At 37.3% G+C, this 1,153,433-nt stretch overlaps 1 protein-coding gene, 3 long non-coding RNA genes and 3 pseudogenes across 10 annotated transcripts; 3 read left to right on the forward strand and 4 right to left on the reverse strand.

Moving 5' to 3' along the window:
• Positions 1-291,515: 291,515 nt before the first annotated feature.
• LOC309607167 lies at positions 291,516-308,995 on the forward strand. The gene is made up of 2 exons (XR_014232296.1): positions 291,516-294,254; positions 294,315-308,995. It is a non-coding gene; the product is annotated as an uncharacterized lncRNA (long non-coding RNA).
• Positions 308,996-423,513: 114,518 nt separating this feature from the next.
• Positions 423,514-617,855, reverse strand: LOC309607165. Its single transcript, XR_014232294.1, has 2 exons — positions 607,573-617,855; positions 423,514-425,909 (listed from the first exon to the last, which is right to left on the reverse strand). It is a non-coding gene; the product is annotated as an uncharacterized lncRNA (long non-coding RNA).
• On the forward strand, positions 491,704-509,288 carry LOC309606980 (ubiquitin-conjugating enzyme E2 Q1 pseudogene; annotated as a pseudogene). The gene has a single exon. The product of its transcript is annotated as a ubiquitin-conjugating enzyme E2 Q1 pseudogene (transcript).
• A 75-nt stretch (positions 617,856-617,930) lies between the features above and the next one.
• Positions 617,931-948,403, forward strand: CNTN3 (contactin 3). 4 transcript variants are annotated; one of them, XM_082345351.1, is made up of 23 exons: positions 617,931-618,156; positions 703,084-703,218; positions 729,440-729,566; positions 742,931-743,106; positions 791,713-791,808; positions 845,173-845,376; positions 846,839-846,941; positions 847,469-847,653; positions 851,582-851,718; positions 852,858-852,987; positions 855,496-855,646; positions 882,398-882,525; positions 884,360-884,535; positions 905,899-906,016; positions 906,873-907,031; positions 907,131-907,280; positions 909,199-909,269; positions 910,212-910,446; positions 913,178-913,293; positions 925,189-925,372; positions 939,490-939,602; positions 940,229-940,397; positions 942,139-948,403. In XM_082345351.1, the coding sequence occupies exons 2-23, from the start codon at positions 703,164-703,166 to the stop codon at positions 942,237-942,239; spliced, it is 3,084 nt and encodes a 1,027-aa protein (XP_082201477.1). In that variant the 5' UTR covers positions 617,931-618,156; positions 703,084-703,163; the 3' UTR covers positions 942,240-948,403. The 4 variants fall into 4 exon arrangements, with proteins under 4 accessions (XP_082201477.1, XP_082201479.1, XP_082201478.1 ...); XM_082345352.1 differs by lacking the exons at positions 617,931-618,156; positions 703,084-703,218 and having other exon boundaries at positions 729,482-729,566; positions 732,279-743,106; XM_082345353.1 differs by lacking the exons at positions 617,931-618,156; positions 925,189-925,372; positions 939,490-939,602; positions 940,229-940,397; positions 942,139-948,403 and adding an exon at positions 923,559-925,144 and having other exon boundaries at positions 697,695-703,218.
• Positions 635,375-640,546, reverse strand: LOC309607166. The gene is made up of 2 exons (XR_014232295.1): positions 640,088-640,546; positions 635,375-639,778 (listed from the first exon to the last, which is right to left on the reverse strand). It is a non-coding gene; the product is annotated as an uncharacterized lncRNA (long non-coding RNA).
• On the reverse strand, positions 743,021-754,980 carry LOC309607156 (prefoldin subunit 4 pseudogene; annotated as a pseudogene). The gene has a single exon. The product of its transcript is annotated as a prefoldin subunit 4 pseudogene (transcript).
• Positions 948,360-950,909, reverse strand: LOC309607345 (AN1-type zinc finger protein 6 pseudogene; annotated as a pseudogene). The gene is made up of 2 exons: positions 950,890-950,909; positions 948,360-949,080 (listed from the first exon to the last, which is right to left on the reverse strand). The product of its transcript is annotated as an AN1-type zinc finger protein 6 pseudogene (transcript).
• Positions 950,910-1,153,433: the final 202,524 nt, after the last annotated feature.

Below are 1,153,433 nucleotides of genomic sequence, written 5' to 3' on the forward strand. Positions count from 1 at the left end.
AGTAAGCTCCACATTCACATCTTTGAAAGTTTGCAACTTGAAGGTTTGTATGTAGGGGACTTACTGTATTATAATTGTTCTACTCCTTTTCACCACACTGACCAATATGCCCATCAACTATATCATCTTTTCTTCTTTAATGAGTTTATTTGGGTATATGCCTTTCTGTCTGATATTCTATAGTTCGTTATAACTGAATCAAATATGCTATTGTTAAGCATCCCCTTGTAGGCTGCTATAAGCGTAAATCCAGAAAGAGTCCATGCTTGAAGGAAACCCCAAGCCCTGCAGGGGCCAAGCAGGTGCCTGCAATCTCAGAGGAAGACCATCCTTCAGCAGGATATCTTGCCTCCAATGGCATGAATCAAATGGGAACCCCAGAATTCTTCTTCCTTCTGGCAAGGGTCCCCTTTATCCCTCTTTTCCCTCAATGCTAGCAGCCTCTTCACCCCTCTGCCTTGGGACCACTGGGGCTAATCACTATGCCTTTTGCCCGGGTTGGGTTGACCATCACAAGATGTCCATGTTTCCCACATTGTTGCTCATCATCCAGGCTCCAGACTCTATCCCTATTGCCTTTTGTGACCTTTATTCCTACCTCCCCGTCTCCTAAAACCCTTTCATCGAGCGCCGTGAAACTCTAGGTCAATCATCAGCAAACATATTCTCAGCTTCATCCGCAAACATCCGCTTCTTCTTGCTCATAGAAATCTGCTCTCCTCTGATGGCACCATTTTCCCTGTAGCACTTTCAAGGGGTGACTCTTTTCCCTCCTCCAATTCTCTTGTCATAGCACCTGGAGGCAGGATAGATGTCCTACTGCTCTGCACTGACACTTCCAGACCATTCTTTCTTGAATCTTAAACATTCAGCTTTGCATCTTATCTCATACAATATTCCTCTTTATGTTCCATCCATCCTCTTTCTTTAGAAAAATTTTCTTCTATTACACTCACTTTCTTCAACACTACTGATATCATAATTCTTGATCATTTCTGTAGCCACACAGATGATTTTCCAATGCTCTCCTCCTAAATTCTTGGCCTCTGCTCCAGTGATTTTGTCCTACACCCTATCCCAGGGCCTCTATATCATTGGCATATTCTTGACCATGTTATTTACCATTAATGGCATCACATTCCATTCTACTTTTCAGTTCCCGTCTTGTAGAACCTAGGCTCCAATAATACTCAACCGCTCCTAAATATCTAATGAATTGATCCCACCAAGTTTTCATTGTTCTTCACTGCCTCCCCACTAAATCTTCTCTTCCCTCTACATTCTGCTTAAATTTCATGGTCAGTTACTATTTTCTCTTATGATTTAACCTACTACAATCATTTCCTTGCAACTGCATCACCCCTCTCTACTCTCTTGGCAAAACCACACTGCTGGTTAAATTCACATCTTTGGGTACTTAATACCTCCACCAGCACTGATGAAATTGGCTGGAGAAGACACAAAATATTCTGATTGATATCATTTTTAATTCACCAAAACCCTCAAGGTGGTTCCAAATCATTCCCATAAACATACTGATATGTTGCCATTTATCCCATGTTAAAGAAAATTCTCTCCCTTGATCCCACTTTCCCCTGAAACTATCACCCAATTTCTTTTCTTCCCTTGAAAGATTAGCTATATTCTATGTGACCACTTATTCTACATCCATCTCTCTTGCCACTACTCCAGTCAGTTTTCAGCCCCACCATTCCACCATAACTGACTTTCTGAATGCTGACAATGACCACGCTGTTACTAAATCCCAGATCACAGCTCAGTCCACATAATGTGAAACTCTCAGCAACATGTGCCACTGTTGATTTCTCTCTCTTTGAAAAGTTTCTTTATTTTGTTTCCAAGACATCTGGTTTATCTTATTTGACTCCTACCTTTCTAATCACTTAATCTCCAGTCTCTTAGGCTGGTTCCTTTTCATTTCTGTAACCTCTATATGTTGTAGGAGCCTAGGGCTCAGTCCTAGGACCTCTTCTGCTTTTGCTATCTACAGTCACTCCTAGGTGATCTCAGCCAGTAACATCACTTTAAATACCTATCTCTATGCTGACGTCTCCTAAATTTCTATCTCCATTACAACCTCTTGTCTGAAATCTACATTTGTATGTCCAACTGCCTATTTGATGAATGTTACATGAATGCCTAAGAGGTAAGTCCAATTTGACTGTAACTAAGCTTATAATTGCTTCTTCACAAACTCCCTTTCCCCTTGTCAAAACTTCTGCAGGGTCCTTCTTCTTGGTTAATGTCTATTCTTTTAGTTCAAGCCCAAACTTTGATATATTCCTTAACTCTTCTTTATCTCTTACACTCCATATTCAGTCTATCAGGAAATTTTATCACTTCTAACTTCAAAACATTGAGAATTCATCCCGTTCTCACGGCTCCTACAGCCACCATCCTGACCAAACCACGAGACCTAGATTCTTGCAATAATCTAATTGGTCTTCCTGCTTCCACCTTTGCCACATCTATTTGACACACTAGCTAGAGTGATCTCCTTAAAAAGTAAGTTAGATCCTGTCAATCCTCTGCTTAAGGCTTACCAGAGTTCTCATTGAGACCAGATTTAAAGTTCTAACTAGGACTTTCAAGGTCCTACTTTTTCTAACCCTTGTTACCTTTCTAATGTCATTATCTCATCCCTTCTCCCAACTGTCCTCTCCTCCAGCCATGCAGCGCTCTGATGCTAGACCCAGCTTAGGACCCTGGTACTTGTTCTCCCCTCTACTTGGAATGAGCTTCCCCAACCATTTGTCTGGTTCACATCCTCACTTCCTTCACAACTTGCTCAAAATTCCCCATCTCAGTAGGGCATTTCCTGACGACCTTTACTAAAACTTCCTCCAACATGTCTTGGTTAAAGTTCTTCTTTTGCATTTATCACTATCACACACGGTGCACCTTGTATTTATGTAGTTTACTGTCTCTCTCCTCCACTGGAATATAAGCTCTGTGTTGTTTTTTTCTGTTTATCATTGCCTCCCCAGTACTTCGATCAGTGTCTGACATATAGTAGGAGATTAAAAAGTATTTGTTGAACAAATAAATCCCCTTGGAATTTTATGTGGCAAGCACCAACGGAAGTAACTTAAATTTTTTGCAGCTGTCTCTTTATTGGGTGAAGTCTGGACAAAAAAGTACAAAAAACTTAGGATAGTTACCTGGACTTGAGATAAGTCTATTTTGTGCTCACCTCAATATCTCCTGGCTTCTTCTTCTATTCCTTTCCCCCTTCTTTTCTAGAGAACAAGGTGACAGGTAGAAAGTAGGTGCCATGTTCAGCTTTGCTGTGGGGAGGGGAAGTTGCATGCGCAAATGAATTTGCTTCAAACCCAACCCAGTATGTATTATAAGAGCCTGTGGAAATTATTATGGTCCAGCTACTCAGACCTGAAATCATCATCTGCCTCCTGCAGCCCTTATCCCTGTATCGATCCCACTACTGTCGACCAAAGAGATCTACTCTGACATTTCACTCCCTTACTCAGGGTCCCCTGGATATGACCCTCATCCCAGTAAAGACAGATACTCAAAAGCATGGGTTCTTATATTTGTGTAAGCTTTTCCATAGTCAACAAATTACCCAGGAACTTTATTTGTTCAAAGAATCATCCATAAGTTTGTAATGAAGTTCTTTATTAATCTCAATCTTATGAATTTTCCAAATGAAAAATTCGTTAGAACTTGCACTAGTTCAGGTCCTTATCCATTTTTTTTCCGGCTCAGTTCCTAGCATTTCCATTATGCCTTGCTAAGGAGACCACAGGGCTCCCAAATTGCTGCTGAGTGCATAGTGTTTGTATAATAAATATGATTTGAGTGCTTCGAATGTGCACTGAATTATGGAATCTCAGGTTGTAAAAAACATTAAATCATCTAGCTCTGACACTCGTCCACTGATTCTTTCTCTGATGTTCCCTTTTGAACACCTCCTGAGATGGAGCACACACTGCCTCTTGAAGAAATGCAAATATAGGCCTGTTACACAACTCTTCTGTTGAGTTGTGATCAAGTTAATTTGTATATCGGGACCCACAAAATGGAGGCCACCCCAGCGGCCCAGCCCACATCACAAATCTAAACCTGCACTTATGGGAAGCAACCTGTCAAGGAAACCTAACATACAACAATCACAATCCTCCAACTCAACTTTAGCTAGCTTACCTTACCCTAGAAAACAGAACCTGCTAGCCTTATAAGGAAATCCCTTACAATCCCTCACCAATCACCCTGTTTCCATGTTGCTTCTTCTAATGTTCTATAAATTCGCTCTTGACCTAAATCCCTCAGGGATAGTGCTCCACTGCTTGTGAGGCACCGTACTCCCCAGTCCATGGATTGTTTTCCTTTGAATGAAGTACATCATCCTCATTATTAAGTTGTTTTAGTTTTGCCATTTGCAGCCATAACTTCTGTCGCCTCATTTATAATATTGATCCTAGTTTGGTTGCAGGGCAGAGTGGTGCAAGAGAAAAAGATTTGGATTCAGAATGAGATGGCCTGAGTTCAAGTCTGATTGAACTGCTTGATAGCTTAGTTGTTTTTGGACTCTACACTCATCTGTTGAATTTCACTTTCTGAGTCCGTTGAATGAATCAAGGTAGGCTGAGGGCTTTAACAACAGACTTCAAAGTGTGCAATGGCTCAAGCTCATTAGGAGCTGAGTTCTTACTACATCACAGTACAGGGAGGGTTAACAAGTTAATGGGGCAGCCCTTTTCCACATGCTCAGTCAGGCACACAGAATGATGGAGGCTCCACTATAATTAGCATTGCTTTCCAAGGTTGTGTTGCAATTCTTCTTTATTCCAGCTAACCAGAAGAGGAAAAGCACATGGAAACAGGCGCACAGGATATTGTGTGTGTCAGGGGTGGGGGACACACACACATGTGTGTGTTTAAATACAGCACATGTAGAAATGGCTCCCAATTCTTTCATTAACGTTCTTTTGACTAGAACCCATTCATAGGGCCACATCTAACTTCAACGGGGGCTAGGAAACATTGTCCCTGGTTGGTGGCCACTTCTGAGGGATAGCACTATGAAAAGAAAAACAAACTTTTTTAGTCTCTGCCACAGCTGCCAAATGAGACAGTAATACCTCACAGGATTGAGAAGATGTGCACATGTCAGTGTTTTGTGAAATACTAGTTATTATTTTCATATTTTGCATGCAAACTGAATGAGTTCCTTTTATCGTCTGCGTAGCTGTCTTAAAATGCTTAGAGTCAACCACCATATGTCTTTGAGGATCCTTTTCTCCTGGTTAAGTAGTTCCCCATTCATTTTACTATTCCCTATAGTCATCATTTCAAGGCCTTTAACAGCCATGGTTTCTTCCTTTGCACATGCTTCAAGTGTGGCATACACACCTGGGTGTAAGGCTTCAGGTTGAGCATGCGCAGCATAGAGGAGACAGGGGCTGTTCCTTCTCTTGTTCGAGGCTCTGTGTCTCTTCTAATGCAGTTAGTGATGGAGATATCTTTGCAGGAAGCCTCATCACAGGGTTGATTTCTACTGACCTCGCATTGAATAAAACCCTTAAGTATTGCACTGTTACGTTGCCTTGCATTTCAAAGATGTTGTACTGCCTTTGGTTTGGAAAAATATCTGATTTTCATGTCAATACAAAAAACACTAAATGATCGAGAGAATCTGGGGCGTATCCAATGGGCAAAGCTTTGACAAATTTGTGTAGCCATACAGCACAGTGTCTTTGCCAACCATTGTTTTTATTGAGCCAACTCTTTTTAAACAGTTTTTGTCACTGTTTGAATTTTTCTTCTTAAATTTTTATTTATTTATTTATGTATTTATGTATTTATTTAGGCCGTGCAGCGTGGCACACGGGATCTTAGTTCCCTGACCTAGGATCGAACCCATGTCCCCTGCAGTGGAAGCATGGAGTCTTAACCACTGGGACACCAGGGAAATCCCTCTGTTTGAATTTTTTAATTATACAAATGTTACATTAGTACAATAGCATTTTACAATAATCAAAAAATATAGGTAAATACCGTTCTTGACTCTCCATTCAAATAGAATTCTGCTCCTATTTATCTATGTACATACAGATTATAAAGTTTTGTTTTTTTTAAAGATTTCAGACACATATAATACTGTGCATATATCAGTGCAATGCATTTTCATTTACCAATGTGTTTTTAAAAAAAAAAATATATATATATATATATATCAGTGCATATAAATCTACCTACTCCTTTTCATTAGGAATACTTGTTACATGGATATGAATAGTCCATTTAATGAGTATTCTGTTAAGAGACATTTTGGTCTGATTTGTTCCATTATTATAAACAATACTGCAGTGAACCTCCTGAATTTATCTCTTTGTACATCTCTGTGATTTTCCTCTCATTTTACTGTGTCATCGCTGGGCCACGAAAATGGCACATTTCTAATTTTAAGAGGTATAGAAACACTTTTTTTGAAAAACTAATACCAATTTCCACCCCTCCCCCGCAACAATATTGGAAGATATCTGATTCCCTACAACTTTGCCAAAGTTTGATGTCTCTTTTTAATGACCAAGATAGGCTTTCAGGTAGCCTCATCATGCCGTTCATTTTTACTACCAGTCTTTTAATGTTTTCCAATTCTGGGGAAAAAGTCATAATTTTAATTTACATTTCTTTGGTGAGCAGTGACTTAAGATCTTTTCAAATGTATATTGGCCATTGGTTTGTTCTTTTCTGTGTATAACAGGATGCTAGTTCCATGTCTATGCTTAGACTTTTGAGTTTATCCTTTTACTAAACTTTGATCATTGAGGGAGGATCTGGTCTCTGTCTTGTTGTTGGTGTCTCTGCAGAGCCTAATGCAGTGTTATCCACATAGCAGATGTTCAAGGTCTTACTTTCCCCCTTCCTCTCACTCCCCATGTCTAATTTACCAGCAAATTCTGTGGGGTCCGCTCTTGAAATACATTCCAATCTGTTGTGTGCTTATTATTTCTCTGCCTTCACAAAGAATTTAATTTCCACACAAACAAGGGCTCTCTCCCTTGTGTTCATGCACTTATTCTCACTAATTAGTAAGCATTCTTATGCTCTTAGTGATATGTCTTCTGTTCTATGGCTGGTTTCACTACTTACCTTATCCCAAGTTAGGAGAGAAGAAGATTTTGGATCTAAATTTTGAAGACAATACGAGCAAAGAAATTAATGGATTCTCTTTCATTTAGCTTCAATAAAAATACTCCTCAACATTTATCTGAGCTATAACACCCTCACAGGATCACATTCCCACATGTGGCACTATGGAAAGCAAAATCATGGCTCCCTCCAAAGATGTCCACGTCCTAAACCCTGGAATCTGTGAATATGGTACTTTACATGGCATAAGGGACTTTGCAGATATGATGAAGTTAAGGATCTGGAGTTGGGGAGACTGGCCTAGATTATGCACGTGAATCCAATGTAATTATAGGATTCTTATAAGAGGCACTCTGGAGGGTCAGAGTCAAAGAAGGAGATGTGATGACGGGAGGTGAGAGTGGAGTGATTTCAGGAAGAGGCCATAAACCAAGGAGTGTAGGCAGCTTCGAGAAGTTGGAAAAGCAATGAAACAGATTCTCCTGTGGCTTCCAGAAGACACACAGCCCTGCAAACTCATTTTAGACTTCTGACTGCCACAGCAGTTAAGATAATACATTTGTGTTGTCTTAAGCCAATACATCTGTGATAATTCATTACAGCAGAAATAATAGAAAAAAATATAGGCACATACCCATTTATAAAGCATTCACAACCCAGTGTGCTGTATAGACAAGAGAGGCTGAGGGTTTTATAAAATCTCCAATTTATTTGTCAATAGTCTCACTCCTTTGTCTTCAACTGATTCCCACCAATCTTACAGCAATAAGGCTGAGAACTGCTATTTCAGAGGGCCTAATAGCTATGCCAATTAGTCAGGTAACATTATATGTACTAGTCAGGATTCTCCAGAGAAACAGAACCAACAGCATGTGTATATATACAGAGAGAGAGATTTATTTTAAAGAACTGGTTTATGATTGCGGAGGTACAAAACTATAATCTGCAGGGTAGGCCAGTAGGTTGGAGACCCAGGGGAAAGTTGCAGTTCAAATCCACATGTAGTCTACTGTCAGAATTCCTTCTTTTTTGAGAAGGTCAGTCATTGTTCTACTCAGGTCTTCAACTTATTGGATGAGACCCACCCACATTAAGGAGAGCAGTCTGCTTTATTCAAAGTCCACCCATTTAAATGTTAATCTCCTCCAAAAACAAAAAACAAAACAAACCAACCTTCACAGAAACTGCCAGAATAATGTACAACTGAATAACTCATATTCATATTACACTGATTTTCCCCTCACTTACTAAAGTTGAATCCCAGTCACCGGTAAAGTCCTTTTCCCTCATGTCTTAGTTAAGCTTCTCTTGGTGGGAAACAATAGAAATTAGTTCTTTCTAATGGAATTTGTTGGAATAATTCTATCATTGTATTAGGAATAAAAAGAATCACTGAACAAACCAGCTTCAGTAAGAGCAAGAACTGAGACATATTCAGAGAAATTCAGCAAAAAAGACTCTGGGCTCTCTCTAAAACCCTGATAATTATGTGAGGAAGCTTCCATGACTTTGAAACTCTGTCTCTTTACTCAACATTTTTAATTAGATTAAATTTAATTTTAATGTAAAGCAAATCTTATTGTCTGCCTGAATCATGTCAAACCCAGATAACAGACCACAAGAAGAAGACGTTCAGACGTTCAGAAAGCAAAGACGTAGCCACAGATAGCCCAAAACTTGGGTGTCAGGGCTATTCTACATAAGCAGAACTCACCAGGAGATAGGTAGCCGTCTCTGAGAGGGAACTCTATTACACCAGATAGGTTTGGTGGCTGCCAAGGTCTTGCACAGATGCTCAGCAATATTTCAGTAATGACCTTGGAATGTCTGCAATGCCAGGTACTGCCACGTCAATGATGAATTGAAGTATCTGAATTGTCAAAGATAAATGATGTTCTCTTATGGTATGTGAGAAGAATGCCTCTTTCCACTTTAAAAGTTTTACTGGGTATAAATGGTCTCCAAGAGCTGCTGCTTCTCCACATATCTTACAGGCTCTGTTAGCTTTTCTTTAGAACTTCCCTACCCTCTTTCCATGTGACTCATAGAAGAGGCCAAAGAGATGGAATCAGAAGAGAAATCTAATGACAGTTCTTGCAGTGGTTTCATAATCATTCACTTTCTCAAGAGATCAAAATTTTTGTTTTGTTTTCTGTTTTTGTTTTTGGTTTTGTTTTTACTGCCTACCTTATCATCTCTTATTATGACTTCTGTTCAAGCAGGCGCCAGGTCTCTTATGCAAACAGACTCCTGGGAGAATTGCTTCACCATTCAGCAGTCATTCTCAGACATGTCTGAACCCTGGTAATAGACGGTTTCCATATCCCTCGCCCCTCCCAATAATACTTCACCTTTGCATCATGCTGCCCATTTTACAAAGTATTCCACATATGTTATCTCATTTGATTCTCAAGGTGACTCTCAGAGGGAGGCAGGCAGGATAGTTTTACCTCTATTTGATAGACTCAAAAAATGTGTCTTATTCAAGTTCAGCTAGCCAGTAAGTGGGTTAGATTGGGTTCTTTTAACTTCAAATCCAGGGCTCATTCTATTCCATCGTACTGTCTCCTTTAAAGGGAAGCATGGATTAATTTATTTCCACATGAGAAGCTATCAGAACAGTGAGCAATCAGATGACATACAATGAGGATTTGCTATTTACTATGCAGAGAAGCAGGGCACTTTGCCATGTGAACAGCAGGATTTCAATTGTTGCTCATTCTAATACCATGGTGAATACATATATACATATAATACATAAAATAATATTAAATAATGTATTGCTCCCTGTATATATAAATGCAGCATAGTATTTTAGCTGCTTATAATAAAGTGTCAAGGCATCCTTAAAACCTGCCCAGGAACCGAAATGAAAACACAGGGCCTATATTTTGCACAAAAATCAAAAGTCGAGAACTCTCAAATGGATACCAATGAAGCCTAATAAGTAAGGCAACCAAATTACATGCCTAGATATTCTCACAAGCAGTGCCAGCAAACTAAATGAAATCAATAATATTGTCTATTTTAATTACGAAAAATGATCTGAGATAACAGGAAGCTTCTGAAATTATCCCAAAGTCTATAAACTGTAGTTGTTCTTGTGCCTCTCTCCCACCTATCATTTCATTCATTTCATCTTTCATTTCGAAGCATTCACAGAGAAGGCATGACATTTTAAAATCTCTTTTCCAGCTACAATTCATGTTGGAATTCTTTATTATATTTTATTAATAGTCCAGAATCCCACAGTTGTTGAATTGGTGAGGGCAAAGGTATCAGGCAATCTGCAGGATATTTGAGTCTCATTACCAACTCAACTTTGGGAAGACTGTGAGCCACGGAGATGGGCAGCACCTGGCATATAGGAGTCATTTACTACGTGAGATTTAAAAAGAACATACAAGATCATATATTTTTTCGCATCCATACACACAGACTTGTGCAAGCTTGTCTTATTCCAGCATCATATTAAAACTATCTCTGTAGTTAAGTCTAGTTTAAACTGTAACAATTCTGAGAATGCCTTGTATCTTAAAACCGTTCTCTCAGAATTAGATTTCTTGGACATTTCCTACATAGTTTTTTTCAATCCTAGCCAGGATTGAGAACTTTGTTAATTCAGACATCTTTATTTTTTACTTCATCTTTGTGTTTTGTGTTCTACAAAGAATACTCACATCTCTCCACGCACGTTTGGAAAGCATTCAACTTAATCACAGTACTACCAATAACAATGACAGTGACAATAATAGCACTTATTTTAGACAGTGTTTTCTCCGTGCTAAAAATTGTGCTCAACTACTTACACACATCATTCCATTTCATCTTTATGTCACCCTACGAGTTAGATTCAGTTTTGCCTCCGCACTTCAGATATGAACACTCATGCTTAGAAAAGTTACCTAATTGGCCAAAATTTGAACTCAGATGATAAGACTGGATTCTGCAGGTTTGTATTGAACATGCCACACTTCATAAACTCACATCATTAGCGCGGTTATACGACTCATTTAACACAGAATACAAAATCCACCATCAAGATCCCCCACTATTCACCCCCTTGAAGGGGTCAACAATTACTCCAGGTGGGAGTGGTATTTTCTATTTGTAGCACCATCAGTAATTTTAGGGAGCTAAGACAATGCAAACTCAGCCCATTTACTAGAAAATTAAGATGTAAACCCAAGCTTTACAGGGACTGAGTTGGCTTCAGATAGGAAGAAAGGACAGCATGCATGTAGGAAAACATCGTTTCAAGCCTGACCCAAGACATCTGTGTGGCTCTGAGCAAATCTATACCCCTTCCCAGAGTCTCAGAGTCCCATTCAATAAATAAAAATAGCTTATCAATCACCTAAAGCCCCTTCCAGCTATATAAGTCTCTGCTTCTGTTTGGTCAATGCTGCTGGTTGACCTTTCCTGGGAATCTTTGATAGAGATGGTGTAAGTTTTATGCTTCTCCATGTTCTGTATTTTAACTTATATACTGATACTCTGGAGCAGTAATTCTCATTGGGGGAAGGGCACTATTTTGTGCCCCAGAGAACATCTGGCAAGATCTGGAGACATTTTCGATTGTCCTGACTTGGGTGATGCTACTGGCATCTAGTGGGTAGAGTCCAGGGATGCAGCTACACATACATGCTACATTGCACAGGACTGGTCCACACAGCAAAGAATTATTCAGCCCCAAACGTCAACAGTGCTGCTTTTGGGAAACCCTGCCCTAGACTGGAATTTAATATCACTGTGCATTACAAAATACTAAACTCAAATCACTGCATTTCATCAATGATAAGTCTAATGTCTTTTTCCAGTTCTGTTTTCTGTTTGTAGGATGGTGCCAATAATGCTCTATAATTTGATATCCCTGCTGCCATTGCTAATATATATCTCTTGGTCATATAATTATCATTAAGAATAGAAGTGCAGAAGATGAACAAGTCTATTGCTGCCAATTTTATTTTTCCTCCTAATAGTAAAGAGATAGTTAAAACTCCCTTTGCACCTGCTACTTTTCTAAACCTGAATGTACTTTCTTTTGAAATGTGAATTCAGGGTCAAAAACCACTGAAGCTTAAACATTTCTTGCTCAGAGAATTTAACACTGCAAGATATCACAATGGTGCTGATCTTAATGATACCCTATTTTATCTGCACAAAAATGAGAATCACAAGTATAAAATATCATTAAAACAAAGTAACACGCTTTTCAATGTGTCTCTCCATTTAAAATTGGCAGCTAAAGACTCACTGCGGTTACAAGGATGAACTCAATTCTTCCAACATGAAACAAATTTCAAACAAGGTTTGCTGCGTCTTTGCCTTTCATGGAATTCACAAAGACTAAAATGGAGGTTACACATCACTGTTAGTAAAAATGAGCGCTTGGAAGAGACAGAGCAAATGTGTGAAATGTGAACCATGATGTTTATAGAGACAGAACATATTGAAAAGAGGTAATATTCCACCAGTTGGGCAAAAGAATCTAGCTCTCTGCTTTAAAATTTGAATCAGAATCTACAATACAAACATGTTTCAGAGATTTCTGGGAAAACTTAAATTCTAAATCTCAATTATTCCAACCTCCCTCCATTCTACAGAACTGTTCATCAGCCAGTCCCTTTGTTTTTGTTATGAATGACTATTAGTCAGGCTATTTAAAGCAACTGATGCATTCAATTGTCAGTTATAAATGTCTGTGGAGAGTACCACAACTGAACCACGATTTGATTTAAATCTTTTTCCTTCTTAACCAAAATGGCAGGATTTGAAAGAGTACAAAAAGTACATCTGTTATCAGAACAAAGGCTGGAGAAACAATTAAGAGACAGATTAGAAGGCAAAAACACCTGCAAATAGAAGTTAAAGACCTTTAAGTAAAGAGAGAATGAGACAAATGCCCTCCTGCTCATTTACTCCGTTAGGACAAAGGAAACCGGGAGTTAAATAGGAAAGCAGGAAGAGCCCGAATTGAGTTTTCAAGTTGTGATATTGATTTCATCATAGCCGTCTTTTGTAAAATAAACATTTTTATAATTGGCTACATTTTTTATCTTGCAGTGAAGCTACAGTTAGTCTTAGTTGTAAATGCAATTAAATGAAATTAAGGCATTTTCTTCAACCATCCTTTCATTCATTAATATACCCAACAAATGCTGACTGCGTGCTATATGAGAGGCACTGTCTTAAGAGCGGAGCCTGACAGTTAGTAGAGCATGGATGTATTAGTTATATGTTGCTGCCTAATAAGTGACTCTCAAATTTAGCAGCATAAAGCAAAATAAATATTCATTATCTCATGATGGCTGTGTATGTCAGAAATTCAGGAGTAGCCTGTATGGTTCTGGCTCAGGGTCTCTATGACTTTGCAATCAAACTAGCATCCAGGGTTGTAGCATCTGAAACTTAGAGAGTGGCTGGAGAATCAACCTTCAAGGTGATTCACTCCCATGGTGCTTGTTGTTGGCAAGAATCCACAGTTCCTCCACACGTGGGCTTCTCCACAGGCTGCTTGAGTGAAAAGGTGCCTGGCTTTGCCCAGGGTGAACAGTTCCAAAGAGAGCTAGACCACAATCAAAATCTATTTTATGACCTAGCCTTGGAAGTCACACATTGCAATTTCCATACTATCCCATTGGTAACCGGGTCAAACTTACTCCGTTTGGGAGAAGATTACACAAGGGTATGAAGAGCAGCATGAGAGGATTACTGGGCCAGTTTACAGGCTGGCTACAAATGGCTAAGAGCTCATTTCTGCTTACAATGAGTAGATTTTCAGGATGAGCAGCAAAGTTCCTTCTCTTATGGAGCTTACATTCTGGAGAAGACAGATAATAAACTCATATAAGTAATAAATTATCACATTCAGATATTTGCTGTTATCAAGAGAAAGCAGGATAGAGACTAACTGGGTGATGAGAACGGGATATTTTTGATAGGATTGTTAAGTAAGTTCTCTCTCAAGTTGCTTTTAAATGGAGATGTAATTGACAAAAAGGATTCAAGCATTTGAAGCTCTCTGAAGAAGTATGGCAGGGACAGAGAAAGCTTATGCTAAGGATTTAAATGGACACAAGCCTGCCTTGTTTGAGGAATAGAAAGAAAGTCAGTACTCTTGGAGGTTAGCGTACAAGAGAAGTACGGGATGAGACAAAGCCACATAGATAGACCCAAACTAACTCATTTATGCCTCATAAGTCAGGGTAAGGAATTTCCATTTCATTCTAGGTGTGACAGGAAAAAAAAAAACAAAACACACAATTGGAAATCCTTCCTTTTTCAGGAAAAAAAGTATTCATCAAGATCAATGGATACATAGTTGCTTTGATGGGTATACGTTTGGGTGAGTGCATGTTGGTAAGACTGCCAGAAGGGAGAGTGAAGGCTTTCCTTTGGCACCATGGACAGAGGCCATAAGTAATATTCGCTCTATGTCCCAAGAACAACGATCCAACTCCAAGTCTTGCCTTATGATGTTACCTTTAAGAAAAAGGCAAAAGGAGCTGGATGGTAACCATCTTTCTCCCTTCCTGACTCCCTCAACCAGGCAGAGTTAAAGATATGCTGCCCAAAGGCATATCTATGAAGTCATCATACTATTTTAGTTTATTACTCATCATGGTGTCTCTCTTCTCTCCTCACTCTCCACTCTCATTTAAAGACAAGATGATATACACGTCATCTGTATATTTCATGCAACAAACACAGTCTCAGCACATAATATATGCTCAGGATATGTTTGTTGCATGAACAAGCAAATTACTGATTAAATGAATGTATATGAAAACAGAGCCGCTTTTGAAAAGAAGAATGAAGTGTCATCATAAAAGTGACACCAATTATTGGAAGTATGAGAAACAATTAAATTTGCGATGCCTATACTAGGGACAAGTTACAATTTGCATCTAAGAATATTCTTAGAAATGAGATACATGGGTATAAAAACTGACTCCGATGATAAGTAGCCAAGAGGTAGTCTGGCCTTGATGCTGTAGGCTCTCTAGATCTTAAAATCTTTTGTAAAAGGAATTATTATATAAGATACAAATATTTCTACTAATATGTTGCTTCTGGAAAGAGCTTTTGCTGCCCTCTCATGCAGTGTTATGGTTGGATGCTACATTTGCATTTTGCCAATGGAGTTTATAATTAACTACTCACTTTTATATTTCCAACCTATTTCTCACTTAGTTCGTTTTCCTTCCGTGGTTTTGCCTCCTCCCTCAAATGACGATTTCCTCGCTGACACTTTGCTCTGTCTGCTTTAAAATTTGAATTTAAAAAATAGACATCATAAGAATTCTTTACAAAGCATGTTCACCTCTTTAGAGAAAAAGTGTCATGGAAACATAACAAATGCATAAAATAAATGACCATGATGCAGTTGCACATCAGATATATTAGTATCATTTATTTTAGATTTTAACCATCTAAGTGATAAAGGTCACTGAAGGGTGTATGTGAAGACAATTAAGGTCATTGGGATTTCCTGGGGATTATTAGCTTTCCTTAAAATGGCACCAGACCTAATATTGAGCTAGGACTGCAGAGTGGCAAGAGCTATTTTTAATTATTAAAAATAATTTCACATGTGGTTTAACAGTCATAATTGGAATTTTGAGTTATGCTTTCCTTGGTAACAACCCATTTCCTTTGTTTGGATAAACCACAGGCATAGAGAGATGAAATATGATGTCCTTTAATATGTGGTACTTCAAGAAATTATGTTTCACTGGAAGGCATTTGGCATTTCCACAGCTGAAATGCAATATCGGTAAAATACAATAGAGACGAGGCCTTGCCATTAATACATCTCCCTCTCCCGTTTCTGGGGCTTCAGTAAACAAAGGTTATTGGCAAAACAGTGTCTGCCTGCTCTTCCTAGAAGCACTCACAAAGAGCTCGGGAGTGACTGGCAATATGCAGCTGTCATCCTGAGTGGCTCAGGGGGCTGTGGGGAGGACGGTGCTCCTGAACTATCGGCAGAAGCAGGTGTGTGGTAGCTAGTAGCTATTTTGGGGGAAAGAAGGAGGCATATCAGCTAGAAGCACGATATCCCTCTGGAAGAACAACCACCGCCATTACCACTGAAGCAAATAGAATTGTTCCTGCCATTGCATCTCTCTGGGATGAGCGTCTACTTTTATGGGCCTGGTAAGAGATTACTCAGCCGTCTAGGCCCATTTCAAACATTTCCTCCTCTTGGGAAGCTGTGGCTGATTTACAATGGGATTAACTTCTCTTTCCTCTAGGTCCTTGGGGCCACTTACTTCCTAAGCCGTGATGTTGCTAATCGTCATTCACTTCCTCATGCATTAAATAGATACTGAGCACCTACTATGAATCAGGGACTGAAGCTAAGCATTTCTAGGTTTATCCTCACATCAGCTCTTGGCCATAGGTACTAGCATTTCTCCCATTAAATAGATGAGAAAACTCAGGCTTAAGAGGGCAAAGTAATTCACTCAAATCACATTGCTAATAGGTAGTTAAGCTGAAATTTAGGGTCAAAATTTGTTTGATCCCCAAACCTAAACTCTTAACTAGTAGACTACATCATCTTAACATGGAATTATCTTATATAATTTTAAATTACATTGTATTTGATATATATATGTAAAATACATGTATTTATATATGTGTGCATATGTACTAATATGACAGGATCTATCATATGATGTAATATAATAATATAACAATACAGTAGAATTCAGTATATGGTATGCTGAAGCTGACTCCTACTGCTTATGATTACCAGTCTGCCCAACTCCACATTCAGTGACATCATGTTGGTAATTTATTATGGTAGGAGTATTTGTTTACACCATGGCAATTGCAAATGATACACATCTGAGCTATTTTTCCTGAAGAGCTGGTTAAACATTTAACACCACTACTGGTTATATTATATAATTTTATAGTTAGTGGAATAACCAGCCATGTCTGATATTTAATTGTGAGCTCCTCAAGTGAAGGGGTTTATTTTAATGACATTTTTTTCAGAGCTTGTCTATATATAGCATAGTGCCTAGCACAGAGTGGGTGCTCAGTAAAATTATTTTTGCATGAAGGAGCGAATATTTTACAGCATCTTTCACAGCTTTTACAATATTTACTTCCATTAGCCTAACAGTCTCAGTGTTTGTAATATCACTACAGTGGGTTGCCAAGGGATAAAATGTATAAAGTCTGAAGTGCAATTCTTTGCTTCTCAGCTGAATTGCTTCACAGGGTTAGCACACTGCATATCAAGTACACCTAACACTTATTTCTACCTAGGAGGCTTGGAAGGATGCTGGCTGCTCAGGGGACAAAACTGAAGTCTATAGCAGCTCCAAACAAAGTGATTACACATACACACCTAAAATACAAATATTTGAGTTATTTATGTATGTTTGCCTTTGTGTTTTCTTTTGTTTTCTTTTTGTCCCCTTTGCTTGCTCCGTTTTAACCTGTCTTTGAAGTGATCCATACATTAAAAGCCTAGGTTCTTGTTACAAAAGAGAATCCTTTCCAAAATTATAAAAACACAACCTCAGTCAGTACTCATAAATGTTGATGATGACGATAATTTAGTCCAGAAATTTAATTTTTCATCAGAAAATATGCCAGAAACCATTCTTATCCCAGATTAACATAGGCTTTGGCATCTGAAAGACTGTTTATGCATCCCAGCTCTGCACTGACCAACTATGTAATCCTGGGCCTCAGTTTTCTCTTCTGTAAAATAGATAAAATATACCTACCTTAAAGGGCTAAATCCAGATAATGTATTGAAAGTACTTTGCACAATGCTTAGTCTCTAACGAGCATTCAGTAAATGGACAATTTTTTCAGCATCTAGCATAATGCCCTTAAATTAATATATCTTGAATGAATGATTAAATGAGAAAACAAACAGCTCTTGAAGATTTAAATATGCATTCACTTATTTCCAGAGCTGTCCATTAGAACTTTCTGTGATGGTGTGAATATTATATATCTGCACTGTTGAATATGGTAGCCACAAGCCACGTGTGGCTATTAAGCACTTAAAATTTCAAGTCAACTAGTCTAGTGTGACTGAGCACTTAAATTTTTAATTTTATATAAATTTAATTCATTTAAATTCAAATGCGCACAGGTGCTTATGACTACCATATTAAATTGCAGTTAAAGGATCAACAATAGAAAACTGGATTATATTTTGGACTCAGAATAAAATTTTCAGAAAGTGTTACTCATTGTTTGAAGGACAACATAAATACATTTCTCCTTTTTTTGTCCATAGTTCCATAGTCCTCCTTTTTGTTGCTTCTTTATTCTGTTCTCACCCACAAAACTGGAATTGCTTGTGGAGTTTTCTACTTTTGAGAGACAGCTTTGTGTACTGTGATTATATCTACCCTTTAAAGATCCTACCTGCCTGCCTGGATATATTTAAACTCCAGGGGTTTATGACAGGCATTGGGGTCACTAATCAGGGCAAGATGCGAGGTGAAAAGAATTAGAAGGTCACAAGTGGCCAGGTTTATAATCTTCAAGCCTTTCTCACCATTCAGATGTAGCTGCAATTAAGGGTGGAAGCAATTTTGTTGTGTCTGCTGCTGATAAAAGTGACCTGAAAGCCCCACCAGCTTCATCTGTTCTTAAGTATTCTATTCGGGAGGAATACATAAATTTATTTTAGATAGTGCCCTGAGTGCCCATGAGGGGAAAAGATGCTGCATACATTTGTAAAATGCTGTGATAAAGAGGTGCTCTAAGCATTGATATTTGCAAACATTTAAACCACTAAATCATAAAGCATAATGACCCTCAGAAATCATCTAACTCAAACTATTTATTTTACAGTTGACAAGGCTGAGAAGTGACCAGCTAAGGGACAGAAAGATAGCAGCAGAGCTAAGTTTAAAACCCAGGCTTGCTGATTCTCAGTGCTCTTTGTATTACACTCCATAGGCTGTTACAAATAGAAAAGAAAAAAGAAAGATCTATTTTGAAAGACTGTTGGAATGTTAAAGCACTTGTAGGCTAGGAAAAGGGTTATGTGTAAATATATTGTAATGTGATACCTTGGAAAGGAGTGTCATTTATGTATTTTCCCTAATTTTGTGCCTCCCCCCACCTCTTCCCCATAGGCACACATTGACTACAATTCTCTCAGAGGACATAATACCCTCTTGGAGTAAATTAGGCAGGTTGGAAAATTGCATTAACTCTTTCCACTCCCCAGGGAGCACATTTGGTAAATCGCTGCTTCAGTGCACTAATTTTCCTCCTGGTGTGTGGGTAATGCACTGGGGGAAAGGGAGCTTATCCCCGGTGCCTGTGAGGTCAGGGACCACATTATTGCAACTTTATTGCCAATGAGATGAGCTGAAGCCTCCCACATGTAAATCAAAGAGTTAACAATGGGGCCGGGTGGCTGCTCTGGCTTTGTCATTTCAGGGTCATAACTGGACAGGCTGCGATCTGTCATCTTTCAGACACTTGGGTTTAGCAGCCACTGTATTTTGCAAGCCATCAGCTGTGCTTATGCAAAGCCCGTAACAGGGTATTATACAGCCTGAAATCACTCAATCTTCAGGACTCATTCTACTCCGACCATCTAATCTTCTGCAGGATTGAGAAGGCAAGGTGAGATCGGAAATCTACGCAGTCATCATTTTGCCCAGTTTTTCCAATTTCCTACTTTGAGTCAGACACACTGTGGACTCTGAACCCAGCATTTGCTTCCAGAAGGGAAATTCAAATAGCTTCATTTCCCTCCTTACCACAGAAGAATTGCTTCAAGATTAAAAGTGAATATACCTCTCTCTCCCACCCACTCTACATTTCTATACACACTCATACTTGACCTTTTATCAAGAAAAACAAACACAACCAAAACCATAATTCTACTAGAAATAATGAGAATAGCAAGCGCCCACCTCGATTCCTAGTGCACAGTTTTTTAGAAAATACAATAAGAATTTACAATCCTGTGAGTGGAGTTGTATGCATGGAAAACCAAACTCAGGAAAGTGACTCAACCAGTATCCACCTTCTGGAATTGTCTCCATTTTTCCAGTAGCTGCAGGCTAACGTAGAGGGATTCAATGAGGCCCAGGCTTCTGAGCATTCAAGTTCATTAGGCATGCATCTCATTTTGGCAGGAAGCCACCCTCTTTAAGCAAAACCCAGTCACAGATAAACGGAGGGCAATCATCTCCCAAGTAATAAACGCAGGGCTGCAGAGAGTGGGCTGCCAGTCTTGTGGGACGGGGAACAACACAGGCAGAGGGAGCAACTGTGCTTTGTGTCCTTATGATCCCAGAGTGCACAGTGCAGCTGAAGCAGGAAGATGCCCCAGACCAGCTCTCAGAGGCCAGATCAAAACCGCCCATTCAAAGAGTAGTAATGTGACATGTTTGACCTGAGTGGTACCTTTGTCCCTGGGAACTTAGACATCTTACAAACCCTTTCTATTAAATCCCTGTAGTGTCCCTGGCAAAGGAAATGAAACCAAAAGTGCGCACAAATTGGGACACTGAGGCACAGAGAGGCCTGGGGATTACGGTGAAGGTGACCTCAGTGAGGCCGACAAGCAGACTGAAGTAGAGGATTGAGGGACCCATCACAAATTTTTTAGACAAGGTCACTGAGAGCTCAAACGATGCAGTTGGCACACTCCAGCATAACAAACTGAAATGTGCCAGGAAATAGCATAAAGGAACAAAGCAGGAGGGTGTATAATCAAAGGGAACAATGAAGACTATTATCAAGAACACCTAGAAAACCAGTTATTTTTCGGAACACTCAATTTATATATACTGGCAATTCAATAGTTTTAAAATAAAAGCCAAACAAAACATGTTGATAGGTCCAATCTAGCGCATAGGCCAACCTTCTATGCCCTTTAGCCTAGGAAATTAAATACATCAGGTCAAATTTCAAAGCTCTCCTTTCTTCTGCCTGAATAGCCAGACTCGGCTTCCTTCTGTCATGTTAAGCATGACAGCATTGAAGCTCAGTCTGAACACACAACTTGTAAACTTGGTTAAGATGCTGGGATAGCAGCATGATCCAGGCCACAGAGGCCAGGACTGGAAACAGAGATGCCTTGGTGAGGATGTCCTTCTTTGTAAGAAAAACAAAGGACCTGCTATCTCCTTAGAAAGTCAATAACAAAGATCTGCTCATATCTTTCTAATTATGAGTCTAATCGTCTAATATTTTGAGGCCCTGTCTTGCCAACCAACTCTCTCCATCAACTCTACCTCTCTCTCTACCCCATGACCCACGCTTTCTCCATGCCTTAACTCCCTGCATATCCTCCTGTCAAACAGCTGTCTGGGTATTCACATCTTTGCTTATATCCTAGAGAGGCTAATCTTTGGGATTTTTACAACACTTGGGGGTGAAAGAAGGGTAAGCCGACTGATGAAATCCCTTCTGCATTAATGGGCGATAAAGTAAAATCCAATCTCCAGTGGCCATCATACAGAAACCCTCTGGTCCTACTTTTATGTGGGTCATGTATCTTAATAGGTTTTCAAGCAATTTAGAAGACAAGACCAAGCAGCTGGTAAGGGCCAATTTACAAGGCCTCAGCTCCCCGGCAACACACACGTTCCCTGTAACAAAAGCCCACTTAGCATAAACAAGCCTTTTCCAAATATGAACACACACACACACTCTCACTCACTCACACATCTTAGAAATTCCATTTTACCTAAACGTTCACTTGCTTTATTTCATAGAAGCATCCTTTTCTTATGTATTCGATGGCCTGCAACATTTGTTCAGTATTCATTTTTCTTCTTAGCTTTCTCAAAATGGCCACTCTGAGCCCTGTAAATGTTAGTTGCTTTCTGTGTGTCTGTTGTAAAGGGGAGAAATAAAACTGTGGATCCTCTGAATGAGCTAGCAACCCACGGACCACTTTCTTTCTATTAGTGGTTCCATGGCAACACTTTCACCAGTTTGGAGGGAAGAAAGCGATAAGTGATCCTATATGTGATAATAATTTAGCTTAGTAATTTTACATTATGCAAATCTAAAGCAAGCTGTGCTTTGAGGTGTGCCAGTGGGGTACAGTAAGGCTGCATGAATCAAAACAGGGTAATCCACAGGGGGAAAAAATGAGTTTTGCTCTTCAAGGTGCCTTCTGCTCTGGAATACATTCAGGAAAATTAATCAGACCCTAACATTGCCATGTTACTCTCTCTCATTACAAACCAGAGTAAACAATTACTGCATTAAGCACTCTCTGAGAGGTTTCAAAAGGCCACTGGTGCTTACTGCTGATTTTCATAAATGATCTTCAAGGAGCTCCCCTGGGGATGGGAGATCAGGGGAGGTCTAGAGTGAGGTTAGTGAGGAATGCATCTCATTACCATGGTGATGAGATGCAACATGCAGCCTGGCTATAAAACCAGTTGCCATGATGAGGGGCTGTAGATTTCTGGTTTTCTGGGGAAGTGTCAGATCTTAATTGATGGCAGGCTCCTGGGGCATGCTTACTTCTTTTCAGAGTCCTGATCATAAGAGGATGAGCTTTGGAAGCAGAATCCTGGTTCCAACACTTAGGAAACCTGTGACTTTTCAAAACTTAGTTGAAAGAGGACAGTATCATCTATGCTTCACAGAGTTGACGTGGGGATCTACAGAGAGTAAAGCACTCTGATTTAGGTCCGAACCTGCCCTGGACTTAGCACTCAAGGAAGGGTTCCTATTTTGTTTATTTATTTCGCCAAGGTCTACCTTCCCCACTAACTGGACACATTTGGTGAAAAGAGGAACAGTGCTTCTACCTTGAATACAGCAATATGTATCTTGCAAACTGTCACGTATGTAATGTGTACACAGCTCAGCTAATATTCTGTCAGTGAATAATCAAGTGAATAGAGGATGGTTATTTTCTTTGAAAAAGGGAGGCCCTTTGTCTGCTTTACTTACAGAGACCAAGGCAGAAACCTGTGACCAGGATGGTTCAACTCAAGAAATTCCAGTATTCCCCTTGATTCTACCAAGGGGAAGATGTACAGACGAGACAAATTATAAGAATGCCAATGTGTTGAGACATTCTTGAGACAAGCAAATGAGTCTGGAGAAAGCAAATGCAGTGAACTGTTAGAGAGGAGGGAATTCTTGGAGAAGCCACAGCTCTGCCCCCTGTGCCCTCTTCCCTTTCTTCAGGGCATGATTGATAACATTCCATTCCTCTCCTGGGGCTTCGAGCTGCAATGACAAGACAACTCTAGAACTCGGAGGCACTTGTAGAAAGAAGCTATAAAATCAATGATTTTGTTTATTACTTCTGTGGCCACAAGGCAGAGCTTGCACTCAGACAAGTGGATCAGCACAGAGAGGTGAAAGAATATGATATGAATATGCAGTGAGTCCAGAGAACACACCCTGCCGTGTTGCTGAGTATCCTTGTCTCACCCACACAGAGTCCTATTTACAGTTGGATTTGCACTGTTGGTGGGAATGTAAATTGATACAGCCACTATGGAGAACAGTATGGAGGTTCCTTAAAAAACTAAAAATAGAACTACCATATGACCCAGCAATCCCACTACTGGGCATATACCCAGAGAAAACCATAATTCAAAAAGAGTCATGTACCACAATGTTCATTGCAGCACTATTTGCAATAGCCAGGTCATGGAAGCAACCTAAATGCCCATAGGCAGACGAATGGATAAAGAAGATGTGGTACATATATACAATGGAATATTACTCAGCCATAAAAAGGAACAAAACTGGGTCATTTGTAGAGACGTGGATGGACCTAGAGACTGTCCTACAGAGTGAAGTAAGTCAGAAAGAGAAAAACAAATATCGTATATTAACGCATATATGTGGAATCTAGAAAAATGGTGCAGATGAACCAGTTTGCAAGGCAGAAATAGAGATATAGATGTAGAGAACAAACGTATGGGCACCAAGGGGGGAAAGCAGGAGGGGGGGTGATGAATTGGGAGATTGGGATTGACATATATACACTAATTTGTATAAAATAGATAACTAATAAGAACCTGCTATATAAAAAAAATAAATAAAATTCAAATTAAAAAAAGCTAACTGACATTATTCTGTAAATGTGAATGAGGGTGTCAGGTGGAATGTCCCCAAGTTGGAACCTTAATGTGGCATCGTACGTGTTGAGGTCCCATGCTGACTATTGTAACTCATTATCAAACAGCACATTTTGGCCTGAGAGAGCAAGAGCTCCTTTAAATCAAAGTGGTTTCCTAACCATAGTGTGTAACTAAGGCTGCCTAGGACAGCTCATGGACAAATAATGCTCTTCTACTTCCCCATGGAACATAACGGAGATCAATGAAATGCTCAAGCCAAATATTGCTTTCAGAACAGAGAAGGGGTTATCAGTAGGTTTATTCTTCCTGACCAAACTTTGTAATAACCTCTGTATTTATTCAATTGCGTGGTTTGTGAATCAGTGGTATTTACTGAGTATCTGCTATGTGTACCCTACTTGGTCTCACAGGAAAAAGCCCCCTATCAACAAATGAAATCCAATGCCTTAGCTTGTCATTCAATGAAATCAATTATCTCACCCCTACTTACCATTTTGGTTTCAACTTCACACATTACCACCCCCAGAACCCAATCCTCCAATCACTGGAACTACAACTGAACCCTGGTGGCCTGTTTCAGGATTGGGGCTTCTTAGAAATACCTTTGCTCCCTCCTTACTTGACTCTTGAAAAAACTGTAAATGATTAAACATTATGTTCAAGTATTACTTCTTCCAAAAGCTTTCCTGACTTTCCTCACCCTCTCCTTTGTAACCTGTGTGTGCACACATGGGCATGTGTGTGCATGTACATCATTGTGTGTGTAAACATACTTCTCTAAAATGCACTGTGATAGGCAGAATAAGGGCTCCTCCCCAGCAAAGACATCCACATCCTAATCCCTGGAACCCGTGAATGTGTTATTTTACATGGCAAAAGGATCTTTGTAGATGAGATTAAGTTCCACATGTTGAGATGAGGAAACTATCCTGGAATATTTACTCTAATCACAAGGGTCCTTAAAATGGAAGAGGGAGGAGGCAGGAGTGTCCGTTAGAGAAGGTGGGATGATGGAAGCAGAAGATGCTGTGATGTCGTTGCTGGCTTTGAAGATGGAGGGGTCTAAAGACAAGGAGTGGAGGTTGCATCTGGAAGTTGGAAAAGGGAAGAAAATAGGTTTCCCCCTAGAGCTTCCAGAAGGAATGCAACCCTGATAAAACCTCGAGTTTAATGCACTGAGACGCATTTCAGACTTCTAACCTCCACAATGGCAAGATAATAAATCTGTGTTGCTTTAAGCTACTAAGTGTGTGGTAATTTGTTATATCAGCAATAGGAAACTAATACACACCCATAACATTTTAGCGATTTTGTGTTCCCATGTCTTTCTCCCTCCACAGGACTGTACGCTTTTTCAACTAGTTAAAAATAGCTACCCTGTATTAAAGGTGTTCATCTCAGGTGCTGAGCTAAGTACATGTATTATGTCATCTGATACTCAAAATAACCACACAACATTAGAATACAAAGCTGTAGGTATTGGTGTTCAGTGCCTGGTATTGGTCCCAGATTGCCTGGGTTCTCAGCTTCACTATGTACCAGCTCTATGACGTTGGGAAAGTTATTTTTCTCTGCTTCATTTTCCTCATCTGCGAAATGTGGATTAAAATGATGTCTATCTTTTAGGGCAGCGGTGAGAATTAGTTGACGAATTCATATAAGGAGCTCAAAACTGATGTCTGGCATATAATAAGCATTAGGCAAATACTTAACCATAAAAATTATCATCCCCATTTTAAAGGTAATAAAACTGAAGCCCAGAGAACTTAATGCACTTGACATACAGAGCAGAGATAGTAATGAAATAAAACCCAATTACTCAACTTCAACATGTAAGAGTAAAACATGTTTCTTGACTGAATATACCCACAATTCATAAATCTCCCTACGTAATGGGAGAAACTGCACTTATAACAACACAAAAGAAAGAATGAATCATTGAGAGTATTTCTAAATGTTGCAGGAGATGTAAAATAGGAGTTATGCTGTGATGGAAATGAGAGAGACAATCATTTGCATAATTTGGTAGGTAGGTAGGAAGTGGCCGTATCACAGAATATAGTATATGACAGTGCCAGGAGGGTTTTATGCTGAGAGGATGATTGGCTTGGTGAGATTAGTACTTATTGAAATAATTGTTCACCCTGGAAACATGCTGAAGAGTCAAAAATCAGAACCACGTATAACAGCATTTTCACAGACTTCATAGAAGGGCATGCATTTCTTTGTTAAGCGTCTCTCTATGACATAGGTTCTTAAACCTGAGAGCATCAGATTGCTGGGTCCCACCTCCAAGCACTTCAAATTCAGTAGTGCTGGGGTCAGGCTACAAAATTTGTATTTCTAACAATTAGTAGGTGGTGCTAATGCTGCTGGCTGGGAGACCACACTTAGAGACCCACTGATCTATAACAATTATTTCCCCATTGCCTTAGTCCAAGATTACTTCCAAAAGACTCACAAAGGGAATTTAATTGTCTCAATCTAACGATTCAGGGAATTGAAAGGGAAGTCCCGTCTGAGTACCTGTAACAGCTTGAAGCCCATTAAAAGTACAAGACTCCAAGAAAGCAAATCGGCTTTATTCGAGAAAGCTTTTAAAGGACTTGCAACACCAAGGAAATGATTCTAAGGCAAGGCTATATCAAATACTCAGTTTTCAATATACAGAACCACTTCATTCTATGTTGAGAGTATCTCCTGACTTAACTGGATCTCTTAGGCCCTACTCCCGATACCACCCCCATTAATTTGTCCACACTCCAGGATAGGATTTTAGAGACGTAAGTGAGAAATATTTAACAGGCTTTTGGTTGGCTTTCCGTATTAGTACTTTGGCCAAGAAACATCCTCAAGTGACACAGCACTGAGCCTAGGCATAGAAGGCTAATCAACCAAAGAAGACTCATTCTTAATAGAGATTCAAAATCATACTTTTCTATCAAGTTGGTTGGGATCTCTCTTAGGGATATTACCCCCCAGTACAAGAGGAAGAGGAAGGAAAGAGAGCTGAATATTTTGACATTTTTTCTTTTATTTTCTTTTAATATTTCTCATCTAGCTAAGAAATAACTTTGGGCTCACACTGGAAGTGAATAAATCAAGGGTTTAAATTAAGATGATGAAATACTAAAACACTACACTAGTTAAGAAGAAAAAGCAAGAAAAGCTATCTCTGATCTAAACTGAGGGGAGCCACTGGGCAAGATGAGTGGAAAAGAATGAGTGTATGGTCATGCAAAAATTATCTCAATCATCTTTAAAATTAATCACTCATCAAAATGCAAAAGAAATACCATGTTTGAGGATGTGGGTCGTAAAGAGATATAAGTACAACCACAGGAATAAAACTGACCTTCAAAACCTCTTAATTATGAATAACCATACCGGCAATGCTCAATGTTTGGTAAAAAAATATTATTTTAAAAGTTAATAACAAAAAATTTTAATCAGTACTTCAATAGGAAAGTTATAAATATTTGATTTGCTGGAAAAACTACCCCCTACAGTTGCTTCCACCCAGCAAATTCTCAAGAGGAAGATGTGAATGCAGTTGTGATTCAGTGCCAACACTGAGAACAATATAAACAAGAGTGAACTCGTATATTCAGTTTAATTGTCGGCCTCTTAGCTCAAAGATGAGTTGTTGCCCACCTGTAGAGAGAAACTAATGGGCAAAGACACATTTTCTCTCTCACCTTGCGTGTGTGGAGATTTATTTCCCACTCAGTAAAATTAAAATGATGAACCTAAAGGGAAAAACCAGACTGAACACCATGATGTTCTTGTTAACTGGGATATATGTATGCCAGATCTCCCAATTTGTTGATTCTTCTCTGTATTCTTCAGAGCATCTTGTACGTACGGGCCCTGCCATTGTTAACTTTGTGACTATGGACAAGTTATCTTTATCTTATTAGGTAAAAATCTTAAACATATGCCAGCCATGCATCTCAGTGCTTTAAAATATTAACTTACCTTTTCTTTTTAATAATGCAATGATGTAGGTATTATTATTATTATTCCTAATCTATAGATGCGAAAACTGAGGCACAAACAGACTAATGAACTTGCCCAAGGTTACAACATTGGCAAGTAGGTAATCCAGAATCCTTTACCTACAGAAACATCTATAGAAGCTATAGACATTTCTGTGTCTCAGTGTAGAAAATAAGATAACCTACCTTATGCAGGGATAAAGATTCAACATGTTAATTTCGTCAAGCCTTAGACCAGAACATTGCTTCTGGTCATTGACAAAAATGTGTTAGCTAAAAGTAGTGGTACTAAATAAGCACTTAATAAATGTTTTTTGAGTGAGAAATTTCACTTTGCAATATTGAATGAAATCATTACAAGCATAACAAAAATTAATTAAATACCATTTAGTAGACCATGACTTTTAGCAAAGAGAAATTCCATTTATTGATAGTCACCTGAGTAATGACCTCTAATAAATTTCCTATATGGATGGTATTGAGGACTATGTATGCGTAAAACATTGTCAGTAGAAAAGGTTTTAACGTATTTTTTCTACTCAATATGGAGTCCAGACTGTTGAGAGCCAAGGTTGAAAACAATATCCGAGATTGTCAAATGGACTCTGGAATGAGCTCTGAGAGGGATAGAAGGTTGCAGGTAGAAGCAAAAGCAATTAGTTACCCATCATGTGGTTATTGATCTTCCTGTCCTTTTTGTTATCAGGACCTCAAAGTCTAGATAAAAGCTGTGACTTCAAGACATCACAATTTGGAGTAAATATGAATAACCTTTAGTACATAGGGGCTGTATTTTTCTGTGAGATACAGACAGTAACTAGCTCTGACCCCTGCAAAGGGGAAGTAATTGTCAAATTCAGATGACACCTTTCAAAGATGGGTAATTTAAAAAATAAATTAGAAGAATGAAATGCCACTTGGAATAATTGAACCGAATTTAAAATAACAATAAATATTCCCCTTCTGCCACTCAATTTTAAAAGGCCTTTTAACCTCCATTTTCTATTGAGGTTTGAAAACAGAAAGATCTTTTAATCAAAGGGCTCATATCAGATTTCCAGATTCTATACCTTGCACGTTTGGAGATAAGTATTTGAACACAATCAGATACTTAGTGGAATTCTTGATGAGGAAAATAAAATGACTCTAAAAAATAAAAACGCCCAGAAGTCTGATTTTGCATCCTCTTGTGACTCCTCCTTTCCTAAACTGAATATGTTTTTAAAGATTTGTATGAATTAGGAACATCTATGAGTTTTGTTCAGGAAGCCATTCTATGATCATGTATATCAGGGGCAGGCCAACTACAGCTCACTCCTGTTTTTTCGGTAAATAAAACTTTATTTGAACAGAGCCACAGTCATTCACTTATGAACTGCCTGTGGCTGAAGACAGTGTGGCCCACAAGGACTAAAACATTTACTATCTAGTCTTTTGCAGAAAAAGTATGCCAACTCCTGATATACATTATTAGGAACTATTAAAAAAAAAGAAGTTCGGGGGCTATTTGATAGCCATTGGCATATCTTGTAAGGTTGCATTCCCTTTAAACAGAGCTATCATTAGTTTCACTGAGAAAAACTTTTTTTTATGAGAACTAATCAATGCATTAAAAAATGATTTTAGCTTTTCAGTAATGGCACCACCATCCACTAAAATTCTTGGGACAAAAAGTGAGGATTTATCCTTAATTTGTTTCTTCTTACTCTTGACATTCACTTTATCAGCAAATCCTGTCATGGACTGCCTTCAACACGTCTCCCTAATCCATGTGCTTCCTCTAATTCCACTGCTGCAATCATAGTCATTTCTCACCGGGACTTCAGCAATAGCAACTTAACACATTTATTTTTTGACCCTACTCCAAGTCATTAGTCATCTAACAGCTGATGGGATCTTTTTAAAACTCAAGTCTGATTATGTGTCAAGTCTTCTGCTTAAAAGCCTGCCCTGTCTTTCCGTTTCACTTAGAGTAAAATCCAAACTGTCTGCACCATCTGGGCTTACATGGTCTGGCTCCTTTCTGCCTGCGCATCACTGCCTGCTTGCTTACTGGGCTCCAGCCATATGTACCTTCTTACTTTTCCTCAAACAGGTCAACATGGCCTTGCCTCAGGGCCTTTGCACTTGTTCCCTCTGCCCAAAATAATCTGCTCCTGGATCACTGCATGGTCTACTTCTCATTGCTCAGGTCTCATTCCAAACATAATCTCAACAAAAAGATTTTCTTGAATCCTCTGTTTTACATGCCCTGCTTTATCCTTACAATCCCTTACAAGTATTTACATTACCTGGTTATTTTCCTTAAGGATTTATCATTTTCAGAAAACATCTAACTTAGTTATTTCTCATTTCTCTTGTCTTTATTGTTACATTTAAAGTCTATGAGAGCAGAGAGTATGGCTGTTGAGTTCACTGCTGCACTCCTAGTGTCGTCTCTTGTACATAGTATGTGCTCAGTTTATATTTGTTGAATAAATACTATGGGGGTTAAGATTATGATTTAATGGAATAGAAAGATACATGACATTTTTACTTACTCAAAATCTAAAAATTATATGTATAATGTAAAGGTCAATGAGAAACGTGTTTAATAACGTCCATAGGAGATCAGGGAATGAAAAACACATAGGTTAGCATGGGTGGAAAAGATCTTTTGGAAGAGAAATAAGATTCCAGTTGAAGGAGGGAGCGGGCGAACATCGAGACAAGTACCAGTACTTGTGAAAACAAGGTAAAAATAGAAGAACTCCTGGAGACTAACCAGATATGAAATTTGCAGAAATAACAGAAACTTTATTGACCATAAAATAAAAATTAATGAGGTAGCTGAAAGCATATCGCACAAGACTATTTTGAACCAAATTACTTAGGTACTGCAAACTCTATACCAGAATCAAACGAGGAGATGAGGAAATTTTCTATCTCCGAAATAGAGATAGGCTAGCATAGGCTTTTGCAGACAGTCCCCTAGCGCTTCTGCAAGTGGAAAGATGTGGAGATTGGATAGCTTCCTTGGTTTCCCTTTCTCTTCTCTCTCTCTTCCTTTTCCCAGTCATCCCATGTTTGCACGAGCAGTTTTCAACGTGCTCTTACTTTTGCAAGGGACAGAATGCCTGATATCTGGTCCCTTTCTCTTTAATTTAGGTGTTTATCCTCTAAACTACAGTGGCTAAATGTTCCAAGCTACAATAATGTTTTTTTCTCAGAGCTTCTAAAGCAATTCCCTTGTTTTCCACATGAGGTAACCACTTCCCTTTCTTCTGATGTCCAACCTTGTTGTTCTTCATTGTGTATTTACCAACATCCCCTGTATGTATACAGCTCTTGCTGTTCTTGTGCCTGAAAACTCTTATCTCTTCTTTCCTCTGTCCATCCTACAATCCTATCTACCCATATCCAAACTTACCATCACTTTAGAAGCTCCAATGCTACTTTCTTCTTGAAATTGTTTCTAATTTTTACAGCCTATTTTCCTTAAACATAGCTTATAGATGCCAAATGCTTGTTGTGGATCAGAAACCGTGCATAAGAGTAATGTCTGCAAATATGTTACTGCATTTGATCCTGGGTAACTAATTAAGCATCATTATCCCCATTTTACAGATGTGAACATTGGAGCTGAGAGAGGTTAAATAACTAACTCAAGGTCAAAAGTTCTGTCACAGTTCTGACTTTAATTCAGGTCTGTGCTCGTAGTGACTGAACTCTAAGCCAAGTGAGCATTGTTTACTTTCTTCCCTAAACTCAGGTCCAGTTATTCAGTCTTCATGCACCCAGTACTGCATAACAATGATATCCCATCTGATTGTCCAGTCCTCTGTTCTGATTGGGCTATGCCAATGCTGAATTCATCATTAAATTTTGAATATACTCGTGCTTGTACTTTTTGTATGATGTATCTTATTCATCTTTATAATTTTTCCAATGCTTATAACAGTCCCCTGATCTGCCTATTATTTTTCTAAGGAAAAAAAAAGGAATAATTAAATAAATAATATATATTTAAATTTTTAATAATTCAGCATTTAACTCTCCAAGGTTGACTATAGGGTTCTTGAGAGATGTTCATTCATTCATTCACTGATTCTTTATTTACCAAACATTCTTCACATAGGGAGCTCTTAGTATTTGCCTGGAAGCATGCAAGGTACTAGGAAATAGGGAATAAAATAGATCTTGTCCTTGGCAGCCAGAGCTTACAACCTGTGTTCACACTCTTTGTTCCTCTTTGTATATGATGCTAGGCACCAACATACAGTGATTGATGGAGAGTAATAAGTTCATAGCATCTTACTGCAAGTTTGGACACAATAGAAGAAAGCACAACACACGAATATAGGGAATAATTACAAATGCAATAAAAATCTTTTTAAAAAAACTTATTAGACTAGCGGTCAGCTAACAGAAGAAGTTTGTTAGACCACGGAATAAAAAATTGAATTATACACGCCTTACACATTTTATTCTTAGTTTGAAACATAAAAAATGCAGTACCAATCTTTTGATGTAAGGCCAAGGTCTTTTCTTTATGCATGGATCATCTGATCAGGGTTTCCTATCATTTCTCCTGCATAAACAACCCTCATAATGGATTGTCTGTAATTTCCATTTTCAATGTTTATAACAAGGAATGAGAACTTAAAGATATTTGTGATATATATATATATATATTTTTCTGAATCATTTACAGTTGTTTTTTCACATTAGATTTAACATTTTTTTAGCAACTTTACATTACTGGGTTTTTCCAAAACATTCAAATTAGTTTCCATAGAGACACCACTCTTTATTTTCACATAGACATTTCCTCCGTTTATATTATATTTAATTAAATTATGTAATTATAACAACAAGTAAGTGACTTAAACAGGTTTGGGAACAAATGGCAGAACAGATTCTTGGTAAACATTCAATTCAACTGGTGGGAACAAAAGTGCATGAGTCACTACAGTTTCTTACTAGATAAATTCAGTGTGTTACGAGTAGGGTGACCAACTACCTGGGATTTCCCCAGTACTGATGGTTTCCTGGGCTTCAGGACTTTCAGGGTTAAAACCAAGACAGTTTTAGGCCAACCACACTGGTTGCTCACCCCAGCAACGGGTGTCGGTGACTATGCTTTATAGATGAGAAGTAGATCACTGGTAAATCTGGCAAATTAATCAGGTGGAGTTTGATTAACAGTTTGTGCATAGACTCGTATATAATCTCAGGATCCCTTATCCAGCCATGTTCTTGTTTTATCCCAACATGTCTACTTGACAAGAGGTAGTTTATACACACCACTGGAATCACTCTAGTTTTCCCTGAGCTTTGGAGGCTAGGCCAAAATAACCCATACTCCCACAAAGTAGAGAAGATTGTAACTCATGCAATTCCAAAATCGAATGAGTTTCTGCCCTGCTCCATGACCCACATCTCTAAAGGATGATTGCCAGTGGAGACAACTCTCTCCTCCTGAGAATGTGCCACCCACCCCTGTAAGGGTGTCATCTGGCCAATGGCCTCCGTAAGAAAATCACACGATCTGACATCTATTCATTTCCCAAAGTAGTTTTAAATACAAGAAGAAGGGAATTTCGGTAGTTTAGGCCACGTTGAGCTGCAGCAGACACAATCTAGTTTGCATAACATGTTTCTTCATCAAGGAATCAAAGTGTTGTGAGGTCAAGTTTTGCCCATTCTCACCTTGTCATACATGGCTTCTGATTATCTGAACACAGGTGGTAGACTGTAATGGCTCTACACCTAATATTTGTGTGGTTCTCCCTTTCAATAGCAAGGCTGTGAATGTAAACTTTAGGAGAATATGAATATTGTTAGAGAGAAGTCTGTAACTCTCAAAAGTGAACTAAATATTCAGTGTTTACCCCCATGGTGGAACACCCTTCATACATATTTTCTAATGAACACAGGGAGATAAATATTCTAGCTAGGCCAAAAACTAGGGAAAAGGGGAACATGCAGAATCTCTCAGCACATGCTCCTTTGAGTTATTTGAAAGAGGGAAAATTGCATTTATTATTCAGCTACTGAAAGCTGCTGACAAGTTTAAGACAATCCTACCAAGGGCTGTCTTGGGAATTAGAGAAATCAGATTTGGGAATGCCCTGCCCAGGACTGCTAACATCTTAATAATCATAATTCTACAAATCAAGCCTCAGTTTAAAGTTGTGAAAAATGGCATTTGTAGGATAATCCAAATAAATCAATTTCATACCTTTCTTTTTCCCTGGAAGTTCCTCAGCTGGAGAGAATTACATCAGACTTCATGTTCCCAAAGCCTGCTTCCCAGGTGTTGTACTGTAAGATAGAAGGGGGCAATATTTTTTGGTGTGTCTTATGATACAAAGTCCTTTTTTAATGGCTCTGTGTATGGCAAGTTTAGAGTCAGACAACGTCCTCTCATGTCTAATGTATTTGTTGTTATTCTCAGCACTCATATTATCAATAAACATCATATATAAGTCCAAGTGAGGAATGACTACATTGGCATATTTCTGGAAGGCTGAAGGGCTCTGTCACAAGATCTGGTTGGTTGGTCATCTTTGCAGACATGAGCTGTGGGAAGAGAGCCGTAGGCAATGCAATTTTACAGGGAACATATGGGCAGAAATTTACAAGATCCTTGGGGAGGGACTTCTGTTACCCAGATGGTTGCCAAAATTCCTGATCCCTGCACTCTGGAAATGAGACTGGGAGAGTTAATCAGATTAGTATGAATGATGATGTGAGAACTTCAATGTGTGCCACCTCTTTGGTTCATAGACCTCTAATGAATGCCTTCATTATGGTCTACCTCTTTCGGAAGCTCGTGAAGTCATGGAAATGTCATCCTAGAGCCACTAGGTAGTTCACTCATCTGTGAGTGGATCAAGAACATGCACAGATCTTAATGAGCAAGGTCCAATAGAATAATAATTAAAACAATCTCTTCCTTCAAGTGCCTTGAACGATAAATTTGTTTTAAAGCTTAAGCTCCTAGTTGCTATCAAATAGTTACGGGCAAGTATAATTTTTTTGTCTATAAGTAAAAGTCTACAAAATCAGAACTAGTTTCACAATTTGGTAAAAAAATTGTGAAAGGAATTGGTGAAAGAAAAAGATAATCTGAGTAATTAGAATTTATTAGAAAATTTCCAGTAATCACCTTGTCTGTACTATTTACCACTATGACCTGAGGATTTAGCATAATACTTGCTACATAGTAACAATTAATAATTTTTAAAGAAAAATTAAATTTTCCTGGACCTCAATTCATTATTTTTGGTAGAGGTCATAAAATTAGTATTTTTTTACTAACTTGTACATATTTTTCCTTTGCATTAACCAGACCAGGAACAGGAAATTACTGAAAGGTATGTTGAACTGAGAACCAGGAATCTTGGGTTACAGTCTCTGTTCTCCTACTTTGCTGTATGATCGCAAGCAACTAACTGCAGTAGAGAGATCTTGGTTTGGCATTAAATAGATGCTATAAGACAACTTAATTCTTCCCTGCCATTTGCCATTCTGAAGCTTAGTAGCCTCATCTGTAAAATGGTAGTGCATAATACTTATGTCAAAGAATTGATGTCAGAATTAAATAATGGGAGGAGTTTTTTTCATTGAATTAGCATAGTTCTTGGCATGCAGTGGTATGAGGTAACTTGTACAGAAGACTCATTATATGCCAGGCACAGTTCTAAATATATTACAGGCATTAACTCATTTAATTCTCTTAACAACCCTATGACCTTGGTAATACTATTATCTCCATTTTATAGATGGATGGAATGAGGACCAGAAAGGTTAAGTAACTTTCCCAGAGTTACACAGCTAATAAGTCACAATGAGAGGATCTGAACCCAAGCAGTTAATGTCATAGTCTGCTCTTCTTCACTTCTCTATTCACCAATAATAGATGCACACTAAAAATATGGGTTTCTTTCAACTGTAATATTGTATCTGTGATATCTTGTCCCTACAAGAGTTTTAAAAAATATTTGTGTTCTCTTGGTGTCTGGAATATGGAGAAAGTTCCAGAAAGAAACAAGGTCCCATCCAATCAGCCTGGGTATTGGTATTTGAGTTTGATAGTCTCCAGCAAAAACTTCTTTCAGAGCTCTCTTCCTTCAGCTCTGAAGGAATCAGGTAGAGAATGTGTGTGTAGCAGGTCGGAGTCTTATCTGCCATGGCTGATCCAGTCCCTGAGAGACTGGACACAAACCTGCAGTGATTTTCAGCTCTGGCTTTCCTCTCTTGTCCTGGGATTCTTAGGACCATGCTGGAAGCTAAGCCCTACCCCACAGCTAAATTCAAGACTTTTCCTGAAACTGGGGCTAGATGCCAACTGAGTAGCTGCTTTAGCAATAGAGACACCTGTCTCCTAGAAAATTAAATGAGATCACCAACTCATTTGCATAAACTAGCAGATGGGGAAGAGTTGCATTTGTTATCAATTTTGGCTGGATTTCAACCAATTATATGGACTTAAAATGTTTGGTCTTTCATTGCCAAACTTGTGAGCTATCCACTCCCCTAATGTGTTTTTCATAACCATGTTTTTTTAAGATTCAAAATAGTAATGGCATCCGCTTTACATTTTTTACCTAGCTGGCTAATACATTAGTTGAGACACTCATACTTCTAACCCTTTCTCATAAACCTTTCTAATAGTAATTCCACCACTGATTTCCAAACATTGAGACTGTGACTCCCCTTTTACCACTTTTTTTTTTTTTTTTTTAATTTATTTTTGGCTGTGTTGGGTCTTCATTTCTGTGTGAGGGCTTTCTCTAGTTGCGGCAAGCGGGGGCCACTCTTCATCGTGGTGCGCGGGTACCACTTATTTTTTTAAACAAATCTTAGCTTAAGACATAATATATTCATATAGTATATTTTACATTAATGCTATGTTAATTTAATATTGTTAATACTTAATAATAATAATTTAATATTGTTACTATTAAACAATGGTGTTCACCAGTTGAAACCTAGTGACAAGCACAATACCTAGAACATAATAGGTATTCAATAGAGATTTGCTGAATGACTGAGTGAATGAATAAAAGAATGAATACTTGAACCACCAGCATCTGAATATCAGCTTTCATGGCTTTGATAGGAGGCAATGGGATTTTCAGCAACCTCAACAGGGTCTGTATAGGGAATAGAATTGGTTATCCACCCCAAATCAATATTTACAAAGTGTACACCAATGTGAGCTCCTCCAGGGTGGGCAGGGGTAGTGTCTCTTTCATCTTTCCAACACAGGTTGTTAAGTAGGGCCACATACACGGCAGAATCTCAATAAATGCTTTTAAATGACCACAAAAGAAGTGTAAGATTTAACTCTTCCCCTCCTGGGAAGGCATAATCTATATTTCAGTGGCAGAAGGGCTATCTCCAACATCCTGTGGGTTGCTTCCTGCTACTCCTACGCTCAAAATGAATATCAATCTAATACTTACTGAAATTATTTTGACATTTTTAATAATCCAAGACTGCTGCTAGCTCAATTCCTTTTCAAAATGGAAAGATACTCAGGGTATGATTCTCCTTATAACTTTATTCTAAGATAGGGATTTGGAAAAAAGAATCACAACTCCTCGTCATGTGTTACTATGCAGGAGATAAAGCAATTCATCTTTTGTCATTAAGTTGTGACATCTGCCTGCATGCGGCCTGAGATCCAATGAGTTTGGCTTTCTCTAATTCCCTGGGTCATTAGCTACGTAATCATAATTATTTTCAGCTGTGCAGATTGGTGTTATTTTTTTGTTTTCATCCATTCTTCTCCTCCCTTTCTTCATCACATTTCCACATTGACGGAAACCATGAGAGTGCCATCTGGTACAACCTGTGCATGGGGCCAGTCAAATGAAAGGCAGCCACTGAAGGATGCCCATATTTCATCAGATGCATTTGTATGCTGCCTTTGCTCTCATACCATTTCCTGTCCCTCCAGATTTCAAGGGCTCCCCAGAGATGACTGAATACAGACCTCCTGCCCCCAATTCCAGTGGCATCTGAAGAGCTGTCTCTATTGAGGGTGATACAATTGACACCAACTTATGAATAACTATATTTGCAGAGAATTAACATTTCCTGCATGTCTACCAACTGACGTAGGCAATTATAGAGGCAGCTGCCAAATGAGTGTTAACATAACTGGAAAAGCTTCCCTGTGTATGAGTCAGACTATGCAGGCAGTGTGTAGCATCCTCAATAGACTGCATAGACTTTTATTTCCAAGAGCAATTCTTTTATGTGCAGACAATGCCCCATCTTGAAGCAATTGCCTGGAATCCTCCTCAGTAGAAATTACGTTGCAACTTGTGGGAAGCAAATGTATTAGAAAGATTGTGCCTCTGCTTTTTTAAGCCCATGCATAAACCTGTAGGCAAACTATTTGATCTCTATAAATACCAGTGAAATTGGTACATTAATTCTTTTCGGTATTCTCAGCAGCTTTATTTAGTGTCACGAGGAGGAGCTGGTATTGAAAGGGAAGCCAGGAGACCTGGGTCCTAGTTTAAACTTTGTGTTATACAACCTGAGTATTTGACATCTGTATTTTGAGTTAGTCTCTCTGGGGCTCAGTTTCATTTTCTATAAAATGTTCCTCAAAATGTAACCCATAGATCCTTGCCTCAACATCACCTGGGTTGCTAAGTTAGAAGGTATATTCCTGAGTGACTTCTGCTTCCAGGAATATGGAGTAGAAATACTTTTCCCTATCCCTCCCACTAAACATAACTAAAAACCATGGACAATATACATAAAGCAAACATAAGAAAGGTGGAGAGAAGAATGCAGATTGATGAGGGATTTCAAGACCCAAGAAGTCCAATGAAAAAAAAAAAAAGACCCAAGGAGTGACATGGCAGTGAGTTTCTTGGGTTTTCTCACACACCCCACCTGGAGCTGAAGAAGCTGGCAAACTGGGAATGCCAATGAATGTAGACCAAAAAAAAAAAGGCCCAATCAAAGCTTATTTGTGCTAGCCAAAGTTTGAGGAAAGAAGAAGCCTAGCAAGATAAAAAACTTTGTACAATCACCACTGTACTCCAGCCAAACATCATAAAAAGAACTGTGGCCCCATCCCTAATAGCAAAGGCCTCACAAGGCTGTAATGAGGAACGGCAACCCTCCTGTTGGGTAGTGTCAAAAAAGGCCAACTCCAGAGCTGGGACTTTCATCCGCAAAGGCAAATAATAGGGCTCCAGCCTCCACAGTGTCAGTGTAGACTACATGGGAAACCAGATCTTTCACCCCAACCCAGCAGTAATGAGGAGCTCTACTTCTATGGTATCAACAGAACCAGAGTGGGACGCTTGGACCTCTACTTCTACTCGGCAGTAAGGAAATAACATCCTCTTCTTCCCAGACATGCCAGAGGGATGTCACAGCAAGTCCACTAAAGCACAAGGTTTAAATAAGATCCAGAGACTTATACTATGAAAATGTGCAGGTTTCTATAAAAAAAAAAAAAAAAAATCATTCATCATGCGAAAAACCAGGAAGATCTCAAACAAAATGAAAAAAAAAATAAAGAAAACCAACAGATGCCAATATCAAGATGAACTGTTAGAATTATCAAAGATTTTTAAAGCTGCCATGATAAAAATGCTTCGGTGAGCAATCATAAACGCGCATGAAACAAATGAAAATTAGAAAGCCTCAGCAAAGAAATGAAAGTTATAAAGAAGAACCCTATCGAAATTTTAGAATTGAAGAAAACAATAACTGAAATAAAATGCTCAGTGGATTGGCTCAGTTGCAGAAAAGGAGGGGATAGAGGATAAAATCAGTGAACTGAAAGATGGAAAAACAGAAATTAACCAGTTTGAACAACAGGGAAAAAAAGACAATAAAAATGAACAGCCTCCTAGACCTGTTGGACTATAACTAAACATTGAACATTTATTCCATCCAAGTACCAGAAAGAGATGAAAAGGAAAGCAAAATTGAAAAAAGCACTCACAGAAATAATGGCGGAAGACTTTCCAAATCTGGCAAAAGACATAATCCTACAGATTCAAAAAGCTAATCGGATGCTGAACAGGATGAGCCAATAGAAATCCAGGCCAAGATATAATATAAACTTCTGAAAACTGAAGACAAAGAAAAAAAAATTTTGAATGTGGCCAGGGGGAAAATGGCACAATTACTTACAGAACAAAACAACTGGAATGACAGTTTCTTATCAGAGGTTATGGATGCCAGAAAAAATGACAAAATATTTTTCTGGTCCTTAAAGAAAAGAAATGTCAACCCAAATTCCTTTAACTGGTGAAAATATCCTTTAGGAAGGAAGGGGAAATCAGGACATACTTACATGAAGGAAAACTAAGAAAATGTGCCACCATCAGACCTACCCTAAAAGAATGGCTAAAGGGAGAGGGGAGCTTCAAGATGGCGGAAGTGTAAGACGTGGAGATCACCTTACTCCCCACAAATACATCAGAAATACATCTACATGTGGAACAACTCCTACAGAACACCTACTGGACGCTGGCAGAAGACCTCAGACCTCCCAAAAGGCAAGAAACTCCCCAGGTACCTTGGTACGGCAAAAGAAAAAAAGAAAAAACAGAAACAAAAGAATAGGGATGGGACCTGCACCAGTGGGAGGGAGCTGTGAAGGAGGAAAGGTGTCCACACACTAGGAAGCCCCTTCGCGGGCAGAGACTGCAGGTGGCGGAGGGGGGAAGCTTCGGAGCCACGGAGGAGAGCGCAGCCACAGGGGTGCGGAGGGCAAAGCGGAGAGATTCCCGCACAGAGGACCGGTGCCGACCAGCACTCACCAGCCCAAGAGGCTTGTCTGCTCACCCGCTGGGGTGGGCGGGGGCTGGGAGCTGAGGCTCGGGCTTCAGAGGTCGGATCCCAGGGAGAGGACTGGGGTTGGCGGCGTGAACACAGCTCGAAGGGGGCTAGTGCACCACAGCTAGCCGGGAGGGAGTCCGGGAAAAAGTCTGGAGCTGCCGAAGAGGCAAGAGACTTTTTCTTGCCTCTTTGTTTCGGTGTGCGCGAGGAGAGGGGATTCAGAGCATGGCTTAAATGAACTCCAGAGATAGGCGGGAGCCGCGGCTATCAGCGCGGACACCAGAGATGGGCATGAGACGCTAAGGCTGCTGCTGCCGCCACCAAGAAGCCTGTGTGCGCGCACAGGTCACTATCCACACTGCCCCTCCCGGGAGGCTGTGCAGCCCACCACTGCCAGGGTCCCGTGATCCAGCGACAACTTGTCCGGGAGAACACACGGTGCACCTCAGGCTGGTGCAACGTCATGTCGGCCTCTGCCGCCGCAGGCTCACCCAGCATCCGTACCCCCCCCCCCCCATCCTGAGTGAGCCAGAGCCCCCGAAGCAGATGCTCCTTTAACCCCGTTCTGTCTGAGCAAAGAACAGACGCCCTCAGGCAACCTACATGCAGAGGCGGGTCCAAATCCAAAGCTGAACCCCAGGAACTGTGCGACCAAAGAAGGAAGGGAAATTTCTCCCAGCAGCCTCAGGAGCAGCGGATTAAATCTCCACAATCAACTTGATGTACCTGCATCTGTGGAATACCTGGATAGACAACGAATCATCCCAAATTGAGGACATGGACTTTGGGAGCAACGATATATTTTTTTTTTCGCGTTTTCTCTTTTTGTGAGTGTGTATGTGTATGCTTCTGTGTGTGATTTTTGTCTGTATAGCTTTGCTTTTACCATTTGTCCTAGTGTTCGGCCTGTCCGTCTTTTCTTTTGTTAGTATACTTTTTAGCGCTTGTTATCATTGGTGAATTTGTTTTTTGGTTTGGTTGCTCTCATCTTTCTTTCTTTCTTTTTTTTATTACTTTTTAAATTTTTTTTAATAATTATTTTTTATTTTAATAACTTTATTTTATTTTATTTCATTTTATTTTCTTTCTTTCTTTCTTTCTTTCTTTCTTTTTTCCTCCCTTTTATTCTGACCCGTATGGATGACAGGGTTTTGGTGCTCCGGCCGGGCGTTGGGCCTGTGCCTCTAAGGTGGGAGAGCCAAGTTCAGGATATGGGTCCACCAGAGACAGCCCAGCTTCCCGTAATATCAACTGGCGAAAATCTCCCAAAGATCTCCACCTCAATGCCAAGACCCAGCTCCACGCAATAACCAGCAAGCTACAGGGCTGGACACCCTATGCCAAGCAACTAGCAAGACAGGAACACAACCCCATCCATTAGCAGAGAGGCTACCTAAAATCGTAATAAGGTCACAGACACCCCAAAACACACCACCAGACACGGACCTGCCCACCAGAAAGACAAGATCCAGCCTCATCCACCAGAACACAGGCACTAGTCCCCTCCACCAGGAAGCCTACACAACCCACTGAACCAACCTTAGCCACTGGGGGCAGACACCAAAAACAACGGGAACTACGAACCTGCAGCCTGCGAAAAGGAGACCCCAAACACAGTAAGATAAGCAAAATGAGAAGACAGAAAAACACACAGCAGATGAAGGAGCAGGGTCAAAACCCACCAGACCTAACAAATGAAGAGTAAATAGGCAGTGTACCTGAAAAAGAATTCAGAATAGTGATAGTAAAGATGATGCAAAATCTTGGAAATAGAAAGGAGAAAATACAAGAAACGTTTAACAACGACCTAGAAGAACTAAAGAGCAAACAAACAGTGATGAACAACACAATAAATGAAATTAAAAATTCTCTAGAAGGCATCAATAGCAGAACAACTGAGGCAGAAGAACGGGTAAGTGACCTGGAAGATAAAGTAGTGGAAATAACTACTGCAGAGCAGAATAAAGAAAAAAGAATGAAAAGAATTGAGGACAGTCTCAGAGACCTCTGGGACAACATTAAACGCACCAACATTCGAATTATAGGGGTCCCAAAAGAAGAATAGAAAAAGAAAGGGACTGAGAAAATATCTGAGGAGATTATAGTTGAAAACATCCCTAATATGGGAAAGGAAATAGTTAATCAAGTCCAGAAAGCACAGAGAGTCCCATACAGGATAAATCCAAGGAGAAACACACCAAGACACATATTAATCTAACTATCAAAAATTAAATACAAAGAAAAAATACTAAAAGCAGCAAGAGAAAGACAACAAATAACATACAAAGGAATCCCCATAAGGTTAACAGCTGATCTTTCAGCAGAAACTCTGCAAGCCAGAGGGAGTGGAGGGACGTATTTAAAGTGATGAAAGGGAAAAACCTACAACCAAGATTATTCTACCCAGGAAGGATCTCATTCAGATTTGATGGAGAAATTAAAACCTTTACAGACAAGCAAAAGCTAAGAGAATTCAGCACCACCAAACCAGCTTTACAACAAATGCTAAAGGAACTTCTCTAGGCAGGAAACACAAGAGAAGGAAACGACCTACAATAACAAACCCAAAACAATTAAGAAAATGGTAACAGGAACATACATACCGATAATTACCTCAAATGTAAATGGATTAAATGCTCCAACCAAAAGACATAGACTGGCTGAATGGATACAAAAACAAGACCCGTATATATGCTGTCTACTAGAGACCCACTTCAGACCTAGGAACACATACAGACTGAAAGTGAGGGGATGGAAAAAGATATTCCATGCAAACGGAAATCAAAAGAAAGCTGGAGTAGCAATTCTTACACTTCTTACACTTTAAAATAAAGACTATTACAAGAGACAAAGAAGGACACTTCATAATGATCAAGGGATCAATCCAAGAAGGAGATATAACAATTGTAAATATTTATGCACCCAACATAGGAGCACTTCAATACATAAGGCAAGTACTAACAGCCATAAAAGGGGAAATAGACAGTAACACAATCATAGTAGGGGACTTTAAAACCCTACTTTCACCAATGGACAGATCATCCAAAATGAAAATAAATAAGGAAACACAAGCTTTAAATGATACATTAAACAAGATGGACTTAATTCATATTTATAGGACATTCCATACAAAAACAACAGAATACACATTCTTCTCAAGTGCTCATGGAACATTCTCCAGGATAGATCATATCTTGGGTCACAAATCAAGTCTCAGTAACTTTAAGAAAACTGAAATCATATCAAGTATATTTTCTGACCACAACGCTATGAGACTAGATATCAGTTACAGGGAAAAATATGTAAAAAAATACAAACGCATGGAGGCTAAACAATACACTACTAAATAACCAAGAGATCACTGAAGAAATCAATGAGGAAATCAAAAAATACCTAGACACAAATGACAATGAAAATACGATGACCCAAAACCTATGGGATGCAGCAGAAGCAGTTCTAAGAGGGAAGTTTATACCAATACAATCTTACCTTAAGAAACAAGAAATATCTCAAATAAACAACCTAACCTTACACCTAAAGCAATTAGAGAGAGAAGAACAAGAAAACCCCAAAGTTAGCAGAAGGAAAGACATCATAAAGTTCAGATCAGAAATAAATGACAAAGAAATGAAGGAAACAATAGCAAAGACCAATAAAACTAAAAGCTGGTTCTTTAAGAAGATAAACAAAATTGATAAACCATTAGCCAGGCTCATCAAGGAAAAAAGGGAGAAGACTCAAATCAATAGAATTAAAAATGAAAAAGGAGAAGTAACAACTGACATTGCAGAAATACAAACGATTATGAGAGATTACTACAAGCAACTATATGCCAATAAAATGGACAACCTGAAAGAAACGGACAAATTCTTAGAAAAGCACAACCTTCCGAGACTGAACCAGGAAGAAACAGAAAATATGAACAGACCAATCACAAGTAATGAAATTGAAACTGTGATTAAAAATCTTCTAACAAACAAAAGCCCAGGACCAGATGGCTTCACAGGTGAATTTTATCAAACATTTAGAGAAGACCTAACACCTATCCTTCTCAAACTCTTCCAAAATATAGCAGAGGGAGGAACACTCCCAAACTCATTCTACGAGGCCACCATCACCCTGATACCAAAACCAGACAAAGATGTCACAAAAAAAGAAAACTACAAGCCAATATCTCTGATGAACATAGATGCAAAAATCCTCAACAAAATACTAGCAAACAGAATCCAACAGCACATTAAAAGGATCATACACCATGATCAAGTGGGATTTATCCCAGGAATGCAAGGATTCTTCAATATACGCAAATCAATCAATGTGATACACCATATTAACAAACTGAAGGAGAAAAACCATTTGAACATCTCAATAGATGCAGAAAAAGCTTTCGACAAAATTCAACAACGCTTTATGATAAAAACCCTGCAGAAAGTAGGCATAGAGGGAACTTTCCTCAACATAATAAAGGCCATATATGACAAACCCACAGCCAACATCGTTCTCAATGGTGAAAAACTGAAACCATTTCCTCTAAGATCAGGAACAAGACAAGGTTGCCCACACACACCACTATTATTCAACTTAGTTTTGGAAGTGTTAGCCACAGCAATCAGAGAAGGAAAAGAAATAAAAGGAATCCAAATCGGAAAAGAAGAAGTAAAGCTGTCACTGTTTGCAGATGACATGATACTATACATAGAGAATCCTAAAGATGCTACCAGAAAACTACTAGAGCTAATCAATGAATTTGGTAAAGTAGCAGGATACAAAATTAATGCACAGACATCTCTTGCATTCCTATACACTAATGATGAAAAATCTGAAAGAGAAATTAAGGAAGCACTCCCATTTACCACTGCAACAAAAAGAATAAAACACCTAGGAATAAACCTACCTAGGGAGACAAAAGACCTGTATGACAAAAAAATATAAGACACTGATGAAAGAAATTAAAGATGATACCAACAGATGGAGAGATATACCACGTTCTTAGACTGGAAGATTCAACATTGTGAAAATGACTCTACTACCCAAAGCAATCTACAGATTCAATGCAATCCCTATCAAACTACCACTGGCATTTTTCACAGAACTAGAACAAAAAATTTCACAATGTGTATGGAAACACAAAAGACCCCGAAGAGCCAAAGCAACCTTGAGAAAGAAAAACGGACCTGGAGGCTCCCTGACTTCAGACCATACTACAAAGCTACAGCAGTCAAGACAATATGGTACTGGCACAAAAACAGAAACATAGATCAATGGAACAAGATAGAAAGCCCAGAGATAAATCCACGCACCTATGGTCACCTTATCTTTGATAGAGGAGGCAAGAATATACAATGGAGAAAAGACAGCCTCTTCAATAAGTGGTGCTGGGAAAACTGGACAGCTACATGTAAAAGAATGAAATTAGAACACTCCCTAACACCAAACACAAAAATAAACTAAAAATGGATTAGAGACCTAAATGTAAGGCTGAACCCTATAAAACGCTTAGAGGAAAACATAGGAAGAACACTCTTTGACAAAAATCACAGCAAGATCTGTTTTGATCCACCTCCTAGACTAATGGAAGTAAACACAAAAATAAACAAATGGGACCTAATGAAACTTAAAAGCTTTTGCACAGCAAAGGAAACCATAAACAAGACAAAAAGACAACCCTCAGAATGGGAGAAAATAGTTGCAAATGAAGCAACTGACAAAGGATTAATCTCCAAAATTTGCAAGCAGCTCATGCAGCTCAATATCAAAAAAACAAACAACCCAATCCAAAAATGGGCAGAAGACCTAAACAGACACTTCTCCAAAGAAGATATACAGATTGCCAACAAACATATGAGAGAATGCTCTACATCACTAATTATTAGAGAAATTCAAATCAAAACTACAATGAGGTATCACCTCACACCAGTTAGAATGGGCATCATCAGAAAATCTACAAACAACAAATGCTGGAGAGGGTGTGGAGAAAAGGGAACCCTCTTGCACTGTTGGTGGGAATGTAAATTGATACAGCCACTATGGAGAACAATATGGAGGTTCCTTAAAACACTAAAAATAGAATTACCATATGATCCAGCAATCCCACTACTGGGCACATACCCAGAGAAAACCATAATTCAAAAAGACACCTGCACCCCAATGTTCATTGCAGCACTATTTACAATAGCCAGGTCATGGAAGCAACCTAAATGCCCATCGAAAGACGGATGGATAAAGAAGATGTGGTACATATATACAATGGAATATTACTCAGCCATAAAAAGGAATGAAATTGGGTCATTTGTTGAGACGTGGATGGATCTAGAGAGTGTCATACAGAGTGAAGTAAGTCAGAAAGAGAAAAACAAATATTGTATATTAACGCATGTACGTGGAACCTAGAAAAATGGTAGAGATAAACCAGTTTGCAGGGCAGAAGTTGAGACAGAGATGTAGAGAACAAACGTATGGACACCAAGAGGGAAAGTGGCGGGTGGGTGGGGATAGTGGTGTGATGCATTGGGTGACTGGGATTGACATGTATACACTGATGTGTATAAAATTGATGACTAATAAGAACCTACTGTATAAAAAAGTAAATAAAATAAAATTCAAAAATTAAAACAAACAAAAAACACTAAAAAAAAAAAAAAGAAAAAAGAACTACCATACGACCCAGCAATCCCACTACTGGGCATATACCCTGAGAAAACCATAATTCAAAAAGAGTCATGTACCACAATATTCATTGCAGCTCTATTTACAATAGCCAGGACATGGAAGCAACCTAAGTGTCCATCAACAGATGAATGGATAAAGAAGATGTGGCACATATATACAATGAAATATTACTCAGCCATAAAAAGAAACGAAATTGAGTTGTTCTGTAGTGAGGTGGATGGAGTTAGAATCTGTCATACAGAGTGAAGTAAGTCAGAAAGAGAGAAACAAATACCATATACTAACACATGTATATGGAATCTAAAAAAAAAAAAAAAAAAAGGTCATGAAGAACCTAGTGGCAAGACGGGAATAAAGACGCAGAACTACTAGAGAATGGACTTGAGGACATGGGGAGAAGGAAGGGTAAGCTGGGACAAAGTGAGAGAGTGGCATGGACATATATACACTACCAAACGTAAAATAGATAGCTGGTGGGAAGCAGCCGCATAGCACAGGGAGATCAGCTCGGTGCTTTGTGACCACCTAGAGGGGTGGGATAGGGAGGGTGGGAGAGACAAGAGGGAAGAGATATGGGAACATATGTATATGTATAGCTGATTCACTTTGTTATAAAGCAGAAACTAACACACCATTGTAAAGCAAGTATACTCCAATAAAGATGTTAAAAAAAGAAAAAAAAAAGAATGACTAAAGGGAGTTCTCTAAAAAGAAAGGAAATAAAGAAAGAATGAAACTTGTACATCAGGAAGGAAGGAAAAACATGGTCTGTAAAAATATGGATAAATACATTAGAGTTTTGTTCTCCTCTTGGGTTTTCTAAAGTACGTTTGATGGCTGAAAGAAAAATTATGCCTCTGCTGATACGGTTCTAAATATATGTAGAGGAAACATTTAGACAAGTATATCATAAATGGGGGAGAGAACATTGACATAAAGAGATCTATAAGAGGTGGGCTTTGTATCAGGAAAGCAATAGTTTTTTCTGACCACCCCCATGCCCCCAGCAGATTTCTCATGGTATCTCACTGGTAAGAATTCTACCACCCTGGCCATAGAGGCAAAGGAATCTGAAAAGTAAGTGCTTTTAGCTGGGCACATGGATTTTATTAGAAAAGAAAAAGGGAAGAATAACTATTTCATGGGCCACGAGCAGTGTCTGATACTAACTCTGAGAGTCAACGAAAGAATTATACACGATGCTATTTTTAAAATGCTTAACACAGGGCTTAGACCATATTAACTGTTTTAATAAATGTTTCTTTCCCTTTTTCATGGAAACACCCAAAAATAGCACAATATAATATTTCAGATATCTAGAGTTGTTATATAGTAGTAGATCTAGTTTTTCATTGCCAGGAATCATTTCTGATCTTTTCACAAAGACATCAACACTTTGATGTACTTTCTATCTTACTGGCTGAGTATGTGAAATAAAAGTTGACAGTTCAACAGTAAACAGTGGGTAATGATGTAGAACCATGGGTTCAGTAAGTTTAGAAAACATACAGCAAATGGCCAATATCAATCAATATATATATATATACTGGACCTAGGAAAACGCAGTGGTAATGCAGCAGTGAATAACCCTTGATTTTTCAATTAGAAGAAAAATAAAGAGGCTTCCCTCCAATAAAGTAAAACATACCCACCTGTACCCCTCCCCTAGGTATACACTGTGGTTTCCTGTATCTACACTCCTCTCCCAAACCATACCGAAATATCTTACTTCAGGGAATGAAGGAAAATCATAACTGTTCCAAGCCTAATTCTGGAGCATGGAACCTAGGGCATTCTGTAGGTTTCTGTGTCTGTTCCCTGTCCTTCCCACATCACTTCCTAAAGGAATTCTTTCTTATTAAAACTGTGGCCAAGCCTACATTCCAGGTGTTCTGAATTACTGCAGGAATACACCCCTGAAACTGTAGGGCCTCTACACTACATGGGTATTGGTTTGGAATATGCAAAACATTATTTATTTTTATGTTTTGGGTGAGCTATCAAGTTAAAATTCAACGAATCCTATAATATCAGACATTGCTGGATGTTCACCCAGTACACACTCCTTAATTATTTTTCTCTTGACATAACTACAGCATTGTTCAGTCAGCCACATACTCAGTTTGGAGGCTGGTTAGTTTCAAGGTAATTCTCTGTCCCTCACCAGTTACTGGTTCAGAAACAGGTGTAGGACTCAACTTAGGCCAATGAGGCTTCAGAAGGTTTCTGTGAAAATCCTCTTGCTGCTAAGAAAGATAATCTCCCTTTGTCTTCTTGACATTGCCTTTCTGGGGACGGGCTCCCTGAAACTGCTTCAATCATCTTTTAACCAGTCAGGAGAACTAACCAACACAGGAAGATGGGGGAAAAAAAAAAAGTCTTTGATGGCAATGTTGAGTCATTCACTCCTCCAAACCTAACGTCTGTCTTACCTTCAACTTCCAATTATATGAAAACATAACTTTTCTTATTTTTTATTCCTCTTTGAATTATCATTGTAATCAGAAGATTCTTAATTGATACACCTAGAAAAACCAAAATGGTAAAAATTAAGTATTCAGGGAAAAAATAATTTTGGGTAACTGGAAATCAACCAGAAAATCAAACTAACTAAATAATTTAATTTTCACCCTGGTTCTAAAAATTAGTTCCAAATTGTATTAGCTTCCTCATACTGGGAGGCACAGTGGAGTTAATACGGTTTACTCTCAATTTATGGACTTTATATATATATATTTTTTTTTTGCCCAGATATTGCAGGGCCTTAGAGTATCTTTTATAAATGTGGAAATAGGCGATCCTGGTGACACTTGAGCCACCAGGGACTATATAGTGTATTGTGGCTTTACTAATACCTGGGTGAACCTTTTCCTTTTAAATTATTTCCTTATATCTTTGATTTTTATCATTATATGCTTCCTGTTCCTTAAAGCTTAACATCCAAGGATTTCAGCTTAGTGAGAATTGTGTTGGCTGCATCTAGTTAACTCATACATTCTCAGCGGCAAAGGAGCATAGCAAATGCTAAAAGCAAAAGCACCTATATATTTTTGCTAAGGAAGCTATTGATTAAAGGCCATTCATCTCATCACATACACAGAAACCAAGAGAAAGAGAGAGAGAAAAAAATGAAAAAATGTTTGGTATATGTACATCTGGCAGATCAAAGAGAAGCGTGGATTATTTAGCATGGCACAAGTGGAAATTAAGGTAAATTTTGACTAGAAATGAAGAAAATGCTTCCTGGCGGTAAAATAATTGGATTATAAAATCACATCCCAAGAGAGATAGAAGGCACTTTATCTTGGATCATTTGCAAAGGTGTAAACACACAGTGAAAATATTTTGAAAAGTCCCCATTATGGAAATAATTTCTTTCGTGGAGAATTGTTTTAATGTGGCTCAGTGATTCTGTCCTTTCTTTCTCTTTGAAATAAACTGGTGAAAACAGCAAAAGAAAAACAGTCTTAGTAAAGATATTAAGCAATAAGTATGTGCTGTGTAATTGTAGTGAACGTGCACATTTTCAAAAATTTAAAATCATTAACAGTGATCCATGGGATGAGAAATTTCTAGGGGCTGGAAAGAAGAACAAAAGTCATTCAGCCCCTCACTGGACAGATAGTAGCTATCATTTACTTAGCACCTACTCTACACCAGACACTATACATTCTTTTTTAATCAGTGCCACCCATTCCCGTAAAGCAGGCCTTATTACCTTCCTCCAAAGAAGAGAAAATTGGACTCAGAGAGTTGAAATATCCACCCGCAATCACACAGCTGTTGAGTCAGGATGTTAATCCAGTCGGTCTGGCTTACAGTTGGGAAGAAGCACAAAGCTTTCTTTCCACTAAAGCACATTTCTCAGGAGGCAAAGATCCTGAGGCCCAGAGGGGGAAGCATCTGGGGCCAAGCCTTGCAGCTGGTTGATGACAGGCAGTCACCCTCCTCAAGTCTCCACCCTCCTCCTTATTCCAGGGCTCTTCATTTGCACATTACCTGAATGAACCACCTTGGTTAACAACTAGGTTCTAAGGGCTGGGTAATTAGGGGCAGGCCAAACCTGTGTCTGCTTCTCTGGTTAGTGACAATTAAATTGCTTTTCAAAAAATGTGCCTCCTTGTGAGTACCTTCTCTATATGTCTTATTTTCCTCCTTCCTGTAATGTCCTTTTATGATGGTTAAAGCCTTAGAAATATAAAACCTTAGAAATTGTTGGTAAGGTTCCGCTCTTCCCAGCTACACATTTGGAAAAGGACAACATGTTACTTCTCCTGATAAAGTGTGATCCATTTGATTTCCTTAATCTGGCTTCTTATATTCCTCTACCCACCTCATATACGTAGCCCCCCCATAATCCCTTTTCCTACCTTCAAATTCCTCATATTCCTACCATTGGCATGCACTCTGCTTTCTCCCATGTTGAGTATTCCTGTCTCTGCCCAGAGCTCTGTTGGCAAAGTCTTTTATGTCAAAACTAGTCTGACTTCTCTTTTGAGAAGCCGGACTTCCTTCCTGTGATCCATGAAAGGTCAGTCCTCATACTTGCCCGGTGGGGAGGCTAGCGATATTCTTGCTTACAAATGTAAAACAGCCACTGGCTAAATACTGGGTTTAAGTGACCTGGTTTACAACTTTGACTTCCAGCCATCCAGTCATAAGCCAAGTGGTCTGTGACAGGCACTAAGCAGAGTGTTTAAGAAACAATAGCAATCCAAGAATAATGCCACTCATAAAATCTGCGCAAAGCTAAAGGGGACTCTTTCTTGAGTTTCCTTCCTTTCCAACTTTTGCCCTTTCCTTTCCCTTTCCTTTTGCTCTTTCCCGTCCCTTTAAAGACCACATTCAATGATAGGGTTGTCCCTTTCAATTGCAAATGAAACCCTGGCTCTCTAAACACAAGTTCCTTCTTGGCAGGCTTTGCAAAAGGACATTTAAAAGCCGGATTCAAAGTGGCAGAGGGTTTCAAATTCTGGAGACATCACAAAATGATGCCTTATTGGTAACAACTGGTAAAACCTGAGGCCGAAGAAGCCAGACCGCCCCCTTCCGGACGGTCCTGTGGAAAATGCTCTCTGAGCTTCTCTTTCAAAATGAAAATAACATGTATTTACAAAGGTGGTGAAAATGGCTGCCTCTCTGAACCTTGTAATATCCTCTTGGTTTTAATGGGCACCCAACTTGAGGCTCTCTGGATGAAAAGAACAGAGAAGGGGAACTGGAAGAAAACCTGTCTTAAAAAGATATGCAAGTTTTAAAAGCACAACAGCCTTTGACACATTTTGCCCATGAGCAATGAAACAGGTTACCCCTGGGGCTAAGTGGCAAAAGTACATGAAGAACACACCCACACACACACACAATACATAGCAAAGTACAACAAATACCCAGGGCAGGAATACTACACAGAAGGCTTCGTTCTAAAGGGGTTGTTTTGAGAAGGAATGTTCTTCTCTGTCATGAACTGGAATTCACTGCACAAGCACAATGCTCCCTTCAAAGATTCTGGCACATAAACAGATAGCAGGAGCCGTCCAAAAATCCTTGATAAACATACACAGCCTTTCGCACAGTGGCTGGGAGCAAAGTGTTTTGCAGTATGAATGAATTTTTTTGACCTCAGAACAAATGCTTCCTTGCCCAGTGGTTAACTGCAGAAACTAGAGTCCATTATAGTCTCTGATGTCTGACGGTATTTAGGTGGACAATATATGGTGGTTTGACAACGGCCACCGTTCAATATTGATTTTTTGTCCCTTTTAAGTTACTATTAATAACAGAATGACAAATCAAAACCAATACAACATTACAACCTATAGAAAGTAATTCTTTGGAAGAGCTAGGCTAAACCTAATTTTTTGGGGAAAAAAAGAAAAAAGAGAGAGCCCAAATATAAACATAAAATACATGTGCCTTATTCAAGAAAAGCAGGGCTCCATGCAGAAAGGCTATTCTCTTTTTTTTTTTTTTAATTAATTAATTTATTTATTTATGGCTGTGTTGGGTCTGTTTCTGTGCGAGGGCTTTCTCTAGTTGCGGCAAGTGGGGACCACTCTTCATCCCGGTGCGCGGGCCTCTCATTATCGCGGCCTCTCTTGTTGCGGAGCACAGGCTCCAGACGCGCAGGCTCAGTAATTGTGGCTCACGGGCCTAGTTGCTCCGTGGCATGTGGGATCTTCCCAGACCAGGGCTCGAACCCGTGTCCCCTGCATTGGCAGGCGTTTTCTCAACCACTGCGCCACCAGGGAAGCCCAAGGCTATTCTCTTGATACAGCCACTTGAATCATTAATGTTGAAGATGTGTACATTTTTCAAAGCCACATTTCTGAGTGAAATTCAATATTGACAGTGCATCCAGAACCGTGGTGTCTTTGACAGGCACCAGTATTATAAGGGGGCTAGAGGAAATTCAGTGGCAGGTAATATAGAAGAAGTCTGTACCTATAAATCACCTTAGTACTCTGAAGATTGCTATGATCGTCCTCACTTCATCTCTGTTGAAATCCATTCTCTATAGTTCATCCTCTATCAAGTTGAAGGCTGATTTACTAGGGATTCTGGCCATTCAAAAGATGGTGAGGGTCGTGTAGGAAGAAAACTAGAATTTCATGAATATTAAAACACTCCTGATACTTCCTCTTTCATTCAGCTTTGAACAAAGCTGAGATAAGGTTTTTTTGCTTGTTTTCTTGTTTACTGGTTTGAAGAATTTCTGTAGAAATCCAGCCAACTGATATTTCTCCATTTACTTAAAAAGATATTTATTGAGTACAAAAACATATACCAGGCACATAGCATAGTAGAGGCTGGTAATATTAATATCAGGGTGGATAAACTTTCAGTTATAAAATAAGCAATGAGGATGTACAGTATAGCACCTATAGTTAATACTACTGTATTCTATATTTGAAAGTTACTAAGAGAGTAAATCTTAAAAGTTCTTATCACAAGAAAAAAAATTTGTAACTGTGTATGGTGACTGACATTAACTAGACTTAATGTGGTGATCATTTCACGATATGTACAAATATTGAATCATGTTGTACACCTGAAGTTAATGTTATATGTCAATTATACCTCGATAAAAAGAAAAAGACAGCTATAGGACCTGTCCTCATGGAGCTTGCATTCTAGTGGGAGAGACAAAAACAAGCATAAATACATGAATGAATGAGTGAATTCAAACTGTAATCACTGTTAGGAAGTCATTGATCCAATTAGGGGCTGAGTTATAGAATGGAGAGGGGGAAAGGTGACATACGCTATGGGCAAGGAAGGGTTTTTTAAGAAGGCAATCCTTTAATGGCCATCAAAGAAAGAACATAGAGGTAGTCATGCAAAGTGTTGGAGAGAATAATATACCAGACAGAGAAGAGATGTGGAAAGGTCCTGAAACAAGAAAAGAGTTCATAACAAAATACAAAAATGCAAGAAAAAAACCCCAAAAAACCCACAACCAACCAAACCAAAACCCACACAAATATGGCCAGACCATAGCTGGCTAGAGATAAATAGCTTGAGAGGATAGAGACAAAAGTAGAGACCAGATTAGTCTAGGCTGTAGGCTGTGATTCAATAGGATGGACATCTGGATGAGTATCAGCCTTGGAGTTTCAGAATGACATATGTGGGGGGCGGGAGGGGGGGAGGGTTCCAATGACTCAGTAGGGCACACTGACGGGAGTAAGGGGATGAGTGACGCTCTTATGGCTACATGGTCAAAATACTGGCATCTAGTCACATATATTAAGACAGTACTGAGTGGATTTGGTGACTTAAAAGCTACTGATCTTTTTATTGTACCTGTTCCTTTATAGAAAAATTTCAAAACAGCAAAGAGTAGAATGTTAGACTTGGGAGTGACCCAGACATCATCTGTTCCCTTAGGTTACAAGGGAAAAATTGAGGCTGAGTGATGTCAAACGACGGAGGCAGGACTGAAAATTAAATCAACCATGCCCCTCCCCACCCCAGTAAAGTATTTTAGGGTGTGTGGCGAAGATATGTGGCTAAAATGGAATGTATGGAGGTGAACAGAGCAGAGGAAGTGGGAGGCTAAGGTTCAGGGTATTAGAAGAATCATTAATGGAAAGCTGATGGACAAATCTTCATGTAGCTTTGGTTACAAGAGAGTGAAAGGAAACAACCTACATTTCCATCAATAGGAGGTAATTCAAGAAAAGTAGGTAAATTCTTATGATGGGATATTATGTGGCCATTCAATGTGTTATTTGTGAAGAGGTTTTGCTGATGATTGACACTGCTTATGATAAAAATGAGAAAAGCAGGATATAAAAATATAGATATAAATTATGAAACATGTCACCCATACCATGAAAAAAAGACTAGACATACATTTGTAAAATATAATATTTTACTATTCTACCTGTTTTGATACTCAATTATTATGTTCCAGTTGTTGTGTTAAGCCCGTGTATTATCTCACTAATCCCCATCAAAAACTAAGAAGAAGGCATTATGACTGCACACATGAGTAAACTGAGGCTTAAGGAGGTTTAATGAGTCACTTGAGGTCACAAGGCTAGAAAGATGCTGAGCCAGCTGAAAAATTATGTACTACTATATTTTAAATCATTTTTAAGATGAGAAATCATATATTACTATCTTTTAACTTATCTTTTTCTTTTCTGTGTTTTCCAATTTTACACTGTGGAAATAAACTTCATTGTAATTTAAAAAATAAATTGGATATCAAGTCAACTAAAAAGATATAATTGCAACTTGTGCTTCATTGGTGATCTGATTTTTCCCTCCCCTCTCTGGTTTTCAAATACTTCTTGATAGCTAGCTTTCTAGTCTGTTTTCAGTTCATTAAGAGCTCATTTAGCACTTACTATGTTGCTAGTATTATTGATTCTATTTACCCTCAGAACCACTGGGCATGAGCTACTGAAAACACAAGTTCCCTTTCAGTACAATTACCCTTGTGCTAAGGAAATGACTTCCTCTGCTTTCACTTGCTCCTATTTGTTAAAGCTGGGTTGCCAGAGGATTTGCACAATTGGAATTCACTTTCTCCTTACTTGCCCTCAGCGAATTCCTTATATTTGCAAGAAAATATTTCATAATTTCATTGCACTCTTACCCCATAATATTCTCATCTCTGCCCAGGAAATGAGAAGTATTTTGAGACCCAGAAGCTGCCAACCTGAGTTGTGTTAGAAACATTAAATGCCTCTTCTTTCTGCTCTTACCAACCTCTAGCTTTTCTCTAACTATTGATTGGGGAAGCAACAGTTTGCAAAGTTTTTTAATCATTTTTTTCTGTGCGATGGCTTTACCAATGTCTTCATAACAGTTTTCTACAAATATTTTACTTCAATAAAATGTCTTAAAGAATGTGACAATTTTTCTGAATTTATGGCCCTACTTTGGCTTTGATTATTTTGTTTGTTGTTGTTGTTTGTGGTGTTCTAACCTAAAAAGAAGAAACTAAAAACGACTGCTTTAATTTTATGTACTCTAAAAATCTCGTCAAACATAAAAGTTTATTAACCTAGAATATAAAAATTCTTAAGTGGAAGACTTTTTAAAGAAATTTTCTAAAGACATATGTTAAGTATTTCAAAATCATGGAATCATGTAAATAATAATAACCATAACAAAACTAACAATGCCTGAGGCATTACTACATGCCAGATAATGTGTTAATTTTTTTATTAAAAAAATTTTTTTCAAACATCTTTATTGGAGTATAATTGCTTTACAATGGTGTGTTAGTTGCTGCTGTATAACAAAGTGAATCAGCTATACATATACATATATCCCCATATCCCCTCCCTCTTGCGTCTCCCTCCCACCCTCCCTATCCCACCCCTCTAGGTGGTCATAAAGCACCGAGCTGATCTCCCTGTGCTATGTGGCTGCTTCCCACGAGCTATCTGTTTTACATTTGGCAGCGTATATATGTCCATGCCACTCTCTCACTGTGTTAATTTTTTTTAATGAAAATATTATTTATTTCATTTAACCCTCCAAACAAGTTTTGAGTTAGGTGTTATTACTGACTGTTATACCGATGAGCACCCTATAAGCGGCTATGTAACTTGTGTCGGGACACACAACCAGTAAATAGCAAAACCAGGATTTAAGCCCAGATCATTCTCACTTGAAGGCATATCTTTCAATAACCATAATATCCTGCATGGTTAAATTATATCTGACAAATGAAGTGGTATTTATGTTCATTCATTTTTAAATAAAACCACAGCTTGGAAAGCCAGGAAAGTTTTATTAACATCCATGTCATTCAGTTCAGTTTATGTTGAGTGTCCGTGTATTAAAGGAAAGCTGCTTCCGAATTATTGATCAAAGCCTATAAAACTAACAATGGAAGAGAAGAAACAGCAGATCTAATTTATTGACCACAGGTCCCTAGATGCAAATTGACATTATCAAATCAATCGCCTAATTTTAATAAACCTTGTCTCCACATCCCTAATCAATAGTATAAATTTAGATTAGCTGTCACATATTTTTACAAGAACAATCTGCAACATGTAAACCTTCGTCAGCATTATATGTGGTCACATGGGAAACATGACTATATTGTAATAAATGACAAATTGAAATGTTTTAAATTAACCATCACTTGAAAACATGCAATTTAAAGATTTCCATGCAGAACTTTAAGTATTAATAAAAAATGACTACTCTTAATTCAGAGACCACCATTTGCCTTGCTCCATCAGCACTTCACACACTTATTCCAATTAATCATCACCACAGTCATATGAGATAGGTATTATCTCCAATTCAAGGCTGAAGAAACTGAGCCACATACGGGCTACTCACTTGTTCAAAAACCCACAGATGTTAAAGGGTGCACAGCCATTTAAATTAAGGTATGGGGACTGTAAGTGCTTCTGTTCTTTCAACTAAATAAGATTGCCTACCTCTGCAAGCACTTGGCCTCTGTTTCATAAGGCTTCCAAATCTTATCATTCATATGCTGAGCTATCAAAAGGCAAGGTGGCCTTATTTAGAGTAAAGTGAAAGCTACAACTTAAGGTCTGTTTTTTCTATTTAAATTGCTTTGATATTTTTACTAAGGCTTTACACTAGCCTTCGTGTATTTGCTGTTTATGCAATCACTATAAAGTCCTAATGGATGTGCGCTTACCAGAAATCCAATTATAAATTTTCTGGCAAACATTTAGATAGCAATAACTCATGGGCCTTTAAAAACTTCCTCCCTGATTAAGGAGTAGTTAAGTTCGTCTCTGCACTGGGTAAGAGCAATGTTGTTAGAATCTACCTGAAAATAGGTCATGGAAAGAAATATGAATGCTTCATCAATCCTCTGTCCCCTTCTGCATAGGGTGTGATGTCGGGAATTTTTGTTTTGGCCATCAGTAGTTACTAGTCTGATCAGAGACAAGTTGGTTAAATTTGCTGAACTTCAGTTTCTCCATTTCAATAAAAGATAATGATAATAATGCAATTAATATATCACTTCTTTATATATTTTATTAATAATGAACGAGGTTATGTTAGTGAAAAGAGGTTTGTAAACACAAATGTAAATTAATGCTCCTAGGGATTATCACAAAATTCACCTGATCCAATCTCTCAATTTTACAAACACAGAGGCCCAGATAATTAAAAGAATTATGCAAGGACACAAAGTGACACTTCTAAACAACATGCTAGTTCTCTCATGCCAACTTTTATGGGACATTGCTCCCAAAGCAGCATATTTACAGGAGGCCTTATTGCACAACTCTAGAGGGCACCATTCATATTGTGAAATACAAACGAGGCATGCCCTGAAGCACAGCTTGAAACTCAAAATAAATGGGGCCCTCAGAGTTGTGTTGCCAAATGACATTGTTTAATAGCTTCATCTCAACTGGCTTTTTCTTTCCTCTTTCACATTCTTATCAATAAGCTCATTGTCTGAGTATTTAGAAATTTCTGTTCATTTTAGTGATTACCCTTGCAACATCTTATTATTTTAAACTGAATAAAGGGGTCTGTGCTACATACCCTTTCCTCAAAACACATTGCCTTTGCATAGCTCTGCATTGTGGGGGGAAGCAAGGGGCTTCAAAACCATAATGAAATCTACTGTTCTTCATATTAGCCTTGGCAAAAATAATGGATTTTTGACCGTATATTGTCCTTAATTTTTCCCTGCTATTTGATATTGTCTATTTATGTTCTTTGGCTTTCAGAAATATTATACGACCTTGTATCATCTTGTCTTGCATTTCCTTGACATCCTGAAAAGCCGTTTGTTCTCCAACAGCTTTTCTTTACTCTTCCAACCCATCAGTGTTGGTATCTCCCAAAGTTCAGTTCTAGGCTCTCAGTTCTTTCCCATCTTAACCAATGAATATCTTCCACTGCCAAGGTGAAGTCCTTGGGAATCAGAAAGACCTATGTTTTGAATCCCAGCTCTGTTATTGATTATATATATCTTCTCTGAACAGACCTTGGACTCTCTGAGCTCTGTTCTGTCATTATCAGACAAGACTGATTATACTACCTCATAGAACTGATCTGAGGAATAAATATTATCATGTGTAAAAGCACTATATGTCCTCACAAATTATAGTCCTATTGCAATAATTTCTATGTCATTGCCTTTTCACTGGAGTGCAAGTTCTTCGGGGCCTGGAGATTACTCCAGTCTTGATCACTATTGTATCCTCAGTGTCTAGAGTCTGCTGTCGCTATGTAGAAAGTGTAAAGTAAATGTAGCCTGAATGCAAGCTGGCATCCACCTGGTACAGTTTCTGGATAGTATTCTAATCAAACTTACCATGCTGGGAGCCACAAGCAGTGCAAGCTACAGCATATCCATTAATTTCCATTTCTTAGAGAAGAAAAACTGTTAATTCAAAATTCAAATCAACACTTTATAAAATTCTCTTCCTCCTAATCTGTCATCTTCTCATGGCTCCCATTTCTTTCTCAACAATGTACCTTAAACTTCTCTGTAAACACTCATTCTTTTTCACTGCCCCACCTCTCCTGCCTCTTTTTTCTCTCATTACTCATATTGTGCAAAAGTAGAGGAACTAGCAGCGAGCAGAAGAAGAGGAGCTCCAGAAGGCCAAGGACAGGATTCTTTTTAGCTGGCAAGGGGAGTAGGGGAAGAATGGATGTGCATGCATTAATGGATTTTGCCTCTATGTCACCTATGTTTTGAATGAATAAATGAATGAACGCCATTGGCCTGGTCCCACCACCTCTTGCAGTCCTCTTTGCCTGTTAGTCTTCCTCATTCCCTATATCCAGCAAGTCCTGGACCATGTTCATTTTGAAATGCATTCTTTGAACTTTCCTTAATTGTAAATAACTGATTTATGATATTCACTCACATTCTGCAAGTGCTAATGAAGAGAGGGTGCTACTGCAGCAGATAAAGAGAAATGAGCTGGTGCAACCCTAGGGGACGGATATTAGATGAGAAAATGTTCATGTTTATTCTCCAGATAGAGACAATGAACACGTTACAAAGCAATAGAAAGTGAGATCAGAATGAGGGACATCTCTGCCCCAAACTGAGTTTTGTGTGTACTCCCTAATTATTTCATGAAGTGCTACTCTTTGCCTTTTGATTTATAAGCTCCTTGAGAACAGAGCTTTTATTAATTCCTTTGTTCCTTTTGCAACCATCAAGGTATACGAGCAAAGAACTAAGCATATTGCAGGTTCTCAATAAATTGAAAAAGTGCCTTCAATTCATAAAATGTCACATTCTTCAGACCTGTGCAAAACAGAATAATCCTCCTTAAAAAGTTGAAGGAGGTAACTAGATATAATATGTGCTGAGAGGATTGCTCTTAAAATATTGCATTGTCTTGCTTAATTAAATTGCTCTATTATTTTAGTCCACCTACATCTGAAAAGCATGCTGCTAAGAAGTCTCACGATGACACCTGTAACATTAAAGAGTGTTAGTTTTTGGTGAAGAGTAGAATTTAGAGAATTTGACTAAAGAGCCACTAGCAAATCTAACGGAAAGATGGTAGACCTGAAGTCAACCTTAGCTTCAACAATTATGAGCTGTGTGATTTGAAGCAAATCTTTTAATATTTATTTTTCAATATCTACATCTGACTTCATTTTGTAGGATATTAGAAATGAATATAAAATATTAAGGCAGTACCTGGCATGGAGTACTTGCTAAAAATTTGGTAGTGTATCCTCCATAATAATATATCATTATCCAAGTCAAGTTGCCTGTCACTGCCATTCAATCTCCTTTAAAATATGTTCTTAATATTTTGACTATTCACTTTGCACTCTGTCTATTCCTTGTCAGTTTTACCATTTACACCCTTCTAATTCATGCTGATGCTTTTCAAGTCTTGGCTTAGTCACCATTTGGATGCAATCTTTAGGTTACCTAATTGGGGCTCATAAATCAACTCCTCCTGGATTTCAATTTCTCAGCTTGGTTTTGGGTTACCCATTAAGGCTCATTCGGGGTCTTGGCACAAAGTCAGTCGAAGGCAACATGCCTGAGGTGGGGCAGCTCCCAAGACATGGTGTTTCACCAGGTGTAGGAAGAAGGCTCAGCTCCCCTGGCTATCTTGCAAAACTGTGTTTGCTTCAGGCTGTGAGCAGACTGCCCTCCCCCGCCCCTTCACTTCATAACAGTGAGAACAAAGAAGACTGCTCCTGTGAGAGATAAACTATTCAGCAGTGTTTGAGATGATTAAAAACAAGAAAAAGATTCCTTGTGGGTTTTGACAGGGCTTTTTCCTCCCCCCGCCCCCCCATGGAAGGCAGAGAGCTTCAGTCAACATTCTGCTACTAGGCAAGGGGTTTACAGCAATTCTGAACCAAGTCTAACCGAGCAAAACAAAGAATATTTTTCATGTCTTGAATAACCTGAGGTGTGTTTTGGGGGTTGGGTAATCTCTTTCCCCGAAATGGAATGTAAAAGTGGTGTTCGCCTTAACAAGTTCACAGAATGACTTCAGGGAAATCTCATGTTTAATTTGTGTACTGATTTGTGTACATGTAAATATGTGGTTTTGAAAGTGGTTCTTTGCTGCTGATGAGCCATCGAACAAGTTGCATTTTTAAGCTTGCTTTTGGAGTATTGTTTACTTGAAATGAGTGTTTCAAAAAGAGTATTTGGGAAGAGTGTAACCTTTTGAAATGTGGCCTTTGAGACAATTTTGGAAAGGTCCATGAAACCTGTTTGCACATTTTGGGGATATTCATTTCAGTCAAAAAGTGCTTACTGAGCATATACAATATCATCCGAAATGAATTATAAGGACATAAGGACATTATCAATAAGACTTTATGCTTATCTTGGGCTAATACCTTTTCCATTCTCTTTTGAGTGCAAAGGAGTAAAAGAGTTATATTTGTTTTCTAGGCTGATGTAACAAATTACCACAAACTTGATGGCTCAAAACAACACAAATGTATTCTCTCACAATTCTGGAGGCCAGAAGTCCGAATTCAAGGTGTTGACAGGGCTAAACTCCCTCCAGAGGCTCTTGGGGAGAATCTATTGCAAGCTATCTCCTAGCTTCTGGGAGCTGCCATCAATCCACCCTCGACATTCCTTGGCTCGTAGTTGCATTTCTCCAGTTTCTGACTCCTTATTTACATGGCCTTCTTTTCTGAGTATATCTTCTTTCTGGTGTGTCTATCTCCAACTCCCTCTTCCTTTCTTTTATAAGTATGTGTGATTGCATTTAAGTTCCACTCAGATAATCCAGGATAAGCTCCTCTTCTCGATATTTCTAACTTAATCACGTAAATTACCCTATGAGGTAACATTCACTGTTTTGCCACAGAAGGTGATAACCTTAGGTTCTGTGGATTAGGATGTGGGCATGTCATGTCACATCTTTTGGGGGGGTCATTTTTCAGCCTAGCAGAGTTATTATCTCTCTGGCCTCTGAAGATTAGTGTCCATCCACGGGCAAAATATCCTCTCCCCATTCCAACATTCCCAAAAGTCTCCATCCACAAGCAAAATATCCTCTCCCCATCCCAACATTCCCAAAAGTCTCCATCCACACGCAAAATATCCTCTCCCCATCCCAACATTCCCAAAAGTCTCAACTCATTACAACACCAGCTGAAGTCCAAAATGTCATCTAAACGTCTAAACATATCACCCCCAAAGTTCCAAATCTCATCATTTAAATCATCTGAATCAGGTATGAATGCAACTCTGGGTATGATTCATCCTGGGGCAAAATTCCTTTCCCTCTGTGGACCTGTGAAACCTAGGAAAAAAGTGATCTGCCTCCAAAATACAATGGTGGGACAGGAATAGGATAACAATCATAGATGTTCCCATTCTAGAAGGGAGAAAATGAAAGGAATAAAGGGATCATTGATCCCAAGAAAGTACAAAATCCAGCAGGCAAATTTCTTTGGGTTTCAAGGCCTGATAATAATTCTCTGTTGCTTGAAGCTATATACCCTCTGGGCCTGCAGCTCTTCATTCTGCACCCAATCTGCTCCCAAAACTCTGTCCTTAGAATCATTACTCCTTTTTCTTGATGGGTCGTAGCTGTTTGCTCCTGTAAAATCCCAGTCTAATAGTCTTCCTTCATTTTGCCTCATCTCTATCCGTTTCTTTCCAGTCAGGCTGTGTTTCTGCTTCTGCCAATATAATATTTTCAAAAACCCTGTGTGTCTTCCATGTATGTCATGGACTGTCAAACCATTAGGCAAGAATGTCTTCCACAGATCTTTCTTGGATAACACTATCTCTATTCCCAGCTTCTACTGAGATGGTTGAGTGCATCCATGAATCACACACCTATAATGGCTTTATCAAATTGTTGTTCAATCACATCCTTGGGTTTCTTTCAAAAACATGATTTCCTAACAGTGACTCTCCCAATGTCAGCCTTTTTTTTTTTTTTTCAATTTGGATAGGCTATGAATTTCTGACATTATTAAATTCTGGTTCATTTCTACTTAACAGTTCCTTTCTCAACTTATTTCTTTCCTTTTGGATTTTTACGATCAGCGGCAAGAAGAAATCAGGCTGCACCTTCAACATTTTGCTCAGAAATCTCCTCAGCTAACTATCCAAGCTTGTTGCTTGGAAGTCCTGCTTTTGACACCACTATTGGACACAATTCAGCCAAATTTTCTGTCACTATATAACAAGGTTACCCTTTCCTTCATTTTCCAATAACAAGTTCTTCATTTCCTTCTGAACCCACACCAGCAGTGCCTTTAGCATTCATGTTTCTGACAACATTCTATTTATGACAATATATATGTAGTCTCTAAAACTATAGAAGATTTCTCTACCATACTCCTCACTTCCTCCTGAGCTCTCACAGGAATCTCCTTTAGTGTCCACAGTTCTGCCAACAGTTTGTTCAAGGAAATCTAGGCATTTGCAATCAAGCTTCTCCAAATTCTTCTAGCCTCTATCCATTGTCCAATTTCAAAGTCATTTCCTCATTTTTAGGAATTTATTACAGCAGGTATATAAAAAAATCTGTTTTAGTTTCTTATTGCCACTATAACAAATTACCACACATTTGGTGGCGTAAAACAATCGAAATGTATTCTCTCTGAAATCCAAAATCAGTTTCACTGAGCTGAAATCAAGGTGTCAGCAGGGCTGAGCTCCTTCTGGTGGCTTTAGGGGATAATCTGTTTCTTGCCTCTTCAGCTCTGGTGGCTGCAGGGATTCCTTGGCTTGTGGACAAATCACTCCAATCTCTGTCTCCATCTTCAAATCACCTTCTTTTCTTCTTTTTTTTTTTTTTTTCCTATGTGTCTATGTCCAAACTCCCTCTGCCTCTCTCTTATAAGGATACATGTGATTACATTTAGACTTACCTGGATAATCTAGGGTAAATGCCTCCTTTTAAGATCCTTAATCATATCGTTTGCCCTATAAAATAATATTTACTCCTTTGCCATACAAGGTAATATTCAAAAGTTCTAGGGATTAGGGCATGGACATATCTTTTTTGGGGGGAGCACATTTGGCATATACAACAGTTAACAATCTAATGATATCTTACTATGTGTCAGACACTGTGATAAACATTTTAAACTGTTATTTCATGTAGTCCTTAAAAATATGCTTTAAGGAATGTATTATTATCTCCATTTTAAAGATGAATAAATTAAAATCAGAGACAGTAAAATATTTCCAAAGTCTCACAGCGGATTTGTGCCACTGAAGGTGCAAAGACCTATTCATACTGCGCTACCACCTCTATGTGGCTACTGTGCTTCAGGAGTTTACATGTTAATGAAAATTTTTTTTTAAAAGATACATATACATAAAATAGTTCCAGATTTCATCATAATCCAAGCCTGCTCCCCTTTACTGTGAATCCAATACACTTTAAGAATAACCAGTAAATGGAATGACTCAACTGCAGGTGGACATATTATGGGGGTCGCAGTGATTCTTGGATTACAAATGTCCATTCATTCTCATTCTCTGCCCCACGTGAAACATTCATTGTTGCCTGATGGCTGTATTAAATTCAAGCAATGAGGAGGGTGCATACTGTGTGACTCAAAGCACTGCTTTGCTACATGTTTCCAATCTGGTGAAAGATTTAGAGCTAGGAATCTAGACAGATGAAGAAACGAGTGTGGTCAACTGTCAGCGTCCACGTCCATTAAACAAAAACAACTTGGTCTCAGTCTCTCTCTGAGGGACCATGGGGAGAGACAAAGGGAAGATGAGGCAGTCCTGTCCTAAAAGAAAACAGTGGAAGCTCACGTTCATTAAATGTACATGCTAGAAAAATCATGGTGCTGGAAAAGACACACTGGAAAGTAGAAGGTCAAGTATCAGCAATGACCTGAGATGGAAGAAGCTACTTTGAAAAGTCAACAGAGACAGAACCTTGCATAGAAGCATGGAGCTAGGCAGACAGAAAAGAAGAAACAGATGTGGGTGATGGCAATGCTGACAATGCTGTGCATGTTTGTGTGATCAGAGCAGAACCCAAGGACTGGATTGGACAGGAAGGTGATTAGGAGATTTTCCCCAAAACTCTGAGTCATTTTTTACTTTATAACACTGATCAATTTCAGTATTAGTAAGACAAACATAATCTATGTTTATGTAAATATTACATAAATCACACAAACACATTAGTGAACACACAGACAATAATGATCACAAGTAATAACACCTTGCATAAATAACCACTGTTAATATTTTATTCTGAGTCCCTCCTATTGTACACATTTATCCATATCTGTATACTTTTTTTCTATTTTGAGATTTTGATGCACAATCTGCCCTGGTGACTGATTTCTTCACTTAGAAACCTGATGTAAAGATTTTTCAGGTAATTAAATATTCCTCCAAAACATGATTTTAAGAGCTGTACATCGATCACACTGGTGTATTGTTATTCATTTAATAATTCCCTAATTCTGAGTATTTAACTCATATCTTATTTTACCCTTTTATAACTACTGATCTGACCAACATATTTGTACCTATAACTTTTATGCATATCAGTAGGATTCATCACTTTCAAATGAGAAGCAAGGGAGTCCCAGCAGTGATTCAACGTTAATATTCTCTCTCCTTTTTCCTCCCTCTTATGTATCTATCTGTGTGTGTTGTACACACTCCCCTAAACATATGTATATATCTACTATGTAGACATATACACATATACAAATATACATATTTGTTTTATAGGATTATTTTATATAGAGAATATTATATTAATATGATACAAAGGGTTATTACATATAGCATTTTGTAAGATTATTACATATATAATAACCTATATATTATATATTATATACAATGGCTTATATTATATATAGGGTTTTATATTGGTTTTGAAGGATTATTATATGTATAATACCTCATATATACATATGAAATAACCCTACAAAACAGATAACAATATACCAGCAAGGCTAGAGAGGTAGTTAAAATACATACATGGCAAATCCAGGATTCGATCTCAGTCCTCTCTAGCATCAAGATTTAAATTCTTTCCTCTAAGACCATACCGCTACTGCTGCTACTACTAATTTACCTTAATTGAGCACTAACTATATGCTAGATAAAGTACTAAGTATTTTATATGACTCGTACAACTCTTACAACGACAACTCTGTGAGGTAAGCAACTGTTATAACTATTTTAGAGTTGAAGAAACAGAAATAGAGAGAATTGAGTAATTAGTGCCAGGTCACATAGCTAGTTACCATATTTGTCAAGAAGTCCCAATGTGTGGAAACATGATATTGAAAGATGACTTTTATTTGAAGGTTTTGAGTTAGAACTCCCTGACATTTCTCATAGTCTCACTGGCAAATATGGCACTGCAGTGTATTGGGTAACAATATAAGCTCTACAACAGATGGCTCCAATTCAAATCTCAGCTCTGGCACATACTAGCTGTGTGATCTTTGACAAGTTATTTAACATATCTCTGCAAATGTTCTCATCTGTAAAGTTGAAATAATAATAGGTTACAAAAATTATATAAGTAATTGGACAGGTACATGTAAAAGTATGAAATTAGAACACTCCCTAACACCATACACAAAAATAAACTCAAAATGGATTAAAGACCTAAGTGTAAGGCCAGACACTATCAAACTCTTAGAGGAAAACATAGGCAGAACACCCTATGACATACATCACAGCAAGATCCTTTTTGACCCAGCTCCTAGAGAAATGGAAATAAAAACACAAATAAACAAATGGGACCTAATGAAACTTAAAAGCTTTTGCACAGCAAAGGAAACCATAAACAAGACCAAAAGACAACCCTCAGAATGGGAGAAAATATTTGCAAATGAAGCAACTGACAAAGGATTAATCTCCAAGATTTACAAGCAGCTCATGCAGCTCAATAACAAAAAAACAAACAATCCAATCCAAAAATGGGCAGAAGACCTAAATAGACATTTCTCCAAAGAAGATATACAGATGGCCAACAGACACATGAAAGAATGCTCAACATCCTTAATCATGAGAGAAATGCAAATCAAAACTACAATGAGGTATCATCTCACACCGGTCAGAATGGCCATCATCAAAAAATCTAGAAACAATAAATGCTGGAGAGGGTGTGGAGAAAAGGGAACACTCTTGCACTGTTGGTGGGAATGTAAATTGATACAGCCACTATGGAGAACAGTATGGAGATTCCTTAAAACACTAAAAATAGAACTACCATACGACCCAGCAATCCCACTACTGGGCATATACCCTGAGAATACCATAGTTCAAAAAGAGTCATGTACCAAAATGTTCATTGCAGCTCTATTTACAATAGCCAGGACATGGAAGCAACCTAAGTGTCCATCATCTGATGAATGGGTAAAGAAGATGTGGCACATATATACAATGGAATATTACTCAGCCATAAAAAGAAATGAAATGGAGGTATTTGTAATGAGGTGGATGGAGTTAGAGTCTGTCATACAGAGTGAAGTAAGTCAGAAAGAGAAAAACAAATACAGTATGCTAACACATATATATGGAATCTAAGGAAAAAAAAAAAAAAAGGTCATGAAGAACCTAGTGGCAAGATGGGAATAAAGACACAGACCTACTAGAGAATGGACTTGAGGATATGGGAAGGGGGAGGGGTGAGATGTGACAGGGTGAGAGAGTGTCATGGACATATATACACTACCAAATGTAAAATAGATAGCTAGTGGGAAGCAGCCGCATAGCACAGGGAGATCAGCTCGGTGCTTTGTGACCACCTAGAGGGGTGGGATAGGGAGGGTGGGAGGGAGGGAGATGCAGGAAGGAAGAGATATGGGAACGTATGTGTATGTATGGCTGATTCACTTTGTTATGAAGCAAAAACTAACACACCATTGTAAAGCAATTATACTCCAATAAAAAAAAAATTATATAAGTAAATAACAACACTTAAATGTTCTCTTATAATAAGGCTTCAGTAACTGTTAACTAATATCCATAGAGATAATAAAAATAATGACAAAAATATCAAATAAAAAATAACAGATAAATGGAGGCATTTTTCTCTTGGATTGAGCTGTAAGAAAGGAGGAGATTTTTGTTGGAAAATTCCAGTTAGGCCTTCTTCCATTAACATTTAGAAAACAGTGAAAATACTATAGAAACATAATAACTATCTAACATTTGACTCTTTTATACTTCATAAAATAATTAACTTATTTTAGTCTTCTACTCTGGCTGAAATCAAGTGAGCTCTCAGCTCTGTGCTGGGTGGGCCTTAAAACAGAAGCTCAGGGCATGCAAAAGAACTGGAATCACTTTTCCAGCTTTTAGGAAAACAACACTAATGAGATGTAAAAGAGGCCACAGGCATGGCCCAGAGAAGGTCTGAAATGTGAACAGGGGCTAGTGAGTTGAGGGGAGCACACTTCTCACTCCTCCAAATCAACACATACAAGTCTGCAAGCTAAATGACCTTGGCTCACCCTAAATACAATAAGACATCTGTACCACATCTGGTAAGACAGGACCTGGGGGATACAGAATGAAATAATTTTATAATTAAAAGGGCCATTGGCCCAAATACTATGGTAATGGAGGCCCTAAAAGCAGAAGTGAATGACTCACACAAAGTGATTCCAATCCAGGTATTCAGACTCAAAGTTCAGTGCTCTTTCACTTACCTCATTTATGTATGTATGTGTGTGCAAGAATATATGCGTGTGTCTATGCATGAACATGCATATATATTCACGTATATGTATATATACATGAAAATGTATGTGGATGTTTATGCAGAAATATGTATATATATGCATGGATATCTGTATATATACATCCATATACATATTTCATTCCATATATTCTATCAAATACTGTCAGGCTCTGTTGCATAATTTAGGTCATGAATTATTGATAATACCCATAGAGAAAGTTTAGGTTAATTTACATCAAGATGCTTCTTGAACACATTTAGCAATTTTTCACAGCTACACATAGAGCTGCATAGATATAGATTTAGTTTTTGTATTCTATGGATTTCCTTTTACGGATGTGGTGTCAAACCGCAGGGACATTTTCAAAAAAGGATATGACTAGAGCAAAATCAAATGACATTGCAACTGAAGTCCGCATTTTTGGTGAGAGCTTTCCTCTGCTTCTTTGTCACCGTGCATAAGACAAGCTGTACTGTGCTGTTTCAGACAAAGGAGCTGGCAAGAGAAAGGCTATGAGACTTCGCTCTTTCCTGTCTATCTAGTCACAACTAGTGTGCAAAACCATGTTTACTTTTGTAGCGATAGGCAGCCATAACTCACTTCTTTAATGAAAAATATGCTATGGTCTACCTTTCCCTGAAGCAAAAAGCCATTATAACTACCCCGTGTTTTGTTTTCCTTAGTAAAACTCACTCATTTCATCTACTATCGGGATAGCATTTCATTTATCTTAACTCGTTCTTTTCCTCTAGATAGTAAACCAAGCTCAGTGGTGATAAAGATGATGAGGGTCCCCCTGCTCAAATGCCATAATCTCCTAAAGCTTCCCTTGTGAGGAAGTGAGATCTGCAGTTCTGGTACATTGACTGGATTTGATTTCTTTGTGTTGAAATAACTCTGTATTTCCCCGTCACACCAGGATGCAGAAAAGTGAGGAATAATTGGCATGTTCTCTCGTTTTGATCTTTATTAGTATGTGATGTTGGGAATCTACTTACTGGCAATTTCAGCCTCATTACTAGGGTGTGTGTTGTGGCAATAAAGTAAGCAGCTCAGCTTGAAGATCCAGGCAATCTCACGCCATTATGTTAAATCTGGTATGCAGTTGTGAGGTTGTAAGTATTATTGTCAGGCAGGCAAGTCCTTGTTCCACAGCAATGGTATAGTGCTTAGCACATCACTGGCACTTAGGGCGATGGATGAGAGAATGAAAAAATTTTACCATTCCCCTGTATCACTGGAACCATTATTTCCTTAATATTTTTGTCCAGCATGACTCACCTCTTTCAATTAATGTGTTACAAAAGAAAATTTGATAACACAGGTATCTTTTGAGAGTCATTATTCATAATATGTATGTACATAAATATGGCACTATGAATATTTAGACTCACTGGCTTTTTCTTTCCATATAAAAATGACAGCACATAGACTAAATTTTGGGAAATGCTGAAGTTTGAATATCCTCAATTAATAGTCATAATAATAATATAAAGCAACTATCATTTAACTTGATCCTCATAATAACCTTATGAGGAGAACACCTTAGGAGAACATCATTGTTTTTCTCACATTAGAGACAAGGAAATTGATACTAAGCAAAATCGAGATTAATGATATGATAAAACTTATAATAAAAATAAACCAGAAGTTATCTGTCCAGCTGTTCTTTTATGCTGAGATTTATCAATAATGTCTTACTTGATTCACACAACAATCCTATAAGATGAGAATTGCTATCTTCATTAACAGATGAGGGAACTGAAGTTGCCCAGCCACACAGCTACTAAGTGGAAAAGTCAGGATTTGAGCTCCATTATCTTGCCTCCTAGTTGTGCAGCACATACATCTATGTAGCACAATTTGCTACATAATCACACCATATACGTCAAAAGCATACCTTATTAAAGGAAGAGCTAGGAGGGCTTTAGAAATATTCTAGTTCTGCTGGCTTGCATTTTACAAGTGAGGAAACTGAACCTGAAGTTGCAATGCTCATCAGTAGGACTGTGATTTCAAATCAGTCCAAAGAACCGAGCTGTATTTTTCAAAAATTCTGTTCATTGGTGAAGGCGGCAGAGAATCATTCTGCGTTAGTGAAATAACCAGGAACTTTTGTACTCATAACCACACCTTCAGAGCTGTGTGTATATAGCATGAGAGAGCTTGTATAAACAGAAGAAAATCACTCAACCAATAGCAGTAGAAGGTTAGCAGTTGACCTTTGCCTTCTTTCACGAAGCACAGAAGAGCAAGGAACAGTTCAAGCTTGGGAGAAGAGGATCCACAAAGTGCTATTTGTTTTCTTCCATTTGATTTCTATATTAAGCTAAGCACTTCCTTGAAACTGATGCCCAGAGCTGTCATTTAGCTACTTGCCATTATCACATCCAAATCCCTCAGGCCCACTTCAAATGCAGGGGATACACCTGCGGGTTGTGAATGGGTTTCCTCAACCATGCTGCCCAATTGACTCACATTTAAAAATACTTTGATCGACCCATCCCTTTGTCACATGAGCTAGAAGCACTAGAGGATGTTGGAATAAAAAATCTGCTGCCACAGCCAAATACGTTGACTTTACCAAAAAGAGATATCTCCTGTCTCTATAGAAGAAGGATTACTTGCAGTGGGAAGATTGATGTTCCTCTGTCAGAAAGCTACCTTGGAACAGGTGCTCCCAATTAATTTCCATGAGCCACATTCACCCTGTGGTTAGATAATTAAAAAAATAACCTGGGTGAAACTTCTCATGTCCGTATAGCTAGCACATTTGATGTAATGAAATGCATTTAGGAATATTCCACTAAAAATGATTAATCTTTATTCTGGAATACATTTTAATGAATAATATTACTGATATTCTAGATATTAAAATTAAATCAGAGCTATCCTATAAAACAAAAAGAACATAAGGTTATTCTGGAAAATGTACAAAATATAGAAAAGAATAAAGACAAATTTCAATACACAGAGACATGAGTATGATTCATTTCCATTCTGTTTTTGCATATATATTGACGTAAATGTAGTCAAACATTATATGGGAGACTTATTAATCGATAGCACATTCATTAAAAAAAGTAATTAACCAAGTAATATACATAGTCATTGTAAACTAATTGGAAAACCACAATTAAGTAAAATACAAGCCTCACTTTTTTTTTTAGAGTAGCACAATATTTTATCTGATATGTTTTATTTGTTTGTTTGCTTAACAATTCAAAGAATCATATTACTGTGGTAATTGTTTTTTTGTGGTTGTTAGGGAGCCCATGTGCCTTGGGGAGGATTTTAAATATCATGAAACTGAGTTCCTTCCAGTTTTCTTTCTCATTAGGAGGACTGGAGAGACCAGCCCCTTAGAAAAGATTGGACAGAGATATAAAAGAGACAATTATGTGGTCTATTACCAATTCTGATGGACCTTATGGTATTTAAATGAACAAAGCTCTCTTTGTCATTTCATTAACATGATTCCTTTTCAAAGAATGAGCAGTTCTCATCTACTTCCTCCATTTTGGGAAAACAACCCAACTTTTCTCAAGCTCATTTGAAAGGGAAGAGTAATTGATTGAGAATGTGTATGGCCTCTGAATGTACCTAACTCTGTGGCTTCTCTCAACCTACACTAGTGCAAGAAGTGGTATGTTATATTCCAGTGGAATAAATAAAGGTTTAAAAGTACAGAACATAATAATGCTTATTTGATTTATAATTCCATGGCATTTGTTAGTGTGTTGTTTTCATTCCTTCTCTTTTTCCCTCTTAGGAAAATGAGATGCATAACATCTGGCCAGAACATACTGTTCTGAAAGGGTTCAAACTTAATATGCTGGATTTCTTCATTTGAAGTTTATCCCATTACAAGGATTTTAGTATTTGCATATCATTTTTCCTTGTTCCCTTTAAAAAAGTAATTTTATACATTAGGTAGTCTACTGATTAAAGTGTATGCATCCAAATTTCCCATATTTAAAAAGCCATGATGAGCGTAAATGAAAATAATGATCCCTGTGAACAACGGGCTTTTCTAATATTTCACTCTGGCCTATTTTAAGAACTACTGAGGCATAGAAATATTATTGTACATATACTATTGTATATATTGTATATTATTATATATACATAAATAGATCCTTTTATTACTTATCGTGGTGTTCAATATGAAAAGCTGGGGAAGATTTCTGATTCAACTGATATCTGAAGAGACACCACCTTATGATCTCTTTCTTTAAATTTCTGTGCTGCTTATACAAGATACTGCTTTATGTAAAACACGGAACCACATACCTTGAGCCTGTTCTTTCTGTTTGACTCTTCCAAAAGTGAAAGGAAAAAGGTAAGGTGAATCAAGCATTAAGTAAAGCAAGGATACAAATCTCTGTACAATTAAGTTCTTGAGTAGGGATGGGAGCAACATTTAGATGTGCTATTGCAGACACATCTGCAGATTTCTTTGGGATTACCCAAGGTTCTGAGCTATTTCACCTTGGAGCTTTTGCCCAAGATGGTATCTCTTCCTGTAATGCTTGTTTACTAACTTTAACCCCTGGCACTCTCACCTAAACTAAACCCTATTTGTTTTTTGGGTAGAAGTAGATAGAGATTTTGTGGGACCTGAAGCTTATATAGATTGGAGGGGCTTATTTTAAGAAAAAAAAATATATATAAAATTATAAATACAGGGACTTCCCTGGTGGCACAGTGGTTAATAATCCGTCTGCCAATGAAGGGGACACAGGTTCAATCACTGGTCCGGAAAGATCTCACATGCCGTGGAGCAACTAAGCCTGCGCACCACAGCTACTGAGCCTGCTCACCACAACTACTGAAGCCCACACGCCTAGAGCCCGTGCTCCGCAACAAGAGAAGCCACCGCAATGAGAAGCCCACTCCCCGCAACTAGAGAAAGCCCGCACGCAGCAACAAAGACCCAACACAGCCAAAAATAAATAAATAAATTTATAAAAAAATTATAAATACAAAAGGTATACTGGAAGTGACTATTGATTGAGAATAAGAAAATTCAGGAATTACTGCAGACTCGAGATTCAGGCCACTCTCCTCCAGGATCTCTTTAGACAAGTTACTAGAAATGCTTAAGCAGAAATGATACCTGATTGTCTCTTGGATTTTCCTCCCCAGCTGGTACACGCCCAGACCTCCTTGGGACCTTCCCAAGGGAGGGGCCAAAAGCTGGTGTTTCCTTAGCATCATGGCAAATCTACCTTTAAGTCACACTCAGACAGTCCTTTCCTGTAAGTCCTCCCTAAAAGCCTGCTTTCAGCTTCCCTATCCTGGGCTTCCACAGCATCCTGTATCCACCTTCATCATAGCATTTACCACCTTGTACTGTAAATGCTTCATTACAGTAGGAATCTTTAGGACAGGATATCTGAATCCCTCCCCATTTTATCCCCTGTTTCTAGCACAGTTCCTGGAACATACTATGCAGTGAGTTAATCTTTTACAATAACAGCAAATAACTGTGTACTGCTTCCTACGTGCCAGGCCCTGTTCTAAGCATTTTACATATATTCACTATGACATAGCTACGATTATTATCAACATGAAACAGACGAGGAAACTAAGAAGTAGAGTTTAAATAACTTGTCCGAAGCCAAACAACTAGTTAAAGTTGGAGCTAAGGTTCAAACGCACACCGTGTGCTAATGAAGTCCACTTTCTTAACACTAAGAGTACTGCCTCTCAAAAGGCATAAGTATACGGAGGATACTTTCTTCACTCCTATTCTGAGTGGCATTTGAACTCTACGCCTCAAGGCATTGTTTGTACAATGACCAGCTCCTGATCATTTAAGAAATGATAATCCAATTCGTGGATTTTTGAAGACTTTTCACCCCCCTACAGCTTCCTGCCTGCAGGGAGCATTTACATGATTGTTAGAACCTCCCCAGAGATGAAGGCCAGAACAGGGAGGTTATTACTGCCATTATCCTGCACACTCTCCAGGTATCTATGCTACTGGGGACTGGGAAAGCTAAGGTTGCAGTAGCTTGTCAGTATGTGTGGATTCCAAATAGGACACAGCTCCTAATTATCTATACCTACCCCATTCACCCCTTAAGGGTTGATCATCCAGACCAATCCTCTCGTTGGAAAGATGCGTTAAGTACACAAGTGGAAGCTCAGAATATGCACCTTAAGTAGAGTTGAAAGATTTTTAGTAGGAGAGTGATAGGATAAAAACTATATTTGAAGACGGTTAGGAGAGGGATTGCAGAAGAGGAAGAAATGGAAGACAAGGAGATCAGTCACAGGCCAGCTGGGATTCCATTGCAGCCAGCGTCCTATGTGGACACTTACACTGCAAACATTTTCAACCATTTTCAGCATTTTACCTGAAATAATTATTTGCTAAAACTGATTTTATTTTAATTTTTCAACTCCAACGAATCTCTTAACAATTTATTTTGAAAACCGTATGAAAAACTGTACTTTAGTTTTGAAGATAAAATGTGCATATGCAATTGGGTTCCTCAAAATAGTAATTTATACTTATATTTCCTAGCCAGCAAACAAAGTTTACTAAAATTTCCCTATACCAAGGTTTACTTCTACTATGCAGAATTTTCTTTTTGTGAGAGTAAGAGATATCAGGCCCCAGGGAAATTTTTCTTGCGATTACAGGCATCGAAAGAGGGATGACTTTTCTATCCAAGAGACAGCTTTTGTGATTTTGTAATCCAGACTGTATATGCTTTATGCAACATTAATCTGCCTCGTTTTGCTCAGATGAGAGGTTTTATATGTCATTCCCAGGAAAAACTGGTGACCATAACTGCATAATGAGGTTGAGTTCTTAGCAGCTTATTAGGATTGGGTTTCTGAAATTTTTTTAAAGCATTCGTGGAGCCTGGCAGAAATGAGCAGAATTATTCTGCAGTAAACTCTCATCTATTTAGAAGGCACTCACTGGGAGTTTACAATCATGTGGCAATACCTGCAGTGACCTTTAACAGGGCACTGCCTACTCAATGGAGTTATATGAAACCAACTGAGGAAAGCAAACTCTGTTAAAGCATCTGTTATCAATTTAGAGGCACCATTTTAAATGCTAATAAATTAAAATACTTACTAGCTACCGTTTAAGCAGGTCTTCTACAAAGTGTTATCAGTATTACTAGTTTAGTCTGAGTTAATTTATGCCTTAAAATACCACTTTGTTTTAATTCTTGTAAATCCAATCACCACCATGCCTTTGTTTGATGCAATTTATTCCATATTGACTTAATAGAATAGATTTTGTCCATCTAAAAAAATAGAATGTTCTTTGGCAAATATCCACTGACATCATCAGAAATCATGCATTGGATACTTTTCAAGTATGACACTATTTTAGAGATTTTAAGAATGGGTTTTTATATATAGTATAGGTTTTTAGTGCTCAAGCCAGGTGTCTTTTGGAAATTTGGAAATTAACAGTTTCCTTGTCCTTTTGTCCATTTTTCCAAGTAGGAAGTGCTTTCTACTGAATGTGGGATACCCTTTGTGTAGCATGACCTAGAACTTAATAGATGCTCATTACCTTTCTTGAAAAATGGAGTGGTTGAATAAATGAGTGGTTCAGGCTTTTATATGTAGTGCCCTAAATTTGAAGCTGGTAACAGACAACACAGAATCATTTAGTCAAGAAGGTCCTGGCATGGGATTCCAGCCAAGCAGAAATGAGCTAGCAGATAACAAAGGTCTAGGCAAACAGAGGTGTAGAAGATTCCAGGAGGAGAGTAGGCAGGCACCAGAGTACTACACAGGCAGAGAGGGCCCAGAGGGCCAACAAGAAAGGCACCATCAACAAAAGGTCTAACTATGGGCCCATAAATGTCAGCTACACGCAGGAATCAGTGGAAGGTAAGTAGGACAGTATCTCCATGTCTGAGAAACTCTGCATTCCTTCATTCAGCTTTTCATTCAGTGGTTAATCTTAACTATTTATTGTGTGCTACTCTTCACCAGATTGTGTTAAGATCTGCCTAGAACTCATAGTTTTCAGCACTGGATAGTTATTCAACAGCTGTTGATTAAATAGAATTGGTTGAAGATAAATGGCATAAAGTGAATAAGACTGAAGTAGGTCTGGAAAAAGTACCCAGGCAAGGTGCTCATGTACGTAAAAATCAGCCATGGTTTACTCCACACAGTTCTCTGCATCTTATTAGTGACACTGAATGTGTCTGTCCTTACCCAGACATATCTGCAATCAGGAACGATATCCAACTGTATTGTTACATCTTTTAGTATAATTTCCCATTGTCCCTTCTGTTCCTAAAGTAGAAGAGTGAGTTTGAGTTAGGGAAGATTGCATGGCTCTTAAAGAAATGGACTCAATGTGACACAAGGTCATGGTCCCATGTGGACTCAGTAATGATTACAGTAGAACTAGCTATGACTGGAAGAACACAAAAACACACATTTGCTAATTTACTATCACTCTTCTTTTCATCAGCTAATCTGTGTAAACATGTAGATGAAATCATAAGAGCAGGCTACCTCAAGAGCAGTGAAGTAAAAGGAGACTTTTTTCTTTTATTAAAAATATTTTGTTTTTTATTTTTGCATTTGACCACTTCACTGAGCAGCTGAGTCTTATAGTGAGATAATTAACTGGAAGCCATACATCTTCTAGTTTTTTTGGTTATACCTAAGGGGCTATAGCTAAATTATGTATAGGGCAGAAAATTGTCATTGTGTATCTTCAGAGTCTAAAACTATGTTTTGCATACTGGAAATTGATCAAACATCAGTCGACTTGAACCGAGTTTGGAAAATTCATATAGATCTGAAAGGTGTCCTTTAAACCATGTAGGTAGTAGACATCACCCTATCAGATTAGCTATAGGCACAAATGGGGTAAGAAGAATATGGGATCAAGAATGAACTAATCTAAAGTGGAAGAAACGTGAACTGATAAATCAAGAATCGGGATCAGAATAGAGAGAGTAGCCATGGATCAAGAAGAACCAATCAAGTTCATAACGGAAGTGTCCTGTTGATCTATTGTTTTTCATGTTATTCACATTTCTGACTTTTGGTTTTGATATTGTCAGCTAAGAAACACTCTGACTGCATTTCCTTCAAAGAGGTAGCTCATATTCCTATTGAATATGAATTAAAAGATGACCTAAACTTCTGTGCTCCTTTGGAGTATTTATTTGAAAATCTTGTCCATTTCTAGAAACTTCTGATAGTTAAGCAATATCTCACTCAAATCCTGTCTCTCAGTAGCTTCAGTGTTCTTGTTTTGAAGCAGAAAATTCACTATTTTGGACAATGTGGAATTGAAGTGTCCTGGTTCTTTGCAGAAAATCAACTGCATCAACATCTTTCAAATATAACCTGTCTGAATACTACCAGTTTTTGGAAAGTTTTCTTTGTAAAATTTCAATGACAACGAGTTTATGGCAAACCTACTACATAACTTACTGGTATGTGGGATACAGTAAAAAAGGAAGCTAAACCTACTCCTGTTAAAAAAAAAAAAAAAGAGAAACAGAGAGAGCGAAACACAAAACAGTATATAATCTGGCTCCTTATTCTACAGGATTGATCAAAATATTGTAGGTATTCATACGATGTCATAAATAGTTTCAAAGGCCAGGAGTTTAACCTGATATGCGGTTGTTCCAGGATTTGATCTTGGGCCTCTCTGACTGCAAAGTCATTGCTCTTTTTACAATATTCTAAAACTAGCGAAAGTTAGTTTGGAAAGCTAGCTTAACCAGGAAAAAAAGAAAATTCTTTCTAAGAAAAAGGACTTGCAAGGTCTACTCTGGCATTTTTGCCAAAGAATACTGAGTGTATATTACAGGGAGGCATAAACTGAGCCTTAAAAAAATTAGGTGAAAATGTTTCCTTTCAGGAATCTGCTGAGGTTAATTAAATATCGTATTAGTGAAATGATCAATTCAAAGCCTAGCTTACACCTTTCTTTTCTCAAGAAACTCCAAGTCCTTCATGATATTACCTAAGAGCAAAACCTGTAAAATACCAAAGGAAGTAAGACTGTGAAGCAATAGAACAATTACATTGTCTTCACATACTGATGAATCACCTGTGCTCTTACTCTCACGTGCTCTTAAATTTGAGTACAAATTTCACACAGCAGAAATGAAAATTAAGGGGAGTGTTGGTGGGGCTTAAAAAGGGTTCTTACACAATACAGTAAAAAGAAGTCTTATGGTGGGAAGAGAGGAAAGGCCAAATCAGTAGTAGTTCCAGCCACTAGATTTAAAAGCATTTCCTATTGAACTCAAAGATGGGTGCAAACAGCATGCTGCCTTTTCTTGGCACAGAGAAAGGTGCCTAACTATGAACCGGCTTCTAATGACAATGTCTAGTTCCTTATCTTTCTGTGCACATGTACACATACACACACACATATACACACAAACACACAAAAACACAGTTTGAAGTCTCCCTGCCTACCCACCAAAATGTCACAAATACACACACACATCAAGAACGTACACATGTACACAAATACAAATACCATCACAGACATGTGGCACACATATCACACATGAACTGACCATAATGCACACCTACCTTCACACACATGAATGTAAGGAATGTGGTGCATACCACCCAATTCATGACCATGCATGTGCACATGCAACACACATACTTCATACAGCCACACATCCACACACTCACATGTGCAACATACACATGCACACATGCAGATAACATGAAACACAACGCTAACACAGAGATGCACACACATGCCTTAGGCAAGAGGCCACACCCACATCACAAATGCACACACGGATACACTCACACACAGGTGCACAAACAATAAGAAAGAAGACTCAGAAGACTCTAGAGAAATTAAATATATCTCTATTAAAAAGTTTGGCAATTTTTAAGTCATAAAGAGAGAAATGGGAAAAAAAGGGAAATCAATACAAGAAGGATAGAATAAACAAGTTTTCAAGCCTCTGAGGCTTCCCTTTGCAGAATGGAGATTACCATTTTAATTAAAAAGAACACAGTATCAATGCCATAGCAAGTCATGGTAGGTGTGTTTAACTCCAAAATTCCAGGCGGCACTGCTTAATCGTCTAGATACACAATTCAGTTCCCAGCTGAGCTGAGCAATTTGATCAAGGTCACTGGGAACAGTAAGCAGTACGAGCTTGACTTACGTTTGAGCATGAACCACAAGTCCACTCCCTTAAGTTCACTTCAATATTTCATTTCATAAACAGGAAGGGGAAATGGATTTAACATAGAGATTTCTCCATTTAAAATTCTATTTAATTCCTCATCATAGATGAGAAGTTTGACAGTGATGAGGTGCTCATAATTTATGCATGAATCTGTTGCATTTTAAGTGTGTCCAGGTGCACACGGAAAATGGAGATATGTGCTTTTATGTGGTGTCTCTGCATGAACGATGTCCAGCTAGCACCCAACACACTCTGAGGATGCAAACAATGCTATTTTAAATATGATTAATAAACGTAAATGAGAAAGAAAACATTTTTCAACACTCCATCTTATAACACATTTTAACAATTATTTTTGTGTGTGAAGAAAAACAACGATTCTGTTGGCGTGCAGACATAAAGCATGATTCCTTACCACCCTCTTGTGGTGATTTTAAAGAACAATTTTCTCATCACTGAATATCCTCTACCTCCTCCTCACCTCCTACCACCGTTTCTAATAATGGGCCTCTAGAGGCTTTTAGGGTGAACCACAGAAAACTGCTTATATTTGACAATTTTTGTTCTACAAACATGGTAATGTTATGCGTTATGGTTGTAACGAAACCCCTCCTGATTGCCAACATGTTTTCTGAACCCCAGGACAATTCATACACCGCATTCTTGGATTTGTTTTAAATTATCATTCCATTAGAACTCCATGTCTAGGGTGACCAGAATTGTATCATACTCTTTCTAACCACATTTTTATCAGTATTTACCAACATGACATTCTGGTCCATTAGAGCTGGTTCCAGTCCTGTGCTGCACACATGACCTCTTCTTTGTTCCTCCTTTCATGAGGGTCCCTTCCTGGCTCATCCAATATCTATGCAGTTCTTTATTGCCCAACTCAATATAACTTTCTTGGATGTATCCGACTTCCATCAATCTGTGTCTTCTATTTTGATGGCCAAAATTTGAACCTAATAAATTAATTGCTCTATACTGCCTTAATCTCTAATGGTGTCCCACTCTTGAACCACTGCCCCCTGCCCCTGGCAGCTATGTACTGAAGGAAGAATATCTGTCTGTCACCTCTCTAACTATCTATCTATCTATCTATGGTAGGCAGAATAATGGTCCCCCAAAAAATGTCCATGGCCTAATCCCCAGAACAGTGAATATGTTTGTTTATATGGCAAATGAAAGTTAAGGGTGCTAATCAGCTGACCTTAAAATAGAGATTATCCTCGATTATCAGATTGCTTCAGTGTAATTACAGGGGTCCTTAAAAGTATAGAAGGAGGCAGAAGAGGGAGAACAGAGAGATGGCAGCATGAGAAGTATTCAGCCCAGCCTTGCTGGTTTTGAAGGAGGAAGGAGACTAAGAGCCAAGCCATGTGCATAGCCTCTAGAAGCTGGAGAAAACAACAAAAGGGATTGTCCCTTAAAGCCTTCAGAAGGAATGTAGTCTTAAGGATACCTTGATTTTAACCAGAAAGACCCATTTCGGACTCTGACCTTCAGAACTGTAAGATAAAAAATTTGTATTGTATAAGCCCCTAAATTTACAGTAATTTGTTACAGTAGCACTGAGAAACTGATTGTGTATCTACAGCTCTATATTGGCTCCACTGGAGGTGATCATACTGGTAGTGGGAGGCAATGGAGACACACAAAAAGGTGAAAGTTACCATTTTTCAAGGGTTGCTCTGATATTTGAAATTAGACAGACCTGGCTTCTACTGACTCTACTACTCATTCAATTCTTGAAATGTTGTTCAATTCTGAGCCTCGCTAAGACTCACGTTGCTCCCTCACAAGGAGAGTAAGGAGGATTTATAAGGTTTCATCCTCATAGGCTTGTTTGAATATTAAATATATAAAGTTTTAAGTTCTAAGCCTTTTGTGTCTCATTTAGTAAAATGTCTCTCTCTTTATCCAAATATACCTGTTTTGTATCACATGGACCCTGCTGCTCTTGAAGAATTTATAATGGAGGACGGAATTGTCGAGGCTCAGAATAGATAACCAATGGAGTACCTCTAGCTAGATTATCAGCTCAAAGAAGATATCACTGTTACACAAAAACCATTGATGCTGGGCTCATGTGAATTATGCATAAGTTAATAGAAACCGCACTGCAGCCTTCAGGTTCAATCGCAACTGTGTCCCTGTTAACTTCAGCAAGCATCAATGGGGCACAGATTTCATTCAAGGCTGTGATTGCTTGAGGAAGTCATTTTATCTCCAAGAACTTCAGTAGAATTGGAAAGACTGGAGACCGCCTTCAGTAGCTGACATCTTCTCACCCAGGGTACTCTCGGCATACGTTAGAATACTTTTACATTTTCTAGTCATAAAAAAATTCTGATTTTAGAGAAGCGTTAGGCTTCTGGTTTCTGCTCCCACATGTAGAGAGCTCAGACATCAACTTGGCTTATGACAAGAGAAAGCTGAACAAGCTGAAAATTGATGACTTTTCTTGGATTCACCAGGTGCATTCAGAGAGCAATACCTGAGATCTGTTTACCTGGAGCAGAAGCCGCTGGAGCCCTCTACTGGTGGGAACACTTAGATTTTAATTTTGACAAATTGCTGGATGCTGAGTATGAACTAGTGTGAGAGTGAGGAACCCTTGGGGACTGTACTAGTGGGGGCCTCACACTATAGGGCACTATATTTAGAAACACTACCTGGTTCTTATGGAAGATCTGGAAAGGACCCCTCATGACTCTGGCAGGAGGAAGGGAAGAATAACCAACTAGAAAGATCCCAGAGCCTTCTCCATAATAAAGGCTGTCTGTCCAGAGGAAAAGATTTTGCTAAAAGTTTATCTCAGTATTCCTCCTACTCATGCTCTCTTTCGCTTTCCTATCTCACCTAAGGGGGAAAACATAGTCAATAGGGATTACGACTTCAAGGAAATAGATTGGGAATGCCACAGTCAGGGAAGGGAGTACAGAGCAGTGGGGGAAAAATCTGTACCAAGAACGCCACAGTCCTAGGAAACAGGCCCATTAGAACACTGAGATTTAATTGAAGGATTACATAATGCTTTCCTTTCCCTACACTTTCACTCCATGTCAAGCTCCAATATGATAACAGTGCTGCAAGAAAGAGCTGCAAGAGCCTCTCTCTGAACAGAAGTTCTTAGGGAAGCCAGAGTCAAGAGGGGAGACAAAACCAAGGTCGTTAGAGGAATTTGAAGCTTCTGACATATACAGCTACAGCAAATATTAAATACAGCCTCGCTCCTAGTGAGATTACCATAAATCCTCACATTAAAGGCCTATTTACCTCAGTTCCTACTACCCAATACAACATGTTTGGCTTTCTACAAAACACTGTAAGGCATGACAAAAGAGAGTAAGAAAACAAAATCTAAAGAGACAAAATAATCACCAGAAAAGACTCAGATATGACCCAGATATTAGAATTATCCAATAGGGAATTTAAAACAAATATGATTTATAAGTTAAGGGCTCTAATGGAAATAACATATAAGAACAGATGGGTAATGTAAGCAGGGCAATGGAAACTCTAAGAAACAAAAGGAAATTTTAGAAATCAAAAGAACTGTAACAGAATGAAGAATGCCTTTGATGGGCTCATCAGAAGACTGGACATAGTTGAGGAAAGAATCAGTGATCCTGAAGATACAACAATAGAAACTTCCTAAAATAAAATGCCAAGAAAAATAAAAAGAATTTTAAAAAATCAGACCATTCAAGAACTGTGGGGCAATTACAAGTTTTAACACACATGATATCAAAATACCAAAAGGAAAAGTGAGAAACAGAGCAGTAGAAATATTTGAAGCAAGAAAAAACTAAACAAAATTTACAATTCTATATATACCACCAAGCAAAGCATCTACCAAAATTTTTCCAAAATTGACAGGTGACAATATGGGTACTGGAATTGTTGGAGAAAAGCCCGTAATTCCATGAGTGATGAGGCATTTTCGCTGCAGCAGAAGGTAACAGAAAAGGAGGCTAGGAAGATAATATTGGGATGGCAAGTTGTGGTGAGAGCATGGAAGATCATGAATACTAGCCTATGTTGTTTGTACCTCAATCCAAAATCTGTGATAAACTTTTCTTTAGAAAGAAATAGTAATAACATGTTCAGAGTAAGGCAAGACTGGAAAGCCTTAAGACCATTAGTTGTTACTGAAAAAATCCAGGAAACGGGTAATAAGAACAGTGTATTTGACAAGGGCTTAATTTCCAAAATATACAAACAGCTCATACAACTCAATAACAACAACAACAAAAAACAACACAATAAAATAATGGGCAGAAGACCTAAAGAGACATTTCTCCAAAGAAGACATACAGATGGCCAACAGGCACATGAAAAGATGCTCAACATTGCTCATTATTAGAGAAATGCAAATCAAAACTGCAACGAGGTACCAGCTCACACAGGTCAGAATGACCATCATCAAAAAGTCTACAAATAACAAATGCTGGAGAGGGTGTGGAGAAAAGGGAACCCTCCTTGACTGTTGGTGGAAATGTAAATTGGTGCAGTCACCACGGGCAACAGTATGTAGGTTTCTCAAAAAACTAAAAATAGGGACTTCCCTGGTGGTCCAGTGGTAAAGAATCCACCTTCCAATGTAGGGGACACGGGTTCCATCCCTGGTTGGGGAACTAAGATCCCACATGCCGGAGGGCAACTAAGCCCATGCACCACGACTACTGAGCCCGCGAGCCATAAGCTACAGAGCCCATGAGCTCTGGAGACCATGTGCCACAACTAGAGAGAAGCCTGCGCATCACAACCTGAGAGGAGCCCCCGTACCGCAACGAAGAGCCCACGCGTCGCAACAAAAGATCCTGCATGCCTCAACGAAGATCCCACGTGCTGCAACTAAGACCTGACACAGCCAAATAAAAAAAAAAGAAAATAATTAAATAAAATAAAAAAATATTAAAAAACTAAAAATAGAGCTGCCATATGATCCAGCAATCCCACTCCTGTGCATATATCCAGACAAATTTGAAAAGATACATGCACCCCTACATTAAGAGCAGCACTATTTACAAGAGCCAAGATAGGGAAACGACCAAAGTGTTCATTGACTGATGAATGGATAAAGAAGATGTGGTATATATATATATATATATATATATATATATATATATATACACACACACAATGGAATGCTATTCAGCAATAAAAAAGATTTAAATAATGCCATTTGCAGCAACATGGATGGACTAGAGATTATCATACTAAGCAAAGTAAGTCAGAAAGAGAAAGACAAATACCGCATGATATCACGTATATGTGGAATCTAAAATATGACACAAATGAACTTATTTACAAAACAGAAACAGACTCACAGATATAGAGAACAGACTTGTTGTTGCCAAGGGCGGGGTGGGCGGAGGAGGGTTAGATTGGGAGTTTGGGACTAGCAGATGTAAACTATTATATATAGAATGGATAAACAGCAAGGTCCTATTGTATAGCACAGGGAACTAAATTTAATATCCTGTAATAAACCATAATGGAAAAGAATATGAGATATATATATATACATGTATATACATGAATCACTTTGCTGTACATCAGAAACTAACACAACATTGTAAATCAATTACACTTCAATAAAGAAAATAAAAAATAAATTAAAAGAAAGAACAGTGTCTATGGTAAGAGGTAAACGCTTTTACCAGAGATGGTTTATGGAGTGAGTCCTGCAACCAAGAAACAAAAGTGATAAAAGTAATAGATTAGTAAAATGTAATCAAGTAATAAATTCAAGCAGGGAAATCTTACTGACTAGCACCAATATTAAACTACTTTCTAGCAAAAAAGTTGGCATTTCAAATTTAGAGTTTACAGAGTTGCAAGTAGCAACAAAGAAGTTATTTAAAACTTCCTCCAGAAGGCTCCAACAATTTATAAATGCATAAGGAAATACATTCTTAACTACTCATATGACCTTGGAGATCATGGAGTATGCTGTTGAAAAGGATAGTTCTGGAAAATGCTGATTTGGGTGTTTTTAAAATTTCTGTCGGACTACCATTAAGGCCTCATATCCCACAAATACAGATGCCGTGGGCAACTGATTTCAGCCTTGCTGACTTCAATACTCTAATGACCACTTTTCTTTATGGATGAATTAGTTGAGTAGCTGTGTGATTTATCCTGATTGATTATCATCATGGCACAACATTTGCAGATGGAATAGTCAATGAAATGCATTTTTAGCAAGAGCTATTCTGGCTTCCTTCAATATATTATACATGTAATGTCAAGGTCTTACAGTTATATCTTGCATATTTTAAGGCAGTTTTCTTGAGTATAGTTATCTATGGAGCTTACCTGAGTAAAAATGCTTATATTATAGTTGCATCACTTGGATGATGTGTGTAAAAGCAAGATGATCTGTGGCCAAATGCTCTTTCCCTGCTTATACTATACAGAGTTGTTAACAGTCTGGCCAAAGAGGTGACAAACTGGTGACCACATGGGCCAGATCTAACCCCCAGATGTGTTTTGCATGGACCATGAAATGCTTATGAATTTTAAAATAAATACAAATATTATTTTTAAAAAGAACAGATCTGGGACTTCCCTGGTGTTTCAGTGGTTAAGACCCTGTGCTCCTAATACAGGGGGCCCAGGTCTGACCGCTGGTCAGGGAACTAGATCCCACATGCCGCAACGAAGTTCCCACATGCTGCAACTAGACCCGGCGCAGCCAAATAAACAAATAAATATTAAAAAAAAAAAAAAAAAGAACAGATCTTACTTGAAAGCTCTTTTTTTTTTTTTCTTTAAAGATTAGGAAGTTGGGCAACACTGGTCCTACAATTCTGTATACCAACAATGGCTCCCCCAGTCTCCATTGTTCCCCAAATGCATGCAGTAACATTTAATTCCTCTGTCTCCCTTGCTTAAATCACTTGCCAGTTCCTCTATTAGGTCTTGGATTAGTCAGCTAGGGTTGCGGTAACAAAAGATCACAGACTGGGTGGCTTAAACAAAAGAAATGTACTGTCTCAGAGCACTGGAGGCTGGAAGTCCAAGATCAAGGTGTTGGCAGGTTTGGTTTCTTCTGAGGCCTCTCTCCTTGCCTTGCAAATGCCACCTTCTGACTGTGTTCTCACATGACGATTCTGCTGCAAACACACCTCTTCCTCTTATAAGCAACCAGTCCTATTGGATTAGGGTCCCATCACTATGACCTCATTTAACCTTAATAACCTTCTTAAAGACCCTGTCTCCAAATACAGTCAAATTCTTCCCCTGCATTTGCTAAGTGTTGGTCTTGGGCAAGTTAATTATTATCTCAGAACCCTGGTTTCCTGATCCGTAGAATGAACATCTAATAACACTAAATGTCTCTTAGTCCAGTTCTTGGTAATCATTCATGTACTGAGGAATCACCTGGGCCTTTGTTAAACTATAGATTGATTCAGCTGATCTAGGATGAGGCCAGAGATTCTGCATTTCTCACAAGTTCCAGGTGATGCTGATGCTGTTGTTCTGCGGACCACACTTTGAGTAGCAAGGTCTGAGAAGACTAAATGAGTTAATAGGTACAATGCATTTAGGATACTGCCTGCCACATCACAAAAATCCAAAATCCTTGACTCCAACTGTCATCGTTATTCCAATGGAGCTGGTTGTAGATCAGTAGAATATGTCTCTGTAGGAATATTTAATGTATCCCAATTGTGGTTTTTCCTTTGGCTCCTTGCACTCTGCTTTAAATTCATGCAGTTTTGTTATATTTTATATGCTTAGAAACTACTCTAAATCCCTTTTGCAAAAAGGAAGATTATACAAATTAAACACATTGATTAATGGAGAAAGAGAGAATATATTTTTATAATGAATTTAAAATAATGTGACCACAAAAACTAAACCAGAAGGCCAGTTGTAATCTCCCACACTCTCTGATCAGTACTTCCAGCAGACCGCACCCCAATGCACCTGGGAGATGATGTCACCCCCAAACAGCCTTATAATGCCTACTCTTTCATTATTTCCCAGTTTGCACATCATAGCCCACCTTTTCCAAACTTCTTTCAGGTCCTTAAAATGTATTACTTTTGCACATGTCCGGGCCTTTGTATTAGCTGTTTCCTCTGGTACTCTCTTTGTCCTCCCCTCCCTTCAGATCTTAGCTCATATGCCACCTTCTCCAGAAAGTTATCTGATCTCCCTCCCTTTTAGATTTGTGTTTATTGCCCCTACAAGTCCTCTCATAGCATCTTTTGACTACCTTTATCTCTCTGCATACAATAATGTATTTTAATTGCTTATTTACATATACCAATCTGTCTCCCCCACAAATCTGCAAGTTCCAGGAAGGCAAGAGCCCTATGCTTATGTACTATTTTAGCCTCAGTACTTAGACCTGTGCTTGACATATGGTTGGCATAACAATGAAGACCCAATTCATGTGTGCTCTATTAATGAATGAATGTATGGATGAGTGAGTGTGTAGGTAGGTGGAGGGATAGATGTCTTGGATGTATGGATAAAAAAGCAGATGCCCCCATTTTTAAGGATTTTTGACACAGCATTTATCAGCAACAACTTGACAATTTTATTTAGCCTGGAATACTGAGACACAACGATCATCTCAAAATCTACATACTCACTGGTAGCACCAGTCAACCCATCCTCTTTGCCCTCCTGAGAAGAATGTTTATGAATAATGAAATTACTAAATGGGTTTTAGCATGTGGCAAACATCTGTCTGTGATACCCGCCATGAAGGGGTTACAGGCTGAAGCTCATTTAACTTCAAGTCTCAGATTTCAACTTCACCAGAGTCAGCAATCTAACACATGTAGAGCTGTACACAAAAAGAAACACGCAAATACTGAGGAGTGGATCTCAATGAACTCACCATCATTAGAGGGAAAACACATGCAAATTGTACTAGTGACTGATCATACCTTGGTCTTATCATCTTCACAATTCAAAGGAGAGACAGCTCATGATTATTATTAAGATAAAAATAATGAACTTAGTTTCAGCTTGTAAAACATGATTTCATAAGTCATTGCTCAATTTAAAATAAAATGGATTCTTCCTTTTTGGATTGGACAAACTGAACTCTTATCAGAAATGATGTTACATTTTCAGAGAAGAGTGATAGTACCAAGCTTAATCAACCCTCTGAAACTATGGTATGCATTCACAGAAATATCTTAAAAATGTATCCTGAGGCTTTTATCTTGGTTGGAAGTATAGCACACTCGATTATGTAGGACAGAAACCATTCAGCATGTGTCTTGAAGCCTATTAAGTTCCTCAGGACTTGTGATAATGAAGATAAACAGTCTAACCTTTCCTAGACTTGGGACCCTGGTTACCACAATGTCTCATTAGGAAGAAACACGCTAGGAAATACATGGATAAATGTATTATAAAGCACCATGCCTCTAAGTGGTGCCCCAGGCCCTCTACTTTTACACTCTAATTTTGTTTTCTCCCCACATTCTGGCTACTTTCTATAGTCAGAGAACAGTGCTTTTGTGAAAGATCTTTGCTACCAAATTCTCAGCTTAGGTTTTAAGAAATAAAATCACGCACAGGTTGACAGAGTAGCTTGCAATACATTTTATAAACTGGAATTCTTTAGGGACAAATGTTGGGATGCTTCCTAGCATTTACAACAGTTTCTACAATTCGATTTTCAATTACTGAAGAGTGCGTTTTTTGAAAGAAAGAAAGAGAGAAGGGAGAGTGAGAAGAAAGATAAACTGTTTAGCAAATTCTATGACAAAAAAAGCAAAAGTAACAACTTATATTGATAATTTGAACCTGATAATAACAATATCCTAGTGCCGTGTGTTAATAAGATACAGCCATTGCACTAGTAATGATTTGCCTCTGCTTCTTTTGAATAAATCTCAGGTGGAAATAAGCCACGGGAAAACCTTGCCTCTGATCTCCACTTTTCGAGAGACATATGGTCCATGGAGGAGCAGTTCCTGCTTCTGTTGATAGGAGAAGTAGGGGGAAGAATATAAAGCACAGCTATGAATGGAAAAAAATCACCCTTGCCATTTGGAAGAGCCACTGATACTCACGAACTGTACCAAGAACTTTGCTGGAGACTCAGAAAAGTTGAGTTACAGTCAGACGTTCTCAAGGTGGATCTAAGCTTTCACTCATCCCAAGAGAGAAAAGTAAGACCATCCTGCCTTCAAAATAAAAGTAGGTGGAAACTTAGCAGAGATAGATGGTGATGCCCAGTGGATTCAGTAAATAAGGCACTTTTCTAAGTAAAAGGCCTAGGTTTGAGTTTTTAATTTGATCAAGCCATATGAATGGGTATCTGAGGATTAGAATCAATAATTTTATCATGATTCTAAATGCTCTGATTCAATCACGGATCTTAGCAGATCTTTTCACTGTATTATCTTGTATCATCTAAAATAGCTCAAGAAGTAGAGATTGGGAGGACCAGACAACCATTAATGCAATCTAACTGGGATATATTTAAAATTGAGAATGGATAGTTCCTAAGAAAGCTAAATAACGTAAAGAGTGCCATTAAGGCAAAAATGAAACAAGTTATTTTACATACTAAAATAAAACAGGAGAAGCCCTGGTGGTGCAGTGGTTAAGAATCTGCCTGCCGGTGCAGGGGACATGGGTTTGAGCCCTGCTCTGGGAAGATCCAACATGCCGCAGAGCAACTAAGCTTGTGCGCCACAACTACTGAGCCTGCGCTCTAGAGCCCATGAGCCGCAACTACTGAGCCCGCGTGCCTAGAGCCCCCCCAAAAAAATAATAATAATTAAAAAAACCCAGAATGCCGTCTTAGCCTTTTATACCAAGCCACATTATGACTTTCTTGGGACCCAGGTACTTTTGCCTTCATGGGCTCCTTCCTCCAAAAAACATTAAAAAATAAGTTTTATGACTGCATTGTCATAAAATTGAAAGTGTTAGTATTATGTATTATTTTCTTTGACCCCCAAAGTTAATTTTTTCTTCTCATTAAAAAAATGAAAACTTTTTTCTTGGGACCCTGAAAGTATTAGGGGCCCTGGGTACAAGGGAGGTACTTCACGAACATGATGGAGAAGTTGGTCCTGCTTCTGTATACTTGTATCTAGAGATCATGCATCTCCTTTCAATCCACAATCACAGAAGTCTCATGTTTAGGAGTCACATTTTAGGAAGAACACGCCACACTTTGAGCATTAAGCGTTAAGTATAACCTCAAATATTTTTCTCCTCCAAACCCATTTTATGAAGTTTGTTTCATTAGCAAATATGTCTGCTACTCAAGGCAAGTTTGCTGGCTCCCTTTGAACAAGCTGGCCTTCACTGAGTGTCCTCCTAAGGAGGCTCGAATTCTGAAAGATCCAAATTTTCTAAACTCTTACTCTCTTCTGTACAAACATAATTCATCTCTACATCACAGGCCTCACTGATGCAGTTGATATGATAAATAATTGCAACCAGCAGAATGTAAGCTCCACAGGGGCAGAAATGGTTTTGTTTGTTTTGTTTTGCTTGTTCTGATGTGTTCACTGATGTATCTCAAATCCTTAGAACAGTGCTTGCAAACAGTAAATGCTCCATATTTGAATAAATGAAGTACAATGGACTGTACTTCTTTAAAATCTCTTCAGGTTGCTCACTCTCCATACCCGTGAGTTTATCACACCTGCCTCCTCTCCGGCCCCTCTAGTCTTCCTCCTACACGGCTCCCAGAGGGTTCTGCCCAAAGCTCAGTTATGATGATGTCATGATGTTATTTGAAGTCTTTTGATGGTTCCCTATATTCTATAGAAAGAAAAAAATCGAAGGTATTTAAGTGTAAGGTATTAAAGGCTCTCCATGGTCCAATACCAGATAATATCTAGCTTTGCTCCCAAATAGCCTGCATATTTCTTTGACAGAACTGAGAAACTGCTATGCTTCCTGGTCTCCAAGTCTGTCCACATGTTGTTCTTTTGCATGGGTCACTTACTTTATTTATTTATTTATTTATTTATGGATGGCTGTGTTGGGTCTTCGTTTCTGTGCGAGGGCTTTCTCCAATTGCGGCAAGCGGGGGCCACTCTTCATCGCGATGCGCGGGCCTCTCACTATCGCGGCCTCTCTTGTTGCGGAGCACAGGCTCCAGATGCGCAGGCTCAGTAATTGTGGCTCACGGGCCTAGTTGCTCCGCGGCATGTGGGATCTTCCCAGACCAGGGCTCGAACCCGTGTCCCCTGCATTGGCAGGCAGACTCTCAACCACTGCGCCACCAGGGAAGCCCCTGCATGGGTCACTTTTTATCTAGGCTTTATCAATCTCACCTCCCTTCACCCCACATCTTTCATGACTCATTCCTATCTATGTACCATGACTGACCTTCTCTTTCCTTTAGGAGTCCTAGGCATTTTCCTGCATCACTTACAACTTCCCTCTAAAATGGTACTCATCTGGCTTTACTGTGACTGTGTGTTTACACATCTGTTTCTCCCCCTAGATTGTACATTCCTTCAGAGAACAGGGCCATTGTGCAACATTCTAACCCTAGAAACTGGTATAACCTCTGGAACTTGGAAGGCATTCAATAAACAGAAGTAGAGGAATGAATGAATGAATGAGACTTTCTTACATTTAGGGGAAAATTGAGGTATTTCAGGATTCAGATTAAGGTTATGTCTGCCACTTCATTTGTTCATTTATTAACAATATTTCAAAATAATAGAAAATATTTCCTATTCCTAATAGGAACTAATAAGAACAATGCACATTAAAACCATAGCATTGATATATCATTTTTACAAGTCTATCTACATTCATTATTGGGAAGGATGTGGAGAAATGGATATTCTCATACACTACTCTTTTATTTTAATATTTATTTATTTTATTTTATTATTTTATTTTCTTTATTTTTTTTGTCTGTGTCGGGTCTTAGTTGCAGCACGAGGGCTCTCTTGTTGAGGGGTGTGAGCTCAGTAGTTGTGGTGCACAGGCATAGTTGCCCCTCGGCATGTGGGATCTTAGTTCCCCGACCAGGGATCGAACCTGCGTCCCCTGCATTGGAAGGCAGATACTTTACCACTGGACCACCAGGGAAGTCCCCTCATACACTACTCTTGAGAGTTAAAATTTACATGTCCTATTTGGAAAGATATGTGGCAAGTAAGTAAATGGAAATTCACACATCCTTTAAGGCATTCATTTTACCATTTTACTTCTCTCTCTCTCTCTCTATATATATATATGAATCATGATCATATATATATGAATCTCTCTCTCTCTATATATATATATACATACACACACATATGAATCACTTAAGTGACATACTTAAGTGTGTTCACTACAGCCTTTGGTGTAATAGTAAAAATTAGAAACAGCGTGAATGTATATCAAGAGGAAAATGACTAAATAAAAATTGGGTATAATCACACAACAGAATGATATATATAACAGTTAACATCTTGAAGTAGATAGATCTTAAAAAACATAACGATGATTGGAAAAAAGCAAATCGCAAGATGATAATTATCCCATGCTACCATTTGTGTAAATAGAAACCTCACAAACCAATACAATATATATGGTTTATACAAATGCATTTATGTTTGAAAATACAGAAATTGGGATGGAATGATATTAAATGACCCCTTGATAGAGGATGCCTCTGGGAAGGAGTATAAGTGATGAGATTTGGGGAGTAGTCAAAGAGACCTTCATTTTCTTTACGGCATTTTAACACCTTTACTTAAAACATAAATTGAAGTATAGCATTGGTGATGGAAATGTACGCACTGCTTGTTCAGATTATATATTTACCTATGTCTTTTATATCTCCCCTCTAAAAGATAGGATAAACAAACCATGGGTACCAAAAAATGCTCTCAGAGTTTTGGAGATGCAGCCAGGGAATGAAAAGAGAAAGGCCACAGGATCGCACAAAGGACAGCACCAAACCCTACCTGTGGGAGTAAAAGGACGTCAAGTCAGAGACGTCTATACATAGGAGTTATGCATGCCCCTCACGTTACCTACAGGGAAAGTCATGACAGTCTTGAGGTATTTAGAGAGGCTTATGAGTACTGTAAAATGAACGGCTTGGGAAAATAAAAGGAAAGAAATTACTATGGAAAGAAAGGAATAAAATTGGCTAAATGATGTTTGCTGTTGCTGAGACTAGAGAGTGGAGAGGCAAACAAGCTGCCTCCCTGGTCTGGTTATTACAGATAACAGCTGTCTGAATGTAAGAGTCAGTGCACTGAATATGCAAGCCATCAATCAGTAGTCTTAAACTATAAAACAACAAAAAAAGCATCCACAGCACATAGCCCACAGGACAGTTACTATGCTACCCTTACTGACAAGTTTCTGAAAAGGAGATCAAAAGAAACTGTACTCCCATTTTTTTATAGAAAATGAAAGTGACAAGAATGAGAAGCATGCAGCGTGTAGTTTAGATAAAGGAAAAGAAGTTTTTCCAACCAGTACATATTCTGCTGACAGAGAGAAAGAAGCAAAGGAGAAAAGAAGTTAGGTTGTGAATTGTGAAGAACACATTAATTAGAACAGACTCTGAATCACTGTTGTGCTTGTATCAGAGTACAGTATTAACGAGATACGAGAAGGATCCAGAGTGCTGAATGCCTCAGTGATTTTAAACTGGGACCTTGGAACTCTGTTAATTTATATACTGGCTATTATAAAATTCAGAAAACTGTCAGTTGCTATCATAACACTATTGTTTTTACACTGACAGTCAATGACAAGCTTACCCTTCAAGAACAATAAACATGCAGAGAAGTAGAAGGCATTTTATGAAAGCCACCCAGCTGGGTTCACTTCCCGCCTGCCTTTTGCCCCCCGCCCTAACAGCTTGAGTAAGCTGCCCAGCTAGTCTGGTTCTCAGGCCCTTACCCGGAAATACAGAAACCAAAACAAATACTCCATTAAATCTCTCTCTGTACTCATATTTTAGAATTTTACTGAACCTATCTGTATATGCTGTGGAAATTAGAAGAAAGAGAAGTGTTTTGTGAAAGAAAAAGCACTCTTACAGTCAATGGTGGAAGATTCATGCTATTGCATTTTATAAATTATGTAAGTAATATATGCTCTTTAGATATGCAGAGGGACTCGTGGACATTGGAAAAATACTGGATTATAGATTGAATATGGAAGTTTGCTGTTTGGCATCTTACTTTCCTTTCTTTCATATATCAGAAGAAAAACTACAAATAGCTCCCCTTAGTATCTGAAATGATCTGAAGATTAAACTCTCCTGGCCCTCAGAGAAATAGAAACTAATTTTGGAGTTACTGAAAAATTTGATTCGCAGTTTAAAAGGTTATCAAAGTTCATTTTGAAAGAACAAAAAAAGAATTTTTATTTTCCTGAGAAGAAAATAGAAAAATCGTATAAATCGGATTTGAAGAGATGTTATAACGAAAATGGTAATACTGTTGGGGAGTGGTGAGAACACAAAAGGAAAGAAGAGACTAAAGGAGAAGAAAGTAAGAAGTAGAATCTCCTTGTTATTGAAATAGAATCAAATAGTAGTAGTGTATGTGTATGGCTGATTCATTTCATTTTGCTGTGCAGTGGCGGATAACACAACATTGTAAAGCAACCATACTCCAATAAAAATTAATTATAAAATAAATTTTTAAAAAACGGAAAAGAAGTATAAAGTTAAAAATAAAATAGTAGTGGGAGGATCCAGAAGAGAACTTAGATGAAGGATACCCCAGGGTCCTGGAACCCACTCCAGTCATGCTACTTAAGGCTGTGAGATCTCAAAATACAGTGAATTAAATCACACAGCCTTTCTCATATCACTACAGGGTTGAGTTTTCCAGGCTGGTAAGGTTGATCTATTGCATCTTTTTGCTCTGTCATCCCCTAGAGGGCTGTTCTTATCTCTATGGTAAAACCTGGGTCATGGCCACATCCATCTCTCAGCCCTCAGGAAGTTGATAACTGAGAAAGACAGAGGCAAACAACTTATCTTTATTTAGAAGATGACTTTGAAGTAAGTTGCTTCATATCTTCTGTTCACATTCCATTGGTCCAAATTTGGTCACATGGCCATATCCAACTGCAAGGAAGGCTGGGAAATGTACTTTCAGTGGGCAGCCATGTACCCACATAAAGCTGGGATTTTTTTTTTTTTTTTAACTAAAAAACAGAAGGATAAAATGGATACTGTCTAGTAAGGAGTTTGCTAAAGAAGGAAGTGGGTCCACTGTCCTAAAAGAGCTGAGTGTGAAATCTGACAAAGGGACCTGAAAGAAATGTTTTGGGTATGCAACAGTCCTGTGAGAGCTGAGTCACTGCATAACCACCGCCTCTGCTCACTGAGTGTCCACCTCCTGATATGGGCTGGGACCTGGGACTCTTTGCTGCAGTGCTGCAGTGCTTGCACCTGGACACACCTCTCCTCGAGCAACAAAATACAAAGAAACTAGATGGGACTAAAAATAACTGCATAGACAAAGAAGGACACTATATAATGATCAAGGGATCGATCCAAGAGGAAGGTATAACAATTGTAAATATTTATGCACCCAACATAGGAGCACCTCAATACATAAGGCAAATACTAACAGCCATAAAAGGGGAAATCGACAGCAACGCAATCATAGTAGGGGACTTTAACACCCCACTTTCACCAATGGACAGATCATCCAAAATGAAAATAAATAAGGAAACACAAGCTTTAAATGATACATTAAACAAGATGGACTTAATTGATATTTATAGGACATTCCACCCAAAAACAACAGAATACACATTTTTCTCAAGTGCTCATGGAACATTCTCCAGGATAGATCGTATCTTGGGTCACAAATCAAGCCTTGGTAAATTTAAGAAAATTGAAATCGTGTCAAGTATCTTTTCCGACCACAACGCTATGAGACTAGATATCAATTACAGGAAAAGATCTGTAAAAAATACAAACACATGGAGGCTACACAATACACTACTTAATAACGAAGTGATCACTGAAGAAATCAAAGGGGAAATCAAAAAATACCTAGAAACAAATGACAATGGAGATACGACGACCCAAAACCTATGGGACGCAGCAAAAGCAGTGCTAAGAGGGAAGTTTATAGCAATACAAGCCTACCTCAAGAAACAGGAAACATCTCGAATAAACAACCTAACCTTGCACCTAAAGCAATTAGAGAAAGAAGAACAAAAAAACCCCAAAGCCAGCAGAAGGAAAGAAATCATAAAGATTAGGTCAGAAATAAATGAAAAAGAAATGAAGGAAACAATAGCAAAAATCAATGAAACTAAAAGCTGGTTCTTTGAGAAGATAAACAAAATTGATAAACCATTAGCCCGACTCATCAAGAGAAAAAGGGAGAAGACTCAAATCAATAGAATTAGAAATGAAAAAGGAGAAGTAACCACTGACACTGCAGAAATACAAAAGATCATGAGAGATTACTACAAGCAACTCTATGCCAATAAAATGGACAACCTGGAAGAAATGGACAGATTCTTAGAAATGCACAAACTGCCGAGACTGAACCAGGAAGAAATAGAAAATATGAACAGACCAATCACAAGCACTGAAATTGAAACTGTGATTAAAAACCTTCCAACAAACAAAAGCCCAGGACCAGATGGCTTCACAGGCGAATTCTATCAAACATTTAGAGAAGAGCTAACACCTATCCTTCTCAAACTCTTCCAAAATATTGCAGAGGGAGGAACACTCCCAAACTCATTCTACGAGGCCACCATCACCCTGATACCAAAACCAGACAAAGATGTCACAAAGAAAGAAAACTACAGGCCAATATCACTGATGAACATAGATGCAAAAATCCTCAACAAAATACTAGCAAACAGAATCCAACAGCACATTAAAAGGATCATACACCATGATCAAGTGGGGTTTATCCCAGGAATGCAAGGATTCTTCAATATACGCAAATCAATCAATGTGATACACCATATTAACAAATTGAAGGAGAAAAACCATATGATCATCTCAATAGATGCAGAGAAAGCTTTCGACAAAATTCAACACCCATTTATGATAAAAGCCCTGCAGAAAGTAGGCATAGAGGGAACTTACCTCAACATAATAAAGGCCATATATGACAAACCCACAGCCAACATTGTCCTCAATGGTGAAAAACTGAAACCATTTCCACTAAGATCAGGAACAAGACAAGGCTGCCCACTCTCACCACTATTATTCAACATAGTTTTGGAAGTGTTAGCCACAGCAATCAGAGAAGACAAAGAAATAAAAGGAATCCAAATCGGAAAAGAAGAAGTAAAGCTGTCACTATTTGCAGATGACATGATACTATACATAGAGAATCCTAAAGAGGCTACCAGAAAACTCCTAGAGCTAATCAATGAATTTGGTAAAGTAGCAGGATACAAAATTAATACACAGAAATCTCTTGCATTTCTATACACTAATGATGAAAAATCTGAAAGTGAAATTAAGAAAACACTCCCGTTTACCATTGCAACAAAAAGAATAAAATACCTAGGAATAAACCTACCTAAGGAGACAAAAGACCTGTATGCAGAAAATTATAAGACACTGATGAAAGAAATTAAAGATGATACAAATAGATGGAGAGATATACCATGTTCCTGGATTGGAAGAATCAACATTGTGAAAATGACTCTACTACCCAAAGCAATCTACAGATTCAATGCAATCCCTATCAAACTACCAATGGCATTTTTCACAGAACTAGAACAAAAAATTTCACAATTTGTATGGAAATACAAAAGACCCCGAATAGCCAAAGCAATCTTGAGAATGAAAAATGGAGCTGGGGGAATCAGGCTCCCTGACTTCAGACTATATTACAAAGCTTCAGTAATCAAGACAGTTTGGTACTGGCACAAAAACGGAAATATAGATCAATGGAACAGGATAGAAAGCCCAGAGATAAACCCACACACATATGGTCACCTTATCTTTGATAAAGGAGGCAAGCATATACAGTGGAGAAAAGACAGCCTCTTCAATAAGTGGTGCTGGGAAAATTGGACAGGTACATGTAAAAGTATGAAATTAGAACACTCCCTGACACCATGCACAAAAATAAACTCAAAATGGATTAAAGACCTAAGTGTAAGGCCAGACACTGTCAAACTCTTAGAGGAAAACATAGGCAGAACACTCTATGACATACATCACAGCAAGATTCTTTTTGACCCAGCTCCCAGAGAAATGGAAATAAGAACACAAATAAACAAATGGGACCTAATGAAACTTAAAAGCTTTTGCACAGCAAAGGAAACCATAAACAACACCAAAAGACAACCCTCAGAATGGGAGAAAATATTTGCAAATGAAGCAACTGACAAAGGATTAATCTCCAAGATTTACAAGCAGCTCATGCAGCTCAATAACAAAAAAACGAACAACCCAATCCAAAAATGGGCAGAAGACCTAAATAGACATTTCTCCAAAGAAGATATACAGATGGCCAACAGACACATGAAAGAATGCTCAACATCATTAATCATGAGAGAAATGCAAATCAAAACTACAATGAGATATCATCTCACACTGGTCAGAATGGCCATCATCAAAAAATCTAGAAACAATAAATGCTGGAGAGGGTGTGGAGGAAAGGGAACTCTCTTGCACTGTTGGTGGGAATGTAAATTGATACAGCCACTATGGAGAACAGTATGGAGGTTCCTTAAAAAACTACAAATAGAACTACCATACGACCCAGCAATCCCACTACTGGGCATATACCCTGAGAAAACCATAGGTCAAAAAGAGTCATGTACCAAAACGTTCATTGCAGCTCTATTTACAATAGCCAGGACATGGAAGCAACCTAAATGTCCATCGACAGATGAATGGATAAAGAAGATGTGGCACATATATACAATGGAATATTACTCAGCCATAAAAAGAAATGAAATGGAGGTATTTGTAATGAGGTGGATGGAGTTAGAGTCTGTCATACAGAGTGAAGTAAGTCAGAAAGAGAAAAACAAATACAGTATGCTAACACATATATACGGAATCTAAGGAAAAAAAAAAAAGGCCATGAAGAACCTAGTGGCAAGACGGGAATAAAGACACAGACCTACTAGAGAATGGACTTGAGGATATGGGGAGGGGGTGGGGTGAGATGTGACAGGGTAAGAGAGTGTCATGGACATATATACACTACCAAATGTAAAATAGATAACTAGTGGGAAGCAGCCGCATAGCACAGGGAGATCAGCTCCGTGCTTTGTGACCACCTAGAGGGGTGGGATGGGGAGGGTGGGAGGGAGGGAGATGCAAGAGGGAAGAGAAATGGGAACATATTGTATATGTATAACTGATTCACTTTGTTATAAAGCAGAAGCTAACACACCATTGTAAGGCAATTATGCTTCAATAAAGATGTTTAAAAAAAAAAAATAACTGCATGCATATGCAGTTAGGGCAAATTCTGGACAAAAGATACAAAGACCAAAAAAATCCAACTGCTACTTTTGAAGAGCCCAGAGCAAAAGCAGGGGGTAGGGAGCAAAAGCAGGTACTGTGCATGCCCCCAACACACAACACCAGCTAAGGGGTGGGCAAACCACCTAAGCCACCCCTCCAGCTGGACCCCTGGACTCACTGTTACCCTCACCCCATATAAGGAACAAGGTTATCCCCGACTCAGGGAGCAAGCAAGCAAGGAAGCCTGTTGTTTGTTCTTGCTCCCCTCTGCTGCAGCAGAGGCCCCGATAAAGCCTTGCCTGAATTTCTTGTCTGGCCTCTGATCAATTTCTATTGATTAAGGAGGCCAAAACCCCTGGTCAGTAACACTCCTACCTCTTGTTTTGGGGCATAAGCCGAATTTACCCAAGGTGTCTTGTGCAGACTATTGTATCCGCAGCTAGAGCCTCCCTCACTGACTGGTAAGAGGAATGCCTAACTGGCCACAGACTTTGCTTGGGCTCTGATTAACTCTCCTCATGTCCAAATTACTAGAAAATCCAGGAGAAAGGTATAGGGCTCTGGGAATTCGTGTAGTGGTCTACTTGGGAAGTCACGCTAAAATCAATAAGCTAAAGACCCAACCATAAGTTGGAACAAAAATCAATAACGCCCTTGATACCAATATTTATATAGACATGAATGAATATTAAAAAAGAAATCTATGCATATAATTTAAATATAATTTAAATGCAGAGTCTATATAGGGCAGATCAAAAACTATCATAAATAGAGCATAGCAATATTTTCAAACTTCACCATTAAATGAGGAATTCTATTAGTAGATGCTACTGTGATAGACATTATAGGAAAGAAAATTAGTTTTCTTAAGTGTTTTACTTATTAATCTCCTGCAAAATTTGTACAGTTCTAAATGTAGATTTTTCTCACTGCAGTATTAAAGTTACTGTTGATGTACGTGTTGAATCAGAAAGGTGTTTCTTTAGGTCAACATTCCTATTATATTACTGGGAACAAGAAATAATTTCCTCTGACAGTATACATCTGAAATAATTGTGGTGAGGAAAATCTATTGATAGCTGTAGATAGACCCAAAGCATATTTCTAAGTAAAAAGACTGCTAAAAGGAAAGTTATACACTCTATTTTCATTAATTGTTTTAGTATGGCAGTAATCCACCAGGAAGAATACGTGTTACCACTCCCAAGATTGTTTTAATTTTTATAAAAGGCCACATACAATGTGTTTTATGAACATTATATTTTTGATCCAGGGCAGAAGAAGTGGGTTTTCAATGTCTGTTTTGCTATGTGATTTTCTTTTTGGCTGCCTAGAAGCTTTAAATATCCTGCTTTTGCTTGCTAATTCCCCAACGTAGAAATCTGACCCTTCCCAAGGTAGAAGCCAGAAGCTAATGTTCTCAATCTGTTCTGAAGCTAGGATGGAGGCCTATGACCTATGCTCTACCAATTAGATACACACATGTCAATCTTTGATTATAAAATTTTACATCGAAGGAGCAGATATCATGCCTGATCCATTTCTGCCATGATAGTGCACATCCTTCTTGCTTCTGGAGATCCCACTAGCAGAAATTCTAGTCTTATGAGCCAAAAGCCAGGTATCTGAGGTCAAGGGTAGCTGAAGCAGTTGTGAGGTACAGTTTGGATGTTCTTCCTGGATAAGTAGCCTGGTTTTCTGTGCCTGATACAGAGGGTTAGTTACATAGTATCCTTCTGTTTAGACTAGTAGAATACCTCTCTAATTAGAAAAACATGGGATACCAGACCTATCTACTTACATATACATTTGGACCTGGATCTGCAAATTATAACAGGGTGAAAACATGTTTATACTCAGATATAACTTTTAAAAAAACCATTAAATGTGTGTGTGTGTGTGTGTGTGTGTGTGCGTGTGCATGTATCATTAAATGCGTGGACTGCTTTCATTGTCTACAATAGAATTATATCACAGTGGGAGCCCTGAAATTCCTAGTAAAGGGAAAATAGGTCTGACTCTTTCCACCAGTACCAAGTGATACTGAGCACATCTTTCCACTTATCTGGGTCTCAATTAACCTACCTATAAAGTGGATATAGACATAACATACCTGTCTTGGACTTCCCTGGTGGCACAGTGGTTAAGAATCCGCCTGCCAATGCAGGGGACACGGGTTCAAGCCCTGGTCTGGGAAGATCCCACATGCCGCGGAGCAACTAAGCCCATGTGCCACAGCTACTGAGCCTGCACTCTAGAGCCTGCAAGCCACAACTACTGAGCCCTCGTGCCACAGCTACTGAAACCCGCATGCCCTAGAGCCTGTGCTCTGCAACAAGAGAAGCCACCGCAAGGAGAAGCCCGCGCACTGCAACAAAGAGTAGCCTCCTCTCAACGCAACTAGAGAAAGCCCGTGCTCAGCAACGAAGACCCAACGCAGCCAAAATTTAATTTAATTAATTAATTAATTAATTTAAAAAAGGAAATAACATACCTGTCTGATTTATGCTATCGCCAGTTAGTTAGCTGTGTTATCTGACAGTTGGCTCTTGGCTTCATACTTGCCCTTCTGTGCCCTCTTCCCTTTTGCAGGGAGTCTAAAAACCTCAAAACTACATTTCCTAGATTTCCTTGACAGCTAGCTTTTATTTAGATGATGCCAATAGGAGGAAGTGACAGGAAATTGGAAGGTGGAAGAAAGGAAGATGTAGTCTCAGTAGTAGCAGCAGACAATTCTGGGCCCCTGGATTCATACTCAGGCAATGAGTTTCCATAGCAGCAGCAGCCACAGGCCCAGCAGCAACCTTGGCCACACAGTGACCATGGCAAAGGCAGCTCCAGGAACCTATGAACCTCAGCGCTTCAGAAGCACTGGCAGGAAAGTAGGCTCCTGACTCTCAAAATGGTGGGACAACAGTCATTCCAAAACCACAGTGGCAGCAATAGGTGATCCAGCAGCCCCAGGGACACAGTAATCTTGGGCTCTTGATTACATTCATCCCTAAGGGCAACAGCAGCTTCCCACAGTTGCTAACCTATAAGTAACCTCATCTTCCGTTTTGCTCCTCAAGCCCTCCCAGCACTTTTGTAAAGGTTTCTTTATATCAAATCCCCTCTGTTTGTAATACTTGTCATGGTTCTTGTTTACCTGGCTGTACACTAGTTAAAATCAGTCAAAAGGAGCATTTTACATTTTGAAATTTCTTTTATTACTAAGACCTATCATTCTAAAATTAGAGACAACCAGTGCGCACTTGGAGTTTCTTACTAAATGTGCCGTGAGGTCAACAGACTTTCACTTTTGATTATAAGGGAATATGTTCCATCAGATCAACACTCCCACCAAGATGAAATAGAAAAGCTGTGTAAAAGAAAACAGAAAAAATACGATTGAAACCACTGAGAACATTTTGATGCAGTCAGGAAATAAGGAGCCAATGTCCTGGAATGAAATAAACTAACTAATTGAGGTAAGCCTCAGTTTTGCCCCTGCATCCAGGGAATCTGCCAATTCTTAAATGGCACAAAGAGAAAGATTTTCCAGTCAGTAAAAGTCTCCTGGTAGAGTTTTCAGCCATCTCATGAGAATGGGGAGAAAACTAGGAGGGGTCAAGTCCTACAGAGAAGGAAGGTGCACAGAAGGGACCCCAACATGTTTTGCCAGTGTCCCCTGAGATATTTTCTAATTCCTAAGTGGAGCATGGCAAGAAGCTAGAAGCTGAGGAGAGAATGGCTGAAAAATGATCTCAGTGTGATGAGGAGAAAAAAATTGGAGTTCAGGACAACCAAGCAGGGAATATTTTAGTAAACATCTCAAGTGTTCAGCTGTAACCCCTGTAGAGCTGACAAAGATTGCAGGTCATCAAGTCACCTCAGACCCTGATTGAATTTGAGGTAATCTGCTCTTACTCTGGCTGCCTGCCATAGTTTTAAAATTTTTTCACTCACCAGGTCTGGCATTAAATAAAATGATTAACTGAACCAAGAAAAAAGACCAAGAAAAAACAAAAAATTATACAATATCAACTAAATTATACACTATCCAGATATTAGAATTACAAGTTAGGGATTTTAAAGTAATTGATTATTATGCTGAAAACAACAAAATGACAAGACACAGACTTTCACCAAGATATTCCAGACTGAAGTACAGAGTTAAAAAAAAAAAAAAAAAAGGAAAAATACAGAAAGGAGCATAAAAACACATAAAAGGTGACATACATAAGTATAATTGGCATTGAAAATATCCAATCTAAGGGAAAAGAGATAATGAAACAAACTACAATGACCAAGACTTTTTCAAATCTAAAGACATCGAGAAGCACTACAAACCACAATAGAATATATAAAAGAAATCCACACCCATGCTCATCCTAATGGATGAAAAGACAAGAGACAAAAAAATCTTAAATGAAGCCAGAGGCGTTAAAAAAAAAAAAAAAAAAAAGGACAGTATTTTCAGAGTGGCAACAATAAGGCTGCTAATTTTTCAACAGAAAAAAAGAAGAAGAAATGGAGAAAGTTGGAAACCAGAAGACAAAGAATGACACCATTGAAGTGCTAAAAGTAACTACGAACCTAGAATTCTATATGCAGAGAAAATACAGAAATAAGGTAAAACAGACATTTTGAGACAAAATCTGGGATATTTTGTCCCCACTGGATTCCCACTAAAAGAAATTTAAAATTTCTTTAGGCAGCAAAGAAATGATCTCAGACTGAAACACAGAAAGTCAGGAAGCTAAGAAGAGAAATGGAAAGTGTAAATATACAGTTAAATACAAAATAGTATCACTTTTCCAAAATGATAACAACAATATCTTGAGCATTTAAAATATATGCTGAATTAAAATTAAGGACCACAAACACAGAAAAGGCAGGTCATGTGTTCTTTGGTCCTATTATTGACTGGGAAGTGGTAAAAGCACTCATTTATAGTAGACTCTAATAACTCAAATGTGCATATTACAATATCTAGGACAACCCACAGAAAGAATAATAAAGAAGTGTATAATTAACAAGCTAATAGTAGGGAGAGTGGATGAATAAATCACTTGCCTAGTCTAAAAGAAGGCAGTTAAAAAGTAAAAGGACAGTAAGTAAGTGAGAGGAAAAGAAATGGAAACTTGACACCCAGATATGTCAGTAATTAACTATATTAAACAAAATAAATACTCCTAATAGATGGTAAACATTGCCTGTTTGGATAATAAAGAAAACAAGTTATATGCTACCTAAATATAAGAACACAGATACATTGAAACTGAGAAGACGTAAAAAGGTAAATTATGCAAACATTAATCAAAAGAAAACTGATGCAGCAATACTGTTATCTGACAAGGTAGACTTAAAGTCAAAAAAATCGATGGAAAAAAAAATAGCCGCATCTCCTGTGATAAAAGCGTCAACACCAGGAGACATAACTGTTGTCTGATGTCTATTTGCTTCAAATTGTCTGGTATTTCCTCTCCTACCTCTTATTTGATTTGGAGTTAACTGTGATGGATCAGAAATGAAATTATTTTTAAATGCCATTATTCTTTCAGAATAGAATCAAAGATTTCTATGTCAATCTTGAAAACACTGTCTCTACTGGGTACTTACTATGCTTTTAAAAAATTGTTTCTTAGATGAATTTTTTTTCCTGGAAAAAAATTAAAAATTAATAACTTCTTTGGAGCATTTTGTGAGCCCTAAACTATTTAGAAAAGAATAAAATGGGAAGCAAGTTTAGAGATATAATTTTACAAAAACAGTAATTTCTTGTTCTGACTCAAAGTGGGATATTTGTTCATTATAGAACAAATGAAAATATAGAAAGTAAAAAGTCAAATATCAAATATCAAAAGTCACCTATAAGACTATCCTAAGTAGAACCCATAAACATATTTGTTTGTTTTCTTCAAGATTGTTTGAGAAAGAGGAAGTGGGAATCATACTGAATATACAATTGTTTTATTCTATTTTTCACTGTATGGAGAGGGAACATATCCACATTTACTAAGTCACTTTTCAATGTATAAATTTTAATGACTACAGTATTTCCTATTTCACCCTTCAAATTTGTGTCTCATTTTTCCTACATGGATTTCTTTCTCTGAGGCTAATCTGTGTATAGGAGATACAACAGCTCCCTTGACCTCTGGTTTCAGTGGGTAGGACAACAAAGAACAAAGCCTGGGGTCAGGGAATTTTATTCCACTTGTCTCTCCTTGCTGGGTCAACTCTGATTGGCTGCTCCCCTCAGAGACCTTCTCTCCTTCCAGATTCTGATTTATTGCTTACTCACCATTCCAGTGTTGGATTCCTTATGGTTTACTTGCCCACGCTTTTATTAGACCCTCCTCAAATAGCTTTGATTTGTGATAACTATCCGTTTTCTTCAGGGTCCCTGGCTGAAACAATATGACATTATTGGAATATATCTTTATTTATTTCACTGTTTTCCTAATGCTTTACATTTAGGATTTTCTTGATTATTTTGAATCTAAACACTGTGGTAATGAAGATGCTGATGCCTACAGCTCTGGTGGACATCTTTGGTTCTTTTAAAATTATAATCTATTTTCTAATTGATGATATGTAGAGCTTCTTGCCACCAACATCCTCCAACACTGCTAAAATCTATTATTTCTGATAGTTTAACTGTAGATTCTCTTACATTTTTATGAAGATAATCATATCAGCTGTAATTTACATTTTCTTTCTTTCTTTCCAATCTATCTGCTTCTCATTTCTGTTTCATATTTTATTGCACTGTCGAAGACATATAATAAAATGTTGATTGCAAGCAGTATTAATGGGCATAAATTTCTTCCTGATTTCAAAGGAAATGCCTACATTTTATCACTAAATATAAGCTATTGCTTTAGGATAAATTTCTAAATGTTGAATTATTCAAACAGTAGAACTGTTTTAAAGCTTTCTGGTATATATTATGAAATTTCTCCCCAGAAAAATTGCAGTGTTTTACATTACTGCCAATATTTTCTGAAAATGCCTTTTTTCCATACAATCATGCCGACATTGGGTGTGAATTAGATTTGTTTTTGTAGCCAGATTTTTTAAAGTTATGATTCATTATCATTGTCATGATAAATGTTTAAACATTACAGAAAAATAAAATCTCCCTTCCTACTTCCTGATATTTCCATTCTCATCTGTTAGAGATAACCACTACCAGACTAATTTAATAATCTATAATTATTTGTTTAAAAATAATGTGTGTATTTTATGGTAGCTGTTTTAAGAGATTAAATTAGTAAATTATTATTTAGAGGGAAAGTAGAAATTATAGCTCCTAACTTCTTGATGGTTTTATAAAAAGGCTGTATTTGATTCATGCTAAAATGTATTTCTACAATGCTAAAAGGGTAGAAATTGAAAAAAAATATTTAAGTGCACACTTGAATGTTACTCTCTCATTTTTCAAATGAAAAATGTGAGTTTCATCGACATGGGAGACTTATAATTCTCCATTAGACAATAAGTCATACAAATGAGAACATAGACCCAATCTCAGTAAAGACAAGTAAGCTTTCTTTGTTCCATAGTCATACCTAAACCCAAATGTACTACAGGAGGAAAAAAAAAAAAAGGATTACGTTTCTGTTGATAGTCAAAAATATTATACTTGCAGGTAGCTGACAATGTATTTCATTTACTTTAAAACAAACTTCACTATTTTCTAAACCCATGAAGCCAGATTTTCTATTTTAAAGTATTTCGGAAGCATTTTAATCATTGAGATCCATTCTTTCTTTCATGTATAAGCCCTTAAAATTACTTTAGAAATGAGCTCCAAGCTTGGGTCATTTTTCTCTAACATAAATGCTAGAAACTAAAAAAAATAAAATAAAAACAAACCATTCCACTCTACCTGCTACATCTAGTTTTCCAAAGTGAGATGTTTGTTCCCTAGCTACATAAATGTAAGTCGTAAAAAATACTAAATGTTGACAGCTTTACTCCACCTGAAATTTACACTAGGTAGTCACTGGTCTATGGAAGGTACAATGTCTATGAGAGAACTCATCAAAAATATAGATATAAAACATACACCTGCCTTTTGTCTCAGAAGGCTGCATGACTTTCATCTCATCCCATAAATAATGGAGGCATCAGCATATTTATCTGCACACAATAACAAATCCCATCCTCTTGGTAATTGTAAAAACACTGAAGCTTGTTATTGACCTTGTGTAAAATATAGGGACGGGATAAAAACATGAAGAAACTTTTTGTCTGTCTATATCCACTTCTAAAGCCCCATCACACACTTTGAAAATCATTAAACCAAAAGTCAGTGATGTGAAAAAACGGAGGAAAAATATATTATCGAATAAAGCAAAACAGACAAGTTAAATCAAAAGATGCATTCATCCACACCATGTCCCTCAACATTCTTATTTTCTTTGCTTAAGTTATTTTTGAGATATTTGCATTAAGGGAAGGCTAAAAACTTCAGATCTCAAAGCTATGACTTACAATGTTACTTCTCACATTCTTTTACTTTGCTAGCTCATTCTGCAAATGAATAGTTTCTATGGATGTACTTTCAAAGTATAAAACTTCTCCTATATTGTTAGAGGACACATATTCTGATTCAGTTACATTGAGAATGATCAACAAATACTTACTGATCACCATTTGCAAGTAATTATTGTATCCTCATCCCTATCTCTGCCAGTTTCCCTGGGCAGGGCTCTAGAACTACGACACTGTCGACTGCCCTGGGGAGTATAATATGCATACATTATGGACAGATGACGTGAAAATAAGTCATTAAATTAAGTCCTCCAATGAGCAATGCACAATAATTACCATAATAGTCTGGAGAAGGGAGAGAGAAATACAAATTATAGCAGGGAAAAGAGGCCCTTTAAAGAGAGGTCAAATTTGAGTTAGTTCTTCAAGATTGGAGTTGGATGGATGGGGAAGACAACAAAGACTATTCCACCCGGAACAGACAAGTGGAAGGAACACAGTATAAGTGTGGAAATGTACATGAACTTAATATGCGCTCCAAGGACAAGATGATGGATTTACTTGGGGGAGAAAAGAGGTGAAATAAATCTGAATTTGGATAAGGATTATAGTGGTCAACTATTACAGGTCTTCAAAAATAGGGTAAATAGTTTGAATTTGATCTGAAAGGTGAGGGTGCACAAATATTCAGAATGTGAGCCTCAACTTGCCCTTCCATACTACACATCAATTTTTTAAGGAATTTGTTTAGAGCAGTTTGAGGTTCATAGCAAAACTGATGGATTAGTACAGAGATTTCCCATATACACCCTCTACTCACATGAGCAGAGCCTCCTCCATTATCAACATCACCCACCAGAGTGGTACATTTGTTATAACTGAGGAACTTACACTGCCGCATCATTTCACCCAAAGTCCATCATAACCTTTGAGTTTGCTCTCAGTGTCATACATCATACGTGACAATTTGATCAAAGTGCTCCATCTCCCTGAGGCCAGGAAGAAACTTAGACTCTTTAATTCTTGGTACTAATAAATTATCAAAATTTTCTCGTAAGGTCAAACGCCTTTTGCCATCCTGGGTACTGGCAGCGATTTGAATCATAAAGCCAACAGGTGAAAATGATTGTGAAGGATGGGCTGGGATGTAGGAGGTAGAGTCACTCAAAATATTGCTAAAATTATCCAGACAATGGATCCTGAAAATATTTAAAGGTGAAGGATTTAATGGAAGGTGTGCTGGAGGATGAGAAGAGAAAATAGTGCAAAAGAGCTGAAAAGGGTAACAGCGTAAGGCAGAGACAGAAGGGTTCACTTAAAACAGGTGGAAGAAAAATTCTTTCCTTTAGCTAAAATAAATAATTCCATTAAATATTTACTAGAAATCTTAACATTTACGATCACAGGGCTAGAACATTTATAAACCTTATCTGAACGAATTCTTTTAAAATCAGTATTAATTTTCTTTTCCAATGAAAGATGAGGAAAGACTCAGAGAAATTTAAAAAACTTGTTCCAGGTCCCATACTCTTTCAGCTCTATCATGCATCTTCTTTCAGATGAGATGAAGTATAACAGAAACAAGGGGGAAAAACTCCCTTGCTTAAGTTGAATTTATATTTAAAATATTGATTAGGAGTTACTACCTAGTAAACTAGTACTAAACCTAGTAGTTTAGTACTATGAAGAATTTAGCATGAAACAAATATTTTCACTACTCTCATTTTGAACATTAAAATTGCTTTTGAACTCTAAGTATTAAAACATCTATTAATCTTGAAAGCATTAAACCTGATACAGTTAAACTTGACTTTCAAGATTAAGGAAGGTTTGACAAAAAATAATTTCACCTTATGTGTAGTAGTAGGACATTATCAAAGGGAATGAAATACATTGTATGTGGAGTCCTCTAAACTGTGTTTATAGTGATACTTATTTGGATCATTCAGAAAATAGAAATACTGAGAATTTTTTCATTGGGTATTCTTGTTTTTCTTCGTGTTGTTTCAGAAGATTGAGCCAATAGTGCATATTTTATCAAACAATTGTCAGTTCTCCACCTCACAGTGTCTGGAACTATGCCCAGTAAATATTTGTTGGCTGAATGACAGACTGACTGGCAGTCTGTTGGGGCAGAGATAATATTTATTGTTCTAGAAGACATAATTAGCTAAATAGCTTAGAACAATGTCATTCTTTTGTTCGGGATTCTGCAGGCTCACCATTTCACTGAGTAATTTCCCACATTTTTTCCATGAAAGAACTTCAAGATCTACCCCCACGCCTACCCACACCCTCTTCTCTGACTTCATCTCTACCTTCTCTCTCTCTCAGTCTCTCCAGTCCAGTCACACTGGCCTTCTTGCCATCCTTGAAAGCCCAGACATGTGTACTATTTATGGTGGAGTTTGCTGTACCATTTTCTCTGCCTGGAATGTTCTTCCCATATTCTTTCCTCCTTCATGTCTGCTCAAATCTCATCTTCTCAAAGAGACCTATAAGGAGCACGCTATTTAATTCTGTTACCAGCTGCCACCTCTACCCCTTAGCATTTCCATTACTTTTCTCTGTTTTCCTCTTAGTTTTCCTATAGCACTTATCACATTTTAACAGTATATGTAGTTCATTTAAATATTAAATTTGTTTATTATTTTTCTATTATATCTATGGGCTCAATGAAAGCAGCAATCTAAGTCTTTCTATTCACTGATGTATCCTGAGCATCTAAAAGAAGCCATATGTTCAAAAATATTTTTCAAATGAATGAATGAATGAATAAATAATGGTAAATAATAATGGTAATGCTTTCCAAGAGCATCTACCTTCTAAAAGAATTAAGTGTTAAAGTGCCCACTAAGCATGATAGCAATTTTCTTTTTCACTTAAGGAAAAAGTGAGGAAACTGAGATTTAGGTTGAATAATATGCCCACATTTTCACAGCTAGTAACTAGATGTCTAACTCCAAGTCTGTAAACCCTCTCTACAGATTGCTGAGGCTAGAACATACTAAAAAACATGTTAACTGTTTGCTCTTAGCGAAGACATATCAACGTTCAAAGGTAAGGTTGTAGAACATGGAAGTTATTTGCTACAGAAGGAAAGTCCTCTGGGGAATGATGTTGTAATATGATCAAATTTATAAATTTTTATTCAAGATTGAATGATGCACTATAATAATACTTCTAGGAGAAGAAAGGAAATTTTTCTTAAACTGTGTGACTATGTACTCCATCTTTCTTTTGCTGCTAATTATGATTGGATTCATAAACTAAAAAATCATTCAAAACACATAAGTAAGCGTATTCAATTCTTTCACACTCAGACTGCACAACGATTTCATGTAATATCTTTATTATAATAAGGTAAATTATCATATTAAAATATTTCAATGATTTTATATTTTAAAGTTTCATTTTTGAGACATATATAGCTTTTCTGTCATACTTCTAATTTATTATAACCCTCTTTCTGCCTCTCTCAAATTGGGTGTCAAAGGTCAGTTAAGAAGGTTTTAAACATCTCAACAACATCCATTAAGCTCCAGTAGCTTAAAAATCTCATAATTATTCAATCATCTGATAGCAATAAAATATTTTAAAATGCAATCTTATTTTCAACACAATCTTAAAATGAGGTTGTAGCAAAAAAGAAAAATCTCCAACTTATAAAAATCTCTAAACTACAAAAGTTTCTATTAAAAAGCAACAAGAAAAAAGTACATTTTAATGTGGTGCAACAGCAGCATATGACAAAATAGAAAATGGTTCTCCTGTGAAAGGCAATCTTCCCTTTGTCAGAGCTCTGACAAGCCAAAGATGACTTACTTATTGATCTTTCTCCTTGTAAAATAAAAGAATTGTCTCAAGGAAGAAAAAAGAAGGTAAAGAGTTAAACTTCATTATATAAAACCAGTGAAGGCAAAGATAATTTACCAAAAAATTAAGTTATATGATGTGCATTGAAGAAAAACACTGTTTCCAGTTTTGATAAGTGGAGACATTTATTATTGCATTTTGGAATGCTGCTTCTTTACTTCTACAGGGAGACTGCACCATCTTGAAAATACTATTTTGGAGTGACTGCTACCAAAAACTGTTTTCTCTTCTCCCTCCCTCTCCCTTTCTTTCTTCCTTCCTTCCTTCTTTCCTTTCTTTCTCTTTCTTTCTTTCCCTTTCTTTCTTTCTTTTTTTCTTTCCTTCTTCCTTCCTTCCTTCCTTCCTTCCTTCCTTCCTTCCTTCCTTCTTTCCTTCCTTCCTTCCTTTCTTTCTTTTTCTTTCTTTCTTTCTCTTCATTTTAAAAATTGTGATAAAATATACATAAAATAAAATTGATCATTTTGACCACTTTTAAGTGTACCGTTCTGTTGCATTAAGTACATTCACATTGTTGTGTAACAATCACTTTTTAAACATTTATAAATAAAACATCGTATTATCATCCCACCTGCTTATCATATCTTTTTCACCTGAGCCACACACTAGGAAACAGATTAGGAACAGGGAGAAAGTTTTCAGGGAATTCTATAACCACATGATTTCAATTTCCCAACTGAAGTAAGTGATATAAGAACATTGATGGGCCTTGAAATTAACACACCATTGCTTGCCTTTACTTTTTTTTTTTTTTTTACCTTTTTTGGTAAATTCGTGTGAATTCCACCGCCCTATTCCAAAGCATGTTCCTTGGATTATCAGTTCTGAGGATGTTTGTAAGTGTTACCCAGAAAAGGAATATAGGATCAGATAAATTTGAACCCACTAGGTTAAACAGGTTTCCTTTCTGCAGGAGTTTCTTAGAACGTCTCATTTGCTGGTGTGCATTGTAACTCTAAGTCAGAGAGGTGACCTACAGGTTTTATAAAGATATTTAACCAATGAACTCTGATATTACTTGAGAGTATTTTAGGACTGTTTTGCAATGGAGTACATTTTGAAAAACATGAGAATTTAGTTCTACAAATCTGTCCTTCTGATTTTTACAGTATCATTTGGTACTAAAAAATAAATAAATAAAAATAGAAAACATTTATTTTGATGTTTCTTCATCCTGAAACCTGCCATTACTTTTCACATCCACCCTCTGTCCTGAACTGCCCACCTGGTTCCCTCAAAACTCTATTATATCTTTCTGCCATTTGCTCACCCAATAGTTTTACTCTTGAAATTGTATTTCCCTTCAAAAGAGGCTATGACAGGAAATACACAAAAAAAGTGAGAGGAAGAAAAGAAATTCATTACCTAAGTCTTAAAAAAACAGAAAACCCAAAGCATACTGAAGGAAAGACTTACAAGAGAGGTGGCTCAGGAGCTCTGTGTTGTGGCCAGGCAACAGGAAAGTTCTAATGAGGCCATCTCAGCAAGCCCTCTGTAGACTTTCCTCCCTGGGGTCAGCACTGGACACGCATTAGCAGGGAGGGATCGATCACTCTTCTATTCTGTTCATTGCTGTGTTCATGTGGTCCCCCGCACCCACCCCAACCCACCACTACTTTAAAGGAAAAGTTGCCTTTCCAGACCCTAGGAGGAGGAGATCAGAGTGTTCAGTCCACGCTCTAACTAAAGAGGAGGATGAGGCCCAGACCCCACCCAGTGCCAACTGATAAGAACATCAGCTACCACAAAAAACAATATTGAGCTGCTTAAGATCACTGGCTTTTCTCTTAAATTTTGGTCTTCTGCAAAGTCAACACAGAACCACCAACACATGATAAGAATAACAAGATTTTGTGCATTTTTACCAATCTTTATTTACAGCATTCTCTGTGGTAGAGAGTAAGCCATTTAAACCCATTGGCATTGGGTAGGCTTCAGATTTACAAAGAAAATTCAAAGATATTTTGACGTGGGCACTGGGATCAGCAATCTCTTTAGCTAGAACTTCCAAAGCACGGTGCCTGCAAATGCCAAACTAGGCTTTCAGCAGTCTTGGACAATGGGGAAATTTCCTTCCTTAGACCATTATGGTGGTGGATGGTCAATAACTTAATTGTCTAAGACCACTGCAAGGCTCTGTGAAAGGCAGCACACTCGTAAGGGGTTGTTTGCCAAAAATGGGAACTCCCTGAGTTTAATTTTTTCCTCAGGTCTTCCAACCTCCCTGACTACAGGTAAAGAATGATCATTCGTTCCTACAGGGCTTTTGGATCTCTACCCATCCCAGTTTGGGGATCTCTTTCTGTCTGTCTCTCTCTCTGTCAATCTCTCCATCTCTCTCTCTCCGTCAACCTCTCCATCTCTCTCTCTCCCTCAACCTTTCTCTTTCTGCCTCTCTCTCCTTGACTTAGTCCCTCTTTCCTATCCACTAACCACCCTCCCAGCATAATTTCAACAAGAAGCATTCCAGTTTAGAGGGTAGAAGAAAAGGCATCTCTGTCCATATAGCCATCTATAAAGTCTGAAAAGTATTGTGATTAAGTCTATTGGGCGCCTCCTCCATTTCTGAGCCAATCACTATGGCTATGCAAGGGGGAGAGAGTGGTTAATGGCCCCCATCAAACTACTCCCAGCGGAAGTAGAGGCACCATAAAAGAACGATATTACCAAAGGGGAGGTGGAGTGCTGGGCTGGGGGGTGGTGGGTGGAAAGCAAAGAAAGGCTTTATCAGTGCTCTGAATCCCAGCTGGAGACAAGTCTGAGAAAAGGTAGAAATTTCTCCTAGCACAGTAAAATCACAACGAATACAGGAGAACGAACAAGGGAGCATTCCACCCACTGTTGGGAAAATAGAGACTAGATACAATTCTTACTCCCAGCCAAAAGTATCCAACAGAGAAATTAACCTGAGTTGACCAAGTCTGTTTTTCATCCAAGCTAAAATGTGTGGTGCATGTACACCCCCCGACACAGTTATCTTCAACTTACCCATTAGAGTCTCGGGATAAATGGTTTCTCCAGCATTTTATGGGTGCAGGATTCTTTATCTTAACAGTTTTGTTTTATCTCTTAGGGAATACTGTCACTCTCTTACTCTATTCTACAGCTAGTAAAAAAATAGACAAAAGGACAAATTTATTAGTCTTTGCTTCTCCTGGCAGATCTTCCCAGTGCCAGAAAAGATATTCCTGGCCTCCAAATCTCTAGAATACTAACTCCATACCATTCATAAGGTACTTAGCATATTTTGTATTGAATTCTAGCTAATTATTACATTTTTACATATCCTATGTACAAAATTTTTGAAGAACATCTGCTAACAAGACACAGCAGTAATAGCTAATTTTGAGCAACCACTATGAGTCAAATCATCTGCTAATTCTGGGTGTGTAAACATATATTTATATATTTGTGTACCTGTGTATGTACGTATGTATATGTGTGTGTACTGCTTGAAATATACCTAAGAGACAGATATGTCCCATTTTTAGATGAAAAAATTGTGGGTCCAAAGGTAGATTAACTTGTCCATGATCAACTACTGATAAGAGGCAGAGCTGAGATTTGAACCCCTATATGTGTTGCCCCAAAGCTTCTAGAATAGTTTGGAGGGGACACGATTAGAGAGAGACCAGTTAATGGCTATGGCTGTAATCCAGGTGACAGAAGATAATGGCTTGGACTATGGTGATGCAGGGAACATGGAGAAAACCAAAGTGGATTTAAGGATATTATAAGTTAGCATCGACAGATCTTGATGTGAAAGTTGAGCTCTGCTCCATTCACCAGTGTTCCAACCTTTTGGAAGTGCTTAGAAAACACACCTTGGGTGAGAGGGTGAGAGCTGGGGAAGATGATGCTGTAAGACTGCTCTGAGTATTTAAACCTCTTCTGCTGAGGACCCCCTCCCAAATCAGATAAGCCGGGAAAAGAAACTAGTAGGTCAGTGTCTTGGGCAGTCACTCTCTTAAGAGCACAAGGAAACTTAGGAGAGGGAGAAAACTCTGGTAGTGCCATTCCTTCAGGGCTTAAATTGAAAGGCAGGGTATTGGGGAAGGAATCTCTGAGATTAAGCAATTAGTCACTTTGGGGTAATTAACCTGAGACAGAATAGAAATTTCCCATCTCCACTAACTGTAACCCCAAGAAGACTTACGAGTCACTGGCCTGGCCCACCATGAATTTGGTACTCCCTCTCATATTTACCTGTTACTTTTCCATCCAGGTTGCCTATGAATATGTAGATAGTCTCAGTAAACTTCTAACCTTTCAAATGATGAATGCAAATTTAAACACAGATTTTACTTATTGGAAGGCATTAATCATTTTAAACTGTATTAATGAATAATTAAGGTTGGGGAAATCTTGCTAAATTTTCAAAATCAAATTTAACTTCTATATGACAATGATAGTCACCCATTAAAGTGGTAGTAATTATCTGTTAGTCTAGTGACATTCAGTACCACAGAAAGGTTGTATGTTAACTGGCTTCTATTCTGGGGACCATTTCCAGATTAGAATTGGAAAAACAAAATAAAAGAATTTGAGTCATATATATACAGACTGGATTCAAGATTTACAGCAGCAATGTAAAATGAAATGTAGTTTCTTCCATAAATATTTTCCTCTTCCTTCCCTCTCGACCATACTTTTCTCCCTACCTTCTTCTCTCAGTCCTTCCTTTCTGTTTCTTCCTTTTTCTTTCTCTGTCTCTCTGACCTTCTATTCTTCCATCCTCTTTTTTTTTTTTCTTTTTAACATTTCCTTATGTTCTTTCCAAAATAATCCAGCAGAGGGCGAATGTTGTTTAAATTTTATAAACCTGGATGAAAGTGAGTTTAAGTAAACCCTGCCTTCCTCCTTCTTTGTGTAACAAATACAGGATTTTCACACTTTCCTGGGTCCTTAAATGTCCCCTCTTCTCTTGCAGTTCTCTGTAGTTAACAAACTCACGTAAACACACCAAGAAATGATGACCTCTTTTTTTTTTCATTAACAACCTCTTTATTGTTTGTAAATAAAAATATGCTCCATGAGACATATTTTAAAAACGAGTTAAAGATGAAGTAATCCCCGTGTCTAATTTTGTGTCACCATAAAACTCCTTCCTCTAAGTGTGTAAGTAAGCATCAAATAGTAAAGTTGGAAAATAGGAGTCATAAATTAATAGGAAACAAGGAGAGACAAAGTAGCACTAAAAAAGTAGTTGCATTAAAGCTTATAAAAGTTATGGCTCAATTTTAATCAGCATAATGTGGTTGCTTTGTATTTATGTCTGTGAGCAGTAGTTTTACCCTATGCAGAGAATGCTTCTGGGAGATACACTGTGGAATTACATGTGAAGTTGCCAGAAGCTTTGGTTCAACAAAATTCTCTTTCACTAATCCTCACATTAGAGAAGATATAGCATACCTTTATGTTTCTTATTTTAAAAAAGAATTTAAAATGTTAACTAATTTTAATAGAAATCACCTTTAAGATTCAGTATTTAGTCTGATAATATCTTGGAAGACTTTCTTCAATCCAACAATGCTTGTTCCTAGAGTTTTAGGAGTACTTTTTTCTGTTATTTGTCGGGTGGCTGGTTGTTTTGTCAGTTAATTTTAATTTAATGAGTGGTACACAAATACAATGTCTTAAATTTTTAACTAAAGAGAAGTAGGGAATGTAAGGTGAAAGTCATTCATTCATTGATTCATTCATTCAAACAACCACTACTGAGGTCCTACCTACTTGCCAAGGACAGCACCTGGTGATGGCCATCCTGCTAAGAAATGGAGACATGGACCCTCCCCTCATGGAGCTTTCAGTTTGGATGTTTTTCACTCTCCTTCCCGATTATCAATTTGATATAAATCCTTTCATACCATTTGATATCCATTGTTTTGCATATATATTTTGTTCAGCTTTACTGAGGTAACATCAACAAATAAAATTGTGACATATTTAAAGTGTACATTGTGATGATTTATATGTATATTCCCTTTTGACCGTGTGTGTGTTTTCACATAAATGGGATTCAATTATTTATGTTGTCCTCTCCCTTGTGTTTTCCCTGTTATCACTCTATCAATAAACTTTAGTATATAGAGCCTGACTGAATAATTATTAACCACTTCTTTGTATTATAAATTATGGATATGACACAACTTATTTTACTGTCCCCATATGGATAACCTGTAAGTATTCTCATATTTTTACTATTGAGAAGAATGTGGTAAAGAACATTCTCCCTCCCAGTATGTCTTCTACCTTCCAGCTCACTCCGTGTAGAGGACCCCAACATCAACACTTCCGTAGACCCCATGGGGACTTATAATCCTTCCATTTGGTGACCTGAAATCCACTCCTTCCCCCATAGTCACCTATTAAAATCACTCTTCTGCGTAAATCCTCACCCGTACCTCTTTACTCATTCGCCAACCCTTGGTAACTCCAAATCTCTCCCTACCCTCTGCCTGTGTCTGTGTAGCTGAACATATTTGGAGAAGAATCACAACCAGCTGATCAGTCTCACTTGAAATCCACGAAGTCACACCTCAGGTCTTTCAGGCTCCATGGCTGTGACACTGTATTTCCTAGTCATTCCCTTCTCCAGGTCTCCTAGATGACTATTTCACACTTCCTTCTCTCTTTGCAAATCCCCAACATCCCTCTCCCTAACTGAGATATTGAAGCAGTCAGAAAAACACTAGAAAACCTCCAGCCTCTGTATCAACCCACCTCAGAAGGTCTATACCCATATATTCTTTCTTACCTGCAGTTTCTACTGTTCTCTCTTCTTCCACCAAAATCCAGCCCCTCTTTTGGTTCTCTGGATTCTAAAATGTACTTTTCTCTATTTCTCAAACACTCCGCACTTGTTCCTGCCTCACAGCCTTGGTGTCAGATATTACCTTACGAAGAAATCTCTTTTTTTGCAGATTACCATATTGTTCCCTGCTCACCTCGTTCACAGGCATAACCTCACTACCCACTTCATATTTTGCTGTCCCCACAAAAGCAAACCTGATGTCCATTAGCTTGCATGACATTTGCCATTAACACTATCCTCCTACAAACTAGCATTTCATTCTATTTTTTTAATTATACATATTGTACATCACCCCACCCTAGAAAGTAAGCTCAGTGATGACAAGAGTTATTTGTTTTGTTTTGTCTTTTATTCTCTTATCTATATTGCCAGTTTCTAACACAGATCATGGACACTCTAGATGCTCTATAATATTGGCTGAATGAATAAATTAATATTTATAGGTATTCGTGTTTAAAAATTTGTCTAAAAGGGATCTCTACCAGTGGAATTGCTGGATCTGCTGGCATTGCCACATAAAATCTGATAGTTTCTATGAAATTCTCCTCTAAAATGGTTAGGCCAATTTACAGTCCTATAAATAGTATGAAACTATGTGTTTTTCCACAATTTAATAAACAGTTTACATAACTAAATTTGAATAATTTTTGCCAATCTAATAACCCAAACAAATCTTAATTCGTTTTGAGTTGCATTTCCTATATTACGTGCTGGGTTGAGCATATTTTCCTATCTTTGCTGGTGACTTGTATTTCTTAATGAGTAGCCTGATTTTCTAGGCAGTCTTTAAGAATTCCAGATTTACCCTTCTGTCTGTTTTATATGCTATAAATGTAACGAGTATTTAAATAAACAGGACTCTAAGAGTTAATTCTGAAGCAACCATTTTCACTCCTGCTTTCTCTTTACATTTATTTAAATGAAACTTGTTCTTCCCCAGCTGCTGGGTGAAAAATTGGGTAACTTCATTTCTAATCACTTTTAGGTAATACAAATAGCATAGGCTTAGAGAGTAAAGTATACAAATAGTATGCAAATAGTACAGATTTAGAAAATACAAACAGTATATACATAATATGGAAATAGTACAGATTTAGAAAGTGCACTTTTTCATCTGATAATCAAAACTCCAAAATTGGTTTAAAATTGGAGCCTATCTGCTCTCAGTTTGAGCTCTAGAGGGAAGCCTCCAGCTAGGAAAGGGGATGTGGCTGGATTTTTCATTCTTTCTTATATTCTCCCAGCCTTACTAACTTTAGCTTCTGGCCCTTGTGGGTTGGGATATTGGAGAGAGGAGGAAGGGAGTTAAGGGGGGCAAGGATTTGCAGAAAGCCCTTAATTGATAGATACTACCATAAGATGAGATGCAGTTTTCTCAGCTTGGCAGATAATTAAAACAGACTCTCACATGGGGCTTGCATGCATTCTGTTGAGCTCTCTCATCATTTGACCTGTGTGAATGCCTGGGAATCCTGCAGTAACTCAGCTCCAGTTCCTCTCCACTAAGGTTTGATTGACCTTTGTGGATAGGTCGTAAAACGACATCACTCAGTATATTTCCAGAATATGACCCACATCCTGATCTCTCATGGGCCGGACACGTTCTGGGAGAACAGCAACTTCTGAGACAGCTCACAAGCCCACCTCTCAACCTTGACATTTCTCAGGTGGGAATCAGGCACAATTGTCACTTCTAAATGCAGTGGACACTTTGCAGGTTCTCCTTGTGAGCCACTAGTCTTCTCAGTGGTCTTGAAATGTGCATTTTCTCACCGAGGAGAACACAGTAGGATCTCTCAGCACTGCAACAGTTCACTTCAGACATCGTCTGTTCACATACTTCTGTCCCATCCCCATGGCCACCCCCAGATCCTTACATGAAACAGGTGAGGAGATTAAGAGTTGTGTAACTGGCATTCAGATATAGCCATTAAAAACGTTCATCCTGGGCTTCCTTGGTGGCACAGTGGTTAAGAATCAGCCTGCCAAGACAGGGGAAATGGGTTCGAGCCCTGGTCTGGGAAGATCCCACATGCTGCGGAGCAACTAAGCCAGTGCACCACAACTACTGAGCCTGCGCTCTAGAGCCTGTGACCCACAACTACTGAGCCCGCGTGCCACAACTACTGGAGCCCATGTGCCACAACTACTGAAGCCCGCGTGCCTAGAGCTTGCGCACCGCAACTAAGAGTAGCCCCCACTCGCAGCAACTAGAGAAAGCCCGCGTGCAGAAACAAAGACCCAACACAGCAAAAAATAAAATTAAAAAAAAAAAAAAAAAAGAAGTTCATCCTGGCCTGATACCTCAGTTTTGAATGTCTGTTGTATCTTGGTGTTGTGGTTGAACCTCCAACTTAATAGCGTGCTACACAAATATTATCTTGCTAACATGTGACTTGTCTTTTTGATGTATTTTTGGCCCATGACATCTTCAAATTCTTACACAATTAAACTTTCCAATATTTTCCCTGGGGTGAGAATCTTGTTCAAGAACACCATGCCTAACTCAAGATAATAAAATATCCCTCTCTATTTCTTTCTAAACCTTTTATTGATTAGTCTATTTGTAGATAAATATTGACTCCATCTGTGATTTATTTTGATATATTTTGTAATATAAGTCATCTAATTTTATTTTTTCCTAAATGAAAGCCAACTGGTGTCGAAATGGCTGTGCTTTTCCCACTAATGTGAAATGCCATCTTTGTCATATATGTAATTCCTGAGTAGGATTCAAATCTGACGAAGCAGGTTTTTTTTTTTTTTTTTAGTAAGTGGTGGGCATTCTATATTTAAAAAGGCCAGATAATTTAATTACTGATCTGAGCAACACATTTATTTTACATGTTTCCATAAATTCTACTGAACAGTCAGTAGTCATTACTGCAAGTACCTTAACCATTCTCTGGCTTTGTTACGAGTTTAAAAATAAAAATTAGATAATATAGACCGAGGCCTTTGGCAAACTATAAAACCATATAAAAATTTATACACTATTCCTTTTGATCTTCTTTTATTTTAAGAATATACTTTAAAAAATTTTTAGAAAACCTACAAATGGGAGAAAATATTTGCAAACAATATGACTGACAAGGGATTAATTTCCAAAAAATACAAACAGCTTATACAGCTCAATATCAAAAAAATCAAACAACCCATTCAAAAAATGGGCAGAAGACCTAAAGAGATATTTCTCCAAAGAAGAAATACAGATGGCTAACAGGCACATGAAAAGATGCTTAATATTGCTAATTATCAGAGAAATGCAAATCAAAACTACAATGAGGTATCATCTCACACCAGTCAGAATGGCCATCATCAAAAAGTCTACAAATAATGAATACTAGAGACAGTATGGAGAAAAGAGAACCCTCCTACACTATTGGTGGGAATGTAAATTGGTGCACCCACTATGGAAAACAGTAGGGATGTTCCTTAAAAAACTAATAAAGAGTTACCATATGATCCAGAGATCCCAATCCTGGGCGTATATTTGGGAAAGATAAAATCTCTAATTCAAAAAGGTGCATGCACTCCAATGTAAATAGCCGCACCATTTACAATAGCCAAGACATGGAAGCAACCTAAGTGTCCACTGACAGATGAATGGATAAAGAAGATGTGATTTTCATGATAAAATATATGAATTGTTGTAATTTCATAAAATAATTAGGTTGAAAAATACGCACAGCACTCAAAATTGATTTACAAGAAAATTTCTACTCTCTGTATCTTCAAGTTACACGAAAAGGAAATACCTTAGCACTGGAATTCAATTTGGAAACAAAATGGAAAAGCAAAATAAAATTGAAAAATAACAGTCAATAGACTTTTTCCCCCCAGTATGCATATTTCCCAAAAGTACCACTTGGGGAACTATGTAATTTCAAAACTGTTTTCCAGAGGGAGAGACTGATATTTTTGCCTTCCACGTTGGTGAAACTACTATTAGTTTTATGGGTTACTGTAAAGTGGTGGGCACTCAAATTAACAAATGGATATGGGCTTCTAGTGTGGACATTCCCTCCTGAAATTTAATCTAATTTGCACCAAATAAATGCCTTAATGAGAGAAAAAAGATGTGACTATACACACGCGCACACACACACACACACACACACACACACACACACACACACACACAATGGAATATTACTCAGCCATAAAAAAGAATGAAATAATGCCATTTGCAGCAACATGGATGAACTAGAAATTATCATACTAAGTGAAATAAGTCAGAAAGAGAAAGACAAATATCATATATCATCTATATGTGGAATTGTAAAAAATAACGATACAAATGAACTTATTTACAAAACAGAAATAGACTCACAGACATAGAAAACAAACTTACGGTTACCAAAAGGGAAAGCGGGGGGAGGGATAAATTAGGAATTTGGGATTAACACATATACACTACTATATATATAACAGATAAATAACAAGGACCTACTGTATAGCACAGGAAACTATATTCAATATCTTATAATAACCTATAATGGAAAAGAATCTGAAAAAGTATCTATCTATCTATCTATCTATCTATCTATCTATCTATCTATCTATCTAACTGAATCACTTTGCTGTATACCTGAAACATTGTAAATCAACTATACTTCAATTAAAAAAAAAATTCTGAGTGAGCTGTCATTGCAAAACATAGCCCCAATTAAACAAGTCTCACATCCATTTCCAAACATTATACTCAATAAGATAAAAATGATCCATTACAAATTGTTTATTTTAAAATTAGTTTTATGCAAGAGAATTATGTATGACTTATTATTTCATTCCAAAATATTACATAGTTTAATGATGTCAATTCTGTACTTCTTTGACATTATATCTACATTTGGTTTGAAAGAGCAAAAGAGAATAAAAACTGATTTCAACAAATTTGTCTCAAATTCAGCTGAGTCTGCTGAGTTGTGATAATGGAATGACATGATGAAATGACACAAATATTGTTGTAGCTGCAATAAATAGGATCGTGTTTTCCCTTGAGGAGGAAAAAACAGAGGCTAGCAATATAAGAAAATTTTATTTTTGTCAGTTTCATTCTGCAGGTAGCTTTTATATGTTTTTATGTTTTAAAATATGATGCACAATGAATGCACTGAGCAGCTCTTACTGAGCCTAACAGTTAAAAAATAAAATAGCACCAACTTCCTTTTGGGAAACTACTATAAAGAGAGCTATCTTTAGATTAAAAAAATAATGAGAATAATGCACAGTATGCTGTCAACTGCACATTTGTCTAATAACCAATCCTTCTAAGGATGAAGAGTTAACTAAAAATCACCTAGCAATCTGTTACCTAGAAGTTTGAGGTCAGGCTTGGAGTATAAAAACTGGAAAGTTCCTTTACCATACACTTGAATTATCATGTGGTTTCAGGAGGAACATATTTGACCATTGACTGCATATCTTTCAAAGGAAACACAAGAGAGATTTAGGAAAGACTTATGGTCAGACAGGAGCCAAATCTAGTTCTTCAACGATCTCATTTAAATGAAGGTGAAAATGCAGTGTTCAAGAGACACTGGTTTGATGATTAGAGGAAGGAGGGGAAGAGAGGGGTAAAAATAGTATGCAGACAAATAAATTCCAAATTTGATATATACTTAAATCTGACATGCTTTAATAAACAAAGAAAATTCCTTATTACTTCTTTTTTTTCTAAAATGAAATAAAAGCCCATCAAGTCATATCCAGCCTCTTCTTAAGACGGAATCAGAGGAGAAACTTGTGCCTGAAAGAACCTTTGGATTCACTCTTGAAGGTGTTCCGTAGGTTATCAGACCTCTACACACACAGACCAGCTATCTGCTCTCTCTGCCCTTCTGACTACTGTGTTCCAGCCAACCAGATAGCTGCCTCTGGCCTTCCTGTCAAGTCAAACTCATGGATTTGATTTGTGTTGGTCCTGCTGCCTCAGACGTCTTGCAATAACTTATAGGAAGCATGCAGGCCAGAGGCTGGTATAAAAGCTGCAATCGTGGGACTTCCCTGGTGGTACAGTGGTAAAGAATCCGCCTTCCAATGCAGGGGGTGCAGGTTTGATCCCTGGCCAGTGAACTAAGATCCCACATACTGCGGGGCAACTAAGCCCACATGCCACAACTACTGAGCCCACATGCCCTGGAGCCTGCACATGCGCCACAACTAGAGAGAGAAAAACTGCAAGCCACAACTAGAGAGAAGTGCGCAACCACAACTAGAAAGAAGCCCACGCACCGCAACGAAAGATCCCACATGCTGCAGCTAAGACCCAATGCAGCCAAAAAAATAATAATAATGATAGGTAAATAAATAAATAAATAAGGAAAAAAAATTTTATAAAGCTGTAATCATGAGAGGTGTACCAATAATATTTATGGTGCATTTAATAAATGCCAATGATTGTCCTAAGCACTCTGTGTGAGTCATTTCACATAACCTTACAACACCTTATTAAGTAGGCATTATTATTACTGCCACTTTTTGAAAATGGGATACAGCCCAATGTGTCACAACTTGTAAGGGACAGAATAAGTAAGACAGCCTGGCCCCTTGTTCTGAAACCCTGAGTTCTCCTGTTTCTCCCATGTCCTTGGGAACTAGAATGCAACAGGGATGCTACATCCCACCTCTGTATTGTTTGGGTCAAAGGACAAAGAGGCCCAGGACAAAAAGTAGGTAGTTAAATGCTACTCTCTGAAGGTTAGGACGAAGGTAAGAGTAATTATGATCCCCAGCTTGTTGAATGAAGATAGAGGTAGGTGAGTAGGGTAGAAACTACTTGAGCAGTCCAGCAAAGTTAACCAAATGGCTTCATCCCTCATGCCTTCAGCCATATTACAGTGCAGGTATACTTCATAAAATTCACAGACTATAAGTTATCTTTTCAGAGTCCATAAAATTTCAGAGGCACATCCATTTTCACAACAAAGGCTCAGAATCTGAGTTGAAGAATGATGGAGACTGAATTGGCACCAAATTCAAGACAGATTTGCAATTTTTCAGTATCCACCTAAATTGAGAAAATATTTGGAGTAATGTTTTACAGCATTCTGGGGAAAAAACAAAACAAAACAAGAGAAACAGAATAAAAAGATCTGAAAACCGACTTTTTCTAAAATCTTACTTTGGAAATTTTAACTAGTGATTCAGCTAGAAAGGCAGAATTTGCCTGAACCTGTAAGTTCTACTGAGGTAAGACAGAACTTCACCATTGGGATTCATTCATTCATTCAACATACATTTCTTGAGGGCCCCAGCACCAGGCCCTTTTCTAGGTGCTAGGAATAAAATTGTGAACAGGACATAAATTTTCCGGTTTTGCGAGGTTATATTACAGTAGGAGACACAGGTAATAAACAAGTAAATGATGAAAAAAAATATCATATGGTGGTATATTATAAGATAGATAACAATAAATGCAAAGCATTGGTAGATAATAGTTGGGAACTTATTTGAGTGATGAAAGGCAAGTCTATCTGAGTAGGTGGCATTAAAACTGAGCCTTGAATAAGAAGATGGAATTAGTCCTGGGGAGCTCTGGAAGAAGGGTGTTCCAGGAAAAGAAAAGCTCTTGTTCAAAAGATCCGAGGTGAAGAATCAGACAGCAAGTGTGATGGGAGTTAAATGAGGGAGGGGTGTGGTGCAAGAGATGAAGCTGAGGAACAGGCAGGGCCAGACTACACTTTAGCACATTAAAGTTCAGAGTCAATATTTGCGTTTGATTTTAAGTACAATTGAAAACGAATGGAAGACTGTAAATAGTGATCATATATTTTTCTACATCAGCATATTTTTAGGAAAGAAAGGTATTTTTCCTAATTAATATATCAGGAAAACAGATATAAATTGGAACCATCCTAAGCAAATTGGGACATATGTTCACGCTAGTTGTAAAGAGGTGAGCTATGATCTGATTACAATGTTTAAGGATTACTCTGAATGCTGAGCGGTCAATGGATTTTGGAGGAGTAGGAATGGAAGGAGGGAGAAACATTAACAGGCTTTTTCATTAGCCTAGAAGTGAAAGAGTGGTAGCTTTAATGAGTGTGGCAGTAGTGAAGATTTTATTTCACTAAACAAACGCATAAGTGCAAACAATGAATGATTTACTTGGATGCAGAGGCAACAGGATTTGCTAACAGGGAACATAAAGCTTTTTTTTTTTTTGGTATTGATTTTATTTTTTTAATGTCTCTGTTGGAGCATAATTACTTTACAGTGTTCTGTTAGTTTCTGCTGTAAAACAAAATGAATCAGCTATATGCATACGTATATCCCCATATCCCCTCCCTCTTGCATCTCCCTCCCACCCTCCTTATCCCATCCCTCTAGGTTGTCGCAAAGCTCTTGAGCTGATCTCCCTGTGCCATGCAACTTCTTCCCACTAGCTATCTATTTTATATTTGGTAGTGTATATATGTCAGAGCTATTCTCTCACTTCATCCCAGCTTACCCTTCCCCCTCCCCGTGTCCTCAAGCCCATTCTCTATGTCTGTGTCTTCATTCCTGTCCTGCCCCTACGTTCTTCAGAACCTTTTTTTTTTTTTTTTAAGATTCCATATATATGTGTTAGCATACGGTATTTGTTTTTCTCTTTCTGACTTACTTCACTCTGTATGACAGACTCTAGGTCCGTCCACCTCACTACAAATAACTCAATTTCGTTTCTTTTTATGGCTGAGCAATATTCCATTGTATATATGTGCCACATCTTCTTTATCCATTCATCTGTCGATGGACACCTAGGTTGCTTCCATGTCCTGGCTATTGTAAATAGTGCTACAATGAACATTATGGTACATGACTCTTTTTGAATTATGGTTTTCTCAGGGTATATGCCTAGTAGTGGGATTGCTGGGTCGTATGGGAGTTCTATCCTTAGTTTTTTAAGGAACAGCCATACTGTTCTCCATAGTGGCTGTATCAATTTACATTCCCACCAACAGTGCAAGAGGGTTCCCTTTTCTCCACACCCTCTCCAGCATTTATTGTTTGCAGATTTTTTTGATGATGGCCATTCTGACCAGTGTGAGGTGATACCTCATTGTAGTTTTGATTTGCATTTCTCTAATGATTAGTGATGTTGAGCATCTTTTCATGTGTTTGTTGGCAATCTGTATATCTTCTTTGGAGAAATGTCTATTTAGGTCTGCCCATTTTTGGATTGGGCTGTTTGTTTTTTTGATATTGAGCTGCATGAGCTGCTTGTATATTTTGGAGATTAATCCTTTGTCAGTTGCTTCATTTGCAAATATTTTCTCCATTCTGAGTGCTGTCTTTTCGTCTTGTTTATGGTTTCCTTTGCTGTGCAAAAGCTTTTAAGTTTCATTAGGTCCCATTTGTTTATTTTTGTTTTTATTTCCATTTTTATAGGAGGTGGGTCAAAAAGGATCTTGCTGTGATTTATGTCACAGAGTGTTCTGCCTATGTTTTGCTCTAAGAGTTTTATAGTGTCTGGCCTTACATTTAGGTCTTTAATCCATTTTGAGTTTATTTTTGTGGATGGTGTTAGGGAGTGTTCTAATTTCATTCTTTTACATGTAGCTGTCCAGTTTTCCCAACACCACTTATTGAAGAGGCTGTCTTTTCTCCACTGTATATGCTTGCCTCCTTTATCAAAGATAAGGTGACCATATGTGTGTGGGTTTATCTCTGGGCTTTCTATCCTGTTCCATTGATCTATATTTCTGTTTTTGTGCCAGTACCATACTGTCTTGATTACTGTAGCTTTGTAGTATAGTCTGAATTGAGGGAGCCTGATTCCTCCAGCCCCGTTTTTCTTTCTCAAGATTGCTTTGGCTATTCGGGGTCTTTTGTGTTTCCATACAAATTGTGCAACTTTTTGTTCTAGTTCTTTGAAAAATGCCATTGGTAGTTTCATAGGGATTGCATTGAATCTGTAGATTGCTTTGGGTAGTAGAGTCATTTTCACAATGTTGATTCTTCCTAACCAAGAATATAGTATATCTCTCCATCTGTTTGTATAATCTTTAATTTCTTTCATCAGTGTTGTATAGTTTTCTGCATAAGGTCTTTTGTCTCCTTAGGTAGGTTTATTCCTAGGTATTTTTTTGTTGCAGTGGTAAATGGGAGTGCTTCCTTAATTTCTCTTTCAGATTTTTCATCATTAGTGTATAGGTATGCGAGAGATTTCTGTGCATTAATTTTGTATCCTGCTACTCTACCAAATTCATTGATTAGCTCTAGTAGTTTTCTGGTAGCATCTTTAGGGTTCTCTATGTATAGTATCATATCATCTGCAAATAGTGACAATTTTACTTCCTCTTTTCCAATTTGGATTCCTTTTACTTCTTTTTCTTCTCTGATTGCTCTGGCTAAAACATCCAAAACAGTGTTGAATAACAGTGGTGAGAGTGGGCAACCTTGTCTTGTTCCTGATCTTAGAGGAAATGGTTTCAGTTTTTCACCATTGAGAATGATGTTTGCTGTGGGTTTGTCATATATGGCCTTTTTTATGTTGAGGTAGGTTCCCTCTATGCCTACTTCCTGGAGAGTTTTTATCATAAATGGGTGTTGAATTTTCTCAAAAGCTTTTTCTGCATCTTTTGAGATGATCATATGGTTTTTATTCATCAGTTTGTTAATATGGTGTATCACATTGATTGATTTGCATATATTGAAGAATCCTTGCATCCCTGGGATAAACTCCACTTGATCGTGGTGTATGATCCTTTTAATGTGTTGCTGGATTCTGTTTGCTAGTGTTTTCTTCAGGATTTTTGCATCTATATTCACCAGTGATATTGGTCTGTAGTTGTCTTTTTTTGTGACATCTTTGTCTGGTTTTGGTATCAGGGTGATGGTGGCCTCATAGAATGAGTTTGGGGTGTTCCTCCCTCTGAAGTTTTTTGGAAGAGTTTGAGAAGGATGGGTGTTAGCTCTTCTCTAAATGTTCGATAGAATTCACCTGTGAAGCCATCTGGTCCTGGACTTTTGTTTGTTGGAAGATTTTCAATCACAATTTCAACTTCATTACTTGTGATTGGTCTGTTCATAGTTTCTATTTCTTCCTGGTTCAGTCTTGGAGGGTTATACCTTTCTAGGAATTTGTCCATTTCTTCCCGGTTATCCATTTTATTGGCATAGAGTTGTTTGTAGTAGTCTCTTAGGATGCTTTGTATTTCTGCGGTGTCTGTTGTAACTTCTCCTTTTTCATTTCTAATTCTGTTGATTTGAGTCTTCTCCCTTTATTTCCTGATGAGTCTGGCTAATGGTTTATCAATTTTTTTTAATCTTCTCAAAGAACCAGCATTTAGTTTTATTGATCTTTGCTATTGTTTCCTTCATTTCTTTTTCATTTATTTCTGATCTGATCTTTATGATTTCTTTCCTTCTGCTAACTTTGGGATTTTTTGTTCTTCTTTCTCTAATTGCTTTAGGTGTAAGGCTAGGTTGTTTATTTGAGATGTTTCTTGGTTCTTGAGATAGGACTGTATTGCTGTAATCTTCCCTCTTAGAACTGCTTTTCCTGCATCCCATAGGTTTGGGGCCGTCCTGTTTTCATTGTCATTTGTTTCTAGATATTTTTTGATTTCCTCTTTGATTTCTTCAGTAATCTCTTGGTTATTTAGTAGCATATTGTTTAACCTCCATGTGTTTCTATTTTTTACAGTTTTTTTTTTTCCTGTAACTGATATCTAATCTCATAGCATTGTGGTTGGAAAAGATACTTGATATGATTTCAATTTTCTTAAATTTACCAAGGCTTGATTTGTGACCCAAGATATGATCTATCCTGAAGAATGTTCCATGAGCACTTGAGAAGAAAGTGTATTCTGTTGTTTTTGGATGGAATGTACTTTAAATATGAATTAAGTCCATCTTGTTTAATGTATCATTTAAAGCTTGTGTTTCCTTATTTATTTTCATTTTGGATGATCTGTCCATTGGTGAAAGTGGGGTGTTAAAGTCCCCTACTATGATTGTGTTACTGTCGATTTCCCCTTTTATGGCTGTTAGCATTTGCCTTATGTATTGAGGTGCTCCTATGTTGGGTGCATAAATATTTACCATTGTTATATCTTCTTCTTGGATTGATCCCTTGATCATTATGTAGTGTCCTTCTTTGTCTGCTGTAATAGTCTTTATTTTAAAGTCTATTTTGTCTGATATGAGAATTGCTACTCCAGCTTTTTTTGATTTCCATTTGCATAGAATATCTTTTTCCACCCCCCCCCCTCACTTTCAGTCTGTATGTGTCCCTAGGTCTGAAGTGGGTCTCTTGTAGACAGCATATATACGGGTCTTGTTTTTGTATCCATTCAGCCAGTCTATGTCTTTTGGTTGGAGCATTTAATCCATTTACATGTAAGGTAATTATCAATACGTATGTTCCTATTACCATTTTCTTAATTGTTTTGGGTTTGTTTTTGTACGTCTTTTCCTTCTCTTGTGTTTCCTACCTAGAAAAGTTCCTTTAGCATTTGTAAAGCTGATTTGGTGGTGCTGAATTCTCTTAACTTTTGCTTATCTGTAAAGGTTTTAATTTCTCCATCAGATCTGAACGAGATCCTTGCTGGAAAGAGGAATCTTAGTTGTAGGTTTTTCCCTTTCATCACTTTAAATATGTCCTGCCACTCCCTTCTGGCTTTCAGAGTTTCTGCTGAAAGATCAGCTGTTAACCTTATGGGGATTCCCATATATGTTATTTGTTGCTTTTCCCTTGCTGCTTTTAATATTTTTCTTTGTATTTAATTTTTGATAGTTTGATTAATATGTGTCTTGGAGTGTTTCTCTTTGGGTTTATCCTGTATGGTATTCTCTGTGTTTCCTGGATTTGACTGACTATTTCTTTTCGCATGTTAGGGAAGTTTTTGACTATAATCTCTTCAAATATTTTCTCAGACCCTTTATTTTTCTCTTCTTCTTCTGGGACCCCTATAGTTCGAATGTTGGTGCATTTAATGTTGTCCCAGAGGTCTCTGAGACTGTCCTCAATTCTTTTCATTCTTTTTTCTTTATTCTGCTCCCTGGCAGTTATTTCCACCATTTTATCTTCCAGCTCACGTATCAGTTCTTCTGCCTCAGTTAGTCTGTTATTGATTCCTTCTAGAGTATTTTTAATTTCAGTAATTGTGTTGTTCATCACTCTCTCTTTTGCTCTTTACTTCTTCTAGATGCTTGTTACATGTTTCTTGCATTTTCTCCATTCTGTTTCTTAGATTTGGGATCATCTTTACTATCATTACTCTAAATTGTTTTTCAGGTAGGTTGCCTATTTCATCTTCATTTATTTGGTCTTGTAGGCTTTTACCTTGCTCCTTCATCTGTAACGTATTCTCTTGTCATTTCACTTTTTTTCTTTGATGGGTGGTGCTGTGTCCCTGTCTTACTGGTTGTTTTGCCTGAGACGTCCAGCATTGGAGTTTGCAGGCAGTTGGATAGAGCTGGCTCTTGGTGCTGAGATGAGGACCTCCAGGATGCCTCACTCTGATTGATATTCCCTGGGTCTGAGGTTCTCTGTCAGTCCAGTAGTTTGGACTCAGATCTCCCACAACAGGAGCTCAGGCCCGATCTCCAGCCTGGGAACCAAGATCCTGCAAGCGTCCGGTCACTGGGGGTTCCTCCCGTCCCCTTAGGTGTCTGTGGTCCCCCACCGGTGCCTGGTAGGTGCCCTAGTTGTGAGGAACGCGAATTCCACATCCTCCTAGTATGCCATCTTGACTCCGCCCCTCGAGAATATTTTTTGAAGCTTAAAAAAATTGGTCCTATAGTTTATTAGAGCTGGTGAACAACACGAATGTTGTGTTGGACCTGATGCTTTTTTCCAGACATTCACAGCAGCGTCACCACCAACCCTTCATGATGGAGAGCCTTTAACTGTGTGGGTGACATGGTGATGAATGAAGAATTGTTCAGAAATTCGAGCAGAAAGCTTTTAGCCAGGAGGGCTGATGGACAGAGAGGAAAGAACAATGACTCTTAGTTTTCTGGCTTTAGCAATTAGGTGGATGCAATTGGGTTAAGGGAGCATCCTGGGCAAGAAGGGAATGAGAGTTCTATTTTGTTCATGGTAAGTTAATGATGCCTATTCAACATCTAACTGAAGATGTCAGGAAGCCAGGTGGGATATGACTTTTAAATTCAGTGGAAGACATGGTTAAAGGTATATATTTGAGAGTCATCAATCTATAGATAATATTATTGCAGTTGCCTGATCTTTGCTTTCTTAACTTTTACTGATCTTCAGGATCCATAAACAAGTTGAAAAAGTCAAGGTCATATTTAGTACATAGTTTCTCAGAGTCTGGCCCTCCAGTCAAATCAGAAACAAACTTGGTGTTTGCATATAATTCAGCTTTTGATGTCCCAATGCTAGAGACCTTTATTTGACATGGCACACGGTAGGGCCAAGGAATCTGCATTGTGAACAAACTCTCCAGGGATTCAAATGCTCACTAAGGTTATGAAGCACTGCCTGGCATCATTGCCGTGGCATCATATGAGTAGTCAAAGAGGCAGAGAGAAGCAGGCAATTATGCTGCTTGTGTTGGCAGAGTTTTTGATGATGGCGGTGGGGTCGGGGTGGAGGAATATCGTTGTATCTTTTATTAGTGTCTTAATTTTGTCATTATTATCACTGTTGTTTATTTTAAGCCCCTGCAATGTTATTTGGACTCTATTTTGTTTTACCTTAATGCAGTGTAATACAGTGGCTCTCAAAGTTGGCAGACAGAGGAATCACTGTACATGGACTTAATGATCAATTTGGATTCAACGGTTATGCTCAGAATCTTTAACTACCTCACATACTCCCAAAACTTTAATTCCCGAGATGATTCAGCACAAATTCCTGCTCTGAGTTTCCACATGAGGGCTTCCAATCACTTGATGTGGAAGTCCCTATTATTTGGATATGTTCATGTATAGTGTTTGATTTACATTACATTACAGCTCCATCTGTTTGTTCTCTTTTTATGTTTAAAGAAAGAGACTAATGAGAGTAAACAGCTGGGTTCTACATTCACTTTCTGAAAATTAAAAAAATATCAAATTTTATTTGGTTTCATGGGAAACTTATTATAGTCTCAAGAAAAGAAGCTCTCTTCCTATTAATCTTTACGTATATTTTCCCAAAATGTGCAGATGTGAAAAAGATCCTCTCAGATGAAATGTTCAGATGAAAATATTTTTCAGCACTTCACAATAAGCTGCTACTCACTGTTAGCTTTATGGATTGCAATAGTCTTCCAGTTCTAAATATAATAATTCTCAGAGTATGGTAAACCTGAACAGATTATCTAAAGGAAAAAGATAGATGTAAAGCTGAAAATAAACTACTTAATATAAGTGGAAAATTACACTTGACTACTATTATTAATTCATTCTATTTTTAGGCTCTCTATAATTTTAAAAGCTCATACATATCCATTACTTATTTTTCTTATAGTAGCTCTGTAAAGTAGCTAAGAAGCTAATTATCATTCCTACTTTATAACCAAAGCCCTAGGAAAATAAGTGACTTGCCAGTAAGTGCTGGATATAGGGCTTAAACTCAAGCTTTTTTACTCTAAGCCTGGGGTGTCATCCAAAATACCTGGGTGACCTTGTCAAAATAAATGTGACCATTCTTTTAACTGACATTTTGAATCAGAATTTTCCCATTTGCCAGCCGTTTGCGAAGTGCTTGTAAACAGCCTTATAAGAGCCTTCCTGAGTGTATCAACCTCTTTTTCAATAAAATAGAAAGTATATTTTTCATGACACTTTTGATGCAAGAAACCCACCTCCAACTAGCTTAAGCAGGAAGAGGAGTCTGTGTATATGTATGAGTGTGTATGTCAGGGGAAGGGGGAATTTATTATCTTACATGAATGAAAACTCAAGGAATAGAAAATCTCTAGGTAAAGCTGGATCCAGGATTACAAACAATGCCATCCAGACCAGGTCCCTCTCCAGTGCTTCGCTCTGTTCTACCAGATGCTGGGGTTCGGATATATCCTTTCATAATGGTCTCTGGGAGCTTCAGGCTTCATCTTCAAATCTCCATGTCAAGGAGAGATGTCTCCTCAGTCCATGGTGTCCCAGCAAAGTTCTAGGTTTACCTTGGGTTGATGGAATCAATGGTCTAGGGAGAGGGACACGTTGCTGTGACAGCTTATGAAGGGCACACCGACCCATGCTTGCTCATCAGCTGGAGGTTGCATCTCAGCACACATACTCGGGGAAAGGAAGGGCTGGATACTGGGAAGGCAATTCACCTAATGTTCACTACATTAAGAACATCAAAGAATATTTAGCTTAATTTTCTTCGAAGTCAGCATTTCCTGAGAAATACATGATATTAACTTGTTTTACTGTTATGAAAAGAATTTAGGAGTTTTAGGACTTCATAAGGTCAGTGGGCTTTTGACTGCCAGTCTTCTATATGGAAGTGGGTGAGTCAAACAGTTATAGACTAACTGACTTTTCAATCAGTTTACCTCCATTTAAACAGGTAAAGGGGATGGATTCACTGGAACATAGAAAGTTTTGGAAATTCCAAAAGCTCTAATGCTTTGACCTTAGACTGTGAGGGGCTATTATAATCAGTCATTGTAATACAGTTATTATACTGCGGTGCTTGAACATGTCCATTGCCAGACAAAGTTCAGATTTATGGGCAAGCATACATTATGTATCAGCTATAAAAAAAGTGTTATGCTATTGCACGAAATTTCAAGAAAATAAAAAACCTGACAAAGAGGATACTACACTAAAAAAAAAATCTGTAGCTTCTGTTCAACCCCTTGCAGTTGCTTCAGTTTCAGCAATCAACTACGTATTTGTGTTTAGATTCTCACAAAGCACATTGAGACATTAATAGTAGTTTTCAGAAGCAAAAGTGGTATCTAGAAGGAAGAAAGCTTTTAGTTCAGAAGAAATTGAGTCCATTTTTCATTTTAAAGTCATGAAGGTTTTAGTGTTACTAAGCCCTAGAAACACCCTAAGAGAAGAACATCAGTCCTAAGTAAAAGCACATCTTGATATTTTAGTTGGATTGTAGAGAGAAAGTACAAGAATCAGAACAGAATTTTTAACAAGTATAATAATTATGATTACTAGAGAGTAAAGACTGTCAGATAATACTGGCATAAGCTTTTAAAAGAATATTTATTTTTTATTTTTAAAAACATATTTATTTATTTATTTTTTGGCTGTGTTGGGTCTTCGTTGCTGTGCGCGGGCTTCCTCTAGCTGTGACAAGCAGGGGCTACTCTTCATTGCGGTGCACGGGCTTCTCATTGCTGTGGCTTCTCTTGTTGCAGGGCACGGGCCCTAGGCACGCAAGCTTCAGTAGTTGTGGCTCGCGGACTCCAGAGCGCAGGCTCAGTAGTTGCGGCGCACCGGCTTAGTTGCTCTGCGGCATGTGGGATCTTCCTGGACCAGGGCTCGAACCCATGTCCCCTGCGTTGGCAGGCGGATTCTTAACCACTGCGCCACCAGGGAAGTCCCCTGGCATAAGCTTTTAAATATAAGGGATTCTCACCCTTCAGAAAAAGACAGGAAAACTAAGAGCAAGACGAGATTAAAATAATACCTGTCGCCACAAATTCCTTGCTGGGTGAGTCATCTTACTTGAAAAGTAAAAAAAGTTTAAGACTAGATAAAATATATCGCCCTGGGCTACCAAATAACATGCAGCTGAAATTCAGCAAGTGCGCAAAAGGAATCTCATACAGGTGTTTGCAATAAGTGGGAAATTAATTTTTAAAAGGAAGGGGTCGGGCTTCCCTGGTGGTGCAGTGGTTGAGAGTCTGCCTGCCAGTGCAGGGCACACGGGTTCGAGCCCTGGTCTGGGAAGATCCCACATGCCGCGGAGCAACTGGGCCCGTGAGCCACAATCACTGAGCCTGTGCATCTGGAGCCTGTGCTCCGCAACAAGAGAGGCCGCAACAGTGAGGGGCCCGCGCACCGCAATGAAGAGTGGCCTCCACTTGCCGCAACTAGAGAAAGCCCTCGCACAGAAACGAAGACCCAACACAGCCAAAATAAATAAATAAATTTAAAAAAAACCTAAACCAAAGCCTGGCTTTAAAAAAAAAAAAAAAAAAAAGGAAGGGGTCAGAATGCCTACTTTTAATAATCGTGTTCATACAGGTTTTCAATGTGAAAAAGTGTCTCTGGTATAAATAAATATACATATTTACTTATACATAATGACACATCAGTATTCACTCCCTCTACCTGGTAGAAAAGGTTAAATATTTAGGCACTACAGGTATACCAGGTTTTATTGAACTTGACTTTATTACACTTTGCAGGTACTGCGTTTTTTACAAATTGAAGATCTGTGGCAACTCTGTGTCGAGCACATCTACCAGCACCATTTTGGAACAGCATTTGCTCATTTCATGGTCTCTGTCACATAATTCTCACAATATTTCAAACTTTTGCATTTTTACTATATTTGTTACTGTGATCTGTGATCTTTAATGTTACTACAACTCGCTGAAGTCTCAGATGATGGTCAGAATTTTTTAGCAGTAAAATATTTTAAAATCAAGGTATGTACATTGTTTTCTAAGACATAATGCTATTGCACACTTAACAGACTACAGTATAGTGTAAACATAACTTTTATATGCACTGGGAAACTGAAAAATTTGTGTGACTCTCTTTATTCCAATATTCACCTTATGGCTATGGTCTGGAACCAAACCCACAATATTTCCTTGGTACACCTGTACAGCAGTTTCCCCTCTTATCTATGGGGGATACTTTCCAAGACCCCTAGTGGATGCCTGAAACCACAGATAGTACTGGACCCTATATATACTGTGGATTTTTTTCCTATACATACATAACTATAATCATAATTTTAATTTATAAATTAGGCACAGTAAGAGATTAACAACAACTAATAATAAAATAGAACAATTATAACAATATACTGTAATAAAAGTTATGTGAATGTGGTCTCTCTCTAAGTATCTTATTGTACAAATTTAATGCCTTTTCCATCTTAACCAAACACTTACTATATACTATGTCCATAACTTTTGCAGTTTGAGGTGAGATACCAAAACTAGCCAGAGTTTCTTTTTCCTTCCTCACAAATTCAGCGATGGAAGATTTGTTTTTACCATAGACGTTGGCAACTTCAGCATATGATTTTTAAAATTTCCTTAATAAGTTGAGAACTTTCACCTTTTCACATAAAGGAAGCACTTTATGACTTCTTTTTGGCATAATCCAAATTGCTAGCATCACTACTCTTTGCACTTTGGGAGCAAAATAAGAGTTACTTGAACACAAGCACTGCAGTACCTGGACAGTCCATCTGATAACCCATAGAGCTACTAAGTGACTACTGGGTGGGATATACTGGATCAAAGGGATGCTTGGGATGCTTCCTGTCAGGGTAGGGGGCAGGGATGGAGCAAGATTTCATCATGCTACTCAGAAGGGCACATGATTTAAAACTTACACTTGTTTATTTCTGCAATTTTCCATTTAATATTTTTGGACCTGGGTTGACCTCAGGTAACTGAAACCACAGAACACTAAATGGTGGATAAAGGAGGGGAGGGCTACTGTAACCTCTTTTCTTCCATTCTCTACATCACTCATTTCCTCTATCTCATTTCCTCATTCTTCCTCCCTTCCTGTCTTCTTTATTTTAAAATTATATTTTATTCATGTATTCAATATTTATTTAACACTGGCTTCAAAAATAAACTAATGTATCTTCAAAAAGTAACACAATATATTTTTGCAAAGTATTTTGATAGGATCTGTACATATGGGAAAATATAATAACATGTGACTTAAGAATAAAGTAGTCAGAATATTTGGTTTAGAATACTTTTAAACTTTTCATTTTGAAAGTTTCATACTTACAGAAAAGTTATAATCTAGTCAAGGAACTCTACTATACTTTTCACCCAGATTCCAAGAATATCAATATATAAATATTTTACCAGATACATTTTCTCTATATTTTTTTCTGAAGTATCTAAGAGTAAGTTGTGGACAGGATACCCCATTTCTCCTAAATTTTCCAGCGTATATTTCTTTGGAACTAGAATATTTCTCATATAACCACATTATAATTGTTAAAAATAGGAAGTTAACATTGAAACATTACTAGTTTCTAATCTATAGGCATTATTCAGATCAAATTTTAAATTCAGATTTCTCAATTATCTCACTAATGTTGTGTATGCATTAGAAATGCAAAAGAAGAAATATATTTTCCTGTCCAGGATCTCATCCAAGAGCTCAAATTGCATTTTGTTGCCATGTTTCTTTAATTTTCTTTAATCTGGAATAGTTCCTCAGGCTTTATCTTTCATGCCTTTGACATTTTTGAAGAATATAAGGTTTTGTTTTGTTTTTGTTTTTGTAGATTGTCCTTCAATTTGGGTCTGGCAGATAGATTCAGGTTATGCTTTTTTTTTTTTTTTTTCCGGAATACCTCAAGGAGATGCTGTGTCCTTCTCAGGGCATTAATTTAGGAAGCACATCACTATTAATGGTGATTTTAACTTTGACCACTTGGCTAAGGAGGTATTTGCCAGGTTTCTCTATTATAAATTTCCTATTTTCCTCTTTGAATTTAATATGTTTCTTTAGGGGAAAAATACTATGTTTATCATCAAACATTTACTCAGTAGTTGTAGTGACAATTGATGATTCTTCCTGAAATGATTTTTACTCCAGTTTTTGCCAAATAGTGATTTTCTAATATCATAGTTACTTCTATATTTATTAGTTTACATTCTATCATATGGAATAATTCTATCTCATTCATTCATTCATCCATTCACTTACATCATTTTGGACTTATAGACAATTAGTTTATTCTATATAGCATTACTATTACTATTTATCTTAAGGTTCAAACTTACTGAAAGGTAATCTTCTCACAATACATGTGTAATCAAATAATCACATTGTACCCCTTAAACTTACACAATGTTATTTGTCAATTATATCTCAATAAAGCTGGAAAAAATTTTCTGAGAGTTGGCCGGATTTCAAATGAATAACATAACTCCACTAAAGGTGATGGGGGAGGGAGTCTGAGAGCCCCCAGAAGAGAATACCTGAGACATCGTTCAGCATTCTCAACAGTTATAGCTCTTACTGTAAACTACTGTATTTGTAGTCTTATTCTATACATAAGTCTTGCATGTTTGATTACTGTGAATCTGCCCCATGATTCTACTGTGATTCTGCCCCATGAAACTACCATGTTCTGCTGGTAAATCAGGTTTCTAGCTACAAGACTATAAACCAGGAAGCTCTGGGGAAGGAAACAAGCCAGCTCTGCTGAAGTAAACAAACCCCTTTGGATCTCCAAATGAGGCTTGCTATGGTTTTCAAGTGTCTAGAGCCATGAATAAATTATTTCAATAATTTTAATTTATTGAGTACCTACTATTGCCCAATCCCTATTTTAGGAGATTTACCAGCAGAATTAGATTCATCTATCTTACATATCAAAAGTACATAATGTCCAAGTTCACTTTTATATATTGCAACATATAATCAAAATTAAATTTATTTTTAAACAAATAAATAGCCAACAGCAGCATAAGTAGAATTTGATTAATGAACCTGCTCATTGTAATCTCCTGCCATTTCCTATAGCTTATTTTCTATCTAAGAAGTAAGACTGATAATGATTTTAAGCCAAACACTCTAAAATCCTGGGTATTCTTAAAGAATTACCTTTGATATATATTTGGCTCATATTGCCACTGCCAGAAAGATTTTTTTTCTTTTGTATGAGCATCTTTAATGCCTTTTGATCGATTAAAAAGAACAGACAACCATTTAATGCAGCAATCTCTCTGCTAAGAACTTACTTCACAAATAGATGTATTTGCAATTATGTGCTTAATATATGAATTGGGATGCTAGGTGCAGCATTATTTCTAACAGGAAAAATTTGCAGAAAAAAATGTTTATCAATAATAGATTGGTTAAATAAAATGTGGTACAGCTACATAATGAAATACATTGTTTCTAATAAAATGAATAAAGTAGATCTACCATAGCATCATGAAGAGCTTCTGAAATACAGTAATAAATGAAAAAAAAATGTAAAGGACAAAGTGGGCTATTTACTAACACTATTTACTATTATCATGTAGAGAAAATTTCAATAACAAATATAAACATATACAATAAATGTATTATCTACATGTATGCAAACACACACACATATACCATAGTACGTGTGTGTTTGGTTTATTTTTTTTCAGAGAGACACCAAAACTTGATACATTTTTTATCCTCCTTGAGGAGGAGAATTGGGAGTGGAAGGCTTTCTTTTCAGCTCTATAATGGAAGCTAAGCCTTGTTAATTGCTGTCTCCATCACCTAGTACACCTAAAACAGAATTTGGCGTACAGAAAAAACACTTAATAACTGCCAAATGAATGAAAGTTGAAAAAGTGAACTTTATTCCTTTCACAATGAGTTTTCTAATATGTACATGTATCTTTTAAATTTAAAAATGCAGTAGAAATTATATCAGTTGTGTTATATGCCACTTCAGCTTTATCTTTTATAATTAATTGTAGTTTAAGAGGTTTTTGTGCTATCTACTTTAAGTTATTGCGAAGGTCTCACCTATTCTGCCCCTGCTCGGACCTGCCTCTTTATTTCTACCATGTAAAGCGTGAATATCTCATTGCTCCTGACTCAGACTGGGTGCTCCCACCTGCAGTTTAGTAGTAGATGCGGTGACATCTGCTCTACTCTTGATAGAATTTCCATAGATGGCCAGCCTTTTGGTCTTTTGCTTCATTCACTCTTTTTAGACATCGTTGACCACAGTCAATTTTAATAGAGCCCTCCAGAATGGCTCATCCAGAGAGACCCTTGTCTCCTTCCCCTGTTAACTCTCCTTCTGCTCTTAGACCACAGAAGCAATTATACTGGTACATATAAATGGATATTCCAACCCCCTCCTAGCTCTCTCTTCTATAAAGATACAAAAATCCAAGTCTTGGTCCTCAGCCACTTTATCTTCTTTCCCTACATTTGCTCTTTAAGTGAAGCAACAGTAACCTAGGCTTTAAAAGGTAGAACAGACAATAATTCCAAAAATTTACATACCCAGCCTACTTCAACCTGGAACTCCAGATTTGTGCATTTTAATGCTGTTTTCCATAATGTCCACAATTCCAAATTAATTTCCAGACCAAACCCTTCAGTTATTCTCCACTGCAGATAATGTCAGTGCTAATCTCGTAGGCACCCTAACCCCAAAATTTAGCACTCCCCTACAGTCATCACTTTCCTTCACACTCCACATGAAATTAATCAGCAAGCTCTGGCAGCTTTACCTCCAAATATGTTGAGAATCCTATGACTTCTGCCACAACCACCCTGGCCTAAGCAACAGCCATCTTTCTTCCCAAACTACTGCTTAGCTTCCTGCTTCCTTGTTGTGACTCCAGCCCCTCTCATGTATTTGTTATTCATAGAGCAGTGGGTGTACTTCCTAAAAATAGAAACACGCATAGAGTATATTGGGTTTCTCTTAAAAACTCTCTAAGGGTTTCCAATTATGGCTAGATTGAACTTAAACTTCTTTCAATAACGCTACATTATCCTTCCCTACCACACAACCCCAACCTCCCTGCCTCCAACCAGACAAAGAGGTCGTGCCTTTCTTGAATTCATCAAACATGTTTCTTTTGCATGCAACACTTTTCCTCCAGAATCTTAACATGGCTGGATCCTTTTCATCCTTCAGGTTTCTTTTAAAGGTGTGAAAGTCCTGTTTCCCTAAAGAGGTCTTCCCTGACAAACCCAGCTAAAATACGCACCCTTGTGACCATTCACCATTTCCTATTCTTTTTATTGCACTGTATATAATTGCATAATGTTATTTGTCATCTTATTTAGTCTCCCATAGAATGCAGTTTCCCTGAGGGCAGTTACATTGCAGAAATGCCAAAATTATTTTTTGATTGTTGACTGTATTGTTCTTCTCCGAAACTCTCTATAGTCTTCGCCTGTATCAGAGAACTAACTCCTACATGTTTGAATAGTTGGCTTATATAATCTATTGGGTTGGCCAAAAAGTCCCTTAGGTTTTTAAGTAAAAATAAAAGACAAACTCTTCATTTTTACCAAGAACTTTATTGAACAACGTATTCACCCTTTTGTTCCACTACCTTCTGCCATTTTTCAGGCAACTTCATAATTCCATCTTCCCAAAACTTATCTTTTTGAGCAAAGGACTATTCCAGGTGCTTTTTACAGTCTTTCAGGGAACTGAAATTTTTTCCATTAAGAGAATTTTGTAAAGACCAAAATAAATGGAAATCCGAAGGTGCAATGTCTGGTGAATATGGCGGATGAATAACAACTTCCCAGCCAGGCCGTAACAGTTTTTGCCCAGTCATCAAAGAAACATGCGGCTTTGCGTTATCCTGACGGAAGACTATGTGTTTTATGTTGACTAATTCTGGACGCTTTTCGTCGAGTGCTGCTTTCAGTTGGTCTAATTGGGAGCAGTACTCGTTGGAATTAATCATTTGATTTTCCGGAAGGAGCTCATAATAGAGGATTCCCAATCCCACCATATACACAACATCACCTTCTTTGGATGAAGACCAGCCCTTGGTGTGGTTGGTGGTGGTTCATATCATTTGCCCCACAATCTCTCCTGTTCCACATTATTGTACAGCAACCACTTTTCATCGCCCATCACAATTTGTTTTAAAATCGGAACTTTTTTTTTACGTTTAAGTAGATAATCTCATGTGGAAATACAGTCAAGAAGGTTTTTTTCTGCTTAACTGATGTGGAACCCAAACATCAAAGCAAATCACATAACCAAGCTGGTGCAAATGACTTTCAATGCTTGATTTGGATATTTTGAGTATGTTGTTATACTGCATGGTATAACATTGATTGCTCTCAATTAATGTCTCGATTTGATTGCTATCAACTTCATCTGGTCTCCCCAAACGTGGAGCATCGTCCAGCAAGAAATCTCCAGCACAGAACTTTGCAAACCACTTTTGACACATTCAATCAGTCACAGCACCTTCTCCATAAACTGCACAAATCCTTATTTTTTGCGTTTCAGTTGTGTTTTTACCTTTCTTGAAATAATAAAGCATAATATGATGAAAATATTGCTTTTTTCTTCCATCGTCAATATTAAAATGGCTACACAAAAATTCACCAATTTTGATAAATTTTTTAAAAAATGCACGCTGATATGACAGCTGTCTCAATACAATCTAATAAAATTGTTTTGAATGAAGTTAAAGACAACTAAGCTCTACTAGAGCCATCTTACGGAAAAAAACGAACGAAGTTTTTGGCCAACCCAATACAAAATATTCTGGGATTAATACTTGCATTTTCACAAGAGAGTTTAAGAAGTAAATTCATTTTCATCTATGTTCATTTATAACTTTTCTATCCATTTACTTCTAACCCTATACACATTCCATAATGTGTTTCTGAGCAAACAGAGTAAGAAAGCATGACCCCCCAAATGTTGAAGTCCATTAACTTTAGATTAGGCCAAAACTTTAGAATAGCTTTACTACTGCATGGATTTCTTAGACAAACTAAATTTCAGAGCCCAAATAAGTTTTCATTTTGTTTTTATTTGTTTGTTTGTTTGTAGAGGACATCACACATTTAATCTTGACCTTAACAGGGTACCTGTCTTGATTAAGCCAGTCTTTAACACGTGGCTTATGTGTAACTGAAAATATTTACTGGTTTCAAAGTCAAGATAATAGAAATTTAGATTTTTCAAATTCTAATCTAAAGTAAGTTCCTTTAACACTATATGTTGATATCAACTACATATAATTCCCAAAGCAATGAGGGACTGCAAGGTATTTTGCATGTTCTGAAACAGCCTGAGATTAGAAAAAGTGATTGCAGCATCACAGCATATTCTCCTTATTTTAGCTGAATATTGTTGACTTTTTTCCTCTTAGAAAATGATAGTCCCATTTTTGGGTAAAGACATAAATGAAAATAATATATAATACAAATACTTAAAATAAAAATTAAGGAAAGACAACAAGATGGCATAGATTCAATTTTCCCTATTTCTCTTCTCACAATACAACTAAGTAGCCTGGAAATAAATAGAAAGAGAATGACAAAAGGACTCTGGAAGCTGAAAAGTAGAAGTCAGACTGGCTAGGGTGCTCAGACCTTAAGGAAATATAGTGTGGTGAACTTTCTTAGTTTTCTTTTTATCTCCCATATTTCCAAGACTGGGCACCAGAGAGTTCTACAGTCCAAAGTTACCAAAGTACAGACAAGAAAAACAAGAATGCCTACTTTCCTGGGCCAAAGATAAGGAAAGGGAAGTCCAACGAAGACTTAGTGAGAAGTCCTAAGCCCATCAGGGCAGTTCTACAACCAAGGCAGTAGCAGGCAGGCTGATTTGTCTGCAGTAGTATCTTCACAGCCTGGGTGGGCCAACTCAATCCCCACTCCAACCTGTGTGTTGTAGTAATGCCAATTTCCTGGTTTTGATATTGTATTATAGTTATGCAAGATATTAACATTGGAGGAAGCTGAATGAGGATGCAAAGGACCCTCCTTTAAAATCTTTGAAATCTGTATTTATTTCAAAGAATCTGTATTTATTTCAAAGCAAAAAGCTAAAAAAATTTAAAGAAAATAAGAGTTAGGTGCCTACAGTAGCATTTCTTTGGAGGAAACTCTAGTAGATAGAAAACTAAATGACTTCCAAGAGCTTTACCTCTACTAAGTTTCATTAAGCTACTGTCCTTCAGCTATGGCATAATAAAATCTCATTGAGGCCGGCCAAGGTATGGAGACCACGTGATCACCACAGAATAATGTGTTCCACCTTTACTGATACAAATATAGTGAGTGAAAATGCGACATTCTACATTCAGGGAAATAGTTTTACAGCTTTTCTCACTGGTGAAAAGCACTGAATGTGACAATGTTAGACAATGACTTTTAATAAGGAAACAAAATGAGGGTTAGAGACAGAAAGGAGAAAAAAGAAGAGCTTTTCATAAAGTCTCATTGTACCACCCCACAAATTAGTTCTTAATCATAGAGAAAAATGAACCTTTAAATGAAGAAAACTGACGGTCATTACCTTCATCAAATAATCAAATTAGCAACACCAACAGTGGAAAACAGGACATGATGCAATAATAAATACTTAATATCATCTATGTATTAGACCAAAATCTTTAGCTTATCACAAACTATGAGAAACTGACTAGAAAATTCAGAATGAGAAACATTCCACAAAAACTGGTGACACAATAACAACAATGGATAAACAAAAATGAGCTTGGACTCTTAAAAAAATGCAATGTCATGAAAAAGTAATAAAAACAGCAAGGGGACCATTCTAGGTTAAAAGAGACTAAAAAATAAAAAACTCACACATGACACTTGACTGAGTTTGAACTGAATTTTAAAAAGAAATAGCTATAAACACCACTGGGGACAACTGGGAGAAATGTAAATAACGTCTATCTTAAATGATATTTTATTAATGCTAATCTTCCTAGGTGTGATAAGGGTATGGAGGTCATGGAGGAGAATGTCTTTTCCTTAGGATATGTACACCAAATTTTTAGAGTTAAGAATCTTAATTCTTGTAAACTGTATTCTTATGGTTTAGCAGGCCAAAAAAGGCATGTATGGGTAGATAGACAAACATGCAGAGGGAGTAGGTTAACAACCATAAATCTAGAGAAAGTGTATGCAATGTTATACTACCTCAACATTTCAGTAGGTCTGAAAATTTTGAAGCCAAAAGTAGTTGGAAAGACGGATCGATTGTTAAAAAAAAACAGTGTATGATATAAAAGATTATGTTCTTCGTAGTATTTCGCTTAGTTACAAATTGTTATGTTCAATGAGAAACTTCTAATTAAAATAATAAAGTGGACCAGTGTAAAAAAAGTGCTATCATGTATCTTCTGCACAACATAATCCCACAGCCAGTATTTTTACCTGATGTTTACAGTCACCAGGTCATAATTCATCTAGAAGTCCAGCATTTGTTACCTCAGATCCTATATGCGTCTCTTTGCTTGAAAAAGCTCATTAAATATGAAATATTTATAGTTGCTGACTTAAAATAATAAGAATATATATATTGAAAAAATATTTGTGTGAATAAATGACTAATGCATATGACTAGAATTTTATTAGGGGAATGAAAAACAAGAGGCCAATCTTAAGGAAAATAATTGTTGTCTTATTTAATTTCTGCCAATGGCCTAACTCACTCTAGAAAGTCCTGGGCACTTTCTTAATCTACAACCTTGTGTGAACAATCCTTCTCTTAGGTGAGGGAAAACACTTGTGCAAATAAGAGCCACAGGAACTGGGAGAAAAACTCAATGTTCTGGGAAGTCGGACATCTCAGTCCCCAGCAACTCCACACCTGGCTACACAACAGAAATACCAAAGGAGTTTATTGAATAGACAGAAGAACACTGGGCTCCACCCACACTTGTCTCAGAATCTGTAGGATTCATCCCCAGGAATGTTTACTATTTTTTAAAAAGTTCTTTTAGGTGATTCCAAATCACAGCTAGGTATAGGAATCATTAAGCAATTTACAGTCATAGGACTGAAACAGTTTCCCTGGAAAGAGCTGATTTTTGTATGCCTAAATTGTATCATTAAAATTAAAAATTATTCATAGTTTGACTAATAAAATAGTAAGAATAAATCTTTTGCATTCAAAAATTGAAGAGCTAGTTTTGAATTACATTTTTACAATTTACAATTTATGTAACATAGGACAGATAATTTTATTTCTCAGGGCTCCCCTGTGAAAGGGGAATAACCATGTCTGTGAGTCAAGGAGCCAATACTGAGTTATGTCACTGTATTTATGCTTGTGAACATAGTCACTTATGAGACTTTATATTTGGAAAACCTACATCAATAAGCATATTCATATGCAGAATCAGCAGGCACAATGCTTAACATAAAAGGAATCAAAATTTAACTCTGCTTGTAGAATTTGGCACAGATAAATGGAGACTCTTGCTTTCATTTGAGGGTAAAAGAATACTCTGGAATTTCTGTATAAAACTGAAGAAAACTTATCTATTAAGCACATTAAAATATGCTCAAATCCACTTCTCTGTGATTTACTTACAGTAAGTCTTCAACAAATATCATCACAAAAATGAATCAGAGGCCACTTTGCCAAATTTGCCTGTTCAAATTGACATCTGTGGGAGCTTTCATTTAACTTTACTATTATACATGATTTAAATTTTCATTTATTTAAAATACAGACATAGGAATAGTTTTAGAATTTAAAGAGATTTTTAGTAGGGAATCAAGGAGGGTTTTTCTTCATAAGGAGATGCTCTTAATCATAGCCTAAGTATCACTGGTTTAAACACTAAAGCCATTTATATTATGTAACAATGTTGCAAAGTTACAGCCTATGTTACTACCCCAAATTCCTACAGTTTAAGAGATCTAAGATAATTGTCATTTAATTAACTTCCAGGCATGCACAAATGTTGAATAAAACAAATCGAATTCCTTACACACTCAATGCATTTATTAAAGAGTCATCAAAATGCTAGGCATTCAAACCTAACTTTGAAGGAAAGCCAGTGCCAGAGGAGAATAACAAAGTATATGTATATGAATATAATACTTGCTCTATTTTGTAAACATGCAAACACACATTGAACAATGAAGTATAAATGATAAAGTCTTAACACACCCACTTATTAGAATAAATTGCTCATTAAATTAAAAAAATGAAATATGTGCTTAAAGTCTAAGTAGTGGGAAAGGGAGTTGCTTAATCTTTTAAATACTGTGTAAAATCATGTTGATACAAGTCAGTAATTCTCAGCACAATTAGACACAGAAGATGTGAAATTTCCTGTTTTGTGCAATGTTTTCTTTATGCCCCTCTCCACTACAACCTACGGTAAGGCATACACATTCTCATACTTGTGCCTTGTGGTTTATGTACTTCATCTTAGCAGATGCTTCACCAATCATAAATTAAAGGAAGACTTTATTGCCTCTCATTTCTCTGACATTATAAGGCTTGTCACAGCACTGGATGCAGCATTTTATGAGACCTACTAAATCCCTCTTGGTATTTTGTTACATGTAACTCTATTTCTTGCCCTCAATAACTGCTTAAAACACACACACACACACACACACACACACACACAAACACCCCTTTATGGTTAGAACAAATATTCCAGGGCCTATAGTTAAAGAGCTAGTCCATAGCATTACATTGAAGTCTGATGAAAAAAAAAAAATCTGAGTATCTTTGATCATGAAATCACTAGGTGAATGCCAGTTGTTTCTATGGAAATGTAAATAGTTCAATGATATATATTATCTTCTTTTCCTTAAAGTATAATGAATGTCAGCATTTGTAATCTTAGAATGTTTTCTTTTCCATTATTAGATTTATTGCAGTCTAAAAAAGAACAGAGAGAATGCGTTTCCTTTTGAAAAGATTAGTGTTCAAAAAAAGTGGCTTAGGGGCTTCCCTGGTGGCACAGTGGTTGAGAATCTGCCTGCTAATGCAGGGGACACGGGTTTGAGCCCTGGTCTGGGGAGATCCCACACGCCGCGGAGCAAGTGGGTCCGTGAACCACAACTACTGAGCCTGCACGTCTGGAGCCTGTGCTCCGCAGCAAGAGAGGCCGCGATAGTGAGAGGCCCGCGCACCGCGATGAAGAGTGGCCCCCGCTTGCCGCAACTAGAAAAAGCCCTCACACAGAAACGAAGACCCAACACAGCCAAAAATAAATATAAAAATAAATAAATAAATAAAAGATTACTATCAATTAAAAAAAAAGAACTTGGCTATGAAAAAGATGAAAAATGAGATTAAAAAAAAAAAAAGTGGCTTAATGGTTTCATCAACTAAATGGTTGATGAAAACAGAAACCCATCCTTGTCTTTAGGGTCTTCCAGCACAGTTACAGTATGATCTGTGTATTGAAAATTCATTAAGACATTCCACAACGCCTTATAGTAGGAGTTGTTCATTCATGATATACTGCTTCACCTGCCACAGATGCTTCATATTTGTGTGTACGTATATTCTCAATTCTCTAAGGTAAATACCAATGATTGGGCTGCTGGGAAAATGCATAGTCTTAAGAAACTGACCTACTGTTTTCCTAAGGGATTGTAAATTTTTACATTCCCAGCAGCAAGATCTGGGAGGTCCAAGGGCTCCACATCCTTCACAACCCTTGGCGTGGTCAGTCTTCTAAATCTTAGTTATGAAAGTGAGTGGGTAGTGGCAATTTTTCATGGTTTTTATCGGGATATAGCTGAAGACTAACAATGTTGAGCATTTTGGCCTGTACTTGTTTACCACTCATATATCTTCTTTTACCTTTCGCCCAATATTTTTATCATGTTGTTTGTCTTCTTGTTATAAAACTGTAAGAGTTCTTTATATATCCTAGACACAAGTCTTGTATCAGAAATATGTTTCGTAAATATTTTCTCTGTCTGTGGCTTGATTTTTCATTTTGCTAACAATGTCTTTCAAAGAGCAAAAGTTTTAAATTTTGATGAACTCCCAAATTATCAATAGTTTTATTTTGTGGCTCATTCTTTATGTGCCATATCGAAAAATAGATGCCTAACCTATAAAATTTTAAGAGTAAGCTCTTATATTTAGGTCTCCTATGCATTTCTTGTTAATTTTTTGTTAATATGATATGCAATAAGGGTCTAAGTTCAATATATATATTAAATATATATATATTTAATTGTTTCAGCAGCATTCGTAGATAAATTGTCTTCCTCATTGAGTTTCCTTCACAACTTGGTTGAAATCAAATGACAATATATGTGTAGGTCTATTTTTGGATTCTCTATTCTGTTCCATTCATCTTTTCATGCTAATACCACACTGTCCTGATTAATGTAGCTTTCTTCTGTTATAATTTTGCTTTATCTAAAATTTTACATGGATGGAATTATGTAGTATGCATTATGAAGTCTTTTATTCCTGACTTCCTTCATTTGGCATTATGCTTTCAAGAGTAATCCATGGGGGCTTCCCTGGTGGCACAGTGGTTAGGAATTCGCCTGCCAATGCAGGGGACATGGGTTTGAGCCCTAGTCCAAGAAGATCCCACATGCCGCAGAGCATCTAAGCCCGTGCGCCACAACTACTGAGCCTGCACTCTACAGTCTGCGAGCTACAACTGCTGAGCCTGTGTGCCACAACTACTGAAGCCCAGGTGCCTAGAGCTCGTGCTCCACAACAAGAGAAGCCACCACAATGAGAAGCCCGTGCACCGCAATGAAGAGTGACCCCCGCTCACCTCAACTAGAGAAAGCCCGCGCACAGCAACAAAGACCCAATGCAATCAAATATAAATAATAAATAAAATTTTTTAAAAATCATATAAAAGAGGGAGGGAAAAGGGTCAGATCTAGAGAAGGAGACTAACGATGAAAGCAGAGGTCAGAATGATTAGCCAGGAGCCAAGGGATGCAAACAACCTCTCGAAGCTGGAAAAGGCAAGGAATGGATTACCCCCTCGAGTCTCCAGAAGGGACATAGCCAAGCCAACACCTTGATTAAAAAAAAAAAAAAAAAAAAAAAAAAAAAGAGTAATCCATGTAGTTGCATACGTCTGTGTTTTGTTTCCTTAAATTTCTGGATATACCACAGATTGTTCAGTAGTTATAGAATTCTCTCTCATCTTCAAACTTCCCCCCATGGTAGCTGAAAGAATTAGAAAGTAAATGAAAATGGCAAAATAGATTGCACAATTTCTAGAAATAGTCCTGTAGGAAATATACTCAGAAATCAAAGAATAATGAAAAAAGTACTGTTGAACAAGCAGTAAAAACCTGGTTGATACTGAACTGCGTGTATCTGTAGTGAATTACAAGGCACTGTTGAGTGTTTTCAGTGAAAGTTTGGTTAATGGGTAACAGTAAAATATCTAGACCATGAGGACACCAATACTGGCCTGTCATTTTTGATATTCTTTTTTCCCTTTGTGTCAATCGAAGGTTCCACATGGTATCATTTTCCTTCTGCCTGAAAAAATAATTCATTTAACATTTCAAGGAGTTCAGATATGCTGGTAATGAATCCTCTCAGCTTTTGTTTGAGAATGTATTTATATCCCTTACATTTTTGAAACATGTCCTGTTTAAAAAATTCTAGATTAACAGTTTCTTCTTTCAATTCTTCATAAATGCCTCTCTATTATTTTCTACCTTGCATGGTTTCAGGTAAGAAGTCTTCTGTAATTCTTATCTTTGTCTTTTGTAATGTGTCTTTTTTCTCTGGCTGCTTTTAAGAATTTTTTTTCAATCACCTGTTTTCAGCAATTAGGTTATTATTCAAGTTAGTGTGGTATTCTTAATGTTTCTTCTACCTGGGTTTGTTAAAACTTTTGGATCTGTGGTTTTAGTTTTCATCAGATTTGAAAATATTTTTACATTGTTTTTCCTTATATCTTATTTTTGTCCACCTCCTACGTTGGGGTCTCCAATAACACATTTATTAGACAGATTGATATTGCCTCACAGTTCACTAACTTTCTGTACCTTTTTTTGTTCAGTCCTTTTTCTCAGTGCTTTATTTTGGATATTTTCTATTACGAGGACTTCAAGTTCTCTGATCTTTTCTCTTGGGTGTCTGTTCTTCTGTTAATCTTATCCAATGTAATTTTTATATTTCTAATAATGAGTTGTTCATCTCTAGAAGTTCATTCAGATCTTTCTGATGTCTTCTATTTCTCTTTTAATATAGTCATATTATTTCTCACATCTTTGGACATATTTTAGGGTTATAATAACTATTTCAAAGTTCTTGTTTATATTTGGGTCTAATTCTATAGAAATGTCTGGTTTTATTTAATGCTAAGCATTGTTAATTTATATTGTTGGGTGATGGATTTTGTTTTATTGCTTCAAAGGGTGTTCGATTTTGTTTTTCCATAGAGGTAGCTACTTGTGGATCAATTTTATCTTTTTGAGGCTTTCTTTTAAGCCTCATTATGACAGGTCCAGTGTAGATTTTAATTTAGGGCTAATTTACCCTGCTACTAATGTGTGTCCCTTCAGAAAACTTTAGCAATTCTTGTGTTACAAGACATTTCCACTTAGACTAGTGGAAATGCAAATATTTCTAGTCCTGTGTGAGTACTGAATTGTTCAGTCTAATGTTTTTCAGTGTTTTTTTCCTGGTCTTGGAAAAATTTCTCCCACTAGTGTGTAGATCGGTTCTCACCCAAAGACTCAAAGGGACCCTGTGTACAAATCTCTAGAATTCTCTCTTTCTGGAGCTCTCTCCTATCCAAACTCAGCTTTCTATTTTCTTGATTCAATACGATTTCCAGGCTTTGTTCTCCTCCCTGCACTGTGGCCTGAGAACTGCCTTTAGGCCATAAACTATGTCAATCATAGAAATCATCTCATTTGATTTCCTTCTCCTAGTCATCATAGTCATGCACTGGCTATTGTCCAATGCCTGAAAACCAATGTTTAATTAATTAATTTTTCCCCACTTTTCGAGTCTTTTCCTTGAGCTCCTGAAATATATGGAAAAACATTAAAACTACAACAAATACACATTTGGCCAAATATTGAAAAGTCAAAAAACAAAATTAAGTTTGAACCGAGGCTAATGTCAAAAACAAATATCACCATAATAAAAGGAAGTTCTGGGATACAAAATGAAATCTAAGTTTCATAAAGAAATGTAATTATTAAAATAATGTATTCATAAATATTTTGGCCATTAAATTTTAATATTGTGATGTTGGATGACAGAAACAAATATTCTTCAGCACTGGGATCACTCCTCTACCCATTTGTAATATTAAATAGTAGGTCACTTGCACCTGAGATTGTTGGAGGCCTATATATTATTTGGCTAGCTCTGCTGGCATTACATACTGCTGATATTGATGTTTTCACCTAATTATTCAAATTTCCTTCATCTAAATAAAATGGACTTAATATAGTAGTTGAACACCTAAACTTTCCTCCTCTTCTCCACTTCCATTCCTGCATTTGAAGATTTGCTCTGTAGTAAAACTGAAATCTCACTGAAGCAATCCCGCAAACTAAACATTTTTGTACTGCTTGAAGAAAATACATTTAGCACATTTTCAGAAGCTGATTCAAAGTTGTTTTCTTCACTCTTTTTTTTTTTTTTGGACTAATATTTCAAGTACTTGCTGCTTCTCATAATCTCTTGGGATAACTTTTCCTTATACCTTTAACCTAGAAATCTGGCAAAGTAGCAATATTGGCTGTCTAGGAAACAAGATCATCTAAGATTCCACATTGCTTACACACCAATTTTACCATCTTTCCAGAGTACAATGATATGAAGCTCTTTAGAGTAGATGGCATATAAAAGTACTAGCCATAGTATTTTTGTCACTTCTCAGTAAGGATCAGGAGATTTTTGCCAGTGCGCAAGTTCAAAGATGAGAGAAATGATATTAAAGTCGGCAACTGGGCTTCCAAAGACTGAGGCAAAAGTCCAACATCAACAGGTGCTTTAAGCTGTTAATACATGCTTTGTGACCACCTAGAGGGGTGGGATAGGGAGGGTGGGAGGGAGGGAGACGCAAGAGGGAAGAGATATGGGGGTATATGTATATGTATAGCTGATTCACTTTGTTATAAAGCAGAAACTAACACACCACTGTAAAGAAATTATACTCCAATAAAGATGTTTAAAAAAAAAAAGCTGTTAATACAAGGCAAATCTTGATCTTGGCTGCAATTTCTTGAGACTTCTGGAAAATACCTGATGGTCGTCAAGTTCTGTGATTGTTAGGTCTCCCACATTAAAGCACTCTCTTGTGTACTTATTCTAGAACTCCACTTGAAAAGACAGTACTCAGAATTCTCAAGTGTATTCATAGGGTTTGTCCAAATTCTCTAGGCTGGTAGCCTAGAAAATTTTCCGTTTACCTCAGAACTTCATCATCTTCTCTCCAATGTTTTCTTCCATTTCCCTTTCTATGTCTCAAATACGTAGTTTATATTTCTCACTACTCAATATTTTTCATTCCTTTCTAATTTGTTTCTATCCTTGCCAATCTGCTGAAAGAGCCCCTCAACAATTTCTAAATTCCTTTGAGTGACTTTTCTTTAATGTCAGTCTTGCAGGTGGGGCAGAGAAGTAGTTACTATGTCACTACATCGTTGTTGCTTAATTGAATATTTATGACAGTTTCATGCACAGCACCATAGTGTGAGGATACCTTTTCTTTCTTTCTTTTTTAAAAAAATAGGTTTGATCTCTTTTGATTAATAGCCCGACATCAATTATCACACAATTCTTACATTCATGAAAATTACAAAAGTTGAAGAGAAAACATTGTCTGAACTCAGAAGTTACCCATTTTCTTATCTTTTGAAAATTTCAAGTAAAAATACAACATTTAATTTAGAAAAAAACAATAAAAATGATATCAAAATTAAAATCTTACTAGAGTTGGAAAACAAATTCCTTTACATAATAGAGGTATAAAAATTAATTTAAATGTCAATTTTGACCCCTCTCACTCTGCAGAGACACTGGCAAGAGAACACAGCATATACATGAAGATTCTTCATGGTACATATCCATGTTCACTGAAAGCTGTTAAGGAAGCATTACCCACCTCTGGTGAACTCCGCATAGAATTCCCTGCAGCAGCTACTCCAAGCCTGTCAGTACAAAGCATGGGAAGTACACTGTGGAGGGAAGATGCTAACCCATGGAATTCAGTGCATTTTACTTCCACAGGTGGAGTTCCCGCTAGAATTGCACAGGCAAGTTATGTATAGAAAACAACAAAAAAGAGAGGGAGAAGCCACAAATTCCTGATAATTTGGGGACAGCAACTTGCGCCCCCCTGGGGCACTAAGGAGTGGTACTCAAGCACAGTTTCACTGAGGCTATAAGAAAGGGACATGCCCAACTTAGTACATTAGTGGTTACTGGCATGGCCCAGGGGTATTTGGGCTCCTTCAGGTAAATGAGGAAAAGGTATTCTCTTCAGAAGTTTGTGGTGGTCTGATGCGCTGGCTTCTTCATGCAAGGTGATGTAACAGAGCTGAAATGTGTACTACAGGATCCCACTTTGGTGCTCGACACAGTGGCTTCTATAAATTTCTATTAACCTCTGTTTTTTCCAGAGACTCCAGTGCTTCACACTAGAATTGCTAGTGAAAGTCTGATTTCCAACTAGGCTTGCAGTTTCTTACTCTTTCATGTAAGCATTATACCAATTAGCTTTTGCTCTAAAACAAAGCAGTCCAAAGTTTAGTAGATTAAAACAATACCATTTTATTTAGCTCACAAGTCATTGCGGGCAGCTTAGTGATTCACTGGTCTGGGCCAGCTTGGCTGGCCACTGTTAGGTTTCCTCATGTATCTTTGGTCAGATCCCAGATTGGCCGGAAGTTGGATGATCTTGGCTGACCTCACTTACATGTTCCACACTTAGAAGGCTCTCTACCAGGGTGCCTAATTTCTTTTCCACATGGCTTATCATCCTGCAGCAGAACAGCTTGGGCTTCTTCACAAGGCAGTTAAAGGATTACAAACAGCAGCAAGAGAGAAACAGGAAGTTCCTTCGTTCAGGAACTCTTCAAATATCTGCTTGCATCACATTTGATACTGTACCAATGGCCAAAGCAAGTCACATGGCCAAACCCAGCCTCACTATGAGAGAGTACATCCAAGGGTATGAATGAAGAGGAGAAGAATTTGTGGCTATTTTTATAATTGGCTTAATTATTGATTCTCATATTAATATCCTATTCTCATAGTATTTGTAGTGACTCTATTTTCTTTTTTGAACCTAGACTTTTGAAGAATTAATAGTTGAATCAAGGCAGATGAACTCAAGAGCTGAAACAAGTGTTAACCACAATATTGTATTACTACCACAGAGAAGTAATACCAGACAGTATACAGCATAGAAGCATACACATTCATGATCATTCTAAGAGACAGGATAAAATTAAAGATAATTAAATGTACTAGGCTGTGTAGCGTAAACCCAGAGAAAGCAAGAATAATTTTGATGGAGAGGTGAACTGGTTAAAAATACATAATGAAAAAAACAGTGATCTATTTCCCAGCCTTCAAATTCACCTTCTGTCAGGGTGCCTGTTGGAAAGTTCCATATGGATTTGTGCATGATATTTCACACACATGTTCAAAATAAAATTAATTATCTTCCCTCACTCAAATATTCTTCCCACAAGTCTCTTATTTTGATTCACTCATTGATTCATTCAACAAATATTTATCTAGTGGTTACTAGGTGCTACTTAATTTTCTAAGTGTGGTGATAGTGTAAACAAAAAGAGTTTCTTCCCTAAAGGATCTTACATTCTAATGAGTGCATAGAAAAATTTAAAAAGTAGGAAGTCATATAATAGAATATTGAATCGGGATAAATACAAAGAGAAAAATGTAAGCAAGCAGTATCTGTCAGTAGGGAGTAAAAATTTAGCCACCTTGGAAAAGTGTTGTATTCCTTTTTAATTTGAACATTGCTATAACCTGTGGCCCTGAAATTCTGTTTTCAAGTATATGCCAAGAGAAATTCTTTCATATGTACCAAGGCATGTATACAAAACTGTTAAAAGCATCATTTGTCCATAACAGCAAAAATCTAGGGAAAAAACCAACAAATGTGTATTAATATATGATAGAGTATTAGTAGATAAATTCTAAGAAGAAAAATAAAACTGTGTTTGCTGGTAAGATGTATAAGTTTTAACAGCCACTTTGGAAAACAGCTTGACATTATGTTTTAAGTGGAATATTCACATATCTTAAAACTTAGTGATAAAATTTAGTGATTCTACTCCTAAGTTTTTACCCTGGAGAAATTATTTCATATGTCTACCAAAACATATAAAAGCATTCATATTGTCTTTGTTTATATTAGCGAAAGGTTTAAAAATGTCTAAGAATGGAAGAATGGATAAATTAAATATACTCACACAACAGAATGTTATATGCCAGTGAAAATAAATAGATCTTGGTAAATCTTAGAGAATATAAAAAATAAAAGTCATACAACTTCCCTTTCAGCTATAATAAATTAGCTTGTAAAAGGCTAGAAAATCTATCTAAAATAAAATATTTTGAAGCATTGGTGAGCTACTGAAGTTGCTGGCATTTGAGGGGTCAGCATTCTGGATACAAGAGAAGTTTACTGAGGTGAGTACATGCTGTTTCCCCCAAAGAACATTTGATGATTTTTGGAGGACAAGAGGCTAAAAAACTGGGGGGATCCAAGATTCTATGAGTCAGAAAAATCAACAGACCCTTCAGTATCTTCAATGTTCTCGAAAGGCAAACATGGACATTCTGGTCTGCAAAGGCAGTCAGCAAGAGGGGCTAAGATTCTGGAGAAAATCAAGGTACATATAAGTGAGACTGCCATCACAATGGTTTCCCTCTTGGGGTATTTCTTGAATGTTAGCTAAACAGTGTGAAAGTCTAAGAAGCTAAGCAGAAATTATCTGAAAAGCAAAGTTCTTTTCAGAAGTTTCACATTTCTAGGGAGACCAAAACTAGTTTATGATATGCCAAAAAGAACAAATCCTAGTAAAAACACAAAGCTCTCATTTGGAATCCTGAAGAGCTTCACTCCAGAAGTAGGAATATATCAATGATAGAGAGAACTTAAAAAGAAAAACAAACTATAATTCAGCCTAAGATTAGTTCAGTCCTTGATTAGGTTCAGATGATCTGCCCCTACTCTTATTGCATGTCAAAGGATAGAGTAGATTCTTCTATGGAGGGAAATCCCATCATCCTGGGTCTCTGCAATAGTTCATATTCAATGTATGGCATTCAATTGAAAAATGTATGCATACAAAATATATCAGCCAGCTATATCCACAATTATGCTACATAACAAGCAACCATAATATCTCAGCAGCATGAAACAATGAGCACCTTCCTTCCTTCCTCCCTTCCTTCCTTCCTCCCTCCCTCCCTCTCTCTCTCCCTTTCTTTTTCTTTCTTTCTTTCTTTCCTTTCCTTCCTTCCTTCTTCCTTCCTTCCTTCCTCCCTCCCTCCCTTTCTCTTTCTTTATTTCTCTTTCTTTCTTTCTTTCCTTCCTTCCTCCCTCCTTCCCTTCTTCTTTCCTTCCTTCCTTCCTTTCTTTCTTTCTTTCTTTCTTTCCTTTTCTTTTCTTCCTTTCTCATCTACAAGTTGGCTGGTAGTGGTTTTGCCTGAGGCTGTAGGTCTGCACGTCAGCTGAGGTAGTTCTGTTCTTGGTTGCATGTCTAGACATCATCAGGGATAGTTCTGCTCTGCCTGTTCTATTCTGCAGTCCACACTGAATGGGTGACAGTTAACCAGAAGCATAAGTGAGCATAATCAACCATGCAAGCACATTTCAAACTTCTTTGATATCACTTCTACTAAGCACCCATTCACCAAAGCCACCTGGCAAAGCTCAAAGTGAAGGAGTTGGCAAGTACTTTCCATCATCAATGGGGCCATGGAAACTATGTGGAAAATTAATACTAATGGGGGCAGGAGATGAAGAGAAGGGTAAATAGTGCTGGGACTCACTTGCAGTTTATTCTCTTGGTCGAAATTATTTGTGTCACTCCTACACACAAAATATCCTTATATTCATGGGAAGATTCAGAAAATCTCATCCATCTATGGCATCAAGTACACCTAGATATGATTATTCTAGGAATCCAAGATTTTATACCATTTTTAAAGATCAGTAGTTCTCATTTATCACATTAATGGAATAAAGGAGAAAAAGTATATGATCTTCTCAAAAGATATTATAAACCAATTGATGAGATTTAATACAATCTATGATTAAAAAAAACAAAATTCTTATTGAACTAGGAATAGAAGGGAATTTCCTTAATCTGACAAAAGATAGGTACAAAAACCCTGTAGTAAACAGCATACTTAATGGTGAAATTTTAAAATCTTCTCCTTGGAGACCATGACTAAGATAAAGATGCTCATTCTCACTACTTTTATTCATCATTGTCTTAGTGATCCAAGCCAGTGGAATAAATCAAGGGGAAAAACTATATGAGGATAGAAAAGAACAACATAAAAATGTCATCATTCACATATGACACAACCGTGCACAAAAAAATCCATAAGAATCTGCAATCAAACTACTAGATTTGATGAATGAACTTAGCAAGTTTGTTGAATATTTAGTCAATATGAAATAAGCAAATTTCTATAGAGCAAGTACATAAAAATAATCAAATTAAAATATGTCCTATAAATAACATAAATACCTCAGATACCCAGAAGCAAAAGATATATAAAATCTCTACACAGAAATTATTGAGAGAAATTAAAGACAAAAATAAATGAAGAAATACTGAGTTTATAGATGATTCAGTATTGTTAAGATGTCAATTCTCTTCAAGTAGATCTACAGATTTAATATTATCCTATTTAGATTTTATAAACAATGTGTGTGTGTGAATTGACACACTGATTTTTAAATTATATGAACATTTAAAGAGTCAAAAATAATCAACTCAATCTTAAAAAGAAAAAAGCTGGAAGATGTACCATCAGTATAAAGAGAGATTCACTGACATAGGATCCCACATACATTGCACATTTGACTAAAGTGACCCACTTTATAGCGAAGGAGGCACAGCAGTGTGCGCCTGACTACTGTATCTCTTTGTTCTAACCACACTGCACCACTCAGAAATCACCTGCCCTATGAATGATGAAATAGTTATTCAACGTGCAGCTAGGCTAAAAGCTGGGAGAGCATTCCCTGTGAAGACAGGGTGTCGTCTTCCATGATGAAGTATATGCCCTAAATCAACTAAAATGATATGGTTCTATATCCCCAAAAGATAAACTAGCTGGGTCCAGTTTCCATAGGGTAAAAGTACAGCAGATCTCACTTAACATCATTCCAAGTTGGCCTTTGGGAATTTGTGCTTCTTGCTTCAGCAACTCTAGGTTCTGTGGTCTGAAGGGGCAGAGTACATGTCTCATTGAACTTACAGTCATGGCTGCTATTAGTTCACTTTGTGCTCCTCATGTCAAGAGGTGCAGAGATAAGGAAAGGAATCAATATACTGGCAAGATTAATAGGCTCCGATCATGGGAAGGAGATAGGGCTGCTGTTACATAAAGGGGCAGCAGAGAGTAGGTTGGCACTTGGTGATTCGAAGGGGAGACGCTAGGCGCTCCATGCTGAATTTGACTGATAAATGCACAAGTGCAGCAGCTATGGCCTGAGAAGGGCATGGTGACCAGAAACTCAGCTGCAAGCTCCAGACCAGGAGCAGTCAGATAAGCTGCAGTTCATTCTAGTAAGTCTCACCAGGAAAGGAGACCAACCAGAATCCCAGAGAAGCTGTTCACAGATAGGATGAACATACTGTACAAAGCAATTGGATTTAAGCTAACAAGGGGTGACCTATACTATATAAAACTATCACCAGATGTGGCCTTCTGAACAAGCTACTCATGCCACCAGTTGCAGAGAATATTACTGATGGCTTACAGCTGTGTCCTTCTCAGAACTTTGTTCTCATGAGGGGAGCTACCTCATCCATGGTTCAGGCTCCTCTCTGGGACATCAGCCCTTGCTTCAATTTGAAACAATTCTGAAGGTCATTCCCATTCTAGCCTGTGAGTTGGGCTATGGCCTCAGTTCCATTTTACCCAATCCTGCTTTCTTCATTTCCATATAGGATTTGTTCCCAAACACACTATCCAATAAACCTTCTTCATACAAATTCCCATTTGAGTCTGGTTCTAGGGAACATGTCCTAAGACACTGTTCCTATTTGGTTTAAAGCATACACACCTATGGCTAGACTGCCAGAACCTTGAAGGCAAACAGAGTCTCTTTTCTTACTGTAATTCTGGCTACAAGTGTGGAGCTTTGCACATTGCTGGTGCTCAGTGGTATAACTGATGACTAAATCAAGAATCGTCCTTCTCACAAGATTGTAAACTTCTTGAGAACAGGACTACATCTAATTTTTTTTTTTTTACAATTTTACATATTCTATAATAACCATTCAGCAGAGGCCTTAAATAAATTTCCCTTACTCTTTCAAAAGAGCGATCAACTCCTAGGGCGTTATTACATAACAAAAAAGAAGTTAATCTACTCACTTATATTGAAAAGCACTTTCTTTGTCAGCCTATAGCATCTGCTTGTCCTTTTCTCTTCAGAAAATTCAGATCAGCACCTTTGATCTACTAACTGCTGTGGATGGGTGAAAGCAACCTGATACGCTTTGCCATTCTGCTATTTTAAAAATTATTTTGACATTGATGCAAAGAAAGTGCCAGACTTGTGTTCAGAGATACTAAACGCTAAACCAATACATTTTCAGAGGAGATAATGATAGATAATGATGGAAATGAGCTCTTACCAGAGTCATCACTGGGCTTGAGCTCTCCAGCATCAGACATTCCAAATTGTTTGAGTGCTTCTATAGCGATGCGAACAAGGACAGTTTGAGGGAAACACAGGGGAGCCCTGGTTCTATTAACTGTAATCACTGTGGTGTTTCTGTTCGCCGGTACAACACATTTTCCAAGTAGCAATAAATGCTGAGGCACATTTCATTAATTCGTGATCTCCCCTAAACAGCAATGTGTTTAGCTGCAGATCAGTGTGTGACTTTATCACAGAAATGGAAGCAAGGGAAGTACAATGAAGCAAACCACTAAACCGTCTTCCGGGAAAGCTGCTCTTTGCTGTGGGTGCTTTGGACCAGGTCTGCTGCAATCAGCCCAGTCACAGGCCTGCTCCCTGAGGGTCCTGGATTCCCCAGGGAAATCTTTCAGGGACTTGAGGTTACACCAGACCCTGCTGCATTCAGCCAAGGTTGCTCGTCAGCTGCAGTTTCTCTCTGGAGGCCTGTGCAGCCAATCTTCCTAAGCTTAAATCAGGAACTTGAAATTCTAATCACCGCCCTGACAGCGGTTTGCAATATGTCTTTTGTGCAGGCCACTTACTGCTTCTGGTGATCCAGCAGTTTCTCAGCTGGAGCTTTAGAGAAGGGACAGAAGCACCTAAATATGAGTCTTCAGAGAATTAATATTGGCATAACACTTGTACGTCTGTTGATGAACAGTAAGGTAGCCTTGTAGAAACTCAATGGAGTAGAACATTTTCATTTGTAGTTATCAGTGGAACAAACACAGTTCTCCTTACAGTTATTATGTGTAAAGGAATTAGTCCAAGACTGAGAAAGACGATATGAACTGTATTTGGCATGGAATCGTAATTTTATTATTATTGGCTACTCACATTCCAGTGTTATACGCTCATTTGGAAGTTAGAAGCACGTATTTCGATGTTCCTGTTCAGTGCTTGCATGCATGAGGGGCTAACATCAAATATAAGGAAATTACAGGCGGTCTTAGGAGATTCATGATTGTATGAAAATGAGTGACTCTTTGCCAGATAATTCCTATTTGCTCCTCAAGATCCCCTACCCTTCCACACCTCTGTCCTATGAGGCTGTCCTGTACAGATATGGCAGATAATGACAAAGGACTCCTTTTCCTCTGGCTTCCTCTCAGTTCAGGCAATGGAGAGCCCCCAAGGGAGGGAAGAGAATGAGTCAGGGTATTTATTCCCCAGGCGCCCTTCCTCTCTGTAGGGTCTCCCTTGGTTTAGTGGTGAGCCTTAACTGGAGGTAACCGCTCTTAACAACTGACCCTCCCTACATGGCTCCCTTTTCCTTCCAGGTTCTAGTTCTAGCTCCTTCCCTTCAATCCTTCAGACTTAAGTGCAGATGGTCCCCCACTCACAACAGTGTGACTTATGATTTGTAACTTTACAATGGTGGGAAAGCCTTACACATTCAGCAGAAACCGTACTTTGAATTTTGATCTTTTCCCGAGTTAGGAATATGCAGTACCATACTCTCTTTTGATGCTGGAAAGTGGCAGTAAGCACAGCTCCCAGTCAGCCAGGGATCACGAGGGTAAACATCTAAGACACTTACAATCATTCAGTACCCAGACAACCATTCTGGTTTTCACTTTCAGTACATTATCCAATAAATTCCATGAGATATTCAATACTTTATTATAAAATAGGCTTTGGTGTTAGATGATTTTCCCCAACTGTAGACTAACTTAAGTGTAATGAGCACATTTTAGGTAGGTGAGGCTAAGCTCTGATGTTCCTTAGGTTAGTTGTATTAAATGCATTTTTGACTTATAGTATTTTTGACTTACATTGGATCTATCAGGCCATGACCCTATTGTAAGTCAAGGAAGATCTGTATACTGAAAATCCCCTTATGATATCTCTACCTTCTGCCCACAGTTTTGTAAATAATCTCTTTAGCAAACATCCTTATATTACCTTGCTTTGATGTGCCGTCTGCTTACCCCTCCAAACTGACTGACATACCTCCATCTCTTCCTCTTCTTCTTTTATCAAGTTCTGCTTTTTATGACTTTCCATATGAGCTGGTTGCTATTACATGATGTACCAGGATCTCCGCCATCAGAGAATTCACGTTGAATCTCACAGGTTCCAAGCCAGTGCTGTCCAATAGAAATATAACACAAACCACATATGTAATTTTGAATTTTCTAGGAGCTACACATAAGAAAGTGTTTAAAAAGGTTAAATTAATCTTAATGATCTATTTCACTTTACCTAATATATCTGGGTACTATGCTAAACACTTAACAAACATTATTTTATGTTTTTCTTTTTTACATTAACCGTTTGTGGGTTACCCTGACATATTCCATGGTTGAGAGTGGTTCATTCCTTTATTCATTTACTCATCAATTAATATTTTAAATGCTACTGTGTACCAGGAACTATTCTAGGCTCTGTAATACTCAATGAGCAAAGATATGCATTCATGGTGCTCCTATTCCAGTGGGGGCAGAACAGACAGTAACAACTAAAATATATATGCATTAGCCAAAAATAAAGCAAGAAAAGGAAGAATATGGCAGGAATTGAAATTTTATACAGGTTGATCATGCAAATCACTGTGAGAGAGATCTTTGAGTCATGACCTGAAAATACCAGACGTGTAGATAACCAGAGGAAGAATAATTGAAGTAGACAAAGCAGCAAGTGCAAAGGCCCTGAGGAAGGCACATAATCGAGGTGTTCAAGGGATAGCAAGAACTATAGTGTGACTAGAATAAGTAGAGTCAGCATGGGGCAGCATAGCAGAGAGCAAGATCAGAGGAATATCAAGGGAGTGGGGCTCATATGTGTACATCACGTAGGTTTCTTAAGTCAGTGAGAGGATTTTACGTTTTACACTGAATAAAATGGGATGCCAATAGCAGACTTCGAGCAGAAGCATGCATCATTTGACTTAGGTGTTTACAAAATCATGCTGATGGCAGGAGAATTGATGGAAAGAAGCAAAGGAAAAGGCCAGGGGATGGATAGGTGGTACTGCAACAATTCAGGCAAGTGCTGGGGGTGGAGGGCGGCAGGGGTAATTTGGCCTGCAGAGGGGGGGGTGGCCTTGGAGGAATGACAAGGGATAGGATTATGAATTTATTTACAGGATGTTGGAAAATAGGAAAACTTGAAGATGACTCTAAGTTTAAGAAAATCGTTTAGTTTCACACTGCTGATAAACAAGAGAGCAGAGATTTATTCCAGATCTGCCTGACTCCAAAGTCCAGGCTCTTAATTTTGCTTAATAAGGCCTTGGTTTTCTTCTCATCTGCAGATGTCTGGGTGCTCCCATAGGATGGAATATACCTTTAGACTGGTGGGCAACTTGTAAATGATGTCCCCTTTTTGTGAATTTTCTGGTCACTGTCTCAATGCAGTCATTGTTGAGAAAGTGCTCTCTTTCTCTCTTCTCCTGTCCCCTGTCCCCCTTCCCCCCTCCCTTCCCCTTCCTCCTCCTCTTCCTCCCTTTCTCTTCTTCTCTTGCTCTGTAACTCTCTCACAAACACCTATACACATGCATTCATTACCACGAAGTCTTTTAACGTGATATCTTACATCTTATATTCATTTTGGAACCAAGGTCTTTTAAACCAGATTTTCACATCGTCCACTAAATGCATGGTTGTTGTTTGACTGCATTACTCAACATATTCATCTTTTTTCATTCCAAAAATGTTCTATGACTTTTTAAAAGTTACTTTGTGGTAATAAAGAGAATAAACTTAACTCAGTCGCAAGCTTCTTGCACAAACTTAGTTCTTAATACTCCTCCTATCAAGAATGTCCCTAGATCCAGGTAATACCCTCTGTTTATGCTCCGTATTTTTGCACCTTTTGTGTATCTCACATGGCTCCCTGTGTTTAGTTGGCTCTTCTTCTTTATCTAATCTTCTACCAATTACCACCTCCCTTTACCATAGTGAGCAAGATATATTCTCTCTCCCTGAGTACATCCCCAAATTGGTCTTCATATTCGTTATCCACATTGGTTTCCTTTGGAAATCATTTTCACAGTACAGGAAGATTACTCATGAATCCTGTAATTTAAGCTGGCATATTTTTAATTCTTATGTCATTCTTAGTGCCTTAAAATATTGACAATCATAATAAAGTTGTTATTAAATACATGAGAAATGTTCTGCTATTTGGAGGCTGCTATAAATCAGAGACCTGAAAAATAAACTTCAATATGCTCTGATGACAATTATGAAAGTTCTACAAATGATAGAGCCTAAATTCTAAAAACAGATTTTGTACTTCAGCTTTAAAGTACCTATCCATGATGGATATGGTAATTAACTCAATGCGGGGGGGGGGGGGGGGGGGACTCCTTTCACGATATATATGCATACCAAATCATGACACTGTACACTTTAAATATCTTACAATTTAGTTGTCAATTCTACCTCAATAAAGTTGAAAAAAAATCTATCCAAGTATATAGGCAAGTTTCTGGTAAAAGCATAGAGTCAGAAGTCATAAGATCTGCAATTTCTTCCTACCTACAGCTGTATGACTTCCTTAGCCAACGCTTCTAGGTTTTTTTTCCTACTTAAACATCCTCACTTCTATATTATGGATAAATATATTTTATTAAGTGTAAGATTTTTTTCATTTTCTTTTTTTGAAATCAGGATGTGTTTTATAATCTAAACGTCAAAAGAATTGAGTGAACTATCATTTAACAAAAAAGAAATGCTATTCAGTCAATTATGTGTCTAATAATAGATGGTCTATCTCAAGGCATCTTATCATCAAATAAACAATGTGACCATCAGACTATTAGAAGGACCTGAAGATATAACATAATGAAACACTATCTAGCTCATTTGTAAATGCCTTTAGGGCAGGGAAAATGTAAGTGAGAGAAAACCAAAAGTTCTGGATTACCCTGTCTCCAAAAGACGGTGGTGGGGCAGCAAGTGGGGGAATACCGCTAAGCTCTAAATGATAGCTGCCTGGCAGGGTAAAGGGTGAGTTTGCAGGATAGCCTGCTTTTTTTAAGAGAAGCTAGAGATCAGAGTGACAGCACCAAGATGGTTATATAGTTCATTTCTGACTTCGCTGCCCCTCACAAGAAGGACAACTAACATCTCTTCAAGAACAAGACACCACTGAGAGAATCCTAGAATGAGGGAATGAGACTGGAGCACCCCCTGTACCTCAAAGACCTAAACAGACTTCATTAGATGGTAAAAGAAGCGACTACACGTTGATCACACTGCCCCTCCTCCAGATCCGCACATCACCAGGCAGGAAGGTCTTCCTTGAGCCTCTGGTCTCCAGTGGAAAAAGAGAACTCAATGGGGACAACCAGCTTCCCCAGCATTATGGGTCACTTTGTGGAAGCCCCTACTCTGATCTTGCACCACGAGGACTGCAGGGAAATCTGCAGGACCCAGCTATTGGGAATCTGACTGTGAGAGAGAGACGGGGAGGGGTTTCCAACAGCCAGCACATGGATCTTAGCCTGAGTTCATAGTTGCAGCACGCAAGTAGTAATCCCAACCAGCAGCTCTGCTCATCTGCAGAACCAAGTTGGGGGCACTTTCAGACCAGGAAACTCAGAAGGGTGCAGATCTGCCTGATCTGGATCCTCAAATGAGGAGTTTTGCAGGCCCTAAAGTCCAGTTTGCCCATGCCCAGGCAAGGTGCTGAGTCACGGCCCCACCCAGAGTGGAGAATGTCTTTTGGTCCCTTCTGACCAGAAGTGCACCCAGCACCACTGGAACTGAGAGGCAGGTAGGCAGAACTGATCTCCCTCAGAGCAAAGAAAGCCAGTACTAGGCATGGAGGCTTCCCATGCTATACGGAGGCAGGGGGGTTAATTCATAGCCAAGGATGAGGGTAGCTCCCTGCCCCTCCTAACCAGGGAGCCGACTTGAGAAATTGAAAGTAGCCTGGAGCAGCCCCTTTCCCTCCCTCTCAGGCAAGGGGGCTCAGACATAGCCCCATCCACTGTGGAGAGTGTCTTCAGGCCCCATCTGACCAGAAGGGCTGGCAAAACACCTGAAAGCTATGCAGCCCAGCAGGGCTCGAGCCAAGAGAAGGGCAGACAGAGCCAATACTTTGCAGAGCAAAGCCAGTGGCCCTGTTTGGACAGGGAACTTGGGGAGCAGTTCTGCTTGAATTAAGAAAACGAAGAGCTTTACCAGTTTTAGAAAGGTTTCTCCGGCTGTGGCTAGGGAGGGAATCTAATTCGTAGTCCCACTCATCTCTAAATAAAGCCTTCAGCCAGTCTGACCAGAGAACCTAACCAGAGCACATGGGTAGCTACAAGGCCCATTCAATAGCCCTATGAACAGTGGCACTTGAACACCGAGCATAGCCAGTGACACCCCCCATCTGCTGAGCAAAGCTGGTGGCCTCACCTGACCAGGTGCACAGTCAGGCCTGATTTGAGCCACCAAACAATGAGCTGTACAGGCAATGGGCCCTGGCCTGCTGCCCTATCAGGGCAGGGAAGCTAATTCACAGCTCTATCTACTACTGAATATAGTACCCATTCCTGAGCATCTAGTAAGCCTGACCACAGAACTCAGGCAACGGCAGAGCCCATCTTACAACTTACTTGTGCAGGGAGTCAAGCCAGCAGTCATATCCATCTGTTTTTAGTCAGTGGCACACACTTTTATAACCCATCCCCATCCTCAGAGCTCAAACAGTTGCCTCACCCAAAATAGACCATAATAGCAGACCCTACCTGCCCAAAGACATTACCAGCAGAACATCCAGAAACCCAAACTGAGCTGACTGGTGAAGAACTGTCTCTGCTAAAGCGAATTGGTAAAGTCTGAAGGAAGAGCTCCATTACTCAAATGTGTATATACCAGTGTAAAAAAAAATCAAGGGTCACAAACCATTAGGTAAATATGACATCACCCGAGGAAAATTTTAAAGTTTTAATAACTGACCCTGAAGAAATGGAGATCTATGAACTGTCAGACAAAGAATTCAGAATAGTCCTTTTAAGGAATTTTAGTAAACAACAACAGGGCTAACCAAGATACATTATAATTAAATCGTTAAAAATCAAAAACAAAGAAAGAATTTTAAGACCATCAAAAGAAAAGAGAGAAGTTATATATAAGGGAAGAAATTGAGCCCAAACTTAGCAGAAGAAAGGAAATGATACAGTTTAGAGCAGAAATAAATGAAATAGGGAACAGAAAAATAATAGGAAACACTAACCAAACTAAGAGTTGGTTCTTTGAAAAGATAAACAAAATTGACAAACCCTTAGCTAGACTAATCAAGGAAAAAAGAGAAAGGACCTAAATCAACAAAATTAAAAATAAAATAGGAGACATTATAAATAATAACACAAAAATTCAAAGGATCATAAGAGGTTACTATGAACAACTATACACCAACAAACTGGACAACCTAGAAGAAATGGAAAAATTCTTAGAAACATACAATTTACCAAGACTGAATCAGGAAGAAAAAGAAAATCTGAGTAGACCAACTGCTAGTAAGGAGATTGAATCAATAATCAAAAATCTCCCAATAAAGAAAAGTCCAGGACCAGATGGCCTCAATGGTGAATTTTGCCAAACATTTAAAGAATTAACACCAATTCTTCTCAAACTCTTCCAAAAAATCAAAGAGGAGGGAATACTCACAAACATATTTTATGAGGCCAACATTATCCTGATACCCAAACCAGAAAAGGACACTACTAGAAAACAAAACTACAGGCCAACATCTCTGATGAATATAGATGCAAAAAATCTCAATTAAAATACTAGTAAACAGTATTCAGTAGCACACGAATGATCATTCTCCCCCATCAAGTGGCATTTATCCCTGGGATGCAAGGATGGCTCAATATATGCAAATCAATCAATGTATAACATCACATTAATAGAATAAAAGAAAATAAATCATATGATCCTCTAAATAGACACAGAAAAAGCATTCAACAAAATTCAACATCCATTCATGATAAAAACTCTTTAAAAATTAGGCCTAGAAGGAACATATCTCAACATAATAAAGGTCATATATTTCAAGCCCACAGCTAACATCATACTCAATGATGATCTTTTCCTCCAAGAGCAGGAATAAGATAAGGGTGCCCACTCTCACCACCCTTATTCAACACAGTACTGGAAGACCTAGCTAGAGCAATCAGTGAAGAAAAAGAATTAAAAGCTATCAAAATTAAAAATAAAAAATTAAAAATATCTCTGTTTGCAGATGACATGATTTTAGATGTAGAAAGTCCTAAGGACACAACAAAAACACGGTTGGACTAATCAATGGATTCAGTAAAGTTGCAGGATACACAATTAAAATACAAAGATCAGTAACATTTCTAAACACTAAACAAATTTCTGAAAAAGAAAAAAAGAAATTCATCCCATTTACAATAGCATCAAAAACAATAAAATACTTAGGAATAAATTTAACTGAGGAGGTAAACAATCTCTACCCTGAAAATTACAAGACATTAATGAGAGAAATTAAAGATACAAATAGATGGAAAGATATCCTGTGTTCATAGATTGGAAGAATTAATAGTGTTAAAATGTCAATACTACTGAAACCCATCTACAGATTCAATGCAATCCCTATAAAAATTTGAATGCCATTTTTTGAATGTAGAAGTAGAAAAAAAACACCCCAAAACTTACACGGTACCCCAAATAGCCAAAGAAATCCTGAGAAGGAAGAACAAAGCAGGAGGTATCACACTTCCTGATTTCAAGCTATAGTATAAAGCTATAGTCCTCAAAACAGTACGGTACTGGCAAAAAAAAAAAAAAAAAATAGACCAATGGAACAGAATTGAGAGCCCAGAAATAAACCCATGCATATTCAGTCAACTGATATTTGACAAGGGAGCCAATACTACTCAATGGAGAAAGAACAGTCTCTTCAATAAACGGTGCTGGGATAATTGGATATTCACATGTAAAAGAATGAAACTGGACCTATATCTTACACCACTCACAAAAATGAACTAAAAATGGATTAAAGACTTAAGTATAAGACCTGAAACCATGAAATACTAGAAGACAACAAAGGAACAAACTTGACATGAGTCTTGGTAATGATTTTTTTTGAAATCATACCTAAAAGCCAAGTAACAATATCAAAAATAAACAAGTGGGGTTACTTCAAACTAAAAAAGCTTCTGCACAAAGAAACCATCAACAAAGTAAAAAGATAACCTACAGAATGGGAAAAAAAATTTGCAAACTATATATCTAATAAGGGGTTAATAATCAAAACATATAAAAAAACTTACGCAACTCAATAGCAAAAAAAACCCCCAAATAATCCAATTAAAAAATAAGTAACGGACCTGAATAAACATTTCTTCAACGAAGATATACAAAAGGTCAACAGCTACGTGAAAAGATGCTCAGCATCACTGGTCATTAAGGAAATGCAAATTAAAACCACAATGAGATGTCACCTTATACCTGTTAGAATGGCCATCATCAAAAAGTCAAGAGAAAACAAATGGTGGCTTGGATGGGGAGAAAAGGGAACCCTTATGCACTGTTTGTGAGACTTTAAACAGATACAGCCACTAGAGCAAACAGTATGGAGGAGCTTCAAAAACTAAAAACAAACAAACAATAAACAACAAAAAAAATTACCATATGATCCAGTGATTCCACTTCTGGGAATATTTCCAAAAATAACAAAAACCCTAATTCGAGAAGATATCTACACCCCCCTGCCCCCCAAGTTCATAGCAGCGTTGTTCACCCCCATGTTCATAGCTAAGACATGGAAACAACTTAACTGTCCATTGATGGATAAATAAATAAAGAAGCTGTGGTATATATGTATATAATGGAATGTAATTCAGTCATGGAAAAAAGGAAATCCGACCATTTGTGACAACATGGATGGACCTTGAAGGCATTATGCTAAGTGAAATAAATCAGAGAGAAAGACAAATACTGTATGATCTCACCTATAAGTGGAATCTAAAAAAACAAAACAAAAACAAACAAACTCATAGAAAGGGAAATCAGACTTGTGGTTACCAGAAGCAGAGGTGGGGAGGAGGAGGAATTGGAGGAAGGTGGTAAAAAGGTACAGACCTCCAGTTATAAGATAACTATGTGGAAGGGACATAATATACAACATGATGACTATAGCTAACAGTGCTGTATGATATATAGGAAAGTTCTTAAGACAGTAAAATCCTAAGAATTCTAAGCACAAGGAGAATTTTTTCCTTTATTCTTTTCTTCTTTCTTTTCTCTTTATTGTACCTATATGAGAAGATGGATGTTAGCTGACCTACTGTGATAATCATTTCACAATATATGTAAATCAGACCATCATGCTGTACACCTTAGACAGTGATGTATGTAGTCATTTCTCAAAAAAACCTGAAAAAAAGCAACTAGAAATCTGTATGAGTATGTATTTATGTATGTATTTTTGTGGGAGGGCATGTGAAAACTTCTAACTCTTATGTCTGGGCAACAATTCGATTCTATTTTTGTTTTTAACAGTTTACAAGCCAGCACTGTATGGTTGCCAGCTTCTAACTTCAAATGTAAGAAAATTAGAGTCTCAAGAAGTGGCCTTAAAGTCCCTTAGCAATTTCATCCTAAATAGATAAATTTAAAATTTGTATAATGCATTCTTGAGTAATTGAAATGGAGGGAGCTTGGTGTAAACACAACATTGGTGTAAACACAATTGCTATCATGAAGAAAAGTGGATATTTTACAGATATATGTGAAATTTTGAATAGTATGCACACAGAATATTTTGGCTTAGTGTAAATGATAAGCCAGTTACTATAAGCATTAGACACTGTTAATTTTAAAGGTATTTCCATTGTAAATGTGCAGTCATTGTAGATAAACAGTGGTATGGCTATTACTAACTGAGATAATGGTTTCAGAAACACACTAATGCATTAATGTAATATCAAATTTTTACAGGTGTTAGTATGAAACTTTTGTTCACTGAGGTGTTTGTAGTGATTGTGAGAATACATAAATATGCATTTTATATTTGGACAATTATGAACAGACTTTAAAAAATAAGTAGCCTTGTCAGCATGAGGCTTTGTCATGCATGGGACATTTGATTTTCTTTTAATTCTATAGAGTTGTATGTTCATATAGGAAGGTATCTTTCAAAAATTTTTGCACAGTACTTTAAAATAATCAACTCAGATCCAATTTCTCATATTGGATAGCCACTTTAACTATCTGACAGTTGAACTAGTCCCTCAAATCCAAAAAGTCTATTAATATTTGACAGCAAACAATGGAAGTGTCCTGGATTGGTGCAAGAGCAAAAGAGCACTTTCAAATTTTAATGAATGGGTGGTCTATGATCTATCATCGATATGACAGTAATGGCCTGGGGAAAGGAAATGTGGATACTCAGGGCATGACGAGAAAGAGCAAAAATAATCCCTACTATTGATATATAGTAGACCATTTACAGGAGAGAGTCAGTGCCAGAAGCATCCAAGCAAAGGAATTATTTTACAGAGATAGGTTTACTTTTTAAAGAAGATCTCTTCCTCAGCCACAGTGTAGTCATAACTGAAGAATAATTTCCAATATTGCACAAAGTAGTTTTTGATATCCTGTAATGTAGACTCAAAGGGTGGATAAAAATGGAGGATGATAGCAATTTCAAGGAAGTCTCTCTGATGAAACCTAAGTACTGAAAGTTTTTAGTCATTTATATTTATATTTTTTAATAAATTTATTTATTTTATTTATTTATTTTTGGCTGCATTGGGTCTTCGTTGCTGCGCTCGGGCTTTCTTCAGTTGCATCGAGCGGGGGCTACTCTTCGTTGCGGTGCGCGGGCTTCTCAACGCGGTAGCTTCTCTTGTTGCGGAGCATGGGCTCTGAGCACGCGGGCTTCAATAGTTGTGGCTCTCGGGCTCTAGAGCGCAGGCTCAGTAGTTGTGGTGCACAGGCTTAGTTGCTCCGCGGCATGTGGGATCTTCCCGGACCAGGGCTGGAGCCCATGTCCCCTGCGTTGGCAGGTGGATTCTTAACCACTGCGCCACCAGGGAAGTCCCAGTCATTTATATTTTAACAGGTAAGAACTCCTTTAAAGCATCAAATTAATACTGTGTGATTATATATTATACATTTAATTTGTTAATACATTTAAAACAAGAAGACATAAAGCAAATACATCTTGAGGAAGTGGTGGCTGTTTTTATTTTTTTCCAAATATTGTTTTCTTTTGGAGTAAGATATCAATGTTTATAAGAGACATGTAAATTCAATAACATTCTGCTGTATATCCACTGGCATGAATAAGAACAAAAGAACTGATAATATTTAGTGTCAGAGAGGATATGAACAAGCAGAACACTCACGGCTGATGGCACGATAAATAGGTAAAACTTTGGAAAATAGTTTGGCAGAATGAAATGTGGTTAAACGTGTACACTCTGTGAACCCCACAGAAATGCGTACAAGAATGTTCATAACATCTTTGTTCATAATAGTCCCCAATAAGGAAAAAAAAAGCAGACATACATCAACAGTAGAATGGATACATGGATTGTGGTATATTCATATGACAGAATACCACACAGCGATGAAATACAATAAACCACTCCTATATACATTTATGTGAAGGACTCTCATAAACTGAATATTGACTGAAAGAAGCTAGATACAAAAGATCCATTCTGTATGATTTTACTTATATAAAGTACAACCACAGGCAAGAGCAAACTATGGTGACAGAGGATAGAGAGATGCTATTTCTTAAGGGGTTGTAAATTGGGAGGGAACACAGGAATCCTTCTGGGTTATAGTAGATTTTCTATATCTATATCTGGATCTGGGAGATGGTTACACAGGGATGTAATTCTGTATAAATTCATCATTTGGTGCATTTAATATCTCAACACTTTCCTGTATGTAAGATACCTCAAGAAAAAAACGAAAAAAAAAATCACTGAAAAAAAAAAACCCCACACCCTTTGTAAAAGGGTGTTTAGTAGCATTGTTCTGGAATGGCTTAGGTTTTGCCAGTTCAGGTAAAACAGCCCCTATAATGGTTTATAGTTTCAAGGCATGTCAGAGAATCCATCATAAACGTATAGAGTTGGAAGGGAACTTGGAAAACGATCAAATTTGTCTCCTTCATGTCACAGAAGAGGAAACAGAGACAGAGATGAAGTCCTTGCAGGAGGCCACCCAGCTAGATGATACCTGAGTGAGGACTCAAAGATGTGATTCCTTTTAAGTCAGAATTTCTTCTACCACCTGCTGCTTCGATGTTGGTTTGAAGTAGGTTCAACAGGTTCTGACGACCATTCAGCATATGACCACTCAGCTATCGGGGCAGCCTCGGGGTCTGCAGGACATCAGGTGGTTCTCAGTCAGTCCAAGGCACTCACCCTTATCTCTCTTTCAGCTTGCCTCCAGGAATTCAGATTTTCCCTGCCCTTCTTCAAAGCAGCAGCCACCTGTGCCATTTCTCCATTTCTCCTCTTACCTAGGACCACCTCCAGAGCAGCAGTCTGCTCAGTGGCTTCTTTCCTTGGCTCTTTAAATCATGCATGGGTCCTTCATATATCAATGTTTTGTCGCGTATTGGGGGTGGGGGTAAAAGAGAATGGGGGAAAAATACATAAGAGGAAGCAAATTAGGTTTTTGAATCTCAAGAAATATTTTCTGATGGAGCCCTGGCCACTCTTCTCAAAGTATGTGCAAAAGCAAAAAACACAATCCACAGGAGTGAAAAGGAATAAATCATATCGAAGTAATTATCAATATATTATAGGAAATACAAATTTGTGAGATAATACATAAGCTTCTTTTTTAAGGCCAAGATCTAGTGGCAAGTATAATAACTATAATTACATAGTGTCTAAATAATATTTGATATATCTGCCACAATTATAATATGGTATGAAAATATCTACGATTTCCGTTGTTGATAACATCATAGATACTGCTAATATTACTAGGTGTGGGATAATTTTTTCACTAATATTCTTAACGGAAGAAAATGCTAACCTTCTGTGATAACATGGATTTTTTTTTTATTCAAGGTCACTGATCTAAGTAAAGAATTCTATTCTAATCATTGTTCCTGGAAGTTAGCTCCTATTTATAAACAAAATTGCCTGAAAAGGGAGCATTCAAAGGAGAGAGTTAAATGCTATCAACATCAGCAATAATAATAAATGTTCAGGTCTGAGGCAAGGGCTGAATGTTTACCCCAGACCCTTAGCCATGCACTCTAGAGTCCTGATAACAGCGGTCCCCAACCATTTTGGCACCAGGGACCGGTTTCATGGAAGACAATTTGTCCACGGCGCGGGGGGTGGGGCGGGTATGGTTCAGGCGGTAATGCCAGCGATGGGGAAGCAGCAGATGAAGCTTCGCTTGCTTGCCCGCTGCTCAGCCCGGTTCCCAACAGGCGCGGACGGATACAGGGCCGCGGCCCGAAGTTGGGGGACCCCTGCCTTGTAACACTGCCTTTGCAAGAAGTCATAGTGGGGGAGGGGTTGCACAGAAGCAAGTACATAAATCGGGTGGTAAAGAAGCAGGGGAGCAATATATTAGCAAGGAGGTGTAAGAAGGTAAGAAGATGCCATCCTTATTTTCAAAGATCTTGCAGTTGGGAGGGAAAAAAAGATTAACCATCCAGAGGTAAGTACTAAACAATTAAGCACTAACCCACATAAATTATACTACATCATGAAATCATTTGAAATGTGCATTTTAATAATGGGTAGAAATAAGATTACATCAGATTTAATAATATTTCTACAGATTTAAAAAATTTGCCAGGCTCCATTTTCTCTTTTTAGTTTTCGAGCATAACTTGGGAAGCTCAAAATTCCTTGTAGGACATCTTTGCCTTGGGCACCCCCATCTTCTTGTGATTTGTTGCCTCTTCTCCAAGACACTCTCAACTTCCTAAGGGCAGGGCAATGACTTATTTATTTGACTTTTCATAATTACTCAGGCTACTAATTTTAATATGCCAAATATTACCTTGGGAAACCTTGTGTCAAGGGCGTGACTGAACGGAGTTTTGATTGATTGGTCGTTTCCCATTTTGCAAAATTTTCCGTGTTGCAGTTCAGTTAAACTTTGATTAGAGATAATAACAGATGAGAGTTTTATATATGGATTATATTTTAATTAATTTTAAGTAGGATTTTAGTGAGAGCAAAAATAAGGTGGATAAAAATATCTGCTTGTCAATTTTTTACTGACATTTATATTTTGGTTTCGTGGTACTTAAAAGGAAAAATGCAGTTGGCTTTTGAGTATATGCATTCAGATTAAAATTTCAATTCGTTTTTTTTTTTCTTTAAGACTGATCATCTACGCTCTATCCTGTATCCTATCCTGGTAAGGTGTACTTTATGTAAAAAAAGAATGTATCGTTGCAGAAATACAGAAGTGATTTTTAAAGCAACTTTTATCTTTTGCTGATCCATTAACAAATATGAACAGAAATGCCCACTAGAGGTCTCTCCACCCTGAATTATTTCTGATTCCTGAAATGAGATAGCATTTATTTGCTTTCAATTCCTTGCCTGCTCATGCAACCTAGTGAAATTTTGCTGCATTTGACATGATAGCTAGCCATGACCCTAACAGAGGAGAGTGGCACCAACAACCAAACTGCTATGCCTGTGAGTCTATTTTATTTACATACAAGAATGTTAGTTTCACTGCTCTGCTCTATAGAGTTCATCTGACAGTTTTCATGCTTCTGAGGGAGGATGGAAAACATGAATGCCCTTTAAAGATAGTGACCACATGCTGTCATGTTCTTTGCAGCTTGCAGAAAACTGTGGTAGGGGCTTCTCTGGTGGCGCAGTGGTTAAGAATCAGCCTACCAGTGCAGGGGACACGGGTTCGAGCCCTGGTCCGGGAAGATCCCACATGCCATGGAGCAACTAAGCCCGTGCACCACAACTACTGAGCCTGCGCTCTAGAGCCTGCAAGCCACACCTACTGAGCCCGTGTGCCACAACTACTGAAGCCTGTGCGCCGAGAGCCCGTGCTCCGCAACAAGAGAAGCCACCGCAATGAGAAGCCCGCGCACCGCAACAAAGAGTAGCCCCCGCTCACCGCAACTAGAGAAAGCCTGCGCACAGCAACAAAGACCCAACGCAGCCAAAAATAAATTTTTTTAAAAAAGAAAGAAAACTGTGGTAGCCTATCAACTGGAAATAATTATTATGATAGGCAATTTTTAGCCCTACTCTTATCGAGTCACAGAAAATAGAGATTTTAATTCAAAGGAACAACTTTCACAGGCAAACTCTAGAGAAAACTTCTTGATCTTCTGATACAGTTACCTTATTCATTATGTCAAATTTTAGGGAGCTTGTCTTATGTGCAGACTGCATACAGAAACTTGTTACAGTGTATAATTTTAACAATGTTTTGTGTGTGTGACTCCGTGTGTGTGTGTGGTGTGTGTCTGTGTGTCTAGATAAAGCAATTCTGAGATGGCTTCCAGCAAACATTTATAAACTGTCCTTTACTAGATGAGTCTTAAAACATGGAAATAAAATGACAACAACCCTCTCCATGGCCTTTAATCCCACACCCTGGTTCAAGAGAAGACAGAGTTAGTGACCAATGGATAGGGTGTTCTATTGAGAAAAGTCAGCACTTAGGATGAGCTGTGGTCACTGCCCCCACAACAGATGGAGGTCACCCAGTTTGCGAACTAATCCTCGGAAGTTAGATTAATTCTCTGATGTGGCCCAAAGAAACCTGCAAGCCAAATGAAGAAAAAAAGGATCATCAACGAAGTGCAGTGATCCATAAGACTGAATTGAAAATGTGGCTAAGGGAAGAGAAAATACCAGGTAAACCTATTGCTTTTCAAATCATAATTGTTTTTCTTTTCAAAACCAGAGTCTACAAAACACAGAGACAAAAGCAGAACTACATGTAAGAAGCCAATACAGCATCTACCCTAACAAAATACAATAGCAAGCAATATAAAGAGCCTACTTCATTCTTGAATCAGCTTTCATTAATGATGGACATGAAGACAAAATAATCTCAAGATCTCAGCTGTCTGGGCTGGAGGAATCCTAATCCCATGGTGCTCTGCTGCAAGATTGCTGTACCAATAAACATCAGCCCAGAGGAGAGTTAGACTTAGATCCCAAACCACCTTAAGCAGAAATATGATGTCTTGGGAACTGTTGCCTCTTTAGTATGATCAAAGTCAATGGAAGACTCTTCCCACAGGATGAGATTGGAGTGGGAATAAACAATGAAACTGGGGTAAGCCCCTCCAAGGCAAAGTATACCACCTTTTCACAAAGCAGAGAGCAATAACCTAAGAGAACATGCTTTCTTAAGTGATACCACACTGTCTGGGGCAGGTTTTCAACATTCACAGGTTATGGAAATACTTTGTGCTACATTATTCTACTGAAATAGCTGGAAGCCTATGCAAAGAAGCTCATGACAGTGTTGTGTTTAAGTAATGAAAAATTAGAACCAATCTATTGTCCAACATATGGGATTGGTTAGTGAAACATTTGGGTAGAATTTAAAATGATTATGTGTAACAATATTTGTTAAAAAGGAAGAGATTTCATAATTTTAAATTAATAAGTGGAAAAGCAGTGGTTTTCAAGTATTTTAACTCACAATTAGAAAATCATTATGCTTTATAATCCCAGATACATTTACACACACACACACCCCCACATACACTCTCTCTCTCTCACACACAAGTGAAGCCATATTCAGCTTGATTCTGCACTTAGTCTGTTTCTTTATATGCTATTTAAATTAATTACTTTAATGCTGGTCATTACCCACTAAACAAATTTTCTGATCCACTAACTGGTCATAACTCACAGTTTGAAAATACTTGAGGTTGAGAATAACATATTGTATGAATCTATTTTTGTAAACATATATATTTTCATGGGAAAACTCATGAAGACATATACTGAAATATAAACTGTAGTTCTCTCTTAGTGATGGAGTTTCTTTTTTCTTTCCTTCTTTCTTACTTTTATTAGCACACTTTCCTTCAGGATATTATACTTTTTGGTAATTGAAAATCATCCAAGAAATGTTTTAGGCGCTTTCAAATCATTTCAATGTCTGACTGTATCCTCCTCTATCATTAGGTTTATCTGATGTGTTTTCTTCCAGCAACCATAATGATATCCCTATTCTCTTATCTTCTAATTCAAAGTACCTAAAAAGGGAGAGAGCAAAGTAGGTAGGAAGGAAGGATTGAAGGATTGAAGAAAACAAAGATGAGAGGGAAAGAGAGAGAAGTGATTTTCCTATAGCTACTCCAAGATGTTTTAATTTATTTACCCAAGGTACTTGTACAGGCGTGTGTGCCTGTGTGTATGAATGTATGTGTGTAGGTTTGGGGCCCAGAGCTTATTTTTATGTTTGCCTAGAGACTGAGACTAAATAACAAAAATTCTGTTTGAGCCATCCAGTTCATCAGTGCTTTCAATCTGAGAAATTCACATCCTGCTTTGCTGTGCCTCAGTTTCCCTATTTGTAAAACAAAGTTGCTGTGCGAAGATTTCACTTCTAGATATATTGGCTAAGGAGGAATCACCTGGATAGCTGATTCTTCACTTACAGGTATACATTTTTGTATTATTGATAACTCAAAATCCATACTTCTTGCCATATGCTGAATTCCCACATAGAGGGAACACTGCAAACGTTCTGCCTTTATTATGTATTAAATTTAGCTCAGTGGTTAAATCAGATCAAATGCCTCTTTTTATAACAAATATTAATAACATTTTTCACTATCTTCCATTGACTACTTGAACTTATAACTTCGCAGAATTGAAGGAAAACCTACTGACACGTGGGTGGCAATGCTACTCTACTGACATGGGTACATATTTATTTAAACAGTCTATGTCTCCTATAGCTATTGGTTTACCTAATTTTTAGTGTTAAAGACCATGAGTTGTAGTTAATAGGTCATGTAATTGTAAAGAGCTTTGATAAGCTTTATTCATAGTCTTGGAAATACTCAAGATCCTTCCAGAGACCCAACTTCAATTTAAAGATGTCACTACTGAGAGTGAAAGTAAGTCTTCAAGGCAAAGATTCTCTCTGGGAACAGATTACAGGGACTTTCATATGTGTATGATTCATAGACATTTCTGAGTTCACAGGCCAGTGGTTGAGAAATGGCAGCATATAGGCCAAATCTATCTCCAAGGATTTTTTTGGGGGGGGGAGGGGAGTGTCTTTGGATGTTAAAATAATTTTTAAAAATTAGTTACAAACACTAAAATTGAGAGATTCCCTATAATAGACCAGAATTGTGTTTCAGCTTCTCTCAAAAAATTCTGACATCTCCACCCTGTACCCAAATTCCTGCAAAGCACCTCGCTGGACCTGAGTCACCATTGCACTTTATCACTGGTGCACTGCACAGTCTAACCTGCATTCCTTCGTTCATGCAGGTTGTCTGCTTAACCTTGCTGGGTCTTTGAACTTGAGACCCCCTATTGTAAGCAAACATATTATTAAGTCACCCTGAGTTTAAAAATTATATATTTGATATAATTAATTAGAAAATAAATAAAACAGGTAGCAGGGATTAACTAAAAACAAACCATAGTTATTGCAAGCAACCTCCTTCTCTAAACACACTCATTTCCTATCTTATTTTCAAGCCTCATTGGCTTCATGTTGTTACACTTACATGCATTCACCCCTCTCCTTACTTGCTTCTGCTTTTGGGGACTATTTTTGTAACATGCATATAATAATGCCTGCTCAGCCCACCTTTCTGGGTTATTGTGAAGATCCAAGTGTAAAAGTGCTATATAAATGCAGAGTATTATTGTATACATTATTATTCACGCTCAGGCACTGGTGGGTTCTTACAGGCCCCGCTGCTCTGGCTGGCTCGAAGTTGACATCTCCGCACTAACATATAAAGTTAGTTATGCGCCTTTCAATCCACTTACTGCTGCACTTGACTCTTTCATACTGGTGTTGAGGCAGCAGGACTTTTTTGTCTGTCAGCTCAGTACTCATTCTAACCGAAAAAAATAAAATAAAAATTCTCCTCAGTTCCCATGACAAGAACCGAGGATGAAAACCTACTTGTGCTTTGTCTCTCCTAACTGTGGCTTTGTTCAAGTTCAATATGGCTCCACCACCAGCAGGCACAAAGGGAACAGCATCCCCGGGAGATCTGCAACAGCCCATTTCTCCAGAAAACAGTCCACACTCAAGTTGCATTTTGTTTGAATGGCACACACCATTTTGTAAAACATTCATATAGTTTGACATCAAAAAATAAATGCAAAGCAATCTGTTAACAAGAGGACTTGTAAATCTATTCATATCCGCATGGCCTATCCTCTCTGAGCTTCAGACTCTGCACCTCAACACCCATCTGACATCCCACAAGGGCAGAGTGTTTTATCTGTATTTGTTTAACTGATATAATTCCCAGTGCCCAGAACGGTGACTGACCTATAGTAAGTCCTCAATACTTTTTGGTTTTGTTGTTGAGTCAGTGAATGATACCATCCAATAAGTATCTACAACTTAACTTTGCAGAATAAAACTGCGGATTCCCATCTCCCAAATCCAAATCTGCTCCTCTCTTTACTCTTTCCGTCTTCATAAATGGCACCACTACCCTCCCAGCTACTGAGCTGCTTTGATTCTTCTCTTTCCCTTACTACCAACTTCCAATCCGTCAGAGAGTCCTTCTGGCTCTACTTCTGTGATGTGGCTTGACTCTGTGTACTTCTCACCAACATCAATGCTACCCCAATACAAGTGACTCTCAGCTCTTGGCCAGACAACTCCAACAGCAGCCTCCTCCAGATTCCTGCCCCCTCCTCCTACAGTCCATTCTCCTCACAACAGCCAAAGGGAACTTTTAAAAATATAAATATGGTCATATTACCTGCTACTATGAATTCTCCAGTGGCTTCTCATTGTGCTTAGTCTAAGATTCAAATCCCTGGTCTATAAGAGCAAACATTTATGGTTTGCAAAACCTGGTAGCACAAGAGAATCACCTGGAAAGATTTAAAATATGTAGAGCTTGAGCCCACATATTAGACTGACTGAATCAATATCTCTGGGGGGAGAGTCTTGGTAGATTGTAATCTACCAAGTGTACTTGGAACATTATACCCCATTTTTCATCTTCTCTTACACCTTGCATCACTCTCCTCTTCATCTTAAACTCTTCAGATACCTTGGGCTTCTTTTCTCTCTCCAGAAATCGAGCTCCTGCCCGCCTCAGGACTTTTGCTTTCATTGTACTTTCTCTCTGGAATGTCCCTCCTATTTTCACGGCTGCTTCTCTTCCTCCTTCAGGGATCTTATCCTCCTTAGTGGGTCTTACTCTGACCTTCTCACTAACCTAGCAACAATCCCTGTCCTTAGGCATTTTCTGTGCCATAACTGTGCTATATTTTCTTTCTAGCACTTACCACCATCTGAATTATTCTTATCTATTCATGAGTTAATATGTCTTTTCCAACAGAAAGTAAAATCCACTAAGGCAGGGACATTGCCTGTCTTCTTTACTGCTACATCTCCATAATGCTAAAAAGAAAAATTTCAGTCTTTTGGGGCTCTGTCCCAACTATTCACTTCTGCCATTATAGTTGCAAAAGTAGCCAAGAATATGTGACAAATGGCCATGGCTGTGTTCTAATAAAACTTCGTGTATGGAATGAAATCTGAATTTAATTTGATTTTCATATGTAGCAAAATATTACTCCTTTGATTTTTTTAACCACTTAACATTGTAAATACCATTAGTAGCTCATGGGCCCGTACAGAAAAAAAAATGTGGCAGGATGCATTTGGCCCATGGGCTGTAATTTGCCAAGCTCTGATTAAGAGCATTTGCATTTGTCTTTTAATTTGAAAGGCCAGAATTTCTTTGAGAAGTACAAAGAGGCGTCCTAAAACACTATTAGCAGTGTTATTACACTATTTCCACCTAGGGATGTCTGCAGGTCTGTAACCAATTCAGAAAACATTTGCCAAGTATATATTACGTTAAACAGAACTAGATTAAGTAGCAGGCCAGGGGGCAGCTACCCAAGGTACAATCTATAACTGAAGCTAAAATATCACCATAATAAATCTGAAACAGCACACTTCTGAACTCAGTTTTCCATGAGTCTTTTTTCATAAATGACAAAATACAAATTCCTGAAAATGAAGACCACCACCCTGAATGAATAGTAATTTAAAACAAAATCATAACTTGCACCTACCCTCATCCTCATTAAATAAATATTGAGAAAATATTTAAATACTTATAGCATTTAAATATTTAAACATTTTAGAGATTGCAGATTATTTTTCTGCTTCTGGATTTCACATAACTTCAACTGATCCTAAGCTGAAGACATTGCAAAAAAACTCCAAAAAATACAAAGAATAAACAACTCCTTCTTCTCAAGGAGCTTATCCTGGCTGTCCTCAACTTTCACCTGGTTAAATATTAATTATACATTTTACTTCAGCCCAGAGGTCACTATTTCCGGGAAGATTTTTGATCTTGCCAACAAAGATCCATCAGTTGCCCTCGGTTCCCTGTATTTCCCCTTCTTTGCATGTATTTACATATTTGTTTTAAAATAAAATATACTTGTTATTTATATATTTATTTAAAATGCAAATATTTATTTATGTACTTGAGTATTTAATTGATGCCTCTTTCTCTCAGGAGTCTGCCAAGCACTTAAGGCATGCTTTATGGGCCAGGATGAATGTTCTGCCTGGCATGCAGTTGGCACTCAATAAATAATTATTCCATCAAGGAATAAGGAACTGAATAAAGGAATATGATGGACCTCAATGGAAGGAAAATTTTTTTGCCTTAACAGCTATGATGACATTCCCTTCCACTTTCTCTATAACTTTTTATAATTCATTGTGTACACATTTGTTATGAATATGATAATCATTTCTGAGATTCAAACAGTCCACCTATGGGTGAATGGAGAATAAAAACAGGGAAGAGATGAAGGCACCTCTGGAGTGAAAATTCATTAGACACAGAGGTAGACTTTCCAACCACAGCATTCATTTTAAAGCTCACATGCTTGTTACTGGAGAAGAAGAAGAAAAATCAACTGCATGTATTTAAAAGCACAGGGAAACATAAGGCAAAGCCTTCTTTCAAAACCATAGGAAGCTTGTTTTCAATCCTGATTCTAAAAGATGAACAGCCAACTCTCCCCTTCATTATAATCCTCATCGCTGCCCTTACAATTAGGTCCTAGAATGCATGCTCATGCTCAGGCACAAAATCAAAAGCTATAGCACAAACGTATTTCCAGATACACTGCATATGTCTTCAGTTTCTCTGGCAAGGGGCAGACTGAAGTGGGATCTCCCATTCAGCTAACTCTTCCTAATTAGGATGCCCCGCTTTCCATGTGACTGATATCTCTGCAAGAGCAATACTACAGATAAACTTCTACATTAACAGGACTATTTAGACACTGAAAATGTATGAACCAGATGATAATATATTTCCTACCAAAAGATATGTAGCTCCAAAAGAGTTTATAACCCATGTGATCAGTAGACTCCAGACTACTAATTCTAGTGTCCTTTGAGTTGTAAAACTGTGATGATGGTGATGAATAACACAAGTGTAATATACTAATAAGGAGAGATCTATATTCTGGAGGAAGAACGTAAGTTTGGAGCATAGCAAGTGAATGACACTCTCCAGCAGAAACATCATATAAAGTCAAGAGCTATAGTCCTTTCAGCAATATCTAAATTCACAATTGCCTGAAACAAATTTTTAAAAAATCAAGTGGTTGTGTTTATCTGAGGATTCAATACGGGTATATCCACAGTTATGAGGTTGTGAAATGAACACTGCTATAAAATAAGATGCTTACTCTCTAACTGATTATATAAAATTAATCTCCATTAAAATAGTCCCACCACTTAACACTGGCTTGTATCTCTGCTGAATCTCCTATCCAAACTAAATACAGTACAGTGAAAGTTTAAGGTGAAATTGCAAATCTTGCAACAAATGCAGGATTTTATGAAGTTAACAAAAGTGATATTGGAGGACTTCTTTAAACCTCAAGCCATTTATAAATAGCATTTTAACGCAAGTAGAGTAGTTAATGATTATGTAATCGCTGTCAGGGATGATGACACAATTATCATTTCAAAAGAAAATGACTTAAATGTAAAAAGATTCAGAGAAGTCCTTGGGAAAGCTCAAGAAGTCCTTGAATATTTTTGAAAATATGATGTTCTGTATTATTTGCTGTGAAAATAAAAAGTGAAGAATATTCTTTCACACCACGAGAAAATTTTCTCACAAAAATGTTCTAGGAAAAAATAAATATAACTCAGATCCTGCTTATTTTAGGTATCAGCTTTCAGTTGCCACTCCCACCAACATTTTATAAAATAAAATATAAAATGAAAAATTGTAAATATTATAAAATAAACATTCATATATAAAATAAAATACAAATATATATAAATAGAATCAATATAAGATAAAACACAATATAAAAGAAAATAAACCTTTTCATAATATTACCTTCAGTTTTCAAGGTAACATGCCAATAAACAATTTTTCAGAATTTCTGTGACATACTCACCTCCACTTTAAGTAGATTCACTTTAAGAAAACTTTTCCTGGAACCAGCTTTCCTTGGCTATGAAGAATTACCTAAGTAAAGTTTTGCTTCCTACTTCTCTGAAAGCTTTTCTCCAACTACTTCATGATCTCCTCCTACTAGTTTTAACACCCATTAGTTAAAAGTGGGGCTTTTCGTACTTCCATGGTGGTGCGGTTGTTAAGAATCCACCTGCCAATGCAGGGGACACGGGTTCGAGCCCTGGTCCAGGAAGATCCCACATGCTGTGAAGCAACTAAGCCCGTGAGACACAACTACTGAGCTTGCGCTCTAGAGCCCACGAGTCACAACTACTGAAGCCCACACGCCTAGAGCCTGTGCTCCGCAACAAGAGAAGCCACCGCAATGAGAAGCCCGTGCACCTCAACAAAGAGTAGCCCCTCTCACCGCAACTAGAGAAAGCCCGCGCGTGCAGCACTAAAGACCCAACACCGCCATAAATAAATAAATAAATATTTTTTAAAAATCGGGGCTTCTCCAGGTTTCACTGATTTGTACAAGTTAATACAGTTTATTGTCCAATGGGGATACTTTTGAATGTGAAAGGAGAAGCCAAAAATACACAGCCATTGAGTGATTCACAACAGTTGTAACTGCTGACCTTCCATTTTTTTGGTCTAACTCACTTTGCATGCTCTTCTTGTGTGAGCCAGTCCATTCCCAACAAGCAAACATGCAATCTCCCTACCCCATCGACCTCCTTCTGTATTCCCAATCTCAGATTCCATTTAGTGTCCCTAACTCAAAATCTTGACATAAACTAGACTTCCCTTCTTCACTCTCTTTCAACCCATTCAATCAGCCACCTTTAAAGTGGTTTCACCGTTTTATGTGTGAATCCATCTCATACGAGTAAGACCCTGATACTTTCATTTGGACCTCCTGTACCAAATCCCTATCAGGTCCTCTACCTCCTCTCTTTCCCTTCCCAATGGCATCTCATATCCTGCCATACACAGACAAAGAATAGCCTTACCACATCAGTCTTTCTTTAAGTCTTACAGAAGGAACCAATCTCCTTAGCTGTACGTGAGCAATGCTGTAGTCTTTATGTATCCTTCCCATACAATCTCTCATCTTTTCCTACATCATACTTTATGGTAAAGTAGTAACTTGTAAGCAGGGATACAGCCACTTCCTTGACAATGTAAGACATATGATCTATGTGCATTGTGAACAATTTTTATATAGAAATGATCAAATAATGCCACGATGACAAAATAGTTAAGAATCATGAGCCCAAAATAGTTAAGAACAGTGAACGTGTATTTTCAGTGGAGACAGCTATGACCTTGTGTATTCTCTACTGCTCACTGATCTACTCACTGTGACCCTGGCCAAGTTAATTAACTTTCTAAGCATATTTCCTCATAATTAAAAACAGGAATAATAATTTTTGCCTTTCACTGTTTATTATGAGAAAGAAATGGGACAGTTTTTGTAGAATGCTGATGTAGACTTTCAATCAATGGTAATGACAATGATGAAGGAAATGATGATGGTAATATATCAAGCAGTTTCTCACTGTTATTCTTTTGTTTCTGTTTTCCTCCTACCTAAAAATTTTGTATTCTCTCATTTTACCTGGTAAAATTTTCGTTAGTCTTTAAGGTACAGCTCAGATTTTATCTGCTTTAAGAGGCTTTTCCTTACAATACCCCAGACTGAGCTGTGCTCCACATTTTTATCTCTGCATACCTCTCTGCAAGAGAGAGTAACAATTCATAAATATGTTTCCCCAGCCGGACTATACATTCTTTCAAAGTCAAAGACTGTGTCACATTACCTTTTTATCTTAGTGCCTTGCACAGTAGTTAGCACATAGCTGTAGGGAGTTCAATTGATTTGGGCTTGAACAAGGAAAGAATATGACTAGGAAAAGTGATATGGGTGATATGACCCAAGCTCTATTGGGTGGCACTTAAATAGGATTGCATTAGAGCAGAGGTACCTCACAGCATAAGACCTTCCAGAGGCTACCATTTGGAAGGGGGGGAGGGTAAGAGAATTCCTGGGGGAGAGGTGGGAGAAGAGGGTGCTTTCAGGTGGTAACTCTCAGCAGCAAGGCTGGGAGTCTCTGGGTCAGAGAGCACCAAAGGATGGTATCAGCTTGGGGCCTTATCTCTCAAGGCTCTATCTTATCAATGGGTGACATCTGCAGAGCAAAATTTTCCTGAGGTATACAAAGCAGGCATCTCTAAGCGGCTCAAAAATCAATTTGTTTGGGTTATTTTAAAAAATAATTGGATGTGTAAAAATTTGAGTTTGATATCAACAGGCTTTTGAGCTAAAGGGTCTCAGCCTGAAGTAAAGAAATAAATAACCTAGAGGCCAATACACAGAGGCTATCTTTGGCTCATTTATATAACATTAGTAGGTTCTCAGTAATTACTGAACTTATGTATAAAGTTACTAACTACAATTTTGCTGTATACTCAGAATTTCCCAAGGGAACATCATATTTTAATTGAGGTCAAATTCAGACTCCAGAGGTAGAGGACTTGGCCCATTTGTTTTCTTAAATATGTCCATTAATCTATTCAGTTTTGGAATTCAAGACATTTAAAAGAGCTCTCTGGGAAATGGATGTATCATGACTCCCCTTTACAGCTCTACAGCAAGTGTAATACCTTGGGTATCAGGTATACTCAATAAATATTTGTGGGACTTCCCTGGCGGTCCAGTGGTTGACTCTGCGCTTCCACTGCGGGGGGTCGGGGGGGTTCGATCCCTGGTCGGGGAACTAAGATCCCACATGCCACGCAGCCAAAAAAATAAAAATAAAAAAAATAAATATTTGTTATTTAAAATGAATTAATGATCCCAAATTTCACAAAGCATATATTCTTGAAATAAGACCTTTATAATGGAAAGCCTTTCTTTAGGCTTTAAAAAATATATAGTCTTGAAAAGAAAACTCAGCCCCAACCCTAGAAATATTTAATTGTATTTGTTGAGTTAAGATATGTGGGTATTTTTTAGTTGAAAAATATTGAATAAAAACTTTATACATGAGAAATGCAGACAAATTGAGATTATCAGATGACAATGTAATGAATCATCTTCTTCATAAAAATGCCTATTCTACCTCTCCAAATCCACAAATGGTGAGGATGAGGAGGAGATGAATGGATGGATGGATAGATGGATGGATGTAGGAGGGAGGGTTGAGGGGTGGATGGAGGGAGAGAGAGATAAAATTTTCTTCACATTTACTATGTCCGAGGTTTAATACCTGACAGTGTACTCACATTATCTCATTTAATGCTCCTAACAACTAGCCAGGGAAGAGGTTATTATTATCCTATTTTAAATCTGAGGCTGAGAGAGATTAAGTTACTTATGCAAGACAACAGAGCTAGTAAATTATACTTGAATGCAAGTTCTCTGACTCAGAGTGCTTTTGCTCAATCACTAAATGAGTGCCCATACATGTTAAAAAAGGAGAATTTCAGCTTGCACAGATTTTGTTCCATAAAAGAGAGCTGCAACCTTTTTCCATGTTGGTCTTTCGGCTGGCCTGCTAAAAACACTTTTTTATTTTGAAAAGTAATTTCAAACACACTGAAAACACAATAAAATCAATGTGGAATTGTAATTAAGTTCCAGATCAACATATTCTAGAGGAAAACAAAAGAAAGCAGCTGGAATTCTCTTATTTTATGAACTAATTGAATTATACAGCACCCACTTACTGTTCAATTAGTTTAATTATGGTCAACATCAGTCTCTGTTGTTAAGATGACAGAAGAATATAATTCTGCCACTTTTTTTGGAACTAGTGCTGTCAGACTGATATTAAATAGATTTTGTGCACAATGGTTTATTTTCAGCTACTCGGCAGTAGTACTATATAAATCAAATGATCCAAAATAAAATAATTTTTGAACAAATCTCTTTGGAATCTTTATTTCTTGCAATTATTTCTTTATATACTCCATTATTGGTTGAATCTTGTATGATTTTATAATACTCATATATCTTCATTCAACAGAAATAAAGTCAAGGCATCCTTACTGTTCTAGAATGAACTCATCAACTAAAAACATGAACATGCACCACTTAAAGTAACAGGGATAATTAAGCTGACAATGAAAAAATCTTGAAAATTATTTAAGTAGCTCATTAAATGAAATGTCTAATTTAAGCTCCATATGAAGTAGAATTTAAACAACGGTGTATGTGTGTGTGTGTGTGTGTGTGTGTGTGTGTGTATATATATATATATATATATATATATATATATATATATATATATATATAGTTCCAGTGCAGTCTGAAAACTCACCATTAGAAGTTGTAAAACCCAGGGAATTAACTATTAGAAAGCAATAAGATATTGACTTCAAACATTTCAAGTACTGGCACAAAAGCAAACAATTTAAATTTCTACAACTCACCCAAGCATTTGTTGTTTACATATTTAGAGAGGCTAGGCTCATAAATTAAACTGGAGAATAAGCTAACACTTTGTAACCAAACACTAGGAGTTAAACACAGAACCAAGAAAATAAGATACAGATTTAGGAAGATGTTATTTAGGAATAACATCCTGATCGTGTTATTCCAGTTCAGAGGAAATCCCCCAAAGCAAGACAATGGAGCAAATCCACTGAACACTCTTGTCCAACAGAGCGTCCATGAAAATAATGAATTGGGAGCTCCCAGATACAACTAGTTCCAGAAATATTTCCCTTGGTCTGCACCAAGGAAAATATTTGGTCTACCAATTGTTTTGGTAATTTTAGAATTGGTTGTCAGTGTTTAAAGAAATCAAGGTATTTCAAATAAAGTTCTGCAATTCTAGTTTTTCATGAAAACTTCAATGTATCAGCACTAAGCACATGGTTCCGCAAGGCAATGATGCCCTCAATTTGAGGGACTATTGTTACTTCAGAAGGATCATCTGCTTTTCTGAGGCCAGGGTCCCTGCCACATCCTATGATGTGGCATGAGATCTATTTCAGTCATTCAGCTTATCTGCATGATCCTGGTAGAAACAGTAATGGGAGTTTGAGACCCTTGGGACTAAGGGAAGAAGAAAATAGGGGAAACTTGACCACTCCACACAAACCTCAACTTAAATTCCCTGAACAGGACAGAAAATGTGGTTGACAATTTTCTTTCCCTACAATCCAGCAAAGCATCTGGCATGTCAGTTGATGTTTGTTGAACAGACAGTGATTTGTCCAAAGGTCATGAGTAAATGTTGAGTTGAACCAGGAATAAAATCTTCTGGGATTCACACAAAGCAATTGGATTTTGAGGTCTACACACATTGTCCCAAATTAATCATTCAATTAACATCTCACCAAATTAACTTGTTGCTCAATTAAATCAATCAAATCAACCTCATAGTTTGGTATATCAAAGATAAATACCTAGTATTTTCTTTCTCCAAGGCAATAGCTATAATCTATATAAATTACTTCCCCCGCCAAATATTTCTTGAACTAGGAACTACTTACCAAACTTCTCTAAAATCAAACAATAATATAAAGAAAAGAAAAAATTCCTCAAAAGACAAAAGAATGACTCTGGAAAATAAAGAATGTAGAAGGGGAGTAATTTTTCTTAAGGATTATATTACTTCGAGTGTGTGAAACTAAGCATATATTTTTATAATCTGTGAAAGTGTTTTCTATAAACTGGGCAATTAATTGGTCACCACTTTATCCTAGTAAAAGGTAAAATCCTGAAAAAACCTAGAAAAAAAATCTACCTCAATGTCTTAACTTCAGACTTATAAACAAAGAACTGCTTTAGATTGTCAAAAACTGAGAAAAAAAAATGTGGGCAGATATATGATTTTTTGTTTGTTTTTGGAGAAGCAACATGTTTGTGCCAAGTTGGATCATGATTATCAAGAAAATCTGTGAAAATACATGTATAATAATATAAATTACATTACATTGCCTACCAAAGAATAAAAACATTCACTCACTACACTTTCTCTAGAAAAAAACAGCAATTCTGATCAACACGCATTCCAGTGCATGTTGACACACTCAGCTCCTGATCCCTATTAAGCTGTTGTTGATCTTGTCTACCTAACAATAACTATCAAAATTAAAAAGGAATTAAGATGAAATGTAAGTTTCTTTTTTGACTGATGCCAATAAGACATTTGGAAATGCTTTACTGATTAAGCTTTATGATTTTTGGGGGGGGGGCTACTCTTGGGTATCCTGTAAAAGCAGTCTACAGGAATCAAAAGAGCAAATGATTCCTTTGGAGAAATGAGTTGTCCATTACCAGAGAAGCTGAAATGCTCTGAATGACCACCGTCTTCATTCATTCAACAAGTGTTATTTGAAGGTCCATTATTTCAGGTCTGGCCTAAAACGCTAGACGTGAGAAATAAAGTTGCAAACAGAAAGGTATAAAAGAAGATGCTCTAGAACTAATTGGATGAATGAGCTACACAAACTACCTAAAGTCTTTCTGAACCCTGAAATAAAATACCAATGTGCTGAACATATATTTAAAAAAATACTCCTGGTCTAAGTTATTTTCAACCTGACATACCCCCAAAAGGATTGTAGTCACTACTAATGATTTTATCTGTAAAATTTCTTTTTTTAAAAATATTTATTTATTTATTTGGCTGCACCTGGTCTTAGTTGCTGTACACAGGATCTTCGTTGTGGCATGTGGGATCTTTAGCTGCGGCATGCGGGATCTAGTTCCCTGACCAGGGAGCGAACCCAGTCCCCCTGCACTGGGAGCGTGGAGTCTTAAACAATGGACCACCAGGGAAGTCCCTGTAAAATTTCTTAAAGTACTATACTGGGAAGAAGAAAAATTCAGAGACAATAAAACCTCATTGCAGTGACTACAATCCACGGGGTTGGATGTTGCAGATGATGTTACAGGTAAGAACCTCAATATTAAAAGATGTAGGAAGCATCAAGGAAGAACACTGCCTTTGCCTTCCACTATATTTACAGCATTTCACGCTCTAGGGAAGGCATTTTGTTGGAGAGCGCTCGTTAGGTATAAAGCTCTTGGAACAGGACCTGGCACAAAGTTAATTGCTACGTAATTATTCAAAGTTGCTGCTGTTTTTGTATTACTATTGCCATAGGCTTTCTGGGTCAAATTAAACAGAAGCAAAGAGAGTAAATAAGGTATATATGAAATATAAGTTGTAAACCAATGAAAAATATAAAATTCCTCCCACATAACAAAAAATAGATCCTTTAATATTTGACTACCTCTATTTGAATAAAGCAGCTACTGTTTATGAGAAACTTCTAGATTAGCTAACTTCTTCTCTTATATTCATTTACTCCAGACCCTAATAAGAATAAATATATACAACAAATGGAAAGAAATATATCTCCCTGTCACAGTAATTTTGGCCAGTGTGATTTTATTGAAGGACATTCCACTGTCTCAGGTTTCTTATCTAAACCATATAAATTTGAAAAATTATTAAAATGGGACTGATTCATAAAACAAAACCTAAGCTTCATTTATCACTTTCAGGATACTCTCCCATGCTTTTTTGATTAATACTTTTATTAGAGGCATTCAATACAGATAATGCAAAATTAAATGGATTTTGCCAGAATACATTATAGCCATTAAAATAAATCAGACTATTAAATGGAGGGAAAAAGTAAAATCTGAAAAAGAAATATAATTCCATATAACTTATGACAGAGTCAATTAATCACATAACTACAATTTGAGACCTTTCCTACAGAAAGAAAGGAATAAAGGTCCATTTGATACTTCATCATTATTGTCACATTCTGTAAAGAAAAGACCATGAGCCAAGCACCGGTCTGTACTGGACTTGAAGACAAATTTTTCTTTGTTTTTTCTGACTACCCTTGACTCAACTACCCCCTGCAGCACTTGTTAGAGACAATGTGAAATAAGTAAGAACCAACCCAAATTTCTATCTTTCAAAAACTGAAAGATAAGCCATTTGGGAATAGCTCTTGTCTTTTGTCATTCTGTCTTCATTTACACTTTCTACTTCGGAAAACTCTTCTCTAGTGTTCCATTTCACAAAATTGCCTCCAATTTCCAATTACCTGAATAACAAGATAGAACATTTACTTGACTTTAATTATTAAACTTCACAAGTTTTTTGGCCTTTAAGATTTCCTCTTAAATAATAAAAAAGGTGACAAGATGAACACTTTTTTACAAGTACAATCGTGCATCCAATATGAATTCATAGAATTATAATTAAGTTCATTTTTACCAAATACCAAATGTCTGCTATGACGCCTTTTTAATATTGTCTGTGCTTTATGCCATTTCTGAAATTTATTATTTATTGATTTAATAGATTTTTAGGTGTCAGTTATAGTTTAGTGAATTTCAGTGATAATTGAAATTTTTCTGTGATATTGCTTAATGACAAGTTTAATCAATCAAAAGTTCTACTTCTATGTGATTAGAGCCTATTAAGTTTTAAGTGGGACATGGAAAGTAAAAAAATTCATTCTTGCCCTCACAGAATTTACAGGATAGTTAGAAAGACAAGAGTAACATATAAGAGATGTTTGGAAACAACTAAAATATTCTTAGACTCCTGATGCAACAGGAATTAAGCAGGATGAAGAGGAAGAAGGAGGAGGAGGAGATGGAGGGGAGTCAGATTTTGATAAAGAAGGTGCAGGAGGAGACTTTTAGGGCAGTTTCAAGATTCCAAGAAGATAAAACTTGATGCCTAGAACAAATATGGAAGGCAAGAGGTATGGTGAGGAAGGAGGATGACTCCCTTAGGTCGTGAGCAGTATGTGCACTGAGATAGACATAGGCAGACTAAATGGGAATATTCAGGTGTTTGTTCCTAAATAGATATAGCCTGCCTTTTAGTGTAAATTACATCATGCAGACATAACCTTCTAGAAGCAGCATATTATAATGCTTAAAAAGATGGGCATTATTTTTAGAAATCTGAATTCCCCACGCGACTCTGTCACTTATCATATGCGTTAAATTGGGCAAGTGACAAATCCTTTAAGAATTAGCCCTTGAAGAATTGATACCTGTCTCCACGTCCCACCCTTCACTCTTGTATAATCTAGTGATCTCAACATTTTCATCGATGAGATTTCCAATGCATTAGTCTCTCTAAAGTCTCTCTTCTTAGACCTCAGCTGCTTCAAAATCCTATCCTCCACACTTCTGCCACCTACTTCTGTGATTATACCTCTGATCTTACAATTAACAATAAACATATCCATGCCTTAATCTGTATTTCAAACACTGTCCTAAAACCTCCCTCCCCACTTTCCATTTCAGTCTCTCTAGTATCCTGCCTCCAGAAATTCTTCCTTCTCACTGTGACTCCCAATTTATTGGCCTTTCCACCTTTCCACTTTCCATCACCCCCATTATGTCCTCACTTTTGCTCTTACCCAGCTCAATTACGTGGTCAATCACTGTAATCACTCCCTTGCAAATACTCTCAACTCACGTGGTCTCTATCCTTCCATCATCTCACCTGGCAAGGTACCAAGTCTGGCTAAATCCAAGCCTTTGACTACTCAGGGCCTATGTCTAAGCAGCTGAATATTCCTGAAGAAAAATGTGCAGCCAAGCTGACAGGCGTTGCACTAAATTCTTGACAGAAATCTCGAGTGGGCTCTTAGTGCTTGCCTAGCAGTAAGTACATTTCCCTAGTACATTTCCTTTCTCATTCTACATGGCTCCTATTAGGAAACTTTTATTCTCTGCTCAGATTTTCCATAACTTCCATCTACTTGCTTCTCTCAGCTAAAGGTGCTGCTTAAACTTTTCCATAAGAAAATATAAGATCAGAATAAGATGTCCATGTACTTCCACTACCAACCTACCAATTAACCTGCATCTGTATCCACATACTCTGCCTTCCCCTTCTCCGTTATCAAGACAGAAACACCTATCTAAGGCCAACCTTCCACTTGTTCTATCGTTTATTGTTCTCATCCCATCAAAGGATCTGGCTCCCGAAATCTTCCTCTCTCTTCTTGCAGCCTCAAATTTTGTCTTGTAGAGGTCAGCAAACTATGGCTCATGGGGCCAAACCTGGCTGGACGTCTAAGTTAAAAATGATTCTAACATTTTTAAATGGTTGAAAAAAATCAAATAATATTTCATGACACATGAAATTATATGAATTTCAAAGGTCAGTGTCCATAAAGAAAGTTTTATGGGAAAACAGCCTTGCTCACTGGTTTATAACTTACAGCTGCTTCCACACTACAATAGCAGTGTTGAATAGTTGCAACAGATGTCTGGCTGGCAAAGCTAAAAACATTTAATAACTGGCCCTTTACAGCAAACGTTTTCTGACCTCAGTTCTACAAAATTAACCTCAATAACATTTAAACACGCTGCAATCACTTGCCAACAAAACAAAAACTATCTCTTGACTCCACGTCTCCCTCCAGCTACACCACCACTTCAACGCTTTCCTTTTGCAGCAATAATCATCACGACAATTACCAGTTCCTAGAGTTTTCACTCCATTTCTCCTGTCTGCTTTGAGCTCTCTCCAGTAAGTTTACGTACCTAACACTGAACTGAAATTACTTTTACGCTGCAAGTGGGGAGCCAATGGTTACTTTATCTTATTGACACTCGACCTCTTAGCAGCATTTAAAAGGAATCCCTTTCTCCTTCACTTGCATTTGGGTCCCATCCTCTCTTGATTAATTGTCTTCTCATCTGGCTGATTCTTCTGTTTCTTTTGCTGAATATTCTCATTTTCCCAACATCTAAAATCTGGAGAGCTCTCAGGCTTCGTCTTGTGACTTCTTTTATTCCTCTGCTTGCTGGGTGATCTCCTCTAGCACCATGGTTTTAGGTGACATTAATAAACTGATCCTCCTAAATGTATACGTCTATCCGGACCAATCCCTTTATTTCCAGATTTATATACACAAGAGCATAATTGACATAGCAAACTTTATATGTCTAAAAACACACTCGATTTTCCCCTCAAACCTGCATCTTCTTTTCTGTCTTTCCCATTTCAGTAAAAGGCAACCTCTGTTCCTCCAAATGCTTAAACCAAAATCTTTGTTGTCATCTTTGATTTTTCTCAACTTCTCATATTCAAATCCTATTGGCTCTTTGATATACTTTTACCTGTAACACACTCAAATACTATTAGCTCTATCTTTAAAATAAACCAAAAAATTCAACCACTTTTCACTGCCTCCATTCCTATGACCGTAACCCTAGTTCAAATCATCATTTTATGTCTTGACTACAGTAGTAGCTTTCTGTTTGATCTCCCTACTTCTACCCTTTTTCCCTCAAAGGATACTTTTCAAATGAATACAAATCAGGCAACTTCCTTTCACATGGCTCCTCACTGCAAAATAATTGAAATCAAAACATTTAACCATGACCTGTGTTGCCTCTACTCTGTAACTTCATCGCATTCCACACCGTACCTCTCTACTATGCTTCATCATGTTGGTCTGATTTCTTTTGCGCACAACCTCTATGCTCACCTCCTGCTGCTGTTCACTTTGTTTAAATGCTTTCCTTCTCCCTGCTCATCACATGCTGTCACATAACCTTCAGATTCCAGATCAAATATCTCCCTCCCAGAGAGGCTTTTCCTGGCCACCTTGGCCATCTTCATGTCCTATCTCATCCACCTACCCTTTAAAGCTCCTACTCATTTCCTTTATTTCTGTCACAGCCCTTATCTCCATCAGATATTATACTATTACGTTTTTTTTTTTTACCATACTAGAATATTAACTCCGTAAGAGTACGTCCCTTACCCTGTCTTAGTTGCCACTGTATCCAAGAGTTTGAAAGTGTTGCCACTCATGAACATCTGTTGATATACTAAATGAATTAATAAATTTTTTAAATCCATGTAAAATGTTTAATATATTGCCTGGCAAAATAAAATGCTAAATAAATGGAGGCTACTAATAAAAAAACAATAAATATACATAAAAGGAAAATTAAAAAATAAAATGTAAACATAAAAATACAGAAATACTATTTAAAGACAGCAAGGTAGAAGAGTGATACATAAAACATTATAAATGTCAATGCTACAGAATAAACCTATAAAAATACTTAAACTTCAGACACTTCTATAATGGGTTTGCAGTACTGAAACAATATTTTATTTTCTAAGGGAGTATTATATCTTTATTCAAAATTTTCCAGCACACACACATAAAATGATGGGCTATGCTACTGAAGTCAGCACGGACAGCCGTGGAGAAAGATAACTGAGCTTTCTTTTTCTTGAAGAAAGGGAATGAAGTTGCTGCTCTGCCATGCTTCTTTAAGCTCAAGTTTCAATTTGTGTTAAGTCTGGTCTCTTCCAAGTTCTGAATAGAACATTAAATTAAGAACTGCACAGTCAGTGTAACATATTCTTTTCTCATTCTTCTAGACCTTTGACTCTGCCCTAGGTAACATCCTTTACAAAGCTGACTTTGCTCTCTTTCCTTGGTTCAGGTGGTATATGGGATATTTTCAACAAAATTTAAGTGTGTGGTTGCAAGTGTTGAATTTATATTCAAGCTGCATAAGCTTCTTACTGGAAAAAAATAGCTGAAAAAATAGTTATATGTGAACACTGAATATCCACTTCCTTTGAAACGGTAAAGTTTCTGCAATTTGATTGAGCTTATTTTGTTTGTTTCACTTCAAGGCAATTCATTAAACAGGGCTGGGTGTCTATAATGTTGAAAGCAATGTGTTTGGCTGCTTTAGAGGACACCAAATGAGCCAGGTGTGGAAAACATGTTCTATCTACTGGTCCACTCCAGTTGAATGATTATAGTAGCCTGAGGGGCTCTTAAGAAGTACTGTGAGGCTATGAATGGAATTATGGGAAACAGTGATATGATCCATGCATGTTATCTGACTAAATGATTTAGGCAAAAGGGGAATCACTGCACAAACAATGAGTGTTTGCTATGTTGGAATTGATAGTCATTGCTCTTAAATAGTTATAGTCCTAAAGAAGAAAAGCTTAAACAACATGGTTGTACGGCAGGAAGTCATGATAACAGTTTAAAGCAGAAGTAATTCTGTTGTTGCTTCTTTACTGGAACAGAATTAGCAACAGAAAAAAAAAAAATAAGTGGACTTTTTTATTTCCTTTACTCGTAGGAAAGGTAACCAGGTTCCACTACCTTTGTGAATGTGGGAATCCTTGGGCCCTGGGAGAAAGTTGACTTTTGTTTCTTTCTTAGTTATGTAGGGTTAGGCTGCTCTGAGTAATCATCCTCCCAATGACAGATCATTTTGTTTGTTTGTTTATTAATTCATTTAAAATAATAGTAATAAACTACATGTTAACAAATACTTTTAGTAAAAATAACTATATTTTTCAAAGCATAGAGTGACTTTGTTTACATCTTTGTAAATCTCATTACTATCTGGCTACATGGAACTCAGCTGTACTCTCACATCTGCTTTGCACTCAGTCTTTTGCAACATCACATGTCAATGACAGATTATATTTTTAATCTTCTTTTATTTATTTTTTTATACAGCAGGTTCTTATTAGTTATCTATTTTTATACATATTAGTGTATATATGTCAATCCCAATACCACCCTGAACACGCCCAATCTCGTCTGATCTCAGACAGATCTTTAACTAGCACATTCAAGCAAGATTATCCAAGAAGAATATAGGTGATAACTGAGAGGTAAAATGGATTGACCAAATGTTTAGATTTTCTGATCCCGAGCACACAGAGGAGCGAGGAATTCTGCAGAGGCCAGGATCTTCAATCTGCTCCTAAAATTTTCCTCTGTGGTACACAGAATTCTAAAGCAGGTGTGTATGGGAAGGGTGTAAAACTATGGAAAATTACCCACATTGAGTGTTGTATTGAAAAGGGTCAATGGTACCTGAGAGTTAAACACAATCTTATTTTGAATAATAAAGATGTGTGGCATATTTTGCACATGAAATACAATGTGGTAGAATAAGATGTTTCAAAATAGAAGCACAAAATTAAGTAATAATGGGGATTCAAGAAAAGTAGAAATTTTTAAAAATCTAATTTCTTAGAGACTTTTATGTTGAACAATAGCTAGAGCAGGTTGTGTTACACTGATTCATTTTGCATAAAGATATTTTCATGGCCTTGATCAAATGACACATTTAAAGACTTCTAAAACCCTTTAAGGAACTGATTAAGGACTTTAGAAAACGACCTTCTATTTAGATCTTGGAGTATCTAGTTATTCCAAGTATAGAAATGAATCAGGCCAACAGTTATAAGCCTCTGCCCATATCCTACCATTCTTGCCTCCAATATGAGGTTACAGTAAGATCACAATAAATTTCCCTGGGTTGGAACACCCAAATACACTTCCAGGCCATCACCATGATAGTACTTGGCAATGAGCCACAGTTGGTTCAAATCTAGAAACAACTCTGTAATTTTGGGGCTCTGTCTAGGGAGTTATCTGTCTTCCTCCCCTGTGTTTTTGGTTACATTCTTCAGACAACATTTCTTATTTGTCAGATTTAGGAATACATTATGTTTTGACCTCTGTTTCTACACTACTTCACCTTGAAGATTTTATAACTTAGTTCACTTCTTTGACTATTTCGTCTGACCCAACCTAACCCAACATTCTCAATTATTTGGTTCCAACATGCCTCCACATACCCTGGATCAACTAAGGAGGTTCATATATTGAATCAAAGAATTTGGTTCTCCATCAAATACTTCTTCACTGGTCCGCCATGTAACGCATTTATTTAGGTTTTGTTAAATGCAAGCTTCTATGCTAGATATGTTACCTCAGACTATTCAACAACCAGGGACTGGTATCAATTCCTGAGATGCAACAACTTGTAAATATCACATGGTTACATATGAGAAGGTATATTTTCATCTGCAGAAGAGGAAATATGTTTGTTTCTTATCTTTACATGGGACAAATTATTCATGGAGCCCTAAATTTAGAGCATCAGATGACGGTGGTATAAAGAAAAGAGACAATGAATCTGAGAATAATATTTAAAATACAACAAGTGAATTGGACTTTCTTATCCACTTAGTAAATGATTTTTAGTAGAGACCAGAAGGCACTTTTGGTGCCTCAGGTCATTTTGCTCTAGGTGTGTGTGTTTGGGACGGAGGAGGAAACCTGGTATCCACTGTTGCAAAGAGTTCAGAATACTGTCTTTGGATTCAGTGAGGCAAAGAAATTGATTCAAATCACAGAGGTAGGGGTTACTGACTGTATGATCTTATGTGTATTTTTCAACCATTCTGAGGCTCAAACCCTTCACCCGCTTAATAGAGATATTAATGTCCAGCTCATCTAATGACTGTGAAGAATAAACAAAATGCTACTTGTAAAGGGATTATAAAAATGGTATTTTCTGTATGGTAAATGATAGCCCCTGCTTTCATATGAATATAGTATTAGTAATAATAATTTTAGGAGTATTGGTTGTATTGAATATTAGTAAATAATAGTAGTGGTGATAGTAGGTAGTCATCAGCCTCGCTATGAGTTTCCAAATGCTAAGAAAATGTTTGTGTGGCTTTTTTAAAGATTCAACTCCTTCTCAAGAGAAATGGTCATTTTATTTATACATTGCTTAAGAGAGCATTCATTGACACAATCTTATTGGAAAGTAATCTGGGAAAATATATTAAAGTTAAAATATAAAGACTCTCAAACCTAGAATCTTTCTTTCAAAAATAAAAGTAATAGACTATAAAGATTTGTGTATATAAGGATGTTTATTAGAGAATTTTTGTGTGTCCCCCAAAATCTTGAACCAATCTAAATGCCAATCAATAGGAAAATAATTGAATAAATACTGGTGAAATGTTATGCAGCTATAAAAAAGAACAGGATATATAATTATATATAATATATATTATATATATATTGAACAGGAGGAATTTGGATATATTTTAAAAGTCATATATATTTATATAAATATACTTATATTAAAAATATATATATTTATGATTAGGAGGTAAAACAGCTAATATTGGTTACCTTGGGGGGAAGACCAGGAGTAGGGTTCGGAGAGGAAGATCATTGACTTAAAGTCTTTTTAAATTAGATTTATATACAAACTTTCACTGCATTTATAATTATTAAAAGTTAGATGATGTGAAAAACCTCCAAATTTCAGGACTCACTCTGTTTATTTGCAGAAACATGAGTACTGTATAAAGGCCACATACCTTCTGTAGACTTCACTTTATTTAGAAAACATCTAAGAGGGTGGGGAATGGAAAAGACTTGAAAGAAGAAATGTTGGACAATAGGGGGTTATCCTGTGCATTGTTTCAGAAAATTATGGAGACAGTGGCAAATAGCCTTTTTTCAATTGTCGTTGGTTTAATTTACTTTTTAAAAGAAAAATTTGAAATCCTATGATTTTTCCCAAATTGAGGGGAGACATTTTACTGACTTATGATTCCCAAAGCATGATAATTCTTTTTAAACTGGATTAATCCTTAGGCTGTTTTGGGTAGGTGGATAGTGAATTAGGGTGCAGTAATTGGTAATTCAACATATTGGCATCTTTACCCAGGTTTATAATCAAAATCTAGTCATAACCTAGAAATGGGCAGTCCTTTTAAATTTTAACTTTGAGTTTTAATAGAGATTTTGAAGAGAAGCCTATTGTAATCATAGACAATCCAAATGGAAGGTTTAGATTTGGTATGTATTTTACAGACACCAATCATTAAGGAGGCTATGATTTATTATAACACTTACTTCGTTTTTAAAAACAAACCCAACACCGAATATCAGAGTATTAATTATGGAAATTAGGGAAAACAATGCAAATCCTGATAAAACAAAACTACAACATACAGGGAAACTATATATCTTAAATATATAGTCTCCCAACTTGTAGTTACATCATGAAAGGAAAGATAGATCTGTTTGTTGTTATTTCTCAGGTTCCTGCCCAAGCCCACTTCTCTACATATTCACTTTACTTGATCTCATCTTTTCCTATGGCTTCTACCACCATCTTCTTGTTGATGGTTTCTAAAAAGCTATTCAATCAGATGACCTATCTGAGCTTAGGACTCATGTTAAACTCTCTTGTGGTCATCCCCATTTCAATATCTCATAGGCACCTCTAATTCATATTTACCTAAACTTATCATATCCTTACCTCCTACCCTGACCCCTGCACAAGTTTTCTAACACTGTATTTTCTATTCGCTGGCATACCACCACTATCCAACCTTTCAAGGCATATACTAAAGAGAAAAACATTCTTCATTGCCAATATTCAACTAAAGTGATCAACCATACTGATTGATCATCTTGACTGAGAGTTTCCTGAGACATGAGAGTTTCCCTTAAACCCTGGAACTTCCTGGGACTAACTTGAGAAGTTGGTCATCCTACATTCAAATGGGGGGTCTCTTCTCTCCATCCTCACTCTCCTTCCCTTAGTTCAAGCCTAGATCTCTAGAACAGCATCATCATGGGTTTTCAAATCATTCTCCACTTTGCTGTCAGGGTGATATTTCTAAAATGCAAATATCCTTTGGACTACACTTTTTTTATGTATCAACTCTGTTTCATCTACACTCACATTCAGCTAACAGTGTAGTGCATTAAAATTTCACAATTCTACACATCTCTCAAGTGTCAGGACTATGTATTATTTGTCAGCATATATCCAGCACCTATCACAGTGACTTGTGTAAAGCACATGCTTAATAACTATTTTTTGGATGAATAAGCAAGTGAAAAATAGATGTCACGTCTGTTTAAAATCCTTCAGGGATTCACTGTAATCCTCCGTAAAGGGTGCAAAGGTCTACCCGAGGCATGTAAAGGCCTCCATACTCCAGATTTCATGTCTCTCCTCACCTCTTGCTATTCCCAATTCACATTCACCTCTCATTTACTGCCTGAATTTTGTGAATAATGTTTTTGATTAGATGTCTTTCTACTTCGATCTCTTCATCTGAATTACTCTCATTTGTCCTTCCTGATTAATCGAAGTGTCACGTCTTCCAAGAAACCGCCCCTGACATCCCCATTCACACATGCTTCTCCTCTGTTGTCCTATATCACACTTTACTTGCTATTATCAGAGCATTTTATCACACTTATTGCGACGTTCTATTTATTTTTCCATCTTCCCCATAAAATTACGAGCTCTGCAAGAACAAGGATTTTGTATTATTTTACTCTTGGACTCCAGCACCTAATGTAGTTACTAAATACTGGGTAGATATTAAACAAACTTGTTGAATTAGAATGGACAGTAAAAATAGAAATTAAAACTTCAATAAGTAATCTCAGTGAATAAAATAATATAAAGAATGTTACTTGGGGCTTCCCTGGTGGAGCAGTGGTTGAGAATCTGCCTGCCAATGCAGGGCACACGGGTTCGAGCCCTGGTCTGGGAAGATCCCACATGCCACGGAGCAACTGGGCCCGTGAGCCACAACTACTGAGCCTGCACGTCTGGAGCCTCTGCTCCGCAACAAGAGAGGCCGCGATAGTGAGAGGCCCGCGCACCACGATGAAGAGTGGCCCCCACTCGCCGCAACTGGAGAAAGCCCTCACACAGAAACGAAGACCCAACACAGCCAAAAATAAAAATAATAAATAAATAATAAATAAAAAATTTAAAAAAAAAGAATGTTACTTAAGTTGTGCTTTAATATCCAATTTCTCCTTAAAATATATTTTTCATTTTATTGCCCTTGCATATAAAACCAAGAAAACCTTCAAATTTGGACTATATCTGCTCTTGAGATTAATAGTCTTTTGATGTACTGCATTTAAAACTTTTGATTCACTCATTCATTCCTCCATTCATTCATTCAATTCATATACTGAAAAATATGATGAATGTGTTTTATGTGTCAGGCATCCTTAGAGGTGCTCAGAATACAGCAGTGAGCTAGATGGGCCAAAGTCCCTGCTTTCAAGGAGCTTACATTCTACAGGGGAGGACAGACTATAAAAAGCACTAGATATATGAAACAGGATAATTTCAAATTGTAACAAGTGCTCCTAAGAAAATAACTTAGAGGGAATTCCCTGGCAGTCCAGTGGTTAGGACCCTTTGCTTTCACTACTGAGGGCAGTGAAATCCCCAATACCTAGTTGGGGAACTAAGATTCTTCAAGTTACACAGTGTGGCCAGAAAAAAAAAAAAAGAAAGAAAGAAAAGAGAAAAACTTAGAGTGACTGTAAACATAAAGACTCTACTCATATATCGAGAGCAAAGAAAAATACCAAATTGTTACAAGAATGCTGACATCAAACAAGTATTTTTTTTTGTTTTTGTTTTTAATGAGCATGTAAAAGAAATTGTGGATTTTTTTTCTCTTTTGAACACACTTCTTTTGTGATAAAGTCACTTTTACCATAGTTCCGAAAATCTATGATTTATTTAATAGTTTAGTGCATTACCAAAATTTAGCCCCAAACATGGCTGATTCTAAAATGATTTTCTAAGGTGAATGAACATGTAAAAAATGGAACAGAAGTTTCATCCATTCCACCAGTCATCAACCCTGATTTTGGCTGTCTGCCCTGTGCTGCTTTCTAAACATAGGCAGCTGGTGCATTCTAAGAGAACTAGAAATGATAAATGGGGTAGAGACTGCTTAAGGTCTTTGTAAAGTTTAATGAAAGATTTATCTCTTGAGGGTAATGTTTCTCTTTCTTTTACTGAAATGAGCGTTTGATAACCTCTCATTGTGCTTTTGATAAATTACACCTCACAGTCATAACTAAAATGACTAAGTGGAAAAAATTTAAAAATAGCTAAGCAAGGTCTAGTTATCATGGAATGGCTTAATACTTAAAACTAAGTTTGGTATTTGAAATACTTTTAATTATCAAGCTGAGAAAACCTATGATTCAGTAATTTAACAACAATTACTGAAAGACCCTTTAATGTTTCTCTATGCCAATTATAGCCATAGGGATGGGAGATTATGACTTAGAATTTATAGTTAAGTTAGGGCATTCTCATATACAATCACAAAGGATGTTTTCTTGTCAGAGTTTGCCATTACTCTTGTTTAAGCCATTAATATTTAATTTCAAATTTAACAGGTTCGAATGGATTTATATCCTTACATACTCAAATGTAGGAAAACTGAAAAGACAATTATCCAGCTCTATAAAACTAAAAGAAAAACAAAACACCTCAGATATTTTATTTAACTCAAAGAAAGCTGAATATTTTTCCAAAATCCTGAAAATTTCCCACACACATTAGACAGGTAAATTTTATTTTTAAGACTCAGTATATCCAAGAGGGTCTGGAAGTACAGTTAGAAAAAGGAGATAATTCTCAAGATGCCTACAGAGGTTAAAAAATACGTAGTTAATTACTTAACACATTTCTCAAACCATGGATTAGGGATGGAGCTGTCTGCTAGACACAGAGGGCATCATCTCTCTGGGTTTTACGTGAAGGTGGGCAAATGCCTCTCCTCGTTTTTCCAGCTGCTATTCCAGAGCTGGTTAGATTTAGGTGGGACTGCCTTTCCTCCTAGGAATTTTGTTGAGAACAGCACATGCTCAGCTACTGCTGTTCATATTTTTAAACCTTTTAAGTGATTTTTATTATGAAGTAAATCAAAATAACCATATTTGAGGTTAAATCAAGTAACATATAAACATATAAAGTGAAGAAGGAAGTGCCTGCAGCCCTCCCCACTACATCCCATCCCCACTTGTTTCCCAAAGCTCAGCCGCTCTACACTCAGACAGACATACCTCCACTCCTCTTCCTCCAGAACAACCAACTGCAGCATAAACTGCACACAGAAACTCAATCTGTAGTATGCCTATAAGACATTAAAATGTAAATATAAATACGTATAATTAAACATATGTTCATTCCAATGATAACATTGTCAAATATATACTTAATAGTATAATTATATAATTAAATCTGCATAAGTATATTTGTATATAGTATATAAAATATAAATAAAATTATATAATTTGTAATAAAATTATACTATATATGTTTGAATTATAGTTTATAAAATCATATAATTATACAGTTACTCATTAAATTTTTACTTGAGTATATATAGTATACTATATTTATATACTATATATACTATAAATTTTTATAATATACATATAAACACAGGATCCCATCATACACACTCAACTTCATCTTGTTGTATGTATTCATTATCTTTATTTTTCTTATCAGTTCCTTCTTGGAACTCTCCCACTCCACCTCATTGTGTTTCCTCACCATAGCTTGTCTTCAGCTTTGCACTGTTGATCATTTATGCTACAACTAATTGTTCACCGTTTCTTATTCCTTCCGTCCAAGCTGTTGTTCGGGTTTGTGCACACATGTCAGGGAAGATACTGTATGTAACCTTTGGCTGCTAGTGAGTGATTTTTCTGCTTCCAGTGTTTATAAGGTTCTGTGGGAGGTAACAATCTTAGGGGTAGGTTGAAAGCAATCTTTTCCTTTTCTGAGTGTCCCCGGCTGAAGGGAAAAGCAGTCTGATTATACACCCTTGGACAAAAAGCACGCCTAACAAAAGAGATAAATGTCTGTGAAATGATCTACAAATTCCATCCAATTGTTCATTCTTTTTACATGGAATCTCACCTTCTATCATTCAAACCCAACTCAATATAAATGAGACACTTCAGTGAAAATAAGTTTCAAGTATCTTATTGAAAGCAAGTTTTTTATTTACTCGGAGTCAAGAATGATCCACAGATGGAGTTACTCTCAGATGCTATCTGATTATTCCTTATGAAGCATTTAAGAACAATTTTAAAAGATAAATGCAATCTTTTGTGGCAGACTCATTGACTCCTTTCACAGTCTGGCTAATCGGGACAATTTTGCAATTAGTGAAGGCTCTCCTCTTTCATGAGAAGCCGAGGTGTTCTGCGCTTAGAGAGAGAAGAAAAGGGAAACCCCTACCCTCCATAGCTGTTAAAACAACACAGCTGAGCGTGAACTGCTGAAGTGGACTATTCATTTCTTCTGATTCTCTGTAAGAATTAAACCAGGCCAGCTGGCTTGATTGGTGATAAAAAAGCAAACGTCAAAAAGAATTATGTTTTCTGCCAAACAGTAGCTACTTGGTGTTGGTTCTGGCGTAATAAGTGAGATAGCTGGGCTCATTATTTATTATCCTTTCCCTGCAATAAAGTGGATAAAGAAATATACAAAATAATCATTTTCTTGGTTATAATATTGCTGATGGACTATTTTTAAAGGGCAAAATTCTGTCTCATTGTATCCACAGTGAAGAACACTGGCTTGATTTAATGCCTCTTCCTGAGCATCATGTGAAATGGATTTGTAAGTGACTTGTACTGAAAGATTTAAGTATTGAAGGATTCTCAGAGGTTATGTCAGATGACTAAAGCCACTAAGGTGGAAGGGTTTAATCCTTCATGTGTAAATAATGCACACTCACACGCATTACAACTGGGCTGAAATAAGAATAATAAGGAGTCATTCCTCCAGGGAATTCAAACTAGGTAACGTGCCCACACTAGCTCTTTAGCAAGCATTCTCATATGGCCGAGGTTGCCAAGAGGGAATGTAAATAAATGCTTGACTTAAAAGAGCCCTTTCTTTCTGTGCTCCTGGGAAACAACCAGACATATTGGAACACTGCCTGGAAGGCAAAGGATGGAAAAGAATGGAAAGTCAGGCATTTTGGGTAAGGACTTTCAATTCATACTCATCTTTTAACCAATATTTAACAATTTTATTGATTGCATAGTTTATCCTTAGAAGAATCCACTGTGTTCGGACAATAATGTCCAGAGTTATTAAAGACCTAGCCCCTCCCCTCTCTTTTTCTCTTTCTCTCTCACTCCATCACACCTTCCTCTCTTCCTCTCTCTCCATCTCAATTATCTGGGCTCAACATTGAGTAGATTCCCAGTGTTAGATAACTATACCTTTCTAACTGTAAAATTAAACAGCAATTGTTATTTCTTACAATTACCAGGAATAGAAATTAGAATACTGTCTCATAGATCAGGAATGCGCAAACTAAGGTCCACAGGCCAAACCCAGGCTACCACTTGCTTTCTATGGCCTGAAAGTTAAGAATAATTTTTATCTTTTTTTAAATGTTAGAAGGAAATCAAAAAGTGAATAACTTTTCATGACATGTGAAAATTATGTGAAATTCAATCTTCAGTGTCCATAGATAAAGTTCTATTTGAACAGGCTGTACCCATTATATACGATCTATGGTTGCTTTGGCAGAGCTGACTAGTTGTGACAGAGGCCATATGGCCCACAAACCCTAAAATGTTTACTCTCTCTTCCTTTTCAGATAAAGGTAGGGTTTGCTGAACTCAGACAATGTTCAATAAATGGTGGTTATTGCTAGAGTATCAAAAGTGCTCAGTAAAGACTGAAACATATAATCTTTAACATGGATAGATAAACAGAGAGAACATCTGGAAGCAACTAGCAATTTTCAATAAACTATAGGTCCCAAACACAGACATCTCTAAGGCTCAGGCAGAGAATGTGCATGAGTGGAGTGAATCAGGTCAGGGAGATAATGCGGGGATCCTAGGGTGCAGTTACCTGCCTCAATATCTACCCGTGGTATCCGATACTCAACTGTTGCAAACACAGGCTCAGGATTGCCCAAGAAGAAGAGCTGGAAATTAAATTTTTATGTGAAATTTGTTGGCAACCAATTAAATATTTTTAAATTGCTAGTCAACAAAGTGTGGAAAAAACAAAATATGTCTATGTGCCAAATGCAAGCTAACAGGAAAAACAAAAATTGCAAGGTTTTATATGAAGAATAAGCAACAGCCCCAAACTGACAAGAATATAATTTCTCTTTAAAATACTTTCTGAGGTCAATATAACTTTGGTCATGTGATGAGACTTAGATCATCTCTTTCCTTTTTTCTTATCCTGGAGAGGCATTTTTGCTTCAGAAATATACAAGCACAGATGGGACCGTGCATTTTTTTTTTTTCTTTTTCAGCTTTTTGAAATTCCTGCTATCTTCCTCTCATTTCTTTCCATAATACTGCAAGTTCTCTAAGCATAGGTATATTGTTTGCTGAATTTCACGATACCTAAATTAAGTGCTCAGCACATGAAATGATTATAGATGTCTGCCTAGCAAAATTTAAATGAATAATAGTAACTAATGCCCACTCCATTTATCAAAGTCTCCAATATACATAAATCAACCAAAAGTGTCAGGGCCGATATACAAAAACAGTGACCATTATACCGAACAGTTCTGATGCAAATAGGCATTTTTTGGATAACCACAGCAAGACGTAGTATTAATATGTCACTTCTCTTTATAAACAGAATAGAGAATATGTGTGCAATACCTACTGGGTATATTTTTCCCTAGTGTCTAGCCTTGTAGAGTATCTATGAACTGTAGATATATAAATGTCAAACACTCACCGAGAAACAGCATGGTTCATGGAAGCATTAGTAAGAGATATATTTTTGTACTTCAACTTTTTATTGTAATTCACTATACAACACTACACAACACAGCTCTTCCAATTGCCAGGGAAAAAGTTATATTTTTCTCTAGAAATAGAGGTTGGAAATGATACATTTGTAATCATCTGTGTACATAAAGCTACTTTTTCACCATAGGCATAAAATATATGTGTAGTCTTGCTTATTAAGCTTTCAAAGCCTACAATAATCATTATGAAGGCTATTAGCATAAAAGGGAGCAATGCGACCTAGGGCAGGGTTATGGAATCGTTACCATTCTCCACTGCTTTCTTTCCTTTCCCACAGTCTTTGACATTGGGTAAGGTTTTTCTGTCTCTGGTTAGATTTCTCTCAAGTGCTTCAAGAAATAAATAATTGCTAGACTATTCCCATATATATTATTAAATTAGACTATAGCCTTTGCTTTTAAATGTGTAAAGCATCTTGAATTTTACAGATATGTATTAATAAATACTACATATACAGAGGAATAAATAGAAATAAAAATATATTTAGAGGCATATGGAAATAAATTTACTCCAAGAAGTAGGAATTTGACATGTTCCAAAATTTCTAAATACTATTGTTGAATGAATCACTATTAAATAAAGGGTACATGTGAAGCTATTTCTAAATGAATTACATGCTTAAAAAGTTGTAATACTATCCATTGTCAGAAACAAATGTTGAATGGCATTTATGTTAATGTCTTAATTTACACCATAACTATATTCCTTTAAAATGTACTTAGTATATGTTGAAATGTTTTACAAATACTAACATTTACAGGGCAGCTTTCTGTGGGTATTAGAAAGAGCCTCTGCAGTGTAATTTCTCAGAGCTCAGCAAGAAGCTAGAACTGTGTCTTCATAATGATATTGTGCATCTGCATAGGATCTTTGCTTAAGGATCTCAGAGAGCTTTGCTTAATATTAAGTGATTAAATCATACAGTACCCTTGAGTGACAAGTTTAATTATACCCATTTCCAGAAAGACAGCACGCTGAAAAACTATTAATCTACAAACCCAAGGTTATCCAGATAATCAAGACCAGAAGGTCATTTTGCTGGGATAGCCATGCCTCCCACAGTGGGTAGCTCCCATATGGAAGTGAATTGTCAGACTTGGGGTTTTGCCAGTTTCTTCAGGACACGTACAAAACTGAATGTCACCATTAGTAGTTCAGGCATCACATCCTGGGAAGATTATTAATGCCTCTCATCACCTGCAATTCAACAACCCTTGCATGGTTTGTTACATAGACTTTTTTTTAGAAAAAAATAATATCAAGATAATACTCTCTGTTTTAAAAAAAAAACACTAAAAATCATGAAAACCTTGTGTAAATTTGAGAAAAGAAAGTTTGATTACACCTCTATATGCACTTTAATTTTTATAACAAAATACATATACACATTCACAAACACAAACTCATGGACATATCGTTCCTTGAACTAGTCCTGATAGTTTTACCCTCCATAAATAAGACTCTCACCTAGATTTTCGCCCCTGCTTTTTACTTTCTGTTTCACTCCCTGACATGAGAAGACGTTGCTTGCAGGCATGGGAATCTTGTAATCATAAGTGGACAGGTATGAGAATCAAGAGCCAACACACAAAAGAATGGGGAAGCTGAAAGTTAGCAATGGCCTGAATCTTAATGATATTACTGAGCTACCAGCCCATCCCTGGGACCGATTACCTTCCAACTATAAACATCCTCATGGTTTATTGTCTTTTTAGGTAACCTGCAGCCAAACACTTTCCCAACCGATAACATTTTATCCTATTGATCTCTTTCATTATCTTCATAACATTTCTCCCCATATGAGAGTATCTTATTTATAAATCTGCTCACTGGTTTTACTGTCTCTCTCCCCGTACTGAAAGAGTAGTTGCACAAAAGAAGAAATTATTTCTATTAATGTCTGTATCCATACAATGTATGTTCTTGAACACATTGAAAGTCATAATAGTTTTAAAGAATGAATACATCCATGAGTGAATGAACATGTTAAATGTCTTACATACATGTTTAATTACTGAAACATCAAAAACTTCCTTCAGTTTGCATAACTGGCTATCAGATTTCTACAAATTTAAGTCACTTTCTTAATATTCTATAAGGGAAAGGTATTTATTTAATTTCTCCATAAAAAATTGACATGCAGCAGCCTCACTGCCTCTGCCTTAATTTCAGTTTTCATCAGGATGAGCCTGGTTCTCAGAGCAATAACAAAAACTACAGACTAAGCAGCTGCTTCTGCCAGGGCAAGGGGCCACTGCTGAGACAACAGCACTGTAAGGAACTAGGCAGGAAGTAACAGGCCCCTTTTAACCTCCGCCTGCCTTCAGTTTCCCTTACGTTACTGGAAACCTAACAGGGAATATGCTGGAAAAGGAGAAGTGTAATATTCCGCATCCCATCCATAGCATCGCAAAGAAGAGTATAGAGGTATAGGTTTGTGGCTGAGAGAAATTAGGCTAGCGTGTAGAAAAACAAACAAGCAAACTGTGTGTCACGGAATCATGTCTTGTACATTTATAATTCATTCCAGGGTGATTTTTTTTCTAAAACACAGATCTGAGCAGGTCAGTCCTCTGCTTACTATCTTTCAGAGGCTTTCCATCTCCTTCGAATAGCTTTCAGGCTACTTAGACATGACCCTTTATGACTTGCCTCCTGGCTTCTCCTCTACCTTTATCTCCTAGTATCCTCCTAGGCTCTGAACTTAAGAAGAGTTTGCATGAGTTCTCCTAAGTGGTAAGTTTTCTTGAACATTTGTGTCTTTGCATAGTCCTTTCAAAAATCTGTTACTCCATTCCTCTTTCTCCACTTGGCTACTTCTTACCCATGTTCAGTCAAGTATTTGGACTTCTTTAAGTCTCACTTTCTACATTTGCTAAATGGGAATGTTAACAGATTCCATTATATAAGATTGTTAATAAATCAAATAATACACGTAAACCATTAGTACCAACCAATACCTAGCTCACACCGAATAACTATTTGTTCTCAGTATTAGCATTGCCTTTCATAACTCTACCAAAATACACCTTTCTCTCACAAACCCTCTCTAATACTCATGTGTTCATTTTCTTTGTGATCCCATAGAACCCCTACCATAACAATAGGATCTATCACAGTATTAGAGTCCCTGGTTTATTCTTTTGTCTTTCCTAGTAAACTATAAAATTATTGAAGGTAAGGGCAATACCTTTTATATCTTTAGCTTCTGTGCTTACACAGTGCACAGCAGATAGTGAGTTTCCAATGACTATCAGTTCAATGAAAAAAATGTTCTTTTATACAAATTTGATTTAATACTAGTTTTACTGATTATTTTGCATAAAGACAATGTTCACACACACACACACAAGGTAGATTAATTGTTATTTAGACAACTGCCATAGCAGCTTATTTCACCACAAAAATTCTAGCCATTCTCCAGAATTACTAACTATAAATTATCTATTAAATTTGTCAAAGCAAAGTCCTCATATTTAAAATATTTAGGAGAAGGTGAAAATTATTCATATGAGCTGTGGAGCTGTGTCTTAGCCTAAGTTCCATCATCACATCCTTCAAAGCAGAACCAGAGACAGGGGCTTGTGTAAAGGGTGCTTGTGTTGGGAAGTGACCCTAAGGAACAGGAGTGGGAGATGGAAAAAGAGATGCTGGGGAAGTGAGAAGGCCAACAGAGAATGGCAGACCTGAGCTGTTGTGGACAACTGGGGCTCATTCCCACTGGGGACCCCAGAGGAGTCATGTAAAATGTACCCCAGAATTCTTCACCTAAAGGTCAAAAGAGGATAGTATTTATCCACTAGCTTCCATCCCCCATTGGTCAAGGGCAGACTCAGGGACAACTAATGACCTCACACTGCCTGATTTTGAATACTTCAGAATGGCTAAGTGGCTTTCTACAGACATCTCAGTAAGAAGCAACAGGAAACTCCTAGGCTGGAAAGCAAGAGAGATTCTAGGTACAGTGAGGAGTGGTGTTCTCAGTGCACCTGAGTGTAGCTGGTTGCCACAGCAACTGCTAGATTAAGAAAAAAAAAGTCTGAGAGAACATCACTTGTGTCTTAATCAAGGTGGAATATATGTCTTTTAAAATTTGCTACATTCACAAACTGCTTAAAATATACCATTTAAAGAACTTATAAATAACTGCTTTTCATGTAGAAATCTAGAAACATTTGATTATTTAATCTTCTTATTTCTAATTGGATGGTATCCTAACAATGTAAGGAGAAGTACAAAAGAATTTTGAGGAATTTTTGATAGATGGAAAGCCTTCATGTGGGAATCTGAAGCGTTATCCTAATTGATGTTCTGTTTTTAACTGAGAATTTAAATTTCTCAGACTTCCTTTATAAAAAAGGGACTCCTTGCGGCAGAAGTTCAGTTGAATGTTCTATAAGTGCCATTACCGAAGAAATGAAAAACTGAGGGGAGGCAAATAGATGGGGGTCAGGGCTGGGTATAAAAGTACCTTCAAATATATAATGTTCTGGCTCTTCAGTTGTGTGATGGGTTTAGAGGTATTAACTTTTGTTTCATAACATAATTATATTATATAAAGTTTGCATTTGAATAAAATGTTATGTAGTAAATTTTAAAATAAAGATGCCCATATTAGATTTGAAGAAAATATTCCAACCATAAGCCTTTACAAGAGGCACATCTTAAATATAAGTACACAGAAAAGGTCGAGAGATGGAGATATACACCAAGGAAACACTCAACAAAAGAAAGAAAGAAAAAAAAAGGACAGTGATTCAAAAGCTTAGGTGTAATTTCAGCAGCCTCTTGATGCTGAGAAGACAAATATTGGACTTCAGAGCCTGCCAAGGAGGAGGGGCCTCAGGGTTTCCTCTGAGACCCAACAACCTTGAATCACCTAAATCTTTGGTTATGTCAAGGGGATCTGCCTGAACTATAACCGCCATGGAATAGAAACTAAAATTAATAGTGATCTAGAACCCTGCAGAGTGCCATTGGTATGACCCCACACCCCAGGCATGTGTAACACAAATATATAAGGTTAATTACTGCTGAAAACAAGCGCACAAACAAAAATGGTATAGTGCCTGAAATCCATTTCCTTGGCTATTTCAAAGAGCTAAAGGAGGAAATGTAAGCAAGCAGGATATTATGAAAAATGAACAGGTCTTTTAATAAATAAACAATTAGAGAAATGAAAAATGTAGTTATCGAAAGAAAAATATCATTGACTGGGATAAATAGTAGTCTAGAAAGACAAGGAGAGAGGTCCTGTGAACAAGTTTCCCTGAACTAAGTGCATACAGAGGGGTAATGGCAGGGATCTGAGAAGGGACTGAGCAGACTTTGCCCTGAAGTCTCCACAGCACCCAGTGTGTGGAGACGGAGGGGCACTGCTTTCTTCCTTGTGCTAGCCTGGACGAAGGTGGGTTTAGTTGAAAGGCATCCTCTCTTCAGGCCTGGCTACCCTTTTCCCGTTCCTTTGGCAAGGGAGAATGGGTTTCATTTGGTGTTTTTTTGTCTGTACCTGTTGTTGGTGTTTCTGGGTTGTGGGCTTTGCTAGTTCCCAGGCTGTGATGCATAGGAGGCACCAAAAACTCCCAGGGAACTTGTCACTTGATCATTCCTCAAGTCCCAGGGCTAGTCGACCTTTCGGAACTTTTATGAGCAAACCTCAGAGCTGCCTTATGTATTGTGTCCAGGAGTTTTAGCTGTAATCAGGAGGAGCAATAAGGTGGCATGCATTGACTCATTCTTCTCTGGAACTGCAAGCTCTAGAAGCAATTCTTAAAAGCTGACATGATGAGTCAAAATACATGTTATATCAATCAGTACTATAGGAGATGGATTACCCCACCACATACTAACTAGCATTAACACATTAATTTTTGTTTATGAAGATTTATTGTTTGCAAGAGAACAAAACAATTGAATGAAAAGTGAAGAAAGTTGTTTAAATATTTTATCTTTAAGATCTCAAGTAGCAATTAAGATTTATCAATGTTAATTTAGTTTATATTTTTTCTGCCAGATGTTTAAAAAAAATCTAAATCATGTCAAGTTTTTGTTCAATATTATGAGTTTAAGAATCTATCCACTACCTTACTTATTTAGTTTTGAATTTCCAACTTTTAAAAATGTATACAATTACTACTAATTTTTTTATATAATTGTGACTAGATTTATCCTCTTTGCTCTCATTTAATGATTTAACTAATAAAAGAATTTTTTTTTGCTATTGCATTTTTTAATTTTTAGTTTTCTTATTGAAGTATAGTTGATTTACAATGTTTCAGGCATACAACAAAGTGATTCATTTATACATGTATATTTATAAATATGTATTCCTTTTCAGATTCTTTTCCATTATAGATTATTACAATATACTGAATGTTGTTCCCTGTGCTATACAGTACGTCCCTGTTGTTTATCTACTTTATACATAGTAGTGTGTATATGTTAATCCCAAATTGCAAATTTATCCCTCTCCTCCCCTCCCCTTTGGTAACCATAAGTTTTTCTGTCTGTGAGTCTATTAGAAAAAATTTTAAACTTTACTTCAAGAATTATTCTTTACTTTTCTCTATAGAAAGAATGCATATGACATGAACTGGCTCAAGTCCACCAGACAAGAAAACCTAACTGGCGTGCTTAATTAAACAACAATTATAGTTGCCCTTGAGGGAAAAAAAAAAGTTATTCAAATGTATTAGGGAGAATTCAAAGGAAACATGTAACAAATTAAAAAGCTATTTAAAAGCTACTGGTAGATGTACTACTCTGGGAAACCTAGATGATAAACCTAGATGATAAACTTCTATATCTTCCAGTAATTTTAATCTTTATTATTTTATAAGATGTTTTCCCCAAGCTTATCCAACCTAAGGTATAGTATAACTAGTCCCACATCAAAGGTTATTCTTAAACTTCTGAGTGTATCTATCCAATATGCACATGCTACAGGGAGAGCAGAGGGAAACATTAACACTAAGCAATGTGCCTAACACTGATCTGTTTTTTGTGGAGAAACATCCCCATGCCATTTAAAAATTTCCATTAAATGAAGAATCATGCGTTTTGGAACTGTTAACAGAACATATCTACATCATCTTCTTATAATAATGCCTAAGATGCTGGCTCTCATCTTCTTATTCCCTGTTTACCATTTTCCTTTCAGATCATTGCTGCCAATGGTTCTATTACATGGAGAGGCTGCCTTTCTCTCCTGGCAAGAAAAACTCATTGAAGAAATTTCACTCAAGAGACAGTATACTCTTGCCTCTTGCCTTCTGAAATGGCCCACACTCTGTCTGTGGAGTGTGTTTCTATCTAAATAATCTGATTCTTACCTATTACTTCACCTCCGAACTCTGGCGATGAAGAAGGAACCTTAAATTCACCAGAAAGAGTTATGCAGTTTTGTAAATAAGGATTTAAGTTGATTTTTCTATTTTCAGTACTAAGTCTCCTCATTTCTTTGTCTGGTACCTGTTGTCTCCAAGACGTTAAGGAGGATGATGAAGCAAATCAATTTTTACTTCCCTTTGTGGGTGCTTTATAATGTAGCTGACAATGTACTCTCTTCACGTGAGACCTTCAAGATGGCAGAAGGGTAAGACATGGAGATCACCTTCCTCCCCACAAATACATCAAAAATACACCTACATGTGGAACAACTCCTACAGAACACCTACTGAATGCTGGCAGAAGACCTCAAACTTCCCAAAAGGCAAGAAAATCCCCACGTACCCGGGTAGGGCAAAAGAAAAAAGAAAAAATAGAGACAAAAGAATAGGGATGGGACTCGCACCTCCGGGATGGAGCTGTGAAGGAGGAAAAGTTTCCACACACCAGGAAGCCCCTTCACTGGCGGGGGCAGGGTGTGGCAGGGGGGAAGCCTCAGAGCCATGGAGGAGAGCACAGCAACAGGGGTGCAGAGGGCAAAGCTGAGAGATTCCCGCACAGAGGATCGGTGCCCACCAGCACTCACCAGCCTGAGAGGCTTCTCTGCTCACCCGCCGAGGCAGGTGGGGGCTGGGAGCTGAGGTTCAGGCTTCGGAGGTCAGATCCCAGGGAGAGGACTGGGGTTGGCTGCGTGAGGACAGCCTGAAGGGGGCTAGTGCACCACAGCTAGCCGGGAGGGAGTCTGGGAAAAAGTCTGGAGCTGCCAAAGAGGCAAGAGACCACTGTTCCAGGGTGCGAGAGGAGAGGGGATTCCATCCCAGTGTGCCCACAGAGGGCAGAGCACCACCTAAGTGAGCTCCAGAGACAGGCACGAGCCACAGCTATCAGTTCGGACCCCAGAGATGGTCATGAACCGCTAAAGCTGTGGCCACTGCCACCAAGAATCCTGTGTGCAAGCGCAGGTCACTATCCACACCCACCGCCCCCCACCCCAGGAGCCTGTGCAGCCCGCCACTGCCAGGGTCCCGTGATCCAGGGACAACTTCCCCGGGAGAAGACAAGGCACGCCTCAGGCTGTTGCAACATCAAGCCAGCCTCTGCTGCCTCAGGCTCACTCTGCATTCCAACTATGACTACTGTACCCCTCCCTCCCCCTGGCCTGAGTGAGCAAGACAGCCCTAAACAGCTGCTGCTTTAACCCCCTGCTGTCTGGGTTGGGAAGAGACTCCTGAGGGTGGCCTACACGCAGAGGCAGGGCCAAAGCCAAACTGATCCCCAGGAGTTGTGCGAACAAAGAAGACAAAGGGAAATTTCTCCCCGCAGCCTCAAGAGCAACAGATTAAATCCCCACAATCAACTTGATAAACCCTGCATCTGAAGAATACCTGAGTAGACAACGAATGTTCCCAAAATTGAGGCAGTGGACTTTGGGAGCAACTGTAGACTTGGGGTTTCCTTTCTGCATCTAATTTGTTTCTGGTTTTATGTTTATCTTAGTTTAGTATTTCGAGCTTATTATCGTTGGTGGATTTGTTTATTGTTTTGGCTGCTCTCGTCCTTATTTTTTTTTTAATATATTTGCTCTCTTCCTTTTATATATATATATATATATATATATATATATATAATTTTTCCTTTTTCTCTTTTTGTGACTGTGTATGTATATGCTTCTTTGTGTGATTTTGTCTGTACAGGTTTGCTTTTACCATTTGTCCTAGGGTTCTGTCTGTCCAGTTTTTTTGCTTTTTTTTTAATCTTTATCTTTATCTTTCTGCCTTTTCTTCTGAGCCTTGTGGCTGGCAGGGTCTTGGTGCTACGGCTGGGTGTCGAGTATGAACCTCTGGGATGGGAGGGCCGAGTCCAGGACACTGGACCACCAGAAACCTCCTGGCCCCACATAATATCAATCAGCTAGAGCTCTCCTAGAGATCTCTGTCTCAATACTAAGACACAGCTCCACCCAACGGCCAGCAAGCTCCAGTGCTGGAAGCCCCAGGCCAAACAACTACCAACACAGGAACATAACCCCACCCATTAGCAGAGAGGCTGCCTAAAGTCATACTAAGTTCACAGACACCCCAAAACACACCACCAGACACGGCCCTGCCCACCAGAAGGACAAGATCCAGCCCCACCCACCAGAACACAGGCACCAGTACCCTCCACCATGGAAGCCTACACAAGCCACTGAACCAAATCACCCATAGGGGGCACACACCAAAAATAACAGGAACTACGAACATGAATCCTTTGAAAAGGAGACCCCAAACATTGTAGTTAAACAAAATGAGAAAACAGAGAAATATGCAGCAGATGAAGGAGCAAGGTAAAAACCCACCAGAACAAACAAATGAAGAGGAAATGGGCAGTCTACCTGAAAAAGAATTCAGAATAATGATAGTAAAGATGATCCAAAATCTCAGAAATTAAATGGAGAAAATACAAGAAACGGTTAACAAGGACCTAGAAGAACTAAAGAGCAAACAAACAATGATGAACAACACAATAAATGAAATTAAAAATACCCTAGAAGGAATCAATGGCAGAATAACTGACGCAGAAGAGATAAGCGACCTGGAAGATAAAATAGTGGAAAAAACTGCCGCAGAGCAGAATAAAGAAAAAAGAATGAAAAGAACTGAGGACAGCCTCAGAGACCTCTGGGACAACATTAAAGGTACCAACATTTATAGGGGTCCCAGAAGAAGAAGAGAAAAAGAAAGGGACTGAGAAAATATTTAAAGAGATTATAGTTGAAAACTTCCCTAACATGGGAAAGGAAATAGTCAATCAAGTCCAGGAAGTGCAGAGTCCCATACAGGATAAATCCAAGGAGAAACAAGCCAAGACACATATTAATCAAACCATCAAAAATTAAATTCAAAGAAAAAATATTAAAAACAGCAAGGGAAAAGCAACAAATAACATACAAGGGAAACCCCATACAGTTAACAGCTGATGTTTCAGCAGAAACTCTGCAAGCCAGAAGGGAGTGGCAGGACACATTTAAGTAACGAAAGGGAAAAACCTACAACCAAGACTACTCTACCCAGCAAGGATCTCATTCAGATTCAATGGAGAAATTAAAACCTTTACAGACAAGCAAAAGCTAAGAGAATTCAGCACCACTAAACCAGCTTTACAACAAATGCTAAAGGAACTTCTCTAGGCAGGAAACACAAGAGAAGGAAAAGACCTGCAGTAAAAAACCCAAAACAATTAAGAAAATGGTAATAGGAACATACATACCGATAATTACCTTAAATGTAAATGGAGTAAATGCTCCAACCAAAAGACATAGACTGGCTGAATGGATACAAAAACAAGACCCATATATATGCTGTCTACAAGAGACCCACTTCAGACCTAGGGACACATACAGACTGAAAGTGAGGGGGGGTGGAAAAAGATATTCTATGCAAATGGAAATCAAAAAAAGCTGCAGTAGCAATTCTCATAACAGACAAAATAGACTTTAAAATAAAGACTATTACAAGAGACAAAGAAGGACACTAAATAATGATCAAGGGATCAATCCAAGAAGAAGATATAACAACGGTAAATATTTATGCACCCAACATAGGAGCACCTCAATACACAAGGCAAATGCTAACAGCCATAAAAGGGGAAATCAACAGTAACACAATCACAGTGGGGGACTTTAACACCCCACTTACACCAATGAACAGATCATCCAAAATGAAAATAAATAAGGAAACACAAGCTTTAAATGATACATTGAACAAGATGGACTTAATTCATATTTATAGGACATTCCATCCAAAAACAACAGAATACACATTCTTCTCAAGTGCTCATGGAACATTCTCCAGGATAGATCATATCTTGGGTCACAAATCAAGCCTTGCTAAATTTAAGAAAATTGAAATCGTACCAAGTATCTTTTGTGACCACAATGCTATGAGACTAGATATCAATTACGGGAAAAAAATCTGTAAAAATTACAAACACATGGAGGCTAAACAATGCACTACTAAATAACCAAGAGATCACTGAAGAAATCAAAGAGGAAATCAAAAAATACATAGAAACAAATGACAATGAAAACACGACGACCCCAAACCTATGGGATGCAACGAAAGCAGTTCTAAGAGGGAAGTTTATAGCAATGCAATCCCACCTCAAGAAATAAGAAAAATCTCAAATAAAAAACCTAAACTTACACCTAAAGCAATTAGAGAGAGAGAAAAAAAACAAACAAACCCAAAGTTAGCAGAAGGAAAGACATCACAAAGATCAGATCAGAAATAAATGTAAAAGAAATGAAGAAAACAATAGCAAAGATCAATAAAACTAAAATCTGGTTCTTTGAGAAGATAAACAAAATTAATAAACCATTAGCCAGACTCATCAAGAAAAAAAAAGGGAGAAGACTCAAATCTACAGAATTAGAAATGAAAAAGGAGAAGTAACAGCTGACACTGCAGAAATACAAAGGATCATGAAAGATTACTACAAGCAACTATATGCCAATAAAATGGACAATCTGGAAGAAATGAACAAAATCTTAGAAAAGAACAACCTTCCGAGACTGAACCAGGAAGAAACAGAAAATATAAACAGACCAATCACAAGCACTGAAATTGAAACTGTGATTAAAATTCTTCCAACAAACAAAAGTCCAGGACCAGATGGCTTCACAGGTGAATTCTATCAAACATTTAAAGAAGAGCTAACAACTATCCTTCTCAAACTCTTCCAAAATATAGCAGAGGGAGGAACACTCCCAAACTCATTCTATGAGGCCACCATCACCCTGATACCAAAATCAGACAAAGATGTCACAAAAAAAGACAACTACAGACCAATATCACTGATGAACTTAGATGCAAAAATCCTCAACAAAATACTAGCAAACAGAATCCAGCAGCACATTAAAACGATCATACACCATGATCAAGTGGGGTTTATCCCAGGAATGCAAGGATTCTTCAATATATGCAAATCAATCAATGTGATACATCATATTAACAAATTGAAGGGTAAAAATCATATAATAATCTCAATAGATGCAGAAAAAGCTTTCGACAAAATTCAATACCCATTTATGATAAAAACTCTCCAGAAAGCAGGCATAGAGGGAACCTACATCAACGTAATAAAGGCCATATATGGCAAACCCAGAGCCAACATCGTTCTCAGTGGTGAAAAACAGAAACCATTTCCTCTAAGATCAGGAACAAGACAAGGTTGCCCACTCTCATTGCTATTATTCAACACAGTTTTGGAAGTTTTAGCCACAGCAATCAGAGAACAAAAAGAAATGAAAGGAATCCAAATCAGAAAAGAAGAAGTAAAATTGTCACTGTTTGCAGATGACATGATACTATACATAGAGAATCCTAAAGATGCTACTAGAAAACTACTAGAGCTAATCAATGAATTTGGTAAAGTAGCAGGATACAAAATTAATGCACAGAAAGCTCTTGCATTCCTATACACTAATGATGAAAATCTGAAACAGAAATTAAGGAAACACTCCCACTTACCATTGCAACAAAAAGAATAAAATACCTAGGAATAAACCTACCTAAGGAAACAAAAGACCTGTATGCAGAAAACTATAAGAGATTGATGAAAGAAATTAAAGATGATACAAACAGATGGAGAGATATACCATGTTTTCAGATTGGAAAAATCAACATTGTGAAAATGCCTATACTACCAAAAGCAATCTACAGATTCAATGCAATCCCTATCAAGCTACCAATGGCAATTTTCACAGAACTAGAGCAAAAAATTTTACAATTTGTACGGTAACAGAAAAGAACCTGAATAGGCAAAGCCATCTTGAGAAAGAAAAATGGAGCTGGAGGAATCAGGCTCCCTGTCTTCAGACTATACTACAAAGCTACAGTAATCAAGACAGTATGGTACTGGCACAAAAACAGAAATATAGATCAATGGAACAGGATAGGAAGCCCAGAGATAAACCCACACACATATGGTCACGTTATCTTTGGAAAAGGAGGCAAGAATATACAATGGAGAAAAGACAGCCTCTTCAATAAGTGGTGCTGGGAAAACTGGACCACTACATATAAAAGAATGAAATTAGAACACTTCCTAACACCATACACAAAAATAAACCGAAAATGGATTAAAGACCTAAATGTAAGGCCAGATACTATAAAAGTCTTACTGGAAAATATAGGCAGAACACTCTATGACATAAATCACAGCAAGACCCTTTTTGACCCACCTCCTAGAAAAATGGAAATAAAAACAAAAATAAAAAATGGGACCTAATGAAACTTAAAAGCTTTTGCACAGCAAAGGAAACCATAAACAAGACGAAAAGACAACACTCAGAATGGGAGAAGATATTTTCAAACCAATCAGCGGACAAAGGATTAATCTCCAAAATACACAAGCAGCTCATGCTGCTCAATATCAAAAAAACAAACAACCCAATCCAAAAATAGGCAGAAAACCTAAATAGACTTTTCTCCAAAGATATACAGGTTGCCAACAAACACATGAAAGGATGCTCAACATCACTAATCATTAGAGAAATGTAAATCAAAACCACAGTGAGGTATCACCTCACATCACTCAGAATGGCCATCATCAAAAAGTCTACAGACAATAAACGCTGGAGAGGGTGTGGAGAAAAGGGAACCCTCTTGCACTGTTGGTGGTAATGTAAACTGATACAGCCACTATGGAGGTTCCTTAAAAAAACTAAAAATAGAACTACCATATGACCCAGCAATCCCACTACTGGGCATATACCCTGAGAAAACCATAATTCAAAAAGAGACATGTACCACAATGTTCATTGCGGCACTATTTACAATAGCCAGGATGTGGAAGCAACCTAAGTGTCCATCGACAGATGAATGGATAAAGAAGATGTGGCACATATATACAATGGAATATTACTCAGCCATAAAAGGAAACAAAACTGAGTTATTTGTAGTGAGGTGGATGGACCTAGAGTCTGTCATACAGAGTGAAGTAAGTCAGAAAGAGAAAAACAAATACCGTATGCGAACACATATATATGGAATCTAAAAAAAAAAAAAATAAGGTTCTGAAGAACCTAGGGGCAGGACAGGAATAAAGACGCAGACGTAGAGAATGGACTTGAGGATACGGGGAGGGGGAAGGGTAAGCTGGGACGAAGTGAAAGAGTAGCATTGACATATATACACTGCCAAATGTAAAATAGATAGCTAGCGTGAAACAGCTGCATAGCAGGTCAGCTTGGTGCTTTGTGCTTTTGACCACCTAGAGGGGTGGGATAGGGAGGGTGGGAGGGAGATTCAAGAGGGAGGGGATATGGGGATATATGTATACATATAACTGATTCACTTTGTTATACAGCAGAACCTAACACAACATTGTAAAACAATTATACTCCAATAAAGATGTTAAAAAAGAAAGAAAAAAAAAAAAAAGAGACAGTATAAGTATTTGCCCATCTAACCAAACAGTCTGTTCTGGATTTCTATCCAGTGTGTGAGGCCCTTTGGGATGTTTCCTGCCCACCTCACCCACCAGGAAAAATGTTCCTGGAAAAGGCTCTCTTCTGCCAATAAGTAGCAGTATTAAAATATAATATAAAAATCACTGACACTAAACTGAAACTTTTAATCTGCCTTCAATTCTTAGTGAATACTAGCCTAAACGCACAGCAAACTCCTATAATTCTTTACAAAATAGGACAGTTCAAATAAGAGAAGCTCTGTCAAATAATCAGAGAAAGATTTTCTGCCATTTATTTACTTTTCCTTTTTTGAAACCAACTATATAGGGACTTACCTAAACTATCTAATTTAAACTTCAAAACTAGATCCCAGATGTAAGCAGCTTTTATTCCCATTTTAGAGGAGAGTAAACTAAACTAGAGGGGATTTAAATAACTTTTCCATGATCATATCTAGTAAATAGCAGAGACAAAATATAAGCCCAGACCTACTAACTCTTAGTCTAGTGTTATTTCAACGCTAATTCAGCTTATTTGACCAAAGGAATAATAATCTTAAAACTAGAAGATCTGGGGCTTCCCTGGTGGCGCAGTGGTTGAGAATCTGCCTGCCAATGCAGGGCACACGGGTTCGAGCCCTGGTCTGGGAAGATCCCACATGCCGCGGAGCAACTAGGCCCGTGCGCCACAACTACTGAGCCTGCGCGTCTGGAGCCTGTGCTCTGCAACAAGAGAGGCCGCAATAGTGAGAGGCCCGCGCACCGCGATGAAGCGTGGCCCCCGCTTGCCGCAACTAGAGAAAGCCCTCGCACAGAAACGAAGAACCAATACAGCCATGAATAAATAAATTTAAAAAAAAAAAACTAGAAGATCTGTAATAGCCAACTTTTACAAGCTACGGATGTAACATTTCTGAATTTTAATATCCTCACCTATTTAAAAAGATAGTAATGCTTACTTTATAGATATTTAAGGAATAATGTTATGGGGAAGGGGAGGGGGAGGGAGGAGAAATTTTTTTTTTAAAGATGTGGATGTGTACAAAGGAACAAGGGGAAAAAATTAAAGATTCAGGTATGTTCACTTCTCTGAATATAGTTATTCCCAGCATTCTTCCAGGGCTTTGGCTTCTTGTGGTTTTCCTGTCTCCTTATAATCAGTTTCCCTTTTTTGATTAAGTAAACTTCAACTGGATTTCTATCACCTGTAATCAGTATAATCTTTAAAAAAAAAAAGTATCATTGTAGAATGTGTTAGGCTGAGTAATGGCTCCCAACAATATTCAAGTCCTAATCCATGGAATCTGTGAATGTTACCTTATAAAGGATGTGATTAATTAAGGATTTTGAAATAGGGAGATACTCCTGGATTAACTAGCAGGGCCTAAATTTCTAAGAGGAAGGCAGAAGGAGTTTTGACTATAGAAGAAGGCAACGTTACAACTGAAGCAAGATGCTGCTGCATCTTGAAGCGGAGGAAGATGGAGGAAGGGGCTATGAGCCAAGAAATGCAAGTAATGAAGTTTTAGAAGCTGGAAAAGGCAAGGAAATGGATTCTTCCCTAAACCCAGTGTATTGGTCAGTCTTCTCCAGCGAAAAAGCACCAACAGGATGCATAGATATAGATAGTGGTAGACATGGAGATAATAGAGATAAAAATATAGATAGATATGCATATAGATACATAAATATATATGATTTATTATAAGGAAAGAGCTCATGCAATTACAGAAACTGACAAGTCCCAAGACTGGCAAGGTGAGTTGACAAGCTGGGGACTCAGGAGAGCTGATGGTCTAGTTCCAGTCTGAGTCTGAAGGCCTGAAAACCAGGAGAGCCAATGCTGGAGTTTCAGTCCAAAGGCCAGCAGGCTTAAGATCCAGGAAGAGCTGATGTTCAGTTCAAATGAAAAGGCAGGAGAAAAGCTGATGTCCCAATCCAAAGGCCATCAGGCAGGAAGATAATTATCTCTCACTCAGGAAAGGGTCAACCTCTTGGCTCTATTTAGGCTGTCGACTGTATGGATGAGGCCCACCCACATTATGGTGGTCAATCTGTTTTACTCAGTCTACTGATTTAAACGTTAATCTAATCCAAAACACTCTCACAGAAACACCCAGAATAATGTTTGACAAAATATCTGGGCACTCCACGGTGTGAACACAATGAAAGGGATTTTGCACTTCTCACCTCCAGTACAGTCAGAGAATAAATGTGTACTGATTTAAGCCCCTAAGATAAAAGTAATTTTTTACAATAGCCATAGAAAACTAATTTCATAGAGCATAAAGAGAAATTAAGAAATGGTACCAGAAGGGACACATAAGGTGGAAAGTCCTCATGAAGATACTGAAATTAGAATAAATTAGAAACAATTACCTGAGGACCTTCATCTACCTTGTATGTGGCTAAGAACTCAACTAATAACTCCAGCAATCCCACCCTAATTAAAGGGTGTTATGAAAATGTGGTTATAACTTCCTTGGCACTTTCTACCCCACTTCCCAATTAGCCATGAGCACTAGACAAAGTTCTTAGTGGTAAAAGTTTTCATGAATGAAATCATGCTACAAGAACAGGTAGTGTTGAAGAAACAAACAGATAACTTATGGACAAATTAACTGCATAACATTGAATACTAGGAATTTGGAGTCTGATTATTGTTGACTTAGAACACTGATTGGTGACATTCCCACTGACACTGACCCAACAAAAATAGAATGTTGCTTTGATTGCCAGTTTGGGTTTTCAAACTTAAACTTCAAGCATGCATAGTTCAGGCAATGTGCTCTATTCAGCCTACATGTCTTGGTAGTCACACTGGCTCGAATTATCCATGCTTTCTACTTGTAGATAAGATAGAGGGAGGTTCGAGGATATTTGAAACAATGCAAGGAGCTCAGTGACTGTGTTGCGAGGACACCCAAGATGACCTCTGTAAGCTGTATTTAATTCCAGGAATGTGCAAAATGAAAGGATGTAAAGAGAAGGAAGGCAAACAAGGTGGTAGAAAGCCCTGAAGATAAGGATACATTTGAACTCTCAGTGTATACATCAACTCTCTCAATGCCCATATTTCGGCACAGAGCCTCTGCCATGGATGCAGTTTTCTTACAGGAAATACCCTGAAAGTGTTCAAGGAGGACAAAGTTAACAGATGGAATTTTTTAGTGTCTAGAGCAGGGTTCAGCTAAGGTTGATTAAGCTGTTTCTTTTTTTTTACTTAATGCTTGATATGTCAGCCAAAGGCTGTATTCAATTCCTCGGTGACTTGCTCTGCTAGCTCAGGCATTAGGCCAATTTCCTCAGATAGAACAAACCTCTCTTTCACCCACATGTTTGCTCAAGAGTTGACTGCACTGGTTTTTACATGAGTGAAAGGTTTGTTGCACTCTATTTATATTTTGTGGCAAGTTGCCTTTTCAAAATGTGTTTTGTTTAATACTGGATCTCAGGACATGGCTGAAGCACATTTTTTGTGCCCAACTGACCAGAAATAAGAATTTATTTAAGAGGGAGACGCAAGAGGGAGGAGATATGGGGATATATGTATATGTATAGCTGATTCACTTTGTTATAAAGCAGAAACTAACACACCATTGTAAAGCAATTATACTCCAATAAAGATGTTTAAAAAAAAAAGAATTTATTTAAGTACTCAAATGTCCATGCTATTTTAAGAGGAACATTATATCTGGCTTACTGAGGTGTTTTGTAGAAAATCTGGACTCTCTATTGTTTTTTTCACATATCTTAAGGGCAGGATGGATCATTTCTACAACTGAGTGAAAAATACGTCATGAAATTTCTTGTATTTAGCATACATTGTGCCTTCTACGGGATATGATTAATTGAATACTTAGAGGTTCTGGAATTAAATCAAGTGTCATTATACTTTTTCTGGACTTTCTTAGGACTAGCATTTGAATTTTGTGAAATAAGGTATTGTATATCTTAACTGAACCTAACTAAAATCCAGTCTAAGACTCTTTTTTTTTTTTCCCCCTGAAGAGGAGCATTTTTTTTTTAAACATGAAAGAATTATTCTAAGATAAAGGAAGAAAAAAAGTTGACGCAGATGATAACTGCTAGAGTGTGTGAATTTACACATGGATGACCACCAAGTATACACACTGGAGTCATCTAGACAGTTCTGATGCTCACTGGGTGTTGACCTGTGGGAATGAATGGCAGCAGTCCACCAACCATGATGCTTTCACATGAGCAGCCTCAACTGGCACTTTGGGGAACTCCCACTTGTCCTGGCACTTAGATGCTAACCAAGACTCTTAATTTTGAGAGAGTTGGCAAAAGGATATAGAAGAATCAATTAGTAATCAATTAGTAATGCTATGATAGAATCATAAAATGAAATGACTTCTATGGAAGGAACAGTACTTTGGGATTGAGGACATGTGGCAAACTTAAGTCTCTGCTCTCCTCTAGGGCCATGGACATGTTGGTAGAAGTAGTGAGTAAACTGCAGCAGCCACAAAGCAATCACTGTAATTGAAGATTTTATTGACAAGAGGAAAGCTGATACTTTACATGATGATTGGTGTTCTAATTAGGAAGGAAACCATACTGAAAGACACTGGCTCACAAAATTAAAGGACAATCTTAAGAGTCCAGAGCATATTAGAAAACAATTTGAGTTACTTTTAAAATGTATTTGAAACATGCACTGAGAGCTTGAACATGGATGAAAATAAGAATTAATTTATCATCCAAAGACAGTTTGTGAAGAGTTTGAGACTGTTGCCTAAATTGATGGTGGTAACTTAGAAAAAAACGCCTTTTTAAAAAGTTTGCTCCGATTTTGGGGTAATACGGTGAAAATGATTCACATACATGTAAAAATAAATTGAAAGTATTGCAAACATATTTTATCAAATTTTAATTATGAGTATAAATTTTTAAATGCATCTACCTAAAAACTTTTAAATGAAAGTTTGAAAGTAATCAAAAAAAGTGCCTGTTTCACCTAAACCCTGATACTAATAAAGCAGTTTGATTGGCATACAAATGTGAAAGAAGAAGAATTCGAATGATAATCAAACATCTTTCATCCATGAACATTATCACCAGCAAAGTATATAACCATAATCAATAATGGTTGTAGAAAGAGTGGACTGTAAATCAGAGTGTAAAAGTGCTTCGAATTTCAGTCAATCAATGCTTCCAAAAGTAATACAGGCAGCATTTTCATTAACCTAAATGATCTGCAGAAAAAGTTTTAATTTCCATTTAATATTCTTTACCATGTCTATGACCTTCAAACATGTAAACAGTAAAAGATGAAACACAAAATATGTTATGAGAGAAAATTGTATCCTATTACTCGTTGACATAATTTCAATTGTTAAAAGATCTATAATACATCCAACTATTTTTTTAAAAAAAACTTTCATCATCCTAATTGGCATAACCTCATGTCCAGTGACATCTTCTCTGTATCCTCCCTTCCCCAACCCTGCCTTTATAACACACACTCTGATATCCATTTGGGAAATACAGATTTTATTTCCAAAAGGGAAAGAAACAGTTTGCTTCTTCTGAAATAGAAAATTGACAGGAAAACATGGACACATAGGTAACAAGTATTATTCAACATAAATCTGTTCCTCTTCTATTCTGTCATTACAGCTAATCATCTTTTTGAGTAATTTTTTTTAGTGTCCAAACATATTTATTACTTTGTTAGGAGTGTTAATGACACTCTGTGGTTTTTTTAAGAAAATGTCCATACATTTTTAGAAATGCATAGTTTGTCATAATATCATTGAGAAGAAGTGGATCTGTGAATTCAGTGACGGGAAATGCCAACACTGGTTGAAAGAACACACCAAAAGACTTTCAGTTAATTAAATGTGTATGTGGAATCTACTTTGGGCTAGAACTGTACAATGCAAAGACTGACCCTCACTGTAAACTATGGACTTTAGTTAATAATAATTTATTAATATTGGTTGATTAACTGTGAAAAAATATACCACTCATGCAAGATGTTAATAATAAGGAAAACTGTGTGGATGGGGGGAAGGCAAAGGGAGTGTCTGTCCTATCTGCTCAATTTTCCTATAAAGCTAAAACTTTTCTAAAAAATAAAGACGGTGTAACAAATTGACATCAGTATTATAGTCATGTCACTTTCACTTTTGCTCTTAAAAATATATTTTTTCAATTCATTTTTGTTATTCTTAAGTCACCTGTCTTTTTCATCACATCCATTAAAATCTGATGGGGGATTTTTTTTTTTTTTTTTTTAAGTTTTTGGTGTTCTGTAGTTTCACTCTTATTTGTCTAGTATGGATTTATTTTTATTTGTCCTGTTTAATATTTTGGAACTTTGGGAATTTAAGAATTAATGTCTCTCACCTCATCTTGATATTCTTGACAATTTCTTCTTGAATACTCCTTGGTCTCCACTGTCTCCTTCTGGAACTCCAATGGACCTATCTTTAAACTTGTTATTCTGTCCACTAGGTCTCAATCTTCTTTCATATTTTATCTTTTTGTCTTTAACATCTATCCTGGGTAATTCAGATCTATCTTCTGGTTTATAGATTCTTTCTTCATCAGTGCTTAATCTGATGTTTAACATATCCACTGAGCTTGTGTTTTAATTGTTATACTTTTCAAATTTTTCTTTTTTTTTCAAACACCGCTGGTCAATTTTCATAATGAAACATTTGCTTCTTCTTACATATCATCTTTCACATCTTTAAAATGGTTAAACCCACTTATTTTATGTTTTGTATTGAACATTCTACTACCTATACATTCTATGGGATTGATCCACTGTTTCTGCTGACTTTCAAAGTGGTTTGTTTCCTTGTTATTTATTTGCCTATTTATTTGTAAATTCATACTTGTAACTCTAGCTATGAAAACTGTTTGAAGATTTTTTTTGGTTACTAGTGCTTTTTTTTTTTTTAGAAAAAAAATTCTGTTTGCTTCTGCCAAGTGTTCATGATTTTCAATCCATAACTGCTTGAAACTAAATTTTTGCTTGAGCTTACACAAGTAATATCTATTTCCTGAAATTTATATGCTTCCTGACTTTTCTTTAGGAATTATCAGAAAAGCTATTGCCAAGATAGACACACGTCTGCATAATCTGCTGTGGAGGGACAAAATTTTTTCTAGTTTACTCTCTGAGCACATCACTCTCTTGAGGACCTAGCTTTCCTTTGGGTCCGTGATGCAGCCTTTCTTTTTCTGAGGCACAAGACTGTCTCCTGATGAGAAATGAATAAATTTGAATGTGATTCATTAAAATCCTGGTTTGAGGTCACCCAGAAACAGGTCACTTCTGGCCTCTGAGTAGTCTGCTCTATTTTATAATCAGCTTATGTATGAAAAAGATATCCTTTTACAAAACCTGATCAAGTGCTTTTTGGTGCTGTACCCAAAACAGCCTGTAAGACTATCTACCATAAAATATAAGTTTATATAAGAATAGTCTATCATATTGGTATAAATGAAACAAATTCCCCACTTTTTCATGGTCAATAAATACTGTCATTTGACAGTGTAACAAGGATTGGGATTTTTTCTTTTATCCTATAGGGTCAATAAAAGGAAGTTATAAGAAAGAACACTAAAAATTGTCTATAATATAATGCCATTTATAAAACCACCAATATAGGCACATACAGATATACACAAAAATACACTTAATTACACATACACACACACACATGCAATTAAATTGGAATGATACATACTAAGTCATTGGCATGATTTCCCTGGTAGAGGATGGCAGATAAAGGGATAGGGGAAGAATAAGGGAATCAGAGAATGAACTGAAAAGGAAAGTGAGAGAGAGAAACAACACCCTAAAATATAATATTTATGTCTTTATATAAAATATTGGGTGTATATTCAAAGCAAAAGATATATTTTGCTCATTCCCTGGATACTAAAGTTACAGATGACATATATGTAATATACTCATTTTCTAATTCATTTAGTAATGGTTCAAATAGTGATGCCATTGATGGTGGGTATAAAATTTTCAAATACAGCACAACTACTTGATAAGGCTGTTTAAGAGGGAATTCTGAAGTAGAGGGGAGAACTGGCAAGGATGAGATGCCTTTGGAGACTGAGATTCCTTCAGTGTATTACAATTCTGACCATCAGTATTTCTAAAGTAGATTATCAAGTCACTTCAATAACACCATGAAAAAATTGGTTTTGTTGTATTCCTTGACTCTTGAAGCAGTCTTAAAATTTATCATGCCACCTGTTTTTTCTACCACCACAAAGGATGCATCACACATCACAAAGGGGATCCCATAGTGTCATGTTAATTTAATCCCAATGACTGAACATCTGAAAACCACTTTGTTCTTTAAAAGGCTGCTTTGGAATAAACCTACCTAAGGAGACAAAAGACCTGTATGCAGAAAATTATAAGACACTGATGAAAGAAATTAAAGATGACACAAATAGATGGACAGATATACCATGTTCTTGGATTGGAAGAATCAACATTGTGAAAATGACTCTACTACCAAAAGCAATCTACAGATTCAATGCAATCCCTATCAAACTACCACTGGCATTTTTCACAGAACTAGAACAAAAAATTTCACAATTTGTATGGAAAAACAAAAGACCCTGAAGAGCCAAAGCAATCTTGAGAAAGAAAAATGGACCTGGAGGAATCAGGCTACCTGACTTCAGACTATACTACAAATCTACAGTAATGAAGACAGTATGGTACTGGCACAAAAAGAGAAATATAGATCAATGGAACAGGATAGAAAGCCCAGAGACAAACCCATGCACATATGGTCACCTTATCTTTGATAAAGGAGGCAAGCATATACAGTGGAGAAAAGACAGCCTCTTCAATAAGTGGTGCTGGGAAAACTGGACAGCTACATGTAAAAGAATGAAATCAGAACACTCCCTAACACTATACACAAAAATAAACTCAAAAGGGATTAAAGACCTAAATGTAAGGCCAGACATATCAACCTCTTAGAGGAAAACACAGGCAGAACACTCCATGACATAAATCACAGCAAGATTCTTTTTGACCCACCTCCTAGAGAAATGGAAATAAAAACAAAAATAAACAAATGGGATCTAATGAAACTTAAAAGCTTTTGCACAGCAAAGGATACCATAAACAAGATGAAAAGACAACACTCAGAATGGGAAAAAATATTTGCAAATGAAGCAACTGACAGAGGATTAATCTCCAAAATTTACAAGCAGCTCATGCAGCTCAAAATCAAAAAAAACAAAAAACCCAATCCAAAAATAGGCAGAAGACCTAAATAGACATTTCTCCAAAGAAGATATACAGATTGCCAACAAACACATGAAAGAATGCTCAACATCATTAATCATTAGAGAGATGCAAATCAAAACTACAATGAGATATCATCTCACACCGGTCAGAATGGCCACCATCAAAAAATCTACAAACAGGGGCTTCCCTGGTGGCGCAGTGGTTGGGAGTCTGCCTGCCGGTGCAGGGGACGCGGGTTCGAGCCCTGGTCTGGGAGGATCCCGCATGCTGCGGAGCGGCTGGGCCCGTGAGCCACAATTACTGAGCCTGCGCGTCTGGAGCCTGTGCTCCGCAACAAGAGAGGCCGTGATGATGAGAGGCCCCGCGCACCGCGATGAAGAGTGGCCCCCACTTGCCACAACTAGAGAAAGCCCTCGCACAGAAACGAGAACCCAACACAGCTATAAATAAATTTTAAAAAATAGTGTTTAAATAAATAAATAAATAAAAATAAAAATAAAAAGCCAGCTTGTATATCACCTGCTCTTTAAAAAAAAAAAAATCTACAAACAATAAATGCTGGAGAGGGTGTGGAGAAAAGGGAACACTCTTGCACTGTTGGTGGGAATGTAAATTGATACAGCCACTATGGAGAACAGTATGAAGGTTTCTTAAAAAACCAAAAATAGAACTACCATACTACCCAGCAATCCCACTACTGTGCATATACCCTGAGAAAACCATAATCCAAAAAGAGTCATGTACCAAAATGTTCACTGCAGCTCTATTTGCAATAGCCAGGGCATGGAAGCAACCTAAGTGTCCATCAACAGATGAATGGATAAAGAAGATGTGGCATATATATACAATGGAATATTACTCAGCCATAAAAAGAAATGAAATTGAGTTATTTGTAGTGAGGTGGATGGACCTAGAGTCTGTCATACAGAGTAAAGTAAGTCAGAAAGAGAAAAACAAATACTGTATGCTAACACATATAAATGGAATCTAAAAAAAAAAAAAAAAGTCATGAAGAACCTAGGGGCAAGACGGGAATAAAGACACAGACCTACTACAGAATGGACTTGAGGATACGGGGAGGGGGAAGGGTAAGCTGGGACAAAGTGAGAGAGTGGCATGGACATATATACACTACCAAATGTAAAATAGATAGCTAGTGTGAAACAGCTGCATAGCACAGGAAGATCAGCTTGGTGCTTTGTGACCACCTAGAGGGGTGGGATAGCGAGCGTGGGAGGGAGGGAGATGCAGGGGGAAGAGATATGGGGACATGTGTATATGTATAACTGATTCACTTTGTTATAAAGCAGAAACTAACACAGCATCATAAAGCAATTATACTCCAATAAAGATGTTTTATAATAAATAAATTAATTAATTTAAAAAATTAAAAATAAATAAATAAATAAAAGGCTGTTTTGTGAGCAAGTTGTGCAACACAATTTTACTTTGGCTTTGAACAAGTCCCAGTGTCACCTTTACTCTTTTATCAAGAGCTGCATTTTATTTGCCTGAGCAACCATGGAAACCCTTTGTCAATGGGTTTGTAATACAGTGTGTCTTCGTGACTTTCCACTACAGAGGATAGGAGGTTGACCACAGTAACTGTAGCATTATACCCTAATTTCACAGTACAGCTTTTGTATTATTAGTATAAATGTGTTTTCCCACTCCAGAGTGTGTTCCGCATGGGTTATTTCCTCACTGATGATGGTAGTAATTTAACAGGACTTGAAACTGGATTATTTTCTGTAGGAAGACTGATTTGGGCCAAGATGGTTAAGAGGTGAACACAATGAGAAAAAGCCTTACTGAAGAAAGTGATTAATGTTTAATTGCTAAGAAGTGTCTATTTCTTCAAATATATTATGGATCAACAGTATCACTAAGAAATGTCTATTTCTTTGAATTATTTACAGATCAACAGTAACTATCTTTAACTATCAACTACTGTTGGGACTTCAGTACCCAGTGTTGTTTTAGGAAAATATAAAGTCCTAGTGTCTAGTATTCTAATGTTGACTTAAAAATCAAACACTTCTTACTAAACTGATGGGATGCCCAATTTAAACTCGTACTGCTGAGGCCAACTTTCATAAGATTAAATTTAAAACCAAAGAAGTAACCAGGCATGAACTCTCTTTCAGCCTTTTGAATGTGCCTTGCTCTCTCCTTCCATAGTGACTTTATATATAGTTTTCTCTGCTAAAAATAGTCTCCTCCATGCCTCTCCAGTCCTCCTACTATATTAGGTATATTAGGTATATTAGGAAAGTCCTACCTGACTCTCAGATTTCATCTCATATTCACAGGGGAGGAGTCCCTGACTGTTCAGGACAAATAGCTATCCTCTTGTGGAACCATGTATTTCTCCTTTTCAGACAGCAATTGTAATTTTACATTTGTTTGAGTGACAACTTGATTAAAGTGTGTCTCTCTTATTGGACCCAAAGTTCCCTGAAAGACATGGATCTATCGCTTCTGGGGTAACTATTGTATTCCAGAAGTCAAGCCCAGTGCCTGACGCAGAGTGAGCTCCCAATGCATATTTGCTGAATTAATAAACTAATCAATGATTAAATAAACCACCTAGAATCACAGTACAAAAATGATTCCTATGTCTCAATTCTTATAACCTTGTTCTTAGAAGCAAAATCAACCGTCTTCAACCACAGGTCAGCTACTAATATAAGTAAGCAGTTTGTGCTATCCAGTAGAACATTCTCTGATGATGGAAATGTTCATTTATTTCCAATATCATCTTGCAATGTCCAATACAGTAGTCACTAGCTACATATAGCTAATAAGTACTTGAAATGTTGGCTAGGGCAACTGTGGAAGTGAATTTTATACTTTATGTAGTTTTAATTAATTTTAATTTTAATAGCAGTATGTGGCTAGTGGCCATTGCATTGGAAAGCATAGGATGGTTATTAGGTTATAAAGTTACTTCTCCTTTAGCTGAAAAATCCAGCCAAAGACTCTAGGCATGCTGGTGGGAGATAAAATTTCATGATTAGTTAAGTCAAATAGAAAAACAAAACCACTCTCAACTTTTATAGATAAGACCGAATCTCATCAATAGCAGGAAAGACTCTCAGAAAAAAAAAAGTAATAACATAACTCTGGTTTTGAATTTTCATTGTGTCCTCCCTCACCTTAACTGAAGTCAAGCACAGCTGATGAGGCACTATCCCTGCCCTTTCACAGCTTTTTCATTTCCCACCCATCTTCCAAAATCCTGTTCCGACCTCACACTTGCAAGTGAACTTCCCCTGGTAATTCCAACCCATAATGAACTCTCACTCCCTAATTTGGCTTGCATTTCCCGGGATGTTCAGAAAGCCCTTTCTTTCATTAGTATATGTTTTATATAAGGCAGCTGGGAAAGAACTCTTAAATTAGGTTAACCTTTTGGGTTAATAGGCTTCTTCTTATTCATAACTAACACAGTGAAGAAAGAGTTAGCTCAATAACTTGAAAGGATTATTGCACTTCTGAGAAAGCCTAACCAGTACACTGGTTGCTATTTACCCTCTAGGAGGAATTGGCCACAGATGTGATTTCAAACGCACAAGGATATATTTAATTTTATTTTCACCTTTGGCCTGTCTGAAATATGTTTACACTACTGACCGCATCTTCCTTGCTTAAAATTCACTCTTCTATTGGCTTCTGTGACATACTTGACCTTACTTTCTTCCCCACTTCTCTGCAATTCTCTATTTCCTTTGCTTGATATCTAGCTCCTCTTTTCTGCTAACAAATTTGAGGCACTGACCCCAGGTGCATTTCTCTGCATCTGTCCTCATTCTGTTCTTTCCTTTAAATGTTTCTCCCAGATAGCACATTCTGCACATATTTTCTATCACTATCAAATTTTATCACATCATGTCTAAACTCCAATAATCTCCAGACCATGGGAATTCCCTGATTATAATGTTAGTCCCTGTCTAATTCATCCCAATATTGTTCCAGCATTGTCTTCTGTAAGCGTTACACTTATCAGATCACTTCACTGCTGAAGTACTGATAGTCATTTCTTAATATCTGGAATCCCACGTTCCAAGTCCCCTATGTGACTTTTGAGACCTTCTAACCTTTATCCACACTCCCTGAGGAGCCAACCATAACTGCTGCTGCTACTATTTATTATGAATCATCTGTTCATGCTAGATGATTTTTTTCTATAAACAATAAGCACACCATACTAGTTGCTTCACTACCAAGCCTTTCCACATGCTCAGTCTCCTCGTATGTCTGTATTCCTCTGTATAGCCTGCCTACCTCATTCCTCAAGGTCATGCTTGGCTTATGTTCTACACATAAGATTTTTCTAATTACTTGAAATTCCAGGATATTTTTCTACCTCAGCAATTCAAAATCAAATGTCCTTAGGGACAATGCACGTAAGAGTGAAATGGGCAACATAAAAGCATACTTTTGTATATTGAGCATGGAGGACTATAATTTCTCCCTGGAAACTAATGGGCTCTCATTTTAATCTAAAACACAAGGATCTGCCAAATTCTTATATTTTTTTCCCTCGCTTTTACTGCAGACATACATAGAGGAACCACTATGCTCTATATAAGAGAAACAGCAGCACAGTCGTGATGATCAAAAGCCACTGATGCTCAGCCCTGGTGTCAGAAAGGCAATAGGGATTGGTGGAGACTGTGGTAACATGAGAAGCACATGCTTAGTCTAAAGGGCACCTCACTTAATTAGCATCAGCTAGTTACCATGAGAGAATATGGATATAGTGTGGTAGATAATATTTTCAGAAAAATCTAGGAATCCTATCACCATGCAGAATAAACCGAAAGTGGCTATGCATGACAGGTAATCTTCTTACACTAATTTGCCTTCTCTCTTGATATTCATAGTCAGGATGCATTTAAATACTACATAGTACTATTTGACATTATAACCTAGTTGCTACATATGTTAGATCTCCCTTCACAAATAGATCCTAAGGTCCTTGAGAACACAGCTCGTGGTTTGTACATGTTTTTAATCTCCCTCAGTGTGTGGCACAGTGCCAGGCCCATGAAAATCAAAGTGACACTGTGATTTATTAGCTGTTTATTTTTACCTTGGCTTGCGCCAAAATATAACCTTAGATAAAATCACAACCTTTTTATATCTATTTCTTATTGATAATAAGAAAAATGTATATGAATGGCACATTATATATGCTCAATAAATATTACTGAATGAATGATATTCATCAGATTAAACAGATTTATGAGTTATTATGAGACAAAGGTGTTAGAGTGGTTCTTTAACCTTCAAAAGCTATTTTCATAACATCATTGGTGGGATACTAAGTCACTCCCTAGTTAATGTTTGGGACCAGCCAAATGACTAGGATTTGGTAATTAGAGTAAGAACCATACTGTGACTAAAATGCTCTGTCATAGAAGTATAGATCTGAAATAATGATAGTCACAGCAAACAAATGTGCATCTCAAGTGAGAGAAGCAGGAAAAACTGCTAAAGATGCTAAAGAAAGAAGCATATATACTGTCCCTATATATAGCCTCTATATTATATACTTTCTATAATACTTATAGGTATTCTTAAAACTACTCTGAATACCAGAAGAGTAAAAATTAAAAAAGGAAGCCTCAGAAAATCTTTTGATCTTTTCAACCTTTTCCCTGTCAAGTCTATAAAAATTAACTTTGCAGTATCTGGGATGACTCCTTATTTATTACAGGCTTAGATACCACTGGGAAAAAAATTAAAATAGTATGGGGCTTAACTGTAGACACTTTTATACTTTAGAGCATATTTACAATTATAAAACTGGGCTGCCATTTACTAAATGTCAAAAATAGTCCACCTCCAACTGGGCTCAATTTGACACTTAAAATTGCCAAAAACTTATCAGTCATAAAAATACCTAATTATCATAGGTAGCATTTGATAGGTTAATGTATGTTGACTAGTTTATTATGCCCACCTCTTCTTGGGACGCTTTGTATGTGTTAATGTTTGTTGTATTTCAAAATGAAGACTCATTTTATTTCCATTACCTACAGGAAATTTTTCAGAGATGCCTGATTTCCCACGAGATTTATGTTCAAATAAATTGAATATACTACACACACTCTAGGTGAAGCTTTCTCATTGTTGACATGTTTTTTTAATGTCAGAAACTCAAATGTGGAATATTAATATCACAGATGTGGATTTATTAATTTAAATGTATATTGGACATTACTATCTATAAAAATAACTGTTGACTGTCTTGTGAATTTACTGGAATACCTGTGCGTTAGTGTTCTTGGTCCAAAACTTTGGAAGTTTGCAAAATACATATATGTCTGGGTGGGGTTGTGAGAAGTGTGAGAGTACTTTGGATTTTTATAATGTCCTCCACTTATTTTGTCCTCAATGAGTAGTAAAGGAAAAAAATGGTATACAACAGAAAGAAAGGAAGAGAGAAAAGTCCAGGTATGCTCCATCCCCACGAATAACCAGGGCACGTGACCAATTTTACTTCCTTGATATTTCTAGAAATCCTGTCTGTCCCTCTCCATTTTTAACAACCCTGCTTCAATTCTGTCCTCAATTATGGGCCATAATAACGAACTCTGAAGTGTGGCTTCCTACCTCAATTATATCACTAGTCCCTCTGTTATGACTGAACACACCACAATCAACACAATCAATTGATCTATCGTCTATCCATCCATCCATCCATCCATCCATATACCTATCTATCTAAATATATAGCAAAAACTTGGCCCAAATCTACCTTTATAATTCCTCTCATTCTTCAACTTCCATTTTTGAGTTCTATAATTTCTAAACTCACAGTAGTTACCCCACAGGCACCAGGTCATTTCACATATTCATGACTTGTTTATTCCAAATACTCTGCCTGAAATTCCATTCCCTGTCTCCTTCACCTAAATAACTATTTCCAAATATTCAAAATTCATTATTGGTCAACATCCATCCCAAGTAGCCGCCCTATCCTTCTTCCCACATTGCACACTCAGACTAGATTAAAGCTATATCTTTGTGTGTCTTTAACACCCTGTGTTTACCCCTGTCACTTAACTTTCCACACGGCCTAAGATCCATGAGGATAGCAACCATGCCTACATCATTCTAGCCTATATTCTTGTGCCTAGGGCTGTGCTTTTCATATACTAAGAATCCAGTAAATGTTTATTGAATGAAATAATGAACATGTATCATGAGACATCTGTTGCTCATGTGAATAAGTGATAAGACCTGTAAGATACTAATTTTGCTACATTCCCTGTTGATAAGACCTCATCCTATCCCTTTATGTATCCCCACCCAGGACCTAATATAGAAACTGGTATTCAGCAGGTGCTTAGTAAATTTGTGTTGAACTGATCTATCCCTCTATTTCTCTCTTTTTTTCTTTTCTTTGTTTTGGGCCGCACCACACAGCTTGCGGGATCTTAGTTCCCCGACCAGGGATCGAACCTGTGCCCCCTGCAGTGGAAGCACAGAGTCCTAACCGCTGGAGCACCAGGGAATTCCCTCTTTTTATTTCTTCAGGCTGAGTTCTGATCCTTTTTCCCCCAACCATTTACCACTCCCATCTCTATTTCTCTCCATGTCTTCTGGCACCCACTTGGAAATAAAGTGAGAGAAGATGACAATCATTGTAGAACCTGATACACTTAATCTCACAGAAAGGGAAGTTGGTATGGAGGACACAAAGACAGGCCCATCTATTTGAGAATACAGCTGAAGGAAAATTGACCTGGGCATTCTACTCCAGGACAAATGGGCCACACCAGTTATCTAGAAATTCTAGAGAGTTTCCATCAAGACTTGTCCACCTCTTCACTGTCGTATGGTGCTAGGTAAAGAACACCAGTCTCAGAAAGTATTTCCTGTGGACCATGACTTTTCCAGCCTGTCACTCTGTCTCCCTGTTGCATTATCAGTGAGGAGGATAGAAGACTGGCCTAGGAAAGAAATATGCCAAAAACAAAGGCAAGGCACGGAGAATCACAGAAACCCCTACTAATATGATTGGTTTCTTCTTGCAAACTTCTGTTTCTCTATCTAGTCCCAATGATAGTGAAAACCCATAAAATAGAAGAATTAGGGATTCCTAGTACGTTGTGAGGATGAAATGGCATAATTGCTGCCTACAAAACAGCAAACACCCAGGAACAAACTAATCATTATGGTTGTTGTTCATGTATTGAAAGGGGTTTTATACTCAACTCAAGAATAATATAGCATCTCTGACAGCCTCTGCTTAAACATATTCAGGCTCAAAGTCTAGGCTCTGGACCAGAGTTTTTTCAAGAGCAGCACTATCGACATTTTGGGCCAGATAATCCTTTACTGGGGGGCTTTCCTGTGTTTTGGAGGATGTTTGGCAGCATCCCTGGCCTCTACCCACTGGATGTCAGTAACTACATCTTCCATTGAGTAGTGGCAATCAAAATGCCTCCAGACATTTCCAAATATCTGCTAGAGGCAACATTTCTTCCAGCTGAGAACACAGGTCTAGGGTACCTTTTTCTTCACTATCATAAACTTCTATTGTTTAAACCATTCTTTCTTTTATTGAACTAAAATATATTTCTTTGTAATCATGGCCCATAGATACATAGCTATATAGCATATACATGTTACATAGCTATATAGCATATACATGTCTTTCACAAGTCAGATATTTGAGGATGAGCCTTTACATGCCATGGAAACTAGAACCTTGTGAAATTGGAGTAGACTGTCAAAGCCTTGTCCTCCCGAAATCACATATAAATGTGCAATAAACATTCACTTTCATACCCAGATCTTTCTGGAGTGCTACAGTAAAGTGATAGTGATAAATTAAAAAGTAATCTAAAACACTGGAAAAATATTACAAATATATATTAATCATAATCCTTAACTCCCTAATTTTAAAATTATTGTGAGTTAAAAAATGAAAGAACTGGGCTTCCCTGGTGGCGCAGTGGTTGAGAGTCTGCCTGCCAATGCAAGGGGACACGGTTTCTAGCCCTGGTCTGGGAGGATCCCACATGCTGCGGAGCAACTAGGCGCGTGAGCCACAACTACTGAGCCTGCGCGTCTGGAGCCTGTGCTCCGCAACAAGAGAGGCGGCGACAGTGAGAGGCCCGCGCACCGCGATGAAGAGTGGCCCCCGCTCACCGCAACTAAAGAAAGTCCTTGCACAGAAACGAAGACCCAACACAGCCAAAAATTAATTAATTAATTTTAAAAAAAACACCAGTTTAAAAATAATGATAAAAATAAAATAAAATTTTTTTAAAATGAAAGAACTAATATTATATTAAGTTTATAGAGCTGAAGATAAAGCAAATAATATTAAGCTCCAATTATACTGTATTTTCTTGGAACAGTGAACAGATAAAGTTTTGAACCCTGATTTATCATAGGATGATATTAAAATGGTGCATGAATATCCATTAAGAAAATAACTATTTTTAAAAGAAATCTTTACATCCTATCTCCCAAGGATTTTGCTTTGTTATCTGGTAAGGCAGTATTAAGATTAGTTACTGTAGAATACTTTAGATGTGCTAGGAATTGTGCTTAGGGTTAGGTTTATTCATATTGTCACAGAACAACCTATTAAGAAGAGTACTATTAATTTCTGTACCAACCAGTATAGGCTGGAATTTACAGTGGTAACAAATAATCTCAAATTTTCAATGTCCATTTTGAGTTGGAAAAGGGCTTCAGAATTATCTTCTTCTTACTTCAGGACACAAGATGACAGAACTTCTCTATCTGGAACATTGTGATTATAAGGGAAAGAAAGATTTTGAATTTCACAAGCACTTTTAAAGACTTCCACTCACATTTCACTGAGCAAAGCAAGTCACCTGGCCACACCTAACTTCAAGGGGCCAGAGAGAAGCTGTGGTTGTATCAGGTGTTCAGAGGAAAAGGACTACAAATATCTAAACAACATTAATCACCACCACATTATCCCCATTTTACAGATGAGAAATCTGTCACTAGATGGTTAAGTAACCTGGTCACAAATGTAGTATGTTAGAACTGGGATTTGAACCCAGATTTATCAATTTTGCTACATAACAACCACGTCCCTCTCCACTCCCCTCCCCCCAGATAGAATTAATGGCTTAAAATAACATTTTATTTGGTTTATGAGTCTGTGGGTTGGCCATTTGGACTAGGCTCATGTGAATGATTCTTTCCATCAGGCTTGGTTATTTTGGCTTAGATCATTCATGTGTTTGTGGTCAGCTGCCATGTCTGTTGGGAGCTGGCTGGTCTAAGACAGTTCAGTTAGGACTGCTCATCTCTGTTCCACATGGTATCTCATCCTTTAGCAAGGTAACCCAGGCTTGTTCTCATGGCTATGGTGGCAGAATACTGAAAGAAGGACAGGAAACATGCAAGACTAGTGTCCTAGCTTTGCTTCTGTCACATTCTATTGGCCAAAGCCAATCACAAGGCCAACCAGGTTCAGTGCATGAAGAAATAGATTCCACCTCTTGATGGAAGAAGCTGTGAAAAATTAACTTGCAAAGAACATTGATAAAGGCAGAGGCAATCTGGTTTAAAAGCCTACGTTCTTAACACTATGTTACAGTGCAATGATTGTTTCCTCTAATTCAGGGATATAGTTCAATGGCACTCCCCTGAATCTCTCTGTAAAAACTTATGACCTATTCTGTGTTTTTTTAACAGTGCATTTCCTTCTAATTCTTTTATAAGACCTACAGAACAATACCAAAGACAAATAAAACAAGCAAGTGGTACACTGCATCTAATTATTTCTCTTCAAAACAGCTGCAAAAATGCATATCTAGTAATTATCCATATGGTGATGTTATTTCAACATTTCAAAACTCTCAACTGGAGATCAAATATGATAAAAAGCAAGTCAATATCATGTCAAGCAGTGATATTAAATGGGAACTATTAACAAGATACTGAATTGGTACTGTTAAATTTCCTGGTGGTTCATAGAAGTAAATGTTGCTAGCTAGAGTTACTCTTCATTTTGAAAAATCAATTCATCATAAAGTCCTTCTTACTCCTATCTTGCAGAATTAAGAACTATTTCTTCAAAGTCTTTGGTGGGGGAAGCATGGCAGCATAATTAAGTTAGGCAGAGTTAGGTTCTGTATCCTAATATCACCATATAATAATTGACTGACTTCAGGTAAGTTATGGAACATCTATGACTCAGTTCCCACATCTGTAAAATGGGGATTATCATAGTAGCTATTTCCTATGTTTCTTAGAAGGAGAGATAGAACAATGCACAAAGCCTTGCATACAGTAATTGTTCCATACATATTTGTTCTGATTGGAGCAGTCTTCTTTCCAGTAAGAATGGTAATCAGGACACATTTAGAAATTTAAGGTAAAAGAGAAAAAAGATGTTTAAACCATGAAACTATTTTCCAGTCCTAAGGAAACTTTGAAAGCCAATGATTTTTAAAATTCATGGAAGTAGTTTAGATTAGCCAACTTTCAGGTAATTTCTAGTTTTCCTTAAAGTTATATAAATAATAAGAAGAAATCACTTCCATCTCTTACCCCCATTTTGCCCATTTAACTCAATGAGAGGATTTTCCTTCCATCATTCCCTTTATTCTGGATAGAATACACACCTGCCCAAAGGACCAATTATCTACAGGTTTTCAATACCTGACCTTTTCAAGGCAGTTAACATTTGAAAGATTTACTCCAAGGATGTAAGTCAACAATAGAGGACTAGGCAGTTCAGAGAAGTCCATGGAATTCATACAGAAATATACGATAATCACACCCAAAACAATGAAGACAAAATCAGTGGCAGCAAAAAAAAACTGAGAAACATGGAGTCAGAGACTTCAGACTATAAATTTGGGCCCTAGATTCAGAAAGCAAATGGGCCCTGCCCCACAAAGGAAGACAAGTTGTTCAACTGTTACCTACGTTGCCACCAGCATAAAGGTTTCCCAAGAAGCATTTTCTGAATTCAGGGAAGTGAAGCATGTGATAAATTAATTCTGCCTAATCTCTCTCTCTCTCTCTCTCCTTCTCTCATAGGTCATTTTCCATTTCCTCCTTGCCTTGTCATACATATATATAAATATATAAATGATACAAATCATCTTTCCATTATTCACTATATTCTTCAATAGAGGACTTGTTCAATAACTTTAAAAGTTTATGATGACAATAATAGCTAATACCTTTCTCTTTAATTAATAAACTGTGTTTTTAGAGAAGTTTTAGGTTCACAGCAAAATTGAGTGGAAAGCACAAAGCGTTCCCATATACACCCTGTCCACACACATGCACAACCCCCCTCACTATCAATATCCCACAGCACAGTGGGATAGTTTTTACAACTGATGAACCTACACTGACACATCATTATCACCCCAAGTCCATAGTTTGCATTTGGATTCACTCTTTGTGTTGTACCTTCTTTGGGTTTTGACAAATGTAAAATGGCACATATCCACGTTATAATATCATACAGGATATTTCCACTGCCCCAAATCCTCTGTGTTCCACCTTTTCATCTCTCTTTCCCCCAGTACCCATGGCAACCACTGATCCTTTTACTGTCTCCATAGTTTAGCCTTTTCCAGAATGTCATATAGTTGTGATAATAAAGTATGTAGACTTTTCAGATTAGTTTCTTTCATTTAGTAATATACATTTGAGTCTCCTTCCTGTTGTTTTCTTTCTTTATTTTTTTATTGGGGGTATAGTTGTTTTACAATGTTCTGTTAGTTTCTACTGTTCTAGAGTGGAAATAGAGTTCCCTGTGCTATTCTCATTAGTTATCTGTTTTATACATATTAGTGTATATATGTCACTCCCAATCTCCCAGTTCATCCCACCCCCCCTTTTCCCCCCTTTATGTCCATACATTTATTCTCTATATCTGTGTCTCTGTTTCTGCTTTGCAACTCTGTTTTTTCACGGATTAATAGCTTGTTTCTTCTTAGCGCTGAATAATATTCCATTGTTTGGATGTCCCACAGTTTATTTATCCACCTCCTAAGCTCTTTAAATAGCCACATATTATGTAATTTAATCCTAATGACCATATTATCCTTACTGAACCAATGAGGGTTAGAGTAAAGAGAAATTAAGTGACATGGCCAAGATCACCTGGATTAAAAAATGGTAGATCTAAGACCTGAACTTAGGTCTTTATGTCTCCAAATCCTGTCTTCCCTGCTATAAATACATGACAGAATGTTTTACATATGTTTTTTAAAATTGCATTAACCAAAATTAATGAAGATGTTCTTTAACCAGAGTGTTCTTTATGTACCAACTCCCCCACCCTTTTTTTCCTTCAGAGAGTAAGTTTTGATAGAAACAAAAAGCACTATACCCAGGACTACTGTATTATTTAAAAATATAATGAAAACAACAATAGCAACAAATACATGATTACAATTTCTCTTCTGAGCACATCCAGGGAATAAAGCTCTTTAGATAATCTAAATCATATGCTAACCCTATTTTACACTATGTGTTGTGGAGAGATGTTTGTTAAATTGTCTCAAGACTTCAGACTAGAAAGTCCCCCATCCTTTTCATTCACAGTGAAGATAAAACTCAATTCCAAGTATTTCACTAGTCTTCAGATGTCTAGGTTCTCACCTATGAGGCTTAAGAGTCTATAGACCAAATTGGAGGTGAAGAAAACAGAAAAGCACTTGGAAGATCTGTTTAAAATTTAACAGTAGGCTCTGACACGGATAATGTTTCACTTCTGATGTCTATCCTTTCAAAGCAACTGCCAACTGGTCTTTTTATATCCACTTGAAAATACATCATCCACACTTCATGCTTCAGTTTTACTTGAACAATCATCTGTTTGCCTTTCCAGCAGAATAATCCCACAGGAGTTTTTAATTCCATGTGTAAATACCTATTTTTAGTATAGAACATTAACGGTAGCTCATACTATGGGTTAAAACCACAGAGAGTTCCTTTAAAGGTTCTTATTTTCACAATAACTATGCTTTTCACAGTAAAATCTATTTCACTTTTCAAAGGGTTGAGAAGCAAGAAAATATTAAATGAGAAATAAATTTCCAACCAGATTTTCTAGAAGAAATGTATAGATGACAGAAAAGTTCTCAGCCATGATTGAATTCCATATAAATGTTGTTAAATATTTGAAAAAGAGTTCTTAGTTGGTGAAAGCAAATTTTATTTTGAATCAGAAAATTAGTTAAAAGGAAAATGAGGACCCTAAAGAGGGAGTAAAGGAGGAGTAGATAAATCTTATGTTGGTTCTGTGGCTTAAGTGGCTGTAGATGAACAGAGACAGCAAGTGGCTAGAGAAGGGAAAATCTGGGAGAAAAAATGTACTACATTCCTTTATGTCTCCTTAGAAAGTACTATTTAATTGGAGACAATGTCAGGACATGAAGAGAAACCAGAGTTAGGAGTAATGGAGACCCTGGTATGGATTCCTCTGTATGTCATGTGCTTTTAGGGTAACACACATATTATGGGCCCCATCTTCCCCTCAATTATACCGTTGGGTTCCCAAGGATCCTTAGCAAGGCATTAAGGCTCTATAATATCTGTCCAGCCTCATCGTGTACATTCCCCATCACTCACAGCACTACACTGGCCAAGGAAGTGAGGAACATCTTATGTTTACCTCCTCTCTTTTCCATATATAGCTTCCTAGGAAAAGTTTCAAAGTACTAATTCAAATGATGATAAAAAAGCTTGTCGTGTGTGGCTACACTTCCTGAGGAAAAAAAGGGAATTAACATATATCACATACTTTTCCTGCTCAGAATCTCCAGTATAGCCTAAGCTATTTTCAGATTTTTACTCCTCTTGAATTTTGAATTCATAGAATTTTGAATTCATATTTTTGCCTTCAGATTCTCTAGTATCAGAGGTTGATGGATTTCAGTGAGAATTTTGTTGTCACTATAGTTTGTTTGTTTGGATAAGACCTCACCTAGTTTAAAACTATATCTTGAATTCACATTATTTCTACTGTGGCTGATCTAAGTCTAAATATCATCACTTCTCACCTGAATTACTGTAACTGACTCCAAATAGTTTCTCCACATCCATTCATCTACCACTCCATCCTACTCTAATTCAATCTCAATAGTTTCTTCAGGTCTTTAAGAATGTAAATCAGAGGGTAAATAGAATATACATGGAAGAATCAATGGTTCTCTTCTGTGCTGAGTGAAAATCCAAAATTTTGATGAGGCCTTGATGGTTCTGTACAAAGATCTGCTCACCATCATCTTGTGCAATCTTGTGCAGGTACCACACTATAGCTACAATGTTCTGTGGACCCAAAAGGGAGAGCTGGCTGGGGAGCTGGGGTATGTCTACGGAAGGATAAAAGCTGGGCTACTGCAAGCTCATACAATTAGAAAACAGTGCTAGCCTCTGGGCTGATGAATTTAAGACACAACTTCTGGAAAGATAAATTATAACAAGTCCCCTCTAACACAGCCTAGGTGCATAGAAGCGCTCCCTCGAGTGTAAGATATATCCTGTGGGGTGCACCCCCTGGGCTGGAGGTCCTCGGGTAGGGCACTCCTACTCAACAATTTGTGATGTGTCTTCCTCTGAGTTAATGTCCTCCATAATTTCTGTCATCTTCCTCCCACATCCTCATTCTTCACTATGTACATAGTAAAGACTTCCTCAAACTAGAGTGTTTCCCCAGGTTTCCTTAGCACTCATAATAATATAAGGTCATTAGATTTTTATATTTTTGTTTTTGTTGTTGTTTAATAACTGTGGTTGCAAGTCATTAGACTAAAAGTTCTAGGAGGCCAAGAGCTCTGCCTTTGTTGTTCAACATGGCATCCCTCTTAGCACAAAAACTGGCCCATAATAGATGCATAATAAATATTTAACAAATAAAGTCATTTGTTTAGGTGCAGTGATTTTCAGCCCTGGCTGCACAACAGAATCACCTAGTAGGCCTTTTAAAAAATCTGATGCCCAGGAGCTGCCTCAGAGAATTAGATTCAAATGGTCAGAAATGAAACCCAGACATAATAGTTATTAAAATTTCCCCAGATGACTATAATTTATAGCTGGCTCTAAGACTCACTGATCTAGTTTAATACTTCTCAAACTTTAAAGTACATAAGTATCACCTGAAGGTCTTTTTAATCTAAGGAATTTAGTTTATCTGGGGCACAGCAGAAGCTACTGCAGTTGCAACAAGCTCTGCAGGTCCATGGACCACACTTTGAGTACAAAAGGCAACAAGACTGTTATAACCTGATTCGTCTCACTTCCAACCAATGAAATCACACAAAAAGCAAGTATCTATGGGTCCCTGGGCTATAATAATACTAAAGTAATTTGATTAGTTGGGGAAAAAGGGACTGAATGAAACTGTCAACAGGTGTGTACTGATTTACCAAATAATGTTATTGAACATATATATGTGTATATATATATATACACACACACACACACACACACACACATATATATCTCCTAGAACCTTGTCATTATAAAGTCAGTGATCATGATCACAACATACTACGTGAACTGCGGGAAGCCGCGGTCGTCAGTAACATGATTAACACCTCTTAGAATCAATTATAATCTTCCCATAAACAGACCAATGATGACATGTGGGTTGGCAGATTTTGTCTGACATTTAGCTCCTTGAGAGACTTTTTCTAGTCTTTGGCTTTGGAATCTCTTCTCTAAATTCTATCCCTATCACTAGGATGAGAGAGGGGGAGGAGAGAAAGAAAGCATGCTTTGAACCTCACTGCTACTAATCTTCACCTGGGTTTGGATCGTTTGAGCTAGAAAATATCGTAGAGCGAGAATTCCATGAAAGAATGGGCAAATTCCACTCTAGCAGTAACAGATTCTGAAAGAGATGCACACGGAACAACAACCTGACTCTATAAAAGATTAACCCGATGCAAAGCTGTCTTTCATATTGTTATGCTTCTGCAAAAGTTGGGACTATTTTTTTTAATATAGCTGACCCTATTTCCAAGGTTTAAAATGTGACTGGAACATAATAAGCTATTTTATTATATGGAACATATACCACATGTAACAGCTAATGCAAGATTTTTTTTCCTGGTACTTGTGAAAATCTTTATTAAAAACACAGAAATCTACTGATGCTAATACATAAAGAAAATCTTTATTTATTTCACATTCTAGAACATTAGCTTCGGTATCATATCTAATGTTTTAAAAACTTACGAAGACGCACATCTGAAGAACTAATCAAATATTAAAAAGAAAGCAAAGGAAAAAACAGCTAAATGTGAAAAAACCATGATGTAATCTTAGTTGCTATTGTTCATTTCAAAAAGAAATACTAACGGTGGTGCATAATTCTACCTCATTTTATTAGAGATGTAAGCTATAATTATAGAGAATATCTAGACAGAAAACATCTATATTTTATTTAATAAATGCATTGATTTAACAAGTATTTGAGTTCCCTAGTATAGGAAGTTTTACTTATAAATTAGCTGGCCTGATGGATAGCATTGGTAATATACAGCTATGTAACAATTAAAATTCCATTTCCATTTTCCTAAAAAATATGTTTACACATTTATTAAATTAAAAAAAATTTCTTTCTTGTTTCTAACAAAATATCAATCTTTTAAATAAATATTCACTGCTTATTGTCTCTTGATGACTTAGAAAAATTGGAACATGTACTTGGAAAACTCTCTAGGGGCATTTTTTTTTACATTTGCAGCAACATAGATGGACCTAGAGATTATCATACTAAGTGAAGTAAGTCAGAGAAAGACAAATATCATGATATCACTTATATGTGGAATGTAAAAAATGATACAAATGAACTTACTTACAAAACAGAAACAGACTCACAGACATGGAAAACAAATTTATGGTTACCAAAGGGGAAAGGGATGAGGAGAGATAAATTAGGAATTTGGGATTAGCAGACAAACTACTATACATAAAACAGAGAAACAACAAGGTCCTACTGTATAGCACAGGAAACTATATTCAATATCTTGTAATAAACTATAATGGAAAAGAATCTGAAAAAAATGTATATATTATATATATATAATATATATATATCTCTGAATCACTTTGCTGTACATCAGAAACTAACACAACATTGTAAATCAACTGTACTTCAATTTTAAATAAATCAGTAAATAAATAAATAAAATAAAAGCTGGGGGCGTCTGTAATATCTTCCAGAACTTCATTTAAATTGAATTTTTAATTTTTACATCTATTTATTTATGGCTGTGTTGAGTCTTTGTTGCTACGCGCGGGCTTTTCTCTAGTTGCGGCGAGTGGGGGCTACTCTTCATTGCAGTGCGCGGGCTTCTTATTACGGTGGCTTCTTTTGTTGCGGAGCACGGGCTCTAGGCACACGGGCTTCAGTAGTTGTGGCACGCAGTCTCAGTAGTTGTGGCTCATGGGCTCTAGAGCGCAGGCTCAGTAGTTGTGGCGCACGGGCTGAGTTGCTCCGTGGCATGTGGGATCTTCCCAGACCAGGGCTCGAACCCATGTCCCCTGCATTGGCAGGCGGATTCTTAACCACTGTGCCACCAGGGAAGCCCAAATGGAAATATTTTAAATCACCATTATATTAGAAGGTAATTTTCATTGCCTGTATGGAAATGTTGACTCAGAAAATGGAATCTAGACTTAAAATTCAAGGCAATAGAGTTTAAAAACATGCAAGGAAATTCACAAGTAACTTTTCCATAAAACCATCCATTGTACTAGAGTCTGTCTTCTTTCCACACTCACAAAATATTTTTATGAGGATCTCGTAAACAAATAACAAACATATGTTTCTTTAAAGCACATCTGTGGAAACATTAAAGAGGTAATACGATGTAATGAAGAGAGAGGACTTTGATTTTGTTGTGGTTGTTCATGGCTCCAAATTTCTTTGTTTAGTCTTTCTTATTTCTTTGTCTTTTTCCCCTCTTAAACTGTTCAATTCCATCATTCCTACTGTAATGACATTTTCCCCACTGCTTTTCAATATTCTGGCATTTCCTGTTTCAAGGATGTGATTCTTCCCCTGGAGCATGGATCTGCCCACTGATTGGCAGTGTTGGTTGGCTGGCCTGGTTGGCTCTGTGCTGGTCACCACAACTCCCTTCAGCCTTTGCCTTCAGTTACCTTCAGTCAGAATAAGATGGAGGGATATCCCTGGTGGCACAGCGGTTAAGAATCCACCTGCCAATGCAGGGGACATGGGTTCAAGCCATGGTCCAGGATGATCCCACATGCCCCCGGAGCAACTCAGCCCGTGCCCCACAACTACTGAGCCTGAGTGCCACAACTACTGAAGCCCGTGTGCCTAGAACCTGTGCTCCGCAACAAGAGAAGCCACTGCAATGAGAAGCCCGCGCAGCGCAATGAAGAGTAGCCCTTGCTCGCCGCAACTAGAGAGAAAGCCCACGTGCAGTGACGAAGACCCAACGCAGCATTAATTAATAAAAAAATAAGATGGAGAGTCTAGATAGACTGAAGTCTAGGTAGACTGTTTTTGTCAGGAAATACAAAATGGATTTTCTAATACCTGTTAGAAACTTTCAAGTGGATCACGTTGGAAGGATAGTTTAAAACCTAAATAACAACAATTACTTGGGCAACAGCATAGTGGAAATGCAGATTCCAGCAGCCTGGGCTGGAAGCTATTCCATTCCTTCAGGCTGGCCTCATTCCAAAAGGGAACTGTGTCTAATGCTTAATAACATGAGCTCAGGTATCTGAACACTCAGAATTTAAATCCTGATTCCAGCACTAACTCTTTAGGTACCTTGGGCAAATTATTTAATTTCTGTGAGCTCAGTTTCTCAACTTGTAAAATGCTCATGTTAATACTTACCTCACAGTATTGTTGTAAAGAGAAAAAAAATGAGGTAATGAGTGAGTTCATAAGTACCTAATAAATGACAGCAATTTTTTATTATTATAGCAAATGAGTGAAAGTTGTCCTTGTATCAAAGAGATTTAGGACATAAATAGAAGGAATTAGGCACAATGCTTTTGCAATATAGAGTTTATAAATATATTTTGTAAAAATATATGCCTTTAAAGTCCTGTGGAGCAAAGTGAAAAATGAGATTTCTAAATTCCATGGATATGTATTAAATATTATATGCACTGATCTATAAAGTGTGAAAGGGCTGAAGAAACAGACTATTTTTCTGGGACAGTAATTTTGTTCAATGAATTATTTATAAGAAGAATGAAGCAGAAACAAAAGAAATATGAAAGCATAAGGCTTACCTTATCAGTCAAAATCTTTCAAACATCAGCAATGAAGTTATAATCATTTGCCACATGCTGGGACATCCAGGAACAATGTAACATTCTGTCATGTAAAAAATGTATCAAAATATGTAACAGAAATTAATCCCTGGTGAGCTGCTAAGTGTCTGTTGTGAGTTGTCCCTAATTGTGGGTTTTTGTTCTCATAGCAAGGTAAAATTTAAAAATTAGGTAAAAATAGACTTTTAGGGAGAGGATAAATACTTGATTCTTTTAGCATATGTTACATCATAAGCAATAAATGCCTCTACAGAACTATAAACATATAGGCCTTATTTTGGCTACAAGGAAACTGAGGCCTAGGCAAATAACATAACTTACCAAAACTGACTAGCGGAATGTAAAATGAGAACCTAAGCTTTGTAATTATCAGTCCTTTTTCCTTTACACTTCATGCCCTGCTTAATTTACAAGGCAATTGTGAGAAGTAACAACAGGAAAAAACAAAGTCAAACTTCACTTTATGCTGAATTTCATTATGAGAGTAAGCAAGCTTTATTAATCCTAAAATGCATAACAGTTATATGACAATTAGATGATATCCATGGGAATACCCATGGATAATAATAGCTAATAATTATGAGTACTTACTATGTCCCATGCTATCTTTTTAAAAATTAATTAATTATTTATTTATTTATTTATACAGCAGGCTCTTATTAGTTATGCATTTTATACGTATTAGTGTATACATGTCAATCCCAATCTCCCAAATCACCCCCGACCCCACCCCCCACCGCTTTCCCCCTTGGTGTCCATACGTTTGTTCTCTACAACTGTGTCTCTACTTCTGCCTTGCAAACTGGTTCATCAGTACCATTTTTCTAGATTCCACATATATGCATTAATACATGATATTTGTTTTTCTCTGACTTACTTCACTCTGTATGACAGTCTCTAGGGCCATCCATGTCTCTACAAATGACCCAGTTTTGTTCTTTTTTATGGCTGAGTAATATTTCATTGTATATATGTACCACAACTTCTTTATCCATTCGTCTGTCGATGGGCATTTAGATTGCTTCCATGACCTGCCTATTGTAAATAGTGCTGCAGTGAACATTGGGGTGCATGTGTCTTTCTGAATTATGGTTTTCTCTGGGTATATGCCCAGTAGTGGGATTGCTGGGTCATATGGTAATTCTATTTTTTGTCTTTTTAAGGAACCTCCATACTGTTCTCCATAGCGGCTGTATCAATTTACATTCCTGCCAACAGTGCAAGAGGGTTTCCTTTTCTCCACACCCTCTCCAGCATTTGTTGATTGTAGATTTTCTGTTGATGCCCATTCTAACTGGTGTTAGGTGATACCTCACTGTAGTTCTGATTTGCATTTCTCTAATAATTAGTGATGTTGAGCAGTTTTTCATGTGCTTCTTGCCCATCTGTATGTCTTCTTTGGAGAAATGTCTATTTAGGTCTTCTGCACATTTTTAAATTGGGTTGTTTGTGTTTTTAATATTGAGCTGCATGAGCTGTTTATATATTTTGGAGATTAATCCTTTGTCCGTTGGTTGGTTTGCAAATATTTTCTCCCATTCCGAGGGTTGTCTTTTCGTCTTGTTTATGGTTTCCTTTGCTGTGTAAAAGCTTTTAAGTTTCACTAGACCCCATTTATTTTTTTTTTATTTCCATTTCTCTAGGAGGTGGGTCAAAAAAGATCTTGCTCTGATTTATGTTAAAGAGTGTTCTTCCCGTGTTTTCCTCTAAGAGTTTTATAGTGTCCGGTCTTACGTTTAGGTCTTTAATCCATTTTTAGTTTATTTTTGTGTATGGTGTTAGGGAGTGTTCTAATTTCATTCTTTTACATGTAGCTGTTCCATTTTCCCAGCACGACTTATTGAAGAGGCTGGCTTTTCTCCATTGTATATCCTTGCCTCCTTTGTCATAGATTAGTTGACCATAGGTGCCTGGGTTTATCTCTGGGCTTTCTATCATGTTCCATTGATCCATATTTCTGTTTTTGTGCGAGTACCATATTGTCTTGATTACTGTTGCTTTGTAGTATAGTCTGAAGTCAAGGAGTCTGATTCTGCCAGCTCTGTTTTTTTCCCCTCAAGATTGTTTTGTCTATTCAGGGTCTTTTGTGTCTCCATACAACTTTTAAGATTTTTTGTTCTAGTTCTGTAAAAAATGGTAATTTGATAGGGGTTGCATTGAATCTGTAGATTGCTTTGGGTAGAATAGTCATTTTCACAATGTTGATTCTTCCAATACAAGAACATGGTATGTCTCTCCATCTATTTTTGTCATCATTGATTTCTTTCATAAGTGTCTTATAGTTTTCTGAGTACAGTTCTTGTACCTCCTTAGGTAGGTTTATTCCTAGGTATTTTATTCTTTTTGTTGCAATGGTGAATAGGATTGTTTCTTTAATTTCTATTTCTGATCTTTCATTGTTAGTGTATAGGAATGCAAGAGATTTATGTGCATTAATTTTGTAACCTGCAACTTTACCAAATTCATTGATTAGCTCTAGTAGTTTTCTGGTGGCATGTTTAGGATTATCTATGTATAGTATCATGTCATCTGCAAACAGTGACGGTTTTACTTCTTTTCCAATTTGTATTCCTTTTTCTTCTCTGATTGCCATGGCTAGGACTTCTAAAACTATGTTGAATAACAGTGGTGAGAGTCAACATCCTTGTCTTTTTCCTGATCTTAGAGGAAATGCTTTCGGTTTTTCACCACTGAGAATGATGTTTGCTGAGGGTTTGTCATATATGGCCTTTATTATGTTGAGGTAGGTTCCCTCTATGCCCACTTTCTGGAGAGTTTTTATCATAAAATGGTGTTGAATTTTGTCAAAAGCTTTTTGTGCATCTATTGAGATGATCATATGGTTTTTATTCTTCAATTTGTTAATATGGTGTATCAGATTGATTGATTTGCATATATTGAATCATGCTATCTTCTAAATGCTTTATGAATACTAACTCATTTAATTCCTGATAAAGGTATCATTATTATTATTATTACTCTTAGTTTACAGATAGGGACTCTGAGTCACTGTATGTTTAAGGCAAAGACATAATCACATCATCAAATAATATCTTTTTTTTTCCTTATTGATGGATGCTTATAGATCAAAAAATGATTGTAGAAAAGAATAAATGTATTATATTCTTGAGATAAATGTATCTGTTCTTGAGATGAAGTGAGAAAATATATATGTCTGGGGTAACATATAGAATAATTATCTATATATGAATATATCATAAGTTCATAGGAAAATTGTAGAATGGAGTAAGTCTTGGAACAAATAATATGAATAAGCTTATACACTAAAATATCTTTCACAGTTGTTAAGGTCTTATGATTTAAGAACAGCTCATATTTCCTTCTTTTCTCATACTTCCTCATACTGGGACCAAAGGCAACTCATCCTTGCCTGGTGTTTTTTGGTTATTGATCTATTCTGTGTATCAGTGAAGCACTGAAGCCCAAAATGGCAGAATTTATACTGAGTCATTTCCTCTTAATATCCTTTTCTTGAGTTTGTTTTTTTTTTTTTTTTTTTTTCCCAATTTAAGGTAACTTTAGAGACCTCCCCTTTCTCTGATAAAGGCACCTTTGATTTGCACTTAGAGCTTTTGGGGCTGGCTGCGTGCCTCTTCACAGGAAAAAAATATCACTTTGTAAGGATGTATTCTGGCAGTGGGACCCTGAATTGCTAGGTTAAGCATTAGTTAGTGAAGAGAAGGTAGACACTTTTTAAATTATTAAAGTACAACTGGTATATCACATCTCTAATGTTTCCAGGGAAGGACTACTGAAGAATTTATCACTTGTAGATTTATTTCTTTACAAAACTTGTCTCCTTTTTACTTATCTTCATGAAAATTTGAGTGGTTCAATTCCCATAAAAATATCATTTATGCTAGTTATAATGACAGCAAGAAACGGTTAGAAAGTTACACTGTGGTAGAGTAAGCTGCCAGTCCTACATAAAACACCTGCAAACAGAAACACAAGACACTCTGTTCTCCTCATTGTGTTCACGCTTTCAATGCTTTGAGGGAACGCAACACTTTTCCTTAGGAAGTATTCAAATATCGTCAGGATGGTTTCACCCATTCCCAGACTGAATCTGCAAAAAAAACTTTAAAGGTTTTGCATGCTTTTGCGTTTCCTGGGCCCATTTCTCTGTCAATTATAATAAAGTCATTTCCCCTGAATGCTGACCATACTCTGCAAGAATTTAAATCGAGAAGGTATTTTTTTGTTTCTGGATGAATTTTATAATGAAACACTACCAGTAGAAATCAGGGAAGGGGCTGTTAATACAAAGATCTTTAACACAAAACAGTGATGACTTTAGAAATAGAGCACATAACAGATGACAAATAGTTTTTGTATGTTTGACTGCATGGGTGAAAGAATAAAAAACACCCAAGACAAATTGATAAGAGGAGCAAATGTAGGATGGTTATGGGCAAGAGGGACTGTATTCTTCCTTCATTCATTATCTAATGGAAAGTTTGTAACACAGATTTCAAACTGAAATCGCAAACAAAAAGGAAATGTAAATTCCAGGTAAAGAATATAAAATATAATACCAAGAAATTTATTAATTTGACAGCTACTGAGCAGTGCAAAACACTCCTAGAAGATAGGAGTACAGGGCTATCGATTCCCAAACCAAAACCATTACTACAAGGGACAGAAGATGGGACTATGTCCAAGAAATCTTTTTCATTCAAGTTTTTTTCCCCCAAATACTACTGCATCTCTTTTGTCATAAAGCAAAAAGTGCTATGTGAATTTATTTCTGAAAAACATAAATATATTTGCAAATGCCAGAAGAAAATTCCCATAGAATTGATAATAATGTATGTAGGTATGCAATTGTCCTGACCACTACCCTCCCCTTCACCCAAACAAATTCCATGGCATTGCAAGGTTTGGGTGTCTGGTATCATGAATCCATGCTGCAGGAGCCCTTCAGCTGCTCCCCAATATTCTTGGGGTCAGGACAAAACATCAGAATGGGCCTAAAATGCCCTTGACTCTCATCTTACTTCCCTAATCTTGGGTCTCACCAATCCAAGCATATTGAATAATGTCCTAAAATCTGTTTTGTTTTGTTCCTGACTTTTGGGCTTTTGTAATTTTTGTTTGTTTGTTTGCTTGAAGAACTCTCCATCCTTCCTTCTTCTTTGCTTAATCTTGTTCAGATTTCCGTGATGGTGTCAGTCCCTCTGTCTAGCCTTCTCTGAAGCCCTCCGCATATACACCTCCACAGCATCCTATCAACCCCCAGTCATATAACTGTTGTGAGTGTATGCTGTTTGTAAACCACCCGGTCTATGGTATTTTTGTATAGCCACCCAAATGAACTAAGATAGTCTTCCTCTGCAGGCTGTAAGGCCTGGGCATGCAATTGTCTTCTGCACCACTGTGTTCCCAGCACCTTAGCCCAGCACCTGCTTCACAGTGGTGCTCAATAAATATTTAATGAATAAATAGATCCACTAACTATCTCAGAATTCTAGAATATGACTTTCTTACTACCAAGGTCTGAAGTTGATCTGTGGCTAAGTAGGGGAGGTTGTCTATCTCTTGAACATGGTGGTACAGTTGGAAAGCAAACCGTTATTCATGGAGTAATCAGCCCATGCTCTAGCTAACTGGAAACGCTCAGCTAACAAAGAATGGCAAATTACTGAAGAATGTATGTGACCTTATGGATTTTTTCTGCCTGTTCATCTAACCCACTTCATCTTGGAGACTTACTTCATATTACACCTCTCCTCTAGGAAGCCTGCCTCGACGTCTCTAACAACTCAGATCTCCACTTATCTCTTCCACTTTACTGTCTAAGCTACTGGAAGTGTTTATAATAAAGACCCACAAAGAGTGGTCAAGGTGAATCTGCCAAAGGTCAGTGGTCTGGATGCATGGCTTTGCAGGGAATCCTTTGACTTAATGAGTTCATCTTGGTCCTCAACCATAATGTGATGGTTTTGCAACTCTGTCTGCTCAGGATTCTGAGATTGATTAGTATCAGGAAATGTCTTACTAGTAAGGGATTGAAGTTTATAAATCAGAAAGTCTGTTCATTAATTTATAATGAGAAAGACAAGCAATGAGTGAATCTAGCTGTGATGTTAGTCCAACCAGAGTTTTCTTCCTATAGACATGAAAATTGTCAGAAGTTTGCTTAGTGAGCCCTGGAATCAGAACAAGGGAATCACAAATATTGAATGGCATCAGGTTTGAAGGAGTTATTTTCTTCCTACATCAGGGCTATAAATACATAGACAATAAAAAACTGAAATATTCTTGAGAGTTTAAAAGAACACTGTAAAAATTACACTGGGACAATAGGTGTGAGTATTGTCCAAGGCAAATTAGGACATATGGCTGCTAGGGATATTAAATAACAGGAAGAAGGTGGTATCTACTCTTTCCTAAAGAATGTTCAAATGACTATAAAGATGTATATAGTCCTTTAGCTTCTAGAAGTCTTCTTTGTGTCAGGGAAGGAAGGCTTCTAGAAGCTAAGGGACTATATACATGCATGCATATATATATGTGTGTGTATACGTATATATGTTGTATAAGCTACAACTATAGGAACTGACTTTTGCCAGAAACAAGTGAGCTGAGAACCCCAAGCCTCCGATGAGACAACAGCCCTGGTTAACACCTTGATTGCAGCCTACGAGAACCTGAGCATAGGATCCAGCTAAGCCTTGCTGTGCCCAGACTCCACATTCACGGAAATGGTGAGCTAGTATATGTGTGTTGTTTTAAGCCACTACACTGGTGGTAACTTGTTACTCAGTAAAAGAAAACTAATACAGAAAGTTTTAACTATTCATTCCTAAAATAGGGTAATATTGAATTCCTGCTAGTGAGCAAGTGAGAGTTATATCCTTGAGCGCAAAGACAAGGTATTTTTCTTATCTTGTATACTCGAAAGTATCTATCATAATGTTGGGTTAGTAGAGCATCTTCTAATATAAATAGATAGATAGACAGATAAGCAAATAAGTAAGTAAATAAATAATAACTAGCTAGCTAGATAGAATTAATTCATTAATTTACAGTAAGTCATTTTTATTTCCTGTAATATTCTCTACCTAAAGAGAGAGGGTAGAAGACTACTAAAAATATTATCAAACTCTCTTGCATCAAACTCTCTTGCTTAAAGTACACCCTTTCACTCTAATACGTGGCACAGGCCCCGCATGATTTGCTTCTGCTTCCTTCATCAATTTCTTCTACGCCCTGTTCTTTTTCCGCATGCTCCAACCATACTACATTTCATTCCAATGATAAGCTTTCTTTTTTCTAATGGGAAGAGTATTATTATTCATGCAATAGCCCTTTCGTGAGAAATTAAATGAGATTATACATTAAATTAAATCAGAGCAATGTTTAGCTTCTAAAAAGCAAACAATGAATACTAGTTCTTAATAATTTTACTAAGACCTGTGCATATGTTGTTCCTTCACTCTGCAATGCTTTTCTTGCTGCTTTCTCCCTCTTTACCCCGCTAAGTAGTTGACTCAGCCTTCAGGTTTCAGTTTAAATACATTTATTTTGGAAGTCTTTCCTGACACCACCCACTATTGTCCCTAGATTAGGCCTCCCTGTTACATTGTGCCACAGTTGACTAGATTTTCCTTTCATAGCATTTGTTATAATACCAAGTAAATGTCATTTATATGATTAGTAGTGTAAGGTCTGCTTCTTCTACTAAAACCACAAGGTTCATGAGGGTAAAGACCCTATCTGCCTTATTTACTATTGTTTCCCTAATTCCAGTATAGGGTCTGGCACATAAGATCTATTCAAAACTATTTGTAAATGGTAAAAGAATTAATAAAGAAAGAAATGATTATAGGAAAAGCAATCACTGAGAAAGAGAGTATCAATGGAATGGCCCTCAAATTGTCTTGCTACAACTCTAAGATAAATAAAAATTGAAGAGGGCCAACCAATGTATTAAATGGAAACATATGTATTTAAATTTGGTGAAATTAATTTTGCCAAAGATATCAGATTAAAACCTTCAAAATATCACATTATAGAAGAATTCAAAGAGTCACTCTAGCTGCAACTATAGTCATTATTTCGGGTATGGTTGGAAAAAAGCCAGAGTTGGCAGTTTCTCCCTCCATCCCTCATGCGTTATTAGGCTAAAGTTAGCTACTATAATAAACAAACTCCCAAATTTCAGAGGTACGATGAATGTTTACTTTGAGTTGTAACAATCTAATGTGGGTGTTTTAGTTAAGTGGCTTTTTTGTAGGCTGAGATTTAGGGATTCCAGTCTCCTCTCATCTTTTGATTCTGCCATCTTCCCCTGGGAGGGGAAAGAACAGGGTGACTATGAGTGAGAGGTTATTATGGACCACACTGGAAATGAAGCGTCTCATTCCTGCTACCATTCTGTGAGTAGCAACTTCAACATGGTGACACCACAACGGAAAGTAGGCTGGAAATACTGCCAGGCTGTATCCTCAGGAAGAAAAGGAAGCTGATGTGGTGAGAGCTTAGCCAGTCTCTGCCACGACATGCCAAATGAAAAGTGCATCCTGTCCCCACACCACTCCACACTTGAGGAGGTTTATACAACTGCAGATGGACTGTTTTTTTAATACCAAAGACATATCTGTGACCTTCCAGAATGTAAAAATATATAGGCATTATGTTATGTCAAAATGACCCCAAATGCCATAAATTAAGCATGATAACAGCAACCTTGAATAAGTCAAGCATCAACCTTTCTATTACATGAAAACATTACTAAATTAGGATTTTCCCCTCTCTATTTTTAACAGAATATTTGGGAATTTGATTATTACAGCCCAGTTATTTCTAAAAATGAGTAACACTTCCACAGGGCACTGCTAAAATTCACCGAGGCATTTTAATTGCTTATGAATATTCAAAACCTCATTATTGTTGCAGTTTATAATTATCAAATTCCCTTGACAAAAATGTGTAGCGTACAATAAAAAAAGGCAATCCATTTAAAAGTGTTGACATCTATATTCAACCATTTCATATTAGTTCTTAGCTTTTGAGTTTGTATCATTACAATTCATTTTGGGGAGATACTAAGATTGTGGGCATTCTTTCCCCTTCAAAGTGCAGCCTGTTGATTGTGTACATTTCCTGCTTGGAGCATATGATATTTTATATATGACATTACATGTATAGAACTGACATAAAATAAAGAATGAAAGTTGGATGGTGATAAAGATTTGTGTGCAATAGAAAGCAAAACCAGAAGTTAAGAATATCTTCCCTGGTTTTGGAAGAATCATGACGGTAAAGAGGCAATGGAAACAAATTTGTAATTCTAAGCACTGGAATATCATTGATGGTATTCCAATACCAAGATGAATTCCATTGAAAAAAATCACAATTTTCCCAACAAGTAGACCAACATCTTTATTTGATCATCAAAACAGATCTGGAAGAAAGTCAAAGAAGCTATACAAGTCCTCCCCCAGTATGAGACAGGTTTTACTTAGATGTCTGTAGACTAATTTTTTCTTTCTATAAATATTTATGGAGTTCCTCCACGTGCCAGGAACTTTGTCAGTAGGAGGAGACATATTGACGCATAAAGTAAAAGTAGTATCCTCAAGTAGCTCAGAACCCGTGCATCTCTATTTTCATATCCACCATATTTTACCAATCTCTATTTTCTTTCCTTTTCTTTCTTTCACCTTCTTAATTCCCTTTTAAAAAATAGTCCTTCAGCAAACACTCACTTCATATTCACTATGTGTGAGAGAATGTACTAGGTGATAGTATCTAGCTGCTCACGGTACATTCAGAGAGACAGACACATAAACCTACAATTATAGCACAGTGTGGAAGTTTAGTGATAAAAGCAGGAAAAAAAAAAAAAAAAAGGATGTTTTAGTTCATGACCCGACCCAACCTCCAGGAAAACCTACTCTGAGAAGTTGACAACTGATTTAAATAATAAAATATCAATTTAAGTTAGTCAGCTAAGCAATAGTAGATCTGGGAGAGATGGTCCAAAATTCTAGGTAAAGGTAAAAGCAAGAAAAAGGCAAGGTGAAGAGAAAGAGCAGGAGTTGTATATGGAGCTAAAAGTTTGGATTTCTTGCTGCAATCCAAAGGCTGGAAATTGAGCCCTAACCAGACCACTTGGACTGAAGTGGGAAAGAGTTAGATCCTTTGATGAAGAAGGCCTATTGGAAGGCCAATAGTCCACGTCAACATCAGCAATCACTGTGAAGTCTTAAGCTCAGCATTTTTGACAGATCAAGTAGAGCATAATAAAGAGGACTCTAGTGCCATGCTTCTCCAGAGATACAGGGAACGATATGGAGATAACAGCAGGGTTATCTGAGTTTTTTTTTTTTCAGGGTGTCTATTATTGTATCCTCACTCTACTTCCAGCCTCATAAATCCAGAGATTTTGATCCATCCTTGAATAGAGAATGGGAAGTAGATGGGGCTCAGCCATATTCATTTTCTTATCATGATTTCCCTCCTCTGCTCCATCACCATTTAAAATCAATGACATAGAGGATTTGAATAATATATTATATATGATTGAGTTCATAAATACACAAAAAGATAATACATAATATTTAACCATAGTGCTTGCAATGCAATAACACTAAATATTAGCAGCAAAGTTTTAACCACTTGTCAACTACTTGGAAACTGGATAACAATCTGAGACTTATTTGGGTATCAATTTTGATTAAAAAAAATTTGAAAGACAACTAGAGGCTATTTAGAAAATTAAAAGTGATAGCACAGCATGTTAAGTCACATGGAATGCTTTCAAACCTTTTTTAGAGGCGAATTCACCATATCTGTATACATAGCCTTGAAGATATGGCAGACTTTCTCACAGATTTCTGCTGAGTGATAGCATCAATTCCTTCCCTATATTCATATAAGTTTGAAGTGCCCTAACATTTAATAGGGCAAGTTAACAGAAAGTACAACTTGAGGGAATAATTTTAAAACATGACATAAAAACAATTATCTTTTATATATAAGGAGTATTTATAAGTGGATAGAAAAAGGGCACATGCTATAATAGAAAAGAGGCACATGACCTTAACAGGTAATTTAAGAAAGAAGAGATACATGTAGCTAGCAAGCATACTTAAAATCTCAAGTTTATTAGCAAACAAAAAGGATGAAATTTATAACTAGATGCCATTTTTTTCTGATAAGAATTTGAGCTAATATTTATTAAATATTTAATCTATAAGAAGGTGCTGTGCAAAGCTCTACATGTATTAGTACATTTAATACAACCATCTTAAAAGGGTGGGTACTATTATTATAATAGTTTTTATAAATGATAAAATTGGGACATACAAAGGCTATGCATTTGTCCTTGGCAGTAGATCTTGAATCAAACTGACAAATATTTAATATACAGCAGAACCTAGTGCTGGAGATGCTATAGCAGAATGGCATGCTTGCAGATACCGCAAGTTTAACTTGGTACAATTTTCCTAGAAAGCAACTTGTCAGCATAAATGAAAAGCTTTAAAGTCCATAAAATCTGTAAAATGCTCCACCTCTATGAATTTGTACTGAAGGAAAAAAGTCAGAGATCAGTGATGTTTAAGGAAGTTCACAGGAACGTTATGAAGAGAGCACAATTTTATAACCAAACATGAAAGGTATCTGGTTACAAATAATATGGTATACCCAGAAAGTGAAATCCTAAAAGGTCATTTAAAATAATTAACATAAGGATATGATAAGGTGGGAAAATGGCCATGATATAATGAAATAAATAAAAACAGTATTCAAGGGAAGTGGTTCAAAATGGTAGCATAGGGAGATTCTGAACTCATATCCTCTCACAGACACTACAAATCTACAGCTGCATGTGAAACAATTCCCTCTGGGAAGGACCTGAAAACTAGTTGAACACCTCTTCCACAACAAAGGATAAAGGGGTCACATCGATATGGGTAGGAGATGCAGAGACATGGTCTTGCCAAAAACTCCATCCTTGGCATGGCAACTCACAATTGAGAGGGATTTCAAAATATGAAGCTTCTTCATGAGGAGTGAGGGGTTTGTGCCCCACATCAGGCACCCCAACTCTTGAGACCTGCATCAGTGGGATGAGTCACCACAATGCCTGGATTTGAAAACCAAAGGGGCCTGTGTCCAGGAGAACCATAGGGCTATATGGTATGGAGAGTCTGCTCTTAAAGGGCTCCTGCAGACTCACTTGCCCCAGGACCTAGTGCAAAAACAACAGTGTGAATAGCAACTAGTACACATGAGAAGGAGATTCATTTGTTAGCGTTACAGCAACTGCTGGAGGAGCATGAATTTGTTGGGATCTTTTCCAGGAACAGAGGCACTGGCAGTTGCCATTTTTACATTCTCCATCTACCTTGCTAGTCCTGGCACTGGAGAGTACCATTTTTGCAATCTCTAGAGCTGATGGGCACATCCATCCCCCATTCTGCTCCTGCAGTCCCACCAAAGTCAGCTGGGCATGCAAAGAGCACACAGAGGACACCACTAGAGCACCTGGCTCTGGAGGATAGGGGCGGGGTTGCAATTCTGGACTCCATGGGTCTGAAACTACTGAAGAGGCACTTCTAGGCACCCTCAACAATCAGGACCTTTCAAGAAAAAATCATGCTGCATAGACAATCACAAAGGCTCTAAGAGACAACAATGGGTGAGGGCATACTTAAATGATAAGGTTCATCTCCTATCCAAGACCACTCCTTCAAGACTAGGAGAGATAGCTAGATAGCTGTTGCACCTAATATGTAAAAATAAACCTAGAGAGGTAAGCAAAATGAGGAAACAAATGAATATGTTCCAGATGAAAGAACAAGATAAAACCCCAGAAAAAGACCTTAATGAAATAGAGATAAGTAATTTGCCTGATAAAGAGTTCAAAGTAATAGTCAAAAAATTTATCTCTGAATTCAGGAGAAGAATGAATGCACATAGCAAGAATTCAACAAGGAGAGAGAAAATATAAGACAGTACCAAACAGAAGTCTCAGAGCTGAAGAAAGCAATAACTGAACTAAAAAATACACTAGAAGGGTTCAACATCAGACTAGATGAAGCAGAGAAAAGGATCAGAGATCAGGAACACAGGTCAGTGGATCTCACCCAAACAGAGCAGCAGAAGGAAAAATGAATTTTAAAAAGTGAAGATAGCTTAAGGGACCTAAGGAAAAACATCAAAAGGAATAACATTTGCATTATTATAGGAGGTTCCAGAAAAAGAAGATAGAGAGAAGGAGGTAGAAGATTTATTTGAATAAATGATGAATGAAAACTTCCCTAACCTGGTGAAGGAAACAGACATTCAGATCCAGGAAGCTCAGAGGGTTCCAAACAAGATGCTCTTAAAGAGACCAACACTATGTCATAGTATAATCATAATGTCAGAAGAGAGAAAATCTTAAAAGCAGCAAGAGAAAACCAACTTGTTACATACAAGGGAACCCCCATAAGACTACCAGCAGAATTCTCAGCGGAAATTTTGCAGACCAGAAGGGAGTGGCATGATATATTCAAAGTGCTGAGAGGAAAAAAACCAAAAAATAAACAAAAACTAGCAAACAAAAAAACAACTTTCAACCAAGAATACTCTACATGGCAAGGTTTTCATCCAAAATTAAAGGAGTGATAAAAGAGCTTTTCAGGCAAACAAAAACTCAAGGAGTGAATCACCACTAAACTGGCCTTACTAGAAATGTTAAAGGAGTTTTTTAAGCTGAAAAAAAGGGCACAAATTAGTAAAAAGAAAACAATGAATATTACTCAGCCATAAAAAGAAACGAAATTGAGTTATCTGTAGTGAGGTGGATGGAGTTAGAGTCTGTTATACAGAGTGAAGTAAGTCAGAGAAAAACAAATACAGTATGCTAACACATATATATGGAATCTAAGAAAAAAAAAAAAGGTCATGAAGAACCTAGTGGCAAGAAAGGAATAAAGACACAGACCAACTAGAGAATGGACTTGAGGATATGCGGAGGGGGAAGGGTAAGCTGTGACAAAGTTAGAGAGTGGCATGGACATATATACACTACCAAACGTAAAATAGATAGCTAGTGGGAAGCAACCACATAGCCCAGGGAGATCAGCTCGGTGCTTTGTGACCACCTGGAGGGGTGGGATGGGGAGGATGGGAGGGAGGGAGATGCAAGAGGGAAGAGATATGGGAACATATGTATATGTATAACTGATTCACTTTGTTATAAAGCAGAAACTAACACACCATTGTAAAGCAATTATACGCCAATAAAGATGTTAAAAAAAAAGAAAAAAGAAAACATATGAAAGTTAAAAAAAACCTCACTGGTAAAGGTAGATATATAGTAAAGGTAGTGAACTAATCACTTATAAAGCTAGCATGAAGATTAAAAGATGAAAGTAGTAAATATAACTATAATTACATTAATCAGTTAAGGGATATACAAAATAAAAACATAAAATGTGACATCAAAAATATAAAATGTGTTGGGGGGAGTAATAATTTAGAGTTTTAGAATGTGTTCAAACTTAATTTACTATCAAAATAAAACAGATTGTTTTTATGTATATATGGAGGCTCGTATATGTGAGCCTCATGGTAATATAAGATACACAAAAGATAATGAGAAAGGAACCAAGGAGCCTCAGCATAACACTAAAGAAAGTCATCAAACCATAAGGGAATAAAGCAAGAGAAAAACAAAGGAACAGAAAGGAGCTACAAAACAGCCAGAAAATAATTAACAAAATAGCAATAAGTACATACCTATAAATAATTACTTTAAAGGTAAATGGGTTAACTTGCCAATCAAAAGACAAAGAATGGCTGAATAGATCAAAAAACAAGACTCATCTATATGCAGCCTACAAGAGACTCACTTTAGATATAAGGACACACATAGACTGAAAGTGAAGGGATAGAAAAAGATGAATCATGCAAATGCAAACCAAAGGAAAGTTAAGGTAGCTAGGCTTATATAAGGCAAAAAAAAACCCCCAAAAAACTGTAAAAATATAGAAAGATGGCTATTACCCATGATAAATGGTTCAATCTATCAAAAAGATATAACATTTGGAAACACTTATGCAGCCAGCATAGGAGCACCTAGATATATAAAGCAAATATTAACAGCCCTAAAAGAAGAAACTGACAGCAATACAACAACAATAGGGGATTTAGATGGCCAAAAAGCACATGAAGAGATGCTCAACATCATTAATTATCAGAGAAATACAAATCAAAACCACAGTGAGGTATCACCTCACACCGGTGAGAATGGCCACCATCAAAAACTCTGCAAATGATAAATGCTAGAGAGGGTGTGGAGAAAAGGGGACCCTCCTACACTGTTGGTGGGAATGTAAATTGGTACAACCACTATGGAGAACAGTATGGAAGTTCCTTAAAAAACTAAAAATAGAACTACCATATGATCCAGCAATCCCACCCTTGGGCATGTATCCAGAGGAGACCATACTTCGAAAAGATACATGCACCCCAATATTCACTGCAGCACTATTTACAATAGCCAAGAGATGGAAGCAAGCTAAATGTCCATCAACAGAGGAATGGATAAAGAAGATGTGGTACATATATAGAATGGAATATTACTCAACCACAAAAAGAATAAAATAATGTCATTTTCAACAATATGGATGGACCTAGAGATGATCATACTAAGTGAAGTAAGTCAGACAGAGAAAGACAAATATCATATGATATCACTCATATGTGGAATCTAATTTAAAAAAAAATACAAATGAACTTATTTATAAAACAGAAACAGAATCACAGATTTTGAAAACAAACTTATAGTTACCAAAGGGGAAATGTGGGGGGCGGGGAGGGGCCGAGGGAAAAATTAGGAGCTTGGGATTAACATATACACACTACTATATATAAAATAGGACTTACTGTATACCACAGGGAACTCTACCCAATATTCTGTAATAAGTTATACAGGGAAAGAACCAGAAGAAGAATGAATATATGTATATGTATAACTGAATCACTTTGCTGTACACCTGAAACTAATATAACATTGTAAGTCAACTATGATCCAATAAAATAAAACATACACACACACACACACACACACACACAAAATAGTAGGGGATTTAATACCCTACTACATCAATGGATAATATATGTATATGTATAACTGAATCACTTTGCTGTACATCTGAAACTAATATAACATTGTAAGTCAACTATGATCCAATAAAATAAAACATACACAAACACACACACAATAGTAGGGGATTTAATATCCTACTTACATCAATGGATAGATCATCCAGACAATAAATAAGGAAACATTGGCCTTAAATGATACATTAGATCGAAAGAACTTAATAGATATATAGAGAGCACTGCATCTTAAACCAGCAGAATACACATTCTTCTTACAGGCACATCAAATGTTCTTTAGGACAGACCACATGTTAGGCCACAAAATATGTCTCAAAAATTTTAAGAAGACTGAAATCATATCAAGCATCTTTTCTGACCACAATGGTATAAAACAAGAAATCAAATACATGATGAAAACTAGAAAAATCACAAATATGAGAATAAATAACATGTACTGAACAACCAAAGGGTCAATGAATAAATCAAAGAAGAAATTTTAAAATACCTTGAGATGAATAAAAATGAAAATACAACATACCAATATTTATGGGATGCAGTAAAAGCAATTCTAAGAGTAAAGTTTATAGTGATAGAGGCCTATCTCTAGAAGCAAGGAAAATCTCAAATAAACAATCTAACTTTCCACCTTAGAAACTAGAAAAAGAAGAATAAATGAAATGCAAAGTAAATAGAAGAAAGGAAATAATTAAGACCAGAGCAGAAATAAATGAAACAGAGGAAAAAAAAAAAAAGAGAGAGAGAAAAAGAAAACAGAAAAGACCAGTGAAATTAAGAGCTGGTTGTTTGAAAAGATAAACACAAATGACAAAACTTTAGCTAGACACACTAAGATAAAAAAAAGAGAGAGGAGTCAAATAAACACAATTAGAAATGAAAGAGAAGTTACAACTGATACCAAAGAAATACAAAAGATCACAAGAGACTGCTGTGAGAAATTATATGGCAACAAATTCCTAGATGTGTTGAAATTATATGGATAAATTCCTAGAAACATACAATCTTCAAAAACTGAATCATAAAGAAATAGAAAATCTAAGTAGACTAGTTACTAGTAAGGAGATTGCATCAGTAATCAAAACAAAACAAAACAAAACAAAAAACCCGCACAACAAACAAATGTGCAGGTACAGAATGCTTCACCAGTGAATTCTACCAAACGTTCAAATATGATTTAATACGTCTCTTTCTCAAATTTCTCCAAAAAATTAAATAGGAGGAAATGCTTCCAAACTCAGTTTACGAGGTCAGCATAACTCTGATATGTAAACTATACAAGGACAACAAAAAAATGAAAATTATAGGCCAGTATCTCTGATGAACATAGATGCAAAAGTCCTCAACAAATTATTAGCAAACCAAATGCAACAGTATGTTAAAAGATTCATACATCTTGATCAAGTGGAATCACTCCAGGAAACCAAGGATGGTTCAGCAAATTCAAATCAATCAATGTGATACACCACATTAACAAAAGGAAGGATACTGCAGAAATACAAAGGATCATGAGAGATTACTACAAGTAACTGTATGCCAATAAAATGGACAACCTGGAAGAAATGGACAAATTCTTAGAAATGCACAACCTTCCGAGACTGAACCAGGAAGAAATAGAAAATATGAACAGACCAATCACAAGCACTGAAATTGAAACTGTGATTATACATCTTCCAACAAACAAAAGCCCAGGACCAGATGGCTTCACAGGTGAATTCTACCAAACATTTAGAGAAGAGCTAACACCTATCCTTCTCAAACTCTTCCAAAATATAGCAGAGGGAGGAACACTCCCCAACTCATTCTACGAGGCCACCATCACCCTGACACCAAAGCCAGACAAAGATGACACAAAGAAAGAAAACTACAGGCCAATATCACTGATGAACATAGACGCAAAAATCCTAAACAAAATACTAGCAAACAGAATCCAACAGCACATTAAAAGGATCATACACCATGATCAAGTGGGGTTTATTCCGGGAATGCAAGGATTCTTCAATATATGCAAATCAATCAATGTGATACACCATATTAACAAACTGAAGGAGAAAAACCATACGATCATCTCAATAGATGCAGAGAAAGCTTTCAACAAAATTCAACACCCATTTATGATAAAAACCCTGCAGAAAGTAGGCATAGAGGGAACTTTCCTCAACATAATAAAGGCCATATATGACAAACCCACAGCCAACATTGTCCTCAATGGTGAAAAACTGAAACCATTTCCACTAAGATCAGAAACAAGACAAGGTTGCCCACTCTCACCACTATTATTCAACATAGTTTTGGAAGTTTTAGCCACAGCAATCAGAGAAGAAAAAGAAATAAAAGGAATCCAAATTGGAAAAGAAGAAGTAAAGCTGTCACTGTTTGCAGATGACATGATACTATACATAGACAATCCTAAAGATGCTACAAGAAAACTACTAGAGCTAATCAATGAATCTGGTAAAGTAGCAGGATACAAAATTAATGCACAGAAATCTCTGGCATTCCTATACGCTAATGATGAAAAATCTGAAAGTGAAACTAAGAAAACACTCCCATTTACCATTGCAACAAAAAGAATAAAATATCTAGGAATAAACCTACCTAAGATGACAAAAGACCTGTATGCAGAAAATTATAAGACACTGATGAAAGAAATTAAAGATGATACAAATAGATGGAGAGATATACCATGTTCTTGGATTGGAAGAATCAACATTGTGAAAATGACTCTACTACCTAAAGCAATCTACAGATTTAATGCAATCCCTATCAAACTACCAGTGGCATTTTTCACAAAAGTAGAACAAAATATTTCACAATTTGTATGGAAACACAAAAGACCCCGAAGAGCCAAAGCAATCTTGAGAACGAAAAATGGAGCTGGAGGAATCAGGCTCCCTGACTTCAGACTATATTACAAAGCTACAGTAATCAAGATAGTATGGTACTGGCACAAAAACAGAAATATAGATCAATGGAACAGGATAGGAAGCCCAGAGATAAACCCACGCACATATGGTCACCTTATCTTTGATAAAGGAGGCAAGAATATACTGTGGAGAAAAGACAGCCTCTTCAATAAGTGGTGCTGGGAAAACTGGACAGGTACATGTAAAAGAATGAAATTAGAACACTCCCTAACACCATACACAAAAATAAACTCAAAATGGATTAAAGACCTAAATGTAAGGCCAGACACTATCAAACTCTTAGAGGAAAACATAGGCAGAACACTCTATGACATAAATCACAGCAAGATCCTTTTTGACCCACCTCCTAGAGGAATGGAAATAAAAACAAAAATAAACAAATGGGACCTAATGCAACTTAAAAGCTTTTGCACAGCAAAGGAAACCCTAAACAAGACGAAAAGACAACCCTCATAATGAGAGAAAATACTTGCAAATGAAGCAACTGACAAAGGATTAATCTCCAAAGTTTACGAGCAGCTCATGCAGCTCAATATCAAAAAAACAAACAACCCAATCCAAAAATGGGCAGAAGACCTAAACAGACATTTCTCCAAAGAAGATATACAGATTGCCAACAAACACATGAAAGAATGTTCAACATCATTAATCATTAGAGAAATGCAAATCAAAACTACAATGAGATATCATCTCACACCGGTCAGAATGGCCATCATCAAAAAATCTACAAACAATAAATGCTGGAGAGGGTGTGGAGAAAAGGGAACTCTCTTGCACTGTTGGTGGGAATGTAAATTGATACAGCCACTATGGAGAACAGTATGGAGGTTCCTTAAAAAACTAAAACTAGAACTACCATACGACCCAGCAATCCCACTACTGGGCATATACCCTGAGAAAACCATAATTCAAAAAGAGCCATGTATCAAAATGTTCACTGAAGCTCTATTTACAATAGCCAGGACATGGAAGCAACCTAGGTGTCCATCAACAGATGAATGGATAAAGAAGATGTGGCACATATATACAATGGAATATTACTCAGCCATAAAAAGAAACGAAATTGAGTTACTTGTAGTGAGGTGGATGGACCTAGAGTCTGTCATACAGAGTGAAGTAAGTCAGAAAGAGACAAACAAATACTGTATGCTAACATATATATATGGAATCTAAGAAGAAAAAAAAAAGGTCATGAAGAACCTAGGGGCAAGACGGGAATAAAGACATGGACCTACTAGAGAATGGGCTTGAGGATATGGGGAGGGGGAAGGGTAAGCTGTGACAAAGTGAGAGAGTGGCATGGACATATATACACTACCAAACGTAAAATAGATAGCTAGTGGGAAGCAGCCGCATAGCACAGGGAGATCAGCTCGGTGCTTTGTGACCACCTAGAGGGGTGGGATAGGGAGGGTGGGAGGGAGGGAGACGCAAGAGGGAAGAGATATGGGAACATATGTATATGTACAACCGATTCAGTTTGTTATAAAGCAAAAACTAACACACCATTGTAAAGCAATTATACTCCAATAAAGATGTTAAAAAAAAAAAGGAAGGATAAACATCATATGATCATCTCAAAAGATGCAAAAAAAAAATCATTTGGCGTAATTAAGAAAAAAATTCCCATTTACAATAGCACCAAAAAGAATTAAATATTTACAAATAAACTTAACCAAGGGGTGAATGGCTTGTACACAGAACACTGTAAGAATTTGGTAAAAGAAATGAGGAGGACAGAAATAAATGGGAAGATATTATATGTTCATGGATTGGAAAAATTAATATTAAAAATTCCATACTCCAAAGCATTCTATAAATTCAATGCAGTCCCTATCAAAATTCCAATAGCATTTTTCACAGAAATATAAAAAACCTAAAATTTGTATGGAACCACAGAATAACCCAAATAGCCAAATAAATCTTGAAAAAGAAGAACAAAGCTGAAGGCATGATGCTTCTTGATTTTAAATTATATTACAAAGACATAGTAGTCAAACTAGAATGATACTAGCATGAAAGTAGATACAGAAATCAATGGAACAGAACAGAGATCCCAGAAATAAACCCATGCATATATGGTCAATTAATTTGTAACAAAGGAGGCAAAAATAAAGATTGGGGAAAGGACTGTCTCTTCAAGAAATGGTGTTGGGAAAACTGGACGGCCATATGTAAAAAACTGAATCTGGACCACAATCTTACACCATACACAAAAATTAACTTAAAATGGATTAAAGACTTGAATGTAAAACCAGAAGCCATAAAACTTCTAGAAGAAAACATAGGTGGTAAGCTCCTTAACATTGCTTTTAGTGATTTTTTCTTTTTTTTTTTTTTTAGCTGACTCCAAAGGCAATGGCAACAAAAGCAAAAATAAACCAATGGGACTACGTCAAAAAAAAAAAAATCTGCACAGCAAAGGAAACCACCAACAAAATACAAAGGCAACCTAGTGAATGGGAGAAGGTATTTTCAAGTCATATATTCGATAAGTGGTTTATATCTAAAATATATGAAGAACTCATACAACTTAACAGCAAAAAAAAAAAAATCCGATTAAAAAATAGGCAGAGTATCTGAATAGACATTTTTTCAAAGAAGACATACAGATGTCCAACAGGCACATGAAAATATGCTCAACATCACTAACCATCAGGGAAATGCATATCAAAACCACAATGAGTTATCACCCCATCACACCTGTCAGAATGGTAATTATCAAAACGATAAGAAATAACAAGTGTTGGTGAGGAGGTGGTGAAAAGGAAATTCTCATGCACTGCTGGTGGGAATTGAAAACAGTACAGAGGTTCTTCCAAAAATTAAAAAGAGCACTACCATATAATACAGCAATTCTACTTCTTATTCATCCAAAGAAAATGAAAACACTAATTTGAAAAGGTATATGCACCCCTATGTTCATTGCAGCATTATTTACTATAGCCAAGAAATGAAAAAAACCTAAGTCCATTAATAGATGAATGGATAAAGAAGATGTGGTATACGTGTATACTGTGGAATTCTACTCAGCCATAAAACAGAATGAAACGCTGTCATTTGCAACAACATGGATGGACGTTGAGGGTATTATGCCAGGTAAAATAAGTCAGAGAAAGACAAATATCACATGACCTCACTTATCTGTGGAATATGAAAACACAACGAAGAAAACAAAACAGACTCACAGATACAGAGAACAAATGGCTGGTTGCCAGAGGAGAGGGGGTAAAGGGATGGGTGAAATGAGGGAAAGGGATCAAATGGTGTAAACTTCCACTTATAAATAAGCCATGGGGATCTATTGTATATCATGGAGACTATAGTCAATAATATTTGGCCAATTTTAAAGTTGCTAAGAAAGAAAATGTTAAAAGTTCTCATCACAAAAAAAAAATTTTGTAACTCTGTATGGTGACAGATGGTAAATAGACTTATTATGGTGATCATTTCAGAATACATGCAAATGTCAAGTCATTATGCTGTACACCTAAAACTGATACAATGCTGTATGTCAAACATCAACAAAGAAAAAATGTAAACACTAGAAAGTAAAATATGTTTAACCATGCTGGATCATTTTCATACATTGAAGAATAATGAAACAATGAACTGTTATTTTGCAACTGCTCACTTACAAAAAAACAGTATTCAAACTTTAAAAACTATGAATATAAAGTTTCATTTTACAAATTCTGTAATTAAACACATACATTAACACACTCACAGACAAATACAGTAAATATAAGGGAAAATAAACCAAAAAATTAACAGAGAGTCGTTAGAAGGCATACTTTAGTTTTCTCCTTTTCTGCATAATTTTTACAACAAGAATATTAATTTTTTAATTACAAAAAAGGAGATTAATATTTAATGTGTGCAATTCATGTGTCTCAGATTTTGAGGCCTGTAGAATCAGGTAGAGTCAACACTGTCACAAAATGACAGCTGTTATCAAACATAGGGTCTCATTTAAATTAATGAGTAAATATCCTTCACAGCAGATGTGTAAACAGGACCCTGATTAATGAATATGCTAACTGTTCTCTGCTACACATATTAACCTCTGTTTGGTTTTTAATTGCCACACAACCTTATGAGAAAATTTATCATTTCCAGTCAAATCCCAAAGTTAAAATTGCAGAACTTTTCTAATACTGCTTTCCTGATGTCGAGAATTGTCTGGGATAAGGATGACATATAGTCTCTTGTCACCACCTACAGCTCCCATTTGTTTGCCATCAGCTTTCCTGGAAAGCTCTCAGGCAGGTCCTGTTTAGGGAATGGTTCCTGTACTGGTAAAATGGGAATAAAGACAGCTACTTGCACACAGTGCAGGAAACTGTTAAGCCAGCGAGTCTTTTTTTGAGCCTGACTCCACGTGTCTCTGTCCTGTTCTTTTCATACTTTTCTGTTTAATTCTTTTACAAGAGCTCTGAATTCTGCCACAGTATTCCCATTTGGACTCCCAGGTCTACGGCACAAATGGCACCTCCTATAATTGCATATTGTAGAAACTGCAAAAGTCCTTGTTTACCTTTGCTCAGTACCACACTGCTCAAGCTAGACTCTGAAATCAAGCTTCCTGGGGTTATCTCTGGTTTCTAATTTCATTTCTAAGTCAGTGATTCTCAACCTTGGCTCTGCATTGGTTTAACCTAGGGAGCTTTAAAAATTTCCAGGGCCCAGCATGCCAGCAAGCACCCAAGAACAATTAAATCGGAATCTTTGGAGGTCTGTCCTAGGCAAATGTAAAGCCCCCCAGGTGACTCCATTGTGAAGCCAAAGCTGAGAGGTCTAAGTTTTGGTCTTCTCAAAGTGAAGACAATTTCAATACAGTCAGCCTCCATATCCTTGGGTTCCACATTCCTTGATTTAACCAACCTGGGATCAAAAATATTAAAAAAAAAATTCTAGAAAGCTCAAAAAAGCAACAGTTCAATTTGACATGCTGGCAACTAGTTACATAGCATTTACATTGTATTTACAACTATTTACATAGCATTTACATTGTATTAGGTATTATAAGTAACCTAGAGATTATTTAAACCATATGGGAGGGTGTGCTTATATGCAAATACTATACCATTTTATATAGGGGCCTTGATGTGCAGATTTTAGTGTCCACCAGGGTCTGGAACCAATTCCCTGCAAATACCAAGGACTACTATACTTATTTTTGAGACCTTTTTTCCATTCTATTCCCTCAGGGCAATTCTGAGCCTCCTTAGCAGTATCAGAGACACCTATCAACTGAAAGATGTCAAAACTGCCATCAACCCAAACAAATTAGTTAGCAAGGTAATGAACCATTTCCCACTCTAGTCTTCTTTTAGTGCAGCAGAAATGGTAATAACATGCAGGAGATGCAAGACAAGGAGCATCCATGAGCTGCTGATTTCTTTCCACTGGTTTCACAGTAGTAGCAGGAGAGAGGACGGGCAAATGGCACGCACAACACCCTTCAAGGCACATGGTTTTATTAACGCTCCTTTACCCACCTTCCCACCCACCCAAGCCTTACCCCAACGGATCTCACTTATGTCATCTACTCTTCGTCATCTAATCCCAAACTCCATTTAAATTTGCTCCAAGTGAAGCTCACAGGAATGTTGTTTCATACTATACAGGTGTTCATTTCATTAGTTAGTGGCTTGTTTTATCTGGCCAAATGTCCCATGACCTAACATCACCAATTTATCACATGTTGTTTCTACTAAGTACATATAAACTCAAAATGTCTTCATATATATGTGTATCTATATAAGTATACATTTGTTTGACTGAAAAAAACACTTTTTATTTATATAATATTTTTTGGAGTTAATACTTAACTTAGAAATCCTTTTTTTTTCTGATAGAACCAACAGCCCTCCTAAGCAATATTACTTATTGTCTACTTCAGCTGGTTGTGTAGACTGAGAGAGGGCCTGGATAGCTTGTAGAACAGTGGTAAATGCTGGCAATGGTAAATGCTCTAAAATATGTGAGCAATTGCTTTTGTAGTGACCCAGATCAGGTATTGACTCTCAACTAAACCTGCCCTTTTTTAAAAAGTATGTACATATTTACAATAGAATATTACTCAGCCATAAAAAGGAACGAAATTGGGTCATTTGTAGAGACGTGCATGGACCTAGAGACTGTGTCATACAGAGTGGAGTGCAGTAAGTCAGAAAGAGAAAAACAAATATTGTATATTAACGCATATATGTGGAACCTAGAGAAATGGTACAGATGAACCAGTTTGCAGGGCAGAAATAGAGACACAGATGTAGAGAACAAACCTATGGACACCAAGGGGGGAAGGGGAGGGGTGGGATGAACTGGGAGATTGGGATTGACGTGTATACACTAATATGTATAAAATAGATAACTAATAAGAACGTGTTGTATAAAAAATTAATAAAATAAAACTCAAAAAAAATATATGTATTGAACACCTGTGCCAGCTACTGTTCTAGGCCCTAGGGATATAGCAGTGGGGAAAAAAAGAAAAAATATCTCTCTTTGTTGGAGTTGATATTCTAATGAGAGGATTAAAAAAACAAAATAAACAAGTAGAAAAAAAAAGTATGATTTTATATAGTCAGCAAATAGGTACTTATTTAATATAACAATTCTCAAACATTTAAATGCTATGCAATTTCTCAAAAATAAAATGCCGGGCTTCCCTGGTGGCACAGTGGTTAAGAATCTGCCTGCCAATGCAGGGGACATGGGTTCGAGCCCCTGGTCTGGGAAGATCCCACATGCTGCGGAGCAACTAAGCCCATGTGCCACAACTACTGAGCCCACGCGCCACAACTACTGAAGCCCATGCACCTCGAGCCTGTGCTCCACAACAAGAGAAGCCACCGCAATGAGAAACACACGCACCGCAACGAAGAGTAGCCCCCACTCGCCTCAACTAAAGAAAGCGTGCGCGCAGTGACGAAGACCCAACACAGCCAAAAATAAATAAAATAAATAAATTTATTAAAAAATAAATAAATAAATAAATAAAATTCCTTTGAACTGGAATAATATCCCTTTTATAACCTGAACCCTTTCATTAGTGATTTTGCAACAATACTCTTATTTTTTCCTTCAAATTAAGCAAAGTTATTTTGAGAATCAAATGAAAGAAAAGTAATTTTGACTATACTTCTGTTTGTATTTGTGAAAATGGATGTATTTTGAAAATAAGCATTGGCAAATGTATCCGGAGCTTAAATTAGCTTAAGGAAAGTCAAGTAAAATAAATTAGGCTGCAAGATTAAAAAAAATTATTGTACTATGTCTTTTCTACCTCACTCCTCACTGTTTGGTTTTCATGGGGACTCTAAGGCTAGGGGAGAATTTCGAATGCATTAGCTGCAGCAGAAAGAATAGCAAAAGTGAGAGAACATGGAGTTTGGAAGGAACAAAAAGGGAGAGGTACATAGGAAAGAATGGAAAGGATGGGCAATGCTGAGTGTCACAGTTTCCAGGACCTCATTCTCCTCCCTTCTTAGTTATGCCCCTGGGGATTGTGGGTGCTGTAAATTTAAAAACAGATGTTTGGCATGACATGAGGTTTTATGATTGTGTAGAATAATCACACCATGAGAATGAGGAAAAGCTCAGTCCCATCCTAATTCAGAGAAAAGCTTTCTGCAAGGTTTTATAAGTTCTAAAAGTATAATAATTCCTAAGTCCCTGCCAAGAAATCTATCACCTTCAAACTTCAAAATACAGTCACTGGCTTCCTTATTGGGGGCAATGGAGAAGGTGAAATGGCCCTTTTAGGAGAGACAACTGGAGTTTCCCATCTTAATCTTCTTTCCTGGGCAGTCCTGCTGTGCCCAAAACACAACATACACATGATATAGAAAAGGGTTCATAGTGAGAAGCCTTGATAAACGCCCACATCTCTAAAATTTAGATTTTATATGCCAGAAAGTGTGAAGCATAAATTATATCCTTTTGCCATTAAGAGAACTGTTTACAGAGAGGTTTAACTGAGGTCAATATCTGCAGGAATATTTGTTTAAAACAGACATTTTCATTATGATTAACAAACACTTATATAGCATGTAAGTACCAGGTACTATTCTAACTTTTACAAATATCCAACTTATATAATCCTCATATTAATTCTACTTAGTAGACAATACTATTATCAAACCATTTTTTAAAATGGGGAAATCTGAAGTGGAGATAGTCTTAAGTGACTTGTCCAGTGGTGCACAGTTAATAGAGATGGAGCTAGGATAAAATGCAGGGGCCCTGGGGCCAGAGGCCATGCCCCTAGGCACTCTGCCATGTAACCTTTAACTTAGTGAGGAAAGGAAGCCTTTTTGGCCAATGCATGGGCATGCAAAGCCCACCTGCCCGGAGAATTCTGGCTTAGACTGGCAGGAGGGTCATAGGTTTAAAGTTTTCTGTTTAATTTTATTTACAATTTAACTTTCATAGTAGATGTTCAGATAATTATAAACAATATATACGCTAACACAAATCAGCAGTTTAAATGAAATAGCTGCAAATGAAATTTTTGAAAAGAAATGAAAGTATTAACAACTATTGTTGGAATACATGTTCCTGGATCCTGAACTGTAGACTTAGCTTTTAAAATCCCCATTTTATGCTAAGATTAAGTAAGGACTTACCATGTGCTACGTACTTGTCAAAGTTATTTAATTCTAATAACTTATTAACGCCTCATGACAAATCCTACAAGGTAGGTGCTATTACTATTCCCATGAGGAAAGTAAAGACGAGAAATGTTAAATAACTCTTAGCAAGTACCTTAGAGATGCTTGTTTTAGGTGGGTGACTTGGACTAGGGGTACTGGTCTTGGAGACAGAAAGAATGTGAAATGAATTTGAGACACACTTTGGAGCTCGAACCCACTTAGTGCTTTCATGGACACTTTAAGGTGAACATGTTAATGCAAAACAAGCCTAATTAGTTGGTATTTCTTGTAAGGTGCTTTTCTTTTTCTATTTAGAAATATGTCCTGACATTTGTAAAGGGGCTTTCAATTTACAAAGCACTTTCTTCTTAACAACAGCAATAAGCAATTACAACCACTGAACTGAGTACTCACCATGTACTAGAGGTGGGGATTCTATGGCTTGAAGATGTTAAGTGCTAAGAACTTCAGAGGTATATGTGTTCTGACTTATTCTTGCAAATGTCTTCTTAAAAAAGTAATGCTATTATTGTCTCCTAATTTACAGATGGGGACTCTCAGGCTGAAGAAGGCTGGTAGCTAGCTAACAGTTTCTCCTAATTCTAGGCCTGGGTGTGTTCCTAACACTACAGTTGCCTCCAGTCAGGTGTGGAATCCAATCTGAAAAAGTTGAGAAAGGTCTTTACAGGTACAAGAACTCTTCCTTCAGCCAGTGGCCTTGAATTACCCAGATTGTCTGCATTTATAATCAGAGCCTCATTCCTAAGGGGACTCACACTTTACTAAGCTGTGTAAAACACATGCACATACACTCACACACTCACACACAACACACACACACACATATATGAATTATCTCTATGGAAATATATAGGAATATGAAATAGTCTCATGTTAAACATATAAGCTATAAATGAGTATGAAATATAAACGAATATATATATATATATTCAAAGTTGAATATATATACATTCAAACTTGAATATATATATATATATATATATGTGTGTGTGTGTGTGTTCCCAAAGTACCTGTCACCAAAAGAATGCTCTGTTTCCTAATGTGGTCAGTCTCCCTAGCTATTCTTTTAAAACCAAGTCTACAATTCACAGCACTATCAGAAACCTAAAAGAGAGCTCAGGACTTTACTCCTTTTGCAATTTATGAAAGCAGAAACCTACACGCTGAGCCATGACCCGTAAGAAAAAAGGAGGCCCTAGCAAATATTAAGGCCTTCAAAAACATGGCACATCTGTCAGCTACCAGCATGCAAACATGTAAAAACTAGAGAAGTAAACGTATAGCCACTCCTATTTCTCTAGTGATTGAACAGAGAAATCTGTACCTGGAGATGGGCGCTAGTTTTGATGAATGAAAAGCAAGCACGGGCTCTGTCCCTTTAACAGAATAAATTTTAAAAATGTACTAGCTAATCATTCCAGACGTTGCCTAGCTTAAAATGCTCTGTGTAGAGTGGCAAATATTTATACTAAGCCATCATCAAAAATCTGGGAGACTTGTCAGTCCAAATGGAATGATTCATCTGTAAGATAAGCAATCAATAACAAAGAACTTGAAATTCTATCTCTTGCAATAATTCAAAAAATGAGAAGAGTGATTCATTCAATTTTTAGTAAATTTTTATGGTTTGCATATAATGTGTCAGGTTCAGTTCTAAGAATTAGGGAGAGATGAACAAGGCAGGTATTGATCTTGTGGTAAGGAGAATTCTAAGATGACCCCCAACCCTGATGACTCATGCCCTTGTATAAACCTCCTCCTAATAGTAGGTGAGACCTGGAAATAACGAGAAGATATCATTCCTGTGATTAGTTTACTAATCAGTTGACTTTGAGTTAATCAAAAGGGAGATGATAACTGGTTGGTCTGACCTAATCTTGTGAGCCCTTAAAAGAAGGCAAAGCTCTAGAGAGACTTCCCTGCTTGCCAGAAGGAAGAAAGCAAATAGTTCCCATGTGCCTAGGGAGAGGGAAGCCTCTGAAAGCTGAGGACCTCAGTCCTACAGCCACAAGGATTTGATTTTTGTCAATATCTTCAATGAGTTTGGAAGAGGACTCTGAGCCTCAGCTTAGAGTGACCCTCCCCCCACCACCAGACACCTTGATCTGCAGTCTTCTGAGACCCTGAATAGAGGATCCAGCTAACCCCTCACCCATGGGAACTTCACAATAATAAATGTATGTTGGTTTAAACCACTAAGTTTATAGCAATTTGTTACATAGCAATAGAAAACTGATACAGCTTTTTGGTAGGAAAAATGATGAAATTCTCCAGCCTCCAAATTTTCCCTTTCTTTTGTAATCCCCTAACCTTTCATGCCTGAGATTGTATCCCCCTGCCTCTACAAGTAAGGTGTCAGGAAGGTGAGCAGAAAAACGAAAGAAAGGGGAAGAAATACATGACCTCATCAAATCATATGCTAGACAAAAGGAAATGGAGCCAATAAACTCATTTTCTCCAGGATAATAAGCCCTGCTACCATGGTGATCAATAACATTATCTTCAAAGCCATCAACTGAAGAAATGCAAAATCAAGGGGTAACAGATAAGGCCAACAGAAACACTAGTCCCCAAGAGGAGTGGGCTCCAAATAAATGAAATGACCAACTTTCAGGACACTTTTTAACAGGAACCAGAGCATAGCAGGTAGATACCCCTAGGCAAAAGGAAGTTCAGGCAGAGGAATGCACACTTTGTCTCCCTCTGAAAAGTAGTTTGGCATTGATGCATACATTGTAACATAGGAAACTAATTGGCACCAAATGTAAGAAGCAATTTTTACTGTGAGTGTTAAAAGTTTCTTTTCTCTTTGAAATCGCACTTTTAACTTGGAACCACACACAATGCAGACTTCAGCTGCTGCTGTGTCTAGATTTTCATTAAAACACACATGCCATATGCAGTATTTTGATCTTGGAAGTGCTTGATATGTTAATAGTCTTGCTTTCTATTTGTGAACCTGGCATCACTCTTATTTGGTGGGCGTGATGAACGAAAAAAGGCTGGGTGGTGGGAGGACAGAATGCCCTTCACTGAACAAAGGCGAATGCTTCTAAACAGGCTATTATCTCACTCAGCCATGGTCAGAGAACCTATATATATGAGAATTACAGTCGACTTCTGCAAGAGTAATGCTCTATTAAAAAACTCACTTGGCCCTTCTTTTCATTGCTTCCAAAAATTCACTTGAATCGCAAACTCCTTAGGAGGAGATCATGAACTCCTTTCTACTTAAAATCTCTATGACAGAAACCCACAACACCTAAATAAAAAGGGAATTGAAGCTCCACTGTGATGATCATTCAATAGCTAATCTCAGACGCCCAGGTTCCTGTAAAAAAAAAACCCTTTCTCAGTAGACATCTCCTATCTTCGGAATCTCTTTGAACACTGATTTAAAAAAAACACCCAAAGACAATCAGTTCAGTAAAAAGAAACGAGCTACCGTACAATAGTTCTGATATAAGTGCAATTAAAAAAATATGCCTATGCCTATGTCTTGCTTTTTTTTTTTTTTTTTCACACACACACACTGTATTTTATTTTTACAAGAGATAAATCGACTGACACCAAGCATTGTACATGGATGACCACAACAAAAGCAACAATGATTGCAATTACCAAACATGAAACACACTCATACTATGTCATAGTATTGACATTCAGTCCAGTAATCCTCCACTGTAACAGCTCCTTTACTTTGCAGTGAAAATTGATTTGTATATTCTTTGTATGTCTTGCTTTGATAGTCATTATAATCATGAAAAATATATGTTCATGTGAATATCAAATCTTAACATTTTTCTGAAAGTGCAACATTGGAAAACACCTGTGCTAAGAGATTTGGTAAGATACAAAATACAAATGAACACATGAATGGATAAACATGCAAAAATAAGATATTCCTTGCCTTCCAAGAACTCATTATCTATTGAGACAGAGACATACATGGAGAACTCTGATACTCAACTGTCCCTGGTTAGTGCTACAGTGACATTTGAAAAAGAGCACAACAGAAAGACAAATGAGTTCTAGTTGGGGAAACCAGGAAGACTGCTTGGAGGAGGTTAGAAGTAAGTTTCCCTTTTTAAGGAAAGATGTTCATTACTCTAGAATTCAGATAGTGATTATAATAATGGCCCTTCATGTCAACCATGTGTCAGATCCTATAACTGATGCTTTTTTTTGTTTTTATTTTGAGATAACTGTAGATTCACATGCAATTGTAAGAAATAACACAGAGAAACTGTACACTCTTCACTCAGTTATCAAAATGGTAACATCTTGCATAACTATAGTACAGTATCAAGGCAAGAAATCAACACTGACCTTAATCAGACCTTATTTCACCAGCTATACATGCACTCGTGTGTGTGTGTGTGTGTGTGTGTGTGTGCATGTGTATTTAGTTGTGTGTAATTTTATCACATGTGTAAATTTATGTGATCATCACCACAGTAAAGATATAGAACAGCCAGTGGGGGCTTTTTTGTGCATGTTCACATTAATATTTACAGATGATATTTATTGAGTTCTTGTTATGTACCATCCTCAGCACTAGGCATTTACCTTCACTGGTGATATAAGAATAAATGGCAGAGACAGCCATTGTTTTTATCAATTGGCCTTCTTAGTTAACACTACTCTAATATTCCTCTGGATAACCACCCTGTCTTTGTGGCCTCTAGTGATTGACTCCTAACTATAGGTTCAAGGTTGAGCAGACTTTCAGATTTGTTTGTCTTGGCCTTGTGATAGGCACACAACTTAACTGGAGGTATTAAGACCTCCAGTTAAGTAGGTATTTCTGAAAGTCTTTCCTCCTTCACTGAACTTGACCTGAAATGTTGTAGATGTAGAGACACTGGCAGCCATCTGAATACTTCATGGATACTGACAATGATAGCGACATGAAGGACAGTGGTTGATACATGGAGAGAGACAACATTCTAATGGTGTCATTTAAACTCCTGAAAGCAGAAGAACCTGGCAACAGGCTACCCTTTCATTTTTCAGTTAACTGAGACATATTCCTATTTCCTTAAGCCAATTTAAATCAGGTTTTCTGTTACTTGTAGCAAAAGACTCCTAACTGATATAAAGATACTCTTATTATATACATTTTTTAATGGGAAAACTGAGGTACAGAGATCTTAAAATAATTTGCTATTTTAAGGAAGTAAGAAAAAGGAAACCCAGTTTGTACAGAATGGAACCAAGGTTGAAACTAGACACTATGAGTCTAGATACTCTACTCTAAGGGCTAGGATATTATGGACCAATGTCATTATGTCATTTGGACCAATCAGCAGGGGTTTTGATTCCTCATTGTATAGATGAGGAAATAGATCTGAGAAGTTTGGAAGATAATTGCAACAATTTGCTACATTAAAAAAATACTTCAAAACTGGGCTTCCCTGGTGGCGCAGTGGTTGAGAATCTGCCTGCCAATGCAGGGGACACGGGTTCGAGTCCTGGTCTGGGAAGATCCCACATGCCACGGAGCAACTAGGCCCGTGAGCCACAACTACTGAGCCTGCGCGTCTGGAGCCTGTGCTCCGCCAACAAGAGAGGCCGCGATAGTGAGAGGCCCGCGCACCGCGATGAAGAGTGGCCCCCGCTTGCCGCAACTAGAGAAAGCCCTCGCACAGAAATGAAGACCCAACACAGCCAAAAATAAATAAATAAATTAAAAAAAAAAACAAAAACTTCAAAACTTAATGACTCAATACCGTTTTACTTGCTCATGATTCTTTTTGCCTGCAAATTGGTCCGGTACAGCAGGGGAAATCTTCTGCTTGTCTCTCCCGGGGGTCACTCATGTGGCTGCAGCTAGATATTAAATAGTCTGTGGGGTGACTGGTATGGGAAGCATTAACGAGGATGGCCCATCTGTGATCCATGGGTCATTCATCCTCACAGGTAAGCAAGGTGAGCAGTAGTGGAAGAGTTTCCAGCAGCAATAGCGGGGCAAAGAGCAAGTGCTTTTCAAGCTTCTGGTTGTATCACATTTGCTCATGTCCCATTGGCCAAAGCAAGTTGGGTGGCCAAGGCTTTTGCACCATATCATACTGTACCTCTCCCATATACATGAAGAAAGGGTTACTAGGCAGAAGGAATAGGGACAGGAAGGTGTTAGATAAGATAGAATACAGTGAAAGATCAGGAAGGCAATGTTAAGAGGAGACAATGACACTGAAGGTTTCACGAAGGAAGTGATATCAATGGGTCTCACAGTAGCAGTTGAACTGAGGGAAAGGAGGGGAGGAGGGAGGATGTGTAGCTAAGGGAAAATGCTTTCAATTAAGTAATGGAGCTGCTTACGTTCTTGGAGTCCCATGGGCTGCAATATAGAATGAATGAGTAGAACTGGTCTGAGAACAGTTTACAAAACACTCAGAAGACATGTTGTGGAAGGTTAAGAGCCTTCTACCTTCCAGGCCGAGGGAGCTACAGGTTACTTGGGCAACACGGCATTTTAAACTCTTCGGATTTTAACATTTTCTAACTAATTGCCCTTTCAGTTGCTCTGCCCTACTGCTACTATGAAGGAGTTATATTTTATGTCAATAGATTTAACACCTTTCAAATTAAAGAAAATAAATACAAGTACTTTGAAATTATGCATATGTTTCAGAATCACGTGTTAAGGCCATCTATGTCTACGTAAAATGTAAAAAGTTATAGATATTTCCTATTTTGGGTAATCTCTAGAATTACCAGAAATATAATTATGCAACTGCTAATAATCTTGGTTATTTAGCTGAGAGCCATATAAATTTTATAAGGCAATAAATCTTATTAAATGTTCCCTGGAGTATCAATTGATTCATTAACTTATAATAAATGCTTTTAAAATGCAAATTAAATAATAACTGGAAACACCTCAGTTAAATGTCACCAGGATACCTATTATATATTTCTAGTAGAGATATGTATTTTCTCTTCCCTTTAAAGCAGTGTGTTCATAAGCAGTTAGTCAATAAGATGGTTACTATGCTCGGGGGGGTGTCGTGGGGGGGTGTGGGTATGGAGAGGAGGGCTTGGTGAATAAAATTCTAACTTAAAATGATCAATCAGATCATTCAACTCAGAATCTCTTTTTTAAGAGTAAGTCTTTGTACAGCCACTCTGAAAAGCTACTTGGCAATATATCAAAAGTGTCTTGTCCTTCCACTCAACAATTTCACTTCCAGGAAACTATTTCTGAAATAATCAGAAAGCCATTCAAAGATATAGGTGTAATGACATTCATTGCGGCAATATTCTAAATGTGTGACAATGTCTAAATCGATCTGGTGTTTTCATTTGATGAAATGTTATTCAGAAATTTCCAATTATGTTTCTAAAAGATATCTAATTACATGGGGGAAATTCATATAATGTATCATTAATGGCTTTTGTTATAATATTTATTTTTTTGAAAAGATGTAAAACCATATTTCCAGCTTCATCCCAATTTTTTTTTTTTCCTAATATATTTATTTATTTATTTATTTATGGCTGTGCTGGGTCTTCGTTTCTGTGTGAGGGCTTTCTCCAGTTGCGGCAAGCGGGGGCCACTCTTCATCGCGGTGCGCGGGCCTCTCACTGTCGCGGCCTCTCTTGTTGCAGAGCACAGGCTCCAGACGCGCAGGCTCAGTAGTTGTGGCTCACGGGCCCAGTTGCTCCGTGGCATGTGGGATCTTCCCAGACCAGGACTCGAACCCGTGTCCCCTGCATTGGCAGGCAGATTCTCAACCACTGCGCCACCAGGGAAGGCCTCATCCCAATTTTATAAAAATATACATTTATAGAAAAACAGACCAAAGGAAGTTCTTTCAATATTGTGTGGTTATAGCTGTACAGTGGTATAATTAATAATGATTTTAAATTCATCTCCTTTTGGGACTTCTGTGACAATTTTAAATATTAAAAAAGTCTCTAAAATATTGGATTTCTAATTTGGAGAAAAAAACATGTTACCTAAAGAAAAGAGAAAGACAGAAGCAACCTTATTTATTGAGCATAATAACAGCTTCAGATTTTAATAAAGAATATTCCAGCTGGTGATAGAAATATATAATCACTAAAACTAAGGGAGAGTAACCCAATCACATATAAGAACATAACTTCGTATGGTTGTGCTCATGCAGAGCGAAAGAAAGATGAAAACATACTGAGAAACCTGACAAACAAGAGAGTAAAACATTGCCAAATTTAAAAATAAGCCCAAAAGCTTAGAATTTGATATATTAATTCATCAGGTGGATTGAAAATAGACTACAGCATGTGAAATGTTTAGGTTTTGTTTTTTTTAATAAATTGATTGATTTTTGGCTGTGTTGGGTCTTCGTTGCTTTGTGCAGGCTTTCTCTAGTTGCGGTGAGCGGGGGCTACTCTTCATTGCAGTGCGCGGGCTTCTCATTGCAGTGGCTTCTCTTGTTGCAGAGCACGGGCTGTAGGTGCGTGGACTTCAGTAGTTGTGGCACGCGGGTTTAGCAGTTGTGGCTCACGGGCTCTAGAGCGCAGGCTCAGTAGTTGAGGTGCACGGGCTTAGTTGCTCCGTGGCATGTGGGATCTTCCCGGGCCAGGGCTCGAACCCGTGTCCCCTGCATTGGCAGGCAGATTCTTAACCACTGCACCACCAGGGAAGTCCCTGAAGTGTTTAGGTTTTATTGCCACTGGAATCATTACATAAAAGTATGGAATTAATCTATTTAAGCATGACTTTAATATCAGTACTTTACTAGTATCATTCATTTTCAATCCTTTATTCCCACAGATTTTATTTGTTCCATAAGAACATTTTTTGTTCCAAAGTTAATACAGTGACTAGATTTAAAAAGGTACTTACACAAAAGTCCCTGGACATTTGATTTTCCAAGGCATAAATAATGTTGCTAACTCCCATAGGTCTAAAGAGGGAGCTATTGACTAAGAATGGCTGGAATATGTCAAATTGAATAAAGATATGTCTCACTTCACAAAGAAACCCTTGTACATATTACTAACTGAACTTGACACTATCGATACTTGATTGAAAAAAGTAGGTTACTTTATGAATCAACTTCAGCACTATAAACATGAAATACTGTTTTTTCACTGACATCATTTTCCTTGATTCAACAGCTGCTCATCCCTACCACTATAAAAAAAACTTCCACTTTTAACAAGTATTGTTTTAAAGGTTCTATAATAAAATATTATATATTGCCACATCTCTGTTACACACCTTCTTCACAATATTCCTAAGTGATTGTGTTGTCAGTATGGTTAACCTTTGAAAGTGAGACCAGAAACTTGGCCTTTGGAGGATCATGATTTTTTAAAAAATTAATCTATTTAGTAACTTGGAATTACAATGGATTATAATATTCTAAAGCACAAACTTGGTACTAAAAAAAGCATGGTTGAGTAATAACAATTTCTGAAACATCAGTTATCCACAGTATATGTATGTACTTTTTTTTTTTTTGGCTGTGTTGGGTCTTCGTTTCTGTGCGAGGGCTTTCTCTAGTTGCGGCAAGCGGGGGCCACTCTTCATCGCGGTGCGTGGGCCTCTCACTATCGCGGCCTCTCTTGTTGTGGAGCACAGGCTCCAGACGTGCAGGCTCAGTAGTTGTGGCTCACGGGCCTAGCTGCTCCGTGGCATGTGGGATCTTCCCAGACCAGGGCTCGAACCCGTGTCCCCTTGCATTGGCAGGCAGATTCTCAACCACTGCGCCACCAGGGAAGCCCATTGTATGTACTTTTTGAAACAGTGATGGCCAACTTCAGGTACTAGTTATTCCAACCTAGTGATTCATAAGTATAAGTAACTTCTTTGACATATCCTCATTACGGGATATAATCAAGGCCGTTTCTGCCACATACAATCCTGAGTGCTAAAAAGCATTCAGAGAGCAATGCCAAGCACAACACAGTTTGTATTTCTAAAACTCCATTCAAACACTGTGTCAATAAATTTGAATGAATGCATGTGATGTTCCACTGAAGGCAACTAATTCGTGAGTCGACTGGCATCTTCTTCTTTTCATCAGCAAAACTAAATATCTTGAGGGATCTTTCCTGGTGAATTGTCAATACTTCTGTGATGAGGACATTTTCATAAAATGACTATGACTGTGACGTATGACATGGATCACACCTATTTCCCTCCTATCTGTTCTGGGAGATCTATGAGATGTGACCAGTGGTAATTGGAAAAAGGTTCAATCTAAAACACTGTTTCTTTCAAGTTTGATTTTGACAAACCCTCAAAATCCTCTAAGACAGTCTACTAAGATTTTAAGTTGGTCCCATACAGTTATTCAAATATTCTTCAAGAATAATTGATGAAAATATAATAAACGTACATTGACAGTAAAACTTGAGCAGCTAAACAAATATCCAAATTATAAGGAATTATTTTCATTGTTAAAAAACCACACATAAATTAGGCATATAGTACCCAAAGCAATCTACAGATTTAATGAGATCCCTATCAAATTACCCATGACATTTTTTATAGAACTAGAACAAATAATCCTAAAATTTATATGGAACAATAAAAGCCCTATAATTGCCAAAGCAATCCTGAGGAAACAGAACAAAGCAGGAGGCATAACCCTCCCAGACTTCAGACAATACTACAAAGCTACAGTAATCAAAACAACATGGTACTGGCACAAAAACAGACATACGGATCAATGGAACAGAATAGCGAGCCCAGAAATAAATCCACACACCTATAGACAATTAATCTTCTACAAGCAAGGTCCTACTGTGTAGCACAGGGAACTATATTCAATATCCTGTGATAAACCATAATGGAAAGAATATGAAAAAGAATGTATATATATATGTATAACTGAGTCACTTTGTTGTACAGCAGAAATTAACATGTATATATGTCAATCCTAATCTCCCAATTCATCCCACCCTCCCCTTCTCTCCCTGTATCCACCCATCCGTTCTCTACGTCTGCATCTCTATAAAAAGCAACCTCAAAAAAAAAATTAGACACATACCTGAATATAAAAAGTAATAGATAAGTCCTATGTTACATTTATAGATAGGTTTTAAATTTTAAATTTTTAAGAGGAAAGATAATTGAAAACATATTTTTACAATGGGTAATATATGCTCTTAAACTCTGATGTTTTCAATGATAGAGAATACATACTGATTTAGCTCTTATCTAGATGTACTATAAAAATTTATTGAAAAGTCATTTTTTGGGTTGAATAGAAAATAACCTGACAATTACTTTTTTTCTTATATCAAGTTATAGATCGTTAGCTCAAAGTCACATGGCTATCAGAAAGGAAAACAAAGGAGATTAATTGTTTTGTATTTGAGATCAAAATTTGCCTGAGGGAGATAGGTACCCAGAGTTTAGTAGCACATGTCTAGATTGATTTCCCATAGATAAATTTATTCACTATAAAAGAGTACAGTAACTTTAGTACCTAGGCCATCTGGGATTTGGAATCTGTAATCATTTAAAATATATACCACTTTTAGAACACCTATCAAATGTGAAGGTAACATTACTCTGACCCAACTTTAAGTTGTATGTTTTATTATTTTTTTAAATAATTTATACTGGTGACTTTACATTAAGCCAGTTAAACTCCTTAACATCTCTCTGAATCGCAGCCTCAGTCTCTGAGTTCGTGGTTTAGGATATGAGTTGCAAGTTGGTCAAGAGATTTTCTCTATGTGATGCTAACTGTCCCCATGAGAATGATTTTATGGCACTGACCTCTTTGCTCTCTGTAAGCAAGCTAACAGGTTTAGGTATTTTCTACAAACAATTTATGGAACAACATGAATTCTTTCTTACAAAAAATAACTATCAACATCTTTTTTGTTTTTTCTTATTTTTTACTTTACAAATTTCAAGCATATGGCACTATAACTTGACATCTGTATATATTAAGTGATCCCTACCACAAGCCTAGTTGCCATCCATCACCATACCGTTGACTCCCTTCACCCATTCCATGCACTCCTAACCCTCTTCTCCTTTGGTAACTACTAATCTGTTCTCTATATCTATGAGTTTGCTTTTGCTTTATTTTGTTTGTTCATTTGTTTTGTTTTGTATTAGATTCCACATATGAGTGAAGTCATATGGTATATGTCTTTCTTCATCTGACATATTTCATGTAGCATAATACCTTCAAGGTCCAACCATGTTGCTGCAGTTGGTAGGATTTCATTTTTCTTATGGCTCAGTAGTATTCCATTGTGTGTGTATACATATATGTATATATATGTGTGTATATTTATATATGTATATATATGCCACATCTTCTTTATCCGTTCATCCACCAACAGACTTAGGTTGTTTCCATATCTTGCTGTAATGGACATAGGGGTGTATATATCTTCTCAAATTCGTATTTTTGTGTTCTTTGGATAAATACCCAGAAGTGGAATAGCTGGGTCATATGGTAGGTCTACTCTTAATTTTTTGAGGAATCTCCAACATCTCTTCTTGATGTTTCAAGACACTTGTATGTACCATCAGTCAACACAATGAGTATGGCAAATTTGGTAATTACTATTTAATAACATTTTAAAGCTTGATATAGGTAGTAAACTCATTAGGTTACCATAAACAATTCAAAGGCGGGTAAAAAAAAAACTTAAATATATCAATTTAAGTGGAATTATGAGTTTTCCCATGTAATATTAGCTTTCTCACTGCAAACAATTAGCACTAGGGATTAAGAAGAAATTAACATCATGGTAGGTCATAATCACAGAACCCCACGGTTTGAAAGTTTATTCCTAATATTCATCAATGCTAACATATTGCAAGTGTCTTCTTTAATACAAAGATGATAGCTACATAAAAAATCAATAAGTCTCATTTATAGAATTGCCAGTTTGATTCCAAATCGCTGATTAGTTCTGCCCGGAGGACAGGGTCATTATGAACTACTAGAGAGCTCAGTTATTTCTAACAGACATTTTCAGGGTCAGAGTTAGTGAGTAAGAGCAATATTCCTGTACTATATAAAACAGCTGTTGCAGTTTAGGAGTCTATAGGGAAATAAAAATCTATCTAGGTACTTTTTTGCATTTATATTTTATTTGGACAAAAGTCATCTCATTTTCTAAAAGGTAAAGCTTCATTCAGATTATTCATTTATTCAACAAGCATTTATTTAGTGTCCAGCATGAAAGTGAGGGCTCAAAAATGAATAAAAGTTGTCTTCTCTCAAGGTGCTGCATTTCTGAATCAATTTATTTTTAGCTCACTCCACATTTTGATAAAATGGGATTCCTATACCATTATTTAAAATTATTTAAATTCTAAAACAAATGCAACAATGTTACTAAAAAGAGATAACATTATTTTTGAATTACCCACATGCCTCTCAACCACTGGAAAATTTTAACATGAGCTCCATCCTCTACCTCAGTCCATCACAGCCTTTCTTTTTTTTAAAAAAAAATAAAATTATTTATTTATTTTGGTTGCTCTGGGTCTTTGTTGCGGCATGTGGGATCTTTAGTTGCGGCATGCATGTGGGGTCTAGTTCTCCGACCAGGGATCGAACCCTGGCCTCCTGCATTGGGAGCGGGAGTCTTAACCACTGGACCACCAGGGAAGTCCCCACAGCCTTTCTTAATTAACATTTTTTGATATGGAACTGGGAGTCCCATACATTTTTCAGATGTTATAAACTAAAGAGTTCAAAAGCCTCTAATAAATTAAAATAATAACCTCTTAGGAACAGAAAACATAGATAAGAAGGATTGATTTTTTTCCCCTTTCTTTTCTTTTTATAGTATCTATATGAGAAGATGGATGTTATGTGAACCTAGTTGTGGTAATCATTTCACAGTCTATATAAATCAAACCATTATGCTGTTTGCCTTAAATTTATACAGTGACCCACGTTAATTATTTCTCAATAAAACTGGGAGAAAAACGGATTGCTTTTAATTTGGCATTTACTATCAAAGATACTTTCAAAAAGTTACATAAAATATGTAGAAATATATCCCATTACAAAAAAGCATCTTAACAATGGGAACTCACCCCAATTTTTATTTCCTCTTTAACAGAAACCACACAAGGAGTAGATGACATCTTATGCCAAATAATATATGCTAGAATCTTATTTTTAATATATTATAAAAATAAGTCTTTAATATTTTGCCCAAATATTGAAAACTTAAAATCTTATTTTTTTTTTCTGTATTCTTCACCTAAATCAATGGCCTTTTTTTTCACCTTTTCCCTTCTTCCTCTTCTCTCTTCTTTAAAACTCATTTAAAGACCACAATGTTTAGTATCTATAAGTCTTGTAAAGGTATTTAGACAAAAGCAATAAAGTTCTGACTTGGAATAATAACAAATAAGTTGGTGTGTGTGTGTGTGTGTTTGTGTGTGTGTATTTTCCTCTGGATGTTCCTCTAAATAAGGGTCCAGATTCTATAGATAATGGGAGTGGACAGGGTCGTATTTGAGAATAAAAACCTTTTTGGGCCTCTGAGACCAAAACAGTATCATTTGAGTTTCCAGGAAAAATATGGAATCTAATATTTATTAAACACCTCCCATATGTGAAGCATTTTGTTAATCTTACCCTAAGTCCCATGTGCCCATATTCTTTATCCCGTATTGTGAGAAGTAAACAAGAATTTTCACACCTGGAAAAGACGCATATCTTCTTTGCTCCTTGTCGGTTTAAGGCAAGGACAACTGATCAGCTAGTTACTCTTGAGACCCCGCTGATGAGTAGTGGCTGCTTAGGACACAATGATGAAAAGGATTCTGAGGCTGAGGCTGGGTTTTACAGGAGGAAGCTGTCTGGTGATGTCTGTGTTCCTTGCAGGTGCAGGCGATATGAGTGCATATTTATTGTTTCTGACTTAGATACTGCAAACAAAGCAGCGTATCTGCCTCTTAACGCTTAATTCCATAACGTAAGTCCAATGAGCAGAATATATCTCGCAGACTTTGCAAACTATATAAGAACATCTTCACAAACATACAATTTGATGTTACTTTGTCTCCATGTGCCTATTCTTATCCATGTATTTAATAGTTTACTACAGCTTTCCCTATGATATGTTTTAAAAGATGGATATATAGAGCAATAAATAGGAAAAGGCAAATCTAAAGTATTATTAAATAAAAAATGACAGATCTAAAATTAAAAATCAATATTTAATCAACTTAACATATTAGTGACAGGTGAGGCTGAGTTTACTATTTCTGAATGCTTTCAGTATGAATTAAAAGAAGCTCATAATTGAGTAAGATTCATGATTTATCACAGGTCACAGGAATCCATAACTTGTTCCAGCTTTCATATTCCCATTAATATGAGCACTTGTGAAACACCAGACAATTTCTGGCAATGATGGTCAATTGAATTATATAGATATGAGAACTGAGGAGTTCACATTCTAAAAATCTAAGTTTAAGGTGGAAGCTATAAACGGCCAAAGAACAATAGGTCTTTAACATAAAACTGTTACTTCCACTGCCTCTCATGTTGAAAGAACTGAAAATTAAGTTCAAACATCTTTCCACGGCCTTCCAGGTCCTATACGATCCAGTCCTGCCCACCCCTCTGATGTCAGCACCCACTATTCTCCTCATTTCTACTTTGCTCTCCAAGCTCTGGAGTTATCTCCAGTCTCCTGAGTCAGTGAAGCTTGTTGCAGCCTCAAGGCCTGTGCACTTCTTATTTCCCCTGTCTAAAGGGTTCTTCCCCAAATTTTCATAAGATTGGCATATCTTGTCATCTAGGTCTCAGCCCAAATCACACATTCTCAGAAAATCTGGCCTGACCTTCCCTCATCTCTGATCACTTTCAATCTCATTATCTTGTTAACCTCAACCACTATTTTAAAATATCTTGGGGCTTTCCTGGTGTCACAGTGGTTAAGAATCCGCCTGCCAATGCAGGGGACACGGGTTCGAGCCCTGGTCCGGGAAGATCCCACATGCCGCGGAGCAACTAAGCCCGTGCGCCACCACTACTGAACCTGCGCTCTAGAGCCTGCGAGTCACAACTACTGAGCCCGCATGCCTAGAGCCCATGCTCTGCAACAAGAGAAGCCACCGCAATGAGAAGCCCGCGCACCACAACAAAGAGTAGCGCCCACTCACTGCAACTAGAGAAAGCCCGTGTGCAGCAATGAAGACCCAACGCAGCCAAAAATAAATAAATAAAATAAAATAAAATGAATAAAATCATCTTAAAAAAATAAAATATCTTAGTCTTTCAATTATTTATGATTATTGTCTGTCTTTTTCCATCAGAAAGTAAGCTCCAGGCAGGCATGACTTATGTCAATATTGTTTATTCCTACATCACCAGAGGTGAGACCAGTGCCTAGCCTAGGGGCTAGGAAAATACTTACTAAAGAATTGAGATAGTAAATAAAAGAAGGAACAACTGAATATGAATGCTTTTCCCACTTTATTTTAATGTCAGATTGTCATCTATTCTGAGAAAGTAATGTATTAGACAACATTCCCAAGACAAAAGCCACACTGAGGTGTATAGAGTTGATTCTTTAATAATTTTATGGTGAATTTTCTTGTTTAGCATCTCGGCTCTGTATCATTGATAGCTCTTGTTGGAAGGCACTTCTTAGACCGCCTTCCCTCTTGACTTAGTTTGTACTAACTTCCAGAAGTTTTCTTTTGTAATGCTGCATCACAATAAGCTCGATTAGTGAACAAGAGTGTACACAACTATGAGAATGAAGATTTGTATAGTAATTGCTGACAGTTTCTTTACTATAATAATAACAGTTAAGACTGCTGTAATAAGAGATGACATTAATTCAGAAAGAACACCTTTTTTTAAAATTTATTTTATTTTATTTTTGGCTGTGTTGGGTCTTCGTTGCTGTGCGCGGGCTTTCTCTGGTTGTGGCGAGCAGGGGTTACTCTACGTTGCGGTGCGCAGGTTTCTCATTGCAGTGGCTTCTCTTGTTGCGGAGCACGGGCTCTAGGCGCACGGGCTTCAGTAGTTGTGGCACGTGGGCTCAGTAGTTGTGGCACGCGAGCTCTAGAGCGCAGGCTCAGTAGTTGTGGCGCACGGGCTCAGTTGCTCCGTGGCATGTGGGATGTGGGATCTTCCCGGGCCAGGGCTCGAACCCATGTCCCCTGCATTGGCAGGAGGATTCTTAACCACTGAGCCACCAGGGAAGCCCCCAGAAAGAGTACTTTTTTAAGTGTAGTTTTTCCTTATTCTGTCAGCAGTGGGAGTGTGCCCAACTATGTATAATAGCATTTTATATCAACTCTACCATGTGTTAATATGAAAGAAGTGATTAGAGTGCCTGCAAAATAAACATTAGCCCAATAAAAGATCCAGTTCTAAGAGTTTCAAACATACTACAGTTTTAAATTTATGTATAATAGACTTCATGTGATTTTCACGATTTTAGACCTTAAAGATATTTGGAAATGTATAATTATCATAAAGCAATCTGATATTTATCAAGTACCTTCTAAATGTTAGGCGTATTCATACTTGTATAAAAGACTCTCTGACCTCTAAGTGTATATTAGGTAAGATGAGGTTGAATTTAAGAGACCAAAACCTCAAAATAACTGAGATATAAACACAATAGAAACTTATTTCTCCTAAGTAAAATAAGCCTGGAAAGGGTTAGTTTAGGGCTGTTCAGTGTGGCACAGAGGCAATGACCTAGAGTTCTTCTGCAATGCTTAGCATTCCACGTCCTTAGCATGTGGTTTCCATATCATATACTGAGATGGCTAGGCCATTGCCAGCCCCCCACCCCACCCTGGTCCCCAATACAACTGACAGAGTGAAGAAAGGATGAAAGGATGATAAACTTCTTTTTAAGGAGAACTTACACTGACATCTGATTAGACAGACTTAATTCACATAGATGCATAGGAAATTTAGGACATAGAGTCCTTATTCTTCATGACCATGTGCCTAGATAAATTTTAAAGATTCCGATTCTAAGCAAGAAAGAGAGAAAAGATATTTGGGGGAAAATAGAAGTCCCAGATATAAAGACAAAACATAGAAAAATTAAAAGTTAAGTATCTAATGTTTCAATTATTATTTTGGATAGCAAATCAGGGTGGATAAGTGAGAGCTTTGAAGTTAGGTCACCTGGATTTCAAGTTTGGGTCCACCTTTTATTTGCATTTGTGAACTTGGTTAAGTATTTAAACTTTCCAAGCCTCAGTTTCTCATCCATAGGTAGAGAATAATAGTAACCTGTATCTTACAGAGTGCTATTGAGATGATTAAATAAAATGATGGACATAGAACTTCCTCACCTTTAGCACACAATAAGTACTGATGATGAAGACAATGATGATAGTGATGTTAATGGGTAATAGTAGAAATAATGGTATTAGTAGTATTATTATAATTATAAAACATTATGATTACTATGATTAGTAGCAGAGAATGGTGGAGGGCTTCATAGAATAGGAAGTACTGGAGACAGACCAGGATGGACTGGTTGAATTCACAAAGCTAGAAAGGAAAGAGACGTCCCAGATGAGTATATTAATACACCATGACCAAGTACAAGATCAACCTGCGGTGTTCAAATTCTCCGTAACTTCATCACAAAAGGATTTAAAGCACTTGGGACACTGAAGCTTATTGAAATTAGATGTAAACATTATCTAATGATTTAATTATTAATACAATTATTCTACTGCAGAATATTATCTGAGTTGCTTCTTAGGAAAATACAAATGAGAAGTGTATTTGAGAGAATCCAACTAAAATCCTTAGATAGCACCTTTGGATGGAAAACCAACAGCCTACTTTTATTTTGATAACAGTAATCTCAATGTTACCAAAAAAAAATCTAAAAATCCTCACTGCTGATAAACCATTGAGAAAAAGTATGGTCATCATACCTATTTTTAATCCAGTATTTGAGAAAAAAAAACTATATATATATGCTTAATCTTTTCTTCAAAATGTGAGAAGCTTTGGGTATACCTTCAATTGCAATACTTAATTTATTCTAGCCTGAAACACTAAAATGTTCACCTGGGTGTGAATGCTTCATCTTCCCACCATTGGAAATCACTTGAAAAGTTCTACTGCCATTAGAAAGCCTAATTGAAAATTAATATGCATACATTTTCTTTCATCTTTTAAATATGCAAAAATAAGCTGTTTCTCAGTGATGAAGAACTAAACAGTAGTTTGAAATGTCACTTATTTGAATTTCATAAGTCAATCTTTCCCTATATCTTTTTTTCTTCCTTTAATGTCACTCAGAGAATTGTAGGCAAACAGTGGGGAACTAAGCAAAGCTCTCTATAAGGCCTGAGTCTTAATCATACAGTTTACTCAATCGATGTGATGTGATTACTATCAATTAAGGTTATTTTTATCCCTTATTATGTGCCAGGCACTCTTCTAATATCTTCGCATTCCCTGTCTCATTTAATCCTCACCAGGAATAGATGAGGTGGACACTATTATTGTACCAATTTCAGAGCCCAGATAACTGAGACACAGAGAGAATAAGGACTTTGGCCAATGTCATGCAGGTGATAAATGGTGGAGATGGGATTACAATCCATCCAGCCTGACTCTACGTAACACATACTTAACCCCTGCATTACTTTGCCTCTCCTGTACATAGATCCACTTCCAAGCCACTGGGTGGAAAGAAATCTTTCCTTCCTTAGTTGAAAATTGTTTTATAGCTCTTTATTTCCACAAAGATAATTGTTTTCTTGTATGGCATCTGTGGCTTCATTTCTCAGTTCTACAAATTATTGGCTGAAAGCATTAAACATATAGTCTGGCTATAGAAAACATGCTGGTGAGCCCACATTTACACTACAGAATTCAGTTATATCTAGAGAAATAACATAGTAACATGTTTGATTTTCTCACAGAAAAATCTACTTCAGTGTCTACACACTTGCCTGAGACATAGTGAACTCTTTTTCAAGGCAGAAGAGGAAAAACACTGTGCATGGAAAAATACTGGCTGCTTTGTGTGTGTATGAAACTAGCTGGATCTTTACAAGATAAACACTCCATCTGATAAAAAGCTATGAGAGCTACACAAGCACCTCGCAGAGGACACGCATAGCTTCTTAGTAATTCCTTGTTGTTTTAACAAACACACATCATCATAGCCCATTTTGACAGCCAAATAATGCTACCACCAATGTGTCATGATAAAAAAGTAAACCCAATTGAATGTAAATGGGAAAACCCATTTAAAATATGTTAAAATAATAAACATATATCAATCTAATCAAGATGGTAAATAGATTTTCAGTCACTCAAGTCCTTTATGGAAAGAGGACATGAAGATAAATTAAAGGAACAGACTTTTTTCATCAAAGGAAAAAAGAATTACATATGCACATACACACACAGACACAGACATTAGATAAAGAACACACTTTGTGTGTTCTAGTTCCCAATGCAAATGGATTCCTCAGTTTATCCAAGTGAACTGCTTGAAATTTATTATAAAGGAAGGATGATGGGTATCTTCCAAAGGATGGAGCATTTTAGAATGAATAGGATAATCTTGTGTATGCTTCATTAATGCCAAACCACCCTGAAAATAAAGAAAAGGCAGGGCTTCCTCAAGGAGCAATCAATCTGGGAAGGGCTTTGAAGTTTGCCATCATGCACGTCTTCTCCAAATAGCCACCCAAGGTAATTTCTGAAACATAACCCAACTATATATCACCCCCTCCCCTGCTTGACTCTCAATGGATTCCTGTTGGCTTCAGGATGAAAACAATGCTTACAGGGCTCTGTATATCCCTTCTTCCACCAACCACTAGGTTCCAATTCATAACTCCTCCACCCCACGCTCAAAGCCCATCAATCTTTTTTCAGTTCCTAAAAAAACCCATGTGCTTCCTTATACCTTAGGGCCAGTCTCCAAGTCTCATTGTGGCTATTACCCCAGTACCTAGTTGAATATACAGTGACTGAATACATGCTACCCCCTGTTCCTGCTCCGTTCTCTCCCCTTCCATTCTTCACTTAGGGAAGCTTTCTCTTAGACTAACAACATCAAATGTTACCACATTCCTCTCTTCCTGGCACTGATCAAAGCTGTAATTCCACATTTATTTCTGTGATAGTTTGGTTAGTACCCACTTCCTTTACTAAACTCTTATTTCCATGAGAAGAGTAGCCAAGCCTTTTTTTTCTCATCATTGTTTCCCCAGTGACTGATAAAGCAGCTCTCACATTAGGCAACTCATAAACGCTTGTTTGAATATGTGAGTGAGTGAGTGAGTAAATGAATGAATAAATTAATGACAAAAGAAAAATCCTAGGAAGAGTAAAGTCCTTTTAACATTTTTATAAAGTAACCCAGGTATCACATTCACTCTGTCAAATAAAGGAAGCAGACGGTAAGAACTCCAACCCACTGGCTAATGGTAAATTACTTGGAAGTATAGTATTTAAAATCTGTTGTGAAATTTAAATAGTCTTGACTATGTCTCTACTAATAGTTTCAAGCAAAGTATATGCTTGCCACGTCTTCGCCACACGGCATGTTGGATTTTAGTTCCCAGACCAGGGGTTGAACCCCCGCCCCCTGCAGTGGAATCGCGGAGTCTTAACCACTGGACCACCAGGGAAGTCCCACATGTCTTATTAATGGTTGTATTTCTGATACTTCAACTTTGGGCTAAGGAAAAAAAATCCCATCCAGTTCCAGGGGGAGCAGTACAGCCTCTGGGTCAAAGGAAACTGGTTAAAAGTTATTGGAACTCTACAAAAATACATGAAAAATAATTGTTCCACAGTATTTCATTCTGAAAATATATAGGTGAATCTTTGAAATGGTGATTTATTTCTAACCACTGTTTTAAAAATAGTGTCCTCATGCAAATGTATTGGTAATGGCTTGCAGTAGTAGTAGCTAAATTAATTCCTCTCCAAATTAATGAAGTCAATGAGTCAGAGACTTTAGAATTGTAAATGAATTTCAAAAAAAAACTCTACAAGATAAAATCTCAGATGAATTATATAAGAACATCTTTGTTTTCCTTCTTTATTTTGCATACTTCTGTAGTATTTCTCTCTCTGGGAGAAACACAGATATTTGAAAAGGGCAGCCTTTATCCTACTGTCTCTTCCGCAGGCAAATTCCACAGTTACCTTGTAGCAACAACATGAAAGTTACAAAATACGATGAAAACCACACAGTGTGCATTTGTCATATGTTGTCAAATGAATCATTTTTATTTATTTCACAGGGTTTCTATGTCAGTTATTAATTAAAATTAGAGTGATCTCATTATAAGGGTTTGCACCCTAGAGCAAGATTCTCATCTGAAGTGGGAATCTGACCTTTACAGAGATCTTTAATGGCTCAACTCAAACAAAAACATGTTGATAACTCAAGTTATCAAGAATGGATGTTTCCTGAAATTCTTAAATATGTCTGCGATGTCCATTTTAATGTCGTAGGACATATTCCCTATGTTTAAAGGATTCTGAGGTTCATAGCCATTTAGGGGAAAGTAGAAAATAATTTAGGTTTATAGTTTACAAAAAGAAAGAGAATCAGGAACATACTATTGATTCCCTCTATTTGCCATTTCTTCTTTATTCAGTTTAAATTTTTATTCCCACCTCCTCTTTCCAGTCTTTCGAAAATTCCATTCACTTCAACTTTCAACTCATAACTTTTTTCGTCAAATTTTCTCTGAAAATACACTGCCTTGAGAGTTTTCCCAGAGATAGGAGAATGAATTTTTAAAAGAAAAAATTCTGAACTTAATGGCCTTTCAACTGGTTAGATTTTATTTCTATTTTATTTATGCATTTATTTTTGGTAGTGCTGATATTTGTTTGAGTGTTCAAAGATGGGAAAAATAAAGAGCTTCCCTCCTAAGCTAATTTAAAAAATGGAAAGTAGGTCAAAAGTCACTGTACTGCAGCTGGCTCAAATAATTTCTGACATGTAATACAGGGATGACCATTAAACTGGCATGATTTTTGCACTTAACGGCTTTAATATTTTGTCCAGAATAAATGTTCAGCAATAACGGCAGCCTCTGATAAACTGTAATTTCTGTGTTGTCTTGCAGGTCAAGAAATGGATTATCCTTGTTGTACAAGCATTCAGTTTAATTAAGCAATCAGTCATTCATTAAGGCCCTATTTAGGTTCAGCACTGTGCTAGGTGCTTTGGGGGAAAAATAAGTACAAGATAGTGCCTGTGCTTAAGTGTAAAACTTATGTATGACTAAGGCACTCATGCAAACTAAGGGGAGAAAAAATGGGATGTAAAGGTTTGACAAAGAATGAGGACTACAGTAATTATCAAAGGCTCCAGGGAGGAGTTTGGATATGATGTGGATAGGAGGGAGTGTACGGGAAATTATTTTGATGGGAACATATTTCAAGGAAGGAGAATGATATTAGAGTTACTGGAAACCTACATTCCACAATCATGCAATGAGAATACAACAAAAGTATGCTTACTGTTAAATGATATGGGGAAAACATCAAAGCCTGTTAGATAACTTAATAGTCTACTACATCTTTACATACACAAATGAAAGTCATCAGCTTTAAAGTATTTTAAAACTCTTCATATCTGATGGAACAATTATTTTCTTCTCTATAATTTTAATAACAGCTTTTTAAAAGATTAGATTTATCTAAACTCTGTTGTTACCAAATCTTTCAAAATGTATATATATTTTTGAAAACATACACTGGTTTTTCCTGGACATGATTCATCTCTATTCATAACTTTACTTAAAACATAAAACATTAATGCTTTAGCCAAAAATAGTTACTTATAATGTTACCATTTTGGAATGACCCTAAAACAGAGTCTAGGTAATATTCATTTTGTGAATAGCTTAAGCTCTTCTCCTTCTTAGCACTATACCTACCCTATTTTTGCCATTATATTACTCATTTGTTTTTGCTTATTTAAAAAATAAACATTTAATTGTTTCTAGACTTCAACTTCTTAAAACTCATGATTTTGAAGTAATTTTCTACTTACAGATATGTTGCAGAGAGAGCACAGAAAGTTTCCATATACCCTTCAGCCAGCATCTCCCATTGTTAAGATCTTATTACCATGGTACATTTATCAACACTGAGAAATTAAGATTGGTACAATTTTATGAACTAAACTACAGACATTATTTGGATTTTCCCACATTTTCCACTAACGTCTTTTTTTTCCTGTTCCAAGATCCAATCCAGGTTATCATGTTGTATTTAGTCATTATATCTCCTTGGTCTCTGCTAATCTGAAATTTCTTTAGTCTTTCCTTGTTTTTTCATAAAGTTGACACTTCAAAAGAATACTGGTTAGACATTTTGTAGAATAGCCCTTAATTTGGATTTGTCCAACACTTTCTCATGATTAGACTGAGGTTATGTAATTTTGGAAATAGTGCCATGATGTGCCCTTCTAATGACATTATATCAGAGGGTAAGTAATATCAATATGTTTATGACTAGTAATGTTAAGCTTGACCACTTGGTTAAGACAGTTTCTGCCAGGGTTTTCAACAGAAAGTTACTATTTTTCTTTTTCTATAATCTCCTTTTTAGAAGTGATGCATTGAGTCCAGCTCATACTTAGGGGGAGGGAAATTAGGTAACGTTTCCCAAGGGAAGAGTTTCAATAAATTTGTGGACATATGTTAACACTATCACAGTGATTAATAAATATATTGAGTATAACACTTTAAGACTATACAACTGTCCTAACTGTTCTTGAAATTTTGCCGACTAATTTAATCATTCACCAGTGGACCTTGCCTACAGCAATGACTAATATCATGATCTAAAGGTGGCTTTCTATTTCCCTCATTCTGTCTATATTCAATAATTAGAATAATTCTATAAGGAACAGTTCTCTTTTCCACATTTATTTATTCAATCAATCACTTATTTATATCAGTATAGATTTGTGAATATCCATTTTATTCTTTGGGCTATATTCTAATACTATATATAATTATTTAATCGGCTGCTTATATTGCTCCAGCTTTGGCCATGGGAGAGTTTTCAAGCTGCTCCTGTGCCCATCTGACATGCCCCCATGATCTTTTTTCTCCTTCTCCTCCTCCTTCCTCATTTTTAGCACCTCCTCCTTCTCCGGCATCATAAGATGCACCAAGTTCATCTTATATTTTCCCTGCTCAAGCCCAGAAATCAACTCTCTCTGTAATGAACCCTGATTCCTTTTATTGGAGGATAATTTCTAGAGACCAAGATCTGATCCCTGGGTGTGTTCACTGCTACTGTGGTGTTACTGCTGTGGAAATAAATGAAACCAGCCAAATGAGAACAAGCAAAGTTTATTTATTTAAAGCTTGCTATAGCAAGGGAGTCAGCCCCCATTACCTGTTTGACAGAGGCTCAAAGTAGGTAGGTAGAAGAGCAGAAAAGCTTTACAGTGAAAGGAGGAGAATGCTTCGGTTATGCCCTTTTTGGAGGCGATGACATGGGGAAGCCTTAGGTGGGTGAGCTAACTAGAAGCAGGACAGCCTATGTGACTGGTTAGGGGTAAATATTTGGTTTTCTCTGGCTGGTCGTAAGTTGGAGGCAGGGACAAAAATTAGAGAATCTGCCTGTTATTAAGCAAGTCATGGCCACTCTGGGACAACTCTTACAGGGTTTGTTGTTTAGCTTCCTGCACCAGCTGCTAGAGATAGCAGTCTGACTTCCTACAAGTCTGACTTACAGGTAGGAGGCGGGATTCCTAGGCTGGTTACTGTAGATAATGGATGGGTTTCTTGGGCTGGTTGCTGAAATTATGGATCAGAGTTCTATTTTTATTTCCATGCTCTGGCCATTGTTCATATGCATATTCAAGTCTCTGTTTCTAAGCACCCTAAGAGAACAGTTAGGATATGTATGTATATATTACAGACCCATGTATATACACACATCTCTATTTATTTCTGTATATATTTATATTTCTGTAGATAAAATAAATATGAATTTACACTGATGCTGACAACTCTAATCCACACCGAAGAGTCTATTCTAGCATCTCCTCTTTGTTTATTTGTGACTAGTTTCTGCAATAGTAAGAAACTTGGCTCTCATTTATGCTCTATTTATTTATTTTATAGATCCCAGTGTGTATGTAAAGTTGTTTCACGATTCTACTATGAGATGTCACTTCACACCTGTTAGGATGGTTATTATAAAAAAAAAAAAAAACACAAGAAATAAATGCTGGCAAGGATGTGGAAAAAAAGGAACCCTTGTGTATTGTTGGTGGGAATGTAAAATGGTGCAACTACTTTGGAAAATAGTATAGAAGTTCCTCAAAAAATTAAAAATAGAATTACCATATCATACAGAAATCCTACTTATGCAAAGGTACAAATATCCTTTGGTATCCAAGAGGGACTTATTCCAGGAACCTCTCACAGATACCATCAAGTCTTTTACAGTTGACCCTCTGTACATCTGCAGATTTAACCAACTGTGGAATGAAATGCTTTTCAGTCTGTAGTTGGTTGAATCTGAGAATGCAGAACCTGCAGATACAGAGGGCAGACTGTACATACTCAAAGGAAACAAAATCATTATTTTGAAGAAACATCTATACCTCCATGTTAATTGCAGCTTTATTCACAATACTTGGTATGGAAGCAACCTCAAAGTCCACTGACCAATGAATAAAGAAAATGTGATATATACATCAAATGGAATACTATTCAGCCTTTAAAAAGAAGGAAATTCTGTCATTTGTGACAACATGGATGAACTTGGAGGGCATCATGCCAAGTGGGAAAAGCCAGACCGAGAAATACCATGTGATATCACTTATATATGGAATATTTATTCAAAAAAAAAAAAAAAGGTTGAATAAAAGAAGCAGAGTAGAAAACTAGTTTCCAGAGGCTAGGGGGTGGGGGAAATAGGGAGAGGTTATTAAAAGGGTGCAAACTTTGTTAGAAGATGAATAAGTTTTGAGGATTTAATATATAACACAGTGACTATAGATGATTACACTGTATTGTATAACTGAAGTTTGCTAAGAGAGCAGAACTTAAATGCTTCTACCCTCCTGCCCCTGCAAAATGGAAAGTATGTGAGGTGATGGATATGTTAATAAACCGTAAAAGGGAACCCTTTCACAACGGATACATGCACCATATCATCATGTTGTACATTTTAAATATCTTATAATTTTGTCAATTATATATCAATAAATCTGGGGAAAAATGGAATCTTTTACTGTATTAATTAATTTTGCGTTAACATTGCAAAATATTGGGGGATTTCAGGGTAGATATGTGTTTTTTAGAGGAAACCAATATTCCATGTTCTTAAAGCAATCTTCTAGACTTGACTCTGTTCTTATTCTTCCTAGCCTCTTGAGCACCAAGCTCATTACTATGAGAGAAGAAAGAGCCTTTCTTCCTTTTGTAAGTCTTATGTATGAGTTTCTCTTTTAGTGAGCTCCGTTTGCAATGTCTCTGTAAATTTTGATTGGAGGGGTTAGAGTGGTCTTCCTTGTGAATAAGGATATGGTTGCATGATCTAAATAAAAATTTCTGAAATCCCCCCCGCCCACTTTTAAATGTACAACAAATTTACTGTTTTCCACACCCATTTACCTTGGTGTGACTATTATAAATTTTTATTACTTTTTTTTCTTTAAGTATTGGTTTAAGTCTTATGGTCTCTCAGAAACTGAAGTATTATTTTAATTTCACCAGGATATACCTCATTATTTCCCCCCTAAGTTTATTATAATTCTCAATTTTGTCTATAAATGAAAATTTAGATCATCTCAAGTTGGCCGTATGTTATCTGATACTACCAACTTTAGTTTGATTCTAATACAAAAAGAGATCTCCAGAGTTTTTAAAAAAGGGTTTTCCTATCCAGACCACTAAGTTTTCAGGACCAGAATACAAAGTAAAATTCTAACTATGTTCTAAGGGAAAAATTAAAATTTGGGGGGAAAAGAGCTAGATCTTAAATAAAAAAAACTAAATTGTGTAATTAACTGTGACTTTTTAATTTTATTTGCTTCCTATGCTTTCAAGTCATTATTAATTAAAAATCAGCTATATTGATAAATCAAAATCTGTGTAAAAATTTATGGACACAAATTTAGTCTCATTTTTAAAAATTAATAATGCCTATTAGGAATTACAAAGATTTTAACTTTAGCGAGGCTAGAGCAGGGCTTTTTAAAAAGTTTTATTTCTTAAATTTATGATTAGCACATAGGAGGTGTTTAACAACCTTGAAAAGAATTTACAACTTTTGTCATTTAAGCTACATTATATAAATATTAAATAAGAATATTCATGAAAACATTAAAAATGAATACCCACAAATTATTCCTCAAATTATTATTAATATTTACTGGACTATTGTAAACAAGTGAATTCAATGTTCATCTTATAATTCAATTGGAATATCAACAAAAAGACTATTTTAGAAAAGCAAAGCTTTTCTGAGGTCACAAAAATATTTTTTCTATTGGCACATTATCGATTTAGCTCATTTATATGGAAAATTTACATCATTAATATTACTTTGTTTTAGTAAAATAGGGAGATAATCTATTTACATAAACTATTTTATTTTTTTCTTTTTTTTATTGGAGTATAATTGCTTTACAATGTTGTGTTAGTTTCTGCTGTACAGAAAGTGAATCAGCTATATGTATACATATATACAATATATATATATATATACATACATACATATATACACACATATATCCCCTCTCTCTTGGACCTACCCCCCCCATACCACCCATCTAGGTCATCACAAAGCACCAGGCTGACCTCCCTGTGCTATACAGCAGGTTCCCACTAGCTATCTATTTTACACATGGTAAAATAGATAGTGTATTTATGTCATTAAAACTACTTGAATGGATTTGTTATGGCATTAACAAATTCTTTATGAAAGTAATTGTATGAATATAATATCCACATTATATGTTATTTTTTACCCCTCATTCATCCCCAACCATTCAAATACAGATCTCCCTCAACTGACAACGGGGTTACATCCTGATAAGTCCATGTAAATGGAAAATACAGGCATATTACAGAAATAGTCCAGGTTCAGTTCCAGACCACCCCAATAAAGCAAATATCTTAATAAAGTGACTCACACAATTTTTTTGACTTCCCAGAGCATATAAAATTATGTTTACACTATAGTGTAACATAGACTATAATGCAGCCTATTAAGTGTGCAATAGCATTATGTCAAAAAAAAAACCAACGTACATGCCTTAAGTAAAAAGTACTTTATTGCTAAAAAAGGTTAACCATCATCTGAGCCTTCAGCGAGTCATATATCTCTGCTAGTGGAGGGTCTTGTCTCCGTGTTGATGGCTGCTGACTGATCAGGGTGGTGGTTGCTGAAGGCTAGGGTGGCTGTGGGAATTTCTTAACATAAGACAATGAAGTTTGCCTCATCAATTGACTCTTCCTTTCACTTGAACATTTAGAGGCCACTGTAGGGTTATTAATTGGTCCAATTTCAATATTGTTGTATCTCCAGGAATAGGGAGGCCCAAGGAGAGGAGAGAAATAGGGGGAACAGGTGGTCCATAAAGGAGTCAGAACACATATAACATTTATGGATTAACTTCGCCGTCTTGTATGGGTACAGCTCATCATGCCCCAAAATAATTACAACAGTAACATCAAAGATTACTGATCACAGATCACCATACCAAACACAGTAATAATGAAAGTTTTCAAACGCTGTGAGAATTATCAAAATGTGACACAAAGACACAAAGTGAGCAAATGCTGTTGGGAAAATGGCGCCAATAGTCTTGCTGGATGAAGGGTTGCCACAAACCATCAATTTGTAAAAAACACAGTCATTTGGGAAGCACAATAAAGCAAAGTACAGTAAAACAAAGGTATGCTTGTACTGTAAGTCAAAATGCATTTAATACACCTAACTCACTGAACATCACAGCTTAGCCTAACCTACTTTACACGTGCTCAGAACACATAAACTAGCCTACAGCAGGACAATATCATCTAACACAAAGCCTATTTTATAATAAAGTATAGAATATCTACTGTAATTTATTGAAGACTGTACTGAAAGTGAAAAATAGAATGGTTGTCTGGGTATAGAATGGCTGTAAGTGTATCTGTTGTTCACCCTCATGATCACGTGGCTGACTGGGAGCTGTGGTTCACCCTCCAGCATCATGAAAGGGTACAATAATGTGTATTGCAAGCCTGGGAAAGATCCAAATTAAAAATTTGAAGTAGGGTTTCTATTGATTACATATCACTTTCCCATCATCTTTAAAGCTGAAAAATCATAAGTCGAAACATTGTAAGTCAGGGACTATTTGTAACTACAAATCTCATGTGTTTCAATGACAGATAGGCCTTTATCACCCTAATTCTTGAAGACAGATATTATTTTTGATTGTCTAAATGACAAAGTCACTTGAGAAAATCTGAAATCCCTATTTAAAAATAGTTTCAAATCCATATTCCAGCTCTTTCTAACTGTGCTCCCTTAACTGGATTATCTGAACCTGCATTTAACTTCTCTCTATAAATAAGGATCCTTGTACCTACCTTACAGGTCTGTTGGGAGTGTATAATGAGCATACTCAGCATTATTTTGATGTTATTAGGGGGGTTCGATCCTGGTCTTAATTTTAAAAATCCTGTGGCTACCACAGATGTCAGGAACAGTAACCAATTAATAAAAGATACTTTAAATGTTATAATTCTGCCATATAAGTTAATGGTGTTTTAATCACAGTGGTAAAAAAAAAAAAGGTAAATTTAAAACCATGATTAAGTGAGGTCCAATTGGATAGCCTATCAATGTTGTCCAAAGTAACAGACTGCATCTCTGAAGGTTTACTGAAAAATAGCAGATCAAGATGGATATTAAGTTTTTTTTAATATAAAGACCACAAAAGAATTATGTGATTTCCAGGTTAAAGACTACATTTCTAGTTATTAAAATATAATGTTTCTTGTTAATATTAAGCACAATTATCAATAAGAATACTAATGAAAAAATATTGAGAGATTATTGTCCATTTTATCATAAGGGAGACAGTTTGATATAGTGGAAAATAATTAGGTTTTGAAATAAGAAGGAAGTATGTATATTCAGGTCCAAACCTCCACTGATCAATTGAAAAATAGCCACACTTTTGAATCATTAATTCTCCTCATCATTAATATAGGATTAATGAAATTTCTCTTTTACAGTTGTTGTGATGTAAGAGATATTTATGAAGAGATTAGCGTGCAATTTGGTACCTAAAAAGCCCTCAGTCCATGACTATAGTTCCTATGATGACAATGTCTTCTGCTTTTACAAGCATTCCTACCAAAAATGTAGGCAGACATTTTGACATGTATCCATTATGCATTCAATAAATGTATTAATTAATTCATTCATTCACCACAATGTTTGAGGCAGTGGGGCCAATGACAAGAAGGAAATCAACACACGTGACCACAACGCAAAGCAAGAGATCAGTTACTGAAGGAGAGACAGTTCCAAGGATGTGAGAAAGGGAAAATGTGTTGGAAAAGTATTACTAAAGAGCTAGAATTTAAGACTGATCATAGAAGATATATATGGTTCTTAACATTTGAGAAGATTGTACGGAGGACTTAGACTGTGAAAACTAGAGTAAATTCCATGTACAACCTGAATAAAGTTCTGACCCTCCTGTGACCCAGTCTTCAAGCAAATAGACTCCAGTCACAATAAGAAAGTAATTCTAATTTTCTTAATTGTCTCTCAAAGAACATCAAAGGCCCTCCATTTAAAACCTACTTCTGCAGTCATTTTGACCAGCCAGAAGAACCTGGAAGGGTAGAGGGCAATTTCTTCCTACCCAACAGCTGAGATGAGAATGGGATGCAACTTTACTGGCTGGACACTACTTGCCCCAAAGCTGTTGCAGTAAGAGATGCTGGGACACCTGATAGAAGCCAGCAGAGGTTGAGAATTCCTACCACATCAGTCAGTCTCCTGGATCTCTGCCTGCAGGGTCTCTTGGAAACAAGAGTGCTGTGTGGCTGACAGGGTCTTGGTGCTCCGGACAGGTGTCAGGCCTGAGCCTCTGAGGTGGGAGAGCCGAGTCCAGGACATTGGACCACCAGAGACCTCCCGGCCCCACATAATATCAGATGGCGAGAGCTCTCCCAGAGATCTCCGTCGCAACGCTAAGACCCAGCTCCACCCAACGGCCAGCAAGCCATATGCACGTATATATAGGTATACGTACAGCCGATTCACTTTGTTACACAGCAGAAACTAACACAACATTGTAAAGCAATTATACTCCAATAAACATGTTAAAAAAATAAAATAAAAAATAAAACCTACTTCTGCCATCCTTTTCATTCTTTATGTTTTACCCCCTTCTGCTTCCCCTGAAGCATCCCTTCATGTTTCTCCTTCTCTACACAGCATCAAAATACAGTTCATCCCAAGAGGTCTTTCCTTTTTCATTTCCTTTGTAATATTTCTCTTTATCCTTATCCCTAGTAGAAGTTACTCTTGACACAATTCAAATTCCCCATTCTGATTCTTCCCTCCACTGATTAGCATGATCTGCATAAAAAGGTCCAAGAACTAGGGCAGGGGTTCTCTTCCAAGGGATTCAAGGAAAGGACTGCATTTCAACATAATTGGGTTTCTCCTTATATCCTATGCATTTATTTTATGCATTTAGAAACATCATTCTGAGAAGTAATACACAGGTTTCTTTAGATTGCCAAAGAAGTTTGTGGCACAAAACAAGTTTAAAAACCCTTAAAACTAGGGAGGAGGAGGAACAATGGCAGCAAATATTTATTCATTCAAATTTTTGTCCCTATTTCACTTGAAAGGACTTGCAGTATTGCAGGATGCAGTGAGCAGTCTACATGGCCAAAACTTATCATGAGGGCAGGAAGCAAAGGGACATGAGACACTGATTTCCATGAGAACAGAAACAAAAGTGACATACAAATCAGCCACTGTCCTGTGCATAAATAGTAGCAGCCTTTTCATAAAAACACAAATGGCACATTCCCTCTATTTTCCCTTCTATCCTCTCTTAGATTACCCTGCTTCTTCTCTCATTAGTTTTCCCCAAATGATCCACAGTTCAAATCTAGCAAAGAAATATTCAAACTTACTAAAACTTCTGATTTCAAAGCAGATTAGTTGCTACCCCAAATTAAACGGAAATCAGCTGTCACAGTTCAAATATTTCACAGCAGTTACCCAGCCATCTAATTCCTATCCTGTCTCCCCTTATACCCTCCACACCTTTCCTAATACCTTAACTAGAAATCTTCAAGGAAGTAGATTTCTGAAAGACATCCCTGTCAGCTCTTAGTGTTGTTGAAAGATCAACCCACCTGCCACCAGCCGTGTGACAGTTTCTATAGTGTTGCCAGGCCCATAATGGTTCAGAGTATTTGTGAATATATTATTTTTGGCAGGTTCCTCTCCCAATTAAGGACCACACAAAACTCTCCATTCACAGTCAAAATTCCCAGCAGTGTTATCCCTTGAGTAGCTAAGGAGTTTTACAATTAGGAAAAAATAAAATCTGTAGGTTTTCAGGGGGATCTGGGAAGGGACACAAATCAGTGGGCAGCTCATTCTTTTACATTAGTGGGTCAGTCTTCAGGGGCAGTACTGGCTGCCAATTTGCAGGATGTTAAGTCACCTTCTGCCACCAGCTTCATGACAATGGCAAAACTATCCCATAATACCCAAACTTTTGCTTTTGTGAAATCAGCAGAATCCCATTATTCTCACAAATAGAAGACTCAGAACTGACCAAACCACACTTTAAGTTTTTCTCTTGAGGACAGATAGAATACGGCAGCCCCTTTCAAGTAATGACCACTTAAAAGATCAAGCTATTGTATGAAAATACAGAGATAACATATATTTAAACTGGTTCTCATGGTTTACAGTCAATGGTCAATGAGAACTGATTTTCTTTTGCAATTTAACTCCCCTGAAAACTTCAAAATTTATGACTAATATTATTGGCGAGTGGCTTATGCGAGCTGATGTGTATTCTATCACCAAAAATAATAAAATTCAGAAAATTTATTGAGTGCTTAGTACATATCAAGCATTTCACACATATGAATCCATCTAATTTCCACCCAAATACTTTTATTTTGATACGAAGACTATCATTTTAAAAAGGAGAAAACTGAGAAAATCAGTGACTTGCTGAAGCTAGCACTAGGCAGAGCCTGGATTCGAGTGCAGGCAGTCTGAATCCAGAGGCCAATTGTGATTTTGACTGTTGGGCAGAGCTCCACATACAAAAGGACCCCAAAATTAATACTCTTTTCTCATTGTCTTGAAATTATTAATAATTTTTGGACAAGGGGCCCTGCATTTCCTTGTTGCACCTGGCCCCACAAATTACATAGCTGGTCCTGCACACACATGTAACCTGGATGCTACATTGCCCATATTTCACCACCTAGCTCACAGAAAGACCAGCAAACTCTGCTTTACCTTAACCCACTGCTCAGTTCTTATTTGGCCTTATCTTAACTGAAATCTGGCTCTCAGTAGAAAACACCACTCTTTAGGGAGGTCACCTCTCAGGTGACCGTCAGCGTTTTGTTTGCCAGCTACTCACTACGTGCCTGAGGGTTTGGAGGGTCTATTGTATTCCGTGTTTCTCGTTGCCATTTCTAGACCATTTCTTTTAGCCTCTTGTAAAATAATTCCTGTTTCCTTGAGTACCAAACCATTTGAATAGGCTACTCTTCCCCCTTCTTTGAAAATGTGATCATTTTTAAAGCCTCCTGTTCATTCTCCATCTATTGACCTGAATCTTTGGAACAAGAGCAAAGCCTTCAACATCCACACAGTCAACCCATCCTTTCATTACCTGGTCTCTTACTTCCTTGACCTCTAAGCCTCTGACATCCTTGCAGCCACATACTGTAGAGGTTATACCTGGGACTTTGTTATTACCAGAAATGGAACCACTTCCTTAATCATAAATTCATATTTGTTACATTTTTGCTACTGCCCTCACTCCTTCCACTTGAATTCTTTATTTACTCTTTCGACCTTAATTCTTGACCCTGCTGGAACTTTTCATCTTTTACCCTCTGATTTTTCCTTATGCCTCAGCCTTTTCCTTTTTTGATGTCTTCTCTTACTCATTAAGATACCACAGGCCACTTTCCTACACTTAGGTCAATATCCAAACTCCAATGCACTTATATCTTTTGGTCATACGCCTCTGGCAAAATGTCATCCTAAATTAATCCTGACCAATCCTTTCTCCATGCCTGCATTTTAAAATCCAAGCTTTACTGGATATAGACCCCTACTAGATAGCTTTGAGTCAGATATACTTATGATCACCAGTTTCCAATAGGTCATGAGCCCTGCCAGGCAATTCAATTTGCCAAGATTTTTCCAGTGTATTTGCTCTTAGGTCAAGTTCATTAGTGATATTGCTTGAGACAAGAATTCTAAGCAAGTGATTTATAAAGGAGTGACGAAAGCAGGATAGGACAGGGTAAGAAGTGCGGCAAGGGCCTGGGTTCTGCTGAGTTCCAGCCTCAATCTCAACCCATATGGAGTCTGGAACACAAATGGCACTACACAGGTGGACTACCTGAGGCAGAAACAAGATGTTCAGGCTTTTTTATATGGCCCCTCGTAGCCCCCATCCATCAGCCTTCAATGCCCTGCGGCGGGGGATAACCTCCTAGACATTTCGGGCAAGATGGCTACATTCAACCAAGGGCAATTCTCAGAAGAGTGCATCTATGAGTTGTTCGCAGCCAACCTTCACAGCAGCTGGTGATGAGTGCACTGCGAAGTACATGAGATTTGAGTGGGAGTACCACATCATCTACTACATTCACTTTTTAAATCTCTACTGTAATTACTTAAAAGTTTTTCTATCTTCCTCCTACCTACTAAGCTACTTCCCCCACACGGAATCCCTGCTACTAGCTAAGGCATTTTCCTTTATTGCATACTCTCTTAGAATGGTGTTACTCAAATTCAAAGATCTTATTTCATGTCATATGTGTGCTTAATATCTGTCTCCTCAATGAAACTGAAAGCTCCATGAGAACAAGGACCATTTTGATCACCAGTATTATACCTCTTGGATGTCAAAGAGTGGTACACATATGTTCCTTGACAAATGAATGGATGAAAACAGCTATAACTTCTATAGAACCTACTGTGTGCCACAGACTATGCCAAATGCTTTATTTAATTTCCATAGCAACCAGCGAGCCATATACTAATACTACTCCCATTCCACAGAAGTTAGTTAAGGAAGTCACCCAAGTTTCACACAACTAGTAGGAAGAAGATCTGAGATATTGATCCAAGCAGTCCCTGCTTTTATCTGTTACACTACAGGACATTATATTGCCTTTAAAGTGAATGACAGAATGAATAAAGGGCTAATGGAGTAAGAGAAAAGGAAGAAGAGTGGAGGAAGGAAGGAGAGAAGGAGGAAGGATGCATGTAGAGCTACACGTATACATGCTACATATGACGTAGTGAGGAGCTCTGGAGGCTCTCTGAGTGAACTGACGTTTACCCAGTCTTCTTAATCAAATATCAGTTATCACTCAGTTTAGAGCCACACTTCTTCATTTCTAATGTGCTGACTCATTATACTAGATTGTAAAGACCAAATACACGGAGCTGATTTTCCCAAATACTCAGAACTAAGATGCTCAGAAAATTTAACCATGCTAGCCCCATCACAAGTCATCCACCACATAGTTTATGTATTAACCAGCAGATGCAGTTCTGAAACTGGGCCCTCCACCAGGCAATGTCTACAGTGGTAACAAAGCATTAAAGGAAAGGTACCAGCTTCACACAGTAAATGTATCACTTTAAATAACGAAGCCTAGAGCATCTCAAAAATGGAAGGGAAGACGATACTAATTGTGTGAAACAATTTTGTCTCCTAGGAATCCAGATGGGAAATTAATAGTTGCTCAGGTTTGGAAGGGAACTTAAAGGTCATTCTGTCCAAACCTCTCAGTGGCATATGTCCCACTCAGGGAGTTTTATTATTTATAATTTTTCTTTCCTATAAAGACTCTCATTAATGAATTTATTATTATTATTAAGGTTAAGATTAGAAATTGAGAGCTGGCTGCTTAAAAACTTAGCTGGATTAAAGGTTTGTTTTATCAGATATCTTTTTTAACAAAATGATTCAAGATGTCTTTAGTCATCATCAGAATGTAGGTTGAGCCTTCATGTGTGTGAGAACATTTTCCTGAATTTATTATAATTTCTGTGATTTATGCACAACAGCGATGGAAACAGCTTGGTGTGGGTTTCCAAGGCACAGTGTGGGAGGCACTGTGTGTGCACAAATCCTGTTATTTGTTAATAGGATTTGTCCACATACCTTCTGCCCAATCTGTCCAGTGCTTTGAAATATTGCAGCTGCTTTTCATTTCCTGCTAAATCCGATTGGCAGCAATGTCAGTGCTACAGCTCAACCTGCAAACAGAAGCATGACTCCAAGCAAGAATACACAGGTGGCAAAACAGTCATTAATGCTACCACAAAGCAAAAATTTTCCATAGCAGGATGCCATCTGGGGATTTTAGTTACAGTGCTAGGCCCAGTTCTAAAGTAGGATGTTCCATCTGTACTGGATCCAACACAGTGGTTCTTAACTGGGGTGATTTTGCTTCCTACAGGACATTTGGCAATGTCTGGAGACACTTTTGATTGTCCCAACTGAGGGGTGATGCCCATCACATGGGTGGAAGGCCAGGGATGCAGCTAAAAATCCCACAATGCACCTGAAAGTCCTCCATGACAAAGAATTATATCATACATAATTTCAGTAGTGCTGAGGTTGAGAGCCCTGTACAAGGTATTCCAAACCAACCTAAAAGCTATAAATGATGGGCTCCCTTCTTTATCGCCATTTAGGATACAAACAGCAATGCCTACTAGGGAACAAGAACTTTTAAATGCACGGGAACTGATTTGGTACTATATTTCTGTATTGGTGACATTTATGAATATATCTCTTGCTATGCATTTTGACAAGGATAAGAAGTATCAACAATAAGGAGAAAAGCAAATGAAAATTCTTACAAATGTTATAGCTGGAAGGGACTTTTCTAGTCCAGCCTTTACAAACTCTATTCCCTAAACAACTAGTTCAATAAGACATATCCCATGATTTATAAGCATCCAGGCCGAACGACGCAGTGAAATGTTGGTTTAAACAGAGTGAAATATGCTTTGATTATGCATGACCATTCTAAGAGCCTTAATTTGCTCACAGGCACCATGACTCTTCAAAGGTGACTATAGGAAAAAATATATATATATTTAAACTCAATGGATCATGCAATCTTTTACTTCTGTAATATCTGTTATAATATTGCCTTAAGCAAATGATCTAGTCCAACCAGCATGTTCATAAGTAAAGAAGTATGGTACAAAAGTGGAGTGATTTGCCCAGGATTACTGACCAAGCAAGGGACAAAGCAAGGACCACATCAAAGACCACCTAACCCAGTCCATTCTTCCTTCCACTATGCAACGTTTCTTTAAACAGCTATACATAGTATTTTAAAGATGAGTTAATTACATTATTACACCATAGTATATAGTGCTTGGAGTAAACATTACTTTACACAGAGCATTTTCAAATTCATTATCCTGTTTAACCCTCACAACTCACATCAAGTTACTTTTTCTCTGCTCTTCTTCCCTTCTTCATTTCATCATCATCTTTCCTCTCATCATCACTACTGCCACTTCTTGAATATAAACTCAATCACTAGAGTTTATCCTGAGGTTATGGTCTTTGTTACCCCAATGTTAAAAACGAGCTGTGGCACACTGGAGCCACTTAATGTTTGTTGAATTGATGGATGCCCCATTTTATAGATAAAGGAGAGGAAGAGGCTAACTTAAGGTAGTACACATTTTTAAAAAACATGCACTTTTCATGTACCTATTGACCATCTGCATTTCCTCTTTGGAAAAATGTCTATTCAGTTCTTCTGCCCATTTTTTAATTGTTATTTTTTTATGTTAAGCTGTATGACCTATTTAAATATGTTGGATATTAATCCCTTATCAGTCATATCATTTGCAAATATTTTCTCTCATTCAGTAGGTTGTCTTTTCTGTCAACGATTTCCTTTGCTGTGCAAAAGCCTTTAAGTTTAATTAGGTCCCATTTATTTATTTTTGTTTTTATTTCCTTTCCTTTAGGAGATGATCCAAAAAAAAATATTGCTGCAATTTATGTCAAAGGGTGTTCTGCCTATGTTTTCCTCTATGTTTTACAGTATATGGTCTTACATTTAGGTTTCTAATCCATTTTGAGTTTATTTTTGTATATGGTGTTAGAGAATGTTCTAATTTCATTCTTTTGCATGTAGTTGTCCAGTTTTCCCAGCACCACTTATTGAAGAGACTGTGTTCTCTCCATTATATATTCTTGTCTCCTTTGTCATAGATTAAATGACCCTAAGTGTATGGGCTTATTTCTGGGTTCTTTATCCTGTTCCATTGATCTATGTTTTGATTACTGTAGCTTTGGAGTAGAGTCTGAAGTCAGGGAGCATGATTCCTCCAGCTCTGTTCTTTTTCTCAAGATTGTTTGGGTTATTTGGGGTCTTTTGAGTTTCCACACAAATTTTTAAATTATTTGTTATAGTTCTGTGAAAAATGCCATTGGTATTTTGATAGGGATGAATCTGAATCTGAATCTGCAGATTGCCTTGGGTAGTATGATCATTTTAACAATATTAATTTTCCAAATCCAAGAACACAGTATATCTTTCCATCTGTTTGTACTGTCTTCAATTTCTTTTACCAGTGTCTTGCAAACGAAAACCACAATGAGATATCACCTCACACTTGTCAGAATGGCAATCATCAAAAAGAACACAAATAATAAATGTTAGCAAGGATGTGGAGAAAAGGGAACACTTGTACACTATTACTGGGAATGTAAATTGGTGCAGCTACTGTGGAAAACAGTACAGAGGATTCTCAAAAAACTGAAAATACAACTACCATATGACCCAACAATTCCACTCCTGGATATATATCCAAAAATCCCCCCAAACATTTATTCAAATAGATACATACACCCTAATGTTCATAGCAGCATCATTTACAGTTGCCAAGATATGGAAGCAACCTAAGCATCCATCAACAGATAAATGGATAAAGAAGATGTAGTATATATATGTACAATGGGATACTACTCAGCCATAAAAAAGAACAAAATTTTTCCATTTGCAGCAACATGAATGGACTTGGAGGGCATTATGCTAAGTGAAATAAGTCAGACAGAGAAAGACAAATCCTGTATGATATCACTTACATGTGGAACCTAAAAAATATAACAAACTAATGGATATAATGAAAAAGAGGCAGACTCACAGATACAGAGAACAGCCGACTGGTTACCTGTGGGGAGAGGGAAGGGGGGGAGGGGCAATATACATCTAGGGGAGTAAGAGGTACAAACTATTATGTATAAAATAACCTACAAGGATATATTGTACAACATGGGGAATATAGCTAATATTTTATAATAACTATAAATGGAGTATAACCTTCAAAATTTGTGAATCACTATATTATACACCTGTAACATATAATATTGTACAGCAACTATATTTCAATTAAAAAATAAATATAAATAATAAAAACACAGTATGCTGAAGGCACTATGCTAGTCAATTTTTCATATATCATCTCTTTGCATTAGTGAGAAGTAGTAGCAGCAGCAAGAGATAAGCAAAACTGACAGAGGAAAGGAAAAAAACAGCACATTCTTCAAGAAAGTATCTAATGGAAACTACAGAATAAGAAGGAAAATTGCAGTACTCTATTTTTTCTTGCTTTTGTGCTTTAAGAGAGTGTAGAGGCAGGCTGGACTTACTTTATACTTCAGCATATTGACTCACATTCGTTTGATTTTATGCAAAAGGCCAATGATTTTGCTGGGGAAAATTTCTCAGTGGAGCTACAAGAAGGGACAGGATGATGAGCAATGAACTTTTCACGATTATCTGGTTAAACTAGCTGGAAATAAACACTTCAGTAGTTTCATTTCAATTTTATTTTTATTTCTTATGGTCATGGAGTCCAGTCAACTTGATGTTTAACTCATAATTCTCAAAAAACAAAACTAAAAAGAACTTACCCCAGAAGTAAAGAGATGAAAGATCATCTCTAATGATGAATTCCCAAACCTGTATCATTATCTAGTAGATTAGCTTACTGAGGACCCTTGTCAGTTCTTCTTCACCAACACAGAGTCCAGCATCACAGATTATCTTAACGAAAGCGCTTGTTACTAGGAAGCAATGCTTAACATTGGGATATGTTACCAATTTAAAGGGAAGCAAACCTAAAAGGTTATAAACCAAAAGAAGATAAAACTAGCTTTGAATTAGCTCATTTCTAGACCTAAATTAATGTTTTTAATTTCCAGTAATAGTCACATGTTTACAAAAATCTTAAATGATCTTGAAGCACATAGCAAGCTAAAGTGAAAGACTGCCACAAGATATTTATTAGAAAATCTATTGGTCCATCACTCATTCACATATCAATACATACCAACTATGTAGAAAGCACCAGGCTCAGTGCTGTGGAGGATTAAAGAAAAAGACCATGCTCTTAAGGAAGTTATGTGCTGATAAAGAGAATAAGATATAAAAAAAGATAATCCCATGCATATGTGCACAAAACTGAGTAAAAAATGCTCATTGCAGCTTTGTATGTGAAAAAAAAAAAAAATTGCAGGGAACATAAATGTCCATAAAGAGAGAAATGGCTAAAATAATAGGAATTATTCACTAAGTGTAATAGCATATCAGCAGCAAGTAGCTCACAAAACAATCCCAATACCCAGAGTTTGAGTGAATAAAGCAAGTTGCTGAATAAACATGGCCACATAAATATTATATATTTATGGGCATATAACATGTATAGGAATGATTAGGGAAAAGTTCTGGAAAGACATAAATGAAATGAAAACAGTGGTGTCCTCCAGGTAAAATACGGGAACCGGGGAGATGGTCATAAAATTATAGTTATACCAGTAATGTTCAGATTTTAAAATTAGAATATATTTATGTATTGTTTATCAAATGTATGTACACAGAGAGATATAGATATAGGTATATATTAACATGATCAATACCATAAGGAAAAGCACATAAAGTGATACATAATTTTAAATGAGTAAAATGGTTTCTTCCAGAAGAAATTATGCAACATTTTGTGTAGAAGCCAAACCTTCTTAGTTATAAAAAGTTCAGAGTTGGATACAAAGTAGCACTATAATACACAAAAATTAAATAAAAATGGTTGCCATGGTTTTGGAGTGAGGGAAAGAGGGATGAATAGGTGGAGCACAGGGGATTTTTAGGGCAGTGAAACTATTGTGTATGAATTGGAACGGTGGATACATGGCATTGCTCACTTGGCAAAATTCAAAGAATTATCCAACACAAAGAGTGAACCCTAATTTTTCCAATGGACTTTAGTTAGTAATAATGCATCCACACTGGTGCTTCAATTTTAACAAATTTACCACACCAATGTAAGATATTAATAACAGGGGAAACTGTGTGGAGGTATGGTGGGGAGAAGAAGTAGGAAGTATATAGGAACTCTCTATTTTATGTTCCATTTTTCTGTAGAACTTAAAATACTCTAAGAAATAAAGCCTATTTTAATTTTAGAATGCTATCACAGAAGAATGCATAAACAGCAAGAAGGACATAAATAAAAGAATAATTCATGCTTTGTGTGGAAGCCTTAGCCAGTGGTTATATTATATCCATGACATGAGTTAACACATAGAAGGCACAGAGAGCTCTACTGTGGCTGATACACAGAACATTCAGTGTTTTATCTATTTATTTATTTACTTATTTATTTACCTGATTTATCTGTTTGTTTTGCTTATAATTTTTGATACGTCTTAAAGGAGAAGTAGAATTGTGCCAGGAAGGCAAAGAGTTAAAAATGCTGCAAAGAAAGAAAGAGCTAGATTGATGACACCCTATGTGAAAAAGAGCCCTTGCTGGCACTGGAAAAGAATATGGGTGGCTGGAGTGCAGACTCATGTCAAACAGACTGGAGATGGAACCAGAACACTAGGATGAGATTAGACTGTGATATTAGACTGAAAAGGAGTTTGGGTATTGAAATCATGATTTTTTTTTTTCTAAGACCATGACCTACTCACTTCTGTGCTTCTGGAAGATTGATGGGAATGAGAAGAGATGTAGAGAGGCCAGGAAGGGAACAGCGAATGTGTAATAAAGGTGGTGGTCTGGGAATTAAAACGAGTGGGTTCAAATTTTGCTTCTCATACTTTCTAGCTGTGTATGTAAACCCAAGACACACATCTTAAATATTTCCAATCTCAATCTCCTCATAAATAAATAAATAAAAGACAAAAAAGGATGAATTCTGGGCAATGGAAAGATAAAAGGTGTGACAATGACCCAGCTTGAGTTACTGGAAGAATGGTGATGTTAACGACAAACATAGAAAACTAAGAGAGGCAAGAAGTTTGGGCAAAGAGTTTGACCAGAGACGTAGGACTTCAAGGTTTTCCAAAATATACAAAGAGCTCATACAACTCAACAACAACAAAAAAACAAACAACACAATTGAAAAATGGACAGAAGACCTAAATATACATTTCTCCAAAGAAGACATACAGATCGAATAGGCACATGAAAAGATGCTCAACATTGCTAATTATTAGAGAAATGCAAACCAAAATGACAAATGAGATACCACCTCATGCTGGTCAGAATGACCACTAAAAAGTCTACAAATAATAAATGCTGGAGAGGGTGTGGTGAAAAGGGAACCCTCGTACACTGCTGGTAGAAATGTTAAGTTGGTGCAGCCACTATGGAAAACAGTATGGAAGTTCCTCAAAAAACTAAAAATAGAGTTGCCATATGATCCAGCAATCCCACTCCTGGGCATATATCTGGACAAAACTATAATTTGAAAAGATACATGCACCCCTATGTTCACAGCAACACTGTTTACAATAGCCAAGACATGGAAGCAACCAAAATGACCATCAACAGATGAACGGATAAAGAAGACCTGGTACATATATACAATAGAATATTACTCAGCCATAAAAAAGAATAAAATAATGCATTTGCAGCAACATGGATGGACCTAGAGATTATCATACTAAGTGAAGTAAGTCAGAAGGAGAAAGGCAAACACCGTATGATATCACTTATATGTGGAATCTAAAATATGACACAAATGAACCTATCTACAAAACAGAAACAGACTCACATAGAGAACAAACCTGTGATTGCCAAGGGGGAGGGAAGGTAGGAGAGGGATGGAGTGGGAGTTCAGGGTTAGCAGATGCAAACTAATATATAGAATGGATAAACAACAAGGTCCTATTGTATAGCACAGGGAACTATATTCAATATCCTGTGATAAACCATACTGGAAAAGAATATAAAAAAGAATGTATGTAAGTATAACTGAATCACTTTGCTGTACAGCAGAAATTAACACAACACTGTAAATCAACTATACTTCAATTAAAAAAGATATTCATCCCAAATCCAACTGAAATCAGAGAGTAGTAAGCAATGTGAGGGGGTAAAACAAACAAACAAACAGAGAACTTCAGAGCTTAGGGGCAGGGGACTATATGTGAAACTGAGACATTAACTGATTCACAGGAAACTGGCACCATAGGTGCAGGGAAAACATGCAGGATAATGCCTGTGATGAAGGCGGAAGGCTGTGGAGGAACTATGTAGAAACCACTCACAATTTGCAACCAGTGGGAAAGGAGCAGGAAGGTAAGAGTGGATTCCACGGAGGCTCTGAAGAATTCTCTCTGAAAACCAGTATGCTTCTACCGGCCTACTTATCTCTTTATATTTCATCTCATACAGGGTCTCCACACAAATGCCTTAAAGGCACGTCTCAGTCTGCATGGGCTGCTATAACAGAATACCATTGATTGAGTGGCTTAAACAACATTTATTCTTATAGTTCTGGAAGCTGGAAGTCCAAGATCAAGGGGCCAGCAACATAGGTTTTGTTCTGAGGCCTTCTCTTGGCTTGTAGGTGGCCACCAATGCACCTTGTGCAAATATGATCTCTTCTTTATGTGCTCATGGAGAAAGAGGGAGAGAGAGAGGGAGAGAGAGAGAGAGAGAGAGAGAGAGAGAGAGAGCGCGCTAGCTCTCTGATGTCTCCTCTTATAATGGCATTAATCCTATCATAAGGGCTCCACCCTCATGGCCTGATTACCTCTGAAAGACCCATATCCAAATACAACACACTAGGGGTTAAGGCTTCAACATGAATTTTGAAGGGAACACAACTCAGTGCACAGCAAGGCACTACTACTTCTTGCAAGTACATCATAGTTAGGACTCATAATTTTCTGAATAATAATTTTCTAACTACCTCTTAAATTTTAGTATTTTCTGCTATAAGAATAAGAGAAAATGAAAGATCATTGAGAAATATCTTAACTACTCTATTAAATCCATTATATATTTACACATACACATGCACATACAGGCACACAAAACTACAGTTTATAAACAACTATTCTAAAAATAGTTTGTAGTGAAAATTTACCTTGTTTAAGATCCATCATTCTTATGACTTTAAAAACGTGGTGCTTTATGAGATATCTTTAAAAGAACATTATTCTCCAAAGTCAACACATTTGTTAGAAAATGTGTTTTGTTTTACAGGCAGGAGTAATCTCATATATTAGAAGAAAAAGTGTATATTTTATTTTTTTATTTTTTTTTTTTTAATTTATTTATTTATTTATTTATGGTTGTGTTGGGTCTTCGTTTCTGTGCGAGGGCTTTCTCTAGTTGAGGCAAGCGGGGGCCACTCTTCATCGCGGTGCGCGGGCCTTTCACTGTGGGGGCCTGTCTTGTTGCGGGGCACAGGCTCCAGATGCGCAGGCTCAGTAGTTGTGGCACACGGGCTTAGTTGCTCCGCGGCATGTGGGATCTTCCCAGACCAGGGCTCGAACCCGTGTCCCCTGCATTGGCAGGCAGATTCTCAACCACTGCGCCACCAGGGAAGCCCAAAGAAGGATGTAATGATATACTGGGGGAAATGATAAAAGTGATGTTGAAAAATGAATATACCTATATTTTGATAATTTTTCTCTCTCTTATCATAAAAAAATGACCTTTGTCATGTTCATTACTATTTTTCACTACATTATTTCAATTACTAAACCAATGGAGTATTGCCTAATTTTTTATAATAATTTTAAAACAGCCACTTCTACATTAATTTTGCTCACTGTCATACTGCATCACTGATTATTTTATTCAGTGTATAGTATTTTACCACTGTTATAGAAGGACCGAATTGAATTACAGATGTGTAAACTCTATCTGGTATTGTTCACTTATCAGATATTTTATTATTCTACTAATTACAGCATCTATCATGTTCAGGGTAGACGTGAGGGTTACTAAGGCATTAGTATTAGTCTAGGAACTTTAAAGTTAAGTGATTCACTCTTTTCCCTAAACCAATCTCATTGTTTCTCCATCAGACTCAAATTGCATCTTATGGTTTTATTCGGTGACTAATTAATGCCATTTTCCAAAACAAATCTCTGACAGGGTTGAGAACCAAAGCCTAATTTACAATACAAAAACAATGGACCATGTGGTCATGGACAGTGGCTTTTACTCAAAAGTCAATGCCTGCTAATTTCAGTGCTTGGAAAGTTGCACAAGGGATCGATGGCAACTTATTCTTTACAAGGTCTTCCCATTAACAATCCAAATGTCCAACAGTATGACTGTCATCCTCCTAAGAAAGGACTTCAGAAGGCAACAAACAAGATGAAAGCAATAATGACCATAAAGTGCATCCCACAGTGCTGCGCACATAATAATTGTTCAATAAATGCTAGCTAATGACAGTAAGAGTGCTATACTACCAGATTTAGTAAGGATCTTGGTTAAAGTTCAGAGAATAAACAATATCAAAAATTAAAAGGACTCCAACATATATTTGATATGTAAATTTCTAAGTATGTCACAGAAGAATCCTTAGTTCAGTTCCTGGAAAACGGTATGTGTCTCTTATTCATTTACTGAATGAGGGCATGAATCAATGCTCTTCAGAACAAACTATGTATGTGAGCAAAGGAGGAGGCATGAGAAACTACTGCAGGACTGTCCCTTTCATAGTCCTTTGTATAATGACCATGCTAGGCTGCTCTTACCTAGGTAAGCTAAATCCCAATAACTGTCACAGGGATCAAACAAAATCTGCACCTTGCCAGGTTTGCAAGCCTGACAGAATCAGGGCAGCTCCGTGAGAGTCAAAACATAATAATTATTAAATAAAAATCTGGAAAAATGCCAAAAAATAGGAGTTAACTTTTACTCTGTCCTTCCCTACAGGATATATTAAGCCAAAATTGAGGGGAGGAGAACGTGGTGTTTTTTATGGTAAATCCTGAGATTCTGTATTAAATGCCTCTAACATAATAAATATTATTTCTTTAATTTGAACAGTATTTAAACTCCATAGATTATTCCACATTTATATAATTTTAGAGTCAGTCTTGGCAGCATCATAATTAGAGAGAAAACACATTTTTAAAAATTACATTGCTATAAGATTATTTTCTTTGTCTTCCCTTCACTAGATATGCATTGTTTAAAGTTTTATCCTTCTGTATATATAACCATTTTAACTTTCTGTTTTCCAAGCGTCCTTAAAAGTGTACTTCTGCAATATCCTGAGGGAAATGTTGCTCTAATTGCATTTTTAAATTATTACACGTGTGTATGCTGAGTAGGACTTAGTTTATGTCTCTGCCTATTAGGTAATTTTACCTTGAAGTTTGAAATAATTTGTTATTAAACATTGTTTAAATAATCCCATGACAACACTGTAGCCATTAATATGTCTAGCTATGATTATTTATTCATACATAATATCTATCACGTATGAGCTAATGTCACAATAAGCCAGTCACTAACTCAATGTTAAATCCTGTATCTAATTCTGTTGCTGCAGATCCCCTTCACTTTAAAACCACTTTTTGAAATTTCTAATTCAGCATTATGTGAGTAAAACCAAGTTGCGATTATATACAAAATTATGTTAACTCTAATGGGAATTATAGGATTTCAGTCTTGATATATGTTATTAAGCTGCAAGTACAAAACTTCATAGTTACAAAGGCCTATAATTTTCTAGACTTTTTACCCACAGAGCCTTCCTTTCCCTTCCCCCTATTTTTAAAATATAATGTGGTGGGGGAGGGATGGAGTGGGAGTTTGGGATCAGCAGATGCAAGCTAGTATATATAGGATGGATAAACAACAAGGTCCTACTCTATAGCACAGGGAACTACATTCAATATCGTGTGATAGACCATAATGGAAAAGAATATGAAAAAAGAAATGTATACATATGTATAACTGAATCACTTTGCTGTACGGCAGAAATTAACACAACATTGTAAATCGACTATACTTCAATTTAAAAAATAAAAAAAAATAATGTAACATAATACAGCACAACATAATACATTACACAGAGTTTTAAGACGTAAAGCAGGTAAGACTAGGCCTCTCTGGTTGAAGGAGATGAACAGACCCCCTTCTATCCCTCCCTTTTGAGCTCTTCCTGGGGCGTCCCCTAAGGCTGTTCTGTGGAATCCTGGGCTCCACAGAAAACTGCTAAAATAACATGTCTTTTTCTAGATTCGAACATGACAAAACTAACGACAATGTTGGAGAATCTCTGGTCCAACACCTGTTGTGTTCAGTAAGTATATCTGGATAGGTAGTGCAAGAGAAAACTCCTCAGTGCACTTTAATCATTTTTATTGGAAATGGTGACAAAAGTGGATCCCACAAGAGTTCATTTCTCAGGGCCTCTGTTCCAGAATACAATTGGATTAATAGGAGATTCTAAGAAATCATAAAGAATATAACGTATCTGTGTGATACTAATTTTGATCAATTCAATTGATCATTCAAATACCTCCTTACTGTAGTCTGTGCCACTTTTGAAGCCTTTTTGAAAATCAAATATAATAGATTTTTTTTTCTATTTCTTAGCATCCAGCTGCTTTTTAAAAATAATGTGACATTCGGTCTAGGAAGAAGGAAAAGCAGGGACTGTCTTATTTTGTGATCAATTTCTCTGTCAGGAATTCTTTTCTCTCTCTCTTTTCCCCTCTTCTCCTCTCCCTCTCTGTCTCTATCTCTCCATCTCTGTTCCCTTCTCCCTTACTCTGGAAGAGGCACTGAAGTTAGGGGGAATGTGCATCTAACTCTAAGCTACAGCCATCTTAGATTTTTCAAGAGTTTCTCTCTACATATCTGTGCAGTAAAACACACCAGTCCAAAGCCTTCCTCACTTCTGTACATATAGTATTCTATATATCCTGGAACTCGATAAGTAATCCAATTTTAAGATTCTGGATGTTTTCCATGGAAGCTCTTATTACACACATTAATCTTTCTTTTTCCTAAGTAGACTCAACTTTTATAAATTCTTTTTCCTTCTATTTCAAATTAACAAAGACCAAAGCTTTCTTAACACAATATCTTAGATCCAGATCAGTGATTCTAAAACTAAAACTGTCTGAGATAAATCTAGCATAAAGAATATTTTACTTTGTTTAATAATTTTTCTAAAATATCTTTATTTTTTCATTGCATTGTACCTTTGTCAAAAATCAAATGACTATATTTGCCTGAATTTATTTCTGGTATCTCTATTTTTTTCCATTAATTTCTGTGTCTGTTCTTTTAGCACTACCACGAAATCATGATTACTGCAGCTCTGTAAGTTATGAAATTGGCTTATATAACATACATCATGACTGAATTCCCACAAACTCCCATTACAGTTAAAACAATTCTACATATTTCTGAGAAAATAAGCTAGACTTGGTTTTACATAATTTTTGAAATCATTTTGGCTATTATAGTCTCTCTGTTTTTCCATAGAATTGGCTTGGAAATATCTATCAACAGCAATAAAAAAAATAGCCTGCTGGGATTTTGATTGAGATTGTATTGAAAGTAGAGATCAAATTAGGCAGAACTTACATCTTAATGATACTGAGTGCTCCAATTCATGAACACGGTATAACTCTGCATTTATCTAAGTCTTTTTTAAAAGATTTCTTTAATCAGTGTTTTGTGGATTTAGTAAAGATTCTGTACCTATGCTATTAGATGTATATCTATTATTTCATTTTCTGATGCTTTTAAGAAATATACTGATTTTTAAATTTTCTATTTTTTGTAGCTCATTGCTAGCATATAGAAGTACATATTTTTGCTATCCACAAACTTATAAAACTCACTTGTTCATTTTGGGAATTTTTTTTAGATCTTCCGGATGTCTGACATAGATAATCATGCCATCCACAAATAGAGATGATTGTATTTCTTCTTTCCCAAAATGTATGTATGCTTTTTATCTGTTTATTTTGTAATGGCTAAAACTTTATTAAAAATGATTTTGAGTAGGAATGATGAGACAAAGTTCCCTCGAGTTTTGTATTATCTTAAAGACAAAAAATTCAATCTTTCAGCACAAGGTTGTGGAATTTTTCCACATCCACTTAAGAGAACAATATATTATGTTTCATCTCCCAGGTCTACCTCACAATGAAGTGTGAGGGCTCTTTACAATCTTTGGTGTGTGAGCCTGGAGGGGATTATGAAGAAAGATCTTGCAAGCAAAGAAGGAACAAATTCAGCCAATTTCTGTAGCCCACAAGTGCTTCCCACTGTCCTTTCACAAGAATTTCCCAAACTTTGCCTTCATTAATCTGTCATCTAGTCTTGCCAAACTCTTCTAACCAGTTTGGTTGTGTCTGCTCAGGTGAGCAAGTGCTCAGTGTCCTTCCTGTACTCACTTCTCTCTCCTTAGACTTTCGCTTAGTTGGATGTTCTGCCAATGGGTTCAAAAAAATGTCATGAATTTAAAGTTAGTCTTTTTTTTTTTTTTTTTAATTTTAAGAGCAAGATCAATACTCCTTCCAATTCTCTACCTATCAGGACAGAAATTCTTGTGATTCACTTACTCTTATTGTCTAAAACAGGCATTTTTTGTTTTACTTTAAAAGTAAGTTTACTGCCCACGGCATAATATAATTAGCTTCTGAATATCTTTTACAAAATAAAATCCACATGATTCCTAATGATTATGAACCCTTGAAATGTTACGAATTTGTGTTTAGCTGAAAACTTTACATTTGTTTACAGTTCCTATAAAATAAGATACAATTATAATCCTAAGAGAAACAATAAGAACAGGGTACAAAAACTGCATACCTCATTAATAATTAAAGCCAATCTATGCTTTGTTATATTTTTGCTTAAATGCTCATCAAAATTCCATAAACCACATGAAAGAAATCATAAAATAAATGAACACACCCTGAAATGAAATGTAGTTGTTGAATCATGAAGAAATAAAGCTACGAATGCTGAACCTAAATAGAAAACAGAACAAAGAATTGCCTGCTTCCATCTATCATTTCTCATCTGGGAGTAGAAAGCCTCATGGAGAATCCCACACCACAGTTTAATAACAGTAACCCTGGGTATTGGGCTTCGTATTTCATACATTTAACTATAAGGCATTATACTCTGGAGATGAGAAGATAGCAGATTTTGGAATCAGACAGATTTGGCTCCAACCTTAAATTCAACTCCATCAGTTAACCATAAGTTACTTCATGGATAATGAAAGAGGCTCCCCAAGAAAAGAGACTTATGTTAAAATATTTCAGGATTATCTCCAGATAGCATGGAAATTAATGGCCTAATAAGTTCAAATTGACAATGGATACCCAGAAGAACAACGACTGTGATCACGTACTTGCAATTATTTTGGTGAAATTTGGAGGTGAAATAACATACTCTTTGGCATGGCAGCCTTGTTTAGTGAATAGAAAGCACTGACTTTTTGAGCCAAAGACAATTGGGATCTAATTCCAGCCATGCCTTTATTCAAACAGCAAACTTTTGTAAATAAATCATTAAACTGATATGACCTACAGTTTATTCACCTACGAAACGAGAATTAAAAATATCTTTCTCTCAGGACTGTCATAAGCAATGCATGCAAAATGCCTAAATCTCTGTTCCTCCTCCTCCTCCTCCTGCTTCACTTTAAATATCACAGAGCTTGAGAACACAAAGTTCAAGAGTCAATCCCAAATCTAGTTGCACATCCTTGCCTCAACCAAGATAAGAAACATTACCATGCTGTAACGTATTTCCATGTTTATACTTAACAATTAAGATAAAGAATGCCTGAAATAAAAACTTTACAATTGTGATAACACAATAGTGCTCTGAGGTTTTTTAAAAAATCACTTTTAAACTCAATTTAATTATCAATTTCTGCTTTCCAAAATAATCAAGTGACCAGGAATAAATTAGATTTCAGGTATACTAATGTTGCTATTATCAAATATCAAATTAAACAATGACATAGCAGACTGGATGTTATAGATAGTCCATACTTAGACATGTTCTTTGCTCTTTATACTATTTGAAACCTTTGATGTTTTTAATGATTCATTATCTACGGCTATCTTATTGATTTGCCTTACAGTGACCCTGTGAAAAGCTTACAAACTTCTCTAAAAAACTAAATTGTACTTTTCCATAATAAGACAAGTCACCCAGGTTTAAATTCATTCTATCTGAAAGTATTTTTAACAGCTTTATTGAGGTATAATTGATATAAATTGTATATTTAATGTACACAACTTGATGAATTCGGATGTATGCATATACCTGCAATACTATCACCACAATTAAGATAATTCCCATATCCATCATCTCCAAAAGTTTCCTAATGCTCCTTTGTTAAGTCTAAGTTTAAAAGTGAATACCATATGCCCCAGTCACTCTGACTTTTAATAAAGAACACAATGAATGTAAGGAACATTTACTGGGAAGACACGTTATTTGAATAGATATGTTAGTTTCTGCCATGATGCTTTCTAACATAAACTCAGCTGACAAGTTACTTTGAGGTAATTAAAAAAACAAAAACAAAAAAACTGTTACTGGTGAGGGGACAAAAAAAAAAAAAAAGTCTGGTTTTTCAAGTTCCACTATCAGCAAATAGGATTTTTTTTTAACTACCACATGTTGATTTAAATGCAAATAGAGTAATCTTCAGAAAAACACCTTAGACTTCTTAAGATTTCACTGAACGTCAAAATAAATTGTCAACAAATATCCTCAGCAGACATTTCTTCATCTTTGGTTTCAGGCACTGGCTTGGGCCAATACGATTGTCCATTTCCCACTCAGTTTTGTAATAATCACAAAATACATTTCTAATTCCATCTACCTCTGGCCACTGAATGGGTTCCTTTTCCAGGCCTCTTGGTTCCTGTGGACAGGCTCTCTGTGTATCCTACAGATTAAATATCGAAGAATTCTGGAAAAGCATTAGAGAAAACTTGCTAGATTACATGTGAATTCTGGTCTCTAGCTTTCATAAAATCAGTCTCATTCTCCAGAGTCTCACTTGTCTTTCACGCTTACTGTTTCATCTTTTCTATACTTGATGAGGTTTGCTTTTTCCATGCAGGTTACTGTTATATCTGGCATGCAACGTAAACCCAGTGAGCTGTGAGTCCCTTCACTTTCAAGAGACTCTTTCTTTTTTTAAAACAGTAAGTAGAAACGTTTTCCATATTGTCAATGTAATTTTAGGAAACATGGAGAATTTCACATTTGTTTCTTAAACTAATTTCTCTCAAAATATTGAAATATAACCATGAGAAACTATAGTGTAAGAAAAAAATATTCTTATTAATGTAAGCCAAACCCACAATTCTGATTCTAGTTCTAATAACTTTACTTCAGCCAAGACACTGGTCATCCATACACTGGAATATTTACTTAAATCATTACATGAAAAAGGATATCATTTGACCCTTGGTTGAACTACAAACAGGAAATCAAGAAAAACATCACAAAGAAAGAAGAACAAAGGGTCATGTGAAACTCAGAATATGCCATAATGTTGAATGATTATAAATGATCTTTCCGATAAAATTATCCCGCATGTCATTTTTATAGTTTTAAGTGTCATTCCTAATGTTTCCTAACCAGCTAAACACAATCACTGATCACTTCATCCAGACAATTAACAATCTATTCATCCCTCCATCCTCTTATTCATCAATCCATCCTTTCATCTTTACTGATTATCTACTTATATAAGTCCCTGTGTTAATGCTGAGAGAGACTCAAAGATGGTCAGTGTAGAACTGATTGTTTACCAGCCAGTTTAGTAAAGGGATCTACTTCACTGTTTAAATGTAAAAACTCTGAGTCACAAAGATCTAAATTCAAATCCCATCTCTGCTAACTATTAGTTATCGGTTATGTGCACTTTGCTTAACCTCCCCCTTGCCTAAATTTACTTATTTGTAAAATAGAGGTTATAAAATCTACATTTGATGGTAGGAGGATGTTTAAATGAGATTATCATACAACCTGTTTGTTGACCTCAGAAATGGTAACTATCATTATTATTCCAGAGACGGGACGAAAAACATAACACAAATAGGCGCTAAGAATCATCAAATATTACTGATGGAAAGGAGCATTCAGAGACATCAGCAGAGTACAATGACATAAAAAGAAAGCAAAGAAAGAGGTTTAAATTTTTATGTAAAGGAGTATCAAATGCTACGGAAAAATGGAATGACTATTTCCAAGCCTTGGTTCTTCCTGGGAATACGTAAGAAAGTATGATGGATTAAGTTGTGTTTTTTGGTTTTTGTTTTTTTAATTTATTTTACTAAAAAAAATTTTTTTTAATTTAATGGCACGCATACCTGGAAGCAATGGCATTGCATAAATAAGCAAAAAAAAAACAAAACCCCACACATACATGTATGTATATGTACACAGATATGTATATACACACGTATATACTCATGTGCTATGTCATACCCCCACACACAAGTGATTTGAACAATTATTATACATTTGAATATTAATTTAGAAATGTTTGAATACACAGAAGCTCCAAATGAGGAACTGTTGTAAAGCTTTTGCTGGTGTTATTTCTGATAAAAATAAAATCTACAATTACTTCTTTACTTTCTGGGTAGTCAATTATAGTACTTATTCCTCTAGATTCCTCATATTATATATATAAAGGAACAAGAAAATAAAATAAGAACAAAAATATAAAGAAAGTAGAGAATCAGTTGGGATGCCACCTTAGAGGGCAACCATCAGAGGTCTGAATATAATCTAATTAGTTAAAGCTATATGCTACACCATATAAGCTTCAGTGAAGATATATCCTTAGAGTTTATTACATAATTTATTTGGGCCATTATTTAAAAGTGGAAAATACAAAAATAAGGAAGACATTTGATTCAGGTGGTCTCTAATTGTAATGGAAAGTGTGTAGAATTTATAGTCAGAGAAATCTGGAGATTCAGATTACAGATGACCTTAATCCCCATGGATAAATTACTTTATCACTTTCAGTCTGTTAGTGTGACAGTGTGTCAGGCAAACTCCTCCAAGTTTGCCTGAGATTTTCCTGGCTGTAGCACGGAGGACCCCATGTTCCAGGAACCCTTAGCTACAGGCAACCTGGGATGGTTTGCCTAGGACTGTCCTGGTTTTAAAACTAAATATTCCACATCACAAAAACCCCCTCAGTACAGGTAAGCAGGACAGTTAGTTACCCTACTACTAATACTAACATTATTATGATTATAGCCTTGAATAAAAGAGAGTACTTTTTATTTGTGTGCTGAGTATGTGTGTGTGTATATATACTGATAATTGCTTTGTTGATATGAGTAAAATGTAATATAGAAAAAAGACTGTTACACAAATTCCTATTTTGAAAACGATTTGCTGGGAATGATGCAAAGATACATTTGAGATGTTTGCAAGAGTGTGAGCTGTCTTCAGATGCACAAATATAAGCATGTTTAAGTGTTTAGATGTACTTTTTTTTTAATTTATCTATCTATTTATTTATTTATTTTTGGCTGCATTGGGTCTTCATTGCTGCGCATGGGCTTTCTCTAGTTGTGGCGAGCGGGGGCTTCTCTTCGTTGTGGTACGTGGCTTCTCACTGCGGTGGCTTCTCGTTGTGGAGCATGGGCTCTAGGTGCACGGGCTCAGTGGTTGTGGCACGCAGGCTCAGTAGTTGCGGCACGTGGGCTCAGTAGTTGTGGCACGCGGGGTTCAGTAGTTGTGTCTTCCGGGCTCTAGAGTACAGGCTCACTAGTTGTGGCGCACGGGCTTAGCTGCTCCGTGTCATGTGGGATCTTCCCAGACCAGGGATTGAACCTGTGTCCCCTGCACTGGCAGGCGGATTCTTAACCACTACCCCACCAGGGAAGCCCCTGTAGATGTACTGTGAGTGGTTCCAGAAGGTGGAACTGAGACCTATAGGTGAGAGATATGAGAGGTAAATGACAGCTCAATATAAATAATTTTTTTTTTAAAAACTGTTCAATTAGGAAACAGACTAATGTAGCATGCCCCAAGGCAGATTTGAAAAGCAAAGCACACACTGTAGCCACAGCCCAAAAGGCTTACATTATCACTTAACATGCTTTAAATGCAACATCATTCTGGCCCCTTTGCATGGAGGAGTCAGCCTTTTTAAACTGATCTTCATTCTTAGGCCAATAGATAATGAGGAGACATTTTAGCAATAAATACAGAATAGGAACACATTTTCCCCTTACTTCTCCAATCCTTATAAACTTTATGTGTTAATCTTAATTCTCTTTTATCACCTGTTTTTATTTCTAATGTCAAACAAAGCTGCTCCCTGGGAGCAGAGCTAATCCAGAACTCCCTGTGGCTTAAACCAATCATTGGAGGTGATTTCCCTATTTTCTCTACATCTGCTATGAGCTAGAGGAGCAAAAGCATTATATACTGGGGCTAAAGAATGAATACTGGCCAGAGCCCTTGGAGGTGGTGATCTTCAGGCTCTACAGATCTATAAAACTAGTCACCCCAAAAGAAGTTGGTTGAAAGATCACCGTACCAACATCATCTCTGAGTTTCCTTTCCTGCCAACATTTTTTTCTGGATGCCAGCATACACTATGATGACAAGTAAAGAGGAGGTTCTCTGTGAGATCCCCAAACTCACTGAAGCTGGAACCTTGTCTTTCTTTGATAGGACTGGCATGCTGATTAAAAAATACTATCTTTCCTTTTAAGTGACCAGTGATTGAAATTGTTACTTTCCTCTTGGCAAATGCAAAGAGGAAGAGAGGACCACAAGGTCTGGATAGGAGGAAATGAGTCAAATGCAAAGACTAATCTATTAGTAATCCTGTGTAGTTGCGATGTAGGGGCCTGTGCTTTTGAAATAAGCCACCTTTTAGGGACCAACAAGGAACACATGTGCCTTGTGAAGTGGCAAATTTCCATCATTTATATATGGGCATCTACTATTTGACAAGGCAATGTGCTTTTTATACTCAGCTTACTCAAGCAGAAATCATGGACGACCGTCAGAAGATAGTTCAGGAGGTTCTTTCATGGGACGAGATACCCCCCAAGTCTAAGGTCTTATGATTTTCTATATAAATGTGGTTTTTTCCCTCTTGCTATTGCTATCCCATTGCAGCAAATATTATCCCATCAACACATTAAAATGGCATTCTCACAGTTCCCCAGAAGAAAGTACTCAATACACTTTTTGTTAAATAAAGGAATGCTGGCTGGATGAGTGATATGACTTCTAGAAAGAAAGATAAAGAATTAGCAACCAAATAGACTAAATTTTGGTAATTGTGCAAATCACTTTCAAAAAATAAGTGATCCACTGAATTCCACTTGGCTGACAAATCTTAATTCAACTTAGGATACCAGGGTTTTCACTTCCTAATCATCACTTCATCCTTTTTACCACCTCATATGCCTTTTCAGAGCACAAAGACAGCACAATATTATTCTTTTAGACTTTTCAATTTGGGTCTTGGTGAAAATTGGATGAGACAGGACTATTTTTAGGACAGAATGACTTTTTTGCCAATAAGGTAAATGTCATTTTATTGGGAAAATAGGGTAGATCCATGAAAGGATGTGAAAGCTCTAGCACTTGTCATGGCACCTTGAACTCCCTGGGCCTCAGAATTTTAAATGATAAAATGAGGTGAAGATTAGGCCCCAGTTCTTTACATCCATTTATATTAGAGGCTTTTATTTATATGTTTCCCCCTACCAGACTCTGAGCTTCAGGCAAATTCACAGTCATGTCTTATTCATCTATTCATAATCATAATGTTAAAATTAAAAAGAGAACTTATTGGTATAGAATGCAAAGTCTGGAGAAGTACTAGCTTCAGGCACAGCTGCATCCAGAAGATCAAACAATGTTTCAACATTCTATCTCTGTCTTTCTTCACATGTTGACCTCTGACAGCTTTAGCCTTGTCCTATCTTTTCACTTAGCAATTCTACTGAACAGAACACTTCTCATTAGCTAGTACCACCAAAACTCCAGGAATCAGTTTCATTACCTTGGATCACAGACACATGCCTTAAGCAGTTCCTATGGCTCCTGAAGCTGAATATGCTAACTGGTGAGACATTTTTTTATTTACTTGCCCTAGGGAGTAAGGGTCAGGGCAGGGTAAGATTTAGCCCCATCTACACTGGTCAGAACCATTTGGACTAAGTGTGGCAGAGGAATATTACCCTAAAAATAAACAGAGAAGAAGTAAGGAATTCCAGAAAGATATTCGGGTTATTACAGATCCAAAAGTGTTTGGCTTTTAAACTATCATCATTGGTAGCATAATGGCAAGGGTACTTGTCAGAAAATATTTAGACTACACAAATGAAATATAAGATAACTAGATGAATTTTAAAAATGAAAGCAATGATAGCCAACATCCTGTGTAATTGTTTCTCCTGCTGAATTTCACATTCTATTGAATTTTTCCCCTTGAAGACATTTATGCTTCAAATATTAGATTAATGCTGGTTTCATGCAATTCATTTCTAGTCCAACAGTCTATGCATTTTTTCCTTTCAAATAAGAACCTCTAAAAAACTAGTTTTCTGCTAAATTATAAATTCTACTAAATTATAACTCAAAGTAAGCATGTTTTATCAAATCGAAATACATTTTTTCAGTCTTTTGAAAATTATGCTAAAATATTATTATTAAAAATGCAATAAAGATAAAGAGTACAAAATAATGAATTACTCTGAAAAACTTAAAATATGGGTGGAGGTGTTTCATAATTCTCTATTTGGGGGTCGCTCTACTTAATACATTTCCCTTACAATTAAGTGAATTTGAAGAAACAAAGAATATAGGTACACCTGAAATTTAAAAATATTTCAATTTCACAATATTGATTCTTAAAGCAATCTACATGTAGATTCAATGCAATCCCTATCAAACTACCAACGGCATTCTTCACAGAATTAGAACAAAAAATTTTACAATTTGTATAGAAACACAAAAGACCCCGAATAGCCAAAGCAACCTTGAGAAAGAAAAACAGAGATGGAGAAATCAGGCTCCCCAGCTTCAAACTATGCTACAAAGCTACAGTAATCAAGACAGTATGGTACTGGCACAGAAACAGAAATATGGATCAATGGTACAGGATAGAAAGCCGAGAGATAAACCCATGCACATATGGTCACCTAATTTACAACAAAGGAGGCAAGAACATACAATGGAGAAAAGACAGTTTCTTCAATAAGTGGTGCTGGGAAAACTGGACAGCTACATGTAAAAGAATGAAATTAGAACTCTACTTAACCCCATACACAAAAATAAACTCAAAATGGATTAAAGACCTAAATGTAAGACCAGACACTATAAAACTCTTAGAGGAAAACATAGGAAAAACATTCTTCGACATAAACCACAGCAAGATCTTTTTTGACCCACCTCCTAGAGAAATGGAAATAAAAACAAAAATAAACATATAGGACCTAATTAAAATTCAAAACTTTTGCACAGCAAAGGAAACCATAAACAAGACAAAAAGACAACCCTCAGAATGGGAGAAAACATTTGCAAATGAAACAATGGACAAAGGACTAATCTCCAAAATAGACAAACAGCTCATGGAGCTCAATATCAAATAAACAAACAATTCAATTAAAAAAAGGTGGAAGACCTAAATAAACATTTCACCAAAGAAGACATACAGATGGTCAAGAGGCACATGAAAAGATGCTCAACATCACTAATTATTAGAGAAATGCAAATCAAAACTACAATGAGGTATCACCTCACACCAGTCAGAATGGCCATTATGAAAAAATCTAGAAACAATAAATGCTGGAAAGCGTGTGGTGAAAAAGGAACCCTCCTGCACTGTTGTTGGGAATGTAAATTGATATAACCACTATGGAGAACAGTATGGAGGTTCCTTAAAAAACTAAAAATAGAACTACCATATGACCAGCAATCCCACTACTGGGCAAATACCCTGAGAAAACCATAATTCAAAAAGAGTCATGTACCACAATGTTCATTGCAGCACTATTTACAATAGCCAGGACATGGAAGCAACCTAAATGTCCATCAACAGATGAATGGATAAAGAAGATGGGGCACATATATACAATGGAATATTACTCAGCCAGAAAAAGAAACGAAATTGAGTTATTTGTAGTGAGGTGGATGGACCTAGAGTCTGTCATATAGGGTGAAGTAAGTCAGAAAGAGAAAAACAAATACCGTATGCTAACACATATAAATGGAATCTTAAAAAAAAAAATGGTACTGATGAACCTAGTGGCAGGGCAGAAATAAAGACACAGACATAGAGGATGGACTTGAGGACACGGGGTGGGTGGGGGGGGGGGCGCGAAGTGAGAGTAGCATCGACATATATACACTACCAAACGTAAAATAGATAGCTAGTGGGAAGCAGCAGCATAGCACGGGGAGATCAGCTTGGTGCTTTGCCATGACCTAGAGACATGGGATAGGGAGGGTGGGAGGGTGGCTGAAGAGGGAGGGGATATGGGGATATATGTATCCATACGACTGATTCACTTTGTTGTACGACAGAAACTAACAGTATTGTGAAGCAATCATACTCTAATAAAGATCTATTGAAAAAAATAAAAATAAATAAAAATATTATTTCAAATAATAATTACTTTTAAGAGATCCATACATTAGTTTAAAACATATGAAACTTCCATCATTGTAGGTAAAAAGCCACCAAATATTAGACATTTCATATAAAACTACAGTTTGGTAAAACAACTGCCATTTTAGTATCACTAGGAGTTATACGGAGACATTCTGAGGACAGTTCTACACATGAAATTCAATATTCATTTTAAGGATACTTTGCTGCAGTCTAAACATTACTTTGAGAAAGGGTATTTTCTGCTACAGTTTTTCTTGAGGTGCTTATTGTCAGTCAATAGTACTAATAGAAAGTTTAGTAATTTGGCTTTTCTTTAGAGTATTCAAGCAGGGGAAAGATGAGGAGCTGACATCAAATTATGGGCACCTTGCCTATTTTACCACATTTTCATTTCTCTCCTACGTTAGTCTCATCTTATTGGAAGAAATGAGACAAGTCCCCATTTATAATTGCCAGTATTCATTCATAATTCATTAAAGATCTTTCTTCTACTTCCTTTTCCTACTCTTTCATTCTACTTTGTGCCTTATAACAAAATCCAGATATCTTTGAAACCACAGTACTTTGAATACTGTATGTATGTTATTGTCAATGTTGCCATCACAATACAATGACTGTACACCTTGGGGAACAGGAATGCCTTATTTATCATCTTTGTATACAGTATCAGAAATGTGCATGTTAAATTATGTACCTTAAAGCAAACTCAAAGACAAAGGCAACATCAAAATATTGTTAAGTATTTCAAAACATATTAAATTCTGTCACAAATGGAAATTTTTGAATGCCTATGTTTCTGGTAGCAGAAACATTTTTATAAGAACATGACTATATTTACCTACAAATAAAGGAAAATTATATAAAATATCACTCACTAAAATTAATTTGTAGTGAATCATCTTTCAGATATATTCAGTAAGGATTTAACTTTCTTTGGTTTGAAACATATGTGAAACAAAGAGATTTATTTCTAACAAAGCTATGAATGCGTAGGGCTATAATTTTCCAACACTGTAGAAGGGCTTATAATGAAAATAGTCTCCTGCCATATTTCTCCCACTGTACAACCTTCTCCAGTTGAATAAAATTCATAACTTGACTCTTTTGGGTTTTAGATTCTTCCTATGGTTGCCTATAAAAGTCTTATATGACTGTATAAGATTTACAAGTTATCGTTTATAGTCTTTCTGCTGTGATAGTTGAAAGTTAGCTCAAATATTCCAACACCATCTCCACCTTCCCTCTCAATATATTTACACATCACTTTTTAGTTCCTGCCTAGAACTTTAAACAAAATACTTAAACCTCAATTTTTCATTCCATTAACTTACACAAAGTAACTTTTCCAACATGAGGACATAAGCAATCTTACCCTGGCCTAACAATCCCCACCCATCTCTGCTCACCATCTTTGGTCTCTCAGCTTTCATCTGTATTTTTAGTTTTATGTTACCTGAATTTAAATTTCATATTCTTTTCTGAAACTGTAGCCACATGTTCTGTGTTTAGCCATAACCATTGATTTTAGAAGATGTAAACTCTTAAAACTGCTTGCACATCACTATGAGCAGGAAAATAATACACATAATAAAGCCAATTAGGATGCTCAGGGTATATTTTCTTCCCTCTTCTTATAATGTCCTAAGTTTTAAATCACTTAATAGAGTGCAGTTCAAACGTATTCAACGTTTTTACACTCCATCAATTACTGTTTATCTCCTTAAGGTTTTTTAAGTTCTCTATCATACTATCAATTCCTTTGATTGTCATAGGGGTCTTTGTCTTGGATGTCTTCGTGCTTCTGCTCTATTCTTGACTATTTCTACACAGTGATGTGGTTTTCTTCATGCAAAATCCCCTTGCTGCTTTTCTGTGCTTTCTTGATTCCAGGGTTTCCTGATCCTTTGCATATCTGAAATGTCTTTTTTTTGTCCTCACATTTGAATGACAAGTTTGTCTAGTTATAGAATTCAAGTTTGAAAATATTCCCTCAATGTTTTGAAGGAGTGTGTCTGTTGACTTTTAGCATATAGTGATGTTGGTGTGAATCTCATGCTATTACTCATTGTTTTCATTGTGGTCTCTTCTTTTTCTCTTGAAGCTTTTAATAGTTCTCTCTCTCATCCTTTTTAGTTCCTGAAAGCTCCTATTGCCTTGTCAAGTAAAGGTCTTTATTCAGTCTGACTAGGCACTGTGTGGAGCATTTTAACATAAAATCTGTTCTGCAAAGTGTCTGTTATTCTTTCTTATTTCATCAGCCCTTGCTAATTCTGTATAATTCTGTTCTCCCACTGGAAATCCAAGTAATCAGATGTGGTATTTTAGTTTTGGTTCCATTCTTTATTTTTTGTTTTTATTTATTTGTTCTTTTGTTCTAATTTTTAGGTGATTAATTTTATATTCCAATCCATGTTAAGATTTTTTTTTAATCATATTTTTTAAATTCTAAGAGCTATTGTTTACTTTCTTATTATTTGTATTTCATTCTGTTTGGCCTTTTTTAGATGAAATATATCTCCTAATCTATCTGGTAGTAACAACTAGGAGTGATTTGGGGTTTTTGTTTATTTTATATATTTATTATACTATGTGCCTTCATTCTCTCTGTTTAATCCTTGGTTAGAAAAGGAAAGCAGCATTATGTGTAGCCTAATACAGTGTTTCTCCAATTTAATGTGCAAGTGAAGCACCTGGGAATCATGTTAAAGTGCAGATGAGGGATATTTCCTTAGCAAGTTCAGAGAGGAAAGAACCCAGACTTCGGAGGCAAAAAAAGACCCAAAAACAAAAAAAACCTCAAAAAACAAAAAACCCACAGAACTTAGCCTAGGTAATTGATCTTGTGTAAGTTATTTCAATTTTATGTTTACTTTAACTCTTGGATTTCATCATCTGTAAAATGGGGCTAAAAATTGTGAGGATTCAAAAAGCAAAATAACGCTTGTAAAGAACCTGACACATGGGAGAAACTCGATAGATAGTATTCATTGTATTATTGCCATTAGATGAATGGTCTGGCATTTGCAATAGACTGAAGGAAAAGAGGTGTCAAATGAAACACCTAATGTTTGTCATGATGTGAGAAAAAAAATCCTTGTTTAGGTTTTCTGTTTGAGTTCTTAGGTTTTTTTTGTTATTGTATTTGTTGCCATTTGTTTGTTTTTGTGTGGTCATATATAAGATTGAAAGCAAAAAAGAAAAAAGAGAGAGGGACAAACTTGAAAGAATTGGCATTTAGTTAATAAAAAACCCTGGAGGCAACAGAGAAACCATATTGGGAAATCATACCACCTAGAAATTCAGAATATAAGCTCTAGAATCAGAATGCTAAAGCCAAATAGAAGCTCCAGCACTTAGCAGTTGTGTGATACTGGACAATTTGTTTTCCCACTCTGAGCCTTGGTTTCCTAATCTCTAAAATATGGGTAATAATGATAATACTTACTTACAGGATTTTTGTGAGCATTAACTTATATATGTAAGTGATACTATAAGATAATATAACTGCTATAAGTGTCTGGCACTGTGAGAAAATCCTCTGAATAAAATCCAAAGCTGTCCATAGTCTTTTATAGATCTAAAACAATTAATTATTACCACAAAAAGTGACATTGATTTTCTGTGGTAAGATGCTTCTAATAAACTACTTATATATGAAGTATTAAATAGGAAGACATGAATGTTATGGATCTAAGTTACTAAAATTATGCTACTGATTTTTTTTCAAGTAGACCTTAATATTATATCCGTTAATTGCATCTAGAAACTCCTTTTTATTTCCTTTGTTTCTTTGTTTTGTTATGAATTTTTAAAAAGGTTATATTTTCAAAATATTTGGAGACATTATACTTTCCAAAAATATAAATCAGAAATAAATCAACATTAAGAGTACTTAGTAAGAGCAGCATACAGGGAAAAAGTAAATAAGTAAATAAATAAAACCTTGGGAAGATATGGGAGGTGTGGTGGAAAAAAGCCAGGAGCACACACTCAGAGAACCTGGACCCGATTCCCCTCTTCGTCCCTTGCTCCCAAGTACCTAAGTCACACTCACAACCTGAGTGTTACCTCATTTATAAATTGTTCAAATATCCCAACAACTTAAAGATTCTAGAATCATTTATCCGTAAGTTAAAAGCTCCCTTCTGTAGCATCTTGGATAAAATATGTAAATCAGAAATCTATTCTGATATCTTAAAAACCTCATCCAGTGTGATTCTGAGATTTCTTAATATAACTTCATATATATATCTCCTATCTAGTACTTTCTTCTTTATTAAGTTCTCTAAGATAAACTTCTGTAACCAGCCATAGAGAGGAGTGATAAATGCCTTCCTACATGTGACTATAAGAAAGATCATGAACTTGCTCCTATAGTTTTTCTAATAAGTGTAGAAATGCCTTCATTAGTCAAACACACCTATGGTTAAGTTTAAGAGTATCCTTTTATCATCTTCACCAAAAAAGTGCCTTCCAGAGTTCTGTTCAATTCAGCTTCCCTAGAGTTAAATCTGCTTTAAGGAATATTAACTATGATGATATTCAAGTTAATCATGAATAACTAAAAAGATTTATCTGGCTGTCAGTCTCAGCTCAGTTGAATAACTGAGCATGTGAAATTTAAGGAGCTTAAAAATAGTAAACTATGCTAATTAGAAAAGTCGTTTTAGGTGTCAAGCACCTTCAACTCCTGTGGGTGTTTATATATGGATAGAAATTTTCCATTTTACATGATATTATTGAAAAGGGCAATAGTGCCATGTTATGGACAATCAAAGTGAAGTTTAAATAAATGACATTTTGGAGTTTAGTTAGGGTCCTATTAGTTCAATGGGTTGGAGCTGTTTCCTACAATTAGATGTGAACTTTGGTTTAATAGTCAAGAAAGTCTACTGTTCTGGTTCTGTTGTCAGCTACTTTCTGTCCTTAGCTTCACTATCACTTTCCCAAGAAGACTTCCTTGACCACTCTGTCATTTTCTATCATATTACCCCTTTAATTTCCTTCAAAGAATTTAAATAGTCAATGATTATGTTATTGTTTCTTTTTTCTTAACCGTCTCTCCCCTACAACAGAGTGCCAGTTCCACAAATTAGGGGATTTTATCTGTATTATTTTCTAGCTTATCCCCAGCATTTAGCACAATGCCTAGTTCATAGTATGAGCTTAATACATATTTAAGTAGATAAAGGAAAACCAGGTCACACATTTAACCTTTTTGGAAGCTATTTTCATACTATTCTCTGACCTTAAGGACTGTAGACATTTCTGTCAATTTCTGTATATAATTTCTGTTATAATGGAGATTATATTAGTTAAGGGCATATTATCCCAGAACCTCAGGATTCTTCCTGTGATTCTACCATCTTTAATACTTGGCTTTCAAGGTCATCCCCAGAAGAGGAAAGAGCCAGAAGAATGGTACACGGCAGGTACACAGCACGGTGGGTCCACAGCGTGGCTGGTAACCTTTGGCCAGAATTCTGTCACATAGCTACCTGTAACTATATGGAGGTAGGGACATGTGGTCTATCTATATGCCCAGGACGAAGAGAAAATGAATTGGGTGGATATATAGTCAGGTTCTGCCACAGTGATTAAATTAATCTGTTATCTATCATCATTTTTTTAAAACTTGGTCTTCACTCATGTCTATCTAACACAGTAACTGAAACATAGCCTATAATCAATATTTATTAAATAAATTATGTTGAGGTAGATACATTAGATTTATGTTTTAAGGACATCTTATAAACTCATAATTGTGTGTCAAATCTACACACATAGTATACTACGTTTCAGTATTTTTGTCTTATAGCATCAAGCATAAACATAATACTTTTTTGGATTAAGGAAAATAAAGACTTAGTGACAGTCACTGATATTGATAATTCATCAACTCCACACATAGCGGAAACCTCTTTGAATGTCATTTGGTTACAAATATTTGACAAAATTGGATCTGGCATAAGTGCTCTACTTTTCCATGCTTGCTTAGATTTTACAATTTATTGACTCCACAAGATTATTATTAATCACATCTCACAGATATCAAAGTTAATTTAATATCAACATCACATAAGAAAAGGATCTTCTTTCTAGGTCTCAAAACTTTAGTCATTAGTTTTCACTGTTCCACTGTACTGACTTTCAAAGCTGGTTTTACAAAGTCAGGTGAACAGCTGAGTATATCAAAATATGTGCATACCTTGTTGTCAGAGTGCTAGCACTTAAATCTCAGCTGTATGACACTAAAAAATTATGTAACTTGTCTGAGTGTCAGTTTTCTCACCTGTAAAATGGTGATCATACAACCTGTTCAGAGAGGCCAGATTGTGTGAAAACACTGTGGAAATACAAATCATTGTACTGAAGTGAGCTACTATTATTCTTAGTGGGCTTGTTGTTGATGGTTCACCTCCTTTTTTTCCATATCAACACCTTCGCAATAAAGTTGTAGGGAAGACCTTTAATCAGCTAAATCTCATTGTTCATACATATAATGCAGATTACCAAGAGATCATATTTTCTGAGTTCCAGAAACAGGATCTTTCATTGGGCTTATTTGCATAACAGCCTCAAAATCTCACCAAGGGAAGGTAAATATTCTTAAGGATGAAGATGTGAAAATTTAAAAAAACAATAGGCATATTATGGAATCACTGGTATATAAAAGGTCTTACGCTAAGAGTTTCAAAATGCAACCAGGGATTGGAATTAAATTAAAATCAAGATTAATATGATTCACTGTAAAATCAGTTAAAATGACTTTTATGTTTATCAAGGTATTTGTAATAAGAAACCATGGGAATTTCTAAATAGGGCAGATTTTGAGATCAGATCATCCTCAGTTTGAATCTCTGCTCTGCCACTTGTTAGCTAAGAGTATATACCTAGTCTGTTCAGACTTCAACTTTCTCATCCACCAAAATTGGTTAATAATCATAATATACAGCTCAACAGCTAGAAAAGACAATGTGTTTACAGTGCCTAGCGCAGTGCCCCAATACATGATAGATGTCAAAAATAATAACACTGACAGATGGCATCAGGAAGATAAATCCCCCAATATCTCTACAAACACTTAACCACCCTTCAGTCTTTCCATTTTCTCTTGTTACTTTTTTTTTAGCCTCTGTATTCAGTCTGGACTTCCCGTGATCAGGGCTGTCTTAGGAGAATTTAGCACCCAAATTTAACATTATCACTATCTTGCCAATTTTAAACTCTGGATAATCACTGTTACTGAATTAACCAGTCTCATCACGAACATTGTTGCCTGAGAATATCACATCCATTCTCAAACCTTCCAAAACCACTGTGCTTTCACTAAGAGTCAAGAGATCTCTTTCCACTCCCAACACACACACAGTTGTTGGTTTTAGTTTTACCTAAGAGTTTTGTGATTTCTCAACAATTTTTCCCCCAAACCTAACCTGTATTCTTCCTAGTCTCCAAACACATCATCTAGACTAACAGAGGCACTTCCTCAAACTTTCCTTGATCCCCTCAGAGAGGAATAATCTCAATCTCTCCCTTTTTGTTTGTTTTTCATTGTGTGTGTGGATGAATGAATGCACATGTGGTTGATGTTGATACTCTTATTAGTATTTGTACGTTTATGTTAGTGGGTATATATTTGCCTAACAGCTTGTGTGGTACTTTTTCTGTGTGTTCTTTTGTGTGTATGTTTGTGTGTGTGTGCTTGTCTCTCCCGGGCATTCAAACAGCCCCTAAAAAAGAGAGTCGTTGCTTTTCTTATTCTATGTAACCCCATTGTAATGCAAATTTTATGGATGTTCAGTAAATATTTGAATATACAATGACTTCTATCCATTAAGCACACTCTATATTTTTCTTTACCACATAAATCCCAATACCTAAACACACTACTAAAAAACATGATCATGCTGGATTATTTTAATACGCCGTTTCTTTAGAGGGAATTGGAATAACAGACTCTGGAATTCAATGTGTCATTTACATATTTTTGAACCTCATTAATCCAGGCCAGAAACACTGAGACTATTTTTTTTTCCTAACTTTGTGAATTAGAGCATGAATGTAAGATCCAAATGTATTTTTCAAAATAATGAAAAGGGTTCATGATACACACTGTTGGTTTATCAAATACGATAACATGTCATTCTTTATATATAAAAGGACTTTATCACAATTTCTAAAATAAAAGGAGTTTTTCTATTAGCAATGTAGCAATACCACTTTCTAATAGCATGATTAAGCATTAAGGGTAAGAATGCCAACACCTTTTGGAGGGAATAGAAATATCTGTAAATTGATCAAGTGATAATTACTTGAACTCTGTTTCTTAGGGATGTTGACAATTTTTAAAAAATTATATTTAAAACCTGCTTTATAAATGTAATGGCTTTATAGAGATATAAATCACATATCACATTTTTCCTTTTAAAATATACAATTTTTTTTGCCATATTCAAAGAGTTGTGCAACCATCACCACAATCTCATTTTAAATATTTTCATTACCCCCTAAAGAAAGACTGTATCCATTACCCCAAAAAGAAACCCTGTACCTATGTCTTCCCACTTCTACCCTCCAGCTCTGCAAAAAACCACACATTCTACTTTCTGTCTTTATAGGATTGCTTATTTTATGGAATTGGTAGCCTGATCCCTGAGCAACTCACAAACCACCGTGGTGGTATAGTGTCACTTCCATTACTACTTCCTATATAACCCATCCATGAGATCCCATAGTGAAGACGGAAGTTAAGAGAGGGATAAGAGTGCATGTATTTCATTTTCCTCTAGAATTTAAGAAATTTGGGGAAGTATGCAATTACAGGCACAGCCATGAAATAACAGAAGCAATAGAAACCAAAATAACTCTGGCAGTCAGACGCTGTCCTCAGATTCCAGTAAACACCCGAAAAGCTGAAGAAAGTTGGAAAGTTTCAATACAACAACATTACTTTTTTCTTTTTCTAAATATTCACAGTAGAACGGCCTCATTTCATCAGCCTCTAGAGCTTTTATTTTTAGTCCACTCTGCATTATACTGCCTGTTCATTGGGTACAGGAATAGATGCTGGCATTCAAGGACAAACAAGGGTACAGCAGGAGGACAGATTCAAAATTGTCAAGCTAATCTATATCCGATGAGGGTAATAGAGCACGAGGTTATTTCTTATTCAATCACTTTACAACTTGAGGTATTACATGTGGAGTGGGCTTATTTGTAACAATGTATCTCCTCATATTTCATAGTTGGGCGGGAGATGACACAAAACACCAAGAAAAAATGGATAACATATCTAGTCAAAAAAAGTAGGGTATACTTTATTGCTTTCATCTAATGGACATATGCCATTTCCTGTAGATAAAAGAAGTATATGGTTATAAGAAGAGGCTGATAATAGCTTTACTTATGCACCCTTGATATTAACTGAAGAAAAATCATCAGACAGAAGTTAGCTTCTGATCAATGTGAACAGTCACCCTACACAGAGAGAGAGAGAATAACAATTATATTTGACATCTTCTCCAAAGGACTTCAATACTAGCTCAGAGGAAGCAGAGCTGAGGCAGGTCACCCTGAGGATGAACAGTAATACAGGTTCAAACTACAACATGGAGGGTAAACACAGTTTACCCAACCCTGTAGCATGGGAAGTCTGAATAGTTGGCAAGAAATACAGGGGAAGGAAAACAGGAACATACTCAATTATCAAAGAAATTTTTAAACTGTCCTTCTAATTTTGATTTAAATTGGTATCTCATCTACCCTAATTTTTTAAAAAAGAAATCACAGATTTATTAATTGTACTGGTGATTTCTACAGAGCTTAATTGAAAATTGGTTTCTTGTCAAAAGGGTTAAGAAACAACACTTTGTTGATTATCAATAATACTAAAACAAAATAGGTAGTAATTATACCAGCTGAAAACTTCCATATACTAGAAATGCACCAAATGCATTTTTTTGGCCAAATTACTTAGGGCCAAACTTTTAAATCAATATTCAGATCAAGTCAAGGCCAAAATTGATTAATTCTGTCATAGAATGAACTTCTAGAATAAATATAGCTTTTAAAAAAATCAGTCATTATTTAATCATTTACTACTACTACCATTTTGTTATTTAACTTTATTTAAACTTTTAAACATTTGGCTTTTTATTGGAGGGGCCCCTTCTCATCATTATTTGGTCTAGATTGCTCCCATACTTACTACAATGAGCTGCTGCGATACTAACTACTTGCTTGTTTGAAACCTAGGACTGTGCGGGAATGAGGTTATTTCTGACCAGCTCTGCCAGTAAGGGGTATTGCTAATGCAGTGATAGTGTTTTTCTTCCCTTAATAATAGTAACTGATTAAGGTAGAGCCATCTTTAATTCATTTTCTGAACTTAAATATCATCGGGGAAGATGCAATTTTACTGAAGCAATTTATAAACTTAACGTTCACATGCTTCCTGAAGAAGATGTTTTCTAAAGCAGATTAAGATTTTTTGACCTTTCTAAAAAATTTCTAAAATTTGTGTAAATACTTGCTGTTCACACAATCACGTGGGGGGAAAACATACTTAAACCTTGAAACTAGAAATATGGCACTGTGGCAATGTAACTAGCTTTTAAGACATGCAAATTGTTTTTAAATTTTCATTGGCATCTAAGATTTCATGGCATGTGTACTAATTCCAGCATCTTCTCTGGAGAAGAATGTTAGAAGATTCTTGACAAATAAATACTATCTCTGCCCCCCTCCAATACCTGTACTTTCTAATCACATGAGTTTGATTCTAGCAAATAAACTAACATTTTTCTCCATGCAAATCTGATTGTTCATAAGTCTTTTATCTTGCCCAAAGCTAAATTTGGCCTATCTCTATAACACTTAAAATATTATGGTGACAATTAAGTATTAAATTCTTTAGAACAGGTGATCTAAAAGCATTTCAGGATTTTAGTGTTCTTTTTCAGTACAAAAAAGTTACAAATCCACATTTAACTGTATTTTTACTACTCACAGAGAGAAAAATCTATGTGCAGACCAAGCACTAAATGGCTTACCAGAGACTCACTGGAAGACCCCCAGTTTCCCATCACTGCTGTGAAAGACAAGCTTCCATGCAATTCTTAATTCGTAACATATTTATCTAAAATTATTAACTGAGCACATACCATGTGCCGGTCACTAATCTAGGCACTGGGGATACCCCCAGAAACAAAACAAACAAAATCTCTACCCTCAGGGGCTTACATTCTAGCAAGGAGGGAGAGAGAAAAATAAAAACCATTGATAAGTGCTTTGGGGATAATAAAGTGATAAAGATGAACAGAGGGCACTGACAAGAAAGTTCTTTCCTGTAAATCAAATAAATCATCATCATTTCTCTATGCTTCTGGGAACTTTCTTCAGAAAGATTCTTTTCTAAACTGTGATTTTGTTTGGACTGCTATTCAAAGTGCCAAGTAGATCTATTTTGGACATTTTCTTGCTGTAAAAATTGTGCAGAACAAATCAACTATTATAATGTCTCTAATGCTTGGGCCAGTATTTTCTTTTGAAAACATTACAACCTGTGACATAAGGACTATCTGTTTTAGCATTAGATAATTTGCTTAGAAAATTATATGAAATAACTTTGGGAGCTTCCATTCAAATCCGTCATACTTTGAATAACTCTAAAAACGCTCCATAAGAACATTACAGTCTTCAAAAATACTTTACATGTAACCTAACATTTACAACATGATAATTTAATTGAAAAATTAATATTTATGTCACCAAATTAAATAAATATGTGACAACATATGTTGAAAATCAAGAATCAAGAGTGAGAAACCTCTGGAATTTTATCAAAGTACAGATGCCAATAATAACAAATTTCCAAACAAGTTTTAGTATAATTTTTCTATCAGTTTGTATCAAAGTCAAAACATCATTCTAACCTAAATGGTACATATATACCATTTAAATCAATTTTAGCCAATAAAGACCTTCATTTATTTAAAAAATAGCTATTCTTTCTTTCAGATCCCTTTAAAACCACGAAGTATCTCATTTTTATTTAGATGGAATTTCCATTTCTCCTGCTGAAATTTTTCACTTGTTCAACTTTAAGGTTGAAAATACAGTAAGTAATCATAATGATAATGTTTAGCTTTTAAATATTATCTTGGTTTTCTCTATTTTGAATCAGAACTGATATTTTTAAATATTCTTAGGGCTACTAGGAATGAATTGTGAAATGTCATATTTTAAAGTGGTACCTGAAAAGAACCTCAAATGAAATCATCATTCTAAGAATCATATCTAAAAGCAGATGGTCTGGAACATGACTTTTCTCTTTTTCAACTCCATCTTTGGCTAAATTCTATTTTGCTTTGCCACACCAAGTCTTAAAGAAGGAGAATCTTAAAATATAATGAGAAACCTGAACAGTAGACAGACGGAAATCATTATCATTTAGAGCAACTTCAGGTGAAATTCGCATCACATACAATGTGAAAGGCAGCATAAATACTCAGGTTTTTACTACAGAAGCTTGTTTACAAGCATCATTATAACTGTTGAAAACCTTGCTATTTTGTTCATACACTATGTGTCTGGGTTTCAGATGTATGAATGAAAACTAATATGCATATGCTGAGAGCATAATGACCTTTAGAGCAAGAACTGGGCTAATTATGAATGGGTTATGCAAACCAGGATCTCATTGCTTGGGTTTATTACAATGATTATAATTATCATAAAAAGGGCAGTTTCTACTCACTGAGTGCTAACTCTTGATCAAGGGCTTTCTTAAGCACCTTGTGTACATCATCTCATGGTCTAAGCTCAAATAATAATAAGGCAGTGGGCAGTAGTTCAATTAATTCTCACAGATAACTTTATGATGTACGTACTATTATCCTCACTTCCAAGTGAAGAAATTGAGGCTTAGAAATATAAAATAACTTGTAGAAGTCGTGAATTTTGGATTTGATAAATGGCAAAGCAGGGATCAAACCCAAGTTTATTTGAAAATAAGTTTGCATTCTTGTCTACTATGTTTATTGTTTCCCAATAATCATTTTCCTCTTTGCTGTGAGTGACTTCTAACTGAAACTTGTCATCTCAGATCTTGATTTCACTTTGTATCTGAAACGTAAGTATGGGTTACTTCCTTTGCTTGCCAACTTGATTTTTCTATTTAACTCTACACTATACCCCAGTTTTGATGTGCCATGACCTAAAAGTTGATTACGATGGTTGGGCATCCCTCTTCTTGAATACCTGTTCCCATGATATTTTAGACATAAAACTACTGTTTGAAACTGTATGACCATTCGACTTTTCAAAGGCATGCATTATATCAGCTGTAACTCATACTGAGTTTTGGACATTTTTATATATTTTAAGTAGTTGGATAGAAATTTAATCATTCTATTCATATTTTTTAAATGAAAAATAGTATAAGAGCCATGAAAAGTGCTTCATTTTTCATTTTTACTTACCCAGATTCTGAAATCTGAAGATTAATGCTTTTAAACAGGCCTATATAAATCAATTAATATATATTGAGATTCATGTTCTCCTTCAAGATTACATAGTCAAAAGCCATCTTCCATTTAGGTATTTCCTTTCCATTTACAATTGTATCCATTTCTCTGGTACACAATCACACTTCTCCACCAGTAGCTGAGTGTATTGGTCAGGAATCTTGGTTACAAGAGACAGAAATCTAAATTAAATTGGATTAAGCACAAGAAGGGAGTCTTGGCTTATACAGTTGAGAAGTTATAAGTGATATTTTATTCTAGGTATTGCTCAATTCAGGGGCTTAAATAATGGCATCCTACCTCAGTTTCTCTCTTTCCCCCTCTTTTTCCTTTCTTATTTTCTCTCTCTTGGCTTAATCCTAGACCCAACAAGGCAGTTGCCAGCATGTTCAAACTTATTTCACTTGTACTAATAACAGATCATAACATTTTTTAAAATTTATTTTACTTATTTATTATTTTTGGCTGCGTTGGGTCTTCATTGCTGCGCGTGAGCTTTTCTCTAGTTGCGGCGAGCGGTGGCTACCCTTTGTTGCGGTGCGCGGGCTTCTCACTGCAGTGTCTTCTCGTTGCAGAGTACAGGCTCTAAGTGCGTAGGCTTCAGTAGTTGTGGCGCACGGGCTCAGTAGTTGTGGCTTGAGGGCTCTAGAGCACAGGCTCAGTAGTTGTGGCACACGGGCTTAGTTGCTCCGCAGCCTGTGGGATCTTCCTGGACCAGGGCTTGAACCTGTGTCCCCCGCATTGGCAGGCGTTTTCTTAACCACTGTGCCGCCACAGAAGACCCATAACATTTTTTAAAAGCTTCTTTTTCCCAGAAGTTTCCCCAGATTCTCCAAATTGGGGCTCACATACACGGTTTGTGTCACATGACTATGTCTAAACTAATCATGTGGTCAAGAGAGGGAATACATCTACTGCCCAAGCCTGGATCACATGACAGCCTGCCCTGGACTAAACTGTATTCCCCTCACCAAATTCATATAGTGAAACGCTGACCAGTGTGACTATATTTAGAGTCTTTAGGAGGTAATTAAGGTTAAATGAGGTCATAAGGGTAGGACACCGATCCAAAAGGATTTGTGCCCTTATTAGAAAAGACAGCAGAGAGCCCCCCACCTCTTTCTCTGTCATGTGAGCACACAGCAAGAAGGCAGCCAACTGCAAGTCAGGAAAAGAGGCCTCAGGAATAGAACTCACCAGCACCTTGATCTTGGACTTTCCAGCCTCTAGAACTGTGAGAAATAAATTTTTGTTGTTTAACCCACCATGTCTATGGTGTTTTGTTATAGCAGTTTGAGCAAACTAGCCACAGAGAGCAAGAGATTGGATCAGTCTCTCCCAAAGCTTAAGGACTAAAGAGCAGAAAAATGGGATTCTGCAGAACACAACTCAGAAGCTATTTCCAAAAAAAGGTAAAGTAGATATTGGTAAACATAGTTATCAACCCAGTTTTAGCTAAGCCAGAGTCATGGGACTCCACGACTAGGCTTCTGATACAATGGAATTATGTGCAAAGTTTTGTGCTGTATGCATCGGTGCATGTACTTGGGGAGATGATTCATAGAGTTCATCAGATCCTCAGTTGTTACATTAGTCCTCAAAACTGTCTGGATCTGTGTTTAGTAGGGCCCATAGAAGCTCCAGATAGATGTGGAGCCAAGGAGGAGAAGGGGTAAGAACGGATTGTGGATCTATTTAAAATGGGAGCTGTTTTACTTTATTTAGCATGATCACCTTGGAAGATAAAAGGATTCACTCTAAGGGTTATAGCAACAAGTGCCAAATTTATTCTTATCCTGTGAGTTACTTCCTCTACCTCGTGTATCCTAGGGAAGAAATGGATTGTTTCATTCCTGCATTTTTTTTTTATTGAAGTATAGTTGACTTACAATGTTGTGCCCATCTCTGTCGTACAGCAAAGTGACTCAGTTATACACGTATATACATTCTTTTTTTATATTCTTTTCCATTATGGTTTATCACAGGATATTGAATATAGTTCCCTGTGCTATACAGTATGATCATTCCTGTATTTTTAATGTTACCTATTATTAAAAAGTATTCAGTCACCTTAAAAATTGGGCAGAGTGATAGGAACTCTGAAAAGTTAGTTCAAATGACAGTCTCTCCAGGAGCATGCATATTAAACAGACATTCCTTCACCCACAGCCACTGCTACAAAGAGAAACAAAGCAAAAAATCCAGAACAATATGCTCATAAATAAACATGGTTGTCAAAATGGTTACTTTGTAATGCAAGCACTGATTGGGAGAGCTGGTCTGGGTGAGATGGAAGTGTTGCCTTTCTCCTAGTTGTTTGTGGAAGTCTGAATAATCTTAATCATTATTTGTTCATATTCGCATGAAAGCAAGAAAAAAAAGTGAGGGAGAAGAAAATAACTTTGGAATAATAATCACTGGGTCACATTGTGATTTTATGACCATATGGCTCACAAAATTAGCAAGATAATTGAAGCTACAGAATTTGCAACTTGCACAAAATAATGAATTATGTAATTTCCAATCATTAAAATATTTTAAACATGCCATTGTGTACATATATCAGATTCATCCAAAATACAACTGACACCCAAGTCACCTGAATGAAAGGTGATTAAAAACATAACTTACAAAAAAAAAAAAAAAAAAAACATAACTTACTATTGTTTCTAAGCAGAGAGTAAAAATCTGCTTTTACTCTGACACTTTATTTTACATCAATTTACATTTTACTACATTTCCATAAAGTAAAAGTAGAATTCTTACCAGTTTATTTCTTAGATGATGCTAATATTTCTAGACTATCACAATCTTATATCCAAGTTGAATTAAAAGTATATGCAGATAAATCAATTTGCAGCCTAAACATCAGAGTTTATGAGGACAATGATACCATTTCCTTAGGGTCTAGTGCGGAAAAGTTGCCAAAGAAATGAGGTACCCAAGAGGAAAGAAAGTTTCAAATTTACATTAAATTAACTTTACCACAGTCTCAAATGCCCATGACATAGGTTAAAAGGCACCCTTTTAGAAAGTTTTGGTTTGTTTTTTGTTCTTTTTTATAAAACACTTGCTACCAATAACATACATGAATATAATTAAACAATAAAACAGCAAACACTCTAGAGACCTTTGGTAAAAGTGAATACCACCTTCCGCCCTGCAATGATTATACTTCTTAGCAGGAAAGGCTCACAGGCTGATGAGAGAACTTGCCCTCCCAGTGAGAAGGGCCAAGAAAACTGGCCGGACGTGTCAAATAGAACCAGGTGGCAAGGATGAAGGCCAGTGACAATAGCACTTGTGGTCTGGATTGCCACTGGGGTCTGAAGATAGCAATAAGCACATGACTCAAAAAAAGATGGTTGCAAAGAGATCTCACTGCAGTGGAGACTTTCAATAATTGTGAATGGGGAATAAAACTAGGGCTGTATGTCTATGCCTAGTGGCTATTTGAGGGACCAAGGAGAAGTAAGTGGAAAACACTGAAGGACGTTTTTGTCTTTATTGGTTCTAATAAAGAAAGCTATCTTTTCAGTTATAGTGTATTCAGAGTATAGCACAAAAGAAAAAAAAAATATGTATGATTGATAGCTTACCACGTTAAAACAACTACTATAAGCACTGTTGTCTGTTTTTCTTTTCTGATACAAGCTTTTTCTTTAGCTCATATGACAATGCAGATATAACTTTAAAAATATTTTCTACCTTTTATAAATAAGCATTTTTTTATGTTGTGAAAATACCTTGAAATCTTTGTCCATGAGAACACAGCCAACTATGCTTTGTTCCAATAAATTAGAGTTGAGGATAAAGGCAGATGAGAGAAGTAGAGTGGGTATAGACTGTGTAAGCAAAGGAAAAGACACCTATGGATGAATTTTAGGAATTTCTCTTAGATACTGAGAGATGTAAAACTTGGGAGCTCCAGCTTCAAGAGTGCTCCTGTTAAGATAGGCGCTTCCTTTATTTTTAAATTAAATTTTATTTCATTGATTTTTTAAAATAGACTTTATTTTTTAGACTAAGTTTAGGTTCACAGGAATACTGAGCAGAAGGTACAGAGATTTCCCATATACCCTCTGCGCCCAATATACATACACAGTCTTCCCCACTTTCAAAAGCCCACACCAGTGTGGCACATCTGCTATAATCAATGAACCTACATTGACACATTAATACCTAGAGTCCATAGTTTACATTAGGATTTGCTTTTTGTGTTGTATATTTTATAGGTTTTGACAAATATGTAATGACATACATCCACCATTATAGTATTATACAGAGTAGTTTCACTGCCTTTAAAATCCCGTGTGCTCTGCCTGTTCATCCCTCAGTCCCCCTTAACTCCTGGGCGGGCAACCCACTGATCCTTTTACTGTCTCCATAGTTTGGCCTTTCCCAGAATGTCATATAGTTGGAATCATACAGTGTGTATTCAAATTGCCCCTTTTCACTTAGTAATATGCATTTAAGATTCCTCCGTGTCATTTCACGGCTTGATAGTTCATTTCTTTTCAGCACTGAATAATACTTCATTGTCTGGAGGTACCACAGTTTATCCATTCACTTACTGAAGGACATTTTAGCTGCTTTCAAGTTTTGGCAATTATGATTAAAGCAGCCATAAACATCCTTAGGCAGATTTTTATGTGGACAAAAGGTTTCAACTCACCGAAAAATGGATAAATAACCAGGAGTATAATTGCTGGATCATAAGGTAAGAGTATATTTAGTTTTGTAAGAAACTGCTAAACTGTATTCCAAAGTGCCTGTACCATCTTGCATTCCCACCAGCAATGTATGAGAGTCTGGAATTGCTGTTGGTAGCGTATTACGTTTTAGTCATTCTAATAGGTGTGTAGTGGTATCTCTCATAATTGTTTTAATTTGCAATTCCCTGATGACCTATGATGTGACACATATTTTCATATGCTTATTTGCCATTTGTGTACCTTCTTTCATGAGGTGTCTGTTAATTTTTAATTGGGTTGTTTGTATTTTTATTGAGTTTAGGAGTTCTTGTACATTTTGGATAACAGTTCTTTATAAGATATGTCTCTTGCAAATATTTTCTCACCGTCTGTGGCTTGTCTTCTCATTCCTTTGACATTGTCTTTCATGGTACAGAAGTTTTAAATTTTAATGAAGTCCAGCTTATCAATTTTTTTCATGGATTTTATCTTTGGTGTTGTATCTAAAATGTCATCATCATACCCAAGGTTTTCTTCTATGTTACCTTCTAGGATTTTTATATTTTGCATTTCACATTTTGTTCTATGAGCCATTCTGGGGTAAATTTTGTGCAAAGTGTAAGGTCTGTAACTAGATTTTTTTTTTTTTTTTTTTTTTTGCATGTGGATGTTCAGGTATTCCAGTACCCTTTGTTGAAATTAAATTTTATTTTTACCAAATAAATATATGTAAATAGTTTAAATATAAATCATAATTTTTTCCATTGCTTCTTCTGAAATTTATCTCCACTTTATTAATATGATTAATATTAATATAATATATAATAATTAATATACTGCTAAATTATTGGTTTATCAATTTCTGATATTTATTCATAACAATTATCATTCCTTATGTAAATTCATTACAAATATATATTGTGACTAGTAAGTAGTTCCTGCAAAGCCAAATACTGAACTTTAATAAATTTTCCTCTTTTGCATTGAATTTAGTAGCTCCTAAAGTTATTAATTTTCCATCATATCTTGTAAATGCCTATCAGTATTATCTTTCTTTTTTAAATAAAGAACTGTTGAAACATACTGGAAAATACATCACTTCAATTTTTATTGTCCCTCCACAGGTCCTTCACTCTCATGCTTCAATGTGTACATACTCTACTAAAATCTGTTGGGTTTTTTGTTTTTTGCTTTTTAGGAAAAAATTAAAATGTCATTGGAAATCCATATGCAATTGAGTGAATTTTTGCAGAACATAATCTTATTTCATAGTCTCCCTCAATCCTATGTATCCACCAACCCCATCAATGTACCTATATACATATCATATTCACAGATAAAATTGCTGTGGATCATAGCTTCATATTTTGGCTGTGATTCATATTTAATTATATTAAAACAAGGCTTATATTTTCTCTGACAATATCCTGTCATGCCTTCAAACTACTTATTGAATTTTAATCACATATTTAATTGTTTAGGACTAATGTCTGTGTTCTCAGCTTCCTCCTTTTTTTAATCATTTGAAGACAGTACTTGGTATATGGTAGATTTGCAGATCTTATGTATAGACTTCAATGACTTTTACAAATATATATATGATATATACATCATGTAATCACTTTCCTAATCGAGATGTAGAACACTCCCTCCACCCCAGAAAGTTCCATCCAGCCCCTTTCCAGTCAATCCTCACGAGCAAACTGGGAGTTACCTAGGTAGCAACATTTATATATCACTTTAGTTTACATAAACAAAAAGACAATCAAGATAACATTACTGAACCCTTTCTGCAATGTTTCAGCCAAAGCTAATTTAAAGTGATTATTCTTTTTTGAATCCACATTTTCAAGGAAAGATAAATAAATAGTCATTGGAAATCCACATACAATTGAGCACATTTTTTGTAGAATTTAATATAAAACGAAACCGGCTTCAAAAACTTTCCCTTTTTGTTGGGAATGAGAGTAGGTGAGAGGGCAGTGGGAGCTCAGAAAACATTCATTATTGTTCAATACGCAGAGCAGCAGGGGAGGGAAATTAAAGCAGAGGAGTGGAGAAGAACAACAGCAGTAATCGTGCAAATCAGCAACCCTCCTTAGTGGAAGTGGAAGCACCCAAGGGGAATAGCATCTTAGAGTGTCCCACCTTCTTGATCTTGCTGCACTCTGTGAGAAAATATGGCAAAGCAAATATGCTGCTAGAAACTGGAGGAAAAATAGGTAAATAGCTAACTGAAACAGAGCCACCCTGCTGCATTGATAAAGGGGGCTGTTCTTGGATTTACTGGGGCTTGAAGCCTATTTTACATATTAGTTTCCTCACATTATCAAGATAAATATCTTTAGTCGAAAGACAAAGCGATTTCCCAAAAAGTGTCAAATAGTTTAATAAGCAAAAAAGAACAGAAATTGAATGAAAGAAGTAGCAATTACTTGTCAGCTAATACTAGGTAGGCACTGCACAAAATCCCACTTCCTTAGCTATTAATATTTAAACTTGTCAAGCACATTACAAGAAAACAATGAAGCAATCTGACAATTTGGCAAGCTCCCCCACCTAAAGATTTACAAAAACAGAGAACAAGTAGAATATGACATTTGGTGATTGCTGTTTCTGAACTGAACTGCTAGTACTTCCAGAGCAAGTAATTTCTCAGAAAGCAAAGCAGAGAAAGCAAGCAAACAATAAAAATACCAGTGATGAACCTGTAAACATAAGCTGGTTTTTCAACTGAAATATAGGGGCCTCCGTAATGGAAGACAAATTTGGACTGAATAATACGGGAACGAACTCAAATCGTTACTCCAAGTCGATCTGAAGTAAATGTAAAAATTCATTATTCATTTTTGAACAAACATGAAGTTCTTAGTTCCAGCTGGGACCAGAAGTTGAATAGCCAAATCAGAGAACCAAAAGACATGAGGACTTTGTGATACGCACACCTCATCTGGAAGTGTGAAACAGGAAGTTTTTATGGAAGTATAATTAGTAATCATTTCAGTCTAGCCGTATCAGATTTAAGAAATGTAATACTGCATATTAGAAAGTGAAAAATACTATCTTATATTTCTAATAAACCAAAATCACTCCCAGATCAATTATATATTATTCTATACAAGCCAAGCATGACTCTCTAAGAAGTAACATAGCTCTTATGTTTATTAGAACTGTGTAGTTTTCTCTGCATCACTGTATACCTAACGTTTAGTACTGAGTCCCGTACATAGCAGGTAATCAACAAGTTCTTATTGAATAAATTAATATCACATAAATGCATTTCACCATACTATGATCAAACCAAGTCTTAATGATTCTTAAGAATCTTACATAGAAAATACATCAAAGTAAACACTCTGACTTGGGGTGTGTGTATACATACACACACGTATATATGTGTGTATATATATGTGTGTTTTGTTTGGAATATAGGGAAAAAGAACAGAAATGAAAAAAAATATTTTTAATGTCAGAAGTCCAAAAATGGGTCCCATTTTTGAAACTGAAAAGTGAGACACTTTGTAAACTTAGAGATACATCTTATTTCTAAAATGACATCTACAGCAGTGAAGATTGTAATAAGTCCTAATTAGTTACAATGAAGTCATTAACTGTCAAGAAGATACAATCGAGTTTTGTGTACCAAAGCAACATCTGAAATGGTCAAAAGTTATAAATATATTCAACACAAAGAGAAACAGAACATAAACTAAAAATTGAGTTAAGTGTTTATTACTCATTTGATTTCCTAGGGAAGGCACCAATCTGTGTCTAGGCATTTAGATTTTTTTCATCTTGCTCTAAATCAAATATTCTTTTAAGTTTAATAAGCAAATTTAGATATTTGCTAAAATTTAGGTACATATATGCTTAATTTTGTTTTGAGTATGTCAGTAAGACTTCTGCCTAAGGTTTTAAACATATGGAGAAGTTTTTTTCACTTTAAAAATAAATTTAAGCATGCAATAATTCTTACTGGTCTACATTTCTCAGACCAGAGCTTTATTCGCCACCACGTCAGTTTCTGAATTGGTTCCTCCCCGTTATCTTCAGTTTAAAAATACATATTACGACAGTGCTAAGAAATTTTATTAGGGAAAAAAATCTCTTTAACAAGTCTTTAAAAACTACTGATACAATCTGTGTCACAATGTTTATGTAAACAATGAATTTCAAAGGTCTCCTATTCTAAATATATACCACTGAGAGATACAATAGGTGATTTCTGAAAGCACTTCAAAGACTTAATAGGAATTTCATTCCACATCCAAAGGAATAACAGGAAGGCTGTGATGTAGGAGCATCTGCTTTAAACTACTTTCATCAACATAAATTCCAAAACCAAAGTCCCTGGAGAATAATATTTATAATATTTTAAATTTTAAAATGCTTAAATATTTGAACAAATTTTGCAAAGAATTAGAATTCTAAAAACAAAAATGAAGCATTTCACCATTCATTTTTCTTTTTCTAAATGATGAAGAATCTCAAATATATGAAAATGACATAAAATTTAAGACAAACTTTGCCATAATTGCTCCATTTTAGCTTAAGCAATAAAACACTAAATATTGCATAATTAGTTAAAGCCCAAGGTAATCTAATTGTGGTTATTTTATGTGTCAACTTAACTGACCACTGGATGCCCAGATTAAACATTATTTTGGGTGTGTCTGTGAGGGTGTTTCCAGATAAGATTAGCACTGGAGTTGGTGGACTTTGTAAAGTACATTGCCCTCCCGGATGTAGCTGGGCATCATTCAACCCTGTTGGGGGTCTAAATACAAGAAAAGGCAGAGGGGGGAGAAATTCACCCCCTTTTCTTCCTGCCTGCCTGCTTTAGCTGAGAAATCTCATCTCATCTACTCAGGACCTCAGACTGGGAAATACACAATAGGCACCCCACGTTCTCATAAAATTATGCTACTGGTTCTCTTTCTCTGGAGAATCCTGCTTAAACTAATTCACCAAAATTGACCACTATTGTGAATGTAGTATGAATACATTCCAGACTGCTTTTTACATTACGATTATATATTACAATTTATTTAACAAGCTGCTATTTTATGATTCAGGACTTTAAATAAATAAAATCAAGTTGTATATATCATTTTATAACTTTCAAAAATCCAGTATTGGCTTTGAGATTTATTCATGCTGTCATATCTTGATTTAGTTAATTTATTTTAACTGCACTAGATAGCACATTCTCATATGAATATGCATAATCTATTAGTTCATTCCCTTACTGAGGGATCCTTAGATTGTTTTTTGTTTTTAAAATTATTATTATTATAAGCAATGCTGTAATGAATATCTTTGTAAATAACTTTGGTGCCAAGAATGATATTCAAAATATTTAATATTCAAAATAATTGGATACTACCCAATAAGAATACATGCTTTACCACTCAGAACTAGCTAGCCATAAAAAGAAAACATATTATAACAGAGTGTACTGGCTCAATATCAGCCCTGATTTATGGAGCATGGACAGATATTTCTCTAGAATAGATATCCAGAAGTTAAATTGCATAATCAAAATATCTAAAATTTTCTAATTTTTACTTACTGCCAAATTGTTATTTTAATTCCCAGGTCCATGGTAATTAGTAAGATTAAACATTTTTAATATGTTTATTACCCAATGTTTCTTCTTCAAACTGCTTACTCATAAATTTCATCCATTTTGCTCTTTATTGGCATTTCTCTATTGATTAGTAAAAGCTCTTTATATTTTCTCACTATAAGTCTTTTACGGATATTTCCACCCAGATCATTATTTTTCGTTAAACTCTGTCATGGTATCTTTTATTCTATAGAGATCACACTAGATCTTCTTGCATTTTTTATCAAAGTGAAATATTTTTCTTGTTTAATTTGTTCTTCATTGTATAGGTCTTCTAAGATATATACTTAGTTTTTAACATACTTGTAAACAAATTTTTGTCTTTAAAAAAATTCATTCCAAACTTCTCTTAAATCTGTTTAAGTTTATATCTTCATATTTTTGTTCACACTGTCAAATACTTTTCCTTCTCACAATTTCGAACTACATTTTCTTCAGCATTTTCCAATTTACTCTTATCTAATTTCTCTCCTTCAGTTCCTCATGATTTCTGGTCTTAATGTTTTTCAGAATTGCAGTGGACATATTTTATCTATTTTCCCTGAATTCTAAAATTTTTGGCTGCAGTTAAGTAACTCTGGGCTTAGTCCATTATCTTAATCTAACCTCTCTTAATTTTGCAAAAACATTTTTGAATGCAAAAAACACTAACTGGCAAAACATCCACACCTGGGAGCTATTTAAAGAAAACAACAGCAAGGTGTAGACTTAAGAAATGTGATTTCTCCATGAGGCAGATTAAACATGCGAAGATTAAGGGCAACACTAAAGAGAGAAAATGGAGAGGAAGCTGGAAAAGGCTGGAGGAGTCAACAAACTGTGAGCAGGACTGACCTTGAATAAAGGGAAGAAAGGAGGAAGGTTAAATAAAAGAATCCTCAATGGTGTGCAAGTTCAAAAAAAAAACCACCTTGGCAGGGCTTCTGGGGGAGTCCTTGCATACGCCTTGGTATCCCTGTGTGCTCACTCACTCACTGGGAGTCGCCCATGTGACATGAAGCTTCACTACAGGCATGAAATTGTGAGATGCTTGAGTCCCTAGATTAAAATCTTTGTAACTGGAGGTCTGAGAGGCACATTCTCACTGTGGCCAGGGTGATATATAAGTTTTCCATGTCTTATTAAGAGTTATGTTATTTGAACTTCATCAATTTTCGTTATAAGTATGTTTTCACTTATTTAGCATGTAACCTTCAGAATGGCAGGCGTTGTGGCCAATATATTTTGAACAATACCTGCAGGCTCTTGGTCATTCATTTTACTGTAAATATACTGATTATTACTAATTTAAAATAACAATAATCCTATTGCTATCATTTCATCCAACTGAAATTTTGATAGTACAGAACTCTCAATTGTATTTGTTGTTTATAAATACTGGGAGAACAAAAGGGTTTCTTTAACTCTCTCCATTAACATGCTACATGGATATAATCTTTTCAACCCATTCGGTCAATATAAGTATATCAAAGATCAATAAATAAACAAATTACACATACAAAACAGCATATTGGCCAGTAATACTCATGATCAGTAGTTTTTCTAAAATTTCCAAGGACTAATTTTATAATTGTCACATTCTGTTTTCTGTAAACATTTTCATCAGATTTTTCTGTATTTATTTTTTTCCCTTTCATCATTTTCTCATCATTAATAATTCTTTTCTCTTATGACCATATTACTAATTTATTTAGGCATACTTAATTCAATTAGTTTTTAATTTTCAGTTAAAGCCTCATTTCTTCTCATACTTTTATGTTCTTTTCTAAAACTGCTATAATTTCAGGTTTTTGGTATTATACTTTTATGAGATACATATGGTATTCCAGGTACACTCTGCCCAACAGCAGAGACAGGCAGGCAATTGCCTCTCCTCTTGGTTCATGACAGGATGCCTTTTCAACTCCAAGTCACATAGCAGTTTTTAACTGGCAGCGCAGACTGCAACTCACATCTAATTTGCTATCCACAGTCACTTTTCTTTTCACCCCTGCCCCTTTGGACATCTAGACATTGTAGAGAAATCTAACATACTTTTATTATTTCTCATTGAGCTTATCCCACTTAACAAATGCCACTCTTTATACAGTTAGCAACACGTGTGTGGAATTTAATTTACTTTCTCTACCTTAACTCTTGCTTGTAATTTAAAGCAATATTAGTATATTTATGAAAATATTATAGCTGAGTATATAGTAGGCTTTGCTAATAGTCAATAAATGCATGTGGAATTAGTAATATTAACATAGGGATTTCTTTTCATCTTGATCTTTAATAAAAATGTGACATTACATGTTATGTGGCATAAGCTATACTGATAACTTAAGTATATCTTATACTGTGTAGTATTTCTTAATTTTAAAAGTAATGTATAGTCATTAAACAAACCAGAAAATATAGAAACCACAAACATACACAAAAGATAAAAATGAAAATAACTCTAAATCCTAAAAATATTTACACATCTGTGTTTGCCTATATATATATATACACATACATAACTATACAAACTGTAGTCACGTGTTTAAATGCTTTATATATGTGTGTGTATATATATATATATACACACACCTACATGCAGCAATTATCCATACTTACCATCATACTTTTAAGCATTATAAATATTTATATATTTAAGCATATATATGTATATGTGTGTGTGTGTGTGTATATATATATATATATATAAAAAAATAAATATGTGTGTGTGTATATAGCAATCCTACTAGTATCATTGCCTACAGAGTGAAGTTTTTGGATCTCTGAACAGATGTAAAAGAACACAACCTGAACATTTTTGCCTAACTCCTGAGTGGCCTTTTGATATGCTTGCTAACATCCCGTTACTCCCTTCTTTTAGACTGTCTCACGAAAGCCAACTTGAAAGAATTAAGGCTCCACACTTTTTGCCCAAGAATCTGCATATTCTGCTTGATGTCCAAAAGGGGTTATCATGTACAGAACAATTAGAAAATGACACTGTCTTAATTTTATCCTGGAAGTACTGAGACAATGACCTTCTCACCAAGCTAAAGTGAAGCTGGACAGAAACCCCTTAAAATATTCCTTAAAATGTGGGCCAAAAAACTTGAAAGAGACCATTATGTTTCTGGAAAGCCTCAAACTAGAATATCAGGCATCTCAAAATCATCATATTCAAGTACTAGGAGGGCCCTTAGATATGAACTAGTTTAATCATTCATTTAACATGGAGGAAACCAGTGATGGATTAGAGAGTGTTAAGGCCTTTATAAGAATCACATAACTGGTATGGAGTAGAGAGCATAACCCAAGCTTCTCACTCTAGATTCTCTTCTTTCATTGGAGGTCACAAACTGGAGCTCCTATTCCACTTGCAGACAGGTTTATTTGGCTGGTGGTGTTTTCTTTTTCTAACAAATTGAATTATATGCTAAGATTTAGATATTCAAGATGAAAATCTGGGGAAAAAATGAGAATATCTAGCAACCATGGACCCCAATTTCTAAAAAGTTCTCTAATTTAAGTAGTCCTACCAACTTTAGAAGAGATACACCCTTCTGAATACATGGCTGTCCCTGTCAGGCCTATTTGATTCAGTTGGGTCACATCTCTCATCACTGCAGACATTTGAGTCTGTGACTTGTGTACTATTCCAAATGGCTTCCCTGCCATACTAAAGTGAAGATCAACTTCAGAAGGAAAGTGTGTTTCCTATAACATGATTCAGATCATCAACTCACTTTCCAACTGCTTTCATGGTGGTAGGATTTTTGTAAGTGTCCTACCTCTGAAGTGTTCCAGGATTGAATCAATACAGTGTATGTCGTCTCTGTGTTCACTGAATATATTTTTTCCATGCGTGGAATCTAAATACTCTTACTAGATGGAGTACCTTTCATGCTATACTAAATGAAGTTCAGGGACTTCCCTGGTGGTCCAGTGGCTAAGACTCCATGTTCCCAATGCAGGGGGCCCAGGTTCAATCCCTGGTCAGGGAACTAGATCCCACATGCCACAACTAAGAGTTCGCGTGCTGCAACTAAAGATCCCACACACCGCAACTAAAAGATCCCGCACGCTGTGACGAAGACCTGATGAAGCCAAATAAATAAATATTTCAAAAAACATTAAAAAATAAATAAATAAATGAAGTTCAAAACCACTGTTATCCCAAAGCAATAATAGAAGAATTTTCCTGTCGTGGCCCTATGGACATTCAATCTCTTTTCTGATTCCTACCTTTTTTCTTTTTCCTTTTCATTTTAGTAAGATTCTAGCATCTTTGTACATGATCCTTTGTCGTTACAAATACTTAATGCTTCAACTATTAGTTTTCAACATCCCTGTTTCATAGCAGATGTCACTCTCTCACTAGCAGTGAGTAAGGAGAAGCAGAGTGAATCATAGCACTTAAGGTTTTCTTTGCTTAACACTCCAGTGGTGACCCTACGGTCCACTTCTCAGACTCTTCCCTCTTGAAAGTCTCTGAGGATTGGCACCCCAGAAGTTATTCATATTCTCCTCAGTTTTCACCCACAACAGAGGCAAAAATGTTAGTTCCTTGCAGCTAGGACTGATTTTATGACATAATTCTGGCCCATGATTTGTAAGCAGTATTTCCTGGATGAAGTTTCTAAAAGAGCTCACAACTGCCATAATGTTTAAAATGAAAAAAAAAAAAAAAAAAGTGGGTCATATTAAATGTTGGCAAGGATGTGGAGCCGTGGAACAGACAGTCAGTGGGAATATAAATTGGTAAAACTTCTTAGGAAAACTGTTCGGCAGCATCTACTAATATTTACCATTAAGTATGAATTAGGCCTTTCACTCCTAGGTATATCCCCAACAGAAATGCGTATGTCTGATTATCAAAAAACAAACAAAAACACACAAGACTATTTATAGCACAATTCATAGTAGTCCAATACAGAAAACAACCCAAATGTCCATCAACAGTGAAATGGATAAATTATGAATAATCATAAAATAGAATACTGTACTATAATGAGAATAAACAGGCTACAGCTATACCCAACAAAGAGGATGAATATCAGAACTATAATATTTAGTAAAAGATATCAGCCATAAAAGAGTACTAACTGTATAATTCCATTTATATAAAGTTCAAAATTATGAAAAACTATGCTATGCAGTTAGAAGTCAAGACAGTGATTACCACTGTCTGGAATGGAAATGGGGATCTTTGCAGGGGCTGGTAATGTTTTAAATCAATCTGGGTGTTGGTTACACAGGTGCATTCAATCTATGAACATTCAACTATCTGAGTGCTTAAGACTAGAATTATGTTATACTTGAAGTTAAAGTTTACTGAAACAGAGAAAGATGAAGAAAAAGAGAGGAAGCAAGAGAGAGCTGAGAGTGAGGGAGAGGGAGACCATGGTTGGCAGGGTCCTTTTTTCCCTCTGGTCCTACCAGACTATTTCCAGCTGAAACACAAATGTGAGTTATGGATGTGTAAGAGTCATAAAGAGACCATGAGGATAAAACCTGTGAACCAAAGAGACCAGTGGGTGAAGACAGATAAAGTGCCCAGGGTCTCTCATCTCTGATGACATCATTGAACAACTGTGCCAACGCTGGACTCTGATTTCTGGACTTCCTGTTGCCCAAGGCAAATTAACTCTACTGTTTTTGACGTTATTTGTCAGATTTTTTTTTCTTGGCTGCTTTCACATGCAATTCCTATAGCTATTACACAGTTTTATTCTAATTTTTAGCAATTTTCTTTCAAGTTAGTAGTCCCATCACGTAAATTTAACCCAAACCACTAAATGGCCAGGTTTAATGGTTTGGGTTAAATTCACATGTGATGGGACTACTCCTGGCCGTTTTTGGTAGTCCAAGAGAGACTCTAATGGTGGGAAATGCTTAAGTTCAAAATAAGGTATCGTTAAAGACAAACTGGTTGGGGTTCAAGATGGCGATAGAGAAGGATCTGGGGCTCACCTCCTCCCACGGACACAGTGAATCTGCAGCAACGTATGGAACAATTTCCTCTGGGAAAAAAACCTAAAACCTGAGCAACTCATGTGCCTCTAGAGAAGGCCCACATCAGGGTGAGCAGGGGAGGCTGGGACACAACCTCACCGTAAACTCCTTCCCCTGCACAGTGACACAGATGGGAGGGGACTCAAAAGCCCCAGCTTCTCCCTGAGGAGCAAAGGGCTTGAACTCCACAGCAGGTGCCCCAACTTTTAAGACCTGCACCTGAGAAATGAGCCCCCCTCCCCAAACTGAAAACCAGTGGGGTTCACGTCCACGAGACCCACAGGCTGTGACCATCGGAGAAAGGCTCTCAAAGTGCTGGCGCGGGGACTCACCTGCCCTCGGGCCCAGGCAGAGGCGGCTGCACATCCAGAGGCGCCAGACTTGCTGTGAAGGAGGCTCCTTTGCTCATCTTCAAGCCCGGCCTGAGGGGCAGGCCTCTCAATAGCCCACAGCCAGGGCCCTGCTGCTGGTGGCCACCAAATTCACATCTCCCTCTGTCAGCGGGCACCATCTTCTTTTTTTTTTTTTCTCAAAACTTTTTTCCTGTGGGCGCCATCTACACACCCGCTTCTGCTTCATTCCAGTCAGCAGGCGCCATCTTTGTGCCCTGGCTGGTGGGCATCATCTTTCTTTCTTTCTTTTTCCTTTCCCGGGCAGGTGCCATCTATCCTCTCCCTCTGCCTTCCTCCCGCCGGTGGGCGCTATCTTCCCGCGCTCCTCTGACTGAGCGCCCGTGTCTCGCGGGAGGCGGCTCTTCCGCGTGACTTGCCTGGTAATCCCGGTTTCTGCGACGGCCGCCCGCGAGACGCCCTTGGAACCCTGGACTCTGGAGGCTGAGGCGGCTTGTCTTCCTGGGTCCCGCAGGGTTGTAACAACCAGAGACACGGTTCTGGGCAGGCCGCCGGGGTAGAGCTCAGCACAGACAGCGGGCTGAGATGCACCCCATCTTTCAGTGAGAAGAGGCCTATTCGTTTATCCTCACAGCTGCAGCCTGAGGGGCGGCTTCTAATTAAACACGTGCTAAGGGCGACTGTGATCCTTTCCAGAGACCTTGGAGGCTGTTTGCAGCTCTCTCACAGCTGCGCTCCCGAGCGCTACCATCTTTTAGAGGAGCTTGTGTTCCCGAGTCCCATGGGACAGAAATCACTGTAGATAGTTTTCAGCACCCCCAGGGCTCAGCACAGACAGCTAACTAAAATACGCCCCGTCTTTCTAAGAAAGAGGCCTGTTTGCTTGTGAGGAGCTCCGGCCTGAGGGCAGCTCAGGTCTGACGTGAGCAGAGGCTGCTGACAGACGCCGCCATCTTGGCGCCCCCTCTGCCCCCGTAGTTCGCCCGTGTCCCGCACACGGGAGCTTCCACGCTCCTCTGGAACCCTGGTATTTGCCGCTGCCGCACAGGGCGCACCTCCAGACGGCTTGGCTCTGGCGGCTTCCGCGCGCGGCCCCACAGGACTGCGTATGTGCGCTTCTTTAAGAGCTGCCGCCTGAGGCTGGGCTTCCAGTCAGCCGAGTCAGTGCGGGCTGAGCCCTCCCCTCCCTTCAGGACGCTGACAGGGCTGGGCAGAGCTCACCCACTGGGAGCCGCGGAAAATAAAATAGGCTGCTGGACGGTCACAAAGCCTGAGAGACAACCAAGAGCCGGGGCAGGACTGCAGGATAAAGTCCATCCACACGAGGCCTCTCCTTGCAGACCAGGAAGGTGGCTGCTTCACTTAATGCACGGAAACCAGCACCGAGAGTCGAGGAACGTGAAGAAACAGGAATATGTTCCAAGTGAAAGAACAAGATAAAAGCTGAGGAAAAAAACTTAATGAAAAGGTACAGTTTAAATTTTTTTTGTTAGTCATGCTTTAATTATTGGCAAAGATGTTTGATATTTTTGGTGAAAACACAAATATGCTCGTGTTCGCTGAGAGGCTAGATTCTGTTTTGCATCCTCCTCCCATCTTTGATGTGCCCTTTTGACTCTCCTCCACTTACCTGAAATAGAATTAATTATAATCAGTTGTTTCAGTCCATTCTTCACACTAGTTCATGAGGTCTTTGAATGTAAGCACCTGGTTTTAATCTCAGCTCTTAGCACTGTTTTGCAAAGGAAAGACATATTACATACATATTTGCTATGTGTTGCATGAATGTATTAGGAGGAGATTTTAAAGCCACGTCGTATTTGGGGTGTATAATGGGTATATGTCATTTTTTGCTGCTAATTATTAATCCCCCCTTTTCTTTCGCAAGTCTGCAAAAGTTTTTCTTTAAAAGGCCAGGTGATACATTTTTTCAGTTTTGTAGGCCAAATGGTTTAGGCCGCGATTATCAACTTTGCCTTTGGAGCAGGAAAGCAGCCATAGACATTTCATACACGAATACGCATAGCTATGCTCTAATAAAACTTATTTACCAAAAAAAAAAAAACCCAAAAAAACAATGATCTGGATGTGGCCATGGGCCACAGTTTGCCAAACCTTGTGTTTGACTTGTAAGTAAAATTTCAACTGCTTACTCTTACTAATGAAGCTAAAGGGATCAGAAACTTCTACTCCATTCTCTAAGATAAATGAAAAAGGTTGAGTTTACAGAATGTTGCCAGAGTTCATCTGGATTTTGAATCTGGAGCAAGTAATGCAAAGAATTAAAGAAAGTTGGAAGCCCTTCATTGTAACAGTGGGGTGTGCTGACCAGATTTTTCCTGCCTTAACAACATTATGATACTCTGGGCTTCTCGCATTTCTGGAGCGCTGATCCTTTTTAAATGAGTTTGCCAATGCAAATTTTATATAAAATCTAAATTTTTAGATTGAAAAATTAAGAAAAGCATAGGGGCCTTACTACTGGCTGATCCATTTAGACTGAGTATGAGTTTACCATTCACACCCCACTGCCTTCCCTATTATGAAGCTTAGTGTCAACTGCCGTTTTGCATCACATATATGCTGCTGTTTTTCTTAACCTAGAGCTCTTCACTCATTTATGTTCCCTGCCTAGTATGTGTGTAAATCTGAAGGTTCACCTGTTGAAACAGGTCATCATAATATACCTTTATTTTTAAGGTGATGCCATATCTAGAGCACTCTTGTCTGAATACAGTTTATAAGTGGTCTTCTTAACCCAAGTTAAACACAACAATCCAGAAATGAAGGTAAATCTTATTCTATACGCACGGAGTACGTGGAATGTCTCATTCCATACATTCTGAGTAGGGATATATGGCTTTTCTTTTAACCATAACCATAAAACAATGGGCTTTAATAGTTTAGGGAGAAATAACTCCACCTCTTTATCTCCCCTACCCACCCCCACCAACTTTCTCAGAAATTGTGGTTCACCATCACGTTGTGTACTTTTCAATTTGGATCTGATATTTCTGGACACAATTTCAATAATCTTACACATCTTCATATCTGGAGTAACAAAATACTATTAGATAGAGCCCATTATTAAGCAAACTATTTCTCCTCTATTTTTCCTCTCTGAGGAGGAAGCTCCTTCATGTAACACAACTGGCCCTTCTCTTCCTTTTCACTCCCTCAGTCCTAGAGGAGTGTATTTAATTTTCTGCTTTGAGGGTTGTGGAAGAATGTGGGAATGTGCGTACCAGTCCCAGCATGTCTGGGAGCAGGGCTTTCCTCATAAAGTTTTCTGTCTTTCCTACTCTGCAATTCTGCAGGTTTACAAGGGACAGCCTGGGATTGTCAACTCCTGTTTCTGGGAGGGAAATCAGCCTAAGCTAGAGTTTCTGTATTAGAAATCTCATTTTTCTGCAAATTTAAAAACACATTTTCCAATATCAATTCATCAACAAGAAAAGGATATATTTTGACCCCCATCTGCATAATTCCTTTGTCTTATTTTAAAATACATTCAGAAGCCAGACCGAGAGGGTGGGTCATGTCACTGGACACCCTCAGGATCACCACCACATGTGAGTAACAAATCATTACCCGGAGTGTTACTTGGAGGCCTCATCCCTCCACATTTTTCACTATTAGTCAATTTGATCAACAGGATTTGATTTAATCCTGACCCAAGTAATCAATGCAAATATCTGTCATTAAGCTTACCTCCATGAGAACCCACTGCTCTGTGTTAGGTCAGCTCTCTCATTATAACTATTTATTTAGGGGCATCAGTTTACCAGTTACAAGACCATTAGTCTTTTCAGAAAACAGCAAAATTGAACCACATTTTGTTTTGTTCCTAAGTACCATTACATTTAGCATTTAAGGAGCTACATGTGATTTCTGGTCACTGGTGCAGGTATTTAAGGCCCTCAGTTTGAAAACAGCACAAATACATCACTATGCCTTTTTCATTAAACAGGCAAAAGGGACAATTTGGTTACACATATCCTCAAAGCCATCTTATATCTAACATACATCAAAGAGCTCCAGGAGCCCCAATCAGAAATTCATCTCCACCCAGCTAATAGCTCTTTCTTACTGCTTTTCTTGTCAGTGAAAAGATTCTTTTCTCATTCCCATATTACATTTTTAAAATTGATATTTCACACTTTGCCCTCTAGAACTAGATTTTGGTGATTAATATGGGTACACTAAGAATTAGTAGTCAGCATGCATTTCATTCATGGTCCCTAAAAATCATAATTATCCGATGCATGATACAGACTACATTTCAGGAACTGCCAGGCTATTAATAAGGGTAATGGGTTGTTACACATTACAGAATAATTTTATCTTAATTTTTGAAGTGCAAGTTTATGTTTTAAATATTATTTAAGAAAAAAAAGGAAGGAGAAATAGCATTACTTAACAGAAAAAAAGAGAATGAATGTTTTATTGCTTGAAAGAGATTATTGTGGATGTCTTCTAGTAGTATATACTCTGAAAATACATATAACAAAATAGACTATTCTGGAAGGGAAGAGAAACGTAGTTCAGTGCGACACTCTAAAATAGTAACCACTTCTTTATTTTATATTCAAATTACATACTCAAAATGTGAAAAATATTATGAATAAGTTGATTTTAGGAATTCTAGATGTATTACCAATTTAAAAATCTGATTCAAAATAATGTTCTTATATATTATATTTTCTAGCATTCTTTTAAATATGCAATTATTTTCTGTTTCTAAACTTGATGTTTGGGTAAAAATGTAGGGCCCACTCCAATGCTATTGATTCCTGTCCTTTTCATTTTTAAAAAATAGTTCATGAATTCTTAAAATCTTATTTTTCCTAAGCCATAGAAAATCTGTCATGGATATCTTATTTCAAAGGGGTAAATGCAAAACTAATGACACATGAAAATTGTTTGAAAGCATAAACCCAAAGCATGGCACAGAAGCAGATTCTTATTAAGACTATTAGAAGACTAATAGAAATCCTTACTACAGGTCTCTCAACAAATACTATTCCCTGATTCATAAAATTTTTCAGAATTTCTTGCATGCAGATTTGTATTAGTGACTTAACAGATAGCATTGTGCAGGGGGGAAAATGACTGCCTTGGAACTGCTACCCAGAGTAAATATTTACAAACCTGCCAACCTGGCATTGATTTTTATAGAGTGAGTACAAACAAGAAATCCAAAGCCTATCTTCTTCCTCTGAAGAAAAATATTTTCAGGTGAGAGGTTGGCCAGTATATCCAAGTATAAAATGAGAGGTATGCACAGTGTTTTACTGCATTGTATGGTAATCCCTCCACAAAAATAAAAAGATCTACAATAGAAGAAATCACAGATTTTGAAAGTTTTCTTTCATTATATACCTTATGTCATTTTTATGTACACTAGATTATAAACCAGTCTATATATTATAGAAAATGTATACTTCAAACTTATGAGTAAATACAGTCAGTTCTACAAATTCCATTTTACAGTAGTAATAAATGCCTACATGATTTACTGAGTGTATATGAAGTAAGTAAACCCCAAAGAAGTCACTTAAAATCCTCCATTCAAACCTATAATTTAAAAAAACTGCAGTTACCTGTTAATATTCTTATCTTAATTTGATTCTTGCTCTCGGAAATTGAATGAGAGAGTAGATAGTCTTATGAGACTTTTCTTCTTGGCCAGAAACACCATCATATACAACACACATACGAAAATCAACTCCCAGTACCATCTGTAAGAAAACAGCTTAGGGAGAGCTAAAAAGTTTTAATTTCCCAGTACCACTATCAAGCTGCAGCTGTAGGAGCAACCCTGAGCCTTTGTAAAACTACTCAGCTTGCTTTTGTTTCCAGGCATTGGCAGAGCCTACTCTTCAAGGGAGGTGAATCTAGGATCATAAATGTGAAGTGCTGTTTTATGGATCTCTCCTGCCTTTAAGCAAGATTAGGAATCAACAAACTTTCATATATGCTAAGAGATACAACGGACTGGCACTGCCACATGGTGCGTCACCACAGATTTTACATACTTACCCTAAGAATTTATCAACCAAACAATAGGTGGGAGTTTGCTTTATAATTTAATTTTAAAGGATATTTAACAGAGGGTTGCTGCTGCTTCTCCCTTATGCCTAGCATCCAGTCTGTTGGCATGTCTGGTAGATTTTACCTCTAAAATAACTTCTCCCTGCTATCACTACTACAATATTAGAAATTTTGAAATCATTCCCTTTATTAGTTTGCTAGGGCTGCCATACCAAAGTACCACAGATGCGTGGCTTAAAATACAGAAATTAATTTTCTCATAGTTGTTGAGGTTAGAAGTCCAAGATCAAGGTGTGAGCAGGTTTGGTTCCTTCTTCTTTCTTTTGCTTACAGACAGCCACCTTCTCACTATGTCCTTACATGGTCTTTCCTCTGTGCACATGGGCCTCTAAAGTACCTTTTTACCTGTCCAAATTTCCTCTTCACCAAAAACACTAGTCAGATTGGATTGGGATGCACCTTAACAACCTTTTTAACTTAAGCATATCTTTAAAGGCCCTTATCACCAAATACAGTCACATTCTGAGGACTTAAGGGTTAAGGGTTCATCATACAAATTTTTAGGAAACAAAATTCTGCCACAGACACTATCCAGTTTTCTCTTTATGCCAAACCCCTTTTCCAAACAAAATTTTCTCCTCTGTCAAGTACACTCCTGACCACATCATTCTCTTGCTGATTATCTTTCAATGAATTCCACTGTTTCCAAAGAGAAGTTCAAATGTATAGCTTGGCATTCATATCCTTCTGTTTTCCAGCCTACCTTTCCAACTACAATATCATCTTTACATCTGATCTGCAAAACAACTAAAAGAATTGGTCTCTCTTCTATCCTGGCAGAAACATCTGATTCATGATTCTGCTTAACACTGCTCCCTACTCAAATGCTAATAACTCCTAGACCAAATATTCCTTAATCCTTCTTTATAGGGGCTATCCATTGACTCTTGAACAACATCCATATCCCCATTGTTTGGTAACAGTCTCCTGTATCTGTAATTCCACTCAGAACCCCAAGAGGGTTTGTGGACTATCTCTTCCCTATCTCTTAATATATGCAGTTAGGGTGGGCTGAGCACAAACCTTCTCACCTCAGGTGTGGGTGGGTACATGACTCAGGTCTTGCCAATGATTATATTCCAACTCCCAGGCTATAGGTATTATTCAAAGACAATACATTTATCTAATGAGCACTAATCCTAGGACTTCTGCTGGGACACTAGAGAAAAAGGAACTCTTTTAATTGAGGTTGTTAAATTAGCAAAAATAAACCTGGGCAGTCGGCACTTTGTCACTCCAATGGGATAAATAAAAATAATTTAAACCCTGGAAATATTTTGGTTGAACTGCAGAGCATCAGTAATACAGAGCAATTTTAAATGCTACCAGAGGGAATATGTTATTTAGAAAGGTATGACAGTTGGACTAACAGCAGATTTCTCATCAGAACAATAGACACAGGGGAGTTATATCATCAAACATAAGAAAAAAAACTGTCTAGAATTTTATACCAGCTAAAGCAGGAGTAGAGAATAAAATTAAAAACTTGCCATATACATAATAGCCAAGGTAATTTACCATCCATAGACCTAAAAGAAATAACTACTAAAGGATGTGCTTTATTTAGAGGAAGTGATCCACAAGTTAAAGGAAAGAATGAAAGATAAAATAGTAAAAAAAGAATTCAGTAAAGTATGTTCATAAGTCTAATGAATGTGCAGCTGAATATATGCATATCCTATGACCTAGCAATTTCTAGTTATATATGTAATATAAATGGACACATGTTTTTATATAAATGCACAATTATATTCAATCACTATTAATATCAAAAAACTCCAAATCTAAGTCCATCCAGAGACAAATGTATAAATTGTGCTATATCTGTACAATGGAATATTACACATGCATGAGAATAAACTAATGATAAACATAATAGTATGGATGAATCTCATAGACACTATGTTAAGCGAAAGAAGTCAGACAGTAAGGAGCACATACTAAAAGATTGTATTTGTATGGAGTTCAAGGATAGCTAAAACTAATTATGGAGTTGAGCAGTCCCAACAATGTTAACTTTGGGGGACAGATAGAAACTGGAAGGGAGCACAAAATAGCTTGTAGGGTTCTAGGAATATTCTATTTCTTCATCTGCATGCTGGTTACACATATGTGTTCACTTCATGACATTTAACCAGATGTTTCACTTATTCTGTGTGTGTAAGTCAAAGTGCTTTATGTTAAAATAACAAAAATATATAGAAATAATCATTTAAAATATAGTAAAATCTGAAACTTCCAGACCTAGAGAGGAGTAAAGTAAGTTTGTAAAACTTGATCAGTTCAATAGAAAGCAAGTAAATAAGCAAGGCAAATAAAATATTTTGTAGGGGACAGTAATGATTTATTCTTATCCAGCAAATGTTTACAGAGCACCTATCAGGTTCCAGGAACTATTCTAAACACTGAGGATATGTATCAGGGAAAGGAAATAGAAAGTGCCAGAGGGAGGGAGTATCTATAAAAAGGTGTCCGGGAAAAAACTCACTAAGTAGATGACATTATAAAAATACTTGAAGAGGTGAAGTTTCAAATCCAAAATAAGATAGTACCAGAAAGAGCAAACAGCAAGTGCAAAAGTTCTGAAATGGTCGAGTTAGCTACACAAATCCAAAGGACAGAGGCAGATGAGTGTGGCTGAGCAGAGTGAGGATGGGGATACTGAAGCAGAGTGAGAATAAAAGCCAGATTAAACAGGGCTCTGGAGGGAGCTGCTGAGAGAATGCACATGGGGAATAAGAAAAATGAAAGATGGCTCTAAGGGTGTCAGCCTAAGGAAATGGAAAACAGAGTTACCATTTACTGGAATGAGACATACTGTGGAAGAAGCAAATATGTCAGTAACGACAATAAATATAAATGGATTAAACTCCCTTGTTAAAAGAAAGAGTTAATGGATTTATTCATTTGACACATACGATATTCTTACCTATATGAATGTGTATATACTTCTGAGATAATTTATGTAAATATATCTCTTTCCTTTAACTGTCAAGTTTCTTGAAATTTTTTAGGAGAGTCTCTTGAGGCAAAGAGATATTTTATAACACCTTAATATATGCAAACAGTTTGTTTTATCTAATTAGGCAACAGAAACAGTTTAAATTTAGGGGGCAAATTTATCTTTGTACTTATTTTGTTATGGTTTTTAGAAGCATATAATGCAATGTAATTCAGAAATGTCAAGTTAGTAAGCCCTTAGTAAATGTTTGAAAATGGTAATATTCTTATTCTTCTTATTATTATTCATAGGTATAGCAGCTCATTCTCCTTGTACACATTAAAATCATTTAAGTTTCCTCCTTTATTATTATACTGAAACCTAGTACTAAATATGAAGTAATCATCTCCAGCTACTTTGTATACCAAGAGTAGACCCATTTACTTTAGATCTACTTAGGTAAACAGTACAGAAGAAGAGATTTTGAAACAATGGAACTAAAACCCTTAGTGTTTTTTTCCTTTTGGGGGGCTTAAGAGAGGATGTTTATGCTAGTTATATTTCTCAGTTAATGGCACAATAGCAAGCTGAAAGACCCTTTCTTTTATTCTCCATTCCCCACTCTCATTCCCCTTTCTGTTCCCTGGTAACCATTTTATTTCAGATTTCTGTCCCATATTTATATGTGTTCTTAAGAACTTTGTATTAATGTGGTTTTTTTTCCTCTGCAAGTATTCTCACTTTACATAAATGGAATTGTGCCATAGATCTTATTCTGTTTTGTATGTTCTCACTTATCACTCTTCTCAAGGTCTTTCTATGTTAACTGTAGGTATGTACTTCACTGCTTTTAACTGCTCCTTAGAATTTATTGCAGACACAGTGTCCTACTCATGTCCTCTATTCTTACTGTATCAGTGCAGATCTGTGAACTTGCAAATACCTGCACCTTCATTTCATTGCCTGAGGGCCTGGCCTCCAGAGACCACACTGCTGTCCACAGTATGCCCAAAGAGCTAAGGACATTATGCTTCTTGAAATCAATCCTCAATGACCAGAGTTGGTGTATAAATTCTCCAGCAACCTCTTCTTTTGTCCGTATGGTATTCTAGGCCAACCTCCAGAGTTTCCCCAAACAGTTAAGCTCCAGTAGCTGGTTGTTGAATTAATGATTCATTCTTTATTGGCTGCTGCCTTCCCATTCATTTGGCACTTCTCTGCTCTCCTACTTGTTTCTTACACATCCCCCAAGAGTATCTTTGTCCCATAGTCTGCATCTAGGTGATCCCAAACTAAGAGAGTATTCCATCCACTTCATTATACTAACCCATTACCCTAGTGATGGATTCCAGTGTTGAACTCCAGATAACTGCCTACTCAACACAGTATAATAAGCGTTTTCAGACAAGTCCCCTTATTGACATATGCGATAACTTCTCTGGGTTATATACAGTGGCAGGTTTGTTGGGTCATGTGGCTCATATGTAAACAGACAGAACTGCTAGATTTCTCTCCAAAGTGATGCACATGATTTTCTAGATACCCTCATCTTGGTCAGCTCTACTTTATACATTTGTTAAGTGTTTGAAACTTATTGATGGTTTAGTTTGAATTTCTCTAATGAATTGGGATTTCTTCATGAGCTTTAGGTCTCCTTTTCTGTGAATTGTCCGATCATATCCTTTTCCTATTTTTCTAATTCCATTCAGGACTTTCTTGCATTCTTGAAATCAATTTATCAAATTGAGACATTGCAAATATCATGTCCCAATCTATTATTTGTTAACTTTGCGGATGGTATCATGTTTTGAACAGAAATCCTTAATTTTGGCCAGTTATTAATCGATTATTTTCTATGTAATATATGTTTTGTAGGTGTTGTTTAAGTAGCTCCTTGTCACTTCTAGGTCATAAAGATACTCACCTAAATTATCTATTACCTTTAGAGTTTTATACTTCATATTTATGTCTTTAGTTCTTTGAGTCACCCTTGTTTATGGCTTTAAAAAGTTCCTAAATATTTTAATATATCTATACAGATTAACCAACTGCACGTTATTAAAGGATAAATGCAAAATAAATGAGAATCAACAGCAACAGCATAACTTGTTCTCAGTACTTCAGTGAGCACAGCATTTGAATAACTCTTGTTCCTCTCTGAAGGCCACAGTTCTGAGCTTAAGGTATGCCAAAACTACTAGATGACATTCTTGTTTCCCTGGTTTTCATCCCTGCTGCTAGGTGAATTATACTCTTAAAAAGGACACTTTTTCCTTTGACAAATTTGGGGATTCTGCATTACACATTTTGACTATTTTTTCTCTATTGCTTCAAAAGGAGCAACTAGCTCTCTTTCTGATATTCCTCTGATGTGCAAACTATTTCCAAACGAAAAGAATGAGCTTTGTCACTTGCTCTCATTGGGTGAGACCATCAGACCAGCTGGGCTCTGGAGGTGTCCCACAGAGCACGAGATTCTCACCTCTGCCTACACTGCTGATTTTGTGGGACTGTTGAGTCTCCTCCATTTCCAAATCTATAGTTTCAATCACAGAAAAAACAGACACAGCCTCCTGAGCAACCTGTTCTTTTTGCTTTCATGGAGTTTACCTCAGTCTGTTTCTTTCTGTTAAGAGAAATAAATACTTTTCACAGATTGATTGTAAAGAGCTAGAATCTTCTTTTAAACATCCTACTAGATTTCAAGATAGATCAGCCAGGATACAGCAATAAATAGTACACAATACAATGATACAAGCTTGAAATTGTAGGATAGTTTAGGGTGTTTACTATGGATGTTTTTATTCTTTTAATAATACAATATATATGAAACAAAACAGCAGATAGTTATAAAGTTAATATTCAGAATTACATTTAAGTACTGTATGGAAAGTTAATCCTCACCTACTCAAATCCATCAAATTGGGGTTATAGTGAGAATCACTGTGGGAGCTTATTAAAATAAAGATTCTTGACCACCAGCACTAGAGATTCTGATTCAATCAGGGCCTTTGTTGGAGACTAGGGTTGTAAACCAGCTAAGTTTGTTTATCTAGTCAGTGCAAACCACTCATCTTATAAATGAGAAAACACCAGTTAATAATATATACCCTATGGCAGGACTGATAATTGCCTACTCAACACCCTTTCTGTCTTTCTTCCTCACTTGCAGGCAAAACACTTTATTTCTCAGTCTCTACATGTAAGAGTCATGATGTGACACAGTCCTAGTCAATGAGATCTAACAGAACCTTCTGATACAGCTCCTGAGAAAAAAAATCCTTGAAACATGACAAATTTTGGCTTGTTAATCTGATTTTCTTTTCCCGTATTTCTTTTTTTTTGTCCTTTTTACCATGCACACTTCTTTCTTTTCCTGCTTGGAACATAATTGTGATGGTGATAGATCTAGCATCCATCAAACAAGCATGAGAATGAGCTCTAAACTATATGCCAAACTCACAGACAGAAGGAGTCTTGGCGCCTGTTAACATAATGATGCTACTATAACAGCCATGGACAGTCTACCTATATCAGAGCCACAGATGACCACAGTTTCTCTTTGATATAGACATTTATAATTTCCTTTGTGAAATTATACATGAGCCTGTATAGGCATTTGCGCGTATGTTGTATATGGACACATAGGCAGACACATAAATATACAGTCAGTGGACTAGAGCAAAAATCATGAGTACCAACAAAACTAAAACATAAACTTCCATGACCCTGTCTAGGGACTAAGACAGAGGTGGATGAGGGACACTGTATTAGTAAAATTTCTGGTAGTTGCACATAATAGAAAGGCAATTAAAAGTTGCCTTTCAAGGATGAGCTTGTTTAAGTCATGGCTTGATTTAAGATCTTACGTAATGTCATCAGGATGCTGTCTTTCCCTCTCACTTTTTTAGTCTGCTTTCCTCTGTCCTTTGGCACGCAACCCTTCAAGGGATCAAAGATGGAAACCAACAACTTCTCACATACATCTACTAAATTAAAAATACAAGGAAAACAGAATATGCCTCCCTTTTTCCCAGTAGTTTCAGGCAACTGCTTGTGACTAAGCTACATTGGTCTCAGTAAGGTCATGTTCACATGTCTGAACAAATAACCATGGCCAACAAGATAAGGTAATCTGATGGCCAGGTCTGGAATGAATTGGCCCTACCCAAGCAACACGTACTGAGAGTATAGAAGGAGTTGTATACAAAGAAAAGTTATCATGAAGAGTTTGTGATGGGAAGCGGGGTGGGGGTTAACACTGGGCATATTAAAAAAAAAAAAAAAGGCAGATGTCCACCACATCACATCATCATTCTGTCATAAGCTCAAGGTAAATAATAAGATTGGAAGGCCACAATTTAGTCCAGCAAGGTACCACCTAGTACCTCTTCTCAAATGGTACTAGAAACTCTAGATGTAGTTTACCGTTTAAAAATATGAATTTCCAACTTTTGAGAATAATCATTGGAAGATGCATCAGAAATACCAGTCCTTAATAAGGTCTAGAAGGGAACTGCTCTGACTTATCTTTTCTTAATGTACTTTTCAATGTGATGATCTGATAAATGTCCAAGATGGCACAGGATAAAAGGTCATTGTAAGAATCTAAGATACCAGGCTAAAATTACATATATATCGGTGCATGTGTGTGTCCAAATAAAATAAAATTATATGCTAATAGATATATGTGTGTGTATAAAATCTGTCAGTATGAAATATTAGTAATTTATCTACTACTCTATCTCTAGCAGCTAGCACAGAGCCTGAAAAACAGTAGAAACTGAATAGATGTGTGATGGGTGAATGAACAAATGGATGAAAGGAACTGAGGCTGGATGTCTTTGCATCTCTCCAAGTTATGTAGGTGATGTAAGGACACAGGAAAACAACCTGTAAAGTTTACTTTGGCAAGTTAGAGAGTGCTGTATTCCTAACTCAAACCCTGACTCAGCTGACAAAATATTGTAAATCAATCAACTTAAAGGTTTTTGCCTTTTTTTAAACTTAGGGAACACAGTGGTAAACAAAAACATTTATCAAATACAGACTCATAAATATCTAGGTAGCTATATTTTGCATTAATGACTCACTCCAACCGTATCATTATAATGCTTGAATAAGTTCAGTAGAAGCACAGAATCCATAAAAAGGCAGAAAAGAAATATCAAAACAAGGTACTGTAAATATAGAGGAATACTTCTATAATTCTGTTTCTCACCAGGGCCACATGAAATACAATAATATACAGGAAACTATACATCTGCCAAACATTCCAAAGGACAATGCATTACCATCAATTCCAGTTCATCCTTCCAACAAAGAATTACAGTTGCACCCATAACTTTACTCTGCTTCTTTCTAGAATGCTCGTTACTTAATTTTAATATTATTTTCTGTGAACTACTATTCATTTATTTTCCTTATTTTCTTATAGATTAATTTCCATTTTCCATAAATTTAAATTTAGAATTAATTAGGTAGGCATAGCCATTAATGTGGCATTTAAGTAACATAAAGAATCTCATTCTTTTCTGTCCCTATCATGACATTGTGATAATTAATTCAGATTTTTACGTCTAATTATTTCATTTACTAACACTATTGGCTCATGTAAACTGCTTTAAACGTGGAGATTTAGAGGATGATGAAATTCAAAAGAATAGACTACTCTTTAAAAAGTATTAAAATTATCAATGAGGCAAAATTCCAAATGTATTAAAAAGACAAGAAAATAAATGTGTGTTTGTATATGTGTGTAAGAAAGGTAAAAATCAGTCCAGTTGTATTTTCTAGAAGGAAAAAGGAAAGGTGGTCACCTCTAAGTGATGAAACTGTGTCTAAAAACTATATACTTTCTTTTTTTCTTCTTTTCACACACACACTGTATTTTATTTTTACAAGAGATAAATAAACTGACACCAAGCATTGTAAATGGATGACCACAACAAAAGCAACAATGATTGCAATTACCAAACAATGTAACACACTCATACTATGTCATAATATTGACATTCAGTCCAGTAATCTCCACTGTAACAGCTCCTTTACTTTGCAGTGAAAATTGATTTGTATATTTTTTGCCTCTGAGTCCTTGTGGGATCTTTTTTTAATTCAAACAGAAAGTCACAAAAATTTTAATCATCCTCATCACTTCACTCAGTTCCATGTAATTAATCTTTTTTTCATCTTGATCTTTTGTTAGCACTTTTATGAATTCATCAGTTTTCCATTAGCGTTCTGAAAATGCTTATTCATTCAGTTCAGCAGTATAGTCAGTTACCAGAAACCTGTACTTGTCAGAGTTTTTTCCATGAATTCCTTGAATATGAAACCCTTTTATAGGAACATTTTTGCGAAAGCATCAGAGTACACCCAGAACTGTCTGTAAGTGATAAAAGACTTAAAAATGACCATGGTAAAAGATTTGATGAAAGTTCAAAATAATGCAATTGACAAGGAAATTTAGTTATTTCTGAGATATACATTTTAAAGTAATAACTAGAATTATGACTTATAACATTATACCAGAACATATAAGATTTTTAGAAATTTCATATAATGTCTGAAGCATTTATATTAACATATTTCCATACAAATAACCTAAAGAAACTTTAGTATTAGTTGTTTTTTGTTGTTGTTTGTTTGTTTATACTGCAGGTTCTTATTAGTCATCAATTTTATACACATCAGTGTATACATGTCAATCCCAATTGCCCAATTCAGCACACCACCATCCCCACCCCACTGCGGTTTACCCCCCTTGGTGTCCATACGTTTGTTCTCTACATCTGTGTCTCAACTTCTGCCCTGCAAACCAGCTCATCTGTACCATTTTTCTAGGTTCCACATACATGCGTTAATATACGATATTTGTTTTTCTCTTTCTGACTTACTTCACTCTGTGTGACAGTCTCTAGATCCATCCACGTCTCAACAAATGACTCAATTTCGTTCCTTTTTATGGCTGAGTAATATTCCATTGTATATATGTACCACAACTTCTTTATCCATTCGTCTGTTGATGGGCATTTAGGTTGCTTCCATGACCTGGCTATTGTAAATAGTGCTGCAATGAACATTCGGGTGCATGTGTCTTTTTGAATTACGGTTTTCTCTGGGTATATGCCCAGTAGTGGGATTGCTGGGTCATATGGTAATTCTATTTTTAGTTTTTTAAGGAACCTCCATATTGTTCTCCATAGTGGCTGTATCAATTTACATTCCCACCAACAGTGCAAGAGGTTTCCCTTTTCTCCACACCCTCTCCAGCATTTGTTGTTTGTAGATTTTCTGATGATGCCCATTCTAACAGGAGTGAGGTGATACCTCATTGTAGTTTTCATTTGCATTTCTCTAATAATTAGTGATGTTGAGCATCTTTTCATGTGCTTCGTGGCCGTCTGTATGTCTTCTTTGGAGAAATGTCTATTTAGGTCTTCTGCCCATTTTTGGATTGGGGTGTTTGTTTCTTTGATATTGAGCTGAAGGAGCTGTTTATATATTTTGGAGATTAATCCTTTGTCCGTTGATTCATTTGCAAATATTTTCTCCCATTCTGAGTGCTGTCTTTTCGTCTTGTTTATGGTTTCCTTTGCTGTGCAAAAGCTTTGAAGTTTCATTAGGTCCCACTTGTTTATTTTTGTTTTTATTTCCATTACTCTAGGAGGTGGATCAAAAAATATCTTGCTGTGATTTATGTCAAAGAGTGTTCTTCCTATGTTTTCCTCTAAGAGTTTTATAGTGTCCAGTCTTATATTTAGGTCTCTAATCCATTTTGAGTTTATTTTTGTGTATGGTGTTAGGGAGTATTCTAATTTCATTCTTTTACATGTAGCTGTCCAGTTTTCCCAGCACCACTTATTGAAGAGACTGTCTTTTCTCCATTGTATATCTTTGCCTCCTTTGTCATAGATTAGTTGACCATAGGTGCGTGGGTTAATCTCTGGGCTTTCTATCTTGTTCCATTGATCTATGTTTCTGTTTTTGTGCCAGTACCATATTGTCTTGATTACTGTAGCTTTGTAGTATAGTCTGAAGTCAGGGAGTCTGATTCCTCCAGCTCCATTTTTTTCCCTTAAGACTGCTTTGGCTATTCGGGGTCTTTTGTGTCTCCATACAAATTTTGAGATGATTTGTTCTAGTTCCGTAAAAAATGCCATTGGTAATTTGATAGAGATTGCACTGAATCTGTAGATTGCTTTGGGTAGTATAGTCATTTTCACAATATTGATTCTTCCAATCCAAGAACATGGTATATCTCTCCATCTGTTGGTATCATCTTTAATTTCTTTCATCAGTGTCTTATAGTTTTCTGCATATAGGTCTTTTGTTTCCCTAGGTAGGTTTATTCCTAGGTATTTTATTCTTTTTCTTGCAATGGTAAATGGGAGTGTTTCCATAATTTCTCTTCCAGGTTTTTCATCATTAGTGTATAGGAATGCAAGAGATTTCTGTGCATTAATTTTGTATCCTGCAACTTTACCAAATTCATTAATTAGCTCTAGTAGTTTTCTGGTGGCATTTTTAGGATTCTCTATGTATAGTATTATATCATCTGCAAACAGTGACAGTTTTACTTCTTCTTTTCCAATTTGTATTCCTTTTATTTCTTTTTCTTCTCTGATTGCCGTGGCTAGGACTTCCAAAACTATGTTGAATAATAGTGGTGAGAGTGGGCATCCTTGTCTCGTTCGTGATCTTAGAGGAAATGCTTTCAGTTTTTCACCATTGAGAATGATGTTTGCTGTGGGTTTGTCATATATGGCCTTTATTATGTTGAGGTAGGTTCCCTCTATGCCCACTTTCTGGAGAGTTTTTATCATAAATGGGTGTTGAATTTTGTCAAAAGCTTTTTCTGCATCTGTTGAGATGATCATATGGTTTTTATTCTTCAATTTGTTAATATGGTATATCACATTGATTGATTTGCATATATTGAAGAATCCTTGCATCCCCAGGATAAATCCCACTTGATCATGGTGTAGGATCCTTTAATGTGTTGTTGGATTCTGTTTGCTAGTATTTTGTTGAGGAGTTTTGCATCTATATTCATCAGTGATATTGGTCTGTAATTTTCTTTTTTTGTAGTATTTTTGTCTGGTTTTGGTATCAGGGTGATGGTGGCCTCATAGAATGAGTTTTGGAGTGTTCCTTCTTCCACAAGTTTTTGGAAGAGTTTGAGAAGGATGGGTGTTAGCTCTTCTCTAAATGTTTGATAGAATTCACCTGTTAAGCCATCTGGTCCTGGACTTTTGTTTGTTGGAAGATTTTTAATCACAGTTTCAATTTCATTACTTGTGATTGGTCTGTTCATATCTTCTGTTTCTTCCTGGTTCAGTCATGGAAGGTTATACCTTTCCAAGAATTTGTCCATTTCTTCCAGGTTTTTATTGGCATAGAGTTGCTTGTAGTAGTCTCCTAGGATTCTTTGTATTTCTGCGGTGTCTGTTGTAACTTTTCCTTTTTCATTTCTAATTTTATTGATTTGAGTCCTCTCCCTCTTTTTCTTGATGGGTTATGGCTAATGGTTATCAATTTTGTTTATCTTCTCAAAGAACCAGCTTTTAGTTTTATTGATCTTTGCTATTGTTTTCTTTGTTTCTATTTCATTTACTTCTGCTCTGATCTTTATGATTTCTTTCCTTCTGCTAACTTTGGGTTTTGTTTGTTCTTCTTTCTCTAGTTCCTTTAGGTGTAAGGTTAGATTGTTTACTTGAGATTTTTCTTGTTTCTTGAGGTAGGCTTGTATAGCTATAAACTTCCCTCTTAGAACTGCTTTTGCTGCATCCCAGAGGTTTTGGGTCGTCGTGTTTTCATTGTCATTTGTCTCTAGGTATTTTTTGATTTCCTCTTTGATTTCTTCAGTGATCGCTTGGTTATTTAGTAACTTATTGTTTAGCCTCCATGTGTTTGTGTTTTTTACGTTTTTTTCCCTGTAATTCATTTCTAATCTTATAGCGTTGTGGTCAGAAAAGATGCTTGATATGATTTCAATATTCTTAAATTTACTGAGGCTTGATTTGTGACCCAAGATGTGATCTATCCTGGAGAATGTTCCGTGCGCACTTGAGAAGAAAGTGTAATCTGCTGTTTTTGGATGGAATGTCCTATAAATATAAATTAAAGCTATCTGGTCTATTGTGTCATTTAAAGCTTGTGTTTCCTTATTTACTTTCATTTTGGATGATCTGTCCATTGGTGTAAGTGAGGTGTTAAAGTCCCCCACTATTATTGTGTTACTGTCGATTTCCTCTTTTATAGCTGTTAGCAGTTGCCCTGTGTATTGAGGTGCTGCTATGGTGGGTGCATATATATTTATAATTGTTATATCTTCTTCTTGGATTGATCCCTTGATCATTATGTAGTGTCCTTCCTTGTCTCTTGTAACATTCTTTATTTTAAAGTCTATTTTATCTGATATGAGTATAGCTACTCCAGCTTTCTTTTGATTTCCATTTGCATGGAATATCTTTTTCCATCCCCTCACTTTCAGTCTGTATGTGTCCCTAGGTCTGAAGTGGGTCTCCTGTAGACAGCATATAGATGGGTCTTGTTTTTGTATCCATTCAGCCAGTCTTTGTCTTTTGGTTGGAGCATTCAATCCATTCACATTTAAGGTAATTATCAATATGTATGTTCCTATTACCATTTTCTTAATTGTTTTGGGTTTGTTTTTGTGGATCCTTTTTTCTCTTGTGTTTCCCACTTAGCGAAGTTCCTTTAGCATTTGTTGTAGAGCTGGTTTGGTGGTGCTGAATTCTCTTAGCTTTTGTTTGTCTGTAAAGCTTTTGATTTCTCCATGAAATCTGAATGAGATCCTTGCTGGGTAGAGTAATCTTGGTTGTAGGTTCTTCCCTTTCATCACTTTAAGTATATCATGCCACTCCCTTCTGGCTTGTAGAGTTTCTGCTGAGAAATCAGCTGGTAACCTTATGGGAGTTCCCTTGTATGTTATTTGTCGTTTTTCCCTTGCTGCTTTCAATAATTTTTCTTTGTCTTTAATTTTTGCCAGTTTGATTATTGTGTGTCTCAGCGTGTTTCTCCTTGGGTTTATCCTGTATGGGACTCACTGTGCTTCCTGGACTTGGGTGGCTATTTCCTTTCCCATGTTAGGGAAGTTTTCGACTGTAATCTCTTCAAATATTTTCTCTGGTCCTTTCTCTCTCTCTTCTTCTTGGACCCCTATAATGTGAATGTTGTTGCGTTTAATGTTGTCCCAGAGGTCTCTTAGGCTGTCTTCATTTCGTTTCATTCTTTTTTCTTTATTCTGTTCCACAGCAGTGAATTCCACCATTCTGTCTTCCAGGTCACTTATCCGTTCTTCTGCCTCAGTTATTCTGCTATTGATTCCTTCTAGTGTAGTTTTCATTTCAGTTATTGTATTGTTCATCTCTGTTTGTTTGTTCTTTAATTCTTCTAGGTCTTTGTTAAACATTTCTTGCATCTTCTCGATCTTTGCCTCCATTCTTTTTCCGAGGTCCTGGATCATCTTCACTATCATTATTCTGAATTCTTTTTCTGGAAATTTGCCTATCTCCACTTCATTTAGTTTTTTTTTCTGGGGTTTTATCTTGTTCCTTCATCTGGTACATAGCCCTCTGCCTTTTCATCTTGTCTATCTTTCTGTGAATGTGGTTTTTGTTCCACAGGCTGCAGGATTGTAGTTCTTCTTGCTTCTGCTCTCTGCCCTCTGGTGGATGAGGCTATCTATACTTTCTTCTTTTAACTTTCTTTGTTTTCCTACTTTTTTTGCAAAAAATGTTTACCATGAAATTAGGAAGATAATATTTATACTCTAATATAATGTGGTATTTAGTCCTAAATATCTTTTGAACCTCTCAATGGCCTCATTTAAAAAAAAAAAAACTTTATTGATCTTATCTTGATTTCTTTATTTTTTATACTGTGGTTTAAGATAATTAAAAGTGAAATGATTGAAAGATAAAACATGATGATAGAATATAATGAAGAAAAAAACAGACTCAGAACAAGAAAAGTTAGGACAATGACAAAAGAACCAATCTTCATATCATTGGAACAGTAGAAGAAGACAAAGAGACTGAGGCTGAAAGAATATTTGAAGAAATAATGGCTGAAAACATCCCAAATTTGACAAATACAGATCTATAGACACAAGAAGTTGAATGTGCTATCGAATCAAACTTGAGTCCACTCGACTTCCCACAGTAAAGCCAATCTACTGACACCGACTTGTGGTGAAGGAAAGTGCAACATTTATTATAAGGTACCAAACAAGGAGTCCAGGGCAGCTAATGCTCAAAATAACCCAAAATCCCGATGGGTTTCAGGAAAGCATTTTTAAAGGCAAGGTGGTAGAGAGCAGTTGCAGGGTGTGTGTTCAGTTTGTGCACAATTCTCTGATTGGTTGATGGTGAGGTAACAGGGTGGTGTCACAGGATTCATTATTATCAATCATCAGGCTCCAGTAGGTCTGGGGGCTACATGCTGATAGTCATCAAGTAGTTAACTTCTTCTATTTGATGGGGGTTTTAGCATCTGTAAAATAACTAAGGATATTTGCATCAGAAACTATTATTTAGGTACTTCAGGGAGGAACAAAGATTCTGTGACTGCCACATGGCTGATTTACTGTTTAAATTGTAACCAGTTCTCCTGGCCCAACTGCTACTTTTGTCACTGCATGTTCACATCCTTTCAATCATTAATTCTTGAGCCAGGCTTTTGTGACTTGTCCTGGGAGACTACAGCTTTTTTTATAAACAGGCAGAGGACATGCGGGGAGGGGTCTATCCCACGAAGACTCTATAGGTCCCTGCTCGTTTACAAATGAACTCCAGAGAGGACAAACCTAAAAGAAATCCATACCAAGACACACTGTATTTAAACTTTTAAAAAATAAAGCTAAAGATCTTAAGAGTAGCCAGAAAAATGATGCATTACCAGTAGGCAAAGACCAAATTGAATGACATCAGAGACCTTGGGAAGCCAAAAGTAAGTGGCATAATATTTTGCAATTGTTGAAAAAAACCCTGCCAACTGAATTCTATATCTGTCAATACTATTGTTCAGAAATGATGGGGAAATAAAACCATTACCAAATGAAGGAAAATTAAGAGAATTTGTTGCTTGTAGATCTTTCTTTAAAGACTGACTAGAGAAAGTTCTTCAAACAAAGAAAACAATAAAATAAGGAGTCTAGGAGCATCAGAAAGGAAAAAGGAACAACAAAGAGAGCATAATTATGGGCACAAAATAGACTCTCCTCTTCCTCATGAGTTTTATAAATCATGTTTGAGATGAAAAGAAACAATTATAACACCATCTGATACTCAAGATAATAATATTTAAGAAGGGGACGATACAGGGCCTAAATGGAACTGCAACATATCAAAATTTGTGGCACACAGTTAAAGCAGTACTAAAAGGGAAATTTATAGGACTAAGTGATTATATTGAAAATGAGGAAAGATTTCAAATCAACAATGTAAGTTTCTACCATAGGAAATTAGAGAAAGAAGACTAAACCTAAAGCAAGTAGAATAAAGGAAATAATAACAGAATTCAATGGAGTTTGAAAATAGGAAAACAACAGAGAACATCAATGAAGCAAAAAACTTGCTCTTCAAAAAAGTTAACTAAACTTGAGAAACGTGTAGTAAAAATAACAAAAAGAGGGCTTCCCTGGTGGCGCAGTGGTTAAGAATATGCCTGCCAATGCAGGGGACACGGGCTCGATCCCTGGTCTGGGAAGATCCCACATGCCACGGAGCAACTAATCCCGTGAACCACAAATACTGAGCCTGCGCGTCTGGAGCCTGTGCTCCGCAACGGGAGAGGCCGCGACAGTGAGAGGCCTGCGCACCGCGATGAAGAGTGGCCCCCACTTGCCGCAACTAGAGAAAGCCTTCACACAGAAACGAAGACCGAACACAGCCAAAAATAAATAAATTAATTTAAAAAAAAAACAAAAACAAAAAGAAAGAGAGAAAACAAACTACCAATATCAGCTATGAAATAGGGAATATCACTACAGAGTCTATAGTCATTAAAAAGATAATGGAATACAGCAAACAGCTTTGTTCTCATGATTTTGACAACTTAAAAGAAATGGACCAAGTCGTCAAGTACGACAAACTACTAAAACTCAACCAAGAGCACCACCTGCAAAGTTGTGAACCAAGCCTAGTTGTGCATACAGAAGAATCCTTTGTAACCATGCAAAGCTCCTCACTGTCCAGGATAGAGCCTGAGATAGGCAGGGAAGGAGGATGGGCTACATGCCACATTTTAGTCCTCCCTGTACCACTATGTTTCAGGATGGGACTTCAAGGAGTTTAGAAGGAACTCAAGAAGCATTTTAAAATTTAACTTGGCATTCCTAGTGATATTGAAGGTATACTTATCAAGCTAAGAGGATAGAACTTTGCATTTGACGTTTTGTTACCTTTATTTTATAATTTTTAAACATTTAGAACTATGGTGGGTGAGCCTCTTGGTATATTGTGTAAGGGACTATTGCCTTGAGCCCTTCAACAATGAGTGGCAAGTCTAGGCAGCACGTGCGTGCTGAACTCTCTAGACCCAGGGGCCAGGGGAACAACCTGAAACCAACCTGAAACACCTGAAGGATTATATGTTATAACATCATCATATAAAGGGTTAACATATAATCATTCCAGCAAATCCTCCTAGGGTTCTAACCAATAATTCTAGACTTTGAGATTTTAGAGAGAAAGGAAGGATGTGGTCTCTGAGCTCAATAGCGTACAGATCCGCTTACAATAAAAACCATGTACCAGGAACCACGTTCGATGCTTTGATTGAACTGCATTATCTAATGCTCACAACAACTATGTAGGTGAGCTGCAATCTGCTTCATTATATAAATGAGGAAGCCACAGCTCAGAAGGTATGTCCCAGATCACAGAGCTAGAAAGAGACCAAATACAGTTCTGTCTCACTCCAAGGCCAATGCTTGTAACTACCATTCTTCATGGCAGTAGATATATTTGGAGGTCTGTAGGTATCACATTACCCTGAGTACTGGGTTACAGGGAAAGTTTCCTTTGAAAAGGCCACCTCACCCTGGGGAGACATTTTACCAGGGTTGATCCCCAAAATCTACTCCAAGTCTAAGAGTTTATTAACTTGGCCTATTAACCTCTATTGGATTTTTATGTTATTATAGTAATGTTATTTCTAAGACACTATTAGTTTCTGGCATCAAATCCAAGGAAAGGGAAAAGGTCAATGAAACAAGGCTTTAGAATATCAGAGGAAACGTATGAACAAAAAATTGGATTTATAGAAAAAGAAATCTTAAGAGAAAACATAAGGAAACTCCATGGAGACTATGAGTCTGCAACCTAGTCTGACAGTTTTATGTTGTACCATAATTCAACATAATGGAGGAATGCAGGCTCTATGTGTTCATATTAAATTATTCATGAATAATAAAATCATCTTCATTTTAGCTGGTCACATACTTAAATTATTTTATGGCCTTCCAAATGGTGAGAGTGGCAAGGATTGAATGATGTTAAGTTAATTTAAAAGCAATGGCTTAAGTTACTTAAGATTTAAATAATTCCTATTTTGAGAGAATGGAAAACCACTGCTGAGTAAATCAAGGAAGGAAGATGTAAATGCATGAAATATCACTGAGAAATGATTGTATTCTAGTTAACACTTCATGTAACAATTCATCTTTTAAGGAGTTGGCTCTGGGTTTAGTGCACTATTTTGTTAATTTTATACAGAATGTAATATATTTAGCTGCTGAAATACTAGTGCTGTCTAAATGTCCTAGCATCTCCATCTTTGAAATACATGCCCACCAGTCTTCCAAAAAATATGTTTATATTAATTTACCATTGAACAAATGATACAGCCTGTAAAAGAAAGGCAAAACTTTCCTTTCCTAGCTTTGCTTTTCAGATAGAATAATATTGTGCCATATCATCTAGTATTGTTACATAAAATTTTCTTCTAGGATGAAAATGCAAGGTGAATGATAAGTTTCCTTTTGAGCTGGTATCCTCATCACAGAAGATAAACCTCTAATACACTGTAAAATCACAAACTGCCTAGTGTAATAAATTTCTTTTCCGGAAAGCATTATCTTTCACCTACTTATTTCTTCCATCTTTCATCCATAGAGTTTTACATTATTTTCACTTTGTATATCATGAGCCAGTCACACTTCATAACTAAACAATCTTTACCCTTGACAAGTCCATTAACCGAAGAAAGTAAGACCCTGGCTTTAAGCTGGGCATCATTTGTTCTCTTGGCTCTAGTGCATATGTGAGTTCCTATGGACGAATACATGCATCCTACCTAATTCTATCTTATCCAGGTTTATTTGACTTTGTATTTTTTGCCCACTTTATTTTATGTTCTATTGCTTTTAGACAGATAGTATGTAAGAAAAACAAGCTTCAAAATTTTATATATATAAATTCTTTTCAGTTTGCCTAACTATTCTGTGAAAATATTTTTCCCAAAAAATCCCAGAATAAAATTTAAAATTCTCATTTGCCCTCTAACTCCCTAGTCCTTCAAAAACTCTTCTCTTTAAATCATCTAACAACATATATATCCAGCTACCAAATATAAATATATACATATGTATATTAGAACCAGCAAACACCTTCTCATTTCTTAATGCAACTCATTCCAAATTTATTTCCAGTTTATATCAATAAAGGTTTTTTTTCCCACCTAAAGCCAAAAAATGCAATAAATTTAAAGTCTCCTGCTTATATTCCAAAAAATTATCCCGTGAAAGATGACAGTGGAGTTTTACTCCTCTAGAGAAAGAAACCAATCTCCAAAATAATGTCCTAGGAAATGGTTTTTCCCTGAGATTTTCTTTATTTTTATAAAGGAAAAAGAATACAAATAGAGGAGGCATTTGAGCAAATCTAATGGTAAGAAGTTCCATGTTAGGCTCACTTTTCTTTTTCTATTTAAAAAAGGAAAGTAGTTTTATCTTATGCTGTAAATACTCCAGAATATTTAAAAAGGCATTTATTCACCCTCATTTTTTCTGACATTGTTAGTGTCTTTTCTAGGCTTAGTTATTACTTAAATAATGATAATAATCATTACTACTCATGAAGATTATTTTTAGTGGACATGAAAGAGAAAAAAAATCTTTAAACTGATCTTGAAATAACTGAATCTTGAAATAACTGATCTTGAAATGATTCTTGAAATAACTGGACTTATATGTTAAGAGAAATTCAAACCCCCAACAATTTCCTCTAATATTAATTAATTTACAATGGGAAAGTCAATCTAAACTCACCTGAAAGTACAAACATCTGCTGGGGACAATGTATCCGTGTTTGTGAAGAGGTAACATGATATAGATTTTGCAACAAATAATGCAACGTTTAAATCTTTTCTAAAATCATGAGAGAAATAGAGATCAGCTTTCATTTCATTATCACAAAATGAGAAAATTTTCAGAAATGTTAAACTTTTACACAGTGTGTCCTAGAATGAAACCTTGTTTTTAATAATTCCAGTATTAACAAATTCTAGGATTTGGAGTCAGACAACCTGAGTTCAAGACCCAATTCTTGGCTGACTGACAAATAGCAAATTATTTAATATTCTAGGCCTGCCTCCTCCTGTGTAAACTGGGCATGATAGGGTTTTGTGAACACTAAATATTATCATACATGTAAAACACTTAGCACCACCCATTCCTGGCTCATGACATGTGCTCAGTAAATGTGATTTGCTACTGCTGTACATGCCGAGGCCTTGGAACACTTGTTCTTTCTGTCATATGTATAGTGATTCCACTGGATATAGTCCAAAAGGTGTGTTTGTCTGATTGACCAAACCAGAGCATCAACTGCAAAGACAAAAGAAACATGGTACTCCCATCTGCCACGTTCAACAAGTGATCCTTCTTATCCTTCACACCAAGTATGCAAAGTAGGCACTATTGCAGCCTTATCTTAGACAAAGAAATATATGTACACATGGTCACAGAGTTCAGTAAAGGGCAGAGTTTTGGCCCCCATGGACTTTCCTTTGCACCATGCTGCAAACACACACATTAAATTCAGAGAAAGGGGAAAGGAACCATCGGACCCTCCCTTTCACCTGTTTCATAGACAGGAAAGAGTAAAATACTGTTCTACGGTTTGTCTCCATAAAATTTTTGATATGGGTGGAACTTGAAAGCCCCTCTGACAAACTCACAGATACCTGACTATCCTGAAGTTTCTCTTAAGCTCCTGTTAAATGAAAACACTCTTTGGAGAGAACTTATTACGTGATCCTTGAGGAACAGTTAGTTGACTGATATCTGAGTGTGTGTGGCTGGCAGAATGGAAGGCAGAATTGGGAAGTGGAGGGGTTGAAAGTGGAAAAAGATATGGAGAGAGATCTAAGATGGAGACTTAGCAAAACACCAAATGGAAAGATAATTCCCATATACTGAGTACTTACTAGGCAGATACTTTATAATTCATCTTTAACTTGGCTATAGTAGCCTAATCATTAGCTACTTTTATTGTTACTAAAATCATCTTCTGTGGGAAACATAGTAAAGAAATTACACTGGCTTAGAGGAAAATAATTCTGCCTTTTAGTCACAGTTCTGCCATTTAGTTCATATGTTGATGGGGCAAATTACTACATAGCTCTGATTCAATTTCCACACCTCACAGTGTTGTTATGAGTATATGTTAAAGCTCAAGAGAAAATAAAATAATGTTGGATAGATGCAAATTATTATCATGCAATGACTGCTTAAACAAATATTTAACAAGCAAGTCTTTATGCGAGGCACTGTTTTATTATAGAGTAACCGATGTAAGCCAAACGTTCATCTTGGCAGGAATGTCATGTAACAAAATTACTAATTACCACTTATTTTTAATTCTCATAGAGAAGCAAAATATAGTGCTACTAAGATGGGATTCTAAGACTTTTAAACAAAGTCACGCATCAGTCAACTCCTAAGCCTAGTGCCCTTGTCAAGGCATGTGTGCTCATGGTTTCCACGTCAGATCATGCTGTCATCTGTGGGTAGATTCACATTCATCTTACTTCATCTCTAAATTGATCTGAACTTGAACCCAGGCCTCAGGCTAATGCAAATTGGGATGGATCCAGTGGGCAAGCTCAGTATTTACACACCTTTTCATATTCACAAAGGTTTTATCATTCCTACTTGAGTTCTAGCCTAAAAGAATAATTGGGGAGAAAAACCTATTTTTAAAATTCCAAGGAAAATATAATTAATTGCTGCCAAATTTTGGCTACTCTTGTAGTCTGAAGGGCAGATATTTTACTGAGAGAGTCTCAGGTAAAGCCCTTGGCCCACACCAGTATATCTCATTTATCAAGGAAGTGAATTCTTCCAAGTATTTTAATCATGAAATTATACAGCAGTTCTATCCAAGTCTTCCCTCTAGACTCTCATCATTGCTTCTATCAGTTATATCACCTATCATACCTTCATTTCCAAAGCTCTGTCCTTCAACAGCAAAAAAGAAATCGAAAATGTAAAATTCAGACGTATTCCCATTTATTTTCTTCTAATAATTTCCTTCATTTTTAACACCACAGTCTTTGTCCTTTGCAATCACTGCATTTCTTTAATCTGTCACCTTTCTTGGACTCTGCTTGCTTACTTCCATAAATGACAGGAGGAGAAAAAAAAAAAAGGTAAAGTTGAATTTGATGTTGGGTCAATGAGGATTTGAATCTTTTATTTACTACCGTAATCACAAAAGAGAATTGCTTCCTTCAAATTACACTCATAAATTATCAGCTATTACGCCTTAGTGTATTGTGCAAAGGTTGATGCTGACTAAAGTTTTAGAGGGGCAGGAGAACTTGTAATTTATGTGTCACGTGGTCATGACATAACTACTTGTCACTTGCTTGAGTAGCTACAGAAAGAGAAAAAGAGTGCTAATATACCCATATGGATGCCAAAACTTCCCCTTGCAAATCTTGTGATGCATCCAAAAACCTAGCATGTGAGGTTTGAGACCAATTTGCTTCTTTAAAGAGCTACTCAGTTTTCAATTTTCAGCTCCAGAGAACCCAGTTATTTCCCTTTAGGAAACAGAATATATGAGGCCAAATAATGAAGCATACTCATTTTTAGGCACGGGAGATTATCGTCCTCCTAAAGTAAATAAGCAAAACAAAGCCCATAGACACATGCACAACCATTCATTTATTCCATAAGCAATAGCATATTTATTCCTATCCAGTGGTGGGAGGCAAAATTAAACTCATGGAATATGGACAAGGGATTATTTAAATCTATTTTCCTCACTAAGCCCGTCATTCAGGGTTTATGAAGACTCTTAAGCCAAGGACTCATTATTCACCCTGCAGGTAAGCTGACCCTTAGGTGTGCAACTCTTTCAAAATGAGGATGACTTATCTGCATTGTTAGTGGGAACGTATAGTCATTGATGCTAGCTCTAAGATTAAGTTTTTCGGTAAAAATTGCACCTAAGTCAAGAGTAAAGTGACAAGCCACAGAATGACAGAATATAATTGTAACTTGGAAACAAAGAAGCCTCACTTAAACTATAAAAACCAGCTCTCCAAATAAATAAGAAAACGACAGATAACCTAGTAGAAAAAGAATTGACAAAAAATTGAAAAGGCATTTCATAAGGATGAAATCCAAATGGCCAATAAGCTAATTAAACTCTGCTCACCTCCTTAGCAAATTAGAAAATAAATATTGAAATTGCAATGTGCTATCAGTATACACCATCAAGTGGGCAAAAAATTAAAGCGTCTGAAAGCAGCAAGTGTTTGTGAACACATGAAACATCTGAGAACTCATATATTGTTTGTACAACATATTACATTATACAAATAAGTTGTACTTTAAAAAACAACATTAACCATTAAAGTTGATTATATATATATATCCTAAGACACAGTGCTAGGTATACAGTCTAGAAGTACACCTGTACATTTGTACCAGGATCAGGTAAGAACGTCAGTAGCAACATTATGCATGATAATACCAGACAAGAATAACCCAAATGTCCATGACAATAGAGGGAATGTAAAATTATGCATACTCATGAAAGAAAACTATATAGCACTGAAAATAAATGAGCAACAGCTATACAAAACTTCATGGATAAATCAAGTCCAGGAATTATATTGCAAATAGTTAATAATTGATAGGACATTGGTTTTGAACAGATTGGAAACATGCCAGATATTAATGACTCAAACAGATCTGCTGGAAGAATATCAATGAGCACTGGATAAATCTCAAGAAACATCATGTTGCTCAAAAGAAAAAATACTTGTATAAATTTATATAAGTATCTATATAAGTATACTTATATAGAATATATAAATATATATTCTATAAAGTTCAGGAACAAAATTAATTTAATTCTTTAGGGAAGCATCATGATTGATACAACTAAAAATAAAATTATTTCCACAGAAGTCAGGGTAGTAGTTACTAAGAAGGGAGAGAGTGGCTTAAAAGGTGATAACACACAGTATTATATATGTAATTGGGGCTTTTAGGGAGCTGTTAATATTCTATTACACTAAAATCATTCACTATATATTCTCATACCTGATATATGCATTTGAATGCTGTCTGTGTGTGTGTGTGTGTATTTATTTTACAATAAAAACATACAAACAAGCAAAATAAAAAGAAAAATACCAAAGACATATATTTCATTTGTGGGCATTTTCTTCTAGCATTGGGTGGAGATATTTATTGAATCATGATGTTAGGCTATCATTTTTTTCAAGATTTCCAAAATTCTTACACAATTCATACAATTATTGTTGCCTTCACATCATTTAATTGTCACAGCTACTTCAGAACTTAATGCTGCTGCTGCTTCTCTCACCTCTTCCCAATCCAGGCAAGAGTATCTTAGTAACCAGTGTACTGGCACAGGCCAGGAGTAACTCCCTCACTTCTCACAACCACACTTGCCATCTGCCCAGTGAGTGATCCAGTCCCCAAATCCATTGGAAAGTTCTTCTTTCTAGGGCCAATTCTGGTACCACTCATAGGCTGGGATTCTCCAAAGCAGGTGCTAAGGTAGTTTGTGGGGAGAATGATTCAGATAACAGGAATGATTCAGAAACAGGAGGGAAGGCCAATATAAGAATCCAGAACTGAGGGTGACTTATACTCAGTCATGCAGAATGCTGGGGGATAAAAAGCATTATCTATTAACTCCTGCCCCTCACTGATCAAGAGTAACCTAAGGAGGGTTAAGTTCTTTGCATCTCCAGATTGAGTGCTGAGGAGCTTATTTCAAGAACATGAAATAAGTGTGTGAGCTGAGGTTCTCTTAGGTTGCCCGTTGTCCAAGTTTGTAAGGGAACTGGTCACCACAAAAGTGGTGAAGTAATTGGTAGTGACATACAAGTAGTATCTGGCACACTGGTCTAAATCTGTTTAGGGACTTCCCAGAATCTATGCACCTTCCTTCATAACAGAATCTACATTACTTTGAGGAAATCCTCAACCTCCACTTTCAACTCCTGTGATTAGTTTGGGGTTGAAGCCACAGCAGGCTCTAGAAGTGAGTGAATCAGACCTGGCCATTCACTGCCAGTCTCTACCTAGGGACCTTCGTTGATAGTGTCAAGAAAAGAAGATTTTCTGGTGTTAAAGCTAGGAAGATGTATGCCTGGCGGTGCTGAGGATTACCACATGAAAGTAGGCTGCCTATGAGTGAAGGCAACACAAGGGAAAGGAGGGTGCAGAGAATGAAACAAAAATTTCTAATACTGTCATTTAAATGTCTGTATACAACCATGCCTGAAACCAATATACTATGATATTTTTAAAACATGAGCCAATAAATTCAGGCTCCTCTCTTTTTCTTACCAGTTCTTACGCACCTCAAAAAAGCTATTGGGTCTAAGATTTATAAAAATTCATTTTCAAATAAGAATGAGACTTGAATTAACTCAAAATGGATTAAAGAGTTGAATGTAAAACTGAAATTGTAGAAGTCCTGGAATAAAACAGAGGTCATAAGCTCCTTGACATAGCCTTGGCAGTGATTTTCTGAATTTGACACCAAAAGCAAAGGCAGAAAAAGCAAAAATAAACAAGTGGAACTACATAAAACTAAAAAGCTTTTGCACAGCAAAAAAAAAGAAAAATCATCAAAATGAAAAGGCAACCTACTGAATGAGAAAATATATGTAAATCATTTATCCAATAAGGGGTTAATAACCAAAATATATAAAGAACTCTACACCTCCATAGGAAAAAAACCAAATAACCCTATTAAAAAGTAGATCGAGGATCTGAATAGCCATTTATTCCAAAGAAGACATACAGATGCCCAATAGGTGCAGGAAAAGATGTTCAACATCAGTAATCATCAGGGAAAAACGAATCAAGATAGCAGTGAGATATCGCCACACATCTGTTAGAATGGTTAAAAAGTCAAAAAATACGAAGTGTTGGCAAGGATGTGGAGAGAATGAAACCCTTGTGCATTGTTGGTGGGACTGTAAGTTGGTGCAGCCACTATGGAAAACAGTATGGAATTTCCTCAAAAAATTAAAGATAGAACTACCATATGCTCCAGCAATTTCACTTTTGGGTATTTTATCGCAGAAATTGAAAACACTTAACTTTAACCCCATGTGCACTGCAGCATTATTTACAATAGCAAAGATATGGAAACAGCCTAAGTGTCCACGGGTAGATGAATGTATAAAGAAGATGTGGTATATATACACAATGGAATAGTATGCAGCCATAAGAAGAAGGAAATCTTGGGAATTCCCTGGTGGTCCAGTGGTTAGGACTTGGTGCTTTCAATGCCAGGGCCTGGGTTCAATCCCTGGTTGGGTAACTAAGATCCTGCAAGACGTGCTGCACGGCCGGAAAAAAAAAAAAAAAAAGGAAATCTTGCCATTTGAGACAACATGGATGGATCTTGAGGGCATTATACTAACTGAAATAAATCAGACAGAGAAAGACAAATACTGTATGATTTCACTTTTGTGTGGAGTCTAAAAATAAAAAATAAAAATAAGCTCATAGATACAGAGCACAGATCGGTAGTTGCCAAAGGTGGGAGATGGGGGTTAGGTGAAATGGGTGAAGGAAGTCAAAAGGTATACACTTCCAGTTATAAAATAAGTAAGTCATGGGGATGTAATATACAGCATGACAACTATAGTTAATAATATTATAAAGTATTAGTATTAAAGAGAATACTAATAGAGAATAACTCTTAACAGTTCTCATCACACACACAAAATCTCTATGTATGTTGATGGATGTTACCTGGACTTGTGGTGATCATTTTGCAATACAGTGGACCCTTGGACAACACAGATTTGAACTGCACAGTTCCGCTTCTACTCAGATTTTTAAAATAAATGCTATGCTACTACAGAATCCATGGCTGTCTGAATCCAAGGATGTGGAACTAAGAATACAGAGGGCCGACTACAATGCTGTGTTGACTGCACAGGGGCCTGCGCTCCCACCTCCACATTGTTCAAGGGTCAACTGGATACACAAATACCAAGTAATATCCTGTGTCCCTGAAACTAGTAGAATGTTGTATATTGGTTATACCTCAATTGAAAAAGGAAAAGAATGAGATTTGAACCTTAATATGTTGTGGATGAATTTATGATGTTGTTTTTACACAATTACTGTAGACATCCAGTTCACATGTGTAAATCCCTGGTCTTTTTAATAAAACCTATCAGATTCATCAAAGAAGTGAATCTGTCTCAACAGACAACTCTGGCTCTTTAGAAAAAAGAGCAATGTAAATAAAATGCATTCTAAGGATTTGGATAATTGAAAGCATAACATAGGGCCTGGAGGGCTCTTCATTAAGTGTTTCTTTGACCAGTATTTATCGTCTTAGCATTAAAGTTAGTAACTGCTTTAAAAAAAATTTACCCAGACTTCAAAATTGCACAGGGCAAGGCAAGGACAAGTATCTAATTACCTACAGAGTGCTTTCTTATTTTCTTTAAAGGCACTGTAAGGCAGCAGAGAATCACGTTCCTGTCTGTGGAACACGGAGCTGTTAATATACCATTTAGATGCAGAAGTTTTCTCTGGCTGAAAAGATACTTTGATTTTATTCCCTCTTAACAGTTTTGATTTTCTGAAAATTATGATGGAATTGACTGCGGGCAGCTTTGTGAATTCATTACATGGCATTAACTAATAAGAGGATATTGTAAAAACAGGTGTGGCATCACCTTGATATTGACTGAATATGCTGGGCACAGAGAAAGATGGAAAAATGGACATAGGGAAAGATGTGATCTATCCACATTAATAAATATCATATGTACAAAGAAAATCTGTGTTCACAAATTACAGTTCACCAATTGCTTTTATACACTTATCTCATTTAAGTTTCATAATCCACTCAGGAAGTAAGAATTTTTATCCAGACTTTAGAGAGAGTTAAGTGACATTAACCACTGATACAGACTCAGAAATAGAGCTGAGTTAGAAAATCTGTTTCTTCTTTTTTCTTTTTCTAATGTTCTTTCCACTCCACTGGAATTGAGGTTTTTGTTAACAAAGGAATGATGTTTTGATAAAAACTGGCTAGGATTTTAGATTTGTTCAGCCTTCTGTGAATTGTTATTGCACTTGTCAGTACTAATCAACTTAGCAAAGAAAATTTTTTTAAGGTTTTGCATCCTCATATTATTCTGCAGAATTTCAGAGGATCTTGTACATACATTTACTAAAGCACTAATCATCTTGGATTACAATTATCTCCATGTACTAGACTTCTGGCTGACCATGCAAACACATTCCTTACCCTTCTTTTTTGTTAATACTTGTTCAAAAATCAGGTAGTCGTGTGCCTCCCCAACCCCACAGCAAACTCATAAGGTGAATTTTGAGTGTTGAAATTTTGAATCTTGAAAACCAGTTAGTATTTCTGTCACCCTTGTTAATGATGAGTTTGGAAATGGTCATAGGATACAATTCTGATCAATGAAAAATGAGGGATGTCTGCTGAGAGATGTGTGAGCAATTTTTATTTACTTTTTAAAAAGAATGTAAGATAGTTACGACTTATGATTCTCCCTCTCCCTTCTGGATTGTGGATGCTGTTTTGTGAGGATGTTATGCTTGGAGGTGCTGCAGCCACATTGATGCTATGAATGTAAAGCCTATGAGTAAAGACAGCTCACTAAGTATGACTGAGAGGAAAGATGGGAAAAAAACCAACAACACTTAAGCGTTGCTCTCACCTTTGAGCTACTGGATTTTCCAACTTTTACTGTGCAGAACTGCAGAGATTTTGTTTCTTGTAGCCTAAAGCATCATATAAGAAACACCATGAATATTTCTTTGTAACAAACTAAATTTTGAGTTACTTGGGGACATACACGCTAGCCTACTAATCTGTGTATCCATAACTAGTGTCTAGTACAACGCCAAGCATAGATTGAGTTCTCAAACACTGCTAGTTGAATGAATGCATGAATGAACAACTTTCAAAATAGTGTTATAAAGAAAGAACAATCATGCTAACACTGCCACTTTTTCACCGATTTCTGACGAATAGCTAACTATCAGAATTTTCATTGTAGAAGACTTTAAAGGGGTAGAAAGTCTGAAAATATTTGTTCCATAGGATTAACAACTTGAAATTTTTCAAGTGTGTAGTAATTGAGGTTTATTGAATTCATATAGAAATAGCTGAAAGTCTTTCTGTTTTAAGACAGGGTGTCATTCATTTAAACCAGCAATTTCTGTTATGCTCTCCTTTTAGAATGTCTATTAATATGGGTCATCTGGTAGAACAAGGGCATCACTTTGTTCTCTGGATTCTCTCTCAAGTATGGGAAAGCTCCTAATATGAGAATGACATCTAGCACAGAGACTCAAATAACATGTGAGTACACAGATGGATAAAAAGAAGCCCACAAATGATTGATAAGTAAATGGAATTATTTGGAAGTTTCATCCTAAAGTTGAAAGGAGAGTTTAAAATAAAAAGGAATTCAAGTTTCCACATGGTGAAAGGTGCTAAGCTCGAGGTGACCCCCGCACTCTCTTCTCTTTCTGTGTCACTGAGTGGGGGCTGACTTTTCTCAGTTAAACTTGTCTTATTCCTTTCAGCTGTCAAAGCAGTTTTGTCAACATTCTTGAATAGATCATCATAATTTCATTTAAAATATACACAAACATAAAGTGTATCTACTTGGAAGAAAAATTTTAATTTAGTTTGTTACATTTTTTTTAAATGAAAGAAAATTGCCTCCCAGAAAAATATATCTTATACATTATATCCCTAACTTTGGGCTAATATTTCGTCTATAATTTTTTCATCCAAGCTTATCTTCTTCAGCATTTTTTAAAATTGGGATGTTAAATGCAGTGAATTACATGTATGTTTTTGATTAACATTGTTTCAGGTGTACAAATAATAATTTGATCTCTGTGTACACTACAAAGTAGTCAGCACAGTAAGTCTAATTATTATCCATCACCATACAATTGATCCCTTCAGCCATTTACCCACCCCTTACCCACTTCTCCTCTCATAAACACCAATCTGTTCTCTGTATCTATAAATTTTGTTCTGTTTGTTCATTTGTTTTGTTTTTTATGCACGTATAAGTGAAATTATATGGCAATTGTCTGATTTAGTTCACTTAGCATAGTGCCCTTAAGAACCATCCATGTTGTCACAAATGGCATGATTGCGTTCTTTTTTTTTTTATTGCTGAGTAGCATTTCATTGTAGATGGGTATATATCACATCTTTATCCATTCATCCGTCGATTGACACTCAAGATATGTTGTTTCCATATCCTGGTTATTGTAAATAATGCTGCAATAACATAAAGGTGCATATATCTTTTGGAATTAGTGTTTTTGTTTTCTTCAAATGAATACCCAGAAGCGGAAGAGATGCATCATATGGTAATTCTATTTTTAATTTTTTGAGGCCTGTCCATACTGTTTTCCATAATGGATGAGCCAGTATACATTCACACCTTTTCTCCACATCATCTCCAATGCTTATTTCTTGTCTTTTTGATAACAGTCATATTAGCAGTTGGGAGGTGATATCTCATTGTGGTTTTGATTTGCATTTCTCTGAAAATTACTGATGTTGAATATAGTTTCATGTGCCCATTGACCAACTGTATTTCTTCTGTGGAAAAATGTCTATTTAGTTCCTGTGCCCATTTTATAATCAGCTTATTTGGTTTTTTTGCTATTGAGTTGAGTTTAAATATTTTGAGTATTAACCCCTTATTTGGTACATGGTATGCAAATATTTTTTCCCATTCAGTAGGTTACACTTGTTTTGTTGATGGAGCTTTTTAGTTTGATGTAGTCCCACTTGTTTATTTTGGCTTTTGTTGCCTTTGCTTTTGAGGTCACATACATAAATTCCACACCAAAACTGATGTTTTGGAGCCTACCACCTAGGTTTTCCTCTAGAACTCTTATGGTTTCAGGTCTTACATTCAAGTTTTTAATCCATTTTGAGTTCAGTGTTGCTTATGGTGTAAGATAGTGGTCTAGTCTCTTTTTTGCATGCATCTGTCCAGTTATCTCAACACCATTTATTATAGAAACTGTATTTTCCACACTGTATATTCTTGGATGCTTTGTTGTAAATTAATTGACCATATATGTGTGGGTTTAATTATGGGCTCTCTATTCAGTTCCATTGATCTGTGTGTCTGTTTTTATGCCAATACCCTACTGTTTTGATTAGTATAGCTCTATAATACAGTTTGAAATCAGGGAGCATGATACCTTCTGCTTTGTTCTTCTTTCTCGAAGTTGCTTTGGCTATTGGGGATCTTTTGTGGTTCCAAACAAATTTTAGGATTATTTGTTCTAGTTCTGTAAAAATGCCATTTTTTAGATAGGGATTGCATTGAGTTTGTAGATTGTTTTGTGTAGTATGAGCATCTTAACAATATTAATTCTTGCAATCCATAAGCATGGAATGTCTTTCCATTACTTTGTGTCATCTTCAGTTTCTTTCATCATTGTCTTAGTTTTCATTGTACAGGTCTTTCACCTTCTTGGTTAGATTTATTCCTAGCTATTGCATTCTTTTTCATGCAATTGTAAATGAGATTGTTTCCTTAATTTCCCTTTCTGATAGTTAGTTGTTAGGGTATAAACATGCAATAGACTTTTGTATATTGATTTTGTACCCTGAAGCTTTACTGAATGGATTTATTAGTTTTTACAGTTTCCTAGCAGAGTCTTTAGGGTTTTCTATATATAAAATCTTGTCATCCACAAACAGTGCCAGTTTTACTTTTCCTTTCCAATTTGGATGCATTTTACTTCTTTTTCCTGCCTAACTGCTCTGGTTAGGACTCCCAATACTCCCCATCCACATCTTCTTAATCCAATCATCTGTTGATGGGCACATGGGTTGCTTCCATGTCTAGGCAATTGTAAATAGTGCTGCTGTGAACATCGGAGTGCATATACCTTTTTGAATCAGTGTTTTCATTTTTTCCAGATACATACCCAGGAGTGTAATTGCTGGATCATATGGTAGTTCTATTTTTACTTTTTAAGGAACCTCCATAGTGTTTTCCATAGTAGCTGCACCAATTTACATTCCCACCAACAGCGTATGAGTATTCCCTTTTCTCCACATCCTCACCAACATTTGTTATTTGTGTTCTTTTTGATAACAGCTATTTTGACAGTTGTGAGGTGATACTTCATTGTGGTTTTGATTAGCATTTCTCTAATAATTATCAATGTTGAGCATCTTTTCATGTGCTTGTTAGCCACCTGTATGTCTTCCTTGAAAAAAAAATGTCTATTCAAGTCTTTTTTATTGAATTGTTTTTTTTTGGTATTGAGTTACATGAGCTGTTTGTATATTTTGGATATTAACCCCTTGTCAATCACATTAGTTGCAAATATTTTCTCCCGTCCTGTAGGTTGTCTTTCTGCTTTGCTGACTGTTTCCTTTGCTGTGCAAAAGCTTTTAAGGTTAATTAGGTACCATTTGTTTATTTTTGCTTTTATATATTTTGCCTTGGGAGACTAATCCAAGAAAATATTGTTACAATTTATGTCAGAGTGTTTCACCTATGTTGTCTTCTAGGAGTTTTATGGTTTCATGTCTGACATTTAGGTCATTAAACCATTTTGAGTTTATTTTTGTATCTGGTTTGAGGGAATGTTCTAATTTCATTGCTCTACATGTGGCTGTCAGTTTTTCCCAGCACCATTTGTTGAAGAGACTGTTTCTTCTCCATTGTATATTCTTGCCTACTTTGTCATAGATTAATTGCCTGTAGGTGTAAGGGTTTATTTCTGGGCTCTCTATTCTGTTCCATTGATGATGTTTGTCTGGTTTTTTTTTTTTCCCCAATACCACGCTGTTTTGATTTCCATAGCTCTCTCCTTGTATTTATCCCTTTATCATTATAAGATGCCATTCTTTGTCTTTTGTTATAAAGGTTTTGTTTTAAAGACTGTTTTATCTGATATGAGTATTGCTACCTATGCTTCCTTGTCGCTTCTGTTTGCACCAAATACCTTTTTCTGTCCCCTCACTTACAGTCTGTGTGTCTTTCACCCTGAAGTGAGTCTCTTGTAGGCAGCATATTGAAGGGTCTTTTTTTTTTTTCTTTTTTATCCAAACAGCTACCCTATGTTTTTTGATCAGAGCATTTAATCCACTGACATTTAAAATTGTTGACAGATGTGTACTTACTGCCATTTTATTCCTTGTTTTCCAGTTGTTTTTGTAGTTCTTCTTTGTTCATTTCTTCTTTTTGTTTTTCCCTTTGTGGTCTGATGATTTTCTTTTGTAGTATCCTGGAGTTTCTTTCTTTTTGGTTTTTGTGCATCTATTGTAGGTTTTTGTGTTGTAGTTACTGTGGGGTTCATATATTTTGGCCCATAATTATATCTACTTGATTTAAACTGGTATTCATTTAAGTTCAAACACCTTCTAAATGATCCCCATTTTTTACTCCCCTACCCCACATTTTGTGTTTTTGATGTCATATTTTACACCTTCATGCTTATCCCTTTACTGTTGTAGTTACTGCTACTTTTACCTTTTACTTTATTTTTGTTTTGTTTTGTTTTTTAATATGCATATGAGCTTATTTAAGTGATCTTCAATCCTCATTATATATTTGCCTTTCCGGTTGGAATTTTTCCCTTTCCTATAGATTCTTCCTTCGTTTTCATTTAGAGAAGACCCTCAACATTCCTTTTAGGATAGGTTTAGGATTGCTTCTTGTACCTGGATATCTGTTTACAGGTTTAGTTTTGGGAAGTTTTCAGTCATAATTTCTTCATACATATTTTGACCCCCTTCTCTCTCTCCTTCTGGAACCCCTGTTACACATATGTTGGCACATTTTCTATTATCCCACAGATCTCGTATGTTTCTTTAGGTTTGTTTCCTTTTTCATTTTTCTTTCTGCCTGCTATTCTGATCGAGTGATTTCCATTATTCTATCCTCCAGATCACTTATGTGTTCTGTGTTGTTTAGTTGGCTACTCATTGCTTTTAGATCACCTTTTATGCCAGAAATTGAATTATCTATTTTTGATTGGGCCATCTTCATAGTTTCTAGTTCCTTGTTAAAATGATCTGTGTTTATATCAATGTTCTTTCTTAATTCAGTTAGCATCTTATTATCACTTTTTTAAAAAAATTCAGTGTCTGGCAGACTAGTTATCTCTGTTTCATTATTTTTTTCAGGTTTATCTCTTGTTCTTTCAATTGGGAGCAGTTCCTCTGCCTTTTCATTTTACTTAACTTTCTCTGTCTCTATGAAGTTAGGTGAAACAGTTATCTATTTTGGTCTTGAAGAGGTGTTTTTACGTTTTATTGGGAGCATCCCAAGGTAGACTGCATGTGCCCAATATCTTTGGTCCAAGGGCTGGATCTGATGTGGATGCCAGCCACACCTTTCCACAGGGTGTGCTGGCCACTGTCACCTTGACAGGGGTGTGGTCTGTGTTGGAGCAGATAAAGCCTGCTCAGGGTGTGAGGCAGGACTTCCTCTCTGCTCCATGGCTATCTCCACCCTGTTAGAGGCAGGGTCTGATCCCCAATTGCTGGAGCAGAAGCCCTGAGGGTCGGGCTTGAGCAGGCTCTGTTCCCTTTAAGTGTGTGTTTTTCCTTCTCCCCGCACCGGGGCCTTTGCAGGGGAGTGCTGAAGGAAGTGAGGCTCCCTGCTCCCAGCGTTCTGATGTACTGTCTGTGTAGGCATCTGTGGCTCCACTCAGATGCAGAACAATGTTGTGTCCTTTCCCCTGTTGTGGTCATCCCAGATTTAGTGCAAGGTTGTGGCGTGGAGTGGGCAGGGTTGGAGTGTTTGCTGGGCTGAGTGTGGGGGTTGTGGCCTGTTGGTCATGGGGGCTCAAGCGACTGTGCTGCCACTAGGGGTCTGGGCTGCCTCTGTGGCACTGTTTGCATATGTGCCAGCAATGGCTGCTGCCTCCCCACCCAGAGCACACCCCAGGCCCCCCTTGTTGCCTCTGTGTTGCTAGATCAAGTCTTTTCCTAGGACCTGGCTGCCCTAGATCCCACACCAAGCCCTGATGTGGAGTGAGTGGAGCCAGCGTGTTCGCCCAGTTCGCCCCAGTGTGGAGAGGCAGCAGCCGCTAGTGCAGAACTCTCTCCATCCTGTCTGTTGGCAAGCCAGCAGCTGCATGCTCCTGGCAAGTGGAGTCTAGGCTTCTCCAGCCCCTCTTTCTGTTCCAGTGGTTCTCCCAGTATCCAAAGGGGCTTGTCTCCTCTGTGTAGGACCCCAGGATTGGGATGCCCAGTCTGTGGCTCAACCCACTCACTCCCCAGGGGGAGTCCCTGCTCATGTGTTCTTTCTTTTTCCTTTTAGACCCCTCCCAGGGGCACAGGTCCAGACCTGATGCTTTTTTTCCCGTCCCACCCAGTTATGTGGCAATCTTTCTTGCAGCCTTGGTTGTACAGGAATTCTTCCAGTTTCCAGGTAGTTTTCCATGAGAATTGTTCCATATGTAGATGTATTTTTGATGTGCTGGTTGGGGGAGGTGAGCTCCACATCCTCTTACTCCACCATCTTGATCCCCCTCTCTCCAAAGTCTTTACTCTTGACCTTAACAAATTTAGTGAAACTCTATCCTAGGACTTAATTCACCCCACTCCATTGCCAATCACATTTTATCTTGTTGGAGTCCTGCATATACTGTATTTACTCAGTATTAGAATGAAGGGAGGGTAGAATGAACTTTCATCCTCGGAGGTTGGGATATATATTATGAACTAAAGTATCAGTCTGAGAGGAACATGGTTTAAGAAAACCATAATAGATGGAAGCAAAAAAAAAATGTAGTGGCAGATGTTACCTCCATCCAGGGCTGGTACAGTGACTCTTAAAATTCTGCCATATGGTGAGACTCCTTCCACCCTCTCTGTTCAATTTTCCTTCCTTCCTTCCCCATATACTCAGCTGCTACAGTAAGTCTCTAGCCTTGTATCTCTGTTACTTACCATTTCAAAACTATTCCTTTCTAAGTAGTGTCTTATTTAATAAAATAGCATGATATAGAACCCAAGGCAACTCTGGCATAATTGGGCATTCTCAGGTAACCTGTTTTTTCCATGAGGCTAATTTCAGGATGTTGTACTATCAAGCAACTACAAGATTAATTAGGCAAACAGTTACCAACCTATACCCACCTCTGAAAGCACTGAAGTATAATCTGGATTTTATGGAAGGTGATATTAGAAGACTAGGATGAAGTTAACCTGAACTAATAATAGCAAAATTCCTTATCTTCCTCAGTGAACTCCCCTCTCAATATTCCTCCTCCAGTGACATCCTCACCTCCTGTCCTTTCTCTCCCACAATCACTCTCTGCCCAGTCACTCTACACAGCTCCACTCCTCAAAGTCCCTTTGCATTGTTCAAATGTCTGCCCCAATAGCACAAACCCAAACCATCTTATTGTTCCTCAATATTTCTGCCCCACCCCAGAGGCCTTCATTCATCTCAACATAGAATTTTAAGGATCAGATCTGATATCATATTTCACTTTATAATAGCAAGAGGGAATCCATTCTTTTAAGACTGCTTCTGATTTATGATGTGAATTTCAAGCAATCAATGATGATTTTTGCATCTATAAACTAAGAATGTAAATTCTGGTAATTTCCAGTGGCTCAACAGATATCACCAGCTCAGGGTTTTGTGTTCCCAAGGCTGTAGTTGCCCCTGGAGGGAAATAGAGTATGCAAAATGACAGCTGATGATCCAGATTAACACTGCAGATGGTTTTGACTCTTCATGGGACATTTTTCAAAAATTAAATGCCTTTTGTTTCCTAGATTTATATGCAAACAGATTTCGCAACACTCAGAATTCTGGCTTCTCTTTAAAAACTGGGTAAACACTGTTACACATTCCACACATCAGTACTCACCAGGGTTTGAGAAGGAGCTGCCATCTTTCTCGTGGGTATCTGACCTCCCATTCTCACTCCTCCTTACTGTTTTCCGCCTGGTCCTCTTCACTTGCTTTTATTGCCAGGCTAGCTCCTACAGCCTTTTACGTTTACAACCCTGGCTTAGAAGTAGAGGTTAATATCAGATTATCAAAAACATTAGAGAACTACTTACCATTAGACTATGAAGACTCCAGCAAGGGGTATTTGTGAGAGAACCCTGTATATGTACACAGAAACAGAGACATGTGCCCATGAAAATTTAAGCCAAATGATACATGATATAAAAATATGTTAATATACTCTGAAGCAATGGTACATTTTCCACCTTAAGTTGAATGATATTTTTACTTTAAATAAAAGCATTATGTGAAGTAATAAAAGACTCATAAATTTAAAATTTGTTTGGGGAGAACATTAATGAACTCCATAAAATGTAAAATAATACAGAGGACTCTGTATATTTTAGAAGTTTTATTTAACAGAAGATACACTTATTTTTCCTCAAGTTCAAAATAGTTCTACTAATTAACGTTTTTAATCAGAAAGGATTATTTAGAGGGTTACAATAAAAAGATTAAATTATTAGGCCTACAGATCTCTGTTACTGCACTTCATGGATGTTCTCATAATAAAATATAATAGTTTAAAAGACAAATTAATTGTATGCTTCCCCTTCAAGAGATAGACTTGTGTAGTTACTATAGCAACTACATACAATCCCAACTATTAAATTTCTTATTATAGGAAAATAAATCAACAATGACTTAGGTTACTTATGATAACATATGGCTTTGGAAGATACCTATTTATTTACCCAATATTATTACAAAAACTGCTTTACTATAAAAAATCAAAGGCAAATACTTTTTTAAAAATGAGTGTGCAAGAACTGAAGAAAGTGCTAGCAAAATCAGCCAGATTGCCCTCACGCATGGCTCCACCATGTGTCTAGACTAATTACGTGTACAATATAACGCACTCTGGCCAGTCATGCCTGCTGTAATCGCGCATGTTATGTTCCTAAAACGTACCACTAACCTTTGCAGTTTCCTTTAAAATTAAAACAGCAGTTAACTTTCTTTCAGTTAAACAAAAGGTTTATGCCCTGGATTTTTCAGAACTGGATTAGCATACTAAAACATAAATCAATGAGGGCTTTTTCCAAGAAAAGCTGTCAGTGAAATGTTATTTATCATTTGGGATTTATCTAAACAATTGCTTGATCTGCATTACAACCAGTAGCAGGTTTGGCTCTTGTGGCTTTTTGTTTTGCTTCTTTAATTTTTGTCTCGCGGATTCAAATGCTTTGTTTTACAACTGAGCAAACAGAGTATTAAGGGTAGTTATAAGGCAGGAGCAAAAAACACAAGCCTAGGTCTAAGCAATAACAACATTCTCATCTCTTCAAATCAATTTCATTCAGTTCTAATGGCTTCTGATTACACAGGCTGAGATCTCAGTATCCCACATAGGCTTGTCTTGGTTTTGAAAGAGAACTGTATGATTGAAAAATACTTTCCATTTTGTATTCCAACCTTATTCACTTTATTATCCAGAATATGTTGCAGTCTTTTCATAAGAAAAAACAAAAAACAAACAAAAAAACTCAATCCAAATACTGCTTCTAATACCCTCATCTCCTTTTTCCCTTCAAGCAGGGAATCAAAAAAGAAATAAAATTATTTGGCTTTTTGTTTGTTTGTAGCCAAAGGACTGAAATAAAAATGAAGCTGTGTGATATCTGCTAGCCAAAAGGGTTGGTTTTATATTTCACATTGAAAATGGGTCTCATGCTTTACATTTAAAAAGAACGTGTTATATTTTTATCTCAGTCCTCTTGTTCCACTCACTGAACGACAGCATCAAAAATTTGGCTCAGGGCTTCCCTTGTGGCGCGGTGGTTGAGAGTCTGCCTGCTAATGCAGGGGACACGGGTTCGAGCCCTGGTCTGGGAAGATCCCACATGCCATGGAGCAACTGGGCCTGTGAGCCACAAATACTGAGCCTGCGCGTCTGGAGACTGTGCTCCGCAACGGGAGAGGCCACGATGGTGAGAGGCCCGCGAACCGCGATGAAGAGTGGCCCCTGCTTGCCGCAACTAGAGAAAGCCCTCGCACGGAAACGAAGACCCAACACAGCCAAAAAATAAACAAATAAATAAATTAAAATGTTAAAAAAAAAAAATTTGGCTCAATGTGTCAAAAAATTTACTTTTATTTCAGCCTAAAACTAGTAAAGTGTAAGACATAAAGGTAAAGCACCAGAATGCTTCGTAATTCTCTGAATTCTCACATCTGAAAAAGCCATGGCTATTTGTATTATTTTTTAATATAGATGAGGTAAAGTACTGAAGGAAATCAGAATGTGTCACCCCAAAATATGCTACTTTGGAACACTGATTATTTTGAATTAAAAGCACTTTTGAAACAGCAGGTTCAGGAAGTTCACTCTGACCCTCATTTTTCTTCCTAAAATCAGGAAATAATATTCCCATATATTATTTGGGAAAGGCACCCTCCCTGTACCAGGAGAAAAGAAGACATTCTTACTAGCCCAGAGATAGCACCGGAGGAATCTGCAGACAAACATTACTCCATTAGTTTCCTCCCATATTTTTGCCCAAAGGTTGCTACCCTTTGAAGCCTAAAACTGCTTTCCTTTGTCTTGTCATTTCTTTACAAATTTATTGTTCTTTGTTGAAGATGCTATATAAACTGCAATTTTAAGCACCATTTTGAGTTAATCTCGGTTTCGGTTTCTCCTGTGGGATGTGTGCTGCAGGGGTTAATGACATTTTTGTCTGTTTTTGTTTTTGTTTTTTGTTAATTTCTCTTTTTGTTACAGGGATCTCACAATGGTAGAGGGAAAATTACTTTTTCTCCCCTACAGTATAAAAATAGTTCTATTAGATCCCATTTTAGCCAACTTGTTAGATAGTCCCATTCACTCGGATGCATCTGGATTCCCTTTAAATAGAAACAACACTGTTAGAGATTGAAGAGGCTGACCTAATTGACTCCTATAATGACTGAAGAAAATGACTAACTCAGAACATATTGCAGTTTTTCCATTCATCTCCATTGACTTTGTAGCACCTCAATTTCTGCCCTGCCCCAGCCCCACCCAGTCTCTTATTTATCTGTCATCTTTTCTCTCACTGAACCCTCAAAGGAAGAAATTTGAAATAATTCTTAGCAACTAATCTGGACACATTTCAACAATGGCTTCTGCCACATTAAATATAGTTCTACACCCGAGGAAGTCAACCATAACCACATCTAATTTGCAGATTAGGTAGGAGTGGACAAGCATTGTGTTCACATCTCCATACTGGATTTTCACTTTATTGAATGTGTCGTCACAAGGTCAGTCAAGCAGTGTTTAGCTGGACCTTTGCCTCATATACAAGCCTGATCCACTAAGGGCAGCTTCTAATGAATAGTAATACTCAAAACAATAGCAACACCTTGCCTCCTTTTTCACAGTGTTCAAACCATTTCTTTAAATATAGTCAGTGTCTCCCTGTTTTCCAATAGATATTGAATGCTTACAAATGTGTAATTACTTTCGTAGGCAGCAGATATTACTCAGTGCATGACTGCTGAAGTGGCATACCTCCCGGCATATGTTTTACCAAGGGCTGACATAAGCCCCGAGTAGTAGAGAATCTGATCATGCTTGTTTAACAAGGTAACCTTATGTTAAATTTTAGCATATAATTTTCCAGGTGGTAATATTCTTTCTCTGAATGGTTGGTTGACTTGCTGTAGGCATAATTATTTTGAGACAAAGCTCACCCATGATCTAACAGATTTTCCCTGCCAAAGACTAGAATTCCCACCCTTCACTTGAAGATTGTGGTTTTTCAAAGGGGGCAAATATTTACATTTGTTTAGATTAGTCTATTCTAGATAGACAGAGCTATGTGGATTTCCAAAGCAGCCTTCACGAGGTGATAAATTGTATTAATTTATGCCCCCAATCTATGAGCTGACTTCATGTAGTGACATAAGAATCATACCAAATACATTTTTACTCGGATTTTTTTTTAATGGTTATTGTGTGTTTCAAAATTTCCATGCTGTGTTCCATTCATCAACTGTACATCCTCAAGTTAGATATGGTCCCTCCCAGAGCAATTGCCTTGCATTACTGTTGTCTAAAGCTATAAACATGGTCATCATCTTTCTGATTTTGGGTGGACTTGGAGAAAAGCATGCCCAAAGAGCCTGGGACATGTATCCTTCTTCTTCGGGATAAAACAAAAACAGAAAGTGAAATGGCATGTCCAAGTTGGAATATTTAAGTTTTTGTTTGTTTTCTGTCATAGAGAATGCTAATTTTTTATTCCACTTCTATGTCAAAGTTTCAGAAATTCATTTTTTGATATTAAATCTTTTTATTCTAATTAATGAAAAATAAATCACAATAAAATGTGTATATGGAATAGCTATTCATCTAAATTATATAGGTTTTAAAAAATGTTTTCATTTATTCTCTTTGATTATTAAATAAGACCTGATTTGATATTACTTATTCATAATTCCTGAGTGATATTGGATACATAATCACTTCATTTTGATTCATATATATGCAGGAAAAAAGTAACGTCTTCCACAGAGTAAAACTTGTATTTTTAAGGTATTTTGCAGAAATGTACTTCCTAAAATCTTTGTGCCTAGTCAGACACTTCAAACCACATCTCTCATCCATCATTTCTCTCTCTTCCCCCCTCCCCCACTCCTCTCTTGCTCATGCACTCATATTACTTTACTGTATAGTCTTTAGAAAAGCTATAATGTAAAACACTATCTTCCATATTGGGGAGCACAAATAATCTATGGTTTTAAATATAGTGGCTGTCTTATGACTACATTTTTATAACAAAAAGTTGACTGAATCAAGTACTGTGACATAGAATGATCTTCTCTTTCAATCCGCAACCAAATGTTATTAAGAAGGTTTTTTTTCTAATAGTTATTGCAAATGGAATTGTAGCTGATTATTTAACAGTTGTGTGAAAGGCTGTGTGATGTTAGAAAAGAAATACTAAACTGAATTTTTTTTTTAATTTATTTTTATTTAATTTTTTATTTTTGGCTGTGTTGGGTCTTCATTTCTGTGCAAGGACTTTCTCTAGTTGTGGCGAGCGGGGGCCACTCTTCATCGCGGTGCGCGGGCCTCTCACTGTCACGGCCTCTCTTGTTGGGGAGCACAAGCTCCAGACGCGCAGGCTCAGTAGTTGTGGCTCACGGGCCCAGTTGCTCCGTGGCATGTGGGATCCTCCCAGACCAGAGCTCGAACCCGTGTCCCCTGCATTGGCAGGCAGATTCTCAACCACTGCGCCACCAGGGAAGCCCTAAACTGAATTTTAAACCTTGAATTACTGATGTCAGATTTCTGATAAATAGGATTAAAACTCAGTTAAATCTAAAGTCGTCTAGATTACTAAGACACTGATAACAGTTGAAAATAATAATATTGGTCCTGCTATTTTTTCTCTTTTTTAAAATCAGTAACTCACAAGTTAACTTACTTATCTCAAACTTTTGTATTTAAAAAAGAAGCACTTGAATTTATGCAATAATTCTTTTCTTTCTTCAGTTATCTTTTATTACACTTTTATCAGGGTTAAATTTTTTGCATTGATTGGTTTGAACATTTTCATTAGCATTCAATATTTCAAAAGATTACACTAACAACAACAAAAAAAAGCCCTATGTGTCAGATATCCAGAAACATCTTTGAATGGTAACAATATGAACAGATGAGAAAACTTGCAGACAGTTATCCAAATATACCAGCTTCCAGCTGTGCAATGGTGATGCACTCTTCTGCCAGAACTTAGTTTGATATTTCTGTAGAAACAACCTGGTGATCACTGTCCTTATAGGAGATCTTATAGGACACTCTGCTGCACATATACAGTTGCATAATACATTGACCTGGAATGTACTTTAAACACACATAAGAAGCAGCTGGTTACTTTTCCTTAAAGGAAAATGAGAGAAAGACAGGAAAGGTAAGACTTTCAAAAGTAACTATTAACACATTAACTGCTTTATTTTCATCCTTCATAAAATTTTATCCATTGAAAACTGAACATTTACTTTTGGAAACATATTTTAAGGAGTTCAGAGATCTTTTGGAAGTTTATCTAGGAATAGTCCAATTCACAGGGTAAGAAAAAATGCCACAGAATAAATGTGATTACTACTTCTGAGGCAGATGAATGGCTACAATTTCAGAATCTTATCAGTCCCTGAACTTGAACCTCAAGCCTGTAATTCCAGAAATGATAAGTGCATAGTGCTGGGAATGCATCGTCCTTAGATCCTTTAGAGTAGAGTTCGTTTTTCAGCCTTGGCCCTGCTAATATTTGGGACTGTCCTGTGCATCGTAGGATGTTCAGCAGCATCCCTGGCATCTACCCACTAGATGCCAGTGGCATTTCCCATCCACATTTGTGACAACCAACAGTGTCTCCAGATATTGCCGACATCCTCTGGCAGAGAAGGGCAAATCTGCCCCCAGTTGAGAACCCCTTAGCTAAAAGGGGAAAAAGTAATGGCCATTAAAAAATAAAGCCTAGAAATTATAGTTATAATATTGCCTTAATTCAGGTTCTTCTAGAAGACAACCCTAATGCAAGTATTTGATGTCATGTAGTTTATTTGGGAGGTAGTCCCAGAAAGTACCAGAAGAGGAGGAGGAAAGTGAGCCAGTGAAGGGAAGAAGCCAGTAGAGGTTAGTTAATGAACAGATTACTGCCATATGCCACTGGGGCTTAATCCTACCAGGACCCCTGGGAGACTGTGAAGAACATGCCTTAGTTTTGTCCCCCTAAAAGTGAGGGGCCTGAGGTATTTGTTCACCAACTTCCCTCCCTAGTTGCTTGCAGCTACTCCTGAGGTCATTGATTCTCTGGCACTTAATGCCTGCCTTATGGAGGGTCTGGGCATTCCCTGTGGCCAGAGAAAGCCCCCAGGGAGAGTGACAGGTGTTTATAGCAGGAAGCTTTTGGTTTCTACAGCATTGATTCTCAAAGTGTGGTTCTGGGCCGTGAGCATCAGCATCACCTGAGAACTTATTAGGAATGCCAATTCTCAAGCAGCACCCAAGACGCTGAACAGGAACGCTGGAGCTGAGACCCAGCAATCTGTGTTTTACCAAGCCCTCCAAGTGACTCTGATGCCGCTCAAGTGTGTGAGCCACTGGTCTGGGCAGGAGTTCTCAACCAGGAACAGTTTTGTTCCCCAGGGGTCATTTGTCAACGTCTGCAGACATTATTGGTTGTCATAACTTGGAGAAGGAGAGTACTACTGGCTGGTGGGTAAGGCTAGGAATTCTGTGAAACACCCTACATAGAAGAGGACAGCTCCATAATAAAGACTTAAATTGCTTAAAATGTCAACAGCACCAAGGCTGAGAAATCTTGGTTTAGGTGAATGAGGAGTGATGAAGAAATAAGGGCAGGGCATCAACAGTAGCTCCCATATTACGAGCTTCACTTTTTTGTGTGTTTGTTTAATTTTCTTCCAAGTGCTGTTGTGGTTTCAATATTGCAAACATCAAAAACAGCCAATTAATCTATCCATATTTCATGTACACACTGCTGTTTGCCTTATGTCTTTTCACTCTGGTAAGACACTTCCACTCAGTAAGCTTCCTTTTCACTGCTCTTCGACTAGTCTCCTTGGAATGTCCTTTTCTCTTGAGGGAGACATTATGCTCTTGCAGAAATCCCTTATCTTTCTTTGCTGTATATAGCTAAAATTGCTGTCACCATCCCAGGGTCTCCTGTCATGTTTTATCTAGTGATTTCTAACCTAAGGGCTCCCTTCAGGAACGCGGGTTCCCTTCCCTGTGAGCGGGATTCTGTCTAATCATCAATCCGCTCAGTTCCCAGCTCCTATAAACTTCAGAAAAGGTGTAAGCGTTAATAGCTCCTCTCTGATTTTAGTTCCTCAGTTTCAGGTGAATAAAGCTGCCATTGAAATTCTCTGGTATCATCCAACATTATAACAAGGCACCTTGAATACAAACATAGTAACTAATGTGCCTTGGAATTTACTTCAGGGTAGCATGTTCATTTAGAATATATAAACCCACACATGGTGGATGTGCTGTTCTCACTGCTGCTGTAAACGCCAACAGCCAGCAATCATTCTGTTTCAAGCAGGGTATGCTAAGTACTTTGCAAACTGTGACAGACAGAATTTTAGCTCCCATGACTTTGCCCTCTGGTGTTACCTTCATGAATATGTTACATGCGTAATATAGTTGGCAGATGTGATGAAGGCTACTGGTGAGTTGACCTTAAAATAGCCATGGTAGCCTGGATGCCCAGGTGAACTCAGTGTCATCACATGAGCTCTAACAGGTAGAACTAGAAGGGAAGTCACACACATGTTGAACACAAGAAGGGTTCTGTGTGCTGTTTCTGGCTTTCAAGATGAATGGGGCACAAGCCAGGGAATGAAGGTGTCCTTTAGAAGCTGAGAATGTTTCCCGGCTCACAGCCAGTAAGGAAATGAGGACCCTAGTCCTACAACTACATGGATCCAAATTCCTGTAACAACTTGAATAAGCCTGGAAACAGATTCTCCCCAGACCCTCCAGATGAGAGCACAGGCCAGCCAAGACATGACACCTTAATTTCAGCCTCATGAAACCCTAAGCAGATCACCCTACTGAGCCTGCCTGATCTTCTGACCTACAGAACTGTGGGGTAACAAAATGCGTGTTGTGTTAAGATACCAAGTTTGTGGTAATTTATTATGCAACAATTGGAAGCTAATGCACAAACACTATTTCCCTTTATGCTCATGGCAACACTCAAGGGAAGGCTTTCTACCTCCATAATTGAGAAAACGGAGGCTTAGAAATACTGAATATCGGGACTTCCCTGGTGGCACAGTGGTTAAGAATCCGCCTGCCAATGCAGGGGACATGGGTTCGAGCCCTGGTCCGGGAAGATCCCACATGCCGTGGAGCAACGAAGCCCGCGAGCCACAACTACTGAAGCCCACACATCTAGAGCCTGTGCTCCTCAACTAGAGAAGCCACCACAATGAGAAGCCTGTGCAATGCGAAGAGTAGCCCCCGCTCGCCGCAACTAGAGAAAGCCTGAGCGCACAGCAACAAAGACCCAACGCAGCCAAAATAAATAAATAAATAAAATAAATTTATTAAAAAAAAAAAAAAAAGAAATACTGAATATCTTCATCAAGGTTCCAAAGTTGATACGTTAGAGAGTTGGGGTCAGAATTTAGATATTTGCTACCAAAGACCATAGCCTTACCTCCTATTCAATCCTGTCTTCAAAAGGCATGCTATCAGAAGTCTGGAGCAAGTTGTCTTAATTTATTGGTTTATTTGGTGGTATTTCCTAATGGATTTGAACAATTGAGTCATTCACACTAAGATTAGATAAGTGTAGTTAGGAAAAAATAATCCATAAATCACACAGGCATTAGAATAAATGACTTCCAGGGTTTTTGGCTCCTAAATGCTATCTAAAACTGACCTGGATAATGTGATTATAAGATAAAGCTTGCAGTCTGGTTGAAATAAGCATAAACAGAGCACTATGCTCCAGTTAAAAAAATTCATTTCACTTAGTACAAGGTAAGAGTATTGATGCTATAGTAGGCTTTATGGATACGGGGTCTTCTTTCATTCTTTCCCTAAATTCTTTCAAATCTAATACTAGATTAATTCTTTTGAAAGCAACTGATTCTCTTAAGTCAACATTAAAGACCTCCCCACAAAGACAGTTTAAAAACTGGAAAATTTGTCCTAACATTATGCAACGTTGAAAGACCTTTTCTTCGTTTTTCAGGTTCTTATTTAAATCCACAATGATGCACAGCAGGTATCATAAGGCCTTTTATATAAATACAGTTGTACTTAATTCAGCGAGAGAAACGTGAAAGTGAACGCATTAAGTGCTACACATTTTTATTTCACATGTAATGCCTAGAGAAAAGGAAAGGCTACCAAAAGAGGTTAAAAAAATGAAGATGAATAAATAAAATATGTTCAAGACAGAAAAACAATCTGGGACCAGCTGCTGCTGAACAAACATTATTACCATCCATCTGAGGTTTCATAGAAAATAGAAAGACACCAAACAGGAAATGCATGTCTGATAATCAAATATGCAAAGCTCCTGACTCCTAACGATAATTGTTTCCCAGAGAAACACTTGAACCTATTTAAGTAACATATAAATAACTCAAAGCTTGTGTTGGGATAAAAGGAACAGAGCTCAAATCTGTACACAAGCAGACCAAGAAATAAATTCCACATTATTTTGGCAGGGATACCCCCTAGAACTTCAGGATCTCTCTAGTTTGTCCTAAGCTTGAAGGTTTGAAAGTATTTTTCTGGTGAGCTGAATGGTTGGGAGATCTGACCCTTTCTCAGAGTCTATCCTGCTACCCCCTTGAACTGAGCCATCTTCATCTCCCAACTGGATTACTTCAGAGCCTACACATGAGTCTCCTGCTTCCACACTTGACTCTTCTGTAAACTGGCTGCAGCATACTAGCCAGAGCAATCCATTTAAAATGAAAGTAAGTTGGGCCATTCCTCCTCTAAAAACCATCCACTGGATCCCCATTTCATTCAGAATCAATGTCTAGGTCTTCAAACACGCACAGTCTGTCCCACCTCCTACACCCCTGGCATCACTGACCTCAGTCCTTACTGCTCTCTTTAATCTCACTCTGCTCCACACACCTCGGTCTCTTTGCTGTTCTTCAAACAAGTCAGGCAAGCTTCCACATTAAGGTCTTTGGTACTTCCTGTGCAACTCTTCCTCTCCCTGCATGATTCTTTGTTCAAATGTTCAAATTTCTTAAAGCTACCTGCCCTCACACTCACATTGACAAAAACAGCCTACTACACTACACCTGATTCCTCTTATGCTGCTTTAGTTCTTATTTTGCCTCATACTACTCACCAACTTCTACCACACCATATAATTCACTTAGGTTTATTGTTGATTATCTCATTTCTTCCACTAGAATTGAAAGTCTAAGAGGACAGAGTCTTTGCAGATGTGTAGAAGAGTAGTCTCCAAGAGAAATATGAGAGCCACATATATAATTTAAAGTTTTCTGGAAGCTTCATTAAAACAATAGAAGGCAACAGGTGAAATAAATGTAAAATATATTTATTACATGTAAAAATATAATGTATCTGTAAAATACTATAATTTCTACATATGGCCCTGGCCACATTTCAAGTGATCAACAGCCACACATGGCTGTTGATACTGGCATTGGATAGCCCAAATCCAGAAAAATCCCGACACACAGTAACTTCTGAATATGTTGGTTCAGTTTGTTGGAAAAAAATGAGTAAATGAGATTCTGAGTGTCCCGTGTGAAGTTACCTGCACTGTGGCAATTGATCACTGTTCTGTCCTTGTCTTGGTCCACATCTCAGTGTGACAGGCTCAGCACTCTCTCCTGTAGCCCATCACTGGTCACACTGTGCTTAGTAAGCCACTGCAAGAGGTTTCCCTTCTAAGTCCCACAAATGACTAAATTCTCTAACTTTATTTTCTAAGATATATCAACAGCAGTTGCTATCTGTGCCCTACTCATATTTTGACCCTTATCACCTTGAAGAACCTGTTTTCTTCTGACTGTAAGTTCCCACTCTTCTTTCCCTGAGAATATTTTCTTTCCATTGGAGTGCATTTTGCTACATACACCATAGGCCGAAAATTGACCCCCACTGGGAGCATCCTCAACCAGTGACTCATGAGATCTGGTATACATACGCATGAGTGTTGGTGGATAAATCCTTGCCCATTGGGTGGGATAACTCAGAGCTGTGTGTTTCATCCTGTCTCAGAATTTCCACAGAAGCATCAAGTTCCCTTTACTCATGTGGTAGATGAATTGAAATGCAACATTTATTGGCTGCCTTTCCTTCCCTTTCATACTTCTCCACTCTTTCAGCATTTCCTAAAATCATCTCCCAGGAGTTCAGTTGCATTCAAATCCTTGTCTTACATTCTGCTCTGAGGGAATCCAATCTAAGATATACCCTCTGAAAAAGGTCTCCATGAAACAGTGATACAAATGAAAATTATTTTAGTGGCCTAGAAATAAACATTGAAGTCAAGGAATAAACTTAAGAATGGGATGAAATCTGTATTTGATAAACTGATCATGTCTTTTGAATAAGAATAACAAGTACAATAGAAGAAATTATTGTAAGGTACTTGTAGAGAGAGGATTTTGAACTCCATTCAGTGAATATATATAATAAATTCATTGTCAGTGTTAGTTAAAATAGGCAAAGATGGGAGATTATAAATTGGTACAGCCACTATGGAAAACAGTATGCAGGTTCCTCAAAAAATTCAAACTAGAACTACCATAAAGTAATTCCACTTCCAGGAATATATATCCAAAGGAAACAAAAATACTAACTTGAAAAGGTATCTGCACCCCCATGTCTATAGCAGCATTATTTACAATAGCCAAGGCATGGAAATAAACTAAGTTTTGTCCATCAATGAATGACTGGATAAAGACCTTGTGGTGTGTGTGTAAGTATGTGTGTGTGTGTATATACATATATATATATAATTCAGCCATAAAAAATGAGGAACCCATACCACTTTCAACAACATGGATGGATGGCCCTTAAAGGCATTATGATAAGTTAAATAAGTCAGAAAGAGAAAGGCAAATACTGCATGATCTCACTTATATGTGGAATCTAAAATACTTAAAAACAAAAAACCCCCCACCAAACTCAGAAAAAGAGATCACATTTTTGATTATCAGAAATGCAGCATGGGGTTAGGGGAAATTGGAGGAAGATGGTCAAAAGGTACAAACTTCCAGTTTTCAGATAAATAAGTACTAGGGATATAAGGTACAACATGATGACTATAATTAACACTACTGTATGATATTTAGGAAAGTTGTTAAGAGAGTAGATCCTAAGATTTCTCATCACAAGCAGAATGTTTTTTGTATCTATATAAGAAGATGGATGTTAACTGAACCTGTTGTGGTAATCATTTACCAATATATGTAAATCAAGCCATCATGCCATACACCTTAATCTTATAGTGATGTATATCAATTATTTCTCAATAAAAGTGGAAAAAATAAAAAGAAGCAAAGACAAACAATTTCCACTTCAACAGTACCTGCTCAGTGTAGATTATGGGCACAGCACAAGGATAAGTGATGAAATGTAAAACATTAAGTGCTATTCAATTTAACTGTGGTTATTATAATCATTGTTATAAAAGCAGATAACATTTGTCCAGTTCCTAAGATATATAAAGGATTTTACATACTTTATCTCATTTCAACTTCCCAGTAAACATATGGACAGAGAATTCCATCTCCAATTATTAAAAATGGACACTGAGGTTCAGAAATATTAACACGTGCAAACTTAGAGAACAAATAACTAGTAGAGTCAGGAAATATATCCAGATCTATCTGCCTTTGCTGTATTTTGGTAACTTAGCATCCATTTTGCCTTCTGCTCACAGTCACTTGGCAATCCACCCCTCCTCCACTTACCATCTGTACAGCAGGTGTGGGGCCTCCATGGGGAGAGCATGTGGTACAGGAGCAGCCTGTGATGGCTCATGATAGACTGGAATCAACAAGGTGCCATAGCACATGTGCTAGGACACCTGGGAAAGGAACTCACATCTTTCCTGAAGGATTTAAATCTGAGTTAAAGATAAGTTTTGCAAGTGCTAACATCATATGTAAACACAAGAAGAACTAGATGCAGACAAGATAGATGAAGAAACTGGTTCCTGTGGGGACATCTCTTGAGCCTCTTCCTGAATTGAGTGTAACACCACTCCTACTCTCATAGGATAACAGTTGCATGAGACAATTAATTCCATTATTAGTTAATCCAGTTTTTGTTTGGCTTTTCTGTTTCTTACAACTGAAGAGAAAACGACTAATACAGAGGCCTAAATTCTCTCTCGCAGTCACAGGCTTTGTCTTCTAGAACTGTGTGACCTCTTTCAAACATGCAGGGTACAACATTCTGGGGTCATTTTGTAAGGATGTTATTACATTTACTTTTCTTTCTTTTTTTTTTTTAAAACATCTTTATTGGAGTATAATTGCTTTACAATGTTGTGTTAGTTTCTGCTTTATAACAAAGTGAATCAGCTATACATATACATACATCCCCATATCTCCTACATTTACTTTTCTTTCTTTTAACACTACACATAATTTTCCCTTTATGGAAATCTATACGGTCATGATTTTTCATTCTATATATTCAGAGATCTTTTTAACAGACAATGCAAATTTGTTTTCCATTCTACCAGAGTAGGTTTTATTGAAAAGTATATATACTCTTCCAATTATTATGCTTTCACCCTTGCCTTCATACAGCCTGTTCTCAACATAACAACCAGAGTGGTTTTATTTTGGAAAAACGGCAGCAAAATGATACCACTTCACACCCACTAGGATGGCTATAATAAAAAGATAGACAATAACAAGTGTTGGTGAGGATGGGAGAAATTAGAACCCCGATACAGTAATGGTGGGGATGTAAAATGATGCAGATGAAGGGTGGTGGTTCTTCAAAAATTTAAATATGGAGTTACCATGTGACCCAACAATTCTACTCCTACGTGTATACTCAAAAGAACTGAAAAAAAGGTACTCAAACAAATACTTGTACATGAAGGTGGAAACAACTGATGAATGGATCAACTGATGACTGGATAAACAAGATGCAGACTACACATATCGTGGAATATTATTCAGCCATAAAAGAAATGAAGCACTGATATACACTACAAAGTGGATGAACCTTGAAAACATTATGCTAAGTGAAAGAAGCCATACACGAAAAGTCATATATTGTGTGATTCTACTGATATAAAATTTCTAGAACAGGTAAATCCATAGAGACAGAAAGCAGACTGGTGTTTTCCATTCCATGGAAGGATGGGGGATGACTGCTGAATAGGGAAAGGGTTTTCTTTTGGGGTTACAAAATATTTTGGAACTAGATAGAGGCGGCAGTTTTATAGCATTGTGAATGTAGTAAATGCCACTGAATTGTGGACTTTAAGACGGTTATTTTATATTATTTGGATTTTACCATTTTTTCTAAGCGGGGGAAAAATGGCAGTTCAAATCACTCATCCGGTCAAACCCTCTGATAACTTCCCAACCCACTTATGGTAAAACACAAAGGCATTACCATGCCCTGCAAAGAACCCACACAGTCTGCTCCTCTGTCACTTCTCTCTGGCCCTTGTGTTCTACTTTCTTCCTTTTTCATTTCACACCAGTCTCCTTGACATTCCTTAAATGCTCAGATATGCCCCCCCCACCCCTACTCCCAGGGCTTTTGAACTTGCTGTTCCCTCTTCCTGGAATGCTCTTCCTCCAGATGTCTGCATGACTCACTTCTTCCCCTCTTTTGAAACTCTGCTCAGCTGTTACTTTTAAAGTGAGTTTTTGGGGGTTTTTTTAACCAAAGAGTTTAAATTGTGTACCCTCACTCAGCCGGGGGAGTTGTCATCATCCATTACACTATATATTTTATATTTTATTTAATTCCATTCCAGAATGTAAAGTCCATGAGGACAGGACCTAAGCCAGTGGCTGGTACATTGTAGGCACTGTAGTCATTCTACAAATACTGACTTCCATCTATCTCTGTGCTCCACGAATCACTCTGATTACAACAGTTAGGTGGAGAAAAAGGCAACTGTGTTATTTGCGTGACTCACCACTTGGGGTGAGTGGTTTTGGAGCTGGCAGTGAGGGCAGCACCTTCCTGGTCAGGGCTCAGGCAACAGCTACTTTGGTGACCCAGTACTATAATGAGTTTTGAGAATCATTCCTAGAAGCTCAGAACAGAGTTTGTTTCTTCAGTCTTCCCAAACATTCTATCAGCTATTGAAGCCCCTTAAGGAATTCCTCGGTGCTTAATCTAGTAAGAATGTATGGATTCTGTTTCTTCAAATGAGAACCTTGACTGGTATAGTATGTTACAGGTGAAGAAAATCCTGAAGTTAGTCTGAGTTCACTTTAATAAGCTGTCCTATTGTTCAATCAAGCAAATATCTAATATCTCAAGAGTGCTTACTTCTAAATATATATATACACACATATATATAATAGGTAAACATATATATTTATATATAATACATACTAATTAGTAATAGCAAACAATAAATTATGTAGATATATATTATATAGATATAGATATAAAATTCGATGCAGAGACTTTCTGCTCCCAGCACCCTTTTTAAAACGTGTGCTAAATTTTTAAAACATCTACCCCGAAAATGAGTAATTTACTTGTTTCTGCTAGATACCAGAATTCCATGAGCAGCACTATTTAGTTAGTTCCAAATATCCTTTTACTCCATTTCTGTACCAATCAACTGTTGTTGCTTAACCAGAACCATGGAATCTTGTTGGTGACAATAAGCAATTATTTATCACATGTTTCTGGGTCAGCTGGTTGGTGGCCAACTCAGCTAGAGAGAGACGGCCTGAGTGACCCCACAACAAGCTGTAGGTCCGGCTGAGTTTGACTCCTCACTTAGGTCTGCTCCCTGTGAAGGAGCAACCATTCCCCAGTGAAAGATCTTTTCATTTGATTGCAGAAGAGCCAGTGCAAATAGACAAGTCTTCTTAAGGCCTAGATTCAGAACTGGCCATGGTCACTTTTCCACATTCCACTGGCTAAAGCAAGTCTCATGCAATATACAAAGGCCAAGAAGTGGAAAGCACACTCCACGTGTTTTCGGAAGAATTGCACGGTTTCATGGCAAAGAGCAAGGATTTGGGAAGGGATGAAAAATTGAGCCTAAAGACTCCATCTATCATACCATCTCTAGCTTTCATATTTGGAGGCTCAGAGCAATCAGAAAGCAGGCTCTAATTTTATTATTAGTTCTATTAACATTACTTTTGAATAATTGGGGAGATAAATTTGATAGCTTTTGGTTTAAAAAATTAGCAATCAAAATACACTTAATAATGTAAGGCTTACTTTTTATAAATCATTTACATATACATTATAGGGAAGTTGATGGAAACTCCTGAATATCACCAGGGAGTCCATTTCCCTTTTGTTTAACGAAGGAATACCTTTACCGGGCACGTAGGTCGAGTCGAATTCTGAGTCTTTCAATTTCAGGAAGGCACAGAAGATGACCATAAATTTATAAAATATGACATTTTAATCAAGCCCCAAGCTCTTGGCTAATTATATTCTACTGCACTTAAAGGAAAAACAGGAGATGTCAGATTGGTGTAGAGATGAGCACAAAATTGTCCTTAGTACTTCACTGATCATTATGAATACCATGGTATCAAATTACCAGAAAAGAGAGAGTAGTAAATCCTTCATAAAGTCATATTTCCAATTTTCTTTTCAATTTCATTTTGGAGTAAATTTGGATACAGGTTTATTCAAAAGCTGACATTTCCTTTCAGTTCATCTTTTCTGTGCAAAGACATGTAGCATTGGAGACCATTAAGCTATGGAAGCATGAAATCAACTAGAAATTATTATTTTAATTTTAGGCACTTGTGCATAACCGGATGCACACTGTGCCAACTAAACCTTCATCAGGACTCTACCTAGTATTCTACATGCTAATGGCGCTTGAAGTTTGGAATGCAGATGTGTGGGGATGCAGCCAAAGAGCTACACTCCAAATCAAGAGATTAGTTGCCTATCCTCAGAGAATTATCAGCTACTGAACTAAGAACTGAGGCAAAACATATGACACTCTTCTGTGGTCACTTGGCTTTTCTCCTCGGTGATGTAACTGAACTAACCTGACCTAGTTTTCTAAAGACATATTATATGAAATGCTCACAATGCACCGCTGTTCTATTAAGAGATATTTCCCCTCACAAAAAAGCTAGTGATATTTACTATATCCAAACATGCAAAGGTAACTGACCAAAGGTACTAGCCATTCTTTCAGCTCAAGGTAGCAATAACTGAGTTTTTTACATCATTCTGTTCTACATTTTTTCCACAAAGTAATCTCCCTTTCCAATGAACTATTTGCTGATATAAGTAACAATTTAAAGGGAGTGGATGGTAAAGAGCAGAAAAGTTATTATGTATTTTATTACTTTTTTGCCTCCTGGAAAGAGGAGGGTCAGTGTGGACAGCAAGGAGAATTGATAGTGAAGTAAAATCACTGTGGCACTCACCACAAAGCACCTGTTAAAAGCAGGGCATGTTGGGACAAAGTGAGAGAGTAACACTGACATATATACACTACCAAATGTAAAATAGATAGCTAGTGGGAAGCAACTGCATAACACAGGGAGATCAGCTCAGGTGCTTTGTGACCACCTAGAGGGGTGGGATAAGGAGGGTGGGAGGGAGATGCAAGAGGGAGGGGATATGGGGATAGATGTATGCATATAACTGATTCACTTTGTTATACAGCAGAAACTAACACATCATTGTAAAGCAATTATACTCCAATAAAGATGTTAAAAAATAAAAGCTGGGCATGTTTGTCTTCTTTAGACTTGTATTACATTTGCAAATGAAAAATATCACAGGACTAGAAAAGGCTTCAGAAGGTACCATGTCCATTCTTACATTCTCAGATCAGACCACAAAGAAACAAGCAAGGGAGTGATTAAGATTTGAATTGCAATTCTGTTTTTTTTTTCCTCCTACAATCTAAGAAGCCCTAGGTTTAAAGAAATCAAATCCTGGTGTTTTGTGTCACTTACTAACTGAATGTCTCAGAAAATCTGCATTTCTGATATCCTCAGCTTTATATCTAAAATCTGGTCACAAAGAAAATGGATTAAGAATATAAAATTATGAGATAATTACTTATCCTCCCCTTTTTTTCTTTCCAAGATAGGGATTCCACTTAACTTCTTTTCTTAGGGATATTAAATGAGAGAGAGAGAGAGAGAGAGAGAGAGAGAGAGAGAGAGAGGGAGAGGGATACATACATATAGAGAGAGAAAGAGAAGAGATAGAGAGATAGGAAGAAAAAAACTTCTTTTTAAAATATTGCAATCAATAATTTTGGGAAAAAAAATCACTGTTCTTTAACCAACTGTAGTTCTTTGGATAGGAAATATATGTTCCAAAAAAGAAACTAACCCAAGAAAAATACATTTCCCAGCTCAAGGTTCTTAAAGATTGTGTGAATTTTTCCAAAGGTATCCATCTTGCTAAGACTTTTTCTGAATGATTTTATCTAGACAAATAAGAGACTGCAATGTTATGATTTTAGGTCCTCTAGAAAGGATGTTTAATGACCTTCTGCCTCATTTTTCAGCATTTAAAGTATCAGTTCTCAGCTGAATTAAATTAAAATTAGAATCCCATAAATTTTGCCAAGTAACAACAAAAGGATGTGTGACCATCCTGTTAATGATAGCATGCTTTGCTGAGTTACCATCAGAATTGAACTGACTGCTGTGGGATGTGCTACATTGAATTATAAAGGTGATTCTAAACCATAAACTTTTCCAAAGTTGTAACACACAGGACTATGAAAGTATATCTCCCAAGCTACAATTTGGGGAATTAAATCACATAGTTGCAGAATATCATTACAAATGTAATAGCAAAATAAGATTTTACTTTCATATCCTTGAATTCACTGATTATACTTATTCACTTTTTTTCCTGGAATATGTCAGTTGTGTAGTTTTGTTTGTCTTAAAGTGTGTCAAGCTAGTATTTATTAACTTCTTTCAGTTTTAGATTTCTGTTGAATTTTTAAAGAAAAATTGTGCTTGTATTTTTGCCTAAATGTTCAAATTTATTTATAATACTATTCATTATGAACTGGAAGCTATCTAAATCATGCTTAAGATTTTCAAATGCCTGATCTAAAATGGAAATTGCATTCAGAGACACAAGAGAGAATTACTGTGTTTTTTTTTAAGTAATTTACTAAGCTAAGAAAACCCAACGACCAAAACCCTTGGATACACCCTGTAAACTTGATGTGTCAAATATCAGGGTAGTTTTCTATTTCCATTTGCAAATAAAAGATGTGGATCACAGTTAATCCTTGCTGTAATGACTGCATCCTTGACTTCATCAGTTATTAAAAAGCTAGGGAGAAAACCAAAGGCAGCAGTGAAAGGGGCTGGAATTATTTGGAAGAGATCTTCCATGCTATAGTTTTCAGATAAGGACTGAATTATAAATGAACCTGTGAAACTTTGCAAGGTACTGCCTTTAACTTCCATGCTGTGCAGTATGCCTGTGCAGAGGAAAATCCCGTTTGAAGAGATTAGCAGAGGTGGTTTGTATGTGATCACAGCAGCTGAGATGATGTGTGACTCTTCCCTAGCTTAAAGTGGATTAGCAAGACTTAAAAGATGGAAAATTGTTTTGTATGAAGCTCACCATGCTTTTGGAAACATAAATGAAATAGTCTTAGGAACTTCAATCTGATTTCTATTAGTTGGATATGGTGAAAACCCCCCTCTAAAAGTTTAAACAAAAAAGGGATTGCGGCTTGCCAATATTCACATTGGCTAATGATTGTTACACATTTGAAAACAGTTTCTTAGGATTTCTTTTTTAGGTTTTGGATTCATTTATGTGAATATCACTTTACATGTTTGGGGAGATAGTTCTGTGAAATAGAACATTGGGTAAGAAATAAAATCATCAAATTCTGCTCCCAACTAGCCATTGTCTATCTGGCTGGCCTTGGGTAAAACACTTACCTTTTCTTAGTTTTTGCATTCTTACCTATAATATGGGAAAATGTATACCCCACAGCCCTTAAAATTTTGCAGACTGTATCAATTATACTGTGCATCTGAAACAGTTTTTAAAGCAATGAAGTATTCTTTAAGTTTTAGGTCTTACTGTTTTTCATATCTTTGCTTGTAACTGTTGACAACTTCTATTATGATCACATAATAAACCTATGAATCAAAGTATTATTTCTCTGAAAACCCTCTATTTCATAACAAAGAGAGGAAGACTGAGGATGAGTTATACAGGACAAAGCAGATCATTGGGGTGGTTGAATATTGTTTTACTCCCCTTCTACCAGCAAAATTTATCATTCCGTCTCACCAGATAGTTTAGGTTGCCTGTAAGCTATCAGACCTCACTTCATTTTTCACAAATATAAGAAAATAAAAGTTATAGCACAGGTTTAATAGTGACCCATGGACTATATATCTTTTCCAAAGAAAAAAACAGTGTCTTTAAAAGGCAAGAGAGCCCACAAAGGGCATATGTCTTTATTTTTATTTGGCCTCCAGATGTCCAGCATTTGGTGTTCTCTTTTTTTGTCAGTCTTTACCAAGAGCAAGATACTTTTCAGCAAACTATCAAAGTCGTTAAGATTATAAATATGAGTCAACCATCTGTTTTTATATCCTCTTTTTCTTCATTGACTTTTGACAGGTGCTTAGAGAAAGAAATATTTCAGAGCCCTGACGTTTTTGTAAAAAATAAAGAGGCCTATTGACCAAGTACTATGGCACTCTGGTAAAAGTTTAATCTCAGCTTCTAGAATTTGGAGAATCAAAAAACAGCACCTGGTCTGTTTGGTGATCACTTTACCAGCCACCGTGTTTCAACATAGAAGGAGAATCCTCAATTAAAAACAAAATCAAATAAAAAAACAAAACAGAATACACTGCAAAGACAGATGATCGCAAATAACAGCAAAAGTACACATTACTCAACCACGAACATTCTTCTAAAATTATAAACTTTGTGATCTGATTCAGATTTGTACCTTAGATATCTATACTGGTTATAAAGTGGAAACTATGAAGAATTCATATATTCGAAGTAGAGGAATGGTCACTGGAAGCATGGAATAAAATCTAAGCCAGAAAATTATACATACCACATTGATCCTTTTCAGTCACTATCTCAATTAGTGATTTAATCCCAGTAATTTTGTGTCCATTTTTCTGATGACAGACAGATATTTAGGGAGCTTAACAAACAGAAATTTGTTTGACTCTCAAACAAATTTGTTTGACTCTGAAATTTGACTCTCAAAAGTCTGAATCCAAAGACTATTCAGACTCCCATAGAATACATCATGATGAAACAAAGTAGTCGGCCATTTTTACCAATTAAAAAATAGCTTACAATTATCATTAATATTATAAACACATTTATGACATATTAAATGCAAACATATAAGACCATAACAAAAAAGCAGAATACTATAATGTGCACGTGTTATTCATCAAATATTATAGTACAGTATATTATAGTATATAATATACTATGCATATAGTATAGTATAATCAAGCCTTTGCTGATGCAGCTTCCATCTAGTTGTGGACTTAAAGAAAGCCTATCTAGAATTATTGGATAACTGCTGTAAAGCCTACATCTTCAATGAGAAAAGTCATAACAATCTGAAAGATGAAGCTTTTGTAGTGGATATTTGAGTGAGGTCCAGCAATTCAAATGATACCTATTGCTAGGCATATCACCCACTAGACCAATGTAACTAGGCCCAATGCCTTTGTTCAAACTGGTGAGAATGAAGCAATCTCTTTTTCAACAGATTTGCACATGAGAGAATGGAAGCCTGTTTTAAATGACCACATGACTCTGATAATGATTTAGCAGATTTGAAAAATAAGAAAGAAACCAGGTAGTCTTTAGAGCACCTGGTTCCAGCCATGCCTAAAGACAGGAAATCTATTCCTAGGTTTTTGCATTAGATAAGTCAAATAAATTAACTTTTACATTTAAGATAGTCTGAATTGTGAGAGGATCCTTAAGTCCTTCAAAACATTAAGTTTAAGAATCTCTCATTAATAAGAACTGTTTAACAATGGAATGGATAAATGTAACAAATTGCTATTGGAAGCGAATGCCATAAAATAAATAAATTTGCTCTTGGGAGCAAATCTCAGATGATTTAAGGACAAACAATGTAAGACAGCAGGAAGAGCTTAGATACAATATATTGTCATGAAAATAGAAGCAAAAGAAAATACAAAAATATTTTTGAAAGAAAAGCAATGGGTGGGAGGAAGAAATAGATCAAAAATGATTATTTTTCCCCCACATTTAGTATTAAACACTTCATCTTTGTAGCTGAAAAGAATAGAACTAAAAGGGAAAAATACAAGGAGTAAACACGATAGCTGCCAGATCAGTGAAACTTCCCATCAAAACGATGACAATGTGTGCCATTCTAATATTATGTAAAAAGTATTAAAATATAATCAACCTGTAGGCTAGCTCCAGATGGAGAGAACAGAACTGAATACACTGTACGATGTTTTCTCCCTTGCTCCCAAGCCCCTTGCTCAGTAGTTGTGGGTTCTCAGAATAATACCATTGAGGACACCCTGTTGACCAGCAAACGTTAGAGTGAAGCTATCCCATGCCATCATGGTCAAGATACATTGCAGACTAAATCTAAATCTGGCTGCCAACCCCCACTACACAAGCTTTTCACAAAGGTTAGGAAGCTACAAATTTAGAACTTCCTAAATGTACTCACCTCGAATCGTATTTATCTTACATTGGCACATCCATTCACCGATTTGGAACTTCACATTTGTCTTCCAGGTTTTATCCTGTCATTTGCTAGTCCATTGATGCCCCATGGTAAACCTCAGAAACCCCAAATTCTTGATAGTTGTACACCAGGAAGGGAAACAGTTATTCTTCACTCTTGCCACTCAGTTAGAACCATTATTTACCAAAGGCTAAAACTGAAACTAAACATCTGAAGTCATGCTCACTAAATGGAAAAAAATCAGTCAATTAGTTATGGAAAAAAAGAAAAATAATTATAAGCAAAAGAAAGGTCTTATCCAGATGGACATTTGAAAGCTATCCTGCCTCAAGATAAAAAATGTTTGCACTCTTGAAAATAACTTCTAATGTTATTTATCATCATTACCATATAATGATCACAATAGCTTCATAGGAGCTCTGATTACTAGGCACTGCTTTGAGCATTTTACAGGTAGTAACCTGTTAAATCCTCACAACAACCCTATGGGGAAGTACTATGATTATTTCCAGTTTATAAAAGAGGAAACTGAGTTATAAACAGGTTATATGACTTGTTAATGGTCACACAGCTACACTCCCGGTTCTATAGCTAAACAGCTCTACCATTACTTGCAAGTACCAACAAACACTCTTGCAATAGGTCTCTGGGCTCCGTGGATTGAATCCATGTGTTTTATTCAATTAATTCTATGTTGTATGTACCCAGTGACCTTGATGGTACTAACTTGAATATACCCTTTGGGCTTAGAATTGTTTAAAAAAACTATAAGTTGGAGGCTAGTGTACCATATATTGAATCCCATCAAGTTAATTTAAATTAATATCTGAAACATCATTTATATGCAAAGGTTTTTGTTTATGTTTGTTTTTTCCTCTCATTAGCACCAGCCCCATTGAGCTTCTGAATACATCTCATTGTTTTTACAAATTACAGCCCTTGTCTATTTATGAAATCATTCTCCGTGTTGAAAGAAGATACATTCTCCAAAAAAGTTCATACTCAGAGTAGACTGAATATGTAGATTATGGGCAACTAACAATCACATGTCTGATAACTGATCCAGAATACAGACCTTTGTGATGTTTTGAGCTGCCTTTACTTCTATTGGTTAAATTCCATTGTTTATAGAGAAATATAAATATGTGTATTTAATGCAAGTAAAGAAACATTGAGTTCCAAGCAAAAGATGCAGATTTTTTAATGATATTTATCAGTAAGCTGATGAGTCATCACTTAAATTTCAGTGTTTTCTGATTGAAACTGAACTGTTCTTTCTCTAAAAGCAGGTAGACAAAACTCATGCCTGCAGAAGGTTATTTGTTATAATGCAGGCACTGAATTATCAACTAATCGCATGTATAACTAGTGAGTATGACAATTTTTATTGAGGAGTCAACTGGTGCTTGAAAAATGCTTTCTTGTAATCATTCAATCAGTGTTTATTGAGTGCCTACTATGTGTCTGGTACTCAAACTAGGAGCAGGTGATACACCTGTGAACATAGACACAGCCAAGAGACAAACAAGAAACAAACAGGAGACTAATCTCCAAAAGCAGAGATTGTGTTAAATGTTAAGAAGATGTACTGGATTGAATAGTGTCCCCCCAAAATTCATGTTTGCTGAGAACCCCTGAATGGGTTCGCATTCTAATCAAGCTGCACCTAATTCAATCATACTGAATCAGGATGGGCCCCAAATCCAACACTACTGTTGCTTTTATAAAAAGAGGGAAATTTGGATAGAGACATGGACACATAGAGATGAGGTCATACGAAGACAGAACAGAGATTGGAATGATGTGCCCACCTGCCAGGGAATGTCAAGGAATGCCAACAACCTCCAGAAGCTAAGAAGAGTCAAGGAAGGGTCCTCCCCTGACTGTTCGAAGAGAGCCTGGCCCTGCCATCACTTGATTTGTGACTTTTACGTTCCAGAACTATGAGAGTACAAATTTCTGTTGTTTTCTGTAACTAAGCCACCAGTTAGTGGTACTTTTTTAAGACAGCTGTGGGAAACTAATACAAAAGCCCTGAAGGAAATAAACAGATGAGTATAACAGAAAACAGTGTGGCAGGAGCTATAGGACAGGGTGGTCAGGGAAGATGCATCTGCCAGAGGGTGACTTTTAAGGGGAGACTTGAAGTAGGAATCAGCTTGTAAAAAAGGCAGAGGGGAAAAACATGCCAGCCACAAGGAATAGCAAGAACAAAGGTCTAGAATCAGAAAAGAGCTGGAGGAACTAAAAGGAAGGCAGTGGGGGCTGGAGGAGAGACAAAGAGAGAGACCAAGAGATTGAGATGCACTGTTGCTGAGTCTAAGCTCATACTGTTCGCCACACAACAGGCCAAACCAAAAAGATGGTGGGCTCGTGCCCCCAAAGGACCATCTTGCCCGAGTCAGAATTCAGGCTTCTTTTATACTAAAAGGGGAGGGAGTAAAGTCAAACATCTCCTGGTTCCGGTCAGCCTCCAGGGGGGATGTGTTAATTTCTTCCTCCCTGCAGTCATTCACAGGTGGGTCTGGTCAGGATGTTCTCTGAGGGCTAAACAAAGGTATTTCAGCTTAATGCTCATTACCTGGAAGGCAGGGTTCCCAGATATGGGCCATTATGGATAATTTAAGCTTATAGGCAACATCCCTTTAGTGATTAACTTGTAATAGAATACAAAAGGTTCTTCCCTATTACAGCATGAAAAAAAGAGGTAGAAGAGGTGAACGTGACACAGCTGTTACCATTTCCTAGTCTCAAGGAGCACCCCCTCTAGTGAGGAGCAAACCCACATTACTGATAGCTCTGATTAATGATAGGAAGTAATAAAAGCTCTAAGGAATGTACAGCGTTCCCAGAGAGAAAGCAGTTTTTTTCCTTCTCTGCGATTAGTGAAAGATTTGCTGACAAAATGCCATTTGTACTAGGTTTTAAACATACAAATACAATTTACGTATTATCTTAGGTCAGGTTCCCTAAAAAAGAAAGGCTGAGATGAGGATTCTCATTCTAGAAATTCATTAAAGTAGTGCTTTCCGGAGAAAGGAAGAAGCTAAGTAAGGATGTGGTTTCAGGTGATGTCTAGCCACAGTCTGATTCCACAAGGGAGTGCAAATTGCATGGGAAATCTCTTTTGCCTGGAAGCAAATAGCTGAGCTTTTGTATCTCCTGTCCAAGTAGTCATTGGCTCTGGGTCAGCTGGGGGGCTTCATTCCCAAGCCCCTCCAAGGGAAGCAGCTTCTATGCGTAATGACAATACCGTGAACAAGGACGTGAATGAGAGCCTTTGGGCGCCACTCTTCTAAAAGGGATCCTGGAAATGTGAGCAGAGCAAAAGGGCATCAGCTAGAGATAGGCAGATATGAGCTGGTCAAAAGGAGTTAGAGTTATTTGAGCGGGAAGAATAATAAGGGCCAAGACCCTCCTATTCAAATCAACTCCAGCTCACTGACGTCACACAATAAATAAGGAAGGAACTGGCCAGACCCAGAATGGGAGTCTCTGTAGGCAGTCTCTCCTAACTTTCCTCATCTCTGCATCACTGTAGCTATTACATTCAGCTTCTATTAAAGGATTACAGGAGAAAGAGTTTTGCTCCTTCCTTCTAGGTCTCAGAATGAGGAAATCAGTGACAAGATTTTTAAGTTCTAATGTTGACAGCAGATGCTGAATCAAATAACAGTGATTATTCCCAGACAAAACACCTACAAGAAGAAGAAGAGAAGGCAGGACACACTGTCTCTTTGTTACATCTCTATCCCAAGAGACAGATGAATGATAAGTCATCCCATCCTTAGGGATTGCAATACTTTGTCCCAATTTCCCTTCAGTGAATCCTTGAATCTATTTTGTGCACTTAACTCATGGTCATTGAAATTTATTTACCATCCAGCAGACATCATCAATCCCAGGGAAGTGAGTTTCAGGAAAGTAAAGATAATTTCATTGAAGTGTTTTGCCACAGTAAGAATCTGAATAACATTAGTCCTGATATGAAACCAAGCTTGTAATATAATGAAATAAAAATAATGCCATTTTGTTTGAAGTTTTTAGCTTCCGGATTTATCAGTGTAGTCAAGGAAATATTGAAATAATTTTTCAGTAGAATGTATGATATATGTGTGCATATATATATATACATACACACACATATATGATATATTCTGTTAGCAATGATAGGACGATAGGGCTAGTTCACTTCTTAGAGATAATGATGGAAATATGTTGATTATTAGCATGAATACTGGTTGTTCATTAAATCCAAGGGGACTTCTGGATCAATAGCAAATTGAAAGAAAATCAGAATTAGGAGATTTGTTTCTTTTTTTTTTGGCCGCACTGCACAGCTTGGCTTGTGGGATCTCAGTTCCCCAACCAGGGACTGAACCCGCACCCTCAGCAGTGAAAGTGAGGAGTCCTAACCACTGGACCGCCAGGGAATTCCCAAGATTTATTTCTGAAAGTCACATTAACTGTTATTGTCTTCAATGCCTGCAAGGCATTATCTGTAACTATTTTAGCTCAAGTGATTTTTTTCCCCCATTTAATGGGAGGAAACTTTCAGGAGAAAGTTACTATTATTTTTGCATTAATATCAACACGGATCACTGTACTATCACTGTTGGCAGATTTCCAACTTCTAATAAATATTTTATAGTTATTTTTTATACAAGCAGTTATAAATAACTTCTTACAGTTAAAAACTTAACAAATTATTTTAGTTCATTTTGGAATGTTCTCCGGGATAAAAAATATGATTGATTATAAAGTTAGAGCTAACAAATGTTTTGCAAATGCATCCAGTTTTATTCTGTGTCTTTTTATGCTCCTAATCATTTGTAGATTACATGGAGATTTTAAATAGTTTGCTTCAGTTTCAAAAATTATTGAAGAGTACTAACTATTTCATATATTTCAGATGTATCATTATAAAAGTTATTTGGTGGGAGTATACCAAAATTTATATAATGAGTACATTTACAGACATAAAATACTTGCTCTGAAAAATAGGCTATTAATTCTATAACAGGCTACTAAAATTTAGCAATTTGGTAAATTACATTTACTCATTATTCAAATATGTAATTTATTTTCTTATTCTGTTCATAAAATGTAGTAGCACGAGTCAGATAAATATTATTTCTCATTTTTAGAGAAACATTGGGATTCTTTTATAGCTTTGCCCGTATTCTTTTTTAAATTCTTTAAAAAAAATTTTTTTTTATTGAAGTATTGTTGATTTACAATGTTTCAGGTGTACGGCAAAGTGATTCAGTTATATATAATATTCTTTTACAGGTTCTTTTCCATTGTAGGTTATTATAAGATATTGAATATAGTTCCCTGTGCTATACAAAAGGACCTTGTTGCTTATCTATTTTACATATAGTAGTGTATGTCTGTTAATCCCAAATTCCAAATTTAACCCTTCCTCCATCTTTCCCCTTTGGTAACCATAAGTTTATTTTCTATGTCTGTGAGTCTATTTCTGTTGGTAAATAAGTTCATTTGTATCATTTTTTGGGTTCCACATATAAGTGATATAATATTTGTCTTTCTCTGACTTACTTCATTTAGTACGATAATTTCTAGGTCCACCAGTGTTGCTGCAAATGGCATTATTTCTTTCTATTTTCTGGCTGAGTAATATTCCATATACATACATACATATATACACATTGCACACACACACATATATATATCTATCTATCTATATATATATATATATATATATATCTCACATCTTCTTTATCCATTCATCTGTCATTGGACATTTAGGTTGCTTCCATGTCTTGGCTATTGTAAATAGTGCTGCTGTGAACGCCGGGGTGCATGTATCTTTTCAACTTAGAGTTTTCTGTGGATTTATGCCCAGGAGTGAGATCTGTGGATCATACGGTAACTCTGTTTTTAGTTTTTTAAGGAACTTCCATACCGTTCTCCATAGTGGCTTCACCAACCCATGTGAGGTGATCCCTTATTGTGGTTTTGATTTGCATTTCTCTAATAATTAGTGATACTGAGTATCTTTTCATGTGTCTGTTGGCCATCTATATGTCTTCTATGGAGAAATGTCTATTTAAGTCTTCTTCCCACATTTTGATTGGAATGTTTGTTCTTCTGATATTAAACTGTATGAGCTGTTTGTATACTTTGGAAATTAATCCCTTCTTGGTCACATCATTTGCAATATTTTCTCCCATCCCATAGGTGTCTTTGCTTTGCCCATATTCTCAAAGATCTTGTCAGCTCTAGCTATTCTATTCTGGCTGAACTAAAAATTACATTAGTTTAAATCCCTAAAATTCATAACTGGTCTAGTCATGTAAACACTTAGATTGCAAGGGCCTATCTCTTAGGCAGTGTAAGAAAGTCTTTAATGAATATAACTATGCAAAAATTGTTCAGTTTAATTCTTATATTAAACAAATATTGATGAGTTTATTCAGCATCTGTTGAGAGCCAGAGTAACAGTTAAGATACTGGGACTAGAACCCTCAATTTCAGTTCAGTTCAGTACTCCATCACTTATTCATTCTGTCACCTTCCTCAAGGTATTTAAGTTCTCAACTTCAGCAACCTCATTCATTTTTTTTTTTAATTTTATTTATTTTTGGCTGCGTTGGGTCTTTGTTGCTGCCCGCAGGTTTTCTCTAGTTGCAGTGAGTGGAAGCTACTCTTCATTGCGGTGCGTGGGCTTTGCATTGCGGTGGCTTCTCTTGTTGCAGAGCACGGGCTCTAGGCACGCAGGCTTCAGTAATTGCAGCACGCAGGCTCAGCAGTTGCGGCACGCGGACCCCAGAGCACGCGGGCTTTGGTAGTTGCAGTGCACAAGCTCAGTACTTGTGGCTCGCGGGGCTCTAGATCGTAGGCTCAGTTGTTGTGGCACATGGGCTTAGTTGCTCCGCAGCATGTGGGATCTTCCTGGACCAGGGATCGAACCCATGTCCCCTGCACTGGCACTGTCCCCTTAACCACTGCGCCACCAGGGAAGTCCCTCCTCATTCTTTAAGTTGAAGAAAATGATAGTGCCAAGTGTACATGGTTGTCATGGAGATTAAATAATATATTGTATATAAGGGATTTGGCCCAATGTCGGGCATATAATAAGTGCTCACTTAATGTTGGACATTATTACAGAGTTTAGCCAGTGTCTAAGTGCAGAACAATAAAAATATTTGTCTCAGTTAACAATCATGAGAATGTGCATAAGTTAATATCTTGAAAATATAAATTATCATTTTCTAGTTAACATAGTATAACAAAATAGAAATGATTCAAAATTTAAATAGCTTACTCCATCCAGAACAATAACTTGTTTATTTTTCAAGTATCTTAATCTGTACATCTCATATAGTCTTTTCTTGAGACAATTACTTTAACACCTTCATAAATATCCTGACATACCTTAGATAAAACCTATTTTCTCATATTCACCCATTATATTAGGACTTGAAATTATCTATAATCATGGATTTTATACATTAAACTTTTTAGTAAAGTATAACAAACATACAGAAAATGGACACAGTGATGAGTTTTAAACTCATTAATTTTTCTGCAGAATAAAAACCCCCACGTAACTACCATTCAGATCAAGAAACAGAATTTTACCAGCACCTCAGTAGCTCTTACCACACCACCTCCTGGTCAGTAGCCCCTTAAATTTAATCACTATTCTAACTCCTATTAGTTTTGCATATTTTTCAAATTTACGTAACTGGAAGTACACAGTATGTACTCTTTTGTTTTTGGCTTCTCTTGCTTATTGTTATGCTCATGAGATTCATCCACTTTTGTTTTCTTCATTTTCATCATGGGTAATAATTCATTGCATGAATCCATCATGATTTATTTATTCACTTGATGAAAATTTGGGCTGTTTTCTGAACTTAGCTAGTATGATAATGCTGCAATGAACATTCTTATACATATTTACTAGGGGACATAGGTATGTACTTCTTTTGGGTTTATACCTAGGAGTGGAATTCATGAGTCAGAGGGTCTTGGGAAATTCCTGAGTCAAACTGCATCTATTTAGCTTAAGCACATACTGTCAAAAGGAAAACATTTTGACAGAAATGGGACTTAGTGCTATTACCCATTTTATTGATTGGAAGACAATGACTCGTGGTTAAGGGACTTGTCAGTGGATCTAAGAAGTACCAGTCATAAATGTGGGAGTAAAGGCAGATCAAATACCCACTGTGTGCAAGACATGTTGCTCAGTGTTATGGATAAAACGGTAAGAGAAAGGAGCCATGACGTCTGCTTTCATGGGACACAAAATATAGTACAGGAGACAAATGTATCAATAAAATGAAAAGTCACACTGACAGGTTTATAATTATAGACAAGTTGAGTGATTTGAATAAAAGAAACATGATCCTAGGACATCATATAACACATAATATCATTTGTTCTAAACTAGGAGTTCACAGAAGTCTTCCCTCAGGAAGTATGTTGAAGCTAATTTTCAAGGAACGGATAATAGTCAAGCAGGAAAAGAGGAGGCAGAGGGCCTTCCAAACATAAGAAACTGTATGTGCACAGAACCCACGTGGGGGAAGAGAACGGCTCTTAGGACAAGACCTGGGGAGGGGGTAGTGAGCAGGGAGTCTGTAGAGACAGGCAGTGATAATAACACACTTGGCCTTTAGCCACTGTTAAGGATTTGGATTGTTTCCTGAGAATAAGAAGTCATGGAAAGATTTAAATGTGGGAATGGGGAGAGGTATGGAAAAGATCATGCTGGCTGCTATGTCGCGAATAGACCAGACAAGGGCCAGCATGAATGCAGGGTACATAATCACAGAAGAGATGATACTATTTCAGACAAGGGTGAGGCAGTGGAGATGATAAGCTGACTGATTACAGTGGTATATGTAAAACCAACAGCACTTGGTAAGGGAATGGATGGGGGCTATGCAAATAAAAAACACATCCAGAATGAGTCCTAGGTTTCTGGTTTGCTCAGCTGGATAGATAGGTAACTGGTTAATCCTGGGAATAAAATCATCCTAGCTGTTGATGTTGCTAAATCTAATGTAGCTTTTTTAAAAAAAAAATTACATTTAAATCCTGGAATTAAATCCAAGAACAAATTGACTGAACTGTTTTTTGTCACCTTTGGAAATGCTCATTCTCCTTCTGACACGGCCTCAGATGCTGCCAGCAGCTTTCTGTCCCTGGCATCAAATCTTCAGTATTTTTAAAGCTATTGATTGTGGATTTCAGCAAGAAACATAATTTTGGAGGTGTTTAAAGATAGTATCTGTTGTACGTGCATATGAAGTAGATCAATGGTAATCACCCACTTGCTATCTACTGTTCAGTTTGAATGCTTCTGAGATATTGTTATGAATTTCTTCTCATTTCATCTCCTACCATTAAACACATTCTATGAATTTGTTCTGAGTTTAGTTTATTATTATAAACCTAATGAAAACATTTCATCTACATAGAGCTGTCACAGAGATGTCTATGAGTGTTTTGTTTCAATATAACTGTAGGTAAGAAGTACTTAAATGGATATATCTTCATAAGCAAAAATGTCTCTAAATTATATATCTGCAATTTGGGATTTGTTTAGTACACACCTTGTCATATTTAAGCTGTGAGTAATTCATATATTGTTCTAGTCAGAAATTATGTCTTAGATGACTAAAGAGTGTTTTTAAAAAACTAGAAAGTATTGAGAAAAGAGTTAAGCATATATTTTTATTTTCCTCTCCCTAACTCCATTTTTGATTTTAAATTAATTCTGCATATCACTGCCACATTAATTTTTCTAAAAATACATTTTGCATCACATCACTGAATTACTTAGGGATAAAAGATGCTTCCCTATTACGTACTACATGAGACTGTTTCACGTTTTAGGTCTTCCATAAACTTTTCTTACCCTAAAAACACCAATTCATTTCTCTCTCCTTCTCAGAATGCTGGGTCTACCATATTCAACCAACCTTCTTTGTCTCCGTTAACCTTTGAAGCTTGAACTTTTGTACATTGCTCCCTCCCACCCTTACCAGGTCCTGAAAAAGCCAAAAGGCCAGAACCTCTCCAAATACTACCCATACCTCAAAGATAAGATTAAATCTAACTTCCATTAAACCTTTCATCATTATTCCAGCTCACAGTGATCATTCATTTTTTAGTTACCTCAGTTACACACACAATTAGTGCTAGTTGGCTTAAGCAATTAATGAATTGGTTTGTAGGATGATATTTATCATTAATAGATACTATATTCTCTAAAGGAAAGGACCTTTGTTTATATATTTATGTGTCTGTATCACAGTGCTGCCCATATAGGGTCTCAATAAAGAGATGCTAAATTGATTACTTGATTGATTGATTAGAACACTCTGAGCTGTTTATTAAACATAATCCAGTAATTTTTGTACATTATTATTTTCAAAGTTATAAGTACCCAGGGGATAAAAAACATTCCATTTATGTCCAATCTTTCCTTGTAATTTTGCGGCAATTGGAGAGAAAGTCAAAAATGAAACCTAAAATGAAAGTAACTGAACCATTTGGAAATTCAAAGTTATTGAAAGAAAAAGCTGCAGAGATTAGTCACACTCTTACTGCAATTCTGAAGCAGCATATGGCTGAATATTTCCTCATGAAGTTTGTTCACTGAACTCTGTAAGTGAATATAAGCACCACAAATGCACATCAAGATATCATCCAAAAATTGCCAGTAACAAGTGTAGGAACATGTACAACTCGAACTTTTCAAAATTGAGTATCAATTTGGGAATGTGTATACATAAATATATGTGATGTGCATCTTAGAAAGTGTTATATTTGATCAATTTACATGAGATAGCCATCTATATAATATATTCATTTATTGTTCAATAATTATGTATTGAGCACCTGCCATGTGACAGGAAATATACTAGTTGCTAACGATACAAAAGTGACCAAGAACAAAAGACATGAACTCTGGTATGATGGAGTTTACACTACAGATGTACAGAAAGATAAATACTAAGGAAGCACATACAAAAAGGATAAATCTGGATTATTTCATTTATAGGAAATAAACAAGTGTCATTGTAGAAAATGACAAGCAGAACCTGCAGAAGGGCCTCTTTGAGGAAATGAAATTTAACTTGGTCCCTGAAGGATGAGAAGGAGCTAGCTGTGCAAAGACACCAATTTATTATTTTCTTTACTAAATATGTTAGTAGTAGTTAGAGTGAGACATGAAGCAAAAATTTTATTTTATGAGATCTTAACTTGTTCTTATGGTCCCAGATCAAGGTCTGCTCAACAAAGAGATTCTATGATATAGGCAACTGATTGTATGTTGATTTCAAAGTAATTATAGTTATAATTTCGAGAAGAAATATAATAGAAGATTTTAAGAACAAGAGTATAAATCATTATCCTCATAATTCTCTTTTCTACTCAAATGGAAATACTTTTCAGTTCCTTCTCACATGCACCTTATTTTTCTAAAAGTGACCTAATGATTAAAGAATTACACTAATGTGTAATAAGATTTATCAAAAACAACCAGGCTTGGAATGAAGGTGTTTGTATTCTGGTTCAATCTTTATCATTCAATGGCTGTTGCCTCTCAAAAAACTCAATTCTTCTTGAAAGAACTGAATCACTTCCCTGATACAATGAAGGCCTTTATCCTCTGAAGTTTCCTACCCACGTTCCTGAAGATCATAGAATTTCATAGAATGCCTCAGTGACTACCCAGGTGGGGAAGGAGAGAGGGAATAAAAAGGATATTGGAGCAGGAAGAGCTTTATGTCTCTTTCTCCTACTTCAATACATATAAATAATGCATAAGTTCTGATGTTATGTATTTTACATTTTGGGATGTCAAATGAGCTTTAACAGAAGAATGGGTTCTGTCTCTAAAATGATGTTGTAAACCATTGGATTAGTTGATTTGAAGACTCCATCTTCAAACAGCAAGTTTAAGAATCCACGTTCTAGGACTTCCCTAGTGGTGCAGTGGTTAAGAATCTGCCTGCCAATGCAGGGGACACAGGTTTGAGCCCTGGTCCGGGAAGATCCCACATGCCATGGAGCAACTAAGCCTGTGTGCCACAACTGCTGAGCCTGCGCTCTAGAGCCTGCAAGGCACAACTACTGAGCATGAGTGCCACAACTACTGAAGCCCGCACGCCTAGAGCCTGTGCTCCGCAACAAGAGAAGCCACTGCAACGAGAAGCCCATACACCACAGTGAAGAGGAGACCCTGCTCGCCGCAACTAGAGAAAGCCCGTGTGCAGCAACGAAGACCCAGCGCAGCCAAAATTAAATTAAAAAAAAAAAAAAAAAAGAATCCATGTTCTTCAAAACTAAGATTAAAAGTATCATTTTCTCAAGATGAAATAAAAATAAACTGGTAATGATAATCTCCAGATGTTCTAGCATGACTAGTTTAAATCCCTGGTTAAATTATTTTATTTAAATCATTAGTTTAAATCACTTTTAAATAAATAAATTTATCTGAAAAAAATGGGAACATAAAGGTAGAGAAAGTTCAAGGCACAAACGATTGCATACGTGAACCAAGTTTTGCTTCCCCCCAAGGCATTTGTGCACCACGTACCAGCTACTTCCATGCACCTTTGCCATCCTAGGTATTCTTCAAGTCACCACTACCTTCAGCCACCTCCTCAGAACACAATATTGACCTTAAACAGAAATGAAACTTAAGAGGTTCACCTTGCCATTTCTATTCTTACATTTTAAAGGCTCACTCAGATGAACTGTATGGTTATTTTTGTGACAGAAAGGCAGGTAGAAATTGCGACTAAAATTTTAAAACATTGTATTTGGCCATTCATACGATGAATGAAATCCAATGACCAAGTTTTGCATAGATTCCATGAGAATTCACTTCTTCATCAGGTATACTATAGCAGAAAAGAGCAGAAATGTGGCTCTTTCTGGCTGGTGAGCTTCTGTCAGAAACAATGGCAACAATTTGAAAGGAAACCATTTTATAGCAATGAAGCATTTTTAGCAATATTAAAAATATATACATATTTCCAATAAAATCCTTGTAAAGCAAGATCTAATAGTGTTTTTTAAAAAAAGCCAGTTTCATTCATACAAGGTATCTGCTGTGAAGAGTGTCTTATTGTTACATAACATTGAAAAAGAATTAAGATACATAGGAAAGAAAATAGGAATTGTTTATCTTTAAAAACGGAATTACTAAAAATGTTTTATGCCAACTTATTCTCTGGGAAATATAGAAAAGGTGCATTTTTCTCTCTACCTCAGGTGATAAAATGTTTGTCTAAAAAATAAGAAGTGTTTTCATATTTCACATGGGTCCTTAAGAAACATCCTTTCTTCAAGTGATTTTTTTCCCTGTTGGCTTTAATTAAGTTTAGAATAGTGCATCTAGATACTAAAAAATGAATGCAAATCGAATTACTGTCTAGACCAACAAGTTCTAATATTTCCCCTTACAGCTGTATTCTGCTTTCAATGTGTTCATGAAAAGTTTCTCTTAAATCAAGTTTCTGATAATCGATCACACTTCAAAAGCACTAGGAGAATTTGTTATTTAAAGGACTCTCCGTTAACAGTGAACTGCACAACTAGTAATCCTTGGAGGTAACACACAATCTGCTTTAACTATTGTAGAAATCTGTCTTTACATCTGTTAGATATGCTTTAAGTGTAGAGCACCTGGGCAGTGCAAATGGCTCAAACACCTCCCAGTGTTAGCTAGGAAGATGGTGTCAGTTAAAATTGTAAGAGGGTTATTCACTCGTACCGTTACCACAAGCACCGTCGCTCACCAAAACTGTCCAAGGCACCTATCTGCTGCTAGTGTTCTCCAGCCAAAGCCCACCAGTGTTACAGCTGTAGGTGAACAAGTTAGGTTTATTATCCACAGCAGTGAGAGACAACACTTGCCATGGGAACCGTGGGATGACTCAGTAAGAGAGTGTTAGAAAACACTATATTCTTGTTATAGAATTTGGGATCCTGTTAAGTGATCTGGGGGAGAGTTTAAGGATGTGGGGCTCTGCTCTGGACTGGATATTCTCAGGAGGTGGGGTAATTCTATGAATGGATATATTAATAAATCTTATCTAGAAGAAGGGAAGACTAAATCCTTCAGCTCTAAAGCAACAGTCACGCATACCATATGGGAGAATGAAGTGTTTGGTGTTTCATGGTTTAGACAATGTTCATGTTTAGTCCGTGTTCAGGCGTGATTACACACTGGTCTTATTTTTGTCTTGATCCATCATGCTCATGGAGTTGCCGTGTCTGATGTTGATGTTCTCTAAATCAGTTTATGTTCAACAGGGGAACTCCAAGGCATGACTGTGAGCATCAGATCAGCCTGCAGCAACACCAGGTTCTAGCTGCATGTCAGGGGCTAGAATTCTTTCTCAGTGTAAATGTGTTCAGACTTTAGTTTGTTGTTATTTGTTGTCTCATAATCATGCTTATTTTAAAGAAGCTTATGTTTACTCCTCCAGAGTCATCTTAAGTAGATGACTTTTCACAATGAATTCTTCTCTAATCATTCACTTCTTCCTCATTCTTAAAGTCAACCAATAAGAGAGGCATTTGCATTGTCAAGTCCTTTTTTTAAATTATAAATAACTCTGGAAACTTTATAGTCAAACTGTCATTTGTATCTTTTATATATAAATATGTAAAGATGTACTTTTTTCCTAATCAGAGAGCCAAAGAAATCAGAAATTTAGATGTCTTGATAGAAATGGAAAACTTCTATACTCCTTTTAATAACATTTTTAGTTTCTATTATCTACACTTGTAACATTGTAAAGCCATTCAAAGTTGGTGTTTCTCCACTGTGGAACCCTGCTAAAGGTTTTTCTTAAGATTTTCCATTTCTGGTTCCAGCCAAACTTAATCACCTAGTGGACTTGGTAATCAGTCACCTGTATTAACTGAATCCAGCAACATAGTGTATCTAAAAGCAAGGACACTTATCTCTCACAATCAAGCATTGAAACACTAGAGGATCACACCAGAGAACTCAAAAGAGAGTGAGCAGAATGAAATGTTGGTGCTTTAGTCAGAGAGAAAAAAATAGGAGACAGCAGAAGCAATGATAGTTGTCTCAAGTGGTTGCAGTAGTGTCTTCATTTCTGTTGCTCCAAGGAGCAAAATCCATATGACAATATTTTAATTACACACTGTGTAGAATTCTTGCATTGGGAATTGGACTGGTGAGCTTAAATGCTTGTCCAACCTAAGACTTTGGGTTATGGTCTGCAAACACAGATAGTGCCTGGTTTATGGCACCATTATCCTAAGCCATTTGTGCACTCAACTGTAACAAACATTTGCCGGGTACCAGGCACTGTGCTAAATGCCAGTGGTGTAGTAGAGACCACAACAGACAAAGTATCTGTCCTTATGAAACCTATTTTATAACAGACAGGCAACCAACTCTACAGAGGTCAACATATAAATTAACACAATTTAAGTATAGATTGTGATAAGAAGGTGATTTAAGAAGAGGGGAAGACTAATCCGATTTTAATAATATTTAAACCTTAACTTTGGATGGTTAGATAATGGGTTAATGAGGTAACAGGCAAATTTTCCTATTCCTGTTTTTTTTCTTGGCTTATGTTTTGACTTTTAACTTTGATTCCCAAATATAGATCATTACCATTGGGATGACTGAGTAGAAGAATATAGAGAAATCAATGTAAACAAATCTTTATGATTAAAAAAATTAGATACCAAATCTGTTGAAAAATTGTTTGATTTAGACCATCAGCAACATCTAATTCAGCACAAATATGGATCACAGACCATGATATTACCCGCTCAGAGTATTTTGTTTCTTATTCAAAAATTTTTTTTCTGTTTCTTGGCAGAGAACTTATACTGATAATAATTGTGTTTATTTCTGGTTTCTTAAAGATTTCATTCCATGGAACACCAAGCAAATGGCCTACCACATCTTTATATGATCTTAAATATGATACTTGCACCCGAAGTATAAAAGCAACTAAGCAAATTCCATATCACAAACTAGCACAGGTAGTTGAATAAAGCAGAAGTGAATGGATAAATCCTATTTTAATAAGGTTCACAAATCCTTCACTTAAATAGAAGAGAAAAATAAAAACAGAGAGGAAAATTTATATATGATTTCTCAGCAGCACATAGAAGCTACTGTGAAACTGATAAAATGGGAGATTTAGACCTATGAAAACAAGATTCAACAACAACAAAAAGCAGCAAGATTCAACCAGAAAATCTCTGTGTTGCTTTAAATAAAACCCATTAGGATGAGGTGGGATTGTCCCATGAGTCAACCTAAGCCAAAAGCTTATGTTTAAATACCAACCATAAAAAACATGGTGCAATTGGAAGAATTCTGCTTCTCATGATGAAGCACATTACTGACATCTTCAAAAGGTCCATAGATTTCCATCATGTAAGCAACATATAAATGTTTTTTTCTTTGGTTTGTTTTGAAATTTCATGACCCGATTGGGCTTTTGGAGAATAAGTAGTATCAAAAGAAACTGTTGACTTGAATTCTCATTATTCAAGCATTTGAATAGTTATCACTTATTTATCTCCCACAACAAATCTAGATGAAAGGAATTGAATTTGAGGCTAATCCATGTATCTTAACTACATATGCTGAATATTTTCATCTCAATATATTATATATCCAAGTAGTCTCACCTGCAAGATGAGTATAAATGAGGATCAAACATAATTTTATCTGCTAAAATGTGTCCTTCCAATTGAAATATCTGCAGCCAAACCAGTTCACTTTTGATTTATGTGAGTTTCTTTCTCTTCATTCTAAGAGCATATAATTTTCATATAAAGTTCTTTTTTAAAAGTTTTCATTACTTTATTCCAATTTATCAATCTCTATAAATTTCTGTTGACTTTCTCTGCATTCATGTATATAATTCACATCAGAGGATTTTTTTTGCTCATTTATGTGACATTAAAAATATACAGTGATATTTGTTTGAAAAACATTAAGATATATTAATGTGAGCATGTCCCTGGTCCATCTCATGTGATCCTGAGAGCAGTGAGCTTACTTATTGTTAAATCCATAGAAATCAACTTTCAAAACTGTCCTTCTGCAAATGAAGTGAGAGTTGATTTAGAGAGGTTCATGTCTGAGTTACTGACATTTTTTTTTAACATCTTTATTGGAGTATAAATGCTTTAAAATGTTATGTTAGTTTCTGCTGTATAACAGAGTGAATCAGCTATACGTATACATTTATCCCCATATCCCCTCCCTCTTCTGTCTCCCTCCCACGTTCCCTATCCCACCCATCTAGGTGGTGACAAAGCACTGAGCTGATCTCCCTGTGCTATGCAGCTGCTTCCCACTAACTATCTATTTTACATTAGGTAGTGTATATATGTCAATGCTACTCTCGCACTTCGTCCAGCTTACCCTTCCCCCTCCCCATGTCCTCAAGTCTATTCTCTATGTCTGTGTCTTTATTCATGTCCTGCCCTTAGGTTCTTCAGAACCTTTTTTTTTTTTTTTTTAGATTCCATATATATGTGTTAGCATACGGTATTTGTTTTTCTCTTTCTGGCTTACTTCACTCTGTATGACAGACTCTAGGTCCATCCACTTTACTACAATTAACTCAATTTTGTTTCCTTTTATGGACGAGTAATATTCCATTGTATATATGTGCCACATCTTCTTTATCCATTCATCTGTCGATGGACACTTAGGTTGCTTCCATGTCCTGGCTATTGTAAATAGTGCTGCAATGAACATTGTGGTACATGACTCTTTTTGAATTATGGTTTTCTCAGGGTATATGCCCAGCAGTGGTATTGATAGGTCGTATGGTAGTTCTATCTTTAGTTTTTTAAGGAACCTCCACACTGTTCTCCATAGTGGCTGTATCAATTTACATTCCCACTAACAGTGCAAGAGGGTTCCCTTTTCTCCACACTCTCTCCAGCACTTATTGTTTGTAGATTTTTTGATGACGGCCATTCTGACCAGTGTGAGGTGATACCTCATTGTAGTTTTGATTTGAATTTCTCTAATGATTAATGATGTTGAGCATTCTTTCATTTGTTTGTTGGCAATCTGTGTATCTTCTTTGGAGAAATATCTATGTAGGTCTTCTGCCCATTTTTGGATTGGGTTGTTTGTTTTTTTTGATATTGAGCTGCATGAGCTGCTTGTATATTTTGGAGATTAATCCTTTGTCAGCTGCTTTGTTTGCAAATATTTTCTCCCATTTTGAGGGTTGTCTTTTGGTCTTATTTATGGTTTCCTTTGCTGTGCAAAAGCTTTTAAGTTTCAATAGGTCACATTTGTTTATTTTTGTTTTCATTTCCATTTCTCTAGGAGGTGGGTCAAAAAGGATCATACTGTGATTTATGTCACAGAGTGTTCTAAGTGTTCTTAGTGTTTTCCTCTAAGAGTTTGATAGTGTCTGGCCATACATTTAGGTCTTTAATCCATTTTGAGTTTATTTTTGTGTATGGTGTTAGGGAGTGTTCTAATTTCATTCTTTTACATGTAGCTGTCCAGTTTTCCCAGCACCACCTATTGAAGAGGCTGTCTTTTCTCCATTGCATATTCTTGCCTCCTTTATCAAAGATAAGGTGAGCTTATGTGCGTGGGTTTATCTCTGGGCTTTCTATCCTGTTCCATTGATCTATACTTCTGTTTTTGTGCCAGTACCATACTTTCTTGATTACTGTAGCTTTGTAGTATAGTCTGAAGTCAGGGAGCCTGATTCCTCCACCTCTGTTTTTCTTGCTTTGGCTGTTTGCGGTCTTTTGTGTTTCCATACAAATTGTGAAATATTTTGTTTTAGTTCTGTGAAAAATGCCATTGGTAGTTTGATAGGGATTGCATTGAATCTGTAGATTGTTTGGGTAGTAGAGTCATTTTCACAATGTTGATTCTTCCATCCAAGAACATGGTATATCTCTCCATCTGTTGGTATCATCTTTAATTTCTTTCCTCAGTGTCTTATAGTTTTCTGCATACAGGTCTTTTGTCCCCTTGGGTAGGTTTATTCCTAGGTATTTTATTCTTTTTGTTACAATGGTAAATGGGAGTGTTTCCTTAATTTTCTTTCAGATTTTTCATCATTATAGGAATGCAAGAGATTTCTGTGCATTAATTTTGTATCCTGCTACTTTACCGAATTCATTGATTAGCTCTAGTAGTTTTCTGGTAGTGTCTTTAGGATTCTCTATGTATAGTATCATGTCATCTGCAAACAGTGACAGCTTTACTTCTTCTTTTCCTATTTGGATTCCTTTTATTTCTTTTTCTTCTCTGATTGCTGTGGCTAAAACTTCCAAAACTATGTTGAATAGTAGTGGTGAGAGTGGACAACCTTGTCTTGTTTCTGATCTTAGAGGAAATGGTTTCTTTTTTCACCATTGAGAATGATGTGGGCTGTGGTTTTGTCATATATGGTTTTTATTATGTTAAGGTAAGTTCCCTCTATGCCCACTTTCTGGAGGGTTTTTATCGAATTTTGTCGATAGCTTTGCTCCATCTATTGAGATGATCATATGGTTTTTCTCCTTCAGTTTGTTAATATGATTTATCACATTGATTGATTTGTGTATATTGAAGCATCCTTGCAGTCCTGGGATAAACCCCACTTGATCATGGTGTATGATCCTTTTAATGTGCTGTTCGATTCTGTTTGCTAGTATTTTGTTGAGGATTTTTGCATCTATGTTCATCAGTGATATTGGCCTGTAGTTTTCTTTCTTTGTGACATCTTTGTCTGGTTTTAGTATCAGGGTGATGGTGGCCTCGTAGAATGAGTTTGGGAGTGTTGCTCTCTCTGCTATATTTTTGAAGAATTTGAGAAGGATAGGTGTTAGCTCTTCTCTAAATGTTGGATAGAATTCGCCTGTGAAGCCATCTGGTCCTGAGCTTTTGTTTGTTGGAAGATTTTTTTTTTTTTAATTATTTATTTTTGGCTGTGTTGGGTCTTCATTTCTGTGCGAGGGCTTTCTCTAGTTTTAGTTGCGGCAAGCGGGGGCCACTCTTCATCGTGGTGCGCGGGCCTCTCGCTATCGCGGCCTCTCTTGTTGCAGAGCACAGGCTCCAGACGTGCAGGCTCAGTTGTTGTGGCTCACAGGCACAGTTGCTCCGTGGCATGTGGGATCTTCCCAGACCAGGGCTCGAACCCGTGTCCCCTGCATTGGCAGGCAGATTCTCAACCATTGCGCCACCAGGGAAGCCCTGTTGGAAGATTTTTAATCAGAGTTTCAATTTCAGTACTTGTGATTGGTCTGTTTATATTTTCTATTTCTTCCTGATTCAGTCTTGGAAGGTTGTGCTTTTCTAAGAATTTGTCATTTCTTCCAGGTTGTCCATTTTATTGGCATAAAGTTGCTTGTAGTAATCTCTCATGATCCTTTGTATTTCTGCAGTGTCAGTTGTTACTTCTCCTTTTTCATTTCTAATTCTGTTGATTCCAGTCTCCTCCCTTTTTTTCTTGATGAGTCTGGCTAATGGCTTATCAATTTTGTTTATCTTCTCAAAGAACCAGATTTTAGTTTTATTGACCTTTGCTATCATTTCCTTTTTTTTTTTTCATTTATTTCTTATCTGATATTTATTATTTCTTTCCTTCTGCTAACTTTGGGGTTTTTTTGTTCTTCTTTCTCTAATTGCTTTAGCTGTAAGGTTAGGTTGTTTATTTGTGATTTTTCTTGTTTCTTGAGGTAGGATTGTATTGCTGTAAACTTCCCTCTTAGTATTGCTTTTACTGCATCCCGTTGGTTTTGAGTCATTGTGTTTTCATTGTCATTTGTTTCTAGGTATTTTTTGACTTCCTCTTTGATTTCTTCAGTGATCTCTTGGTGATTTAGTAGCATATTGTTTAGCCTCCATGTGTTTGTATTTTTTACAGTTTTTTTCCTGTAATTGATATCTAGTCTCATAGCGTTGTGGTCGGAAAAGATACTTGATACGATTTCAGTTTTCTTAAATTTACCAAGGCTTGATTTGTGACCCAAGATATGATCTATCCTGGAGAATGTTCCATGAGCACTTGAGAAGAAAGTGTATTCTATTGTTTTTGGATGGAATGTCCTATAAATATCAATTAAGTCCATCTTGTTTAATGTGTCATTTTAAGCTTCTGTTTCCTTATTTACTTTCATTTTGGATGATCTGTCCATTGGTGAAAGTGGGGTGTTTAAGTCCCCTACGTTTATTGTGTTACTGTCGATTTCCCCTTTTGTGGCTGTTAGCATCTGCCGTATGTACTGAGATGCTCCTATGTTGGGTGCGTCAATATTTACAACTGTTGTATCTTCTTCTTGGATTGATCCTTTGATCTTTATGTAGTGTCCTTCTTTGTCTCTTGTAATAGTCTTTGTTTTAAAGTCTATTTTGTCTGATATGAGAATTGCTACTCCAGCTTTCTTTTGATTTCCATTTGCATGGAATATCTTTTTCCATCCCCTCATTTTCAGTCTGTATGTGTCCCTAGGTCTGAAGTGGGTCTCTTGTAGATAGCATATAGATGGGTCCTGTTTTTGTATCCATTCAGCCAGTCTATGTCTTTTGGTTGGAACATTTAATCCATTTACATTTAAGGTAGTTATCGATATGTATGTTCCTATTACCATTTTCTTAATTGTTTTGAGTTTGTTTTTGTAGGTCTTTTCCTTCTCTTGTGTTTCCTGCCTAGAGAAGTTCCTTTAGCGTTTGTTTTAAAGCTGGTTTGATGGTGCTGAATTCTCTTAGCTTTTGCCTGTCTGTAAAGGTTTTAATTTCTCCATCGAATCTGAATGAGATCTTTGCTGGGTAATCTTGATTGTAGTTTTTTCCCTTTCATTACTTTAAATATGTCCTGCCACTCCCTTCTGGCTTGCAGAGTTTCTGCTGAAAGATCAGCTGTTTACCTTATGGGGATTCCCTTTGTTGTTATTTGTTGCTTTTCCCTTGCTGCTTTTAATATTTTTTCTTTGTATTTAATTTTTGATAGTTTGATTAATATGTGTCTTGGCATGTTTCTCCTTGGAATGCGCTTCCTGGCTTTGATTGACTATTTCCTTTCCCATATTAGGGAAGTTTTCAACTATAATCTCTTCAAATATTTTCTCAGTCCCTTTCTTTTTCTCTTCTTCTTCTGGGACCTCTATAATTCGAATGTTGGTGCATTTATTGTTGTCCCAGAGGTCTCTGAATCTGTCCTCAATTCTTTTCATTCTTTTTTCTTTATTCTGCTCTTTGGTAGTTATTTCCACTATTTTATCGTCCAGGTCACTTATCCATTCTTCTGCCTCAGTTGTTCTCCTATTGATTCCTTGTAGAGAATTTTTAATTTCATTTATTGCGTTTTTCATCATTGTTGGCTCTTAGGTCTTCTAGGTCCTTGTTAAACATTTGTTGTATTTTCTCCATTCTATTTCCAAGATTTTGGATCATCTTTACTATCATTTCTCTGAATTCTTTTTCAGGTAGACTACCTATTTCCTCTTCATTTGTTTGGTCTGGTGGGTTTTTACTTTGCTCCTTCATCAGCTCCATATTTCTCTGTCTTCTCATTTTGCTTAACTTACTGTGTTTGGGGTCTTCTTTTCGCAGGCTGCAGGATCGTATTTCCCTTTTTTTTTTTGGTGTCTGCCCCCAGTGGGTAAGGTTGGCTCAGTGGGTTGTGTATGTTTCATGGCAGAGGGGACTGGTGCCTGTGTTCTGGTGGATGAGGCTGGATCTTGTCTTTCTGGTGAGCAGGACTGCGTCCAGTGGTGTGTCTTGGGGTGTCTGTAAGCTTAGTATGATTTTAGGCAGCCTCTCTGCTAATGGGTGGGGTTGTGTTTCTGTCTTGCTAGTTGTTAGGCATGGGGTGTCCAGCACTGGAGCTTGCTGGTCGTTGAGTGGAGCTGGGTCTTAGCGCTGAGATGGAGATCTCTGGGAGCACTCTCGCCACTTGATATTACATGGGTCCGGGAGGTCTCTGGTGGTGCAGTGTCCTGAACTCTGCTCTCCCAACTCAGAAGCTCAGGCCTGACACCCTGCTGGAGCACCAAGACCCTTCAGCCACACAGCCAGGTACATTGGGAGTTTCTTGCCTTTTGGGAAGTCTGATGTCTTCTGCCAGCATTCAGTATGTGTTCTGTAGGAGTTGTTCCACATGTAGATGTATTGTTGATGTATTTATGGGGAGGAAGGTGATCTCCACGTCTTACTCCTCCTCCATCTTGAAGTGTAATAAATCTGAGTTACTGACATTTTTAAACCTCACCTTCAGCCCTCTCTGCAATCACACAATCTGTGTGAATGATTGTCTAGGGTCTTCATAAAACAAGACTATGACATGCTAGAGGCTGCCAAGCATTGATGGACATATACCTAAAATTGGCCAGGCAATGTGAAGCAACTGAAAGCTTGATTAGAGAAAAAGAAATAAGGAACCATCTCACACATGAAAATGGCTATAATCTACACTGTATTTTCTTATTTTAAAATGTAGGATTTGATTCTTAAAAATGTTGGAAAATGTTACATTAAGATTTATTTAATTTCCTTGATATAGACATAACTGTTTCCTAGAAAATAATTACAACCATGTCTACCTTATTATATTTATTAAAAATAGGATGAACTTCTATTATTAAAACAGCTATCCTTCCAACTGAGGTATTACTATATCAATTTAAATAACATATGGATAAAAATTATCTCACTTTTCTTCTTAATTTTTAATAAAAAACAATGTTTACTTCAGTCCTAAAGAGTGCATGCTTCAACGAATATAGGGTATCTGAATATTCCTATGGTAGCTAAGAGAAAAAATAACCTACCTGTTTGTAATCATGAAATGAGAGCTCTCTTCAAGTTGGAAGATTCAAAGTTATGATACTTTTTAGCTTCATGGTTAATAAGTTTAATTTGTTTTGTCACAAGGAAGGAAGGGAGGGAGGGAGGGGAAAGAAGAATGAAAAAGAGGCTTCAATATAGTCAGCAGAGAAAGTAGAAAGGTTTTAAGACACACAAAATCTTTATAGGAATATATTTAATGCAGTGTTTCTCAATATGTGTTACACATATTACTTAGGCTAAACATGAATATTTTTATTTTAATATTTATTTATTATAATTCCTATTAGAAAAATATAACTAAGGAATCAAACTAGTGATTTAATGTCTATTACTGCATGGGGGGAGCTAGAATTATTTAAGTAAAACGAGGAGTCTCATTAATAAGTTATTGAATAAATGATAGTTTAGTTGATATGGAAAAAAACATGAAGGTAGCCCACAAATGACTAAGGTATATAAAACTTTACTATAAAACTGCTCTTCAGAACTGGGGATGAGTAAACTGGAAAAGTGTCAGGGAGGAAATAATAGCTATCTTTATACATTTCCAATACTAATTCACACCAATGGGAAGGAACTACACAATACATATTTCTAATCCACAGAAGGAAAGAGTTGTCATAAGTCCAGTACTGCTAGAAGATAAAGTGTACTGATTCCAGTTCCTCATTACCAGTGGAACTTAGGAACAGGCCTGGCAAATATTTAACAGCAATGTGTAAAGGGAATTGAACAACTGGAAAGGTATTGTGCTCAGAAGATCTTTTTCCAACCCAGAAATTTTGTGAGAAAAACATAAATACACTATTACCTCATTTTACACATTTACTAGGGATAATGATAGCAGAGGTAATTTTCATACACAGAAATTTATTATCCAGTAAATTCAACCATCATAAAAATAGAACGTGGGGAAAGTTTTGAGTTTACTTTCATGTACTATTCATGTTCTTTGAAATAGGAAAACTTTAAGAATCAGCACAACTCATGGTCATTACAGGCAAACATTCCATGATGGTTTTTCTGACTCAGAAGTACATATTTATCAAATCTGTCTTTGCATATTACAATAATCCATCATGATTTTTGGTAACAATCACATGCTTTCTTGCATTGGTATTAAACTGTTTCATGTCGGTAATCTTTATTCATCAAGGGTTTGGGGGCAGCAAATAACAAAAATACAACTAACAGTTGCTAAAATCACAGCTCTAATTATTTCACTTAATAGGAAGTCCAGAGATAGGAAGTTAAAGACTAGTTCACATTTTCATGTAATCATCAGTGACTTAGACTCTTTCCATTTGCCCATTCTTTTTGACACATTGGCTCTTTTGGTTTTGTATGTTTTATTGCCTTAGTTTGTTTGTCTTAGGCTTATTGCCTCATAGTTGCAAGCTCCAGATGTCACAATTATATTCAAAATTAGAAAGAGAGGGGAGGGTTTTCTCCTCCTGAGTCTATGTCTTCTTATCGGGAAATAAAAGCTTTACTTGAAGACCCGCCCCCCCACCCCCCTGAAGATTTCTCCTTACACCTTATGGGCCAGAAAATGTTCACATGGCTATAAGTGACACTGAAAAAGTTGTACATGGCAAATAGGAAAGATGGAGACAGGGGTTCACTTAGATCAGTCATGATTTACCCCCTGATATTGGACATATTACTGTTCTTCAAAAAAACAAAACAAAACAAAATGAAAAAACAACTGTGGTTCTGATAGCCAGCAAGAAAGGGGGAGTTGTGGATAAGTAATAAGTAAGGTCTCTCACATAAACCTTGAAGGAGCTCTGCGTTCCCTGAGCAGAAGAAAAGGATCTTCCTTTTTATTAATTTACTCAATGCCATGGGAAAACTGTTCATTTTTTAAGTACTGAATAATCTCATTCATTCACCTATCAATTTATATTCATATTTGGACAAGGGGCATATTTATTTTTAGGGAGGAAGGTAGTTTCATCAGAAAAAAAAAAGAAACTGAAAGAATGAACAGAAATTTTTTGCCATGAGACTGACTTAATGATTCACTAGATGAATTTGTCAAGAGAGCGATGTCTAGTAGAGTTTAAGCCTTGGTGGCTGAAACAGTCATGAACACATCAAAAGAAATGGAGAAATAGTGTAAATTCCCTCAAATTTAAAAACTTAAGTTTGATGTATATTTAACATTTAAAACTCTCAAACTTTAATTTTTGTATGTGTATATTTGCTTTGGATTTTAAATTAAACATGAGTTAGAGTTTCAGAGTTTCAAATTACAAATACAAAGATTAGAAAAAACACAAATTTTCCATTAACCCTCCTTCAAGTTCAGTGCTTATATTAAACTATGTCCAATCTGCTCATAATCCCACCTAATGATGTTTTCTACAAATGTTGTATTTTTTAGTTCTGGGATTTCTGATTGATTCATTTTTACACTTTTTATTCCTTTCCTGAGAAACCCATGCCTTCACCCATTATGTCCATGTTTCCCTGTAAATTATTTAACATACTAATAAGTTATAAAGCCTGTGTATATCTGAGTCACCTTTGGATCTGCTTCCATTGACTCTTTATTCTCTTGAATGTGATGGCACTTCCTGATATTTTCATGTGTATAGTAATTTTTTATAGTATTGTTATATTGAAAAATTGAATGTAATGCTTTGTAGAAATGCTAGATATTGTTAGGTATCTCAGAATTTTTTCTAGCACACATTTATATTATTTACAGATAACTTTAATTCTGTAAAAGTTTTTACTAGGTTTTGTTAGGGCAGAACTCTTTTGCTTTTGCCCTTGATCCTTGGGCATGGCCCTTACTGCAGACTTCATTCCTAAAGTATGCCCCTTCTAAGTTTTACACAGAAAGCAAGGTTTTTATCAAACCACCCCAACTTGACAGGACTCCAACACAAAACTCTTATTCTCCAGTGTTGAAGCTGATGAAATCTTTGCTCACATTTTAAGGATTCTATTTGTTGCTTTCCACTGGGTCCCTTGAAGTCTTGCTCTATACATTTACACTTTAGGAATAAACTGAAAAATTTACAGGAGTCTGTATGCATATTTAGGTCTTCCTGTTCTGTGTCTAACTACTTTCTATCATTTTCCTCTCAATTTTTAATCTCTCTGTCAGTTTCACACTGTGATATCTAACTCTATAGTCAAGTAAGACTGCATCTTTCACCTTGAACTCTGGGGTGCTCACACAGACTGGATAATTCCCTCAGGGAAAAGTCAGTTAAATGTGGATCTCACCTAGTTTATTTCATTTTGAGAGTTCTATTTCTCTCTATTTTCTCTGCTTCTGGTGCCTCTTTAATGCCTTCAAACTTTTTTTTTAATTTGCATTGGCAATTTTTAATGTTTCACTTGTGCACAACTGAAATTTGTCTTTAAAGGCACAAAAGGAAGGAAAGGCAGTTGTCACAGCATGAATTCACAGATATAGGATGCTGGATAAAATCATAGGACTGCTCCTCTTTAGTTTTAGGAAAATAAATAATGTGGCACTAAATTAGATATGTATTTTTAATTATATTTCTATGTAAAGACATCACCCAAATATCTGCTGAGCCACAGACTTTCTCGGCAGATACCAAGGATGCATCATTGATCTTACTTTGGAATAAATCCCCAGAAGGCAAATGTCACCAGTGGGTGGGGAGCTCTAGGGATAAAGTCAGTTCTCATTCAGAAAGTGGACAGAAATTTAAAGCAGTCAAATATGGAGCCTTGAAAACTAGAAATGAAAAATTTTATGACATTTGATTTGAAAATAAAAATTATCTGCATATCAAAAACTATAATTTTTAAAAACAGAATCAGGCCTGCTTAAACAGTACTTACAACTTACTGATAAGATTATAAATAAAAAGTGAAACTCGTCTGTCCTTGAAAGAGATAGAAGACTATATTTTTTCCTGCAATATTATAGGAGAACCACCAGTGTTTCACCCTGTGTCTCTTAAAATGTCATTTCTTCTTCTGTCCACATTCTGCCACTTTAAAAACAGTAAAAGCTGTTCAATATGGCAACTTCTGCTAAGTGAAAAGATGTACTGTTTATTGACTAAAAGATTATGAATGAGGAGAAAGCTGAATATTTTTTAAAAATACTAATTTACGCATAATGGGATCATTCCCAGTACGTAGAAGGAAAAATAAAGACTGGGATTTTCTTAAAAACAAAAATAAAGCCCAATGATTTAAAACATTCTACACATAATTTCTAATTTCAAAACATCATTAGAAACTCCTGATCAGTTTGTAGCAAGAGAGCAAACAGAGAAATTTGGTGTAACAGTAGAGCATATTTCTAGCTACTTTCATTTAAATAACATCAGCCTTACCAATTGTTACTTTTGTTTTTCATTTAAAACGCTGATTGGCAGGTTAAATCATAAAAGCATGAAAGTAAAAACAAGTCTCAACTCAGGTATGAGCTCAATGATTTGGGACTACTATTTCTGTCTTACAGAGAGGACTTAGAGGTGATGCTCCCTCTTTTAAACATATGACCCCAAACTTACCTGATTCCATATAAGTGTGTAAGTAAAGCAAGTTCTGTATTTTCTCAAATAATTTTACAAGTTGATGATAAATTTGATTTTAAAGATAAAACTATTCCTTTAAAACTTAAACATAAGAACTGACACCATAAAACTCCTAAAAGAGATCACAGGCAAAACATTCTCTGTTATAAATCGTACCAATGTTTTCTTAGGTCAGTCTTCCAAGGCAATAGAAAAAAAATGGGACCTAATCAAACTTACAAGCCTTTGCACAGCAAAGGAAACCATAAACAAAATGAAAAGACAACCTACAGAATGGGAGAAAATATTTGCAAACAATATGACCAATAAGGGCTTAATTTTCTAAAATATACAAACAGCTCATACAAGTCAACAACAAAAAAATCAAACAACCCAATCAAAAAATGGACAGAAGACTTAAATAGACATTTCTCCAAAGAAGAAATACAGGTGACCAATAGGCACATGAAAAGATGCTCAACATTGCTAATTACTGGAGAAATGCAAATCAAAACTACAATGAGGTACCACCTCACAATGGTCAGAATGGCCATCATTAAAAAGTCTACAAATAACAAGTGCTGAAGAGGGTGTGGAGTAAAGGGAACCCTCCTACACTGTTGGTGGGAATGTAAGTTGGTGCAGCCACTATGGAAAACAGCATGGAGATTCCTCAAAAAACTAAAAATAGAATTGCCATATGATCCAGTAATCCCACTCCTGGGCATATATCCAGACAAAACTGTAATTCAGAAAGATATGTGCACCCCTATGTTCATAACAGCACTATACACAGTAGCCAAGACATGGAAGCAACCTAAATGTCCCTCGACAGATGAATGGATAAAGAAGATGTGGTACATATATACAATGGAATACTACTCAGCCATAAAAAAGAACAAAATAATGCCAGTTGCAGCAACATGGATAGATTTAGAGATTATCATACTAAGTGAAGTAAGTCAGAAAGAGAAAGACAAATACCATATGATATCACTTATATGTGTAATCTAAAATTTGACACAAAGGAACCTATCTACGAAACAAAAGCAGACTCACAGACATAGAGAACAAACTTGTGGTTGCTAAGGGGGAAGGGAAATGGCAGAGGGATGGAGTGGAAGTTTGGGATTAACAGATGGAAGCTATTATATATAGAATGGATAAATAACAAGGTCCTACTGTATAGCACAGGAAACTATATTCAATAACCTGTGATAAACCATAATGGAAAAGAACTTTTTAAAAAAATGTATGTATATGTATAACTGAATTACTTTGCTGTACAGTAGAAATTAACACTACATTGTAAATCAACTATACTTCAAAAAAAACTATGCCTTTTAAAACATTAAGCCTAAAAATTTCATCTGTTTTCTTTAAGAAATGGATTATTAAAATCATCTTTGAAATGAGATATTCAATTTATTTAAATCTTGGATTTTCTGTACTTAATAACTTTTCTTAAAGAAAAAATTAAAAACAGGAAGAGCTAGAATATGCCACCAGGACAAAACTGATCGGAAGTGTCTTCAGTCACAGACTGGACAACTAGTCTTGTTTTGAATTTTCCAAAGCTTGAAGTCTCCCTGGTACTAGAGGATGAGAATAATGTGACATTGAAAATAGCCAGTCAAAAACAGGGAATCCCAAGTTACCTTTGTTTAGCTTGGTTAAAGCAGAATGTGTCTTTAGCTTCTCCAAGTTTTTTAGCAAATGCATCAGCTTGAAAGTCAAATCCGTGGCTTACGGCTGTTAGGTGAAAAGAAAGACAATCATGATAAGGTGGAAAAATAAACTGGAAGATGATCAATAGTCCAATTAGAGCATAATGGCTGCCATAAAAACCAAATGCAGCAAAAAGCTCTTTTTCAGTCAATTAATACAGCAAACAAGAAAAAACACAGGCAATAATTCATCTGGCTAATAATGATATTTTTGTGTGTCCCAAATTCCAGTGCCCCAGTTCATGGCTTAGTACAGCAAGCACCTCCTCATTATTACGTCTTTGTTTCTTATTCTGTAGTGCCCAAGTTGTAATCCCAACCAGCAGCTTCACTCACCTGCAGAACCAAGTTATGGGCGTCCCCTGACCAGGGAACTTGACAGGGTGCAGATCCTACGTATTCTAATCCTCAAATGAGGAGTTTTGCTGACCCTAGAGCCTGGCCTTCCCATATCCAGGCAAGCTGCTGAGTCACGGTCTCTCTCACTGTGGAGCATACCCTCTAGATTCATCTGACTAGAAACAATTGTTCTTTTTTTTTTTTTTTAATGTGTTTTGTCCAAAGCTTATAATTATTTCATCAAGAGGGTAGGTCTGATATCAGCTATTCCACCATTACCAGAAATGAAACTCCATTTTGTTTTTAGATGTGATAATGTTGTTCCAGTTATATCTAAAGAAGAGAAACATTTATTAATTTTGACAGATGTATACTGAAATATTTACAAAGGAAACATATATGTCTGAGATTTGCTTCAAAATATTACAGAAGTGGAGTCTGGATCAAGATGGTAGAGTAGGAAGATTCTGAGCTCACCTCCCTCTGCTCATGGACACACCGTAACTACAACTACATAGACAGCAACTATGTCTGAGAACAACCTGAAGACTAGCAGAAGAGTTTCTGAAACTAAGGATATAAAGCAAAGTCCATGTCGAGACAGGGAGGATGAGCACGGGCATGGTCTAACCAGAACCCACACCCCTGGTGTCGTGACCCATAAACAGGAGGGGTATCAAAACCATGGAGGTCCCCCCTCCCCAAGAGGCAAGGACTCCAAGCCCCATGTCTGGCTCCTCAGCCCAGGGGACCTGCACCAGGAAGATGAGCCCCCATAAGTCTGGCTTGGAAAACCAGTAGGGCTTGCATCTGGGAGACCTGGAAGATTGTGGGAAACTGAGACACCACTCTTGACTCTTGCACAAACTCACTAGCTCCTACTCACAGTGCAGAGGCAGCATCTTGAAAAGCACCTGGTTTATATGAAAAGGAAATTCCTTGACTAATTTTAGGGTGTGTGCTAGAGAGGCAGGGATCTGATGGAACTTTCTCTGGAGATGGAAGTGCTTGCAGGTGCCATTATGATTTTTGTTTACTCTCCTTCCACCTAGCTGGCCTGGCACTAGTGGGTGCCATTTCTGTCACTCTCCATCAACTTAGCTAATATCATGTGCCCCACCCCAGAGTTCCCCCGAGGACCCAACCTGCCTAACTTGCCCATCCAGGCCTGCCCCTCCAACATGGCTCCTGCCCTGTCTCACCAGTGGGCCGTCTCTACGAGCACAGGCACCCCTCCACAGCAGCTCCCATTCTGTGGGGACAGTCCTGCATGCCAGTGTGCCCCTAAGAATTGCAGCCACGTCTCACAGCCAGCTGGGCCAAGGGCCAGTCCCACACATCAGCATGCCTGCAGTAGTCATAGCTGGCCCTCTCAGCCAGCTGGGCCGAGGGCCAGACTTGCCCAACAGGGAATCCACAGCAGTTGAGGCCAAGCCACACAGCTAGCTAAGCCGGGGGCCGGCCCTGCCCACCAGCACGAATGTAGCAATGGCAGCCCAACCACAACAGGAGGGCACACGCAGTCCACACAGGAGATACCCCTGGAGCACCTGGCTCTAAAGACCAGAGGGTATTGCGCCACTGGGCCTCACAGAGCAGCTTCTACATGAGCCCACTGTTTCCAGACTGACAGAGGTAGTGGATAACACCTAGTACATAGAAACAAATGCAGAAAGTTAGGCAAAATGAGGAGACAAACCACCTTCCAAAAGAAAAGAACAAAACAAAAGACAATCAAAACAGAACAAGACAAAACCTCAGAACAAGAACTAAACAAAATGAAGACAAACAATTTAATAGATAAAGACTTCAAAGTAATACTCATAAAGATGCTAACCAAACTCAGGAGTAGAATGTCCATAAACAGACAACTTCACAGATGAGTTCTACCAAATACTTAAGGGAGAGTTAGTACGTATCCTTCTCAAACTACTCCAAAAAAAGGTGAAGAGGAACAAACGCTTTCAAGCTCATTTTACCAGACCAGCATTACCCTGATGCTAAAACCAGATAAAGACACTACAAAAAAGAACATTACAGGTCAATATGCCTGATGAACCTAGATACAAAAATCTTCAACAAAATACTAGAAAACTGAATTCAACGATACATTAAATGGATCATACACCATGATCAAGTGGGATTTATTCCAGAAGTGCAAGAATAGTTCCATATCTGCAAATCAAGCAGTACACCACATAACAAAATTAAGGATATAAATCATACAGTCGTCTCAGTATATGCAGAAAAAGCATCTGCAAACTTCAACATCCATTTATGATAAAAAAAATCTCAACAAAGTGGATATAGAGGAAACATCCTTCAACATAATAAAGGCCATATGTGACAAACACACAGCTAACATCATACTCAACAGTGAAAAGCTGAAAGCTTTTCCTCTAAGATCAGGAACAAGACAAGGATGCCCACTCTCGCCACTTTTATTCAACATAGTACTGGAAGTCCCAGTCACAGCAATCAGAAAAAAGAAAAAAAGAAGAGGCATCCAAATTGGAAGAGAAAAAGTAAAACTGTCACTATGTGCAGATGACTTGGTACTGTATATAGGAAACCCCAAAAATCCCATAAAAACTATTAGAACTAACAAATGCATTCAGAAAAGTTTTAGGATACAAAATCAATATATAGAAATCTGTTGTCTTTCTCTATACTACTAATGAACTATTAGAAAAAGAAATTAAGAAAAGAGTTCCACTTAAAATTGCATCAAAAAGAATAAAATACCTATGAATAAATTTAACCAAGGAGGTGACAGACCTGTACTCTGAAAACTATAAGACATGGATGAAAGAAATTGAAGATGACACAAATAAATGGAAAGTAGCAAATTTTGAAGGAAAGTTAGCACAACCTGGGCTCAGAAAGTCCAGTAACTACATCAGGATCTAGAGAATGAGAGCTGATAGACTTTCTCAGATCAAGCTAGAGTACCTGGATTATCAGTCTCACCAAGGCTGCAAGAAATGAGGAGGAACAGTTCCCTAAAGGAAAATAGAGTTGCAGCAACTGGAAGAAAGTGAAACGGATGCAGGTAGGAAAAGCTATTAGGTATCACTATCCAAGACAGCAGGAAATCATTGCTAAGACTACATTAAGAATAAAAAATAATAATAATACTGTTTTCCTTTAAAAAAAATTCCAGCAATAGTTAAAGCAAAATGTTCACCAGCATACCCATAATAAGGACAGGTAGGATATGTTCAAACATCAGCCAACAGAAATAGATTTACTGTTTTGCTGTACCTGCAGTAACTGGTTGAATTACTCAATATGGTAATATAAAGCAGACAATATGGAGACTCAGATGAAGAACAGAGAAAGATTCTACTCACCGCTGGAACCGTGAGAAGACTGTTTTGAGTTGTCACACCTTTGAATTACAAATGGATATTATCTTTCCTTAAATTCTTAGAGCCATTGTTCTTTGATAGAATCCAAAATAAAGGCCAAAATTTCCATTTCATTTTCGGCGAGGTAATTTGGACATGAAAGAAATAAACCCCACAGATGTGTTCATCATAACTCTTTAATTAAATATTCTAGAAATCAACTTGAGCTAGCTTATAGAGATATAATGGGAATTCATTATGAAGATTCAAAGTGTTTTGCATTTTCCAAGGGTGAGGATGTAGCAAGGCCTCAGAGAAGGATGGTAACAAGGAATAGAAAAGTATCTGGAAAACAGGAATTATTTGATCTCCATTTTTTTCTCTAAAAAGCTACCCATTCTTCCTTTTGCTTCTGATTGATAAATAAGGACTGTATCATAGCACCTTTGAAAAAAGAATATGATTGGCCCAGTTTAAGTCATTCATCTTCTTTCCTGGACATAATCACATGTGTCCAGGAGAGTAGTCTTTTATTTCAAAGTTAACTGTAGCATCCTATTCCTATAGGTAAAAGTATTGATGAATAGATCATACGGAGCCTGAAAGGCATTGCAAAAGTGACCTTGTTCAGTGGATATAAGCTGTGTATACTTAAGCTAACTTTTGTCTGTGTGTATGTCTTTTTCCTTTCCCTTTTTTTTTTTTTTTAACAAAAAACTGGGTTTGAGTTTAGAAAAAATGTAAAGATAAACAAAAATGTTAGAAATACGTGATATGGATCACCAATTAAGAATAGTGAGATAAGGAATTAAAAATCTTGCTGGGGGAATTACCAAAAGAGAATCACTGTTAAGAACAGTGTGGCCAGAGTGGCCTTGTAGCCAAGAACAAGAAGGTTGGTCATTAAGGATGAAGCTGGGAGGCAGTCACAGCCACCTTCAGGGTGGATCTGTAACACCAGCAGTTACTGAGGTGGGGCTAAGTCATCAAGCCTGAGCTAAGAAACCAGACCCCAAGGTCACCAGCCATAGACGATAGTAGCAGAAAGGCCTAGCTGTCCTGGAATAAAGCTCAACTAACTGTACCTCAGCAGACACCACCAGTGAAAACACGAATACCAGATCCGTCACCCTGGAGAGTAGACCAGTAGTAGGTAAAACCTCAGACAGCTTTTCCTCCATGAAACATAGTGAAGACCTGTCACTTATGTCCAGACGCCACCTGGGGGAAGACTGAAGGGGAAAGGTGAGGCAGCCCTGATAGGACCTTGACTTCTAACCTGACTAAATATTTAACATAGAGGGTCTACTTAAAACTGAAAGGTGCTGTTAAAACTGGAAGATGCTGAAATATTGCTGATAAAAAACATGTGTCTCCTCACTGCCTAGAAGGATAAGAGTCTGTGACAATGTTTAGGTCAGTTGCATAAAATAATTAAGCTATAATTTTCATGCACATCTGACTATATGTACACTTTGACAATCCAGTTACATTGGAAAAAGCCTAGTAACTTGGATCTAAAGTACAGAAAATAAATACAATTTAAAAGAGGAGGAATTAAATAAAAGGAATAGGGAAGGACCATAAAAATGTCATAGCAAAAATAAACATCCATAAGGGGAGGTAAAGGAGGGTCGTAAGTCATAAGAGAGACAGTGCTGAGCCACGTCTTACATAGTCAGGTGAGGTGAAAATGATTTATAGTCAAATTTACTCCTAAAAATCCTTCGGAAGGCAACTGTGGTGTTCCTGTTTTAACTCTCAATAGGGAAACCAAGGCAATCTTACAAAGTCCTAGGATTCTAGTCACTAGAATCCCCATCCCACAGATTATCTAATACATTATAAAGCACTCAGTTTCCACACTAAATAGCTTGTGAATTTTTTTTTTAAATGAGAGAATTTGCATTTTTTGCATTTGGATAAGGTGTGGCTACAACTGACTAAATTGAAATTTTTCTTTGTTGTTTTTTTTTGATCATACATACTTATGAATTGATGCAAAGAGAGAAAATGTATTACAAAATTCTTTTCAATTGTGAAAATCTATTACAAATACTAAACGTACAGTTACAAAAATTGAGTTCATGTGTTTTGTAGACAATTAAGTGTTGACTCATTTTAATTTTTCAAATTTCTATAATTTGAGGTCAGTATATTTTATTTCAAGCTTCAGCTATTTTTAGAGGGCTTTGAATAACTCCAAAGCCTGAAAACAAATTGCTTCAAACATAAAGCAGCATTGAGTCCAATGCAGCCAACATCAGGAATAAGAACCATAACACCACAAAATCACTGTTTTTCAGTGGATCACCTCTTATGACATTTGGTTGAGTTGGGGAGCAATGTAGTACAAGTATATATGAGTGTGTGTGTGTCTGTGTGTGTGTATATATATATGTGTGTGTGTGTGTATATATATATATATATATATACACACACTTGATTACAAGGGAGTAATATATATATACATATATATGTGTGTGTGTATATATATATATATGTATATATATATGTATATATATATATATATATATATATATATATGTAGTTGATTACAAGGGAGTGAAATGGGCAAACTAAGCTATGCAGGCAGGAAACTAGGATCATCTTAGGAGCAACAGATACTCCACATCCCAGCTTACTTTGGGCCCTACATTTATGAACTGAAATGGGAGGCAGAGTCTTCTGCACAATTTACATACAGTCTGCCCTCTGTATGCAAAGGCTGTGCATTTGCTGATTCAACCAACTGATCCCCAGTTGGTTGAACCCCAGGGTGCACAGATGCAGGCCCGGAATGCAGAAGGAGTGCAAACCGTACTATGCCATTTTATACAGGGGACTTGAGCATCTGAGAGATTTTGGTATTTTGAGGGTGTCCTGGAATCAATCCCCCACAGATATGGAGAGACAACTGTAGTTGGTTTTTCTTCAGCTTCTCTTTCATTTCTTTCTTTCCATCTCTCCCGCATGTCTCCCCGTTGAGTGCAATATAGTTTACACTTGGACTCCAAGGTACAATCTGAAGGGCTGCAAGAAAGGCAGGGGAGAGCACACACTCCAGTGGGAAGCATCATGGACAGTTTTTGAAGAAGCTACCTTTTGATATTGGCATTAACGGAAAAGTAAGATTTTAACACTATTGGTTTTTTCCCGAGAGGGTTGGCATTCTTGGTGACAGAAGCGCATAAACAATGGAATAAAGGCAGCAAAGGTTGAGTATGTCTGCAGAGCAGCAGAGATCAGAGTGTGTTCAGAAAAACAGCAGGAAATAAGGTTAGAGACAAGAGATAGGAACATAACATGGAGAGTTTTTTTCTAGTATTATTCCACACTATTTGGAGGTGTGTTAAGGACAAATGTCCTTAATTGCCTCTCCTGCTGTCTTTAAACCACCTCTGAGTTCCTAACTTAAAGTTTGGTGATTTTATTAAGGCCAGTAATTACTACTTTCTGCATTTCACGTTCCACAACGCCTTTCCTTCAAAGTTGCCTAATTAGTACCAAGTCTCATTTCCACATGCCTTGCTGTACTCATTTGATGGTGTTTGCTGTAGGGCTCCTTGCAACTTGCAACAGTGATACTGCAAGTAGTAGAAAAGAAGAAAAGGAGCTGTCATTCATTGCCAGGTGATTTAAAAAATAAAATCTGAAGATCTTATGCATACCATCAGCTGTAAATACCTCTTCAACAATAGTAAGCCAAAACAGTTCAACCTCACCCTTTCTATATAACCTTTCATACTTTCTGTCAAGGTAACATATTATTTTGTTTAGGAGGCAAAGGCTCTTTTTTTTCTTTTTACAAAATATCTTCCTCATATTGAGTAAAATAGTAATAGTTCTTACATTTTTCTAGTAAACCGTGTCTGCTCTGTCATTGAAGAAGCTGCAAAAGATCCCTTCTTGCTTTACCTTTGACTTCTACAAGAACAAATAAGTGTAACCTAACTTTTATTGAGTCCTTATATGGGCCAGTTGCTGTGTTAGATGTTTGTATGTTTAATATTTTATTTACTCCTCATACCAACTTTATAGATTAAGTATTATCCCCATTGTATAAAGGAAATATAGAAGTTGGGTAACCTGCCAAATGTCATACAGCTAGTAAATGTTAGAAATGTCATTCAAACTCATTATTTATAATCCCTATACTATTGTTTATAAAACATTCCATTCATACCAATGACAGGTATTCTGTTTATTGTCAATAGCACATACATATGGCTATAGTCTTGTGGAAGCTTTATGTACAATTTGCGGTGCATCTGGTATCCTAAGTTACCAACGCATACTATACCTTATGCACATTTCCTAGGATTCAAACCATATTTTCATGAGTTTTCCCTTCATCTTGGAGTTCTGAGTTTTGTATCTGCCTATGTAACAGGTTGTCAGATAAGTTATGCTATTACGTACTCCACAATGGTTTCTTGATTAAAGCTCAAAGTCCATTCTAGGGAACTTGTGATGGGCTCCATGTTCATGTCTACAAAGCATACCACAGCGAAAAATGCAGAATACATACAGAGGTATGCCCTGCAGCATCTGAAACTATACATTCTTTTAACTTGGACCAAAATTATAGTTTAGTTAAATTCTCTGAGGATACTTAATAGGTACATGTTGTGCAGATTAAAGTAAAATGGTAAAATAAAAAGAATGGAGAATGTAGAACCAGGCTGTCTGAGTTCAAGGCTAAGTTTCACCATTGCTGCGTCACTTCGTGTAGGTCACTTTAACCTCCCAGAGGTGGGTTTGCCTCACCTAGTGAATGAGGATCACTATAATGCCTGCCTCATAGATCATCTTATTGACAAGTCCTGAAATAATCTATAACACATGAAGTATTTTTTAAATCTTAATTTTTAAAGTTTTTTAATCTTAATTTTTTAAATAAGGGTAATGGATTATCAGCTCATCATAACTTTCCAAATCTAATATTTTGACTAGCCATTTGCTAAAAAATGCCATTAAGATATATGATTAGTCATAAATATGCCAGTTAATTCAATGAAATTTCCGTCCTTCGTTGTTCAACAGAGTCCTTCCTGTTGAAGAACTCCCAAAGAAAAAGTGTTTAATAACTTAGTGCTTTCTATTTACATTCAGAGAACTTTGTATTCTCTATAAACATTTTTGCAAGTGGATAAAACATATTTTGTTCCAGTACTTCATGATCTAAATTGTGATTCCTTAAAAGCATGGTGGAGCATATATTTTTTTAGAAAACACAGACCCAGTGACACCCCAAAAGGTGTGCATTTAACTTTTAAGGAACTTATCACATTTGTTCTCTTTAACTGTCATTTGATTTAGCTACTATAGACATCTGCTACAAAGCTCTTTCAACTTTCCATTAAGGCAAATTACTGGAAACCTGAGTTACTGTGGCAATGAGGGATAGCCCTCATTTTTCCATGTCAGTCATCTCAGCAGTGTTAGTCTGGTGGTAAGTGCTAACCAGTAGGGGAATGAAGACCAGCATACCTTTGCAGAGCTTTAGATTGTGAACCCTGGGATGGAACCGCTCAGATGGAAGGGCCTGTTTCCATGGCAACAGGAGCAGCTCCTATTGTTTCAGTTTGTCACTCATCACAGCAATGTTTGCCTTGGGAGACTGCGCTAAGCATTTCTAGCTGCATTTTGTTGTGGATTCAAAAGATTGGATGGCAATGCTGCTATGGTTACCAGGGTTTTTGTCTTAGGGGAAATCCTAGAATAAAGTAATCTCTCTGGTTCCAAAAGAAATTTTAAATAACTAGCTGTGGAATAGAAAGAAAAGAAGTTGTGATAAGTAATTCCCTTCTGGGACAATGATAACAAAGTCTGACAAGTCTGACTTCCTTTTTTTTCTTTTTTTGGTGCTTGTGGTGATGGGGTGGTTGGAAATGAGAAAATGAGAATTGGGAAAGGTTAAGGAAAATTAGAAAAAGAAGGAGAACATAAAATGATTGTTTACCATTTCTTTAAAAAATAAGTATAGAAAAGAGAAGGGCTCAAAGAAAAATGTATAGTAAATATTCATATATTCAAGGAATTTCTTTTATCATTCTCTATATAACTTAATTTAAATGATTTTCTCCCCACACTTATAAAAATAATTCATTTTCCTAGTCAGATCATGACCTCTTCCCCAGCACTGATCACTTAGGGTGTTGAAGGGATAATATAGAAAAATGAGAACCTTCAAGCTGGCAACATTTTTAAAGATTTTATTTGTTTCTTATTCCCACTCTTCATGGGTCCCAAGATCGATACAAAGAAAGAGATAGCCATTGAGAATTACAGAAAAGGCTACAACCAATATTGTTATCTTTTCTCAAATTATATGGTTACTATTACATCCCTAGAGTATCAGAACACTGCGAACCTGACCATGATTAGCACAAATTTATTTTATAGAAAATTATTAAAAGCACAGGAAACTGTAGTACAAACATTTACAGATGAACACTATTTTTATTATTTTATTTTGATTTCATGGGTTCATCTTAGTATTTCTCTTATATAAGATTCTATGATGTGATAAGTGTTGAATCAAATGCATTACCTGCATTGTTTCACTTAAATTTCACTAAAAACTTTTGAGGAAATTATTATTATTCCTGTATTCAGAGGGATTACAGCTAGCTGGCAGAATTACTTGAAATTAGACACCGAGTTCTACTACTACATCTATCCTAGGATAGAACATCCTCATTTTTTAATCACCCCAAATCAAATCATACTGTGTGTACTCCCTTATTATTTCCTGAGCATGAGTGACCTGTGAATTATCAAGAAGTTGTCAATAGTCAGATGTTATTTTATATGTCTGTAAAGAGTGATAACTTCCTGCTTCATTTGTGGACTTTGACAAATCTTTTACATTGACAGAGTTATAATGCATTCTTTTGATCTCAGCAAATATTTAATGAGCAACTAATTAGTCTGTGATGAACTCTTTAATAGGTTATGAATATATATGATATGCATTGTTTTCTCAGAACATTCTTTTGGAAAATACAGCATAAGATACATGAACTATATTTAATATTTTGGGCCTAGAAATGGAGTGGATGTAGCCACCTTTGATAGGGCACAAAATACCTAGGAAACATCTGAGAAGAAACCGTGTTCTGCCCATATGGCAGCGACTGACTGTTCACCCATTGAAACGAGAATTCGGCTCTAACTCCCTAGGCATCTCTTCAATGGTGTATGTTCTCCATAAGTTATATCTCTTAATTCCAATTCTGAGAGTAAGTAGAAGGGGGTCTGTAAGAAAATCCAGCTTCCCTCTTTTTTTCTTTTCCTGGATTTTGGTCACATTGCAATAAGAATTATATTTTTAATGCTATTTTCTCTCATAAAGTTTATTCCCAGCATAAATAACTTCATGAAGAGCTTTTAGAAGAACTTAGCGTGAAATATAAGGCCATTTTGCCAGAAGTAGTCAAGGAATGTACAGTACAGGAGACATGGTAATTGCAGGTGTTGAGAAACAATTTCATCCTGAATAGCCAGCTTTTTAGTTAAAGAAACTGAATGCATGTATATGCACACATATGTGTATCCATAATTGTGTATGTGTGTGTAAATATATACATAGCTAATACCTAGATTTCAGAATTTAATAAGAAGGGTGATGAGAGCCTATAGTAGTGCCTTTGCATAAGTAGTATTCTGTAGATATTTTTGGAATGCATGAATGAATGAACGTCAAGAGAAAATAATGAATATCACTGGACTGCCTTAGTTAAAATGGAAGTTTATTATAAATCTCAACTCAGAGTTTAGAATTTTCATAATCATTTTTCTTTATTGTATTTCTCCTTTGCTTAATATTCTAGTTGCTTTTACATTTTATGATTAAAAGGTAATTATTTTGTTATAATCAAGTAGTACCAAGATCTATTTTATGCCTTGCATATGTGCATTCTTGAGTTTGGCAAATTGTTTACTCTTTGTCTTCTATCTGGTGCCACCTCCTTGCAACATTCAGCGTTTTTCTTTCATTCAACAAATATTTATGAAGACCTTCTCTGTGCACTATGCTGGGTTTTGATGGAGGGGAGATGAATGGGTGGAGGGGAGATGAATTAGTCATACATACATCTGTGAAAGCTCACCTAGAGTATTGTGATGAAAGGTCAGTGCATTTTAAATTATCTTAATTGATGAATATATTAAGATCAATCAAAAGTAAATGCCTACCTTAAAAAAAATTAGCCTAACTTGTAACTTCTAAGAATAAATTTGTCATCTGACCACGCACATTTACTGAGCGTCAATTATCTAAGTGAAGCTTTACTGCAGAGAATAGACATGAATCATAGAATGTCGTCCAGAATATGAACTGTCCCATGAACTGCCCAGTGCCCCACAGTCTTGAATTCTGACATTCCATCAGCTTGGCAGAACCTTCCTCCCCTGGTCCTCTGTGTCGAGACCCAACTCAAAAATCACTTTCCCCTTATGCCTTCCCTGGCAGTTTGGTCTCCAAGAATAGGGTTAGTACCCTTTCTGTGCAGTCTCGTAGCAATCCAACCATAACTCTATTATGGAACAGACTACGTTGATGTTTTCATTAAAGTTTTATTTCTAGATAATTTAAAATATACTCAAAGAAATCATGTAGAAAAAGCTCTAATCCAATCTTGGGTGGGGATTTAAAGAAATCTGCTGAGAGCAGAAGCTAATTAAGGTAGAGTATAAGGAATGAATTTTCTCCATCCAGGGAAAAAAAAAAAAAGATAAAGAAAAAATCTTTCGAGAGGAAAAAGTCATATGTGCCGAGCTCAGGGATAAGAGGGAGCACCAGGCAAATTGAGAAAATGTAAATAGCTTGGGAGGGTAACAGCTTTGAGGAATTTGAGAAGAAGATGCAAAGTTGAGCAGAAATTAAATAATAAAGAGCCTTGTACGCCTCTGAGATTTGGCCTTCACACCGAGGATAAAGGCTTGAGAAAGAAAATGATGGTCTCATTTTGATTCACATCTGCTTCCTCTTCCCAACCGGCACTATCTTAATTTAAACAATTAATATGTGAGCAAGAAAAGAAAACCCAGTGAAGGAGATAGAGGAGGAGTTATCAATGACAAGAGACGAATCCTTTGTAGCCAGAAAACTAAAGGATATAAAGTGAACTGAGAAGCCAATGAGGAGCTTAGAGTAGGGATCATCAAACTACGCTTGTGAGTCAAGTCCAGCCCACCACCTACTACTGTAAATAAAGTATTATTGGAGCACAGCCAAGTCCATTCATTAATACACTGTCTATGGCCACTTTTACATATGATGGCCGAGTTGAGTAATTGAGACAGACATTATCTCATAAAGTCAAAAATATTTACTATCTGGCTCTTTACAGAAAATGTTTGCCAGTCCCTTTTTTAAAGCAAAAGAGCAGTTGATTAAAAAAAGGACTACCAGGAGTCCTTTGGATTTATCAGCAAGTAGGTTTTGGGAGACTCTGTGAGAGGAGTTTTCAGTAAAACGGTTGATGCTAAATATAAAGAATAGGATAAAAGAAAGTGGAGAGAATAAATGCAGTCACCTTCCCACCACCAGCTCATTCCTGCCCCAGTCTCAGCAATAAAATGTATTATCTCCATTCACTGAGGAGGAAACAGTTTCAGAGATTTTGAGTAACTTAGCCAAAGTTGCACAGCAAGTACTTAGGGGTTGGAACTGGAATCCAGTTCTATTTAATCAAAACCCATGTTCTTTCTGCTAGATTGGATTTGCCCTAGAATTTAAGTTCGAGAGCCCAGAATTCAAGCCTCATGAAATTGTTTTAGATTCCAAAAATCGTGAACTTAGAAGGCAAAATATTCTTGCAGAGAAATGAGATGAAACCTCATCTGTTATCCCTGTCAACAAGCACACTGAAGGAGTAAGACTGTTTAGTAACTATGTGCAATTAACCCCAAATCATTCTCTCTCCAAATGTAAAAAAATCTTACTCCCCAGACCCTCCTAATTTACAGAAACCCCCTACTCAGAGGAAGTTTTCATAGACATAATGGAATTCGCTTACAACATCTATTCTAAAATATTTTGCACAGCAAAGAAAATGAATAAATGCAACCTTTTAAATTAATAGCCACTAAGGGAACAATAATAACAACAAGTAACAATGGAGAGAGACATTTCTAATGAAAGGAAAGAGAAAACTGGTAGACCAGAACCTTCCTATCCTATAAAGGTCTATATGAAAAACCTGAATAAAAGAATGTAAACAATTTTCTCTAACATGTAATTCACTATTGTCCAAATTCAGAGATTTATGTTAAATGAGACATATTAGCCTCATTCTTCCTCATTCCTTTATCAATTTTCAGGCCAACAATTTTAAGTATGATAGGCAGATAGGAGGGAGAGGTTGCTATAATATATGTCACCATTAATTAGAAATTACTTTAAAGCAGTAGCACTCAATGGGGGCAATTTTGCCCCTCCGGGGACATTTGGAAATGTCTGGAGGCATTCTGGATTGACACAACCTGGGGTAGGGCAGAGTACTACAGACATCTTGTGGGTAGAGGCCAGGGGGCTGTTAAACATCCCACAAAGCACGGGACAGCCTCCTGCAACAAATTATCTGCTGGCCCAAAATTTCCATTATGCCCAGGTTGACATATGCCACTTCAAAGGAGCACCACTGTAGCACAATGGCATTCCAGCCAATGGCATAGTCTCCAGCATTTCAGACATACTAATTATGCATAGGCAAATGTTATCTGCAAAGTCATGAAATATAACCCTTAAACTCTCACAGTTGGAAAGGACAGCCTAAAAGGAAGACTTATGTAGGGATGATTGAAAGATTAAAAATATTGTATTATATAAAAGATAATAATATATCAATATTACCATGTATGATTTTTAAGAAAAATTTGTCCTCTTCTTCAAAGATGGTATTACATAGATATCAAACTGTATACATATACCCTTTGGACCAGCAGCCTGTAGCTACATAAAAACAGTACATTAAAGACCCGTATGAGGCATGTTGCCAATTCATCCACAAAGAGAGAGATAAATGTGTGACTGAAAAAGTACTTGTCGAACACAAGCTGCAGCTGTGCCTAACTAATACCTAATTACTCAACTAGAACATATTATCCATCAGGCAGAACAAAGGTGGGTAATTTGCTATCATCTACTGAGATGATTTACCAAATTACTGCATAAAAATACACTTAGCTCATATTAAAGTTATGACACTAACCAAACACAAGCATATTCAGAATTAATGGTGATTTGACCTAACTTTCCTTTGTGGGGATTTAGAAAATATACTCCACAGGAATAAACCAAAGATAATATAAAAATCTTAATTGGAAACCTGAAATTGACATCAGAATTCTTCCGGAACTAGTATAAAAGATTTCAATAAAGTTTGGTACTCAAAAACTATAATATGGGAAAATGTCAATAATAATTTAAAAATAAATTACATTTGTTACTGTTTTGGTTACTTATCTGTTATAAAACAAATTTATATACAGATATTCGTGTATAATTTAATCTGAACAGAAATGTAATGGTGATGAACACTACCTTCTTGGATCTTAATAATAAACTCTACGGAGACGTGAATTGGAGAAAAATCTTCTGACAGCTGACTTTGTCATCAAGTGAGCACTAGAAATGTCCTCTGGTAAATAGGTTCATTGCTCTCAATTCTTCACTCCTGTCCTGTATTCGAATTACTCCATGCCACTTGTCACAGGACTTTGCATTACCTCCCACTAATGAGTATGTTTCCTCATTCAACTGATGTTGAGTTTAGCCGCATGACTTGTTTGTCCAATAGCATGTGGATTAAAGTGATGGGCCCTAGACACAAGCTGAAGCCTTTAAAGGCATTTCATAACTCTGCTCACCTTTTTTGTTTTCATGCCATTTGCCATTAGAGAAACATGCCTCACACGACTATTAACTAATTAGAGAAATGCAGAGCTGACCCACAACTGGAAAGCAAAGAAGATATTTGTCGTTCTAAGCCAGTGAGATTTTTGAAGTTGGTTGTTAACAGCAGAAACTACTATTTCCCTTAATAAAGGCTTTTCCAGAAATGTTTATACTATGGATGTTTCATGTTTACTGCCCCAGTATTTGTCTCCCTGATTTTTAATCAAAGATCCACCTTCATTCCATATCTTTAGGAAGGAGTTTCTGGGGTAAACCAAGTCTTGGCATTTCTCTGGTCACTGTAATTTGATTCAGTTATGGACATAAGATTTTAGTTGGGCCAATCACAATAAATTTCAGGACTTCTGGAAAAGCTACCAGAAAAGAATTTCACTGTTTCCTTATAGTCTCTTACTAGAAGAATGGGAAATTTAAGCTGCTTACCGACATCTTCCTGACACAAGGAGAAATCTCGTGCTACCTAGACTTAAGCCAACAAAGTTGAAAATAGAGTCAAGAAACAGAAAGAAACAAATCCTGAGGAGGTGGCCCAGTCTCTGAACCCAACTATACCTGAAAATTAATCTAGCTCTGGATATTTATATGTGTTGATAATTTCCTTTTATTCCTTAATCTAATTTTAATTGAGTTAATGGTCTCTGACCACAGAGAGCTTCATAATGGATACAGTATCTATGGTGTCAATTTAAAGGATAGGAAATAGAGAAAATATTTTTTTATTTGTCTTTTAAAAAATTAATTAATTTGTTTATTGAGGTAACACTGATTTATAACATTATATGAGTTTCATGTGCACAGCATTATACTTCTACTTCTGTATACCCTACAGTGTGCTCACAAGATAAGAAATAACAAGTGTTGGTGAGGATGAGGTTTGTGGGAATGTAAATTGGTGCAGCCACTTTGAAAGTCAGTATGGAGGTTCCCCCCAAAAAATTCAGAGTAGAACTACCATATGATCCCGTTATCCCACTTCTGGGCATTTATCCAGAGAAAATATTTTTCTTAAACACAATTTTCCTTTATTTGAACTGAAACACTCAGTTATTCTGTAATGTGTATAAAAAGAAGAATTTATCGCAGAAAGAGAATAATTATAAAAGCATATGCAAAATACATGTCTAAATCTTCTATTCATATAATTTTCTTGTAAAAGTGAGTATCATTATGACATAATTATACTTTATCCAAATCCCAATGTAAAATTAACATTTCAAAGATATAATAGAATTATAATATTTTTCCTGCAGGCCAAAATATTTTATCAGTTCAACCTAAATTTATAATCTTCCAAACTTCACAGGAAGTATAAGAGACTATCTAAGGGAAGCGGGGCTGCCGAGGAGGAGGAGAAGGAGGGGCGCGTGGCTTCCAGCGGCTGGGGGCGCCTGCGAGCGGAGGGTGGGGGAGGCCCTGTCCCGGAGGTGGCGGTGGTGCCATCTTGGCGAAGGGGGGATCAGGAAGTGCGGACGGCGGGGGCGGCAGTGGAGCCTGGAGCGGAGGCCGGGGGGCTCCCGCCCGCCGGCCCTGGGGCAGCAGCAGCAGCCGGGCTGGGGCAGCAGCTGGGGGCGGGGGGTGGGGGGGCGCTGGGGGACAGTCCCAGGATGGGGGGCGGGGCCTGGGGCCTGGGCCCTGCCTGAGTGGGGAGCTGAAGCTGCTCCAGTTCCTTCTCCCCCACGCCGACGAGCGCTTCCGCATTGCCAGCGCCTGCCTGGACCAGCCGAGATGCGAGTTCCCGCTGGCTGAGGCCAGAGGGTCCGGGACAGGGGCCGCGCCCGGACCGCATCTCTCCCCACAGGGGTCGGTGCCTGGGGATCCCGTCCGCATCGACTGCAACATCACAGTGTCATAGCCAGCTGTGCCCCCCATCTGGTCAGCGGAGTCCGATGACCCTAACTTGGCTGCTGTCTTGGAGAGGCTGGTGGACATAAAGAAAGGGAATACTCTGCTACTGCAGCATCTGAAGAGGATCATCTCCAACCTGTGTAAACTCTATAACCTCCCTCAGCATCCAGATGTGGAGATGCTGGATCAGCCCTTGCCAGAAGAGCAGTGTACACAGGAAGATGTATCTTCGGAAGGTGAAGATGTGGAGATGCCTGGGGAACACAGAAGACCTAGATCACTATGAAATGAAAGAAGAAGAGCCAGCTGAGGGCAAGAAATCTGAAGATGACGGCATCGGAAAAGAAAACTTGGCCATACCAGAGAAAATTAAAAAGAACCAGAGGCAAGATTACTTAAATGGTCCGGTGTCTGGCTCGGCGCAGGCTACTGACCAGCTGATGAAGGAGCTCAGGAATATATACGGATCACTGAGTTTCAAAGGCGGAAACTATACAGTCAAACTCGTGAATGACAGCCTGTATGATTGGAATGTCAAACTCCTCAAAGTTGACCAGGACAGCACTTTGCACAACCATCTCCAGATCCTCAGAGAAAGGAGCCGACTTCATCCTACTTAACTTTTCTTTTAAAGATAACTTTCCCTTTGACGTGCCGTTTGTCAGGGTTGTGTCTCCAGTCCTCTCCGAGGGTATGTTCTGGGCGGAGGTGCCATCTGCATGGAACTTCTCACCAAGCAGGGCTGGAGCAGTGCCTACTCAATAGAGTCAGTGATCATGCAGATCAGTGCCACACGGGTGAAGGGAAAAGCACGAGTGCAGTTTGGAGCCAACAAATCTCAATACAGCCCGACAAGAGCACAGCAGGCCTACAAGTCCTTGGTGCAGATCCATGAAAAAAACTGCTGGTACACACCCCCGAAGGAAGATGGCTAACCCGGGAGTGCCATCCCCTTCCTCCTTCCCCAGGCATCACTGGACCAATTACCTTTGAATGCTGTATTTGGATCTCCCGCTGCCTCTGTGGTTCCCTCCCTCACTTTGCCTGGACATGATAGCTCTGCCTATTGCAGGACAATGATGGGTATTCTAAACGCTAAGGAAAAAAAAAACACAGAACTGTTTCAAGTACTCAAGACTGACTTACAGACCAACCAACCACCTGGCTGGAACCTTTGCTAGCAAGCATTCTTACAAAAGAAACTTTCGAGCCTCATTATATTGCTGGAAACTCAGCTGTGCTCCAGACTAGAGCCTCCTTACCTATGCTATGGATTTTTAATTTATTTTCCCTTATTTCATGTACACTGCTTTTTTTGGTTACAGTGTATGATGGATGTGTATGAAAAAAAAATGTACCTTTGGGAAAACAATTACAGTTTGTTGACTTGAAAAAAAAAAAAGACTATCTAAAACTCTACTAAATTTAAAATGAACAAATTTAATACCAGGTTTATAAACACGACACAAAAACACCTCAGATGACGGAGAGAATAAATTATATCTGTCCTAGAGTCAAGTCTGCATAAACCTATTTTTCTAGATAATATAGGTGAAGTGTTTTTTCTGTAATTGAGTAAAGGAAAGGAAACTTAATCAGCTTGCCTCGACACAGTGAAAAGTTTTCTTTGACGACCGTCAGTAAAGTGGCCAAGTACCTGATAATTATACTATCAGATGTTAATATTTCACTTCTGGTTGCTTAGCAGCCACCTGTATTTTAGAAAATAATATTCTATTTCTCTGACTATATGATGCATATCATTTTATATTATTTGGAAAATACTGAAAGGTATTAAGGAAATAAAAGCCTGCCATGTTCCAAACACAAGATAGTTATTACTGTTAACAGTGTATTGTATTTCTCTCCAGAATTTATTTTCTAGAATTGTATTGTATATATAATTGTCTGCATCTTGTTTTTTTAATATACACTTATTATATTTGATATTTTCCTACGACAATCATTTGTTTAAAAAAAAAAAAAAGCTTTCAATAAACATACATCTCACTTTAAGTAAGAGCCAAATTCTTACAGTAGTCTACATGAATTGCATCCTCTCATTATCTGTCTGACCCAACTACCTCCCACTCCTTAACTTTACTCTGGTCGCAACAAATCCACTGCAATTCCTCCAACATGCCATGATGAACCCAAGTTAATACCTTTGTAGTAGCTGTCCCCTTGGCCTGCAGTCCTTCCTCTCCTGACGTGCATGGTTCATTCCACCTCCTCCTCCAAATGGCAAAGTTCTGTGGGATGCACCATGACCTGTCAGGTGACTGTGGTCATGGTCTCTGGAGTCAGAATTCACATCCTAGCTGTGTGACCTTGGGAAAGCTGCTGAACCTCTCTGTCCTTTGGGGAATAAAAATAACTATTCTCAGGGCCCAAACTCTGCTCTTTTTTTTTTTTTTAAGTCTTTATTGAATTTGTTACAGTATTGCTTCTATTTATTTTATGTTTTGGTTTTTTGGCCATGAGGCACGTGTGATCTTAGCTCCCCAACCAGGGATCGAACCCGCACCCCCTGCATTGGAAGGTGAAGTCTTATCCACTGGACCACCAGGGAAGTCCCCAGCTCTTTTTTTAATGTTATTTTTTCCACAGTCCATTTGTATTTCATAGCATACTCCATTACTTACTGGTTATTACAGTTATTATTATAATTTACTGATATATTGTGTTTATTGTGTACTGTCTCATCTCCTCTCACTAGATTGTAAATTCTACAAAGGTAGGTTTTCACCCTGAAGTGTTCCTCAAAAAAAACTGCACTAAAAAATACACCCATATACACAAAAAATTAACACTAATATAGAACCTAGAATGCCATCACTGTCCTAAGCTTTTAAAATATATTAATCATTTGCTCCTGCCACAACCCATGGATAGGGATTATTATTATGATCTCCATTTTATAGATAAGAAAGTTGGGGCGTTCAAATACATAAGCAGCCTTCCCAACTGGTAATGCTAGTAACTGGTGAAAGAATTTGAACCCAGGCAGTCTGGCTCCAGACAGAATATTCTTGATCACTATGCTATGCTTCTACTGAATATGTATCGATTGAATGAACTGAACAAACCAAAGAAGGAAGCACTGTCATATCAACAGGATCACGTTTCTTTGATAGTCGCTACCTCCTTCTGAAAAAAAGTGAATTCTAGTTCTTCTAAGATTATCTTTTTCTCACCAGAGGAATGCAGGCAAGAAGGTAGAATAGTGAGGTTTTCATTTCTCATCTCACCTTCAACATGAGATGGGCCACCTTCCTGTTGGCTGAGTGTCCAAATATGTTGGATTTTCCTTTATTATTTTCGTCACCTTCACCCAGTTTCCAGCTCCACACTAATGATTTGCATCTGTAAAGCAAATAACCTTTGCTAGCCAGTGTGTTTTCCCTTTAACTTGGGCATGTTACCTTTTTATTTTAAATAAATATTATAGCACAACTTGCTAGTATACTATTAATATTAATAGCAGCAGTTTTCGAGCAACTACATCATAACTGTGTTCAATTCACTGGAATACTGTGTTCTTTTGCCACTCTATACATACTGCCCTTTAATATAGTATCTTTAATTGGGATACGAGTTGCTTGCTGGATGCATTATGAAACTCCACAGGGCTGTATTATGAGAGCAATACTTTCTAGCTGTGCTCAGCTCTGCTCTAGCTTTGCTTAAGTATGTCATATGAGGGAGGGAGGAGGGCTCCTCCTTTAATTCCTGAAAGGGAGTAACGAAACTACTGTTCACTGCCCCTCTCACCAAAAGAAAACAAAAATACACTTAAACTTAGCTGTCCTTTAGGACTACCTAGAACACTGTTTCTCAAAACAGAACCCACAGACAACAACTGCATCACAGGCAGCTTGAGTGCTTGTTAAAAAATGAGGACCAGTACCCCTCATCCTGACCTTTTAGTGAACTGAAATTTGAGGAGGTAGGACAAAAGGGTTTGCATTTTTAACAAGTACCCCCAAGTAATTTGTGTGTGTATAATATATACATTAAACGTTATTCAACAAATAAATGTTCAGCCTCTACTAGGTGCCATTTCCTGTACTGATTTCTGGGTATATAATAATAAACAGAAAGAGATATAATCGCTGTCCTCATAGAATTTCAGCCTAGTGAGGAGCCACGTATTTGTAAACGACCACCATACAAACAAGCACAGACTCTCAACTGGGATCCGGGCTATGAAGGAGAGAAATTCAGAAATATGGACAGTTGGGCAGGAATTTCAAGGAAGGCATCTCTGAACTGAAACCCAAAGCTGAGTATAAATGAACTCAGGAAGAGGGGAAAAGTGGGTTGTGTTCCAGCCAAGAAGAAAATGATGTCATAAATCACACGGGAGTAAAGGAGCTTGGAGAGAGAAGGACTAATGCACAAAGCCCAGGGCGTGATAGCAACAGGGCAGCGGAAGCAGATTGTGAGAAGAAGCCATTGAAGTGACAGCTGAGTCTTGTAGACTAGCTCCTCCTTTATTCTACAAATACAAAGGGAACCTCTTGGAGGCTTTAATGGGGGAGAGGACACTGGCAGTGTTATAGTTGACATTAGTCTTATCCTAGAGCTGCACTATCCAATCAGGTAGCCACTAGCCACATGTCTATTTATGTTTAAATGTAATAAAATTAGAAGTTCAATTTCTCAGTCACACTATTTACATTTCAAGTGCTTAAAAGCCACATGTGGCTGGTAGCTACCTATCTGACAGCACAGATACAGAATATTCATTGTCCCAGAGAGTTCTATTGGCACAGCTGCTCAAAGTGTGGTCTGCAGACCCCAGCGTGGCAGACATCCCCTGAGAGCTAGTTAGAAATGCACAATGTCAAGTCCCACACTGCATTTGAAGGTGATTCTTAGGTGACCTGTATGCATATTAAAGTTTGAGAACCATAATTCTAAAAGGTAACTGACCTTTTAATGGAATCCTATTAATCATTTGCTACTTTGAATGGGGTGAAAAGCACAGAGAAAATTCCAATATAGAGAATGACTGAAGAGATGAGGATATTGCCTGGTACCAATTTGGGCCTCAATTTCATGAGATGTCCTCAAGTCCCCTTAGGAACTCAGTGAAATATACACACCACCTGGTTCCAATCAAATGCTTTACATTTGGGGGGGAAAAGATTGTCTTACAGTTCTTTCCAAACGTGATTTCCAGGTATTGCCCTGCTGTCTTCCCTTCCCATCCTTTCCCCTGTACTATCCCTCTCTAATGTCTTGCTGTTGTGAGTAGGATTGCTACATATCATACCAACAGAATACAGGCTGTGACGCAAAAAGCTTAATTATCATTTTTAGGGTTCCCGGTGAAATGTTACTTGTTAGATTGTTAAAAGAAACTAATGAACTCACTGGCTTCCTGAAATTGTAGTTCTATTTTTCAGAAGTATGGTTGCCTATTTATTTTTAACTGTACTATTATCATACAAATAGATCAACTTGTGGTTGTTACCCATTTCAGACTCGTGCTCCACTCCACTTTTATTACACAGTCTGTTACATGACAAAATACCTGAGGAAGCTCACCAAAATCCCAGACTTCTAAACAAAGCATTATAACATGTGGGAGGATAGAAAAAACTTCCAAATAGCTAACCTAGGCTCAGGTTTAATATTTGAGCTAAAGAAAGACTAGGATAACAAAATGATAATAATCTTAAAACGAACACTTACTAATCATTAAGGACTGAATGTATCCTCTCAAAATTCATATGTGGAAGCCCTAACCCTCAATGTGATGGTATTGGGAGAGAGGGCCTTTGTGGGGTATGAGGGTCAGATGAGGTCATGAGATTTGACAAAGTGTCTCTCCTTGACCAAATTTTAGTCAGGTTCCTTTGATCCTCTTCCCAACTGGGCCTCAACTTTTGTCCTACTCTTTCTACCTCTGCATTGTACAATTTTAGCAAGAGTCCTGCTAAGTCAATTTAGCCAGAATTTCCCACCTCAATATCTGATCACCCTCAATAGCTAATTGGGTTCCTCTTCCCCCCCTTACCCCAGGTGACATCTGATCTCCCTGGCCCCTTAAGCAAGAACCCCGTTAGGTTCATTTAGCTAGAATCCTCTCTTACCCCTGATGTTTCTTCTTAGCAATTTTCCGTCTACTGACCCCCACCCTGATCCTTGGCTACAAATTCCCACCATTCCTCGCTGTATTTAGAGTTGAGCCACCTCTCTTACTTCAAAAATCCCATTGCAGTAGCCCTCATACCTAGCCTGATAATCCTGAATACAGCTTGCCTTACCACTTTAACAAGGGTCACAATAATTTTTTCTTTAATAGGGTGGGATTCTCATGATGGGATTACTGGTATGATAATAGAAAGATATCTCTCTTTCTCTCTCTCTCTCTGTCTCTCTGTCTCTCTCTCACAGACACACACACACATACACATTCTTTCTCTCTCTCTGTCTACAGAAGCATGGAGGAAAGGCCATGTGAGGACAGAGTGGGAAAGCAGCCATCTACAAGTCAGGAAGACAGCTCTCACTAGAAATCAATTTGACTGGCATTTTGATCTTGATCTTGGACTTTCCAGCCTGTAGAACTGAGAGAAATATATTTTTGTTGTACAAGCCACACAGTCTGTGGTATTTTTTATGGCAGCATGAGCAGACTGACACTATGTGCCATGCCCAGTGCTACATACTTCACAGATATTGTCTCATTTGAGCTTTAACCTACATTATTACTAAGCTAAAGTTACTAATATTATAAATGCTTTACAAATGAGGAAACTGAGGCTCAGTGAGGTTAAGTGACTTCCCAAAGTCCCTCTGTTATTATTCCAAAGTCATCTCCTATTTACTTTGAATCTGAGTCCAAAGATACCCCATGCAAAGCTTTAAGCAATACTATGTTAAATGCTAGCAGCTATAGAGCCATCCAAAGCACCCCAAGTACTTGAAATGTTAACACATTTTGACAGCTATATTAAACTATTACCTGCATTTAAACAGATGCTATTATTTTCACAGGTATAATTAGGCTTTATGTACAAAAGAAATATATCTGTGGCTATTCCTTGTTTTTTGTTTTTTTTTTAATTCTTTTTTTTATTCCTTGTTTTTATCCAAGAAATCTTACTAATTCGGGTTCATGTAGCACAGACAAGATGGCTTGCTAAACATATAAATGCACATCAAAAGCGAAGTCCTGTATGGATAGGAAACCTGAATTCTAATCCTATTTTGTAACTAATTATGGGACCTTGGGCAGGTCACTTTAGGACATATCTCATAGGACAAGGTGTTCCCTTATGGGAAAAAAGGGCTGTTGGTCTTTAGCATTACCCCTCCCCCAGAGTTAATACTCTTTGATTTTTGTTCTCAAAGGAAGTCTTATCAAGAACTCCATTATCTCAGCTGGCAAAATAAAATGTTTGATCTTTATAACAGGTTTAGGTCCTGCCACTTGATTACTTTGAATTTTGGTCCCCAAGGTAAAAAAATGAAAGAATGAAAGAGAGAGAGAAGAAGAAGGAAAGAAAGAAAGAAAGAAAGGGAGGGAGGGAGGGAGGGAGGAAGGAAGGAAGGAAGAAAGAAAAGAAAAAAAAGAAAAGAAAGTTGGTCAATCATATGTGCTATTCTACAAAAAAATAAAAAATAAAAAAATAAAAATAAGAAAGTTCAGACATCGATTAGCTGATAGAATCTGTCCTGCTAGCAAATGTAAAATAATTAGCTGTACTGGTTAGGACTTATTCAGTTACAAGTGACAGAAACCCATTTCAAAATGGATAAAGCAAAAAAACCAACAACAAAATATTTAGTGATACGCACAAATGAAAAGTTCACGGGTGGCATGGCTTCAGGCAAATATCTTTGCCTGCTGGCAAAGCTCTAGGCTTACACACTCATCTTCACTTTCCCAGACGGATGTCCCAGAATTAAATCTCATGGGCCAGAAAGGGCCATGTGCCACATTTGAAGCAGTCCTATGGCCAAGATAGGCCATATGCCTATACTTTGAACCAGAGATGAAGGCAGCCTCACTTTTAAACACCTAGAAACCACAAGGAAAATCCAGTAAAATTACTATAAGAATCGAGAATGAATATTTGGCAAGCAAAAAACAGTAGTCATCCACCTTATCAAGAAAAATATTAACAGTAAAGACATAATGGTAAGTGACAAAGTGGTTTCCCCATCTTACTAAAGATAATAACAGCTGTAAATTATTGAGCATTTCCTATACATCCGGGATTGTGCTAAATGCTGTACACTTGTTATCTACTTTATCTTACATACAGATGAAGAAGCAGAGGCTCAAAAAAGTCATGTCACTTGCACAGAATCCCTAAAGCTAATAATAGGCAGAGCTAAAATACAATATGGATTTATCTGATTTCCCAGTTCAGGTTCTTAAGACTCTTAACCACTATACTGCTTCCATAAGAACTAACTTGATATCTTATTTTCAGAGAATACAAGAAAACAGAAGCTGCAAAGTAAAATAACTTCATTACGTGGCTTCAAAAAATGATGGTTGTTTGTAACAACAGAAGAGTACAGTAGAATATGGTTGACTAATAATGTCCATAACCGATCTGTGACAAAATCAGTTTCATAGTGTCTTAAATAATTCAGATACCTTATTTCCAAAATACAACAGTGTTCCAAAAAATGATTTTCACAATAGATATGTACATGTATGGATGTGTATGTGTGTGTACACAGAAAATTAGAAATCAATGTTTCCAGAAGAGTTATTAACAATCAGAACATGAGAACCATCCACAGCTCTTACTAGTTATATCAGAATTATGAGTTATATCAGTTACTAGTGATATCAGAATTATTCAAAGTCATACTGGGACGTCACTAACCAGTCATCTGAAACTTGGCTGTTCATATGCCTGCAACCCACCAACCTCTACAGCCAGTCATTAAGTTACCACTTACCTAAACAATTTTCTACAGTAAGGTTTGGCAAAAGATGATCTATCGTTCAAATCCAGCCTGATGCCTGTTTTTGTCAGTAAAGTTTTATCAGAACATAGCCATGCACATTAATTTACATATTGCTTATTGCTGCCTTTGCACTACAATGGCAGAGTTAAACAGTTTCTACTGGGACGATCTATCCCCAGAGGTTGAAAATATTTGCTATTAGTCCTCTACAGAAAAAGGTTGCCATGTTCTAGAATATGGCATGCATGCTTCAAGGAGGATTTGAATGTTTAAAGATAAATTCCAAAAACCCAGAAATTTTTCTCCTAGTTTGTAAATCACTGGGAAGGAAACTAATATTTTATGAATACATATTGAATTTCTCATGCTATAAAAAGAATGTGATATCATACCTCAAACTGACCTTTGAAAATGCAGTAATGACGTGTTTATCAGGCAAGCTGCTCCAGAACAGTTGAGATGCCAGAAGTGTCCTCTCCTGCTTTAGGGCATCTTACTTTATATTGTTTCTATTTAGACCTTTAAAAAAGGAGTTAATGAGCTGAAACCTTTTCATTTACTCTCTTTGGGGCAACTGTCAATTGGAGGCTATGACATGTACTTTTTCTTGAAAAGTTTCCCTAAAATCTTTTAAACCTTAAAACTTTCCTTAACAGTTTCCCTTGCATTGGTTTCTACAAATTATATATACCTTGTTCCCCTCCCATTAAATCATGTTGACCCTGGAGTCATATATAAATTAGACATGTTCAACTCTTAACAGGCATTCATGGCTACTGAGGGACTTGTCCTTTGAAAGATTAACTGGGCACTTGGCCTTTATTGGTCTGTTCTTGGAATTACTGTGTTTCATCTGTTTTCCTTAAGCAGCTTGGGCTCTGGATGACCCACTTTCAATAAAGAAGGCTATTTGCTTAATGGAAGAGCATACTGTATTTTCCCTGATTCTGAATTAAACTCTAGGGATAATGTTTCCGTTTTTTACACGCAGACTCATTACTCCAACCTTCCCTGATTGGGTGGAAGGAGGATATTTTAGATGTGAAATTCAAGTTCTGATACTTTATCCTAAACTCTAGACTGCACAGGGAATCCCTGATCAAATTTCCAGCAGTTACATGAGACATATTAGGCATTAGGGTATACCACTGAGAAATATCTCTATGGTGTGCAAGTTGCTGCAGACATTTCACTTGTGCTATTTAAATAAACTAGTCATGTTTCATCATGCACCATAATGTTTCACTGTCAGGCACACAAACCCTAAGAATTTTCATATTTTCAACAAACTCAAGAGTAAAGCCATGAATTTGAAAATGTATGTGTTCACCCCAAGCCAGAGCAGAATATAATCCCCCTCAAAGGAGGAACACATTTTTGGCTAGCAGAAAAGCAAAACAAACTACAATCCTTAGAATATTTTAAAGTCAGCACAAGAAAGCTGTTGACAAGGAAAACAGGGTTGCAATGTGGATGAGAGAATCATATCTCCCAGTTAAGATCTTACTAAGAACAATTCATTCATTTCTGCATGTTGCTCCACTTACAGAAAGAAGTTGTGCCCCCCATTCCAATTCCAAATACTCCAAAGGAGCATTTGCATCAGCCCTCATATCTGTAAATTACACTCCTGGAATGTCAATTTCCTGGTACTGAAACTGCTAAAATGCAAATAGGAATGCTTTCACTGATCCTACAGTTACATATGTCTTGATAAGACTGCCTTAAGGCTTGTTTGAAAATATACTGAGTGAGTTCGATATATTTTTTCTCGACCAAGCATCCATCCAAGGAGAAAATGGTGTCACCATGAGGTGGCAATCTGTTCCAGCAGTCAGCATGTGACAAACAAACCAGCTGGAGACAGGTCTTTCTTTACCACTCTTAGAAGAAATCCATTCTCTTTCCACTGAGGATGCCCAGCTGCTCATGGGTAACCCTGGAGCTTTAAGTATATTTGCTCCAAAAAGGCAGAGTCTGTCTGAAGGTGCAGTCAGCACAAAGAGCAGAGTTAGGGGACTCAGAAAGACAAATCCCAAAGGGCATCATTTAAGTCCAAGAGTGAAGTGCTACCTAATGGAAGAACCACCGTAACTTTTCAGTTAGTTGAAGTTAATAAGTTCACTTTTTGCTTAAGCTGTTTAGAGATGGGTTATTGTCACTTGCAAGAGGATAGTCACAAGGACAAGGTATTTTTACAAATGCTCAAAACATAATGAAAGCTCTATTATGATATGTTTATCAGACATCAAAATTTTGAAGGTATGTGATACCTGACAGGAACATTTTGTGAGGGAGGAGGAGGAAGAATCTAGAAGAGTAGGCACAATCCATAGGCTCTGAATGGAATGCAGAATAATCAGGTACCCAGAACAGAGAGGTGGGGGGCTGGTAATGGGAGGGGCATTAAAAAGGGAAGCGAGCAGAGGTAGAAGACATGTTTTCATGTACTTGAGTGCAGTGTTTGGGGTTAGGAATGATTTAGCAAAATGTGAGATCTACAGTTTTATGCAGCTCAAACTAAACTACTCCAACAAAACTATTTCTCCACTGATATTACCTCTGCCATGAGCCAGGGTGTCCATTATGTTAATATTCATTTCATATTTTTTACCTTATTAAGAAATACCTCTACCACTTATCGGTTGAGAGCTTTCCAACCACTACACTGAGCTACTTGATGACCTTTCTCTCTATGGATGAACAGGTGGGGCCTGGAATGGCCAAACCCTTGAGCACATCATTGTGAACCATGAAAAGCCATGAACAGTAACAATGGGAATCGCTACAGTCATATATGTTTTGTTCAAGTCATTTTACCTCCCTAAGACTTAGTTTACTCATCTGCAAAAAGGAATAGAATATAGAGATGATATATTATAGAGCTTTGCAGTGAAAATTACCCTCAATATAAAATAATATATGAAAATGGTCTATGTGGCACCATAATACAGTAGGTACTAATTAAATTATAGCTGCTGTATTTTCTATAAACACATTTTACATTTGTTTGCCAATTACATTTGCATTTGTCTGTTGTGCATATTTAAGACAGAATTTACTTTTCCCAGACAAAATGTATACATGAAAGGATCTATAAAAGGAAAAATCTTGATTTTTCAAAATCCTATATTGTTGTCATGGTTAAAATACTGGAGTTTCAGAAGAAAAATGCTTAGAATCATGTAAATATCTAATTAACCCATCCTCCTAATCAGGTTATTTATTTTTTATAAAGCAGTTATTCACGCTGAAATTATCGAATGGCACAATAGAACAAAATTGGGTTTGTGCAATAATTTGAGGCAATCATGTTTTTATAAGTAAATAATATGCATAAATGAAACAGATTAATAATCTAATTATATTATGACTTCTTTTAGAGCCCGTTCATGTCCTAATTTCAAAAATGTGTATGTTAATCATGCTGTTTAACAGTGCAATCACAAAGGTCAGTGTACTTTACAAAAGCTGATAGGGGTCTAACAGACTTGCAAAAGGTATTAGTCTCAGCAGAAAGCTAGCATTTGGAAGTCAATGAAAAACCTGCAAAGTTGTGAAAGCAAATACAGAAAGAAGTGTCTATGCATAAAATATTCAGCAAGATAATAAGGTAATACGGCATTGGTGAACTTTATTTTTTTATTGAAGTACAGTTGATTTACAATGTGTTAATTTCTGCTATACAGCAAAGTGATTCAGTTACACACACACACACACACACACACACATTCTTTTTTTATATTCTTTTCCATTATGGTTTGTCATAGGATATTGAATATAGCTCTCCGTGTTATACAGTAGGACCTTGTTGTTTATCCATTCTTATATATAAAAGCTTACATCTGCTAACCCCAACTTCCCACTCCAACCCTCCCTCAACCCTCTCCTCCTTGGCAACCACAAGTCTGTTCTCTATGTCCATGATTCTGCTTCTGTTTCATAGATAGGTTCATTGTGTCATATTTTAGCTACCATATATAAGTGATAACATATGGTATTTGTCTTTCTCTTTCTGACTTACTTCACTTAGTATGATAATCTCTAGTTGTATCCATGTTACTGCAAATGGCATTATTTTGTTCTTTTTTATGGATGAGTAGTATTCCATTGTATGTACCACATCTTCTTTATCCATTCATCTGTCGATGGACACTTAGGTTGTTTCCATGTCTTGGCTATTGTGAATAGTGCTGCTATGAACTTTGGGGTGCATTTATCTTTTTGAATTATAGTTTTGTCTGGATATACGCCCAGGAGTAGGATTGCTAGATCATATGGTAGTTCTATTTTTAGTTTTCTGAGGAACCTCCATACTGTTTTCCACAGTGGCTGTACCAACTTACATTCCCATAGCATTGGTGAACTTTAAAAATTGTAATGCAGAGTGCATATGGAAGAGAACAAAAAAAAATTTCAATGGCTAAAGATTTGTGACTTTTTTCTGGGATGAATATAGTAAAAATCAATGAAGAAAAAGTTGAACATAAGTATAAAAGAGATACTATGTTCTTCTGGTAATAGAAATGGCAATTAAATATAAAGTACTTGCTTCTCATCCAAGTCTCCTCTTCCTCTTTACCCCAAACCCATCCTTCAGCACAGCCTCTACCTTCTCTCTTTTATAATGCACTTTCTGAAACTGAAATAAAACATACAAACACAAAAATGCATACAGAAATTTATAATCATTTTTGAAGTTTTTATAAATGGACTCACACAATATGTATACTTTCTTTTGGGGTTTCCTTCACAAATTATTATGGTTGTGAGATTTTCTTCCATGTTGTTACATGTAGTAGTAATTTTCATTGCTCTAATGTATATACCACAAGTTTTGCCATTAAAATAGTGTATTGTTATAAATAGCCTGGACCACCTTTTCTACTTATGTATTTTTGGAATATAACTAGGAGTGGAATTGCTGAGTCAAAGCACTGTGGAGCTCATCCTTTAGGTTTCCAAACTGATAGTGCTAACTTATGCTATTGCAAGCACTGCTTGGATGTTTCCATGGGTCCATAAGCCCCTCATTAGTATTACCATGTTTACTTTGTTTTGAATTTTAGCCATTTTTTATATGTAGTGACATCTCACTGGGTTCCTGTTTTATTGAGGTATAGTATACATGCAACAAAAGGCACATAAGTGTCAATGGGTTTTGACAAATTTATTTACCCATGTAACTACTATCCAAAGCAAAATATATAGAATATTTCCATTATCCCAGAAAGTTCTCTTGCCTTTTTCCATTGAATTTCATACTCTCACCTTAAGAATTGCTGTCCTGATTTCTGTCACTATGGTTCTCTTCTTGGACTTAAAATAAGTAAAATCCTACAGCGTAAAATCACTTATGTGTGACTTCTTTTGCTCAACATTGTGTGCTCGACATTGTGTTTATAACATTCGTCATGGCATGTGTCCGCATTATTAATTTCCTTTTCGTTGTCAAGCAATATTCCATTGTATGAATATACCACAGATTGTTTATTCCATTCTCCTTGTGGATGAGCATTTGAGTTGTTTCAAATTAGGTTATGATGAACATTTTTTATAAATCTTTTGCAGACAGAGGTTTTTATTTATCTTGGGTAAATACCTAGAATGGAATTCTCAGGGTGTGAGATAGAATGTATATTTAATTTGACAAGAAACTGCCAAACAGTTATGCAAAGTATTTGAACAATTTAACCTTCCTACCAGCATTTATGAAAGTTATAGTAGCTCCACATCTTTGCCAACAATTAGCATTGTCACTCTTAACGGATATATCCATTGCAGTGGGTGTAAAATGATATATGATTGTGGTTTTAATTTTCTGATAATGATGTTAAGCATTTTTTTACATGCTTGTGCTTATTGATCATTCTTATATCTCCTTTTGAGAAGTGTCTGTTCAAAAGTTTTACCCTTGTTATTGAGTAATCTGTCTTTATAACATTGATAAGTAGAAGTTCTTTATGTATTCTAGGTAAAAGTCCTTTCTCAGATTTATGCATTGTAAATATTTTGTTTCAGTCTGTGACTTGCCTATTCATTTTCCTAATTTCTTTCATAAATAGAAGTTTTATCTTTAACGTTGATAAAGTTCATATTATCCGTTTTTGTAATGACTAGTGCTTTTTTGTGTCTGTCCAATAAATCTTTGCCTACTCAAGATAACAAAGACATTTTCCTACAGATTTAGGGTTGTAGATTTTAGATGTAGGCCTTTGATCTATCTTGAATTAATTTAATTTTGGAGTGATATATGGAATTGATTCAGCATTATTTGTTTAAAGAAACTTTCCTATCCCATGGATTTAATTTCACACCTTAGTTTAAAATAGCTGGCTGCATATATAGGTCTATATCTCAACTCCATTTGGGTCTACTGATCTATTTGTTATTCCTTATACTGATAATACAGTCTTAATTAACGTAGCTTTATAGTGGTTCTCAATAGCAGGTAATATGTCTTTCAACTTTGTTCATTAAGAAAAAAATATACATGCTCTTATATAAACATATATTTTATTATATTTTATATAAATATACATATCCTTTGCAATTGCATTTTAATTTTAGAATAAGTTCATGAATTTCTTCAAAAAATACTGCTGGAATTTTGATTGGGACTGAGTTGAATCTACAGATTTCTCACTGCTTTTGTGATTTATTATTTATCTTTTGTTTTCAGCAATATGACATATCTCATATTTTTCTTTGTATCTATGTTTCTTCGGTTTTATAGCACTTCTTTTTTTTTTTTTTTTAATTAATTTATTTATTTATTTATTTTTGGCTGTGTTGGGTCTTCGTTTCTGTGGGAGGGCTTTCTCTAGTTGCGTCGAGCGGGGGCCACTCTTCATCACGGTGCGCGGGCCTCTCACTGTCGCGGCCTCTCTTGTTGCGGAGCACAGGCTCCAGACGCGCAGGCTCAGTAATTGTGGCTCACGGGCCTAGTTGCTCCGCGGCATGTGGGATCTTCCCGGACCGGGGCACGGACCCGTGTCCCCTGCATTGGCAGGCGGGTTCTTAACCACTTTGCCACCAGGGAAGCCCCTATAGCACTTCTTGAATCTCTGCCTTGAACACTCTCTTCAGTTTTTTTAACATTCTTAGTCTCAATATTCTCAACTATTGTTTCTGCCCAATTCACTCTTCTGTCCACTTTTAAGACTCCAATTACATATTTGTTAGACATTTGCACTATATTCTAAATATCCATTATGTTCTCTAAATTTTCTATCCTTTTGGAGCTTCACCTTCAGTTTGAATATTTTCTTTTGACTTATTTTCCAGCTTCTTCTTTCTTCAGCTGTATCTAGTCTGTTGATAAACCCAACCACTTAGTTTAATAAAATCTCCACTGTTGAGATCTTAACCACTCATTTTATTTACTTAAGTTCTAGAATTCCCATCTTTTAAAATTTCCAGTTCTCTGCTAAAATTCTCCATCTTGTCACAATTTCTGAACATATTAATTAAGCTATAGTTTATAACTCTAATATGTGGTTGTTCTCTTGGCTTTTTTTTCTTGTTTTTGGCCGGTTCTTGATGTTTTGCACCTGATTGTTTTTTATGGAAGTATAGTTGATTTAAAGTGTTCTATTAGTTGCAGGTGTACAACATAGTGATTTGATATTTTATAGATTATACTCCATTTATACTTATTATAAAATATTGGTTATATTCCCTGTACAATACATCCTTGTATCTTATTTATTTTATACGTGCCTGATTATTTTTTATTGCTCACCCACATTGCCTACCATTGTATAGAAAATTGGTATCAATCATTTGAAGCTTTAACTAATGTCATCTTTCTCCAGAGAGGAATTATTTTTGTTATCATGAAGCAGGGGGGTACATCGCCATAATCCACACAGGAGTTGAGATGATTTTAAGCTGGGCATTAGTTATTATGAGAGCTTATTTAGTTCCCATTCAATATCACACGTAGAATGCACTACCTTTAGATACCAACTGACAGATCGGGGTATTTACCCAGAGCCCTTAATTCCATAGTTTCCCCAGCAACATAAGACAGCCCATATTCTGCTCAGTTGATTATCCTCTCAACCATTGCTTTAGCATTTGGCATTAATTTTACTGGTAGAAGTGGCTCCAGATACTGAAATAACCTCCCTTGGTATTCCTCATTTTCTGTCTCTTGGCTCTTTAAGTTTTCAATGTATTGGTACCTTTTTTATGTCTTAAAACAGATAATTTTCTAAATATTTTTCTAGCTTATTTCATTGTTCTCAGCAAAAAGGCTGTTCTGAAACCTAGTTAGTCATTACTAGAAACAGAATTTCTGTATCATTGCTTAAAAAATAAATATTTGTAGAAGTTAATGGACCAGCTTTCAAAAATATTAAAATATTATCCTGTCTGATAAATCTAATAGAGACGAGATTTCCCTAATGTAAATTCAGTTCAATGACATGCAAAAAATTTAGCTGAGATATGTCAATCTGTAATTGGTAATTTATGATATTGCTTGATGATAAGGAAAAATGCAACTCATGAGTGTAAATTACCGAGAATAGAGCAAGATGAAAAAAAAAAAAAAAAGAAGAACCAAAACCAAAAAAAACAGCATAGTAAAAGCTGAAAGAACTGAGCTGAAATTTAAACCACCACCCACCAAAGACAAGACAGATCTTACAGTTCAGATGTATCCAGACTGATTGCCTCCCAAAACAAAAACATCCACATTCCCAAGAGGATTATAATAGAAACCAGAGTGTATACAATATAACATAAACAATGACCAACATACAACCCAAAATTGACATGGAAAGACATAGGAAAAAGAGACTCATTTTTAAGTGAAAAGACAACAGATGCCAAGGTCAAGATGACCCAGATTTTGTAATTATCCAACAAGGACTTTCCAGCAGCTATTTTAAAGATCACTATTTGTTATAACTTTCATAACAATATACTGAAATGAATGTAAAGATGAGAAATATCAGTAGAAAATGAAACTATAAAAAATAACTAAATGAAGCAATTATACTCCAATAAAGATGTTAAAAAAATAACTAAATGAAAATTTTAAAAGTAAAAAGTATACTATCTTACTTACATAAATAGTTCACTGAATGGGCTCAAAACCAGAATGTATGTATATATATATATATATATATATATATATATATATACACATATACATATATATATATACACATACATATATAAAAGGTGTAAAGTATGTTACATTGTTGTCCTAGAAGAAGAGAATAAAGAGTTTAGGGCAGAAGTGTATTTGTAGAAATAACATTTCAAAATATACTAAATTTGGTGGGAATCATAAATTTATAGAATCTAGAAACTCAGTAAATTCCAAATAGGATAAATTCTAAGGAAAACATGCATAGATACGTAATAATCAAAATGCAAAAAATCAAAGACATTACAAACGAAACTTAAATACGTTAAAGAGAGGAGGAAAACCATTTAAATCACTTTTGTCCTAAAGGACAAAAGTTCTTATTTCCTCAGCTGCCAGAACTTGTTGGCTACTGAACACTCACAGAAGAGACCTGCTCAAGAACTGCCCTCATTCACAGGGGCTCCCTCACCCCCATTGCGCTTCTGTCCCAGGGGCCCCCGCATTCAGTGACTGGTCTGTGCTGGGTACAAAAGTCCAGCCGCCTCGCCGGAATTCAGGACAAGTCTGAAGGGTCACTGCAGCTCCACAGCTCCCCACAGAATCAGCCTTTGTTCTCACAACATCACAGTACAACTTTTTCCTCTGCATGATCTTATTTCATCCCTCCCTGGTAGGTGCTGCTCGAAAGGCACTCCCCAAAAAACCTTGTGCACGCAAATCTCTGTCTCCTAGTCTGTTTCCTGGGTAACCTGACCTAAGAGAGTTTATCATACACAGAACCCTTCTAAAGCTGAGTCCTTTGAAAAAACTGCAAAAGATGAGGGGGTGAGAAAAGAACAAGCATAACAACAACTTTCAGTTGAAAATAATCACTTAGATTGTTTCTCTCAGTATGATGGGCTAAATAAAACACATTCATGGAAAGCCAAATGACAGTGTTGAGACCCACTTTCCATCTAGACTCTACCAACTCTAAGAGCCATACGTGGGTTCCATCTACCACCAGTCTGCAGTGCCAAAGATAAAATAATAGAACACGACTGGAAATATATGAAAAAATGAGAAAATGCTCCCTTAAGCCATAAAGGGTGTAGAGAAATAGGTGCTGAGTTATCATAAGAAGCCACAGTTATTCACTGGCATTCACAGCAAATAGACCAAATCTTCCTTAAGAGGCAATGACAGCTTTATGCTGGAAAAACCATCTCAAATTCTTTTCTTAGGTCAAGCATATAAAAAAAAATTACAAAAACATTCTCAATAAGTCTAAAATGGGGATTAAAGGTGTTTTGGTTGAGGTTTTTGCTTACCCTGTTTCTTCCATTTGAAAAAAAATCCAGTCTTCTTAATAATCCCTTTCATTATATAGCTCCCTAGAGTTTAGAGCACACTATTATATACAGTATCTCATTTATATTTTTGTTACTGCCCACACAGTACACGATTATTGTAGAATTATTGAAAAACACAGAGAAGCAAAAAGCAGTTAACAGATTATAGGTAATCCTAGTAACAAGATAAATATTGGAGGCATATTTTCTTTTGCCTTCTTAGTATTCCATCCTCCCAAAGAGCCCACTGTTTTTCCTGTAGAAAACTCAATTCAATTCTCCACAATTCAATCCAAGTGTGGGTATGACGTACCCTACCCTTTACTCAACAAAAGCATGTTTGTCTCAGGCCTATCTAATCAAATCTCAAAATGATTGGTTCAGGGAACAGTATGAGGCAAGACAGGCCAGTGAATGTTGGGATGTTTGAGGCAAAAATTAAGGAAGATTTTTTTTTTTCCAGCTGGGGATGCTAACCTGGTAGGCAGTGGATTTCCATGTGGCCATCTTAGTCAACATATGTGGTGGTCCTACCTGAAACTAAAGCTAACACAATGGAAGCAGAGTACAGGTGAAGCCTAAGAGCTCATTTAAGCCTTTGAATCCAGTTGTGCTCAAATCTCTTTTGAACTTTTCAGTTTGAATGAGTTAATACAGTCCCTTTTTTCTTAAGCCTATCTGAATTTCATTTGCATTACTTACAATTGAAAGAGCTCTAATAATACATAACTGTTCATGATTTGCTTATTGTTTTTCCTGGTTATATTTAGATAGATATACACAGTTTAATAAACCACAGAAAAACAATAAAATTTGGAAGTATTTCATCTTTATGCATAAAACCATCCAGCATAGCAGGTAAGGCAAATATTATTAATTCTATTTTACAGATAAACAAGGAACAAAGGACAAAGCTAATATGTCATATTTTGGACTGGAACCTAGGTCTTTCTAATATCTGATATTTTTTGTATTATATGACATTGCCCTTCCCACTGTCTCATTATTCTAACCATTTATTTCCTGAATATTAATAAGGATTACCTACCATCTGAGAGTAAAAGTGAAGGAAGAAATTGTGAGTTTATAAAGAACTTTATCAATCCTCAGAATGAGAATTCTAGACAATAATGATATTGCAAAGAGAGCTAGGACCTCCAAAATTATGGATAGAGGTTTAAAAATATCCATTCCTTCATTCAACATCTATGTGTTTTGTGCCTTCTTTGTACCAGTGTCTGTCTCAGAACACTGGGAATGCAACTATGATCAAACCCTAATTTGTCCCTACCCTCATGGAGTTAGAGAACAGAAGAAGGAGACAGAACACATCCAAGTATGTACACAAATGACATGAAAATTCCAACTCTGACATGTACTTTGTAGAGGAGATATTTTGCTGCTAAAAGAGTTCATATTAGGGCAGTTTGATGTAATGAGGAGAGTTAAGGAATGTCCAAGGGAGGAATGATGCTTAAACTGAGACCTTCAGGATAAGCAGACCTAAAAGGTGATGGAAAAATATTCTAAATGGAGGCAACAGCGTGTGCAAAGATCCTGTGAAGGTGGGAGGGTTGATGAAGAATACGTAGGACCAGGAGAAGGTCTGTGAGTCTGGACTGTTTAAAGCAAATGGTACCATGACTGAAGCTGTGGCTGGCTTTCGTTTCTTTAGAACTTAGATTTCTAAGATTAGGTATCAATTTTTAAAGTGGACTCAGTCCACTCTGTCCCGACATATAAGTAGACATTTTCCCCACACAAATTAGCTACCTGTTGTTACAAAAATCTGTAAAGAGATTCTTTTAAAAGAATATGGGGCTTCCCTTGTGGCGCGGTGGTTGAGAACCTGCCTGCCAATGCAGGGGACACGGGTTCGAGCCCTGGTCTGGGAGGATCCCGCATGCCGCGGAGCAACTGGGCCCGTGAGCCACAATTGCTGAGCCTGCGCGTCTGAAGCCTGTGCTCCGCTACAAGAGAGGCCGCGATGGTGAGAGGCCCGCGCACCGCGATGAGGAGTGGCCCCCACTTGCCGCAACTGGGGAAGGCCCTCGCACAGAAACGAAGACCCAACACAGTCATGGATAGATAAATAAATAAATAAAAGAACGTGAATTTCTTTAAAAAAAAAAAAAAAAAAGAATATAACTAAGTTAACAGTTGTTTTTTTTTTTTTTTTTGCTTTGCAATATGTAGCCTATCCTTTTCTTGCTTCAATTTAAAATATTTTAAGACAATACCTTTTCTGTGCTAATGCTTCCTAGAATTACACAATTTTATATATGGAAGAGATCATAAAGATTTTCTAAAATAATCCTTTAATTTTAAGGATGGAGAAATTAACCCCCCAACCCTACTCCCTTAGTGTGACTTACACAGTCACCCTGTTAAAATGGCACAAATGACTAGTTATTTCTCCAAAAATCATTTTTGCCAAACTAAACCCCAATTTCTATATCCAGCTATTATCTTGTCAATTCTTTAATCCTTTTCATTGACTGTCTCGTTTTCCCACATCTTTTGTTAAGCTCTAGAGCTCAAAGCATGTCACGTACGTAATGACAGCCAGCGTACTGAAATGAAACATTAAAATGAAAACTCTGCAGAATTTTTCACATTGTATCCCTAAAATATTTGTACCTAAATGTTACGAATGTGTTTAATATTGCCATCTAAATAAGACTGTAAGTCTTATTACAGACATGTAAAAAGCTCTGTGATAATACAACTACAATTGACTTTGTAAACTCATATATTAGGAGGCATATGTTACTCAATCTATTTTTAATAAGAAATTGTCTTAACAGTACATTTGAAAAGAGATTATAAATACGGGAACAAGAAAGAGATAAGATTTGTAACTAGAGAGTTAAAACCATCTGTTATATAAGTAATTGTTTAAATTTTCCTTTTCTTTCATATAAGTTAAATATTTCACAATGAATTACCTAATAATTAACAGATTTATTGGCAGCCTGAAAATTCACATTCGTTGTAAATTTATTCAGCCACTTCCCCTTGCCCTTAAATCCTTTTCAGAATCAGTTTAAGAGTTTAAGTCTGCCTTGGTTTTTTCGTATCACCCTTCGTTTATTTTATTTTTTGATAATAAAATGGATTAAAACTTCTGAGCAATTATAAATGGAGCCATCCTCCAGCTATCATGAAATAATTACACTGAGAAAAATGTTGCTTTTGCATAGTGTCACATAAGAGATAAAGTAACATAAAAAGCAAGCAAATTGATTCTCCATATTGTACATAAATTAATAATTTATCATAGTAATACCGGGAAATAATAAAAATTAAAGAGTACATAAAAATTCTAATGAAAAGCAACCATCCTCACAATTGCACCCTTTATGTCATTTTTTTGTAATTTTGAATAAAATTTTTACAGCTCTATTTCTTGTGTCATTAACCTCAGTCAGTATAATAGTTTTGTCAAGGTAAGATGGACATATCATCACCCATGCCCTTCCATCCCATCTTCTCCCACTGCTTTTAACCTTCTATCTTTTCTCAAATATTTCTTTGTTTGCATATTTTTAAGATTAAAATTAACATTATATTCTGGGTGTACTCCGATGCTTTCGCAAAAATGTTCTTGTAAAAGGGTTTCATCTTCAAGGAATTCATGGAAAAGACTCTGACAAGTACAGGTTTCTGGTAACTGACTATACTGCTGAACTGAATGAATAAGCATTTTCAGAACTCTAATGGAAAACTGATGAATTCATAAAAGTGCTAACAAAAGATCAAGATGAAAAAAATATTAATTACATGGGACTGAGTGAACTGATGAGGATGATTATAATTTTTGTGACTTTCTGTTTGAATAAAAAAAAAAATCCCACAAGGACTCAGAGGCAAAAAATATACAAAAAAAAAACCAAACAACATAAAACAACATTATAGTCTATATTCATAATTTTGTCTGAGCTTTTGTACAGATTTATTAATAAAGTTGAAAACTAATAGTCTGTATCAATATTATTATGAATGTCCTAACTTCACATGTCTTTGCCATATTGAGAACTTTCTACTTTATTGTAGCTTATTTCGATTCCAGAGTAGCTGTGAGGAATAAGTCAAATAAAATTACTTTTCTTACACTCCTTTACTTCAAACCATTCCACATATTAGTCTGCTTCATATTTTCCTATACAAAATTTGATTTTTCCTGAACAATCTAATCGCCTTTCCTTTTTCTTCTTGACCAAAAACCAAAACAAGAAAAAGCTTCACCATAGCTTCAATTTATCATATACCTATTGACAAAAATATCACATATTATATAAGATCTTTTCCCCCAAATATAAAAATCCCAAAGTACTATAATCTTCTCCAATCTTAGAGTCATGTGATCAAAAGCTGTTAACCTAGAACTTCTCCACTCTCCTAGGCTATAACTATACTTTCCTGGATCTCATGAGCTTTGTTTTTCTTGGTTTTCTTCCTAATTTTGCTAGAGTATTTCAAGAAATTTCTACGAAAAGATACACAAATGGTAAATGCTGACAGTCTTGAACATTTTAAATTTGTTTGAATTGATTGATATTTTGGATGAATATAGAATTCTAGATTTAATATATTTTTTTCTCAGGACTTTAAAGGTATTGCTTCATTAACTTTTATCATTCCATGTTACTGATACCTGCCTGCTTTGCTTTACTTTGTACATATCCTATCTTCTGTTTAAGTATTTTTCAACTTAGTTTCAGAGTCTTCTCATCATTCATGAAATCACATAAATGTGACAAGGTGTAGCAATTTTCATGTTCATAAACGAACACTTTTATGTTAAAGTCTCGTAGTTCCCTTCCACAGTGTGAGATTTTCTTGTGTAATTTCTTTGATGATTTTTCTCTTGTCTGTTTTCTTAACTCTTTTTCCAGGGCTATAATTCTGATGATGAATGTTCTATACTAGCTATCTGTTTCTCAAGTTTTTTCAAATAGTTTCTGTGTCTAATATTTTAGCTCTTCATTCTGGGATATTTTATTTAGATTAATTTCCAACTCTTCAATTGATTTAAAAATTTTGCAATCGTATTTTTAACTTATAACAGTTATTTTCATGCTCTATAATGCTTTATATCACCTAGTCTATTCTTCATGTTTTATGAGTGCAATCGTTTACCACTCAAGGAAGATTAAAATTAGTTTTTCAGGTTTTATTATATTCTGTTTTGAAGACATCACTGTTTTATTTTTAAGAGACAGTTTTAAAGAATTATTTCTGTATCCTAAGGAGGTCAGTTTTTCTTCAATTTACATCTGTCTTTTTCATTATTCTAGCTTTCTTCATAATTCAGGTGATATCTAACTACCATTTCTTATTTAAGAATAAAGAGCTGAGAGGACTACTTTAGGTAGCTAATATGAGTTTCTTTTGCTTTTTAATAACTTTGTCTTTTTTCTAACAGATCTTTTCTCAGAGTGGCATGCCAGATTAGGAAGTCTGGTGTTAACTATAAGGCTTCAATTTAGGGTGATCACGCAAGAAAATGCTAGCAGGCCAAGCATGGTTCTATTAAATGACAGAATTAAGAAGGGTTTTATTCCAAGTCGCCATCACATGTACCAAATGTATTAGTTCTCCCAAGAGACTGCATCTGATTTCTTTATAGAAGACCCTCCTGGATTGGTAGTGGCTGTTTATACTGGGTTGTTTCCTGGTCAATCAATCCCCCAATTCCTACATTCATTCTCATTATTTCTCTCTTTCCTTTCTTCCAACTCCAATTTGAGCACCTTTCTGAAGTTTTGTTTACCGAATCTTACCTCCACAAGAGTTCTCTAGGGTCATATGTTGGGCTACAGCTTCTAAGAGTCTGAAGTACATTCATTGTTCAAACAACAGACTTTCTAGCTTGCAGAAATGTCTTGAGATCTCACGTGTTAATTCTCTTTGTCATTCCGGGTTTATTATTATTTGCACTTCCATGCCATGATCATAATGGGACCTCTGAGGAAGAGATCCAAACTTTCCAGCTTCCAAAACTGAGCTAGAAGCTAAAATTATTTAAGTTAATATGTTCAGCGAATTTTCATCCCTTTTGTAATGTTGTAGCTGAATTTCTTTCTTCTGTGTCATTTGCTGTGATTTCCTGAAATGTGCTTTATAATATTGTTGTTACACATTACTTTTGAGTGGTTTGATCTAACCTTTGTATTTTTTTTTAAATTTATTTATTTATTTATTTATTTATGGCTGTGTTGGGTCTTCGTTTCTGTGCGAGGGCTTTCTCTAGTTGCGGCAAGCGGGGGGCCACTCTTCATCGCGGTGCACGGGCCTCTCACTGTCGCGGCCTCTCTTGTTGCGGAGCACAGGCTCCAGATGCGCAGGCTCAGTAGTTGTGGCTCACGGACTTAGTTGCTCCGCGGCATGTGGGATCTTCCCAGACCAGGGCCCGAACCCGTGTCCCCTGCATTGGCAGGCAGACTCTCAACCACTGCGCCACCAGGGAAGCCCTGTATTTTTTTTTTTATAAATTTATTTATTTATTCTTGGCTGTGTTGGGTCTTCGTTTCTGTGCGAGGGCTTTCTCCAGTTGCGGCGAGCAGGGGCCTCTCTTCATCACGGTGTGCGGGCCTCTCACTGTTGTGGCCTCTCTTGTTGGGAGCACAGGCTCCAGACGCGCAGGCTCAGTAGTTGTGGCTCACGGGCCTAGGTGCTCCGCGGCATGTGGGATCCTCCCAGACCAGGGCTCGAACCCATGTCCCCTGCATTGGCAGGCAGATTCTCAACCACTGTGCCACCAGGGAAGCCCCCTAACCTTTGTATTTTTAAGTGTCACTTGAGGGAAATAAAAACACACATTAAGCCAAATACTGGAGCAAAATTGGTAAACCCTTATTATTTATAAATTAGTAGCTTTTTAGAGTGTACTGGGGTCTACCATAAATTATATGGGCATATTCTTTTTTCCTTTGGCTACCATTTCACCATGTTGACAGCAAATTAGTGGAAAATTAATCTATCTGTATCAGATGCTGTCAGAACCATGCCCATTCCCCCATTACTAATTCAGTGTTCACTGGCTCATCTTCCAACCTGCAGCACCTACACCGCTTTGCCTGAGGGTTTTCTCTGGCAGGATGAAACCTGCTTTTCTGACTATACATCAGATTAAAAGTGCTGAGGATTAACAACCTCAGGAAAACACTCAACTAATGAATGACTGACAGGTGTTTGGGGTATAAATACCTGGTGGCAGGTATTTATTTCTCAGGTGGCAGAATTCTGAGGAGTGGCTTCCAGAGCTTCTCCAACTATTTATGTGACTGTCTGGCTTGAAAAGTAAGCACTGACAATGTCTTTCTTTCTCTGCTCAAGTCTCCTCTTCAGCACCTGGAGTTACCTCCCAAATAAACTACCTGCAGTCAAATCTTGTCTCAAGTTCTTCTGGAGGCACCCAAATTAAGACACCATGTGACACAGAAACAAACTTCAGCTGCTTCATATATTAAGATTCTTTAGCAAGTAATAGTGGCTACAGGAGATAAAGCACTTGATTCCTAACACTGATCTCACTTTCTAGAAGTTTTACTAATAAGTTAACAAAATCCCATTACTACTCACTGTTAATGCCTCCCCAAACCCAGAATGAAACAACTGAGTGGACATCCACTTTATTTTTCCTTTTTGTATTGAGGAGTATTGGAATCTGAAGGTTAATATAAAGAAGACAACAAAGGAAATGACTCAATCAACTAAAGGCTCCAGGGCTACATATTAAATTGAGAAAAAAGTCCAAAGCCCAAAGGTACGCCAAAAGTCCCTCCATGAAAAAAATACCAGCCCTCAAATTAGACAGAGTGAAACCTGCTTCAAGACCTTAACCAGAAGCTGAAAAGTGCGAGAACTCCACTGAGTTCTCACTCACCTCATCTTTACATCCCTCGTTCTACTATCCCATATAAATCTGCAGGAACATGGTCAAGATACACAATCCCCAACACCTATCTCTACCTTGAAAGGAAAAGCAAACTAGTGTCAGATATTCCAAGAGGAGAGTCAAGATTCATTCACTCTGTATATAAACAAAATAATTTATGGGCAGAATAGCCAAGCATAACCCAGATGAAAGAAACCACATGGCAATAATGGAGATATACTACAAAGCAGGGAAAGAAGGAAGGAAGGGAGGGAGGGAGGAAGGGAAGAAAGGGAGAGAGGAAGGGAAGGAGGGAGAAAGAAATAAGAAAGAGAGGAAGTAAGATGTAATAGGAAAACAAGTAATCCAGTTCATAAAAAATTAAAATTTCAAGGAAAAGAATAAAATTCCTTATAATTATTTTTCACAATAGATAACAAATCAATTAGAACATTAATTTGATAAAACAACACAAAACAGCAATGAAATAAATGATAGTATGAAATGAAACTCAGATTGCAGACCCTCCCAAAGAAACACATTGACTGACAGAATGGCATCATCATTACAGAGCTAAGAAATAAACTAAAAAATAAGAAGGGGCCGAATAGAGGCCACACTAAAAACTGAATTGTTGACATAAAAAGAAGGCTTAAGCAAAGTGAATACAAATTAAAAAGTCAAAGGGGTTAAAATTATAGACATTGATATAAAACTAAAGAAGCCAGAAATGAGATAGATTTATATATTTTCCTTTAAATGAAGAAAATACTACAGATTGAAATAACCCATCCTGTTTCAAAAAAAAGTTGATGTAGACATTCCACACCTAGAAATAGCCTAGTTAGTACCTGAAACATAAAGAATTCTTTTAAATACCCAGAAAGAAAAACAAACAAGCAACTGATAATGGAGAAATACAAAGCAGCTGGCTGTCCTCACCTCTGAGGCAAGGTTCAATGCCAGAAGATAACAGAGCAACATATACCAGTGTCTGAGAGAAAAAGAATATAAACCAAGATTATCCACAGTGAAAATGTCGATCAGTTATTTAAAACAAAAAAGACACATGTGGGTGGAGAGGAGACCTGGGAGAATGTCCACGTCCGAATTGTTTATGATAGGGAAATGCAGGCTAAAGAATATGAATTCAACTACCTAATGCATTTTATAATCACTTTTTTGAAACTAAATGCCATTTACGAAATATTTCTTGAAACAAAGAAATATTTACTTGTTCATTCAAGTAAATTTAATTCAAATATTAAAGTTATTACTCTCAAATTAGAAAGTAGCAGTAATTATATGACCTCTTTTTAATGTAAGTCTGTCTGTCTACCTGCCTATCTAGCATTCTCTTTACCCTGCTACTACATGTAAAACAGGAAATGACAGTCACCTAATGTTCATAGTGGTGCATTTTACAGTTTATTTTATTGCCATTCTTTTAATTTTGATCTTACAATAACATTATAATTGTTGGATTATTTTAGTTTTTATGCTGTGCAGTTATAATTTTAACAAAATTAATAGAGTAACAAGTTGAGAGAGATAGAGACAGACAGAGAGAGTGAGAGAGAGAAGAAGGAAGAGGAGGAGGAGAAGACTGGAAGTAAAGAAAGCAAGCAAATAGGCTAAGATTTCCACAGCAATGGAAAATATGGAGGAATATTATTTTATTATATGCACTTTTCTAAATTTTATAAATAATCAGAAGTAATTTTTTAATAAAATAAAATGAACATTTTTGAAACTCTGCTTTCAGCAGCAAATTGTTCCTACAATTAAGCTTTTAAGAAGTTCAAGAAACAGCCAAATATGTCCCCAAAACTACAGTGTAAGAGTCATTCAGCTAACCTAATTTATAGCTAGAAAAGGGGTTAGGGGAAACTAGTTTCACATGTTATCTGCCAAACTTTTTCATCACAAAATTGATTAAGGATGGGTTGTATGTTTATTAAACAGCAATTTCCACTATCACAGAGATGTCGGCCTTCTCATCTGCCCAGACTGAGTCTGGTTTGCCCTCCCATCCAGTAAGACATGGAATCCAGCCCCTTCACTAGTTTCTACAAAAAATATGAAAATGTCAATTTATTTTTGCAAATTTTATGGTCTTTACTGAGATTTGGGAGTCAGTAGATGTCCTCATGTTACATTGCAATGTATTTCATTTGAAAAATATCATTTCAACTTTTCTCCTCTCCAAAGTTCCTTCATCCCATGCTTTTGGCAGCAATTTTCTTTTAAAAATATTTTTCCCACCAGGCAGTGCCTAGCTACTCTTTTATTATACAAGCTTCTACTCTGGGATGTTCTTCAGGCAATTAAAATCCCTCTCCTCATGATAAGACATAGCTCTTCAAACATGGCCCAGATCCTTCTGCCACATTTCCAGGGCCCAGCCCATCACTTCGAGGAATCACAAGTTACACATTTTTACAGTAATCTTATGAACGTGGAGATGTTTGATATACAATAGAGCAATCCTACTGGTTCACTTTGATTTCCTCATTGTGGTAGACAAATTCTAAGAAGGCTCCCGAGGTTTCTGCCCCTTGGTGTACACACTGAATAATCTCCTTCCCTTGAGTGTATGTGTGACCTGTGAATACCATGAGATAGTCATTCCCTTAATTAGGATACACCGTATGATAAAGTTGTTGAAATGATCTCTCTCCTGTCTATGCTATATTACATATGACTCTGCCTTAGGAGACTAATGAGAGCTTCTTTTCCTGGTTTTGAAGAAGTAAGCTGCCATGTTGTGAGAATACCACATGGCTAGGCTTTGAGAGCAGCCTCTAGGAGCTGACAGTGAACCCCAACCGTCAGCACGGACATAGTTTCTACAACTAAATTCTGCCAAAAATTAGAATGATCTTGGAAGAGGACTCCAAACATCAGATGAAATTGCAGCCCTAGCCAACACCTGAATTTCAGCCAGGTTGGAACCCTGAGCACAGTATCCAGGGAACACATACCAGATTCCTGACCACAGAAGCTATGAGATAATAAATTTGTGTTCTTTTAAGCTGCTAAATGTCTGGTAATTTTTACGCACCAGTGGAAAACTAATATAATGGATAAGTTCACAATAAGGAGACAATCAAAATCAGAACATAGAAGACAAGTGGACAGGTATATGTAGAGAAAAGTAGACAAAAATTCAGTAAAAACATAAAATATTTAAACAGTACCATCCCCCAATTTGAATGAACTTTTATAGAACACTGTAGTCATCAAGCGCAGAATACAATTTTTTCATGTTCTCTTAGAATATTTACTAAGATTTACCATAATCTGGACAATAAAAATGTCCCAATCAATTTATAATAAAATTTAAAATATCAAGCTTAAACCAAAGGAAAATTTTAAAGGCAGTAATAAAAATAGAAAGAAAATAAATGAAGTAAATAAGAAATAAATAATAGAGAAACAATCAGAAATTGAACTTTGAAAGGATTAATAAAATTGATAAACTCCTAGCATGATGGATCAAGGAACAAAAAATACAAATGACATAATTCAGGAATGAAAGAGGAGAAATCAGAACAGATCCTGCAAAGATGAAAAGGACAATAATGACAATAAGATAATACTATGAACATTATGCTAATTAATTCAGAAACTTAGGTGAAATAAATTCCTTAAAAAACAAAAATTACAAAAAATATTGCAAGAAGATATTGAAAATCTGAATAGCTCTATATACATTAAACACTGAGTTCCTAATCAAAAACCATCCCACAAAAAAATCCTGGGTCTAGAGGCTTTCACTTGTGAATTTTATTAATCATTTAGGAAAGAAGGAATGTCAATCTTAGACAACTCTTTCAACTTAATAGTAGAAGGAACACAACCCAACTTGCTTTATAAGAGCAGCATAACCCTAATATCAAAACCTGGCAAAGAAAAAAATTACTTATTATCACTCATGATCATAAATACGAAATGCTTAAGGCACTATTAGCAAAGAGCATCTAAAAATATATGAAAAGAGAATACATCATAATCACATAGAGTTTATCCCAGTAACGTTAGGTTAATTTAACATTAGAAAATCAATCAATATTACAATGTTAACAGATAAAAGGAAGAAGAAAAACATACCATCATTTTAATAACTGGAATAATAAAAATGTTTAGTAAACTAGAAATAGAAGGAAAATGCTTCAATCTGACAAAAAGCCTAAACCTCTACTTAATGATAAAACATTGAAGGCTTTGTCCCTGCCTAACAAATGAGACAGGAATATTTTCACCTAACACTTCTATTCAACATTGTACTAGAAGTCTTAGCCACTGAAATAAAATAAGAAAAAGGAAAAAAAAAAGCATACAGAGTGGAAAGGGAAATTAAATTTTTTAATGATTTCTATATGACAGAATTGTGTACATAGAAAACACCAAGAATTTTTATTTTAAATATACTACAATTAGTGAATTTTGTAAGGCCAAGGGATATAAAGTCAGTTATCAAAATTCAATCCTAGTTCTATATCTTGTTAATGAACAATGGGAAAGTGAAATTTTAACAAAACTCTTTGCATGTCAAAATATCAAATACCTAGGGATAAACGGGGTAAGTTCTCTGTACTGAAAACTACAAAACATTGTTGAGAGAGAAACCAAAGATGATCTAAATAAATGGAGAAATGTACCATCATATGGATTAGAAGACATCAATGTCTATTCTCACCAAAACCAATGATAAGCTCAAGTAAATCCTAATCAAAATCATAACAGGATTTTTAGAGGAACTGACAAACTGGTTCTAAAATTTATAATGAAATGCCGACAATCTACTATACCAAAGCAATCTTGAAAGAGTAGAACAGGCCTGGCGGTTCAGTTGTTAGGACTCTGTGCTTTCACTGCCGAGGGTGCGGGTTTGGTCCCTGGTCAGGGAACTAAGATTCCGCAAGCTGAAAGACTCTTACTACCTAATATCAAGACTGCATATGAAACTACAGTAATGAAGATAGTGTTCTCTTGGTTTTAAGTACAGTTAAATGATAAATGGAACAGAATAGAGAGTATGGAGATACCCACACATATTTTGCCAACTGAGTGTTGACAAACCCCAAATTTTTTGTTAGAAAAGAACCTTTTAGAGAACGTTGTTGGAAAAATTGAATATCTGAATATCTGTTTTCATCTATTTAAGTTTTTTAAATATTTAAGAAGAAATAATCATGCAAACTAAAAAAATTTAAAAGTGGTTACCTCAAGGATGGTATATATAATATATATTTTTTTAATTTTTAATTTTTTAAAAATTTTTATTGGAGTATAGCTGATTTACAATGTTGTGTTAGTTTCTGCTGTACAACAAAGTGAATCAGTTATACATATACATGTATCCACTCTTTTTAAAATTCTTTTCCCATATAAGTCATAGCAGAGTATTAGGTAGAGTTCCTTGTGCTAAACAGTAGGTCCTTATTAGTTATCTGTTTTATATATAGTAGTACATATATGTCAATCCCAATCTCCCAGTTTACCCCTCCCCACCCTTTCCCCTCTGGTAACCATAGGTTTGCTTTCTACATCTGTGACTCTATTTCTGTTTTGTAAATAAGTTCATTTGTACCATTTTTTTAGATTCCACATATAAGCAATATCATATGGTATTTGTCTTTCTCTGTCTGACTTACTTCACTCAGCATGACAATCTCTAGGTCCATCCATGTTGCTGCAAATGGCATTATTTCATTCTTTTTTATGGATAATATTCCACTGTATATATGTACCACATCTTCTTTATCCATTCCTCTGTCCGATGGACATTTAGGTTGCTTCCATGTCCTGACTATTGTAAATAGTGCTGCAATGAACATTGGGGTGCATGTATCTTTTCAAATTATGGTTTTCTCCAGGTATATGCCCAGGAGTGGGATTGCTGGATCATATGGTAGGTCTGTTTTTAGCAAGGAGCCTCTATACTGTTCTCCATAGTGACCATACCAAATTACATCCCTATCAACAGTGCAAGAGGGTTCCCTTTTCTCCACACCCTCTCCAGCATTTATTGTTTGTAGATTTTTTGATGATGGCCATTCTGAGCAGTGTGAGGCGATACCTCATTGTAGTTTTGATTTGCATTTCTCTAATAATTAGTGATGTTGAGCATCTTTTCATGTGATTCTTGGCCATCTGTATGTCTTCTTTGGAGAAATGTCTATTTAGATATATCACCCATTTTTGATTGTTTTTTTTTTTTAATTGGGCTGCATGAGCTGTTTGTATATTTTGGAGATTAATCCCTTGTTGGTTCCTTCATTTGCAAGTATTTTCTCCCATTCTGTGGGTTGTCTTTACATTTTGTTTATGGTTTCCTCTGCTGTGCAAAAGCTTTTAACTTTAATTAGGTCCCATTTATTTATTTTTGTTTTTATTTTATTATTCTAGGAGGTGGATCAAAAAAGATCTTGCTGCAATTTATGTCAGAGAGTGTTCTGCCTATGTTTTCCTCTAAGAGTTTTATAGTATCTGGTCTTACATTGAGGTCTTTAATCCATTTTGAGTTTTTTATTTTGTATGGTGTTAGGGAGTATTCTAATATCATTCACTTAATGTAGCTGTTCAGTTTTCCCAGCACCACTTATTGAAGAGACTGTCTTTTCTCTATTGTATATTCTTGCCTCCTTTGTTATAGATTAGGTGACCATAGGTGCATGGGTTTATCTCTGGACTTTCTATCCTGTTCCATTGATCTATATTTCTGTTTTTGTGCCAGTACCATACTGTTTTGATGACTGTAGCTTCGTAGTATAGTCTGAAGTCAGGGAGCCTGATTCCTCCAGCTCCATTAATGACCTATCTGAATTTTTTTTGTTTTATTATATGCAAGTTTTATTTTTGTAATTTTAAAATTTATATATACATATTTTTCAGTAGAACATAAATATCAATGTTTTCCTTTTATGAGAAATCCACATTCATCTCAAGAGTTGTCCTCATCCCCAGGGTTTGGCATCAACAGTTACAATTTTACTATATACACTTTTCCTGTAGACATGGTTAATTGATAAAGGGCTGGACAGTTGACACCAACATGGGCCAAATTCTGCCTTCCATCGATTTGTAACAAAGACACTGATCATCCTGTTTGCTCATACAAACATGAAACTGAGAGCTGTGGCATGGACATATGAATGGAGAAATAGAAAGCTATCTGCAGAGATGAATGCAACAGACAAGTGACTGTGTTTTCTGAAGGGGAGAGAACAAGTGAGTAGTCACTTGATTTCCTGATAGCTTTGCAGTTCCTGATTCTAGCCAGTCCTTAGGAAGTCCAGTCACACTCCTTACCCTTATGTTCTATAAGACATGTCTACATCCAAGTGATAAAGTATACACTTTTGCTTATGAAAAGATACATTATCGGACATAATACAAGCTTATTTGTCCAGTCCAATAAGATAGCAGAGTCAAAAGGAAGACAAAGGACTGGTAGACTTTGATGGAAGCATCAATGGTGTTCGGAAAAAGTTCCTAAGAGCAGATTCTGCTCAGATGCAACTCTGTGAAAGAGGGAGCAGCGTTTGGGAAGGGATTTATGAACCTTGATAGAAGAGATTTATCTTAAGATTCAGAATCATTAGGGTTAGTGAGCTAGGGTGGGTGAATTGGATTGTCAAAGTCAAGAAAAAAGGGACTAACCTAACGCAGATAATTTAGGGGAGGCCCTTATCTTAAGGTAGTCTCCCAATATTTCACATGAATTTATTTCCTCTGAGGGTAGATTTATTCCAACAGGAAGGAAAGAAACAAATGTGCAAATGAACAACAGAGAAAGATGGACTAAATGACTTAGAGCAGTGGTTCTCTAAGTGTGAACCAAGAACCAGCAGTATCAGTACTACTTGGAAACTTACTAGAAATACACTCTCTGCTCTCCTCCCTAGACCTCAAGCACCAAACCTATATCCTGTTTCATATATTTGGAAGCAAAAATTGGGATATAGGCTCACAACAGGGTTTGATTAAATGAAATCAGGATGCTCCCTGAAACTTTAGCACCCATTTACCAAATTTCACTGCTTAGCTACCACAGTGAAATTTCATCTTCTCCTTAAAAAATACCTCTAATAACACAATTTATTTTTTCATTATTATACTATTTTAGTTATGGGCAATAATTACAGTCATAATTTACTGAGAAGTAAATTTAATTTAGTGTTATCTAAATAATGAAGAGATAATACAATTCAATTTAGTATTATCTCAGGGTTAACCCAAGTATCAATACAATAGTATGTGTATCATGGAAGATACACAAATATTTCTTATATTAATATGTATGCATTCATTTTCATGTGAATTAGAAAAATACTTCTTCCATTTATAGTTTTCTTTTTAAATACAATAGTCAAAATATGGGTACATTTACAGAAACATTAAGTAAATTATAGGTGATATGTAAATATGGCAACGATTGTGAAAGTATTCATGGGAAAATAATATTTGAGAGAAGTTGCTTTTTATCATTCAATCATCAAAATAGTGCCATAAAACAGGTATTATCTCCAAGGATCAGACAGTTTCTGTAACTCTCCCAGGACCCTACAGCTTGTGTGTCCAGAGTTAACATTTAAACCCAGAGCTGATACCCAAATCCATGTCCTTAATCTTATGTTATATCCTCTTCTGCATTTCCAGTTTTATATTTCCCCAAAATATATACATTTGACCCTTGAACAACACAGGTTTGAACTGCATTGGTTCACTTATATATGGATATTTTCAATGTAAATACTAGAGTAGACAAGATCCGAGGTTAGTTAAATCTGTGGATGTGAGGAATTGCATATACAGAGGGTCAGCTACAAGTTACACATCGGTTTTAGACTGCATGGAGGGTCAGCATCCCTAACCCCTGCATTGTTCAAGGGTCAAAACATGTGTATACATGAAATATATACAAGTAATTGTGTATATATCATTAACATGATAATTTTTAATCTTTTCCTAATTTTAATTGTTTCAATTGCACTACTCTGTACTGTATGCATATTATTTTAAATATCCTCTCTGTCATTATGCCTGGGTTAAACTTTTTGAAATTCTCTTCATATTATAATGTAAATTTCTATAAATTAGGATTGTGTCTGTTTACTTATATCATGAAATAAAATGCGTACACAATAAAATGCTATGTGCAGACAGTACTTGGTCGTGTGTGTGTGTGTGTGTAGTCCTTAAATATGACCAAATTTGGTGGCATATGGTGCTCTACTAAGCAACCAAAAAAAATATCAGATAGCATTTTCCTTGGGAGTGGACAATCTTTGATGGACACATTGATTCCATTCATTGCAACTGAGGAATAAAGTGCTGGAAAGAGAAAAATTATGTTTCCTGTCAATGAGGAGTTTTCCATTAGTGAAAGAGTAAATGAAACTTGTAACACAATTATAAGTAAACTATGTGGGTAAATGTATGCTGTATGTGTGTCTGTGTTTTGTTTGTAAGTGCACATTTACAGTTTAGAGAGGTAAGGGTAAAGAGAAGAAGGGAGGAAAGAATGAAGAAAGTGTTAAAATTTAGATTCTCTACGGAAGAGCAATAACTCTTTCACAATATAAGTGATTTAGAGATGTGGAATTCTGTGGCGAGTGAAAAGAGCAAGTAATTGGCATAGGGAACTTGGAGAGCAGACAGGGGACTTCAGGCTTTCATTACTTATTTATTGCATTTACTCATTTATTCAACAAATGCATAATGAATACCACTACAGTATGTGCAAAGTGCACTGGGAGGTGCTGGAATATAAATAAATCCACGTCTAGAGTAAAACAGAACAGATTGTAATGGTAGGAAGATCTTTGGAGAAATACAAATGGTGATGATCTTGATTACAAATAAATATTGATAAATACAGGAATTAGAAAAGGGGAAGATATTTGTCCACATAAAATAATGATGTCAATAACTATAAAAGTGAAAATAAATAAAAGATTGTGAGATAAACTTTATGTTTCTGATATGAACCTTTGAAATCTCAAATGGACACTGAAAGTAATTTTAACAGAGAAGTGTTTTTCACACACCCAAATAAGCCTCTCGTTTTAGCTTTTAAGGTTACTCTTTCAAGAATATCCTAAATCATACACATTAAATTCACATTTTTTTAAAGAGAAAATAGCATTTATTTGTACTTTTCTGGGAGGAACCTAAGTTCATATCCTATTAAGTACAAAATCTTTCTAAGCATTTAGTTCCTTATGTAACATGGGTATGATAATACTACCTACCTTATTTGTTTTCTCATCAATAATATCAGTACAATAATAACAACTGCCTTTAAAGACAGTTCAGAGTTTCAATAAAATAAACTATATAAAGAATCTAGCTCAGCAGCTGGCACATAATTAGGGATCCATAAATATTAGCTAATGTTGTCATTATTATCCCAGTTAACCTCAATATATTTTTGCTAATTTTGAATGTATGCTGAGAAACTTTGGGGACAGAAATCGATCCATTGCCAAGCAATTGAATAATTAAAAACAGTATTAATATATTAATGTGCAATTAGGTAATCACTTTTAAGAACAAAATTGGCTAAGAATAAGGAAACTAAAATTCTTTACAACTTATCCAATAAATCTCTATAAAGTTAAGGTTATTTTGTGATCCCAGAGTCCCCAATAATTTATGGTAGTTTATATTATGGGAATTCAATGACATGGAAGTATAATTCAGAACTTTTGCATCTGACTATGAAAGAGTGACAGGTATGAAACTTGCCTTTCTGAAATAAGAGATAGAAACTTGACTGAATATAGTAAAGGACTGTTTTCAAACATTTGAACAAGAAGTGTAGGACTGTAATCCCTGAGGGAAGAGAAAGAAGTAGTCCACCTTAAAAACTGCCACAGCTTACTACCTGGAGCCAATTTCAGAAAAATGGCACAGGAAGGAGGAACCTGAGCAGAGAATGGAGATCTTGATAAGCTTAAGATACACTGATTGGAGTTTGGGGAAGCTAAATCAGCTGTAATTTGTGGGACAGAGTACTGAGTGGGAGGGAGATACAGAAAAAAAGGGCTCCAGTAGTCTGCATAGGAGGTTTGCAGAGTTTTCAGCTAAATACTAATCATCATTTTCAAAGGGAAATATTCCATCAGCTGACGCAAAACAAAACAAAAAGAGCTGGATATCTATAAGCAAAACCTTCTAGAACTCACGGGAAGTAGTGAGACCTTGTTGAACACGGAGGCAATCAGCAGAGCTGCCAGAGAGTCACACCAAAATATTAAGACTAAACTAGCTTTACTGTAAGGGTTACTGTAAATATGCTCTAACAAAGCTTAAAAATAAAAGAGGGTTTTTAAGAGAAGTAAAAGGAAAAAGATAAGCTGATCAATAAATAACTGAGCTGCTTGATTAAAGAAACTTCTACTATAGATATACAAAAAAGTAGCATACATTATGACCTATAATCACAAGGAAAATCCGTCAATAAAAACAAACCAAGAAATGGCAAAGATAATGGAAATAGCAGAGAAGGAATTTAAAAAAAGCAATTACACTTACCCTAAATATGCTCAAGGATTTAAATAAAAGCATTAACGTAATGAGGAGAAAAACAGAAGATAAGAAAAAGAACGAAATGGAAATTCTGGAGGTGAAAAACACACCATGTGTATTTAAAACTAATAGAATGTCTTAATATTATATGAAATACTAAAGAAAAGACCAATGGACTTGAAGTTGAAGTTTAACTTGAAGTTAAAAATAATAGAAATTACCTAAACAGAAGTCCAGAAAAACCAAAAAACTAAAATAATAAATGCACAGACTTCTGGTTTCAGTTTTGACATTTAAAGACCTTGAAACTCATCATGCTTGCCCTTACAAACAGAAAAATCCAAACACCGAAAATCAATGACTTTTCTTCAATCCATCAGTTAACCAAGCTTGAGGACAAACTAAGACTCCGAAATCTGGAGAGAGAGAAGAATAAAAGGAATCACAGCCAAGATTTACTTAATTGGGGCAGAAGATATAAACTAGTAGGACCACTTAAGTGATAAATTTAAGGAATTGCTGGAGGCTGAGTGTGGACTAGCATGAAAGTGGGAAACTCCTGGGCCCTCACCCAGGGATCTCTGACACTTCAGTGAGCTTTACCAACTGGTGAAGATCAGAGAATGATTCTCTCATGGTTCTAGAAAGGAGAAGGAAAGATGAATCCTTGAGAAATATGCCCAGAACATTCTCCATAACAAAGGCATGCTCTCCAAGAGAAAAGACTTTATCAGATTCTCCCAGCTGGTAGAAAGTCATTTTGTCCCCCTCTTGTCTTCCTGTCTTTCTCTAAAGGGGAAAAAAAGCTATGCCACTGGAGAAAAACTCTTGAAGGTCAAAGCCCGACCCAGAAACACATAAAAGATTTAGCCATAAGATTATACAGTGCATCCCCTCCCTCCACATTACAACCACACCAACAGGGCTCTACATAATAACAGTGGATTACAGCTGAAACAGCATAAAGTCACAGTGTCTCTAAGGAGAAGTACTTAGGGAAGCCCAGACCAGATTCAACAAAGGAGCCAAAGATAGCAGTTGAAGAATTTGAAGCCTCTGTAATCTACAGCTTCAGCTAACATTAAACACAGCCCAAGTCCTAGCCAAGATTAAAATAAATCCTCATATTAAAAGCCTGTTTACCTTTTTTTTTTTTTCCTAATCTACCTGTCCGAAGTGAGGGAAGTTAACTAAATTTGTTGTGGTAATCATTTTGTAATGCACGCAAGTCAAGTCTTTATGGTGTACACCTTCAACTTATATAGAACTATATGCCAATTATATCTAAATAAACTGAAAGAAAAAATAATTATATATGAGAAAAAAGTCTGCCTCAGGTCTTATTACATGACAGAAGATATCCAGTATTCAACAAAAAATTACAGGCATGCTAAAAGGCAAGGAATAGCACAGTCTAAAGCGACAAAGCAAACAACAGCATGAAATACAGATATGACACAGATGTTGGAATTATCAGATGATAAATTTAAAATAACCATGATTAAGAAGGTATTTTTTAATGATAAATTTAAAATAACTATGATGAAGAAGGTACACTACTTCCATATTAATGGATAGGATGACTCAGTATTGTTGAAATGTCAGTTCTCCCCTACTTAATCTATAGATTCTACACAATATCAATAAAAATTCCAGCAAATTATTTCATGACTATCAACAAACTGATTCTAAAATTTATATGGAAAGGCAAAATAACCCAGCATGGCCAATACAATATTGAAGAAGAACAAATTCAAAGGAATGGCATTACCCCAAAATTCAAGATTTAGTATAAAGCTACAGTAATCAAAAAAGTATAGTATTGGCATAAGGATAAAGCTTACAGATCAATGGAGTAGAACCGATGATATGAATCATCAATATCAGGAATAAAAAAGCAGCCATCTGTACAGATCCTACAGACACTAAAAGAAAATGGAAGAAAAGATTAAAGGACAATTTTTGCCAATAAATATGAAAAGTTAGATGAAATGAACAATTTCCGTAAAAGAAACATTTTTACCAACAAAAATGTGAAACACAAAAGGAAAAAATATGAATAGTCCCATATGTATATAAAAAAATAAAAATGCTGTTAACCTTCCAACAAGGAAAAAAAATCAAATCAAGATCGCTTTATTGATGAATTATTTCAAACATAAGATAAAAATGTTAGACAAACTATTTCAGAAAATAAATGGAAAGAACAATTCCTTTTTATCTTATTAGGCCAGAATTAATGAGATACTAAACCAAGTCAAAGGTAATCCAAGGAAAGAAAAGTAATGTCCATGTGAATGTAGGTGCAAAAATATTTATCAAAAATTAGCACATGAAATCCAGCAACATGTAAAATATGTAATACTAAGTGGGATTTATCCTAGGAATCAAAGACTCCTTTAACATGAGGATTTTAATAAACACACTTCACAATATATTCAAAACAGAGAGGAAATGTTTACATATGTTTACCTCAAATGATACATTAAAAGCATTTCATGGGCTTCCCTGGTGGCGCAGTGGTTGAGAATCTGCCTGCCAATGCATGGGACACGGGTTCGAGCCCTGGTCTGGGAAGATCCCACATGCCGCGGAGCAACTAGGCCCGTGAGCCACAATTACTGAGCCTGCGCGTCTGGAGCCTGTGCTCCGAAACAAGAGAGGCCGCGATAGTGAGAGGCCCGCGCACCGCGATGAAGAGTGGCCGCCGCTCGCCGCAACTAGAGAAAGCCCTCGCACAGAAACGAAGACCCAACACGGCCAAAAATAAATAAATAAATAAATAAAAATTAAATAATGTAAAAAAAAAAATGAAATTAGATTTCTACACAAATTAAAAAAGAAAAAAAGATTGCCTTTTTAAAAAACAAAGCATTTCATAAATTTCAGTACACATTCATTATAAGAACTTTCAGAAAACTAGGAATTAAATAGATTTTCTCAATGTGATAATGAGTACGTATGAAAAACTTACAATATTACACTTAATGGTGAACAAGTGAATCTTTGTCCTTTAAGTTTGGGAGCAATGCAGGGATGTCTGCTGCCTCCACTTCTGGTCGATATTGTACTAAAAGTTTTGGTCAGTGCAAGAACATAAGAAAAAAAAAGTCTATAGAATAGAAAGGTAGAAAATGGAAGAAGTAAAAATGCCATTATTCCTGGAAGATATGATTGTGTGCATAGAAAATCTAAAAGAATATACACACAAAAAACTCATACTACTAGAAATAATAAGTGGATTCAGTATGTCTGCAAGATATAAGATCAGTATACAGAAAAATAAATGGCACTTAAATATCTTATCAAGGAACAATTATAAAGTAATTTTTTGAATATCATTTATATCTGCATTAAAAAACACCAACTTCCTAGGAATGAATGCAATGGAAATTGGGCAATATCATTACAATGAAAACTACAGCATTTAAAGAAATTAGAGAGGACCTAAATAACTATATAGATATACACTGTTCATATTTTGGAAGATTCAACAGTATTCAGATATCTTTTTTTCCAAATTGATGTATAGTTTCAATGCAATCATTATCAAAATTTTCCCATCTTTTTTAGTATAAATTGATAAACTGTTGTTAAAATTTATATGGAAATAACAAAGATTAGGAATGGGCAAACAATTTTGAAAAAGAGAATAAAGTCAAATTCAAAAGAAGAGCAAAATTTACACCTGATTGCAAGACCTTCTATAAAGCTGTAGTAATGAAGACAGTGCAGTTTTGGTATGAGAGTAGACAACTTGCTCAAAGGAACAGAATAGAGAGTCCCAAAATAGACCCATAGTATGTAGCCAATTGAAATTTTGACAAAGGTGCCAATCGAGTTTGGTGTGGAAAGGAAAAACCTTTTTAACAAATGGTGCTGGAATAACTGAACATCCATACGGGAAAAAAAACCAACATATTTTACTCCATATCCTTTCTATACAAAAAAATTTTTATGATAGTTCTTAGATCATATGAAAAAACTGAATTTGGCTGAATCTCAAAAATATTATGGAGAGCTAAATAAGCCAGATGCAAGAGTACAGACTCTGTGAATTCCATTTATGTGAAGTTGTAAAAGAGGCTATAATACTTGATCTACAGTGTCAGAACACAAAAGAAGTGGTTGCCTGGAGGTGGACATGAGAGGAACTGGCTGCAAATGGGTACCAAAAAACTTTGTAAAGTGATGGAAATAATTTATACCTTGATTCGTGGTGGATGATCAAGAGTGCACATTTGACAAAACTCATTAAGCTATACACTTAAGTAGGTTCATATTATTGTATATGAATTGTACCTCAAAAGAGTCATTTAAAATATCATTTAATGTCTAAAATTACAATAAAGTTAATAAACAAACTACATTTCAATCACAAGTTATTACAGGACAATACATCCACTGATTAAATCAGAGAAAGTTTCCAGGACATGGAGGAAACTTTGATATGGTTTTGTCTCTTCGATGCCTGAAAAACTGCCTTGTATTCTCAGATGACCTACAAAAGTTCAATGCTAAAGACAGATGCACTTTACAGTAGCTTGACATGTTCATTCTTACACTGCACATATGTACTGAAAGAGTGCATATAGTATTTCAGTTATTTCATCCTCGCCATAGTCCAATTTATGAATGTTAATGCTGAAACTCATATATGAGCCGGGACTAAAGGAGAGGAAAAAAGTGAGGGAGAGAGAAAGAACACTTTTAAAAATAGTGGAAATTAGACATTAATAGTGTATGTTGATTTTTAATCTCTGTCACAACTCTAGGTGAATGCAGCATTTTCTGCAGTGATTTTTCATTTAATGTCCACCCTGAGTCTCAGTAATAGATGAAAGGAAATTAGCATATTCAAAAGAAGTTTTGAAGGAAAGAAGCTAATGTTAGTGAGATTTTAAAAATTCCCAAGTGTATCTGACTCATTCATTTAATAATGTCAGTGCTTAGTACTGAGTCTGGCACATGTGAAGCATTTAATTAATGTTAACTCTCGTGGTGATGATAAAGATGGTAATATACGGTATGGTACTCTTTCTACCTCTCAAAGAGTGAAAAATATAAATAAACAAACCAAACAACTTTTGTTTTCATTATAACTTATTCTCTAATAGTACTAAACATGATGACAAGTTACAAAGAAAACAAAATTGTTTTGTTTTTAAAGGACAGTTAGACTTCACTTGAAAATTTGTTTGTTTCCAGATAGGAAGTTTGGAGAGATTCAGATAAAAAGGTGGCCTTTGACTTGAGAACTACCATGAAGATCTAGACTTATAAAAAAGGGAAGAGAGACCTACCTAGATGGTAGGAACAGTATGGATAAAGGCACTACAGAGAGAAAACAGGCTACATTTAGAAAACAAAAAGTACTCCACCTTGTCTGTGGCACAGGATTAAGGAAAGAAATTCCTGCTGCTACAATATCCAACAGCTACAAATTCCTGCCATCGTTTATTAAGTGCCTTATCTGCATTACTTCATGTCGTTTTTACAGCCTCCATTTGTCCTTTCTCTGTTGACTAACTTGCCCAAATTCTAAAGCAAGTAAGGGGCAGAGTTAGAATTTGATGTCTATATGACCTCAAATCCCCCACTGGAAGACTTAAGAGGTGTAAAGAAATGACAGGGTTGGTGAGAACTCAAAGATTTGGGACAAAATTGAGGGTATGTGTTTATTTCTGTGCTGGGTCATGCACTTTACAATTAAGTCAGTGAGAAATGATGGCTTGTACCAGCTTTTAAAAAGGAAAACACAGGAAATTATATTGTTTTAAGCAACTCCTAATTTATATAATATTTCAAAATATATCCAATACTGAAGCACATGTGGTAGTTGTAAAATCAGCCAAAGTCAAGGACTTTTATTAATATACCTGATAATTAGCAGAAGTTTAAACCTTTCTTCGGTTTCTGACATTTAACTCTTGCCCTACAAAATAAGCTCCTAGAGCTGAAAGTAGTTCCTTGATGGCATTGGCCAAATTGTCTATTTAGACTCATAGTTCTTTTAAAATACTGGGTACCAAAATCCCTTTGAAGTTAATAGCTTTAAAATATAGGCTATTAACCAGAACTGGCATGCACTGCTGGTGGGAGTGTAAAATGATATAACCGCTTTAGGAGTGAGTCTAGTGGATTCTCAAAAAGTTAACCAGAACTAACTCTAAGACCCAGCAATTCCATTTCTAAATATTTACCCCCAAAGAAATAAAGCATACAGGCACAAAAATGAGTTGTATAAAAATGGTCATAAACACTTATTCATAATAACCTCAAATTAAAATTAACCCAAATATCCATCAAAGGGAGAATAGATAAACAAAGTGTAATATATTCCTACAACCAAATACTAGTCAGCAGTAAAAAAGAACAGGTTACTTATATATGTAGAAGCTCAAAAACATGTTGGTAAGCCAAAGAGACTAGAGACAGTATGCGAACAGTTTGATTCTATCTATATGAAGTCCTAGAACAGACAAAACTAATCGTTGGTAAAAGAAATAAGAACAATTGCCACAGGTGCTGCTTGAGAAAGGTCATGTCAGAAGCTTCTGAGAAGTTGAGAAAATTCTATGTCTAGATAGAGTTGTGGATTACACATGTATGCATTTGTCAAGACTCACTGAGTTTAAGATATATGCTTAATAATTTATACATAAGTTTAAAATATTTGCTCTAACATCCCTTTGGAATCAACAACTTCAAAATGTTAACTACTTTAAAATCCCTCTGGAATATACTTTGGAGGAAGCATATGCTTTACAATTGACCAACTGAATTTGGATCTGGACATAGTCTTAATAATGTTTGAAATATTTTTTAAATACTTAAGTGAAGATCAAGTTGCAGAATTAGTATGTGTATATCTACATTGTAAATCTACTCATTCATACCCAAAATGTTCAATGAATGAATAAAATCTGAAATGATACACAGTAAAGTACAAGTGTGAGCTTCCAATGTGAAGTCTCAGTTTAGCAGTAAGCATTAGGAGACAAGGAAGGATAAGAAGGGAGGAAGTATTTCATACTGCTCAAACATTTCAAAGAGAATGTACTAATTTGTACCAATATTACAATTTTTAAGGGAGGAAACGTTTCAATATTTATAGCAAACAAATTATACATTTTTAGATTACTTAGCAATAGAATAATTATTTCTTCACTCATACACTCAAGCATACTCATAGTGATTTAATGACCTGAACATTTTTAAATGATGTTGTCATATTTTACTTTTAGTTAAATTTACAGTTCTTGAAGAATTAATTCTCAACAAGACTTTTTCTTTTGTTTTCAAATATACAGATGTACTACTGTTTCTTCAGAACACAATTTTTTTTTCTATTTTGGATATAGAAATATTAATTTTGGATATAGGCAGCTAGTATTTCAAAATCACTTTTATTGAAATATAAGTTACATACAATAAAATGCCCCCATTATACATGTACAGTTAATCACTTTTGGCAAATAGATGCACTCATATAATGCCCATCATATTCAAGATATAGCATGTCCATCACCTCAAAAAGTCGTGTCTATCCTTTCCCAATCAATGCCCCACCCAACACCCAGCCCTATTCCACCACTCTTGTTTTCTGTCACTATAGATCAGGGAGCTGAGTTTGCAAAGTCCATAAAACATTAGGCATCTCTGGTCTCCATTTTAATCAAGATAAATGATTTCAACTGATAAGAGGTAAGAATATGTAATTCAGAAAAGACTTTCTTCTGCTGTCCCATCTATGTGTCCCTCCTCTATGCAGAAATGTGGCAAAGGAAAATGATGGCAGCTGATGGCAGCTGAATCTGCACACAGCATATGTTAGTACATTTGAACACTCTTGTCTCTGTTCATAGTTCTTCAGACTATGATATTGTATCCAAATATACTATACACTTACATGCATTTATCCAGAATGTACAAATAAAATAAGCTTTTTGTTTCAGTTATTAGAAATGTTCTTAATCCTGCTGAGTTAGTTTGAGTGTGGTTGATAAAGACACAGGAGGTGATAGAAAGAGTTAAGCTAATATTTAATTGTTACATGTTGTGTAGAGAGATATGCTTGCAGCTTCACTGAAGATCTTTCAATAACCCAAACACACAAAAACATAAGGTTCTTTTCACCAATTCAGTTCTCCAAAGCAACTGATATAGAACCTAGGCAAACAGCAGAAACTGAAAATAAAATATTTTCTTACCCCTTCAAAAAATTATCTGTCAGAATCCTGCCATATGTATCCTAAAGGATATATAAGCAACGGATAGTTCGCATACATCATCACCACCACTTGTACTGACATAGTCATTCCTGCCTTGAAAAGCCTACCTATTTTCTTTGTCCTGAATCTGCACTTTGCTCTTGAGATTCCTCTCTGTTATCAAACATTTGTAGTGAAAAAAATGCTTCCTGGGTTAAGTAAGCAAATGATAGTTACTATCCCTTAGAGTTGTGCAGTGCACAACTTGAACAACCATATGTGGTGAATATGTGCATATCCTCAGCATTTTGCAGTAGAAAATGATCCACTAATGACTGCCAGTTCTCCATTCTATTTTATAGGGGCTACTATGCTCTGCACTGCTTTTACATTTCTCTAGGCAATACTACATCTTTATGCAGAAATTGCATAGAATATGAAAAGTATTCTATTATCCCATAAAAATCTTCCAAAATAGGGTATTAATATATTCACTGTTGAAGCAGTCTCTGCCCAGATAGTGCTGATAATTGTGCGCTGCAATGACGTGGCATATTCTGGCTGGTGCAGTGAAAAAACTTCAGATGTTAAGCCAGTTTCTGTAGCTCTTCTGATGATGCTTTGCTGCGTTGTGGAGTGGCATGACTTGCATGAAATGCTGACAGCACCGTAGACTTAACTGTAATTTTAGAGTTTTTGAAAAATATCCTGTGTACTCTGAGGTACATTTAATTATGCTTTTATATGCTTGTGACATATGCATTACTATTGTCCTCTGTTTGAACTGTATACTCCTTGAAAATATTTAATACCCTTTTCAGCATTACTCATAATTTCTAAAATCCTTCAATAAATTTTTGGATGGCTGATTAATTAATTAATGAATGAAAGTATGTGTTTTAGTATCCCATTGATTAAGTGGGTCATTATCTTATTAAAACAGAATAATGTATTACTAAAACATGAATTATTTAATACCATTCAACTCAAACTCACAAAATACTTCAATTCACTTTGAAAGAAGAGAGAAAAGAAGTTGAAGCATGTGAAAAAAATACTATATTCTAGATCTGACAACTGAATTATTAGTAACTTAAAACAGTCATTTCTGGAAACTTAGCCTTATAATCTATACTGCTTTTTATTTTTGTGTATAAAAATACCAACAGACATTATAATTTTTATTACTTTTTAGCTTCCAAAATTTCCTCTATATTATCTTTGATATTAGATACCACACATCAAGTCTGGTATCAGATTTTTAAATATTATGTTAAAATTAAAGTGGGTGATGTACAGTAATCAGAAGCACTGAAAATTACCCTGTATCTAGCTGAATTCCATTCTATGTGTCACAGATTCTAAAAGACCAACTTCTCTTTACACAAATTCATTTTAGACAGTAAGTTTCTAGATAGTAAAAACTCAAATCCACTTAGTATCATTCCCTGTTTTCTCTCCAGCATAGTGGCAATATTCAGAGAAACCAAGCCTTAATCTTTTGGCTACATTCTGAAGGCGTTTCCATGTGGGACTGAGTTAGATTGCATAGTGTGGAAGATGGATTATTCAAAGAAATATATATATAAGGAAAGATCATGCTGTCCTTTTACTTGTGACTCTAATATGTAATCATGGCTTCTCCAATAAATACATCTGTAAATTCTTGTGCATTCTTACATTTCATGTCTAAATGTAACATAGCTACTCAGAAAATACATGTATAAGATCTAACATTTGTCAAGTGTTTGCTATAGGTCAGGTATATTTAAGTGCTTTAAATGTATTTTCTCATTTAATCCTCTCCAAAGCTCTATAATATATGCACCCTTAGTATCCCCCACCCCCTCCCATTTTACAGATGAGGAAAGTGAAGCCCAGGATTGCCCAGTATCCTGCAATTAAAATAATTGCACTGAGGCTTGACCTAAGTTAGTGTAACTCCAGAGTCAGCTGTTAGCTTTCACATTACACTATTATTTGAAAGAGCTCATATATCCCATAACATTGTCTCTTGCTTTAAAAATATAGTGCTTTGGAATTGAGTAGAAATTGTGAAGCCATAGAAGAAGAAACATAGGCTTGATTCACAAAATTCTTTTACATATTTTCCCATGTAGAAATTGGGAACATTATATATGTTTTAACTTAGAAATAGATATAATTAGGAACAAAGACACATGTCAGCAATTATATAATAGATAAGACTTAAATACAAGACGTATGGGCCTGGTTACATTATTTGTCCAGAATACACTTCATCATGAAACCTGAGTCCTTGTTGTATTAGACAATAATGATAAAAACTCTTAAGTTATGGGCTTTTTTATTATTTTGGTGACTTCATCCAAATAGATTGGGATGGTACAGAGATGTATCAATTACACAGAAGATAAATTTCAAAATTTTAAGAAAATGCTTTCAACGCCAACTTCTTATCTCATGGAATCAGGTAAATGATAACCTATAATGACTAAACACTTCCTTTTCAGATGAACATCAGATCTGATTTTTTGTAATCTACTCATTAGCCATCTTGTTGGCACAGCAGTCACAGACATTAGATCAAACACAAACTCTGGCAACAACACGTAGTGTCCTTCATAAAATATTGTTATGTATCCAAATGCCACATTATATAAAATTGGCATAAGAGAATTCACATTTTGGTAAGCTAATAAAATTGGTATCCAAACAGGAACACTATATACTCAGCACTTGGATAGTGGGCATGGCCAATGTTCTGAAACGGTTCCAACAAGAGAAGGAATAGAAAACCCTACCAATAAATCTAGCCAAGAAGAACTGAAGAAGCGATGTTAATCCAACCAAGAATTTGCTTTTGTTGTCTAATGATAACTATCAGCCAAATCTGAAATGTATGAAAGCCAAAGAGTCTGAGAAAAAAGAGACAAGATAAAAGAAAAGAAGATAGAGGAAAGGAAAAAAATGGACAAAAGTAGAAAGAAAACGCTGGATGTAAAGAGCTGGTAGTCATGGCCAGTGGAGATGTAGAGAGACTAGGAAAAATTACTTGAATATACAGTAGGTGAAAGCGATGGTCATAAGCAGAATACGCTATTCATAAATGTATTTTCATATGCTAATTAACTGGCCCTTAGGAGCTCCCCCCACAAAATTCATTTTTTTTTATAACTGCCATCCAGTAATCAATGTTATTAAAGATGATCCTGATTTTGGGACCTGTCAAGTAAAGTCAAGTGTGTTCTACGTCTTAAGGAAGAACAGAGTACATTACATTTAAAGAAAAAATTCCATCCAAGTGGATAACATTTAAAGTTATGCCAATTAAAGAGAAAATGCCCATTTATCCAAACTTTCATTGTTCTCCAGTGCCTAGTAAACTTGGCACACCATAGAACTACATCACAGTAAAACCCTGTTGCTGAGATGTGGGTCTCCTAATGCATCATTTAGATTTTCTATAATTTTACCAATATCCTCAATGACAAAAGGAAATTATGTAACCTAAAATGAGAAACGTCTACTAATAACTTCAGAAAGAAATTTTAGTGGAAATGTTAGTGGTATTTTACCATATGGCATATAGACGATTCATTTTATTAATGATACTATTAACACAGACAATAACGTGAATAAATAATAGAGTCTTGTACATTTCTTAAAATGACATTGGCTCAACAAAGCAGTAAAGTACTATATTCTTAAATCAAAAACAATAATGGAAAGTCCACATTTTATCTGATTTTTAAAATGACTTACCATGCATCAGTAGCTGTACTTTCCTTTTCACCAGAATTGATCAAAAACTTTAAAGATAGTAGCCACTGGGCATTATTTGAGGAGCATCAGGAAGAATTCTTCCCTTCCCCAATGCACCAAAAGATGGACAGCAAAAACCTGTCTGTTCCCTTCGTTTTTTTAAAGATAAAAATTATTACTCATTGTGTGTGTATGATTTGTCATGAGACAAAAGGAAGAAGTGGTGTAACAACCGATGGCCAGGAACCTGAAAGATTGAAAAGAGACTGAAATCGTGATACATTCCAAACAGAAGTTGAGACATGCGCTCAATTCTTTACCATCTTGCCATTATCTCCAAGCAAGCTGTTAGACAATCAGTTGTGCTTAGTCATCATAATAGTAGTGGTTGAAAGCTTTAAGTCTACCTGCTAGGTATACACAACGGAGCAATAGCTTTGCAAACATAATTGAATCTACAAAGAAAAGTACATCACTGTTATAAATCAACACAAATACATTTTTTAAAAAGCAGAGTGGTGGAGATGAAAAAATTCTAAATCATGCAACAATGTATCTTTTTAAAAAATACACCCTGGTCTTCAAAAACCTGACTGAACTATTCTGAATGACAAAAAGAGCTAAGGCATTGGCTTTTGATTTTCCTGCTGAGAGCTTATAGGAATTATTCAGTCATTTGAATGAAAGCTTCCGTGTTTAATTGCAGCAGATGGTCTCAGTCTTTTTCACCTGCTGATCATAGAATGTTCATATGCAAACATCCAAAGACATGATCTTTTCTGTGATAGTTTTCAAATGTAAGGAAATTTTTTCCTCATTTGAGAATAATTATTTCCATGAATAAAAGTGAAAATCCAGCTATTGCTTATAGAATTATTGTATTTGATAAAACTTAAAACACCATTAATTATAAGACAAACCAATAACTTATGTTCCCGTGAAAAACCAGAAGAAAGTTGCCAATTTGATGGATTATACATTCATATTGCCTGAAATTTTTTTAAAGATATCGTAGAGATATTTTAGACTTAGCTAACATCTTTAACATATCACATTGTGTACACATAAAAAGGGAAATAGAAACCAAATAAATTGGGTAGAGTATTCTCAAAGTGTTTTCACATTCAGAGTGCAATTTTCCTGAATCTCTTTTCTACTCAGAGTCATCCATATCCATGTTCTTTTTTATTCCCACAGTATCGTCCCAATCGACAGCATTGGTGATACAGCACTTCTCAAAAGATTGCTCCTCCAGTTCTTTCCTTTAAGCTGCTGCCACACTTTTGGTAAGTTTTTATTCAGTGCTTTCTTGACCTTACACAAGGAATTAATGGGAGGTTTCAGACCACAACCAGGACTCATACTCTTTCTTTAATGTGTTCATACATGGTGTGTCAACTGAAAGGCCAAGGGGTAGTTGTTTTCTCATCGTGTCATCATGAGTGAAATCCAAGTTGGTGTGTGCACAGCAGGTGACAATTTGCACTGCACCTGCTGCCCTGTTGACAATGATTGTTACATCCTATTGATTAACTGACACTGTTTTCAGAGTCACTAAATATGTAAGGAGATAAGTATCTTAGCAGCAATAAAATATGAAATTTGGTGAAGTCAACCTAGAACTTATTTCATATTTTTCTAATATATTTGAATATTCAACATGAATAATTTGAGTTAAATAATTTTTAAAAATTGCCGCAAATATGTCCCTTTACCAGGACGTAAGTTTATCTCCTTTAAAGGGGGAAAATGGTTAATCAAATATTGCATGCTACAAAATTTACTTATGTATGATACTTAGGATATATTTTCCACCTCCCCCCACTAGCATGTCAGCCTCACCAGAAGAGGGATTTTGTCTGTTTCATTCACTGAGAAATCCCCAGTGTTTTGAATAAGACCCAGTACGTGGTAAGTACTTAATGAGTATTTGTTGAAAAAAATGGATCACAGAGAATTTTGGTAATTTAATCTTCATTAGAATGCAGTTGTGCCATTACTACTTCCCTTTTTTATTCCTGCATCATGATTCTTATCATATCACAGATTGTGATTATTTGAATAAATCTTGAAGTTCTGAGGTCTGGAATGGTGTCTTACTGCTATCTTTATGAGTAAGGCACTTAGTGCCTATCATGGTATAAGGCATACAGTAAGGGCTCAATAAGTTTTTGTAGAATTCTAAGCAAATAGCAAAATATCATAGTTTAGAGAAATGTTATGCTAAATAACTTTTTAAAATTAAGAATTAATAATTGAATTAGAGAAGACAGGATTCATCAATGAAACCAAGGTATTAAACATGTAACTTTACCAAAAATTCAATATCTAGATTAGATTTTTTTTTTTTAAGTTTAATTTTATTTATTTATTTATTTATTTATTTATGGCTGTGTTGGGTCTTCGTTTCTGTGCGAGGGCTTTCTCTAGTTGTGGCAAGTGGGGACCACTCTTCATCGCGGTGCGCGGGCCTCTCATTATCGCGGCCTCTCTTGTTACGGAGCACAGGCTTCAGACGCGCAGGCTCAGTAATTGTGGCTCACGGGCCTAGTTGCTCCGCGGCATGTGGGATCTTCCCAGACCAGGGCTCGAACCCGTGTCCCCTGCATTGGCAGGCAGATCCTCAACCACTGCACCACCAGGGAAGCCCACTAGATTAGATTTTGAAATATTCAATGAGTCTCCATCACTGAATCATCCAATTACCAATGCTGATGATTAATGTTGTGTACATTGGGTTTTTACATTACAAGCGTTTAGGTAACTATGTTTCACATTTAGAGATTTACTTTGGATGGTGTTAAATAGCAGAGATGCAAATTCAATTTAAAAGGGTCTATGTTAGCTGTGTATTGAACCTCCTGCAGCAATAATAATAACAATGATAACCGTAACAATAGCTCCATGAAAGGGTTCAGTCTGGCCAGTACATTAAGTTTCTTCAATATTTAATGTTTATAGGCAACATTACTCATGGAAATGTATAAGCTATTACATTATAACTCTAAACATTCCTAAAAGATGTAAGGTCCCTTTGTAAAATGTTGCAATAAGTAATTACACAATTTTCTCTATTACATATTCAGGATTCCCAAGACTCAAGAGTCCCAATCTTCTTCATAGCCACTTAGAAGCTAATGCTGATCCCTCTCATTCATACCATCCAACTTGGTTTGCAAAGAGTCTTTACTATATGATGCAAACAGTATGCTATTGCGGAGTGAAAAGGGTTAGTTACAATAAAAAACACCAAATATTTATGCTTTAGACTCTCTTTCAGATGAGATACTCAAACAGCATCTAAAGAGGAAGACAGAGTACTTGAGTGCATATGTTTTAAATTATCCACTTAAAAGAAGCAGTGTGTAGTGAAGGTTGGCATGTGGTTTGCTATAGGACTTGATCTTCAGGCATAGCGCTTATTAACAACGGAAAGAAATGCATTCAGAGACTGTAATTCTTCAAAGTGAAAGGAGACTAAATATATATATTTTGAACTGCATAATGTCAGTTTCAATTGAACTGCATGTTTAAAAATAAAGCTACTGGGACTTGCCTGGTGGCGCAGTGGTTAAGAATCCGCCTGCCAATGCAGGGGACACGGGTTCGAGCCCTGGTCCTTGAAGATCCCACATGCCGCGGAGCAGCTAAGCCCGTGGGCCACGACTACTGAGGCTGCGCTCTAGAGCCCGTGAGCCACAACTATTGAGTCCACGTGCCACAACTACTGAAGCCCGTGCGCCTAGAGCCTGTGCTCTGCAACAAGAGAAGCCACCGTGATGAGAAGCCCGCGCATTTCAGCGAAGAGTAGCCCCTGTTCACCACATCTAGAGAAAGCCCCCGTGCAACAACAAAGACCCAATGCAGCCAAAATAAAGAATTAAAAATAAAAATAAATAAAATAAAAATAAAGCTACCTCCTTCAGAATACCTAAGTGTTTATCAGAATGTAGCCTATATCCAAAAATGGTATTATTAGTCATATTAAATAATAATATTTAAGAGCCATAGCTCCAGTAAACTAAAAATTGACAACTGAATATTTCATTAGAACTTGTCAAAAAGCTGCAATCAATTAAACATAATTATATACAATACACTGGAAATATGGACTATAGAACAGTTGATCAGGCCACAAAATGTGAAAGTTAAGATGTACAAAATATAAGTTCCTGCAGTAAATATTTCTCTTAGTGATACAACTAAGTTGCATTTTAAAACTAAAATGAGAAGCCTCAAAGGGTGAAACATTCTGGATTGCTTCTCAAGGATGACCAAAAGTTTAGAAGGTTAACTGAAATGTATAAATATTAAAGGTTCTTTGCCACCTTCTAACATTGTCATAACTTTACTCATTGTGAGGTGGAGAAAGTGAGCAGAAAAAATCAAATCAAGAAAGTCTATATTATAAAGAGGTAGTGGTCATATTTGGCAGTGTATCAACCCAATGTAAAAGGAAGTATAACTGCAATTTATGAAAATCTATGCGGGAGAATGCAAATGATCAATGACTAGTTCAATCAGGGATCACTGAAAGAAAACACAACCATTTTGTGCACTGCGTAGCTCTCAGATAATCTATGACTTCCAAGTTTTGCTGCCCTCCTTTCTTCCCACACAAAATGGTTAGCCTCTCCATTCTGCCCACTGATAAATTAAAAGTTTCCTGAGCGGACAAGAACCTAAAGAGAAAAATAAAAGTCTTGTGTTCTTGAAGGCACTAGTAAAGCCCCAGGTTGATTCCCTGAAAATGAAATCATCCACTCTCATGTGCTTCTCATGTACTGTGCATTGCCATAAATGTCTTAAATCCATTTTTGATACTGCGAAGCAGCATATTTTATGAAATGTGATAAATTCACACATTTGAGATTAGAATTTGGCTGATTGTCCTTTCACACACTAAATAAAAACCAGGTTGATTGCTGTAGCACTTTGTCAAAGATACCAAATGAAATTCATATATCAAAATGGAACTAGGACAGACTCACTCCAGATTCACTGTAAATATATAAATCAATTCTTCAAGAAATGTCTTTCTGTAAACCACCATTAAAAACCACGGTGTCTTTCATGGTGTTAAAATCTCTTTTGAAACATAATTTTCATAAACTATTTGAAAAATAGTTCCAGTGGCATGATCTAAATGATTTAAATAGCATTTTCTTTGTGTTTAATGGTACCAAACTTTTCCTCCTAGATCAGCCTTCTATAAAATATTTATAAAATAGTATCTAAAATGTAAAATCTTTAGTGTTCTTGCCCTTTGTTAACTCTCTACAGAGTGATATAACTAACAGCAGTGAATAAAATGTGACATAAATGCATCTGCACAAAAATTATATTGCATCTAATCAGACTTTGAAGAGAAATATATATTTAAGTTAAAGAGAATTATTTATGGCTTGGCAGTAATTGTTGTAACTGTCATACAATCATCCATATTGATATTCTTTCCTGAAATTAAATTTAAAATAAACTGAATAGTTTTTTTGGTAACACATCTTTTGGGTTGTTTTTTTTTGTTTTATTTTGGGAACAGTTTTTGAGAAGTTGATGTAGACAGTTCATTTTTGTGTTTTGAGACTAAAAAAAAGACCCGTAAGAACACGAAAAGTGGATTGATGTTGAAAATCTCAGCAGCCAAACTTTTCCTGTTCAAGATTTTTCAAATCAAAGAACATCATTACTGTACCTGATATACCTTTCTAGAAAAGTTATGACCTATCAGCACTTATTCAAACAGGGTTGAAAGTGGTCTTTACCTGATTGAGTAATATAAATCTTGGGACAATAGTAGAAAAACGACTGAGGAGGAGAAACAAATCTTTTAGTGATCCCATAAATCATGTAAAAGAGCCTTCAGCCCCTATGTACCAGGGTTAAATTTACACATTTTAGCACACTTTAATATAATGTGTGGACTGAGATGAATATTGCATAGGGGGTTGATTTATACTAGTTTTAGAAGTTTCTATAAAACTAATTTTGTGTTTCCTTATAAATTAGTATCACATACCTATTGGAATGAGTATTTAATGGAAAGCTTTCATTAATATTTAAACTACAAATGTACACAAAATACAGAGACCTTCAAACAGTCACCATTTTCTACATAAAATTTTGCTAATTCTTTTGAGTTTAGTATCTTTCTCCAAGAAGAAATCAAGTATTAATGTCAAGGCATTTCTAGTAGCAATAGATCTAGATGTCAAGGACAGTCTGACATTAATTAATCCATAATGAAAAGTGAAAACACAAAGGAAAACAGACTATTCCTTATTCAGTATCAATTTAATTAATCAAATAGTTAGACATTAGTAGGACATAAATGCTGAAACAGAAGCTAACTATCCATTTGTCCAAGTTATGGAACAGGTTGGGTTAGATACACTGAAAGGCTTCATGATTCTAGGATTCTAAAATATCACAAGGATAAGAATAAGATTAAGGATTGAAGAGTACTGAGTCTCCAAAGAGAAAAGGAAGCATTTAGTAAAAACTCACTGTAAACAATTTTTGTTATGCGGTTGCCTGCGTGAACTCATGTTTGGTCATAAACCTGCCACATCATGATGGAGTAGCTGCTACTGAATCAGTGGATACATACCCCAGCATCCTTATCTCTCAGTTGGGATTATCTTCAGCTGCACTCTACCCTGTCTCCCAGGGTTCTCCAGTAGTTGTTAGCCCCAGTTGTCACAGTGGTAAATATCCTGATAATGCTACACCATTGACTCCTTCCTTTTTTCCCTACCTCAATTTTCCACTTCCTACTGGTGTCTCAGAAGTCACTTGTCAATTAAACTACTTTTGTAGAACTCCTTGTCTCTGGGTTGGCTTTTAGGGGAACCCAAACACAGGGCAAACATTAACTCTAGAATGAATCAAAGAACTTTACATGTGAGACTGACTAATGTTGGACCAAAAAAAATCAACTTGCTGGTTATTGACTAAAAGTGCATTTTATAAAGTGTGAATAGAATATGTCAATGACTGAACACTGCTAGGTATTATATCAGGGTTAGAAAATCTTGCCACTGTTGACATTTTGAGATGGGTAATTCTTTGTTGTGCAGACTGTCCAGTGCATTGTAAGATGTTTAGCAGCATCTCTGACCTCTACCCACTAGATGCCTATAGCACTCTCTCTCCTGTTGTGACAACCCAAAATATCTCTAGGCATTGACAAATGTCCCAGGGGGGCAGGATGCGGAAAGACAAAATCCTATTATCTCCCTTTAAGAACCACTGGGTTATGAAATGACTTCACTTAATTTAACCAATTAAATTCACTCATCCAACTCGTACATACAGAGTGAATACTACATACCAGGCATTGCATTAGTAAGATGGTGAAAAACACTACAGTTCCTGATTTCACTGAGTTTATATTCTAGTCAAAAAAAATAATTAAAACAAACTATTGCTTCACACTGAGAAACTGTCCATAATTCTGAGGCATTTTCTAATGGATACTGTAGAATGAATCATTTCTTTCCAAACTATTTCAAGTGTGAGCATATGTCTGCAAACGGTGTATGATTTTAATTCTGATGAGGCAAAAGACAGTTAATTTTCACAGTACGAATTCTGCCTGGTGGGAGTAAAGGATGAGATATTTGCCCTTTGTTCTTGCTTCATGCCTTCTGTGCTGAAATACTGTGGGAGACTGAGCACATTTTGCTTTCTTTCACTACTGCAATTTTACTCTTTTTCTTTCCTCATTGCAAGTACTTAGCCCATACCTTCCACCTACCTTCTCCCTGTAAATTTTTTTTTAAAGAGCATACATGCTTCTGTTGAAAAAAATTTAAATGATTATTCTAACAGCAAAAATGGAAGAAGCATTGGAAGGTGATTTTTGTTTATTTTTAGTCTTGGTTTCTTAGAATTTCTATGCAATTTTCCCTCCTAACCTCATATAACTTTCTTTTTATGAATCATACAAAAATCATCTTCACTCTGCCCTGGTATGACAGTTGCAAGAGGCACAATTGGTCTCCCCTGATATCTCTTTGTGCTCATCAGTTCTGCAGGTGTGGAAGGCCTTATCCTATGATCACCTGATACTTTCTACCTAAGGGCTTCTTCTTGTCCTGTTGAGCTCTACATGGGACAAACAAAAAGTGGAAAGTGCAAGGGCATTAATGCCTTCACAACAGCCCACAACCAATAATACATGAGAGCTGGAGAATAACTATTCCAGCTTCTCAGTTGTTTCCCACACTCCCTTCCAGAGTTTTCCAGAGGAATTGAACCACCGGTCCTACTTACTGGCTTCCTTCCCTTCCCTCTCTCAGTTCCTCATGCCCCTATGACACAGTTTGGATCACTTCACCAATAAAGCATTCCAAAACATCCTGCATTTGAATGATCGGCCTAAAGAAATCACCACTTTTTGGAGTTTACAATGTAGGGTGCATTATAGAAATTATTATTAATGTATGAAATATTACTATTCTCTTAGACACTAATAGGGTCTGGAGTTGAAGGGAGAAACCAGGATAGGGATATAAATTTATAATATATCTGCATCTTTTCTCCACATTGATTAAAAAGTTTTTTTTTCTTTTCTTTCTTATTTTGTTTTTCACTGGGGTGGGGGACAGTAATGTTACAATAGTATTAAGTAAGTTCCTTTGGCATTCTGACCTGTCTTTTAATACCTTGGATATTTTTAACGTCATACTGGTCTCCTGAAAGTTAGAATTCTAACAATCACTTCTTAAGGAGGTATGTAAGAAAAAACATAATTTGTTCAGCTTGAAAATAATCCTTCATATTCACACTCTGATCTGACAAAAGCTACATTAGTACAGAATATCATTACCTTGATAGTTCTAAAGACACAGGGAAGCATCTGGTATAGCTGGCGTGACTGAATTTTTTGCAGAAACTCAGAGCTGACATTAAGATAAAAATCCTACCCGGTCTTCCCGATGAAACGCAACTCTTCTGGCCCCTGGCGTATTCGGTGCGTAGATGAGTAAAAACTACCTTAGGGTCCAAACAAGCAAGTAGACTCAGCTTTGGGAGCCACGACTCTGGTCCACCTTGATGTGTCAGCACCATGCAGAGCAGCTTACTGCATACCCAACCCTGTAATGCTTGAGTCACTCAAATGCTGGTAAAGAGGCACACTACATTGTTTCTAGTCACGTGTGGTTGACAGGGTCTTGGTGCTCCAGCCAGGTGCCAGGCCGGAGCCTCTGAGGTGGGAGAGCTGAGTAGGACATTGGTCCACCAGAGACCTCCTGGCCCCCCGTAATATCAAATGGTGAAAACACTCCCAGAGATCTCCATCTCAATGCTAATACCCAGCTTCACTCAAAGACCAGCAAGCTACAGTGCTGCACACCCTATGCCAAACCACTAGCAAGACAGGAACACAACCCCACCCATAACCAGAGAGGCTGCTTAAAATCATACTAAGTTCACAGACACGCCAAAGCACACCACTGGACGTGGTTCTGCCCCCCAGAAAGACGAGATCCAGCCACATCCACCAGAACACAGGCACCAGTCCCCTCCACCAGGAAGCCCGCACAACCCACTGAACCAACCTTACCCACTGGGGGCAGACACCAAAAACAATGGGAACTACGAACCTGCAGCCTATGAAAAGGAGACCCCCAAACACAGTAAGTTAAGCAAAATGAGAAGACAAAGAAATTCTCAGCAGATGAAGGAGCAAGCTAAAAACCCACCAGAACAAACAAATGAAGAGGAAATAGCCAGTCTACCTGAAAAAGAATTCAGAGTCATGATAGTAAAGGTGATCCAAATTCGTGGAAATTGAATGGAGAAAATACAATAAACATTCAACAAGGACCTAGAAGAACTAAAGAGCAAACAAACAATGATGAACAACACAATAAATGAAATTTAAAATTCTCTAGAAGGGATCAATAGCAGAATAACTGAGGCAGAAGAATGGATAAGTGACCTGGAAGATAAAATAGTGGAAATAACTACTGCAGAGCAGAATAAAGAAAAAGGAATGAAAAGAATTGAAGACAGTCTCAGAGACGTCTGGGACAACATTAAACACACCAACATTCAAATTATAGGGGTCCCAGAAGAAGAAAAGAAAAAGAATGGGACTGAGAAAATATTTGAAGAGATTGTAGTTGAAAACTTCCCTAACATGGGAAAGGAAAGAGTCAATCAGGTCCAGGAAGCACAGAGAGTCCCATACAGGATACATCCAAGGAGAAACACACCAAGACACATATTAATCAAACTATCAAAATGAAATACAGGGACTTCCCTGGTGGCCAATGCAGGGGACACAGGATCGAGCCCTGGTCCGGGAAGATCCCACATGCCGCGGTGTAACTAAGCCCGTGCACCACAACTACTGAGCCTGTGCTCTAGAGCCCACGAGCCACAACCACTGAGCCTGAGTGCCACAACTACTGAGCCCACACGCCTAGAGCTGGTGCTCCACAATAAGAGAAGCCGCCACAATGAGAAGCCAGTGCACTGCAACAAAGAGTAGCCCCTGCTCACTGCAACTAGAGAAAGCCCGTGAACAGCAATGAAGACCCAACACAGCCAAAAATTAATTAATTAATTAATTAATTTTAAAAAATTAAATGCAAAGAAAAAATATTAAAAGCAGCAAGGGAAAAGCAACAAATAACATACAAGGGAATCCCCATAAGGTTAACAGCTGATCTTTCAGCAGAAACTCTACAAGCCAGAAGGGAGTGGCAGGACATATTTAAAGTGATGAAAGGGAAAAAACTACAACCAAGATTACTCTACCCAGCAAGGATCTCATTCAGATTCGACAGAGAAATTAAAACCTTTACAGACAGGCAAAAGCTAAGAGAATTCAGCACCATCAAACCAGCTTTAAAACAAATGCTAAAGGAACTTCTCTAGGCAGGAAACACAAGAGAAGGAAAAGACCTACAAAAACCCAAAACAATTAAGAAAATGGTAATAGGAACACACATATCGATAACTACTTTAAATGTAAATGGATTAAATGCTCCAACCAAAAGACATAGACTGGCTGAATGGATACAAAAACAGGACGCATATATATGCTGTCTACAAGAGACCCACTTCAGACCTAGAGACACATACAGACTGAAAGTGAGGGGATGGAAAAAGATATTCCATGCAAATGGAAATCAAAAGAAAGCTGGAGTAGCAATTCTCATATCAGACAAAAGAGACTAAAATAAAGATTATTATAAGAGACAAAGAAGGACACTATATAATGATCAAGGGATCAATCCAAGAAGAGGATATAACAATTGTAAATATTTATGCACCCAACATAGGAGCACCTCAATACATAAGGCAAATACTAACAGCCATAAAAGGGGAAAGCAACAGTAACACAATCATAGTAGGGGACTTTTAACACCCCACTTTCACCAATGGACAGATCATCCAAAATGAAAATAAAATAAGGAAACAGAAGCTTAAAATGACACATTAAACAAGATGGACTTAACTGATATTTATAGGACATTCCATCCAAAAACAACAGAATACACATTCTTCTCAAGTCCTCATGGAACATTCTCCAGGATAGATCATATCTTGGGTCACAAATAAAGCCTTGGTAAATTTAAGAAAATTGACATCGTATCAAGTATCTTTTCCGACCACAACGCTATGAGACTAGATATAAATTACAGGAAAAAAACTTTAAAAATACAAACACATGGAGGCTAAACAATATGCTACTAAATAACCGAGAGGTCACTGAAGAAATCAAAGAGGAAATCATAAAATACCTAGAAACAAATGACAATGAAAACACGAGGACCCAAAACCTATAGGATACAGCAAAATCAATTCTAAGAGGGAAGTTTATAGCAGTACCATTCTACGTCAAGACACAAGAAAAATCTCAAATAAACAACCTAACCTTTCACTTAAAGCAATTAAAGAAAGAACAACAACAAAAAAAAAAAACACCCAAAGTTAGCAGAAGGAAAGAAATCATAAATATCATATCAGAAATAAATGAAAAAGAAATGAAGGAAATGATAGCAAAGATCAATAAAACTAAAAGCTGGTTCTTTGAGAAGATAAACAAAATTGATAACCCATTAGCCTGATTTATCAACAAAAAAAGGGAGAAGACTCAAATTGATAGAATTAGAAATGAAAAAGGAGAAGTAACAAATGACACTGCAGAAATACAAAGGATCATGAGAGATTACTACAAGCAACTATAGGCCAATAAAACGTACAACCTGCAAGAAATGGACAAATTCTTAAAAAAGTACAACCTTCCGAGACTGAACCTGGAAGAAATAGAAAATATACAGACCAATCAAAAGCACTGAAATTGAAACTGTGATTAAAAATCTTCCAAGAAACAAAAGCCCAGGACCAGATGGCTTCACAGGCGAATTCTATCAAACATTTAGAGAAGAGCTAACACCTATCCTTCTCAAACTCTTCAAAAATATAGCAGAGGGAGGAACACTCCCAAACTCATTCTATGAGGCCACCATCACCCTGATACCAAAACCAGAAAAAGATGTCACAAAAAAAGAAAACTACTGGCCAATATCTCTGATGAACAGAGATGCAAAAATCCTCAACAAAATACTAGCAAACAGAATCCAACAGCACGTTAAAAGGATCATACACCATGATCAAGTTGGGTTTATCCCAGAATGCAAGGATTCTTCAATATATACAAATCAATCAATGTGATACACCATATTAACAAACTGAAGGAGAAAAACCATATGATCACCTTAATAGATGCAGAAAAAGCTTTCGACAAAATTCAACAACAGTTTATGATAAAAACCCTCTAGAAAGTAGGCATAGAGGGAACTTACCTCAACATAATAAAGGCCATATATGACAAACCCACAGCCAACATCATTCTCAATGGTGAAAAACTGAAACCATTTCCACTAAGATCAGGAACAAGACAAGGTTGCCCACTCTCACCACTATTATTCAACTTAGTTTTGGAAGTTTTAGCCACGGCAATCAGAGAAGAAAAAGATATAAAAGGAATCCAAATCGGAAAAGAAGAAGTAAAACTGTCACTGTTTGCGGATGACATGATACTATACATAGAGAATCCTAAAGATGCTACCAGAAAACTACTAGCGCTAATCAATGAATTTGGTAAAGTAGCAAGATACAAAATTAATGCACAGAAATCCCTTCCATTCCTATACACTAATGATGAAAAATCTGAAAGAGAAATTAAGGAAGCACTCCCATTTACCACTGCAACAAAAAGAATAAAATATCTAGGAATAAACCTACCCAAGGAGTCAAAAGACCTGTATGCAGAAAACTATAAGACACTGATGAAAGAAATTAAAGGTGATACAAACAGATGGAGAGATATACCATGTTCTTGGATTAGGAAGAATCAACATTGTGAAAATGACTCTACTACCCAAAGCAATCTACAGATTCAATGCAATCCCTGTCAAACTACCAATGGCATTTTTCACAGAACTAGAACAAAAAATTTCACAATTTGTATGGAAACACAAAAGACCCCGAATAGCCAAAGCAATCTTGAGAAAGAAAAACAGAGCTGGAGGAATCAGGCTCCCTGACTTCAGACTATACTACAAAGCTACAGTAATCAAGATAGTATGTTACTGGCACAAAAACAGAAATATAGATCAATGGAACAGGGTAGAAAGCCCATAGATAAACCCATCAATATGGTCACCTTATCTTTGACAAAGGAGGCAAGAATATACAATGGAGAAAAGACAGCCTCCTCAATAAGTGGTGCTGGGAAAACTGGACAGCTTCATGTAAAAGAATGAAATTAGAATATTCCCTAACACCATACACGAAAATAAACTCAAAATGGATTAAAGACCTAAATGTAAGGCCAGACACTATAAAACTCTTAGAGGAAAACATAGGCAGAACACTCTATGACATAAATCACAGCAAGATCCTTTTGACCCACCTCCTAGAGAAATGGAAATAAAAACAAAAATAAACAAATGGGACCTAATGAAACTTAAAAGCTTTTGCACAGCAAAGGAAACCATAAACAAGATGAAAAGACAACCCTCAGAATGGGAGAAAATATTTGCAAATGATTCAACAGACAAAGGATTTATCTTCAAAATATATAAACAGCTCATGCAGCTCAATATCAACAAAACAAACAACCGAATTCAAAAATGGGCAGAAGACCTAAATAGACATTTCTCCAAAGAAGACATACAGATTGCCAACAAACACATGAAAGGATGCTTAACATCACTAATCATTAGTATATATATATTGGACATATTTTGAAATGAAGCAGGTACCCTTTTTTTTAAACTTTTTTTAAATAATTAATTTATTTTTATTATTTATTTATTTATTTATTTTTGGCTGCATTGGATCTTCACTGCTGCGTGCGGGCTTTCTCTAGCTGTGGCGAGCAGAGGCTACTCTTTGTTGGTGCATGGGCTTTTCATCACGGTGGCTTCTCTTGTTGTGGCGCACAGGCTCTAGGCGTGCAGGCTTCAGTAGTTGTGGTGCGTGGGCTCAGTAGTTGTGGCTCGCGACCTCTAGAGCACAGGCTCAGTAGTTGTGGCGCACAGGCTTAGTTGCTCCACGGCATGTGGGATCTTCCCGGACCAGGGCTTGAACCCATGTCCCCTGCATTGGCAGGCGGAGTCTTAACTACTGTGCCACCAGGGAAGTCCCCATTGTAAGTTCTTAAATATGTACTATAAAAATTTCAAAGGGGAGTTTCTTTTTTTCTTCTCCAAAGAGTAGATTGCTATATTAGTTGTTCTCTTTGTTCTTTCTTTTAGATTTTAAAATTAACATACAGTAAAATGACTTTTTGTCTGTATAAAATTCTATGAATTTTAATGTAGTCGTATACATGTAACTACCATCACCCTGAGTATACAGAATAGTTCCAACACCTCCAAAACATCCAAGGGTAATTTCTTTGCAATTACACACTCCACCCAACTTCTGGCAACCCCTGGATCTACTCTCTATCACTATAGTTTTGTCATTTGGAAAATGTCATATAAATAGAATCATACAAAATGCAACTGTATTAGATTCTGATTGCCACTACAACAGATTACTACAAACTTTGTAGCTTAAAACAATGCAAATTTATTATCTTACATTTTGGAAAGTCAGAATTCCAAATTCAGTGTCAGCAGGCTAAAATCAATGTGTCAGCAGGGCTGCTTTCCTTTTGGAGACTCTAGTGGGGAATCCATTGCCTTGCTTTTTCCAGCTTATACAGGCTGTCCTCATTCCTTGGTCCATGCCCATCATCGTGTTGCTCTGTTTCCCTCTGCTTTCATCATCACATCACATTTTTCTGCCTTTTGACCCTCCTGCTTCCCTCTTATAAAGACCCCATGATTACACTGGACCTAATAGGATAATTTCCCCTTCTCAAGATCCTCAATTCAATCACATCTGCAAAGTACCTTTTGCTATGTAAGGAGAGAATGCATTAACGGGTGTCAGGAATTAGGACACAGACATCTCTGGGGGGCTATTATTCTGTCTGCTGCATCCTTTTGAGACAGGCTTCTTTCAGCAAAATGCCTTTGAGATTCATCCAAGTCTTGTTTATCTCAGTAGTTCCTCCTTTTACTGATGAGCATTATGCTATTGTATGAATGACCACGATTTATGTATCCATTCACCAGTTAAAGTGTATTTGAGTTGTTTCAGTTTAGAGCAATGATTAGCATCACTATTAACATTTCTATATAGATTTTTGTATGAATAAATTTTTTAATTTCCTTGGTGTACATACCAAGGAATGGGATTCCTGCATCATATGTTTAACTTTATAAGAAATTGCCAAGCTGGTTTCTAGAATAGCTGTAGCATTTTGCATTTCCATCAGCAGTGTATGAGAATTATAGTTGTTCAACATCTTCATCTACACTTGATATTGTTAGTTGTTTCATTTTAGCCATTTTAATAGGCTGTAGAGTTATCTCAGCATAGTTTTAATTCTTATTTCCCTAATGGCTAATGGTGATGAACATTGTTTCATGTGTTTATTGCCATTTTTGGAGAAATGTCTATTCAAGTAATTTGCCCATTTTTAATTGAGTTGCTTTCTAACTTTTAAGTTTTGAGAGTTATTTACATATTTTGGATACAGTCCCTTGTCTCCACTTGCAAATATTATTTCCTAGCATGTCTTTTTACTGCCTAGGACTTCCAGTACAATCTAGAATAGGGGTGGTGAGAGGACATCTATATTAGTTGTATATTGCTACATAAGAAACTGCTAGAAACTCAGTAGCTTTAAAAAAAAAAACATATATAACCTGCTAAGTTCCTGTGTGTCAGGAATCCAAGCATGGCTTGACTAGGTTCTCTATAGAGGATCTCACAAGTCTGAAATTAAAGTGTCAGATGTGTTCTCCTGTAAAATTTGGGGATCCTCTTCCAAGTTCATACAGGTTATTGGCAAAATTCAGTCCTTTGCCCTTGTGGGATTGAGGATAGGTCCCCATTTTCCTGCTAGCTGATGGCTGGGGTCACTCTCAGAAACTAGAGGCCACTCTCAGGTCCTAGCCATGTGGCTTTCTCAGCACATGGCAGCATACTTCACCAAAGTCAACAGGATGCTCTCTCTCCAACTTCCAAGACAGAGTTTCATATATTGTAATTTTGGAAGTTACAATTCTATAACCTTTGTCCATTAACGTTAACCTAATCAAGAGAGTGACTATCCCAACATCTTTACAAGTCCTGCCCACACTCAAAGGATAGGTATCATGTGAGACATTTAAACTCTGGGGTGGCAATTTTGAGACCATCTCCAAATTCTGCCCACCACAAAATCCTTGCCTTGTCCTCAATCTTAGAAAACATTTAGTCTTTCAACATTAAATATGATGTTTGCTGTAGGTTTGACTTAGAGTCCTTTTATTAAGTTGAGGACATCATTGTAATTGCATCCTATTCATCCCACTGGTGAGGGAGGGATTCCTGCCCTAGGGTTATGGAGATGGCAGAACACAGGACAGTCAACACTGGACAGATGAGATCAACAGCAGTTTATTAGTCACATATATTCACAGCATGGGGGAGAAGGACACTGTACACTATGCAGGGCCACAGGGGTTTGACCTTGGGAACAGAATAATCAAAAGGGGGCAGTGGGAGGCAAGGTTTGTAGTATCAAGAAGGTACAGTTTAAAAAAAAAAAAAAGGTTCCCTTGAGGATATGATTGGTTTGTTTGAATAATTCCATGAGGTGGCAAGGAACTGAAACTCACTACTCAGGGATAAGCATGAATTGTGCCAGATTCCCTTGATAAAAAGGGATGTTTGGCTAGGGGACCTTGTCCCCAGAACCAAAGGAGAGAAGGAAACTTGTGCTTAGGCTACTTCAAGCCCTCCCAGTCTCACCAGATGACGAGGCAGCACATAACATCAGACCTTACACAACAGAAGTTTTCTTATATTCTTAGTTTCCTGAGAGTTTCTATTACAAATGCAAGTTGAATCTTGTCAGGTGCTTTTTCTGCATCAGTTGAAATGATCATGTAGCTTTTCTTTTTTTGACTGTTAAAATATGATTTAATTTTACTGATTTATGTTCTAATATTTTAAAGCCTTGAAATTCTAGGAGAAATCACACTTGGTCATGGTATATTATTCCTTTTATACGTTGCTGGATTCTATATGCTGATGTTTATGGAGGATTTTTACAGCTATGCTCATGAGGAGTATAGGTTTGTAGTTTTCTTCATTCATATTGTCTTTGTCTGGCTTTGGAATCAGGGTAATGACAGCCTCAGAACACACATCGGATGTATTCTGCATGTTCTATTTTCTGGAAGAGACTGCATAGAATTGGTGTTATTTCTTCTTGAAATGTTTGGTAGAATTCACCATTAAATTGTTTGAGCTTGGGTATTTCATTTTTAAAGGTATTAGTAGCAAATTCAACTTCTCTAATACATAAAGCAGTATTTAGATTACCAAATTCATCTTGGGCAAATGTTGGTAGTTTACGGTTTTTAAGGAATTGATCCATTTTATCTAAGTTGGAAAATTTATGTCCATAGAGTTGTTTGTAGTATTCCTATCATCATTTTTATGTCTGTAGGGATATTCTTTCTTTCCTGCTATTGTTAATTTATGTTTTTTCTCCTTTTTTGTCAGTCTTGGGAGAGCTTTATTTATGTCATTAACTTTTCAAAGATTCATATTTGTTTCATTGATTATTCTCTATTGTTCCCCTATTTTAAATTTCATTGATTTCTGCTTGTTTTGATTTATTTTCCTTTTTATTTTCCAGTTTCTTATGGTGGAAGCCTATAATGTTGAGTTGAGACCTTTCTCCTTTGTAATGTAAGCATTTAATGCTATAAATTTCCCACCAAGCACAGCAGCAGTTGCATAGCACAAACTTTTGACATCTGGTGCTTTAATATCTATTCAATTTAAAATATTTTCTAAAATCCCTTGAGACTTCCTCTTTGACCCATGGATCATTAGGAAGTGTATTGTTCGATTTTCTTGTGTTTTAAGATCTTCCTGTTTTCTTTCTCCTAATGATTTCTAGTCTAATTCCGTTATGATTACTGTATACAATTTGTGAGTATAGTCTATTTCAATTCTTTTAAATTTTCTTTATGATTCATGATTAGGTCTACACTGGTGAATGTTCTATGTAAATGTCAAAAGAATTTGCATTTTCCTGATGATATGGATTAGGTATATCAGCTAGATCCAGCTGGTTGATGCTGTTTTCTAGTTTTTCTCTAACTTTGTGATTTTTCTGCCTACTAGCTTTATTGATTACTGAGAAAAAATATTGAAATCTACAAATATATTTGTGTATCTATCCATCTCTCCTTTCAGTTCTGTCAGTTTTTGCTTTATAATGTTTTAATATCCTATTGTTTGGTGCATACATATTTAGGATGTTATATCTTCTTAGTGAATGAATTGAACTTTATCATTATACCTGCAAATTATTTTTTCTCTATATTATCTTCAGAGCACTGTAATTAGTCACTTGAGCTTTCTTTGATTACTGTTTGTATTGTATATCTTTTTACTTTTAATTAACCTGCATGACTGTATTTAAAGTGAATTTCTTGTGGGCAGCATATAGTTAGGTCATGTATTTTATATGAGACTTTTAATTGTTGTGTTTAGAACATTTATATATTATGTAATTACTGATATATGTGGATCTGTCTCTACCATGATTTGTTTTTGATGGCACTCTCTGTTTGTCTCCCTATTCTTCCCTTTCCTGTCATTTTTTGGGTTTTTTGAATGTATTTAGGTATCCAGTATTAATGTATCTTTTCTCTGTACACGCATATCTCTGGAATCCCTTCCTCTTCTTATAAGGACACCAGTCGTACTGGATTAGGGCCCCACTCTTATGACCTCATTTAATCTTAAATACCTTTTTTAAAGACCCTATCCCCAAATACAGTCATACTGCAAGGTACTGGTGATTAGGACTTCAACATGTGAATGTGGTGGGGAGACACAATTCAGTCTATAATACCATCATAACCAAATTTAATGTACAGTTCCATAGTATTAAGTGCATTTGAATTGTTATCAAATCATCACAACCATCCATCTCCAGAACACTTTTCACTTTGCAAAACTGAAATTCTGCACCCATGTAATAATAAGTCCCCATTCTCCCCTCCCCTACTTTGTCTCTATGACTTTGACTATTCTAGATGATGTATTTAAATGGATTCATACAGTATTTGTCTTTTTGTGACTGGTTAATTTCACTTAGCATAATGTCTTCAACGTTCTTCCATGTTCTACCATAGCATGTGTCAGACTTTTCTTCATTTTTAAGGCTGAATAATATTCCATTGCATGTATGTTTATCCATTCATCCATTGATGGAAATTGGGTGTTTCCACCTTTTGTCTATTGTGAATATATTTACTTTTAGGAGACATAGAATAACTGATTCATGCATGCTGTCCAGGTTTTACAGTTGCTTCTGGTAGGAGACACAGGGTGGAGTGTCTTTAATCTGTATTGTCTACAATCAGAACCCACTGAGAAGTTTCATTTTAATATGCAACCAGGATACTCATTATAAGCATAACAGAAATTGTCCTATGGTATTTGATTTGAAAGATAGCATACATCCAAATATGTCGACCTCTTCTACTACTATCTAGAGATGCTTTGTTTAAATGAAAATATCTCCATCTTTAGACATTGTGTTTGAAGATGCAGACGACCTTGGAAAGAGTAATACAATTTTTTTTGTACAATATTAGTCATTGATATTTTAATATGACTTAGTTTATGGGTTCTTTTTTCTTCATAATTAGTTGAAAGTGGGGCATTGAGCAACTTATGATTAAATAACAACTCAATATGCAAAAACGTAATGTTTCCACTCCCTCTACTTATTGCCTCCCATTATCCTCAAATAACATTTATTAACTGTCTATTTTATTTGAGGTAATTATATATGATGATAAAAAGTCTTTATGAAAAGGATATTTCTATCAAAAGAACCACTTAACTCCCACCAGCATGCTGAGGGAACTCAGAGGAACCTTTAGATTCTCTTTAGGCCTTATTTAAATTTGCACAAAATAATCTCAAGCCAGAAATTTTCCATAGATGTTCCCTGATGATTCTGAATTGGAGATTATACTCTTAGGACTGGAGAAATGACTGACCATCCCAGTAAATGCATTCTAGTCACTATAGAGTAGTCAATCCAATTACCTTGGACCTAAGAAGTTTAAATTAAGCCTCTTCTAATTTAGGGAAGGTTTCAATTGCTAACAGGATCCTTATACCTGATTTCAAAGTGCAGGCTGTAGTTTTCTTTTTTAAAAAATTCATTTTTGGAAATAGAGCAATTCCCTCAGAGGAAGGATGATAAAAAACAATAACTGAGTTTTCCCTCATGCCTGAATTTACTGCTGTATCTCATACTGACATAATTAATAATAAACAGACGTGTCCTTTTTCTTTCTTTACTTTCATGTGTTCCCATATTGTCTTACCATATTATGATTATAACAATTAGTAAAGGAGGAATTAGCACTGCATCTACGTATTACCATCATCCTATTAATTTACCTTGGAAATTCCCTGTATGCTTTGACATTCTGTGCTGTTCTGTGTTGAGCCATCTGAAGTTTCAAAGAGAGCTCTCATTATCAAATTAATTCTGAAACAAGTAAGCTTTTGCCCTTCCCACTTCTTTCAGGAGAGACCTACTAACAGATGTTCTTTTATGTTATACACATATCTCTGTTACCCACTTTGGGGGGGGTACATGATTTATCTGCTTTGTATGATGCAAATGAAGTGAGAATTTGAAAAAATGGTGTCATGGACTTCTTTGTACTTACTTTCTTAACCTTTTAAATTTTAACAGAAAGTAACCTTTTCCTTATTTTATGTTTAATTAAATCTTCCCCACTCTTCAAAGAAAACCATTTTTTCTCTCCATAACGTAAACTGGAGATTGCTATTGAACCTTTCATCTCAGTCAGTAGCTTTTTAATATTCGTTCTTCAATCAGCAAATATAGTGCCTGCCAAAGTTGCATTTATTGGATGAATGCTTATTGTGTGTTTACAGTGAAAATGTCTGCGTCTCAAAAGATATTATTCTAAAAACTTAATTTATTTTCAGATCAAAAGTTGATATCTATTTAGATTTTATTTGAATATAAACTAGAGTACAGATTAAAAGGGATAAAGATAGTTCCATAGCTGTAAGTTAAAAAAATTTTTTTTAATTCATTTTTTAATAGCATCTGTAATTTGGACAAAATACTCTGATAGAGAAAAAAAAGTTATTTTCTACTCTGGTTGAAAGATACCCATGATTCTTTAAGGAATCAAAATCTGCCATTTATTTCAGATATGTATCTTTACAAAACTTTCACAACATATCTGCTTCTGCTCAAAAAATGTTTTGATGATGTACAGTTTTACTGATGTTAAAATGTTAGAATATTTTAACTTCAATAAATACAATTCTCTAATAGTATTCTTTCTAAAGAATAAAGCAGGTGCTTTGAATTTTTCTTATGATTTGAGGCTAACAACAAAAACTGAACTGTCACATCACATTTGTGGTAACTAACCTGTAGTCCTTGGTAATTATTTTATTCTTTTTGCCAGAGTATATGCTTTACACCCTAACTTTTAAGAATAGTTAAGAATATTTTTGGTATCTTTTATGGAACTGCTTTGCAATGGAGATAAGCCTAACAGATGAAACAGGTCGTGTAAAATCATTCATTCATTCAGCAAATAATTATTCAGCTCCTACCATAACCCAGCACTGTTCTAGGTAATTAAAATATATCCCTGAGCCACTGAGACAAATATTCCTGTCCTTATAGAGGTTGTAGTCTAGGATGGGAGTTAAAGAAATATATGAGAAATATAATAAGTAAATTATCTACAGTACAGGATGATGAGTACTACAGATAAAAGGAAAAGTCAACTAGAATGAAAGGAACCAAGAGTTGGGGTGGGAGCATATTTTTCAGGATTCAATAAATGGTCAAGGTAGGTCTTTGAAGACATACTGGCAGGTGGGGAGGGAGTTAGCCGTGTAGATTCTGGTTAAGAGCACTGCAGGCAGGAGATGACTGAGGAAGATCCTAAGCAATGGTCAAGGAAGGGAAAAGAAGTCATATGATTTAAGGGAAAATAGCAAAAGGGGGAAAACAGCAGGTCCTCCAGGAGGTTAAAGCGCTGAGAAAGGGGGCTTGATCACTGTGTATAAACAGCAAACTCCCCTCATTTCCTGAGGTTTAGGTTTTCATGACTTTCAAAACCTCAGCTTTAAAAAATATTTTTCCATAAATCTTTTGTAAATAAATATCAGAATTGAATATTTAGATTACCCTCAGTTATTTTTGACTCATTTAACAAAATAAAATTGGGTAAGATTATGTCATTAGAAAGTAATGAATCAGATATGTTCTGTTCCTATTTGGGAAAAAAGACATCTGCAACAGTCACCCCGTTTTGATGCCAGCACCTTATTGTGATAGATTGCTGCCTTGCTGAAGAAGGCTCTGAGAGTAAATTAGTGTCTTAAGAGTTTTATAATTGAGAAAATGTTACCAAAGTTGGATCTGAAAGCTAGGCTCAAGCCCTAACATACAATAACCATAGAAACAAAGAATTCTATTGAAAAGAAAAGAAGGAAATTATGAAAGAGGGAGAGGGGAGGAAAGAGGCATGGTGGGAAATGTGTACAATGGTTAAACAAGCCAGACGCAAAACAAAGTATGGTCTAAAATCTTGACAAGTCATGTGCACCATTTCAACATGGAAATTAGATCTATTAGGAAGAAAACATGAAATAAGCAACAAGAAAAAACACATTTGTTTCTCTCACAGTTTGACTAAATGGCCACAGTCTGCTAGAGACTATATGGACATTAAGATGAAATACCCCTGGCGGCTTTCAGGCTATAGAAGGTATTTTAATTGGTATTTTAAAATCACAACTCATTGAACCTAGACGATTCAAACTAAGACCTTTTATTTTCCAATGCAGAAGTAACCCAATCAGCTATTCCTATCCTACCATAACATCAATATGCTTTATAAAGAGTTACACTTACCCCATTTAGTATCATTTGGGAGTTTAATAATTGTTACTTCTCTTTCATCATGCCTAGGAAGAAGTCTATTTATTTGATATTAAAATTTTTATAACCCTCCAGATTTTCACTAAGGGTTTTATTATTTGAAAAGCATCAATAGACTTGAATATAACTGAAACTTTGAGTAATCCGAAGTCAAATAGTTGAAACCCTTATCCTAATTAAATTCCTTACTGATTTAGAAACATGCATCAAGTTAAATTAACTATTAGAAACTAAAGAATGTCGCTCACCATCTGGTCCTACAAACTACTGCAATCACTAACCTGCAGTACACCCTGAAAGGAATTCAAGGGTTAAGATCAGTAATGAGGCACTCTGTGCTTGAGGAAAACAAGCAGAAAAGACCCTCAGATAGTTAGATATATTTTCAGGAGAAAGTTTTGTGAACCGAAATTCTCGCATCTTCTCATACTTAGAAACGCACTAAAATATGACGTAAGATATCTGTTCCTCGTGATAGCAGTAATCTTCCATCAAGATGTGTGCTTGACTGCACATATCCCTTTGCCAAAATCACATATATTCTACTCCCCCCACACACTTCTTCTGAACAGTTCCTCAGAGCTATCTGAAAGGCTGTCTCCCAGGCAAGAGTCCTCAGTAAGATATAGAATAAATTCAACTCACTGCTCTTACACTGTGCATTTTTTCCAGTTGACTCCATTTTTGTTAAGTGTAATAAAACCACAAAACTTGTCTATTATTATCCATGACAGATTATCCATGATAGCTCTGGTTATCTATTAAGTAAACAAGGCATTTTTATTATATCAATATAATCTGCTTACTTAGGTCTAAACCAGTCAAAGAGAAAAATGTTTATATATTAACTAAGCTTAAACTTTGCTTTGGTCTCCTATGTAAAGATTAATTCTCATGCAGGTAACCCCAAAACACGACAACTTCAAAAAAAAAAAAATTCCTAACTCTGATCACTTATTCTTACAATTAAAAAGAATTGCAATAAATACTATCCTTCAAGGACACTGATAATTATGGGATTGAACAGGGTCATTGCTAAGATGATTCTCACCTCTACAGTAATGGCAAGTGTGTGCATAAATTAATACAGTTGTTTTACAGACTATCGTCTGCTTGATACCTGCGATAATTCTTTTCCTTTTAGCTTCTACAATAAAGCAGTGAACCTGTTTTACACTAAACCCTAGGGCCTATAAAATCTCATTAGTAAAAGGTGGTTTCAAGTCTAGAAAAAGCACAATCAATAGAGTTAGAATGCCAACTTGACAACTGTCCACAGTTGGCATTTCTGTAATTTCCCTACACTCTTGTCTCAATGAAGTGAAATCTGCATTCTTTCCTCTTCAGAAATTCAATATAAATCATAGATAGAATCCACTAACATGAAAAGGTATTCCAAGTAACTGACGACTATTATCTTTCCAGAATAGAAATGAAGAAATTTTTGCCAAAACAGCAAACATGACTTAACTTGTTTATCACAGAACTGTGGCATTTACAGCACACTCTATTCTGTGATACCAATTTACCTCTGCAGATTTCACTGTAAGTCACATGCCTTTAATAAGGACAATGAAAAAGTACAAAAGAGATTTGTAGGTTTGAAAATCTGCAGAAAAGAGATACCTAGTGACATTCAGCACAGAAGCCGATACTTGCTCTTATCGTCTTCTTTTCAACACAGATATTTGTATACAGAAAAAATTCCACACATATATAGGAGATGACAAAATAAATATGTTTTGTGGAGTTTGCAATGTAAGAGAATTCAAGAAAATGAAAGATAATCCAATGGTAAGAAAAGAAGAGAAGGAAGTGTGATGGAGGCAGATATGAAATTTTGAGTTTACTAAAGAATAAAATACAGAAGACTCACCTTTTAAAAATAAAACAGTATGTCATGGAACATAAAGAACCCTAACATTTAAAAAATGACTACCCTAATAACTGCAGTACAATTACCCACCCCATCCCCTTCTCTGGAGACATATTCTGCTCCTGACCTATCTACTTTATTTTACCCTAAAATTCTCAGCTCTCCCAGCACTTTATCATTCCTTACATAGCTGTTCATTCCACATTTTTCATGGGTATCACTAATGATGAATGTAATGGGATATTTCTGGACACTTAACAGAACTAGGCAACATAATCTTATTTACCTTTGCAACTTCCACTTGAAATTTATGTCCAAAGCACATTATCACAATACTCTGTCCTACCCATAATCCACACGAGATTGGGGCAGTGAAGTTACAATAGCGAAGATTCAACATTTCAGCTATTGCCTCTGATTCTATAAAAGAAGCAGTGGGCTACACAATTCTCTTGAGACTTGTGTTATCTAGTTCCCTAAGTTAGCTACAGTGGTGGTTTACACCAGAACTATTAACGAGGGACTAAGTTTATATATGCTTCAGTTAGGGTGTATATATAAAGGTGTGGAGATATATTTACATACTGTTAGTGGTGGTTTGCAGACTTTGTAAAGCTTATCACTGAAGCCCCAAGTTACCCATGAACTTGAGGTTAAGAACCCTGCCTACAAGAAATCCTTAAGAGCATTCTCTGCCTATTTCCTCCGCCATCAGTCATCACTCAGAGCAGGAGCAGGCAGCTGTGCTGAGAGTTGCTTTTCACTGTGTCTACAAGGAGATGAATTATTGACTCCAGCCCCTCCAAGAAACCAGGAGGTGTTTTTGTTCTATGAGGTTTACCTTCAGTAAGTCAGTGAATAATATTTTCTCGGTATTTTTTTAATGTATGAGAATGTAATGCCTATATTCAGCATTATGGGGAGAATTCAAAAATAAAAATAAGAACTCTGAGATGTTTGTTTTCTCAGGAGTGGGCTCAAAGCATAACTGGGCATCAAAAAACCCTGTATCTCATACAAGTGAATAGTGTCTTTATAGACTGCTTTCTAATGGAAGATTTGCACTTTTAAAATTGAGTTTTATCATTAAAAACATGCTTTTCCTAAGCAAATATTCAGTACTGTATTAGTAATTCCAAGGAGGAACCAAACAGACATGAAACTAACCATATACAGGCTTTCATTTCAACTGCATCAGCAGAGCATATTATTTTGCTAATATGTTTCTGGTTATGAACATTTTTCTTCTCTTGCTACATTTGTTTTGGGGGTTTGAATTGTTCTTGCCTCCTAGTGTTATAAAGCACTATTATGCTCACAACAGAGTTGACACTTGTCAACTGACTGGAGAGTTGATGGCAAGAGGCACAAAGTTCAGGCCAAGTTAAAAACTACCCATTGCATAATGGTCTGGCCCAAGCAGTCTTGAAAGTCACAACCAGCTGATGTGATAGGAAGAACACTGAATCTGTAGTCTAAAGAAAAGTTTCGTTTCCTGCCTACCAGTGACTACAGTTGTATGACCTTGGATAGTAAACCTATCTCAGGCTATTTCTCATTTTTAAATTGGCTATAATTATAACTGCCCTATATACAACACAGGGATATTTTGAAACTCAAATTAAACGATGAGCTAGATCTCCTGTCCCAGATATGAGGGAAAGAAAGAGAAGGAAAAAAATTAGGAGAGCGCAGGTAAGGTAAGTTAGAAATTTTTTCCAAATTACTACTTTTTTGTTGGCTAGAGATTACCATGAGAGGAAATGAAGGCCAAGAAATACTAAAAGAGGTCATCAAGAAAGCATCATTAAAGATTTGTGTTCTCTTTTACAAACTAATTCTCCCTCCTACATCTCCATTTTCTGATCTGCTTGATCGAGGGGAAAATTTGCTGTCTCTAAAATGCTAAAGAGTCTAGAATAAGACTCTGCCCCATTTTTAAAAAGTGCAACTAATTTCACTGTATGCATGAGAAAGAATTTTAACAGATTATGTAGGCAGTTCACATTCTTGTAAATTTCCTCTCGTAATTTTGATAATTTTCAAAACTTACATAAGTTTTTGTTTGGTCTTCCAAGTGATAGCAACAAGAGAATCACCACACTAGCAGATATTGTACTATGTGCCAGGTACTGAGCTAAGTTCTTCATACATTTTATGTTATAGAAACCCAATAGTACCTATGATCTTGGTATTTTTATTACTCAAAATGTATACATGAAAAAAATGAAGCTTGTTCTCAAGTATCAAAACCTAGATTTGAATTCACATGTGAACCCATATCTTTCTGACCACAAAGCCTATATCCATTTCTAAGTACTACTCATTGTATAAGATAATAGTCATTAGAAAACAAAGTTAGGCAAGATAAAATCTTTGTTCCTTAGAACTTTACAATATAGATGAGGAAATTAAATGAGTACACAAATGATAAAACCAAAAGAAGACTAAAAGGAGAGTAATAAAAGCTAATATTTATTTTTTCCAGCCTTATTCAGATAAAATTAACATATAATATTGTATACGTTGAAGGTGAATAATGTGATGATTGGATACAAGTATCTATTGTGAAATGTTTACCACAATGAGGCTAATTAACACATCCTTCACATAATTACCATTTTGTTGTTTTGCTGTTGTTATGGTGAGAACATTAAAGCTCTACTCTCATGGCAATTTCAAGTGCACAATACGATATTTTTACCTGTAGTCATCATGCTTCCGTTAGATCCCCAGACCTTATTCATCTTATAACTGAAAATCTGTACCCTTTGACCAGCATCACCTCACAGCCCTGGGCAACCACTATTCTACTCTGTTTCTGTGAGCTAAGTGCTTTTAGATTCTACATAAAAGTGAATCATACAGTGTTTATATTTCTCTGTCTGACTTATTTCACTTAGCATAATATCCTTAAGGTCCATCCTTATTGTTGCAAATGGCAGGATTTCCTTCTTTTTTTACAGCTTAGTAACATATGTATGTGTGTATAACATATATATATATATATATATATATATATATATATATATACACACACATACCACATTTTCTTTAAGAGCTAATATTCAATGACTATTTATATGATGCCAGTCCTGTACTAGGCACTCAACATCTCCCAACAATCCTACGAGATCAGTGTAATAGCCGTCCCAATTTTATAGATGGCAAGACGGAAACTTCAGAAAAGCTATGTAATTTGTTCTAAATCACACATCTAGGGAATAACCGTTTTGGGGAAAAGCTCAGGCACAAAGACTCCAGGGGCATCTTGCTAACTAATAAGAGTAGCACAAAAGTCAATGGAGAACAGAGAGTGTGAGTTAATGAATGTCCAGTTAGGGAGATAGGGATATAAAAAGATTTATGGTTTAAGAATATGTAAATATATATTCATTGTGATATTGTGATACAATAAGAAATATATACTTTGGTGTTCATCCTCAGCTCCCGTTCAGAGCTCCTAAATCCCTTGGATAAAGGTGTTAAAAGCAACTTTTGTTCTAATATCTGATCTTTACCCCAATTCCTGACACAGAGCTCCTAAATCCCTTGGAATTTCCTTGGTGGTAGGAATGTCATTTGTTCTAATGAGGCAACCCTTGGTGGGCTCCTAGATAGCTTCAGGATGGGGGCTGGTCCCCAGAAACTCCAAGCCATGACTAGAAACTTAGAACTTTAAGCTTCATCCTCTATCCTCTGGGGAAAAAATGGAGAATGATAATTATTAATCATGCTTATGTGATGAAGCCTCCAAAAAATCCCTGAACTAGGGAGTTTGGAGAGCTTCCAGGTTGGTGAACACGTCCACATCCGGGAGGGTGTTGCACCCCAGCTCCACAGTGATAGAGGCTCCTGTGCTTGGGGCCCTTCCAGTCCTTGCCCCGTGCACATCTTAATCTGGCTGTTCATTTGTGTCCTTTAAAAATATGCTTTGTAATAAAGCAGCAATAAATAAGTAAACTGTGTCTTCTAGGTACTGTGAGCTGCTCTAACAAATTATCAAACCTCCCATTTATAGCCATATTAGGTGAGACTCCCACTTATAGCCAAGTCAGACAGAAATTCTGGGTGACCTGGGGGCCTACTACTTATGAAGTAGGGGGCAGTCTTGTGGGACTGAGCCTTCATCTGTGGGGTCTGCCCTAACTTCAGGCCGTTAGCGTCAAAATTGCTTGGTGTAGTAAACCCACACATTTGGTGTCAGAAGTGTTTACGTATGAGAGTAAAGGAAAAAACAGTGAGTTTTTCCTACAGATGCACATACAGGTACAACAATATATGCATATGTATAAAAATAACTTGAATTTTTGACTCCTTATCTGGGAATTATCTATCCAAAACTCCTGAAGAGATGTCAAAGAAATCAATGACTTTTGGCTGCCAAAATCTAAGTCTGGATTTTGTAGCAGATAAACAGGAAACGAGTTAGAAAATATGACTAAAACATGAAACCACCGCTCACAGTACCTGATCCTTCCACAAATACCAAATCACTGTGCAGACCTCCAAGCACTGTCACTCTGTAAGAAAAAGGGCTGGTGTTCTTTTGTTCAAATTGCCTCTGACTTTATATACACATCATCAGTGGTATGATCTCTACCATGCCTTGAGAATTGAAGGTCATTGTCAACCAAGAAAGAAGGAAAGGGAGCTAGTCCTAATTTAGAAGGATTTTAGGACCAACTTTAGGATATTAAAATGTTCAGTCATGCCATATTAAAATGAAGTTGCTGAAGTTTTACAAAAATGATCCAGATAAAAGAAAATTCAGGTAAGTGTGGAGGGTATGTGAACATGGACACATGTGCTTACTGAGGCTGCAAGCAACAGATGGCAGGGTTATGCTTTTGAACCACATTAGAAATAAATTTAGGTCCAATTGAGTCCAAGAATACACACATTACCATAGCAAAATAAACGTGAAGAAGTCAGCAAAAAAGTGAGATCCATTCCTTTATTTGTCATAATGACTGTGAAGGTATTTTGTAAATTACAGAGCACTCTATTACCTATTTTCAGAACTTAGGGAGCTGATTTGGCTGTTGATAGTGATATTAAAATCTGAATAATCTTCAAATTTGCACTTCTGTTCATGCACATGTTGCCAACTTTTACCCTCACTCCAAAAAAATTTAAAATGGACTAGTCATCCCTCAGTCACCTATTTTAACCCACTCATCTTTTCAGGCATTCCAAGAGTTATATTTGTATTGTGGATTTGAGCAATGGTGATTTCAAAGGTATTGATGAAAAGCAGTTTATGTTTTTTAATGAATTCAGTGGATTCAACAAATTGAACTGATTAAGTTCAATGAATTATACCTTATTCCTCTTCACAGACTTCAGTTTGCTTTTGAGAAATAACCAAAGGTTTATTTTTAAGTTGTGTCTAAATTGCAGGTATCTATGTTAATAAAATAGACTATGACAATTATTGTTTCAATATGTATATAAGTATTCCTTACGGAAATTAGCAGGAAAAAAAACGAAATTTAAACTTATTAATGTCAAATAACTAGATTCACAAAAAGAAACATGTTAAAATAAAGCAAAATCTTTCTATCAGAATCAAAGATCAGAGTTTATGATCACCCCACAACTCTGTAGCCTTATTTTTATTGCCCTCAAATTAAAAAAACAGTATTTCTTTCCTATAAGACTGAAAGGAATGTGGTGTTAATGCTCTTCTGAGTATATCACCTATCTTAATTATAATGAGACTCTTTGGAATGTTTGCAAAAAAAGTTTTAATTGTAACTCTTTCTTTATGGTACTATTTAAATTTCCACTTAGTAAATGTATCAATAGACTTATGCCCATAAATTAATACATGATACAGATCTGTTTAACTAGAAATTAAAAGATTTCTGAAATAAAAGATAATCATTTTAAATTAAAATTTATTTCTTATTTTTGCCATAAACTAGAGACTTGAGTCTATTTTCTCTCCTCTGTTGCTTGTATCTACCATCTTTCTCATCTTCTCTTCTAAACAGCAATCTGCTTCCTCTGATAAGCACTCTCTCCTAATATATCTTAATATCAGCTTCTCCATGTGATACTGAATGTGATGTGTTATACAAGCCTGGAAATGCATGATGGTGAGATTACTCATGGAATTGAAAGTAGAAGTAGCCATGGCTTAAGGTCATCTCTGATGTAAGATCCACTTAATTGATCCTACATCTAAACTAAGAATTGTGTGTTATATAATAGGAATGGCCACAGACTGAGAGTCAAGAGACATGTTATTGCAATCCATGCAGTGAGTGACCTTGGATAAGTCACCTAGCTTCTCTGTACTTATCTTTGTCTATTTACTATTTAGTACTCCTTTCTTAAACTTCAGACTACTTAAGAGTCACCTAGGAAATGTGTTCAAAATACAGATTTGGGGGCCGTACTCCCAAGATATTCTAACTCAAAATATCTGGTGTAGCCTGGGAAATTAACAAGCAATTAATTCTGATGCAGGGAGTACAGTGGGTGTTTTTGTTTGTGTGTTTTTAAATTAACTTATAAATTTATAATTGCCTGTCCTTGGCTTCTTATAAATGGAATCACTCATGCGTAATTTGGCGTGGGGAGTCTGACTTGTGGCACTCAACACAGTGCTTTTAGTATTGGTTCATGGTATTATATTCGTAGTTATTTTTGTTCAAATGCTCTGTTTCATTACATTTAAAGTCTGTCTCTTATAAACAGCACATAGTTGAATCTTGCATTTTCATCCAGCCAGAGAATATCAGATTTTTAATTGGAGTGTTTTTTGAACCAAACAGAATTTAAAAGTGAGATCCCTGTAATCAAATTTTGGTAAATGTATGAAAATATGCCAAAACTATATCCAGTTCCCTGTGTATTCTCCACCTTTTCTGACCATGTTGACACCTCAGCTTAACATTCCTGACAATCAGCTGGTTAAGAAGACAACACTACTACGTATATACAAATTGGGGTTGACTTAACACTGTGGTTTCATAATGAAGTGCAAGCACATAAAACCTTCAAAACACACTTTTTTTTTTAAAGAAAAGAAACAGAAAACACTCACTGAAAAACAAAGTTTGGAAGTCAAATGAATAGAGCTGTCAAACTAAACTCCAAGGATTTTATACTCCAAAAAAAAAGTATCCTTTTAAAAAAAGAGATAAATTTTAATAAAATAATACAGCACAAGAGAAAAGACCCAAATGAAGAGAGAAGAGAAAAAAGTTAAGTGATTGCCATTGGAAAATTTTAACTAAGTAATTTCTATTGAGGTAACACAATAGAAATGACTTTTGGGAAGTTATGATAACAGACTCTATTTTCTTGGCGTAGTTATTAACTATCTACCAGAATTAGTGATTAATTATACATATAGGATTATGTTTAACTCCTTTGTCTAATATATTAAATCTTTAGTTTGAAAATGGAAATATTCCATTTTCTTTAGGACTAATTTACTAAGTATCAGCACCAGGGTTCTATTATCCATTATGTTCAATAATATTTGCAAACTGTTTTCTAAATCCTCATTATCTTTGGTTGTTGTAAACAAAGAAAGCATTTGAAGGGGATTAGAAGTATGTGAGTGAATTACCATTTAAATAAAGTTGATTCAGCCCAGAAGGGACAATAGAAAAGCTTTCAGTCGCAGTAAATCCACTTTAATGTCAGTAAACAAATGGCCCAAAGTAGTTTTATCTGGTTCTGGCTGTAAAGGGTGACATGCAAGAGACAAGATTGGGAAAACAGTCTTTTTCTGTATCGCAGCCAGCAAGAGAGAACTGACTTTGATTCTTTGATTGTGTGCCAGTGTGCTCTCAGCTCTTTAGCTTAAATGTTATCTGTTTATATAATCTCATAACTCAATTTATCCATCTATTTTAATGTATTTAAATGTGGTTTTCACACATGGCCTCAATTTCTTCTTTAAATGGTCATAATAAACATCCCCAAACTGGCATTATGAATGACTGTGATGGAATTTTAAACTGTGTCATTTAGAGATCCAAAATATATTGCTCCTCTTAATGATTTAACTTCTAGTAGGTGATGTTCACACTCTTAAATGATTTGTACACTGGCAGGACCATTCAACATTGTTTCTTTAAATGTCCCAAATATTCACCTCTGCAGAATGAAAAATTGAAATGTATTTATTTTGAAACATAAAGGTTATGAGAATCAAGAAAATTATATATATATACTAAAACTTACAGTTGATAGAATTAATGCAAGGGTAGTTGATATGGTAGTGCTAATAATGCCAAACTGATGTATCTGATCCTTATAATAATGACATAATACCTAACATGTGGTTGTGGCTCAGGGCTATGTATAATAGCAACTGTTAGATGTGCATTATTTCCATTACTTTTCACAACTCTATAAAGTTAAGTACCATTCTTATCACCTATTTTACAGTTAAATAAACTGAGGCACACAGTAGTTCAATTTTTTGAAGCAAATTGAGGATTTGGGTTCAGATAGCTGGTCTCTAGAGCACATGATATATAATGTAGGCCTATAGCTATTTACTTCTAGTGCCTGACACATAATGAGATCTCAAAAATTACTTTGTATGATCAAAAGATTTTAAAAGATTTTTTTAAAGTTCCCAGTCAATCTGGTAGTCCTCATTTGGGGGCATCTAGATTAAAATCAGCTAATTGTATCTAAGATTATTCCATTACATTGGTTCTGTTACTTTCAGTTAATCATTGACTTTTGGATATAAAAGTGTCTACACTGAGGCAGTGGTTCTTTCTCTCTTTAGTTAATAAGACTTTTTTATGTTGGAATAATTTTAGATTTACAGTAAAGTTGCAAAGATAGTACAGAGAGTTCCCTTACACCCTCTGTCTCGTTTCCCTTCATGCTATCTCACATAACTATGGTGCACTTGTCAAAACTGAGTAATTAACATTGGTTCAGCACTATTAACTTAATTACATCCAGTATTTGGATTGCATGATGTTTTCACTAATATCCTCTCAGTACACTAGGATCCAATTCAGGATACAACATTGCCTTCGTCTTCTCTGATCTGTGAGAGTTTGTCAATCTTTTCTGTTTTCAATGGCCTTGACCTTTTTTTAGGATACTGATCAGGTATGTCATAGAATGTCCCTCAATTTGGTTTGTCTGGTGTCTTCTCAGGATTAGACTAGGGTATGGGTTTGAGGGAAGAATACCAGAGAGGTAAAGTGCCCTGCTCATGACATCAAATCGGGGGTACATGATATCAACATGAGTTACCACGAAAGATGTTAACCTTGGTCAAGGTCATGTTTGCCAGGCTTCTCCACTGTAAAGTTATTCCTTTTCCCTTTCCATAGCCTATTCTTTGGAAGTGAGATATTAAGTCTAGTCCACACTCAAGTGGAGGAGAATTAATTTCCCCTTCCTGAAAGGGAGAATATCTATATACATTAAATTCTTCTGCAAGGAAGATCTGTCCTTTTTAAAAATTGCATCATCTACCTCTGGAAGAGAAGAAGAGAAATCAAGAAGACAGAAGAGGAAATCATTATTAGTCATGAATATATAAATCTGATCCATCACTAGGGTCAATTGTATATTTGGCCTTGCTATTGGAGTGGCTCATTCCATCATTTAGCCATTGAGCAGATTTTCCACTCAGCTCTCAGTCCCCAGTAGACTGGAAAAAACCCTATCATCTCACCCTCTACCATATTATTTATTGCCTTCTAAGATCAATCACACAGAAAAACCTTCTTAAAAGCCTTGCATCTCTGTTATGGGTAAGATGGAGGGAAGCAAGAATAGGGCAGAGAAAGGACATAAGCAAGGGTGTGGGATATGGTTTTATTTAAGTCTAACCTTGCCTGATCCGTGGGGGACTCTGGAACATAAATTGCACCACGTAGGTGAATCACCTTGAGGTAAGGGAGTGGCCTTTAGGACCTCCAGATCAGTGATTTACTATGTGAGTTCCTGGGTGGCATGGATCCTATCAACCGAAGCTAACTCTTTGGAGAAGGAAGGCTAATTCCCTTGGAGTAGCAAGCCACTAGCTGCCATCATTCACGACAGCTGATGAATGGGCGTACTGGGCTGGAAAAGCAGGATCTAGGTGGGGAACCAACAGCATCCATTACATTGTGCACCTTACCTCTCAATCCAGATGACCAGATATTTACGGAGAATAAATTACGGTACCTATACAAGTTATAATAGCCATCATGCACTTGCTTTTATTTAATTGATGGTTTCAAAAGAGAGATGCATAATATACTACACATTAATAACAGCCTTCCTTTCCTTTGTCTGTTTTTTCATGAAATACAGGTTTTAGTTTGCAGGATGGTTTGTTTTCTTCCCTTGCAGAAAACAGGTAGATATCTATTTTAAATAGATACGGCCAAGATAATAACATCACATTTTAGAAAGTAAATTAAGATTTAATGATTTACAGGGGAAACTCCTCCAAAGCAATAGGGTACATTCTCACAATCTCTAGAGCACAAGAACAATACGCAATTCTTTATGTAAAAAGCAAATGCCATGCTTTTCTTGTGTAAATGGTATGAAATTACCCTTATAAATAGGGTATCTGATAACAAAAGGGAGTCAAGTTTGCTTAAACTGAGCATTCAAGATAGATGGCTCAGCATTAAAAGAATTCAGAAAGCAAGGTCTTCAAACAACAAGTGCATGAACAGCCACCAGTGCGTATCTTGTGACTGAAGAAATGTATAAAGATCTGTTGTGTAATAATAAATCAACCCTTTGGAGAAAACAGGAGGTGTCGGAGACTATAACTGGGTCAGATGCAGAATATAAATTCTATCACTTCTGCGTCAGTGGTTCAAATCCAGAAAACCCTATGACACAGAGATGGGCAGAGGGTCTCAAAAGTCTTGCTGAGAGTAAAATGTTGAAGCAGCCTAACAAAATTGGAGTGACACTGTGCATCTTAAAGAAGCATTCATTTTTTTCTGAGCATAGGGGGAAAATACTGATTTTAGAGTTAAAAAGTGCTAGGCCCATAGCATTCACTTTAAAGTCTCAAAAGTTGAAGGATAGAAAATACTTCAAAGTTTTAAAGAACTAAATTTATGCAACAGTTAATAACACCCCTCATAAGTGTAGAGACCACATCTGATTAGAGTTATGTCCTTATGACCTACCCAAGGACTAGAAATTTAGAATATTCTCCACTATCTGTGGAGTGAATTAATGTGTGAATAAATGAATAAAAATATGTATGCGGTAGCTGTAGAAGCATCATCCTTTCCTTGCCCTGTACATGTAAACAGCCACAGTGCTCATCAGGCCTGGGTCTCCATCCAACCCCTGCTAATAGCTACCTCTGTGACCTTCATCAACAGCCTTAACCCCATGTAGCCCTCTTGTTCCAACCGTAAGCTATGTTAGTCAAAAGGAGATTAAAGGTCTTCAGCAAATCTCACTTTCTAAAAATTTGCTCTTTAACCATAGCTATCATCTTAGTGCCTAGAAGGGACAGCATATGGGTGCCATGAAGAACCGTATTGTGCAGTCATCAAGCACATGGACTTGGAATTCAGATGGGGAAACAGACATGATTTCAGCCTCATTCATGTCTACCATCTACTAGCCTTAGGATCTCCAGCTGGCTATTTAACAACTCTTTATCTGTAAAATTCTGATGTGATAAATATTAAATAATTTAATTCTGTAACGGACTTAGCATAATTCCAGGCACATAACTTGCTATGGCTGCTGTCAGAGTTTGAGAGTAAGAGGTGTTCCTCAACAGCTTCACTGTCCTCCTTGTCTTCCTAAGACCAGAAACTTTTTCGTTTTTAGCTTAGCAAACTACTACTATCATATGAAAGCCATACTCTGAGAACAGAAACAAATCATTTGGTACTGTCCTCAAGTAGAATTATAGAAAAGTAACAAAACCCACAAGATTCTTGTCACCCTCCCCCATTTCTCTCTTTCTTGCTCATATACATGCATCCATGTATGTATGTATGTATGTACGTACACACACACACACACACACACACACACACAGAAGGTTTGGTACCTTCTTGGATGGTGTGACCATTCCAGATCAAACATGAAGATTTTTATGTCCAACACTGTTCGCAGAAACAAAACAAAAAAACGTAGAAGTCACACATATTTTACTGAGGGAAAAAAATGTTTTTTAAGTATTACATGGTTTTAAATTTTGCTATTGTATCTAGTACAGGTCTGTTGGTGTGTGTGGTTATTTGTGCTAGTTCACCAAATATCTCTTGGTTTCTATTTCTAATCATATAGTAAGTTTATTAGTCAGGGTTCTCCAGAGAAACAGAACCAATAAAATATAGAGATACACAAATATACTTACACAGAAAAAGATATATTATAAGGTACTGACGCATGTGACTATAAAATAAGTCCCACAGTCTGCCCTCTGCAAACTGGAGCCCCAGGAAAGCTGCTGGTGTGGTATAAGGCCTGAGGGCCAGAGAGCTGATGGTGTGGATTCCAGTCCAAAACTCAAGGCATGAGGGCCAGGAACACCAAGGGTGAGAGATCAGTGTCCTACCTAGAGCAGTCAGGCAGAGGGCCAATTCCACCTGCCTCCGCCTTCTTGTTTTATTCAGGCCCCCAGTGGACTGGATTATCCCCCCCACCTTGGGGAGAGCCATATGGTTTACTCAGTCCATCAATTCAAATGCTAATCTCTTCCGGAAACACCCTCACAGACACACCCAGAAATAATGTTTAGCTAGACATCTGGGTATCCTTTGGCCCAGTCAAATTGAAATATGAAACTAACCATCAGAATAGGCTCACATTTCCTGGACCCTCCTGCTGCTTGGTGGGACCAGGAAATTTGATGGGGTCATTATTGTGAGCAGAAGTGATGTATGTTGCTTCTCAGTTAAAGCAGTTAAATTGCCAGCTCAAGACCCCTCAGAGCCCTCTTTTCGTCTGCCACAGTGCTTGGCAATAGATCAGCACTGTCCAGGAGAATTTTCTGCGAAGATGGAAATGTTCTCTGTATTGTCCAATATATTAGCCATTAGCCACAGTACATTGGGCTACTGAGTACTAGAAATGTGGATAGTGTGTCTGAGGAGCTGTATATTTTATTTTATTTCATTTTAACCAATTTAAAGTTAAACAGCCACATATGGCTGGAGGCTCCTACCTTGGACAGTAAATTGCTAGGTACTGACTGCTCTCCCAGCCTGGGTCCTAGAGTGAGGACAATGCAGAGCAGAGCCCCCAGGCAATCAGCAATGGAAATGTGCCATAAGTAAGAAAACTTGTATGAGTCACTGGGACTTTAGGGCTGTTTGTTACCAGAGATAGCTCAGCTCTTTCTGATAAATATGGGTTGTCTTCAGGCTCTTTCAGTTGCTATAAACTAGCTAAGCTACCCACAGGCACACTCTTAGCAAACATGTTACTAATGAGTGATATAACCCCTGCTCTAGCTGATTGGTCCAAAGGTAGACAGTTCATCGGAGGTGGGCTAGAGTCTCTTTTCTGAAAATTTAAAGACAGAGTGACTGGGCTCTATCAGCAGCTAAACCATTATGAAGAAGCTGTTGAATTTGCTATTATTCTTGACCTTTGTTGTCAATTTTTTTTCCTCCTTTGGATTCAATGAGGTAAGCCAGTATCTTTCTGGTAGACTCTCCTTTTTCTACCTTGACAATAGTAATTAATACCAAGGAACACAGATTTACATGTCTATAATGAGGAAAACAATCACTTGAATGAAAACTGACAAGAAAATAGATTAGCTAATGTTTTTCAGAATGTTAAGAAAGAAGGAGGGTAGAAGCTTTGCAATGGCATTGTGATTTAATGTCCTTTCTGATAGATTTATTCAGCAAATATATATTTAGTGTTTGTTATATACATATTTTGGACTCTAGGCTAGATACAGGGAATTCAGTGGAAAACAAAATAGATATGGTCCCAGTCTCCATGGCATGTATAGAATACAAATAGGTTTGAGTGCTTCAGGTTTGAGTGCTTCAATGGAGTCAAGTGTCTTTCATTTCTAAAGACTGTGCATAGATCCCTACTGGTGGGTTGGGAAGTATTCTATCATAGTCCGGGTGGCTGAGATAACAACAAATGCTTCCCCTCCCCCCTCCCTGTTTTCTGCACTTAAGAAGAGCCCAGCAAGTTCAGGGATTTAGAATTTGGTTACAGGATGAAAATCTACTAATATACTTTATCCTTACTAGCTTTCCCCAGACATTCACAGGTAACTAATTACTTATATCTTAAGAGATCAAAATGGTATGACTGCCTGATTAACAAACCATCTTACCAGCAGGAGACAATAATAATAATAACTACAATCCAGTAAGAGCAGTATCATTAACTGTTCCTTGATTTTTAGCCAGGCAGTATACTAAGGGCTTGGATATATTTGTCATTTAATCCTTATAACAACCCTATGAAGTAGCTGTCATTGTCTCCATTCTATAAATTAGGAAATTGATGCAAGATTAGAAGGAGGGAGACCCAGGACCCAAACTTAATTATATCTGACGTCACAGCCTTTGTTTCCAATCACTGCCTCCCTCCCAAACAAAGAAAGGCTCAACAAAGAGTAATGACAGTACTTAGACCTCCAACTTCTAGTATGTGGGATGCTTTAAACTTTTTGAAATAAAGCTTTTCCATTTTTTCATGCTGATTCTCTAACTGATGTACTTTAATATATTGATGTGTTTTTAAGGTTACTAAACACAAAAGTTTTTACTATAATCAGCCTCCTTTCTTGGTATTTTCACTGAAGCCTGGGATTGATCTAGAATCAACATTTGAAAACCAAATTACTTCAGCAGTTCTACGAACAGTGGAAAGTTTGGGGCAGGATGGGAAATAATCAACCACTACAGTCTCCAAAATATATGCTTGTTTTTGTCTATTTAAAGCATACTCAAAACCTGTGACATTCAGCTTCCTATATGTTACCAGTTTCAGTTCAGTAAGTTAACTTTAAATAGTCGAAAATAAAATTCTAGATGGTAAATACTAGAGAATGTGACATACAAACAGAAACACGTACAAATTCCACCCAATGACTGTAAATGGTATCAATCTTTGCCTTCTTTTATAGATGATAAACACAGTATTGTATTAAACATTAGTGAAAATAATTAACAGTCTTTCTGAAGACTTACGATGAAAGTCATCCCTTAGAAAACAATAAATACACAGTCAATTGTATAGATTACAATGTGGAAAAATTATAATACGGAATAAATTAATTTGCCCACATTACTGACAGATAGATCTTACTAATTAAACAAAATAAAGAATATTCTTTCTGGTAAAGCAAACACAGAAATGTTACTTGAAAAAAAAGATACTTATAAACTTCAATGGAGTATAATACCACCAATAGTACATGATGCCACCTTCCCAAAAGTGAATTTAGAATCAACAAATTCTTTTAGCTTGAAGAAAATTACACTTTTAATGAACAAATGAAGAAATAAAATTAATTTCCATATTATTCTGATGCTGATATGTTTGTAGGTGCATATGGAAAATGGTTTAAATTTGAAAAGTTTTCCAGAAAGCACTATAAGAATTCAACAGCATTAAGTGAGAAAAAAGTGAATGAAACTAGTTTCCTTTGAAACCATAAGAGACATTATATATAACAAATTTTTAGTGTTAAAATCTATATCTCAATATACAAAATTCAGTATACTTTCATTCTATCAAATTCACTAATTTATGTGAAAGTATATATCTATATCTAGTTTCAAAAATACTTTAAAATTGCTTGTATTCTACTCTAATCAGATTTTATTTTGCTTTGAGAAGATTCAGCCTAACCTTAAACACTGTTTTTAATCTCTTCCAAGTTCTCCTCTCTTATCACAGCAACATTGCAATGATGAAGAAATACCCCCTAGAGATGGGTTAAGATCCCTTAATGGAATAGGAACCTGGTTAAAATGTGATCAATCTCATTTAGGTAACAATTAGAAAAATATCAGTCATGATGGGACCAACCACACTGGGTAATGTCTTCTTATGGAATATATCAAATAAAATATGCTTTATTAGAAGAATATATTCACTTTTAAAAACACACATTCACTATTTACAGTCATCCAATAGAGTTCAAAAAGATGATGGATTTCCGAGAACATTCCTCAGACGTGCCAGCAAAAAATCCTCTGCTTTAAGCCACCCTAATCACTGCCACTCTACTCTCTCATTAAATCACACCCAAAATATTCAGAGGGGAACCATCCTAAAAAGTGATGGAAAATACATGAATATATTTGCAGAAAATAAGAAGTTTCCACCTAGTATATTGCACCAATAAGCTGCAATATGTTGTTGGAGAGAGGAGGGTTTACATTTTTCTTTATGGCCATTCTTTAAATCTTTTTCGAAAATATTGCTTAGCAGCGAAAGTAAAAATGATTGCTCTTGTCATATATGTCCTACATAAAAAGTTTACTACCACAACAGTAAGAGGCTGGCCTTTGCTATGGAACCAGCTAAGTGTGGTAAAACACAGACACTGAGAAAAGGTGCCCCTTCCTACCCTTTTTCTGATGCTTAATTGTGTAGCTTGATTCTCATGTTGTTTGTTTTCTTTTGCTTTTTAGCCCCTCATCATTTTCAGGTGAATTTTTTTTGTGATTTGGAACCTATTTTTTAAAAAACAATCTGGGCACAGAGAATAAAGAAAGATTGGCTTTTCTGGAAGAAAAGGAATTGATCATACAAAAGATGCCATCATCTTGGACTCTGATATAAAGAAACATTCACTTTTGATGTTTCCACCAAAAAAGGGTATGTACGTCAACTGTGTGTGTGTGGTTAAACAACAAAGCGAGTAAATTTAAGATGTTTCAAACTAATATGTTCAAATTATTTCTCACTTTCCTTTATCATTCAGGAATATCCTATCTTTCTGAAGACCTGAACATCTCTGTATTTGTTCTATGCTTTTAAATCAAAGTGTCTTTCAAAAACCTACCTGAAAACTAGGAGGTGGAAAAAAACAAATGACCTCCTTGAGGTGGATTCATTTCCCATTTTTGCTGCTTTTATTCTAACAATCTCATCGACTATTACACTTCCTCCCACAAAAATTAATTTGTCTCACAGACCTCACCAACTTTTAGATTAATTCTAATTAATTCTTTTATTGGTCCTACAAGCAAATGCAATATTTTTCTATTACGTGTGTTGTTCAATTATGGGAAGAAAAAAATACATCTTAGTCTTTTGAATTGTCTCTCCATCATCCCTTCCTTTGAGGAAACCATACCTTCACTCCCATTTTTATAATAATCATTGTCCGTCATAACATTAGCATGAATCCAATCTTCTCCCCCTAAACTGAAAGCGAGTGATCCAGGTTTGACCAGGGCTCTGGTGTCAGACAGCCTGGATTAAAATTCCAGTTCCACTACTCACTAGCTTGGGTAAATTATTTATCTTCTCTATGGCTTAGTCGTCACATCTCTAAAATTGGAAATAATAGGACCTACCTCATAGAACAGTCCTGAGGATTAAGGGGTTCATACATGTAGAGTACTTATAACATAGTAGATACTTAATAAAACATTAAAGTATTATTACTTTGATAGCAATAATTATTTGAGTTGCCTGTCATCATCTGGCTGCCAAATGGAGATGGCCTATACGATGATGAAGCTGAGGCAAGTGGAGCCAAGATAGGGAAACAAAGTCTTAATAACAGCATTTGAACTCTGGAACATGCTGATTTAAAGAAGGTCCTGAGACTTGACAATCATGTTACCCAATAAGATACACCCTCCTCTTTCCTTTCTTTTTCCTTTTTCTTTCTTTTCTTTTTCTTTGCTTCTCCTTTTTTCTTTCTTTCTTTCTTTCTCCCTTTCTTCCTTCCTTCCTTTCTTCCCTTCTTTCTTTTCTTCATAAGCTTATGTGAGTTGGATGTTTCTTATCTGTAACTCAAAGAGCCTTGAACTAATATAAAGTGTAAATCTTCACACAGAATAAGAGGTTTATTTGCCCCTCCTAAAATAAATTATCCAATTCAGGATAAAAAGTATTATAGGATTTTTCTGCCTAAACAGACAGCCAGGAGATAAAGTTATTCCAACTTCACTTTCAATCAATGTAGGAAGAGAAGATTCCATTAAAGGAGTCATCTAGAACCAAGAAGGATCCGACATGGGTCACAGTGTGATTATCTCTAAATTACTGTTATTAGGTTGAGTACAAAAGGCCACAAGAATCCTGCTGCAATGAGAAGTGTCGTGACCACTGCTGTGAGTATTGAGACCTACCTTGTCTCTTCCTTATACCTAGTAAGTCATATTATCATTTCTGCACTTATATTGTGTTTTGTCACCAAAATTCCCATAGCGCTTACCATGACGTCTATGTGTAATTAATTGAGTCATCACTACCTGTTCTTTTCCCACAAGTTCCAGATTCATCTTTTTGTTGGTCGATTATCTGTGAAAGGTGCATGCATGCCATGTTCCCTGTATGTTTGGAAGCTTTCTCTGTAATCTTTTAGAAAGTCCATTTTATTTTATCTCAGAGACACAAAGTCTAACCTCAATATATGACCCTTTTGAACTGTTTATAATGATACTGTGTTTTTTATAATGAACTTACAAAAATATTATGTAGCTGGATCTGGTCCTTCTGCAACTTCCTAGTTTCATAAATTTTATATCTGGAAATAAACTCCCCCAAAAGATGGACTGTTTCTGTGTTTCACAAATTTGATAGCATATAAGCATCATCACAGTGTTCCCAGTGTCTGGAACTCTTTCCTCTGAGATAGTGATTCAATGGATTTGCCCTACAGCTCAAGCACCTGCTTTGCATAAACTCCACAGGTAATTCCAATAAACTATATGGATGATGAGGAACGCAAGTCCTGGAAAAATCTAGGAATTAAGAAAGTTCCTTAAGGACCTACTGCTAGCTTGAGCCGAAGCTAGGATTAGAACCCAGAGTTTTAATTGCCAAATCAGGACTGTTTCCATAATACCACACTGCCTGAATCTGTGTAGTGTTTATGTCTTACAGTCAGCTGTTCTTACCCCTTCTATAGCACTCCATTTTCCAAGGAAGGAGAGAGAGGGGAAGTCAGTCCTACCACTGGGCTTACCAAGACATTAATCATAAATTCTCTCTTATTTTTTTTTTCTTAAGGTAATTTGAGTCAGGTTTGTCACTGAAGAAAGTATCCTAAATAATAGATACTCATTCTGAATGCTAAATACGATAAAGACAGAACTCAAGTTGGGTGAACTCAATATATATTGTCTTGGCATAGACGTTCTCTGGCATCATAAGGAGTCAAGAATGGTTTTTAGGAGATAGTTAGTACTGACCATGACCCTGCATGTGGGACAGCAAAATGTAGGAGTTCAATCAGCAGATGGACAGTGGCCTTGCAAGAATATCTGGGCCCCGAATGAGGCCAGGAAAGAATGCCTAGATTAGGAGAACCTGGACAGCAGGAATCAGATTTTGTTCTGCTTGGCATGACCACGCCTTCCCAGCATGGTATCCTTGAAACAGTGAGGGGGCTGACTGTGTTCTTTTAAGTGCTGCTGCTAACATGCCTATCTGGGAGAAAACTGTCTTTGTCCAGAAACATTCCTGAATGGGCACAATTACTTATGAAGGTGAAGTCTCCTGGGTTCTGGCTGGATGGCTTTGAGGTAGAAAAAGTGATCATTAAATTGTTCTACATAAGAAATTAAGAGAGTTTGGTTTGGTGGGAGAGGTGAGTGAGGAAAAACAGAAGAAATGAGACTGCAAGATAGAGAGAAAAGAATGCAGAGACCGAGAAGCACATCAACAGGTACTGGTACTGGCCTCAAGAGAAAGCAGGGCCATGAGACGTGCCCGGCATGCTAGCTAAATGACTTTAAGAATGAGGATGGCTAATGTTTAACTTCTATTCACTTCGTAAATTCATAATTTATAAATGTCACTTGCTGGGTAGAATTGGGGTACAAACTCTCTAGTTCCCACCCACAGTGTCCCCGTTCCACACAGCACTGAACTGCAAGAATGGTGTCAGAAGCGTGGTGCGTGTTCTGTCAATACTGCAGGGATGGGAGTACGACTCCACAGGAGCAATGCTAGATGGGGTAAAGTGTGGATGGAGCAAGAAATCAGAGTGCAGGGTAACCATGAAAGCTATGCTCCTTGACCTTCAGACATCTCAGAGGGAATATTATACTTCCTGGGGACAGCAAGGTAGATTTGAACTAATTTTATTTGCATCTCAAAGGACAGAGTGAGTTACTTCGGTTGTTATCTGGGTTATACCTAGAACATAACTGGTACTCAGGAATTCTTCCTGAATGACCTACTTCTAAGTGGATACTTTGAAAGTTTGAAAACTTGCTTTCTACAGTAAAAATCTGCGCAGAGTATTATGTATTCTGTCAGGCACTTCAGCTGGCACTAAATGGTGAAATCTGAGAGGCAGAAGGATATAATTTTGCACCCATCATTTTGGGAACCTTTAATAATAAAATTTATTTTAATTACCTAGTTTTATCTGGGGTAAATGAAAATAGCCTGCTCATTAAACTGGCATGGTAAAAACTTTCTGGAAGGCAATTCCAAGAGATCTATCAAAAGCCTTAGAAGTATGAGTTCTGACCAAGAAATTTCATTTCTAGGAATTTGCTATAAAAAATGCTCAGAGAGATACAGTGCAAAAAGTCCTATGATAATGAATTGTTTTTTTTTTTTTAAAGACACCAATTGTACTTGAACATTTGTTACTTTTTTTTTTTAATTTATTTATTTATTTTTGGCTGTGTTGGGTCTTCGTTTCTGTGCAAGGGCTTTCTCTAGTTGTGGCAAGCGGGGGCCACTCTTCATCGCGGTGCGCGGACCTCTCACTATCGCAGCCTCTCTTGTTGCGGAGCACAGGCTCCAGACGCGCAGGCTCAGTAGTTGTGGCTCACGGGCCTAGTTGCTCTGCGGCATGTGGGATCCTCCCAGACCAGGGCTCGAACCCGTGTCCCCTGCATTAGCAGGCAGACTCTCAACCACTGCGCCACCAGGGAAGCCCCTAGGCAGCTTTTATAAGACTGTTTAATGGCATGGGGAAAAATTTTACACAGTATGATAAAAAAAGCCATAATGTATATTATGACCTTTATTTCGTAAACATATATACATCTATATAGTCATATGTGAAAGCTAGAAATATATATATGTGCATATAACCTAATTTAAAAATATTTCTAGAAGCATATACCTCAGAATTTTAACAGTAGCTACCTTTAAGTGATGTAACAGTGAGTGATCTTTATTTGTGCTCTTTTATTTGCAATTAATATATGAGGTATGTGTGCATGGTAGCTTTGTCTTCAGAATTCCTCACATGTAATTTACAATGTGCATAAAATGAAATAAAAATAAGAGTTAGAAATAAACATATCATTTTAAAGTGGGGGGATAGTAGATTCTAAAAACCTGAGCTTGAGTTCATGTGATACCCAGCCTCCGGACTTAGCAAAGAGCTTGTTCTGCCCAAAACTCACACCTTTATCTTTCTTTGAAAATGAAATACTTTGGCATGATTTCTGTTTTATCTTATTAATTTAAGTATGTTCTCATTACAAAGTAAGAAACAAAAGCATGCTGATTCAAAAATATTAACAAAACACAGAAATACATAGACTCTAATGTGAATGTCTCAATTCCACCCAATCTTCTAAACCCATCCCTTAATACACACACACACACACTCACACATACACCACGTCTTTTCCTCTGAGATAATCACTACATGTATGAATTCAACTTTATATGTATGTTTAAATATGTGTATGTAGTTAATTTCAAACATAAATTGAAAATGCTCTCTATTTTTTTCAGTGACTTTTAATCTAAATATTAAGTCTTGGACATTCGTCTATGTCTATATATAGAAGGCCATCTCATTGTAAAATGTCTTCATATTATTTTATGGTATGGATACATTGAAAGTTATCCAGTCATCCCAGTACTAGACATTTAGTTGTTTCTATGCTCTGGAATCATTTATACAATGTAATTTATATCATGTAATAACATCTAATTTTTGAATCATTTATAGAAATTAACTTACTTTAGCCTATTATGTTTTAGGGGCAAATCTTTGAATGACTTTTCGATTTATTCCTCCGATAGCCATTTGTACAGGCTTGCTACTACCTGAGTCAACTGGAAAACGTATTTGGATGAGACCTTTCTCCTCATAATTAAAAGAATTCCACATATAAGAGAACTTCATGTCCTATGAGTTGAAAACTTAAGGAACAAAAACAGACGTCAGTGATTTACTCACTTGAAAAATACCAGAACTCCTTTATAGATTTTCAGTGTAAAACTACCCCCTGACCTCTGAATAAATTCTCTGATTACTCAAGTTTTCAAACGCATCTGCCCTCTTTTCAGGTGCATATCATCAATGCTTTCCTTTCTAACAGCCTTTTTAAAAATGTGTTTATTTTAAGAGTTAAAGGTCCTTTCTCCACTCTAGACTGCAAAACCAATTTGGAGAAGCTTTTTCGAAGGCGAAGGTGGGGGTCCTTGGGTTATGGTCATGTACATGTAGGGAGGGAAGAAGTTCCCCTCGACCCTCTTAGAGTACCTGGCTGGGTCTGAAAATTAAACTCACAAATATAGATTAAAAGGGAAAAAAGCACACACATTTATTTTTATGTGATGCGGGAGCCTTCATTAGGAAATAAACACCCAAAGAAACAGACCTGAGTGTAGGTTTGATGAAGAGCAGGTGGAGGAATGTGAATTTAAAGAATATGAGAATTAAGTGCAGTAAACTGGAGGAAACAGCAAAGACCTGTTTGTTAGGATTCTTTTTGGTGTCTATTTGTCATCAAAGATAAGGATGTTCCATTCTGCTGGGTATAAGGAGGGCACCTCTCATATGAGAGTTTTATGACCTGTTTCAAGGGAGAAGGGTGGGGGGAAAGGTCAGAGTAACCTTCCTACTTCTCCCACTTTCTCAAACTCCTTCAGCTTAAAATATTCCATATGCCCAGGGGTCATACTTCCGGGTAGTGTCTCTTCAAACAAACAGCATAAGCCCTACATCACGATTTCATACCCGTAGTCTTGGCCCTTTTTTTCCTCAAAGTATTGTCTGGAAACTCATATATTTTGGCAAGATAGCATTCACCTATTTTTAAATCTCTTCCATACAATTTATGTCCACCGTATCCTTCCTATTTCTATTTATTTCTGTCTTTTCTTCTTTTGCTAACTAGACTTTCATGTTCACATGTACATAAATTTTTTTTTTCCCTGTGCAGCAATATGTTTTAGAGTTAACTATAAGGAATTTTCTACTAGGTTCTTTGCCTACCACAATTTTTTATAACCAAGCTTCTAGTTTCCCTTCCTTCCTTCCTCCCTCCCTCTTTCTTTCTTTCTTTCTTTCTTTCTCTCTCTATGTATGTATGTTTGTATTTACTGCTGGTACATATCCTTGAGTAATTCTTTCGAAGACATAATAAAATTCAGAGTCCTTCCATGATAAAAATGATTGTACACTTGAGTCCAGAGGAAATTCTGAATTTTAAATTATTTTCTTCTTATTGTTCTCTTATATTCACTGTTATTGAAAAGAACCCTGATGTCATCTGCATTTTCATTTACTTGTAGGTAATTTGTTTTACGCTGTAGTGTTTTATTCCTCATTGTTTGCCTTTTAACTTTAATTTTTAATCCTTGAAATTCTAGACTTTCACTAGAGTGGCTGAAAAATGAATATTTTTTGTTTCATTCATCCTATTAGCTGCCTGTTGAGAAATTTTTCCATTACTTTCTTTCATCCTCTCTTCATCTCATTGAAACTTCTAGATGCCTCCTCTCATTCCTATTACCTTTTAGTCCTTGCTTTCCATCTCTTTTGACTTTTGCCACATATTTTCCGAAAACCCCTGGGCTTCCTTTTCTTGCTCCTTCATTTCCTCTGTAGTGGTGCCCATTCTGATATTCAGGAAATTTTTTATTATTATTATTATTTCACAAGAGTTTCTTTAAAAAAAATTAAGGTCTTGAATAGGTTACTTTTCCAGCCTGTTGTTGAGGTTAGGATGCTAATCCTCCCTGATGGCTCTGATACAACTTAATTAAGCATTCCTGAATCCTCTGCTAACTCTTCCCCCCCAACCCCCCACCCCACCTCGAGTGTTTCTCTTCCCTTGCCTGAGTTTTCCTCACATACATAAAGATTGTCTGCTATCACACTGCAATTGAGAAGCTGACCATGATTACAAGAGTCTGCCCTTGGCAGTTTGGAGAAAGGAGCAGAACAGGCTATATGTATGTATGTATGTATATACATAAACATATATATGTATACACACATACATATATAAACATATTCTTTCTCTTATTTGAAGGGATTTGGAACACAAGGGAAGGGAATATTAGAGACACGTGTTTATTTTGTCCTCTGAATCCAGATTTCTCAGTATTTTGTGTATGTTTTCACTGTTGGATTATTGCCAAGATTGCCTCACTTACTTCTATTTTTAAATGATATGATGGGTATCATTTTAAAACCATTACAATTCATTCCTAGAAACAGATGCAATAGAAAGAAATACATAATATTAAACATATAAAACATAGGCCCACATCTTCCTTACAAGGTTTTATGAGCATTAAATAGGACAATATATAAAAGAACAGCATAAAGTGTAGAGTGCTACGTAAATATTATGAACCATGTTTTAATTTCCATTGTAAGCCCTTGTCTATTCAATTGATTGATGAGTCACGTTTTGCTGAATGAATAACCTTGTCCATATCACATTTCATTTTCAAAACATACAAATTATGAGACTATCATATTTTATATGCACACTAAAAGCACCTATCTATGAAAATAACAAATACACACCAGTTTACATTTATTCTACACTTGCGATGTATGAGATACTGTTACGGGCTGAACTGTCACATTCTTATGTTGAAGCCCTAACTCCCAGTACCTCAGAATGTAACCATATCTGGAGATAAGGTCTTTCAAGAAGTAATTAAGTTAAATGAGGTACTTAGGGTGGGCCCTAATTCAATATGACCCATATCTTTATAAAAAGAGGAAATCTGAACACAGACACATGCACAGAAGAAAGACCATATGAGGACACAGCAAGAAGGCAGCATCTATAAGCCAAGGAGAAAGGCCTTAGAAAAAAACAAACCTGCCAACACCTTGATCTTGGACTTCTAGGCTTTAGAACTCTGAGGGAAAAAAAGTTCTGTTTTTTTAAGCCTCCCAGTCTATGCTATTTTGTTATGACAGCCCTAGCAAATGAGTACAGATACCCTGCTGTGCTTTAAGAACAGTATCTCTTTTAAACATCAAAATAGCAGTACTGAAGTAGATGCACTGATCCCCCAGTTCATGGATGCAGTAACTCAAGTTTAGGGTTACTTACTCCAGAGTTAGGTACAATCCGGGCTAAGTCATCCAACAAGGTTTTCTGATACTCCTGTCAGCGCTATGCTTAGATACTATAAATACTTTACTATATGCTTAAATACTATGCCATTCAACTGTAGGATGCTCAGACAAAAACAATTTGGCCTTTTTAAGAAAATTGTGGTAAAATACACATAACAAAAAATTTACCATCTTCCCCGTTTGTAAGTGTACAGTTCAGCAACGTTAAGTACATTCACATTGTTATACAATCACATCGCTATGCAATCAATCCCTAGAACTCTTTTCAGTTGAAAAACTGAAACACTGTGCCCATTAAAGAATGTCTCCCCGCTGTCCCCTCCCCCAGGTCCCTAGAAACCTCTATTCTACTTTATGTCTCTATAAATTTGACTACTTTAGGTACCTCACATAAGTGGAATCAAACAGTATTTATCTTTTTGTGACCGGTTTATTTCACTTAGCGTAATATCCTCAGGGTTCATCTATATTGTAACGTGTGTCAGGATTTCTTTCATTTTTAAGGCTTAATAACATTCCATTGTACTTATATATTCAATTTTATTTATCCATTCATTTGTTAATGGACACTTGGGTTGCTTCCACCTTTTGGCTATTACGAATAGTGCTTCTATGAACACGAATGTACAAATACCTCTTTGAGACCCTGCTTTCAATTATTTCAGGTATACACCCAGAAGTGAAACTGCTGGATCATATGGTAATTCCGTTTAATTTTTTTTTAGACACCACTGTACTGTTTTCCACAGCAGCTGGACCATTTTACACTCCCACCAACAGAGCACAAGGGTTCTAATTTCTCTACATCCTCAGCAATACTAGTTATTTTCTGTTTTTTACCAGAAGTTTTAAGTTGCTGGGATTTGAGTCACTTTCATGGTAACAATTTACATCTATATATGTTCTACTATTTACAATATTATTTTTTTCTTCCTTAAATCTTCACTATAAACCTATGGGTATATTACTGTCCTCAGGTTATAAACAAAGAAACTGACATTCTTTCAGTATAAATAACTAATCCAAGATCTCACGACCAATGAGCAGAGAAACTAGGCTGTGATTCTAAGATTCCAACTGCAATTTATAGTTTTTTCCCATGACTCTATGTTGCCACCTTCATTCTACATTCAGCTTTTAAACATGAAGAAAACATTTTATAATCATGCAATACTTGAAACTAGAAGGAAAACATAAACTGTAAAAAGTACGATTATGAACTCTTTTCCTCATAAATGTGGTAACAAAATGCCAGTAACTTACATATTATTGTAAGGCACTGATGTCAGGTTTGAAGAAAAGTAATAGAACAATAAAAATAAAACTGCACAATAAAAGATTTTTTAAAAAGGTTGAAAATATTTGATGCATTGAGATGAATGACTTAAAATGTCGAAGTTCATCATCCATATGCCCCAGTAATCTAAACTGAGGCCAAGATAACATATCTATTTAGACCTATTATTAGGGTTCAAATACGGTAATTAAGGCATTGTGTGCGTGATATGTAGATACTAAATAATTGACGTGCTGCTTCAAAACAGGCATCTGAGATTGGCCAGTAAATATGCATGTTATAGTGGCTCTGCATTAGTATCAGTAGTAGTAATAATAGAGAAATAAAATTTATTAAGCAATTAATATATATCATTACAGTCACTCTCTGATCAAGGTTATAGTTCCCATTTTAAAGATGAGAAAATGAGGCTTAGATATTTGCCCAAGTTCACAGACCCAGGAATTAAACAGTTAAGACTAGAGTGACCAGGTGATACCACAAAACTATGTCCTTTAGCACTGTACTCTACCACCTACAATTTGATAGAGGATGACTAAACTGCCATATAAACCCAGCACACATCCCATCAGACTATCCAAGTTTTTCTTCATTGATCATAACTCTGATTGAAATTTAAAAGTGATGTTATTAAATTACCTCTCTCCTTGAATAGATTTAGATGCAGATGTTATTGTGTCATGTGCTAGTTAATACTGACAAAGTCTAAAGGGAGAAAAAAGTAAGAATAGCTCCATTATCAGAAAAATATGTTATGTGAATATCATTTAGAATGACCAGCAGTATTTGTTTTTTATAACTTTCAAAGTGCTATTCATCTATAGGAGAAACTTAAGCAAAAAGTTGCTTCAAAAAATTCAAATTACAAAAATCCGCTGATTAATTGGAAGAGGGTGTGTTTACATTATGCTAATGAAAGCATGATCCTTTAGTGTGATGTCTTACTGAAAGACATCACACTAAAGGATCATAAGTGGAAAAAAAGGGGGCGAGGTTGGAATAGAGAATATATTCTCATGAAAGAAAAAAGGAAAAAAAGCATAAGCTCCATAGAATAAGAAATAAAGGCAGATGGGAAGTAAATTAACCTTCAGGTTCATTGCAGCATGATAAAGGGAGATAGAAGTGAAAAGTTACATTCAACATTTCATTCCAGATGTGAGGAAATATTCTAACTGTAACTGCTCTTAAGGTGATTTGTTACCAGTAATGAAATGATTATATTTAGACTCTAACTTTGAGGTAGAATAAATCACTGTTCCACAGTTAATCAGTGAATTGTTCATTCATGTAAGATTTCGCAAGGGGAGGTTCAAAACATATATTGCAGAATATTAAATAACTACATTTGTCTAGAAGTTTCATTTATTTTTAAAATAAGTTTACTGGCAGTCTGGTGACAACATCTGTAATATTAAGGGATACATTTAAGAAAAAGATGTTGGTCCTTTAGTCAATTTTCAAAAGAATCTTAAACAGAAGTGAACATTTTGGAAAAAATTAGCTCAATGATTATGATTTCATGTTAATAAACAAACTGCCTCTTTCTGAACTTCTTCTTTAAGTCAAAAAATTCTAAGAACAGGATGTGAAGGACTGATAATGGGCCAAATCATACACACACACACATAAATACCCTCTCCTTTCAAGCACAACTGAAGCACTTGCCTCACTAAAACCCACCAAATTTGCAGCAAGCGTCTTGCTGCTTTTGCTCCCTTCCCCTGAAAAGTCCCTCTTATTCCCCAGGTTTGAGGAGATGCTTAATTCCTTTGAGAGTTTTTCCTGTTGCAATGACCTGAATAAAATGCTCATTCCCTTACAGTTTGAGTCTCAGAGAATTTTCGAGAGTTCAACATAACTTATTAAAAATGACAACTTTAAAAAAAAAGTCATAATCTACAATATTTCAATTATTGAAATAGTCCTTAGATATCTATGTATTTTAATATATCATTATTATGAAAAATAAATCGAAACTATAGAAATCGGAGTGTCTTAGAAAAAATATATTTATGGTACAGATATTTAGGCAAAATAGAGAAAGCTTCCCCAGTAGTATATAACAGAACTAGTGTTTACTTATATTTCAACACTATACATTCAAGATGAAAATCCACTCACACAGAATAGAAATTCTTTTTTTTACAAAATAATATATTATTATCCCTATGAAAGTAATCAAATGATATTTTTGCACCTAGTCACAGATGGTAACCAAACATTAATAATATTCTCATATGTTCTTCCTTATTAAAAATCACACTAAAAGTTAATGTGACTGTATTCAGTCAAATCTCTAGCTTAAACTCTTTAAAAGGCAAAGTCTTATCTTTTCTATTATTTCCCCCAAATTGTTGAGGAGTTAATAAATGCAGTGTCAGGTCTGGGAATTGATGTTTACACTACTTGCAACCTAGTGTGACCCTGTTACTGTTCGTGGATGCTGACTAAGACACAAGATTCGTGGGTCAGAGACGAATGACTGTATTACACACAGCACAGGCAGCAGCACGCTGTCACCCCTGCTCCCAAGTCCTAGGGCGGGTGTGGAGAGGCAATGTGTTTGATGCTGCATACACAGTGGGTCTGTGTCGTAGTTGAGAACTCTGAGGTTGGGGAAATCCATCGTTCTTATAGCGAACCGTAAGCAAGCCTGCTCTTGGTCCACACAAGATGTAACCTGGTCGCTCAAGGTTACTGGCTGAATAAATAACCCTGAGAAATACCTGAAAAGGGCTGTAAAAGCTTGTAGCTTTAGCAGAGCCAGCCAGACACATAGGAGAGCAAGAGGCCCAAGGACGCTGTGTCTACCAACTGCCTCTTCAAACACGAATCAGAAAATAAAGAAGAATCAAGGAAGAGAAAGAAAGATCTTCTTGGTAAAAACAAGCCTAATCCTATCCTTAACAAGTTGTTCTCCCAACTTCCCTGCTCTCCACTCCAGCCACTTCGGGCTCCATTCACTACATCTTGATTTTTTTAACTTCTTTCCCATCTCAGGACCTTTGTATGTACTTTTTTTTTTTTTTTTTTTTTTTGTGGAATGTTCTTCACTAGTCTTCTCTTGTTATTGTCCTCACATATAGCATCTCATTTCTGGTGTGTTATCTCACAATTTATTCTCCAAAGCCATCAGTAAAATGTCAGGTACCTAACGAATTTAATTTTCCATATACTCAGGGCATATTTTTTTTTCATCCAAAGCATGTCTTCACAGTGCATTCAAACATTTACATATATTTATTTTCATTCAGTTAATATTACCGTACTAAATGCCTACTTTGTCGCAGGTTCTGTATTAGGTGTTGAGGACAAAACAGTGAACAAAACTGGCATGGCTTCTGTTCCCTTCGGGAGCTCTGTTGTGATCTCATACCCATATCAGCTGCACTGGAAAATGATCCTTTGTCCACTTATAGTTATACTTGGGTACATGTATAACTATACATGTACGAACGATCGTTTTTAACAGCTGTGAAAAACATGAGGTAAGCCACACCTGAGAGGGATTCTCCTATACTACTTTAGACCTAGGCCAAGAATGATACTGAATTTCAAATTGTACGAAGTCAATCTGCATGATTTAGAATAATTTCTTTCATGGATTAATAGTTTGAACCACATGAAATTGCCACTTTGGTCAGTCCAAAATGGGTGGATATTAGCATTTCATCAGGTTTAAATATAAACAATTGTATGCAAAGTCCAGAAGAATCATATTAGTCTCATATCTATGGGCTGTTTAAAAGACTCTTGAAATATCTCCCTTTGTAGGATCCTAAATCAATAAGCACTCATCTTCTAATACAGAATAGTGGCTTTGTGTAAGAAGACATGAAACATTTCAGCATATGGTCCTCAGTTACTTGGGAATTGGGTATGAAATGCGATATATGTTAAGAAACTTAGCATATGAAACATGATAATTAAAAGTAAAATTTACTTTAGTATATATATGAATCTACAACTGCCTCTGTCATTCTAATTAAGAATACCAGAACCATTTAGATGCTTGGAAATAGAACTTAGGACCTGCTAAATCACTTCAAATTTGAAAAGATCAGATTTTTGTTGCTCCAGGTGTATTTTCATGGTTTAAGTTCTCATATAATAAAGATTATATTATTGGCCTTAAGTTATTGAAATATATAAAATATTTTATTAGAACTATTTAGTAACTAATTTCTCAGTTCTCCATCCATTTTTGCATCCTTCTTCAGATCGTAGTAAAAGACCACCTGGCCCCAAGGGTGCCATGTGACTGAGGCCTGATCCTCGTTCAGCTGAACCAAAAGAAACTGCCTATACTTGACTATTTTGAACCTATAGAAACAGAAATCACATATGATTCAAACTAATAGTTTTCCAAGGCCAGGCAACTGTGATTGGTCCAAGAGGTGAACAGGTGAATCAAAGCAGGGCCAATCAGATGCCTTCCCCAGATAACCAGGCGATGAGAGAATTTGCTGGTTTTGAAATTGCTGTTTATGGCAGTCATGATCCTCACTACATGGAGAGAGCTTTGCTGAGCTGGAGGAAGAGGCCCATAGAGAGATGCACAGATGGAAGGCATACATACAAACAGTATCTGGGAAGCACTGAGACTTCGTTTTTAGTCCCTAAGGCCTTAGATCTCTTCCTTTCATTCTGAGAACTACCCTGTTTCATTCCCTGCTATATCACGAATAAATAAGCTCTTTTTGTTAATCTTAAGGTAGTTTGATTGTGTTGTCTGTTACTTGCAACTGAAAGAGTCCTCACACAGGAATTGGAAGTGTTCAGGGAGAGCATGACAGGTGCAAGAATGAAGATGAGACAACCTCTAACCTAAGATCTTTCTCTATGTGGTAAGAAAATAAGACTGAGAAATCAACACAATCATTGTTATTGTATGGAAAGTATCCCCTGTTTACCCCAGGAGAAAATTGCAATGGGGAATCTCGATCCAGAATCATAAAGCTTAATCAGCTCAATCCAAATTTGTGTTAAAAGGACATATATGTGACAAAAGTAATTAATTAATTGAACTGAATTAAATAATTAATTAGATTAGTCCTAGCCTTAGGAAAAAAAATCACTTTATGTCGACAGTTTTGAAAAATAATTTTTATGGTTAATTATCTTACATGAGCTGGAGATAATGTGAAGTAGTAGAAATGAGAAGGGAAGATAGCCTGGACAGGTTCTAACACATAAATAAATGGACAAGAGTAGCATTTTGAAAATGCTATTAAAGGCACAGGGTCTACTAAAACAGCATACATTGTGAAACATGGAAGAGAAAGCTGGAAAGGAAAGGCCAGATTATATGAAGTATTCACATAACAGCAACCTGTAGAAAATACCGTTAAATGACCTTTATGGCTCTTTTCCCTGTACTCCCGTACATGGCACAGTTCAGAAAGGCTCTATTTATAAAGGTCACATGTATATCTCCTGTACCATTTAAAGATTAGCAACAAAATATGGACATATAATTTTATTCATATTTCTATTTTACATTTTGATATATGATTTTGTGTGTGGCTGTATGAAAAAGGCAAAGAAAGAGAAAGAGAAATGGAGAGAGAGCAGAGAGAGAGTGCGAGCAAAAGAGAGAGAGAGAAAGAGAAAAATTGAGATCAGAATTTACCATTTTGCCCTCAAGTTCCCTTCCCTGGAGGTAAACAATTCTATTTTTGATTTACCATCTGAGGATCTGTGTTTTACTTATCAAATGATGTCAGACTGGCTTAGTAAGTGCTAGTAGATGTGATTCAGAGAGCAACAGACAAGGTCTGCAAAAACCTGCTTCTGAACTTGTTACAAGTTGAGAAAATTGAAGTCATAAAGATAATGATCAATAGATGTGCCACCATTCTAATTAAGAACACCAGGGTCTGTCAGATGTTTGGAAATAGAATTGATGACCTAAAAAATAACCTCGGATTAGAAAATACCAGGTTTGTGTTGCTCCAGAGGCTACTGAGACAGCTGTGTCAGCTGAAATATTCTTTCAACAGTGGATTATAAAAGTGTGGGAAATGGATAAGGCTGACCACTCTCAATGTCCTAGGGCATTCAACATAAACTAGGACAGTCACACAGATGTGTGTACAGGTATAAGGGTTTAGAAAGAAGATCTCCTTCAATCTCATATTCTTCCATTTAAAACATTTGTCATTCTAAGTGATCATTTCACTCTGATGAAACTGTTCACCTGTTATGAATAAGAGCTGGAGAATGTTTCAGATATAGCTGCTTTCTTCCATCTTATGAAAGGCATTATGGAATTCAGATTTATGTTATGTTTGAACCTAACTTGAAGAAATTTTAGGCTGTCTCTGCCGTTATGTGGAGACGTTTAAATGAAAGTGTATGCCAGTGGATAATGTCTTTATCATTCTTAGTAATGCACTGTTAAGAGGTTATGGCATTTAAATTTACTTGTGAAACAAAGAGTTATTTGTTTCCTTATAATTCAAGTACTGCATAAGCTGACAACCTCTTTTGTGGAATGCAGAACAGAAAATTACTAGCTTGTGGCTTTCTTAATAGAAAGTACCATTTAAGTCTCAGTTTTTCAGATATTTAGTATTTCTGTTTCTTGATATTTTGGGTTCTTATCAATGGGATTTAACCTAAATATATTCCAAAATCCACCTATAGGGAAGGCTTTAAAGGGATTTTTCAGATCTCTGCATCCAATAAATTGTAAGCTTGGATATTTTCAGGTTAATGTTCATGAATTTAAATTTCATCATATATTGTTTATGCAAGGAGAGTTACAGAATCATATTCTCAAACTAACTGCAAAATGAAAGACTTTTATGGGCCAAGTGGTCTTCTAATCTAAGGCTTTCACTTCATGTCCTATATCACTTACTTCTCCACATCTGCTGTAATTCTCTTTGTTTTTTCCCCAGCAGAGGGTGCAAAATATTAAACCTTAGAACTATTGCATAAACTTGTATTAAATCATATTCATTTACAAATTCAAAACAAAATCCTTAACTGTTCATGGAGTCTGACTTGATTATGAGGAAGAAGGCAGTTAAATAACACAGCCTCTCTGAAGGGAGGGTCAGTATTGTTAGTGAATTATTAAGGAGGCAACTTACTTGGGGGGGTGTTAAAAATAAGGGTCATAATAAGGACAGTCTAGTCATGAAAGAAACTAACCTTAGATTTAGTAAGCATAGCACAGCAACATTTTGATATCCATAAGGGTATACAACTTATATTGTAAATGCAGTAAAAAGACAACTCATAAGCATCAACTCAGGAGATCTTCAAATATGATTTAAAGTAGAATAATCCTTGGGTATCTTGGATGCTGACCACAAATAAATCCCAGAACAGCAATGGCTAAATGAAACTATCCAACCCCAGGATTGCTATTTCTTTCACGAATCTTCTTTATAACCTGATATGCCAGATGGAAATGTTGGCCACAGTTCTCCACCCCTGCCTGAACCTGTGCCCTTTGCTCCAAGATTTTTCAGTTCTCATACACTCAAAGTATACTTACCCACCCACTGACTTTATGCTTAGCCATTTGGATTTTTTTTACCAACTCAATATTATTGTTTTTTAATTGAAGTATAGATTCTTTATAATACTGCATTAGTTTCAGGTGTACATCATAGTGATTCAATATTTTTATATATTACACTCCATTTAAAGTTATTACAAAATAATGGCTGTATTTGCCTGTGCTGTACAACATATCCTTGTTGCTTATTATTACCAACTTGATATTAGCATCATGATGCAAAGGCTTGAAATATTTAAGCGGTAGGGCTTGCTCCCTTGCATTTCTGCCATCACCATGAGAAGGTGATGGGTAATTTGCTGCATCTCCCACCAGGCCTCCAGAGTCAACATGTGGTTACAGACTGAGCCCAATTTGTGGTGAGGAGCCTAGACCAGCCAGACCCACACTTGGAAGCACAGCTAGATCACCAAACCACAGACACATGAGCATGAATAAATGATTGCTATTTTAAGCCACCAAATCTTGGGGCAATTTGTTATGAAGTGTTATCATTGTGAAGATTAACTTTTTTACACCAGAGTCCATCCTCCTCTAGAGGAACTGTCTTAATTATCTTAGTTTCAATACATCATTCCATTTATACAACACGAAAAATAATTATAGACCAAAATTTATGATCTAGGCACGGGAGATACAAAATGGAAAAAAAAATAGCTCTTTTTTTTTTTTTTAATTAATTAATTAATTAATTATTGGCTGTGTTGGGTCTTCGTTTCTGTGCGAGGGCTTTCTCTAGTTGCGGCGAGCGGGGGCCACTCTTCATCGTGGTGTGCGGGCCTTTCACTGTCGCGGCCTCTCTTGTTGAGGAGCACAGGCTCCAGACGTGCAGGCCCAGTAGTTGTGGCTCACGGGCCTAGTTGCTCCACGGCACGTGGGATCTTCCCAGACCAGGGCTCGAACCCGTGTCCCCTGCATTGGCAGGCAGATTCTCAACCACTGCGTCTTTTGAAGGGCTCACAGAATAAGAAAATGTGACAGGCACATAAACTAAGAAACACAACATGATAGAAGCATATATATAGTGGAGTGAAAGATATGTGGAATGAGCCAAAGATAAGTGGTCAGTTCTATCTGACTGAGAGTTAGGAGTGTTGGTAAGAACTACTTCTCAGAGGGGCAACCCTTTATAAATTCACAGGAGCAAAGCAAAATATGGATTTCACTACCAACTACAATCTACACCATCAAGATACACACAAGACACAGACAGTTTAAAGACAAATGCAGACTAAAAGATTCATGCTATTCCAACAAATATGAATTATGTACCAAGTTTGTACACAGAATCCTTTGCCAGGCTCTTAGTAGATACATAAATGAATAGAACGAAGGTCCTGTCCTCCAGGTAATTGGGACAATATTGTAAGGCTTAAACAAGCACATCATAAAAAAATATAAATATCACATAGGCAAGGTATAAATAGGACTTGAACTCAAAAGGTTACTATCATCTAAGGCTTGCACACAACAACACTAATTCAAGGCAGAAGATAATGAAGACTCAGTGTGAAGTTCAGAACTTGCTATGAAGGTTTAGAGGAGAGTGGCTTCTGGAAAGTTTCAATAAGAGAGAGATAATTTTAAAGGTGTTGGAAACAGAAGGCCAGAGGCTGCTCCCCTTTTTTGAGGCTTTCAGGATATTAAAAAAAAATGTTAATGCCAAAAGTAGGTTATAAGAGTTGTGGTATATTTTTAATGTTTTAATGTCTTTGCATCCTATTTTCTACTGGGGGATGCACTGCTTAGCAGAATTATACCTTTCATAAATGGCTTTTGGATAGATCAATGGGGGAGGCAACCAGAAGGCTGTATTGAGATGCCAATTTGACTGCTACACTACAGTGAGTGTCTGAGTGGCTTAATGCAATTGGGAGGTCCCAGGTGTCAGAACAATTATCTTACCCTCCTTGCTATGGGATGTTCAGTATATGATTAAACCTATGTTGAATATATAATTAGCATTAAACAGAGGTTACAGCCACGAAACTCTGGGCCAAAGTTAAGCCTTTAACTTAACAGAGACCCAGTCTCCCTAGAGACAACCATCTTTGGGAATGAGACTTGATTTCAAGACTAGGTTTTAGACTAAGAACTGGTAGAAAGATTTCCTGAAAATCTTATATGGCTGACTGCAGTCTCTTGGGAAGAGGACTATATCTCCCTAGACCATGCTTGACACTCATGACCTCCAACTAGGTACAGAATCTCCACTACCATTCCCTTGTGCAGTGGCTGATAAAACCAAAGAGGTCTCCACAACAGGTTGTTTTAGGGAAATAGGAGAAGATAAGAAACGTAGGCTATGGCTTCTGATGGATGTCTGTTGTTACTTCCTGCCCAGCCTCAACTCTCTATTTGTTTGTCTACAAGATCTTACTTTTCCTATGAGTATCACAGTCAATGCGGTTGCGGGGAGCTGACTCCTACGTCTATGCCTAGGTCCAAGGGTGGGACCATGACTCAAGTCCATCAATCATAGCATCATCTCCTCTGGTTCCAGAGACTGGATCAAGGATAAGCAAGTAACCTAAGGTAGGCCAAGGAGTACAGTGAGATTTCATTCTGGAACTTCTTTTGGAACTGCTGGGATTAAGAGCAGTCTCATTCAGATACCCTTGAACCATTAAGGATGTAGGCCTGGGGCTACTAGGAGTCGCCAAATGGTGAGAACAAGTTTGACACTGAATTTAATGCAAAGGATAATAGAGGCAAAGGAGAAGAGAGAGGCAAAGAAGAGAGGCAAAGGAGAAGAGAGCTGATGAGATGATCTAAGGCTCTGGATCTAGCTTTATCTAAGGCTAACTCTAGCTCTGGATTTTTGGTTCTATGAACATATATTCCTCCTTTTTGTTTGAGTATCTATTATTTGGCACTATCCTAATGTTAATAGAATACTAATGAGAACCATCATGTAAAGTTGAGGAATTTATATTTAATTTAGTCGGCAGTTGCAAGTTTCTAGAATTTAAGGTATGGGGCGGTTGAGGAAGAGGTGACTATGAAATGAATTTGCTCTAAGTCAACTATAATTTATTTAAAAAAAAAGAGAAACAGAGAGTTAGGTGGATAATAAGAGTGTTAAAAGGATAAATGAAGAAAGTCTCTGTGGACTTACTTCATGTATACGTTAAAATACTTGGGAGTCCTCCAGTCTCTCTTAGAGTTTAATCATGCAGGTGCATGTGAAGAGGGGAAGTACATCATACAACCAGAGGTGTCCTGTTCATAGTACATACCTATGAAATCATCTGTAATTGCGTGTGTTTCAGAACAGAGAGCAGATCACATTTAAGACAGACTCAGAAAGCAACAGAGCTTTCCAAATATCTAATCTACAAAACATTGTAACAGATGCAGGAGGTTGGAGGCTTTGACAATTCTATTTAACAAGCAGTAAAGGGAGAAATAAGGAAGGAGAGATACATTTTCCCCTGTTCTCCCAGATTTAATGTCCAGAATACTTCCTGACCCATTGTAGCCCATATGCCTCTACCCACTTCATGTTTTAAGCCCAAATATTTTATTCTCAGATTGAGGGTAGTCAGACCAAGTGGTTTTCCAGTTTTCAGGATGAAATGTTTACCACAAGCCAGAAACCATTTTAAAAATCACCTACTACTTTCCCATGAGCCCTGCAAGCAAACAGATATGCTATACAGAGAAAATGCATGTATCTTACTGCCGACAGTTATCCAAGTAGAAGGGGGAAAATGGTATATTGGGAAAAACAGGTCTTTAAAACAGATATTTATATTTAAAAATCTATATTTAATCTGGGAGGGGGAGAAAATAAATGATTCATGGAATATAACAGAGACGTCTCTAAATTGAAATAATTGTTCTCATAATACTACTCTTAGCCGGTATTTTACAGACATGCTTCCTTTATATTGTTTTTGGAAATGGGGTTTTGTTTTTGCATTGATGGGTCTCCGTCAGTGATGAGATTCCCTATGACTATTCATTACTTGTTACAGCTCAGTCTCTGGTGAGCTGTGAATATTTATGAAGGCTGTTCCTTTTTTGATTGGCTCTGATCCTGGTAGCCTTTTTAAGAGTAAGGTTTACAGGAGATTTGCACTCTTGGTAAACAGGGCAGCATACCAAATACAGGGTAGAGTTGGAATGTTTTCAACAAAAGCAGCACCTGGGAGGATTAAAACTTGGAAGAATGTGTGTAGCCCCCAGGCTGCTTTCGTGGAACGTATGCCAGTTTTGAGATTCTGCCATTTCTTGCTTAAAGTTAATGATCTAAACGTTAAATGCAAGAACCCTCTAAAAAAGAGTGGTGGCAAAAAGAGATTAACAATGCCAAAAAGGCAGATTTACCCTCAAAGGCTCTATCAGTGAATCACAAGGCCACATGTCTAAGAACCCTATCATCACTTTTTAAACACGCGGTATAAAAATTGTTCCCTAAGAAAAAGACACCAAAATCAATGGCTACACTAATTTAAGACAAGAGAGAAATGCATAGAAATGTGTGCAGAAGAGGGAGGGTATGACTGCTTGTGGAATTATATTGTTCTCTAGTAAGTATTAATTGCCCGAGGCTTGTTAGATAGCTTTGGAGGTCCACAATGTAGATTGTGGCTAGTTTCCAGTAGCAAACTTCCGACATGAATCAAAGAAAGGACACTGGAAAAATAAAGAAAAGGAAAGAAAGGAAGGAAGGAAGGAAGGCAGGAAGGAAGGAAGGGGAGAAGGGAGGGAGGGAAAAGGGGATGAAATATACTCAGGGACACAGTGCTTACCTATTTTATACAAGAAAGTAATCGATTTTTAGTGAGCCAAAATTTGGATATAAGAGCTAAAAAATGATAGCACTATTTTTTTATACATCCCCAGTTACCTACTACACTGAATGTCTTTAGCTATCACTTGAAAACCTACATACAAATCCAAGACATTTTTATGCTAGTGGGAGGGCAGAGTTAAATTCGAAAACTACAGTTATAGGCTTACAACAGCTTTGCCAGGGGGCTTCATGGTGGCGTGACCTATGCGGTTGCCCTGCTCTTGGTTTAACGCTATGTTGTGGCTGCCTTGAAATTCTTAATAATTTTATCTTTGGACTTGTGTTTTGTTTTATTTTTATTTATTTTTTAATTAATTAATTAATTTATTTATTTATTTCTGGCTGTGTTGGGTCTTAGTTCCTGTGCGAGGGCTTTCTGTAGTTGCGGCGAGCAGGGGCCACTCTTCATCGCGGCGCGTGGGCCTCTCACTGTCACGGCCTCTCCTGTTGCGGAGCACAGGCTCCAGACGCGCAGGCTCAGTAGTTGTGGCTCACGGGCCCAGTTGCTCCGCAGCATGGGGGATCTTCCCAGACCAGGGCTCGAACCCGTGTCCCCTGCATTGGCAGGCAGACTCTCTACCACTGCGCCACCAGGGAAGCCCTGGACTTGTGTTTTGTTAATGAAATCCACTGGACAACAGAATATGTGCTTGCGCAGAGGAGATGCGTGCAATCCTGGCGTCGACAGTCCTTGTTGTGCCATTCACGAGTGTTCTTGAAGGCCCACAGTCACAGACTTCTGGTGCACTCACTATGCCTGGGAATTCTGCAAGAATCAAACTTAAAGTAAAAAGTAAGCTAGTTACATCCACAACTGAGTAGGCAAGGTGCTGATAGCCCTGAGAGGCCACATTTTGCATCAGAATCAGAATTTTGCTTCCAATGCAGAAAAAGAGCAATGGCATTCTGAGAAATCCTAACCACCAAAGAACACTATTATATCCTTTCTTATTTGCTATTATTCCCTGTACTAGACAATTTTCACAAATGTGAAAATTATGGCACAGGAGGAAAGTGAAAGATAAAGCAACCCACGCATCCTTTTCCTTTCAATCCTTCCTCATTCATCAATAAGCCGAAAATAGAGAGTTTTGCATATCAGATAAAATAACAACAGCTGAGTTAGCTTTGTCCGGCATTTCCATTGTTCTGGGAAGAACAAAATACATATGCATGTAGAAGCTGCAAAACACAAATTGTATAATTGCGGTGATACCACATATGAGTTAAATGCTCTTATATTTGCATTTAAAACTGGCATTGCACAACATAAATATGCATGTTAAAATTCATGCTAAAAATTAACATTTTTAATTCTCCTTTATTTAGAATGACATTAAACAGAAAATAAAGAACATCACGACAACTCAAGAGAGATCAACTGTGGGAAAAAGAAAAAAGCTACATTTATAGACAACACTTTTTTCCTGTGTTTCGAACAAGGGGTCCCGCATTTTCATTTCACCCTGAAATTATGCCACAAATTATGTCACCCACCTTTAGTTATGTATAAAATACACTGGCTGTCCATAGGGGGAGAGATCTTTCCTCTCCAATCATCTGGGTAGTATTATTGTAATCCACCACCTTCCTTTTATTATGCATGTTTTCCCTGCTAAGAATCCTGAGGATGTAAAAGCCAGAAATAGCCCCAAAGAAATTTGCCTAGTGGTCAAAATAGGACTAGCCAAAATACCAGTAATGCTTATTTCTAGAAACTAGCAATCTTTGCTAACAGAAGTAAGAAGCCCTCTCTCTCCACCAGTGGTATTTCTATTCATGTGACTCACTAACCCTTAATTGTTAGGTTACCTCTGTTTTGTGATTTTAACTGTCAAAAAACATCTCACTTGATAACCTTCCCGATGCTTTCGTAATTGCACATCTGCATTTGTGGGTCTAATTTGTGTTAGCTGGGGTGTCAGATACACAACAGTCATATTGGGGATTATAATTTATAAACTTCTAGACCTGCTCTGAAGTTTCACACACATTCATGCTATAACCAGAATATCCTCGTTAACTGGAGAGTCACACTGCAGTTACTTATTTTATCATCTAAAATGGCTCACTGGGAAGAGGGCTGCTTCCTCAGCTTTTGATTACTAGGTTGTTTTCATCCATGTGCAAATCATGCCTATACTTGTCTTCCCAGCGATTGTGATAATTGTGATAATAGTTTGAAAATGATTAAGAGTCACCTAAAGTCTCTTTGAATCTCATTTTAAAAATAGTTTGTAGTGTAGGAACATTTCATAAATACTGAAGAAACAATTGGCAGAGATTGTTTTATGGGAAAATATAGTTGGGAACTTATCACCTTGACAGAAAGAGTGAAGAAAAAGAAAGTCACCTCTTCCTTTCATTGTTTTCAAGTATTAAAATGTTTTGATTATAGTGACTGAATCCTGCAGCAATTGAACTTGGCTAAAAGAGAAAATACTGGAGTATTGTGACTCAGTATTTTATGGACCATGATAGAAAGAATGTAAGCAAACAAATGCTTGGACTAACAAGTGGCAAAGTCTAATCCTTAAAACTATAATGACCCAAAGAAATGTTTCATCCAAATAAGTGCTTTGAATTTTTCTTCCTGGCTTAATGACCGAGGTGGGGCAGAGGGAGGAATGGAAGGAGGCAGAATATTTGCTCTGGCACTGTCAGTGAAAATGGCTATTAATTTAGAACCCACCCACCAATTCAGCTAGTTGACTAAATGAGATGAAAAGGAGGAATTACAAACTGCTGGCCAGCCTACTCTGGATCCACTAAGAAGTGCTGTATTCATTTGCTAGGGCTGCAGTAACAAATTATTATAACCTCAGTAGCAATTTTTTTTTAATAAATTTATTTATTTTTGGCTGTGTTGGGTCTTTGTTGCTGCACGCGGGCTTTCTCCAGTTGCAGCAAGCGGGGGCTACTCTTCATTGTGGTGGGTGGGCTTCTCATTGCAGTGGCTTCTCTTGTTGTGGAGCACGGGCTCTAGGTGTGTGGGCTCAGTAGTTGTGGCTCGCGGGCTCTAGAGCATAGGCTCAGTAGTTGTGGCCCACGGGCTTAGTTACTCCCCAGCATGTGGGATCTTTCTGGACCAGGCCTCGAACCCGTGCCCCCTGCATTGGCAGGCAGATTCTTAACGACTGCGCCACCAGGGAAGTCCCCCTCAGTAGCTTAAAACAATAAAAATTTACTCTCTCACAGTCCTGGAGCCCAGCTGTGCAAAATCAAGGTATCAACAGGATGGGTTCCTTCTTGGCGGCTCAGAGGGAGCAACTGTTCCACGCTTCTCTTCTGGCTTCTTGAGATTTCTGGAAATCCTTGGTGTTTCTTGGCTTACAGCTGTACAATGCCAGCCTCAGCCTCCACCTCGCATGGCTGTCTTCCCTCTGTGCCTCTCTCTGTGTCTTTTCAGGGCGTTCTCCTCTCTCCGTATGTCCAAATTCCCCTCCTTATAGAAGGACACCAGTCATTGGATTAGGGCCCTCCAATTCTGTAAAACCTTCCCTTAATTTAACTAATTCCATCTACAAAAAACTGATTTCCAAATAAAGTCACATTCACAGGTACCTGAGGATAGGACTTCACATCTCTTTTGAGGGAACACATTTCAACCCACAATACTTCTCAAACTTATCTGCATACTAGAATTACGTGGGCAGTTAAAAAATACTGATACCTGGGTATTGCATCCCAGAGATTCCGAACTAATCAGGAAGAGGTAAAACCAGGGCACCCAGATTTTTTTAACTCCCCCAAGTGATTCTAACGTGAGGCAAAAGTGTCAGAACCACTAGAATAAAGGATTCTAGTTGTCAGTTTCTCGAAAGGATATTTTAGCATAATGAAGGGTGTGCATTTCAGTGAGAAAAATCTCTTTTCCTTTAATCATATTGACAAAAATGAAAAAAAATTGAAAGTAGGTGATCAAAATAAATGGCATGTAATCAAAAAGAATTTTAGAAATTTACCACTTGACACATGTTCATTCAGTGAACATTTTAATGCATGTTGTGTGTTGGGCCCTGTGAGAGGTCCAAAAGTGGTCATCAGAACCTTAGAAATCAGCTGCTTTTCCTCCAAACTCTGGAGGAAGGAAAGGTTTCCTTGCGTTTTGGCCAGTTGTGACTAGGTGTGGAAATTATTCCTTCCCTAAGACACTGCCCAATTATTAGTAAATAGTGGAAATAGAAAGCTTAATGTTACATTAAGTTATTAAAGAAAAAGCACTTCACTGGGGTAAACTGGCTGAAATGTAAAACAATTTCTTACATTTCTTTCTTCAGAGCCTAAAAGACCCACTTCATACAGATGCCTATAAATGTTGTCAAAATACTATTCACCATACTACCTTGTAAGCTCATTAGGAGCTGATGATAGCAACTACATCAACACAAACTTGTTCTTTCTTGTCTCTTGGTCTTCTGTACAATGGTTTCTACCTAGCATAGATTTACCTCAACTTACTTTGTGTCGTTGTTATGGACTGAATGTTTGTGTCCCCCCAAAATTCATATGTTGAAATCCTAACCCCCAATGTGACAGTACTGTGGAATGAATTAAAGAAACCTCAGCTGAAATTGGAGTCTGTGAAGGTTTGTAGGGGGAGCTCTCATGCCTGCCATGCGTGGTCATTTACTACAAATAGGAAAAGACACATGCCTACATCTCAGGGAGGAAGGGGTTGCCTACTTTACTGTCTAGCAGGGAGGAGAAAATGTAACTCTGCCCTTAGACAGCCCAGCCCATCAGACTGTAGCAGCTCAACCAATGAGAAGCCTCCATACTTTGTACTCCCAGCTTCCTCCAGTGGACTCTTTGGTTATTACAGCCCCTTCCAAACCACCTCCCCCCCACACAAAAAAACAATTCCTTATTAAAGCAGGTTCCCCTTCCTTGTTCCCTGGATTTGCCTATGATCCACCATAGTCTGGGTATCCCGAACTGCAATTCCTCTATTTCCGCATAAACGCACTTTTGCTGGTAAAATAACTGGCTATTACATTAAAAACCTGACAATATTAAAAGGTAGAGCCTCTGGGAAGTACTTAGATCATGAGGGTGGAGCATTCATGAATAGGATTTGTGCCCTTATAAGAAGAGACCAGAAAACACACTCTCTCTCTCCTCCCCCACCTCTTTCTCTCTGTCTGCTCTCTGCCATGTGAGGATACAAAAAGAAGCCACCATCTACAAACCAGTAAGAGGGCTTTCACCAGAACCCAACCATGTTGGCACCCTCATCTTGGATTTCCAGCCTCCAGAAGTATGAGAAATAAATGTTTGTGGTGTAGGCCAGCCACTCTATGGTAATTTGTTCTAGGAGGCAGAGCTGACTAAAACAATCTTTGTTTTCATTCTTTATCCCTCATCCAAGATACTTATCCGGCTAATAACAGTCATCCTCTATTCATAAAGAAACAGTTTTTGTTTTTCATTCTCAAACTCCCCTGTGAAGAACTTTATTTCACCTTAAGTTTAGAAAAACTCCCTTTGTCTCACCATATCAGCTAAGATTTTTTAGATATATAAGCATTTCAAAGATACACATAGAGCAGAAGCCCAGTTTTAACATCAATATATTTATTACTGTCAAAAAATTTGCATCATAATAACAGTATGAGCAGAATGAAAATATAAATACGTAAAGGATGTTTTTCTGCATTTCAGCATATGAAAAAAAATCTTCATTTTTATTCCAAGAAATATTGGCAGTCTTGGGGAAAACATTTTAGACAGACAAACCAATAAAATACTTATTAAAACCCACAGTAAAAAAAATGATGAGGTAAATTAATGAAAGGCAAGTTACTTTGTGCAAAAGCCCGTATTTTCAATGAAGTGACATATGTACATAACCTCTTTTTCAAAACATGATCATATTTAAATAGGAAAGACAGTGTTATTCCCATTAATATTGGGAAAATACCCCCCATAAATAGAGTTACTAAATGGGAAACTTACATTGCTTGTGTATAGTAACATACATTAGGGGGAAGGGCTCTTACATGTAGCGTTCTTCAGCTGTTGTGTAATAGGTTTTCAATTCAGGAGCTCTGAACTTCAGGTGCCCTCATTTCTTCCTCAGGGTGCAACCACCTCATCCCTACCAAAGTGCAACCGCTAAGTACATCTGTGCACACCCTCTTTACCAACTCTCTTAACCTTGTCAGTCTGTTGCCATTTCAAATTTCCATGAAATCTACTGTTAAAAAACTGATCAAGAGGCGTCAGTGCTTTCTGATCAAAAAGAGCACAGGTATCAGGTGGTCACTATCTCAGCTCTGCCACCAGTGAACTGGGAAAAGTTACATAATCTTTCTGTGCCTCAGTTTCTTCTTCTGTATAGGAAATTAATATTCGTTGAGATTTTACTTTGGACTAGTCACTGTAAACCTAGAAGAAATAATTCTAAGTCAAACTCTATGATTTCATAACCATTTAAGCAATTCCAATATTGTTTTTTAACTTCCATTAATTTCCATCCCTAAAATTTGGGATGTGCCAACTGGATTATATGTTAACATGAAAACCTAGCTCTTCGAAGTCTGGTCTCTGGACCAGCAGCTCCATGCATCGTTTGGGAGCTTGGTAGAAATGCAGAGTCTCAGGCCTCACCCCAGACCTGCTAAATCAGAATCTGCATTTTAACCAGATTCCCAGTTGCAGGCACATTAAAATTTTACAAGTGTTGGACTGGATGGGTAGCAAAATCCACTTAAACTCACAGGGATGCACAGGAAGCAGAGAGTCTGGCACTGGACCCCACAATTCGAGGCCAAGCCTTGCTACTTGCAGCTTGTGCAATCTTCAGACAGAGAGCTTCCAAATACATGAGTTCACTTTTCTGTGTCTTAGTTCCTTCATCTGTAAAAGACAGTAAAACAATAGTTAGTTACCTCCTGGGGTTGTTTTAAGGGTTGCAAAGCACTGGGTATAAGCAATGAGTACAGTGCCTGGCACACTGGAAACTCTTTCAATCATTAAACGAACATTTACGGAATCTGAATCATGTGTGGGTCAGATATGTGCTGAGGGCTGTGAACGCCACAGTAAACAAACAAACAAAAGACCACACTTTCATGCAGCTTGCATTCTAGTGAGGGATTCTGGCAACAAAAAACATGTAAAAAATAGGGTCACGTAGGGATATGTTCTGTGACATAAAGAGAATGACAGCAGAGCTGTGACAGACAGAAAGTTTGGCAATCACCTTTAGAGGAGAAAACGAGTAGACACTTTAATTAGTTATATTTGATTAACACCCAGAGCTAAGTTCCAGGCACAGTGCTAAGCATTTTACATGCATTCATGTTTCCAGAATCCTCCAGTTTGACCCTCTTACCAGAAAAATGGAGAACTTGCTTGAATAAGGGTATTCAATGGACAAACATTTAAGGTGAAAGTTTCATGGAAGATTTTTTGCCTGTTATCCAGTTACTGTAACAACTTTAATTTTTACTCCCGTTTGGATGCTGAAAACTTACTACTGCTCTTTAGCCTGACTCAAGGAACCTCTCAGAACCACCCACACCAGCACTAGAGATGACAATTCTGTATACTCAATAATATAATCTTTACATCTAGATATGTACTTGGGGACAGTAACATGGCAAAGTCCATAGGACTTATCTTTCCACCCATGGAAACTAAAAGACTCCTCACTTCTTTTTATAGAAATGGGTATGTTTAACTTAGTAACTTGGCTATATTCCAATTTATACTTTTACCGAAGAATGTCAGTCTGTGGGTTTAGTAGATATTTTTCTTCATTTCCTTCTGCTACACAAGAAACAGGCAAACAAATAACTGTTATGTGGTGTCAGTGGCATGAAATAGCTTCTATATTCCAACACAGATGGGGTATCTTAATAATGGGAAGATGATCTCACACTTTAAAGTGCTTTGTTATAAAATGTGCCATATAAAAAGGAAGTTATTATTCTTAGTTATAATACCCTAAAAAAAGGATTTGCCATCTAAATGGCTGCTGAAACTTAACTGCAGAATTGCTTATAATGCTACAATCAGTTGAGGCCAAATTCAATAAAAACTCCATCCGGCATTCACACTGAGAAGACCCACATGTGCCTTTAATTTTTCTTTTTTTTAATTTCCTGGGCTTCCAGCCCAGAAATTGGATGGAAATTTTATTTAAACCTGCTCTTGTGTATCAACTTTTGGTAAATATCAGGTCTTCAGTTGACTCACATTATGCTTTACATTTTGAGCAAAGGGAGGAAATAAAATGATGCATATCTCCTTATATACATGTATTTATACACCTCTTACCTCTTTGACTATGAAACTGTGGCTCACACGAAATGGTCATCATTACTGCTGCAAATTTAGGATGTCCTCCCTTCTGCTGCGACCATAGATTCGAAATTTCACTAAATTCCTTTCCAGCGCTAATCAGCTTTCACCAGCACAGGCAACGAATGTAATCTGAGCTTGGAAATGACTAATTATTTGGAGACAGCAGTGGGGGGTTCAGGTTTAGATTTCTCTCCCTCTAATTTAAAGCAACTTCTCTCCTGTCTTTTTCCCGTCATTTTGCTGCCTGGGGACAGCTCCTCCTCCTTGATAAAAATGCTCTTTCCCTTCCCATTACATAGGGTCTATGTTTATGTATGTATTAGAAGGATAATGCATTATGAGACATCGACTTGAAAATATTCAGAGAAGAGGCACTCCTGTGATGGATGTGGGCCTGGCAGTAATTGCACCTGCTAGGTGCAAGGCATGAGCATAATTTGCATGGAAAGTTTTCTCAGTTCCTTCCAGAATACACCAGTTCTACCCAATAAAACATTTTGTCACACTCAGGGGGTTTGCCAACATGTTCCCAGATTGCAAGCAAAAAGATTATTTACAGTAACCAATAACAACTGAAACGACCATAAACCACAGTTCCGTACCTATTCTATTTTTTTCTTTTGCTAAGTACAGAGACCTTAAGGAGCCCAAATTTACAGCAATTTAATTCTCACAGGAAAAAGCACATTATTTTTATTTATAGTAGTGAGCTCCATCTATCCTTGCCTCCCCTCTTTTGAAACATAAATAATCCCATCTTTTTTTTTTTTTTTTTTAATCCAGCCATTACTTTGACAGGGAAGAACAGTTTTCCTGATAAAGTGAGAAATAGGATAAAAGTGGCCAAGATCAGACAAAGTTACCCAGTGTATCCCAGGACACTGCTGTGTGCTCAAGGGGAAAGGAAACATCACTGCCGAAATCGTTCTGGGGGAAACCCCACCGCACTGGACCCTTTGAAGCAGTTTCTTTCCGCCAGCAAGAAGGACTGGGGCCCTCCATGCGGGCTTCAGTGTAGGCAGCAGTGCTCTGCATCTTACTGACCTGGGTTTTCTACCTGTTATCTTTTAAGCCCCCTGAAGGAGAGTTTTCCAAAAGTTCACATTCCATTCTGAATTGCAGGGGACTAAACAGGAGCATTTATTCCTGGGAGAAATGAGCAAAAATGAGAACGAGCAGCCAAACGGCTATTTCCCTTAAAACCCCTCTCAGGTCTTTTTGGCCCTGGCTGCTGCCCTTGATGAGTGGTTGTGTCCCTCTGACAGTAGGAATCAGAGAGAGGAAAGGAGAGGAGAGGGGACAGGGCTGGAAACCCTTGTTTAAGTCTAATTAAGCAAACAGGAGTAGATTTTTTTTTTCTATAAAGTAAATTTATGCTACATTTTAAAAACAACGTCAAAGAATTATAAAATTCAGCCCCAATTTCAATTTTATTCACAAGGACTATTGTTAACAGTATCCTGGGTCATCCTTCTAGCAATGGTGAATGCATAAATATGCATGCGCACGTGTATATAAGCAAAAAACTGAAAATACTTTTCCTGAAACTTCTTCCTCCTAGTAATACCTCTTGAAGGTCATTTCATGCCAATACTAGTAGATGTACTTCCCTCTCTGTAGGTGGCTGCATTATATTCCATCCTATGGCTCCACTATACTTTAATTAGCTGTTCTTTTAATAATGGACAGACAGGTAGGCTGTTTTTTCAATTAGAAGTAAAGCTGCACTGAACAACCTTTGCACAGGTATGGGAAGTAAGTCTAGCCTAGCTGTTCAAACCACGGGTTTAGGACTTTAACAGGCTTTCATTCAAGCCTAGGTTGTCCAACCAAACACTGTCTGTATGTATTTAAGACAATAAAGGCGATAAGATCTACCTCATAGGGTCCTTGTAAAAAGACAAAAAAATTAGTGATTATTCTCATAACTTACTCATTTCAGCCTTAGGCAAGTTAATTTCCTCATCACTAAATCAGGGAGTAATAATAGACCCAGGGGTGCTCTGGGGACAACCAAGAACTAATTCACTTAAATTGCGCAATCCGCTACCTGGTACGTAGCGGGCCCTTAATAAATATAGGCTTTAATATTAAAATTGCTCATCTTTGCGCACTTGTGGGAGAGCAGCTGTAGGAAGCTTTCCTAGAAGTGGAACTCCTACCTTTTACCCGTGCTCCCCGGGGCCCGACTGTGCGCGCACAAGGCCACCCAGCGGTGACACGCTGACCGCCGCCCCCTCTGAAGCCGCGCCCAGGGCCCTGCGGAGGCCGAACGCACGTGGGCGCACGCTGCCTGAGCGCAGGGCGACGCGGGGTCCTACCGGGCGCAGGGGCGCGGAAGCGCGGGTTGGTGGGGGGGCACGCGGGCGGCGCGAGGCGCGGGACCCCGTTGGCTGCTCCGCCGCGCTCCCCGCCCCTCCCTCCCCTCTCCCCTCCCTCCCCTCTCCCCTCCCTCCCGTGCCCGCGCCGGAGCGGAGGAAGCGCAGACAGCGCTCGCTTGGCGCCAGCAGCGGCCACAGCAGACTGGCACGCAGCGGCGGTGGCGGCTGGCGGGCGGGCGCCGCGGGCTCGGCCGGGAACGGCGCGGACCGGGGGGCTGCGGCGGCGGCGTCTCGCGCGGGCGCGCACGGCTGCCCATCGAGCCCCGGCGATCGGCGGCTGACCGGCCGGCGGAGCTGGCACCTGGTGAGCTAGCTGCCGGGACCAGGTAGGTGGGGCATGCCCGGCTCCTCTCGCCGGTCCGGGTACTGGGATGAGCCATCTGCTGGGGCAAACTTTCCGCACTGGCTTCACGGCTCCTCAGCCCCAAAGTTTGTTTGCGGGGAAATACACTCGACGGGTTGAGAATAAAAGCTGCCTCTTCTGGCTGTTTTGCTTGGGGGAGATTATTTTTCTCCTTCTCGGGAGAGGATTGGTTTCCTGATGGGAAGACTCCGCATCCTCGGCACGAGCGTGGGGTAATGCGAGGTGGGTTCCCCTGGCTTGTCCTTAGCTCAGCGGATTTGGCCAGGGAAAGTTGGGAGAAAAAAAAAAAAGTTGTTCACTGTAAGGGTGCAGAGGAAGAATCCCAGGTCCATGGTGCAGAGGGTGGAAATGAGATAATTTTTTGCCAGAAACCCCCTTCCTGGCTTCCACCTCTAAGGATGGAGAGTGCCAGGGTGGAGAATGCTTCCATTAGCGATCAAGTTTTCCGAGCTGCATTTTCTTTCCACTTTCAAATCTTCAGTCTTGGATGGAATGCCCCGTTGCGTTTATTTGCCAGGTTTTCTCTGATGGGCTGTGATCCAGTTTAATTGAGATCGGCCACTGTTCTTGGCTGCTTCTCCGTTCTCTAAGGAGCTCTGCAAGGCTAACCAAGCAGGTACCAGAATGTCGAGAGGTCGAGATCAGAAAACCAGGAAGTGACAACTGGGCACTCCAAATCACAGCACCTTGGGGAATTTTTTTTTTTTTTCTTTTTTTTGGTTTGTTTGAAATGCACAGCTTCTGGGCTCTGCTTGTGCAAAGCTCCGCACGGCTCGCCAGTCCTTGTGTCCTTTCCTGTATTGCATTTGCGTATTGATTTACAACACGGAGATGCGCCCAGAGGAATGATTTAATAACGAACGGTGACCGCTATGGGGAGGAGAGCAAATCTCCGTTCTGAGCCGAAGGGAGGGGAACAGACAGAGCTCTGGGAAAGGGGTGGAAAGTCTGTTCATCTCAAACCAAGATGTGGGGAAACAGAGCTAGAGAAAGCAACAGACAGGAGTTGTGTCATGTGCAGGAGGGCGGTCAGAAACCCCAGCTCATACAGTGAGTAGGTAAATCCAGAAATAATTTAAAAATGATCAAGCAAGAATAACTGGAAAAAAAAAAAGTAGGAAGACTGTACGTGCTGTGGTTTCTGTCTGCCCCCACAGAGATGAATATCACACCAGCTGAAAAAGAATCCTGATCTGTTAATAGATTAAAAACAGGAATTAATCAGAACAATGATTCAGAGCCCTTCAGAGATTGAAAGGAGGAGTAATTGCCTTTGAAAGAGCTATTGCCTCTCGATATTGAAGTCAAATGTGTTACTTTTGCCTTGTTAGCTGTGTTTACTAACAGTCATAGGACTTCGGCTGCTATAACCTGGTATCTGCGTCTGTGGTTTTAACCCTTTGTGAGTCATGGTACTAGGGAGGAAGTTGTCTGCCGGTTAATATTCATACCCATTTGAGCATTGTTAGCAAAATGCCTAATATGTGCCAGTTTCTGATTACAGTAAGACAGGTTCTTGTAAATGTTGTTCATAAAAGATGTCTGATTGGGTTCAGCCTCCTTAATGGAAAGACTGTGCCAATTCTAAAAATAGTGGCTTCAGGAATTGCTGATCTTTGAATGCTTGCTTGAAGTCAGTTGAGAGTCAACATGTGGTTTGAGGACCCTGGAAAGGATCCATATCCACCAGGGACATAGAGCAAATTGCTGCACTTTTTTTTTTTTTTTTTTTTACATGAAAGGTGAGGTTGAATACATATGTGTGGCCCTCCTATCTAAAGATGGGATATCGGAGGCACTGAATGGCTAATTGATCTGCAGGGGAATAGATTCAGTCAGTGGCTGCCTCAGACAATAAAATTCAGCCCCACGTCCTGCTTGCTGTCTGGATGTCATTAATGTCAGCCTGAAGACATGAAGGCATTAGTTCATTTCTCCAGGAGAACTCTTAAGTTTTAAATATCCTTCACAACACAACCAAGTAGCCCAAGTGTTCCTTAAAATGGCAACAGAACATTTAATAGGACCAAAGTGCTGAGCAGTTTCAACTGGAGCAAAAGATTAGCTGCGGACAACAAGCTGCAGCCTTTCCGTTGCTGATTTATGTTCAATTTTATCACTGTCACATTTCATATATACCTAGTTATTACAAACTAATAGCCTCTTCGCTCTGCTGGCAAAATATGTCTTTCTCTTTTGTAAGTTCCTAACTCCTTCTCATGCATTCAGTACACATCTTCCGGCTTTGTTTTAACTACGTAATTTAAGTGTCCAACTTGAAGTTCTCATTAACTCTTAATATGTTTTGTGCTGAAATAGTATATAAGTATAATTGCCCCTTTCAAACTGCCAGATCTATATATAGTTCACTATATTGTTGCAATGCCACCAGAGAATTGTATGACTGGTTCAATGTTCTGTGTTTTCCAGTCACCAGTTAGTAAGTTGTTAGCAGTAAAATAGTGTTAATTTTATGCATTGGGAGATATTCAGATGGCAGGAGGATTTATTGATGCTGTACATGTTTGCTTGCCATCTCTGATTTAATGATCACCACCAGTCCATCTTTAATAAGGCTTCTGATCTTAGGGAGTTACTTTGTCTCTTTGAAGGTGGGCATCTCTGAAGTGCTGCCATGGTTTTAATAAGCATTTATTAATCACTTAATGCTGGTGGACTACTTCCTTTCTTATGCTTGATAATAATGCATTCGATAATACCCTGTTCGCAAAGGTATTTGGCAGTAATTAGCTTGTTGGAGCCACAGAGCATTTTAAGATAGAACATTGCTTTAAAGTTGATGGGTTACAGATCTTAGTCTCAGATCTAATTTGTATAAAAAATTCAGAATTGGATCACGTGTGCTAAATGGTTTTTGTGAAGGACACCCCCAAGTGTCCTCCTCCCCCGCCCCACTCCCCTTCCCCACCACAGCATAGTCTATCTCCTAAACACTATGGAACATTCTTTTTGAAAACTTGCTGCACTAGAAGTGTACTTTTTTGTTGAAACTTTGTATGCCAAGTTTCAATCCATAGTATGGTTTTATTTCCCTCCTTTTTATGTGCATGTTGTAAACAAGAAATAAGGCTTTGTAATAGAAGTGCCGGTGGAACTTTATTGCATCTCAAACAGCTCTGCTACTTGGAATGTAAATATTTGTAGAATCTTTACTGTGCAAGAAGCTGCCTTGCAAAAAAGTGAGAAAAAAATGACTGTTTTATTAAGTAGGATAAAATAATTCAGAAGGTATGCATGTTCCTTATTGCAGACATATTGACATTTTAAGAAATAGATTATATATGTTACAACAATTCCATAGCACTCTCTTAGGTGCCTTTAGAACTCAGACTATAAATTTTCTGTGTTCTAAAACAGAACAAATTTGTCCCATTTGTTTTTCTAAATCTCTTGACTTTCAATGCCTTTCAAATGTTAAAAGATGAGCTCTGTAATTCAAAAAGCACTTTGATTATATTTCTGATAAATAAACCTGACAGTATACTATTTTTAATAGGAGAAAGAATTCTTGGGATCATTGCAGTACTTCAGAAAATCTTATTTTGGGAACTAGTGCGACTCATTTCTCGTGTCCTTTTGATTCTAACTCTGAAATATTTCTCCAATTGGCCCACTTCCCTCCACATCCACTCACATCATCCTACTCCAGGTCACTACCTTCTCTCCTGGGACAACTGCGCTGGCTTCCCTGTCTCCTTTCTTTCTTCTTTCCCCAAATCATTCTCTGCACAGCAGGCAGGGCGGTATTTTTCTTTCTTTCTTTCTTTCTTTTTTTAATTTAGTTAAATTTAGTACTCCTCTCCTTCAAGCATTTCGATAGCTTTCTGCCACATTCTGAACTATTCAGTATTACCTAGAGAGCCACGTAGGATTTAAACACTGCCTGTCTATCCCGCCAGCATCATCTCCTCCCATGCTTTTGGGAATGAGCACTTAGTAGGCTTTTTTTTATGTCTGTGGTTTTGTTGACCTCCTTCCTACCTTAGGGCTTCTTCTGTTCCTTTGCCTGGTAGCTCCCTTCAGCCTTTACCCCCAAACACACAAAACGTGCTTGTGTGTGTGCGCGTGCGTGCACGCACGCACACAGAGGCACACACATTACAAATTCTGACTGGTGTTCATTGCTTCTTAGCTCACAGTTTAAATATCAGTTACTAAGAGAGGGCTCTCTTTCATTTCCTTCCTCCTCTAGATTAGGGCACCTCTGTTACGCTCTTTCTGTTCACGTCCTCCATAACTTTCTGATCATATTCCTCCTTATCATAACTTGGAACTATTTCCTTACCTGATTCCTTGTTGACTGTTCTGTAAGCCGTCTTGTAAGCAGTTACCACATCTGTTTTACTTGCTACTACAAAGCAGCTCCTATCACAGTACCTGGCTCACAGTGGAGTTTGATCCACCCATGAGAATTGTGCTTTTGGGGGTGCTGAGTTTGCAACATGTGACTGGGCACCCCTGTGACCAAAGATCCTGTCAAGAATGTCCCTGTTCAGCAGAATTCTGCAGCTGGCTTGCAAAGGGTTCTTTCTGTGGCTTCGCCCATAGTCTCTTAGATCTCTAGAATATCTACTACTTGAGACTTATTTTGTCAAAATGGAATTCATCATTTTTCTTCCCAGGCTGGTTCCAGTTTAGGTGATCTCTTCTTTCTTTGATTCTCATTGTGGTCCTCAAGGCAAGTGACACCAGTGGTCTTCAGCACCATCCTCTTCCTTTGTTCTGTAACCAGTCAACTGATTAAAAATAGAAGAACTTTTATTTGGGTTATTATGCACCAGCTTAGGGTTCAAGCGCTTTATTTGCTTTACACTTCTTACCTAAATGCAGCAGATTAAGAAATGATCCTCCTCCCCACACTCCCTTTCTTGCTCCAGTCTTTCCAACACATGGTGCTATATTAATCCATCTTGTCATTGGACACCCACTGCCTAGAGAAAAACTGCCACTGATGCAGCCTGTCTACGTGAGACTTCTTCCCCTCGTTCTCCTCCATATAGAGTGTTCCAAGTACAGGCACCATCTTTAACTTTCCTTACAATTCAGTGTAACACTTGTGGCTTCAGGGTCCCTGCACCCATGGGTTCCACCCCAAGCCCCTCATTCCTGTCTCAGCTCATCTCTACCCTCAATTCACTGTTACTTCTGCCAGGAAAGCTCTTCACTTTTAAACCTGCCATTTGCCCAGTGGTACCCACCCATCTGTTCCTCCAAGAAGTCTTTACTGTCCTCCCAGACTAGATTTGAGCCCCATGCTGTCTGCTCTCACCTGTATTTTAAAATGTTCTTCTTTAGAGGGAGAATGGATTAGAGTTTAATTAACACTGTACGTTTGTTTAATATCTGCCTTTCCTGATAGTCTGTGGGTGGAGTGGAACACACATATTAGGATTTTGGTAAATATTTGTGGAATGAAAGAAAGATAGTCAGATTCTACTATAGTTATATTAAGGCATCTTTTTTTGGACTTAAAATTATTTTAGTGTATATTTAAAGATTTTTATTTTATCTTGCACAGTTTCTGGGTGACAAGTCATTCATTGACAACAGATGACTATCTTGAAATGGTCTGAATTTAGAAAATTCTCTGACAGACCTATGCCCTAAAAGAAGCATAAGCTAGGGACTTCCTTGGTGGTGCAGTGGTTAAGAATCCGCCTCCCAATGCAGGGGACACAGGTTCGAGCCCTGGTCCGGGAAGATCCCACATGCTGCAGAGCAACTAAGCCCGTGCACCACAACTACTGAGCCTGCACCCTAGAGCCTGCAAGCCACAACTGCTGAGCCCGTGTGCCACAACTACTAAAGCCCACGTACCTAGAGCTTGTGCTCCACAAAGAAGAGTAGCCCCCACTTGCTGCAACTAGAGAAAGCCCACGCACAGCAAGGAAGACACAACGCAACCAAAAACTAAAAAAAAAAAAAATTAAAAAAAAAAAAAAGAAGCATAAGCTAAAAGGTTGTCAGTACCAAGGATTGGTCCTTGGTATAATTGTTTCATTTTAGTGCGAGGGGGGTAATTTGGAATTCTCAAATTTCATTATTTTATTAGAGTAAAACATTGGCATAAGAAAGAAAGAACTAAATGACTGCATCACAACAAATCAAAAGCACTTCTTCCTAAGCGATAACTAATTACTTAAAAATGGGGGAAAGGCTTATGGGCATTAAACAATCTCACCAATCATCCTTCAAAACAGAAAGCCCCTCTTATAGTGCTGAATATACTCTACTTTTCTTTCACTGCTTCCCAGTTAATGATCTTTCTAGAAACATGAACTGTCCTGTTGAAATCATGGAAATTCCTTGGCCCTAACAGGACTTCCTGAGTTACCTGTGGGAGTGAGTCTTGGTAACCGGCATTTTAAAACTTTTTGTTTTGAAATAATTATACTCACAGGAAGTTGCAAAGATAGTACAAAGAGTTCTATATATCCTTCACCCAGCTTCCCCTGATGGTCACATTGCCTATAGCTGTCGTATGATTCCGGAACCAGGAAATTGATCCTGGTGCATTACTCTTAACTAGACAACAGATCTTATTCTGGTGTCACAATTTTTTTAGCCTGATTGCAAGAATATGTGTATACCTCTATGCCGTTTTATCCCATATATAGATTCATGTATCTAGAATTTTAATTTAAAGAACAACTATCCTGAGAGCTACAGTTTCCATGTAATCATACACTGATGTAATATTTTTGCAAGTATCTTTGAGGTTTCAAAAGTTCCAGTTCCATAGACCTTTTTCCATGCAAATATTTGTCTTCTTAAATATCATGAAATTCTTTACCTTGGAGTTGCCTGTATGTTAAAGTTGCTTTGGAAATGGAAATCTTGGCATTTTATAAACCAGGATGTGACATTTTGGTGGTTCTCTGTGGTTATCAGTTTGGGAATCTGTGTTGACTTTCCATACTACTTTTAAAAAGTTCTGCAGGTAAGGGTGTTTATCATTGTAATCAGACTTGGACAGTATTTTTATGCCACTAGGACAGAGACCCAGCTGAATACTTTCTTGTACTTTCTAACTGAATCAGAGTCCATTATTATTTCTTACATAGAAATAGTCACTCTTTAAAATAACTTAACACATTGCAGTAGTCGGTAATGACCCTTTTCAGGCAATTAAAATCAACTCGAACAATGTAGCTAGTGATCTAATCTGATGGCTGCTACTCAGTTGGGCTGGCTGCTTCTGTGAATGTAAAGCAGCAGAAAGTTGCTGATTACCATTCCTTGTTACTAATTCTGATGAATATTCTGAGGGCTCTGGAATACAGATAAGGCACAGTTGTACCAAAGTCGGGTGCATGCAACAGTAGACAGTACCTCCCTTACCTCTATCCATCCCCTATACCCACAAAGGCATTACATTTGTATATATTAGACAGTTTGTCATTTTTCTCAACTATTCTTAGTGACTCTTTACTAGGACTTCTTTTATTTTTGCCAAGTAAAACCAACTAAGAACTGGGTATATCTGTGCAATTTGGAAATTTGAGCCTTGTGTGTCAAAGATTTTCTCTCTTTCTCACTTTTTCATACCATTAAATGAAATGTTTCTCATATGCAATGGAAAGATATACATGTTTATATTTAGTATTAATTTACTGAACTGTTATGGTGAGACCACCATGTAAAGAAGCCCAGACAAGCCTTCACTAATATTAAGCAGTAATTGCCCCTGTGGAGTTGGTTCTCTAGTACTTAGTAGAAATATGTTTTTAAAAATAACAAAAGGGTTTCGATATATGGGTTTTGTTACGTCATGAAACAAACCACATATTCTGTGAAGATGCTTATATGTGGAGGGCATATTTCCGTATAATGGGAAATGCTAGACTTATAGGCATTATTTCTTTTTAATCTAGTAGGGTCTTAATTGCCTGTTGCTGTAAATGGTTTTGCATTACGACTTGCTTGGAAATATCTTTTGTCATTTTTCTAGAAATTTCTTATGGGGTTTTCCTCCTGAATCTTGATTTTTTAAAAATTCTTACATCTGTTTATTAATAATCTGATTATTTCTTTGTCATTCTTCTCACCCACTTTGATCCCCCCCCGCACATTACCCAAGACATATATTAGAATAGGAAATAGCTTAATACCAAATCATAAATTCATAGGGTAAGAAACACATCCATTTTGTATGCTTTCAAGCCGAAGAGAATAAAATAAATGATGGGGAGGTGTTTGCAGTTTTATATAGGATTAAATGCCCATGTTATTTAAAGTTAGTTTCTTCTTCCTCCTCTTTTTCATCTCTTCTTCTTCTTAGTTTTCTTTCTTGCTTTAGGGTCATATTTTTGAATTGACTCTTCTGTACTGACCCCTAGTGCACAAATGTTTTCAATTGTCTCTAATTGAAAATATTACATATATTTGTTTGCAGGTGTTCCACCCCCAACCCCCAAGGATGGGAAAGGCAAGTCTAAAATATATCAAGTTTGACCATCAGAGAAAAATAACTTTAGAAAAAGATAAAGCACACATCAGCCCTGTGGGAGACTGTTTGCAAAGATGGCTGCAGTAATACTGTCCTTGGTACTCTGCACGGTGACGTGCTCTTTCTTCGCTTTAAGCAATGAACCTATTTCCCTTCCCTTTGGATCTGGGCTAGCCTATGGCACTTGAGCTATAAAATGTGGACAAAGTGAAGTGGCGTGATTGTGAATGCTGAGCCTCAGCCTCAAGACACTGAGATTCCATTCTTGTCCTCTTCCTGAGACCACCATGTAAAGAAGCCCAGACAAGCCTTTTTGACCTGAGAGGCCAGGTAAAGACAGTGTCAGTAGCCAGAATTGGTAGTCAGTCATGTCAGTGATCAATTAAGCCGTCAGAAGATTAAGATTACATGAGTGACCCCAGGCAGAACTGGCAAACAAATTGCTCAGCTGAGCTCAGGTCAAATGCATAATCATCAGCAAATAAATATGGTTAAGTGGTTCAATTCGGGGGTAATTTTTGCCACAGTCACACACACATTCTAATTTAAGAAGCATATTTTAAAAAATTTAGATAAATATTTTAAAAATGTGGGGTCTTATCTCTTTTTTGTTTTATAAATGTTTATAAATTTTATTTTTGGCTGCATTGGGTCTTCATTGCTTTGCGTGGGCTTTCTCTAGTTACTGTGAGCAACTACTCTTGGCGGTGCGCGGGGTTCTCACTGTGGTGGCTCCTCTTGTTGCAGAGCACGGGCTCTAGGCACGCGGGCTCAGTAGTTGTGGCTCGTGGGCTCTGGAGCACAGGCTCAGTCGGTGTGGCGCACGGGCTTCGTTGCTCGGCGGCATGTAGGATCTTCCCGGACCAGGGATCGAACCCGTGTCCCCTGCATTGGCAGGCAGACTCGCAACCACTGCGCCACCAGGGAAGTCCTGGGAATTTCCTTTTGTGTAGGGAACTGTCTCAAGCCAAGGTTATGCCTTTTCTTGGGTGATGGCTCATGCCAGCGACTGGTTGATTTGGGGCAACAAAACCTGGTCCCCTAGCTTTAATTTAGGACAACTCTGGAGGGTGATCCCAGCCCCAAAAGCCCTTTGGGACCAACTGATGCCCCCGTTGCAACTACTTTAAGTTTCACAGTCCCCCTCTGCCTGTTCTTGCTTTGTTTACTTCCTTAAACCTGTTTTTTTCAAGAGCATTTCTCCACAAACCTTCTTCGTCTCAGATTTTGTTTCTAGCGAATCCAAGTTATGAAAGGCCCTTATGTGGGACACATTCTCATGGCAGGGGGTGGAAACCCAAGAGGCTTAGCTGAACTGTGCAGTTGCTTAAAACTTGGGCTAGAACTGGTCATATATCAGGTTTTCTAACATTTCATTGGCCAGAAGTCACTGTAAGACCAATAAAAAAGGTAAAGATAAGTGAATGTTTACAAATAATAGTATAATCTACCATAGTCTACCTTATACACACAAAATATACTTTTAGTCGTGTGTACACAAATTATGCTCACTCGCTTCACAAGAACTATACCCCAAAAGTCTTACCTAATCATTTCATCAGGCTGGAAGTCCAAGATTTTATTAAGGTCCCAGAATCTTATGAGACTGGACCAAACCATTACTAGCACATTATAGTTTCTGCTGGGTCCTGGCATATGTCTCATATCTTGATATGCTACTGAAAAACTGCATGCCCAAGACAATGGGCAGAAACGTATTCCACATATAGGCCTGGGGGTGAAGAAGGAATATTTGTGAATAAGAATACAGTTTACCTATATGATTTAGCTACTGCCGCAATGATTCTACATAAAAAGCAACCAGAAAATTTCAGTAGCCTCAAAGAAGAGGAATTTATCTAGTTCTCACTACTACAGATTGGCTGGGGTAGCTCTGCTGAACTCAGCTGGGCTTGCTTATATTTTTATGGGTGAGCTGAGAGTTGGCAGATCTTGACTGGGCTTGGCTGGGGTGCTTTGCTCAAGCTGCAGGTCTGGCTGGCTCAGGTATTTCCACATGCTATTTTGGTGTGCAAGCTAAAGGAGAAGCTCTGTGGTAGAAAATATGCTTATGCCAATTGCATGGGTGCAAAAGGTAAGTGGAAACATATAAGGTCTATTTTGATCTTGGCTTGCAACTAGCGTGCTATCACTTCTGTAGTGTTCTGTGGGCCATAACAAGAAACATGGCCAAACTCAAATTCAAGGGAGGGGAATTATCCTCTGCCCCTTAAGTGGGAGGAACTGTAAAGTCACATGGCCAAGGGCGTAGGTACAGGAAGGGGTGGAGAATTGGGGCCAATAATGCAATCTGCCATACCACCAAACCTCATATCCATTAAGCATTGTAAATTCCCTCTAGATTTTAGTTGCTTTTCAGATAAGAAACAGGAAATGTAAATGTCACTTTATTGCCCATGAATGAATTATAACTCTCTAATTGCTGCCTAAGTGGAGGAGTCCTGTATAAGGCCCAGGAATACAGAGAGGTAGAAAATACAATGAAAGCTCTCAGGGAACATATAGTTGAATGGCAAGAACTGACATGTTTTTAGAAACCTAGTGAGCAATATTATGAAACTGTGCCTAGTCATAATGCCTATGCTTCTTAATCCAGGCAAACTTCGTTTACCACTTAATAGTTTGTGTCCTTGGCTACATTAATTGACTCTCTGCAGTCTAGTTTCTTCATCTGTAAAGCTGGAATATTGGCTCCAGCTGTGTAGATTTGTTGTAATAAATACAGGAGGTAAGGACCTTGGGAGATACATGAGGCCCTTAGGAAAACTCAGTAGTTTTGCTACCTGTTGATGTTTGTGTTTAAAGTATTAGGGTTGGTGTCCATATTATTCACTATTTGCATTTTATAGTATATATATTCACAGAATAATGGAGATGTGGTTTATGCTAAACGACGAGAGTTGAGAAGAAAAGGAAACTGGGGTGACTATCGAGTAGAATAATCAGGGAAGGCTTCCTGTGAATCTAGGACTAGGCTGAATCCTCAGTGCATGGAGGGCTGGAAGTCAAAGCACACGCTGTTTGGTTGGTAAGAGCTGCCCTGGCAGGTTCTTGAACCAGTGAGTCATTTCCATGCTTGTCGTAGTTGAGAGCGTGTTAAGGGGCTACTTGGCAGGTTGTAAGTTGTAACGGTAGAAGACCTTGCTTTGGGCGGAGTGTCAGATATTAGCGCGTGGAGGTAGATTGGAGGCCGTGTCCTGTTGTCAATCTCAGATATTAGGAGACCAAGGAGGGGGTGGATCTAGGTAAAATCTCTCTGTAAATAGCTTTCATGTTTTTGTCCAAAAATCCTTATAAAGCTTAGCATCTTGGAATCTGTGTTACTAGTGAGGCCAAAAAGATTCATAGAATGCCTTAGATCAAATAACAGGTTAATGACCTAACCAGAAATGGAATCCATATTGTCCCATGTCTGGAAACAATGCATTTTTCACTCCAGAACAGCCTCCACTTTTTTATTTATTTATTTATTTATTTATTTATTTATTTATTTATTTATTTATTTATTTATGCATGCATGCATGCATGCATGCATGCATGCCTGCCTGCCTGTGTTGGGTCTTAGTTTCTGTGCGAGGGCTTTCTCTAGTGGCGGCGAGCGGGGGCCACTCTTCATCGCGGTGCGCGGGCCTCTCACTGTCGCGGCCTCTCTTGCTGCGGAGCACAGGCTCCAGACGCGCAGGCTCAGTATTTGTGGCTCACGGGCCTAGTTGCTCCGCGGCATGTGGGATCTTCCCAGACCAGTGCTCGAACCCGTGTCCCCTGCATTGGCAGGCAGATTCTCAACCACTGCGCCACCAGGGAAGCCCCAGCCTCCACTTTTGAGAAAAAAAATTATATGACTGTAAATGGGAGCTATTGACTTGTCTTCCATAGTGATTGTGAGTGAACTTTTCTACTCATCTCAGACCCCAAGGGACCCATTTGTCATTCTATGTAAGATTTCATCTCTAGGACTAAAATTGAGTTTACTTTTCAGGACCTCTTTCAGCTTCCCATCCCAGCTTAAACCTGTCTCTTCCCTTCTTTCCAAGGCGGTCCGCCCTCTGCTCTTTTGGTCATGGAGTCTTTGATTGGCTCATTTTCCTTCTCCCTCATATGAATCATTTATTTTTTGCCTCTTTTTCTCTTCATTGTAAAGAGAGGAACACAGAATCTAACAAAAAGTTTCATCTACCACTGGTGCTTTCCTTTCCATTATTCCGCATTAATATCTGGAATCCTCTTAATGGTTTTCTCTACCCCTGTCAAAATCATATGCATGTTTTTAAAAATTCGGTTTAACGTCTCTCTTTTCTCTCTCTTTTTAGCTCAGTTAGCTTTATCTAAAGGTCTAAACCTATTTATGTTGTTTGCTTTATTACTGATAGAAACTGTTGATAATTATTTATCCCTCCCCAGGAGAGGATGATTTTTTTCCTGCCCTATTGCTGATGGCAGACTTGGTCCCTTGACTGACTTTGGCCAATGGAATGTGAACATTTCACATTTAGTTACTTCCTGCAGGGGCTCTGGGAGACAGTACTTGGTTCTGTGTGTCCTCATCTGCTTCTGCAGTCATGGAAGCCCATGTTAAGATGGAGTTTCTGTGAGCCTGGAGCCTGAGTGACTGCCATGTGCAGAGCCCTCTGTTGACCTGCAGTAGACATCAAATATAAGCATGAGATAAACTTCATTGTCACCATCTACAGAGATTTTCAAGTTATTGGTTGGTACAGCATAACCTGCCTTATGCTGGTCAATATACAACATCTACTTGGATATCTGAGAGCCCTTCAACCTCAATATGTGTAGAGTTGACCTCATCAGCATCCTGGCCAGAGTTACTTTTCTACCAGTGTTCTCCACTGTCCCCACAAGAAAGCAACACCAGGACTGAATCACTTGCTCAACCCATAAACCTGGGATTTCCTGCTGACTTCTTCTCCTTTTTGAGCCCATATTGAATTGGCAACAAGTCTTGTCTTTCCTACATCCAGAATATCCGCTGAAACTGCCCAGTTCTCTCCACCTGTAATGCCAACAGCTTCAATTAAACAACCATCATCATTTTTCTCAGTTATTACAAAAACATCCAGTCTGGTTTCTCCTGTCTCCAGTATCTATTCTTGACTATTTTGATTCTATTTCCACACTGCAGCAAGTGTTTTAAATATGCAACCCTGTTGAAATGCTTACCAAAACTTTAGTAACTTTCAGTTGACCTTAAGGTAAAGTCCAGGTTACTTGACATGGCTCCTAAGGACTCTGTGTGATCTCTCCCCTTCCTGCCCTCACTGGCCTTACTATGGGGAGCTCCTCCCTGTGCTTTCTGATGCTAGCGATGACGGACATCTTCCATTTCTTGAGCAGGCCTTTGCATATGCTGTGACCACTGGCTGGGGTACACTTCCCCACCCCCATTGCTTCTGCCCCATCCCCATACATACATTCATACACACTCACCAAGCAGCCATTGCCTGGCTCACTCCTATTCCTCTTTCAAGTTTCAAGTTAAACAGCACTTCCTGAACAGATGACAGTCTTTTGCTCTACCTTCTGTATCTCTCATTATTCTTATTGGGTGTCTGTTTTCCAGATTGAGTAGTTTGAGGGAAAGAAATTTGTCTTTCTTGGCCCCTCCTGTCGTACCCCCCCAATGCCTGGCAGAGAGTAGGCTCTCAGAAATATTGAGGCAGTTAGATGAAATCCACAAACAACCTGCAAACCACTCATGAGCCTTCCCTGTTTGAATTCTTGTAACTCTTTGTATAGTTGAGATTTTTCAGCACCGTTTAATGTGGACTAATTATGTACTAAGTGCTATGCTAACCACTTCATTTAATCTTTACAACAAATGAGCACTGTAGCTACCTTTCTCATGATGCTTATCATATTGCTCCAACATAGTTATTTCTAGATTTAGAAGAAATCTCCACATCTATATTTTAACTCTTTGTTACGATAGCATTTGGTGTACTGTATTATAATTGCCTTTATACCCCTCTATGCTATAAAATTTTCTACCTGCTGGTCACCTGTTCCTGGCATACAACCTATATCTTCGTAAGCATTCCATATTCATTTGATGAATTAATAATCATGCTTAAACTCACATTAAATTGTTGATATTACTGTGGTTAATTTTTTCTCTGTGCCTTACAACTAGAGATGCCTCACTGGAAGGAAATATTTGTTCATTGATTCTTTTGTAGAATTAATATGAATTCCTTACAGTATTAAGGAAGGTAGTATAACTATGGAAATGACATGGCATTGAATTCAACTATAAATGTATCGGTTACTTTTTGCAGGGTGACAAACCATCCCCAAATTTAGTGGTTTAAAACATTGATTTTATCGTTTACAGTTGTGTGAGTGGGTTAGGAATTTGAACAGGGCTCTTCAGGGATAGCTCATCTTTAATCCACGTGGTGTTGGCTGGGGTGACTTGGCTGGGCCTGGGAAATCTGAGATAGCTTCACTCACAAACTTGGTGCCTCAGCTGGGGTAACGAGTGACTGGGACCTGAGTGGGTTGCTGTCTCTCACCTGTCATCATTCAGTAACCTAGGCTTACTTTCCTTTACTTTCCACGAGAGTGAAAGTGGAAGCCTCTTAAGCTCTAAGCTCAGGACTGGCGGAGCGTCCCCTCTGCTGTATTCTGTTGAATAAAGCATGTCACAAGGCCAGTCCAGAATCAAGAGCAGGGGAAACAGACTTGACTGGAAGAAGCAGCGTGGTGCACAGCATTAAGAGGAATTGTTGACTGCCATATTTACAGACAATCTGCCACTCTAAGGGAACTCTTTATCTTCTAAATTTTCTTCTAGAAGTTTCCAAGATACTCCTAATTGGTATGGGGAATAGAAAGTCTATTCTGTTAAATTCAATGTCTTGTGATTTACTAAAAGTTAATATTTTTTGTAAAACCTGAAGTCATTTCTAAAACTCCTAAAGGACTTATCCATTCTATTTCCCTCATTATTACCACGTTTATTTTTAGTATTGCTAGAAGTGTCTAATTTTTAATGATTAAGAACAATAAACAGAAATTAATCCTGATGAGTGAATTAGAATGAAAAGTGTCACCTGCAAAGATGGCTTTGAACATTGTAAGCTTGTTTTAAGTATCTTGTGATGATACTTGATTGGTTTTAAAATTTACATAGGCAAAGTACAAATCCCTGAAAAAGAAACTTCCAAGTCCACAGTAATGCAAGTTTGCAAGAAGTTTTCTTCCTCTATGAGTGCTGCTCTAACTTTATCTGTTTTTAAAAATAAATGTGCTGATCAATGTCATGAATAATTAAGTGAAAGGAGTTGTGGGATTTGGGGCTGTTTTCTTTTTAGTAATTGTAAATTCCATTTCACAAAGCCACAGCTCAGTGGCTAGGAGGAAAAAAGTCTGGGTTCTCCTTATTCATTAAAAAAAATCTCCCCGATAAAATGGAGTTCTAGAAAGATTTTTGCTTAGAGTATAGAGATTTTTCACATACTATATTAAATCATGTGAAGAGGTTTATATGTCTAATGAAATCATTCTTCCAAGGATAATGATAAAGTTTCTTTCTGAAATGGTTATAAAAGGTGGTTTTCTGGTTCAGGACTAAACCTAGTATAAGTCTGATTGATAGAAGCTTGTATACAGTCAATCTGCATTGATGGATCCCTGTGTTGGACCTCTGAACTGATGAGATGGCGAATGGAGCCCTCTTACCCTTCTCATTACTTTGCCACCTTAGAGTTCTATGTAAATGGAATGGATGGTGTATTTAAATTGACTGTTCTCCTGCTGGCCGGTGTACCCAGGGGGGATGGGAGGGACCTCAATAACAGGGCAGCATTGGTCATGCTTCCCTTGAAGGGAAAAGGATTAATTCTGGGTCCATAAGGCACATGTTGATACCATGTTGGAGACATTGGAACTCTGCCTCAAAAACAGTAATACCTCTTAGTGACAGAATTATACCCTTTCCAACTGGAAGGACCCTTGGTGCTCAAGTCCATTGCCTTTTTTATTTTGCATTCACTGATTTGCCCAGGGAATGGGAGCCATTGATTTCAGTGCTGGTGATACGTTGTGGGGTGTTTTGCTTTTGTTTTCCATACATTGTTTAATACTTTTCTGAAATAGGAAATGCTATTTGGAATATGTAACTACAGTACTGTGTTTTTAATATAAGTGCAAACACTGATGGAATTGCCCACTGCAAACAGCCCTGTAGCCTAGCACACCCACATGGAGTGCAGTAGGATATTTCCAACAAACTGGATGCTTACAGTCTATTGAGAGGCTGCCTATGCTACTTGGCTCACCCTCATCTCTCCCTGGGCATGTAGCGAGGAGAATAAAATCTTCCGCTTGGAGTTTCATCTCCTCTCTTCCATGTTCCCTTGGTCTTTTCTCTCCTCTCTGTCTTACAAAGTGCCATGTCTCCTTCTCCTCTAGAGAGTGAATTGTCAGTCACTCTGTTCACGTTACTCCACTATACTGTGGCTTGGTGGTGGGAGGGGGTTGGGAGAAGATATATATATATATTTGATAATTCTATTTTGTAAGAATTTTTAAGTCAGTGACACAGCTCTTACTCTCTAGGGCTTCCTCTTAGCAGATGCTCAAATAACAGAGGCAGCAGCTAATATTAATCCCGTTCTTAAAACAATACCAACCAGTGAACAGGGCCAAAGCCCTGTATATATTTATTTAAAAAAAAAAACAAAAATCAAAATGTGTATATGTGTATGTATATACACACACGTATATGTGGCCTTTAAAGTTAAACTGAGCTTCAGTTTTCTCATCTATAAAATCAACTTTTCAGCATTAAAAGTAATACAGTTTCCGGCACAGAGATACTCAGTCCTTGGTACTTGTAATTACTCTGCTTAAATAGCAATAGTATTTTCTTAGCGTTAATGAGAATATTTTCTCTTCCTGTGAGCATATAGACTTTATAACACCGTTAGGAGTTCTGGACTAGTAGGTTGTATTTTTGGAAGTTTAAAGTCACATGTAGTAATCTTCTTTCAACCTTCCAAGTCTCTCCATTGTTCTTTGATGTTCAGTAACAAATCACCTTTGCACCAGAAGTTGTTACAAAAAAGAAGAGAAAGTGGAGTTTCTGTTCTTTCAACCACTTACATGCATTGAAATTTGAGAGAGAGAGAGATGATTCAGTAGGATCTAAGGAGAAGCTGTCACAATGCTAATGTGTTATGTATGTCAAACCACAAAAAAGTCATTAATTAGCCACAATGCATTTTAGACTCTGTGTCATAAATTGTTCCAAAATGAAAACAAATTTGCCAAGCTATAAAACTCTTAGTTAATTTTCCAGTCAGAATTTGTGCAACATCTTCTAAAAACAAAAGCAAAATTCAACATCTAATAATAAATGTTAGAATGTTGAGTCAGTTTGCATATTCATTTACATTTTAGGAAGCTAAGGTTATTTTAAAACTATATTTGTACCTAAAACCTACTAGCCACTCAGTGGCTGCTAGTTTTATGAAGTGATTAAAGGTAACAATTGTTGACTTAGTAAATTGTGCATATTTTGTTCTGTAACCTTATTAGAAAAGAAGATTTCCTAGAGAGAATGTATGATCAGTGAGACATACAGACCCAGAGTTTTGTTTAAGCTCTTTAAAAGATAAGTTTATTAAGAACACTAGAGGTGAATCTTCGGTTAGGTGTGACCCACAATCATTTGCTGTGAAGAAAATTCCTATTAAGAATCTGTGCTTTGGGCTTTCCTGGTGGCGCAGTACTTAAGAATCCGCCTGCCAAAGCAGGGGACACGGGTTTGGAGCCCTGGTCTGGGAAGATCCCACATGCCGTGGAGCAACTAAGCCCGTGTCCCACAACTACTGAGCCTGCGCTCTAGAGCCCGTGAGCCACAACTACTGAGCCTGCACTCTAGAGCCCGTGAGCCACAACTACTGAGCCCTCGTGCCACAACTGCTGAAGCCTGTGCGCCTAGAGCCTGTGCTCTGCAACAAGAGAAGCCACCACAATGAGAAGCCTGCGCACTGCAATGAAGAGCAGCCCCTGCTCACTGCAACTAGAGAAAGCCCACACGCAGGAACAAAGACCCAATGCTGCCAAAAATAAATAAATAAAATAAATAAAAATTTATATATATAAAAAAAAAGAATCTGTGCTTTACCCTCATTTTCGTTCAGGGAAACAGTGACCCAGAATGTCAGCCTCATAGCCAAGGCCCGTGGGGCAGCCACATCCTGAAGTCTGAGGGCTGAGAGAAAATGTGTGTTACTTTCTTTAAGAATTACTGGATATAATTTATATATGTTTCATTTTGTTTTTGTTTTTTGCCAAGTGATGCATTTTGGAGTAGATGTATTTTTCCACCAGTTCTCAGTTCTAGGTTAAAATGAATCAACGAATCTTTTCATGTTTCATGTGGAAATCAGTAATCATTGACAGGAAGTTTCTTCCTGTTGCCCTCCTGTACACTGCTGAGCTTCTAGAACATGTGCCCTACACCTGCCGCCTTGATTTCTTGTCCTCTCCTGGTTTGGACGGCCTTGCTGTCTGCCTTCTGATCTCACCCCTATACATGTGGCATTTCTGCGGTCACAGGCAGCTTCTTAGGTCAAGATCAGTGGTTCTGTCTCAGTCCTTGTTTCCAGGCTCTCAGTGCTATTTGCTGCCTATCTTTGCCATCGCTTTACCTCTTTTGACTTTCATACCACTGAACTTTTGGTGTTCTTTTATATGTCTGCTGTCGGGCTGATTTTCATCCTTCATTCCCTTGCTCATTGTGGATGTTATCTGAGCTTCAGTCCTTGACTGTCTTTTCTTTCTTCCCCATCTTTCTTCCATTGGAGAGTCCTTCCATCCTCTCTATAACTCTGTTATTCCTGTGTCCTGATTACGTATCGTCAGTCCAGTCCCGTTTGCCAACCTCTGTCCACCATTTCCATCTGAATGTCTTACTGTTGATTTAAACTTGAGTGTGTCTGAAATTGAACTCATCTTTCTCCTCGGATATGGCTTCTTGACTCACACTGCCCAATTTCTGACTCTGGACCATCAAGTCTTCCCTATCAGGGGAGCCAGAAACCTTGGAGTTCCCATTGATTCTTTCCTTCCCTCCCTAACCATGCACTTATCATGCTGGAATCTTCTTTATGTTGTTCCTCAGATCCATCTCCCCCCCCCATTCCCCTGGTTTAGGCTTTTATTGTCATGTTACCATGGGCACATCTGCAGCCGCCCGGTTTCTCCTCTCCTCCTGTCACTCTTCATGGTACCACATCGGTTACCTTTGGACACAGCCGTGTTCACACAGCTTTCTCACTGCATGAGTGTAATACCTTCCTGCTGCTTATAGGGGAAAAAAAGCTATTAACCTGGCATTCAAGGCTTCCTACATTTTGACAACAGTATTATTCTTTCAGTTGCTCTCCACAAAGTCAGTGGTTGTCCAACATCATGCACGTGAACTAATACGTTGTAACATCCCCTTTATGTACTGACATGACATTTATAGTTAATACAACAAAATTATCCACATGATTTCAAAAAGGCCAACGTAAGACCTTGTGTGTAATAAAAGGAGAAATACAAGGAAATTGATTCATAATGTAATCTGTTGTTTTAATCTTTTAGTGCTCCGTTATGACCACCCCAGAAGATAAGATGAGGTTGTCTGTCCTTGCATATACTTATAATAAAGCTTGGACTGAAGAGACATTAGACAGTAGTCAGCTGAACATCAGAGACAGTTTTCTTGATATTTGACATTGAACATGATAGCTAAGCAGGTATATGTGAATATATTCATAAAATCGCTGTGAATGTGGTGGCTGCAGCTGCAGACCAGTTACCTGTGAGTCAGATTGTTGACCGGGTTCCCATTGTGAGTTTTGCCAATGATGATGTGATTTTCTGACATGATGGACAACTCTTGGTATCATCTGAACATTCATTGCAAAGTCGGTCTTCCTTTGATTCACACAGGAGTTGCATCCTTATATATTAAGACCATGCAAATAGTTCTTTGTAAGCTCAAGTAATGATAGATAGGATTTTTTCTTACATAACCTTCCCATTTGAAAGCCCTATGGGAATTGCATTGCAGGACATCCAGCCTCCGTGGCCTCTGCTTTCTTAAGACCCTGGTATTCCCCAGTGAGCAAACAAGAATGCCCCCAGATGTTTTCCCAAGTATCTACACAGTCGGGTAGGGGACAGCGCCTTGAGCACCGCGTAGGCATCCCTGGCTCTGTGCTGTACGCTCACCTTTACCTGTGTGTGCCCTTCTTCTCCTGGGGAAAGTCTGCCCTCATCTGGCTGCTTCTCAAAATCCAATCCATGCCTAAGGCTTACACTCTGATCTCCCATCTGCTTAAAAGTGCCCTGTGGTAATTTAGCATCTGTATTATAATTGTATGTTTACTTTTTGTACATCAATACTGCCTCTTTTGTAGTAGAAGGTGTACTTTTGGTTGCACATGTCAGATATGCAGCTCACACTGGCTCAAGCCTCTACCCTCCACTCCCTCTAAGTGCATTGGCTCTCCTTATTGAAAAGTCCAGGACAGATTCACTGGGCAGAATGAGACCAGGAGTTTATCCATGGTTATTGACTAGCTCTGCCTGTATCTCCCTCTTTTCTTTTTGCTCATGTATCAGTCCGGCAGGCTAAGTCCTCAAATTCACTATAGCTTCATGCAATTACAGCTTATTTCTTGCTTGTGCTACATGTGTAACTTAAGTGGCAGGTGGAATCTGCTCATTGTAGTTACTCAGGGACCCAGGTTGACAGAAACACAATTCTGACACGTGCCTCTCTTCTCGCAATGATGTAAAAAATGGAACATGGCAAAATGTGTAATTGTCTCCAAGCTTCTGCCCGCGGGGGGTACAAGTCACTTGTGCTCACATCTCATTGACCAAAAACAGTCAAATGGCCATGTCCATATTCAAAGGGGGTTGCAGTCCTATCCTGTGCCTGAACTGAAAGGAAAAGACATGACGTTTGTGGACAGATAAGCCCTGATGTTGAACACACTTGGGTTTCCTTTGTGTTGTCATTATCTGCCTGCACTGTCTCTGCATACACACCCCCTTCCCCGTGCTTTACCTGACTCCACTCTTTTTTTTTTTTTTTTTTTTTTATCTTTCTGCGCCAGCTTTCTTTTGATTAGTGTTAGCATGCTATACTTTTCTCTCTATTTTTTTTTTAAATCAGGGTTGAAACCTTGCTTCCTTCCTGCTAGGAGGTGCCATGTCATTTATTGAAACAAAACAAAACAGGGCAAACACATTTCTTAATAAGCACAGTTTGTTAAAGTCCTGTTAAAACATATGGATCAAGGGGAAGTAAAAATAATCAGAGGATCACTGTAGGAAAAACCTTTAGGTCTGGCACCTGGGAGAGCTCTGGAGAGGCCTGACTCCACTCTTATTTTTTTTTAATGCTTTTTTATTCCTCCATGGAAAAAGAGGTCATTTTCTTACTAATAGAGACCAAGTTCTGAAATTGATTTTGGGGGGCCAGGTCTGGGCCATATGTGTATCCTAGAATCTGTGAGAGAACCAGGGAAGTGGGAAATGCCCCACCTGAATTATAAGTGGGGAGAGTAGCTGGGAGGGGCAGCTCTTCACAGTAAACTCAACACAGAAGAGATGGGAGGCAAAGGCAAGCAAACTCCATGGACACTCCTATGTTCCCTATTAGATTAGACATTACGTGAGCAAAGATACCTAATACTTTTTTTAATATGTCACAGGGAGTGTTTAAGATAGTACATTCCTTGAGTTGTTGGCTTTATTTATTCATTCATTCATAATATAATTATTATTATTAGGTAACCTGTATTACAGTATTCATTACAGTATGTTTCAGATACTTTTTAAGTGACTTATGTATATGAATTCATTGAATCCCACAAACACCCCATGAACTAGATACTATTGTTAACCCGTTATATCAGATGGGAAAGAAGAGGCTCAGAGTGGTGAAGTAGCTCAACCAACTTCTCAGGACTACACAGTTCCGTACCGGGGATTTGAACCCAGCAAGTCCAGCTCTGTGCTCCACCACTATAGTTATTTACTGAGCAGTCACTTGATATGTTTATTAATACATTTTGCTGCAGACTACACAGTATATCCCTCATCATTAATGCAGGTTGAAAGACAGAAGGGCTGTTAATTACACAAGATCAAGGGGAGTGTTTCTGACAGTGCAAGTAAGGAAGTTAATGGGGTATATATGTTTTTTAGCATTCTTCCTCCAGTCTCCCACTTTATTAATGACCTTTATATGTTTTCTTTATGAAATATCCATTACATGTTTGGTTGAAAACCTCTATCACTATAGAGGAACAAATATTTTGATAAGTGGTTTTCTCAGATCTGGAATCTCTATAGAGAAATCATTGCCCGAGGCTACACGCCCTACTTTGTTTGCTGTCTTGTCCTGTGCCAGCCAAGATAAGGATATTTTGCTTTTCTTTGTAGTTTGAAGACATCTAGCAGCTTGTCACAACTTCCAAAATCTTTGAGGAAACGAAGTCTGAATACCAAGACAGTAATTTTACCATTATCCCAGTGGGTCGGTATTCTGCTTGATACATTGTAATTTTAACAAGGAAGTTACAAGAAAAGAATTTCATGCTGTGCCTCTGTAGAAAGGTGAAATAAAATAGAATGCAATTCCCATTTGTTCTCCTGTAGCTCATTTTGACAGCTAAGAAAACTCTTAAATGGGCACAAATAGATCCCCTTTTAATCTGTATTTATCCGATGTTAAAATTACATTTTTAGTTTTGTTTATTTCAAACAGTACAATCATTAGATTTTGTTAAGACAGCCATTTAGTATTTCAAGATGATAGATATAAAAATTTTTGAAAGTTAAGAGTTTTAATTTTACACTGTGCTTTAAAATGTGCATATACTTAATATTTAATGATCAAATCAGCATGTAATGTTTTGGTATGTCCTACAAAAAGCCAATATTTTTCCATAAGAGCTTTCAGTTCCATTGCAAGTACGACATTTAATTCAGTTTATTATACTGTAAAGGATGGTCAGTTGTTCGTAGTGTTCTGCTTGTCTAAAACCTGATTTCAAAATAAGAAATCTAATGCAATTTAAGCCCACAAATGTCAGTAAATGATTAATTCTGTAGTTGGCAAGGACTCGATTCCCACAGTTCTTTTGCAGAAAATCCATAGAGTTTAGACTTATATACCATTTTTCTTTAACATTGAAGGTAATGTGAATTAGATACTCCAACTTCTGTTTCAATCATACATAAAAGCAGTCCAGGATTTACAACTTTTAATTTGATTCTCCCCATCTCTCTAGCTTGGATTCATTTGCACAGGTCCTCACTGTGACTTGTGAATACTGACCCATCAGAATCCTTCAGTGTAATGACTCTCCATGCATGTAAAAATCTCAGCTACAATATTTTATTAAAGCAAGATATGCCACTTACTACTTTCTTCCTTTCAAAGGAATTTTAAAATGGGGAAACACTCCTCGTATGAGTTATTCAACTGGTTGGATTAAAAAAGGACAAAGCAGAAGGACCCTCTTTCTTCCCTCTGGACTTTGGATTCTGTATAAAGATATGATGCCCAATCAAGAACAAGCATCTTACAGTCAAGAGGCTATTAGCCGATTTACTGAGGCTGTCAGGATGGAAAGATGGAAAGAACCAGAGTTCTTAATGATAAGGTTGAAATCCCAGCTCTACCCCTTATCCATTTGTCATCTTTGAGCTTGGGGCTTGTCTAAGCCTCAGTTTCCTCAACTGTCAAATAGGAGTGATAATAGTGTCTATTTAATAGGCATGCTGTAAGGATCATATGCAATAATACACGTAGAGCACCTTATAAGTGCAATGCTGCAGTTTATACCTTCTGACATGTTATTTTCCTATATATTGTCTCATTTGGACGTCAACAACTATATAAGGTGTCAAATTCTACTGTAAAAAATAAAATACAAAATTTATGTATTACATATAGTAATCATATATTACCATTATATTACGTATAATTGTCCATCCTGGAGACACGTTTGATGAAGGTTTTTAACAATATAATCATTAATGTTAGCTTTGCTGTGATTACGATGATTACGATTACCATCAATATGTGGCTCACCTATATTGTGATGTTGTTGTCAGAGTGGTTATGCAGGTAAGAAGTAAGGACTGTTAGCCAAATTTTTTTCAGGTGAGAAAGCTGAGGCTTTGAAAGGATAAGTAACTTGGTAAAAAAGTCATAGAGATTTTGGGATAGGAATCAGGGACAGGAGCCAGGACTGGAAGTTAGGACTGTCTGTCTGCAAAACCTGCGCTTAGAACCACAGTAGTTGTCTCTTACTGGACTGGAAATAAAGGATCAACGTGAAAAGCAAGCAGTAAAAATATACATAGCAATTCTGTGCTTCAAATGTATAATCTTCCTTAACAGATTTTTTTTTCCATTTTAAAATGTTGAAGTACAATTAGTATCCAACTAAATGCACAGATCTTACATGTTCAGTTTGATGCATTTTGACAGTTGCTTTTGACTACCCAAGTAATCACAAATCGACAACCACAAGATATAGAACACTTTCATTCCCCCAGAAATTTCCCTCGCGGCCCTTTCCAGTCAATCCCAGCCCCCGGCCCCCAAGGCAGCCACTGCTAATCCTTACCACGATAGAATTATACCTGTTCTCGGGCTTCATATAACTGGAAACATAATGTATATATTCTTTATAGCAGTGGTCCCCAGCCTTTTCGGCACCAGGGACAGGTTTCGTGGAAGACAATTTTTCCACAGACTGGGGCGGGTTGGGGGGTGGAAGGGTGGTTTTGGGATGATTCAAGCACATTACATTTAATGTGCACTTTATTTCTATTATTATTACATTGTAATATATAATGAAATAATTATACAACTCACCATAATGTAGAATCAGTGGGAGCCCTGAGCTTGTTTTCACACACCACTCACTGATAGGGTTTTGATATGAGTCTGCAAGCAATTGATTTATTACGGTCTCTGTGCAGTCAAACCTCTCTGCTAATGATAATCTGTATTTGCAGCCACTCCCCGGCACTAGCATCACCGCCTCAGCTCCACCTCAGATCATCAGGCATTAGGTTCTCATGAGGAGCACGCAACCTAGACCCCTCACACGCGCAGTTTGCAGTAGGGTTCGCGCTCCTATGAGAATCTAATGCTGCCGCTGATCTGATGGGAGGCAGAGCTCAGGTGGTAATGGGAGCGATGGGGAGCGGCTGTAAATACAGAATGGGGAGTTAGTGTTTAATGGGTATAGAGTTTCAGATTTACAAGATGAAAAGAATCTAGGGGATGGATGATGGTGATGGTTGCACAACAGTGTGACTATATTTAATACCACTGAACTGTACACGTAAAAATGGTTAAGATGGTAAATTTCATGTGTGTGTATTTTAACATAATAATTAAAAAAGAAAAAAATGGAAAAAAATACAGATAAAGCTTCGCTCACTTGCCTGCCACTCACCTCCTGCTGTGCGGCCCCGTTTCTAACAGGCCACAGACTGGTAGTGGTCCGTGGCCCAAGGGTTGGGGATCCCTGCTTTATAGTCTGGCTATTTTGCTCAACATCATGTTTTTCAGATGTATTTAGGTGGTGTTGAGTCTATCATTTTTTTTTAATTACTAAGAAGTATTCTTTTACTACGGGGGTATACCACAAACTATTTATTCACTGGTCTCCTCATGGACATTTGGTTTGCTTTCCACTCTTGGGCTGTCATTATTCTAACTGTGTTTCTTAGATTCTGTATTGGTCTATTTGACATCTATTAATTACAGGGCCAAACTACTGGCCAAAGTTGTTTATAACTCCCCTGTGATCCAGAGTCCGTACTCTGAACCACCTCCTTTATCTACTCTCACACACCAAGCCAGGATTTCCACTGCCCTAGATCAATCCAGAACCAGGTGCCAGACAACTGGGGGCAGTCCCTATGCCCCAGAGCCCTCTGTAATTTTTCACACCAGCCAATCCTAAGCTGTTTATGCAGCCCTGCCTTGTCCTTCCCCCAATAAAGGCTAAGGCTTATGCCTTCCACTCTCTCCTGCTTCTGCTGCTTCTCCAAAACTGGTGCTTTCCCATGTGGTCCTTTGTGGTCTGGCATGCCCCCTTCTCTTGGGAAATGTAAGCAGTGAATCTTCTTTCAGTGGCATTTTCCTCTCTGTGTCTTCTCTCAGTCACCTCCATAATTTAAAATCCCACAGGTACAAATGACACAGTTATAAATATGGATTATAGAAGCGTGTGTACTGTTCATTTTGTGGACATGCTTTCACTTCTCTGGGTTAAATACCTAAGTGTAGAGGTTCTTTGTCATAGGGTCATACATGCGTGTGCACACACGTGGACACACACACACACACAGACTTAGTAGTTATCTAAAGTGGTTGTACCATTTTACATTCCCACCAGCAATGTTTGGAGGTTCCTATTACATTTCTTGTCTGGGGATATCTCTGCCAACATTTGTCAGTCTTTTTTATTTTAGCCATTCTAGTAAATGAGAGAGTGTATAGTACTCTGGTTTTAATTTGTATGACTAATGTTTGTTAAGCATCTTTTCATATGCTAATTTATCATTTATACATCTTCTTCTGGGTAGTGTTTATTCAAGTCTATTGCCCATTTTTATAGGGCTTTTTAAATTTTCATTTCTTACTTACATATTCAGCATACAAGTGTACTGTTAATATTTTTCCTAGCCTGGATTGTGTGTTAATTTTTTAAATGATATTACTATTTATGATGAGATATTTTTAATTTTGAAGGACTCCAACTTATCATTTTTTTGAAGTTGCCAATGTTTTTGTGTGTCCTGCCCATGGTCACAAAAGTATTCTCACATATGATCTTGAAGCTTTCTGGTTTGCTGTTTGACATTTAGATCTGTGAGTCATGTCAAGTAAGTGTTTGTTGGTGGAGTGACAAAGGTATTGAGGATTTTTAGTATATAGTTATCCATTTTTGCAGTAACATTTATTAAAAACACTTTCCCCCCATGAATTGCCTTGGTGCCTTGTTCTAAAAACCAGAAAAACCAAAAACATTGACCTAGTATTTGGGGTCTATTTCTGAACTCTGTCTTCTCTTCCAGTGATCTATTTGTCTATCTATGCAAACTCAACACTGTCTTAATTGTAGGTTGAAATCAATTAGTGTCTTTTAAATTTGCTCTTCTTTCAGATTTGTTTGGCTCTTCTAGATCCTTTGCAGTTGCATGTAAATTTTAGATTCATCTTACCTGTTTCTTCAGAAGGGCCTCTTGGGATTTTGGAAGGAGTTGCTTTGAATCCATAAGGCAGTTTAGAATAAATGGACCTTATAACAATATTTAATCTTTAAATCAATGAGCATTGCATAGCCTTTTATTTAGGTCATCATTAACTCACCAATATTTGTGGTTTCCAGTGTAGAAACATTGCAATACTTGTTTTATTTCTTCCTGGGTATTTGATGGTTTTACATGCTATTATAAGTATAATTTTAAAATTTCATTTTCCAATTTGTCATTGTTGTATTTAGAAATATGATTGATTTTAGTGTACTGACCTTGTATTCTGCAACATTTTAATCCAAGTAGTTGTGTGTGTGTGTGTGTGTGTGTGTGTGTGTGTGTTTTGTAGATTTTATGGTTTTCTAAAACACAGTTATATTGTCTGTTAATAATGAACTTTATATATATATTTTTCCACCTGAATGCCATTTATTTTCTATTTTCTTTGCTTGCTTTATTACACTGTCTAGGATCTCCAGTACAATGGTGAATACAATTGGTAACAGACGACATACTTACCTTCTCCCTGATGGTACTGGGAACAGGTTTAATTTTTACCATTAAGAAAAATGTTAGCTATAGGGTTTTTGTTGATACTCCTTAGTGTATTGAGGTGGTTCCTTTATATTCCTGCTTTGTTGAAAGTTTTATCATGAAGGTCATGACTTTGGTCATAGGCATTTTCTTCATCTATTGAAAATGATTATGTTTCTTTCTCTTTTATTTTATTAACATGGCAATATTACACTGATTGGTATTTTGAATGTTAAACCAATCTTATATTCTGGGGTAAACCACATTTTTTTCATGATGTATTACTCGTTTTATATATTTGTGTGCTTGACTTGCTAATACTTTTAAGGATTTTTGCATTTTTTGAGATTTTAAGGGATTTTTTTCATGAGAAAATATTGGTCTATAACTTCTTGTAATATTTGTCAGATATTTTTAGTATCATGATAATGCTGCCTCATAAAATGAGTTAGGGAGTATTCCTCCTTCCTCTATATTCTGAAACAGTTTGTGTAAAATACTTATTATTTTCTTGATGTTAGAATTCACCAATGTAGTTATCTGGCCTGAAGCTTACCTTATGAGAAGGTTTTGATTTCAGGTTCAGTTTCTTTAATAGATACGGAGTAACTTTGATTTTCTACTTCACCTCGCATCAGCTGTGGTATTTTTTGTTTTTGAAGCAATGTGTCCTTTTTATCAAATTTCATGAATTTATGGCATAAAGTCATTTGCAATATCTTCCTTTATTATCATTGTAATATTTGCAGGATCTGTTGTAATGCTGTTCTTTTTATTTCCTGATATTGAATTTTGTATTTTCTCTCTTTTCTTTCCTGTGTAGAATTGCTAGTGATTTATCAATTTTGTTAATGTATTCAAAGAAACAATATTTTACTTTGTTGATTTTCCCTGTTGTTTGTTCTTTAAAATTTCATTTATTTATGCTCTTTTTAAAATATTTTCTTTGTTACATTTATTCTGGACTTCAGTTGCTCCTCTATTTTTGCTTCTTCAAGTAGGATCTCAGATGATTAATTTAAACCTTTCTTCTTCACTGTTAAGGCTTAAAACTATAAACTTATAAGAGCAGCATTTTCTGCAATGCACAATTTTGGTAGGTTGGTTTTCATTTTTTATTTCAAAATATTTTCTGTTTTTATTTCATTTCTTCTTTGATTTATGGTTTATTTAAAAGTATATTGTTTTTTTCCTAATATTTGGGACTTGTCAATGTGTTCTTTTTAGTTAATTTCTAATTTAATACTTTTATTGTCAGAGAAGATACTATTTATTATTTCAGTTCTTTGATGTTTTCAAAACTTATTTTATAGAGCAACATGTGGTCTATCTCTGTAAATGTTCCAGGTGCTCTTGAAAAGAATGCATTTTATGTTGTTATGTTAGTGATATATACATTCTGGTTAGGTACAATGGGCTGATTCTATTTTTCAGATTTTCTCTGTCTCTACTGAATTTTTCTGTGGGGGTGGGCAGGGTCTACTTGTTCTATTAATATTTATAACTGAAAAAGTGTATTTAAAATCTTCAACTATTGTTGTAGATTTTTCTCTTTCTCTTTTTGATTTGTCAATTTGTGCTTTTTTGTATTTTGAAGCTCTATTGTTAGGTGCTTATGCATTTAAGATTGTTATCTCTTCCTAATGATATGATTGATCCTTTTATCATTATGGAATGCCCTTTTTAGTTTTAGTAATATTCTTTGGCTTAAAGTCTTCTTTGTCTGCTGTTGGTTTATAACACTAGCTTTCTGATATTTAAAGTTTGCATGATAATTTTGTTTTTACCTATTTACTTTTAATCTATTACCTCTAAAGTATATTTCTTTAAAGAGCATATAGTTGCCTTTATTTTTTTATTAAGTCTGATAGTCTATGCCTTTTAATTGCAGAAAGTAGTCTATTTACATTTAACTCAGTTGTTTATGTGTTTAGGTAAGAGTGTCACATATTGGTATACATGAATTCACACGACTCCTGTTGAGGAAGGGGATGAGTTCATCATTTTAATTTTTTAAAATTTATTTACTTATTTCATTCTTTAACTTTGTTGAGGTATAATCCACAGACATGGGATTTTTAAATTAAAGCTAGGTAAACCTTTTAAAACTAGGTAAACTTTTACAGCTAGTGATTAAAACCTTGTAATTTTTGTCCCCTTCCCTAAGTCCTTTCCAGAACACATAGAAAATGTAATAAGTCATGGGGTCCTTTATGTCACTTTAACCTTTCTGGAGCATGCCACTGTAGCCAGCTGTGAATTGTTAATGATTCCTGATTTCTTGTTGGAATACTCTCAGGTTAATGAATTTGATTGTAAATGAATTTGCAGCATGGGCTTGTAGAGAACAGATGTCCATATTCCACTGTGTGGAGGAACATTCCTGTCATTTAACTCTAGATGACCTGGCAGTATTTCACAGAACAGGATTTCATTAATCACTAATGAAGTGATGCATTGCATGAGAATCTCCTTAAGTTGTGTGTTATTTGTAATTTTTTACATGAATTTCCAACAATGGAGAAACCTTTGACTGTGGCATCTGGTAGTATGATACTGGATTTTATTTTATTTATGTACTCTTTCCTATAGTGTTTTTATAGCTTCAACTTTTTCTTTTATATTTTATAACCAGAGTCTGGTTACAGGGCTGTTTAATAGTCTATCTCTATTGATAACTTGCTTAACAAAAATTAGAAATTTCAGTATACAATCATTTAAGCTTTTTAAATAGGGAGTTAATAAAGAGCATTAGCTTTACCCTATAAGGAAGTTGCTATTTTTAATGTTTACTTTGCAAACTGATATGGATTTATCAGAAATTTATTGTAATGGAAATATAGAAAATTTAAAATAAATATATCCTTTTTAAAAAATCTAAAATGAAGCTTACATCAGTTAGATATTCATTAGTAAATTCAACAAATATGTATAAAATGCTTGCCTTGTGCCAAGCACGTTTTAAGATTCTGCAAACTGCTTATGTATCGGTAACATAATTAATATTAAAATATCTAACCCTAGGTTTCTGTCAGTAACATCCATCATTGGTTCAGGAGAAAACTTTTGCCAAAAACTAATGCTAGTATGTGACCCAAGTCTTTAGCTTTTGCCAATGTTATAATGATTATTTTTTGAAATACTCAACCTTCTTTCATTGTAAAGAAAGGTGATAGGTTACAAATGCTACTCATCAAGAATGGAAATGGCTTTTCTTTTTTGGGTGAGTGAGAACATATGGATGTTACTGGGAAGGAGTGATCATGAATAATTTAGAATAACTTGAGCTTTTGTGTGGTAGTAAAAATGAAATATGCATTGGTTAAATGAGAGAGAACTATGCTATTTGGGTTTGAGGTCATTTCAGTAACATACACGTACTATAATTCTTTTTCTTTCCTTCACTGTTGAAAATGTATAATAGAATAAGTAATGCTGTGAAGCCAATCGAGGAATGAAGCCAGATGCATTTTAATGCAATCACTTGGGAAGTTTGAGCAGTTAGAAATCACAACTTCCAAGAAAGAAACTGCTGATATCCCTTGGATTAACGATCTGTTTTAGTGAAGTCTTCATTTTTATAGTGCATAAAAGCATTTGATACTCATTTGATATTAGTTTATCCATTCATCTAAAACATCTGTGGAATGGTTCCCTGAATGGCATTTCTCCTGATTTTAGGTCATGAGGACTTGACTTTGTATTCTGGGTATAGTAAGTGGATCGTTCTCTGTGGAGAGGTGTGTGTTTTGTTTTCCTTCCTGAATGAAGTGGGGATACAGTAAACTCCCAGGAGGTGTTTATTTACATTACTCTCAGGTATAGTAGGAAGACTCTGCTTATGAATTCTCTGCTGCTTCTCCTTAGAAAGTCAGAGATGGTCACTAAGATTCTTCAGGAATTGGCGGTTAATCTGAGAAGTAAAATCAGCTTAAAAGTGGGAGTTTGAGTCCAGAAAATAAACACTATACTGGAAAGTAGGGAAGTAGGATTTAAGGCTTTCTTTGAATTTGTTTCTTTGAAAACATGTACTTGTTAAAAAAAAAAAAAGAAAAGGAATTCCTTGGCAGTCCAGTGGTTAGGACTTGAGGCTTTCACCCTGGGGGCCTGGGTTCAATCCCTGGTCGGGAACTAGGAGGATCCTGCAAGCCGTGCAGCACGGCCAAAACAAAACAAAACAGAACAAACAAAAACATGCACTTGTTTAAAAACAGTGTGTAGGAATACTTTCTGTCTTTTCTAAATAGAAAAAAAAAATCATTAAGCATCAGGGTATGTGCCCCCCCCTCCGCCTTTTTTTTCTTAGTATAAATTTAAAATTATAATCTCAGAAATACAAACTTTTTAAAAGAGTAGGTACAGTTTAAGGGCTTTTTTAATAGAAAAAATGTACAATCACTCTAATTTTTATCTCAGCCATTAAAAGAACTTCTTTTCTGGTTTACATTTAAATGATTAATGTAATTTCAATTTCTATTGATTTGTGAAATTGTTTCCTCCTTGCTTGTGGCTAGATTAAGGATTATTTTTTTCCTACACTCAAAAAATTGTGTTTAGTCTGGTTAGGTTTTTTTGGGGGTGAATTTCTCTTGTTCCATTTTAACTAGACATATTATATGTAATATTGAATTTTTTTTTTCTCTTTTAAATGGGAAGGAAGAGACTAGGAAGATTAGCTCTCCAACTTCTTTCATTTTACTGATGAAAATATTGGAAGTTTATTTGATATGCTCAGGTCAGAGACCTGTATTTGTTTTAACACATCTGCCTGGCAGGATAATTTCTGAAGATATAAATTTGTGTGATTTTCCTACTATATTCCTTTGCACTGTCTCTCAGGAAAAATTTCAGATTCTGGTTATGAGGAAAGGAAAAAGGAAGAGGAGAGGGATGAGGAGGGAAGGGAATGAGCTCATAGGAGGCAGGAGAAGGAAACCTAACATTAGAAGAAGGTGGAGGTCTTGGGTGTTGGAAGGAGCAGTGCCTGTGGCCAGCCCTCCACAGGTGGTAGGATCTTCCTGGGCTGTGGGGGAGGTTTGGTTGGGGCCGCAGAATGTATAGGGTACCTAGGGAAGCTGAGCTCTGGGTACCACAATGGCCATCCTAGTAGCAGTTTACCCACCCAGGCTCGGCTCTGAAAAAGTAAAGGTGCTGAGTTCCTCGGAACCCCGTGGGCTGGGATAGCGGGTATTTCCATAGTAACTCTGTGGGCTGACAAGCCTCTCAGAAAGATTTCACATGGTTTAAGACAGGGACACCCAAAAATGAAGGAAATTGGGGGGAACAAAGCCAGGCGTTGAGATATCCCCCCTAAATCAAGGAGCCACAAAAGATTTGGCTCTGCAGCTTGAAACATCGTGTGTGTAGGGGTGTGTGTGTGCACGTGTGCGAGAGACTGAAGGGGCGGTGATTCACAATTACATATCTTAAAAATTAATCACTTTATTTTTAATAGGTAGAAAATTCTTTGGAGAAAAGCATATATTTTCATCACAATTATCAATATGCTCTTTAATATCTCATATTCACTTTCTCACCAACAGTTTTAATTTTTTTTTTCAGTGGTAGGACTAAGTGTAGGGAGGTAATGTGGATCCTTCAAGAAATGTCTGGTAAAAGCTGATTTTTCCAAGAATCATACAAAAATAGGTTAATTCAGTTTGGTAACATCTGATTCCAAAGGTGATTGGGACTACTGGAATGACTGAAAACATAGGTACGACACTGGGAAAAAGAAAAAGCTTGTTAGAGAAAAATGACATGAATTCTATGGGAAAATCTTTAAGTTCAAAAGCAAACCTAAGTGGCTTTGGTTTCGTCACGATGAAACATGGCCAGGAATTAAAGAAGTTCAATTTAGTTCTTTAAATGTGTTCTAAGCAGTAGTTTTTTCTTGAAATACAATATAAATCACCTACCATTTAATTCACGATTTTCAAGTGTACAGTTCAGTGGGTTTTAGCATATTCAAAAGGTTGTGCGACCATCACTACTGTCTAATTCCAGAAATTTTAATCACCCTAAAAGAACCCTGTACCCATTGGAATCACTTCCTATCCTCCTCCCCCTCCAGTTCCTACCAATGACTAATCTACTTTCTGTCTTTATGGATTTCCCGACACTGGAAAGTCCAGATAAATGGAATCATACAATAAGTGGCCTTTTGTGTCTGGCTTCCTGTACTGAGCATTATGTTTTCCAGGTCCATCCTTGTTGTAGAATGTATCAGTGTTTTATTTTTTATCACTAAATAATATTCCATTGTGCACGTATAGTTCTAATAGTTATTTTGCTGATTCTTTCAGATTTTCTGTTTATAAGGTCATGTCATCTGAAAATTCTAACCAGTTTCTTTTTAATTTATTTATTGATTTATTTATTTTTGGCTGTGTTGGGTCTTCATTGCTGTGCACGGGCCTTCTCTGCTTGCGGCAAGCAGGGGCTACTCTCCGTTGTGGTGCATGGGCTTCTCATTGCGGTGTCTTCTCTTGTTGTGGAGCACAGGCTCTAGGCACGCAGGCTTCAGTAGTTGTGGCATGCAGGCTCAGTAGTTGTGGCTCACGGGCTCTAGACCGCAGGCTCAGTAGGTGGGGCTCATGGGCTTAGTTGCTCCGCGGCACGTGAGATCTTCCCGGACCAGGGCTCGAAGCCGTGTCCCCTGCATTGGCAGGTGGATTCTTAACCACTGCACCACCAGGGAAGCCTCTAACCATTTTTTAGACTTGTGATAGAAAGCAAAAATTGTCATGATGTTTTTATGTCTGGCATGTATATTTAAACCATTTGATCTTCAATGATCCATGTGGCATGGTAAATAGCACGATTTTTAAATAAGTATTTCATTCTCATTTAATGTAGATATAAATGTTATTACCGTTTGACATATGAGGAAAACTGAGGCCCAGAGAAGTTAAGTAAATTTCCCAAGGTTACAAAGCTAACAAGTAGCCAAGCCAGAAATTAAACATTGATGATCTGGCTTGAACAACTATGCCATTCAAATAAGAGAGGAAATAAAGAGTACTCAATAAAAGTAGTTGTTTTTTCTTTTCAGTAGTTCCTAAATCATTGAGTTTTGATACATATATATATATGTTTTTGTGTATTTGAGCTAATTCTGTATCAATATAGATTATGTATAAATCTATGTGCTTTTTCAAAATGGGAAAATGTTTCATTGACTTATGAGCTTTTTGTGCCATTTAATGGCAATTCTTGAATAATGATCATGTTAATAATAATAGCTGTTATTTACTGAGAATTTACTCAGTCCAAGGCACCCTTCTGAGGTGTGTGTGTGTGTGTGTGTGTGTGTGTATAAATAAATTTAATTCTCACAACAGCCTCTATGAGTCAGATGCTTTATAATACTAAGACACAGCTTAAGAGTCTTGCTGAAGTCTTAGCTAAGAGACTTGCTAGGAGATTTGCTAAAGTTTCCACAGATCACAGATGACATATCCTAGACTCAGTCCTAGGCTGTCTGCTTCAGGGTACCTCTGTTGAACTTCATCACTTATTGTTTCTGTTGAGCAGTTTTCTATGTTGAACAAGCTCTTTCTCCACTACCTCCTTTAATAGGAACATAATATTCCAGTAGTGGGTATACTATAATTTATTAATCAGTCTCTAACTGTTGGATATTTGAGTTGAGTATATATAATTTTTACATGTCTTGAACCTTTGAAAACATTTTCATGTATAGGTAGACTATGACTCCTAGACTATTACATAGCTTGGCTTAGGCATTGACTACTCTAAGCTTTCATTCCTACAGAATTTGTCTTCCGTAATCAGAATACCAATGGTGATTGTGACTTATTATATAGATTCTGAAATATAAATGCAGAGGAAATGCATTGAGCTTACCTTGTGGTAGCCCAGTGTGTTGGAGCTGGTGCTTATGCAAGCTTACACAATTACAAGAGTCTTTCCTTTCTTTAACCCGCCCCGTTGCCCACCCCCATCTCATGCCACCTTCAGACATAGTCTGCTGTGCCAATCTCCTTATGTCCTTTCCCTGAGGCTTGGGGGTGTCCTTCAGTTTAAATAGGTCCTTCCCAGCTTAGTGGTGTCCAGTTGATCCCCTCCATTGGTTTGGGTAGGAGGCATGCAGCTCTGGGCTTTGGGCATTCAGGCAGGGAATCATGTGCCTTATGGAAACTGCCATCCCCACTTGCTCTGTGGAGATAAGAAAGGAACTTCCATTCTCTTCAATCCGTCTAAACACTAAATGTATTCCAATATGGCGATTTAAATATGGCTCTTGCAGTCCCCCCAGGCACTCACAGAGAACTACTTAAAAGGTAGATGAATTCAGACTTGCCTCATTCTCTAGATTACAGGTATCCTCCCATGCATGCGGGCAGGCACCTCGTGCCCTGGCTTCTCCTGGCTTCTCATAAAAGGTTTCACTTATCAGCAGTTTATCTGCTGCACAGGGAGGAGAAGAATAGAGGTCAGTTATTCTTATTTTAAAAATTGGAGGGCTTCCCTGGTGGCGCAGTGGTTGAGAGTCTGCCTGCCAATGCAGGGGACACGGGTTCGAGCCCTGGTCTGGGAAGATCCCACATGCCACGGAGCGGCTGGGCCCGTGAGCCACAACTACTGAGCCTGCGCGTCTGGAGCCTGTGCTCCGCAACAAGAGAGGCCGCGACAGTGAGAGGCCCGCGCACCGCGATGAAGAGTGGCCCCCACTTGCCGCAACTAGAGAAAGCCCTCGCACGAACCGAAGACCCAGCACAGCCAAAAATAAATAAATAAATAAAAATAAAAAAGTAGCTATAAAAAAAAAATTGGAATTTGATAAACAAGTATTTAATTATATAATTAATAAATATATCCTTTAATAAAATCCAAATAGCAGGTAAAATTCCCCACCATTCCAGAGATAATCAAATTTAAGAGTTGCATTTGTGTGTTGTGGGCCTTTTTTGCGAACACACACACACTTGCACATACACACACAGTAGTATATGTTCTTTTAAAAAAATAATGTCATAATGTGTCATTCTGCATCATCCTTTTATCACTTAACATTATGTTATGTTGTAAGTAGATCAAACTCTTCCTTTTATCCCATAGTGGAATATATCATAGTTTAATTAGCCATTCCCTTTCTGATGAACATTTATATTGGTCCCAGCTTTTTGTTATTGGTCCCAGGGCTGCAGTGAATGTCACGGGCTATGCCTCTTTCTTCAAATGTGGGAAGATTTCTTTTACATGTGATATTCAGAATTAATTGTTGATTCATCAGTAAGTGTATCATGCAAAGATAAGTCCATTTTAAATTTTGATAATTTCCAGTTGCCGTTCAAAGCGATAGCACTCATTTCAGTCCCTCAAGCAGTACAAGAGAGTTCTCATTGGTCTACTTTTTACCAGTATTTGATATTACCAGATTTTAAAATGTTTGTTAACCCGATGGGTGAAAAGTGGCATTTTCTTTTAACTTAGCCATCCGTGGAGACTCAGGAAACTGAAATGCATTATGTACGTAAGTTGGTGACCTTTGGGTATAGTAGTTCTTAGTGAAGAAAGTAGAAAAGCAAGGCAGGCTCCTTTACTCATTTAGAAGTAACTCAGAGACCCTAAAGAAGTTGATGAGAAGATTTGCAAAGGCTTGGGGCCCACGGCAGGTGGAGCGCAGATGGTGGGCAGTTAAGGCAGACGTCAGTATATGACCTAAAGCCACCAGTGAGACATTTAATAAAATTATGCCTTAGTTGACAGCTGTGAAAGACTGCAAAGCCAGGAAGAGAAAAGATGAACTTGGGCAACTAATAGTTGAACAGGAAGAAAGTGACAGAATATGTTAACATGGGATTTGTAATTGGTGTTAGTGAAAGAGAGACCACAAGTTCTATAAGTTTTGTTTCCTAGTTTCAGAGTGTAAAGTGATGGTTCCTAATGTATATTATCTAAAGAAATGACTAGATTATTTTGACAAAAATCATCAATAAATATGAGTTCATGTTTCCTGTTGTGATAGGTTTTTAATACGTCTGAATAATAGCTACCACTTTGTGAACATAGAGGACAGGCATTATGCTAAGTGCTTTATGTATATTAAGCCATTAAAGCCTCATAATAACTCTGTTATGAAAGGGTTCTATAAAGCAGGCAATAAAATAGTTCCCATATTACAGATGTGGGAGCTGAATCCTGAGAAGTTGAGTGGCTTGTCCAGGGTGACACAACAATGAAAGGCCAAGTTGTAGGTCTGAAGCACCAAGCTAATCACCATCTTCATAAAAGCCCAAGCCACATCCCAGGCCAATCACATTAGAATCTGGGTGTGTGGGGTAGGGGTGAGGAAGCAAGCATTCCCAGGCGATTTAAAGCTCCCAGATGATCCAGTGGTCAAGCCAGGGGGAGAGCCACCGATTCTGATGCTGCTGATCATAGGAACACTGCCTAAAATACAGTGATGCTTGTTATGTGCCAGAGACCACATTAAACACTTTCGATGTATTAAATGGCTTTCAAATTACATTTACTGCAATTTACAGTATGAAATGTATTTTATATTGTTACCAAGCACACATATACAGATATATGTAATTCAGAAATTATAGTTTCATGTAAAAGCACTTATCCATGCAGATGTGACACACTATGATGTTTCTATTCTTTTGTGTTCTATATTTTGTTATGTTAGAAATGCGTTAAATTCAAACATGAATAAATGCTCTGTTATCATATACCCAAGGAAATGTTCAGTCTAAAAGTCAAATCCTTCTCAGAAGTTAAATAGCAAACATGTTCAAGTTCAAATGAATTAAAATCTGCAATCAAATTCCTTGTCTTTCAGTTACAATTTCAAAATCTTTAGTAACAGTAGATTCCAAAATCCATTCCCTCCAATTTATTCTAAGTGATGCCTCAGAAAATTGGTGATCCTTGAGCCCCTGCAGTCTGAGGAAGGAAGACCTCAGAAACTGAGGCCAAGACTCTGATGCCTTTTCGTTTTAAAGAGCCAGAGAGTTAATGTGACACACAAGATTATCACACAACATTGGCTCCGCTACAACATAATCTGAGTGGGAAAAAAAAAAAGCCTGTCTCAAGTCTCCAGAGCAGTTGTCCTAGGCAGCATATGTTTGTGGAACCCAGCATTTAATGTTGCCAGACACCCAGTGCTCCAAGACCAAGAGAAGCTGAGAGAGTATCTTGATTTCAGCTTCACTTGCAGAATCCTCCCCATGAACAGAAACTCTGTCTCTTCATAAGAGCTTAAAGTTGACTATCCATGTGTCATACCTAGTAGAATAATCCACCTTTGCATACTGTTTTTCTAACTCAGAGAATGGTATTTTAGACATTACTTTGTTTTTCAAAGTGTAGTAAGCAGGATTGTAAGGTGGCCCCAAGACTCCTGAGCCTCTGGTGTACTTGTATAATCTAATTGAATATGGGTGGAACTCTGTGAATATAATGAGATCTCACTTTTCTGGTACTGTTACCTTATATGACACAAGAGAGATTATCCAGGTAGGCCTGATTTAATCAGGTAGGCCTCTAAAAGCAGAGCATTTTCTCCAACTGGTTGCAGAGGGATTCCTTTGGCTTAGAAGGAAGCAAACATCCATGTTGTGCAGTGTCTTGGGTTCCTATGTGGCAAAGACTTGGGTGTGAACTCCAGGAGCTAAGAGTGGTCCTTGGTCGACAGGTAGCAAGTTAGCGTGAACCTAATCCTACAACTTCAAGAAACTGAATTCTGCCAACACCCCGAGTCACCGTGGAAGAAGACCCCGAGTCTTGGGTGAGGTGACATCCTCAGCTGACACCTTGAGGTCATCCTGGTGAGACCCTGAGCAGAGGATACAGCCAAAATGTGCCCAGACTCCTGACCCACAGAAACTGTGAGAGCATAAATTTGTATTGTTTTAACCAGTAAATGTGTGGTAATTTGTTATGCAGCAACAGAAAATTAATATGCAAAGTGAAAAAAATGGCAGTGATGGTAGCTCTAATTAGTAGGTCTTATTTGTCTTATCCAGTAGACGTGTCTTCACTTTCACTCTGCCGAGCACTGAGTGGAGCGTGGGCTTTATCTCCTGATGCAGCAGCTCTCTGATGCTGGGCATTTTCACGTCCTCGCCTCTGTAGCCCTTCTGCTACCTAAGTGTCTCCTTAGCTGATCCTCGGACTGGAGGCTGCTGTCGGCTCTGCTGAAGCTTGTGCCTCAGGGGCCATTGAAGACCAGTACTTCTGTTTTAAAACTCGTTCGAATTCTACTTATTCCTCTTCCATGTTTCCTCAGGACCCAGACCTTACTAGTTCACCCACCTCTATGATCATACTTTAAAGTCACTGAGTAATTTGCAAGCTTTCTGTTCTTGAACCCGTGGACAAGCAAAAGGACTTCAGTGTGAGTCTTACCACAACTTCCTGCCTGTGGCCCAGAATACAGAATGGCTTCTAGGGCTCTTGACTTAGTGCTGCTGACCTCGGCCTGGTGCTCCAGTTCTGTGTGGCAAGTGGAGAAATTCTGTTAAAAATTGCAAAAATTGTTTTGCCTCCCAAAGCCCACCAAGGTTTTTTTTTCTACAATAAAATCTTGGCCCCAGTCTTGTCCAGGAATAGGGTGTCTCCTTAGTCAACTGCAGCAGCCGGCCCTTGAGGCTTGAGGCTACCCACCTCACCCGTTTGGAAACAGTTCTGCCTCCCCTGCCACTGCTCTCTGGCTTGGCTTAAGCTGCCTCTGCACTTGTGCTTAAGGCCCGGGTTGTGCTTTAGTTCCTGCCTCTGTAGAAATAGCTACTCACTTGGGGCAAAGCTCTGGTGTCTCTTTCTTAGGTCGGATACCCGCACACTGACCCCTAGGTGAGGACGTTTGTGCTCGTGAGTTTTTGAGGAAATGTGTCCCGAGGAGACGGGTAGGTCAGTAAGGAACAGGACAGGAAAGGGAATAAGCCAAGCAGTGGGCAGATTCAGGGCAAATCCTGGCTGATCTGATCCTGCAAGGAACTTGCAGTGTAAATTACCCCCCAAAGTCTGCCCCATTTTAAGGGAAGGGGGCTGGGCTTTCCACACATTCAGATACTGGCTTTGGGTCACACCAAGGGATGTAATTCCCAGGCATTTTCTGTTCTGTGCTTGTAAAGGTGATCCATCTCCAGTAACACAAGGAAAGGCCTTTAATGGAGGTCACAGGTAACAGGTATGAATGTCTAGACACAAAGCATATAGAAACTGGGAGTTGGACACACAGGACCTGTCAGATGGATCCCAATGGATCTTGGTGGAATACCAACCGTATTCCCTAAATCCTCCAAGTTCAAGATACCGTAGGCCCCAGGCTTGAATTCTTTTTCTCAGGGCATGGCTGTTTAACCCTCTTGGCCTCATATAAGGTTTATCCAACCATTAACATTTATTTTTGGGACTACTCTGGTGGCGCAGTGGATAAGACTCCACGCTCCCAATGCAGGGGGCCCGGATTTGATCTCTGGTCAGGGAACTAGATCCCACATGAAGGCTGCAGCTAAGAGTTCGCATGCCACAACTAAGGATCCCGCACACCACCACTAAGGAGCCAGCGAGCCGCAACTAAGGAGCCCTGGAGCCGCAACTAAGAAGCCCGCCTGCTGCAACTAAGATCAAGCGCAACCAAATAAATAAATATTTTTAAAAAATAATTTTTTTCCCCCATACACTAAAGTCCAAGACTCAGCCATCAACATTCATTTTCTTTACCCCCATTCTGAAATCTAAGACTAGAAGCCACAGGTCTTAGTGTTTGAGAGCACCATTTGCTTCACCAGCTTTGGCACTTTGATGTGTACTTCATATCACCCTGAGATGGCTCACTAAAGGCTGAAGGCTTTGAGAGGGCCCTCAATAAATAGAACCCCTTTGCCCACTTACATTCTGAAACAATGGAAAATAAAGCAAAGAAGAGGCTATGGAAGCCAAATTATTACCTTTGTTACTGGTAGAGGCCAAGTGGGAGAGCAGAGTTTTAGTGCTATTGGCTAAGTGGGCTTCTTAAGGCTGAACCCTAGAACTAGCACATGTGTCTATCCTCTTGTAAGCAAAGATGGACAGGGTAGGCCTCACTGCACAGACCCTGTTCCAGAAGATGAGTAGAACAAGCTTGGAATCAAAGGAGAGCAGCGTTAGTGAGCTGAGCGTGTTCAGTTTGTTGTTTCCAACTGGACCAGGCACTTGTCACTCCACATCCCCTGGAGCAGGGGAATAAGAAGTGCACTAGTAAGTTAAGATTTAGTCCACATGGAAGGAGTGAAGGAAATTGTTCTCCCCAAACACGTATACATATGCTCACATTCAAGTGCAAACACACGTATTTAGAGTCTGCATTAGCCTTTTTTTAAATACAAATGAGAATATTTCCATTTGCTGTTGTTAAATCACTTAGGAATCCCTACTCAAATGTCACATACATTTTTCTTTAAGTTATTAAACACAATAATTTCTTTGTTGGACAGCACTGATAGAATATTGTCTTGCAGTCATAGAAAATTGATGGCTTCCAAAATGCTTAACTATTTCTTTCTCTTTTGGTTTAGAAAGTTTTGGGACTGCCATTAGGAATGTTCTTGAGAGCAGTCACCAAGTGGACCTCAATTAGTAACTCCCAGTTTACGGAGAAAGACCAAGAACTGTTCCAATTTTGCTAATGCAGATATTCCTGTAGTTATTTTTCATAGATTACCAATTTTTCAAGGAGAGGGAATCCAGTAAATTATAACCAACAGTGTATTGAACCCAGCGAATTGTTCCCTCTTTGTATTCTCTTAGCTCTTTTACATACTCTTAAATCTCCCATCAAATTGTTTTTGTTTAGCTGTGTGTCTCCTCCATGAAACTCTGAACATCTTGAAAACAGATACCCAGAAGCCATCATCAGGTTGTCATCAGAGGAAATGATCTTGTGAAAAAAGCCTTCACCCTTTATCTTCTCAAGATTCAAAAGGACCTCCCTCTTGGAAGATAGACAGGTGCCTTCTGTTCCCCACCAACTAAGTCACCATAGGTGCCATATTTCAGATTTTGTAGTTGCTCTAGTGCTTATCCTGGTATGTGTCACACAGCAGGAACTCAAACATGGTGAGTTGATTGCTGCCTGATACACATCTATCAAGGGCTAGGAAGCCTCTTGAAGTGTTGTGTTCATGAGGGTCCCTGTGGCAGAAGCTTTAAGTGCCCCGTATCGCAGACTCTGCATTTCCACATCCATTCTATACCCCTCTCCAGTCTGCTCTGTGCCCTGAGAGGCTGACTTGTATGGATTGCTCTAACGGACTTGCTGCCCAGCCCCACCTTCTAGTCGAGATCAGCCAGTGGATGGCAGGACATCAAAGGGTGAGGAGAGTGCAATCAGAGTGGTCACTCCATCATCTCTATCCATGTTGGGTTGTCATAAACTGGTTTTGTTCGTGAACTAGAGGCCACAGCTTCTCATACACAGTCCTCTGTTAAGCTAGAGCCCCTCTTCAGTGCCTGGTAACCTCTGTTGTGGGTTGGATTATGTTCCCCCCAAAAAGCTATGTTGAAGTCCTCACCCCCTATACCTATGAATGTGACCTTATTTGGAAATAGGATCTTTGCAGAGGTAATCAAATTAAGATGAGGTCATACTAGATTAGGGTGGGCCCCTAAATAAACCCAAGGACTGGTGTCCAGTGTCCTTATAAGGATAGAGAAAGTGATTGAAAGACCAGTGGAGGACCATGTGAAGATGGAGTCAGGGTTATGCTGGCACAGACTGAAGGAGGTCAAGGATTGCCAGCAGCAACCAGAAGCTTGAAGAGGTAGGGAAGGGGTTCTTCCCTGGAGCCTTTGGAGGGAGCCTGGCCCTGCCAACACCATCATTTTAGGCTTCTCTCCTCCAAAACATTGATAGAATAAATTTGTTATTTTAAGTCAGCTGATTTGTGGTACTTTGTTATGGCAGCCCTAGGAGACAGACATTCCTCCCTTTGCCCCTTTAGGCCTACGAGTGGTAAGAGCTCTCAGCTATTGCTAATTTTAACATAATATCCCGCGATAATTTCCTTTAACCTTGTTCATACATTTGTGAATAGTTCCTTTATTGAACTCTTTTCAGTTACACCTTTTGAATCTGCCATCTCTCTCCTGCTGGGACCACCTTGACTGACACAGTTAGTTTCCATTCTTCTCATCTTCCTTTCAGTTACAGAAAACCTTGCCCATTACCATTATTATTAAGTTTTGGCGGGGCACATGTTCACAAGGTTTTCTGAAATGTCCAGGTTCCCTTGCAGCTAAGGGTGGACACGTGGCTAATTTCAGGTTGGTGGGATGTGAGTGAAAATGATAAGTTCTACTTCTGGGTTCCATTCTGTGGTTGATCGAATGATGGTCCTTCAAGTGTGTCCATGTCCTAATCACTGGAACCTGTGAATACGTGTGTTAACTTCTGTGGCAAAAGGAACTTTCTATATGCAATTAATTTAAGAATCTTTAGATGGCATCCTGGATTATCCAGGTGGGTGGGCCCAATGTAATGAAAAAAGTCCCTATAAGAGGGCTGCAGAGGATCAGGGTCATAGAGATGTGTTATGAAAGCAGAGATTAGAGTGTTGGCTTTGAGATGGAGTAAGGAGACCGAAGCCAAAGAATGCAGGCAGCCTCTAGAAAGTGGAAGAACCTCCAGAAGGAACGCTTTTGACACCTTGATTTCAGTTCATAAAGATCCATTTTATACTTCAGACCTCCAGAACTGCAAGGTAATAAGTTTATGATCTTTTAAGCCACAAAGTTTGTGGAATTTTTTTTACAGCAGTAGTAGGAAAAAAATCAAAAAAGAAAGCTACTTGTACTCCACTCAACTATTTTCCTTTTCCTCTGTGTTGAACTGTGAAAATGGTGGAAGCTAAATTGGACCTTGCAGAGGAGGAGGACGGAAAAAGCTATAAGGAACCTAGATCCCTGGGTGACGTTATGGCACAGAGATGTTGACGTCTGACATGTGGATTGTTAAGAGAAAAAATAGTGTCTGTCTTATTTGGGTCACTGTATGATGTGTTTCTTTGTACCAGCCTATACTCTAACCATCACATATCATTGTTCTCCTCTGGCCATATTTGTCAGGATTCTTAATTTGTAAGCAGTATAGGCTGACTCTACCTGTCTAAGCAGAAAGGGAATTTATTTAAAGGATGTTTGATAAGTGAAGGAGAAAATATCTATGCAGGCCAGAGAGCTAAGCCAAGAATTTACACAGCCAAAAACCGTGGACCTCACACCTTTTGTCATGAGTATCTTGACCAGTATAAGATCCAGGTGCTAGAATTGCTGCTGTGTGTTCTCCAGGAAATGTACCACCATGGCCATACCTCCCCACTGAGATGGATGCTGTCAGTCCCTGTGACTGTGCCATAAGCTTCCCATTCAGAGTCTGGGGAGGGTGCATTTACTTGTCAGAGCCTAGGTCATGGGCTGCATTATAACTGCAAGGGAGCCTGGGAAAATAGGTTTCTGGTGACTGAAAAAAATAGGTTTCTCGTTCTGTTCTGGGGGATACTGCCTCAGAATCTGGGGAGAGCTCTCATGTGTAGGAAATGAGGATGGTGGCTGCCCAGACAGAATGGCAAAAGTCCACTCCACCTGCACTGGGAATGTGAGGGTGACTGGAAAGTGAACTCCATTCTTACTTAGCAGTAACATCCTGGAACTTGGCACTTGCAGATGTAACCTTTTCAGTAGACAGTGATGTGTCTGTTTTTAACTCCCACAATTTGAAGAATTAATGTGATTTTTTTTTTTTTCTTTTGGGCTTACTTGGTTTCAAATGAAAAAGGTACTCTGAAGAGGGGAAATGAGAAGGCAGAAACATCTGCAACTTGGCAACCAAAAGAAGCATGAAGGAAGAGGTGGGTTGAGTAGCGGAATGTGTAGAAACAAATAGATGGAACCCAGCATCTGTGCTGGCTATGCTGTTTAAAGCCATTACCCCAGAAAAGGAACGGGGGGGCAACCCATTATTGAGTTGCATGATGCATTGGAACGTTGAGCTAATCAGGCAATCTAATTGACTGAACATCTGCAGCTGCTTTATCATTATTCTCAAATGGGCGTTCTCTCTTTGCATGCTGGGGATGCCTCAGTGTCTCCTAGCCTTTCTAATAGAAGCTCACTGGAGGGTTTACATTTCAACTGCTTTTAATTGCACTGAAATTCAAGTGATTAGATTTAAGGTCAAATACAGTAATTTTTTTTTTTTTCTTTCTTTTGTCTGAACTGCTTTGAAGGAAAGGGTTGGAGAACTTAAAGTGTCCTGGAGGGAGAGGTACTCCCGGTGACTTGAGTGAAAGTGCTCTGTAACTGTGTTAACATAAAGCATCCAGGCAGAGTTCAGTGCTGAGCCAGGGTTGCAAAGGGACAGGCAGAGAGGAAAAGCCTTGTGCAGCCAGTGTTTCCAAGAGTATAGAAGCTTTCACCAGCTTATTTTTGAGCAAAAGGATTTACCTTTCTGGCCCCATCATTAGCCCCTCATTTTTTTTCTTTTAAGTTTATTACCTGGATATAATTTGTGTCAATGCCTAGGTCCTAATTATTTTCAGTAATCATTTTCTGGGTGCTGTTGCCATAGCATCTAATGCTTTGGCAAACAGAGAGGAAATAACAATGATGTGTGTGCTTTTTCCCTTTAGACACCAAAAGAAAGATATAAAGGGGGAAGAAAACACACAAAAATGAGAAATTTAAAAAGGGAGAAAAACAGTATTATTTTGGGAAATTATGAAAATAACACCAGATGCAACAAAAGCAGGTCTAAATTTACTTTTACTCAGATCTGACTGTGTAAAACTCGGATTGTGTTTATTTTCACAGCTAGTCATATATACTAGAATCCATTACCTGCAAATATGTTAGCAATTTTTTTTTTGTTTTGTGTTGTCAATCGTTTCTGCTGGGAATGAGAATAAAAAATGATGTGACTGGTGGAAATATGGGAAAAATGCCAAGAGGCTCTCAGTCCCAAGGGTTTAGGTGAATTACTGTCCTGGCTGAGTCAGGTTTGTGAGACTAGCTTACTCATATCTTCTGGAAACGTTTTCTAAGGATCTTGCAGAGCTGCATTTTGAATGCTAAATCCAATTCAGTCTTTCTTACTTGTGAAAAATATGGTCAGTAGAAATAAAAATAAAATGCATTTCTATAAAAAACATGATTGTATGTTCTCTTGGTGTATGAGAAGGCATTTGCTCTATAAAAAAAATGATTTCAGGAAATCATTCATTTATAAAGTACCTGGTGGGTTTTAACTATGCCTGAAGTATTGTAGAAGGTGCTGAGGATGTGATGGCTATACCCAGTCCCTTTCTCATGGAGCTTCCATGTGAAAGGAAAGGAGATGAACAATAAATGTAAAAATAAATGAACATCATAAACCAGGGAGTGATAATGGTTATGAGGATGATGCAACAAGGTTTTGTAATGGAGGAGGTGAGGGATGGAGGACCCTTCTGGAAGGAGGCTTCTCCTGAGTGGAGACCAGAAACATGAGAAGAAAAGCCAGTCTGGGGTAGAAGGAAGATTAGCAGACCAACTTTAGCAAGTGCAGGTACCCTGAGGAGGGAATAAATATGATTTATTTGAAGAACAGGAAGAAGGCCACAGTGGCTGGAGTGTAGTGCAGGAGCCTGAGCATGAAAGAAGAGGAGGTTAGAGGGAGAGACAAGGGACCAGAGGTGGAGGTCCTTGTGGCCCATGGTCAGGAGTCTGGATTTTATTCCATGGACAGTGGGAAGCCATTGGAGAGTTTGAAACCAGGGGCTAAGTGCTGATTTGGGTTTTAAACTTTGGCTACTGAAAGGGGAATGAAAAGGAAGAAAGCAAGAGTAGAAGCAGACTAGTTAAATGTCGATTTCGATAATCCTGTTAAGAGATTAGGGTAGTTCTTCCTGGGGTGATAGCCTGGAGATGGGAGGCATTGATAGATTATTTCTAAATTTCTATAAATTTGTGTTTGCATTCATGTATACACATAAATGTGTACATGTGTAAATAGATATAAATTTCATTATATAATTTATTTCATATGTAAAATTAAAAATTATAAGGCATTTATACAAAAGTAAGACATTGGAGGCATGTATAAAAAATATCTTGACTTCTCTTGAGGTTATCATCAATAATAACATCATCCATAATAAGGGGGTGGATCCAAAAAAGATAATGCTGTGATTTATGTCAGAGAGTGTTCTGCCTATGTTTTCTTCAGAGACTTTTATAGTAACCAGTCTTACATTTAGGTCTTAAATCTATTTTGAGTTTATTTTTGTGTATGGTGTTATGGAATGTTCTAATTTCATTCTTGTATGTGAAGCAGTCTAGTTTTCCCAGCACCACTTATTGAAGAGACTGTCTTTTCTCCATTGTATATTTTTGCCTCCTTTGTTGTAGATTAATTAACCATAGGTGTGTGGGTTTATTTCTGGGCTTTCTATCCTGTTCCCATTGATCTATATTTCTGTTTTTGTGCCAGTACCATACTGTTTGATTACTGTAGCTCTGTAGTATAGTCTGAAGTTATCTTTTTGGATCTACCTGCTAGAGTAATGAAAATAAAAATAAACAAATGGAACCTAATTAAACTTAAAAGCTTTTGCACAGCAAAGGAAACCATAAACAAAGTGGAAAGACAGTCCACAGAATGGGAGAAAATATTTGCAAATGAAGTGACTGACAAGGGATTAATCTCCAAAATATACAACCAGCTCATGCAGCTAAATATAAAAAAAAAAAAAAATCAAAAAGTGGGCAGAAGATCTAAATAGACATTTCTCCAAAAGAGACATACAGGTGTCCAAAAAGCACGTAAGATGCTCAACATCACGAATTATTAGAGAAATGCAAATCAAAACTACAATGAGGTATCACCTCATACCGGTCAGAATGGCCATCATCAAAAAATCTACAAACAGTAAATGCTGGAGAGGGTGTGGAGAAAAGGGAACCCTCCTACACTGTTGGTGGGAATGTAAATTGGTACAGCCACTATGGAGAACAGTATGGAGGTTCCTTAAAAAACTAAAAATAGAGCTACCCTATTATCCAGCAATCCCACTCCTGGGCATATATCTGAAGAAAACCATAATTTGAAAAGATACATGCACCCCAATGTTCATTGCAGCACTATTTACAATAGCCAGGACATAGAAGCAACCTAAATGTCCATCGACAGAGGAATGGATAAAGAAGATGTGGTACATATATACAATGGAATATCACTCAGCCATAAAAAAGAATTAACGGGACATCCCTGGTGGTCCGGTGGTTAAGAATCTGCCTTCCAATGCAGGGGATGCAGGTTCGATCCCTGGTCGGAGAACTAAGATCCCACGTGCCGCAGGGCAACTAAGCCCGTGTGCCGCAGCTAGAGAGCCTGCACGCCACAACTAGAGAGAGAAGTCGGCACGTCGCAGAGAAGCCCGCGTGCAGCAACAAAGAGCCTCCGTGCCACAGTGAAAGATCCCACATGCCGCAACTAAGACCCAACACAGCCAAATAAATAAATATTTTTTAAAAATCAATAACCACTTGTCAAAAAAAAAAAAGAACTGAGTAATGCCATTTGCAGCAACATGGATGGACCTAGAGATTATCATACTAAGTGAAGTAAATCATACAGAGAAAGACAGATACCATATGATACCACTTACATGTGGAATCTAATTTAAAAAATGATACAAATGAACTTATTTACAAAACAGAAACAGACTCACAGACTTAGGGAATGAATTTATGGTTACCAAAGGGGAAAGGTGGGGGGATAAATTAGGAGTTTGGGATTAACATATACACACTACTATATATAAAATAGATAATCAACAAGGACCTACTGTGTAGCACAAGGACCTCTACTCAGTATTCTGTAATAACCTATATGGGAAAAGAATCTGAAAAAGAATGGATACATACATATGTATAAATGAATCACTTTGCTGTACACCTGAAACTAACACAACGTTTTAAATCAACTGTACTCCAATATAAAATAAAAAATAAATTAAATTTTTAAAAAATAACCCTTATCAGGCTATCACCCTTTACCAGGCACTGTGTTCAGTGCTCTATAGGTATTAACTCATCTAGTCCTCAAGAGGTAGGTGCCACTGTTATTCCTGTTCTAGAGGAAGAACTGATGGTAGCTGGCCATTGAGATCACTGCTGGGATTTGTACCCAGGGTTGTCTGGCTTCAGAGCCTAGGTGGTGCTGACACTGTGTACTGGCATGATTTACAGTCATCTGGTCCACGTGGGTGACAGGAAAAATAACATGCCTATTGAGTTTCCCTCTTCGAGTAAATGATACAAGATCTTACTTTCCTTGGAGATGCATGTTCTGGACTCAGCGATTGGACTTCTGGATAATTTGAGTGCCCCAGTATCTTGGATGCTAAATTCCATCATAACCGACACAGTTGTCTCCATGAGTCTGGTAATGGGTCCCTGAAATACACTTTGGCGAGCCACACAATCTATACTATTATATTAAGCAATTGCATAGTGTGATCAGGGAACCATCTAAAAGAGAAGGAAAAAAATCGAAGTAAAATTAGAATGGATGCATCTTCGTTTCCTCTAAGGAGACAGACTTTTTTCTTCCTTTACTCTTTTTGTCCTTTGTGCTCTGCACAAGTGCTAAAATATTGCTCAGTGTTGCTTTTCTTTCTTTTCTTTTTTTTTTTTTTTTGGTCCAGGTTGGTTGTGTGTGTCTTTGTTCGTTTGAATCTCCTGTGTTTACCTTTCAGTTCTGTCAGGATTGGCTGCCAGCGACAGAGCTCCCTGCTCGCCGAGGTAGGCTGGGTAAGTCACCAGGTACCACAGCCACTGCCACACACCGAAGTCCCTGAGAACATGGGTTCCTCTGAGCTGCTGGGGAGCAAGGCTCTAACGAGGCCCCAGAGGAGCAGGGGTGGCCAGTGCCTCTTTTTCGCTGCCGAGGAATCAGCAACATCCCCGGGGTTGTTAATACCAAAAAACCCAGTGATGCAGATCATTTGGGTCTTTGTATCTAAAGAATCACAGGGTTTTTTTGGAGAAAATAGCTTAGCAACTTCCTCTGCTTTCTTCATTTTGCAGTTAAGGAAACTGAGGTGTAGGCTAGACAAGGAAACTTGGTAAAGCTCTAACAGTGTCAGAACTGGGGCTTAAACCCACTTGTGTGAGTTTTTTCCTAGTAATTTTAATTATGAAAATAATAGCTAATTTTTATTTAGCTCTATGCTTACTACCTTTTGTGCCTTAGATTATTTAGTTCTTAACCTGACTCCCTGAGCACAGTTCCTTTTATTTAACACCATGTTACAGGTGAAGAAAATAGTGTATATATATATATATAAGATATTAAGTAATTTATCCAAAGTCAGAGACACTAAATAGCAGGTTAAGGACTCAAACTCAAGTGATTCCATACCAAAGACTATGAAAATCATCTTTATGCTGTTCTTTTTTCCATTTGACTCTTGAAGTGATATATATCTGATTTAAAAAAAACCAGGAGGACTCAGATCATCATTTTTAATATATGGCATAGAAATACATGGATGTGTCAGTCACAGTTGTTGAGGAATGTTGCAAAGTTTTACTCCTAAAATTGGAAGGTACCTTAGATTGTGTGCTTTGGAAGACCAACTGTGAGACAGAGATCTGCATATTGGAAGTTTATTTGGGAGTGCTCTCAGAATCAGGCCCTGTGAGAGAATAAAGGAAAGAGGATTGAACCAAGGAAGGAGGTGAACTGTGATGCAGTTACATTAAAGTCTAAGCCTCTCCTATGGGGAGATCTGGGCTGTGATGGCCCTAGAGGGTTGCTTTGCCCCGAGTCCTAAGAGTGTGCCTTTATACCACCTTACAAAAGGCAGTAATTGCATGCAGGCTGTCATTAAGGAGGGAGGAACAACTGTGAGTGAGGTGATTCTCCTTAGCTGAATCTCTTTAGCTCCTGTACGACTCAGTCACCTGTATTTCCAGTAGCTGAGGTCATGAATGCCTCATTCTGAAGGGACCACTACAGGCCACCCCTTATGTCGAGCACATCCACTTGCTTTGTATAATAGGTTTTGGAAACAGCTTCTCCAAGATTCTTGTTGGTCTTATTTTTTGGAGAAACTTACCAAAATGTTTTGTCCTATTAGGGGACAGCCAATAGGACAAGATACATTATTTACCTCTGCATTTGGTCTCCAAGTGCAAAATCTGTATATCATTATACAGATAATATATTTAAAATACTGTAAATAAGTGTTTGTGGAGACAGTTATTGTTTTTCTACTTTACTATCCATTCTAGATTCTCTTTGGCTGGTATTTCCTTTTTCCTCTTTCTTTGTTTATTGTTTATCTTCTAGCATGAGGACCCTGAAGTGACAAGGTGCAAACTATAACTTAAAGTTCAGTGGGACCCTGGATATGTCCTCTAGTGGAAATGTTCCCTTTCTGGAAACAAAGATTCTTAAATTATCAGAGTTTCAGAAAATGTAAAGGAGAAATTTTTGATGTGGGTCAGTGAGAGTCACAAGTGAGGCCACGTCTACTTCTATTCCTTCGTTCCTAAATGTATGTATTCTACTTATTAGGGACACAGCACCATAAAATGGTCATTGATTTAGGGCATATTCTGTGTACTGGAGAAGGATACCTCATTCTTGCAGGGAATCCTCTACAAGCTGATCCCTCACTGTACCTTCAAAATGCCATTACTGTGCTGAGACAACTGGGTATCCATATGCAAAAAAGGTTAGACCACTACCTCATACTATAGGCCAAGTTATTTCAAAATAGGGATAGGCCTACCTATAAGAGCTAAGACTATAAAAATCTTAGAAGAAAAGTATAAATCTCCATGACTTTGGGTTAGGCAGTGGTTTCTTAGATATGTTATCTAAGTGTCAAAAAAAAAAGACAAGTTGGACTTTGTCAAAAGCACAACATTTGTGCTTTAAAAGTATACCATTAAAAAAGGGAAAAGACAACCAATAGAAAGGGGTAAAATATTTTAAGTCATGTACCTGGTAAGAGACTTGTATCCAGAATGAGTAAATAACTTTTACAAGGCAACAATAAAAAGACAAAGAACCCAGTTTTAAAAATGGGCAAAGGATTTGAATAGACATTTCTCTAAAGAAGATATACAGATATCCAGTAAGCACATAAAAACATACTCAAGACAGAAGATAAGCCACTGACTTGGAAAAAATATTTATGAAAGATATTTCTGATAAACAACCGTTATCCAAAATATACAAAGAACTCTTAAAATTCAGCAATAAGAAAACAAACAACCTGATTAAAAAATGAATCAAAGATCTTAACAGAGACCTCACCAAGGAAGATATACAGATGGCAAATAAATATATGAAAAGACGTTCCACATGATATGTCATCAGGGAAATGCAAAAGAAAACAACAATGAGATACCACTACATACCTATTAGGATGACCAAAATCCAGAACACTGACAATACCAAATACTGGTGAGGATGTGGAATGACAGTAGTCTCATTTGTTCCTGGTGGGAATGCAAAATGTAGTAGTCACTTGTAAGGTAGATTGACAGTTTATTACAAATGAAACATTCTCTTAGCATATGATCTAGCAACATGTTCCTTGGTCTTTACCCAAAGGATTTGAAAACTTATGTCCATGCAAAACCCTGTACATGGATGTTTATGGCAGCTTATTAATAATTACTGAAACACTGAGGCAACTAAGATATCCTTTAGTAGATGAATGAATAAATTAAGTATGAAACATATAGGTAGTAGAATATTATTCAGCATCTAAAAAGAAATCAGCTATCAAGTTATAAAAAGATATGGAGGAATGCATATTACTAAGTCAAATGTGCCAATCTGAAAATGTTATATGCTGTGTGATTCCAACTGTATGACATTCTGGAAAAGTCAAAACTACGGAAACAATAAAAAGATCAGTATTTGCCAGAGGTTAAGGGGAAGAGAGGGATGAGTAGGTGGAGCACAGATGACTTTTTTAGGGCAGTGAAACTACTCTTTATGATACTTTAATGGTAGATACATGTTATTAAACCTTTGCCAAATCCCATAGAAGGTACATCACAAAGAGTGAACCCTAAGGTAAACCGTGGACTTCGGGTGATAATAATGTGTCAATGTAAGTTCATCAGTTGTAACAAATGTACCCCGGTGTGGGAGCTTGATAGTGGAGGGGGCTGTGTGTGTGTGGAGGTGGGGAGTCTACCGGAAATACATGTATTTTCCACTCAATTTTGCTGTGAACTTAAAACTGCTCTAAAATATAAAATCTGTTTTAAAACGTGGCCTTTATATTTATCAGGCTGACAGCTTCTTGGTATTGTGGAATGTTAAGACAAGTGGTCTGTGTACCTTTGCGCCCTCTGGCATCTCCATGGCTGCAGAGTAGTTTTTTTTGATCTGAGGTGGTGTTATATGTGAACTCATATGGATGATTTAGACACCCGGTAAGCCCTTGTATAGTGGTGCTAGCCTGGACACATGGGCAGAAAAGGCAAACCTATATCTAAAATATAGATCAGTTTCCGTCAAGATGAATTACTGCACCTTCCAGTATGGAAGGAGTTTGATATAATCAACCCATTGCCAAGTTGCTTGTTGATTGCTTGTGGGATAGTACCATTCTGGGGCCTCAGCACTGGTCTCTTGATGGCAGGTTGGCCTAGCTCTGGTGAGTGGGGAGACCATGCTTTTGGGCCCATCCACAGCCTCTATCTGTGCTGCCATTCCATTCATACACCATCTCTATGGTAGATGGTGACAAAAGTGGCTGATACCATCTGGCGAGCTCTTCTGCCTGACTTGGGTGTTTGGTGACTCTCTGCTGTGTGTTAACTTGTAAGGTGTTCACATTTTGGTCCCACTCCTATTTCTGTTCACATGACTGTTCCCCAGGTTACCCTGTCCATGGTCTATAATTCTTTATTATTTTAGGCTCCTGACCAACATAGCCAAACTATTTACCACTGCCTGTCAGTCCATGTATTCTTACCTTGGGGTACTTCTTTCTCTTTTAACAGAAAATGGATGTTCTGCCCATTGTGAAGGTTTTCCTTCACTGCTGTCTTTCGGGGTCATCTCTGATTGAAGATGTGGTGCAGTGGTTTATGTTTGATTTGCACCCACATACACAACAGGCTGGTCTGTCCCTGCTCATGCCTGATCCCAGAAATGCCATTTCCATGTTATGATGGATTTCTGATGTGCCTGCGTGACCATATGATTTGGTGAGTTTGACTGAACCCAGGTTGTGATGGTCAGCTGTGTTGCAGTGGTTATATAATGTCCCATATAATGTCAGGCATCTCTCTTTACCAGGGCTCAGTGGCATTCCTGGGACTTTTTCAAGTGTTGTATAATTCTTCACTGCAGATGGCATGTACTTGCTCCAGGACCCTGAGGGGATATGCTGTGATTCTCTTATTGGGACTTGCCAGAAATTTTACAGTGTGTTTACCCACCACTGATACCTCTAAACCCATAGCATCTGCCGGGTCATATGGCCCTAGGAGAAGGGCCATTTGTGCTACTGCCTTGGTCTGCTGTGGAATCTTTTCTTGCTCTGGGCCCGCTCAACATTGGTAACCTTTGCATCACATGGTGAACAGGTCAGAGAAGTATTCATAACCTTTGCATCACATGGTGAACAGGTCAGAGAAGTATTCATAAGCAAAGAGGCCAAACTGGTGGTGGGAGGTTTGACATACAGTAACTTTGGTGAAAATGTCCCTACATGCCCCAGATCATGGGACCATAAAAATAAAAAAATTAAAAAAATTAAAAAGTTCGGCTATGAGTAAGACCCCTGGATGTTGGTAGGGTTTTCCTCCCACCTTCTGGAACACATGTATTTTATCAGGTTTTTTGTTTTTTTTTTTAACATCTTTATTGGAGTATAATTGCTTTACAATGGTGTGTTAGTTTCTGCTTTATAACAAAGTGAATCAGCTATACATATACATATATCCCCATATCTCCTCCCTCTTGGGTCTCCCTCCCACCCTCCCTATGCCACCCCTCTAGGTGGTCACCAAGCACCGAGCTGATCTCCCTGTGCAGGGTTTTTAACATCCTTGACGTATCTTGCTTATTTGGTCTGATTAACATGATGTTATTGGCATAGTATCATGTTTTGCAGAGGGTCCACGTTGTCTAGGTCCCTTGAAACTATATTATGTCAATGAGTGGAAGAGTTACCATATCCTTGGGGCAAGACTGAAAATGTATACTGTTGTCTGTCCCAAGCAACTGCCTGAGAAAAATATGGAAAACTCAGCAATTCATATTATGAGTCCTACATAATTTCAGTGTCAAAGGCTGTTATGGTATATTAAAAGGAAGTGACCAAAATACATGTGATTTTAGGAAAACTAATTCTAATTAAAATGTAAAAATTCTAACTAAAATACCAATAATTAGAATTCAGCAGTGTATGAAGAGGATAATAATTCTGATCAAGAAAGGTTTATTCCAGGAAAGTAAGAATATTTTACTGTGTCATCAGAGACAACAAGTTATTTTGGAAAAATCATATGACCATAGTAATCTGATAAGGTCCAGTTGCCACTCTTCATTTAATACATAGACAGAATAAAAACAGAAAATATTTAGATATGAGACAGGCTGTGTACCAAAAATTGTCAAAGCCACATGTATTCATCTAAATTGCCAACCACTAATATTAAATTAAGAAATAGACAAAGATGCCGTTGATCACCCTTATTTCCAAAAACATGTTATTACCAAATCAACATGATTTGACATAAGAAATAGACAAATCAATTGGTGGACTAGCATATAGAATCAGAAATAGATACTAGTATTTGTAGGAATTTAATATAGACCAAAGTTAGCATTTCAGTGTAATGGTAAATGGATGCTTCATTTAAGAAGTAGTACTGGCACAAATGACTATCCGTCTGGAGTAAAATTAAGGAGGGCCCCTTACCTTACTGTATGTGTGTGTGTGGGTGTGTGTGATAGATAGCTAGATAAATATGAATTATATATGGATTAAAGAGTTAAATATAAACAAAATAAAATTGTAGAAGGACATTTAAGAGGCTACATATTTAATTTAGTAATGAGAAAACAATTCTTAATCAAATATAGCAACCCAGAAAAAAAATACAGACATATATTCTATGTAAAAACTTAATGTAATGTAAAAGAATGAAATTAGAATACTCCCTAACACCATACACAAAAATAAACTCAAAATGGATTAGAGACCTAAATGTAAGACTGGACACTATAAAACTCTTAGAGGAAAACATAGGAAGAACACTCTTTGACATAAATCACAGCAAGATCTTTTTTGATCCACCTCCTAGAGTAATGGAAATGAAAACAAAAATAAACAAATGGGACCTAATGAAACTTAAAAGCTTTTGCACAGCAAAGGAAACCATAAACAAGACGAAAAGACAACCCTCAGAATGGGAGAAAATATTTGCAAATGAATCAACGGACAAAGGATTAATCTCCAAAATATATAAACAGCTCATGCAGCTCAATATTAAAGAAACAAACACCCCAATCCAAAAATGGGCAGAAGACCTAAATAGACATTTCTCCAAAGAAGACATACAGACGGCCACGAAGCACATGAAAAGATGCTCAACATCACTAATTATTAGAGAAATGCAAATCAAAACTACAATGAGGTATCACCTCACACCAGTTAGAATGGGCATCATCATAAAATCTACAACAACAAATGCTGGAGAGGGTGTGGAGAAAAGGGAACCCTCTTGCACTGTTGGTGGGAATGTAAATTGATAACAGCCACTATGGAGAACAGTATGGAGGTTCCTTAAAAAACTAAAAATAGAATTACCATATGACCCAGCAATCCCACTACTGGGCATATACCCAGAGAAAACCATAATTCAAAAAGACACATGCACCCGAATGTTCATTGCAGCACTATTTACAATAGCCAGGTCATGGAAGCAACCTAAATGCCCATCGACAGATGAATGGTTAAAGAAGTTGTGGTACGTATATACAATGAAATATTACTCAGCCATAAAAAGGAACGAAATTGAGTCATTTGTTGAGACGTGGATGGATCTAGAGACTGTCATACAGAGTGAAGTAAGTCAGAAAGAGAAAAACAAATATCGTATATTAACCCATGTATGTGGAACCTAGAAAAATGGTACAGATGAGCTGGTTTGCAGGGCAGAAGTTGAGACACAGATGTAGAGAATGGACATATGGACACCAAGGGGGAAAAACTGCGGTGGGGTGGGGATGGTGGTGTGCTGAATTGGGCGATTGGGATTGACATGTATACACTGATGTGTGTAAAATTGATGCCTAATAAGAACCTGCAGGGCTTCCCTGGTGGCGCAGTGGTTGAGAATCTGCCTGCTAATGCAGGGGACACGGGTTCGTGCCCTGGTCTGGGAAGATCCCACATGCCGCGGAGCAACTGGGCCCGTGAGCCACAACTACTGAGCCTGCGCGTCTGGAGCCTGTGCTCCGCAACAAGAGAGGCCACGATAGTGAGAGGCCCACGCACCGCGATGAAGAGTGGTCCCCGCTTGCTGCAACTAGAGAAAGTCCTAGCACAGAAACGAAGACCCAACATAGCAATCAATCAATCAATCAATAAATCTTTAAAAAAAAAAAAAGAAAAAGAACCTGCAGTATAAAAAAACAAACAAAACAACTAATACTAAACTTTCATTGGGTTATTTGTATGGAAATATGTTAATATAAATGTTTTAGACATTACATGAAATTTCTAAAAATCTTATATGTTCTGGTATAATATTATAAGTCATAATCCTAGTTATTACTTTAAAATGTGTATCTCAGAAATAACTAATTTTCTTGTCAACTGCATTATTATGAACTTTCATCAAATCTTTAACTGTGGTCATTTTTAAGTCTTTTGTCATTTACAGACAGTTCTGGGTGTACTCTGATGCTTTTGCAAATATGTTCCTATAAAAGGGTTTCATCTTCAAGAAATTCATGGAAAAGACTGACAAGTACAGGTTTCTGGTAACTGACTGTACTGCTGAACTGAATGAATAAGCATTTTCAGAACTCTAATGAAAAACTGATGAACTCATAAAAGTGCTAACAAAAGATCAAGATAAAAAAAATTAATTACATGGGACTGAGTGAACTGATGAGGATGAGTATAATTTTTGTGACTTTCTGTCTGAATTAAAAAAAAAAAAATCCCACAAGGACTCAGAGGCAAAGAATATACAAATCAATTTTCACTGCAAAGTAAAGGAGCTGTTACAGTGGAGGATTACTGGACTGAATGTCCATATTATGACATAGTATGAGTGTGTTTCATGTTTGGTAATTGCAATCATTGTTGCTTTTGTTGTGGTCATCCATGTACAATGCTTGGTGTCAGTCTATTCATCTCTTGTAAAAATAAAATACAGTGTGTGTGTGTGAAAAAAAAACTTAATGTAAATTAATTAGATAGAAAATATTAGCATAAAGAAAATCAGTGGAAAATATATGTTGAGGAAAATTTCCAAAGTAGATGACAGGTGCAAAGGGTTAATATCCATAATATACAAAGAGTTCTTACAAGTTGACATTTGTAAAGTATATGTCTATATGGATAGGTCAATAGAAAAACGAACAAAGAAACTAGCAGTTCATGGAAAAGTAGAACCAAGGAGCTAGCAAATATATAAACAGATGCTCACATTCATGACAGAGCAAAAGTGAAAAAGTGATGACATTTGCTTTCCTGGTAGAAATACAAATTTTTTCACACCTTTAAGAAAGCAATCTGGTGTTGTCTTAAAATTTTTTAAGTTACGTTTTACATATATTTTCATTTCTGGTAATCTATTTAATATATATCAAAGTGCATGTGTGTGTATTACATGAGAGCTATCAAAGCGTTGGAAAGGGTTGAACACATATACATCTACTCATATATTATATAACTATTAAAAATGATTTGTGAGAGTTATGCCATTGACTTGGAGAAATTTTCATCAGGTGCTACTAAGAATAGCAAGTTGCAGAAAAAACTATAAATTTTACAAATCAATGACACTTCATGTAAATATACATGTGTGAATGAATATGTATGTATGAATGTATACATGTATGTTAAATAAAATAAAATTAATAAATATGAGGGAAACTATGGAAGAATACCTGTGCTATTGGCTTATTAACCTGGAGGAAGTGAGATGGGAATGACAGTTATGAGTGTGGATAGGGAAAAAGAGTAAAGTGGAGAGAAGAAGTAATAAAAGAAAATAAATTTACTAAATCAAGAAAATTTAAGCAAATAAAATGAAATAAAACAATAAATGGAAAATTTAAAATTATTTTGGATGCCTGTGAATGTAGATAGTTGTTGACTGATTGCTTAAATTATCAAGAAATGAAAGCAAATCAAGATGAACTTTAAAAAGTTACTAAGAGATGGTGCATTTGAGTGGTTAAGAGCAAAGATTGCACCCAGTTCTCAACTCGGTCCCTTATCTCCTGAGTATGGTACATACGGTGCAGGCTATCATAATCAAGACAGCTTTATTGATGTTGTGATTTAAATGGTTCATTTTTTGTTTGTTTTTGATTATCAGGGTTTTTTTTCTGGTAGCAAATCACACAACAAATTTATATTATTTGCTTTATATCACTGAATATCTGGGTATCCCTAAACAATGAGTTTCATATTTAAAGATTCTATATGTTTTGTCAGAACAAAAGAAAAATCAAGAACTTAACCTTGAAATGCAATTTAAATAAAAGGTCTTTCCCTTGATCATAATGAATTTATAGCCTAAATTAATGAAGTTACCATGTCTGTGAATTATAAATAAAATAATTACACTGATGCCTGTGAATAGACAGGTGGAGTTTTATGGCCACTTCAGGCGTGGTGGTGGCCTTTGAATCTGGTAAAACTGATACCAAATGGATTTTGAGTTATTAAAATATTATGGAGGGTTGAGTGGATTCCAAGAGGATGGTTTTCACAAAGCCCTAATTGAGGATGGGGCTGGTCAAATAGCATATGTACCTTCAGAAAATTATTTTGACAAAACTGAAAAGTCTAAATTGACAGCCCATCAGAGATTAGAGAAATGTTTAGGATAGATTTCTATTTAGAAAATTTTAAAGCAAATAATAGACATTCTAATTTTAGTTTGGGGTCATAGCCACTAATTGCTGTGAGTTAACTAGTGGGTGTTTGAAACAATAGCTCTGCAGGGCAAGCACCTCAACAGTGTCTCCTGGAACTTTTGTCATATTGTATATGGTGTTTTAGAATTATGTCAGGGTTTTTTTTAAGATTGCTTGTTCTTTACCTTATAATTGTTTTTAAAGACTTTCCCGTTATTTCTCAACCTCATTATACCAGAGAATCACCTAGGCTATATGTATAAAGCGTACATTCCTTGATCTCACATTGGTGTCCTCCTTAGTTAATCCAAGAGTGGGAAGCTGGCTGTATAATTGCTTTTTAAAATAAGCATCCCAAGGGATTCCGAAGGGGATGGTTTAAGCCGTATCTTTCTAAAAGCCCTTATACGTTCTTTATTTTAGAGTAGAAGATTGTCTATCTTCACGCTCTCAATTTTAGAAGATTTGTTATGGACTTACAAATAGCTGTTCTTAGATAAAATGACAATGTCTATCCATCATTAAATAACTTTTAGTGCAAATGCTAAAAAACTATATTGCAAATACTATATTAAAAGCAAAACATTTAGACATATGTTCAGTGTTCAGCAAGATGATCTGAAAATGGATAAAGCCTCCTTTAAATTTCAAAGTTTCTCAAAGTCAGCGAAGTTATACTCTTGAACTGGTCAATGTACATTGTTAGATCTTAAGGTTGTGAGTTCATATCATAATTTATCGAGAAGAAATTCTAATAATGCCTTTTCCCTTTCAATGCCAGCCTGACCTACCATGTCAGTTCCTCCAATTTGTTTCCTACCTTGTGGTCTGTGATCAATACAGAAAAAACAGTTTGTGTTCTTTCTGACTCTTGCATTCCTGGAGTTTCTGATTAATTTATCCTCAATGACTCTACAAACTCCACCATTGCAAATTGAAAGTTTAGCTTGAACTTGCCAGTCAAATATGATGAAAAACCATTTGCAAAGAAGTAATAATGTTCTTTCGTGTTCTTTGAGCTGTCTTTGTACTTGACCTTCCTTTCCACTGGAAAGACTTAATTTGAGGTCTTGGTTAGATGATCACCACATCGCTGCTCTGTCCAGTTACGTTTCCCATATTGTCTCAGTTGTTCTGCCCAACCTTGGCATTTCTGTGGTCTTCTGATTGGAAAAGTGGGGCTGTCAGGTCTTTGCTAACCATGGTCCACACACAGGTTTGACTATATATCGCCTGTGCTTGTGCAGTTGCTATAATGAAGTGTCCCTCTGGTTTTTTTGGGGGGATAGAAATAAAATTTAATATCTGTGCATAACATATCAATGTTAAGAATATCTTCCAGGTAAAATAAGACAACAGTATTGAAGATCTAATGTGTAGTACTTGTGACCTTCTACTAAATTAATGTATATCATTAGACCTGGAAAATATTTTAGCTTATTCATATTAATTCATATTTCCTGTGAATGAATTTTTTATCTTTCTCCATTTTGGATCTCAGAGTGTTTTCAATTTAACTACTTTTTGTAGAAAAACAATAAGTGTCATAACCAACTCTTTGCCAGGAGCATTAAATCCCCAAAGTCTTAGCTTGACTACATCATTTTTGAAGTGTTCTCAGAAGATGTGTTACCACCAGAGTTTATTGTTCCCAAGCAATAAATTTTGTGCTGGTTTTAAGCCTTTTCTCTGATAACATTGTCTTCTTAAATGCCCACGTGTTCTCTTTTATCTTGAAGACTGTATCCCAGTTTCCCACGTGTCTTCTGCCTGTTGAATACTACGAAACTTAACACACTGTTTTTTACTGTTAAGTCATCTTGGGTAGCATTGAAACTGTATTCTTTTAACGAGTACTTTTTATTTTATAAAGGAAATATAAAGCTATAAGATAACTTTTACAGTTGTAGAAGTAGAAAGAAAGAAATAGAATTAACGATTTTTCTGCACACTATTTAAACAGTATGTATGAACTGACACATTTACACTGCTAGCTACAGTCAATCAAGACTGTGTGGTTACTGTTGAGTCACATCAAACTGGAACAGTCATTGTTTCAGATTCATCATATTATCTAATACTACTTAGTGCATTTTAGTAGAATAATTAACGATAATTTACTTAGTGATTCTCACATAGCTGAGTGGATCAGAATTACATTAAGAACTTTTTCAAATATATACATTCTCAAGCCTCAGATTTGTCTTGGGTAGATCAAAGACATATGGATTTCAAAAACTCTCCCTCGTAGTAATCCACTGTTTCAATGGTCTGATTTATCTTATTATAATTTTGCAAGTTGCTACCAGGTTAATTTCCCTGTATCACTTATTTATTTATTCATTCATTCATTCATTCATCCATTTTTGGCTGCACCTCGCAGCTTGTAGGATCTTAGTTCACCAACCAGGGAGGGATTGAACCTGGGCCCCGGCAGTGAAGGTGCTGCCAAGTCCTAACCACTGGACTGCCAGGGAATTCCAAAGTCACTTCCTTAAATACATCTTTATTCCAAGACCTTGGTGGTTCCTCATATTTATAGAAGGAAATTCATACATTGTAGTGTTTCATCAACCCCTCCTCACCCTAGAGAAGGCTGCAATGTGCTACAAATACAGCCTTAATTCTAACTTACATCATGCACCACAAACCCATGGCCATTGCACTAAACTCTTGGTGGCTTCCTCTTGAACCCACGGTAGACGCTGGCAGTCAGTCATGGCATTCCTTCCAGGTGAACTCACTTCTGGTCTGAGCACCCTTCTTAACATAATTTTAGAGAAAGCTATAACCAAACAGTGAGTTGACACGCAAAGTAAAAGCAATTTGCCATCATATTCTACCTGCACTTTTTGTTCTAGTCTCCATCTTTATAGTGTTTCGGAAAAAAACTGTAGTATTTGCTTTTATAGTGAAACATTTCATTCATAGAAAAGTGTATATGCCGCATGTACATAATTTATAAGGAACAATAAAGTCTCATGAGCCCTCTGCACAACTACGAAAGAGAGCATTATCAGTGTCTTTGAAGGCTATTTTATGTTCCTTTCTATCCCAGTCTCTCTCCTTTCCCTAGAGGTTGGCACCGTTTGAATTTTACATTTATCATTTGCTTGCTTTTTGTTTTAGTTTTTATTATGTATTCATGTACCTCTGTACAGCTGTTAAGTTTTGTATTTTTTTGAAGGTCACATAAATGGGATTCTACTCTATTCTTCTGCAGTGTGCCTTTTCATTCAGTATGTTGTTGAGATTTGATTATGTGGATGTGTAAAAGTATACTTCATTAATTCTCTCTGCTCTGTAGTATTCCACTGACTGAATCTACCACAGTTCATTTATCCAGTACTTGTTGAAGGATGTTGGTTTGTTTTATGTTTTTGCTACTACCCATAGTGCTGCTAGGATCATTTTTGTACATCTTGAAAAGTGTACATACACGTGCAAGAGTGTCTCTAGTGTGTATACCCAGAAGACGAACTTCTGTGCCTTCACTTTTACCAAATGATGGCCCGTTGTCATCCATGGTAGTTAGTATGAAAATACACTCCAACAATCAGGGTATAAGAGTTCTTTTTGTTTCACTGACTCACCAACGCTTGATATTCTCTAACTTTTAAACTTCTGTCAATGGTTTTATCTAGATTATGAGATTTTTGGTAATGTTTGATATTCTTCTTTTTCACTTTTTATATTTTATACAATGAATTTGTATTACTTATTAAATTAAAACCAAAAGTTTAGAATATTTTGAGTGGAAAAAAGTAGCCTACAGAATGATCTGTTATGATTGCAAACATGTAACTAAAATATACTACCCATCTGTATGTGTGTGTGTATATGTATATACACATATAAAATAGATGCTTAATTAATATTGCTTGATTCAGTGAGACCACTTGGCAGTGTCATTTATTCTTTGTATACTTGTTGGCTTAGGGATTAATTATGTAGTTTGGATAGAGAGAACCAGAAGAAAGTCTTGGACAGGTAGGAGGTGGTGTAGAGGAGTGAGAATAGAGAGAGAGAACTCTGGGGATTGTCTACCAGCTACGTCACTAATTAGCCAAGTGCAAATTGCTTAATCGCTCAAACTCAAATTCCTTAGTGTAAGAGTAATGCCTACCTTATCTTTTTGTTTGAAGTTTAAATGAGATAATCCATGTAAAACACTGTCTGTAGAACATGGCATGTAGTAAATGCTCAGCAAACTTCAGTGAGCATCTGCTTGGAGAAACAGGATGTGCATAAAGCAAATAACAATACAGGAAACATATACTGACTGCCGAAGCCAGAATGATATATCATTTATAATCTAATCAATGTTCATATAAACTCATTGCTTTAAGGGTAGATATATTAACTGTTAAGCACTACATGAAGGGAAATCCCCTAAACCTGAGGATCTAAAACTGTTCCTTATTATTTGTCTATCCATACTTTTCCATATTACCCTACCCCTTTTACTGAAGAACCGATGAGGGGAATCGCTGAAAAAAATCTCAGAAAAAAAGTATAAGCAGAAATAGAAACCAGAGAGGAATTACGATGCTCAGAGAGCTGGCTTTCTATTTCAAGTATCTACTTCTTTGAGCATGGATGGCTGCCAGCCCTCAGAGAGAGAAGTGTTTTGCTAGCCGTGCACTTCCCTAGTTCTTAGAAACTTCATCCCCTGGAGTGGTAACCTTGTAGAAGACGAGCTTCCCTAACAGAACATGCTTACAAGACAGGTCATGCTGGGCTGGATTTTATGTGTGCGGTTCTAGAAGGCTCTCTGCCAGGTCATTCTGTCACTTCTTAGAGCAAACAGAGCCTACTTTCTGAACAAATACAATGTGGAAGTGGGGAGTTAAGCCTTGATTATTTAGACTGCACTGTGCCTACATGTTCCTTTTTTCCTACTCCTTTCCTGTCTTAGTTCTTCACCCACCCTCTCCGTCCCCTCCTCAGACTCTCAAAGGAGCTAGGAAAGTACAAGCATGTCAGTGAACTCAAATGTAAAAATGAGAAGTGATACAGTACCTAACAAAAAAGCAGCACCAGAATTTCATGGTGGGAATATCTATGTAGGGACTGCCTGGAGGACAGTATATTAAATTATTATTTTGTTGTTGTTCTATCCCAGAAGGAAAGGATGTTTTAAACTGATGAAAGACACACATGGATATTTTAGGAAGCAGAAATATAGCAGCGTAGTCCTAAGATTCCACTGGAGTGGACTCCAAACTACTTTTCAGTAGCTGGGTGATGATAGACATATTACTTCACTCCCTTAAGCCTTAGTTTCCTTCTCTCTGAGTGGGAATAGTCAAAGCCTTTCCCTCAGAGGGCTGTTGGGAGGATTAAATAAGCTCAGTGCCAGGCACAAGATAGTCAATAAATGACAGGAATCACTACCAGTATTTGACTGTTAATACTTAGAAACATTTCTCAGCACCACTATTCGGTACTAAATACTTGGAATAAATCGAATCCTGAAATTTCAAAGTGACAATCCTGCCGCAAAGGACACATTAAATAGTAGGATCTCATTGTCATCATCCGTCCTGTGCTAGGTGTGTGTTCTTTTATGTCAGGCCCATGTCCATGGGAGACCCTCTGTTGAGAGGAAAGTATCTTAGTGCACATTGAAATTAATGGGCAGCTTTCATTTTAAAACATTAGAAAAGTTCATTTATAAAGTGAAAAAATCTGTATAATGTGAAAACATCCACTAAACTATTTTTTTAGTGTACCGAGGGTGGTAATCAAAATATTAGGAAGAGTGTGGTATTGCCGGATCAGAATGGGTGGCAACTCAGCATAATTGCCATGGCTGTACTATTTACACCTGAACTAAGTAACAACCTTGAACCTGGCTGAGAGAGTTTGGGTTGCGGCTGCAAATCTTCAGCCATTTCCTGTCTTTTAGTAACTAGTCCCTGCTGAGCCAGCAGCTTTGTTTTTGATTTTTTTTTTTTTTTCCTCCATTCCTGCTTCAGGGAAGCACATCTCCCAAAAAACACACCACCTCCCAAGGACCCGAATATCCACACATCCTTTGGGTCCTTTTGTCATAGAATATGTAAGTTTTCAACATGCCCAAATGCCAGTAAACATTATCTATTCAAATATACGTGCTCCAATAAAATAGAGCATCTCCAAAATGAACATTAAACACGAAGGTCTTTATTGCAGTACACCAGAATCTACCTTTTTTGTTGTTCCTTCAAAATGTGTTTCAAAGCATCAGTTTTGCTAAATAAAATAATAGATGTCTGGCCGGACAGATAATTGGGCTCAGAGGAATAGACGGGGAGAGAATTTTCACAGAAGTTCAGCATTCTCGGCTTTCATAGCTTGTGATAAAACCTTAATCACTCTGCTTTCCAACTGCAAAATTAGTAGATCATGTAACCAAAATAAGGAACATTCTTATTGCACCAAAGTGTTTCACAAAGGGTTACTAATTAATCTGCACAAAATCCTTTCAACTAAGTATCACCCCCAAGTTTATGTAAGAGGTGTTAAGGGTTGGAATCGTGACCCCCGCCAACCCAGGTTCAGATGGCACAAAGAAGTCCACTTCCCATATTTCTGTAACTCAACTTCAGTGTGTGTGTTTTTTTTTTAATGGCAAACCCTCATTCTGCCTCCCCAGGTGTCCTGTTATATTTCTCAGAGGCGTCACAGAGCCTGTGCCTTGGAAATTGAGTGGTAATGACCAAGACTTGGAAGGATGGATCATAGGTCATTCATCCATTGAGGTTGTCTCTCTCCATTGTCTCTTCCAGTCAGGCTGCCTATCCCAACTCCTGTTTCTTGGCATCTTTCCCAAGTTCATCTCCCTGAGAGCTCTGGGTTCCCCCCTCTTGAGTCTAGTCACCCCCTGTAGACTTCCAGACCTCCATAAATGGGAAGTATCTTCCTTCTCTGTTCAAGTGTTTCCAGCTGAGGCCTTCGTTGAATCTTCTCAGTGTTTTCTTGGAAACAACTTGTGCTTTTGGAAGCAATTAGTTGGGAGAACAACTTTAACTTTCCCTTCTTCCTCCTCCTTCCCTGTATCAGGGAATCACAGAGCTAGCGAAAGGGGGATATTCAGGGGAAACAAACCAAGTTTAAAATGTTAACAATAGCCACAGAGGTGAAGATGCCTTTCAGTCTTGTCACCGGCAGCTAGGACTAGAATTTGGAGGCTCACTGAGCCCTAGCCAGTGGTTCCTGTATGCATCAATGACCCTGCAGCAGAATTACTTTGGGAAGTTAAAAAGAAAAAAAAAAAAAAAAGCAAGCAGTTCTGGGCCTGGTGCCTGGAATTTATGGTGCAGTGGGACCAGGGGATCAGCGTTTCTGCCTAGCTCCCCCAGATGATCAGATATGTAGCCAAGTGTGGCAACTAGTGCCCTAAATCTGATGTTCATTAATTCCACACATATTGTTTTGAGTGTCAGCTGTGGGCCAAGCACTGCAGTAGGCTTTGGGCATACAGTGGGGTGCACGGAAATGGCTAGGCAGACAGTGCGCACAGCAGAGCTTATCTCTATGTGAAGAAGAGCGTCTCTCTTAAGAGGATTTTTGTTATTGTTATTGTTCTATTTTTTTCTCCCCTGTGACTGTATATCCAGAGACCTCAAATTCCTGGCCTACAGGCCACATCATGTCTACAGGCAAGTTTTGTTAGGCCAGCCCCCTGTTAAAAAAAGAATTGCCAGCATGAAAAATAAAAAGACAGATTAGCAGCTATTTCCGAAAACTGAAAAGCAGCTGTCCCTTTTTACAGCTGCTTTTCAGCAGCTCCATGCCATCCCCACCTGGCACTTTCACTAACTTACAATGTCTGCCTGGTTCTCATGTTATGAGGATATTAAGAAAATTGTGTATGTGTTCATGAAAACTGTGACTTGTTTTTGTTATTTTGAAATGTGAGGGTGCAATGAACAGAACTTGTTGAGGATCTACAAGATGAAATGTGTCTTCATATGTCCACACAGGGACTTCATTTGGAGGGTCTAGAGAAGCAGGAAATAAGCAGAATCTGTGTTCTGAACAAACCAGAAATCTTAGAAGTCCATTCCCAGAAGCATATGTATTATAAATGGATTCCTCCAGGTAGAATTCTAGGTGCTGAAGAAACAGCACTGGTATTCAGGGTTGGACCTTCACCTACAAATCCGCATGTAGCTTTTTGGTTAAATTCACTTCCATCTCCTAAATCAAACTATGTGGGGAAATGAAACCACAGTGATGACTGTTGTGTGAACTGAGCTATATCAGCTCTTAGCTGAAGCTCAAAGGCTTCACTAAGGTCTTCAAGCTTTTCCTGCCAGTAGTTACAAATGCTTCCCTAGTATTTCCCATGTGGCATGCATAGAAATGTTAATATCTGTGTGGCACATCTAGGTAGAGAAGGGAGGCTTCTTGTGGCCAGAGGCAGCCTGTGTACCCAGAGCTGAGGAAATCTCCATTAGGGGCACAGTCTTTGGGACCTTCTAAACTTTGCTTGCGAAGTTTTGGTTCTTAGACCAGAGGTCATTAGTGGATGAACGAGAACCATCTCATTGAATAAAATGGAATACTTTCCACGTAACGGAGATCTCCTACTCTGAAAACTGAGGGAGATGCGTCCTTTCCTTTGTTGTCACGCTTCCCCCAATGGAGAGATAAAACAAAATTTTAAGAAATGTATTCCCGATTAGAAAAAATATTGTTTTTAATATGCAGTGTTGTATATTTCTCAAGGAGCAACAGTGATCAATTATGCTTTTCAGAATTGTAAGCAGTCGCATGCATTTTGGTCAGAGGTTTCAAGATGGATTGTATCTAAACTGCAGACATGTTTTGTTTGGTCAACACAAATGTTTTGACGTTGTGGTTTTAAATAGTTGCTTGCTAACATTTGAAAACTAGGAAATCTTATCTAAAGCTCTGTAGGTCTGGGCCTCTCATTGCACCATTAGACAGCCCCTGAGGCTAAGATGGGCACGTGCCCTCCTGTTCTCAGGCTCCACCCCTCCTTATGGTGTTATGTCATTACATTCCAGACTATTCCATACAGGCAGTCAATTTGTGGTTTATGGGCTTCATCCGAACCATTATTTATTTGTTTGATAACAAATAGAGGTTTGTTGCAGTGGGGGAGGGGGCCCGGGGTACTTTTCCTCTCTTTCTCCTCAGCTGAAATTGATACTGTGGATATAAATTCAAGCTGCTATCACAGTTTGCTTCAATTTATATTTACACTTCTGTGTTGATAGAGTGGATATTTTATACACCTAGATACAGCCCCTAATAGGTGTGAATGCTAAGCAGATAACTATTCACAGCCATGATTAGCATTTCCTAAAGGTGTCAAAATCGCTCCATTCATTGTGATAAAGCAACTTGAAAAAACACAGTCAAGCAGAACAAGTGTTTAAAAAAAAAAAAGATATAAGCAGTCCATAAGGTGTTAATGCCTCTTCAAAATGAGTTAGAGACCTATGTTTGAGTTAGTACTTTATTTAAGTCTTTGATTTATCTCCAGTGAAGGTGTCAGTTATAGTTATATTTAATTTCTTTGAAATAAGAGCAGTAACTTTCAGATCTTTGACACCAAGGAGCTGGCACATCATATACTCACAATCATATTTAATTCTTACAATAAACCAATTACGTACACACTTACCAACCTCATTTTACAGATGCAAAATTCAAAGGCAAAAGAGGTTTAAGTAACAAGTAACTTGCCCAAGGTTATACAGCTGCGTGTGTACATACATACATACACATATACACATACATATATATTTATGCCATATATATGTATACACACACATATACACACATACTGTGTTCATTCCGCCTCTCATGTTTTTAAACTATTTTTGACCGTCATTCATAGTAAGAAATACTAGTTATTTCAGGTCTTAATGCTTCATATGTTGTCCTTCCATAGTGTCATTGTAGAAACTAGTCCTAACCCTTATTTAAATTCAGTACATTTTGATCATTTCTGTTCTGTTCAATTCTAGTCTAGTCTAGTCTGTTCTCTCATTTGCTCCCATAACAAACACACAAACAAATTTTTTAAAGAACCCTATTCATAGCCCTCTAAATGGGACACAACCTAAAGTTTGAAAAACACTGACTTAGAAGTTAGATGTCAAGGAAGCTCTTTCTGGTGGAGTATGTGAGAGAGAATGAAGAGGGCAGATACTTTTTTTTTTAAAATTAATTAATTAATTTATGTTTGGCTGTGTTGGGTCTTCGTTTTTGTGCGAGGGCTTTCTCTAGTTGCGGCGAGCGGGGGCCACTCTTCATCGCGGTGGGCGGGCCTCTTACTATCGCGGCCTCTCTTGTTGCGGAGCACAGGCTCCAGACGCGCAGGCTCAGTAACTGTGGCTCACGGGCCTAGTTGCTCCGCGGCATGTGGGATCTTCCCAGACCAGGGCTCGAACCTGTGTCCCCTGCATTGGCAGGCAGATTCTCAACCACTGCGCCACCAGGGAAGCCCGAGGGCAGATACTTTTAAAATGAGGCCACAATACAGGGGAATTTGCCATCCAGTAATTCATGAAGACATATATTTGTCTCTGTATTCATGTTTTACTTACATCAGAAAGATCTTTGTTTTATTTTACAATAAAAATAATTCTTCAAAATTCCATATTAAAAATTACACGGCAATTTTCATGTATGCAAATTATACCTTAAATAACTACAAAAATAATAACCAGGTGGGAAGTGGGGTGAGTGGAGCTATGAAAAAAACAAGAATGGCAGATTATTGGTATTTGTTGTAGTTGCTGGTGGGTATATGAGTGTTCATTATCCTATAACGTTTACTTTGTATGTGATTGGGGTTTTTCATAATAAAAACTTATTTTGAAAAAGTAGGTGCGTCACCATGGTCTTTTATTCTGTTTTCCCACAAGGCTCATGGTTGAATGAGAGCAGGGCCCTATAGGTTGAAGTGTGACCTTTATTCTGTAAAGTTGTGAAGAGTAAGTAGCCAGGCTGGACAGAAGCTGGTTTCAGGGTCTTCTGATGCCAAATTGCTCTAAAGTCAGGCTTCTTATTCCGACATGATTGACATTCAGGGTTGGATAATTGTCTGTTGTGGGGAATTGTCCTTTGCACTGTTGAATTGTAGTGGCCTCCGCCCCCCAGCCTCCATTCTCTAGATGCCCGTGGAACACCCACACCCCTCCACTGCATAGCTGTGGCAACCGAAAACCTCCTCAGACATGGACACATGTCCCCTGGTTGAGAACCACTGCCCTAGAGTCTGAACCTATCACCTCACCTTGTGTATATGTCTAGCTGAGCTTTGAACAGAGACACAAAGCTTCAGAGAACCACATTCTACCTGTGTCTTAGGGTAAATGAAGAATAGATTAGGCAGAATCATCACAACTAGGGATTGATTTAGTAATACCAGACTCAGGCAAGGCCACCTGTGTGAAACTGGGCATGGTTAACTCTTCTCTACGTTAGTTACCTCATCTGTAAAATGGGGATGGTGACAGTTTCTTCTTTGTGACATTACATATGTTTATAAAGCACCTAGAATCTTGCCTGGTACACATTAAGTACTTAGGGTTTGCTGTTATTACCCACCTAGAATTTGTTGTGCTGGAATTGTGGTTTAAACAGTTGGGGGATAAGGGGATTCTCTGTAGTACTGTAATAATATCATGTTTAGTTACTAGTGTTCCTCAACGTATCTCAGTGCTTAGAATGTTTAATCTGAGTCTGCTGTCTGAGTAGGAAATGGGGTGGGTTCTAGAGCTCCTGAAAATGGGTGAAACCATGGTTTCTAAGTTAATTTACCTCACAAAAATAAAAATAAAAGGGAAAGACAGGACATGCTGAGCATCTCATGCTCTGTGACCCTCTGGAGACACTAATAAAGAGCCATAGAGACCAGCTGAAATGCTCCAGAAAATGTCTCCACCCCAGAGTTCACCTTTTCTCTTTTAGTCATTGAATAGTGGCGAATCATCATTGCTCTTTCCTTTTTAAGATATATTGATACTTTGAATTTTGCTCATGTGATTATGGCTGAGGCAGAGTCATTACCATGCAAGTTCACTCCGGGAAGATTCTCTCCACTAGTAAAATGTACCTTTTGTTTCCTATGTTTTAAATTCTTCCCCTCAGTCTATAAACATGCTCAAGAATTTTCCAACTTAAAAATATCCCTCATTGACTCTCTATCGACCTGCCACCCATCTCTAACCACAGTCCCATCTCTTTCGTTCTGAATTATTGAAAGAGTAGCTGATTTTAGCTGTTTCCATTCCTCGCCCTCTCTTCACACTTCTACCCACCACAATGAGGCTGATGCTTCCCAAGGACTGGGCATGATGACATCACGAAAGGCGTTTGCAGGCCTTGATTTACCGCCTCTCTTTCTCTTTTTTCCCCCTCTAGCTTTCCTTCTTGTTCTTTGTTGCCCTCTTTCTCTCTTTATTTCTACCTTTTTTTTTTTTTTTAAAAGTAGCCTTATTGAGGTAAAATTTACATACCATAAAATGCACTCACATTAGTGTACAACTCAACGATTTTAGTAAATTCACAGAGTTGTGTGACCATTCCCACGACTCAGTTTTAGAATACTTCCATCACCCTAGAAAGAACCCTCCTGCCTATTTTCAGTCTCTCCCCGTTCCCACTCCCAGCCCCAAGCAGTCTATTTCTTGCCGTGATCTCCAGCACGCCCTTGCAAAACTAAACACTCTGCATGCACCCTTAGCTTTCATAACCCAGTCACGCATGAGTTGCATTGGACCTCTAGGCGTGTTCCTTTTCTGTCATCCTCAAGGATTTGATCTTCCTCTGCTCACACCCTGAAGACTGGGCTTCTCCATCTTTTTGTCTCAGCCCACTGTTTCTGGATTTTCTGTGCGTCATTTCACTCACTCCCGTGAATCACCTCTGGTGCTAGGTTTTGCCATTGGGGTTACATTTCCCCATACCCGTCTCCTTACCTTTCTCCTAGGTTAGCCCTCTCTTTTCTTTTCAGAATTACCTCAGATGCCACCTATACTATAGAGTCTTCCCATTTTCTAACCACCATTCCTATTCCTTATCTATAACTATACCTTAAAGAAATGTAGCTCATGAGCTATGACCGTCAAGCAACTTTGTTGTCTCTCTTTGTCCCCTTATGTTCTTTCTGTGAATTTCTTTTCTTAGTTCCTCTCCTGCCCCTGGAAGAAAACCCCAGTAGCCCTGTCCACTCCATATTTGGTGATGCTTAGGTATCTGACATAATTTCAATCAAAAAATTATAATATTCTGTCCTGTTTAATAGCTACAACTTAGAACTTGATTTAAAGATAAAACTAATCTCCCTCCCTACTGCTTCGCTGCTGCAGAGGGGAAGTCTGCAATCAGAGAAAGAATGTTTTGGCTTCTTTTCTCACCTAGTATGTCTACATCTCCTCCCCCTAACTTGCTGTTTCTAGTTCTGATTACTGTGTTGCAAAGGAAGAGAAGAGGGGGCAGCACGTTTCACCTGATTGATTCCGTTGTTGTGATTCAGGATCATGGCACTTTGGACTTACCGGGAGTGTAGAACTGGTGTTTTCTTTCAGTGGTTCTCTCCTTAGATGCCCTACCTTTCCTGTGGAAGGTCTTCCCCTGCCCCCACTGCTGATTCTCTTGCTCTGGGTGATTGACAACTGCATCCCCCCAGCACTCCCGGGTGTGTGTCTGGCTCACCAAACACAACATGCATTCTGTACCCGTAATGTCTCTGAGGATCCATCTCCTTCATAAACTGCAATCTTCTATTCTGCTTAGCCTACTCTTTTTCCTTAGTGTGATCCTAGACCCCTGCATCCCTCAAAATGCAGCTCTCTGTGGTCTCCTTATAGCATGTCCCCCCTCAGTGGGTTTAAAGGAAACCCTTTTCCCTCCCCCTGAGTGGGTAGAACTCATCAGAATTCTCTCCGAAGAAGCTGTTTTCAAATCCTCTACTGAGGCTCCAGACATCTCTGATGTGAGCAAGGGTTTCAGAGCCAGACAAATGGTTTTGCAGTATCTCCTTTGAAAATTTGTTCCTCATTCTGTTCTGGCACCTCCCTCACCTTTAGGGTATAACACTGCTATGTCTTGGAGACTGAAGAAGGAACTTCCTATTAACATCCTATTACAGACCTCTCTCCTCTGGTCCAGAAGCTTGTATTAAAACGTTTCTGGGTCAGTTTGCTTCTTGAGAGTTTAAGTACCTGGAGGTCAAAGATGATGATTTATTTAAAAATATTCTCTCTGTGCTTGTACCTGACATGCTGTAGGCACTCAGGAAATGTGAGTTTTCTCACCAAGATCATTCTCCTTTATCCAAAATTACAAGGTAAAAAAAAAAAGAAAGAAAGAAAGTATGGCCTTGCTTAGTGTGCACAACCAGACTGCCTGCTGAGTACTGCTTCATCCTGGCCAAAAAGCACTATTTAGCCCTTTTCAACCTCTTGACCCCTTTCTCCTTGACCCTCACAACAAAATTATTTACATATTTTTGAACCTATTGTCATGTTAGAAATGGAGATTTTTTTTTTCCCTTTTTCAAAATGTTTGGTAATGTTTTGAGAAATCAATATGTGGCCATCGTAGAAAATTTAAAATATATAAAAGAATGTAGAGAGAAAAGTGGTTTACCTGGTTTCTGTTTCGAAATACACAGTTCCCCTCCCCAGAGACAACTGCTTTCTCCAGTTCTCGAATATTCTTTCAAATTCTTTGCGCTCATAAATGTACATAAGTGTATATTTTTTGACTCCGTACGAAAGGCATCATACTTTTCACACATTGTGTCGTATCTTATGTTCGTGGCTTAGTGTATCTTTGAGATTTCTTGATTTAATCCCAAACAGAGTTGCTGCATTTTTCTTAATTCTTACCTACTATAGGGATGGTACGTTATCACAGTGTATATGCTTGAAATCAAGGAGAAGCGTTATTTATTTAAATAGTCCAGTACTTTCCCTTTATAAAAGAAATTTAATTTGTTAAAAATGTAATGAATTTAAGTGAAATTTAATGCAGTATCAGTTATAGAACTAGTTTCAGTTGCCAACTGTATTAATACAAACCTTTAAAAGTATATAAATGACCAGGAGAAAAACAAATATTGTATATTAACGCATATATGTGGAATCTGAAAAAATTGGTATAGATGATCTTATTTACAAAGCATAAATAGAGACACAGAGGTAGAGAACAAACGTATGGATACCAAGGGGGAAGGCGGGGGTGGGATGAATTGGGGGATTGGGATTGACATATATACACTATTGATGCTGTGTATAAAATAGATAACCAATGATAACCTACTGTATAGCAGAGGGAACTCTACTCGGTGCTCTGTGGTGACCTAAATGGGAAGGAAATCCAAAAAAGGGGGGATATATTTATACGTATAGCTGATTCACTTTGCTGTACAGTAGAAACTAACACAACATTGTAAAGCAACTATACTCCAATAAAAAGTAAAAAATAAATAAAAAAAAATATATAAAAGATCAGGTTATACTTTATGGTTCCCTAACAATCTGACTGCATAAACATTCCATTTGCTACATATCATGTGAAAAATAATTGAAAGTACAGAGGTTCTGTCTTTATTTATCTTGGGTAAATGTCTTAACCCATGTGTGTCTTTGTTTCTTTATCTGAAAAATGGGGGTGATAATAGAATGAGCCTCATGGATTGTTGTGAGGGTGAAGTGGGTTAATGTATGAAACAATATCTGGGAAATAACAAGCAATAAAAGGTAATGATATCACAGTTCATTTTCCTTTCTAATATTTGGAATATTATCTTTGTAGAAAAGCATTTGCATCATATGGTGTTTTTTTTTTTTTAATAAATTTATTTATTTTTGGCTGCGTTGGGTCTTCATTGTTGCACGCAGGCTTCCTCTAGATGTGGTGAGCGGGGTCTACTCTGTTGCGGTGCGTGGGCTTCTCATCGTGGTGGCTTCTCTTCTTGCAGAGCATGAGCTCTAGGCGTGCGGGCTTCAGTAGTTATGGCATGAGGGCTCAGTAGTTGTGGCTCATGGGCTCTAGAGTGCAGGCTCAGTAGTTGTGGCGCACGGGCTTAGTTGCTCCGCGGCACGTGGGATCTTCCCGGACCAGGGCTCAAACCCGTCCCCTGCACTGGCAGGCAGATTCCTAACCACTGCACCACCAGGGAAGTCCCTGCATCGTATGGTTTTTAAGCTATTTTAAAATTCTAAATAAATATATAGTGGCAGGGAATGTTGTGATGTAGACTTAAGAAAGTTACGTTGCTCCTCATTACCATATCATGAGGTCTACAGTAATTTCCCATTCAGTAAGAAAGGAAGAAAACCCATGCAGCATTTATAATTATGGAAATTTGTCTTTGTTCATTTTGTTCCTTGTTTAAGTTAGAAAATGTCAAGGATAAGTATATAGCAGAATTTGCTTATCGTTTAGTTTTCTAGTTATCATTAAATGTGGTAGGACCCAAAAGTCCAAGTCCCAGAGCAGGGTTCTTTTCACTGGAAGAATTAAATTAAAAAAAAAATCCCCACAAGAGCACCTTCGTTCTGACTACCTTGGAAAAACATTGGACAGTGTCAATCGTTTTTTTAAGGATGAAAATTCCATTAGAAGATCCTGCAACTTTTCGAAACTTGGACCTGCTCCAAAACACAACATGCTTCAAGGGTTGTTCTTGCATGCCAAGTAGTAGTCACCTATGATTGGAGAGATGTTTGTAAAAACATTGTGCCCTGGAAATGGCCACATTTAGTTTGAGGCTTAAAGGAAAGCAAGAGAATTGAAGTAAACCCTCTGTCAAGTATACTTAGAAATAATGACATTTTGTCTAATATTTTGAAGCAAGAAACAGGTTGGCATGATTTTGTAGCTGTGTCTTTTCTCTTCACCTTGCAGTTGCATGAAATTAGTGGAACCAACTGAAAAATGGAATTGCAGTTTTTTCTGAGGTGGTATCAGTGAAACCATCTTTGAGTTGAGGACAGAGAGATCTCTTGAGTTGCCAGAGAAGACCTTGTTGAGTTGAGGACAAAGTAAAAAGAGGCTCGGAAATCAACATAAGGTGCCTCGGAGTGTTCTGGCAGTATTTTTATATAGCTGATTCATCGACCGCAATGTATGCCCAAAAAGAGGTCTGATTCGCTTTGCTACTGCCTGTGTACACTGATTGCTAAAAGATCAAAAGAAAAAAATTAACTGGATGTCAGAGATGAGATGCCTCTCCATACCAAAAACAGGTTCATGATCTCAACTTATTTATCAAGCTTTTCAACAGTGACCTTCTCAGGAACAATTAGTTTTCAACATAATTTTTTTCTTTTCAATCTGCATAATTTATACTTAATTCCATTTTGATGAAGTTGTCATTAATTTCTGCATGAACAAAGAAAGAGGAAATAAATCTCCAAATACACACATATATATACACCCACACACACATGTCTATAATATATACACCCATATATAGGTACACACGCATGTAATAGCTATGTAAAAGAAATCATTTTCGAGTGTAATAAAACAAATTGTGTACAAAACAAAAGTTAGCTTATGTCAGTCTATCTGTATTTGGAGTAGAGAGGTAAGAGGGTCCATAGATTTGGCTGATTTCTCAAAAAGGACCTTAACCTACAAAAGGTTACGAATCACTGTTGTTTTGCAGATTGTAGTCTATTTGGAGAGAAAAGCCATAGTCTCTGTAACTATAATGGGAGGTGTTGAAAGTGCTGAGGGTTGGAGGAAGGACTATAAAGGGCTGTAGGTGTCCTTAAGAGCATGAGATAGATGGCTTCTAGCTGGCATTTGCCTTATTTGCTGATTCTGCTACTGTAAATACAGAACTGTTAGTGTGAAGGTAACATCAACCTGGGCACATTATATTCTCCCCTCTTCTTAGCTGCGGAACACTTATGAACTGTAGGGAGGATGTGTGTGGAGTTGTCAAGAATGTTGGACTTTGAGCCCAGTATTCACGTGAATTTCATCCCCTGTCCAGTTTCAGCAGGAAAGGTATAGTATGCAGAGTGGATCAACTGCATTTCTGGAAGACGTGCAGATCCTGAATGAGTGAATGATTATGATGATGAATGAAAACAAAGTGGGTGTATGCAGCCTGATTTCTGAACTGGCAGGATGTGCAGTCTTATCAAGTGTTAAGCTCATGTATTCATTGACTACCATGGTGTTACGTTGTATACCACGATAGTGAGCTAATTTCTCTACAAGACTCAAAATACAACACCATAGGCATCAAACTTTTATGCATTAATGATTAAATATTCTACTCTACTAAAAGGCTCTAATCTGCTCAAGGTTTTTTGTGGTTTTTTTGGTACAGGTTGGGAATACTGTATATTCATGAATAGATTTTGTTTCTCAAATATCAGAGTTGGAGGTGAGTTTTTTTGGATGTGAGAGATGTGTTCAGCAGTCCTCTCAACAAAATTGCTGTAGGGTTTGTCTCTTTGAAAAGGAGAATGCGTGTTAGGTACCCGTTCCTCTGATATAAATGAAGTCAAATCATTCTCACACCTAAAGTTTCCACCGCATAAAGAAGCTTAACTCTGAGCATTTGCCAAGACTGCATTCAGAGCTGTGTATGTATATTCAATATAAATATATATCAATATTTCATGATCCACAAGCTTAGTAGCAATTTTGTAAAGTGTATGACAAAAGCCACAAATGATCTCTTCTTCTAGAGCAACTGGGAACAACTATTTAGAGCATTTTTTGTTTTAAGTCCAAGGTCTAGCATTTTTAACTGAGTTGACATTAAGAATAGATAGTACAGTTGTTAATATATACTAAATTTGGGGGCTTTTTAAAGACCACCATGAGAAATGTGTTGTGAATTTATTAAGCTTTAACACCTAGAAGCAAATGTCTATTAGCAGAGAAAATTCTAAAGGGTATCTATTTATTTCTTTGATTTAAAACATTCCTGTGAATAGTAGAATATTTTTATTGTAGCAGATGACATTTTGATTCATATCTGTCTTGCTTCAGTAGCTTCTTTTCTATTTATTTTAACTTGGTGATTTCAGAAGTGGTACGAGCTTTTATATGACCTTTCTCTCTGTGACAATACTTGGCAACACTGAGAAGTCAGGTCATGACTGTATTAATTGCCTTCATTATTTATAAAGTCAGTGCCCTACTTTAGCACTGATTAAAAATGAGCAGCATAATTTTTAAGAATAGTATCCCTAATGAAGTTTCTTTTTATCTTTGAACTTTATACAGTGTGTGCCTGTGTGTATGTGTATGTGTGTGAACCAATATAAGAATATTGGAATATACATATTTCTTCTCTTAAATCAGATAGTTTGGTTAATATCGTCTAGCTTCTGACTTCTATGAATTTGAAGTCAAGAACGAAATTGGTGTGTTGCAAAATATGTTGTCTTTTTATCCTTTTAAGCCTGACACAGATTATAATATTGTCTGATTTGAATGTTCATTGTAAATCTGATCATGTCAACTCCTGGTTAAAATTGTACTGCGTTTTCAAAGGGCTTTATCCTGATACTAATATTCTTAGCCAGGCATAGAAGCTTGACCCCTATTATACATCTGCAGCCTCATTTCACACCACAGTGAACTTGGCCATCTGCATTCTATCTCATCAATCTTCTTTCTGTTCGTACAATAAGCCATGAACACTGAAGCCACAGGGCCTTTTGCGTATTCTATTCTTTACGCCCAGGGGTGATTGCCAAAATATTTAACCAGCAGTAGGACATGGGCACTGACCAGTCAGAAGTGACATGGGCTAGAGCAGAATTCTGGAAACCCCCTGTTGAGCCAGTCACTAATTTTTAGGTGGTACATCTAGTTGGTGGGGTGGGGTTCTGGGCCAGCCTGGGAGACAGGATGGTTATTTGATAGGCGAGGGTCCAGACAGTGGCTACTCACCAGCCTGTTTACCAACTCAAGGCTTTGTCTATACCTGGAAAATTTCTTCCTTTTCTCACCCTGCAAAACATACACACATCTGATTATGTCATCTCTTCTTTTCTTCCATTTCACTGCAGTTCTTCAGAGGAGCTTCTCCTGACCTTCCTGATGAGGGTTGTTCTCATTGAGATTTTCACTAGAAACTCCTATCCCTTCATTGTACCTTTCACAGTGGTCAGTTTACATATACTTTGTAAGTAATTGAATCGTATATCACTCCCATTAGTTTGTATATTCCATGAGGGCAGGGATCGTCAATTATCTGACAACCCCATCTTCATCTTCCTCCAGAATTAAAATTCCAGCACCTAATAAGAGCTTAATAAATATTTATTGAATGAATGAATTTTCAAAAAGACTTTAGGACTTCTTTGAACATACTTACACTTTGCAAATGTAGCTGATATGCGTGTTAGTTGTGGGATGCATTGTTGGGAAGATAACTTTTTTTTTTTAATTTACCATCTACTTAATGCCTTCTTATACATTTTTCTGAAATAATTTTCAAGTGGTGGCTAGATCCCATGCTGTGACTTATCTTTTCTTTCCATAGAAATGCTTCTCACTCCCTTGATGACCAGTGAAATGGTTTAATCTCCCAAATTGACTTATTCATTTTTCTTAAAGCTCAGCAAGAAAAATTACTTAAAAGCCTAAAATGATGCACAGGGTGTTAGAAACATTGCAGCAACCAGTGGTGGAAAAGCTGTGGTCCTACTTTCAAAGATGTATCAGTCTAGTAATTTTCTCCTTATCCTACTTACAAGTGTTTATAATGTTTTCTTTTCCCGTTGCAGTATTAGAACATAGACCATATGTTTTGTTCTCTGTATGACATAGAGCAAAGCCTCACACATTTATATGGATGCATTTTAATGATTGTGATGATGTTACTACAGGATCTTCTGCTAAAGTTTTCCTTTTTTCTTGAAAATTCCAACAACCTGTTCTTTTTAAGTCTATTATTTTGTTATTACCAAATTCTTTCTCAGTCCATTTAATGTATAAACTGGATAGCTTTAACTCCTCAAAGAATGAAATACTAGTTTGATAATGTTTTACTCCTCAAGGCTTTCCTGTGTTTGAGACTTAACTGTTGTCCCCAGACTTTAATATACCTTGCAACTGCTGCCTAGCTTTTTATGAATATTTGACATTTCATGTATCATATTACTGCATTTAATGTTTCCAACGCCTTTTATGAATAATTGTCATTGTATTTTATTTGAAAAGTTCAAAAAATTTTTTTGCTTTTCTACTGTGTATATGTGTGTGTATGTCATTCTTCTCATGATTTCTGGACTGTGGTTTCCTCACGTGCATCATTAGAAGGAAGTTATGGTGGTTATGGCTGTCATATTTAAGTGTAATCTAGAATGATTTAAGTTATTATTCAACTTAGTAATTGAAAATAATTATGGATACAAAACGTCTTACTGATTAATCAGGAAAAAGGAAGGCAGGCTAGGTATCTGAAAGCCTTTGGTCCAAGTGGGGGAAATCAACCACTGGAAAGGCTTGAGAAGTAATTATTGAATGAAGTAGAATGTGTGTCCTTCCTTGTACACTTAAATAATTTCATGATTTTGGCCATAAGTCTCATGGGACTGAATGCTATTGAAAATAGCTTCAAAATGTCTCAGTTTCATATACACAGTGAGACAGACACCACATGTGACTCTTGCCATTATCACTTCAGTGCACACATCACTTCCACTTGCCACCAAATGCATTCTTTGAATGGACCTAATGGGTTTTTTTTTTCTTTTTTTTTTTGCCTCTGAAGCCATTTTGCTGTCCCTATGAGAGGCTAAAAGTGCTGGATCATTAATACTCCCTGAAAATAGCCTCCAAACGATGACTCATGGGAGTTGTATAAATACCCCAGATCCCTTGCCCCTTGGCAAGGATAACTGGACAACTGAAGCATAACTCTGGGATTGCTCTGAGGCATACGTTCTACGCAGGCTGGACTTCCAGAGTTTCCCCAAAAGGAATAAGCTGTACTTAGACACAGGGGTTGATGGGTTCATATCTTACCCTTTATTGGCTGCCTTCCTTTCCCTCTCTTACTTCACCAGGTCCTGACTGTTTTTGTCATTCACCTCGCAAGTAAACTGCTTGCACTTGAATTCATTTTGCAGTGTTTGCATTAAGGGGAACCTAAACTAAGACACTTGCAATTTGTAGTAATGGGGACGGTTAGAAATGGTCACAGATCCCATGATGGTGTAAGTTGCCAACCTGCAGTCCTTAGAGGAGTAGTTCTCAATCGTATTGCCACCTGTTTCAGATTTCCACGGGCCAAGTCAGAGTTATGCAGAAATCCCGGAATTCTAGCAGTTCTACCACTTACTCCCCTCGCCTTCCCCAAGAATGTATATTATATTGCAAGTGAACAAGAGCAGCATTACTATAGGAATAACTGATTTAATATATTATTTTAAGTATGTAACTTGTAAGATGTCATATTTTCACTCTTGAAATTATTATTTGGAACACACTTAATTCTAATTGAATATATCACATCACATGGCAGGATCCCATAGTTAAGAACCACTGAGATTTCTCTCGTTTGCTTAGCAACAACTAAGACAGCCCAATCCATAGCAACTACTGACTGAGAATTGTACACCTTCTCTGCCAAAATGGCTGACATTAAAGTCATTCATTTCCCTGTGTGGAACCAGCTGAGTTTTAGCAATCGAAAAAAGTTTCTCTGATTTTAAGTGTGTGCATCCAGCCTACTTGATCATTAACCATGCAGTTTAGGTAGTTTCAAATGGCCATTGAAAATGACACAGGATATTCACACAATTATTTACCCTCAGCCAGCACATTCAAGTTTATGAAAATTCAGGAAAGCAAAAAATAGTTTCATTTGCAAGATTCTCGTACTGAACAGTTTTCATCATTAGCATTTTTTTAATTCAACATATGTAATTGAGGGCTTTCTGCAATTGTTTCTGAAAAAACAGGCTTAAAATGAACATTGATAATGTTATTTATAATTTATATGCCTATGAGGGATTCAGAGACTATGAAAAGCAGTGTTTCAAGATATCAAATCTGCTGATGTGACTCTTAGTTTAACCAAAAATATTATCATGAGAGAAAATGAGAAAAGTTACAACTTCAGGGTAATATTTTACTTGTTGTAATTACTATCTAGCAAAAGTTTCAATACTTAATATACTAATATTTAATATTTTAGTATTGTCAAACATTTCTAATTTTGTGAAGCCCCTCTGTCTGCCTATCAGTTACATAAAGAGTTTTTTAAGTATCTACATATCATACATCTTTTTTGCACCAAAAAAGATTCATTTCATTTGGGGATTTTGAGTGGTTGAGAGTGGTACAGTTTTATGAAAAGAAGAAAATCTATGTTTTAAAGCAATTCGTTTTTTCAAGTCTGACTTCTTTGTATATTTATTTTACAGATTAAAGGATTCACCTGAAGACATAGCATTCTATTCATCAGAGACTGGACAAGAGTTACTCTTGCTTTTGGCAATTAAAGATGATGTTGTCATGGAAACAGTTGATCCTGCTTTCATTCATTGGCTGCCTAGGAGGTAACAATAAGCTATATTTTCTAAATTGAAGTTAGAACTATACTTGAGTCATTTGTTAAATAATTTTTAAATGTTGAACTGATCCTCCACAAGTCTTTTTTTTTTGTCTCAGAAAGGAAATTCTAATTTTCTCTTCTGATAACTGGATTCTCATTGTGCTCCCTAATGTTTACAGACCATTTTATTTTCATTACAAATATAATGGCATTTAATATCATGGATCTAATAAGAACCTGCTGTATAAAAAATAAATAAAATAAAATTCAAATAAAAAAAAGAATAGATACATGTGTACAAAAAATATTATGGATCTACTGTGGTGTTATGAATATAACAATTAATCAGAATTTGAGAATGTTAATTCATGACTTTTTTACCAAAATGGCTAAATCTTGTAATCTGTAGTGTAAAGGGAAAATACAGATTTTAAAAAATGTCCGTACTTTCATATCTAATCTTAAAAACAATACTATTTTTCTTTCAGCAAATAACTTATTTAAGGGACCAAAAGTAAGGATAGAATTTTTATTTGTTAATTTTGAAAATTTGAAGTTTAGAACAAAACAGAAAGAAAAAGGAATAATTCTCATATATTCACCATACAAAAGCAACTCTTAAAAATCATTTGATGCATGTTCATTTTGTTTCATTTTCTTGAACAGTGGAAGAGTAAGACAAGGATTTTTTTAAATGAAGTAACATGTGTGCAACAATTAGTTTTTTGCTTTATTTTATTGTATTTTATTTTTTTATTGGGGTATAGTTGTTTTACAATGTTGTGTTAGTTTCTACTGTACAGCAAAGTGGAGTTTCCTGTGCTGTACAGCAGTTTCTCACTAGTTATCTGTTTTATACATATTAGTGTATATATGTCAATCCCAGGCTCCCAATTCATCCCACCCACCCTTTCCCCCATTGGTGTCCATACATTTGTTCTTCTACATCTGTGTCTCTATTTCTGCCTTGCAAACAGGTTCATCTGTACCATTTTTCTAGATTCCACATACATGTGTTAATATACGATATTTGTGTTTCTTTTTCTGACTTACTTCACTCTGTATGACGGTCTCTAGGTCCATCCACATCTCTACAAATGACCCAATTTCATTCATTTTTATGGCTGAGTAATATTCCATTGTATATATGGACCGCATCTTCTTTATCCATTTGTCTGTCAATGGGCATTTAGGTTGCTTCCATGACCTGGTTATTGTAAATAGTGCTGCAGTGAACATTGGGGTGCATGTGTCTTTTTGAATTATGGTTTTCTCTGGGTATATGCCCAGTAGTGGGATTGCTGGGTCATATGGTAATTCTATTTTCCGTTTTTTAAGGAACCTCCATACTGTTCTCCATAATGGCTGTATCAATTTACATTCCCACCGAGAGTGCAAGACGGTTCCCTTTTCTCCACACCCTCTCCAGCATTTGTTGTTTGTAGATTTTCTGATGCTGCCCATTCTAACTGGTGTGAGGTGATACCTCATTGTAGTTTTGATTTGCATTTCTCTAATAATTAGTGATGTTGAGCAGCTTTTCATGTGCTTCTTGGCCATCTGTATGTCTTCTTTGGAGAAATGTCTGTTTAGGTCTCTGCCCATTTTTGAATTGGGTTGTTTGTTTTTTAAATATTGAGCTGCATGAGCTGTTTATATATCTTGGAGATTAATCCTTTGTCCGCTGATTCATTTGCAAATATTTTCTCCCATCTTGAGGGATGTCTTTTCGTCTTGTTTATGGTTTCCTTTGCTGTGCAAAAGCTTTGAAGTTTCATTAGGTCCCATTTGTTTATTTTTGTTTTTATTTCCATTACTCTGGGAGGTGGATCAAAAAAGATCTTGCTGTGATTTGTGTCAAAGAGTGTTCTTCCTATGTTTTCCTGTAAGAGTTTTATAGTGTCTGGTCTTACATTTAGGTCTCTACTCCACTTTGAGTTTATTTTTGTATATGGTGTTAGGGAGTGTTCTAATTTCATTCTTTTACATGTAGCTGTCCAGTTTTCCCAGCACCACTTATTGAAGAGACTGTCTTTTCTCCATTTTATATCCTTGCTTCCTTTGTCATAGATTAGTTGACCATAGGTGCGTGGGTTTCTCTCTGGGCTCTCTATCTTTTTCCATTGATCTATATTTCTGTTTTTGTGCCAGTACCATATTGTCTTGATTACTGTAGCTTTGTAGTATACTCTGAAGTCAGGGAGTCTGATTCCTCCAGCTCCGTTTTTTTCCCTCAAGACTGCTTTGGCTATTCGGGGTCTTTTCTGACTCCATACAGATTTTAAGATTTTCTGTTCTAGTCCGTAAAAAATGCCGTTGGTAATTTGATAGGGATTGCATTGAATCTGTAGATTGCTTTGGGTAGTATAGTCATTTTCACAATATTGATTCTTCCAATCCAAGAACATGGTATGTCTCTCCATCTGTTGGTATCATCTTTAATATCTTTCATCAGTGTCTTATAGTTTTCTGCATACAGGTCTTTTGTCTCCCTAGGTAGGTTTATTGCTAGGTATTTTGTTCTTTTTGTTGCAATGGTAAATGGGAGTGTTTCCTTAATTTCTCTTACAGATTTTTCATCATTAGTGTATAGGAATGCAAGGCATTTCTGTGCATTAATTTTGTATCCTGCAACTTTACAAAATTCATTGATTAGCTCTAGTAGTTTTCTGGTGGCATCTTTAGGATTCTCTCTGTATAGTATCATGTCATCTGCAGACAGTGACAGTTTTACTTCTTTTCCAATTTGTATTCCTTTTATTTCCTTTTCTTCTCTGATTGCTGTGGCTAGGACTTCCAAAACTATGTTGAATAATAGTGGTGAGAGTGGAGATCCTTGCCTTGTTCCTGATCTTAGAGGAAATGCTTTCAGTTTTTCAACATTGAGAATGATGTTTACTGTGGGTTTGTCGTATATGGCCTTTATTATGTTGAGGTAGGTTCCCTCTATGCCCACTTTCTGGAGAGTTTTTATCAGAAATGGGTGTTGAATTTTGTCAAAAGCTTTTTCTGCATCTATTGAGATGATCATATGGTTTTTATTCTTCAATTTGTTCATATGGTGAATCACATTGATTGATTTGCATATATTGAAGAATCCTTGCATCCCTGGGATAAATCCCACTTGATCATGGTGTATGATCCTTTTAATGTGTTGTTGGATTCTGTTTGCTAGTATTTTGTTGAGGATTTTTGCATCTGTATTCATCAGTGATATTGCTCTGTACTTTTCTTTTCTTGTAGTATCTTTGTCTGGTTTTGGTGTCAGGGTGATGGTGGCCTCATAGAATGAGTTTGGGAGTGTTCCTTCCTCTGCAATTTTTGGAAGAGTTTGAGAAGGATGGGTGTTAGCTCTTCTCTAAATGTTTGATAGAATTCGCCTGTGAAGCCGTCTGGTCCTGGACTTTTGTTTGTTGGAAGATTTTTACTCACAGTTTCAATTTCATTACTTGTGATTGGTCTGTTCATATTTTCTATTTCTTCCTGGTTCAATCTTGGAAGGTTATACCTTTCTAAGAATTTGTCCATTTCTTCCAGGTTGTCCATTTTATTGGCATAGAGTTGCTTGTAGTAATCTCTTCGGATGCTTTGTATTTCTGCTGTGTCTGTTGTAACTTCTCCTTTTTCATGTCTAATTTTATTGATTTGAGTCCTCTCCCTCTTTTTCTTGATGAGTCTGGTTACTGGTTTATCAATTTTGTTTATCTTCTCAAAGAACCAGCTTTTAGTTTTATTGATCTTTGCTATCGTTTCCTTCATTTCTTTTTCATTTATTTCTGATCTAATCTTTATGATTTCTTTCCTCTGCTAACTTTGGGGTTTTTTTGTTCTTCTTTCTCTAATTGCTTTCGGTGTAAGGTTAGGTTGTTTATTTGAGATTTTTCTTGTTTCTTGAGGTAGGCTTGTATAGCTGTAAACTTCCCTCTTAGAACTACTTTTGCTGCATCCCATAGGTTTTGGATCATCGTGTTTTCATTGTCATTTGTCTCTAGGTATTTTTTGATTTCCTCTTTGATTTCTTCAGTGATCGCTTGGTTATTTAGTAACATATTGTTTAGCCTCCATGTGTTTGTGTTTTTTACGTTTTTTTTCCCCTGTAATTCATTTCTAATCTCATAGTGTTGTGGTCAGAAAAGATGCTTCATATGATTTCAATTTTCTTAAATTTACTGAGGCTTGATTTGTGACCCAAGATGTGATCTATCCTAGAGAATGTTCCGTGTGCACTTGAGAAGAAAGTGTAATCTGCTGTTTTTGGATGGAATGTCCTATAAATATCAATTAAATATATCTGGTCTGTTGTGTCATTTAACGTTTGTGTTTCCTTATTAATTTTCTGTTTGGATGATCTGTCCATTGGTGTAAGTGAGGTGTTAAAGTCTCCCACTATTATTGTGTTACTGTCGATTTCCTCTTTTATAGCTGTTAGCAGTTGCCTTACGTATTGAGGTGCTCCTGTGTTGGGTGCATATATATTTATAATTGTTATATCTTCTTCTTGGATTGATCCTTTGATCATTAGGTAGTGTCCTTCCTTATCTCTTGTAACATTCTTTATTTCAAAGTCTATTTTATCTGATATGAGTATTGCTTCTCCAGCTTTCTTTTGATTTCCATTTGCATGGAATATCTTTTTCCATCCCCCTCACTTTCAGTCTGTATGTGTCCCTAGGTCTGAAGTGGGTCTCTTGTAGACAGCATATATATGGGTCTTGTTTTTGTATTCATTCAGCAAGCCTGTGTCTTTTGGTTGGAGCATTTAATCCATTCACGTTTAAGGTAATTATCGATATGTATGTTCCTATGACCATTTTCTTAATTATTTTGGGTTTGTTTTTTAGGTCCTTTTCTTCTCTTGTGTTTCCCACTTAGAGAAGTTCCTTTAGCATTTGTTTTAGAGCTGGTTTGATGGTGCTAAATTCTCTTAGCTTTTGCTTGTCTTTAAAGCTTTTGATTTCTCCATCTAATCTGAATGAGATCCTTGCTGGGTAGAGTAATCTTGGTTGTAGGTTCTTCCCTTTCGCCACTCCCTTCTGGCTTGTAAAGTTTCTGCTGAGAAATCAGCTGTTAACCTTATTGGGGGTTCCCTTGTATGTTATTTGTCATTTTTCCCTTGCTGCTTTCAATAATTTTTCTTTGTCTTTAATTTTTGCCAATTTGATTACTATGTGTCTCGACGTGTTTCTCCTTGGGTTTATCCTGTATGGGACTCTCTGTGCTTCCTGGACTTGGGTGGCTATTTCCTTTCCCATGTTAGGGAAGTTTTTGACTGTAACCTCTTCAAATATTTTCTCTGGTCCTTTCTCTCTCTGTTCTCCTTCTAGGACCCCTAAAATGCGAATGTTGTTGCGTTTAGTGTTGTCCCAGAGGTCTCTTAGGCTGTCCTCATTTCTTTTCATTCTTTTCTCTTTATTCTTTTCTGCAACAGTGAATTCCACCATTCTGTCTTCCAGGTCACTTATCCATTCTTCTGCCTCAGTTATTCTGCTGTTGATTCCTTCTAGTGTAGTTTTCATTTCAATTATTGTATTGTTCATCTCTGTTTGTTCTTTAATTCTTCTAGGTCTTTGTTAAACATTTCTTGCATCTTCTCAATCTTTGCCTCCATTCTTTTTCTGAGGTCCTGGATCATCTTCACTATCATTATTCTGAATTCTTTTTCTGGAAAGTTGCCTATCTCCACTTCATTTAGTTGTTTTTCTGGGGTTTTATCTTGTTCGTTCATCTGGTACATAGCCCTCTGCGTTTTCATCTTGTCTGTCTTTCTGTGAATGTGGTTTTTGTTCCACAGGCTGCAGGATTGTAGTTCTTCTTGCTTCTGCTGTCTGTGCTCTGGTGGATGAGGCTCTCTAAGAAACTTTTGTAAATTTCCTGTTGGGAGGGACTGGTGGTGGGTAGAGCTGACTGTTGCTCTGGTGGGCAGAGCTCAGTAAAACTTTGATCTGCTTGACTGTTGATGGGTGAGGCTGGGTTCCCTCCCTGTTCGTTGTTTGGCCTGAGGCAACTCAACACACTGGAGCCTACCTGGGCTCTTTGGTGGGGCTAATGACAGACTCTCGGAGGGCTCAAGCCAACGAGTACTTCCCAGAACTTCTGCTGCCAGTGTCCTTGTCCTCACAGTGAGACAGAGGCACCCGCTAATGGGGACTTTCTGATTTCCCATGAATAGTTGTGTCTCCTGAGTGTGTATTAGCATCAAATACTGAGTCCCTTGTCAGATGAGTTCTGATTTCAGGTGTCAGTACTTGGAGAATGTAGGCAAATCCTTAATCAATGCATGTGGAAATTCTAAACTTTGCAGAGACTATTCTGTTTTTACTTTTAATCTTTTAGTGGGACCACTAACAAGGCAAATAAAAGTCTTTTGGTAAGGGAAGCTTCCTTGGATAACTGAAATCATTGTTGATGCCTAGTTTAAAACACCATCATGGAAAATATCATATTTCTGTAAAAGTTCTAGTGTTCTTATTTCATCAAATTATTCTCTTAAAATTGTAGTGAACAATCAACACATTGCAATCTATTATTATTTTGGTAGTAGCTAGAAATTACTTGTGAAAATAAGTAGCCATTAATCCAAAAGGGAAGATGATTTTTAGTTGTGTTTAACTTTCTTGTAGTGGATATTGTGTTGGTATCTCCGATATCTACTGTTTTCTGCAATGATGAAACAGCCCTGAGGCCTGGGAGAGATTGACTCCATGCAGAGCTCCATAGATGGACCCATATGATTTGTCCCAGTGATTGGCTTAAGCCATTGAGCTCATGGGATTTTTTTTTTTTTTTTGGCCATAAGGTTTGATTGATTCAAGGACTTTTTGTTCAAACTTTGTGGGAAGTGCCCTTTCTCCTAGTGTATCTGAATGAGGAATCCGGACACCCTGCTTGCTGTAGGTGGCTAACCTATAATCACCTGGGAAGCCAGCCTGAGGGAAAAGCTGATTCTTGCATTGAGATCAGAGAAATCAGAAGACACCAGGTCCTTGATGAAATCATGTTGACATGTCCCCCCCACCCCCGCTTCTGGCTTAAACATCATCAAAAGTGGTAAATGCCTCATCTCTAGCCCCTATGACCTGGCATAACCCTATTCCACAGAGCTGCATTAACCTGTGAAATTTATGTTTGCCTCTTTCAGGAGTTACCAAGGCAGTAAAGGCTTGTGTCCACTCATAGGTATCCCTAAATGTAGTATAACTGAGACTATGAGACCATACCTTTATGAGATGATTTAGATCACCTAGATTAAATCATTTTTAAAAAATTGTTGACATTATAAATAAAGATAAAATGCGTGATCATCAACCATGAGCCTTGGCTTCCTTTAACAGTGTAGTGTATAATGGACAATATATACAAACAAAATACACATGTTTGGGCTGCATTTGCAAATCATAAACTCTGCTTGTTTTAAAGCCAATAGTTTGTGTGCAAATACAAACCGAGCCTACTGGTACACATCTTTGAGTGCTCTTAATCATAGATTCCATCCTGTTCTTTGTCATCTTAACGTGAAAATCTTTCTGTGCTACTCTGTCATACAAATAGTGATTAAGGAAAGCTTTGGAAGCAAAATAAACTTTCCAAGTTCTCCCTGAGATAATTGGGGAATATTTTTCAATTGGTTCTAATACCGCCACCCTGTAATCACTGAGAAAATGAGTTTGTGGCATTGGATGTGGCACTTCAAGTAAACTGTTGTCATAAGCCCAAATGACTGTCATTTTTTTCTGTAGTATTCATTTGTGTGCAGTGTAATATGATTTGATAGCATTGATACTGGTGAAATGGAGATGTCGCTGATCTCTGCTTATAAATCTTGACATCCTCCGTGTTTTCACCAGTAAACTTACTTCAGATAATTCCCTCAATTGCCTAAATCTTGAATTGCTTTTCATTTATCCTGTTTAAATCTTGACGGCTTATCAGAGTATGCATGTGAAAATCAGGGGGGAAAAAAGCAAGCATTGTTGGTGTGTTTTGTTCCTATAACCTTGATCTCCGCCTATTGGATTTTTGTAAGCTTTGTGGTGCCTAAGAAGGCTTTGGAATAATGGGTATTTGAAATGCTATTAGAGTTCAACAAACACATAAGCTTAAATAAAACCCACAATTTTATTTAGCTCTTAAAGTAGCTATTGTCTCAAAAGTATCTGTTGGTTGGTTCACTGACTCCTGCAAATAAAGTGCTCATTCAAACCAATTTAATTGAGTATTGCCTAAGTGTTAAACAGTCTTAAAGTACTCATCATATGAAAGTGTTTTTAAGTACCCCTGTGCAAATTATGTCTTTCCATGAATTGTATTAGCAGAGCTAAATGGATTTGGGTTCCTGGTATGTAAGGGTGCATTCTTAAGTATTAACTCATGAATAATGGTGAACTTTGAGTATAACATACTCACACATATGTATGCATTTATACAAGCCACAACAAAAGGAATCTTGATTCTAGTCAGTTAACACATTTTTTGCAAAGGGAAGGCAGTGGTTATGCTGTTACACTAAATTACTCTTCCTCTTCATTGTCCCGTATTCTCACCCCATCCCTATTCCCACTTCCAGTAAACCTTTCCATAGGCAGGTCCTGTCTTTATTATCTCTCATCTCAACTATTGCCCTGGCCTTGCTCCTCATCTTTCTGCCTGCTTTTCCTTCCTTTCTGCAGTGCATCTCATACATTGCGACCGGAGTTGCCATTTGGCAGGCAGTTACTGAGTGTCTGCTTTGTGTGAGGCATTGTGTGCTGTGGAGGAGTCCAAGATGAATCATTCAGTTGCTGTCTGTCTAGGAAGGAAAGAAGACACATGCAAACAATGAGAGGAGAAAAAAAATGCTAAGATTTAGGATCCTATTTAAGAAAAATACTAAAAACCTGGCATGGAAGCTCTAAGAAGACAGATCTTATAGAAAGGAAGGAAGAAAAAATATTTATGGAGAGAACAGCATTTGAGCTGGGTCTTAATATAATAATAATTAGAGTGAAAATGTAGTGAGTGCTTGCTTTGTACCAAGGACTGAGCGAAGGGCCTTGCCTGAGTTATATCCTCTGAACCTTGTGCTATTGTGATCCCTATTTTGTAAATGAGGGCCTGAGGTTCTGAGAAGTTAAGATATTTCCTAAAATTCACGTAGTTAATAAGGGAAGTCAAAGAGTAATCTATAAGACAGCTTCATTCCATAGCCCATGGATATAACCATTATGTTAAAACTGGACATAATCTAAGAGAACAAGGCAGTGTCTTAGTCTGCTCAGATTGCTATAACAAAATACCATAGCCTGAGTGGCTTAAACAGAAGTTTATTTCTCATAACCCTTGAGGGTGAGAAGTCCAAGATCATGGTGCCAGCTGATCACTTCCTCACAGGACACTCTTCATGGTTTGCATTTGGCTCTCTTCTTGCTGTATCCTCACAAGGCAGGGAGAGACAAAGAGCAAACTCTATGGTCTCTTCTTATAAGGGCACTAATCCTATTATGAGGACCCCATCCTCATGACTTCATTTAATCCTAATTTCCTCTCAAGGGCCTTTCCTCCTAATGTCACCACTCTGGGGTTGGGGCTTTAACATATGAACTTTGGGGAGGACACAAACATTCAGGCAGAAGAAAATCATTCAAGGTTAGAGCAAAGTGTAAAATAGAGTTGGCTCCTAGTTATATGTATTTGTGGCAAGCATGCAGTAGCTTTGTTAATAATGACGATCAATGTATATTGGAACTGTATTGCATGTCAACCCCAGCTTAAGCAATCTGTTTGTGTTAATTAATTTCATTTAATTCTCCTAATAACTGTATTTTTGTTACTTTACATGAGGAAACTGAGGTACAGAGAGATTATTACTTTGCTTAAAGTCACATGCAGTTAAGTGGAGCCAGGTTTCAAACACAGACTATGTTTCTCTAGATCTGCACTGCCCAGTGTGTTTGGTACTAGCCACATGGGCCTGTTGATCTCTTGAAGCATGGCTAATCCAAATTGAGAGTTGTCATAAGTGTAAAATACACACTGGATTTCAAAGACATATTATGAAAAAAGGAGAGAAAATATTCCATTAGCAGTTATATTGATTGCATATTAAATTGATAATATTTTGATATATTGGGATATATACAATATACAAATAAATTAATTTCACCTGTTTCATTTTCCTCTCTTATTACTAGAAAATGTAAACTTATATATGTGTTACGTATCTTTCTTTTTTGGTGATAAAATTTAAGTTCTACTCTCTCAGCAAATTTCCCTTATAGAATACAGTGTTATAAACTATAGTTATACTTCCATTGGAAATTATAAATCTACGTTCTGCCCATCACACACTTGGAGAGAAGAGGTAGAGGAAGGCTAGATAAAAAATGTTGGGCCTAGAGATTGCTAAGTCAGGAATGTTGGCATCTTAGCTTTGCTATATACAGACCTTTGCCCCAATAGGATGTTTGTAGGATACATTGGAAGGAAGAAAAACTAAAAGAAAGAAGTCCTGCTTGGAAGTTACTGTCAAGTGAGGGATAACTTATGCCCAGACTAGGGCAGGTGGAGTCAAAAAGATAAGATCGGAGATGAGACAAATTACAGAGTCACAACTGAAAGGATGTGATGGACAATTGGATGGTTGTGCCTGGTGAGGGAGAAGAGATTGTTGAAGGGGACCTTGAGGTTTTGAAGTTGAGTGGGGAGATAATGAGAAAATTAACAGAAATAAGAAACACAGAAGGAGGAAGGGATTTGGATGTGTCTTGGGCATGTTGAGTTTGGAGGTGCTTGAAGAGTGTCTGGGTGATATGAGCTGGAAGTCTGTTGAAACCAAAAGATTAAAACCCAGTTTATGTGTGTGTGTGCATGTGTGTGTGTGTGTGCGTGGCTGGGGTATCAGAGCAGGAGATCAAGATCAAGGGGAGGTGTCTTCATAGTGATACCAGGAAGAAATAGTTGGTAAGAAAGAAAGGAAATACATTGATAACAGTAATCTTTGGTGAAACTGGATTGTATTTATGCTCATACACATACATATGCTTTTGTACACATGCTTCTGTATTGCAGGCTTTGCTCACATTGTCAGTGAGAACAGTACAGTTCAGAGTGTTTGAGGCCCTCTCTCACACACAGCCCGTTAATGAGTTACTGGTCCAGTGCTGTCTTGTTCTAGATTGCCTGAGTTTCTGTCTGTGGAGCTTTCAGCTGCACTAAGCCTTTTCTGAGTGTGGTGTGTTGTAGATCCTCCTACAGCAAAGAACCAAATGGTTCCTCTGTGGTGCCGGGTAAGGGAGAGTGTTGATACTTTTCAGTGTTTGGGAGGCAGGTGTGTGTGTGTGTGTGTGTGTGTGTGTGTGTGTGTGCACGCACAACAGACTAGGTGTGCACTGGAAGGAGTTGTGTATTGCAAACATTTTTATGCATTTTCAGCATCTTCTACCTGCTCTCCAGGTGAATAGGCTCAAGTGAATGGACAGAAAGTGTTGCCCCAGGGAGGCTGGGGTACCAAAAGGAAAATGGTGCCTATGAGGTAGATAGAGCTGCTCCGAAGTCAAAAAGTGGGAGGCTTAGTTGGTGTTAACTGGCTCAGGATTGCCTTGGTGGGCCAGGTGGCTGAGGGACACATTGCCATTCATGATACAATTCTAGCCCTGGCCTCTGTGTTTATCTCCTTTGTCGTTCCCTCTTGAGGACGGTCATGTGCTTTTCTGGAATGAATTGTGGACACACACTAATGTGTATCGCTTCAAGTGACTCTGCTGATTCATCCAGCCCACTGCTGAGTGTTTGGAAATGCTCACCAGTGTGGAAATCAGCCGTTTCCTCACTAATACCGGCTGTCAGTCGGTGCCTCTGAGCTTGCATAAAAATAATGCCCATCATTGCTTGGCTGTCCTCCGTGGTAGGCAGTGTGCAAGGTGTTTTACTGTGTTTTTCTGTAATTCTCACGTCATCTGTGTGGTGTCCAACTCTTACATACTTTTTATCTTTTGTTTTCTCTCAGTTTTAAAACTTTTTTTTTTTTTTTCTTAATATATCATTCGGATCCTGTGACAGTGAAAAAGCCTGAGGGGTATTCCATGGGGATCCCTTTCCCCACTTTCTAGGATCACCTGCCATCGGCCGTTCATCTTTTCCAAACCTCACCCGCACCCAAACCCTCTTCCCATTTCCATAAATTCATAGCTTGGATGTAACAAAATGTCCATAAACAGGCACCGTTTTTGCATCCATATTACTTTCAAAGGAAAATTCTTACTCAAAAACTGCTGCATATTTTAATTGGGGAAGTGGCAGGGCTCCTTAATCCCGTTTTGTTGGTGAACCCTAAGGGTGCCCTGTCGCTTTTTCCTCCCCACCCATGAGACATGAAGATACAATTTATGTTCACTTCTGCATCTTACTTACTTTGATCATTAGTCCACACTTTAAGTTTGAGACAATGTCAAGTGACAGAATTTTGTGATTAGATATGCAACACTGGATGCTATTTTAGATAAAGATATTTTTAAATTTAAAATTATCTTATGTGGTAGGGAACAATCAAATTATGGATGCATCTTTACATATATAAGTTTCTCTGTGTATAATTTGAAGAAACTATAGGAGAAGATAGTCATTTTATCTGTTCTGATACAGCTTTCCATAAGCTTAAAGTAGTATCACATTATTGAACAGCTTTTTATTTGCCAGCTGTGTCAAGGAGAGAGGCTTAGCCATTTTTCTGTGGTGGGTAATTGTCCAGTGACTGCCAGTTTTCTTTTGTTTTTACAGAAGGCTAGCTAACAATGCCCACGAGGAGCACCACATTTATTTCTTTGAAGGGTGTCAGTGAAAGTGAGAAGGTAAATGACATCCATAAATGGCTGAAACGTTAGAATTTATTTGTCCCTCAGTAGATAAATATATAAATGAAAATTATTCATCATCCTTTTTTATTTATTATTTCTTTTATCTTTCAAATCAATGACACAGTCATTGGAGCCTGAAATAACTGCCGTTGGATTACAAATGCAATCGTGCAGTTTTGGGTCAGTGTGATACTACTACTTACAAAATTCCATGTTAGATGGTTAAGATTAAAATATTGCTGATAATAAAATGTTTGCTCAACATTCTATTCATTTTGAAAAGCATCTGTTGAGTGTGAAACACTGCTTTTTGGTCACACTACATTTTGGGTATTTATTGCTTAAAAAGAAGGAAAAACAACAAACTCGATATTGGCAAAAAAAAGGAAAGACAGAAAACTCCTGCACCCCTCCCTGGCTACCTAGATTTACCAATGTGCTTCCTCTTCCAGCTTCTGCCTGGCAGCTGAGGAATTAAGCTCTTATCTTGGTATTTGACTTACTGCTTTCTCTTTATACCACCCGGGTTTACTTTTCTTATTTATGACACTGCTGGAGACAAAGATAATATTCCCACCTGCCACTTAAACAGGAGGCAATTTGTTCCTTTTAACTAAAAGGACAGTTAAAAAAAAAAAAAAAAAGGAGGACTGTCTCAGGTAGACCTGAGCCCCAGCTTGTGATAAGTGACCTTGGGAGACTATTTCAAGGGAGAAGTGGCTCTTTTCTTCGTCTTATTGCATAGTCACTGAAGGCCCATCATCTGTGGAAGGTAGTCAAGAAAGAAAACTTAAGGCATGGTGTGTGATGGTGTGAGATGGTGTAGTGATTCATGAATTCACATCCTCTGAACCTGTGACTCCATTCACTTTTTTTTGCGTGGACACCTTTATGGTGTCTTGTTGACCTGCAAGAGTGGAATTTGTAGGCTGCCGTTTTGAGTGGCTCTGGTGACTAATTCATTGTTAATTCCAAGCATGTGAACATTCTTTGCTCCTCTAATCCTGCAAGCAAGGAGGGGTGGTGAAGGCTGCTATCAACTGGACTTAATGCATCCTGGCAATGCTGGGATCAGTTGCTGCCGTTGTGACGTTGATTGGTTTTGGCCCTGGACATGGGGCACTGGTAAGTTTCAACAGTTATTCGGAGAACACCTGAATACTGGGAATAGCATTTCCCTGTTCTACCTTGTTCATTGCGGCATCATACACTCTCTTGTTCTGTACAACATAAAGGGCAATCTGATGTGCCACCCAGGGAGGTTTACGGACAGATGGCAATATGTGTGTTTTTTGTGTGTTTTTATACTAGCCTTAAGTTTTTGTAGCAGGGCTCCTGGAATTTTAGCCTCCAAATGAGATTTTCATTACTGGGGGTTGTTTCATAGGATTTTTAAATACTTTGACTTTTTGACTGTATAGGAAAACAGAGCTTTTCATTCTGATCCCATGAGTATGCATGTGTGTGTGCACACTCTTGCACATGATATTTAAACTCAAACATATGTACAAGAAATATATAAAAGTAGTCATATGCAGAGCATAATTATGTAGGTAGTTATGAAGTGTTGGCTGTTGAACAGTGTGCTGCATGGGTTTCTGAGTGACCATCCATCTTTTAGTTAAGATATAATATTTACTGCAGCATATGCAGTGCCCCACATGCCTTTTTTATGTGCTTGATTACACAGCAGAGTAAAATGAGAATCCTCAGTGCTGTGGCAATTATTCCTATTACGGGAGAAGAGAGAAAATAAACATTCAGCTTACAACAGTATAAGAGAATCTCATGTTTTTTTCTGCTTCATGGGGTTTTTGAAAGCTGTTTGCTGTGATTTTGTTGAGTTTTCCATTGATACTGCTTTGGTGAGTAATTATTTGGAAACAGAGTGGAGAGTAAATACTTGTTGGAGAATCGTCTCTCAGTGAGAACTAGTGCCGTGGATGTTATTAAGATTCCTTTTTTAAAAAATATTTTGAAGTTTTCACCCTCCATTGATTAATAGGCACCTTTTGTCTTAGGCATAATACTTGCAATTATTTGCTCAAACCAGATAAGAGAACACAGGTGCCAGTGTTCACAACCACCATGAAGATAGGGACAATTCCATCCTGTTTTTCATGCCATGTAGGTATGAGACTCTAATAAATTAAGTCATTTGTCAGACCACAGTGTCATAAGTTACTAGTCCTCAGTCGGAGGTAATTAAAAGTTTTATTTGAGGGCTAAGCAAAAATAGGCAATAGCAATACCATTTATGGCACTGCTGCTGTATTAAAATTTTTTGCTTATCCTTGCAACAAAAGCCCTATAATATTGGTATCATTCCTGCATAACAGTAGAGAACTCAGGGGCTCTGAGAGCTTAAGTGACTTGCCTAAAGCTAGATGGAAGTATTAGGGAAAAAAATCTTGTTTATCCCAAGGCAAAGTCGCTGTTCTGCTAATAGACATGGTCCTTCCTAAAGCAGAGGTCGGCACACATTTTTGTACAATATTCAGATAGTAAATATTTTTGGCTTTATGGCCCATATGGTCTCTGTCATAACTACCCATCTCTGCTACTGTAATGTGAAAGCAGCCATAGACAATACATAAACGAGTGGGCATGGTTGTGTTCCAGTGAAACTATTCATGGACACTGAAATTTGAATTTCATATAATTTTCATGTGTCATGGAATATTATATTTTTGAATAAGGTGTCATAAAAAAACAGATGGCAGTTGAGTTTGGCCCATGGCCCATAGTTTTCTGACCCCTGTCCTAAAGCATAAATACATGTTTTTTAAGATCATTTTTTGTCAAGCACTTACTGTACTATCGTGGGCAAAGTATTTTGCCGTAAGGCAATAAAAAGCCATAGGTTGGGGAAAAAGGAGGAAACCTGCACACAAATTACTAAAATATAGAGGCTTGAGAGAGGTATAATCCAATTGAATTTCTGATAAAGTGGGATTAATTTTGGCTGGACTATCAAAAGAGACTCTGTGTCTTGAATGATAGACTGCGGAAGCATTCCAGGCAGAAGAATGGTATCAATCAGTTCAAGACAACTTATTTGGTAAACACAGTTATTTTGCACATAATTATAGGCGCAGTTCTTACTGACAACCCAGAATGTGTTACTCCCTGTAGGGCTGCCTTCAGGGAAAGCTGAGAATGTGCTCTCTCTGTATGACAGTGCCCAGATGAGGAGTGCCAGGAGAGAAAGAAGGCCCAGTATTGCTAGACGTACGATTTTTTTTAAAGGTGAAATTTGACTTTATGCCAAATACATTTGGATTTTTAAATGAGGCCAAACCAGAGTTTCCAAATATATATGATGGGTCACATCATACACGTTTCATATTATTAAAGAATCTCAGATTTACAAAACCCTGAAAAGACAGTCTAGCTCAGGTTCTATCTGAAAAACAAACGTGGCTTCCTAAGTAAAGCTCAAATTCTGAGATAAAGAGACAGAACTGTGGAGTGTGTTCAGGCAGCCAACAGGTGACTGATTGAAATCCTAACATTCTATCCTAACCTTAGAAGAATTAGACTAAAGTAAGAATTCCATGCTGGTTATGTGTTAAGTAAATTTGTGGTTCACATAAATGATGTATCACAGATGTGGGGTTGTTTTGCAAAGAGATCCACTCCATGGAATGGTAAAACTTGTGCAAATGCTGATGTTTTGAAACCCTCTTGAAACCCCTCTTGAAAGTAACTTTAAGCACAGAAAACTTCCTTAGAGATCTGGGCAATATACAGCCTACCAAAAGCTCAACTTTTTTTTTTTTTAATGACTCTGGTGACTGTTCAAACAAGTCATTAAAATCCAGAAATGGGGCTTTGCTTCAGCACTCAGAAATTATACAAGAGATTACTAATAAATTGCTGTTGCTTATAAAAGTGCCATTCATATGTGGCTTTAGGGAAGCAGCTCCTGCGTAGTACCTGTGTTTTCAGTACTCTGAGGGAGTGGCTGAATTGTAGGTGACCAAGATCCTGCAAATTGCCCAAACAGAAATAGCCACCTAATAACAGTGAATGCCTTGACTGTAAGAACACAGTGGGGGTATTTCTAAGAGTCAGAGATGCAGTTACTCAGTTAGCTTCTGTAAGTTCATATTTTCATGTAATGGATTATTTTGTAGTTGGACATACATATTCCAGTTGGAGATAGGATACTTGCTTATACAATTGTCCTGAGAATGGCTAGATTCTTTCTTTGATCAGCAATAACATTTTGTAAGTTAAAACCATTTGCAATGAAGCATAAACACACACATTTCCTTTCAAATGTTAATTTACCAAGTTATCCAATATATACAATATGATGGGGATGCTTAGGGGGGTTGAAATGTGTGTTAAATATAGTCACTATCTTATAAAGACTGGGGATGGAGGAGTTGTGAGTGAAAAACAAGTAAACGTAGTATATAGTAGGCTAGGGAAATTGTGATGAATGAAATACACAAAAATTGTTCTAAGAATTCAGAATGGGGAAAGATTACTACTAAATGGTTATATGGAGGAAGGATTAATGAAATAATTTAGTGGAGTTTCTTTAGACTTCCTACATGACTGTAGCTTCTCATACCTACCACCAAAAGGTTCTCCAGAATGGTCGTACCAAAAATATAGAGAGATGTAACTCATCCTCACCAGCCCTCAGGATTATTATTTATAATCCATGTCAGTATTAATGAAAGCAATAACATTCAAATGAGTACCATTTTTTATTCAGTGTTTAATATTCACTGAGAATAAGGTGACTTGGTAGATGCAAAGTGTCTAGAGTAGGGCCTGATGGTCAGTGTTTATTTTTTCTTTGTTGACATTTGAGACTGTGCATGTGTTTATGAAGTATTTATGACAAGGGATTTTGCTCCATATTATACAGAACTGAGGAACACTGTTTTTTGGAATAAAATATGTTTCCTTCATTGCCAGGCTAGGAGTAGTGCACAATATTGTTTGTTCTCCCCAAGCCTACGGAGGATGTAGCTGTTAAACAGATTTGGAGAAGGCTCTCTTGTCATCACTACATCTTGCAACCACCATTTTGAATGTGGTTGGGTCTTTTCCTTCATTGCCAAGGTTGGTATCATTCTTAAGTGAAGGAAATGAAAGAAATACCTTGCAATCATTACAATTCCACTCCCCCCCCCCAGATAATAATCTAGGACACTGGGGACAAGAAAGGATGCTTCTACACCATGGATTATCAAATTGGGGGTAGAAAATGGAATAGAATAGAAGAGAATAGAAAAAATGTTATGATTCAGTATGCGGTGAGAATTAGTATTATTTCAAGAAACTTTTTAATCAGTTGTGTGTGTGTGTATACACATGCACACTGTGTCTACAATAAATCATGATGAAAAATAAATCTTAATTGTGGATCAAATGAAAAATAATTTGACAAATTATTTAATTATTTAAGTTTCTGCAACTCTGAGAAACTTTCCCCTACCAACACCCATAGTTCCAAATACAGTTTTGGGAGTGGTTGTCCTTTGTCCTGCTTTCTTTGATCTCCATACCTACCCTACAACCCAGCTTAATTCCCCTCAGTGGTCTAGAAATATAAAAGCAGGATCCTTGTTTGGGGAAAGAAGTGAGAAGAGAGATCTAGATGGTATTTCATATACTTAGACATTTACAAACACAGTGCTGGCTTCTGCTTATGGAGGTGCAGGCAGGAAAAGAGTATGCTCTTTTCTGCTTTATGAGATTACAGCTGCAAAAATGCTACAAAATGCAATCACCAGTTCTCATTACTTCTTAATGGCTTCTCCATTACAACCATAGGAATTCTTTATTGTCTAATTATTTTTTCATAGAAAACAATAGCCTTCAACTAGAGTTTGATATGAAACATTCTTTCTAAAATACACGAAGAAAGTCATGCTTGGGCCCCAGAAAGCCTTGACCCAATCTCTTTGGTAAAGAATAGAAACCACAAATATAACCAGCTCTATTAAATTCTTTGAGAGAAGTATACTAAAGAAATGTTTTTAAAAGAGTTGATTAATGAAGTGTTTTCAATTCAGTATGATTGGGGAGAATCTTATGAATTTGCACACTTCAGAGATATTCAGTAAAAGTTGGTATAATAGAAAGTGGAGTTATAAGTGTTTTTTTTCTTTTCAAATAAATGAGATATGGATTGTGTATTCCTGGGTGTATTGTACACATGGCACACTGCATCTAACAATAGCACTGTAACATTTTTTTATCATGTGGAGTTGCTATTAAGCCATCTAGCAAGAAAGGTATAATTATGGACTGGGTATTATGGAAAGATGTCAGGGAGATTCGAAAGCACTAGAACTCACGTTCATAAAAAGACAATAACATGTATTTAAATAAAGAAAGAGTATTATGAAAACATTTTAATCTACTAAGACTTCAACCCATCTCCTCTAAGTTTGTTTTCTCCCCAGTACATTATTTCCTGCAATATGACTGTAAATTGGTTAAACGTATCACTGAAATGTAAAGATATTTCACAAATCAGAAATATAGCCATTGGATTAAAAGCATCAAGATAAAATATTAGCTACCCTCAGAAGTATTCCCAAATTCTCTTATTTTACTCAACTGTATTACATATTGAATATTCATCCATCCAGTGAAACAGAGGACAACTTTCATCAAAATCTGTGATTGGTTTACTAAAGTGCTAAAGTCCAGATATTTAACCTTAAACATGACTATTAGGTAAGTAAACGTGTATGGGTATGAGTCTTATTGTGTTTTTTGTAGGCAGGTTGCAGTGAGAGGAAAAATACAATTCTTGGTTTAAAAAAATTGTCATGTGTTGAAAAGGATCTGCCACTTTAGGGAGGAGCATTCATTTATGTGAACATTTATTTCTAGTACTTGTAAAGCTTAAACAGCCACTTTCAGTTCTAATTCCGTAACTATTGAATACTGCTTCTCATGCAGTTTCTCCATTTCTGTTTATGGACAAAGCATGAAGTAACGATTGAGCAAATCAAGTAGTAAACTATTAACTTAGCAATTTAAAGAATTTTAGCACTTTCTAATGCCCTCTGTCACACTGTGACACTCCAGCATTTTTCCTTTTAACCTAATTGCTTGATAACATTTCCAGGTGTGGGAAATGGATGAATTAGTTATTCCTCATGTTTTATTGTCCTTTCTCATCTGAAGTATGCTATATTGTCTTTTCCCTGTTTTTTTTTTTTTTAATTTTTTTTTTTAGCATGTGAGTTAGAGTAGATTGAGCTGCAGGTGACGAGTCAGAGGTTTATTTTTCCAACACGTGATGTTTAGAGTTAACGTGGTTCATGTTGGTTCAAGAACTCAAAGATGTGAGGACCCTTTCCTAGAAGCCTCTAGCAGATTTTCCTTTACCTCTTGTTATGGGTTGAAATGTATCCCCTCAATATTTGTGTGTTGAAGCCCTAATCCTCAGGAACTCGGAATGTGACATTATTTGGACACAGGGTCATTGCAGATGTAATTAGTGAAGATTAGATCATCAGGGTGGACCCAAATCCATTATGCATGTATCCTTATTAAGGGGGGAAATTTGGATATAGAGACACACAGAGAGGGAAGATGAGGTGAAGAGACCCAGGGAGAAGAGGACACCTATAAGCCAGGGAGACAAGCCTGGAACAGATCCTCACCTCAGAGCCCTCGGAAGAAATCAACCATGCCCACACCTTGATTTGAGAATTCTAGCCTCCAAACTGTGAGACAAATTAAGTTCTGTTGCTTAAACAACCCAGTTTGTGGTACTCTGTTATGGCAGACCTAGCAAACTAATATACCCCTTTTTGGCTGTTACTGGTCTCATAACCCAATCTCCCCTGTCTACCCTGCTTTCCAGTCAAAAACTACAAAGAGTCCTGGAAAGGTAACATATCTGGTGCTTTCAGCATCTCTGATGACAAGGCAAGTTCTGAAGGCAAGGAAAACAATTAGGGAAGAACTGCTGTGTAGACAACCGACAGTATCTGCCACAGCTAGTTTTGCACATGGTGTGCGTGTCTGGCCTTCAAATATTTGTTAAAGAAATGAATTATCTTAAGATTGAATTCTTCAGCCTCCCCTGACATTGGAAGAATATAAATGGAATTTTATTTTAGTCATCCCTTGCTTTTTTTTTTTTTTAAGCATTTTCTAGCTGTAGACCGCCGATGCCAGAATCAAAGGTGATGTCCCACTGCTACAGAGTGTTTCCATCTTAAATTTTCTTTCCTGTGGAATAGTAAGGCCTGGAATTTAGATCTCATCTCACTGGCAGCATATTATTTTACTTTCCTGACCTGGGCTAGAGATCCTTCTGTTTGGGTCAGATATCTCTTTTAACTACATTGAATATTTCTTTCTCGATCCACCTTCTTTTACATTCTGCCTTAAACAGCACTACCAACCCTAGCTCTCTTTTTGGATTTACCCTCTTCATTTCCTCCTTTTTTGTGTCATGTAGCTATGATGTAAGTCAGCAAGGGAAAATGGGGTATGCTTTCCTTTTCTGTAGGAATTTCAGAGATAACACTGTAGTATTTTAGGACTTTTATTTCTTTTAGTAAAAGTAATGCAACTGCCTGCAATCCTTTGTTCCTCTCTGTCAGTCTTCATAGAAATTGTATGGAGTATGACCATTAGAATTGATTGGCCACAGCTTGATCTTTTAGTGACATTACCTTAGGAGCTCATAAAGCTTGTACTTACATTCAAAGGGAGTTATTACTAGTAGCCTCTGGGTGTTTGGAGGGGGAAAAAAACACCTCAGGATTGGATTTTTGGAATTATTAGTCCTGTTCGGAGGTGTTATATGCCGTTTATTTTAGGTTGTAAACTTAAAATGGAGCTTGGGAGCCAGGCCAGCATATCAAAAAAATGCCCCCGTCACAAAAAGTAAAGTTTAGCATCAATCTAAATGTTACATTGAATCCATTTAGTTAGGCATGAGGCCCCCTTCTGTTTTCAGCCAAGCTGCTTTTTGCTGGTTATGAATATCTGTATGAATAGTCAAGGTTTTGTCCTTTGGAGGATCAAAATTAGCTTTGAAGAAACTGTTGGATAATTTCCTTTAGGTTAGCAAAGACTTCAGAATCTTTTCCTATTAAGCTTATATTGCTGGCAGGAGACTAGAACATTATAACCCGGCATCTCTCATCACCGATATTATTCTGGGGAAACAAGATTGAGTGGCCTCTGTGTGTTTTCTGAGTATGAAGCGTGGACCAACCTGTCATGTTTGATTTTTTTCTTTATAAATTTATTTATTTATCTTTGGCTGCATTGGGTCTTCATTGCTGCGCACAGTCTTTCTCTAGTTGCGGCGAGCAGGGGCCACTCTTCGTTGCGGTGCGCGGGCTTCTCATTGCAGTGGCTTCTCTTGTTGCGGAGCACGGGCTCTAGGCGCGCGGGCTTCAGTAGTTGTGGCTCACGCGGGCTCTAGGGTGCAGGCTCAGTAGTTGTGGCACACGGGCTTAGTTGCTCCGCGGCATGTGGGATCTTCCCGGACCAGGGCTCGAACCCGTGTCCCCTGAATTGGCAGGCGGATTCTTAACCACTGTGCCACCAGGGAAGTTCCTGATTATTAATTTGTACTTAAATTTTAGGAGGTGTTGGAGACTCTTGAATGGCTGCTGATGGTCTGAAAAGCCTTTAGGAGCCTTAAATTTCAGAAATGGCGGGTATGTGCCTCACAGGCTGTTAACTCCAGTGTCATCAGAAAATACTGAAGTTGAAAAAGCAAACTGATGGTTAATTTTCACCTTTGAGCATATTTAGAACAGTGTGGTTTAATGGAAACGGAAAACAAACCAAGACTGTGACCACTGGGGTGTGATCCCAGGTCTCTCACTAAAACACTGTGTTAACTTGGTTGGTTATTTAACCTCTCTGGGTCTCATTTCTTCTGGGGAGGCCAAACAACTACCAGGTGAGAAAATAAGCTCTGGAATTAAAATCTTAGCTTTATCAGTCACCAGCTGTAAATTAATATCTGCCTTATATTGAGTTATTGAGAGAATTTCTTCATTCGTCTTAATTGTGTATTCAGCAGATATTGAATATCTGCCATGTTCTAGGAGTTGGGGAGGCAGCAATGAATTAGATACAGATAAATAACAAACACTCATATAAACGTGTATACTGTTTACAGGTAGTGAGAGACAGTGAGATGTGCTGATACGTGGTGGAAGTGAGGGGTGAGTAATGACTTAGAGGGGGGGAGCAGTCTCATTTAAGCTGAGAAGATGACAGTTATGCTGAGTTTTGAATGACAAAAGGAAACCAGAGCACAAGAAGAAGAAGGAAGGTCAACCCAAAGCTCAGCATGTCTGAGAGGCGAAGACAAGGATGGCGGCGCAGCTGGACCTCAGAAAGTAGGGGATGGGTCAAAGGCAGCCTGGGAATAGGGAGATGAGGCTAACAAATAGCTGAGTACAGTGCCTGGCACATAAATGTTAGTAAATTAGCTATTATCATCCCTCTTTCAAAAGGGTCTCAGAAAAAAATATTTCTAAGTATTTAACACCATCTAAAATGTATAGCAGTCTCTAGAGAAGAATTAGAACATCATTTGGGAATTTGACTTTTATTGGATGATGATGGATGTTTGGGTTTTCATTGTGGTCACTTGTAGGAAATTTTTAAAAAACCTCTCTTTGTCTTTTGCATTGAAATCACCCCCTTCTTATCTAGACCCAGTTTTCCTTCTGTTGGTTTCCTTCCCCAACTTACCTGCTAGTTTCAAATGTATGTCATTATGTTAAAATATTATTGCTTTCAAGCCCTGTGTACATCAGTTCGTCAGGACAGTGATGCTATACCATCTCCTAAATGAATAAAATATATGTCACTGAAAATAAATCAGAAGCCATTGCACTAGAAAAAATGCTATGAAAAATCCACCCTCTTTGCAAATATTTACAAACAGACATTGTAACAGACAGAAGTATGTTCAAATTAATAAAACACTGTCATTTTTGTATTTATTTTTATGCAGTAAACTGTTTGAAGGGAAAAAATTCAAGAAAATGACAGCATTGGTTCTTTTTTGATTAGGGACTATGTGATTAGTAGCTGTTTCAAAATTCCTTTCTTCTGGAGGTTGTCCTTTTCCGCAAAGGAAAAGTGAGATTTTCTTTTTCCTTGTGACGTTTTCCCCTTATGTGTAAATAAAAACCAGGGACTTGTGGCATTGACATATATGCACTACCAAATGTAAACTAGATAGCTAGTGAGAAGCAGCTGCATAGCACAGGGAGATCAGCTCGGTGCTTTGTGTCCACCTAGGGGGTGGGATAGGGAAGGTGGGAGGGAGACGTAAGAGAGAGGGGATATGGGGATATATGTATATGTATAGCTGATTTCATTTTGTTAAACAGCAGAAAGTAACAACATTGTAAAGCAAAAAAACAAAAACGAAAACAAAAACCAGGGACTTCCGAGGATAGCCCACTGCTTTCTTAAATCATGGTGGGCAGTAGTAAGGGTTAACTGTATGGTGATGTTGCAGTGGAAGGCTGCCCAGAGTTAGCCAAACTTTGAAGTTTGAGTGCACAGTCCCCAGACTGCCCTCATTTATATCATCAGTTGCGAATTCTGAGTTTGGTTAGTCACGAGAAGAACTGACAGGAGTCACTGAAAGCTGTTATACTCATGATTATGGTTTATTACCGGGAAAAGATACGTATTAAAATCAGCCAAAGGAAGAGAAGCATAGGGCAGACTCTAGAAGAGTCCTGAATGCTAAGCTTTTGTTGTCCCCAGGATGTGTTACCATCCTGGTGTTGATGTGTGACAGCACACGAGGAGTATTGGCACCCAGAAAGCTTGTCAGACCTCAGCATCCAAAGTTTTTACTGGGGCTTCATTTTGCAGTGTCATGGTTGATTGATTGCATATGGGGTTGAGGGCAGTTTCCAAGTCACCTCATCCCATGTGGCCAAATCTCCTACTGTCAGTCATGTGGTTGGTCTTTCTAGTGTGGTCAGCCCCCATCCAGGACTATCAGGTGTGGCCATTCCCACCCTCAGACCCAGGGTGGCCAGTCCTCACACTAAACAAAGGCATTGCTATCAGGTAAGACATAGAGGACCTCCCAAAGGCCAGATTAATGGCAAGGCCAAATTCACTGGGCAGAAGTCCAGAGGGTATCACTACAAGAACTGGAATCAGATAATCTCCAGTGTGTACATTCTGAGAAGCTGTGTATACTTGCTCGCTTCACCTAACCACTCTTAGATTCCACACTGCTCTTCTGTGCACTGGGAATAATTACGGTACTTACCTCACAGAGCGTGGCGGAGATTAAAGAAAAGATGTGGGCACATGGGGTTCACGTGGTGGCTTTGCTGCTTTTTCTTCATTTCAATGATTATTTTCAGTATTATGTTACTTTATTATTCCAGTTATTATGGGAAACATTTTTATTAATGTTGTAATGTTATTACTTAGTTAAGTAGCCAAAATGGTTTCTGGGCTTTTGGGGGTTACTTCCCGTCTCATTTTCTTTGTCGTCTGTTCATGGGTTGTGTTTGTCTCTTAGTCTGATTATTCATTCTCTGCAACTTTACTGAGCATTTCAAGATAGGAGAGAAAAGAGCTTCCCCCCCCCCCCCGCCCCCCCCCCCCCCCCCCCGTGAATATGTTTGTTTTCAGAAAGGCTCTGGTAATGATTATACAATTGCAGTAGCATAAGCATTTGGTGATGGCAATATCTCATTCCTTTTGAAATTCATAGTACAAAGACACAGGTTTTTAATTTTTTGTGTGTGTGTATGTGGAAAGTCTCAGAATGTTCAAGTTCTCTTAACCAACGTAGAAACACTTTTTAAAGGACACTTGTTCAGTGCTGTATCCTTCTTTTCAATTTGCTAGTAGTAAAATGGAAATCCCACCAAATATTGAGTGTTTTGAGGTCAGAGTGCAAAATAACATTGTCAGCATTCAGATTTGCAGGCATGGTAGGGTTTTATGAGAAAGACAATAGTCAGGGATTCAAGTGATTTTCCATACAGCTTAAGTTTTGTAAAGAGGCTTATGACAGAAAGGCGTCCTAGACTAGGTAATTTACCAACGATAATTTTAGGTAGAGTTTATGTTACAAAAAGTAATTAGTACAGCCGTATTTATTCTTTTAAGTAATCTTATTAATATGGCAATGGTTTTGATAGTAATTTTCATTCTCTTAGAAGTGTTACTAGGCTGTTAAAGATGGCTTAAGTGATGCTTACAAACAAAGCAGTGCCTACAGGGCATCTTTGTGGATGAGGGAAGAAGCAAAGCCTGCTTTTTCTTTCCTTTTTTTTTTTTAAAGAGCAGACACTAGTTGCTTGCTTTTCTTCTTTAATTGTAGAGTGCAGCTTGTACAGTAGCTTTTACTTATTACGATTATTTTTCCCACCCATGTAGGTGAGCTGCTCTTACAAGGCCCAGTGTTTATCAAAGAACCCAGCAACAGCATTTTTCCTGTTGGTTCAGAGGATAAAAAAATAACTTTAAATTGTGAAGCACGAGGCAACCCTTCACCTCATTACAGGTACAGTGGAATGTTTGAAAATCCAAATTAAGAAAAAACGATGTAGCAATTGTGAACTTTTTTTTGCTTCCGTATATTTATGCTATCAGTAAGAAATCATACATGAAGCTATAGTTGTCTGCTATATTCAGCAGAGTTCATACATAAACATTTGGCTCCATATTGTGTATATTTGATTGATTATCACTTTACAGTAAGATTTCTTGATTAAAGAGAAACGTGGTGGAGTCTCTTAAATAAACAATGTTTTTTCATTGATTTGTGGTAAAACAATGTATAGATTTGGATTTACACGTAGTCCTTGGGAACACATCCATTGTGGGGATGAAATTCAATGTGTTGTAAAGGTATGTAGCAATCATAGTTTGAGAAAAAGGTAACAGCATCTATCCTTCCTTTGCTATTTTACTGAGTATATGTTAGAAAGTTCATTAAGTATAGAAGAATAAAATGCATTCCTACTGAAGTCATTTTAATTATTCTTGAAGAGAAAATAAATTTATTATATTTTTTCATGTGAAAGTGTGTATCTCAGATTATATAAATAATGACTTGTTCACTGAAAACTTTCAAACAACACAGAAAGGTATAAGGAAAAAAGAAAAAAAAGTGAACTCCCATCACCTTAAGATAAAAATATTAACACTTGGGAGATGATGGTGGATTATTTGGATGGGATGGATATTTACTTTATTAAATAATACAAGATTAACGATTTTTACTTTTAGGGGTGCTCAGGGGGCCCACTTTAATGAAGAGATGAATTATTTATAAATAGCATATGCTGCTTTCGTATAAATGGTTACGAGAAAATGCTTGAGGCACCTTGAAAACAACATGCTCTTGAGTACTGTGAGCATTTGTCTCAAACATTCAGTTTACAGTATTCGCTTGGCAAAACCTTTTCTATAACCTGCAGAACAAGCAGTCTTCAGCCTTTATTAATGAAATTCTAAATGTTTCGAGTAGATCTTCTATTGTTTGCTTAACCCATGTGGATAACAGAAACGAACAGTCATTGTTAAACTGGGTCAGCATTAGGCTAGAAGGTAGACCTTTGTATTTTTGCATTTGGAAGTAATCAAGGTCAGTTTCTTTCAACAGTAAGCAACAACATATTTATTGAGCACCTGTTGTGTGTTTTCAACAAAATAAATGTAAAGATTCCAGGTTACTGGTTAGAACTGACAGAGGTGATGGAAAGTTTTCTATCTGCCTCTTCCTTAACCTATAGAAGTAAGAAAAGTATAACATGATTTTATTTTTTTTGGCCGCACTGTGCGGCCTGTGGGATCTTTATTTCCCTGACCAGGGATTGAACCTGCGCCCCCTGCATTGGAAGTGTGCAGTCTTAACCACTGGACCACCAGGGAAGTCCCTAACATGATTAAAAAAACAAGAAGCTGTGTTTTATGAGCCAGTCCAATTAACCAGACATAGCACGTACAAAAGCTGAAAATATTTTCTTCTTTTGGGGGAAGATGAACAGATCCACTTAACAAGACATTATCCTGGAAACATTTATTCCTGGCATTTTTGTAGGACATTCTAACACTTCCTAAATGTATCTGTTTGTTTGTCCCTGAAATGGAAGATTATCCTTTTAGACACGACTGTGAGTATTATAAAGAATCCATGTAAATGACTCATGTGTGGGCTGGGTTTTTTTGTTGTTGTTGTCAGTAAAGTTATTTCCTAGCATTTATCTTGTGAATAATTTGGTGATAAATGTGTTCAGCTGCAAAATTGTCAAGATACAAGATATAGTCATACAGCAGTTTATTTCTAAATGAATAGATTAATTATGTTTGTAAAGTTTAACCAAACAGCAAGAAGACCTGAGCTTAGAAATCCAGAAACAGCCTTTTGTTGTAATTATTTCTTTATATATCAGGTATTTATTTTAATTCCAGATTAATACATTTAAAGTGATACCAGGTATATTTACACGATGCCATTGTGTAAACATAATGTATTTGTTTAAACATACTGATAACATGTATAAAATGTTGAAAAAATTCTGCCTTTTGCACTGTACTTTTTATGATTTGTTATATGTCCTGAGATATTATATGTTGAAATTCTAAAAAAACCTGTATCTGAGATTAGGAGATGTGTGACTGAGATTGACTTATCGGTTTTAAGTCTGATAAATGAAGAAATTTTACATGCTAGTTATTGTTTTAAAATATTTGGTTTATAGGAAAATAGAGCAGACACTTTCATTATAGCTCAAAAGATTTTCTAAAGCTAAGAATTCTAACCAGTGTTCATCCACGTCTCTACAAATGACCCAATTTCGTTCCTTTTTATGGCTGAGTAATATTCCATTGTATATATGTACCACATCTTCTTTATCCATTCAATCTAGAGACTGTCATACAGAGTGAAGTAAGTCAGAAAGAGAAAAACAAATATCGTATATTAACGCATATAGGTGGAACCTAGAAAAATGGTACAGATGAACTGGTTTGCAGGGCAGAAACTGAGACACAGATGTAGAGAACAAATGTATGGACACCAAGGGGGGAAAGCGGCGCGGGGGTGGGGTGGTGGTGGTGGGATGAATTGGGAGATTGGGATTGACATATATACATTAATATATATAAAATGGATAACTAACAAGAACCTGCTGTATAAAATAATAAATAAAATAAAATTCAAAAACAAACAAAAAAAGAATTCTAACCAGTATAAAATTTCACTTTATAGTCATTAGAAATTGAGACCTTGGGGGCTTCCCTGGTGGCACAGTGGTTACAAATCTGCCTGCCAATGCGGGGGACACGGGTTCGAGCCCTGGTCCAGGAAGATCCCACATGCAGCAGAGCAACTAAGTCCGTGCACTACAACTACTGAGCCTGCGCTCTAGAGCCCGCGAGCCACAACTACTGAGACTGCGTGCCGCAACTACTGAAGCCTGCACGCCTAGAGCCTGTGCTCCTCAGCAAGAGAAGCCACCGCAATGAGAAGCCCGCGCACCGCGATGAAGAATGGCCCCAGCTCACCGCAACTAGAGAAAGCCAGCATGCAGCAACGAAGACCCAACGCAGGCAAAAATAAATAAATTAATTAATTAAAAAAAAAAAGAAATTGAGACATTGAAAAAGCACTAGGGAACCTCTTTTCATTGTGAAAATATTAGGCTTTCCTATAATAAGCAACAACTCCCTGTTATCCATGGTATCTGTATAAGTAATAGGTTGTGCTAATGGAATAAATGGGAATATAGACTGATGTGGGTTGTAATCATGACCGTGTCTACCTAGATAACACCTTCATTTATGGCCTGATTTTTTCCCTAGCTTTTTTTTTTTTTTAATTTATTTATTTATTTTTGGCTGTGTTGGGTCCTCGTCTCTGGGTGAGGGCTTTCTCCAGTTGCGGCGAGCGGGGGCCACTCTTCATCGCAGTGCACAGACCTCTCACTGTCGCGGCCTCTCCCGTTGCGGAGCACAGGCTCCAGACGCACAGGCTCAGTAGTTGTGGCTCACGGGCTTAGTTGCTCCGCGGCATGTGGGATCCTCCCAGACAAGGCTCGAACCCCTGTCCCCTGCATTGGCAGGCAGATTCTTAACCACTGCGCCACGAGGGAAGCCTCTTTCCCTAGCTTTTGACTTTAGTAGTCAACCAGGTAATATTCTGCATTATTCTTTAATTGTTCCAGAAGAAAATATGCTTGCTTGTTCTTATTTTTTGCTATCCTTTAAAAATTACAGATAAATAGTGTAAATAGGTAATGACTTTGAGGACATAAATAAATAACATGGGTTTTTTTTTTTTTTTTTTTTTACACATAAAGTCAGAGAAAGGAAACCTTTTTGTAAGTATTTATAAATCTAAGCACATAGATAGAGAGAGAGAGAGGGAAGGAGGGAAAAGAAAGATATCAAGGAGGAAAATTAGCGGTTCGTGTGAAGCTGTAAATTAAAAGCAGTCCAAACACATTTCCCAAGTTTAAGAATAAAGTCTATGAGTCTTATAAAAAAATTTCCTTTGAAAACCCAGAGCTTGTCTTGTAGACTGAGGCAAACTTCTCTGATAAGAAATCTTGTCTTTGTTATTATCCCACTGGGTAAAAAGAACTCTTAATTGGCCATATTAGAAATCCGAAAGTTCAGAAATTCTCAAGAGAAATTACTTGTTTTAGGGTTTAATTGAGAATTTTATTCTTTCTTTTGCATCTTCCCGCCTGAGCCCCAAAGCCTGTATTTAAAGGTTAATTAGTATTCAGTCTCATTGTAATTGCTGATGATGCTGAAAGAGGTTACCCTGAGGAAGTATTAATAACTTTTTTAAATGGGAAGGATTTTCTCCAACTTTTCAAAGGGTTAAAAATGCCCATCATTTGCTAAGATGAAAGATCCCAAATACGAGGCTCCCTAGTCACTTCTACTGATGCCATTCAGCATTAAAAGGGACCGCATATTTGGGTTAGACTGGAGTATAGTATTCAAATGCCAATGGGGACCAGGTAAGTAACAAAACTAAAAGAGGTGGCCCTGCCTTAGGAACATATGGACATACTGAATAATGACTGGAGACCGTCCCACATTCAGCCGCAGGTCCATCCACTGTTCACGACTGCTCCTTAACACTAGCCGGTTGTTACCATCCAGGAGTCCTGGTCCAATATTACAAAACCTTTTCAAGAGATGTTTAAAATTGAGAAATTTTCTTTTTTGAATCTACGTCTAATGTTGACTGTTTTTCTTTTAAAATATAATTTAGGCCAAAGAAGATAAGCCTTAAAAGTGAATGTGTCCCATGTGGCTTTTGTGTTCACAAAGTTTAGTCGGGCTGGAGACTTACAGGCTGTGCTGTCCAATATGGTAGCCAGTAGCCAAGTGTGGCCATGTACGTTTAAATCCGTTAAACTAGGAATTCAGTTCCTCAGTCACAGCAGCCTGATTTCAAGTGGTCAGTAGTCACATGTAGCTAATTGCTGCTGTATTGGACAACACAGATGAAATTTCTGGTGCTTGCAGAAAGTTCTATCAGACAGCACTGCTCTGCTGTGACCCTTGGATCCACAACTCTTTTCTATAAATGCTCTTCTGTTTTTCTCTCATCACAAGGAAGCAACCAGAACATGATTCTCTTCCAGCTTTATATAACAAGTAAATAATTTTAATAAAGTACAGTGTGAGGAATCTTGGATATACACGTTGTAAGGACTATATAACATTGCAAAATGCAGATCTCTTCGGCCACAGTTTCTCCCTTTTAAGTAGAGTTCCCTATAATGGAGTTACATCCTGCACATGTTTAATTTACTGAAAGTCCACTAAATGCATTCAGTATAAGAACGAAGAAAAAATAATGGACTAATTTCTGCTCACCGTTTATCCAAGGAGTAAATGTAAGGCGTTTACTTGTTATCTAAACACACATCTGTGTGGAGACACACCACATAATACTATACATGGTACCACGTACCATGTATGTATAATATATGATATATTCTATTTAATAAAATATGAAATATATTTAAAATATATTTTTGATAATATGCAATTTGTCCCTTATGTATATCTTGTTGCCATGTAAGATCTGATGTCACTGTTATTTTACTTTTGTGCTCCAAGGCAAGTAAGAATTATTGTTCCTCCAAATTCCCTTGGCCCTAAGGAAATGTAATTTGTTCTGCTGGATTACTAGGCCCAATTCTCTGAGCCTATCCTCAAACTCAACTCCTTTTAGCATCCTGACTTCTCTAGCTGATGAGCTCTGGTCCCCACACACAGAGCCAGCTACTAAGAGCAATGAAATGTTTACAAGGTTGGAATGCTTGCAAACCATAAAGAAGAAAGAATTTCTATGGTGCCTGAGGCAAGCAGAGGTAGACAGTGTCTCTTACAGGGCATTTGAAACTTGGCTGTGCTACTGTCTCTCCCATGAAGCCTTCTCGATATCCTCAGAGCTGGGTTCCATGCTTCAGCCATGTACTGCGCATTGCGCCTAGGCCTTCCTGGATTATAAAACTTACCAAAATGAAGTGGGTTTGCCTGGTCGGATGTAACTCCCTTCAAGGTGAAGACAGTGTGTTCTTCATCCTTACATTCAGAATGCTTAGCAAACAGTGAAAGCTAAATTGGTGGCATGAAAAAAGAAATGGAATGAAGTTAACAGGGAGGAAACAAAGAGAGGCAGTTTGGGGTTAGATCATATTTCGGGAGTCAAGAGTGTCATGAAGGATCACAGGATCAGAAGTGGTCCATTGTTTATTGTGTAGGATATTCTTAAATTTGGATTGAGTCCTCCTTTTTGGCTCTATTTTAAGACAGATTGCCCTTGAGGTGACAAAGATGACTGCTTAGGTCTACTTATATCCTCCACAGAATATTAACTGGAAAAAGAGGGCATCTTTCCTATTAGAGTCATCAAAAGCTCTGAACGGCATCAGAAAAACATGAAATAAAAACATAGCTAATACTGTCAGCAGTCAGAACCCAGGAGAAATGTGGAGGTTAGATTTTAGATATTAAAGATGGCAGTTAAAAAATTAACATCTTTTTGTTGCTGGTCTTATGTTTTGGTAGTGAGGCAAGGGGGAAGGAAAACACATACTGATCAAACACAAATTAAATCAGTTGGGTCACAGTTGTATTCTTAACTAATCACTAAGGCCTGAGATATGTGCTCTTTGGGCACGCCTGGGTCCTGGGAGGAGTGGCCTCTTCAAAGGAGAAGGAGAAAGATGGTACCAGAAAAAGCTGAAATAGATGCAGGGAAGGCAGAAATAGCAGCCGTCTTCTATAATTCTCCTCAAGAATAATTGAAAGACAATCAGTGATGAATTTGAACGAGGCTTTACCTATGTAAACTCAACAGTTGTTTTTAATCACAGTGTAGCTTTAATCTCTGTTTGCCCCTTTTTTATTATATATGTTTAAAATTTATCAGTGAGTGACAAATGGGAATCTGTGTCATAAAACACATTTTAAAAACTTGATTTTTAAAAACACAGCATCACAATTTAACTCATTTGTATCTTCAGCAATTATTGCTGAAGCCTAACTAGTTATTTTTGGATAAAGTATTGAATATGCAAATTCAGACATTCATTCTTTCAAGGACTGCAATTATTCTCATCACTTCAGTAAACATATTAACAAACATTGCATTTGAACACAAATTCATTTGCTTATTAACTTGAAAGCTGCATCTAAAACCACAAATTGCTTCTGTGACTAAATTCCTAATTTTCCTGTCAAACCTCAAATAAAGTATTGCCTGTTGATTTAAGAAGTATTTAATGTGGGCATATTTTCCAGACCCAGCCCCAGACCCCTAAAGATTTTAGTAAATTATTTTGTCCTTTTTGCTTGGTTTTATATCAAAGTCTAACACGTGATATTTGTTTTTCTTTGGAATATTGTTTATGTTTCCATTTTCCCGACCAGACTTTGTAAGATGGGTGTAGATATCTTGAAGGACAATATTAATGCAATCAACCATGAGCTGAAGTACATCCTGGGACTATTTTGAAACTACCTGATGTCATCCAATTTATTGTCACTCAGTTTTGTTAGTTTCAATTTCAAAGGGTGACTTGTTACAAAGTTCTAGTGGAAGACCCAGTTTAGGACTTGGTGCCTTAAATTATACTGACAACAAGATACATCTATGTTTATCTTCATTATTTTCATTCCATACTAGTGTGGTTTTGTGTAAAAGCTTGCCATATACAATAATAGCTAGTATGGTAAATAAATAATAACTAGTATGGTAAATGAAAATAATTATGCATTCATTCCCTGTCTTTGAGATGTTTGTTGGTAATATGGATGGCCACAGTTAGGGACGACTGTATGGAGGCTAGTGATGGCTAGGTTAGAGGGTAAAATAAGATTGCTCCAATTCAGGAAACTTCTGTGAGCACCTACCATGGATAGCCTATTATGACCGATGGTGGGAATTCAGCAGTGATAGACAATCATCCTCCAATGGAGCTTATATGGTTTGAAAAGCACCTCTCAACACTGAGAATCTAGGCTTTTTATACTGATTTAACTCACTGTTATGTAAATTTGTGTTTGCACACAAACATACACACACACAGTCTTACACATAGTTTGTTCTTTGTGTTGGAAGGCAGCGATTCATGTGCTCTCAATTACTGATGTTTTAGTTATTTCCTGGAAGTCACCATTATAGTTTTCATCGTTTAAAAGTAATAACTACCAGTTGAAATATCTCTCATACCTTATGTTTTATATTCAAGATTCAAAAACTGTTAACCTGAGGGCCTGTACAATGTTTTAAAGAAATTGTATTTGAGATTTTTAGGGGAAAAAGTGCCATAGCCTTCACAGTTCTATTGTGGCAGGCTTGGCCCGGTTTTTCTTGCTCACTTTACCTCCCTAGCCTCTCTCCAATGAGGTCGATACCAGCTTCCTGTTGTGTAGAGGATGTAACTGAGGCTTAGAAGTGGACTGATCCAATCCATGCTGCCTCAGGTCAGCGATCAGAGTAAGTGGCCCAGGACTTCTTCCAGACCCCCAACCTCAAGTTATTGGCCTAGAAACAAATTCACATATAAGCTCCACACCAAGCAGTTAAGGGGGATGAGAGCTCATTGCCTGAGAATCAGAGTTGTGAAATATGAATAATAAACCATTTCTCACTTGTGGATTCTAAAAGCAAATCCTAATTCATGTAGGATGAGCATTTGAACACTGAAGGCAGACAGTGAACTTACAAGATCATTCAAGAGTGTTACAAGATGATGATTATGCAAAGGTGCTTAATCTTGTGACATTTGCCACTGAGCTAAAGCTACAATGTTAGTTTGATTCTAGAGCACAGTGTAAATGTTATATGATTGAAATGCTGTTGTACATAGCCCCAAGAGCCCCAGAGCTGTCTTCTTTTACTCCAGATCACTGCATTAAGCCTTTTGGAATGGAATTAGGGTATGCAAATGTTAACTTTTATGAAGTTTTATACAATTTCCATATTTCAAAAAAATTTCATTCTGAGATTTTAGAGTCCTCAGGAACTTCAAAATTCCTTCATAAGGTAGACATCTATAACTTCTACAAAGGATTGTGAATGTGCAAAACTAAAAGACAGTGTCTACCTCAGAAAGCTTCCCAAATTTATGACCTGAATGTGCCACTTACCTGTCACTGTTTTACCACTATGCATGATGTTCATGAACTCTGAACAGCTGGATTACAATTTACTGCAAAGAAATTAAGTCTAATTTGTAGATTTATTGGACACATTCTTTGTGGAAGGAGTATATATGTGTGCCTTCAGTTTTCATGAATATTTCTTATACAGAAGATCATATTGGAAATATTCAGTAATCAGGCCCAAATATGAATATTTTGTGTTAGGAACTTAAGTACATTCTTTCCTCAGGATAAAATAATATTTGGATGCCCAGGCCCAGAGATTGCTTACACGTTGCAGAGTTTAAACCAAGACAACCCTTTTGAATTCACATATTTTCACCAAGAGGAAAAACAACCATTGTTTAATAAGATATTGAGAAATTTTATATCACCTGGGGATGAGTTCCATTTAATGATGAATAGTGTTAAGAAGGAGAGAAATAATTATATTGCTTTGTTAAAAGAAAGTTAACCTTCTTCAGAGTATCTCAAGTATACCTTTGCTCTAAGAGTTTGCTAAAACAAATGCACTTATACTTTCGGTCTAGCAGAAACACACGTAAAAGAGAGTAGCTTTTACCTCTTCACTTAGTGAAATAATATAGAGATTTTGTCTATATGACAAAGACTGAGCTAAAAAAAGTAAGAAACACTTATGCATAATAGAAGAAATGTTTTCCGTTTTGGATCTTCAGTCAAAACTTTGAGATGATCGCTTTTAGATCTCAGACACATATTGAAATAAGGTATTTTCCCACGTACTTTATGATCTGTAAATCTTTCCAGCTATTAAATAGGCAAGAAGAAGTGCTTCTCCATATTTTTATTTATCTTTACAATTTTCCACATAGCCATTGTACCTTTATTATTCATCAGCTAAACACGAAAACAGAATTCTCAAACGAAGCCATCAGACATGCTTCATCAGGCCGTAAACATTCTAGACTCTGGAGCTGAAATCCTTTTTCCTTGGTACAAACTGTTCTTTGTAGGTAACAAAGTCACAAGTACCCTTTGTCATGAGAGTTTTCCGTTCAAAAAGTATGTGAAATTAACTATATTTTTCCTGCTTTGCATTTAGAGGAGTTCTCCCCTCCCTCCTCCCCCGCAAGTATTAAGTCATTTAGTAACTGGCAAACCATTTGCAGCTTACAAATTCAACCCACCCACTTGTGATTTACTGTCAGATTTATTCTTTGAAGGTCAAGCCCAGCATGTGTTTCGTCCCGTGTTTCCCTGACTTCTCAGGCAGGTACAAATGCAGACAAACCCTATGTGGAAGATACAGCCCATTCCACATGAGAGGAGATGACCAAAAGCATTGAATCAAGCAGGTTACGCATAACCCACGTCTACTCTATGAGGATGGCAGAAAAGAAAAACAAAGCAGACAGATGGGTTTGCAGCCTTTGATGGAACTTCCTCCCTTGTCAACAGTGGTGCCGGCCCATTTGTTGGCTGGCTGCCCTGAGCCACCGGCTTTACATACATTGTCTAAATAAATGGATAGAGCAACCCTATGGGAAAGATGACATTCTCTTTATTTTACATGTTAAAAACTTAGGTGTAAAGGAGTTAAGTTAACTGCCCATGGTCGCACAGCTGGTGAGGGATGAGTCCAACCCGTAAAACAAGGAGCACTTGTTTCTGAATCTCATTTCTGTTCATTCTGCTGTTACGTGGTAGGATTGGATAGAGCCTGGGACTAGACAAGGGGGAAAGGGTAGGAACAAGGAATCATAAAAAAGTCTCCCCCCAGATGTAAGTTCCATGAAGGCAGGGACCTTTTTCACCCCATTCTTAGAACCTGGAAAGTTGCCTGACATACAGGCACTCAATAAATGTTTTTTCACCAGGAAGGGAGGGAAGGAAAGTTGCTTTTTCTAATCATAGTTGTTGAATATGAAATAGGCTAAATCAAGAGTGGGGAATTCTTATCTATGTCCCCTATAGGCAGTCCACGGTTGCTTCTTGGGGATATTATAGACCAGTTCTTCCAAACTTGAATGGGCATATTAAACACTGGCAGATCTCACTAAGATGCCAATTCTGGTTTAGTAGATTTAGGATAGAGCCCAAGATTCTGCATTTCCAGCAAACTCTCAGATTGTGATGAGGATGCTGATGATCTTGGTCTGCAGGCCACCTTGTGTATCAAGAGTGCAGAGTATTCAGACAGAATGCAGATGGACAATTTTCCTTGATTTCATTTCCTTTTCTGAGTTTCTGTAGTTCTAGGATTTGGGCAGGAATAAGATGAAGAAGGGTTAATAAGTGTTCATGGTTCGACTTCAAATCTCTAAGGGCAGGATTAAAGTCAGAATAGAAGAAAGTGACCTAAAATGCACATGCAAATATGGACTTGCCTTGGGAAGGAGCATAAGAGAGTTACTCTACAAACAAAGCAGAATCAAACCCATAGCGGAAATCTGCCACAAACGAGAAAGCAGTTACGGCTTTTTCATATTTCTTTGTAATTTTACTCTTTTAAGTTCAAAAGAGAAGACACGGGGCCTCCAGTTTTTCCTCTTAATTTCATTTTGATTTCTCAGAAGAAATATTGCTTTAGACCTGGGAGACTTGTATGTGCATAAAGAAAGAAAAATCAAGAAAGTCTTGATTTTTAAAATGAGCAAATGATATAATATTGCTTTGAGCTGTAGAAACTAAACTTCAAAATTTATTCATTTCCTGTAGCCTCCATTATTAAAATTTTATTATGCACTATTTCAGATATAGAAAATGATATAAACATATAATTAAGTGTAATGATGAACATTCATATAACCACTATTCAGTTTAGGAAATAAAACCAAAAAAGCTAAATTTCCCAGTGTTTGCCCCATAACCCTTTCTCACTTTTCTCTCCATGAGAGCTCTAAAGTACCTTAAACTTGAAGTGATTCATTTTCATACATTTTAAAATGTTTAATACATTCTTAATATTACTTTGTATGTTTTAAAACTTTATATACATGGTATCACATTGCACTGTAAAAAATGTTTTCACCTTTGTAAGACTCTTCTATGTTTGCAAAAGCTTATACATTTTCACAGCTATATAATATTTCATTTAACTTTACGTCCTTTGGTTTGTGATAATGTTCACATTTCACCTCTTTTTATGCTTTCACAATATTACTATTTCCAGGTTAAATATTTGATATATTAATAAAATTTTTATATGACCCATGACATGGTTAAAGACCTCTGGGCTAGAATTCAAATGGGTACTAGTTCTGATCCAGTAATTAATAGTTTGGGGAGAGTTGCAAACTCACTCAACTGTTTTATTGAAATCCTCATCTGTGAAATGGTCATTTTATTAACAACTTTCTCAAAGTTATTATGAAAAGCAATTGAGATTGTTGCCATAATACTCTAAAATTTATAGAATGGATACCAGTGTAATTTTATTATAAAAAATCAAGTCCTCTAGGAGACAGATGGCTTAATTTATACAATGGATGTGTTCTTGAGATTGTGCGATATTTAATGAGTTTTTAAAGGTAATAATCTTCTTGGATGTGTCAGGTGTGCTTGCTGTTTAAAAAATTCTGGTTTTTCTGTTTGAAAACTCTTGTTTAAAAACCAGCTTCTTTCTTTTTTTCTTTTGGCTTCCCATTGATAAATATGGCTCTGGGGTTAGTGCCTTTACTGTTTCCGACCCCCTAGGTGGCATTTAGGATCTTTTACCACAGTGTACCATTTAGTAAATATCACTGTGATGGCTTAGAAGAGCAGAGGGCCTCCGGGACAGGTATTTACTCAGACAAATTGAAATGGATAGTTGAGCACTTACCCAATTAATTTATTAAATGTGCTCAGTCAGTCTGGATAAATCAAAGAAATGTGCTCTTTTCCCCCTTCATCGGCAGCATGAGACTGGCCTGAAGTATATGAGATAATTACCTCAACATTCTACTTCATCTTTGTCTATACAGACCAAGCCTAATTTTCCCCCTAGTGAACAAACTAAATTATTCTCACCTCTTCAGAAAATCTTGAAAAATCTTTAGCTTTTAGATGCTACTCTCTTGTGCTTTCTACTGTAATTTAACCTTTTGTTTCTGATAACAAAACTTAGGCATCTTTGATTTTTCAATTATGTAATAATTGAATGATGTATTTGTTGCCTTTCATTTATAAGAGAGCTGATGTTTAAAGTAGATTATTAATGCAGATTTTTAAAAAAGTTTAAATATACTAAGGGGAAAATCCTGGACATTTGTTTTACAGATGGCAGCTGAATGGAAGCGATATTAATCTGAGTATGGAGTATCGTTATAAGTTGAACGGAGGAAATCTTGTGGTTCTTAACCCCAACAGAAATTGGGATACAGGAAGTTATCAATGTTTTGCAACAAATTCAGTTGGAACAATTGTCAGCAGAGAAGCTAAACTCCAGTTTGCCTGTAAGTATATGTTCACGCATATAAGTCCAACATTTAAAAATATATAACTGAATTTGTGTGGTCATTTCGGATTTCAGAAACAATATGTGGAATTTATTAATTAAAGAAATAGGTTGAGAAAGTAATTCAATATGATTTTTTTGATCTCTATATACTGTACAAATCAGAGTTTAAAATGTGTGTGTATGTGAATGTGGGTGTATGTGTGTGTGTTATATGTTTTACTATTTTGTAAGGATTCTGTTTAGGGGAGGAAAAAGAATCTAGTTAAGGATGTGTTTATTCATTAGTTACTTTGTGCTTTGTACTATGTTAGAACTGAAACGCATATGAACGAATTGTCAGACATGACCTTTGTTCTGGCAGAACATTGAAATTAGAGAATTACATCTAACAAATCTGAAAATATAAAGGAACAAAGACAGTGAGAAAGAAAAGAATGTGACATATCTTTGACCTCCACTGCAGTTTTGCCCAGCTCATGATGACCTTCAACACAGGCCCCCACTGAAGCCTGGCTCTGGAAGCCAAGTTTGTACCTTGTTAATTGGACCAGGATGAACCCATGTCCCATCCTGAGAAAACCACATGCTTTTTAGCAGGGAATTTAGAATGGGGACCAGAGACCTAATTTAGTGTTTATCTTCCTGATATATCTTTTGACTATTTTCTGCTTTTTGTTTCTTCTTACTGGTCTCTCTTCCTTTGTTTTTGTTGTATGTTTCATATACAGTGCATATCAGCATTACCTTGGTTCTAAGATTTCTTTTAGTTCTTTACACCTCAATTATTCTGAAATTAGAATGCAAATGTTCTTATAATGTGGTAGTAGTCTCTCCCAACTGCCGCAGACCATTAATGAATTGATGATGTGTCATTTAATGCATAGCTTATTCTATTGCTTCTGTTTTTATAATGGCAATGGTTGGTTTTGTTCCTGCCATTATATTCTGTGTGTTCCGTTTTTCAAACTTCCTTGCTCTTTCTTCTGCTTCCTCTGTTTCTTTTCCCTCTATAAACAGTTTTTTTTTTTTTTTTTTAACCTGTATCTTCCCTGGGCACTTTGATAGCTATATGTCATATTCATATTACAGAAGTTTAAGTTTACCTTTTAGTTTATAAAATTACTTCTTAATTTATAAAAGTTTACTTCTATAGTAGCCAGAATTTTAAATTTAAATTATTTTTTCAGAGTCCCCCCATTTTAAACAATTAGTTTAGTTCCTTTTTTTCCTACTGTATACCTCACAGTTATAGTGACTTCCATGATTATTGATTTCAATTGTTATTATATCATTTTACTAAATATATATTTTGTGTGTGTATGTATGATACTATTTATATATGCAGGTATGTGTATGTATAGATTAAATATAAATAATATTCTCCTCATGAATAATTTTATATGTGTATATTGTCTTTAACTATATCTATGTTTCACCTGTCTGTGATACCAGCCACAAGACTTTTCCCATTCTTGTCTTATTTTTTTTACTTTCTCAATTTTTAGATTTTTGGAACAATTAATCAGTTACACCTAAAAATGTAACTATATTTCATCCTCTTGCATTTTAAAAAATTTCATTATATTGCCTTAAATATGAAGACACCTTCTGATTGGTACAATGTTGGATCCCGAAACTGTTTATCAAAGAATTCAAAGTGTGTTGCTCTGTTGTCTTCTGGAATTAGCGTTGCTGAACAGAAGTCTGGGATTAGACTAATTTCTGTTTCTTGGGAGCTTACCACCACCTCCTTTTTTTTGTTGTAATTATTTCTTGTTTCTCTTGGTTGACTATGGGATAATTTTTTCTTCATTCTTTTAGCTAAAAACATGTATATATATAAACATATATATAAAAACATAAATATATATATATATATTTCCAGCATACAGACAGGTTTAGATCTCTTTTTTTATTTGCTTTGCTTACAACTTGAAAAATTATTTTATTATATTGATACTTAGACATCTCATACACAATTCAGGAAATTTTCCTGCATCTTTTAGTTGTATGTTTGATTTATTTATATTTTTAAAAGGATTGAAAGGGATTATTTTTGTCCCATTTTTTGAAATACTATTTATTTCAGGTTGTTCTTTCCTATGAATTTCTGTTTACGATTGATGGAAGCCACATCTATTTGTTTGTATTATTCTGAAGATATAGCCAGTTTTCTGAAATGCTGTTTTGGATCTTAGAGGCAATCTTTCCTCCTACTTCCATTTGATGTTTCCATTTTTATGCTTAACACTTTTAATAGATTCTAAAGCAGATTTTGTCCAAACTCAGCCTTTGTCAACACATGTCAATCGATTACCCTGATTTTGCTTTCTTTGCCACATGCAGAGATCAGATTCACTTCTCTGATCTATAGGGAAATGTGAAGTTTCCAGTCTAATTCCCTATTCCCCGGAGTCTTTCACAAAATACATTATTCCTCTTAAGCAGTGCTATTTTTCTACTACAGATCCTTGATGCCCTCTAATACCTGAGGAAGTATCAGTAACTTATAGGTTTTTCCTCAGTCTTTTCTTCCTGGAGAGAGTGGCTTGTTTGCAAATACTTCTAAAGTTATATCATGTCTCTTGCAGTCTGCCCCTACTTCCTGGCCAGAACATTATAGGCAGAGTGGGATAAAGTTGTTGAGTCTGGGATTTTATTTTACCCTACTTACGAGCTAATAAGCTAGGCTGCTACTCTTCCATGGATGCTAACAGAACACACGATATTCCTGGGTCAGTAACAAAGAGCTTCAAAGAGCTTTATTGCTCACAGCATAGCAAGCACCACGCTTCAGTTCCCCTTGCCCTCAAGTCCCGCGGAAGTGATATGATGTAGCCAGGAGAGATGCTACACCCACAGCTGAGGAACACTGAGATTAGCGAATCCATCTCTTTTATAGCAGGGAGTAAGCAAGCCTGCTCTTCGTCCTAGAGGGAGAGCTTGTCTTATCCCTCCTGGTTGGTCTCTGAAAACACATCCCTGAGAAATGGAGTGACTGGGCTTTTCATTCTTGGCACGTCCAGAAACACTTAACAGGAAGCTAAGAGCACATAGTGAGTGGATTGCCTCTTCCAACAGAAGTTTTTCTTTTCCATTTGGTACTGTCCTTGAGTTTCTCTTTGGGGTGCATCCTATCAGGATACATGTGATGAATAAGGCACAAAATATCTTCCTACCTTTGTTGTGAATTCTCTCTTTATACAGAAAACCCAGGATGTACCTACCATTTAGTCCCTTGGATTTCCCCACAGTCTACCTCATCGGCCTCATAAGTTTTATTTACTCATATGCTTGGCATTTGATTGCTTTTGGAGTTTTTGATGTACAGTGAGATTCTTTTGTTTTGCAATTTTTTTTTTTTTGGCGTTTTCACAAGTGGTTTTTGGCACTTACAAAGAGCAATATTGGTTATTCTTAACCTGATGCCACATTAAGCTGGAAATATAAAAAATGAATTTTTGAATTCATATGTTTGAGATATAGGTTTCTGGTAAAGAAACCAAAGAAGGTGGCAAAAAACGAGGAGGATATCTAATACATCAGAGATTACAAATTACCAGGTATAAGAGAGCATTCCTTTAACTTGGCAACCTTGAAGGGATGTAATACATTAACTGAAAGAAGGGGTTAATAAGAAGAGTCTTGTACTACTACATATACATCCTTCTAGATGCTCATGACTCCAGTTCAGGGGAACCGTGACTGTTTTTGCCACAGGTAAGTAGATAATAAAGTGTCATCATTGAAAAAATGTTCTAATTGTTCACTATAGCTATGTTTGCATGCTTAGTAATACTTTTTTGTTTCTGTCAGCCATGGGAAAAGTACTTAAAATGTGCTTCATGGAGAAATGAGTAAATGACATTATCCTCAATGCACCACTTTTAACACTGGTGAAAATCCAGTGAAATTTTATCTTGATTTTCAAGATGCTTAAAAATAGTATTTGTAATTAAATGAAAGTGAAAAGCTCATTTATAGTTTAAGAAGCTTACTTTCTGTAGGCATTTTTTATTCCTTTTAACCGATTCTTTGTGGAGCAATCACAAAATTTAGGGAGGGGGCAGATACGTAAAATGATGCAATGTTTGAATTGTAGACATTTTCTCAATGATTTACTGTTACGTTGCATGTGTATAATTTTTGAAGCTTGTTTAATATATCTGCAGATGTTTTTGTCAGATTCTTAATTCCAGCCACAAAAAGTGAGGGTAGTACCTTCAAAACCCCAAATATCTTTGCTTTATTGATAATTAGTTTTACTTCTCTTATTCTTGAATTTCCTGTCATTCTTTATTAAAATGTTTTCTTTTAACCATTTTTGAGGTGCAATACATTTTTTTTCATTTTAAACAATATTCAAGTTTATTAAACAAATTAAAAAAGTATTATAAAATGTTTAACTTTCATCAGCTTCAAGGTTTATGTTACTCCCAAATTTTGCATATAACTGAACTTTCAAATCTGCTAACACCCGCTGAATTGATTCCACTCTGGATTCTAAGGCACCAATTTCTTCTTGCAAATTTTTCTTTGCTTCTTCTAACATTTCTTGTGTTTCTTCTTGAGAATGGCTAATGAAAACATCACCAATCTGATAAGGTATCATTAAGCAGTCGTCGTCTGCAAGCATGATATCCTCAAAAGCATCTTCTAAATTCTGGAGTTGTTTCTTTTTTACTTCTGTTTCTTCCTTCAGCTCTGTGATTCTACTTGTATTCCGTGCAGATTTGTTTACCTTTTGTTGATCTTCAAAAGTAACATTGACATCTTCTGCAGCCGCCTTCTTCATGGTGGCCGCCATCTTGGGACTGGACCGAGGTGCAATACATTTTTAATCATGAATTATATTAGACGTATAAATGGTATGGAGAAAAGTATAAAGAATCTCTGTGTAGCCACCACTTATCTTAAGGTTTAAAGATTCGAAGTACAATTAAAGCTACCTGATAACTCACCCTGATGACATTATCTTCTCTCTCTTAAGCTCCCTCTGAATAGGTGGCCCCTGTTCTGAATTATATGTGCTTTTTTTATCCTTTGAATAAATATGTATGTGCTTCTAAGCAACATGTAAAGTTGTTTTACCTTTTTAATTTCTTAAACTTTTATGTAATGACATCAGACAGCATTCCTACATCTACAACTTCCCCCCAACATTATATTTGTATCTGCTGATCTACATCTTTGCCAACATTTGTTATTGTTCAGCATTTTAATTTGTGCAAATCTGGTGAATATAAAATTGTATTTTACTTTTTAATTTGCATTTTTATTTTTAAATTAAAATGTAATTTTGGTTTTAATTTGCATTTCTATAATTACAGTGAAGTTAAGCTCATTTTCATAGATTTGTTGACCATTTATGTTTCTGTTATTCAGATACTTTTTCACTGTATAGTAGTCTTTTTTTTTTTTAACTTAAGAGTTGTTTGTATACTCTGGATTAATCCTTTGTCAGTTATATACATATCTTCTTTTTAGTGGCTTTTTTTTTTTTCTTGATGGTGTCAAATGATAAACAGATGTTCTTAATTTTACATTAAAGTATTGATTTTTTTTATAGCTCATGTTCTTTCATGAGTTGTTTAAAATTTTTTCTTCCTTATCCTGAAATGGTAAAAACTTTCTCCTAAATGTACTTATAAAAGTTTAATATTCTCCTCTTTACATTTAAGTCTTTAATTATCTGGAATTGATTTTGTATATCGTGTGAGGTAGAGGTACCGATTTATTTTATTCCAGGATGGGAACTCTGCTTTACCAGCTCAATTGTTGGATGGGGCCATTCTTAACCAACTGAAAAGCAGTGTGTGGTCATCATGTCTGGCTTCTTTGGGCTTTTGTGTTTGGAGAATAATATTATCTGCAAGCAGTGAGAGTTTTTGTGTTCTTATCAACCCTTGCTCCTTTTATATATTTTATATGAGTGCACTTTCTCTAGTCCAGTACAGTGCTGAATAGATATTTTGAGTGTGAATATCCCTATCCCTGTTTTGCTCTTGATTTTCAAGAGTGAATAAGATTAACATTTCACCATTTGGTATGATGTTTACTATAGATTTTAAAGATACTGTTTATCAAGTTAAGTAGGTTCTTCTCTAAGTTAGGTTTTTTTTTTTTAAATCAGGAATGCTTTATTCTTGTAAATACTTTTCCTACTTTTACTGGGATATTCATGCTGTTTTTCTCCTTTAACCTGTTAATGCAATGAACAATTTTTAGTATTAACCAAACTTCTAGTCCTGGTTTAGTTTCAACTTGGCTTTTGTGTAAGTTTTTTTTTTTTTTAAATAGTTGGATGTTATCTGTTTTTCAATATTTTGTTTAGCATTTTGCATATATATCAATATAGGAGCTTTTCTTTTTGTTTTCTCTTCTCATACTATCCTTTTTTGGCTTTAGTATCAAAGTTATATTCATCTCTATAAATGAGCTGGAGAGTACTCCTTATTTTATATTCCCTATAAAATTTTGAGAAATATTGGAATTATATACTCCTTGAATAAAAAGTAGAACTTACAAATAAAACTATCTGGGTCTGGAGTTTTCATTCAGGAAATATTTTAACTATTGATTGAATCATTTGAATAGTTAACAGGACTAACCATATTGTCTCCTTTGTGAAAAATTGTGTTTTTTCCCTAGGAATTATGTCCATTTTGTTTATGTTTTCTAATGTATTGGCAAAAAGTTGTTTCAAGGCATTTTCTCTTACTGTCCTTCTTGTCTGTGCCTTATCTATACATACATTCCCTATTTCATTCTAACTATTATTTTAGTATCAAACTTGTCAGAACTTGATGTTGTTATTCCTTACCTTTGAATCTTTATATTATATTTCATTCATTTTACTCTTATGTTTATTGTTCTTGCCAGCTTCTTGGATTATTTTATTGTTCTTTTTTTAGTCCCTTAAGTTATATAGGTAACTCATTACCTTCCTACCTTTCTTTTGTCTATTTTAAATATGTATAGCTTTAAATTTGCATTCTGACATATAGCATGTTTATTATGGTTCAGTTCTATAAATGTTATGATTTCATTATGATTTTCTCTTGAATCCATGAGTTATCAGACATGTGTTTTTAAATTTCTAAACATATGGAGTTTTTCTAGTCATCTTTGGTTACTGATTTCTAACCTAGTGACCCATTGACCAGAGACGTGTCCTCCTTATGTTCTTTGGGTTAAAGTTGGCAATTGTGTTGCTCAAATCATATATATATTATTAACGATGCTTTATCTAATTAATCTATCAATTTCTCTCACAGTGATGGTGGATTTCTCAGTTTATCTAGTATTTCTATTTTGCTTTTTGTAATTAGTAAATTATTGATGTATAGAAGTTTAGAATGGGTATATTTTTGGTCAAAATGAGGTGACTCGCTATCTCTAATAAAGCACTTTGCCTTATAGTTTAAATATTAATATATTAATATGAAAATGTTAATATTTGTGTTCTTCTCTTTGGACTGATTGAGAATTTATTTCCCCCTCAGTAACATCACAAGTTATACACTCTATTTGTTTTCTTGTAGTAATTGCCTTAGAAATTTTAGTACTCACATTTAACAAAGTCCAAATTTAATCAATATCTCCAACGATAGAGGACTCAGCAGCATTTTAAACTGTAATTCCCTCCTCCAGAATAGTGTTGCTGTCCAGTAAGTTGTTGAATTTTTGTAACATCATGAATGAGATATTATTGGTACTGTTCCTTTTATTTTCTAGTTTTTCTTTTATATCTGAAATAATGTAAGCATGTGCAAACTTCTACATAGTTGGCGGTTTTTTGTTTGTTTTTAAGAAAAATGTCAGACTTCTGCCCATATTGTTTTTATTTCTCCTTTCCTAAAGGCAATTACTTTCAACTTTTTGACTGGCTCTTGATATTTACTTCAGTTTTTTAAATAACTTGCTTATTTGCTGCTTCTTGATTTTTCAGTTTTAAGCATTACTATTGGCCATCAAATCTGGCAACTGATGCTGTAACACTGTCATACCACCACCTTGCCACCACAGAAATGTGAGGTTGCTTTTTTATGAGGTGTATGAAGAAAACACCATTTTTTAAGTCATGGCTCTTACAAAAACACAAAGTTAAAAATAGGGAAATCCACACTATATTCCACTTACTGTACTTTGACTGGATAGAGACCCAAGTGATCACAAGCCCGTTCCCCAACCCAATCCCCATCCAAACCTCCACAAAGAATAAACACTTCACCTGTCTCTGTTTGAAACTGAGGGAGCTGCGAAGAATCCAGTTGCCAAATGATTAACATTTGAATATACATTAATTCAGAGCATGTTATTACAGGATTTTATTGGGTCAAAATTTGAATTAGGTCAATATTCAGTGTTTACATTACTATGATTTTGTAAATGATATTCAGAGCTGACTTTTGTAGCAGATTATAATTGTTTTTCCTTCCGTGCATAATTTTCTTGTCCTTCAAATTAGTAACCTTATTTTTTAATTTCTTAATTTTCTATAGTCTTATACTTATGTCAACCAAAATTTTGGCCAGTTTTCTGGATGTCATCTCAGATTTTGAGAGGCATCCCATATTCTATCAGTTTTACCTTCCTGGAGAAATCTGTCTTGCAGGTTTTGGGATGCTCCAGTTTAGATTGGTTTTCCTGCACATTAGGGGCAAAACTGTCTTTCCGGGATCTCCCTTCAGCTATATTCCATGTCCACCTCTTCCTTGTTCTTCGTGTTCATTGTCTTAGAGCACCATGTCCTCAAGTGTCCCAAAAAAGGATGAAGGCTAGCTATGATTGTTCTGGACCATGTGTTCTAAAAATTATACTGGCACACTTGATTGAGAGACTCAGCCTTGTAAATATACGATGTTAGAAGTCATTTTCCTTCAGAAACCTGAAGATATTTCTCCTTGTTTCTTAGCATCCAGTGTTGCTGTTGAGAGATCTGTTGCCATTTTGATTCCTTATATAGAGGACCTGTTTTTCTCTAGAGGAAGCTTGTGGGATTTTTTCTTTGTCTCTAGTGTTCTGAAATTTCACAGTGATTTGATTTGGTATGTGTCAAATTTTGTCTAACATCCTTGATACTCTCTGAATCCTTATAGTTTGAGAACATGAGGCCTTTAGTTTTGAGAGCTTTTATGATTACCTCTCCCTGGTTTTCTCTATTTTCTTTTTGACATACATCATTATTTGCATTTTGGACCACCTAGATTGGATTGCTTCTCTCCTCACTTTTCCCATCTCACCACTCCCCCACACACCTTCTATCCAAATTTTCTTGTTTTGACCCTTATCTCTGACTCTTGGTGAATTACTTCAACCAGGTTTTGAACACTTCTGTTGAGTTTTTGATACCAGCTTTCATGTTTACAACTTAAGAGACCTTCTGTTCTCTAAATTGCCTCCTTGTATCTTATTCTAGTTTAGTAGTTTTATCCTTTCACATCTATATGAAGATATGAAGGATGCTTTGCTTCCTTTACATTTTCTTCCCTAGGACAAACTTTTTTCCAAGTAGCTTCATTTCTATTTTATGCTGGATGGTTTCTGTATTTCATATAAGAAATTTTTCATAGATATCTGGTAATCCTTGGTTGTTTGCACAGACTTAAAGAGTGGGAAACTAATAACCTAACAGAAATCTCCAGTTATTTGGTGGAATTTGTCACGATGAGGTTAACTATTACTGTGGCTCATCTCACTGGGGATCCCTTAGTATCATTAGTTTTAGTTCTTCCCTTTGGGGCAGGTCATATTCCCCAGAGGAGAAAAGAGTCCAGACTTCCCTGTGGGTGGCAAAAGCCACCACTAGCATTCTGGGAGCCTGGTGGGAGAAGAGGCCTAAGAGATTGCAGGAACCAATGTGTATATATTTAGTTAATCCACCTGTTTCCTCACAATAACCTTTATAAAATCTGCCTAGTGACCTGTTGTCAAGACATCCTGTGTCTTACCCTCTTTAGAGAATAAGCCTCCTCTCTCCTGGTGTGCAGCGGCACTCCCTGGGTATGTAGGTGGGACAGGGGATCTGGGTACCTAACCGTTGCTTCAAATTCCGACTTATACCATCTCCTCCTCTTCATTTCCTCACTGTGAGTTTAAAAGACATCTTCCTACATTATGCCAAGACAGTCAACACCATCATTTCTGCTTTCTAGTTTCCAAAATTTTATTGCAGTTTGCTCTTCTATTTTCCTATCTTTGTGAGTTTGTGCCTTCAAAAAATATCTCTTTACTGCAAGTACCTCTTGCTTTGGGGAATATCTCAGAGGAAGAGAGAAAGTATAGATGTGTGTGTTTGCCCTAGAAGACTTATTGTTATTTTACATAATCAGTGTTTCTTTTAGATTTATCCACATGTTCCCTATTTCCTTTGTGCACCCTCGTTCATGCATCTGTGATCTTTTTTTTTTGCATCTTTTAGAAATTCATTTAGTGAGTTTCCATTGATGTGTCAGTACTGTTTTGGTTTTTTTCCTCTTCTCCCCTTTGGTCTGAGAGAGTGTGTTATTTGCCCTTATTCTTCCAAATATAACTCTGCTCTAAAACGTAGTGTTAAAGACATAGAGACTGGAGCCAGACTGCCCGGGTTTGAATCCCACCACTTAGCAGCCATGTGACTTTGGACAAATATTGAACCTCTCTGTGTTTCCGACTCTTCATCTGTAAATCAAAGGTAACAGTAGAATTTACTTCATCAGCTGTGAGCATTAAATGAGCTACAATATGTCAAGCATCTGGAGCAGTGCCTGGCCCACAGTGCATGCCGTACAAGGATAAGCTGTTATCATATTTAAACAATTCTAAGCTATGATTCCCGAATCTCGAAATACACGTCTTATGGGAACTCTGAAAATTTCACAGCTGTTATCTCTTCCAGTTTTGTTTATCCCCATGCCTGTTCTTTACTCCTTCTGGTTTTCCTTTTTGAATATATTTTGAAATTTCTCATTTCACCATGTCTGTTAACCTGTCTTTCATGTTTTCTATCTCCACTTACTTAGTTCTAGCGTGTGGTTCACTAATCTTTCATCTCCTTCTGATTTACTATTAAACTATCCTTTGAGTTGTTAATTCCAGTGGTTACATTTTTCTTGTCTAGACATTCTGTCTGGTTCTTTTTCATATGTTCCTGTTCTCTCTTCAGAGCATCCTGTTTTTGCTGATGGTTTGACACCCAACCCCAATTTTTATTACTTTGTTTAATTGTTTAAAGTTTATTTAGGTGTTCTTTCATAATGTTGTTCTGTAAGCTCAGGATATCGTTGATGTTAATTATGATGTGTTAGTCTGTTGACTCTCATTTGTAGTACATATTAGCATTTTTTGTGATGTTTGATGTGAATCTGTTCTTTAAGAGAATTTCCCCCTCCCATGCCAACATGAGATTCTTCTTAGCCTTGGTTGAAGAAGTATCCATACCCAACAGCTTTTATGACTTTCTCCAAGAACCAGGGATTCAACCAACCTGGGAAGTGTAATACATTAATATATTGGCTCAGTGTAGCCCCCGTGTAGAGTCAATTTTTCTTATCAGTCACCAATAAAACTGAATTAGCAAATACTGCACTATCGCTTTTAGGAAATACAGGGTTAGCAGGTTCCTGTAAACTTCTGGTCATGAGGTTTTTGTCCACCATTCAATACATAACCTTGTTTTATGGATGTTTCTGTTTAAAGGCATCTTATGTAATATACATTGTTGATTCGCTAACATTAACCACATGGTCAGGAACTCTGCAACTCATGCCTGAAGGAAGCTTATCTAACATGTGTTTTCTCCATAAGGCCCAGCACAGCCTCTTTGCGCTTGAGCACATTAGATAGCATTTCAGCACTGTGCTTGGAGTCCGATTTAAATAGCACTAAGAAGCAAAAAAAAAAAAATGGCACTGACATACAGCAAAATGGATCTTGTTTACAGTCCGAGAGCTGAAACAAGAAGGCAGAGCATTGCTTTATTCAACCTCAGCTGGAAACGTGCGTGTGGGGATGACTCAAATTTTTCACCATTTTGAGCATATCTGAGAATGACCACAAAAGTGCCACAAATATTGATTCATGGCTTTACAAATACATTTTAGAGAGTAGGTGAATTCACAAATATGAAATCCACAAATAATGAGCGTCGATTATATGTTAAATACATATGAGACCCCAAATCATGTGAGGTATAGGCCCCCAATCATGAATTCTTCATTGAAATATCTGCTCCCTCCAAATCTCCCACCTCACCACAACCTCACTCCAAGGAGAAAAAAAGATGGACAGACTAACTCCCTAGCCTTCTCCCTAGGTCCATGGGTGGGTTTAAGCAAGAGTGCAGCCCTTTAGGCATGCAGCTGTGTGCAAAAGGGCTCATTTTCAAATGTCTGTTTCTTAACCCTAGGACCTCCACATCTCCTGTTTCCACAAGGGCAGTTCAACCTAAGCTACCAGATTGCCGAGTCTGATCTGCCGTTCCCCACACCCTCATTCCACTGCCCCAGCTGCCACAGCATAGGCTCTAGAATTAACTGTTCTGCTTTGCAGCTTACTTTGTTTGCTCAGCTGTGCTATGCTTTCAACTAAATTTTTGTTATATTTTAGCCAGCATTGCAAAGCAATTTGTGGAACTCGAAGTCTCCTACCATTTTTTGTGCTTCTTTATATTTCTATTAAGTTTGATTACTTAGGAAGATAACGTTCATCACTGAAGCCAGCTTTGTGTAAGCAATAAGGAGTAGTGAGGTCTGGGATGGACCAGAGACGATGGCGTGATTTTCCTATAGGGGGCGCTCACTATGCAGCTGCCCAGGTTTTGTAGACACTCATTCAGTATTAATGAGTGAAATAATGAATGAGAAATGCAGGAACTGTGTTACTGTTGGGTTGCACCCTGCAGGTCTACAAGCCCTGTGCTTGCCCAGCTTCAAGACCGAAGAAAGAGCCGGGAGTCAGCGCCAGAGACATCAGTGGTTTAATGGATGGGGGATCTTAAGTGTCTGCAGCAAGGTCCTGGAGAGATACCCCACTGTGTGCTGTGGACAGTGGGCAGGACATGGCGGCAGTCTTCCCTCCTGGGGGAAGAGGAGATTGCCAGTCATAGGGGGAGTTCAGGTCTAGTTGGCTCATTGGTTACCAGGGAAACTGGGAGAGGGGCAAGCCCCTCACCGGCCCTTTGATAAGAACAAGCACTAGGGGAGGCCTGGGGCAAGTATGTAGGGAGATCAGTCAGGTGAGTAGGGTGTAGGTGAAGCAGGCACTGGTCAAGCAGGGGATGTACAGAGAGCAAGAGAACAGCCGTCTTGGGTGGCCTGATCATACAGTTACCAAAGCTAATCACTTTTCAGGATAACTCAGAATTCATTATTTACATACAGTGCTTGACGTTTTACGTGTTAGAGACTAAATTTAATTTTTACGTAAACACTGCATGGGTCAACCCTATCTGCAGCAATCAAGTCTGAAGGCAAGATATAGCCCAGGGGTCACCATTATTGACCTCCGACCTAGATGCTGAGAACAGATACACTATGAAATTAAAAGGACTATGCTGGATTATGAATGATCCTCCCTCCTTCTCAGAAGATATGTAAGAGCACATCTATTAAGCCCAAAGTTTCTTTTTCCTCTTTTCAATTCCCTTTTAGCTGCTGTCTGTTTTGCAATCTTTGTATGAGACAGAAATTGACCATATTGCCCCTGCAAAGGGTTACTCTTTCTTCTACTAGCAGAGGGGTTGTAACATTATTCACTTTTCTTAGATTTTAATCTTTAAAAGCACATGGAGACTTAGACAAATAAGTTTGAAGAAAGGTTAAAGAAACGCAGAAATTTTAATGACGAATCCCAGAGTGGCTGGCTGTATCTGAAAAGAAAAATTACTGAAGACTAAGTAGCTAAAATTGTTCTGTGATTATTAGTAGGAGCTTAGTTTGCTGTGAGTTATAGGCAGTGCTACTTCTCATAACTAAATAGTGCAGCTAAAAACATAAACTTCATCTTTGAACATAATGACTTTGATGAAGTCCAAAGCTGCTTTGCTCTGATGGTCCAACAACAGTTAAATTTCAAACAAAAGGCTGTAACTTTATCAGTACACTATTCATCTATATGAATTTGCAAAACAAAACAAAACTTTTTGTCAAACACAATGCTTTTCAACCTAGTCACATAGGAAGGTTGTGATTTTAAAACGGATTCTATAGAAGCCAGCGTTTTTTTTCAGTAACTGCTCAGTCTGTGTGTTTTATGCCTTTCAATATAAATGGAATATATTTGCTGTTTGCCTTTTGAATCAAAAATATTTTAGTTTGTAAAATAACTGCAGCTGTCTTAGGATATTCATTATATGACAATATACTGTTTCACAAAGTTACTGCAGCACTTAACAGTCCCACCAGGTTCCAATTTTTTAAGGTTCCAATGTTTCCCATGCTAGCCAACATTTTTTATATTTGTCCTTTGGATTAAAACCGTCTTAGTAGGTATGAAGTGGTATCTCACTGGTTTTGATTTGCATCTCCCTGTTGACTAATGATTTGAACATGCTTTCATGTATTTATTGGCCATTTCTCTGTTTTGGAAAAAGGTCTATTTATATCCTTTGCTCATATTCTAATTGGGTTATTTTTCTTTTATTACTAAGTTGTAAAAATTCTATATACATTCTAGATGCAAGTACTTTGTCAGATTCATGCAAATGTTTCCTAACATTCTGTTGGTCAGATGAGTTTTTGAGTCACCTCTTTAAATCACTGAGGTCAGTGGTAGAAATGTGTGATTTAACACGCTGAAAAGGCTGCGGGTCATCCAACAGGGTTAAAATGAAATACTATAGATATTATACTAATCACACAGGGTTAAAATGAAATCTATAGATACTATACTAATCACACCAATGTGATAGGGTAGAATTAATCCAAGATTAGATGTTGAAGATCTTGGTTCTAGTTCTGGCTCAGACACTAAATGCGAGTCATTTGACCTCCCTGGGCTTCAATTGCTTTATTTGTAAGGAAGAATTTAGCACCTAAAAGACTGTCCTTTCTACCATTGCATGATTCTAAGTTTAGAAGCTAAGCTGAACAGAATGAACCTAGGTTTCCTTTCAAGGCAAAGATTCTAACTTTAAGACTTTGAACCAACTGAGAGCTTTGGATAGAATATCTTTTTTCCTCCTATTTTATTGAGAATTCTCCAAATATCAAAGTTCAACAATGGTCCTTAGAATCCCCCCTTGTCTTTCTCCCTTCCAGGGAGTACTTGTTGAAACTAACAACTAAATGACAGGCTTATAAACTCTGTTTCTATAAAATGATATAATTCACAATTTAGAGAGTATTGTTAAACTCCTCCAGAATCTGTGGTCTGAAAGAGACTCATCTGTCACGTGGATGTTGATTATTGGCAGTGGCCCTTGTTTGCTATAACCACAGGGTTGTTATTCTGATACCTCCCTTTCTGTGTTGAAATATAGTAGCATTCATGGAAATCCAGTGGATTGTTAATGTGTTTTTCTTTTTTCTTTTTTTTTGCTTTTTCCCCAGCTGTGATTTTTGTGTTATCCAGATGGTTTTGGCTAATGCCATCATTAAAAATTTGATCAGTTAATCCTGTGAATTCAAATAGGTCATTTCCCTCAGACATGTTGGTATTAGAATGGAGCCGTCTCCATCAATATGGGCCAATTGCTGGATATTATATGAAATTCATTAAGTTAGACTCTGATAATGACAAAAATATATCTCATATGTGAGCATCTAAAAGATTTCTGATCTCTTAATTACATGTACATTTTAGTTTTTATTACATTTCTTTTAAAAAGAATTTAGATCGCCTTTGATATTAAGCCTTGGCTGGATTTTAGCCCTCTTCCCTTTTCTGTCCGTTATCCGTCATGGAAAACTTCTAGACTCAAGATTTTGCTTGAGTAGCAATAACATTTTATTTTAACTTCCTACAAATATTTTAAAATACAAAACATGTTGTATATATTATTGTAGGGATCAAAGAAAGAATGTTGATTAGCTTTTTATGAAGCTGATTCAGATTGCTTTCAAATTGAAAACAATTATATATATATGTATGCAGTTATATATATACATATATATATGTAAACATATATACACACAGACACACACATATATATATTAAATTCGTCTTATCAGAGTCCAGTATCCCAGAGGCTTGGAAATTTCCCTAAGCTGGCAACATCATCAGCCCATTTGGCCCTTTGATTAACTGGCATTCTTTCATATGGATTTTCTTCTGGTCCAATACAATGCCATTACAGTAGAAGTAGATTGGATGCTTCTCAGGCTAGATCAGTTTTATTTCCTTGAACCTCAGAAAAGTTCTTGCTTAGAAGTCATCTGCCTGTTGTTTTGTTTTACTATCCTTCTTTGGTCACTGTAGAACTGTGCCTTTATTGCTGCTCTGTTGGGAATTTTCTTTTTTTTTAATCACTTCTTCTTAAGAACTCTAAAAGCATTTTCTTGTCTATAACAGAACTGTTACGGCTTGTCTGTGAAAGAAACTGTTGCCTGGTGAAGGCAGCAGCTGCTTGGGGGGTATATTTAAAGTTAAAATCAAATAGCTTGTGAAAAGGTTAGAATTGAGCTCAACCCTTTAATTTAGGATAAGGCACTATTATATGTGTATGGTATTTTATAGTGTATCTTGTACCATAATTTTTAGGCTGTTGTATTCTCCTGCTGTAGCATGCTAAAAATATTCTGTAATTTCTTCTTCTAGAGGAGCATCTATTTAATTGAGTCCTGGTTTAATGCTCATCCATTATACTGCTGTGATTCTATTTTGCAGATGTTGGAAAATATCTTTAAAGTCATACCTGAAATCCTGTAATTTTCAGGGTAATGATCTCTTTTAGAGGATTTTTCTCTCTCTTCTTCCCCCTTTCCCTTATTTTTGTTCAATTTGGAGTTATGGCTTTAAAAATCAAAGTAGCTTTTATAAACATACATTACTTCACTTTACATCTTTTCATTATTCTGTGTTTGGTAAGGAATCTCTTGTTTGTCAGTTTTAAAATGATTTGATTTTCAAAAGACATACAAGTATTACTTTTTTTCCTTTTGTGAATTGTCTCCCCTAATTCTTCTGTGATAAAGCAAAGAATATGCTACTCAAGAGTACATTATATCGTTCTTTAAAATTGTTTGCTTATAAATTATACTTCAGAACTTTAATTTCAAAATCTCAAAGGACACTACTTTATAAAATAGAATATTTCATCACTTCAGTTATTTGATTTGGTAAAGTTATTGATAAAAATTTCCCACTGTGAACACTAATCAATTTTTCTTCTTTATATGTGAGGATTATGATTAACAGTGCTTTCTGTCACTTTCCCACTAAATTTGTATTCCTTTCTTCTCAAAAACACTAGTATGTAATGATTTTAAGTCAATAGATAATATTCATTTCTTTAACATTTGTTTTTTATTCCTAATATCTTGATTATGACCTTGATTACCAAGTTCACATTTTTTAATAACTGCCTTCTCAAATTATTGTTTGTTTTAATGCATACACTAAGAATGTTTCCTAAAAATCTATATTTAGCTCCAGGTTGTTCAGTAGACAACTTATTAATAAAATGTCTCCCTCAACCCAGGATTTTTTTTTTTTTTTAAATAAATTTATTTATTTATTTATTTATTTTTGGGTGTGTTGGGTCTTCGTTTCCGTGCGAGGGCTTTCTCTAGTTGCGGCGAGTGGGGGCCACTCTTCATCACGGTGCGCGGGCCTCTCACTGTCGCGGCCTCTCCCGTTGCGGAGCACAGGCTCCAGACGCGCAGGCTCAGTAGTTGTGGCTCACGGGCCTAGTTGCTCCGCGGCATGTGGGATCTTCCCAGCCCAGGCCTCGAACCCGTGTCCCCTGCATTGGCAGGCAGATTCTCAACCACTGCGACACCAGGGAAGCCTGAACCCAGGATTTTTAGATAAATTTTCCTCCAACTCATCTAGGCTTGAATCTCCTTTCAGAATAGATATTAATGATAAGGCATATACTTATACATATTATAATTTATGTATCAAAATAGTTATGTCTCCTGATGCATAATAATAGTTACACAGCATAAATTTTAGGAATTGATCTCAATTTCATTATTATAGTTTTCTTTTTTCTAGACTATGAATGTCTTTGTTATTCATGTTTTAATTATGGATTTTTTCTATCATTGTGTTTCGTTGGTGTCAGCAATTCAAAATTCTTTCGTCTTGACTAGACCCTGAGTTCCTCTGCAAGGAATTCAGTGTCGAGTAAGACGAATATTATGCCACATAACATGTTCATCTCCTCCCGTTGTCTGCTCCTGCCTCCTAACTAGCCTCTGTTCCTGCTGGGGGTCACTTGCCCTCCCGCCAAGCTCACATGTATTCTCCATCTTTCTCTCCTGCTGGCAGCATCTTTCTGTGTCTGTTCAGGCCCCACTTCTTTTAGCTTGGACTCTTTTAGTGACAGGTGATAGAAACTCAAATCAAAACTGGCTTAAGCTCCAAAAGGGATTTTTTTGGCTCCTGCAGCTGAAAAGTCCTAGGCAAATTGACTGTAGTCAAGACTGACTACAAGGGTTCAAATGATGCCCCCAGGCCTTGGTTTCTCTGATCTCTACTTTTCTCTCTGTTGGCCTCATTCTGGGCCATCCTATGTCTAGTCCATGTCAGGATTGCTGCCAGAATCCCAAGCTTAGCAATCTCCGGAGAAAGGAACGTGCTTCTCCCTCAGGGTTCAGACGTGGATCCCAGGTGTAAGCCTTGCCCACCTGAAATAGGAGGCCTGCCTTTTCTGGACCAACTCTGACCAGGTGGTTGGAATATACCAATTGGTAAGCCTCATTCAGTCTTTTTATTGATACACTGAGGAGTTGTGGGGCGGGGGGATGGTGACTGGAAAGGAAATTAGAGGTTCTGTTACCGAAGGAGGAATGGAGGCTGCACAGGTGAAAATGAGCGTTGCACTGTAACCGTTTTCTTGGACAGAGAAATACATTGTGTGTGTGCAGAGATGGCTCCTGGGCAAGGAGAAGAAAGTACTTAATGCCTTGGAAACAATCACCACTTTACAGCGCTTTCTAGATTCTTTCTTTTAGAGAAGCAGCAGGGGAAAACCATTTCAGAGGTAGTTGGTTAATTGAGGCTGTAGTCCAATTGCTTGCTTTTCTTTTTCCTATTATAACTTTTTACTATCTAGTTATTTTTTTCTTTCTTAAATAAGGTACCAGTCACCACCCTCCTTAACTGATTCGCGAGCCTGACAACAGTGTTAAGGACCTTTATTTTTTGTGCCTTTTGTCTGTATGCGCAACACTTAGGTACTCTGTGTGGGATCGTTGTATAGACTTTGTGTCCCCAGAATGGTACACAGTGCCTGAGGGAAAGTAATTTTGGTAGCTCACTGATAGTTACTGAGGGCCTTCGTATACCAGCTGCTTTCTTAAGTATCTTGGGAAGCATTTAAGGATCAGCTGAGTTTAATAGGAAACTGAGAGTGTCAGAGGATTCTTAGAGAATATCTATTTACTAATTTCAACAGAATCATATTTAATAGAAACAGTAGAACATGGTACATATATTGTCTTGGCTGGAAACCACCATTTCTTTTCTCTGTGGATTTTGTTTTCAAATTCAACAGTTGTGTAATATGGATTTACCATATAAGATAGACTTTTTTCCTGAGTTGGCACTTTTCACATACTGTCCTCTGGGTTCAGTGGTTCTTCAGTAAATGGTTTTGATAGGCCTCCTCTGGACTGGGGTATAAGTACTATGGGCTTTAGCCGCTGATTTTTAAGCTGTCAGCATGTTCTCCTACTGTCATTGTCTCTTTTAAATCCCTCTTCTTATGTCATGTCTTAGCATTGTTTTTCTACACTCCTGCTCTGATATCTGCATATACCATCAAGTATTCCAGCAAAGAAGAAATCACAATATATTAACTTGGGTCCCATAACCAAGTTTATTTGGGGGCCAATAGATAATACATTCACTTGAGAATTTTAAGTGCTACTTAATAAAGCATATGAGTTTATGAGCTTTTGCATATGTATATTTGATATATTGTAACAGTAAATACTATCTGTAAAGCAATTGCTATAGGTTTGTACAGTGCTAATAGAGTCATTTGCATATTCATGTCATTTAATCCTTATAACAACTCTATGAGGTCACACAGCCAGCCAGAGGAGAGCCATATTTTGAAGCCTAATATTTTTCATCCAAAGTCTATGCTTTAACCACTACTTAGATTTTGACCCTAGGGAAAAAGAACTATGGAAGACATTTAAGGCCCAGCTCGATTTAATGGGAAACTGACATTGTCAAGGGATGCTTAGGGAAAGTTCAGTTACATATTTCAACTGGATCAAATGTAATAAAAACAGTAAAACCAGACACGTATACCCTTGGCTGGAAACCACTACTTCATGTCCCTGTGGATTTTTGTTTTCAGATTCAACACTTGTGTAATATAGGTTGATTTAAATATGCTGGTGGACAAGACAGAAGATTATTTAGACAACAGCATCATTTCATTAGAGAGAAAGTGAAAGGTGTGAATAAGACACACTAGCTCTCCAGGAGATGTTGACCTGAGAACAAAACGACAACATAAGACATGTTTTCCCAGGTTTCCCTAAATGACCAGGAAACCAGCCAGAACAGTTCTAAACTGGTAACATGTAACGTTTCTAAGATAGTCTGGTCCCTGCTGTGAGCTGTCTGCATGAGGTGCAAACTCATTTGACATCTTATGTAGGAAATCTGGAATTCAGAAAACCAATTAGTTCCTCATAGGGGCATTCACGAAGGGAGTCGGCTTCATAATGAGAGAAAGAACCATGCATTCTAACAGCAGGAGACTGCGATAGGTATGCCCCAGTCCCTCTCCAAGCTGCCCAGAATCCTACATAGCGAGCTTTTAATCATCTACTTTTACTTTCTAACTGAAATTCACATCTAATCGTATTGATGCTAGCTATCAATCATTTGCAGATATTCATAAATATTAAGCATTATGGGAGAGACAAAAGGGACATGGCACAGACTCATGAGGTCTCTAGCCTTTTGCAGAAAAGAGATATACAGAATATACAAATTAGCTAAGTCTAGACATTGTAGAATCAAACACTTAATGGATCAGAGCTGTTACAGATCTTCATTGAACCAATGATCCTGAGCACATTTGATGCTTTATATAAATTAATAATCCTTTATGAGCAGGTTCTTTGTGCCACTCTTTACGCTAAATATGGGGGTTATAAAGACATACTTCCATGCCCTTAATTGACTCATAGCTTACCAGGAAAGACAGACTAATCTACAGGTAACAATTTGAAGAAATTACTTTAATACAGAGTAGGGAGAGATTAACAAGTTCAAGAAGGTTATGGAAGGTTGCACTTCGGAGATTCCAGTTGTTCTTGGACTTCAAAAACGTATAGGTCTTTCTTAGATAAATAGAGGACAGGTTTTGTTTTAGGGATAGTAAGGGCATTAAAGATGAATCTGAGAGCTCTTAACCTCAGGACATTTACAGACTAAAAGGGAAAATGACATATGCTGTAACTATTGAAAACAAAATGATGCGATCCTTACCTCAGTGTCTATACAGGACTAAGGAAATCTGGGGGAATCAATAGAAGTATTGTAGAAGAAGTAGCCCAGTACATAGTTTCCTAAAGAATGCTGAGGCTTTGTAACCAGACGGCTCTAAAACTTTACCAACCAGTGGGATTTATTGGCTGATAGTCCATTTATTTGTTGGTGCCCATGTCACACAGTTCATCAAAAACTTTCAATACTGACACTGCTTTCAATGTTTAGAGATAACATTCTAGGTAGTAGTCTTTTTATTTTTATTTAAAAAAATTTTTTTGCTCACGCCATGTGGCATGCGGGATCTTCCCCAGCCAGGGATCGAACCCATACCCCCTGGGTTGGGAGTGCGGAGTCTTAACCACTGGACCACCAGGGAAGTCCATAGGTTTCCTGGACTTCCAGGAAGTCCATCTTTTTAAACAAAGTATAGACATATGGATACAAAGGAATAGGTTTTTTTTTTTGTTTTTTTCTTAGTAAATTGTGCACAAAGGAGACTGGTGAGAAATAAGATTAGATGACATACGTCTTATACGACATTGTATGGAATTTGGGACTTAATTTCTAGGCAACGGAGAGATTTAAATGTCAGAGTTGATGAGGTGACCAGGTTTGTGCTTTCGGATGTTTCATCTGGCAGGATCGTATGATGGTTTGGAGGTGAACAGGTTAGAAAAAGGAGGGCTAATTAGAGTGTGTATATAGATGCAGTAGGAAAAGAGCTGATAAACATGTCCAAGATAGTGTTGACTAGACTTGGGTAATGAATAAAGAAGCAGGATGACTTTGAAGATGATTCTTAGCTTTTGGGTTCATATAAAAGGAAGATTGAGAGTGCTGTGATAGCTGGAGAAGACTGGGTAAAAATAGGGTTTTGTTCTTTGAGAAGTTTACTGTAGTATTCAGCAGCCAATATTTTAGTTGTTATGCATTAGGGGAGAGAAAAGTTTACACGTAATGTAAGGAAAGGCCACACTGTTGTTGCTCTGCCTGGTAATATTCTAATTTAGAAGGATAAATTGTAATGGAAGGGAAGGGGAGACAGGTTATTTGAGAGATAGGATGCCTTCTTAATATACAAGTAGTCATTATCTGATTCCTTATAGTTATGAAGTACAGTTGAGTAGATAAATGATTTTAACAAGAAAATATTCATTAGGGAATTGACCACCTATAAAAGCTTTACACATTGAAATATTCCTCCTTAGTAATATCCCTAGTAACAACCATGCCTATTCCTTAATTTTTTTTCTCAAGCCATCTCAGCAATTATCTGATAATTTAAGTATCCAATAATATGATGCAAATTAGATGCAAATAGATTGAAAAGTGAAAGTGCAGTTTTACCAGAATTCCAGAGTAATGGAGATTAATGCGTCTAGGTGGGGAAACAGATAATACCTGAACCTACTGATCAATTTTAACATCACAAAAAAAGCGGCATCCAGAATTAGGTGCCTCTTGATTTGATGCCATAGAAAGTATACAGCAACACCTATGGATGATGGTTAACTTAAATAAATAAATAATAACTTGACTCTAATCAAGTGTCTAAGTCAAACTACCAGTTTAGGGGATAGAAGTTCAAGTTAAAAGAAATCACAGAAATGCAGTTAGTCCATATTGTAATCATTTGAATGGCACAGACGACTGATTTTCTTCACCCAGACTTCTCCTTGTATCCTTACATTGTGGAAGGAGCAAAAATCAATCAGTATAATACATTGTACCAACATGCTACAGAAGAAAAATCACATGGTCACGTCAATTGACACAGAAAAAGCATTTTAACAGTTCTGGCACGCATACATGGTAAAATCTTTCACCAAATTAAGAATACAAGGGAATTACCTCCACTATAGTTAAACATTTATTTAATGGTTTCCACATAAGATCAGAAATAAGGCAGTGATGTCCATTCTCACCTTTCTTATTCAGCATAGTACTGGAAATTGTAGCCCCTGTGATGAGTCATGGAAAAGAAATAAATGGCATACATATTGGAAAGTAAAAAGAAAAAAAAAGCACTGTATTTGCAGATATATCTAAAATCCAAAGGAATCTACAAAAATCTCTTAGACCTAAGTTAGCGAGGTCAAAGAAAACAAGTTCACACAAAAAACAATCATGTTTTTATACGATGACAAATGAACTCACTGAAACCAAAATTATAAACACAATCTCAACTGCAGGTGCTTCAAAGAAAATGAAATCCTAAGGTATACGCTTTGCAAAATACATTCCGTATCTTTATGCTGAAAATTGTATAATGCTAATGAAGGAAATCAAAGAATTCCTTAATAAATGTAATAAAATACCATGTTCATAAACTAGAATACCAACATAATAATGATGTCAATTCTCCCCAAATTGATCTGTAGGTTTAATGCAATTCCAAACAAAATCCCAGGGAGGTTGATTTTGATTTTTGTTTTGTTTTTAGATACAGAAAAACTTATTCTAAAATTTATACCAGGCACAGACTCTGAAAGCAGTCCTGAAAAAGAAGAATAAAGTGTGAGGAATCACTCTGATTCCTGATATTAAGGATTAATATTTAGCTAGAGTAATGAAGACTATTGTATTGGCTGATAGGTAGACACATAGACCAAGGAATAGAATAGGGTACCCAGATAGAGGATCCAGACATAGACCGACACAGATATTCTAAATTGATTTTCGACAAAGATGCAGAAGCAATTCAAGATAGGATAGCCTTTTCAGCACATGGTGTTGGAGCAATTGGATATGCATAGGCAAAACAATGACTCTTGACCTAAACCTCATACTTTGTACAAAAATTGACTCAAAATTAATCATGAACTTAAGTGTAAAACGCAAAACTATAAACCTTCTAAAAAATAGGAAAAAAATTCTTGAGACCTAGGGCTCGCTAAAGAGTTCTTAGGCTTGGCCCCAAAAGCATTATTCATAAAAGGAAAAATTTATGAATTGGACCTCACCAATTAAGAAAATGGGAAGAGGCTGAAAATATATCTTACAGACTAGAAGAAAATATTGCAAACACTGTGTATGCTAATGGTAAAGCTGTTATGCTAACTGAATTAAAAAATAAGGTCATAGCTATTAGAAATAATACTGCAGTACAGTTGTCTCTTTGTATCTAAGGGGGATTGGTTCCAGGACACCATCCCACATACCAAAATCCGCGTCCCCATGCTCAAGTCTCTTATATAAAATGGTGTTATATTTGCATATAACCTATGCACATCCTTCTGTATGCTTTAAATCATCTCGAGTTTGCTTATAATACCTAATACAGTGTAAATGCTATGTAAATAGCTGTAAATATAATGTAAATGCTATGTAAATAGTTGCCAGCTTCAGGCAAATTCGAGTTTTGCTTTTTGAAACTTTTCAGAACTTTGTTTTGAATATTTTCCATCTGTGGTTGGTTGGATCCCAGGATGCAGAACCCATGGATACAGAGGGCTGACTGTATTTAAAGTAAAACAATGAGCTGTTTATATTTGCTTTAAAATACTCCAGGGAAAATAGAAAAGTAGAAGTTAAAAAACCTAACTTAAAGTGTGATTGGAGGTAATGAAAATGGGCGTCATCCTGTTCAGGAGCATTTAGGCAGGCTACCTTAAAGGTTAAAGGCAGCTTTTAACTGAGGACTAATCGGATGAATAGGTGGTGAAGACAAAAGTAAAAAGGTTGAAGAAGAGTTTCAACAGAGGGAATGGCATGTGTAAACGTTTAGCGGTTGGAAAAGTAGCAAGCATAGGACATTCAGGGGCCTGAGGGAAGTTTATGGTTGGACCCTAGAATTTATAGAGACTAGTGGAAAGAGATGAGGCTGAGGAAATAGACATGCAGAGATCTTACAGGCCTTGTTAAGAAGTCAGGTCAGTGGGAAGACTTTGGGGTGGTATAAGCAGGGCAGTAGGGGAGTGAGGTTTGCACTTGGACGGTTTTGGGGGAATGTTTGGTAGAATGGATTGATGGTGGTGGCCTGGATAGGGATCTTAGCCCTGGAAATGAAGAGGAAAGGCTCAGGAGGTATTCAGAAACAAAAGTGTCAGAACTTGGTGACAGATTGTTAAGCAGAAGAATGAGTGAAGAGTGGCAGCAAGATCCCTCTGGGTCTGGGAATACAAGAGGGTATGAAGAGGCAACATGGAGTAAAGAGAGCGAGCTCTGTGGAGGAAACTTGGCACAAACACTCCGTTACAAGGCAGAGAGCTCAAGATTCAAGGAGCCCCGAGGGGTCCAGTCAGTGTGGGATGGCTGTGGAGTGCTAGGTCAGTCAAGTGGAGGAGGGCTTTGGCTGACCTTCACACGAGGCAGATGAGTTTAGCAGTCTTCTACTGAATAAAATACAGCTCTTCTATTGAAAGATATATGAATTGAGAATGGAGATTCACAGCTGGTCTGTAGCTCCCAGTTGGAAGAAAACAGAACTGGAAAGACACAAAGCTGTGTTTTATTGAGTCTGCATGGCTACGGGGTTTGGAACCAAACAGATTTTTTTTCTCCCTTAATTATATAGTTCATGCCATTTGGTGTAGATAGATTTACAGGTGTTGACAATTGCACCAATGGCACAATCAAGAACGTTCTTTCCAGCTGCCCCTTGTAGTCCAATTTCCCATATCCCTTACCTTTGGCAACTTCTGATCCCTTCTCTGGGTCCTTGGCTGTGCCTCTTCCAGAAAGTCATATAAATGGGCTCATACAGTATAGAACCTTTTGAGTCTGGCTTCTCTGCAGGACATATTCGTCTCTGTCATACGTACTCAGTTCTCCCTTTGCAGTCGATGGACAGCCATAGGACATGTATAGATAAAATGGGCTTGGCTGTGTTCCAGTAAAACTATTTGTGGGCACTGAAATTTTCTTTTCTTACAATTTTCACACGTCTCCAAAGAGTATGTTTCTTTTCGTTATTTTCAACTAAATATAACAAACAATAATAACAAAAATAGATGGCAGGCTGGATTTGGTCCTCAGGCAGTAGTTTGCCAACTCCTGAAACCATTAGCCCCAGGTACCTAGTAAATCCTGGAAAATGTAAACTACTTTTATTATTGGTAACTATGTAAGTCTTAGGAATTTCCGTTGCTGATTAGAAATGGATAAAGTATGTGTTAACTCCAGCAGACAGCTGTGTACCTGGACCTCATCAAATTTTCAGCCACTCCGTCCCTCAATCTCTATAGAATTACTTTTACTGATAGATTTCAGCAAGGATGACCACTGATCTCAGTTTGCCTGGGACATTTTCAGTTTACCTCTATTTGCCCTTCTTCAGGCCTAGTTAGTAGCTGTTGTCACGTTCAAAATTGTCTTCGTGTAGATCATGTTATGTGGTCAGCCCAGAGCTCATCAGCCAGCGTGGAAGATGCTGTGAGCAACAGCCCTGAAGAACTCACCATCGTCTGCCCCGGAGAAGATGTAGTTGAGGGTGTTGCTTGCTCTTTATACCAACAGAATCCTCTTTATGGGAACGTGTAGTATCAGGTATGGTGTGTTTCACTTGTGGAATTAAAAAAACAACAACAACAAAAACTTTCTGGACATAATGAATTGCTGAACCAAACAAATATTTGTTTTCTTAATAATTGTTAGAAAGCTCAGAATGAAATTTATGACCTGAATGTAAGTAGGTAGGACTTTATAGCAGTTCCTGACTCTGTTTTATATAGTTTATACCACTGCTTTTACTTTTTACATTCCTTAGATCCTTCTTGTTTACTGTCTTGTATTATCTGTCCTTCTGAGTCATGCAGAATGTTTTCTTAAGGCAAAGCATTAAAAATTTAATGAATTTTATGTTCTAGCAGACTTTATGAACACTAAATGTAAAAGATTTTTTTAGTTTTAACAGTATGAGTCAAAGTAAACATAAGGAGTCAAAGTAAACATGTTTTCATTTAGCCTAATTTCAGTGGCCTAATTATTTTAAAAGGGCGGTAGGAATGGCTCCTTAGCTTCTCCTACCCCCTATGCTACAGATGCTATTTTAAATGTGAATAGTGTTTTTTTGTTGTTGTTGGGGTAGTTTCTGGGAGGGGTGTCTTACTTCATTTGGTTGAGGTAAATGATATTATTCTCTTATCCCCATTTTACTGCCTTAGGTACGTAGTTGATGATAAAGTATAAATACAAACTTTGGCTACTTATCTGTAAATGAAAAACTGTTAACATCTATGCATATCTGACTTGTAAAATTTTGTCTTAATGCGAAGTTGTTCTCTGAAAACTCTTACCCGTTTGGAGTACATTAAACTTTTGCAAACAATGAAAACACTTTTTAATTTTTCTCACTCTTACATTAAATGATGACTTTTTTCCCACCAGTCAGTTATATAATCTTGTTTATCATAGTATTCTACAAAATATCAGGTTTTAATAATATTAAAGTAAAATAGACTCTTATCTACTGAAATATTAATTTTATCATAGAAATTTACAAAATATAGTATTTAATAATATTAAAATAAACTCTGCCATTAACATAGCATATTTGTGGAAGGAGTTATAACCTTTGTGTTTATTGGCCTTAAGAATTATATTTGCTTTATTTTTATAGTATACAAAGTATATATAAAAATTTCTTGGTAAACAGAGTTTATTTTTCCTTTAAGTGTACTCTCAGTAGTTTGCTATTTTAACATAAAAGAAACATTTTAAACTCTCAGCCATTTGAAATGAACAACACATGTTCATCTGCCAAAAAAGTTTTAACCTAAGTCACAAAAAGGAAAATTTTAAAAGTTTTGTGTTTTATTTAATGGCAAATGCAAAATTACCTATGATGAAATTTCCTACCAGTCTTTGGCTTCCTATTTAGAGAAACGTTCAACAGCCCAACTGTTTTTGACAGTTTACTTTCCACCTCTGAAACCTGTATGAATATCAGGTGCTTTTAACAACACATACCACCTAATGGTAAATGAGCAGATTATCTCTTTCTGTGTTTTCATTTGTCCTGCGTGCTGACATTACATTACTATTTTAGTACTGTACTTTACTGCTCTAAAAGAAACACATCATTTTTCATATCTGTACCCCTCATTCTGAGTCCATGATTCTAATACGTTGCCAAGAAAATGTAAGAGTGGAGCTGCCTTTAGGATTCTCCAGATTTCAGATTTTATGCTACTGCAGTACCTTTGAAGAAAGATGCTCCTAGGCAAGGAAGATGTATAGGGGTTTTGTAAGTCAGTTGAAAAGTAATTAAAGTTGAGTATTGTTATTTTTTTTCAGTCGATAGATCTTCATTTAAAAAATAGCATACGCACATGTAAAACATTAAAGATTTATGTCGTAGAGGATGTCTCCTTCCCACCCCCTTACCCTTGGTTGCCAGGCAGCAATTCCTATATGACTCTTCAAGCATATATAGAGTATAAGTTCTTTAGAGTAGTAACACCAAACAGACTGTTCGCACCTTAACAATTCCCATTCAACATATTTTGGACATTGTTCCATATCAGAATATAGGACTCTTTCTTTCCCCATAACTGTGTAATAGTCCATGTCATAGACCAGCATATTCAAAGTGTGGTTCCTTTAGACCAGCAGCGTACGCTTCTCCTGGGAACTTATTACAAATCCCAATTCTTGGGCCCTACCTCAGACCTACTGCCTCAAACACTTTTGGGTCGGACTCAAGAACCAGTGTTTTAACAAGATCTCAGGTGATTCTGATGCCCACTAAAGATTGAGAATCAGGGCTTCAGATTAACCATCTTGTTTATAATGGTGTCTATTAAGAATCATTTAGGTTTTTTCTAGCCTTTTTCTATTATGAATAGTGCTGCAGTGAAGATCCTCGTATATAGACCTTTTAAGGAGACTGATAGATATTTGTCAAACTGTTTTCCAAAGTTATACCAATTTACATTTCCACCAATAATGTATGAGATTTTTCTTAGCATTTCTGAAGCAATCTTTCTTGAGGTTTTCTTCTATTTTTGTAATTTAAAAAAACTAGTATTGGTAATAAATGGATGGAGAAGAAGACTAGATTGAGGATATGTCAGGGAGAAAAAGCCTTCAAAAAAGACTGAGAAGAAATGATCCTATAGGTAGGTAGGTGATTACAGTAGGAGAGAATTAAAAAAAGGCTGTGGAAGGTTGTATTTTTCAGGATGGCCAACCTACAATGTGATGTTGACACTCCTCCCATAGACAGGAAGGGTCTTTGCAACCTTCTTGAATCTGGGCAGGCCTGTAACTACAGTAGAAGTGATCCTATGTGATTTCTAAAGATGAGGTCCTAAAAGGCAATACTCCTGGTGCTCCTTTGATATCCCCTCTTGGAACCCAGCAACTATGCAAAAGAAAGCCCAAGCCACCCACTGAGAGATTCAAGGCTCTTGGCTCTCAGCTCTGGCTGAACTCCCTGCTGACAGTCATTGTCAACTTGCTGTCTTGGAAGAAAACGTTCCAGTCCCAAGTAGCTGCCCTACCTGATCTCACATGGAGCAGAGACGAGAGTTCCCTGCTGAGCCCTGGCCACACTGCATATTTGGGAAGAAAAAAATTATTGTTATTTTAAGCCACTAATTTATTGGGGGTGGTTGTTACACACAAGTTGATAACTGGCGCAAGGGCTGATCAAGATCTCATAGGCTTCTAGCGCTCTCAGAGCCGTGAAGGTAGAGGCAGATGCTTAAGAATAATAGGGTTAAAGTTAAGTACTTCGTGTTCTGAGTTCTCCAGTCAAACCAACTTGGAACTGAACTTTTGGAGTGAGCAAGTCCTTAAATTCAGAATAATGTATGGACTGCACATATGTGTAATTAGTCTGAAGTATTGAGTCCCTGATGTGCTCAGGAAATTGAATACTTGGTATATGTCTATATTTTTATAACTAGAAGATTCAAAGGCCTTTTTTTTAAACTGTATATCCAAAAACTGTATGTATGTAAAATATATTTCAAATAGTTACAAAGCAGAATTTAAAACCTTGCCTACCAAAGTACAAGATGCTTACAGCTACCATTTACTCAAACCCTACTATGTTTTAGAAATTGGGTAACTTAATTTTCATAAGCCTGAAAGTGAAAGACTGTTTTCATTTTTTAGGTAAGGGATGAGGGGAATACACTCAGTGTATTTCATTCTCTTGCTACTAAATGATTATGTAACTACTTATGATCACAAAAATTATTATTAAAGTAAGAAATATACTTTAACATGCTCTTTTGAGAAACATGGAATTAAATTGCCTTAAGTGTCAAGAAGTTTCAAACACTTCTCTTGTTTAATGACAATGTTCCAAGGATATTCCTCTGGATCTTAAGGTCCTGCGTACATAGTTTTTACTTACTCCATAATGGAGTAGTCAGTTGTTCTGAATATTTGGAAAAAGAGCAATTAATGCCAAAGGGCTTTTGGTAAATGTCAGAATCGAAATGACTTCAGTCAACCCAGGCTTACATTTTAAAGAAAGATAAATTCTGTCAGCGGGTTTTTCTGCCTATCAAGTAGACTACCCCTTTATGCAAAATATTAAAATGTGTGGCCCTCAAATCACTAGCCGGACATATCTATTTTATATTTATATTTATATATATTTTCTATTTAATAAATCCAAAGGCCTTCCCCCACCTGCAGAATCAGAATCTTTAGAGTTAGAGCCTGGGAACCTACACTTTAAACATGCTTCCCTGCTGATTATTATAAACCAAAGTGAATTTCATTCTTTTCTCTTTTAAAAATGATGGCTGGTTTTCTTTTTAATTGAGCAAAGATGACTAAAGAGATTAGTGTTCTAAAAGAGTATATAAATAATTCAGATTTAAACTCTTTACTGTAATGGTATGATTTACTTAAGACTCAGAATCTCATCTAAAAAATGATTAATTTAATTTTCAGTCCTTTGCTCCTACTTTGTCTTTCTTGTGGTAGGATGTCAGTTGGCAATAAAATGGCCCCAGAGCAGGTGCAATAAGAAGCCACAATGAATCTCCATTAATTATATTATATATACATAGATATTTCTTCATGATTTATACTCAGTGGCTTCTGAAAAGACTTGAGTTGGCTTACAGAAGGAAATTAGTATGAAGTAGGACAATCACAGATAAAAATGGAAGGAGACCATTTAAAAGAATTAGAGGCACCTGGGAGATATTGATTCTAACAGCTGGGAAGTATCCTGTTAGCTATAACCAAATGAAACATGTTGGCTTATACATTTTTCATCTAGGTTATAGAAAGCATATATGGCTGTCAGAAGAGACTGTGTTCCTTGAACTAAATAAGCATGGATGAATGTGGGATGTATAGTGATGGATATTGTATAACAGAGAAAACACGGAATGTTTTGCAAAAGATAGAGAAAAATATTTGTGAAATGTATTATTCAGGTAGACTGAGGGCCTTGCATTAAGTACAGCCATAAAAGACACTTCTGGTTGGGCTGATACCTTATAATAATAGCTAATATTTAGTGTTTATCCTGTCCCTGTATATGGTCTCTCATTTAATCTTCAAAAAAACCCCAGAAATGTATGTAACACTGTTCTCCTTGTTTTACATCTTAGAACCTTAGGTGTGTGTAGGGAGGCTAAGTAATTTGAGTCGCTTGGGTTACCAAGTGGCACCCTGACTCGAGAGCCTATTATTACACTCTATACTTTATGCACTTGTCAGAATCATCCAAGTGGTTTCCCTTCTCCTGTCCTAAATTAAAATAATAAATTGCGCATATTGGAGAATAAGGACGACTAGAGAGTTTGTGTTTGCATTATCACAGTCTTTCATTTTCTAGACCAAGACAAATGTCTCAATCCCTTTATCTAGTGTCCTGAGATGAAACTGGTGTCTAGTGGTTCTGTTGTTGTTCTGTGTTGTTGGTTAACAGAAGCCCATCTACTTATGCGTCTTTCCACCCTGCAAAAATGTGTTTGGAACGGATGTAAACAAGGAAGGAAGATGAAGTTGCCCTCTTATTCTCACCTAGACCCTGGGCTTACCGACTTCATTGTGGGTGTGTATCATGGATTTCCTGAAGGTAGCCTGGAAAGATTCACTGTCCATAGGAGATCTTTGAATCAGGTTGAGTATGTGTGTAAGCAGTTGGTTAAAACCCGTAGAGTTCTGCCCCATGTAGCATAGAAGACAAAGCTTTAACCTGGAAAATCTTAAAGCAGATGTTCTCAGCTGAGTGCCTCATCCATAAAATGACATCAGGCCGTGGGCTGCAGTGGATCATCCAGTTGGAAGCTGGGCTGCATCCCAATGGATCTGCCAGGATGAATTATTCTCCAACTAGCTGAAAAAACAACCTATTAAGATTGTTTTCATCTCTTCATTATAAAATGCATCATGTTTTTCAAGTAGAGCAATTTAATTTGAGGTCTAAACGATTCCTTTTCCTACCATTAGAAACTTGGAGCAGTGGAGCTCGTTATGCACTCCTCACCTAAGGGATAATAACGTCTGAAAACCAGATCATTCATTCTAAGAGAAAGTTGATGGTAAATCTTGAACTTGAAAATAGGACAGGTGGTGAGAGGATTATTGTGACCTCACTGGAGACAAAAATGCCAGATCCTTCAACTAAATTCAATTAAACATGTTTGGGGGAGCATCTTAGTATGTCTTACTTTCCATGTAATTACTGATCCCTTTATTCACTTGGTTGACCAGAGAACAATGAAAAAAACAAGCTGTGCTAGTTGTCTTCCATCTATCCTTCCACATCCACTTTCCACCCTGTTGTCTGCCCAAGGAGACCCACCCATGTGGACTACATCAGAGGGTTCCCTTGCCATGTGGCTGTTGGGTGGTTTTGGCTAATGGGAGGCAGTGGTGGGCAATTGGAGAGTGGGAAGAGGAATGGTCAGGGTATTTAATAACCAGCTCTTTGGCTGCTAGATTGCTGTATGTTATCTAGGAGTCCTGTGCAGCCGTGGGGGGCAGCCCTGACTTCAGGTCCCCAGACCAATAAGCATAGGCAAATTACTAGAGTTTCCCCTCTGTTTTTTTCAAACACTAATGAAGAATATATGCTGATGCCATCACAGAGGCCCTCTCTTGTCCTGTGATTCCTAATGATGGGGAGCACATGTTTCTCCACTAGCATGATTGTTGCATTCCTCATTTTTGTTACCCTTGCTTTGGTGATACACATTAAGGTACTGCATAAAATGTATTGCTTTCCAAAGTCATGCCTTAGTAGCACTACTTTTGCCTACTGTCTTAGTTAAATACATATCTTATTAAAACATTTCTCTTTAATTTCACTGATTCTAGTAGAAAGCATTCATAAAACAAGAGTCGTTTTTAATGTTTCCATATGTTATTGTCAGAAGATTGTGACATTCTAGGAAGTGTTGCATTGGAAACATCAGCTAACCTCCTAACCAAAATACATCCTTAGTGCTTTAAATATTATGAATGTTGTTAGAGGCATCAGGCATACTGAAAGACAGTATTCATCATGGAGTAATAATGCAGTAGCCGTCTAGGTAATACATACTCTCTTGAAGCTATCCTGTTTGCTGACTTCAAGAACGGTAGCTGTATTTAATTTCTTCTACGTATAGTTTTTTATCATCTTTCTGTATTAGCATGTGTGGCATCATGAGTAAGATACCTTGGTGGTATGTAAAAATATTCAGAATCATTTATGTTCAGCATTACCTAGTTTTAACCATTTGTGGATTTCAATTAAAATTAATTGTTTATGGTTGGTAGTGTCCCTTCCTTGAGCAGTAAAGGAACAGGCCATATTCAGCTAGTTCCTGAAAGGTTTATAATTGAGAAAATTTAAATTGTTGCTAAAAATACCTGAATTAAAGTGGTTTTCTTAGAAGTGTATCAAAATTTAGTTAATGTGGTAATTTAAAAATTTAAGTGAAGCTATGCCACATTTAAAGTGCCAGTTGGGTTGGGAATAGGCAACACCAAGAAAAAGAGTCTTTGCTGAAGACTGGGAAGTTAGCTCTGTTGGACATAAGAAAGAGTCTAAAGAATTATGTCACGATCTTGAAGCTTGTGATTAAACATACTTCATTGTCTGATAGGTGAAAAGTTCTGGGACGAGACGTAAGAAGTGTGGCTTTCAGTAGGATATCCACAAGAAATATGCATGGGTATAGTGAGAAATGCCTATGTCTCTATTCTTAAATGCCCCTTCTGCCCCAAACATAACATTTTTACTGGCTTTATTTATTATATTGTTCACTACCTGTTATGGGTTGATTTGTGTCCTCCCAAAAAAGATACGTTAAAGTCCTAACCCAGTACTTCAGAATGTGCCCTTATTTGGAAATAGGGTCACTGGAGGTGTAAATAGTTAAGATGAGGTCATGCTGGAGTTGAGTGGGCCCCTAATCTGACCAGTGACCAGTGTCCTTATATGAAGAAGACATCCATGTAAAGACAGAGACACACAGGGAGAATGCATGTGACCATGAAGGCAGAGATTGGAGTGATGTATCTACAAGCCAAGAAATGCCAGATGGCCATCAAGCCACGAGAGCCAGAAAGAGGCAAGGAAGGATTCCTCTTCCGGTTTCAAAGGGAGGATGGCCCTGCCAACGCCTTGATTTTAGACTTAAAGCCTCTGCAATTGTGAGTCAATAAGTTTCTGTTGTTTTAGGCCACGCAGTTTGTGGTACTTTGTTACGACAGCCCCAGGAAATGAAAACAGCACCTACTAAGTGCCAAGTCTTGACCAAGAGTTCCCTGCCCTCATGAAGCTCACATAGTACATGGTGTGTAAAACCACTAAGCTGTGATAAGAAACAGACCTCATATGGGGGCCACAGTACCTAAGATGAGACTGAGGGTGGGCAGGAGTTAGCCACCTGGAAGGAGCAGAAGAAAAAGGCCTGAAAAGATGGCAGTAGTTGTGTGTATGCAGCTTAGAGAAGGGAATTCCATCTGACTGAAGTGTGGAATGGGCCACAGGCAGTGGAGAGATGTTGCAGAAGAGATAGACACGGTTCAGATCCCACTCGCCTGCAGAAGCCACGCAAAGGAATTTGTGTTTTGCCTAGCACTTTCTTTTTTATCAATATTTCCACACAATATTGATTATGTAATTTTATCTTGTAGAGGTATTGCTAAAATACCTCTCTTCCTCTCTGATTTCTACAGTCTTACTTTGGACACATTTCCCATCTAATCTATTTTACTGTAACAGCCTCCCACCTGATTATGTAATCATTAAACAAGAAACAAAATTGAATAGAACAGGAATGTAGCAATCTCAGTGTTCAGAAAGTGAAGCTTACAGAATATATACTTAGGGAGGAATATTTTCCGTTAGAATGGTAACCTAAGTTTTCGTGTTGGTTAAATGCAGAAGATTTATTTATGGAAAGAAGCATCATCTACAGAATTGATGGAGTGCATTTCTCCTACCAGCTTCATGATTGCTGGCACTTTCAATAAACAGGTCCAAAGGATAATATAGCCCATTTAATAAGTTGGTCCATTTATTCTAACAATAATATATTTACATTTGTCCCATTTTCACTTTATTTTACCCTCTGCATCAGCACATTTGCCCTGATTGCTTTCTCATTTGTATACATGTTTGTGCTTTAAAAATTTAGACCAAGAAACTTTTTTCAGGAGCTCTTTAAGTACTAAAGTGTAGGGGATCTAGTAGACTAATGGATCCATGTGTCACCTAGTATCATGTGTAATGCATTTCTGTAGCACAAAATTACACTCTTGTTCTTTGCTTATTCTGGAAGTCAGATATAACTTACAAAGAAAACAAGTAGTATGAATTTGTGCTTGCTTTCTTCAGAGAAACATAGGCAAATGCACATTCAGAGGTCTGCTGATAGTGATGTTTCCATGGCAACAAGCAGGCTATTATAATATTTATATCCATCTATTATGCTTTAGTTTATTTTAGGGTTTGGTGTTAAAATGACAAAATAACATATGCCTTTATTTTCTTAAATATAAGGTTGATTTTTTTCTGGGTTAAATATTTTTAAAGACCTCATAGAAATTAACAAGAAGTCATTGTTACACATGTAGATTTTTATTATTCCCTATTAGTTTTAAATTATGTACATTTGTTTATAAAAGTTTTGAAATTGATGTACATGACACAGTAAGTCTGGCCGGTGTTAAAGTTAGGGAGAAATACACACATTTCTTTAAATTTCACAGTTATATTTTGGGGGAGTTTTTTTTCTAGCTATTTTGCTTTGTAACTTTGCTTTATAACTTAAGCTTTAAGTTAATAATTCAGGAGCTCTGCAACAGAACAACAGACATCAGCTGTGCACTAGGTAATGATCTAAGATATTATCAATCTTTCACCAATAGACAAATTAGTTTTTATGTGTTGTTGATATAGGGGCATAAGAGAGTGAGAGCCTTTATTGAAATCATATGATAACATCTGTTTATATGCTTAACATGTAATATGTGCCCAGGATGTAAAAATGAAGCAGAAGAAAGACTATAGTTTTGTGAAGCTTACTTTCTAGCCAGGATGGGGGGGGGGGTACTAAATAAATAAACAGTAAATACATTCTCCAATATTGTATAATGACTTTGAAGAAACGTGAAGCTACATAAGATTATAGAGTGATGAAAAATAGGAGCATTTACACCTAAATATTTTGCTGTCATTTACACTTTGAAAGCTCTATTTTGTTGATCATTACCTTTGATTGTTATATCAAACCCCAAGGGATTCCTGGGTGGGTGTCATCCCTCCTTGTTTACAAAGAGGAAACCAAGACACTGCACGGTTAAGAAACGAGTTGGCAAGTTTCAGAAGAGTAAAGACACATTCTTTCACTCAGCCTTGTTGGCACTTGTTGAATAATTTGAATGAATGATTGAAAGAACGAACATACCTTAAATATGACTTGCGAGTTATCCATTTCAGTTTTCTAAGGTAGAATTTCTGAAGACTGAAAAGGAGTCAAAAGCTTAAACTGTAATTCAGATGTGATGTTCCTCCTTTTTCTCCAAGTTAGAAATCAGAGGATGTGTCATCTGCCTGACTCTGACACTTAATTAGCAGCATGGCTTTGGGCAAAATCTAACCTCTCCTGGACTTGGTTTGCTCTTGTAAAAATTGGGAATAATTATATATGTATTGCCTGTCTCACAGATTATTGCTGAGAATCATAGGAGATAAACTATGTCAGTCTCAAGAGGTCTGTGCACATGTAAGTCATTTTGATTCTTTAGAAAGTAATCTTCATTTAACTTGAATTAGCAAAGTATTTTTTTCAGGCGGTCCATAACTAATCTTTGATGTGTGTCTCTCTCTTTCTCTTTTTGATGAAAATTGTCAGTATGAAGTGATCATATAATTAAAATAAATCTAATTAGCTTCTTTCTCTGTAACAAAGGTGATCTTTGAATGCCAGACCATAGGCGTTCTTATCATCTGTGAGCCCTGCTATTAGTCTGGAAATGTGCTGCTGAGGGAATCATTCAAAAATAAACTGTCTATTTGTAAATAAGGGTAATGACTCAATATTTAATATTTTTTCTTGTAGTGTTGGAGGGTTATTGCATTATGCTAATTTATTTTTATTTTTCATTATTCCTATAATGGATAGAAGTAAGCATATAATGTAACACCATATATTCGTTGCTAAAATCACATGTGTCTTAATGGCAACTGTTCCATGAAATATATAAACAGTCTCAGTGACTCAGCCAGTTTAGCAAATAACGGAGCTTTTTTAAAAAAACTCACTTCATGTGTTGAATTTCAACAAGTATTACTTAGCAACTACTCTACTAATTGCAGGGGGAAAACAATAGAAATTATGATGTTCCTGGGAAGAGAGACATGCCTGTTAAAAGCAAGAGGCTAAATATAGACAAACTGGAGTAGCTGTTGAACGCTTCAGATGAGAAAGGAAACTTTCATCTGGGTTTGAATGACATAGGTCTGGATAGATGAGGATAGAAGGATATGTAGAGCTTATCCTTGCCCGGGGAGGGGAAGCAGCTTGCTAATACTTACTGAGCACGTAATACATTCCAAGAATTTTGCATTTATTTTCTCACATAACCCTCTCAGCACGTTTCTAACACAGGTCATATTATCTGCATTTTTCAGAAGAATCTGCATATCAAAGAGTCTGAGAAAATTGTGTAAAACCACAGAGCTTGTTTTAGTAGCAGAGACTGTAACGGAAATCTAACTTCAAATTCTTTGCTGAAGAAGCCACTGAGACATTTTAATCTAGACTGTTAAAAAGCTTTTTTTAAATGTTTGAGAATATTATTAAGATAACTGCATTGAAGTGGTGTGATGTGTTCAGATATTCAGAATATTGTCATTTTATGTGATCTTTTTATTTCCAAATTGGCAAGTAGATGTTTCTAAGTGAAAAGACCAAGCACATCTTTGTATAACTAATCGTTAGAATTCCTCTGTGACACACCCAATGATGGTTAGTTTCTGAAATATAACGTTCTTAGATAGTCTTGAAAATAGTTCTCTATATTTGGTAACGTTTTGTGTATGAATGCTGGCTTTTTCTATGGCCCTGTTAAAATCAAACTGACTTTTAAAATATGGTTTTCATGCAGATTTTCTGAATTATCTCAAACCTCTGGTATACTTGGAGATCTTAGTTTCAAAGAGAAGGAAAATGATTTGTAGTATTGCCACATAAATTTTTTAAATGTGGTTTTAATGATAAAGCTAGCTTTTTTAAGATACATGAAGTATAAGAAGAAAAAATTTTCAGAAAGTAAGATTTATAGTACTGCTCAGCTTACATTAAACTGTTCGTGTTTTAAAATTTAGTATTACAGGTAAAATTAATATCCACAGTCAACTGGGAAGAGTTTTTTTTTCTTTTTCCTAGATTTAATATACTAGAAGAGCAAAACTGTCAATATCAGAAACGTTATTCTTAATTTTTCTTGTTTGATTTAATAATGCAGCATTTACTTTTTCCCAAATACATAAGGGGCTTTTTTATTTGATATAGTCAGGACCAGTAGTTGGACTCTTAATTGAAAAGCTCCTTAATAAATTAAAATAGGTAATCATTTAAAGAAAAGTTACCTTTTATTATAACAATTATAGTTTTGCTTCAAATATGAAACTATATATGTCTTCTGCTTTTTGTTTTTGTTTTTTAATGCAGTGCCAAGCACTCTTCGTTGATGGAAGGTAGGAATTCATTGTGTTATTTGTATAAAACACACCTATTGTGAATCTCCTGTGATTTCCAGCTGTTGTTTTTCTTTGAATTTGAGTGATAATTTAAAAAATATTTCTTAAGTAATCTGGGTACAGAAATAGTCTAAAGATTTTTATTTTTTATTTATAAGCTTTTATGGTATTTTGCATTCTGTATTCTATTTTAGCATCAATCTTGGGGAAAGGGTGAATTTCTTTCATTGAGTTTTTCAAAAGTTTAAAATTTTTTTCATAAACAACAGTTCCCTTTTTTTCACACACTTATTCCCTCAACTTTTTTAGTATTTCACTAGTAATTTAATTTCAACAAAAAAATGTAAAAAGGGTGATTCAGTTCTGTTAATAAATACAGGCAGTTCAACTGATGGAAGCAGAAGGGCTTGCTAGAGAGCAGCTACTAGGCACAAGCATTCTGTGTGCTCTTAACAGTGGATGGTATCTTTTCTAGAGGGGACGAATAATACTGCTTGAGTTGAAGCCATTTGTACTGGATAGGTGCTTTCTGAGGTCTGTGGAAGGCAAAAAGGAGATGGAGGTGGACTGAGCCCTCAGCGTTAGTCTTGTGAGACAGATTAATCTAAAACACAGTTATCATGTAGTTCAGAATTATCGGAGAACTCTTCCTTCACAAAGCGTGAACATTTTTAACTAGACCTTGAAATATAGATACTTAACATAAGTTGAAAGGAATGATGGGGCATAAGTAAAGTTTTAGAAGCAGAAATACTCCAGATGACAAACCGAGCTCTTTTGTGGCAATACCTGGAACATAGGTACATATTTCACACATATATACATATACATGTACATATATTAATACATACATTTCGAGTGAATGACTGAATGTTAGGACAAGAAAATGGACTTCATCATCTAGGCAATGAGAAATTCATGTAAAATTTTGAGCAGGTATTGAAAACTGGATATGTGTTTTATGAAGAAAACTGAACTCAACTCTCTGGGCACAAGACAGATGGATTGGATGGGAGGGGAGAGATCGCAGGTGGGGAGACTGGCCCAAAGGTTGGATGGACTTATCACATAGTATAAAGATAAAAAGAGCTGGACTTGAAATCAGTTGAACTGGCTCCACCACTTACTGCATCACCTTTGTCAAAGTCTGTAATTGCTTAGAGCCACAGCTTTTTTGGAAAATGGAAAAATAATACCTTTAAATAGAGCTTTTGTGAAAATTAAATGAGATAAATTCCAGGAAATTCTATCACACAGCCTAGCAAGTTCATTCATCCATTAATTCCTTCATATGTGAATTTAGTCAGTTTTGATAGAGCATATTCTTATGACATTGGGGATGCAGAGATTTGATAGACAAGCATACTGGAGCCATATGCTTAATACATGCCAGGTGAATTTGCATCATAAAATTTTTCCAGTAAAATTAAAATGGTGGTAGTGAGAAATTAGAAATGGGAAGAAAGAGGCTGAACTTTGCAAAGCAATTAACATGATAAAATTGAATGGATTGAACAAAAGTAGGAATGAGGAGTGACAAATTGGAGGTGGGAGTTTTAGAAAGTAACAACACAATGATGGAAGTTGTAGGGTTTTGTAGGGGCTACTCTAAGCGTAGGAAAATGAAATGTTGAATATGAGATGAATAGCCAAAATGTGTCTGGAAGGCATGCAGAAAATGCATGTTTTGAATTAAAATTTTGATGAACACATCTTTGGTATAGACACAATGGTAGAAGCTTCAGACTTGGTGAGATCTATGAGGGGATGTAAAGAAAAATGATAGCTATTATTTTTTGAACACTTATAAGTTAGACACTTCTAAGTAAATGACGTAGACTATCATATTTCTTTCTCACAACAATAGCAGAGATAATTGCTATTATTATCCTCAATTTACAGATGACGAAACTGTGGATCAACAAGTGAAGTAATCTACCACAGGTCAAACACTTAAGTTTCAGGAAAGGGATTTGTAGATGGGTTTATCTGACTCCAGAGGACCCAGACTTAAATTCAATCCAAGTTAAAAAGTGGAAGGAAACAGAGAGATGGTCATGGGGGGCAGGGGGATTTGTTTAAGAAAAGTGGAGCATGGGAATTATTGGAAGATATATTTTGCTTTTTAGATGAAGTGATCTTTGCATGTTTGACATCATATATGAGATGAGAGAGACTGAAGTAAGGAGAGTTGTAAAACCAGAGACTCAGAAGGAATAAGGAACCTTGCACTTCTATAACTCTTTTTATTTTTCAAAAGGCTTGCAGATCTGCGATGGTAGAGAGCCTCTCTCCAAAAACTCCGTGAGGTTCAGAGGGCAGGTGTTGTCCCCAGTTTACAAATAAAAAGCTGGGAAGCACAGATGACCAAGTGGTAACTCCTCCAATCTTGCAGATCTGGATTATGGTGGAGCAAAGACAGGATCCCTGGTGGGCCCACTCCTGTTTTCTTTTCCTAAACCTCACTGGTAGAAAGTTAAGAAATCTGCAACCCAGGCACAGAGGATTCAACTTCGGTGGGGGACCCACCATGGAGATTCCAAGGAAAATGATATGATGGATGCAAATGTATGTTGATGACCCACACAATGCCAACAAATATGTAATAGCCTAGAGATATAAAGATGAAAATGACAGTGTTGTAATCTTGGTGGACCCCCAGGATAGGAGAACAAAATGGAAAAATAGAAAAATATAGAAAATACAGAATTGGGAGCTTCCCTGGTGGCGCAGTGGTTAGTCTGCCTGCCAATGCAGGGGACACGGGTTCGATCCCTGGTCTGGGAAGATCCCACATGCTGCAGAGCAACTAAGCCCGTGCGCCACGACTACTGAGCCTGCGCTCTAGAGCCCGTGCGCCACAACTACTGAAGCCCGTGCGCCTAGACCCCGTGCTCTGCAACAAGAGAAGCCACCGCAATGAGAAGCCCACGCATCATGGCGAAGAGTAGCCCCCGGTCGCCGCAACTAGAGAAAGCCCGCACACAGCAACGAAGACCCAACGCAGCCATAAATAAATAAATAAATTAATTAATTAAAAAACAGAATTGAAAGGATGGAGGTAATTTCAAGAGTTTCAAGAAAGGGATGTGGATGAAGCTGGTTTTGAAGATGAATAAAAGTGCAACGTCAGTGAAGGAGCGGGCGCACAATTGCATGATTTTTGACAAGCATTTTGTGCTTGGCGAAATCCAAATAGTTTGTTATTGTTTCAGTGTATGTGGCTGAGAGTTGGGCTTGCTGGAGCAGTGGGGTGATGAGAGGTAGAGAAGGAGCTGAATTATGATATACCTGTGGGGAAAGGTCTTGTAAAGTATTCCTAGGTGCTTAGAGTTCACCCATTGTGCCAGTATTTCAACTGTGTTTAAAAAACAAAGACAGTTCCTGAAGGTGTTAAGATCTTATTAAGTGCTTCCCTGGTCCCTAAGGAGGCTTAGAAAATACTGAATACTTACGTCTGGTTGGAAACTTACAACACAAACCTGTTTTAAAACCTCTAAAAAGGCTGGGCTTTTAAGTATGAAATCTATTTGCAGTAGAAATTTTTGGTATCCCCAAAATGTGTTAAATCCCCTCTGCCCACCTCTGATTAATGTGCAGTGGGGGTGGACAGTTCCATGAAAGTTCACAGTGAGAGCTCTGCTGGGTAGGGGAAAATGATTGCCCCCAGGGAAAACCCTTCACTGGTAAGGTTGGGAGCCTGTATTCAAATACCCCTGACTCCCATCTTTCAAGGTGATGGTTCTAGAAGGCATTCTATACACTTATCAGAGGTTCATGCAGAATCAATCCCTTACTGACTACAGCAGCAGCTTCAGTAATGTAACCAGCTGGTGGCTTTTCTTCCATCCCTCTTTTTTTCACCCCACTCCTTCCCTCCTACTTTCGGAGATCATCTTCCATATTCTCCAGGTCACTCAAGTGCTTTCTTGGCTCTGCTTTTGGGGAAGGAAAACTAAGATACTATTGAACTTGTTGAGCAAGCCATTGTTTTTACATAAGGAGCTATTCTTATTTTCCTAGGACACACCTATTAGCCTGCCATGGTAGAATTTTCCGTTAGAAACTTTACTGGTTTTTTTTGGCTGTGTTGGGTCTTTGTTGCTGCGCACGGGCTTTCTCTAGTTGCCGTGAGCGGGGGCTACTCTTCCTTGTGGTGCGCGGGCTTCTCATGGCGGTGGCTTCTCTAGTTGAGGAGCACGGGCTCTAGGCGCATGGGCTTAGTTGTTCTGTGGCACATGGGGTCTTCCCAGACCAGGGCTTGAACCCATGTCCCCTGAATTAGCAAGCGGATTCTTCTTTTTTTTTTTTTTAACATCTTTATTGGAGTATAATTGCTTTACAATGGTGTGTTAGTTTCTGCTGTAAAACAAAGTGAATCAGCTATACATATACATGCATCGCCGTATCTCCTCCCTCTTGCGTCTCCCTCCCACCCTCCCTATCCCACCCCTCTAGGGGAGATCAACCTGAAAGTGTGAAGTGTTTGAGCAGCCCATAGAAAACCTAGCCCACTAAATAAAATTAACAGACAGGTGTCAAGGTAGAGTATTTTATACACCAGGAATGGTCCATGTGCATATTCATAGGAAAAACAGTCAAAGTAAGGAGTGTATTTCTCTCCTGGCTCTGCATACCTCCGTTTGATATCAGTTTGGGAGATACTGTCTCCAGGGTGTGACCAGAACTTGGGATATCTTAGAGCAGCACAGCACAGGTGGCGACCAGAAGGGCAATCAAGGTGAGCAACTTGCGGCCTGTAGGTGGGGTGGAGGAAGAGGAAAGAAAGTAAAAAAATATGAAGAGCTGGATTTTAGCTTTGTTTTTTAATGCAGATTTTCCCAGTTGTAAATGTACTTATTTGTGTGTGTGTGTGTGTGTGTGTGTGTCTGTGTGTGTTTAGTTCTCTATAATGGTATTATGTATAGTTTGTGTATCCACTCTGTGGTCGAGATCCCTCACAGTGCCCTTTTATAACCACACCCATATCCCTGCCCCACCTTCCCTAAACACTGACAACCACTAATGCATCCTCTGTTTCTGAAATTCTGTAATTTTAAAAATATTATATAAATGGAGTCATACAGCATGTAACCTTTCAGGATTGCTTTTTTCGCTTAGCATTATTACCTGAAGATTCATCCAAGTGTGGGGTGTATCAGTAGTCCATTCCTTTTTATTGCTGAGTAGTATTCCAGGAAATGTGTGCACTACTGTTTGTTTAACTGTTCATCCATTGAAGGACATCTGGGTTGTCCCCAGTTCAGGGCTATTATGAATAAAGCTGTACAAACTTTTTTGTACAGGTTTTCTTGTGAAAGTATGTTTTTGTTTCCCTGGGATAAATGCCCAAGAGTGCAATTGCTGGATCATATGGCAATTGTGTGTTTAGTTTTTGAAGAAACTACCAAACTGCTTCCAGAGTGGCTGTGAAATGCTGTACAATCATACAGCCACCAACAACGTATGAGCGATTTTGTTTCTCCACATCCTTTATGGGGTTTAGTGTTGTCGCTATAGTTCTGATAGGTGTCGCTAACCATTCTGATAGGTGTGCCGTGATGCCTCACTGCAGTTTTAATTTCTATTTCCCTGATGGCTAATGATGTTGAACATTTTTCATGTCCTTATTTACCATCTCTATATCTTCTTCAGTGAAATGCCTGTTCATTGTTTTGCCCATTTTCTAATTGGATAGTTTTGTTTTTTACTACTGAGTTTTAAGAGGACTTATTCTGGATACTATTCCTTTACTGGATAAGTGATTTGAAAATATTTTCTCCTGGTCTGTTGCCTGTCTTTTCATCCTTTTCCCATGCACTTTCACAAGGCAAAAGCTCTAAATTTTGGTAAGGTCCAGTTTATTACTGTCAAGCCTAAAAACTTTTTGCCTAACCCTAGATCCCAAAAATGTGCTCCTATATTTTTCTCTAAAAGGTCTATATTTCTATATTTTTATGTTTTACATTTACATTCAAATCCATTTTGAATTAATTTTCATATATGAGTGAGGTTGAGGACAAGGTTCCTTTTTTTCCCTATGGTTGTCCAGTTGCTCCTGCACCATTTATTGAAAGGCTGTCCTTCTTCCACTGAATTGCTTTTGCACATATGTCACAAATCAACACAGCGTATTTGTGTGCATCTGTTTCTGTATTCTCTGTTTTATTCCATTGTTCTATGTGTCTGTTCCTCTGCCGTTCCCACACTGTCTCGCTCATTGTAGCTACATAATAAGTCTTAATACTAGGTAGAGTGGTTCTTTCCACTTTATTCTTCTTAGTCAAGATTGTCTTCGTTATTCTAGGGCCTGTGCTTTTTCTATGTAAGTTTTAGCACAAGCCTGTCTACATCTACAAAAGATATAAAAGTAAAACAAACCCACCAAAAACCTTGCTGGAATTTTGATAGGAATTACATTAAATCTATATATCAATTTGGGGACAGTTGAAACTATGCTGAATCTTCCAATCCATGAACACAGTAGGTGTTTTCACTTTATTTAGACTGATTCTTTTTTATCAGTATCTTGTAACTTGCAGCATATAGATCCTTTGTACGTTTTATTATCTGTATACCTAAGTACTGTATTTTCTTTGAAATGATTGTAAGCAATTTTGTGTCTTTAATTTTGGTTTCTGCAGGTTTATTGTTACTCTCTAGAAATTGTATCCTGTGACCTATTTAACTCACTTTGTAGTGGGAATTTTTTGGTTTGCTTTTTGTTTTTGTAGATGCCTTCCTATTTTCTATTTAGACAATCATATCATCTGCTAATAGGGGTCATTTTATTTCTTCCTTTAGAAACTGTATGCTTCTTATTTTTTATTCTTTTATTATTGCAGCGGTCAGAACTTCTAGTATGATGTTGGCTGCAAGTGGCTAGAATGAACTTTCTTGTCGTATTCCTGATGTTGGCAGAATACATTGTCTTTCACCATCAAATATGATGCTAGTTGTAGTTCTTTGTAGATGCTCCTTATGAAGTTGGTTTCTTCTTAAAATCTGGCTAATTGGAGGCTCCAGAATAATGTCACATTTTGCAAGAATTAAGAGACAGGAAGAAAAATTGGAGAGGTTTCTACCAAATAATTTCTGGAATGACTTCTTATTTATTTTGACTCCTAAACAGGACTTGTTCTGATACAGTTCTTGTCAAGATTGGACCATATGCAGCCTTGACTTGGGTTTGGGTTGCATATATAATCTGCCAGGATATTTCGGTAATCTGAAACTTTTTGGATATTTATACTACTTTTATCTCTATAGTCCCTAGGGTTAAAAAAAAAAAAAAAAAAAAAAAGAAGCCGGGAAGACACTTAAGGCCACTACAGTTATTTTTGTTTGCTCTTCCTAATGCATGTTCTCCATGAACTGGCCACATCAGGTATCCAAAAATAATGTTCTCTGTCCTTATATACTGTAGAGATAGTATCACTGCAAATGTCCAGAGCAATGGACAAACCTGTGACAGTGTTAGGGTTTAGGCAAAAGAGGTTTTCACCTATGGAGGAGAAGAGACATTGTTAGTTTCCGTAGAACATTTTTTTATCCTTTTTGGTGTATTCTAGGTAAAATCAGTGATGAATGTGTTTTATGATGTGAAGTTATATAACAGAAGAAAACAAGGAATTGGACAGAAAATCAGTAATTATGATGCATACTTGGTTGTCAAAATATAATGATTTGAGATTATTTTTCCATGTATGGGCTACATTCTGATATGATGTACTCCTCCACTTAGTCTTTGGGAAACATTTGGATGGTCCAATTCTGCAGTTCCAGCTCAGTTACACTTCAAACGCCTTAGTGTTTTGATAATGCTGCATTTGGTTATAGATTTAAGATGATATAATGCTACGTTATATCACTTTTGTAGGGTAACTTCTGAATAAAATAAGTCCATAAACACTATTTTTTTCTCCTTTTATAGTCACACATATGTGAGTTTTGCTGAATTGCTTTATTCCATGCTTATAAGCTAACAATTTAATACTATTTTTCAGTAACAATAAAATGAAACACATAGACCTTCTAATTTCCCTTTGATGTATTGATTTATGGTGCTTAGAAAATTCATACATGTCTACAGTTGGTAGTCTTATCAATTTGAAGAAGATTATTTTGGTTTTTGTATTTTTCAAAGTTGAAATTTTTCAAGTTGTATTTTAAAAATACATACACTGCCTTACTTTTCATAGACACCACATAGGCAATTTATATCAACCCTTAAAAGCTGTGAAATGAGTATATTCTTTCACAAATTGACAGTGCAATTTTTCTAATACAGAAAGTGACACCACAGCATATATTAACTATGGAATGCACAGTACTTTTTTTTTAAATCAGAGTTTAGAGAAACAAATGTTTCTTCTTTTTTTCCCCGTAGGCTTAAGCTTTGTTCAAAATGAAGCCCATAGAATTTTCTCCATGCTATAATTTAAGCTGGAGACTATGAATTGGAATTTGCTGTCCTGGATTATTATTGAAAGAAATGAAATGGTTTTTAAAAATAACCACTGGTGATCAAAATAGTATTTGCCTTAATTGCTTTATTAAATACTTGAAAAAAATTATTTGGCCAATGATAAAAACAGTTTGTATTTTTTTACAGCTATAAATAAAAAGGAATATGTGGGTTTAATTTACAGGATTAGTGGGTATGTATTTTTGTTTCTATTGCTGAATTTCTAGAAGCCTTAATAAAGAAATCAAAATCCTACTTTTCCTTCTCAAAGCAAATGTTAAGTGTTTTCCTCCTGAGGTTCCTGAGAAGGGATTTTTTATTATCCTAAAAAAGAAGAATGTCTCTGTGTGAACATTTTAAATTTATGGTCCTTTCTGAAATTCTGTTTTGTTTTGTTTTCAAATCAGATCTGGAAAATTTTAAAACCAAAATGAGAAGTACAGTGTCAGTGCGTGAAGGACAGGGAGTCGTCCTGCTCTGTGGCCTCCCGCCACACTCTGGAGGTAACAAGTGCTCTGTTTTTGCTTTTTATGTTTATTAAACAAGTTTCAGGGCGAGACCCACAGCATATGTGCTGTTATTGCTTCCATAAATTACCCTGAGAAACTTGATAATCCAAGCATTGGATTCTGTCAGTTGAGTTGCAATATAAGAAACTCTACAAAAAGTAGCCCAGAGGAGATTATAAACATAATTTACTCATTCCAACAAGGAAGGTTCTAAAGGCAAGCAAGATCAAGTTAATTTCAGTTACCTAATGGTGCTGAACAATGCTTCATCCTTACACTATTATCATTTATTATTTAGTTTTAGACCATGACATACCTTGGTGTCTTTGTGGTTTCTCTCTCCTTCTCTCTCTCTCTCTCTCTCCTGCCTTATGCATACACGCTTACACATGCTTATTGATATATGCTGTTGCACCTCTTGATATATGTGTAATATACATTGAAAATGAAATATGTGTGTGTATTCACATCATTTTTACTGGGGTGTTGGAATTGCAAATTTTATGCTGCATTGCTATAAATTGAAATATTGCTGGAAATTCAGAAGGTTAACAGAATAGCTACCAAGAGTGAAAACGAACTTCTGCACATATGAAAATGATTTAATAAGTACTGCTCCCCAGTAAGAGCCTGAAGTGCTGGCTGGATTCTCCTCTCATGCTCACTATTACAAACTTGGTCACTTGCAGGAACAAAGAAGGCATTATTAATGTATGAATCATTGTTCTCAGAGAAGCAAACACATTCTGTTATTGAGAGGATGAGAATTACTGAGAGATAAATAGGTTAGAGAGAATCTTTCTGACCAGAGGCAAAACTGAGAAGTCTTCTTCCCATTATAATAAAGCTTAGTCAAATGTCAATATACTGGACTTTATTTGTTCTGTGACATCCAAACCAAAGTCCTTGTTGCCCAGTGACTTGGCAGTTTTCATGACAAAATCCTCAGCCCAGTAAAACAGACATTTCCCATCTTCAGTATTTGATCATTTGAAATGTCTGAGCCAGCTGCAGACTGCAGATTTGGGGCTTGATTAGCTGCCATGCTTGCCCTCGTGTTGGTGAGTATGGGTTTAAATTGGGCTCCCCAGTCTACTTCGGGAGTGTATATTTTGCTGAAATCATGAAGTTTCAGAGGACCTGTGACTTTGAAGGGAAGCATAGACTCTCTTGATTAGCAGTAAAAGTAACTGAGCTCAAACTGGCTTGAAGAAAATAGGGAGTTTACTGGCTCATATAACTGTGTTGAGCCTGTGCTTTCTACTAGAGCTCTATGGTTGATACAGCGATGTACCACCCAGAATGACTCGCTGCCTCACTATGGGCAGTGGGGTCAGCCAGTGGCCTCCAGCTCTCAGCTTCTTCCTGATCTCCTTGGCTGCAGGAGCCACTTGCCCAGGGTCTCACCCTTCCCGGGACTGCCTGCATCTGGTGACTGAACAAGGAGAGGATATAAGGGGTCAGCCCTTTCTGCCCAACACTGGACACTTTTAGTGGGGAGGACTCAGTCCAGAGCTTCCTTCCAGCATGGCCAAGGCTTTTTGGATCACCACAGTTTGACTTCTTTCTTATCTCAAATTCTGCTTCTGCCTCCTTGCTTTCACAGGTTTTGAGCTTTGGTCAAAATCTTTATCCCAGACTCTAATATTTGCTCCCTGAGAACCAGTCTACTGGACCCAATGGTTTAACCAATTCCATAAGCGGTTGGTCTTTCTTGCTGTTTCTTGGCTCTGCTTCCCTCCATGTTGATTCCATTGTCATGTAGACTCCCTGTGGTGGCAAAGGTGGCTCCTGGCAACTCCAGGCCTTCCGGTCCTTAGTGCTAAAGATCCTAATGGACCAGACAGCCTGTTGCTCAGTGGCTCCTGATTTTCATTGGATGAGCCTTGCTCATGAGATTTTCCCCTCCAGCAGAGAACCAGAGTCAGCTCCATCTACTGGCAAGCACTGGGATGAGAAAGACGTAGTTTCCAAAAGAAAAGAAGGGTTTTATTATGAGAAAAAAAAGGGAGTGATGTTTTAGGTAGACACTAATAATGGTTAGAAGTACACCTAGTAAGCAAGTATCAAAATAACTAAAGTTTATTTTTGAAAAGCAACATAAAAGACCGCTGGGCGGTCTTGTCTATGATGTGTGTTGGAACTGTTGACCCAAATTAAAAGTCTAAGTGATCTTCTTTCAACATTTTTATGACTAGATGTACTTGCTGATAACAAAGGAGGGGATCTTTTAGTTGACTGGGCATGCACACAGTGAGGGAGTCTTAATAAGCTGTTGGATAAAACATGTTCCAAAAGATGAATCTTTTCCATTGTCATGAAATTGGAGAACTGCTGGCCAGTCACAACTCTCCTAAGTAATGACATCCTGATTCCTCTCTGCCTTGGTGACTTCAGATAGTGCTCTTTTCATTTTTAAAGCTCACAGCCTGGGATGACTGTGGAAGTCAGTAGAACTGTTGGCAAAGAAGGAAAGAAATCTTCCCAGATGTGGTACATTAGCTCTTAAGACCCCGCGGCATGCATGGGGGAGCGAACGACTGAACAAAAGCATATCTTCCTGCATGCTAGATTGTGCAGGAAAATGATAGGGACCAGAGCGTCAGATTTAGATGCTGAAAACAGGATTGTCATTGATCGATGTCTCCCTAATGTTGAGTCTGCCAAGTCACAATTTACATCCCCTGCCCTGACTTCTTGGTTTGGGAGCTTCTAGAAGACAGAGCCTATGTCCAGGTTTGCTCTGCACCCAAGTGCCTGACACAAGGCTGGTTTATGACAAGCAGTCAGTAAATAACGGTTGAACAAATGAATACATTCATGAAATGAATAAAGGAATCCTCTTTAGATCGGGCCAGTTACAGATGCTTTCTGAGAATGCACTGCAAACTCTTGTTTCTAGAGGTGGAAGCATTTAACAACTAATATGCGCTGGGTGCCAAGCAGACAGGTGCAGACACTGACAGATGACGGTGAACTCTGCCCACAGCAGCTGGTATCAGCTCCGCTTCATCCCCTTGTGGACTGAGGGACTTTTCATTCAGTGGAGAATGTGAGGCAGCACAGAGCAGCTGAAGCCGTGACTCCAGGATTTATCAGTACATGTGATATGGGGCACACATGGCCCCGCTGTGATCCATTGTGTCCTCTTTCCACAAAGTCCCGTGGTCCCTGCAGGACATGACCTTCCCTTCTCTGTCTTAACTGCTGTATTACTTTTACTCACTTCTACTTGGTCCCTTCTCAGTGGTCGGAAATTTTTAATTTTGTTGTTATTTTCTGATTACTGAAGACATCATCGTATTTTATTATCTATCGTATGCTCTAACAGAATCACAGCCTGACAGAGTAGACACAGGGGTGAAATAATAATAATAATAATAATAACAATAATAGTAGTCTCTATTTATTGAGTGCTGCTTAGTTGCTAAGCAGGGTGCTGGCTCTTGATGGAAATAAATCATCTGCTAGGAGATTCTTTTGATTAAAAGTATGGAGAGGAACTGGATAAGTGACAAGGGAGATATGCAAAAAAAGAACCCAAATAGGAGTCCCAAAGTATGGAAACTGAATATATTATTCATACTCCCTTAAATAATTTGTCTATGCAGATAATTTATAAGAAAGTAGCAGCAACCTGGGGCTGCTTTGCTTAAGAGCAATCGCCATTTATATGATGCCATAGAAGGAAAAATTGTTTCCTGATGGGTGACAGAAATGTTTCCTAGGAGTCCCCATAACTCCTAAGCAATGCAGGTTACTGTCATTTGAGAGGGGTCTTATCTCCCACTCATTCTGTGACACTTTCTGTTACTTCCTATTCATTGTCTTCTCTGCAGAATAATTCATCATCTCTCTAAGGTGAAAGGAATTAGTATTCTCTTGAAAATTATCTGGAAAATCAGGAAGCGACATGTCAAAAATAAGGTACCAGCCATGGATTATCTGTGGGTTAATTATCAATCTAGTTACCAATAGTGTGAAAAGCTGGGAATTAGTGTAATTACCAGTCAGTTGCTGATGTCACTACAAGATCGTTGTAAATTCAAATGCACAAAAAAATTATCGTAATATAAATAAGGATACAAGACTAGTTCATGGGCCTTTCATGATAAATACTAATTAGACAGGAATTCATAGGTTAATCAAGTTATTGCCTACATACATGTTAATAAAGACTTGGTTTTTGTCCAAGGATGCCTGATGAGATTTATTCTGAGTTAAAAATAGACCTGAGTGTTTCCCAGTGTTTCATAAGCAAACAGCTTTGGTCTCTGATCCAGCTTCCCACGTCTGTGCTCTGTGCGTATTCTTCTTACAATGACAGCCCTGGACACTGCCTGCCATCCTTTGGGATGTGAAAAGGAAGCGTGTGAGATGCTAAACAGCAGGTAGTGCAGGATGAAGCGACTTCATGCTAAAAATTGCTTTGTAAATCCGGTGTGACAGAGGTGACAATTGTTAGCAACATAACCAGATGGCATGGGATTTACACCCTCTGTGTCAACATCTTTTTTTTTTCTTTCCCTAGGACCAAAACACAAAAGTCACCTCAGGTAGTTTAGATGGGGCAACTTGAAGAAAAATTTCCAAGTAAGAATGTTCTGGAAACACTTGTGCAGTTGCTAGACCTTGCTTCAAGGCGATGAGACATTACCTAGTGTTTTGGGATGTGGTTTGGACCCAAAACAGTAGTTTCCCCAAATACCTTAATGTGTAACCTTAGCACCACCTTGGCTTAGGCATTCATTTTTCCTTGAACTACACTCCTCTACTATTCATGTTTGTAGTTTAGTCATATTTAAAACAACAGCTTTTTACAAAACTTTGAAGTAGGAAATACATAATATGTTCATGGGCAGAATGTGCTTTCTGGCTCCCATGGCATTTGCATCACTGGTCACTATATAAAACGTTTCTTTGAGAACCCAAGGGTTTCCCCTTCCCTAAAGCAATGTATCTGAAAGTTGCATCATAGCAGGTCTTTATACCATCACAAATTATGAAATCTAGATAAAGCAGATGGTTGGTGGGTTATTGAGGAATAAGCATCTCTCTGCACCATAGAATATTGCTCCTAATTTATTGCTCGTAAGCCTGGGAGTCAGATATGTTAACATGTCACAAGAAAGAGAGAATCCATCTGTAGACTGAATGAATAATATATCACAATTGTGAAAGTGTTTTTTGAATATATGCCAATGCTGATGTGACTGTTGACATTTATGGGTGTCCAGAATATTAATAAATTCGTAGTAATATTCAGACAAGTATGTTCTGAATCGGTTGACACATAAACCTCAGGTGCTACTATGTGGATAACAGTAAAATTGATCTCTGAAGGGAATATCTGTTGTCTCAAATAGTCTTAATTGCTTAACATCCATTTTGTAGTTGGAAATGGAGATGAAAAATCCTGAGTTTCTCCAAAGTGCTTGAATGTGGAAACTATGAATTAAAAATATTCATTGAGTCTGCCTTCCTCCCTCCCTTCCTTCCTGCATCTGTCCATCTATCCATCCATTTTATTCATATTTTGATTTACTCATGCATCCATCAAATATCTGTTGATGTGTGGAAGATGTTTACATCTTATAATGCTATTTTACTGTAATATATATGGTCCTTTACTTGAATAATCTTAGTATTAAATACAGAAAAAACTGAAAGCATTGCTGATAAACTTGATAGGAATGTATTCAAGTCAGTATTTTTGAACCCTACCCAAACCACTTTCCAAGTTAAATGTACTGTTCTCAGGGTGCAAGGAAATAGAAAGATAAATAGGAATCCCCCTGTCCCCAGGGGCATATATGTGAGTGGCTTGAAATGTCTGATTTATATATATAGATAAAAATATACTATAATCCTAATATGTTTACTAGGTAGAAAAATGTAAAATTAAACTATGTAAGTAAATTTTTAAAGAGGGCTTATTATATTTTCCTCATGTACCCCAGGGTACATTTGTACATTTGATTGGCTTATTTTTACCCCATTTTAGAAAACCTGTTTCTAGACGGCGCTTGGGTTTCCTTCCTCCAGCCGTAAGGGTTGGATTATGTGGTGGAGGTTTTAGACTCGCTTGTGTTCTGTTTAACGACACGAGCAGTGACTGCCTCTCCCCCTGGGTATTCCCTCCATTGCCTCCACGGGCTTGGAACCACGCCTAGCATGTTCCAGCTGGCCACTGCTGATTGGCCCAGAGGAGGTTATACGTACTAGTGTTTTAATTCAGCTTACGTGAGCTACTGTTAACAGAGAAACCTGAAAATATATTAGCTTAAACTGAACTGTATTTCTTGCTCAGCTAAAATCCACATCAAGTGCTTTTGATCATAGATCTCTGGCCTCATCCATTTATGCCTCTCCGTTTCAGCATCTAAAATCTGTGGTCGCTGCCTCTGTCTTGGTCCAGCTGGCAGGGAAAAAAGGGGGAGAGATGACCCATGGATGGTTCTTGTGGACATGTGCCTGGAGGGGATGGCACATGTCACCTATGTGCACATTCTGCTGACTGGTTCCCAGTCACATGGTCACACTGAGAGCAAAGGAGGTCCATTGTGTGCCATGGGGGAAGTGGGAACGGGTTGGGAGTATAGCTGGCTTCTCTCTGCCACCTTTAGATAGACCTGCGCTTTTGAAAATAAGCACAAGCAGGTTAGGACCAGAGATGTATAAGAAACAGTGTGTCTTAAGAGGCTGTATTTCATGATTTCTAGTGGCTGTATAAGAAGCTTATTTGGAGGACTTGTTAAAAATGTGTATTCCACGATCCCACTCTCAGAGATTCTGATTCCTTAGTGCGGAGTCTTTTCTGGGAATCTGCATTCTTTATGAATGACCCAGGGGATTTTTGACTCAGCGGGGACTTGAGCCACGCTTTGAGACCCACTGTCATCACGTCGTACAAATTTAAATGCCTTAAAGAAATGTTTTAAAGGAGTAGAGAAATGTCATTTATGATGGAGCAAGTGTAAGCACTGAAGTATTTCAGGAGTTGCATTTTATTAAGTAGGACATTTTGGACTTCAAAAGGGTAGTGGAATTCTTGGCTTATATAGGACATTGATGTTCATTTATTTATAAGCTAGGCAATTCCTATCCCAGCTGAATTTTTCCTTCATTAACGTTAGCTGCCTTAGAGAGCACGGTTGCCGGTGTGCCTAGGCGTGTAGCTGAATATTCCACGACATTCATCCACTTTCCCCCGTGTGGCGTAGTTGGTAGGTGCCCGGCAGTCACCGGTGCTTGTTGATAATCACAGAAGCTGGGCATTGGTTAAGTGTGCGTAGCTTTTGATCCTCCAGGCACTGCTTGGCATCTTACCCCTGAGTAGTTTGGATTTGTTTATTGTTGTTGTTGTGTCTGTGTGTTTCTGTGAGAGTGTTCATCTCAAGGGGGTATGCCCATCTGGAGTAAAAATCAGACTGATATTGTAGGGGAGGATTTTCAAAATCAGTCGCTTACCTTCTTCCCTTTTAGACCTGGCTCTTATTTAAAAGCTATTTTTCCCTATTAACTTTAGGAAGTTTGACTTTGAAAGGATACCAGTATTTAAAACTAAGAAATTTTAAAATGAATCATGTGCAACGTTTTCAGTAAGATTACAAGAGTCAGTGTCTAAATGCTTCCAAAGAAACATCACAGTGACCACCTTTCTGTATTCTCAGAGGTCTGCAGGGGCCAGCCAAGTGTTTCAGATTGATGAGCAGGGCCAGGTTTTGAGACTTGGGCAATTTTTTGGTTTTTTCCCAGTAACATATTGAAATCACTTAACAGCATCATTTACTTCATATGCAGTTTTTACAACATAGAAAATACAGTTCTTTTCTGAGTTTTTTAAGCGTTTTGTCACACGTATCTTCCATTTGCTGGTTAAGTTATTACTATGGCTTTTTTCCTAATGTCCTCTTAAGTTAAATTCATTAGACACAGACACGCTTGGCATATTAAACACAGAGCTGTTTTTTGCACTATTTATACAAAATTTGCTGCATATCAGTCAGCTTTTACTAGGTTCTGTTGCAGTAACAAATGACTCCGAAGTCTCAGTAACAAATGACTCCAAAGTCTCAAGGGCTTATAATAATGAAGATTTATTTCCAGTTTTGTAGGCGCTATGCTATGGGTTGGCTGCAGCTATATTCCATGTGACCTGTTTATTTTGGGAAAAAGTAGTCCTTGTCTGGGATATGCCATTCTCATGGCAGGAAGAAAAGAAACTTGTCAGACTCATTCAGTCTGTTCACAGGTGGTATATATACATCATTTCTGCTCCCATTCTATTTTTTAAATTTATTTATTTACTTATTTATTATTTATTTTTGGCTGTGTTGGACCTTCACTGCTGTGCGCAGGCTTTCTCTAGTTGCAGCGAACGGGGGCTACTCTTCGCTGTGGTGTGCGGGCTTCTCATTGCGGTGGCTTCTCTTGTTGCAGAACATGGGCTGTAGGGCGCGCAGCCTCCAGTAGTTGTGGCTCGCGGGCTCTAGAGCACAGGCCCAGTAGTTGTGGTGCACGGGCTTAGCTTAGCTGCTCCGCAGCATGTGGGATCTTTACAGGCCAGGGATCGAACCCGTGTCCCCTGCATTGGCAGGAGGATTCTTAACCACTGCGCCACCAGGGAAGCCCCTCCTATTCTATTTTGTGAAACACGTATTATGGCCAGTACTGATCAAATGGGCCAGAAACCATTCTGTCACAGAGAGGAGCAACAAAAAATTTTAATAATAATGTAATCGACTGTAAGTTCTCTCTTATTTTTTTCTTTAGCTATTGGGCCTTTGTAGTCTTTCTTTCAGTTTCCCCAGATGTGATGAGATCTAGATCCAATAACTAGTTTAAGTTATCCTAACTCTTCCAACAAGAAGATGTAAGAACAACAATATATCATGATGAAAAATGGCACCCAAAATGTTCAGACCACCCAAAGCGTTCAAATGCTGCTCAGTTCCAGCCGATTATTGCCATGGAGAAAACAAGAACAGCTAGAAACTATATGTTGGCAAAATTTTCCAAAACGTTAACAATATGGGTCAAACAGTACTTGGTTTGAGGGTGCCTTTAGCCTGTGGGCCACAGTTAGAAGTCTCTTCCTCAAGGACATTCAATTAATGCTAATCTTTAAAAATGCCTCATTCACTCAGTAGTCTAAGGGTATACGTGTCTAAGAGTTAAGAGTATTGTTTATAGCCTTTAAAAATTCACTTTTGTTAGATTCAGGAGTACAGAAAACAATTCCAAACAAGGCTAATTAAAACAGCTAATTATGGGCTCCTGGAGGCCTGCAGTATTTGGAAGTAGCATCTCAATCCTTCTGGAAACAGTTTTGCAAATTCATTTTACATTCTCCCCATCTAGCCTAGTTTACATCATTACTTTTCTTAGCAAATGTTTTATGCCCCCAAAGTGGGGATAAACCAATCAACTAAACACAGCAAAGCCATGGGGGTCTAATGTGCGAGGTTTTATTATATGTAAGTACAAACTCTGTAATTTTTGAGACTACATTTGATTTTATCTAGAAAGAGATGAACTTGGAAGGTCAGTGATGTCAGCTAAAGCCCAGTTCCCATGAAGAAGCATTGTATTCCCAAGAGTAAACACAATAATTAAGCAGAATTGTAACTAATTCTTCCATTGTAGCTATGAGTAAATCATTTGTTGTTCCTAAGGTAAATTTTTATGTAAATCTAGAAATTTAAGAATTTTGGGGGAATTCCCTGGCGGACCAGTGGTTAGGACTTGGCGCTTTCACTGCCGAGGGCCCAAGTTCGATCCCTGGTTGGGGAACTAAGATCCCACAAGCCATGTGATGCAACCAAAAAAAAAAAATTTATTTTTTCTCATTTTTCTAAAATAATCTTAATGTTTTCAGTGACATTAATATATTTGGAAATATTGTGCATTTTGTAACCCACTCCTATCACTTCTTTTAATTTCCCCTCTGATTTTTATACAACATGACACGTACATACTCTCTGCACGGAGTAGTATTGATGACCCTCCACAGATAAGGAACCTTCCTGTGCACTGTGTCCCTGACAAGATCATCTGACTCATGGGTTGATATATTAAATACAATAGGTAAAGGTAAATTCTGTGTTCCTACCATAGACTCCTTATTTTCTCTTGTGGTTTTATACTTCTACTCACAGACCATTTGTGTGACACTGAGCAACATTTTTTCACTATGTTTTCTTATGCAACAGCAATAGGCATCATGCAAAAGAGTGAGGCAGTTTTTTTTAAAAAAAAAAACACTTTTGCAAAAACGCTGGGGAAAGCAAAAGAAAGCATCTTTCTTTTATTTGTCAGAGCTTTTAATAGTACAGTACAAATTTTACATATCCTAGAGGAGGAGTCTAGCGGACAGCTTCTCCCAAACTTACTTGACGAGCGAACCCTTTGTTTATATAGCATCTTGCGGGACCACATATTCTGAGAAGTCCACTTCAGGAAATGCTTACGTAGCTTGAAGATCATGCATACCAGTAATTTTCAAAATATTCTCTGCTAAATGCTCTAAGGGTTTGTGAAAGGGTACAGCTTAGTGTACGGGCCTCAGATTTCCCCAACTCCCTCTTCAAATAGAGCAATTCTTTTTTTTACCAGTTTTAAATGTTGTAGTTCCACATAAATATTCTTTAAAGATAGAATTCTGTACTGATAAGTTATAAAGAGAAAGGGAGGGAGGGAGGAAGGGAAGGGAAGGGAAGGGAAGGGAAAGGGTAGAGGACAAGTGTATCTTATTTTATCAGTGAACAGGTGGAGTCAGTTCCCGGAATTTGTTCTGATTCATCTTCACTGTAATTCTTGATATATTAGGGGGTGGATTCTTCATTATATCATTATGAAAATTGGGAGAGAAAATTAAGGGATGCTTTTGACTAAGTATACTTCTGGCATTTTATAAATTCAATTAATTATGAGCGGATCACATTACATCTGTTATAGTAATAACAGGCTGGTGTTTTCTGGTGAGGAAACGAGTCCATCAATCATCTGTAATCATTGATCTTCAGATAAGGGGACCTGTGCTGGCTGGCTTACAGAAACCATAGTGTGTTTTCAACACTACTGCCAAAACATACTGTATTCCGCAAATTTCTTAAGAAGGCCTATTCTGTTTTCCGCTTGTGATGTGAAATGACATCTGAAGTGGTGACATACGTAGACTTAAAGCAATCTTTTTCAATCATTATAACCTTTAAGCACCACTAACCTCCCTCAGGATTCTTTGACCTTTTCTCTCTGGATTAGGCTTTTTGACAGCTCAGAGAGAGAAGTGGTGTACCTGACATCTGGTATAAACATGAAGTGTTAATTCTTGGCTCATACTTAATATTGCCAACTGCTTTCAGATGCTCATGTGATATATTTTATTTTTCCCATGGCTATAACACAGAATCTGTATGAGTTTTCTTAATCCAGTGCTGGTAAGGAGTGAAAGTTATTTCTTAGTTCTGAGTCTTGGATTCCTCACCGTAGATTAGCGGGGAGGCAGAGATTCAAGAGTCCTTAGCCAGGCAATGAGAGAATTTTGTCCGCTCCAGTACCAGAGTAGAGAATAAGAAAGGTTAAAGGACTATTAGAACAAGATACAGATGTAAAATGAGGGTGAAATTAAGGCTTTGTTAATCTTTCTATTTTTGAAGTAGAACAGAGACAAAATTCCATATCTCCAACAGGCATTGGAAGGTATTAAAGTGACCATGACTTCTTTCTGATTCTTAGTGAAGTATATTGGGGGTAGGTATTCCAAGCTACAAAGCATTATTAAGAATCCTCAACTAAATTGGAAGAAATGCTGTTCGCTAAAACCAAGTCATGATCAGAGCATAATAATACAATGAAGGAAATCTCCAGGAAGTAAAAGGAATAGGTGAAATACAAAACTCACTGGATTTCCAGATATCTCCAAGTTGGGAGAACTTGAAACAATGCAAGAATTGGCTTCCTAGTCAAAGGAAACAAACCTTCGGAACAGCCTGGGAATTTCAGTTGGAAGTATTGTATAGAGAAAATTTAGAACCGAAAATGAGAGAGGGTTCTGCTGAAAGAATAACACCTATGTATATCTCGTGTTACATTTGTGAACCTCCAGGTCTTATGCACCTGATTAGAGACAGATTCCTTGAATCCATTTTTTTTTTTTTTTTTTTTTTTGGCTGCATTGGGTCTTTGTTGCGGCGCACGGGCTTCTCATTGTGGTGGCTTCTCTTGTTGCGGAGCACGGGCTCTAGGCACGCGGGCTTCAGTAGTTGTGGCTCGCTGGCTTCAGTAGTTGTGGCTGATGGGCTCTAGAGCATAGGCTTAGTAGTTGTGGCACACGGGCTTAGTTGCTCCGTGGCATGTGGGATCTTCCCGGACCAGGGATCAAACCCATGTCCCCTGCATTGGCAGGCGGATTCTTAACCACTGTGCCAGCAGGGAAGCCCCCTTGAATCCATTTTAATAAGAACTGAGACAACTAGCAGTTGGGATATTAGGGCTATGATAAGACATCCTTATAGGGGACATAACTTACAACTCTTATATATATGCAAAGTTCTTGAACAGTTTGTGTCATGAAAAACTGATTCATCTAAGCCGTGTGTAGTGTGTTGGCAAAAGGACTTGAGAACCTTTACACTTGAAATTGAAAAAAATATAATCAAGTTGATAAATGTATAGACAATCATACTCTATCTTAGTGCTAGCAGAATACTAGTGATACTTAGGGAAACAACCTTCAGATGGTCTCCGGAACAATGGGAGGCTTCACTAGAAGACAAAAGGACAGATGAATTCTGTGAAAATTCTTTTGGAACCAGAGGATGCAAGAGACTTCTTTGCAGGGAAATTGCCCTGAAGAAGGGAAAGGAATTCTTTAACAAAGCTGCATACAAAATTCCACATGGAAAATGAAGGACGTTTTCTAGAGAATTCCAAGTCAGTTTACAAAGGTTCAGCATGATCTCTGTCAGGATTGGGGGGTCAGGTGTAAATGCATATATTTGAGAATGTCTCCAGCAGTCTGGCCCAGTTTGGAAATGCATCAAGGGACATTCAAATTGCAAGTTAGTTTTGGGCTTCAGTCATGTCCCCTCCAAGAACAGGGACAACTTCCAAGTGCAGTTGAAAGAATGAAAATATGCACTGCCTCCTGATCATGCCCTATTCTTGTCTGTCTGATTTCTGTGATACCCTTTAAAAACCAGCCAGTTACTGTACTAGGGAGATAATCCAGGGATAAGACTTACTCAGTGCAAACCTTTTATTAAAGGCCTGCCACGCTTTGTTCTGAGGAATTTTGTTTTCCTTTTTTTAAAGTCTAGTTAGATCAGATTTTCAAAAGCACATCAGAAATATTCCTAGTCTTAAATCCAGGGATTTATGTAACACAAAGTTGCAAGACCAGTGGGAAATTAATTTCCTTTGAAGCGCACGAGTTTGAAGCCTGCAGCCTGCCACCATGGCGCAGAATTTATTCAAGCACTGTTGATGACCTCTTAAGGTCCTTCCTACCCCAAGTTACAAACTGACTGCAGGAAGCCAGTGATTGCCTGGGCCATTCTGGCTAAGCTGGAAAATACCAGGTCAGAGAAAGGTCAACTAGAGACTCATCACATTGCTCACAAACACCAACCCCCACTGGAGATGGTATCCTGTATATACATGGTGTCTATGATATGCACCCTACCCAAATAGGAGAGAAAATATGGTTCCTTTAAATGTTGACAAGGTATTATACTTTATCAAGCTGAGATATCTTTGAATGGATGCAATGTGGTGTTATATTTTACCATCAAGTATTTGTTTACCAGTATTCCAAACTTGCTATGGGTCTTCTGCGAAGAACATTTGGCATGCCTATATTTTACTCACACCTTCGTATTTTCTCAGTTAGGATTCTCCTACTACTCACAGAGGTTATGTGTTATTCTTCAGTTCATTGTTTCTCTGAAGTTCCACATTGCTCTGTCTTGGGCATTACATAGAAAAATACAACAAATTTCAGTTGATGACTAAAACTGAAAGACTTCCGTCTTCAGTTGTAAGGGAGAATGCAGGACCCCTTCCACTCTACCACACTGTTCTGTAAACCTCAGGTCTGAGAACAGGATGCTGAACACAAGAACTTTCATTTTTCTTCTATCCCTTGGCATAGTTTTCAAGATACAATGTAACAAACGAAGTGGAGTTGTCATTTTAGCCCGGAAAAGAATTAATAAGTACATGTTCCCTGCTGAAATTCTCCTATATATCTTTTCTTTATTGCTTTCCTCCTCTGGCAGAAACAAATAATTACTAGCAATGAGAAATAATGTATCTGTTGTATTTTAGCTATTTCCTTTGTGTGTGCATGTGCACATGTAACTTCTTTTCCTTTTGGAAAAATTATAGATTCGCTAAGTAAGAGAATTGTCTGGATGAAGGAGAATGGCACACATGGAGAAGGAGGTTTTTATTGGCACATACTCTCCACTGAATATAGTTAAAGTAAGGAACGTATAAAAAGTAAGATTCCAAAATGAACCCAAGCTTTTCCCTTGAAGAGACTTAAAAAAAAAAAGTTTGTGCTGTTTGTTATTTTTTTCAGGTGAGAAAATAAATGATACTTATTATAGAGCATTTAGAAAACTTAGCAGGTTTAAATCACAAAGGTAAAATCACCCATATTACCACAGTGCCAAAATAGCCATCATTTTGGTCTGTTTACTGTCTTATTTTTTTCTTCAACATTTTTTTTTTCCATAACTGAGAGCAACTGTAGTGACATATTTGTATTTTTTTCTGTTAATGTTATAGCTTAAGCATTTCCCTGTTAGTGTGAACACCTTCAAAATAATCTTTTTTTATTAAAAACAATTTTAATATAAAAATAATGCCTTTAAATCATTCCTTATATTTTAAGATGATTATCATTGTGTTTGTCATATATGGCACATTTTTTTCTGTTTTTTTCCATAATTTGTCACCTTTTGTTATTTTAGTTAGTGGATTTCATTTTTGTTTCCTTATTTTGCCTTATTAAAGTATTAAAATTTTATATAGTAAAATCTCTTTGATTTACATATGTTTTTCTGCCTTGTGTGTCATTTTTGATAAAGTCTCCACATTATAAATATTTTCAAATATATACATATATTCAGGACCTTTATGATATTTTTAATTTTAATATTAATCCATCTAGAATTTGTTTGATGTAATGTGTGAGGTAAGGATTTGGCATCATATTTGTAACATGGGTAGCTAGCTGTCCCAACACACTTCAATGGATAATCCACTCTTTCCCCTACTTCTTTGAAATGCCACCACAATCATATAAAAATACATATAGATTGATACATACCTACATATATATATATATATATATATATATATATATATATATATATACACACACACACACACACACACACAGACACACACACATACACACACACATGTATGGATCAATTTTTGAATTCTTTATTCTCTGTTATTGTTCTGTTCCTACAGCATCACTATGATATTTTAAATGCTATACCTATTTTAATTCCATAATGTTTTAATAATTTGTAGGACAAGTCCTCCTATTGTACAGCTTATATTGCCAAAACAGAAAAGAAATATTGTCTTTCAAATACATTCATTCTTCTAAATGCACATCAGAGTCATTACATTTAAAAACTTTTTTAATTTACGTATTTTTTAAAACATTGTGACCAGGTATGAGAAGGCTACCTAGTTTTTTATATTTATTTGCCAATTTTCTGGCCACTATATTAGTGTCAGTGAATTCTTGGATGACCCTCATGTGCTCCCAGAAGATACAGTGACGGGAGCCATTTTTGAAATACACCATTGCTCTTGTGTAACTAAGGGTACTGCTTTCTGTTGTTCTGATAGATAATCATTATCATGTTGAAGGAAGTAGCCCTTCATTTCTCATTATTCTTTTGTTTGGTCATTTAGATTATTTGGACCTTTGCTGTTATAATGCTATGATTAATATCTTTGAGTGTAAAATTCAGTTCATATTTGGGGTTTTTGTGAAAGATTTTTCTACATTTGAAGTCTCTTTCAAGAGCACAAGTAGTGAGGCCTGATAATACAGTTTTTGTCGTTGGAATATGAAACATTTTTGTCTAATCCATCTTTCTTTCACTTCTTTTCCACTACTTTAAAAATGTCCCTACAGATAAGCAAACTACATTGTTCTATAATTATGTCAGTATTTTGCAGTAGTGTGCTGAGCATTAAACACACTGTAGAAAAAGGTAGTTTAATTTATTTATTTTACAGATGAGGAAACTGAGACCTCTATAGATTAATTGATTTGAGCAAAATCACATGGTGTATGTCAGGGCCATACTCAAACTCAGGTTACCTGATAACTCTAATCCTTCTTTTAACTCCAGCATGCTTTCTCCTGGGTTCTTTTAAGAACATGATGAGTTCTACAAGGAAAATTCTTTTTTAAGCTTTTCTTAAAAGGAAACAGACTTCAGTTTCAGTTGGGAGGAAAAAGTGAAGTTGTAGTCAAAGGGAGACAGGCATGGAAGTGATTTATCATATTCAAGGCCCCCCAGTTAGAGAAACCAGAATAATGGACATTGAGAAGGCTTAGCCATCCTCCTTTTCTTTTTTTTTGGCCAATGTGTACAACATCCCTAGCTTATTGGAAAGGCTTAGTAAATTATTATTGAATTGACAAATGTTTGTGAGTTCACTTTTACCACGTTCAATTAAGAAAGAAAATTCCTGATCCCTTGCTGTCTTTTCTAAAATAGAATGGACTCCTTATAGAGATGAATTTAGCCTAAAAGTTTAGGTAATTGTTTATTTTGTATATATTTATTTTGTGCCTGTTGTGCTGGGGGAAGGGGTCCCATCAAAAAGATAAATCAGAATAGTTTGTGATGTGTAAGAGGGAGGCTTAGACGTTGCTCTAAATAAGGAAAGAGAGAATGGTGAACCGGTTAAGAGCCAAATGAATGAAAGTATTAGGAGCTTAGAACAGGGAAGACTTCAAGGAGGAAGCAGCTGTGAAAGACTGTTTTACCTGCTAAAGAGGAGGAGTTTCCTGGTCAAAGTAGCCTCGCGGAATCAGAGCATGGAGTATCAATAAATCTAGACAGAGGAGAGAAAAGAGAACCAGAGGAGAATTAATTGAACTCCCTGCATTAATGAGTTTAATGGCAAACGAGAAGAAGGAGGTCGGAATATTTCTGAAAGCCCAGGAACTTCTGTTTGGTTTCATGATCACCTTGAACAGGCTTCTATTTCCTGTAGCATTTCTCTGAGTGCATATTCTTGCAAACAAAAAACTGAAATTATAAAGTATTGAACACCCACCGCTTTGCGGTATGGAGGGGTGGGAGGGATGTGGCAGAGGACAGTCAAACACCAGGTTAGGCAGATTGGATTAGACCATTACGCTCTTTCTGACCGTATTGCCTTCCTTTCTACTGAAGAACTAGAATTTCTGAACCGATCAGTTGACATCACAAAGTTTGTGGGTGGAGTCACATTTCTGGTTTCAGGCCTGATTCAGCCACCTAGCACCTTGTGACCTTGCATCAGGGATCATGCGACCTCCTGACTCCTCAGGCTGGGAGACTGCATGTGAGGTGAGCCGTGTTCTTCTCTTCCCTTCACCTTCTCTCAGCAATTCCACTCAACAAAATTTTGCACATTTTTGCAATTCCCCAATTCTGGTGGAAACTGCCGGTGTCTGCACCTGCGGAGTCTCCTCTCTGATGTCCCATTTCCACTGTAACCTCTCCCTGCTGTCCTTGTCCACACAACAGCCAGTTATGGCTTTAAAATGTAAATTCAGTCACCTAGCTCCCTCGCTTAAAGCACTTCAGCAACTGCTTATCACAGGTAAAAAGTCAAGTTCAGATTCCTTGTCCTGCTCACACAGCCTGGAACATCTGGTATCAGCCCAGGTCAGGACGCTCTCTCATTCCACTCTCCAACCTCTCCTTCTGCCCAGACCTGCTATCCCCTGACTCCTCAGGAACCCCAGCATTTAGGGCAGTTGCACTGTTGTTCGTTCTGCCTCGAATATTCATCCCCCAAATCCTTCCTTGGCTGACTTGCTTTCTGTTGAGGGCTCAGTTGATACGGCCTGTTTCCTAACCATCAAAGCAACTCCTTCTCTCTGGCACTGTCATATCACCCAGATTTATTTTCTTCGTAGCATGTATCATTTTCTCCCATTTTATTGCTCTTTTATTTTGTATATTTTTAAAAATGTTGCCCCTTTGCCAATGCAGTTAGAATCTACCTTCAAGTGAGTTAGGACTTGGCTAAATGTTTTAGCCCTGTATCCTCAGAGCCAAGAATAATGCTCAGTGTATAGCATACACTCAATAAACAGGTGCCCAGTACCTGCTGGAGCATGTAAAATGTTCTTTACTGCTTACTTATTCAAGGTAATGTGCTCTAGGAAGTTTCTGTCACAAAGATTAATCAGGTATTGTTTGTGAGGGAGAAGAAGGGAAAAAAGGCATGACGCTAACTAAGACAAGGTAGAAAGTGGTGAGTTCCAAAGATTTAAAATTTTATGATCTTAGATGAGGCTTCATTTGGTGGGGCTGTCATTTAAAAAAAGCCATCATTAATGACCCACCCAGCTAGATTATTAGAAACCTCATTTATTTTTGACATGATTTCATATCCATGCCTTAAGCAGTGCTTCTGTATTTTTTTTTTTTTTCCCTGAAAAGAGGAGAGAAAAATCACAGACCTTAGGGGTTCTGGGACATAGCCGTGGGAAAACAACCATAAACCCAAGAATCCTTTGAAGTCTCAGATCTTACTTTGAAGATTCTTGCAGTTTTTGCCTCCTACCCTATAATACATCCACGTGGTAAAATGGATGCCCGCGGAAGATGTGCGGTGTGCGCCCCAGGGCCTCACATACCCCAGAAGCCAAGCTTCTGCTCCTGGGGACCGTACCCTTCAGTCTAAGAAACATAAAAGACCTTGTATCTTTTGCAAAGTTTATTCTTAGGAGAAGATGGGCTTCATTCATAAGAGTTTTCCCAACCAAAGCCTGTTGCTTAAAAGTAGATATAAAATGCTGGCATAAAAGCTTAACTCTTGAAGAAGGATGAGGGTGGTTAGAAGAATGGGCTGTTCTGGAAAAATGACTCACTGAGTAGCAGAGATGTAGGTTGTGTGGAGGTGACAAGTTGAGGGAGATGAGAGGCTTGGGGAGCGTTCATTACAGTGTCTTCAACTCCATCCCTATGGCTCCCTGGAGCATCTCTTGGCATCAGTTTATGATGTTAATTAATGCTTATGCGATAAGAGTTAAATTAAGTTCCTCAGACTCACTATACTAAGAGAAAGAAGTGTGTCGTACATTTTAGAATGGTTCTTACAAATACTATTTTTTAATGTTTAATTAGGCCCCTAAATCAGCTTGTTTCAGATAACTGGGGTCGGCGGGGGTGGGGGGGGGCGGGGTGGAGAGGAGAATGAATGAGAATATGAATAAAGCATTCAGATTCAACTAGATGGATTAAAGATCTGTGGCCTACAGGTGAGTTGGTAAAAAAAATGTTTCTGTAAATACTGGTTTCCTATATTCTCTTTTTGATCTTGAGCACAAGATTTATGAAAACTAATTTAGTTACAGTAAGGACAGTTAGAATCTCTTTTAGTATAAACAGTTAAAAAGTTGTGGTTAAAGAAGAACTCATCTTGTGTAGTGATTGAGCTTCAAGAGTTAATTAAATTGGATCTTTGTAAGCAGTGGAACCAAAATGCATGGGCCTTTTTTTGATATTTTCATTAATAACTGAGTTGGTCTCTTAGTAGACAGGCACATATAACCTGTCGGTTAAGGTGCATTTTTCTATTACAAGGTCACAAGTTTATCCCTCTTGAGTTTTTCTTCTTTCCTCATCTTACATGAGCATTAATATATCTTTAATAAAAGTAGTCAAAATTCTGAATGTCTTCTTATTTGGAAATTCAAGATAGAAGGAATCCTTCTTTGTTCTGATCTCATAACTGGTACTAAACACTGGTCCACAAATTTATGGAAACACATATAGTAAAGTTCCCCTTGGTATGCAAATCAGTTCGTAATATGTCATAGTTATTGCTGGATTCCTGTAACCTATAAATGGTTCCCAAGAAATTAAATTTTCATATATACCTATGTAACCCAAAGTAATCACTAGCACTCATTTACAAAGCTGAGTACCCAGAGCTTTTATCTTATCCTTTGTAAGGTCACCTAGTATAGCATGCATGGTAATCTTAATCTTTAAATAGTCCTCTAGTTCTTTAAGAGTAAACAGCTAGAAAGGGGCACATTGTGTTGCCATGGTTGCAGAGAATTGTTGATCACAACTACACTTTTAAACCTGAAACGGCACGGTGATTTTCACAGTGGCCTGCAATTGCAAGTTCATATAAAGCTTTCCGAAATAAGTCTTTCTCAGATAAAAATTTTCCACACTGGAGCTCTACAAAGGGTGATTATTTTGCAGGCTAAAGAAAATGTGTTAATTACTCGGAAGCGGATTCTAATTGAAAGATATAGGACTTCTATCGTGACCGCCCCTGGGATGGTGCCCCTGTTTGAGAAAGCAATTTCACAACATCTCTGAACTTCAGTGTTCCCATCTGTTAAATGGAGATGATTATGAACACCTCATGTTTGAAGATAAACAAATGGGAAAGTTAAAAGAAAAAAGTTATGGGATCTTTGAAGGAGAAAAGAAGAGCCTTATGTTAATTTGGAGAAACTTTGTGTAAAATTTACTGACAAATTTTAATTAGACACCTCATTCAGAAATTTATTTTTAACCTTTTAAGACCCAGTTATAAGTCTCTGTCCAGAGCAGTTTAACTTTTTCATTTATGTGATACAGCCAGGCGTAAGCAGACTGGTCATGAGTTTTTGATGCTCCTCCAGTATCACTTGTTCATTTAATTCAGCAAGCATTTATCTTACTCTACGCTGGGCTCAAAGGAGATAAAAGTAAAGGAGACATCACTGTTGCATTGATGCTGCTCCTAGTCTAGAAATGGAGAAGCAGGTAATAAAGAGACTTATAAGCCACATGATAAGCAGTGAATGGAGGCTTTTACAAATTGTTCTGGGGGTAGACAGGTGGAACCCACAGGTTTAGCAAGGGACTGATGTTTCACCTTTACCTAACATTCTGTAACACCTCTCTTACTGTATGACTTTTCATCATCGAAACAGACTATACCAATAGTAACCTATTTAAGAGTAAAGTTAGAGACACACATCACAGCAGTTGAGCTACATCAGTTTTTAAAGTGTAGACAGAAGCAGTAGGGAAAAGAAGTAATGTTTTTTGAACACCTGCATGCTAAATACTTTTCTATTCATTTTCATATTTTACTCCTGACAAAAACCCTGTGAAGTAAGAAGTATTCCATTTTTCAGATAAAAGAAACCTAGGCTCAAAGCAGTAAAATAAGTTGCCCAAGATTGACACGGTAATAGCCAGCATGGGTATGGCCTAGGTTGGTTTTTGTTTGGTTTTTTTCTTAATAAATGAAGCACTTATATACCCTTTACTAAATGCGAGACACTATCATAAATGTTTAATAAATCTGTACTTATTGGGAGTCAGACTCAAGTATGTCTTGCTCTAATTTCAGGGTCTTCCTAATTTCCGTGTGTACGTGTGTGCACGCGCGTGTGTGTGTGTGTAAAATTAGAGCAGGCAATGATGAATGCTTAACATACTGATGATTACAGAAGAGCTGAATCAAGTCAATCTTGGTTTTGTTCTCCAAAACATGTGCCTTTCCCTCAGTTGCTGATTGGGTACCGCAGTTCAAGGGCATGAGTTCGTACATCTGCTGACCTCTTACACCATCCCACACTCTGGGGCCACGGAGGTGAGGACGATGTTCCTGCTGTGAGATGCTTAGAGTCCAGTAGGAGAGACAGACAAGGACATAAACCGTTTGCAGGGAAACAGAATAAACATAGGCCTGTGTAAGCAAGTGTTATCTAATCTAGACTTCCCAGACTACTCACTTAATTACAGTTGTTTTGATCATTATATCAATTTATATTATTTGCATTTTTATCTTATAATTTTGTTAACATATATATCATTTTCATTGCATGTTAAACATTTTCCATGTATTTATTTATTTGAAAGAACGAGAGTTCTATGTTTACAGACTCTTTCTTTCTGTGAGTTCAAAGCACTTCCATGCATATCAAATTACTGATCATCACAGCAGAGTAACAAGGAGTGATTAAATTCATATCTTCTTTTAAAATTAGAAGCCACCAATAAAGATTAGAGAGGAATCAAAGGTTTTCTTAATTGTGATGGTTATTTTAACATTTATTGCAAGAGCTTAAAAATTAGTTTTACCCTAGCTGTGTTCTTCCACACCGTCTTTTCAAATCAAATGACTAAAAAGAGAGACTAACTTCCCTATTAACATTTGAAAAATTTTATTTATCTCAAGGTAAACATAAATATACTTTCCTCCGTGTTTACTGTTCTTTGCCTCTTTTTGTTTTACCATGCTCATCATCATCTTCATAATGACTTTTTACTGTTGGCCAGACAGACAAATTGAGGTTGGGTGTCACATGTCCCAATGTCACGTGTCACTCAATTAACAGATCCTTTGTCATTTTGCTCTATACCAGATTAAAATAATAAGTCTTCTGTTTCTGTTTTCCAAGAGCCTTAAAGTATATTGCTTCTGAATCACATTATTTTTCTATTGCAGTATGCATAGTTAACATCTGAAAAGTTGATATATTTTATTAAGACTATATAATGTTCCCACTTATCAGTTGCAGGCTTTTTTTTTTTTTTCCTTTGTATTTTATTGTTATTAACTTACTACCCTTTGAGTTTTTACTTTAAAAATGAGAACAGTTTGTCCTTAAATTTAAATCTCAAAATCCCTTATCTTGTGTAGACTCATTTCAATAGTAATTTGAGATGAACATCTCCACAGACTGGTCTAATGAAATAAGTGTATTATTATTATTCTTTTTAGCTTTTCCCATGAGGAGTAAGCAATTTTCTGAGCTCTCTCAGTGATGTGTCTTATTCTGCTACACAAATTCTCCTCTACCTGATATGTAATCTTTTACCTCTTTGCTATTGAGATTTTTATAGATGTACTCTTATGGTGTTCTGAGTGCTTCGAATCACAATTGTTGATCTACTTTTATTACTATTAAACTCTCAGAGGCACATCAGCTACAGTTGTGCCTGCCATTCTTCATTTATTGATGACAGGTAAAAGGTCAGGTGCAGCATTAAAAATTCTGCAAATGGAACAGGAAAACTCTGCACTGTCTGGCAGATTTTGAATCACAGGCTACTTCTGGCCCTTTCTCCCTCTCAGACCTCATCTGCCTCCCTTGCGCCCTTTCCCACTGTGTTCCAGCCACACTGGTGGGCTTCCCTGTTCCTTCTACACAGCAGCCTCAGTCCTGCCTGAGGGCCGTTGTCTAGGGTGTTCCCTCTGCCTTCTCCTCCCTGTTAATCACATCTCAGCTTAAGTGTTACCTCCTTAATAATACTATTCATGCAAATCATCAAGAAAGGGACGGCCACACGCTTTGAAAAACACGCCCTAGGGAAGGAACGATGAATTTAAGAGGAGGAAATTCAGAAGTTTTAGAGTTGTGTGAAAAGATTTTCTAAATTCTGAGATGTCAGAGCACGTCAATTTAAAAAACGGGCAGATGTGAACTGCTGGTGGGAGCACAGAGTGGTGTGCTTCTAACTTCTAACGTCCTGTAAAGAAGTCAGGCATTGGTCAAATTATTCTTCTTGTAGATTCAGAGAGCAACTTTCTGCTTCTACTCAGGAACTGAAAAAAATCATATAGCTCAGTTAGCATTCATGTTTGAGGATGTTCCTTTCAGTATTCTTCAGACGTCTGGAATGTTGGAAGCAACCTTGGACCCATTACTGGGTCAGAGGATAAGTAGACAGGTGGTTGACACCCATCACGGAGTATGTACAGAGGTTAGAAGGCACAGGTAAAAGGTGGAGTAGAGATAGGTGTTAAAATAGTGCCTGGTGAAAAAAAATTAAGAGAGTTAGATATATAACACAGTATCATTTATGAAAAACTAAAGTACATAAACGAAATCTCTGAGCATGTTCTGGACTTTGATCTTGGTGATAGTTGCACAGGTATATACAGATGTAAAAACTCACCCTGTTGTGCACTTACAATGGTGCACTCTGTGGATGAATGCTAAACCTCAATTCAAAAATTAGGGAATTAAACCCTGTTCCTGAGCACCCTGTCCAAAGGAGTTCTCTCTCTCGCACCTTCTGACACTTTGCTCATAGCAGCTCTCATCAAATGATATGATTCTGATATAAATTTTTGTGTCTGTTAATTAATAGAGTATCTTCCACTACTAAAATATAGGCTCCCTGAGAACAGAGAATTCCTCTAACTTGCTAGTTACTATACACTCACACATATACTGGCACTGGATTCTCTCTGTCTTGATAGGCTATGCAATATCCTCTCTACCTGATACCTAGTCTTTTGGTTTTTGTTGTTGAGGTTTATGTAGAACGCACTTTTATGATGTTCTAAGGGTTTAATGACTCCTGAATAAATGTTTCTTGGGTGAATGAAGGAAAGAAGAAAGGAGAGAGGGAGTGTGGGAGGGATAGAGGGTAGGAGGGAAGCAGAAAGGGGAAAAAAGGAGGAAAATAAATAAGGAAGGAAGGGAAAGAAAGGATAAGGAGGGAAGAGGTGTCAGTAGAACAAGGAGAGCCATCGGCCTTCTCCCCTTGCCTTGTCACCTCTAATCCTCTCCACCGGTAACCCTCCTTGGCCCAAGCACGGCCCTCTCCATTAGAGTAATGCTTTTTAATTAATCCCCCTGAATTAAATACTCTACATTCCTAGACCCTGGTTTAGACTCTGTCCTTTTTTTCTCCCCTCTCTCCTTCCTCACTTCCCCCTCCCTCTTACTTCCTCTTCTTCCCTTTTTCCATTCCTTCTCATCCCCTCTTTGTCATTCCACAGCCGATCTCTACTTAACATGAATAAAGTCACATAACAATTCTCATCGAAATTAGAGGGCACTGTCTTTCTCACAAATCTAGTAGGAGAGTGGAAAATAATAATACAAGGAATAAACTATACTAATAGCTAACATTTATTGAGCATTTAATTTGAGCCACTGAGGTATATATTCAGTTATTTAATCTTCACAACAACCTCATCAAGGTCAGGGTATTATTTTCTCCATTTCACAGATAAGGACATGGAAGCTCAGAGATAGTAAGTTAGGTGACCTTGCTCAAGGTCATGTAGTTGATGGGCAGCAGAGTCCGAGTTGATGCTCTTGAGCACTACTTAACATTGACTCCCAACCCAGGAAACAGATATTTACTGTTTACAGAATGTCCACATTCTTAGCAATTTTATGTCTATGATAATGATATGCCTTCATATGTTCTTTAATCTGAACCCATATCATTTTAAGGAGGAAACGTAGTTAGGCAAGGATAGATTATTCATGTGGAGCCTGTTTCCATTAAACAGGGCTGCGAACTTCAGCGTGAATCCCATGATGATCATAATGTTTTATTGGGCTGCCAAACCCAAAGTTATTAAAACACCTTCATTCATATCACAGGCTGTTACGTGTTTAATTCCTCTGGTAAGACCCATCTCCCGTAATGCATGACCACGAATGGGCTCTTATTATACTTTGATAAATAGAGTCGTGGCAGAGAAACTAATAAACGTGAAAGGGGATACTTTCAGAGCGCACGATGCCTTTATAATCCTACCTTTTTGCCTAAATTAACGTTTGTAACATAACTCTGATGGCTCAGTTATGTTTACCCGTTTGTCTGAACACTGCTAAATCTGACTTTTATTGTTATCCCATTACCACCTTTATAATGGTGTAATCTGTGTCGGGAAGGCGTCTGTAAGTGTTAAGTAGGGATCTGAAGAACAGGTGAGTGGGTGGATACTGTGCCCTCCGGGAGGAATCAGGCTGGCCCAGGTTGCCTGACAGGCTGAGGTTGGTCTGTTCATGACAGTGATGACAGTGACCTTGTGCACTTCTCGGAGGAAGGACTCCTTTCCTTCTGGGACTTCTGCTTTGTTTCTGGTGCCTAATTTTTAGACTGGACTGTGGAGCTCCCAAATGGGTTGAGTCTATTTCTTGAATTTTTTTTTTTTTTCACAATGCAGCTCAAAGCATTCTGGGGCCTCATGGAAGAAAGAACATTGACATAGAAAACTGTGGAATCAGAACCAATTATTCTGTCATGAAATAGCCTTTTCTCCAAAAAAAGCAGACTCTCAGCGGAGAGAGAAAGTATAAAATGGCACGCTGTTAGGGCTGTTTAACATTTTTCTTCTATTTAGTCAAACCCTTTAACAAAAGCTGGCATTCTGGGCCTCTGTCCCACCCAGGTCAAATACTGAGGGATCTTGGAACCCAGCTCTATTAGAGCTCTAAGTCGATGGTCAGGGTAATGCTCCTTAATGAGATCAACTTGGCTAATAAATGACAATTTTGTTCTTAGTACTTCACAAAGTACTCTTTGAAGGTCATTGCATATAATTCCTGGTACCATTTAGCTACAGTCAGAGGGGAGACATGTGAATAGGGGATCAGTTTAAAAGAAGAGATCTGAAGAAAGGTAGGGGTGTATGTTGACTCCTATAAGTTATCATCATGCTTGTTCCCCAGAATCTTAATTACATCTTCCAGGAGCGCCTTATTTATTTCAGAGAGAATAATAAGGCTTCCTTCCAAGTCGTTAGGCTCGGAATCTAAATTTTAGGCCTTCAATTTCTCTCTTTTATCTTTGGCATATAGAACAGGCTTGGATTAAAGAGGGAAAAGGGATAATGGTGGCAAGTCTGAGTTAGTGGGTGCGAAGCTGCTTAGATTTTAAGAGCAGGGACTTGGGGACCAGGCTCCTTTCAACTTTGCTTTCCTCCCTTACTATGTATGAGATCTCACTTAACCTTTATGGGCCTCAATACTCTCATCAGTAAAATGGGATTAAAATTACTAAGAGATACTCTTCTCATGTACGTACTACTTCTCAGAGCATAGCATAAAGCACAAAAATAAAGTCATGGCCCTTATGTGAGTTATTTTCTTTTTACCATGTTTGTAAGGAGTGGTTTTTAAATAGACTATAAGACTCAGAAATACTCGTCCCATGAGAAAGGGGGATACCTGTTTCCTCTCATGTAACTAGTAAACTCTTCCTTTATTGAGCAGCTTGTTAACTTCCCAAAATAATCCAACCTGTTAATTCAGTGACAATATCAGGGTAATTTAATTTAATTTAGTCTTTCTGCAAATGTTAAAGCTAATGTAATTCCATAAGTTTATCTGTAAATTATCTACTTTAACATACAATAGTTGAGAGATAAGGGTCAATAGTTTTAAGAGTTAAAATTACATTTTAGATGCCTTAATTTCTTCTGCCAATAACTTGCATACAAAGTCAGTTGAAGCTTCACATTAACAGACTGAATCCAAACTGAAAAATTAATCAGTTGTTTGGGATAACTACCAAGAGTATGTATACTGATCTCTAATATAGAAAACAGAGGGAATTAGCTTCAATAATCAAATTAAAACTAACCTAAGAGATGAAAAAAGGAGCGTCTGATGGACTGAGCCATCCTTTTCTCTGAAGTAAGTGTAAGTAAAGGATAAATCCTTATAAAATCTGATTTCCCTGATTTTATCCAGGACTTCCTGCCACGTGGCCTACAAGAGTGCTTTCTTTGTTGAGATTGTAAAGGCCAGTCAGTTTTCTCTTGCCTGTGTGCCTGTAGGCAATTTTGTGAGATGTCCTGTGAAGAAAAATGGGTAACCTATATTGTGTATCCAAAGACTATTTTAGCTGCCCCTTAGAATAGAACTTTTCAGGAAACACTTGTTAAATATAAAAATTAGGATTTATTTTAAAACCTTTTTGTGGGGTAGGAAAGTTTTTAATAAAGATAAATATATTCCTGGGTTGTAAAAGCTATTTTCTGTCTATGTTTCTTTTCCTTTTTAAAACAATTATGAAACATCTGAGTATTCATATGCTATACTTTTTCTGACGCTGATTTTTTGAGCCATATTTAAAATACTTGAAATTCTAAAATCAGTCATTTGACAGCCACTCAGTTTGACTGTATCTGATCATAAAAATTATATAATTAATATTTCCAAGCTGTTCAATATACTCAATAAACTTCTAACGTGTTAAGTTCTCATAAACATTTGCAATGTAGACTTTTATTTAAATTCATGTTCCTTTTAAAATTTGTCCATATTAATTTATTTGTTTTTTACTATCTGTTAGGTGCCTACCTTTTGAGGAACACTAGGCTAATTTTAATTCAGTGATACGGTTTTTATCAGAAACCATCCTGGCACTGGGATGGGCTATTTTCTGGCTATTCAGAGAGCCTAGAAAAAAACCATCCTGACTCAGCCGTCAGCCAGGAGAACTAATTTGGCCTGATCATCTGCCTTTAAACATTCTCCCTTTAACCCCAGGATGACAATTCATCAGCTAAAGAAAAGTAGAGAACGTTCTTAATTACTGGGGTCCCATTTTATGTGTATGATATTAGAATATTAAATATAAATTGTTTCTTTTCTACCTGTGTCATTATGTCATCATCAAGGTTCACAAGTTGAGTGGGATGGGGACCTGTTCTCATTTTTCTTTTATTTATTTAATTTCTTTTTGGCTGCATTGGATCTTCGTTGCTGCGCGCGGGCTTTCTCTAGTTGCGGCGGGCGGGGCCTACTCTTCGTTGCGGTGTGCGGGCTTCTCATTGCGGTGGCTTCTCTTGTTGCGGAGCATGGGCTCTAGGCGTGCGGGCTTCAGTAGTTGTGGCACGCGGGCTCAGTAGTTGTGGCGCACGGGCTTAGTTTCTCTGCGGCATGTGGGATCTTCCCGGACCAGGGCTCGAACCGGTGTCCCCTGCATTGGCAGGGGGATTCTTAACCACTGCACCACCAGGGAAGTCCCTTTAACCACTGATTTTTTTTTTTTTTTGGCCGCACCGTGCGGCTTGTGGGATCCCCCACCAGGGATCAAACCCAGGCCCTCGCGGTGAGAGCGCTGAGTCCTAACCACTGGAGCACTAGGGAATTTCCTCTGTTCTCATTTTCATTTAATATCTGTATACATCTCAAAACAATGGCACACAGATGAGCATTTAACCAACAGCCCTTGCAATTTTAAAGGCAAAACCTTCTCTCAATATCCTCATAGATGTGAGGAGGTACTTCTTTGACTTAAGATTACAGACAGTCAGTTGATATTTAGAAATGATTATTCCCATTTGGAAATATTCCAAGAACAAGTTAGAAATAGAACTCCAATTCATTGCTAGCTTTCAGCACTCTGCAGAGCCGCGTACCCACTCCCCAGCTCACTTGACACCACCTGTACTGTGAAGCCTCGCTTTTGTGGCACACTTAGCTCATCTGATTAATTGAGCAGAAAGGATGCTGCATTTTGTCATGCTTGCATTTTGATTATTTCTCCACATCAGTGTTCGGTCCTATTACCTTTCTTTTCAAGTGAGATCAGATTTCAGCACACTTACCTTGGCTTATATTTTCTCTTAAGAGTAAACTTTAATCTTGTTTGTACTATATAATGATTTTAATCTGCTCTGTCCAGTTCTGTCCATTCTTTTGTTTGAGGAAACTTTTTATTCTTGCCAAGTTCCCGTTCTGTTTTTCATATGTGATAGTAATTATATATCCAGAAGCGCATATCTCAGCGTCTCCTAAAAGTACATCAAAACACTGTCAACAAGCAACTCCCACCGCTCAACCTAGCTGGTTATAGGAGTCAAATATCTTCGTGCACGCCATCATTTTAGAGCTTCTCACTGTTCATAAAGCATAGACACTTGTTTGACACCTGTTTGCCTTGCCCTCTGCTACCAGCATCTTAAGCACTTCCGGTTGGTTTGATCTGCTCCCTAGATCTGCCAGTGAAAATTATACCTTTACTGCTTGGATCTGGATGGGCTTGTTCACTGCAGTGTCTGTGTGATGCAGTCCTGCCTCTCTGCTTCCTCCACAAAACCTGCGTTTTGCATGTTTAACTTCTTTGTAGGATCCCCACAGAGGACAGTCAAACAAGAGCAAAACAATAGCTACAGACATTTACTGAACCCTCACTAATTGTCATGCATGCCTGTAAATACTTTGTATGTATCTCTTAATTAATCCACAACCAAAACTATGGGGTAGGTACTACTATTATCTTTATATTACAAACAAGGAAACTGAGGCATAGAGAAGAAAAGAGCCTTGCCCCTTGGTTACATAGCTTTAGGTACCAGAACCAGGGATGGATCTCAGTCATGGTTTATTGCTGTTGTTTGTTTCTTCCAATAACTTTTGTTTTTAACCTCTACCCTAGACTGTCTTTTCTTAAGAAATAAAACTTGTAAAGGAGAATATTTAAGGGATAAAAGGAATCTGAAACACCCATAGTCTTCAACCCTTTTGAATTTATGGATTCATCTTAACTGTCAAAATTTTACTATTGTCACATGATTTAGACACTACACAGAGAAGACAGCCCTGTGTAGTGGGTTAGGCTCTGTTCCACATTGCGTGGATTCAAATCCTTCTAACATTACTTATTACCTGGGACTTCCTTAATTGTCTTAGTTGCCTCGTCTGTGTAAAATGTATGTTAGTAGTACTTGCCTCATAGACTTTTGTGAAGATTAAATAAGGTAATATGTTTAACTTGCTAAGAGCAGTATCTGGCTCGCAGTAGGTACTCAGCTATTTCTATTACTTTTTGTATTTTCGAGAGAGAAAGTACATGATACCCAAAAGTCACAGTGACTTCAGTAACACTTTTTAATTGAATATATATTTTTGTTAATCACAGTATGGCTCTCACATTTTAAATAGCAGGATCTGTTTATATATTTTGTAATGTAAAATTTGTTTGATCTCTCCCACCAAGTAGATGCATGTGGATTCTCTCATCTTATGGCAATTCCCAAAGAACCTGTATCCTATAGGTTAGCAACCAGGGCAATCTCGTACAACCCACAGGTTGGCATCCAGGGCAATCTTACGCGACCCTGTCATTTTTCATATCAGAGAAGAAACTGAGACCAGAGATTTTAAATGAATTTACCAAAGGCACGTACCTAGGATGAGAGAAAGTCAAGTTTAAACCTCAAATCCTAAGACTCAATGCAGAAGCACTTCCTTCTTTCGAAGGTGCCCCCATAAACTTATTTCAGGCTGTTCTTCCAGTCAGAGAGACAGCTTGGTCAAACAGTGTTATGTCCTTAAACAGTACTTCAGGCTTTCTTAGTTTCCTTTATCCACGTTATATTTGCTGCTTCTCCTTGTTAAGAAATAGAGAAGCTTCCCTTCATATCTTCATGTATAAGAGGCTGAAAGGAAATTTGGAGAAATGACAGAACAGGTTCCATGTTCCGTGTAACCGTAACCATTACAAGTCACCTGGGACCTAGGGGTCGATGACCAAATCCTTAGGGCTAAGACCCATCATATCGCCTTCTTACATGTTCTCTGGTGAATAAGTGGTGCAAAAAGAGATTCTCTAACTGGAATTCGAAAATCTTTCTCCGAAGAAAAGTGATAAAATTTATTATTTTTATCAGAGCCCAAGTATTGTAAGTGTCTATGGTCGACAGAAATAAAATACAGCTCTGATCTGGAACATGGTGCACCAAGTACTCTTTGATTTAACACATTCACATTGAAAGCTAGAAAAGTCCTTCATCGCGTGCCAGCTGAAGGTCAACTAATTGAATTAATAAAATAAAGGAATGAGAGAAATAAACATGCTCCTAAATCTCCCAGAAGATATGTTGTTGAAGTAAAATGTGGTAAAACAAATATGAGCAGTTTCAGTAATTCCCAGAGCCTTATACAACATATGGTCTCAAAATAAGACAGCAAAACTGTCTAGAAGCAGAGGACAGGCATCCCTCACAGTAACTAGATACACAGTGAAACAGATGCTACTCTTGCTTATAACAGAATATTAGCTGCTGAAATGTAATTGGCAGAAGAGATCTTTATATCACCTCAGGTAATGTAAAGGGGAAAGAATCAAAGTAAGCAGGGTAAATCAGCAGGACAACTTGTTTAATATGAATTTATTCTGAAAATGAAAATGCAATATTGTTAGGGAGAATAAAAAGAAGATGTAATATTGAATTAGAAGTTAAAGGAATGAAGTTCAGTGTCCTTCTCGTTGAAAGAGGATCAATGAACATTTATGTCAAACACATTACAATTTCTAGATAAGTTTATTCTTGACTTTGATCAAGGCCAGATCTAACGCTTTTATACTGAGGATCTACATATTTGCTTCTTGGAAAGAAAAGCTTTTCATCTTGTTGGCTGAAGAATACTCACGTGATTGCTGCCGTTCCTTTTCAAGAGGAGACCTGTCTCCTTTATTAGAAGCGCTTTATAGAGAAATGTTTGAAGGAGTGAGCAGGTGGTGGTTTTGTATTTCTTTGTGTTGTTTCCGGTAAATATATTTAGAGCCAAAAAGAAAGAGCCAGTGCTCTTTAACACTTCTGTATAATTGTTTCTTGTTGGAAAAAAGCAAAAGGAAAGAAATTAATTAAAGTTAGTAAACATAAAATTTACTGCATTTTAAGGACAATTGTCAGTAGAACTGCCTAGAGGCAGACCTCAGAGGTACTGCGGGTTTGGTACAGACCACCACAATAAGCAAATAGTGCAATAAAGTGAATCACACGAGTTTTTTGTTTTCCCAGTACATATAAAAGTTATGTTTGTACTAGGCTATGTTTTAATAAGTGTGCAATAGCTTTATTTCTACTAACTTTTTTTTTTTTTTTTTTTTGGCCGCACCACGCGGCATACAGGATCTTAGTTCCCCGACCAGGGGTTGGACGCACGCCCCCTGCAGTGGAAGTGTGGAGTCTTAACCACTGGACCTCTAGGGGAGTCCTAGCTTTATTTCTAAAAAAAAAAAAAAAGTTTTAACCTTAATTTAAAAACATTTTATTGCTAAGAAATGCCAACCATCATCTGAGTCTTCAGTGAGTCATAATCTCTTTGCTGGTGGAGGGTCTTTCCTTGATGCTGATGGCTGCTCACTGATCAGGGTGGTGGTTGGTGAAGGTTGGGTTGGCTGTGGCAGTTTCTTCTTAATGAAGTTTGCCTCATCAATTGGCTCTTCTTTTCAAGGATGATTTCTTTGTAGCATGCAGTACTGTTTGATAGCATTTTACCCACAGTAGAACTTCTTATCAAAATTGGAGTCAGGCTTCTCAAACCCTGCATCAACCAAGTTTATGTAATATTCTAAATCTTTTGTTGTTGTTTCAACAGTCTTTATAGTATCTTCACCAGGAGTAGATTTCTTCTCAAGAAACGACTTTCTTTGCTTATCCATAAGAAGCAACTCTTCATCTGTTAAAGTTTTATCATGAGATTGCAGCAATTCAGTCACATCTTCAGGCTCCGCTTCTAATTCTAGTTCTCTCACTGCTTCCACCACAGCTGCAGTTACTTCCCTCACTGAACTCTTGAATCCCTCAAAGTCATTCATGAGGGTAGGAATCCACTTCTTCCAAACTCCCGTTTATGTTGATATGTTGACCTCTTCTCATGAGTCATGAATCTTCTTAATGGCATCTAAAATGGTGAATTCTTTCCAGAAGGTTTTCAATGGACTTTGCCCAGATCCATCAGAGGAATCACTATTATGACATCTTTGGCCTTGCAAAATGTATTTCTGAAATAATAATACTTGAAAGTTGAAATTACTCCTCGATCCGTGGGCTGCAGAATGGACGTTGGGTTAGCAGGCATGAAAACAACATGAATCTCATTGTACATCTCCATCAGAGCTCTTGGGTGCATTGTGAAGGAGCAGTAATATTTTGAAAGGAGTCTTTGTTTCTGAGCAGTCGGTCTCAACAGTGGGCTTAAGGTATTCAGTCAACCCTGTTGTAAACAGATGTGCCATCATCTAGGCTTTGTTGTTCCCTTTATAGAGCACAGGCACAGTAGATTGAGCATAATTCTTAAGCCCTAGGATCTTCAGAATGGTAACTGATCATTGGCTTCAACCTAAAGTCACCAGCTGCATTAGCCCCTAACAAGAGAGCCAGCCTGTCCTTGGAAGATTTGAAGTCAGGCATTGACTTCTCTTCTCTGACTATAAAAGTCCTAGGTGGCATCTTTTTCTAACATAAGGCTGTTTCATCTACATTGAAAATCTGTTGTTTAGTGTAGCCACTTTAAATTATTATTTTAGCTAAATCCCCTGGATAACTTGCTGTAGCTTCTACATCAGCCCTTGCTGCTTCACTTTGCACTTTTATGTTTCCGAGACGACTTCTTTCCTTAAACCTCCTGAAATAAGCTCTTTTAGCTTCAAACTTTTCTTTTGCAGCTTCCTCACCTCCCTCAGCCTTCATAGAATATAAGAGAAATTAGAGGCTTGCTCTGGGTTAGGCTGTGGCGTAAGGGAATATTGTGGCTGGTTTGATCTATCCAGACCACAAAAACGTTCTCCATATCAGCAGTAAGGCTCTCTGGCTTTTTATCATCCATGTATTCAATGGACTGGCACTGATAATTTCCTTCAAGAACCGTTTCTTTGCCTTCACAACTTCCTAACCGGTGCAAGAAGCCTAGCTTCTGCCTGTCTCACCTTTCCATGTGCCTTCCTCTAAGCTTAATCATTTCTACCTTTTGATTTAGAGTGAAAGACATGTGACTCTTCCTTTTCCTTGAATATTTAAGAGTCCGTTGTAGGGTTCTTCATTAGCCTAATTTCAATACTGTTGTGTCTCAGGAAAGAAGGAGGCCTGAGGAGAGGGAGAGAGACGGGCGAATGGCGGGGTGGGCGGGTGGTGGTGCAGTCAGAACACCGATTGGTAGGGGAAATTTCCCTCCTCTACTCTTCGTAAGTTCTTGTGGCTGCACTAATAATAAAATTGACACAAGATAGAATAACAAGAGGAAAAGAAACACATTTTAATTCGTGTGCGCAAAGGTCTCATAGAAATGGGACCTAAGAAGTGGCCAAAACAAGCAGCTGTTATAATTTTTGGAAAAAGAAACAGTAAATTTGAGAAGAATTGACAGGGCAAAGAAACTTATGCTTTGGGTTCTTCATTAGTGAAGAACTTAAAGTGTGGGCTTGGGGTAGTTAAATAACAAAGTAACAAGGTTTGTTTATACAGGCTTCTTGGCCCAGGATTCCTGTCTCTGGTGATAAGGGCGTCCTTCTACCTCTAGATACAGGGAATGTACCTTTCACATGAGAAATGTATTTCCTGCTTTCAGGGAGATAGAAAAGAGGCTCAGAGTGTACCTCTTGCATTGGCCATTTAATGTAATTCAAAATAATCAGTATGCCATTGAGGCATATTTTGGGGTGGCCTGCCCTGGGCCCCAGTAGCTTGCTGTCTTATGTGGATGCCCTAAACACTTAGAGTAGTAACATCAAAGATCAGTGATCACACTTCCCCATAATAACTATAAAAATAATGAAAAGTTTGAAATATTTCAAGAATTACCAAAATGTGACACAGAGACAGGAAGTGAGGAAATGCTATTAGAAAAATGGCCCCAACAGACTCACATAACACAGGGTTGCCACAAACTTTCAATTTGGAAAAAATAGGATATCTGTGAAGCAAAATAAAGTGAAACTCAATAAAGCGATGTATGCCTTTATACACGTGTTATTTAGCATAGCAGGCAGGGAAACGTGAAGTGGTCTAAAAGCTGTTTTTCTGACTTTGTCATCTATCACTTTTCTGAAAGCCTGCAAACTACGGTCTATATTTGACTTGAACCTGAGGCGGCTGTGAAATCTCCAGTGCATATCCTTTAGTGCCTAAAGAAATTGGCATTTATAGAGCCCTACAGATTTGAAGGAAGGGAATTACTTTTGGTGATTGATTCCTTTGGGCCTTGTTTTTTGTTACCATGTTTATTTCAGTTATTCAGGCATAATTGCACATCCTTCCATAATCAAATACTTATTTGATTTGGATTCATTTGATTTTGGTTTGATTTATTTGATTTGTTTTTTTAATCAGGTGACTTAGGACTATTTTAGTAGTATAATTTATAATAGAACCACCACTTTCTAAAATGTGTTATTCAGAAAAGCTAGATCAGGAAGGGTGAAGATCCGTTTTAAAATACATTTTTAAATGGTATTTAACCCTATTTTGATGAACAGTTTGATATGTTACTAATAGTTAAGTAGTAGTACTACTTTGTGTGTGTGTGTATGACAGAGTGTGGGTTTGAGTGTGTGTTTGTGTGTGTCACTGGAGGCTGGACAGGGAGGGAAGGAGAAACATTAATTTCTCCAGCTTCCTGAGGACTCATTTGTTGTCCTCAGTTGGAAGACCCCTGTGACTTGGCGGAATGACTTTGTCTTCTGCTAATAACTTCATTTCTATTTACCAGTAAAAATGAACATTTATTCTGCTTTAAAAAATCACCCACATGGCAAGAAGGGAAATATCAAGTCCCCGTGACATTCCTTAAGGAAATCATTTTAATTTTCATAAAAGAAAATGAGACCTGATGAGGAATGGACAGAGTTATTGTGATGCTGCCCCTTTATTCGCTAGCCCTTAATTATTTCATTTATTTTATTGCACATTTTTCCCCCTCCATAGACTTCTTTTGTAGTATTTGCAACCCAGTGAAATCCCTCTCTGGAATTAGCTTCTGAGAGTTGATGTGCGAATTATAACCCAGAAGCACCACCTTTGGATTCATTAAAGGGTGGGCTTCTTGTAGTTAGCTTGTACTGAAGAAAATTTCCATTTTGCAAGGGCAGTGTAAATTTTGCATATCATTTTAATAAGCAAGGCAGGTCAATCAAATTATAATTGGCTCCAATTAGCACTCCCATGAGCTGTAGGACTCTTTACCTTCTCCTGGACTGCACTTAAAAAGAAAATGTTATTTACTGTCACTGAAGTCATAAAAAAATGTCCATTATTCAGTATAAGTGATGAAGCAAGTGCAAACCTGGCCAGAAGGATTTGGCATATATTTAAGATGTGTGCACCAAAGTGCACATTGTACAAAGCATTTTCTTTTAGCTGCACAAGCAGGTGGTGGCAGCGAAGCTTCTAGTGTTGGCAACATTTGGGTTTAGAGCTAATCTTAAACTCGCTTTCTAACATTTTCAGGGTCTCTGAACTCCTCTGGAAAGGTACATTTAAAAAAAATTTATTTATTTATTTATTTATATTTATTTTTGGCTGTGTTGGGTCTTCGTTTCTGTGCAAGGGCTTTCTCCAGTTGCGGCGAGCGGGGGCCACTCTTCATCGCGGTGCGCGGGCCTCTCACCGTCGTGGCGTCTCTTGTTGCGGAGCACAGGCTCCAGACGCGCAGGCTCAGTAGTTGTGGCTCACAGGCCTAGTTGCTCCGTGGCATGTGGGATCTTCCCAGACCAGGGCTCAAACCCGTGTCCCCTGCATTAGCAGGCAGATTCTCAACCACTGCGCCACCAGGGAAGCCCCCAAGGTACATTTTAATAATAAAAATGAGGAAGCCCAGAAGAAATGCATTATATTCCCAAAGTCTCTTCTACCTTAAGTTCCGACTCTGCCATTTTGGGGCGCTCTTCCTGAATTGAGTGTCAGCACGATACCAGCAAGTCCTCATACGAGCTGGGGAATAAGTAATTGCAGTTTGGGTCTGTGGCATGAAGATCTTGTCATGTCCTTATAAAGCATCACGGTAACTCCATCCTGTCCTTATTAGACCTCATCTTCTCTAATGAGTGTCTGAACCACTTTCTGTAGCAATGCCTTGCTTCTTTAGCACCCTCGCAAAGGAAGTATGTCGTTAAATGGCTTGCCGATGTTTTGGCTAGTCCGTCTCCGCGTTAACCCCAAATCATTGCTAGGCATCAGGTATTGAGTGTCCTTGTACTTAGCTCGCACTTGTATTTCCTCATCTTGAAATTTCCTCGCAGCAAGGAGACAGTCCCAGCAAAACAACTTGAACTAAGGATGAGAGAGAGGAGGTTCACTGGATAAATAAATAAATACATGTTCTTCCTGAGAAAAAGGAAGACTGTGTATATACAAGCAAAAATACAAATGGCCTCTAGAGGGCACCACACATTTTTGCCTCAACAAATACGGAAGAAAGAGCTTCACTTTGGCACCGTATCAGTTTTAGCAGCCAAGGTACCAGGAGAGAGATGAAGGCACTCGTTAGGAGAGGAGCTTCCCTGGCAGAAGCCTAAAAATGAAGACAAGGATGTCAGTGCCTAGTGCAGTCAGAATGTGATGGAAGATGCGGGTACCCACTGAAAATACTCCCCATTCCTAAAAGAAAATAGTAGAACTAAAAGTGGTGGTCACAGGGCTGCATTATTTCTTGGAAGCTTCTATTACACAATGTAATGGCTGGTATGTAGTCCCTAATGGTAGCGACTAAAGCAAGAGAGAGAAACAAAGAAATGTAGAGTACAAGAGGCTAATGGTCTTGCATGACCTTTGTGAAATATTTTTTCACAAAGGTAGGACAATATGACAGCCCTGTAAAGAAGAGAGGAGTAAAAACAAATAAGACAAGAGATCTTAAAAGATTGCCAAACTCATAATTTGGTCTAGAGATAATATTAACCTAGAACAAGAGTCAACAACATTTTTCTTAAAAGATCAGATAAATCTTTTAAGCTTCATGGGCCATGTAGTCTTTGTCGAAGCTACTCACTCTACTCTTACAGCCTGAAAGCAGCCCTAGACAATAGCCATTGAATGGGCGTGAGTTTGTTCCAAAAGATGTAGTTTACAAAGCAGGCAGCAGTCTGGGCTTGACCTCCTAGTTATTCCTTGCTGACCCGTGGTCCCCCAAGTATGAAAGGAGGAAAGAAATGTCACCTTTAGTGTTTTCCCTCCCTGATCATTGTTCTCCTAATCTTAGGACCTTCACAAGCCAGGCTTGTTAGTACTCTGAATCAGAATGGATTAGGCAGACATTTATGGGCTAAACAAGGAAACCTATATACATAATATTGTCACCAAAGCAACAACTTACAAAAAAGCTTTTGAAAGACAAGACACTGAAATGATAGAAGTGGTGATAGATGCCTTCTGCTTCAAGGTATAGACTTTTCATTCCTAACCATTGATCTGTTCTTCTTTGAAACTTAAATTGTCTTCAGTTTTCTACATTTTAGATTGTTGAGTGTGTCCCAGACCCTCCATCAGTGTGGTGTCATGTGTAAGCTCTATAGCAAAATTTCCTTCCCAACTTGTATGAATCAGTTAAAATCAAGATAAAAATCTTGAGTGACATCAAGCAAGCTCTCAGACCCTTTTAAATATGTTTTATTTAAACATACTTAAATATGTTTAAATATTTAAAAAGCAGGTCAGACTTCCCACTTGGCACTACAGAAAATTGCCAAAGTTACTTGCACAAATTTGCCCAACTGCAATTTTATTTGACAGAATTTCTTCTAGCAAATGCCTATACAAAGGATTAGATATCCCTCATAATAGAATTTTATAATGGAACTAGAAATAAACCCTTCAATGTCAGTAGTATGTGTATTAATGTATCTTCAGGTAAACACTAAGGTGACATATTTCATGTTAAATTGACTGGCCTTACACTTAAGTGACGCAGGAAGGAATGTGATTGGAGGAGTGATGTCCTCCATCAAATATTACTTTTTAGAAAACAGAGTTTCAGTGCTCCATTTTGTTAATTTATGGCTTTGATTGGTAAAACCTCTTTGTCCTCTAATAAAAAATATTTCACATTCCCAATATTCACGTAACATTGTTAATAGAACGCCCAGCAGCCAGGAAGTTTTGGGACAATGTGCTCATGCACATTATACACAGGAGGTTGGGAAGGGTTTTGTAAAGCCTAGCTTGTTTGAGTATATAAAATTATTATTTTTATTATAGCTTTTTATTTATCATCGTGCATAAAATGATGTTGAAAAGTCTCCAAAGGATGCTGATTTGATATATATTTTACTTTGCAGTATACAATTAACATTTATTGCAAATGCAGATTTTTATGGTGAATAAACTCTGAGAGTATTACGGCAGGTATTTTTTACTTTATTCAGTACACAGTAAATCACATAATTTTTTAATGTTTTCAATCAGAGTGATGCCATATATATTTCAACAAAGACATGCAAGCAATAAATGAAATAGTGCAGATCTTCCCTCTCTTCACTCTAAGACATAAAAGTTATATTTCGTTCCATCTCAATGAGAAAATCTATAAAGAAAGGTAGGTCAGTGCTACAGAATTCTGTGTACCTTTCATGACAGTGTATGCCATATTAAATACAGGTTTGATTTATTTCCATAAGTCTTTAAGGGTCTGAATCTTTGTACAGAACTATCAATCACTAATTCATTTGCTTTCAGGTTATCCTAGTTTGATACCACTTTTGGAATTACCCCTCCCTAATTGTATTGATTTTATAAACAGATTATGTAAAATCTAATTCTTCCTTAGGCATTAGGAGCTTAGGCTTTCTCCACTTTTTTGTCCTTGGTTGTTTGCTTTTCTTTGAAAATTGTGTCTACAGCACTTAGTACCTGACACATAGTGAACACTTCATTGTTAGCTGTCATCATCATTTGTATTCGTTTCCTGTTGCCACTGCAACAAATTACCACGAATTTTGAGGCTCAAAACGCCACAGGTTTAGTATCTTAAAGTCCTGCAGGTCAGAAGCCTGTGGAGGAAGAAAAATAATTTTCCCTCTACCCTTCCAAGCTCGCTCTCTCTCTCTCTCTATGTATATATATGTATTTTTTATATATGTAGTGTGTGTGTCTCTCATATATACATAGGAGTTACCCAGGATAACTGAAATGGCGCAAGCCACCACCTTAAATATAAAAGAAAAGAAAATGTTGGGGTGTGGCAGGAGGAGGCCTGTTATGGGAGGTGGTCAGGAAAAGTACAGTAAACAAGGGTAAGGTGATTATGCAGATTTAAGTTCTTGTCTTCTCCACTGAGAAGAGTTTAGTCATCCTTTTCTTCCTGGTACAGGGAGAGAGGCATCCTTACAAACAGAGATTCCCCTTTTAAATGTAAACGTCTCTTTAAAAAGTGTAACTTATACTCAAGTTTTCAGAGCTTTTTCTGTCGGCTCCTTCTTAAAAATAATCAACTTAAAATGATCTTCATGCCAAAGAGGCATATTTTGGGATGGTATATTCTGCTCCCCTTCAAGTCCAACACAAGTCTCACTGGGCTAAAATCAAGGGCTTTGTTCCCTTACTTTTGCAGCTTCTAGAGGCTGCCCACATTCCTTGGCAATCTTGGCCCCCAGCCAGCAATCCCATCACTCTGTTCTCTGCTTTCTTAGTCATAGTTCTGACCCTCCGGTCTCTGTTCTTTCCTCATAAGGATCTTTGTGATTACATTTTTGCCCTCCCAGATCCATTTCAAGATTCTCAACTTGATCACATCTGCAGACTCCCTTTGCCATGTATATTACTTCCCTATTGCTGCTGTAATGCATTACCATGAATTTAGTAGCTTAAAACACACAAATTTATTCTTTCATAGTTCTGAAGGTTCAAAGTCCGAAACCAGTTTCACTTGACGGAAAATCAAGATGTTGGTGGGTCTGCTGTCTTTCTGGAGGCTCAAGGGGAAAATCTGTTTTCTTGCCTTTTCCAGCTTCTATAAGCCAACTACATTCCTGGACTTACGGCCCCTTCCTTCATTTTCAAACCAAGAGTTTAGCATCTTGAAATATCTTTCTCTGACTACAACTTCTGCTTCTGGCATTACATGTCCTTTCAGTGACTTCCCTCTTATAAGGACCCTTATGGTGACATTGGGCCCACCCAAATAATCCAGAATAATCTTCCCATCTCAACATCCTTAATTTAATCAGATCTTCAGAGTCCCTTCTGCCTCACCGGGTAACATGTTCAGACTTTAGGGATTAGGATGTAGACTTCTGGGGGCCACTGTTCTGCCTACGATTATTAGGCCCAGGCTCTCTCTTAAAGTTGTAGTTACAACATCTCTACCCACGTATTGGGCATTTACTTCTAGGTTACCTGCCTGAGTCTCAAAATCTGTTTTCAGTACAACCTTTTCCATCCCCAGAGTGGTTTTTCTTCCTAATTTTCCTGTTTCTTCTGGTTATTCCACTCAAAACCTTAGAGGTAGTTTTTTGTGTTGTTAGTTAAAGATCTTTTTTTTTCTCTTGCTTTTCTGAGGAAGAAGTAGTGGAGGAAGACCATTGTATTATTCTAGTTACATCATATTCCAGTAGGTAGGCCATTGTAAGCCAATGGTTTAAGGCTTCTTCTCAGTAACTTAGCCCAGAAAAATGAGCTTTCTGTAAATGGTGGAATTTTTCCTTCTCTGCTTGTTGGGGTGGGGGGATTGGGTGGTGGTCTCAGGATAGGCTTACACTGACTCTGGGATGCTGACTTGTCTGGGCTTCTCTGGAGGGCAGGTACTAAGAATCAACCAGGGATTGGTTTGTATATTTGAAGAGCTTGGGGGATGAGGTGAGGGGACTATCTTGATGCAACATGGGGAGAAGGACAGTTATCTGAAAGGCAGTCAGTGAAAACAGACATTTCCTCCAAGGGGAGGGGCAATTTTTAATACCCAGGCGAGTGTGTCACTCAATTTCAGCAACACCATGTCAGTTCAGGTCCCCTAAGAAGGAGACTGCAAGATGGCATCAGAGAATTAGACATTAAAAAAAAAAAAGACCTGAGGAAGTGCCTGTGAAGGATAAGGGGGGAGCGAGCAGAAATGGGTAGGGGGAGACTCAGACTGAGATTCAGGTCTGATAGCTTTGAACAGAGAGGGGAGGAAAACTTGGGCAGGAAGAATGCCAGAGCACAGCACAGTTCTAAAACTATTGTGGCCCTTCTGATGGGGAGTCCTCAAGCCGTAGTTGCCCTTGTGAGGAATCCTGCAGGAGTGCCAGCATTAACACCCCCAGGGAGCCCCTATTAGCAGGTAGCAACCTGGGGAAGTGCAGCCACAGCTCGCATGCACCAGTGGCTGGAGGCCATCAGTTAACTGTGTGCCATGCAGTACGTTCTTCTCAAGTGAGACCTACTTGGGACCCTTCTGTGTCTACCACAGTCCACTCTGTGATTCTTTTTTTTTTTTTTTTTTTAAATATCTTTATTGAAGTATAATTGCCTTACAATGGTGTGTTAGCTTCTGCTTTATAACAAAGTTAATCAGTTATACAATATGTTCCCATATCTCTTCCCTCTTGCATCTCCCTCCCTCCCACCCTCCCCATCCTACCCCTCTAGGTGGTCACAAAGCACTGAGCTGATCTCCCTGTGCTATGCTGCTGCTTCCCACTAGCTATCTATTTTACATTTGGTAGTGTATATATGTCCATGACGCTCTCTCACCCTGTCACATCTCACCCCACCCCCTCCCCATATCCTCAAGTCCATTCTCTAGTAGGTCTGTGTCTATTCCCGTCTTGCCACTAGGTTCTTCATGGCCTTTTTTTTTTTTTCTTTCCTTAGATTCCGTATATATGTGTTAGCATACTGTATTTGTTTTTCTCTTTCTGACTTACTTCACTCTGTATGACAGACTCTTAACTCCATCCACTTCATTACAAATACCAACATTTCATTTCTTTTTATGGCTGAGTAATATTCCATTGTATATATGTGCCACATCTTCTTTATCCATTCATCTGTCGATGGACATTTAGGTTGCTTCCATGTCCTGGCTATTGTAAATAGAGCTGCAATGAACATTTTGGTACATGACTCTTTTTGAACTATGGTTTTCTCAGGGTATATGCCCAGTAGTGGGATTGCTGGGTCGTATGGTAGTTCTATTTGTAGTTTTTTAAGGAACCTCCATACTGTTCTCCATAGTGGCTGTATCCATTTACATTCCCACCAACAGTGCAAGAGTGTTCCCTTTCCTCCACACCCTCTCCAGCATTTATTGTTTCTAGATTTTTTGATGATGGCCATTCTGACCGGTGTGAGATGATATCTCATTGTAGTTTTGATTTGCATTTCTCTAATGATTAATGATGTTGAGCATTCTTTCATGTGTCTGTTGGCAATCTGTATATCTTCTTTGGAGAAATGTCTATTTAGGTCTTCTGCCCATTTTTGGATTGGGTTGTTCGTTTTTTTGTTATTGAACTGCATGAGCTGCTTGTAAATCTTGGAGATTAATCCTTTGTCAGTTGCTTCATTTGCAAATATTTTCTCCCATTCTGATGGTTGTCTTTTGGTCTTGTTTATGGTTTCCTTTGCTGTGCAAAAGCTTTTAAGTTTCATTAGGTCCCATTTGTTTATTTGTGTTCTTATTTCCATTTCTCTGGGAGCTGGGTCAAAAAGAATCTTGCTGTGATGTATGTCATAGAGTGTTCTGCCTATGTTTTCCTCTGAGAGTTTGATAGTGTCTGCCCTTACACTTAGGTCTTTAGTCCATTTTGAGTTTATTTTTGTGCATGGTGTCAGGGAGTGTTCTAATTTCATACTTTTACATGTACCTGTCCAATTTTCCCAGCACCACTTATTGAAGAGGCTGTCTTTTCTCCACTGTATATGCTTGCCTCCTTTATCAAAGAGAAGGTGACCATAAGTGTGTGGGTTTATCTCTGGGCTATCTATCCTGTTCCATTGATCTATATTTCTGTTTTTGTGCCAGTACCAAACTGTCTTGATTACTGTAGCTTTGTAATATAGTCTGAAGTCAGGGAGCCTGATTCCCCCAGCTCCATTTTTCATTCTCAAGATTGCTTTGGCTATTCGGGGTCTTTTGTGTTTCCATACAAATTGTGGAATTTTTTGTTCTAGTTCTGTGAAAAATGCCAGTGGTAGTTTGATAGGGATTGCATTGAATCTGTAGATTGCTTTGGGTAGTAGAGTCATTTTCACAATGTTGATTCTTCCAATCCAAGAACATGGTATATCTCTCCATCTATTTGTATCATCTTTAATTTCTTTCATCAGTGTCTTATAATTTTCTGCATACAGGTCTTTTGTCTCCTTAGGTAGGTTTATTCCTAGATATTTTATTCTATTTGTTGCAATGGTAAACGGGAGTGTTCTCTTAATTTCACTTTCAGATTTTTCGTCATTAGTATATAGAAATGCAAGAGATTTCTGTGCATTAATTTTGTATCCTGCTACTTTACCAAATTCATTGATTAGCTCTAGGAGTTTTCTGGTAGCATCTTTAGGATTCTCTATGTATAGTATCATGTCATCTGCAAACAGTGGCAGCTTTACTTCTTCTTTTCCGATTTGGATTCCTTTTATTTCTTTGTCTTCTCTGATTGCTGTGGCTAACACTTCCAAAACTATGTTGAATAATAGTGGTGAGAATGGACAACCTTGTCTTGTTCCTGATCTTAGTGGAAATGGTTTCAGTTTTTCACCATTGAGGACAATGTTGGCTGTGGGTTTGTCATATATGGCCTTTATTATGTTGAGGAAAGTTCCCTCTATGCCTACTTTCTGCAGGGCTTTTATCATGAATGGGTGTTGAATTTTGTCGAAAGTTTTCTCTGCATCTATTGAGATGATCATATGGTTTTTCTCCTTCAATTTGTTAATATGGTGTATCACATTGATTGATTTGCGTATATTGAAGAATCCTTGCATTCCTGGGATAAACCCCACTTGATCATGGTGTATGATCCTTTTAATGTGCTGTTGGATTCTGTTTGCGAGTATTTTGTTGAGGATTTTTGCATCTATGTTCATCAGTGATATTGGCCTGTAGTTTTCTTTCTTCGTGACATCTTTGTCTGGTTTTGGTATCAGGGTGATGGTGGCCTCGTAGAATGAGTTTGGGAGTGTTCCTCCCTCTGCAATATTTTGGAAGAGTTTGAGAAGGATAGGTGTTAGCTCTTCTCTAAATGTTTGATAGAATTCACCTGTGAAGCCATCTGGTACTGGGCTTTTGTTTGTTGGAAGGTTTTTAATCACAGTTTCAATTTCAGTGCTTGTGATTTGTCTGTTCATATTTTCTATTTCTTCCTGGTTCAGTCTCGGCAGTTTGTGCATTTCTAAGAATCTGTCCATTTCTTCCAGGTTGTCCATTTTATTGGCATAGAGTTGCTTGTAGTAATCTCTCATGATCTTTTGTATTTCTGCAGTGTCAGTGGTTACTTCTTTTTCATTTCTAATTCTATTGATTTGAGTCTTCTCCCTTTTTCTCTTGATGAGTCTGGCTAATGGTTTATCAATTTTGTTTATCTTCGCAAAGAACCAGCTTTTAGTTTCATTGATTTTTGCTATTGTTTCCTTCATTTCTTTTTCATTTATTTCTGACCTGATCTTTATAATTTCTTTCCTTCTGCTAGCTTTGGGGTTTTTTTGTTCTTCTTTCTCTAATTGCTTTAGGTGCAAGGTTAGGTTGTTTATTCGAGATGTTTCCTGTTTCTTGAGGTAGGCTTGTATTGCTATAAACTTCCCTCTTAGCACTGCTTTTGCTACGTCCCGTAGGTTTTGGGTCGTCGTATCTCCATTGTCATTTGTTTCTAGGTATTTTTTGATTTCCCCTTTGATTTCTTCAGTGATCACTTCGTTATTAAGTAGTGTATTGTGTAGCCTCCATGTGTTTGTATTTTTTACACATCTTTTCCTGTAATTGATATCTAGTCTCATAGCGTTGTGGTCGGAAAAGATACTTGATACGATTTCAATTTTCTTAAATTTACCAAGGCTTGATTTGTGACCCAAGATATGATCTATCCTGGAGAATGTTCCATGAGCACTTGAGAAAAATGTGTATTCTGTTGTTTTTGGGTGGAATGTCCTATAAATATCAATTAAGTCCATCTTGTTTAATGTATCATTTAAAGCTTGTGTTTCCTTATTTATTTTCATTTTGGATGATCTGTCCATTGGTGAAAGTGGGGTGTTAAAGTCCCCTACCATGATTGTGTTGCTGTCGATTTCCCCTTTTATGGCTGTTAGTATTTGCCTTATGTATTGAGGTGCTCCTATGTTGGGTGCATAAATATTTACAATTGTTATACCTTCCTCTTGGATCGATCCCTTGATCATTGTATAGTGTCCTTCTTTGTCTCTTATAATATTCTTTATTTTAAAGTCTATTTTGTCTGATATGAGAATTGCTACTCCAGCTTTCTTTTGATTTCCATTTGCATGGAATATCTTTTTCCATCCCCTCACTTTCAGTCTGTATGTGTCTCTAGGTCTGAAGTGGGTCTCTTGTAGACAGCATATATATGGGTCTTGTTTTTGTATCCATTCAGCCAGTCTGTGTCTTTTGGTGGGAGCATTTAATCCATTTACATTCAAGGTAATTATCGATATGTATGTTCCTATTCCCATTTTCTTAAATGTTTTGGGTTTGTTATTGTAGGTGTTTTCCTTCTCTTGTGTTTCTTGCCTAGAGAAGTTCCCTTAGCATTTGTTGTAAAGCTGGTTTGGTGGTGCTGAACTCTCTCAGCTTTTGCTTGTCTGTAAAGGTTTTAATTTCTCCATCAAATCTGAATGAGATCCTTGCTGGGTAGAGTAATCTTGGTTGTAGGTTTTTCTCCTTCATCACTTTAAGTATATCCTGCCACTCCCTTCTGGCTTGCAGAGTTTCTGCTGAAAGATCAGCTGTTAACCTTATGGGGATTCCCTTGTGTGTTATTTGTTGTTTTTCCCTTGCTGCTTTTAATATGTTTTCTTTATATTTAATTTTTGACAGTTTGATTAATATGTGTCTTGGCATGTTTCTCCTTGGGTTTATCCTGTATGGGACTCTCTGTGCTTCCTGGATTTGATTAACTATTTCCTTTCCCATATTAGGGAAGTTTTCAACTATAATCTCTTCAAATATTTTCTCAGTCCCTTTCTTTTTCTCTTCTTCTTCTGGGACCCCTATAATTCGAATATTGGTGTGTTTAATGTTGTCCCAGAGGTCTCTGAGACTGTCCTCAGTTCTTTTCATTCTTTTTTCTTTATCCTGCTCTGCAGTAGTTATTTCCACCATTTTATGTTCCAGGTCACTTATCCTTTCTTCTGCCTCAGTTATTCTGCTATTGATCCCATCTAGAGTATTTTTAATTTCATTTATTGTGTTTTTCATCGTTGCTTGGTTCCTCTTTAGTTCTTCTACGTCCTTGTTAAATGTTTCTTGCATTTTGTCTATTCTATTTCCAAGAATTTGGATCATCCTTACTATCATTATTCTGAATTCTTTTTCAGGTAGACTACCTATTTCCTCTTCATTTGTTAGATCTGGTGTGTTTTGACCCTGCTCCTTCATCTGCTGTGTGTTTTTCTGTCGTCTCATTTTGCTTATCTTACTGTGTTTGGGGTCTCCTTTTCACAGGCTGCAGGTTCGTAGTTCCTGTTGTTTTTGGTATCTGTCCCCAGTGGGTAAGGTTGGTTCAGTGGGTTGTGTAGGCTTCCTGGTGGAGGGGACTATTGCCTGTGTTCTGGTGGATGAGGATGGATCTTGTCTTTCCGGTGGGCACGTCCATGTCTGGTGGTGTTTTGGGGTGTCTGTGGCCTTATGATTTTAGGCAGTCTCTCTGCTAATGGATGGGGCTGTGTTCCTGTCTTGCTAGTTGTTTGGCATAAGGTGTCCAGCACTGTAGCTTGCTGGTTGTTGAGTGAAGCTGGGTCTTGATGTTGAGATGGAGATCTCTGAGAGATTTTCTCTGTTTGGTATTACATGGAGCTGGTAGGTCTCTTGTGGACCAGTGTCCTGAAGTTGGCTCTCCCACCTCAGAGGCACAGCCCTGATGCCTGGCTGGAGCACGAAGAGCCTTTCATCCACACAGCTCAGAATATAGGGGAGAAAAAAATAGAAAGAAAGAGGATAAAATAAAATAAAATAAAGCTATTATAATAAAAAATAAGAAAAAAAATTATTAAGAGTAAATGTATTCAGAAAAAATTTTTTTTTAATTTTTAAAAATAGATTTATTAATTTTTTATAGTAAAAAATAAAGAAAATTAAGAAAAAATTTATTAAGAAAAAAAATTTTTAATCTTTTAAAATAAAAAATATGAAAAAACTTATTAAAATTTTTTAAATTTCTAAAAATAGAAAATACGGAAAAAATTATTAAGAAAACATATATTCGGAAAAAAAATTTTTTTTAAGTAAAAAAAAAAAAAAACAAAAAAACGGACGGACCTAACCCTAGGACTAATGGTGAAAGCAAAGCTATACAGACAAAATCTCACCCAGAAGCATACACATATACACTCACAAAAAAAGGAAAAGGGGAAAAATTAATATATCCTGCTCCTGAAGTCCACCTCTTGAATTTGGGATGATTCGTTGTCTATTCAGGTATTCAACAGATGCAGGCACATCAAGTTGTTTGTGGAGCTTTAATCCGCTGCTTCTGAGGCTGCTGGGAGAGATTTCCCTTTCTCTTCTTTGTTCGCACAGCTCCTGGGGGGTTCAGCTTTGGATTTGGACCCGCCTCTGCATGTACGTCGCCTGAGGGCGTCCGTTCCCCGCCCAGACAGAACGGGGTTAAAGGAACAGCTGCTTTGGAGGCTCTGGCTCACTCAGCCTGCGGGGAGGGAGCGGTACGGAGGAGGCGGGGCGAGCCTACGGCGGCAGAGGCCGGCATGACGTTGCAGCAGCCTGAGGCGCGCTGTGCGTTCTCCCGGGGAAGTTTTCCCGGATCATGGGAGCCTGGCAGTGGCGAGCTGCACCGGCTCCCGGGAGGGGCAGCGTGGAGAGTGACCTGTGCTCACACACAGGCTTGTTGTTGGCGGCAGCAGCAGCCCTAGCGTCGCCTACCAGTCTCTGGGGTCCGCGCTGTTAGCCGCGGCTCGCGCCCGCCTCTGGGGTCCGCGCTGATAGCCCCGGCTCGCGCCCGTCTGGAGTTCATCTACGCGGTGCTCTGAATCCCCTCTCCTTGCGCGCCGCGAAACAAAGAGGCAAGAAAAAGTCTCTTGCCTCTTCGGCGGCTGCAGACCTCCTCTCAGGCTCCCTCCCGGCTAGCCGAGGCGCGCCAACCCCTTCAGGCTGTGTTCACTCCGCCAGCCGCAGTCCTCTCCCTGCGATCCGACCGAAGCCAGCGCCTCGGCTCCCAGCCCCCGCCCGCCCCGCGGGTGAGCAGACAAGCCTCTCGGGCTGGTGAGTGCTGCTCGGCGCCGAGCCTTTGTGCGGGAATCTCTCCGTTTTTCCCTCTGCGCCCCTGTTGCTGTGGGATCCGCACTGATAGCCGCGGCTCGCGCCTTTCTCTGGAGCTCGTTTAGGCGGCGCTCTGAATCCCCTCCCCTTGCGCGCCGCGAAACAAAGAGGCAAGAAAAAGTCTCTTGCCTCTTCGGCAGCTGCAGACTTTTTCCCGGACTCCCTCCCGGCTAGCACCGAAGCCCGAGCCTCAGCTCCCAGCCCCCGCCCGCCCCGGTGGGTGAGCAGACAAGCCTCTCGGGCTGGTGAATGCTGGTCGGCACTGATCCTCCGTGCGGGAATGTCTCCGCTTTGCCCTCCGCAACCCTGTGGCTGCGCTCTCCTCCGCGGCTCCGAAGCTCCCCCCTCTGCCACCCGCAGTCTCTGCCCGCGAAGGGGCTTCCTAGTGCCTGGAAAACTTTCCTCCTTCATGGCTCCCTCCCACTGGCGCAGGTCCCGTCCCTATTCTTTTGTCTCTGTGTTTTCTTTTTTCTTTTGCCCTACCCAAGTACATGGGGATTTTCTTGCCTTTTGGGAGGTCTGACGTCTTCTGCCAGCGTTCAGTGGGTGTTCTGTAGGAGCAGTTCCACGTGTGGATGTATTTCTACTGTATCTGTGGGAAGGAAGGTGATCTCCGCGTCTTACTCTTCCGCCATCTTGCCCCTCTCCTCCACTCTGTGATTCTTACATATGCACTTCATGCTCATTTTGGGAGCACACTTAAAATGATTTTAATTTTGATATCCTTCCCTTACTTCTCTTAACAGTCATTACTAGGTCATATAGGCAAAGCTGCCACAATATTTCTTTAACAATATAATAATAGTACAATATTTAAGTAGTATCAATTTTAATTTGGGATTAAAAGAAATACTACAAATGCAGTCTTGTTTTATCTGGTATCGAACATTTTCAGTCAAAATTACATAGGTAGTATTTATTCCAAGTTGTTGCATGTAGCTGTTGTTCATACATTCTTCTTGCTGTATAATATTTTCTTTCATGAATTTATTAGATTTTAGGATTTCTGAATCAGTTTTTTTCCATCAGCCATTCTCACTTTAGTATAAACTAGTTTAATAAGATTGACTTATTCTAATACCCAGCTAAGGTCTATTATGTTAGGGAGCAGTAGATGTTTTACTCCCCCTGGATTAAAGGGAGAGGTACAGTCATATTCACTTCATAAATAGGACACTTTGGAAAGCAGAATAAGATTACTTTGCTTCCTGTAAAACAAGGTGAGTTTATGGGGGCTTGGGGAATGTTGGGATGGGACTGGATACTTAGGGCCAAGGGAAGAGCCTAAAGGTTTATTTGCTTTTATAGCTGTCAGTTTTAACCATCCCAGAACAAATTAAGCCTACCTTACCAGCATTCTTCAACTCTGTGGTTTGTTTAGCAGTAGTGCAAGAGAAAGCACCATCAGGGTAGACAGGAAGCCAATTGTGGAGTGGATGTTGGAGATACATTTTTTTCCGTACAATCCAACAAACAACTTTAGATTTCATGCTCTATCACATGACTGAGTGGAATTTCATGAAACTCTCTACTGATATGATAGCATGACATAAAGATCAGTTCGAGATTACGAACCATTGTTTCTAAACATCTGCACAGTACGCCGTTGACCTGCTAACCTTTGGAATCATCAGAATTTGCTTTGAAAGTGGAAGAGAGACAGTCATTTTTCATTTCCATCAGGTACTTAACTGCTCTTTACCCTGTTCCCCTTACACATGCTCTTCCCTCCACCTGGAGCACTTTTGTCCCTTCATATTCACCTGTTCTTTAAGACCTGTTCTTCAGTCCTGAGAATGTCGCCGCTCCTTCCTTTGAAACCCACAGTAACTCTCACCCAGTCCTGACACATTATCTCATTGTTATTTTTGTGCTGACATACCGTCCCCCTCTACCAAGCAGAAAGACCCTTCACCATTGGAATTATGCCTTAAATACGTTTTTGAACTTGTTATTCATTAAAATTGATTTTGATTACATATATTTTCTAAAGATTCTCTTGGAAAAGCATTACAGTATGAACCAGTGCCATAAGGTTAGTGGAATTGTAAAAGAAAATAGGGCCACAGAAAGAAGGAATCAAATAAACCAACCACAATAACTATACTTAAATAACAACTTGCTTCTAAAAAATATAGACATCTAGAACAAAGCAGCATAGTATTATTTAGTCCTCATCTCAGAGGAGGAAAACAACAGTTCCTTTGGGGAAGGTTAGTTTTCCTTGATCCCAAAGTTCAGGAAAACTCTAATATTGGACCTGATGTAGGAGATAGTAGCATAATTTTAACTTAATTAACTCAATAAATATTTATTGAAGACTGTTAAATGTTCTTGGATGTTGCAGTTTGCTAATTTTAGGAGGGGAAGGCAGGCAGGATAAAATTTGACATTATTTGTTTACCGAGTGGTGGGAGGACAGATAAGTAAATAGATCATTGCATAAAAAGTGGTAAGTACTTAAAGTAGTATAAGCATAGAGTTGCTCTGTATAGAAGCACTTACTCAGAGGACGAGGGTTAAGGAAGTCTTCTCTGAGGAGGTGATTCGTGATGTTGGAACCAGGCTTTGAAAAACATTTGGAAGTTATGACAGAATGGGGTTTGGTGTTGAAAAGGAAAGAAGCCTTGGACAGAGAAAAAGGACACTGCAGCCTCCGAGAGCAGCATATATAAAAACCCAGGTGCAAGAAAGAGTATTGGGCTTCTCAGTTGCTAAAGCCATAAGCAGGGGCCTAACCATGCAGGGTCTCATTTTCATGTTAAGCAATTTTGCATTATTCCAGAGACTACCGAGGAATTGCTGAAAGTGTTATGTCAGGAGTTGACGTGATGAGATTGGTAATTTTAAAAGATCATGGGACATGTAGTATGGAGATACAAATTAAAAGGGAGCAAGACTGAAGCCAGAGATACTTGTTAGGAGGTATCTGGAGCAGCGATAATGATGACAGTGATAATATTGCTCCCACAAGAATGCTAATCAGCAGTGACCTCCATAATAGTGCAGAATGAACACAGCATCACGTCTCATAACCGTTTCTCTTCATGACCTGCAATAAAGACACTCAGCATTGCTTCACAGTAACGGTTATTTCAGATATTTTTAATATACTGTGGAAAATTTTCCTTCATGATGGAATTTCTTTTCTCTAAAAATTTTATTAGAACTATCATATGCTTGGATCTTCAATGAATATCCATCATTTGTCGAAGAAGATAGTCGGCGATTTGTCTCTCAAGAGACAGGCCACCTCTACATAGCCAAGGTGGAACCACTGGATGTGGGAAATTACACGTGTGTGGTGACTAGTATGGTGACAAACGCCAGAGTGCTGGGTTCTCCAACTCCTTTGGTGCTACGTTCTGACGGTAGGATATGTTTCAAGGGGCAATTCTGAGTGGAAATGCTGTTGCGAATACAAGTAAAAACAAATTGGGAAAAGTGAAAAGTATATCCTGAAGAATTATTATTTTGTTTTTTTTCAGAAGAAAAAATATTTATGAGTACAATGGCTAAAATGATTCCATCAACCATAGGTCCCTGTACATAATTCTTACTCAAGACTGGCTTCCTAATTTGCAGGGACCAGTGCAGAATGAAAATGAGGCGTCACTTGTTCAAAAATTATGAAGAATTTCAAGATGGTGGCAATAGGTCATTAAGCCAAACGCGAGGCCCTCTGAGCCTGGGGCTCACCTTGCGTTCCCGTGACGTCACTGGTCCTGACTTTTGCCAGCTTGAGGTTATTAAAGCTCTGGATATTTTGTTATAGACTAAAAAGCATCTCTAAAGAAAATGAAAAGAAAAAATGTGTACATTAGATCCCCAGAACTTACTCATCTTATAATTGAAAGTTTGTACACTTTGACCAACATCTCCCCCATTCCCCTACCCTCACCAGTGTAGTGATTATATAGTAATGTTGTGTTGTGTACTTGAAATTGGCTTAGACAGTAGATCTTAAGTGTTCTCACTACAGAAAAAAATTTTAATTTTAAAAATTGAAAATAGTAATTGTGAGGTGTTAAATGTGTTAACTTGACTGATGTAATCATTTCACAATGTGTACATATATGAAATCATCACATTGTACGCCCTAAAAAAATCACTTTGTACAACCTAAATACATGCAGTGTTTATTCGTCAGTCATACCTCAATAAAACTGGAGGGGAAAAAGGGAAAATAGATGTTTCTTCAGCCCCTCAATGACTGTTTCAAGGGAGCCCATGAACTTCAGAGAAAGCAGATTTGGAAGCCTTGGGTAACTCCCACTTATGCAAAACTGTATCTGATACAGCACAATGCCATGGCCACAAAATACTTTCCAGTCAGTTGTAATTGAATTTGACCTTTCCCATTTATTAAGTTACCATTTCTTGTCTCCTGGTAGTCAATAAGTTTAAGATTGGTGTCTGTGCTACCAGGGTACCATTAAGTAAATTTCCTCCCATAATTTTTGCTCTTTAGGATATTTTAAGAACTCATAATACATTGTGTATTTCGGTTTGACTAGAAATGTCCAAATTGAATACAGAATAAAAAAGCCTCTCATTTTATATAATGTAAAAGGCCTAGTGGTTTTCTCAGAACTGCTCTGTAAGCTGTAACTTAGGAATCACGGAATCCAAAGTTCCCACATATTTATTAATGTTGCATGTTTGGCCCAAGGTAGCACTGCTTCTAAAAGTACCTACCAGACGGCTAGTGAGTAATTCAAATCATAAGGAAGAGTTAGTTCAAAATAGAGCAAAAAAAAAAAAGTTTTAAGAAAAATGGGACAATTCCAAAGGAAACGTTGAAACCATTAACTTTGTATTGTGGATTCACAGGAGTGATGGGTGAATATGAACCGAAAATAGAAGTTCAGTTTCCAGAAACTCTTCCAGCAGCTAAAGGTTCAACTGTGAAGTTGGAATGTTTTGCCCTTGGAAAGTAAGTTTTATAACATTTACACCGATATGCTAAAATGTTAGGTTGCTGTAAGAGATCAAGATAGCTTTTAACAGCCTCTTCTTTTCCTTATTTTCTAAAATTTTCTTTCATTTAGAAGCAAAGAAAAAATTAAAATACAGGGGAAATGCACATGTATAATTTAGTTTGAAACTTTAAAGGCGATTTCCAGAAAATGACTATGCCTGCCTAATTTCATAAACTAAATTGGTGTTATTTTTCTTTTGCTTGTTCATTTGTTGTATTATAATACAGTGAGTATACATTAGACTTTTTTCTCTAAATCATGAGTTAACTAGAGAAAATGCACAGTTTATTTTATTAAAATATCAACTTAAAGAGATAAATCTTGGCATTTGCAGGTTTATGTGACTGACAACTGTCTGTGTTCTGCATTTGAAAATCTGTGCCTTTTTTGTTCTCTCCTAAGAAAGTTTTATTTTGTCAAGCCTAAAAGGCTTCCAGACCTCTGTTTAAAATAGCAAGTAACTTGAGAAATTTCTTCTTAGTCCTGTACCTCAGATTAATTGGAGAAGAAGTGATGGACTGCCTTTTTCCACTAAAATTAAATTGAGGAAGTCCAATGGTGTGCTTGAAATCCCCAACTTCCAACAGGAAGATGCAGGTTCCTATGAATGCATTGCTGAGAATTCACGAGGAAAAAATGTCGCCAGGGGGCGTCTCACTTACTATGGTGAGCCTTCACTTCGGGCATATTGGATTTTTAACTTTCAATCTCTCTAAAAGTTATTGTTATTGGGACTGGGTGGGGGTGAAGTAGGAGGTTTTAGCAGAATCCCAGTGTCCAACTTTTTCTGCTCTACATTTTGTTAAATGAGGATATTTAGCATAGAAGGAATTAAAGAAAATAAATTTTTGCAATGAAGTTGGTGGCATAATATACTCTTAACTGTATTTTAAACTGACTGATATGATAATGAAATATTTCACTTTTTTTCCCTAAGAGTAACCATTTACTCACTTAACCGTAACAAGGAGAGATCTCCTTTCTGTCTGCCCTTACCTCTAGAAAATAGTATTTTGTATCTTTCTTTATGGTCTTTACTAAGCAGAAAGAAAGTGTCTACTGGGAAAACTTGCAATTACTGCATTAGACAAACCACATAAACCCAGGCTTACTTGACTTCCTCAGTGTTATTCTATCCTTTCCAATAACATGGTGTACCATGTTTGCTGCCTTTAATTTGTAAGCACATTTATTTGATGTACTGCTCAATTTGGGTAAAGAAAGGTTAGTAACGTTACCTTTATTTAGAGTCTATTTGTAGGAAAATTAGATTATCTTTTTTCCCCAAACTTGTTTTCAAATCCCTTTTATTAAAAAAATATACTATGTATTTTGATGAAAGCAGGGTTTAGAAAGCAGAAATAAATGATTTTACAAAACGTACTACTAAATATGGGAAGATGTAAGCTCAGTGAATATATTTTTGCAGTTTAATCATTAGAAACATTGTAAAACTAATAGGAATTGAACACTTTTGTGAAAAGCAAATGGCAACATATTGTTTATTTTAAAAACTGGAATTTGAAATAATTTTCAGTGCAAACTTGTACAGCATATAAAATGTTGCAGAGAGGAAAAACTTTGCAAAGACAAATATTAAAAATATAGAGCTTATTATGAACCCCTTCAAAAGAATGTGAAGTTTGCACGTGCATTATGTGTGATTAGATTGACACTTATTTTATGGTAAGGTTATAGGATCCGTCAGGAACAAAATGGAGGCATGGTTTAATAGCATGAGTCATTCCGTGTTCTAACTCTTCCATCTTGTAACAGGATTAGGTTAGAATACGTAGCACCAAGTTGAAGTTTCCCAGGTGTCAAGTTCTACATGTTGGTGGGATGATATGGAGATGGGTTGGGGACACTTAACCCATGTGGCTGTATGGCTCTAAGTCGACCGCAAACAAGTCCTAGTTTATTTTCTCCTTTCTAAGCAGCCACTACCTGACCCAGGGTAAGAAGTGACCATGACAGGAAAACACAGGATATTCCAACTGTCTTAATGTTTCAATAGGAATGTTTTTATCTGTATGGAACAGCGACCCTGCACAAATAATAAAACACTTGTATTGCAAGACATCCAAAGCTAAGCTGACATTTATGTGCCTTATATTCAGGTCCTGGCACATTTTCTCTGTGGTGTGGTTTCTGCCCTTATCTACCTTTTCCCTTTCTCTGCATGTTGGTTGCCCTTACAGTCACAGAATGGCTACCAGCAGTGGCTAGCACATTAGTTCTTGTTCATTCTTCCTTTCTCTAAAACATCTTGCAATTCACTTCTCAAATCTCATTGGCTGTGTGTTCATTCCTAAACCAATCACCAGCTAGGAGAATTGGCTTAAACAACTTAAGAGCCTCTTTTTTGGAACATGGAATATGGTCAGGTTTCCCTGGATTTTGTGGACAATGCGAGGTGATGGAAGAGAGGATAATTCAACGATAAGTTGGGTCATCTTAGAGATAAAGGAGAGAGGAAATGGATGCACAATAGACAACCAACATCATCCACTATACTTAGTAAAGGAGGTCTTAGTAAATGAGGTAGACTGTTGCTTTAGTCCATTATGTAGGTAATATGATATGTACCTAAGAAACCAATTAGAAATAATGAGATAGATGGACTTCCCTGGCAGTCCAGTGGTTAAGACTTTGCACTTCCACTGCAGGGGACGCAGGTTCGATCCCCGGTCGGGGAACTAAGATCCCACATGCTGCATGGGCCAGCCACAAAAGAAAAAGATAAAAAGAAAGGAAATCAATGAGATAGAGAGTTTCGTAAAAGCTACTTTACAGTTCTGGCTTAAGACTAGTATATTCAGGGCTTCCCTGGTGGTGCAGTGGTTAAGAATCTGCCTGCCGATGCAGGGGACACGGGTTCAAGCCCTGGTCCGGGAAGATCCCACATGCTGTGGAGCAACTAAGCCAGTGCGCCACAACTACTGAGCCTGTGCTCTAGAGCCCTTGAGCCACAACTACTGAGCCCACGTGCCGCAACTACTGAAGCCCGCTCACCTAGAGCCTGTGCTCTGTAACAAGCCACCACAACGAGAAGCCTCCGCACTGCAACAGAGTAGCCCCCGCTTGCTGCAACTAGAGAAAGCCCATGCGCGGCGACAAAGACCCAACACAGCCAAAAATAAATAAATAAAAGAAATTTATTTTTTAAAAAAGACTAGTATATTCAATAAATGCCGTGTAGTTCTCTGCTTATCTGCTCTAATATTTCATGTAAAAAATGGTCCAGTAGAATATTTGAATCTCGTATGATGGAATAAGGGGAAAAATCACAATAAATGTACCAGTTGTAATCTCAGGATTGGCTTAGTCCAGCAAATTATCTTCCCATTTGGAGAATAGTAATATGAGGATCCAGTGGAAACTTTTGCTAGAAACTTGAGTCTCAGTCAAGGGATCATGTGTGAGTTTATTTGTAGTCTCCATCCACCGAGGCTGATAATTCCTGAAAGAAGAAAATGTGTTTTAATATAGAGTAGAGAGGAGTGATTTTGGACTGAACTACACTTCAGACTGGGCAAGTCGTTTATATTTTTTAAAAAACAAAATAAGGTAAAACTCAGATGGGTACATTTTCTCTAAAAGCGAAATAGCTATATTTTCATTTCAATTTCAGTTATAAAAAAAGCAATTTTATGAGATAGAAACAGAAAGACAAACCTTCCCATGGTTGAAATTAAATAGAAATAGTTAAACTGTTTCTCCATATGGAGGATGCAAATGTGAACCCCGAAGTACACATCGCATGCATAATGCAATGTGAAACCAGGAAGACATCTCACCTCCTAGTCTCGGGTCTAAAACACAAGCTGAGACTTGGCTGAATATACTGTGTGTATTGAATGACTTTCATTATGAGTGGTACGTTGCTTCCATCTGTAAAAGGATTTCCCAAGTGTCTTCTAAAATGTAAGTAAAAATGACAAATGAACCTGATGCAACTGATTTGCATACATCATTTAAGGTGGCATGAGTTACTTCTTTTTCATAAAACATCGTTTGATTCAAATTGAAGCAATTTATCCATCTTTCCCTGCTTACATTTTCATTTGCACAGAGGTTCATAAGATGTTCACTAGTTTGTATTTAATTAAGAGTTATTTCTAAGTTGAAGGAAATATTTTTTCCTCCACTGTAGAAGTTTCTCTTCTATGGATGCTGATTTTTAGTGCAAATTTAGACTAGTATCTGCTGTCATTCACATATTAACTTGTTATCAATTGTGATCTCATAATTCAAAAATGCACTTGGACAAGAAAATCTATTTTGTGTACCTGCATTTTTTTTCTACTAATAGACATCTGAAGAATGTAATACAGTGCCCAGAATTTCAAAAACAGAGAAAGCATAATGAGTTTGACTTAGGAAAAGGCAGATTGTAACATCCATCCTCAAATCTAGAAATGTTTCATATACCCACTTAGTAAATACTTAGGGAATTAAATATAATTTTAGCCACTATGCTTACGTTAATCTGTTATTGCCCATAGTCATATCCATTTATATTTATGTGGATAAAGTATTTGTTTTTTTATTGTGGAGTGGTTTGAATTTCTTTTTTTTTTTTCCATTGCAGCAAAGCCTCATTGGGTTCAACTCATAAAAGATGTGGAAATAGCTGTGGAGGACAGTCTTTACTGGGAATGTCGGGCGAGTGGTAAGCCCAAACCCTCCTACCGATGGTTGAAAAATGGAGAAGCCCTTGTGCTCGAGGTAAGGTAACATGCCTGGTTAATCCACTCTGTCCCCACTTTGTATAAATAAATGCCTTCCCCAGTGACCAGTGCCAGAGTCAACTGGTGAGTTTGCATACATTCATCTGAACCGTTCATACCACGTTCAGCTAAGCAGTGGTACAGAGGTAAAAAGGATGAAGTCGAGTACTCAGTGTGCCAAGGAGGAAATATTTTCAATATTGAATTTCATTGGGAAAAGGTGATTTTATGACTTTAGTACATAAAATGATATACCGTCAACCCATGAACAATGTAGGCGTTAATCCTCGTATAATTTATAGTCTGTCCTCTGTGTCCTCAATTCCTCTGCATCTGCAGATGCAGCCGCCCAGGGACCGTGTAGTCCTGTAGTGTTTACTATTGAAAAAGTATCTGCAAATGAGTGGACCCCCGTAGTTCAAACCTTGTTGTTCAAGGGTCCACTGCACTATTTTTTTTCATTTTGAAATTAGAGAAGGCTTTACTTTAATAAAATGTAGAATGTAATTTCCTTTCTCGTGTTTGATAACTTGCATGGCCTCTGGAGAATAAATGTATCGATTACTTCGTTACCTTGTTACATGAGTACTTATTTTCTCAATCGCTTCTCTTCTCAAGCCAGGTAATTTTTGCTCTTTTTAAAAATTGTGTACTAAGTCAGTTATGTTCCTTCAAAGTTCTACACATAACCTTTCATAATACCTACAAACCTTTAATAAATGTGTTTCCCAGAACCCTTTTTAATACATAGAATTTATAATATCTTTAATTTGCATGATTTTAAAAACTGGTGAAAACCTTTCCAGTTAATGGGGTGGGAAGCATGGTAGATTTCTTAAAGTCTGCAACTTTATCCACAGGGAAAAATGAAATAGTTGCAATATTTTACATCGTGCTTTGTTATTCATTTTACTGATATACTCTTTGACTGAAGGACGTTTATTAGTATTTCCGATGTCTAGCTGTTATGTTAAGTCATTCTCACTGTTTCAAATAAGGGAAATGTTTAAATTTCAGCTCAGATTGCCTAATCCCATGAGAAAAATTAAGGAGGTTTGTGTATGATTGAAATAATATTCAGTGGTTATCTTTTTTCTTCTAAAATGGTATATACAAGACATTTTTATTATCATCTAGGAGAGAACACAGATAGAAAATGGTGCCCTTACAATATCCAACCTAAATGTGACCGATTCTGGCATGTTCCAGTGCATAGCAGAGAACAAACATGGTCTCGTCTATTCCAGTGCTGAGCTCAAGGTTGTGGGTAAGACTAATTTTCTTGTCTTATTATTTTTTTTCTTAAATCCTCCATATTTGCCAGAAGCAGAAATATTTACTTTTCATATTAGATTCCTACATCTAATAACATTTTCAGTATCACAGCAGAATCATGCAGGGTTTCTAATCAAGGCACACATTTTAATGATTTCTAAGGGAAAGCACCAGTTATGACCAGAATTAAGGCCCAAAGACTGAAGTAGAGAAGCAACAGGGAGAGAGTGTTGACCTAAGACATCCTTATTATCCAATTCCAGCAGTACCAACTAAGTAAGTAGTACCTTTTAAGAGAATAAGTGACTCTGGTGTTCTCTGTTGCTGGTCCATAAAAGTAAATATCAGAATTCAAATCAGTGCTTTATTGATCCAAAAGGAGTTGTCTTTTTCTTTAATAACTCTGCTGAAAGCATCAAGCATTCGGCAGACCAAAGCTTTAATTGACCAAGGCTCAAGTACTTGAAATTAAGAATTATTATTTTTTTTGTACTTTAGGTATAGGAGAAGAAAGGAGATGTTATATCATGTTTAGGGCAGTTGTTCAGAAAAACAGTTTAAGATGCAAATGACTTAAAGTCCAACCAAAATTGTCAGAGCATAACATAGTATGTATAAATAAGAAAGAAAGAGGGAGTGGGGGGGAAGGGAAGGAGGGAGGGAGAGAAAGAGGAGGAGAGGGGAGGAAGTTTATTGCTCAGTGTTATTAAAATGGAGAATTTGGATTTCAGCTGGACTTGACCCAGGGCTCAAACATCATCACCACTATCTGGCCCCGTAGGATGTTACCCAGCATGTTGTTTTCATTACCACAGTCAATCTAGTGGCGGAAGGATGGCTTTCTTAATTGTTCAGATGGAAGTCACAGTGCTACATGTCATTGGCCCCGCGTACCTGATTTGAGTCACGTACCCATGGTTGGTCCAACCCAAATGGCCAGAAGGTTGAAAGGCCCTGATCTAACTCAGTATTTCCCAGCTGGGGATGATTTTGCCCCCAGGGGATAGTGGCAAATTCTGGAGACATTTTTGGCTGTCACGGTGTAAGGGGAAGGTGGGGAAGAAGGGAGCTAGCATGTGCTACTGGCATCTGGTGGGCAGCTGCCAGAGAAGCTGCTAAATGTCCTACAATGCCCAAGGTAGCCTCTCACAACAAAGTCCTGTCTAGCCCAAAATGTGAAGTGTCTCATTGAAAAACACTGGTTTGAGGAAAATAGGTCTTTCTTGGTGCCTGGAAGTTAAGAAACAAATCACATGCACCAGGAAGACTGAAGCTTGGGAGGGGCAGATCATCAACTGAAAATCTGGCTAGTGTTATCCGTGACAGAGAAGTAGGGTGTCATGACAGAAAGAAAGTGGGATTTGCCCATATCTTAAGTCGAAGCATGGCTGTGCTCTTATGTTAAATTTACCTTATGAGCCATAGTTCATTCATGTTTCAAATGGATGGGTCCCTACCCAGTGTTGCATGGGGTTTTCATATGGGAAAATACATGATCTATGCTTAAAAAAAAAGATTTTATTGAAACATAAAAGTATTTTTCATTTGTGTTAGTAAAAATTACTCTCTCAGGATCCTAATTCTTAAGGCCAGCAACCTTTGGATAACATGTTTTCTTTATCTGCAATTATGTATATATATATATATATATGTAGTATAATTCCTTCTATGATCTCCACTTATAAAAAATAAGTTATATTAACTGGGGTATGCCATGAGACGGGGGATTAGATATTTGGGGAAATGCACTCGTTTCTTAACTTTTTTCCGCATTTGCAGTAAAAGGAAGGATGATTTTCTGAGTAACATACTTAATTCAAATGATACATTTTTATGTCTCTTGAATGTTCAGGTATTGTTTCAGGATCAGCATTCCATCCATTATTAGCCAGCATAATGTTTTCTACATATTATAGTATTTAATGGAATATTGTAACTTAATATAATAATGTTAAGCTATAATATATTTCTCCAACTTGGAAGTTAAAGCTAACCACATGAAAATTTTGTAATAGATCTTGTTACTGTTCATACAAGAGAATAAGAATTCAGTACTCAGCCTTCATTCTAAAAACATAACTGAGCATCTAATGAGTGCCAGGCCCTGTGCCACATCTGTGTCCTTGAAGTCACAAGAGAGACCAACCCTACTGTAGTCCTCGTGGAACTAACTTTCAAGAACATTCTATTAAATGCTTTTAGTTTTGATAAACTCATGACTGAGCTATTTTAAAACTTCATAGTAAACTTTAAAAATTCTCATATAAAGTAATTGTCTCGGGAATTAGAACTTGCCAGAAAACACAATGGTAGGACTTACTTTTTAAGCATTGAAATCGTCCTGGAGGTGGTGCCCAGTCAATCAAATAAATCAAGTACCGATATCTTACGTGTCAAGAAACTTTAAAAAATCATAAAGTCAACCTTTGAAATTGATGGGAATTTAAAGAAATGAATTCAGACTTCAAATTGTCATTCTTTCTTCTTTCTTCCTTTTTAGCTTCTGCTCCAGATTTTTCAAAGACTCCGATGAAAAAGTTGATTCAGGTGCAGGTGGGCAGCGAGGTCAGCTTGGACTGTAAACCCAGAGCTTCCCCCAGGGCACTCTCTTCCTGGAAGAAAGGAGATGTGCCCGTACAGGAGACTGAAAGGTATTCTGTTGTCCAGAAAGGTGGTGATTTATTTGCTTCTCACTTTTCATCGTGATGCCAAAGCAGGTGTTCAGTATGAAGTGAAATGCAGTAGCATTTCGATAAAATGTGAGGTGTTCAAGAACCACAATAGCAGTATTTTTGTTTGTAATACTCTCAAGATGATACTCACCAGGTTTTGAAATCTAAAAACAGAGATTTATCTCACCTCTTCCAACATAGAATATTTTAGAAAGGAGTTTCCTCCCCATTTGCCTGGTAAGACTCAAACTGGGATGACAAAGGAATGCCAGCCCTGGACCCAGGCCCTCTCTCAGCTCCTGGTGGCCCAGCATCACAGGGCAAAGAGAACATATGACGGCAGCATATGCCAGATGAATACCACTCTTGCTGTTGCCCTATATTGAAATAATTTAGCTTCACAGGTATTAGTTTAAGCAGACGCTTTCTTGATTTCCTGTTTACTGTAATAATATTTAAAATGAAGAGGCAGAATGGGGCCTACTTAAAAGCACAGCTTCTGGACCCAGACTGCCGGGGTTCAAATCTGTATTCTTTTACCAGCTACATGAAATGACTTACTCTTTGTGTGTTTCATGTCCCCATTTGTTAATGGTTATGATGATATTAGCGCATACTTCACATTATGAGGGTTGCTATGTGGATAAAAGACATAAATATCCATATAGCGCTTAGGTCAGTACCTGGCATAGGGTAAACATAAGTATTGGCTATCATTATTATTTATTGAGTACTTACTACCTGTTGGAGCATTATGCTGAAAGCTTCTGGTAAGCAGAATAATGGCCCCAAACATGTCCATGTTCTTATCCTGAAGACATATGATTTACATTATTACATTACATGGCAAAAGATAATGAAAGTTAAAGATGGAATTAAGGTTGCTAACCGTTTGCCCTTAAAATGGGGAGATTATATTGGATTATCTGGGTTGCCTTAAGTATTCACCTGGGCGCTTGAAAGGGGAAGAAGACAGAGGCAGTGTTTGAAAGAAATGTATGGTAATGAGAGAAGAGCAGGAGAGATTTCCAGCATGAGGGGGACCCTGATTGCTGGCTTTGAAGATGGTAGAAGGGGGCCAATGAACAGAGGAATTTCAGACTCTTCTATAAAATGGGAAAATCCTCAGCTGACAGCAAGGAAATAGGGGGCTCAGTCCCATAACCTCAATGAACTGAATTCTTCCAACAACCTGAAGGAGCAGAAAATGATTCTAGGACCTTCCAAAGTAACACAACCGTGACAGCACCTTGATTTTAGCCCATTGAGACCCATACTGGACTTCTGACCTCCAAAACTGTAAGGTAATACATTTGTGTTGTTTTAGGCCACTAAACAAGTTTATAGTAACTTGTAATTGGAGAAAAAGGAAACTAATACAGAACTCTACACGTATTATCTCCTTTCAATATCTCCGCAACTCTGTGCTGTTAGATCTTATTATCATCTCCATTTTTACTAATGAGAAAACTAAAGCTTAGAGAAATTATGTAATTTGCCTAAAGTCACATAGCCAGGATGAGTCCCATAGCTAGGGCATAACCATCAAGCTTTTTCAATGCCACATTGTGTATAGGGAGCCCCGAATCTGAGAGGTGGTCTCAGCCTTTGAAGTCATGGGGTCCAAATTATTCTTTTTGGAGATGGGGGAAAACAAACAAACAGTTTCTTAGACTAAGAAATGTAGATTTGCTTTTCCAAAATTGCCAAATCTTATTGCAGACAGACAACCAGGTTGAACTGCTTTTAGATTACAGTCCCAGAGTTTTTTTGTGAGTTGGTTATGACAACACAATCTGCTCTCCCTCAGATATTTTATGGGAGACACCTCCGTTAAAAGGCAGCCACAGCAGGAGGACAAGGCCAAGTTGTCAGCTGAGTGGTTACAAAACACAATCCAACTAAGGGCTAGGCGGCACAGAATAGATTTCTGGGGCAGGAAATTAATTAGTGATTCGGAGTTTAATTGTTGAAGCTAGTTTAAACAATTATAGGCACAAACTAGTTAATTTTAGCTGTGATGGAAGTTAAGTGTTCGTGTATAACTGGTAACTTTTTTGTTGTCAAAAACATTTTAGAGCTTTAATTGTATGCATACATTAAATAATGGTTATGTTCCAAGGACTTAAATGCTTTGCAAAATAATAAACCCACTTGTCCTCACAGTAGTGCCTATAGTAGGCAGAGGTTTTTAATCTTAATTTTAAAAGGGGATAAAAGATTAAGAGATTTAGCTAAAGGCACACAGGAGAGATTTACTCCCACTTTAGAGAGTGATGGGATAATGCAGGAAAAAAGTTTAAATTCTAGAACCTCACCTGGTATTTTGACTTGGCCACTTGCTACTTTGGTATCATTAGGTCAGTTATGTGACACCTCTGAACATTAATTTCCTCATCTATAAAATAGAAAGAATAATTCCCACCTTATACAGTTGCTATAAAGTAAGCGTTTACCATGATGTCTGATATTTGTAGATCCGCTGATCAGAAAAATGAGGTTATGTTACAGATAAAATGTTGGAAGTAACAGTGGCTGAAAGAGATAGAATTTGTTTTGTTTGTTGGTTGGTTGGGCAGTTCATTGGCTGGTTGGTCTCTGGGAAGATAGGCAGTTAAGACTCCCTGGAGACCACAGTCATCAGAGATGCACACCCCTTTTATCTTGCTGCTCTACCGTCCTCACATCAGGAACCAGGATGGCTGCTGGGGCTTCAGCCTCCCAAGACATCCTTCCCAATGTCATCCCCCAATGACAGGGAAGGAGGAAGGTAGAAATCAAGATACATTTACTCCCTTTTAAGAAACTTCCCAGAAGCCCCATCCAATAATTTTCCTTATGCCTTACTGGTCAGAAATTAGTTCCCTGGCCAAACTTAGCTGCAGAAGAAGCTGGGAAATACAGATTTCTTTCCTGGGTGGGAGTGTGCCCAATGAGAAATTGGGATTATGTTTTAAGAAGAAAGGGGGGAAAGTGGTGGTTACTCCAACCATGTCTCATGTTCATAAAAGTTATTTCTCTGACCCTTTCAAGCCTACTTACCCTGTACTTTGTATTAAGTATTTCTAACATCTCCCCAGTGAATAAGGAAACTTTCAGGTATAAAAATAAGGTTAAAAAGAGGAAACATGTTTAAGAGAAGGGTCCATAGTGCTGCAGTCTTTCCCAGGTATCTTCGTTCGAGCTTTTATAACATAATACCATAAACTGGATGGCTTGAACAATGGAAATTTATTTCTCACAGTTCTGAAGGATGGAAGCCAGAATCAGGGTGCCAGCATGGTTGAATTCTGGTAAGGACAGCTGCCTTCTCCTTATATCCTCAGCAAAGCAGAAAACGAGCCAGAGAGCTCTCTGAGGTCTCGTCTATAAGGGCAGTAATCCCATTCATGAAGGTTCTACCCTCATGATCTAATCACCTCCTAAAGGCCCTGCCTTCTAATACCATCACATTGGAGATTAGGATTTAACATATAAATTTTGGGGAAACCCTAATATTCAGTACATGGCACCAGGTCTGGTGGTTTGGATTTTGCTTTTATCTCTTTGGACAGCAAAAGCACTGATATGCCAGGGCCTTGATGCTTAGGGGAAAAGCTGCTAGAAGCAATTATGGAACAAGTTGCAGAGCTGAATCTTCTCCAAGTTCATGTGAAATCAGAGTGGGTCTCAGCCATCACTTGGCAACAAAAGCACCATGTCCATCCCTCTTGGTCTGTAGGCTTAAGCCAAATTGGGGAAACACTTTAAATGATAGATTTATTGAGGTTGTTTAGTCATGGGCTGTTCCGACATCAAACATGCAGACTCAAATCTCATCTTGGGGACAAATGAATTCATTGATGCATTTGAAAATATAAGAGAAGGCAAAAATTTTTGATGGGATATTTATGGCAAGATTTTAAATCCATAAAATTTTTACTTAGTTTTTTTTCTTGTGTTTCGGTTTTTGTTTTGTTTATTTGGGGTTTTTTTGGTGGATCAACATGGGTTTGTCAGTGAATAAGAAACTTATGATAAATAGGAAAGCTTTCTCTAGCCTAGCATATGGGCTGTTGACAAATGCACTTTTGATTAAGCCTATATATAATACATATATATATATATAGTATGATATGCACATAAACATAGATATCTATATATTTATATAGATATATAGTATCATTCAAAGCCTGAATCAGAAAAAAAAATTCAAGGATTAAATATGTCTTTTAAAAATTATATAAATTGATAAATATGTCTACTATGTAAACCACACAATATGTTCGAATAATTATAGTCTATCTAGTTTGAAAGTTTTTATATCAGCACAGTTACAGTTTTGAATCTTGCATCAGCCATAGTAATGTAGATCTAAGTGAGTGAGACACCTGAATTACAGAAAGGTTTTGAAGAAATCAGTGTTAGTGCTTTCAAGTAGAGAGAGCATTTCAAGCTAAGGTAATAAAGGGATTACTTCCCAACAGAGGTCTTAGTAAAGCTTCTCTGAATAGATAACAAGGGCTTATAATGCACATAGTGATTCCTGAGCTCTTAAAATTAAGTGCTCATTCAATCATTTGAAAATATTTTGAATACCTACTATGTGCTAGGCACTAGGTATTTAATTTTCACCAGAGAAGTTAATCCCATTATTTGTAGATTTTCAGGGTATCAGGCAGGTAACACAGGGCCTTTATAATAAAACTCAACTGGCAAAGTACAGAATGTTCGGTGATTACTTGAGGAGGCCCCATCTCCAATTTAGGGTGCAGAGCAGGCTTTCTGGAGAATGTAGTATCTATACCAAGACTTGAACGATGACTAGGATTCACTGGAGAAGAGTGCTCAAGGCAGGAGGAACAGCCTGTGCAAAGGCACAGAGGCAAGGACAGAATAGGCATTTGATGTTCAGTGCAACTCGAGTGAAAAGTCACTTAGGAGGGAGGGCTACAGAGGGAGCGAGGCCATGGAGGTAAGCAAGGATCTTATTGTGAATGACGCGGGAAGCCAAATGAAATAGAGTTTGGGCTTTATTTCCTGTGAAAGCAACAAAATAAAGTAGCAGTTAAAAGATCAAATTAAAAAAAAAAAAAAAAGATCAAATTTATTTATTTTTTAAAAATTTATTTTGTTGAAATATAGTTGATTTACAATGTTGTGTTAATTTCTGCTGTACAGCAAAGTGATTCAGTTATACCTACGTATACCTTCTTTTTCATATTCTTTTCCATTATGATTTATCACAGGACACTGAATATAGTTCCCTGTGCTATACAGTAGGACCTTGTTGTTTATCCATTCTATATATAGTAGTTTGCATTTGCTAATCCCAAACTCCCAATCCTTCCCTGCCCTACCCACTCTTCCCCTTGGCAACCACAAGTCTGTTCTCTATGTCTGCGAGTCAGTTTCTGTTTCGTAGATAAGTTCATTTGTATTATATTTTAGATTCCACATATAAGTGATATCATATGGTATTTGTCTTTTTCTTTCGACTTACCTTGCTTAGTATGATAATCTCTAGGTCCATCCATGTTGCTGCAAGTGGCATTATTTCACTCTTTTTTATGGCCGAGTAGTATTCCATTGTATGTATGTATGTATGTGTGTGTGTGTGTGTGTGTATAATATGTATCACATCTTCTTTATGAATTCATCTGTCGATGGACATTTAGGTTGCTTCCATGTCTTGCCTATTGTGAATAGTGCTGCATTGAACATTGGGGTGCATGTATCTTTTTGAATTATAGTTTTCTCCAGATATGTGTCCTGGAGAAAGATCAAATTTATGTTTAAAAAAAATCACAACGGTGGCAGTAGAGAGCATGAATTGGAGCAGTTGGAACTTGAGGCAAGATTCCCAATTAGCAGCAATTGAGCAGTGTGAGCAGGAGAGGATTAGAGCCTGAAATAAAGAAATGGCAATGAGAATGGAGAGAAGTATTGAGGGGTTGTGAAAAAGTTAAATCAGCAGGACAGAGGACTCGAATAAAGATTTGGAGAGAAGATGCTAGTCAAGACTGAATCCTAAATTTCCAGTTCAGGCATCAGGGTGGTGGTAGACCTATTTAGTGAGACAGGGAACAATACAGAAGGAGCAGAGGTGGGGGCAAATATGATAAATTCAATTTGAAATTGTTTCAGTTTGAAATGCTTGATGACAAACCAACTGGATATATCTGTGTGCTTTTAGAGGTTGACTGTCTAAATCTGGAACTCAGGAGAGCGGCCTGAGCTACAGATAGAAATTTAGGTGTTACGTGTATACAGATGGTAGCTGAAATCATGACAGTGGATAAAAGTTTCTAGGAAGTTACATATCATTAGACAGTAAATCATTAAATTAAAGGAGGGTCTGTATCTTAATTCTGAAGCTTATGGAAATTTAAATGTAAGTAGAGGATGCCTGTTTTTACAATATCATTTAAATGAGTAACAGTCACAATGTATAAAGCAATTGATATATTAAGTCAAGGTCCAGTTAAGTCACCTGGAATGCAGATATTCTAAACTTTTAAATTACTAGTATTAATTCTGAGTAGAGTTTTTTTTCCTTCTTTTGATTTGATATTTGTATCATCCAGTACTGAGAAAAACTATTCTGCTTTTCACCCTTCAGAAAGGAGGTTTTCTTTTATAAACAGAAATGCTCTACCCTTTGAGCATCCAATGGTTTTTCACTAAATTTCAACATTTTAGTGCTGTTGCATTCATTCACTTAAATCCACATGTTTTCAAAAGACTTGAAATAAAACAGGAAGTTTTGTCTCCTTTAAGCCAAGGAAAATTCTAAAAGAACCTGGAGAATGTGAATAGGCTTGGTATGCAAGAAGAAATAGCCAGCTGGCATATTTTAAAGAATGTTTAGCTTTTCTGTTTCACTTAGTGGTACTTAAAACACATTAGCCAATTATCTTTAAAAATGGGGCTTTCACTTGAATGCTATTGCTTATAATAGTAAATATTTTATTACAATGGCCTCAATTCAGAAGAGAGTAAAAAAATGGCCCATTATTTCTAATTAAACACATTAAAATTGTTTCAAAGGTTCTAGGCAGCATTTAATACTATAGAAATTTAAATGCTTTTTAAAGAAAGAAATAAAGATTTTCCCCAAATATTAATAGCCATAATCCAGACAATGTTTTTAAAATGTATTAACCAATTTTAATGTATTTTTTGCATATAGTTAGAAGCTGGCTTTAAAAGACAGTGAGCTTTGTATGCTGTATGATTCCGTTTATATGACAGACCGGAAAAAGGCATGCTTTACAGACAAAAAACAGTGATCACTGCTTGTCAGGGGCAGGGAGTGGGTGGAGAGATTGACTATTTTGGGGCATGGGAGAATTTTGGGGGGTGAGGGGATTGTTTTAGATCTTGATTATGACAGTGGTTACATGTCTACATTCATTTGTTAAAACTCGCAGAACTGTACAGCAAAAAAGGTGGATTATTTTGTCTATAAATTATACCTTAATTTTTTAAACAAAATTTTGCATGCGATTTTATAGTCATCTCATCCTAATTTCATGAGTGGCTTTGTATAGGAGTTTCAAAGCTCAAGAAATGCCCCCAACTGGTCATTTTGGCCCTTTTGTGAAACACTGAGTAGTTCGATGACGTTACTTAGAAGTAGAATCTAAACTTTTGCCGGTAAACAGGATAATTCCATCAGAGCGAGAACCACTTGGCATTTCTGCCATTGCTACTGCTAGTCGCCACAGCCTTGCTTTGTAAAGATGTGTCTGGGGACTCTGTTACTATCCAGCAAATCTGTTAGATGGTATTTCCCTTGGCTTGAGCTCTTAGATGAAGAAAAAGAATTTGTTTGCCAGATCGTTTCTATCTCCATTCCCTCCCCATTTCCTCACATTTCTTGGCTCCTCTGTCTCTTATCACAGTGGAGTTGATTTTTCTTCATACTGTTCAAAATGCTGCTCTCTCTCTGCCTGCCATTGCTCCTTTCACCAAAAAGCTATCTGGATTATCTTCCCCATCACCCTTTGTCTCCCTATCTCAACAGCTGTCCCCTCACAACCATCAGATAGGTAACGAAGCTCAGAGAGTATCAGTTCATCTCCCCTTGGGTACACAGCCAAGATCTCAGCCAATCCTTTACTTCTGTACCCTTAACTCTAGATTAATCTCTCACTGGTAAATTTACAAGAAGAAAGGAGAATTTTATTTAACACATGTGATGTTGCCAACTGTCAGAACCTGGATGTTAGTTGTATTGAGATTGATGTCCTTGCTTCCTGTCTGCAGGGAAGGTACTCAGGCTGTCCACTAGTTTGTCTTATCTTTATTCAGCACTGGGGACAGTGCCCAGCCCTGGGAATACATAAATGAATAAGAAACATCAAGAGCCCTCCAGGAGCCCACACATTCTTTTAGGATGTGGAAAATTTACCCATCAGTTATTCTGGGAGAGACTGTATAATTAAAGTGACCATATATAATTTATTCTACAATCTGGGACATTTTGAAAGAGAAAGGGGACCCTGTTAGTAATTCCCGCCAAGACAACACATAGAAGCCAAGGCTGGCCCGAGGAAACAGGGCATTGCCACCCTGTCTATCATGGGGTGTTTATAAGCCAGTAAGAAGCACAGAGAAGAGATGCTGTCTCAGCCAGCATCTTGGGGCAGTGGGCAGGCAGCTCCATACAGAGAGGTATCTCGAAGGAAGTGATGTTGTAGCTCCATTTTGAAGGATCTGTGAAACCAAGGAAAGCAAAAAAGTAGGGAAAACACCATCTGAACAAAATGATTGCATAGACAGGAGGTGAAACTGGTTATGTATTCCGATTGTGTCCAAGGTAAAGTTCACATATGATCAGGTAAATAAGAAAGGCTAAGCTGAGTTCTTTCCCAGGTAGAGACCCATCTCTCTCCTTCAGAGGAGGTGAATATCGAAGGAAGATAATTTTTTTTGAAGGCGAGATTGAGATGCCTGGGTAAATATGCAAGAGTCTCAGAGAACAGAGAACAGTCTCCTTCTGTCTCTGTGTTTCCCAACCCATATTTCCATTTCTCTCATGCTTCCAGCTGGAAAGAGAAGAGGAAACGGTGCATTTGCCCCATAAGTCCCACACCCTATGAGAAGATTAAGCTAGTATTTAAGAGTGAAGATAATCAAGAGAGGAGTTAATGCAACCCAAGACTTTGGGTTTGGAATGCAACTCATGGGAAGGGTTTGAAATGGGACTCATGGGAAGGGATCATAATCACTTTCTCTCCTCCATTCCCCATTCTCCAGCCACCAACAGAGACCTACAGATCTTCTCCTCTTAACCGCAGGCAGCTTAATTTTCTGCATATTTGTATCATTACTTACGTGCATTATTTATGCATGATTGACATGCAGTATACTAATCACTATGCACATTATTCACCATGTCAGATGAAGTTAAATGTAAGTTTTATTTGCTTCTTGATTTAATTTTAGTACTTGGTAAGAACAGAGCATCGAAGTCGAAAAGACGTGGGTCCAATCATACCACCTGTGTGATACTAGGCAGGTTACTTAACCCCCGAGCCTTGGTTTCCTTACTTTGTGCAACAGGGCCAGAAATTCTTACTTTGCAGGGTTAGTTGGTCTGATAGGTGGCATTTGCTTGGTGGCATAGCCAACTCTGAGCAAGAGGTTGGCTAAAAAAACTGATCTCCCCTGACAGGCAGAGAAAGGACAAATTACTTCCAACTCTGCCCTGCCCCATTTCTCTCACGTTCATTCCTTCTTTATCTCAGTAGACTCTAGTTGCAACGATAAAAGTAATAAAGTATGTGAAGCATCTACTCTGGTGGCTTCTACATAGGCTCTCAAAAAAAGGGACCTGCTACTGTTGATAGAGGTTTTTAAAATTTATTTTATTGAAGTATAGTTGATTTACAATGTATTAATTTCTATGGTACAGCAAAGTGATTCAGTTATAGAAAAAATATACAATCTTTTTCATATTCTTTTCCATTATGATTTATCCCAGGATATTGAATATAGTTCCCTGTGCTATACAGTAGCACCTTGTTCTTTATCCATTCTATATATAATAGTTTGCAGCTACTAATCCCCAAATCTACAGTTTTTAATATTATTTATTTTCATCGTGTTTCTCAGATACGGTAAGAGTAACAAGACTGGGTTAAAAGAAAGGTGAGTAAAGACCTTTCTCTTTTACAACAACCAGATTAGTTTTACATTATTTAACCATGAATAAATTCTACCCAGATGTTATTAAAGAATTTGTAGCTGTCAAATGGGTTCTAAAATTATATCAACTAAATTTTGCAGGTGACCATGTGGTTCTTAAATCCATATTTTAAATTTGATTTTTATGGATTGTAAAAGTTAGGGCCCCTTTAAAAATATTTTGTCAGTTTTATGATTTTGGTAGGGGAAAGCAGGTTAGTGAATCCCAATGCTAGGCATTGGAATCTACTTCCAGCCAGTTCTGTGTTAGAACTGGGTACATTAATTCATAACCATGCTCAGCATAGATGTTTTATTTACTGGGTATGTCCCTCCATACCACATCCGTTTGGTCATATAAAATTTCTCACTCAAGCCCCAAAATCCCACATGCATTTTCCTACGGCCCAGTCAATGTTCTGTATCTCTGCTTTCACTGAAAATTCAAAGAAAAAATATTTTATTGAGGACCCCTGTCATATCATAACATACTACCATTGCACTTTTTCTCGTAATAATGTTTAAGACAGGAAAAGGAGACTTCTCTCAAAATAAGAGTATTGACTCCTTTAACATTATCAAGAGTGCCTACCATTGCCCTCTGAGTAATTCTTAAAAAGAAAGGAGGACAAAACAGAATTCTCATTGCACTCTGCATTTATTCTCCTGTGATTTACTCTGGCTGGAATGTCTTTTCTTCTCTATCTTGCAAACCCCTGCTTATCACTCAAGGCCCAGCTTAATGTTACTCACCATGGGAAGCCTTTCCCAAGCCCAATAGGCGAGATTAATTGCTCTTTCTTCTGCTTTACCCTTGTGGTTTCTTTAGGCCCAACTGTATCATTTAACACAGTGTGTTGTGGCTGTTTGTGCAGAAGGCCATCTCACCTGGATTCTCACCTTCTCTGTCTTTGTAGACGTGGTCACTGTTCCATACATGTTTATTCATTTCAACATTCATTTACTCATCAAATATTTATTCAGCACCTACTGTTCCCACTAACTATTGCTGCATAACAAATCACCCTAAAATTTAATGGTGTAAAATAGCAATCGCTTTATTATCGCTCGCGGTTTCCATGGGTCAGGAATTGGGGAAAGGCTTGGCTCGGCACTGTTTGTTCGGAGCGTCTCACGTGGTTGCAGTCAGGCTTGTGCTGGAGCTGGAGCAGCTGGGGGCTGGCCATGTACTGCTTTCTCTCTGGCAGGCCCATAGCCTCTCCATGTGGTCTCTCCACGTGGGCTAGTTTGGGTTCCCTCAAAACATGGTGGCCTCACGGGGAGTTGAAATGCTTATATGGCAGCTAAAGTCTTCAAGAGCGAATATTCAAGTAAGCAAGGTGGAAGTTGAATAGGCTAGGCTCAGAAGACACAAAACCTTACTTTCCTGGCATTCCACTGGTTACCAGTGAATCACCGAGCTGAGCAGATTCAGGAGGAGGGGGATTTGACTGCACCTCTTAATGGGAGAGTACTATAGCAAGATTCTAGGAGAGCATTTGGGATGGGAAATCTTACTGTGGCCACCTTTGGGAAATACAATCTGGCACACCCACCCGGCATGCCTTGTTCCAGGCTCAGAGAAGACCACAGTGAACAGGACAGATATGGTCCCTTCCTTGTGTAACTTGCAGAAGGGAGAGACGGCATACGAATAAGTTAAGAAGATAATTTCTTTAGCCATTAAGGGAAAAAAGTGTATAATCATATAGGGTATTTCAAGAAAGCCCTCCTTAAGGAAGTAACTTCTGGACAGAGAACTAAATAGTAAGAAGCAATGGGTCATGCCAAGAATTGGAAGATGTGCCTCGCAGGAAGAGGTCCCAACAGAACAAAGGCCTGGAGGTGGGAATGAAATTGACTCATTTGAGAATCTGGAGCAAAGCCAGTGTGACTGAAGAATCATGCATAGAAAGGGAGAATAATGAAATATGAGGTCCCAGAGATGGGCAGAATCCAGAAATGGGGTCTTTGAAGACAGTGATAAAACTGCTGGATTTTATTTTAAATGGAATAAGAAGTCATTGGTGATTTTAACACAGGGTGTGACATACTCTGTTTAAAAGGTAACTCTGGCTGTAGTGTGGAGAGTGGGTTGAGGAGAGAAAGGGGGGAAAGCAATGAATCTAGTTAGGAGGCAACTTGGAGTTGTCAGGGTAAGATGTACTGGAGGCTTGATTTATGGTAACAGTGGAGGAAATGGAGAAAAGGATATTGTGTGTTTTGAGGTAGAGCTGGATGAATTTGTACCTCAGATACAAAATTTCATACCAAAGCATCAAATTTTATTGATAGTTGTGGTGAACTCTATGCACCCCCCGCGCCATTAGATTGAAAGTCTCTAAAGGATAGGGGCTAGTTCTTACTCATACATGTGTTTTTCAAAACACTTAGAGTGTTGTAAGTACTCAACAAATATTTGTTGAAGTGAATTTTATTCTTTTTTTGGATCGCTTCCCATGTCTTAAAAGTACCTATAATTTTCTTATCTAATTTATTGCAGCAATTTCTTAGAAATGTATAAAATTGATTTTTTAATAGATTTCTACTTGAGGCTTCCTATTAAAATATGAAAAGTGCTATATTTTAGTTTATTCTTCCCCCTCCCTGAAGCCCTTAATAGAAATAGGGGGGGAATGGAAGGAAAAATGGTTGAATGAATGATTAGGTGAGGTGCCATTGCACTTCTGTGAAAAAGGAATAAACATGCGGATTGTTGGTGTTGGTTGATGCCTCCCACATAGTTATGCTGGAAAGGAGTTATTCATAATTTATGATCTGTTCTGTAAGTTCTAATGAATTGGTACACTGAGTTACATTTCTTACTGCCTAACAAATTTAAAAAAAAAAACATTTTGTACTTTCATGTGTTTTCCACTTTCTGGTATTATTTGTGGTATTTTATAATCCTGTCTTAATGTAGATGTCATTGCTAGAGCAGTTTTTGTTGGCGCACGAGAGCATTTGACCCTTTGAGAGTCTTGCAATTCTGAAACAACATCTGTAATTGGGACTGAATATATAAAATCTGTCTTGTTTTGGGAAAAAATTATTTTCTAACCTTTTACATTCAAATGCTAAAGAAGGAAGCACCTTTAACTTAAAGATTGTATTAGGCACTTAATTTTCTGCAGTATTTATTGATTTACACAAATGGGAAAATCATAGTTTTTATAGCTTGATATAAATTATATGTTTTTCTAGTTTAGGTTCTTGAAACACCTTATACCTTACTAAATTTATTATATATTATTTTCTTATGACTACTCATTTTAATACCTTTATGTCTTCTAGTTTATTTCATTTACTAACATCATGCCTCATTCCAAAAAGAACTTGAGGACAGTTTATTAGAATACACACAAAATGAACATTGAAGACAAAAAATATGCCAGAGTTCAAATTTCCTAGAATGTAAGTTTCATTAGGACAGAATAAATTCTTACCAGTAAATCCTTTTTGCTTATTACAGAGCCTGGTCCATAGTACATGTTCAGTAAATACTTGTAGAGTGAATATCCGCGGTTAGTGTACCAAACCTATGCCAACAGATCCATTCGCTTAGTTGAGATCCAAAATTTTGGCTCAACACTTTTAACAAATGAGCAGAGAAAAATACTGCTAATAACACAATCCACACTGTTTGCAAGATTGAATGAAGCCATTTGATAAGGAGATATGCAACTCTTCCTAGGCAAAAGTATGCAAATGGATATGTCCAAATTCAATGGATTGTGATGGAGAGAACATTGAGTAATATATGTTAATGTCCTTAAAATGAAATATGAATTTTAATTTTTTTTTCTTTCTCATAATCCAAGGGTAACTTTGAGTTTTAAGACTTAAGACTCTTGAGGAATAGATAGACATTGTTTTTCAGCTAATCGTCCATGAATATTATTTCTCACATGTATGGTTTAATAAGCATGTAAATAGAAGTTATTTCGAGGGTATTTTCAGCATCAAGAATCTGAGGTAAAGAGAAGGTGCTGCTGTGAAAATACAGAGTCAAATGCTTAAAGAGTCAACTGAACTAGTGTTAAAGCTTATATCATCTTATTAGAGGTGTGATGGATCACCAGACCCTTTGTCTGAATAGATGATGGTGATTAACCTCTGCATGGAGGAGGGACAAGAAAGTTCAGGTTATTGGGGCTGAGATTTTTCTCAGAAAACCTTGGGACCCACTCCAGTGTGTGGATGCACGTCTGAGCTAAGACTCTACCTTCTTGAGCTATGCAATATTACCTCTCTCTTTTTGTGCAAGATAATTTTTAAGGAGCCAGTCATCAAACGTACACAGTCATATAAATAGAAAATCTCAGTAAAGCACATCTTAAAGGATTCACACTAAAGCATCCAAGACAAAGAGATTCCAAATGCACTCCTGTGTCATTGGATGAGTTGAATTGCTAGCAGGAGTTGCTAACCTGATGTCCACAGAAGCTTGGACAATTCATCCTGAATCGTATCAGATCTTTTGTTATTGTTATGGTTGTATATGTGTTTATTTGTTCTGCAGAGAGAGTCCTCAGATTTTTCAAATATTCAAAGAACTTTGTGTCCCAGAAAGGTTAGAAACACTGCATAAGGTTGTAAATGAGTCACTTAAATATTGATGGACATCTATAAAAGAGAATGACCTTGGAATTGAAATAGTGAGGCTAAAACCATTTCATCTTGCAAGAGCTCAACATCAGGGCATGTGTTTGGGGGGCCATTCTTGATTTGTGATAGAACCTTGTAGAAAATTAGAAAATTGTATAGAAAACTGTCTCAGAACCCTTCATATTCATTAAGACAACAAATATTTATTGAACAAATACAATGTGTGTGTCGCCAACTATTAGTAACTTGTATTTTTTAGGGATTTGGGCACTCTAGCTAAGAATTAATACAAGAATATTGAACAAAATTGTTAGATTAGCTGTAGAAACTGACTTGGGAATGGACAGGAGCTAGTTGGCTCCAGGAATCCTGGATTGCCCCATCCTGTCAGGGCAAGTGCTGGAATGAATTAGCTAATCATTATTTTCATCATTGTGTCTCAAATCAAAGTCTGCAGAGGGAGAGCCCAAAGGACGTAGCCTAGATGACTGTTTTTCAAAGTGTGGTCCTCATATCAGCAGCACCAGAATCACCTGGGAACTTATTAGAAATGTAAGTTCCGGGGCCCTGTCCCACACCTTATCTGGTGGTGGGCCCAGCAGTGGGTATTTGAAGGACTGAGTCCTCCAGGTGAATGGTGAATAGTAAAGTTTGAGAAATGCTGCCCTGTGTCTGGTATTTCCCCCTTGGCTAGGATAAGATGGGAACCATCACTGGTTCCTACTAAGACTGTATACAATAGTGGAAGAGAATCCTCCAAAGTAAGATCTATGTTGGTTCCCAAAGAAAGGGGAATCGATTCTGGGCAGCCAAAAAGTATCCAGCACCTTCTACATCCCTTGAGTCAATGAAATTTCCCTTTTGCGTACAAGGTATCTTGCTTCTAGCATTATTGTTGGAGGTGAGCTCCATTCCAGGACTGCTAGTCTCTAGGGGGAAGGACACCCATTTGGGTAACACTTGTGTCTCTCTTCAACCCTTCCCCAGAGAAAGCATCTGACTCCTGAAATTGGGTGGAAGACCTTGACATTGTAGCTCAGACGTCTTCCTTCTTTCTCTTTGGTGTCTGCCTGCCTGTAGAGATTGAATGTATTCTGCTGTTCTGTTTACCATACAGGAAGGGAGCTTGCCCTTACAGGGAGGGCCTGTGCTCATCTGCATGTGCCAGGAAGCTTAGGCCTGCCTAATTCTGGAATGAAGTGTCCGGAAACCATAGCTTCTCACTTAAGCAGTTTTGCATCAGCTTTCTCTGTATTACAGCTGACATCTTGATTTGCATTGATTTGACTCATGAATCTCTCAGGCAAAGAAGAATAGTGTCAAATATGAGGCCCCTTTGAATCTTATTAAGTATTCTTTACGAGGTTATCTTTGAATACATGAGCCATCAGAGAATTGTTGATTTGTCATGTTTGTTTGTTTTACTAACTCATCTGAGCATTTATAATTTTTGCAGATCCTCTGTTGTATGAGGATTTAAATGTTTCAAATGGACTGTTGCCTGGACCTCATGAATTACTTAGATAAATAGTTTTATATAATCATTCAAACTGGAAAATTTTTTTTAGAGGCATTTTGTTCTATAGTTGTGAGTCCATTTTAGGAGGAAAAAAACTGTTGAGTCTCTGTCATAATAAATTTAGCTCCAAATATATTTGTTATGATAGATGTACATTTGGAAAGGTTTTATACATGTAATGAAAATGTTCCTTTATTGTTGGTTCTCGTCTTATAAATATGAGGAAATATTAATTAATGTGAAAAATGTACATTTATCTTGGCTACAGAGTGGAGCCACACCCTGTTTCTCTAGGACTTCAGGTGCCTGTTCTGTGTAACATGTGTATCCAACAAAGTAACACAGCCGCATATTATTAGCCTGGTGCTTACTCAGAGAAAGGATGATTAACTGCTGAATCTTCTCTACTCTGCCTGTCTTTTCCTTGGAGACTTTCTAAGCAATAAATCACTAAACTAACACTGTTTAGTTCATAAGATGAAAGCTCAAAATGGTATAACTAAAAGAATGAAAATGCTAATATTATTTTCCTAAATACTATTTGTAGGTTATCTTTGAACTCAAGGGGGAGACGTTATTTACCAAGCATATGGAAGTGAGATTGGTTGTAAATGAAAATATACACTATATGCTCTTTGTCTCTGGCATTTATTTTCTCATGCGTTTTCGTCAATTTATATTTCATTTTCTTAACTGTCATTATTTATCCTGTAATATATGCATTGTGAGTACTTTTCTCTTGTAGCTAATTTTAAACATCCGTCTCCTACAATATGTACTAACAAAGTGAAGTCCAAAATAGCCTTGTTATTTTCTATAGAACAGTTTAATCATTACAATCTCATGTGATCTCATCTCCACTGAGATGAGCTTCCTGAGAAAATGTAGAGTTGCAGTGTGTTTGTTAAAATTCAAGTTGAATAAACTACTGTAATATTCAGAAAATAGGCAGGGGGAAAAGAATGTTTTCAGAAATCCTGCCTCGCATGCATAATACTCCATACCTTTCTCATTCTAAAACATAGTGTCTTATTATGGATGTTTAAATGTCATCATACAGTATAGGTCAACGTTGCCTAGACAACAGTCTACTTTCAGAGCAAACAGGGTTTCTTAACAGTCATAAATTCAATTCCATCGCTGAACTACAGCATGGACCATTAGACCAGCTTAGAGCAATTAAGTTTACTTATCCCAAACTAACCACAGACTGCGTGAAGTTAAGTGAAATAATTAACCTCTTTTCCTACAAAAGGAAAAAACCAATAAAAGGGTACGTATAAAGGTATATTATAAAACTGATCAAGGAGTTAAAATGCCACAGTGATTAAAATTGCACATTTCTCAAAGCAACCTGGAGTACCACATTTCTGAATATTAATCTCATAAATCTTCATTTAACTTTTTGTGCCAAGACTAGAGTTACTCATGGTTATCTACATTTTCAGCTCTACCCATTTGCAGAAAAACGTGTTCCCAGAAAGCTCAGAAAGCAATTTCATTTATAGTGAAGTGGTATAAAATTTTCACTTTGGATCTCTGTAGGGAAGCATGGGTTATTGAAGGTTTTCTGTTAAGAAGCAATTACTCCATCCATTTACTCAATATTGTTTATTTTTATGTTGTGTGAAATGCCCTGTGGGCCTCTTAGAACTTACTGGAAGAACCAATTGAGGAAGAAAATATCCAATTAGCTCAAAATTTTACAATGTACAGAGTTTGCGTTCTTTGAGAGTCAGTATGTTTGTTTTGGACTCTGTGTGTGACTCCCGAGGTGTTAGCCTTGCCTTTGAAACTGTTTCTTATCTCATTGTAGTCATGAGGCTAGGCCTGCTCATTTAGAGTTATTAAACCTCCTGCACTAAAGGATTTCTAGTTCTTCCATCATTGCTAATAGTTCTATATTTGTAGTGAAAGATTGACTGTTAACACTAGTTCATAGCTTGGGAAGATACCTGAAATTGCCCATCTCTGCTCTGTGGTACCCAAATCAGAAGCTCTAAGCTTAAGCTGAATATTTGTTCAGTCAACAAGAGACATCATTACTTTGTTTTATTGCTTACTAATCTCAGGAGTGGTTGATTGCCCAGCCTCCTAGAGCTTTCAATTCTATTTCCACCTTCTATCTCAGAACAGGTAAGGTTGCCTCACCGTTTGAATGTCTTCAAGACCTTCTGATAACCATCTTTCTGATATCGGCTTGCTTTCTTTACATAGGAAAATCTCTAGCAAATCTGCACTTTCTTTTTAAGGCAATGGTAGGTAAAATTTACTGAGCAGTGCTGTGGATCAAGGACTATTTTCTTTGGGGATCTTGGCCAAAAATTTGACAAGTAGGATTAGCAGTCAGAGTGGGTCAGGAATATTGCCTTTGTTGATACTCATTCCTTCCACCTCTGAGACTTTTCTCAGCCAGTTTTCTCTCTCATTCTCTTTCCTCCCTCCCTCGTTTCCCCTGTGCTTCCCTTATTTTCAGTCCCTTGCCCTTTATTGATATCTTCCTTAAAAGTACAAGTGTATTTTCAGTCCTCTTATCCTAGGAGTTGTTCAGTTCTCTTCATCCAGCCCTCTACTGCTTCATCTTTCTTTGTTCCACATATATATTTATGCACATATGTATAGTTGTGTGTATATATATATACACACACATTTATATAGAGAACATATATACATATGTGCATATGTATGTAAATATATGTGTGAGTAAAAGTCTGCACGCTTTCTGAATTTACTTCCTTGTAATTTGTAAAGTTCTCAGTGCCTTGCAACCTGCCATCACTAATCCCATCTCTTCTACAGTGACTCTTTAAAGGCATACAGTCACTTATTCATTCAACAGGCATTATTTTTGAGCATCTCCTCTGTGCCAGGAATAGTTCAAGGCTCTAGGAATGCGGTGGTGAGTAATCCAGACACTATTCACCCTCCTTGCTTCAAGAGACCTTACTGTCTCTGAGCTTACAAGAGGAGAAAAATATTAGTCAAATAAGCACACAGGTATATAATTGGCCAGTTGCCAAATGCTATGACAAAAGCACAGATGATTTATAATCAGTACAGGAAGACGTAATCCACCCCATGGGTTCAGGGAAGTGACCAAAATCTGAAGGTTGAGTACGCATTTATCAGACATAAGGAACAGGTTTTATAAAGGCCCCAAGACAAGAAGAGCATAAAAGCAATTAAAAGAAGGCTTGTGTGACTGGAGAAGAGCAAACAAAGGGTGGAATTCATGAGGCCTTATGTAGTTAGAGGGGCGGGGTCCTGATGGGAGGATATGGCTAAGGCTTAGGATGCGGTCTTTGTCCTTCAGGCAGTGGGATGCTAGGGAAAGGGGTCTAAGGCTGGGCTGGGCAGGAGGGAGGAAGGCGGGGTTACTGATCAGATTTCTCTTTCCTTAGCTTACTCCCCATGTTTCTCAAAAGAGTCTCCATTTCCAAAGCTTTCATTCACGTGTACCTCCCTGCAGGCTTTCCTCTTTCAGTTATTATTGCACGCTGTTTAAGAAAATCTCTGCTCTATGACAAGATATAAAGAAATTCTTTTTTGATCGTCTCTTTGCAAAAAGTGATCAGATTACATTTCATACCCAACAAAGTGGCCAGGATTTCACGAAGGAAATCAGACATAGCACCTTTTTTACAGCTTCTTACGAAAGTTCTTGGAATTTTTAACCCTTCAGTGTAGTTCCTCAAATTGAAGTATAGTGCTCTGTGTTCCCTAATTAGCTGTCCAGGCCATTGCTCTCAAACCCTTGTATTTGAAATGTATCTTGACATGTTAAAAAAATCACATGAGCAACTAACATACATGGAACGCTCTACCCAGGATCATAAACAGGCCCCTGTGCACCAGCTCCAATTCCCCTACAACTTTCTCACCCAAGAAAATATAACCAGGATGCAAGCGAAAGTGAATCACAAGCTATGAAAAATACACACACACATAATACATACAACATAAAATCCGTATCTTGTGTATTTTTGATACATAAACTTGTCCTAATAATCACATTTTTGGCACACACCTAAAAATCTTGCAACAAATGGGGTAATATTTAGAGATTGAGTTGAGATCCTCCAACTCTAGTCTAATGTCCTCAGCATCTTTCCTGTCCGCTCTACTGTATCACCCAGAATTGGGAGGCATTTATTGACGGTTTACACATACCATGCCATGCTGACGCTGGAGTTGCAAACCTTTTAAGAAGTTTACTATCCTTTTGGATAGATACTAAACTCATGTATCAAAGATGTGAACCATAAAAGATAAAAGGCATTCTAAGCATTAAATGCATGGTATGGATAGTAAAGATTTTAGGAATTCAGAGAAAAGAAGAATAATTCTGGATAGACAAGATGGGCAGTAAAGATTCATGAATCAGACTAATGACAGGTCAACTCTTTCTCATTCTTCTTTCTCAGTTCAAATGGCACCTTTTCTAAGAGGGTTTTCTGAAGCACTCTCTCATGGGAACACTCCCTAGAGCCATTGCTTTTATGGTATCACCCCTTCTGAATACTTCTCAAAAATCTGAACTTATCACATTTACCTATTTCATCATCTACTGTCTGTGTCACTCACTAGACTGTTGTTTCCGTGAAGATGGGGACTTTTTTTTGAATTTTTGAATTTTATTTTATTTATTTTTTTATACAGCAGCTTCCTATTAGTTATCTATTTTATACATATTAGTGTATACATGTCAATCCCAATCTTCCAATTCATCCCACCACCACTCTGCCCCCCCAGTTTCCCCCCTTGGTGTCCATACGTTTGTTCTCTACATCTGTGTCTCAATTTCTGCCCTGCAAACTGGTTCATCTGTGCCATTTTTCTAGGTTCCACATATATGCGTTAATATACGATATTTGTTTTTCTCTTTCTGACTTACTTCACTCTGTATGACACTCTCTAGATCCATCCATCCATCACAAATGACCCAATTTCGTTCCTTTTTGTGGCTGAGTAATATTCCATTGTATATATGAACCACATCTCCTTTATCCATTCGTCTGTTGATGGGCATGTAGGTTGCTTCCATGACCTGGCTATTGTAAATAGTGCTGCAGTGAACATTGGGGTGCATGTGTCTTTTTGAATTATGGTTTTCTCAGGGTATATGCCCAGTAGTGGGATTGCTGGGTAATATGGTAATTCTATTTTTCATTTTTTAAGGAACCTCCATACTGTTCTCCATAGTGACTGTATCAATTGACATTCCCACCAACAGTGCAAGAGGGTTCCCTTTCCTCCACACCCTCTCCAGCATTTGTTGTTTGTAGATGTTCTGGTGATGCCCATTCTAACTGGTGTGAGGTGATATACCTCACTGTAGTTTTGATTTGCATTTCTCTAATAATTAGTGATGTTGAGCAGCTTTTCATGTGCTTCTTGGCCATCTGTATGTCTTCTTTGGAGAAATGTCTATTTAGGTCTTCTGCCCATTTTTGGATTGGGTTGTTTTTTTTTTTAATATTGAGCTGCATGAGCTGTTTATATATTTTGGAGGTTAATCCTTTGTCCGTGGATTCGTTTGCAAATATTTTCTCCCATTCTGAGGGTTGTCTTGTTTATGGTTTCCTTTGCTGTGCAAAAGCTTTCAAGTTTCATTAGGTCCCATTTGTTTATTTTGTTTTTATTTCCATTACTCTAGGAGGTGGATCAGAAAAGATCTTGCTGTGATTTATGTCAGAGTGTTCTTCCTATGTTTTCCTCTAAGAGTTTTATAGTGTCTGGTCTTACATTTAGGTCTCGAATCCATTTTGAGTTTATTTTTGTGGATGGTGTTAGGGAGTGTTCTAATTTCATTCTTTTACATGTAGCTGTCCAGTTTTCCCAGCACCACTTATTGAAGAGACTGTCTTTTCTCCATTGTATATCTTTGCCTCCTTTGTCATAGATTAGTTGACCATAGGTGCGTGGGTTTATCTCTGGGCTTTCTATCTTGCTCCATTGATCTATATTTCTTTTTTTGTGCCAGTACCATATTGTCTTGATTACTGTAGCTTTGTAGTATACTCTGAAGTCAAGGAGCCTGATTCCTCCAGCTCTGTTTTTTTCCCTCAAGACTGCTTTGGCTATTCGGGGTCTTTTGTGTCTCCATACAAATTTTAAGATTTTTTGTTCTAGTTCTGTAAAAAATGCCATTGGTAATTTGATAGGGATTGCATTGAATCTGTAGATTGCTTTGGGTAGTATACTCATTTTCACAATGTTGATTCTTCCAATCCAAGGACATGGTATATCTCTCCATCTGTTGGTATCATCTTTAATTTCTTTCATCAGTGTCTTACAGTTTTCTGCATATAGGTCTTTTGTCTCCTTAGGTAGGTTTATTCCTAGGTATTTTACTCTTTTTGTTGCAGTGGTAAATGGGAGTGTTTCCTTAATTTCTCTTTTAGATTTTTCATCATTAGTATACAGGAATGCAAGAGATTTCTGTGCATTAATTTTGTATCCTGCAACTTTACCAAATTCATTGATTAGCTCTAGTAGTTTTCGTGGCATCTTTAAAAGGATTCTCTATATATAGCATCATGCCATCTGCAAACAGTGACAGCTTTACTTCTTCTTTTCCGATTTGGACTCCTTTTATTTCTTTTTCTTCTCTGATTGCTGTGGCTAGGACTTCCAAAACTATGTTGAATAATAGTGGTGAGGGTGGACATCCTTGTCTCGTTCCTGATCTTAGAGGAAATGCTTTCAGTTGTTCACCATTGAGAATGATGTTGGCTGTGGGTTTGTCATATATGGCCTTTATTATATTGAGGTAGTTTCCCTCTATGCCCACTTTCTGGAGAGTTTTTATCATAAATGGGTGTTGAATTTTGTCAAAAGCTTTTTCTGCATCTATTGAGATGATCATATGGTTTTTATTCTTCAATTTGTTAATATGGTGTATCACATTGATTGATTTGCATATATTGAAGAATCCATGCATCCCTGGGATAAATCCCACTTGATCATGGTGTATGATCCTTTTAATGTGCTGTTGGATTCTGTTTGCTAGTATTTGGTGAGGATTTTTGCATCTATATTCATCAGTGATATTGGTCTGTAATTTTCTTTTTTTTGTAATATCTTTGTCTGGTTTTGGTATCAGGGTGATGGTGGCCTCATAGAATGAGTTTGGGAGTGTTCCTTCCTCTGCAGTTTTTTGGAAGAGTTTGAGGAGGATGGGTGTTAGTTCTTCTCTAAATGATTGATAGAATTCACCTGTGCCATCTGGTTCTGGACTTTTGTTTGTTGGAAGACCTTTAATCACAGTTTCAATTTCATTACTTGTGATTGGTCTGTTCATATTTTCTATTTCTTCCTGCTTCAGTCTTGGAAGTTTATACCTTTCTAAGAATTTCTCCATTTCTTCCAGGTTGTCCATTTTATTGGCATAGAGTTGCTTGTAGTAGTCTCTTCGGATGCTTTGTATTTCTGCGGTGTCTGTTGTAACTTCTCCTTTTTCATTTCTAATTTTATTGACTTCAGTCCTCTCCCTCTTTTTCTTTATGAGTCTGGCTACTGGTTTATCAATTTTGTTTATCTTCTCAAAGAACCAGCTTTTAGTTTTATTGATCTTTGCTATTGTTTTCTTTGTTTCTATTTCATTTATTTCTGCTCTGATCTTTATGATTTCTTTCCTTCTGCTAACTTTGGGTTTTGTTTGTTCTTCTTTCTCTAGTTCCTTTAGGTGTAAGGTTAGATTGTTTATTTGAGATTTTTCTTGTTTCTTGAGGTAGGATGTATAGCTATAAACTTCCCTCTTAGAACTGCTTTTGCCACATCCCATAGGTTTTGGATCATCGTGTTTTCATTGTCATTTGTCTCTAGGTATTTTTTGATTTCCTCTTTGATTTCTTCAGTGATCTCTTGGTTATTTAGTAATGTATTGTTTTATTAACAATAAAACAATGTGTTGTTTTAGCAATGTGTTATTGTTAAACATTGTTTTAACAATGTGTTATTGTTAAAAAACAGTAATGTGTTTTTTACGTTTTTTTCCATGTAATTGACTTCTAATCTCATAGCATTGTGGTCAGAAAAGATGTTTGGTATGATTTTAGTTTTATTAAATTTACTGAGGCTTGATGTGTGACCCAAGATGTGAACTATCCTGGAGAATGTTCCGTGCGCACTTGAGAAGAACATGTAAACTGCTGTTTTTGGATGGAATGTCCTATAAATATCAATTATATATATCTGGTCTATTGTATCATTTAAAGCTTGTGTTTCGTTATTAATTTTCTGTTTGGATGATCTGTCCATTGGTGTAAGTGAGGTGTTAAAGTCCCCCACTATTATTGTGTTATTGTCGATTTCCTCTTTTATAGCTGTTAGCAGTTGCCTTATGTATTGAGGTGCTCCTGTGTTGGGTGCATATATATTTATAATTGTTATATCTTCTTCTTGGATTGATCCTTTGATCATTATGTAGTGTCCTTCCTTGTCTCTTGTAACATTCTTTATTTTAAAGTCTATTTTATCTGACATGAGTATTGCTACTCCAGCTTTCTTTTGATTTCCATTTGCATGGAATATCTTTTTCCATCCCCTCACTTTCAGTCTGTATGTGTCCCTAGGTCTGAAGTGGGTCTTTTGTAGACAGCATATATATGGGTCTTGTTTTTGTATCCATTCAGCAAGCCTGTGTCTTTTGGTTGGAGCATTTAATCCATTCACGTTTAAGGTAATTATCGATATGTATGTTCCTATGACCATTTTCTTAATTATTTTGGGTTTGGTTTTTAGGTCCTTTTCTTCTCTTGTGTTTCCCACTTAGAGAAGTTCCTTTAGCATTTGTTGTAGAGCTGGTTTGGTGATGCTGAATTCTCTTAGCTTTTGCTTGTCTTTAAAGCTTTTGATTTCTCCATCTAATCTGAATGAGATCCTTGCTGGGTAGAGTAATCTTGGTTGTAGGTTCTTCCCTTTCATCACTTTAAGTATATCACTCCACTCCCTTCTGGCTTGTAAAGTTTCTGCTGAGAAATCAGCTGTTAACCTTATGGGGTTTCCCTTGTATGTTATTTGTCGTTTTTCCCTTGCTGCTTTCAATAATTTTTCTTTGTCTTTAATTTTTGCTAATTTGATTACTATGTGTCTCGGCGTGTTTCTCCTTGGGTTTATCCTGTATGGAACTCTCTGTGCTTCCCAGACTTGGGTGGCTATTTCCTTTCCCATGTTAGGGAAGTTTTCAACTATAATCTCTTCAAATATTTTCTTGGGTCCTTTCTCTCTTCTCCTTCTGGGACCCCTATAATGTGAATGTTGTTGCATTTAATGTTGTCCCAGCGGTCTCTTAGGCTGTCTTCATTTCTTTTCATTCTTTTTTCTTTAGTCTGTTCTGCAGCAGTGAATTCCACCATTCTGTCTTCCAGGTCACTTATCCGTTCTTCTGCCTCAGTTATTCTGCTATTGATTCCTTCTGGTGTAGTTTTCATTTCAATTATTGTATTGTTCATCTCTGTTTGTTTGTTCTTTAATTCTTCTAGATCTTTGTTAAACGTTTCTTGCATCTTCTCGATCTTTGCCTCCATTCTTTTTCCGAGGTCCTGGATCATCTTCACTATTATTATTCTGAATTCTTTTTCTGGAAGGTTGCCTATCTCCACTTCATTTAGTTGTTTTTCCATGGTTTTATCTTGTTCCTTCATCTGGTACGTAACCCTCTGCCTTTTCATCTTGTCTATCTTTCTGTGAATGTGGTTTTTGTTCCACAGGCTGCAGGATTGTAGTTCTTCTTAGGTGGGGACTTCCTGTCTTGCTCACACCATGATCTCAGAGACTCTCATAGCATCTAGCTCATGTAAAGTTCATTTCTGTTTCCTTAGTTAATTAGTTAGACCAAAAGCTTTAAGTACTTTAAGCGTATGCTCAGAAACTCAGATGTGTTCATTTACGTTGCCCACATTTTTGCCGTAGTTCATGGGTGACCATGCAGATGTTCTTTTGCAAAATATGGATTTATACTAGGTTAGATCTGACTCTCTCAAGTTCATAATGAAACACCAGGGGGTTTCTCATTTCTCATAAACTTTCAGATTTATGGAAAATAGTGTCATGTCTACTTCTTATTTTCTCCAAATTGATACGGCTAACCCATGAGTAATCTACCTCACCATATATTTTTAGAAAACATTTCACACTTAATAGATAAAGGCATCCCCAAAACCCGATGTAATGTTAAGTAATGCTGTTAAGTAAAACTGTGTAAACATATCAAGAAATGTTTGAATTGGTAGAGCTTCTTTTTTAGTCAGCTGTGTGCATGTGTGTATAAATTTTCTTTTAATTTTCTTTAGACCCAGGGAGGCTAAGGGCTGGTTTATGTTGCCTTAAATATAGTAGCTTAAGACAATACTTCTGTTAACAAAAACTCTATTTATTTTGAAAAAAAGTGACTAGTTTACATTTATTTGTCTCATTTGTATCTTTAGAATTTCTTTTTTAAAAGATGGAGGACTCAAAATTGCCAGTGTGACTAAAGCTGATGCTGGAATTTATACCTGCATAGCAGAAAACCAGTTTGGGAAAGCAAATGGCACAACACACTTGGTTGTTACAGGTAGGTGCATTTCTGAAAGATTGCTTTACATGGAGATACACTGTGTGGTATGTTATTAAGATCAAAGGAAAAAATGTTTTTCACAATATGCAGTGCACTACGAAGAGCGACCTTACGTTTGCACTTGTGTTTTCTCTAACAAGTGAAAGTCAAGGGAACAGTCCTTAATATTTTTTTATACACCACGGTGTGTACCAGGGACACATGAGTTACTGTGCTGCCAAAATGGGCAGAAGAATTATAAATAGCATATGCGGCTGGTCTGCTTTTATTTTGTGCTATTCTAGTATGTCAAATCTTTTGGGTACACTTTCTCCTTTTCCATTATCTTTGATATTTTCTGGAGATGTTTGAGTCCATGGAATAACCCTTGCTATCAAAAAGAGTCACTTAGAATTGTGGATGTGTTTTGTTCATTTATTCATTGAAGAAAAGCACTGAGTATCTACCATGTGCCAGGTGCTTGGGTTATTCAGTAACAAACTGACAAAGAATGCTGCCCACATGAAACTTACCTTCTACCAAAGGTAGGAAGAAAATAAGTGGTAGGAATATAAGGCAAGGAAATTCTTAGAAGAAAAGAGATTGCAAACGATTGTAAAATACAGAGGAGTGTTTGGGAGAAGTAAGCTGGAGCATGAACCCAAGTGATCAGAGAAGGAGAGATGTGAACAAAGATTTCATGGAGATGGAGTTCAGTAGATTTCTTGGGGACAATCGTGTGGAGGTTTTGTAGACCTTGTTAGGACGTCAACTTTTAGTTGGAATGAAAAGTAAAGGCTAGTGCACAGTTTTGAGCAGAGGAATGAAATGATGGGAAATATATTTTTAAGGGGTCACTCTAGCTGCTCTGTTGAGAACAGACTGTGGGGAGTCAAGGGTAGAAGTGGGAGGAACCTCAGGAGACATTGCAGTAATCCAGGCGGGAGTGATAATGACCCAGATGAGGGTGGCAGCAGAGCAGTTGATGGGAAGGGATTCGAATCTGCATATATTCTGCATGTAGAGTCAGTAGGCGTTGCTGACAAACTGACTGTGAGGTCTGAGAGAAAGAAAGAGAAGGATGCCTGCAGAGTGTTTGGTGAACAACAGGAAGAATAACAGTCAAAACAACTGAGATGGGAAAGGCTTGAGGTTGCACAGGTTTGGGTAGGAGGAAGATCAGAAGATTGTTGTTGTAGAAAACATAATAAATGCCTCTTTTGAAGACTTTTGCTACGACATGGAGCAAAGAAATGGGGAGCAGCGATGGAAAAGTGGAGTCAAGGGAAGCTTAATTCCCAACTATGGAAGGACTATGGTGATGATAGAAAGGACATTTGCATTTGGGAAAAAACAAATTAATTAACATTTTAACTTAGTATTCTGCCTATTCTAAACATCATTTTTCTAGTCTTTCAAAAGTTTGAGTCTATTTAAATTTTGGTAGTAATACATTTTCCAGTCATTGAAAATACAGTGGTTTCTATTTCTACCGGTATATTTCATGAAGCAATAAAGCTAAAATGAAATTGATTTTGTAGTAGTATTATAACCCTTGTTTACAGGTGACTTCAATTTTTAAACTTCTATATCCCATAAATTTAGATACCCTAATTCATTTAACAAGAATTTGTGTATCCAATGAAATATGTTATGGGTCTGCATCAAAATGTCTCTTTTCATCTTGAAGGCTTTTCGTGATACAGAGGTATATATATGTATATAGACACATATGTATGTCTATACACACATACATACTATAAGTTAGATTAACAGTCTGCCTGTTGAAAATTGCTTTCATCAAAATAAAAATGCTGAAGTTTTAATTAAAACTTTATTATTTCCCCAATAGAACCAACAAGAATAACTTTGGCACCATCCAACATGGATGTCTCAGTGGGCGAAAGTGTCATTTTGCCCTGCCAGGTGCAACACGACCCCCTATTAGACATCATGTTTACCTGGTATTTCAATGGGGCCCTCACAGATTTTAAGAAAGATGGATCTCACTTTGAGAAAGTCGGTGGGGTAAGTTGTGACACTTTCCTCATGATTTTTACATGTGTCTCTGACATATTGTCCCTAAAGAAACATCAGGCACATATGTGTTACTCCAGTAATGTCTGTTCTGTGAGTGAGTCGGGGGTTGCGATTCTGTAATGATCTAATTTTATTATAGTAATTACCAGAAAGTGAGCATATTTACTTCAACCCGTAAACTGTAATTTTAATTAAAATCGATGTTTGCTGTGTTTATATTAAATGTTATTTTGCACGATACTTTTGTCATTAGTATTCCACAGAAGGGAAAGTGTTCTTATACAAGTGTTTATTTTCAACATGATATATTATGAAGTTGAACGGAGTCACATTTGCTAAATGCCTTCCATGTATCAGGCCAGGTGCTTCATCCCAGTTAATCGTTGCAATGACACTGGATGTCAGTGGTAAGCATTGCCCTTTTACAGGTGCATAAACTAAGGATTTGTAAAGATATTAACTTGTCCAGAGTCACTGAGGTAGCTAGTGGTGGAACTTACATCCAAGCCTAGATCTGTGAGTCCCCAAAACACAAATACTTTCTCTTGTTTCATTCTGCCTCCTCGTTTGTGATGGTTCTATGTGAGGAAGAATTACAGATTTCAAGGGAAAATGGACACCTTGAGGAGAACTGTTAAGAAGGAACGCAGTGTTGTGAACCGCACAGACTAACAGCAGGCCTTGCACCTGGCCACATGTCTGTGAATCCATCATCACGAGGCCAGTTTCCCTTGCAGGCCTGTTTTCTTTGACACAGGGTTTAGCTTCGTTCATTTTGGCTAAGATGTCAGTGGTACATCATAGTAGAGTCTGGGTTTTCTTCTTATGGACAAAACGATATGATGGTCAATTCAGCTATATTTATTTAACAATATTTCTTGGGAATTCCCTGGTGGTCCAGTGGTTGGGACTTGGCACTTTCACTGCCATGGCCCGGGTTCAATCCCTGGTCGGGGAACTAAGATCCTGCAAGCCACATGGCCAGGTCAAAAAAAAAAAACAGAAAAAACCACCACCAATATTTCTTCTTAAATGTATATATGTGTATACATGGGGTCTATTAATGTGTTAGGATTGTGTGCAACTTGAAAGGATTGTGTTAGGACTTGAATTATGTTTCCTCAAAAGATAAGTTCAAATCCTAAGGCCTAGTTGTGATAGGATTGTGGTAGAGGCTAATAATAATAGGATTATTAGCCACTTTCCCTGGATCCTGGCACAGACCTCCTAAAACCCTTGGAATTTCCTGCGTGATGAAATGTGTTTTTGTCCTAATGAAGTGACGCTGTGGGCTCCTGGATAGTTTCAGGATGGTCACCAGAAAGACCAAGCCATGATTAGAAACATGGAACCTTCAGCACTCCCCATCGATCATAAATTCACTGCCCAGCCCCTCCCTCCTTCAGGAAGGAGGGAGGGGCTGGGCAGTGAATTTATGATGGATCAGGCCTATGTGATGAAGCTTCCATAAAAATCCCAAAAGTAAAGTACTTTTCATCACAGAGAGCTTCTGGGTTGGTGAACATATCTACATGCGAGGTGGGTGACACACTCCAACTCCACTGGGATAGAAGCTCTTGTACTTGGAACCCTTCTGGATCTCACCCTATGTATCTCTTCATCTGGCTGTTTATATGTATCCTTTATGATACATAAAGTATCATAAAGTAAATAAATGTTACCCTGAGTTCTGTGAGCCATTCTAGCAAATTACTGAACCCAAGGAGAGTGTCATGGGAACCTCAATTTGTAAGTGGTTGGTCGGAAGTACAAATGACAGTCTGAGACTTGCAGTTGTTGTCTGAAGAGGGGCCAGTCTCAGGGAACTGAGCCCTTAACTTCTGGATCTGATGCTAACTCCAGGCAGATAGTGTCAGAATTGAATTGACTTTTGGGACCCCCCACCACCTGGTGTTGGAGAATTGCTTGGTGTGGAAAACACACACCTCAGGTGTCAGAAATGTGACGTGTTCCGAGTGTGCGTATAGTATTGACTGTAAAGGAGATACAGAAGAGTCTGTCCTTTACACTAGTACCTCAGAATGTGACCTTATTTGGAAAGGGTTGTTGCAGATATATGCAGTGAAGTTATGATGATGTCATACTGGAATAGGATGGGCCATAATCCAATATGACTGTTGTCCTTGTAAGAGGAGGGAAATTTAGGCACAGACAAACACACAGAGAGGAGAACATAGACACAAGGAAGATGGCCCTGTGAAGATGGAGGCACAAGTCACAGAATGCCTGGGGCTGCCAGAACCTAGAAGAGGCAGGGAAGAAGGGTCTTACCCTAGAAATTTGGGAGAGAGAGCTTGATTTCAGATTTGTGGACTCCAAAACTCTAAGAGGATAAAGTTCTGTGGTTTGAAGCCACCCAGTTTGTGTTACTTTGTTACAGCAGCCCTAGTGACCCACTACAGCTGGTCTTTAAAAAAAAAAAAGGCGATATTTAGATACCTAGCCACAATTAAGTACAATTTCAATGCTGTTTCTATGTTCTATCATCTGGCTTACTCCATTTTCGAAGTTCTAGTTTTCCAAATTGTTCTGACTGATTCAAGGCTTTCAAGAACTTCACCAATTGCTGCAAACCATTGACATTTCTTTTACTATTGCTTTAAGTCCTTTTTTTTTTCTAAGTCACTGATTTTTTCTATGACAGCAGGAAAAGGCATATGCCAGTATCCTCAGCCAACTCTTTACTCCGTACTTAGGGTTTATCATTTGCCTTTCCTTGGAGAGGAGTCAAGGGAAAAAAGAAAAGGCTAGAATGTTACCTTCACTGCTGTAACCCAGCTCTTGCCCTAACTTTAATTCATAAAGAATTTGATTTGAAACATTAATTGCCTTTGCTGTATAATGTAGATAATACTGTGATTTATCTCCTCGATTGTGAACTGCTGATAATATTGTATCCAATACAATGTCCTTCGTCTGCGCTAATGCTCAAGAAATATACATTAAAAGACTAAAAACCCAAAGTACTTTGATTTGATTTGGTTTTTTTTAAAGATTTATTTATTATTTATTTATTTTTTAAAATTTATTTTTGGCTGTGTCGGGTCTTAGTTGTGGCATGCAGGATCTTTCGTTGATGCTCCCGGGCTTCTCTCTAGTTGTGGCGTGCCGGTTTTCTCTTCTCTAGTTGTGGCGTGCGGGTTCCAGAGCTTGTGGGCCCTGTAGTTTGCAGCACGCAGGCTCTCTAGTTGAGTCGCGAGCTCAGTAGTTGTGGTGTGTGCGGGCTTAGTTGCCCCGCGGCATGTGGGATCTTAGTTCCCTGACCAGGGATGGAACCCGAGTCCCCTGCATTGTAGGGTGAATTCTTTACCACTGGACCACCAGGGAAGTCCCAGCAGTTTGATTTTAATATGCATCAAACATCCTCAAACAAACATTTCACTGAGACTGAGCTAGATGGCTGCTTTCTCTAAGAGGGTCTTGGAATTAAGAATATTCAAGATAATACTGTAACTTAACTGCTCCTGTGTTACTTGATAGGTTCTACGTAAGGTATTGAGTCAGTCATCTCTCTACAGGAATCACGTATCTGAAACATGAAACTGCATGAATTAAACCTGTCACTTGCCAGTTCTGGTCTTTTTCTAACATGTTCATTCATGGCCTATGAATTTTTTTATTGACTTGTGCCATTAGTAACTTAGTATTCTCCCATCAGTATAAAATGTAAGCCATACAAGATGACATTACCCTTAAGCACAAGCAATTAAGTAAATTGCTTTCCTGTTGCATGAGAAGGGAATCATATAACAGCTCTTGTCCTCTGTGTATTCACTGCAGCATTCACTGAAGACCTAGGAGTCTGCTTGTCTTTTATCCCAGTGTGTTCATAGATATAGCCCCTGTTTTCAAAAGCAACAAAATGTGAGGGAGAAGCCGGTAACTGGGAAAGTTGCTTAGAAAGCTGGATAGTGTAGGAGCCATGTTTTAAAAAGAGGGTGGGTAGTTTAGAAAATGGAAAATCTAACTGGCAGCTTTCAGCTGTTTCAGCCACTTGTCATTGAGACGACTCTGGGTATTCAATATTCATTCATTGTAAAAAAAAAAAAAAAAAAAACACACCTTTTTGGGAAAATCCAAAAGCTCCAGTTTAGATCAGATGTGTTGTGTAGACTTGCGTGTCATGCCAAAGCAGTGTGCTGACAGTGCTGGAGGAGAGGAAATTGTCACGTCCAGGGACCCGCTCGAGTCCTTGGGACAGACCTCCAAGTGAGGGTCCTTGGCTTCAAGCAGGAAAGAATTCAAGAGCGAGCCAAAGTAAAGTGAAAGCAAATTTATTTAGAGGGACACATTCCATAGGCAGAATGCGGTCCTGCTCAGAAAGTGAGAGTGGCCCCAGGGCGTGGGGTTGGTCTTTTTTTTGTGGGCTGAGTAATATCACGTGCTAAGGAGTAGGAGGAATGTTCTTGCTATTCCAGGAAAGGGTGAGGATCTCCAGGAATTGGGCCACTTTCAGTATTATAATGAAGGTATAATGAGCTAAAGGTCAAGGACCAGACTGTTCTCCATGCCACCTTGGTTTCAGCCGGTTCCAGCCAGTTTTTATCACATCCTAAGGGCTGCACCCCTTCTTCATTTATCTAGTGGTTGTATCCTGCCCCTTTCCGTCCTGTCTCAAGAGCAGTTGTAGGTTTCTGCACAGTCAGAATATATAGCATTCAGAAAAGCTTATTAAGCCAACTGTCCAAAGCAAATTGACACATCACAAAGGAGAAATATGGGTCATATACAGGCTTTGTTCCATGGGACAAATCAGAGTTGTATAAATAAGTCAGCAGTAAAAGGCATCCACTTAAGTCCATTGTTTGCCAAGCAAATCTTGGTTATAGGCAGAGTGTGGTGTAATTAGAGAAGCAGGGGATTTGGGTTCAGATACAGGTGAGGTCTAGATTCTATTGCTTACTAGGTGATGTCCTTGCATGAGTTACTTAACTTTCTGTTCCCCATTTTCTGGTTTCTTTTCACATCAGTTTTTAGTATTTGCCATGTTCCCTCCCACCACAAGATTTTGCACACACTGGTCCCTCTTCCAGGAACGTTGTGCTCTCTCCCTTTGGGCTATACCTAGATGTCTCCATATGTAGTTGTGCCTATGTAGGTAAGAATGTATGTAGTTACGTGTACATAAATTTTATATATGCACAGTAATAGGAAGAGACACAGTCCCGACAATATGTCTACGGTAGCATTCTATCATAGCCATGTTTAACCAACAGAATTCCACTCCATGCAAAAAAAAAAAAAATTCCACTCCATGCAAAAAAAAAGAAAAAAAGAGAGAGAGAGAGAAAAAAGAGATTACATCATTCACCCAGTTCCCAGTATAGAATCTTTCTTTCTCAGCTTTTAAATATATCTAAGCTTCCACTGACAGGAAAAAGGAGATAATGGCCCCCAAATTCAAGAGAAATGAAAGAACATTTTTGGCTGGTACCTAAGGATTTAAGGGCCTGGAAATTTAAGTATGCTTTTAAGAACGTTCAAGAATAATTTGGCTTGCCTTGATAAGCTAACTTTTGGACTTAGACATATTCCATTATGGAGACTGACTGTAGTTAGAAACTGTCGAACCTAAACACCCCAGAAGTTTCCTGTATATTGTAAGGATGTTTAAATAGATATGCTTTGATAAACCTGATGTGCGGCAGATACTTTAGAAATGAGGAATGTATAGAGCCAAGCTATAGAGCTTCACACGTTTTATGGGATTGGATCTATGATGAATTAGAATGTGTGTGGATAAAAGTCACTGGAAGCAATAAGAGGTTTAGCAGTGACAACCAATCTGCGACTCACTGAACTGGCTGCCTTTGGTGTGATTTATCTCCCACAGGCCACAATCTCAGTCTAGTGACAGCAGCTGCTTGAGAGCTTGAGACCTGATATATTTCCCAGCTCTCAGTGGCAGAAAAGAGTATCTTTGAAAGAAATCCTTTGTGTATAATAATACAATATGGTCACCGTGACTTGATTTGTTTCATAGAATTACTTAGGTATGAGGACTAAAAGTTTGACAATAGCAGTTATTTTACAACACAAAATTCTGTAAGAGGTTTTGTGTGCATTTTAAATACAGAACTGAGGTAAAGCACTCATTCAAACACTGCCTGTGGTGACACACTGCGTTTGTAAACATCTCCCACTTAGAGTGTCTTATAAATCTTATATCTTGTCCAAATTCAAAATATAAACTGACTTGGAAGGATCCTTTAGAGAATACATCCAGTAATGAGTCCATAAAAGTTGGGGATTAGACCAGGGGAATTAATATTATTCATCTTGAGCATACATCCCTGAAGCCCAGCCCCTCCCACAAAGCTATTTGGGGATGAAAAAAATTCTCCAATGCCTATTGGAAACGGGGAAATGCGCAAAAGAGTTGAAGTTGAGTTTATTTCACTAACTCATTGTTTGCTCAGCCAGGCATCCTAGAGTCTCAGTTCCTACCTAGGGTATGATTAGTATCCCAGGGCTGCGTTTATTACGTACAACGTTTGTTAAGATGAATGGTCCAATCCACCCCTAGTGGAAACCCTGTAAGATTTAAATTTATAAGAAGACGAGCAGCAGTCAAACCAAGTAACATGTAACTTGAATTAAAACCCATAAAGACAGCGGAATTACAACAAAAACCAAGGCTGTAAATGAAAAGATGTGCAAATATTTATCAGTCAAATTCAACAAAAAGAAACACGGTAACAATTACTAATTTAAAAAATAATAAGAATTCAAGGCAAACTTTAAGAGTAAAAAAGGTAAATTTATTTTGAAAAAAGTTTGCTCTGCCATGCAGGGGTAATAATCATAAATCATAATATTCCAATTAATGTACCATTAAAATATATCAAGTCAAAAACAAATAGAAAATGAGAAACTAAATTGTCATGTAGTCTGAGAGCTCCTCTTTCAACCATCAACAGATCATTTGCCAAAAATCAGAAACACAATTTAATACTATTTTATAATGGAAGTAACAGATACACATAAAAAATTGATCCTAAAAATAGAAAATACACATTCCTTTTCATCTTTTTCACACCCTTGTAAATTTTAGGAAAGAAAGTAACAAAACAACTATATATTAAGGAGATGGAAGAATAAATGGATGGATGGAGCAATGTCCAAAAGCAATAGACAAGCTCTGGAAAATATTAATGAAGAATAAAGGTTAAAGCAGCTAAAATTAGAAATGAGAAAGAGAACGTAATGGGTGAGAAAGAATTAAAAATAAACAGAATATTCCATGTTCAAGTCATATATATGAAAACCCAATTAAGTAGAAAATTTGGGGGAGTATATAAGTGATCAAAATTAATAAGAATTTAAAAAGCTAAGTAGATTCATAATCATGAAAAACTGTAAATTAGTAACAGCCACCCCCCCCGTTTCCCCCACAAATAAAAAGATTCTAAGGCTAGAATTTTACTGGTAATTTTTTTTAAGATTTTAAGAAATAGCTAAATTGTTATATAGACTATTTGACAATATAAAAAGTTTTAAATCTTTTCAATTTATTTTGTAAGGTTAGCATATTCCTGAGAATAAAACCTGGCAAGATAACAAATAATTAGTAAATATGAATCGATTTCATGAATAGAGTATGAAAACCTAAATAAAGTTTTAGCAAAAAACAACTGAACATCATACTGAAAGAGTAAACTTTCATAAGCACTAGATGATGATCTAGGAAATGTGCGTGCTTCATATCAATAGATATAATAAAATAGACCACTGTATTCTCAGTGGGCATTTATAAGACATTCAATAAAATTAATGACCCGTTGTAGGAACAGAAAAATACTTCTTCCACATCTCAGAAATGTCTTTAAAGGGAATATCAGGAATACTTTTATTTAAATCAACAATAAGACAGAATGCACACAGGTACCATTACTTTAAAACCATTTGGAGGTGTTTGGGCCAATTATAACTTTAGAAATAAGGAAACAAAATTACCATTATTTGGACAAAACGATATCAGGGCTACTCAAAACCCAATAGTATCAACTCTAAAATTTTTAAAAACTAATCAGAGTTCAGTCAACTACTGGGATACAAGATAAATTCACAAAAAGTAATAGCTTACTTATGTATCAACAGTGACCAATAAGCAGTATAACGGGACAAAAAGATCCCTCAAAAGATATATAAAATGCATGTTAATAATTTGCACAAGTACACAAGGCCTAAATAAAGACAACTCCAGTACTCTCTTAGGGTGGATGGATGGATGGATGGATTGGATGTGGAGAGAGACAGGGAAAGAATCATGAAAAAAAAAAATCAGTGCTCCTAGATGAAATAAAGCAGCTATTATAATGTAAGGCTTTTCATTTTTCTTCAATTTTTTCCCATGCTTCTAGAATGACTAGCAATCAGACACCACTTTAGACAATTCTGAGAGTATTTAGGTAAGGAAAAGAATAGTTAACAGTATTTTGAAAGAAGAGTAATGACACCTTGTCAGTAATTCCCAGGAATTTTTCTGGGGGGTATTTGTTCACGTATGAATTGCTGGATAGGACTGGAATTATACATATAGTTGCATCATTAAAACATCGGTACTCAAAATTCCATCTCTTTTAACCTATTGCATTCTCCTGTGAACTGTTGTTAATCTTTCTTTGCCTCAGTTTCTTCATCTGTAAAACTGATGTGATACTAGTCATTTATTCTGAGGTAAGTGTATAAAATACTTCAGAACAACCCATGTTAGCTGTTGGCTGCGGTTGTTCTTGCTGTTGCTGTTACTGCTACCAGCAGCGCTGGTAGGATTGCTTCTAAAGTGTTCTCTGGGAAAGCTGCGGCAATTTACATTCCCATCAGCAGAGCAGGAGGTGCCTGTTGCCCCACATTCTTTCCCACACATGATTTTTTCCCTTGATTTTTTAAATAAAAATTTTCCCAAACAGATGGTTGAGAAGTGATATCTCATTATCAACAGTTTCTCATTTCTCAGATTAATAGTAAGATGGAGAATCTCTCCATTTTGCTTATTAGTAATTTGGATACTTAAGAAAGATTCAGAATTATGACTGACTCCTCCAAATCAAGAAAATTGGGGGCTTAATACTGACTCATGAAATGCATCGTTACTTCTGCAGAAAACAAAAAATTACCTAATTTCTAGCTAGAGAAATTCACAATAGCCCAGCTGCTTGGGTTATTGTATAGAAGAGTGTTCAAAAAATTATTTTAAATCTAGCAATAGGGAATGACTTCCGAAAGTTACAAAAACAAAACACACACTGCTTCAAGACAACCATCAGCCAGATAAGACCTATTTTATTTTTGCTAGAAACACAGTAGTGATATTGACATTTGCATATAATAGATTTTCATCTCATGTATATTTTGTGTCCATTGGACAGTGTTCTCCTTAGGTCACAGCAGGAAATCCTTCACTTACACACAAATTCACAGTGTGTACTGGCCATTTCCTGTCCCTCTTCCATACCTTGCAGATTTGTGTCCTCTGCTCATTTCTTCCATTAGAAGTCAAGCCTTTTGCTTTACAGATTTACAGTAGGTCCTTATGTAGTCAAGCTATTAATTATATCTTAGTGTGAGTCACTGGAAATATCTTCCTTTGGTATAGTCACTTTTATGTTAACTTTGTCTATTATTTTATCACTCATAGAGTAAAAGTTTTCATTTTCACATAGTCAAAAAATCTGTATTCTTCTTTTCCTAATAGTTTTCATAACTTTTCTTGGGTTGAATGGGCTATTCAAGCTATAGGAATTTGAAGGGGAATATGAAGATTTTAGAACTAGTGTTCAAGGAGGGTTACATAAGAAACTTTGGGGAAGTTAGATAGGCTAGTGATACTAGGAGAGAAACTTTGGGAGAGATGCAGATGTTTAAAGAATATTTCAGGGAGATTTTGTTGTGAATTTCATATTTTTCCCCACAAACCTTCCATAAAATGACATCATTCCAATTCTTAGGAATTGACTTTTTTTCTCAGGGGTGGGGTTGTCAGTTGTTCACTGTTGAGCTTAGGACATACTGGGATTCCACCACTGGACCCACCCTACTGTTAGCCAGTTGAAAACTATAAGCTACCATCAAAGAGACAGTAATGTGTATGTTTGTGTTCCTGTAAATATGTTTGTGTATATACCAGCACATGAAAATCCAAACACCATTATGTACAAATACTTAAAAAAATTTTCTAAAGAAAGTTCTAAGAGAGTCAGTAACAATTCATTCGATATTGATTATGATTACTTCAGATCCTCCAAATTGTGATTAACAGATATTGACCTGCATCTGTGATTTGCAGATTTAAAATATCTCATCTCTGGAGGCAGAGGAAAGAACTAGTAGTTTATAATTTTGGTTTGGTTTTGTTTGGCAAAGGGGGTGGGGCTAAGGTTCATGAATACATTCTGAAAAAAGAGGACTTGTCAAAAATAGGCTTAAATCTAATAAATCCAATAAATGAACAGATCAATCAAACTGAATGAGGAGGTAAAGGGTGTCTGCTAATCATAGCATTATCTTTTATTCATGATGGCTTATTTATTTAACACCTTTATTGAGAAATAATTCATATAATTGAACTAAAGTGTACAATTAAATAGCTTTTACTATATTCAAAGAGATGTGCCTCCATCATCAATTTCAGAATATTTTAATTACTTCAGAAAGAGACCTCACACCCATTATCCATAATTCCCCCAACTCCTCCACCTTCAAACACTCCCAGCCCCAGGCAACCACAAAGCTACTTTCTGCTCTGGCATTTGCCTCTTCTGGACATTTCATATAATGGAATCATGAAGGATGTGGTCCTTTGTGACTTGTAAAATTTTTATTTTTTACTTGTTATTAATTATTAATAAGTATTTTATTAACTTATTTTTATTAATAAATTTTATTTTTAGAGCAGTTTTAAGCTCACAGCAAAAGTGAGCGGAAAGTGCAAAGAGTCGTTCCCATACAACCCCTGTCCTCACACGTGCACAACCTACTCCACTATCAATATCCTGCATCATAGTGGTCCATTTGTTACAATCCATGAACCTACACTGACACATCATTATCACCCAGGGTCCATGGTTTACATTAGCGTTCATTCTTGGTGCTGTACATTCATTGGGTTTGGACAAATATATAAGGACATGTATCCACCATTAGAGTATCGTTCAGAGTAGTTTCACTGCCCTAAAATTCCTCTATGCTCCATCTATTCATCTCTCCCTCCCCCAACCCTTGGCAACCAATAATCTTTACTATCTCCATAGTTTTGCTTTTTCTAGAATGTTCTATAGTTGGAATCACATAGTATGTAGCCTTTTCAGATTAGCTTCTTTCACTTAGTACTATACATTTATATTTCCTCCGTATCTTTCAATGGCATAATAGCTCTTTTTTCTTTTGACTGGATATAGTAGTTTATCCACTCACCTACTGAAGGCCACCTTGGTTACTTCCAAGTTTTTGAAATTATGAGTAAAGCTGCTTTAAACATCTGTGTGCAGGTTTTGTGTGGACATAAGTTTTCAATTTGGGTACATATCAAGGAGTAAGATTTCTGGGTCATATGACACGAGTATGTTTAGTTTTGCTTTCCTCCTAGCAGTGAATTATTATTTTGAAAAAACTGTTATCTATTAGATAAATTAAGAATATTTCACTTATTTGTTTTCTGATGCTCTTCCTTTCTTTATGGAGGGCCGTGTTTCTGACCTATCATTTTCGTTCTCTCTGGAGAGAGGCCTGTGGTTTGATTTCAGATATAAATTTGGGAAATTCTCAGTCACCACTGCTTCAAATATTACTTCTGTTTCCTTTTTCTCTTTCTTCTCCTTCTGATATCTCCATTACACAGTTCTTAAGTATTTTGTTCTTTATTTTCAGTTGTTTCATCTTTCATTTTAAGTTTTGGAAGATTTGATCGTTATATCCTCAAGCTTAGAGATTGTCTTCTCAGCCATGTTTAGTCTACTAATGAGCTCATGAAAGCCATTATTTATTTCTTTACAGTGTTTTTGATCGCTAGCATTTCTTTTTTGTTTTTTAGAATTTCCATCCCTCTGCTTACGTTATCCATTTCTTTTTGCAATCTATTTTTTCCATTAAATCCCTTAGCATATTAATCAGAGCTCTTTAAAATTTCTGGTCTGATACTTCATGCCGTATCTGATGCCTGTTCTGATGTGTATTCAGCCTCTTAACACTGTGTTTTCTGCATTTTCATATGCCTGGTAATTGTTCTGTTGAAAGGCATACGTGATGCGCTAGCTGAAAGGAACTGCAGTGAGCAGGCCTTTACAGATACCGTAGTGAGTTTGTGGGGGGTGAGAGGAAGTGTTCTCCAGGCCTGTGACTTGGTCTGCTGTTCTGGTGAGCCTGTGCCCCTGCACTGTGAACTTCCGCAGTGCTTCTTCATCTCCCCCTTTCCCATCTGGTGAGACAGGATGGCCGGAGGTACTGGAGCTGTGTATTTCCCTTCCCCCGCGTGGGAAGCTAGAGGGATCAGGATTGGGGTATTTTTCTTAGGGAGACGTATTAGGCTCTTACAAAACCCCAGCAGGTTAGGCTCTGGTAAAATAGTTTCTCCTAAAGGCAGCCTTTGTTCAGAAGAACAGAGGGCTCTGGCTTATTTCGTAATGGTTCATTTTCCCTTCCCCTGCCAGAAACATGAGGGGATCTTTCCTCACCATTCACTGTGAGGACCCGGTAGAGCTCCTGGAGGTAAAACTCAGAAAAGGATGGGGAACCACCTGTGTCAGGGTTCCCTGGAGTGTTAGCTTTCAGACCTGTCCACGCTGACCCTCCAGCAATTCACCCATCACAGTTTGGGTTTCTCTACCCCAGTCCTGCCTCCCAGGGAAATTTCTGCTGGCGGATTTCTGCTCCAGTAAGTTGTGGTTCTCTGTATTTGTCGGTCTGTCTCTCCACTTTTGAAGGTAGTGGTTTTTTCCATGGCCTCACTTCTCTGTCAGATCGAAGAGGAGTTACTCAGCTTTTACTTGTTGTTAGAACAGAGTGATGACTGCTAAACTGCTTATGTGCCAACTGAAAATCAGAAGTCAGGGTGACTGGCCTGTTTTTTAATCGGGTTATTTGCCTTTTTATTATTGAGTTGTAATTGTCCATAGTGGCTTGGATTTTTATGCTCCGATTTCAGAAAGAAAATTATTCTACTTTGCAAGACAGTATTTAATTATACCATTTAATTGACCTGGACATGAATAAGAAAGTGAAGAATAAACGGCTCATTTGGGGCAATTTAAAATTTTAGACACAAAAACCAGGAATTTTAGCTGTTTTTTTATAACAGTAAACACTCTGATTTTGTAAACCATTTTTTAATACTGACTTTAAAATTTTAGATCATAACTGTTTACAAAAAAAATAGTCTAATGATAGATTGGATTTGGCATCCAACCTAGTCTTTTTTTTCAACTTTTTAAATATGACTTTGAGATTGATTGATTGATTTCCAGAGCATCAGGAAAACTGTGGGAATACATTGGTCTGAAGTTGTAGTAGAGTTGGTGTGATCTCTTCGGGAGCAACTCTCCTGGGAGAGAGTGTAATTTTATTCTCTCTGCCTGCGGGTATCCTTTCTCTGGCTCACGCATAGGCTCCTGACATGAAAGGGCGTCTAGATCAGAGTTGGTGGGGTTGTTTTAAGTCTATCTTGGGTTCTTGGCACAGTCAGAGTAAAACAACCCTGCAGGGATGAATCTTGATAAACAAATACCACGAACTCACTGTTCTCCCTTCCTCAGATTTCCTGATGGGAGGAACCCAAGGAAAAGACAGAAAGTAAGGGCACCATTTTATATAGTCCATGTAGGTCAGCTGCCTCCAAAGGAAGCAGTATGGCAGGTACAGAATGGATCTGGAGGGACGTGTCCAATGGTGTTTTCCAAAGATGACTGCGAAAGCACACTTTGTACCCAACTTGCTCGTCTTTCGATGTGACTTTGACACTCTTCCCCATCAAGTGGTGAAATGTACGCCTCTTGTCTTGAACCCAGGTAGACCTTTGTGGCTGCTTTGATCAATAAAGAAAAGCAGGAGTGGTGCTCTGTGAGTGCTGAGGCGAGCTCATAAAAATGCCTGCACTTCCACCTGGTTCCATTGGTGCAATTTCTCTTGGAATTCCTGCTTGGAAGCCCAAGCGGATGGTGGAGAGGTCTACCTTAAGAGAACGGCTGAACTCCCAGCCAACAGCCGACACCACTCTCCAGTCATGTAAGCTGGCTTGCCTGTCCCCATTCCAGCTGCCCCAGCTGATGAGGTTTACAACAGAGACGAGCTGTCCCCTTACTGATCTCTGCTCAGATTATATATAGCTGAGCAGAGTAAATGATCATCAGTTTTTTAAGCCACTAAATTTGGGGGGTAATTTATTACACAGCAAGAGTAATAGGAACTAGAACTGAGCACAAGACATTTGCACAACTTGGTCAAGTTTCCATGAAACAGTGGCTTTTTGTGCCTTTGTATCAGGGGATTCCCTTTTTCATATACTAACCTTATAATTCTGCAAGGGGCAGATCTGCTCCCAGTGTATTTTAAACCTCTAATATGCGGGTAAAAGCAACAAAGACAAAAAAAAGACCTGTGATCTATGAGATAAATTGTTACTCAGGGTAGGCTCTTGTGACTTGAAATACTTGCATTCTGAACTGTCGTCACATCAATTCAGAGTAATCTTAGGGTGATTCACATTGACTAACAGTAAGTTGCTATATGAATCTATAGAAATCTATCACCATGTTGAATTATTTCAATGACTAGTGTTTTTAAAATGACAACAAGTACACCAAAGCAATCTAATGTCAAGGAAATGTGCCTTGTACTTGACATATAGTACCTGTTTCACAGGTACTAGTTTTCTCACCCATCTTCCAGAATGAAAATATGTACAGGTGTACTGTTCTCAGCTTATAAACCCAGCACTAAGCAACCTAACTTAATGATTATTTTATGCATTTATTAATTGCAGAGTTTTAGAGCTAGGGAAAAGAGTGACTATCTTGAAGCTTTTATTTCCAGGAGGAGTGATGATGTGAAGAATATAAAATCTCGGACATTTAATGCTTTTAGATACTAACTGATCATTAGAATCAGCTAAAGGGTCTCCTCTTTCTAGTCCATTTTGATTTAACTGTTCCGGGATGTGGCCTAGGGATTTCTGGTATGTTTTTAAAGACTCTCCAGGTGAATTTGCTGTACAGCCAATGTTGAAAACTACTGGGTTAAGTGATCTGGGTAGCCCAGTGTTTTGCAAAGCACAGACTAGGTACCCAATAGGCAATATTAAATAATGCAGAATGAGATCTATTCTATTTTCAATTTCATTTCAATCATTTAGGTTAAATCAAGGAGAATGATTCACTATGTTGTTAGGTTTGTCACGAATGATTTTCTAATTTTTGCTAATCTCCCTTTTTAATTAAAAGAGCAAAGGTCCAAGTCTCAGAGACTTTGAGAGTGCCCACCTAGTGTCCATTTACATTATTTTGGACAGTGTCCATTGGCATTATTTTCCACTCACTGTTTTCATTTTCAGTTAACTATTACTGTGATCGACAGTTTTCCATGTTAGATAAAAGTGCACATTTTCTGTATTGACTTCCATATTATTTAAGAAAGTTAAACAGTTTAAGAAACAAGTAAATCGTAGAGCAGTTAGTACTGGAATATGGCAAAAAAAAAAAAATGTGGCGGTGTGACTCTAATGGTTGAAGTTTAGAAAACACTGAGGTACAATCACTGTGGGAATAGACACTGGATCCTGAGATCACCAACTTCCAGTAAGATACTCCATAAACACTACAGTGGCCAGAAAAAAAAAAATCCCCAAGTTGTTAATGTGAACCTGATGTTGAAATAGAAAAGCTGATACCTTTAAGGTAACTTGGGCATTGACACAGTTTAAAATATGCATGAAGGTCTTTGACCAAGTTTTTATCTTTCATGTGTTATTCTTTCAAAACAGTTATGACGGGACAAGCTAGGGCTCTAAATCCTGTAATGGATCAATTATTTCAGTTTATTGGTACCAAAGAAGGTCGAAAAATTTTGATGTGAATGGATTGCATATTACCTGCACTAAATATCACCTGTTTGGACAACCAGGCATCAGACAGTTTCAGATGAAATTATTAATCAGTCGGAAAAACTAAAATTGTTTACAGTGTTAGGACCCATTTTCATGTTTCAGTGGTTGCCAATTATTTCTGTTCCTTGGGTGAGCAGTGTCCATTTGTAACAAAGGTGGCCTTGTTGCAGCCATTTGGGGTAGGGATGGGGCAAGATTTAACTTGGTTGGTCAGAAATACAGAGGTGACCCATCTGCCACCAATTCCCTTAGGGGCCTTCACAGAGAAAAACACCACTCAGGTTTCAGAAGTAACCTGTAGGCTTGACTGTTCGCTAGTCACCTGTGTATGATTTACATGCAGTGTCAGGACTTGGAAGGCAACCCAGTGACGGGATGAATGATTAACATTGGAATCTATACAGAAACAGGCTGTGTAAAGTGATTTTTAAAAAGGAGGAGCTTCTATTCTACCTTGCCTTCCAAATAGTTGTCAAAATGCTTTTTTCCCCCTTAATTGGAAAATTATGCTTCTTGGCAGTCCAGCAGCAGCATGTATATCAAGAGTGCTTACTAGGAAATTAGTTTTTGCTGAAAATTTGTTTTATTCAGAGTGCACGCTACATTTGCAGGGGTCTAGAGGTTTTCCAAGTTCCAAGGTTTATTTTATACCTTGATTTGTAGCATATGGTAGATCTCACGATGTACTCTCAGCTTACGTGTAATTAGGAATGAGTTGTCTCTTTCTTACCTCCAGCTGGCGTGGGTTATCACATCATGCAGTGTTTTTCTTTCAGTGCAGAGTGGTTTTTCAACTGCATCAAAAATTCCACTAGCATCGTCACCTAAGAAAATATAGGGAAAAAGTTAACAAGCTTATCTTCTTTTTCGTCTCATGCACTCACTGGATTTTCTGTTAGCATTTATTTCAAAGGTGATTTGACTTATAAATTCATATACTGTTTATACCTGTAACATGTTCTGGAAATATGATCTTTTCTAGGAGAAATCTATATAATTAGGTGAACAACTAATTAGATAATTAAGTAATTCTAGAAAAGCTTACAAGTTTTTTCAAATATAATAAAAAATTTACTATCATTAAGACATGAATATGAACCTGAAATTAGCTACAGTGAAATTTTAGTTTTCTGGGGACAGAAATGGAGCTTTTGGTAGTGGGAGAGGCCTATTCCTATGGATTTGTGGATTGACTATCCCCCCTGACATTGCCTATCCCTCCCACTACCAAAAGAGACTCTGTTGTCACCTGCCTTAGAGTCTCTGCATATGTGTAAGTGCTCTAATGTAGACCATTTTTTTCTTACCCTCTTTTGCTAGATAGCTTGTATTCATATTGCAAATCTTAGCTCAACTATCAATACATTGAGACTCCAGAATCATAGATTCGTCTGTGTATTTTGAACTTGCATTACACTGTAATTTTACATTGATTTGTGGTAGTCATTTGATTAATGGCTGTCTTTCAATTGTAAGCTCCATGAACATAAGGACTGGTTTTTTCCCTCACTATTGTATCCCCAGCGACTAAAGTATAACCATTGCTTAATGAATAGTTTTGGAATGAATGATCCTATTTAAAAAGATAGTGCTTCTGAGAAAGAGCTAAAATTCATATGACTTAGGGAAATGTCTCCCTCTTCTTAAACCCCTGTTGAAGCTGTAGAAATAGGCCTCTTGCACTGCTAAAAGCTCCATTTTCAAATAATGCTGTGATCAGCGGCATAGAAAAAGGACTTGTTTTCTGGAAAGACTGGGGATTACACTGCTGCACTTGGAGGGGGACGTTTTAAGGGCCATAGGGATAAGCGAAGTGAAGAAAATGAAGCTTTGACTCTGCGTTGTCCCAATTCTAGTCCGTTCTATTTGAGGGAAGGGGGACAAAGGAGAGTTTAGGAAAACAATACAAAGAAAGACTAACAAACTAATTTAGCAGATAATAAAGTAGAAGCTATTTTTATTCAAAGGGTTATTAGTGTTCCTAAGAATTTATTCAAAGATTATTAATGTTTGTAATGTTTGTAAGTTGTTTTACACTTACACTCTGAGGAATTAGAAGCATGTTTCTAAATGTATCTAAATAATAGATGCAATTTTACTGATAAATATACTGAACAATAATCTATCAAGTGCTATTTTACCACAATTAGACTAATGCTACTTGGGTTTTTTCGGACATTCCTCTCCTGTCCCCTTTATCATAGTTAATCAGTAACAAACTATATTCTAACCATTAGCAGTGAAAATTGATGGGGACAAGAATTGGTTTGATATAAGTGAAACTTCCCTTTGGAATTTCCTTTTCCTTTTTTATCTTTTTTTAATGTCTGGGAATAATCAATTGCATCTTAATAAGAAGTTATAGAATGTTCTAATTAATTGCACTTTTATTATTAAACATTTAATTCTTGTGAAAGAAACTGGAGTTTAGAATAACAGCCATGTTATTTGACCTTTTCACTGATGGTCCTATTTATAGTGGAGCGTTTAGAGCTATAGTTGTACATTATAACAACTGCATCTTGAGAGTCATTATGTTCTGCCAAAAAATACACAAATTGTAAGTGTGTAGCCCAGTGAATTTTCACAAAATGAACACATTCAGGTAACCAACGATGAAATCAGGAAGCAACATGACCCCTATTCCAGAAGTCCCTGTGATGCCTCGTTGCAGTCCTAAATATCCCTCCAAAGATAGTCACAGTCTAGATTTATGATATGATAGATTAGTATCATTGTACTCCTTTCTATCTGATTTATATCTTTTATGTTGAGACTTAGCTATGTCAGTCTATATAGTTATGGTTCATTGATTTATTTAGTTATGGTTCATTGATTGACTAGGTTGTTTCCATTCTTTAGCTATTATGGTTAGTACTGCCACAAACGTTGTTGTAAATGTCTTGATGAACATACACACACATCTCTGTAAAGTATGTATTACTTAGGAACGGAATTGCCGGGTTGTAGATTATGGGTATATCCTGCCTTAGTAGATATTTCTAAACAAGGTTCCAGAGTGATTGCACCGGTCTCCATTCCCATTAGCAATAACAAGAGTACCGGTTGCTCCACATCCTCGGCAGGACGGAAAAATCTCCTGCCTCCTGCATTCTGAGGTTGTGTACACATGGTATGTGCCATGTGATTTTATTTAACCTTTATTAAATAACTTCTCTAAATTTGTAAACATAACTTGTTTCATATATATTTATATATCCCTGACTTGGGTTTACATCCTAGAGAGCAGAGGTCATGTATAACACACTTCTCTAACCTCGAGTGAGTCTAATACGGCAAGCATTCGATGAACTTTTGTTAAGATGAATCTTGACTCTTCATATTGCTCCATGAAAAGACAATAGATAGAGTGAGAGAGAAAAAGCACTAGAAGAGGAACAATATAAATATAGTCTACTGAGAAAGACAAAAATTAAGTACAGGATCCTTAGTTTTTGCTACATTTTATTTTTCATTTATGTATTCATCCACTCAGTTTCATGTTGGTGCTGAAAAAAAAATCAATGGTTCCTACCGTCTACATGTTTATTGCTTCCGTTTTCACTCTGCAGTGTAAAATATAATTAAAAATTATATTTCCCTTCATGGTGAGCCTAACTATATTTCTTCAGGAAGGTGGTTTGGTTATTACACAAGCTAGCTAAGTTATATCTCTCTCTACCCATCAATACCAAAGTGAACAGAAATGACAAACCCAACATCAATCTCTTTTTTACTCCTTCAAGAAAGAAAACGAGCTTATGTGCCTAAAAGCTATATTCATGTGTCTGAGGACAAAAAGACAGTGCTACTTCCAGTTCTCTTTTTTTACCCAACTGCTTTCAAAATAAGCAAATAAACACAGGGAAGAATAACAGCTTATCCCAATGCCTTGATGGAATTTAATCGTAACAGTTCTTACTTCACTGAAAATAAGAGATTCCTATAGAAATGATAATCAACCTCCTGTGAGTATATGGGGCTCATAAAATCTAAAGAGTTTCTAAAGGTCAGCAAGCATTGAAGGCTTTGTCCTGGGGATAAATTTCTAAGTAACCCTGAGGAGAAAGAAAGAGGGAGGGAAACGAAAAAGTTTAACTTGATAAAAGTAAAATGTGCAAACTCAACAGTTTCTGGATTATCATTTAATTACAGCCATCAATCAGCTCACATCTGCCTTTTCCTGATACTAAGAAATTCAGGCTAAAGCCATACAATCCAACCAACGGAGAATACATAGCGCATTAAGAATCCTAAGGATAGGAAGCAATATTTAAGAAACTACCTGATAGGAGATCTTAGGAAATTACCTAAAAGCAGGATAGTGGAATCCATCTTTCAACAAATACTGGGAAAACCCAAGAGTAAAATTATCCTTTTAATTAATAAGACAAACTACTTATTGCTTCCTCTTCCATACCATTTTAGAGATTTTCCATTAAGTGATCCTTTTCAAAGGGCTTTGATTTCCAAATCGTTTTATTTCAGTCCATACTTTTACTAATGCATGAAACTGGCCTGCAGTTACTCATTTTACGAACATGATTTTACATTCTTTTAAAACAAGGACGATTTGAAGTTGAGCTTTTAGAAATACATTTGCTTCATTAATTGGCACTGGGGAATGCCAGCCTATGTCTTTATGGGCAGCTATTAGTTTTTGGTTAAAAATGTTTTAATTTCTTCTTATTGAGGGGTTCATACTGACCGTCCCTAAATTCTGTAGCGAAGGAATTAAATAGCATTAGGCTTTTTAAGCTTCAAAGTGTTCAGAAAAGTGTTTCAACCATGATAATCCCCTTGTCGTGCTGCCTTTATCTCCCACCAGATACCTAAATGCTTCTGTCTTCTTCTCAGGCAGATAATTGCAAAGAGGATGGAACCAGAGAAAAGAGTTGCGCTGGTGCTGAGCAGTGGATATAAAAAGAAGTGTCACCCTATTGAAAGTAAATAGACTCTGAGACTGTAATCTCTGCCCTTATTTATCTCTGAAACCATAAATGCCTAGGGGAAAGCTTGTTGTTTATTTAGCTACAGAAATCTATGTCTGCAATCATGTATGGTTTTTAACCTGTTTTTATTTCCATACTTTCCATCGTAGCAATCTTATGTCTTGGAACCACCTAGGTCTTCTCTTTAAATACGGGTTTTATTCCAGTGGTGTTGTTGGCCATAGCCTTCGAGAGTCTCTGTGTTTTCAAACTAATAATATGTTCATTACCTGTTTTTTCCAACAGAGTTCTTCAGGCGATTTAATGATCAGAAACATTCAGTTGAAACACAGTGGGAAATATGTTTGTGTGGTGCAGACAGGGGTGGACAGTGTTTCATCTGCCGCTGACCTCATAGTGAGAGGTAAACATTAATGGCTCTGTGTGCTTCTTTAATTTCGCATCTTAACTGAGCCTTTCTCACTGAAAAACCATGATGAGATAGCATATGAACATGTGAGTTATATAATATTGATTTGATCCCCCTGCCCAAATAGAGCAGAAGATGTGAGAATAAGGATGGGTGCTAATTCAAAGAAATAAAAATCTCAACTCTGTCATTCCAATAGCTCTCACTGTAATGAGCATTCCACAGCTGCTGCCAAGCTGATGTGTTATTGAGCATGTCATTAATTCAGCAGTAGTGTTTAATATGAAAGAGAGTAGTGATAGTGTGTGTGTGTGTGTGTGTGTGTGTGTGTGTGTGTGTCTACTTCCAAAATAAAACACAGGATCATCTAGGGTGCCTGAGAAAATTTGCCAGTCTGAGCTACTGTCCAAAGTACTGATTTGCTACTGAGCTGAAAAATGACCCAGAGTGCATGGTAGAATAAAACAGCTCTAGATTACAAACTGGGAACTACAGAGATGTCCCAGAAGATTAAAGAAAAAGGTTTTGCGCCAAAAGTAAAGGATGTTGAATTTGGAACAGTGCAGGAATCATGCTGAATAGAGGGCTCAAAAAGCAGGTTTCATTTGCAATTGTGGAGTATTATGCCTTTGGAATTCATGGCTCAAAATGCAGATTTAATATCTAACAACAGGAATGTGAAAGAAAAAAAGTGGAAATTTTGTTGCCAGGTAAATGTCCTTTTTCCCTAAGTGCTTTTGAAATTGGGATCCGTTGAAGGGATTCAAGTGCTATGGGGCATGTTCTTCACATTGGTAGAAGAGAATGACGTTTATGGAATTGCTAAATATTGTTTGCATTTTTGCCTTAGGTTCACCTGGACCACCAGAAGACGTAAAGGTAGATGAAATTACAGATACAACAGCCCAACTCTCTTGGAAAGAAGGTACAGACAACCACAGCCCCGTTATATCCTATTCTATCCAGGCACGGACCCCTTTCTCCGTGGGTTGGCAGACGGCCACAACAGGTAAAGGGGAAGAGGCAAATGCCACCGGTACATATGAATGGATTTCAGGTCAACCCTAAGACATGCAGACGTTTACCTCTCTGAAATATTCCTTTGTAGTGCCTGAGGTCATTGATGGGAAAACACACACAGCTACGGTAGTCGAGTTAAATCCATGGGTGGAATACGAATTTCGGGTTGTAGCCAGTAACAAAATCGGAGGTGGAGAACCCAGTTTACCCTCAGAAAAAGTAAGAACTGAGGAGGCAGGTTAGTGTTTCTGTTTTCTGAGTCATGGCTTCATAGGTTTTTCTGGGTGTGTATTTCCACTTCTCTTGCGCTTGATCTCCAGCCTCGATAATGCATTGTCGCAATTATCTGAACTATCTAACGGCAGACTGGCCATATGGCATTTGTCAAAAGACACGTGTAAGTGATTCTGATGTAGTGTGACATTTGCAAGAGTTCAGTCCATCGTCAGCATTCATTAGTGTATGTAGAGTGAATATGTTTTTGTCACTTAAGGTTATAATTACTATCTGATATAGTCACCCTGTTAACAGGGGAAATGCTGTTTTCATTTCTAACAAGCATTGACAAATTGGTAGGATAATGACTTCTGGGAGTTCAGCTGCTAGGAAATCTCATTCTGCCACCAAGCTTAAGCGATTGATGAATAGGTATATTTTGGCCCCTTGAGTATTAAATTAAGAGAGAATTATTGTTAAAATTGTCCATGTGGGGCAACTATTAATAATAACCATAAGACTGTTTTTTATAATGCTAAAAATAGCCTAACATTGAAACTGCAAAGTAGAAAGTGTACATGGTATCACATTATTGAGGCATCAGAGAGGATTTAAGACTTTCCTTTTCAGAGTCTGTAGTATTAATTAAGACTAAAATTATGTTTGAAATATAGCCAATATATTACTTTGGAACAAAGCCAAGATAGAAGTCATGGAATACATTTCAATAATTTTAATGATGCTCATTTACATGGGACAATGCATATAATGTTTATGCCAGGTATTGTGAGAAATCGGGGAACCATGTCTGTCTTGGTGCTCAGTTCATTTATTCACACAACACATATTCAGGAAGTACCTGCTGTGCACTGAGCACTTTCTAGGTACAGTGGGTACAGCTCTGAATACAACAAAGACCCACCTTCAGGGAACTTATGTTCTAGGTGTGTCATGGGATTTACTAAGCATAAATTTCTCAGCATAAAAGCCTGTGTGAGGTTCATAAAGATTATCTCATAACAGGATTTGAGGGTTTAAGTATTGGTCATCTTTATATAGAGCCAATGTTTTTCTGAGAACTAAATCTGTACTTGAAATAGTCACAAGTTAAATGTTCATGCTGATGTGGATGGACCTAAAGATTATCATACCAAGTGAAGTCAAGTCAGACAGAGAAAGACAAATATCATACGATATCACTTACATGTGGACTCTAAAAAAATAATGATACAAATGAACTTATTTACAAAACAGAAGTAGACTCACAGACATAGAAAACAAACTTATGGCTACCAAAGGGGGAAGGAGAAGGGCGGGATAAATTAGGAATTTGAGGTTAACAGGTACACACTACTATGTATAAAATAGGTAAACAACCAGGACCTACTGTATAGCACAGGGAACTATATTTAATATCTTGTAATAACCTATAAGGGAAAAGAATCTGAAAAAGAATATATATGTGTGTGTATACATATATATATATAACTGTATCACTTTGCTGTACACCTGAACCATTGTAAATCAACTATACCTCAATTAAAAAAATGCTTTGAAACTGGGGGGAAAAAATGTCCGTATGGGATTGATTTATCATCATCCCTGATGAATCACTTTTTCTTGTTTTATTAACCTCACACTGAGTCATTTTTTTCTTACTGTTTGAGATATTTTGAATCTCTAATAATTTTATGCAAATATGAAGCATGTGATGATCTCCCTCAAAGATATATATATACACATATACATGCACACACGTATATATACACAGATATAATTGCATATATACACCCACGTGTGCACATGCACACACACACACGTGTGTAATGTGCCAATGATCAAATTATTTTAAGTATTAAAGGTAAACAACATTGAGTCTTCTTTCAGATAAATATTACCAGATGCTAGCAGGGTTTCAGTCGTTCTTTCTAATCTTTCAGTGCCGGAAGTGCCTCCTTCAGACGCCAGTGGAGGAGGTGGGAGCCGGTCTGAACTGGTGATCACCTGGGATGTAAGTGTCTGCACAGCGCCTGCCCCTCAGGGTGACGCTCTTCCCACACTCATGGCATCCTGGGTGGTGCTGGTAGTGGTGGCTGGAACTAGTAGCTAATATTTTTGAGTGTTCACTCTGTGTTAATCATTGTTCCTAGCATTTTGCATATTTTTTTCATTTTATCCTCACAACATTTTTTAGGTGAAAGCACTAAGGCATAGAGATGTTAAATAATTTGCCCGAGGTCATCTGGCTGGTAAGCATAGGGGTGAGAGTCTAGTCCTGGCTCTTTTCTCTGGAGCTGCTCCCCCGCTGGTGATGCACACGCCACTTCTCCAGCCCGTGCTGCTTCCTAGCCATTCTCTCAGCCCTTGCTTTAAGTCATAATTAGGAAAAATATTAATTAACAAAGTCAGAAGGCACTAGAATTGTCTACATTATTTGAAGATATGGTTGGAAAAATAAGAAGTCAAGAGATTATGGAGTGTCAATAGGAATTTTTGACATGATGCAAATACAGCTTTGAGTTTAATACATTGTTTTTATTTCCTTTTTTAAAGTTTTACTCTTTTGCTCTGAATTATCATGCCAATGTGTAGTTTTTTTCTATAAAATCAACATTAGGGATGAGATGATTTTTATTTGATTTAGAGATGCAGTATTTCAACTGAAAGTATATCTTTATTATTCGGAACTCAGACTGCGGCTGCAAGATGCTCAAAAATCTGAATAATTTATGAAAATTCCAGTTAGTTATCTGGTGGCTATGAAAGAGTGGCATATGTTTATTTAAAAGCAGCTGACTGTCCCCCTGACCTTTTTCTCCTTTTTTAATCCAACCACTTAATACAATGTAGATGATTATTTGATGGCTTTTACAAAGGACTCCGCATTATAGCTGCATTTATTCTTGCCTTGCTCTCGTGTGAAAGCGTGAGTTAATATGCCTTTCCTTTATAGCCAGTCCCTGAAGAACTACAGAATGGTGAAGGTTTTGGATATGTTGTTGCTTTCCGCCCTGTTGGAGTAACCAACTGGATCCAGACAGTGGTCACATCTCCTGATACCCCAAGATACGTCTTTAGAAATGAAAGCATCCTGCCATTTTCACTGTATGAAGTTAAAGTGGGTGTTTATAATAACAAAGGTGAAGGACCGTTTAGCCCAGTGACAACAGTGTTCTCTGCAGAAGAAGGTATGGAAGGGCTATGAGTAGCCATAGGCTATGGCCTTCAACTTAATGATTTTTCGACTTTACAGTGGTGTGAAGTGAGACACATTTCAGTAGAAATTGTACTTCGAGTTTCGAATTCTAATCTTTTCCTGGGCCAGTGATATGGAGTAAAATAATCTCTCAGGGTGCTGGGCAGCAGTAGCTACAGCTCTTAGTCAGCCAGACAACCACAAGGGTAAACACTGGATATACTTCAAATTATTCTGTACCATGCAACCGTTCTATTTTTCACTTTCAGTACAGTAGTCAATAAATTACAGGAGATACTCAACACTTTATTGTACAATAGGCCTTATATTAGATGATTTTGCCCAACTGTAGGCTAATGTAAGTGTTCAGAGCCTGTTTAAGGTAGGCTAGGCTAAGCTTTGCTGTTTGCTATATGAGGTATATTAAATGCATTTTCGACTTATGATATTTTCAAATTAGGATGTGTTTATCGAGATGTAACCCCATCATAAGTCAAGGAAGATCTGTATGTCAGTACCACACTTAATCAACCAATTGTGCTCCAAAAACCCATTTGGAAGTTCTTTGTGACTTCAGATATATTTCTTGAAAAGGAGAATGATTGAAGTCATAGTTAGTAGTCCAGGTAATAAAGATCAACCGTGCCTACTTGAAGCGTGAGACTCAATGGATAGTTAGAGGGGGTAATAATTCGTTAAAAATCTGCTTATGAGGAATACATTGAGTTCCAGTCTGTGAAGCAGGGAGCAGCACAGCCTCCTACAGCTTTCTTCTTCGGGAGGTAAGATTAAGATATTCTTTTGGAAGTGCCCCAGTCTGAAGCTTTATAGTGGTTCCTAGACCTGAGGAAGAGGTTTTAGCAGGATGGAGAGGGAGGACCAGAAATCTGACATTGGGGAGGTATGGAATATGCAGGTTTGAGGATGGGTTTCACCAGTTCTAGCCGGTATAGATTCATACATACTCCACTCTGGACTCACTCCCTTTCCCTGCCTTTCCGTCCCAGAAAGTAATAGTAAAAATAATAGTAACGTTAGGAGAATCCTATGAAATTGCCATTTTATAGGTCAAAAGCAGCTGAATATTGGCTATCTCATGCGGTTCTAGCTAGTTAGAATGGCAGGAGCTAACATGTATTGGATGCTTACCATCAGCCAGACGTTACCTAATTTGAATTTTCCAAGGAGGAATGGCAAGTAGGTACTATTGTTATTTCCCACTTACACAGGAGAAAATGGAAGCTTGAGGAAAGAAATTAATGGACTTGCCAAAATCCATACAGACCTATTGAGCTAGTATTTTAACCCGGGGCCTTTGCTCTTGAGTAGTTTGAGCTCATGAAATACGATTTCACAGTATCTCCTCTATCCTCCAAGCCTTACAGTAAATTGAGAAAGTGGGTCCACAGTTGTCATTCCTAAAAACAGTAAGGAGGCTCAATTTTTCATCATACTGTCACCTCCTGTTTTTGTTCTCTCTTTTCCCACTGTGTTCTGAGAGAAAAAGAGAACAGGATTTTTAAATTTTTTGCAAAACAAAGAGCTTTTATATTCATAGCCAGACCCCATCTCCAAGAGTTGCTGAGAAGGATTATCATTACAAGAGCAGGTCAGCAGTCTGACAGGTGATGGCAATTAAACTAACCAGGGAGTTTGTGTAGATGGGGTTGGTGGCTGGCGGCAGCTGGGAAGGAGGGACGGCCAGAGCCTTTTACTATCTTCTTGCCTCCTGCACTTTCCTTCTCCTGTTTCCATTCTTGCCACCACTGATGATTTGGTTAAAGGTCTTTCTGTTACAAATGTCAGAAACTGATTCGACTTGTCTTTTAAAAAAGCAGGGATTTATTGGAAATATACTCTGACCTTTCATTGAATCAAAGAGAGAGGTAAATAGCAAACCTCATGAAGAGCCTTAGTCAGAGAAGCTCTGGGCCCTCAGAAACTTAGGGCTTCTCTAGGGCATCAGGGCTGGATTGATTGGCCTCAAGTCTTCCTCGTTTTTCCAAAGCACGTTTCAAATTCTCAAGAGAAAAAAATCTAATAGGCCCATCCTTGGACCAGGGGGTCTATCTTAATATGCATCAGCCATGGCCAGGGAGCAGGATCCTTTAACGTAGAAATGGATACTGGGGGAGGACGCATCTCTGCTCAGAGCTCCTAAGAGGAAAGAGTCACTGTGAGATCCATGAAGCCCCAAGAGTTCTCCATTACAAAGGGGATTTCTTCCTGTGTATTAAGCTCTGTGTGTGCTTATCTCCTCCAGAAGAGTACAGGATCTCATTTAACTTTGCCCCTCTTGTGCGCCTGGCTAGACAAGGCACTCACCAAATGCTTATTGAATAAATGAACTCTGTAGGCCTTGACCTTTATTTGGAAAAACAAAAAATAACATAAAATAAGTAGCACTTGTGGGCATAGGATTTCCCATAGGGACTGTGGGACGAAGAGGAGAGAAATAATGATAGGGAGGAAAGAACCAAGGGAAAAAGGGGAGGAAAGTAGGATACCAAGAAGGGAATGCCAGAGAGGGAGCAAGTTGCTCTGGCTGTTCCGCAAGGAAAAGCCTGTGGCTGTGATGCTGTCTCTTCCTAGGACATGGGAAGTGACCAAGACATGGTTCATGTTTTCAACTGTTTTTACAGAATATTTTACATTTTCAAATATGTTAAAATGCTTTTTTTAAAAAAATAAGAACGTCAATATATTTTTCTGTTCCCAAACAGAGCCTACAGTAGCTCCATCTCAAGTTTGTGCAAATAGCTTGTCTTCCTCAGAAATTGAAGTTTCTTGGAAGGCTGTTCCTTGGAAGTTGAGCAACGGACACTTACTCGGCTATGAGGTAATGTCTTTTCAAATTAATTAGCTCGTGTAAGTATGTTGCCATGCTACCTTGTCTGCTTTCATTTAAAAGTCTTCTTAACAATGACATCTTAGCTAAAGTCTGACTTTTGTTCAATTTTATCACCGTATTGTTCTGTGTGACTATCAACGGATATTGACTTTAACTCAACCAGTTGAATGAAAGTGACTTTAGTTGAGGTATAAAGGAAAAAATAATAATAAAATGAAAGGAAATCATGTATCCTGTGGGCCTAATCTTTAGCTAGTTTGGCTAAAAAATAAGAGTGAGCTCGAAACATAGTATTTAAGTTCACTGGGTATATCTGCTAATAGCTCTTCCGGTGCTTTGTCTTATTTTCTTGGTGACCTTGTTACTTCTAGGCTCTAGAGAAGTCAGCCTTGTAGAATGTAATTCTTGCCTTCAAATAATTGTCTTTGGTGAAATACGATGAAAGGTCTGAAACGGCATAACACAAGACCAAATGTAATGAAGTGCAGAATAGGCCACACAGAAAGTGGTTGAGGGATGAGTGACCTTGAACGCTTTCATAAGGCTAGTAAGGTTTAACAGGACTTTAAAGAAAAAATAAGTAAACGTAGAGAAAGTGGAAACATTCCAGGCTGAGCATGGCACATTGAAAGAGTGGAAGGAGTAGAGGTCCATCTGCAGAAGGGGGTTCCTGTGGGGCAGGTGACGGTAGCAGGGTGCAGCGGGGCCAGCTCACAGACGGCTCTGAATGTTAAGAAGAACCATTCTGGACTGGGCCCCACGTTTAGGAGGGAGCAGTTAGAGAAGAGTGGGAGCAGTTGAGCTGAGAGCTGACAAGATAAAAAGCGAAGTCTTAAGAAGGTTTCTGTGACAGTGACACTGTGGTAGCCACAGCTGTGATTTCACCCCGGCCCACAGCCGTCTTCTTAGCAAGCTTCCCTCATGCTTCTAATTCCTGACTCAGTGGTAGGTTTACATGCACGTGTTTGCAGTACAGGACCGTGTACCCTGCCACTTGCCAGCATAACCTCAGTGACTGCACGAGGGTGCCCACTTGCTCAAAGGCAGCTGACCCATGGGCAGTTAAGCTGAGCTAGTCAGATTCTTGTTTGAAGTATTGAAGCAAGCAGCATAGAGATTGTGTTCAGTGAGCATAATGCAGTGATGTGTCAAATTTAGGACCCAGTTCAGACTTCCCAAGTGAAGGCCATGGGCAGATAGGACAAAGCTGATTTACAGAGATGAGACGGAGCAGACATACTTTCATGCAGCCCTAAAGAATGGAGGAGACAAGGACCCATGGAGCTTGAAGAGCAACATAGAAGAGCTCTCTGACAATTGACCAGTTCTTGAGTTGGCTGTTTTCTTTCTCATAATGTCACCTTGTCCTCCTTTTCAGCCAGCCCCCTTTACATTTGAACTTGAGAGAGTTCCTGGTCCTTGTAACCAAACAAGCAGTGACTTGAACAAATTAAAGATAAAGTAGAGAAAGGATTGGCTAGAGCAGTGGTGCTCAAAGGATGCACCATGGGCCACCTTTACCACAATTACCTAAATTTTTGCTGAAGATGAGCCCCCAGAATCCTCCCTGGGCCCACTGAACCCAAACATCTAGGGGTGGGTGTTGTGAGGGTGCATTTTTAGTAAATACCCATAGGGAAACGTCTTCCTGCACATGTATGTATAGGAAGCCCTGGTCTTGACACAGAGCTGTCCGGACTTAAGGAAACCGAAGTGATACTGAAGAAGCAAAACACCACATAAATACAGCAGAACAACTTGATCAGCATCTTAAAGGAAGCCAAGAACACTTGGATGGAAAATTCCTTTAATTCCCTGACAGTGAGTAGAAGCAGTGAAAGATAGTGGGCAACCAATAGTAGCTCCCCAATGATTAGAGAAATGGCATTGACAGGAACGGTAAGTGTGACGGAAGGAACACAGATGTAAAGGAGCATAATCCTGAGGTCAAACCTGTGCCAGGTCCCAGCTCTGCCACTCACTGTGCTGGAAAAGTTACGTAAATTCTGTGAGCCTCATTTTCCTGCCTGCAGAATGGGAACAATGGGCTTAACCTAATTAGGATTTTGAGAGGATTGAATGAGATTAGGCACCTGTGCTTCTCACAGTTTCTGGCTCATAATAATAAGCAATGAATAAGTGTGAACCATGTCCCAGAAGAATTTTTCCGATATTAATTCATAGATTTCTCCCCAGTAACTATTCTCAAGCAGTTCTTCGACTCCAAGCTCTTTTGCCTCATGAGAGTTTTTGACGGCTATCAAGATGGGGTTGCCTGTGAGATCCCTTCCTTCCTCGCTTTGTTTCCAAAGCTCAAGCCTTTAAGGAGATTATTTCATGTATCCTAGAGGGTGAAGCGAGAGAACATGCCACAGAGGAAAAAATACAAGAGAAGTTTCAGGTGACCTTGGAGGAAACGAAGATCTGAGGCTTACAAAATCTCGTGGGTCCCAGAGCTTTCTACCTGGCAGTGCCCAAGTTGGTGGCCAGACCACAGAAGGGAACAGCTGTGCTTCCCACACTCAGCAAGGACTTCTTATTCCCCAAGCATGGCAGAACTGCTGGGCCTAAAGGGATCAGACCAATGTAACAGTAAGTTATCTTGGCCAGGCTTTGGGAAGGGAGCCCCAGGAGTGATTGAAGTCGAATTTTCCATTAGCTGAGCAGGATATGAAATTCAGTGTTAAATCAAATTTACTTAAAGAAAATAAATGAGCACATTTTGCATCCCTCCAGCAGCAGACTGAAGTACACATCCCCCATTCATAACTTTGTCCTTTACAAACCGTATGATAGGATAATCATTTCTGACCTGGTTGTAGCTTGTGAAGTAGTTAAGAGAAATAAGCAAGAGACTATATATAAATGGGCTTTGTGGGCTTCCAAGCACCACAGGAATGTTACCAGTCACTGGCGATTGTTTTGACAGCTTGGGGGCAGGTAGATGCTGATTTTAGAATATATCAGTTTAAGCTGGTCATGAGTCATCCAGATATGCATACTCTCTAAGAAAGTAGAATTATACCACTGTGGCTCAGGTCAGGAAAGAGAGGTTGATTGAACAAGAGAGAAAACCAAAGAATCCAAGTAGTGCCATTGTAGTATCTCATGAAGTCCACACCATTTTTGAATTAGACAAACCTGCCTTCAGATCCACTGGGACAGAATATAAGCTCCACCAGCAACAGGGGATTCTGCCTGTTTGTTCACTGATGTATCCCAAGTGCCAAGAGTTGTATCTGGCACACAGGAGGCAGGCAAAAATTTCATGTTGATTGAATAAATGCAATTTTGGCTCCATTATCTTACTGCTGTCTGGCTTTGAGCACATTACGAATGCTCTCCAAGGCCCAGTTAAAACAGTAAATAACTCTCAGCATCACTGGAGAAACTTTAAGTGAGATAAAGCAGCCATTGTGAAAATGGCCCAAAGAGACTTTGGGAGCTTCTCCTTTTCTGTTTTGAATATTGGGCGTTGGGATAAGATTTCATTGAAAGGGGAAATTTGAAAACCAGTGAAGTAATACAGAAACACTTAGCACAATCTGAGTATGGGACCCAGTGCTGTTGTTTGTGTTGCTACTGGTGTTGCCGTTAGGTGGGGGGCAAAAAGATGAGGGGCAAAGAGCATATGGGACTTGGCTTGAAATTAATGATGACATCTTGCCTATCTGTGTAAAGAGTAGCAAATTTAACATCCAAATGGAGCCTGAATACAGTATTGAAAGGAAACAACTAGTGAAAGTTTGTTCCCCAAGTGCTTGGTATGTATGAAAAGAAAGAAACAAGCTCAGGGAAAGGTATACTAATTGGGGCAACTTAAGAAATAATTTATATAATTATGCCAAGATAAAAATATGTATTTTCATAGTCTCAATAATGATTTAAACAGTAACCTGGAAGAATAAATGACTTAGCAGAGTATTTAACTATCAGGCATGTGGCTAACTTTCTGGGTTGCAATTTCCCCAGTGTGGCTTTACAATTGTTAGTAGCACCTGCTTCCCTCTCATCTCATCATGTGTCACGTGGTGTGCTGAGCACACATCATCATTAACATCTAGACTAATTTTCTTTCTGATTTGACCAAGTAGTCGTCGAGGAGCTCATTTCCCTGGGCTCCAATTTATTTCACCTTCTAAGCCACAACACTCAGGCTCAGATCTTTTCTTGTGCCCTTTGCATAGGAACAAGAGATACGTACAGACAAGATAAAGAGGATGCAGATGATTTAAGTTCATGGGTAGTGGGTGCCTGAGGAACAAAAGCTCCAAAGTTCTAGCTTGGTATATACAGTCCATTTCTTTAAAGTCATTTTGTGTCTTGAGAAAATAAAACTTGGGAGAATGACCTTGATAAGTGATGGAAACAAAAATCTATACTTGTGAAATACTACACGTAAGCATATTTGTGGAACAGTTGCAGAAGGGGGGACCCCTTCCAGGGCCCGAGAGTGGGCTGTTGTCTAACACTCAGAAATGAAGTGTCCAGAGAAACACACATGCTGACAAAGCAAATGACTTTATTGGGAAGGGGCTCCCGGGTGGAGAGCAGCAGGGTAAGGGAAGCCAGGAGAACTGCTCTGCCCACGTGGCTCGCAGTCTCGGGTTTTATGGGAATGGGGTTAGTTTTTGGGTTATCTCTGGCCAGTCACTTTGACTCAGGGTCCTTCCTGATGGCGCGTGCATCGCTCGGCCAAGATGGATTCCAGCGAGAAGGATTCTGGGAAGTTGGCAGGACATCTGGGCTGGCGTCTCCTCTTTCCTTGTGACCTTTCCCGAATTATTCCGGTTGGTGGTAGCTTGTTAGTTTCGCATTCCTTACCAGGACCTCCTGCTGAAGATAACTCATGCAAGTGGTTACTGTGGTGCCTGGCCAGGGTGGACGGTTTCAGTCAGTGTTTCCCCGGGACGGGGTGCTGGGGGGAGTTGTAGATTTTTTTTAAATGTTTGGCAGCGAAATAGAACTTGGGCGGGGGGGAGGGGAACATAGTAGATTTATTTTTTTTAATGTGTAGCAGGGGAACATAACTAAAAATGTGTACAGAAGGCCAAACTAAAACTTCACTCATACCTCTGTCCTACCTCCTGTTCTAAACAGCTGTACGGAATGTGTTTAGCTCCTAACATTTTAATTAGAATGGAAAAAGACGTCAAATATTTGAATACTTTTTTGAGAATACGAAAATCCTACTGGAAGAAACAAAGACATATGGAGAGAGTCTAATTCCTTACTATCAGAGGCAGAGAATTAACTTCACTCTAGAACGAGTCACATGTACGTAGGAAAATTGGATAGAGACAATTCAGGCCCATTTAAATAAACAGGAAGGCAGCAAAAATGAATTGAGTAAATAAAATGCAGACTTTCTGGAGGTGGTGGAAGGATTTGTTATGCTGGAGGGAGCAGTACGTATGTGTGTGAGAGCCACGCAAACAAAGCTGGGTTTGTTATTAGGCAGATATAGTCCCTACCAGACTGCGCCTCAGCATTGAGGGATCCAGGGGAGTAAATATCGCAGCCTCTCTCTCCTCCCACCGGCCCGTCTCCTGGCTTCTCTGTTTCTGAATTCAGGTTCACTGCTCTCCTCTCAAAAGCCAGTACTCAAGAGACAAGTGCTGGTAGGAACGGAAAAGTAGCTTTATTCAGGAGGCCAGCAAACTGGGAAGATGACGAACTTGTGTCCAAAAACCAACTCTGAAGATTCTGCTCGACCATGGAAGTTTTTAAAGGGAGAATCATTTGGGGAGGAGTTCAGGGTCTTCATTTATCTTCCACTGTGGGCAGACTTTGTTCTGATTGGTTGGTGGTGAGGTAAACAGGGCTGTGTTCCAGGAATCTTGGGCTCAGGCTGAAGTTACCATCCTCTGCCTGGGCGGTGGCCTTAGTTCCTGCAGAGGAACTCAAAGGTATTGTTACCTATATTCCTTGACATGGAAGCAGGACCCTGCGCCTCCACTTCCACCCCATGCACTATTATTTCTTGCCCGCTTCTCCTTTGTTTTTGTATTCCCTCCCTTCCCTGATAAGCAGTTATTTGAATCTGCCCTTTGGAACTCAGGGTAGGTCACGGAGGCTAAATGAAGCCTATTTCCTGCGAACAAGAAACAGGGTATACAGAAAGGATTTGTACTGGGAGGGCCCTAGAGGGTCCTGCTCCATTTCCTCTCCATCCAGTGAGAAGCCAGAGGGTCAGCGAGCTTGGTGTGTAATTCACATAGGTCAGCCCTCCAGGGACTGAGAGCCCAGTAAAGAAGAGTAGGAGGTAGATCTGGATTTGTCTTCTAAAACCTGTCCAACGCATTTGCCTGCCTGATATTTATTGAAATGTGTTTCGTCTAGCAGCTAAGATGAAATATTTGTCTTTCTGAAAATCTGTAAGTATACACAAAATTATTTCAGTCTATTCTGACTAAATACCTGTACTTTAATGGCTAAAAAAGGTGCCATTTTTCAATATATTATTTTTATAAACTGCATTTCATTTTAAGGTGAAGTGAAATCTCTGATGCCGTGATGTGAAGGACTCCTCACCGCAGGGACATTAGTTTCTGGAATAACCAAATTACTTGCAGAAATAGAGATAGCATTTTAAATCCTGACATTCCTCACGTTTGTTTCTGTTTACTTACCGAGATAAAAATATGTTAGCTTGTGAAAGGGTATTATGGTTCTGAAGAAAAAATTATTATCTCATCAAGAAACTGGAGTCCCAGTGTTTTATAGACACATAGAATATTAGGACTTGAGTAACTAGCTTGGTGAATTAAGGAAAAAAAAAATCTTCCTCTCTGCTCTATCCACAAAACAGTTCTGACATCAAAAATGTGGGGTTCTTTCTCTACACCAACCGGTTCTCTGCCACCAGCTGGGCGTCCTAAAATTCAATTCAATTTTGACCCTCTGTACCTAGAATTAGCTTCAGATCCTACAAGTTGAGGGTTCAGTCCCACAAGACTGCCCTGCCCCGCCGCCACACGCACACAAACATCAGATGCCAGTCACAAGTCCAGCCCTCCTCTGATCAACGGAGGGGTTCCCACAACCCCCTCCCTGGGTTTGATAACTTGCTAGAATGGCTCACAAAACTCAGGAGAGCACTTTACTTACCGTTGTCCATTTATTGTAAAGGATACAACTCAGCAACAGCTAAATGGAAGAGGTGTGTAGGCCAAGGTATGTGGGAAGGGGCACAGACCTTCCATGCCCTCTCGGTGCCCTCCACTCTCCCAGCACCTCAATGTGTTCACTGACTTGGAAGCCCTTCTAACCTCTTCAGTTAGGTTTTTTTTTATGGAGGCTTCACTGCATAGGAACGATTGATTAAATCATTGACCGTTAGTTAACCAAATTAAATCCACCTCCAGCCTTGTGTCAGGAGGTGGGCCTGAAAGTTCCAACCCTCTAATCACAAGGTTGGTTACCCTGGCAGCCAGTCTCCATCCTGAAGGTACCCAGGAGCCCAGAGCCACCAGATGTCTCATTAGCATGCAAACGACGCTTACCACTTCTGAGATTCCACGGGTTTGGGGGAGCTGTGTGCAGAGACCAAATACACATTTCTTATGTGTCTCTGTGGTGGGAAGGAGGGAGGCATTTTTAAACGGCCCGTGTTTAAGTCATTCAAGAATTCACCAATATTGGGTACTTAGTGTGTACAAGCTTTGACCCAAGCGGCAGAGCTATGGTGATGACCAAGACAAACCTGCCTCCAGAACATGATTCCACCTTAGCATTCGCCCTTCCTGCTGTCTTCTGTGCCAGGGAATGCAGTTGCTGGCACTGGCGCACACTTGCACTAGCAAACCAAGGCAGGCTGACCCGCTACTGATGGAGAGAGTGGCCTGTGTCTCTCAGGACGGATGATGAAAAAATGTTGAGAGCCACAATTCAGTCTTAATCACCTTCTCCTCTGGAGTGGATTTACCTTTTATTTTTCCTCCCTCTGAACTCAGAGTGAATCTACAACATGAAAATATCTGCGTTTCTTCGGTTCTGGAAAATTCTGAGACATTTTCTCTTTTATTGTTGCCTTTTCCTTAACCTCTCCTTCTGGAACTCTGGTTGGAAAATTTCATTCATCCTCAGTGTTTCTTAACTTGGCTTTCATAATTTTTCCTTCCTTCTCCATGTTCTGGATTTATTCATTCTGTCTTCTACCTTCCAGTCTTCAGCTCAATCCTAGCACTGATTTCTTTTTTACTATTGTATTTTTCAGGTATCAGAATTCTACTTGATATTTTTTAGATTCGCCCCATCTTTTTTCTTTGTCTCCTATTCTTGCATTATAAATTTAGTCCCTTCTTTGGTAAATTTGAACATTTTAAATATACTTATTTTAAGATCCATTTCACCTAAGCGTATAATAGCCAGTCCCCTGTGGTCCAGTCTGCTGACTTTCTTTCTTGTTAGCAGGGTTCTTCATGTGCTTTGTAATATTTCTGTCTCTGCTCATCTTTTGTAGATGCTGCCTTCATGTTCTGTCAATGTTACATTAACTCTTTTCTGCACAATTATATTTTCAGGGTTTGTTCCTTCCGCCTGGACATGTTTCCTTTCTTCATCCCTGTATTGTGGTTGTGCCTATAAAATCCAAATTAGTGTGGAGTTATATTCTGTCCTCTCAAGTGTAGAACTTTTACCATTTAAACCCAGAACACAACTGAGAGGAAAAATGGTGTCTTTACTTCTTGGCTTTTTCCTCTATTAAAAAAAAAAAAAAAAAAAAAACTATCCTCATATAAATATTTTTGAACAAAATTTTATAGAACATAACTGATTTATTACTTACATAATAAAAAACATCTATCCTTGTATAAATATTTTTGAACAAAATTTTTATAGAACATAACTGATTATTACTTGGAAATATGTATGTCACTGCTTTATTTCTTTATGCTTTAGTTATATGCATATTTATTCAACTTTTAAAGTAAAGCTATTTAAGAAGATTATATAATAAATTTGAACTAATATCATGCTCAGTTTGGGCACTAATTTTCTCTATGATTAAATATTTCTAATACCTGTCAACAACTGAGATCTAAAAATAAATCTCTCATTCTGATACATGGAGATTGGTTAAAGTACTTCAGAAACAAACTACTATCAAGAGCTTTCAAGCACCTTCTATGAACTGATTTATAAAAGATAATCCATATGCCAATTGAAAATTATTTTTATTTCTTCTTTAAATCAGTCGCCTAAGAAATGATTTCTTAGGCAACTTATATTGAAGTAATTTGAATACAGAAAGAATGGCGCACGGATGGAAACCTAACAAGAGACCAATGTGTATCACAGGATGATCTTGATTGAGTTACTTGACTTCTCCCTGCCTCTGCCATTCCATGTGTTGAGTGACAATTATTAAAGCTCATAATTATGTGATCTTTTTCCCAATCTATGCTATATCCTAGGCCACAAGTTTTCAGGCTGACTACAGTGTTTTATTTTAATTATCGATTATGTGTCATTCTTAGTTTAATAACTAGACAATGCTTTAAAGAACAGGGAGCGTCTTATCATTGTGGAGTCATCTAAACCTCAGCAATACCTCCGTTGTTTACAGTTGGTGAATTTAGAATGTATGTGAGTTTTCGGTATCCATTAACAATTTGCTGGGTGTGGCTTTATAAAAGACAGTTTGGCATGTTATCTTTAATTAATGAGTAAAATCTATGTGGTTTTCTTTGATAATGGTAAATGGTATCTGTCCTATATGTGGATTTTTTTTGCTAATTTATATTTGATGCTTTAAAGTTGTAGGAGGTGCATATTCAATTTAGTCCTAATTATTTGGGTTTACGTCCTCCTTTCACGGTTTTTCTGAAAACTAATAACTTCTTTCCAGGGAAAACGCACATATACACATACATGAGCCCAGCATTTTGCATGAATTTAAGGGGGCCTTGATAGCAATATAAATATACATGCATAATATACACACACATATATACATGCACATATATAGGGAAAATATTGATCTGGCGTATATTAATATGCTAATTTGGGATTATTATTGAAAAACCTGAGATTTTATATTTTGCTGCTAATCTTTTTTAAAGAAATAATTTTATAGTTGCTCATTTTTTTAAAAGTAACTTTAGGTGTATTTTTCTCAGAGGCCTGAAATGGGTTTACCCTAGGCAACCCATAAACACGTTTTGTTTAGCCCACAGACAAAGGGGGCCAACTCTAAATTTGGGACATTTCACATTAAAATCAGGATTTTTGCTTTCTTTTAAAAAAAGACCTGTAAACACTGGGTCCGTCTTCCCCCCGTCGACCAGAGCTGCGTAGAGGCTCCATTACGAAGATGGAACGTGCCTGTCTCCTTCGCCGCAGTTCCCACACGTCTCTACTGCCTTCATGACTCTGATGGCTGAGCATCGATTGCCGTTTTCATTTTGCCCAAGGAGCCGTTTACTTACAGAAATTATAGAAATGGTTTCCTGTTTTCATATTTTGCTATCGAAGTAGAAAAATGAAAGTCAAACCAAAAGGGCAAAGACTGCAAGAAAAACAGGAAAGTGCCTATTTCTTTCTTTTTTTAAAAAATAAATTTATTTATTTAATTTATTTATTTTTGGCTTGTTGGGTCTTTGTTGCTGTGCTCAGGCTTTCTCTACCTGCGGTAAGTGGAGGCTACTCTTCGTTGCGGTGCGCAGGCTTCTCATTGCGGTGGCTTCTCTTGCTGCGGAGCACGGGCTCTAGGCTCCCGGGCTTCAGTAGTTGTGGCATGTGGGCTTCAGTAGTTGTGGCACACGGGCTCAGTAGTTGTGGCGCACGGGCTTAGTTGCTCCGCGGCATGTGGGATCTTCCCAGACCAGGGCTCGAACCCGCGTCCCCTGCATTGGCAGGCGGATTCTTAACCACTGCGCCATCAGGGGAGCCCCAAGTGCCTGTTTCTTTAGGAAAGTAAAAAAGTATGTACTCAGTCTGCTTTATGTATTTGTGTTAAGTGTCCAGCCCCTGCTTTAGACGGTCAGATGGTGATATCTGGTCTCAGCACGAGGAATAGTTGCACTTTTCATGAGCCATTTGTTTGGTGGTTTTGTTGCTGTTTTTATTTTATGAAGGATCCAAACTGTCTAGCAAAGCATAGCAGGACTTTATAGCATAAATTGGAGTTCACTGGGGAACGTGTCTTATTATTGTATTTTTCTACTTTTATTTCTTTATTTTATCAAATACTCTGAAAACATTTTTGTATTTTTATACTGTAAATGTATATATCTTTATAAGCAGTCTCAGATCATTTTGCACAGTTCACAATAACGAAATACAAGTAAAACATTTCAATATATCCATATATTAACCTATGTTACCTGCCTTCCTCTTCTCTGCAGCAGCTCTGCATACTCAGGGGTCTTGGTGACACTTGGCCATCACTGTAGGACAAGTCAGTGGCCAGCTGGCTTTTCAGTGGTCTTTGCTCTGACAGGTCACTTTCTTCACAGAAGTCATCTTCACCATCCATCAGAGTTTAAGCATAGCTGCCAGCCTTCCAGCGTTGAGCCTGAGCCAGGTTGATTAGGGTCTGAGAAGGAGGGGCAGCTCACTCTGTTAGAAATGTAGATTTTTTTTCCTTCATTTTCCCATTTATAAGGCTATGGGCTAGTAGCATGTAGCACTTACTGTCTTTGAACTTATCTGGTTTATTTGTGTACTTATTACCTGTCTCCCCCGGGAGTCCCTTTTCTTTCACATCTGTGGCACAGAGCCTAATGCAGCACCTAGCACATAGTAGGTCCTTAAAAACTACTTGTGGAACAAATGATAAAGTAAATAAATTACAGTGCCCATTTTAATAAAAATCACTTAATTTAAAGGATGCTGTTTTGTCAATCTTTCTCATCTTTTATGTTTTCCGTCCACCAGGTGCGGTATTGGAATAATGGAGAAGAGGAATCATCAAGCAAACTGAAAGTGGCAGGAAATGTGACATCGGCCAGACTCCGTGGCTTGAAGAGCAACTTGGAATATTACACGGCTGTCCGGGCTTTCAACAGCGCTGGTACCGGTCCCTTTAGTGCCACGGTTAATGCAACCACCAAGAAAACTCGTATGTATCTTCTGATTTTTTTAACGTCAAAAAAATACTTTACATTTAAAATGGTAGCCTTCTTTATCATTTTAGATGGACAACACAAGTCAGTAAACCCAATGAATGATGTAAACCCAACTCCAATCCCTTGTAAACTCAGAGGCACACATACATGTCTTCCTGATACCCCTAAATCTTCAGTTAGAAACCCCATGTGAAAATGAATGTGCACCTTTTGAAAAATTTTAGAGTGGGATGTTTAGTCAAGTCCATCCACTTTTCTTTTAAAATGTGATCAAGCTAATTGGTTTATTTCATGTATTTTTAGTTCTCCAAAGCTTGAGGATTTTTGATAAGCATGAATAACTTAAAGTTCAGGCCAAAGAATCAAGAGTGATGTTTTTCTTCTTTTCTTTCCTACTTATTCAAAAGAGGGCAATGCACAGTAAAGATGTTGGTTCACATGAATATATTGATATTTTTAAAAATCTGACCAGAGATGTCAGTCAGCGTTGCCTTCACAGCTGAGTCTTTGTTAGCTGTGTATTCACAGGTACATTCACAAGCACCAATTATGAGCTATACATTAACCTGGCTTTAAATTAGGCTACAGAAAAATCAGTGATTTGCAATTTTGTAGTCTTTCGTATATATTTCCATGAAACTGATAGCACCAGTGTATATTTAGTTATTGTATTGTATTGCTACTTTCTCACAATGCAACCATTTGAATTACTCTTGTCATTATCATCATAGCTAATAGCAATTGAGAACATTTTATGTTCACATGCTTTACATGTATTCCCACACCTAAACTTCATACCTACCACATGAGATAGGTGTCATTTTTACTTCTTTTTGAAAGATGAGGAATGTGGGCATGACAGGATTAACTTTAATTTTAAAATAATGGTGCAGTAAAACAATTTTTCTTCTTAATTTATTTTCAAAATTAATTAACCCTGTAAAAATTTTTTTTAATTGGCCCTATATGGGAATGAGACAGTTATTTTGCTTGACTGCCAATTTTATTAATGCATTTCTGTTTCCATATATAATTCCCAAACTTTCATGAGAACATACGTTGGCTGGCTAAAATTGCTAAGAACAACAATAGTATAAAATCTAATTTTATTGCTAGTCTTATTTATGGGTGAGTTAAAATATATATAAAACACATTTCTACTATGGATTTTCATTAACCAGTGTTAATTTGATCAGGAAAGTTCATATTTTTACCTTTGTATTATCTATTGAAAAGAGAGTTTGGAGAGAAAGTTTAGCAACCAAACATTTTAATCCCTTTAAGTAGCATATATTTACAAGCAACCAACTAATGTGGTAATTAATTATCCTTCACTAATTATTAGGAGAAGCCTGACACCATCTCTTATTTATAACACATGGTTGGGGTTAGACCAAGGAGCATGTAGGTTTGGCAATAAACTGAAAATATTCTGCGTTTAGAACTTTTCGCTCAATATGTTTGGTATTCCCAGTAGCGCTTCTGAATTAGTAAGATTTAAATATGCATCATTATTATATGTTCAAAGCACAGCATCAATCAAAAATTCTGATTGCACTGATGCATGCAAACAAGTTTATCTGGCTCTTTCCTCTGACTTAATAATTGATGTGATTACTCGCTAAGAAATTATGATTGTAAAAGACTGTGTGACATCATCATGGAATCAGTGAAGAGCTTAGTGAATGGGTTAGACAGAAGGAAGAGACTGATTATAAATCGATAGGAATTTCATGGTAATGTACACTGAGTGAAATAGAATTAAAAAAAAGCAAAACCCTTTAAAATTTAAAGATAGCATATAAATACCCAACCTAAAGTAGGAATTTGTGGGTTACAGTAACGATGGTGATTATGATTTTAATGACTAACACTTACAGAGCAATTTCCAGTCTCTGTTCTAAGTATGTTTCATGTATTGAGTCTTAATTCTCACAGCAACACCGTGACTTGGAAACTATTAGTAGTCTCATTTTAGAGACGAGGATGCGGAAGCACATAGAGGTTATATAACTTTGCTGAGATCACAGAGTAAGTAGCAAGAGAGCCGTACAAATCCAGACATAGTCTTAACCACTGTGCTAGCCTCTCTTTCAACCATATAATTAGAATGTTCATGTCATATATAACACCAGTATTTATTGGGATTTTACTCTGTGTTTAGGAAGCAGGTAAGGTGATCGAAGATAGACAGGACTTCTGTGCTCATGGACCTGGAGTCTCATGGGAATTCCAGTAATTGAACAAAATCCCCCCTGCAAATGATACATTCCTATCGCCCCAATTTAACTGGAGTCTGCATGTGGGGCTGTAGGTGTTATTAAAGAAAGGTTTCCTACTTTGAGTGGGAAATTCATAGAGATAATTAAAATCCCTAATTATTCTAAGATTGTGTATAAAGACCATTGTTAAGTTTTAAATTTTACATTCATAATTTTTCTAATGTACCAAAATACAAGTAAGACAATCTTTTAAAACTATTTCTAGTATTGTTTTACTGGCAGCTCTTAATAGTCATACTAACGTTTGACATGGTGTTAGCTTTAAATCCTAGTTACGAATTTTAATAAAGCTTTTGTGATTATCACTATGAAGAGAATTATTGTCATGCTTCAGGCATAAAGAACGAAGATAACATCTTTGAGTCTTTGCTTGCTATCTGTCTTCCCCTCTGGATTGTAAACTTTATGGGGAAAGAGTCCTTCTGTGTCTGTTCACCCAGCCCCAGTGCCCAGCCTGGCACTGGGAGCCACTCATTAAATGTTTAGTGGATAGCTAGATGGATGAATGAAATCTAAAGAAGCAAGCCAGCCTGAAGTACTGTTATTAATCCCATGTACTTCCTCTTGACTGAACATGGTGAATTCAGAACACTTACCGGAGTCCTTCACCATCTTACTTAAAATGTGCAAGTTTCATGTACTTGTAATCATGGAATTCTGTATGCGAGGCTTTACATCCATACAGATCTTGGGTGATATTTTTGATTAATGTAAATAATACAAGGATTCTCAGGTTAAGTACTGTAGCTTCCATTAAACACTTAATTTTTGATATCCAAATACTTGTGTTTTTTTAAAGCATTTCTAAGTTAAACACTAATTAGCCTCTTTAAGTAATCAAAGATGGATTTTTGTTACTTGCAACCCAAAGAGAGCTAACTCTTAAGAACATCTTTTATCTAAAGGCACTGATGAGGAAAAATTGCAGATAGCATATAAATGACAAAATGGAACGGCTTCTAAAAGGAAACATACTGAGAAGTTTATGTTCGGAGATTGCAGGAAAGAATGTGGAGAGCAAATATTCTGCTTTGTATGACTGAAAAGTCAAGTGGTAATTGTGGCTTTCAGTATGGATAAATTTAGCACTCAACATCCTCAATAATCACCTAACATCTCAAATTGATTATTTCTAAAACTAAGTTCTTTAAATCATCCACCCCATTTAAAACCTGGCCCTTCTACAATATCAATATTCCCCATCTTGGTAAATTCCATCCCGTTGTTGCAGTTGCTCATCCACAGAAATTTTGGAGTCACCCTCAACTCTTCTGTTTCTCTTATACCCTACACCTGGTCCAGAATCTGCCTTCTACAAGAATCTGCCACTTCTTAAGGCATTCACGGCAGTCGCCCTGGTACAAGTTGGCACAACCCTCACATGGATCAGGGCAGTGGCCCTTTATCATTCAGCCCCTCTGCCTGTGTCTCCCTTAGGCCAGAGTGGTAGTGATGATGTCGCTTCTCTGCTCAGAACCTTCCAATCACTTCCCATCCCACTCCAGATAAACGCTAAATCCTTAAAATGCCCAACAAGGCCTTTACAATCCATCCTGAAATCCTACTTAGACTCATTTCCTACTATTTTCTACCCGCTCCTTCCACCTTCCTTTCAGGGGCTCTGCATTTGCTGCCCCCTCTCCCCCGAAGGCTGTTCCTCCAGATGCCCAAGTGGGACTCTCCCCCATGCTCACATGTAACCTCAGTGCCACCTGACCGCCGTATGTAAAAGTACAGCCCCTCATTTCCCGACACTCCCTGTCTCCTTTGCTGCTTTATTCTTGGGCATCGCACTTAGAGCCACCACCCGTGCTATAGCTTGTTCGTAATTATTTTATTGTTGTCTCACCAGCCTGCTTTGACTGAAGGCCAAACTCCTTCAGGGCAGAGATTTTGCCTGTTTTCCTCATTACTCTATCCCCAGAGCTCTATCTTCCGTGTCTCAGTACTCACAGTTGGTGCCCTGTAAGTATTTATTAAACAATCGAGACTCTCTTCATCTCTTGGCTCTGTTCCATGGTGGCATCATTCTCACCAGGTCCCCTCTTCAGAGTAACAGTATTGCCATTAAGCACCTCAAAGCCTATTCCTGTCAACTGAGCATGCTGGGAAAAGGGCCAGCTCCTTCCTGATGCCTCCACTCAGAGCCAAGGAGGGGTCTTGGCTCTTCTAGAGCCAGTTTTTGTGGCAAGTAGGTGGAAACCCTTGATTGGCCTGGCCTGCATCACATGCCCAGATTCTCCCCTAGAACAAGAGAATCCTATTTTTTAATGCCTTCACCAATGATTATACATGAGTATCTACTTGAGAAAATAGTGATATTAAATGGTGAAATCAGTTTTTCACTTGAGTGTTTGCATTTCCAAAGGGAATGTTCATCCATGTAGGTTGAGCCAAAATTAATTGTCTGAATTTAAGGAAACCGATTAAGTGTGTCCTCAGGAAATGAAAAGGAAATGTGAATAAAACTAGCCCTGAAAGAATGTGAGTCAATATTTCAGAGGTTTTTGATAAAATGAATATTCCTGCCTCAAATACCTAATGTAGAAGTTTTCAAGTTTTCAAAGGTACGATTTCATTATATAATCATCCACTCTAAGTTAAGAGTCAGGATACATATCAGTGCAAGGTTTCCCAAATTTTAGATGGTGATCTGCCTTCTCAAATTTTGCCATTTCTGTGGGCCTTCTCTGCTAATGTGTACCTAGTATTTTTTTTTAAAAACTAACTTACCTTTTTTTACTTATATAAACCTAAAGAAAATGGAAACTAATTTCCTGAGTATGAAAAACAGTATCATTGCCATAAGTAGATGTTAACAAAGTAATAATTAAACAATTAACAATGCCAATAATAGTAAATATAATGAAAAAATAAGCTGTTCTCCATTTTAAATATTAGCAACGTGGTCTTGCCTATTCAGACAACTGAACCTGCTTCCTCTTTGTTTGTGATGTTAGCACTGAAGGGATATGAAAGAGCTAGTAGCCCCCAAATCCAGCTTTCTCTTGAAACTAATGGGAAGACTAAAAGGGAATTAATTCCTCCCTAGGTGACTAAATGTTATTTGTTGGCTTTTCTGTGTGTCACATACCACCGATATATGTCACCCACTCATGTTTGTGTATGATATGCCACAAATCACATACATACAACATTAGAATACACTGTTTACTAATAATGCACATTCTTCAGATTTAGAAGGGTTTTCTTTTCCTGTCTGTGGACTTCAAGAAAGTGATCTCTGATCTTGTAAGATCTGAAGCAAGATAGTAATATAATATTGAATTTAATCAGAATCCAATTAGGAAGTTTCAGCTAGTATAGAAACAAATACTTTGGCCAATTGTATAAATCTTATGAACTTTAGTTTGTAGGAGCTTTGGTATTTTTTTGAAAATCTGTCCACCTTGCCCATGAATTCTCTAGAAGCTTGTAAATGTTCTGATTATAGGTTACAAATTTTCATGTTGTTACTATCCGAAGAAGGAGAGATTTTGGTCACGGGAATTCCCATTCATTTAAAATGAAGAAAGGCTTTCTTCCCTGACATTCTAGATTAAACCCCAAGTAAAGTCTTTTCTGAGTTTTAGATGAGTTAAGAAGCACGTGTTTTTGTCTTTTTTTTAAAAATTGAGTCAATCTCTTACGATAAATTAATTTATAATAATTTCAATGATGTCAAGACAAATATATCTCATTATTTGGGAAAGAGTGGCTTTTGGTGACTTGTTTTCTGCACAGTGTCAAATATTTAAGCCGTTTCATGACAAATGCTGATGTTTAAGTCAAGTGAAGTCCAAGTGGAAAGTGTACCTTCAAGCTACCACTTATCATGTAAGTCAGCTCATTACCATCAGGTAGTCAAGAAATCTGTTGAGTTTTACATAATTAAGTCACAGCAAATATATTTTCTTAAAATTCCATATGTTGAAAGTCAATGCCAACTTCACTATCAGCACTGTGAAGATATCACTACTGAAAATTCTGGACAGTAATATTCTTTATTTTAACAGCCTCTACCTTTTATATGTAAAGGAAAATGTATTCACTGCTGAAAATTAGGGGAAAATAGAAGAAAATAATCACCCATAATCCTATCCCTCAGAAAGACCATTGCTAGTATTGTTGATCTTTCTTTCCAGACTTACGTTCTATAAAATGTTTTCTCTTAGACAGTGGAGGTTATGCCATATATTTAGTTACCTGGTATCAGAATTTTCCCCAGGTCATTAATAATTTTCATAAATATGTTAGTGTATGTATAATATTCCATTGTGATAATGCACCACAATTTAGCCATTTTCCTATTGGTAGACATGTCTTATATTCCCAGCTTCATCCAGTCAACACCCTTGCAGTAATCACCTATTTGCAGTCACGTGGCTGTAGATTTAGTAAAAGCTATAGGGCTGTTGTTGAGAAGTCTGATAATCAAATACACGGAGGATGTCAGGATAGGTGCTAAAAGAATGATAACAATAATAAAAGCCTTCGACATACTATTATTCTTGTCACATACCATTTGAAATTATTGAAATAATGTTACAGCCTGTCAATTAGTGTTGTGCTATAAATATAGTGATATGCCACTTTTCTACTAGAATTAAATTAGTTTTTATCATTTTTTTCTATTTTAGTGTACTGTCAACACAGTAGAAGTTGAGTTGACAGAGGAAAAATCTACAGGATATGAAAGTTGAGATATGATTTACAAAAAATTTCAAAATGTAGACCATATATCAAGTTAATTCTCATAAGGTGTGGAACTCAGCCAGCCTTCTGGGTTAGGCTTCCAATGTCATAGAACATGAAAAGTGAAACTGGAAGTCCTAAAAGATATGCTGTCAACTCTCTCCTGCCCATTTCCACTTCAGTATGTGACTCAATGCCTTTACAAAAATTCATTGTGTTACATTGAAGCTTAGGCTACTGTTTAATAGCTGTATTAGTCAGATTGGGCTAGTATGGGTAGAGTATCCAAAACTCCCAAACCTAGAGGTTTTAAACTACAAGTGTTTCTTTCTCATTCATACTACATGTCCATCACAGGTGCGATTCAGATCTGATCAATTGCATCTTCACTGCAGGACCCTGACTGAAGAAGCAGCCGCTCTCTGGGCCATGCTGGTCTCATGGCAAAGAGAAAATGGTGAACCGTGCTCTTCAATTGCTTTTAAAGCTGTCATTTCACTTTTGCTTACATTCCACTGGCTGAAACAAGCCATATAACAAAACCTGATGTCTGTGAGATGCCAGTGAGAAGGGGAAGTATGTCTTCCTAAAGGCATGGGACCACAAGTCCCATGGCCAAGCTAAATGTCAATGAGAGTGAGGCAGGGAAGCATAATCTTTCCATGGAGGATGAAGGACAGAAGACTTGCAAAGACTAAATAATAATACACCCCAAATAATCTACCCCAAAGTATTTTTAAACAATAATAACAGTCAATCCTACCAGCCAATGATAAGGATCATTTAAAAATGTTTCCAGAGGATCTAAGAATAAATCACAGTTCCTGAGAGATCCCTAGGGGTCCCCGAGTTGCTCTTTCATCTGCCTTTACTGCCTGCACCTTCCTCCTTCATATCCCTTCCTTCAGCATCTACAACCTCAAGCCTTTACATAAATAACAAGGTAATTTATTCCATCCATATAGATTACTTATATAAATATGTCAATAAAATATCCTCAAAATATGTAAAAACTACCCCAAATGACTCTTTATTTAAAAAGAGGAATAATAAAGTCAGGTGCCTTCAGTGGCCAGGCAGGTTTAAATGAGCAGTGGTGGGCATGTGGGGCAGTCTCTTCTTGCTCCATCCCATCCTTTCTATCCATCAGTGTAGGACCAGTGTTCCTGACCATCTACTTTTGCACAAGAAACCAGAAATCTGGATCTTAAATGAAAGCTCCCAAGTTTTAAATGTTGGTAACTAAACAAAATTAAAATACAGTATTTGGGTGAGACAAAAAATATGTGCAAGCTGGATCTAGCTGCAATTTCAGGTTGCAACCTCTGATGTGAAGCTTTACAGTTATAAACGTTTCACTATCTTGTGTTTTTTAATCCAGCAACAGCTCTACCAGCTGTTTTCCTTCTTTTGCAGTTGAGACTCTGTGGCTTCTGCTAGGTTAAGGGACTAAAATCAATACAGGTGAGTTGTAAGTGGCCACATTGCTTCTAGTATATTAAGCCTTAAGTATATTAGGTAGATCTTGTCTGTGGTGGTACAAGCTTGCTGTTTGTTGGTGCACAAGGGTAAATCATTTTTATAGAGAGTTTGTGGACGGAAGGAATTAATATTTGAACTTTGACATTAGTAAGATAGAAAAGAAGGGCATTTAAGGCTTAATACGAGGTAACTAAAGGTTGGTAAGGATGGAAACCAAAAGTAGGGATGAAGATACTAAAGGGAAGTTTGGATCATACAATAATCAAACTTTACTTTATTCATAATTTGCCCAGTGTTTTGCAATCTCCAGTCACTGAATGATCCTTGCAAGATTTTAGCCACATACTCAACAACCTGGATTATTATTTCCCTAATGTATTTACTTTAATACTTAAATATATTTATTTTAAAAGGCTTTGTATCATTGCTATAAACAGAACACGACTCATACTCTCTCCTTACAAGATAGTAGTTTTAATTTTCTTCCTATAACAATGAAAGCAAAGCAGTTACTTAGAGAAAAGTTTATAACTTAAAACTACAATGAACAGCAAAAATAAACATAATTGATTTGCCAAAAATGTGTACCTAGAAATAAGTTTTGCAATGAGCTAACCAGAGTGTTGATGACTGTTATTAATAGAGTGATATTCTGTTCTTGATCACTTAGTTTAAGATGAATTATTTACTGTAAATATATCCTTAGTTCAGAGTCAGTTTGAATTATGACTGTGTTTTTTGGGGTGTTTACCAGACATCTGTGTGCTACTGAAAGCATCTGAGTTATTTATGTTTCTGTAACGCCCTATTTTCTGTGTCATTATTTAGAACCTAATTTTAATCTATGTATTGTGTGTAAAGTAGATTACCACTGATGTACCAATATTGGCCTCATCCAAAAGAATTATATCTATGAATCAAGACTTGCATACGATAGGTTTTTTTTTCCCCTAACATGAAAATATGTAAATATTTACAATTAAAAATGTTATCCACCTAAAACCATCGTATTTGTACAAGTACTGGTCTCTGGGAACCACTAATGTGGTCCATCGTTAGAAGTCAGAGAACATCCTTATCTCTGTGCTCACTGTACTCAGGAGAATCCCTGACACATGCAAAATGCTTATTAAGTACGTAGTGACTGAAAAGGAATTCCAGATAGAAACATTGTTCCCCAAGGTGTGTGTCATTCACCCGGGCTGCCGAGCTGGAATTAGCCTTCCTTCTTATTACCACCACCCGTATGACCTCCATCATCATGACCTGTTCACAAATTCCAGGTCTGTTCCATCCCTCCAACTCTGCTGTCATCACTTGCATATGGAGCTTTATTATCTTTCACACAAAGTGCTGCAGTGTACTCCCTACAGAGCTCCCACCAAGATTCTCCTTCTTCTCCGTCTGTCCCCACAAAGATCTATGAAAGCACAGACCTGATGGCATCACAGATCTGATCCTTCTTCAGTGCCCTGCCAATTGCCTGCCCCAGAAAATTCCTTTTCTAGTTCCTTTGGCCTTCTAGACTCTTTAGCATATGGCTTCTACCTGTCTCTGCAACTGCCTTTGCAGTTCCTTCCCATCATCCCTACCCGTAACCCATCAGAAGTGAGCTCCCTACGGCACTATGCTAGTTCCTGCCTCTGTGCCTTGGCGTGTGTCATCCCTCTGCCTGGGATACCACCCCCCAACCTCTACATGTGAAACTCACATTCATCTTTCAAAATCTACTCGAGATATTGTCACCCCTATATGCATTTTTCCCTGAACCCTTAAAACATAAATATTTAGTAAATAAATCATTTAAGTATTGAATGAATACACTAGTTGTTTTGCTGTCTTTCTTATTCTGTTCTTTGTGTTTTGTTCCTTATCGTCTTAGCCTCAATATGATCAGCCATATTCAAGCTCTCAAGCTGATGGTCAGTGTTAATGTCCCAGTTTTGTCTTTGTGAAATGTATGCATTTACTGGGATGTGTCTTGGAGGACTTTCAAAACCATGGAGCTAGAAAATTCATTCTAAATTCTGATGTGCCACATTTGAGAACTGTGACCAGCCAAATGTTACCCCGCTGACACCATGGTGAATTGCTACTGATACTTGTTCTGAATCTTTCTCCATTCAGCATTACTTTGTCACCGCATGAATCATTCCTTAGGGACACATAGGGAGTAGATCAAACTTATTTTTTGATAACACTAGAAAAGTGTTTTCTTAATCCTTGGGTTGTGTTTCTTGCATTAAAATAGCAGTCAGTTACATACAAAATCTAATTTGATATCTACCTTTAACAAGACATTAGGCTAGTGAATAAAAACTAGTATATGGGCCTATCGATGTCAGAGACCATGTAGGACATTTTCTCTGCAAGGAATTTACGAGTTAGTAGGAAAATTGGATAATAAACATAAAACCACAACTAAATGTAAAATGTACCTTTGTTGAAGATGATGAAGAAAGGGAACCTGGCATAAGAAAAGAGGCCCCATTGTACATTTAGTCTGAGAAGTCAGGAAAAGCAGTCCTAGGAAAGTGAAAATTGAGTATATTTTGAGATGAACATGTTTAATATTCATTTTTACATCATTGACAAATCATTTGTCAATGATTCAAGAGTTAAATAAAGTCACAGATAGTTACCACAACGTAATAGGGGAAGCATAGACTTTGGAATTAACCAGAACTGGTTTGAATCCACATGATACCTCTTACCAGCTGTGCATCATAGCAAGTTCTTTGCTTTTAATTTTTAATTGTGATAAAAATACGCATGACCTAAAATTTCCATCCTACCTACTTTTAAATGTACAGTTCCTTAGTGTTGGGCTTGGTTATTTTGCAGCCAATCTCCAGAACTCTTTTCACCTTACAAAACTGAAACTCTGTACCCATGAAACAGCATCTCCCATTGTCCCCTCCCCAACCCCTGGCACCCACCATTCTACGTTCTGTCTCTATGGATTGACTACTCTGGCTACCTTATATATGTGGAATCCTACAGAATTTGTCTTTTTTGTGACTGGTTTATTTCACTTTGCATAATTTCCTCAAGGTTCATCCAGGTTGTTGCATGTGTCAGAATTTCCTTCCTATTTAAGGCTGAATAGTATTCCTTTGTATGGCTATACCACATTTTGATTATTCACCTGTTGATGGACACTTGGGTTGATTAAACCTTTTGTCTGCTGTGAATGATGCTGCTATAAACATGAATGTACAATCTTCTTTTTAAACTTTCTGGGTCCAGATTACCCATGTAGCAAAACGGGCTTTATTATAATGCAGTGTAATGAGGATTAAGTAAATTATATAAAACCACATTCTACCTTGCCTAACATATTATAGGTTTTAATAGGCATTAGTTGCTAACAATAATAGGATTTTAAATTTGGAAGGAAAGTTTATCTGATCTAGGATTTTCCAGAAGATGTTATTCTTTTTTTTTTTTAATATTAATAGTCTTTTATTTATTTATTTATTTATTTATTTATTTATGGCTGTGTTGGGTCTTCGTTTCTGTGCGAGGGTTTTCTCTAGTTGTGGCAAGTGGGGGCCACTCTTCATCGCGGTGCGCGGGCCTCTCACTATCGCGGCCTCTCTTGTTGCGGAGCACAGGCTCCAGTCGCGCAGGCTCACTAGTTGTGGCTCACGGGCCTAGTTGCTCCGCGGCATGTGGGATCTTCCCAGACCAGGGCTCGAACCCGTGTCCCCTGCACTGGCAGGCAGATTCTCAACCGCTGTGCCACCAGGGAAGCCCAGAAGATGTTATTCTTACCAGTAGTGATACAAAATGATTTCAGAATAGTCCACAAATATTTTTGAAAATTTAATAATGCTTCATTTATTATATAGAGTACCATAAGAATGTAACTAGCAAACCAAGGCTCATGACTGTGTGAATATTAGTGTTTAGGACAAGGCTAAATTTGATGTTTAAGTCAAGTTCATTTTTTTAAAAATAACAAAAATGATGAAAACGGGGCGTGACTATCTGATGCTTGGAAACACCGATATGGAAAATAAGAGTAATCAGACCCAGAACAAAGCTTTTATTTTTCTCCCCGTTCCCATTTCCTGTTTTTTTTTTTTTCTTTTTGTCCATTCAAAAAATATTCAATTCAGGCTGAACTCTCATCTGTCTTGGGACTCACACAAAATAAGCCCAGGTTTTAAACTTGCAGTTAGTTTTTTTGCAAGACTGGTGTTGGAATAAGTGATTCAACCAAAATCACTTCAAGTTTTCTATAATCTACGAGCACACATCTCTTGGCAGGACACACCATGCTGAAGCATGTTATCTGAGCTGCCTCAAATGGAACCTGCCCTTTTATGGTGCCGCCAGGCCACAGGAAATCACAGACTTTGGGAAACTGTTCTAACAATCGAGCATTCATAGCATTTGGATGGAGCCCTGCAAAACACAGTCATTAGTATTTCAACCCTAAGTAACTGCCATATATATGTTCTGTTATCTAAGCACTGCAGCTTAAGAGTGCTCTGAGCTGACCTAAACTCATGGTTAATACCAGATCACAAATTTTAAAGGCAATGTAGAACTGTGTTAAAGAGCAGACAGTAAGCCAAAAAATCTGCAGGGAATACAATCTTGTTTGGCGTCATTGGTCACATGAATGTACCTGAGCCCTCTTCCCATCTGTAAGTCCAGCCCTCTCTCCCTCATGGCATGAGTCAGTGATGTTGAGAAATTTCTCAGCATAGCCAATCTTTTATATCATTTTCCCATGACAAATTCAGTTAACCAAATCACATTCTATGGCTAAATCCACAAGTGCAACATATTTCAACACTGTTTTGGGCAATTGTGATGTGGTTGCCAAACGGATAATTTTATGTTTGTTGTTTTGTGATTGACAAGAAACAGAATTTTCAGTGTGCTATGTTGCTCTTGACAAATGCTATCAAACCGCCTTCCCCCGGCATCTAGTGTTCATGAGAGGGAGCTGAATTATGAATCCAAGTTTTTAAACCTCAGAGAGTTTCATTAATTATCTAATGGAGCTCTCATTAACGTTTCATTGTTTTGCCTTATTTTTCTCAAAAATTGATTTAAACTTGGAAAACGAAGGTAAAATAACAGACTCTGTGCTGCAGTTTTTCATGTGTATAGCTATTACTTCTTGGGAATAAATCTAAGTAATCCTTATTTTTGATTGCCTCCCATTTTGCTCATCTCATCATACATGGCTGGCTTAAAAATCATCCACACTTCATTTCCTGCAAGTTTAATCTGCTCAGTTGGCAGTTTCTCTTAGCCTCTGGATGTGTCAAACGGGACACACACTGCCTGCCTTTCCTGGCCCATCACAAGCTTCCCTCTAGTGGTGGATAGAAGAATTTCTTTATCTCCACTATCAACAAGTTTTCCAGGAGACCACGGCAACAAGTGAGAAATGCCCTAAAGTGTATGATGAACATGATAAAACAAATTGTCTCACAATGTTATGGAAATGCCTTTGTAAAAGGAAATTTAGCTACTCTGTTATTTTCTCTGATTCTTCCTATACACTATGTGTTACCAAAGAGATTCTGCTCTCCTTTGGCTGCCTCCTGTGACTGTCATTTATCTGTTCTATGTAAAATATCACTCCATGCTCAAATCTATTTTAATTTCTCATTTTGCATTTCAAGCCCCCAGTCAGCCACCAGGAAATGTTGTTTGGAATGCTACAGACACGAAAGTGTTACTTAATTGGGAGCAAGTGAAAGCCATGGAGAATGAATCAGAAGTAACAGGATATAAAGTAAGTTGTATCATTTGCAATGCTTTCTTTTCCTACTTCTGGCAGTACTTTTCAAAGGAAGCTAGATTTGAACAGTTTTTCTAAATGTGGATGGTGTGATCTTTATAAACTACTTTTGACATACAGATGTCAAGCTGTTTATGAAAAGGGTATTTTTCTAAAACATCTGATTTCTTAAATATAAATTTAAGTGACATATTTCTGCTCACGTGGGAGTTTTAGACCAAATGTTGATAAGTTGTTAATTATGTTAGTTTCCTATTTCTGATGCTCACCCGTATACTACTTAAAAAACAACTAATAGCATTGGCTCTGATTCTTTGGTCTCCTGTTCAAGATCTATACAATAGGACCTTGCCCCCATCTCTCCATCCTCACAAATACCCAACCAGCTGAACTTTTCATAGAAGAAGTTTTTTCTTCCCCACCTCCTTCATTTTGAGCACCTGATATTTCTACCATGTGCTGATCCCTAGTCTAAGGTGACAGAGCTATGAATGCAGCCTGTATTTTAGTGGGTATGGAAAACAAACAATATAAATGAAGTAACATCAGAGTAATAAGTTTATGAAAAAAATAAAAGAGGGCACTATAAAAAAATCAATGTGTTTGTTCATGCATTTTAGGTTTTCTATAGGACTAGCAGTCAAAATAATGTGCAAGTGCTAAACACAAACAAAACTTCAGCTGAACTTTTGCTGCCCATTAAAGAGGACTACATTATTGAAGTTAAGGCCACAACGGATGGCGGGGATGGGACCAGTAGCGAACAGATCAGGATTCCAAGAATAACCAGTAAGTTGGTTGAAGTCAACATCTCCTTAATTCGCGGCATCAGTTATGAGCCCCCAAGAGAGAGTCAATCAGTGCCTCCCTCTCCACTCCTTTTTTTCCTACCATTTCTTTCATCTGAATGCTGAGAAGGTCTTGGAATATGAGAGATGAGGGCAGGAGGAATTCCTCACTAGTGGTGCAAAATAAGAATGATAAGAACAGAATAACAGAAAAGACATTGAGAAATATTTAACAAATTTTATTAATTTATTTTTTTCTCATTCTGAGCTATGCATACATTTGCCTTTGGATTGCCATAAAACAGAATTCCTTAAGCATTTCTCAAGGGCAATGTTGAACCCACAGAGTGTTTTTAAGATCTTTAATCTTCTAGTTGTTTGCCTCTGAGAAATTATAGATGAATCTTATCAGTTCTTTACCAAGTAGAAAATTTAGCATTGTTAAATTAAGGTCAGAACCCACTTGGCCAAACCAAAAGACGCTTTAAAAAAAAAATTCTTAGTTTCTGATTTCAGTGGAGTTTCATACTTGCTCGTCTTTTCAAAATCCAAATGAAGCCTATTGTATTATAGAAATTATATTTTTAGAGTTCAGGGAAACAGACTTTTCATACGTATTTTACCAGTGACAGTGTTAGAAGAAATTTTATCTTTTAAATCTCAAGGGTGGAGTTTTGTGGCCTCAATTTAAGTACTGCAGAAGCCATGCTATTCTGCGGTTCTTAGTAACCTAAATTACTTTGCTCCCTGTTTCTTTTCATTGAGGTTGGCCTAATCTATAATCTTGGGCATTCAAGATTAAAACCCTTATTTGTAATCTTGGAAAACAAAATGAGGGACATCCTTAGCAAGTAAAGAGAAAGGGAGATGTGGAAAGTTGGAGGAATTTTATCTCTTCATGAAATCATAAAGACTGCAATACTTAGACCAAAACAAACAAGTAACTAAATGAAGAAAATGGGAAATATTTATCTCAGAACTGAGTTCTGCAACATAAAAATATGTAAAAACCATTTAGGACTACAGACTTTTTTAAAACTGTATGTGCTTCAATAGAGCAAAACCAGAAATTAATTTAAGCTTATTATTATTATTATTTAGGTTTTTAATTAAGACCTGCTATCTTGTTCCTAAGATAGATCAAGGTTCAGAGGTAAAATTACCATATGGCCCAAGTGGAACTGTTAAAAGGAATAGGTTCTGTGCTTTTGCAGGAACAGGTAGATTTTATTAGCATTTGAGGGATGCTGAGTCAAGAGTAGCCTTTCCCTCTGACATCTGCCTTCTTGTTGAGTTTGCATAGATTGGTGCAGACAAAGGCCAACTATAGGAAAATGGAGCTTTTATTGATTGCTTTTTTAAGATGATATTTTATATTATGCATAATAACTTATCAAAAAATGTACAGAAGAGAAACAAACATATTTCCTAACCCTTCTCCAATGAAGCTTGCTTTAATTAAACCACTGAATTATCTCAAAATTGTCTGTAATGGAGTATAATTGTTTTCAAAATGATTAAGTTGTTTTTCCACTTTCAATTAAAGTTAAATAATACTAGATGAACAAAGCCCAGAATCCTTTAAGAAAACTTAAGTATATAAGAGTGTTTATAGATACTCTTGGCAAATAATATATGCTACATTGTTAAATAACATGAAGGCTAATGTTAACTTGTGGTAGTAAGTTAGTTACTTAAATTGATACAGTCCTTATTAATGAGCTGTTTATCATCTTTGACAGATATGGATGCAAGAGGTTGTACATCAGCCATCTCCAATGCCCACCCTGTGTCAAGTTATATCTCTACAGCACTGTTCTTTATTGTAAACACCCTGTGGTGATAGTCACTTTTTTTTTTATTATTTATTGGAAAGTTCATTGGTTACAAAAAAAGTGCTTTCACGAAATGCAGTGATTATGCATGTTTTTTTCCAACTCTGTATTTTTAACTTTCTACATAGGTAAAATATGAATATAATAATAAAAAAAACCCCAGTAAATCCTTTTAGGGGAATCTGAAATGCCTTAATATTTACTTGATACACCAAAGGAATTTACATATTACATACATCCGATTTTTGATAGAGACATTCTTATGATTTTAAGCACTGCCTGTGGATAAAGACTCACATGCTTCCATGTATACACACCCACATGCAGACACATACTTTTGTGGGTTTGGTTTTGTTTTTTTTTTAATGTAGAAAAACTCATTTACTCCAAATGCTTTGCTCCCATTGTAACAGCACTGTTTGGAAGACATAATTAGTGTTATTTGGAAATGCTCATTTGAAATACTCAAGGGTGAAAGATACATTTTAAAAATTACCCCGTTGGGCAGAGGGTGCATGTAATTCAAAAGAATGTTGGAGATGCTACAGTAGACTTTGGAAGAGTGCTGTTTCGTCTGGGTATACTGCTGCGTGGTTGTGAGATTCTTTACAAATCACTGCTCTCTCTACTTCTCAAGCACTCACCCTTAAAATGTGGAGATAATAATGCCCATCTTTTCTGCCTCTCCCCCATGCTTTGTTAGCCCTAATGCACTAGGCCTGTGCAAAATATTAGTATGAATTTATTTAATCATATTGAAGTCCTGAGGACCAGCCAGCCACATTTTTTAAGTTTGCGCTCCATTCTAGGTAATGCTTTCTTTTTCATTCCATGATATTATAAAACTGAAATGATCACATTTTGTCCTCTCTCAAAAGGTTTAAAAAGTGAAATAAAGTAAAAAGAGATTGTTTCCTTCACACCTAAGAACAAGCTTTCAGGTTTTATTAAAACATGGTGGAGAAAATAAGGAACAACCTGAATCTTAACCCAAATATAAAACAAAATTTACGTGATCATTCATTTCCAATCTCCGATTCCATCAAGGGACCCTCTCTTTTTTGGATGGTGGAGATGGTTTTTAATGAAATCCAACCGTTTATGAGAGTGAGTCTGGCAGGCTTTTTAGTTCCTGAGCTAAATTTGTAATAGAACCATGGCCATGCCGCTGACTTTGATATGTATGACTCAGCCTCTCAATACATGGTGTTCAAAAGATTGTCAAAGACATGACTTCATAGCAGTATGTAAAAAATATATGAAAATCAGCAGATTGAGTGTTACACATTGCAAAATCAATTTTTTACCTCTTTCCTGTCCATTTCACATTTTGCAGGAACTTGTTCTTTGCAAAGATATCTGAATTTGAAACCAACAGATATCAAAAGAGAATACATATTAGCAAAATTCTGATATTACCATAGAGTGTTACTTTACATTTAGAGATCACATTTAAGATAAAGTCATTATACACAAAGAAGAAAAATATTTATAACTTTTCTCTTCAAGGTCTGTATATACTGTATATATCTAGAAAAATTCTGAATGATGAGTAGATTTCATATGACCATTGTTATTTCGGGTCAAAAAGTGGAGAAACACTTTCTCCAATACCTGTATTTTATGCTACATGTAATGGAGTTGTACCTTTTTATTATTTGGTAATTCCTATAATATGTTCCTATACTTTTCATTTTCAAGGCAATTACTCTATTGTTTCATGGTGTTTCTAGAAATATATCTCCATGAGATATGTACTTTGTTTCATATTGAAAAGTATAAAATTTACCTTTAAATTCCTGTGTGTGTATCCTATGGTTATCTGTATGTATTATTTTTTATTATTCTAATAAAATTTATAAAAATTAAATGCCCATGGATGATTAATTGTGGTATGGTCAGAAAGAACATTTTAAGGGGGAAATAGGTGCACACCATAATAGTTATGCTGATGCTATCATTTCTTATATTCTTCAGCCTACTTTTAGTCTTTCCATCTTTTAATCTTCTATTTTTTTATACCCTAATGACTGAGTAAAATCAGCAGTTTGAGACAATGCCCTCTCTATTAAAGGGATTTCAGCTCTGGGGAGACGGGAGGAAAGAGAAGCAGAAAATTCACTTTCTAGAATTATGGTATCTAGTTTCTTCTGACTTCTTCTTCAGTTAATGTGGCTACTCCCACTTTTCTGACAAATATCTTCTTAAGATTAATATCAACTTATCAACTCTTTCATTGACTTTCTCCTTGGTATCTGTGTTAGAGACTTGCTTCTAAACAATCCTTGCGGTATGATATATTCTAAATGTTTGAAAATGTATACTAGAAAAAGATTAGTTTTCAATTAGTAAAGAGTGTTAAAAGTTATTGTTGATGTAAGGAAAATTAGAGCTAAAATAATAATCATTTTCTTACATGAAAATTCAAAGATATATTTAGAAGTAGGAGAATTGAGAAAAGTATGTGTAGGGGTTGTACCACGGTATGAAGGTGTGTGTTCGTGTGTGTGTGTGTTCATGTGTGTGTGTGTTCGTGTGTGTGTGTGTGTGCACGGGTATGTGTGTGTGGGTGACTGTAAATTTAAGTCTAGTTGTACTAGGTGCATTAGTGTACCCTAATAAAGGGCAAAGAGCTGGGGAATATGCAGAAACAGATTATACCACCAGAACCAGCCCTGATATCCTCTCCCCCGAAGCCAGGGCTGTTTGACACGGCACAGTCAGGTCAGCAGTGAGTCATACTGCCTTGATCTGAATTGCATCCTCACCAGTTAGTGGCCCTGTGATTTTGTACTAGTTCTATAACTTCGCTAAGCCTCCATTTCCCTGTCTGCAGAATGGGACTATGGTGGTATTATCCTCATAGAGTTGTCAGATCTTCAGTGACTACTAAACTCCTCTGCGCTGAAGTTTCCTCTTTTATGAAAATGGAGGTTATTGGTGCTACCCACTCAGAGGGCTGGGAGTTAGGAAGCAAGGTGATGTGTGAGTGCTTAGAACCATGCTCTTAGCATTCTTCTTCCCATCAATAGGTAACTATATGACACTGGAAGACAGAAGACATCGTTCGTAGGTGGCTTTGTTGTATATGTTTAGAGCTCTCCTTTGATCTCATTCCACTGAGAAGAAAGGTATATGATTCCAGGAGTTCCTAGAAGAGAGGGTAAAGTGATTCTAGTATCAGATTAATTTTTCATTGTAATGTAATACTGATCCTATTAAACTACGTATCTTCACTCTCCATGTGCCAGGCTCTGAGTTAAGCACTGTACCTTTGCTAAATTCATGTTTACAACAGTCTTCTTAGTTAGGTACTATTATCAAGCCCATTATACAGATGAGGAAACTAAGGGTCAGGAAGATTAAGGACATTGTACTAGGTCATTCTAGCAAGGGCATAGTAAAACGGGAGTCTAACCCAGGTAATCTGGCTGTAACCCCTGAGTCTGAGGCATGAAGAGGTTTTTAATCCCTTTCAAAATCAGATCCATTAGATTTAGAGATTCTGAATAAGCATCTCTAATGTCAATTTGTAGTATAATTTGTTCTGCCCTCTATTATTGATCATAATTCAAATTGGAGAACTGAACACCTGGGAAGACTTCTTTTGGCTATCGTAAATTTTGATATTCTCTAATTCTTACATGGAAGGCTATCCAAGCTAAAATTGACCAAGCGTAAGTATTCTTTAAGTAAAAATTATAAAAACATTTGTTTTTTAAAAATAATTTTTAGGTTTTATGTTTAATTTTCTTCACACATTTTTTTTTAAAAATTGAAGATGGTTTGTTGATTTTCATTAATATTACCGTTTTCAATGAAAACCTAACAGTATAATTCAATTAAATAAAGAAAAGTGATTAGAATGTTACAAGTTCTTATTTTTCAATGAAAATCACCCCTGTCGTTTCATGTTCTTATAACTCCATCTTTTTTTAAATTTAAAGTTAATCTTAATTGGGTTCATTTTTTTCTGAAGTATTTTACCCTTTTTAAAAATGAAAATTGTGCTGATACTCATTATCATTTGGAATCACTTCAGTAAATATTGGAGGTAAAATCACCACAGCAGCAATTACAAATTTAGCAATTAGTAAGTTGTACCATTCTTTTGAAAGAAAATATGTAAACAGAGAGGACTATGATTGATTTAAATGGTTAGGTGTTTCTGCTGTTATTTTTATTTGAACCCTGTGCCCTAATTTAACATGTCTTGCTTTACATGTAGGTGATAATTACCTCTTGAACTTGCACGCAGAATAAATGCCCTGATACAGAAAGTTGTAAGAAAGGGTGCTTCTGTTACTTGTCAGCATCTTATTCTTTACTCTTATTCTGCCTGCTGAAATTATCTTATAGCCTGATGATTCTACCTTGGTCATTAATACTGTGGGGAAGAGAAAGAATTAGATCCTGCATAATTGGATGTTACCTGGGAAAACTCAGAAAAAAACAGAGACAAATGATAAGAACAGCAAATGAGAATTATTTTACCATCGGACAGTAAAATGGGACAGACTAATATAAATGACAATGCTAATGTAAAATGTCTATCGAGACTGGCTAATGAGGAAGTGCAGGGTCCATCCAGTGTGATTGGTGTATTGGCCTTTCCAAAGCATCCAGACAAGAATGGCTGCCCTTCCAAGACTAAATTTCAAGATCACGTATGGAAATGCTCATTGGAATCATAAACCGTGGCACAGTAAGTACACTCATTGTGTGTAGCTCATATGTATCTGTTCAGTACCTAATTGTTGAGTGAAATCAGGGAATTAATCACCATTTTGTCTTAACCCTCCCCTGTTTTGCTTGCTTAATTTTTCCTCCTGTGTGACCCCTGAAGATACTAAGATATGATGATTAGGAGACTAAGAGGTATTGTAAAATGTGTTTGAAATAATGATAAGCAGTAGATCATCTGTGTTGGGAAAGTTGACCAAATTGGGATGAAACAGTATAGCATAGTGGTTAAGAGCATTTGTTCCCAGTCATAGATCTGGGTTGGAACCCTAGCCATGTCCCTAAATAACTGTGTGATCTTGGGCAAGCAGGCTAATCTTTCTAAGACACAATGCTTATCTCTAAAAAGACACCAATGGAAGGAAGGACCTGCCTTGGAGGATTGTCATGGTAAGAGGACATGATCTAATCATAGAAAGCTTTTTATCATAGTTTGGCTAATGGGTACTCAGTCAGAAAGTCTAATAAGTTAATAATAATAATATGATTATTGTTTTTTTTTGTTTTGTTTTTACAAGGGAACATTATGGTTTTCCTTCTTATTTAATCAAAGAATGGTGGATAAACATAAATACAGCACAGTTACTTCAGATCATTCGTCATATTGTATACACACAGACCAATGAACGTAATCTGAAAGAAAGCTGCAGTCAGCAATGAAATGCATACAGCTTTTCCTTCCCTCGCTCAAAAAAAGTTAAAAACACACAAACTTAGAATCTCATCAGCACACTCCTGTGACAAATGATTCAGACATAAATAGTGGGTGCAAAGAAACTATATGCTAACATAGGTATAACCTTTGTTAATGAAAAACAGAAGCGGCCATAATGATTAAGATACATTCGGTTACTGATAACTAGTTGTACCCTAAAGGGCATTATCAAAAGAGAAATCGTGCTGCAGAGAAAAGCAATATATACATACACAATGAGAAGAGAAATAGTGCTGCAGAGAAAAGCTATATATACATACACAGTGAGAAGAGAAATCGTGCTGCAGAGAAAAGCTATATATACATACACAATGAGAAAATAAACTGCAAGATTAACGCATGCATGTTTAATACTGGAAAAATCACAGCCCTCCAAAATTTCTCAGCATTTGTTATAAAAGCCCTTTGCACTCAACTAAAATTAAAATGATCTTAAAAGGATAATACTTGTAAAGTTTACTTAAGTCTTTTCAGCCACAGAAACTGCAATGTAAATAAATGTTCAGAGTCATTTTCAAAACAGAAACAAAAATCTGTTCTCCTGATGACATGCATGATTAAAAGGTCTATGCAAGATACATTGCTCTACATTCCCAATGACTAGGGAAAAAAACCTCAAGTCAATTTTTAGTTTGCAGATGGTCAAAGGATTTTGTATTCCAGCAGGAGTTCAAATCTTCTGGATCTTTTCACCAACAACTACTGTATTTTCTAATTTTCTCAGCAGCATCAGCTTTGTAATTGTAAGAGCACTTGTGTACATCTGAGTAACGGTGTACACCACAGTAAACATTTCCACACCGGCATTCAAACCCAGTTAAGTCCCACTTTCTTCCTGCACATGAAACAGTGATTCTTTTTTTGTTCTGGTTTTTCAGGAGGCTTGCTTCGCTCTTCAGATGTCTGCTGTGCGGTTTCTGATCCTGAAGCTCGCAGGTCTTCTGCCTCAGGTATTGCTTTGTTCACAGATGTGCTGTCCACTTGGGAAGATGCTACAGATTCTGATAAGAGTGACTGATTTGATACAGGGCTTGGAAGCATAGATGAAGATGTAGAGTCTAATGCCAACTGAGCTTCTGGACACTGCCATCTGTGCCCTGAACTGGTAAAGACTCAGACTACTGACAGAAGGTGCAGGTGGGCTTATTCTACCATTACTACTATTCTGTCTCTGAAGATGTTCTTTATAACGTATTGAACACATGCCATTTGTACGAGGGTTTCCATAAAATCCGCAGCCAGTGGAACAAAGTATAGGCACTTGGCTGTGATTAGTTTCTTGAGCTACGTTCCTCTGTTGCGCGCTCCGATAAAAGTATAGGGACTTTGGATTAGGGTTCCTACTGCACTGAGGATGCTTTGTAGTCCTCTGTATAGCAGTCCCCACTTCCCTATATCAGGTTGTCTTTGCTGCTGTTGCTTGGGCTGGCGGCGGCTCTCTCAACCTGACGCGCTGCCCGCAACCGCCACCGGTCGCCGCCGGTGAATGAGAACAGGTGAGGCCACCGAACTCCTGCTCGCTCGGGACTGGCCACCGCCGCCAAGCCCCTCCTCCTGCTATTTATTAAACTTTTCTGTTTGGTTGTTCGGCCTGTGCCGCGACCGCGGGGGAGAGCTCCGGGATTGGCCGGCTCCTGGCCCTGACCTGATTATTGGGTTTTAAATGCTCAATTATTCTTCAAGAGTTACTTGTAAAATACACAGGATGACAGTATTAAACCTCAAAGGGTAGTTCATTAATTCATCCAGAGTTTCAGATACTGGTCTTGGGACAAGACGTCTCGTCTCCAGGAGGTTACATGTAAGTTATAAAGCAAAGGAAAGGACTACAGAGTAATTTGAGGATGAGAAGGATATTGTAGAATATATGCTCAAGTAGCTGTGAGAACTAAGGTAATGTTTATAGAGCTTTTAGCAAAATACTGGGCACATGTCAGGCACTCAGCCTCTGCTGGTTGCAATCCTTATTCTCTCAAAACAAGATCCAAATGGCAGAGAGCTCAAAATGTTGCCACAATCAAAGCCAGTAATACTATTCAGAGGATGTTATTCAGAAAGATGTTAAATCTCAGACTAAAAGCTTTCCTGCTTCTGCATTAATCAATAAGGCCTATTCATGACCTCATACTTGTTCCTCATGAATTATGGTAATTAAGTGAAAACAGGGTCCCTTGGCCTGGCAGAGCTCGTTTGGCTGCAGAGAAGGTTCTAGATGTTAGACTGAAGAACATGAGGGGCTGAGAGTTTTGTTTTTTTTTAAATGAACACTGCCGTATGTTAGAGTGATTCTTTTTTTTTTTTTTTAATTTTTATTTATTTATTTATTTATGGCTGTGTTGGGTCTTCGTTTCTGTGCGAGGGCTTTCTCTAGTTGCGGCAAGCGGGGGCCACTCTTAATCGCGGTGCGCGGGCCTCTCACTGTCGCGGCCTCTCTTGTTGCGGAGCACAGGCTCCAGACGCGCAGGCTCAGTAGTTGTGGCTCACGGGCCTAGTTGCTCCGCGGCATGTGGGATCTTCCCAGACCAGGGCTTGAACCCGTGTCCCCTGCATTGGCAGGCAGATTCTCAACCACTGCGCCACCAGGGAAGCCTGGGCTGAGAGTTTTTCGAGAGCCTTGGGAGAGGGAAATGTGTTGAGGAGAAGGAAATCATGGAACCGTCATACAGAGTGAAGTAAGTCAGAAAGAGAAAAACAAATACCGTATGCTAACACATATATATGGACTCAAAAAAAAAAAAAAAAGGTTCTGAAGAACCTAGGGGCAGGACAGGAATAAAGACGCAGATGTAGAGAATGGACTTGAGGACACGGGGAGGGGGAAGGTAAGCTGGGATGAAGTGAGAGAGTGGCATGGACACATATACACTACCAAATGTAAAATAGATGGCTAGTGGGAAGCAGCTGCATAGCACAGGGAGATCAGCTCAGTGCTTTGTGACCACCTAGAGGGGTGGGATAGGAAGGGTGGGAGGGAGACGCAAGAGGGAGGAGATATGGGGATATATGTATACGTATAGCTGATTCACTTTGTTATACAGCAGAAACTAACACAATTATACTAACATAATTATACTAAACTAACACAAACTACAGCAATTATACTCCAATAAAGAAGAAAAAAAAAAAAAGAAAAAGGGAAATCATGGGAAGAGTGTCCAGAAGCCGCATTTTGAGAACAGTACTTAGTTTAGTGTTCTTACCTATAGTGGGTTACCTTCATCTGCCAGGACCACTGCCCGTGAGTGACAAAGTCCTGCTGGCCCTGGAAGTGCCAAAGGAGATTTCTTTGGCTACTGCTACCATGTGAAAAAAAAAGCTTTCTTACTTGAGAAATTAAGCACATTTGTCTAAATTTGCAACACCTGACTAGGCTCTTTCTGTAGGAAAGAAAGCCATTCTCTCCTTGAGTTTTCCCGCTTCTATTAAGAGCAGATGCTAAGGAATGCAGAAAGGGGGGGGGGGAATTCTAGTTGCCTCCTGCCATAGCTCGGGAGATTCATTATGTAGTAATGAAATGATCTCAAAGAGAGAGAAAACGATAAATCCAGGCCAAGATTTCAGTTTAAAGAAAAGGCAAGGGGGAGAGTAAGCGCTAGGTTTATTTTCCAATGTAATGCTAATTGAAAACATTTCACTTATGTTCAGGGACATTCACCTTTCACTGAAAGGTCGTTCAGTACCTTCAAAGAGAGTTTTCTTCAAAACGGCACGTACCCATACTTCTAGCCAGAGACTTAAGTTCTGTGGAGAGCTTTCTGCTGACAGCCTGTGTTGTTGAAAAGGCAGCTAGTGGCTACAGGTGTTGTGAAAGTAGATGAGCCCCAGCTGCTCAGGAGAGAAGTGGGGACGCGGAATGCTCCTAGGCAACTGGAAGGGACTTGCAGCGGACGGTGGCTTGCCTGGGGGAAGAGCTTCCAGGTCTAAGCAACAAGCTGGTGGAAAGAAATGATGAAAGCTGTGAGCGGAGCATTCAGGCTTGGGAGGTACACTTAAATTGTATTTTAGAAGGGATGGTAGAGGAGGATTTGGGGAAAGATGGCGATGGTGTGCTTTGGAATCAGATAGCCTGTAATGCCTGAATCTGTCTCTCCCTTGCTTGGGGCTTTTGAGCAAAGTGCCTGAGCGCTCTAAATCCCTTTCCTCACCCATAAAACGGAGGTGGGGTATGCCTGCCTCTAGTGTGTGATAAATAAATGAAATAATACACAGAATGGGGTTATCGCTTTACGTGAGGAAGGAAGCCCTCAACGCTCCGAACTTAGAACCAATTTCAACTTTTCTCCCATCTCACATATTGCAGGAATGAGAAGGTTAGCGCTAATTTTTCCTAATACTTGAAATTTCATTCTGTTTATCGTTTTCATTGACCCCATGTGTAGACTTGCTTATTGCTCGAGGTGAAAACTGACACAGAAAATGCCATATTGAAAGGAGACGCCCACCGTTTTTTCTTGGGCTTAAAAGGGAGATCAAAGAGGAAAAGTAGCCTTCTTTACTGGTTCAGAACAATTTCCCAAAATGGTCATATGTAAAGAATGTTAGGTTCCTGCATCCTTAAGTGTTCGATTTCAATTATTTTCCTTGAAACTAAATGGTATTTTTAAGAGAAAAAAATTGCATCAAAAATATTGTTTTCTCCCTCTTCTCAGATAGCATATTCCCATCTGAGTGTTCTAGTTGTTTTAAAGCCTTTCTATACAGTTAAAGGAAAAACTTGACTCTTAGATACCTTCACATTTTTATGCGTAAAACATGCATGATATCCTGGAATACCTTCAGGCTCATTCTTATTTATGACATGTTTTTGAGAATTTGAGTAAGACTCTAACATGAAAACAGAGTTTAATCATGACGTTGTGATTTTTAAGGCGAAAAGTACCTTAATTAAACATATTGATCTGGATATTTTTTTTTTTCTTGGACAAATGTGAGATCACTTGTCACTTAATAAAAGAGTAGTCACTTTTCCAACAGCAGAAAAATCCCAGGAAGCTTTTCAGCCACTAAACTTGAGATAGAAAACCTTTGAGTGCCTTCCTATCAGCATCTACTACAGATTCTTTTCTTGGCTCTTCCTTGAAAATCCTGTGTTTCCTAGGCTGAGATAGACCCTGTGCACAGCTGTTTGTGATTTATAGATGATCTTGGTGTTTAGGAATACCAGCAAGTCCTACAGTTTTCTGTATTAGGACATCAGAGGTTACTATCTAGATGCTGCTGCCGTGGCAGAGCATGGAGTATGCATGGAAATAACTTATCCTGAGAATTATCTTTAAGTAAAGCTTCGTAGAAGCAGGAGGAGTTTGTTTTCAGGTCTTCTTTCTGTATTAGAGGTTTTCAAACCAAAGTATCAGAAGTGGGTTCCTGCCCAGCTGTCTTGAATCAGTCTCTCAGGATAAGGCAAGGAATCCACGGACTTTTGTCTAATGAGCTGATTTTGGTAATGAACCATCAGATTTGGTATCCAATGTTCTAAAGTACAAATGAGTAAAAAATATCTGAGGCAGGACAAAAACATTTCTTAATAAGACAATGTGTAAAGTAAAATCAGACATCATGATTAAGATCTATGAAAGAATGGATCTGATTAAAGCACAGCCTTGTGGCCTTAAGAATTTATAAACTGTGAGATTTACATCAAAATGCTTTCTTAGTAGTATAAGAAGGATATTCACTGTTGTCTGTGAAAGAAAAAAAAATGTTAACAACAATTAAAATGTCCACAGAAGGAGAAAAATACGATATGATAAATAGATGCTGTGGGTTAGTGTGCAGTACTTAAAAAGAAATCTGCAAGTAAAAATATGCAAGACGGGTTGTTGCTTCATAACCTCCTCAGGAACTTCCTGGGTGTAAAAGGAAACAGCCCCCGCTCCTGACCCCCAGTAAGCAGAGGGCAGGAGAGACCAAAGAAAAAGGCAGACCCTTCCAGATTGCTAGGTGGCAGGTTTAATAAGCAAGAGAGCTTACTTAGAAGAAGGCTTGTCTTGGGTGGCTGCAAGACGAGTAGATCTCCATACTCACCAGCCAAAGGTGAACTGTTTATATAGAGCCCCTAACTGCGTTTAGTAACATACCCAGTCCTATTTCAGGGCTGTTTCCTTGGTGCAGTTTCTAGGAGCAAGGAACACAAGCTGAACACACATCCCAAGACAGTGGAGGTGGGATGGCAAGCTTCCAATGGCCTGGGTCCAGCCTGTAGTTCAACTGACAGTCAAGTCTTCTTGATTACCTCCTCCCACACAGGTTTTTGGGTGTTACAGGCAAATATAAGATGAAAAAATGGTTCTAATTATGTGAAAATTTAAATGAAATTTTTCATGGATATGCATTCATGTATAAAACCATAGGTCTGGAAGAGAATGCACTAAATCAGTAATAGTGGTTACTTCCGGAATGAAGTGGCAGTATTGAGATTAGGAGTTGTGGTCAAAGATATATTTAGCCTTATCCATGCTATTTCTGTTAAAATATTCACCTTAATTAAAATAATGTGTTGCATATTTTATAATTTGCTTAAGTATATATAAAAAACAAAGTGGCATAACTTGTAAAGTTACGGCAAACAAACAAGCCTCATGGGATATAACTATAAAGCATCTTATTTTTGTCTTAACACCTTGTTTTATGTTTTTTCCAGTTTTATTGAAATATAATTGATGTATAGTACTGTGTAAGTTTAAGGTGTACAGCATAACGATTTGACTTACATATATCATGAAATGATGACTGCAAGTTTCGTTAACATTCATTATCTCATAGAGATACAAAAAATATATAAAATATTTTTTTCTTACAGTGAGCACTCAGGATTTTCTCTCTTAACATTCATATACATCGTATGGCATTGTTAACTGTTGCCATCATGTTGTATATTCCAACTCAGGAAGGCAGGCTGGACGACTTGTCCTTCAGATAGTTCTGTGTGGGAAACATGTTACCAAACTAAACTTGGGTCCGCTTGCCCTCATGTGGTAAAGCTAATCTACTAACACAGGGTTGTGGTGAAGGAAAGTGCAGCGTTTATTACAGGTGCCATACAAGGAGTCCAGGCAGCTCATGCTCTAAAAACCCAAAACCTGCAGTGGATTTCAGGGAAGCATTTTTAAAGGCAAAATGAGGGAGGGAAGTCACAGGGTATGTGGTCAGCTCTGCACAAGTCTCTGATTGGTTGATGGTGAGGTAACAAGGGTGGTGTCACAGGGGTTAACGTTATCAATCCTCAGGCTCCAGCCACTCTGGGGGCTATGTGCTCATGGTCATCAAGCAGTTAACTTCTTCCATTTGGTGGGGGCATTGGCATCTGTAAAACAACACAGTGACTGTGCATCAGATACAGTTATCTGTGTACTTCAGGGAGGAGCCAAAGATTCTGTGGTTGACATATGGCTGATTCACTATTTAAATTCTTACCAGTTCTCCTGGCCCAACTGCTGTTTTTGTCACTACATGTTCACATCCTTTCAATCATTAATTCTTTTTTTTTTTTAATTTTAGCATCTTTATTGGAGTATAATTGCTTTACAATGGTGTGTTAGTTTCTGCTTTATAACAAAGTGCATCAGCTATACATGTACATATATCCCCATATCTACTCCCTCTTGCATCTCCCTCCCACACTCCCTATCCCACCCCTCTAGGTGGTCACAAAGCACCGAGCTGCTCTCCCTGTGCTGTGCGGCTGCTTCCCACTAGGTATCTGTTTTACATTTGGTAGTGTATATATGTCCATGACACTCTCTTCGTCCCAGCTTACCCTTCCCCCTCCCCCTCCCCGTGTCCTCAAGTCCATTCTCTAGTAGGTCTGCGTATTTATTCCCGTCTTGCCCCTAGGTTCTTCAGAACCTTTTTTTTTTTTTTTAGATTCCATATATATGTGTTAGTATACAGTATTTGTTTTTCTCTTTCTGACTTACTTCACTCTGTATGACAGACTCTAGGTCCATCCACCTCACTACAGATAACTCCATTTCATTTCTTTTTATGGCTGCGTAATATTCCATTGTATATATTGCCACATCTTCTTTATCCATTCATCTGTTGATGGACACTTAGGTTGCTTCCATGTCCTAGCTATTGTACATAGAGCTGCAGTGAACATTGTGGTACATGCTTATTTTTGAATTATGGTTTTCTCAGGGTATATGCCCAGTAGTGGGATTGCTGGGTTGTATGGTAGCTCTATTTTTAGTTTTTTAAGGAACCTCCATACTGTTCTCCATAGTGGCTGTATCAATTTACATTCCCACCAACAGTGCAAGAGGGTTTCCTTTTCTCCACACCCTCTCCAGCATTTATTGTTTGTAGATTTTTTGATGATGGCCATTCTGACTGGTGTGAGGTGATACCTCATTGTAGTTTTGATTTGCATTTCTCTAATGATTAGTGATGTTGAGCATCCTTTCATGTGTTTGTTGGTGATCTGTATATCTTCTTTGGAGAAATGTCTATTTAGGTCTTCTGCCCATTTTTGGATTGGGTTGTTTGTTTTGTTGATATTGAGCTGCATGAGCTGCTTGTAAATCTTGGAGATTAATCCTTTGTCAGTTGCTTCATTTGCAAATATTTTCTCCCATTCTGAGAGTTGTTTTTTCGTCTTATTTATGGTTTCCTTTACTGTGCAAAAGCTTTTAAGTTTCATTAGGTCCCATTTGTTTATTTTTGTTTTCATTTCCATTTCTCTAGGAGGTGGGTCAAAAAGGATCTTGCTGTGATTTATGTCATAGAGTGTTCTGCTTATGTTTTCCTCTAAGAGTTTTATAGTGTCTGGCCTATAAAAGTCTTATAGTGTCTGGCCATTTCTCCCAGCACCACTTATTGAAAAGGCTGTCTTTTCTCCATTGTATATTCTTGCCTCCTTTATCAAAGATAAGGTGACCATAGGTGCGTGGGTTTATCTCTGGGCTTTCTATCCTGTTCCATTGATCTATATTTCTGTTTTTGTGCCAGTACCATACTGTCTTGATTTCTGTAGATTTGTAGTATAGTCTGAAGTCTGGGAGCCTGATTCCTATAGCTCCGTTTTTCTTTCTCAAGATTGCTTTTCAGTCATTAATTCTTCAGCCATGCTTTTGTGACTCAGGGGGCCTGGGAGACTACAGCTTTTCTACAAATAAGAGGCAAGCAGAGGACATAGTGGGAGGGCTCTGTCCTGGGAAGGCACCATAGGTTCCTACTCAGTCACACACATATCAATCCAGTGTGTCCTCAAAATACAGATGACACACAAAGTGATCTCCTTGAAGCCTCTCAAACTGAGATAAAGAGGAAGAAACCATTGTCTTCCCAATTCAGGGGAATTAATGTTTGTGATAATAAGACCCAAAAGCCTCATCAAAAATCTTTTAATAACTTTGTATGGAGTGTATTCTATATAAATATTGTGTTATTATGTACACCTGAAACTTATATTGTAAGTTTTCTATACTTCAGTAAAATTAAGTAATTAATTTAAAAAAATCTTTCTCTATTTCCTCACCCATAATCTTCTTATGCTTTTTTAGCATGAGTCAGGGATTTGACTCATAGAACTTATTTTCCCCCATGCTGGGTTTTTTAAATAATTAATTTAATTTTTTTTTATTGAAGTACAGTTTGCAAGTCTCACGTGGGGGTTGAGCTCCACACTAAAAAATGTGGACTCTGGTGTCCTCAGGCCTCATCTCAGATTTATGTTTCAGGTTCAGTTACCATAACGTTGTCTTCTCAGGGGTGGCCTGAGCGTGTTTTCTTTTATGGACCCATAGACATTGCAGTGGGTGAAATAACGCTAATCCGTGCAAGAGTCTTAAGGGAGAAAATATCAATACTTCGTTCTCCCGAGTCCTTAGAGCCAGCAAGTTGGACTTCAAATGTAGGTTTTCTTTGTTGATTCACATAGACAAATGCTTGAGGATATAAGTGGAAAGTTTACCTTTTCTAATCTTAAATCATTCTTGGAGCGAAATAAAACACAAGGATGGGCTCAGAATTTGAATAATACAGTAAAGCACAGGACTAATTTTTGTATGTAGGTGAAGGAAAGGGGCTAAGAATGGAGGAGTTCCTTAAGGAGAGATTGGGTGATTAATCAGAGGTGGTTAAAGGAGTTTCTGAAATGCTTGCTTGGGAGGAGGCCCTGAAATCAAATTAAAGTTACTAGCTAGAGCCTGAGGGAAAGCTGTATTTTGCAAAATCTCGGTGTTGTATATATATCTTTCTGTTTCATTTTTCTTTTTTCTAAAGAATATATATAAAATATAATATAATTGTGTAATGTGTATGGTATATATATATCATGTATACATTATAGAGTAGGCATATTCTTTATTTTCCTTAACTTTTAAAAAATATTTATTTGGTTGTTCCGGGTTTTAGTTGTGGCAGGCGGGCTCCTTAGTTGCGGCTCCAGGGTTCCATAGTTTCAGCTTGCCAGCTCCTTAGTTGCAGCACATGGGCTCCTTAGTTGCGGCAGGCGGGCTCCTTAGTTGTGGGACGCATGTGGGATCTAGTTCCCTGACCAGGGATCGAACCTGGGCCCCCTACATTGGGAGCTCAATGTCCCATCCACTGTGCCACTGGGGAAGTCCCTATATTCCTTAACTTTTTAAACTTTAATCTCTAAAAATCTGGAATAATGTAAAACAAGCATACTTGAAAAAGAAAAGAGAATATTGAAAACTGAACATAGAAATTATAATGAAATTTAAAGTTTTTAAGTATGGGAGTGTATAATAATTAGTGTTATATGAATGTCAAAGAAGAGAAATGTATTTGACTATAGGGTAAGAAAGGAAATAAACTGTAAAAGTCTTAAATAAAAATAAATATTCCAGGAATGGAAATGCTTTTGTCAGGTATCTGTGTTTACAATAATGTGTTTATACTCCTAACAATGTTAATTTGAAAAGATGCTTTAAATTTGAGTTGTCAGTGTAAAAATATCACTTGATTTACAAGACAATTGACTGTCAAATATATTGCATAGATATGCTGGATGTTTTATAGCTATGTCGTCTAGACACTAATTTTATCCTTAAGAATTATTGGAAATCAAATTTAGATAGTTTTCCTGAAAAGGGTAAACTTGTCTATTTATTGTGAGAATGGAAAAGTTGAAACCATCTGTCAGGCAGTGGCACTTAGGAATTAACTTCAGACAGTCAAAGATGAAGTTTTGCATGAGAGTCTGCATTAATCTGACAGCTTTATGTCTGAAATAAATAACAATATGATATGATTTGGGGGAGTGGGATAGGTTTGTAAATAGTCAAACATTAAGAAAGTAAATTTTCTTGTTTCACGGTCATATGGGTTTTTCTATTTCCTCCTGAAAACTTTTTTCAGTTATGTATCTATATACTAAGATGTGTATAATTATTTATTTGATGAATTGTGTTTTCAGTGTTTCCCTACTGTCTCATAAAAGCATCTGACGCTGATTGGTTTTGCACTGTTTCATTTACTCAGAAGTTAGGTATATATTTAACTCTTGAAAAGTGTTCTATAAATACCATCTATTAAAGAAGCTATCACAGCATATTTTTATCATTGGTTTGCTTGTCTCTCCACTCAAATGACAATAACTGAGTCTAGGGCAGGGAATGTGTTTTATCTGTCTTCGTATCTCTGGCATAGAGGCATTCTGCTTGGTAATTGGTAGACAATCAGTAAATACAATAATTAATGAAGTAAATTAATAAATGAGAGTTCTGGAGCCTTCTCTCCTGTCTTACAGTCAGGTGTAATCCTCTCATCCCTGTTGCTTCCTATGCCAGGCTCTAATAACTGACTCTTCTGCGTGAATCATAGGAAAAGACACGAAATGTCTTTTCTCTTTATTATCTGAACATTCCACAGTCTCTCCATTCTCCAGCAAGAGATAGAAGTTAAACCAAGATTCATAAATGATTAAGCACAGCAGTAAAATCTGCAGTGCTTTTTTTTCTGTAAGCCTAGCAGATGACTTGCTGAAATATTCTTCTTTCTATGGCCTGTTGAGATAAGAGATTCAAGATTCCCTAATCTGCAAAATGAGAATATTGGTCCTAGCATCTCAGTAAAGTTGTTGAAACGATTAACATAGAATACACGTAAAACATGGTGCATGGTCTGGTATTGTTAGGAGTGCACTAAATATCAATAGTTGTCATTTACTGAGACCTGACATTTTGATAGAGGAGTGCTTCAGATCGGCTCCTATTGAATTTGGGGACAGAAAGTCAGTTACGTAAACAAAATCATTCTGTTCTTAAGCTGTGTTGTGCTTTTTCAGCATGAACAAAGGGTTTTTGAAATTTTATTACTATAATATTTTCCCTCCCTTGTCTGTCTACATTTAATCTCCGTTTATAATTATGACATTTTCAAGAAATGCCTAATAAGGACTTGAGGCTTTAATTATAAAGCTAGTGTTGTGTGCATGTACTTTACATATATTGTCATTATTTTATCCTTGGATCTGCAGAACTTTCATCTGTAACGTGTGTCTCATTCAGTAATTAATGTCTGATTATCTATTGTAAACAAAAAAATCAGTCAATCTAAGAAAGAAATGGAAAATTTTATTTGAGCCAAATTTGAGGATTATAACCCCGGAAGAGCATCTCAAAAAGCTCTGAGAACTGTTCCACCAGTTAGAAATCAAGGCACAGTTACATAAGATTTTTTGAGGCAGAGGGCTGTACATCAAATGACGTATTATTGACAGTTTACATAATCCAGATCTAAGTGTCAACCTGGTGGGTCACATGACCCCTTACAAGATCAAGAAGGAATGTTATCTTTTTAAGGAGCTGTCTTGTTGATGCTGGAAGAATATTGTTCTTTATGGGTGACAAGGTATTCCTGCTCATGGGGGAAGTTTGGTTGATGCATAATGCAGATACACAGTGCACAGTAACGGGGAGAGAGGAGGCCAAAGGGCAGAGAAGAAATTATGTTTAAATTTTGGTCGTCTTGCCATAAAATATAAATTTTATTTCACACTATTCTGAGTGGGCCTTCATCCTAGGCACTGGGATATAGCAGTTAGCAAGAAAAACAATACCTCTGTTCTCATGGAGCCTCCATTTCGTAAGCACTAATAGGCATTAGACAAGTGATCAAAAAATGAACTGAATTGCTACAGACTGTGAAGAAAATAAAGTGTGAGAACTAATAACGGCAGTGGTAGGAAAGGGGGACTCACAGAATGAGAAGTTAGGGGTTGGAGGAGATTTCAGCCAAGAGCTAAAGGATGAGAGTTTTCTCTCCATAACAGGAGTTCAGACTGTTGTCGAACCCAAGTTTATGTGCCCGATTACAGTGGGGCCAAAGAAAGCAAAATGTCGGAGTTTGAAGGGAAAAGGTTTATTGCAAAGGCCAAGCAAGAAGAAAGGGCAGCTCATGCTCAAAAAGGCCAAACTTCCCTATGGTTTTGGGGGAAAAGTTTTTATAGGCAAAATTTAGGGGGAGGACTGCAGGGCATGTGACCTTCCTGACTGGTTGGTGGGGAGGTAACAGGGTGGTGTTCCAGGAATCTGGTCATCAGCCTTCTGGTTCCACGCAGTCTAGGGTCCAGTGCTTGCGCTCAGCCTGAAGTTACCCTCCTCCACCTGGGTGGGGCGGGGGCCTTAGTTCCTATAGAAGAGCTCATAGATCTGTACCAGATTATGTGTATCCCTTGAGGAGGAACCAGGACCCTGCTTTATCACCGCATTATTATTTCTTGACTGCTCCTCCTTTGTTTCTGTATTCCCTCCTTTCCCGAATTTGTGTTTGAATCTGCCCTTTGGCACTCAGGGGTGCTTTAGGAGGCTGAAGTCTTTTTCCTACGGATAAGGAACAGGGGACATGGAGAGGCTTTTGTACCCAGGAGGACCCCACAGTATCCTGCTTGGTTTCAATCCCCCATTTTCTTTTATACCTCTCAATCTTGAGGGGAATAGGTGTTGGACAAGAAAGGGAATAATGTTTTGGATAGAGGGGTTTATCATAAACTGGGCAGAGGCAGTCGGTTTTAGGGGGCCTCGGTGTCACAAATATTACCTTTCCAAACAGAGAAATCATTAAGTCAAAGGCTTTGAGGCAAGAACAGAGTCTGGACAAGAGAAAATGGTATCAGATGAAGTGGAAAACATCTTGTTGACTTCTAGGTCATGATAAGAAAGTTGGATTTCATAGGCAGTAAAATGGGGAGCAATTTAATGTTTAAGCAGAAGAGTGGCATGGTCTAAATAGTTTTTAAAAAAAAATCAAACTGGCCACTGTGCATTACATGGATTAAAGTGGGGAGGCCAGTTTGGAGGTTAGTGAGATTGTGACAGTGAGAACCTCTGGTGCGTGGGTTGGCGTAGCAAAAGGAAAGGTGATTGAGAAGAATGGGAACACTTGTGAGATTCTGGGGGCAAGATCAGTATTAGTATTAGTGGATTCAATAGGGGAGGATATGGGAAACTAGAAGTAAAGGATGACTTCTTACTGTGTTTTTGTTTTGCTTTTGCTTGATCACCCAAAGTAAAACTCATAGGCCGTCTCATTTTAGATCTTTAAAAAAGTCTCTGCAGGAGAATACATGAGAATATTTTTCTTTTAATGTGTACTAGGTCTTCGCATTTATACCACGTTATAAATGTTGTCTTCTCTTTAGGTAGATTGTAGATCATTGTCAACAAAAATCGAGAAATCCATCCTACCCTATGCCAAGTTAATATTTTTTATCTAAAGTTTATTTTTATTTTTATCAAATTAACACACCTGCAAAGCTTAACTTTGTAGATCGAGTTTATTTTGAAAGGTAGTGTTGAATTATTTTCCAAATAAAGCAGCTTAAAAAAATTCAGATGTGGTCCTGTATGCACAGTGCTCTGAGTATGGTAGGATTTCTTTTTTTTTTTTTTTTAGCATACCAATGTTTATTTGGTGATGTATAAAAAATATGCAGTCCTACAAAACTTTAAAGATTTTTCAGGTCCCTGCTAAGTTTTATTTAGACCCTTTTTTTCTAGAAAAAAATAGGTTTGATCAAATTTATCCTAATATTTCAATAGCTAAGATACCACTCACAGAAATATTTTAGACATTTGAAACCACAGAATGAGTAAAATGGGAGGAAGAGCTTTATATGTCTAAGACTGTCTCTGTCTATAGGTGAGTTGGTTCTCCAATTTTTAACAAAAAGTCTACACTGACAAATTGTTGAACCACCATTAATATAAAAAATTTGGTCAATCCTTGACATCTTTAATGCCTACTTGGTAAGAAATATATCCATAACATTGATATTTTAGCAATAGTTTTATCTGATGGTGTATAGAAAGGAGGCCAAGATTATATTGTACTACATTCAGTTTTAACTTTACTGAATACCACAGAATTTCCCCAGCCAGCATTACAATAGAAGTCAGCTTGTTGCCCTTTTACTTCTGTATAACACAATATCAAAAACATTTTATCTGCCAATATGTGATTCTGGTGACCTTTGACATTTTTGAGCATATATTCTCATGCATCATTAGAGGTTTCATGCCAAACCAATAACACACTTCTCTGTTGTTTTCAAATGCCTCCTATTTCAAAAGGTTAATGATCAATAAAATGCACTGACATTGTTCTTTTTGCTGCCATACCTCATCTATTTGTCTTTTCACTCAATCTCCACATGCTTTTAATAGGTCCTGAGTAGCTTTTGTTTTTTCATTTAATGAAGAGTAACTTAATGTGCCATTTTCTCTTTATAAAATAACACTCTCTCTGATAGGATTCTATCCATGGGGACCAGTTGTATTCAAGATGCCTTTCATTTGCCCTAGGACAGTGTTTAACTCATCATTTGACAGTTATGTGCCTTTAAAAATGAAAAGTCTGTGTGAGATCTCCAATTTGTATGAGTTTGCACAAGGTTATAGAATTCACGTAAACGCTGTCTGGCTTAGGGGACTAGGAACTAGCATTGGATACTAAAAAGTGATCTAAAACAAGCCTCAGCAAACAGGACCATTAGGTGAAGTCTGGCCCACAGCTTGTTTTTGTAAATAAAGTTTTACTGGAACACATCCATTCCTGTGTGTTTACTTATTGCCTTTGGAGGCTTTCATACTACAGTAGCAGAGCTGAGAAGTTGCAGCAAAACCACATGGCCCTCAAAGTTGAAAACATCATCTGGCCCTTTACAGAAAAAAAGATTGTTGATTCCTGATCTAAATAAAATTAAGTCTGTTTCTTTTGGAAGCTACGCAATCACAAGAATACATATTAGTTGACATTATATAGATTGTCAAATTCGAGAAGTTTGTGATACAATTTAGGAGCTATAGAAAGTACAACTTGCAAAGCAAAACATGGACTTTTGTCCCTTTTTAAAATATATTAGTCGGTGGTTATATATGCTTCCAAAAATACACCAAACTTAATAAATGGTTATACTTGGGGAGGAAAGGAAGGAATTTTGGCTTTTTTACTCTATATACTATTACACTTTCAGAATTTCTATATAGCAGGCACATGATATATTAGCATATTTTTTATTTTAAATAGATTTGTTATTACTAGAGACTGCTTCCACAGCCCCGTCACAATCCACTGTAATTATCATATTAGACATCACCTAAATTGAGAATTTTCAGGATTTCTGTTAAACAATTATTAAATGATACTACTTTACAATTATGTGAAACGTAAATCATATCGTAGTCAACATTTCCCTTGAGCTCCATTACAATCCAATAAAATGGAGCCAGTATTTTAACCACTTCTTAGACAACAAAAATGATGCATGCAGTATATAAGGCCTGTGTGCGTATACACATGATGTTGCCTCTGATGTTTGGGCAGTCGCTTAGAACAGCCTAATGAGGTTAGTGCTGTTATCCCTGCTTTACACAAAGAAACAAAAGAAGCAGGTTTTGAGTGCTTAAGTGTTCAGAGCCTAGATAGGTATCTAGGTGTTTGACACCAATCACGGATGCTGGCCCTCAACCATTACACTGTGGTGCTTCCCAGTAGGTTGAGTGAGTACATTTAGGGGAGAATGAATTGATGGAGAACATTTATGGAAGTTCTCTGTACAAGAGGTGTCAGGTTCTGTGCTTTTGAAGAATTAAATTTTATTGTGCTCCTACTATACAGTTGACCCTCAAATAAATGTGTTTGAACTGCGGGGAGCCACTTATATGTGGATATTTTTCAATAGTAAATACTACAGTGCTACGTAATCCATGGTTGGTTGAATCGGTGGATGTAGACCGTGAACTCGGAGGCACAGAGGATACAGAAGTACCTCCAGGACATGCAGGGCCGACAATACATGGATATTTGACTGTGCGGAGGGTAGGTGCCCCAACCCTAACGTTGTTCAAGGGTCGACTGTATATCACACCCATTCTAGATGCTGGGACTAAAATTTCCACAGAAACTTTGAAAATGGTCACTTCACCGTAATCCTAAAAACTGAGTACAGCTAGCCACTTGCCTTTTTTCTTTCTTATTACAAGTGTTACTTTCATAAGTATCCTGGCCAACTTATGTGCATGTCTATAGGCTTCTAGAAATGAGATGGCAAGGTCAAAAGATAGGCCTATTTCATATTAATAGATATTGCCAAATGACCCTCCAAAATGGTGTATCAAAATGTTCCCATCAGCATTTTACCAGGATAGCCATTTACCTACAGTTTAATTTTTATCAAGGGAGCTCTTAGATTAGAGACACTAGCATTAGCATACCAGGTAATAAATATTCACCCATCAGTATACACAAGACCTGCATCTTAGTTCTTAACTATGCTGAGTTTTTTAGCATACAGTAATATGTCTGCTTATATGGGAAATACAATGTAGCTAATTAATGAATTCAACGAATACTCATTCAGTAACTGTATTGGGGGACATGTGGGTTCTCATTTTATGTGGAAGTATCTTCTGAGACGGCTGTCAGAAAACATGGGTGTCTATGCTAACTTCTGCCTTCTTGCTTTATCTCTCTTTATCCTGGACAAGCCAGTTCACCTCTTTGGTCTTAGGTGTTCCATCTGTCAAATGAATGTTGGATTAGATCATCCCTAAGTGCTCTTCTAGGTTTAAATTGTTATTAACATGTAAATGTGGATATAATAAATAATGTATTAATCACTGTTCTTGATTTTTTTGTGTGTGTTGTTTTCTTTTGTTTAATTATCTAGTAATTCATGATTTAATCCTTTCAGAAAGAAACACAAATCAAAGGCCTAGATCTCTCAATGTCCCCTGCTTGAGTGTAAGCTCCGTCATATCAAGCTGGTTCGCTGACACATTGTGCTCGTAATGCACACTGGGTTTTTTGATGGCTTTTTAGCTTGACTGGCACATGGGAAACCATTCAATAAAGCAAACCAGAAGGTTATTTAAGTTTTGATTTCAAACCTGAAGATAACATCACACATATTATAAACAGGGATTCACTTGGCCAAATTCTTCCTTTTTTATTTTTACCATACACTAGGAAGGTTTTCAAAAATTATGCTAGGTCATTTAAACAGTAGCTTCAGGTGTTTATGAAGTTAATAACTAAGGGCTTTCCAAAATCTGAGCACATAAAATAAATCTTATATAATATTTAAAATGTATATAACTTGGTATTTTTGAGGCTACATCCTGTACTTTGAGTTTATTAATATTTACAATAATAGATCACTTAATTGTTGAAATATGACTAGTGTCTATCTCTTTTTTTAAAAAAAGAAAGCAACGTTTATTTGAATTTTAACTCATTTGCTCAACAGAATTTGACCACCTTTTATAAGCTAGGTGCCATTCTAGGTGCTGAGAAACACATCCAGTGAACAAAGCAAAAAAAAAAAAAAAATTCTTGCCCTTGTGGAGTTTACAGTCTTGCGAGATTTTATGTCAGGAAGTACAATGATTAAGCCTAATACTGCTTTTGTTCTTTTAAAATCCCGAGACTTGGCTACATCAGAGTATTTTTTTCTTGGTGTTCTAGTAAAAGAGCATTGTGTTGATTAGAGAAATACCTTAATCCCAAATAATGGATCCATCTTTGTTTAAGACATTGATATTTAACCTTTATTCATCTCAGACACTTTAAGGATCTTTTGAGAGCAGTGATCCTTTCCCCAGGAGGGAACAATCCATTTAATCCTTTAAATCACAATTTTGCACATAATTTCCAAAAGCACAAGGATCCTTTCTAGTCCATCCACAGAGCTAAAAGCTATTAACCTAGACCAGCTATTAGATAAGTTAATAGGATTAAGGATAATATGCTATTAGATATTTATAGAACTACTTTAAATATATAAATCTATTATACATTTTATTCATTCAGTGATTGATTTACTCCACACATATTTTACTAAATACTAATGCCCTTAGGTGCCAGACACTGTGCCAGGCAACACTATTATTCTCAAAACATTTTTTTTATATGATTGGTTTTATGACAAAACCTGTATGTTAAGTAATCAATGGAGCATCTTGACTGAACCAACTTCTTTTTTTTTTTTGGCTGCGTGGGGTCTTCGTTGCTGCACTCGGGCTTTCTCTAGTTGTGGCGAGCAGGGGCTACTCTTCGTTGCGGTGCGTGGGCTTCTCATTGCGGTGGCTTCTCTTGTTGCGGAGCACGGGCTCTAGGTGTGCGGGCTTCAGTAGTTGTGGCACGAGGGCTCAGTAGTTGTGGCTCGCGGGCTCTAGAGCGCAGGCTCAGTAGTTGTGGCTCATGGGCTTAGTTGCTCCATGGCACGTGGGATCTTTCCAGACCAGGGCTCAAACTGGTGTCCCCTGCATTGGCAGGCGAATTCTTAACCGCTGCGCCACCAGGGAAGTCCCTGAACCAAATTTTATATAAAATTTACAAGCAAACATTTGTGCATTTACTAAGCATCACCCCTTCTAGTTTCTATCAGAATTTAACTAAACAAGAGGAAATTTGCCTCTTATATTTATCAGGACTGAAACAAGAGGATTTGGCTATGTAATTGTTAGAAACCTATATTTCATACAAAATAAGTAGAAGTAAAAATAAACTATGGGGTTACTTTTGTTACATTCCAATGTGTTTCCTTTGTGAAGTGCAAGATTATACATAAGACGAAAAGAAGCAGCTTCATTCACTGAATTCCAAAAGACAAGTCGTTGAACCCCTTGTATGTCTGTCAAATATCTGTAATAATTTGAAACACCGTATTAAATATTGCATATTTTAATTAACATAGTTTAATTTTTCCAAGTGGCATTGGTAAGTTTTAATGTAATAAGCATTACCAACTTTAGATCAGGTCTTGTGAGAGCAGGTGACGCCAGAATTATAAGTAGAGAGTTGTCTGCTATGAAATTATGCATTGATTTAAAATCAACGCACTTAAGGATCTTATGGTTACAAATGAGATTTTAGTCCCAGAACAGCCTCTTTGTGACTTAATCTTTATGTACATGTATTATTCTTATCCATGATTAAGTACTATAGGAAATACAAAACTTTCCTTTTGAGGTTACTAACTTCTTGCAACTGTAGTCCAGAGAGATTGTCACTTACTAAGTGATACAATTTTTTAGTATAGAAACTAGCATAGAATGCAAGTCTCTGTGTGAGCCTGTCAATAAATCATTATCCCTTAAAATATAGAAAGAAAATTATTGAGCTTCAATAAAAAGAAAATCCATTAACAAGGGGAAGATTAAGATATGTTAAATTTTTTCTTTAAATTTAGTTATGAGATAATCCGTGTCATCTATAATAGTTTTTCCCCAGATGAATTTTTAAATAACTGAATGGATAATGAAAAACTTACCCTATGGTTCCATTTCTAGTAATGTATTAGCAGATGAGGATCTAGGACCAATCTTTCTTCTGAAAACAGTAAACAAAATGGAAAAGAAAAGAGATGCATATGTAGTCTAGCAAGAAAGTAAAGAATTTAGAGCAATAGCTAAATGAAGGCAAGAGCCTGAGAATAATTGGAACACTGCAGCCCGCTTTCACCTTGAGGGCACATGCGAATCTCAGTTTTACCAAGTACCATTTCTTGGTATTTCACGGGACTGGGGAAGGTGCTAGTACAGAAGGAAAAAAAAAAAAAAAAATCCTAAGGCTGAGCCAAAATGAGAAAACCAAAGCAGGGATCCTCTTTTCTTATAGCTGGAACTCAAAAGTGCTATACTCTCCATCTAAAGATGAATTAGAAGGAACTGTGAATTCACATGAAAATAGGGAAATTGCCTATAACCAGAAGCTGATATTAGAACAAGTCTGCGACATAAATTCATACTATGTGGTCAGTCCCAAAACACTTCAAGCCAGAAATTTAGATATAAGTGTTTCTCATGTAGTAGTACATTTAAGACCTGTGGCAGAACCAGATGGCAAAATCCTCCCAGGAGGTACCCACCTGCATCTCATGGCTCAAAGAAGTTTCGTACGTAAGTTTACAAACAAGATGAACAGCCAGCAGTTAAAAATCAATAAACACATAAGGAAATAAGGCACCATGAGTGAAAGCCGGTAGAAGTAAGAGAAACAACAATTAAACTCACCTTTCTTATAAAGTGTGTCAATTTTCATCTTGGGATAAAAGTCATAAATCATTACCTTAGAAAACACTTGATTATCTTATAGCCATAAACATTTCTTCACTATTTTTTCCTTAGAATATGCAATGCTAGTGTATACTGATAAGGTAGTATTTATTGTAACATACTTATGGAAGGTTGGGAATGGTGCCACATCAGAGAGGCTACCATACCTGGGAGACTACTTTTCTTTCTTTTTAGGGAAGAAGTAAAAAGGCTAAAAATATGGGCTGAAAATCAGACTAAGATCTTTTACCCTGTAATACATTTGCTCAAGGTCCCAACTAGCAGTGTATTTAAATTTGAACCTTTACGCTGTTCACTTGCAAAATAGTCTTACAATATCCATATTCCCAATACCCATAATGAGTTGCCGTGAGAATTGAGACAAAACGTGTAGACAGTGTATCACAGTGCAGCATATTAATTCGTTGGTTCTTGTTAGCTGTATTACCGTTCCTCCTTTTCCTGGGCCACTCCCATGAGAGGGAGTAACTTACTCTCCTGCACCCTACAGAGGAAAAGGATCGCCTGTTCCCACCTTTATCAGGTTTAAGGCTCCTCAGTTTCCAGGTGGGTGAATTGGGCCTTTAATCCCTGCCTTTAGGTCTCTGTTACATAATTACTCACTAGGTCTCAGGAAAATCTGAGGCCTCATCTGAGACTCACCTGTCAGCTAGCAGTATAGTTTCACTGACTCCAGTAATCAGATATTAGAGCTTTTCACGTGCTTCCTCATGACCCTCTCATAACAGGGATTCAGTGGCACCTGCTTAGTGTCTGTGGCATTTTGGTTTCTGCATTCTCTGACAATGAGAACTCCGCTTTCATGGCCTTTGAAGTATTTACGTATTTGCTCACTCTCTGTGTGTGTAACCGAGGTAGAATTGCCACCATCACCTGCTAAAATGCCACCGCCTCTCCTTTCCCTGTCCACGTCCCTGTGCCTTGTACTGAGGACTGCGTCCCCAAACACCACCTCACTGAATTCGCCCCCCGCACAGATGCCTTCGTCACCCAGAATAGGCCCAGCCAAGCCGCTTTCCCATGTGGATGACAGCTTCACTCTGCTCGGGTTCAGATACCCCTGTGATAGACCGTCTTCCACGTGGATGCCCTCTGAAGCCCTCCTGGGCTGTAACTCCCCACACTAGGTAGCCCCCCATACCCTGCTAGGACTCCGACACCCTAGGCCAGGCTTCCTCCTCCAGCCCATCCCAGACTTGCTCATGAAGACCCCACCTTATCTCTGATATCTGATCTCTGGTCACCCTTGTACCTCCCGTCCCCTGAACCCCTCTTGGACACTTAACCTTGCTCACTTCCATCTAATGACTTTAGGCCCGAATTGTCTGAGGAGGGAATACCATGCTAAATTTAGTCATAAGGAAAGTTAGGCTTATCAGCTCCTCTTGGGAACAAAATAAAAGGGCCTTTGTATCTTGAATTCTAGAATATACCATCTTCTACTTGCTTAAGTCTCCCAAGTATTGTCCCAGTGTTGAAGTCTCTTTTGTCTCTGAGGATGTTAGTATAAGACACAATTTACAAAAGTGAATACGAGATAATACACAGAGTTCATTTCCACAAATACATGTATCTAGCACTCTCAAAGAATCCCAGACTTTTGAAAATTAATTTACATTTCAACGATGTATACAATTTCTTATTAGAAAGAACTGCAGGATAGAATTACACGGTTGACTTAACAGGAACTGATATTTGAGATTTGCTAGCTGATTTATCTGAGAAATGGTTTATCTCATAACACTTTTCACTTTGTCAAACACCCTAAGATCTAAAGATTATGTGAATAGTAAACACCTTGCTCACCATGTCCCTAGAATAAGCTTTTGGAGATGAAGCTCTTTAGAACTTGATAGTATTCTCCTGGGTGCCATAAGGAAGGGGTTTTAAGACATTTCATTATGCTTGTTTTGGGACATAAAGCTCATGATTGAGTGAAGGAGAGTGATTCCCAAGAAGAAGCTGAAATCACTGTGTGTCACGTAAAATGAACAATGCCCTTTAGGCATATTTCTGGTGTTTTACATAATACAGAAAAAGTCAAACCATTCTTAGCATGTCCTCCTAAGGTAAGAAGCAAATATAAGTAAAAATATTGTCTTCTCCCTCTCCCAACTTCTTCTGAGAACAACGTTTTAAACTCGCCTATATTTCTATGAAATTTTCATTTGTAGCTAAGGCTGTTCAGTCCAGATATAGGAACTGTCAATATCCAGGATTTTAGTGAATTACACACTTCATCTCCTGGGTAGAAGAGAAACCATTTGCAAACCCTGTTCATTACATTACATAATTCCACATGAAATACCTAGAATAATTCTCTTTTTATTACTCAGAACTCATTAAGGAAGACAGGTGCATTAAAACAATATGCATACAGTGAGTGGTATGGTTTTCACCTTAAAATAAGTAGACACCTACTTGAAACCTTTTATACCATTGGTTTGGCATCCCCATTGGCTCACAAATATGTTAGGCTCTTAATCACTTTCACTCACATACAAAAAAACCCCAAAAAACTCTGTTTGAATATTTCCTGACTTTTTTTGGAAACATAATTCCAGTGCTTTAATGTAAGTTTTCAGCAGCTTTGCTATATTTTATTTTGGTTCAAAAGAAGAAGATGGAGATTTTGCACAGTCTCATATAAATATGATATCATAAGAAACTGTCCATAGGATTTATTAGAACTGCATAGGTGATACCTTTTCTACATAAGTTACAGTTGAAAAATGAACGGAATATTTGGGAGAACTGATCATTTTTAAAGACATTTCACTGCAAGTAGACAAGTGGCTATAATTCTCAGTAGTTGCATTTAGTCTGAGAAAATGATTCTGTCTTTGGAGACTCAGCTACATATGTCTCAAAACGCCAAAGATCATGCAAGAAAGCTTTTTTGAAGGTGGTCTTTCAGATATTGGTATTTAATTCAAATCTTTAATTTCATTGAGGCATATGATGCCATGAATATTGCGAAATCTTACACAGATAAGAGTAATTCAGAAAATATCACTTTTTGTTGTCAAGAGCTCATGTTGGAGATCACGTACCCTAAGATTCAAGTCTTAGAAATGCTACTTACCAGCTGGATGACCCTTGGGCTTTTGACTTGAGCATAAACTAACCTTCAACTTGTTTGACTGTAATTAACAAACAAACAAATGAAGTATATTTATATGTTTATAATATAGAAGTAATATATATATATTTATAGACATAGGTAGATAAATATAGCCTGGACATAAACATAGATATAGATATATAAATATAGATATATCTTGCCTCTTAAAGTGGTTACGTTTTAATGCACTGTAAAGAATTCCCCATAATGGGTAAAAAAATATAAAGCAATTTCTCAATAAAGTGTAGGTCTTATAAGTGATGAGACAGAAGGCAGAGTGAGCTTGTCCAATCAGGGGTTAAAATAGAAGGAAAATGATCCTCTGTGTTAATGAAACATTTTTTACTAATCATGGCCAATTTAGCAATTTATATGAAGATACTCTCTTTCAAATGTAACTTTGGTATGAAGCTGTACTGTTCTTCAGTGGAGGGAGAGAATATCTCCCAGGCTGGCACAGGGAAAAGCAAGGTGTATATACAAGTTGAAAAGATGCAATGATTTTCTTTCTATAGTATGGATACCTTTTGGTGCTGGGGTTATAGTCTGAGAATTTTGCTTATTGCTTCACGCTGAAATGAAAGGTAGATTTCATAGATAGAACTCACTGGCTCTGCTGATGACATCTGAGCACATTGGTGCAGGAATTGTTACAGAGCTGATTGTTGCTAGAATCAATACTATTTATCATAGGGTTTAATTCCATAGAAATCGTTAACTAGGGTGCCAAGCAATTAGAGTGAAAAAGCAAAATATATAAAGAAGTCTCCAGAGCAAGACAGAGCTACTGTTTGTTTTGATTATTGATCCCTTTGAGCTCAACCTCCTTACCCAGCCTCCAATCAGTTAGTCATCTGAGCAGAGCCAAATGGAAATCCATTATGTTTATTTCTTTTGGTTTCAAGATGTAGACCAAGTCAACCAGATGGTCAAGTTTACTATTCTGTGGACACTCATGGATTGGAACCGGAAAACCATTAAAAAAAAATAAAGAAAGCAGTTCCTAGGCTAGCTCAAAGTCCTTCTCTGGGGATTCATGATCTCTTTGGTTCTGCCTCCCAGGCCTCTGAATCCAAAGCCTAAACTCTCCCCTGTGCTATACTGCTTCTACAGATGTTAATGACCAACGTGATTAAGTTTAATTTTTCTGAGCGCCAGACTTCAATAGTGAGATCCACATACCTGTGCTCTCTCCTTGTGCATGCCGATAGGCATCGAGAAAAACTGAAGGTGAACTCTTGATCTCCCCAGTCTCTGAACGTGATGGAAGTGCCACCACCACTCATATCCTTATAATATCCTCTACTTCCATCCCACGTATTCACTTCACCACCAAATAATCTTTGATTATTTTACTTTCTGAATGTATATCAAATCTGCCTGTGTTTTCCCGTGTTCAATACCATTATTTTATGTCAAGCCACCGCCATGTCTGGAATGAAATATTAATAACGACAAGGGTTGGTTGTTTCCTCCTGTTTTTCTTCTCCAATCTGGTCTCCACACTGTGGCCCAAGAGATCTTTTTAAAAATGGAATCTGCTCATGACACATCTAATTTGTAAGTCTTCAGATCTTTTCTGTTCTTAAATCTTCAACAAGGTCATGAATACTGTAACCTCTTTGTCCTTCCCCCACCTCGCCCACCCTGGCCACGTAGCACCTTCTTTCTCTGCTGCACAAAGTAGTTTCCCAAGTTAAGGCCTTCTCATTCTCTTCTTCTTGCCATATTATTCCCCAGTTCAAATCTGACCCACTCATATCTCCTCTCCTGGAAGCCTATAATTTCCCTCATATTATATGTGTCATGAGGACAGGAGTTTACATTTTGTTCATCTGTAGCCCTGGTACCCAGCCTAGTACCTGGTACAGGTGCTTAATGATTTGAGTAAAGGAGAGAGAAAGAAAAGAGAAGATGATAGAGATTTTTAGACCATTCGCTTCAAATTTAGGGAGCTTTTTATGAGGGACACGATTTGTTTCTCAAAGGACCAAATGGAGAAAAGCGATTAAATTTAAACTGGAGTAATTTACACATGAAGAATTTAGCCAACAGAGACAGGAGGAAGATCTGTCAAAGATTTGACTAAGACATTCCCCTGGATATGTGTATTAGTGCTGCTTTAGAACATCTTAAAACCCAATGATTATATAAAAACATATGGTGATGATAAATTCTTATGCATTCATTATTATGTCATATGGTTATGTATGAGACAACTTTCAAATTATTGTTGACATTTTCATCTCGTTGAATCGTTGAGATGGCCGTGTCCCAAATCTAAGAATCCTCATCCGGCTGTCAACACTCCAGCTCTCTAAAGGTACAGCGAATGCCCTAGAATTAGGTGCACTCCTGTTAATGGTGGAGTTTCCCTCTTAGATTCCTTTCTGATCTTTGACACAGTTGGATAAGTCTGGATGATTTGAGAGCCTCAAGAATTCACAGAAACTTGGAATAGTTTTTCCATGGTAAAAAGCCACCATTACTGGAATGAGCATAAACAAACTTGTCAACTCTTTTCTTTAAGCAAAAAGAATCCTTAGTTTGTCTCCCATTTCCCCTCCTCTCTCCTGAGAAGGTGGGGTCTGACTGGACAAAGGAGAAGTTCTGGTTCCTAATGTGTTTTGCTTTCTGCAACCAAAGGCGATGATCAATTGGAAAGGTTTGGGAGGTCCCCTACTAGGCCAGTTATTAACATCTGATTGCTAAGTTCATGGGTGGGTTGAAAGGAATAGTGTGGGTAGCGAAGGGGAGGATTTACTGGTTTCAATGAAGTGACTACCTATACAAAAGTGTTTTTGTATTTTGACAACGAGTATAGATAGTGTTACCAGCAAAATATCACTTCTGACCCAGGCTATCCCTAGTCATTATTTGATATAAAAAATTGTATTGTTAAAACTACTGATATATGTTTGGGAAATTTTAGCTAAAAAAACTTTTTTTTCCTAATGATAATATAGGATATTATGGATAATATCCTTCAGCTCAAGGGTTCTCAAAGCAGCACCTTGGAACTCTTGGAATGTGTTAGAAATGCAAATTTTCCTTTTCCAACTCTGACAAACTTGGGCAGCGCCCAGCAATTTGTGTTTTAACAGAGTGTCCTCTGGATGAGTTAAAACACCCTCCGGGTTTGAGAATCACTGTGTTAGGTCGTTAACACGGTGCACGCTGTCAGAATACGGTCGTCTCTGGCCATTTTAAGCAGCTTGGTTGAGGACCTATGTCAATGCGGACAGGTGTTTGTGAGATGCCCAGCTTCTGGACAATGAGAGCGCTCAGTCACTAGCTAAGAGACTTATTCTTGAGCATCTATCTCCCGGCAGGCAATTCAAATGCAGGTCTCCAGAAAATTACTATATGTCATAGACATTCATAGTACTGCCAGTTGTCAAAATCATAAAATTTAAACCTGTGAATGTCTGTGGTCTACCGTATTGACTGTAAAAGTGTTAAATTTAGAATGGTGAAAATGGATTTTTAAAGGTGTAATAATTAATGGGATCTGGGATTACATTCATATTGAATTTTTTAAAGTAGCTAAAATGGTACTGCTATATTTAAAGGCATTTTAGAAATCAGATGATTATTCTACCTGGGAAAGACATATCTATTAAAGAAAAAAACAAAAAACAGAAAAACCTCAGGGGCATTATATTGCCCTCAAAAAGTGCTTACTTGAAAAATTATACTTAGAGGGTAAAGATTAGATTCCAAATCCTTTTCAAAGAAATAAATATAGTTTTTCAGGTCACTTTTGAATTCATTGCGAGTTCAATCATCTCCCTATCCAGTAAGGGGTCCACGAGTCAAACATCACCACGTGCAGCAAAGAAACGTTCAGAGTATTCGGTGGTGATCCTTGCTCAAGCTCAAACTTTGTTTTGACATATTCTTATTACATATTCATTTCTCTTCTTGAAAGATATATTCTAATTATATTTCATCCGCTCTTTAGTTTGTGCATAGAAGTTACAGTTTAGCAATAGAGATAGAAAGTTCAGTGCTAGAGATCCAAACCTTTAATGGTTCACAAAAAACAAACATTGACAAAGTACTGGATAAATATTCTCATCTCAAGGTATTAATCGCAGGTCCAATTACACAATGGGTGTGAGAACTCTTGAGTATTTATTTAAAGAGCCTTTGTTCCTTTACGTGATTTTCTTTTCAATTATAACTATGTTCACCTCCACTGCTTTACGGTGAGGTGAATTTCTCTCTCCACGCTTCTGTCCACACAGTGCCTTCTGAAGGGGAACAGAGGGCACTGCCTTCTCCACTTGTGCACAGATTCCATCTTTGCTTGTAACTAAAGTCTCGATTCCAGTCCTGACTGTAGCCATTGCTGCATTCAGCCTAGGGCATTGGCTCTGTCTGTTGTCTGCCGGGAGCCTTACTATCTGTAGAAAATCACCCCTTCCTCCTTCCACGTGTTTTGCTAGTGCCATCACTCTAGGGCCTGGCCCACCCCTGTGGCTGTGTAGATTGGACAAGGGTGAAACATGGCCTGAGCTCCTGGCTCCCAGCCTTGGCCCCATGGGCCTGGAGGGGGGAGCAACCTTTGGATCCTATGCTTCCTTGTGATTATCTGCCCCATAGAAGGGGCCTTTCTTATTATTTCTACGGAGGAGCTGGCAGGGCCTTGCTCCCTATTAAAGCAACAAGACAAAAATGAAAATGTTAAGCCTTTAATCACTTTCTGTGATGGTAGCAGTAGGACTCTAAACCCAGAGAAGTAGCCCACTCCCCTGTCCCATTTCTTCCCATGGGGCTGCACATCCGTGTAGGGTTGGGCGGAGGTGTCCGCCCCGAGGAGGGATGGGTCCTGCCCTTTTCAAGGAGCCTGGACCCAAAGGCTCTGGCAGTTTTATGGACCCTGAAGTTGAGGGGAGTGGGAAAGGGAAGATCTAGGAGTAGAAAAGTGCTTGGTGCGGAGGCACAGGGATCTGACCCCTCCCTAAAAGGGGGCCTCGGCTGAGATACCTGAAGGAGATGTCTGCCGGAGACTTCAGGTAAAGAGACTGAGGAATGAGGGCTCTGGGGCTGGAAAGGTAAACGTGTGAAGAGCACGACCGGCCGGGGACCTGAGTCCTTGACTGCATCCCCTTTCAGAGACCGCACGGCAGTGGCTCTGCCTGCCAGTTAGAGCCTTTGGAATCTCCCATAGTCGGGTCTGAAAAATCACAGTCAGGATTTTAACTGGGCGCCAGACTCCTCACTAACTCTGTCCTCTTCTTGCCCCCTTCATACTCAGGCTTGTGTCCTGAAAGCTACAGTCTAATGGAAAACATCTTGAATTTTCGTGTTAGTTCATTTTAACCTCATTTTATGTGCTCTTTGGGGAATCCTATCATTCACTTGGGGAAAGTGGCATTTTTGTCATTTACCACCAAAACATCACCTCTTTTTTTGATCTTGGTGGTTAGTTACGCTCCTGGTCTCTGCCACTGATATTTTGTAAGAATAAACTCAGCATGAACCTCTTGGCTTGCAGTGTCCAACACAGGAACTTGCCCTTTCTCTTTCTTTCTGAGACATAGGCTCTCTCTCATCTCCTTAGCTGGAGGTAGGCTCCTCTATTATCAAGCTGGGCATGTATTATATGCTCCAAAAATATGTGTTGACTTAAATAAGATGACTCCTTTTATAAAAAAAAAAAAAAGAAGAAGAAGAAGCTGCCATTTCAGAGTGGAGTAAAGGAAAGCTCTCTGAAATACTAAGCTGTAAGTTAGGAATCCAGAGGAGAAACAAGAATGTCTTCAGGACCTTGAGAGCAGTGAAGCACCTTATGTTGCTGGCTCTAAGGAGACACAGACATAATTTGCATTGTCCAGTGGCCTTGCTTGCTTTTGTACATGAAGAGGGAAGTTACAGAAAGATAACTACCTCAACTAGGTAGTTGGATGTGAGGGGAGAGAAGGGTGGGGAAGGAGGCAAAGATGATGTAGGTTTTCAAGCCTCATCTTCACTCGAAGATGTTGATTCTGTTAGTGTGGAATTCTGACTCTGCTGCCAGTCATAGCTATGAATAACAGAGACCAAAAAGGAAACCAGCAAAGGAAGGAATTTGCTTGTACCCTGGAAATAGAGATTGGGCGACTGGCGTTCTGCATGCTAGATTTTAGGTAAGAGTGAGAAGCAGAGGAAGTATGCAGCATGCAGTTTGAGTTGTGTGTTCAAATTAAGAAGAAGGTTCAGAGATGCTGATTTGGATGATCATCCTTATAATGAGTATCATTAAATCAGTAAACACACAAGCATACACACTCACACACACATATGCATACATACACACGCAGACACAAACAGGATAACCACCACCACCAAAAAAAAAAAAAAAAAAAATTAAATCACTAGGGGGAAATATCCATATAATCCAATTCAACCTCCACATAAAAAGCAAAAGAATATATCATTTAATAGTAATGGAGAATATCATAGAGATGTTATTTCATAAGAATTCCACACTAATGCTTAATCTTCAGAGCAGTGCACTTAAAGACCATAAATATGCTTCTGTTTTTGGCTTTGAGTTATGTGAAAATTTGACTTGATATTACACCCTAAGGAGGAGTCAATTTCCAAGGAAGGACGATATAAATGAGAAAACATAATATCTAATTTGTAAGTCAACACAATCGGCCAGAGGCGGGTAAAGACAAGGGGTTATATTCTAGACTGACTGTGTTTCACTTTCTTGTATAAAGAATATTTTGCCTTGGCGAATGCTTGGAATTCGTTGATTTAAGACGGCAAAAATAGAATTGAAAAGAAAAGTACTCTGTCTCTTCGTAAAAGAAAACATCTTCCCTTGACCATTCTGTTACTTAAGGATAAACATATTCTTACGTATTTCTTTCAATAAAGTACTAAGTTTGTTGCATTGAAGGTGTTTTAACCTCTTAGCTCTGTGTTAAACTGATAGATTCAGCTTCTGTCAATCCAGGTCATTGTGTCCCTGGCAAGGGTTATCTCTAGGTACACACCAAAATTATGATGTTGTCTAACCACTGAATCATTGCATCCCTTGAGGTCAGGAGAACTTATCACCTATGTTAACTAAATGTTATCCCTGCCCTCCCTGAAATTATAAGCTTTGTCCACTCTGATTGTAGGAACAATTATTTTTCTCTCTTTGGAATTTGGGTTGCTCCCCATATAGTGCAGGTGTGATTTATTTGTGTTTGTGTTACATTGTGGTGTCTTGAGTTTATAACTCTCCTTGTTTATCTTTTGTTTCTCATCAACCTATGATTTAGAGTTTTCCTCAGAAAGGTCAAGTGAAATGTACAACCTAGAGAATTTCCTTGCTTTCTCTTGATGGACTCACTTGCCTGTCTTCCAGAGAAGGATGGCTAGATTGTACTTAGGATATGATCGCCTTTCTAGAAATGGAGGATGTAGCAAGACTACTGATAGAAAGCTCCATTTTTCATGTTCTCTATTTAACTTCTTCTCTAGCGTGTCCTATCAGGCACAAGATTTCCAGTTGCTCGTTAATGTCTGCTCTCAGGGTTGGCCCCTCTATCAGTATCATACCTAAAGTTCATTGAAGTCAAGATATAAACTCTTCAAAGTAAAAATGAAGAGTTTTGCCCCTCCCATGGGAATTTCAAGATTATTTCAAGATTATGTGCACCATAATTTTGACTTCACTGTAGTATCATAAAGTTATGTTTTGGGCACCGGAGAAGGACCACAAAACTGCCTGTGTAACAGTTGAAACTCTCTCTCCTTCCAACTCATCTTGCAAAAAAACAAAAAAACAAAAAGAAGGGGGAGGGGACATTAAAAGTTCTTTCTTTGATTTTCTCAAAGCACATCTCTTTCTGAGAAATGAATAATATTTCCAGCTATAGAGACTTAGACTGCCTGTTGCCAATTTTTGAATGGTCAGCTATAACAAAGATTCCATGTGCACAAAGCATCCTGTTTTTTGTAATTATTATAACATGGAGACAATTCAAGTATATTAGTACAGATGGATTTGTTTTTAGAATAAATAATACTTGACTACTTGAGGGAAAAAAGAAAGTTGAGATTTCTACTTCACAAAATCTAAATAAGTGCCAAATGGAAAAATGCTAAATCATAAAATATGTACTCTATTAAATATATATAGTATTTAATAATAAATGAAAAAGGAGAAAAATGTATGTAAACAGGTAAGAAATACATAGAAAGGGAGAGTGTTTCCTAAGTAGAAAGGCAAAGAAAGAAAACATAAAGGAAAAATTACATATATAAATAGATAAAATATAGATGTATCTGAATAAAGGTTAACATCTTCTATGTATGATAAATATTAGACAAAAATAGAAAAACTGTGGCACATGTATTATACAGTAAAGTTAATATCTGTAATGTATTAAGAATTCTTAGTAATAATAACAGGCTAAATGACTCTATTGAAAAATGAGCCAAAGATATGAATAGAAGATTTTCAGAGGACTAATAACTGTAAAAAGTAACAAGGCCAACTTCACTAGTGTTCTAAGAAATACAAACTAGAAGAGAAAACGGCAATTTTTTGCCTATCAAACTGGTAAGCCCTTTCTATCACCTGGTGTTTAACCAAAGAAAAAATTGATCCATTTTCACCCAGTTGGAAAAACTAGCTGGGTTTGGACTTCTAGAAAGATTACATGTTAGACTTTCTTCAACATGCTTCATTGCACAAGAGTTTGTAACAGCAGTCATGTGTATGTATATTTAAAATATATATATTTTTACAATTTTATTCCTTTTTTGAACCTGTATATTTTTAAACTTCATTGAGGTATTATTGGTAAACAGAAAGCTGTACATATTTCATGTATATAACTTGTTGAGTTTGGAGATATTTTTAATAAAAATTTCCAAGCATAAAAAATATATAGAAGAATATACCCATTAACTAGATTCAACATTTATCAAGATTCAAAAGTAATTTGGATCAAAAACATTTTTTTTTGTTGTTTTGTGACCTAATCTTGGATATGACACTGGCATATGGTACTTATCAAGAGACTCATAATGTGCAGAAATTCGACCTTGAACTTCAACCTCTAAGATGTTATTCTAAAACAATTATCTAGGATTTGAATATGGCTCAATTTTCAGATGTTAAGAATGATAGAAAATGGCTTACAAATTTACTTTTCCTAAATGAACCTTTATACTATTTATGAAATCGGGCAGAAAATAGTTACTCTGCTTAAACAATTTGGACTTAGTCCAAATCACTAGGCTCCATAAGCCCTCCTCTTTTCACAACTTCTAGAAACTAATGGGTCTTAACCTCATAGATAGGTCATGCACAGTGCTCAGTGACTCACTATGGACACTTGCACCTCATAGATAGGTCATGCACAGTGCTCAGTGACTCACTATGGACACTTGCACCCTTCTGAAAGCTCTCAGGTTGATACTGTGTTTACTCCTCTTTCCCAGATGAGGCTGTGTAAATGGCCTGGTGTTAACACATCAAGGTCATGTTAGCATCTGGGCATCCAGGATCCAGAGCTTCCTTGTTAAAACACTAGACAATTACCGCAATGCTAAAACAAGAAAACGGAACCGCTTTAAAAAAATGAGTTAGTAACAGATGAATCCAGAATGACGAGTCCTGAAAGCATGCCTGGTGTTTGTTTGGCTTTTTTGAAATAAAGGTATTCATTTTTCTTTTTAATTTGACTTTCGTATTGTTCTAGTAAAGCAAATGCCTTGGACATATTTGCAAAGAACCTGATGTGTAGAAAAGGTGATATTTTATTTTTCAAATTTATTTATTTGTTTATTTATTTATGGCTGCGTTGGGTCTTCGTTGCTGCGCGCGGGCTTTCTTTAGTTGCAGCGGGCGGGGCCTACTCTTTGTTGCCATGCGCTGGCCTCTCATTGCGGTGGCTTCTCTTGTTGCGGAGCACGGGCTCTAGGTGCGCGGCCTTCAGTAGTTGTGGCTTGCGGGCTCTAGAGCACAGCCTCAGTAGTTGTGGCACATGGGCTTAGTTGCTCCGCGGCATGTGGGATCTTCCCGGACCAGGGCTCGAACCCATGTCCCCTGAATTGGCAGGTGGATTCTTAACCACTGTGCCACCAGGGAAGCCCAAGGTGATATATTAGCTCTTGGGTAGAACCACACTCTCCTACCAGACTTTTCCTTGTTGTTGTTTATATATTTTTATAATAAAATAAAATAACACTTACAAAAAAACCCCGCACAAAGCAAATGTATGCCCTAATACATTCTTTCATGGCAACTACCATCAGGTTAAGAAGCAGAACTTTGCCGCCTGCCCCAGTGCCTTTCATGGACTCCTCCTCAGTCACAACCCCTCGCTTCTCCTGTAAGTAGCCATTACCTTGACTTTATAGTAAACATTTTTAATGGTTTTTTATCACCCAAATGTGCAGCCGAGACACTTCAGTTTAGTCTTGCCTCTTTATTTTAGTCCTTGAAGTTTTTCTTAATCTATGGGTTCTCTCCCCATCTTTTTTTCCCTACAATTTGTCAGTGCAATATTATTTATAAAACCATCCTTTATAGGTGGTGACATGCTTTTCCTGCAAATAAATTCAGCCACTGAACATGAGTAGTTATTCTGTGTTCAAAGATGCTCAACCACCCTTTAAACCTCAACAGATGATTCTTCCAGGTCTCCCAATGTGAATATTTCTCAGTGTTTATTTTCATGCTACTTCGGGGAGGGAAATTGTCTAGAAGTTAAATTTAAACTTTGTTTTGTTTTAAGAAATAAAATTGATTGAATAGGTAAAGTGAGGCTTTCTTGGGTTTGCTAGTCTCAGGTAGCCAAAGCCCACTGAGATTAGCTAAAGGACAAAGAATATAGGTGACAATGACCCAAAAGTATTGCAGGGAATCAAAAGCTTGAACTGATAGGCTGTGAGAAATAGAGTGCTCTGGAACAGTGCGTCAAAAATTCATGTGCATGCAAATCATCTGACGATTTTCTGAAAATTCAGATCTTTGATTTACGGTGGAGTGAGAGGTAATGTACTTTTAATGACCTCTTAGGTGAGGTCAATATTGCTAAGTCCATGGAACACTCCAGTAGCAAGAGACCATGCACCAACTGTGGCCAGCGGGGTATTGTCATGGACTATGGAAACTTCCACTGTATTCATGTGTCAAAGTAGATGGAAATAAAGCACACATGCAAGTGAGTTGGCACGTGCATAAAAGAGCAGGTACCCAGTGCAGGACACCAAGGTAGAAGCCCCGAAGACATTTTGTTTCTGTTGAGCACAGGGAAATGGGCTACCAGACCTCTGGAGAAACCCCACCTGGCCTGGTTCCATGTAACGTCTTTCCAATATCCCTATACACCCCTTCGTCCCTAAATCTGCCCTGCCATTCTATGAAATGAAGTTCAGAATAGCCGTTAGACTCTGCCTTGAGGGAACTGATAAATCTATTCTATTGCTTCCCCTGTAAATGGAATGATCATTCCTTACATTTTGTGGATGAGGTAGAAAGTTAAAAGCATAGAGCATGCTGGGCTGTCCTGGGTTTATTATTTAATCTGAACTTGGTCTCCTAATTAAGCGTGTATTGTTAAATGAAGGAACACCCAGGCTTCAAAATTACCCAGCAGGTGTTTAAAAGACATCAGTAAGCATTTCTGGGCAATAGTCTAATTAGTATTCTAATACATTTTACAGTGCACAGTCATCATGTTTCTTCTTCATTAGTTGCTGATATATTGTATAATGCATCTTACTGAAATGTTTTGAACAAGTTTCAGAAAATATGAGTACACCCAAGGAAGAGGTGCTACAAATGTGTTTCTTTAAATATACAAATATTTTTTTAAAAAAACAGCTTGTAATCTAGGCTTAACATTTATTTGTATAGGAAAAAATAAACTTGTAAATATTTATATTTATGCAGTTCTATTGACTCTGTATTGCAGAACAGTACTTTATATAGTTAGAAAAATGAGCCATTGCCATTGTCTTTTTTGTCAAAAACTCCTTAGCCATCAAAGGTGGTGTTATCCTCTCTCCCCTCCCCAGTCCTACCACACACACAGTGCTGGGTAAAGATTCAGCCATAGGGCTTCCCTGGTGGCGCAGTGGTTGAGAATCTGCCTGCCAATGCAGGACACACGGGTTCGAGCCCTTGTCTGGGAGGATCCCACATGCCGCGGAGCAGCTGGGCCCGTGAGCCACAATTACTGAGCCTGCGCGTCTGGAGCCTGTGCTCCGCAATAAGAGAGGCCGCGACAGGGAAAGGCCCGCGCACCGCGATGAAGAGCGGCCCCCACTTACCACAACTAGAGAAAGCCCTCGCATAGAAACGAAGACCCAACACAGCCAAAAAAATAAAGAATAAAGGCAAACACATTTAAAAAAAAAAAATTCAGCCATAATAAGATATCCTCTAGCACATGAATTCTTTTTTTTAATCGAGATATCATTTATACATAACATTGTGTAAATTTAAGGTATACAATGTAATGATTTGATACACATATATTGCAAAATGATTACCACAGAAAGCTTAGTTAACACCTCCATCACCTCAAGTGATTAGCACATATGTATATCTTTTGTGTGTGTGTGTGTGTGTGTGGGGAGAACATTCAAGGTTTAATCTTTTAGCAGTTTTCAAGTGTTTAGTACAGTATTGTTGACTCTTGTCACCATGCTGTTTCTTAGATCCCTAGAACTTGCTGCTCTTATGACTGGAAGTTTGTTCTCTTTGACAAACATCTCCCCATTTCATCCCCCCTCCTCCCCGCACAGTCCCTGGCAACTTCCATTCTACTGTTTCTATGAGTTTGTTTTGTTTAGATTCCCACATATAAGTGAAATCATAGAATATTTGTCTTTCTTTGACTTATTTCACTTAGCATAATGGCTTCAAGGCCCCTATATGTTGGCACAAATAACAAGATTTCATTCTTTATTTATGGCTCAATAATATTCCATTGTCTGTATATACTCTGTTTTCTTTATCCATTCATCCATCACTGGACACTTAGGTTGCTTCCATGTCTTGCCTGTTGTGAATAATGCTGTAGTGAACATGGGGACTAGCAAACACATGTATTTTTAATGGATATGCAGGGTATATTGCACTCAGAAAGACAATTTCTCCTTAAGGGGAAATTCAATTTTAGTTTAAATCAATTAAATTAGTCAATTTTCAATAAATTTAAATGTAATATAATTTTTCTCCTGGAGTGAAGGGAGGAGTTCATAGTGAAAAAAATTTTTAGAAACACTGCTGTAGCATATATAGGTTTAAAGAACTGAATTTGCAAATTCAAATTTCAAATTAAAAATTCAGGAAATATGTCTTAGGTATCCGTCAAGTTTGGGGCACTGTATTGAGTATGTGGGGAAGTCTTAAAGAGAATAGACTTGTCCCTTTAGATTACTTAGGATGTTTTGATTTTCCTTATATAACTTCAATAAAAAATTGGTTAGAAATAAGCACATTTATTACCACATTTACTTGCAGAAGCCCAGTGATGTGGCAGCTCCAGGTGAGGCAATGTCAGTAGATCCATAGAATCATCAAGGACCTAGGTTGTTCCATCTCTCTCTTCTTTCATGATGGCTCATTATTCTAATTCTGTAAATTCTGTTCTGTGATACAGATTAAATCAGTGGTAAAAACATGAATAGTCACCAGTTTACTTATCATAGTCAAATAAAGTTTGTGAGTTTTGGCTTTCGTTGATTGATCGCATATTTGCTGCTGCTGCCCAGGTATTGTAGTGAAGGCAGGAAACCTGGACCTTTCCTAGTGTCTCTTTCTTTTTTTAATATTTTTAAGAATTTATTTATTTATTTTCGGCTGCGTTGGGTCTTCGTTGCTGCACGCAGGCTATCTCTAGTTGCGGTGAGCGGGGGCCACTCTTCGTTGCAGTGCGTGGGCGTCTCATTGCGGTGGCTTCTCTAGTTGAGGAACACGGGCTCTAGGTGTGTGGTCTTCAGTAGTTGTAGCATGTGGGCTTAGTAGTTGTGGCTTAGCGGGCTCTAGAGCACAGTAGTTGTGGCGCACAGGCTTAGTTGCTCTGCGGCATGTGGGATATTCCCGGATCAGGGCTCGAACCCGTGTCCCCTGCATTGGCAAGCGGATTCTTAACCACTGCGCCACCAGGGAAGCCCCGCCTAGTGTCTCTTTCTTACCAGCAAAAAAACCTTTCCCCAAGCCCCAACGGCCCTCCCCTCATGTTACCTCAATCAGGAATGGGATCACAAATCTTCCTCTACACCAGTCATTAGCAAAGAGAATGAAGTTTCCAAAACTGAATTAAACAAATCATCTCAGGTATGCTCTCTCTTTTTAATAGCTTTTAATTTTGTGGTTATAAACCTAGTGAGTTGAATTGACAGGTTTACATATAAAAAAAATTACTTAAGTAACATATTTGAGAATTGGCCAGAAAAATTCTGCAATATGTGGTTTATATTTATCATCCAAAAAAATAATGATCAATAAAAACAGCAAATGTCTTAGATGACTCATAGGGAAGATGTATGAAAAGAAAGAGATTATAAGTAATAAGAATAAAAAGCACCTGAATCCTATATATATATATATATATTTATATATATATATATTTTTTTTTTTTTAGTTTTCCCAATTCATTAAAGGAAGTACTCAAATAAATGCTCAAACTCATAGTGTTAAGAATTTGATATATTATTTTTTTTAAAGTATTTTATTCCAAAATTTTACTTAGCTAATTTTTTTTAATTTACAATAATATTTTGACAAAAAGGTAAAATCAAGTGAAACAAAAGTATGAACAGAGCCCATTTAGAGAAAAAAGGAAATTAATTTTACTGGAAACCTGGGATTATTTTTCAGGAGCTGACATTTTATTTTTAAACTTCCTTGCAACTGATTTTAGCCATGTCTCATAATGGTACCATAGATGTTCCTGTGAGGGAAAAATCCCACAAATTAGTGGATTTTCAAATTGGAAATAGTAGAAATTCCAAAATTGTTGGGATTTTGAGGATGGCCAAAAGTTTGTTTTTTTAAAATAGTTTTTAATGTATTATAACACACACAAAGTACACAGATGATCACCTACCGTTCAATCAGTTCAATTCATTTGCCACAAAATGAGCCCACCCATATACTAAGCACCTAGAATCTCATCAGCTCCTAGTGACCTTGCTGCCAGAATAGTTTCACTAGTTTCCATCAACTTCCTGATGTGTAACCTTCGCCTTTATCACCTTTTCAAAATGCACGACTCAGTTTTAATTCAGTAAAACTAAATGAGAATAATTAATCCAACAAAAAATAGTACACAGTAAATTCTGAAGAAGAACTGTAAAAACCTCTGCCTGAAATGATTTTCACATTGTAGCTGTGAAGACATATACCCAACACATACCTAAAACCTAAATTGTCCAATAATAAACTTTTTTTTAACCTCAGCAAACCTGCCTTCTCTCTTGAATTTTTCAACTCTACCTCTTTACTTCCTAAGATAGATACTTTGGTATCAGTTTATTGTCCTATCACTCCTTTAAACTTTACACTTAAAGAGCCACCAGTTTCTTTCAGGAAATTTCTTTCAAGTCTGCCCACTGTTCTCTGTACCTAGTATCACTGCCTTCGTTCAAGGCTTTTTTCCACCTTACACAGATTTACATAAGTTCATTGTCTTTTATTCTTACCGTGGCTTTGTCCCTACTTCAGTGCATTTTCCATAATACTGTTAAGAGTAGTATTACATTATTAGAAGAATCTCAGGGTGCTTATGTGGTACACAGGCTATGTTGGAGAGGCCCAGGCTGGAGACATAGTGGATGATGGCATTGTATGTTTTTGTTCATCATGATGCCTGAAGCTGCTGGGACCTCATTTCACTCAGTATATCACACATTTCCTTATTATTGGCTGACAGGGTTTTCCAGGCACTGCAACACACGCCCTGCCTGCCACTGCCTCCCAAACCTTCTCGTCTTCTACTGCTCTCCTCCTCACTGTCTCCATCGACGATGGGTTTCTTGTGAGTCTTTTTCAAACCAGTTATACTTTTGCTATTGTTATTCACATCCCCTCTGATATTGACATGGCTCACTTCTTCATTATTTTCCACTGTCTGCTGAAATGTTACCTCGAGAAAAAGGCCTCAAATGATCCTATATCAAATAGGTCTTAGGTCCCCTCCACTCCTTACTCTGCATTCACTTGTTATTCTTAGCTGTTATAAGCGAGTGCCTGGTATATTCTGTCCACTGTTTATTTTCTCCTTCTTCCCATTAAAATAGAGGTTCAATGAGGGCAGAGCTTTGTTGTATTGTGTACATTGTTGTGTTTATAGCGCTTGTAAAAGGTCTGGTCGCATAGTAGTTGTTCAGTACATATTTATTGAGGTGAATGAATCAGTGAATTTATTGGGTCCTGATGGTGACGATGAGATTACAGATGCTCATCACAATGTTGATTACAGGTTGGTGAGGAGACGAAAGGCAGAATAAATGAGCAAAATCCTCATATTTTAACTAGAGATTTAATAGTGTCTCACATCAATAAATCTAGGAAAGTCAATGTAAGTGTACTATTTGGGATTTGGAAGCAATCATTAAAAGACCTAATATCAAATGTTTAAAAGTAGTTGATTCTGTGAAGTTGGGGGAGAGGATGGGGAATGCAGTAGAGCTGGACACAGCTGCTTCACTTTTAATGCTTTGATTTCTTAATATGTGAGTTGTTTTGACATGATTTTTAGTTTAAGAATGTTCTCCAGGATTCATAGATGTACCTTTTCTCTTCCTACCGCCATGACCCACTTGCAAACATAGTATATAAGAAAAAGGGGAAGGCAAAGACATTACTTGAAATATCTAAAAGATTCCGTATTACAAAGGGAGACAATAAAATCCTTAAAGGAAAAAAGGGAAATTTCGATGTAACTGAGTATTTGTCATGTTAACAGATACACTGGAAGAGAGAATAAATGAACACAGAAATTCAGACTAAATTGGTAAAGCAGTTTTGAATTATCTACTGTAAGACTTTGGAATTGAAGTTGAGTGCCTGGCATAGATCCAGCTAATTCAGTTTTTGAATCTCTTCCTTTGTAAGTCTCCACAGTGTCTATAAAGCAATTTACAAAGATAGATTTTAAATAAACCCAATTATTTAAGATTATATTCCCCAGACCTAATCTTGTCAATGTACGTTAACAATTCAGAAACCTGTAGCTCTGGTGGAAACAAAAGTTACATAGAAATAGAAACCGAGGTTCATGAAATCAGAAACTTGAAGACAGGGTCTAGTCTGAGTACCAATGGTGCAGAAGATAATAAAGCAATTTAGCAGATGAGGCATGACAATTTGTTTCATGAAATTGTTTGGAATGGATCTCTGGGTGTGACAACTTGTTAAAAATAGGCTGGGGAACAATAGAGCTAATCTTTGTTCTTGAGGCCTGCCACTCCAAGAAGCCAAGGTTGATAAGTAAAAGCATGACACCACATAGAAATGTCACTCAGAGAACACTAGAACTGAAATAGCCATTTATTTTGACATGTGTTGGATGCTAAAGAGTAACACTTGTTTGTTCGGTGTGCAACACATTATTGAGTGATGTCAAACACTGTAATATCAGAGTTGAATGCTAGCAAACCTCTTGACAGATTTTTGATGATCAGGGAAGGAATTCAAGTACATTGATGGTGTGTAGCACATCTTTTAAGAAAAGAGCCATGTTGACTTTGAAAGTATAATAATCTTGTGCGGCGGGCAGTAGGAAAACAGTGCAGAATAATGAATGTGGCATATAGAGAATTAGTTCCCATAATAAACATATTCGCGAGGAAGGTTTAGCTTGTTGGACATGCAAAACTACGCCTTCCTACGCTCCCTCTCTCTCAAAATGACAGGAGTGTCACAACATTCTTAATGGGAACATTGTGGCATATAGACAGAGTAAACTAAAAAGGAAAGGCAGTCTCACGTAGTTGATAATAGTTTAATGCGTGGACATTACATTTGAGTTGACATTTTGGTCATCCTATATGCAATTAGTTGTGCATGGGTTTCAATTTGTGCTTATCTGGAATGTTCTTGGCTATGTAAAGTAAGCTGATTGACCTATTTATCAACTAAGTGTAGGAAAGCTATCGTGCTTTATGACCTCTGAAGTTATGTCCATCCATGTTAATGAACCATGAAGGAGGGTTTAAAAACCCATTAAAATAGCAGCACATTGCATACCTGATTGTTCCTGAATGACATAGGCCTATCCTGTAATAAATGACTGAGACCCCAAATATAGCAAATTCCTTTAGAGTACGCAGGCCAAAATAGCTTGAAGATATACTTTAGATCTCGTAAACAACCAAGTGAATATCCGAAGCTCATTATTTTATGACTTACTCTTACCAGATATTTAGAACTGCACGTTTTCAGAGCTGTAGATCACGTGATTCAAGCCCCTTCATTTTACAAACTGAAAAATCAGTTGAGTGTGATGAACTTCCAAAAGGTGGGGCAGACTTAGAGGTGGGAGTGAATGGTACATGATGTCGTGCTGCTTCTGTTTTCCTTACTCATCTTGTCTTAGGCATCAGGTGAAGCTGGGGACTTCAGGACTCTTAGCCCTTTGGACTGCACACTGCACTTTCCCTCTACCATTATGTATTCTACCTTCAGGATCTTTGATGAAACCTGAAGGTGCAGAGAGTGTAGTGTTGAAGGAAGGTTTGTATCAAGCTCCTAGACAGAGTGTCCCCTAACTTTTATGAGGATTGTACTGGGGTATGAATAACCTGTGACTCTGCTGCCCACATGGGAAAACTCACCTGCTGTGTTCATTGCCTCTTTCAGCCCAGTAGACACCTTTTTTTTTTTCTCATTAATACAAAAGAGGCATGCTTTCACATTGCAAGATCCAGAAAAGCATAAAAACAAGAATGTCATTTTCCTCTTATAGAAAAAACTTAAAGTAAGATCCCAGACCTTGACTTCCCAAATCCCAATCCCTAGGGTTGGCACTAAAATTCAGGTGACTAATCTGGGACCTGGTCCCCTCGGTCACCATTTATTGAACCAGGATTGATAATGTGTCCCATGGTAGATGAATGAGATACTCCTATTATGTTTGAATTCACAGATACTAGTCAGCCTTCCCCAGTTGCTTGAAGTGAGAATATGTGAACTTGGTTACAGTGGGGTGTTCAGCTTCTGCCGTGTGTACACAGAAGCAAAGCCATTCTAGAGAGGAGAAGGAAACAGGTGTTCAGACAGAAAGTCTTGAGGAAAAAGAGATTCCAAGCACGTTACTGCCTTGTTTCCCAAGAGCTCTCAGGTCCCCACTTCCCATCTCTCCTGAAGCCCAGTTGTACTTCTACCCCTGACTGCATTTAGACACCCCTGGATCCTTTTGATAAATACACCTTTTATGCTTAAGCTAGATCCAGTAGGTTTCTCCTCCTTGCAAACACAACAGCCTTTACAAAGAAATTCCCAGAATCCTTTTCATTCCACGATAACCAAAAATTTTTCTGTGTGTATATTAAAATAGAACTCTATAGAGTTATATTTTATATAATGTTTAGTGTCCTGCTTTATGTACTGTAGACCTTTTTCATGTTGTTCTATGAGAACAGTTTTAATGGCTTCAAAGCATTCCATTGTGTAACTAAGCAATAACTGATTTACCCAGTTCTCTTTTGGACATTTATTTGCATTCCAAGTTTTTACTTTTCAAAACTACATTGAAGTGTAACAAGTTGATCACATTCAACCACTTAGGAAATATTTTTAGAATTAACCTTGCCGTTTCAAACAGCACACGAACTTTTAAACCTTTACAACATGCTGTCACGTGCTTTATAAACATTGTACACTCCCAGCAGCAGTGTTGTTTTTTGTTGGGGAGGGGAGCTGACATGAGAGAGGTCAGTAATAAATTGAGCTCTAAATATGGAAAGGAGATTCAGTATGAGCTTACAGATTAAAAAAATAAACTCAGTATGAAAATTGTAATAATATGAATATAATCAAAAGATATCTATAGGTAGGACAAGGGCTGGCAGTAGAAAACAAGACGTTGGTTTAACTCAGGTTCAGATTTGAATCCCAGCTCGTCAAGTTAATGCTATACCCCTGCCTCTCGAATTGAAAGTAGGGATAATTGTGCCTACCTGAAAAAGTCATTATGGAGATTTAATGAGAAAATTTTGCTATCTACCTAGTATAGAGACTGGCCCATTGTCAAAGTTCAATTTTAGAAGAATCTACTTTTGCACATATTATCGATAGATATTTTATTTAGGTATTTAAATCTTCTTTAATAATTCCTGTGTTTTAAAAAAAAATAACTGTGCTTTAGAACTCAACCGATTACTTAAATTCTAGTTTAATTTCATCATTCCTACTTTTAATTAAACATAAAAATTTTGCTAAGGATAAGGAGTTAAGTGGCTTAATAGGGACCATTTCCAGAGAATCACCAAGATCTTAATGGAAGTGGAGGCCTTCAGTTAGCTGGTTAGCGTTTGGCCTCTTTTTTTTTTCTTTTCTTAAATGAGACATTTTATTACCAGGTGTTGCCTTTTTTTTGATGTTTTCCTCTTTTGCAGTGGAGGTTTGCAAAGCATCCAAAGCCTTGAGTGAGCGATATCATATAATTAACGAAATGAAAGTTAAAAGTCAGTAATAAGTATCGCTTTCCAAGTTCAGCAGAGGTTGCTATGGGTGTTCCCCACGTCAGAGCCACAGCAGGAGAATGAGGTCCCTGTGCTTGAGACGTAGACGAGCTGAGATGAAATGCAACCAATTTCCAGTGATTTTGCTCTGATTATAAATTATTGAGAATCGTCTGCCTCTCTTTCTCCTTTTTTAATCCCGTGGATTTTTATAGCTTTAATTGAATGAATACTTCCATGAGGCCAATATAGCAACTACTCAAATCTGTCTGTTCCACAGACATCCCAGGCACTTCCATTTCAGAATTCTTGAGACAGCCGCTCCATTCGTACTTATCTGATGACGGGAGCTGAGCTGCCCTCCTGCCGTCCGCCCACCTCCCACTCGGTCCAGTGGGGTTTCTGTAGAGCTGGGCCCATCCTGAGAGTCTTGGGGGGACAGCACACCAAGATAAGGCAATCGGCTCTCCTCACGTCCCTGCCTAGAGCGATCATTTCTTCCTTGATCTTACGGGAAACTCGAGCCGACCGGGGCCATAGGGTTTGGTCTTCAGTGAAGACATTTTGTACATTTAATCTCTGAACAGGGTCAGGCATCATTTACTGAGCATTCACTCTATTAAAATTGTATTAGTTATGAAGCTTATGAGCAAGTATCTGGCTTGGTTTCGCTACATTGGTTACTTTATCACATAATAGTTTTTTGTCCATATGTGTATATTTTCCTCCAACTTTTTGCTCACTTTCAGTGTTGTTTTCAGTGGTAATAACTTATTACAGTAAACCTGAAAATACAACCTTTAGGGTGTAAATTTGGGGTGGCAAGACTGAAAGTATTCTTTAAAGTCTCAAAAAGATGTTGTTGGGTTATGTGTGCATACTTGGACAATTACCAAGGTTAAGAAAATGTGATACTCGGATTGGCTTAGGCTAAGCTCACATGATCCACTCTTGAGCTAAGTGAGAAAGAAGTTGGTAACTGAGAGAAAAATCTAGGTACTCTTACCAGAAGAAAATTGGATTAATGCTGGAAAGGAAAATTATATGCGCATTAGTTAGTGTTACCTGGAAACCCAGAATGGCCCTGATTCATCTTTTCTTTTTTAAGAAAGGAAGTTATTCTTCTTTTGATTATGAGAATTATCCTTTTTTCTTCCAATTGACTTGTGTGTGCGTATATGAGTGTGTATGTGTGTATATACATGCGCATGTGCTTATTAGCTAGTCTCTTTGTGTGGCTTGTAATCAAGAAAATCACATGAATTTGCTTTGTTTCTGGTGATTCTATTTATTCTTCAATTCTTCCTTATGATCAGCAACTCTTCTCCCAAATTTCAGCCAGAAACCAAAGGTGACAGAAAGATCTGATAATATACACAAGAACCTATCAGAATGACCTGGTTGTACTACATATGATTCTGATTTTTTTTTTTCAAAATTTCAGATTCATTGTTCAAAACACAAGGGCCTATCTAGCTTATCTCTAATGTCCTGTGTGTAACTTAAGAGTTTTTAATTTTAGAGCATCTGAAGCTTTTCCTTCAGGTCACTGTCAGGATATTATTCAGATCAACTGCAGCATATTTAAAACTTGGTATGAAATTGTTGATTTAAATCCTATTTCAAAAAAATAATAATAATTAAGGTGACACAGAATTCTCAGCTATAAAAAGAAAGGTTCTATCTTATGATTCCTAAAATTCTGTTTCAAACACTAACTTAAAAATGCATTCATCAGAAAATAACAAAACACCACCTAGTGTGAAACATAGCTATGGTTTGGGGCCAGTTATGCTCTATGAAGTTTTAGGTTTCACATCCTTCTCAGTGTGTGGCTATTTCTCCTGAGAATCACTTATCAGATACCTATTCAGCTTATTGTGAAATAGTAATTAATCAGGAATTTTCAACCCTAAATGACAAATTTAACTTTTTTTTTCTCATGATTTTGTGTAATACCCCTTTCCCTGAGTGGAGTTGTTTGACTTGAAAAACCAGTACCATTGGTATAATCCTTGGAATCTAATAAAGATTCCATGAGTGTACAGTTGTCATCCTTAGGCAGAAAGAGAACCAATTCAATTATGATGTTGGTTGAAAAATTGAAAGGCATTTTACCTGAGGGTGGAAAAATTGTAGTACATACTAAAATGGTTAGTACAAAATTCGTGCATCTAGGCTAACAAATGCTAATATGTTCTTTTGTTACCCTCTAATTTATATGATTCATGTAAGCCTCCAGCCAGCGAAACTTGTACTAAATTTCATGTGCGTTAAAAAATAGCAAAGCAAATGAATGGTGAAGTTATTAACATTCGTGTCTACTTGCATTATTAAGCCATACACATCAAATCTGGTAGTACAAGGAGGGAAATGTCATAATGAAGTACAACAGCATTTAATCAGAAGAATTTCTAAAGGTCGTCAAAGCATCCTATGATACCCATTCATGCGTAACTGCAATCTGAAACAAATATCCAATATAACATAATAAGTTTAATAACTGTACCATGGGCTGTTTTTGTTAATGAAGGGATTTACCATTCTAATGTTGGGAGATAAAATGGATTCTAGTCCCAAATCATATATGCTGCTCCCTAAATTAATTACAGATTAAGGAGGAGATAAGATTAGTCTGCTTATTTATCTTCTACCAGCGAGTAGATGACTGGCCAAGCCCGACATAAGAGCTATTTCATCATCTAGGGGAGCCACAGGCTACACAATTTGTGTCCAATAATTTATTAAAATTTTCTAACTTGTAATGGTATTTTATGTGCTTCAGGACAGCGATTCACATTTTCATACTAAACAGCTGCAAACATTTGACCCCTCTAAATATTTCACATGAACAGACTATGGAAGGACTAATAGGCTTTCTTGCTTTGTTATGAGGCTTTAGAGGGGGAAGAATAGCAAAGTCAATGCCCATATAACTGCTTGGCTCTAGATATAGTCATATATCTAACATTCAATATTTGGAGATTTTTCAGTGGCTTTAAAGGCAGTTATAGTTTGTTGTTGAAAAGACCAACAGGGGAACAGAACACAGTTTAAGATGGTTACGGTGGATTTGTGCCTGGAACCACCGTTTACTGCAACTGTCACTTTTTATTGCAACCCTTCACACTTGACCTTGACCCTGCAGTCACAGCCAGAGAAAGCCTCCTTCACTCCTTTATAGACTCATGCCTGGCTAGGCTATCTTTACTATTTCTGGAGAGACTTTGATGCCACACCTGATTAGTAAGTGGGCTCCAGAATTTTTTTGAAGACTTTGATTTGCTTCTCCTGTTTCCTGCTCACCCCCTGCTCCCATCCCAAAAACATTTGCCCTGTTTTACTGATAAGACTGTTAGGCTCATGTGTACTTACTACCCTCTTCCCAGATCCAAACCAGAAAGGTGAAATTCTTAGCTTATTTTACTTAAAGATTATAAAATGTCTACTTAAATAATCTTATGGTTGGAGGGCTAAATATATGAAGTTGGATATCCAAACCTGTGTTTTTGATGAAATAAGACAATGTTTAATTTTTGGTATTTCCTCCAGGCAGTGTATGTTTGTTGAATAGCTACTCTGTTCATTGGTCGATGCATTGTATCATTTGATTTAAAAATTTGTTTTCAAAGTATAATATAGAGAAAAGTATACATATCATAAATGAAGAACACAATGAGTTTTTTCAAAGTAAAAACATCCATGTAATCAACACCTATAGTTTTTTTTTTTTTTATCATCATGGAAGTTTGACTATAAGCTATGCATTAATAAAATCTCAGTATCTAAGCAACACCTATAGTTTTTTAAAAAGGACATTATCAGTGTACTTAAAAGCCCTGAACAGCTCAGCTTGGTTTGCCTCTTTTTCTACTTTATACACTTGGATTCATATAGTACATACTCTTTTGTGTCTGATTTATTTTACCAACTTTGTATGGGAGATTCATCCATATTGTGTGTGGTTGTAACTAGTTATTCTCCTTGCTGTATAACCTTCCGTTATGTGAGTCTACCACAGATTATAAATCCATTTCAGTACTAAAAGGTGTTTTGCTATTTTCCAGTATGACAGTATTGTGAATGATGCTGCCATGGGCCTTGGTTAAACATATTAAGACATGGATATAATGGATATAATCCTAAAAGTGGGATTACCGGGTCATGGGATATGTAGTAGATAAAAAAGCAGAGATAATTTTAACAGGAGCATCTGGGCTAAGTTCCCTTAATGGTAATGTGATATGTGAACTCAAATAAGATGGCAACTGGGAAAATATCAAAGTAGATGTTAGTTACATTATTATTTTAATTTTGGGGAAACAGTATGAGATTCTGGTGAAAACTAGGTCTAGAATAACACTGACTGGGTTCAAATTTTGGCCCTGTGAGTTTCGGAAAGTTATTGATTGCTCTGTGCTTCATTTTCCTTATTTACAAAATGGAGGCAATTAGAGTTTACCTCATAAGCATACTGTAGGTTTAAACAAGATAATGCATGTAAAGTGCTTAGAAGAATTCTCAGGTTGGAGTAAGTGCTCAAATGTTGGCCGTTATTCTTATTATAAATGCAGATTTCAAGAGATTATTTCTTAGAATTGTAGAGTCAAACAAAACAAAACAAACAAAAAGGAATTTATTTATAACAGTATAACTCATACTTATGGTGTGATATAATCTAATTACCAGATTCTTTGAGAAATGCTAGAATTATAAGTGAGTTAATCAGATTTTGTACGTCTTTTGTCTCTAGATTAAATCTCCTAAATATGCCCTATATATGTGACCTCATCTAAGCATTGCAGAAATCCCCTCCTCAGTGAAGGGTCTGTTAAACCCCAAGCCCCCAACTCCACTTCCTCTTCTCCTCCCTATGTAATCTCTAACTTGTATTCAGTCCGTTGTTATTCTTAACTCACTTTATTGTTTTTATTTATAGTTGTATTTGCTTCCTGTTTTCAGCTATGATCATGCAGAGTGCAGAATCCATGTGTTCAAAATAGAATTGATATTTAATAAGTTTGAAATGAATTAAAGAGATAACAGAACTTTTCAATATCCAGTAGCATGATCTTTCTCTACATTATGTTACTGATGGAATTCTTGACTCTAATAGTGCCATTAAGTCATCACCATTAAGGAACTTAAGTTTGTTTTCCAAAATTTTTACATATATTTTTCAATAAAAATTATATATTTAGTGGTTGATTATAGTTGAAATAATGCTATGTAGTTCAGCTATTTCAGCAATATATATTACTTAAATAGAGTTGTATAGATTGATTGTAGAAATAACTTGTAATTATGAAGTGAAATATGTGTTCCAACATGGAAACAGTTGTCTTAAAGTTGAATATCTAATATGTAATTTATTTATAACCAAGTTCTGATTGACTGTATGTGACAGAAAATAATCTTAAATTGAATGGAATTTGGAGACTAAACTTATACGCTTTAGCACTTTTGTTTGTTGGTTGGTTTTGCTTTTTATACCACTTTACTTCAACCTGAGCACCTTAATATAAAACTAGACACTGGTGAACTGTTTTCCTTACTAATTCTGAATTACTACAAATGTACAAGTTCTGCTACCAGTTCAACACTTAAATTGATTAAATCATCTCCGACACATGGTAAATTTCATAAAATGAAAATACCTAAAACAGGGCGGAGTCAAGATGGCGGTGTGGGAAGACACAAAGTTAGAGTCTCCACGCAACTAGAGAGCCTGCGGGCCACTGGTGGGGGACTCTGATGCCCAAGAAGACAGGAGGAACCCCAAAGTGAGCCAATAGGACATAGGGGGACTGAGGGGGGAGGAAAGTGAAGGCCAGACAGGCTCAGCACCCCTGAGGCTGGGGAGATCAGGAGAGGCAGGCAGGAGGGACTCTCTGGGAAGAGTGGGAGAGGAGTGGAGGGCATCACCTGGCCCACTCGGGCTGGGGAAGCTGCTGAGCTCCCAGGCCAGTCCCCTGCCCTCCAAATCCCCCTCCAGGCCACGTGGGTCCTTGGGGCCATAGAAGGGGAGGCCGGGGAGATCAGGAGAGGCAGGTGGGAGGAGCTGGAGAGGAGCGGAGGGTGTATGCCCTGCCCACTCAAGCCCAGGAAGCCTGCTGGGCTCCCAGGTGAGTCCCCCGCCCTCTGAGACCAGAAGTGGGGGCACGCCTGGGCCCCATCTGTTCCTTGAGCCTCAGCCCCACCCACCACAGCCCCCAGGGCCTTTTCCAGCCCTGTGGGTCCTGAGCATTGGCCCCACCCACCACCCAAACCTCACCCTTGCTTAGGCCCCACCCTTCACAGCCAAGGCCTTCCCTCCCTCCTTTGTTTTTTTTTACTTTTCCCTCCTCCTCTTTTTCACTACTGTGGTACTGATGGACCTTCCAGTTGTTGATTCATCTATATTTTTATTTTTATATTTTGTCTAACATATCTGTTATTTTCCTAGTCTAGTTTTATTTTTTACTTGTTATTGTTGTTATTGTTTTTTTTTTTTTTTTTTGGCCACCCCACGTGGCTTGTGGGATCTTGGTTCATGAGCCCGGGGTCGGGCCAAAGCTCCTGCAGTGGGAGCTCTGAGTCTGAACCACTGGACTAACAGAGAACCTCAGACCCCAGGGAATATTCATCGGAGTGAGGTCTCATGGAGTTCCTCATCTCAGCACCAAGACCCAGCTCTACCCAATAGCCTACAAACTCCAGTGTTGGAAGCCTCAGGCCAAACAACCAGTAAGACAGGAACACAATCCCACTCATAAAAAAAAAAAAAGAGAGACAGCAAAAAAATATGTCACAGATGAAGGAGCAAGGTAAAAATCTACAAGACCAAATAACTGAAGAGGAAATACGCAATCTACCTGAAAAAGAATTCAGAGTAATGATAGTAAACATGATCCAGAATCTTGCAAATAGAACGGAAACAAAGATTAAGAAAATACAAGAAATGTTTAACAAAGACCTAGAAGAACTAAAGAACAAACAAACAGAGATGAGCAACACAATAACTGAAATGAAAAATACACCAGAAGGAATCAATAACAGAAAAACTGAGGCAGAATAGCAAAGTGAGCTGGAAGACAAAATGGTGGAATTAACTGCTGAGGAGCAGAATGAAAAAAAAGAATGAAAAGACTTGAAGACAATCTCAGAGACCTCTGGGACAATACTAAATGCACCAACATTCGTATTATAGGGGTCCCAGAAGAAGAAGAGAAACAGAAAGGGTCTGAGAAAATATTTGAAGAGATTATAGTCAAAAACTTCCCTAACATGGGAAAGGAAATCATCACCCAAGTCCAGGAAGCACTGAGACTCCCATACAGGATAAACCCTAGGAAAAGCACACCAAGACATATTAATCAAACTAACAAAAATTAAATTCAAAGAAAAAATATTAAAATCAGCAAGGGAAAAAAAAATAACACACAAAGGAATCCCCATAAAGTTATCAGCTGATTTTTCAGTGGAAACTCTGCAGGCCAGAAGGGAGTGGCAGGATACACTTAAAGTGATGAAAGAGAAAAACCTACAACCAAGATTACTCAACCCAACAAGGATCTCATTCAGATTCGATGGAGAAGTCAAAAACGTTTCAGACAAGCAAAAGCGAAGAGAATTCAGCACCACCAAACCAGCTTCACAACAAATGCTAAAGAAACTTCTATAAGTGGGAAACACAAGAGAAGAAAAAGACCCACAAAACAAACACAAAGCAATTAAGAAAATGGTAATAGGAACATACATATCAATAATAACCTTGAATGTAAATGGATTAAATGCCCCAACCAAAAAACACAGACTGGCTGAATGGATACAGAAACAAGACCTATATATATGCTGTCTACAAGAGACCCACTTCAGACCTAGGGACACGTATGGACTGAAAGTGAAGGGATGGAAAAAGATATGCCATGCAAATGGAAATCGAAAGAAAGCTGGAGTAGCAATACTCATATCAGATAAAATAGACTTTAAAATAAAGACTGTTACAAGAGATAAGGAGGGACAGTACATAATGATCAAAGGATCAATCCAAGAAGAAGATATAACAATTATAAATGTTTATGCATCCGTAATAGAAGCACCTCAATACATAAGGCAAATGCTAACAACCATGAAAGGAGAAATCGACAGTAACACAATAATAATAGGGGACTTTAACACCCCACTTACACCAATGGACAGGTCATCCAAACAAAAAATAAATAAGGAAACACAAGCTTTCAATGACACAATAGATCAGATAGATTTAGTTAATATTTATAGAACATTCCACCCAACAGTGGCAGAATACACTTTCGTCTCAAGTGCACATGGAACATTTTCCAGGATAGATCATATATTGGGTCACGAATCAAGCCTGGGAAAATTTAAGAAAATTGAAATGATATCAAGAATCTTTTCTGACCACGACGCCATGAGATTGGAAATAAATTAAAGGAAAAAAACTGTAAAAAAACACAAATACATGGAGGCTAAACAGCGCACTACTAAATAACCAAGAGATCACTGAAGAAATCAAAGAAGAAACAAAAAAATACGTAGAAAATAATGACAATGAAAACACGACAACCCAAAACCTATGGGATGCAGCAAAAGCAGTTCTGAGAGGGAAGTTTATAGCAAATCAATCTCACCTCAAGAAACAAGAAAAATCTCAAATAAACAATCTAACCCTACACTTAAAACAACTAGAGAAAGAAGAACAAAGGAAACCCAAAGTCAGTAGAAGGAAAGAAATCAAAAAGATCAGAGCAGAAATAAATGAAATAGAAATGAAGAAAACAATAACAAAGATCAATAAAACTAAAAGCTGGTTCTTGAGAAGGTAAACAAAATTGATAAACCATTAGCCAGACTCATCAAGAAAAAAAGGGAGAGGACGCACATCATTAAAATTAGAAATGAAAAAGGAGAAATCACAACTGACACTGCAGAAATACAAAAGATTATAAGACACTACTACAAACAACTATATGCCAATAAAATGGACAACCACGAAGAAATGGACAAATTCTTGGAAAGGTACTGTTTTTCAAGACTGAACCAGGAAGAATTAGAAAATATAAACAGACCTATCACAAGTAATGAAAGTGAAACTGTAATTAAAAATCTTCCTACAAACAAAAGTCCAGGACCAGATGGCTTCACAGGTGAATTCTATCAAACATTTAGAGAAGAGCTAACACCGATCCTTCTCAAACTCTTCCAAAAAGTTGCAGAGGGAGAAACACTCCCAAATTCATTCTATGAAGCCACCATCACCCTGATACCAAAACCAGAAAAAGATATCACAGAAAAGGAAAATTATAGACCAATATCACTGATGAACATAGATGCAAAAATCCTGAACAAAATACTAGCAAACAGAATCCAACAGCACATTAAAAGGTTCATACACCATGATCAAGTGGGATTTATCCCAGGGATGGAAGGATACTTCAATATATACAAATCAATCAATGTGATACACCACATTAACAAATTAAGGAATAAAAACCATATGATCATCTCAATAGAGGCAGAAAAATCTTTTGACAAAATTCAACACCGATTTATGACAAAAACTCTCCAGAAAATGGGCATAGAGGGAAACTACCTCAACATAATAAATCCATATATGACAAACCCACAGCAAGCATCATACTCAATGGTGAAAAACTGAAAGCATTTCCACTATGAGTAGGAACAAGACAAGGATGTCCACTCTGGCCACTCTTATTCAACATAGTTTTAGAAGTCCTAGCCATGGCAATCAGAGAAGAAAAAGAAATAAAAGGAATACAAATTGGAAAAGAAGTAAAACTGTCACTGTTTGCAGATGACATGATACTATACATAGAAAATCCTAATGATGCCACTAGAAAACTACTAGAGCTAATCATTGAATTTGGTAAGGTTGCAGGATACAAAATTAATGCACAGAAATCTCTCTCATTCTTTTTTTTTTTTTTTTTTTTTTTTATTTTATTTTATTTAGTTATTTATTTTTGGCTGTGTTGGGTCTTCGTTTCTGTGCGAGGGCTTCCTCTAGTTGCGGCAAGCGGGGGCCACTCTTCATCGCGGTGCGCGGGCCTCTCACCATCGCGGCCTCTCTTGTTGCGGAGAACAGGCTCCAGACGCGCAGGCTCAGTAGTTGTGGCTCACGGGCCTAGTTGCTCCGCGGCATGTGGGATCTTCCCAGACCAGGACTCGAACCCGTGTCCCCTGCATTGGCAGGCAGACTCTCAACCACTGCGCCACCAGGGAAGCCCCTCTCTCATTCTTATACACCAACAACAAAAAATTAGAAAGAGAAATTAAGAAAACACTCCCATTCACCACTGCAACAAAATGAATAAAATAAAATACCAAGGAATAAACCTACTTAAGGAGACAAAAGACTTGTACTCAGAAAACTATAAAACACTGATGAAAGAAATCAAAAATGACATAAACAGATGGAGAAATATACTATGTTCTTGGATTGGAAGAAGCAATATTGTGAAAATGACTATAGTACCCAAAGCAATTTACAGATTCAGTGCAATGCCTATCAAACTACCAATGGCATTCTTCACAGTATTAAAACAAAAAAATTTACAATTCGTATGGAAACACAAAAGACCCTGAATAGCCAAAGCAATCTTGAGATAGAACAATGGAGTTGGAGGAATCAGGCTCTCTGACTTCACACTATACCACAAAGCTACAATAATCAAGACAGTATGGTACTGGCACAAAAATAGAAAGATAGATCAGTGGTACAGCATAGAATGCCGAGAGATAAACCCACACACATATGGGCACCTAATTTATGACAAAGGAGGCAAGAACATACAATGGAGAAAAGACAGCCTCTCCAATAAGTGGTTCCGGGAAAACTGGACAGCTACATGCAAAAGAATGAAATTAGAACACTCCCTAACACCATACACAAAGATAAACTCCAAATGGATTAAAGACCTAAATGTAAGGGCAGAGACTATAAAACTCTTAGAGGAAAACATAGGAAAAACGCTGTTTGACATAAGCACCGCAAGATCTTTTTTAACCCACCTCCTAGCATAATGGAAATAAGAACAAATATAAGCAAATGGGACTTAATTAAACTTAAAAGCTTTTGCACAGCAAAGGAAACCATAAACAAGACAAAAAGACAACCCTCACAATGGGAGAACATATTTGCAAATGAAACAACAGACAAAGGATTAATCTACAAAATATACAAATAGCTCATGGAGCTCAATATCAAAAAAACAAACAATCCAGTTAAAACATAGGCGGAAGACCTCAATAGGCATTTCACCAAGGAAGACATACAGATGGCCAAGAGGCACCTGAAAAGATGCTCAACATCACTAATTATTAGAGAAATGCAAATCAAAACTACAATGAGGTATCACCTCTCGCCGGTCAGAATGGCCATTATTAAAAAATCTAGAAACACTAAATGCCGGAAAGGGTGTGGTGAAAAGGGAACCCTCCTGCACTGTTGGTGGGAATGTAAATTGATACAACCACTATGGAAAACAGTATGGAGGTTCCTTAAAAAACTAAAAATAGAGCTACCATATGACCCAGCAATCCCACTACTGGGCATATACCCTGAGAAAACCATAATTCAAAAAGAGTCATGTACCACAATATTCACTGCAGCACTATTTACAATAGCCAGGACATGGAAGCAACCTAAATGTCCATCAACAGATGAATGGATAAAAAAGATGTGGCACATAAATACAATGGAATATTACTCAGCCATAAAAAGAAATGAAATTGAGTTATTTGTAGTGAGGTGGATGGACCTAGAGTCTGTCATACAGAGTGAAGTAAGTCAGAAAAACAAATACCATATGCTAACGCATATATAGAATCTTAAAAAAAAAAAAAAAAGGTACTGATGAACCTAGTTGCAGGGCAGGAATAAAGAGGTAGACGTAGAGAATGGACTTGAGGACATGAGGTGGGAGGGTGAAGTGAGAGTAACATCGACATATACACACTACCGAATGTAAAATAGTTGGCTGGTGGGAAGCAGCCGCATAGCACAGGGAGTTCCGCTTGGTGCTTTGTGACCACATAGAGGGGTGGGATAGGGAGGTTGGGATGGAGGCTCAAGAGGGAGGGGATACGGGGACATGTGTATGCATATGGCTGATTCTCTTTGTTGTGCAACAGAAACTAACACAGTATTGTGAAGCAATTATACTCCAGTAAAGATCTATTAAAAAAATAAATAAAATTGCAGTGCAAGGAAGTAAAGTAAATCAGTACCTCCCCTACCTCAATCTCTAACAGCCAGCCATGCCCCACAACCTTGTCACTTAGAGAAAGGAGTGTGGGAAGTCGGTGGAGGGGTCCCTGTACCCTCCATATTCACCCTTCAGAGCTGTGTATTATCTTTCAGGGTGCATCTCTTTGTAGAAAAGCCTTGAAATTGTGGACTTTTTTTCTTAGTCCAATCAAAAATGAGAATGTTTAAGGCCTTTCTGTGCTGTAGGAATAAGCCCTCCTCCTTGAGCCTTCCCTCTTAGAGCTTGATTTACCCTCAGCAGAGCCGTAAATGGCCTCTTCTTTGGTGTCTCTCCCAGAACCCAGTGGACACTGGACGTGGCCCACAGCAGGAGCCATAAAGTCAGTCACTACTGTAGACTGATTGACAATGGCAGTATTAAGTGCCACAGGGGCTGGATTTGCTGGAATAAATGTAAAATAATGACCAGAGCTTGTCAAATGAACAGGCTTGTCAAATGTAAAGTAATGATCAGAGCTTGTCACATAATAAAAGTAGACAACCGGTGTTGGAAGAGATGGCTAAAGCCCAGGCCACGGCCTAAACAGGTCCCGTTCAGCTTTCACTATCCCATGTTGTTATTTAGCAAGTAGGACTTGGTCAGCAGTGTCAGTGGTTAACTTCACTATTCTTGAACTAAAGTGATAAGTAATAAATGACACTCAGGATTATTTTAAGTTTGTGTTTGGTATATTCTAATTCATGGGCAAATATTAGAGAAAAGAAGGAAAAAAGGCTTATCTTCCATTGTTACTTAAAGGAATAAAAAAATTTTTGTTGTAAAAAAAAAAGAAAATACCTAAAACAATTCATGCAATATATTAAACTGATCAAAATAAAATGAAATTTGAAAAACAAGCCCACAAGATTGTTACTAACACATTGCAATGCTTACATTACGAATTAATGGTACGTTTTTATTATGGTTCTAGCTAGTGTAGGAACAACCAAATCCCATTCCTTTCAAAGGGGGAGAGAAGGAAAAAATTAGCTGTTTTAGTGACTGTACATTTTGTATACTTCTAAGCAACTCTTTTTAAATTTTTTAAAATTTTATTTATCTTTTTAGTGAAGTATAGTGGATTTACAAGGTTGTGCTAATTAAGCAATTCTTCAATATTACTGAAAAGCAACAAATGCACGTGCGGTTCCTTACTTACAGTACAGCTGAAGATCGAATTTAAAATAATCAAGTTTGAATGTACATAATTGTTAGTGTATCGTCTATGGTATCATGTCCAAAGGGAGCAAAAGCTGTTCCCAAACAACAAAACCTATATACTGGCCAGCAGCCATTAAACAGAAATCCTGGTCACCTGGGTTGTTTCCTTTTTGTTGAAGATCTTACATGTTTGAAGGGAATACTATCCACTAAGAGGCATTGATCAGTCTTTATATTCCTAAAACAAGATGGGGTTACATGTGATTTTTAAACCCTCTTTAAAAAATAACAGGAATGGGTATAATTTATGAAGGTATAATGCGATCGGAGGAAAGTGGTAAGTCATGATTAAGTGGTTTTTAATTTTTTGAGATGAGACTCTTCTGGCACATGTGCACTTGCACACACACACTCGGCCCTGGGGTGAGCACGCTGGGATCTCAGACCCTTTGGGTTGACAGTGTTAAAGGCAACTGAACAGGCAGATTCAGCGTGTTTGTGGTTTATTTGCTCTGTGGCACTGAATATTGATTAATGACGTAATAAATCTTTGAGACTAACTTTCCGCCGTGGACATATCATGTTGAAATGAGAGCTACAAGCATGAGTAGAGGTGATGAGATGTATGTCAAAGAAGATAAGTTGGTCTGGGCCCGTGACTGATGAATAAACGCTTTGGGGCAGTTAGCTGCTTGCTTTTCCTCAACCTTACGTTGTAAAAGTCTTTCAGAGCCATCCTCAGATGCTTTCATTAGTTTCTATTGCATTTATTTGGATATAAAACTTTCTACTGTGTCTGTATAATCTTAGGGAACAAATTCAAAAGGCTGCTACTATAAACAGATGATTCTGTTCATTCTAGGACTGTTGATTTTTTTTAAAAAATAAATTATTTATTTATTTTTGGCTGCGTTGGATCTTTGTTGCTACACGCGGGCTTTCTCTAGTTGCGGTGAGCGGGGGCTACTCTTTGTTGCGGTGCGCGGGCTTCTCATTGCGGTGGCTTCTCTTGTTGCAGAGCATGGGCTCTAGGGACACGGGCTCAGTAGTTGTGGTGCACCGGCTTAGTTGCTCCACGGCACGTCTGATCTTCTCGGACCAGGGCTGAAACCTGTGTCCCCTGCATTGGGAGGCGGATTCTTAACCACTGTGTCACCAGGGCAGTAGGACTGTTAATTTGAACTTCATGATATCAAAAGGATAAAAGGTATAGATGAGGATTTAGGAAGATATGCACCGAAAATTGCTTCTGTCTCTTACTAGTTGTGTGACTTTGAACTAAATCTTGGTTTGCTTATCTACAAAATGGGATTTTGCCAAATTGCTACAATGTATGTAAGGCATCTAGTAGAGTGCCTCCTACATGATAAAGATTCAATGCATAGGGGAGACATTTCACCCTTCTCAATGAAGCGAACAATTTCTCCCACCAACATTCATTCATTTAGCCATCATTCTTGAAATACCTCTCATATTGCAAGCACTGAGGTAGCTACCAGTTATAAGTCTTGGTGGTAGAGTGAGGGTGGAAAAACCCCTTTATTATAGCCTCTAATATTTAAATTCTCAACAGGGTATATACATCACTTATTGAATAATATAGCAAATTATGAAATACAGTGTTTATAGGAGGGCATGAGGCCAGATAGTTGGGAGTTTAAAAAGTGACATAAGAGCTACTCCCAGCCCTCAGAGAACTTAAGAGGAGAGCTGTAGTTCTATATCAGAAGTAATGTTCCCCAGGGTGACTTTTTTGGTTGTCACACTAAGGAAGGGAGTGTATGCTACTGGCATATAGTGACCTGGCATGCCAGTAAACATTCTGCAATGCAAAGGACAGCCACCAACAACAAAAATTATCCATCCCCAAACATCAGTAGTGCCTAGGGTCAGAAACCCTGGGCTATATGAACCAGTAAAGCAAACACAGGCAGAATTAGGCCACAAAGTGCATTACATAACAGCTCTTTACGAAGGTACAGACATTTGGTTGTAATCATAGTAGCCACTAACATTCTTGGGCCCTTATTATCTGCCTATATGTCTTAACAGTCATTTAACCCTCTTTATAACTCTATGATGTGGAAGTATGATTATTAAATTCATTCCACAGATGAGGAAACTGAGTTCCAGGGAGATTGCATTAATTGCTAAAGTCACAAAATTAGTTTGTGGTAGAGCCAGAATTTGAACCTAGGAAGTCAGCCTCAAAAGCCTACCATCTTAACCCATTATGCCAATTCTGCAAAGCATGTTGGGACCTCTCCTAATAAGAATAGCAATTTTTATCAAACGATGAGGTTGAGAATCTGGACTGTAGTTTCACTGTGGCTATAATCTCTCTGAGCTTCAGTTCCCAAAAGGAAACATTTAGATTTTGCCAGTTGTACTGTCCTTTTAAAGTTCTTGTTCAGCTTTAAAATTGTATTATTCTGGTATTAACCAGATAGTATCCTTTCAACAAATTTTTGATTGTCTAGTATGATATAGGCAATGTCTGGGTGCTTGGAAAACACAGGAAAGATATTATTCTATGTGAAATAAAAGACAGTAAAATAATGTTCCTGGACTCAAAGATTTTACATACTCAATAACAGTCTAAATTTCGTCAGAGGAATTTACACAAATTTCTGTGCACATATAGAAAAATGGCTGTAATCGATTAGGCTCTGAAGTCCCATTTTCCCAGTGAAAAAATTGAAGGCCAGAGCATTTGAATGATATCACCAATAATACAGATTAGATTTTAGTACTTATATATATTATGTTTTAAATAGTTTCAAAAGAAATTGTGCATTTACAATTATGAAATTCTTTGTGTTGCAGAGTCATGTAAGTGATGTGAGGGGATGGTTTTAGGTCAGTGCCTAACATGAAAGTAATGCTGAATTGTGTCTAGTTACCCTTGAAAATTCCTTATATTTCCCCCCAAATATGGGATACTTGGTGTAATAGTTTCCTAAGGTTAAGTGTCACAAACTGGGTGGCTTAAACCAACAGAAATTTATTCTTTCACAGTTCTGGAGGGTAGAAGTCCAAAATCAAGGCATTACCAGCCCATGTTCCCTCCGAAGGTTCTAGGAAAGAACTTTGCCTTGCCTTTTCCTTACTTCTAGTGGCTTCTAGCAATCTGTGGTGTTTATTAGCTTGTATTGAATAGCTGCATCTCTCCAGTCTCTGCCTGTGTCTTCCTATGGACTTCTTCTCTGTGTGTATCTCTGTGAGTCCTCTCCTTTTTTTTTTTCAACTTGCCGTTTTAAACTTTTTTCTTTTTCTTTTTTAAAAATTTATTTGGCTGCGCCGGGTCTTAGTGGTGGCACGCAGGATCTTCGATGCAGCATGCGAGATCTTTAGTTGTGGCATGTGAACACTTAGTTGTGGCGTGTAGGATCTAGTTACCTGACCAGGGATCGAACCCGGGCCCCCTGCATTGGGAGCGTGGAGCCTTAGACAGTGGGCCCCCTCTCCTCTTCTTATGAGGACACCAGTCATTGGATTTAGGGCCCACCCTTGTACCGTATGACCTCATCTTAACCAATTACACCAGTAAAGACCATTTCCAACTAGGTTTACCTTCTAAGGTTTTTGATGGACATGAGTTTTGGGGGACCCTATTCAATCCACTATGCCTGATATTATATATATAATGCTGTATGAGAATAGTGATACTTACATGTACGACGTGCACCCAGAAGGAAACGATCTTGCAAATGGAGTTCTCCAGCACTGTATCTTTAAACACTAGAATGAGATGCAGCATAATGAGACACTTAAATTATTAGTAGCTGTAAGAACCAACTTGTATTAACAACCTCAACTCATGCTTGGTGAGCCGAATTGCCCACATAGTTTTTTTCTCTCACTCTCTTCCGTGCACGGTTAATTCCATTTAACTAAAATGACATCTGATGTGTATTTCCCCAAGGAAAAATGATGAATCATTGTAATTATTTCACCTTTTTGTGATTTTTCCTGTGATTCTATTTAAATGAACATTACTATTTTAGATAAATCAAAATGTTCTGACCTTTATTTTGCACATTTCAAAATTCTTAACCCTGCTATCTATCATTATCCTATTGCAAAGTTCTGTTTTGGATATTTACCATTATCACTGTAAAAAACTGTTTATTATGAACTCTACCAGAGTCATATAAAGTCTCATGATATTCATATACATGGCAGTTTTTTTAACAGTTTGAAATCATAAAATTCTACAACAAATGACGATGAAAGTATTAGTTGAATAGGGTGCTTAAGAAAGCCATATATGGAGAACAATGAAATAAATTAATCTGATGCAAAAATGAAAAAGCAAACCAGAAAAAAGCACTCTGGAATGGCACAGTAAGGCCCTCTGAAAATTTGCTCCTACCCAAGGGTAATAAATATACTTGAAAAAATAGTGAAAACCAACTTTTTCAGAGCTCAGGGAAATTAATCAAAGGCTTCCAACAATAGAATAAAAGCTTATCCAAGAAAAATAGCTGGATCTTGGTAACAGCAGCAAACTTTTAAATTTGCTCTATTTATACCCCCTCTTCCCCAAGTCTTTGGTAGCCTTGAAAATCAGCAACTTTGCAAACACAATATATATGGGAAGTAGTGGCCTAGCAGTAACTAGAGAGACAGAATGGGTTTGCACCTCCCCCCATAATCACACACCCAGAGAATCTTCACTATCTGACAGCTCACTGGAAAAGCTCCATTTTTAGTATTTGTCTTTATTTGACTTACTCACAGCTTATACTACAGAAAAAGCCTTATCCTCAGGGTACTTGAAAATAATTAGGAGCAACTGTTTAACTTTAAAGCTTCCTGAGGCACTGATACCAGTTAGGGCAAATAAGAGGATGGCCAAGAAAACTTGAAAAGAAAAATTGAGGAGTGAGATGTCATAGGAGGCTTTGAAAATCTCTGACATGTTCTGGATAACCTAGAAGGCCATGCATATATGCAGGGCCGTTCACATGCCCAGGAAAGACCTGAGAAAGCCCTGATTTCTCACCTCTCTCTGACACTGGAGCTCTGCACAAGGGGGAAGCGAGTGCTAAGGCAGAGCTGTAAACTGCCAAAATTTTAAAGGTTTGTTCCAGCACACACAGAGTCATTTGGCAAAGGATGAGAGACTGACTCATCTAAAGCAGTTAAGAAAATCTCTGTCCGGTGATTAGCTGACCACAGAGTTAATTGAGTTGAGACTTCAGTGGCATATGATAAAAATACAAACTGCATAAGTTTGCTGCTGCAACAATAACAATAACAGCAAACGCTGGTGGGGAGAATTGGTTATAATTCCACAGTTGTCCCAATAAATTATTTAAATCGTCAATTGTTTAACAAAAGATTACAAAACACACAAAGAAACAGGAAAATATGCTCCATAAACAGGAAGAAAAGCAGTCACTAGATAATATCCCTGAGGAAGTTCAGACATTGGAAGCAGCTATAATAAATATGTTCAAAGAACTAAAGGAATCTATGTCTAAAGAGTTACAGGAAAGTATGATATCTCAGCAAATAAGAGATTAATATTATTTTAAAAAGAAACCAATAGGAAATCTGGAGTTGAAAATTACAATAACTGAAGTGAAAAATTTACAACAGAGGATCAACAGCAGATCTGAGTTGGCAAGTTCTGAATCAGCAAACTTGAAGATAGGTTGAGATTATCTAGTCTGAAGTCAAATAAAACAAAAATGAAAACAAAATGGACAGAGTCTCAGAGACCTTTGGGATGCCATCTGCATAGTTGGAGCTCCAGAAGTAGATGAGAGAGAGAAAGAGGCAGAAAAAATATATGAAGAAATAATGGCCCCAAACATCCCAAATTTGATGAAAAGCATTTATGAATATTTACTCATACAGGAAGCTCAACAAATTCCAAGTAGAATAAACTCAAATAGATCCACACTTAGACATACCATAGTCAAACTGTTAAAAGCCAAAAACAAAGTCCACCAAAAAAAAAAAAAAACTTGCACATAGTTGTATATAGCAGATTTATTTATAATTGCCCAAACTTGGAAGCAATCAAATTGCCCTTCAGTATATGACTGGGTAAATGAAGAGTGGTGCATCAAGACAATGGACTATTATTCAGCACTAAAAAGAAATGAGCTATCAAGCAATTAAAAAAACGTGGAGGAAACTTAAGTGCACATAACTAAGTGAAGGAAGCCAATCTGAAAAGGCTACTTACTGTATGATTCCAGCCCTAAGGCTTTCTGGAATAGGCAAAACTAGTAAAAAGGTCACTGGTTGCCAGAGGTGGACATGAGAGCAGGATTGTGGACAAAGCACAGGGCAGTAAAAACAGTCTGTATGATATTTTAGCAATGGGCACATGTCATTATAACCTTTCTCCACACCCAAGAGTGTACAACACCAATGAGTGAATGCAAAGGTAAACTATGCGCTTTGAGTAATTATGATGTGTCAGTGTAGGTTCATCAGTTGTAACAAGTGTACCATCTGGAAGGTGATAATGGGGGAGCATCTGCATGTATAGAGATACTTGGGAAATCTCTGTGCCTTCCTCTTAATTTTCCTGTGAACCTAAAACTGCTCTAAGAAACCGAAGTCTTAAAAAAAGATGCAAAATGAAAGAAATCAAAGTAGTAAGGCAGAGTGACTCATGTAGTACAAGTGCTTCTCATGAGAAACCAAGTAAGCCAAAATTGCTTCTTGTATCATTAGAAAGTATAGAAATAAAAAATGGGGTAAAAGTCAGGTTTCTGGCTAAAATTAAGAGAAGCGTTGGCTTTGACCATGACCTTCCTGATTGGAATTGCAAGTAGTGGTGGGAGTGAGATTAATATGCCATCTAAAGAAAGGGATCATCTAACAGAATATTTCATTTCTGGCTTTTATTATTTCATAAATCATCTCCCCAGTGTCTCTTTGGACTGAAATTCAGCCTAATCTCTTATATCACATGCTTACTCTTACTAGGACAAGCAAATTAAGGCAAATAGTTTACAAGTATATGACAGATGCCAGCTGTGTTGGAACAGGTGTGTATTAAGCATTTGACACAAACTTTATAGATTATTAAAACTTCAGAGTTTTATGCTTAGAACTATCAGGCTCCAAACTTTAAATTGATAATTTGTTTGAGTATATTGTTGGTATGTGTGACAGAAGAAAAAAATCCAAGAAAGATCTTTATAATTTAGAAAGTCCTGTGACTAAAGAACTGTTCTAAGATCAAGAATGGAGAATAGATATAAATCGTAAGTAGTCAAGCTAGACCCGTTGAAAACCTGGCTGACTTCAGTTAATTAATTCCATCCACATCAGTGAGGAATAACCTTCATTTTGTACATATATTGTCAGGCACACTCTTATTTATGAGGCAATACAGCATCAATAGTTTTCTTATCAATATGAAGTCTTTTCATAAATCCTGGTCTGGATCTCATAATGGTGCCCATCCTATCAGCTTTTATGCAGTCCAGAAGGGCTTCCTCTCATATTTCATCTTGAAATCTGATTCCAATATTGTGATTCCCATTTGGGCCTTTGATCACTTTTTATTTTAAATGATTGCCTGTTTGTGAGTTTGGATTTTGTCCACTCAGACACTGAGTGAGCATATGAGTGGTTTTTCATCTCCATCCTGTTTCTTCTCATCTTAGTACATGATTTCTATTATTTTCACCATGATTGACAGCTCTCTGAGGCCAGGGGCTGTCCTTCATCTCCTAAGTCTTCCTAGCATGTAACACAGTTTTTGGTGAAAAAGTGCTCAAAATTTGCTTAAGTGAATAGCTGGATTTTTTATATAAAGAAAATCGAATTAGTTTTGGAAATTTGGCTATTTCTTTCCTGGGCTGTAGTTTCTTATTTTCCATATACATGTTAGAACTAATTTCCAGTAATCAGTCAAAATCCTCTCTGAATTTGTAAGTAAACGCATTACTTCCCATCAGTAAAATGGAATAAAAATAGTATTTACCTCTTGGGGCTATTAAACAGATTAAATAATTCAGTATATGGAAAGTGCCTGTTATATTCATTCATCTATTCTACAGATTCGAGTGAGGGCCTACTGCTAGAGATACATCAGTGAACAAAGCAGCTAAAAAATTCCCACTCGTGTGCCTTACAGTCTCTTAACAATATGAATATACAGTTCTGAGTACACAAGTGAACTTGCTACCAAGCCAGAAAAATCCAAAGTAATGTTGTGTAAGGTTGACTTCTGAGCATGGAGAAAAAGTAGTAGTGATTGCTTAAAAAGTGATTGTAGATTCAATAAAAATTTTCACTGGGGACTCAACTCATTCCCGTTCTATTTTTGAGGCCAGTAAACTATAAAAATGACAAATATAATGACCTGCTCTCGAGTCTCAATATTCCAGCTGTGCAGTTACAGGAATGGCACTGTGGTTTAAAACGCCTTGTGTGGGAAGTGTTCAGGAGTTTAACTGACCACGAGATCAATATGCGGAAGTAGTATGATATGGATTGAAAAAAAAGTAATTTCTTTTTAATTCTATGGCTATCATAGAAATGGATAATTCAGAACAAGTGCTGTAATGCTCTGGCTCAATTCTGTGCTAAATATAGTGACTCTTACAACTCTGAAAGAAGTATGAATAAACCAGAATGCTTCTAGTGAAGAACAATCAGTATATGAATGGGTGAAGAATAATGCTATATGGTAAAAGAGGAATTCTTAAGGAAACACCAGATCTGACATGCAGAGAAGATATGAGGGGAAAATAAGAGCTGAAAGATCACACAGAGGAAATGAATTTATCGGTAGACAGAATGCAGATCAAATGAGTGAATCTAAAGAAAGGCAGCTTTAAAGTAAATGTGATTAAGGGCAGAATGAAAATAAAGTTCACACCCTCGTGAAATTTATGAATGCAGTACCTATAGAAGAGTTCCCAGACAGGCTGAATGAAGACAGTGGCCAGCTCCATCCCAGTCTGCTTTTTTGAAAGCATGACCCCTTTTGACTTTAGTCCCATTGTTAAGATCTAATGGCTAATCTTTTGAGCAAGTTCACATAGACTCAAAGAATTTTAAGTTTAGAACAAATAGAAATAAATGTAGATAATCTTCACAAGAGCAGGTTTTATTATTACTACTGCTAATAAAATACTTTCTCTTGGGAATCTACCAAGCATAGCATTTATAAGTTGGTTGGTGAACCTTGAAATTCATTTTTCCCTTAAAAAGTAATGTCTTAAATCTTGATTAATTACCCCACAGCCTCTTTAAATCATAAAATCGATGAAGATTGAGATCAAGAGATTAAGGGAAGCTTGTAAAAAGACAACCCTTTCCTGAATGCTGTGCTAACAGTAGAGGGGGCAAATAGCTTTCTTCTCTTCAATCAGCTCCACTTAATTGGAAATGCCTGCCTCGAGAGCTGTGTTTAGAAGGATTCTGAAGCACAATCTTTCATCACTAGGGAAAAAGTGCCGTGATAAGTATCCTCTGTCATTTGCAGAGGACCTGTACCTTGTTAAACACATGTCACATAGCATGAAATGAAGCGAGTCATTGGTCTTGGTGGGTTGGAGTTCATCCTTTTGGGTTTCCATTTGTCCTTGACACCCCACTTCATATCCACCTTCCCCTTCTGGAGGCCAGCCTGTCTGATCCGTAACAAGTGAAGCCCAAAACCAGATGCAGAAGCCATAGCCTTGCATGGACCTCACCCCCTGCTTCCACATTTACATAAGGTCCTCTCCTCATTTGTTTCTCATGGTGGTCCTACTCTGATCAAACCCTCCCTGATACACTTGATTAAAATCATGCACGAGATGGGATCAGATGTGAAAGGCTGAACCAAGTGTACAGTATTTTCTGTTGGCTAATAGTCCCTAATAAGAACAAACACTTAATGGTTCCATATATCAAATAAGCCGCTGACGCAACACAAAGGCCTCCGTAGGTTCCTGCTTCAGTCAAATGCTGAGTCAGATCTTACTGTGGATGACCGCTGTGTGACTAGGAATAGGAAATACCAACACCGTACTTCATGTGTTCCAGGTTGCTTGTTTCTTGGATTAAGTGGAAATGGAATGCTTTTGCAGCTTTATTTCCAAGGGTTGATTTGGAAGTGCATTTTAAGGATAATGTGTGTGCCCTGTACAGTGTTAAGAATGCCTTTGTTTAAAAAATGCCTTTATTTTGGGGAAAAAGTGATCAGATCTCTTTGCCTTATTGTTGTGACATGTGAGAAAAGTTTATTAAGATGTGCAAGCATTAACTTTTTAAAACTTCCATGAAAAGGAAATGGAAATACTATATTAAAGGATTTTTCCTCTTCAGATTTATTAGTTAAAAAAATACTAGATACACTTATAATAAATAATGTGTGTTCTCCTTATGGCTTCCTAATAGAAATAGGCAACTGATTAAGAAAACCTCTCTCTGTGGTGTTCTCTCTCTTTCAGGGTCTAATCTGTATCTTCTACACAGAAAAAGATAGGGGAAAGCCCTTGAATTAACAAATTAAGGCAACTCTGTCCATTTGGTAGAATGAAAAACTTTTAAAAATGCAGTTCCTCCTTTTCCTGAGAGTGGATTTTACAATGTAGGGGCATTCTAATTTATACCTAAAGCCATTGTAAAAAAAATTTCATAAGAAACTGCAACATTTCTGTTCACCTATAGGCAGCTCAATTTCTACAGCTAGTTTGAAGGAGATGCCAAAACTCGCATCTGAAAAGAGGTAAATAATGGTTTTCCTATTCCTGAAATGCATGCATAACCCGAACTCAATTTTGCCTGAGGGACAAAAACAGAATTCATAGTTCACAGTGAGTTTATTGGATGAATGCAGCAGCGTTTTTGCATTTTCAATTGTATGCTCAATTTCCTACTTTAAAAATATCCTAAAATTCATCAAGCATTAAGCCCTGCTGGAGAGTGACAAGACGTGGGCACAGCAGTGCCCATAAAGGTGCCCGAGTCTTTTCCTTAGGGATATTCCTAATTAAAAACTGGCTGGTGCCTGCAAGTGGCTTGCATTGTTCTATATAGAGATCACCATGAATTCCAACCTCTACGGAGGTGAAGGTGTGGTGTGCCGAAAAAGGAGAAACCTATAGCAAATAGAGAAAAGTGATTGTATCTCCTGGATTGACCAGGTAAAAAGGGAATTCAGAGATTTCAGATTTAATATTCTTTCTCTTCTGCTTAGAATTCAGTTTTTTCTTGATCTTTCCAGTTCAATGGCTTTTAAACATCAGGAGTTGTTACCTGGGACACATGATTTAAAAACCTATAGATCTTTCAGGGCTCCCTCCATTCATTCTTAACTGAATCCGGAATCAGTCCTGGGAGTCTACTTAGATACCAAGGTCTTCAGAAATTATGGCACATGGTACCGTTTGAGCACCACAAATCACAGTGCAAAGCACCCAGTCAATAATATGAAATTATAAAGTAAAAAATACAGAAAACATCTGGTGAAGAATTAGTACAGTACTGCCCCCAAACCCCTCATGGCCTAACACTCCATACACTCTGCAGCCCTAGTAACTGTGAAGGGAGAAGGTTCTCAGATCCTTCTGTGTGTGACCACTACCAGCTCTTCTGAGCAAAATATCGATTCTCTGGCCTCTCCATTTTCCCCAGACATTTAATACATTTAGCCTTGTACCCAGGAATGTCTACCGTTAGCCTTCGCGCCGTGTGGCCCTGCCACACGTGGCTTTGCAGAGCACACTTGACAAAATTCTGCTTAAGGAATGAGGTCAACACAACATGGGCACCAAGGACGTGACGATAACAGTTGTAACTTCACATAGTCACAAATTCATTGAGAAGAAATGAATCTACGTTCCTCTGTGAGCTACCTAGAATTTTCTCACCAAGTACATGAAGCTTGGGCATTTCTGTTAGGATCTTTTCTATCTAGTGATGACAATTTTATATCCCTCTGTGAGTTTATTTTTAGTAATAAAAAAGCAAACCTCTTGGGTTATGAATTTAAAAAGCCCAGTGTTAGCTTTGTCTTCAGGCATCAAATGGTGTCGCAGAACTGTTTCTCCCTAGTTCTTTCCTCTGCCGTTCACATGGTAACTTCTTCCTCTACTGCAAGCCTCTCTACTTTGGCGGACAATTGTTTGCAGGAGGTCCATCCTCACAACCCCTCGGGTTCAGAGCCAGTGGGAGCAGCTAGAATCTTGTCAGCTGGTTCTGCAAAATCTTGAGAGTTACTGTGATTGGACAAACGTAGGTCATATGTTTGGTGGAATGTGATTGGTTTAGCCTTGGTATACGTGTCGATGGGGGTGAAAACCCCCAAGACCATACTTGCTGAGAGAGCATAACGGGGGCACCCACTAACTGCTGCTATTGCCAGAAGGAGGGAGATGGATCTGGGGAGAAATCTCCAGTAAACGTCCACTATGACACTGTGTATGTATAGAAGCAACCAGAAATAACATGCAGGGTTAGTGCCTGGAAGGTTGCCAGATGACTGGTATTGAAAGAGATAATTTACTATTTTGAGCTTCCTTGCTAGAAAACACAGTAAAGAAAAGTACTAGAGCTGTCAATGTTTGTGGTTTCTAATTAAGCCAGTTTATTTGTTACCTTGTTGGGAATCTGTGGTTTGTACTTGAACTCTTGGCTACTCCCCTGCATATGGCAGGAATTACCTTTCAGAATCTCTGTGCATGTGTGTGTAACCCTTCCTTGGGGGTTCTTAATCTTTTTTCGTGCCATAGACCCCTTTGGCAGTCTGAGGAGGCCTAAGAATCCCTTCTCAGAATAGTTTCTAAAAGCATAAAGGAATGTATATACAACTGCAGAACAAATCCATTATATTAAAAGTTTCAATATGTTATAAGTAAATCTGTGATATAGAATTATGTGCTTCTTTAATAACACATTACATTGTTCAGTAAAAATCTGTCTTTTTTTTGTTTTAACTTTTGCAATCCCAGTTCACAGACACACTGAATTTCAAGAGATGCCCATAGACTCCAGATTAAGGAATGCTATCACATAGATGCTGGTAGCCTATTAGCAAAGATGACCATGTGTAGTTCCTCCATTTGAAGCCCTCCACTTGCTGCCAACTTCAGGGTGAATTCTGAAATCCTGAGCATGACACACAGGCCCTATTATAACCCAAGCAGGCTCAGTTTCTCATGCTTTCCCGCCTTGTACTTGAAGCTCAGACGATACTGGACAGCAAACGGTTCCCTGAACGAGCAGTGTCGTCTCACCTCTGGGCATTTTCACGCAGTGGGCACCTGCCAGGGCAAGCTCTGCCTCTCTCTTTGCCATTCTGCCTGGCAGACTCTTCATCATCCTTTGGGATTCAGACTCATCTCCATCACAGACTGAGCCAGCTCTGCCCCTTCCATGGGCTTCCCCTGCCGCCACTCACCCTGTTACATTCTCCTAACAAGCCAGCAAACCAGAGAATCAGGATGTGCAAATATCTGGAAAGATCGAGGTACTTAGAACACTTACCCCCTTGCTCACCCCTAGCTATTGCAAGTTTTCAGGCCAGGGTCTTCTCTAAATAGTAAGTGCTCATATTATTAAAATTATTTCAATACTTTTTCCCACATTTATGTCAAATGTTAGTGTGAAGATAATCTTAGTATTCTATCTAATATATAAATCTGTGATTGAAAAAGATGAATGATGGAGTCAAATAAGAGCGAAACCTCTATGTGTTTGTGTGTATTTTAAATTGTACCATCAATTGGATAATAATAGTGTCTTATAGTTTTTTAGCATTGATGACGTTCCAGGACAGTTTTCAGCACACTTTGTATATTACCTCACTTAATCTTCACAACAACCACAACTACTGTTATTAGCCCTGTTTTGAGGAAATTGAAGCTTAGAGAAGTTGAACCACTTGCCCAAAGCCACATAGCTGGTAAGAGATTTGAGTCTAGAAGATAAGGCTTCAGATCTCTTCATCTTATGGCATAATGTTTATTTTTATCAATAAACTACCATGTCACGTATGCATATAATGGAAGTATAGGTATTTATGCGTACGTGTACATACCCACACATAAATAATTTTTTTGCATGCGTCATTCTTATAATGTTTTTCTGGACATCCTGACTGAGGATTTGGTGTTAACAATTCTCTTCTAGGAGTTGGTAAAATTGTAGTTAGAAATAGCTAATGAAGTAAATATTCTGGTTGTACCTGAGACCATTACCATTTTCCTGCCCATACTGATTCTCTGACTTAGCAATTTTTCTCTAAAATGTCATCTTGAACTAGTGCTTAGGTAACAGAATTTGGAGGTAGCAGACCTGTGTTCAACCTTAACTCAGCTCTTTGCACCTTTGGAATTAAGCTACTTACACCAGACCTCAGGCTCCTCATTGGAAAAAATGTGGTGCATGATCCCTGCTCAGATTTACTTAATGAGCTTAGCTATATTTTGGGTTTCCTAACTATATCCATTCTTATTTGATAAAATTTTAGGAATTTGAGGTACAGGCACCTTAACACAAAATGCGTTGCGTCTCTTTTAGTCTTTTGCAAAATGGCCTCTTCTATAGACTCCTAAGAAAGGAGAGGTTTATACATGACAATCGTCCAGGTGTCATTATTTTTTTCCCCACCTTTATAATTCTTGTCACATCTAAGTATCATCTAATCAAAAATAATATTATTTATTCTAAGCTGATCCACTTTTTCTTATTAAGTGATTAATTTATAAAGAAAACATCATTTCTGTAAACTTACTGGGTAGATATAATTTTTTCTTTACTACGTTAAGGTAAACAGAATGCAAAATGAAAGCATTCAATAGAAAGGGCCACTCATCTTACATCATCTGGCGTACGAACGGTGGTATTTGTACTTGCTTTTGGAAATGCTGGCTTAAGATTGTCACCTGAACAAGCCCTCTATCAAACCTCCCCTAATTAAAGTTCCTGGCATGAAAGGGGTCATCTGCTCACTCACTGGAATTTACTGTTGACCTCTCCAATTATACACACAGCTTTGACCTCGTGGCATTAAATGTGCAGCTTTGACCATGGTTAGGAGCCAAGGGCAAAGCAGGCTATTGGCACAACTGCACAACAAAAAAATTATTTAACTTCAACATCACTCTACCTCTTCCTTTTCCATTTTTCTTACCTCTTCAAGAATTCTAGCTGCCCAGTTGCTTCCTGTGTCCACCCCTTACTGAAAGCCCATTTACGGTTTGTCCACTAGAAGCAGAAACCCTTCCTGGAAGAAAGCATTTTCTTCCATCTATATTCATTTCCTCTGTTCTGCCTCAAAACTTCAGAACACAGCTTTCCTGGGTAATCTTCTCTGAGATACATGGCTGGTAACTCTCTGATCTAATATACTGCTTCTTGATGAGCTTTCTAATTGATAATAATGTAGCCAAATTTCTTAGTCTGTGCTAGAGAGGGATTTGAATTTTAATGGGGCAGTAGCCTTGAATCATTCTCTTTTATTCTAAAATGATGAGTGTCTGAGTTTAATCCTCTTCCTGGGTAGATTTTTCTTCAGCAGAGAACTTGACAACATCATCCTGCAGATCATACTATATAGCCTAGAAATTCTAAATCTTTGGGAACTGAAGTCCCATTAATCTTTCTGTGAATGAGTCTGGGATCTTCAAAGAAATAAACAAGCAAAATTTTTCTTTAAATATTTTAACGTACCTGTTAGTGTTCTCATTTTCAGTACGTTTTACAAGTATAAAGTAGAAGCAGAGTAGCTGGCAGTAAATTATATTGCAACTTGCTCACCATTTTTATGAAAATCTAGAGTCTGGCTGGTTTGTGTCAGTCCCAGCCTATGATAGAGATGCACAGCCTACGATAGGAGAGCCTGAGGCACTCACCTGGGCCCCTACGACTTGGGACGAGCCCTACACACATTTCCTAGCATGAGCCAAGGCTGTGGCTGGACCAGCCCTTGTGATTCTTATTATGATTGCAAGACTCATGTCAGGAACAACCATCAGGGAACTTTGAAGGAGCAAAAGCTATTACTCTCTTTTATTTATTTATTTTTATTAAAAAAAATTTTATTTTCTATTGGGGTACACTTGATGAACAATGTTGTGTTAGTTTCAGGTGTACAGCAAAGTGATTCCGTTAAACATATACACGTATCTATTTTTTTTTCCCATTTAGGTTACTACAGAGTATTGAGCAGAGTTCCCTGAGCTGTACTGTAAGTCCTTGTTGGTTATTTGTTTTAAATATAGCAGTATGTACATGTCAGTCCCCAACTCCCAGTCTATGCCTGAGTCCTGGAGGGTACACGACATGCCTGAGGACCACACAGCACGGTTGTAGGTTGGGATGGAGGGGTGGGGAAGAGGGAGGGAGAGGAGAGAGAGAGGGAGAGAACCTGGTGTTCTCCCTCTTTACTGGGGTCCGACGATGGAGTGCCTAGGATTTTGTGGGTTCACTCTTTATTAGTGAATTTAAAATGTAAGAGAGAGAATTGGGGTGCAGGATGGGAAAAGCTGGTCGCTCGAGTGGTAGTTATCTAGGTCACCCAGGCCTTTCCAGAAGGGGAACTTTGTGAGTGCGGGCAGTCTGGTTCCTTATCTGGACGTTTTGCTAGTAGCTGTGTCGTTCAGTTGACGGTACCTTTATTTGAGATGGATTATCTTTGAAATGGCTGCCTCAATAATCAAAAGCTTACTGCCAGGCACTTACACAACACTGGCCCAGGCTATTTTTGCCTCGACCAATGGCCACCAGTGTATAGTTCAGAAGCACCAGTGGATGTGTGGAGGCAAACTTGCTGTGAAGCTAGTGAAGCTGAGAGAAGATGCAGGGCTCCTTGTGTGCACGGCCCCTCGCCAGGTTCTGGAAGAGTCCAGCAAAGTGTACACCATGTGTTGCCTGTGATGTGTTCCTGTAAAATTTGCAAAAATAAGACATTGTGACTTCAGTCGTTTAGGACCACTGTTGCCCACCTCTGAATTGCCTTCCATCACATTTCTTCCCCTGTTAAGTGACTTTGGCCATGATTGTGTATGGGATCTGCTAAAGGAGGTGGAGTTGGGGGGTACACTTAGCTTCACTTGGGCGGGGGATACACTCAACATGTGGCTCAAAGTCACTTCCATGTATCTGTGCGATGAAATCATGGCCAGCCATCCTGACTTAGGAATGCCTCCATGGTATTTCTCCTGCCAATTTCCCTGACATCTTTTTTTTTTTTTAATTTTATTATTATTATTTATTTATTTATTTATTTTTGGCTGTGTTGGGTCTTCGTTTCTGTGCGAGGGCTTCCTCTAGTTGTGGCAAGTGGGGGCCACTCTTCATTGCGGTGCGCGGGCCTCTCACTGTCGCGGCCTCTCTTGTTGCGGAGCACAGGCTCCAGACGCGCAGGCTCAGTAGTTGTGGCTCACGGGCCCAGTTACTCCGCGGCATGTGGGATCTTCCCAGACCAGGGCTTGAACCCGTGTCCCCTGCATTGGCAGGCAGATTCTCAACCACTGCGCCACCAGGGAAGCCCTTCCCTGACATCTTGACACAAAGGTGCAGGGTCAGATTTATGTCAAAATATTAATTAAATATTATGAGGGTTTTTTCTGGATTTTGTGATATTTGTGGCATTTGTTAGGTTTTTAATATTCCTAATCAGTTGCAGTTTCTTTTGTCACTCCAAATAAACATCCCCTGTTAGACCAGTCTTTATTAGTAATTTTTTAATCACTTAATGAGAAGCCCCAAATTGTACATGCTTCAAGCACTACAGTTCTGCCTTTGGGTACCAGCTATAGGTCTTCCTCCAATTGGGACTAGGGAGATCACTTCAGCAGACTCTGCCCCTCGTGGGACGTTTTGTCACTGTGTTTGGTTTCTGGAATATCAATGGCTCCGTTATGATGTTACTAATTATTAGTAGAGATGTCCAGTGTTATTCACAAATTTCACCACCACCTTCTTCAGCGAGAACGTGGCCCACAGTGATGGCTCTTTGCTTTCCATTTATTCCCCAAGAAGTTTTCATTTTGGTTTATTTCCTTCATCCTTAGGGCACTCCTCTTAAACTAGTCTCTTTGATATTCACTCTCTATCTTCCATGCCTTGGAACAATTTCCCAAAGATTTAATTAGCTCTGGCCTCGGTGAAGCAGCTCTTTGCTCTGGTGCCTCTGTTTGTAAACAAGAAAGTCTTTCATCTTTGGCTGCCTAGAGAATTTGCTACTCAAAATCCATTTCCCATCCAGTTTATTACTTCCTGAGTTCAGAATTATGCATACCTATATTTTTGCTCGTAGCTACCTTACCTCAGGGTAAGGTAAGATTCAATGACATATATGGCATCTTCCAGTTCAATACTGGATTCGTTGTTGGAAAAAATACCCAAAAGACCCCACATTTCATCTCCAGCTTTCATTACTTTGTGGATTTTGTAGCTAAACTATCTTTAAAGGAGTGAGGAATTTTTCCAACTTCTAGATGGTTCAAGTGCCATGTTAAGGGTACGTTTTACTGATTACTAATCAATGATCATTCACATTTTGCATTGCCAAAGTGCTGTACTATTATTTTTTATAAATAGTGAGTGCTTTATTTCATTACATTGATTCACTTCTCTTTCTTCTTATCTCTTAAAATGTTTCCATCTTGCTTACCCATTCCAGCAGTTATAAACAATTGCTAGAGAGGATATAACCCAAAAATCTTTTATATTTGCCTCTGAAATAAATCTCAATAAATCCATATTTAATGAAAATGGATTGTTTAGTCTAACTTGCTTAACCTAAAATTTCTTTTAGTTTTAAGACTTATTGTTGGTGATTTTAAAATACATGTTCCTATTTTCTTGCTTTATCATGTTTACATGATCTAATTAAATCTTACTTAGTGTTTGAAGATTTCATGGCGCCTAAGGTCATTATTCTGATCCTGACCAATTCCAATTTGTACGACATTTACAGAGATTGTAAATGTCAACAGGACAGGGTCCAGAGTTGATTGACTCCGGAATTGAGTTGGAAAGTCAAAAAAAAAAAAAAGGATAAAAGGAAATCATATTCCTTATGTCAATTTCTTCTAGTAAACTAAATAGATTTAAGAATACAAGAACTATGAATTAATAAAAGTGTGGGTCCCAGTTAGGACTTTTTTTCTATGTACTAATTTTCAATATGCCATATTTGCTTTCTAAATTCCTTGGAGCCTAGTATTGATTTGGAATTGCCTTCTGTTTGAACACACAGGTGGTGAGAGGAAAAGGTAACAGAAAATATCCTGCTTGGTCTTTAATAGTCTGGCTCTGATACCTGAGATCTTAGCTGTTAAGCTGTTCTACCTTCCCCAAAGTAATAAAATAATGAAAATAGCACTGTACATTTAGGTGGTACTTTAGGTTTATATTAAGCACATTTACATCCAGTGTTTGATTTAATTTTTACAATGGCCCTATGGAAGAAGGAGAGGAGATATAATACCCTCTGTCTATAGAAGATAAAGTGGATGCCTTGGGAAGTTGATAGCTACATGGGAATAATGATTATTTCCAAAGGTAAATTCATTTATTGTGTAAATGTGATACATTGTACAGAATTCAAGATAATGAAAAGTTACACGATGGAAAGTAAATCTCTGTTCCTTGAATTTCACAGATCCAATTTATTTTCCCCAGAGACAGCAGTTGCTGCTGGGTCTTGTGTAGCCTTCCAGAGCTGTGGAGGCTGTCTTCCAGCCTGCCTTTACCGGAGGTTGGAAAGCTACCGCCCTTAGGCCTGGCCTGCTGCCTATTTTTGTAACGAAGCGTCACTGGAACACAGCCATGCCCATCCCTGTATGCACTGTCTGCGGCTGCTCTTGTGCCACAACAGAGCTGAGTAGTTACAACAGAAACCATCTGTCCCACAAAGTCCCAAATATTTATCTATCCCTTTACAAAAAAAAGTTTGCCGATTTCAACTTTCAAGTAGTAAGTGTAAGATAGGGAGTTTCAACCCCCATGCCTCTCTTACTCCAAGGCCTGCCTCCTGGTAGTGGGTAATTTGTATGCTATTTGTTGAACGTTGACTGAATCAGAGAATAATGCTCATTTGGATTTACGTACCCCTGTCCATGTAGAGGTGACTGTGTCTTGTAAGTAGGTTATTGACTTGTTTTGCTAAGAAGGTGCCTGGGTCTCGAGCACTGTGGCTTTTAAACATGCTCGGTCAGTTGATTTTGACCTTGTCAGTATTAATCTCTAGCTTACTGTTTTCACACTGTTGGTCATTATCCTCTGGAGAAACCCTCAGAAGGTCTGAAAGGTGTCTACAAATACTTTTGCCCCCCCAGGAGGGAATAATGATGTGGCTATGGATCTGATTACGATAATTACATGCTCTTTTAAAACTTCTCAGATGCTCCAAATCTTAAATTAGATGCTAAAGTGAAAAGTACGCATTGCTAAAATTACCTTTGAAAATCCATTAGGTTTCCCGTAAAGGGTAGTGTCCAGGCATATCATTTCTCAGTAAGTCCAACATGGTAAGTTCTTCCTTCAGTGCTGTTTTGTTGGTTAAGGAATAGATGAAGATGTTGATCCTTGCTTGGGAGAAGTGTTGTGTGCAAATACTCAACCTTCTTTACTAGAATCATCGTTAAGGTAGAAGATGCTCACATTCTCAGAAGTCACTGAAAGCTAAGACCAAGGAACAAGCATCTTCATTTCTTCAATCTTATGACCATTTCAGCACATGATTTACTGAGTGCGAATGATTGCCAATTTTAACTAAAATTTTTTTCTCTTTTACTTTCTCATGCTTTTAATTCTTCATTTTGTCTAAGTAAACTGTGTGTATGATTCAACTTTACCAACAACTTTCTTTTATAATTTTTCATATTTGAAAAACTTGTCATTATACCGTTTTGCAACCCCTAAATGCTAAAAGTTCACCTACTAATATTTAGGACTTCAAAGAAGGGAGGGTTCTTCATGCCGAATGCCGCTTGCCATGGACTGTTTCAAATGGCCTTTTTTTTTTTAGTGGAAATTCTGCTCATTTCCTAGCTTGCTCAAACCAGACAGAAACCCCTTTTAGGCATAAATAAAACACAAGACATCAAAGTTCCTGAAACCTCTTCTTAGAGTCTAGGGAATACAGACTTCAAATATACATTGTATACAAATGGGATTATTTTTGAGGTCATTCTGTGACTCTTAATAACATTATCTGGTATTTCAAAGTCAGGAAAACCAAACATTAGTTAAGGCACAGTGTAATATCATTCTAATGAAATTACTGATTAAACTACTTCGCAATAAGGAATGCCTGCAATAGTCTGGTGTAGGTGAATGATTACAGTATTTTCTCCAGAGCTCATGACTGAGGACTAGGAAAAAATAACCTCTCTTGTTCACTAGTCCATATGAATAATAGGCTGTATTTCATCATAATGAAAAGGAGTTAACATACAAGAACATTTGGAAGAGTTTCAAAACTCCCTTCGGCACATCTTTACTAATCAATATGAGCAGAGTTGGAGGAAATCTGTTTGCTTTGCTAACATAATAATTTGCTTACAAAATACTTGAGATATCAGTGTTGAATAATACATTCAAATTATTATGAAATACGGTGCCATCACATTTTCTTAGGAACATGACTAGAGAACACCATTCCAACTTGCATGGCATTACTTCTAAAACTTTTAAAGCTGTCAAAAATTCTTTTCCTTATGTTATTATAATGCTTTCTGTATGATCCATATTATCAAAGAAAAGAAAAGAAAAATAACTGGCTACGTTATTTTTATTCTGTGTTGAGTTTTCAGTTAGTGTTTAAAAAATAAAAACAAATCCTGCAGTGCATACAGGCAGAAAGCTTTTGGTGCAAGCTACGTAGGTTTTGTTCAAGAGAAACAGAATTCATAGCCAATGAGAAAAAAATATATCTTTCTTTCTGAGAAAGACCCTACTAAACCATACATGCTCCTACTACTATGCATGCCTACTAAATCATCGAGTTTCAGGTAACCCGGTTTCAGCCGTGAATCATTTGAAGCTTGTAAAATAAATTTCCTAGATCAACCTCAAGAAATTCAGACTCAGAGTCACAAGATTGAGAATGTTATGGTAATGTCTGCCGCCACAGTTCTATCAGGAATATCTCTTTATGTAAATGATGGTTGTGATGAACACAGCTGAAAAAAGAGCTCAATAAGTACAGTTTGCCAGGGTATTAAGATCCATGGGAAAACGTCTGGACTAGCTCTCGGGGCAGTTGGGTGCTTGTTTTTGCTGTGAATGTAACAGACACAGTGCTCGTCCTATAGTCCCCTGTCCCCCTGTATTTCCTGGTCTTCCTTGTAATTAGGTTGTGGTCACATGACTAGTTCTGGCCAATGGACTATGGTCAGAAGACACATGGGCCAATTAGGGGCCAAGACAGTGAAGAGGACATGCCTCCGGCTTCTCTCTCTTCTTGCCTGTCTTTGCAGCCTTAGAAGCCACAGACAGCATGGCTATAAGATGGCAGAAGGCCACCCAACCCTCATTAGGCTTTATGTCAGAGACAAAGGGATCTAGAAGCCACTATGGTTATATAAGTTTGCCAGATGTGGTAGCTAATGTTAATTATCCACTGGAACAGAGAACATAAATCATGGATTCTATTTTTTTTTTAAAGATTGATTGATTGATTGATTGCTCTGTTGGGTCTTCGTTTCTGTGCGAGGGCTTTCTCTAGTTGCGGCAAGTGGGGGCCACTCTTCATCGCGGTGCGCGGGCCTCTCACTATCGCAGCCTCTCTTGTTGCGGAGCACAGGCTCCAGACGCGCAGGCTCAGTAGTTGTGGCTCACGGGCCTAGTTGCTCTGCGGCATGTGGGATCTTCCCAGACCAGGGCTCGAACCCGTGTCCCCTGCATTGGCAGGCGGATTCTCAACCACTGCGCCACCAGGGAAGCCCATGGATTCTTTTTTTATTCAGTTTTTATATGAAGGTAAACTACTTGCTTATTTCAAAAATAAAATCATTCCAGTAAAAATATTTGGTAAAACTGAATGCTAGTCAATCGCTAGCGCCAAAACTTTGGAACAAGTTAAACTGTCACAGGTAAAGGAATATATCTGCTCAAATGTGATCTCACAAAGAATTTAATACTGCATTTTCACCATTTTGGTGTTCACTCTGGATTTCTCCAGTCACAGTTTAAGGCCTTCATAATTTATCCTGTTTTTGCTAAAAGGTGGGAAAATCCATTCACTAACCTCAACATAAAAAATGCTTTAGATGCTTGAAATAAATACTTCTAATTCAATAAAAACAATAATTTAGCACCACTTTTATTTCTATCAAAATAATTATATAGGGATATTATGTTTCTCAAACCTCTCACAGTTTGCTCTCCTCACTGCTAGAGCTCAGAATTAAGCACACAATTTATTGGTGATGGCTTCTATCAGAACCTATGGTTTTGATGTTTAAGGTATATCTTCAAATCATAATTAAGCCTGCTCTAAATTAATGGTTTATTTTCAGCCTGTAGCCCTGGAACATTTGGATCTGTTTCTTTTCAAAAAACAGAACCGGAATCTTATCTGAATTTATATTTTCCATTTACTTTTTCAAACCTTAATTTGAAAGCAGTCTATAGAGCAGGAAAATGGGTGAGAATCTGATTTGGTTTAACAGTATTTACTTACTGGTTTATATATATATATACATGTATATATATCACATATATATATACATACTATACTTACTGTTTTATATACATATTCTATATATATATATATACTATTTTATGTAATATACACATCGTTACAAATACCTCAGAGGTATGAAAATAGACTCAATTTGCAACATGAAATAAATGATTCAGCTTTTTATTTTTCTTTGTTTCAATGTAGATTGTTGTAAGATTAAATTTATGCAAGCTGTGAGAGAGGTAGGGGTACAGGGGAAAAAATCATTAAAGACTGAGATTATCTCCTCTAAGAACTTGCAATAACTAGCAAAGAGATGTCTATACATGGAAAATGTTACATTACAAATCAGCATGTGATTGAGCTAAAACTGTGAAGGACTCATTAAATGCCTTTGAAAGTTTCAGTTGTGGAGTCAGACTTAAGCTTGAACTCTGATTTTAACACCTAGCAAAACAGGGGTATTGGTATATTTATTTCAAAGAGTGAGTTAATGAGCTTAGCCACTGGCCTGCAGCAATTACCCAATGAAGGCCAATAAAGGCACTAATAATAGCTGTATTAACATTACAGGACAAAGATGGGTACGTGAGTCCAGATAATTCATTAGTTCAATTATTCTACCAATATGTATGGAACATTTGCTACATTGAAGACTTGTGCTGGTCTCCTTGGGCAAAGCACAGTTGTATCAGCACGGCAGGGATGGCTGCTTATCCACTTAAAATTCGTGCTCCCTCTTCCACTGTGTAACGTTTTTGCCAGGCTGCCGTATAGCCTGGAACTACACATCCTCTCCTTTTCACCTCTGTGTGTCCATGTGACTAGTCTTTGCCAATGCAAAGTAAGAGAGAGAGTATGACTTCTGGTCCTTTAAAGAAGCAAGTATGTTTTCTTCTTTGTTTATTTCCTGTACAATGGCTGGTTGCAGAGGACTTCCAGGCCCTGAAAGGGTGGAACCCAAAGATGGACAAAGCTTGGGTCCTTGAAGATGGACAAGGACAAAACCTTCCCACATTGGACTATTAAATAAACAATAAATCAACATTAGCTGTTTTAAGCCATTGACATTTGGGGATTAATTTCTTATAGTAGATAGTACTAATCATAACTAATATAATAAGATAGGACTTGGCTCTAACTGAATTTAGGGTCCAAAAGAAAATACCTGTTGCGGCAGGTTGCCTTATTCTTGTGAGCTGGTGGGTGGGTCTGAGCCGGTCAAGCCCTTTGGAAATTCGAGATTTCATGGCCATAACAGAACAGCTCTTACTTCCTTTTCCCCATGTCTTGCCTTTATTTCCCCCTTGATTAGAGAGATATGAGATGAGATGAAAGTATGGATTCTTGTGTTTGACTTGTGCTTCTTCTCCTACTCTTCACCCTTCCACTGGTGAAACTCAAGGCCAATTTGAGGATAGTTTGAATACTGTTTACCACTCTTGCTGTTTCCGGTCACTCTGCCGTACGATTTTGTTGTACACTGAAACTGGTTCAAGGTTTAAATAAAAATTTAATTAAAGAATACAGTATAACCAGGGAGTCAAGATTTCTGTAGACTATAAATATAATATGACATCAAATTAACTTTTTATGCTTGACTTAGAATGACTCAAGCTCTTATCTTAAAATGGCCCTTGCAAAATATGTCTTATGTTTTGGTTTTAACTGATCCAAAAAAATCCTTTGAGACTGTAAATGCCATTTCCAGGAAATGCCTGGCATGTCCCTCCAGTCAGCTATAAGTGCTTTGTAATATTACAAACTCTCCTCACAGTGACTTGGCAAAATGTATCCTATAATTTGCTTCTGTGACTTTTTACATGACTTTTATTAACAGTCAGGTGGCATACAAAAATAAACATTGAGTTCTCATGTGTCAGTGCTGATCTTGGCTTGGTTCACTCAGACGTGTGGGAGTTAGCAGGAGGTCAGCTGCTCCAGACGGGGCTTGGATGGGGACACTCATCTCTGCTCCACGTCTCCCATCCTTCCCCTGGGAGTAGCGGGCCAGCCCAGGCACATCCTTCTCTTGGCCGTGATAGGAGCACAAGAACACAAGCCCAACCTCACAGATAATTTTCAGGCTTCTGCTTACATCACGACATCATGACAAACTGTTCATCAGAGCAAGTCATATGATCAAATCCAGATTCAAGGGGTTGAACAATGTACTCATTGTCTTGTTGGGAAGACCTGCACAGTTACATGGTGGAGGCATGTCCTTGCAAAATGAATTATTGGTGTCATTAAGGCAGTTTACTATAATCATCCTATATTCCCATCAGAAGACAGTAACTTCCCAGTTCACGCTCCCTTCTTAAACACAGGCGTTTCCATTTGAAGCTAAGACTTATTTTTATTAATTCATTAAGGAAAAAACCTGTGTCCTTAACAAGAACAAATTACCTAGGAGGCAGCACAGCAATATTTTTAAAGGAATTTTGAGTATTAAAATTTCAGCCAATAGCAAAATTTATCTTTCAAAGAACATATGTAAATATGTGTTCATCAATTTATTCATTCATTCAACAAATATTTGTGGCACTGATGATTTACAGAAAGCCTAAGTGCTTCAAGGAGCAAAATACTAATAAGATTACGTCTCTGCCTTTTAAAATGAGTCACGGTTGGAAAAATGACCCTTCTCTGGACCCAGCAAAATAACTCAGTACCGAAGTCCAATTAGGCAGTTGACTTTTTATATTTGTTTTGTACTATCTAGTAAGGTTCTCATCACAACTTCCACTAAAAAAGGTGCATATTATTACTTACATTACTTAGTGTTAAAATACGTTTGCTAACAATCAGTGATATTGGATAAATGAGATTGCCCACAGGGCTCTGTTAAAATGGAAAAAGCGAATCAAATAGAAAAGTTGGCCAGCATTATATTTGCATGATGTATTGAAATGAGCCCTGCCAAATATTTTCTCTTCTTACATCAACCTCTGCTGGGGAAAACAGTAACATAGCAGGCCTGAGACCACTCTCCATCAAAAGGGCTGCTTGTAATGTTAACCCTTGGCTGGCATCTGGGAAACCGGGATTTTGAAAGGGTTCCCACCATGCCTAGAGATAACAATGTCTCACTCCGTCTAAACTGTTTATGCAAACAATATGATTTATGCTGAACATCTACTTTCCTTCAAGGAGTCTGGAATTTTGGCATGTGGTAGGCAGTGGGTGTGTATGTGACAAACCCTTAGTAAAGCTCTAGGCTGTGAGTCTGATGAGCTTCCTTGGGAGACAACATTTCACATATGTTGTCCTAACTGCTGGGGAATTAAGCAGGTTTGCGTGATTCCATTTGGAGAGGGCTCTTGGAAGCTTCTGCCCATTTCCCTAAGGACCTCACCCCATGAGCTGTTGTGCTCTGAATCCTTTTGCTGTAATAAATCATAGCTGTGAGTACGATTGTTTGCTGAGCCCTAGGAGTTCTCCTGGCAAATCATCGAACCTCTTTGGGGTCTTGGGGTCCCTTGATCAAAGTACAATCTTCTGTTTCTTTGTTCCTAGATCTCAAAGGTGACCTTGTATGGCAAACTCACTCATCCTTTCCATGGAAATTTACTGAGCACTTACTATGCGATAGGTACTGTGCTAAATAGAATCTGAGATTAAATTTGTGAATAAGACCTACATGGCACCCGCTTTCGTGGAGCTTGCATTCAACAGGGATTGAAATGATAGACTAAGACAAAGACAAAAGTATTTTCAGCATGTCCTTTCTTTTTTATGTTTTCCAAAATGGAAAACATGCCAACTAGTTGTAAAATAGTAAATAAAGGACCCAACCCTTTAGCAGAACACACTTCACTAAAATATAGTGCTTGGCTTTTCTGTTTTCCTTGGGAAAAAATTGATTATGTTGTTAAGAGTAGCATATGATTTTAAAACTCAATTAAGATGTAAAGGCAATTGTTAGATAAGCACTGTCCAGTTATGTTGGATGATGCTAAAATGGTTACTGTATATTTTCTTAGCAAAGTTTACCAAAGTACTTCAAGGACTTCACTTGCAAGAGAAAATAACAGATGTCATACATGTATTATAACTGGAAACTCTATTGCTATGAATTCTGACAGCAAGTTCAAGTAATGAATTTGTAAGTGGAAACGAAACATAATGGGTATTGTAATTGATTTTTTAAAACAACTTCAACATCCTTGAAATAATTAGGTCAGACGTAATATTTGAAATGTAAGAGTGGGTTTCAAAAGGAATCAGACGATGAAGTGAAAATGGTAGCATTATTACCCCTTTGAAAATTGAAAAAAAAATTGCAATGACATTATTGGAAATTTAAATTGCTTGCCTACTTCTGCAGCTTTACGCACAGTTTTTCTTGGTGCAAATCAGCCTCCAGTTTTTATTTTAAGATGTGCTTAGAACATACGAACCAGATTAAGCTAGCTTCCATCTGCACGAAAGTGGGAAGGTTTCACTGCCTTGTGTATCGACCAGCAAATATTTTCTCTTCTTATATCAACCTCTGCTGGGAGATTGAAAAAAGTAGATGGAATAGAAAGAAGTACCATCATGATCTAATTTCTTTCAATTACTTTGGGTCTTACTGGAGAATATGTCATATTTTATGGACACCCACTTATCTCCTGTGCTTTGCTGCTTTTGTAATCTCATCATTAACAGTATATGAGAAGAGTAGTTCTTCAGATTTAGGTGTAACCGTGATTCGTTCATGGCTGCCAGCACATGGCAGGTAGATTGGCTTTTGTTATGAATCATTTGTGCACATGATTTAGTATATCTTTGGACCATAAGTCTGGCTTTGATTTTTAAACATTTGGCAGGTTGAGTCAGTCTTGCGTGAATGTAAGTAAAATGCAGCATGCCCTCAACATTATCTCCCTAAGCACTGGTTTTTCAGGCGTGTAATCAACTGAGGTCATTGCTGTTGTGAATTCACAATCATTTAAAATTATAGTTTAACCTGTGTTGGTTGCCCAAAATCTTGAACAGAACTGTTGAGAGAGTTTGAAAAAAATAAACAAAACAAAACAAAAAACATTGAACTAAGAAGCAATGAAAACATTACACTTAGTGATAAGTGAAATGCATTTGTCAACAGAAAGATCTGGGTTGAAATTTCTAGACTCTTTGTATTGTATGTACTTGGGTTGTTTCATCAGCCTTCAAGAACTTATTTCTTTATTTGTAAAATGAAGTTAAAAACAGGATCTGCCTTCTGAAATTGTTTTGAATATTAAATGGCATAATGCTTGAAATGTGATTATCTCAGGGCCTCAATAAATATTACCTATGACATATAATGTAAATTGTTTGTAGTTTTACATAAAGAAAAGTGCATAAAAACCTAACTGTATATCTCAATAAATTTTCAAACAGGGAACACATCAGTCTCCATAGCCCTAAGATCAAGAAATGGGATATTATTACATGTTCCTTGCAGAAACTACTTTTCACCATTACCCAGGAGTTATTGTTGACCTAACTTTTTTCATCATAGATGAGTTTTGCTTAGTTTTAAACTTCATCTATTGATTCTTTCAGATTCTCTCCAGGTGCTCTCATGTTGTCTGTGAATAAAGATGTATTTTTCTTGGCTAACTTTTCTTCTCCCCTCCCTCATTTCATTGGATAGGAGTTCCAATACAGTGTGGACCAGAAATGGTTATAACAGTCATCTTTCTCTTATTCTCGGTCTCAAGCAGAAAGCATTTAGTAATTCATCACTGTATATAATTTCTGCTGCATTTAAAAAATGATTTTATCATATTCAGAAAATTCTTGTCTCTCCCGCTTTGACTAAGAGTATTTGTATTTTTGTTTTGTTTTTAGTAAAGTGTGTGGAATTTTATCACAAACTTTATTTGCATTCATAGGATTTGCCTCTCTTTTTGTGGTTAATGTGTTAAATTACATTTTTCCCCAAATGTTAACCAACTTTGCATTCACAGCATAAACCTCACTTAATTGTGGTGTATTATCCTTTCTGTATGTAAGTGAATTTGATATGATACCTTATGAGGATTTCACATCTGTTTGATGAAAAAGATTTGCCTATAATTTTTCTTTCTTGTAGTGCCCTTATCAGGTTGTGTATCAAAGACATGCTGGTCTCATTAAACAAGGGAGAAGCAAGCATCCCTTCTTTTTTAAATCCACATTTTCTTCCTTAAATGTTTGGAAATGCTCACTGCTGGAATCATCTGGACTTATGATTTCTTGTGTTGGGTTTCATAATCAGTAGTTTTCAAGAAATATGAACTTTTCACCAAATTGCCAAATTTATCCTTTGTTCTTTATTATTTCCTTCCTTTACTTTCTTAGGATTAATTTGCACTAGAATTTTCTAATTTCTTTAGATAGATACTTAGTTTATTCTCAATCTTTGTTATTTTCTGATATATGCGTTTTTTTAGATGTGCCTCTAAGTACTGTGTCAGATGTGTATCTCCGAAGATTTAATATATTACACCTTCATTACCGTTTAGTTCCAAAGAATTATTGATTTTCTTTGTGATTTATTTCTTGACCTACATTTTATTTTAAAATGTATGGCTTAATTTCTAAGAATCTGGGGGATATTCTAGTTATTTTTTTATTGGACTAATTAGTTAATTAATTGCCATATGTTCCAAAAACATGATTTGAATGAATTAAATTCTGTGCAGTTTGTTGAGGTTTATTTGATGACTTGTCACGTGCTTTATTTTGGCAAATGTTCTCTGTGGACTCAAAGAGTGTCTATTCTTTTATTGTTGGGCACAGTTTTCTGTAAATGTCAAATTAGGTTAAAACTGTTGTTCAGATCATCTATGTTACTGATTCTAGTGGTTTTGTGGGGGAGCTCTAGTATCCTGACAATGATTCCATCCTACTTTTGAGTGGATGTCACTAATCTATAGTTTATCTTAATTCTGCTACTTAATATTGATGAAAAATAAGTCTTAATTCTCACAAAAATTGTCTTCCTATGCAAATTGATTTGAATATTGAATCTTAATATCAATGAATGTGATTTAGAGTTCACATTCAGAGCATTGCTCTACTTAGTTGAAAAGCCACCTGAATCCTTATTTTTTATTGACTCATTAATTTTTCTAGAAGACATTGTTGTCATAAGTAGTAACATTTTCTTCTTGGATGCTTAAAGGTTGTTGAGAATAAAATGCTAAATCTTATTTTATAGTTCAGTGAGTCAGTGGGTAATACTAATGATGCCTAATTGTCCTAAAGTTGGCAAAGTTAAGCAGACCAGCTTACGCCATAACAATTAGGGCTTCATTAACTCTAGGTGATTCGGCAGCTAGCTCTCTCAAGTGGAACCCTAAGAGGATTTTGAAATGGTTAATGAGTGAACTATCAGCCTAGGATCTCTAATTGGTAATGATTTTTCATATAAATAAGCTAAATATTTGAGACCAAAATATTGAAACATTTGTTGTCAATCAATAAGTTAAGTTGTATCTAATATGCTAATACTCTAAGCATGAGTCTATGGTTCAACTTTAAACAAGTGGTGGGATTCTGAGGGTACCATTTATGGATGAGCTGGTAGGACAAGTTTTCAGTTTCAGACCCTTAGTTGTCATCCAAGAAATTGCTTTGTTGGTAAATTTGGTCTGAACTATCATATCTATGAGCAAATATATGGGACTAATACAATTGCCTTAGTGCTGGGAATTATTTTTTAACTTTTTACCGCATGTACTTGGTACAATCGTAGTTTGGGAGTTTAAAATTTGTTATTATGTACTCTAAAACTATCCATTCACTGAAAGAATATAAGCCATGCTGAAATGTTGTAATATTTATTTGCCAATCTTTCTTTTTTGTAATTGCCTTGTCTTTGAAAGTCAAGAGCTAGAATGAATGAAATGTGTTTTTATTAGAACATTCTAAACAATTCCTGATACATACTGACCGTACCCAAAGCCAGTGGTCTAACAATTTTCAAAAAGTAAATGATTCCTATTTTTCCCTAATCCCAAAAGCAGACATGTTTTATTGTTGACAAAATGTTAAAAAATTTTCGCTTTCAATTTTAACTTGTCTTCTAAGAGCTGAAAGTGAAGCTGCTTAAGAACGGTTGGCTGAATCACTGATTGAATCACTGTGCTGTACACCTGAAACTAACACAACATTGTAAATCAACTATCCTTCAATTACAGAAGAAAAAGAAAAGGGAAAAAGAACAGTTGGCTGTTGAGTACTGCCATTCTCATGAGGCAATGTGGGAAATGAGCATTGTATACATCTTCTAGGAATTGCTTTTAATATTTGAAAACTTTGTGTTCAGATTGGCAGAATTGATGTTGATTATAAAGAGGATTTGGAGTACTGGAGAAGTCATATTTTGAGGATATTCATTTCCTTCCTGAATTTGGTGATTGAACATCCTTGTTTTACTTTCTGTGCCATCCTAACTGTGAAAAAACATTTTGCATCCATTTTCTCCCAAAGCAAGGTGTGCTTTAATATTCAGAGATAAACTGCATGATTTCCATCATAGAAAAGAAGCTTAACATTCAAAGGCACCAGAACACAGTGATCGTCTTCCTGATCTTTCAAGAATGATTTTGAATGCACATCATAGAATTGGCCACACTCTGCATTCTTAGTTCCTTTGCTCTGCAAATGCTGTGACTGATATTTTGCCTACACATATTAGAAAAAGTAAATTAAGTAGAATGCTCGTTAGAGTTCTTTATAATATGGCTAAAACTTGAGGTTTAAGCATTAAGCTGCTGTGCTTTTTCTCTCAACTAAGGTAAAACACATAAAGCAAAAACAGGAAAATCTTATAAAATTAGGGGGAAAATTCAATATAGGTTATTTTAGTTTATTTTCAAAATAAATTTTATGTTAGCTCATAATTCCAAGGCTAGACATCATAATTGGTGAGTGGATTCTTACCTAAGATTTCATCTTGTCCCTATATACTCAAGGGTTGTTGGAGAAACTGATTTGTTTTAGATTGAAATCCCTGCTCTACTAGTGTTAGATTTGCCTAAGTTAGTTTTAACTATATAATCTCTATGGCTTTTGGATTCTTTAATATGAAAAGTGCATAAGGATGGATGCCATGATAATAAGCTTAAATTGATATTTTTTTCATTACAATCTTTTTAAAGATTCTAGGTAATAAATTACTACATTATTATTATAACATTTGGATTGTTTCCCTAGATGAGCAAAATAAATATTATATATTTACATTTTAAAATTATTTTAAACATATTTTTTAATAATTTTACAATGAAAAGTAATATCCTTGCAGTACATTGTTAACAACTGTGGTAAAATATAAGTAACATAAACATTACCATTTTAAACACATTAAGTGTATGATTTACTGGCTTTAAGTATATTCACCATGTTGTGCAATCATCACTACTATTCATTTTCAGAACTTTTCATCATACCACACAGAAACTTTATTTTTTAAACAACAATTTCCCCATTCGCTCTCTCCCCTCGGCCCTATTTCCCTTTCCGTCTCTGTTAATTTACCTATTCGAGATACCTCATATAATTGGAATCATACAGTATTTGTCCTTTTCTGACTTATTTCATGTAGCGTATGTTCAAGGTTGATCCATGTTTTAATACATGTAAGAATGTCTTTCTTATTTAAGGCTGAATAATATTTCACTGTAATGATATATTGCATCTTGTTTATCCACTCATCTGTTGATAGACATTTGGGTTACTTCCATCTTTTGGCTATTTGAACAATACTGCAATGGCCATTGGTATACAAGCATCTCGCTGAATCCTTGCTTTCAGTTTTTTGGCGGTATATACATAGAAATAGAATTGCTGGACCATATGATAATTCTGTTTGATTGTTTGAAGAACCGCCAAACTGTTTTCCATAGTGGCTGCACCATTTTATGTTCCCACCAGCAACTTACAAGGATTCCAGTTTTTCCACATCCTCACAACATTTGTTATTTTCTGTCCTTTTTTGGTACTAGCTATCCTAATTGATGTGAAGTGGTATATCTTTGTGGCCTTGATTTGCACGTCCTTAATGACTAGCAACATTAAGCATTGTTTCATGTGCTTGTTTGTCATTGTGTATCTTGTCTGGATAAATGTCTGTTCAAGTCCTTTGCTCATTTTTTAATTAGGTAGGTTGGTTTATTTTGTTATGGATGAGTTGTAGGAATTCTTTATATATTCTGGATATTAATCTCTTATCAGGTATATTATTTGCAAATATTTTCTCCCATTCGGTAGATGGGTTGTCTTTCATTCTCTTGATAGTTTTTTTTTTTTTTAATGCACAAAAGTTTTTAAAATTTTGATGAAATACAGTTTATCAGTTTTTCTGTTGTTCCCCTGTGTGTCTAGTGTTATATTAAAGCAATTATTGCCCAATTCAATCTTATGAAGGTTTTCCCTATGTGTTCTTCTACAGGTTCTTTAGTTCTGGCACTTAAGTTTAGGTCTTTGATCCATTTTGAATTAATTTTTGTACATGATGTTAGGTAAGAGTCTGACTACTTCTTTTTTTTTTTAAGTGGATATCCAGTTTTTCCAGAACTATTAAAAGAGTACACTTTCCCACTTATTGTTCTTGATACTGTTTTTGTAAATCAATTGACAATATATGTGAAAGTTTATTTCTGGGATCTTTTCTATTCCCTTGGTCTTTGTGTCTGTCCTTATGCCAGAACCACACTGTTTTGATTACTGTCACTTTGTGGTAAGTTTTGAAATTCCTTTTCAGAATTGTTTGGCTATTTGGAGTCCCTTGAGATTCCATATGAATTTTCAGGTGGGTTTTTCTGTTTTTGCAAAAAACATCATTGGAATTTTGATAGAGATTGCATTGAATCTCTACATTGTTTTTGGTTGTATTGGCATCTTAGCAATATTGTCTTCCAATCCATGAATACAAGATGTCTTTGCATGTATATAATTCTTTAATTTCTTTCAGCAGTGCTTCGTAGTTTTCACTGTACAAATCTTTTGCCTCTGTAGTTAAATTTTTTCCTAATTATTTTATTCTGTTGATGCTACTGTAAATGGAATTTTCTTGGTTTCCTTTTTGCATTGGTTATTGTTAATGCATAAAAATGCAACTGATTTTTGTGTGTTCAGTTTTTATCTTGCTACTTTGCTGAATTTGTCTGTGAGCTCTAACAGTCTGTGCCTGTGTGTATGTGCCCAGACATGTGTAAACTTTAGGCCTTCTACATACAAGATAATGTCATCTGTGAACAGAAGAAATTTTGCTTTTGGCTTTTAATTACTTTCTCTTGCCTAAATGCTCTGACTAAAACTTCCAGTATTATGTTGATAGAAGTGGTGAAAGTGAGTATCCTTGTCTTGTTCCTAATCTTAAGGGAAACGTTTTTCATGCTTAACCATTCAGTACAATGTTGGCTGTAGGTTTTCTCACATATGCAGTATGTTTTTAAGATCTTATACTCCATAATGAATTTATAAAACTTAAATAACTTATACAGTTCATTAACAAAATGAATTTGGGAATGTAGGTCCCCAAACATTAATTTTAGAATGGTTTTATATTCATAACAGAAAACCCAAGTAAGAATGGCTTAAAGAAGATTTGGGTTTATTTTTCTCTCATGGCACAAGTCCAGAGGCTGAAGTCTCATAAAGTAGTTTCACAGAAACTTTAGGAGACAAGACTCCTGATTCTTGCTTCTCTGTATCTGTAAGATAGGATTGTAATTATGGAATGTAGGTAGCAAAACTGTTTGGGACAAGGGGTTAAGCCTCTTTCATAATAAATTCCTTCTTTTTTTTTAACAAAGAACTTTGTTGGAAACTCCATCCAATTACTTCTGCTTACATCTCATAGGCTAGAATCTATTGGCAGGGACACCTATATGGGCAGTGAATGTAAGGCAGTGCAGTTTTTAAGGTGGATAGTTGCTCACATCAAGGAAGAAGGATAAAATGGTTAGTGTGAAGATAACAATATGTTCTATTAAACATCATTTTGGTTCATCATAAAAAAATAAGGGAAGAAATATTAGTATCTTAAATTCATGTGTGCATATGACTGATATACAATAAATATTTGTGCAAAAAATGAATAACTGCATTTATCTGTATGAAATTCTTGAAGTAAAAATATCAGAAAGTTACTTTCGGACATATGTTCCATTTTGCTTTGAGAGTGATGGTAACAATAACAGAATTCTTATATTCTTTACATTATTCAAATGTAAATGTTGCATTTGCCTGATTTGAGTGAGTGGAAAAATTTAATAAAACTCCCAGCTTCACTCTATGATGCCATTATTATTTCATTCAACATTAAACAAGTATACTTAATAGTGAAAGGTAAATCGGGGGAGGTATATTTAAAAATACACAAATATACAAATATTCATTGAAGGTGTATGTAGCTCAGAGTTCTTTGATTTACATCACCTATTGACAACTTACCCCAATTTCTCATTTCTCCTACAATTTCATTAATGTACTCTAAGCCGAGAAGATTCTTGGAAGACAGTGTTTTCCAAGAGCCAATCATTTTTCACTTCAAAAATTAAAACGTTCTTTATTTACTCTTGCTTTCTACATGCATTGATTGAGGAATGCAAATTACACAATTAGATGCATTTTGTTGCTCAAATGAAAATTCTATATGCCAAAATCTCAGCTTCAGAGTGCCAGTTGGTAAAACCCAACCTCAGACCCTGAACTGCTGATTTGTGTTTTTGCATAAATCTTTCCTACTGGAAGGCTTAAAGTATCACTCTTCCTTGTAAGTATTATTATCTTAGAATGGTTTTGATTTCTAACTAAGAGCGGTGAGTGATGGATTGAGATTAGATAGATTCAGTGAGTATTGAAATGTTGTTTACCACTGTTTTCCTTTTATATCACAAGATACAAATGAATCAAAATGAGAGATACAGTAGAAAATGAGAAATAGTGCTACTTTAAATGAATGTCTCAGTACAAATCAGAAAATCTCTTTATAAATATATTGAAATTTTTTCTAATCCTATAGTATAATAGAGTTGAAAATCTTTTCACTTTTTATTAAATGATTTCTAAAGTTCTATTATAACAGGCTCAAATACTTTATAATTATATTACAATGGCGAACATTTATTGAACATGCACTTAGAGTAAGTCCTCTGTTAAAAGTTTGTCTTATCACATTTAATCTTTACAAAAACTCTATAAGATATGCAATTTTATTATCTCCATTTTATAAATGAATTTACTAAGCCACAGAACCACAAAGTTAATAGACGGTTTGGATCCAGGATTGGAATGCAGATAATCTTTATTTAAAACTCATGATCTTAACCATTAGGTTATATGTATCCATTGGAATACATATTGTATTAGTTGAAATATACACATGTATATCTACACATGTAGGGGTTTGTATGTGTGTGTCTGTGTACCAAACATAGGATGCTAACTCTTCTTAGTATCTATTAAAAAGCAAAATTAATTAACAGAGAAAACTTTAAGATAGTAATTTATTGCCATGTAGGTCACTTAAATCGGTGTATAAATTACATCATTCAAGAGATAAGTTGATGCATTTATTAAAAGTTAGAGACCTAAAAGATATTGATTAGGATTGGTTTAACACAGACTGAATTTAAAGATGTTTGCCTTCATTCTTTAGTAATATGGAAAGTGTTGTCCCAAGTAAAAGCAAGATTAAGATTTAGTAGAGGATAATTCTATCTATAATATTCTAGGTTCATATATATTGGGCAAAAAAAGCATGGTTTAGAATATAAAAGTTATGCCAAGGTACTGTATTAAAAATAAAATTGTGTACTACCATAATATTCTTTACTAAAAAGTTAAATATTCTTCAAGTAGTTCTGTTTAACAAGACCCATCTGGTGTAATTACTGAACTACCAACAGATATTTTTCTCTCTAAATTGGTGCCATTATTTTGGGTCTTAAATTCTGCTATGCAGGGTAAGATATGATATAATTTTACAAGAATCCTTAATGCTTTCCAACATTAGAAATTCACTAACAGTGTCTTAAAAAAAACCCCAAACAATGGGATTATTCATGGTCTCAAAGAATTAACATGATAGAGGTTATATTTTCACATATAAACCGTACTTAACTATGTGTCTTATTGTATTCAAAATCTATAACATTGTTTCTTACTATTGATTAGATCATATTTTAACTATAGTAAAGGAAACATTACTTCAGGCAGCAAAAATCTAAAATTTCGGAGAAACCGCTGTCAACTTAATATATCTCCTTAAAGGACAAACTAACAAAGAGGCATTATGACCAAGAGCTACTCTCTGTGGTTTCCAGGCCTTGCTGTCCTAACAGCTGGGCAGTCTTGAGGAACTCACCTCATAGCTCTGTGCCTCACTTTCCCTGTTACCAAATGGGGATAGTAATAGTGGCCATTGTATGGAGCATAAATTAGGTAATGCATGATTTGTTTAGACAGCGCTTCAAGTATGTGCTTTGATTGTTATCTATAATTATCTTTTTGTCAGCAGTGCAATCTTCAAAAATCCATATTTTCATTTACCTGTCTGAATTTTTATTTACTTTTCTCCTTAGAAACCCTGCAACAGAAACGCAGTTGTTTCAGTGTGTCTTGGTACATTGTAAAGACACAATGTCAGGAAGATCTTAAAATCATGTTAGGTTGCATCTTTGGTGAAAGTCCTTAAGTATTTGTTCGTTCACGCATGCATTAATTCATCTACTCAGTGAAGACCTTTTGAGTGGCATTCATCGAGGACAAGGTATTTAATAAGATCAGCATGGTTTCTCCCCTCATGGAGTTTAATAGCCATCATGGAGACAAATATTAGACAGTTATCACACATGTCGCAAATTGGGACACATCCTACAAAAGCATAAGAAACTAGTGAGAGATTTTAACAAAAAAACACAACTGGGATTGGAGGGGACATTTTGCTGAGGAGGTGACATCTAAGATGTCACCTAAAGGATGAGTGAGAATTTGCGCAATAAAATTGTTTCTAGAGGCGAGATGAGAATGCTCAGGGGTCGTAAGGCAGGAAATCAACGTGGAGTGGTGTGAATGGAGCGTTACGAGCAGAGGTGAGCTTGGGATGGATTTGTTGGGAGTCTAGAGAAGGCCAAGTCTTGAAGGCCTCAAAGACTGAATTAAGAACATAAGCTTCCCCCCCCCCATTCACATTAGGAAGCTGTTGCAAGGTTTTAAGCTGGAAAGAGATTGGATAGGGCTTGCCTTTTAAAAAGAAGTCTGGCCGTCGTGTGGAGAATGAACTGCAGGGGTCACAGTGGAATCCCACAGGAGGCCATGACAGTTGCTGGGTAGAAGATGACAGAGTCTTGGATGCTTAGCTTGAGGTGCTGGCACTGGAGATGCAGAATAGAGACGCAGTTGGAAGCATGTTACTGTTGGTGGAATAAACATATGACAGACCATTGCACAGAATGTAACGAGTGTGTCTGTTTCCCACATACTCTCTGTATTTCCTTCCGTTCTTTCTTTGATACATAGAGTTGCCATCACGCGCTCTTGCCTTTCTATTCCACCGGTAGTGATTCTTAAATCTTTGCTTCCTTGAAGAGATTTTTTAAACTGCTACATTTCCCATGAAATCTCTCAGTTAGAAGGAACTCAGTCCAGTGGGCTCTGCTTCTTGCTGCAGATCAGGGTTAGCGTCGTGTTACAGTGTGGCATTGCCACCTGTGTAGGAGCCGACCTCCTCCTTCTGCCCTATTTCCTAAGCATCTGAGACGCCACAGCTATATACTGGTCACACTACACAGCAGATCGTATTACTTAGTAGTCAACAAATGTTTCGTCATTTGATTTTTGTTGAAAGGTTAGAATAAGAATTTTTGTGACAGAAACCCAGACTATATTTCGGAGGAAGAATTTTTAAAATAGCAGCATTAGCACTATTTACAATAGCCAGGACATGGAAGCAACCTAAGTGTCCATCAACAGATGAATGGATAAAGAAGATGTGGCACATGTATACAATGGAATATTACTCAGCCATAAAAAGAAACGAAATTGAGTTATTTGTAGTGAGGTGGATGGACCTAGAGACTGTCATACAGAGTGAAGTAAGTCAGAAAGAGAAAAACAAATACCATATGCTAACACATATATATGGAATCTAAAAGAAAAAAAAAAAAGTTCTGAAGAACCTAGGGGCCGGACAGGAATAAAGACACAGACGTAGAGAATGGACTTGAGGACACGGGGAGGGGGAAGGGTAAGCTGGGATGAAGTGAGAGAGTGGCGTGGACATATATACACTACCAAATGTAAAATAGGTAGCTAGTGGGAAGCAGCCGCATAGCACAGGGAGATCAGCTCTGTGCTTTGTGACCACCTGGAGGGGTGGGATAGGGAGGGTGGGAGGGAGACGCAAGAGAGAGGAGATATGGGGATATATGTATATGTGTGGCTGATTCACTTTGTTATACAGCAGCAACTAACACACCATTGTAAAGCAATTATACTCTAATAAAGATGTTAAAAAAAATAAATGATACAGTGATGCTGGAAAAAATAAAAAGTAAAAATAGCAGCATTAAAACCAGTGCATAGTACAAGGATCAGTATATCTTCGATCGGTGTTCTATCTGGCTCACTCTTTACAAATTGATCAGCCAGAGATACTCTTTAAAAATATCTCATATTTTAAGTTCTGCTGATCTTAGTGCTTAATCATGCCCCCCAAACATTGTTGTTTAATTCTTTCACCTGTGTTAATCCTGTGAATGACAGTGAGCCTGTATTATTTTTGAAGAAGAGAAAACTTATTTTCCTTTGCATCTTCCAAGATGTCTATCCAAATCCCTAATAGTATTTTCTGTTTTCCTGGTTCCCACAGCTCAAGGCCTTCTTCTTGGGCCCTCCCCCACCCCCATCCCCTGTTTCTTCTTGGAGCCTCACACCCTGGCCTGATTGTAAGAGTGTACATTCTCTATCCTTATCCTCACACTCGGTTTCTTTCACTCTAACCATACTCCTTGAATCAACAATTGTCTGCTTAGTTGTTTCATATTCACCGATTTCTGTTGGAGCCATGAAGTGGTTAATTTTTATATTGCAACCTTGCCGTATACCCTGAAAGGTGAATACATCTGCCTTTGGCTGTCCTCATGGGGATTTTACATCTTAACTATCTCAAGTGTGACCCAGTTCTCAGCATATGCATGTAATTTTATGGCTCAGTGATCTAGAAAGAAAGATAATAGAGAAATATCAAACAGTCAATTGATACAAAATTCACATTTTCACCTATGTGAATGTTTGTGGCAGAAACTGCTGGATTCCTCACAGATCCATTCTATCCTTCTTTAGTAATAGGGCTCCCAAATTGTTATTGGGCACATGGCCTCCCGGCTAAAAATTATATTTACTAGCTGTGCTCTTTCAAACAGAGGCATGGTCGTACAAAGAAATGCTTGCTCTGGCCTGCAAAGGAAAGGGGTCTGTATGTTTGTGCCCTCCTAAGACACATATGTTGAAATCCTAGCACCCAAAGATGGTGGTATTATAGGAGGTGGGACCTTTGGGAGGTGCTTAGATCATGAGGGTGGAGACTTCATGAGTGGGATTAGTATTTTATAAAAGAGACCCCACAGAAGTCCCTGGCCCCTTCCGTGATGTGAGGACACAGTGAGAAGATGCCACCTGTGAACCAGGAAGAAGACCCTCACCAGAACTTTACCTCAACAGGACTTGATCGCTTTGATCTTAGACTTCCCAGCCTCCAGAACTGTGAGAAATAAATTTTTGTGGTTGATAAGCTCCCAGTTTGTGGTATGTTGTTATAGCAGCCCAAATGGGCTAAGAAAGAAAGTCATGTGTGCAACTTCTGAGTCATGGCCTTCAGAGCACAGGAACATGGCCACTTCTTTACTTACTGGAAAAGTGAACATGGCAGTAGGATCCAGGCAGCCATTTCAGACCACAAAACAGAAGCCATCCATTGAAGCTGACAGCACACAAAGAAGTCAATTGGACCCTCAATACGGGAGTGTCACCCCTGCAGCCCCAGATTACTTCTGGTTTGATATTTGATTAATCAGCCAAACTTGAATCCAAACGTGATGTTGTTTCCAATGATTTCTGAAGAGCTTCTACTTTTTCTTAGGTACCTTCTGATATCTCATTTACCCCACAATAATCCAGGGAAGTTGATAATGATGATCCACGTGATAATTCAAAACACATAGCTAGTAGAGATGGAGCTTGGACTTGAACCTATCCTTTCCTGTCTCCGGTTTACATTTGATAATTGCATATTCCAAGGAGTATGTGGTTAGAATTCTTTCTAAAATTCTTTCTAAAATTTCATTTACATATGAATAAAAAAACGCATCCATGTTCACTCATGTAATGCCCAGTCCTAGCATATTACTGTTATAAGGCTATAGTATTCTCATCATCAAACTTTATGGAAAAGTTTTCTTTCAAGAAAGCTCAGCATACACTTATATAACACCTATGTGGCACAAAAATGAGTTAGGTGCGTGTATTAGTTTGTTGTAAATACTTCCCATGTGCCCTAAGATTTAGTACAGGGTACCCTAAGCCCGATAATACAGTGGCTCAGACAAGGCGGCAATTATTTCTCTCCCTGATAACTGTATAGAAGTAGGCAGGTTGTCCATCAGGGAGAAGCAGTTTTCCTCCACCAGGCCATTCAGGATCTAGGTACTTTCTTTCTTTTTACGCCACCATCCTCTAGGGTAGGGGCTGGCACCATTTTTTCTATAAAGGACCAGAGAGTAAATATCTTAGACATTGAGGTACTTACAGTCTATGATGTAACTAGTCAACTCTGCAATTGTAGTACAAAAGCATCCATAGGCAAAATGTAAATAGATCGTGTGGCTATGTTCTAATAAAACTGTATTTACAAAAACAGGTCGCAGGCTAGATTTGGTTTACCAGCCATACTTTGCCAGCCCATGCTCCAAAATATTGTCCTATTTCACATAGTTGATGCTGGCTTCCAACCACATCCACATTCTAGCCCATTGAAAGGGGGAAGGAGGAAATGGAAGGCAGACAATTTTCTTTACAGGAGATGACAGAGACATTGCAAGTATCAGTTAGCCTTACAATCCCTTGGTAAGAACCTATTCGCACTTGGCTTAAAGGAAGTTTTCGAAATGTACCCTCTAGTTGGGCAGGTTGGGTGTTTCTAAAATGTGAGGGGAGATAGTTCAGTCGTGAAAAGGAAGCAGGAGAGAAAACTATTCTTTGCTACTGCAGTGTAGATTTGTCCTTGAGTAACTCACAATTTAGCAAGGGATATAGTTAAATAAACAAATATCTGTAGCATAGTATGGTGCATGTGTCAGTATACACACAACACAGACACACACACACATACACACACACTTCTAAGAGATACAGATAAGAGGAACAAGGATTCTAGTTGTAGAGTAGAAAAGACAAATCAGAGAAGGGTGATAGCATTTGAACAAGACTTTAAAGGCTAAATAGGCATTCACCAAACAGACACAGAGGAAAGGAATTCCATGTAGAGAGAACCACAGAGTTTGTCAGGATGGGCAAAGTTACACTGCACTAACAAACAACTGCAAAACTTTAGTGGTTTAAAACTAGAAAGATTTGTTTCTTGATAATGATACAGGTTAGTCTTGGTTTTGCCGGGGCTCAAATTTCCTCAGAGATCTAAAGATGCTAACAGCACACCTACTATCTGGAACATCAGCCTGTCACTGCAGCAGAAGACGGGCTCATGATAAATCCAGCACTGCCATACTTAATGGTGAAAAGCTAAGAGCCTTTCCTCTAAGATCAGAACAAGACAAGGATGTCCACTCTCCACTTCTGTTCAACATATTAGTGTAAGTCCCAAGCGATTAGGCAAGAAGAAGAAATAAAAAGCATCTAAAATGGAAAGGAAGAAGTAAAACTGTCACTATTTGCAAGTGACATGATATTATACATAGAAAATCCTATCAAAAAGACTGTTAGAACTAATAAATTTAGTAAAGTTGCAGGACACAAAATCAGTACACAAAAATCTTTTGGGTTTATATACAATAATAACAACTATCAGAAAGAGAAATAAAGAAAACAATCCCATTTACAGCTGCACCAAAAAATACCTAGGAATAAATTTAACAAAGGAGGTGAAGGACCTGTATATTGAAAACTACAAGACATTAATGAAAAGAAATTGAAGATTACAGAAATAAATGGAAAGATATTTTGTGCTCATAGATTGGAAGAATTAATATTGTTAAAATGTCTATACGACCCAAAGTAGTTTACAGATTCAATACAATCCCTATCAAATTTCCAATGGCATTTTTTTAAGAAATAGAACAAATAATCCTAAAATTGCATGGAACCACAAAAGATCCTGCATAACCAAAGCAATCTTAAGAAAGAGGAACAAAGCCAAAGGCATCATGCTCCCTATAATACAAAGCTATAGTAATCAAACCATATGGTATTGGCATAAAAGCAGACACATAGACCAATGGAAATGAATAAAGAGCCCAGAAATACCCCCCCACATATATGGTCAGTTAATTTACAACAAAGGATACAAGACTATACAGTGGGGAAAAGACAGTCTCTTCCATACATGGTGTGAGGAAAACTGGACAACCACATGCAAAAGAAAGTAACTCGATCATTTACACCATAAGTGATCTTACGCCATACACAAAAATTAACTCAAAATGGATTAAAGACTTGAATGTAAGAATCGCAATCTTAGAATTCCTAGAAGGAAACATAGGTGGTAACTCCTTGATATAGGTCTTGGCTATGATTTTTAAAAATTTGACACCAAAAGCAAAAGAAACAAAAGCAAAAATAAATAAGTGGAACTACATCAAACTAAAAAGCTTCTGTACAGCAAATGAATTCATCAACAAAATGCAAAGGCAACCTACAGAATGGAAAAAATATTTGCAAATCATACATCTGATAAAGGGCTAATATTCAAAATACATAAAAAACTCATAAAACTCAGTAGTAAAGAAACAAGGTATCCAATTAAAAAATGGACAGAAGATCTGAATAAAGATTTTTCCAGAGAAGACATACGGATGGCCAACAGACATATGAAAAGATGATTAACATAATTATCAGAGAACTGCAAATGAAAACCATAATGAGATGTTACCTCACACCTATCAGAATGGCCATTCTCCAAAAGAGAAGAAATAACAAAAGTTGGTGAGGCTGTAGAGAAAAGCAAACCCTTGTACACGGCTGGCAAGAATGTAAACATAGTGGTACCGCCACTATGGAAAATAGCTTGAAGTGTCCTCAAAAAATAAAAATAGAACTACCATATGACCCAGCAATTCCACATTTGAGTTTTTACCCAAAGAAAATGAAAACGGTAACCCCAGAAGGTAATAGGCACCCCCATGTTCATTGCAGCATTATTTGCGATAGCCAAGATATGGAAACAACCTAAGTATCCATTGATGGATGAATGAATAAAAAATGTGATATCTAGCTATCTATCTATCTGTCTGTCTATCTACCTACCTATCTATCTATTTAAAATTCACCATAAAAAAAGAATGAAATCTTGCCATTTATGACAGTGTGGATGGAGCTTGAGAGTATTGTGCTAAATGAAAAAAGTCAGAGAGAGACAAATACTATATGATTTCTCTTATATGTAGAATCTGGGGGAAAGAAAGAGCTTGCTCATGGATAGTACATATTGGTAGGTGCCCCAGGTAGGGGTTGGGAGTGGGAGAAATGGGTGAATGAGGTATAAATTTTTCTTGCACCTCTACGTAATAATATTCTTTTTTCCCAAGTAACAAGCAGAGGCAGTGTCTTTGGAAAAGCATAAATTGCTAAGGTAGAGTAGATTTTTCCATGAATTGGGTGTATAATTTTTGTCTTCTTAGTTTCTATATATGAAGGAAAAAAATGTTTTAAAGAAAAAAAACCAGGGAGACATCATCTACTTTAGCAAGATGATTCTTCTTGCTTTTGAGAATCTCAAAGAACATAAGCTAAGTCATTTAGAAATATGATGGAGAGATTACATTTTGGCTCAGGTAAATATAGTGGTATTTAATATTAAACACTGGGTTTGCATATATTCTGCAACTTCTTTCAAAGTACCTTCCTTTTGAATTTTTAAAAATGCATCCCTGTAATTCACACATATTATGTAACAATTAAAACAAAGGGAGAAGGAATAGAAAAAGACAACACTCATCATCCCATGAGTTGCAGGCAACCGTTGTTAACATATAGGTTTATACAAAAAAAAGAAAAATGCTATAAACACTATTCTGTAGCTGACTTCAACAAATTCGAAAGATGGTAAGCTTTGAGTGCATAACTGGGATTATCAAAGAAAGATTGAAAATGGGCACCACCAGAGCTGTTACCCTGACTTTCAATTCAGTAGATAGTCAATTGAGCAGTTTAGTGTGTATAAGGCACATTCACAGTACCTGGTCCATTGTAAGTCTTGAGTTAATGTTCAGGGAAGAGTGGATGCTCAGGGTGACTCCCACTCCTGGCATCTAAAATGAACTATCAGGGAGCAGTATATTTATACGGCAACACACTCAATTACATGTTGTTATACGATGAGCCTGAAATGGAAATATTTCTTAGTTAACCATGTAATAATAACATAAAGTCTACATGAGAAAGTGTAGTACTCATTTCCCTTTTCTCAAAATGTAGAGTGGAAAAAGTGGACCTTAAAAATCTTTAAAAAAAGTTTTCACAGAGCAAATGGTTAACTGTTGTTGTTAATAGTGAGTTGGAATCAATACAGATTCTCTCTTTATTTAAAAGTGTGATATTTGTGGTTCCATGGATTTTTGTTATTAATTTTGATTTTTAAAAACGATGCTTTAAAGCAATGTTTGTTTTGATCACTGATAATTTTGACATCTCCTTAAACTTTCTGCTCAAGGCAGGTACCTCACTTGCCTCACCCTGAGTGGAAGAGATGCCTATTCCTGACTTAACCGTGAAGGACAGTCGTTTAACCACCGATAAACACCAAATGTCATTTCACCTAATAGTTTCAACCTGGGCCTCATGCCTGACCCTGTACATCAATATCAAATTGGTTCTTTATTTTATCAGATAAAATAAATCAGCTAATCTCTGGTTAAAAGTTATCTTTTCCACAAATGATGCAGTGGTGTTCTCTTAGGAATTTTACAAACAGGTTATTTGGGCTGGCTTGTAGTTTCCTCTATGAAATAAGTGTGGGTCCGCATATTCTGGAACACTAATTTCAGTTGTTTTCAAAATAAGTTGTTTTGACGTTGTATGCTTTGTAGGACCCTGGAGTTTTGTTTGTTTGTTTCCGTATTTATTGATATTTTCATTTTAAGCTGTTGAAAACCTGCTAAATCTTCAAAACATATGCACCTAAGCCATTGGTTACCTTTTAGATTTATAGCAGTTTGCAACGTTAACCTGAAGTTAATAGAGGAGCCAAATATACATAAAATATATATTTGGCTTTAAAAAAATTCATCTAAATATATGTCTTGGAATTGGACACGAAAGTATCATTTTCCATGTAACTTAATGTTCAGAAGTTTCATTGTATACATACCTGAATTGTATATAAAAGGGGAGATATTAGAAAGCTCAGGTACTCTTCTATATTTTTCTCATTTTTTTTTCATTCTGTACATGAAGGGAGAAATTAACTTGAAATTTCTATAAATTTATCTTTACAAAGCCCTCATGGGAAAAGCTTTTCAAATCCATGTAAGATTGATGTCCTGTGGTAAACATCACATGCTTATGTTATTCTTAGTCAAAGACCTTTCTTTAATATCTTATGGTTCATTGTGATTATCCATCATCACACTTATACCTTAAGAATCTGAACTCTAGCGAATTCCCTACATTGTTGTTGGTCTTGGGCCTAGAGGGGTTTGTCATTTTTGTCACACATAAAGGATAAGTAACTTCCCATTTATATGAGTGTAGATGAAGACAATTTAAGGAAAAACTATGGGTTAAATTCCAAAGAATCTAAGCTCATTAAAAAGCTAGCCAGAGTCTTTTATTACTTAAACCCTGGCTACTTCTTTAATATATATGTATTTTAATATACATATATTTTAATATATGTATTATATGTTACGTATGTGTGTGTGTGTATATATGTATGTATATATGCCTTTAAGTAATATAATACCAAGCTTACATGAATAGGGATTTAAAAGGTTATATTTGCTTTGCATTTTATTAAACTCTGTATTCCTTTTTGGTACATCCTCATTTACAAAGTTACACTGAACCAAAAGAGACACCCCAAATTGGTTAAAAAACTAAAGCATAAAATCAATTTTAAGAAACGTTTTTAGAATTAGGAAAGCTATCCTGGAGAAAAATAAACAGAAATATAACTCCAGGACCTCTCAGGAATGTTTGAAATGTAACCACACAGCAGGGCAGGCACAGTTATACACTCTTGTCATTTGCTGGGAAAGAATGGCCTTCATATGCATATGAGAAATTAAATTGGGTATAAGAATAAACTGCCTTCTTGAAAGGAATGGTGAGTTATAAATTTTGTCTTATTTTTCCTAGAAGAATTTAAAAAATTATGGCATCAGTTGCCTAAAATATCTTACATTTGGTTCTACACAAAAACGAATCCACGGTTAGATATATTGAAGTCACCTTTAGAACTCTGAGTTTATGAGAGTAAGAAATTCAATTCCCAAGCTCCTTAAACTGAGGTATAGCTATAGCAAAGTCTAAGAAAAGAAAGGTCTGAACATCATTTTCTTTAACAGTTTGCAATGATAAAAATCAGGAAATAATATATCCCAAATAATGACTTTTAATCCCACTAGGAAACAGCTCATTGTTTCTCTTTTGCGCTATGTGATTTCAATCTTGAAATATATCTCTGGCTCTAAACATTATTCTAACTATATTTTTAAAACTTTGATAGGACAAAAAAGAAAAAAATCCCATTTTTTTTTTCCTTTGGTGATATTGTGCTGGTTCCTTACTTGGAATATATGAGTATTCCACCCTATAGTTAAATATTCAAAATTCTTTTCACTCAGTATTATTGGCAACGTCATCACTCTACCTTAAAGGCAAAAAAATCTCCAAGTGCTAAGAAAGGATACTATGTTAAGCCTGCCTGAGATTCAAGGGATCCAGAATGCCCCGGAGGGATTTGACAAAGTGATGCCTTAATGAAAATGTTTGAGTTTTTCCCACTCTTAATCCCAAAGGTTTTCTTGAACCAGTGTCACTCTTGGAATGCCACAGCAAAGTGTGGTGATCTTCTGATGGTGTATGTGCACTCATTTTGTTTCCCAGAGTTTTTTGGTGTTGTTTTTTTTTTTTGGTTATGTTGCTGATCTAGATTTAAATTGAACTTGTCATGCTGGAGTGCATGTGTCCTGGTTCTGAATCTCCCCTGTTCTCGTTGCTATAGTGACCAGCAGAAAGCAGAAGGGAAGTGGGAAAGAGGAATCTTCATTTAAACAAGTATGTCTCTGGCACCGCTTTAAACAGCAGTTCTCTTTACCTTTGAAGGTTAATGTGGCCAGGGGCGCCCTATTTTGCAGTTTGAGGTTTTATTCTCAGAACTTTTAAAAAATAGGTTTGTGGTTAATTCCAAAGAGGTTATTGTAACAATGCCAGAATTTAAAGGATAAGTTGAGACAAGATATTTATATTCTGATGTTGGGGAAGGAAAACATTTTCCTCTACCCTTTCTAGTGTCTTCTGGCTGGTCTAAGAATTAAATTGATATGAGACAGATTAACAGAAGAAAACATGTTTAATCACATGCCTATAGGGCCCCCATAAGAAAAATGAGATCCAAGGACAAGTTAGACGGTTGAGGCTTATACTTCATCTGAAAGAAGGAGAAGGGTAGGGGCTTGGGACTTCCAAGGGGAGGAAGGCAATTCACATGGAGATGGAAAAATAAAAAAAAGATATTTGGTAAACAAATGTTTGCTGTGCCACACAGAGACAATGGGACACAGAGAGAACTGTGGTCTCCAGTCCTTTCTGAGTTCTCCCTACCATACTTACCCCATATTCTTTGTAGATATCTCTGGTGATAGTGCTTTCCTGGACCAGGGTCTTCATCTAAATTCTTTTAGGCAGTTAAGGGGGAGGTAAGAAGAAAGACTTCCTGAGTCTTCTGTTTCTTAAAAATAATCAGCCTAAAATAATCCTCATGACACAAGAGACAGAAATTTTGCTCCCTTACCCTACCCTGGATTACATCTTTCACATTATCTTGATAAAATGTATTCTATGTATTAATATTTCACTATTTTTGTTTTAGATTTTAAAGCAGTGGTTCTCAACCAGAAACAGTTTTGCACCCCAGGGGACATCTGGCTTGTCTGAGACATTTTTGGTTGTTACAAAAATGGGGGGCTACTACTGGCATCTAGTGGGTAGAAGCTAGGGATGTTGCTAAACATCTACAATGCATAAGACTGTCCTCCACAAAGGTGAATTATCTGGCTTAAAATTTTAATAGCGCTGCGGTTGTAAGATGGTACTTTAAAGCAACTGTGGTTCATTTTTAAAAATGATACTACACTTTGAATCTTCTAGGTTGACACATTGACAAGTCTGAATAAGGGCTGATATTCTAATTCTTGGTGTGGGGTGGGCAGAAGATAGACAAGATACGTAGACCTCTATCTAGTATATTTCTCTGTACACCCATAAATCACTGAAAGACCTAGTTTCCACAAAAAATATTTGAGTGTTTCTTAGCTATTTCATTCATCGATCCTATTTGTGTAATTCACTTTTTTAAATGTTTTCCCTTTTTTGCTTGTCTTAAAAAAAAAAAGGTGCAATACAAGACTGAGAAATAGATTTCAGTTTCAGTCATGTGACTACTGTCTTTGGATTGTGAAAGGAAAATCAAAATGGAGTTGGTATTGCTAAGAGAGCTCTCTAAAATGGAGCTGGGAGGCCACTGAGGAAGTGAGACTTATGTAAGTTTCATCCTGATGGAATCTGAACTTTTGATCACTTGTTGTCTTAATTCAGGCACTCAGAACATCCGCCCAATGTTCCAGAAACTCAAGCTATTTATCAGACCCCAACCCTAAATAACTCGTGGTAACCTGTCCCCTAAAGACAAATATCTCCTTTGTGCTTCATAGTCAAGATAACTTTAACTGTAACTTTCTTTTTTAAACTTTTTTTTTAAAACTTGCAAGGTAACTTGAACTACTTTGTGGCTTTGCATTTACAAGCCCCTGACCCTTTCTCATCCCTAGAACATCCTTTTAGTTTTACCTGAATTTGTGTCTCCAGAATTGCAGTTCCTAAGACCCCAAATAAAGCTGTTTATTTTTTGTAGCCTTGATACTAATTATTGCTTGGCAGGATCCACCCCGAATTTCTGGGAGCTAGTGTTCATGCTAATAGAGAACAGATAGCTGTTGAATCTTAGGAATCTACCTGGAATACCTGAATGTATTGCATTTTGGAAGAGTCTTTGTTCTTAGAGAGCTGATTTTCATCGTCCTAGTTACTTAGAAACCGTGAGTGTAAGCATCTTCATATCAGCAATAGGTGTATAAAGGAGGTAGTACATATAAAATTTAGCACTTGGCCATGCTCAAAAGAGATGGATTTCACAATGCAACAACACATCCTACAAAATAAACACTTAGCGAGTAAGGCTTACCGCAGCGTGCCTGAATGTCTCATCCTCCCTTGTCCCTGGTTTCCTCTTTATGGACTCTGGTACTTCTGGGATTTGTGGTTCGGAACATCAGACACTTTCTCTTTCCTCAAATGGAGTTGATACAACATATACGTGTTGAATGCCCACGCCACAGGAGACAAATAAAGATGCAGAAATTGATTATTCTCCAAGCCTATTTCTCCTGGACTTCTCAAAGATAATTGTTATATCATGCATTTGTTTTAAAGGCAAATAATGTAGGAGCCTTTATGGAGTATTGCTTTGCCTCTCCAGAATTTATATTCCCTTTTCTGACCTCAAACCTTTGTTTATTCTTCGGGGAAATTCCATTCCCCTCTTCTCACTGTATGTGGTTTAAACAAAGTTGGCCTCATCTTCAGCTAGAACCCAGATATTTCCAACAAACGTCTCCTTCACCAAGGAATCTGATTCAGGGATGGGCAACTGAAACAAGACAAGTCAGTGCAGTATATACTGGGAATTTATTGAATACAATGACCCATTATGAAGTGAAAATTTAACTAAAAATTAAGGCAGCACAGAGAAAAACTTGGCCTGGTGATAGAGGAAAACCAACTCTGGCATAATCTGAGCATCTGTATACAACAGTGCCTGAAGCCAGACACCCCTGAATATTTTAGTTATATACACCAATAAATTCATCTTCTTCTCAAGTCAGTTTGATTTCATTTTCTGCTGCTCATAACCAAAATTGCTAAAAATGTAAGAAGGGAACAGAATGAAATGTGAAATAGTTGAAAATCAGAAGATACTTGTGTGTTAGAAAATGATGCACTTATTCCTTTTATCTTCCCTTTAGTATGTAAACTTAATTTTAAAGAGATGTTTCAACCAATTTAGCCAATTTGCTTCTCATCTGACACTTTTTTTTTTTTTCCTGCTAAGGGATGTGTTACATTTTGGAAGATTGACTCTGGTTCCCTGGAGAGTTGATTTTCTTTGTTCTTAATATCACAAAATAGCCTTCCAATGAATAGAAGAAAAATTTCTTTCAATCTTATCCATCGTGCAGTGAGAATGATTGATTCACTAAACACCAACCATGAGACCAGCCAATCTTGTTGATTCAACAAAATAGCACCTGCCACCAAGAAATCTTTTCAGCTCCTGAAGCTAACTTGCAAAACATTTGTAATCATCATGCCTAGAAATATGGAGCATAGTTAAGATTCTTTATCTCTTTTATTGAGTAACGATTTGAGAAATAAGAAAGAGGGACTCTAAAAAGCAACCTTGAACTATAAACAGTGTTTAAAAACAAAGAATTGTTGACATTTCTGGGTGGCAAGACTCAGCAGTCTTTCTGGATTTCTCTGACCATTTGTCGGTTATAGATCTGTTGCAAATAAAATGAATATCACTGGAATTTTAGAAATTGTTTAATATGAGAATTTGGAAATTTACACCTGTATTTTATGTGATGGGATTTATTGCCATTTTCAATATCTAAGTTACCAGGAAAACCTAAGTGGTAATCAGTAATGCGAAGTTTGGGGGCATGTTTCCATATGAATGCACATGTGGTTATTATTCTTTAAGGCCCTGATTCTCAAACTTGTCTGCAATATTGGAATCACTTGGGGATTAAAAAAAATACTAATAATGTAAGTATATGGTATTGAGGTACCACTTTCACATAGGGATGTTTAAAAACCTCTCTAGGTGGATCTAATGTGCAAAGTTTGAGAATAATTACTGTAAGACACTACTGCTATAATTTTAATGGTCATGTAAGTCACTTGAGCACGCTGTTAACGTCAGCTTCTGATTCAGCAGGCCTGAGGTGCAGCTCAAGATTCTGCCCTTGGAACTTTTCAGATAATGCTGATGTTGCTGGTGTGAATTTCACACTGAGTAGCAGGGCTCTAAGGCATGGATTGTCTTTTTGGAGTAACTGTGAAGAAGGGAATTTTCTGGTGTCACCCACTGCCCATCGGGAATGCAGCCTGGAAATCTCTTGTACTGTGGATGTTGGTGCTAATCCGATTTGATCTGTGGAGGACCTTCTACTATTATCATGAAGACTTGTGGAGAGTTGTTATTCTTGAGGGGGGTACCACCTTCGCAAAGAGTGGGAGAAAGAGGTGGGTGTCCTTGAGTCTGCGGATTTTCACAGCCTCTGGTGTCCGTTTTGGTTAAGCCTTGGGCAAAATGGCAAAGCTTGACTTTAACACTTGCACCCACTCTGTCAGCGCGTCCCTTTCTCCTCCTTGTGGTGGTCCAGCCATCCTCCTCTCCCCGCGGGCTGTCTCTGCTTCTGGGGCTTTGGCTTTAACTGATGGAGAGTACAGTTTTCAATAAATTGGGTCTCAAGAGCTTCTTCTTCCAGTCACACCACAGCATGAGCCTCTTGACCAGTCCCTGGTTGGCTGGTCTGTTTGTGGATAATTCAGAAAGTCTGAATAGTCTTCAGTTTGGAAGTGGCGATGAAACCTCCTTTTCCTCGCCTTGTGTTCAGTGTTCTACTGGTATTTCACCACTCCCCACCATGGCCTCCGCTTCTGAAATAAGGTGTGAGAGCAAACACACCTCAGTCCATATGCTAAGGAACTAATTTCAAGAAAGACCCTAATCGCTCAGTCTCAAAACCCCTAATTTCAAATTCTATTCAGTGTATTTTATAGCTTTTTAAAAAAAAAATTATTTATTTATTTATTTATGGCTGTGTTGGGTCTTCGTTTCTGTGCGAGGGCTTCCTCTAGTTGCAGCGAGCGGGGGCCACTCTTCATCGCGGTGCGCGGGCCTCTCACTATCGCGGCCTCTCTTGTTGCGGAGCACAAGCTCCAGACGCGCAGGCTCAGTAGTTGTGGCTCACGGGCCTAGTTGCTCCGCGGCATGTGGGATCTTCCCAGACCAGGGCTCGAACCCGTGTCCCCTGCATTGGCAGGCAGATTCTCAACCCCTGCGCCACCAGGGAAGCCCTATTCAGTGTATTTTAAAAATAGTCAGCCTAACAGTAACGATATAGAGAGATTTTTATTTTCTTGGCAGTAAAACTATCCCAAAGGAAGGACCTGGTTTTCTCGGGTGGACATTTTGATAAGTTCAGGTAGAATAAGGAGTGGAGTCTTTCCAGGAGCATGCTGGAGGAAAAAAAAAAAAAATAGAAGTTCGCTTCTTTAGAGTTAGAGAGCATTTGTTTGGCCAAGTGAGTTATCGAGGTTGAAAACAAGAGTTGAGAACAGTAGGCAAGAGTTTTGGCAGCTTAGTGAGGAAGAGGGGAGGGAGGTAGTGTTATTAGCAGAGAGAATGATTTTTTCAGGGCAAGTGGAGATCCGCTCATGGAAGGGAATTTTACTACATTTCTTCCACATGGTAGGCAGTAGGAATCCCCTTCCTGTCTCCTTAGGGCACCTCTCGTGGACCATCGTCATGAGCGTGCTGGGATATTTTGGTATCTACTTTACAACTTAAAAATATAAGTTAGATCATGCCATGCCTACACTCAGAACTTTCTAGTAGCTTTCCATTGTATGCAGAATGCAAGCTGATGGCGTTGTAGTGATCCAGAAGGTCCGACATGAGCTCATCTCCTCCCTGACCTCGCCTCATTTTCCCCCCTTCCACACCGCGCTGTTCTTGGAACACGTGGCCATGTTTCCTTCCTTGGGGCCTTTGCCTTGGCTGTTCCTCCCTCTAGAATGGTGGGTCCTGAAATATCTACACAGCTCATTTCTTCCCCTGCTGCCAGCCTTTCCTCAAATGCCTCTTTCTCAGCAGCTGGATTTAAAATGGAAAGCCCCCTCCTAACCCATTTGTCATGCTGTGTTTCTTTCTTTCACAGCACTTCTCTCGGTGTGTTAGAAAATTTCTTTATTCATTATTGTCTCCCCGCTCCCAGATGTAAGCTCCATGAGGATAAGAGTTCATGTCTTTTTTCCAATGATGGAGAGTCAGCATGTAGAACATCTTCAATGAAGAAATGAATGTAAAGAAATGCCCATTAAGACTTCCAAGTTGACCATAACAAGTCAGTCTCAACCAATTTACTGGGCCACTTCTCATCATGGGGTTTCTAGCCAATGGCGAGTAAATTGACTAGTTGGAAATATGTGAACTATTCCTCCACGACCCTCCCACCCCAGCGCTAATCTCTCTTGAGACACCTAATTTCTCTACCAGTTTAAAACCGGATGTACTTGGAGCAGTAACATTAAGTCCTTAGAGTAAATGTGAGGCCCCCCTGACAAGGGTCTATGCTGTGCCAATACCTTTTTCCCTCCTGCCCCCCTGACTCCCATTGACCACCTCTTCCCTCAAAGGCAGATTCTGTAGCTCCTGCCTCCTTAGCCAAGGACTAGGTTCTGACTTCTATTTATCTCATTGAATTCATCTTATATTTGGCTTTGACAAAGAGTCTTTGCTTGACCTAACTTGAGTCAGTTTCCTGAACCTTCTCCTAGGTCCATCTGTGTGTTTCCTTATAAAATCAAGTTTTAGCAAGAATGTGCTGAGTCAGTTTAATCAGAACCGCCCCCCCCCCACCCTTGATACCTGATTGGTTTCCTCGTCCTTCACCAGTGGTGTCTGATCACCCTGGTCTTCAGCAAGATTCCTTTTAGGTTGGTTTAGCCAGAATCCCTCCTACCCTTGGTCTTTCTGCTTAATAATTTCCCATCCATTGACCTCCACACTTACTCCTTGGCTGTCAATCCCCACTGGCCCATCTGTATTCAGTGTTGAGCCTAATCTCTCTCCCTCACTGTTAAATCCCTTTGTAGTGGTCCGTATACCTACCGTGATGGTCCTGAATAAAGTCTGCCCTACCATCTGTAACAAGTGTCATTGAATATTATTTTTTCTTTGACAGCCCCCCTGTATCTCTTCTGGTAGTTCTATATCCACAGTTTTTTCTTCTGCTCAGGACATTTGCTTAGAGTCAAAAAGATTGGAAGTTCAATCCAGGGTTTGTTATTATACAGCTCTGTGGTGTTTGACATATTATTTATATACTCTAAGCCTCAGTTTTCATGTCTGTGAGATGGGCATATTATATCAGTGGGTTTTTTTCCTTGTACGTAAGATGGAAATGATGATTTTAACCTTATGGACAATCTTGACCTCATGGTGAGTATTGAGATGCTGCATAAATAGTGTTCTTAACCAGGTGGCCAGTAAATATTTCTTCCCCCTTTCTACCCTTTCCTTTTATTAGCTTCCGTTGAATCATAAAATCATAAAATCTTTAGTTTGAAAGGGACATGAAGGCCATTTGGTGCAGCTATTTATCTATAAATCCATTCTTTTATCATCTTTGCAAGTCCTTATCATGCCCCTGATTGAAGCTTTTATTTCCTGCAAAAGCAGCCTGTGATTTATTTGGTGTAGATACTGCTAGTGTTTCTCATATACTGAGATTGAATTGCTTACCCTAAAACTTCCATTCTTAACCCTAACATCTAACACTGTGTGTTCTATAGACAAATCTAAACGAATTTTTTACTGCATGGTAGCCTTTCAGATTTTTGAGAGTAGTTATCTTGTCTTTCCAATGTTTTAATCATCCAGACTAATTTCCCAGAGTAACATCGATCACTCAAGAAATGGTCTTTTGATTTCCCTCCCATCCCAATTATTTCTTTGAGAAAGTCTGTCTCATGAGGCAGTAGAATGAAGTGGTGTAAAGATGCAGCTGGGGTTTGAGTCTTTTCAGTCTGAGCCCACGTTTCAATCTGACCCTCATTTATTAGCTGAGAACCCGGGGTCTGTGTCTTCCTATGTAAACTGGATAGTATTAATGGAAGGTCTTCCATGCAGGTGGTTGGGGGAATAAAGAAGAGGATGCATTCTGCACACTTAGCACAGTGCCTGGTGCGTGGCTTGTGCTCTGGAAATGGGGGTGGGTAGCTGGGGAGCCTGGCCTGCCAGGTGCAGCCTGGGGGGCAAAGCTAGATCAGCGCTCTCCCCCTTTGTTCTGGAAACTGTAGTTTTTACCCGTGTGGTGTTAGACCTGGGTTTTGTTGATACCTATCAGTGTCAACTGACCTGTCAGTCAGCTCACACTCATTCCATTTGGAATAAGTAATACTAAGGATATAAGTAATATGTTCCTAATGAAGCATTACAAATGCCAAGAAAATAAACAGAGAACCCTCTACAAACTTTAAACGACTTTACATATAAAAAAATTTGTTCTACGACCAGGGAGATCCCATGTTAAGAAAATAAGTTAGTGAGACAGTAAGAGTTCATTCATTCGTTTGTTCACTTTTTCAGTGAATATTTATTCAGTCGCAGCTATATTCTAGTCACTGTGCTAGGAATGAGTATCTTTCCTCACTTCCCTCACTATTGCATTTTTGGTAGTGGTAAGTACAACCAAGAACTAAATTCAATTTTTTTTAGATTTATTTTTCTCCATAAACTTAGATGAAAGAACAAAATACAGGATGGCTTTATTTGTTCTAATTTGGATTATGAAATTCAAAAGCATGCAGCATGAAAATACGAACAAAGTCTGACTGTATTTTAAAAATTGAAGAAAGTGAGTCTAAAATTTTTAAATTTCTCAGACTTGCAGAATGTTCATGTTAAGTAACCTCTTGACTAGGCCAAGCTCTTTGCCATGTAGGAGTGGCACTTCATTTGTCAGAGTGAGACTTGGATTATGCGTGTTTTGAATTGTGCAAGGACTTTAGAATACATCCTCTGCAGAAAAAGTTGTGAGTCTCCCAATATGTGATTATCAATCCTGTTATCACCTAAAGAGTTCCTAAAATGTGGGATTTATGACAGCAACAAAATGTCCCACAAAGTATCAGTAAGACATCAAAAGATGACATAAGATGAAGATGTTCAATCGTGAGCGATTGATGGCAAAGCAATACAGCAATAATGTCAACCTTGTGGCAGCCAGGAGCTGCCAACGTGCCGTAGAACGGTATCACTGTGAGAGTGATAGCATTTTGCAAGCATTCTAGAAACCAGGGAAAATAAATCTGTAGAGAGACACTTTCCATTGAACCAATCAGGAATAACAAAAGGAGATTTGTCTTTGTTATCTGAATACTGACTGCGCTCATCACAGGAAGTACTTTTCTCTTCCATTTGAACTCAGTACTTTGACAGTGAACATATGGCAGAGAAAAGGATACAGGCATATGCACATGGAAAAGATATAATTAAAATATAAACTAAGTGCACATAATTGTTAAAAGAGCTTTGACACGAGGACGGACAATTTCCCTCCACCAGGATGTCAAGGTGTGATTTCCTGAAGGAGAAAAACTACTGGATTCTAACCCGGTGAGAGGTTAAAGAAAGGGAAATCATGGCAAATGAGAAATTTGATTTTTAGAGTAGAAATTTTGTATACGCTCTGATAGAAGTCTTGGGTCTTGCCTTCTCTGCCCTTGATACGCAGTACATGGAAATTGCAAGTTTCGTTCTTTGATGTGCAAGACAAAAGGCACTCAATGGTCGTGATAGAAAACATGAAGTCTCTGTAACTGCAACATAGGATAGAAGACTGGTAATGGAGGTTTGGGTTTTCTTTTGTCTTTATTTTAACTCAATATTCAAATGGACAGAATGCTGACAACAAAGAATTAGGTATAAATTTATTTTTAAGCATGAAGGATCTGCTCACAGCTTCCCCCAGCATAAAAGGAGGCAGTGCGTTTTAGTGATAAAGAGCATGTCCCAATGAACCAAATTTCTTAGGTGGGTGGCCCAGCTATAAACTTGGGATAATAATAGTACCTACCTTACAAGGCTATTGTAAAGTTACGTTCATACATATTTAAAGCTTAGAACAATGCCTGACACATATTAAACACTCAATAAATGTGACCTATTATTCCTACCTCCCAAAATGAAATAGAACCAGCTCACAATCTCTGAAAGCATCATCTATCTTGCCTTCCAATTTTTCTCTAAAAGTTAAAAGAGGAATCAATTCTGTAATAGTGTAGAATCAATTTCAAACAATCAAAAGCAGCCATTTTTCTGGGTAAAGATGGTAAAATGAACACAGCAGATTAAACCCTTTCCTACCCACACATTCTCTCTCTGCACCATCCCTAGTTCTCAATGAAATAACTAAAAGAAGAGACAAAGAGCGATAGAAAGTGGAGTTTCAGCCCATCCCCCCAATTTTATGGCATGTCTAAAAGTTAAAGCTTCCAAGAAAGGGCTGATCCATCGTAAGTAAGGATGTATGTGCAAACACAGTGCTATAAAAACACTCTCTGAACAAGAGGGCTAGGGGTTAGTGTAGCTGTGGTCCATGGAGGAATCGGTGAGAATCATCAGGTCCTGGGCATCACCCAATGCAGAGATCCTTCCTCAGTACTTACGAGCAACAAAGCCCAGCCTGAATGGCTGCCTAAATGAAGACCAGCATCAAAGTAGCAACGGCCACGTGGCTCTCAATGGAATTTGCTAAAACAACATGGAAAACAACTCCCTCCATTCCAGAAAAGGAGCTTGCCACTGTTGCTATCTTTGCCTCCTTTTAGGAAATGGCAATTATCTCCCATGCTATTTCTGACTAGACCTGTTTTTCCTTCTCTTGTCTCCACTAGAAGTTACTCTCCCTCACCTTTGAGATCTCTGCATCCTTCTGAGACCTCTTCCCCACTCAGGCCAACTCTCCTTGTGGCCCTCAAGGGAAAGTGGTCAGTAAACTGATCAGCTCTATCTCTGGAAATGTTCAAATCTGGAAGGGGAGCTTTTGAAATACAGTACTTTAGCCAACTGAATGAGACTTCTAGTATGTAATCCACCCACCTTAGTTTCTGGATGCAGGAGAACTCATGCAGACCCAAACACTCTAGCTGAACCTTTAGTGATGATTCTAAATAAATGGGCAACTGCTGTGTTTCTCCTTACTTCTACGCTGATTTTCGAGCTGTTCATTTTCCTTCTTTTCTATTCCCATGTATGTAAGGAATGGTGGTTTTTTCTGAGACGATTTCTTCAGTGGTGGCTCTCCCCATTGCTCCTTCTGACTCAGATCAGGGTTCAGAAATATTTTCAAATAATTCTGTGAGAAAGAGATGGTGCTGCTGTTATCTCTTGTTTAATATTTTTGTTTCTTCATCAGCAGCTATTGGTGGGTCTCTGGCTTGGGGCCTTTAAAAAATTCCTCATAATGCTTTTTGAGTTTGACTGGGGTGGTGGTGCTTAAAATGGGTGACAAGTGGTAGAGAGCTTGACTTGCCTGGGTTATCCTTTGTACCAGAATTGATATTCTAGCCATATACATTTTTTTAAAGTTTTATTGACAGTTAGCTGTGACGGGGTTCAGGGCAGTCGGCCACACAACTTGGGACCTCGGCATATTAAATATCTTTTTAAAAAAATTTTTATTGGGGTACAGTTGATTTACAATGTTGTGTTAGTTTCAGGTGTACAGCACAGTGAATCAGTTATACATATACCTATATCCACTCTTTATCAGATTCGTTTCCCATATAGCTCATTACAGAGTATTGCGTAGAGTTCCCTGTGCTGTACAGTAGGTCCTTATTAGTTATCTATTTTATATATAGTAGTGTGGATATGTCAATCCAATCTCCCAATTTTTCATCCCCCCTCCCCTTACCCCTGGTAGCCATAAGTTCATTTTCTACATCTGGAACTCTCTGTTTTGTAGATAAGTTCATTTGTAACCTTGCTTTTAGATTCCACATATAAGCTGTATCATATGATATTCATCTTTGTCTGACTTCACTCAGTATGACAATCTCTAGGTCCATCCACGTTGCTGCAAATGGCATTATTTTGTTCTTTTTTATGGCTGAGTAATATTCCATTGTATATATGTAACAAATCTTCTTTATCCATTGTCTGTTGATGAGCATTTAGGTTGCTTCCATGTCTTGGCTATTGTAAATAGTGCTGCAATGAATATTGGGGTGCATGTATACTTCTGAATTACGGTTTGCTCTGGATATATGCCCAGGAGTGGGATTGCTGGATCATATGGTAGCTCTATTTTTAGTTTTTTAAGGAACCTCCATACTATTCTCCATAGTGGCTGCACCAATTTACATTCCCACCAACAGTGTAGGAGTATGAGAAAATAGAAGAAGCAGGAAGGTCACTCTGATCACCCACCCTAAGCCCTCCTACACTGAGATGAGTCATAAAATTGCCATGTGAAATTTGTCATCAACTCTTCAGAAATGTATTGCTTCTCTGTCTAAATGGTATAAAAACTTTCTGCCCTGGTCACTTCTTCAGGCTTTCATTCTCTTGTGAAGGTTCCCATGTATGTGTAAAAATTCATAACATTTATACACTTTTCTCCTGTTCATCTGTCTTTGTCACTTTAATTTTCAGACCCAGCCAGGGACCCTTAGAGGGGTGAGGAAAACCTTTTCCATCCCTACAGCTGAAAATTACATCCTTGTTACAGTACAATTGTTAGGGTGGAAGAAATTTTTCTCTGTCCTTTTAGGTTCCTCTGGTTGGTCTAAGAATCAAACTGACGTGAGAAAGAGTAACAGGGGAAAATTAAACATTTAGTAACGTGTATACATAGGAGCGAACCAAAACACTTAGTAACTCACCAAAATGGCTGAAACAGCTTAAATACCATCTTCAGCTAAAAACAAAAGAGGATGTTGGGGGTAGGGGTTGGAGACTTCAAAACAGGAAGGCAGTTCACATGGAGATGCAAAAGCAAATGGTAAACAAGTGTTTGCTGGGCTGGGCAGACACTGGGACACAGAGTGGTTCCCATCTCTAGGCCCCGAGAACTTTCCCCACCACATCTAGCCCATACTCTTGGCGTATTTCTCTAGTGGTAGCTCTGTTCTGGGAACAGGCCCTCTATGTAAATTCTTTTAGGCACTTAAGGTGTGGATAACATGGAGGACTTCATGAGTCTTCTGTTTCTTAAAAGTCATCAGCCTAAATTAAGCCTCATGCCGAACAGACACATTTTGGGGTGGCACATTTTGCTCCCCTCCACAGTGATACTGCAATCACACAATGTTTTTCTTAAAAATCTTTGAGTAGGAAAATCTTAGTGAAAAAAACAAGCCCAAATGCTCACACGCACGTGCGCATACACACACACACACAGAGTCACAGAACTTAATATTAATTTGAAGGTATTTAGGTCTAATAGGATAGCTTTTTGCTCCAACATTCACTTGAACTTGAAAATCACAAGAAAATGTGCCAAGCCAAAGGAATGATTTTTCTTCTCTCTCTCTCTCTTTTTAACTAGTCATCCTGGCTTTAACACATGAGGTACAAGTCATCAGTTTCACTGTGACTTAGCAATTTATTTACACAGTTTTACTGCTTTGGACATAACACAGCCGAGTTTCGAGCCTGATGAAATATTGTTATCCACATAATTCATTTTCCGCTGCTTCAACAAGGTGTTTAGATTGGTGGGAGCTCCCATTTGAAGTCAAAATTGAATCGAAAATTCATGTGAAGGCTACACAGATGATCAGGGAAGTGTCAATTAAATTTACCCTCTGGTCTGTGGCATAAAAACCTGCTCCCAAGGCCTTGAAAATAGCTCTCATTATCATATCGATTCGAGTCCACAAGTATAACTCAAATATAAGGTGAGCATAACTTTATTCCTGGATATGTGTAGTAAATTTCCAATATTTTTTAATATATTGGTCACATTGAGTTTAGTGTAGGTTATTAATGCTTGCCATAATGATCTATTGGTTCTTTATTGGCAATCCTCACTTATTAAAGATGTTATTGATTATGCTGAAATGAACAATTCCCTATTAATTCATAATTCATCTTTTAGTGGTAGTCATCAAATAAAACAGAGGCTGCATTGGTCATAAATGAATTTAGAAACAGATAACAAAGGTAGAAATAAAATAGCAACAGTGGTTTTCTCACAGGGGTACTAAGTAACATCACCGCAGAGAAAAATTTGAATAGAAAAAAATTACTCTTCTTCTTCCAAACAGTTTCCTTTTACTTAGAGAAATGGGAGGCAATTTTTTAGAGTCTGGGGGAAAAACACTTTCAAAATCTGGGAAAGCCCAATATCAAATTCTTTGGAAAATTTTTAGATTTTAGATTGTATTCCAACATTACAAAGAGAAATATATTTTTTTCTTCAGAAAATAGGCTTGAATTAAGTGTTCCCAAAAAGGAATTTTTAGAGCTCTCCACTGGAAAATCTTTTTGTAGGTCACAGCTTTAAATTAAAAATGCCAACTTCTTACACCTTTAGGAAAGCTGCGTGGGTGGCTGAGGGAAGGTGGGCAGGGTTGTTTTTTCCAGTTTTTGCTGAAAATGTACTGTTGACCAAATGTACTGTGAAATTTATTCTGCTTTGGGGTGAATACTGCTCATTCAAGGCAATGAATATAGCCAAGTGACCCACAGAACAAAGACAAAGATCACAAAAAATAGGGGTTCATGTTGGTTAGCAGAAATGATACAGACGAAGGAGCCACAGCTCATTCTCCTAAGGAACCTATATCCTAGGGCTTGCATTCTCAATGGAGGGATTTTACCCCCAAGGGCAACTTAGGGAGATAATAATAAAAATATTCTTGAGAAACACTGCCCTGGCCTAAAGTATGAGAAAATCATTGAATCAGATGCAGTAGAACATAGTATTTTAAAACAAAGATTCCTGATGTCTGACCAGGATGGACTCCAAACTTCATCACTTACTGTGTGATCTTGAACAGGAGCCTTAGCTTCTCTGTGCTTCAGTTTCTTCATCCTTAAAATGGAGATAAAAGTAGTATCTACTTCATAGGTGTGTTAGGTTATATAAAGTGCTTAAAACATAGTACATTTCAGTGTTTTTAATAATTGTTATTTCTATTATTATTACTATTATTAATGAATGAGTATGAGTCACTAACACAGGAAACCTGGGCTTCAATTGTCATTTTGATATTTATGAGCTTTGACCTTGGATAAGTTACTTAAATTTGACAAAAGCTCCATTTATACAAGCTTTAAAAAGAGGGTAAATCTACCTTTCAGGCTTTTTATGCAAGTGTATGAAGTACAAAGTGACATGATACATGTAAATTGTGTGATCGTTAATGTGCAAGCAAGAAGTAATTCCTCTCCCTTATGACATAGGCAAAAAGTGGGAAAAAGAAAAAAAAAAAAAAAAAAAGAAAGTCTGAAGGCTCATAAAAGAAAATAAACAATTCAGTGACCTCTGTACATCAACAGCAAACTTGAAATACTCATATTAAGTATGGGCATAGAAAACGAAAATGGCAAATAGAGAAAGGTGACTACTACAAATATTAGGTGCAAGAAAAATATGAGTGAAATGTCTTTATTTTCCTGTCATAATGGGAAGGTCTTCAAAGAAGATCAGTTCTTTTGATGTTTATGGATAGATGCTCTTTCCTATAAAAAATTCTTAATTTAAAAATCTACCCCATCTTTTGTGTGTGTGTGTGTGTGTGTGTGTGTGTGTGTGTGTGGCAATTTCTGTTCACTCTTTTCAGCATTTTGAAATTGTATGCTAGGTCAATGGGCCATGTGTCCCTATCCATACTGAGGAGTTGATAACAGTACACATCTTCATGAAGTTTAAATGTCAAATGTATTAGTCAATTGCCAAAACGTTAAGTTCATGCTGGCCATAGTCCGAAAATAAGGTTAATGGGAGTACAACAGCCTCAGGCATGGCTGCATCCAGACGATCAAATCATGTCAGGACTCTTGTCTCTCTTTCTTGACTGAAAAGACAAATTGGTGATAGAAAGGGCTGGTGAGTCTATCAGGCTTTCTTATGTATTATATGGGAAAGAAATCTCAGAAAGGCCCTGGGGAAAGTTTCTCTTTCTATCCAGTTCTAGTAGAAGTTTGCCAGCTATATCCAGGTAACCAGTGAAGGTTCTGCATCCATTTCTGAACCACTCACTGCAGCCAGAGTGCCAGAATTAAACTGAATTATAGATTAAAGGTGTCTAGTTAAAGTCTGATTCTGGAAAGGCTTTTGAGCATTTTTCCCTTTCCAAGATGACTGCAGTTTGACTAAAGTGTTGGCATTTCGAACAATAATTGAATGTTATGGGAATTAATAGGAGAGTAGGATATGTTACATTTCCAGGAGAAATTGTAACTGTTCAAATGTTGTGCTTAGAAGCTCTTTTGAAACTTAGTTTCTACCATTGTTATACTTTATTGTGGAGAGATAAAACAGTATGTAAAGATGAAATCAAGAGAGCACAAAATAAATGAAAACCTGTTAAGGTCAATAGACCAGGAAAAGGAAGAAGCAGAATTTCCTTGAATGCTAATCTGCAAAAGGATGTTTGCCTTTCGAAGTACGAGACTCATCGACTAAAAAAATCATGTAGTTGCCTCCCCTCATCTCTAGAAGCTTTCGATGAGCAGAAACTGAGACACTCACCCCCTTTTTTCCAGTGTTTCGCCATTGTTGGTTTCCCCAGGCTCCTTCATTGATTGGACACCCAGATTAGGACAGTCGTTTTGCTTCCTATCTGCAGGTGATCCTTTAATATCTTTCTAGCATTCAAATGCCTTAGCGATGTTCAGACCTTCTTTCCTCTGGATTGAATGAAGGAGTGGAAAGTTTACTACATTCAGAATCACCTCTGGGGGACTTGAGCAAGTTTCTTATTACACCTTGGGCATGAAAAACTCAGTTTTTTTCTACCTGTGTAGAGAAACCCCAGTTCTTCCCAAGCTGTGTGTTTCTTCCTTGCGAGTCTCCTTTTCTACTCACACAAAATATTTACTTCACTTCTGGTGACCAGATGTGTGGAGGTTTTTCTCCACGCCAAGCAATCCTCTGTGACACCAGCTGGGTGTCTTACAATGCAGCTCACTTCTGACACTGTCTACCTGGAGACAGCATCAGATCCCACAAGTTAAGGGCTCAGTCCCACAAGACTCCCTCCCCCTCTCAAGCCTCCCCCTGCCCCACCAACACACACCTCAGACACCAGTCAAAAGCACAGGTTATCGCTTGTGCTCCTGACTAACGAGCTCTAGGTTGGAGGTCCCAATGACCTCCTCCTAGGGTTTGATTAATTTGCAAGCACGGTTCACACAGCTCAGGGCAACACTTAATGTTTACCAGTTTGTTAAAGGATAGGATAAAGGGCACAGATGGGCATCCAGATGGCAGAGAAACATAGGAGCAGGTATGAGGCCGGGGGAGCGGGGTGTGGTGCATCCATGCCCTCTCCCAGCACCTCCACGTATTCACCCACCTGGAAACTCACCGAACCCTGTACTTCTGGGATTTTACGGGGGCTTCCTCATGTCGGCATGCTGGGTCATTATCCCCATTTCCAGCCCTTTTCGCTACTCAAGAGCATGGCCAGCAGGGCTGAAAATGCCACACTTCTCATCGTGGTTTGTCTTTCCGGTGACCAGCCCTCATCCAGGAGCCCACCCAGAGTCAACTCATTAGAACAAAAGACACTCCTGTCACCAGGGAAGTTACAAGGCTTTTAGGAGCTGTGGGCCAAGACTCGGGACAGAGAACAATATATATTTTTATTATCTCATACACCTGCCCAATTTTTTTTTTTTTTTTGAAAAGGATTATAAGAACAAAATAGGCAGCCCTAAGCTCCCAAGGGCTCCATTCCCTAAGTGTTCCCATGTTGTCCTGGATCCTCTCCCAGGAGCCTCGGGATAATTCAGTGATCCAGTCACTAGAAGGTAAAGACCAGGGCTGTGCTCCAGCACTGCAGCTAGAGTAAGTCCTGCCTGAGCACTCCTGTTTGTTCAACGTTCTCACTCTCCACCTGGCTCCAACCCGTTCTCTCCACCTGACAATAATCAATAGAACATTCTATGGTCCAGTGATGGAAATAACAAATGAATGAATCATGGTGGTTAGTGCCATAAAGTAGATGAAGCAGAGAAAGAGGTTGCTGAGGGATGAGGAGGTGTCTATTTTATATAGGGTGGATGTGAAAGACCTCTCTGATATGGTGACATTTGAGCCAAGAACCAAAGATGTAGAGAGAGAGCCACGATGGGAGAAGAGCATTCTGGGCAGAGGGAACAGGGAGGCAGGACCCCTGAAGTGGGAGTGTGCCTGGCCTGATGGAGATGATTGTAAAATTCCAGCTGATGCCCTTGGACCAGGGTGTAGTGGAGCTGTGGGAAGGGGTCAGTTGATACATGTATTTTGATGACATTTGTGGGTCAGTTGAATATGTGCTGTGAAGGCCAGAGAGGAATAAGAATGACTCCAGATTTGAAACCTAAACAACTGAAGGTGTGAATCCGTCGTATACTGAGATAGAGAAACCACATAAAAGTAGTTGGTTTGTTCGTGAGGTTCGTTACCATTAAAAAAATGAAAAAAAGAATCTCTAAATAGTAGCATCACAGTTAGTACTGTGAAACAAAGGAGGAAAGAATCCGACCACATTTTCTATCTCCTGCTCACTTGGGGTACACGTTCCTGGAGAGGAATGGCAGGCGGAATTGCGCACACTATTTCCACCCTTGCTCTCTTTGTAGTTGTTATGTGTGATAAATGTGTGAATGAAGTAACACCTTACTAGAATGACAGAGCTAGAAGTAGGAAAAAATATAACAAGATGTACTTGATGTACAGGGTGTACACTACAATTTCTAACTATCATTTCTTATTTGATTACATTTTATATTACAATGTTTTTCATTTGGTGGTTCCTCGACATAAACCCCTTCACAATGTTGAAATTTCCCTGAGCCCTGTACTCCTGGAAAATAGCAGTGGTCAAGAAATCGCTCCACACTTTTGTGTTCCGGGAAATGGCTTACTGCAAAGAACTACACGCCCCATGTGACTTAGATAAGATTTTCAGATGTTTTCCCCCCTCCCCCCTCCTTGTTTACAAGGCCAGATCCTCCAAATCCCCATTCTTTGTCTTATTAATGATTAGCTGACTTTTTGCCCCCACTATCCAATCTGGACAAAATACACATTAACTTGACTTAGGGAAACTACTCAGACCTCCCCTTCCACAGACCCCAGGACATTGACTCGACCTACATCAAGCCTTGGGAAGCAGAACAGCACGTCCGTCTTTTTTTTTTTTTTTTTAATGTGGACCATTTTTAAAGTCTTTATTGAATTTGTTACAATATGGCTTCTGTTTTATGTTTTGATTTTTTGGTTGTGAGGCATGTGGGATCTTAGTTCTCTGACCAGGGATCGAACCCGCACCCCCTGCTTTGGAAGGTGAAGTTCTAATGGCTGGACCACCAGGGAAGTCCCAGAACAGCACCTCCTTAATGGTTCCTACTGAGAACAGGCTGCCCTCAGGGAAACACATTCCTGATGAGCTATCCAAGATCACCCCCTCTTTATCCCACTCCCTTAGAAATAGTCCCCGTTCCCCATTTGCAATACTCTCCTTCCCCACATGGCAATAGTATTTTTGAATCAATTCTCTCCTTATCTAAGTCCAGATTTGTTTGCCACTTGACAACCTTTATTAATTAGTAGCTTATTATTGTCTCTTTATGTATTCATTCATTTATATTCAACAGCTATTTATTTGATCTGTCCTCTGTGTACATTCCTGGGGATAAAGCAGTGAAGAAAACAAACATAGTCCCTTTTCTGTTAGAGCTTGCATTCTAGTTTAGGGAGACAGATAAATAAGTGAAATATTTAATAAAGAGGATGGTCCTTCATGCTATGGAGAAAATTAAATCTAGCAAGAGAGAGATGGGTTTGCAGGGTTACATTCTTAAGGACAGTGGTTGGGGATACATTTGGGTTATTTCTACGTTTTAGAGCTGAAAGGAAGTGGAGACTGTGGCTCTCTAATCCTCAGGTTTATAAATGGTAATTATCGAGGTTTCTGAACACAAGTGATGCTCACAGTTGAGAAAGGAAGCCCCCTGACCATTTGGAGACATTTATTTACACTTGATTGCTTTGTTTCAAATCAAGATCATGGAAGTGAGCAGAGTTAAGTAAGATTTCCGGAGTGGTGTTCTTGAGGATGAGGCTGTTCTCCAGCTGGCATAAACAAGAGAGATTCGCAATCCAGATACCTCAGTCCAGAGTTGCAATAACAATGAAAGTGGATGTTAGTGGATCATCTCCAGCCGGTTTTTGGTCATTTTCTTTTGGATTTTATCACTCCCAAAGAAAACTATGTCCTAGTCAATTACCAAAAAACCCAAAATAAAGTTTGGTTGATGTTTTAGGAAGTCACATATCCTAGCATTTTCTTGAGTCAATTATTTGAAGTGAAGTGTTTTGCAGGGTTTCGACAGTGTTTTGTAGCATTGTAGCTTACTTAAGTAAAACATTCTCTTTTCAATGCTCTGTGTTACACATCAGTCAGATTCTGAGACAGTTTAACTGTTTAAAAAAATGACACTGTGACTGAGTTGAAAGCTTTTTGTTTCATGGAAGTGAAATAGCTGAAAATTTGAAGTCTCAGAGGCCATATTTATAAATTCATTGAGATTATTTATAATTAGTACTTGGTATTTTCTCAACAGACCCATCCATCTGTAAGCAGACAGTATAAATCAAATGAAGATGTAAGGCTTGATTACGGCCAAGGTTCCCCAGACTGAGACACTAAATCCCAAGGCAACATTAACTATTCTATATTTCTTTTAGAAAGCCCAAGAAAATAGCCCAGGTGGAGCTTAGGTAGTTTTTTCCCATTATATCTGGCCCAAAATATTCCATCAGTGTCTAATAAATTTCTCATAACTGGCTTTAAAATTATACTGCAGAGCTTTCAAATGGGTAGCACTCAGAACAGAATGGATAAATTGGAAAGCTTATATCAAATCTAGTAGGTTGATCCTCTTTGGTACAAATGCTCGGAGATGCAGCTACTTCAACTCCCCAGACACTTTTAAGGTAGCTAGCTGGTATTTAAACTCACTCTGCCATTATATCCCAGATCACTCAAGAAGCAGTAATACAAAGTAATCACTAAGCTATTGCATCTTGCCACCCCTCCCCCAAATTATAGTAAATTATGAAAACTGCTGAAATTGCTCAATGTTGTCTAAACTGTCCATGAACTACAGCTCATGGTTATGGTTGTAATGTCTGTTACTAAACTAGAGTATTATAGGGTAACTCCTGACTCTTGGAGTACTTTAACCAGTATGTATAATACTTGAGCTTATCCTGGTAGGCGAAGCTATTAATAATTCGGGGTGAGGGTGAGAATAATACTTGTTTAGTTTAAAAAGTGAGTTTGAAATTATGTTTTGGATTTTCCTATTTTGTTCTCCTCGAAATCACATTCAAACGCTGGGGACTTCTCATTTCCTGTTCTGCTGTCTTCCCCTATTTAGAAATACACATAAATCAACAAATTTTTCATCTTAGCTCACCACCATGGCCTGAATCTGTATGGTTACTTAAGGCAGATGTTGGTGGGTTGATTGCTGAGCAAATGAGCAGATTTTAATGGGCTTATTTGGCTCAGCCTTCAAAAGACTTAAAAAAATTCTAGAATATAACTTCAACTATTTCAGTTATTTAGCCGGTCAGTGGGATTATCTTCTGCGCAATTGACCGATTGAACAGTTATCAACCTGGAAAACAATTAAAGCTTCAGGTGGTCAAATATTGACTGTGCAGCCATGGCCTTTGTTAGAGTAGGACTTGAAATTAAAAATGGACTGAATCATTCACTGACTGATGGATTACATGGAGATCTGAGCCATCCACGTGGCTTCCCAAAGGGGAGGATTTAAGAGAGAATAGTATCACTCATGTTCACTAATGCTAGAGACTAGTACAGTTTCAAAGATGTGATGTGTGATGTGTGACACAGGATTGGAACACAGTTGGCTGCATCTAAAGTGAACTGCTTTTCTGTGAGTATTTTTCAAAGGGAACGGATTATATTAAAGGCAGATGCCTCTGTTCCACCTGATTTTGCTACTTGCAACAATTTGCAGTGGTTTCTCATTGGAATGGCTGTTGTTTGCATTGCTGATGCATCCAGTTTGCCATGGAAAATCTGCCATAACAGATTAAACTCCTAGCAGCACAAACATTTATTTGTTCATTCATTCAACAACAATTATTGAGGACCCATTTCATGAGAAGACTGTGGTAGGTGCTGGGGATAAAATTATAAATAAGACTCAATTCTAAAGGAACTTTCTGTGTAGTATGACATTTAAATAAGTGAACATTTAAAACTGGATGTAATGATTGCTATGGTTAATATAAAGGTCAAGATGTATGGGAGTTGATTACAGGGTCACCCAATCAATCTTGGTTAAGGAGGACTTCTCAGAGGAAGTGGTGTCTAAGCTGACTGATAAAAGGAAAATAAGTAGGAGTTAGTCAGGTAGAAGTAAGTGCGGGTGTAGAGAAGAGGATTTTCCTCCAAAAGACCCACCATGGGCAAAGTTCCTTACCTGAGAGGGAGCATGGGATTGTCTCAGAAAAGTTGCCCATAATGTCAAGATCATGGAATTTGGAGCAAGAGAGTACCTGGGGCCACGTGACAAAGAGCACTGTCCGATATAAAAAGCCTATGGAATGTTGTGCAAAGTTTAGTGAGGGACTGTTGAAAGCTTGTAAGCAAAACATTGGAACAGCAAAAACTTTAAGGGTGGGAGATAGGGAAGAAATTCATTAGCAACACTTAAAAAGAAAAAGAGAAAGCTCTTCAACTTTTATTTTAATCAGATGTCCGTTTACTCTTCTAGAATAATAAAATACAGCCAGCTGAGCCTGAGAGCTAATAGTATGGATATTCTATATTTTCCAGCACCATGAAGAAAAGTTATTGTGACTAATTATAGTGCCTATTTGAATGCAGTCATGCCCATATCGCATGGAGAGTTCTAGCTCTCTTCTTCATACTCAAAGAGACAGCCAAATAACAGCTTTGTGTACATAATTTCTTCCCCATATTTAAATTTTAAAATAAGCAAGTGAAATTGCAATAGCACAGCTCTTCTCTCTTCTGCTGTGGGAATGAATTTAGTGTTTAAAAATTCCAGCCAAAAATATGAGAGTGAATAATTAGAGTAAAGCTGACCTTACGGTGTACATCTGGTTCTTTCCATGATTGCTTTAATTATGGAGTAAAAAATCCCTAGGAAACAAATAAAAAATGTAGTGGTCTTATCAGTTGGGAAGCTACAAGGTTTTCAGGGGCTTTGTGTTAGGGATGGGGTCAGAAACCACATATTAGAAGAGATGTTCTTAGTGCTGTAATCACTTAGTAATTGACAAGAATTTCAGGAGTTTTGTGCCAGGATGTGGGCACAGACCAATATATATATTTTCTGTTACCTCGCAACACCCTGTATATTTTTTGATAACCATACAAAGAGGGGGTCTAGGAATATTTTCCGTGGAGAATCTAACATTTTCTTTTCTCTTCTACCCACTTCTGTCACATGTGCTTCAAAGTGTCTTTTTCCACAAGTTTTCAGAATTTCCCCCATCTCTATAACATCTAGTGTTTTCTAGTACTTTCCTATGCTCTCTCTCAATCCATTCTTGTATCCTGTAGATTGACCCAGCTTCTCTCTCGCAATTTGTTCTTTAAAAAGGAAAAGAAGGGAGAAGACAGTTGTGCTAATTATGAGACCCTCTGAGAAGGATGGGAGAGGGTGGAAAGACTGTCAATATTCCCCAGTTAATTTGTGTCCCGCTGCATATAGAGAAATTCTAATACTTGTCCGTGGGACCAGATTTTTCATTTCTAAGATACCAACCACATTTTTTGTACGTATGTCAGTGAAATTTAAAAATAAAATAAGTTTTGTCAAAATGAGAAACTAGTTCTATGATTGTTAGACAACTAAATTAGGTCTTTGGGCTTAAATTGTTTTCTAGTCTGCTTTAGATCTTTTCACACTGTTTTTACTTTCACTTCGTATGCTATTCTAAATCTTAGCATAACTCCTTTTCTTAGAAATCAAAGCTAAGCTTTGAAATTACAGTTAATTATGTTTCTAATTGTCAAACAAAAGAATTCACCTATAAATTAAAACACAAGAAACATGTTATCACTCAATAATATTCAGAGTTGGGAATTACAGACAGTATTCATTAAAAGACTGAAAAGAAGAACAAAGCTATCACAGTGCTAATTCTTGTTCTTGAGAAAAATCTAAGAATACTTTTTCTCTAATTCTTTGTGAATTAAAAAGGGGCTTTGACAGCTGACTGTGTTTATAATTCATGGAAAATTTCAGGTTTATTGTTAGAAAATTATAATACTGTTAAGAACAATGGCAAAGCCAAATGTTTACCATATAATTACCATTCTTCTAGTAAATTTGTGGTTAGAGAGAAAGAAAATTAGACAAAGAAACTCTCAAAAAAATTGTATGTGTCAAGGACCTCTGTCCAAAGAGGAAATAATAGTAACATTTCTCAATAATCATTATAATTTTAAAAAGACCTAAGGATCTTTGCCCCTTGTAATTATATTGAAGATGGTTTTTGATTTGGGGGGACATTTTGGAAAAAGACGTGTTAATTAATGAGTGTAAAAGATATCAAAGGATAGAGGTCACTGTTCTAAGATTTAAAACATCTGTCTCAAAATATACCTTGATTTCCCAGTAGACTTCTCCTTTAGATGTGCCAGCTGTTCTGTCCATTCCAATTACCAAGACTAAGTAACTAAGGGAGAGGTTTTCCTCATATTCTTGGATTATTGTGATAATGTGGTCACTCAATCCAACTTCTCCCCGTCCAGCTTTTATTCTACTAAAGATTAATTTTTCTAAATGATTACTTTCATTCTACTCAATAATGAACTTTTCCATACTGTACTTCCTTACTTCACATGTGCACCCCTCATCCTCCCTGCTGAGGTAGGACTTACCCCTTCTACAGGAGGGTCAACGACTCTCCATGGAAAACACTGCCTGACACAAGGAGCTTTGGACCAGGAGTTAGAAAGCCTGGCCCTTACCTTTTTTTGCTGTATGTACTTAAGTAACTCACTTTCTTTCAGCCTCACTTTCCTTATCTGTGAAACAGGTATAACAACTCCAGTATCACAGAGTGATTGTGAAGAGCAGCAAATGGAAGAGTTCTAGCATATCAATAAATATTCCAATCAATATATATTAGTTAATGATTGTAAACCCTTTGAGGAAACTTTCCATGGCTCCTCATTGCCTCCTGGACCTACCAAGTTGAGATTCCGGATCCTGAAATTTTAAACCCCTGATTATCTGGCCCAATCTAGGTATGACTGCAACTTTTAAATCATCATTAATGGTTATCAAATGCATATTATATGCTAGGCACTATGACAAATTAGTACCCATTTTCACATTTAGACATCACAACCCTCTTATAAAAAAGTGCTATTTTCATGTCTTTTTATGGATGAGGAAATGAGGCTGAGAGAGGTTAGATAACTTGCCCAACTTTCAATGGCTGGAACCAGACAGTTCCATAACAGAATGCGATGTCTTAGCCACTGAGAAATACTTTGCAAAGAAATTTCTCTTTTGCTTGGGCTGACTAATTGTTGTCACTGAACACACTATATACATTTATGCACCTTTTGTTGTATTTATTCACTCCTCCAAGCCTATCCTTTTCTCTTTCTCTCTGCATCTTCAAATTACGTTATTATGATGTGTGCATTTTCCATTTCCTGCTTTATAAGTACGCCCAAACCTAAACTCTCTCACATTCACTGAGCACGTTTGTATTGTACTGACCAGAACCACACTGGAATGTGTTAGCTTTTATTTTCTCTGATCCATTCATATGTTTAAAAACTGCTAAGCAGGGTCTTCCCCAGGAGTGAAGGCCATGTCTTCTACCTTTATTCCCACATCCTAAATTGTGCCGAAAAAACAATAGACTATAGACAGCATGCAAATGCATAGAAAGAATAATTGTTGAATTCTGTAATGGTCTTTTGAGATTTGCAGTCTTGCATTGTTCTGGTCCATGTGGTCCAGTGTGGTGCTGTGTCCTCCTTCCCTGGGCTGTGAGTACATGTGACTAATAAGCTGCATTTGATCTCATTTGTCCAGGGTTGGATGTTAGGTGTTTGGCCTTCCCCATAATCCTAGGGCAGGAATCTATCCTTCACTAATGCAGTGAAGAGGAAGTGATTAAAACAGAATTCCTCATGGAGACTTTTATAACAACACCGCTTTCTTCCCATGCCCATTCCCTTCTTAATCCCTGGTGGCCACAAATCTTTTCTTCATTTCCATGATTTTGGGTTTTTTTTCATTTCAAGAATGTTAAATGGAATCATACAATGTATAATTTGGGTGGCTTGGCTTTTTTCACTCAGCATAATTCTCTGGAAATTTATCCAGGTTGCTACATGTATCCGTACTTCATTACTTTTTACTGCTGAGTAGAATTTCAGTGTATAGATGTACCACTGTTTGTTTAACCATTCACCACTGAAGGACATCTGGATTTTTCCAGCTTTTGGCTATTGTGAATGAAGCTGCTGTAAACATTCTTGTACAGAATTTGTGTAAACATAAGTTTTAATTTCCCTGGGATAAATGCTCAAGGGTACAATTACTGAGTCATAGAACAGTTGCATATTTAGTTTTTTAAGAAACTGCCAAACAGTTTTCCATAGTGGCCTTACCACTTTACATGGCCATCACCAATTTTTTAGTGACTCCGTTCTTCCTCATCCCCACCAGCCTTTGTGGCGGTCACTACTATTTTAGTTTTTCTGATAGGAGTATGGTTATATCTCATTGTGGTTTTAATTTTCATTTCCCTAATGATATTAAACATCTTTTCATGTGCTTGTCTGCCATCCCTAAGTCCTTTTTGGTGAAACCTCTCTTCATAACTTTTGCCCATTTTTGAATTGAGTTGTGTGTCCTTTTAGTATTCAGTTTTTGAGAGTTTTTTTTAATATATTCTAGTTCCTAGTCCCTGACAAGATATGTGGTTTGCTAATATTTTCTTCCATTCTGTGCATCAGATAACTCTTTGAGTCACCTTTTTAAATCTCTGGAGTCAGTTGTAGGAATCTTCTGTGTCTAGATTAAAAAGGGCTACCTTCAATTTGAAAGTCTCTAGCAGGGTTGAAATGAAATCCTATAGGTACTCTACTAATCACATGAATGTGCTATTGTGGAATGAATCCCAAATTAGAAGCTAAAGACCTTGATTCTAGTCCTGGCTCAGTCAGTAAATGGGAGTCACTTGGCTTCTCTGGGCCTCAGTTTCTTTATTTGTAAGAAAGGAATAAACACCTAAAATACTCTACTATTCTACTTTTCTATGGTTCTAAGTTTAGCACATAAGCTGAACAGAGTGAAACCAGTTTTTCTTTCAAGACAAATATACTAATTTCTAGGTTTTGAGACAACTGAGAGGCTGAGATGAAGTATCTCTTTTCTTCTTTTCTTAAATTGAAAAATTTCCAAAATATCACATTGCAGCAACGACCTTCAGAATTCTCTTGCCTCTTCCCCTTCCTGGCAGTGTTATATTTCATCCTCTTTGCAGGCTTGTTTACATAGCAAAAGTTTTAATTTTGATGAAGTCCACTTTATTATTTTTTTCCCTTTTATGGATCATTACATTTAGTGTCAAGTCTAAAAACTCTTGGATAAGCCTAATACCCTGAAGATTTTCTATTACATTTTTTCTAAAAGTTTTATGTTTTACATTTTATGTTTAAGTCTGTTGTCCATTTTGAGTTAATTTTTGTATACTGTGTGAGACTTAAATTGAGGTTCTTTTTCTATCCCCTATGGTTGTCCACTTGTTCAAGCACCTTTTCCTGAAAAGGCTATTTTTTTTTTCCATTGAATTACTTTGCACCTTTCTCAAAAATCAGTTTGTATATTTGAATGAGTCTGCTCCTGAATTCTCTGTTCTGTTCCATTGATTTATGTTTATCCTGCCACCAATATCACTTGGTCTTGGTTACTGTACATGTATAATAAATCCTGAAATTGGAAAGAATATTTCCTTCCACTCTATTCTTTTTTTTTCTATATGTTTTTAACTACTTTAGTGCCCTTGTCTTTAAGTATAAATTTTAGAATGAGGCAATATTTATCTACAAAAAAAAATGCTACATTTTTTAAAATAGGAATTGCATCAATGTATATAAATTTGGGGAGAATTAGCATCTTTGCTATGTTGAATCTTCTGATCCAAGAAATGTTATATCTCTCAATTTATTTAAATCTTCTTAGAGTTCCTTCATTAGTGTTAGTTTTCATCATACAAGTTTTGTTAGATTTACACCTAAGTATTTCATTTCTTTGAGCCGTTGTAAAGGGTATTATATTTAAAAAATTTTCGTTCCCGGGTGTTCATTGTTAATACATCAAAATGTAATTGGATTTCTTTTTCTTTTCTTTTTTTAAAATATATTTATTTATTTTATTTATTTTAATTTTGGCTGCGTTGGGTCTTCGTTGCTGCATGCGGGCTTTCTCTAGTTGCAGCGAGTGGGGGCTGCTCTTCGTTGTGGTACGCAAGCTTCTCGTTGCAGTGGCTTTTCTTGTTGCGGAGCACGGGCTCTAGGCACGCGGGCTTCAGTAGTTGTTGCACACGGGCTCAGTAGTTGCAGCACACAGGCTTAGTTGCTCTGCGGCATGTGGGATCTTCCCGGACCAGGGCTTGAACCCGTGTCCCCTGCATTGGCAGGTGGATTCTTAACCACTGCACCACCAGGGAAGCCCTGTAATTGGCTTTTGTATGTTTATTCTATATCCTGTGACCTTGATGAATTCCCTTATTAGTTCTACCTTTTTTGGAGATTTTTTTTTTGTAATTTTCTACATAGACAATTATATCAACTGTAAATAAATGTAAAAGAAGAGTTTCATTTCTCCTTTCTAATTTGTATACTTTTATTTCCTTTTCTTGCCCTGTCATGTTGGCTAGAACTTGCAACACTATGTTGAATCAGAGTGGTGAGAGCAAGCAGAATTGCCTTGTTCCCTATCTTAGAAGGAAAGAATTTATTCTTTGACCATTAAGTATGTTAGTTGAAGGTTTTTGCAGATATTTTTTATCAGGTTGTTGTAGTTCCCCTCTGTTCCTATTTTTCTGAGAGTTTGTATCATGAATGTGTACTGCATTATGTCAAATCCTTTCTCCATATAGATTCATATGATCTGTTAATTCTTCTTTAGCTTAGTAATATGGTGGATTATACTGATTATTTTCCTAGTTTTTGGAACAGACTTGCATTTGGGGAATAAATGCTACTTAGTCACGGTATATAATCCTCTTTATACATTGCTGAAATCTATTTGCTAACTTTTTAAAGAATTATTTTTGTCTGTATTTATGAAGAATATTGATATGTCCTTTTCCTTTATTGTACTGTCTGTCTGATTTTGGTATCAGGGTAATTCTAGCTTTATAAAATGAACTGGGAAGTGTTTTCTTTTGCATGTTTTGGAAGAGATTGTTTAGAACTGGTGTTAATTCTTCCTTAAACATTTTGTAGAATTCTCCAGTTAAACCACCTAGCCATGGAGTTTTTCTTTGGAAGTTTTTAATTATGAAAGAATTCAATTTACTTAATAGGTATAGGGTTATTAAAATGATCTGTTTCATATTGGGTGTGATGTGCGCTACATTGATGTTTTTGGAGGAATTGGTCTGTCTCATGTAAATTATCAAATTTATGTGTGCAGAGTTTTTGTACTATTTACTTTTTATTCTTTTGATTTTTGAAGTATCTGTAGTGATAACTCTTGTTTTTTTATGATATTGGAACTTAGTCTCTTCTTAATTTTTTCATTGTCAATCTTGTTAGTTTTGCCAGTTTTATTGATCTTTGAAATGAACCAGTTGTTTGTTTCATTGATTTTTTTTCTCTATTATTTTCCTGTTCTCAATTACATTGATTTTTGCATTTCTTTTTATTATTTTCCTCCTTATTCTTGATTTGGATTTATTTTGATATTTTTTTCAAGGTTCCTATGATAGGATCTTAAACTGTTAGAGATTTTCTTCTTTTCCAGCATATGCAGTTATTGCTGTAAATGTTCTTCTCAACACTTGTTTGTCTGTATCCCACATATGTTGAAATATTATATTTTCAGTTTCATTCAGTTCAATTTTTATTTTTTCTCATTTGAGACTTTCTCTTTGGTTGATCTATTATTAGAAGTGTGTTGTTTAGTTTCCAAATATCTGGAGGTTTTTTTCCTCTTATCTTTCTCTTATTTTGTGATTCCATCATAGTCAGAGAACATACTCTGTAAGTTTTCAATTCTTTAAATTTCTTGAGATTTGTTTTATAGCCCAGGATATAGTGTGTCCTCATATATGTCCATGGGCACATGAAAAACACATGCATTCTGTGGTTCTTCTGCAGAATAGTCTGTAATTGTCAATTAGGTCCTACTGGTTGGTGATGTTGAGTTCTTCTATATTCTTGCTGATATTTTGACTTGCTATTTTATCAGTCACTGAGGATGGTCACTGAATTCTCCAACTATAATTACATATTTTTCTGTTTCTCCTTTCAGTTCTACTAGTGTTTGCTTCACATATTTTGCATCTCTGTTGTTTGCTGCATACATATTTAGGGTTGGTATGTCTTTGGGGACCCCACTAACATTATACGATGTTCTTCTCTGACTCTGGTAATATTCATTGTTCTGAAGTGTACCTTATCTGATATTAATATAGACACTCCTCCATTCATTTGATTAATCTTTTGCATCTTCTTACTTTTAACTACCTGTGTCACTATTTTTGAAGTGAGTTCCTTATAGACAGTTGGGTCATGATTATAAATTCAGTCTGGCAATCTCTGCCTTTTAATTGGTGAATTTAAACTATTTATATTTACATTTAATGTAATTATTGATATATTGGAGCTTAAACATGTCACTTTTTTGTCCAGATTTCTTTTTCATGTCTTCCTGTTAGTTATTTGAATATTTTTATAATTATACTTTAATTTATCTGTAGTATTTTTCAGTATATTTATTTGCACAGTTTTTAGTGATTACTCTAGGTAGTACATTACATACATGTAATTCATGGCAGTCTACTTGTGCCCTCAATTTACTATTTAGAATAAATCAGAGACATTTTATTTCCCTTTATGTCCCTTTAATCTCCCACATTGATAACATAATAGTCTTGACTATTCCTTGTAAATGTGTTTCAAACAACATCAGATGGTGTTATAATTTTTTGTTGTTGTAACATAAAGCATAATTTAGAAAACTCACGAAAGAACTAAAGTCTATTGTATTTATCCATCTTTTTGATTATCATGTTATTTCTACCTTAGGTTCCAAGCTTCCTTCTCTCTTAGTTTCCTTTTAGTTTCTGTTTAGAGAATTTCTTATAGCTGTTCTTTTAGGGTAGGTCTGAAGGCAACAAATTCTCTGAATTTTCCTTCATCTGAGAACATCTTGATTTCTTCTCCATCCCTGAAGGTATATAGCATGCTGGGTTGATCATTCTTTTGTCTCTGCACTTAAAAATGTGCCACTTCCTTCTGATCTCTGTGGTTTCAGGTGAGAAATCTGCTGTCATTCAAATTGTTGTTTTCTCTATAGATAATGCATTTATTTCTCTCTAGCTCCTTTCATTTATTTTTTTCTTTGTTTTTAGTTTTCAGAAGTATAATTATATGTGCTTGTGTGAACTTCCTTGGTTTTATCCTGTTTGGAATTTGCTCAGTTTCTAGAATTTTTAGGTTTGTGTTTTTGCCAAATTTGGGAACTTTTCAGCCATTACTTCTACTATCTTTTCATTTCTGCTTTCTTTTTTCTCTCCTTTAGGGACTCCCTTGACAATATCGTTAGCTCTTTTGTTATACTCCCACAGGATCTAGAAACTTTGCCCATTTTTCTGTGTAATTATATTTTCTTTGTTGTAGAGCTTGGGTAATTTCTATAGTTCTAGCTTCTAGTTTACTAATTTTTTGCTCTGTCCCCTCCATTCTGTTCATAAGCTCATGCATTGAGTTTAAAAATTTTCCCCATTAGTATATTTTTTAGTTCTAAAATTTCCAGTTGGTTTTCTTTATATGTCCCATTTCTTTGTTGAAACAGTCTATTTCTTTCCTGAGACTTTCTATTTTTCGTTTGTTTCAAATATGTACTTTATTGCTTATTGAAGCATTTTTTTTTTTTATGATCGTTGCTTTAAAACAATCTCAGATAATTCTGATACCTGTGTCATCATGGGGTTGGCAGGTATTGTCTTTTTTTCATTAAGTTTGAGATCTTCCTGATTCATTGTACAATAAGTGGGTTTTTGATTAAAACTTGGACATTTTACGTATTGTGTTTTCAGACTCTGGATCTTTATATTTTCAGATGGCTTTTTTTTCACACTACTGCTATGGCAGTAAGGATGTTTGCTCTTATGTTATTGCCAGGTAGAGGGAGAAGTCTAGATTCTCCACTCTTTTCCATTAACACCCATTTTAGTGGGTGAACTCCATATTGCTAGGTAAGGGGGGGGATTCTAGATCTCAAGTAGGCTTCACTGATAAGATAGTTACCTGGCTGAAAGGGGTAAGAATGTTTCTTTACTACTCCCATGTGTCTTCTACTGACATCATGAGTGGGGTCAGGGGCCTCATTACCACCATGGGGTGGTGGTGAAATTCCTGACTCTCCTCCAGGTCTCTTCTGACATCACCCCAATGGAGAGTAGGAGTGTATCCTCATTACTGCCAGGTGGAGGTGGAAGTCCAAGCCTCTTACATAGTCTTCACTGACATCACAGGAAGGGGAAATGTGGTGGGTTCATTACTGTCCCTAGGAATAAAAGTCCTAACTCCCTACTCAGGCTTCTCTGACACCAGGCTTATGGAGGGGGGTGGAGTACCTTATTACAGCCTGGAAAGGGTAGAAGTTGAGGCTCCTGTTTAACACTTGTTGGCATGAGTGGAGGAGGTGCCACAGTCTTTTCTGTGATGGTTGGCTAGGGTAGAGTGTTACTGTCTAAAAGTTTCTTTGTCTTGGTAGGATGTCCTTTCCTGGTCCTTTGGTTGGAGACATCAGGCTTTTGTTGGGACATTTTGCCTGTGGCCTTTGGCATAGTAGTACTCTATCTGGGATACATAGAAAACCCAGGGAACCAATCACCCCGTGATTCATTGGGCCCTGAGTTTCCCAACAAACTTTCAGTCTTGTTATATTTACTTTGTATATAATTTCTAGGGTTTTGAGATGTACTTGGTGGTGAAAGCACCTCTACTCCATCTTCCCAAAAGTGGGAGTACTCTGCTCTGTTATTGTTGTAATTAGACCTCTATTTACTTTATTTTTTTAACTTTAATTTTATATTGGAGAGTATAGTTGATTAACAATGTTGTGTTAGTTTCAGGTGTACAGCAAAGTGATTCAGTTATACATATACATGTATCTATTCTTTTTCAAGTTCTTTTCCCATTTAGGTTAGTACAGAATATTGAGCAGAATTCCCTGTGCTATACAGTAGGTCCTTGTTGGTTATCTGTTTTAAATATAGCAGTGTGTATATGTCAATTCCAAACTTCCAATCTATTTACTTTAAATTAGTAGCATTTTTGTCACTAAACAGTTTAGATTTTGATGAACGTTTAATCAGTACTGTGGATTTTAGGTGTCAAATTGCATTAATGATTGGGGCTTGTAGATAATTTATGGAACATTATTTAAAATTTTTTTCCTGGGAAAAATTAAAAGAGAAAAAACATGTAAAGTGCCAAATGTACTTTCTGATGCACTGAGTAAGTGCTCAGTAAATGTTTGTCACAGTTTTTTTTTTGTTTGCTTGTTTTATAAGACATTGTAGTAAAGATTCTGGATTTGAAGTCTGGGGTGGTCCTACCACTGAATTAGTGTATGTGCTATGGAAAATTACTGAGTTACTATGATCCTCAGTTTCCTTATTTGTCATTTGGGGATAATAAAGACACTATAAAATATTTGTGTGATAATAAAATACAGTGACCCAGAGACTCATTCTCATTTGATTCCCATTGTCACGTAGTAAGTGTTCAATAAATATTAACAGCTGTTGTGGCTGCTGCTGCTATTATACTAAGTTACCTGCAAACAGATACCTAAGCTGCATCTCCTAAGAAGCATTAGGGGAATATTGAGAGAGGGAAGGCATTTTGTTTCTTAACTTCCTTGAAGTAGCGTGTGGCTCTCAGCTTATGAAATTTGCACTGACCGTTGCCCTGGTGTAATATCTGCCTCTCACAAAAATGACAAAGAGGGGACATATGTTCATATCTTTTAGCCATTAGTATTCTTCCCATCCCTCTTGTTTTCATGATCTCTCAAACTTGAATAAGCTGCTCTAAAATCTTTCCTTCATTCCAAAGCCCCCAGCCTCTCCTTCTCAGTTTCCCTTGCAGCCTGTTCTCTCTAGATTAGCTCTTTATTATGTAGACCCACGTATCCTTGCTAATTCCCTTCTCATTTTCATTTCCCCCTAACTGGACGCTGTCCATTCAGAAGTGTTCAGGATCTGACCAAGTGAGTAAGAATGATTCCTTCTCAGAAACGGTGAGCGATATTTCAAATACTTAATAATTTAGTATCTTTTCATTCAATCACTGACACATGAAATATTAGCAATAAATAGTGGGGCAGCTTGTAGAAACCCTGACTTTGTGACATAAACAACTTTCAAACTACTCCTCCTTTAAAAATCTCAAAGGAAATTATTTTCCAAATTATAACAATCACTACCTGCCTTAAGGGGCTGAACCATTGGCAAGAATTGGTATATTGATGGTTTGTTAAGATTCTCATTCATTTCCCACTCGATTTCTTACATTTCCAGCCTGATTACTTTCCATTCCCAGAGTGCAGTTATTTCTTCTCTACATGGCCGGTTTTGTTTCTTTTACACCTGTACAAAAACTACTTCTTATAGCCAGGGGTTAGATCATTAATTTAAAGGCAACGGTACCAAATCCTGTGGATTTTTCAAAGCAGAAGTTTCATTTCACAGAAGTCGAATTCTTCTTTCTTTTAATGGAGTTAGTGAGCTAGAATTACACTACACCTTTTGTTCTTCCCAGAACTACGATAACATAGGTAATTAAATTAAACTAAGGAGCACAATTCATGTCAGCTGTTTTCCTCCCTATAAATATATCAGTGCAACTGGGGAAATAATTTTATTGAAAATATTAGATTTGGTGCAGGTTGCTTGTAGATATTATTCTTATCTGTCATGGAGGAATTTCTCATCCATTGGTTACCATGAAAGGGTTGTTTATGAATCAGCAAATGCATCTAGGGTGGCTTCAGAACATGCCTTTAATGAACAGTACACATAAGTACGAAATGCCTTCTCTACCTGCAAGAAGCTTATGAACTATTGGGAAACACAAGGAATGTATACAAATGAAGCTGAATTAGAAGAAAAGGAATCAGTAATAATCTAGGATAAAGGTTATCTTTTAAAGACTGTCTATTACCTACCAAGCATTGTGCTAGGCAGTCTATGTTGGATGTTTTTCATTTTAGAAAAACTCTAAAATCTGGGGGTTTTTTTAAAAAAAAAATTTTATTTATTTATTTATTTTTGGTTGTGTTGGGTCTTCGTTTCTGTGCGAGGGCTTTCTCTAGTTGCGGCAAGCAGGGGCCACGCTTCATCGCGGTGCGCGGACCTCTCACTGTCGCGGCCTCTCTTGTTGCGGAGCACAGGCTCCAGACGCGCAGGCTCAGTAATTGTGGCTCACGGGCCCAGTTGCTCTGCGGCATGTGGGATCTTCCCAGACCAGGGCTCGAACCCGCGTCCCCTGCATTGGCAGGCAGATTCTCAACCACTGCGCCACCAGGGAAGCCCCTAAAATCTGGTTATTTTTAAATCTACTTTTTACATGAAGACAATGCACAGAGACTTTTGATAAATGCTAGCAAGGGGCCCAGGTGAAATTTGAACCCAGAATTATCTGGCTCTGAAGCTTGGATTCTGTTTGCTACCCCATGCTGCCAAAATATGCCAGGCGATGAGAAGTAAGACTTGATTTGATTATTAAAACACAAGGAGGAGATAGAAGGAGAGAGAGAGTTAAGAAGGGAGGAAGAAGAAAAATGAATATTTAGGGGTTATAAAAATAACATAAGAATGGAGGCAAAAAAAGTATAAAATGTGTTCGGTGGGCAATGATTATATGGATTTGTCTGTATCAAATGTAGGTGATGCTTACAAATGTCATTAAGAGCATAGGCTCTGGATTTTGACAAATCGGTTTAAATTTAAGCTCATCCTTGTATAACTGACCTCTTTTAGACAGATCACAACATCACATAGAATAAATGTGATGATTAAAAAAACAATGCTGTTTGGGAGCAGGTTTTAGAGAGGTCTTTTGTACGTGAAAATTCATTAAGCTATACAATTATGCACTCTTTTCTCTGTGTATATTAAATGTCAGTAAAATGATTTTTTTTTTTTTTTTTTTGGTAAAAGCAGCTAATGTTTGTAACAGTGCTGGCATAGGTAGTAAGCATTCACTCAATGTTAATTAACTGTTTCAATGTACTCAAGGCAGTGAGATACTAGAATAAGGCTTTAGCAGAACATTGCAGCAGTTGTAGAGGATCTCTATGCCTTGTGAGGTCAAGGAAGGACAAGAAAGATGAAGATATTTTCACAGTGTTGTTTAGGAAGTTTGGTCTTTGTGACAGTGTGTAGAATGGATTGGAATGAAGGGTATAAACCAGTAAGGGTATAAACAGAGGGTATGAATCGGTGAAGAATTTAAACAAAAGGATATAAACCAGTGAGACCAATTACAAGATTTTGGCCATCACTCAGGCATAGGGTACCATGGTTCTGAATCAGAAAATGGCAAGGAAAAGACAGAGGATTCCATGAAGGAAAAATCAATAGTTGGGCAGTGAGATGTGATAGGGAAAAAGAGTAAAGATTCAGAAATGACTTCTGTAGTTTATGCAATAAGAGTGACTTGAAGAAAAAAACTGATGGGGGTGCAATGGTGAACAATTGATGATAAATCAAGTTCCAAGTGTCAGGGTCTCTGGCAGCTGGATGCGTCAATCAACAACAGACGACATCATCCAAGAACAAGTGTGGCTTTACAAGACCCAAGTTGTAACTACATACAATTTAGAGTCTTGTGATTATTACAGAAAAGAAAATCCAGAAGTGTGGTAATTCAAAATGAGTAATTTTGGATATGATTATATAGGTATTTTATAGTTCTACTTGCTGGTCCTATAATTGAACAGTGCTTTCCTCCCTCAAAACTTAAATTATTCAGGAAAAAACACGTTCATCTCAACCTGTAGAAATGAGTAAAATCCCTGTGTCCAGTAATATTTTCATTACAGGGAATTAGATTTCTGTAATCACAATAGAGTTTAAATTAAATGCATGTCATATTTTTGTTTAAGTGAAAGTACATTTTTTTGAAGACCCTATATATTCTCTCCTTCAAACCATTTTTATTCTCTCCTGGACTTACTTTTAGGACATTTAGAAATAGAGTATTAATTATTTTGCATTTATGGGAGTAGTTAAGTACAGTCTTGAGGACATTCTTACAGATCTACCAAAAGGCTGATTCAGTCATAATATATTGAAAACCCATATGGCCTACTCAAAAAACCCTAGAAACAAAACTTCACACAACACTGAGCAAAGGTCATTTCTATTTCTCTTGGAGTAAAATAAAATAAAATAAATTAACGATAAGTCAATTTTTAGGTCCAGAGAAAGTGCTCATATATATGTGTGTGTGTGTGTGTGTGTGTACATGCATGTGCATGCATGTGTAAATATGAAAGGGTGGGAGGAATATTGTAAAACTCCAGTTCTTATCTAAGGGAAATTAATTTTATAATTAAATATTTAGAAAAAATTAGTTCTGTGGCAATGAAATATGTTGAGATGCATGAGACTGACATTTAAAAATAATTGTGTTGCTCAAGGCTTTTAGTTTTTTTCTGAAATCAAACATTAGTATTTGATGCTAGAGTATGCAAAGAAATGCCAATGACAAGGAGGATATTCTTCTACCAGTCCTGCCTGAAAAATAGTAATACTCTTTCAGCAATCACCCTTTAGGGTATCCAGTAGAATGTGGGAGTTGAGTCTAGTCATCAAAGAATGTGCCTTTGAAGTTAAGAGCTAGATTGATGCTGTTGGTCTTCAAACCTTCTCTCCCCTCCATCTTTGCCAGGCAAAATGCTAGTCATTCATTAATGATTACATCAAAGCAATTTCCTGATTACCACCTAGGTGCATAGTACTGCCAGGTATTATATAAAACAGAAAGAATTGTAAGATATTCTCCCTGTCCTCAAATAGCCTAGTTGGTTACATGGGACATAAACACTTGAAAAGGAAAGCTAATAAAATAAGACATTATATATAATTTAGTGTGCATAAGAGCATATAAAATCAAATAATTTCGACTTTAAAAGGGAAGGAAGCCAACACTGATGATCCACTTTATGCAAAGCACCATGTAGCATGTTTCTTACTTGAAAAGGGACTGTTCTTTACCGCTGTACCCTCAGCGTCTAGAAGAGTGCCTTAGATTAGTGGATACTTAATAAATATTTGTTGAGTAAATGAAGGAATAATTCTCTCATTCAAGCCTCACAAAGTCCCTTTGCAGGAAATATTAGTTTCCCATTTTACAGATGTAAAAACTGAGAACTTGAAACACTGGTCAGAATGGCCATTATCAAAAAATCTACAAACAATAAATGCTGTAGAGGGTGTGGAGAAAAGGGAACCCTCTTGCACTGTTGGTAGGAATGTAAATTGATACAGCCACTATGGAGAACAGTATGGAGGTTCCTTAAAAAACTAAAAATAGAACTACCATACAACCCAGCAATCCCACTACTGGGCATATACCCTGAGAAAACCATAATTCAAAGAGACATGTACCCCAATGTTCATTGCAGCACTATTTACAATAGCCAGGACATGGAAGCAACCTAAGTGTCCATCAACAGATGAATGGATAAAGAAGATGTGGCACATATATACAATGGAATATTACGCAGCCATAAAAAGAAACGAAATTGAGTTATTTGTAGTGAGGTGGATGGACCTAGAGTCTGTCATACAGAGTGAAGTAAGTCAGAAAGAGAAAAACAAATACTGTATGCTGACACATATACATGGAATCTAAAACAACAACAAAAAAATTGTCCTACCTAGGGTCAGGACAGGAATAAAGACGCATATGTAGAGAATGGACTTGAGGACACCGGGAAGGGGAAGGGTAAGCTGGGATGAAGTGAGAGAGTGGCATGGACATATATACACTACCAAATGTAAAATAGATTGCTAGTGGGAAGCAGCAGCATAGCACAGGGAGATCAGCTCGGTGCTTTGTGACCACCTAGAGGGATGGGATAGGGAAGGTGGGAGGGAGACGCCAGAGGGAGGGGATATGGGGATGTATGTATACGTATAGCTGATTCACTTTGTTATACAGCAGCAACTAACACAACAATGTAAAGCAATTATACTCCAATAAAGATGTTTAAAAAAAAAAAAAGAAAGGTAAATAATCACAAAGTGGCACAAATTAAGATTTAAATTCAAGTCTACCTGTGACCAAAGATCTTACTTGTGCCACAGAAAGCTGGCAGAACTCAGTGAAAATGACCAGGTTCAGTGTTGATTTGAACAAAAATATGAAGTCTAAGCAAATTGGCCAAAGTCCTACACAAGTTTGATTATTTCTAAAATGAATATTGTAATTGATAATATTAAGCACTGAAATTGTTAGAATTCAGATACATCTATTCTAAGCTAGTTGATTGCCAGCCTGTCAGTACTTAATTTCCAAATAACACAAGGACTGTTTTCAAATGAATGCTAGGATTTTCCTATAGTTAGAAATAAACAGATGGTAAGAATGACCTTCAACTTTTTACGGCATTTTTACATCCAACAGTAGAAAGTGCCACATGTAAGATTCACACTTGACTAGACTGGTGACAGTTGCAGCTACCATCCTAACAACCAACAGGATATGCTAATACAAAACAAGAAGAGGAAAATTGTGGCATTAAAACCTTATTCAAAAGTTTGGTTTTGAAAATGAGATTTATATACAGTGCAAAGTTTCACAGTTTGGTTAAAATAATTTTTGCCCTTCCGAAAATATTTACACAGTGTTAGCAAATATTCTGTTGTAAATTAGGGTGTATAGGTTTAACAACAACAAACTTGAAACCAAGATGAACTAAATCAACAAAAGACAAAGTCATGAAAAAATAATGTGACATCTGGTGTACAAAAAGTAAGCAATATTGTTTTAGGACAACAATGATATGAGAGGTCTCATTTATTTATTTAAAAATATCTTTATCATTGTTACATGTTTAATATGATGTATTACAATACAATACATACAGTTCAGATACGATCAGACATCACCAACAACTTTCCAACAGTATGGATTTTTGAGACTCCGAGTTAATATGGATCTGGTTCAGAATAGTAAATTGAAGAACTTTCAAACAATGATCAACATGTGTTTATGTCAAATTGAATAAAGGAAGACAAATACATGCCAAATACACAGTCCCTTCTCACTTACCTCCAGGTACCCTCCAATCCATGGCCAATATCATCACTCACTACTGAAATAGTGGTAATAACTTAATTGTACCAAGTAAGATGCTCAGTGCCTTGCTAACCTGCTTTATATATGTTGTGTCCTATAATCTGCCCAAGAGTCTCGTGACACCCACACTAGTTTATAGATGAATGGGTTAACCACGATTCTTCCGAGAAACAGAACCAATAGGATATATCTCTACCTCTATCTGTGTCTGTCTTTATGTCTATGTCTACATCCATATCATCTCTCTACTTATTATAAGGAATTGACTCACGTGATACATGATTATGGAGGCTGCGAAGTCCCACAGTCTGCCATCAGCAAACTGGAGGTCCAGGTGAGCCAGTGGTTTGATTTCTGTCCTACTCTAAAGGCCTGAGAACCAGGACAGCTGATGGTCCACCCAATGGTAAATTCTAGTCTGAGTGCAGAAGACCAATGTCTCAGCTCAAAAACAGATTTAACAGAGAGAGCTAATTCTCCCTAACTTCTTTTTGTTCTATTTGGGCATCCAGTAGACAGGATGAGGCCTATACACAAAGGGGAGGGCAGTCTACTTCACTCAGTCTACTGATTCAAATGTTAATCTCATCCAGAAATACCGTCACACAGGCACACCCAGAATAATATTTAACAAATTATCTGGGCACGCTGTGGCCCAGTCAAGTTGACATGTAAAATTAACCATCATGTTGAGTAAACTGGATAAAAGAGGAAAGTAATTGTCATGGGACAGGCATGGGAGAATGGAAGAACAGGGCCTGCAGGCTGCCATCTTACTCTGAAAGCCCTGTTCTTCCCCGTGCACTGCATCATCTGTCCTTCTCAGACAAGACCACGGCACAGTGCTTTGGGTGGTAACTGTATGTGACCAGAGTTGGCATTCAGGATGAAACATGTCCTCTAGCCCAGAGCCTTTTCACTGACAATTCTCAATGTCAGAAAATAAAATGCTGTGTGTTGGGGAAAAGGAAAAAGCAAGGGTGGCTGGTAAGGTGAGATCAGGTCAAAAACAGACTGTTAGACAAGCAGAGGCATTTGGAATGTGGATTAGGAACTGGAGCATAGGTTGGCCAACATATCCAGGTGTACCTGGGACTCTCTCAGTTGTAAAAGATAAAGCCCTAGGTCCTGGGAACTCCCTCAGTCTTGGGAAAGTGGGATGGTTGGCCACCTTACAGTAGAGAAGTGTTGCTACAGTTATCTGTGGTGAAAATCCTTTTTTGTTTCTAATCTATCACATATCCATACTTGTATAAAATGTGATAATATAAATTACTGGAAAAATGAAATTAAAAGGGACATACACAATCCAAACTCAAACTTTTGTTGTTAAGTTCAAAAGATATAAATGACTCTGACACATAGCTATGAAAGTGACTGAATGCGTACTCTCAATGTCTGTACTTATCTTGCTGTGGACCATTTAGAAACCATGTGGAGATGGGCCCTGGAACACACACCACACAGGAATGAGGGGCTGATTGTACAGTCTGAGAAGGAAGGGTGAGGGTGAGAACAGCAGATTGAAATGGGAAAGGCTGCAGCTAGGAGATCGGGTGGTAATACAAGAGGCAGGTGGTGAGGATGGGCAGAGAGCAGGAGACCGTGTGGCTTAGATATAAAGACTGAGGAAACAATTCGCGTTGACATTTCTCACTGAAGGCAGTCTTAGTCTTAAAAGCTCAAGAAATTGTAAATGTTTAAGAAATAATTGTAAAAAATCAGAATGTAGGTGACTAAGAGAGTGGAGTTTGGCTGCAAATTGCCTATGGGTAAGCAACTCTAGTTACTAACTAATCAAAACACAGCCTACTTATTTAACCATTCCCTACCTTGGTTTTTTCCATCAATAATATGGAACTCCTAATACCATCCCCTCTCACTGAGTTGTTGGGATATAAGAAAGATTGTAGATAGATAGATTGATCTATATGTACCTCTATCTAAGTTATATATATATAATTATACCTACCTAAATTATATACATAATTATATCTATCTAAATTCTCCCTGCATAGTTTAGTACTATAGAGTTGGCACATAGCTAATGGTTATTGTTTGCTTACTACAGAGGTTAATATAGTATCTCACCGATAATCATTCCCACTGCCAGCTTTTGAAAAGTATTTTTCTTGATTTACATGATTTGTTGTGAGGTATGAAAAAGTGGGAATCCTTATTTATCAGGGGAAAACTACAGTATATTCTTCCATTGACTTTCACATTTTTTAACACTTGCCAACCCTGTCTATGTTAAATACTGTGCTTGATTTATCTCACAATCATTTGATTCTCTCCAAAGTACCATGCATTGTTTAAAAGAAAAGAAGTGTCATTAATAGTGTGTTATTATGTTTCCCATGGTCACTTGAAAGCCTTGTTGTAGGCTTGCTACCCATGTATTGTTTTCTTGCTCCTTAGTGTTTCTCCATTTTCTTAGTTTCCTTTAATCTCATCTCTTTATGAATCTCATTTACTGTCTAGATATTGCTTGTGCCTCCTGTTCAGGGCATATGTTTCATAATACTACTAAACTTGCTTGACACCTGTCCTGATGCACTCATTCCCCTGTAGTCAATATTACTTTGTCTTCCTAGGCCATATTTATAAAAGCCTCAGTTGGTAGGATACCTGGCATGTCTGAGAAACAGCAAGGGAAGGTGTGGCCAGAAGAGGGGGAACCAAGTGGAGAGATTAGTGGTCATTTGGATCCTGGAGGGGGAGGGAGTCAGACAATGGGCCCTTTAGGTCATGGGGAGAACACTGAGTTTGTTTTAAATGTGGTGGAGTCCATTCCAAGATTTGAGCAGAGAATGATATGTACTGACTATCACATAAAAAAGTTCATTCTGGCTGGTGTGTATAGACTAGACTATATGGGGGCAAGGGTGGAAGCCACATCCCCAGGAAAGACTCAGGATTCTCATACAGACCAGTCTTTGTCTCTTTGCTGACACTAAGTACTCTGATCATACAGGGGACTCTGGTTTTACTCTATTTCTCCCTAGACGATTTTAACTTGGAAACCATGCCAATCCACAAAAAAGTTCAACAGAAGGAGAACAGAAGCAGTAGGAGTGGGCAGGAGAGGCTCTGAAGCCCTAGAGTTACAGAAAGAATCATCTTGCTTTACTCCTCTCTGTTCCAGCTTCCATCCCTCATGAGATGCCGTTGGTCAGAGTGCAGTGGTGTGCCCAGGAAAACAAAAACAAAAAGTAGATCCATAGCCTGTGCTGATTTCCATGGTGTAAATAATTCCGTCTTGGCCAATTTCAAGCTACCAACAGATGCCACTGAATACAGAGTTGGAAAGTGATGGGAATAACCTCCCCCTTGCTGCGGTCTCTCGTGAGCTGGCTCCAGCACACCACAGGTGCATGAGATAAGCATGAACGCTTCCAGTGAATTCACTACGTTATTAGCTTCTTTGAGTGGGTGTCTATTTTAACCTTGGATGCTGGATCATCAAATTCCCGTTTCACCTCTTATGACCCTTCAACTTCCCTTTAAAGAATTTCCTCTATCTTTCTGGCCTTTCCCTGCTTCTGAGTTATCAGAAATATAAGACACCTACAGAGGATATCTTTAAGTCCCAGGATATAGCACTTAAAGTATAGCATGTGGATTTACCCATATTTTAGTGTTAATCTTTTTAAAAAAATCATCAGTTTTATATTTCTCACATGAGTTCTATTAGGCTTATGTATTCCTAAACTGATCTAGTTGTTAACAAAATGGAAAAATGAAATTCTGTTTACTACACTGACACATATGGTGCAAGTCAAATTGCTTTTAATTAGAACGTTTAAAAAAAACCCACCTACATTGTCTACAAGTCAGAAAAGTTTCCTGGAAATATTGACTTTCCAGCCACAAAACTGTTATCTGTTTTAAATGTTATTCCCTATCCAATTATTTCCCAGAAGTCGTTGGAGGATAGCACATCTGTGGGTGAGCTTTATTTTTAAAAATTATTTATTTATTTATTTGTTTATTGTTTTCTTCCAAGGAATTGGTTTGCAAATTGTGAGGACTGCTTAAGCAAATCTGATATCCCATAGGTCAGAAAGTCAGGAAGGGAACATCACAAGCAGGCTGGCACCCACAGGCAAGAGCCAAAGGTTTTTGTGACAGGCAGTCAGGAAAGAATGGTGAGAAGCAGGATGGAACCCAATAAAGCTCAAGGTGTGTCCTCAGGGAAAGCTTAGACCCTCTTTTTTTTTTTTTCTTTTTTGAATTTTTGAATTTTATTTATTTTTTAAATAGCAGGTTCCTATTAGTTACCTATTTTATACACATCAGTGTATACATGTCAACCCCAATCTCCCAGTTCATCCCACCAACAGCCCCCTGCCGCTTTCCCCCCTTGGTGTCCATACGTTTGTTCTTTACATCTGTGTCTCTATTTCTGCCCTGCAAAGTGGTTCATCTGTACCATTTTTCTAGGTTCCACATATATGCGTTAATATACGATATTTGCTTTTCTCTTTCTGAATTACTTCACTCTGTATGACAGGCTCTAGATCCATCCACGTCTCTACAAATGACCCAATTTTGTTCTTTTTTATGGCTGAGTAATATTCCATTGTATATATGTACCACATCTTCTTTATCCATTCGTCTGTCGATGGGCATTTAGGTTGCTTTCATGACCTGGCTATTGTAAATAGTGCTGCAATGAACATTGGGGTGCAGATGTCTTTTTGAATTATGGTTTCTCTGGGTATATGCCCAGGAGTGGGATTGCTGAGTCATATGGTAATTCTATTTTTAGTTTTCTAAGGAACCTCCATACTGTTCTCCATAATGGCTGTATCAGGTGGTTATTAAGAGTAAGTTCTTAATCTGCAAGTGAATCTCTGCTAATACACCTGCTAATTAAATTACTAATCATGTAATAATCCCTGATGTTACATTACCTAGAAAATGGAATGACAAGGTCATAATCATCCAAAGCATTCCTTTAAAAGACTTAGAGAGAAGAGCTAAGTAAGCTATGGCTGGTTGAAAAAGCAAGATGATATGAGGACATTCAAGTGGGCAGAGTTCATTAAGCCACCTTCCTGGCTATTCAGACAACTGCATTCCGTACTATCTAGGTCATTTAGTACCTGGAGTGTACCGTTCAGATGGTTAAACAAATGAGATTCATACAAGCCTCGCCACCCTGTAATTCACATCTTATTTGCTCTTTCCTTTGTGCTAACATCTGCTACATCACTCTCACTATCTAGAGAACTCTGGAAAACTGCCTCTCTGAAAAGGCGTGAGGCAGTGTTGTGATTCATGGATATGATATATATTCTGCCATCACTCTGAAATGGAATGTAGGCACTTTTAAAACACCGTGCAGGCCTTACCCTTTAGGGGACACCTATGCTTAAAAAAAATTAAACCTAAAGAGAGCCAAATACTGCTTTCCTGAACCCAAAGTCATATTCCTGAAATCTCATGGTATAGAAGCCTAATTCAGCAAAACATTCTTTTACAGGGGCTCAACACTGTCATAGTCAGGGAGCATCTGGTATTTCTGATAAACCGGTGTGCTAGCTTTACAAACCCTTCTCAAGCCTGTAAATGGAATCCTCTGAAGGTATCAGGCCTTTCCATTGCCCAGGGAGTTGCTGACACTCAAATATTGTTAGTTTGTGGTCTTTCAGTTTCATCCGAGATGTTTGTGGATATCTCTGATAAGCCACCGTATTTTATAAACTAATAAAGCAGATAGAGACTACAGATCTCCTCTGGTCAATTTTAATTAACTGCTTTCTTTTCTACACGGAAATTTTTTAGTCCAAGTGTCTGTTGAACCACATGGTAAAAAATGAGGTGAAACATCCCTTTTGAAAGTAGATTTTTATAGTTGTGGAAGTTCTCCCCAGGCCCTGAAGACATTCATATTTGGATGTTTCTGGATTCCCTAGAACATATTAGAATGTTTATCTCTAAGATTATTTTGTGGAAAGTAACTTTTTCCAATCTCAGATTAAAATGATATTCTAGAAAACTGACCTTAAGACTCATCTCAAATACTAATTAAAAGTTTCACATAATTTGTAAGCCATGATTATCTCATTTGGGTGAAAGCTGTCTATTTTTGTCCAAAGTATTAACTGAGGACCTATTACAAAGAAACAGGATACAAAGATGATTAGTAAGACATTGTCATTAACTTTAAGGAAGTGACAGTCTATTAGGGGAGACCGATGCAAAACCACTCCTTACTGTAATATAGCAAAGTCCTATGGTGTTTCAGTGGGCCCTTCCATTTTATTCCCCACTGTGTTCCCAATGCTTATCATGACCCCCATGTATAAGAATTACTCTGTTAGTATTTGTTGCAGAAAGGGAGGATGAAAATATGAACGTGTTATTATGGATCACAAAGGGGGCACCTTTTATCTGAGCTGAATTCCAAGACTGCCCCTAGAAGAGATCATACCTAAATTAAGTTGTAAACTATGAATAAAAATTCACTGGACAAAATAAAACAACAGGGGGACAGGCTTTCTAGGCAGAGGCATAAGCATGGAGTCACGAGCAGCCTACTGTGTTGGGAAAATAGACCCAGTTTCATATTATGGTGGAATGATGTGTAGGATGAGAAGAGTGGGAAGGGGAAAGCTGGTGAGAGTGGAGGGGCTAGAGATGCCCTGGCATACCTTGCTTTACGGTGGCACCATGGAGAGGTTTTAGGGAAGGGAGTTACTTGGTCCCATTGCCTTTGTGACAGCTCATTCTGGCTCAGAGAGGAGGAGATCAGAAAGAAAAAGATGGAAGGAGGGAGATCTGGAGACCATTTAGAAAGCTGCAGTAAGAGTGTAGATGAGAGATATGATGACAAGAAGTGGGCAGTAGTTATAGGTATAGAAGGTAGCAAAAGAACTGAAGAATTATCTAAGTGGTGTAATCAACAGGATTTGATAATAGATGAGAAATGAGAAATGAATGAGAAGCAGCAGAGAAGGATGTTTCTAATGTGGTCATCACCAACAGAATACAGAAAGAGTAGATTGGTGGGGAAAGGTGATACACGCTGAATTTGCTCACTTTAATTTGTGGAATATCCATGTGGCTGTAGCCCATAGACAACTGGCTGTATGGTGTGATGTTCTCAGGAGAGGTCAGAGTTGGAGATATATTTTTGGGATTTGTCAGCATATCAGTGGTAACTGAAACCATGTGAATGAGTAACATCACTCCAGGACCTTGTGTGGAGTAAGAGGAGGTAAGCCTGGGATCACCACTGTTCAAGGGCTGAGCATAAGAAGAAAACCTCCATGGGAAAGACAGGGAGACAGGAGGAAGGCCGAGGGGCAGGGAGAGTTTCTTTAACTTCTTATCTAGTGCATCAGAATCATCTGAGAATCTTGCTGAAAGTTCCAATCAAGGGTGGGCTCCAGGACTCCACATTTTAACTAACTCCTCAAATTCTGCTCATCTTCAGTAGAATTTGAAAATCTGTAGGGTTGGGAGTTTCATGAAAAAAAAAAAGAAGAAGAAGAAGAATCTAAAGCCATTTGCTACAGAGAAATCCATTAGAGGGATATCAACTTGTTCAGTCCTTTTGGAAGAAATTTTGGCAGTATCTGTTAAACCTTTTGTTCTTTGGACCCATCAATTCCTTTTCCAGGAATTCATCTTAGAAAAATACTCCCTGTAAGTTCACAGAGAGAACTGATAAACATCTTCGTAGCAGCATCTTTTTTTTTTTTTATGGCCCAAAATGGAAAATAATCTAAATGTATGAAAGTAAAGGAATTCTTAAATTATTTGTTGTACTTCTTTTGCATAGTAGTAGTGGTAATGGGGGGAAATCCACATAGAAGGGGCATAAGAAGGGGAGGAGAGAGCGGGGTAGTGGAGACAGTGAGTGTAGACAATTCTTTCCAGAGATACAAGCAGAAAGACAAGGGAAAGAGCAGTAATGGGATGAGGACTTAGGACCTTATTTGAGATGGAAGAGGTTTGATCATTGTATAGACTGAGGAAGGGAAAGAAGGAAGTAAAAGATAAAGAACGTAATGAAGCATTCTCCCCAGCCTCACCTGCACCCCAAGATGACACTTAGACTGGATTTAGTATTATACCAAGGGGCCCCTTATGCTCCGTCATGACAATGTGCATTCACCATCTATGCTTTATAAATGTCCTTATTCTGTCATTGGACTGCACAGAGCTCCTATATCATTTATTTTTGCAGCAATAGCCCAAAAAAGGAAACAAAAAAGAAGAGATTATCTGTGTTCTTTCTTTAAGGTTTCAAAGTGTAAACCTGTTGTTTTTAGCACATTCATGACTACACAGCACAATCATGTAACACAATCATGTCACATGATGTCAGAATAATATGTAATAATAATAATGATAATGATGATGATAATAATATAATAATAATAATAATAATAATAATAAAAGTTCTGTGTGTCCCTTAAAGCACTGTGGGCACTCAGTACCATGCCCACTGTGACTGATGAAGTTAGTCCTGTGTGAAATGAGCATAAATAATCCATGTCCTATGTAAGTATACACAGCATATAAAATGAAACCACATTCACATTATAGGGGTCTAAGAAGGAGAAGAGAGAAAAGACCCGAGAAAATATTTGAAGAGATTATAGTCAAAAACTTCCCTAACATGGGAAAGGAAATAGCCACCCAAGTCCAGGAAGTGCAGAGAGTCCCAGGCAGGATAAACCCAAGGAGAAACACACCAAGACACATAGTAATCAAACTGACAATAATTAAAGACAAAGAAAAATTATTGAAAGCAGCAAGGGAAAAATGACAAATAAAATACAAGGGAACTCCCATAAGGTTAACAGATGATTTCTCAGCAGAAACTCTACAAGCCAGAAGGGAGTGGCACGATATATTTAAAGTGATGAAAGGGAAGAACCTACAACCAAGATTACTCTACCCAGCAAGGATCTCATTCAGATTCGATGGAGAAATCAAAAGCTTTACAGACAAGCAAAAGCTAAGAGAATTCAGCACCACCAAACCAGCTCTACAACAAATGCTAAAGGAAATTCTCTAAGTGGGAAACACAAGAGAAGAAAAAGACCTACAAAAACAAACCCATAACAATTAAGAAAATGGTCATAGGAACATACATGTCGATAATTACCTTAGATGGGAATGGATTAAATGCTCCAACCAAAAGACACAGGCTCGCTGAAAGGATACAAAAACAAGACCCATATATATGCTGTCTACAAGAGACCCACTTCAGACCTAGGGACACATACAGACTGAAAGTGAGGGGATGGAAAAAGATATTCCATGCAAATGGAAATCAAAAGAAAGCTGGAGTAGCAATACTCATATCAGATAAAATAGACTTTAAAACAAAGTCTATTACAAGAGACAAAGAAGGACACTACATAATGATCAAGGGATCAATCCAAGAAGAAGATATAACAATTGTAAATATTTATGCACCCAAAATAGGAGCACCTCAATATATAAGGCAAATACTAACAGCCATAAAAGGGGAATTCGACAGTAACACAAGCATAGTAAGTGACTTTATAATACCCCACTTTCACCAATGGACAGATCATCCAAAATGATGGATTCTTCAATATATGCAAATCAATCAATGTGATACACCATTTTAACAAATTGAAGAATAAAAACCATATGATCATCTCAGTACATGTAGAAAAACTTTTGACAAAATTCAACACCCATTTATGATAAAAACTCTTCAGAAAGTGGGCCTAGAGGGAACCTACCTCAACATAATAAAAGCCATATATGACAAACCCACAGCAAACATCACTTTCAGTGGTGAAAATCTGAAAGCATTTTCTCTAAGATCAGGAACAAGACAAGGATTTCTACTCTCGCCACTATTATTCAACACAGTTTTGGAAGCCCTAGCCACGGCAATCAGAGAAGAAAAAGAAATAAAAGGAATCCAAATTGGAAAAGAAGAAGTAAAACTGTCACTGTTTACAGATGACGTGATACTATACATACAGAATCCTAAAGATGCCACCAGAAAACTACTAGAGCTAATCAATGAATTTGGTAAAGTTGCAGGATACAAAATTAATGCACAGAAATCTCTTGCATTCCTATACATTAACAATGAAAGATCGGAAAGAGAAATTAAGGAAACAATCCCTTTCACCATTGTAACAAAAAGAATAAGATACCTAGGAATAAACCTACCTAAGGAGGTAAAATACCTGTACTCAGAAAACTATAAGACACTGATGAAAGGAGTCAAAGATGACACAGATGGAGAGATATACCATGTTCTTGGATTGGAAGAATCAATATTGTGAAAATGACTATACTACCCAAAGCAATCCACAGATTTAATGCAATCCCTATCAAACTACCAGTGGCACTTTTTACAGATCAAGAAGAAAAAAATCTTAAAATTTGAGACACAAAAGACCCCAAATACCAAAGCAATCTTGAGGGAAAAAACGGAGCTGGAGGAATCAGACTCCCTGACTTCAGACTATACTACAAAGCTACAGTAATCAAGACAATATGATACTGGCACAAAAACAGAAATATAGATCACTGGAACAGGTTAGAATACCTAGAGGTAAACCCACGCACCTATGGTCAACTAATCTATGACAAAGGAGGCAAGAACATACAATGGAGAAAAGACAGTCTCTTCAATAAATGGTGCTGGGAAAACTGGACAGTTATATGTAAAAGAATGAAATTAGGACACTCCCTAACACCATACACAAAAATAAAATGGATTAGAGACCTAAATGTAAGACTGGACACTATAAAACTCTTAGAGGAAAACATAGGAAGAACACTCTTTGTCATAAATCACAGCAGGATCTTTTTTGATCCACCTCCTATAGTAATGGAAATAAAAACAAAAATTAACGAATGGGAGCTAATGAAACTTAAAAGCTTTTGCAAAGCAAAGGAAACTACAATCGAGACGAAAAGACAACCCTCAGAATGGGAGAAAATATTTGCAAACGAAGCAACGGACAAAGGATTAATCTCCAAAATATATAAACAGATTGCACAGCTCAACATTAAAAACACAAATAACCCAATCCAAAAATGGGCAGAAGACCTAAATAGACATTTCTCCAAAGAAGACATACAGATGGCCAAGAAGCACATGAAAACCTGCTCAACATCACTAATTATTAGAGAAATGCACATCAAAACTACAATGAGATATCACCTCACGCCAGTTAGAATGGGCATCATCAGAAAATCTACAAACAACAAATGCTGGAGAGGGTGTGGAGAAAAGGCAACCCTCTTGCACTCTTGGTGGGAATGTAAATTGATACAGCCATTATGGAGAACAGTATGGAGGTTCCTTAGAAAACTAAAAATAGAATTACCATATGACCCAGCAATCCCACTCCTGGGCATATACCCAGAGAAACCATAATTCAAAAAGACACATGCACCCCAATGTACATTGCAGCACTATTTACAATAGCCAGGTCATGAAAGCAAACTAAATGCCCATCGACAGACAAGTGGATAAAGGAGATGTGGTACATATATATAATGGAATATTACTCAGCCATAAAAAGGAACAAAATTGGGTCATTTGTATAGACGTGGATGGACCTAGAGCCTGTCATACAGAGTGAAGTAAGTCAGAAAGAGAAAAACAAATATCGTATATTAACGCATATATGTGGAACCTAGAAAAATGGTACAGCTGAACTGGTTTGCAGGGCAGAAATAGAGACACAGATGTAGAGAACGAACGTAAGGACACCAAGGGTGGAAACTGGATGGCGGGGTGGTGGTGGGATGAACTGGGAGATTGGGGTTGACATATGTATAGTAACATGTATGAAATAGATAACTCATAGGAACCTGCTGTATAAAAAATAAAATAAAATTCAAATAAATAAATAAATAAAATGAAACAATATCTAAATTGTAATTGCTAGTTGTAGAAAATTTAGTTAAATATTTGACCAATTTGTTTCTCTTTTTTAGATTTTGCATGTTTTTTTCTGTTTGTTTTAATGTGTGAATCAGCCCATGTCTTTCAGGATCTGATTTTCAAAAGACTAAACCAGTGATTCTTTCCTTGTGGACTGTAAGAAAAGGAATTTATTGAATACAATCCTTTTATATCTCTTCATTCATTAGCTCTCTTCTTCTGTAGCTGCTATTCTCTTAACATCAAGGGCACCTTCAAAAAGAAAATATGTCATAAGGAAGAAAAGGCAAATTAAGACAGAAAAAAGACACCATTGCACAGTCTATACATGTGGCAAAAATGTAAACGTTGTGTTAATATTGAGAATACTGTGGGACCTGGGACACTCACGCAGTGCTGGTGGGAGTGGAGTCCCTATTTAACAGTGGTCCATGTGGCAGTGCTGAGTCTAACCAAGCATGTGAATACTGTCAGACCCAGATCCACAGGAGAAACATGCTAGGATGGTCATTGCTGTGCTGTTGGTAGCAGATAGTTGGAGATGACTTGGGTTCCATTATCAGGAGAAAGGATGAAGCCTGGTCTTACATACATATAATAGAATGCTCTGTAACCAGCCAAAGTAATGAACTTTACTTACCCATGGCTGTATAAATCTCAAAAACAATATTGTGTAAGAAAAGAAGACACAGAATGAGATACGTGTTATACTACCATTCATGTAACTTAACATACAGAACAACAGGGTATATTTTCAAGAATCCATAGATCTAAATAAATGTTTCTGAGGAGCCATATATCTAAATAAATCTATAAAATATGGATTGGGAGAACATTTTTAATATACACTAGATTGCCACCAATGGTAAGAGGAGGGAACTGGGACTGGAAAAACATACACACGTTAGATAAAACAAAAGAGAAGACAGAGTAATGGCCGTTGTTATGCCATGATTTGATAGATTTGATAAATATAAGCAAGTTAATTCTGTGCAGCTTCAGGTCAAAGGATTTCTTTTAAAAACTAAATAGTATTTAAAAAGCGGAATGGAATGTCCTGACTATTTGTAAAACCTGGGTTTGCAAACTCAATTGCTAATGGGGGCTGTAGAAAACAGGTGCGTGCAGTCTTCCTCCAAATGCGCACCCACTGCTCTGTTAGAACTAACTGATCGCAATAAGACACAACAAACTTTGACTGCCAGAATTTTTTATTGGAAGAGAAGATGTCGAACTTGACTTTTGTGTATTATCTTCCAATTTTAAAACATTGGTAATCTTGAAGTACAATTTTAAAAAGAGTATAAATGACTTTCATTCAAATATAAAATGAATACATATCAAATATTTTACTTAACTAATTGATTAATAAGGGAAACAATAAGACATTACAGCTAGTTCAAAGGAGCATCCAAACACATATATATAGGCAATCAGGATTGCTGAAATGAATTTGCTTACTTCGTGTAAATTTGATAAATATCCATAGGGCAATAATAATCAAGTACTGTATCTCTACTGGGAACAATTTGCATTTCTATGGACAAGAATGATTTGTGTTGTCATCAGTATTTTACAGCTCTGTAAGCTACCTGCTAGGTAAGGTAAGGCAATACCTAGTATTCTGTTGGAGGGGGAAAAAAAAGCTGTAATGTTTTTGGTCAATTTCTAAGTATTTTCCTTTTTTCCCCTAAAGTGATGAAGTCAATCGAAAAAAGAATAATAACCACTGTACAGCACAAATATAAGCTATCTGAAATGTATTTGGACGTCAAATCTCCTCTGTATCTCTGGCATAAGATGAGAAAGAGAGGGTAAACCTTTGACCTGGTGATGGTCGTAGGGTTTATAAGAGCTTTTTAAACCTCCTTTTCCATCCTTTTTAAAGCCCTTTCTTTTTCCTCCTTTGTCATCTACATCTACAGACTGGTACCTGCCTTATATTTCCAGAAATTGTCAGATAAATGAGTAAAGAAAATACAGTCGTTAATCAAACTGTGTTAAAAAGAGTAGTGATGTGGAATGCATAAAAATACAAGACTGCATATATCTTAAGGAAGCTAATTCTTTTCACCAAACAAAATCTTTCCAGTAAGATTCAAGCCTTTTTTTTTCCTCAGAGAAAAAGGTCATAGCTTGTAGAAGCCGTGGCAAGAGAAGCAAGTAGAGAAGATAAGTTGGGAAGGTAGAGTACTACTTGTGGGAAGTATAGCTTTGAAACTTTTGCTAATCTCTAAGCTTTGGCTTTCCATTAATTTTTAAATAGTAAGCAGAAACTGCTGGTTTCATTTTTAGTTTAACAGTCACTTGATCTTTGCAGAACTTACAGCAACATGTCGTCTCATCATCTTGCCAAAATTCAACTAGATTCATGTCATTCATCCCCTTTTGATTACAGCTGGAAGAGGAATGCTTTGTCTTTTCAGGATTACAGTCCCCAAATAGCAGAATAATAAATGCAGCCTGCAGTCTGATCTCAGCTTTTTGCAGAATTCTGTGTTGGTATAAATCCTGAAACATTAACTTGAGCTAACTTAATTGCAGTCTTGAATTTAAAATACCTACTTCATGAGCTTTCTCTTTATGGGGCAATAATTCCTATGGACTCCAAAGCATTTTATCACGGAGTTAGGTGGGATAGGTAGATATATGATCTAGGAGCCCATTTTTAGAAAAGCTTTTGCCTTGTTGTTTGAAATAATGTAATACTTGCATATTTGTGTTAATTCAAATGATGAGACCTGTGGCAATGTCATATTTGATCACCAGTACAGAAGTTGCTATATAAAGAATAAATTTGTTCTGACTTAATGTTTGTTGTGAAATGTATACCATCAGTTTCCCTCAGTGTTTTTGTTTAAATCAGAGTCATCTCTGTCTTTGAGAAGGAATGATGTGCAGACAGCTTATGTGCTTTTTTCAGCAATGTTTTCATTTGGTCTAAAAACAAGGACTTTTTCTGATTTGTTTTGCCATTCCACTCATCATTGGGGGCATATTAGAGCTTACCCAACGGCCCGTCATTTGTCATTATAAGGAATTTTCACCTGATCTGGCTTTTAGCCCAGAATTGGCCTTTGCTCATGCCCTCTTTCGAGACAGCAGTACAGTTGACCATGGCACAAATTGCTTTTTCTAAGGAACATCCTTGCCTGGAAGATTGCTGTTTCCTCCCAGGATTTCAGGTTGGAAGGCCACCTTTGGGCATGTGTTCTAAAGAGCAAAGTGGAGGGATTCTATCCGGTGATTTCAGTGGAAAATATCAGCTCTTCTGTTTCCGAAGGAAAGTTAAAGGAGTTAACCACTTTGAAAGACTTAGAGTTCTTTACGTATTGCAGCCCCATCAGGATCTTCTCTTTCATAAAGAGACAGAAGGAACAAATTTGGAAGGCTAGGCAATGAATGATTTTTAAAGAAACATTTAGTTATTTACTAGATTAAGAAAAAAAATCAGTGCATCTATGTAATGAATTTTTTCCACCTTAGCATAATTGACATTTTGTACTGTTTATGTTTTGGTGCATCTGGTGCATTGTAGGATGTTTAGCAGCATTCCTGGCCTCTACCCACTAGGTGCCAGTAGCATAACCCTCAGCTGTGACAACCTACGTTGTGACAACCAAATGTGTCTTCAGAAATTCAAATGTCCTCCCTCCCAATTGATCATCAGTGATTTAAAGTCAGGTGGAGTGGTAAAGAGCTCAACTTGTCAACCTTTACTTCTCTAAATATGATTGGTGAATAGTTGAGAACGTACCATTTTGAGGAAAAGCAGAGAGTAAAACGTAATATCATCAGTGGGGGCTCCATTCTGTTTTAATGTCAATTTTATACCAGCACCCCATGACAATACATATTGTGCAGGAGCTCTGCTCTGCAGTTTCCTTCTGGACCACTGTCTCTATTTGCTTACTTGGTATGGTAGGTGCGACTACATAGATTCCTCTCTTAGATTGGATCATTTGATTCTAAGCACAAATTTTATAAGTCAATTCCATGGTGGACAGCAACACTTTTGAAAACAATAACAAATTGATTTTGTCTGCATTTTCCCCTCACTCTGTTATAAAACTGAAGAGAGCTCTCTTAAGAAAGCCCACAGTTGTGCAATCTGTGTCAAATAATGGAGCTGAGCTCTTTGTACAAACTAATCAGCTCTCCTATTAGATTTGCCAAGTAGTCTAAATTCTTCCTCATTATAGAAGATTTCAGGAGTGTAAACATCCTCCCCCAGTTAAAACCCCAAAGATGTCGAACTGAGCACTTATGATGCCTTTTTGCAAACACGGCAGCTATGGTGGAAGCTTAAACAGCTTTCATGCCACTCCCTCTACAGAATACAGAGTGTGTTTGTTTAAAAATTATGTTTAACTTCAACTTCACCTCTGGGCCCAGGAATAAGCCGTAGATTTAAAGATTATTAAGGAAATGAATCAGATGTGTGCCTTTTCTGTTGGTAGGTGGCTTTTCATCCTTGATTTCTTGGCACTTTTACCTTCCTTAATTATATTCAATTTATTAAGAAAAATAAAGATGGTAAATTACAAATATTAAGATCCAGGGACTTGACCTTCATAGGGCGCTAAGCGTTTCTGAAGCCAGCATCAAAGCATGTCTGAGTCCTTTGAAAAGGAAGGAGAAAAGCAGCAACCTCTGCTTCTGGCTAACCACACCTCCAAGACAAGAAATGGTCTCCCAGGGTTGTTCTTTTTTTTCCCTGTTAAATCTTTAAGTTTTAAAACTCCTGTGTCCTGATTCCCAGCTGAAAGGAGCGTCCGCTAAATTGGGAAGCGCTTTCGAGAGGAATGTTGTGATTGTTAATTGGGAAATGTAATCTGGTCCCAGGCAGCTGTAACCTTCTCCTCAGTGGTCTTTTCTTACCTAATTACATGATTCTAAGAAAATCTAATGAGGTGCTGTCAGATTTACATCGGCATTCTTTTAAATGTTATCGCTAGCCATGGTGATGATATATAAGTGGACAAAATGCCAAAGATGTGGAGAAATGTCACAGTTACACCCACAGTCAGTCTTCGCCTCGGCATTAAGTCAGCATATTTTAAGCCTTTTGGGTTTTTCAAGAGAAAAGTCTTCGGTAGGTAAAAAGAAGTGATATAAAAGGGAAACAGTTCAAACCACACAGTTCAAATCAAGTTGGTCTTTATTTCTCTGTATTAATGCTCCAACAGGCCAAAACAGAATTCACATCTATTTCCTTATTGCTTCGGTATTGCCATTTGACTTTTTAAAGGGCTTATTATACGGGCTTCCTTATGAAAATTTTAGTTGTTTTAATGCTTTAATTGTGTTTTCCATGCCTCCTTAGGGACCTGAAATAACTTGTTATGTGCATTTGATTTTAAAAATCTAGAAACAAAATAATTATAATACTCATAGATACCAGTTCTCGATGAGGCTGCCACTTGCAAACAGAGGTTACATTTCACTTCCATGGAGACTGCCTAAGGAACCAAGAAACCACAGGCTTACTCAGCTTCAGTGATAAGAAATTAGGGCACAAAGAAGCCATTTTGAAATTTTCTAGCTCCTCAGACATCTTGAGAAATGATTGTTTTCATCTGCCCTCACATCTACAGCACAGAAGCAGTACAGAACATGTATTATTTCCCATTTCTATAAAGAATCATCTTTTGGCTGGGCATCTCTTTTAAAATGGTGATCCAGAATAGGCTTAGCAAATACTGTATGTGTGTATATATAAAATAGTATATACACATAATCACTGCCCATTCCAGAAGCTATTGCAGACATTACAAATTGGTCTCTATGCATTCTTGCCTCATATTTCTTTTCAACCCACTCTCCACAAAGCTTTGAACTTTGCATCAAAGTTGGCAAGTGAAAAGAAACCAGTTTGCCACACTAGAAGTAGAAGATAATGGCCCATATTTTAAAAAGTGCCAACTTTCTACTTTAAAACACATTCATAGGCAAAATTAAATCATTTATTTTTCTAGATATTTCAGGGTTTGTTCATTGCTTCTTCCAATGATAGCCATTCATTCATCTTGATCATCAATTGCACCCTCTGGCCATACAGTTGTCAGTGATGACCAAAGTAGAATGTTCTCATTAGAGAAAAGCCTCTAATCCTATCCAAACACTGAATTTTAGATATAATTCTAAGAATTTGGTTACCAATTTACCAAAGTTTAGATGTTCGGAAATGCTAGAGGAAGTTCTCCTACAAGGCGGACAAACATAGCAGGGAGCCTCATGTCAAAGGAAGTGACAGAAAGTGCTTTGAATGGATTCCAGACCTCAATTTGTCTATTACAGGAAGTGAAGGGCTTCCAACCATTACTTAACTAAGATTATTAAATTGATTTATTGAGAAACATTTAGAGTGTGTATGTTCTTCATTAACTACTTAAAGATACAACAGAATATCTTCAGATTTTCATCTTAATTCAAATCTCTCCTAATTAGCACTTCTTCACCCTCTCCCTCTTCCATTGTTTTATCTACTGAGCATTCCTAGTCTTCCTGGGCCCCTCTGTTCTCTCAGTGTATAGATTTATTACTGGCTTCACTTGCCCTTCTCTTCTCCTTCCATCAGAAGAGAACTTGGAGAAGAATCAGGTTCAAGGGGAACACTAGCGCCCAACATTCAGAAGGGAGTTAGTACAGAACACTGTCTGATGTAAGACATCTCAGTTCACAGGGTGACTCTCCCATTGACTACTTACGTGACCATGGGCACATTGTTTAATGTCCTTGCCCCTCAGTGTTCTCATGTGTAAAAAGGAGGGATAATAAGAATACTCACATCAGAATTGCTGTGAGAATTCAATATGTTTCATGACACTTGGAACAGTGTCAGGGCCCATACCCATTGCCTAAGAAATATTAGCTATCAATATTATTTAGGGTTGCTATTTTGTTGGTGGTGAAATTACTAATAAATACAAAGTGCTTCTAAGACAAAGTACTATAATCTTTGGATCATAAATTCCATGAAGGGAGAAACCGTGTCTCTCTTGTTCAAATCATATTCATAGTCATGACTACATTACATATAAAGAACTACACAAGAAAAAGGTGAATAGGAATGACACGTAGAGAGGTACCCAGAATGACCTTACATACTTGAGAATTTTTCCTTCTGGCTCATCTTCAACTCCTAGCCCTGGAAGCATTTCATGTAGGCTTTTGGTCATAGCGTTTATCCCAACATATTGTATCGTAGTCTTCATTTAAATGTCAGTCTTTCCTGGAAAGTATATTCAAGGGCAGGGAATGTGTTGGGTATTTTTTAGAATGGCTGATTTGTTGATTGAACAAAGGAAAGAAGAATTAAACCATCCCATTGACAGTTGTTTATTAATTTCACTTTTTGACTTTTGTGTACAGCATCTAGATCGGAGGCTTCCTAAACTTGCGTTCTTTTGTCTCAGATTTATCCACACGCTATCAGAAGGCAGTGCAGAAAGTGAGAAGGCACTGAGTCATGCAGAGTGCATAAGTCCCTGGTCACTGTGCTGGAATTCTTCAGTGTGCATGTCATGAAAGGGTGAACATCAAGTTGTGTACTGGGAATTAAACAAGGTTATATGAACAAGGATACCTATAAAATGAGTTCAAGTAATTGCACTGGACAAAGAATTTGATTACTTTATCAGGTCCATTTATCTTCTCGTAATTCAGAGATATGCCTGAGTGGGCAGGACTGACGTCAGCCCAAATCAGTGATTCCAAAGGAGCAACTGATGAGCATACTGTGGGACATGGCCCTGAAATAAACCTGCTGGGAGTAGAACCTGAAAACCTATTTCCTCATAGTGTCATTAGGCCTTTCATTTATTTGTCCTCGTGACTTTTTCCTTCAACAGGCTAATTGCTGATAAGGATTAACACACTATAGCAAACATATCAGTCACTGAAGGCACCACTACCTTTTAATGATGTCTCCATCTCAATATCTTAACAGATTTTTTTCCCTGATCAAAAGAGAGGAATGTTATGAGAAAGATGTCTAACTTGAGTGTATTTATGGCAAGAAGCAGCCAAAAGGTTAAAGAATGATGATGATGGGGTGTGTGTGTGTGTGTGTTCAGGATGGGGGTGGGGACTGGAATGCACGAAGAGAAATTGAATAGAAAGTCTCATATGTCAATGGAAAGATTGTAAACACCAACCAGGAGAAATTTTTCTGATAGTTAAGGTGAAACCTCTTTTAATATACTGATCTTCCTTGACTTATGATGGGGTTACAGCTTGATAAGCCCATCATACGTTGAAAATACCTTAAGTCAAAAATACATTTAATACACCTTCCTACCAAACAGCACCGCTCAGTCTAGCCTACCTTAAACGTGCTCAGAACACATAAATTAGCCAACAGTTGGGCAAAGTCATCTAACACGAAGCCTATTTTAGGATAAAGTGTCAATAACTCATGTAATTTGTGAGATACTGTACTGAAAGTGAAAAACAGAATGGTTGTCTGGGGACTGATTCATTTTAAGTGTGTCAGTTGTTTACCTTCCTGATTCTGTGGCCGACTGGAAGCTGAGGCTCACTGCCACTGCCCAGCATCGCCAGGTGGTAGTTGTTCGGTCTGGTTGGTAGAATAATTTTTCAAAATTCCCCTTCTACAAAATAGAGTGACGTATACTTAGACCAGTTATGTGATAGGATGAATGCCTAGGCCCCTTGAAATTTTGATGCCTTTGGCTTGACCCTCATGCTTGCCCCACGAGTCTAAAGCCCTCGGCAATATTTTAGCGGATTCCTGGAAACTTACCATTTCTTGATTAACTCTCAGCCCTTCTTCTGAGTCACACATAAGGTTCAGCTCATTCTCAATAGATGTTGAAAAATGAATAAACGAATGAATGAATAGCATCAGTCCTACTGTGCGCTTCTGAGTGTAGTGTTGATTTTACTAAGGATATGGAAATGAGGTGGAAGAGGAGTTTCATTACAGGTAGTCAAGTTAAAAATGAACGTTAGATATTCACATTCTTAAAATGTCCACTGGATATCCTTTAACCAGGACCTTTCCCATGTTCTTCACCATACATTTGTACCAGCTTTTTCTGTCTTTCCTGCTTTCCCTGCCCCTAAGAGTGTCTGCCTTGCTCGTTTTCCCCCTTACTTCTCAGAAGCAACGTTCCTCCTCTCATGAGATGTGTTTAGTTTCTTTAGTTCTTTAGTTTACTTTCTCCCATGTTTCTTAACTTAAGGATAAACAAAATGTAATATATATATATTATAAATTATAAATATATATATATTTATACACACAATGGAATATTATTCAGCCTGAAAAAGAATGAAATTCTGATACATGCTACAACATGGATGAACCTTAAAAACATTATGCGAGTAAAATAAGCCAGTCACAAAAGGACAAATATTGTGTGATTCCACTAATATGAGGTACCCAGAGTAAACAAATGCCTAGACACAGAGAGTAGAAGAGCGGTTACTGGGAGCTGTGAGGAGGGAGGACTAGAGAGTTATTATTTAACAGGTACAGAGTTTCTGATGGAGATGGTGAAAAAGTTCTCTGGTTGGATAGTAGTCATGGTTGCACAACATTGTTGGAGGGTAGCAGCAGAATATGTCACCCTAGAATAGACCACTTTAGCATATTGACTTTTTGTTGAGCTGCAGGCACTTGAAACCCAGCAAATGCAAGGAGAGGCTTTCTTTGAATTTCCCTTATCTTCTCTAAAGACAGATCCTTCAAAAGGACTTCAGTTATTAATCCCCTTCCCGGCAGTTTCATCAACCAGGGAACTTTGCCTTTTATCACAGGAGAGGAGACTAGAGGTTGACATTATACGCAGATGAATTTTGTCACAAACTATCGTATCTCCCACCTGTTCTTCTAAGCGCACATTCATCTTTCTTAAAAATCATTTGCCCTCCTCTAAAACGTCTACATGTCCCCCTTCTCCACCCTCCCCTTTCCCTATTAGGATGGTGTTTAAGCCTGCATTCTAAGCCACTTTGGCGAGTTACTCATTTTTCCCTGGGTATCTCTCATGTATACATGAGGTATACATGGTAATAAATTCTATATGTTTTTCTCTTATTAGTTTGTCTTTTATTACAGGAATCTCAGCCCAGAACTCAGAAGGGTAGAGGGAAATTATTTTTTCTCCCCTACATTGTGAACCTACTTTATACCACTGACCAGTACACTTACAAATGAGTAAAGTGGTAAATTTTATGTTATATATATTTTACCACAATAAAAAAGTAATTATGGGTCAGTAGATTAAAAACACTGAACCTTACTATTAAGTAAAGAAACTGAAATTATTTAATTAGTAAATAGACAGAGATTTATAAATTATAATGCTCAGTACTGATGAAAGCAGAGTCAGATAGACACTCCACACACTGCTAATGGAATGTAAATGCACATTGCCTTTCTGGAAAGAAATATGACAACACATGTCATGAGAATTTAAGAGTGTTAATTATTGATTCAAAAATGTCATTTCCATTAAGAAAATAATGTGAATGAAGACAGCTGTTTATGTATTAATTGTTCATTGAAACTTTTGTTGTTATTTATTGTGTCATTGTTGTTAATGTCCCACACGAAGTAGCTGGGTGTACTGTATCAGCATTTAAGGAAATGGATATTTTGTGCTGCTCAAACCTCCTAATGGGAAGCAGGAATGGGTCTTGGTCATAGGGTCGGAAAATAGAGTTGATTCCATTTGTTTTCTGCTATCAAAATTATGGCGTCTAAAAGATTCTAGTTTCCTCAAGGTTTACATGGATGGGGTTAGAGATGGTCAGTATTCTTGAAGACAGTTCCTATAACTGTTTTACTTAGTAACACTAGATAATAATTAAGAAAGGAAAATTTTACAGTAACACACAAATGCACAGGTGGACTTTCATAGACTAGTCTAATGTCTGAACTGTTCCTCTTGAAATGTCCCCAAACTTTTCATCTTTTTTAGAGCCATAGGTTTATAAAATCTGACCCTCTATGTCAAGCTCTGACCGCTTCATTGATTCTCTCTGGGTGGAGCTTAAAAACAGCTCATTTGGATCACACAAACACACAAAATAACCTTTCCATTCGTGTTTAATAGACTTGCTTAGTAGATTCTTTTCAGCAAACACCTGATGATGTGGAGTTTAAAATTGAGAAATTTGAAATTAGAACCAAAAAAATTAAGCAGAATTGGCTTTGCGGCCACATTGAATAAGATCGTATGCTATTTCGAGACTCTTTTCAGTCTTTCCACAATGATACATTATGCTGATTTGTTTCCACGCGTTTGAGACTTAAGTAATGTCCTGAACCATTTGTTGTGATTAATATTCTGGAAGTATCAACTGTCATGTCACAGAACCCTTACAAAGATTTTATAAATCTGATCTTAAGTTTAATTTCTTTAACCATTTCATGAAGATTTCATTGATTAGGTTCTTGGGAAGGTTGGGCACACCTACATTTCATAACTCATCAAGCTTCTTTAAGGGGAAAAAAACCTTTTGAAATGTTGGTTTTCTCTCTCCCAGTGTTGAAGTTGTGGGAAAATACTTATGGAACAAAAACTGAATTCAGCCATTTCTGCTAAAATGAAAGTAAGTTTGTTGAAGAATATTTTTTTATTCAAGTCAAATGTTTGACCCGAATCTCATAAGTGGTATGAAATAAATATAGACTAAAAACTTATGTTCTGACTTTTCTGATAGTAATGGGCCCCGCATAAAGTGTCTTTCACTCACTCTAACTACGGTACATTCTAGATGCTCAAAAGTGAACAACCAATGTCACTTCCTGGTAGAACTTTATTAGCGTAGAGAAAGAGAAATAAATAAGCAATCAGGTAAATATATAACACTAGGTGGTGGTAACTACTACAGAGAAAGGTAAACTATGTAAGGGGTAGAGAGAGTGGCAGGTGATGGTTGCTATTTTATATTAGATGGTCAGGAAATGTTCCTTTCATTGGTGGTATTTATTGTCACTGATAGATTTTCTGCCTGTGTGCTGGTTATCTAATGCTGTGTAAGAAACCGTCCTAAAACTAGATGTCTTAAAACGATGACAATATTTATTTTGCTCATGAATCTGCAATTTGTGCAGTGTCCTGCAGGGCGGCTCCTCTTTGCTCCATTTCGTGTCATCTGGGGAAGCTGATAGGTTCAGGCTGGGATCATCCAAAGCTCACTCATTCATTCATGTTCCCGGTGCCTGAGCTGGGAAGACTCTGGAACACCTGGGGCTCCTAAGGCACCTCTCTCTGTCTTTATGGGGTCTCTTTGTATGATATGATCTCTTTATCATGATATCTTGAGTGCAATGGAATATCTCACATGTCAGCCGAGGAGAAGTCATGACCTAGAATGGGAAGTCTCAAAGCATCAGCTCTGCTGAACCCTTTTGTCTACACAGTCACAAGTGTGTCCATGTTCAAGGGGAGAATAAACAAAGTATGAAGGTTCTGGAAAAAAGCATGCAAAACAGAGATATTGCTGTGGCCATTTTTAAAGAAAAAATGCCATGAGATCTCTCTTTTTATTTAATATGGGAAATTGGGAAGATGGCATTAATTGAGCTCAGAAGTCTAGATCTCTTATCCAAGGTCAGAAGTGAAGCTGATACAGCTACAAGGTGTCAGCTCTGCCTCCAAATGTCTGGGCTATACCGTCTTCAAGTAGTAATTGCTGCTCTTACCCTAACACTTTCGTGATGCTGGCATTTCATGAAATTCTTTTATAATGTATTCTATTTAACTCTGCTTATGAGAGAAAATGATCAAGAGTGAATGTGTGTAACCCTCACAGGTACTTTACGTGAATGGTTCAGGGTCATGATGACTCATACCATTTAGCTCAACTTGAAAAATATAACACACTGACACATCGCCACTCTCACACTGGTGAAACACCTCAACAAGAGGTTATAAAAAGGGTCTAATAAGTAGTAATAGCCCACTACCCAATAACCCTGAGTGCAGATCCCATCCAGACTGTGATTCTAGAAAAATAAAATGCTTTCCAGTCACCATTCCTGTGAAATTCCAGTTCATTCATAGAGAATGGCAGCAGCACAGGGCACCCTCTCCATTCAGAAGCTGGGATCCTCTGGCCTATATTTGCCAGAGTCCCTTTCTTATTAAAACGTCCAACTGAAGAGTAAAGGATCTCCTGTGGGCAGTTCCTATTCTTCTGTCTCTCTGTTCTTGCAAAGTCCTCTACAATTTGACATCAGCTCCCACGGATAGCCTTTGCCAAAGGCCACCATGAGACATAAGTGTTTTACTGAAGATGACACGGGTACATAGAGAAAAGGACTGATATACCGCACTACACATGCTAGCAATATTAGAAACCCCATTCTCAGCTTTCTCATCTTTCCTTCTCCTTCTACAACCACAAACCTCCTTTAAAAATTCCCTGTATTCCCTGGAATAGTTCCTATTTCCCTCTGTTTATGAACACACTCACAGCCCGATACTGAGTATCCACCGTTGCTTGATCAGGACCTTGGAGAGTTCCATTTACACTGACTTAGTCCAGGCTGACTTCCTGGGTCCCCTAGCATAGTGGTTCTCAAGCGTAGCTGCACCCTCTGGGATACTGGGGCTCCAACCCAGACGAGCCAAATCTAAACCTCAGGGGAGAAGGTCCCAAGCTTCCGCTGATTCTGAGACAAAGGAGGGGAAGTCAAGAACTGCCTTAGTGGGGACTGTGTTTCTTTTTAGTGCTTCTGCCCCATCTTCTTTCTCTTGTTCCTTTCACTGGGTCCTACTACCCCTGTCCCTTCACTGTTATGATCTCTCCATATCAGGATGCAGCCAGAATAAATTCTCCACTAGAATTCTGAGGTATTGATTTTGAGAAGCATTTCTTTTAGTGGTGGTCCAATGATTCCCACAATTTACAGGACTAATAAAAATCTTAGCATGTTTCACATACGAAATTAGGAAAGCAGTACAAAAAGCATAACAAGGGAGTCAAACACATGGAATCGTGCCTTGTGTACTATTGCTTTTACAAAAAGAAACTGGCATGTGAGATTTAACTGATATATAGTATCTCTCAAATATGATGGGATATTTACATGTCTGTGTATTTTTATGTGCTTGTGTATATTTTGAAACACAGAGTTGTTTCCTTCATCAAATAACCATGGAATGTGCATACGTTACAAATTGTGTACTTGATGGGTTGTGACGATGCCTTCAAATAATTAATGTGAAGCTTTTCGCACAGTGTAGGGCCAAGGCTGGGGTGCAGTGTGTGAGGCACCTGCTGTAAAATTTAAGTGATTATTGAGTTTTTAACTCAATCATAATCAAGGTAGTCAATAATCAATGTAAATATTGATATTATTTTCCTGCTATATTTTTCAAAATCAAAATTAATGCAAAAAATCCCAAAGTGAGTAATGTATCAAAATTGTAAATAAAGACAAGATCAGTAAGTAATAGTGGTATATTGGAGCCTGAAACAAAATATAAAATGGATCCCATCTTTATTTGGAATTTTGCTATTTTTCTTCATCATGGATTTCTTGCATATATTATAATTTTTTTTATTGAAGTATAGTTGACTTACAATGTTGTATTATTTTTTGGTGTACAGCAAAGTGATTCAGTTATACATATATATATTCTTTTTCATATTCTTTTCCATTATGATTTATTACAGGATATTGAATATAGTTCCCTGTGCTATACAGTAGGACCTTGTTTTTTTCCATTCTTTACGTAATAGTTTGCATCTTCTAGTCTCAAATTCCCACTCCATCCTTCCACCACCCCTCCTCCCCCTTGGCACCCATAAGTCTGTTCTCTATGCATTTGTAATTTTTAAAAATATTGCATTAAAACACTATTTGTCTTGACTGCTGAATGGTTTTGTTGTCCCCTTTGATTTTGCACAGGAGGCAGTTGCCTCACTCCCCTCACCTTCGTCCCAACCCTGGGACACCGCCTGGCACATAGTGGCACCTCAATAAATGTTGATTGATTTATTATAAGCAAGTCACACTTTCCCCTGTCTTGCTCAGTCTAAGATGTGCCAAACCCTTCTGCTTTCATAGCAACTAGCTCTGTGACCCAAACATGTCTTTCTCTTTCCTTTCTTCCCCTGCAGGGGCATTGGGCACTCACTACATGTCCCCAGGGTTTCAATTTTGCACAGTTTAGAGCTCAGTGAGATTCACCTACATAATCTCTTTTCCATACCTGGACACCATCTTTAATTCTTACAAAATGTCCCCAATTTTCCTGCCACTTCCAGAAAACTCCATCTGCTTCTTTCTTTCTCTAATTAAACCTGGTTTTCATCAAACACCAGCATATTTTAAGAAAATACCGTTTTGCCTAATCATATTATGGTGACAATGTTACTTGTGTTGTTGATGAATACTTAAAGTGCTTCATTTATAAAGTATCTCTGATGTCATGGGAAGAGCACTGATCTTTGTGTTACAAATTCTGCATTCGAATCATGGCTTCCTACTCAATGCTAATTGTATGCCTTTCAGGAAGTTACTTGATTTTATTTTATCTTCTATTTGAAGGCTATTTTGTAAACTAAAGTTTTACACCTTTGTATGCTTTACCATCAGTACTATTATTAGAAATTTAATGAGAACCCCTGGTCTAGTTTTAGAATCTAGCCATCAATATTTAAATCAGTTCTATGTATAAAATACAATTTCAGTTGCATAACAATAATTTATGTATTCTGGAAAGTAGGTATTACCATGTAGAGATATTTTTGTGTGTATATGATAAAAAGCAAGTGTATAAGACATAGTTAACATACTGCATGATTGTAATGTATATGATATTATATAATAGTCATTATTTCCTAAATACAACCTGATCTGCCCTCACTCTAGTCCAGTGGTTGTCAAACTTTCATATGTGTCTTATTAAAATGCAGATTTCTGGGCCTCACTGCCAGAGATTCTGACTTGGGAGGACTGGGGTCATGTCTAAGTATTTTAATTTCTAGCAAGTTCCTGAATGCTGCCGAATATGTACTAGGGGATTTTATCCAAGTATTCAGCAGTCCCGTGATTCCACAGCACAAGGAGACTGCAGAAGAGAGAGAGAGAAAAATTAAACGGAGAGTTTAATCCTGTATTGTTACTGCAATCACGACCACGACACCTGTCACAAAATATCTTACAGTCTTGTGAATTGTGATCTAGATTTTAATCAGATTAATTTTTAAAGCATGTATAAATAGTTCTCACCCTCGTGTAACTCCTTGGGCACCACTGCGTCCTATGAGGTCATGAGAGACAGTTGAGTGAACAGCCTTTTTTCATTTCTACTGCAGATTCCAGGCTTTGATTCTGATTTCTGATTCCGGAAACATTCTGGGCTTTGACATTGGCCATTATCTCCTCACTCTGCCAGCCTCCTCTTTAACTGGCCCAGCCTCAGTCTGGGCAAAATGCCCTGCCCTGATGAAGCCAGGAAAAAGAGTTGATTGCTACCAAGAAAACCTTGTCCTCTTTGTCCATTCCTGTAATCAGGTTGGCAGGAAAGAGCTGGAAACTGCAGCCTGCTCACAGAGGTAGAATATTCAGAGTTGCATCTGAAGTATGGTTCATGTGAAAACAATTGCGGATCCAGTCATACTCACTAGCGTATCCTTGGATCTCAGTAGTATTTGGCCAGCATTGTCCTCTAGTGCTTGTGCGTGTATTTCTAAGGTGCTGTGCATCTTCTAATTAGGGTGTTTGGAATTAAGTTAATTACTTAGAGAAAGATTCCTCCCCATTGTTTCACAGCTGGCAGAGAAAAAAATCAACACCCAGACAACATGAGAAAATTTACGAGTGCTTCTTTCTTGACAAAGAGTAAAAATATATAGATTTGTTGGGATATTCTACTTTTGGTCACTTTATCCATTATGGCAGGCAAGATTTGTCTATACTTTTCACCTGTCTGAGAAGAACTTACGTGTAGGACAGCCGGTGATTTGAATGAAATAATTTAAGCCACATCTGTGTGTGTGTGTGTGTGTGTGTGTGTGTGTGTGTGTGTTCTGCAAGGTCCTTTGTTCTGCAAACTTGTCCTTGCCTATATTTTCTGGACGCAGGCTAAGGCGAGTTACATCTCTGGCATATGCTAAAAAATCTCATTCAGGATCAGCTAAAAATTGTTCTGGGTGGTTATTTAGTCTGGGGTAAGGGATGTTGTTATTCATTTCAGAAATGTCTGAGCTGCTTTCTGCTTGGAAAACCAAAACCAACAGCAATAAAATAAGAAAATGAAACGGAGAAAAAAACCCTTCCGAACCACCTTATACTTTTCATTTTGAGCGTTCTTCTTCTTAGAACTGCAGGCAGCTCACTGCACAGCATGGCCGCCAAAGGTCACAGACAGGGTCTGCCATCCTCATCTGTTCAAATGACAAGAAAAGTGCCCTCTACATTCTGGTCTGAAAAGCCAAAATTAAGTATATAACCTTCCTGATCTCCTGAGTTGTTTTCTTGGAGGCAGAGCTTTTGTATTTCTATTGGATTAGAAGTGAAGCTATAAGCTATGGCTTCTGCTTCCCTTGAGAGCAAAGGTACAGTGAGATGTTCCAGGCTGGTTTGACCAGCAGTCAGTACTACCTGGCAGTTACATCACTGAGGACTAAACCAGATGATAGAAAGGCATGATCATATTCTGGCAACAAAATTCCCAAGATATAAACCCTAATTTGTTAACTCTCTAAATTAATATACATCAACTGAAAAAAAGTAAATTTCTTTAAGACTTGCCCGGATTTTAAAATTAAAATCAATAGGAAACAACGAAACAGCAAGGATACATACCAAAATGTATTTTTTAAGTGATGGAATTATCCGTAATAAGTACTTTGCCTTTATACTTTCATAATCTAAATTTTATACAGAAAACATGTTTTTCAGTTTTACTGATGTATAAATTGTATAAAACAAAATCCACTTATTGTAAGAAGACAATTCAATGTTTTAAAATAAATTTACAAATTTTATACCATCCTCTCCTCAATCCTATTTAGAGCTTCTGTCACCACCACCCCCCCCCCCACAAAAGAAACCTTGTGCATATTTGTAGTTACTCCCACTTCTACCCCTAACCCCTGGGAACCAATGATTTACTTTCTGTCTCTGTATATTTGCCTTTTTTGGGCAATTCATAGGAATGGAATCACACAATATGTGGTCCGTCTTTGTGTCTGTCTTTCATTCATCACAATGTTTTTAAGGTATATATATATATATATATATATATATATATATATATATATATATATCCATGTTGTAATATGTATCAGTACCTCTTTCCATTTTGTGGCTGAATAATATCCCATTGTATAGACAACCCATATTTTGTGTTATCATTTCATCAGTTGATGGACATTTGTCTTGTTTCCATTTTTTGGCTGTTACAAATAATGCTGCCATGAACATATATTTTCATTTCTCTAGGATGGATAACTAGGAGTGGAATTGCTAAGTCATATTGTAAATTTGTGCTTAATATTACAAGAAACCAGTAAACAGTTTTCTGCAGGTATATCTTCTCTGGTGAAGTGTTTATTCACATATTTTGCCCATTGTTTAAAAATAAACTTTTCATTTTGGAATAATTTAGATTTACAAAAAACTTACAAAGACAGTACAGAGAGTTCTTGTATACCTCTTAACACCTTATGTTAACATGGTATATTGGTTACAACTAAGAAACTGGCATTGATACATTATTATTAACTGAACTCTAGATTTTATGTGCGCTTCACCAACTTCCCCATAATTTCTCCTTTCTATTCAGTATTCAGCCTAGGATACTACACTGCGTTAATTGTCATGTCTCTGTTGTGGTCTATGACAGTTTCACAGTCTTTTGGCTTTTTTCATGACTTTGACAGTGTTATAGACTACTGACCAGATATCCTGTAGAATGTCTCCCAATCTGGGTTTGTCTGATGTTTTTTTCCCATAATTAGACTAGAGTTATGAGTTTTGGGAAAGAATGTCACAGAAATGGAGTATTACTTTTAAGATGTTTTTTAAAAAATCCTTAATGAGTTATCAGTATTATTTATGTATTTGCATGCAAGTTCTTTATCAGATATACTATTTGCTAATGTTTTAAAAGTATGTTTTAGTTATATAATTAATATAAATACCATAAACCCACTAAAAAAGCAAACGGAAAACAAATTTTGGCTAACTCAATAAAATGAAGTAGACTATGATGAAAGTATTTAAGTATTCATTCTATAGCCAGTGTAGAATGCAACCGTCACTAATACATAATATTCTTGAACAAACCTTTAGCAAATAATATATATTGTCTCCTGGTACGTTCAATCCAGCCAGATTTTCCCAGCAGCACTGGAGCTATCTTTCTTTCCTTGCTTGAGTACCAGATGAAGTTGAGTAGATTTTGAAGGCCATTTTGTACCAAAATTTATAACTTATGTGGTATAGTTGTGCCAAAAAAGCAAGGGAATTTGGAACTTTAGAAAGACCATGAGGTTCCCATGATCCACCTCTGAAATACTGCATTCACTAACTCTCTCTCTCTCTCCTTATAATTGAACGCAGATATTCAAATTTACACAAGTTAAATTCTCCATAAAATATGAGGCTGTGTGAGAGTGGTTTGTACTGTAGAAAATGCTGCCTACAAACAAAGAAAGCGTTCTGACATTTATTACCATTTTCTGTAGGTCCACCTGCCCTGGAAGGGCGGTGGATAGATGCACAGAGAAGAATCTCTGGGGGCAGGGACTTGACCCATTTTGTCAAACTCAGTATTCACACCAGCTCACACTAGTGAGCTGATGGGAGGTGTTGTCTGGACGGGAACAGGAGGGATGGCATCTTTGTGCTCTCAGCAGAAGTTCTTTTATCCTTCTACAGTCAGAATGGTCTCTTCCTCCCTCCATTCCCTCTTCTTCAGCCATCTTTCTTTTATCTGTTGCTTCCAAGTATACCTAAGAATGTTTTGTGTCACAGTAAGTGATTCCCATCATCCTCTTGGGAGAATTCGTGTGTAGTTGGAGGAGGTTAGGGAGGAGAGAGAAAGAGAAAGGCAAGGAAAGCCGTTATTGTATGATTGAGAGATTTAGCAGTAAGTGGGGAAGTGGGGTACGACCAAATATGAATACTTAAAAATAATATTTTACTACCTTCGAATATATGTGATTCTTTGATAGCACAAATCCATGGAAACTGCTGCAGAATCACACACACAGCATCTTTATAGCTGTTTACCCACCTTTTTAATGTTCCAATCATTTGTTACTTTTTATTACAAGTTATTACCACCAGCTAATGGAGATGTTGAAATGAAACCCACTTAGAATATTATGCTACTGAATGTCAAAAACACTTTTAACACGTTTGAATTTTCCTACGTAGAGTCTCCAGTGTTGTACCAGTGAACCAAATCAACTTGGAATAGACAAGAAGATTTAAAATGTACCTGCTTTAAGGAACTCTCAATGAGTATATGCCCCCCAAAAATCAGATTTCCAAAAATAAAAATGAGACAGATGGCCATTCACTCTAAGACAGAGCTAGTGACATGGTGATGAATTCTAAATATTGAGCACACAAGAATATTTATACATTCAATGTAAAATTAAAGTCTTATTCAACTTTTCAGGAACAGTCCTATTCTGGAAGCCTAGAATCACCTCAACTGGAAGTATTTTATTTTAATCGTTTAACAAACAGAAAATGTATTGAGCTGACTTTGGGAATAACAATACCACAATTGGCCTTTGGGGATCTGATGCAACAAAGATAATTACTACACAGCTCATGCCCTGTAGTGGTCTATTAGATTAATTAGGAGGAGAAGATTAACCAATAAGGAAAGCTAACTAGTGATATAAGGAGAGGCTGAAGAAGTGATGGCCAGCAAGGTACAGCCCAAAAAAGCACAGGATTCAAATCCAAAATTCTCGGGTTGACAATCTAACCCTATTCAAAAAAATAAATTTATTGAGATATAATTCACACACCATAAAATATTCCCATTTAAAATGGTTTTTAGTATATTCACAGAGTTGTGCAACTACAGCCCCAATCAATTCTGAGCATTTTCACCCCTCCCCCCCAAAACACCCCATACTCATTAGCAGTCACTCCCCATTTTCCTTCAACTATGCAGCCTCCCTTCTCAGCCGAAGGTAACCACTATTTTAGTTTCTATATTTATATATTTGCCTATTCTGGACACTTCATACGAGTGGATTCAGTTAAGATGTATTCTTTTGTGACTGGTTTCTATCAATTAGATATCATTTCTTTTTATTGTAAATAATATTATTGTATAGATATACCATATTTTGTTTATCCATTCTCAGTTGATGGACATTTGGGTTGTTTCTGTAAGACTATTGCTATTTGATCTGTGAAGCTGTATAAATCATCATAGTGATTAAAAACCAGGCTCTGTATTCAACTGCCTGGCTTCAAAATTTGATGCTGCTACTTACTAAGTGTCCATCCCTGGGGATGTTTCTTGAGCCCCCTATGCCTCAGTTTTCTTATCTGTGAAATGGGGGCAATGGCAGTAGTACCTTATGGAATTATCTGAGAATTTCTCTAGTTAATACATAAAAAGCCTATAGCACAGCCTTTGGTCCATGGTATATTCTCAAATAAATGGTAATGACTATAATTGTGATCTTCTTAATATTATGATCCTTCCTTATTTTCTTATCTCCTCATCTTAAAACTAATAAGTCTTCTTTGGCAAGTTGTTCTGAGATTAAATAAATGAGGATATTTGGAAGCCTTTGACTCAATATGTGGCACATAATAGAGATGTTCAGCAAACAGGATTTAGAGGCGGAATATGTCACTGTATGCTGGAAAGTCAAGATGTAAACTCAAATTTGAGGGTGAATCTTGGATTATATGTTTAGGTACAGAGGGAAGCCAATGTGAAGACCCAGGCAGAAGACGGCTCTTCTGTGGAGATTAAACCTCTCAATGATTAAAACAATTGCCAGAGTCACAAATTTAGTTTTACCTTCTTTCCCAAGTTCTAATGATTGTCTTACACACAACACAATGACCAAAAGACAAGGAGCAGAACAGAAAGTAGAGATGCATCAATCAGGATTGGGCTAGCCAGTGACTGAAGGAAAGGAAGAAGGCACATTCAAACATCCCCAGTCCCCCAAACGCCAAAGCCACCACAAAAGATGTCAGAATGTCACTTTGCTTAGGACATAGTTAATTTTGGAGGTAAGCAAGTTTTCTGTGTCTCTTTCTTTTGCCTCAGCCAGGACAGTAAAAGCAGCATAAGGGAAGAAGAAACCTGGATGGCTGGATGCTAATCTAGATACTGTTTCAAAATAAATGCAAGATCTTAAGTCCTTTCTGTGTCTTAAATCTTTTTCTACTTTACAGAAACACAGGGTTGGAGGAGAGACTATTAAAGGCTCTTTTTAGCTCTAGGAAATTGAATTATTTATTTATTCTTCCATCTCCATCAAGGATCTGGAAGCCTTTTGGAAGTAGAGTGCCAATTTGCAGGTCCCACTGTGATGGTGGTTGTAGTGGCCACTTGGACCCTGAAGGGAGTGGGGCAGAAAAAATGATGGAGGGAAAGCCTCTGGCTGAGGGTTCTTGGGCAAGTTATCTCATGAATGAAGCCTGAGTTCTTGTATAAAATGCGGCAGTACTACTACCTACCTCACTGATGTGTTAGGTGGTTGGTCAAGTGTTAGTGCTCTGAGTTATTTGGTATCATGAGCCATTGAAGTGAAAAGGTCCCAAGATCAAGTTTCCAGGCTTTAGAGAGCTACCTCTTCCATCCCACTTTCTTCTCCTTTTCCTTGATATTTTCATGGGGTGGAAAAGAAATTTTTTTAAACGTTGAGCAAAAACATGTGTTGGTTTATTTGTCATGAATTGAATAATGTGATGTATTATTATAAGTTGCATTTTTGAATCACGCTCGAATTTTCAGGATGAATCACACTTAGCCAAAGGTGTAATTCTTTTACTTTTAACATGCTGTTATAGTTTATTTGCTACTGTTTTGTTACCTATATTGTATCAATATGCAAGAATGAGATTAACCTGTAACTTTTTTCTTTGTTTTTTTTTTTTTTTTGGTGGTGAGGTGGGCCAAAGAATGACTTCCCACAGAGATGCCCAAATTTCAGAACCTGTGAATATGCTGCTTTTCATGGCAGAAGGGACTTTGCATATGTAGTTAAGGTTATTTGGCTTGAGATGGAGAAGAATCCAGAATTATTCTGGATTGCCTGTGTGGGTCCGATCTAATTGCACACATCCTTAAAAGCAGAGAAACTTAATTGAGAGAAGTGATGGACTAAAAGGGGGGAGAGATTTGAAGTGAAGTGAGAGAAACTTGACCTAGTTACCAGTTTTGCATATGGAGGGACAGAGCCACAAGCCAGAGGATGCAAGCAGTTTCTAGAAGCTGGGAAAGCCCTCGGCTGACAGCCAGCAAGGAAACAGGGACCATAAGGGCAAGGAAGTGATTCTGCCAACACCCCAGGGAGCAAGGGAACAAATTGCTTCCTAAAGCCTCCAGAAAGGAACAAAGCCCTACTAACATCTTGATCTTGGTCTCATGAGACCCATGTCAGACTTCTGAGCTATAGAACTGTGAGATAATAAATGTGTATTGTTTTAAGCCACTAAATTGTGGTGATTTGGTATGGTAGTAACTCAATTCTGAGAGCCCATGACAGGAAAAACATACTAAATCTAGCAGAAGATTTGAGTAATATTAATAAATTAGATCTAACTAACTAACTAACATATACTAACACAGGAAATGACCTTTGTCAGATTTTGAAACACATCAGGTGTTATAAAAAGAATTTGGAAGTTTATCTTCTTTTATCATTTTCTGCAACAGTTTAAAAAGCGTCAGATTTAGGTTATGTGAAAATGTTTAAAAACGTGCTAGTACATTGTGTAGGACTCTCTGAAATGAGCTCCTAGTGTTTTCAGATTTATTTTTCTCTTTTCTATATCAGGATCCATATTGTTAGCTCATGCTTACAAAAACGATTAACTTCATTCAGGTTTTCAAGTGTACTTTGTTAGAGTTTTGAAAAATTACTGCTATAATTCATCTTTATCTGTGATCATTTCCACGTTTTTTGGAATTGTCCTTTTTTATTCCTGATTAGTGTAACTAGAGATTGTTTTGACTATTTTATTTGTGTATGGAAATAACAAATAACAAGTCACTGATGTTTTTAATCAGTTTATTTTATTGCTTTTTATTTCAATATTTTCTGCTTTCATCTATTTTTCTTGCCATCTTCTTAAAAGACTTATACGTCCTTTTTTTCCCTTAAGTTAAATATTTAATTCACTTATTTTTATATTTCCTTGCATATTTACATGTTTGATGCTATAAATTTTCTTCTGATACAACATTAACCATATGTCCTAAATTTGATATGATGTATTTTTATTATAATCTTTTTAGAGACTTGGTATTTTCAACTTTGTATTCTTCTTTAGTTTAAGAATTGCTTCTTTAGTTTAAGAATTGCTTAAAGGAGTGTTCTTTTGAAATCCAAGGACTAATTTTTTTTTGGCTTACTTTTCTTCTACTATTTTATTGTTATTATTATTTTATTATTTATGTTTTTCCCTTCCAGAATTTGAGATTTTTTTTGGTGGTCATATGATATAGGCATTAAATGAAGATGTGTGCTCTGTCAAGAGGATTTAAATATATATTAAATATTAAATATGTGCCAGTTAGTTCATATGAAAATATTAACATATTAAGTATATGTTAATTAGTTCAAATTTATTAATGATATTACTCAAATCCTCTGAAACCTATGCTAGCTTTAGTATGTTTTATCTGTCATGGGGTCTGAGACTTGAGTTAATATTTTCTAATAGGATGTGTTTCTTTTTTTCCCTTCCATTTCCTTCAGTGTATATTTTGATTTCTTTCACTGCTTTGTAGGATTCCAAAATTGAGCTGCCAAAAAAAAAAAAAGATGAATTGGACTTCATCAAAATTAAAAACGTTTGGATTTTAAAGTATACCATCAAGAAAGTGAAAAATAACTCACAGAATGGGAGAAAACATTTGCAAATCAAATTGTTCAATCTTCCTGTCCTCTTTAGAGTAAAATTTCAGGGTTTTCAAAAGCCCTTTTATAGCTCACAGGAATAGTTCTCTAACCTTATCCCCTGAATTTGTTCTGTATAGATATTTCCAGAGGAATGAGATACTCCCCTGGCAGGCTCCTAGGTTCATTTCCCTCTTGTGCTCTCCCCACATCATGGCTTAGACCAGGCTTCTCCGTGGGTCCCTGTGACCTGGCACCTCGCTTGCTGGTGGCTGTGATGTGGGACCTCTGCAGTTTGATTCTTTCACCCACTTCTCTTCATTGAGAAATTCAGGAAACCCATAATTGGAAAAGGAAGTCTTCTTTCATGTTTAAACAAAGATGAGATATAACAGAGAAAGAGACACATCCTATGGGAAAAAGGAAGAGGAAGTGCAATGAAGTCAGCTCAAGCCACAAAATGTCAAGCCAACCTGTTAGCTGAAAATAGGTATTTCCTATTTATTCCGGAAGAACCATGTAATACAATGCAAGGAACCTTAATGAGAAATTCACACATTCATATATGAGACTTGGAGCCATGTCAAAGGGTCATTTATTAATTTTCTTCAGCCAGTTGGTAGAGATTGTGAGACTAATTTAGTTTTCCTTTGCTTGGGTAAAGCTACCACTTCAAGGAACAGCAGGGGAGCCTGTGTTTTTGTGTATGTGTATGACGTTAAAACTACTGTTCAGGTCCAACCCTCATCCAACATGTATTTCTCCCCATCCCTCCCCTGCCCAAAAGGGAACAACCAGCCATTTCAGGCACTAAGAATTATTTAGAAGCAATCTTACCCACTATCCACAGGGAAAACTTCCACACCGCTGCTGCCTGAAACAATAATTACTGTGAAAAAAATTACCTAGGAAGTCATTTCCTGTAGAAGTATTTCAAGGCAAGAATGCTCATGATTTGGATTCACTGGTGTTCACTGTCATTCATATGAAGAGTTCTTTCTGAGAGAATTAATTTTCAAAATAATATTACAAGAGACCAGGTTAATGGATAAAGTGCTGAAGTTCAAGTGAAAGAAAGTGGTGTTTTTAAAAACTCTCCTTTCTCCTTTGCATGTGAATCTTTGTTGCTCTACTAGGGTAAACAAGGATTAATTAGTATTAGCACATGACTGCCTTGCCCCAACGGTCAGAATATTTCCAATTTTATCCCAGCTCATAAATGTTCACTTACATCTCTTTGCAATCCCAGGATCTTGGGCCAAAAGAAGATCATACTTAGGGCTTGATTTCCTTTTTTCAGTAATGGGCCATTAACATGCTATATTGGTCCTTTGCTTCTATCAGACAATGATAAGGGATGGCTTTTTTTTATTTATTTATTTTTAAACTTTATTTATTTATTTATTTATTTTTGGCTGTGTTGGGTCTTCGTTTCTGTGCGAGGGCTTTCTCTAGTTGCGGCGAGTGGGGCCCACTCTTCATCGCGGTGCGCGGGCCTCTCACTATCGCAGCCTCTCTTGTTGCGGAGCACAGGCTCCAGATGCGCAGGCTCAGTAGTTGTGGCTCACGGGCCTAGCCACTCCGCGGCATGTGGGATCCTCCTGGACCAGGGCTCGAACCCATGTCCCCCGCATTAGCAGGCAGATTCTCAACCACTGCGCCACCAGGGAAGCCCAGGGATGGCTTTTAAATTGAAGTTTTATTACAGAAAATCATATGTAGGCTGATATAAACTCCTCTTTCTTTCTCCCCATCTTTTTCTTCTCTCCTTCCCACACTCCTCCTGTCTACCTTCCTTTCCTGGGCATCAATAGTAATCCAGTTGGTGGCTAACACTTGCTGAGCCAAGTACCATACCCAGGCCCTTTAAAAACATTTTCTTCATTATTGGCCTGTGACAAGTCCAAGGGGTGTTATATCATCTCCATCTTTAAATCATGGAACAGGCTCAGGATTTAGGTAACTTACCCAAATCACTTTGGTAGAGCTGAGATTTGCATCTGACCCAACTTGGCTCTACGTTTGCTCCATATCAACATAGGCCACACTTCCTTGAGTCTCCTGACCTCATGCCATATTCCACACTAAAAAATCATAAATTAGGATCTTCCTTAAACAACACCTTCACGAAATACTATGCCGTTGATTCATTGTGTGTGCGAAGGCTTTCCTTCTTTAACTCTGTGATAAATCCCTTCAGAATAGAGACTGTACCGATGCTATGAATTGAATTGTGTCTCCCCGAAATTCATATTTTGAAGCCCTAACCCCCCAGTGTGACTGTATTTGGAGACAGGGCCTGTGTAGAGGTTTTAATGAGGTCATAAGAGGTGAGGAGGGGGTGTAATACAATAGGACTGGTGCTCTTATAAGAAGAGGAAGAGACACAGGCTCTATCTCACCACTGTGTGAGGACGTAACAAGAAGATGGCCATCTGCAAGCCAGGAAGAGAACTCTCACCAGAAACTGAGCTGGCTGACACCTTGATTTGGACTTCCCAGCCTCCATAACTGTGAAAAATACATTTGTGTCATTTAAAGCCACCAGGTCAATGGTATTTTGTTATAACAGCCCAAGCAGACTAAGACAATGCCTTACACATTTCAGTACTGATTGCCTCACCTTGCAGAGTTCTTTGCACGTAGAACATGTATTAAAAAGAAGCTATTATTACCTACTAGTGTAAGAAGGTGTATATGAAAATAGGCAATCACTTTACATCCTCCTGAAAAACTACTAAAACTTTAGAAAATTGTTTTAATAAAAAATAAATACACAAACATGGAAAAACTGGAAAAGGAGAAGATTGCAACAAAATACATTCTGTAAGTGGAGTTAATACCTACTTTCAAGGCTTTTGGGATAATAATGAGTTCTGACCATGTTGCTTAGTAGGTTCTCAGTAAGTGCTACTTGGATTTGCTTTCAAAATGTTTCTTCCCCCCACTAATTTTCATTTGTTCAATCTAATGGCATTCTTCATTTTACTTTTTATATTTTTTTAATTCATTTGTGTATTTACAAGAATAGTAGGCACAATATTCTTCATTATTTTCCTTATTTTGTATCTTTGGTTTTCTTTCTTTTTCCCTTTTTTACCAGTGTTATACTTATAGCGCCTAGGAAGTTACTTGGCTTAGATTATGTTGTCCAAAAAATTCCTGAATAAATGAATTAATTAATATTCAATTAAAAAATATTTTTATATTTACTTGTTAAATAAGGCCAGGGCTCTAAGTTTGGAAACAGAAACACTTTGCTTTTAATACATAGTATGGAGTACTTAAATAAATAAAATGAGGCAAAAGATTTTTCTTTTCATAAAATGATGGGAAATTAAAAACATAACCAAGAAAGCAGTATTATAAACTTTATGAAATATATCTCCGCTTGGTATTTATTTTATATAGGCATGGATTTTACGAATACATGTTTGACAAGTAATAGATTATGTCTAATCTTGAAATTTATGGTACTGCATATAGTATAATTTACATATATGGCTCTAGGATTCTGACGAACTTATTATTTTCCAGGATTAGAGTGTTTCACTCTTTGGAAACTCATAATCCTCAAGTATCTAAATTTGAAGGGCTAACCATGAATGAACAAATATAAAGAATTAATCATTCTTACTAATTGCCTGGCAATGTAGATGTTTGTAAATAGATTTGATTAGCCTGCTTACATAGTATTATGATTGATAATAACCAATATATTGTGTTTTAGTGTGCAAAGGTCCTCCTTGTTCGTTTGACAGAAATCGTAAACATTTCTATAAAGAATGAAGGTGGTTTTCTAAAGATGGTGAAGAACCTCTAGCCAAGATAATTAGATGTGAGCATATGAAGAGCTGATTTACTGAACACTGACGTAAAAATGAGCTGCTTCAGAAATTTTGTATGCAGGGCTTTCTGTTATCTCGACCTAATCACCAAGAAACAAGAGACTGCAAAAGCCATCAGATTCCAGGGCAGATACATGAGGAAAATTGGCAGAATGAGCTGGAAAACGTGCTTCTGTTTCCAAGCAGTTCTGACCTATGAGAATTTCATTATCAGCTCATATCTGTTACTGTTAGATGTTAAGCGGGAGATTACCTTTTGCAAACTGAAAGCTTTCTGTGTAGCCTCATGATAATTGATTTTTTTTTCATTAAAATTCTTGAGACCTGACACTCCAGAAAAGTTGGCAAGGTCTTTGTAAAGCTTTATTAGCATATAACATATGCCCAAAGAAAAGAACCAATGTGAATTCCTTATATATATTTATAATGATAGCAAATTAGTGGAGCTTGGCCGTCCATGTATGGCTAAAAGATGCCGCTACATTTAGGCAGCATTTCTAGGCTGAATAAGGGTACTCATTAAAAGAAGCAGCTTATTAAAAGCATCTCGATGAATGTCAAAGGAAGTAAACAAGCAACGTAGGTTCAAAGAACCTAGCTCTGTTTTGCATGATATCCTATAATAATCAACCTCTGAGACATTTAAATACATGTCAAAATGTTTTTGATATTTTAGATTTCAAACTCAAAAATCGCTATCTTTCTTAAAACATGTCTGAATTCACATTCTGATGATTGCCCTTCTTAACTCTCTACACTTAAAATATATACACATAGGAAAAGCAATGCTACAGAACTGTTTACACACCAGTGTCAACTGAAGAAAAAAATGCACAACCTAAAAATTGAGAGTTATGTTTTATTTGGTGAACTTTCTGAGGACTTGAAACCCAGGACACAGCATCGCAGATAACACCGAGAAAATGCTTCTGAAGAGGCAAGGCGGGTAGCCAGGATATATAGGAGATTTTGCAACAAAAGACCAGGTAGTCAGAACATCAAAAAGATTACTCTTAATTAAAGAAGACCAGATATCTCAAGTTAAGGAATTCAGCGCTTTTCTACGTATGGGAAGATGCAATAATCTGGGCTCACTGAAATCATTCCTTTGACAGGTACCTCAGCTATCTGGGGCCAGTATCCTGTGTTTTTTCATCCTGAGTTTCCGCAGGGTGCACTGCAGAGGTGGCTGCAGCGGCTGACTGCTAGATGGGCTTGCCAGTGGGCAGCCCCTTTGTCTCCATCCTGAGTCCCCTCAGGTCTCACTGTCTGGGTAGATGTAATGTGATGGCTTGATGGCTGCAGCATCCTTTGTTTACTTCTATGGCAGGCAAATATTTTATTCCTCACCAGCAGAATTTAGCTATTGATATAATTGTTTTTTTTGTATGATTTCATGCATAGAAAAATCCATGTTTCATAACTGAAATTCTCCCAAAAGTCATTGTTCTAAAAATTAGTGTTGGGCAGGAAGTATGCACAACCTGTGGGCATACAGAACAGAGCAGTAAGATTAAGACAAATGGGTAGACTCTAAAGGTGTTTTTTTTCCTCCCATAAATTTTCTTAAATCTTGTGCTTCTGTCTATGAGTTAACTGTAGCAAATGAATATTGGCGGAAGAATTTGAAATTTGTGGGCATAATGCACAGCAGGGGTTTTGTTTTTAGGGAAGTGTTTATCATTGTGATTTTTTTAGACATTGTTTTGTAGCATGGATATTTAATTAAATTGAACATCCCTAAGTACCATGAATTTAACCAAATGGCATAAGTTTGTGCTAACTACATTCATGATATCATTACATGTAGTGATATTTCATTAAGCTCTGAAGGGAACACTACATCTTCCAGGTGGTCCAACACATGAACAACTTTAGGAACCACTAAACTATAAAAATATCATTTCTTCACATTAAGTCTTTTAGCCCAATTGCAAAGGAAACATCAGTGAGAACAATTATTATTCCCATTGCCAGTCATTTATCAACTAAATGAATTTACAAGTTCTCTTTTTATTATTCTCTAGCACCCTGTTTATTTTATGATAACTTGTATCACAAATTTTAATTATTAGTTAAATTTTCTTCTTGCCTCTCTCCCACACTCGACAGTAAATTCTCAATTTTATCTCTAAGCCCAGCAAGTCACAAAGCGAAATCTCAGGAAATATTTGTTGATTGAATTCATCTGATAGAAAGAAATCTGTGTACCAACTGCCAATCTGGTATATATTTTTTGTAATGCATTCATCCATTCCCTGACAAACTGACTAAGTAGCTGTAGGATGAAACAAATTCAGTCTGTGGGTTCCTGAGTTTGATGGTGATATCAGAACGTCAGGCTACTAACTGTAAAGGACGCTGCTGTAAACCAGAGGAGACTCCCTAAATCCAAGGCAGATGTACACAAAAACGATGCATACTTCAAAATTCATGGTCATTTGGATGTAAGGGGATAAAGCAGAGTGTGAAAAATATCAAAGAAATGCCAGAGTTGAACAGCAATTGAAGTGGTAAAAACAGATTTTATTCGGAACTATTGCAGTAGGGGGCAAAATACCTCAGTGTAAAACTGGGCTCAATTCCATATATGGCATGGGCAAATGCGAATTTATAGCCACAGAGCACGGTGGAGGTCAGTGGATGAAAAATTACTGTGTGGGCACGTTGGGGATTAGGGGGAATTCTGGCTAAGCCAACCTAACAGGATTCTTGCTGAAGACAGGCCAGAGTGATCAGACATCACCTGGCAGTTGGTGGGGGATGAGAAACCTGATCAGATAGGGAGAGTGAAGGGATATCAAGGGTGGGAGGTTCTGGTTAAACCGACTTGGCTGGGTTCTTGATGAAACTGGATTTCATAAGCAAGTATGTGGACGGGCCTAAGGGAATGTTCAGGAGTTTTATTAAAGTTCAGTCAAACAAAGAACCTTGGCCCAAAGTGGAAGTAGTAACCCTAGCTCATGATAATTGCTGATTTTGCCTTATAACAAACTCTGTAATACAAAAGAGAACTTTAAAAAGATAATTTTCTTATCTTTTTAATTGCTTTTCAGTAATATCAATATTTTGTAGGTTATAGAGATAATATGAATCCTCCCATATGTATGTTGGAATTATTTCTTTCATTTCACTCTACTAAATTATATCCCAGTTCACTTGTTGAAAACATTATTTCCATGTCTTTGTTCTAAAGAACGTAAGTATCACAGGAAGCCATTAAGCGCAGCTCTGTTCTATTTGAAAAGATCATTAAGACCAATCCTTTGATGTGTTGGTGTCTGTCTCCCCTAGGTTCCCCATCGTGCATAACTCTACTGCCAACAGGTTTGGTTTTTTTCTCCCGCTTTTGATACCAGGTACAAAGCCTCCTGTGAATTTGACAAGAGCTGCTTGCTGACCACATGAGAAAATCCATGTGACATATTTTTTTGTTCGCTTTTTTTTATCGCAGTGACTGCCAGGTGCAGATATTGCCTCCATGCCCTCCCTCTGGCTGTGCTGGACTCCTGTCTGGGTTAAAGTCATCCTGGCGTAACTAGGCCTTCAGCCCAGTGCTGTTAAGAAGAGCTTTGTGTATTACCTGTGCTCAGTAAGTAGGATTTTTTTTCCCAGGCACCCCTCTACCCTTCACCTTTGAAAGTAGAAAATCCAATCAGATGTTGACGGACCAGGAAATGAAGCAATCCCCCAAATGTATTTCGACTCTGGGTAATGGAAATCCTACTCAGCAGCTGACTGGCCGCCACCCACAGTCTGACCGTGGACGCATTTGAGCTTCTTCATTTAGGATGCTGTTTGTTCCTCTGTTTCCTGACACAATCTTGTCTTCAGCTCTTTCCATTTTTACTCATGTTCACCTTCTAAATAGATTTTGTTATGAGACTGTTTGCCGCGTACAGCACATCCCTTTGTTTCCTGTTTTGTTGTATGCCTTTTCCTTCTTCTCATTTTAGACTCTTACGGATTTTGTCACCTTGCCGCAGAACCCATTTTTAGGATTCACCTTTCCTGCTCCCATTTATAATTTCTATCTTCTATACCCATGCTCCTTTAACTTCCTTCAGCCTGAGAAAAACTAGTGTATCTTCCCTTGGTACCTTGTCGGATCGTTTGACTAAATGCAATAAACCTAAGACTGGAGGTACTAACTGCAGAGGGCATTTCTTTATCTTCCATCACCCCACATCCATTCCCCCTCCAGGAAGCCATTCTTTCCCCATTCACAGACATATGTTCTAGATGAGGTTAACTACATGCAGTCATGTACTGGTAAACACCGAACTGATGCTTTTGGGTGTAGGGAAACAAAAAAAGCCCCAATGTGTAATGCTGGCTGATGTCCATGGTGTAAACATTCCCATGGCCAATCTCAAGCTAGAAGCCACTGAATGTAGTGCTGGGGAGAAACGTGCAGTAGCACACCATTTCATAATATGTTCATCATAAAGACACACTCAACATAAATAATCTCAAGAGTATCCATCAGGAGTAAACAAACTTTTTCTGTAAAAAGCTGGATGGCAAATACTTTAGGTTTGCCAGCCATAAGGTCTCAGTCACAACTATTCTACTCTGTCAATGTAGTGTGAAAGCTGCCATAGATAATATGTAAATGAATGTGTTCCAATAAAACTGTTTACAAAAATCAGCAACAGGCTGGATTTGACCTGAGGGCTGTAACTTACTGACCTCTGGCATAGATAATGGTCAAATGCAGTAAAACAATTAAGTGATGGGTTTTGAGTATTTATTACCTTTGTTTTTCATATTATTTGTTTAATTGTAAGTTTATACATTTTAATATCGAATAATGTTTGTGTTGAACCACCAGTTTGCAAAATTCCTCCTAATTTAACAAGTTGCCCTTGTGAACCAGTACAAACCAGTTCCAGGTCACTGCTGAATCTACCCCTGCTTGAGGTGTGGTCTCTTAATGACTGAGGCTAATATGCTAATATGCTTCACCAGCATATTCAAAAACCTTGAAGATTTTTATTGGTTTGGGACATAGAAAAGTGACCAAATGCAGGTGAAGAGATTCATGGAGATGTTTATGCTTAGTGGAGCCCATGGAAAAAAGATTTATTCCACAAAAGCAACCAAAAGAAAGCATCTTCTTTTGGTTCCATTAGGTAAAATAGGAGTATGAATGTGATAGCTGGAACAGTGGCAGCCATTTGCTACCATGAGGGGGAGAGCCTGGATGCTTCTGCAGGGACATTCACTGTGTAAAGCCTGAGGGTTGAATTGCTACCACGGAGGAAGGAAGAGAGACAGAAAAGTTCACACTTAGTAACATTATCTGAGTGACTGGATCAAATCTTGCCTGAAAGCAGGACTACCTTTTAATTTTAAGTAAATAAACATCCTTCATTGTTTGAGCCATTTTAATAGGACTCACTGTTACTTGCAACCCAAAGATTTGTCAGTGAGACATCTGTCCATTCTGCTTTTCACAGTTTTCTTTCTAAATGACTCTAAACATTACTGCCACTAAGGGAGAACTCTTGATGCAGTTCAAATTTAAGTACCTTATGTATTTCCCAGCTATTTGCCTTTTTCTCATTAGCCCTTGGTTTTGTGGGCACCTTATTTCCCTCTTGAATGATGGGTAAGGATGTGTTATGCGATTGTGTATTCATAGATTGTACTCAAATCTGGTGATACAGGCAAGGCATCTAGATGCTTTAGAAAAATACAGAGATATGGAGTCCTTACTGCTAGGGATTCTTCAGTAGGTCCGAGGTGGGGCTTGGGCGTCAAAATTCTGGATCGTATGTGAGTCTGATGTACCGTCACGATTTAGACCCCCTGTTGTCGTATGTGCATTTCACTGCTGGTTTTAATAGACCTGGAGCATATAGAGAGGAAATAATTCACTGGAAAAAATGAGTCTTGTGGATTCTATGTTAAGTTAACCATAGTATGAGGAAAAATAGCTAACAACTTATGTATGCCTCTATTCAGTCACTCTTCCTATAATTATTATTTGATGTCTACCATTTGCCAGAAAAATGGAAATGGATAATTTTTGAATACAGAAGGCACAGGACAAAGACAGAAGAGATCCCTGCCCTCATGGAATTTGTAGTCTAATGGCAGAGGAAGACAATGATAAGTAAACGTATGATTAGGTAGTTACAGAGCATTAAGTGCCATGATGGAAGTAAATATGGTCATGGAGGTGGTCTCACTGACAGTGCCTGGATTAAGGTGAGTGAAGTCCCATGCACTGCTTGACCCTGAGAGTGCATGCTTCCTTTGGGTGAGCCAGCCATCCAAAAAACTGTTGGGAAAAGGCTAACTATTCACTCATCCATTCAGCAAATAGTGATGACCTACCGAGTGCTGGATGGGACATGGTGAAGTCAGTTCCCTTGTAAAAGACACAGGGCCTTCTGAGTATAGAAATAGAACTAATATGATAGTGTTTAAAATAACTTATTCCCTTTAAATAGGTTAAAAAGGCACAAGGTACAATATTCAAAAGGTACAATAGATCAGTAGTGAAAAGAAAAATCTCTTTCTCCTGTCCCCCAGCAAGCCAATTCTCTCTTGTAAAACCAACGAGTTATCTGTTTCTTGAGGCTTCTTCAAGAGATACTAAAGGCATATCCAGGTGAATGTGTGTTTTGGGGGGAGGGAGGAGGTATTTACACAAATAGTGACATCCTGTACATGCTGTATTAAAGCTGGCTATCTTTTAGCTTAGTAATATGTATTGGACATTTTCCCACATCATATATGCATAATAATATTTTATATGGCTGTACTGTAACTTATTTCATGAGGCCCATGGATAGGTTGTTTCCGATCTTTTGCTATGATAAATTTTACGAAGAATTTTCTTATCTACTCATCTTTTAACACATCTGAGACTATCTGGAAAATAGCTTCTTTGAAGTGGAATTGTTGGGTCAAAGGATATAAACATTTTTGTTCTTAAAAGATATTCCTAAATTGTCCTCAGTACAGATTGTACCAATTTATGTTCCCACCAAAACTTCATGAGATTATCTTTGTCGACACAACTCACCAGCAGAGTGTTATTTGACAACTGTCTCTTTGTCGACCTAATAGGTGAATGTGACAATTCTTTAATTTTTATTTGTATTTTTCTTATGAGTGTGGTTGAGATTTTATACATATTTTTAAATTTTATTGGAGTATAGTTGATTTACAATGTTGTGTTAGTTTCAGGTGTACAGGAAAGTGATTCGGGTATACATATACATATATTCATTCTTTTTCAGATTCCTTACTCATATAGGTTACTACAGAATATTGAGTAGAGTTCCCTGTGCTATACAGTAGGTCCTTGTTGGTTATCTATTTTACATATAGTAGTGTGTGTATGTTAATCCCAAGCTCCTAATTTATCCCTCCCCACCACATTTCCCCTTTGGTAACCGTAGGTTTGTTTTTGAAATCTGTGAGTCTGTTTCTGTTTTGTAAGTAAGTTCATTTGTATTGTTTTTTTTTTAAAATTAGATTCCACATATGAGTGATATCATGTGGTATTTGTCTATCTCTGTCTGACTTACTTCACTTAGTATGATCATCTCTAGGTCCATCCATGTTCCTGAAAATGGCATTATTTTGTTCTTTTTTATGGCTGAGTAATATTCCCTTGTATATATGTACCACATCTTCTTTGTCCTTTCCTCTGGTGGTGGACATTTAGGTTGCTTCCATGTCTTGGCTATTGTAAATAGTGCTGCAATGAATATTGGGGTGCATGTATCTTTTGGAATTCAAGTTTTCTCTGGATATAAGCCCAGGAGTGGGATTGCTGGATCATATGGTAGCTCTATTTTTAGTTTTTTAAGAAACCTCCATACTGTTCTCCATAGTGGCTGCACCAATTTACATTCCCACCAACAGTGCAAGAGGGTTCCCTTTTCTCCACACCCTCCCCAGCATTTATTGTTTGTAGACATTTTAATGATGGCCCTTCTTGCCAATGTGAGGTGATACCTCATTGTAGTTTTGATTTGCATTTCTCTGATAATTAGTGATGTTGAGTGTCTTTTCATGTGTTTTTTGGCCATCTGTATGTCTTTGGAGAAATGTCTATTTAGATCCTCTGTGCATTCTTTGATTGGGTTTTTTTGTTTTTTTGACATAGAGCTTCATGAGCTGTTTACACATTTTGGAGATTAAACCCTTGTTGGTTGCTTTGTTTGCAAATATTTTGTCCCATTCTGTGGGTTGTCTTTTCATTTTGTTTATGGTTTCCTTTGCTGTGCAAAACTTTTAAGTTTAATTAGATCCCATTTTGTTTATTTTTGGTTTTATTTTCGTTACTCTAGGAGGTGGATCCAAAAAGATATTTCTGTGATTTATGTCATAGAGTGTTCTGCCTATGTTTTTTTCTAAGAGTTTTATAGTGTCCGGCCTTACATTTAGGTCTTTGATCCATTTTGAGTTTATTTTTTTATATAGTGTTAGAGAATGTTCTAATTTTATTCTTTTACATGTAGCTGTCCAGTTTTCCCAGCACCACTTAATGAAGATACTGTCTTTTCTCCATTGTATATTCTTGCCTCCTTTGTCATAGATTAATTGACCATAGGTGCATGGGTTTATTTCTGGGCTTTCTGTCTTGTTCCGTTCATCTATATTTGTTTCTGCACCAGTACCATACTGTTTTGATGACTGTAGCTTTGTAGTATGGTCTGAAGTCAGGGAGCCTGATTCCTCCAACTCCATTTTTCTTTCTCAGGATTGCTTTGGCTATTCAGCGTCTTTTGTGTTTCCATCGAAATTTAAATATTTTTTTGTTCTAGTTCTGTGAAAAATGCCATTGGTAATTTGATAGGGATTATATTGAATCTGTAGATTGCCTTGGGTAGTATGAGCTTTTTTAAAAATATATGTTTAAATGCCACTTTTTCCTCATCTGTGAGTTTTCACTTCATGTCTCAGGCAAATTTTTTTCTATTGGATTGTTAACCTTTTAATTTTTGATTTGCAGTATTTATTTTTATGTGAAGAAAAATTGAACCTTTGTTCAGTGATTTCTATTGCAAATATTATTTACCAGAAGTTGCCATTGGGCTTCATTCACAGTTTTTCCTACATAAAATATTATTATTTTGAAACCAGATATAACCATTTTTTTGTATTAAATATTCCTCCATGCTTTATTCTAGAAAATGATTCTGTCTCTTTCTGTCTAAATGCTGATCCTTCTGGAAGTTATCTAGTTAAAGCCAGTCAGTGAGAGATGCAACTGTTATTTCCAAGGCTCTCCATCTCCTCTCACTGACATGCTGCACATACTTTATCAAACACTGCAACCAATTTACCGTATACATTTGGGTCTAATTCTAGACTCTGGCTTTTGTTCCACTGATTTAGGACAGCATGTTTTGAGGGAAGGAGTGACAAGGAGCTGGAAAAGTCAATGAAAACTTTCAGCAGAGCTCAGTGGATTATCAGAGTCAAGGGTATGGGTATTATTCAATGAGATTACTGATACCTAAAGGGTGGTGAACTACTGAAAAAAGAGAAAAAGACACCAAAATGGCAATTGGGGTCAGGGGACGAGATGGTCTGCAAACAATCTTGTCTACCACACAGTTTTCCCCAAGGTGAGTTGCAAGTTCTAGGGTTTTCTCAGGTTGGGTTTTATTTTTTTTTTTTGGCGTGCCACATGGCATGTGAGATCTTGGTTCCCTGACCAGGGATCGAACCCGTGCCCCCTGCAGTGGAATTGCGGAGTTCTAACCACTGGACTGCCAGAGAATTCCCAGGTTGGGATTTTAATGAAGGCACAAGGCAAGAACAGCCTGTTACGTACAACTGTGGTCATATAAACATCTATCCTGAATGTCACCAGATTTGAGCTCCTTCCCTTTTGGTCGGATGAACTCAGGCTTCCTGTGCAATTCCCCTCTGGGCCATGTCTCCATAAACCTTACTCAGGAAGGTCCTTGGGGCTGTCTGTTATACTCAGGAAATCCACGCATGCGCTTCCATCCGGAACAAGCTGGCTGGCTCTCCACGTTTGGAGACCACTGGTACTGGTGAGCTGAACACACACTGCTACCGGGCCACTCTGCCCGGCTCAGTGGGCACTGAGGCCGCTCTCCTGCTGCTCCACGGTGCCACTGGGGCTGCCGCTGGGCACGCACAGGGAAATGGGTGAAATGCCCTTCTTCCCACTCTTCATGGACCTTGATGACCTGGATCCTGAAGTAACCCTGCTGGTGCCTAGAATCTTACAGACTTTCATGAGCTTGCCCCTTGGAGCCTCTGCCCATAATCTCTTTTCCCACCAGGGCTCAAAATATGTCCATCGGGAGGGGCCAGGGGACAAGAGACAACCAGTTTGTCACATTATTCTTATCACCATTTCCATCTTCCCCAGGAGTCCCTGCACCGAGAAACTTAAACATAATCCAAACCAACCAGACAAATATCAAAAATATTTTTTCTCCTGCTTACACCAAAATACCTGACAAAAACAACAAAGCTAGCCTTGCCTTCCCCAAGCCCCTCCCTGAAATGCAGTAAGTACTTGGGGGCAGGTGGTGTTGGGTGAGAGACATTGATTAAATCCAGAATCCAGGCATGTGTCGAATTGGTCTGGCCAAGTCAGGGTGAGCCGTGTGACAAACGTGACCGTGGCATTGTCTGTGAAGTCCCTTCTCTTCAGTTTTTCACAGCTGGAATAATAATTTTAAGATGCTCTAATTTAACTTTGCCTCCAAGCACAGAAAATCACTGATATAACTGAAGAGAATATCCAAATACTCATGTAGGTTTCCTCTCTCAAATAGGAATGTAATTTAAGTTGTCTGGTTTTCTTTCCCCAGGAATTGCACATATAAAGGATTTTGTTATTTCAAATTGCTAACTTTACAAACAATAATAAAGCCTAAATAAGCAACAAGATCAATACTGTTTGCCATGAAATGGCAGCACTCTCTTCCCACTTCCTGCCTAATATAAAATTAGAATGTAACCATTAATGCTATATCTGAATTAACAGGAAAAGGCTATTAGTTCCCCCCTTTAAAAGGATCTATTATATTTCCTTTACTTTTGCCACGAGGCAAATATCCATAGAGTAATTCACCAGCAATTCAGCAATGATAGACAACAAACAGGAACAGATATAAGAGCAAAGGAGACTTTTACTTTCTCTTTCTCTCATCTGTTTATTCCATCCCCAACCCATACATTGTGTTCATAGGGCTGTTTATTGAGGAGACTCTGGAAAAGACAGCAAGTGCCGTATCTACTCAAACAAAGAAACTATTGAGAATAAATAAAGCATTGAGTTTCCAAAACAGTCAAGTGAGTTCTCTTGCTATTATTTATTTTGGCATCCCTGTAGCATTTTTTTGGCCTGGCTATAAATTCTTAGGTTAGGGCTTTTTGTGTCTGGAGTCTGTGTCCTACCTGCTTAAGACAGGAAAAAAAGTAACAACTTACCAGTCAAGAGACTGAATAAAAGTTAGGCCATAAATAGGAAAAGAGAACAGTTACAAGAGGACACAGTGGGGGTCTTTATCTGAAAGTAGGTCTAAGGAGGGGACTTCCGTAGTGGTCCAGTGGTTAAAACTCTGTGCTTCCACTGCAGGGGGCGTGGGTTTGATACCTGGTCAGGAAACTAAGATCCTTCATGCTGCACAAACAAACAACCCTTCCAAAGTAGGTCTAAGGAAAATATCTGAGAAACTCAGCTCACAATAGATTTTGTTATCTTACAGTAACTGTTCAGATACGTGTATGAGTGCGTTAGAGCAGGCAGCCGCTAGGACCTCACAGTCTGTGCTGCTTAGGTTCATTTGATTGCTGAGAAAGACTCATTTGTGTTCCTCCAGAGATGATGGGGTTTATTGTGCGCTTAGACTTAGGTAGAACCTGGAGCTGTAAGGTGTCAGGAACCCAGAGAACTCAGTGTTCTCTCCTAGCAGCCCAGTTTATGCTTATTAGAGGTGGGTGTAAGTGCCAAAAATTTAGGAAATCAAAATATGTAGGCGCCATAGGTTGAAGTCTCAAGAAAGGCCAATTTTGACCTGAAAGTCTGCAACTATCTTTATTCCATCTCAGCATTTTTGCTTTCTGATCTTATCTGCTCCTGAATACTTTCAGTTCATACCCGGTCTTTTATGGCAATATCTCAGGCAAGAACTGTTGGCCTTGATCTCACTGTTATCTGCCTCATTTGCTTGATATTTCCTAGATTAGCTGCTCAGAAGAGGGGAACACATTGGTTCATGTCTCTCTCATGCTGTGTCATGAGCAAAACTAAAAGGTTACATTTGGCTCTGTTTTTGCCCTTGGCCCAGTGAACCATGGCAAGTTTGTGAGCATGCTTCAAACTCTGGCCATTTCAGCAGCTGGGGATGTAGGCTTGTCAGTGTCCCTTTAAGTGTGTATCCAGCTGGTCATGTCTTTGATAGCTTCAGTACACCACCCACCCATCTCTTTGGATACATATAAGAACCTCATGAGTGTTCCCCGGGCATGCATTTTGACTATACCCATTGCTTTTGTAAGAAACAAGTTAAATGCATATCATTCAGTGATTCAGTGACAACCATTTGTTTTAACGTCCCAGTGTAATAGGGACCAAATTATTAATGTGTAGATACTCACTATATTGACTCACACTGGCTTTCTAGGAGGACAAGCTATTGCATTTTTATTTGCATCTAGCAGCTAGAAAGGAGCTCTGAGAAGCTGTACAAAATGAAAGACCTTTATAGGCAGAAGGGAGCGGCAACAAGGAAGTTATACTAGGCAAAAAAGCAAGTTAATTATTGCAAAGTTACATTCTTTTAGGTGGGCTTTCCGGCGAATTACCTCAGTAGTGCTGATGAGGTGTTTCCTGACGGACTGATTTGAGATCCTGCTTCGGGAGAGCTAAAACTGTAATTCTGTCTCAGCTTGGTGTCGTGGAGCCGAGCATAAATGACTCCATTTTGGGCCAGTTGTCTTGTTTTTAATAAGATTTAAATCAATAAAATTCATTATTCTTTTACTGAGTCAAAATTGTTCTCCCTTGAGGCTTCATCCTATTATTTCTATATATTTTGATGTTCTGAGGTGCTAGTATTTACTCCCAAGTCCAATGATTCAAGTGGTTTTAATCTAGACAAATTACAAGCACTTATATCCCTAAATGTAACCTCAAATTCCATCTGATTAATCTGTGTCTATGAAGCAGTATCATTAGATTTCCATTATTTGAAGTGATAGGAAAAAATTTTTTTTCATTCAACAGAAATTTATGGGATATTTTCTATACGCAAAGAACTACTTAAAGTTCAGGAAATACCGCAGTGAACAACAGTGACGAGATCCCAACACTTTTGCAGCTTCCAGTGTAGTGGAGGAAGACAGGCACTAAACATTTCATTTTCAATAGAGCAATATAAAAATAAAACACGGTGAACTTAATTTCTTGACACACACTACCGAAAAATTACTCTTAATTCTTGAACTATGTAGAGCTGACTCCAATTTGTAGTCCTGAGAGTTTCATCAAGCTCAGAACCTTTAAAAAGACACAAATTGATAGGTTGGTTTTTTTTTTTAAATTGCACAGTTCTGCAGACCTACAGTTATTTCACATAGTAGTATTGTCGTATCAGTGATATTAAGGACAGAGAGAAATCACTGTGACTCTGGACTTGCCAAAAATATTTTTTAACTATTCCTCATAAGCTCATAGGCTATTAGTGAGTCATATTTGTGTATTTGAATCATGGAGTTAATTGTCCTACAAATATCCTCCTAATTTGGAGAAGGGCAGGTTAAAGCAGAGTGCTGGAGTTTTAAAGGAAAGGAAGGAGAAAATAAGGAAGAAAGAAAGTGAAAAAAGGAAAGTGATTAATTTTACATAAAACATTGAAGAGATCCAGTAAGGTGTCTTGATTCATTCCATTTTTGATAGAATGAGGGTTTTGATATGAGGGCTGTAGGAAAGAGTTTTAAAGTACTAAGTATGCATGGTGAGACTAGGTAGCTAGCATACAGCAGGAAATGATCAGCTCAAGTGGAAAGGTACTGCTTTGCTAATATTGAGACCCAGGAAGTTAGGCATCTGTCCTTTGTGTTAGTTTGCCAGGGTTGCCCTAACAAAGTATCTCAGAGTACGTGGCTTAAACTACAGAAATTTATCTTCTCACAGTTCTGGAGGCTAGACGTCTAAGATCAAGTCGTCAGCAGAATTGTTTTCTTCTGAGGGCTGTGAGGGAAGGATCTGTTCTACGTCTTTCTCCTTGGCCTGTAGAAGGTCATCTTCTCCCTGTGTCTTCACGTCATCTTCCCTCTGTCCATGTCAGTGTCCAAGTTTCCTCTTATAAGGATACCAGTCTTATTGGATTGGTCTCACCCACATCACCTTTTTATAAAAATTTTTAAAATATATTTCTTAAATTGGAGTATAATTGATTTACAATGTTATGTTAGTTTCAGGTGTACAGCACAGTGAATCAGTTATACATATACATATATCCACTCTTTTTTTTCTGTTTAGATTCTTTTCCCATATAGGCTATTACAGAGTATTGAGTAGAGTTCCCTGTGCTATACAGCAGGTTCTTATTAGTTATTTATTTTATATATTGTAGTGTGTATATGTCAATCCCAATCTTCCAGTTTATCCCTCCCCCCTTCCCCTTATCCCCTGGCAACCATAAGTTTGTTTTCTATATCTGTGACTCTACTTCTATTTTGTAGATAAGTTCATTTGTAGCCTTTTTTTTAAGATTCCACATATAAGCAATATCATATGATATTTGTCTTTCTGTGTCTGACTTACTTCACTCAGTATGACAATCTTTAGGTCCATCCATGTTGCTGCAAATGGCATTATTTTGCTCTTTTTTATGACTGAGTAATATTCCATTGTATGTATGTACCACATCTTCTTTATCCACTCCTCTGTTGATGGATATCATCTTATTTTGACTTAGTTACTTCTTTAAAGTTTCTATCTCCAAATACAGTCACGTTCTAAGGTTGGGACTTTAACATATGAATTTTTGGAGGGACCATTTCAGCCTGTAACAGCTCTCATATCAACTCCCTAGATAGCAAGTCTTCTCCCCCTTGAAATTCATTTTCAACATTGCCACTAGTATATAAACTTTATCCTCTTTGAGGCCATATAAAATGTATCACATAGATATTTCAAAAACAGATATTTGAGGCCTTTCAAGGTCTGACCCCAGTCTACCCTTTCAGCTCTATACCACGACCCCCTTATACCCTTATCCTCTGAACAAATTATTTATCTTGAAACACACTCTTCCTCTACCTATTCAAGTTCAACCTACCTTTCAAGGACTTGCACAATTTTTGCCTTCTCCCTGAGGTCTCCTCAGGACCAGAAAAGGAGCAGATCTTCTGGAGTGGAAAGGTGATAGACTTGCAGGTCAATGATGTGGGCTCTTATTGTAGTGCTTTCACTTACAAGTCATCGGTTTTTGAGCAAGCCAGTTCATCACTCGGCCGTCAACTAGTACAAGGTAATATCCATCACATACGATTATGCCAAAGATTAGATAAAATTTCATGAATTAAACGTCTAAAACAGTGTTCAGAAATCGTTCGTTTCCTGCTTTCCCATGCCATTCCCATCTCCTTTCTTTTCCTACAGTTGCTGTTTTTGTGTGAGTGCCACTGTTATAGTCTATATCCGTTTGCTTTGCGTTATCATTATGTGTGTGTGTGTGTCTGAGGCAAGACCCACAGTTTACCTTGGCTTCCTAGCTGACTTCTGAAACGATACCAAGCCAAGAACCTAGCACAGAGAGGACAAACAAAAATTGTGTGGTCAAGTGGAAAGGCAAATGGATTGGCTTGAAAGGAAAGAGGTAGAGTTTCATCCCATCCCCATTATTCTATCTACATTCTCATAAAGTGCCAATGAATAGTTAAAAAAATGTAAAAGCCAATTAAATCTATGCAAGACGATTGAAGGGCTGGGTCATCCTCAGCCCGGATGATTAGTCTCTGAATAATTGAAAATGGATGTAGTCTGATTGTTTTTCTTGATATTCGGATTGAGTACTTTAAGTGTTTTAGACATAGTAAGATGGATGGATAACCAGGTCATACTGTGCTTTTAACACCAGGCTTTTGCAATCTAATGCCTATTTCCATTCTACCCACACTCCCCTCTCTTATGAAAAAGAGAAGCAGTACTTTCCGTACTGCCCAGCTATCAATAAAATGATCCTTAAAATATATATAGTGAGACTAATTGTTAAGACTCTTTATAAACATTGACTAATTAGTTAATCAGTAACACTTAAGGGGCTTACTTTCCCCACCAGAGCCCCTCCTATGACTTCATTTCGTGTTTTTTATTAGGTAGGATTTCTTCTGCCTATGCCACTACCACATTAAGTATGTTCATGGTAGTCGTAAGTCA

This window comes from Balaenoptera borealis (genome assembly GCF_965194805.1).
Source record: "Balaenoptera borealis genome assembly, chromosome: 12".
NCBI lineage: Eukaryota > Metazoa > Chordata > Mammalia > Artiodactyla > Balaenopteridae > Balaenoptera > Balaenoptera borealis.

What these genes read in the sequence shown, in the direction of transcription:
- CNTN3 (XM_082345351.1), top strand. Translation starts at nt 703,164, where the DNA reads ATGATGTTGTCATGGAAACAGTTGATCCTGCTTTCATTCATTGGCTGC. An exon ending in TTTGGTGCTACGTTCTGACG is followed by an intron (nt 845,377 to 846,838) that starts GTAGGATATGTT and finishes GTGGATTCACAG; the next exon opens with GAGTGATGGGTGAATATGAA. An exon ending in GGGGCGTCTCACTTACTATG is followed by an intron (nt 847,654 to 851,581) that starts GTGAGCCTTCAC and finishes TTTCCATTGCAG; the next exon opens with CAAAGCCTCATTGGGTTCAA.